Source organism: Aedes aegypti, chromosome 3, assembly GCF_002204515.2.
Source record: "Aedes aegypti strain LVP_AGWG chromosome 3, AaegL5.0 Primary Assembly, whole genome shotgun sequence".
Lineage (NCBI taxonomy): Eukaryota > Metazoa > Arthropoda > Insecta > Diptera > Culicidae > Aedes > Aedes aegypti.
This window is the reverse complement of record NC_035109.1, coordinates 269970129-271123561: the sequence shown is the minus strand read 5'-3', so window position 1 is coordinate 271123561 and position 1153433 is coordinate 269970129. Positions and strand designations below refer to the sequence as shown.

General features: G+C 38.0%; 15 protein-coding genes and 3 long non-coding RNA genes across 33 annotated transcripts; 9 read left to right on the top strand and 9 right to left on the bottom strand.

Annotated features, from left to right (window-relative positions):
- Positions 1 to 16989: 16989 nt before the first annotated feature.
- On the top strand, positions 16990 to 21516 carry LOC5564731 (mimitin, mitochondrial). Its single transcript, XM_001649026.2, has 2 exons — positions 16990 to 17364; positions 21168 to 21516. Exons 1-2 carry the CDS (start codon positions 17120 to 17122, stop codon positions 21367 to 21369), a joined length of 447 nt encoding a protein of 148 aa, XP_001649076.2. The 5' UTR covers positions 16990 to 17119; the 3' UTR covers positions 21370 to 21516.
- LOC5564723 (poly(U)-binding-splicing factor half pint) lies at positions 21417 to 55398 on the bottom strand. 5 transcript variants are annotated; one of them, XM_021851898.1, is made up of 6 exons: positions 49146 to 49280; positions 48610 to 48742; positions 39787 to 41340; positions 31233 to 31518; positions 22819 to 23322; positions 21417 to 22761 (listed from the first exon to the last, which is right to left on the bottom strand). In XM_021851898.1, the coding sequence occupies exons 3-6, from the start codon at positions 39830 to 39832 to the stop codon at positions 21807 to 21809; spliced, it is 1791 nt and encodes a 596-aa protein (XP_021707590.1). In that variant the 5' UTR covers positions 39833 to 41340; positions 48610 to 48742; positions 49146 to 49280; the 3' UTR covers positions 21417 to 21806. The 5 variants fall into 5 exon arrangements, with proteins under 5 accessions (XP_021707590.1, XP_001649078.2, XP_021707593.1 ...); XM_001649028.2 differs by lacking the exons at positions 39787 to 41340; positions 48610 to 48742 and adding an exon at positions 55249 to 55398 and having other exon boundaries at positions 49146 to 49398; XM_021851901.1 differs by lacking the exon at positions 48610 to 48742 and having other exon boundaries at positions 39787 to 40019; positions 49146 to 49261.
- A 291-nt stretch (positions 55399 to 55689) lies between these two features.
- LOC5564719 (lysine-specific demethylase 8) lies at positions 55690 to 87493 on the top strand. Of its 2 annotated transcripts, none has more exons than XM_021852113.1 (5): positions 55690 to 56052; positions 56118 to 56283; positions 56358 to 56472; positions 80636 to 81050; positions 87154 to 87493. In XM_021852113.1, exons 1-5 carry the CDS (start codon positions 55771 to 55773, stop codon positions 87409 to 87411), a joined length of 1236 nt encoding a protein of 411 aa, XP_021707805.1. In that variant the 5' UTR covers positions 55690 to 55770; the 3' UTR covers positions 87412 to 87493. The 2 variants fall into 2 exon arrangements, with proteins under 2 accessions (XP_021707805.1, XP_001649080.2); XM_001649030.2 differs by having other exon boundaries at positions 55693 to 56052; positions 56361 to 56472.
- Positions 87494 to 98006: 10513 nt separating this feature from the next.
- On the top strand, positions 98007 to 146872 carry LOC5577223. Its single transcript, XM_021852915.1, has 7 exons — positions 98007 to 98262; positions 134813 to 135183; positions 144565 to 144736; positions 144902 to 145013; positions 145372 to 145556; positions 146423 to 146497; positions 146759 to 146872. Exons 1-7 carry the CDS (start codon positions 98202 to 98204, stop codon positions 146842 to 146844), a joined length of 1062 nt encoding a protein of 353 aa, XP_021708607.1. The 5' UTR covers positions 98007 to 98201; the 3' UTR covers positions 146845 to 146872.
- Positions 146873 to 154046: 7174 nt separating this feature from the next.
- On the bottom strand, positions 154047 to 165984 carry LOC5577227 (B-cell receptor-associated protein 31). 4 transcript variants are annotated; one of them, XM_021849703.1, is made up of 4 exons: positions 165806 to 165984; positions 165241 to 165531; positions 154740 to 155023; positions 154047 to 154628 (listed from the first exon to the last, which is right to left on the bottom strand). In XM_021849703.1, the coding sequence occupies exons 2-4, from the start codon at positions 165485 to 165487 to the stop codon at positions 154449 to 154451; spliced, it is 711 nt and encodes a 236-aa protein (XP_021705395.1). In that variant the 5' UTR covers positions 165488 to 165531; positions 165806 to 165984; the 3' UTR covers positions 154047 to 154448. The 4 variants fall into 4 exon arrangements, with proteins under 4 accessions (XP_021705395.1, XP_011493181.2, XP_001656332.2 ...); XM_011494879.2 differs by having other exon boundaries at positions 154734 to 155023; positions 165806 to 165982; XM_001656282.2 differs by having other exon boundaries at positions 154734 to 155023; positions 165259 to 165531; positions 165806 to 165980.
- Positions 165985 to 168114: 2130 nt separating this feature from the next.
- On the top strand, positions 168115 to 177014 carry LOC5568789. Its single transcript, XM_001658104.2, has 4 exons — positions 168115 to 168577; positions 174486 to 174666; positions 174725 to 174815; positions 176641 to 177014. The coding sequence occupies exons 1-4, from the start codon at positions 168283 to 168285 to the stop codon at positions 176884 to 176886; spliced, it is 813 nt and encodes a 270-aa protein (XP_001658154.1). The 5' UTR covers positions 168115 to 168282; the 3' UTR covers positions 176887 to 177014.
- A 2864-nt stretch (positions 177015 to 179878) lies between these two features.
- On the bottom strand, positions 179879 to 188269 carry LOC110679062. The gene is made up of 3 exons (XM_021853008.1): positions 188177 to 188269; positions 187974 to 188121; positions 179879 to 180720 (listed from the first exon to the last, which is right to left on the bottom strand). Exons 1-3 carry the CDS (start codon positions 188188 to 188190, stop codon positions 180046 to 180048), a joined length of 837 nt encoding a protein of 278 aa, XP_021708700.1. The 5' UTR covers positions 188191 to 188269; the 3' UTR covers positions 179879 to 180045.
- Positions 188270 to 188390: 121 nt separating this feature from the next.
- On the top strand, positions 188391 to 188927 carry LOC110679063. Its single transcript, XR_002502176.1, has 2 exons — positions 188391 to 188521; positions 188581 to 188927. It is a non-coding gene; the product is annotated as an uncharacterized LOC110679063 (long non-coding RNA).
- Positions 188928 to 189446: 519 nt separating this feature from the next.
- On the bottom strand, positions 189447 to 190083 carry LOC110678536. The gene is made up of 2 exons (XR_002501691.1): positions 189853 to 190083; positions 189447 to 189793 (listed from the first exon to the last, which is right to left on the bottom strand). It is a non-coding gene; the product is annotated as an uncharacterized LOC110678536 (long non-coding RNA).
- Positions 190084 to 196486: 6403 nt separating this feature from the next.
- LOC5577228 (inositol polyphosphate 5-phosphatase OCRL-1) lies at positions 196487 to 228569 on the top strand. The gene is made up of 10 exons (XM_021854044.1): positions 196487 to 196828; positions 197279 to 197459; positions 215700 to 216219; positions 216279 to 216438; positions 216500 to 216678; positions 216739 to 217093; positions 218158 to 218247; positions 218308 to 218950; positions 219039 to 219272; positions 227827 to 228569. Exons 1-10 carry the CDS (start codon positions 196751 to 196753, stop codon positions 228012 to 228014), a joined length of 2628 nt encoding a protein of 875 aa, XP_021709736.1. The 5' UTR covers positions 196487 to 196750; the 3' UTR covers positions 228015 to 228569.
- Positions 228570 to 230992: 2423 nt separating this feature from the next.
- LOC5577229 (retinoblastoma-binding protein 5 homolog) lies at positions 230993 to 238071 on the bottom strand. The gene is made up of 6 exons (XM_001656284.2): positions 237928 to 238071; positions 237420 to 237847; positions 237172 to 237353; positions 232045 to 232164; positions 231345 to 231985; positions 230993 to 231282 (listed from the first exon to the last, which is right to left on the bottom strand). The coding sequence occupies exons 1-6, from the start codon at positions 237944 to 237946 to the stop codon at positions 231197 to 231199; spliced, it is 1476 nt and encodes a 491-aa protein (XP_001656334.1). The 5' UTR covers positions 237947 to 238071; the 3' UTR covers positions 230993 to 231196.
- Positions 238072 to 284433: 46362 nt separating this feature from the next.
- LOC5577230 (Ig-like and fibronectin type-III domain-containing protein 1) lies at positions 284434 to 927822 on the bottom strand. 2 transcript variants are annotated; one of them, XM_021851413.1, is made up of 17 exons: positions 926809 to 927822; positions 782431 to 782469; positions 699652 to 699687; positions 564505 to 564548; positions 517088 to 517116; positions 467590 to 467853; positions 393253 to 393426; positions 338713 to 338847; positions 322213 to 323061; positions 306434 to 307023; positions 305874 to 306374; positions 305351 to 305809; positions 305047 to 305293; positions 304800 to 304978; positions 304244 to 304740; positions 303683 to 304130; positions 284434 to 285825 (listed from the first exon to the last, which is right to left on the bottom strand). In XM_021851413.1, exons 6-17 carry the CDS (start codon positions 467717 to 467719, stop codon positions 285634 to 285636), a joined length of 4401 nt encoding a protein of 1466 aa, XP_021707105.1. In that variant the 5' UTR covers positions 467720 to 467853; positions 517088 to 517116; positions 564505 to 564548; positions 699652 to 699687; positions 782431 to 782469; positions 926809 to 927822; the 3' UTR covers positions 284434 to 285633. The 2 variants fall into 2 exon arrangements, with proteins under 2 accessions (XP_021707105.1, XP_021707106.1); XM_021851414.1 differs by lacking the exons at positions 517088 to 517116; positions 564505 to 564548; positions 699652 to 699687; positions 782431 to 782469; positions 926809 to 927822 and adding an exon at positions 472528 to 472886.
- LOC110678470 lies at positions 286225 to 287605 on the top strand. Its single transcript, XR_002501643.1, has 2 exons — positions 286225 to 287398; positions 287455 to 287605. It is a non-coding gene; the product is annotated as an uncharacterized LOC110678470 (long non-coding RNA).
- Positions 514034 to 515768, top strand: LOC5577231. Its single transcript, XM_001656286.2, has one exon. The coding sequence runs from the start codon at positions 514244 to 514246 to the stop codon at positions 515594 to 515596; it is 1353 nt and encodes a 450-aa protein (XP_001656336.2). The 5' UTR covers positions 514034 to 514243; the 3' UTR covers positions 515597 to 515768.
- Positions 927823 to 1019578: 91756 nt separating the features above from the next.
- Positions 1019579 to 1089113, bottom strand: LOC5577233 (retinol dehydrogenase 14). Of its 6 annotated transcripts, none has more exons than XM_021849545.1 (4): positions 1088863 to 1089113; positions 1050753 to 1050899; positions 1049882 to 1050020; positions 1019579 to 1021060 (listed from the first exon to the last, which is right to left on the bottom strand). In XM_021849545.1, the coding sequence occupies exons 2-4, from the start codon at positions 1050873 to 1050875 to the stop codon at positions 1020321 to 1020323; spliced, it is 1002 nt and encodes a 333-aa protein (XP_021705237.1). In that variant the 5' UTR covers positions 1050876 to 1050899; positions 1088863 to 1089113; the 3' UTR covers positions 1019579 to 1020320. The 6 variants fall into 6 exon arrangements, with proteins under 6 accessions (XP_021705237.1, XP_021705238.1, XP_021705239.1 ...); XM_021849546.1 differs by lacking the exon at positions 1088863 to 1089113 and adding an exon at positions 1076865 to 1077057; XM_021849547.1 differs by lacking the exon at positions 1088863 to 1089113 and adding an exon at positions 1076037 to 1076175.
- Positions 1089114 to 1099239: 10126 nt separating this feature from the next.
- Positions 1099240 to 1101297, bottom strand: LOC5577234. Of its 2 annotated transcripts, none has more exons than XM_001656290.2 (3): positions 1101054 to 1101297; positions 1099667 to 1100980; positions 1099240 to 1099610 (listed from the first exon to the last, which is right to left on the bottom strand). In XM_001656290.2, the coding sequence occupies exons 2-3, from the start codon at positions 1100972 to 1100974 to the stop codon at positions 1099356 to 1099358; spliced, it is 1563 nt and encodes a 520-aa protein (XP_001656340.2). In that variant the 5' UTR covers positions 1100975 to 1100980; positions 1101054 to 1101297; the 3' UTR covers positions 1099240 to 1099355. The 2 variants fall into 2 exon arrangements, with proteins under 2 accessions (XP_001656340.2, XP_021707247.1); XM_021851555.1 differs by having other exon boundaries at positions 1099667 to 1100998; positions 1101054 to 1101296.
- Positions 1101298 to 1107436: 6139 nt separating this feature from the next.
- On the top strand, positions 1107437 to 1110064 carry LOC5577235 (alpha-N-acetylglucosaminidase). The gene is made up of 4 exons (XM_001656291.2): positions 1107437 to 1107770; positions 1107822 to 1108003; positions 1108063 to 1109251; positions 1109308 to 1110064. The coding sequence occupies exons 1-4, from the start codon at positions 1107546 to 1107548 to the stop codon at positions 1110001 to 1110003; spliced, it is 2292 nt and encodes a 763-aa protein (XP_001656341.1). The 5' UTR covers positions 1107437 to 1107545; the 3' UTR covers positions 1110004 to 1110064.
- A 6315-nt stretch (positions 1110065 to 1116379) lies between these two features.
- On the bottom strand, positions 1116380 to 1128421 carry LOC5577236. The gene is made up of 7 exons (XM_001656292.2): positions 1128250 to 1128421; positions 1127908 to 1128189; positions 1123072 to 1123125; positions 1117468 to 1118019; positions 1117148 to 1117399; positions 1116939 to 1117082; positions 1116380 to 1116862 (listed from the first exon to the last, which is right to left on the bottom strand). Exons 1-7 carry the CDS (start codon positions 1128283 to 1128285, stop codon positions 1116710 to 1116712), a joined length of 1473 nt encoding a protein of 490 aa, XP_001656342.2. The 5' UTR covers positions 1128286 to 1128421; the 3' UTR covers positions 1116380 to 1116709.
- Between the last annotated feature and the right edge of the window lie 25012 nt (positions 1128422 to 1153433).

Below are 1153433 nucleotides of genomic sequence, written 5' to 3'. Positions count from 1 at the left end.
TAATTTGTATTGATTTCTGAAAAAAAAGTATCCGGAAAAGCATGGCATGGAGCATAGGAAACTGGAAAGCCAGTAAAAACGCTCTACAATTTTACTGACTAAGTCAGTAATTTCCATCAATCAAAACATATTTTGATTTACTGGTTTTTTTCGGTAATCGTAAAAATTACCGAAAAAAACCGTAGTTCCAAAACCCAGTAAAATTTTACTGGGGTCGGTAATCTGAATTGGCTGTGTTCAAGCAGTTTTCCACGCTTTTTTTTGCGTTCCGCTTCGCACCATAAAAGCAGACCGATTCCTGCTTCTTCGCTCATTCTTATTTTTGCCGTCAGACTGTGAACATGGTCGGCGAGCCTATCTCGAGAGCGCTCAAGATTTCTAAATTTACTTGCACTTTCAGAATTGGCCCTGCAGAAATCAGTGCGCCAATTTGTACGAGATGGCTGAAGAAAATCAGCCAAAGCCGCTTGTTGAAGCGCCTATCGTCATCGCCATCGCAAACCTCATCGGGCGAGTAGGATTGCAACCAGTGTGCCGTCAAAATGTGTCCGTGTAACTCGAATTCAACAATTCAATCGCCCTTTTCAGGGTCAACAAATGTAGACCAAGGAGTTAATTGTGTAATATTTCCTAATGTGTATACCGGGTACCCCCGTTGGTTTGACCACATTTAATCTGAACATTTTTAATCTGTACCCCGCTAATTTGCACATCGTTCAGATTAAAAATGGTTCAAACGTCATTTAGCTCATGGAACGGAGTGAAGTGAGATGGAACGCTGTGGAACGGAACGCAGAATCAAAACAAAACAGCAAAAGAGGTAACCAGAAACACGTGACTAGATGTTCAAATTAAAAATGAACCCCGATGGTTTGCATGAGGTACCGTTCAAATTAGCGGGGGTGCACGGTACCACATACTTGCTATAATCACCTAATTCTTCTCGTAGCATCACACAATATCTGATTTATTACGAATAATTGATAATTGCCAATAGGGGTCTTCCTTAGCCGAATGGTTAGAGTTCGCGGCTACAAAGCAAAGCCATGCTGAAGGTGTCTAGATTCGATTCCCGCTCGGTTCAGAATCTCTTCGTAATTGGAATTTCCTTGACTTCCCTGGGCATAAAGTCTCATCGTACCTGCTTACACGATGTACGAATGCGAAAATGGTAACTTTGGCAAAGAAAGCTCTCAGTTAATAAATGCGGAAGTGCTCATTGAACACTAAGCTGAAAAGCAGTGAGGACGTTAATTCCAAGAAGTATACTATAGAAGAAGAATTGACAATACGGCAAATTGAAATTTACGGTGGCCATGACGATATCGATGACTGGGGCACTTCTCCGAACGGAAATCTCCCCACTGTTATTAAATTCACAAACCATTACATTCTGAATTATAACTAAAGGAAGGTTGCAATTATAACAATTGACTTTAATTCAAGTACAGCAAATCACATGGCGTAGTTAATGTCATGCGTCGTGTCTTGTACACAACCCCCACTGATTTTTTTTTTGCATTGGGCGTAAGTGTTCACGTGACTATGTTCCAAGTTGATACATGTTCCAGCTGTTACGTCTGTATGTCTGTGGATCCACTAAAAGTAATAATTTAAGAATTTGCTGAGCGTCGCAATATCTCAATTTTTATATCCAATCGAATCTTGCATCAATCTTGCTCGCAATTTACAGGATATTCTAGTTCTAGATCGCACAGGAAAATTACCCGGAATGTCAGAAAACAGCCAAGTATTTCAAAGAATAAAAATTCGGTTAAAATCTTTTTGGAGGTTTATAGAAGATGCAAGGAAAGGCTGCTAAGACTCCTTGAATCATGGTTTTACGAAGAATCTGATAAAAATTTCTTACGGATTGATTTTTACAAAAAAAAGCGTGCCTTTTTCGGTTATCTCTTTCATTCTAATTGCGATATAATGGAAGCACATCGAAATTAGAAGCAGGAAAAGGAAAGGGAAATTAGAAACAGGAAAAAGCAGGACAAAACTTGAAATATGAAAAATAAATAAGGACACCCCAAAAGAATCTCAAAATCAGGACATGTCCTGCTAAATCAGTACGGATTGACCTTTTACGGCAAAATCAAATAGAAGTGGCCAAATTATATACGCGTAAAGCTCTGTCCAAACTACATAAAACACCCTAAAATTATTTTCAGAGTATAAAATAACAATTTTCGAAAATATTGCTGTTTGCGCTTGAAATGCAAATATCAAATGCGGAAACACCAAACGCGGTAAGATTTGCCACAAGAAATGCGATGTCAAAGATAGATTTATCTTGCTAGGGCGGCGGTGATTTATTTAATCGTTGCTTGCTATGTCCTTTGATTGTTTTGTGTTACCGCATTTGGAGGATGTTTAGTCTAGATTTGCATCCCAAATGCAAACAGCAATACAAAGTAAGGTATAAAGCTTATGTTTGTGGCGCTTATTTCATATGCTGCACAACGTTAACGTATAAAGTCTGGTATCCACATCCTAAGTAGAGCGGTCAAGTACAATTTGTTGCTAATTACCAAAGTAATTTTGACAGTCGATCCAGTATGAGCGAACTGTCACTATTTTCCTTACGGAATAATTGAGCGGAACATTCTTCCGTGCGGAAAAATGACAGCTCCATTTGATTTTCACGGCAGCCGTTATGAAACGTTACGAACATTCGCTCTACTTGTCAACTGGATACAGCTCAAGTAATTTGGACAGCTGAAGTATTTCTTGGCCATTACTTGTCCTATCCTTTTGCACAGTACTTACGTAGTGGATACTACCCATAAACATCAAAAATGCAATGGATACTCTAACTAGTATTTCTTAGGTTCTCCGTGCAGTTAAACTTTCGACACGGCGGCACATCTCGGCAGCATGTTAAGCACATTCATCAACAAACTAAAAAAAGTTGTAGGGAATAAAGTGTGCTGAGTGACCTACCCCAAATGCAATGATAGCGGAACGGAACCGTTTCGGGTTACATGAACCATAACTCAATAACTGTTGTTGACATGGACTTTGTTTAGTTTCGTTTGATGACAGCGTTGTCAAGAAGGTATGATTCGAGTTGCATTGCCCATTGTCGTTCCACTGTTATTGTATTTTAAGTTTCATTGGCGACTAAAATATTCTTTGTTTTGTTTCTTTATTTTGAAACGTTGAATTACAGAAAAAAACTGCAGGAAATATCACTTTTCTAAAAATAGGCCTTTTCACAAGACGTTTCAAATCAGCTGATCGGGAAGCTCTTTGACAGTTCTTCTATGAAAATGACAGGCCCGTGTTAGCACCGGTCCTCCGCCGATGTAAACAAATGCATAGACAGACCTGTCACATGAAAAGGCCTATGCAGTCACAAATTTCATAACGTCAAGAACGTTTTTTATTTTTTGTATGAGCTGTAAAATCTTTAACACCCACTTCCTTCAGTGTTATGAAATATGTGAATGGGCCCTAAAAGCCTGAGAGACAGCTCACTGACTGGAATGTTTTCTAGCCTTCATTGACTTCTTTTTTCAATTCTTGGGTAGTACACAACGGTCAGATGTACTTATTTTGGCCAAAATAATATTTACTTCATGCTGTTCACTATGAAAAAGGATATCAATACAAAAAATCAAAGCAGTTCACCTACATACAACTATATTTAGGTATTCTACTTTTTAAAATGTGAAATCATCGAAAAAATCCTAGAATTTTTTATTACGTTAACTTGAATTTTGATGCTTTTTCACATTCTGCCCTCCGAATGTGTTGGTTTGCCAGTGACAGTTGATGACAGGTTCCCTTGACTTTTGGGAGCTCGCTATCTATACACAGCAAAAAATAATGTAATTTGCATCGACGTAATTCATGCCGATGTAACAAATATTCGATGTAACCGCTAATTTCAAGTACAAAATGACATATTTTTGATGTTATATTACATCGCTTCGAAATTACACAAAAATATCATTACCATTTTTCATCACATTGACATTGTGTAATATTCACATCTAAACTATATATATATTACACAGAAACAAATGCAACCAAGTCGTTCCGATATACCTTAGTAATATTACACAAATTCAATGCTATTTCGCATGCGTTACGAATGCAATAATAAGTCCCGCAACACTGCCCAGACTTTGTTTCGGTCGGTGTCTGACGAAGTGTCATGGCGTCAGATTCCGTGCGCGTTCGCATTAGATTTTTTTTCTCGAGTTTGCATGCAGATATTTCCTGCTATTAGGATAAATTTAATCAATAGTAAGTAAACATCTATTTAAGTATGATTTTAACAAACCAATAATAATTATTAATGGCCATTCAACATTGTTCATTCCAGGACAAAAATTCTTCCGAAATTTCTCGGAAGGTTTCCTTTAGGAGTTCCCTCAGGAGTTTCTAGAAGTACATCCAGGAGTTCCTCCAGAAATTGCTGCCCAAGTTCCTCTGGTAATTTCGCTAGGAGTTTCTCTTCGAATTCTTCATGAGTTTCTTCAACAACTTCTCCAGAAGTTCCTTCAGGAATTCCTCCAGGAGTGTCTTAGAAACTCTGCAGGATTCTTTTTCAGGAATTACTCCAGGATTTCTTCGATAAGTTCCTTAAGTGCCCTAAGAAATCAGCCAAGAATTCCTCTAGGAGTTCTCCATAAAATTTCACTAAGAGATGTTTTCCATGAATTTTTACAGGAATTCTTTTAATAGTACAGAAATTCCACCAGGAGTTCCTTCTGGAATTCGTTCAGGTGTTCCCACTGGAATTTCTACAAGAGTTCCTTTAGGAGATCTTTAAGGAACATCCCAGGGAATCCTACCAATTGCTCTTTCATGAATTCCTACAACAATTCAGGAATTCCTTCAGAAACAAAGGGATTTGAACAGTTATTTCTTTCATGAGTTCCATTGGGAATTCCTCATGTTTTTATCCTGGAATTCCAAGGATATCATTCATCTTCTCATTGAGGTAGTTAACAAACAAGCAATCAATAATAATAATCTCTAGAAGGGTGATAAAGATAAAGGCGCTCAGCTTCCGGCTTGCCTATTTAAACACTTTTTTTAATCGGTTCTCCCATCTTCTTGTCTGTGTGTTTTGTTTTAGTATGGCGGTAAAGGCCTCGTTAGAACGGTGCGTAATTTCGAGTCCCAAGAAGAGGTGGTCGTCGTTTACGGCAAAGGCACTGCTGGCAACTATTGGTGCGCGGACGCATACGATCTTCGAATCCTGGATAGTGTCCCGACCGGAATTAAACACGAGAGAACCTTGTACGAAAGATGCCGATAATTGCCATACGCTGGAAGTGTGCCGAGTGTAACAATTACGATCCGTGCTCGATCTGCTATCACGGAGATATGCATCATTTGAGGCATCGGTTGGATCGAATTCTGACGCCAGGTGGCGATAAAACGCTGTTGGAACCGCAACGCAAATTAAAAAAGATTGCAGTGCGGGGGATTTTTCCTGGGGCACGTGTTGTCCGAGGAGTCGATTGGCAGTGGGAAGATCAGGACGGTGGTAATGACCGACGCGAAAAGGTCAATGTAATTCAGGACTGGTCTTCGGCTTCGACAAAATCAGCTGCAACAATTTGCTGTGGGTGATTTTGTCGAGATTTGCAGTGATTTGGAGAGGATCAAGTGGTGAGATTTGCTTTTTTTTGCCATGTCGAAGAACTTCTAAGTCTCAATTTCTAATTATAGGCATTTTCATCAGATGGATCAACGGCTGTTACTACAAATGGAGAACGATTGTCGGCACTTTTGGAAAAGTTTTTTGAACCACACGCGTCTGATGATACGACCGAAGAATTGGTGAAGGTAGCCGCCAATGGTGATGTTGCTAAGGTTAAAGAATTTCTCTCCGGATCTTCCTCACAAAATGTCCTTTCATCTTCCACCAGCTCCCAGCATTCCTCCCAAGTGGTAAAAGTCGATGTTAACGGAGTCTATGCCAGTCACACGGCTCTGCAAGCGGCCAGCCAAAATGGTCACCTTTAGGAAATCCTTCAGGAATATCCCTGGGAATCCCACCATTATTTCTTTCAAGAATTCAGGAATTCCTTCAGAAATATAGGAATTCGACCAGTAGTTCCTTAAGAAATTCCTCCAGGATTGTTTCTTTCATGAGTTCCATTGAAAATTCCTTTGGGAATTCTTCCAGGAGTACTCCAGGATTTTATCCAGGAATTCCAAGTATAACTTTCAAGAATTCATCCAGGAATTTTACCAGGATTGCATTCAGGAATTCCTCCAAGAGTTCTTTCATAAATTGCTACAGAGATTCCTCCAGGAGTTGTTTCATAAATTGCTTTATGAATTTCACCAGGAATTCGTTCAGAAATACAGAAATTCTTAAAAATTCCACCAAGAGTTCCTTCAGAAATTCATCCAGGATTTCCTCCAGAAATTCATACAAGGGTTCCTTTAGCAATTGCTCCAGGAACTCTTTCAGACATTATTTAATGAGTTGTACGGGGAATTCCATCAGGAGTTCCTCCAGCAGTTTTTCCAGGAAATAATCTCGGTTTTTTTCCATAAATTCCACAAGGTGTTTCCACAGGTATTCAACCAGAAATTCCTTTAAAAATATCCCCGAGAATTTCACCTAAAGTTCTTTCGTGAATTGATACAGGATTTCCATCAGCAGTTGCTTTAGGAATACGATCAGTAGTTTCTAAATAAATATTTCTAGAAAATTCTACAGAAGTTCCTCAGAAATTCATCCAGGATACGTCCAGAAATTTCTTCAGAAGTTCCTCCAGGAGTGCAATTGGAATTTCTTTAGGAATTCTTTCAGTAGTTCCCCAGGATTTTATCCAGGAATTCCACTAGGTGTTTCTTCAAGAATTCCCTAAGAAAATCTTTCAAGAATTCCTCCAGGATTGGATTCAAAAATTCCACCAATAGTTCTTTTATAAATTGCTTCCTAAATTCCCCCTTCAGTAATACAGGAATTACTCAAAAAAAAACTTTAGAAATCCCCCCGGGAGTTCCCCAGAAATCCATCCAGGACATCCTTCAGGAGTTCCTGTAGGAATTGCTCCTGGCACTTTTTCACAAATTCTTTGGAAAGTTACTAGAGGAATTCTATCAGGAGTTTTTCCATGAATTAATCGTGGTATCTCCCTAGAATTCCACAAGGAGTTTTCCAAGAAATAATAACGGTTCTCTCCCAAGAACTCCACAAAGAGTTTCCACTAGAATTTCCAGGGTTTCTTCTGCAACTCCACCATAAGTTCCTTTAAAATTTCCTCCAGAAGCTTTTTTGGATATTCCTTCTTCAAAAATCTCTCCAGTAGTTCTTCTAGGAAGTCTTCAAAAATATCCTCCAGAAGTTTCTACAGGTGTTCCTCCAAGAGTTCCTTCCAAAGGAATTTCTTCAGAAATTTCTGCTAATGTTCCTCTAGCAATTTCTTCAGGAGTTCCTCCATTAATTTTTTCATAAGTTCTTCCAGTAATTGTTCCAAAAGTATCCAAGAATTCCTTCCGTAGTTTCTTAAGGTTTTCCTACAGAAATTCTTCCAGGAATTCCTTCTAGAATTTTTCCAAAGAGTTGTTCAGGAGTTTCCCCAGAAGTTTCTAGAAATTTATCCAAAAGATCCTCTAGAAAGTTTTCTTCAGGAGTCTCTCCAGAAGTTCCTTCAGGTGTTTCCAGCGGAATTTTTACAAGAGTTCCTTCCGAAATTCTTCCCATAAGTTTTGTCGGGATTTCATGTAGGAATTTCACTAGGAGTTCCTCCTAGAATTCCTCCAGCGGATCTTTCAAGATATTTTCAAAAATTTCATCAGGATTTCCTTTAGAAGGAGTTCTCTCATAAATTTCTACAGGAAGTCAAGGAATTCCAAATGGAGTTCTTTCATAAAATAAGACAGGAATTCCTTTATGAGCTCCCCTGGAATTCTACAGGAATTCCACCAGTATTTCATAAACTAATTGTTACAGGAATTCCACTAGGAGTTCTTAAATTGCTACAGGAATTTCACCAGAAGATCCTTCAGAAATACAGAAATTTCTAAAATAAAATAACTCTGAAAATTCCTACAGAATTTTCTCCTGAAATTCATCCAGGACTTCTTCCGGAATTCATCACAGGAATTCTACCAGGAGTTTCCCCAGGAAGTTCCCTTAGAATTCCCGCCAGTATTCTCTTCTAATATTGCTGCAATAATTCCTTCAAGTATTTTATTATAGTTTCGTCATGTATTTCTTCAAAGAAATTACTTTAGAAATTGTTCTATGAGTTTTCACAAATTCATCCAGAAGGTTCTCCAGAAATTCCTGCGGGAGTTATTTAAGAATTCCTCCATTAGTTTCTTCAAGAATTTTCAGAAGAGTTTCTTTTCTTTTAAAGTTTAAAAAATTATTTAGATACCCCAAATACTTTCTTGTAATACTTTCAAGTAATGTCCATGTTCCGTTAGGATTTTAATCATATTTTTATAGAATTATTCGAGAATTCATCAGAATTATCTTCTTTAATCAGAATTAAAGAATCTCTTTAGAAATATTTCGACTATTGCTCTGACGAATATTGTGTTTCATTTCAAGAAATCTTTCAAAAATTTCACCCGAGATTTCTCAAAAATAACCAGAAGTTTTTCCGAAATCTTCTATAATTTTCGCCACCGATTAATTAATCGATTCTGATTTGTTTTACCTTGATGAAATTTTTATTACCGTAAAACGGGTTGACATTTATTTACCCCCCTCGTAAAAGTGCGAATCAACATTTTTCGATGGCACATTTAGAATGCATGAATGGTGGTTCTCTTTCTTAAATTCATTAGTTTATGGGAATTGAGGTTTTTGATAAAATTGAGTTTTGTTTTTATGCGTAAATTTATGAACTTTTCAAAACAACGATTTCCATGATTATGGATTACATTACCGAAGATTCATGCCTCACATGAATGCTACAAATGAAATACGTAAAGATTTTTTTAATTAAATTATTTAATTGTTGTTATTACTAAAAATAATATCAACGAAAACGATTTAGTTGTCATTTTTTTCAAATTATGTTCAATTTAGCAAAAAGAACGAATTACTGTAAAGAATCCCAAATTGCTATAGCAAATTGCCTACATTTAGGCGTATTCCACGCTTTATTTGGTTTTTAATTTTCAAATAAGGTACCGTGGAACACGTGGATAATGAAAATCCTATAGTTGAGACTCTTCAAATTCTAAAGACGTTAAGTTGAAATAAATGAGGTCGTGTATATTTTTAAATTTGACTCCCATTAAATATAAGCGGTATGCTAAAATTAAGTTTTATGTAAAATTGAACAGAAAAAGTGTTTAAATGTTTACCTACTTTTCACATACCCCATAAGTTTTGAACCATAAATTGATAAACTAACAGTTATATTTACGATTTCTATTATCTTTAACATTTGTTAAGCAGTCCTAATGAACAATAACATAAGTAACTTGTTATAAAAAAAATGTATTATAGTCAATTAAATTTTCTTATGTTCAGTTATGCTTGTTTAATTGATACGACAACATAATAACTATAATATTTTCAATGTTAGTTCTTATATCATGGAATTGCAATTGCATTTCAGTAGATGAATTGCGGCGAACAATTTCTTCGAAGAGAAGACATTTTCTTCCACTACTCAACAACCAGAAAATTTCCTTTTCTTCTAAGAAAATACGCGCCGGAATTCGCCTACGGCTCTGTTGAATTTCCACCGCTCGTTATTTGTTTTTAAGCAAGTCGGAAATGACGTCGAATAACATTGCGGAAGAAACCGTTTTAGGAACGGAATCTTTCAATAAAGTGTTTAGAATCTTTTTCGTGTGGATAGAGCTACAGACTTAAATTATTTTACGGATTCCTGTGAAATCCCAACAGCTGAACGGTTCGGTAAAATAAATTAACGGAGTACGGTAAATTTTCACAGTATTCGGTAAAAATTCACCGGAATCCGTAAAATTCCGACGAAATTACGGTGTTTTATTTCACCGAACTGTTCAGCTGTTGAGATTACGGTGAAATTCACCGTAAGAGCTTAGTGTATATACTCCATTTTTATGTTTTTGACTAGCCTTACATAGACATTCCAGGGAATTTCCGTGCGTTTTCTTTTATATTTGAACTTTTCAATCAACGTATTCCTTTCAATCGGCTGTACGAAGTAGACACATTAATATCGTAGGGGGAGATCCCCCAGTACCGGACAGCACCCAATACCGGACAAAGTCAAAAAATTGAGAAATCATGGTCCAATCAAGATGGTGTATTAAAAAGAAAGGAAGCTATTATGGAGACTAATGTTTGCGTAGAATAACACATCCTTGAAATATGCATGCCTTTTTAACAAAGTAGAAAAGTTTGAAAATCTTAAAAAAATTTACGTATCGCTTTAATATTTAGCCTATTTAGTAATTTTTTTGAATATGAAAAAATACTTTAGATCATGTAAGCATGTTCGAAAATAATCCTAATTTGATAGTATATATGTATTTTGTACCATGATTGAACTAAATACGGACAAATTACAATTTTGGTTAAGCACCTCCTGTCCCCCAGTTTCGGACAGCTTGATTTGTTATATGTTATCTTTGTAATTATTGCACAAGTGTCTCAAAATACATTCATTTTTCATGGATTCCGTCGATCATGGTATTAAACATGCGATTGAATTAAGAAGAATGAACATTCAGAACAACATCGTAAAATGTGCTACTTTTCATCATACATACAAGAGGATTTTGATGGGCATATTGTAAACTAAGAAAAACTCAAATTGTTCTTGTAAATGTTGCAAATGCATTGAATTGGCAATAATATACTATTCCTATAGTAAACACATTCAATGATGTTCAAATTTACAGAATTCGAGGCATTTCCAGATCGTGTCCGGTATTGGGTGCCACCTTTCAAGATCGATCAATTTGGTACTAAAATACATAATCAAAATGCAATGTCAAAATTCATATTTATATTTTCAAATTTATTTTTGTACACTATAAAAATGATAATATTTATCATAAATGGGTAACACGAGCTCATAAAACCAATATTTTTCGAATTATGAATTTAGTGGCTTAAGTGTCCGGTACTGGGGGATCTCCCCCTAGTGTTTGGCAAACTCTTTTAAAAAAGTTTCATGTTTTCTAATAGCTTTCAACACTTTGAGTAAAGTGTTTCTTGAATTATTAGCACGTGCTTTTCTCTCACCTAAAGAGCAAGCACAAATTCAATCCCTAATGATAAATTTTTCACTTGCCCCACGTGTTTAGAAAATTGACAATGTTTTAATTTCGTTATTTTTAGGTCTACGTCGAATTAATTTTAAAATTGTTTTTATTTCAGTTTAAAACTGAAACTTAAAAATGGTACAGAAAATTATTGTCGGCAACTTTTTTCCACTAAAAATATTGAAATAAGATTGCACTCCTCCAACTTGATGCGGATTTATAGTTAACAGGTTAAAAATCTTTCACTGTTTTATGCAATAATGGTTGAAAAATCTCAGGAAACTCTTCCCTATTGTAATGTTCTGAATTGCCTCAAAGGATTAGGCATGGATTTAAAACGTTAATTCACATATTCAGTAAAATACACAAATTATGTTCACTTACCCTATTTACTCACTTGCCCCGCGGTACCTTATCTAAAAAAGTAAATGACTTGTAAAAGTTTAGGGGCCCAGATAGCCGTAGCGGTAAACGCGCAGCTATTCAGCATGACCAAGCTGAGGGTCGTGGGTTCGAATCCCACCGGTCGAGGATCTTTTCGGGTTGGGAATTTTCTCGACTTCCCAGGGCATAGAGTATCTTCGTACCTGCCACACGATATACACATGCAAAAATGGTCATTGGCGCATAGTAAGCTCTCAGTTAATAACTGTGGAAGTGCTCATAAGAACACTAAGCTGAGGAGCAGGCTCTGTCCCAGTGGGGACGTAACGCCAGAAAAAAAAAGAAGAAGACTTGTAAAAGTTCGGTCTTCAATTCGGTTTCAGGGGCCATGATTTTAGTAATGACATTTTCAACATTACCGAACATTGTTCACATGGGTAATCAATGTTGCCCTATATCAGCTAAACCAAAAAAACCGCTTTAAACACTCTTCAAAAAATGCTTAAAACTTAAAAAAAAAATAAAAAGTCACAAGCGATGGGTGCCAGTAGTTGTTTTAAAAATATTAAATTAGCAACATTTACATTTTGAAATGAATTTTGTTATTAAATTATTCAATGAACCTGATCAATGTTACCCCAGATTACGGTACCAAGAAATGTGTTCGGTAATGCTTTCAGAATCTCTTCTAATCGTTTCCCTTGGAATCCATGTATTTCTTCTTCTGCTGTTGCAATGACTTCTCTTCGCTCTTTTTTCCTAATATTTCCCAAGAACTTTTTTCGAGAAAAAAAAACAAAAGAAATCTGGATTATTCTCAGAAATTTGTTTAGAAACAACTCCTGTAATTTATCCAGTTAAGAATCTTGAACAAATTGCTCCAGAAAATTCTCCTGCGGTTCCTCGTGATGTTATTTTCATGAACTACCAATAAAAAATCTTCCAATCAGTATCTGTATACAGTTATAACTAATGTTATTATTTTTCAGGATTGAACCCAACTATTCAGAAAAACCAGCTAGCAGAACTTCAGGAGGAATCCAAATCCGTAGAGACGCCTATCATGTACCGTAAAGTGCCCTAATTCAGCGCATTGCCTAATTCCGCTCATTTCATACCAAATTATTTACATATGGAAATACACATCAATACTGCAGCAACTTTTAACGCCATTTGATGCTACTTTGGTTTAGAATAAGTTTGAATCACAAATAAAAGCAAATAGAGCAATTTTTCGCGGCGTAAAAAAATAATCAGTGGAGGCCCGTCTGAGTAGACGCCATTTTTTCAATTTCCTTAGCGTCCGTGCTAAGACAGTAGGACACAAACAAACGTGATTTCTATACTGAAAATGTTTTGTTATTTATGCAATATTCTATGAAACTACTTGCTACAGATGTGTTCCATGATGCTTCTATGAAATCTTATCAAATATTAGCATAATTATTGAGATTTATCCCAAAAAGTATTGCGCGGCATTAGGGCACGTCATTTTTCATAAGTCCCTAATTCCGCGCACTGCTATTTACAGAAAAACAAACAAGTAAAACATGCTATATTGGTCTTCACAGCTGAATATTTATCTGAGGAAGTATTTTCATGCATAAATACGTTTCGCAAACAACCGGAATATCGGGAAAGCCCACTTACAGGGAAACTAGCGGCCGTTCAGAAACCACGTGGTCATTCATGGTGGGAGGAAAAGTTTGTCCAAAACCAAGGTCCATAAACTTTTGTTATTGTATGAACAGTGCAGACTACGAATATAGAGACTTAAATTATTTTACAGGAATCCGTGAAATTCAACGTAATCCCAACAGCTGAAAATTTCAGTGAAATAAATTAACGGAGTACGGTACATTTTTACAGTTTTCGGTAAAATTTCACCGCAATCCGTTGAATTTCGACGGAATTACGGTGTTTTATTTTACCGAACTGATCAGCTGTTGAAATTACGGTGAAATTCACGGATTACGGTAAAATAATTTAAGTGTGTAGAGGTAGTCGGGGCGATTTCGCCAAACTGCATATGTTTTTGAAATTTCTTCTGGAATAACATGCAACCCCAAAGCTGACAAGGAAAAGGAAAAAAATATCAACGTCTCCGCAGTCGCGAAACGTCCAAATGCTGAAAAATTGAAAAGTATTGTTTTCAAAATAAACTGTTATAAAAACCTCAGTGTTCGGAGCAGTTTTTCCAAAGCTGCTGATAGTTCTAAACACAAGACTATAGTTATTTCAAATGTCTGCAACTTTTTCTGGCATAAAATTTCACTTCAAAGGCTTTTTATGTTTCGGTGTGGTGCAATCGCAATTGCATATTTGCTGGGATGTTCATGTGAGGGTTTGCGCATGATTGATACAAACACAGAGGAATAAGTAAAAAACTCAGCAATGACAGAAGACCGTCTTCTCGAGTCTCGTCTCAGGAAAAGATTATAACAAATGTTTATCCTTATTTCATGTGATAGTCAAAAAATTATAAAAAAGTCTACGTTACGGCTCATACAAAACTTTACTTTTTTTCATACAAAAAGTGTTGTGGAGGGGGGTAGATGGTTGAAAATGTTCAATTTCAGCGTTACGTAATGAATGGATGCTACCTTATACAAAATTAATGTTAATTTGATTGTTTTGCAAGTGCGCGGAATTAGGCATTCTTCTGCGCGGAATATGGAAAAGCGTTAAAAAAATGCGCGGAATTAAGCAATTTCAACGAGTGAACTATTTCAAAAAAATCACAATTGTAACGTGTGAATACAGTCTAGTTTATATTTTTGCCATAATCTAAAACAGATTTGCTAACGATCCACCCATAAAGCTTTTTTGTTAATGCAACACTAATTTTTATTTAGGCATTTGAAATGTTTTATTTGTTAACTGCGCTGAATTACGGCACTTTACGGTATAAGGAACAAAAAAATAATCAGGTAAATCTCACACATGAAATCGCTGTATGTCTACAGGATATCCAAGATTTACAAAAATAATTTCTATAGAAAGTTAAATGCGAAGAGATGTTTAAAACCCTTAAATTAAGCCAAATCTCAAGTAACCATGCTGCTCAAACTGCAAATTAGGCATATAAATAAACGGTATACGTAAAGCTTGCATTCCTGTATAGCTACAAATAAAGTTGATTTATTATCGTTTATGTTATGAGTGGCATGAAAAATTCTCGCGCCGGAGATCTTATTCATAAAACGCTTGTAGATCGTCGCAGGTACTTCAAATAGTTTTGGTGTCTTCTGCGCGATATTGGCTTTGTCAATCAGGAATAATCGCGCAGAAGAAACCAAAACGATTTGAAGTAGCTACGACGATCTACAAGCATTTTAAAAAGTTTTCAAGATCACCATCGCGATGCATAGGGTGATCAAATTAATTTGGACAGACCGTTACGCGTATATAATTTGGCCATTTACGGCAAAATCAAATGGAGATGGCCAAATTATATACGCGTAATGCTCTGTCCAAAATGCATAAAACACCCTAATCGCGCAATGCACATAATTCATAAATTGCAGCTTGAGCAAAAAATCTTCCTGAAATTTCTGTAATGAGGACTATGTGTGCACCTGAAAAGTAATCGCCTATCTCGATTCGTGGGAAGTTTTTTGTTTGAAATGGACAAGAACATCATTTTTCTTGGATCGAAGTACGTAGTTGATCAAAAATGTAATTTCAAATGAAGCTCGCTGTAGAGAATTTCTTGGCCAATTATGTCAAAACTTTACTTGAGCGAAATATTGCTGTGTGCGTTTGAAATGCAAATATCAAATGCGGGAACACCAAACGCGGTAAGATTATTCACAAGAAATGCGATGTCAAAGATAGATTTTTCTTGCTAGGGTGGCGGTGATTTATATAATCGTTGCTAGGTGTCCTTTGATTGTTTTGTGTTACCGCATTTGGAGGACGTTTAGTCAAGATTTGCATCTCAAATGCAAACAGCAATAAGATACTTATCTTAAGTCATAAACGTTTCGGAAGATCTCTGAACCAATCTGATTCAATATTCTCTCGTCACATGATAGTTTTGAAAAATGAATAACCAAACATGACAAAAAATTTGTAGCCTGAGATATTTAAGGTAAAACATCTCGAAATTCAAAGATAGCCGTCACAATGGCTGACTTGTACCCCTATTCATGTTTTCAGAAGCATTAAACTGATTAAACAGCCAGCTAATATATTATATCTTAAAATTTTAGGCTTTCGGCTAGTACACAAAATACCGATGGCCTGAAATCCTAAAATAAACATGGTAGGGTGTTTTATGTATTTTGGACAGAACGTTACGCGTATATAATTTGGCCATCTCCATTTGATTTTGCCGTAAATGGCCAAATTATATACGCGTAACGGTCTGTCCAAATTAATTTGATCACCCTACTGTTGTTCGATGCTTTGTTCACAGATTTATACCTTTCAAATTTTGGTACAAGATTGAACTAGGATTCCAAGGTGTTTCATCTTAAGCAAATTATGGCTACGCGTCGGGCTCTCAAGAAATTAAAAAATTGTTAACAATTCCAGGTAGATGAATAATTACGCATTAGATTTATTCATTAAAAATCACATTTTACATTTAAAAATTATCAAACAGTACATTTCACTAACATTTCATTTTATTTTACTTTGATATAGGTTCAACAGACTGGTACTGCTCAAAATGGATCACAGTCTACTCCGGAAGTCAGCACACAAGATCGAGCGTCTTCTAGCATTCATCTCTCTGGGTGCCATTTCGTAGGACTATATATAATTTAAAACATAAAATAAATATAAAAAAGGATTTATAATAAAATAAAATCACATTTATGACTGTTTGTTTAAACATTCGTTATTTTTATTATAAAATTCTGTTCAATGGCTGTTTAAATTGCTTTTAATCCATTTTTGAATAAGCAAAATAATAATAATAGGAAAATCTTGTCTGCGAGTAAAACGCGTTTCACACCATAAATGATTTTGATATAAAAAAGGATAAAAAGGCAATTTGATCAACCATTGAACAGAATTTGCAATCGTTTTGTTGTTAAAATCGTTCTTATTACATAGCTTTCATATTACATCGCATCAATTACATCGTATTGTGTACGTGGAATATATTACATCGGAAAAATTACATCGGACGCATTTATTACACCAATCGCCCTCGAGTACGTCGGGCTGTGTAATATTCCACAATCGAGGGAACGACTTGGTTGCAGCAGTTTCGATGTAATATTCAACAACTTTTTTTGCTGTGTAAGCCAGCTGTCTCCTCTCAGCTAAAAACTAATGTTGCTTCGAGTTCCTCATAGAACAACCCTATTATTTTTGCGATCAATGTGCCGTTCGACTCATTGTCCGATACCACTTGGACGAAGTGTCAACTGTCAACCGCATCAACAAAAATCATATCACGCTCGCTTTGTTTACAAAGCAGTCAAAATACTCGAATCTGTTAGTTTTACATAACTCAAAAACTATATAAATTGTAAAAAATAACTGATTTTTGTCGACTAAACGAACGTTAGAAATGGCCAATCCCCCGTCGCGAAGTCTAATGAAAATCCTGTTCAGTAATTTCATAAATTCGTTAAAACCTCGACAGCTGAAGGGCAACTTCATGGGAGAAGACTACCTTGGAAATAAGTACTTCGAGATACCGGCGAATCCATCATTGGGCCAGCGAAGAGCGCAGCGCTGGTTCGAACCAAGTGAAAAAGAGGCCTACAATCAGGAGGTCACGGCCGAATGGGAAGCCTGGCTCCGTGGAAGGAGGTAAGTAGTATTTTTTTAATGGTGTGAAATTCAGCACATGCAGAGTTTTACTCTTCTGTGAACTAAAAACGCATTTTGAAAATTTAGAATAACTCAATATTCTAAAGAAATCTTAGTCATGAGATATGCCACAGTAAGCTAGAGTAGAATTGAAATCTGTTTAATAACCCAGTATTTTCTCATTTGTATCGTATCGTGAAAAACTGATCCGAAAAATGTTCATTGCTTCTTCTTATAAAATCGTTCGTTATCAAAATAAAGTTCTATGCATTTTAATTCTGTTCTAAATCACACACCATTCTATGCAATTTAATTTTGTGCTTTACAAACATGCAGAATCAGACTTAATGTTTATGAATTAGGAATACAGATTTTTTTCCATGTATTTCAAAAGGATTTTTTTTTCCAAGAACTCCTACGAAGATTCGATGTGTAATTCCACTAGAAATTAAATCAGGAATTCTAGCAGAATTTGTACATAGAACTCTCCCGAGGGTTGCACAACGGTTTTATTCAGGATTTTTTACATGGACTTCTAGAATTGTTCCAATGATTTCTTCCAAGTTTTGGTTTGATTTACCGGTTGGATACCGGAAGGAATCAGCAGTGGAATCCCTGGGGTAATTCATAGAATTTTTTTGAAAATATCTGGAGTGAAATCCTTGGTGAAAATCCTTTTGAAATCTCCGTGGAAGAATTTCTGAAGAAATCCCTGGAACTAATAATGCGAAATATATGGATGATTTCTGGTGTGATCGATAGATAAATTCCTGAGGTAACATTTACAGTGGAAAAAACTCTTGCAGAAATAAAAAAAAATCCTGTATAAATATCTTTGGGGGTGTTCCTTGAGAAATTCTTGAGAGAATCCCTTGGGGCACCCCTGAATAAATTCTTGTCAAAACTTTAAAATAAACCACTTTTTGGTAATCACTATTGAAGTAATTCTTGGAGGTATTTCCGAAGGGTTCTCTGGAAATTTTGTGGAAGAAATCTCAATGGAATTGAGAAACTTCCGAAAAATCATTGGAGAAATACCTTGTCAAAATTCTTCGAGAATCCCAGATAAACCAGAAATCTTGGAGGTCCTGCGAGATTTCCTGGATCTTTGGAAGCATCCCTGGAGGAATCCCTAAAGAAACTGTTGGAGTCTCTATATAAAATGGTGAAGAAATTTACGATGGAATATCTGGAGGGATTCATGTAGAAATTCCGGGAAATTTTGTGGAAAACATCCTGAATTGACGGCTACGTAGGCTTGTAAGGGAATAAACCCCCGTGTCGAAACGTTGTGCAATTAACCTTCCAGTCGTCGCGTGGTTTGCCCAGAACCACCGCGCTGCTGTTGTGAAAGAAAAGCGAAGTTTTTTCAGCAGTGTTGTACAAAATACAACAGCGCGACGACTGAAGTGGTAATTAATCATGTGTTATTCCCTATGATCCTGGAATAATTTATAAATAATTGTCTAGATGAGTCCTGGAAAAAAATCCTGGTGTAATCCATGAAGGTTTGCCTGGTGGAATTTCTGGAAGAAACTCTTACTCCGTATAAGAGTTCTTGGAGGAAACACTGAAGAAACTGCTGGTGAAATTGCTTATGGAATCTCTGAAGGATTCCCATGTGACATCCTTGGATTGTTTCTTACACATTCCTGGATAAATCATTGAAAGCATCCCTGGAATTTTTGAAGGAATCTCTGTAAATCCATGGAGAAATAGTGGAGAAATTTACGGTGAAATACCCGGAGAAATTCCTGATGAAATTCTGGAGTGAACATTTGGAAGAATTTCTGGAAAATATCATTGAGAAATACACGATGGGATTTCTGAAAGAATACCTGGAGAAATTCCTGGATAGTGGTAGTGTCCCTGAAGTAATTACTGGTGAGATTCTTATGAGTACTGATAAGTAAACTCCATGAAATATCAATTCAAGTTTTTGCAGGGTATTCTGTCCCCCCTTGATTGATTTGCTCCAGGAATTTCATTTGGAAATGTCTGGAGAAAAAAAAAGAAATCTATGGTTTCCTTAAAACATACATTCACTTCAAAAGTTTTGGACCTTTGCAATTTTTTATGAGAAATCTTTGTTCGAATTTCTGGAAAAATAAATTAAAAGAGCGGCGTTGGCTTTCTGTTTCTTCTATCATCTCATAGACCTTCGAGTAAAAGCTGAAGAAATCGATAGACAAATCTTTGGAGGAAATTGAGTAGTCCCTGTCCTCATTAATAAAGATAATGATAAATAGTACTCCCTGTGGCAATTACTGAAGGTAGTAGCGTTGAAGTGCTGAAGGATAGAAAATTCTGGAGGAATTCCTTCAAGCATGACTAGTGAAAAATTCCTCTAAGAAAATCGCTGAAGGAAATTGTGGACGAATATTTATAAAAATTGGTGAAGGAAATGGCAGAATAGTTGAAGAACAACTTTGGAATTTTGCATTAGAATTCACCGAAAGGAAAAAAACGTTGTTTTAGAGATCATTTTGATAAAAACAAAATATACTTTAAGAGATCTTTCATAAATAATGCTTTTTAGAGAATTGCATTAAAATAGTGTCCAAGAATTTCAATAGAAAGATGCTACTTGCACTGTGTTTGCAGAGAAGCAATTCAATTGCGTACACACATTCATGCCATTTGGGGCCGTACAAAAATTACGTCACGCTCCAAAAGGGGGGGGGGGGGGTTGGAGTTCAAGCATAGCGTGACAAGCCTTACAATTTTTTTGAAGACTCATACAAAAAGCGTGACAAGGAGAAGGGGGGGGGGGGGGGGGCGGGGGCGTCGAAAAAGTCGAAATTTAGCGTGACATAATTTGTGTACCATCCCTTTCGATTTTTTTTTTTTTTTAAATGACGAACTCACACTCCAAACGTCATTGCTACGTGAAAAATCACGTAGATCATTCCAAATTCATTTTGCCTCCACTTTACCTGACTAAGATAAAGATCACTAAGCCATTCATAACCATCAAATAGTGAATCGGTAATTGTTACTGAAGTTACCTATCGCACTTACGTGAAATTCACGTAGGTGCCTAAGTTCATTTTGACATCTGCATGTTGTACGTACATTCGGTGTTGAGCGCAAATCCTAAGATGGCGCCTGCTTGATTTTTGAGGAACTTCAGAAGCTGCTGAACTTTAAACCCTGTGTTAGATTGATTTCAAGGTAAATATGCTTTGAATACCGAAGAATCCCTGCATTACTTCATATTTTATACCTGATTTATCAATTATAGCACGCGAAGACGAACGCTACAACAAGACAGAACCAACTCACAACATTTGGGAAACAGGACTTACAATGCTCAGATTGAATATAAAAATATCACAATCTTTTATGTCTGTTTACATTTTCCAATTGGAAATTAGTTTTCTTCCAAAGCCTATTAGAGATAAGGTTGGTCTTTATTCCAGTTAAATTTAATGCAAAACCATCTAGGTCCTATTGAAACGCTTCGTAAAGGCTACCGGAAAATCCACGTAGCTCTTACGTGTAGCGCCGGTGGAATGGACGAAGTTCAAAAGTTCATGCGTTCATTCTGGGCTACCTATGATTAACGTAAGAGCTACGTGGAAAGTGCGATGAAAAAAAACCACGTATGTTTTCACGTAACAATGACGTTTGGATTATTTTGAGTGCAGATATCGAGATACGATTGGAGTCATGATAGATATTATTTTGTGTTCAATACCTACTGGCATTCCATACGAAACTTTCAATTATTAGATTTGACTAGATTTGCCCCTACAATTCACTCAATGTCAACCCTAATTTAACACTTCGACCTATTTCAGGAAGGAAGCACCTACTGAACAGGAGTTGATGCGCAACCTAGCCATCATGAAGATGAAGGAGAAAAACGCGGCCGAGTTGGAAGCCAAATATAGCAAACCGAAAGACTTGGCCGAACTACCGAAGAACCCCACTGGAATGGGATCGTTTCCACAGTATGATGAATATGAAATTATGCCCGGGAAGAAGAAGAATGAAAAGTAGAATCGAAATTGAAGGATATATCGGATCAAACTGAACTCCTGGTGATGTCAGTTTTAAAATAATAGATTAATTTATTTGTTACTGAAGAGAAGCGTAATTGTGTATATACAATTATATTAGTAAGGATAATAAATTGTTTTTCGAAAATCATAATCTTTTCAATGTTGTTCCATTGTGTCCATCTTAGGTGTAAATTTTCCAAGTAATGTCTGTGGCTCGCTCTTTTCATGCTCTCGCAACAGGTAGGGGTAAATAGTGAATCGTAAAATAGATCATACACTTTATTCTTAATCCTGACTGGCGCTGGGGTGATAGCTAATTTTACTCGAAGTGGGTTTTCTTCGACTTCGTTACGAACGAGACGCTCTACATTCGGGGATTCAGTTTTGGATCAGAGTGTGGCCACGCTCTTTGTCTGATTTGTGTTGTGGGTACATCTAACCTGATAGATCCCCATGATCAAAGAGCGCTTGGTCATACGATTCGGCTTTGACCAGACGGCCACCGAAATAGCGACCGTGGAGTGCTTCGCGGGCTTTATCTGCCTCGAGGGCCTGAGAAAACTCAACAAAAATCTTAACGATCACATCCGTATTGTCATCCTCGGCATAATCGCCTTCGGATTGGCGCTCCTTGTAGATAATGACCCGCTCCACAATACCATATTTACCACACTCGTCCTGAATCTCATCCTGCAGCGTTTCGTCGACATCCTCCGGGCCAACCATATTGCGCAATATAACAACCTTACTCTCACGAGGCCTCATGAGTCTTTGCATGACCAAGTGGCGTGCGCTTTGTCCCTTGATGGACATAGTTTCTTGTTGCTGCAGCGTTTGCGGTTCTCCTTCTTCAAGGAGTTTTTTCTGCAATTCTTCCTGTTGTTTTTCTTGAGCTTTTTTGAAAACTTCTTCTGCGGTTGCATTAGGATTTGCAGCTGCAGCTGCTGCCGCGGCCGCAGCGGCAGCGGCTGCAGCAGCAACTGCAGCCGGATTCGCTGCGCTTAATACTGATTGCAAAGGCTTGGCTGCATTGGCTAGAACAGGATTGACCAGCAGGGATGGTGCCAAGCTAGCAACATTCGTAACCGGTGGAACGAGCAATCCGGGCTGCGTTATAACAGCCGCTTGACCCGCGGCCGCGAGCTGAGCTTGTGCTACTAGGTTGGCATTGGCAGCCGTAGTAATGGTTTGAGCGATGGGCAACGTACCGAGGCCAACCTTAAGAGTTGGCGTTGCTGCCGATAGGCCTAGCACGGCATTGGTTGCAACGGCGTCCATAGCTTGGATTTTAGCTGTGGCAGCAGCTGCAGCGACTGCCGCTGCTGTTGGCATTGCCGAGTTAGCTGCCGGGCCCATCAACGCATTTGGTGGTGTAATAGAACGGCCAACCCTGTAAAAAGAGATATGTTACTTCCTTGCAACTATTTGAATGAGATTTGGAAATTACCTTAAAAGTTGTCCACCCAGATCAAAGAGATTCATGCTGGCAATGGCTTCGATCGCCGACTGATTGGTCTGGTACTCAATGAATGCGTATCCTTTATGGGTGTGAGCTGCGCTACCCTGGGACATTTTACACGTGACGATAGGTCCGAATGCTTCAAATACACTCTTGATGTCCTCTTCCGTCAAATCCGGATGAATGGATGCAATGTAGATGCGGTTATAGTTCTTCGCTTCCTCTTGGATTTCGTCAATTACTTGCTGCGCTTGTGGCATATTGCTTGGGCGGCCAACTTTAATGTTACGCCCTCCCAACATTGCACCGTTCATCTGTTCCAGTGCTAGTTGAGCTCCTTCCGGAATTTCATACTCAACGAAAGCGAACCCTTTGTGCTTTTGGGTGATCGGATCCCATGACATGTTAATCGACTTAATTGGGCCGAACGGGAGGAAAGCAGCCCGAATTGTATCCTCTTTCAACTCGAACGAAATGCTGCCGACGTAGACTCTGTAAAAGATAGGATTTATTGCATCAGTATCTTTGTGATTTGAAATTAAAATGACTGGGGCTCAGTAGTTTATAAATGTGACATCAGATCTTATCAGCAAATAAGGAGTCATTCATAAACGGAATTCATCTAACTTTTTTCAGTTAGGACTCAACGGTTATGTCTCTTTTTTAATATATTATTCACATCATCGTCAATTTTATTCTATAGCTATGAGTAATAAACAATATAATTTGGACCATCTGGGCGATTTTCCAACAGTTCAAATCAAAACACCAAATTATTTCGAATGTAATTTGGATAGATAGGTCAGTCTTGCACTTGTATCAACCGTTAATGCATGGAAAATGTAATGTTGCTGAATAGCAATCGGTTAACATTTTACAAAGAACAGCGTTCCGAAATTGACCAAATGTTTTGCCTATCCCAGATTTTTTTGACAACCCCCTGTACCGTAAAGTGCCGTAATTCAGCGCAGTTAAGGAATAAAATGATTCAAATTGTTAACTAAAAAAAAAGTATTGCATCAATTAAAAAGCTTTATGAGTGGATCGCTAGCAAATCCATTTTAGATTGTGGGAAAAATATAAACTAGACTGTATTCATAATTTAAAATTGAGATTTTTTTGAAATAGTTCACTTGTAGAAATTGCCTAATTCCGCGCACTTTTGAAACGCTTTTCCATATTCCGCGCAGAAGAGCGCCTAATTCCGCGCACTCGCGAAGCAATCAAATTAACATTAATTTTAATGTAAGGCAGAATTCATTCATTACGTAACGCTGAAATAGAAAATTTACAACCCCCTCCACCCTCCGTAATACTTTTTGTATGAAAAAAAGTAAATTTTTGTATGAGCCGTTTAGTTTTATTTCTTATATTTTTATGACCATCATATGAAACAAAGATAAACATTTGTTATGGTCTTTTCATTAACGTGGCATTGATACTTGTGAATTTCGTATAGGGGAATGTGGGGCAGTTTGGAGACCTTAAGGAAATTCGATAGAAGTGCAGAAAATATTATAGAATTATCAGTTCTTTGTACTATTTCCAACAATCAGGGTGGCCACCGAACCGGGACAAACGGGAAAAGCGGGAAAAAGACGGGAATTTGAATCCACCGGGAAAAAGACGGGAAAAACCGGGAATTTGAGATGGTTACCGGGAAAATTGTGTTGAAGTTGAATTTTCAAGCTCAAAATCTTCAAAACACCATAAGTTGTGTTATGTTTGATTGTATTTTTATTGAGCATCTATGGTTTTGGGAAAACAACTTTCCTTCGAATATCTTCAATGATCATAACGACGATTCGCATAAATTTATGGGTGGACGTTTCGCATAATGGACGTTTGACATAATGAGAACTATATGCCTTCTTTAAAATGTTGCTTGTTCTTATATGAAACTGCTTTATCCGAAACGTCCATTATGCCAAACGTCCGTATGCGAAACGTCCACCCATAAATTTGGGGGATTCGCATATTTTTCGCATATTTGGGGGATTTATTTTTCTCTTCGCTACACTTAATACTTATTAAAAATATTTTCCTTTTCTCAATGATTAGCAATGATTCGAAATATTTATTTCAATTTTTTTAACTTTTATTTAAATTTTTTAGCTCGAAGTTTTGAATCAAAGTTTAATAGAGAAAAGAGAAAAAGTTTAATACTATAAGGACGCCATTATCCACTCATTGAATTATTTGAAAAAGAACTTAACGGATTTACGCAGTAAAAGTTATAACCATGTAGTAGCATATCAAAATGTGAGTGAGTTCTATTAGAGTAAAATTCATATAATTTCGATATGTTGTCGTATTACAGTACAATGATAGTAACCAGCTAATGAAACTGAATTAATTTCAACTAGTGCTCATCCTTAAGATAAGTGGTGAATGGCCTGAACCTATCATTGTCATGCATACCAATAAACTGGTTTTTGTCAGAATTAAACATGTTGAAATGCTGTTAAATGCGCGGCGAATGGCGTCCTTATGGTAAATTTTCACAGAAAGTTTTAACACTCAAATATATTAGAATGAAAGTTTTCTTTAATTAATGAATATTTGTACCACAATAATTCCGGACATTCTTGAAAACTTTTCTTTAGTTTAAAGAGCTTCTAATATGTCATACGTTAGCTTTTCGAATACGAATAAAATAAAACAGTTAGAGATGTGTAATGGTTATCATAAAATATTTCATTTTTATTTAGTTTAGTTTTGCATACAAATATTTACAGTTTTTAAAGGCGTAAGCAATACTGGTGGAAAAATCAATACTAAACAATCCACTGGAGCTAAGCCAACATGCAAACTTTGATTGTTTGAAATATTTTGTAAGCTCATGTGTGAACTATTAAGCTCATTTTTGAAATCATACATCATTACATGCATAGTTTTCCAATCGTAAAACCGTTTATTCTTTTAAAACCTTGTCATTTGAAAGAAAAATTTCTATAATTAGGCATATTATGCTGACTTCCAAAATTTGAATTTGCAATAAATTGGATCTGTAAGAATATTGACGTCATCTTCTGATTTAGTGGATCCAATTTTTGAAGATATTACATTTTTCTATTCCTCAACCTGTTTCGTTACATGGTGATCATTTTGGCAAACAGTAATTTTCAATTGTATGCTAACTTCATTCATGCTTTATGAAAAGTTTATGAAAAGTCAATTACGTACACTGGTAGAGACCAACGAAGTATTGATTTTGCTGAAAAAAGGATGACAATAACTCAATTTCTAAGGATAATATAACAAAAAGTTGCTAGTAGTGATCAATTCGCCCCTGTTTAAGATACCAAGAATAGGAACCCTCCTATGAACACAATTGAAAACCGGGAAAATTGTGTAAATTAGACCGGGAAAAGCGGGAATTTGAAAATGGAAATTTGGTGGCCACCCTGAACAATGTTTAGATCCGCACGATTTCCGTTGTCCTATAAAGTTCACGAGTGAATGAATGATTTTTCAAAATTTGTAATTTTTCGTGTCGATTTTTTATCGATGGGATGATATGAGCAACCTATTTTAGATAGTGAAATTATCTCATAGAATCATGTAATTTAATTATTTTGTTTACTCAACTGGAAAGTAATTAGTGTTTAAAAACACTCTTTGCAAAAAGATTAAATTTTAAAGAACATTGTAACAATCAATCATCAACATTCTTCCATCAGTGCACCAGTTTCCGCTCATGTTCCAGTAGCCCGCTTACACTGAAAAATGATAAGTTTACACAACGTAAATTTGAAAACGTTAGCCGCTATACAATTGAAATCGACAAATAGAATCATACTGTGGACATTTTTTGTGTATTTACTCAAATTACCTTACTTTTTGAACTCGTGAGCGGACTACTGGAACTTGAGCGGATACTGGTAAATACGTTGATGGTATTTCGAGTATAATTTATTCATTTTTCTATTACTTTAGAAAACTGATCTATAACATACATATTCCTTAATTTCCTTGCCAGCTTTGGAGTTGCATTTTACTTCAGTTGAAATTTCAAAAATTTATGCAGTTTTCAAGAGGTGCTCATTCCAATCCATTGGCGAAACCGCCCCGACCACCCCTATAAGTTTTTGTATTCTGCATTGTTCATACAACACAAGAACCAGTTCGCATTATTGCTTGGAATCGATATGTCTTAAAAAATTCAATCAATTGTATCCGCTAATACCACGGGTACCTGAAACTTAAATCTGTTAAGCAAACTAGAAACCTCAGAAGATCCATAAAGTTTATCCATAAATTACGTCTCACAAAATATGGCCATTTGCAATCTCTCTTCCCCGTACAGTAGTTTCTCGATTTTATCACTACTCGTTTTAATAACGCTTTTTTATATCACTCTCGATTTTAGCACGGTTTTCTGTTCGATTTAATCACGCCACAATAATTATATGAAATTCATATATTTTACATTGAAAAACAACCCCAAACATGCAACACGTATCCATTTAGCCCATGCCTTACGTGATTTTCATTTCATTGGCTTTATTTCTGCAATACAAAGCTCAAATTTTATTAAAAATTATATGGTAGAAAATACATATTCATTATATCACGCTTCGGTATATCACGCCAAAATTTTTTGGGTCCGTGATATAATCGAGAAATTACTGTATATCATACTTTTTGTTATTTGTGGTTCACAATGTTAAGTAAATTTTGTGTGCACAGATGTATAGATTCTCTCCTCTTGTGGTATATTGTTCAGATAACAATTTTAAAATTTGTTTGGGCTTTGGTCAAACTTTTCCTCTCACCATGAATGACCACGTGGTTTCTGGACGGTCGCTTTTAGTTTCCCTGTAAGTGAGCTTTCCCGAGATTCTGCTTGCCCGTGAAACGTATTTATGCATGAAGACACTTTTCATTGAAATAGTTAGATGTGAAGACGAATATAGCATGTTTAACTTGTTTATTGTTCAGCGAAGAACAGTGCGCGGAATTAGGGCATTATAAAAAAAAACGTGACCTAATTCCGCGCATTACTTTTTGGGATGAGACTCAATAACTATGCTAATATTTGATAAGATTTCATAGAGGCATCATGAAACATATCTGTAGCAAGTAGTTCCATAGAAAATTGCATAAAAAATAAAACATTTTCAATAAAAAAATCGCTTTTGTTTTTGTCCTACAGTCTTAGCACGGACGCTAAGGAAATTAGAAAAATGGCGTCAACTTCGACGGGCCTCCACTGATTATTTTTTTACGCCGCGAAAAAATGCCTTATTTGCTTTTATTGATGATTCGAACTTATTCTAAATAGTAGTAGCATCAAATGGCATTGAAAGTTGTTGCAATATTGATGTGTATTTCCATATATAAATCGTTTTGTATGAAATGCGCGGAATTAGGCAATGCGCTGAATTAGGGCACTTTACGGTATATACTTTGAGGATCCAAAATGATGAAAGACTGATAGTGCTTCACAATTGGATCATTTTCGACGTACCATCAGTGTACCAGTATCCCGCTCATGTTCCAGTAGCCCACTCACACTGAAAAAAGATAAATTTAAACTAAGTAAATTTGAAAACTTTAGCTGCTAGACTTTTCAAACCGACAAGTTGAATCATACTGTGGACAATCTTTTGAGTATTTACTCAAATTACCTTACTTTTTAACCCTTCGGTCGTCGCGCGAATTTTTGTAACGCGAGTAGTCGCTCGTTGTACTTTATACAACACCCTTGGTTTTGCGAATATCCCAGGGGTCTGACCACTTAGAAAGATGACGTTCAGTAGCTCAAGGGCTAGGGGAAGGGGTGGTAACACCTGGTGTACACCTTAAGGATATCATCTTGTTTCTGATAGAAAAACGAGGAATTTGCACGGTTCTATCGCACAACTTTAACAAAACGGATGTTATCTATAGCAGCTACACAAATTCAGGCTAAAATAGTTAAATTTTCACATATTTTTATCGCTAGCAAAAAACGACGCAAATGTTCATTTTACCTGCACTATGTGGGTAAAATGAACAGTTGTTGGTGGAAAAATGAACATCATGCAAAAAACATGAGCAAAACAAATATTTTTGTAAATCTTCATTGCATATCCAAAAATATATGCATTAAGGATTGTAACCCATTCAAAAAGGAATTCAAAAGTATCAAATTTGACATCATATCATAACGATATTCACCTCACTGAAAAATCTCAAGACCTCCGAGCTAAAAGTTACGTCAGTTCTAATATTCAAACGTGGTTTCCTAAAATGTTAATTTTCGTTAATATTTTCACTTCAATTGACCTCTGTAATAACCCGAACACTCCGATTTATGCTCTAAATCGTTCGTCTGTGATAAAAATTCATTGGAATTGTTTTTTTCTTCGTAAGAGGCGCGGTGTTCATTTTACCATCCCTGTTAATTTTGCCACCACTTCCCCTGTCATTATTTTAGACAAGAAATTCGGGATTTTGTCACTGGACGGCGCTAGTGAGCATGAAACTATTGTTTCGCAGATCTTAGGATCCTGACCACTTAGAAGCATGGCGTCTTCGGCAAAGTTGTTCGGTAACTCAAGGACTATCATTGTTTGAGCTAGTTGATTCAAAATGTTGCCACCAGGCGGCGCTGGTGAGCATAAAACATTTGATTCGCAAATATCTCAGGAGCCTGATCACTTAGAAAGATGGCGTCTCCGGCAGAGTTGTTCAGTAGCTCAAATTCTTTCTTTGTTTAATCCACTTATCCGCCTGCGAACGAAGAACACTTTTCGCCTAATTTTACCACTTTCACTAAACATCCTACACAGTTTACTTTCACTACTTGTTAATTAAAGAACAATTACTGGTGGATTTCTGATGAAAACAACTTAAAATTTCACCTAACCGTGCTAAAAACAATCACTTGATCACAGCATTTCGCTTTTTTTATTTTTCTAATTTTACGCCGGCTGCTCGCTTGCAGGGCTGTCAGATACGTTGATGGTTACGTACGACATCAAGCAATCTTATTTAGTCGAAGGGGAAAAGACTCAAATTGAAGTAGTAATTACTAGCAACAACGTCTTATCAATTATAATTTCACTATTACCAACAAATAGGAGAATATTTTTTGTGTACCATTACTTTTATACAGTTATTAGTGGATTCAAAGGAGTTTCACCTTAAAGTTCGAAATTTTGTAAAACAATGATAGTCTCTGAGCTTCTTCTTTTGCCGAAGGTGCCTGTCTAAAAAGTCAAGATCCTGCAGCATCCGCAGAACAAAAATTTCATGCTTACTAGCGCCGCCTGGTGGCAAAATATCCTATTTCTTGGCTCAAATAATGATAGCTCTTGAGCTAATGAACTACTTTGCCGAAGACACTATCTTTCTAAGTGGTCAGACCAGGTCCGTCCCACTTGGGCTAAGATTGGGTATCACTTCTAGTACTGCATTTGGTCCCTCGGTAGTGCAAAAGGTACCCAAGTTTAACAGATCGCAGTACACTTTTCACAGCATTCTAGATTACCTTATGAGCCATAAAATTTTGGGTAACTGCAAGGGACATGGAGAACTTTAATTTGTCTTTGGTCAGACTCCTGAGATATCTGCAAACAAAAGTTTAATGCTTACTAGCGACGCCTAATGGCAAAAATTTGAATCAACTAGCTCGAACAATGATAGTCCTTAACTTACTAAACAACTTTGCCGAAGACGCCATCCTTCTAAATGGTCAGGATCCTGAAATATCTGCAAAACAAAAGCAAAACTTCAATGCCCACTAGTGCCACTTTTTTTTTTTTTTTAAATCTTTATTTGAGTGTATTTTAACGTACTAGTGCCACCTAGCGATCAAATTCCGAATTAAATAAGGCACCATTAGATAGCGCTTCACCTCCAGAACAACTTTACTAAAGACCTCAAGTTTCTATATTATCTGGATTTTGAGATATACCGATTTCAAACTGTGTTTCTTGAAGAATACATTTTGGTTTGGTGTCGATAGATATTTTTGTTGCAAAATTATAGCATACTAGTGGTCCCGGCAAACTTCGTCTTGCCATCAAGTAGGCTGTTGAAAACCGCTATGAATCGTCCCATACAAAATGACAGTTCCGTTCAGTCCCGTTTTTCCTACTTTCCCGGTGAACATCCTGGAACTTTTATACACACAAACACGTCGGAACCCTTGACGAACAAAATGGAAAAAGAATCATCCAAATCCGTTGCTCCGTTCGTGAGCCATTTCGTGACATACAAACACCATTTCATTTTTATTTATATAGATAGATAGATAGATAAATCACAACTGTTGTACAAAGTACAACAGCGATAGAGCCCGAAGGTTAAACTCGTGAGCGGGCTACTGGAACATGAGCGGGTACTGGTACGTTGACGGTATTTTGGACTATACGATTCCCTGCGTTTTGAGGACACTGTTCGATACTAACCTGCACATGAGGGCCAGTGCCTGCTGACGTTGAACCTGGGTGCGCTGGCTGGCCAACTGTTGCTGCTGGTGGGCGAGCGTTTGCTTCATCAGGACCATCTTGATGCTTTGCTCCATGGCGTACTTCTTGGCACGAGTGACCAATTCATGCTGTTCGGTGGTCAAACGTGGCAAGGCTCCACCCAGAATTCCCAACAGGGCTGATCTCGTTCCAGGTCCAAAGACCACATCTCCCGATTGGCGGAGGTCGTACACCGGTTGGGTGATGTAGGGCTGAATTTTGGTATCTGCATTGGAAAAGATAACACGATTAGCTGATTGCGTCAAACATACAGAAAGCTGTCTGGAAGAGCGAGGAATTGTGGAAATTGCGGTACTTTTTAGGGATCTGTTTTACCATTACCCTGGTGTAACGCTTCTCATTATTTATTTGTAATTTAGTCATTTAGTTGATGTTTTTCACAAATTATACACTTCAGCGCAGCGTTGCTCTACGGGCAATCCTATCCAGATGGACACATGAAAAAAGTGTGACGCTGACCTTCACAGGAAATTTTGAGGGCAAAACTATTTCCGAAGACCGCGAAGTGATCCGATTGTTAGAAGAAATTCATATGTTTTACAACATTTTTCTAACTTATAAGCATACATTCCTTCCAACTCTGAAATTGTATAATTTCTCGAAACAATCCATTGAAAGTAGACATTATGATAAATTTATGGATTCTCGTTGACCGTGCAAATTATGTTGTTAAGAGACAGCGGAAAATACTATCTAAGAGAAAGAAAATTCTCAGTTATCTTTAATTCGTTAGATTTGAATTAAATTTTTAGAGTTCTTCGAACAAAACTTGAAATTCAACTTATATTTTTGAGTGACTTTTCTAATAACGAGTTCGAAAATAATAACAGTTTGACTTATGTGAATATTGTGACAATTTGACATAAAACAAAAATAAATGAAGAATTAGCTTCATGGTATCCCCAGCAAAGATGAAGATTTAGACGAGATGAACAAGTCTACAAGCGACAGTTAATGTATAGGGTTTTAATATTTTCAGATAAATCTGTTATCATTTTGCGTAACAAATTTCACTTCAGTTAAATCGTTATCACTTTTGAACACGTAATTGAAAAAGTCACTTAAAAATATATGATGAGATACAAGTCATGTCTGAGTTCATGTGGAAATTACATTTCAACCGGTCCATGAATAAACGATATCCAGTCTAGCAAACTTGATCATTTTGTATGGAAAATAATAGAAGTTGCAAATGTATTGTCCAATATTGTATAAAAAAGATATGTAGCGGATCCAGGTGAAAGAATAAAAAATCAACGTTTTCTTGTCAATCGGTTTTCACTCTACAACTTTTTTAGATCAGTAGTATTGCATCAGAGTCTTCAAAAAACAATCTTTCTGTCATAAAATTCGTGTCGTGGCAAAACAACGTTTTCTTGTCAATCGGTTTTCACTCTACAACTTTTTTAGATCAGTAGTATTGCATCAGAGTCTTCAAAAAACAATCTTTCTGTCATAAAATTCCCTGTCAAAATCAACAATCTTTTTTTGAACGGTTGGTGCTGAAGAAAAGTTTTAACTTCGATCTGAAATTTACATAGTAACTATTATGGAACTTCACATGTGAACTGATGCGATAGTTTGAATTTGGTCAAATAATAACCACTATCCTCCAAAAATATAAATTCGCTTCATCACATCTAAAAGTTTGGAACCACGCAAGCAGCAATTTATGCTTGCCGGTGATTATAATCTTTTGGAATGTTGCAGACAGCTGTTCATAAATTTCACTGGTGCGTTATTTCAATGCCTAAAAAATGCGCTCTCTGGCTAGGCATTAGATATAAAAAGCGTTGTATTTGGATGGGCATCTAATTCTTCCGAAAGAGGTGCATTTTGTGAAAAAGGACTCTCGTGGCGTAGGGGTAACGCGCCCTAACTAGAGATCAGGGAGTCGTGAGTTCGTTTCTCACCGAGAAGACGTGTAACTTTTTCGCAAAACTTCACATCAATTTTTCTATTTAATTCAATTCAATTTACGGCTGGTTAGCCGTAAACCACGATTCATAATCAAAAACAAGTATACAAAAAGCGTTACGAGGGGGTGGGTGGATATTAAAAATTGCCATTTTTGGTGTTATGAAATTTGTGAATGAATCCTAGCGGTAAACGCACAGCAAGCCCAATCTGAGGGTGGATTCGAATACTACTGGTCGAGGATCTTTTCGGATTGCAAATTTTCAAGATTATACTAGGTGTAGAGTATCTTCGTACCTACCATACGATGTACAAAATGGTCCATTAGCGAAGAAATCTCTCAGTTAATAACTGTGGAAATGCTCATAAGAACACTAAGCTGAGAAGCAAGCTTTATCCCAATCGGGACGTAACGCCAGAAAGATGAAGGATGTTGCATTATTGGAAACGAGTGTTGCAATGTTTGGTGAAGCGATTCCATACTTTTGGGCAGATAGTGTGTACGCATTGTTCATTATACATTGATACTCCAGCGTGTGTCAGATACGCGGGAATCCGACCGATCTGAAATTATTGACATATTTTTTGTTATAAGATGTTTACCCTTTTTTAACATGGTCCCCCAAAAAACATTACTACGTTCAAAATCTTTCGTTGATATGATACCTGATTCAGGAGAAATGACCCATTAAACGGCTATTAATACCCAAATCTTCCATCTTTATTAATTTATTATTTATTAGATTAATACACTACTTTTGAACAATAAGACATTGTGTGGCTCAAATTCGGAAAACACCAAAAACAATTAATATTGGCTATTGGTTTCTTAGAAATTTTCGAATTATTTTTTCTGTTCTGTTTTGACATTGTTTGGTACATATTTCTTTTTGTTTCTATATAAATTGATTATAAACTATATCGAAAATAAGTTTATATAAATATATTTACAGTGTTGAAAATAAAAAATAAGTGAAAAGTTGACCCGATTTTCAAACAAGAGTCCGTTTGAAATACATACTGCCATATGGTATAATGCAGTTTGGCATAATTTAAAAAAAGTTGAATTCGATCAAATTCCTGCCATTAAGCAAAGGGGTATTGATAAACTGCTCGCGATCGATTTCATTGCTAGTTATGGATGGGACATACCACAGATACTATATTTACTGGTGAACTGCATTTTGATATATGAAATACCAATAAAATATTGTCATTGTAAAATATTTTCCTGCAATGTGAATTATTTTTCGTTTTTTGTTGATTTAAATATTTCTACGGTAACAATACTGCCCACCAATTCAAGCACACTCTACCTGTCATGTTCAAATGGCTCCGATTGTAATGTCCGCCAGACTGATAATAGAGTGACTGTAGAATATACTATTAATCATCATTTGTTAAGGAAACAATATCCAATAAAGCTCTATTGATTATAGAACAGCATCATATGTAGCTGCTGGGGCCATGATGCCCGGTAATCATGGCATATTTTCACAAGATAGTTCTCAACAGCTAATATGTGTCATGACATCTAAAAAAGAAGGCATCTTATGGTCTCAGCCATTACAGTAACACTGCAGTAGCTTCTATTTCAAATTATACCAAACGATGTCAAATGAACATTATGCTAAACAACTATTATGGCAAACAACTATTATGCCGAATAATATTTAGCCAAAATACTGTATGCCAAACGGGGTCGACTCTCGTCAAAATGACCGTGTTTGGAGGCCTGATTTTCTATGTATAACGAACCCGAACGATATGAAATTTTGGCAGAGAACTAAAATTAACATGAAATTTCACTATTTCATACACATGCCTTAACATTAATAATAACCCCTCTACTAGCAGCATTTATTTTTACAACAAAAAAATGTTTATATCGCGATAACTTTTTTTGTTTTTTTTTAAATATTTTTGCACCATTTTTTCACATGATATCAAAAAACTCTTCTATTTTCGGATCTTTGTCGATTTTAATCATTAGATGACCAATGGATGGATCGAGAATATTCCAAAATTGCGGGGGACCGGCGCATAGACATAACTCACTTCAATATCTTGGGCTACAGATTTTTTTCTCATGTTCGGTTATTCACTTTTCGAAACAATAATTTGATAAAAGTCTGTGAAAAAATGAAACGATTTGGTGCAACCGTATTTTATGAGCATTTATATTTGTGGTACCACTTTGGTCGTAGGAGGATCTTGTTAGCTTGATTAAGTTAGCTTGGAGACAACTTAACCGTTTTGTGTGTGTGTTTTTTTTCAGAGAAGCTCCTTGTTACATAACCTTTTTTTATAAATTGACTAAAACAAAATGGCCATCAATGAAATTTTATATGGGGAATGTCGGCCCCCAAGGAACATCGACAACAAACAGTTGACCAATGATCAACAACAACGCAGATTCTGAAAATAGAAGATTTTTTTGAGAACTTGTGAAAAAATGGTGCAAACATTTTGGGAAAACGAAAAAGTTATAACGATTTGAATTTTTTATGGTAAAAAATCGAGGATGCTGGTAGAGGGGTTAGTCCACCTTTCAAATATGTTTGTTGCACGAGTAAATGATTTGTAAAATCATTGTGAACACAATGCATTACGCACTAAACAATTGTAAAAGCAATCCAACTGTTATGGATAGTTTAATATGTTGTTGACTAATTTTCGATACAGTCCTTACAAACGGGATAAAAACATTAGAGGGATTAACGGGGAACGAGTCAAAAATATGCAAAAATAACTCCACAACAAGTTAACTATTTGCTCAGTTTAGTGCCTCGGAAGGTTATTTTCGGAGTCCAGGATGTTTCACCTTAAAATTAATTGCCATTAAATTTAACCAGGTACAAATGGTTCTATGCGGCCCGCTATATTCGACGTACAGTTGTGTTCATAATAATTGTTAGGAAAGTCAATATTCATACAAAATGTTTTCATGCTTGACATGCTGTAACCTTGTTTCCCTATGTACAATTGGTATGAAATTTTGATGGAGAACTACAAATATGCCCAATTTCATTATCACAAATCTGGAAAATTTTCAAAGCACTTTGAAAAGTTGGGCACCAGATGAAATTGCTCAAGATTATCGTAGTTTTTGTTTTCAAAATTTCTATTCAACAACATTTTTGTGACGAATTCGCTTATGTATACATTTGTAGCTTGGATGTAAATTGTTGAAATGATGAGTGATAAAAAATACTAAGATTACAAAAAAGCAGATCTCCATATTACTAAAACAACTATTATTTTAAGCGATTTCACCTGGTTCCTAAATTTTTAACAGGTGCTCCGAAAAAAAAAACATTTCTGTAACAATCAAATTGAGCATGTTTGTTATTATCTGCCAAAATTTCAGCAAGGAAAACAAAGCATATCAAACTTAAACATTTCGTATGCAAATCAGCTTTCACTACTATTCGTTTGAACAAAACTGTAATAAATAGTAGTAACACCGACAAACCGGCTTGTCACTCTACTTATGTAATTTAAAAAACTTTTGTGATATCTTTATTAAAAAAAAATCGTAGCTTGTTTTGCCTTCATACTTTTTACATATATTCATCAACCTAAACTCGCATTCAATCCGACAGTTTGTGAAGAAACCTCTAGCTGAAATGTATGATTTCACTTTGATGTTATAAACCTTTCTGCTCGAATAGATAAATGGGATGGGATGGGATGGAATGTGATCTAACCTCTCATAACAAAACTGATGATAGGCTATTCCGGGGATAATAATAATATACCAGGGACATAATGGTAACCCCCTTTATCTCAGCATTCGGCTGCAATCGTTAACAAAATTTTATTGTTGGCTATGAACACATACAATTCTTCCAGTTGAAGATTTCTGAACAGAGTTTGAGCGGTCCTGATTTTTATATACTTCTTGTATTATTTTGAAAATAGCTTGAAATAAGCCAAAATAGGTCATTTTTCAAACATATATGGTCGGTTTTCAAACAGACCGGGCATGACATTTTGCCCTTGTAAAGATTAGTCAAGGGCTCAACAAAATCTGATATTTTCGATTCACTTTTTGATAGATGTTTCATCAAATATATGAGCTCCACCATTAAAACAAATAATGGTCTTATTTTGATATTACGAATGCTTGGATTACATTTGGTTTAGTTTTTCAATCTGACAAAACACCAAAACACCGACCAAATCTCGAAATAGATCTAAAAAAAATCTGATCTCGCCCTAAAAGTCAGTGGTAACGAAATATGTAGTTTGTTGTTATTGGGCAAACGAATGCACATACACGTTATTTAACAATGCCACGATGAATATAAGATCCTCCTCTTTCTTTGAAAATCCAATCTCCCATTTCTTTCATACTATGCTTACCATAAAAAAGGGGTTCTGTGAAATTTTCAACTTTTTTTATCTGCATTTTCGTCAGAATAGTGTTGAGTTCAGTTTTCATCATATCTTCTAGTGCCCTTTTAGCTGTCCTAATGGAATAATATGATTTCTTTGGAAAAAAAAACAGCAAGTCAAGTTGTCCTATAATTAAAGTAACCGCATATTAGTCCCACTACAGATTTGTGCACCGTGTAACACAAAAATGAACCGTGTTTTGGTCATTTTTATATTTTTCTCGGAAAGATATCGTAGTGAAAAGCCAATTGTGAAAGTTTCATTAATACTTGGGCCCTTCCATGATCCATCCATAAGAAGCACTTCAATGCAACGCATATTGTGGCCAGATATAAGCTCAGTAGCTTTCAAAAAACCCCACTACCCAAGTGAATCTAAAGTGCCAAGAATAGGATCCGGCTCACTATTTGAACATGATCCAATCTTTTAGAATTTTGATTAGTACACGAATTTCAATCGATTTTGCTAACATTTTACAATGCAACTTGATGAAGGACAATGATTTCTTTCTACTGAATCGAGAATAGCAGTCGAAAACAGTCACCTGGCTAAGAGACTGATTAAAGAGAAAATCGATGAAGAGAAATCGATCATTACAGTTACGCCCTTATGATACTGAACGCGAGAATCTTTAAATCACCACCGGATTAGCCGAAAATTTCACAGAACATTATTTTTATGGTAAGAAAGATATGGGAGAATGGACCTTTAAACATTTTTAAATTTCGAAACGCCCTACTACATATTTGGTTACGAATGGCGAAATCAAAGTTATGCGAGAATTGATATTCTAAAAAAGAGGTAGACGGGACAAAATGAAGATAGCCTGGTTTTAAATTTTTATTTGAACACTTCAGTCGTCGCGCTGTTATATGTTGTACAACACTGATGGAAAAACCACGCTTTTCGTTCACAACAGCAGCGTGGTGGTTCGAACGGTGGTAATCCGCGCGACGATTGCAAAGATGGTTACTAATTTTGTTAAACTTCCAATAAAATTAGTAACCATCTTTACACTTTACATTATTTCTTAAACCGTCAGTTATAAAAAGCTTCGAGAAATGAAAAATAGTTATCCAAATAAAACTTTGAAATGCAGCTGTTTTAGAGTCGGATGGAATTTCTTTAACGCTACAGCGTCATAATGCTACATTTCACGCGAAAAAGTATTACTTTTTCATGACGAAATCTGATAATAAAAGTAAAATTTTTGATACAATTTTGACTATATTTAAAGATTTTTTTCAATGTAAAATGACTATCATATTATGTTTTAATTCAGTACCAGACTGAAAAAAAAAATTGAAAAACATCTAGAGGAACCTCATCTTGACCCGCCTACACGTAATTACTTATTATCCTCATAGCTTAGTATTCCCACGAATGTGTTTTTTGAAGAAATCAAATTTAGAAAAATGATATGAAATGAACATCGAATTTTCGACTAACCATATTTTTGATAATAAGTCCCTCTACCGATTGTAGCTTACAAGTTTTCAAAACACTTCTCTTTTTAGAATCTGTGAAGATTTTGATCTTTGGTTCCGGAGACCTCCCAGAACACACGTAAATATCTCAGTCAACAGATTTTTGCTCATGTTCGGTTATTCGCAGTTCCAAAAAATATTTTGATAGATAAGAGTTTGTAGCGAAAAAATGAAGCAAATTGAGTAATGAGCAATCGTGTTTCTGGTACCATTCTGGCGGTATAAAGATCTTGCAAATTTCAAAAAACATTTTTTTTTTCAGATATCTTAAAAACAACTCAACCGACTCGCACGATTTTTTTATAGTTGATACTGTATATCCTATCCTTTTTTGACCTGACTACAAATAACATGCCGGTCTAAGACATTTCATATGGAAGTGTCCCCCAAAGAACATCGGAATGCTTTCAAAACCAGACCGATGATCAAAAACGACACATATTCCGAAAATAGAAGCGTTTTTTGAGAACTTGTGTAAAAAAAAGTTATAGGGATTTAAACATTGTTTATGGTAAAATAAACTAAGCTGTCGGTAGAGGTATTAGAGACCGTTCTCAAAAATGTATAGCGCCGAACTGCTGTTTGGAAGATAAGATAACTGAGACGAAAGAATCCGAGAATAAATGGAGATATCGATAGTTATTTTTTGAGTAGAAATGCAAGCTAACCTTTTCGGCGTGTTCCCCCATCATCATTATGAGAATATGAGTTCATTTCACACTTCGCTACTGTAGAGGACTGTGGCAGTGTAGTATTGGGTTAATGCACAGTTGGAAATGATCTCGCAGAAGAGGGCAGGGGAGCAATCAATGTTTCGTGTCATTTTTTCAGGGGTAGGTAATTTCAAGAGATAAAAAGAACGAAAACGAAAACAGAAAAATATGCGAGAGAAATAGAGATCCTGAAAATAAATAAAAAATAAATAGAAAAATAATATGGATTAATCGAGAGCATTGAGTGACTGATTTGTTTTATTTTTGAATTTTTAATGAATGGCGATAGAAATGAACGAGCAGTTAAGCGATTAATGCTAATCGCCGAGATTTTTTTTTAATTTGCTTCATTGCCATCGACCACAGTGGAATGAAACGGGACGGTTGACTGACAACGTGGGTAGATGAACATGGTCGGACAAATGCACTTGGATGTGATGGCACAAATGGGCATGTTGGTCGGAATGAAATAGAAAAAATAGAGAACAAAACAAGACACAAAGAGAGAGAAAAATAGACAAAGAGAGATAAAAAGAGATAATCGAAGACTGAGCAACGGGCCGATGCTGTTCTGTATCGTCTCCCAGCTTCTCTTGATCCATGGGTAGAAGTGTTGTTAGATGTGTTCTTGATATTATGGGTATCTTTCCGGTAGGATTTGATGGAAAAATTTCAACTTGATTGCAACAGACAACCCCAGCAGGTCTCTTCTTCATGCACCCGAGCAAGAAGGGAAAGAGGAGACACAGAGAGAGATGGCTGAAAATATGGAAAACACAAAAGAAAGAAATACAAACACCTGGTGAAATAATCAAATATTCCTTCAGTGTACGTTTTTGATTGCAAGTTAGAAATCATTATACGTTTGGGTCCGTCGTTTTAGCGAGCCAGCAGATATCGTCGGAGGGTACTTCACATTCAACGAGCTTCGCCGGCCATATTTCAGCACAATATTGCAACTTGGTATTTCAAACGATATTTTTGATAAAAGAAAAAGAAAAGAAAAGAAAATTATTCTCCTTCCGACTTGTTTAACTAGCTGCTCCACAAATTTTGTTACGCAGTGATGGTCATTTCCTTGAAGAAGCATGGTTCGTTGCGGCCGCGCTTTCAGTCGACGATATGCGCGATACCATTCTGATTTTATGATTGATGAATTGTGAGGAACTTGAGGCGGATGAAACAAAATAATATGTTTGAAAAAAAAATCCGTGTCTTGATTACAGGAAAACCTTAAAATTGGTGAGAAAGGATATACTAATTAAGATGCGGTGTTTGAGAATGTCCACAATAATAAACCCTAATCAATTTCCCGTTTTAAATAAAAAATCACTTGCATTTGGCACATTTGGTGTGCAAGAAGGATGCAGATATGGAAGTTCCCCTCGTGGAAAGTAAAAAAAGGAACGGAACTCCATCATATGGGCAATTGCTGATCAGCGTTTCAGAAAATGAGGCGCCACAATTGCGCTCTAAAACCCTCTCGTGGACATACCATTTTTTCAAACTCTGAAAGTACAAACACAAAAGAAAAAGAAGGAGAAATACATATCATTGGCATGAGAATCATTGCTAAAAGTATTTGGTAGAACGAATTGAAAAGAAAAAAAAGATGATAGGATGATGTGCACTTATGAGTTACTTTCAATGTAGAACTGCAAGAAGTATACGTGTGAATCTTGTTTGGGCGACATAATATACAGTACAATTTTTGTCATCTCCTTCAAAAGTAAATGAGAAACGGTGCAAAAGTGATGATTACTTTAACCCTCTACTACCCTAATTTATTTTCGATCTAAGTACCGTTTTTCGCTATTTAAAATCGTTTTGGACAATGATTCATGTTTATTCGCAAATTTGTGAATTTTGGTTTATATTTGTTTCTTATATTTATTTTTGAACATCCCTATCCTATCCCTATTTTCATTTCCTCTTGAAGAACCTTCTGGCCAGGGATGGGAAATGTACTGTAGCAAACATTTACCACCTCGACATTCACATTTTTCTACACGACCATCAAAATCCAAAGCAAACCATGACCGTTCAAAAAAAAAAAAATGTCACGGCTCTTCAAAACTGTAATCTTCTTCTTCCCAACGTTTTTTCAAACCCGAATGCGAAATGACTCGAGCAGAGTGGTGACACGATTATTCCGGTTTTCAGGGTTTTGCATTTTTGCTCGATAAAGGCAGCATGAAATTGAACTTGATTATATGTATCGCAACGGAATGATTGTGCTCTTGCTATTAGCGCTAATAGATTTCAATTAGTTGAAAACACAAGCAAAATATTTGCGATGGATTTTTTTAACATTTTTTGACGTTGGATAACGTCTTACGGCAACATACTGGGGTACAATTCCGAAAAACGAAAAATCGCTCGCGTCACGAAAAGTGGTTAGATTATGACTGTTAATAACTCACTAACGCCGGGATAGATTTTCAAGATTCTTGCACCAATCGATTAGAAATTTTTCTACGAATCTACTCCAACAATGAAAACTATTGATTTTCATGACTAAACTATTGAAAAATTCCGAAATATCAAGGTATGTCTTATTTTTCATAGAAAAGCACATTTTTCTTGCTGTTATAAGGTTTTGACGTTTTGAAGATTACAGTCACCCATGGATCAACTAAGGGTCATTTTTCAGAACAAAGTATGATTAAACAACATGGTGGCGCTGTACAAACCAAAATTACCTTCCTGACACTGCAGAACATAGTAGTTTTTGAGAATACACGTCAAAATTTACGATTATTTACCAAAAAGTGTCGATTTAAATTGAAATTCCAAACAATGTCCACCCCACAGATGTGGATCAGTGGAAGAGGAGGATCCGTATTATGGATTAAATCGACTCATATTATGGATCAAAACACTATAACAGCAATTTATCTGCAAGGAAAACAAATGATGTGTTGGTGAAAGCATACGTTTTGGCGATTCTTTCGGAATCGTCTTATCTTTGATTCATAACTGTGGTATGGGTTTCAATGCCCCACAGTTATGAATGAACGCTTCTGGGAATATGATCGACAATTTATTTCCCACCAGTGTTGATAAACTCACACTCAAAATCTCAATCAATACGCTCTCCCGTGAGAGCAAACTCATTACAGATCTGCTTCGCAAATCTCACGTTTGAGATTTTGATGTAAAATCAACTCAATCAACTCAAACCGTAAAAATGATTCTTTGCGACTGACCCGGCAAAAACTCGTGAAACCCGAATGTTGTTGTTTACGCTAGAAAGGATTAACATAATTTTACCAGACTAACAAGAAATTATTGTCGTGTGTGAGTAAACTGTGGAAATACGAGACAATGAGTTAAAAAGGTGAGCCAACTCATCCATGATTTTTTGACTGCTGAGTTGCATGATTGACAACTCACGCATGAAATATCTCAAGCGTGAGTTGTGAGAAATTGAGTTTTTCACAACACTGTTTCCCACAAACGGAAATAATATATTTAAGCATATTTGAATTGATTGCGATACTGTACAGATTTATGGTTCACGTAGGTAAAGTGTGTTCTGCGAAATTGCATCTGTATTTGATGAGATATTTCCGTTTTAAACTAACTCTGATCCATATCTGTGTGCTATCCATAACTGTGGAGTGACTGTACATATACACGCAACTTTAACATCGATTTGAGCAAAGTGGAGAACATAGAGTTCGCGGTTCATGGAGAAGTACCTCAACCTCAAACTGGCTTCGAAACAAACTACAGCAACCAATCTTAGTGGATCACCTTACGTTCAACCGGAATATTTGTTTAGGGGGCAAGAGTTACCGCTCATGCTTCTTCTTCTATCGACCGATTCTATCGGTGTTGAAGTGGTAACCGAACCAAGCAAATAATAACACACAATGTCCATAATAAGTCAGAATTGACATGCAACAAATAGTATGAAAATTGATTGAATTTTTATAAGTACAAATCTTTTATAAGTTCGTGACGGTCTCAATTCAGGAAATAGAGGACGCTAACGTTATCCAACGTCAACTTGGCGGTCGTATCTCGGAAACAACCTCTTACTTTTTTTTTAATTATTCACCTAGAGTTGGCTGCCTGAAAACGATCATAGTGGAGAGACAATAACATTCAAGCAGTGTATGAACCGTTGGCAGCGCAACGCTTGATGGTATTGATGCTGCTGCTGCTTTGTGTTTTGGTTGACTGGCAGAATCGATGAACTGTAGTAAATAGTGGCCACAGTTCCCAATCCTGCTTCTGGCTACCAATTTTTGACAATAATAAAAAATTGAGTTTTTGCGGTACTTTTGAAAATGTATTTTTTTTTATTTATTCCTGGAGCATATTTTATTTTACGTGTAACTAACGGAAAAATCGGTTTGAAATTACTTCAATTCCACCAGGCTTGTAAGTGTAAAATATTTTGTAACGTGTACAATTAGACCAATGCATTTGTTGGTTATTGGTAATCATACAATTGTTCAAACATGTTTCTAAAATGCAAAAATGTTTAAAAAGTCATATAAAACATTTCTAATATGCCAAATTAAAAATAAAATCAATTTGCTTTTCAGGCTAAGAAAAAATATACAAAATTTCAAACGGTACCTTGTTTAAAGGCGGGGTTGGGTATTAGAGGGTTAATAACGATAAACATAAGAATAGTTTAGTAATTTTACTATTAAAATTGATTGTATAACATTTTGCGGTAATCCACTTCGCGGTGTATTATTTCGCGGTTTGTCATGTCGCGGTACGACAATTCGCGGTTAGTATCATTTGGCGGCATGTCAATTCGCGGTCAGTACCATTTCGCGGTGTACCGTTTCGCGGTTTGGACCGAGATGTTTTATCTATCCTAACAGTGCAATTTGAAGGATTGCCTGTGTTCAAAAGAAGGGTAAATCACCGATGAAAATATTATTAGTGATAATGCCAACAATTTTCAGTGCAACTCGTAGGAAAAACCACACCGCGAAATGGTATAGATCGCAAAACGGCATACCGCGAAATGGTACTAACCGCAAGACGGTAAACCGCAAAATGATATCAACCGCGAAATGATTGACCGCGGAATGGTTTACCGCGAAATGTCGGACAACCATTAAAATTTATAAGCAGACATAGGTACAGTTTATTATAATGAACGTTTACCGTATTGCTTTTTACCCTCGGAAATTGCTAAAACCATTTTGTATTTAGATTGCACTATTTCTGAGCATTGTAAAGAATCCTCAAGAAGGTTCTGTCTTAGTAGAGCCGTAACACCATGAGAAAAAGATAACAGAAACATAAAGTATCGTTGAACAAAAAGTACTCTACTGGTTGGCTGACAAAAAAGTCGTTTTAAAATCGTAATTTAAAAAATTCAATAGTTTCAAACAATAGCTTTAAAGGATAAGAACGTCTTGACCCACCTATCACTGAATTATTGTTTGGTACTCTTTATAAAATTGGGTCTTTTCTTACAAAACGAGTCATGGGAGTAAAATTCTTAACAAATTGGATCCTTGAAGGTGTCTGGGTCTGAATTTCGGCTAATTCCAGGATCCTTTTGTAAAAGAAATTTCCTTCCCTGGCCAAGCATCATTGTGCTTATTAAACTGAGGCAAAACAACTTTATATTTTCTTAAGAAATAATTATGATTTGTCTACATAACGATTATTGTTGAAATTTGTAAATTTTACTTACTAATGGTTTTAGAGAAGAATGTTATTGTTACCTATTTTTCCAACGTTTTATCTAAATTCCTGAGTACTTCCCGGTTATTTCTAATTCCCGGGGTTTTCCTGCATTTCCCGGATTTCTCGAATGGATGGACACCATGGTATATCCGATTGAGGTATCATTGCGAAAAGTGTCGAGAATGAATTTCAGCTTCTAAAGGGACCATTATTAGCAATGAAACTCTATTTACATAGTACAGTCAACTTTCGTTCGTTGCACTAAACCGGTGGCCCTCCTAGTGAAAGACTTTCACTAATCGGGCTGAGATTTCAGCTGTCAAAATCTCAAATACAATAGAAATTCAGGGCTACCAACATTGATAAATCGAGCTTGATGTCAAAAAGTGACGTTTGTCTTCGTTTTAAGTAGGCCCACCTAACGGGAGCCCAATTAAAACGAAGCCCACCATAGTGCAACGAACGAAATTCGACTGTATATGTAAATCTCGATGACTCTCTCAAATCACGTAAGTAATTTTCATACGGTTATGGAAGAAATATTAAGACGAAACACAGCCTGTCCTAATCCCTTTTTTACATTTTGCGCCGTAATTAGCGCTTAAATTTGCATACAATTAGCTCGCGTTTAATAAATCCGATAATTAAACGTTCTAAAAATGAAAACCGAGTAACGAACTTTGGGACAAGTGTGTCATCCTGGCTTTCTATAAAAATAATAAAACCAAGCATAATTTTTCAAATCGGCATATCTAACACTCGGAAGGATTCTAGAAAGATGCATCCACTTTGAAATGTTTTGCATTTTTTCTATTGCTGTGTCAACTATAAGTTAACTAACAACTAATAACTAATCACTATTAAACAATTCCAATTTGTTTTTAATTAGATTGAAAAACTGGTAAAATTATTGAATAAACCCTTTTTGCTTTGTATCCCAATTTCATCCCAAATTCGCTTCTCCAAAGAGTTTTCAAGAAATTTTTAACATTTTTCCTTGGAAATGTCTACGCAATATTCATTTAAGTTCATCCAGAAATTTAGCCGGGAGTCTTTATTTTTCTTGAGTCAAGATTCTTGACACTTTGATTTCCAAATCACACTATAGTTGTCTTTATAATAACAAATATATTTCTTGCTGTTTGCATTTGAAAAGCTAACCCAGCCTGAAATTTCATTATCATTAGATCACGAAAATAGTGATTTTGGTAACAATTTTTTCTGAACAAAGTGACTTTTAGTGTTACAACACACATGACTTCTTATAAAAATTATATAATTTGCGACAAGATTTGTAACGCTGCTGAAGATGCCTAATAAATATTGATTGTGAACATGAGCATGGTGGCCACATGCACTCAAAATAATCCAAACGTCATTATTACGTGAAAACATACGTGATTTTATTTCCAACACTTTTCACGTAGCACCTACGTGAATCATTGGTAGCACAGAATGAACGCATGAACTATTGAACTCCGTTTGTTCCACCAACGTTACACGTAAGAGCTACCTGGATTTTCAAGCTACGGGAAAATCGAAGCGTTTCAATATGTCCTACATTGTTTTCCATTTAAATTTATTGAAATGGATGCCCACCTTATTTTCAATAAACTTCAGAAGTAAACTACCATCAGTGTACCAGTATCCGCTCATGCCCCTATTTCCGCTCACTAGTGTAAAAATTGATTTTTCGTGTCAAAAGTCAACATTTTTCGAACGGATATATTCTAGCAATATTAACAACTTTCATATGAAGTCGTCTGACATTATTTTCATTTGATAAAATAATTCTTTATATTGAAAACATAAGACCTCGTGAGCGGTTATTGGGCCACTAGGAATTTGTGTGTGTTCCAATAACCGCTCATGCGAAAAATTGAACAAAATTTTAAAGAAATGTTGATTTTAGTATACAGCCTTCTTTATTGCATTAGTAGATATGGTTTGACCACAGAAAATATCAGGATAAATAACGAAATTTGAAATTATGCATTTTTCTAGTAAGTTCGTCACGAAATCTGTTCACCGTGAGCGGAAATAGGAACACTTACATGCAGTAACAAATGCAATTAAATATTTTTTTATAAAAATTTATCAAATTCTTTTTATTATGCCACTGATTACCTATACTTGGAGCTACACTGTGACATAAAAATAGTATTGATCGACACAATAGTTATTTATTAATAAACATTTGGACACATGACTTCCCTTAAATGAGCGGAATCTGGTGCACTGATGGTATTTCTCAATTTGAAAAATGTAACCAAACATTAGAGATGGAGGTATTTATTTTATTCACTCTAAAAATTTCGAATAAAAAATCCAGCGAGATATCCAGTGTTGCTCCCAAATTTTCTGTTCGGTTCTGCTGTAGCCTTTACATGCTATACTTTAAATTTAATGAGGTATAAAATATGAATCAATACAGGATTCTTCGGTATTCAACGCATTATTACCTTCAAATCAATCTTGAATAAGGTTTAAAGTTCAGCAGCTCCTTAAGTTTTTCGAAAGTCTAGCGGACACCATCTCAGCATTCGAGCTCAACACTGTAGGGTAGATGTACCAATAGTGGAGGTACTAAGCACGATTGAACTTCATTTGACTGCCTTTATTCAAGAAGCGCAATTGATGTACATGTTGATGTTGTAACGGGAAGTAACGACCATTGACTTAATGAGAAAAATGATTTCATCGTAGTAATCCACGGCATGTCAGTGAAAAATAATTCCACCACTATTGGTACACTGTTCCTTTAGTTGCGGTATATTTTTAATTTGTGTTCCTATAGTTGCGGTATCCGTTGTTTTCTTATGGGATCCTCCACTATAGGAACACTTTACCGCAACTATTGGTACAAGCAAGAACAGTTTTAGCAATTTTAGTGATATTTCATCAGTTTCAAAGCAATTTGAACGCTCTTTTCAACTATTCCGTGTATCAGTGAACCAATGGTTATCGGACTTTCGTTATCTTAGGATAATTGTATGTAACTGCAATGAAAGTAACTCATAAGCGGCACTCATCCTTCACCGTTGCAAAACGTCATCGGAAATAAATGGAATGTATGTAAGAGATAAAAAGAAGATTAGAGAAAGTCACCTCTGTCATCGAGCGTTCGCGTAGGACACTTTCATTATCAATTGATACTTTCTCACTCATACAGCTTGCAGTGGCGGAAGTAGTTGTAGTGGTAGAGGAGAAATATACGTTTCTGTGTCGGAGTCTGCAAAATCTGAGCAAGAAGAGCAGAAAACCGCCAATAATTAGTGAGAAACTAACTAAACGAAAAACTGTGTAGTAAATAAGGGACCGAGAAGAAAAAAAATGTAAAAGCTGTGGATGGTAATAAGAAAGGGTATGAATATCTAAACAATTCGGCTCGCTCATTTACTATATGTTGATCCTATAAAACAAACAAGAGCAAACGGTACAATAAACGGATCAACCATACGTCATTAGAAATGTCAATGGTTACAAGCGAAATAATCTGACTACCGGTAGAACCTTGTGCAGAGACACTCGACAAAATTTCTAAATCTATTAATGCTATCACAATACTACTTCCATTTATGTTAGTGCCCTGCACAGAGATTTCTTCCAATAAATCCGGACACAGTGTCAATTACTGTACTTACCACGGTCCCGGTCACGATCACGGCGGTCGCGACGTTCTCTGTCTCGGCTGCGATCGCGACTCTCACGATCACGGTCTCGCTCGCGGTCACGATCACGTCCACGGCTCTCGCGATCTTTGTCCCGTTTTGATGAACTGGAAGACTTCGACGGGGAAGGTTCTTCCGAGCCATCCTTTCTGTACTCGTCGCGTACCGGGGAGGATTCGTTGATACCGCTGCTACCACCACTGTTGGCGTAATCGTTGTTGCCACCCTAAAAAAATATGTGCAATTATTATTTAGAGTGCTGCTAGCGTCATAGGGCCGATTTCTTCACTTTCGCTTAAGCTATAAACCACGTTTACTCTCATGATTAAACTAGGTTTAAGGATAATACATTTTCGAGCTGTTTAGTAGAATCATCTACTTATAGGTTTAAGGCTTGAGCGAAGGTGAAGAAATCGGTCCTTAGTGTCTCAAAAATAGGAACTTTAGAGAGCACATGCTTGAAAAAAGAGAGATCAAGTAAGGGCCAAAAAGAGATAACTCATAAATAAAAAAAAAACACATTAGGTCAATCAGGAACCAGGGATTACTAAAAGAGTTCCTATTTAGGTTTTTATTTAAAATTACTCAAGAATCCAATCAGACGATTCTCAGAGGGCGCTTCCAAGATTTTCTTTGGGGATCCGTGGCTTAGAAATCCATTCTTGAATGAATCTTTCGCAAATTCCTTTGGTATTCCTTCTAAATTTTCGTTTAGAAAAAAAAATCAACCGAGTGTTTTTAGGGATATCTTCAGAAATTACTTCAGATCCATGTGAAAATTATTGTCGATGTTTCTAGAAAAGTTATCAGATCTCCAGGAATATATTCAATGATTCTTTCAGGGAATGGATCATTGAAGGTAGATTTTTCGGCATTCACCGCATCAGAGCGAAGGCACCACCGTATATGGGATTTAACATTGTGATATTATCTCATTATCTAACCAGGAACCAGAGGAACTTCTCAAGGCAATGAATTCATGGTGTTTAATAATTTTCTCCGAAAATTCATCCGGTGATCCTTCCTTCGATTCTTCTAGGAGGTTCTTTGTGATTTTTATTCAGGACTTCTTCAAGAATTGAAGTTGAAATAAGTTCTCCGACAATATTTCCAGGAATTACTCCAGCAATTCTTTAAAGAATTTCCGCTTTGTTTAGCATTTCTCTAACCCTTCAATCAGGAAGTTCTTTGAAGATGCTTTCACTTTCTTCAAAGATTACCTTTCCAGAGTCTTCCAGAAAATTCCCAAGTTCTGTAAAAATATTTCCGAGACTTTCCTCAAAGATTACCTTTCCAGATTTTTCCAGAAAGTTAGCAAGGAAGTTCTCAAAAAAAATATTTACGAGTTCTTCCAGAGGCGTCGCGTGGTCTAATTATCAACCTGTGCACTTTAAATTTAGTGTCATATTATTTTTGCATTATTGGATTCAAACCATTTTTTTAAAGTTAATAAAAATGTGTAACCACTGGCTACTAACCTTCGTTTTAAAATATAATTGTCTTCCGATCTCTCAGTTGATTCAAAATATTTAAGATTTTATGTGCTAATCGGGTTGTTTAGTTTGATTTATCAACTCATCCAACACTTTCTCAATTTTAATGATTAGTCATCATTATGAGCAAATTGTAAAATTTAATATTATAATTATGTGGGTCATCGATGACGATTTATAAAACACTATATTCTAGCTAATATTGCAATACTACAATCATAGCTTACATATCTTCACATATAATTAATTCAATATCGGTAGCATCGTGTAGTGCACACCTTTTGAAAAATGCTCGCTTTTAAAATACACCCCTCTTGAGTTTATTTTCTGTTTTTCATCTAACTGATCATTGCAAGTGTGAAAAGCGAGATTTTTAACCAGTTTAGTTAGAAAAAAAAGGGGCGCGAGTGCCAAACGAGAAGAAACTTCCTTATAGGAAGTTCCTACCGTCAGCCGCCGGAAAAATCCACCTGACTTTACACCACAAGTTTGGTGATGCTGAAGGCACCAAGGTCAAAAGAGAGCAAGCAAAATAAATCTCTCCAGTAGACTGATTTCTCTTTTATCTCTCCCATTCGCACGCTAGCACCGATCGAATTGGTAATGTAGCAAAACTGTGCACCGGCCAGAGTTGACGCTTTTGCAACTTACACACTCGCATTTGTAGCTCAAAAAGCTTTCTACCACATAGGGGTCATGCACAAAAAAATTCGTCACGCTCCAAGGGGGGAGGGGGTCGAGCCAAGCGTGACAAGCCTTACAAAATTTTCGGAGGACTCATACAAAAAGTGTGACGAAGGGGGGGGGGGGGGGTCGAAAAAGTCGAAATTTAGCGTGACATAATTTGTGTACCATCCCATATACAGAATTGCGTGTTCGATACAAGGCAGCGCGTTTCCCGATGAGAGTGCACGCGTTGGTCTTCATCGTCACAGCAGCGAAGTGTAGCGTGGAACAAAATGTTGCGTAGCATGTAGCATGCTGAGCGCGTAGAGAAAATGTGGTCACAAATCGCGCATCGCATCAAACAGCTTTTGTATTTAATTTGCATAGCAAAAATTTACCAACAGATATTTCGTCAGATGAAAATTGCGTTACAAGCTATTAATAATAGAGATAACGAAATGGGCTAAATTTAATATTATTAAGAGAATTATTGAATTGTACTTCAAAAGTAGTACATATTGTAGGTGGCTAGGATGAACAAGTTGCCACCTGTGCAGTGCACATGTTGCACATGCGGACGCGACGCCTCTGAGTTCTTCAAAACAATTTTTTATAAATAATTGGGTCCTAAAATTTGTAATGAAATCTTGTTTTTATTTAATAACACGAAAAAGCATGTTACTGTAATTACTTTAGCAATTTTTCCCGCTCAAATAATGGCTATATCATGTTTAAACATTAATTTAAAAATTTGGTCCATAAATGAACCTTGACACTTTTGATCATGTTTGACGTTCGCTTAGTCGACAAAAACACCACAGGGGTTTTAGTTCGACCACTGGGGTTGTTCCTATCTGACATTTCGTAAGGGACACGGAAAACAAAATACACCCAAAATTTGAGTTTAAGCCAAAGGATGTGACAAAATCTAATAAAAATGTTTTTGGGCTTAAACCAACGGAAAACATTAGAAAATTGAGTAAACATGTGTTTTTGGCCTAAACTTAAGCGTTTGGCACTAAAATTGGGACAGGGCTTTAGGACCCAATTGCAGGAAAAATCCAGAAAAAAAAAGTATTCAGAAGATATGACTACAGGGGGCCTTCCTTAGCCGAGTGGTTAGAGTCCGCGGCTACAAAGCATTATTTAGATAAATTGCTAGAACACTCATTGGAAAAATTACCAAACGATACTTCAGCTCCAAGTAAAAGCTTCACGATTTACTTGAAAATTGACCTAAGATCTCCTAGAGGAATTCTTGTAGGAATCTTTTGGAGTAATGCGTAATTCGATATTATTCCATCAATTTATGCATTTCTCCAAATGATTCCTACAAGAATTCCTCTAGGAGATCTTTGATCAATTTTCATGTAAATCGTGAAGCTTTTACTTGGAGCTGAAATAAGGATAATCTTGAGGTTATCTTGGGGAGTTTCTAAAGGATATCGTGAGAGATTACCACAGAGATTTTTTACAGCAATACCCGTAGAAACTACTGGAAGTAGGCATCAGCGTCACAGGGCTGCATATGACGTTGAAATTTTTCCACTTCGCGAGTCTCTCTCAGCGTCGAACTATTCAAAGGTTATTTTTTGTAATCAGAAAATCACATAAATGGAAAGGTATGGAAATTTTAACGATAATGTACAAAAGTCTCTGTCGACACTTACAGTGACGAAGTGGTCATATTTTGTTAAATCAATTCATTTAAGTAACATTTTCACCGTTGTCATGATAAAAATACGTTTCATAATATATTGTACATCTATATAAATGAAAATGGGGTGATGTTTATATGTCACGAATAAGCTTAAGAATGAATCAACGGATTGACGTAAGTTTTCCATTGTTGCACTCGACAAGGGTTGCGACGTGTTCGTTCGAGGTAAAAGTTCGGAAAAGTCTCCGGAATAATTAGGAAGTCGGGAGAAGACTATTTTGACATTTTGTATGAAGTTACACAACAGCCTACTTGATGGCAAGACAAAGTTTGACGGGTGCTTTAGTTAAAAATAAAAGCATGAAACGAGCTCACCAAATTGATCATCCATCCTTGATTGAGCAACTGTAAGCTATCTGCATCAGCATGCTTATTTCACAAAAGCAAAATATTACTCTGGCGACGCGAAAACCTGAACTCGATTCCATACAAAACGCGTGGAAACTAGAACGAGAATCTATCAAGCCCTCATCCCTATCGGCTGTCCGGCTTTCCAGACTCGCGTTCATGAAAATTTGAGGTCCAGCTTCGATGCATCTTCACCTTCTGCTTGGGCATTAACGAAGCACTGTCCAAGCAGACCACTTGCAAAAAACTGACTTAATTCCGCTATAAGCACTTTTTTCAAAACCTGCTCCAGCCGAATATAATAATTTACGGAGACGGGACAGATCACTTTTCAACACATCCGTTCCCGCGCGCTGCCTACTGTGAACTTTCTCAAAAACTTTGTTATAAACGTTTGTGGATTTTCTCGGAAGAAATTTTACAAGAAACTGTGGTGGAAACAAAATCAAAGCAATCCCTGAGCAAATTACTGGAAATAGTAGCGTTGGAATGCTCAAGGATTTATAGGAGAAAATCCTCTAAGCATCGATAAGCACGGGAAGAATTTCTTGGGAAATTGGGGGAGATTCCTGCCTATAGGAGTCCCGATGAAATCTCTGAGGACATCACTAGGATAATTGCCGAAATTTTCCTCGAGAAGTCTGAGACGAAGTTTATGAAGAACCTGTTGAATAATATCTAAAGCTTTCTCTGGTGCTCGTAGAATTTTGCATCAGGATTCATTTTAAGCAATAATGAAAAAGGATATCATTTCAGTCAAAATATAACCCTTCCATTAAAAACAGATTTTCTAGAGACTAGCATTGACATAGAGACCAAGTTTCTAAAAATAAACCTTCTACCAGCCCTGGCGTTGAAATCACGGAACGAATTCCCGAAAATTTTCTTCAAATAATCTATGGAGGAATTCTTGAAGAACCAGAGGAGGAGTCGTGTAGGAATCTCTGGAACTTTTTGGATTTACATTAGGGTATTGTTTCACGAATACTTCAATAAATACCATCGATTACACATGATTGAGAGACCATAGCTGTGTTCAATGACTTTGATCGAACTTGCTCGGGGTTGGTTGTACTAGCTCGTATTTTTTGTCAACAAATAACTGTCAAAGCTACTTCGAGCAACTCCAAGCTACTTTCTCAATGAACGCTCTTTTTCGGTCACCTTCGGTTTGTTATGAAAAACTGTCACTCTCCGCACTAATTTACCGGAATTCCACGAGAAAAAAAAATTCGTGCACTTAACAATCCGTATCGCTTCGGAATTTTGCTTTTTTTTCTCAATGTTTACGTTTTGAACGTCAAAAACACGAGCTACTGCGAGCTGGTTGAACTAGCTCGGACTCTAGCTTCCAACCTGTTTCGAGCGACTCGGAGTTGGTTGGACTCGGCTCAATGAACACAAACCCGAGCGACTCGAAGTAGGTTGGAGTGGCTCAATGAACACCAAAAGCTGACTCGCAAGTGGTTGCAACCAAGTTCGAGCAGCTCGTTGAACACAGCTCATAACACTCCACTAATCACTTAAGATAGACTTTTTAGAGACTTGCATTAAAATAGAGGCTAAGGCTCTAAAAAGAGACATCTATGCTTATGAGCTGAAAATGTAACAAAACGCATCTCACGCAATATTAGAATCTGAAGTAAACAAACGGTGCTCCCTGCTTGGAAATTGCGCCGGTCGCGAACGGTACATGGGGAACAAGAACAACAAGAAGACGAAGGAACCGAGCAGCATTCAACATCCGCCATGATTGATTTCGGGGAAGGTGCTCCGCAATATACCAAACTTAAATTTCACTATTTCCGCTAAGAAAACACTTTCCCAGTTTCTAAAACACGATACTTACCATTACTGCTGCTCCGTTCATAATCCTACACCAGAATTGTTCACTTTAGCGCAGTTTTTAACGCTTTCCAGACTCTTTTTATACCGAGCACAAAAATGTTACCGCTGTGGCGAAAATTTTCCTCTTGAAAGATGACAGCTGCGTTTTCGAATGCGTCGCGCAGCTGTCAACAGAGAACAGTGCTGCCAGGTAAATTAAGAAATTGGTTAGAAAGTATAATGACTATTTCGACCTTTCGAGATTTTGGCGAGAGTGCCAAACTTTTTTGTAAGGGCAAGAACTCAACTGGAATGGAAATATATATTTTTTATATTAATTGTACTCAGTGTTTCTTTCCGATTTTCCTATTATAAATCTCTAAATTAGCATAATCGGAAATGTTTGCCCGGCACATGAACAATTTTCTAACCTTCTTTGGCACCCCTAGCGAAGCATTCGAATTCGAGGCAATTTCATTATCCAGTACGTTCCAAAAATCAGCTGTTCTGCGTCAACGCCAGTGATAACGACATAAACATAAACATGAGTGTTGTTGCAAAGCTGCTACGGTTTCTGCCTAATTCCCAGTTTTTCAGTGAAAATAAATCCGTTCAAATAAAACAACTTTATTACGATGTAGTGATCAATGTACTGAAACCATTGCACAATGGATGCGCTGATAAGATTGACCCAATTTGTGCCAAACAAAGTCTCGTTCGGATTGGCGTTGTTTACGATCTTTTGTACGCTTGTTTACATACCGGCGAATGGCATGCCGTTCCCGTCGAAGAAAGGGAGGTATTCACCATCGTTTGCTATCTTCGGGTATGCTTAAGACTTTATTCAACAAAAAATACCAAAATAATTATTCATAAATTAATATTTTCCAGATAATTTATATGCTCATTTGCTCGAACGAATCGACAGAAACATTAGAAAACGCCATTTATATAGCTGATATCGGTATTATGCTGGGACGAAACGTTAACGTATTTGTCGATGGAAACGAATGCGATTTATTAACTAGTGTTGCATCAGTTCTTTCAAAATCTAAAGGTAAGCTGGTACCTATAAATGTGACTTGTCCCTTATTTATTTATTTATTTTATAATGTTGAAAATACTTTTAAGCAGACAAACGAAATGACGAGCCACCCCTTAAAAAATTGAAAATCGATGACAATTGTTCTACGACAGACACTCATGATATTCCAGTTATGTTTCGTCCATCAATGCAGTACTTCGGGTGAGTTTTCAACCCTCTTATTCTCCTAACCCTGCCTTTAGACCGAGTACCATTTGAAATTTTATTTTGTATTTTTTCATTGTTCGTAAATGATGAAGAGCTTAAAGAAAAATAATGATTACAAATAAAAATTGACAAATAATTTGATTTAATTTAACAGATTTTACCTATGTTTTTTACATGGTTGCAGAGCTTTATTTAGACTATTTCTTTTTTTTTCTAATCTTTATTAACGAGATTTTTAGCCCTGGGCTAGTTCATATTGGGACCCACGTCTTTACTTGATTTCCGAAGGAGAACGACACCATAACCTTTTACGTCATATGTGACTATCTCGGGGATGGGATTCGATCTTTATAGGTTCTCGGCGTGAGAGGCGTGTGTTCTAACAACTACACTAGGACCGACTCCGATTTTAACTGAAACTGAATTAGATGAATACTATGCAATAGTGACAAAAATATGATTCCATACTCATAAGATTAATCCAGATGGGGCCCAGATAGCCGTAGCGGTAAACGCGCAGCTATTCAGCAAGACCAAGCTGAGGGTCGTGGGTTCGAGTCCCACCGGTCGAGGATCTTTTCGGGTTGGAAATTTTCTCGACTTCCCAGGGCATAGAGTATCTTCGTACCTGCCACACGATATACGCATGCAAAAATGGTCATTGGCATAGTAAGCTCTCAGTCAATAACTGTGGAAGTGCTCATAAGAACACTAAGCTGAGAAGCAGGCTCTGTCCCAGTGGGGACGTAACGCCAGAAAGAAGAAGAAGATTAATCCAATAGTCAACTAACTGTATCAGTAGTAAAATCACAGACAAACAGACGTAACACATAGAAGACATTTCTTAAAAATCCATCGCCCAGCCCCCACTATCATCATCTGGTGAGCATGTTGCACGAAAGACTGTTTTATGCAACAAGACCTGCAGATGGCGGTAGTGTGAAATGTCAAACAAGAATAAAAACGATGCGCGCGCCACTGGTTGCATGGGCGTAAATAGCCATCAGACTTGAGGGGGGCCACGGCCCCTTCTAATGAGAGATAAAAGTCGTAAAGGATTTAGATATCTTAACAATGCTTGTTTCGATTATATTTGTGAACCGATTATAGTGGCGCATTTTCATACAGAGGTAGAGCAAATCCTAAAAATTGTCCGAAACCGATTGAACAACGTTCTTACCAAATGTCACTTTTATGGAAAAATAGTAAACGTATTTAGAAATCATTTTTTTCGTTTAAATTGACAAGATGACGTATTCAACCCAATCTTATAGATCTCGAATAGAATACAAGGATTTAAAAGCAGACTATAATCAGGATTTACCTTTCCAATTCGATTTAAACTAGAATTTTTGCAAAGTTACAAAATAAGATAAAGATTTAAATGTATCAGTTTAATTATGGTTTATGATCAATGTAAAATTCACACCGACAAGTCAAAAAAACCAAACCTATGAAAACAAAACCCATGCAAGTTTGATAGGATGAATTATTGTTGCTCAGCATTTCTGTAGCGAACGATTCATTTCTCAAAACCTCTCGAAACCAAAACTTGAACATAGGATTGAATAATACCTTTTTTGTAAGAGTTAATAACTTTAAATCCTAAAGCTGCTTGGCTACCATCACATTGAAGGATTGAAGGTTTTTTGTATCCAAATAAAGCTGTCGTCAGCAAATTCGTACGATAATAGTTTTTTTTTTGAAGAAAGCAAGGTAGGTATTTTGCTCAATGATTTAATAATATCCAATCAGAGTAAGGTAGGGCAAAAGATCGACCTTAGTGGTATAATCAAAATTTTCATAAAAACAATAGCAGTTGATAGGATATAAATACAATGCAATGAACCTTCAACATATTTGCTATTATTTCGCTGATTGTCTTAAACGAACTTTTGCCCCACCGGTGGAGCAAAAGCTCGCTGGCCGAAACACTAAATACCGACACTTTTACGACAGACATACTTTATACCAGCCATAAACTTATGTTTACAGATAAATACGCACTGAATTTTCATCGAAAAATTTCCTCAAAAAAAGCAGTTGTTCGGAAAACTAATTGAAAATGTGAAATTTTGGTGAATTTTTGCCTAATCGTTCGCTAAAATTGAAGATAATATGTGAATTTGAGGTAATTTGTAGATTTCTCTGCGAGCTTATATGGGTCGAATTTTTGCCCCGCTGATTCGAACGTTTGCCACACTATGGGCCAAAAATTGATTCCAAGCAATTATGTAGTAGCTAATACACCTCAAAGCATCCTTATGATGCCTAAAAACGCCCTTAAATAAAAAATCAAAGAAGATTTTATAGTTATTATTTCCATGCAATGAAAGTTTGACCAAAAATTATAATTTCAAAACAACAAATAGCCATAATTTTTCCAAATCTCAAACGGTTCTTATGATATTTGTAGTGAAAGTCTCTCACTTGAACACTATGGCATTTATAAGCTTTAATTTGAATTGATCTAGAAATTTTAAAAAGAAAATCTTGTCCCACTCGAAGTTTTGCCCCACTCTCTCTAGTAAATTCCTATCTTGGGCTACTAAAAATCGAAATCGATCCGCTTGAGGTAAAGATAAATCAAAGCCAAACATCAAATTTTCAAGAGCACAAATCTGGAAAACCGAACGCCCGTTTAAGCTGGTTACCACCAGCTAGTGACCAATTGATTAAGTTTTCAGTTTAAACAGATGTTTGATTTTGCAGATTTGTGCTCTTGAAAATTTGAGGTATGGCTTCGATTTATCTTCACCTTAACAAAAGGTTGTTTCATAGGATTTGGTAAAATAAGAAATCTGAGCCAAAAGAAATTTAAGAATGTTTTGTGATTTTACATCCATAAAATTCTAATGTTAGTGTGACTTACAGAAAATTTATTGCAGTTAGGCTTTCTAGATTTGTTTAAACTTGCCAAAAAAAAAACACATATACAAAACAAAGCAGTAAATCATCGTTAATCTAGAAACAATTTTCATCTATTTTCCTTACAAATAACGCAACGTCATCTAATTCAGAACATTTGAATGCAAATGCTTCACTGTCGTCTAGTTACCAGCAGTTTATATCTGTTCCTGACGTCACGGAGACAAATTTATTGAACAACTCATATATTTAAATATGAAACATTTAAAAGTTTGCAAAAATGTATACAAACTAAAATTTGCTTGTTGTACCATTGTTTATTTTTGATTTTTTTTTTATAAAACTTTACCATAACTCTCATACACAAACATTTCCCAGTAAAAATGATTCGTTCTAGATAATTGATCACAAAATATCGTAGCTTGTTTTAAAACATGCTTCAATGAATTTCAATATCGGGATAGGGCAAAAAGGAAACAGTATGGCAGTATATGACGTTTTAAAATCACATATTGCTATTGCCTGTCAAAGAATGATCATATAGAAATTTATATTCAAAATGCATTTAACGCGTTTAGTATCATAAGTGCATGTTTGATACTAGAACCTAGTTTTAACTATATTGTCATTTCTTCTCCATTTTTTTCGGGGGGGCCAAGCCCATGATTCGGGGGGGACAGGCCCCCCCTGGCCCCTCCCTATTTACGCCAATGACTGGTTGTGAGGTTGGGAACATAGGGCTCATTCACAAATTTCATAACGCTGAAGGGGTTGGGTGGGTGTCCTCGTGCCGTTACGGCTCATACAAAATTTGTAAAATGTTAGTACAAAAAGCGTTACAAGAGGGTGGTTGGGTGTCGAAAATGGCCATTTTTGGCGTTATGAAATTTGTGATTGAACCCATAGCAAATTTAAAATGATCGTTAAATGAGTGGTCGATGGAACTTTGCCAGTGTTACATCTGTTTGTCTGTGGTAAAACTATTGATAAACAATCAATTTACTACATTTTCTACAACATTTTCAACCAAAGTATGTTAAATTAAATATGCGAAGTAAAGTAGGTACATCCCACCACATTACTGGTACATTTGACATTTTCTTCTTTTTCTTTCTGGCGTTACGTCCCAACTGGGACAAAGCCTGCTTCTCAGATTAGTGTTCTTATGAGCACTTCCACAGTTATTTATTGGAAGGAGCAACGATCAAGATGCTCTTACCGACAAGGCTGTGCTGTCAACTGTGACGCACATCAGGCAACACGCGAAAGCATCACCTACTGTGATGGCGAAAAGCTTGTTAGCGCATCCAGCGCGCCATTCATCCCCACTCTCATTCAAAAAGTAAAAGCGCCATTGAAGTAAGAGCATCGTTTCTGAATTTATTCCCGTGTTTATTTCCGTTTAATAAAGTTAATTTGTGTTTCTACAGTATTCTCGTGTACTTGTTTCCACTTATTGAAAGACAATTTCCAATAGGTTATGGCCCCGGCAGTATACTGAGAACTGTAGAACAGTATTTCCGGTAAAGTTGTGCTTCAATTTCGAAGATATTTTTTGGTTCGGTCGAGGCGTCGCATGTGTGTGTGAAACAACATGGCGGACGTGAAGGTATCGTTCGAAAAGTTGAATGACAATAATTTCGCGGTGTGGAAGTTCAAGATGGAACTTTTTCTGGTGAAAGAAGAGCTGTTCGCGGTTGTGGTGGAAGACAAGCCTGACGAGCCGTCGGCCGACTGGATCCTGAAGGATGGAAAAGCTCGTGCCATGATCGGTTTGGCTGTGGAAGACACGCAACTGGTCCACATCATCAGGAAGACGACTGCGAAGGAGATGTGGGACTCATTGAAGAAAATTCATGAGGAGTCGTCTCTTTCTTCGACTTTGCACGTGTTGCGGAAGTTGTGCTCGATGCGGTTAGCAGAAGAAGACAACCTGCTGGAGCATCTGAATGGCATGACGGCATTGCACAACAAGCTGGAAGTGATGGGAGAGGGATTAAAGGACAGAGTGTTCATGGCGTTAATTCTTTCGAGCCTCCCGATGTCGTATGGTAGCCTCATCAATGTGATTGAGAGCCGACCGGAGGCGGAAGTGACTGTGGACTTTGTGAAAAGCAAATTGCGCGAAGAGTGGCGTCGTCGACAAGCGTGTGGGGGTGGTGTGGAGAGCAGTGAAAAGGCTCTGAAGACGATGAGTAGCAAAAGCAAATTCGAAAAGAAGAAAAGTGTTGTGTGCCATCATTGCCACCAATCCACATTGGTCCAGGAAGCTAATTTAGGCGGACATGAGGATTTCGTCAAGATTTATTGATTTTAGAGCCATAGTTTATTCTGAGAATATGTTCAGAATTTTCAATACTACAAAATGTACGGAACAAAAATTTTTTTACGGTGATCGCAAGAGTGACGCATACGCCAACTTTTTTATTTTAACGAATCGTAAGTTGGTATGTTCAGCAAAGTTGTAGCAAATGATCATAGAAACAACTTTGCCGAACAAACTTTTTCTCGGTTTTGCTTCAGAGCCGAGATAATTAAGTATTTTTAATAAAAAATCGTTTTTTGCTCTTAAGTGTTTTATTTTTTAGTTTTATTGGCCTACTATGTTCTACAAAGTTTTTATGCTTATCATTTGCTACAACTTTGCTGAACATACCAAAGTTGTATTTCTTATGGTTTTCATGTTATTTGAGTTTTTCATCTTAAAATTAGCTATTTTGTATACCTTGTACCTCAACTATGAGCACCTCAAAAAAATATATCTTTCCACCAAATGATTTTGCAGTCTTTCAAGTACCTGTGTGCAAAATTTGGAGAAGATGATATTTTTCTATCTCGTTTAAAATCGATTTTACTAATAGACGATATGAGATAAATCCATATTTATTGAATATTCATACATGTTCAACTCACAAAAGTCATGGCTAACTAAGCATATCAAACCAAAAGTAACACGTGTATTTATATAGGAATATAAAGCACATCGTTTTTCAGTTGTTTTCGATTAACTTGGAAGCTTCTGCAAGAAATTCATCGTATTTTTCTCTACCTGTATTTATTCAATTCCTAAGCAAGATCACCGGGTTGGAAGTCAACATAAGCGGTGAATTCTGTGGCATGATTTTCCCAGAATCTTCTGATGGATTCCACGTTTCATGTTTTTCTTTGGTAATGCGGCATGCCGGACAACACCACTTCCGTGCAATAGTTGTAGACGTATCAGTAAAAGTAACAGCATTCTAAAGGATCGCCACGAAAAGCCCTCGAAGGAAGGTTAGGGCTGAGACTGTACGAACCTCTTCCAGCTGGTAGGAACTCAAATGTTCGTAACACGGCATGCCGCTTTTTACGGGAAGTAGATTTTGTGTATTTCTTTCACTACTGAACTGCGAAGTGCGACGTCATAAGTCCAAAATTGTGAATAAAAGTAAGGGATTGCATTGAATCCTGTTGGTGTCTTCAGAAAACTTATTCTTCGATTTACGAAGAATAAGTCCCCCGAAGACACCTACCCGATTTGATTCAATTGCGCACTTTTGTTAGCGTTTCCGCACTTGTAATAACTTCTTTTCACGGATCTCAATCATTTTAAAAGTGGTCAACTTTAATCGGAAGATTAACGAGGAGGCAACGTACTGTTAGTATCGCCAGTTCTACGATTGGTATGTACTCTCTTCAACGGTGCAAAAACTACTTTCGCATGGAGTGATGTTGACCGCCATGTCGCCGAAGAAACATAAAAAATGCGGAATAAATCCATCAGAAGATTCTGGGAAAATCATGCCACAGAATTCAATCAGACTGTAAATTTTGTATAAGTATTTTATACCGCTTATGTTGACTTCCAACCCGGTGATGTTGCTTAGGAATTGATTAAATACAGGTAGAGAAAAATACGATGAATTTCTTGCAGAAGCTTCCAAGTTAATCGAAAACAACTGAAAAACGATGTGCTTTATATTCCTATATAAATACACGTGTTACTTTTGGTTTGATATGCTTAGTTAGCCATGACTTTTGTGAGTTGAACATGTATGAATATTCAATAAATATGGATTTATCTCATATCGTCTATTAGTAAAATCGATTTTAAACGAGATAGAAAAATATCATCTTCTCCAAATTTTGCTCACAGGTACTTGAAAGACTGCAAAATCATTTGGTGGAAAGATATATTTTTTTGAGGTGCTCATAGTTGAGATACAAGGCATACAAAATAGCTAATTTTAAGATGAAAAACTCAAATAACATGAAAACCATAAGAAATACAACTTTGGTATGTTCAGCAAAGTTGTAGCAAACGATAAGCATAAAAACTTTGTAGAACATAGTAGGCCAATAAAACTAAAAAATAAAACACTTTAGAGCAAAAAACGATTTTTTATTAAAAATACTTAATTATCTCGGCTCTGAAGCAAAACCGAGAAAAAGTTTGTTCGGCAAAGTTGTTTCTATGATCATTTGCTACAACTTTGCTGAACATACCAACTTATGATTTGTTAAAATAAAAAAGTTGGCGTATGCGTCACTTTTGCGATCACCGTAAAAAAAAATTTTGTTCCGTACATTTTGTAGTACTGAAAATTCTGAACATATTCTCAGAATAAACTATGGCTCTAAAATCAATAAATCTTGACGAAATCCTCATGTCCGCCTAAATTAGCTTCCTGGACCAGTGTGAATCCGGACACTTCCGGCGAGACTGTCCGAAATTGAAAGAAAAATCGGACAAAGTGAAGAAAGATGCTGGGAAAGTGAACATGGCCGCGGAAGTTTCGAGCGGTGTGATGGAAATGTGTCTGGTAGCAGCGAGTCCGTGTGCCCCCGGAAAGTGGTATTTGGATTCCGGAGCGACGTCGCATATGACGAGTGACGTGAAGCTGCTGAGTGATCTGGATCGCAGTAAAAGCGTGGAAATATGCTTGGCCGATGGTACCCGCATCAAGTCCGGTGGTTCCGGAACCGGAAAAGTGGCATCGTTAACGGGAAGTGGAATCCAGATGAACGTTACGCTCAACGATGTGTACCACGTGCCGTCCCTCGCTGGTAATCTGCTGTCCGTAGGTAAGATTTGTGATCTTGGATACAGCGTTGTATTCGAGAAATCCGGCTGTCGAGTCCTACGTGACAAGGAAGTGATGCTGGTAGGCGAGCGAAGCGGGGGGTTATATCGTTTGAAGCAGTTCCCTGAGCAAGCACTGGCAACGACTGAGAACCATCCAGAATCGTGTGAGCATCTGTGGCATCGTCGGCTGGGTCATCGCGATCCGGAAGCAATAGCGAAAATAGTGCGACACGATTTGGGTTTCGGTCTGAAATTACAGAAATGTAATGTAAATTGCGTGTGTGGAGTTTGTTTGAAAGGGAAGATGAGTCGGATTTCGTTTCCGAAGCGATCCGAAAGTAATTCGTCAGCGGTTGGCGATTTAGTGCATTCGGACGTTGGTGGACCGATGGAAGTTGCCACACCCAGCGGCAATCGGTTCTATGTGACTCTAGTGGACGATTTCAGTGGTTACACGGTGGTATACCTGCTGAAGGCGAAGTCGGAAGTTGAACAAAAAGTGCGCGAGTATTGTAGTTTGGTGAAGAACCATTTCGGCCGGTATCCTCGAATCATTCGTACGGATGGAGGAGGAGAATATTCGAGCACGGCGTTCAAGCGTTTCTTGGCTGAAAGTGGTATCGTCTTGCAACAAACGGCACCGTATTCTCCGCAACAAAACGGTAAAGCGGAGAGGAAGAATCGGTACGAAGTTGAAATGGTTCGGTGTTTGCTTCTTGAGTCCGGTTTGAGCAAAAAGTATTGGGGTGAAGCGTTGAACACGGCGAACTATTTGCAAAATCGTCTTCCGTCGTCGGGTAAGGAAAAGACACCGTATGAGCTGTGGCACGGTAAGAAACCGTCGTATGTCCATATTCGTATTTTCGGTTCGGAGGCGTACGTTCATGTGCCGAAGGAGAAACGGAGAAAATTAGATTCGAAGGCAGTGAAGTTGGTCTTCGTCGGGTACGCGGAAGGAAGGAAAGCATATCGTTTCCTGAACCCTGAGAACGATACGATTTTGATAAGCCGCGATGCGAAGTTCGTTGAAGTGCGTGAAGAAGAGGTGCCCAGCGGGCGTCAGGAGGAGTTTCCTGGGGAAGAAAACGAAGCATCAGTGATTCCTGAAAAGAAGAAAGAAGAAGTCGTTATATCGTTGGGGAAGAAGATTGAAGAAATCGATCCAGTACCTGAAGCAGAAGAAGGTAGCGATGAAGAAGAAGATGAAGACCTGGAAGAGTTGGACATGTCGGACTATTCAGTGTCATCAAATGCAAGTTCGTTCCATGGTTTTCCGATGGAAGAAATCGCAAGAAGGTCTCGAAGGTCAACAAAAGGTGTACCTCCACGGCGGCTCATTGAGGAAATTTTCGTGGCAGGCACTCTTCCCCCAGAGGAGGAGATGGAGCCGAGAACGCTACAGGAGGCTTTGAGCTGTGAAAAGAGTGCTGAGTGGAGAAAAGCAATGGTTGAAGAGCTGCGATCTCACGAGGAGAACGGAACTTGGGAGCTGGTAGACCCGCCTGCTGGGCGAAAACCAGTAGGCTCCAAGTGGGTGTACAAAATCAAGCGAAACGCTGCTGGGGAAGCTGTGAAGTACAAGGCACGTCTGGTCGCCCAAGGATTCAATCAGAAGTATGGGCAAGACTATGATGAAGTGTTCGCGCCGGTTGTAAAGCAAACAACTTTGCGTACACTTCTGGCCATCGCTTCGAAACGGAACCTGGTGCTGAAGCATTTCGATGTGAAGACCGCATATTTGTACGGAAAGCTGGAAGAGGAGCTCTATATGCGGCAACCAAGTGGCTTCGTGATTGAAGGCAAGGAGCTGCAGGTGTGTAAGCTGGTAAAAAGCATTTACGGGTTGAAGCAATCTGCTCGTTGTTGGAATCATCGCCTGCACGCCTTCCTCCAAAGTTTGAAGTTCAAACAGAGTCGAACTGATCCGTGTCTTTACACGAAAGTGGTCAACGGGAAGCGATTGTATTTGCTGGTCTACGTCGACGATATTTTGCTGGGCTGCGAAAGCGAGGAGGAGATCGAAAAGATCTATGCTGCCCTGAGCAAGGAGTTCGAGATGGCCAACCTGGGAGATGCCAACTATTTCCTGGGAATGGAAATCCGGAAAGAAGGTGGTAAGTACGGTATTTCGCTGGAGAACTATATAGACCGCGTTGCTGGGAGATTTGGTTTGGTCGATGCCAAGTGCGCGAAAACCCCGATGGAAGATGGATTCGTCAAGACCAGGGAGGAGAGTCCACCACTGAAATCGAATGGCCAGTACAGGAGTCTAGTGGGAGCGTTGCTGTATATCGCCGTCTGTGCGAGGCCCGATATTGCTGCTAGTGTGTCGATTTTGGGACGATGCGTATGTGCACCGACTGAAGCCGATTGGGTGGCAGCCAAACGTGTGGTGCGCTACCTGAAAGGGACGAAGGATTGGCAGTTAAGATACGGAGACTCTGAAGGTAAGCTTGTTGGATACTCGGATGCGGACTGGGCGGGCGATTTGAAGTCTCGCAAGTCTACAAGTGGTATCGTGTTCATGTATGCCGGAGGAGCGATTTCGTGGACAAGCCGTCTGCAAGATTTCGTCACACTCTCGTCGATGGAATCAGAATACGTGGCGTTGAGCGAGGCGAGCCAAGAAGCTGTTTGGCTTCTGAATTTGTTTGAGGATTTCGGTGAGCCAACGTTCAAGCCGGTGACACTCTGGGAAGATAACCAGAGCTGCATCAAGTTCGTCAGTTCGGAACGGACAACGAAGCGATCGAGGCACATCGAGACTCGTCAGTGCTTCGTGAAGGAGCTGTGTGAAGCAAGAGTTTTGGAGCTGCTTTACTGTTCCACAGAGGAGATGGTTGCGGATATACTCACCAAGGCACTTGGGCAGGTGAAGCTTCGGAAGTTCGCTGGTTTGCTCGGTTTGGCCGGCGGAGATCGTTGAGGAGGAGTATTGGAAGGAGCAACGATCAAGATGCTCTTACCGACAAGGCTGTGCTGTCAACTGTGACGCACATCAGGCAACACGCGAAAGCATCACCTACTGTGATGGCGAAAAGCTTGTTAGCGCATCCAGCGCGCCATTCATCCCCACTCTCATTCAAAAAGTAAAAGCGCCATTGAAGTAAGAGCATCGTTTCTGAATTTATTCCCGTGTTTATTTCCGTTTAATAAAGTTTATAAGTATTTCTACAGTATTCTCGTGTACTAGTTTCCGTTATTGAAACATATTTCCAATATTATTAACTGAGAGCTTTCTTTGCCGATTGACCAGTTTTGCATGTGTATATCGTGTGGCAGGTACGAAGATACTTCTATGCCCTGGGAATCGAGAAAATTTCCTTTACGAAAAGATCCTCGACCAGTGGGATTCGAACCCACGACCCTCAGCATGGTCATGCTGAATAGCTGCGCGTTTACCGCTACGGCTATCTGGGCCCCTTATTTGACATTTTCATAAATCTTATTTCGGCTACAAACATGGTAAAATCAAGCGCATTTCTGGTCTGCTGAAAATTGCCGGTGCGAGCGCATAAATTAACACCTTAAAGCTATAGCTTACCATACGTGGTTAGTGTGTACGGCAGCAACCACGTAGCTATTCCTCAGCCGAATCGACAACCCGTGCGATCATATGGGGATGTAGAGTAGAAGCATTAACCTAAGAATGCTAATGTCGCTGCTGTTCGTGTTACCAACATCTAGTTTGCCACGAACTGACAGCTTGAGTACCGGGCCTCAAAGTGTCAGATTAATTTTAGAAACCAAAACAACGACAAGGTATTGAACAAACAATGGAAATCCATTATTTAAGGTAATAATAATTAAAATCAGTTTTGTGACAACAACGCCATTAGCATTCTACTACTAATATTTCTATTGGATGTAGGTACAATAGTGTTGCGTTTTCTCACACCGACTGTATTCAATGCCGGCAGATAGAGATATGGTGAGGGATGAGTGATAAGATATGGTGAAGGATAATATTGGACTAGTAGGATTGTGGAGCTTGGGGATGCTACAAAGGTTATTAGCCAAATACTTCAGTTTAACGTAGCGTAGCTGTAGTATAATTGGTAATGCGTCCGTGTACAGAATGGAAATTGTGGGTTCAAGTCCCGCCGGCTACATAATCTTTTAGCACAATGTTACCACAATTACACTTTGGCAAACATATCTCTATCTGCCGATATTGACTACCTTTCCCCTAAAAGTAAAAATAGCTGTCTGCAAAAGTCGAAAATAAAAAAAAAAATAGAAGACTTATTACTAAGATTTTTCAAATGTCTCCTACAAAGTTATAAAATATATTGAAACAAGTTTTTTGCTGAATATATATTGAAACAGTGTACAAAATCGACTAAAACAATAAACACTTGTTGAGAATCGTGGCTCTAGACAAACGCATGGACTGTCTTCTCGATAAATTGCTGGATGCATTCTTGAAGGAATCCCTAGATTTAATTCTTAATAAATTTCAAGAGGAATTGGTATAGCAGCTACGGTTATAAAATTCTAGAATAATTCCTGAAGAAATGGATGGAAGAATCATTAGACGTTTCTGTGAAGAAATGCATGAAGAAAAGCCAGGAAAAGTTCATGCACGGTTATCTGGTAAGATCTTTAGAGTATAGACAAATACTAGAACAGTTTTCTTTTCTTCTTCTATCGGAATTTGTGTGGAAATTTTTAGTATTATATCTATTTGACAGCTGTTTAGAGCACATCTGTATAAATTCTTGGAAAGTTTTGACAAATTTATAGAATAATTCATATGGGAATTACTGCATCAGCTGGGAAAAATGGAAACCTCTTCGTGAAAATCGCGTAATGCTCCTTAAATTTCGCAAAAAGAATCACCGTCAAGTCCAACTGAGAAATACCAACAGTCGGAATACATAAAATTCTTATCAATTTTAATTATCGTTTACGGCTAACCAGCCGAGTGGAAGTTTGAACAACTACCGTAAAACTAAACAATATGCTACTTTGCAATTGAATTAAGGTGAAACAGTTAAGAATCAACTTACAAGATTGTAATTAAACTTCTAAGGTATAAATCTCGCGAAGAAAGCATTCAACAACAGTGCTCTTTTTTTTTTTGCTTCGTGGACTAGCAGAAAGCTTGAAATAAGAAGATCGGAAACGTTTGGTAACTATTTTTCCAGTTTAGTGCCTTTGAAAACGGGAATAGGGGCACAAGTCGACCATATTTGGATTCCGAGATGTTTCATCTTAAATCGACGAGAAATTTGCGAAAAAGTCACACTTCTTCTCGGTGTGAATCGAACTCACGACTCCCTGTACACTAAATAGGGCGCGTTACCTCTACACACTTAAACGGTTTCGCCGAGAACCCAACAGCTGATATCTCGGTAAAAATTTGACGATTCTCGGTAAAACTTTTACCGAGATCTCGGGAAACGTTTACCGAATCTCGGTAACGATCGCCGAGATCTCGGCAAAAACTTCGGATTGCCGAAATCTCGGTAAAATAAGTACCGAGATTCGGCGTTAAAAATTACCGAATTCTCAGCTGTTGGGTTCTCGGCAAAAACATTTACTGAGGTTGGTGAAATAATTTAAGTGTGTACACTACGAGAGGACTCATGGACGAAGAAGTTCACCTAAATTTGAATTTAGCTCAATAATCACGTGGTCCTCTTTCACAAAGCACACCTCTTTCGGAAGAATTATATGCCCATCCAAACACAACGCTTTTTATTGCATACCGTAAAATGGGGTGTTAAGGGATGAAAAAAAAAATTCTACCCGAATTTCGAGCAACTTCTAGTATGTCAAAAATTGAACAAAATACAGTCCTACCATTCTCCCGGCGTGTATATCAAAAGCCAATTACAAGGAAGATGATCCTATGGCAGATTTCTGAGATAAAATGGGGTGTTAAGGAATTTGAGCTTTATTTTACCTGCTAAATCTCTCATACATATTGATTCTTTTTTCAACCAAGCTATCAGTGCATCGCACAATTGTCTTGAAAGGATTTGTTTACTTATATGCAGTATTCGTATCCTAGAATAGTGCAGAGCAACCTTGTCATGACTTGTCAAAAGAAGGATAATTTCAACAAGCTTTCAGTTTGAATAGAGTAAGTGTCCAATTTGCCTTTTAAATAAAGCACCACACGAAATAACGGATTTGCATGTAACACCCATAGGCATAATCGAAAAAAATCCTAACGAAAACTTTCAATATAAAGCGGAAATCGCAAACACTATACTACAATGGGGGGAGGGACGTTTTGCATAAAGATGTTTCGCATAAGGCCGTTTCGCATAATTTTTTGGGTGGACGTTTGGCATGAAGAAAATAATATGCCTTCTTTAAAATGCTACCTGTTCTTATATGAAACTGCTTTATGCGAAACGTCCATTATGCCAAACGTCCATATGCGAAACGTCCTTATGCGAAACGTCTTTATACGAAATGTGTCACCCCCACTACAATGTATTCAATGCTCGACAACAGTTAACACATGACCACGAAGCCTTAAAAGTTTTCCAAAAAGAGATCGGAAATAACCTTATATTATTATTGTTTATCTAGGACGTAGGTAGTGCTTAGAAGAATCAATAGCTCCAAAATCATCTCATATAAGATAACCATTCCTATTTTCAAACTTTTCACCAATGCGATGGAACAGTTTTTGAAAATACTATCATGAAAACCCCATATTCACATTAATCAGTTTTCATCTTTTAGTTTATGGCCTTCAGTCTATTATGCTCAAAACGGATTGTAAGTTTTCATCCGACGTTTCGGACATGAAAACTTAAAATCCGTTTTTGAGCATTTGAGTTTTTGACTGAAAGCCATAATCTAGAACATAATTAACACAGTCTTATCCCCAATTCAGTTTTAATCTACATTTTCCTAACAATTTTACCAAATTTTGAGACAAGTTTTTTTCTGGTGATATTCAGTAACTTACGAAATAGATCCCTTAACTTTCCATGCAGGTTAACTTCACGGAACAATCCAAAGCTATATTGAAATACATAATGGCATAAATCAAATGAGTTTAGTAACTTAGAAAAGTTAGAGTGGATAATCCCTTAACACCCCACTTATTTTCAAAACGAGACTTTTTTCATAAAACTTTCTAAAAATCGAAACCCAGATATAATTTTAAGAAGTTTTTGTCTGCACTATGATCTCAATTAAATTTACTTTTCTTCTACGTTACTCGCGAATTTTTTCTCAAATTTATTTCATGGTTTTGTAGATGAATGTATTTAGCCCATAAAATTCAAACAAAAATGTTTTGACAAGTTTTCAATATCTAGCAACCACAATACTTCATATTAATAGCTCCTATTACATAATGCAGCTCACAATCCTCCGAACAAATCGAGCTTTTCAGATGACTTATGTATCGACTTTCCACGTTTCTGTGATTTGTCGAACTTGATTGAGAAGTTCAATCCCTTAAAACCCCACAAGTCCTTAACACCCCATTTTACGGTATGCAATTCCTAGTTGAGAACGCATTATTTATTGGGAATTGAAAGACGGCACACTACTCGCTGGCACGAGCCAAGCCCCGCGATCAAGAGGACATGGCAACAAAGGAGAGGCCAACACCAAGACCAAGCCTAAGGCCAAGAAAGCCAAGAAAAAGGAGCCACGGGATAACCCGAACCAGGCAGTGCATCCACAGGAACCACGGGCGCATGGCAAAAGCAACCCGTGGATACGAGTTGGAAATACGAAAAAAACAGAGGAAACTGAAAACGGAGCCCAAGGAGAACGCTAAACCGAAAACAGCGAAACGTAGGAATTTAGGCGAAGCCCTCGTTATCAAAACGGAGGAAGCGAAATACGCCGAGGTTCTGAAGGCGATGCGAAGCACGGAGAAGCTATCGCCTTTGGGCGCAGACGTGCGGCGAACTAGGATTGGTGAAATGATCCTAGTCTTGAAGAAGGACGCCAATGAAAAAAGTGCAGTCTATAAGCAACTGGCACAAAATGTACTTGGCGATGAGGTTGATGTAAGATCCCTTACTGCTGAAGCGACTCTCCAGTGTAAAAATCTGGATGAGGTCACCGACGCAGCGGAGGTCTCGGTTGCTTTCAAAGAGCAGTGTGCTTCGACAGAACAGACAACGGACACTTAACGGGCGGACCCAAATGTCCGGGCACAAGCGGAGTATCAAAGCAGTCAAAACGGAAGTAACACAGTTAAATTTAAACCACTGTGATGCAGCCCAGCCGCTGCTTTGGCAGTCAGTCTCGAAAACCAAGACTGACGTGGTGTTACTATCGGACCCATACTGCATACCAGCCAACAACGGGAACTGGGTGGCGGATAGGTCTCAACAGCTAGCAGCTATAGGGACGACAAAACGATACCCAATCCAAGAAGTAGTCTCTAGCTCAAATGACTGTTTTGCGATAGAAAAAATCAACGGCGTGTTCTATTGCAGTTGTTACGCGCCCCAAGCCCCAAGCCCCCCAGTTGTTACGTAGCCGCTGCACCAATCAAAGAGGCCAGCTATTGTTAGAATCTCTGGCCGCATTAAATGTAGAGCTGGCAAATGTGGGTACAGTGATACCTTCCGCAGAAATGGTGCAGAATCGATTATTTTTTTTTTCTTCTAAGCAATGGGGGGATAATCTGCTCAACAGACGCCGTGTGGGGTTAGGGACCATTTACTACATGCAAGCAGTAAACAGGACTACACCCCCGACCCACTAAACCATTTCCATTGCCGCCAAACCCTTCGTCTCTCCGGGACCACCAAGAAGGCATTGCTTCGGAGAGGGGCTATTGCACATCGCATCCTCCAGGTTAGCTGCGTAGCCATGCAGCAACGAACATCGATGACACGCTTAGGGGGGTCCACCAAGGTAGCATGCTGGCGCTTTGCCAGCTTCCCAGGTGGTCCTCACCTCCCGTTGTCCGCTGAAAGCGGGCAGGGTCGACCACTACGCCCGCGCCCAGCTGCACCGCAGGTATCAAGAACTGATACTGCGGGCTTCGCAATTTGACCTACTGAAGGCTCAGGCCCTATCAGCTAGCACCAGCTGGGATTGCTGACGAAGGGGCCTCCACCTGCCCCGAACAACCAGAGGCTCGTACCAACCCAGTAGGCCGGCGCTACGACAGCAGCGCTACCAGGATGTTCTCCCCGCGGCCACTTAATCGCTGTAAGGGTCGATTTCGACCGTAGGGCACCGGTATGACCTACGTAGCCGACTGCGAACCCTTGGACCACCTGTTGTTTAGCGTCTGCACTAGCCACTCCTCGAGTCCACTCGCCACCTCCTTTGCAGTTCCGAGACGATGTGGGTGATAGCCGATGAAACGGCATTCCAGCCAAACTCGTCTTCACACATCCTCTGGACCAAATTGTCCGGAGTCGTGTCCCGACCGCATGTGGCTAACATGCGGTCACGCATTGTGCGGAAACGCGGGCACACGAACAAAACGTGTTCCGCCGTTTCCTCTAAACCTGCACAAACTGGACATTCGGGAGAACCCGCATGACCGAAACGGTGTAGATACTGTCTAAAGCAACCATGGCCCGAAAGGACCTGTGTCAGGTGGAATGTTAGTTCCCCATGGCGCCCATTGACCCAGATATCTAACCTCGGAATCAACCTGTGAGTCCACACTCCCTTGGTGGAACTGTCCCACGCACGCTGCCATTTGACCATGGAGGCCAGTCTGGCAGTCCTGCGTATGCCTCTTGTGCCGCGCATTTCGAAGCACTCTATGTCTTCCATGATAAAGATACCAATAGGCACCATACCGGTGATGACGCAGAGTGCATCGTGTGACACGGTACGGTACGCGCTCGCAACCCTCAGGCACATTAGCCTATAAGTACTCTCTAGCTTGCTACGGTAGCTCTTGGTACTTAAGGCCGTGCCCCAAGCCGGGCCACCATACCTCAGTATGGAAGAGGCGACACTGGCCAGAAGCTTTCGCTTGCTGGCGTACACCGCAGAGCTATTGGACATCATCCGGGACAGTGCCACAATAGCTGTGGAGGCTCTCTTGCAGGCATAATCGACGTGGCTACCGAAGGTAAGCTTGTCATCGATCATCACCCCCAAGTGTTTGACGGAGCGCTTCGAAGTGATCGTGCAGTCGCCTACACTGATCACCGCTTGCTGCACCGACTTTCGGTTGTTGACAACAACCGCCTCAGTTTTGTGGTGAGCCAATTCCAGTTTCCTGGAGCTCATCCACTCCTCCACAATTGCGATCGAGTGGGCTGCAGTCAATTCCACTTCTTCGATCGATTCACCGTAGACCTCCAGCGTAATATCGTCGGCAAAGCCAACGATGACCACACCCGCCGGGAATTTTAATCTCAACACCTCGTCGTACATGACATTCCATAACACCGGGCCCAGGATGGAACCTTGCGGGACTCCTGAGGTTATGTGAAAGCACTTCCGACCCACCTCTGTGTCATAGACTAATACCCGATTCTGGAAGTAACTTCCGAGAATCTTGTACAGGTACTCGGGTATCCCCAGACGCAGGAGCGCATCGGCAATAGCCGCCCAACTGGCACTATTAAATGCGTTCCTTACATCCAGAGTCACTACTGCGCAGTAGCGAATCCCCCTCCTCTTACGCTGGAGTGCTATCTCAGCGGTTTTCTTAACCGTCAGAATAGCGTCTACGGTGGACTTCCCTTTCCGGAAGCCGAACTGGTTGCTTGAGAGACCATTTACACTCTCAGTGTACCTCAACAGTCTGTTGAGGATGATCTTCTCGAGCACCTTCCCCGCCGTGTCAATCAAGCATATTGGTCTATACGCCGACGGGTCACCAGGTGGTTTCCCCGCCTTTGGCAATAGTACCAGGCTCTGCCTCTTCCACGCATCTGGAAATACTCCCTCGTCCAGGCATATCTGCATAGCAGATCTGAACATACCGGGAGCCTCCAAGATTGCGACTTTGAGGGCCAGGTTTGGAACTCCGTCCGGACCTGGTGCCTTCCCCATGCTTAGGGATTTTGCAATCCCTACAAGTTCCTCATCGGTTACTCTATCCTCATCGCCAGCCCCAATCCCCGGCTGTCCTACAAAAGGAGGCCATGGGCTAGGGTTGTGGCGCGGAAAGAGCCCCTCGATGATCCCCTCCAGCATCTGTGGAGATTGCTCCGTAGGAGTAATTGCACCTCTTGTCTTCGCCATAACGATCCTGTAGGCATCACCCCACGGGTTCGCGTTGGCACTCTGACAGAGTCTCTCAAAGCAGGCCTTTTTGCTTGCCCTTATCTCGGACTTCAGCGCGACTTTGGCAGCGGTGAACACCGCCCGTCGTTCTTCACGCTCCTGCTCGGTACGTGCTCGCTGCATCCGCCTCCTGGCCCGTAGGCAGGCACGGCGCAGGTTCGCAATTGCTTGAGTCCACCAGTACGTCGGTGGTCTCCCATTTCTAGGGTGGACTTTCCTAGGCATGGTCGCATCGCACGCACGCGAAAGCACCGCTACCAGTTCGTCCCCGCTTAGGCCGAGTAGGTTACGCTCACGACGGAGCGCCTCCCTAAGTACTTCATCATTGAAGTACGATGTCTTCCACCTACGAGGGCTTGGCCTTGACCTAGCCGCTTCCTCAACCCGCTGCCTGCTGTTGTTGTAGTCGATACTGTAGCGAACCGCCAGGTGGTCGCTATGAGTGTAGGCATTGTCTACCCTCCAGTTCGAACTACTCGTTAGGCCAGGACTACAAAAAGTAACGTCGATAATCGACTCCGCTCCGTTTCGGCTGAAGGTACTTTTGGTACCAACATTAGCCAGATCGACATCTAGCACGGCCAGTGCCTCTAGCAGGATTTGACCTCGCTGGTTCGTATAATACCAAGCAGGCGGAAAGCAGCGCGATGTAACTCTACCCAAGCCCGAGGATGGAAAACAGCGCGCTTCGACGGCGAAGTATTCACTGCAGCCCTGAGGCGTGAACGGAACACTCTGGACCAGGGTTCTGAATTTTTGTATCAATGATGCGAAATCTACGATTTTTCGCACGAAAGGAGAATGCTTTTTTCGCTTCCTCGCGTGAACATCTTTTATCGCTCACACTAATTTTCCCTGGAGCTACGATGGAGGATAACCGAAAATCACTCCACTCTGTGGATAATTTGTTTTTCACTCCATCATATTTTCGCTCACCAACTGCTCCCGAGAATTATCACTTGTGGATAAACAAAAACTAGTGCCGGCGACGGGATTCGAACCTAGAACAATGCTAAAAACAACCGCGATGCGTGCACGCTAACCATGCTACCACACCAACTTGACGAAAGGAGTGGTTAATTTGGAGCATAAAAGCAACTGCTGCTCGTGGCGATGGATACAGGAAAAATTCTCCATGGATCGGAGAAAGAGAAAACAAACTTCTCACTGCTGCGGAAATGTGCAATTATCTATTTTCGCTTTGTTTTGTGGACGGATAAAATCGCTGAAAATTGCTGTGAGGGATAAATCCATTATCGTGAGAGTGACTGAGAATTCGGAAGCCTGCTCTGGACCTAACCGGTGAAGAGCTAGTTGCTGTGATATCACGAGCGTGTGATGCTTCCATGCCGAGAAAAGCCCCTCCTAGAGAGAACAGGCCGCCGGTGTACTGGTGGTGCGAATCAATTGCAAATCTTCGAGCAATCTGCCTTCGGGCTAGACGAAGAATGCAACGCGCACGCACAGAAGCACAAAGAGAGAAACGCGGTGCAGCATTCAGAGAGGCAAAGTTGGCTCTCAAAAAGGAAATCAAGAGTCGTAAACGGGCATGCTTTGAAAGTCTATGCGGTCATCGGCTAATACCAAATGTGTCAGATTGGTATAGTAGAAACCATGGGGAAGTGACGCAGTTTTTGTCAGGACATGGTTGATATAGACAGTACCTGCATAGATTTGAGCACTCAGAATCTCTTGCGTGCCCCAATTGTGCTGGTGTGGAGGAAACAGCGGAGCATGTCGTGTTTGATTGTCCCCGTTTCATTGTTGTGAGAGGTCGCATGCTCACTACATGCGGAGGGGACACCTCCCCCGACAATATAATAGAGAGAATGTGTGCGGATGCCGAGTGCTGGAATGCAGTAACTACGGCTGTCACTTACATTATGTTAGAATTGCAGCGCCTATGGCGCGCCGACCAAGAGTTGGCTGCAGAGGATTAGCCCTCCCCGAAGAAATACCGTAAGGTGGTGCCGGGGCGATAAGGGTCTGAGTCCAAGGGTCATGTCGATGCACTGTTTACAACTTGAGCAATTCTAAAAGAATTGCTCAAGCACAGTGCATAGGCTTGTTTTAGCGGGTCGTTGTTGGTGCGTCATCCCCGCATTCTCTGAGTTACCTTCTCAGGGGAACTGTTTGCAGATTTCCCCCTTGTAAAAAACAAAAAACACTACTTGCTAATGACGTACTGGACGAGATTTTTACAGTTCGGGCTTTCTTAATATTATTACGTCAAAAATTATTCACGGAATTTAAATTACAATTGCGATTCAAATTATAAAAAAATCGCTATTCCAATAAATTTTCATAGACCAATTTGTAAATATTTTTAATACTGTAGACCCTACTAGTGTTCCATTAGTCAGAAGCTATTCATCTAAGTACCATTGATTCACTGCTTGATTTTGTTCGAAAAATGATGGAAATAAATGGTTTTGTCTAAAATTTAGGCTCTCTTGCACCGATAGTAAACCTATAGTCTTGCCTATAGTGGTAGCACTACTAAGAGAAACTATTTTCTATTAAACAAAATTGAAATTTCTTACGCGCCATACAAATTATTTTTTATTTTCATACAAAAAATCTTACTAGGGGGTAGGGGTGGGGGTAAGGTTGGTGTTCTATGAACCGCCAAAATTCTCTTACATAATTAATAAGCCGCCCCTAAGTTAACCACGAAAATGGTAGTTTCAACCGTACATTTCTTTGCAAGTACAGATTTGTTTGGATTTTTTGCGGAGGAATGTTTGGAAGAACAGTTAAAAATATTCCTCGATGAAGATTTGTACTTTTGTGGCACTCGTTTTTTTAAGGAAAGCAATAAACGAAAAAAAAAATGCTGGGAAGTATTCAGTAATATTGCTTGAAATTTAGTAATCGTCCCTTTCCTTTTCTTCCCTTCAAGTATTTAAATCCTTTAGGATTTACTACAGAAAACTCTTGACAGTTAGCTAGGAGAACACTTAGAGTATTCCCGGTAAAAAAATATTTAAGAATGTAGGATGCAGGAATTGTATGATTAACTTAAAGATTTGTTTAAAATCCGTGAAAAAAGTGGGTTGTTAACGGGTATCCAGTTATTTATGTATCCAGAATCCACGTTAAAAACTGAATTAATCCAAATTTTCGAAATTCTCGGTGTTCTGGAACTATTTTTGAAACGCGTTTGAAATCAATTTGGAAATTACATTTAAATCACACGATAAAATTATGTATACTTAGAAATGTAAGCTTATTCGTGCATCTGCTAGAACTGTATTTTTTTCATCGCCAAACCATTAATTTGTTGAAAAAATCAATGTAAAAGATTGGAGAATGAAAAAACTGGAAAAACTTCTGGGAAAATTGTAATATTTCTCATAGGAACTATCGAAAATCTCTGAAGAATCTCTCTGGAAAGGTTGTAAATTAACCCATCAATGTGTTGCAGGAATAAGCAAATTCTAGAGTAAACTCTTAAAGGTGCAAACAATTTTTGAAACAAAGATCTGGATTTTTTTTTAAATTTCTTTATTAGTATTATTTCAAACATTACATTCATTTCTTATATCTAGGTGTTCTGTGTTATTAGGCAACACTATCATCCTAATTTGATAAAACAAATTTAAGATTTTATTAACATTTTGTTAACAACATATTACATTTCATTTGCCGTAGCAGTTTAGATTTTTTACAGGTGAGTTGATTCCACCTGCTTATAAGAGAAAAAAATATAACGTTTTCAATTTGGATCTGGAAAAATCCTAATCAACACTCTGTAGGAATTCCATGAAAATACGAGAAGGAGTTCATAGATAAATCCTTTATTAAATTCTTTAACAATTTTACGAGTAATATATGAGTAGAACTTCTCAAAGCAATTCCTGATGGACTTCTTGGAAACTCTATAGAGAAGCGCCTAGAGAAGTTTCTGTAGGATTTTCCTGAGCAATCTTCTGAAGTTTGTGAGAAAATAAAACAATCCCGGGATACTCTTATGCATTAAAAATTCAAGTATACCCATATACAATCGAAACACATTCATGCAAACCAAAAACAAACCCTACAACCAAAACATTGTTTCCATTAGAAAACAATCTTAACCAAGCTAATTCCCAAAAAATAAACAAGAAGGAATCCGTGGAAAAGTTATTGAAGGCATCTCTTAGCATGTTTTTGTAAGTTATCCCATAGATGAATTCCCAGAGCGAATGCCTTACTGTTTCTGTAGACGAATTCATATCAAATTCTTTGGAAATTAAAAAATCTGTGGATGAATTCCTAAAGAATACCTTTTTAAAATTAAGCAAAATTATCGAAACATTCTAAAAGGAATCCTTGACGAGACTCCTGGAGATATTTCTGAAGCAATTCCTGGGAAATTTTCTGAAGAAATGCTTAGCTAGAAAAATACTTTGTGAAAATTCGTTGAGGTGGCATCTTTGAAGGATATTCTGAAGAAAAGTCGGAATGAATCCATATACGGAAGATTCACTGAGTACTGGACAAATACTAGGAGAAACTTCTGTAGAAATCTCTGGAGAATGGATGGAAGAAACCATAGAATGATCGATAAATGAATTCTTGGATTCCCTTGTAGAAATGTCGATGAAATTCTTAAAAAAGATCTTGTTAAAAATAAAGTAGAAATTCGTAAAAAGTAGAAACTCTCTCAAGAAAATCAGGAATTCGCGATGCTACTTGAAAGACATTGTGTGGAGTGAAATTCCCTGATAACCAAATTTTGGTTACATACCACTAATATAGAAATTAGTATAGAGCGTATATTTTGGTCTTATCTATCTCCCCCAATCTACAAAGATTATTTACGACCACTATCTCTTAACAACATTAAATTAAAATTTCAAATTGAAATACAGCGCAGCGAAGCATAATGCTTTTAAAACATAAAATTTTATTCGATAAATACCTTCCTACATAATTTTTGCACACATGAGAGCACATACACTAGATAATTCAACGAAACGAAACATTGCATTGGATGACGGAAAACTGCATCATTAATTATCCATCCCTCCCTTTCAGCTCGGAGCACTATGAAAAACGTGAACCCCTTCTGCTCCGGGGTATCATCGACGACTGGCCGGCGATGCAAAAGTGGCACGACCCCAATTATCTCGTTGGGTTGGCAGGTGAACGAACTGTCCCAGTGGAGATGGGTTCTCAATACAGCAGCGAAGACTGGTCCCAGCGGTTGGTTAAGTTTAAAGATTTTATCGTTGACAATTTGAATATCGATGGCAGCGAGAAGCCCAACCAGAACCGTGCCTATTTAGCACAGCATGAGTTATTTGACCAAATTCCAGAGCTGAGGAAGGATATCCATGTGCCGGATTACATTGGTGGAACCGATGTAAACCCCCGGATCAAGGCATGGTTGGGCCCGAAGGGAACCATCTCTCCACTGCACACCGATCCAAGCCACAATCTGCTGTGCCAGGTAGGTTTCATGCTTCCAGTAGGATTTGTAGGGTAATGATGGGCCCCATATCTTCCCAGATACAAATCGGTTTAACTTTTTTCTTTCTGGCACATTTTACACACTAATAAGCTATATAGCTATATAGGCGAATGAAAGTAATAAAGTTTGATACCCGTTTTTGACGAGCAGTTTCCAAAACGTATGCGTAAACTAAATTTTAAAAATTTGTGGCAAAATAGAAAAAAAAAATATTGGGAGTATTGCAAAAAGTTGACCACAACTTTTGTTGAATTTATTATTCGAACAAATTTGCAATACTCACAATATTTTTTTTTCTACTCAATTAAGCCTTACATATGTACATAAGCGGATTTTAAAATGTGGTCCGCGAAGCTTTAACAAGTGCTCCGCGGTACCACACATAATTTGTATCGAAACTATTAAACCAAGTCGAGTCTAGTACACGACACTGAAGACGGCCTTACAGTTAAGGTCGAAATACGCGTATCTGTCAAAGGATACAAACTCTAGTTGAATTAAACAGTATATGTAGTACTAAATTCGGTTTTTTTATCTACTTCTTTTGTTTGATTGAAAATACTCCACATGTGTATCAACTCAGTGATAAAACCTAGTAATCAAACGCTGTTTTACCATCTCTTTCTCTCAGCGTTAGATGAGCCGAATTGTTTGCGATTTCAAAGAATATCTACAAATAAAATTGCATAAATTGCGTTTTATTTTGGCCCACCCACTCCAACTTACCCGATGAAGTCTACACAAATTTAAGTCCAACGAAATAGATGCTTCGCGTAATAATTTTATTGAAAAAATTGCTAGACAAAAGGACTGAAAACATATTGACTATACAAGAGCAACAAATCAACAAAAAGATGATTTATTTTGAAATATATACACTTTTTGCAATGATTGTAATAAGGATTCTTGAAAATTTATGTTTTATTCGAAAAAATCCTAAGAACTTGCAATTTTTTTTTGCTTTTAAAATGATCTTTCAGAAGAAAATAAAACAAAACAAGGTGGCCTAACTTGCACCTTTTCCAATTATACGTCGAATGTATGTAATGTATTGCTTTAGAAACTAGCGTTTTTACATTATTTTTTTACAAGCTGGTAACAGTAAAACCATCAGGTATTTATCATGTTTGTTATCTAAAAAAATCATGTAACCAATACAATATAAATTGCATTTAAAAATGACTCGGACCCATCTTGCCCCCTGACCCATATTGCCTCCTCTTACCGTATATGTGAACATAAATTTAACGATCCTATTTTTACAATAATCAGACTAGACGGTCTCATTATCATGATTCCCTACGCATTTTTTAAATAATTGGAGCGTGATCATAAAAAAAATATTGAGTGATTTGATGCCGTTTATTGGCACCTGTCCAACCAATTTGGGTCGACAGGAATATTAGGCCAATGGAAGAGAACTCGTGTTATTTTCAATTCAATGTTATGCAGGTTGCAATGGCACAAAACAATACCCATTCTTGAGTTTTACTTGCAGAATCGTCGTCGAGAATTTGTGAAGCATACAAACAAGCAGCAGGTAGTCCGAACACAAATCAGTAAAACATGTGCTGCGTATGGCAGCTTAAATACAGTCTATGCTCACCCCAACAAAAGAACCATTGGCCCCCAAACCCTGTAGAGTGGAATCAAAAGTTGACCATTGGCGTGTTCAGATAATATCCTGTAGGTGGCGTTCCATTTCTGTTAGAGTGCTTTTTGATGGCTCAAGCAAGTGAGTTCAGATTTTCTCGTCGCCGGAGTGACTTTTTTTGCACAATGAGCATGTTGATTAAGTAGGTAGCTTATGGCTGCTCAGTCAAGGATGGATGACTTATTTGGTGAGCTCGTTTCATGATTTCTTTTCAATGTATGAACTATTGTCAACAAAACGAATGTCAGTCATATGTATTAATTTATTCAAAGAGACGACAAAAGCTCATGTTCATGTATAACAAAACAAACAGAAACACATACATATTTTTAATTTTTTATAATTTGGTTAGCCATTCACTTCCAGACTAAAACGAGGGGCAAGGTTCTCACCGAATTTATATATTGTGAAAAGTGACTGTTGATGAAACCAGCTCAATAACTTTCCACAAACTCATTTGCTATTAGATAGGTGGTTCGTCATCCTTTTTGTAGACAGGACTCCGGGCTTGTTTTGATGAGTTCAGCTCCTACCCAGTCAACATTTCGGTTGGTATATTATTTACTTTACATCATTATATATGAATCAAATCACTCGTATAAAATGCATGAAAACGCTATATAGACACCAAAGTGGAGGCCATATACGCACTTCGCACGACTTTTTCAGACTTTCCATGGTCAGCAATACGATGCCACAAAATTCCGATAAAAATAAAAAAAAAAGTTTCCAGCGAGACTCGAACACCGGACCTTTGGATTCCTAAACCGGTACCATACCACTACATCACAGACCGCTACATGAATAAGGTGTGATTATTTGCCAACATGAAAAGAAGTTTGCTATACAGCACACACGCTTTGTTGTTCCTTGAAGCCCACCGCCAGAAGATACCGACCTCGGGTGGCAAATTTTGCTAAGTTATTGCGATTTCATTTGATGCTAATCTGCATTGATATATGATCTGTCAGTTTATACAACTTGATGCGATTCTAGATTATACTATTTACGGCATGGTTTGTTGTCAACAAAGTTTGTCGACAATGAATCGTAGTGAAGAATTATATACAATTTGTGTTAACATTTCTCGCATACTCTGAGATAACGCCCTAAAAGCCATTGGTAGCCACGTGTGTAGCTCGTTGTTTCTGAGCACAAGAAATAATAAGCATCCAAACCAACATCACGGGCATGTAGATAATGATCCTTTCTTTCCCATAGCGTTGTTAAAAACATGAAAATCCATTCAAATGCTCAGAAACAACGAGCTACACACATGGTTACCAATGGCTTTTAGGGCGAGATCAGAAGTTACGCGAGATTTATTCGTTTTGATTTGACATATTGTGCGATTCTGATTTTTGGCGTATGAATATGAGTTTTTTTGGCGCACATCCTTATACGATACGTGGTTCACTGGGTACCTACAGCTACCTAATTGTTCTTCAGCTGGTGGATGACATCTTTAACTTTCCCCCTATGTGGGAACTAGCGGTTTCGTTCATCCGTCATGCTGTCTTAGTGATTTCCTCCGCTATCGTGAGCATCCGTGCCTGTGCTATCCGTGCAATTCAGGTGTTCGTCGTAATGCTGTTTCCACCTTTCGATCAACTTTGGTTTGTTCATCAAGAGCGATGCAATTTCTTCACATTCCAGCAGTCCTCAAAAACGTTCAGTTGTTAGTCGAGCTGGATAGTAGCACGGCTGGCGTCGGTACCGTACATCGTTGATGATGGTTGGTTTTTGGCGCAGTTTCGCCATTTCAAGACAGTGGTCAGTGTCAATGGTAATGGTCCATCGTTCGAAATGTTGGCAATGTGTTATTAGGCTGTATTGATTTTGACAAATTTTCGAAATCGCAAAACTGCATAGTCACAGATAGTTTAGCCACTCGGCAAGCGACTTGAAGTTTAGTATGGTAAAATGATTTATTCAGTATGGGGCAACGGACCCTTCCAAAAATAATTATAGAAAAAGTACTTTGAGAACTACTAAAAAAAATTTCCCTAGCTGAAAATTTAGGGAATAAAACAGTGAAAATTTTTCGTTAGAACACAACTTTCTAGTAGCTCTTCAAATAAAATTTGGAAGCATCGAAAAAAATTTACGCATGATTTGCCATTTTTTAATCTGGCATCACGGTGCATTTTGTGTAACACGGTAAAAAATAAGCACCATGCTATCAATAGTTCTGCACTTGGATTTGCACTACTGTTGAATCTTGACAAAATCAAGGTAACAGCACTTGAATTCAACGTTGCATGTTTTGATTTGAAATAAAAAAAAAGTTAAAAATAAACATTTCCGCCTGACCCAGATTTGAACCACTAACCTTCGGAGTGCAGGTCTAGTGTCTTACCTCGACACCAACTCGCATCTGTAGAAAGGGATCGAATTGATCTCAATTACTTTCTACAACGAGCTGTCAATGATTGCTCTCATACAAAAGACATGATGTTCAAAATCAACGACTTTTCACTTCAGAGTCTAGTTCTAGAGACAGTAGAGCAAATCCAAAATTGAAACTCTTTAAATCATGGTGATTAGTGTTTTGAATTGAGTCAAGTGATCAATCTATTCAATCGAACGTGCTGATTTTTTACCGTGTAGGAAAGTGGGTGGCAAAGCCATCTTAGAAGATCACCGCCCGCTGGATGTAGGTGCCAAGTAGTTTTTGAAAATAGTTTTACTTCAATGTTGAATATGTTTGTTATTTTCACTAGATAGAAGAACGGTGTCTTCAGCAAAGTTATTACCAAGTTCAAGGACTACCCCTTGGAGAGCCTATGTTTTAGGAATTCAACCGCTAGGCGGCGCTAGTGAACATACAGACTATGCACAAACTCTACAGATATATGCTGGTATCTCAAGATCCCGATCATTTAGAAGGACGATTTCTTCGACAAGTTTGTTCAGGTTGAAAATTACTGTCAATTAAACATTTTGTAATCCAAGATAGCGGCCTGCAAAACAAGATGGCGACTTCCGGTCCATAAAAATCATTGTTTCTCAAGATCCTGATCATTTAGAAGAAAGATTTCTTCGACAAGTTTGTTCAAGTTGACAATTGCTGTCAATTAAACATTTTGGAATCCAAGATGGCGGCCTAGAAATCAAGATGGCGACTTCCGGTTCATGAAAATCATTGTATCACAATCCTGATCATTTAGAAGCATGATTTTTTCTACAAGTTTGTTCATGTTGAAAATTACTGTCAATTAAACATTTTAGAACAAGATGGTGATTTCCGGTTCATGAAAATCATTGTATCTTAAGGTCCAGATCGTTTAGAAGTATGATTTCTTCGACAAGTTTGTCCAGGTTGGAAATTGCTTTCAATTGAACATTTTGGAATCCAAGATGGCGGCCTAGAAAACAAGATGGCGACTTCCGGTTCATGAAAATCATTGTATCTTAAGATCCTGATCATGTAAAAGAAATATTTCTTCGACAAGTTTTTCCAGCTTGAAAATTGCTGTCAATTGAACATTTTGGAATCCAAGATGGTGGCGTAGAAAACAAGATGGCGACTTCCGGTTCATGGAAATCATTGTATCTCAAGATCCTGATCATTTAGGAGGAAGATTTCTTCGACAAGTTTGTTCAGATTGAAAATTGCTGTCAATTATTTTTTTTTGGAATCCAATATGGCGGTCTAGAAAATAAGATGGCGACTTTTGGTTCAGTAAAATCCTTGTATCCCAAGATCATGATAATTAAGAAGTATGATTTTTTCTAAAAGTCTGTCCAGGTTGAAAATTGTTGTCAATTGAACATTTTGGAATCCAAGATGGCGGCATAAAAAAAGATGGCGACTTCTGGTTCATGAAAATTATTGTATAATTATTGTAGAAAACAAGATGGCGACTTCCGATTCATGACAACTATTTTATCTCAAGGTCCTGATCATTTTCAGATAAATAGAAATTTTTAGTTTTATTTATTTTTGGAAGGGTCCCCATACTGAGTAAATCATTTACCCTTACTAAACTTCAATTCGCTTGCCGAGTAGCTAAACGTTTTTTAGAATTTTTAAATTTTGCAGGGTTTCGTTTGGGCCCATTTGCTACCAATTGTGGCTATGCGGTTTTTCGATTTCAAAAATTTGCCTTTCAGTCTGCTATGGTGATCTCCAGGTGTAGCAATACGGAAGGCTGAGCTGGAATTAGGTGCTATGAGACTATTGTCTCTAATATGAGTGCAACGTTTGAGCTCCATATATTTTATAGATCCCATGAAATATAGCAAGTAATCCCGTAACCCTACTACAAACCTATGCACGCTAGTGAATGCGAGCAACATACATCTCGTGCATCATCTAAATATTTATTTTCTTTTTCTTGTTTTTTTTTTGCACGTTTTCGCCTGGAAAACCACAACACCTATTCACCACAACTCGGAACATGTGTGCTACACGTAAACACACAGGTATTCGGAAGTAAAACAATTATTTTGGCTTCTCCCGAGGACACCCCGAATCTGTACCCACACGAGCATTTCATCCTAGCCAACACATCCCGGGTGGACATGAGGAACGTGGACTACGATCAGTTTCCCCTGGTGCGAGCGGTTAGATTGCGTCGACTGGTGCTTCGTCGCGGTGAGGTCCTGTACATCCCTCCGGGATGGTGGCATTACGTGGAATCTTTGGCGCCAAGTTTTTCCGTCAGCTTTTGGTTTGACTAGCAGTATTGATAAGAACAGTTGTTTTTAAATATTATATGTATAAATAGACCATTATCTCAATCTTCGTTGGTTTGCTATTGAAGCTCAAGTGTTTGATATTAAAGAGAATAGTTGAAAACAATTAACCTTTTTCCTTCTTTTCAACTCCCACAGTCTGTTAGGGTGCGGCTAACTAGACTTACTATTTCTTTAGTTTATTGCCTTTAAGGGGGTAGGATTCGTCATTGATTTCAGAATTTTCAAAAGCAGTTTTTTGTCCAAAATAAAAAAAAAATCTTCAACCAAAACACGGTGGACACATTTTCATCGAATAATTGTTAGTTTTAAACAGAAAAACAGAACAAATATTATGCCCACAAAGGTTCATGCACATAATACGTCACGCTCTAAGGGGGAGGGATTCAGGCACAGCGTGACAAGCCTAGCAACATTTTTAAAGCTCTTATACAAAAAGCGAGACAAGCGGGGAAGGGGGTTCAAAAACTCCCAATTTAGCGTGACATAATTTGTGTACCATCTCCTACAGTCACGCTTTAAAAATCATACAGCTTTCCCCAAGTAACCATATAGCACTTTAATTCGCCTTGCGTGCTAATATAGTGCTATTTTAGAGCTGACATGCCCTTTATTAGTCGTATAATAGCCCTATAAGCTCAAAAAGGCGAATTAGCGGGCTAGTGGTTACTTGGGTCAAGCAATAGGTTGACTTAAATTTTTTGTTCCAAATCGTGTTTCAGTCAATCTAAATCTATTTAAATGTCGTGAAGTAAGCTAAGTACCATCCATGGAAATTGGAATATCCTGTTTCAGTATTTCATTTTAGACTGAACAAAACGTTTCGCGAGTTGTTTGGAATCATTATACATGTTTTCAAATCATCTTGATTCTTTCAAATCTTTAGATGAGATTCTAATTATTCTTAAGCGTTAAATTACAAATATGTTTAGTCGTGATTTGCGGGGTCTCCAAAATGTGGAGGCACGGAGACCATGGCCCTCTCGGCTTCACGTAAATACGGATCTGCTGACGTTAGAAGGGTTAAAAGACAGAAAATTGTCAATAATATTGAATGGAATGTTAATGAGTCGAGATTGAAACTTTAAAAGCACTTGCATTACTCGTGTTTCTGCGCGTTTTCAAAATTTCGGCTTTACAACAATCTGCGTTTCGATCTTATCTACTCATGTATCTACCTTTTTTCGAAATCATGCCTTATTTTTTGGTCTTCTGAAGTGAGATCAATCGGATGTTGTAGAACATCTTCATTATTCATCTACTTTTTGTTTTATAATAATAACGGCATAATTTTGAATGTAACCTTCCTAAACCTTACCACCCAAGAGCCCCATTGCAATGCATTGTAGGCGGAAATTTTAACGCTTCCCTGATACTAATAGCAGAAATTGAAGACAACTATTGTTGCACAAACTTTCAAGCTATTGCACTGAAAATTCGGTAATAAAATCATAGTATTTTTATGCATTTCATTTTCACAATCATGTAACTACTTGTAACTACTACTACTTTCAAATCTTTAGATGAGATTCTAATTATTCTTAAGCGTTAAATTACAAATATGTTTAGTCGTGATTTGCGGGGTCTCCAAAATGTGGAGGCACGTAGACCATGGCCCTCTCGGCTTCACGTAAATACGGATCTGCTAACGTTAGAAGGGTTAAAAGACAGAAAATTGTCAATAATATTGAATGGAATGTTAATGAGTCGAGATTGAAACTTTAAAAGCACTTGCATTACTCGTGTTTCTGCGCGTTTTCAAAATTTCGGCTTTACAACAATCTGCGTTTCGATCTTATCTACTCATGTATCTACCTTTTTTCGAAATCATGCCTTATTTTTTGGTCTTCTGAAGTGAGATCAATCGGATGTTGTAGAACATCTTCATTATTCATCTACTTTTTGTTTTATAATAATAACGGCATAATTTTGAATGTAACCTTCCTAAACCCAAGACTTATCACCCTAGAGCCCCATTGCAATGCATTGTAGGCGGAAATTTTAACGCTTCCCTGATACTAATAGCAGAAATTGAAGACAACTATTGTTGCACAAACTTTCAAGCTATTGCATTGAAAATTCGGTAATAAAATCATAGTATTTTTATGCATTTCATTTTCACAATTATGTAACTACTTTTGGTCGATAGTTTGTTTTTGAAAGTTATATGAAATGTCATTTAAGATTTAAATAATTAATCATAAAAGAGAAATGGGTGAGAGTAACTGACCAAAGATGTGGTAGACGAAACTAGTCACGAATTATCAATTTTAGGAAATTTGGAAAATTAGTCACGCCCTACTGCTCATGCGCTGAGCACAGAATCACACCAAGAATCTAAGAGTGGATAATTATTAATTCACACTTTGAAAAGAACTGTTTGAATTGAATATCGAGCTTCCTAACGCTCTAAGGGGGAGGGATTCAGGCACAGCGTGACAAGCCTAACAACGTTTTTAAAGCTCTTATACAAAAAGCGAGACAAGCGGGGAAGGGGGTTCAAAAACTCCCAATTTAGCGTGACATAATTTGTGTACCATCTCCTACAGTCACGCTTTAAAAATCATACAGCTTTCCCCAAGTAACCATATAGCACTTTAATTCGCCTTGCGTGCTAATATAGTGCTATTTTAGAGCTGACATGCCCTTTATTAGTCGTATAATAGCCCTATAAGCTCAAAAAGGCGAATTAGCGGGCTAGTGGTTACTTGGGTCAAGCAATAGGTTGACTTAAATTTTTTGTTCCAAATCGTGTTTCAGTCAATCTAAATCTATTTAAATGTCGTGAAGTAAGCTAAGTACCATCCATGGAAATTGGAATATCCTGTTTCAGTATTTCATTTTAGACTGAACAAAACGTTTCGCGAGTTGTTTGGAATCATTATACATGTTTTCAAATCATCTTGATTCTTTCAAATCTTTAGATGAGATTCTAATTATTCTTAAGCGTTAAATTACAAATATGTTTAGTCGTGATTTGCGGGGTCTCCAAAATGTGGAGGCACGGAGACCATGGCCCTCTCGGCTTCACGTAAATACGGATCTGCTGACGTTAGAAGGGTTAAAAGACAGAAAATTGTCAATAATATTGAATGGAATGTTAATGAGTCGAGATTGAAACTTTAAAAGCACTTGCATTACTCGTGTTTCTGCGCGTTTTCAAAATTTCGGCTTTACAACAATCTGCGTTTCGATCTTATCTACTCATGTATCTACCTTTTTTCGAAATCATGCCTTATTTTTTGGTCTTCTGAAGTGAGATCAATCGGATGTTGTAGAACATCTTCATTATTCATCTACTTTTTGTTTTATAATAATAACGGCATAATTTTGAATGTAACCTTCCTAAACCCAAGACTTATCACCCTAGAGCCCCATTGCAATGCATTGTAGGCGGAAATTTTAACGCTTCCCTGATACTAATAGCAGAAATTGAAGACAACTATTGTTGCACAAACTTTCAAGCTATTGCATTGAAAATTCGGTAATAAAATCATAGTATTTTTATGCATTTCATTTTCACAATTATGTAACTACTTTTGGTCGATAGTTTGTTTTTGAAAGTTATATGAAATGTCATTTAAGATTTAAATAATTAATCATAAAAGAGAAATGGGTGAGAGTAACTGACCAAAGATGTGGTAGACGAAACTAGTCACGAATTATCAATTTTAGGAAATTTGGAAAATTAGTCACGCCCTACTGCTCATGCGCTGAGCACAGAATCACACCAAGAATCTAAGAGTGGATAATTATTAATTCACACTTTGAAAAGAACTGTTTGAATTGAATATCGAACTTCCACACGGATGAGAGATATCGAGTGATGTGTGCATTGTTTGTAGATAGGTGATTCGACAATAAAAATTTAAAATTTCATCCTACTTTGAGGATTTCCGCTATACTTTGTGTTTCGACTGAGCATACTATGGGCTAACGTATGTTTTTTTCCTAAAGAAGTATAATTTTTGAGTTGTTTGAGAATATTATACATTGTGTTAGAAAACATCATGGAAATTGTCTAGAATTTTCGATGGTTCTTTTTTCAGGAAAAAGTCCTAAGATTTCATCAAACATTGCTCAAGAAGTTTTCCGAGAGGAATCCTACAGGAGTTCTACTACAGGTACTTTTTCTGGGACGCTCCTAGAAATTCCTTTTTGAAGTTTTTACTTTAAAACAAAGAGTTAAATTATGAATTGTACAAGGATTTTTTCTAAAGCTTTGTAAAGTTTTAAAGTACTCTGAGAATTACGTTCGAAGTTAAGCAAAAGTTTTTTAAAGTCTTCCAAAAAATCCATTAATGACAACTCCATAAGTTTCTCTAAATATTAAAAAAGTCTTTATGATATGCCCTTCTACAATTCAAACAGCATTCCCCTAGACATTATTTGAGGTACCCTGCTGAAAAGTCTCTGGAAATCAAGAATTCATCCTTTAACTTTAAGGATAATTTTTAATCAAATTATTTCTTTATAAGGTATCAAATAAATATCAAATAGTGGGATGTATCAACATGAATTCTGCGATGAACCAAGGAATACGCCTAAAGGTAGGCAATTTCCTAAGGGATTTCTTCATTCTTAACAGTAATTCGTTAATGTTGCCTAATTGGACATACTTTGACAACTAAAATTTTGACTAAAATTTTGACAACGGAATCGTTTTCGGCTATGCAATTTTTAGTAAGAACCGCATTTTCTTTGCTCATATCGTTTACAGAACTTATGTGAGACATGAATCTTCGGTAGTGTCATCCTTAACCATTGAAATCATTGTTTCGAAAAGTTGACAAATTTACGCATAAGGTAAACGCAATTTTCGCAAAAATCTTCACTTTTATTAGCTTATGAATATATGACAGAGAAGCACCATTCGTGATTTGGAAATGTTCCATCAATACGAGATGAGTCATTCCGATCAATGTTACCCCGCTGATCAATGATACCCCGGATTACGGTAATAAAAACAAAATGCTTGAAGAATTTTCGTCAGAAATCCCACAGCCCTCACTCCGGAAGTACTGATGATGATAAAGACGCTTTTTACGTGCAGCTCGAACGCGAGTACGACAGCTGCCCTTGGGCTTGCCACGACGTCAAAATCATCATAGGATATTTACCGATACACACCTGGAGATCACCACAGCAGACAGAATCGCAAATCGACCACGTTCTGATTGATGGACGGCACTTCTCCGACATTATCGACGTCAGGACCTATCGTGGCGGTAACATCGACTCTGTCCACTATCTGGTAATGATTAAACTTCTCCGTCGTTAACAACGTACGGTGCCGACGGCTGCCCCGGTATGACCTAGAGCGGCTTAAGCAACCGGATGTCGCAACTGCACACGCGCAGCACCTCGGAAGAGGGTGAGCTGGATGAAGCCACTCTTGAGGACTGCTGGAGAACAGTGAAAGCAACCATCAACAATGCAGCTGAGAGCAAAGTCGGGTACGTGGGACGGAGTCGACGGAACGATTGGTTTGACGAGGAATGAAGGCAAATTCTGGAGAAGAATGCAGCGCAGGCAGTCATGCTGCAGAAGACACAACAGCTGTGCCGGTCTCAAGAAACACGTAAGTTCTATCAGAAGCTTAAGTCGAGATGTGCCGGGATAAGAATGGGAGGATCTTGACGGACGAGCGTGAGATGATCGAAAGGTGAAAGCAGCACTTCGACGAATACCTGAATGGCGCTGAGAGCGCAGGCAATGATGGTCGGGACAACGGAGGAAATGCCTTCGTCAGTACTGCGGACGATGGAAACCAACCAGCCCCCACTTTGAGGGAGGTTACCCGGATAAAAAATACAATACAAAAACAATATAACGTATTGAAACAGTACCATTCAATATATTGGAAATACAATACAGTATATTGTAAAATGACAATACAATTACAGTACAATATATTGTTTTGAACAGTTCACTGTACGGTATATGAGATTTTTGCAATATAATGTATGGGTGGTTAAGTATCGTAACAATACAAATATTGATATTTTCTCATACAAACATTTTGAAGATACAATACGATATATTGTTCATGTATTGTCTTGATAAGCAATTCGTGTATTGTTGTACAATACAAAAACAATTCAATAAACTGTATCATGGTTGCATTCGTCGTTACAGTTAATGTCAAGTGACCTCTAAAAAACTACTTATTTTGACTTTTTGAATATTTTCCACCCAACATTTCTTGCTTTTTGAACTTGTTTTGTTTATTTCTTTCAGCAAAGCTACATAGAAAAAAGCAACAGTTGTTTTACGCGAAAATAGGAATTTGACCAAAATTGTAAGGTATAAAACCAATTAAAAACAATACAATGTTCTGTTACAATATATTATATTGTTTTTGAATTGTAAATCCAAACATGAATAATATTGCTTCGACATTCAATTACAATACGCTGTATTGTATCCAATACGTTATATTGTACATTAATGGTTTATTCCATTCACTGAATGATACGTTTTTATCCGGGTAAGGATGCCATTCACCAGCTCAAGAACAGCAACAAGTTAGATTGTGAGAACTTTCGAGCAATCACCATTCTAAACGCTACCTACAAAGTATTATCCCAAATCATCATCCGTCGTCTCTCACCTGTAGTAAACGAACTCGTGGAAAGTTATCAAGCCGGCTTCGTTGACGGCCGATCGACAATGGGCCAAATCTTTACTGTACGGCAAATCCTCTAAAAATGTCGTGAATACCAGGTCCCAACGTATCACCTTAAAGACGTTTGCGCCACCACTAAATCTTAATATTTTTTTTGCTCAAACTTTGAGGTTTCTCTTTAATTGTGAATCAAATTCATAAGAGCACACGAATTTTTGGTTTTGAGAACTTTTGAAAAATAAGCCGCCCCCTAGTACATAACTATATTGTTCAAACTAATAGTTACCGTAAAACGGGTTAACGTTGATAGGTTTTTTTTTTCGAAGAGAACTTGAATATATATATATATATATATATATATATATATATATATATATATATATATATATATATATATATATATATATATATATATATATATATACCTCTAGGCGTTTAACGTTATATGGAAATTTCTGACTTAGATAACAAAAATGGTCCCAGTTTGTAAAAAAGTTTTTCGCTAAGCGATTTGAGACCATATTCAAGTGACGAACTAATCAAAACTACATCAAATAGTGATTGTAGAACAGATTGTTCTTGAACGTTTCGAATGGTTCAAGTTCAAAAATGGCCTTCAGTGAAGGCACCATAACTTCGTTATTTTCTAACCAATTTAACCAAACTTTTAGCACTACTATTTTCATAAAGAAATTTACAAAAAACTTTGTAGAACACCAAATTTGTCTAAAATCAAAACTCATTTTAGTTAAAAGTATTTTTATTGAAATTCTTCCCCTTCTAACTAAAAATGGTGTTCTTTGTTTGACCATAACCTAATGAATACTCAACCGAAACCAAATCTTTTTGCATGATTTTGAAGCTTATTTAATTGTTTTTATGGCGAAGTAGTCCGCTATACGTTTTGGCAGCAATGATGCAGTGTGCAATTTCATAGTGATAAAACTCATTCTTGATACCTAGTTTATATTGACTTGAAAAAGTATAACTGTAAGCGCCAACATGCATAAAGTATGCTGATACTTTTTCAGCTGTGTCAGTGCAAAACCAAACAATTTTCTTTGATTCTTAATCGTGATATGAATAACCAACAACCATCAACGACGAGTTCAAATTTCAATGACGGCCTACTTCGCCTTAAACTGTTCACATAACACATTTCATTAAAAAATTGTTTATCCTACAAAAACTGCACAAAAATATAATTTTTTAACGAAAAATGAAATATTTTTTTCAAATTTTTGCCAGTTAAACAATATTTTTAGAGCAGAAACTGGCTTTTCTCGAAAAAACCGAATTTAGTACTATACCATTTAATTCCACTAGAGTTTGTATCCTTTGACAGATACGCGTATTTCGACCTCAACTGTAAGGCCGTCTTCAGTGTCGTGTACTAGAGTAGTCGAGTCTAGTACACGACACTGAAGACGGCCTTACAGTTGAGGTCGAAATACGCGTATCTGTCAAAGGATACAAACTCTAGTGGAATTAAATGGTATAGTACTAAATTCGGTTTTTTCATCTACTTATAGGTATTCTACTAAACAGCTCGAAGATTTATTATCATGGCTTTTCTCATTTGTTAAACCTTTGAAAAGGATTTTGCAACAATTTTCAAATGATTTTGAAACAAAAATATTTTTGTACATGTTAAATTATATGCACCATTCAACTCGGAATTAAAAGAAGATGCTTTACAAGCTTTCAATTGTATATGAAAAAATGCAATTTCCGGCAAAAAACTTGAATATAAAAAATTTTTTTTCATTGAAAAATTATGTTTTTGGGTAGTTTTTGTTGAACAACTAAGTCAAAACCATTAAAAAAAAAAATGTGTTGTATAAACAGTTTGAAAAAAAGAAAACTAAATTTGCTTCAAAAACATGTAGAAAGATTTGAATTCGGTTAAGTATTTATGAAGTTATGCCCAAACCAAAATTATTTTTTTTGTAGAATGAGGGAAAATTTGGAGAAAACTGTTTTTAACTAAGACTAGTTTGTCTTTTAGACAAATTTGATACTCTAAAAAGATTTCTTAAATTTAATTTTGATGATAATTATGCTAAAAGTTCTAAAATTGGTTAGAAAATAACGAAGTTATGGTGACTTCACTGAAGGCCAATTTTCATAACTTGAGAATTCACCTTCAAGACGCTTGCGCCAAATCTTAATATTTAGCTCAAACCAAGGCTCAAACTTAGAGAGTCCATATGACATAAAGTCATTCGGCACAAGGTTATTTATCATAAAACCGTTTGGCATGAAGCCATTTGGCATAATTAATTAAATAATCTAGAGCTATTTGGCATAATGATCGTTTGGTATAATGATAATTGACTTAACATGAAGAGCAGTCTAGTTGAAAAGAGGGATCAAAATTAGGTATAGAAGAATTCCAGCTATGCTAAATGGTCATTATATACGTGTACATTTTGAAACTATATCGAAAGAAGGGTATATCACTATATTGTGTTCTTCGGTGTTCTCTATATAATTTACTGTGAAATAGTTGTTTCATTTTGGAAATGAAATTCTGGGGAACGATATATCCTGGGAAATGAGATTCTGGAGACTAGAATTCTGGTGAACGGTTTTCGGAGAAATGGTTTTCTGGGGAAAGTTATATAACGCGTTATAGAATCTATTTCATTGTGATTCAAGAGGGGTTTAATATCTTGAGGAATTCCTGGAGAGATTCTAAAGAAACTCTACGGAAGGGATCACCCGGTGAAACTCATTGAGGCTTAATCAGCATACTCCCTAAAACACATTTCAGGCAAAACGATATGAGCAACATCTTAAGAAATTCTTAGGAGAGTTTAGAAATTCTTCACCTTGAGTTGTTTTGAGATGGGAAGTAGGTTTAATGGCAAGAGTTTGGGATTTTTGTCAGATTTTTTGTAATGTATGATCCATGAAAGATTCTGAAGAAATCTATAAGGAAACCTTTCGCAGAAGCCTGATGTTTTCTAAGAGCACGACAATAATCGAAGTATTTATTATGACATTTTTTTTAAAGGCACTCTGTGCTCGTGGCCACTACTGTGCCGGCATCAGTTGATCTGTAGCTTCTTTACCGATACAGATCTATTTTCAATTTATCTATATTTACATCAACTTTCACTCTCTCCTACTCTTTTACTCTCACACCGAGCAGGTAGGAGAGAGCTCTGCTGTTAGTGAGGCTAGCTGCCTGCGAAGAGGGTCAGTTTGTCTCAGTCACCATCTGATACTGACGGAGGATGGATGTGCTCCTCAAAGCACGGTCCTCCGTGAGGCGTCTTCTGGTGGCTGGACGGGTTTTTTTTTTGTGGAGGGGCTGGGAATCGAACCCATGACATTCCGCTTATGAAGCGAAAGCGTAACCTCAAGGCTACAGACCCCCCTTAATATTATGATGCAATGATATCAATAAGATTGTATTCAGCCAAAAAAATTGAAAATATTTACATAGGATTAGTACTTGGTTAAGATCAATAAAATGCGTGTGTGTGTAACTCATTCAAAACAATAGAATGAAACGTGCTCACAAATTGACAACATACGACTATCAACTACAAACATCATCAAAAACGTGGATTAAAAAGAGAGGTTGGTTGTATGAGCCACCGCAAAGCAATATTTAACACAATTGTAAGTTTTAATAATAAGGGAGAAAAAACATGTTATTATATTCTAATATTCTAATATTCAGTCTAAAAAAAAAATAGATAGCACTAAACTTGGGTAAATCATGTATTTTTATTACATACAATACCGTTCGGGCCCACAGTAAATATGCTCTATCTGAACCATCTGAACCCATCCTCGCGCCGTATGCAAAAGACACAAGAACAAAAATTTATAAGCGCGCACTTCCACTGCTTCATTTGAACGGCATCCTGTTCGAATTATTACACGCCACGCTTCTCCATCGGTCCTGCTCGGAGGAGCAGTTCAGTCGGATGTTGGACGCCTGAACGAATTGGTCGTGTTTTATCAGTTGGTGTTGATTGGTGGCGGTGGTGACATTTTACCATCATAAAATCAGGATTTAAACCGATTGGAAGTAGCAAGTGCAAGGAGCCGAGCTAAAACGTTTAGTGCTTCAGAAACCGTATAGCCAAGGATTTACCGTAGTTAAGTGAATGGATACAGAAACGGCAACATGAATGGAATAAACTCGTTCACATGTGTGCTGCTGATAATCATTTGCGCGCTTTTTCGAGGTAAGAGGTGGGATTTTACAACGGTGGAAATTGCATTGCGATTGATGGTATTCAGTGGAAAGTACTAAATATTTAATGGACCGTGATCAGTTTTTCAATTCAAAAACCGCTAAATTTAATCGACGATATTTGGTTAAAGCTAACTATGCTGTTCCGCTCAAGAAAAGTAAAAATTTCTGCCCAAGAAATGGTCAAGAAATTTCCTACAGTGAGCTTCATTTGAATTGACATTTCTTTTCAACTGCGTACTTCGATAAAAGAAAAATGCTTTTCTTGAGCATTTCTTGCAAGAAATTTCCCATGCATCGAGATAGGCGATTACTTTTGTGTTGAAGTGCATACTTCGCTTAACTCTAAAAGGCTAACCTCATTAGCCACAGCGTGGCGTCAGACTAATCTTCATTGAAGTATCTATCGATTGTTTTATAATATGTATCTTAGAAAACTTTGACTTCGTAAGAAGTTCAGTGTATATTCGATCTTTATAGTTGAACTATTGCTAAAGGCATCAGAAGGATTTTTGTCTGGTTGCAAAATCGGTACAACCTATAGAATATTTACATCATTTAAGAAATTTTACAGCTGAAAACATTTGTTGAATAAGTATTTCATCCTAGAAGATGGACTACTTTTTTGAAGTTCATTTATATGGATTTCAAAAATTCTATCATCGCCTGGGGCTTTCCTATTTTTGATTGTTTTTTTTATGATTCCAAATCTGTCCCACAAGAATGGTCGAACACGTTCTTTTGATTGATAATACATTGGGGATTTTGCGTAACATCATTTAACTTTATTTTCAATTAGACTAGCGAGACCTTAATAAAAATTGCACTTTCAAACCGCATAGCAAGTTTTTTTTTTGCATCTCCACAGTTGTGATGGAAAGGATATTGGGTTAGTGAGATAAATTATATAATCACGTTTTACCGGATTCGCTATATTATTCGACTTCGCATTGCCGGCCAAATGAGTGTGTTTTCGCTCTCGCAGGAGCACCCTATGGATATTTTGTTTATTTTAAACCAATCGAAAGTTTTTGAATTATGTACATATGCTGAACGACAGTTTTCTATCTTTAGTAGGAATTATCAGTTCTTATGGTTAGAAACTTGGTTTTTGTATTTAAAGCTGGTGTTGCAAATACAGGATCATATACACTCAATATTTGTCATGTTTTTAATTTCGGTTCCTGAATTGTTGAAACGTTGGTTTCTTATGGCAGGTTGTGAAGAGAAGAACATCATTGCGAAATAAGATGCTAAACTTTTAAGAAAACTATTTTTTTTTCTATTATTTTCACAGCAAATTTTGAAGTTTTTGTTTCCGCATCATTTTAAAGTGCTTTTATGAAAACTCAACTATATACGCCTATTTGAATCATATAATGGTATATAAATGGAGGTGGTGGTTACTGGTGCTATGGCGATTACCGGTGCATCTAACCTATAGCTAGTCAATTTTGCACGTCAGTTGGAGGCAAAGAACTTGTTTTTCATGCAATAAAAAAAAACTATGAAAGTGAATTTACCAAGTTGTATTTTAACAAAAAAGATTTAAAAATTGTTAGTTTTAAAAAAGTTGATTTTTGTTGCGCCTACGAATAAAGGTGGAAAACATGTTCTCACCAAGATATCAACAGACGAAAAATGTTGGATCTGTTTTAGTTTGGATTTGGGTTTAAAGCAGGTTTCCGACAAATTTCATTTTTTGGGGTACAAACAGAATTAATCAGAATTAGGATTTGGCCAATGTATGTGCAAATGCACCTGTATTTATAGAGGGTTGTTTTCTTGAGTGTATAAATAAATGCACTTTTGGCAATGTTCTACATGAAAACTACAGATATAATCACAAGATTTACTAATAAGTATCCCAACGCGCAATTTATAAATTTCATTCAATGAACAACAATAATGCATATGTTTAAATAAAATTGTTGGTCTATCAATTCATTATTCTTGAATTCAAAGATATGTCATTCACATCATTCTGTCATCAAAAACGCATTACATAAGATAATTCCTATTCATTAAACTGGAAAAAAGAGTGAGAAGAAGAGTATAATTAGACTGTTTTAGTGGTAGCTTCGAAATTCAACATGTTGAGTACTAACAAGGTGAAAAATTCATTATATTGCTTAAAATCAAAATGACGTCAAAATCCAAGATAGCCGCCAGATTTTTTCACTTAAATTGATACTTTTATTCTTCACTCGACACATACACATACAACAAATGATGAATTTTGCATAATTCTAAGAGCACCAATGTTCAACCCAGCAATAATTTTCGACCCTTCATACGTTTCTTGTATGGCACAGATTTCTTGTGAGTCGAAAATTAGTGCTTTTCCCCTACTCGTTTGAAAAGTTTAAGAATGTTTCTGAAAATCATTCAAAAAATTGTCATAAATATGGGTGAAAGGTGTTCAATAAAGAAAAGAATAAGACCTTTTATTGAAATACGATTATTAAAGATTGCAATTTCGCTCGACAGATACAGAAATGACCCGATTTTGTCAGCCCCCGATTTTAGTATCTTTTTTGCCCGTTTTTGTCACCCCAAATTTTTATTTATATTAATCAAACTAAACATGTCAATACTGGCAATATTGGGTGCATAAAGTCAATTAGCGACCGTTCAAATATTACGTAACGCAACAGGAGGAGGGAGGGAGTCTTCTGTTGTGTTACGGTCCATACAAAAAAATTAAATATTCCATACAAAAGCTGTTACGTGGGGGAGGGTGGGGATCTAAAATTGGAAAATTTTTCGTTACGTTATATTTGAATCATCCCTACATAGAAAAAATGGAAGTAAAAAATATTTGTTTTATAAACAAAATCATAAAACTAAGTCTTTAAGCACAGAACAGATAGCCATCCTAGAACAATAAGTAATTTTCGTCTAGAGTACAAGAAAATGTGAAGATGAGTAGGCGAATAAAACATTGTTTACCCTATGCAAATTAACAGTGCAAGATATTGACGTTAGTTTCGTCTAAAATCTGTTTTGCTCGTATAATGTGTTTGACGTTTGGTCAACACCATTGATTCGCCAGCACAGTAAGCTTTGCGGCCTTGGAGTGCACCTAAATCAAAAAAATGCCAACAAAAGCCCTACTTGTTTTGAATTGCAAACAATTCACATCCCTCTGGGTTCAAATTATTTTTTGGGATGTATAAAAAAAAACGGTGTGGTAGCTGGTAGCATCCTTTACGTTCGACTGGAGTTTTCAACCTTCAACAAAAACTATCAACCTTTCTCTCCCCCTTGCCATTGCCCTTGCCATGAATTTGCCATTAAACTTATATCGAAAATAAAGCTGATTTCAATAATGTGCACATTTTCCTCCATCGTTTAAGAAAATAAATAGATCAGATAGTTTTTCAACATGATGACACAGTTTTTGCTTGACTAGTTTGATTTTTCCAACAAAAACGCATGCACGCAACGGCTCGTCCAACACGATCGCAGTAAAGCTTTCATGAAGGATGTGGTTGAAATTATTCAATGTTCAATTCCACTGTACCGTGCTGCATCAATATCCGGACACTTGAGCAGGAACCAATGTTCAAATGCTATTTTAAATAAATTTTCACTAGAATTATATAATGTTCTGTGTGGCTGCACATCATATCTTATCTAAGTAATGATAAAGAGTTTTTGATTAAAAAACAAGATTTTATCATTCAAACAGCCAAATCAATCATTCTTGTCTTGTCCTTAAATCCGGACAATTGGAGAAAGCCTCGTCTTGACATCCGGACACTTGTGAATCAAAATCCGGAAAGCAGATTTAAATTATGAAATATTTGTGTAAAATAGGTAATAGGCGTAGCTTAATTCAATTAAACTCCACATTATTACACTTTTGATGCACTCAATTACTCTAGGTTGCGCTTTAAGTTTAAATAAAACTTAAAACCAGTCGATTTTTTTTTCGATTTTAGCTCTTTTCCGATTTTGTCAATCTTAAATGCAGCATGGGGCTGACAAAATTGGGACATTACTGTATTACACATGATATGTTAAGCATAATCAGAATTTTATCTACGGCAGAACATAATAAAAATGAAAGGTTTAAGTAACATTCGTAAATGCCGGTACAAGGATCAACTCTGTACCGGTAGTCTTCTCCTATTCGCATAAATGTTCAATGTATATAGGAAATCCCATAGGGACTGTTGTGCGAATAGGGGCAGTATTCCGGCGCCAACAAATGCATAGTATTACTGGTATTTTCGGTTCCGGTACTAAAAAATCAACGTAAATCATTTATCTAACTTTTCATTTATTCAATTGTGAGACCTTTCAATACGATCGTGAACAAACAAGCTGTTTTGTCGTCGTAAATTTACGTTTTTCTTTAGAAGTAGTTCGTAATCTTTAAGAGTTTCCGGCAAAACACAACAGACTTTGCGATTTGGATGGAAACCTTGATTTTCCTTGTTGAGTACAAGATCCCTGCCTAAATCCAGGAAGTTCAAAAATACTGACCACCACTGGCTATGTTTTCTCAATTGAATAGAGATCAGTAGAGGCTGCTTCGATTAACTGGTCGGAAAATTTGTGAGGGAAAAATATTATCATGCCTTAAGGTGAAAATGAAAACCTAATCGATTGGTCACCACCAGCTAGTGACCAATCGATAAAGTTTTCGGCTTGAACGGATGTTTGGTTCTCCAGATCCGTGCTCTTGAAAATTTGAACTTTGGCTTCGATTTATCTTCACCTTAATATGGAGATAAACTAGAAAGTAAGTCCAAAAACAGCCAATAAAATAATTCGAAATAAGTAATAATTGGATATGAATAAGCCGGTGTAAATTCCAAAGTAGCATTTTACAATATTTGCTTATGTTACTTTTTGTTAATTGTTCGTCAATTGTTTATTGGATTTGAAGTGTTAATTTTGAATTTTAATTTCCAATTTATATTTTTGAGAATTTAGATTGATTTGTATTGCTTATTTCCAATGGATTACCCGCTTTGCTCTTGTTCACAGTTGATCAGCAGAAGTTTTCTCGTTTCATTTTGTATGGAGAAAGGCATCTAACTTCCAATTTCTCGTAAATGAAAGCATTATTCGAAAAAATATTTAGTAGGCATAATAGCCATTATCATTATGCACAACCGGTACTAAATACTTTTTTTGAAAATAGATCTTAATGTTAAAAAAAATCGTTAGATGCTTTTCGCCATACAAATATTCTTCACGTTATCTTTTAGCGATTTTTCAAAGTTATTTTGACATCTGATCTCTTATGGCTGGTACGCTGATCATAAGTACTGTGCAAAAGAATAGGAAAAGAAACGGCAAAGGAATGATTCCACTACCGAAATTATTTGAGCTGTACGCTGCTGAGAAGTAGGGTAACCAATATATTTTGGACCCCCTTGGCCATTTTCCTGCAAATTTCCCAGTTTAAATCTAAAGACCAACTCAATTTGCATGCCATTTGGAAAGATAGGACTATTCCGCACTTGCATCAACCGTTTGTACAAAGAAAATGTGTTTATTTTATCTGAAATTAATTTAATTTAATCGGTGCATCAATACAACCGTTACAACCCGTTACACACAGAAATTAAAGCCGTCAGAAATTTCTCAAATGTAAACAAAAACTTTTTTCAAATTTCTGAACAAAAAGCGTAGAATTTGTTCGGTTTTCCATTGTCGATCGATTGATTGGACTATGGGCAAGCATATTATACATCCAGTGTCATGGACTTAGTCGCCGAACGATAAAAAAAGGCCGGGGGTCCAAAATATATACTTTGAGGGTCCAAAATGTATTGGTGTGTCCAAAATAATGGAAAACAGTGTTTCACAATTCAATTATTTTCGATGTTTTTTGGATCCTACATGACCGTTTGGGATTTTTATCTCGTAGAGGAAGTTTTTCTCTACATTTTGACATGTTCTTTGACTTGGTTACGCTGTGCAAATAATTAATTGGGACACAAAACTGAAATCACTTTCTTAGGGGGTCCAAAATACGACCGTTACCCTAGAACTGATTTCATAACGTCGGTAACGCCTCCCGTACAAATCAAATGGACCTGTCACATTTCCGTACGGAAAAATGTGCCGCTCAATTTATTCCGCAAGTAAAAGTGACACTTCGCTCATCTGGGTCAGCTGTCAAAATTACTTTGGTAAAAAAGAGAAATTTTACTTGAGCGCTTTACGTTTCAGGTGCTTAGACACTAGCGCATGCGCGTTACTATGCGGTGAATAGCGAATCAGGCCATGCATGTAATCCATTGTTTATTTTTTCAATTGGGACATTTCGCATAACGCATAAGGACATTTCGCATAAGCACATTTGGCATAATGGGCATTTGGCATAATGAGCATTGTTTAACCCATCTTTAAAATGCTACCTGTTGTTCTATGAAACTGCTTTATGCCAAACGTCCTTATGCAAAATGGGTGACCCCCATCTACCACCTATGTCTAATTTTATTATTGGCTATCTTTTTTTATAAAACACACAGTGTCTCCCTTCTTTAGACGCATGTTATTTTGACTCCCTCGATTGCTCATTATTGTATCGAAATTTTCATATTTATCTTGTTTCTTATCAAAGTTAAGGAAATTTATTTTACGAAAGATCCGTAACCTTTCTTCCATCATCTAATAATAATTCTTGTGATCATAACATAATGTTATTGCCATTAGTTGTTCTCCATAACCTACGACTATGCAATCGCTTATAATCAGTTGCACAAGAATGTGTTGCGTGGCGTTTGCTTCTTCATGTGCTGAATAAACGACAATCATTGTTTATTCAACACTATCTTATGATTGTCGCTGTCCGTCCACCTCCTAGAATAAACTCAGAGCATCATGACGGTTTTCATGTTCACCGTTGGCCGACCATATTGTCCATTAACATCTGGTAGTGCGGTCTGATGGGTAAGCAAGAATCGTGGTGATTTCAATGTGACAAAAATGGGTTTATGGTGCTACGGGAGAGTTGTCCAACAAAATTTCGGGTTGGCTATTTGCCAGTATTGGCGCGCTTAATCTAATGGAAGCTGACGTTGATGGTTCGGTTTCGGCGTAGCGGTGGCCAACGAAAAATTTAATTTATTGCTGGGACTTTGTTGAGTGAGCAAATATTGGCACTGATAGGAGGTTGTTCATTAAGTGTTGATTGTTCCATAGCTAAGTCGATTATTACGAAATGTGTTGTGCAAATAAAGATCATAGCAAATTGGCAATGAGCTCTCGCTTTATGGTCATGGAGACGCTTGGTACTTTACAGATTTATAGATAGTTGGTGATTGCACACGATCTGATATAGAAAATATTAACAGTAACTTGGTTTCAAGGTAAAATATTGCAGTCGTCCATTAAACAACGAACTTTATCCTTATTTTGTATTTGCCACAATTTATGGATAGATCTACTTCGCTAATTTTACGGCTTAGGAATTGGAATACATTCCGCCGTGTTCAGATTTGAGCTTTTGCAATAGTTAAAAGGCAAAAAATGAGAATATACTCATAGTCGGTTAACCATATATGTTCATACCGTTAAGCTTCACAGTGACGCATTATCAGTTCTTCATTGCGATTTATCTGTTGTTTCATGCTTTTGTTGTCGTCTCTTTGATGGCTTTATAGCCTTTTGCATTGCTGGTGATTTATGATTTGCGCAACCTGTATCGTAAATTAAAATAATTGTATCGATCTCAACTACAGATATTTTAATGATGTTTTTCTTCTTTTTGTATATTTGTTACACTGCTCAGTCTCGTTGCATATATTTTCCTATTAAAAGCATCCATTTTTTCGCATTAATTCAAGAATTGCAGTATTACATTTCAGCATAGCATTGTAAGCACACGAGCACAAATAATATTCCTAAAACTGTTCAAATCATTTGGACCATTTGTATCCAGCTACTTCAAGCAACTCTATATATAGCTCATTTTTTTCTGGCTCAACATCTACTTAACTATCTCGAAAAAAGTTGGAGTATCTGAACGATCACTAAAATCGACCTCGCAAGCGGTTGCCAACAGTTTCAACCTACTCATTGTACAAAGCTTATCTGGTCATTCATTCATAAACCATGCATTATTAACCTTTTGTCAACGTTGACGTAGCTCGCCTGTATCCATAAATAAACGGTCTTCTTTCCAGACAAAACAAAATGCACCCGAGTGGCAACATCAATAGCATCCGTCGTATACTTACTCCAGTGGTCACCAAACTACGGCCCGCGGCCCTCAAGAAGGTTTTGTGCGGCCCGCGGAGTGATTTTGAATATTGGAGTTGTGCGGCCCGCATCTTGTGATTTCAGAAGTTATCTTAGATAACTAGATATCTTCTGCAATATCTGGCAAAGTAAGCCATTCGATAATTTTCCAGATTTTCTCTTCCTTATGGAATGGTTATCAAGAAACGAATGAAAACAATTTCAATTTCTTATTCCTTTGTTTGTTTGATAACCCAAAGTTTCTTCAAGTCTGATATCATCGTTCCTTTAAAACACCAAAGTTTCCAACGTACTAGTAGCGCAGTTTACAAAGTTCAAGTAAGGAAGCGATTTTTCTAAGTATTTTGTATTTTAATTCTAAAATAACGCTGAAGTCATAGTTTTTATTCGGCTAAGGTTTTTTTTTCTTCTATGGAGGTTAATTGTTGTCATTATTCTAATGTTACAATTATTGTATTAAAAATGTTTATAATATTAAAGATTTATCAAATCCATCCTCATCTTTAAAGAAATAATACACTCGCCTTATCATTCATTTTCGGAAATCCTATAATTTTTGACATTTATCTTTGCACTAAGGATGAACTCTTGAGAATCCAGGGACATCAGTGTTATTTGGAAAGATGATTGAAATCGCTAGTAACTGCCAGACATAATAAGCACGCAAATTCCAGAAATCACCTGCCGACCCCTAAAACAAGATGTGACACCTGGCATCTTATTAGTTCTCTTCTTCTCTTGTATGATCCTTGTGTTGCCAGAAAACTGGTACACATCATTGAAAATTGAAAAGGAGAGAAAAAAAAGCTGAACACAGAAGGTGCGGAAGCTATTGTACAATAATCATTGATGGTAACGCTGTCTGGCGGACCAATCAGAGGCTGGTTCATTTTGGCACGAAATTTAAGTAAGTGTTGTCGAGTCTCGTTTCAAATCGACCCCAATCGTTCAAGTTAAGTAACAAAAGTCGAAAAACTTGTTTGAATGAGTCGTGCCAATCGAATTTTTTTGGTCGAAAATAATTCTAATCGAGTCGTTTTGGTCGAACTTATATGTTTACATCTAGTGGCCCGCGACGTGTTTTAAGAGCAAAAGGGTGGCCCGCACAACCAGTTAGGCTGAGGACCACTGACCTACTCGTTGGTACGTATTTAGCACTAAGGCTGTATGTACACGAGGATGAAGAATACGATGTTGGTGTGTACAGCCGTTTTATGTTTCGCCACTTGAAAGAGACACTGACCTATAATGTGTTTGCCCTTTTCCATTCTATTTTCGCCATTCATCATACCGAAGAAGTCCTATGGTTTAGAGAAATGATACTTTGGGTTCAAAGTTTTGGGCATTTATCTGGTAAGAGAAGGAAGGCTGATAAATTCATCACCTCAAACAATTTTGTACTGGCTCAGAATTTGGCCTTGCGAATTATTTATTGACCTAAGGTGTTTGGGAGTGCTCTCAATGTTAGTCCTAGATCCAAAGGAAGGACACCCGAAGAAGTACTCTGTAAAATAAATTTACACAAATCTGGTTGAAGTCAGGCAAATAATGTTAAATTTTCACATGTTTTCATCTTTACCATAAAACTGGTCGAAATGTTCATTTTACCTGCACTATGTGGGTATAATGGACAGTGGCTTTGTATGCAGCGTCTTACCTGGTCAGTAATTGAAAATGGAATCGGCAATGGACCGATGCACGAGTTCAATTATCTGACGTTTGAGCGGTGCCAAATTCACTCGTTGCCATGGTCACGTAAATAATAAGGCACCGCTCAAACGTCAAATGATGAACTCGTGCATTGGTCCATAGAAGTGTGTAAATATGTGACAGTCATTCCACAGCCTACCTGATTGAGGAAAACTGAGCTGTTACTACGCATGGAAGCACACGTGGATTTTCTTCATATATTTTTATGCTCTAAGAAATATTCCAACTATAACGGCATTTTTCGTAATTACAAAATCAATATAAACATTATTTATAACATTATTGAGTTGGCCTCTAAAACTTAATGGTAAGAGCCTAAATAAAGATAGGTTTGAGGGTTTTATGCCTATAGGAGGAGAGTTTTTTTTCACTTCTACAGGCTTTCCCTCATTCAAAAATAAAGTTGTATATAACTCGTTGAAAAATTCGTTTTTTTCAGCACTCGTTGTATCTGAAAAAATCATCCTTTTGCAACTAGTTGCATGAATAACTTTTTAGTGATTCCGTGTTTATGGCGGGTAGTGTAAGTGTGTCAAAATATTCATCCTTTTTTAGTTTTAACAGTTTAAAAATGGCTGGTTAGCCGTAACACGATGAAATTATAATTAAAAAGTATTTATCGAGCAACGGACTCATGTTCCGTAACCGGTCGACATTTATAAATACGATGATAGAGTAAAGTGGGGTATAAGTTCGAATGGGGCAAAAGTTTCTTTTTAAAATTTCTAGTTCAATACAAAACAAAACCTATAAATGTCATGGAGGTTCGACCCAGACAACCAGAAATCGCATGAAAATTCACGTTTTTACTCGTTTATTCATACTAATTACATCAAACCCGCAAAACACCGTGGATAAACTCGTCGGATTGATGAGTTTCCTCGCATAAAACACTTTTTTCTGAGTTCATTTGTACATTTTGCTTCGTCCCGTACACTCGTACAAAGTAAGTCGAATCGATCCGTAGCAGCTGTCAAATCAACATTTGTTATCATAATTTGATGCGCATAAGATTACAGGTTAGTTCGGTAGAATATTTATACACACGCAATGTATGTTATTATTCATCACATAATATATGCACGCATATCGCCTCCACTTTTGTACGTTGAAGGCCTATTAGCGACATCTTATAAGTGAAATGTTGCACATACAAAGCCTCCAGGGGATTTCGTTATACGTACATTTTGGTTGTCTGGGGAATGCTATTCAAGTAAGAGACTTTCACTCCAAATATCATAAAAATCGATGAGGATTTGGAAAAGTTATGGCTATTTTTTTTCAACGAGAATATTGTAATTTATGATCAATCTTTCGTTGGATGGAACCAAATATAGATGAAATTTGTTTCAATATTTTATTTACGGGCGTTTCTAGGCTCATCATAAGGATGCTTTAAGGCGTATAAGTTCTTACCACAGACAAACAGACGTAACACTTAGAACAAATCTCGATCAAAATCATAGTCACGAGGACATGTACGCCCAATGCTAAAATCAGCATGTTTGGCCGACGGGCCAACAGATGGCGGTAGTGTGTAAACGTCAAACACGAACAAAAACGAAGCAAGCGCTGCGGGTGGCGGATTGACCACCTAACATATTTTTGAATCGACCGTTAAAAAGGTGGTCGATGGACAATGATGAGAGTGTGACGTCTGCTTGGCTGTGTTCTTACATTACATACATGCTTGGAAACAATGTTTGGCCCATAGTTGGGGTAAAAGTTCGAAATAACGGGGCGACCCATATATAAATCCAGGCAAAAATTTGCAAATTACCTAAAAATCACATAGTATCTTCAAATTTTGCGAAATTTCCCTGATCGTGCGAAAAATGTCATCAAAATTTTACATTTTCACTTAGTTTTGCGAAAAACTGATATTTTTGGGTATATTGCAATTAACCCTGTTTGGAGAAATTTTTTGAAGAAAATTTAGTTTGTATTTTTCTGAAAACATAAAGTATCAATATTTTGTGTTTTAGCCATCAAACTTCTGTCCCATACTAGATTAGAACTCTTTCGTTTAAGACAATCAATTTGGAAACTGTTATAACTTTTAATATTTACCCATTCTTTTGACATAAGTTTATTGAGCAAAGTTATAGCCAATATGTTGCAGGTTCATTTTATGGTATTTATATTGTTTCACCTGCTATTGTTTTTCTGGAAACTTCGATTATACCACTAGGGTCGAACTTTTGCCCCACCTTACTCTGTACAGTATTGAACAAAACATTTGCAACTTTTTCGTTTTTCCATACAAAATGACCAACTTTGGTAAGCTATATCTCAGCTATTTATGGACCGATTTGAATGAAATTTTGGCAGAACATCAGACATAACTTGAATTTTAACATATATTTTTGAGTGATTTTTCTAATCTCAAGGTCAAAAGCAGTAACGGTTTGACTAAATTGAATTTTTTGACGATTTTTTATAAATGACATAACTAAACATTTTGATAGAATAGCTTCATGGTATCTTCAGCAAAGTTGTAGCTGTTAACGAGATGAACAAGTTTGCTGAAGACAATTTGTGTATGGCTATTAGATTTTGAGATAAATTGTTTTGAATTTTTCGTCGAAAATTACACTTTAGTTAAACCGTTATAACTTATAAACTAGTAATTGGAAAAATTATACAAAAATATATGTTAAAATTCAAGTTATATCTGATGTTCTGTGAAAATTTCATTCAAATCGGTCCATAAACAACTGAGATCTAGCTTACCAAAGTTGGTCATTTTGTATGGAAAATCGAAAAAGTTGCAAATGTTTTGTCCAATACTGTATGTATGTATAATTGTTAAAATAAGATAAATGAACCTTTAGGAAGAAAACATAAGTTCCCCTGCTGAATATATATTTCCCCATGTTCAAATTGGTGGTAATGATACTTTTCTCAACATTTTGCTGCAGCAATCTCGCCAAGCTGCTTTTTCTCCTACTAATACCTTGTGACGATATATAAAAAGGGCTTTGAGGCGGTTTTTATTTTGCAACGTTCGACAAAATTGAAAATCTGAGCACATAACACAGGTGTGTCTTGTTTATAGTTCAGTACTTCATATTTGGTAGACATGTGTATTAATGTGTCAAGCCCTGCTGTGATACTGTGAAATTGTCTCAAGTGGCTTACACCAGCTTTTACCAATATTTCCTCGACAACATAGAAAGCCCGTCTAGCAGCAGGTTAGACAGCTTTCAGAAATAGAAAATCATATCAATTTCCGGTTTTCCTTATTCGTACATAACCTCCCCATGCAGGTAGCTGCTAAGTTTTCGAAATCCTTTTCGCTGCAAATGGATGTAGGTGTCAGACGACTTACAAATAGACGTTCTTAATTCTTCGAAAAAACGGAAGCACTATCTGCATAGGGTTTAATCCAATTGTTTGAATATGGGGCCAAATGTGATGACTGTGAGACTGTGTTTGAGAATCTCAAATTGAGATATGCAGAGTCGTTTAACTGTGCACATTTTTAATGAGCATTGCTATGCTTTTGGGGGTTGGTACTCGTTGAAAAGAAGGAATGGTAAAAACAGAATCCTCCAGTATGATTGCACAAAACAGTAACAGTAAAGACCAGCTCCCTTGATACAAACCTACTTTTTCTTGGGCAGAAATGAGGATGATGTGTGACTATACTCTGAACAGCATAAGCACGTGGGAAAAACAAGAGTAGATTAATCTGGAGCATCCTGTTGAGTGGATGTTGGAGAAGAACATCACGTACGAATGAAGCGCTGGTGATGGCACCCTCGTACCTTATTCTATTTATGAGTTCAACACATGGTTGTGGTGTAGGTATGTGCACTTTTACACTTCATTAATTACAGGTGAATAAACTTGTAACCTGGCCACATCTCGAGGGCTATATATTTTTTTTTTTATTGAATAAATGAACAACAACGTAGCTTGGATTACAAATTACTTTTTAAACATGCATACAATTTCACTTAGTTCAAGTTTGCATAGACATCGTTCAAGTTTGCATAGCCGAAGTGCATATTTTCACTGCATTGGATTCTTCCCCTAATAATACACTCGTTGGACATGCAAACAGCACTCATTTGTTATAAAAATATAAGAGGAAAACGAGTACCTACACCAACACGTTTTGTCTAATGTTTATTCGGATAGTTTAGTGTATAAAACAGGTTGCATGACAATGCACAGTGGTTCAGAAAGCAGTTTTGCGCTGAAAAACACATTTTCAGCTTTGGAATCAAACATTAGACGTAAACGGTCGTCTACAAACTTGTTTGTATTAGTTAGGTCGTTTATTTGGTGTTATTGAATACGAGGGTTGTCGACATTTTCATAGAATTCATATAACAAACTTTCTTATTTGTAGAAATTAAACAGTCAACTATCTATAACTCGATATTAAATGGACTATCGAGTCAGGGAGGTATCGAGTTATAGTGCACTAAACCAGTGCAAATGTTATCCAAGGGACCATCGAGGTAGCCATGAGAACCAAGTTTTACTATGGTTCTCTAACTAGTTATCGAGATACGAAATATCGAGCAAGGGAGATTTGACTGTAGTATACATGCTTCAGAAAATTGCATACCATTCAATTTCAAGCATTCTTACCAAAAAAAGATTTTTGTAGCTCTAAAATTGGCCGATTTAGAGCTTCTCCCGAATCAAAGTAGTCTATGAACTATATTTAGTTTTTTTTTTTTTGAAAACACAAATTGTCATGCAAAAGATTGTTTACCGAGTACCCCCGTTGGTTTGACCACATATAATCTGAACACTTTTTAATTTGTACCCCGCTAATTTGCACATCGTTCAGATTAAAAATTGTTCAAACGTCATTCAGCTCATGAAACGGAGTAAAGTGAAATGGAACGCTGTGGAAAGGAACGCAGAATCAAAACAAAACAGCTAAAAGGGTAACCAGAAGTATGATTTTCTGTTGTTCGTAGGGTGACTAGAAGAACAAATCAAAAATGAACCCCGATGGTTTGCATAAGGTACCGTTCAAGTTAGCGGAGGTACACGGTATATCTTTTTTAGTTGAAAAGTTATTGAAGTTTTTCTGATAAAAATTCTTTGTTTTAAAGGCATTTTATAAGAGTTACGAAAATAACACATCTGTAATTTTTTGATAAATGATCTGTTGGTTCACTGGCCGCACTGCGTGAGAAACCTTTTTCTCACTGCGTTTATGGTGCTAGCGGGCGCAACATTAGACGAGTTTTCCAGTCTTTCTGGCAACTCGGTCGACCCAGCTGATCGGCTCGTGAGCCAACCAGCATACTTGCCACCTCGCCAAGTATCATTCGTAATAGCTCTGCAAGTGAAGAAAGTTGTATCTAAGCTGTAAAGAGAAGAAATAAAGTAAATTTAGTTAATGTGCAATAAAGTCAGTCGTATGTAAAACCAGTTTGAAATCGATACTCACTAGTGTGTGCAAGTGGAAGAAAATCGCTGTCAGTATCGGAGCTATTGTGGTGTGAAGTTTAGCTGCTTTTTCAACGATCATCCCGGCTGTTCGCTGCTGCTGTTGCTTTCCCTGTTTGGATTCACCGCCTAGCTGCCACCCACCCACTCGACGGTAAAAATTGGTGCTGATTCAAGTAGGGTGCTGCGCCAATAGTGGACCCGCAAAAATCACAACGTAGGGGTAAGATTCAACATAAAATTGGTGCCGTGACCAGGATATTCGACGCCATAACGGATCCTGAAGCACGTGAGACGCTTGACCACTGGGCGCTGCCATCTTGATCGCGCCATCCCGCAGGGGAGTTGTATTGTTTCAAGGCTCGAATAATCGGGCATCAGGTAATTACCTGTCCGATGCGTGTCTGGGGTCTCACAGGTGCCCTCTAGATTTCCCGTTTCTCTCTTTACATGCGATTTCTTCAACGAGCCGGATTCGATTGTTGCGATACCACTGTGGAGCACATCCTTAGGCCAGCTGTCGCCATTGTAAGGACACTCCGTCTGGCTTTTCGTATTCATAGACTGTCGCCATCACGCCGCGGCCACCCAGCGCCATTGTAGTAGGGTGCAAGCTGCTACCCAAGCCACGCCATCCCGCCATTACGTCCCGAGAAGCTGGTGACGTCATAGAAGCATAGCCGCTTCCATTGTCCTGTTCGTGACAACATTCCGCCGTTCCTGATTGCTGCGCCAGCTCCGCACGTGTCTGCGATAAGCCGGATTCGCATCAAGCGGATAGTTTCGGGTGTTTTTCGATCGCCGTCGTTCACGAGCCGCGACAGTTTTGAGCCACGACAATTTCGAGGATATTTTGCGGATTTTCAACGTTCAGCACGCTCGCTGTCAGGACCTGATATTTATTGATAATTCAAGGCACATACTGCCTTGGAATTGGTGAGTACCATTCCAAGTGATCACTAAATTTCCCGCCAGGCCTACCGTGGTCTTTTCTCGTCGACAGACTCGTCATTTGTACATCGTACATCGCCCCCTTTCCCCCCACTTCTGAGATGGCGTTGCCGCATCACAAAGCAACGCTCCTTAGCCGGAGGACCACGATGATCGCCGCGCTGGGTCGGGCAGAGGCTTTTGTGGACACCTACGAAGCGCAACGAGACCAAGTGCAGGTACCCATCCGACTGGAGTACCTCAACAACATGTGGGCAACGTTGGAGGAGGTGCAGGGGCAGCTGGAAGATCTGGAGGACAGCGATGAAGGTAGGCAATCAAATGCTGATGTCCGTGCCGATTTTGAGCCTCGGCTCTTTAGAATAAAAGCCGACTTAATCTCCAAATTACCTGTTCTCACTCAACAAGCTCGCATCCCTGAAACCTCTTCGCACTCTTCCGCTTTGTCTGGGTTGAAGCTTCCTACGATCTCTCTTCCTGAATTCGATGGGGATTACATGCAGTGGCTAGGGTTTCATGACACGTTCTTGGCGTTGATCCACTCTAACACTGAAGTACCAGCGATCCAGAAATTTCATTACCTAAGAGCGGCTCTGAAGGGTGAAGCGCCGCAGCTGATCGAGTCCATCGCTATCAGTTCGGCCAATTACAACCTAGCATGGCAAACATTGGTAGATCGGTACGCCAACGACTACTTGTTGAAGAAGCGACACCTACAGGCATTGTTCGACATCCAATCAGCAAAAAGGGAAACCGCTGCATCGTTGCACGCGCTGGTTGACGAGTTTCAGCGTCACACGAAGGTTTTAGGACAGCTAGGAGAACCGACTGATTCCTGGAGCAGCATTCTGGAGCACCTTCTGTGCACAAAGCTTCCTGACGACACTGTCAAGGCCTGGGAAGATCACGCGTCGACCAATAACGATCCAAACTACGATTGTTTGATAGAGTTTCTTCAACGTCGCATGCGAGTTTTGGAATCCATCTTGGTTAATCATCACCAACCAGCATCAGCATCGAATGGATCAACTCATACCCCCAAGAGGCCGTCTCAGTTCAGGGTTTCATCATGCGCCTCAACTTCTAGCTCTGGTGCTAAATGTCCCGCTTGTAATCAGGAGCATCTGCTAATGAGGTGTGCGAAATTCAACCGGTTTTCGACTTCCGAAAGGCAGCAACTCGTTTCGAACAAGCGTCTTTGTCACAACTGTCTCAAGGGTGACCACATCGTTCGTAACTGTCCATCGAGCTATAGATGCAAGCATTGTAACAAGCGTCATCATTCCATGCTGCACTCCGGCGACAACTCTAGGCCAGCCAATGAACCTTCTTCTTCTCGTACGTCCATGTCTACGCAAGCCATCCCGTCCAGTGCATCCTCCACCGTTGAACCAGTAGTTCAGTCCTCCAAAGCCTCGGAAAGTGTTCCCAGGGTCGTTGTTAGTGCTTCCGCTCCACAGCCACGCGAGGACGTCTTCCTGTTGACAGTTTTAGTCAAAGTTGTCGATGCTTACGGTCAGGATCACTTCGCTCGTGCATTACTCGACAGTGCTTCTCAACCGAATCTCATTACCGATCGCTTGGCACGCAGGTTGCATTTGAAAAGGAACTCCGTGAACGTGACCATCCAGGGGGCAGGCAATCTGTCAAAAAAGGTACGTGAATCGATTTTCGCTCGAATCAAATCGAGGAACGATAGTTTTGAATGCAGTGTGGAGTTCCTCTTAATGGACACTGTGACTGCAGATCTCCCAGCACAGGATATCTCCGTCAAGAACTGGCGTATTCCGGATAATTTATCGTTGGCCGATCCCATGTTCAACAAAAGCCAACAGATTGACATGGTTTTAGGCGCCAAGCACTTCCATTCATTCTTCCCAAGCACTGCTCGTCTTCAGTTGGCTGATAATCTTCCGATTCTGGTAGACAGTGTATTCGGCTGGGTCGTTACGGGTTCCGCAAATATTGCTCAGCAGCAATCTACTACTCCTAGCGTCGTCGCAGTCTCCATGTTAACACTCGAGGAAAGCATGGAAAGGTTTTGGAAAACTGAAGAGCTTACCGTTACCGATAATTACTCCATGGAAGAACGCCACTGTGAAGATTTCTATAATTCCACAACATTTCGCGACGAAACAGGCCGTTACATTGTTCGTCTACCTCGCAAGCCAGATTTTGATGCGATGCTAGGAGAATCTAAAACAAGTGCTCTACGACGTTTCGATCAACTCGAGAGGCGACTCGATCGGGACCAGAAATTGAAGGAGGACTACCACAACTTCATGAAGGAGTACCTCGCCCTCGGCCATATGCGCTTGGTCGAGAAGGAAGATGGAAATCACTCCCAAACTTATTATCTTCCCCACCACCCAGTGATAAAGGAGGAGAGTACGACCACGAAGGTACGAGTTGTATTCGACGGCTCGGCCCGTACTTCTACCGGCTTCTCCCTCAACGAAGCCCTCTGCGTGGGTCCGGTGGTCCAAGATGACCTTCTCACTATAATCCTTCGGTTTCTTACGTACCCAGTTGCTCTGGTCGGCGATATTGCAAAGATGTACCGGCAGGTAGTACTGCACCCAGACGATTGCCCTCTTCAACGAATCCTCTTCCGGTTCTCCAAGGACACTCCCATCGAAACCTATGAGCTGCGTACGGTTACATATGGCTTGTCTCCATCATCGTTTTTAGCAACGCGTACGCTTCAACAGCTTGCGAAGGATGAAGGCGATAAATACCCGTTAGCTGGCCCGTCTATCCCCAAGAACTTTTACGTCGACGACTACATAGGCGGAGCATACTCTATTGAGGAAGCTATCCAGCTTCGGGGGGAGCTATCTGAACTTCTAGTTAAAGGTGGATTTGTTCTGAGAAAATGGGCCTCAAATCGATTAGAAGTTCTACGAGGGCTTGAAGACGATCAGATTGGTACTCAATCAAGCCTGCAATTTTATCCAAATGAGTCCATAAAGACCCTGGGAATCCGCTGGGAACCCGAGACAGACCAACTTCGTTTTGAATCCCAAATTCAGTCTCGAAACGACCCACCGACTAAACGTTCCATTCTTTCCGACATTGCCAGACTCTTCGACCCGCTTGGCCTAATTGCACCTGTCGTTGTCACTGCAAAAATCTTGATGCAAGAGCTGTGGTCACTCTCATGTGACTGGGACGAGCCAGTACCACATACCGTTCGAGTGAAATGGGAAACTTTCCGACAAGAACTTCCAAAGATCGCATGCTATCGAATCGACCGTTACGCGTTCTTGCCGGAAGCTAGAATAGAGTTGCACACATTTGCCGATGCTTCCACATCTGCATACGGAGCATGCACTTACGTCCGCTGCGAAAACGCCCTGGGAACAGTTAAAATTCGACTGCTGGCTTCAAAAAGCAAGGTTGCACCGCTAAAGCGGTTGACCATAGCAAGACTGGAGCTTTGCGCTTGCGTCCTGGCATCGCATCTCTACTACCGCATCAAAGAATCAATCGGAGTCCACGTGACAGCTTCATATTTCTGGTCGGATTCTGCTGTATGCCTGTACTGGCTTCGTGCACCTCCCAGCTCCTGGAAGACCTTTGTTGCCAACAGAGTATCAGAAGTTCAGCATTACACACATGGTGGCAAATGGAATCATATATCCGGTACAGAAAACCCTGCAGATCTAGTTTCACGTGGAATGACTGTAGAGGATTTCGTAAAAAGCAAAGCATGGAAGCATGGTCCATCGTGGTTGGCAAAACCATTACAATCCTGGCCAATCTCGAATCCTCCGGCCGTCACAGAAGAAATCCTGGAGTCCAAAAGCGCTATAGTGTCAGTGCAGACAACAGCCAGTATAAACCCATGGTTCACTCGTTGGTCATCTTACAGCCGATTGCTCCACGTTGTCGCATACTGCCTGCGTTTTGCCACCAAATCTCGTTCGAAATCCAAAACTCAGCCACTTGCATCCCCAAAAGAGATCGAGCAAAGCACAACGTCGTTAACTGTTGAAGAACTTGCCAGAGCCAATGCTCTTTTGATCCGCTTTGCCCAACAAGATGCCTTCAAGGAAGAGATCAAGGAACTGCAGCGAGGAAATCCTGTACCAAAAAGATCTACAGTGCGTCGTTTATCTCCTTTCATAGACGCGGAAGGACTCTTGCGAGTAGGAGGTCGGCTAAACTTGTCTCTACTACCATATCAGTCCAAGCACCCTGCCCTCCTCCCTAAGACGCATCAGTTTACGCGTCTAATTGGCGAGCACTTCCATCAAAAACTTGTTCACGGCGGCGGGCGTCTTCTTCTATCGTCAATCCGTGAGGAGTACTGGCCTCTAGATGGTCGTCGATTAGTCAAGGGCATCGTTAGAAACTGCTTCCGCTGCTCACGTCATCGTCCTGTACCTTCGCAGCAGCAAATTGGCCAGCTGCCGATGTCCAGAGTCATCCCACGCCGTCCCTTCTCTGTATCCGGTGTAGATTACGCTGGTCCTCTTTACCTCAAACCCATCCATAAACGAGCTTCTCCTGCAAAAGCTTACCTATGCGTGTTCGTGTGTTTCACCACGAAAGCTGTCCATCTGGAGCTAGTCGGGGACCTATCAACCCAGGGATTTTTGGCCGCATTAAGACGCTTCATAGCAAGAAGAGGAATCCCAAGCCACTTGCATTCGGATAATGGGAAGAATTTTGAGGGGGCCAAGCGTGAATTGGCCGAATTATTCGAAAGATTTCGAAGCATTGATGAGCAGAATACAATCGCTTCTGCCTGCTCAGATCAAGGGATTATGTGGCATTTGACTCCTCCCAAGGCACCACATTTCGGTGGCCTATGGGAAGCAGCGGTCAAAACTGCCAAACGTCATATATTTCGCCAACTAGTAAACATAAAATTATCGTTCGAAAGCTACTACACCGTATTACATCAAATAGAAGCCGCAATTAATTCACGCCCACTCCTGCCGATGTCCGATGATCCAAACGACCTTGCCGCGTTGACGCCAGCTCACTTCCTCATCGGAACGTCGATGACAGCCTTGCCCGACCCAGACATCCAGCACACACCGACCGGCGCACTCGAACACTTCCAAAAACTCCAGTTGCACGTCCAGAAGTTTTGGTCCCACTGGCGGACTGAATATCTTCAAGAGATGCTGAAGGATACGAAACCTGCTGTCCGGAACAACGAAATACAACCCGGGCGACTGGTGGTCATCATCGACGATATGTTGCCGACAGCGCGCTGGCCTCTAGCGCGTATCATCGAACTGCACCCTGGAAAAGATAATTTGACGCGTGTTGTCAGCCTACGCACTGCGAAAGGAGTCATCGTACGACCAATTACCAAAATTTGTTTGCTGCCGCTTCCGAGTCCGAATCCAGATGATGGTCAGTCGAATAATCCAGCCGCCAATCCGATGTCTGCCGAGGAGGAGTAATTTGCTTGAGTTACCACCTGAAATGAAAAGAAAAACGCAAAATTTGATTGAAATACTTACCTGTACGTTAAGATAGAAAAGCATTTGTTATTGTTTACATTTTTTATGTTGAACATAATCGTTCAAGGCGGCGGGTATGTTGGTTCACTGGCCGCACTGCGTGAGAAACCTTTTTCTCACTGCGTTTATGGTGCTAGCGGGCGCAACATTAGACGAGTTTTCCAGTCTTTCTGGCAACTCGGTCGACCCAGCTGATCGGCTCGTGAGCCAACCAGCATACTTGCCACCTCGCCAAGTATCATTCGTAATAGCTCTGCAAGTGAAGAAAGTTGTATCTAAGCTGTAAAGAGAAGAAATAAAGTAAATTTAGTTAATGTGCAATAAAGTCAGTCGTATGTAAAACCAGTTTGAAATCGATACTCACTAGTGTGTGCAAGTGGAAGAAAATCGCTGTCAGTATCGGAGCTATTGTGGTGTGAAGTTTAGCTGCTTTTTCAACGATCATCCCGGCTGTTCGCTGCTGCTGTTGCTTTCCCTGTTTGGATTCACCGCCTAGCTGCCACCCACCCACTCGACGGTAAAAATTGGTGCTGATTCAAGTAGGGTGCTGCGCCAATAGTGGACCCGCAAAAATCACAACGTAGGGGTAAGATTCAACATGATCCTTTTTTTTATTTTAAATGCCGTCGAAATATATTTTTTATATTTGTCCCAGTGGCGCGAGAAGTGGGTAGGATAGGTCTTACTAGTACATGTACTACGTACAGAAACACTTGGGTAGGACAGTCAAAGGATGGACCTACCCATGATTAAAAAAAAAAAAAAGATCAGCAGAAATCTCAATTAAACGGTTTTTAATATGTTCAATATACATACAAACTCCATCAAGGACGTATTTATTCTTATGGAGGAGGGAAGACACGATCATTTTTTGGCATGGTTTTCTCATACCTAATGAAGCGTGACCTACAAATGTTCTGGCTCGTTTGAAGAAGGATTGATAATATCTATAGTGAAAATCAGAAACTAACTTTAATAATTGTATGTAAGGACTGGAACGCGCAAAAATTGGTCAACTTCAAATTGATGTGTTTCTTTTGAAAAAGAATTAAAGAAAACCTGAAATAATACATTTGGAAGTTGAGTATATGTACATACAATGTTCGCTATGATGAGTTTTCACCTTTTGCTCTCCAGTTTTCAAAATGACGTCCGAGTAAGAGGAGCTCGCGCAGCAATAGAACCCGACGTTCTCGCACGAAACTCATGTGGAGGTAAAGAGTGGCCGAAATTTCAAAAACTATCAAACTATTGAAATTCCCGAAAATACCTCGTCCTGCATTGCGCATGCACTGCACGTGTAATCGAAATAATGACCAGGGGGAACCATCAAGAGATCTACGTCTAGGAGTGCCTCGAATAGCGGTTTCGGTACCCAAAGACCACAACACTCCCAACCGCCCAGAACCCCGCCCTATCGAACGGTACTGGGCCTTGGTCAGATCAAATTTCAAAATAACTTATAAATCCATGGAAACGAGCTGCAGTGTAAATCAAAATGGCGTTTGGTGACGAATACAGGCAATGATACCACTGTACAACATTTTATGGAAGGGGTTAACCTGAAGGCACGGAACTTCGGACTTAGCAAACCAAAATAATAAAGGAACACGTTTTCCTTTTAATATATTAATTGAGCTACCAAAAGAAGAAAAGAAGTTTTTTGTACAGGTTGGAGTCAATTATCCGGAATTTAGACTCGATTATCCGGACTATATTTTTTATATTCTTGTTTTTCAGTTTTCATGCATAAATTTCAGATAATTTAGTGTTGCAATATACAGTTTGAATGGTTTAGCAGTTTCAGACGTAGAGGGTTTTGAAAAATGGATTTTTTTGTATGCTTGTCATTTTTTTTTTCTCAAGACCTTCAATGTTCCTAGAAATAATTACTGGCTACGCCTCTGCATCATACATAAAACAACGAAAAAAAAAAGATAATATTTAAATTCTTTCACTGGAGATATGCTTCTTTCTTCTTTTAGTTGTTTGATTATCCGGAGTGATAAAAAAATCCTTACTTTGGATAATCGAGTCCGATCTGTATTATGAATTTCGACTGAAGGATACGATTTTTTTGCGCGTTCCAGTCTCTATGTAAGTATGCAGATAGCCACCATCCTAGCTGGAATCTTGCCGAGTGGAACGTTTTTTCCGTTCGGCAAAGTGACAGCTCCATCTGATTTGCAGGGTAGGCGTTACCGACGTTACGAAATCTGTTAAAAATATAAAGGAAAATTCTACGGCCCGCTCTATATATGTTCAGGGACAAATTGCCGTGAGAATTCCTGGAAGTAATTCTTGAGATGTTGCTGGAACTTCCATATAGGTAGATGAAAAAACCGAATTTAGTACTATACCATCTAATTCCACTAGAGTTTGTATCCTTTGACAGATACGCGTATTTCGACCTCAACTGTAAGGCCGTCTTCAGTGTTGTGTACTAGACTCGACTTATACAAACTCTAGTGGAATTAAATGGTATAGTACTAAATTCGGTTTTTCCATCTACTTATGGATATTCTACTAAACAGCTCGAAGATTTATTATCATCATAACTTCCATATAGTTTTATCAGACGATTCTTGAAGAATCTTTGGAAGGAGTAATGGGTTAAACAAAGACTAGTAGAACGTGTCACACAGAACAAGTGTGGTGGTGTTATCGATTTCTGAACGTGCGATTACTCCTGATATAATATGATTCAGAATTGCCATAGGAATTGCTGGAAGTAGTTCTCAGTTAATTTTTGAAAAATAAAAAATTGATCAAATTCCTACAGTTATTTTGTGGCATCATTCATAGAAGTGTTGAGTATTTTCTGTAAGATGCTTTTACAGAATTGTTAAAGAAATTCCAGCGATATATTCGAACGCATTTCTGCGCGATGGAACATTTTTCAAGAATCCTCAGATTCTCATGAAAACTCTTGGGTTTGGCCGCTGATCTGAGTGACCGGCGCAACGGAAAAAAACTACGTAAATACACAGATTTTTTTATATTCATAAATACATATGTTACATAGAAATAGATGAAGAAATTAAAACAACCATACTGTTTGTAAAAGCGTTCAGTTTGTTCTCTTTTTGCCACATTTGTTTATTAAAACTAAAAGTATATAAATATAATGGTTATTCATAATTTTTAATATGATTGATAACAAAAATTGATCCAATGAATTATCCTAAAAGCTTTAACTTTAACAAAATTATCTACAAATAATAAAAAAAAAACATCTGTGAGATTTTCGCCAACAATATACAAGAAATTTATCTTATTTTTTCATCGAAAAATTTTCACTGATATTCTCTTCTGTTCGATTATTTTATTTTATATTTTCAAACTTTTTCGTAAATATCGGTGAAACTTATCTGAAAACAAAATACTAGAAAGGATTCTTTCGTGGAAGAAATGTATTCAAAATCCCTGAAAATTTTATGAATCAGAGGTTGCAAAAATGGAGACGTTTAGTAAAACATAACTAGAATACAATTGTGCTAATAAAATTGTTAAATAATTATTATTTTTATCATCTTTATCAGAATTATGTTTATTAATGGGTTTTATCAGAATAACTGGAAAATTTCATATATATGAAAAAATGATTTTTTTTTTTCGAAATAACTCTTAAGGTGAAGATTAATCGAAGCCAAACTTCAAATTTTCAAGGGAACGAATCTGGAGAACCAAACATCCGATTAAGCTGAAAACTTAATCGATTGGTCACTAGCTGGTCAGCTCAAACGGATGTTTGGTTCTCGAGATCCGTGCTCTTGAAAATTTGAAGTTTGGCTTCGATTCATCTGCACCTTAAGGTTTGTTCATAAATTTCATAACGCTGAAAATGGCTATTTTGGACGCTTTTTGTATTGCTATTCTTCAGTTTTTGTTTTTTATGAACCATAATATCGCAAGGACACCCACCAACTCCCTCCAGCGTTATGAAATTTGTGAATAAGCCCTTAATATTTATTTTCATTTCAAGAATATTACTTAACCTTTCAGTCGTCGCGCGGTTTGACACCGTCAGAACCACCGTGCTGCTGTTGTGAACGTAAAGCGAGGTTTTTTCAGCAGTGTTGTACGAAATACAACAGCACGACGACGGAAGTGTTAAAGTTGAGTATTTTGTATGAAAATCGGCGTTTATTTCTTTTATTCTGAACACAAATGTATGTAGAATTCCTCAAAGAATTGTTCAAAAATAGCTTAATTTAAAAATAATCTAAAACAATTGATATTTGTCTGCAATTATTTCATACTGAAACTGTTCTATAAACATTTTGAAATCTCAAATGTTTTCAAAAGTAAACCATATCTGCACATCATGCAGGTATGTATGGTAGAATATTTTATATCGGATCCTTGGCCGAAACCGGAAAGGAATTTCTAGTTAATCCCCTCCTGAACTCGTTGGATTTAAAAAAAAATCATTAAACAAAATGTCCGACCAAACTGTCATGCCAGGAAGAACATATAAAATGAAACATAGGTGCAAGATAAATTGTGAACAGTGCACTGCCGCAATACTATTAGAAAATTCTGATGGATTAGCAAAAAACACTGAAGATTTTATTTTGAATACATGCAGGTAGATTCTCGGAGTAGTCTGCAAAATAATTTCTAGAGAAATATTCGAATGATTACGAACCTCAAAAAAAGATTTTGAAATACTCTCCGAAAGAATGGCTAAATGAATTTCTGGAGGAATTGGTGAATGTAGGGGTAATCACCCTTTCCCCCATTAGAAGATCTCCGGAGAAATGTTTGGATAATCAATAAAATTAGCGAGTTAAATAAAACTCGCATCTGTGAAAATGTTGTTAAAACTATTTCTGATGCACGCATATCTGGAACCAATATATTATCAACTTGTATGAACCTAAAATTTTACTCTGCAGGGTTATTGTTTATGGACTTAACTTTCGAAAAATCCTTGACTCAATATATTCTATCAGTGAAAATAATGAAAAAAATCAAGTTTTAATGTCTTATTTGAAAAGTCCTCGGTGAACGACCAATTAGATTAACTATGAGAATCTTAGCCCCTTAACGTCTTTAAAAATATATGCATAACAAAATAAAGAAGCTTTGAAGAGAAACACACGAGCATTTTATTAGTCTTTGTTTAAGGCTCGTGTGCCATTTGGCATTGCGGAGCCGAATAATATTCGTTCTCATTTCTAATTTAATCATTGCTGTTAAGCCAAAGACAAAATAAATTTCGTCAATATTTCGTCTTTGACTAAACTATCTGTTAGTTTGGAGACGTACCGTTTTGCTTCGTAATCCTAGAACTAAGCACTTGAATTATTTGAAATGGTATTATCAATTGAAATAATCTAAATTTTATAATATTTTCTTCGTTCTCTTTGAATGAATGTGTTTTGTTCCTTAAAGTACACAAAAAATGGCAGTTTTTCAAGTCATATTGTTCAAATTTAATAAAAAGTCAGAACATGTTTTGCTTCGAAAGTCGGACGCATTGTTGAGGTTGCTTCGAATACCGGACGCTTTTGTTTCGAAAGCCAGACACTTTAATTTCATCTATATTTTTTTATTGTAAACTGTTTTATATTGATTTTAAATCAAATTTAAGAAAATCATGTTTTAAAACTCATTTATTTGTTAACATGTCTGAATCAAAACAAGAATACCATTATTTGCGGGCTATCCATTAATTATGTAAGAGTTTATGGGGGGAGGGATGGTTTGAGATTTGTTACGCGCCATACAATTTATTTTTAATTTTCATACAAAAAATCTTACGATGGAGGGAGGGGGGGGGGTTGAAAAACCCCGAAAATTGTCTTACGTAATTAATGGATCGCCCCTTGGTTTAAGATTTCGTGAAGCAAATCACCAAGGTTGATTAACACAGTATTCAAATGTATTCTTGTATGCTTGTTACTGAGATAGACGAATTTAAATTTTTCGGAGACGTTTTTCCTGAGAGCCGCCAGTCATACTGGAGATGTATTATCCCTGAAATCTAAAAGAGATGAATCCAAATGCCCTATTATTATTTGATGAAACCTACAGCTTAGTGGCTTCAAGTTAGACTGGAAATGAAAAATTATTCGTTTCAAATCCAGTGAGTTCTATGGAAATTTCTTTCCTGTCATAAAGCTCGGAAAACAGCTCCCTTCAAGACACCTCAATGCATTTGGCTTGGCTTTGCAAATATTTGAAATCGGAAATGTGTCAAACTTACTTCTTAAGAATATAATAAACCAATGTTTTAAACCATGCAAGAATATTGAATTTATTATGCTTGATTGCATAGAGCCATGACTTCAAAGTTTGTACGGATAATTTGTGGGCATCCTGTAGTAGATTTTTCTTCCAGAGACGAACCAGCCACGATCTGAGCTGACAGTCTCTTTAATAAAGATAGTAATAATAACATAGTAGATCAAACTACTCCGATGTCCGATGAGACTACGGACCAACAATTTCACACGATCAAACAAAGAAAAACTATGTACGTTTCTCTGTTAGACTCAAAGTTTTTAATTTTTCAATTATATACTATTATAGACACACAGTCGTTTGAGGGTGATTCTGAGCGGCGATAAACAACCAGGGAACAGATTTACGTGATTTTTGTTCAAACACAGCTTGAATATTCACCGTGTTCACTAATGTTGCCTTTCTTCTATCATTTTTATCACACGTTCTATCATTTAAGAAGATTTTAAAATATGTTTTCAACATATCCGATATTTGAAGCTTCGTGATTTAGTGCTTCAAAATCCGGACACGGAGAATTTTCGATCAAAACAGCAGTTTTGTTAGTTTTTCTTCAATAATTGAAGAACAAAAAAATCCTCTTCTCAGGACGCAAGATTGCATCACTGCCTAGCATCCCAAAGTGAAAAACTGCCAACAAACTTACATTTTGTTTCCTTTATTCATAGAAGAGAGGATCGATCATGCGATTTACGCCCTTACTCTAGCAAACGCTTGAATTTTCACTGTATTCCAACATGAATGAAAGCAGAATCTTGTCTTTGGCTTATATGAAGTCACTTCAATACGCTCCAGAAAACTAAACGACCAAAAACTCATGAACCTTAAGTAGCGAACTGCTAAAAATGCTGTTGCTATCGGCATGTGTTTGTTGAAAGATTTAATTTGATTTATTTTAAATGCCTACTATGATTCATTTATATTTTACATGGAACATTTGATTAATGTTATCATCTCAAATATTTACATTCCTGCATTTTGCTTCCAAGTTATCATAAACATCTTCGAAGGCTTGTTCCCAATTTGGAACCATTTTTTTCACATACTTCTTTTTCTTCTTCTTCTTCTTCATGGCATTACGTCCTCACTGGGGCAAAGCCTGCTTCTCAGCTTAGTGTTCTTATGAGCACTTCCACAGTTAATAACTGAAAGCTTTCTATGCCAAACTTGCAATTTTCGCATTCGTATTGCTGTGTGCATTTGAAATGCAAATATCAAATGCGGGAACACCAAATGCGGTAAGATATTTCACAAGTAATGCGGTGTCAAAGATAGATTTTTCTTTTTAGGTCGGCGGTGATTTATATGATCGTTGCTAGGTGTCCTTTGATTGTTCTGTGTTACCGCATTTGGAGGACGTTTAGTCAAGATTTGCTTCTCAAATGCAAACAGCAATATATCGTGTGGCAAGTACGATGATACTTCATGCCCAGAGAAGTCAAGAAAATTCACACCCGAAAAGATCCTGGACCGACTGGGAATCAAACCCAGACATCTTCAACATGGCTTTGCATTGTAGTCGTGGACTCTAACCACTCGTCTAAGGAATGCCCCATTTTTATATACATATATATCATGATATGTATTATTGATATGGATAATTATGAATTTTATCAATATTTAATTAATTTCTGTTGTGCCAAATCATAATTGAATCGTTTACTTCGTCGATCTCTATAACTTTCTTGCCTATGGGTTCATTCAAATATTACGTAACGCAAAAAATGTTGATTTCAGACCCCCTCCCACCCCCTCGTTACAACTTTTGTATGGAAAATTTTAAATTTTTGTATGGACCGTAACACTACGTAAGACCCCCTCCCTCCCCCTGATGCGTTACGTAATATTTGAACGGTCCCTATGGTACTGTATAAATTAACTCTATTTGATCAGCTGGCTACAAAAATAAAATTTAGGATATTTGCAGATGTTTTAACATTCTTTAGCACGTATCGAAGGACTTGTGGTTTTCAGGGATGGACATTTCATCAAGGTAATGTATCGATTTATGTCCTACATAGGCTTGTATTCTTATTGCATAGAGCTTATAGACAGCAGTTTCTACAGATATGATTAACATTAACCTTCCTTAGTCCCTGGTTTAATCGTATGGGTATGTGGTTTACGGCTTAAGCGAAAGTGAAGATTACAAATAACAAATTTTGTTTCGTTTTGTGTTAGAAGCACTTTGAGTTGATGAAGGAAATTTTAATATAATTTAAACAAAATCAGTTCTAATAACAAAAATTGTTTCAATTTAAAACATAATTATAACACAATGTGTTATAAAAAATGAGATCAATTGCTTATAACAAATTTTGTTATAATTCTGTAATGATAAATAATAAAATGAGTTAAATTTTTGTCTAATTTGAAACACAATGAGTTACATTTTGGTTAAAATTATAACATATTTTGTTTCATTTTTGTTTAGTGTAGAGGAAATTGTGTTATAATTTTTAAATTTTAACTACTAACCAGCCACTATTATAAGATATTTCATTAGAAAACACGCGCTAACTGAGTAACAAAATCTGTTACAACTCTGCTGTAATCCACTGGTCGGGTAACTTCCATAGTGCAGGACCCGAAACTTAAAAGCGGTGTACAATATTACTTGATCAACTTGTGATGTTTCATGCGCAAAAACAAATAATGAAAATAACGTTTAGTTAGGGTCTCAAGCAAATAGTAAATAAATTCACAAATAATTACTACAAAAATTTTGAGTTGAAAATTTTAATTAAAATTCTTTTTTCTCTTCAAATACAATGCTATGTTATTTGATCAGTGAGTAAAACGTAAAACATTATTTCTAATATGAGCAGCCATAAAAAATGCTATTATTTTGTATTCATTTGAGCTCTGAAGTTTTGTTGAAAAAAAGTGTTCTTTGCGAGAGACCCATCAATCCAATATAAATAATAAAAAACACATTTAATGTTTTTCATTAAATATACTAAAGGTAAAGATGTATCAAAGCCAAAACTCAAATTTTCAAGAGCACAAATCTAGAGAACCAGAGAACCATTCAAGCTGAAAACCTAATCGATTGATCGCTCGCTGATGGTAATAAATCGAAAAAGTTTTCAGGCTAAAACTTTGTCGAGTTCTCTAGATTTGGGCTCTTTAAAATTTGAGATTTGGCTTCGATTTAACTTCACCTTGAGGTGAATCTCGGAATCCAAAGATGGTCGTCGCATTGGCCGACGTGTGTTCCTATTCACGTTTTCAAAGGCACTAAACAGGAGAAATAGTTGTTAATCGTTTCTGATCTTCTTATTTTAAACTTTCTGCTTGTGCACAAAATTAAAGTAAAAAGAGCACTGTTGTTGGATGCTTTCTTCGCGCGATTTGTGCTGTTGCGGCGAGTAACTGGGACTTTTGCTCGGGTGAGCGGGAACGGAACGATCGGATGATCGTCCGCCAAACTGTTGCCGGGAGCAACAGGGCACAGGACCGATAGCTCGACTGGAGGGGGCTCTTAACAACTCTAGCCTTTAAAAAGGCTGGATTGGCCTCCACTGGTGGAGGGAAAACGGTTTGGAAATTTTAACTTAACTACTGTATTTCTTAATGGATGAGGGATGCTGCAAACGATCTGCTTGCTGCTGGTGGTGCGATTCTCGGGCGGGTTTCTATACGCAACACATAGGGGCGGTCCATTAATTACGTAAGACAATTTTGGCGAACCCCCCTCCCCCCATGGTAAGATTTTTTGTATGAAAATTACAAATAATTTGTATGGCGCGTAAGAAATCTCAAACCCCCCCGTCCCCCATAATCCCTTACGTAATTAATGGACCGCCCCATAGCTGGGATGGGTGGTTGGTCGGCTTGACTGCGTCCAGGGTCCAGGTACACGTTTCTATCATGTCGCTCGAAAGGATGGGAAGCAAGGCAAACTAACGACGTGGTGTGTGTGGACAAATTGGGGTGGTTGTTAGTGGTTGGGATGAGTGGCCGAAATACTCGCGGCGGCTCGAGGTTAGATGGGACAGGGGTGTGAGGGACACAAATTCAACACGGAAACTTCGCGTTGACGCGAACAAGTGCCTTTGGCGTTTTAGTGCAATCTTAGAAGTTTGATTCCAAGTTGTTTCACCTTAAGGCTAAAGGGCTTGCTTATGGGTTGAGATTCGATGATCAAAACTTGACGACAATTTAGAAAAAAAAATACTATATTTACGTACAATTTTCCAAATTGATGTAAAACTTTTATTTCGAACATGAAATTTGAACTAAATATTATATTACGCATTGCGAGAAAGATGTGGATTCCTAAAAATACCAAAACATTTTTTTTGTACAAATAATTGTCTCAAATTTGTTAAATGGAGATCTGTCATTTGTAACGTGCAATGTTTGCAACAGGTGTGTAAGCAACAAATAGCGTTTCATTTTAAAATATTTTTTTGGTGATAGTTTCTGTGTGTTAGATTTTTTTAAATTGAAACTATAGCTACCAATTTAATGGACATTTTTAGATTAAAGAGATCTTTTTTCTCAAGAAACTTTGAAAGTGACCTGGCAAGCACGACACCAAATTTAAGCTGATTATTTTCGAATATTGAAGTAATGTTGATCAATCCATTGTTATCAATCCTAATAAATAATCAATATAAAAACTTTATCTAAGGTGAAAATAAATCGAAGCCAAATCTCAAATTTTAAAGAGCACAAATCTAGAGAACTCGACAAAGTTTTAGGCTGAAAACTTAATCGATTGATTACCACCAGCGAGCGATCAATCGATTAGGTTTTCAGCTTGAATGGTACTTTGGTTCTCTAGATTTGTGCTCTTGAAAATTTGAGATTTGGCTTCGATACATCTTCATTTTAACAAAATCATTTGGAATTTCACTTATCTTACACGTTTTAGATTATCAGTAGTAAACGATTAAATCATAATACCGTTTCCGGATTATCAATCCCCAGACGTAGGAATGAAAACGTACGATACGAAGCAACTATTTTATGAGGATGAATAATATTTTATTATACTCGTATTGTGGGACATTTAAATTGTTGTACCAAAACTAGGCATGTGACGAATAAATCTTCATGATTTTGAATACCTATTATTCTCCTAGTTCAATTATAAATAAATGACCACTTTGGTGTCATTTCAGGTTTTGTACAAAAACTAGGCATGCGACGGCTCAATTTTTCTGGTTTTTGTAGCACGTGACCCATCTCACATAATAATGAATGGATGGCCAGTCTGGTCCTTTGCTGTCACTGAAATGACCCAGGAATGACTACCGAAGAAACCCGTATTGGGGCACATTAGTTTTTCTACCATAACAAGACATTCGACGGCTCAATCTCCCTGGTTTTTTTAATCAGAAACTATCAGTCATTCATCTATAATTGAACTAGCAGAGTCACAGGTATTCAAAATAATGAAAAAATGAGCCATCGCATGCCTAGTTTTGGTACAAAACTGAAATGTTCCACAATACAGATATCTACGGTAATCCTGGGTTATCTTGGTGGTCAAAATTAGCCAAAGTGGTCATTTATCTTTAATTGAACTAGCAGAGTCACAGGGATTCAAATTTATGAAGATTGAGCCGTGGCATGCCTACTTTTGGAGATAAAACTTAGTGGTCCCATATTACGTGTTTCCCGGTGGCCATTCCGACGCTCCAAAAGGACCAGAAAAACTTAACCAGAATCTTTTTGGCAAAATACATCCAGACATAAAAAAGTGTAAAGAATTGGACACAATTCGTTCGGTATTGGGGCATAAATCCGAGTAATTTCATCAAATTGTCCAGATTGGCCACCTTCCGGGACTTCAGGACCGGTTCCGCATGGACCATACTGGATCGTTTTTTCCAGGAGATGTGCACTGGCAATTGTTTCCTTATTACAGGGAAATTTTATGCCAAAATATCCATCAACCGAATAGTATTGATTTGAATTACATATACAAAACTGCGATGGAAACTTACTTTTTGGATGTTACGGATTTCCGGAACCGAATATGAATAACTAAGGGATTTGAAAAACTCTATTCACAGTCCACGTGAATACATATTCAACAATATGAGGATGGTTCAGATTACTTGTTTAGTTACGAAACTGCAGGTTGTCAAAGTAAGGGTTAAATGATGAATAAATTTGTCTAAATGACAAAAGATAAATAAATAACTGCTTTCTTTTGCAGCATATAAATTTTATTATTTCAACCTTCTTTACTGTGTGTCAGATTTTTAAACACATTCAGAAGGTGACTTAAGATATTCTCATACTTTGTTTGTTGAATCGTCCACCTATTTAAAACATATTCATATAAACATTTTAACTTATTTTTTTTTTCATTTTTTCGCCAATAGAATATTTTGGTAATGATAGATTGAGGTGTGATAACATTTCTGAAAAAAATCCATTGCACCAAACCCACCATTAATAAAAACGATTCATGAAGAACTCCATGAATAGGCCAGGAGAAGTGGATGAACTTGTCATTCATTTTCCTGTCAATTTTCATACAAAATCTACTTTTTCTCTGCTATAAATTCACTCTGGATGAACCACTTTCCCTGGCCTATGGGAAAAAATCATGGATCAATTGACAGTTTTTTTTTATAATTTCGCTAAGGATTTTTTGCAGGTATTTCTGAATGAATGATAGATTGATTCGAGTGGAGTGGTATGGCGAGGTTCGGTAACACACCACGTTCACCATATGCCATATCTTCATGCTCTCTGAATTATGAAAATGCAGATTAGTATATGTTGCATTCGATTTCATTTAAAATTTATTTGTTTTACTTTTATTTTTCCCCATTCCAAAAAGGATGAAGAAGGCCCAATGTCATTAAGCCGGTTCAATCTTCCACCAAAAAAAGCAACCGCCAACAAAAGGTCAGCGAATTTCCCATCAAACTCCGAATTGTGGCTGCATTTAATAGCTTTCCGCGACCCGTAAGGGCCGGAGGGGCACTGCGGAGGCTATAAACAACATGAATCCCTTTCCAAAGTCAATCCTAAATCAATTGACCGCGAAGCACTCGTTCCGGAAGAAGAAGCCGGGAAAACGGAAAATTCCACCTCTAAAGTTCGCGATGTGCGCGTTGTGGTCTCGAGAAAGGCAGACTATTCTAAAGGCTAAAACCAACTCGTACTATATTTACTTGGTTGTAAAACGGGTCAGAGAGTAAATGTATAAAAATACCCCCTACTTGGCAGGAGCGAGATTGGGTCGTCCGCCGTCGCTGTCGGCATCATCTCTGTGGAAAAGATGTTTCATGATTTCATCGGACCCATCGGGGTGTGATGAGAAAACTTTCGCATGTTTGAATTAATGATGAGAGTTTAATTTAATTTCCGTGTGGAAGCTTCTATTGTGTAAATTTTCTCTTTTTTATAGTAAGGGTTTGCAAAATATTTTTAACATGATACAGGGGTATAGTTTTAACATTATTTTAGTAAGAATAGTTATGATTGCTTTTCGCTAATTATGCCTTCAGGTCTCTTATGATGTACATACCAAGAGATATTAGCAAAAATCTTCATGAACAGCACGATGTAGATACATGGTAAAAAGCAAAGAAAATCTACGCCAAGATGCAGCATAGAACGTGCAGAGCATACGAGAAAGCGAACGACTCTACAGGATCAATCTAGCTTAATAATGCAATAAAATATTAAACCTCATTAGCGCTCTCGCTCGTTTGCTCAGTTTCGCGACCGACTTTGGTCTTGGGGGCGGCTCATGGAAAAGCTAGGATAAATATAATTTCTCACCACTTTGATGGTTGTTTCCATTATACGTAGATACATACGTATGTATACATGCAGATTGGATGGATTGGGAACGGATGCGAGATGGGTTCTGCAGTTTCAATTACTCATTCAGCTTCGTCTGGAGTAGATAAGAAGGGTAACAAGGATTTTAAACAATTTATCTACAGTGCTGTGCTGAATAATAGCAGCGCATGTCAATTTCAAAATTGGTAACTACTTTTGTTTCCTTACAAGCAAATTTTTCACAACTGCAACTATGCTCAATTTTTCATTCAAAAACAAAATTTTGAAATTTTCTCAGCCAGTGTCGGAGAGTGATATTATTGAAAGTAGTATTTATTATTAATTTATTTGGTTCCACATCAATTAGTTTGATAAAACCTCGTCAACAATATTTTGCCACTTCACTCGGTTCATGGCCGCTTCCCTCCACCTTTGACTGCGACCCACGCTCTGCAGGTCCTGGTGTAGTCAAATTCCAGTAGTAAAGTAGAACCACGAAAAAAAAATCTTAAGTTTCTGTTAAGAAATATTGACCTGACATACAGTGTGACTAACAGGCTAACGTAATCAATAAAACAAGACATTACAAATTACAAATAATTGTCAGGAAATTGTTCATCCCTAGGGAAAATATAAATCAAAATTAAGAGAACTCTTTCATCCGCTCAGACAGACTGTCGATTTTTCGTCTTACCTAGTTGAATGTTTCCCTTTGTTCTTATCTATCTTTCGTAGTCTACACTTCCGTTCACATCACCAACCTAGATGTTCCGCGAACTTACATCCTTGAGCGGGAGGAGTTTCTCAATGCTTTCTCTGCAGGACATCGGCATCCGTTGGTTCATATTGAATCCGAATCGGATGATGATGATAGCAGTAGCAGTAGCAGCAGTACAGCGACACCCACCATTGCCTATACAAACTACACTGCCACGAGTAACATCAGTAGTAATAGTAATGAAGGAAAAAGTTTTCACGAGATCAAACCACTGATAATGGACTGCCAGTACGAGATCAAGGCTAACGAGTGCGGTTTTGTGCTGAAATGGTACTTTAATAGGAAGTTAATTTACCAATGGATACCGGCGCGGAATCCCGTCGGAATGGTAAGTGATAGGATAATACGATGTTGTGGCTGAATACGTAGAAGGAAGTGAAATGGTTCAAAAATGCATATGTTCAAATTAAATATTTAAGTTTTTGAATTTACGCTTGTTTAATCCTTTATATCTAGGTGTTTGATAAAAATAAATTAAGCTAGTATTAACATTTTGTTTTTAACATATTACATTACATTTAATTAAAACCACATTCTATTTAACTCAGCTTAAACTAAATATACAAATCATTCATCGTGCCACAGCAAGGTTTTTTTGTTTCTTTATTAAAGTGAATTTTAGCACATTGACATTTGGCTAGTTGTTCATCTGACTGGGAATGCCAGATGGGCATCCCACGAAAAATGAGTAAAGATGGATGATCAGAGGGACCAGCCTTTGAACCAGTGTTGTGAAAAACTCATAACTCACTCCTGATATTTTTCATGCGTGAGTTGTCAACCACGCAACTCAGCAGTTAAAAAAATCATAGATGAGTTCGCTCATCTGTTTGATTCATTGCCACTGTTTTCTCGCACAAAGTAGTGATTTCTTGTTAGTATGGTAGAATTATAATAATCCTTTCTAACGTAAACAAAAACATTCAGTTTTCACGAGTTTTGACGGGTTTTATGACTGAATCATTTTTGACGGCTTGAGTTTACGAAACAGATCTCTAATGAGTTTTCTCTCCCGGAAGAGCTTATTGATTGAGTTTTGAGTGTGAGTCTATGAACACTGCTTTGAGCCCTACCATGGGGTCTCACCATTGTGAGTTTTTAACGTAGAAGCACGTAGAAGTACATGCGCCTTTGCTGGGCCGATGACTTTTGCAGTTGAGGAAAGATCTGCCATCAAAGTTATAGGCAAAACGGGTATGTCCGGTCCTCAGGCGTGAAATTAATTTTTTGGTCGCGGAGCGAGGAGAGACCTTCTCAACTAAAAGTATCTCCCTTTACCTTCCGAAGTATATAGTGGTATCTTGAGCCCAGTAGTCTCTGACGAATTTAGCAACCCAGCGTTTTACGTGGGGGGTGGAACGGAAACGGTAAAGCGAGGCATTTGGTGTCCCGTACTAGCTAAACTTTCACGAATAATTAGAGTCAATGTAATAGTACATACTTTTTGGAAACGCATCGTATGATTTGGAAGATTAATTGTTTTTAATAAATTTGGAAAAATGGGCGAAATTTTTAAAAATAAACTCTAATATGTAAAATTAGTAGAACGAAATATTCAAACATTCAGAATGGGATTTTGTTGACTTTACAAGGAACAAAAAAAATCAAGGAAGATTCAAAAACGATTTCGATAAAAAAAAGTGGAGTGCCATCCTTTTGCTCAAATTCTTAACGATTATCTAACATGACTTTTCCAACTACAACGAAAGCTTTCTCAACGAAGCTTAAGACTAAGTTCGAATGCAATTTATACATCTGCAGATCAAGTAATAGGATTTAATGATTTATTTATTTATTTGTAAAAATTACTATATCGCTCACATTGCAAACCTGGTAACGTTTAAGTGCCTTAAATTTAGGAACTTTAAAAACTCTAGCTTGAAAAAATGGACCAAAAAAAGAGCAGACAGGAAACAGAAAGAGACCGAACATGGATCAAACAGGAAACAGAAAAACAAAACGTACTCTAAAATGAATCAGATGAAAAGAAAATCAGGCCAGACTGTTTTTTTTTTCTTGGAATTCTTCGTTACGACATTACGACAGTGCTACTGCTCGTATTACTGTATGTATTTCATAAAGATTCAGAGATAATTCCGAAGATTCAGTTATTATTTCCTGTGGAATTCCTCCAAGATTTTTTTAAAGAACTTCTCCATGAATTTTGTTTTGGATATCTCAAGATTTTTTCAAGGAAGGCCCAAGTCCATGATTATATCGGGTGATTCTACCATCGCTTTCCTTTCGGATGAAGGATAAGTGAAAAAATACATGGAGGAACTTCTAGTTTACTCCTTGGAAAAAAAACTCGGAAATAACTGGAGGTAAAGAATTTCTGGGAGTATTGGTCGAGGAACCGCTAGAAAAAATTCTAGAGGGATCCCAGTATGAGTCCCTGAAAGTATTTCTGATGTTATCTCTGGAAAAAGCGCTAGAAGATATCTTGAAGTTTTTCTATGAGATATTAAAAAAAATAATGAAAACCTTATGAAAACATTACAAACATCTAGTTTATGCTAAAGTTTAGATTTTTTTTTCTGGAAAAAGGGCCCCCACAAGATAATGGCCCCCGGGCCCCCAAATTTGAAAATCCGGCCCTGCCTAGAAAACCGCAATGCCCAGGAACCCAGGTAAAGGTGACTGTCTCTGGAGTATGGGCTCGTATACGCTGTATCCACGGGTGGGGACTGTAAGGCTGATAGAACGCTTGCGGAATCGGTGAGGATGAGGATTGGAGCACACGCAGGTGAGATGGCTGCATAAAAGAAGGCCGCTGCTTCGACAGAGAAAACCGAGCACTCTGTTGTAAGGCTTTGACAGAGTTTCAGATCGGCGCCGATACCTTCTCCACGCTGGGAAAGAGAGCCGTCTGTGTAACGGTGTACGTGCGCCCGGTATTTAGTCGGCAGAAGTTCCAGTACGGACGTTCTAAGCAGCGTAGAGTTATCACCAATCGGAAGATCTTTTTTATCTGGTCGTCTATGTTTGGAGGGGGAAGCTGACAACTACTCGCTCCATGCCAGTGTACGCTAGCCACAGGGGGGAAGACTGGAATTGGCAACCTCACGGAGGATACATTCTACATGATCAAAGATAGCGACCCTATCTTTTCCAGCTGTTTTTGAAGCGTAAGTAGTCGCTTTGCGGCAGATGGCTGCGTGCACTCGATGGCGGAACGGGAGGATACCAGCTTCTGCACAGGCTGCGGCGGCGGGGGTTGATGGAAGTAAACCGGAGATAGTGCGGACATATCCGTTGAAAATCGGTGAGAGGATTTCTAGAAGATTTTGTTGACTAAAACAGGTGATTTAGATACCGTAAAGTAGCCTGCTATCTACGATAGCTTGCGCTACCCTGCAGCGAATGCGTTCGATTGTTGGACCTATGTGTCTTGGATATCGTTTCAATGACGTTCAGACAGGAACGACAGTTCAGCATTGAAATGCTCCTTAAATAGCAGGTTACGGTCAATCAAAATTCCTAAAATCCTGACAGTTTTCCTGTTTGGAATGGGTTGCCCGTCAATTTTGATTCCTGGACACACTAGCTTGTGTCGTGAGTTACAAACGTGGCCGCGGAGGCTTTTAGCTGCGGAGAGGGAAAAAAACAACGGAAGAAGCCCATTTGTGTACTGCCGTTACTGCTGCTTGCGCTTTGACTCTAGTACGCCTAGAAGTATGACCAATGGCTACCAGCAAGATGTCGTCGGCATATACAAAAATCGCTATCAGGAACAGCGTAACCGCGATGACCGAGCCTTGTAGGACTTCAGTTTCCTCGGTGAAGGCGTTAGAGCTGTGGTTCCCTACTGCAACCCGGAAAGATCGATGCAGAAGAAAGTTTTTAAGGAAGCCGATCAGGTTCCCGGAGAAACCCCAATCCGTCAGTTGTTCAAGTACTAAAGGCATCCATGTTCTATCCAACGCCTTGGAAATGTCCAGCGAAACGAGGTCTGCATGCTGTCCTTTTGTCCGCGCATAATGACCTCCTTCATTATGCGCGGGCAAAAGGACAGCATGCAGACCTCCAAGGGAGGCGAAGTAAGAGTCAGTGCCGTATCCCGGCCTGAAGGCATGCTGTCGATCCGCTTCGAGCTGCTCTTTTAACCGCCGGTTAACCATTCTCTCAACCACATTCGAGAGGCAACACGTTAGAGATATGAGAATGAGCGCTGATGCCACATACTATTGATTAGCTCTAACAGTTTCGCTTTAGGGACGATTCAAATAAGACGTCCATCATTTTTCGGGATTTCTAGACCCCCCTCTGTTACGTTTTTTACAATACCTTATACACGTACTGTCACACTTTCCTAGACCCCCCCTCCCCCAAATGATGGACGTCATATTTGAATGACCCCCAAGAGGGAGGTTTTTTATGAAGGGGTAACAAATACCATCAGGGCCGGCGGATTTACCAGTACTGGACCAGAGCGCAAAGTTGAGCTCTCGCATGGAGAAGGAGCAATTCAACTGAGAAGCGTCATGGTCCTCCGGAATCACGAAACTGGATAAGGGGTCATCCAAAAATGACGTCCATCATTAAGGGGGGTCTACGAAAGTGTGACAGTGCGTGTATTAGGTATTGTAAAAAGCGTGACAGAGGGGGGAGGGGGAGTCTAGAAATCCCGAAAAACGAAGGACGTCATATTTGAATCTTCCCTAAGCTAGATTGGTTGTTAGTGATTCTTTGGCGGAAAACTGGATCGTATGCATCGATGCTGATTAGACTACCAAAGTAATTTCCCAGGGCTTCGGCAACCGCATGATCGTTGACCCTTGGATGTCCAGGGAAATCGTCGTGATTTTCCTTTTACCGCTTAGGGCGTTAATCTTCCCCTATAAATCTGTCGATGTTTGGGAAGGATTCATGGAATCAAGAAATTTATCCCATGATAACCGCTTGGCTGTCCTAATGAACGACATTTTATGTAGACGGCTCGGTATATAGTCAATTTATCTTCTTTCTCCGGATGGTCGTTGGGAAGCCTTTTGAGTGCTCTCAGGGCTTTCCGGCGTGCTTTGACAATGGAGCGGATGTCATCAGACCACCAGCGAAAAGCTTTCCTTCCTGGGCTGCTGCTGCTTTTGGGGATGGCTGAGGCAGCTGCCTTTGTAATAACATTTAAAAAGCTGGTTAAAGAAGCAGGTGCTTCAAATTCGAGAAGATTATTGATGTTTGATTGGTAGATTTGCCAGTCCGCCCGATCGTAATATCACCTAGGGCATCTGGTGACTGGCGGGGACGTGACCGCTGCAGAAATCTGAATCGGATAATGATCACTACCATGCAAGTCGGTGCAAGCTTGCCATAGGAACTTGTAAGCTATGGAGCGACTCGTCATTGATAAATTTATGGACGAAGCGACACGGCCGTTGTAGAAGGTGGGTGAACCGTAATTTAAGGATACCATATCCGAATCTTCTAAGGCGTTGAGGAGAGCTGTTCCGCGTGGATCTGTCCTATCGCCACCCCAGATTTGATGGTGCGCATTGAAATCGCCAAGAAGCAGTCGGGGCTCTGGAGTAGTTCTGATTAAGTGATTTTCTCTTTGATTCCAGAGAGAGGGAGAGAGCCGCAAGGAAGGTAGCAGTTAATGATCGTTAGTCTGAAACTACCAACTAATCGAACAGCTACAATGGGTAAGTCACTGTAGATTTCTATAATTTCGTAAGGAACACTCAGCAAGACGCCTAGGGCCACGGTGTGCCGTACATTCCTGCTTTTCTTCATTATCCATCTGTATTTTCCGCTGAGGGAGCGGTTCATAGCGGTAGTAGACGCTCTAGATTGCTCAGATTGTGAGAAAAACTGTTAATGTTCCACTGGAGGCAGAACTTGGTGGGTTCTGGTAGAGTTGGTGTAGGGAACCGGGATCGGAAATCACAGGTCTCAGATTGTAAGTTTTTGGAGTGGGATGATGTATCTTTGCTGTTCTCAGAGTGATGTCTGAGAGGATTCGGAGGAGTTATAGTAGCGGAACGATTTAGCAAGCCACCCCCAGATGGATACTCCGGAGATCTTGACGACGCAGGCGGGATTGCATTTACTATGGGAACTTCATCGAAACTATATTAAGGGATTCCGAAACAGTCCTTGCTTCCTAGGTTCAAGTGTCCGAGGCACTCAAACGATGAGGTGTCAAGGCATCAGTGGTGGTCACCCAGAAGCGGTGAAATTGGACGTACAGCTAATGTGAGAGCGACAGTGGTTCCATCGGAGTTTATTTGTTCGGAGAAAAGGGGCCGGTTATCCAAAGAAGATATCCCGGGGTCGCCTGATAATTATGGCAATAAATCGGGCGTTGGTGGTGCCACTGCAATGGCACCGGGGTTAAGGTTCTCAGAATACATCGTATTGAAGCTCTGAGGCTGGGCATCCATTAAAAGTGACCTGGGGGCCATGTCGTTGGAACAGAAGGAATGGAATGTTTCGGTATGGTTTCGATGACATCAGGATTCTAATTCTTGACGAGCTTTGTGGACGATCCACTGAGGTTGGACTTCCCGAGGTGTCCAGATGAGGCATAACTACTCCGGGATCGGACGTCCGAAAAGGATGGCCCGGGGGGCTCTAACGGTGGCAGTTGAGCTACGATAGGGTCCGGAAAGGGGTGCTCGGAATGTATTGCTGCGCTCATGACAGGGTGTGACTTACCATCCGGGTTGGGGTGCCCAGTATGCCCAGGATTTTTCGCGAAAGAATCAACTGATACGCTGGTTGACGATACGGCATCGTAGATGGTTGGGTTGCTGGTATAGGTTACAGTATTTGCTTGATGAAAGAAAACTTGACTCCCCACGTTGTCCTTTGGGGTAGCGGATAGAGCCCGACGCGTCCCAGTTACTTGAAAAACTTGACTTCCCACGTCGTCCAGGGAGGTAGGCTTTCCCTCTTCCAGGTCTTCCCCCAGCGCCAAAGATTGTCCGTCAGTTCCGGAGTTGGAAATGACCGCACCGACGGGGCTCTGGCTACCAGGGGTTTTAGCTGGGCAATGAAGTAAGTGAAGTGGGAGCTCTTCGTCCATGTCGTCTTCAAGACGTTGGAGTCGACCAAACGGTTCCTTCTTCTTCTCCTTGGCATTTACATCCTCACTGGGATAGAGCCTGTGTCTCAGCTTAGTGTTCACTTCCTGTGAGCACTTCAACAGTTATTAAGTGAGAGCTTTTTTTATGCCAAAGTTTCCATTTTCGCATTCGAATATCGTGTTTTTTTCTTAGCAATGGGGGGATAATCAGCTCAACAGACGCCGTGTGGGGATGGGGACCATTTACTACATGCAAGCAGTAAACAGGACTACACCCCCGACCCACTAAACCGTTCCCATTGCCACCAAACCCTTCGTCTCTCCGGGACCACCAAGAAGGCAGCAACGAACATCGATGACACGCTTAGGGGGGTCCACCAAGGTAGCATGCTGGCGCTTTGCCAGCTTCCCAGGTGGTCCTCACCTCCCATTGTCCGCTGAAGGCGGGCAGGCCCGCGCCCAGCTGCACCGCAGGTATCAAGAACTGATACTGCGGGCTTCGCAATTTGACCTACTGAAGGCTCAGGCCCTATCAGCTAGCACCAGCTGGGATTGCTGACAAAGAGGCCTCCACCTGCCCCGAACCAGAGGCTCGTATCCAACTCAGTAGGCCGGCGCCACGACAGCAACGCTATCAGGATGTTCTCCCCGCGGCCACGTAATCGCTGTAAGGGTCAATTTCGATCGTAGGGCACCGGTATGACCTACGTAGCCGACTGCGCACCCTTGGACCAACTGTTGTTTAGCGTATGCACTAACTCCTCGAGTCCACTCGCCACCTCTTTTGTAGTTCCAAGACAATGTGGGTGATAGCCGATGAAACGGCATTCCAGCCAAACTCGTCTTCACACATCCTCTGAACCAAATTGTCCGGAGTCGTGTCCCGACCACATGTGGCAAACATGCGGTCACGCATTGTGCGGAAACGCGGGCACACGAGCAAAACGTGTTCCGCCGTTTCCTCTAAACCTGCACAAACTGGATATTCGGGAGAACCCGCATAACCGAAACGGTGTAGATACTGTCTAAAGCAACCATGGCCCGAAAGGACCTGTGTGGCAGGCACGATGATACTCTATGCCCAGGGAAGTCAAGAAAATTTCCATTACGAAAAGATGCTGGACCCAGACACCTTCAGCATGGCTTTGCTTTGTAGCCGCGGACTCTAACCACTCGGCTAAGGAAGGCCCCGATACCCCAACGATTCCGGTAGGGTTAAAACGTCCGGTACTTTGGCGCCCCGACTGTCAAGAAAGACGGCAGGACTGTTATTCTGGACATGATGGCGGAGTCGGGTCGGCGATTCTGGTTCGGACGTTGCTTCCAGTTCGTCGGTGTTTCGACGATCAGTAGCCAAGAAAATGATGTTGCGTTGAGGATTGATTTGGACTCCTGCGTGATGGGCAACAATGCAGTGAACGACAGGTTTATTAGTTTGGGGCGGTGGTGAGAAAATGGAAAGGGTTGATAGACTTACTTTTTATTGGAAATCGCTGCATGACCCTCGGCAGGTTTTATCTTCGATTTTTTCTGTTGCTGGTACAGGGTCTGAGTGTGGGATATTGAGCTTATCGGCCTTTTGCCGGGGGTCTTGGTGGGGTCAACATTGCTTCCGCTACCTCTAGGGAGTAGGGCTCTAGTGCGAGGTGGTTCGGGAGTTTGTGGTTAGAGTGTATTTTTAGACTGATGGGGAGATAATAATTTAATGTTAGCACTGCGGTCGGAAGATGCACTGTCAGAGTCTGTGAGATCGTTGTCAAGCAATTTATCTGGGTGCTGGTCGTTGGTGGTGATACTTGAAGACAAAGGTGCCGAGATGGTGTCCTTGGAAGCTTCTGGGTCGATGATAGGTACGTAGATTTCGTTTTTTCTGGTGGTGAGCGAGTTGTTAAGAGCTGTTATGAGTAGTGTCGGAAACGGTGTTAGTAGTGGATTGCTTAGAGCTACCAGTTTCTTCAATGCCGATCGCAGAGGAAGCAGTTAGAACTTTGGTTATTGGTGCAAGATTGGTTAGGCTTTTAATGCTGGTTGCTGGCATGATGGCTTTCAAAAATACTGAGTCTTGCTCGGTTGGGACGTTAAGGTGCCCGAGCAGGTAAAAAAGCTTAGTAAAGGCAAATTTTGATATGAAATATGAAAGTGATATTAACTTGATAGATATAAGAGATAAAAAATCTGAAAATGATACTCTCTGAATACAATTCGCATATCATAATTAGCTCTTGTAAGATCTAACCAATAGCAGCGAGCTTTAGAGCTTTAGATTAAATCTGCAAACATCAAATTATGCTATGGTTCAGAAATTCCAGCAATAAAATTTTGAGTTTATCTTTAGATCTCTTATGTCAATCAAGTTACGTTTAGATGGTCAGTACTTCGTTTCTGCTAATGTGGCAATACAAGATTTTGCCTAAAATTATTGATAATTTTATTTGACATTTACATCATTGTTGCAACATTTGATTTGCTATGTAATTCATTAGTCTATACGAGGCAGCTTCAAAATGATCTTCCAAGTCTTATTTTGATTCGTCTGTAGAGCCTTATTAAAAATGAATATATTAATTAAAATGATACTAATAAAAAATTTAAAAAACGCCAAAAGTTTATTGCCTATATTCATCGCAAGCCAAATACACTCAAACTTGTACTTCTGCTGCTCTTGTTTCATTCCTCCACTAGAACCAATTCAAAAGTGAATTGAGGACCAATTACTCGATGTCGGACCTGGCTAACTACAAGTACCGAGCTCTGGTGATACAGAACCCGAAGCTGAACCATAGTGGAGAGTACATGTGCTCGGTGCAAACGTATGAATCGTTCGACCGGAAGGCAGCCCGATTCCAAATCGTTGGTAAGTACATCTGTCTCGTGAAAATGTGCGCCATCTGTACCCTTACCTTACGCCTATTGCGTTTATTGGTGGTTATTTCGAATTTCAAGTGTTGTTGGCTATTTTGTTGGTTTTATTCTCGCTCCCACTGATCGGATGCTGATTTTTGGCGGTATTTAACATCAGTGCCGGAGAAGAGGCTTCTACTTCACTACGAAAACGATGTTGAAAAAGAGAACATGCTGTTGATAAAGTGCAGTGTTTTTATGATCTATCCTGAACCGAATCTGGTACTAGTGTAAGTGAATGTGAGATTAATAATTTTCTGGCCTTATATCGTGTAGCCTTATTATGAATTTAAGGTGTTTTTTTTTTTTAATTATATACTGTTTGCACATTTTTTTCCGTTGCTAAAAATACCGAGCATTTAACGAAAACAAATGTTCCTTATTTTAATTGGAAATTTAAGCTCCCAGAAACATATTTGATGAGTTTAACTTGAAATCTGTTTGTATTTTTTGAAACGTCGGATTCATGTAATCGAAGATTTTTTCCTTTTTTTTTTTTTTGAAATAAAAAAATCGGAACAATTTGTTTATATTTATTTCTAAAAGTACATTAACATTTTTTGATGTTTATCTCAATCCTGAACACAGGGTGAGCGGTGATTTGCTCCTGGTTAGCTCACGGACTGTGGTCGTCTCGGATCGACATCGCATGTACAACAAAACCATTTACGGTTTGATCGACAAACATTTGCTCATATCGCCCACCTCAATAGGGTGTGTCCTCACGGTTTCCGGATCCAGCTATGTACGAAAGCGTGAAACAATTTATTACGGTAAGCTTATACGAACAGCAATCTCTCCTCATCTACAACACTATACCTATTGAATATTGAATATTGAATATTAGATATCTACCACAGTTTGAAATATTCATTAAGTCGGATCATATTGAATTAGAGTTAATTAAATCTTGCATCTAATGACAGAATAATCTTTTTTTTTTAATTTAAGTTTCGTACTTAGTCCTCTCTGACTTAATGCCGACCTTCGACTGTTCTTCAAATTATATTTTACTTCCAAGATATTTGTTAAAAATACTATAAGGGGCCCAGATAGCCGTAGCGGTAAACGCGCAGCTATTCAGCATGACCATGCTGAAGGTAGTGGGTTCGACTCCCGCTGGTCGAGGATCTTTTCGTAAAGGAAATTTTCTCGATTCCCAGGGCATAGAGTATTTTCGTACTGGCCACACGACATACACATGCAAAAATGGTCAATCGGCAAAGAAAGCTCTCAGTTAATAACACTGGAAGTGCTCATAAGAACACTAATCTGAGAAGCAGGCTCTGTCCCAGTTGGGACGTAATGCCAGAAAGAAGAAGAAGATGTATTTATCACGACCTTCCAAAATAATGAACAGATTTAGTTGTCTAACTTAAAAATTGACTCCCTCACAAATATTTACCCGGAAGTCATGTACAAATCCTGTTCTGGAGCAATTAGAGTGCTGCTTCGCAATTTTTGCGTAACTTGATTTGTGTTCGACTTCTTTCTTTCGGATACCCTGGATATTGGGAGGAAAATACGGTTTTATAACACTGTACTATCGACCCACTATGTATCGACGCACATCAGTCGGATCAATAATCGATGGAGCGTTTCTTTCTTGTTTTCATGCATCCACGTGGTCGGACGGTAGATACCACTCAGCTGACGAGATGGAGTCGCCTTCGAATGGATGAGCAAGGACGATTCGAGATTAGCGACTGCTCCGGTATGTATTTATAGCACAAAATCCAAACAGGCATCCAACAACGTTGTGTGTACGCAAAACCCTTGAGCGTTTGGTGGTCTTTGGGGGTGCAAGAGTGCTTGAATTATTTGATTGAGCGATTTTAATTTGATTGATGTGTAGTACCGATGAGTTTCGATTCGCTTTAATTGAATAACGTGTACACAAAGTTTGCGGTTCTGTTCATATCTATGAAATAGGCAATCTCCGACAAAATTTCATTTATTCTCTTTGCACTTTCAGGTCGTTCGGATGTGTCGTTTGCGATGATGGTCATAGCATTATGTTTGATCTACAATTGGTGTTCTAGAAAAAATATCAAAATTTGAAATTAAATTTTCTTTATGGGTAGACAAATAAACTGTGTTTTTTTCCTTCTTATCCGATGGTCATTCTCAGTTCAATCTTTGTAATTCAGTTATGAAAATATAATATTTGAAAAAAAAACGACGTTGAAAACGAGGCTTCGGTAGGGCGAAACAAGTCATTATGGACACCTTAAGATTTCCATGTGTTTATATACCCTTTATAAAAGTTATCCCAAACAGAAAATCGACTTTCGATTATGTTAAAATTTTTAGGTTCATTCAAAATTAATTGTCATCCATTTTTTAAACTGATAATCGATAAGGAATGAAACACAAATTATGTCACGATAAATTGTGACTTTTTTCCTTATCACGTTTTATTTTGTTTGAGGCTTCTAATAATTTTGTAAGGCTTGTCATGTTGTACCTGACTCCTCTGGAGCGTGAAATAATTTGTGCATGACCCTTTAAGTTAGCTAAGATATTACCACTTGTTCTTAAAATGTAATGAGATTTTCTTTCAGAATGCTGTCAAAGTAATCCCTTTTCAAAAAAAGACGCGGGCACCGTCTTCGGCCATTGAGCTGCACAGACTTTAACTTAACACTAGACAACGGACAAGCATGCTCCAATGGTACAACCAAGAAACATTCTTGACGAAAAGTTTCAATAGTTGCAGCGGCAATCGAACCCATGGGACGATGTGCTTATTGCCTGACGACACTAACCGCACGGCCACGAAGCCCACACGGTATTAATTTAGATTTAGTCAGCCTTCGGGATCAAGATTATCTTGTAAAAAAAAAAATCGTTGACTTCTCTGCGCATAGAGTATCTTCGTAGGGTAGAAGCACCGGTTTTGGCCAGAGCGCCAATTGTAGCTATTTTTTTTTTAAATTTGGTCACTCCCATAAGAAATCAATATGATTGGCCTATTTAGGAACCGAAGTTAAGAATGTGGCTAAAACTGGTTATAGCGTCCTCCCCAAATTATACACTAGAGAGTAATGCAAATTTTGAAATTTTTATATTATGGTAAATAGCATCCTCCCAAAGTTTGAAGTGACTCCGAAGAAATTTGACTGTGCACACGCCATTTGAAGTTATTATATGGAAAATGCTCACCTTTTGGGTTCAGCCCTCTTTCTCGCCGTAATAATATTTTATAGAAAAGTGAACAATCTCTACTCATGTGAAATTCTTGCAGCTACAACTTTGCCGAAGACCACATTTCAATTGCACGTCAGGATAAATTGCTATTCATAATCATAAAGTGAGTTTGCATTTTACATGCTTAACCATTTGCTCGGCAGGCATCAGTGGTGCACCTGGCGGGTAGAATAGATCAAATTAATCCAGGCTACTATGTTCTACAGCAAAAGAGCAGTGTTGCTCTGAAAGTAATTGAATGATCATCTCAGCATGATCTACACTTTGGAATCAAGAATAATAAATTATCCTTACGTCCCAGCAAAATGTGGTCTTCGGCAAAGTTGTAGCTGCGAAGATTTCACTTGAGAAGAGTGTGTTCACTTTTTCATACATTATTATGACGAGCAGATAGAGGACTGAACACAAAAGGTTTGTCTTTTCCATAGTAATTTCCATATAAACTTCAAATGGCGTGTGCACAACCAATTTTCTTCCAAATCAACTCAAATTTTTGGAGAATGGTTTTCATCATAATTGACATCGTTTAAGCATAGGGGAGCAGAAACTTCAAAATTTGCATCAGTCTATTATACACCGTTTTACGCAGAAAATTAGCTTCAAACATTTTGTAGTTAATAGAACACATCTCCTTATTTATTCGTCCAAATTGATTCGAAACAGAAAAAATGATTTTGGTCGTTTTATACACCTACTTTGACGAGGGTCTTCCTAATTTGGCCTCTCCCATAAGAAATTAATATGATTGGCCAATTTAGGAACCGAAGTTAAGAATGTCGCTGAAACTGGTTCTAGCGTCCTATATTAACTAATATTGATTTGCAAGGGGGAATGTCACCCACATTTTTGGAACCTACACAAATCACGAACAAAAGTATTCCGTATTAAACATTTTCAAACTTACTCCGTTTTACGATATCAACAACTTAATATTTCGAATCGTACCGTGAACGTACCATATTTGACGCGGGTTCAAATTTGACGCAGTTTTTAATTAATGTTATCATAAATTAATTCTAGATCAGACTAGCACTCGAAAATGTATTGCTTAATCTTTATTTATATGTTATTGAAGGAATCCAATCGAAAAAAGTTTGGTTTTGATTAATACCTAATAGCCGAAAAATAAAATTTATTTGGAAATGCATCCGATAAGTGCGTCAATTTTTTCAATCCTTAGTGAATGTGCTAACTATTGTTGATCAATTTTTCTGAAAATATAGTGCTGTTTTTAAGCAATATCATCAACAACAGTCAGTAATATTCTTTTATTCATGAATTGAAGTCGAAATTTTTCTATTTTTAACCCTTCTACCGGCACCTTCATTTTTTACCGTTAAAAAAAAATCAAATCACGAAACCTTTTTTGTTTCTCGATATATTTGCAGCATTTTTTCACAAGATCTCAAAAAGCTCGTGTCGATATTAATCATTGGTGATCTAGTTTCCGATGTTCCTTGGGGGACCGACATTCTTCATATAAAATGTCTTTGACGGCCATTTTGTTTTTGGTCAATTTATCAAAAAAGTAATATGTGTACTATACAATATACTATACAGATAATAAGAAGCTACTCTGAAAAAATTAAACAAATCGGTTCAGTATTCATTGAGAAGTTTAAAAATTACGATGTGATGTTTTTTAGAGTTTTCAAGATCTTTATTTGTGCAGCGTGGTACCAGAAACATAAACGCTCATTACTCAAAGACGGCTGCACCAAATTGCTTCATTTTTCACAACATACTCGCATTAATGTATCATTCCGAGGAGCGAATATCCGAATACGATAAAAAATCTGTAGCCAGAGAAATTAACGTGGGTTATGGTTAACGCGTAGGTCCCCCAAGGAATTTTGGAGTATCTCCGGATCCAGATGACCAATGATCAATTTTGACACAGATTCTAAAACAAGAAGAGTTTTTTTTTAAGAAAATGGTGCAAAATATCGAGAAACTAAAAAGTTATAGCGATTTGAATATTTTGTTGACGGTAAATAATGAAGCTGCCGGTAGTGGGGTTAAGCTTCAAGACATATTTTTGTATGAAAATCATGTGCGTCAAGTTAGGCACACAATGTCCCTTATTATTTGCTATTTTGTTCAGCATGTTTTGTTGGATCAAAAATAGGAAAATAAATATTTATGGTGCTGGCATTCAAAAAATCCGTCCGCGAAACAACCCAATGCTTTATGTAATCACATGTAAAGGGTCATCTATAGATTACTTAATATTTATAGGGAGAGGAGGGAGTTCAGGGAAATGCAACGATTCATATAAAATATTTGCACTTTCCATACAACAAATGTGGAAAGGGGTTAAAAACGGTAAAATTTAGCGCGGTTTATGGACGTCCCCTAATGTTTCCAAGAACCTTCGGTAAATCACGTCAGGAGGTGGTGTTGGTTCAATGGTTGGTTTAGTAAAATTTATACAATAGGGGGTGTCCTGGAGATACGTGTCAAAAAACATACCATTTTCTACAACAACCCCACCCATCCACCCTACGTCACACTTTTTATATGGAACTTTTAAAAAAAATGTATGATTCGTCACATCTTGCAGAACACCTCCTTCATCCTAATAACATGACGTACTTAATAGATGACCCCATTTATGGTTCTCGATCGTTTTCGAGGCCCATACTACCGTTGGTTCTACGCATATTTGTCCCGCGGTCCACAAGGTTTACATAGAACATGGAACAAGTAGGGTAAAAGCACCGGTTTTGGCCAGCCTAAGAGAAAATGTCAATAAAAAATAAATGGAAAGCCATATTATTACTAGAAATATGTCAAATGCAAGCTTTCAATCCATATTATGTGTGTAAAATATCAAAACTGAGCTAAAATCATTTTTTCGCTTTGAAAATCGCGTTGGTCAATATAGGCCAACGGAACCAGTTCCGGCCAGAGATTTAACTTTGGTTCCTAAATTGGCCAATTGCATTGATTTCTCATGAGAGTGGCCAAATTAGGAGTGCCCTGGCCAAATTAGGTGTATGGGAGTTAAAATTATAAGGAAAATGAATTGAATGTAGCTCTATCATATGAATGTGATCTACTGAACACAAAAGGTTTCATGCTGATTGCTTATGTAAAACGGTGTATAATCCACTATGGCTACAACAAGCGTATGGCCAAAACCGGTGCTTCTACCCTAGGCGTAGTTTACGAGTTATAAGTAATGAAGATTCTCAAACGGCCATTTTTGGAACCGGCTGTTTTAGACTATTTTTTCTCACAAATTCTCTGGTTTTTGTGTCATATTCTCTCATGCGTTTTTTTTTTTGTTTTCTTCACATTCTGCGTTCTAACGAGAAATTCGGTAAAAAATAATTATCACTGAAATTTGGTACTTTGATTTTACTGACTTCTTAAATTTACTGAGTTTGTACGGTATTTTTAGAATATCACTGAACGATCAGCTAAAATAGTTACCGAATTCAGTAAAGTGATAAATTGTCTGCTAAATATCAGTGAATTCGAATAAGAAAGCTGAAAGGTCGGTATTTTTTTGTAATTTACAGTTCGGACACCATAAAAATATTACCGAACAGAAAAACTGAGATTCAGAAAAACACGAAAAACATAGCAAAAGATACGATGCACGGCAGAAGGTACAAAGTGTCCGCAAATTATCCGTACAAACTTTGAAGACATGGCTCTATGCAATTGAGCGGAATAATTTCAGTATTCTTGCATGGTATAATACATTGACCTATTATATTATTTAGCAGTAAGTTTCACACATCTCCGATTTCAAATATTTGTGAAACCAAGCCAAAAGTGTTGAGAGGTCTAAGAGAGAGAGCCGTTTTCGAGCTTTTTGACGGAAGATAAAAGTCTATAGAACTCACATGATTTGAACCGATTAATTTTCTATTTCCAGCCTAACTTGAAACCAAGGATCTGTAGGTTACTTCAAACAATAATAGAATATTTGAATTAATCTATTTCATATTTTGAAGAGAAAACATCTCTTAAACGACTAGCGGCTCTCAGGAATAACGTCCGAAAAATTAAAATTTGCCTATCCCAGAAAAAAAGCAAAAATTTCTAAATTATTTGAAATTCTATTTTGTATCAACATATAAATGTATTAAAAAAGATACACGGACATTGATTTTTTATTGTTTTAAATGTGAGATCATCTCTCCCATATTTTGTTGTTCAGATAATTTACGAACACTCTGTAGGTACAAGCAAAGCGGTACGACGAACAATATATCAGCTTTTTGTTGTTTTTAAATGTCGGGTCGTCGTTGGTGCGTCATCCCCACATTCCCTGAGTTACCTTCTCAGGGGATCTGTTTGCAGATTTCCCCCTTGTAAAAAAAAAAAAAAAAATTTTGCGGTCTATACCATTTTGCGATGTGGTTTTTCCAACGAGTTGCACTGAAAATTGTTGGCATTATCACTAATAACATTTTCATCAATGATTAACCCTTCTGTTAAACACAAGCAGTCCTTCAAATTTAACTGTTAAGATATTTGAAACATCTTGGTACAAACCGCGAAATGGTACTGTCCGCGAAATGACATGCCGTCAAAAGGTACTAACCGCGAAATGTCGTACCGTGAAATGGCAAACCGCGAAGTGGATTACCGCAAAATGTTATACAATCCTGCACATCTCGATATCTCTCCCTTGGGTTTATTCTACGAGTGGAGTGAAGTGACTCTTCCTTTGATTTGCATGGCGAGTCACTCCACTCGAGTCGAGAATTGTCACCTCGCTATACGACACCGACAATTGTCCCCTCACGCCACTCGTAGAATAAACCCACCAAATGCTGATACAAAACCGAATATTTGTTTTTGTGATATGATCAATAATTTTAGATTAGCAAAATATAACATATTTAGGGGTGATCGGGGCAATATAGGCCGCCTAAGGAAAACGCCATGGAATGCATTGAAAAACAGCAAAAACTATTGTTTAAATGCTAATGACTTGTATTATAACATGTTTTCTTCCATGTTATGTCGATAATTAATGTTAACATCAATTTGAAAATTATTTTAGGAACGTGTTTGAAAACCATGTTTTCCTGCGTGTTCACCAACCATATGGTGGGGCATTATGAGCCACCTCATTCAATCGTATGATTTTTATTTAAAACAATATAGAGAAGAGTGAATGATAAAATGTACGATATTGGAAAGAAATTTTTATTAGCTTTGCTTGAAATTGTCAATTCTAGCGGCTTAATTTCAACATATAGTATAACATATGTTATACATATAGTAAACAGACCATGTAATTCTAGTATTAAATTGGGGGGACGGACCTGGTGTAGTGGTTAGAACACTCGCCTCTCACGCCGAGGACCTGGGATCGAATCCCATCCCCGACATAGTCACTTATGACGTAAAAAGTTATAGTGACGACTTCCTTCGGAAGGGAAGTAAAGCCGTTGGTCCCGAGATGAACTAGCCCAGGGCTAAAAATCTCGTTAATAAAGTCAAATCAATCAATCAATAGTATTAAATTGCAACAAGGTGACTATGCAGAAAAAAATAAACTAGTATATTTAGGCAATACATTTTTATGTTCAAAACACCGTTTTCTTTGCTTAAATCTAGGGGGCTCATATTGCTCCGCTTTCATTTTTAGGATAATATTCTATTTTCCAATAATTTTGTTTACGAACAAATCTAATTTCGCTCACGAAGTGATCAGTTTTATCAGAAGTTTCAATGGATTGGTAAAATTTACCACAATGATAAATATAATTGTCGTATAGCCTTAAATGAAAACTGCCAAACTTATAAGCTTTTCATGACAAGAGACAAATTTGTACATTTTTGTGAATATTTCAAGTGTTGAAACGAATATTCTTACGGTTTTTATTGTGGTGGCTATTCGAAGCATCCTCTAGCAGATCATAATGACACTATACATTAAAACACTGTTTTTGAGATATAATCCAGGGTGGCCCATATTGCCTCGTATGTTCATATTGCCCCATTGCCCCTATGACAAAAATGGATGTGAGTGTTTAGGCAGTTGGAGTATATGTTTTCATAACTTAATAATAAAAGATAAATTGTATTTATTTAAACCTTCTTTTATTTTATTTGAATATTCAAGCATCTAAATACATAAGAACATTGTTGCATATGTCGTACAATAAGTCTTCTTGATCATGTTTAACCATATCCACGTTGTCAAAAAAGAAGTGATTAGCTTCATTATTTTTCTCTTTATAATAATTTTAAGTTTGTTGTGAATTACGAAACAGTTGTCCAACAGTATTTTTCGGGAGTAGATAAACTAGATTTAGAAACGGTTTGGAATTAGTTTAAAAAATGATAGTAATGTGAGTGAATAGTGATATCAGTAGTCAACACAATGGATAAGTGAATAGTTATGCAATGAACCCTATCGAAGTGGATAACCCAGGATGAAAACCAACTCTACACATCTAAATGGTTACTAAACTTCGTAATGTTTAGTCACTCTTGTCATTGCTGGAGATGGCAATCTTCTTCTGCAGCTTGCTATACTCTTCAGTCAGCCTGTCGTATTCGCGGTTAAGACTCTCGGATTGAGACTTCATCGCTTCCTTATCTTTACGTTCACGATTCAGTTCCGATTCGAGCTCGGCAATGCGCTTTTTAAGTTCGTCAGCCTGTATCGGGGTAGAGATAAAAAAAAAACACGTTATTATATCAAAGTGATTAGCCAGACAATGATAAATTTGATGATTGCGAAATGCATAAACGTGAACCCTTACACTAACTTCGTCAGCTGATGGAGCCGAGGGCTTTGGCTTGTCTCCGGTTTCCTCTTCCTTCTTCTGCTGGGAGAGCAGACTGCGGGCGGCGGCGGTGGCTGACTGGGCCTGTTTCATCGAGGCTTCCGATTGGGCCAGCAGTTGGGCCTGGGATGTGATGAGCGAAATCAAGCGGCGAATTACCAGCGACAGGAAAATGGCAAAGCCGGAGATGTAGAAGTTACGCTGGGCACGGAACAACCGCATGCTGTGCTGCATTCCCACGTTCAGGTGCTGTTCGGCGGCTGGATCTGAAAAAGGTGATGAATATATGAGCGTTTTGTCTTTCTCCTATTCTAAATCTTACTTAGGTGGGCATGTTTGCATTATGCGTCAGTATCGAACTATGCAGTGTGGTTAGCAGAACTTATATAGGTACTTCACAGTTAAAACCATCGCATGAAAAGATGATGTGAAATAGGGTTTGAGTAGAATTATTGAAAACAAAAACGAGGAACAGTTAGGCTTTCACCGGTAGGGGGATAATATATACTTTCATTTGATCATAGTTGGAATTGAATTGAATTGAGGAATTGAAGCAGGAATTCGTTGAAAAAATAATTTACAAATTAATCTATGAGTTCTCGGCGAAAAAATCTTCTCGCAGCAATTTTTTGAAAGGTTTACTCAGAAATTGCACAAGGCATAATAATTTTTGATTTTTTTCAAAGGTTCCCCTGGATTTCTAACAAAGATTCATCCGGTGATTCCTACAAAGAATTTTTGTAGTGCTTTTTGGGGGATTCAGCAACTTCTTCAAGTACTTCTTGAGCCATTTTTCTGGGATTCTTCTATATCATCAAATTGTATATTGTAAAAGAGCTTTTCGCCGTCCTTTCTTGATGTGAGAGAGACTCAACTGAAATATAGTTTTATTTTTAAGAACCGTAAATTACGTATAAACAAAATACTAAGAAATTAGTTTTCGCAACTCATTTGATTCTACAGCTAAGTATCCACAAAGTCGAATGAGGTTAGGGAGCTAGTAATTCCTCCAAATTTTTTTCAGAGATTGTATCAGGATTCCTTCAGAAATTTCAGAATGTTATGAGGATTTCTAGTCCCTTCATCCTAAAAATATCATCAAACTCCTACCCCTCCTACAGGAATCCCAAGTGAAATCTCAGGCAATCCACACTGACAAAATTTAAAGAAACATTAGAGGGGTTTCCAGGGCTGGTGTAGCGATCAGACTGCAACATATTAGTGACTAAAATTATTAAAAAGTGACCAAATAGTCATCAAGGAACAGCGCTGCCTATTAAAAATTCTGGTAAATATTGTACGGGGCGCATAGAAGCTAGGCCGCAGGCTAGGCATACGCTACTGCTTTAAATCTCGAATTCCAGTTAGATCAGAAAATCTTCTGGAACTTAAAAATTCATAAACTCCTAAGAAAGAAATTGTGGCGAAAACCTTTGTCATTACTGACGAACTCAATCGCCAAAATTTATCAAAGTTGTTTCATATGCCAGAGTTGCAAAACGAATTTCTTGAAAAATTCTTTATGCATTTTTTGGGAAATTTCAGAAAAAGTTCGAGAGTAAATTTACGATAATAAATGAAGATTGTTTAGCGAAATCCTTACAAGAAATGTAGATAAATTCCTGAACCTTCTTGTGGAATTCCCAGCAGAATTGATAATTTAAAACAGAAGACGAAAAGAAATCCAAGTAAGATTTTTTTTTACTATAACCCTCATTTTCCAAAGGTAGCTTCGAGGCTTTATCTATAACTGGAGACTGCGCTATAGTTATTAGAGAATGATTTAGACGTATTGCAATAATTTAGATATTACTCAATACTCGAAGTATCCAACACAAAAGACTAATAAACAACACTTATTTTAAGTTGATTTCAAAACAATTAGCTCATACGCCCATGTGTGTTTAGGCAACCTTTATAGAAACGTGTATTTGGAATAGAAACAGTTATTGGAAATCGTAGAGATAAAAGGGTGGGCTTAATCCGCAAATAAATATCTGGCGCATTTGTTGAAATTTCTTGTGAAATTCTTGAATTCATTTTTTAATAAATTTCTGTACTAGTTTCTTGTTAAACTATTATACCTAGGCATAATTTCTGAACAAGTTTTTTGTAAAATTGGGTAAATAATTTTATTTGAAATTTCAGTTTCCGACTTTTTTCTTTGAAGACTTTTGTTGAGCTTCTTTCAAAAGGTAGGCTGAAGATCTCTTTAGGCTATTTTCCGTAGATTTCTCCAGAAACTCATCTAAACAAACTCAGCAGTTCTGTCAGAAATTGAGCCGACAATTGAATTTTGAAACTTTACCACAATTTTTTTCACAAAACCCAACAAATAAATTCCAGATATTCTGTAAAAAATGTCTGTGCAGTATTCACCTGAATTATTCCAAAAAGTTAACAAATAATCGTTTTCTCTATATTCACTATTATTGAATTAGACACTGATCGAAAAAAATAAATGTTTGCATTAGAATACACTCCCGTGCAAAAGTTTGGGTTCACCTCCTAAAAAAACATACATAAGTGATTTGTCCATATCTCTGTGATTACACGTTAAATTGAAATGACGCGTTTGAAAAGCAATGAGTTATTCTTACTTCGTATATATTTTTCCAAAAACACTTTTTGAATTTTGTATATTAAATTATTACTTAAAGTTGTGACATTTCCCAAAAAACATACCGAAAAAACATGGATTATTTCCTCAGCATTGGATCGACTACAGTTTTAAATTAATGTGTCATTAGAATTGTTATTTCATATTCTTCGAAGAGCAGTCAAGGATTCATTCAAATATTACGTAACGCAAAATTTGCCAATTTTAGACCCCCTCCCTCCCCCATGTAACAGCTTTTGTATGGAAAATTTTAAATTTTTGTATGGACCGTAACACTTACATAGGGTTGCGTTACGTAATATTTAAACGATCCCCAAGACATTTTGGCGGAAAAATATGAAAACTATTAAAAATCAATGGAATAGGCATTCAAGTCATCGTGCAAAAGTTTGGGTTCACCTGAGCCGCATATAAATCCTTTTTTTTTCAATCTCTCCATATTTTTCAATCGATTTCAGTAGTTCATAGCTTTTACAAGTGCAAATAATGTCGTGTACATGATTGGTTTGAGATTTCACAAAATATTCGTGTTTTAAGAAAGTTCGGGTGAACCAAATCTTTTGCACAATACGCCATACTGAGGGGTGAACCTAAACATTAGCACGATGACTCGAATGACTGATTCATTGATTTTGACTAATTTTCAGCCTAATTACGATTCTAATGAAACATAGCATTAAAATTTTGGTCGATCCAATGTTGAGAAAATCAGCCATTTTTTTGGTGTTTTTTTCAAAAATGCCACAACTTTCAGCAAAAATTTAGTATACAAAATTCAAAAAATGTTTTTGGAACAATACATACGAAGTAGGAATAACTCATTGCCTTTCGAATGCGCCATAGAGAGTTACAATTGGACGTGTAATCACAGAAATATGGACAAAACACTTTTGTATGTTTTCTAGGTGGTGAATCCAAACTTATGCACGGGAGTGTATGTAATAAAAAACAGGAAGACATTGCTGGCCTGCTATTTAAGTTTAACAAAGCTGATCCAGGTTATCGTTGATTTATAATCAGATCACGAAATTAGTGACAATTTTTCTGAAAAAAAGTGACTTGAGTGACTTTTTGTTGGTAATAGTGACTTTTTAGAACACCGCAGACATGTCGCAGGGGCCCAGATAGCCGTAGCGGTAAACGCGCAGCTATTCAGCAAGACCAAGCTGAGGGTCGTGGGTTCGAATCCCACCAGTCGAGGATCTTTTCGGGTTGGAAATTTCCTCGACTTCCCAGGGCATAGAGTATCTTCGTACCTGCCACACGATATACACATGCAAAAATGGTCATTGGCATGATAAGCTCTCAGTTAATAACTGTGGAAGTGCTCATAAGAACACTAAGCTGAGAAGCAGGCTTTGTCCCAGTGGGGACGTAACGCCAGAAAGAAGAAGAAGAAGACATGTCCTATATCAACTGACAGTAGACTGGATGTCCCAGGTTCGATCCATCTGACAAGCCAATCGAGCCCTCTGTCACCATAGAAGATGTTGTCTCCATCCATGACGATAGGCTGGTCGAAAACAGTGACCAAGTCACTACAAAGTGACATGCTACCATCCCTGCAGCAGATTACTGTAGAAAGGTAACTAGTAATTTATTCAGCAGGTATTGGTCCTGGTTTTCGCCAAAATTTTATAAAAATATTTCAGCCAGAATATTCATCCAAATCGCTTTCTCAGTTTCGCCAGAACCTTCTCCAAAACGTTTTCCAGAAAATTTTCATCATTTTCCGTTGGAATTGTTTATTAAATAGGGTAAATGTACCAATAGTGGAGGTACTAAGCACGATTGAACTTCATTTAAACGCCCAAATTCAAGTTGCGCAATTTATGTACATGTTAATGTTGTAACGGGAAGTAACGACCGTTGACTTAATGAGAAAAATGATTTCATCGCAGTAATCCACGGCATGTCAGTGAAAAATAATACCTCCACTATTGGTATACTGTTCCTTTAGTTGCGCTATATTTTTAATTTGTGTTCCTATGTTGCGGTATCCGTTGATTTCTTATGGGATCCTCCACTATAGGAACACTTTACCGCAACTATTGGTACAAGCAAGTAAAGTTTTAGCAATTTTAGTGATAATTCATCAGTTTTAAAGCAATTTGAACGCTCTTTTCAACTATTCCGTGAATCAACAAGCCAATACGTCGATTGGCAGTGTCGGTTCTGTGGTTAATGTAATAAAATCAGTGAAAACGGCACTACCGCAACTATAGGAATACCTACAACTAAGGGAACACTTACCCAATACACTTAAATTCTTACAGGATTCCCTATCTTTATTGACACTTTGATTTACAAATTATACTATATTTGTCTTTAAATAACTATTTTTTGCTGGTTAGTTTTGAAAAACTTATCCAGCCTTAAATTTTATTATTATGACGAAAATAGTGACTTTAGTGACCATTTTTCTGAAAAAAAAAGTGACTTTTTGTCGAAAAATGTGATCAAGTCACTAAAAAGTGACTTGCTATCAGCCCTGTAGGTCTGGTAATGGTCAGACAGCAAAATAATAGTGACTTTAGTGACCAAAATGATCAAAATAGTGATCAAAAATTGACTCCAAAACTACAATTATTAGTCATTAAAATGACAAAAAATTAAAATACGTTCTATGTGTATATTAATCAATCTACAGATTGGGTAAATTTAGAATGTAGAGAACAGCAATAATTTGAAACATTTCTTAACAGTTATATGTTTAGGATAAAACTTGATCATCATAAATGATCAAAAATATGACGCATCTCCAATCTCCAATCACTATTCATTTTTTTACGAGACTTATATTAGCTTGGTGTAGGTTACTGTTTTATATTACTGATTTCAGTCGAAAAAAAAAACTCGTAGTTTATCAAATGCATGAGTGTAGTATAAGAGATTGAGCCATAATGAAAATGAAAAAAAGCAAGCATAAGCTTTTATAAGACACAGTCTTTCACATCATGCGACTGTTCATTGGTTGATCGACTGAACCAATCAACAGACAGCTGTCAAGGATGAACGGGAAAGCAAACGTATAAAAGAACACCGCTTGATGCGGTCATATCAGTTTATCGACGATAGTTCTCGATTACTTTTTCAAATCGACGTAAGTAACTTTCATACGGTTTTGAGAAAATTAATTCAGAAAAATCACAACCTGTCTTCTAAAACTGTTTTAAAATGAATCACTTTTTTGACATTTTTTCGCCGTGTACATTGCTTAAATTTTACACACAATAAGCTCGCATTCAAAAACTAGGGAATTCCTATAATTTCCCACAAAAATTTTATTACAAAATGATAAGCCGATTTATTCAGTTACTTTCGACGTTTTTGTACCAGTGTAAAATCGACTCAAGTAGTGTTTTGTTTTGATTCGTGGTTAAGTCACTTTATCTCTCCATACAACGGAGCGGCGAAAGTAGTGGTTAGGTAGCGAAAGTAGAAAATCTTACTTTCGTCGTTTTGTAAATCCGGAAAGTAAACGTTCTAAAAGTGAAAAATCGAGTTGGTTTAGAGCAAAATGTGTAGAATTTCGTCTGCGAAACACGTAGAAACGATAAAGTAAGTTTGTATACTTTTTTGACTTGAGTCTGTTTGTATAAGTTTTCGAGAGTTAATGCGGACGGACGAAAAGGAGCAGCAGTAGCAGCAGCGGAACAACAGTGGAGAAAGCTACACCGCTCCGACGATGAGCAAGCGGGTGGCACCGCCCTCTTTTCGTCGGAGCGTCGAGACAGAGCAGAGCAGCAATCGGCGCCCAGTGTGTTCCTCACTGCGGCCGTCGAAAGAAGCGGATTTAATAGAAATAAAGCTGCTCTGGTCACGACAATGAGCTCCGGAAAACAAATTCGTGATAGCATTTTTAGCGAAATTCCTGTTCATGAGGAGCTTACAGGCAAAATGCATTGAAGATTATGAAGTAGAGATACTTAACTTCATCTGACCAATTTATTGGAACCCCTCTCATCGTGACAACATGTCTACTTGAAGGTTTCAAATAAAGAGCTTTGGGTTTATGTGGGAATATTATTAGTTGAGTTTTGGAAGCATTAGGAGAATTTTTCCATTTTTGCAAGTATGAAGAAAAAATATCCAAACTTTTTTGCAATCGACTACAGATGACACGCAGGCTTCGTCCTTTGGCGGAAAGGCCTGTGTCATCCGCAAACAAGGATTTTTGACATTTCTGAGGTAACTCAGGTAAGTCAGATGTGAAAATATTGTACAGTATTGGTATCAAAATGCTGCCTTGAGGAACACCAGCTCTTACAGGAAGTCTTTCAGATCTGGAGTTCTGATAATTAACCTGAAGTTTACGATTTGAAGATAACTTTGAATTATTCTAACAATGTATGTTGAAAAATTAAAGTTTTTGAATTTTACGACGAAACCTGCATGCCAAACACTGTCGAATGCTCTTTCTATGTCTAGAAGAGCAAGACCAATAGAATAGCTTTCAGATTTGTTGGAACGAATCAAATTTGTTACACGGAAAAGTTGATGTGTTGAACTTTTCATTGGCAAAACTTGAATTTTCGTTGATGTGGGCCATCATTCTGTTCAAAATGACCTTTTCAAAAAGTTTACTGATGGAGGAAAGCAAACTGATTGGACGATAGCTAGAAGCTTCTGCAGGATTTTTGTCTGGTTTCAAAATTGTTACGACCTTAGCATTTTTCCATTTGTCAGGAAAATATGCTAATTGAAAACATTTGTTAAATATATCAACTAAGAATGATAAGCTACTTTCTGGATGTAATAATCTGTTTTCCTCTTTCAATGCCGGTATTGGCTTCTGAGTTTTTTTTTTCAAAATTTTAGATAATTTCCTAAAGGGCTTAGATCCAGGGTTCAATTGAGAAATTTTATTTTCAAAATTTTTGTTTCTTAATTGTGAGAAACGTTTCTTGATTTCTTTCTGCAAATCCTGCCACATAATTTTCATAGCAGGATCGTGAGTGCGTTGAAATTGCCTTCTCCTCACGTTTTCAAGACGGATCAAGAGTTTAAGATCATCGTCTATAATCACGGTTTCAAAGTTCCTGGCTTCAACAATGGAATTTGTTAAAGTTTCAAGAGCCAGTGTCTGCATATTTCAATATACAGTCAACAACGCCGATCCTCAGTAGGCTCCGTCATCGCTGAATTCTTCTTTGTGTGAATGTTTGTTTGACAATACATGCACGAGTCTGGTAGAACGTGCATTCAGTTTTTCAATTACTTATGCTACACTAATTCTCATCCACTACTGACATTCAAATTCAATTTCTCTAGTGAAAAAAATCATTTCCGTCAGAATACCCCACAAAACATCCGCAAATTGCAAAAGTTGTATTTTTTTATTAAAAGACAATCATAATTCATCAACTGGAGGCATCACATTGCCGTTTTCTTACACCAGTAATATAAAATTCATTTGTAATTTTTTATATTCAATTTTCAATTTCAGTGCCTCTAGGTGAAACTGAATTTTGAAATGACACCAACAGTGGGTGAAACTGATGTCGTTTTTTATTATTCCCGACGGTGCACCGCGCGAGTGTAACAATTGACACCGGAAAATAGAACGGTTTCGGTGCAATGTTTTGATAGCGTATGATGGTGTTTGTGGAGACGTCATTCAAAACGAAATGTCATTTTTCAAACAGTTGCTGTTATTCATGATTTTCTGTTTGGGATTCGAAAATATCAGATTCGTTTGTGCTTTGTGTAGTTTGTTAACGGTGTTTACAGCACTGGCTATGATCATTACTATGCCGTGGACGAAAATGAATGTTCGGTATATGAAAATAAATTAATTTTTCCTGGGAATTGATACCATAATACATGTTTTGTAATTCAATAAAACATGTTTAAAATTCAGAATTTTCTTATTTCAATACTGTAAAGACTTATTTGACTTCATCGATCCTCTCTCTCTCTGGGTAATAACTTCGCCAAAACTTATACTTCCGCAATGTTTCTAGCTCACAATACAACAGATGAATCAGTTTTTTTGTAATAATACGTAAAAATCAACTTAAATCGATCATTGCATTACAACCCTAATGAAAAATCAATGTGGATTCTTGTCAATCGACTTTTTTTTTAATATAGTACTAGAGATTCTGTGATCCCAGTTTAAAATATGAGATGTTACAACTCCAGCCGCTGCTGATTCTATTTTGTTGACACCCATGTTTTTTGTTGGTGGCTGTGCGCAAATTTCGGAAAATTTGACTTAAATAAAATGTTTTTAATGTAGTACTTACTGGTATACATGTTATCCAAATATCTGAAAGAAGAATTCAATTTTCTGACATAAGCTGCTAAAGTTCATTCAAGATAGGACATTGTATTGTATTTTTGTATTATTTATAAATGCTTAGAATAATTCATCTTTAACTGAATAAAAATATTGAATCCTGAAATAAATCCATTTTATCCACGCAGTCGAAAATGAGCATAAATGAAGCATCTTGTTTGTTCGTTACCTAAAACAATCAAAACAAGGATGCCACTGACAGCTAAGAACCATATATGTATTGGTAAAAAGAGTGCATTACCTGCTACACCCATCTCGATCAGGGTGTAGGATTTTCTGCACCGGTGGCGATCGAGTGTAAAAACGGTGTGCTACCTGCGGAATAAAAGAACGGTTTGGGTGCAACTTTTGCTACACCGGTGGGAAAACGGTGCAGGCGGTGCAAATAAAGAAAAACGACATGAATGTGTGCGTGTGTTGCACCCACTCTCTTTCTCGTCGCATTCGCACTCGAAGTCAGATTGGCTTCTTGCTAGCGGAGTTTGTTTTTGTTCGTTTTCGCACTGATCGGGTATCATTCGGCTGAATTTTTACGACACAAGAGCATTGTCAATATCAAGTTTAGTTTCTAAAGAAATGTTAACATCAAGATTAAAGTCAACATACGTTTTACATATATTCCAGTCGGCTCGAAAATTAAAAGTGGAGCTGATAGGATTGAGAATCGCTTCATGGGATATTTGAAATGTAACAGGGACATGATCAGAATCAAAACCAGCATGAGTGACTAATTGGCTACAAAGATGACCAGAGTCTGTTAAGACCAAATCAATCGTAGATGGATTTCTAGAAGAGGAAAAACATGTAGGGCTATCAGGGTATTGAATTGAGAAATATCATGAAGAGCACTCATCAAATACAAATCTGCCGTTGGAATTAGTTTGAGAATTTTTCCTTGACTGATTTTTGGCATTAAAGTCACCAATGACAAAAAAATTGACTTGATGTTTTATACGTTTATGAATAATGATTGCAACTCCCCCACATGCCCCATCAAGTCGAAAATTCCCTGAGAATTCCAGCTTCAATAAAATTCCCTGATAATTCACGATTTCCTAGGTAGTTGACATCCTGCCTTTGTATGTAAGGTAGGTATCGATTTTCGAGGCGTTCGGTTTGAAGGTATGATACTGGAATCTCATCTGTATCATTCTTTAGGTTGGCTAGCCAATAGATGAAGACTTAACATGATTATACCGCGAAGATCTATCCTGCCTCATCTTTGCATAACTGTCCCATGTTATACGTGACATTTATATACATGGGATGGTTATGCGAAGAGGGGAATTCGCCAGTAGACACCACCAAACCCATTGTTACTGCCTTATCATGCACCCATTCATGCGCAAGCAAAAACATATCGATGATTTGAAACATTTTCAACTGTGGAGGTGCAGGTCAATAATAGTGGTTAGGCTCAAGATGACTAATTAAAACTCTCTATATGGATCTTGGATTGGACATTGGACCGCTACTGACGTGTCCCAAAGTCGAACATGTTTCATCATCAATCGTCACTAGTTAGCTTATATGTGATCGTCATAACAGGTCATAACTACCTGCAGTGGGCAACTCACCGACATGCGAGTACTTCCGCATCTCCCGGATGGCCTCCAGCAGGAACAGGACCAGCACGAACAGCAGCAGGTAGAAATAGGTCTGCGCTTGGCGGCTTAGCATCGCCAGGAAGCGACTCTTGAAGAACCGCTGCCATCGCTGGGGACTGGCCACCGGGAGCACCAGCATCAGCACGATGAAGATCTCCACATAGAGGAAGGAGGCAATCAGGCTCCAAACGAGACTCATCTTGGGGAGGGTGGGATTTTCCTTCCTATGTGGGACTGGTAATTCTAAAAATAGCGTAGAGAATTGGGTTTAAGTTTATTTTAGACACTTTTACGAAGAAAATGATAGTGAACAAAATTTAACCATCATAATTACATATTTCGATCAATTTGATAAAAATCAAGGCAACCCTCTATAGAATCAATCTATTGAGGTCGTAATCGAAAAACGGGACACGATTACATATTTTTAATTCTGACCAATTTGATAGGATTCTCCGGAAAAATATGATGGTTTTCTACCTTTCGATCAGAATTATTTGAACAACTTGATACTTACACTTATCGAGACAAGATCAACCTTCAACTTGATGATGAAATTAGTCGCAAAAAACGCAGATTTTTCACTTCACTGTTTCTAGTTTCGACCTGTGGACGCTCTGCTCTTTGACTTCCAATCTTTTCAAAATGACGACGACGAATGTTCTCCTTTGTAGCACGGCCGGTTGCTTTTGTCGTGCAACATATTTATGCATACGGGAGAAAAGTCGTTTTGTGAGTCATGTTTTTATTTTTATTTACGTGTCCCGATATGTGTGCGTGTGGCGATGCTGTGCGTTGTGGATTTTGACACTTCTGATGTAGACGTTTCGCGTTTGCGTCGTGTGGGTTCGGCGTCAAAGGTCTATGGCTGTTGTGCCATAAAAAGGTAGGATTCGCCCAAAGATCGCAACACTCCTTTTTTTGAATCAATGAGCATGCTATGAGCCTATGCATGCTATAAAACGTTTGACTTTTACTGTGCGCCCTGTTTTCAAGTTGCCCGTGAGAGAGAGCGAGACAGCACCAACACATGGCGCACAGTAAAAGTCATGAGAACAAAAGAATTTATGGCACGTACAGAGGCTCATTCGTGATCAAACGTCAACATCCCACCGCAAAATCGCTAGGGCTGATTTACAAATTTCATAACGCTGAAGGGGGTGGGTAGGTGTCCACATGATGTTACGGCTCATACAGAAATTGTAGACTGATCATATAAAAAGCGTTACAAGGGGGTGGGTGGGTGTCAAAAATGGCCATTTCCAGCGTTATGAAATATGTGAATGAACCCCTAGTGTTTGGAGGTGATTTTAACCTCCAAATTGCGAAATCATCACTTCCAAGTTACTTCTAATTAAGTCAATTCTCCATAATATGAATTACCCAGGTAACCAATAAGCATTTTTAATTTTATTTAATTTAGCAATTTAAATCGACTATAGAATGGACTTCCCGCATAATCATGAACCATATCGGTACTATTCCCCCTACCATCCACAACAATTTGCGACAATATCTGGACCACTACGTATAACATGCAAATTAACAATATGTCAACAGTACGACAAACGTGTATGACAATTTTGTGAATAGTGAATGGGAAAATAACAATGTGGGGAATGGGCGGTTAAGTTATGTAACCATATAAATATGGCGATTTTCACGAACAAAATTTTCCATGAATAGTTCGTCAAACGGTAGATATACCGTCCATTTTTTGACAAATTTATTTTAAGCCAAATGGTTAAGAAACATTAAAACCATAAATATTCAATAAAAACAAATAATGTTTGTGTAATAGTTGGTCTTTGGTGCTAAATGATTATTTTACTGTATGTGGTATTGTTCTTTTGGATTTAAACCATAAAATAGAAATGATACATTTTGAGCATCTTCAGCAGACCCGCATAGAAAAATACAATTCGTCGTATTTTCCAAACAATAAGATTCTTCTAGCTGTAAGAGTTATTATATCACAAACAGTGGCCTTTTTGTTGGACAATCGGAGTTCCAGAGCTCTAGACTATTAATAACGGTTTTCATAATCCACAGCAAACAGTAACAGTATATAATACTGTTCAGAAATTGTGAAATATTGTGAAACAGAAAACTCGTAGGAAATAGTGGCAGTATAAAATTACCGTCCGTAAAATGGTTTGTACGCAACACACTAGCACATATATGCATTTCACTGTATTTTACCTTTTCATTACAGTTTGGCAAACAGTCACCCGCAATAGTATTCGTGAACAGGTTCATAAGCGAACTTAATCCACTCTTAAAACTTTCTCACAACAGCGTAAGCATTATAAATAATTTGAAAAAAAATCCAACTTAATCTTGAAACACTACCGTTTTTTGGTTCTTTGGGTTTATTCACAAATTTCATAACGTCATAAATGTTCATTTTTGACACCCACCCAACTCCTCGTAGCGCACTTTGTATGAGTATTTTTCGAATATTGTATGAGCTGTAACATCTTAAGGACACCCACCCACCCCCTTCAGGGTTATGAATTTTGTGAATGAACACTTTTATAGTTTTTCAACAAATTGTGTGAAAACATATTTCGAAAAAAAATCGAAAACCTACATTGCTGATGTGATGTTTTACTAGAGTGTTTGTTTTCTCTCTATCTAAAGTGTAGTCCGCAGCTGATAAGTACTGTGTAAAAGTATAGGACAAGAAACGGTCAAGAAATGCTTTTTCTGTTGAAATTTCCTATGCGGTCCGCAGCTGACAAGAAATTTATACAGTTTTTCGAATTTGCCAACAGATGGCGGATTACTGTTCTAAAAACATTCAGCTGTCACTTTTCTTACGGAATAATATGCTGATCTATTATTCCGCAAGAAAAATGACATTTCGTATTTTGAAACCGGCGCCGTGTGCAGTGTGACGAGTGTGACCAAGTGGAAAAAAAAACGATCTGTCCAAAAGTTAGTTGTGCTCTTGTTCTGAAAACCGTGTTTGTGTTTGCATTTTTAATTGCGATGGAGTACGCCGATGTAGAATTTTTGGAGCTAGGAGAATTTATTGATTTGTCCCCACCGGACTTTGATACGGAAGCCACAGAAGCTTCTCCTGATGTTTCTCCTCCCGCGGCTGCCGGGAAACGCCAGAAGAAGAGAAGAAGGACGGATTTCTTCTCTTCTGAGGATAAGAAACAGCTGGCTGCAGCTGTAAAGGGTCGCCCAGAAATCTGGGACCTTTCTAATCGAGACCATTACAACAGTGGTGCGATCGATCGGGCCTGGAGGGAGATAGCGAAGCAGCTCAACCGAACCTGTAAGTAGATAAAGACAATCATAGGCATAGCCAGAGTTTCCACAAGGGATGTTTGTGAGTTGGAAATTGATCAATAAGTGGAATACTAAACGCGTTTTGGCTCCTATCGGTCGGCAATTTCAGCCAAGTTGTTGGAACGGGATATATGGATTTCTCATAGCTCTCCCAAGAATTTCCTTAGATAGACTATACGATTTTCTTCTAAAGACAACAGCCGAATTCCTTCAGACTTCTTAAAAAGGCTTTCTTAAACACATCCGACTAAAACTCCTCCATGAATATGCTTAGGAATTCCTGTAGATGTTTTTCCAGAATTTGGTTTTTTGTTTCTCCTCCACAGGGCTGGTAGCAACTGAGTGCCTTTAAGTTCTAACTTTAGAGAACCTATGCTTGCAAATAGAGACCAAAGAGAGACCGAACTCTTGCATAAAGCTAAGTATGCTGTTCGCTCAAGAAAAGTAAATTAATTCATTGACTGAAAGGGTCAAGAAATTTCCTACAGAGAGCCCCCTTTGATGTGACATTTCTTCTCAACTGCGTACTGCGATCAGAAAAAAGTGATTTTCTTGACCATTTCTTGGGAGAAATTTTCCACGCATCGAGATAGACGATTCCTTTTCTTGTCAGTAGCAAACCGGCCTTAACTTGTGTTCTCGCCCTAAAAGCCATTGGTAGTGTGTAGCTTATTGTTTCTAAACAAATGAATGGACTAAGATGAAAGCTATCACTACTGGGAGACAGAGGAGGATATTCTGTTCAGCGAAGCATTGTTAAATAACGTGTAAATACATTCGATTGCTCGGTAACAAAATGCTACACACTCGGTTTCCAATGGCTTTTAGGGCGAGATGACAAGTTGTGCGAGAATTGTAATCAAAAACAGACCATACATAAACCAATAAAATCAAAAATTGTCCAATTAGGAATCACCAGATGAAGACTTTTATAAGAATGTCTCAGAAAAGTTGGTCAGACAGATTTTTTTGAGAATTGAGTGTTACTGCATGTAATACTGATGGTGTTACTGTAAGTATTGTGTATTTCTTTCAATATTGGACTGCAAAGTGCGGCTTCGTGAGTGCGAAAATGCAAATAAAAGTGCGGGAATCATGTTGGTATCTTCAGAGCACTTATTCGTTGGACTGTGAGGAATAACCCCACTGAAAACACCGACGCTATTTGCCGCAATCGCGCACTTTCATTAGCATTTCCGCATTTGCAAAAACTTCTGCGATAGTCCAGTGGTGATAAATATTTAAAGATTTCAACAAGGAATTTATCTAGGTATACATTTGCAAGTTTCTACAGAGATTCTGCATTTTGGTTGAAAAGGAGAATTTAGACGCTTTCCATTACAAATAGGGACATTTTAGAGACTTGCATTGAAATAGAGAATCTAAAAAGAGAACTGTTACCAGCCCTGCCTCCAGGTGCTTTGCATTCTTCGAAGTTTTTTTTTTTCAGAAACTCTTCAATGTTTTCTATCGAACTAATTGCTTTAAAAAGGCAATGCACGAGTTTTATAGGGCAAATGTACCATTAGTGGTGCAACTAAAGGAAAACTGTTGAAACCTGGTGATAAAATCATGAAATATGTATTTTCAATTTATCAGTAGATAGACTTCAAATCTTCTTGAATGATAATGTATAAAAACCACGATTCACTTTAAATTTCCCAGCAAATAGCCTTGCACCAATAATAGAAACACTGTTCCTTTAGTGAAGGTTGGTTTAAAGAATTATTCCTTTAGTAGGCTTATACACAAACTTCATAACGCTCTAGTGGGTGGGTGGGTGTTTTCTTGATGATACGGCTCATACAAAATTTGTAGACCTCGGGTGGGTGGGTGCCAAAAATGTCCATTTTCTGCGTTGAAATATGTGAATGAACACAGTGGCGCAAACCATTGATTTCTTGGAGACCCTCCACTATGGGTACTGATGTACCACTATGTAATGTTTTTGCAAATGTGCAAAAATTTTAAGCAAAATAATTGTTTAATCTAAATGGCTTCGAAATCATGTAGGCTAGTTTTCCTTTTCAATATTATCAAATAAATTGTAAGAAGTACTGCTTGATATTTGATAGAAAATTAAACAAAACAAAAACGATTCGTAGGCAAACAATATGTGAGCAACGATTTTTAGCACCTTTAAAAAAATAACTTTAGGATATTTTTCCCTTGTTGATGAATAATTTGGGATTTTGATATCTGGACAAATTAGGAATGTTGAAGCAAAATATAAACTAATTAAGGTAAAAGAGATCTCACAGATTATTTTTGAATTGTTGGTGGAAGCTTTGGTAGTCTAAGAGTTTTCTGAGACATATTGGATATTATGACGGATAACGAGTAATTTAGATTATTTCTGAATAAATTGAGGTCCACAGTGTACTATGAGATTGTTTTTGGATTGTTTGGTATATTCTGAGAGAGTGTTTAAACCATTTTTTGAATGTTGAAAAACAACGAGAAACTCCTAGAATATTTTTGAACCTCAATTGTTGGCAAATGTTTAGGAAATCTGAGTGAATTTCTGGAAATATTGTGAATGTTGAAGGACAATAAGAAATTTAAAAAAAAAATCTTTACTTATTGAGGATCACAGAGCACTATAAGATTATTTCTAAGTTATTTTACAATACTACCTTGGTATTCTTAGAGAGAGTAGTGTTTGATCCGTTGAATCTGTTGGATGCTCGACGGCGCGCGACGGAATCCGGATCGTTTCCGGTTCGCTTAGTAACCGCACTATCGGTATCGTTCTATCCCTTTCCCAAATTGACCTGCATTCGGCCGGAGCCGTTATTGTTCGTTATAGTAAAGATAGCACCAGTACTTACACATTGAAGATGCTTCTGATCCTGAGTTGCACCATTGTCGTGACACTTATCAAAAAAATAAACACCGGATTAAACAATCTGGTGACACTACTTCTGAGACGGAAAGTCTCCCACTACAAAAAAGCACGGCTAATCGCTTCAATATTTAGATGTAGAGTCTACATCAACTCTAGCTACCACAGTTACAGTACAGTACAGCTGTTTTTGCAATAACGGAGTAGCAAACACGCTCATGCACACTACCTTGGTATTCATAGAAAATGTTTGGAAAGTTTTTAAATGTAGACGGTACAGGTGTTACTCTAAATATTCCTCGTAATATTCCACAAAAATGTTATGAGCAATTAGAAAGAATTCAATTGGGAAATTGTTATTCTCATGATTTCTCAAAGTAGTTCTCCGCATATCTATCTGAAAGGAAGAACAGCTAAAATTGAGTCTCTGAAGAAGGTCCCAAACGGACCGAAACGTTGGACAAAATGAAATAACAGTCTTTTGATTTTATCAGAACTGAAAAGCCAATCTATCATCAACGCAGATCTACCTGCATTTTTTATATTTCTCCAAAATCAAGGAGCAACATCCTCTATTCCTTTAAAACATCCTCGGAATTTTTGTTTTATTTTCTTAGCTTTGCTTAACTAATGTTTAAAAAAATCTAACATTTTTTTTAAAGTTCCTAGCGGAAACCGTTGAACTGTTCTTTCAAAAACTCAAAAACTCAAAAACGAAAATACTCAAAGATTTCCCGAGTAATTTGTTCAAGGATGTCTTAGAGAATTCAATTATTGTTTCCCTAAGATTCTCGTAAACAAAATACTAGCAATTCTCAAAAGAATTTTTTTGAAGAAAATTTTCATCGATTTACTAAGATTTTGCAATTCATTCTTGAACTTCTCAAAAGAATTCTCCAGAAATTCCATCAAGTATTATTTCAGATTCTAGAAATCATTCCATTTTATTATTGGTAATCTCAAGATTCTTTCATAAATAACATTTAAAAATTTATCCACTCTCCATATTTTGGTTCAAAAACTACTCCCTGAATCTTGCCCTGAATATCTCAATACTTCTAGGAATTGCTTTACAAATTACTTTACGAATCACTCCATATCAGATTTCTAGAGAAACACATACAAAAAAGGATTGAAAGAACTTTGTAGGTAATGTTTTTAATAATTGCAGCTGGCATTTAATTCGGAAAAATTTGCTACATTCCTGTCGTAAAATTCAATATCGTCTTTTATAATAAAAAAAATATAGGTGTTAAAACGCATGGAAGTTTTACTGAAAGTAAAATAAAATAAAAAAAACTTAGATAATATTTTGTATGAACTCCGAAGTGTCATGATACTATATTGTGAACATATTGATGTAGGAAAAACCATTTTTCCTACCTTTAAAAATATCAAACAAACTAACTTGAATAGTCTATTATCGAGGAAATCTACAAAGGTTTGTTTTTTTTTTTCAAGAAACCCCGCAAGATTTTTTTCGCTTTATCCTTCAAGAATTCATCCACGTTTCCTCGAAAAATCCAAAATTCCTTATTGTTTTCTAAGAATTTGTCCAGCATTTCATCCGAGTAAAAAAAAGTTTCTCAAAAAACCCAATCTTCAAAAATTAAAGAACATACAGTAACATTTGTCGTAATGTCATGAGAAATTCTAAAAACATGTATCTCCTGTCCTGTACTTTTATCTCCTGTCTCCTATTAGGTTTTGTTTTGTTTTCTTGGTTACTTTTTGATTTCGTTTTGTGGCATTTTTTCAGGCAAGGGTCTTCTAATTTCCTAATTCCTAATTTTTAAGGCACTCAGTTGCACTAGTTGCAGAAAATCTACTTTGAATTTTTGTCAGCAATGTTTCATTCTATAACACCTACCAAATATTTTGTTTCGATTAAATCTTTCACTAACAAGATATTTGAAGTTAGATACCATTCCCCATACAAAAAAAAAATGAACAAAAAAACTCCTGCTGATCAACTGTGGGCAAGAGCAAAGCAAGTAACCCATTGTTATTGAATATGTTGGGAGTTCTTAAAGAATGTCTGAATTCATTTGGAATGTTGAAGGATAACCAGAAATTCTTAAAATATTATAAAAAGATTACTTCTGAATTATTGGTAAATATATTGGAATTCTTGGAGAATGTCTGAATGAATTTGGAATATTGACGGTTAACGAAATTCCTAGATTGTTTCTGAATACAGTCAAACCTCCATGAGTCGATATAGAAGGGACCAACGACTCATGGAAATATCGAGTCATGGAACAGCTATTCTTTGGAAAGCTGTTTGAAGGGACCATCATAGTAACCATGATTTTATGTTTTTAGTATGGTTCCATGAGTCGATATCAAGTAATGGAACATCGACTCATGGAGGGATGACTGTATATGAAAAATACAAATAACTTTAAGATGACATTTGAAATTGCAAGATTATTTTTCAAGTGTTGATACTTAACAATTTTGAGAGAATGTCTGAAAATAACTTAAATATAGAACAGGTCCGTCGCACTCGGGCTCAGATTGGGTACCACTTCTAGTACTGCATTTGGTCCCTCGGTAGTGCAAAAGGTACCCAAGTTTGACAGATCACAGTACACTTTTCACGGCATTCTAGATTACCTTACGAGCCATAAAATTTTGGGCAACTGCAAGGGACATGGTGGTCTTTAATTTGTCTTTGTATAGAAGATTAACGAGAATAAATCAAGCATTATAGAGAACTCTAAGGATATATCTCAGTTGTTGGTAAATACTTTGGAATGTTGTGAGACATTATCTAAATAAATTTGAAATGTAAAAGGAAGTGGCGCATTCGAACAGAGAAAAAAAAGGGCTCATTCACAAATTTCATAACGCTGAAGGGCGTGACCATTTCGGCGTTATGTAAATTATTAATGAACCCTTAACCACCTTAACTCTATCGTAGCAAACTAGTGGATTCTGATTTATTTTTCTGTCCGTCATGGGGGTTCGGCCCCTGTCTTTGCCCATGCAGGCAATCACCAGGGTTTGAAGATAAATAGTAACTGATATCCATTATTTTTAACAGGCGACATGTGCAAAACGGCGTGGATCTCACTTCGCGAGAGCCATCGGTACAGGAAGAAAATTGTCCAGAAGAAATCCGGTAGCGAAGGGGGAGAGCCACTTCCAGGCCCATCAAGCAGTTGTTTGGAGTGGGAGTTTGCGGAGGACTTATCGTTCCTACCGGACACTTCTCGCAAGCGCAAGTGTGTTTAAATTTATGTTTTGAACAATGAATGGCTTTACATAAAGTTTTTTTTTCAGAACGTTTTCCACCACAAAGCAATCGGAATCCGCTGCACATGAAATCGAACAAGAAAGAACTGAAGAAGAAGGTCGGACTAATTACTTTTACGTAAGTTGTTTAAACAGTCGCTATGAAAGTCGAGTGACAATACTTCTCTATACGAAACCGAAAATTCTTACCTCACGCCAATCATAGAATAAGTCGCGTCCATTTGTTACGTAACGTCAAAATTGAAATTTTTGGACCCCTCTACCCTCCGGAACACTTTTTGTATGTAACAATTTTAAATTTTTGTATAAGCCAAAAAGCTTGAGCTTACTCCTCCTCCCACTAGATCGTTACGTAATTTGTGGACGGCGCCTAAGCCCAAATATTATACACTCAAGAAAACAGCCCCCTGGAATACACGTACAGTTGCACATACCTGGTTCGATTTTTCTATTTCATTAATTCCATTTGTATCATGTAAGCTGTACATTCTTAGCAATCACCTTACATGCTCTTATACATCATTTGAGACACATTTAACGTATGTGCAAGATTTACACTGTTTCAAAGCACATTGTGTAATAAATGATTGTTAAAAAGATAGATTATTAAATATTGGAATTAGATTGTTAAAAAGTTTGGAACTTAGTTGTGATTTCATTCAGAATAATCAGATGTAGGTAAGCAGCAAATCACCACTTCAAGTGGTGTGCATCATAAAAAAATTCGATGAAAGTGACAAATCCAATGTGCGATATTTCGATTTACTATACAAGGCGGACTTAGGTTGCCAAGATTGACAAGCGCCATAGCGGACCTTACTTATAAATCTTCTTTCACTTGGCATTAAAAAAACACTTGTGCAACACACCATGTTCCTTTCAGAAATCCATGAAGGTGCCTACCATGTTAAGGTGAACCAAATAGGAAGTTTATCTTGAGTGTATAAATACCATACACTCAGAAATAAAAATAGTCACAGAATTACTAAAGTTTATGCATTAATGACTATTTTATATATGCCTCTCTTCCAATCTGCTGTGAATTTCTACACTAAATGTCATTTCGTCTGGGTTGAAGCTTAGCGATGCTTCAACCCAGACGAATTGATAAATAGGAATAAATTTCCCTCCAGGATGAAAGAGAGGCAGATAGAAAACAGTCATAAATTACTAAAATTTAGTCATTTTGTGACTACCCGTGTTTCTGAGTGTATATCCCATTTTACGAAAGGACAACACTGATTATATTGCCACAGACAAACAGACGTAACACTCTAGATATTTCTATCGCACAGCAGAATAGCGCCCAATTCTAATATTAGGTAGTTGGCCGACTGGCCACCCGTGGTGCTCGCATCGCTTTCGTTCGAGTTAGGTGTCGACCAGGGTAGACGCGTCACGCGAAGCGACGCGGAAATTCTTTGGAGTTTGACATTTCATTATTAATAATTGTTATTCCTTCCCGTGCAATTTTCGTTTCGTTTCGCGTCTACCCTGGCCGCGCCCTTAGACGTTTGCTCACAACCGCCGCCTAGTTCGCGGTTGGCCAAATAAAGCATTTTTAGCATTAGGCATAAATGTTCACGTAACAATGTTTTAAAATCATAATTGTTCTATCTGTTACGTATGTTTGTCTGTGATATCACACACAAACAGACATAACACTTAGAACAATTTTCTTCAAAATTCATCATCCATTTCACACCGTCATCATCTGGTGAGAACGAAACACTTTTTTGTGCAACAAGAGCTGCAGAAAAAGCTAGTGCAAACGAAGAAAAACAATACGCGCCTCTAGTTGTGAGGTTCGTAACATAGCGAAATCGAGTTGCTCGTTAAATAAATGGTCCATAGTGTTACGTCTGCTTGTCTGCAGCGTTTTCTTCAATGATTCATTCAACAGTGTCATCTTTCGTTGAACTGATCCATTCTTATTTTTTTAGCAATCGCCACGTTCGGAAAACAAGAAGCCCAGCAAGGAAGATGATTCCCTCAGCGTTCTTGCGAGTAACATTACAAGTCTAATTGACTATTCCAAAACGCTGGAAGACAGTCCGCTCGTGTTCCAAACAGCGTTGGCCAATATCGACCGCGTGCTGCAGAGGCTGTCGCCAGACGTTGCTGAAGATGCCATCTATGAAATGACCACTCTACTCTACAGAAAAATTAAGGAGCAGCAGCAGCTGTAATTCGTTTGCCTTACCTTACGGAAGGTATAATTTTATTTGTTTTCTTTTATGTGTACTTTAAACTCTATTGAGGCTGTTTAGCCTTATACCTCATAAGAATAAAAAGATTCATCTAGACTGATAGCATACATGATTGTAATTTTCTAGAGTAAAGAACAACGTGAACACCTCTTTTGTTTACTTTGAAATGGAGGGTTCTTCTCATTGAAATTATTCCACACTAGGAAGTAAGATGCACTTATATAGATGAGGATATACATCCTATATATTCGGTACAATCTATGAGTTACCATGGTCATCTACAGCAGTATGCTCAGCACATAATTAATCACTACTATCAATGGGACTGTTATGTGTAGAAATTCATCAAGAACCCTGTATATGTAGGCATAACAGTCCCACTTTGAGTTTGATACAGTGATACCTCCATGAGTCGATGTTCCATGACTCGATATCGACTCATAGAACCATACTAGAAACAAAATTTCATGGTTACTATGATGGTCCCTTGAAACAGCTTTCCAAAGGATTGCTGTTCCATGACTCGATATTTCCATGAATCGTTGGTCCCTTCAATGTCGACTCATGGAGGTTTCACTGTAACAAAATTTACTTTTTTCTCATAATACAAACTCTTGATTCTAATGAACACGCTATTCTTTATACTATTGTGAAGATTTTGTTTGCATTTATCACAAACCTGGTCAATACGAGGCATAAATGTGATAAAATCTTTAAACGCGTTTCTTTCTCGGTTGTAACATGGGACAATTATATGAATAACGGCAGTAATCTGTTGAAATAATGAACGTACAAAGTTGATCTTCTTATTTTAAACTTTCTGCTGTTCGTGATTGTTCAGTATTTGCAGCCTTTGGGGCCTTCCTTAGCCGAGTGGTTAGAGTCCGCGGCTACAAAGCAAAGCCATGCTGAAGGTGTCTGAGTTCGATTCCCGGTCGGTCCAGGATCTTTTCGTAATGGAAATTTTCTTGACTTCTCTGGGCATAGAGTATAATCGTACCTGCCACACGATATACGAATGCGCAAATGGCAACTTTGGCAAAGAAAGCTCTCAGTTAATAACTGTGGAAGTGCTCATAAGAAAACTAAGCTGAAAAGCAGGCTCTGTCCCAGTGAGGACGTTAATGCCAATAAGAAGAAGAAGCCTTTGGCTGAAGACGGTATAAACTGTCTTTCAGAATTCTCCCTCAGTTAGTAGGGTCAATAGGGGCAGTCTGGTCCACCTAAGCAAAAGTTCTTGAAAAGCATAGAAAAACAATACAATTTAATCGATCCATAAGCCTAATTTGTAGTTTGAAGCATCTCCTTTCATACCACAGTTGTATTTTGGTAAAAAGATTACTTAGAATTTTTTTGGGAACATTTTTGAAAAACACTATTTTGTGTGTGACTCTACACTATACGGGGCGAAATGGTCCCCCCTACGGGGCAATATGAGCCACCATACTAAATCTTATTATTTTAATTGGAAAACCATTTGCAAGGCTTAATTTAGAAGAAGACTATAAAGTATGATAGAGTTTAGTACAAAAACTGGGTTGAAGTCTGATTTGAATCATGAAATGGTATGTTTTGCTGACAGTTCAATAAATCATGGTTCTAAGAGCTTCAGTTTTCAAACATAGTCGTTCAAATAAGTTTAACCAGTTAAAAATTCTAGTTTTAATTGAAATCACGTGCGATAACAATATTGCAATTAAACTGCTAAAATGACATGCCATTTTTGGTTATCTATTTTTGTGATAAGATAGCTTTGACCGACTATGACCATATTGCCCCGTTCCTAGATGTTTCATATAAATTATATTTTATTGAAAATTTTTTTTAGAATCTATACAATTTTGTGCACATAATGCCTATGAATAATGGAAGAACGAACTGCTGTGAAAAAAATTGAAGTCAATAAACAAAACTTTATGCAAAGCTTATTTTTACATCCAAAATCTTATAAGATTTTCGTACTAGCATCAACATTTCAGATTTTTATCGATATATGACTAATTGAAGCATACTTTATAAGGTCCTAGGGTTATTGAGGTCAAAATCTGTGTTTTAAGCTCAAATAAAAGGTGGCCCATTTTACCCCGTATGACCATACTGCCCCGCCTTCCCCTAATCTTTTCACCAGCTTGAAATTCATTTTTCAGAAATATAAATCATTTCGATAAATGATTGCCGTATTATGCAGTAGTTTGATCAGATCAGTTAGAAGATTAGATTCAGATCAGAAGATAAAATATCTGAATATTAATAATAAAACTTAGTAATTGTCTTTAAAATCATTCAACCTCGAATCAACACTACAAAATACAGCGGTCAAATATCTAAAATAATTGCTCCTTGGAAAATATACGTACTCCGGATAATTGAGTCTAATATTCCGGATAATCAAATCCAGGATAATTATCTCAGACCTGTATAACGACCTCAAAGCATTGGCGTGAAAAGAAGAAGGGCCAGCCCCTGAGAACTATTTAAGAAAATTGAATATGAAATGTAAAAATAGGGGAGAATATTCAGTATATGCAGATAGAAACATGTTAGCCAACATTAAATGTAATTATGATAGCATTATGTCACATTATACAAAGAGATTACTGCATCTTGAGGCCCCGTTAGTAAAATGAGTCCGACATCTAAGCATGAGTAGCAACCGAGTAGGGTGCAGAACTACTTGGGCACTCCCATGATTCACTTTGGCATGAGGGGTTTTCCTCGGCCAAATGATCTGAAACTTTGCAATAAGAAGCACTTCAATACTACGCATATTGTAACCAAATATGAGCTCAGTAGCTTTCAAAAAACCCCACTGCCGAAGTGAATGAAAAGTGCCAAGAATAGGATCCCTATGTAGTAAACTCTTATTTACTACATTTCATTCATACCATCCAATATCGGGGTATTGGCGATACCGTGCACCTCCGCTAATTTGAACGATAAATTCACAGCAGAATAAAAACATAAGCAGATAGAAAAACGTTATTAATGCATAAGGTTTATTATAATTTAGTGACAATTTTTAAATCTGATTGTAGATGGTTGATCAGCCAAAGTGTACGCATTGTTCACGTTTCTTGTTGGATTTTTTACATCTGTTTGTCTAATCACATAACTTATCTGATAATACATAGGATTTCATCATTCGACAAACGCCGCTCGCCGCTGCCATGGCAGTTCACCGATATTTGAATTTACGTACTGTTTCAGCACGTTTCTAATATATTTGCCGTAGTCCGAAGGCCTGCCTGCACTCGCCGAAAATGTCGTATGGTATAATGAGTCCGATGAAATTCTCTTGCGCCATTCTCCTTCTGTAATAACGTTTTCGTCATCAAACTTGTCCATGTATCCTGGAGGGCAATACGCAGTAGACTTATGCGTAATCAAAAAGTTATGCAGCATGCAGCATGCAGATATGATTTTCTGCGCACGATCGGGACTGCAGTATAAAGTCTTTTTCAGACATGCCCATTTTGAGCACAACAGTCCAAATGCGTTTTCAATACAACGCCTTGCTCTACTTAAGCGATAATTAAAAATGCGCTCCTCTGCTGATAGGTTTTTCTTACTATACGGTTTGATGATCCTCTTACATAAGGGAAAGGCATCGTCGGCTACATAGAAGAAAGGTAATTTAACACCATTGACCGTGGCGTTTTCTGGAAAATCAAGTCGATCGTGCAGCACATCAGTTCCAAATTTGGATTCTTTGAAAATATTGCAGTCTCCTTCGCTTCCATAAGCACCTACATCCAGGTAGGTGAATCGATAAGAAGCATCGCAAATAGCCATTAGCGCCAACGAATGAAAACCCTGTAATAGAAAAGTTATTATAGTGCGACACATATTCGAATCATTTCATATTATTAACAATATTTTTTTGGCAGTTTAGGGATTCTATTCTAAAGGATTTTTGGGTGGCTCAGAGAAACTTAATTAACAATCCAGATGAATGTGAAGATAAAATGAAGCCACACATCAACTTTTCAAGGGAATAAATTTCGTGCTCTGCACTGAAAATTGTATCGATCAAGATTGTAAACAAAATGATTGGAATTGTTTACTGCATAGTCATTTTTGTGCACTAATACAAGTGGTATAATTGGCTAGAGAATAGGTTGAATCATGTGTAGAAATTTGTTACTACAGACAACACTCCATAACTCGATATTGAAGGGACCATCGAGTTAAAGAGTTATCGAGTTACAAAACACAAAACCAGTACAAATGCGATCCAAGGGATCATCGAGGTAGTCCTAAAAACAACAGGTGACTGTAGTGTTATGGTCTGTTTGCTATATTAACAATATTTCGCTAGAATTAATAATTTCAAGTCAAACTTAAAAAAAACGTTGTTTATATAGTACTGATTATCATTTGCTTTTCTATAAAAAAACATTCGATTTTAAAAACATCGCTGCAAAACTTTCAAATAGATTTTAACATTATTTCTGAATACAACATGAAAGAAAACATTCTAGTACAAGTTACATGAATTCACACGATAGTTTCTACTGTCATGTCAGGTCATGTCTTGAAGGACGTAGAGCCATCAAAAGTAAGTAAGAAATGACGTTTTCCTTAGGTTGCTCATATTGCCCTGATCAATCCTATATCATTTCCAGAACTCATGTCATACATGCATCTTCGGTAGTGCAGTGTCATCCATAATTATAAAAATAAGTGCTTAGAAAAAAAATGGTTTCCGTTGGTTTAACTTCAAAAAACACCCCTGTCACACCCCTTGGTTTCAACTCAAATTTTGCGTATGTTTTATTTTCTGTATCTCTTCCAAAATGTCAGATAAGAACAACTCCAGTGTTGAAACTATAAGCCCACATATGGCATTTTTGTCGTCAACGTGAACGTCAAACATGATCAAAAGTGTCAAGGTTCATAATTGGAACAATTAACAAAATTAAAGTTTAAATACGTTATAGCCGTTACTTGAGTTGGAAAAATTGCTAAAGTAGTTGCAAGAACATGCTCTTTCGTATTATTAAATAAAAACAAGAATCCATTAAAAATTTTAGGACCCAATTGACGGTGACGATTTTCGATGTTAGGCGTATTTTTGTATGAAAATCTTGTATACCATTAAGTATACCATGTTTCTTATTATTTGACGAATAAAATACAGTTAACTCTCCATTACTTGATATTCCGTAACTTGATATCGAGTTAGAGAACCATAGTAAAAGTTGGTTTTCATGGCTAACTCGATGGTCCCTTGGAACGCAGTTGCACTGCTTTTGTGTTCTGTAACTCGATACCTCCCTAACTCGATGGTCCCTTCAATATCGAGTAAGAGAGAGATGACTGTATTAGAATCAAAATAATAAAAGATCTGATTATGGTGCTTGCATTCAAAACAATACGTCCGCGGGACAACCAAATACTTTATGTAAATACATGTAGAAGGCGATTAATTAACTACGTAATGCTTGTAGGGAAAGGGGATTCAGGGAAACGCGACGATTCATACAAAATTTTTTGCAGTCTTTATACAAAATATGTGACTAAGGCGAGGGGGGTTAAAATGGTAACATTTAGCGCGACGTAATTTTTGGACGTCCCCTGATGTTACAAGGGTGCTTCCATAAATCACGTTAGGGGGAGGGATTTTGATCAAGGGTGGTACTGGCGGCTCTTCACTGTTACCCCAACGTGTCGCTGGTTCTAAAATGTAAACAACCATACAACATTACGACCAAACAATGGTGAAGGCGCAATCAATTTTCTTTAAAACATCCATTTTGGGAATTCCGCAGAATATTTTTACTATTCCCCGTTAATTCCATCTTTACCACGCGTAATGAGTTAATTAATTTAATTACCATGCGGATTGGATTACCTAACAGCTTAATATAAGTATCAATTTATATTAGAGTGTTACTGCCTCTCTGTAGTAGTCATGTCGTCACTTGAGTGAGAACGACACGTTGATAGCCTTCCCACATCTTTACTCTTCCACAATACAGTTATTGTGGAAGCGATGTAGGTACGATAGGCAAACTGTTTCAACACTAAATAAATTGCACGGTTTATGGACAAAAGGTCGAAAGACAAAACGTCGAAAGGACAAAACGTCGAAAGACAAAAGGTCGAAAGGACAAAAGGTCGAAAATGATTTGTCCGGTGGGAAATTTTTCCTTCTTTGAAAAAATATTTTCGACCTTTTGTCCCTTCTTTTTTGTTCTTCGACCTTTTGTCCTTTTGACCTTTTGTCTTTCGACCTTCTGTCCTTTCGACCTTTTGTCTTTCGACCTTTTGTCATAGATTCACCACGCGTAACGCTTTTTTTAGTTATTGCAGCTATTGAATACCCAAAGTCTTTAATATTTCTAACTTAAGCAAATATTTTTTAGTGCGTCAAATTAGGCAGATTGAAGAATTGATGCGTCAATTTGAGAACTTAAGGTGAAACAGTTTGGAATACAACTTCTAAGATTGAATTAGTTACTCATGCTGATTTTGATTCTGATCATGTCCCTGTTACACTTCAAATATCCCATGAAGCGATTCTCAATCTTATCAGCTCCACTTTCAATTATTTTCGAGCCGACTTGAATATATATGAAACGTATATTGACTCTAATCTTGATGTTAACATTTCATTACAAACTAAACTTGATATTGACAATGCTCTTGAAACTTTAACAAATTCCATTCTTGAAGCCAGGAGCATAGCAGTTCCAAAATGTGAAGTAAACTTTGAATCCGTGATTATAGACGATGATCTTAAACTCTTGAACCGTCTTAAAAACATGAGGAGAAGGCAATTTCAACGCACTCGCGATCCTGCTATGAAAATTATATGGCAGAATTTGCAGAAAGAAATCAAGAAACGTTTTGCAGATTTAAGAAACAAAAATTTTGAAAATAAAATTTCTCAATTGGACCCTGGCTCTAAGCCCTTTTGGAAATTATCTAAAATTTTTAAAAAACCTCAGAAGCCAATACCGGCATTGAAAGATGAAAACAAATTATTACTAACTAATAGCTTAGCTTAGCTTAGACTGACTACACATATCAATGGTTGCTATTCCGTGATTGACCGAAGTCAGTGAAAATGCACAAAGAATCAATTAGAAGTTCAGCTGGGATTGGCTATAATCTTCTTCAGTGTGCATAATTCAGTGCCTCTATTTATACAAGGTCAATAACGGCGCCGGCCACGTCCTTGCAGTCAGGTGGGATTGAGGGAAGGAATGTTAGTGTGTAACCTTTGCTATTTGGAGACCGTGTTTGCCTCTGCATCTCCACAAAGGTTACTGGGAGGGATGTTTGTTAATGGGGAGGATCGTTGGGTCAAAGGATTCACTTTGATAAGCGATTAGACCATGATAAACAATGATTTGTGAGATATATACATGCTTATACGTAAATATAATTGTTCATATAATTTCTATGTAGTGGAAAATTATGCCGACACTTGAGGTGACGAACCATTCAAAGTTTGTTGAACAAATTACCTAAATGTAACATTCCTACAGCTGTCAGTACGAAAGCATGTGTTATTATATTTTACTCATTTGAAAAGAAACAAAAGACTCAATTGGTTGGGACATCATAGAACACTCTTATTCTTATGCCGACACTTACAGTGGCGAACCATCCAAAGTTTGTTGAATAAAGTGAACCTTTCGCAAGTCTACACTTGTAGTGTCGAACCATTCAAAGTTGTTTTAATTACAAAAATAAAGGTATATAAGGGGTGTTCTGAAAAAAAAAATGTTAAACATAAAAAAATCATGAATCAGAGTTTGTGTCGACACTCACAGTGACGAACCATCCATAGTTTGTTGAAACATCATATTTACATCCCACCATTGTAACGATTAAATGTGCAGTCATACATATTTTATAGATTAGAAATAGTAGCATGAAACGAGCTCACCAATTGATTCGTTATCCTTGACTGAGCAGCCACAATCCACTTTCAGCTTCACTCGTTTGCTCGGCTAGCACTCAGAAAAAAAAATATAGGCGCGCGACCCGAAAAAAAAAACACGGACGACAGCTCGGGCTTTCTTGACGCACTGCCCAGGAGCAAGCGTCAAGGTCGTCGAAAGATCAAAAAGAACGAACCGATCGCGGCACTTTTTAACTTACTCCAACCGAACTCCCCGATCACGCCACTTTTTCACTTACTAGACCGACGCGCGACATGTTTGATCCTGCCCTCGTCGCTCGCTCCGGCAAAAGCAAGCTTCAAGGTCGAAAGATCAAACAGAACTCGAAAACAAATTATTACTAACTAATTGCGAAAAAGCTCAAAAACTTGGTATGCAGTTTGAAAGCACGCACAACTTTAATTTAGGACTTACTAGTCCAATTGAAAATCAAGTTACTCAGGACTTCGTTAATTTTCTAAATCAAGAAAAGGTTTTCGAAAATGCCTGGGAGACTGATTTGGAAGAAGTGAGAACTATTATTAAAAAAATCAAAAATATGAAAGCTCCTGGCGATGATGGAATTTTCTACATCCTCATTGAGAAACTTCCAGAAAGTAGCTTATCATTTTTAGTTGATATATTTAACAAATGTTTTCAATTAGCATATTTTACTGACAAATGGAAAAATGCTAAGGTTGTTCCAATTTTAAAACCAGACAAAAATTCTGCAGAAGCTTTTAGCTATCGTCCAATCAGTTTGCTTTCCTCCATCAGTAAACTTTTTGAGAAGGTCATTTTGAGCAGAATGATGGCCCACATCAACGAAAATTCAATTTTTGTCAATGAACAGTTCGGATTCCGCCATGGACATTCGACAACTCACCAACTTTTACGTGTAACAAATTTGATCCGTTCCAACAAATCTGAATGCTATTCTACTGTTCTTGCTCCTCTAGCCATAGAAAAAGCATTCGACAGTGTTTGGCGTGAATGTTTAATTGTAAAATTAAAAAACTTTAATTGTCCAACATACATTGTTAGAATAATTCAAAGTTATCTGTCAAATCGTACACTTTAGGTGAATTATCAGAACTCCAGATCTGAAAGACTTCCTGTAAGAGCTGGTGTTCCTCAAGGCAGCATTTTGGGACCAATATTATACAATATTTTCACATCTGACTTACCTGAGTTACCTCAGGGATGTCAAAAATCCTTTTTTACGGATGACACAGGCCTCTCCGTCAAAGGACGAAGCCTGCGTGTCATCTGTAGTAGATTACAACAAAGTTTGGATATTTTTTCTTCATACTTGCAAAAATGGAAGATTTCTCCTAATGCTTCCGAAACTCAACTAATATATTCCCACATAAGCCAAATGTAATAAATATGTAAAATGTCTCTATCCCCTTATCAATGGAAAATCAAAACTTTGTCTTAAGAACAAGCTTTTGATATTCAAACAAATTTTCAGGCCAGCCATGTTGTATGCTGTACCAATAAGGACTAGCAGGAAAAAAGCTCTGTAGAGAATTCAAAATAAAATTTTAAAAATGATTCGGAAGCTTCCTCCCTGGTATAGTACCAATGAGTTACATAGAATATCCAATGTTGAAACATTGGAACAAATGTCAAATAAAATAATTAATAATTTCAGGCAAAAATCGTTACAATCTTCTATTCCAACGATTAATGCGTTATATTTATAGGTTAAGTAAATTGAAAACGTATTTTTTTTCTCTCATAAGCAGGAGCAATCAACTCACCTGTAATAAATCTGAACTGCCACGGCAAATGAAATGTAATATGGTACAGTTAATTCTTACTCGATATTCCGCATCTCGATATCGAGTTAGAGAACCATAGTAAAAGTTGGTTTTCATGGTTAACTCGATTATTCCTTGGATCGCAGTTGCACTGGTTTTGTGTTCTGTAACTCGATACCTCCCTAACTCGATGGTCCCTTCATTATCGAGTTAGGGAGAGTTGACTGTATTAACAAAATGTTAATAAAATCTTAAATTTGTTTTACCAAATTAGGATGATAGTGTTGTCTAATAACACAGAACACCACAGTTCAAAGGCACTAATCTCGCGAAAGATGCACCTAATAACAGCCGTTTTATTATTTTGGCTTTGTGCACTAGCAGAAAGCTAAAAATAAGAAGATCAGCATTGCTTTTCTACTGTTTCTCTAGCTCAGTGCCTTTTAAAACGTGAGTAGGTGCACAGTTCGACCATTGTGACGGCCATCTTTGGATTCCGGAATGTTTCACCTTAATGTGTTCCACAAAAAGTTGTTGGAATGTGAATACAAAAAGTGTAATATATTTTTACTATTTTTGTCTTCAATTTTATATAGATTAACCACAGACAAACAGGCGTAACACTGAAGGAATTTCCATAGCCCTGAGTGAAAGCATAAATACTAAAATCTCCACCGCTAATACTTAACGTGTTCACATATTTTTTCTCAGTATACTAATATACATATCTAGTTTCTTGAAATGGCCAGAGGAACTCAGGAATATTCCCATGGCTGGAGTTTTCCCGGTGGGTCAAGGTCTTGTAAAAAATGACGTTTTTTTAAGACATGCCGAATTATCTTTATATATTTGCAATGGGAATCATTTAACCTTGCATTAAGATCTGATATTCAACAATATAAATGAAGAGTTTTGCGCCGTTTAGAATGTATCGGATGTGGCCACTCGGACTTTGTTGGATACTAAACCGTTTTAATTCAAGCCGAAAAGAAATCAAAATTCGGTCCAACAACACCGTGAAAAAGGCCAGTGTCCGGAATTCGAAGCGCCCGACAATTCCATGCAGCACAGTATCTTGTTGCTTCTGACCAAAAGATTGGATTTTCACCTTATTTATCAATGCAACGATGGAGAGAAGATCCGCCTCTATCTCACAGTGAAGATACCGAATTGCTTTTAGGACGAGGTCATAACTTATACTAGATTTGATGTTTTGTCTACTAAGTTTATGCTAAAACATTACCATGTACAAATATGAGTTCGAATCACTGTAGCTCCCAAGGAAAACCGACTATCTAAAACCAGTTACTTCCAAAGACGTATGAATCTCGAGAAAGATTGATTTTTTGGCTAATTTGACCAAATCCAAGCCCAAAACAGTCCTTCAATTAAAATTAATACTCACGTCGGTAGCATATCTGCCTTTACTGCTCCTTTCAGCGAGATACGGGTGAACCCAATGCGCTGCCTTCTTTCGTTTTCGCTGACTTTTTCGCTTTAAAAGAACGACGCTCGAAGCAGCAATAATCAAATTCAGAATGAAACGAAAATTGCTAAATATTCGAATTAGTAATAGAAAAAAATTAATCAATTATAACAATTACTTACCGTAGCAACGACATGTTATCCGTAGGGAAGATTGTAAAAAAACGACGCTAACATGAAAAAAAAAACAAAACAAACTTGTTTTTCTTCCTTTTGGCGCCTTAGACTTGCTCGTAGCTTTGACATTGGTAGTTACCAAATTTGAGGGTAGATGGCGAAAGGCTTTGGAACAACTGTCAAAATTTCTTTGGTAAAAAGCAGCTTATTTTCTTGAGCGCTTTTCTTGTCAGCTGCGGACTACACTTAAATATGGAAAAAAGTGAATCCATTTGGCGGATTTGTTTTTGGGAAAAATAGTTTATAAAATCAGCACGAATCAGTGTGAAATGTCCAGCAACAGTAGCGCCGGTAAGTAATTGATCTGAATAATCTAAATGTAGCACGTGAGTCATTTGTTTTTCTCTTAGATGCGGGAGTGGAATCATCGACGGAATCGACAAAATCTGCTGTCGAACTGGCCGAGCCCTTTCAGCAAAATGGCTGGGATCGGAGACGCTGGGACTAGATAAAATGACCGAAACCAGACCGGTGCTTCACCAGAAACAAGACAAACAATGTTTTCCCGGGACGGTGCACTACGCTGTTCCGTCACGATTCCCGTTAAGCGGAAGCTAAAATGTTGGCAAATTGGAACCCATCGGAAAATATTCTTCAACGCCTGAAAATTTACGTGTGAGAAAAATTTACAAGTGGTGAATCAACAACTGAACCTTTTCCTAATGTGAAATAATAAAATAAGTTTATTAAAAGTACAGTCCATGGGATTTTATACTTGGGAAAATATAACTCTGCTGAAGATGCTCAAAATGTATCATTTCTATTTTATGGTTTAAATCCAAAAGAACAATACCACATACAGTAAAATAATCATTTAGCACCAAAGACCAACTATTACACAAACATTATTTGTTTTTATTGAATATTTATGGTTTTAATGTTTCTTAACCATTTGGCTTAAAATAAATTTGTCAAAAAATGGACGGTATATCTACCGTTTGACGAACTATTCATGGAAAATTTTGTTCGTGAAAATCGCCATATTTATATGGTTACATAACTTAACCGCCCATTCCCCACATTGTTATTTTCCCATTCACTATTCACAAAATTGTCATACACGTTTGTCGTACTGTTGACATATTGTTAATTTGCATGTTATACGTAGTGGTCCAGATATTGTCGCAAATTGTTGTGGATGGTAGGGGGAATAGTACCGATATGGTTCATGATTATGCGGGGAGTTATATTTTCCCAAGTATAAAATCCCATGGACTGTACTTTTAATAAACTTATTTTATTATTTCACATTAGGAAAAGGTTCAGTTGTTGATTCACCACTTGTAAATTTTTCTCACACGTAAATTTTCAGGCGTTGAAGAATATTTTCCGATGGGTTCCAATTTGCCAACATTTTAGCTTCCGCTTAACGGGAATCGTGACGGAACAGCGTAGTGCACCGTCCCGGGAAAACATTGTTTGTCTTGTTTCTGGTGAAGCACCGGTCTGGTTTCGGTCATTTTATCTAGTCCCAGCGTCTCCGATCCCAGCCATTTTGCTGAAAGGGCTCGGCCAGTTCGACAGCAGATTTTGTCGATTCCGTCGATGATTCCACTCCCGCATCTAAGAGAAAAACAAATGACTCACGTGCTACATTTAGATTATTCAGATCAATTACTTACCGGCGCTACTGTTGCTGGACATTTCACACTGATTCGTGCTGATTTTATAAACTATTTTTCCCAAAAACAAATCCGCCAAATGGATTCACTTTTTTCCATATTTAGATAGAGAGAAAACAAACACTCTAGTAAAACATCACATCAGCAATGTAGGTTTTCGATTTTTTTTCGAAATATGTTTTCACACAATTTGTTGAAAAACTATAAAAGTGTTCATTCACAAAATTCATAACCCTGAAGGGGGTGGGTGGGTGTCCTTAAGATGTTACAGCTCATACAATATTCGAAAAATACTCATACAAAGTGCGCTACGAGGAGTTGGGTGGGTGTCAAAAATGAACATTTATGACGTTATGAAATTTGTGAATAAACCCAAAGAACCAAAAAACGGTAGTGTTTCAAGATTAAGTTGGATTTTTTTTCAAATTATTTATAATGCTTACGCTGTTGTGAGAAAGTTTTAAGAGTGGATTAAGTTCGCTTATGAACCTGTTCACGAATACTATTGCGGGTGACTGTTTGCCAAACTGTAATGAAAAGGTAAAATACAGTGAAATGCATATATGTGCTAGTGTGTTGCGTACAAACCATTTTACGGACGGTAATTTTATACTGCCACTATTTCCTACGAGTTTTCTGTTTCACAATATTTCACAATTTCTGAACAGTATTATATACTGTTACTGTTTGCTGTGGATTATGAAAACCGTTATTAATAGTCTAGAGCTCTGGAACTCCGATTGTCCAACAAAAAGGCCACTGTTTGTGATATAATAACTCTTACAGCTAGAAGAATCTTATTGTTTGGAAAATACGACGAATTGTATTTTTCTATGCGGGTTGATTCTTTTTTATTCGGCTTAGTGGTTACTTGGGTAAGGGTGTTAGTTCAAGGAACAGTCAATGCTGAAAGAAGAACATCCTCAATGTAAGCAATTCCCGGGTACCCCCTTTAGTTTGACCACATTTTATCTGAACACTTTTTAATTTGTATCTCGCTAATTTGCACATCGTTCAGATTAAAAATGATTAAAACGTCATTTAGCTCATGGAACGGAGTTAAGTGAAATGAAACGCAGAATCAAAACAAAACAGTGAAAGAAGTAAGTACACAGGAAAAAAAATCTGTGGTAAAAATTACTATTTTAGCTGACTACGCCCATTCTTGAAACCACCATGGAATTTCAGACCAATTTAGTATGTTTACGATACATCAAACCACATTACTGGTACATTTGACAGAAATAATTTACAACAATCTGATTTCGACGACCTGCTGAAAATTGCCGGTGCGAGCGCTTAAGTTAACCCCCTAAAATGGTCCAGGTAACCATTAAGCACTGTTATAAGTGGTATATGGGCCCCTTAACAGATTTTCAGTGCCAACAGGCTTTATATAAAATTTTCAAGTGCTTTTAGGCACTTTGACCTTCGGGCACTGAAACAAGCCGTATATGGGTATATAACGCTATTCCACAGTGCTTGTAAGCCTTGTGCCGGCAAGCAGCATACAAAGGCAGTCAATGCCACCCGAAACAAATTTGGCTTCGTTCAAAACAAATCACGAACGATGATGCAAGTTGTCAAGAATGACAAAATAGTATTGAATAGCAACAAAATTGTTATTGCGAATGATTAAAAGAAAATACGTGGTGCCGTGATCTTGATCGCAATTCTCGCAATCCAGATGGTCTCCGGATTAACGGGTGGTTAGTGATTATCTGAATCCGCGGTGAACTAACGAAAAAGTGTGAAACTCTCGCATTCCAATCGACCCGGAGATCGTCCGGATTGCGATAAGGGTTGCGATACCGGGAAATACGGAATACGTTGATTTTGAATGCTCTCAGGGGGTTTTCCAAGGAATGTATAATTCCTTTAAATTTGTTTTTGCGATTTTTGTTTTGGTTTTCGCCAAAATGTAGAATAGATTATGCAGGTGTAATGTTTTACTTTATGTAATAATATATTCCTCTTTTTATCATTTTGAAGATTTTTGAATAAGCTTTCAATTATTTTATCTTATACATTGTCGTGCACATCCGTGATTTATATATTGCTAATGATATGCACTGCCTATCGGTACTCTTGAGACTTGTAAAATTAAACTTGTTCTTCGATCACGTATTTCACGCCATCGTGCTGGGCAGCATCATCTCACCACGTTTTTGCTAAAATCTATTTTTTTTAAATTACTTAATAAGCAACCACATCATCGCAAAAATAGAAGAAATTTGATGTTCCAGAACAACAAGCTTCACCCTATCTTTGGCTCTCCAGATTTCATCCGAACCAGCTTTTTCAGATGTTGCTTCCCAGGCAAGTTTCCAATGGAAGCAATTATGAATATGCAGGTAAGTTCATCAATTGTGAAATTTATTGAGTTTAGTATAGATATCACCATTTTACAGTGGATTCCGTGGATTCCAAGGAAACTGTTGAATCCAGTAGTCGAATGAAGCCGGGAAGATTTACAAGAACGGAGATCAACGTGCGAGGGGATAAAAGCTGCACGTGCGACAAGCTGCGGTGGACAAGACTGGAATACGTACCAACAACCGTAGCAATAATTAAATGGATCTTAAGGGGCAACATGTAAAATGGTTTATGAAGAATTTAAATAAAGACAAACATTAATTGTTTTTCTTGTTTTCTTTTTCAAAACAAACAAAAATGGTTATCTTAATTCAGTTGAGGGAATTTTATGGCGTTAAGCTAAGTATGCAGTTTAGCTCAAGAAAAGTAAAAATTTCTGCTCAAGAAATGGTCAAGAAATTTTCTACAGGGAGCTCCATTTGAATTGACATTTCTTTTCAACAGCGTTCTGCGATAAAAGAAAAATGCTTTTCTTGAGCATTTCTTGCAAGAAATTTCCCACGCATCGAGATAGACGATTACTTTTCTGTTGAAGTGCATACTTCCCATTATGCATTATATTAATAATTTTCGAAAATACATTCACCAATATAAAATCAGATTATACTAGCAATGCTTATAACGCTAAAATGCATTGCAATGAGTGAATAGCCCGAATAGGGTTTTAGAATGCTATTTAAACCATCTAGTATAATATTTTCTTAGCGTGTGGATCACTCCTGATGCATTGAAATAATTTTATACATTCAAATGCATTTAAATGCACACTCAACAGATTTTCAATTCATGGCTTGCTCCAAATATTGGCTGTTGATTTTTTTGAAGTGTGAAACTCGTATTTTTCACAAATTCAAGTACAGTTGCCACCTCACCCAAAAACAGATTCAAAGAGGGACTGAAACATTCCTTATGGCTTGTTCGACAATTAGTGAGCTTTTTTAAGTTATCTGTTCAATAAATGGTGAATTATTCTTGTACTAGGGATTTCGGTTCAATAATTCCACCAGCCTTTATGGCAACAATCGCAATGCAACTCCGACATTCAATGGAATGACAACGATATGGATACATTTACAACCACGTAGATGAAGCATGTCCTACTTAAGAGGATAGCTTTAGTCGTGTTCTCTTTAATTAATATATTATTACCTGTCCCCAACCCAAATCGAAACTGAAGAGAATAAATCAATTTATTTGGACAAATAATTCCCGAAAAACTTTCATTTAGGGAAAGTGTACCAGTTATGGCCATAGTGGTTCCCTATTTGGCCATGTGTGAAATTTTCAAAACCTTTACATTTTGAATCTTTTTGAATGTTTTAACACCAAGATATATCTTATATCTTACTGCTAAATCACACAAAACCTTTCAAAATGTAGAGACATTCACGTTATCCCGTATGGCCAAATAAGGAACCACTATGGCCATAACTGGTACACTTACCCTATATGTGGATTTTTAAACTTGATGCGGATTTACAATCGCCACTAGTAATGAGACCAGTAAGACTGTGCGTTTCTCGGGGAGGAGGTTCCGATGAATCCTGATTCTAAATGGCACTGTGTCTACGGGAGAGGGAGACAATATATGCCTGCTAAGCCATCATCTTCTCCCCCCTTATGTTCGCTGTGTGCTCCAAGATTACTGAGCTGCATAAGTCAGGCTTCTAATACGAATTTAATAAAATTTCAGTTTTGAGCTTCAGATAGGTAACCTAAAACGAATGAAGTTTGTGATTTATGGAAGAACATCGAAGAAATTTTTTTTTCGTTACGAAGATCATCAAATAAACAGTTTTAAAATTTTCACAACAAACAATAACTCATTGCTATAGCTCAATACGCTGGTACAGGTCAAAGCTAAGTTGATGTGAATGTCTAAAAAATACATTTAATGCAAATCGATGTGCATTTGATGTACATTGAGAAAGTGATCCACCCCTTGGCCTCCTGTCTAAGTTTCATTCATAAAATAAGCGATCAGCTGTTCAAAAATGTCTCGTAAAATGGACTATGGCATTCTCTGGTAGGCCGCTCATTGTTATTGTTCGAAAAACTAGCGTGATTTGTGAATGGCTATAGTCACACTTTTGTTAACATAACGCCCACCCACCTCATCGTGACGCTTTTTATACGAATATTAGGGCCTGTTCACAAATTTCATAACGCTGAAGGGGGTGGGTGGGTGTCCTCGAAATGTTACAGCTCATACAAAATTCATGGAATATTCATACAAAAAGCGTTACAAGGGGATGGGTGGGTGTCAAAAATGATCATTTTTGGCGTTATGAAATTTGTGAATGAACCCTTACGATTTTTATACACGCAAAAAAATTGTGCGGTAAAAACTACCATTTTAGGGGGTTAACTTAAGCGCATGTCTGTAGTTGAAATCAGATTGTTGAAAATTATTTCTGTCAAATGTACCAGTAATGCGGTGGGGTGTACCGTAAACATAGTAATTTGGCTGAATTTCCATGGTGGTTTTAAGAATGGGCGTAGTCAGCAAAAATAGTTATTCTTACCACAGAATTTTTTCCCGTGTATGAGTTGCAATGTTTTGATGACACCCACCCACCCCTTTTAGCGTTATAACAGGTCCGTCCCACTCGGGTTCAAATTTGATACCACTTCTAGTACTGCATTTGGTCCCTCGGTAGTGCAAAAGGTACCCAAGTTTGACAGATCGCAGTGCACTTTGAACGGCATTCTAGATTGCCTTATGAGCCATAAAATTTTGGGCAACTGCAAGGGACATGGGGGTCTTTAATTTGTCTTTGGTTATAACGTTAATGGGCTCTGCACTGTTTTGATATTGTATAAGGTTTTGACGTTTACTGGCCTTGTTGTTTACTAATTTTATGAAGGAGTGAAATAGTGAGACTGATGCAGAGTCCCGCGTTTATATTATGCATCCGGTAGAAATCAAGACCACCATTTATTTGAAATTATTATTTTCTCGGACTCCGAGCGTCGCAGCTAATATGTGAATAATGCGCTGTGTTCATAGAAATTGTTAGAATGCAACGTCACACTAAAAAACTGATTTCAAAATGTCGTGAATTGAAGCACGTCGCGAGTCACACTGGCACGATCCGGTTTGGTGGCGTTGCGACAATATAAATATTGCGGCGCTCATTTTAAATCCACATCCAGCGGCGGCGGTAACGCGCAGAAGATACACACTTAAATTATTTCACCGACCTCAGTAAAACTTTTCGCCGAGAATCCAATAGCTGAGAATTCGCTAATTTTCAACGCCGAATCTCGGTACTTATAAAAAAAAAGTAAAGGCCCAAACGCAATGGTAGCGGAACAGCAACGGAACGCGGAACCGGTTCGCCAACATGAATCAAACCATCCTTACTGAGCTATCAACGAACGAAAGTGAACCAAATCTGAGTCGACAAACATGCTATAGTCCATGCTGGCGAACCGGTTCCGCTTTCCGTTGCCGTTCCGCTATCATTGCGTTTGGGTCTTAAAAGTTTAACCGAAAATCGTCAAATTACTACCGAGATATCAGCTGTTGGGTTCTCGGTGAAACCGTTTAAGTGTGTATGCGCGTAATTCAAACTCAACGTCAAAATTCAAGTAGGCTTGGATTTTTTTTCGTTCTTCGTGGGCGCAAATGTTTCAAATTTGGTAAATCTGAAACATTTGATGTTTTTTATTATCATTGTGACGGTATTGTGCTCTGCAACATAAATCCACGTAATGCGATTATCTGAAAATGTCGATATATCATCGCAGTGATAATGAAAATCAATAAATGTTTGAGATTTAGCAAATTTGAAACATTTGTGTCCTTGAAGCACGACAAAATCCAAGCCTACTTGAATTTTGACGTTGCGTTTGAATTGCTCGCATATCTTCTGCGCGTTACCGCCGCCGCTGGATGTGGATTTAATATAAGCGCCGATAATCGCATTACGTGGGTTTATCTTACAGAGCACAATATGAGCCTATGCATGCTATAAAACGTTTGACTTTTACTGTACGCCCTGTTTTCAAGATGGCCGTGAGAGAGAGCGAGACAGCACCAACACACGGCGCACAGTAAAAGTCAAAAGAACAAAAGGATTTATAGCACGTACAGAGGCTCATAATGAATTTTGTGAACAAGCCTTTTATAGAAAAAAACTTAAACTAAATACTATTATAGCACACACATCCTTATTATCCTATTTTGCGCAACTCTGAACGATTGTGTTAATCTCAAGCCCACTGGGCAACCGATTTTGACAGATTCTTCGTTAAAAAAAAAGCAAAAGAATCCGTAGAAAATTTCAATTTCGTTTCAGCACTCCAGTTTCGATCGCCAGAATTAAAAATATTAGTTTTGTAGTAGTTTCCATTCGATAATTGTGGTGAAAATGTCGCGTCTCTGCTCGTGAGTCCAGCTCGCAACCAATGTCGTATGTGTAAAGTGTAAAACGCGTAAGGAAAACTAGTGAATTGAGCGCAAAGATTGGGGCGTACCGAGAGTTTGGAAGTTCGGTTTTGCTCTGAACAAAAAACGATGAGCTCCGGAAGCCACGATTCCGCGATAATCGCTGCGGTCACTCGAAAATTCCGCACAGGCGAATCTGTTCTGGCTGTGAGTATTTATGGTGATTACTTTTCTAGCCCGTGACGTTGATTAGGTGTGATTTGTCTTACTTGTTCTTTTCGATAAGTAGCTACATTACAAAGGCAAAAGCATAAGATAAGCGCAATCGATTGATTTTCGTTTGTATGCTCTTCTCTTTGCTTTGTATGAGTTTTTTTTTTTTTGCAACATCGGTTCCGTTCGTCGTCCGTTTGTTTACATCACTATGAAGGTTGAAGATTTGTTTCTGCTGCTGACGAATGATGTGAACGGCCTTGTATAAGCGCATATCTTCAATATGACTCCAAGGGGGATGGGGATGTAAGGGGGAAAATTCTGACCATACAACAAACGAACAGCAGCTTAACGATACCTTCCCAATTAAGCCGCTGTTGAACTCGTCATGACGTCATCCGCTTGATTTTGAATAATTATTATTTTTGTTTCCTCTTTTGTCAGATCTTTGAAGTGTACCAAATCCTCGGAAGCAAGCACCAGAACCAATTGCTGGTCATCGTCAGTTCTAATTGTACTTCGGCACTGTTTGCTTTCTCGATTTCCCGCTATCCGCCTGAGACCATTTCCGATTTGACTGTTGTGGCCGTTTATGCGATCGATGACTCATTTTGGATAAATCCGGGTAAGTACCAGCTGTTGATAGCCTTCTAATGAAGGTGCTTTACCTTTCCTTCTAATCAGGTTATTCGGAAGAGTGCGTATCGTTCATTCATTTCTTACATCTAGGTGTTCTGTGTCAACACTATCATCCTAATTTTGCAGAGCTTTCTTATGGGCAGTGAAGTTGCCTAACACTTTTGATATAATTGCAACTTCCAAGAATCGCGGGAAGCAATACTCTGGCTTAGAATACCTAAAGACCCTCGCTATTTATTTATCCATCAGAGAGCTTGTCATGAATACAGAAAAGAATAATTTTGAGAAATTTGTAAATATGAAGAAATCCATACATAGTCTCTTCAGGGGCCTTATAATTATAGATCAAGGCCTCATTATTATTATTATTTTTTTCTGTTCGCGATGAACCGTAGTATACGTTTACCCGTGTTCTTTATTTAGTGCATGTCGTTCTACTCCACTACTATTCAGAAATAATTAAGTAGTCGTTTTTAACACAATTATCATTCTTTACCATTTTGCATAGAGCCTCTATGTATACCCTTTGGAGAAAACGTTTTGTCAACTTTAAACTCACAAAAGCGCGCCCTTCAATCAGGTTCGGCCACTAGGCTGGTTGACTGAAACTGATTTTGACCATGCATCGGTACTATAGCGTATCAAATAATTGCTTCTACTTATAAGTTTCAAAATAGATTTCATCGCATTAGACATTTAGATTCCTTATAACAAGAAGCTTATTTTAGAACGTAGGAGGTCTACTAGTCCACTGATTCGGAATCGTTTACCTCCTAGAAATCAAGGATAAGCACTTGAACTCGGAAAGAATTTGTCTCATGAATTAAACCCATCCTCAGTTCCTGATTGAGTAATTTTTCCACTTCGACCTCCTCATCATCTAGGACAAATAGATGGATCTTAATAGCTTGTTACTCTCTTATACTCTTCCGACCAATGTTGCTGAACAACGATCGGAAACGCGAGGCACGATGAATTTTCGTAGGCATCAAAACAGAATCTGCGAATAAACACAAACAACCGTTCGGGCGCTTCATTCGTTCGTGTTTCATTTTCGGATCGCTGTTTCTCCCGACGCTATCATCGGGTGATTTTCCATCGCTTGGTAATGTGAACGGTACGATCCACGCCGCCTGCTCTTCGCGAAGAACAGAAAAATATTCATTTCGATCATCTTCATGTGGGCTTGTAACAATCACGCTAAACTTGCTCCGCTCAAAAATGAGTGCCGAGCGCACAAAATTGGCCTCTTTTCGTGCAGCACAGATTCTGTGCAAAGGGGCTGTACACAGTTTTGTGCAAACGGTGGTAAACAAAACTGAATGAGTGAATTGCGCACAGAGGAGGAACGCTTGGAATGCGGAATTCGTTTCCATTTTTGTTTTGTTTCTGAAAACATTAAAAAAAAAAACATTCCAATTTTAAAGATTTTCAGAGATTTTTTCATTTTCAATAGCCGAAGCGGAAGCAAATGGGGAAAAAACTTTCGCATTTGCGACCACCTTCCGGCTTTTCGCTTGAAAACATCTCAGAAAACTCCCCATCTTACCAACGGCCAACTGTTTGCTGCCACGCGGGATATCATTGACAGTTCCCTTTCCATCGATCTCGGACAGCCGAAGGCGAAAACGTCGGCAACTCACAGAATTAGTGCAACCTACTCAGAATTTTCACTCAGTCAGCCAGTTCTGCATTGGTTGCCTCATTCTGTGTAGTTTTAACACATGCGCTGCGTGGAGCTGGCTTAGCGTGGAGTGTTTGCTTGACTTTACGAGAAGAAGCAACCTTGCAATGAATCACGAGAATGAACAGCACGTGGATAAATGAATCCTACGAGGGGAGAGGCTTTGCGAACCACTTATCGGTGTGTTCATTTTGCTTCTTCGACGTTGCATCCGTTCGCTTTTTGCGATGCTCTTCGTGACGCAAAAATGAAAAATGAATTTTGGCGAATGTTGGATCGCGAAGATGCGTCGATCATTGTTCACGAAGAAGATCCATCGCAACCCTGCTTCCGACCGTAATTTATAAGTATATTAACAAGAACAGCTACAACAAGAGTACAATATGGTAGATCTTACCTTGTAACGCACCTGGAAAAGGTGATCTACCAGCGTTACGGTTTCTCGTTATTACAGATATAATAGGACTACTCCAATTAGCAATCGAGATAAGGCTTCACCAAGAATCAGTATCATCAAAGACCATACAAATCCTCCTAACGGAATTCTTAATTAATCTCACAATGATTTCAAAAAACATATTTTCCAAGAAATACGCCAAATTTTTTTTTTGGTTTAGCTTTTTACCAAGAATTTCAAGCAGTATTAGGCAAGAGTCTAGTCAAATACTCACTGAAACCCATAATAGCAATTTACTGATCACATTTTCAGTGATCTCTCAGGAAGAATTTTCAAGAAATTGGTCAAATACCGGTTCGATACCCATAAGGATTCCAGCAATGATCTCTCTAAAAATTGGCTATGATTTAAATGTAAATCTAACAAGAATCTGGCCAATAACCTTGCCAGGAATCCCCAAATACCCTTTTTGTAATATTTCTGTCTGTCTACCAATTCACCAAAAGTTAGACAAGGTGCGGACTTCAAGTTACAAGCAGGGTTGCGATGGATCTTCTTCGTGAACAATGATCGACGCATCTTCGCGATCCAACATTCGCCAAAATTCATTTTTCATTTTTGCGTCACGAAGAGCATCGCAAAAAGCGAACGGATGCAACGTCGAAGAAGCAAAATGAACACACCGATAAGTGGTTCGCAAAGCCTCTCCCCTCGTAGGATTCATTTATCCACGTGCTGTTCATTCTCGTGATTCATTGCAAGGTTGCTTCTTCTCGTAAAGTCAAGCAAACACTCCACGCTAAGCCAGCTCCACGCAGCGCATGTGTTAAAACTACACAGAATGAGGCAACCAATGCAGAACTGGCTGACTGAGTGAAAATTCTGAGTAGGTTGCACTAATTCTGTGAGTTGCCGACGTTTTCGCCTTCGGCTGTCCGAGATCGATGGAAAGGGAACTGTCAATGATATCCCGCGTGGCAGCAAACAGTTGGCCGTTGGTAAGATGGGGAGTTTTCTGAGATGTTTTCAAGCGAAAAGCCGGAAGGTGGTCGCAAATGCGAAAGTTTTTTCCCCATTTGCTTCCGCTTCGGCTATTGAAAATGAAAAAATCTCTGAAAATCTTTAAAATTGGAATGTTTTTTTTTTTAATGTTTTCAGAAACAAAACAAAAATGGAAACGAATTCCGCATTCCAAGCGTTCCTCCTCTGTGCGCAATTCACTCATTCAGTTTTGTTTACCACCGTTTGCACAAAACTGTGTACAGCCCCTTTGCACAGAATCTGTGCTGCACGAAAAGAGGCCAATTTTGTGCGCTCGGCACTCATTTTTGAGCGGAGCAAGTTTAGCGTGATTGTTACAAGCCCACATGAAGATGATCGAAATGAATATTTTTCTGTTCTTCGCGAAGAGCAGGCGGCGTGGATCGTACCGTTCACATTACCAAGCGATGGAAAATCACCCGATGATAGCGTCGGGAGAAACAGCGATCCGAAAATGAAACACGAACGAATGAAGCGCCCGAACGGTTGTTTGTGTTTATTCGCAGATTCTGTTTTGATGCCTACGAAAATTCATCGTGCCTCGCGTTTCCGATCGTTGTTCAGCAACATTGGTTACAAGCAGTCGTACACTTTGTGGAAAAAAAAATCTATTCGCCTATAGTGCTTGAAATTGAAACAAACCGGTTTTTTCCGGAAATATCGCTAATATTCTTTTGAAAATTCCTCTGGAGTTCTTCTGAAAATGTTTCTAAGATTTTTCAAGGAATTCTGTTGGAGTACTTCCGGATGTTTCTTGAGTACTCTTCATAAAATCTATCTGGCTTTTCTTGAATTACTTTTGTGATTCTTCTAGGACTTTTCCTCTGGAGTTTTTCCAGAAATCCTGAGCTGAGAATCTTCAAGATGTTTTTTGAGGATTCTTCAAGAAATACTTCTGGGCAGGTTCACAAAACCTGCGGAGATTTTATCGGAAACGCCACTGCAATTGCAAAAATCCCGATGAAATTCTTCGGAATATATTTCGAGGATTCTTCCGGGTAATCTTCTGGAATTTGTCCGGTAATCTGTTTAGGATCCTCCCAGAAATCCTGATGGAATTCTTCAGGTTATTTTTCGATGGCTCTTCCGGAAATTCTCGTGAGACTTCTACTGCAAGGATTCTTCTGGAAATTTTCCGACATGCTTCCGGCATCCCTCTTTGACTCTTTCGTATACTTACAGATTTTTTTCTAAAACTCTTCCGGGAATCCCTTTGAGATACGTCCATAAATATGGTTGGGATTCTCTCGGAAATTCATTGAGGATTGTCCCGGAAATCCTCCTGAAATTCTTCAAAAAAATCCTCAAGGATAAGTTTCCCGGTGTGTTCTCCTATTTCCCGGATATTTTACGTATTTGTCCCGGTAATTTGTTATTCCCGGGTTTTCCGGATGGATGGACACTAGTGTGGGACAAAATTTAGATTCTCGCTCCAGTCCACTTTTTGGATTGCATTTACTGCCCCTCTTTGCACAGCAGTCCCATGTTGGAAAACGACAAACTGAGAAAAAGACGATTGAAATGTGGAAACAATTTCGCTCCATTTTGAATCCTTATTAGGCCTAAAATGTGTTAAATTGCTACATATCACTGTTTGTTAAGTACACGAACAAACCTAATAAATTTCTTTTGAATCAAGTTGAAAATTTGCCTTAAAATGCACAAAAATCGTAGCGAGACTGTTATGCGATTATACAGTCACCCCACGCAGTTGAATCACCCACAATTTATGAATCAGCTGACTTCAAAAGACAAAATTATTATCAAACTTGTCACAAAACATCAGAGAATTATTTTTACTGATAAGAAACTATGTGTAAAAATAATTCTGTGATGTTTTGTGACGAGTTTGATAATAATTTTGTCTTTTGAAATCAGCTGATTCATAAATTGTGGGTGATTCAACTGCGTGGGGTCACTGTATACAATATAATATACCAATGTAATTGCATACCAGTCCCATCATGTTCATCGGCTCGTTCGACAGCTACTAAAACACTCATTGTTATTAATGCACTGGTTGTTTCATTTGCAATTTATGTTCTTTGGTCGTAAAAATTTAGTTATTATAGTACAGTGAACTCTCCATAACTCGATATTAAGGCGACTATCGAGTTAAGCATCGGATTGCTTTGCGGTCTTCGGCAATGTTGTTCATCGTAGAAATAGAAATATCTTTCGAGATCTGTATTCAGAATTTTTTATAGAGGTCGATGGGCGGCCTCTGGCGATTTTTCTTTGCCAAAGTAAGTTTTCCAGGCTATCGACATCGATGGAGACACCATCTTCTATGGTACAAACTTTGAACGGCTGGCGCTAAAATATAGTTTCTCCGATCGAGCTGAAATTTTGCACAGTTGTTATGGGACCTAAATGCAATTCAAAAAGTGGACTGGAGCGAGAATCTAATTTTTTCATATAAGTAACCGTGTCTCAGGCTAATGGACACCCTGAATAAACAAAAAAGATTGGATCTCTTTTGAGTTTGAATCTAGATTTCAAATAAGTTTCAGTAATAACTGATACATGTATGTTATTAGCTGTTAGAAAATTAAACAGCTCGTTCCCTTTACCATTCAAAAAACGAGCATTCCAATTTGAAATATTTTAAAACAATATTGGATCCATTAGAGAAACGTAATCCGTTAACAATTTTATTTGTAAATTTTACACCTACTTGGACTGCTTCAGTCATTGTGGTGGTTTTGTACATTGCATCAATCATTTGATTCAATTGTTCAGTTTAATAAATCAAAATCAGAGACATTTCACTAGAAGTAGGTGCATTTTGTAATGATTTTTTGATGGGATTATCCGTTAATGAAGAGACGGAATAGGAGTTTCCTGCGGCGGTAGAGTTTTTTTTCATATGATTTGAAACAATAAGAACGGTTATCCGTAGCAAGACAATTTGAAGGGGAGACGCTGAAACTGCCTGCTAGAATATCGGCATAGGAGTTTACTTGGGTAAATCCATTCGAAATTAAAAGATTCGAACGGCTACCCGAAGGAAGATAATTAGCTTGTAAATGAGCATGATTATATTTTACCTGATGGATATGATACTTAATCAAGCGATCGTTAATAGAAAAATGAATCCCAAAAGTTTGATTTATGATGGCCCCCACAATTCGCGCATACAAACTTTGTGCCTTCACAGCACAGACGTCCTTAGCGTGAGAAGAACCTCCGCAAGTCATGCATTTAGCATCCATGCGGCAATTTTTTGTTCCATCATCCCACTTTTGGCACCGACGGCACTGAGTGGGGTTCTGGAAATTTCCTCCAGGTTCCTGGAAATGTTTCCATGTCACACGCACATCCAACATAAGTCTAAAGCTTTAATATTATTTAGATCTTCTTCATTAACCCGTATAGGCCTGAGTGAAAGCAAAAATTCTGAACCACTCACCGCTCAGCGAATTCTTAATGAATTGAAATGATTTTTTGTCAGTGCCTTGGCACACATATCTAGTTTCTATTTTTTTTTTGTTTTGTTTTTTTTTTGTTTTTTACAAGGGGGAAATCTGCAAACAGATCCCCTGAGAAGATAACTCAGGGAATGCGGGGATGACGCACCAACGACGACCCGCTAAAACCAGCCAATGCACTGTGCATGAGCAATTCATTTAGAATTGCTCAAGTGGTGAAAAGTGCATCGACATGACCCTTGGACTCAGACCCTCATCTCCCCGGAACCACCTTACGGTATTTCTTCGGGAAGGGACCAGTGCATATAGCACAACACGTGTAGCAGAAGTAGCCTAGGCAAACTGCTTCTCCTAGCCGACTTAAACAATGTTACAAGGGACCAGCCTCGGCAGGGCTAATCCTCTGCAGCCAACTCTTGGTCGGCGCGCCATAGACGCTGCAATTCTAACATAATGTGAGTGACAGCCGTAGTTACTGCATTCCAACACTCGGCATCCGCACACATTCTCTCTATAATATTGTCGGGGGACGTGTCCCCTCCGCATGTAGTGAGCATGCGACCTCTCACAACAATGAAACGGGGGCAATCGAACACGACATGCTCCGCTGTTTCCTCTACACCAGCACAATTGGGGCACGCAGGAGATTCTGAGTGCCCGAACCTATGCAGGTACTGTCTATAGCAACCATGTCCTGACAGAAACTGCGTCAGGTGGAAGTTCACTTCCCCATGGCTTCTACCATACCAATCTGACACATTTGGTATTAGTCGATGGGTCCATCTACCCTTAGTGGAATTATCCCATTCCTGCTGCCAGCTTCTGAGCGTTTCCTCTTTACACGTGTCGCGGACTCCTCTGGTACCCCTTTGGTTGAAGCATTGAACATCTTCCTTGATGATGAGCCCGATGGGCGTCATCCCGGCTATGATGCACACGGCCTCTTTAGATACCGTCCGGTATGCACTTGCTACGATTCTATAACATTCCCCAGAAAACCGTTCCCCCGAAAACCATTCCCCAGAATTCCGATCCCCAGAATGAACCATTCCCCAGAAAATCGTTCCCCAGAATGTAACATTCCCCAGAATTCCATTCCCCAGAATGCACCATTCCCCAGAAAGCCATCCATTTGAATATCCATTTTTTTTTTCTTTTTTTAATTATTGCTTTGCGTGAGTCACTTATGTGGGGGCGTAGATTGCCGTAGCGGTAAACGCGCAGCTATTCAGCAAGACCAAGATGAGGGTCGTGGGTTCGAATCCCACCGGTCGAGGATCTTTCGGGTTGGAAATTTTCTCGACTTCCCAGGGCATAGAGTATCTTCGTACCTGCCACACGATATACGCATGCAAAAATGGTCATTGGCATAGTAAGCTCTCAGTTAATAACTGTGGAAGTGCTCATAAGAACACTAAGCTGAGAAGCAGGCTCTGTCCCAGTAGGGACGTATCGCTAGAAAAGAGGAAGAAGAGTCACTTATGTGACAGGCTAAGGTCTGATGTGACAAAGCAAATATGTAGGTAGGAGGGTTAGGGACATAATGAACACACGGGGCGAAATGGACACCCCCTTACTCTCTGGGAATATGCATATTTCAGCTAAACTTTATAAACTGTACGAAATCTGTTTTGACGGTATAAAATTTGTCCTCTGAAATTCTACTATATTTTTTTTCTCAGCTTCAAATTAGTTTATAAGCAAAGCAGAGGAAGGGGTGGATTTATTTTAGAGCAAAGAAACATATTTCCATTCTATGTAAAAAAATCATTTACCTAGTTGTCCAATATGCCCCTAATCCCCCTATTCATGAGTATTTTGCATATTATTATAATACACCCTTCTTTTAATACATTCCCATAAAATATACAGACTATATGTTTATTTTTGCATATATAGTGATGCACCCTTCTTTCAGTATTATCTCATTAATGATATAGGCAACATATATCGATGGAGAGCCTATAGCAAAAGGTCACTTGGCATAAAATAATTTGGTATAAAGCCATTTGCCATCCAGCCATACTTATGCTCCTTCTTTTCAAAAAGGATGTTCTTCATGTCATGCCAAATGGTCATTGGCCAAATGACCATTATATCAAATGGTCCTTGATCATTTAATCACTCATGCCAAAAGCCTTCTTGCCATTTGGTATCCTTACGGAAAATTTTGTCTATATCGTCAACAGGATAAGACTGAAAGAAGGGTGTATCACTATTTTGTGCAAAATTAAACAAGTCATTTGTAATTTAGACTTGACGCAAAGAAGGGCGTATCATTTTATTGTGCAGAATAGTAAGTTTTTATTCTGCCGAGTTTACGTAATCATTATAACGGAAACGTATAATATGATACTACGAACGTCTTTATTCTAATCGGTGTAGCTCTAAAAAGTAAGAGATGATGCGCCTTCTTAAAACATTGATGAAAAGCTGCATACATCACTACATTTGATAAAAATTGGACATACATGTGAAATTATACATTTGGAATCTACTATACCGTAAGAAGGGTGTAGCTCTATTTTGTGCAGAGTAGTGATGAGTTGTATATTCTTTTAAATAAATATTGGATATTGTGTTTCCCCATAGACTGATCTATCAGTTTTCATAAGTGCCAATAAAAGTGAAACTACTGTGATAGTTCATTTGCAAATGAAATTTGAATTATGCGTAAAGTGTTCATAGTTAGCAGCACCAATGCTAATCTTCTCATGTACCATCAGTGCACCAGTATGTTGTTCCAGTCCACTCATGTTCCTGTAGCCCGCTCACGAGTTTCAAACGTAAGGTAATTTGAGTAAATACGCAAAAGATTGTCCACAGTATAATTCAATTTGTCGATTTAAATCGTCTAGTGGCTATAGTTTCCATATTTATTTTGTTTAAACTTATCTTTTTTCGGTGTGAGCGGGCTACTGGTACATGAGCAGATACTGGTGCACTGATGGTACTTGTAAACAACTTTGTATGGAGTTTAATTTTCAAGTTTTTTAAATAGATTATTTCAAAGCTTTAAAGTAGGTATATAATTTTATGGGGAATGGTCCATTCTGGGGATTGGTTTTCTGGGGAATGGTTCATTCTGGGGAGTGAAATTCTGGGGAATGGTACATTCTGGGGAATGGAATTCTGGGGAATGGGTTTCGGGGGAATGGTTTTCTGGGGAATGTTATAGAATCACTTGCTACTCTTAAGCACATTATCCTGTACGTGCTTTCCAACCGCTTTGGGTTTCTGTTCGTTCTAAGCGCTTTTGACCAGATTGGTCCTCCATACCTTAGTATGGATAGCGCCACGCTTGCCAGCAGCTTGCGTTTGCTGGCAATTACAGCAGAGCTGTTAGACATCATCCTCGAAAGCGCCGCTATAGCCGTAGATGCCCTTTTACAGGCATATTCAACGTGGCTAGCGAAGCTCAGCTTATCATCGATCATTACCCCAAGATGCCTAAGGGATCGCTTGGACTCTATGGTGCAATCACCTGCCGAGATAAGCGCCCGTTGCTCGGACTTGCGGTTGTTGACCACCACCACCTCAGTCTTGTGACGGGCCAGTCCTAGTTTCCTAGACTTCATCCATTCCTCAACCAGGGAAATAGAGTGCGCTGCTGTCAACTCTACTTCCTCCATCGATTCACCATAGACCACTAGGGTGATATCGTCGGCGAAGCCAACAATCTTAACACCCGTCGGAAGGGGCAGCCTCAGTACGTCATCGTACATCGCATTCCATAACAGCGGGCCCAGGATTGAACCTTGAGGTACTCCCGCGGTAATTCGAACGCTTTTCTGCCCCTCCTCTGTGTCATACAGTAGAATCCTACCATCAAAATAGCTTTCTAGAAGCTTACACAACTGCACCGGTACCTTGAGGCGGTGAAGCGCGTGTGCTATTGCTTCCCAGCTTGCGCTGTTGAACGCATTCTTCACATCCAGAGTGACAACCGCGCAGTAACGGATGCCGCTCCTTTTATGCTCGATTGCCACCTGAGCTGTTTGAACGACCGACTGGATGGCGTCCAGAGTAGATTTACCTTTTCTGAATCCAAACTGGTTGTTGGACAGGCCGTCCGCACTCTCCGTATACGGTACTAGTCTGTTGAGAATCAACCTCTCCAATAGCTTGCCCGTCGTATCTAGTAGACAGATAGGTCTATACGCCGACGGGTCACCTGGTGGTTTCCCCGCCTTTGGTAGTAGCACCAATTTCTGTCGCTTCCATACATCCGGGAAGATTCCTTGATCAATGCAGCGTTGCATCGTGGTTCTGAACATGTCCGGATCCGTGTTCACTGCCGCTTTTAAGGCAACATTCGGGATACCATCGGGTCCCGGTGCCTTGTTTGACGCGAATGATTTCACGACTTCTGCCAGCTCTTCGTTCGTCACTCTCGCCACTTCTTCTCCTTCATCTGCCGTATACGGCGCTGGGGGCCATGGGCTTATGGGATGGTGCGGGAAGAGTACATCGATTATCGATCGCAGCAACTCGGGCGATTTCTCTTGGGGCGCTATGGCTCCTTTGGTCTTAGCCATTACCACTCTGTAGGCGTCACCCCATGGACTAGAATTGGCACTCTCACATAGACTTTCAAAGCATGCCCGTTTTCGACTCTTGATTTCCTTTTTGAGAGCCAACTTTGCCTCTCTGAATGCTGCACCGCGTTCCTCTCTTTGTGCTTCTGTGCGTGCGCGTTGCATTCTTCGTCTAGCCCGAAGGCAGATTGCTCGAAGATTTGCAATTGATTCGCACCACCAATACACTGGCGGCCTGTTCTCTCTAGGAGGAGCTTTTCTCGGCATGGAAGCATCACACGCTCGTGATATCACAGCAACTAGCTCTTCACCGTTTAGGTCCAGAGTGTTCCGTTCGCGCCTCAGGGCTTCAGTGAATACTTCGCCGTCGAAGCGCGCTGTTTTCCATCCTCGGGCTTGGGTCGAGTTACATCGCGCTGCCTTCTGCCCGCCTGGTATTATACTATAGCGAATCGATTGATGATCGCTATGAGTATAACCGTCATCAACGCGCCAGTTCATGGTACCTAAAAGGTTAGGACTACAAAACGTCACGTCGATGATCGATTCTGCACCATTTCTGCGGAAGGTACTCTCTGTACCCACATTTGCCAGCTCTACATTTAATGCGGCCAGGGATTCCAACAATAGCTGGCCTCTTTGATTGGTGCAGCGGCTACCCCACTCCACTGCCCATGCATTAAAGTCGCCAGCTATCACTACTGGCTGCCGATTAGCTAGTTCGGCCATCATCCTGTCAACCATGTGGGAAAATTCCTCAATCGACCACCTTGGGGGCGCGTAACAACTGCAATAGAACACGCCGTTGATTTTTGCTATCGCAAAACCGTCATTTGAGCTAGAGACTACTTCTTGGATTGGGTATCGTCCTGTCGTCCCTATAGCTGCTAGCTGTTGAGACCTATCCGCCACCCAGTTCCCGTTGTTGGCTGGTATGCGGTATGGGTCCGATAATAACACCACGTCAGTCTTGGTTTCCGAGACTGACTGCCAAAGCAGCTGCTGGGCTGCATCACAGTGGTTTAAATTTAACTGTGTTACTTCCGTTTTGGCTGCTTTGATACTCCGCTTGTGCCCGGACATTTGGGTCCGCCCGTTAAGTGTCCGTTGTCTGCTCTGTCGACACATATTAGGCATTTAGCGATTTGCTTACAATCGCTTGCCCTATGGCCTTCAGCGCCGCATTTTCTGCACATCTTACTTCTGTCGGGTCCATTGCAATTCCACGACTTATGGCCCTTCCCGAAACACTTGAAGCAAACTTCAGGAGGCTGTTGTATGCTCAGCCGGCAAACCGACCAGCCTACCTTGAGTATGCCCAAGTTCTTCGCTTTGTTGGCCTCTGCGACCGGCAGCCTGATCGCTGCCACCTGGGTGCCCTGCGGGCCCTTTCTAAAGTGGATGGCCTTACTGGCTACGTCGATGTCACACTGCTCTTTGAGGGCAGCCGAAACCTCCGCTGCATCGGTGACCTCATCCAGATTTTTACACTGGAGAGTCGCTTCAGCAGTAAGGGATCTTACATCAACCTCGTCACCAAGTACTTCTTGTGCCAGTTGCTTATAGACTGCACCCTTTTCCTTGGCGTCCTTCTTTAAGACTAGGATCATTTCACCAATCCTAGTTCGCCTTATGCTTCGCACGTCTGCGCCCAATGGCGATAGCTTCTCTGTGCTTCGCATCGCCTTCAGAACCTCGGCGTATTTTGCTTCCTCTGTTTTGATAACGAGGGCTTCGCCTAAATTCCTACGTTTCGCTGTTTTCGGTTTAGCGCTCTCCTTGGGCTCCGTTTTCGGTTTCCTCTGTTTTTTCTTATTTCCAACTCGTATCCACGGGTTGCTATCTAGTTTCTATAGGTGGAAGAATAACGCGGAAATATTCCTGTGGTCGGAGTTAGACCTGTGCGCCGAAATAATTTTATTCGGCGGCGGCGTTAGGGCATTTTTGTACCGGCGGCGGCGGCGTCATCGGCGTCACGCCGTTAACTAGTTTCGGCGGCGGCGACGGCGGCGACGGCGGCGTACATCGGCGTGAAGAAAATTGGACATCAAAATGTTTGAAAATTTTCTTCTTTTTCCGGCGTTCTATAAACCGTAGGAACGTGCTGGCACAGAGCCTACTTCTCACCTGAGTTTTATACAAACAAGTCCACAGTTAGTAACTGAGAGCTTTCTTTGCCAAAGTTGTCATTTACGCATACGTATCTTGTATAGGGGCTGTCCATTAATTACGTAAGGGATTTAAGGGGGAGTTTGGAGATTTCTTACGCGCCATACAAAATGTTTCCAGTTTTCTTACAAAAAATGTTACCATGGGGGGGGGGATTTAAAAATGCAGAAAATTGTCTTGCGTAATTAATGGACAGCCCCATTTCCTATTATATATTGAACATTTCCAATTATACGAAAAGGTCCTGAGTTGGCCGGGAATCGAACCCAGACACCTTCAACATGGTTTTTCTTTGTAGAAAATTTGTGAAGATTACGAAAACAAAGCCCTCCAGCGATGGGATTTGAACTTACAATCCATCACCCAAGATTAAGCTGAATATTTTAGCGTTTAGCACTACGGAAGTTTGGGCATATAAACTAAATTAAAAACGACGAAACAGTTGCACTATCACCATATTTTAAATAATACAGTGATTGAAATTGTTGTCCCGTATTCGCTTATCAGAAATAATATTTGAAGGATCATGAAAACCTTGAAAAAGCGTAAAATAAATATTTGCAACAAATCCTGAAAAAAGCTTGGAGAAATTTCTGGGGAAATCCTTGCAAGAAAACTCATGGAGATATTCTAGCAAATTTCTGAAGTTTCCCTGATGGGATACTAACAGAAAATATTTGATAAGTTCAATCATACTTTTAAAATCTCTGGAAAAATTTTAAAAACAGAGAATCGTTGGGAAAAATAAGAACCAGGAAAAAAAACTCGAAGAACCACAAAGAAACTCGCAGGAAAATTAGGAGAAATTACCCCAGAAATATGTGAATGATTCATCGAAAAAAATATGTAGGAAGAACCTTTGGAAATTTTTTGCTGGTTTTTTGGGAGAACTTTTCGAACGATACTTGCACAAATGTTTGAAGAAATTCTCGAGATATGGAGAGTGAAAATGTATGCAGACTGAAGGGACTTCTGAAATCATCGACATAGGGAGAGATATCGAGATGTGGAGAGTCGACTGTAGTTCTAAAATTTTGTAGAAGAAGTAGATGATAGAATTTGAAATAAAAAAATTAAGGGCAAAATATCAATTTTTCATGGACTACCCTGCATAATATTTTTAATTTTTTTATTAGTATCATTCCAAACATTACATTCATTTCTTATATCTAGGTGTTCTGTGTTATTAGACAACACTATCATCCTAATTTGGTAAAACATATTTAAGATTTAATTAACATTTTGTTAACAACATATTACATTTCATTTGCCGTGGCAGTTCATTTTTTTTACAGGTGAGTTGATTTCACCTGCTTATAAGAGAAAAAAAAAAGTTTTTAATATACTTAACCTTACTTAACCTAAACATATTAACCCTGCATCATTGAAAACGCCATAGCAAGGGCTACAGTAGACTTACAAGGTTGGCGTCTTCGGCAAAGTTGTTCAAAATTAAACAAAGAACAACATCTTAGAACACTTCAAAGCGCTAACTTGAAAAGCATAAAAGTTGTCAAAAATATTTCCGTATTTTGTTGTACCACCCTAATGTCACTTAATGTCAAAATGTAGTCCTCATCAAATGCAACAATTTTGCTGAAGACACTTTTGTTCTGAAAAATCATCTTCATAGTCAAAATAATTTTTTCCTCTAATTTTGCGGTCTGGCCCAATGTGGAATGGCTTCGGAATTATGCGATAGACATTTCCTATCGCTGGTTCTTTAGGAAATTATTGTTCTGGCGAAACTTTTGTTAGATCCAAACAGCCAAGCTGGCCAAATTTTAAAATATAAATCAATGAATCTTCCAAGCAATCCATCAAATATATGCTCAACAGATGTCAATCCACTCTTATTTGTTGGGAATGTTTGAAAGAGCTCACTGTAAACACAGATTTTTTTTATATATCAAGGACTAGTCAAACTAGTAATTCAGCTAAGACTTCACCAAGAATCAATTCCTAACGAATCTGTTCATGATTTCAATATATCTCCCGAAAATTTGCCAAACATTTTTGTGTGATCCGCTTTCCGCAAACCTGTACAAATCTAGCCAATAATATCATCATCAAATCAAAACAAATTCTTAAATTCCGGTGTTCTTATGTTTGAACTAATATTTTCCCGGTGTGTTCTCAAAATTCCCGGGTATTTCCCGTATTTTTCCCAGGCTTTTGAAATTCTCGGGTTTTCCCACTTTTCCTGGATTCCCCGGATGGAAAGACACCCTGTTCAAAGCAACCTTTAGATAAATAACTCCTGTAGAAACATATGAAAAAATTCGAGAAGGGTTCTTAAAGGTTTATAGTAAATTTTCTGCAGGATATTTTTAAGAAACCCTTGGACACATTTTTTTACACCATTGGTTTCAAAAAAGACTGCAGGGAGAATCTCTAAAGTAATTTATGAGAGAATACTTTGAAGAATTCCTACAGATACCTGGATAAAAATAGGCAATAATTCCTGGACATTGACTTGCTACAACTCGTTGAGGAATATATGATGGAACTCCTATCAAGATCCCAGGAAGTGTCATGGAGGATCTCCTAAAGAAATTTTAATTGAATTTTATGGATGAATATTTTGAGGTCCATAGAGCATTACCAGAGGAATCACTATAAGCATTGTAAGAGCAATTTCAGGTCTAATAGACATTCAGAAGTAATATCAGAATGAATTCGTGCAGCAAATTCTGAAAGGAGAAATCCGCGTAGGTATTATGGAATAAATCCCTGAAAAATCTCTGGAAAGTTTAAAGACGGAGTTGATAGAAAAATTCCTGAGTTCCATAGAGGAATTCTTTAATATCTTCCTTTATGAATTTCTGTAAGAATCCCTATAGAAATTCCTGAAACAATACAGAACTATTTTGTAGAGCATTTTTTTTTAGTAATAGTATTAAATTTTACGAGCTGAATCATTTATCGGCGTAAAAATGAAAAATTGGCGGCGTAGTGCAGATCGGCGTATGGCACGCCGCCGATACCTCATTCGGCGTCGGCGTGACGTAAAATGGATCGGCGGCGGTGACGTGGCGCGGCGGCGCACAGGTCTAGTCGGAGTTATTCGGGTGGATCACTGGGTCAGGTCGGATGAGAAGGGTACTGTGCGTTTGTGCCCCTGGAGGTAGGCAAATTTCAAGTAATTTCAGATAATTTCCGGAATCGATTATAATATGGCCACTACATGACGGAATTTTGATTTCTACTTTTCGAGAATTGAACCGGTTTAGTATCCAACAATTCTATAGCCGGTTCTTCCGGACATTAAGTCCGAATGGCCACATCCGGTATATTTTAAACGGTGCAAAACTCTTCATTTATAATGTTGATTATCAGATCTTAACGATGCAAATTAAAATGATTGTCATTGCAAATAAATAAAGGTAATTTGGCATGTCCCAAAATATAGCCTTTTTTTACCCGACTTGACCCAGTGCCTCACCGGAATAACTCCGGCCACAGGAATATTTCCGAGTTCCTCTGGCCACTTCTAGAAACTAGATATGTGGGCCAGTGAACTGACAAAAAAATATTTGAATCCGTTAAGAATTCTCTGAGCGGTGAGGGTTTCAGTACTTTTGCCTTCACTCAGGCCTATACGGGTTAAAGTGAACTAAATAATATTCTTGAGAAAGCCCTTTCCGAACAATGCCAGATTGGGTTCTCTTTTTATAATGATTACTTAGGCTGGGGAAAATCCAAGTAAATCATTTATTCCATTTTTGATCTCTTCAGGTGACTTATAGTCACCCAGATAGCCGTAGCGGTAAACGTGCAGCTATTCAGCAAGACCAAGCTGAGGGTCGTGGGTTCGAATCCCACCGGTCGAGGATCTTTTCGGGTTGGAAATTTTCTCGACTTCCCAGGGCATAGAGTATCTTCGTACCTGCCACACGATATACGCATGTAAAAATGGTCATTGGCATAGTAAGCTCTCAGTTAATAACTGTGGAAGTGCTCATAAGAACACTAAGCTGAGAAGCAGGCTTTGTCCCAGTGGGGACGTAACGCCAGAAAGAAGAAGAAGGTGACTTATAGTCACTTGAGAGACGTCTCAAGACGACTTTGAACAAACGTTCAGTTTTGTCGTCATAAGTAAAAAAAATTGTGCTCCTTCTCTGTTCTCTGTTTGAGAAGAAGAAGTTTGCGATCTTTAAGAGTTTCCGGCAAAACGCGACAGTCTCCTTTCTTTGCGATTCGGAATGAAACTTTGATTCCCCTAATGGAGTTCAAGATCTCCTGCCTAAAACCTGCAAATTCGGAACAACTGACTACGATAGGCGCCACTCTTCGTTTCCTCACTTGAAGCAAAGAGCCTGGGCTAGAGACTGCTTCGATTGGTCTAGAGCATCGAACTGATTGCTCATTTCGATGCAATTATCAACATTATTCATGTCACCATTGGAAGAAAGCTTTCCGAAGAAACGTCATTTCTTCCATTCTTGCCGCGTTTAGTGACACAGTTTTAAATCGCACTTTTTTGAAAAGAAGTGATGAATTCAGAGATTCACCCTTCCTTTTGTTTGTAGTTGTAATCATGTTCAGTGAATAAACAAAAGAAGACGTGAGGTTTTTCCCAAGACGGTGTCCAAGAAGGATTACCACCGCTAGCGTTCGTTAACGGGTTCAACGAAAAATCGAAGGCACGGGACCTAAAAAGGATCGTAAAAGGATCAAAAGTAGAAAAAAATAATACTGAAAAGTACCGTTTTTTATTTTAGCACTGAAAAGTACATGCTACATAAACAAGCACTGAAAAGTACTGTTTTATTGCTTCAGGTAGCTTTAAAAATAACTTAAAAACTTCCAAGAGTAGAGAGAATTTGTGTACGCACAGCACGAAGGTACGATGCGCACTGACCAAATGAATGATAGTGTTGCCTAACACAAAACACCTATGAAAATGAATGTTTGAAGAAATAATAAAAAAAGGTTTAATTGGAACAACACATTTCTATTGCAGAATCGGGAGGCCATGGGTCTATATCCAGCCATCAGTGCACCGTATTTTCACACGATGAACCTACGGTGTATTATTACCAAGGCACCCCGGATGCCATTGTCTCGCGAGATAATTTTATCAGCAAGTTAAAAAGCCTGATTTCCACTTACAAGAGCGCCTCGTCGCAGGCCGCTACCGTTTCAATTTCACTGGATTTCACGTGGTTGGATTACTATAAACGGGCTGACATGTTGGCCATCGATCGCAGCATAGCCGAGGGCAGCCAAGCTCCTAAATCGAGAGATTCGAAATTCAAGGAAGAGCTGGAACGCCGACGACACGAATATATTGTATATGAACCGTATAAGATCTACACAGCCACATGGAATGTGAATGGGCAAACTTCGGAGAACATTGAACTACCGGAGTGGCTCTCGACTACGGAAGATCCACCGGATATCTATGCGGTCGGCTTTCAGGAAATCGAATGGACGCCGGAGAAGATCATCATGAACGAAACCAAAATCGATCGCACCTGGGTGTAAGTGAGAACCAGATCTCACACATTTTCAAAGAAATAATTTCCGAATTTGGTTTCAGTGACAAAGTTATGAGTGGCCTGCATAATGGAGCAGAGTATGAGGAGGTTGCCTCTGTTCGTTTGGTGGGAATGATGCTCACGGTTGCGGTGAAGAAATCGTTGCGCGATCGAATTTCAGATTGTCTAACAGCTGCGGTTGGAACAGGGACTCTTAAATGGGTAATGGACGATTGGTATGTCAATTTTCAATTTCCCTTTATGAATTCGTTTTTGGTTGTAGGGAAACAAGGGTGGTGTCGGAGTGAGCTTCCAAATGAATGAGGCTCTTTTTTGTTTTGTCAATACTCACCTGGCAGCACACACACAGGAAGTGGAACGACGAAATGAGGACCATGATGAAATTATCCGGAGGATGTCCTTCGAGAAGACATTCCGAGGTCGTTCTATCGACGAACATCAGTGAGTGCTACAAAAAATATTATAAGTTTTCATTGATGATTGTTTTGGAAATTTTTCCAGTCACATATTTTGGATCGGCGATTTGAACTACCGACTCAGTGGGGATGTCTCGCAAGAGGCAGTGAACCTGAAAGATGGTGACTATAATCAACTGTATCCGTTTGATCAGTTGTACGTGGAAAAGCTGCGGAAACGGATCTTCCGCGGGTACAATGAGGGCAAAATATTGTTCTGCCCCACGTACAAATACAACCCCGGAACGGACGATTGGGACAGCAGTGAGAAGAGTCGATGTCCAGCTTGGTGTGATCGAGTTCTGTGGAAGGGTCAGCGAATGGAGCTGCTCAAGTATGACAGTGTGATGCAGTTGAGAAGGAGTGATCATAAGCCAGTGTACGCTGTGTTTAATGTCGATGTAAGTATGATAGAGTTAGCTTTTTGATTGTTTAATAGCACAACAACCAATGGTGCATACCTACTATCTGTGTACGAAACAATTTTCAACTTAAACTGCTTTGTTACGACCAATGTTTTACGTTTTCTCTCTACAAATTCCTCTAGAGATCCCTTCACATATTTATTTTCCTGTGGTTCTTCCAGGAATTCCACCACAAAGTCAAACAGAAAAGAAATAAAAAATAATCTTTACAAATCATCTTACTGCTTGAATCTACTTTCTTTGCGAACTCTATATTTTTTTTCATTCTCATTGCGTTCAGATCTCTACAGTTTTTTTTTCGTTAAGGCCTTCATTTATTCTAACGGAAATTTTCGTGTGAATTGGAGTAGTGTTTGATCCGTTGAATCTGATGCTACGATATCAATGTTCCGGGGATGTAGTTCGTCATAGATATCATAGATAAACCAAGTGACTTACAGTTCCATGTTCCAAGTTTCCAATCATAATCCTTATCTTGTCGCGTGAGTCTTTACCGATTGTACCGGGTCGTATTATCTCCTATGTTATTCGCAATAAGTTTTTTTTTACGGGTGACTTATTGGGCCTACGCCAACATTCCTGTCACGCCGGAGCGCCATCGTGCTAGCTCTGTTTAACGTCCCAACTAACACTAGGACGATCACACTGATGGGGTTACCACCATGGATTTAGCTGTGCGCGGTTCAGCAATCTTTGAAAGATATGCTAGAGTAAGACTTGCTACCAGCTATGAGTGCGAGATGCTAAGCCGAGATAGTCACTTATGACGTTAAATTTATAGTTGGGCTTAGTCTACGAGTGAGGTTAGGTGAGAAATCTCGGTCTCGTATAGCCAGGTGACAACACTCGACTCGAATGAAGTGACGCGCCGGGTAAATCAAACGGAGACTCACCTCATTAGAGTCGAGTATTGTCACCACGCTATACGAGACCGGGATTTCTCACCTAACCTCACTCGTAGAATAAGCTCAAGTGACAACTTCTTTGGAAGAAGAAGTAAACCGAGGGTGAAAACAGCTATATCTTTTTTTTTCCTACAGGTTGAAACTAAAGATGACCACAAGTTCAAGAGAGTCCATGAGGAAGTATTAAAAACAGTCGACAAGTATGAAAATGACAACCAACCTCAGGTAACAAAAATATATTAACTAACGCAACCAACTTATTCAATAAACTTTCTCACCCTGTAGATAACGGTCGAGCAAACGGATTTGGACTTTGGCCTGATCCGTTTCAACGAGAGATATTCCCGCGAACTACTGGTGGCCAACAATTGCCATCTGCCGGTGCAGTTTAACTTTTCCGCCAAAGACGACCGCAACAGCAGCGTGTGTGAAGAGTTCATTCACATCAGCAAAAAATCTGGCGAACTATTGACTGGCGATAGCCGAAGCATACGAATAGACATCTTCATCGATGCAAAGGCTGCATCGAAAATGTTGAAGAAACTGAAGGATGCCAAAGCCGGCGTTAAGATCCCTCTGGACATTCTGGTGCTACACGTGAAGAACGGACGGGATATTTTCATCACCATCTTCGGAGAGTACAAATCCAGCTGCTTCGGGCTTTCTCTGGATACGTTGATAAAATTGACCAAACCGGTTTTCGAGTACGAGATCAACGAACTGATCGCAATGGAGAGAGAGGAGAAGCTAGTTGATTTGAACAATAGTACCGATCTTAAAGTACCACGGGAAATATGGAGGTTGATAGACTATCTGTACACCGAGGGCATGGACACACATCAGTTATTCGTAAATCGAGCCTACGGCCAACATGAAAACATCGTGGAAATCCGTGATTGGTTGGACAGCTGGTCTTCAGCACCTTGTCGTATCCTTTTCAATAATTTGATTCGCACTTTTTCTTGTGATAGGTATACTGTCGAGAGCAAATTTTCCTTAATTTAAATTTTATCTAGCGGCAACTCCGAAAACTGCGGCGGAAGCTCTGCTGATATTTCTAGAATCTCTTCCAGAACCATTGGTTACCATCAGCGAGCGGGAATGTATAGTCAACGCAGATAACTACGAGCGCTGCCGGGAACTGATCCGAGTTAAGCTAAAGCCGGTCAACAGGATTATTTTCTTGCACATTTGCTTGTTTCTTATTGAGCTTCAGCGAAAGAATCCGAGCGTACGTTTGAATAATTTAGGTAAGGATTAAGAAAGTGCATTTTTATATGAGAAAAAAAAATCATGCTGTAGAAATCTTAAGCTACATCCCTCAAATTTGTCCATTTGAACCATCAGAAACTACTGTGACTTACAAACACCACTCCTTTTTTATTTATATAGAAGATGTACATTAATGACATGCGACGAGTCTTATGATTTTGTGATATCAATCTGTTTGCTGGAGATACCGTGATATTCATTGCACCTAAAAACATAGAGTATGCCGAATATATGTGGTTTCTGTCGCTTGAAAAACGATTTGGTTATTGCAAGTAAAATACAGTGGCATAAATCAATCATCTCTCCTCATCTAGACTCCTGCCATGCTATCTTATTTCTAGCAAAAGAAATTCAAATATTTTCATAATTTCATTAATTTAAATCGGAATTCCAACAAATGCGCCAAAAATCTGCCAGGAAATCCTACTACTATTATTTTTCCGAATTTTGTGTTCTGTCAGGTTTATATAAAGATTTTTTTTCAGAGAATCTGGCCAGAAATTTCTCTAGAATATTTCTATTTTTTTCAGATACAATAGATACGTTTTGGCACGGCAAATGGCTGGGCATGGCGCACCATTGCACATTGGTCCCAAAGCCATATCTAGGAAGACAAAAACAATTACGCCTAAACCGTCAATTTTAGATATATGGTGTCTTCGGCAAAGTTTCTCCATATTATCCAGACATTTTTTTCAGAGATGTGAAATTAGGGTGGCCCACATGGTTTACGAGATCAGCACATAAACTTTTTTGCTGACGCATTTAGGACTACACAATGTTCTACAATGTTTTAGAACAACCGATTTGGAGCAACTTTGCCGAAGAACCCAAATTTCTATCTCTTATGGTTCGCGAGTTATGATTTTTTTTTAACAAAAAAGTTAGGGTGGTACTGAAAAATCAGTTTTTACTTGATAACTTTTCATACGATAATTTCTCGCAAAAACTTTGTTCCGAGCACTTTTAGAACTTTTGATTGCGCAACTTCTTGCCGAAGAAACTACTGTTCCATCTCTTATGGTTACAAAGTTATAAGAAATTTTCTTCGAAAAAATTGTTGTTTTCAAATGCCGATATCTTCAAAAGGCGCAAACGGATTTTCAATCTTTTGTCGGTATTAGAAAGATTATCTCTTTCTCTGTTTCTCTGAAAAAACTGTGAGGACGTTTTTTGTTTTAAAAGATTGACAAAATTTTGAAAATAATATGTTTTTTAACCGAAAATTGTCCAAAACTTGAAAAATATTCGAGATAGCTCTTTGGTGCCTTCAGCAAAAATGTGCAAAACTGAAAGTTCTGAAAGTGCTTCATACATAGCATTCATAAAAAATCAACGCTTTAAGATATATTCACCATAAACCGAATTTTATATGGTAAAGAGAGCGAAAAAAAGAGATATTTGCTGGAACAATCGAAATAACTGTATGTAAAGTCATTTAAAATTGAATACACATGTATTGATATCGATCATAGTAAGCGGAATCTAAGGAGTTGAAAAAGGGAAAATTATTTGCTGAAGCAGTTTTCAAGTGATCAAGGCCCACCTTCTGGTTCGTTACCTTAGACAGATATTTGGGATTTATATCTGGCTCTTGTTCAAGATTCATGCATTCTTCAACAGGCGAATGCTGCTTGATTTATTCGTTGTGGTAGATTTATTGGATTTGATTGAATTGAATGGGATAAGTTGGATGCCCAGATAGAATAATTGCAGATACTTCTATATTTCTATGGGAGGGTATCACGGCAAGTAAGGTTTTGGTAATTTGAAGGAATTCTTCAAAGTATACGTTTTGTTATCGTTTAGAGATGAAAATATAATAAACGGGACCGGTATTGAACGCATGACCTTCTGCTTAGTAAGCCGAAGCTTAGCTGGACAAACAATATGTCGCGTGAAATAACAAGACTTCGTTTATGGATCAATGTTCCATGGATCACTGTTAAAACTGCTTCAGCAACTAAATTTCCCTAACTCCTTAGATTTTGCTTATTGTGATCGATCTTATTTCATTACATATATATTCAATTTTAAATGACTTTACATACAGTTATTCCGTAAATTCCAGCAAATATCTCTTTTTTCGCTTTCTTTATGATATAAAATTCGGTTTATGGTGAATATATCTTAAAGCGATAATTTTTCATGAATACTTTGTATGAAGCACTTTCAGAACTTTCAATTATGCACATTTTTGCTGAAGGTACCAAAGAGCTATCTCGAATATTTTTCAAGTTATGGAAAATTTTCAATAAAAAAAAAAATATTTTAAAAAATTTTGTCAATCTTTTAAAACAAAAAACCTCCTCGCAGTTTTTTCACCACTAACAGAGAAAGAGATAATCTTTCTAATGCCGACAAAAGATTGAAAATCCGTTTGCGCCTTTTGGAGATATTGGCATTTGAAAACAACCATTTTTTCGAAGAAAATTTCTGATAACTCTGTAACCATAAGAGATAGAACAGTAGTTTCTTCGGTAAAAAGTTGCGCAATCAAAAGATCTAAAAGTGCTCGGAACAAAGTTTTTGCGAGAAATTATCGTATGAAAAGTTATCAAGAAAAAACTGATTTTTCAGTACCACCCTAACTTTTTTGTTAAAAAAGAATCATAACTCGCGGACCATAAGAGATAGAAATTTGGATTCTTCGGCAAAGTTGCTCCAAATCGATTGTTCTAAAACATTGTAGAACATTGTGTAGTCCTAAATGCGTCAGCAAAAAAGTTTATGTGCTGATCTCGTAAACCATATGGGCCACCCTAATTTCACATCTCTGAAAAAAATGTTCGAGAAATATGGAGAAACTTTGCCGAAGACACCATATATCTAAAATTGACGGTTTAGGCGCAATCGTTTTTGTCTTCCTAGATATGGCTTTGGGACCAATGTGCATTGCACTATGGTCCAGGAATCAGTTTTATGCGGAAAGATGCATTTTGAGCTTTAGAATGAAACATTAGACAAAAACGATCTTCAACAAAGTTGTTTGTATTAATTGTGTAACTAACTTTCTTATTAGTAAAAATTATATTATACATGCTTCAGCAAAGTTGTAGACCATTCAATTTCAAACAACTTTGCCAAAAAAAGTTTTTTTGTATCTCTTAAATTGACCGATTTAGAGCTTTTTTCCTACGGTGACATAGGGTGGTCCGAAAAAAACTGGTTTTCTGGCTCTAGATTTTTCAATTCGAATTTCTCATCAAAGTAGTCTATGAAACACTTTTAGAACTTGAAAAATGTGTAATTTGGAGTGAGTGAAGAAACTCGCTATCTCCTTCCGTTTAGGAGTTATTGTTGTTATTCTCTCAAAAACATGCCTACTTTGATTGTGAATATCTCTGATTGGGGCAAACATAAAAAAATATCTTTTGACGGCATTCAAAAGACAAAGTAAAATTGTATATTATATCAAAAAATTACAGACGTGTTATTTTTGCTTGAAATTGAATGGTCCATAACTTGCTGAAGCATGTATAATATAATTTCTACAAATAAGAAAGTTAGTTACACAATTTCTATGAAAATGTTGTCGACCCTTATTTTCAATATCACCAAACAAAGGGCTTAAGGCCCAAGTAAAAATGGTGCTTTGCTTTTGCTTTTGCAAACCCTGAGCGTCTGTACTCCATGTTAGGAACAGCTCACAACAGCGTCTGTCCCATGGCAGGGACGGCTGATCATAGTCTGAGTGCCTGAAAAGGACTCTAAGCTAAACTGCGCACTATGGTCCTCAGAACATTTAGGGGGAATGGCCCTCTGGAAATCTAGGGGGTTGGTGTCAGGCCCTGCAAGCCAACCGTAAATACACATCAGCACAGGAACGTCAACGAGAGAATACGGACCGGAACAATCGGCAAAGACCACAGCGACGGAAATGGACTAGCGATTGGAAACTCGGTACGTGGAACTGCAAATCTTTCCACTTTATCGGAAGCACACGCATACTTTCCGATGTACTGAAGATCCGCGGTTTCGGCATCGTAGCGCTGCAAAGGGTGTGCTGGACAGGATCGATGGTGTGAACGTTTAGAGGTAATCATACCATCTACCAGAGCTGCGGCAACACACGTGAGCTGGGAACAGCTTTTATAGTGATGGGTGATATGCAAAGGCGCGTGATCGGGTGGTGGCCGATCAACGAAAGAATGTGCAAGTTGAGGCTCAAAGGCCGATTCTTCACCTTAAGCATCATAAACGTGCATAGCCCTCACTACGGAAGCACTGATGATGACAAGGATGCATTTTACGCGCAGCTCGAACGCGGGTACGACCGCTGCCCAAGCCACGACGTCAAGATCATCATAGGAGATTTGAACGCTCAGATTGGCCAGGAGAAGGAGTTCAGACCGACGATAGGAAAGTTCAGCGACCACCGGCTGACGAACGAGAACGGCCTACGACTGATAGATTTTTCCGCCTCCAAGAACATGACCATTCGTAGCACCTATTTCCAGCACAGCCTCCCGTATCGGTACACCTGGAGATCACCTCAGCGGACAGAATCGCAAATCGACCACGTTTTGATCGATGGACGGCACTTCTCCGACATAACCGACATCAGAACCTATCGTGGCGCCTGGTGATGGTGAAACTGCGCCCAAACTATCCGTCATCAATGATGTACGGTACCGACGCCCGCCCCGGTACAATCTCGAGCGGCTGAAACAACCGATGTCGCCAATGCGTACGCGCAGCATCTTGAGGCAGCGTTGCCGGATGAGGGCGAGCTCGATAGGGCCCCTCTTGAGGATTGCGGTAGGACAGTCAAAGCAGCCATTAACGAAGCTGCCGAAAGCATTGTCGGATATGTGGAGCTCAAGATATGATTGGTTCGACGAGGAGTGGCAGGAGGTTTTAGAGGAGAAGAATGCAGCGCGGGCTGCAATGCTGCAGCATGGTACGCGGGAAAACGTGGAACGATACAGACTGAAGCGGAAACACCATAACCGCCTATTCCGGGACAAAAAGCGCTGCCTGGAAGAGGTGGAATGCCAAGAGATGGAGTTGCTGTACCGTTCTTAAGAAACGCGGAAGTTCTATCAGAAGCTTAACACATCCCGCAAAGGCTTCATGCCGCGAGCTGAAATGTGCCGGGATAAGGATGGGAGCATCTTGACGGACGGACGCGAGGTGATCGAAAGGTGGAAGCAGCACTACGATGTACACCTGAATGGCGCAGAGAACACAGGTACAGAAGGTCCGGACAGCGAAAGCGATGGCTACGTCAGCACAGCGGACAGTGGAAACCAACCAGCTCCCACGATGGGGGAAGTTAAGGATGCATTCAACAGCTCAAGAACAACAAGACCGCTGGCAAGGTTGGTATCGGAGCCGAACTCATCAAGATGGGCCCGGACAAGTTGGCCGCTTATCTGCATCGGCTGATAGTCAGAATCTGGTAAACGGAACAGCTACCGGAGGAGTGCAAGCAAGGCGTTATATGCCCTATCTACAAAAAGGACGACATACTGGAGTGTGAAAATTATCGTGCAATCACTATCCTAAACGCCGCCTACAAAGTGCTATCCCAGATTCTCTTCCGTCGTCTATCACCTAAAGCAAATGAGTTCGTGGGAAGTTATCAAGCAGGTTTCATCGACGGCCGCACGACAACGGACCAGATCTTTTCCGTGCGGCAAATCCTCCAGAAATGCCGTGAGTACCAGGTCCCTACGCACTATCGATTTCAAGGCGCCATACGACAGTATTGACCGTGTAGAGCTATGGAAGATCATGGACGAGAACAGCTTTCCCGGGAAGCGCACAAGATTGATTAGAGCAACGATGGACGGTGTACAAAACTGTGTGAAGATCTCGGGCGAACACTCCAGTTCGTTCGAGTCTCGGCGGGGACTATGACAGGGCGATGGACTTTCGTGCCTGTTGTTCAATATTGCGCTTGAAGGTGTCATGCGGAGAGCCGGACTTAATAGTCGAGGCACGATTTTCACGAGATCCGGACCATTTGTTTGCTTCGCGGACGATATGGACATTATTGGGAGAAAATTTGAAACGATGGCAGATTTGTTCACCCGCCTTAAACGCGAAGCAACAAGAGCTAATGGTGAATGCGTCGAAAACAAAGTACATGCTGGTAGGCGGAACAGGGCCCGCCTAGGAAGCAGTGTCACGATAGACGGGGATACCTTCGAGGTGGTGGACGAGTTCGGCTACCTCGGATCCTTGTTGACGGCTGACAACAACGTTAGTCGGGAAATACGAAGGCGCATCATCAGTGGAAGTCGTGTCGTACTATGGGCTCCAAAAGAAACTGCGGTCAAGAAAGATTCACCCCGCACCAAATGCACGATGTAAAAAACGCACATAAGACCGGTAGTCCTCTATGGGCATGAGACGTGGACTATGCTCTTGGGCTTGACGTGCAAGCTCTTGGGGTTTTCGAACGCCGAGTGCTATGAATGATCTTTGGCGGCGTGCAGGAGAACGGCGTGTGGCGGCGAAGGACGAACCATGAGCTCGCTCAACTCCCCAGACAACCTGGAATCGCATGAAAGTTTACGTTACAACTCGTTTATTCATACTAATTACATCAAACCCGCAAAACACCGTGGATAAACTCGTCAGATTGTTGAGTTTCCTCGCATAAAACACTTCTTTTCTGAGTTCATTTGTACATTTTGTTTCGTCCCGTACACTCGTGCAAAGTAAGTCGAATCAATCCGTAGCAGCTGTCAAATCAACATTTGTTATCATAAGTTGAATCGCATAAGATCACAGGTTTGTTCGGTAGAATATTTCTATACTCGCATTCTATGTTATTATTCATCACATAATATATGCAAGCATATCGCCTTCACTTTAGTACGTAGAAGGCCTTTTCGCGACATCTTTTAAGTGAAATTTTGCACATACAAAGCCTCCAGGTGATTTCGTTATACGTACATTTTGGTTGTCTGGGTCTACGACGAACCTAGTATCGTGAAGGTAGCTAAAGCTGTAAGGATACGCTGTGCAGGGCATGTTGCAAGAATGTCGGACAACACTCCTGTAAAGATGGTGTTCGCTACGAATCCGGTCGGAACAAGAAGGCGTGGGGTGCAGCGAGCTAGGTGGATTGACCAGGTGCAGGACCTGGAGAGCGTGGGTCGCAGTCGAGAAAAGAGAGAAGCGGCCATGAACCGAGTGAATTGGCGAAATGTTGTTGGGGAGGTTTTATCAAGCTAATTGATGTAAAACCAAATAAATAATAGATACGTTTTGCTCTAAGTGCTGTATTTTTTTTACAGGAATTGCATAAGAAACTAATTCAAATATTTGTTCTATTTTTCCTTCATGTATTATACAGAGGATTTCTTCGAGAGTTAATTTGGCGATATTTTTTTACAGACTTCCTAAGAAATTTCTCCAGGAAAACCGTTTAAGATACACCCAAGAATTCAAGCTGAGATTACTCTAAGAAGAGGGGCGGTCCATTAATTACGTAAGGGTTTATGGGGGGAGGGGGGGTCTGAGATTTCTTACGTGCCATACAAATAATTTTTAATTTTCATACGAAAAATCTTACCATGGGGGGAGGGGGGTTGAAAAACCCCGAAAAATGTCTTACGTAATAAATGGACAGCCCCAGAGCTCTAGAAATTAGTACTTTTGCAGGAATTCCTCCGAAGATTCTAACAAATATCTCAAGAAAGACCTGTGTTCTCTAGGAATTTATCCAGTGATTATTTCATTGATTTCGTCCAAGATTTTCATCCTCAAAAAATTATTCGAAAAATTTCCAAAGGAAGTTGTCAATATTACTCAGGGATGACAGGGTAATTGCAAAAAAAAAAAAAAAACCAGCAGCATCTCTGGTGAAATTTCTGTTGTAGAAATTCTTGATGAACTCCTGCAAGAATCTCTGAAAAAACTCCTGAACCCCTAAATAAGTGTAAGACAGTTTTATATATAACATGTTATTATTTTAAAAAGAATCAATCGCGTCCAGCAGGATTCCCTGAAAAAAAAAAGAATACCAGGGCGGGTAGTAAGTCACTTTTAAGTGACTTGGTCAATTTTTTGAAAGTCACAAACTTTTTTTTAGACATTTTTACCAATGTCACCTTTTTTAATTTAATGGCTAGAAATACCGAGACATTTCTTGAAGTTAGTCCAAGTTTTAAATTAGACCATCCTCACATCATTATGGAGAAGGTCCATAATCCCAATAACTACCCTACTTTTATTGTAGATGAAATTTAGAAGAATTCCTGAACCTTTTTCTCGAGGAGTCGGAAGTTTCCAAAGTACCTGTATGATAATCGCGTAAAAGCCTCTGAGGGTATCTCTAGAGCTTCTAGAAATTGGCCCCTATAGTTGTAGCAGTGTTTACCACCGATTTTCTCCATACAAACTTCAAGCTTGTTCAACCTTTAAGTTCAAACTTTTGCAGTAGCTTCTGAGGATCCAAATAAACAAATTTGGGGAGTGCAACTTTATATTTTCGAAGTTCTTTTTATCGTTATGGGTCACTCTACTCTAACATTCTTGAAAAGTGCCCAAATTGATATTTCCATCTCATTCCAGCAACCACCTTTGGACGGATATTGATTCGAAGTCAACTAACCCCTGGCCGAACTCCGACCGGCAATGACGTGTACGCCTACACCGAAGGGGAACGGGATCAGCGGCGGCGCTTCATGATGACCTTCTTGACCAACAACAACGGTGTGCAGGAGTTTGCCCGAGCGGAAATGAACGGAACTGGAATGTAGACGACGTTTCTGGAAATTTGTTTCAGTAAACTGGAGTGTCTGAATGTGAAACATTTGTGTACGATCGTACTTTTGCGAACAAAGCAATAACTGCATTGTCATAACGTAATTTGCTCCAACAACGTGCAGTGCCTGATAGTGGACCTTTTATGGGATATTTATTTGTCTGTAAAGGCGTTTCATAAACAAGTTTTGATGAAAATATTCCGTTTTTATCATTGTGGGCACCTTCACATATCTGTCCGTAAAATTGTACAAATATTGTTCTACACCAAAATGAATTTATTATCGTCTTAGGTCCAATATGGGCGACTATTCATGGTACATTGTTTTCGGTTGGAGCGTATTTCAGGGTGACAATTGCGTTAACTTAATGATTCAAAGTCTGGGAAATTTATTCCGTACTTTAGAAAAAAAAACACCTGAAGTGATTAGCAGAAAACAAAAATACGATTATAGTTCACTGTCTGTGTCGTGTAATATATACCTAGTAAGTGGGAACGCAAAAGAGAACAAACAATAAAAGTAATAGCGCATTTCAGCGTTACCACCGATTGCCTGAGTGTTTATTTCTATGTACTTTCTCTCAAACAAAATTATACAAAATAGGGCTCTTCTAAACGAATCCATCATTTGTGTGAAACATACATTGAAACGAGCTCACCAAATCTATGACGGCTAAAATGTTCTACTCAGTTGCTGAATACGGCCAACAGAATTTCTTCAATTGTGATGATGAGTATTCTAAAACTGATTGAATACATGGTCGTTCTGCGATTGATTCTCTCAGATAGATGATGCAGCTTTCATTTACCCAAATTATAGTAGAATTCGACCTGTAGCTCGTGCATGGCGTACGATTGCATCTGCATTGAAATGCGTAGAAATAGTGTTCCTTTTGTAACTTGGAGCTCCGGAAGCAAGTGATTCTATCGTTGACAATGGATTTGGTTAGGATAGACTAGATAGATAGATTACAACGTAATCCCTGAGGAAATCACTTGAGGTAGTAGCGTTGGAGTGCTCAAGATTTTCTGGAACAAATTCTGAGGAACTTCCTATAAGCATCCTTTGAAAAAAACACTGATAGCATTTCTGGGAGAATTGTTAGAGGAATTTCCAGAAGAATTTCTGGAGAGATCCCTGAAAGTATTCTTGATTATGGAATCTTTGAAGAAATCACTATGATGAAGGTTTTCCTCGAAGAATCTGAGTAGACCATTAATATGATAATTTTCATTTTGCAGCGTTTGGTGGGGCAATGAGAGCGCAAGTCAGTCCAAAGCCGGGAGAAGGGATAGGTAATGGCCGTAATAGTCTATGCGGACCGCTTGAACACCATCGGAAAGGATAAGAAGGGTTGGGGTTGGGTATAGGGAATTGGAGAAGACTTGACACAGTAATGCGATTAATGTTGCAAAATATAAATGTGCTGAAAGCAATTTAATTTGAGTTTTGAAGTTTGATTTGACTTAATGAAATTCCAAATAGACCGGCCATTGTACAAGTAAGAAAGAATAAGCTGATCGCTTTCTAGAAATTTTATAAACAACAAAACAATAACAATATGAGAGCGATGCTAAGGGTTGCTGATGGCACGATGCGACGCTTTAGGAGATTTTGATACTGATTGAACATTACTATAAAGAACGCAATTCAATCGATGGTGATAACTTTACAAACTTTCTCTGTTTTTGCACTGATTGACGAAGCTGATTTGTATAAAAATATTTTGTTAATAATGGAAAATTTTTACTTACCCTTGATGATAATACTTCCCTGACCAGAAATATTCTATTTTGAGCACCCTTTTCGAAGCTATTCTATCCAGGTATCCATTTACTGCTTACAATCCTGAAATTATTCTTATTGTACATGCTCATGCATTATATTAGTGATGCTCATAATCATGCAACAGATAAGAAGGAGAGAAAGAGAGAATATAGGAACAGTGATTATTAATGAGTTAATTATGTAGTTTTGTTAGAATTATAAACAATTAAACAGTATTAATGAATATCTTATAAAATGACTTTGCAGCATAGCTGAGCCTTTCGGATCGTAAGACCGATGTATAAAAATAATTTGCTTCGAAATTGTCCGCGTGGTCTTCTAGTGCCCCTATTAGATAAGAATCAGTCATAGACATACATACCGAATGCTCGCCATGACCCTATGACCAACATTTGTATATGTATAGCCTTAGCTGATGTGGCTTTTCTAATAAATAGTTCTTTCACTCATTGATTGTCTTCAAAACCTTGTCAAGTATAGAAAATTGATTTTATTTAATTTATTACTACATTGAAGCTACATTGTACTTATTAAGTTTTAGGTATTATTTTATGTTCTTATAACTATTGATATTATCAAGGCCAGAATTCCCAGTGAGTGAAGAATTTTATAGTACTAGAACACCATAGAAGATTGCTAAACATTACCTAATCATGGAACGGCTTTTTGCTCTATTGTTTTAAGTAGATGCTATTGATCTCCCTTTGCTCCTATCCGCAACCCGGTGCACGCGCCCTGTTGGGTTTCGAAAACCTCGTAGAAGATTACAAACCGTCAATGGCATTCCCAATTACTACCCCACATTGCACATTCAAGGGTCTGATTGTGCTCCTAACCCACCCTCAGTTCGTAATCTTCTCGCCAGCTTGAAATTATATTTTCCCGAAGTGAAAGTAATTTTGATGAGCCTAGTGCAGCCCAACTGCATAGTACAGTAGTTTAACCAGAATCTTTAGGGCAGAAGATAAAATCTAAATTTTGTAATAAAAATGTTGCCATTGCTTTGAAATTCACCCAACATCTAATCAAAACTACTAACTACAGCGATCAATTATCAAAATTCATCGCTCCCTGGAAAATATAATCCCAAGCCCAGAGAGTAGACCATTAAAATGATAATGAACGAATATTCAGCAAAATTATAAATGACATGTCATCGGAAGAAAAAAAATTCGACCATAGCGCTCTTGAGTGGAAAGGTATATTTACAATCGATAATGCAAAAGCTACTATCTAAGTTGGATTTCTAAATGAACCTCCAGATGATGCCCATTCTGAATTTGATCATCTCAATTGCTTCAGAGGGCGGGAATTGTGAGTCAAAATATAACTGTCTGTGATTTCATATCATCTATGGACTTACCTAACTAATTACCTATGAACTCAATTTACTTCTTAGGGCGGCCAGCTGCTTTTCTACTGGCTGCGGTTACCTTATCTTTGTTAGCCTTGTTCTGATTCAGGGGATGTACATCTGTAAATGAAGTTTCAAAGTGATAATCAAATTCAATGAACTTAAAGGTTCTTTATTCTTACCTTCAACCGGTGCATTGTCGAGAGCAATCTCGTAAGAGTTTGCCTTCCGTTTCTTCGACGCTGGTTCGTTCTCCTTCATCGACATCGCATCGTGTCCGGAATTGTTGTTATATCCCGTACCTAGTGGATCCGAATTGTCCTGTGAACCCCAACCATCTTCGGGATCTTCAACCTCAGGAGCGATGGGCAGAAACTGCAACGCATGTTCATCTTCGTATTCCTCATCTGACGAACAGAAGGCAGCTATCGGTTCAGCGGACACCACGTCGACCTCCACTTCTTCGTCCTGTTTCGATTCGGCAGCCAAGTCTACCGATTTGTCCTCATCAGTGATGTCGAACTCCGACTCTCGCTCTTCGTAGTCTACATTTTCGTCAAGTTCTTTGAAATCCGGCGCAAATGCAGACCAGTTTTCAACCTGATTTTGAGCCCAAATGGAAACCAGTCCCGAGCTTATGCTGGCGATAATTGGACGAACGGGATGCCAAACGACGTCAAGCAGCAGTTCTCCCTTTGTACCGTGCAGAATTTTCACTAAATTACCGATAGATTTCTCCCACACATACAATGCGTGTTGGCGAGCACTCCCAGCGCAAATGTATTCGCCATCTCCAGAGAAGCAGCATTTTTTCCACGTAGTCCTATAGAAATTTTTAAAATTTACCAATAAATGTTATAACAAGTCTATCATCTAACTTACTTATTGACCAAATCCTGAAGTTTCTGAATTGGCTCTGGTTCGCCTTCTTTGCCACAGGCCACGACTTCCTTCGAATCATAAACTCGAATTACGCGATCCGATGTATTCACAAGGAATGCTCTGAAATCATAAATCGGCAAATGAGGATGAATACGGTTTTGAAGTGAAACCTCATTATGAGTCGTCCATGAATTACGTCACGCCTTCAAATGGCTTCTAGTTCAAGGAATATTCACAATCCATACAAAAAAAATTAAATAAACAGTCTTAATACAAAAAGTGTGACATAGGGGGAGGGTTGGTAACGACTGAGTGTCTTAAAAATAGAAACTTCAGAGCCTTAAAAAAAAGAGAACGAACCAGTAGATAGTTTTCATAGGGATTTTTAACAATCCCGCATAAATGCGAACCATACTCAGACACCACCAATTGGACACCAAACATTTCTGTGAGGAAATTTTTAAGAGATTTTTTGGGAATTACGACAAATATTACTTGAGACATTGCGGTATTACCATTATGGTTTAGGGATTTTTTCTGAGTATAACTCTAGTAAGATTACAAAGATTCTTTCAGTTTTTAGGTCCTAAGTTCTCCAGGAATTTATCAAGCAATCCTTCATGCGATTTCGCTAGTGAAAATCAGTCCGGCTCGCGGGCTGGAACATTTTTTAGACTTAATTACATCGGTAGCAGAGAAGTTGATATAAATTTAAAATTTACAGCAAGCTTTCATTTGAGACTAATTTTGTTCAAATCTATTCTTGCGAACGTACCATCCATTTATGTCGAAAAAGAGCCAAAAAGGTTGAGCAGGCCAGGTTTTAATAGTTGATTTCAGTAATTTATTTTACAGCAAATGCCGCAGAAATAAAATCGAAAATTGTATCTTGTACCGATTGTGTTGCCACCAGAAGCAGCAATTGGTGGAATCCTCGATAAAAAAATCTATATGTGCCAAAGAGATTTCGCAAGTAATTTCTTCAAGAATTCGAAAAAAACTAACGGTATACTTATTAAGAAGAAACTCAATGAAATGAATGGAATTTGAAATTTAAGCAGCACAACTTTCACCCCTTTTCACTAATACTTAATTTGAAAATTACTTACTCAATTACTCCTGGAGCAACAAATCCACCACACATTTCTTCTTTAACATGATATTTTTTAAGAAATTCCTTCCAATCCTCTAACTATTCGTTTTTCTACTCTCAGCAAAATATTTCCCGAATCTCAGCAAACGAACATAATCTATCTATCTTCTATTTTCTATTTTCTATATATATATATATATATATATATATATATATATATATATATATATATATATATATATATATATATATATATATATATATATATATATATATATATATATATATATATATATATATCTATATATAAAAATGGAGTGGTGTTTGTATGTCACGAAATGACTTGAGAACGGGCTATCGGATTTTGAAATTTATCATATAGATAAGATCCTGAAGTGTTCCGACGTGTTTGTGTGTATAAAAAAACTCAAAATGTTCACAGGAAAGTTAGAAAAACGGGAGCGAACGGAACTGCCTGTTTTGTATGGGACGTCCATGACGTTTTTCAGCAGCCTACTTGATGGCAAGACGAAGTTTGCCGGAACCACTGATGTTTGATAAAATCTCGTCATTAACTCTATATCTGGGTGCATGATAAAATAGCATTGAAAAATCCATTGAATCAAAACTATTTAATAGTATTTTTAATTTTATTTTTAATTAATAAATTATAAGAACTTCCACTTTTTTCAACTTAGAACCTTGTACACTATGTTAATCAAAACATGTGATAACCAAAATTGCACTCTATATTTAGCAAATTCCAAAAATAAACCCACCCGAAAGGATCTTCAACCGAACCTGTATTCGAAATCTGCTACTGTCAATATGTTCTTGCTTTAAAGTTGCACATTTTGCACTCTAGAACAGTCGCAAATGACCACTGAAAGTAATACCACGCTTTTACTGTGTGCAACACGTGTGCTTTTCAGATAGTAAGCAATGCACGATGTCTACTTTTGGGTAAAAAACTGAACTGAAGAAGACTCCCTGACAGTGTTCACACCATTCTTAGTAGTTGCCAAGCATTTTATGATACTTTTAGCGATTAGAATGATAAAAAAACATAAGCATTTCAAAATTCCCGCATTTGGCAACATAAAATCATGCCTAGTTGCCAAAATCGGTAAGGCACTGTATTACCATTATGGTATCGGGATTTGTTCTAAGCATAACTCCAGAAAAATTACAAAGATTCTTTCAGTTTTTTGAAGTACTATCTCCATTAGGAATTTATCAAGCCATTCTTCATTCGATTTCGCTCTAGATTTACTGGTAGGACATCTTTAAGAATTCAAGCATTAATTTCTTCAGAGATGGTCCTACTGATTTCCTTTATTAGGGGGGGTGTAGGTCTCACGTAATTAAAGGATCGCCCCTTAGCTTCTGGTTTCCCGAATCGCCTGAAATTTGGAAGACGATCTTCAAATAAAAACAGTTTTGGGCAGTGAATAAAATTATCATCAAAATAGAAGAAAAACAAACAACAAAGCAAGCTCGCTCACAACCGTTTATCGCAACTGTTGCGGATAAGGATACAATCAAAAGCAAAATTGTCATGACAATCACAGAGCGCATTATTGTTGCAACCTTTTCAACTCGCAATTAATCAGTTATTTTAAACAAAAAACCAAATTTGTTTTATGGATGCTGTTTGACAATGTGTCAATGTTTACCAACTCGGAGAATGTTCTCGAAAATTGCAATGCGAAGCCCAGAAAATTGCTGCGCACGTGGTGATCGATCTTTGTCATATTCTGTTCAAGTGATGATAAACTCATGTTGCGGAATAAAATTGTTGCAACAAGAATAAAAGGTGACAATGTCTTTGTTGCTGCGTGTTGCGTGACAATTGATTCACTGGTTTTGGGTGATTTGTGTTTTATGCATTTGAATAATTTTACCAAACAAACCAACCATCCACAACTTACCATTTTTGAGTGATGGGGCTCTGTACTGTTTTGATTTTGCATGGGATTTTGACGTTTACTGGCCTTGTTGTTTACAAATTTTGTGAAGGGGTGAAAGAGAGAGAAAGATTTTTATGCAGAGCCCCATGGGAAGTATGCACTTTAACCGAAAAGCAAACCAAAAAGAAATCCTCCTGAGATTGGCGTACCTCCGGGGATTCTTCCAGTTTTTTTTTCTAGAATTCGTCACGAGTTACTTCAGGGATTCCTCTGTGATTTCATCCAGGGATTAATTCAAAAGTTTATTCAGAGATTCCTCCAGGAGTTCTAACAGCAATTATTCAGGGAGTTCTTTCAGGGAATCCTCAAGGAGTTCCTTTAGGTATTCTTTCATGTATTTCTTCCGGCTGATAGGATTTTTTCAGGGATTCCTCCAAGACTAAGAAAAGATCTCAAGGATTCCTCCAGGGTTTTTGCACCAGGTATCTCTACAGGAGTTTATTAGGCCTCCGAAATTTTCTGCAATTGTTGCTCTAGAAATCCAGGGGTATCTATGAGGTTTCCTTCAAGAGTTTTTTTTTCAGGTCAGAGATTTCTACTGAAGTTTTTTTAGAGATTCTTACAGAAATTCCAGAGAATTCTTCTGGCGTTCCTCCGGGTATCACTCAAGGATTTTTAAGATTGCCTCACGAGTTCCTCCTGGGATTTCTCTCGGAATTCTTCCAGGTACTTTTCCAATAGTTTCTTCAGGGATACTTCCAAGACTTCAACCAGAGAATACTTCAAGGATTTCTCCAGGAGTTCCTTCAGGAATTACTCACCTTTTAGGGATTCTTCCATGGATTTCTCCAGGTTGCAAGTTTTTTCAGGAATTCCTCCAAGAATTAAGGAAGATTTCTAGGGATTCCTCCTAGTGTTTTCCACTAATTGCTCCAGGAATCTCCACAGAAGTTCCTTTAGGCCTCCAGGAGGTTCTTTAGGGGTTCCTCTAGAAATATCCAGGAGTACTTGTAGACATTTTTCGTGATTTTTCAGGGTTTAATTCAGGAGCTTCTGCAGATTTCTTTAGGAATTTTTCCAGGTCAGAGAATTCTTCTGAAGTTTTTCTGTTTTTTTTTTCAGAAATTCCTTCTGTGTTCCTCCGGGGATTTATCCAGGAGTTCTTTTAGGAATTTTTCACGAGTCCCAAAGGAATTTCCCCTATAGTTCCTTCAGAGATCCATCCAGAGCTCTAGAATTATCTGAAGAGGTTTCTCTAGGGAAGGAAGATCTTCCATTAAAAATAGAGAATTGCAGTAAAATAATGTCCTTTTACCGCCGTTGCACTAAACGTTCCGACGGCGATCTTGTAGCTGGCAACAATTTCAAACGTGTTTGAATTCATTACGAGAATTTTCCTTTTGGCGTTAAATAGAATAGATGTGAGCTCCTCGTCTGCCAGGGGTTATTCATAACTATGGAAGTTTTTCCAGTTTTTTTTTTCAGGGATTCTTTAGACTTCAGAAGTTTATCCAGAAGTTTTTTTTTCCATGGATTCCTTACAAGTTCCTCCAGAGATTTCTAAAAAATCCTCCTTGAGTTCCGTTAGGTAATCCTCCAAAAGTTTTTCCCAGTATTTTTTTTTTCTGTAGTTCCTTCAGGTATTCTTCCCAGTGATTTCTTCAGAACTTCATTCGTGGATTCCTCCACGAGCTTCTTCAGAAGTTCTTTCAGAGATTCCTTTAGAAATTCATTCAGGAATTCCTCATGTAATTCCTTCAGGAGTTCTTCCATGGATTCTTCTGAGCTACCATGAGTTTCTCCAAGACTAAGGGAGTAGAATTTCTGTGGAATCCTCCAGGTGTTTTTTCACAAATTCCTCCGGGAATATATCCAGGGATTCCTCTAGGAGTTCTTGCAAAATTCCAGGGTTATGTGTGAAAATTCCTCCAGATTTTTTTTTTCAAGAAATTCCTTTAGGAACTATAAATATTTCTCCAGGGAAGTGCGACCTTCCATTAAAAATACGCTTTTCAGAAACTTTTAGTAAAATACTCTCTACAAAGACTTCTGTAGAGGAAAAGTCAACCCTAATGGCCCAATTTTGCGTGTCGCAATTTATAGACGACCCCTTAGATCACTTACTCGCCACGTCTAGCAAATTCTATGCTTTTCACCGCCGTTGCACTGGAAGTTCCGACGGCAATCTTGAAGCTGGCCACAATTTCCAACGAGTTTGAATTCATTACGAGAATTTTCCCTTTGGCATTACCAGAATAGATATGAATCCCTCGTCTGTCGAATGACGCCACGATGTTCAAATCTCCCTGGAAAGAAACGATGCAATTATTAGGTTAATCCTTACTTAAAAAGAACATTCAAATCTATCTTACATCATTATCCAACGGCAAACATTGATGCTTCCCGCCAATATCCACCAAAACTGCCGCGTATCGCATGGGGCAAACCAGAAATTTGTTATCATTCCTCGGATGGAACTGAACCTTCAAAATCGGAGACGGAAATCGATACTTATGCTCGCAATCTCCACTCATCACGTCCCAAATGCAAACATTATTGTCCGTCGAGGCCGAGAGCAGCTTGTGACCATTCCGGGACCAACATAAACTGCACACCGGGTGGACGTGGGCGGATATAATCTTGGCGATCCCCCGGGTTAGGAAGTCCCAGATGACGATACGGCCATCGTTGCAACCGACCGCCAACAGGGTCCCGTACTTGTTGAAGGCACACGTTACCGCCAGGGAGATGCAATCCAGCGAACCATCGAACTCCTCCGGGTAGTTTTGACCGAACGATTCTGCCGAATATGAATCAAGTTATTACTCTGCATTCCAGTCAATTAACACCGGAATTCCATGTTTCCCGGACGAAACTTACCCAGTAGCTGAAGATTCATCTTAAATTCAGTGAATTCAAGCCACAATTCACGAGATATACAGCAAAAACTTGAAGAAAATTTCTCAAATTAAAACCGAAGCCATTTGAATACGCCGCGATGTAAATACAAACAACGAGCGTCGCGTGCGAATCGTCGAAACGTCAAAAATCAGAGAGGGTTCGGCTTCGATGCTCTAATGTTGTAGTGCTATAAAAAGTTAACAACTGTATGCGTACACTCAGAAATAAAAATAGTCTTAGAATTACTACACGGTGGTTTGCGAGTACCCTTTAATGAGTAAAAAAATACTCTTTTTCAAATAGGATAGGGATCTGTCATAAAAGGGGTAAATTCAGAATTGCAAAACGGGTAAATAAACACCCATTATTATAAGGCCACCGCAGAATAAAAATGGGTGTTTTTAAACCCATTAATGGGTGAAAAAATAGTTGGCAATCATTCAATAGCATAAAGCAGATGTTGTTCGAAGGGAATATATTTTGATTAAATTGTTTTAGTTGTAGTTTTTGTGTATACAACATCCAAAGAAGTGGTAAGTTCTGCAGCACTGTCGACATGAATTTGTATTGATCGCAAAACATTCTGATATTTCAGATTTTCCTATTGTTTCAGCAGGCTGCCGCTGATATCTGGTTTCAGCAAATATCGGTGTGAAGGAGCAATTCGTTTATGCAGAAACAAAATACATCAGATATTAAATTGATTGAGTATGTAAAATAAAGATTATTATAGTAAAAATGTTGTTTTTGATCGTTTCATTTCTAGCGTAACATTTGAAATGGGCCTATCTGCAAAACGTAAACATTGAGAAATTCTCAATTGAAGATTCCGTACCATATTTATAATTCCTATTTTAAACCCATTCGCATTTTTATTAGTTTCATACCTGTGTTCGACACCCATTAAAGTCTGTTGCGTGGCCCATTATGTTTCTAATCTCAAATAACACAACAACTCGTAAAAATTGTTGAATTCAAACATCATCGGCAGATAGGCCCTATTATGAATCTTCAAACCAGTTAGGCCCTTTCAGTTAGGCCCTTTGATTGAACATGGTTTCAGTTAGGCCCTTTAATAATTTGCTAATTTTATTGATTTTTGAATTGGTTTGCATAAATCTTGAACAAAATTTAGCGATTATGTGAAAAAACACTATATTATGTATCCGGTAGAAATCAAGACCAGCATTTATTTATAATTATTGTTTTCTCGGGCCCCATGCGTCGCAGCTAATATATGAATAGTGCGCTGTGTTCATAAAAATCGTAAGAATGCAGCGCCACACTAAAAAACTGATTTCAAAATCCCGCGAGTTGAGGCGCGTCGCGAGTCTCACTGGCGCGATCCGGTTTGGTGGCGGTGCGACAATATAATAGCTAAATATTGGAAATTTTCGGTTGAAGATTCAGTACCATATTGATTATTCCTATTTCAAACCCATTCGATTTTTACTAGTTTCATACTTGGGGAAGATCCAAAAATGACGTCCATCGTTTTTCGGGATTTCTAGAACCCTTCTACCACCTCTGTCACGCTTTTTCTAATACCCAATCCATGCACTGTCACATTTTCGTACATCCCCCCATTGGAGGAGGCCCCAATTGATGGACGTCATTTTCGGATAACCCCTTGTGTTCGACACTTATAATGGTCTATTACGTGGCTCACAACGATTTGAATTTGAAATAGCACAACAACTTGTAAAAATAGTTCAATTCAAACATCATCCGCAGATAGGCCCTTTAACGAATTTTAAAACCAGTTAGGCCCTTTTTGAATTTGCTAATTTTATTGATTATTGAAGTGATTTGCATAATTCTTCGACAACATTTAATGATTATGTGAGAAAACAACACAATATCATACAAGCTAAATATTGGAAACTATTCTATACAAAATCAGCAACATATTGATTATTGATTTTTCAAACCCATTCACTTTTTTTACTAGTTTTATACTTGTGTTAGACACTCATTATGGTTTATTACGTGGCCCAGAACGTTAGTAATCTCAAATAGCATAACGACTCGTGAAAATGGTTGCATTCAAATATCATCAGCAGTTAGGCCCTTCAATGAATCTTCAAACCAGTTAGGCCCTTTCAGTTAGGCCCTTCGATTGGACATGGTTTCAGTTAGGCCCCTCCAGTTAGACCCTTTTATTAAACATAGTTCCAGTTAGGCCCTTTTGGAATTTGTTGATTTTATTGCTTATTGAAGTGATTTTCATAGTTTTTAAATAAAATAAAGCGAGAGAAAAACAATGTAATAGCTAAATGTTGGATATTCTCGATTGAAGGTTCAGTACCTTATTGATTATATCTATTTCAAACCCATTCACTTTTTTACTTGTTTTATACTTGAGGGCCTTCCTTAGCCGAGCAGTTTAAGTCCGCGGCTACAAAGCAAAGCCATTCTGAAGGTATCTGAGTTCCATTCCCGGTCGGTCCAGGTTTTTTTCGTAATGGAAATTTCCTTTACTTTCCTGAATATAGAGTACATACCTTCGTACTTGTCACACGATATATGAATGCGAAAATGGAAACTTGTCAAAGAAAGCTCTCAGTTTATAACTTGGAAGTACTCATTGAACACAAAGCTTAGAAGCAGGCTCTGCCCCAGTGAGGACGTAATGCCAAGAAGAAGTATAAGAAGAATTCTTGCAGGGCTGTTACAAAAACAAACGAGTTTTTTTTGTGAAAATCGCGACTTTTGGAACTCGATCCACAACTAGAGGCAACAAATAAAAATTAACAAATAAAAATTATTCAAAATTTTTAATGTAATTGATTTTTTTTTTCAGGATAAAAATTCAGTTTTTCAACTAACTTCGCATTAAGATTATGATAAAACTAGTAAAAAAGAGAATGGGCTTGAAATAGGAATCAATATAGTACTGAATATTCAATAAAGATTTTTTATTAATCAATGTTGATTTTCTCACATACCTAATCGATTGATTTTGATCTAAAACTTTGAAAATCACTTCAATAATCAATAAAATTAACAAATTACAAAAGGGCCTAACTGGAACTAAGTTCAATAAAAAGGCCTAACTGGAGGGGTCTAACTGAAACCATGTTCAATCAAAGGGCCTAACTGAAAGGGCCTAACTGGTTTGCAGACTCGTAAAAGGGCCTATCTGCGGATGATGTTTGAATTCAACCATTTTCACGAGTTGTTTTGTTATTTAGGATTTAAAACGTTATGGGCCACCTAGTAGACTATTATGAGTGTCGAACACAAGTATAAAACTAGTAAATAGGAGAAAGGGTTTGAAATATGAATAATCAATATAGTACTGAATCTTCAATAAAGAATTTTTAATATTCAATGTTGATTTTCTCACATAATCGATTGATTTTGTTCTAAAACTTTGAAAATCTATTCAATAATCAATAAAATTAACAAATTCCAAAAGGGCCTAACTGGAACTATGTTAAATAAAAGGGCCTAACTGGAGGGGCCTAACTGAAACCATGTTCAATTAAAGGGCCTAACTGAAAGGGCCTAACTGGTTTGAAGACTCGTAAAAGGGCCTATCTGCCGATGATGTTTGAATTCAACATTTTTTACTAGTTTTTATGTTATGTTAGATTTAAAACGTTACGTGGCCCAGTAATAGATTATGAGTGTCGAACAAAAGTTTAAAACTATTAGATAGCAATGAGTTTAAAATAGTAACAATCAATATGTTACAGAATCTTCAATCGAGCATTTCTCAATTTTTACGTTATGCTGATCACTATACAAGGGCTAAATATTGAAAAATATGAAGAAAAATTAAAAATGCACGGAAGGGCCAATCTGATTTTGATGGAAATTTTCAGTTAGGCCCTCTTATGACCAGTTAGGCCCTCTTAGTTTTATCATTTTCAGATAAGCCCTTTTAAATTTGAATAAAATTACTATTAATAATGCATTTTGCATGCCCGTAAGAGTATGTAGGAGTAATTTACGTAAAAAATGATACGAATAATGAATAATCAAGTTTGTTTACATTTTGCAGTTAGGCCCTTTTCAAATGTTTCAAAGATTCTGATTTGAGGTGAGGTTATAATATTGTTTACTTTCATCGTTTACAAAATGGGTAAATTTTCACCCTTTTTCTGCCGCGAGCGTGATTTACAAAATGGGTTAAAAAATACCCATCCTTTGACATAAACTGCCTTTACCCGTTAATGAGTAAACCGTGTTTACTCATTAAATGTGGAGAGGCACTTCTAGCGGAAATGGGTGAATTTTTACCCATTAAAGGGTATTCGCAAACCACCGTGTAGAGTTTATGCATTAATGACTATGAGCCATTTTACGATGCTGGTCAAATGACAGGAGACCTGGGAGAATTCAATCATCGTCGTCAGTTTTCGCGACGATGATGGTTGATGACTGTGCGCATTTCTAGCGTAGCTTTTCATACAGGCGAAAACTTAAATGGAGAAAAATTATTAAAATATTTCTAATCACAAAAGTGCCTTTTTATGTGCAATTTGGGTAACAAAGAGGTAGCTGATGCAACAACTAGGTGTAATGTTGCAGTAACGAACATTTTTGGATCTCTTTTTTGTCATTTTCTCCATGTCCCCATTTGGTAAGATGAGGCGTTGTTAAAAATCACGCTGGATTTAATCCCAGGTCTCCTGTCAATAAGCCATTTTACGAAGCCTGGTCAAATGACAGGAGACCTGGGATTTTTCAATCATCGGCGTCAGTTTTCGCGATGATGATGGTTGATGACTGTGCGCATTTCTAGCGTAGCTTTTCATCCAGGCGAAAACTTAAATGGAGAAAAATTATTAAAATATTTCTGATCACAAAAGTGCTTTTTTATGTGCAATATGGGTAACAAAGAGGTAGCTGATACAATAACTAGGTGTAATGTTGCAGTAACGAACATTTTTGGATCTCATTTTTGTCATTTTCTCCATGTCCTCGTTTGGTAAGATGAGGCGTTATTGAAAATCACGCTGGATTTAATCCCAGGTCTCCTGTCAATTGACGCCGTTGCGGCGATCAGCTGTTCCGAAACGTCTCGTAAAATGGCTCATTGACGCCGTTTCGGCGATCAGCTGTTCCGAAACGTCTCGTAAAATGGCTTATTTTCTATCTACCTCTCTTCCATACTCCACTGCACTGTGACGTCACGCATCCATTTTAACAGGTACTGGTCCTGTTGTTTACAGTTTGGACTTAGTACTTTTTTCGAATCATTCTTAATTTCGTGAAAGTTTGCTGCGAGGAGAGGTCAAATCCACTGCAGATACCCACGGATCGTATTATTCTATCTTCCTACCGTGGAAAATCGTCACCATCAGCATGCTGGTGATAGAAGTGCGAAGATGAAAAAATGATGGAAAAAACGACTAAGTCCGAAACGTAAACAACAGGACCAGCAGCTGTCAAATAAGTGAGGTTAGGCTCGTCATATGCAGCGCTCTATTCTGCTGTGAATTTTTACACTAACTGTCATTTCGACTGGGTTGAAGCTTGGCGATGCTTCAACCCAGGCGAATTGACAGTTAGTGTAAAAATTCATCATCATCTTAGGGGTCATGCACAAATTACGTCACGCTCCAAGGGGGGCAGGGGGTCATGCCAAGCGTGATAAGCCTTACAAAATTTTCGAAGGACTCATACAAAAAATGTGACAAAGGGGGGGGGGTCGAAAAAGTTGAAATTTAGCGTGACATAATTTGTGTACCATCCCTTAAGAACAGTACTTGACAGGTTTTATTTACAGTATGGTCCTTTATAATGCGGAAAATCAACGTCGCATAATAATGAACGCACTATGGTTCGAGTAAACCACAGTTTGAAATCGGTATATCTCAAAATCCAGAAACTTGGGGTCTTTAGTAAAGTTGATCTGGCGGTGAAGCGCTATCTGATGGTATTGCAATTATAGGGAAAATTTTCCGTTTTACGGTTCAACGAAAAGCTACTGCAGCTGTCACATCACTGATTTGCATTGGTAAATCATCAGTAGGCTTCAATGATACCTTGGAAACCGCCTTGATGATTGTTGTTTGTTTCTATGGATCAATGCACGGGTTCACTATTTGACGTTTTAGCGGTGCCGTGTTATTTATGTTACCATGGCAACCAGTGAATTTGGCACCGCTCAAACGTCAAATTAGTGAACTCGTGCATCGGTCCATTTTTGATAGCGTATTCTCTTTCAAGCATACTATGATTGAATTGTTTGCTTCAATGATAGAATGATTTCAAAGCTTGCGGTAGAACTTTGACAGCTGCGGTAGAACTCTGCGGCTACCGTAAAACGGAAAATTTTCTTAACAACCGTAATACCACAGACAAACAGACGTAACAGCTAGAACAATTATCAATTTGAAACATAGTCACGTGAACATTTACGCCCAATGCTAAAAATACCTCATTTGGCCAACCGAGAACTAGGTAGCGGTAGTGAGCAAACGTCAAACTTTAACAAAATTGATGCGAGCGCCACGAGTGGCCCGTTGGCCAACTACCAAATATTAGAATTGGGCGCTATTCTGCTGTACGATGAAAATAATTAGAGTGTTACGTCTGTTTGTCTGTAGTAATACCTAATTTAATTCGGATTTTGACTTAACTTGGTCCAAAGCAAAGTTAAGACAATACTTCCGTACATTACGTACTTATCTTCATTTTATAAAGTGGACACCTTGTACATTCAATATCTTCTTAATTCATTAATGAAACCGCAATCGGTTTTCTGTACATCGTTCGACTAATGTTGTACAATATTGTTAACTAATTAAACTAATTAAATTTCGCACGAATAAGGCACAACGTTTAAAACGGTCGAGTTTTGGAGGTTATCAAAATCAAAACTTGTTTACTATATAGTTTTCACCCACAAATGTTCGCAAAAATTACCAAATATTATACTTTTCAATGAAATATCGTTTACTTAATGTTGCTCTTCGTTTGCTGGCGATATTTAGCTACAAAAACTGCACTATGAAAAAAAGGTATCTGACTGGGGCCAGAATTGTGTTTTTATTTTTATGAATTTTCTGCCAGTGATTAGGTACTAGATGGAAAATCGTGGTAAAGCGATGAGCACGAAACTCAGATGCGAATAATTAATACCGAGGATTCCAGTTGGAATCCCGAGGATTCCAGTCGGAATCCCGAGGATTCCAGTCGGAATCCCGAGGATTCCAGTCGGAATCCCGAGGATTCCAGTCGGAATCCCGAGGATTCCAGTCGGAATCCCGAGGATTCCAGTCGGAATCCCGAGGATTCCAGTCGGAATCCCGAGGATTCCAGTCGGAATCCCGAGGATTCCAGTCGGAATCCCGAGGATTCCAGTCGGAATCCCGAGGATTCCAGTCGGAATCCCGAGGATTCCAGTCGGAATCTGGTTGAGATCCCAAGGGTTCCGGTTGGAATCCCAAGAATTCCAGTTTGAATCTCAAGGATTCCGGTTGGAATCCCAAAGATTCGAGGTGAAATCCTGAAAGACAAATTCTTTCGAGAAATCGAGTATTTCAAAAATTTCTCCCGAATTTCCAATAATTAAATCAGATTCCTAGTATTCTTATCAAAATCTTGAAATTTTACCAGAATTCCCAAAATTTCATAATATTCACTTTATGCGCACCATATTTTCAAAATTTCCACCAGAATCTCAGAACTCCCACTGTATGCTTAATTAAAATCGAATAGCAGCGCTACTATCGCGCAACTAAATTTGCTCACTCGATACTTCCCGAAAGCAGCGCTGTCTTTTTGCTACCCCGGTTAGCAGCGTCCGGTACGGATCAGCGTAATGATGCTGCGCAATGTAATTTAGTTTAGTCGCGCACCGTTATAGCTGCTCTTAGGGGAAGTCTACCAGTAATGGCTATAGAGGTTCCCTATTTTTCCATATGTGCTTTCTCGAAAACATTCACATCACAGACAAACAGACGTAACAGCTAGAACAATTTTAAATTCGAAACATAGTCACGTGAACATTTACGCCCTATGCTAAAAATACTTCATTTGACCAATCGTGAACTAGGTGGCAACAGTGAGCAAACGTCAAACTCGCACAAAAGTGAGGCGAACGCCACAAGTGGCCCGTCGGCCAACTACCAAATATTAGAATTTGGCGCTATTCTTGCTGTACGATTAAAATGATTAGAGTGTTACGTCTGTTTGTCTGTAATCACATTTTTGTTGGAATCGCTGAACCACAACCAGGTTTCACAGTGGAATACCCGACACTCTACGGGACTTTCGCGATACGAAGAAAGAAAAACAGTTATCTTCTTTAATACTAAGGAATACTTGTTTATTCATTTAAACTTAACAAACAGCAAAAAACAACTTAGCTCTACCACAACAGTAACAACAAACTCATGTGCGTCAAACCGTTCCTCAGGGGTATGACACATTCAAAACACACTAATTCTGTGAGGGGTCGGACACTACCGATTCCCCAACACTCCTCCTAAGGGGCCGTTCAAATATTACGTAACGCAACAGGGGGAGGGAGGGGGTCTTACATAGTATTACGGTCCGTACAAAAATTTAAATTTTTCCATGCAAAAGCTGTTACGTGGGGGTGGGAGGGGGTCTAAAATTGACAAATTTTGCGTAACGTAATATTTGAATGAACCCTAAGTGTCAGAACCACTCTCCTCCTGAAACTATACACGGAGAAAATGAAGTACTCAAAAGTGAGTTCATTCCACTCAATTCCGGGGGTTCGTGCGTTAACCTAATTTTGAGTTGATGGAGTAGAAGTTGTTTTCATTTGCAGCCATGCGAAAAAATACCTACCGGCTAAGTTCTTTTCACTCAACCGGCAGATCAAATAACTCAACTTCCAGTACTATACCACTAACTCAAATTTGAGGTAACGCACAAAGGTTCGGTTTTTGGGTTGTTTTGCTCTTCGCTCTCTGACAACAATAGAAGGAGCGAATGAAATAGGGAGAGAAAAATAACTCAAAAGTAAGTTAAAAAATACTCAAATATGGGTTTTCCGTTTTCTCCGTGTACTATTTGTTTAAAATTGATGGCTCCTCCTATGTTGAACATCTTACGCTATTGTATGGCTTTACGTTTCCTATCTTTACACTTGCTTGACATAAAACAGTCCTCCTCGTCGTTCACCAACCAGTACTACTTCTGATTCCTTCAGAATACTACATCCACGCGCTCCAAAGCAAACAGAGTATCCTTCATCGATCATACAGCTCATAGACAAAACATTGAATTGCAAATCAGTTACATAGAGTACGTCCTTCAGTTTTACATGCACTCGTTCCCTGTCGACATTGCGCCCGATAAATCTTCCAATACCTTTAACGTCCACAGATATATTTCTCCCATCAGCTAGGCAAACCATTTCTTTGCAGCTCTGACTGTTCTCCAAATTTGAAACAATACCAGTCATATGTCTTGTGCAACCACTGTCGATAATCCATCCATTGAAAGCGTGTCCACCATTGATTTCCGTCTTGGTCACTGTAGTGAAACACACTTGACGCTCTTCATCTTCTCTTGAGCCTCTTCCGTTATTCGATGATTCCCCGTAACTTCAATTACAAAAAAATACTAACTTCACAAACACAAACGATCAATTTGAAAATCCTAAGAGTTGGCTCCCTACAGCCGAAACCAGCGCTCAAGCATTCGCAGTTGCACTAGACTACCAAAACACCTTGTCACAATAAGTTCCTGCTGCTTCTTTCTTCTCTCCTGGGCCGATAACCTGTTGGAATCGCTGAACCACAACCAGGTTTCACAGTGGAATACCCGACACTCTACGGGACTTTCGCGTTACGAAGAAAGAAAAACAGTTATCTTCTTTAATACTAAGGAATACTTGTTTATTCATTTAATCTTAACAAACAGCAAAAAACAACTTAGCTCTACCACAACAGTAACAACAAACTCATGTGCGTCAAACCGTTCCTCAGGGGTATGACACATTCAAAACACACTAATTCTGTGAGAGGTCGGACACTACCGATTCCCCAACAATTTTGAATATTTTCGAATGTTTTAACATCAGTATTCATTTGATATCAAACTACTAAAACACACAGAATGATTAAAAATTTGGAAATTATCAAATTATCACGTATGGCGAAATAGCGAACCATTATGCCCATAACTTGTACACCTATCCTATTATTCAAATTCACTTATAAATCAGCGAATAATATCAATGTGTCCGGACATTGATACCGTGCAGATTTCGATTCATCACGGTATTCCGTCTGTGTGACGTCTGTTTGTTTTCACCATACATTTTCTATAGCGATTCAGGAATCACGACAAGCAAATTTCCATTACGAAATGATCCTGTACCGACCAACCGGGAATCGGGAACCGGGAAACCTTCAGGATCAGTATTTCAAAAGATATTCGTCATGCACTCGCGATCCTGCTATGAAAATTATATGGCAGGATTTGCAGAAAGAAATCAAGAAACGTTTTGCACAATTAACAGGGCTGGTAGCAAAAAGTGATACCGAAAAAAGTTATTTTAGTGACCAGATTTGAGAAATAAGTGACTAAAAAGTGACTTTTGATCCTCGGAAATCCTTGAAAATGAGACCGTAATCGGTTTTATTTCAATTACTTATATTATACTGTTTTACGATCAATATCCAATATGATAGTGAATATTCTATATGATCTAGTGCAGGTAGCAGGTCTAGTTGAGTACCATATTTGGAATATTTTATTGTACTCCCAAAATTTCAAGATAATGCCTAAAATTTTTTCAAACAGAAAAACTAACCTTTACATTAATAATCCTTTATTTAGAAGATTTTCAAACTTTTCAAAAGATCACCCAAGTATTTTATGTTGTAAATATATGTAAGAATTTGTAACATTTGTGAAATCAAAATTTTTGCCATTTCACATTTCCATCCAAACTCCTAAAAAATGACACCTTAAAGGCCGCTAAAAATGGAATCCATTATAAACTGTGTAGATCCCAAAACTTTTCAATGACTTCAAGTCGATAAGAATTCAAGATTCAGCCTATAAAAATTATAAGTGTATAGATGAAGTTTCGTCAAATGTCACAGAAGAGTACTTTCTATTTAGCTTTAGGCGGCATCCACAAATTACGTAACGCTGTAGGGGGAGGGGGGAGTAGGCTCGAGCGTTACGACTCATACAAAAATTTGAAAATTTTCATACAAAAAGCGTTACGGAGGGGGGGGAGGGGGTCGAAAATTTATAAATTTTGGCGTTACGTAATAAATGGACACCGCCTTATTAGATTCTACTTTAACGCTTCTACCAAATAAGGTCAAAATTTTGTGTAACTAGATCAAGATTACGGAAAATGTAATGGGGTGCAGAGCTACTTGGGCACTTTCATGATTCACTTTGCTTCGAACGCCGAATAAGAGAGCAAATGAATGACATAAGCCTGAGTGTCATTGAAATGTTCCATCAGTATGTTGAATGAGAGGTACGTTTGGCCGAATGGACATTTAGCACTGAGCTTTTAATATTTCAATCAAAATTAATTGGACACTTTTATGATTCACTTGACATTGGGGTTTATATTCGGTCGAATTGTAATTAACTATGCAATAAAAATACTTAAATCGCGCGCAAATAATCTGTGACTTTCAAAAAAAACATCCTGCAAAAATGAATCAAAAAGCCAAGAAGAGGATCCGACACCAAACATTTCTATAAGAAAGCGTGCATAATTTTGTAAACGATTCAATGAAGACGATCAATTCTTTGAAGCATTTCTGTATTAACATTCTTATTTGTTAACCCATAAAAATATGTTTTGGTATCAATCGCAAAACAATTGATAAAGTACATTCCTAAATTAAGCATCTATTAAAATATAATGCATGCATAATAAAAAGGAAGCACACTGGATTTTTTACGCAATAACGCATAAAAACCAGCTTTATTAAAAAAACGACGACAAAATAAGCCATTTTTTTATTTCCATGAAAAACAATGTTTTGTTATGATTCGTATGGTCATGGAACGTCGAAAAACACGAAGTCTTTTTTACGTCGTTTTTTAAATAACGCGATACGTCGACCGACGCAAAAAACTCTTAGTGTAAACTCTAGCTAAGATCTATCTGGTAATATTTAAAGGTTTGGATTGCAAATAAAGTCTGTCCTAAGAAGTATGATAAGTTTTTGCTGTCAAAAAGAACAATAAATAATTATTCTTTGTTTTGCGTTTCAGTATTAAAAACCTATATTATAGATTTTGTAAAATCTTCAAGAGCTAATGTGCTTTGTATCAGGATGGTTTGGTTAATAAAACGAATTTCGAAGACAAAGAGAATAATGAAGATATATATTTTGAAACGTAGTGTTCGGCAATAGAAGATAAACATCTTATTATCCACCACAAGATATAAAAATAATAATAAAAGGTTTTTCAAAAATAATACTAAATATTTAAACCTTTAGTTTCGAATGAAATGAATTTACACTCTATGAAAGATAACATTTTGTCCAAGCAAACCATGAACCAATATTTTGATATTGACATGAATTTGTTCTGGTGATGATCTAACTTGACATGTAGCCAAAATTTTAATAAGCCGATTTATAATTTCTCCAGAAAGTTTTGCTCAAAATAGTTGAAAAAAGTGACTTTTTGACGAAAAAAGTGACTTTAGTTGAAAGTGTTTCATAAAAGAGACTTTGAAGTGACTGGCTTTAAAAAAGTGACCAAGTCACTAAAAAGTGACTCGCTACCAGCCTTGAATTAAGAAACAAAAATTTAGAAAATAAGATTTCTCAATTGAACCCTGGCTCTAAGCCCTTTTAGAAATTATCTAAAATTTTTAAGAAGCTCAAAAACTTGCTATGCAGTTTAAAAGTGCGCACAATTTTAATTTAGGACTTACTAGTCCAATTGAAAATCAAGTTACTCAGGACTTCGAAAACATTCTCAATCAAGAGAACGTTTCCGAAAATGCCTGTGAGACTGATTTGGAAGAAGTGAGAACTATTATGAAAAAATTCAAATATATGAAAGCTCCTGGAGATGATGGAATTTTTTACATCCTCATCAAGAAACTTCCAGAAAGTAGCTTATCATTTTTAGTTGATATAGGGTAACAGTCGTATTTTGGACCCCTTAAGGAAGTGATTTTAGTTTTTTGTCCCAACTAATTAATTGCACAGCGTAACTAAGTTAAAAAACATGCCAAAATGCAGAGAAAAACTTCCTCTAGGAGCTAAAAATGTTCATACGGTCATGTAGAATCCAAAAAACGTCGAAAATAATTGAATTGTAAAGCTCTGTTTTTCATTATTTTGGACACACCAATACATTTTGGACCCTCAAAGTATATATTTTGGACCCCCGACAATTTTTATCGTTTGGCGACAAAGTCCACTATACTGATTGTATGATATGCTTGCCCATAGTCTAATCAATCGATTGACAATGGAAAACCGATGAAATTCTACGCTTTTAGTTCAGAAATTTGAAAAAAGTTTTTGTTTACATTTGAAAAATTTCTGACGTCTCCAATTTCTGTGTGTAACGTGTTGTAACGGTTGCATGGATGAATCGAGTAAAATAAATTAATTTGAGATAAAATGAACAAATTTTCTTTGTACAAACGGTTGATGCAACTGCGGAATAATCCTGCCTTTCCAAATGGCATGCGAATTGAGTTGGTATTTTGATTTAAACTGCGAAATTTGAATGAGAATGGCCCAGGGGGTCCAAAATATATAGAGGTCCAAAATATATTGGTTACCCTATTCAACAAATGTTTTCAATTAGCATATTTTCCTGACAACTGGAAAAATGCTAAGGTTGTTCCACAATGAGAATATATACTAAGGTGTGGAAGAAGAAGCGATGGCTATGTATTAGTAAAGAGAAAAAACGTAAACAAAAATAACTACGTCACTAATTTACACGGCTTCTTATGAGAGCTCGCTCGCTTGTAGTTGTGAAACATTTTGCACCGTACACGGATGTCACGCACACTGAATGTCTTCTTCCTCACCTCGGTATATATTCTCATTGGTTGTTCCAATTTTAAAACCAGACAAAAGCAGAAGCATCTAGCTATCGTCCAATCAGTTTGCTTTCCTCCATCAGTAAACGTTTTGAAAAGGTCATTTTGAACAGAATGATGGTCCACATCAACCAAAAATTCAATTTTTGCCAATGAACAGTTCGGATTCCGCCATGGACATTCGACCACTTATCAACTATTACGTGTAACAAATTTGATCCGTTCCAACAAATCTGAAGGCTATTCTACTGGTCTTGCTCTTCTAGACATAGAAAAAACATTCGACAGTGTTTGGCATGAAGGTATCGTAAAATTTAAAAAACTTTCATTTTCCAACATACATTGTTAGAATAATTCAAAGTTATCTGTCAAATCGTACACTTCAGGTTAATTATTAGAACTCCAGATCTGAAAGACTGGTGTTCCCCAAGGCAGCATTTTGGGACCATTATTATACAATATTTTCACATCTGACTTATCTGAGTTACCTCAGGGATGTCAAAAATCCTTGTTTGCGGATGACACAGGCATCTCCGCCAAAGGACGAAATCTGCGTGTCATCTGTAGTCGATTGCAAAAAAGTTTGGAAATTTTTTTCTTCATACTTGCAACAATGGAAGATTTCTCCTAATGCTTCCAAAACTCAACTAATAATATTCCCACATAAACCCAAAGCTCTTTATTTGAAACCTTCAAGTAGACATGTTGTCACGATGAGAGGGGTTCCAATGAATTTGTCAGATGAAGTAAATTAGGTATCTAGGGCTCATGCTAGATAAGAATTTAACTTTCAGAAATCACATTAAGGGCATTCAAGCCAAATGTTATAAATATGTAAAATGTCTCTATCCCCTTATTAATAGAAAATCAAAACATTGTCTTACGAACAAGCTTTTGATATTCAAACAAATTTTCAGGCCAGCAATGTTGTATGCTAGCTGTACCAATATGGACTAGCTGTTGTAATACCAGGAAAAAAGCTCTGCAAAGAATTCAGAATAAAATTTTGTAAATGATTCTGAGGCTTCCTCCCTGGTATAGTACCAATGAGTTACATAGAATATCCAATGTTGAAACATTGGGACAAATGTCAATTAAAATAATTAATAATTTCAGGCAATATCGTTACAATCTTCTATTGCCACGATTAATGCGTTATATGTTTAAGTTAAGTAAATTCAAAGCGTTTTTTTCTCTTATAAGCAGGTGAAATCAACTCACCTGTAAACAATCTGAACTGCTACGGCAAGTGAAATGTAATATGTTGTTGACAAAATGTTAATAAAATCTTAAATTTGTTTTACCAAATTAGGATGATAGTGTTGTCTAATAATACAAAACACCTAGATATAAGAAATGAATGTAAAAAAAAAAGATATTCGTCGACATAATAGCTTGCTCGATATTGATGAGTTGAAAATTCAAATTAAATTGAAGTTTCTAACAGTTTTCAGACATTGTCCCAATGTTTCGAATACTTAGCTACATGGTGTGAAGTATTCAGGAATAACTTACTTTTAAATTAAGTTCGCCTCGTCTCATACTTCAACGAAAGCAATATATGGGATGAAACGAATTGTTTTTTTTTTCCAACGGTATTTTTTCGCGAATGGTAGAAATATGCATTCATGGAAAACTGATTATTATATTAGCTAGTCTGTATTGCTTTGGTAGTTAAAAATATGCATAACAATCATTTTATTTATTTATATCCTAACGCTCGCTTGATTCACAAATACGCCAATTATTAGAATTGCGTTTTGTGGGACTCAACATCTCGCTTTAGCTGGAAAACGATAAATTGAATTCCGAAAAATCGGTATCGATTTGGCATTATAGTTAGCTTTGGTGTCGGTCAAACACTGCTCAATTCCGATAATTCGCAAAATGCTATAGATTAGCATTAGTATCGATGCCGATTTGATTAGCACATATTCGCAAAGCGATTTTCGCAATTTGGCAACTCAGCACCACAAATGAACGTTGTGTGATTGAGTTGAAATTATTCAATTTGTGTAACATACTGCACCTGTTTGGGGGTTTGTGCTGCAACTGAACAATGAACACGTGTATAGAGACATAATGCCTTGATCCCGGATATTAGCTGTTTCGCATGGTAATCAATTTGATATTCGTTTTGAAAATTGTGAAGGTGGAAAGCGTGTTTTGGAGATGTGGCGTTCCGGCGCATCTATTCCAGCTTATAGTTTATTGTTTTGATTAAGATTACCTTGAAATTTACATCGCATGACCGCTTAAAAATGAGGACAGGTCATTCATGAAGTATTTGCTATGGCAAATGAAAAGTAATATGTTGTAACCACAATGTTAATAACAGCTAAATTTATTATTACCGAATTAGGAACATAGTGCTGCTTAACCCGTATAGGCCTGAGTGAAAGCAAAAATTGTAAAACCCTCACCGCTCAGCGAATTCTTAATGGATTCAAATGTTTTTTTTTGTCGGTATACTGGCACACATATCTAGTTTCTAGAAGTGGATAGAGAAACGCGAAAATATTTCTGTGGCCGATGTTATTCCGGTGGACCACTGGTTCAGGTCGGTAGAGAAGGGTACTGTGAGTTTGTGCCCCTGGAGGTAGGCAAATTTCAAGTCACAGCTAATTTCCGGAATCGGCTATGATGTGGCCACTACATGACGGCATTTTAAGAAAATTGCCTTAGTGTAAACCTTTTGAGAAACGATTGAATTGGATAACTATGAGTTTTGCATTTGATTAATCCTACAAATGATCATTTTCGGGTCCTAGGACGTCTCAAACTTGCGATAAAGTGGCCAATTTGTATCAGAACATCTGTGCCAAGCTTATGGGAACGCAGTACAGTGCACAATTATGTTTGATTTCTATTTTTCGAGAATTGAAACGGTTTAGTATCCAACAAATCTATAGCCGGTTCTTCTGGGCATTACGTCCGAATGGCCACATCCGGTATATTTTAAACGGTGCAAAACTCTTCATTTATAATGTTGAATATCAGATCGTAATGATTTATGCAAATTAAAATGATTGTCTTTGCTAATAAATAAAGGTAATTTGGCATGTCCCAAAAAATAGTCCTTTTCTACCCGACTTGATGACTCACCGGAATAACTCCGGCCACAGGAATATTTCCGAGTTCTTTTGGCTACTTTTAGAAACTAGAAATGTGAGCCAGTGAACAGACAAAAAATCGTTTGAATCCGTTAAGAATTTGCTGAGCGATGAGGGCTTCAATATTTTTGCTTTCACTCAGGCCTATAAGGGTTAACAAAGATAAAAGAAATAAAAGTAATGTTAATTTGAAATAATACTGGAAAAGGATGAGAGAAAAAAAAACAATATATTTATAGAATTATAGAATTTCATCAGGAAATATAAAAAAAAGATTGAATCAAGAAGTTATTGTGTTTTTTTTGTAAAAGAATCACTTTTTTGAAGAATTTTAGGAACAATCCCTGCTTGAGTCGCTGAAACGATCTTAGCAATCGAATTTTCCTTGACTTCCCTGGGCATATAGGTATAATCGTACCTGATAAACGATATACCAATGCGTAAATGACAATTTTGGCAAAGAAAACTATAAATGTGTAGTACACAATTTACTCCTAGAAGCTGAGATGTAGTCTCTGTTCCTATGGGAACGTAATGACAAGAAGAACAAAAATATTACATATTGCTTCTGCAAATTTTCACATTATTATGAATCGTAGCTACCGGAACTTTAGCTCCACTAATCAGTGCCAACCACGGTATCAACTGAATGGTTATGATGCCATGTATATATTTGTTGCTTTTCCTCCCAGAAATTTAACCCACGGTTCAGTAGCAAGCAAGCAAGCACAACCTAAACGATTTGCAAATTTACGCTAGTCAAATATTCATATTCAGTTCCATCTTTTTCTTCCTGAAATAATATCCCAACTGGATCGAAGCCTGATTGTCAGCTTGGTGTGCTATGAAAATTTCTACAATGACCAAATGTTACCACCTGAAATGGACATAGCTTGGACCCAAACTTTACCTAACTCAAGGATTCGGACGTCGCGCAGAGCTAAGAAAGGCCCCACTAGGTATATGCATAATAAGCCAAGCGAATGATTTTGCAGACTACATCCAACTTCTCGGCTCTTGTTCTTCGATGGTACGTCGACGAAACGACGTTGCCTCAATAACGCCGACAGACGACGATATGATCCTTAGAGCAACAAGAGAAGAGCGTATATTTGAGTGGTTATTTGCTTCTTCCGGTCGCCGCCAACATACACAAAACGGAGACATTTTGCTTCTGCCCCAGTGAAAGATTTTCAGACTACATAGCCGTAATCTGAGTGCAGAAGAACATGTGGCTCTTAATAAAATATTTATGACTAACAGTCTCGACGCTTTTTCGGTTTAATATATTCTCGCTCTCTATGTCTAATGATTAGCTCATTCACCACCGTTGGAGGTGAATCAGGCGTGAGAAAGATCATTGCAAAAGTTTTTTTTTGCATTACGTTGTGTATTTCGCCTTAGTCGGGCACCAATTGAAATTTCTATTTAGAAACCTTGATTACCCTAGAGTTGAAGATCTCCTGCCTCAATCTAACAAACTCGGATAATATGGCCACGTTTAGCAGCACCCTTTGTTTCTTCACTTCAATCAATTGATCTTTGAAGAGTCTGGTATAGGGACTGCTTAAGCTTAATCGAGCAGTAGTAGTCGGTTAATCGAATAACTCGACATTTTTTTTCTGTAGAAACCAGTTTTTACTGTTATGTGAATCACACAGTTAAAAATAATGAAGATTACACGTCATGTAAACTTCATTTATGCCATGTAAACATAACGTCATGTAAATTTGAGTCTGAAATCATGTAAAAATGTGTTATATGCCATGTAACCACTCGTGATCCTGCTGGATTACATGACATATAATTGAAGTTTACATGACATATCATGTAAATGTGCATGATACTCCACGCTCCAATTATGTGCATTATATGTCTCAGAAATTTACACGTTTCGTTCGAACTGTGCACTGTAATCACTGATTTATTCTCAAATTGCTCCCATTTTACCGAAAGCAAATTAAAATAGATTTTGAAATTGTTGATTTTCTTTTTTTTTCAAACTTCATAAAAAATTATAATAATAATAATCTTTTTCCGTTTATTATGGATAAATTGTATTACTGTTTGTGTTTCGTCATGATTTTCTCCATGAATTTCATCAAAAATTTATCCATGTAGTTGTCTAATGTTTTCTACTGGTTATTTTCCCAAAATATTCTTAGGTGTTCATTTCTCGCCCGATGAATGATCTCACCCTAAAAGCCATTGGTAATCAAGTGTGAAAAGCTTATTGTTACTGAGCAAATGAATGAACACGTTTTTTGACAAAAATATTATGAAGAGAAGATCCTCCTCTATCTCCCAGGTGTGATAGTTTTTATATTTATCCATTCGTGTGCTTAAAAACAACGAGCTACACACACGGTTACCAATAATTTAAAGAGCGGGATCATAAGTTATACGAGATTTAGTGATACTTTTTATGGACTTCTTGAAGAAATACTCTAAGTATTTCTTTCTAGATAACTTCAAGAACGCAATCTGGTAATTTTTCGAATATAATCACAAAAAGTTCCTCAGATTGCATCCTGATCCTCATTGCAGGCTCTTCCAGCAATTTTTCCTAGAAAATCTTAAGTTCTCCAGGAATTTACTCAATGATTAATTAAATATATCCTTATGATTTCCTACAATATTCCCGTTTAAGATATCTTTCAGAAATGTCTCCATCGATATCTAATAGGTTTCCTGCAAATTTGTCGTTCAGGATGTATTTAAAGAATTTTTCCAAGAATTTTTTTCGACAATAACTTTAGGGATTCCTTTAGAAATATTTGATGGTATTCCTCTAGGCATTATCCACGAAATTTTCCAAGAAAGTTTTCGAAGAATTGTCAGGCCTTTTTTCAGGGATGTCTCTAGAGAAATTTCTCAGAATTTTTTGGATAAACTTAAAAAAGTTGAAAAGTGGTTTGAATTTCCTAAGTAACTTCTGATCATACTTTTGTAAATTCTGGAGAAACCGTTGATGAACTCCGAAAGGATTATTGAAAAAACATACATACATAAATTTGTAGTATTACAGTACATAAGGCAGTAGTATTAACTGGTATGAAACCTCAAAGAAACTTTTGAAAAATCGAGGAAGATTTAACATGAGAAATTACTCGAGAAATGTTCAGATTAGGAGAAATTTTACTAAATGCTAATCAAATTGAATGCTGGGAAAATTCCAAGAGACATTTATGGAGAATCCCAGGTTAAATTTATCGAGGAATTTCTAGAAAAAAAATTTGATAGATTTTTTCGAAAAACCTTGGATGAGTTTTTGGAGCTATTCCTGGGAGTAGCTGTGGATTAATTCTTAGATATAAAAAAAAAATCAAAATGCCCGGAAGAACAATGGAAAATTGGTATCATAAGAATTCTTATGGGGTTTGTTCGAAAAAGCATTCAATGATTTTTAAAACATTTTACAGTGTCTTCAGTCAAAGGCTGCAGAGATTCAATTATCACTATTATGAAATCATTTCATTGTTTTGTACTCCTTCATTTTATTTATTTAGTTAACATCTAGGAAGATAGATAACTTTGAATAAACAATTTCACGCCACAATACTTGGTTCGTGGCCGCATCTCTCCATCCTCGGTTCTGCCCCAAGCTCGCCAAATTAATACGCACTTGATCCGCCCACCTAGCTCACTGCGCTCCACGCCTTCTTGTACCAACCGGATCCGAAGCGAACACCATCTTTGCAGGGTTGCTGTCCGGCATTCTTGCAACATGCCCTGCCCATCCTATTCTTCCAGCTTTGGCCACCTTCTGGATACTGGGTTCGCCGTAGAGTTGGGCGAGCTCGTGGTTCATCCTTCGCCGCCACACACCGTTTACCTGCACACCACCAAAGATCGTCCTAAGCACCCGACGTTCGAAGACTCCAAGTGCTTTCAAGTCCTCCTTGAGCATCGTCCACGTTTCATGCCCGTAGAGGACTACCGGCCTTTTGAGCGATTTGTACATGGTACATTTGGTGTGGGCGTGAATCTTTTTTAACCGCAGCTTCTCGTGGAGGCCATAGTAGGCTCGACTTCCACTGATGATGCGCCTCCGTATTTCACGGCAAACGTTATTCTCAGCTGTCAGCAAGGATCCAAGGTAGACGAACTCGTCGACCATCTCAAACCTATCCCCATCTATCGTAACACTGCTACCTAGGCGAGCCCTGTCGCGCTCGGCCCCACCAGCTAGTATGTACTTTGGCTTGGACGCATTCACCACCAGTCCAACTTTTGCTGCCTTGCGTTTCAGGCGGGTGTACAGATCTGCCACCTTTTCAAACCCCGGCTGTTGAGCCCGGCTCTCCGCATAACACCTTCTAGCACAATATTTAACAACAGGCACGAAAGTCCATCACCTTGTCGTAGTCCCCGGCGGGATACAAACGAACTGGAATGTTCGCCTGAAACCTTCACACAATTTTACACACCTTCCATCGTCGCTCTTATCAGTCTCGTGAGCTTCCCGGGACAGCTTGTACTCCTTATTCTTTACTAGAAAAAATCGTCAATTAAAGTTTTTTAGAAGATCTATTTAAACCGAACAAGAGTAGCTGGAGCTGACCAATAAGTTCGTTGTATAATTGGACTAGCAGCCGGAGGTATTCCTCAAGAAAGGATTTTTACTAATAAATCTGATGAAAGCAACGAAAGAATATCTTAAGAAGTTAATAGAGAAATTTTTTTTTTGTTTAGAGAGACTTTACCCAGAAGGGAATAGAGAAATTGCTTGATAATTTTGAAGAAATTTGAATTTGTGATGATTTCAAGTAAAAAAAATCCTAAACGCATTCGAAGAGATATGTAGGAAAATTTGCTAAGAAAATATCCTGACAAATTTGTATGGAGGAATTATTGCAGGATTCCCTAGAGAAATTTTTGGAGAAATCCCTTAAGAACTCCTAGAAAAAATTCCTAGTAGAATTTCTGCAGAATTTCTTGTAAGGATTTTCTAGCCAAATTCTGGAATTGCACATGGAAGACGCCGTGGCGAAGTAAGCTTGTGCGAGTGAGAATGCATGGGGGTTTTCTGGTAGAATTTTCTAGAGAGATTTTAGGAGGAATTGATAAACGAATCTTTTGATTTAAGGAATCCCTCTTTTCGAAGGTCCTTTTGGAAAATGCTTGGAGGAGTCCTAGAAGAATTCATGAAAATATGATTGAAGAGATTTATCTAAGCGGTATTCCTGTAGAATCTGAAATTAATTTTGGAGTGTTTGAAAGCTTTCTGAATGAAGAATTTCCTGAAAGAATCGCGAAGAAATTCGGGGAGAAATCTATAAGGGAATTCCTGAAGCAATATCTAAAAAACCAACAAGAAAGTATCTCATATTGAGGGTTCTTAATGAGAATTTCCAATAGATTCACTCTAGTGACTCTAGGTCACTCTAGTGATTTATCCATTTATGCCCAATTCTTTTGAAATACCACCCTTTATACAAACCAATTTTGAATGCACTTCTTGCTTTACTATTTTGATGGAAGTATCAAAATAGTAAAGTAAGAAGTGCATTCAAAATTGGTTTGTATTACTAATTAAACTATATTTGTATAATAGAGAGCTGAATGGCGAGTTTCAATAACATTCTTAAGTATGTATAAATTTTACTGTTTTATGATCGTTTTATTGGAAAATCTCATTATTTTAAAATCAAGTACACATATTTATCGACCTACAGCAATTTGTAAACGTTTTCCTCCAAATTTTTCGATTGGTATTCTCAGAATAACATACAGTCGACTCTCCACATTTCGATATCTCTCCCTATGTCGATGATTTTTTCGGTCCCTGCGTTCTGCATACATTTTCACTCTCCATATCTCGATATCCTGGGGCCAGATAGCCGTAGCGGTAAACGCGCAGCTATTCAGCATGACCATGCTGAGGGTCGTGGGTTCGAATCCCACTGGTCGAGGATCTTTTCGTAAAGGAAATTTTCTCGATTCCCAGAGCATAGAGTATCTTCGTACCTGCCACACGATAAACACATGCAAAAATGGTCAATCGGCAAAGAAAGCTCTCAGTTAATAACTGTGGGAAGTGCTCATAAGAACACTAATCTGGCAGGCTTTGTCTCAGTTGGGACGTAATGCCAGAAAGAAGAAGATCTCGATATCCTCCTTATCTCGATATCTCCATATCCTCCTTATCTCGATATCTCCATATCTCGATATGATTTTCATTCCCGATTTTCTCTCCGTATGTTGATATGTCCATTATCAAAGGTTACTAGACTAGATTTTAGGGATTCAAAACAATTTGCAAAGAGAATATGACGTCTGTTTGTTTTGAATTTTCCTGGTAACGGAGTGATTTTCAATCTAGTAATCATTAAACATTTGTTCTATGTTTTGATCTCTCCCTATCTCGATGGTCCCTTCAATATCGAGATGTGGTGAGACGACTGTATTACGGAAATAATACATGGAAAATAAATTCGATTTTATTACAGCAGTGTTGCTCATTTTGATGTTTTTTTTCGTAGGTTCTTTTCCATATAAATACTATATTAGTACAGTCAACTCTCCATAACTCGACACAAAACCAGTGCAACTGTGATCCATCGAGGTAGACATGAAAACCAACTTTTAGTAGGTTCTCTAACTCGATATCGAGATATGAGTAAGGGAGAGTTAGTTGTGCTTCCGTCAGGACCTACTTCAAATCTTAAAATTCTGCTCTTTTTAGTTTCTTTTGCATTTAAAATATTCTTCCCCAAAAAAATCGATGAAAATTGTTTTCATTATCTATGGAAAATTGTTGTTCCAAAAATTAAAAAGATTTTCAGATCATTGATTTTGATAACCTTTAAAAATTGTAGGTTCTAAAAGTTGTTCCTTATTTACGTGAAATTATTTTACTTTAGAGGCATTTTTGTTATAAGGACTGTTCATTTAAGAAAGTGGACACGTGTTTTTTTACAGTAAATTGTTTATTTTCGAACAAATTCATGAGTTTACCTAAAATACATGGAAATCAACGTAATTTCGATCAAATTCACATAAATTTTAACATTTATTGAGCATTGCTGGAGAATGCTCTTACTTTTCTTTTGATACCTCCCATAAAATTCTGCACAACTTTTTTCAGAACTTTTCGAACTGCTATTTGAACTGCTGACCACATTTTCTTGAAAAAATCGATGGAGCTTGCTTTTCTTCCATCCTTCTTAAGATGCCGTTTGATTACACTGCGGAACACGTTTTTGTCTCCAGCACCAAAATATCGCTATTCACTCAATTAAGGGTTGCTGAATCCATTGCCGTTTTCAAAAATATCATAGCACGTCTAGTTTTTGAGATATTGACTGTTGAAAATGCAAAAAATGACTATTTCAGCCAACTTGCATGCAAGTTTGCCAGCTTGTAAGGTAATATATTGGCTTAATTTGCCACAGAATTCAAACTTTATGTGTATAACAATACTTATCATCAAAGTTTGTATTACTTTCGATACGGAAAAGTTATTTTTTGATGGTTAAGAGAATTGTTGTAATTTGCCATATAGGAGAAACGAAGAACTTTGTATGGAGACTGCAAGCATGTTGAAAAAATCGGTTTTATCGAAATTTAATCGCTCAATTCTAAACAAATTATGTCTGAAATAAAAGTTCAAATTTTATTTTGCATGTTTGGTGGATTAGATTACTAAAAAGTATGATAAATTGTACTTTAAACTTCATGTAAACATTAATAAAACCAGTGTTTTATACAACTTTTGCGACCTGTAGCTAAAAATTGTGACGTGCTGGAACATTTCTGAGAATGGCACCAGATTCAGCAACCCCAAATCTACTAGAGACACATAATTTGATCCTTGAGACACGCAAAAATCTCATTTTTGTTACGCTGTGTTATTGCCCAATATGTTTCAATGAGGCGTAGTTCTGAGCAATTTGATGGATTCGATCATTTTTCTACAAATTCGACTTATTCCTTCTTGAGCATCTCCAAAGTAGCTGAAGCATAGTGAGCCGATGCTAGGTCTGGCAAAAACAATGGAGGCATGGTATGCTTTCAGTAGATGGGCAGAAGCCATTTTTTAATGCATTCAGTTCTGTAATTTTCGCCGTTGATTGAACCCTTCGTGAAATATGTAGTACTTTCATACCGCAGGAGCAAATTGCTTGCCATACCAAATTATTTTTTCCCAAATTTTTCTGTTGGGATGTATCGTACGTCGTCAGGAATATCTGTTTTGGCCACAGCGTTGAAAAAATTCAATTTGGACACTTCGCGATTTAAGCCAAATCTCGGAACGGCAGTTTTTCTGTACACCATTTGTGCAGAAAAAAAAATTGAGAGTCGCCAAGTCAATTCGACCCATCGTTTAGAATTTATAATTTTTTTATGTCAACTTTTGTCTGCTGTCAAAATAAACACTTGAGATCACACTGAAACAAAATTTTATTTGTTTTTATGGAATTTTTACACCAAAATGCTAATGTTTAGGTGTCCACTTTCTTAAATGAACAGTCCTTAATAACATCGTAGAAGATTAGTCAGACAATGCACAGCCCAGACAACCAAAATGTACGTATAACGATATCACCTGGAGGCTTTATAAGTGCAAAATTTCACTTATAAGATGTCGCGAAAAGGCCTTCTACGTATAAAAGTGGAGGCGATATGCGTGCATATATTATGTGATGAATTATATCTTACAATGCGAGTGTATAAATATTCTACCGAACTATCCTGTTATCTCATGCGACTTAACTTATGATAACAAATGTTGATTTGACAGCTGCTACGGATTGCTTCGACTTCCTTTGTACGAGTGTACGGGACGAAACAAAATCTACAAAGGAACTCAGAAAATAAGTATTTTATGCGAGGAAACTCATCAATCTGACGAGTTTATCTACGGTGTTTTGCGGGTTTGGTGTAAATAAGAGAAAACCGATTGCGATTTCATTCATAAACTAAAAAAAGCATGCACAGGGTGTATACTTTATAAAATGAACAGTCCATATTCAGCTATAGATATTCATGGAAAAATCCTCCCAGTATAATATCTGGAGTAGTTTTAGATTAATCTGCCAGAGAATCACAAGAGGAATAACCTGGAAAATTCTTTATTAAATATTTGGGAAAAGTTACGGTGAAATTTCTAAAATTTATAGATATACATACCTATTATTCTACTTATTTGTCGCTATAACTAAAAAATAACTTTTAAAAAATGTCGACATACTCACAAGCTCTATGTGTTGGTTCCCTATGCAATTTCGATTATTCTGATCAGTCGCGGTGTAGGAACTATGAATTGTACAGTCATAAGTACCCATGCTCATGAAATTTGAGCCATACAAGCGTTCGCATTGGAGTAACGACTGTTTATTTCGTTATTACACGCTAACAGTTGGTGCCAGCGGTATAAAGTATAGACAACAACCTTTCGAAGGATCAATTTCAAAGGATCACTCCTGAAATCTTTCCAGAGATGCCTGTACGAATTTTTCAATAGATTCCTTTTGGAAAGATTCCAGAGATTCCTCCAGAGATTGATCCAGAGTTTACTTCAGAAATTCTTCCAGATAGTCCTCAAGGATTTTCTTAGCGTATATTTTAAGTAATTTCTTCTAGAATTTTATATGAAGTCTAGAAAAGATTACCTCGGAACTTCATTTGTTAGAGATTTCTCAGAAATTCTGCCAAGAATTATTTGAGTTGTTTCTCCTTTTATCTCATAGGATTTCCTTCTAGGATTGTCTTATGACTTCATTTCGAGATTCCTCCGAAAATTCCTGGAGGTATTCCAAGAATTCCTTTAAGGATTCCTTAATTAATTCCTCCAGCAATTCTTTGAGGAAATACTTATGGGCTTCCCTCAAAAATAATTTTAGGAAAGGCTTTGAGTAGTCTTCCCAAAATTCCTCCAGGGTTCACATTTTTTTAGAAAATTGTCCAGGGATTTGACAAATTATGCCTACGCAGCACTAAAGATTTTACCAAAAAAAAAGTTCTAAAAATTCCTCAAAACGTCTTTCTGAGATTTTTTTTAGAATTCCTTAAGGTATTTCTGTAGGAACTTCTGAAGGAAAAATTCTTTCCGAGATTCCTTTTCCTCCCGGTATTTCTTCGGGGGTTATTTTACAAATTTCTCGAGGATTTCCTCCAGAATTTACTCTAATGACTGCGACATATTTGATCAATGATAATTTGTCAATGATATCATGACGGCTTCAAAAAATTTATTGACATCCAATGGTCGTAATCAAGAATACTAAAAGTTTTGGTAAGATACCCTGGAAAAATACTAGAAACAATATCTAAATGGAGAAAACCTGAAGTTCATAGACACAAAAGTCAATTTGGACAAATTGAGATGTAAAAATGTGAAAAATAATGGAATCGTTTTGGTGGGCTTCGATTCCACGACTCGCAATACGCTAGACTGGGCGCGTTAACCAACTACGCCACAGGACGGGTAACGATTCTGCAGCGCAATCGGCCAAACTGAAACCAAAGTTCGTCAAAACCCCATATTCTCCGTCACAATCCTACATCTGCTTCGGCTCTCTCTCTCAATTCGACTCTTCTAAGCGTGCCTACGAACAACAGTGAGAGATTTTTATTTGGGAGTCGTGGGATCGAAGCCCACCAGAACGATTCCATTATTTTCCACATTTCAATTTGTCTAAATTGACTTTTGCGTCTACGAACTTCAGTTTTAAGAAGAATTTTCGGAGGAATCCCTTAAGAACTACTAGAATAATTCCTGGTGGAATTCCTGGAGAATTTCTTGTAAGGATTTTCCAGCCAAATACTGGAATTGCACATGGAAGATGCCGTGGCGAAGTAAGCTTGTGCGAGTGAGAATTCATGAGGGTTTTTTGTAGAATTTTCTAGAGAGATTTTAGAAGGAATTTATAGACGAATCTTTAGATTTAAGGAATCCTTCTTTTCGAAGGTCCTTTTGGAAAATGCTTGGAAAAGTCTTTGAATAATTCATGAAAATATGATTAAGAAGCAGTATTCCTGTAGAATCTCCTGGAGGAAATTTCTAATAGATCGCTTGAAATTAGTTTTGGAGTGTCTGAAAGCATTCTGATTGAAGAAATTCATGTAATAATCTCAAGATATAGAAAAACAAAACCAGAAGCAGAAGAACTTAATATATTTTTTTTTTAACTCCTAAAAAAGGCTGTTCATCAAAGTTAAACTATCTATTTTGCATAACAAAAACCCTAATTTTCATGAAAAAAAAGGTGTGTTGTTAAACTTTACTGTTCAACTAATGTTAGGCTTAAAACTACCAATAATATTCTATCAATCACTGACACTTGGTCCATTCCCATTAGCCCTATTTTTGAAATACCACCTTTTACTCCCAGCACAATTGTAAAGTAAGAAGTGCATTCAACATTGGTTTATATTACTAATTGAACTATATTTGTATAATAGAGAGATGAATGGTGAGTTTTATGATAGTTTTTTTTTTACTTTCTATGTTAGTTTTATTGAAAAATCTCATAATTTCAAAATCATGTGTACTTGTCCGATCTACAGCAAATTGGTAACACAAAACCAGTGCAACTGTGATCCAAGGGACCATCGAGGTAGCCATGGAAATCAACTTTTACTATGGTTCTCTAACTCGATATCGAGTTGGCTGTGCTCCCGTCAGGACCTACTTCAAATCTAAAAATTCTCTTTTTTTTAGTTTCCTTTGAATTTTAAATATTTTTCTTCAAAAAAATCGACAAATTTATTTTTAATATGTATGGAAAATTATTGTTCCAAAAATAACAAGATTTTTTCTAAGAGATTTCTTATTGATGAGGCTTTTCAAAAATTACCTCTTTTTGAAAATAAAAAAATATAGATTGACGATTTTGTTAATAATCATTGATTTTGATAATCTCTAAAAATTGATCGTTCTGAAAGTTGTTTTACGTGAAATTATTTTACTTTGGTGGCATTTTTATTACCATAACATCGTAGAAGATTAGTCAAACGATGCATAGAAAACCGAATGCGATTTCATTCATAAACTAAAAAAAAAACATGCAAAGGGTGTCTACTTTATAAAATGAACAGTCCTTATTCAACTATAGATATTCATGGGAAAATCCTCGCAGTACAATTCCTGGAGTAGTTTTGGATTAATCTGTGGAGAAATCCATGTAAATAAATTAATCTTTTTAATTCCTGCACAATCTGCAGGAGAATCACAAGAGGAATTACCCGGAAAATTCCTTAGCAAATAGTTGGGAAATGATAAGGTGAAATTTCTAAAATTTATAGATATACATACCTATTATTCTATTCATTTGTCGCTATAACTAAAAATAACTTTTAAAAAATGTCGACGTACTCCCAAGCTCTATGTGTTGGTTCCCTATGCAATTTCGCTACACGCAAAAAAATTGTGCGGTAAAAACTACCATTTTAGGGGGTTAACTTAAACGCTCGCACCGGAAATTTTCAGCAGACCAGAAATGCGCTTGATTTTACCATGTCTGTAGTTGGAATCAGATTGTTGTAATTTATTTCTGTCAAATGTACCAGTAATGCGTTCGGGTGTACCGTAAACATAGTAAATTGGTCTGAATTTCCATGGTAGTTTTAAGAATGGGCGTAGTCAGCTAAAATAGTTATTTTAACCACAGATTTTTTTTCCCGTGTAGAATTTGTCATGCGTGTATCATATGATAATTGAACGTACAGTTTGGACACCCCTAGCCGAAGCAGTGTGTAAACGGGTCGAAATGTGGAAACTGAACGAAGCTTTGCTACGCCTCGAAATGAACGCAATCGTGTTGAGGTCGGGAGATGTTGCGTGTAGCGTGTCGAAACAAAAAGCTCCGAAATCAAACCGAAGCGAAATTGGCTTAGCTGATCGGGGTTCGTGGATTTGATTTCCATCGGATGAGATCATTCTGATAACCATCGTAGAAATTCTATCGGTTACTACACTGATCAGTCGCGGTGTAGGAAGTATGAATTGTACAGTCATAAATGCTTATGCTCATGAAATTTGAGCCATACATGCGTATGCAATTCTGAATTTAGTATGTACCAGTAGAGTGATGCAAATTTTGAAATTTTAGCACCCCTATGCTAAACGATTTTAATTATGGCAAAAAGCATCCTCCCAAAGTTTGAAATGATTCGGACGAAATTTGTCTGTGCACACGCCATTCGATGTTTACATGGAGATTACTATGGAAAACGCCAACCTTTTGTGTGCAGCCCTCTATCTCTTCGTCATTATATTTTATGCAAAAGTAGACTAACTCTTGTCATGTGAAATCCTTTCAGCCACAACTTTGCCGAAGACCACATATTGATCGAAAGTCAGGATAAATTGCACATATTATAATCATAAACTGGGTTAGCATTTTGCATGCTTAACCAACTGCTCGGCAGGCAACAGTGGTACTCCCGGCTGATAGAATTGATCAAAGTAATCCAGGCTACTATGTTCTGCAGCAAAAGAGCAGTGTAACACAACAGTTGCTCTCAAAGTAATTGAATGATAATTTCAGCATGATTTATCAAATCATCCTTACGTCCTATCAAAATGTGATCTTCGGCAAAGTTGTAGCTGGGAAAATTTTCACATTTGAAGAGTTTGTTCACTTTTGCATACATTATTATGACGAGCAGTTAGAGGGCTGAACACAAGAGGTTTGCATTTTCCATAGTAATTTCCATATAAACTTCAAATGGCGCGTGCACAACCAAATTTCTTTCAAATCACTTTAAATTTTGGGTAAATGATTTTCATTATAATTAACACCGTTTAAGCATAGAGGAGCCAAAATTTCAAAATTTGCATCAGTCTAGTGTACCAGTTCATTCTGAAAAAAGATGGAAATTGTTTAGGGTGGCCTCATATTTTTGCATCAATGCGAAAACAATAATGAAATTCGGTTCAAATATAGATTTTTTGGAAGCGTTGTAAATGCATTCACCATTTTTACCATCAATGCGTAATTTGTTTTATTTTTATTTGTACCGTCGTTCCTTGAGGTCACTCTATGTTTCTTTTAGCATGGATAAGTTTGTTTTCAAAAGTTAAGGAAAGTCTAGATATGGACCGATGCATGAGTTCACTATCTGACATTTGAGCGGTGCCGTGTTATTTATGTGACCATGGCAACGAGTGAACTCGGCACCGCTCAAATGTCAAATTAGTGAACTCGTGCATCGGCCCATTGTAGATCTTCATTGCATTTCTCTACAAAAATATCTATTGGTCAAAATTAACCCCAATGTCCAAACACAGTTAATAGAATATTGTGAGAATGTCAGAAATATTTATTTTAAAAAATCTTTTAAAAATGTGCGAGAACTTTAGAAGAACCTCAAATAAGACACTGGAAATTGCAGTACAAATTCTCAGAATCAGCAAGTGAATGAAGGCAATTCATTAAACTATTTTTGCAGTTTCTCATCGTAATAGGCTGTTTTTCATGGTGGTGTGGTAAAAGTCATTACGCAACTGAAACCAGTGCTGTAATGATTCATTACGCAACGCTTTCTCATTACGCAACTGTTTTGAGTTGCGTAATAAATCAGAACACAACATTTTTTCAGAAACTGTAAAATAATAGTGAATGCATTCCAATATTATTTCTTATACCTCAAGTGGTCTTCTACGAAATTGCAAAAAATGTTGTACACAACTCGTTGCAGAACTCGATTTTTACAGCACTCGTCGTAATTATTCAACTCGACAAGCCTCGTTGGATACATGTACGGCTCGTGCTGTAAAAATCATCATTCTGCAACTTGTTATACTCCTCACTGTAGAGCGCAATACATAGGAACGGCAATACAAATTTGTAGCGTAAGGAAGCAAGCAATGCAAGGTTTAAATTAAATTTAACATAGTTTTGTTATATTAAAGTTAAGTTTTATTGTTAGAAATCTATTTAAGGTATGGGTTTGATTCCCGTTCTGTCTAGGATCTTTTCGTAATGTAAATTGTGAGGACGTAGTGCCAAGAAGAAGAAGAAGAAGAAGAAGAAGAATAAGAAGAAGAAGAAGAAGATAAGTAACAGTTTGGTTCGATAAAATTATATTTTATAGAGGTCAGTGCATCAAAATTTATCTTAATTGGTCCTAATTAGCTGTGCCAGGTATGAAATTTTATGATACTCTACAATATAATTTAATAAATAGTTGAGAAATAATATATAGACATCGAACTCAATGTAACAAACAACGAGGGAAACAATATTCCTCAGACCACGGAAATAATTTTCGAACCAGCAAGGAAACACTAGGGAATAAACTTACAGAAAGAAAGCATACAAAAGACGGCGCTGTCGAAGAAAAAACAGGAAACCATAAGAGAAACTGCACTTTCAAGATATCTTTGTTCGCACACCCTTCCAATTCTCACAGGAAGCTAGAGATTTGTCATGAAGAATACATTTTAATGCTACCACCACCGAGGGAAAAAGCGTCGCATACAAAAACATATCTCGACAAGCATTGCCGCAAGTAGACTGAACTGAATGTCTCTATATCAATACACCACTAACAATTTGAGCATCGACATGTTGCAGATATACGAACGAAAGAGGAGCAGAGTGTATTCAAATTCGAAGCTGTCGGTCGAATGGTTTCCTACATCGGTGAGAAAAAGGATAAGTGTTGAATAAAACTCCTATCGAAAAATAAAAGTGGAAAAATAAAGCTGTTGAAACAACATTGTGTTTGATATTGGTACAACACACGTGAAGGGTAAATCGACTTATAGCGAACAATGCGCCCATTAGTACGAAAGCTCATATTCTAGACTTTCACAGATCACGTGTAAACTTATGAGTACACATGAGTAATCCTTTTTAATAATATTTTCAGGTGATTTTTTCGCACAATAGTAAAAATATCATAATTCGTAGAAGAATAGTTTGTTTTCTTGGCTCCCATACAATTTGCATAGAATCAAAAAACTTCAGAGTCCATTATCTCAAAACTAGTTCCTTGTCACTTACACTCCATTGCGTCTAACCCCCTCAATTTTCAGTTACTAGACTGGCCACTATTGGTTAGTTTGTCCTATTAGTTCGTTGAATCCAGTCAAGACGACGACGTCGACGGAAAAGAAGGTGCAGCCTAGCAGTTGCGATTTCTTATGCATGTTCGCATTCGAATACAACTTTCGACCAAGTGCGAAAACATGAGCAAAACCTCAAAAACTACTTTCTCGTTGTGCGGACTTAGATTGGTACGGTACGAATAGGTCTCCTACAGGACGCCAAATTGATAGAACAACAGCTGAGGTAAGTGTGTGGCATGGCAGCTTCTTAAAAAGACATCTGAGTAAAATGATTGCAATGTGCAAGATTTTGATTTCCTGCTTGTACGTGTTTTGGGCTAGTCTAAAATTGCACCATAGACGAAATAAAAAGGATTCGGGTTCAACCTGCAGTGATACTAACTTCAGTCCGTAAGATGTGGCTTTTTCTGGAAAGTACTAAAAAATTTCAAAAGTTTGTGTGCTTTTATGATTTTAAATCACATAAACAGAATAAAAAATATTAGATTTAGGGGTGACGCAACTAGTAATGCTGAATAGCTGACTAACTGGGCCTCTACTACCATCAGTGCACCAGATTTTACTCAGTTTAGACAAGCAAGAGTCCATTCATACTGTTTATAGTACATGCTATTAGCGGCAAATTGAAGTGAATTTGAAAAACTTCCTTCCTTCTTGTTTGATAAGTCCTTAAGTAAAGTTCACATTTTTTTTAGTTTTAACATTTTTTTAAATCTTTTAGCATAATTCTATTTAAAGTAAAATTGACATTAAGTTTGTAGAACATCAAAATTATCTAAACTATAGTAAGTTGTAGTATTGTGCTATTGGATTAGATTAGAGTAGGCTATGCTAGAGCATTGTGACAGGAAGTTTCAGAATAAAACATTGTAATTCATCACTCTGAAGACGGAAGATGTATTTTCACTTTGCTACAGTTAGTATTAGATAAATGTAGTTTCATTAGATATTTTCACCAATTTTACGAAAAAAAAACTTTGTTTGACTATTTTTTTGATTAACCCCTCTGCCGTCATTTTTTACCGTTACAAAAATCTTCAAATCCCGATAACTTTTTTGTTTCTCGATATTTCTGCGCCATTTTTTCACACGATCTCAAAAAACTCTTCTAGTTTGTGAATCCGTGTCAATATTAATCTTTGGTGATCTAGTTTGAAGATATTTCGATGTTCCTCTGGGGACCGCCATTCTCCATATAGAATGTCATTGACGGCCATTTTGTTTTTGGTCAATTCATCAGAAAATAAAATGTGTACTATACAATGCCAGGTAATAAGGAGCTACTTTGAAAAAATCATACAAATCGGTTCAGCGTTATTGTAGAAGTCTGAAAATTACGATGTGAGGTTTTTTAGAGTTTTCAAGATCTTTATTTGTCCAGCATGGTACCAGCAACATAAATGCTTATTACTGTTGCACCAAAATTGCTTCATTTTTTCACAATATATTCGCATTAATGTATCATTCCGAAGAGTGAATATCCGAATACGTTAAAAAAATATGTAGCCTGAGAAATTGACGTGGGTTATAGTTAACGCGTCGGTTCTCCAAGGAATTTTGGAATATATCTGGATCCAGATGACCAATGATCAGTTTTGACGCAGATTCTAAAACTAGAAGAGTTTTTTGAGAACTTGTCAAAAAATGGTGCAAAAATATCGAGAAATTAAAAAGTTATCGCGATTTGAATATTTTGTTGACGGTAAAAAATAATCAAATCGCGATAACTTTTTTGTTTCTCGATATTTTTGCACCATTTTTTTCACAAGCTGAGCGGTTCCAAAGAAAATAACGACTATTTTCCCAAATTTCATTTTTATATTTTTTGATTTGGATGAAATTTTGCACATGCTTTCTTTATTCCCAAAAATGCCTTTTTGCATCATCGGTTCTCCATTTTGACTCTAGCCTTATTTTTGAGAAGGGCCTAAGAAAAAATTCCTTAACAATTTTCAAAAAATTATAACTTAGAAACGGTTTGTCCGATCAGTTTGGTGTTTTCCGCAAAGTTTTAGGTTATTGTTGGAACTATCCGAAAAAAAATATACACCGCAAAAAAAAGTTGTTTTTATTTCGAAAATAAAGCTTAAAAATCAATTTTCTCAAAAAACCATATTTTTGATTTTTTTATATGTTAAAGAAGACAAAAAATGAAGTCTTTTGCACAATGTGTTAAGATGGAGAAATCATGGACAAAAAAGTTATGATTTTTTTTAAATAAAGGTGAATTTTTGAAAATGGTCATAATAAACTTTTTAAATGTTTTTCAACTCAATTTTATGAAAGTACGCAAAATTTACAACAAAAAAGGTATTCGGAAAATCAGGCTAACTTTTACCGTTTTAAAGATACAGCGATTTTAATACAAAATTCAAATTGATTTTCAATTTTCGGTCATTTTTTAATGTTTTTCGAGGCTCATAAGCCTAGAAATTTGTTCATTGTCTGAAAAAGCAGATAATTTTTGACTAAAATGTTTGAAAAATATTGATTTGGTAATTTTTCATGGTATGGTATTGATTTATTTATTTTTTTTTAACCAAACACAACTTCAACATTCAACATTGTGATATTTTGATATGTAATTATCAAGAAAATATGGAACAAAATGTTAAAAGTTAAAAAATAACAAAATAACGAATATAAAGCATGATTGCTTATACGTGAAATGCATTTATATCGATTTAAGATAATGAAATATTTCCATTCGAAAACAAAAGCTTTATGAGTAGAGGAGTAAAGTGCCCAGTTGTCTCACACAAATATACCTGATGTTTTCTTAAAGTACAGCACGTTGGTATATTTTTGTGGTCGGACAGAAACGTACCTAATAGTTGATTCAAGTACCCATCTGCCCATAACTGCATATTTGTAACATTCGACAAAAGTAGGCATTGAGTAAATGGGATACCAAGTTTGCATTTTACTGCAGTATGAGAGGAAACTAAAATTTCAAAAAATCATTAAGAATTCAAAAGAGCTTATTTGAGGCTGAAATTTTGTACAACTCATATCGCATATTGGGTGAATAGTCAGAAAATAATTCTGATAGAAATTTCGTTGCTACTACATTATGAGACTCATGTATAATCTCAATGTGACTGTTATGCGGTTACAATTGCCAATGTGACAAAACAACTTGGTATTTTTTCGAATTTTCTAGAACAATTTCACAGATTTTAGTAAGTTGATCAAAAGTATTTATCATTTGATGGCTCTTCATGGTATTAACTCCAATTTGTCAAAAATGTCTAATGTGACTGTTATGCAGTTATGGGCAGCCATGTTGGTATACAAAAGAGCTGATGCAGCAAAGACACAAGCAACTACAACAAAGTATGAACATATCAAGGAGCAGCTTAATGAACAATATTCGAAGCAATAACTATTCAGGGAACACAAAAATACCATTCATTTATTCCAGTTTCCGTAGATAAAATAGAAGTTAGGCAATTTTTAAACTGTAATGATAATAAAAAAATTGTAAACATTATGAAAAGTAAGAAATCTGTACCAAATAGGACGCTGCATCATTGTATAAGAACATAAAATAAAATGCTTTCAGAAAAAAATATTCTTTATTTCATCAACTCGAAAAACATCCGAAAACAACCAAAATTTGTGAATTTTCAGTAAATTTAATCTTAAAATCGCTCTATCTCGGAAACGGTAGCAATTAGCAAAATTTTCTCATATACCTTTTTGTTGCAAATTTTGCGTACATTCATAAAATCGGGTCGAAAAGCATTCAAAAAGTTTATTTAGACCATATTGAAAAATCAACCTTTTTTCAAAAAATCATAACTTTTTTGTCCATGATTTCTCCATCTTGACCCACTGTGCAAAAGACTCCATTTTTTGTCTTCTTTAAAATATAAAAAAAATAAAAAAAAACAAAAGAACGATTTTTGAGAAAATGGATTTTTAAGCTTTATTTTCGAAATAAAAAAAAATTACTACATTTTTTACAGTGTATATTTTTTCCAGATAGTTACAACAATAACCTAAAACTTTGCGCAAGAAATCAAACCGATCAGGCAAATAGTTTCTGAGTTTTATTTTTTTGAAAATTGGTAAGGCTTTTTTTCTTGGGCCCTTCTCAAAAGTAACCCTAGGGTAAAAATGGCGAACCGATGATGCAAATAGGCATTTTTGGGTATAAAGAAAGCATATGCCAAATTTCAGCCAAATCAAAAAATACAAAAGTAAACCGACATTTGAATTCAAATGGAACCGCTCTGTAAGAAGATTTAGTTCACAATCGACACATTTATACAGTTTTTTCTATTTCTGCTCTCTAAGGGTAGTGGGAAAGTTTTCCAAGCAAAGTCATGTTTAATTTGTCGTGGTTCGATTTTCAGAAATTCTTAGATCATGATTCCATTGGAATTTTTTTGCCGTAGATTTTTTTTTCTGACATTTTTTGAAAAATAAAAAACTTGAAATTTGGCCAAACAGGGCCAAACGAGTGTCCACCTCTGTAGAAAACAAAGCTGTGTCGTATTGCCAAATATATCTTTTACAAATATTTCTATAAAATATTGAGCTCTGTAATTGGTTTTGATTAGCTTCGTGGAGAATGAGCTCTTCCACAATCTTGCTTTCAATGAGTGCTTTCATTGTCGAAGTTTCTATATTTGCATTCATATATCGTGTGATAACCCAAATTGACTTGTGAAATGTGTTGCAACTCTACAATACTGAAAACCAAAAGTTCCTTAATCCAACATTACGGTTCGCTAAAAGCATAAAGTTTCCAAACCTTTTTTTTCTACTATTTGTATCCCAGTGGCAAAATTCCAGCTATGAAAGCCGTGCGCTAATTTGCATTCCCAATCCTACTATTTCCCTCTGTCTGCTGGCTGACTGAGGAAGCCGTTTCTGCAATGCTTCACTTCCTTCGCAAGCGTTATATTACAAATAGTTTTTAATCTTTTTTGGTATGTTTTCCTCCCTTCTCGACTATAGAAAGTGTGAATGTGCTGCGAATACTGTTGAAAGTGTAGTACCCCAACTCCAAATTTCGTCATGCATGCAATACTGGGCTTGGCATATGAGCGATACCGAACAAAGTGAGTTTGCCGACGAATAAGAAAGATGCGGAAATGTATTCAGACGACTTTTATTTTCCACCCGACGCTTTCGACGCATTCAGGGTTTCTTCCTTTGTGGCATTACCTCCCAAGTGGGACACAGATCAGTGATTTACATGTATTATATGAACCCTTTCATGATTATTAACTAAATTCATTTTCTTGCATTCGTATATCGTATAGCGCTTATAGTTAATATCAAGAAGAATCGTGATTTACCGTTTCATTTACTAACCGAGCTAAAAAGGATCTTAGGGCTAAGGAGTGGATAGCAAAGGAAACGAGTCAAGTTTTACTTTTTTTGTACCGGCAAAAAACCGACAACTTGTTGGCACAACTTATTCTCTCGCTGCAAAAGGGTTTAAAAATATCTTTCGACGAAGTGCTACACCGGCATAATGCAAAGTTTTATATTTTATAAGGGTTTATTTTTCTGGATTTGGTGTGGATTGCACATAATACGAGCAGTGTTAGAAAAACTTTTTTTCTATAAATATTTATTTTTTTATTATGCATGTGCCTTACTTCAATGAAACTTTAATATTACGAGACGATTGTGCACTTTCAAGTTTGAATTATACATACATATTAGTGACTGTATTGCTCTTAACGTACAGTTTCATATTACTAAGGTGTGTCGGAACGGGATAAGAAATTCAATATCATATGTTCGATGATCAATTGATACTTTGTATTTCGTAGTATAATACCATACCTGATAATATCCAAGTAATCAAGAGTTGTATAACATAACATTTATTTTGTCAAAAATACCTCCTAAATATAATTAATGTGTGTTGCAATTTTACTAGGTTGGATTGGAGTATCGAAGAAGATCAATGTAGTAAGCAAGCCTGGCTAGGAAATTGTCGTATCCAAGAGGGAGCAAAACGTCTCGATGATAGAACCACTGAATATTATTTCCACAAACCGTTGCACTCATCGCACACACAAGAAAAACCCGTCTGATTTCTTCATATTAATAAAGCCGTTATTATAAATACAGTTTGTTTTATAATTATTTTTTTATTCACTCACTCATACGGAAAAACTTGTTTTTTTCTTCAAATCACACCGCAAGATACGGTCCAACAATTCGCGTAGAAAATCGTCAACAAACCGATTCGCTCCGACGCGATTATGTTCGTTGAACCTCCAAAGTCCATCCCGTCTTTGAAATTGTTTCCTATCTCTTTTTGTCTTCATGCTTGATCTCTTTCTCTCCCATTCGTATTCCGTCATCCCGGCACAGCGTGAGCTTGCATCCCAGGTAGCGATGAACATCTTCGTTTTTTCGTTTGTTTCGTTTGGCTCTCGTTCTCGATAGACCTGTGCGGGGATAGAACACACTGGAAAAATAGCTAAATAATTTTGTTCAGACACTTGTTTCCATTCTAATAATCTGACATCCATTATACCACATTCGCCTTCTCCTCTACTCATGGAGCCACAAACTATTCATTGAACAATGTCATACTGTTTTCCTAAGTTGTGTGGTTTAAACACATATTGTAGGTCTACAGTAATTTGTTTTGTAATTACAGTTTTCGAACTATTCTGTTGCAACAAACTTCTCATACTTTGTTCGCTACCTTTTTAAATTTCGTTATTATTGATTTAAGCCAACCTGAATTATATTAAAATGTAGAGTTCTTTGAAGTAGAATGCTATTACTTACTTTTTTAAACTCCATGTCTCTATTCTTGAGAAATTTTCAATCCTATGCATAGTTATATTTTGTCTGATAAATTTTTAACGGCACCCTGAAATCGCCCAACAGTTTGTTATATATTGACAATTCACAGTTCGGCAGTCAAAACTTCGGCGTCGGTGATATTTCATTTCTCTTATGAACTTCGATTTAAAGTTAATCTGAATGCACAATGAATCTATTTCGACTTTTTATTTGTAACATATTTAATATTAAATTTAGTTCAAATCGTATCAACGCTTCAAAACAAATAGTAATATATTTTTTAAAGGCTAACCAAGACCTAAAAACAATTAGCAAGCATAAAACATTCGTTGGCTTATCAATCGACTTCCTGAACCAACAAAATTAGTATATTTTTCAATATTGTAATTTTCACGAATGATTAGACTTTCATGACGAAATTGAGAAGCTGCCAATAATGTACTGATGGTACATTTTCAAACACCATCCGCCTTTCATCCTTCATTTCACTCACTACCAGTTGGTTTTAACACGAGAACTCGATCAGCTGGAGCATGAGAACAATGACGATAACTGTAAACAACGGAGGACCAGCTGGTTTTGTAGTGTACACAAGACCAGCTGGTGAGTCGAGAACAAAGAAAAAATGGTAAACATTGAGCCGAACGGAGAAAACTGCCATGAACATCAGGATAATTGCATGGGCTTCGGTGATCGAAAAGGGGCAGCAAAATCGAAGGCGAAATCTGAGAATGACGAAATTCAGATCACTAAAGTCTAAGTGGTAAAAAAAATCGCAATATACAACATTTCTCATATTTGTGCGTTTAAAAAATATACCGCCTATCTCTATGAGTGGAAATCACTTTTCTTTAATCGCAGTACACTGTTGAAAAGAAATGTTGATAGAAATTGAGCTTTCTGTAGAAAATTTCTTAAGCCACCTTTTCGAGAACTTTTATTATTTTTTTGATGGAAAACAACATAATTAGCTCAATGGATGAAACATAATTAGATGTAGAGAGATAAATTGAGCAGCAAATTCTGGAAATCTCATATAATTTCATTAAACAACGAATCCACACATTAATACGTAATTATTTTCGATTGCTGGATGTTTGAATGGAGCTTATTTTTTTTTTTCTTGATTCGAGCTTACCAGTCTGCAAAATCAATATCAAATATTTTATTTTTTAAATTACAAGTTTTATGTTCTTCCTTTCGAAAAATTAGATGTAGAGATAAATTAAGCAGCAAATTCTGGAAATCTTATTCTTTCTTTAAACAATGAATTCACACATTATTTGGTAATTATTTTCGATTGTTGGATGTTTGAATGGACCTTATTAATTCTTTCCCTTGATTCGAGCTTACCAGTCTGCAAAATCCATTGCATAATAAATATTTTATTTTTAAATTACAAGTTTTATGTTCTTTTTTCCGAAAAATGTAGCAGATTTGAGTAATAACTTCTCATAGATGAATTGAAAGAAACTGCCATGTTCTTCCACTCAAGGCATTTGCTGATTTTGATCACTTCTTAAATTTGCAAATTATTTATCTTAAAATAATCACTGGGTTTGATAACTTCCTATGAATGGAGCTTACCAGTCTCCATAGATTCAACAAGTTAAAACACAAAACACTTTCAAAATAATTGAAACTTACACTTTCAATTTTGAACACTTCTTAAATTTACATGTTCTTTTTCACATAATATTCATTGATTTGGTTCTTCTTTAAATAATGCCCAATGATCTCATATAATTACTAAGTTAGTTTTGTGTTTACACTGTAGTTGTTTATTGTTTTAGTTCATTCGTGTTTACTCCAATGCAGATTTTTTTATATATATTTCATTAAGACATAAGTCAGATGGAGATTGTTATCAATAATAATGATTATAAATAATTTAATTAAATAATGAATTTATTAATTGATAAACAACAATTATTAATTCTTGGATATATGAATGGATCTCACTAATCATTTCTCTTGAATCGAGCTTTGCGGTCTTCAGAAAGATCAATTGTACATATATATTCTTCCTTCCATAAAACAATAGCTGGTTTGGATAACAACTTCTTATAAATGGAGCTTGCCAGACACCAAATGATAGGTCGAGTATAGAAAAATAAAACAGTAAACTTCTTCAAACTAAAGAAATCGTCATGTTCTTCCACATATTGATTTTAATCACTTCTGAATTCACATATTGTTGATCTCAAAATAATCACTGGTTTCCGTCACATCATATGGATGGAGGTTGCCAGGCTCCAAAAATCCATCAAGTAACAACACCAGAAAAAAAAAAATACTTCCAAAACAAACAAAAATTGCGCGTACTTCCTTTCAATGCTGACCTCTGTTCAAATTAACTTGTTCTTCTTCACATATATTCGTTGATTTTGTTTTCCTTACATAATATTCACCAGTCTCATGCAATTGCATTAAATAACAAATCCACACGTTAACAAACAGTCATTATAGAATCTTTGATATTTGAATGAACCTTACCTTACTCATCACCTGCCTTGATTCGATCTTACCAGTATCCGCAAAGATCCATTGTACAATAAAACCATAAATCTATTCTCTAAAATTACACAATTTATGTTCTTCCTTCCGAAAATAATAGCTGATTTGGACAACACCTTTTCATAGATGAATCTTGCCAGGCTGTTTGGATCACATCAAATAACAAAACAAGACACTTTTTCAAAACATAAGGATTTTGTACGCACTTTCTTTCAATATTGATCACACTTTACCCGTCAATATTCATCGAATTAATACATAATATCCACAGATTTTACACACCTTCATTGAATAACAATCCACATATCAGCAAACAACAATTACTGATACATGAATATAAGAATGGGTTAACCATTTCATTTGAATCGAGTCCACCAGTCTCCAGAAATATCCATTTTACAACAAAACCGCAATTGTTATTTTTTTTTTTAAATCAAATTTTTAAACTTACTAAATTTATGTTCTTACTTCCGAAAAACAATAGCTTATTTGGATAACAACTTCTCATAAATAGAGCTAGCCAGTCTCCAAAAAATAGGCCGAGTTACAAAAACAAATAAAACAGTAAATTTCTCCTTAAAAAATTGTCATTTGCTTCCACTAAACATTTGCTGATATTGATCACTTCCGAAATTTACATATTGTTTATCTCAAAATAATCACTGGATTTTATTACTTCATGGATCTTGTTAGGCTCGAAAAGATTCATCAAGTTACAAAGCCAGTAAAAAACGAACGGAAATTACTCGTACATCCTTTCAGTTTTGATAATTTTTCAAGTTTATATGTTCTATTTTACATGATGTACACTAATTTTGTTCTTCCTTACATAATATTCACTGATTTTTGTCACATTTCATTGATGAAACTTGCCAATCTTCAAAAGATCCGTCGAGTAACAAAACCAAAAAATGACAGTGAACTTTGTTTCTGTAATTGACTATTTAAAAAATCGCTTCAAAATGATATAGGTATTTGTACTTTTCATAATATTGGCTGTTTATCATCTTTTCTTGTGGATACAGCTTACCAGGCTGCTAAACCAGAAAATTTTCAATTGATTTTCTAGGCAAAACAAAGTGCGTTTTCTTACCTAATCTAATGCTCATATTGATCATCATAAATTCTCCATATCAAAATAATCACTGATTTATTATCATTTGATGGATCTTGTCAGGCTCTAAAAGATCCGTAAGGTAACAGCACCAGAACGTTTACAATCAAATTCGTGGACATTACATTTACATTTCTTTCCATGTATTATTGCTGACTTCGGTCACATTTCAAATTTGTCAGTTCATCATTTCAAAACAATCGATTGGTTTAATGACTCTTTAGCTTCCCATGCTTTAAGAGGTACGTCCAGTAATGAAACCAAAATTCAGCGGACTTCCCAAACTAACGAAATTAACCTGTTTTTCCTCGCAAAACTAGCTGATTTTGATCACTTCTTGAATTTACACGTTCTGTTTTCGTAATATTCGCTGATTTGATCATTTCTAATGTATACAATTTCCAGGTATTAAGAGATCCATCGAGTGATGAAACCAGAGGATTTCAATTTACTTCCTTATCTAACGAAATTGTCCATCTTGCCAGAGTGTTCATCTTGCTGTAATTTTCACGCGTTACGAGACCCCCTTCTGTTGGAATTATATTCATAAAATGAGCAATCAGCTGTTTTTGAACATCTCTTAAAATGAACTTTTGTCGAGATCTTGATCATTTCTCAAATCAAATTTCTTCTTCGTCATATAACAATCGCTAATTTTGGTCACTTTTAAGGATGAAGCTTGCCATGCTCCAGAATGATCTGAAGAGTAACGAAACCAGGAACATTTTGATTGATTATCTAAACACTATAAATTTGTTTGTTTATCCTCTTAACTATTACTGATTTCAATAATATATGTAATATAAAAAAAAGAAGTATTTAGTGAACTTCCTGAGCCAACAAATTAATCGGTTCGATCTGTCACAACTCTCGTTAGTTTAGATCACTCTAGTTTCTATGTCCTGCTTGTGATGTTTGATGCATTCTGACTTAGAGATGATCAATTATCATTGATAATAAAGACTAATAAAATTCGCATGCATGTTTTCCCACAAAAATTCACTGATTTTGATCGCTTCTTATACACAGAACTTGCTAGGCTCTAAAACATCAGGCTAAGTAACAAACCCAAATTGCATATTAATTCACTTTAATAAAGAACTTAAAAATGCTACTAATCAATAGCTCACTTTAGCTATTACTCGATGAAATTTGCAAGAAAATAAAACTGGTCTCAATACTAACAATGTTTTCATGTTCATTCTTTCAATGATCAACAATTCTTTCAAGTACTTCCCTGCAAAAAATAGCTTTTTTTGAAATAATCAATTGCATGTTCTTTGTTTAAAATGAATTTTCATTTCAATCCCACTAATAGATTAAGCTAGCCACACTTTAAAATGGTCTGGACGTGAAAAATATATTTTTATCGCTCTCTCTCTTTATTTGTAGCATTACAGTTCGTTTTTTGTTTTTTTCGGCTAGTTCGTTTTTTTCTTTACAAAATTACTATTTTTGGAATTTATCTTCAACTTAAGCATATGAAACCGAACATGAGACTTTTTTTTCGATTCAAAATTTCACAAGAGAGTACCATTAACTTTTGTAGAAGTTCAGATCAGCTGGTTATAATTATGAATCAGTTATTATGTAAACAATCATTTAATAGTACTTAATAGACCACCATTTAATTGAGAATTAATTTAGACCTTCAATCAAGCACGTTACCCATTGCTTATTATCGACTGTACAGTAGAAAGGGTGACAAACAGTTTGTCTTTCAATTGGAAAAAAATCTCGGTCGAAATATTTTCTTGATTACTTTTCACTTTTTTTTTTAATTATTCTTTAAAGATGTCTTGTCTCATTCATTCCCTTATTTTTTTAATTCATGCCAAAGCTTGAAGTAGTAACTTATTCGCACCACTTGATTTTTTTTTCCATATGTTCAAAACCGTTTTCATTTATAACATAGGATCCCACTCGTCCTATGTAAATCATAGAGTAGTAGCCCACCCGCTCTACTCTTTATTTTGATACAGGTACCCACTCGTCCTGTTTTGATGATGGAATAGCAGCCCACTCGCTCTATTCTCATATTATGTTCATTTTCTCTTAACTTTTCACATGCAGGTACCCACTCGTCCTGCAAATGGAGTAGTAGCCCACACGCTCTACTCTGTTTTTTTCGTTTTGTTTCTTTTCTTTCCATGCAGGTACCCACGCGTCCTGCAAATCTTCACAAGCCTTGGCATGAAAATTTCGATTTCCGTTTCACCATTTTCTTTTAAAACATAACATTCTTCATATAACTTTTCTTTGCATTTCATTGATAAAGCACAATATACTCAATCATGAAATTCAAAATCAATTGCATTAACTCACAATAACCTACCGACTGCGTCATGTCGTATCCAAGAGGGAGCAAAACGTCTCGATGATAGAACCACTGAATATTATTTCCACAAACCGTTGCACTCATCGCACACACAAGAAAAAACCCGTCTGATTTCTTCATATTAATAAAGCCGTTATTATAAATACAGTTTGTTTTATAATTATTTTTTTATTCACTCACTCATACGGAAAAACTTGTTTTTTTCTTCAAATCACACCGCAAGATACGGTCCAACAATTCGCGTAGAAAATCGTCAACAAACTGATTCGCTCCGACGCGATTATGTTCGTTGAACCTCCAAAGTCCATCCCGTCTTTGAAATTGTTTCCTATCTCTTTTTGTCTTCATGCTTGATCTCTTTCTCTGCCATTCGTATTCCGTCATCCCGGCACAGCGTGAGCTTGCATCCCAGGTAGCGATGAACATCTTCGTTTTTTCGTTTGTTTCGTTTGGCTCTCGTTCTCGATAGACCTGTGCGGGGATAGAACACACTGGAAAAATAGCTAAATAATTTTGTTCAGACACTTGTTTCCATTCTAATAATCTGACATCCATTATACCACAGAAATGTGATATTCCAGTAAAACATTGTTATTATAAAACTAGTTGCTTTTATTGCTTTTCTAGTGGTTCCTTTACAATCATTTTTTTACATCCTAAACAACAATCAATGTACTCTCCTCGCTTCGTTTCACAATGCTTTGAACCGAATAAGAATGTATCGTTATGTTTTAAAACTCACTGACCATACCTATGTACATGTGTCACAGATTTGTTATTTTTTTATTAAATTAAAGTTTGACCCTTCCTTTGAGATTCCTTTGTTCCGTTTTTCTCTCTCGAATCTATCGAATTATGCATTTTACGTTATACTAGCGGTGCGCTTGTGAGCATGTTTCAACTTTGCTGCAACATGCGCATAATTAAATTACGTCAATGCCATCAAACACTCATACACACTACTTGGACAGAACGTATGAAGTGGGTTTTTCTGTTTCTTGTGGAATTTTGAGTTTCCTATCGCATGATGAACTAATAAATATCTATTTCCTTCGAATTGGGTAAAAGGTAACTTAACGAATTATTGCCACTGGTTGTGTTGGAGCCACCTTGGAGGTGGTCTTAGAACATTTTGCTTCGCATTTCTCATTGGTGAACTGATGGTTTCGTCTACGGTGAATTGGTGTTTCATCGCTTTGACTAGATTGCTGCTGGTGGAGGTGGTCTGTAGTGGTTGTAACTGCCAGTCAGCACAACATCATGGTCGTCGCTTCATAGAAAGTGCGTGAGATATGCTTTATCTCGTCCATTTGTGCTCTTCTAGAAGCATGTGCTGACTGGTTGGAGGTTTGCCTACCTTATTTTGTTCTGATTTCGTGGATGGTGGTGGCTGTCGTCAAAAACTACTCATGTCTAATAAAATCAAAGTCTAAATCTAGGTATTGTGTGTACGTGCTTCCAAGTTTCCAGTTGGATTATGCTTTTATTTTGTTTCGTGTAGAAAACGTTCATTACCATTTTCTATTATAAAATTTATCTAACACTATAAAAATCTGATTCAGCACCTATAAAATTCATCATAATCTTACGCTCGATCACGACTAATACGGTAAAAACGGATGACATGAACAGCAAATTTACTGACCATCATCATTATCGTCCCACAATTGATCACATGTAAAACTGTCCGCTGGTATTATTTACAAGTACACTTTGCATTTCCTCTCACTGCTGTTTCCCGGTGGCTTTATGCTAGATTTAGCCACTCTGAAGTGCAGGAGCGTTCGCCAATTCCTAAGAAACAAGTCTTTTGAATCCAGCTCGATCGTGGCCGAGCTTAAGCTCCTCGTACAGCGATGGGTTCACCTCGGTAGCCATCGGGACGACCGAGTTCTCCTGGCTGAGTCCGGTGGTGGCGGTTCCGTTGGCGGTGTGCAGCGACTCCTGCCGCCAATCGGTGCCGGCCTGGCCGGAAACGGCTGGGATCTGCAATTAGATGGATTTTGTTCAATTAACTGTTATGTACGATTTTTCAGTCTACACTGCGGCCTCTATTTATGTAAATGCCATTTACGTGAATTCTGTATATGATATCGCATTTGCGTAATATTACGTTAATATATATTGTATTTATTTGTATACTCCCACTTCCTCAGGGACATCTGTGAATCTACTGATGATTTTTCCTATACACTCAATAGCATATCCTTAATAAAATTTGAAGTTTGATACCCAGATCAATCCATATTAATCAAACATGTTCCGTATTTTCCAGTATGTCCAGGGCACTCGAAACAACTTTAAAGGGGTTTGATTATGGCGGCTGATGGTTTTAGGAAAGCTTCAAAAAGCATCTTCCTGGAAAATTTTAAAGTTTGATGTCCATTTTCATGAAGTTTCGCACATGTTCCAAATTGACTACTTTCTGCGGAGCACCTGGAACCTATTATAACGGGTATCCACTGGACACTGTCCAGTAGAAAATGAGAATGATTTCAATATCTTTCTGTAATTAAAACAAAGAGTGTAATTTATTCCCCCCAAGAGAATTGCTCTCTGGACTTCTTAAAAATGGGTGACATGTTTCTTTTCGCTCGGGTGCTGTTAATTCAACCGAATATGGCGTCGAAACAGCAAGCACTCCGTGAGCGTGGTTTCACAAAACGCCGTACGTACCGAAATAAAGTAACCCGCATAGAAAAATACAGTTCGGTATTTATTCCAAACAATAAATTTCCTCTATCTGTTAATGTCAATGTACCACGAACTGTTATTTTTATGTAGTACTATATACGATTTTTAGTTTGAAACAATAAAAGACGGCTTAAGCAATGTTTACTAAAATGTTACTGTTTAGTATACTGTGCATACATTGTTGAACAATATGGGAGTTAAAAATCAAAACCGTTAAGAATAATAAATTACCTATTTGGGAAATAGTAGCCACAACTCACCAGGTTCAAAACACTGCACTCTGATACAATTATACTCAGGCAAAATCAATCTAACTGAGAACTCATAATGCGTTTTTACTTCGATTCGATTAGAATTTTCATATTAAGTAAAACAACATAAAAACTAAAATTTAAAAATAAATAACAAAATAAAAATAAGTTTTTAATCTTCAAAATTATTTAAAAAAAATAATCTTAAAACATTTTGCAACATCTGCATAAAATTTTCTCCAGTGTCTGGGTAGATGTTTTTTTAGAGTGCATTTTCAGTAACTGTTCGGGCGATTAAAAACATTAATTTGCGGTAAGTTTTTTCGTTAATATTTATGGATTTCAATTGAAATATGCTGAGATTATTGTGCTGCTAGTGTTAATTTTGCTGATGCAGATATAGACGTTACATAGTGTCGCGTTTTTTTTTCCAGAAATAAATTCCACCAGGACATCCAGTTTCGGAACGGTTGATAGCGGATGCCGCTGGTTGCTTGATCCGTAAGGTTGTTGGATTAACGTTTGGTGCTTTCAGATGTATCTGAACAACTATAGGCCATTGGATTAAAGAGGCGGTGATGAGCGAGTGGACGATCGTATACCCGAAATGTATGGTAAGCGCTAAATATTGTATAGTAATATCTAAGTGATTGAGCTTTAAAACTTCTAGGTTTATATACAAGACCCAAATGAACGGAACTAGAGATGATTGCCGAACTAGAGATCATTGCCGAAGAAGGAATCGTAGTCGCATATCAGTTTAGCACAAGATTTTTTTTCTCTAGAAGAATCTCGAATAAAACCGCTTACAAAAGAGTGTATTTTGTTCATTGTTTTTCTTTTGCTTCCAACATGTACATGAGATAGAAAGGAATAATCAATCATAAAAAACAATAAATCAATTATACCGCATACGTTCTCCATTTCCACACAATTTTTATAGTTGAACAATTCCTCTACTGTTTGCCTTACCGTGAAATGGATAGTATGTCTACTATTTGACAAACCATGAACGAAAAATTTTGTTCGAGAAAATCAGCGTTTCAAAATGGTTACATAACTTAACCGCCTATTCCCCACATTGTTATTTGTTCAATTACCATTTCCCGAACTGTCAGAACCATTTGTGGTAGTGTTGGTTTATTGTTACTTTGGATGTTATAGGGAACTGTTAAGATATTGTCGTAAGTTGTTGTGGATAGTTTTGGAAACAGTGGCTGTATGGTTTCAATTTATCCGGGAACCCAACCAACTTGCTCCAGTGCCGTCCCATTGAGTTTTTCTTCGGCTCCCTCAGTCCCCTAGAGTACTTAAATAACTGGCGGACCAAGGATATTAAGCAGTTGACCACGAGGATCCGGAATTGGGTCCTAAAATGATTAATGAAATCTTGTCTTTATTTAATGACACGGAAGAGCAGGTTACTGCAACTATTTTAGCAACTTTTCCCGCTCAAATAACGACTACATCATATTTAAACATTAATTTAAAAATTGGGTCCATAAATGAACCTTGACACTTTTGATCATGTTTGACGTTCGCTTAACTGACAAAAACACCACAGGGCTTTTAGTTTTAACATTGGGGTTGTTTCTATCTGACATTTCGGAAGGGACACGGAAAGCAAAATACACCCAAAATTTGAGTTTAAGCCAAGATGTGTGACAAAATCTAAAAAAATGTTTTTTGGACTTAAACAAAAGAAAAACATTAAAAAATTGAGTAAACATATGTTTTTGACCTAAACTTAAGCATTTGACATTAAAATTGGAACAGGCCTTTAGGACCCTATTGCATTCCGGAAGATGGAGGTCAGTGCTGTTCAGCGCTCTTGTGAGAGCTTCGCGTGTAAGTTGCGTTGCACGGCTAATCAGGACCCCTTCTCCAATATTCATTGACGTTATGTTTGTAATAAAAAATACTGAATACGTTGAAATTTTTTTATAATATGACTGAAAAAATTCTCATTTTTATTGAACTTCCGTCAGAGTGGACATGAATGTTGATAGTCTGAAAATGCTCCTATTGGCCACTTTCTCCGGAGCAACTGGAACCTACTGCCGAGTTGTTATGGCAGCTAATGATTCTGAAAATGCTTTGCAACAAAAGCATCATCTAGATTTGTGTTGTAATTTGATACCATGATAGGTATGATTCTGGACAATTTTCAAATTTGCCATTTCCGCTGGGCACCTGGACCCTTCTATCGTGTACCCATGGTAGCTGGTATTTTCAGGTTGTAATAGAACTTCATTGAGTACATGCCTTTATTTCTACCAGCATAAGTAGTGTTGTTGGTCGCGCCACGTCTACCAGCAAACTTAATACACCCCTGACTGTACCAAGAGATAACGCTAGCCACACCGGTCGATCGATGGAGGATCGTCCGTCTAAGGACGGTCACAGTAGAGGTCATAACGAACAATAATGAACTGTACATGCATAAAACAAATGAAATTCAGTGAAATTGGTTGCTAAAAATTTGTTGCTCCTACTTAAAACTAGATTTAGTTCTACATACAATCTAATTTTCGTTATACTGTTTGCCTAAAGGGTAAAAGTGATAAACTATTAGCCTAGTGTGAATTGAACTTAATTTTCTACTATTTACAAATAGGAATTGAACTACGAGTTTGAGAATTCTATGCAGTTTATATTAGTGCTTTCTTAAATAATCTACGAGGTAAAAAGAGACTGGCACAACACAATGTAAAATTACTAATTATGACTAAATTTATTAAGGTTACTGAACATTTATTGGAAAACTACAAACTACTGAATTGTTGGGTGATAGCGAGAAGTACTGAAGTAGGTATTAGGGGCAGATCTTGTAACCTTAAACTAATGTCTTCTTCTTGTGCTGCAGGAATTTTGTAACTGGATTAATAAACTTCCATTTCACAAAATTGGGATTTTCGTCTTCTATCGCCAACAAATTACAAAATTCTTCAAAAGACTAAGGAATGGCGAGCAAACATTCCAGCGGTAGCTCCCATGGCCGACGGGATGCCGGTACACAAGGCGGTGTAACCGATGTAGGTGATGCGAATAGTAGCAGCAAGAACCATCCGGAGCAAATTCAGCCGGAGACGACAGGACAATTACAGTTGGAGAATGCTGTCCAGCCAAGTACACCTGCAGCGCAAGGACAGACAGTACCACAGACGGTAATCCATCAAAGAAGTATGTCTCAGTCGGAGGTAGTCGCTGAATCTCTTCCTCGCCAACAGCAGCAGGTAATCCCCACCGAAGTGGTGAGTACCGAAAAGGGAGCTATTCATAAGTCTCGTGGAATACAACCCTTAGCTATGAAAAATAAAGATTTAGCTGAGGTTCCCCATATCCCCCCTGTCAACGTGCCTCTCAGAAGAAATCCCCCGCGCCGCGTCCGCGAAAAGATCTTGAGCAGTTGCGGGCTATGCACCGAGGCAGACGACGACAGAATGGTCCAGTGTGACGATTGCGAAACTTGGTACCACTTCGAGTGCGTCGACGTAAATGAATCAATCGCCGAAATCAGTTGGTTGTGCCCCGGATGTGCCTACGTGACGGTTATAAAGACCCCAAGTAATAACCGAATATCACAGTGTGCTCCAGGAACTTCACGAAACAACCAGCGTTCGAATCCAGCTCCCAGAGATGCCGCTTCGAACAGGTCGGTTGGTAAATCCAGTAGGCGCAGTGACACTAAAAGAAGAATCGAGCTGCAACTACAAAAACTTGAAGAAGAGAAGACATTGCAGTTGAAGTATCTGGAACAGAAATACAGTTTGTTGGAAGAGCTAGAGAATGAAAGTTCACCTGCGGCAAGCGAAATAAATTCGTTTGTCGACAACGCAACGAAAGTGGAACAATGGATGGCTGACACGGCTAACTGCGGCGATGATTCTGGCCTTGTCGACGTCAACGTAGTAGATGAAGCCGGTTTGAACTACTCTTCGGGCGAAGAGGCAGAACCGGAGTCCAGAGTGAAGTTTTCCGAAGTGCAAGCACACTCTTCCACAAGACTCACAAAATCTAGAATACCGAACAGAACTTTTGATTTGCATATTCCGTTCTCACACCCCTCCCGTGAAGAAACGGTCTCAAATTATCAGCAAATGCAGCGTGCACAATCCACCGGTCGTACGGAAATTCCGTTTTCACACCCTCCACGTGAAGCAATGGTTCAAACCTACCAGCGAATGCCGCGTCACCAAACCACCGGTCGGTCAGAAGTCCACTTTCAAGCCGCAAACCATAGAGAAGCTGCAGCCTATAGGAACCCACAGAATTTCATTCCACGACAAGGTTCTACTCCAGTCCACCAGTCAAGGTCTATGGATCCCGCGGTGATGAACGATAATGAGGATATCGTCTGCTCCCTGAATCGCAGCCAGATGGCCGCGAGACAAGCCGTTTCGAAGGACCTGCCGGAGTTTAGTGGAAATCCAGAAGACTGGCCGCTATTCTTTTCGATCTTCAATTCGTCCACTCAGCTATGTGGATTTTCAAATGAAGAAAATATGCTAAGGCTTCGAAAGTGCCTCACAGGCAAAGCCTTGGATGCAGTCAAGTGCCGCCTACTTCATCCCTCCAACGTACAAGGAGTAATGACCACTCTCAAGATGCTTTACGGGAGGCCCGAAACGATTATACAAGCCATTGTTCGGAAAATCCGCTCGCTACAGTCTCCAAACATCGAAAGGCTGGATACCGTAATCCAGTTTGCGCTAAACGTCGAGAATTTAGTCGCAACAGTCGAAGCATGTGAAATAGGCGATTTCATGTATAATGCATCCCTGAGATACGAGCTGGTGGAACAACTGCCACCAACCCTAAAGCTAGATTGGGCAAAAAATTCCCGCAACAACCCAAGTCCCAACTTGTTGGACTTCAGCTTATGGTTGCGGTCCATTGCGGAGGATGCTAGCGCTGTATCTATTTCTGTTGGCAGTGAATATCGTTCCAGGGCCGGAAAAAAGGACGGTTACTTGAATCTTCACGCTGAAGAGGAGCCAATGGGTAATAAGTCAAATGCTCAAACGACTCAGAAATCTACCAAAGAAGTTATTCGAGAATGCGTGGGATGCAAAGGAAGCTGCACAACTCTTGCGCAGTGTGAACGCTTCAAGGAACTTGGATGTGACTCTAGATGGGCGGTAATAAGGGAGTTCAAGATATGTCGAAAGTGTCTGAGACAACATAACGGACCCTGTAAGCAGCGAAAAGAGTGCGGAACGGACGGCTGTTCATTCCTGCATCACCCTCTACTACATAGCGACAGGAAGCAGTCGACGGGTTCAAACCCTATGTCAGCAGCAACGCCCGCGCAGTCCCAGAGCAATCCGACAACCAATACAAGTCCGACCTGCAACGTACATCAAGCACAGTCTGAAATCTTGTTTAGAATCGTCCCGGTTCTCCTTCATGGCCCATCGAAGACGCTGAAAACATATGCTTTCGTAGACGACGGGTCTGAACTCACGTTGATGGAGCAAGAATTGGCTAACGAGCTTGGAGTACAGGGGCCGAAAAAGTCTCTATGCTTGCGATGGACTGGAGGAACCAATCGAACGGAAGGTCTCTCTCAAGTAGTAAGCCTCCAGGTTTCAAGCATTACTAATCCCACCAACAAATTCGAGCTTTCAGCTGTACATACTGTCGGAAATCTGCAGCTTCGACCGCAAACACTTCTGGTTCCCGAAATGCAGAAAAAATATCGCCATCTTGACGGTTTGCCACTAGAGTCGTATCAAGAAGTAAGCCCTCGTCTCCTCATAGGTTTGGACAATGCCAGTTTGGGAAATGTGATGAAATGTCGCGAAGGAAAGCTAAACGAGCCCATAGCGATCAAGACGCGACTTGGATGGACAATATATGGAAGCTGCTCCAGGGATACAAACGCATCTGCTCAGATCAATCATCACAGCGTAGAACTTCGCCAGTGTGACTGTAAATCGGACGAGGATCTGCACGATACCATGAAGCAGTATTTCTCGTTAGAAAGCTTAGGAATCAGCAAGCCGAACCAACTATTGCTTTCCAATGAAGACCGCAGGGCAAATGATTTGCTGGAAACATTGACCAGACGTACTAACGGACGATATGAATCGGGCCTTCTATGGCGATACGATAACGTCCGACTCCCAGACAGTAGACCTATGGCCCTAAGACGTTGGGAGTGCCTAGACCGTCGTATGCAAAAGGATCGTCAACTTGCTCAGGCTCTAACCGAGAAGGTAAACGACTACTTAGCCAAGGGTTACATCAGGAAACTTTCTACAGAAGAACTTGAGACACGCCACGCCCGAATCTGGTATCTTCCGATGTTTCCCGTTGTAAATCCTAACAAGCCGGGCAAGACAAGGCTTGTCTGGGATGCTGCAGCTACTTCTCATGGAGTTTCTCTAAATTCCGTCCTCTTGAAAGGACCCGACCAGTTAACTTCTCTTCTATCTGTTTTGATTCGGTTTCGTGAGTTTCGGGTGGCAGTCTCAGGAGACATCCGCGAGATGTACCACCAAGTCCAAATAAGGCCAGCAGATCAGCACTGTCAACGTTTCCTTTGGAAAGAGAACGAGACTGATTCATCTCCGAGTACCTACGTTATGCAAGTAATGTCTTTCGGGGCGTGTTGTTCGCCCAGTGTCGCTCAGTACGTCAAAAACACCCATGCAATGAAATATGAGCACAACTACCCCGAAGCAGTCCACGCCATCATTCACCAGCACTATGTTGATGATATGCTGATCAGCGCTGAAACGGAGGATAAGGCGATACAACTAGCGGATGAAGTGAAAAAGATCCACGAATCCGGAGGCTTCGAGATGCGAAATTGGGTCTCGAACTCAACGACGGTTGTTGCAGCGCTAGAAGGAGAGGGGGCTAAGGAGAAAAGCATGAGCATTGGGGAGGCCAATACCAATGAAAAGGTTCTTGGAATGTGGTGGGATACTTCGTCGGATTGCTTCATGTTCAAACTGTCCGCCCGCCACGATGCTACGCTGTTGTCGGGCTGCAAAAGACCTACGAAACGCGAGGTTTTACGCACATTAATGATGGTGTTTGACCCACTCGGGTTAATCAGCCACTTCCTGATGTTTTTGCGAACACTTTTGCAAGAGATCTGGAGATCATCCGTCGACTGGGACGAACAAATTCACGACACTCATTTCGAAAAGTGGCTTTCATGGCTGCGAATTCTTCCTCAAGTGGCAAGTATCCGGATACCTAGATGTTACCGTTCCGTTACGTCCTTGGAAACAGGCGGAATAGTCCAAATGCATACATTTGTAGACGCCAGCGAAAATGGTTTCGCGGCAGCCGTATACCTGAGGTTCGAAGAAGGGAGTATTGTGGAGTGCTCACTGGCGGGAGCGAAAACCAGAGTTGCACCACTAAAATTTATATCGATACCACGTTCCGAACTACAAGCTGCAGTCATAGGAGTACGACTGGCGGACACTATACTTGGATCTCTCACTACCAAAGTTCAGAAGCGCTTTTTCTGGACTGATTCCAGAGACGTAATGTGTTGGCTTCATTCGGACCATCGACGGTATAGCCAGTATGTGGGAGTACGAATCAGCGAAATTCTGGACACAACAAATCTCGGTGATTGGCGTTGGGTACCAACGAAGCTAAATGTTGCGGACGAAGGGACTAAATGGAAGGGCACTCTAGACCTGACAAATTCTAGCCGGTGGTTTCGTGGACCCGAGTTTCTCTGGAAACCGGAAGAAGAATGGCCCGCATCATCACAGTCTGTTCAAGTCACCAACACAGAGCTTCGCCCTTACTTGAACCTTCATATTAAGACCCTCGAACCGATCGTTAATGTGGCTCGCTTCAGCAGGTGGTCTAGATTATTGAAAACTACAGCATACGTGTTCAGAGCTATCAAAAATTTGCAGCGAAGTATTCGGAAAACTTCTCGAACGACCGGACCACTCATTCGCGAAGAACTAGTCAGAGCCGAAAGCTATCTGTATCAGATAGCCCAAAGAAGCACATATGATGAAGAGATCTTGGCGATGTCTTCGAATCCATCAGGACAAATTTCCAAAAGTAGCCCTCTTTTCCGACTTTGTCCTTTCATGGATGAAAAAGGGGTTCTGCGGATCCGTGGACGAACAAATGCTTGCCAGTTTATAGATAGTAGCATCGTCAATCCTATCATTCTTCCTCGTGAGCACGGTATCACAAGACTTCTGGTATTTGACGTTCATCAGAAATTTCTGCACCAAAATCACGAGACAGCAATAAATGAATTGAAACAGCGCTATTACATTCCTCGAGTTAAAGCTGTCTACAAATCGGTACGCAAGAACTGCCAATTCTGCAAAAACGAACGAATTCGTCCCTGCGCGCCGCTGATGGGTGACTTACCATCTTGCCGCCTTGCTGTCTACAGCCGTCCATTCAGTCATATGGGGGTGGACTACTTCGGCCCCATGACGGTTTCCATTGGTCGCCGAACAGAGAAACGCTGGGGCGTCTTAGTCACTTGTCTTACTGTGCGTGCCGTCCATTTGGAAGTTGCGCACTCATTATCTGCCGACTCTTGTATTATGGCTCTTCGCAACGTAATCGCTAGGAGGGGTGTACCGGTCGCCATATACAGTGACCGTGGAACGAATTTTGTGGGGTCCAATACAGAACTGAAAGCCGCTCTCGAGGTGTTGGATCAAGAACAGCTCATAAAGGAATTCACCACAACGCACACGAAATGGAGTTTCATACCTCCTTTGTCTCCTCATATGGGCGGGGCATGGGAGAGATTAGTCCAAACTGTGAAACAGAATCTTGGCAGGCTGCGTTCGAATAGGAGGCTAACTGAAGAAACGTTGAGAAGCATGCTGATAGAAGTTGAGCAAATCGTAAATTCAAGGCCGCTGACCGATATTCCCCTTGACGACGATCAATCTCCTGTACTGACGCCGAACCATTTCATTATGGGGTCATCCAATGGACTACCGCCGTGGACCTGTTTCGATGATAACCCCGTATCATTGAAGGAAAACTGGCGCTTGTCCCAGATCATGGCAAACCAGTTTTGGAAACAGTGGCTCCATGACTATCTACCATCTTTAACTCGTAGAGCTAAATGGTTTACGGAAGTGAAGCCTATCGAGATCAACGACATCGTGGTAATTGTGGACGAACGTCTCCCTCGCAATTGCTGGCCAAAAGGACGAGTGATTGCTACTAAGGTAGCACAGGATGGCCAGGTCAGGGGAGCTACAGTACAGACGATTAGCGGAATATATGAACGACCTGCGGTTAAGCTCGCTGTACTAGACGTTGGCGTAAGAGGAAATGCTACTCAGATGGGTCTTCGGTGCATTAAAGGGGGGAGTGTTGGTCGCGCCACGTCTACCAGCAAACTTAATACACCCCTGACTGTACCAAGAGATAACGCTAGCCACACCGGTCGATCGATGGAGGATCGTCCGTCTAAGGACGGTCACAGTAGAGGTCATAACGAACAATAATGAACTGTACATGCATAAAACAAATGAAATTCAGTGAAATTGGTTGCTAAAAATTTGTTGCTCCTACTTAAAACTAGATTTAGTTCTACATACAATCTAATTTTCGTTATACTGTTTGCCTAAAGGGTAAAAGTGATAAACTATTAGCCTAGTGTGAATTGAACTTAATTTTCTACTATTTACAAATAGGAATTGAACTACGAGTTTGAGAATTCTATGCAGTTTATATTAGTGCTTTCTTAAATAATCTACGAGGTAAAAAGAGACTGGCACAACACAATGTAAAATTACTAATTATGACTAAATTTATTAAGGTTACTGAACATTTATTGGAAAACTACAAACTACTGAATTGTTGGGTGATAGCGAGAAGTACTGAAGTAGGTATTAGGGGCAGATCTTGTAACCTTAAACTAATGTCTTCTTCTTGTGCTGCAGGAATTTTGTAACTGGATTAATAAACTTCCATTTCACAAAATTGGGATTTTCGTCTTCTATCGCCAACAAGTGTGAACTTGGGAAAATATTCATAATGCAATGAAATATATCCTATTTTATATTTGAGTCCAATGTAATCATCCAAGACAATCCAAGAACTTTTTCGAGGAAAGGTCTTCGGAAACCTTAGTACACCGTTATCAGCGATCTCTAGAAAATTTATTAACAAAGTTTATGCTCGAGTCGAGTTGAACAAACACAATCTATTGAGTTTTGAATCATACGGTTGTTTAAGGTTATCCAAGAACTTCGTTGGGTTCGAATAATGTAATCAGTAGTATCTTGAAGGGTTCAATGAATAACTTAGGTTTACACTAACACAAACTTATTGAGTTGCTAGTGGTCCCGGCAAACTAGTCGTCTTGCCATCAAGTAGGCTGTTGATGAACGCTATGGATCGTCTCATACAAAATGACAGTTCCGTTCACTCTCGCTTTTCGACATTCCCGGTAAATGTCCTGGGACACGGCATAAAAATTAACAAGGCAGGCTCTTTACTGATGTAAATATCAAGTTTGATTGTAAACATGTGACGTCACTCCTATCGTACCATATATCTTCCGGACCACTAGATCATTTTTTTTCGCAAATTTGTTCGAGGTGGATAGGAATGACGTCGTCGACTAGCTGTCAGTTTTCGGAATATATCACCTTCTTAATTTTGTCCACCGTGGTCCTGGGATTTTTATACACACAAACACGTCGGAACGCTTGATGAATAAAACGTAGAAAGAATTATTCAAATCCATTGTCCCGTTTGTAAGCCATTTCGTGACATACAAACACCATTCCATTTTTATTTATATAGATGTTCTACCAAATTTTAGTTTAACTACACTTTGAGAGCTTATCCATGAGCTCTTTAGATCATAAGCATTTAGATCTACAAGCATAAACTGTGATTTTTCGGGGCTTATAAGCGGTTGCTTCACCACCGCTTAGGCCATAAACCTGGTTTAATCGTATGGGTAAACGTGGTTTACGGCTTAAACGAAGGAGAAGAAATCGGCCCTTAATGGATAATAATCAAATCCCAGAAGTCTCAAATAAATAAAGGCTTTTAGATGAAGAGCTCATAGATCATTCAAGGTTATCCAAAAACTCAGCAGAGTACAGAACTTCAAATCTAAAAACGTTACTGGTGATATCTATGTAACCACTGACACAACGAAAACCTTGGATTATCTTAAAATTCATTGAATATAATAATCATTGAACTCTAAACTTTTTAGAGCATATAATATCGAGTCTGTTTTGATGTATGTATACCTAATCCAATGAATTTCGAGGGATTAATGGTAATGCTACATTACTGGTAATAGTACACCGCTAGCGCATGACAGCTCATCAGAGTAGCATGTCCGAAGGAACTTGAAACTATTGAGAACCAGAGCTACAGGTGCAAAGCCCTAATAAAGGTGAATGATTGTGATGGATACGACCATATGGTCATCATGTAAAAAACAAACGGACAATGCTGTATCGTTTCAGCACCGAGGAGGCAGCCCCTCTAGCACGATGTAGGTAGCGCAACCCTGGTTAGGTAGCCTATTGAAGACTCTTTACCAATCAAGAAAGGCAAAAGCGGATTGGTTTAACGGCAACAGACCCGGCAACAAATAAAGGACAACGATTGGCAAGTCTGAACCCGAGCATGTTGGACTCCTGGTTCGCGACCAACGGAATGCTGGCGTGAACGTGGTAGCTATCTAGGAAATGCTCTGCCCGAAAACCGGATAATGTGAATTCCGAGCGGTGAATCTTATCACCAACACTTTATTCAAGTATCACATCTTCTACTGCAGTGGCGACAGAGCAGAACGTGGAGTTGGCTTTATAGTGATTGGGAAGCAGATGAAGAGAGTTATTCGCTGGAAACCGGTAAGCGACAGAATCTGTGTGTTGACAAAAAAGGGAAAGTTCTTCAACTGCAACCTAACCAGCATATATGCTCCAAACAACGATAAGCCTGATGACATGAAGGATACGTTCTATGAGAACATAGATAAGGCCTACGGAGTGTGCCCAAAATAAGTTGTCAAGATATTCATCGGCGATGCAAATGTGCAGATCAGGAAAGAAGACTTCTTCCAACCCGTCATTGGAACGGAAAGCCTCCATTCTGTTACCAATTATAACGGCCTGCGGCTAGTAACCTTCGCTGCTGCAAGAGGCATGGCAATCAGCAGTACCTATTTCGCCCGAAAGAATATCCACAAACACACCTGGCGACACCCAAGTGGCGATGCCTGCTCCCAAATAGACCAAGTGCTGGTTGATTGGCGACATTTTTCAGATGTCATGAATGTCAGGACCTACCGAGGCCCTAATATCGACTCGGATTATTATCTCGTTGTAGTTAAAATTCAGACGCGGTTATCCAGCGTCACGAGTTCCAGAACTAACAGAACGCTGCGTCTCAATTTCCAACGCTTGTCGACTGATAGGATAGTTGCACAGTACCGCTAATGGCTGGATGAGCAGTTGGGAAGAATCAACGTTTCTGGAGATACCAACAGCTTGTGGGACCCTATCCACTAAGCTGTGACAGTAACGGCGCGAGAAGTGGTTGACACTGGTCAACAACGAAGACGAAACGACTGGTCCAATGAAGAGTGCCAAAGAGTGACAGACGTGAAGAATGTCACCAGAAGCTGTATACTGACAGAACAGCGAGCTGAAGAACTGTACGGCTGCTGGGAAGGACGAGATCCCGGTCGAGCTTCTCAAGCACAGTAGTGAGCAGCTTTACCAGTCGATCCACCGATTACTTTTGAAGGTACGGGTGGACGATGAGATGCCCACCGCCTGGTTGGATGACCTCATACGACCAATTTGCAAAAAAGGGCATATACTGGAGTGAGCTTATTGCAGAGGAATTAGTCTGCTGAGTGCGGTATACAAAATACTGTCGCGCGTTTAACAGACTGAGACCACCAGAAGAATCTGTCTGTCTGAAGATGGTTGTCCGTCGAAACTAATTGGCTGATACGTGCTTTGCTAGATGATTCTAAATCAAGTGTTCGGATTGCAGACGAGGTGTCAACCTCATTTGTGACGTTAGATGGATTGAAGCAGAGAGACGCACTTTAGAATTTAAGGTTCAACCTTGCACTCTAGGGTGCTTTTAAGAGCTCTGGCGTGCAGAGAATCATCACACGGTTGCACATGCTCCTTGGTCTTGCGGACGATATCGACCTTATTGAAATCGATCGCAGGTCAGTGAAGAAGGAATTCGCGCGTCTGAAGAGGGAGACAGCAAGGTAGGTCTGACCATCAATTCTATCAAAACGAAGTGCATGGTTGCATGTAGAGATAGAGGTAGACATGGTGGTGTAGGTGCTGAGGTAGTGCTTGATGGAGATGTGTTTGAAGTTGTTGAAGAACTTGTTTACCTTGGAATACTTTTGATATATGACAACGACGTTTCACACGAAGTGAAAAAACGTGTTGCGGCTGCGAATAGGACCTTTCACGGACTACATATCCATCCTTGGTCCCGCAACTTCAAACAAAACCAAAATTCGCCCTGTATAAAACCGTGATTCTTCAGGTGGCTCTCTACGGGTACGAAGTGTGGACGTCGAAAGAGGCAGACCGGAATGCCTTCGGTGGTAAACTAGCAAATGGTGTGTGGCGCACATTGGCGTAGGAATAGGGGGGGTTTGGGTGGCCTTCGATGAATCGCGCGACAACCGAAAGTTTAATCGTCAGGCTGTCGATCAAAAAGTGTCTGTTAGAACTAGCTTCTTGTTGTAGGGTAAGTGTACCAGTTTTGGCCACCCTAAGGAAAAATATTGTTTATTTATGAATCAAAAGACCTTTGGTTACTGTCAACACATCAAACGATAGCTTTCAGTCCATGCTCAGCAGGGAAAATATAAAAACTAATCAGAAACATTTTTTTTGTATTAAAAATGGTGGTGGCGAATACTGGACCAATTGCACCAGTATTCGCCACGATTTTAATTTCGGTTCCTGAATTCGCCACTTACGTTGATTTCTTATGGAGGGTGGCGAATCAGGAACAGGTGGCGAAAAATAGGTGCAAAGGAGCAAAAATTTTAAGGAAAATGATTTTTTTCTATTATTTTCTGAGAAAATTTTGCGGTTTCTAAGAATGTTTCCGTATCATCTTAAAGCAATTTAACGAACACTAAACAATTGGCAACCATATATGTAGTAAAACGGTATAAAATCTGGGGTGGCGAATAACTGGTACATGGCGAATACCGGTACACCTTCCCTATGCGATAAGCGCAATTTTTTTTTTTGAGAAAAAATACCTTGGCACAAAAAAAGCGCCAATATCCTGAAAATTTGATTCCCAAACTGAAAAGCAGTATATTCACTGCATTCTGATTTCCATTTTTAGAGGATACCCTGCTCGAGGTGTTCGGTGATGATCCCTTATGACAATTCACTATAGAACAGTGTCAAATTGTCATCAAAACAGACGAAAAACAAAGAACAAAGCAAGCTCGCTCACAACCGTTTGTCCTAACTTTTGCGGATAGGGATACAATCAAAAGCAAAATTGTCATGACAATCGCAGGGCGCAACATTGTTGCTATCTTTCCAACTCGCGATTACTTAGTTATTTTAAACACGAAACCAACTTTGTTTTATGGATGCTGTTTGATAGTGTGTCAATGTTTACAACACGGAGAAAGTTCTCGAAAATTGCAATGCGAAGCCCAGAAAATCACTGCGCACTTGGTTATCGATCATTGTCATATTCCTTTCAAGTGATGATAAACTGATGTTGCGGAACAGAATTGTTGTAACAAGAATAGGAGATGACAATGCCTTTGTTGCTGCGTGAATATTGACGTGTGACGTTTACACACTACCACCATTCGTTGAACGGTCGGCCAAACACACCAATTTTAGCATTGGGCATAGATAAATAAAAATGGAATGGTGTTTGTATGTCACGAAATAACCTAAGAACGAGTCAACGGATTTACCTGATTCTTTCCCAGTTAGGTTCTTGAAGTGTTCCGACTTGATTATGTACCAAAAAATCGAAGAACTTCCCATCAAAATTGACAAAAAAACAGAGGTAGAAAACTGACACTTATAATTCTGTTTTACATTATAGAACAGCCTACTGTAGTACAAAACAAGGTTTGTCGGGTCAACTAGTACAAAATATTTCCTAAGATATTTGTTACAAATACTTTTAGTAAAAATTCCATCAGTTTTAACACCAGTCATTTTCAGACAAAGAAAAAAAAAAACAATATTTTTTTGTAGTAAATCCTACAAGGACCACTTAAACTTTTCTGTAAGGTACATTGTCGACAATCTTCAAAAATCATAATTCTTAAATTTTACGACAAGAATTTAGTCATTTTTCCGATTTATATTCAAGCTGCAATTATTCATACAATTATCAACAAACTTCTTTCAAACTTTTTTTGTATGTGTATCTCTAGAAATCTGATATGGAGCAATTAGTAGAGGAATTTGTGAAGCAATCTCTAAAAAAACATTGAGATATTCCTGGAATACTTTTTGAACCAAAAAATGGATAGTGAATAAATTTTTAAAAGTTGTTCATAGAAGCATCCTGAGTTTACCATTCGGAAAAAAATAGTTATTTCTAGAAAGAATACTTGATGAAACTATTGGAGAACTTTTGAGAAGTTCATGAACAAACTGCAAGAAATTTATAAATAAAATGAAAAATTTCTACAAATATTTCGCGATTTATTGAAAAAGAAAATCTGTGAAACGTACTTGGATAAATCTCTGGTAAATATTTCTGAAGAATCTTAGAGAAACAATAGTATATTTCTATAAGAAATTCTACAAAAAAAAAAAAAACTCAGAAAATCGGAGTATTTTTGCGTTAGAGTTTTTAAAAGAATAGTTGAACGTATTCTGCTAGGAACTTTATAGGATTGTAAAATTTTTTTTTAACACTTCTTAGTTGGGCATCTTTGAAAAAAAAAAAATGCTTCGAGAGAGTTTTGAAGGAATACAGGAAGTTGCTCCTTGATTGTAAATAAATCTAAAAAATAATTATCTGTGAGAAAATGCACTGAGGAGAGCTTCTCTAAGAAAATTGAAATTGACGATTATCAATGATGTGCCGCGTAATGAGACAAAATAAGAAATAAATACAATTAATTCAAATCTGTTAAAACTACGAAATTTGTAAAAACCGTGATTATTGCGACCCACATTAGTTCTGTGAAACAAGTATTTGCAAGGCACCTCCAAAAAAATCCTAGCTTCGCCAATGGTGGCGCAGATGTATGAATCAAGAGTATAAATATGAGAATATTATCAAGCGTGTAATTACGACAGACTAGAGTGGGCTGGTCACTGTGTGTAGTGTGAATATTGGAATTGAAGAATTGCAAAAATAATATCCAGTAGAGAGCCAGGTAGATGTAGGCGACTTTGTGGAAGACCACGAATGCTCGCTGTACTGAAAAAGATGGAACTCTACAATACGCCCAACAATGGCGTAGCACTACGCTGTAGCCATCAAGGTAGGTATTGGTAATGCTGAAGACCCGTACTCAATCTTAAAGCGCAATTGTAGTCGAAAATCGGTGAAAAAATCTCTTTTACGTATTCGAACCCGAGTAAGTATTATCCTGTATACTGTAACCTCAATAAACGGACTGGATCAAGGGTTTGTAAATTAAATTTGTTCATTAATTGAATCGGTTCGTAAAACAAGGTTTAGCCTTTTGTATTCTTTTTGAAAGGATTTAATCTAAGGAAATATGAATTTTTACAATTTATAAGTATGTTAAACATATTAATGGTTTATGTGAATCTCAATCAGGCTAAAAAGTGTGCAATTCAGGGCGTCCAATAATTCATAGGCATCGTATCGATTCCATTCATGTATCCTCGACCTCGAAAAAAATAGAAATTTAAGTATATAATTGCACAACTTACCTGAACATGCTCGACGTTCATCTCGCGCAGATAGCTCGGGTTTTCGAAGGCCACTCCCCCGTTGGCCTGCTTCTGGCCGATTCTGCGCTTCTTCATTATCACAAGTGCTGCGATCGCCAGAGCAATCGCCAAAATGCCAGCAATGATTCCACTGATCACTCCAGCGTTCGATGCCTGCGAAGCCGACGTGATGTGGTGATCGCCCAGGGTGAATCGCAACGGCTCCGACAGGACCGATGCTCCGAAGTGATTGCCGGCCTTGATTACCAGCTCGTACATCACGTCCGGTTTGAGTCCTTCCAGTTTGATGCTGGTTTCCTTGGCATCGAGCCGACTGGTGCCCAAGCCGCTGATCACATTCGACAGGTTGTCCGACACTGGTTCCAGATCGTGCCAGAACACCCGGTAACCTTCAACGGTGTGCGGGTTCTTGACCGGTGGTTCCCATCTAATGAAAACATAATCAAATAACAAATTGTAGATTTTTTTTTATTTCTAAGATGTGCAGGACAAAATGTTATGTACATAAATAAAAGTAACGATCTAGATGATGACACATACCGGATTATAGCTTCTTCATCGTTCAGAATTTGAACCTGCAGATTCTGAGGCGGTCCCGGCAGACGCTCCCTATTCTCTTGGAAGCATCCCACAATGGTTCTCGTATGCTGCAAGGCACATGTACCTGGTGGTGAAATTGGTTCGCCACGGCACCAGTTCAAACACCGTCGTGGAATATCTTTGGAAGCGCAACAACCTCGGTGATCGGATCCATCGGCAGCGCACTTCATTAGCTTGTCGAAGTCTACAATGCATTCCGGTCGATCGATAACACTTTCGATGTCGATGTAGAACGAACAGGCACTCATGCACGCGGATGACACGTTCTGCATCACGCAACACTCTGAGATATTGGTCGAAGCCGCTGTATTTCTGATGCGGACTGACACCGCTCGGGTCGATGAACCGAGAGCGTTTTCTGCATGGCAGAAATAGTCTCCAACTTCCTCGGCCGTTAGTTTGTTGATCGTCATGGTCATCGTGTACAAGGAAGAGTCCTAGATGAAAAGTAAACCATAACATTCATGATCGTTAACTCAAATACAGATCAACTCACATCAACATCGTTCTTCATGGACATGTCGAAGTTTCCACCCTGAATAACCGGGACTCGACCATCGTGATCGCGCCAGAACATAGTCTTCGGGATAGGCCGTGCCCGAACTGTGCACTTTAGATCTACGGATTCACCTACCGATGCAACAGTAATTCCAGAAGCCTGGATACGTGGAGCGACTGCAATTAAAACGGTGAACGTTGTTAGCATACATTTGGGAAGATAGATCTTTATCTACAATACTTACAACTGATGTTAACTTTCTTCGAAGCCTGCATTGGAATACCGTATCCGTTGTCAGCATAGCACGAGATATGTTCCATATCGATTGTAACGTTGTGAATTACAGTGATCATATGTCGTGACGTATCTTGGCGGACCAGATGGCCTCCAACGTACAGTGATATTGTTGGAGCCGGATTTCCCAAAGCCAAACATAGAATTGTCATTGAACCGCCTTCGGAAATTATATCCGACGGATGTACGGTTGGGGGCTATAGAAATGGTAGAATGTTAATGAATTATGGTTACAGTTTGTCACATCTACTTACATCAACGAAAGCAGGCAGTGCCGGATCAGTCCAGGCGACCAAGGTTTCCGATGGCAAACTAGTTCCCTTGGCGCCTAGGGCTACAACGTAGACGATGTGTTGAGTGTTAGGTTGAAGATTGGCGATCCTTACGCCCAACAAACGAGTATCGATCACCGTGAAATTGTTCGCAACTTTGTGGATCACTCGATAGGTGATGGTTTCGTGAGGGTGGGAGAACTCTGGTGGTTGCCATGCTACGTTAATCCACGTGGCACTGTGAGATGAGACGGACAACGAATGCGGAGGTGAAGGAGCTCCGAACACTGTACTGGCCTTGTCCGTTCGCGACGTGTTGATCAGAAGCATGGATGACGGAAGCGAGGTACCGTGAAGACCACGAGCGATCACAGTAATTCGATATAAGGCTTTTGGTTCGAGGTTGTTCAGTTCGATGTCGGTTTCTGTAGTGTTCACCTCCTGTGGAATAGTGATTATAGATCTTGTCTTGATACATCTAATAAAATGCAAAAAAAAAACTTACATTCTCCAGCTTGATAATGGTTTCGTACATGGTCATGTTATCAACTTTACCGTACTGAACCACGTAGTCTATCTGCTTGGTATCGGTATTATTGACGTCCGTCTCTGAGGGAACCCATGCTAGCGAAATACTTGTGTTGGTAACAGATGTAACGTGCAGATCTTCAACTGGGGGTGGGATATGGCCAATGCCTTCCTCAAAGCACTGTATGATATTTCCGGCGTACGGCAGACAATCGGCTGGAGATTGGGTAATCACTCCTCGACATAGCGATTGACACTTGGGAGGAACAGCTCGTCGAGCGCAGCAAGATGTGTGGTCACGACCACCAGCACTACAGCGGACGATGGTAGCGATTTGACCTCGACAGGTATTTCCAAGTTTTTGTAAGTCGGACATCTTAACGTCGTAGCTACACAGAGGAGAACATTGCGGTAGCAGTCCAGAAGCATGACAACAAGCAGTCATGTTGTAGGATGGGGTAGTGACTTCTGCTTGGCTCTGTTAAAAATGAACTCAGGTTAAAATTAAAGTCCCAAAATTGAACACAAGTTACAAACCTCTCGTTTTGTCTGGAATACAAGTCGCGGAGAAGGTCCTCCCTTTCCGTGCGCGTTAACCGCAACCACAAAAGCTTCGTAGTACTGTCCAGCTTCCAGGTCTTCAACGATCACTGGCGCTTGCTCCTTCTCCAGAACAGCGTATTCTTCACCACTTCCCAGTCGTCTATAATGCAAGTGATACGAAGTTACCGTATCTGGCAGAATCTTCGGCGGCTTCCATTCCAGCACAACAAAATGCGGCGCAATCAGTGGAGCCTTCAGTTTCGATGGTGGTCCCGATAACACCCCATAGCCCTGCAGCAAACAACTGCTGTAGTCGGACATGTACTGCAGGCACTTAAAGTAGTTGAAATTGATTGCCCGAACCGTTCCGGAACAGAACGGCAAACAGGCATCAGGAATGCCACGTGATTTACAGCACGGAGTGTGGTCGATTTTGTTGGCCAGGCAGGCAAACGTGATGTTTGCCCACGGCGCGCACACCATCAGGTCCGGAACTTCCGTGAAGTCTGCCTTCACCGGGTCGCACATCTTATCCAGACAGGTACGGTGGCTGACACCATTCTTCATGCAGCAGCCGCGGACGTCTAATGAAAAATCATAGAAGAAAAGTGAGCTCTGGTAGGGTTCTCTATGTGGCAGGAAAGCAATGTGATGTAGGGTAAATTGTGTTTAATAGGTATAATGTGAATATTTTGCATATTCATAGTTAAATGGCAGAATTCATTGAGTAAGTGAAACATTGATAACATAAAGACCATGCTCATATGTGATAAATATTCGTTTTTTACGTACGTTTACATACGTTTTACGTAAAGGTACGTAGAAAATAAGAAAACAAGGTTTCAGATCAGTGTAACGAGTGCTAGGAGCGATGACCCTTATTCGCTATCATATACGATTGTGTTCCCTTATTCGTTATCGTATACGATTTTGTATTTACTGGGAAGTTAGTTTCTAGGAATCACACTATAGATTTCCCCACGCATATCTCAAGAGATTTTTGGGCGATTCCTGAATATGTTATTAAATAGTAAACAGTAATCAAACAGTGATTCAAATTGTTGTTATGTCTCAAGCTTGTATATGGAATAATCTCCGAGGAAGCATCCTTGCATGAATTCTCAAAACATTATTCCTGGAATATCTGAAAAACAATACAGGATTTCTTGGAGATATGTTTTGAGCAAATGCTGTAGAATTCTTTTAAATACATGTTTGCAGGTATCTCTGGAGGAATTTTTGGAATGTACAACGAAACCCTTGAAGAATTCAAGAAAAACCTGGAAAAGTTCTTGTTGAAATATTTTGAAAATCTGTTCATGGAAATCCATTGTTTTCAAAATAAGAAGAATTGAAAATTAGAATTTTGAATTTTAGAAGACATTTTGAATGAAGCTGTTTTTAAGGCGTAACCGTCAAAATAGTTGATTTTCACTACTTCAACATACATGTAGTACAATTCCAAATTTTGTTACCACTTTAAATTCATTACAAGTGGTGAATTGTAAGAAAAGGAATTTGACGACATAACAAGTAGAACTCGTTAAAAATAGGGAATACAGTGCCATACCAAAATCCGTACAGGCCCAGAATCCGTGTACTTAATACAAAATGTTTATTAAAATAACACTCCTAGCACTGGCAACGATTGATTTTGAATTGTCCTAGTAATCCTTTATTTATTCACAACTAGGTGAATATAATCAAGGTTCAATCAGGTGCTTCAACCAAAGACAAATTAAAAGGTTTATCAGATTTTAAAAACTGTTTGTAGCTACCACTCTTTGTTTTTGGCTTTTTGCGGCTATAAAATTATGCTGGTGTATCTAAAATAGGCGAAAATCTTTGAAAACGCATATTGAAATGATGAGGTGTGCATTTGTCCAGAAATGAATCCTTGTTTAACATTTGACCCGAACGATTATGTAATTCGTGGTTGCTTATGATTCAAATTGTATTTTAATCCCCAAATGATTTGTTATGTGGCATTGTTGATTGACGCACTGGTCTAGTAAATCCGGATTGTTTGAATATCACCAAGACTTTATTTGCCCATTGCCCATTTCTTACAATACAAATGACCAGGGAGGTCAAATCAGAAGAGATGAGTGATTCGATCTTCCGGTTGAGTAGAAATAACTAAGCCAGTCGGTATTTTTTTTCGCATAAATGCAAATGGAAACAACTCCCACCCCATCAAATCAAAAGTAGGTTAATGCACAAACCCCTAGAATTGAGTGAAATGAACTCACTTTTGAGTACCTACATAGCAGAAAAATTTGCTCCTACACGGAGAAAATGTAGGGTAACCAAAATATACACTATGAGGGTCCAAAATGTATTGGTGTGTCCAAAATAATGAAAAACAGTGCCTCGCAATTCAATTATTTTCGACGTTTTTTGGATCCTACATGACCGTGAGGGCATTTTTATCATGTAGAGGAAGCATTTTTATCATGTTGAGTAAGTTTTACCAGGTGCTTCAAGAACTGGAGAGCGTGGGCCAAAATCGAAGTTGGAGGGACACTGCCATGGACCGAGTAATTTGGCGCAACATCGCATTGATCGGGGTTAAACTCAACAAAAATAAAAGCAAAACCAGGAAAAAACATGCACTACAGGATCGTAAGCATTCTTTGAATGAATATACGTTAGTGCATGTAAGAAATATTATTTCAAACATTTGAACTTATAATCAAACATTTAAACTTATAATGCATAAGAACGCTTGAACCTGCAAAGAAACAATCGATTGTGATAAGCTTCATAATCAAATGCAGTGTTGGGAAAAACTCAATTTCTCATAACTCACGCTTGAGATTTATCATGCGTGAGTTGTCAATCACGCAGCTCAGCAGTCAAAAAATCATGGATGAGTTGGCTCACCTTTTTGACTCATTGTCTCGTATTTCCACGGTTTACTCACACACGGCAATCATTTCTTGTTAGTCTGGTAAAATTATAGTAATCCTTTCTAACGTAAACAACAACATTCGGGTTTCACGAGTTTTGCGACTGAATCATTTTTTACGGTTTCAGTTGATTGAGTTGCTTTGGCATCAAAATCTCAAGTGTGAGAATTGCGAAACAGATCACTAATGAGTTTGCTCTCACGGGAGAGCGTATTGATTGAGATTTGAGTGTGAGTCTATCAACACTGATCAAATGTAATTGGAAACATTCTGAGACAATTTTAGGATATTGAAATACAACGTTAACGTAGTCAAAATAAACTTTTTTAATAATTACGTCTTCAAAAGGGCGTAACTTAAAATTTCTTCTTATTTCGAAAATCGCTTCAGAGGTGTAAAACAACTATATGTATAAACTGACGTTAAAAATGTTGATGGTTATTTTTTTCTTGATAATAACACTGTTTTAATTAATTATGATCGTGGTTTACGGCTAACCAGCCGAGTGAAAGTTTAACAACTACCGAAAAACTAATCATTGAATATATTTTGCAATTGGATAAAGTGGGCAATTTGATGTGAAATTTGCGAAAAATCTACACGTCTAACTCGCGACTCCCTGCAATGTCCCTGCATTCTGTCCCTGCAATTGTAAAATATATCTGTGTACTCTATGTAGCTATTAATGAAGAATTCGTTGTGAAAATACAAAAAAAATATCAGAAACATTTCTTTGGAGGAATCTTTGCAATAATGACAGGTAGAATTCTTGTTATAACTTGTGAGAGAATTCCTATGTATTCTTAAAGTAATAAGTGAAGTAGATCCTGGAGAAATACATGAAAGTTCTATATTGGAACTTATGGATAGAGTAAAGCTGGTAAAACCTTTTTAAAGTATACCGGGCAGAATTTCTAAAAATATTTTTGGAAGAATCCCTGGAGCCAATCAATGCTTTTAGATATTCCAGAAAGAATCTCTGGAGAAATTCTTGGGGAAATCTTTCGAACATTTTTTGTTAAAGTTTCTGCATCCAATTCTGCCCCATCTTCTCCTACATTAGATGCTAGAATGGCTTACCTCTACCTCTATCATCGCAGAAAAAGGAAGCGAGAGCACTGAGCAAAAAGCTCGCCGAAGAGTTTTACAGCCATAATCTCCATAAAATTATGAGCCAAAGGAGGCGAAGCTTGAGTCGCGAGGTTCTCTTTGATGTTTTCGCTCCAGTTATTGCGATGAGTTACGGGGCGGTGCAAGCCGGCAAGTGAAGAGTCTCCGGAAGAGTTATGAATGGATGATGTTCTTTTCGACGTCGTTTTTTCTATTTCTCTGAGGAAAACCCAGAGTGTGCCGGGATGCATACGGTAATGTTGGAGAACGGCTAAATGGATAGGTGTGATGCACCCCCGATAGCTCAATAAAAAGCTCATTTCCAACATATTACAACTCATCGGATATGATGTAGATGGTTATTGTATATGCTTTGTCAGGCTCACTTTAGCTGGAAATGTGGAATTAGTTCTTAACAAGAAAACGCTGTACTTGTGCTGTTTCGTTATATAAGTTTTATGAGCGTCGTTCCCAGGACCAACAACTGTCGGAAGCAATTTAACAGATTATTGGTTTCAAACATGCAAAATGCGTTTCACACAATTTTGTGGCACGTTGAGAAAAGTTGTTTTTACGTTTTCTCATGGTACTTGTTATTTTTTACAGTATCGGTTGCTGACATTAAACTTTAAAAATTATTCAACTTCGCGTAATATTCTTTTCTTTGAAATAAATAAAAAAAAAAACAAATATGACTTTCAATTTCGAGTTTTAATCAATATTGAGACTCACACATATACGATGTGTTGCAAATAGAATATTAAATTGTGAAGTTTGAAAATTCACCAAGTATTCTCAATTAAGAGAACGTTTTCGAAACTCCAAGGAGAACTGATTTGGAAGAAATGAGAATTGTTATTAAAAAAATCAAAATATGAACGCCCATGGCTTAGATGTAGCCCAACGTACCTATCTCTTGAATATTTTTGTTTGACACAAGCTTAACGTGTATGGATATCTGCCCAACTCAATTTGCATCGCATTTATGGGAGGAAAAGCCCAATAAAATGCCAAAAAGTTTTGGCATTCCCTCGTTGAGTTGACCACACTCTGTCAAATCCAATACCATTCAAAATATGTACCAACGAGCGAAAAATGTCCCAACCAATATTCATCAAACGATGAAAATCGCTAAATTATTTATGGACGAGGAGAATATCCCCCAACGCATATTATAAAACGGCTCACCAGTCATGAATATTTTGTCATCCATCCGCGCGAAGAGCGGCAAACTCCTACACACTTGTCTTTCTTCCATGGGGGTGGAGAAAACCCTTATCCCTGGCGAGCACTTTGCAAGGATTAGTCGGGAGATTTATAAAATGCGTTTAATTTCCACGATGAAAGTGGCAAATGTTGAAAAGCAAATTGCCGTTGCCGTCATCCTCGTCGTCGTCGCCAGGACGAAAAACTTTCTGATGGTTGACATTGCAACTTGTGGACGCGGTTTTCGGCTTGGATTGAGAACACCCATTCCAGGGCTATTTTAAAGCGTCGCCATAACGAGTGGCAGATTCTCCACTGGTCAAGCAATTACATGCCTAAACACATATACAAACAATTAATGAAAATGTATGTACTTAAACTGTTTATGCGAAAACAGTTTTTGACATGGTTGGATGGTTTTCCTTTTCCGGAACTGCACTTTAATTGGATTAGGAGAGATTTTACGGCTGTAAACTACTTATTGGTGCTTAAATATTTATGGCAAATTTTACAGCGACGGGACGTTGGGGGTACGATGATTATATTTAATCGTTAAAGCTACTGTGTGCTTAAGCTTACATTGAAATGTGTTGCTTTCAAGGCTGCCGAAATTATTTTGAGTTATAAATGGTAATGATTATCACAACCAAACTTTGAGTACGACTATCCAATGATTTACTCATTAGAAAATGGAAACCATTTTCTGTTATTTGGCAAGCACAATGAAAGGGTTCAAGGAAGTTAAATAGAAGTCGTTTGGTTTATTGATTGTATATAGCGCCGTCATACTTTATTTTGTACAATACTTGTGGAAAAACCTCACTTGTCATACAAAGCAACAGCATGGTTTTAGTGGGAGCAAATAGCGTGACAGCTGGAAGGTTAAAATGGCTTTTTAACTCCAAATCTCCTGTAATATGTTCAGGGGCGATCCATTAATTACGGAAGACAATTTTGGCGGTTTTTAGATCCCCCCTCCACCCATAGTAAGATTTTGTGTATGAAAATTAAAAATAATTTGTATGGCGCGTAAGAAATCTCAAACCCCCCTCCCCCCATAAACCCTTACCTAATTAATGGACGACCCCTCAGTTGTAGGTACGCCAATTATTCGCTTTCATCGAATTCCATTGATGATGCATGGAGATGCATGGGGACGCATGGTAGCTTATAATTTCATAACCTCTCTCCAATTACACGGTAAAAAATGCACGTTTGATTTGATGAATTGAACTCTCACTTAGGGTCCGTCCATAAATGACGTAGCATATTTTAACTGATATTTACACCCCTCCCCCCTCGTAGCATTTAGTCACAAATGCTGATACCCCCCTTGGAAATTACGTAGCATATCAAGCACACCCCCTCCCTACCATTTTTTTTTATTTGTTTTCCTCAGGGATTGAGCTAAACCAAAATATTTGAATTTAGAAATTCAATACAAAGTTGAAATTAATAACTAACTGAAACGTAAGGATAATCTGACGAATAACAGTTTGATATTACCGAATAACAATTTGGTATTACCGTAGCGCTTAAAAGTAACTTGGAAAACAGTTTTAAACAAACTTATTTCCTGTTTATGTTACATAATTTTGGTTTCTGATTTCACATAGGCTAAATTGTAGTACTTTTGCAAAAATGAAATCTTTGCTTGGATTGATGCAGCTAACTGTAACGTGTAAGGGTACACAATATTTTATAATATATTGAATAGAAATTTCGTTTGTTTTTTTTTTATTATTCGTTGTTAGGAACCAGATTTCAATAAATATTATCAACAAAATACCTTAAATTGAAATGTGTTTTCGTCTTTATTATCCAAATTAAAATAATAGCAATCGGTGGCCAGAAATAGAAAAATAAACCATTGTAATATTAAGAATGTTTCGAAATTCTTAGCGATCATTATGCTAATTATTCATGTTTATCAATATTTCAATTACACAAGCTATAATGAAACAATTAAATAATGAAAAAATATCCTTCCTTTATTTTAACGAGTGATTAGGAAAATGAATAATATGACAATTTCGATAACACTCGATTCTGAGGTCCTCATTAAATCCATCAAGAGAATTGATATATCAAAACAAATCAATAATTTGATTAAGTGAAGATCTCCTGCAACATTGAACTAATAATACATGGTATAAATATCTTATTTTGATGTAATATTTGCCTAAAAATATAAATAAAACGGTTGAAGCTGCGTCTTGTTCACAAAAGCGAAAACAATTTTCTTCAAGTCTTTAAAGTATAGATTTTTCTATGAATTTATTCAAATTTCAATTTATTTATTTTTAAATAAATTAATTTAGACACGAATACAAAATACCTAATATTTACATAATTATATAAGGCTTTATAACATTTGTTTGGTTGCATTTATCAAGAAAAATTAAAATTTGTTAGAAAATTTTTGATCTTGCCATATGAATGTTTGAAGCTGAATCAGCATTTTATAACTTAAGTGTATAAGTCAACTAAAAAGAAGTTTAACAAAAAAAATAATTGTATGTCATTTTTTTTCAGCGCCTGTCTTTTTACCGACGTGATTCGAAATGCTACGTCCACTAGCTATGACCCCTCCCTCCTCCTCGTCACACATCGTCACAAACTCGTGAAGCCCCCCCTCCCCCCTAAAATGCTACGCCATTTATGGGGTCGTCCATAAGGCTAAGTAGCTCGTCATTCGTTTTGGCAACAATGATGACTTTTCAGCATGCATTTCAAAGTGATAAAACTCAGTCTTGATAGTTTATATTGACTTGAAAAAGAATCACTGTACGCGCTAACATGCATAAAGTATGCTGATACTTTTTCAGCTATGTCAGTGCAAAACCAACTGATTTTCTTTGATTCGAAATCGTGAGATGAATCGGCAACAATCATTAACGACACGTACAAATTTCAATGACGGCCTACTTCGCCTTAATTCAAAACATCAATCATGATTCGAAGATTTTTAGTCATTGATTTGCTTTATTGTCCCTTGTACTATACTTTGATTCAAAATGTCGTTGGGTTTTAACATCATGTCTCTAGTGTGAAATCATTTATTGGTGTCTCGTTGTATCAACATATTGAAATTAATTCCACATGTTTTACAGATGCAAGTTGGTGTTTGTAAAACAAAAATTAGGAAAAAGTGTACCGATTATGGTCATTCCCTATTTGGCCACATGTAAAATTTTGAAAAAAAAAATCACATTTTGAATCTTTTTGAATATTCCAACAACAACGGCCTTCCTTAGCCGAGAGGTGCGAAAATGGCAACTTTGGCAAAGAAAGTTAATAACTGTGGAAGTGCTCATGGAACACTAATCAGTAATCTGAGAAGCAGTGTTCTCACTGGGACAAAGCCTGCTTCTCAGATTAGTAAGGATATGCAATATGGTTATTTCCATGGCGATACGAAACGAAACGATATGCGAAATTTTCAAAATTTTTTAGGGCTGTTTGGGTCACGTCAGGAGTTAATTATCAATGTTAACTTCCTTTTCCCAATTAGCCTAGATAGCCGCGTAGTGTCAGTAGCGGTTATTTCAATTGGCTAAGAATTCACACTACGGACTGCCTGTTCCGGTGGTAAAAGTCCACCTAACAGGTGACCCCTAATTCATGCGGCTTTAAGCTTACCGTGCCTAAGAATGAATGGTTAGGGGGGTCTAAATAAAACCTAACCGTAAACGGAGCCTGTGGAGTATCAGGGCGGCCTCTACAGTATTATGCCCTTCCTGTTCTACCCGGAGCAATGGTGCAGGTGACCTTGTGCTTCTCCGAGATAATCGGCTTCCCTTCTTCAGTCTCAAGCCTGAGGCTAAATAAGGGTGGGATTATTGATACGTTGTAATTTAGTTTTAATTTTCACCTTTATGGTGTCGCATTATGCGTTTTACACAGCGTATTCTGGGCTTTTCGCCTTTGGCGACTTTTAATAGATACCGATCTGTTTTTTTTTCGTTGCTGGTCTTTTTCTTGTTGAGATAGCAAAAAGCTTAATCCTGCCTAGTTTGGGTAGTGGCTACGGTTAGGATAGCTTAGTTAGACCAATCTTCAGCATAAAATATCAGGAACGATCAATCTTTGTAGACTCATGTAAATCGTACAGATCAAGTGGCGCTAGTTCAAAAACCTTACTTTTGTGAACTTTTATCTAGGTAACTTTGTGGACCAAATTTTTGCTACTTTCAGAAACATGAAATGGCAACCTCGCGTGACATGCCTCGTGCATGCGTGCTCTTAAATAGCGCTGACGTTACTACACTTATTTCTGAGTTAATAACCAGAGATATATGTGTTGTCACAATTGATTTTTCTGTTGGTGACCTCAATAAAAAAAAGTCTTTCGTTTTGTGGTGTATTTACCACATGATGGACCATCCCCAATGGATGATTTCAAACGAGTTGTCGTTCACTGCCTATGATTGTGGGCAGTGATGCTGATACTCATCACATTATCTGGAGCAGCTCAGATATCAATTTGAGAAGCTCCAGTCTGATGAAATGCTTAAGTAGTTCAAATCTTGGATTACTTATGGTAGGAACCTTCATGGTATCTGCTAGAGAAGAAGTGTTAGACATAATGCTTCGCTCAAACAGATTCACTAGTCACTAGTTGACTAATTGGCATGTATCAGATGATTATCTGATCATTGCTACATCTCAATATGAACATATGAATGTAAATTTGCAGACTTTGCATTTGTTATACTCCACAAACTGGGAATTGGCAAATACCATGGATTCTCTCCGTCCATTGGAAATCCTAATGATTGGGACACAATTGTCCTTGCTTCGAGTGATCTCACAATTGCTTGTCACTTTGCTTATAGGAAATGTTCCTCACAACTCCCTTCGCAGGACGAGTGGACGTCTGGCTATTTGTAAAGGAATATGTCAGATAGTCGAGCTGCTTTTAAAGCTCTTGCTTTGGCCAACTCAGGGTCTAAACTTGTTATCGCACGTCGAACTCAATTTGAGGAACTGAATTCAGTGAACTCTGTAGGGTTCCTGAGAATGAATTGGCTTATGAATTAGCTCGCAATGGAGCATCGCATGACTTTATTTGCCCTCAGGCAGCTATTCCAATTTTGAAGTGCTGGGTAAAGCTTCAGAAATTCTTGGGCGGCAACTCAGCACAAGCAATGTTGGAATAATTTGGAGTCTTGTCGTCAAACAAAATTGTACATTATTGAGCTATCCCAAAGGTGGCTAAGTATTATGTCAAAGCAGAATTGCAGTCTCTTGATTACAACCTTGACTGCCGAATCAACTATCACATGGCAAATATTCAGAGTGTTGATACATTTGTTTTGATAGTTGTGATTCCGATTATGTAACTTCTTATCACCTGATATGTAACTGTCCAATTTTCGCGTAATTGCGATTCCAATTACTTGGTAAACACTTAATAAGTGAAATTGATTTCAGAAACCTGAATCTTCAGGACATTCTGTTATTCATAACCCGCTGTGGGAATGAACTATAGGCTCTCTTTACGCTCATGCGTTTGCAGTGCTCTTTTTAGGGCGCTGTTCGAACCCAGTGTGGTATGGAGCTACATGCTCTCAATTCGCTTATGCGATTTTCCCTCTTCAAGGGACCCCACTCCTATTTCCTCCCATCTTTCCCTTCCCTTTCCTCCCCCATCGGGTAGATGACGAAATAGGCTCAAATATGGCGATAGCACAAATCTCACAAATGGTGGGGAACGTGCCTCTGGGGCCGGCCTTCTGATACCTGATACCTGGTGTTTGTAAAACAAAAATTAGGAAAAAGTGTACCAATTATGGTCATTCTCTATTTGGCCACATGTAAAATTTCGAAAAAACAAAAACACATTTTGAATCTTTTTGAATATTTCAACAACAACGGCCTTCCTTAGCCGAGTGGTGCGAAAATAGCAACTTTGGCAAAGAAAGCTCTCGGTTAATAACTGTGAAAGTGCTCATTGAACACTAATCGGAAATCTGAGAAGCAGTGTTCTCACTGGGACAAAGCCTGCTTCTCAGATTAGTAAGGATATGCAATATGATTATTTCCATGGCGATACGAAACGAAACGATATGCGGGATTTTCAAAAACCGAAACGAAATTCAAACTCTCACGAAATGTGTCGAAATGCTAAGAAAAAGAACCACAAGACATATTTAATATTTACTTATTAAAATGCGGGTGCAGGTAGTTAGGCCAAATGCCGTTAGGGCGAGAGGCTCCTTAGGCCGAAATAACATTTGATTATTTATTACTGTTTCAAATGGCTAACATATCCATTAGTGTTTTTTTCTTCTTATAATCAAAGGCTGTTCTTTCTAGTTATTTTTCACAGCGGATATTGTGGGCTTCTAGGTAATGCAAATTATCCTGATTTAACAACTAACAATCCATTCGACCTGAAAATTCATTCGGTGGCTTCTAGGTAATGCAAATTGTTCTGACCTATCCCTGTTAGTTACCCATTTGACTTTATGGTTCATTAGAACTATCGGCCATTTTCGTCCTAATGATCCTTTCGGCCTAACGACCCTTCCGGTCTAACGGCATAGAACTCCTAAAATGCACGGAAAACTACTCATTTTTAAAACGATTAAATTTTCACATATGGTGAAATAGAGAACCACTATGACTATAATTGGTGCACCAATCCTATATGTAAGGAAAATTCTCAGCCATTTCAGGTTTTGATGGACTTCTCGTATTATCTATGAGCAAACTGAAAATTATCGAGTTGAAAACACGTTTCTTAGATATAATAGTCCACGAAAGTGCGTGTGGGAACAAAAATCCCATTCGAGCAGGGTTTCGAAGGATGTTCTCATTCAACAGACTAAGCAGAGGAAAGAGTGCAGGATATAAAACTGACCACATGGACTGCCCCAATATGCCCAAATTTACCACTGATAAGATTTATCATAGGATCAATCATAGCATAAATTAAGCATAAAATAAATTTTTAAGCTCAAACAGTCTATGTGGACAGGAGTACGATCCGGGTGGTCATTTTTAATTCCTGAATTCACTTCTTTATATTGTTGTAGTTTGAAAAAGCTATTTCAAAAGCTCATAATGAGTTAATTTTACTAATAAAATAAGAACCCCTTTCAAAATCCGATACATTTAAAATTATGATTTGTTCGGTTTCAGGTTGAGTTTGAAACGGCGACGAAACTTCTTCTTATTGACATTACGTCCTCACTGGGACTCTTCTGATGAGCACTTCAAATTTGGGTTTTATTTGGAATTTTCTAACAAAAAAAGCGTTTCGGGGTGGGTTCGGATACAAACATTATTTTTTTCTATTGCATGTGGAATCCACGTTTGGTAATAAATTATTGTTTCATGCCCGGGGACAAGACTCTTTCAGATGATTGTATCAATTTAAGTGAGTTTGATAAAGCTAAATGTAGCCATAATCTTCTACCGAAATTTTCTGGTAGTGAGCTTTTAAGTTCGTGTTCTCTAGCTTTAATGGAAACAATAACTTATTTAATCGAAAAATTCATACAAGATAATATTATTTAGCACTTTTATATCACATTTAGTAAGATCTTTCTCTTTGGCACCATTATCTAGCACTTAGCATTAATTTAAAGTAGAAAAGTAATGGCAATTTCGACTGGATCTTGAATATTACTTTCGCATGGCTTTCTTAGTCTTGAAGTCAAAAAACGAAGTTTTTTACATTCTCGACGTTTCGGCCGATAGGTTTTGGCCTTTTTTAAGGGGTGCTAAAACATATATTAACATACATCATACAACATGAAAACATAAAACATAATATAGTAAAACTCACTAAGGTCTATCGTCACCCGCTATAAATAGATTGTCGTCTGATTGGCGACGAAGAGCGCTCTATAATACCTGTCTAATTGAGCTATTTAGTGTGTTTGGTGTTTTAATAAGTTCTTAAACTCACGTTTTAGTTTTTAGTTTTAACAACGGATTTTATATGTACCACACAACACAACACTGCAACGACATTTTCAATTTTTTTTTAGGTCATCAGGGTTTGTGTTGGATTGTGTTGGGTCACGATCATCATTTTGAGCCAAACGGTCGTGGGTTTCAACCGATATATTGGGATTATTGGGGTTTCTCCTACTATTAGAGGTTTTGATGGTGTGAAACAGGCCTGCGTATGTGGTACTAAGACCTTGTACATCAGTATGATGATTGACCGTATTAGTAGCGTATGCGTTATGACACATTTCGAGTAGTGGTAATGTTGATGTTTTGTAGGTTCTATCTATTTTATTGGGAAGTGTTAGTTTTAGCACCCCTTGAAAAAGGCCAAAACCCATCGGCCGAAACGTCGGGAATGTAAAAACATCGTTTTCAACTTCGAGACTGAGAAAGCCATCCGAAAGTAGTAAAAAACTCAACTTAAAGTGACACTGGAGTGATTTCGGTTCAGGAGAAAGGGACAGGTTTCCCGAGTTTCAGACGTTCATGAGGTTTCGTTTCGTTTTCATGAGGTTTTTAAAATCTATTAAGTAATTTAAAAAAAAATCCTTCTGTGGCAAAAGGAGCTATCCGAGACTCCCAAAGTAGGCTTTCAAGTTCGAATAAGTTTTTAAAGGAGTTATCGTAGCTTGGTAGCTTCTTGAGAAACTCTGGAGATGCATTATGTGCTCTCTAGATATATTTGAATAAACAAACTTAGTATCCAAGCTCTAAGAAATTGTGGCTCTACGTTTAAACGTTTCGAAACGATGGATTACGGTTTTGAGAAGCTCTAATAAGCGGTTTTTTCACCACCGCTTTGGCCTTAAATATGGTTTAATCGTATGGGTAAACGTGGTTTACGGCTTAAGCGAAGGTGAAATTAAACGCTTTTTGAGAGTTTTTTACGAATTTCATAACGTTGAAAATGATCGTTTTTGACTACCACCCAACCTACCTTATTATTTCTACACGAATAAGCTACAAGTTATGTATGTGCTTCAATATTCCGGGGACACCCACCCACTCCTTCAGAGTTATTAAATGTGCATTCGCCATTTTGGATTTCAAACTAACGTTCTAAATAGGTCCGAAAATACCCAGATTGTAAAGGATTTCATTGATGTTTACAAACCGGAAGCAGTCATCGAACTATCAAATATTTGATCCTAATATAAAACAAAAAATCAGCGATAACGAGAGGCACAGCTAAGAAAGTACGATAGGTTGTGAAGTGGGTGATATGACTGAACGGCTCCGGGTCATTTGGCCGAATGTCGTTTGTCCAAAAATTAATACAAGGGGTAAACTAAAGTATATATGTAACACAGGGCAGCTTGTCTTCGAAGAAGAACAATAATATGCAATAATGCAAATAATGAGCTCTCTCGAATAAGTTGGAAAAATAATCAGAGCTGATAGTGCGAAAATTGAAAAAAATAGCTCATTTATGAAAGAAGATAAAATCTCGGATACAAAAAGTTATCTACATTGGGGTTTCTACATTGGTTTCTCGTCCACCGTCTTAGATAACCAAAGTAAGCACTAAGCATTTAGAATGAATTTATCATAGCATTATATTCGCCTAAAAAGCATGCCAATAAATGCTTTCAAACGGTATATTTGCCTATACTTCCAATACTCGCATATCAGGCCCATTTAAATAAGAATTTCAATAGAACATAGGACTGTTATGCGAATTTAGGTAGTATAGTGCTGCACTAAGGCAAGTGTTGGCAAAACAACGGCCTGTCGTAGTGCTAGAACAACGTCACCAACGTGTCTTTGTGGCCGTCAAAAAGCGTAATGCCTCGGTATAGAAATAAACAAGACAAATGTATTTCCCTTTCCTCTATTTCCTCTCCTGTTTGTTTTTTTGGCATTTCTCTCCGACTAGAATTCGCACTTAAAACTCTCAGCATACAGCCAGTCGATATCATCATTTTGTTCTGCTGCGCCATACCTGATGGAATAGTGGAACTCGGGGTAAATTTGCCCATGTAAAGGAAAACAGCGGTTTTAGATGTGAAAATAGTAGTTTATGGAACAAGTTGCAAAATGTTGATTTTTACAGCACGAGTTGTAAATTTATCCTACGAGGCTTGCCTAGTAGGATAATTACGACGAGTGCTGTAAAAAATGTGTTCTGCAACGAGTTACCTACAACATTTTTTTTTGCAATTTCGTAGAAGATCACTTGAGAGTATCAGAAATTCTAACGGAAGGCAATCACCATTATTTTACAATTTCTGAAAAATTGTTGCATTATGATTCATCATGCAACTCAAAACAGTTGTGTAATGAGAAAGCGTTGCGTAATGAATCATTACAGCACTGGATGCAGTTGCGTAATGACTATTCCCACACTGCATACTTCAGTGCAGGAAAGTAGGCCCTTCCATGACAGATTGGCATGATGAAAAACAGCCTATTACGATGAGAAATTGCAAAATTTAATTTACTACATCGCACCTTACATTCAAAATTGAGAGATTGTGTTTATATGATTTTCGATCGGAATCAATCAATCAAGTAGAAGCTAAGTCTGTTGAATTTGATAGTGAAAAGAAGACAAAAGTGAAAATAAGTTACACTCACCTGGCAGCACAGGAACAACGGCCACACTGGTTTCCTTGTTGACCACACCGTTTTCCAACGTTAGCGCCCGGATTCGGATGCTCGGCAGGCTGGATCCGAAATTGTTGTGGGCACTCACGGTCACGGTGTACATGGTGAACGGTTCTAGATTGCTAACTATGGCCGAGCTTTGATCGGCCGACACTTGGATGCTTATCAAACTATCTTTGGTGGTGCCGTTCGCCAGAAAGTCCTGATCGAACGAGTGCAACTTGGTTGCATTAATTTGGTAGTACTTGACGGTTTTGGCGAGCTGCTCCGGTGGGGACCAGCTGACCTGGAGCGAACGCTCCGTAAGCGCTTCAACGGAAATGGCTTGCGGTTCGGATGGGAGTTTTTGGATATTGTCCAGAATGCACTGCAGACCCGGGAGGGTATGCTGCACGCAGGAAACTCGGGATTTCAGCAGGTCAGTAAAGGGGGTATACTCGCCACGGCACATGTCCTGACAAAGATCCGGAATGCCCTTTTCCAAGCAACATGGCACGTGGTTCCGTCCGTCAGCCATGCACCGTACAATGTTGGGAAAGTCCTTTTCGCATTGCTCCGGTTCCACTCCGGTGGCTCCATCCAAAATGTTATGCAGAACACAGAATCCCAAACACGCTTCACTGACATTGTTGGCTTGGCAGCAACCGGTGAAGTCATGTGTAATGGGTGGCACTCCATCGGGTGTTATCTCTTCATCTTCGTCGTCCTCCTCCTCCTCGGCGGAAGTTGGCTCCGCTTTGGACCGGGAAGTAGTTGACTCGGATGCTGATGCTGTTGTGCTTGTGGCGTCGGTGGTATTTGCTTTCTTTGCTTTTTTGACTGTGAATTAGAGGTGGAAAAGAAGCACCGTGAAGGTGCAAGTCGGAAAGGTTAGTTGCCAGATCGTCAAGGGAGAGATTTTAATCACGAAACTTGCTCGTTTAAATTTGGAGCTTGGATGTTTCACACGTGAGGTGGGGGTCGGTAGGGGAGGATGGTTGTTTGAATGAAGGGCCGCAAGGGATGTTGTGTAAAACTAGTCTGCGAACTGGAGTGTCAACATAGGTCTTGGTTGTCTGTTTTGTACGAAGCTTGATTGAATATGTTATGTTTCTTTTTAATTAGTTGTTGTATCATAGGATACAGTTAACTAAAATTAAGTAAACCGATTATCAGAAGTGAAATTTCCGAGGGCGGAAAGCCACTATAAAAAAGTATCCTTTTTTTAAGCTCTCACCATAGTGATTTTTATCATAGATTAGCTCATCGCTTAATCAGTATTGAATCAAGTATTCAATCCACCAGCACAAAATATCTTTAGAAGAATAAATACAGATTTCATCCTTATCGAGCAGTGTTGCTTTAACAAGAAATACAAACAATTTGAAATTGATTTGCAATTATGGAATGTATTGCAAATAAAATTCACTTCTATTTCAAAACTTTTTGTTCCCTGGAATATTTTTCCTTAATTTTGTTTGCCCCTATTTTGTTAAACTCTCTTGAAGAATACACGGAGTCCTCCATTTACGTAATTGTTTTAAGGTACGTTAATAACGATTTGTGTTAGTGGAATTATTACGTCAATAACATAAATTTTAAGTAGAATAGAAGTTTTATCCTCGGAATGAAGTGTGTATAGAATTTCATAGAATGAAGTCAAGTAGACTAAAATTATACTTGTGCGGCATACTCTATGTTGAACTATGTATACTTATATAAATTTATAGTTTTGTTCTAAGTGAGCTATGAACCCCGTGCAGAGGCGCGTCCACGTTCGAAATCATGGGTAGGACAAAAGTTCGCATTTTTTGTGCACAGTGAAGCTAAGATAAATTTTAACCCTGGAATGGAAATTGAAAGTAAGTATATTTGGGGGCTGAAACCCAAAGCGGTGTAAGTGACATTTTGGTCGTTTTGAGTTGAGTTGATTTGAGAAAATTCTACTGTCTTGAAATATTCTAACGATGTTTTCAGATTACTTTGCCGGTCACAAAATAATAACAAAATTCCTGGAAGACTGGCTTGTTTTTTTGGCTTCCATACAAAGTTATATAATGAAAAATTGCTGAAAAACTTCAAAGTAGATTATCATAAAACTAGGTTTTTGTCACTGCCACTCCTTTGCTTCTAAGCCCTCATTTTCATGCCAGCACTTACCACAAGACTAAGAAAGCTTTTCGCCAGGCTGCTAGCAACTGAGTGCTTTAAAATTAGGAAATTTAAGACCACTTGCCAAAAAGAGACCTGAAGGGAACCAGAAAGAGGCCGAAAAGCGACCAAATAGGAACCAAGAAAACAAATTGAAATCTAATAGGAGCTAGGAAATAAGAGTTTGAATCTTCATAGCATCAGAACAGACATTTCTCCAAGATCTAAGAATTGCGTGGCATTGCGACAAGTATTACTGTATGTGTTTTTTTCATTAATTTTTAAAAGAGTATACCTCAAGACTTCAACCTGAATTTTGGAACAGAAATAAAATGTCCTTTAAAATATTTCAGAAAACATCTGAATTCTTCTATTAATTCTCGGAGAAATTTTACAAGATAGTCATAACTCCTCCAAAATTCAAGGTCAAAACGTCTTCTAAAATTCAATCAATAACATCTCCAGATATTTCTAGGGATTTCCTTAAAATTGTCTTTCAGCATTTATATAAAATTTAAACAAGGGATTTCTCAAAATATACTTTAAGAAATTCCTCCAGAGATTTCTTCTTAGATTTCTACAGAAATTCATCCAATAATTATTTGATATTTTCTCAAAAGAGTCTTGAAACTTTTATTTTCAGGAATTCTTCCAAGAATGTCTTTAAGAAAATGCCTAGGATTTTTTTCTGAAAAATAAATCCGTGAGGTATTTTTAAGAAAAAAATCCTAGAGTAATCTCTGATAAAACTTGAGTGAGTTTTGAAGTCTACAAGGGTGACTTGATGAACTAATTAAAAAAAAAATCGTTATCAGGACTCTTGATTAGAAAACGTTCAGCGTGTCTGTCATGAATTCAAAACATGCCATAATTTACGAAAAATTAAAATTATCCAAATGAGCCAAAAAAATGAAACACGTAAAATGATTGATCGGCTTATTCTCGTGTGAATCGGGTTGTTTTCGGTGGAAATGGAAAGTTCGGCGTACCGATTAGAATGGGAAAGATAGGCGCGTTCGGTACTTCGGATTAGAACCGACGCAACGTGCGCACGAACGTAAGGCATGCGACCATCGAAGTGTGCCAGAAAAGGAGAGCATGATATGTGTTACCACTCCATCTCGGAAAGGAATTAAAACGACGTAGAACCGAACAGACAGACATAGAATCTGAGAAAACGAAGCGGGGGACAAGCATGTAGGTTGCCCCCACGATGCATCTGAAAAGATCATTCTGTTGGTAATTGTTCACGCGATTAGACTTCTCGTTTTTTGTAGAAGCAAGGTATAGGAATTTGTTCGGAGCCAGCGGTTTTTGAGTTTTGGCGGATTTTTATTGAAAATTATAGATTCGTTACGACAACCCTCAATGAACAATGATCTCTGAAATAAATCCTAGACTCTTAAAGACATTTTAGGAGATTTAGAAGATAATCGAAATGAAAAAACAATCGAATTTCGAAATAGTTTTCAGCAGGGTTTTCTAAAGAAATATCTGAATCAACATGGGACAGAAATTCTATAGAAGTTTGTGGAATGATCGGAGGAATAATTGTAAAAATTGCTAAAGTATAAACTTGTGTGAAAATTTAAGTAAACTTTTGAAGATCGCCTGGGAATTTTTTGAGAAACATCGAAAGAAATAATTGGTATAACTGTATGAGTAATACTTGAATGAAATGCTGAAAAAATTCCTAAAGAAAAAAAAACATGTTTGTTCGAAGAACCGCTCAAGTAATTTTGGATTTCAGGGAAGAAATGTTGATGAATTCTTAAAGGAATCCACAGGAACAGGTAAAAGAGTTCTTGCTGGGTTCCTTAAAAAAGCCCTTAAGCTATTCTTTTATCAAACACTCTAGAATAATCCTTTTTGGATTTACTCGGAGAAAATTCTGTAGAAATCTTCGGAATATCTCCTAGAGTAACAAGTGGAGAATTTTGTTGAAGGATTAGTGAAACAAATTCTGGAGGAAAATCAAGGATAGATTTGGAAAAAATCCAAGTAATACCTAAGGAAGTTACTGGAGGTACCTACTATCATTGACGTTCTCAAGGATTTCCTGGAGCAAATTTTGGAGAAATTCTTGTTAGCATCCTTGAAAAATCGCAGAAAGAATTTCTAGGATAAATGGTAGAGGAATATCTAGACCAATTTCTGAAGAGAACTCTGTGGGTGATGCTGAAAGAATTCTAAATAAAATCACTATGATAATTCTTGATAAACTTGAATTGCCTGTTGAACCCGTTATAGTCTATGAAAGTTTCTTTGGAGCCTGTACAATGTTGCATCAGGATTCAATGCAAGCAGAGTAAGAGAGACTTCAGAGACCATTTTGGTTAAAATAGATACTCTAGATACTTTTTAGAGACTTGCATAAAAATAGAGACCAATTGTATAAAAAGAAATCTACTACCAGTCCTGCCTTTAGGATCATTCATTAGATCCACTTGTTTATCATTCATATTATTCTACTCTAAATATGTTTATGGATGATGCCACAAGATATCAGTAGGAATTTGATCAAATATTTTTTAAGGAACTAACTAAGAGTTACTTCCACAAATTTCTACGGCAATTCTTAATCAATCAAGAACTTATTTTCCTAATGGTTGAAGAAGTTTCTTGAAGCAATTATTACAGTTAGTTTCCCAGAATTTTCATTAGAATTCTCACGCGTCATAACTTTTGACCCTCAAACATTTACAAACATGTCAGACTATACTAGGCATGAGAATACAATGAAAACCTTTATCATGTTTCCATCCTCCATAAGAATAAGTATGACGTTGACCGAGTTTCTGCTGATCTAGCGTTTTTGTTTTGTAGAATCGTGGGTAGGACAATCCTTTGACTGTCCTACCCAGGTGTTTTCGTGGGTAGTACATGTCCTACCTGTCCTACCCACTTCCCGCGCCACTGACTCAGTGTAAAAATGGCCTCGGGTTCTACAAACACATCCATTAATTTGATAAAAGTTCATAAACATAATCACGGTATGTCTGAGCCATAAAATTATAAAAAATTGAATGTATATCAGTTTTGTCTCGCTACAGCTTAGTGTTTGTGTTATATTTTCATAATCGAAAGGTTTTAAAATATTATATCGATAATCCATTTTTCAGATATATTTTATAATAAAACCCATGAAAAGTGTAAAAGTGATTTTAACTTGATAGAATTTTCCAAGACCTAATCAATAGCAAGGAGCTATTCATTAGATCTGGAAACATCATATTATGCTATGACTCAGACGTTCCTGGAATAAAATTTAGATTTTATCTTTAGGTCTTTTATCTCTTATGCCAATCAAGTTTAATGTCACGCTTCTGCTCCGGAATCCTTGAACTTATGGAGGAATATGGGCAGGCTTATTCAATTATATTCTGCCAAGTTTCCGGTAAAACAACTGTCGAAGACTACCCAAAAACTCTCTTTTGGCGTTAGGTCTTCAAATTACTAAGCCTTTACGAGTGATCTTTCGTAGGTTTGTGAACAATGTTCATACCCATACATGCTAATTTATAGAAGCCCCGTCAAGTTTTGATTGCAAAAGAATCTCAGAAAAAATCCTGCAGAAATTGCTGTCTATACTTCGAGATGAGATTTGGAAAGCAATCATTAGAGTGCATTGGAAGAATATTAAATAATCAATTGAATATGTCTTGCACGGTGCTCCCCTGGCCGTTATTATCAGAAAAAAAAATCTCCATCAAATCTCTGCCCACCAGTCGTTTTCTAAGGCTAAGCTGCATGTCTGGGCAAAATTTTAAAAAAAATCATAGGGCCCGTTTTGAAGTTACGCCCTTTTGAATTTGTAAGTCCACTAATTCCAAGAAAATCTGGTTTTCATTGGCCGTGATTATCAGAATAAATATAGTATTGAAATTTGAATTAAAGTTGGTTTATATAGTTATTTGTAACTGCTGGGAAGAGTTTTGAATGAGAAGATCAAAAACAGAGTTACGCCCTTTTGAAATGTAGCCAATAAAAACAGTAATTTTAAATAGAATAATTTGGCATTCTTATACCGTTGAGCATGTTCAAATGTTTTCAACGACATGCTGCACTTACATGCCACAAAAGTCTTTCACAATCAACTGATTTTTCATAGGCTCAAGTGATTTAAGGCATTTTATTTCATCATATAACCAAATTAGTGCATGTATCACAATATTCACAATGATTGCTACCTGTTGCATATCGAAGCGAAGTGTACGTCAAGGAATACATTACGAGTTTAGTTTGGGTAGCAGTGTATGGAATAAAATAAAATTTACGACGTAGAACGCAGCGATACAAAATGGAACAAAATAATGCAAAATTTAGAACATCCGTTATTATTGTGTTCAATGGAATTCAAAATCGTACAAAGCTTAATTTTAAATGTTTGTCTTTGTCAGTTTGGAAAACTTTGTTTAGCTGCCAAAGATTTTTTTCGTTTATTTTGATACCAATTTTGATGGTTTATTTCTTCTGATAACCATGGCCAATCAAAATCCGTTTGAATATGTCAGATTTCCTTTGATTTTTTTGAAATTTTGCCCAGACATGCAGCTTAGCTATAAAAACGATTGGTGAGCACAGATTTAATGGAGATTTTTTTCTGATAATAACAGTCAGGGGAGCACCGTGGTCTTGTATTATCTCCGTAAGAAATCGAGGGAAAATCCTGATCCTTGATGAGTTCCTGGAAGCGTAGTTGGAGAAATCCATGCAAGAATTACTTAGAGGAATGTCTGAACTATTTTCTAAGAAAATACCAAGAATTGCACGGATTCCAGAAAATATTCATTATAGGATGAGAATTCTCTGAAGCTTGAGCAATCCTTTGAGATATTCTACATAGATCTTCGGACAAATAAATAAAACTCTCTTGTTTAGGTTTCTGGATAGGATAGGCCATAGATGAACCTGGACAATTTTTTTTTTACAAAAAGGCTTTAGAGGAAAGCATTTGAAAGGAATTTTTGAATTAATTGTTGCAAAAATGCTTTTCGGTTGTGAAAATGAACTCTGCAACATCTTCAATCGCCTTCAAGTTTATTCATCTTCAAGCCTACATCAAACGAACAGCGCTCACACCAACTGTGTGTATCCCGTCCAAGCAACACAAAAGTCATCCCATTTATTGGTTTCTATTACACCGGTTCAAATTCGCTCAAAGAACTGGTAAAAACAGAATGAAAGAATCCTTGAAACAAATTCATAACAAATTCAATTCTAAGGAGCATCCTTCGAGTAGTTTTAGCAGAAATCCCGAATGATGGATTCCATTAGAAGGAACCTTGAGATGTAATTTGTTAAAATCAAGCATCAATTTCCTTTGAATGCTCGAATAAATCTATGGAAGAATTGGTAGTGTAATACAACTGAAGAAAAAACTCATGGTAAAACATCAATATGCTTTCGTGATGGAATCGCAGGAGGAATCGAGGATGGGTATTTTCCCCGAGGAATTCCTGAATTACTCATAGGATACATTTCTGGAAGAATTATAAACATGGACGAGTTTCTGAAAAAAAGCTTTCAGGAAATCTCTTGTAACACTCGACACGATATCAAATCTGTATTTCTTGAAATATTAAGTAGATTTTTGTGATACTAACAGATCATAATCGGACTAAAGTCAATAGTCATAAAATGGCAAGTTTTAGTGCATACATGAGTATTGTTTCTCGTTTTGACAAATACGTGTTACTCATTTGATAATTTAAATGACTTTTAATTAGCTTCCAAGTTTCTAAGCTAGCAAATATTTCATTGAATAGCCATGTATAATGATGCTCTTTTTAAATTAATATATTCAATTAGCCAAATTTTAAGCAAAACAATTAATTCAATTAACATTTGTACTTAGTGTATGATTATTTTGATGTATTTATTCTGGCAAAAGTTTTAGCGTATTTGTGGAAATATCGACAGTTTACTTCAAATAGCAGTGCAGTGTATGGTAGCACCTATGGGGGAAAGGGTGGTAAAATGAACACCATAGGGAAACCATCTTATTTCTAATAGAAAAACGATAATCGTATAGTTCTATCGTACAACATCAAAAATCAGAATGTTATCTAAAGCAGCGAAACAAATTCAGACTAAGATAGCTAAATTTAACATATTTTATAAATAGCCAAAAAAAAAAAAAAAATGGAAATGTCCATTATAGAATCAACCCCCGAACATTTTGATTTATGCTTTAAATGTTTATGTCGACACATATATCGAGCTGTTCGGTGATCCAATCCGCATGGTTATTAAATTAATTAACTTATTATGCGTGGTACAAATGAATAAATTCTGGTTGGAAATATAGAAAAAAAAACACGTGCTCGGCTGGGATTCGAGCCCAGGACTCTTGTATGCTAAGTTATTAGTTTACCAAGTGGCTCAGTAGCTTAGTTGGTAAAACGCTCGTCTAGCATACAAGAGTCCTGGATTCGAATCCCAGCCGAGCACGTGGATTTTTTTTTATAATATCACCCATAATTTATCCATCTTTACCACGCATAATGAGTAATTGAAAACATTTGTTAAATATATCAACTAAAAATGATAAGCTACTTTCTGGAAGTTTCTTGATGAGGATGTAGAAAATTCCATCATCGCCAGGAGCTTTCATATTTTTGAATTTTTTAATAATAGTTCTCACTTCTTCCAAATCAGTCTCACAGGCATTTTCGAAAACGTTCTCTTGATTGAGAATATTTTCGAACTCCTGAGTAACTTGATGTTCAATTGGACTAGTAAGTCCTAAATTAAAATTGTGCGCACTTTCAAACTGCATAGTAAGTTTTTGAGCTTTTTCACAATTAGTTTGTAATAATTTGTTTTCTTCTGTAGTTTGTAATATCTTGTTTTCTTCAGCTGATAGGATTGAGAATCACTTCTTGGGATATTTGAAATGTAACAGGGACATGATCAGAATCAAAATCAGCATGAGTAATCAGTTGGCTACAAACATGACTAGAGTCGGTTAAGACCAAGTCAATCGTAGATGGATTTCTAGAAGAGGAAAAACATGTAGGGCTATCAGGGTATTGAATTGAGAAATATCCTGAAGAGCACTCATCAAATAAAATTCTGCCGTTGGAATTACTTTGAAAATTATTCCATGACTGATGTTTGGCATTAAAGTCACCAATGACAAAAAAATTTGACTTATTGCGAGTCAATTTTCGCAAGTCAGTTTGGAGCAAATTAACTTGCTGTCCAGAGCATTGAAAAGGGCAAATAGGCAGCTATGAAAGATTATTTACCATACTGTGTTTCAACAGAAACACCCAAAGTTTCAAAAACTTTAGTTTCAAATGACGAAAACAGTTCATATTTTATACGCCTATGAATGATGATTGCAACTCCCCCACATGCCCCATCAAGTCGATCATTACGATAAACAAAAAAGTTAGGATCTCTTTTGAGTTTAGATCCAGGTTTTAAATACGTTTCGGTAATAACTGCTATATGCACGTTATTAACCGTAAGAAAATTAAACAGCTCGTCCTCTTTACCATTCAGAGACCGAGCATTCCAATTTAAAATATTTAAATTATTATTTGGATCCATTAGAAAAACGTAATCCAATAACAATTTGATTTGTAAATTTTACACCAACTTGGACTGCTTCAGTCATAGTGGTGGCTTTGAACATTGCATCAATCATTAGCTTCAATTGTTCAGTTAGAAAATTAAAATCAGAGGCAGACATGTCATGTGATTTCCCATTCGAATTTCCGGTAGACGAAGAAGCGGAGTTACCTGTGGCGGTAAGGTTTTTTCCATTTGATTTGAAACAAGTAGAATGGGTACCCATGGAACGAACAGGGGAGGAGTTCAAATTTCCTGCTACGATATCAGCAAAGGATTTACCGTGGGTAAAAGAAATTGAAAGATTCGAACGGCTACCCGACGGATTAAAACAGTGGTCACCGAACTGCGGCCCGCGAATGGATTTTGAATGTTAATGTGATGCGGCCCGCATGTTATAATTTTTATTCATGCTGGTGTTTAATCCTTTGCTCTTGCAACTTTGTTCTTGGAAAGTCAGTCATTGAAATCATGTAAAATGTTTCTGCGTTCATGCATCTTCATGGCATAAGGAGTAATATGAAATTGACTTTGACTCATTCAAAGGTTCAAAGTTTCTGAAAAAACTGATTTTTCTTTTAGAATCTTGAAGGCACGGCTATGGGCCTGCAAAAAGTGTTTAAGTCTCTAAAAATCTCTCTTCTGAACATATTTAAGTTTACAAAATTGAACCAGGATCTTGGAATGCTGATTTTTTTTTTTCAAAAATGTTTCCTTTTCTGTAAAACTTTTGTAAATTATGTCATTCGATTTTTTACTATGGATTGCTTTCTGAATTGTTGAGGAGCCCGAACGTAAAGAAATGTATAGTATTGGACAATACATCTGCAACTTTTTCGATCTTCCATACAAAATGGTCTACTTTTGTGGGATAAATCTCAGTTATTTATAGCCCGATATGAATAAAATTCACACAGCATGTCGGACGTTACTTAAGTGTCAACATATATTTTTAAGTATTTAAAAATTGAATACAAAAAAATGAAAAATTATATGGATTCGATTGAAGTGAATTTCGCGAAAAATATTCAATCGATTTATCTCAAAATATAAGAGACCTACACAAGTATCTTCAGCATAAATTTTGAAATTTATTATTGCTTTTAATTCGTAAATTAAGAAAAGACAATTTACACCGTCTTTAGCCATAGGCTACACAGACTGAACGATCACTAACATTAGGCAACGGACAACACGAAACACCCAGTAGCCCAGCGATGAATTTCTCGTTTTGACGAAAAGTTTTCACCGACTGGAGCGGGAATTGAACCCACACCTCGAAATAAAAGTTACAAATATATGTTAAAGTTCAAGATATGTTAAAATTTGATATGAATCGATCCATAAAAATAGATTAAAACCTCTAAAGTAGACCATTTTGTATTATTAATCGAAAAAGTTGCAATTGCATTGTCCAATACCGTAAGAGACATATTGATCGTATTTGAGTTGAGTAAGGTACCGCGGGGCAAGTGGGAACGAAAAAAAACGATAGTTCAAACAAATTGATCAATAAAATTTTCAAATGTCAATATTTTTCAAATCCAACAACACAATCACGTTTTGGCAACATATTTGTTGGTGTGTGCATGAAACTAATCGAATAATTTCGAAATTGTGAAAACCTTGGAAGAAAGTTTTAGAATGAGCCAATGGACGCAGTTACCTCGCTAAGCGGGGCAAGTGGGACACATCCAGTTTCATGCGTCAATCCACATCAGTAAGTCAACCATTACAATAATAGGATTGTTAAGTCATAGATTTTTAATTTTAAGTACATATTTGATGTACATTAGGGATCAACCATAAAATACGTTACGTTTTAGGAAGAAACCCTTTATTTAATAGTATGTCACCTCACATTTATTATTAACTGAAAATTCCTCAATGAAAGCGTAAAGAGGAATTAAACATGTTCAAAATATATCATTTATAAGTTGTTAATTAAAATGTAGCACATACACAACCAGTAATTGACGAAATTATAAATATATTTTGTAATTATTTATATGCATGGCAGAAAACCACCTTATGGCATGGAATTGTTTTCCATCACTACCCAATTTGTTAGAAATAACAAATAAAGTTCAAATAACATAGAAAAGTAATCGTTCTCTTGATGCATTTCAAATTTCAGCTGTGTGTTTGTTCAATTTTGAAGTCGAATTTCAAAAATAAAAAAATAATTTAAAACTAAAGAATAATAACACTTTTCTTCTCCCTCTTATGCAATTACGTAATTTGAGGTTGATCTTTTTTGATAAAAATCATTTGTTTGAATGTTTTAGTGCTACTCTCTAGCAAAATGTATGAAACGTGTACGAAAAGTTTTGATTCTGATTTTTGTTTCAATAGGTCCCACTTACCCCAAGTACAAATATATTTTGGGGTAAGATAGACCATCGAAAATTTCATATGAAATGAAAACAAAATACTGGTTTATCGCTAGCAGCTTGTAATAATACTAAAAATTATAGATTACTGATGGAAACTCGATTTAAAACACATTTATTTTTTGCGAGTCAATGCAAGACGTGGAAAGTGTCACAATTTGTCATGCAAGTTGAAAATGGCGCTGAACTGACAACTGTTACATGAACCACATGGTTATAAAAATAACAATATGTTTAGTACTAAATACATTCCTTGTCATTGTATCTTCAACTTTCTAGAAGAATACCCCCATGAAAAACTTTTCCTAGTTGAGCTATGACGAAACGCCCCACTTACCCCGGATTCTCACTTGCCCCGCGGTACCTTATATTAATAAAGCTCTGTTTCTAGTTTTAAAAAAGTTTTCCAATGTTAATTTTTTTCGTCATGAATTTTTTTGTATTAGCTAACATAGTTTATTAAAAACATGGCATTTTTTTTCTGGCACTTATATCTTTGCCTCTAAACCCCTTTGCTTTGATCATAAAGTTCCCAGAAATGTATTAGCCGTTCTCATAGAAATAGTGATTTAAAGTGAGCTGTTAAAATTAATCATTATAAATTTTGCGGCCCGCGACTGATTTTGAAAGAGTTAAGATGGCCCGTGTTATCGGTTAGGCTGAGGACCACTGGATTAAAATTAGTTTGTGAATGAGTATGATTATGATCATATATCATGAGTCTTCTCATGGCGTAGGGGTAACGTGCCCTAACTAGAGATCAGGGAGTCGTGAGTTCGATTCTCACTGAGAAGACGTGTAACTTTTTCGCAAAACTTCACATCAATTTGTCCATTTAATCCAATTGCAAAATATATGTAATGTTTAGCTTTCGATAGTTGTTAATCATCAAAAAAGCTGAAAATTTCACAGAATACTATTTTTATGGTAAGAATGATAAGGAAGACCTACCATACATTTTTAAATTTTGATCCACCCTCATGCACATGTTTTATCCTTACCTACTCAAGGAAAAAACATGTTCGTAAAACATCCTTCATATTATGTCTACACGTGATGATTAGGTTGGGTGCATTTAATTCATTTGAATCTCTTAAACTATCGTCTAAAGAGCTTTGAAGCTGAAAAGTGTTGCAAGGTAGCTCGTTTGACGGTTATTCCTTCAGAATCTATTGGAAAATGTTCTAGAAGAAGCCTATGACTAATTCCAGCTAGGAGTTCAGAGGAATTCACGAATCCAGGAGGATTTCAATGAGCGTATTCTCAAAGAAATGTTCGAAGATTTTTTACGAGGGACGAATATCTGGGGAGTTTTTTTGTGGGAATCCCTGTTTTAAATCCAGGAGATGGAGTTGGTAGTCCATAGGCTATCATTTCTGCCTTGTAAGAAGGTCGTAGGTTCAATTCCAGGACCGTTCCTTTCGTACTCTGTAGTTGTATAAAATCCTTTATCGCTTAATTATTTCTCTCAATATATATTTCACATACGTTCATACCACTTGCCAGTAACAGGAACAGGCTAGAATGCATTTCCCCAATATTCGATTTTTTTTTTATTTTTGAAAGAAACATTTGACAAGTTGCACGATAGATTCCTGGAAGTGTCGTTGGAGAAATGCATGCAAAAAATACTACAGGAATTCTTGGAGGATTTTCGGAAATAATTTCTCAGATTGAGAAGAAACCCTTGCACGTACTCCACAATAACATTATTTTCAGGATTACTCAAACAATTTCTCAAGGATTCTGGGATATCATGGAGAAATCATTGAAGAAATATCGCAAGCAATTCTTTGAAAAACTCTTTCATAAATCTTTGGACAAATTCCAAGAAAAAATAATTGATGGGTCTTCGAATCCAAGAAAAAATGATTCATGGATCATGGATGAACCTGGACAATTTTTTTGCAAACAGCAGGGTTTTCTTTTCAAATAATTTTTGAATCAAATCGTTATTTCTTGAAACTATTCGCATAGAATATTAAAAATCTAGAGTACATGCCTGGAATAAATTTATGAAGAATAGTTGCAAGAATTGAAGAATATTTCCAATGTAATCTATAAAGGACTTTGAGAAGGAAGTTGGAAAATTTCTAGCTGCAATATCTTTGGAATTCTCTGAAAGAATTCGTAGTGGGTTACAACCGTAGGAAAACGCTTATCTGGATTTTTTATAGATTCGTGACAGAGTCCCTGGAGAAAAAGAGGATGAGTATTTCTCTGAGGAGCTCCTGAATTATTCATAAAGAATATCTGGAAGAATTCGTGGAAAGGCCGTGGAATTCCTTAAATAGCTCTCAAAAAATCTCTTAAACATGAATTTGTAGCCAGAAATGCAATCTGGCGGGACAAAATTAATAACTCGGCAATGAAGCATTTTCGTCATTTCGTGTCTTCGGCAAAGTTTTTTGTAACAACGAAGACCATCTACTGACATTAACGGATAGTTCGTAAATCGTCCGCATAGGTGGCGCCACAATATGACTTTTTATTCATCTAGTATTGTTCTATGTTGCATGAGCATTTGAGCTTGCAATTTTTTGCGCTTTTGAGGTTTGAAAATTGCCCTATCTTTCAAGTTCTTTTTGTTATATTTTAATTTTTCTGCATATATTATTATAAACAATACGTTACATTTCTTCACTAGAGTTTGCGATTGTTATATATTTATTAGCAAAATATATTGAAGGTTATATGGTTATATTGTATACTAAAGAAAAATGTCAAATATGGTGAAAAACATTTTTTTACTAGTTTGGTTTTATTTTGCCAGCAGGCTGTTGAATTTTGACGTCTTCTAGAGAGTTGTTTATTTTATCAAAATTAATAACTTTGCCGAACATGACAAGTCTCTAGAACGTCACAGTAAAAAGTTAGATTGTGGTACCACCTATGCGGACGATTTACGAACTATTTGTTTATGTTATTAGATGGTACACGTTGTTGCAAAAAAAACTTTGCCGAAGGCACCAAATGCCGGAAATGCTTCGTTAACGAGTTATTATTTTTTCTTGATTCTTGAATGAATAATAAAAGAAATTTCTGGTGCAATGTTTGGCTGAATACCAGAAGGGATTTTCTGGAGAAAACCATAGATTGTTTCCTGAAGTAAGTAAATGTAAAACCGAATTTATGCATACAGATTGAGTTATAAACAAAACTGGCTCTTCTTTTGACCGTTGCACGAATTTTTAGATTCTAATGAAATTGTTCATGTGCTTGATACAATTTGCACACTCACTAACATCAGCAGGCGTATGCCTCGAAAGCTGTTTATGACGTTCCAAAATAATTCCAAGCAGTGAAATAGATTACATGAAAACTTCTTTTTAGTTATGTTTATTAGAAAGTAACCAGCATTGATATAGAAAAGTGTCTACCGTATTGCCAGCTACACCCCACTAACAAACTTCATTTCCCTTGTCCCTTTTCCTGAGTTCTTGAAATTGCGAACTAATAATAATAAGCTGTAATGGGGCTAGGCATATTTTTTTTCTTTGTATAGATATTGTCTGATGAATCTACAATGATAGCATCATCTAAATCGTCTTCAGAATCAGAGCCGTTTCCGCAGATGCAGGACGTAATCGATTAGCGATCCTCGTTGCTGTCCAACGGCTCACCCAAGTATTTCACGTTGAGGATCGAACTTTTCTCGTCATCTAGATGTATACCGGGTATACCCACATTCTGCACAAGTCATTTCTGGCAATGTTTGGATTGCATTCCTGGACCTAGTAAATTTAGTTCATCAGTTGAAAAGTTATGCTAATCATTCCCCCAAATCAAAACAAAGACGAAAAAAGTTTGTATCAAAGCATGCTGTCAAACTCTAAAGTACGTGTATGTGTGAGGTGTGCAAATGTTCACTGTGCAAAAATTTTCTGCACGGTAGTCTAATAAGGTGCAAAATGCTCAATAATGACAGTTTATTGTCAAAAGGTTTTCAAAAAAAGAAACCTTTAAAGTTAAAAAGAAATCACAAACACAGGGGCTCTAACCTTAATATTTAGCTTTAAATTGCATAAACCGAGGAGAGCAAACACAAGTTCTTGAGATGCCCCCTCAATTGTATAGTGGTACCATAAAAACATATCGGTCGACCTAAGGAACCTTTTTTTGTTGATGTTGGTTCTTCACTAGTTTGTTCTCATGTCGGTTCCCTAGTATGGTTTCGTTTTTGTACAGTAGTGGTGGGAAAAGTTGAACTCCAACGACAAGATTTAAGATTTTTCCCAAGAATATCCCGAAGGCTCAGTCGTTATTTTCTTTCACCCTTATTGCTCACGGTTTGGGAATGCAAAAGATTGTGGTCCAACAACGAAATTTCGCGCGCGCGTGTTCTTCGGTAGAAAGTAATAATTACCTCTCAGGGGGTGGAAACTTCGCACGACTGGATCGCTGTTCACTTCGCATACGTAAACATCGCTATCGTTTTGGCGGGCATCCTTAATTAGCAGAACCCAGACGTCGCCACCGAGCGGGCTCCTACCTTTGGGTGCTGAAAGTAGAAGAAAAACGGAAACTGTGGTGAACAGATTTTGGAGAGGAAAACAAAAGGTAACAAGCATCGGAAGTGGGTCGGCAAAGTTGGCTTAAAATTAACTTCTCTTCCGGTAGCGGGGAAATGTTGCACGTGGGATGAGTACAAAACAGTCTGGGAAGTCTAAGCGAAGGTTGTTTGTAGTTTGCTGTAGAGCAATTTCAGGAACAATAGTTCTGAATAGCGGTAAACTCATTTGGAAGATAATTGATGAAGTTGTATCAAGCGATGCATTTTTTGTTCAAGTAATGAGGTAACTGGCAACAATGTGGGTTAACTTTTATTGGGATTGTTGAGAATTGCCTGCTATTGGTTTCTTGAAGAATATCATTGTTTATCGCTTTTGTCAAATGATACGAATGGTATTGATATGGTGATTGTGAGCTGAAAGATTCAAAGTGAGTTCGTTCTATTCTGTGACATCAAACCTGACTAAATCCATCACACTCGGGGTTCTTACAGGACAAGATCTCTTCAGGTGACCCATAGTCACTTGAGAGACCTTTCAAGATGACTTTAAAAAACCTTCAGTTAAGTTGTCATAAGTTAATAAAATGTGCATCTTCTCTTCAAGATGTTTGAGAAGAAGTTCGCGATCTTTAAGAGTTTCCAGCAATATGCGACAGTCTCCTTTCTTTTCGATTTAGAGGGAAACCTTGATTCCCCTGATGGAGTTCAAGATCTCCTGCATAAATCCTCCAAATTCGGAACAACTGACCGCGATAGGCAGCACTCTTTGTTTCGTCACTTGAACCGAAGGGGCTGGACTTGAGGCTGCTTCGATTTGATGTTCGTAAAATTTGTCTAAAGTATCAAACTGATTGTTCATTTCGATGCAGATATCAACATTAACCATTTCAGTGATTTAATTGTGACTCAAATTTTTTTGTTCTAGAAAATGTGTGGTTACGCTCTTCTGCGAACTTTTAGGAAACGTTTGTATGAACAACTTTGTCGAAGACACTTTTGATCTAACTCTTCATTCGAATTGTAGAGGAAGTTTCACATTTCTCCATAATGTTGCATATGGGCAAGTATCTAATTAAAACCTACAACTTTGCTGAGAGCAGCACGCCGATAAGTTTAAAATCTTGTGAGTTTAGGCGATCTTTGAGTTTTTAGGCCTTTTGAAGTGATTTTCTCAATCTACAAAAATGACGTTCTCACAGTTTTGACAGCAAAAGTTGCCTAATGTATGACCTATCAAATGCCACTAAAGGAAATATTATATCAAACCGACTCCATGAGTTATGGGCATCTGAAGATTTAATAGTTTTCCACTTGAATTTGCCAATAACTTTAAAATAAAAAGAATTACTAACATGCAATGTTCGGCAAACCGATCATCATTAAAGATCATCGTTCATTATAATGGATCATTGAAACTAGTTTTTGTCAGTGCTCACTGCATCAAAACAAAGGCACCACTGTATATGGGATTTAACATTGTGTTCTGTCAAACACACAAGGCTACGGTTGCGCTATCTTTGCTTTCCATGGCGGCCGTTTTGGGTATTTTAATGATCCATCGTCTCGTAATAAATACGTCTATCCAATTAGCAACACACACTTCCAAGCATTTTGAAAAATGCATGCAACAATAAAACGAAATTCAAAGCGATGACAAATAGTTTTTTCGACATGAAAGTTATTGAACAACTGCAGTGAAACCGTTTTAGCAGATATATAGTTTTGGTCACGTTTAAAGTTAAATAAAAATAAATATTCATCATTTTTATTTATTTGCTTATAAAGCAACATTCTAAGCGATTTCATGTAGTTTCATAGACATCAATTTGACTGAAGTAGTCCAGTGAAAATTTTTGGATAGAAGTATAAATTATTGATTGATTACACACAAAATTTCTTTCACTTAAAAAGCTACGAGACACTTTGTTCTCCCAATCTGCTTGTATGTGAATCAAAATGCATAGCGATGATATCTAACCTTTTCAGTATAAATTTGCTTGTACAGCAAACATATTTGAACAGGCATGATATTTTGGATTACACATAAACCACTTTTTACTTAAAACTTACGAGGAACCATAGATTTTCAACCTCTATGCCCTTAAATCAATATATAAAGCAATGGCATATATTTTTTTGCTTGAGCTTACTTGTAGAAATTCAGTGATCATCTTTGGGAAGAAATAATAAATTATTTGAACACACAAAATTTATTTTACCAAAATTAAACATTGAGAAAACTTATTTTGTATAACTTTGTGCTCATAAAGCGAGATGCAAAGCAGTGACATGAAGTTCTTATTAATAAATTTGACTGTACAAGAACAGTTATTATATATGAGCCGAAAGAGAAAATTTTGAAAATTTCTGTTGCCTAAAAAACTACAAGAATCCCAAGTTTTGAACTTATTAGCCTATGAATCGTAATTTCAATCGATTACATATTTTTTTGTTTTTATTTGCTTATAAAAGTTTGATTATTTTGCTTGAACATTGTGAAAAACCTCATTGTTTTAAATTATTTGGCAATAAATCAAAACTTAAAGCGATGAAATTCAATTTTTGTCGACATAAATTTCATTCTAGGAGTCTAAAAAATATGTTTGAAAAGAAATAGAAACTTTTGAAAAAACTTAAAAATTCTTGTGCCTGAAAACGTTTTAAAAACTTTTTTGCTTTAAACTGTTTGCCTGTAAATAAAAATTCAAGGTAATTACTTTTATTTCGAAAATGCATTGATTTTTGAGGTCTAGGCAACGCGTTAGAGCAGAAATAAATCTTTTAGATTTTTTTATTTTGTTTTACCTTAAGAGCTACTAAAACTCAAGGTTTTAGCCTGTTAGTCTGGAAATCAAAATGCTAAGCAATGACATGTTGTTTGCTTGACAATAATTTGCTTTTAGATGTCATGTTTGAGCAGAAATTAAATTTTAGGTAACATTCTTAATTTATTTTACTTAAAAACTGGGAAACATCATATTATTTAATCTCTTTTTACCTTAAATCAAAACTCAAAGTGATGACATGTTGTTTTAGAGCTAAGTTTGTCCGCATAAGATGTTTCGGCAGAAATAAACGAATTCATAGGTCATCGCATTAAATTTTGGTTTAAAAACAAGCAGTCACGATTGTTTTCCTGATTCTAGTAAAATAAGTTTGAGTGTAAAAAAAACTTTCTATCTAAAACAGCAATTTTTCAATAGACTTCCATAAGCCGATGATGTAAAAAAGTTACAAGTCCTTGTTTTATTTATTTAAATGGATGTTATAAACATAAAATTCAGATCCCAATGATGGGTTACTCTATTTTGACAATTATTACCAGCAACAAACTAGGGTAAGTGATCCATTAGTTGTGGGTTTTCCCATAATTGTGGTAGTACCATTTTCACTGATTTTATTACATTAGTCACAGAACCGACACTGCCAATGGACGTATTGGCTTGTTGATACACGCCATAGTTGAAAAGAGTGTTCAAATTCAAAAAATCATATATCTGCACAAATTCATTAATAGACCTCAGCATTCATGTTTCAGTCGAGAAATCCAACAGTTACTGCTATAATTTTTGCTTTGGTAAAAAATTACATTTTTAGTAGTTTTTTCTATTAAGAGATACTTTGAGTGTAATCAGAAATTTGTATTTCTGTCCAAAAATGTTTACTGTGCTTCTTCAATCAAATTCATGTAGAAAAAACTACATGTCAGTTTTAAATAAACCTTTCTACCGTCAGCTTCATTTTTAGTCGCAAAAAAATGTTCAAAGCCCTCAAAAACTCTTCTATTTGTAGAATCTGTGTCAATATTGATTATTGGTCATATGGTTTTGAAGATATTTAGATGTTTCTTGGGGGACCGACATTCCCTATATAGAAATTCTTTGGCAGCCATTTTGTTTTAGTAAATTTATCAAAAAACGAAAATGTGTGTTATGTAATGTCAGGTTATAAGGAACTTGTTTGAGAAAATCATGGAAATCGGTTGAGTTTCTTTCAAGAGATCTGAAAATTACAAAATGATAGTTTTTGAAGATGTAAAGATCTTTATACGGCCAGATTAGAAACAAAAAGGTTTGATTCGAGGAGCGAATGATCGAACGCGAGAAAAAAATCTATAGCCTGAGATATTTACGTGAATTATGGAAAAACTTCGGTCCCCCCAGAAATATTAGAATATCCCCGGAACAAGATGACCAATGATCAATATCGGCACAGATTCTTAAATTAGAAGAGTTTTTTGGGGGCTTGTGAAAAAATGGTGCAAAAACATCTAAAAACAAAAAAAAAGAACGCTGTTCGAATATATGTTTGTGCTGAAAAAGTGAAGCTGTTGGTAGAGGGGTTAAAGGAAAAAATGTTTGAAAATAGTATTTATCGAGCTTTCATGAGTAACATCAACCCAAATATGTAAATTGTGGTTCCGGAACTTATTTTTCACCAAGAAAGCATAATTTGTCACCTTGTATAATATTACATTGCTTAATTTGTGCCACAAAACCGTGCCAGATAACACTAAGAAGTACCTTGTGTTAAAAAACTTTGGGTATTCTTTGGGACTAGATGAAGATATAGAAACTTTCAAGATTTTTTTTTATCCTCACCATAGATTTTATTTTGTTGCTGAAACCTGGGGCCGTTAACGGGTTAATTTAGAGTTCTTTTTCTTCTCGGCATTACGTCCTCACTAATTTAGAGTTGCTGAATTCATTGCCCTTTCAAAACATATCACCGTCTAGTTTTTAAAATATTGACTGTTAAAAATTGAGGATTTCTCGATATCAGCCAACTTGCATGCAATGGCAATTTATTTGTTTAATTTGCCACACAATTCAAACTTCATGTGTTAACCAATACTTATTAATAAACGTTCGATGTTTAAAAGTTATGTTTTGGTAGTTTAGAAAAGTATTGTATTTTGCCATATAAGGCAAACGAAGGAACTGCAAGGATGTTGAATAAATATTTAATCTTAATTTAACCTTCGGGCTGTCGCGCTGTTGTACTTTGTACAACACTTGTGATTTATATGCTACCATTTTGCAACAAAGATATCCGTCGACACCAAACCAAAATGTATTCCTCAAGATACTTCTTAAGAACAATACTAGACAGTTTTTATTACCAGTATGGCTCTTTATAATGCGGTAATATCAACAAATGTATATAGAAGTCGCATAATAATGAACGGTACGATAATACCACAGATTGAAATCGGTGTATCCCAAAACCCTGATAATGTAGAAACTTAAGGTCTTCAGTACAGTTTTTCTGAAGGTGAAGCGCTATCAGATGGAACCTCATTTAATTCGAAGTTTGACTGCTAGGCTCCTGAGATGTTTGCAAAACAAATGTTTTATGCTCACTAGCATGGCCTCGTGGCAAAATTTTGAATCAATTAGCTCGAACAATGATAGTCCTTGAATTACCGAACAACTTTGCCGAAGACGTCATCTTTCTAAGTGGTCAGACTCCTGGGATATTCGCAAAATCAAGAGTGTTGTACAAAGTACAACGCGCGACTACTCGCGTTACAAAAATTCGCGCGACAACTGGAAGGTTAATCGTGCAATTAAAAAAAATGTTAAATGATAGTTGAAGTCCTCTTTTGCGTGCTAAGTGGATTAGATCACTTGAAAGTTTAATAAATCATACTTTAAATTTCATGTAAACCTAAATAAAACCAATGTTTTACACAACTTTGACTACCTGTAGTACAAAATTAATTATCTGGTGAATACTTGATGCTTATTTTTGTGAAATTCCTCGGGAAATCTTGAATCTAGAAATTCTTTAAAAAAATTGTCTATGGCTTTCTTGAGGAAGCCCCTCACGAATTTTTGCACGAGTTTTCCTGCGAAATCGTTCTCACAAAAAATCTTCAGCTATTCCTCCATAATTTTATGCAAGAGTTTTTTTTTTCTAAATGTTTTTACAAATGTTTCTTAGGGCTGTAATCAATAATTTCTGAAAAACAACTAGGGAAAGTGTACCAGTTATGGCCATAGTGGTTCCCTATTTGGCCATATGTAAAATTTCGATGACTTTCACATTTTTAATTTTTTTGAATGTTTTAACATCAAGATATATCCTATATCTAACTGCTAAAACACACAAAACTTTTCAAAATATGGAGACATTCAAGCTATAACGTATGGCGAAATAGGGAACCATTATGGCCATAACTGGTATACCTACCCTAATCATTTTTTCACAAATCCGATTATCAATGATATTTTTCAAGATCTAGAAAAGTTTTCTTGCTTATGATATACAGTGCTAGACATAATAAAGCATAAAAAATGATCCAGATTGGATGCTTAGATTTCGGATTTCAATGCTCCGATGAACTAGAAATTATAACCACAGTTCAGAAATAACTTCACTTAGCAGAAAATTCAGAGCATTTCAAACATGAATTTTTATGTTATCGCATATATAGAATTTTGCGCAATATGACATTTCAAAATATTTTTGAAATCAATTAGTTTAACTAGAAAATTCTTCGAACTTATTTGTCTTACCAACTTGATCATGTTTGCAGAAAAGTATATTGCTTTAAATATGTTCATTTAAAAATTATTGCATATTCGAAATATTGCCATGATCGTTCAAATAGGAGTTTCGTGATAACTAAAAAGTGTGTTTATGATATGCTGTAAATTTTTAAATGAGTTTATTTTAAGCTATTTACAAGCTGCGGTGAAAATTTCAGGTCGATCGAAGCACTAGAAGCCGAGATCTAGGCCTCAAAACTTGACCATGCGTCCTTTGTTATGTATTGTATTTACATCATTTCCAAAATAAAACCTTCAATGAGCTCAAGCTATTCTCAAGCTATTCTTAAAATAGATTTCGAGGAACTCCATAAGAGAACCTTCTTGGAATTCCTCAGAGCACCTTTTAATGGTAGATTGATTGATAATTCCCGGAATTTTTCTTCTCGACTTCCTGGGAAAAGTGTACAAAGTGCTTGGCACTCAAACTATAAATTCACGCAATACGGTGAAGAATTACAAATAACTGTGGAAATGCTTAAAGAACACTAAGATGTAGAGGTTGTGACCATTGATCTCGAAAGATAAATAATTTCCCATGAATACCATAATTACCAAAGTTACAGTCGCCAAGCAAAAGAAATAGATTTTCATGATAAAAATAAATTCTTTATGTCTGTGATGATGACCCTTCACCTACTTGTATAATATCTTAGCATTTTGTTTTTGTTGCCTGGGGCTTTATGTGAATCCCCTCTATTTTTCCTCTCACTCAGCCAACCCATTACGTAAGTTGTGAAGCAAGTGACACCTTAATTCTCGCCCATCAATCCCTAACAGAAGGTGTGCCGGAAAATCAACCATTTTCCCGTATTACCCAGCGGCAACATTAAAAACAACGAAAACAAAACCATATAGGTTGCCAGATGCTGGTTCACAGACACAGTAAAAACTAGTTATAATACTACACCATACTCCTCTTGTGAATGTAGATTTAGCGAAGTATTCAGATAGATGTTTAAAAAAATATTCAAGACGTGAGTGACATGGAGCTAAATCGTGGCGTTTTTACAATATATTTTTTTTACAGTGCATATTCATCCGATCCACTGATTGGGCCAATGTACAAGTAGTTTCCTGTGAACTGCATCATCGTTTCCTTTATGAAGCGCGTTACTGTTACGGGAGGTAATCACCGTTCTCGAAAAGTGTCAATCACGTACATCCCCTTTCTGAGATGGAGCTTTCCTTCGTTGCACACGATGTTTGCTTGGTTGGCAAAAGGGTGAACCCGTAAATGGTGACGGGAGTGATTACGCCCGAAGCATGGATTGGATACATATATGATACTCCCAGGTAGCGAACGATATGCTTGTTATCGTATGGGGAAAAGCGTCTTTCCATCTATCGTACAGCACCTACTGAGAAGTGATGCGATGAAAGATGAAGGAGATCACGAAAATTGCTTGATAGTGAAACTTGCACTCAAAATGTGAGGGTCTCAGATGCGTTCGTTCGATGGGAAATGTGATTCGATATTTCCCTGGGCACACATGGGCGAAGCCAGGATTTGCTTATGGTAGAGAGACTATTTTCAACAGTTTCTCAGAAAAATGTCATCCTGCACCTCCACTGGCTACATCCATATGTGCACATAATCGAGCGTGATACTGTTTGCGGTGAAAGTGGATACGAGATGTAAGTAGAAGATTTGGTTGACGTCAACATTTGCTCGTGGCTCACCACAATATTTCTCGATGGCAAACGAATGTTTGGCTTTGGAACTGTAACGTTTCCTCCTAGGTACATCATTACAACTATCTAACCGTAGTTTTCGTTTGAAAATGATAAATTTTTGATCACAATAGACAGCAGTCCTTTCGACCACAATGATAGATTCATTGAAAAGCTGATTCGATATTGGGTGGCTCCCAGTGTGGAATCCTATCCTTTCCAGGAGCGTCACAAATTTATACTGAACTGAAGTATAGCAGACGAAGAGACAAAACCTATCAGCTATGGAAGCGATGATGAACTTCTTTACGCACCACAAGACCAAAGAAACGATGATGAACTTCGAAACAGTGGCAATTTTAAGCTGATGGTTTTTGTCGTTGACAGTGCCATTGCTGTGTTGAGTCCTAGTTATCAAACATCCACCACCAGCAGCAGCAGGAAAATCAACTACCAGTTCTGTGTGTCTGTGCGGTGCCCTGGAAAGAAGATTGTTTGTTTTCCATTTTCATTCCCATAGAGACAGATGAGACGAGGGAAAGCTTTTCAATTGACGCCTATGACATATGCCAGTTTAGACCTGTTCGTCAGTTGCAGGTCTGGGCAATCCAGACTAGAGCTGACTGTATAAAAGACTTCGAATAAGTTAATTTTATCAGTAGACAAGATGCAAGTTTTTTTCCCTGGAAGTTCAACAGAAAATCCTTCAAATAATTTTCAAACAATTCATTTAATTTCATTTATTTAGTTAACATCTAGACAGATAACACTGAATCAACAATTCACGCCACAATACTCGGTTCGTGGTCGCATCTCTCCATCACCGGTTCTGCCCCAAGTCGATACGCACTTGATACGCCGACCTAGCTAGCTGTGCTCCACGCCTTCTTGTACCAACCGGATCCGAAGCGAACACCATCTTTGCAGGGTTGCTGTCCGGCATTCTTGCAACATGCCCTGCCCATCGTATCCTTTCAGCTTTGGCCACCTTCTGGATACTGGGTTCGCCGTAGAGTTGGACGAGCTCATGGTTCATCCTTCGCCGCCACACAACGTTTTCCTGCACACCGCCGAAGATCGTCCTAAGCACCTGACGTTCGAAGACTCCAAGTGCTTGCAGGTCCTCCTCGAGCATCGTCCACGATTCATGCCCGTAGAGGACTACCAGCCTTATGAGCGTTTTGTACATGGTACATTTGGTGCGTGTGTGAATCATTTTTTGGCCGCAGCTTATTGTGGAGGCCATAGTAGGCCCGACTTCCACTGCGTCTCCGTATTTCACGGCTAACGTTATTGTCAGTCGTCAGCAAGGATCCAAGGTAGACGAACTCGTCGACCACCTCGAACGTATCCCCGTCTATCGTAACACTGCTACCTAGGCGAGCCCTGTCGCGCTCGGCCCCACCAGGTAGCATGTACTTTGTCTTGGTCGCATTCACCACCAGTCCAACTTTTGCTGCCTCGCGTTTCAAGCGGGTGTACAGGTCTGCCACCTTTTCAAATGTTCGGCCGACGATGTCCATATCATCCGCGAAGCAAACAAATTGACTGGATCTCGTAAAAATCGTACCCCGGCAATTAAGCCCGGCTCTCTGCCTGTTCGCCTGAAACCTTCACACAATTTTGCACACCTTCCATCGTCGCTCTTATCAGTGTCGTGAGCTTCCCGAGAAAGCTGTTCTCGTCCATGATTTTCCATAGCTCTACGCGGTCGATACTGTCGTATGCCGCCTTGAAATCGATGAAGGATTTGCCGTACAGTAAAGATCTGGTCCGTTGTCGATCGGCCGTCAGTGAAGCCGGCTTGATAAGGGCTGATTCATAGATATCATAACGCTTAAATTAGCCATTTTGGACACCCACCCACCCCCTAAAGCGTTATGAAATTTGTGAATGGACCCTAACTTCCCACGAACTCGTTTACTACAGGTGACAGACGACGGAAGATGATCTGGGATAATACTTTGTAGGCCGCATTTAGAATGGTGATCGCTCGAAAGTTCTCACAATCTAACTTGTCGCCTTTCTTGTAGATGGGGCATATTACCCCTTCCTTGCACTCCTCCGGTAGCTGTTCTGTTTCCCAGATTGTGCCTGTCAGCCGGTGCAGACAAATGGCCAGCCTCTCCGGACCCATCTTGATGAGTTCGGCTCCGATACCATCCTTACCAGCAGCTCTATTGTTCTTGAGCTGGTGAACGGCATCCTTAACCTCCCTCAATTTGGGGGCTGATTGGTTTCCATCCTCCGCAGTACTGACGAAGGAATTTCCTCCGTTGTCCCGTTCTTCATTGCCTGTGCTTTCAGCGCCATTCAGGTGCTTGTCGATGTGCTGCTTCCACCTTTCGATCACCTCACGCTCGTCCGTCAAAATGCTCCCATTCTTATCCCTGCACATCTCGGCTCGCGGCTTGAAGCCGTTGCGGGATGCGTTGAGCTTCTGATAGAACTTACGCGTTTCTCGAGAAAGGCACATCTGTTCCATCTCCTCGCACTCCGTCTCCTCCAGGCGGCGTTTTTTCTCCCGAAAGAGGCGGGTCTGCTGTTGCCGTTTCCGTCTATAGCGTTCCACGTTCGGTCGGGTCCCTTGCTGCAGCATGACCGCCCGCGCTGCATTCTTTTCCTCCAAAACCCCCTGCCACTCCTCGTCGAACCAATCGTTCCGTCGACTCCGTCCCACGTACCCGACGTTGCTCTCAGCTGCATCGTTGATGGCTGCTTTTACTGTTCTCCAGCAGTCCTTAAGAGGGGTTTCATCCAGCAATTTTCAAACAACTCCTCTTCGAATTTCCTATGAAAGTTCTCGGATTGTACCATGATGTTCCTGACAAATTGTTCGTTATAATAGGGATTCTCCTAAGGTTTTTTCAACAAGACAAAAATTATCAGAAATTCAGAGGAAAATGCTGGATAAATATCTGGAATCTGGAAAATCTTGGGTACCATTTCTAGTACGGTATTTGGTCCCTTGGTACTGCAAAAGATACCCAAGTTTGACAGACCGCAGTACACATTTCACGGCATTCTGGATTTCGCTCTATTACCTTATGTGCCATAAGATTTCGTCTTTGCCTGCCGGTCTTTCTTAAAAATTCCATCGATTCAATGGAAAAAACTCTGGAATAATTAAGGAGGAATCCTTGAAGGAATCATAAATTGTTTTAAGATTAAGTATCTGGAGGATTTGTTTTGCGAAAAATAACGCTTTTTAGACAACAAGATTTTTCCAATCCAAAAATTTCTCTAATAATACCTCCAGGAATGCTTCATGAGAAAAAAATTAGAAAAAGAAAAATATTTCTCAGATGTTAACTTAAGGATTGTAAAGAATTTTGCTGCACATATTCATGTTTTATTTCTTTTGACAATTTTAATTCATTATCGCAAAATGATCCATATCATAATTACTATGTAAATTATCATATATTTACTTGGTGTTACATCAATTAGTTTGATAAAACCTCGTTAACGATGTTATGCCAATTTACTCGGTCCATGGTGTGTCCCTCCAACTTTAATTTTGGCCCACGCTCTCCAGATCTTGTTGTACCTGATCAAGCCACCTCGCTCGTTGTGCTATTCGCCTTCTTGTACCAACCGGATTCGATGCGAATACCATATTTGCAGGGTTGTTGTCCGGTAGTCTTGCAACATGGATACTGGGTTTGTCGTAGAGCCTACCGAGCTCGTGGTTCATTCTCCGCCGCCACACACCGTTCTCCTGCACACTGCTAATGATTGTCCTAAGCACCCTTTGTTCAAACACTCCAAGGGCTTGCAGGTCCTCTTCCAGCATGGTCCATTAGAGTGGTTCAAAAAATCGTTTTTGCTCCACACCACTCATTTGATTCTAGATCAAATTCTGAGTATCCTCCATAAATTTAAACTCATTTGGATGAAAACTGAGACTGCACAAGTCCTTCAAAGTTTATATGGGAATTACTATAGGAAAACAAGTAGTTCATTCAATCGGTCATAGTTTTTGCCCATGTGCTCTTGGGGATTAGACTGCTTGTGCAGTCTCAGTTTTCATCAGAATGAGCTCAAATTTTGGGAGGACACTCAGAATTTGATCTAGGATCGAATGTGCGGTGTGGAGCCAACCCCCCCGCGAAGTGACAGATAACGCAATTTTCACGTACCTACTTTCAACGTAAACAATGGGGCCATCCACCGCTGCCGGCACAATTTTTCACTATGGCAGATCGGAATTTTGTTTCGTTGTTGACGGGTGCAAACCAACGAATGGAATGAAATGAAATAAGTGCGAGTCTGATATTTTCGTCTGCCAATGGAAATAAATTTAATAAAATCACCAAGTTTAAGCACCAAATGAACTTAAGAGCGTACCAATTCGTTCGGTGAAAAGATTAAATGACGTGTTAGTGCTTTGTTTTAAGGAAAAGTAATCTATAAGAAATTACTTACAATACAGCCTAACTGATTTGTGGAACGCTTTTATGCCCTCAAAAGAAAGCGCTGGCCGTAACATAAAATAAAATAAAATATTGTGGGCCTCGTGGCCGTGCGGTTAGTGTCGTGAGGCATTTAAGCGCATTGTGTCATTGGGTGTGGGTTCGATTTCCGCTTCAGACATTGAAACTTTTCGTCAGGAATGTTTCTCAACTATACCTCTGGAGCATCCTTATCCATTGTCTAGTGTTAAGTTCCATTCCGTACAGCTAAATGGCTGATGACGTTGTCCTTATCTTTTTATATGAGATCGAATAAAGTCGAAAAGTGGTATTTTTTTTATTTTTTTTTTCTATGCGGATTAGAACACTTTTTCTCATACTCACCACCAGAGGTCTAAGTTTCAATCAAATAAGACTATGAACTAATATACGATGACGTCACGCTGCAACTTACTGCGGGCGATGCATACAGAAAAATAAACGATTTCGTTGCACATTCATCCACGCATTGTTCATCCGGTGAACATTCCTGTTGGCGTGGATGTCATTTTATGTAAACATATTTAGATCGGAAAAATCAACATGAAAAGAAGACCGTGGATAAATAAGTCCATTGGATGAACTATCCAGCTTTTTAAAAGCGGTAATGGCCGCCAAAAGTTAGCTTACTTTCTGGTAGGGATCCAACATATTGACGTTTGGGTTTGGTCCGGTCAATTGACTTGTCCACCGATGTGATAAATTCACTCGGTTAACCCGTATAGGCCTGAGTGAAAGAAAAATTACTAAAACTCTCATCGCTCAGCGAATACTAAACGGATTTCAATTATGTTTTGGCAGTATACTCGTACACATATCTAGTTTATAAAAGTGATCAAAGAATCTCGGGAATGTTCCTGTGGCTGGAGTTATTGCGGTGAATCTCTGGGTCAGGTCGAGTGACAAGGGTTTTGTTCTTCTGTGCCCCTGGAGGAAGGCAAATGTCAAGTCACAGATAATTTCTAGAATCGGCTATAATGTGGCCAATATATCAAGAAGTTTTAAGAAAAACGCATCAGCGTAAACCTTCTGATAATTGATTTAATTTAATAATTATGTCAACTGCATTTGATTGATTCTACAAATGACCATTTTCGGGTCCTCGGGATGCCTAAAATGTATGATAAAGTGCACAACTTGTATCTTAACATCTGTTTCAAGCTTATGGGAATGCATTTTAGTGAACTGTTATGTTCGATCTATTCTTTTAGAGATTTGAAACGGTTTAATACCTAAAAAATCTAGAGCCGGTTCTTCAGGACATTAAGCCCGAGTGGCCGCATCTGGTTCACTCTAAATGGTGCAAAACTATTAATTTATTATGTTGAATATCAGATCTTAATGATTTATGCAAAATAAAATAAATGTAATTGGAAATAAATAATGATTATTTAGAATGTCCCAAAAAGTCGCCTTTTTCTACCCGACTTGACCCAGTGACCCACCGCAATAACTCCGGCTACAGGAGTATTCTCGAGTTTCTCCGGCCATTTCTAGAATTTAGATATGTGGGCCAGTATACTGACAAAAAATATTTAAATCCGTTAAATATTCGCTGAGTGTTAAGGATTTTAGTATTTTTGCTTTCACTCAGGCCTATACGGGTTAAAGAATTTTGACACTTTAACGGGTCACGTAGATGCTTTCCACGTGTTTCGGTCTGATTCAAATATTACGTAACGAAGAAATTTGCCAATTTAAACCCCCTTCCTCCCTGAAGTAACAGGTTTTATATGGAAAATTTCAATTTATTGTATGGACCGAAACACTACAAAATATCCCTTACCTCTGTTGTTTTACGTAATATTTGAACGATCCCTAACAAATTTGTCTTGCTTTGAATTGACAAGTGGTCAAAAAATAATTTCGTAAACAAAGGAACGGTTACTATAAGCACTTTCAGCATGCGGACCACATCACACCACTATTCAAAACTCGCTCGTGGGCCATACAAAATCTTCCCGATGACCATACAAATCCTTTTAGAGAATCGCTATTTGGTGATCACTCGTTTATAATGATGTTACAAATGCCTAACAAAAAATTTGAAACTATTTTTATGTCCATCAAGCATAGTTCTAGTTTACGCCCTATTTTGAGCACACTCCATGATTTCATTGAGTTTGACAGTACCACGGACCAAAATTTTTCGGTACATTGACGTTGTACTGCAGCTGTCATGATGCTCCCGGGTTGTGTGGAGCAAAAACGATTTTTTGAACCACTCTAATTGTCCATGCTTCTTGTCCATAGAGGACCACCGGTCTTATTAGCGTTTTGTACATGGTACATTTGGTGCGGATGTGAATCTTTCTCGATCGCAGCTCCTTCTGGAGCCCGTAGTAGGCACGACTTCCACTGATGATGCGTCTCCGTATTTCTCGACGAACGTTGTTATCAGTCGTTAACAAGGATCCGAGGAAGACGAACTCATCAACCACCTCAAAAGTATCCCGTCTATCGTAACACTACACTGTGTTATATTTCGTCGATTTCATACGCTTTTTGAATAGCGCCCAAACCGTTGATTTTAGCGATATAATTTGTTCGGAGAAGGTTCTTGGTATATTAAAGCGCATCTTCTGATGAAAATTTTTTGTGATCAATCCACCTAGCAGTGAGATAGAAAAACTGTTTTTTCAAAACATTTAGATAGACATATGGTGTCTTCGGCAAAGTTGTAGAATTAGCAATTTGAAACAACTTTGTCGAAGACATGATTTTTCTATCTCTTATAGTTTTTGAGATATCAGCACGCTATCTTTTGCTAGTTTAGGCCCCTATAACTGCCTGTCGGCGCAAAATGGCGCAGACAACTATTACAAATCATGAAAGAACCATATCTTTCCTTTCGACAGACGATAAAAACATTTGTTTCGACAGACGATAAAAACATTTGTCTTTTCATGGGTTCTTACTATTTAACAAATGAGGCTTATTAAAACGATATCTATCGATAATTCATTTACATCAAGAGATAGAGAGGTGCAATGTTCAGCAAAAACCCGCGTTTTAAGATATCTAGCAGTTTTGTAGAAGAAATAAAAAATGTTATTGCTCAGTAACAAATCTCATTTTTTTCGATAGTTGATCTCGAAAACTTGTTTTAAAAAACAAAAACTCAAATTTGTATCACAAAATTCATAAATATGACATGAGATGAAAAAAATAATTTTGTCCGCCAGTGTACATGGAACCCGCCCATAGTGCGGTGTTTCTATCATTTTGACATAGTTTTTAGATATACGCTTTATTATTGCCCAAAATACTAAGTGGAACAGACTTCATGGAACAAAGCCACAGCTCTATTTTCAAGACCACAAATCTGGAGAACCAGACTTTGAGAATTGAATATTGCTTATATCCCTGTACATGGAAAATGCAGAGGAAAATGTCTGTTTCCGTGATCAGTTCTGAACTAATATCGAAGGAATATCATGAAGAATAAATGTGTATGGAATCTATTGGTGAAGTTTTGGTGGAATCGCTAGACGGATTTGTTTTTAAATTCAATGAGAAACTATAGTAGATTTTGCTGATGGATTTTCGATAGCAATTTTTGAAAAATCTGTAGTGTAATTACTGAAAAAAATATATATAGTGTTCCTGGGATAGCATTTGGATCAAATTCTGGAAAAATATCTCATGTGATTTACGGAGCAATCCAATCCAATCTAACAAACTCTGGTAAATTCTGGGTGATCTTTTTCTGTGCATTTGTGGACTTATCACTGAGGAATCTTCAAAACATTCTTTCAGGAGTCTTCGAAGGCTTTCTTGTGCTATTTGATAATACATATTTTAACTTGTATATTTTGTGGAAAATTTTCAGAAAAAAAATCCTAGAAGAATCTCTAGCATAACTGGAAATATTTCTTAAGGAGTTACTGATTACTTTGGAGATGTTGAAGGATTAAAGATTTCTAGCGTCGTTGAATGAGAGACTTTGGCGGAATAGAAAAAAACAATATTGGTGAGCGCATAGAACACTCATGCATATATCGTGCCTTGATCGTACTAGCAAAGGTTCAGAAGACACTTAAACTTTATCTTATATTTTTTTTCAAGTTATTAATCTATTATAGCTTATTTCGTTCCATGTAGGAATTCACCAAACTTTGTCCAATCGAAACTTTTTAACTTTTTGTAAGTTTAATGACATAATGAAATTTTGGTTTCGGTTGTCGTTTTTACAAAAAAAAATCCAAATTTGTCGTAAAATTGTTCCCTTAACTAGAAAAAATATTGCAAATTTGATGATTTGATGAACTCTTTAAGCAGCCTGAACAGGGTTTCATCCATTCTAATTTGAACCTTTCTAAAGAATTCCATTGGCTGTCAACGAGTACACTGCATGTTTGCGTTCGCCTTAGATAGCGGATTGCGCCCATCGTAGTACTTGTGAGCGAGTATGATTGCAAAGTGTAAGGGAAACAGTGCTAGCAAAAAGCACAATAACACTGTGGTACAAAAGAAAAAAATATATCTAAGTCGCATAGAACCATAAATTGTATGAATTTTCGAATCCAATAAAAAATTATGTACCGTTTTGATTCATATTACGGGCACTTAAGGCCTCAGTGAACTATAACTCATCAATAATCATGTAAAATAAATTATTCCATATGATTCCTCCGCGTTATCGAACCTTCGAAACACTTAGATTTTGAATGAAGATCTTGATTTTGCCACATGAATAATTTTAAATAAATAGAAATGTGTGAACTTTTCATGATCCTTATTCCGGACGCTTTCTTACTTTTGCCTCATATTCCGGGCACTTCGATTCGAATTCCGGGCAGGTCAAATAAATCAATAATAGAAAAGTCAAATCATCAATTGAAATCGTCGAAGCGCTAGAGAGACGCCTAAGATAGTTGGGCATTATGAATTTTCATAGATATCTATGAAAAGTTATTAAAACGAGTCTCAAGAAGAGTAGGAACTTTTGAATGGCAAAATGTGTGAAATGTTTCCCATACAAAGTAAAGTGTTCAGAATTTGAAGCTGTCCGTAATATGAATTAAAACGGTTTACAAAATTCGTTAAATAAAATAAAATTATTTTTTTGCGTTTCTTTCTAAAAAATGTAAAAATTACTTTTTACCTAAAACAAAACATTTGTGTTTGAGTAAATGAATTATTTGGAACGTTTATGGATGTTGTTTCAAGACAGCTATCTCTCCTTTCTTCATAGAAAACATAGCACTGAATAAACAGTTCTTATTCTTCTTATGTTTTGTATTACGTCCTCAGTGGAACAGAGCTCTCTTCTCAGCTGTTCAGTGAGTACTTCCAAAGTTTTTAACTGAGAGCTTTCTTTGCCAAAGTTGTCATCTTCACATTCGAATATCGTGTGGCAGGCACGATAATACTTTAGGCCCAGGGGAGTCAAGGAAATTTCCATAATGAAAAGATCCTGAACCGATCGGGAATCAAACCCAGACACCTTCAGAATGGCTTTTCTTTGTAGCCGCAGACTCTAACCACCAGGCTTAGAAAGGCCCACAACAAATAATAGTTAATAATAGTTTAGCTACACATTGTTACAATTCGAGTATTTTAAAATTGTCAATTTTTCTAGAACCTCAATCGACTAAACCAACAACCTGTAATAGATCACATTGGAAGATTCAATTAGGATTTTTTCAGCACCGTGTAATCCGCTCTGGGACCAGTAGTATAGGAGATGTCATCATTGCCCCTCTTTGTTCTACCGATGGTGTTCAAAGTTTGAATTTGAAACGAGACTCTAGGTGGTACCTGATTCTGACAACTGAACAACGGCAAGATGGATCACTTTACCGTGGATTGTTGTCCCTTTCTATATTGCATGCGGAGGAAATTGAATTGCGAAACAGTTGAGTACCAAGCTGCAGCTCATGGACGATGTTTGATTGATAAATTTGAATCGATGGTTTCATCAGGATTCACCAATGATTCTTATGTGAAGGATTTGTTTGAAAGGAGGAAGAAGTGTTTTAAATGCTCCTGAGCTATATTTACTAAATATTGAACTATCGTAGGAATAGGACTGGCAGATTTGTCTTAAAAGGATTTGTTAAAAATCGTTTAACCTAGATTGAAATTTTATTGAGCAGAACTTGATTAGAATGATCTGGGAACAACTTTCCACAGACACTCTCCTACTTTAGAAATGAAAAATATTTGTTCTGAAAGCATTTCCCCAGATAAGCCTGATCCTATTCTTTTGATTCACTTCGGCAGTGTTTGTTTTTCAAGGTTACTGAGCTCATATTTGACCCCAATATGCGTCGTATTGAAGTGCTTATTATTACAAAGTTTCAGACGATTCGACCGAGAAAAACCCCCCTTGCCAAAGTGAATCATGGAAGTGTCCAAGTAGCTTTGCACCCTATGCCAGTAAAGTAAAACACATACTCCTAACGGTAGTTAAAAGAGAAAAATGGGTTTCATCATCGCTCTCTCCTTTGGGCTTTCTTTTGCAGCTGCATTTTTTTTATAACTTACGATTTTCGAACATGGCCTGATACAAATGCGATGTTTTCATTCGCTTGCTTTGACCTTGCCCCAAAACCAAGACTTGGGACACCAACACACTAAGAAAAAAATGACGTAAATTTCATGGTAAGCATAATACTCGATGTAAAAAGTGAAATACTTTAATTTGATGGTATTAGAACTTAAAAATATGCCATTCTTGTAAAATTACGTCTAATGTGACTGTAATTTTAATGTGGTCTGATCAATATTCAGTTCAATTGACGGAAAATAACGTCATTTGTAACATAGATTTACTTCATTCTACTTGCTTAATATGTCAATTAAAAATCAAATAACCTGTCAGGATTTCACAAAGAACTCGTGTTGGCTTTAATTAAATGCAGGACTAAAATACTTTTACATGAAGCCAAAATGATCACTGCAAAATTTGGCAGCATGAACGATTATCTCCACTCTTTGATTCTTACCCTGAAAGTCAATCAATGTAAAACCGTTGAAAAATTTCTCATAATGTTGAACTTAAACATCATTTTAAAAATTGTTTAAAATTTTTCTAATTTATTATCTATGTAAAGTATTTATTAAAATTATCATACCTTTTAGGAGCATTTCAAGCTTTTGTCAAAATTTACCTTTACATTTCGTACTTCAAATAGCGTCCAACTTAAATAAATAAGTTATGATGGTTGATTGTTGCATGAATCCCATTGAATTTTATATGGGTTACAGTAAGTAAGCGATACTTACTAGATTGGATATCATATTTCAGGTGTATCTACATTTAACCTTGGACAGCGGGCTGGGAGTCCATAACATATATCTACACAGAAACGAGTAGCTAGGGACCGGTGGAAAAAATCAACACTTCTACCAGCATCCGTTTATCCCGGAACTGTTTTTCGTTCTGTATTAGATAAATGCAATCATGATGGGTTCTTTGGGGGAAAAAGCGTTCCCTTCCGAGCAGGACATTGAAGAAAAATCGCAAAAAGGGAAACTGTTTACCTGATCGTTCAAAGGAAACATTTGTTCTTTTCATCAGAATAGTTGCTCCATTCATCATCTCCCCGACTACGTACTGAGCATTGCATTGCAGCTCGAACTAGCGCGTGTACCCATAGGATATGATGCATTGTGTAACGATTAAAAAGCGCACACACATACATGCACACATACACCCGAACAGGAAGTTCTGTGCAGCGCAAGCGAATAGGCGAGTTGCTGCTGAGCAGTCTTGCCATTGTACTAGTTTTTCCTTTCTCTTAAACGGCGGAACAATGATTAAAGGGTACACACACGACTGTCCCGGAATCGGGGAACTGGGACCAAGTCATCCTCTAGAACAGGGTTTCCTAACCGGTGGACCACGAGTCCTTAGGGGGGCCGCGACTTCATTTCGAATTAGTGAGGTTTTCTGGAGCCTTCCTTAGCCGAGTGGTTAGAGTCCGTGGCTACGAAGCAAAGCCATGTTGAAGATGTCTTTTTGTATTTTTTTCATATTTTGAGAAAAATGGGTTTAAAGTTTAACGCTCTGTAATTTTTGAACTCATTTTAATTTTGGTTCAATATTTCTACACATCTTTGTGTTACTTTCAAACAATATAATGTGAAGTGATAATCATGAAAAATCATAATCCAAACCTCTGATAGAACGATTTTTTTGATGGACTATGTGTACTTGGTCCACTCTGACTGAACTAAAGACCACCGTTCAGTGATTTGGTTCACTCTGACTGACTGCTTGCATGGTAAAACTAGGTGCATATTTCTAGAATAAACAGATTATCAAGACTCTTCGACACCAGTATCGTAAATTCTTCAATAATCCATATCGTTAATTCCGAAATCGGTAACATTACGATAGCTTGAAAATGAGTGTTTTGCAGCATCAGGGCATTGAAGACCAGAAATATTCATATATGTGTTCAGCCAGAGTGGACCAAGTGGGAATCTTGAGTACCAACCAAAATATCCTGGTCCAATAAACATGTCCTAGGACATTCCATACACACACACACACACACACACACACACACACACACACCATAGAACTACCCCAAACTTCTATAGGACTCTGAAATTGGCTCAAAAAATGCAATAATCAATCAATTTCTTGCGTTTCAAGATTTCTGGTGATAATTTGATTTGGCGGTGCTACGCCACGTGCAAATGTTCTGTGGAAACAAGTTTTTAGAAGTGTTAGATGTGTTTTTATCTGAGATTATATCTGAAGATGTTTTGTGAAGTTTTGTTCTTTACTTTTATTCGATTTGCTTGCGTTTTGCTCGAGAGTGCTCTGTAATGGCAGCATCAATTGAATTCGTTTCGCGTGACTTGTTTTTTTTTTTATCTCCCGTGCGTGTTAATTCAAAATTGAATGTGGTTCTTGGATGCTCGATTCGGGATAAAGAACTGCAGTGCGTGAAATTTGATAGGCAGGGCTAAGTTACGGCTCACGCTATTGTTTATTATTAGAGGAGCCACAGATTGCAGCGGATTTTCGAAAAAGGAATTTGGTAAGTTTGTTCTGATCTGCAGCGCATAATCACAATGCGTAAATACTAACCATTTGTCGGCCAGAACGTCTACCGAACGTATCCTATGGCACTACCCTTTCCATCAACAATCCATAACATTCCGTAACACCTATGAGAGGTCGTAGAGTTCTCTGCATCTTTCTTAAGTAGGTGTTCAATCAATCATCCTTTCCCATTCCCCAGCTTTCGCAAGGACGTGGCCAGGACAGCTCTCGATTATTGAAGGATGCGTCAATCTTGTCTAAGAGTTAGAGGTTAGTCCCAAATCTCTGACTTTGGTAACGGACGGGAAGGAGGCAACCCTCATACAATGGTCTCTTGAAATGCTTTTGATTTCCTCGCATTCCTCGGTGCGCTGATCATTTTCGCTGTTATGGTAATAAGCACTTGGTCCACTCTGACTGCACACTTTTACCGATTTTTATTGATCATCTAAAATAAAATTTATTGCATATCTCTTGCAGTTTACAGCATTCAACAAATTTGATCAAAGTGTAACGGAGGTAATGTAACTTCGCATCCAATGAGAGAATAATCCAATTTTCCCAAGTTTTGTACTTTGTCCCCTCTGAATAAACGCCGACCACCTTTGTCAATTAAAAGTTGATTGCCTGGTTTATTACCCAAGAACCATCCATTCAAATGTAAAATGTTAAATGACTTACTTTTACTTTTGCTGGCGCTACGTCCTTCAAGACATGACCTGCGCCACAATGTTACGCCAACTAACTCGGTCCATGGCTGCTAACCTCCAATTCCTCGATCGCCCCACACTTCCAAGATCCTGCTCCACTTGGTCAAACCATCTAGCTCGTTGCGCTCCCCTTCGTCTTGTACCGGCCGGATTTGAGTTGAACACCATTTTTGCGGGATTGTTGTCCGGCATTCTCACAACGTGTCCCGCCCATCGTACCCTTCCAGCTTTGGCGACTTTCGTGATACTGGGTTCACCGTAAAGTTGCGCAAGCTCGTGGTTCATTCTTCTCCTCCATACGCCGTTCTCACATGCTCCGCCGAAGATCGTCCTAAGCACACGTCGTTCAAAAACTCCTAGCGCTTGCAGGTCCTCTTCGAGCATTGTCCACGTCTCATGCCCGTAGAGGACTACCGGTCTTATTAGCGTCTTGTACATGGTACACTTAGTACGGAAGTGAAGTTTACCAGACCGCAAGGTCTTGTGGAGTCCATAGTAAGCACGACTTCCGGCGATGATACGTCTTCGAATTTCTCTGCTGCAGTTGTTATCCGACGTTATCAATGATCCGAGGTAGACGAATTCGTCCACCACCTCGAACTCATCCCCGTCGATCGTCACGCGTCTGCCTATGCGAGCTCTATCGCGCTCGGTTCCTCCAGCCAGCAGATATTTCGTCTTCGACGTATTTACCTTCAATCCAACCCGATCTGCTTCACGTTTCAGCCTGGTATACTGTTCCGCAACCACCTGGAACGTTCTTCCGACAATGTCCACGTCGTCAGCGAAACAAATGAACTGGCTGGATTTATTGAAGATCGTGCCCCGCATGTTAAAGCCCGCCCGTTTCATAACACCTTCTAGCGCAATATTGAACAGGAGGCAGGAAAGACCATCGCCTTGTCGAAGTCCTTTGCGTGTTTCAAACGGGTCCGATAAAGCACCCGATATCTTCACACAGCACTGTACACTATCCATCGTAGCTTTGATCAGTCTAGTCAGTTTCCCGGGAAAACCGTTCTCGTCCATAATCTTCCATAGCTCTTCGCGGTCGATGGTATCATAGGCCGCTTTGAAATCGATGAATAGGTGGTGCGTAGGGACTTGATATTCGCGACACTTTTGGAGGATCTGCCGCAACATAAAGATTTGGTCTGTCGTCGATCGACCGTCCACAAATCCGGCTTGATAACTTCCAACAAATCTGCTTGCCAGTGGCGATAGACGGCGGAAGATGATCTGGGAAAGCACTTTATAGGCTGCATTAAGAATGGTGATCGCTCGATAGTTCTCACATTCTAACTTGTCACCCTTTTTGTATATTGGGTATATTATTCCCTCCTTCCACTCCTCCGGTAGCTGTTCTGTATCCCAGATCCTGGCTATCAATCGGTGCAGACAAGTGGCCAACCTGTCCGGGCCCATTTTAATAAGTTCCGCTCCAATACCATCCTTTCCAGCTGCTTTGTTGTTCTTGAGCTGTTTGATAGCATCCTTAACTTCACCTATTGTGGGAGTTGGCACGTCTCCCTCATCCGCCGTACTGATGAAGCCATTCCTCCTGCTGTCTTGATCTTCCTCCTCTGCGCCGTTTAGGTGTTCATCGTAGTGCTGCTTCCACCTTTCAATCACCTCACGTTCGTCCGTCAAGATACCTCCATCCTTATCCCGGCACATTTCGGCTCGCGGCACAAAGCCTTTGCGGGATGCATTTAGTTTCTTGTAGAACTTGCGTGTTTCTTGAGAACGATACAACTGCTCCATCTCTTCGCACTCCAACTCTTCCAGGCGGCGCTTTTTATCCCGGAATAGATGGGTTTGCTGTCTTCGCTTCTGTTTGTATCGTTCCACGTTTTGACGGGTGCCTTGCTGCAGCATCATCGCCCGCGCTGCATTCTTCTCGTCCAAAACCGTCTGACACTCCTCGTCGAACCAACCGTTCCGTCGATTTGCTTCCACGAACCCAATGGCACCTTCCGCTGCGTTGTTTATGGCTGCTTTGAGACTATTCCAGCAGTCCTCAAGAGGGGCTTCGGTGAGCTCTCCCTCTTCCGGCAACGCTGCCTCAAGGCTTTGCGCGTATTCAGTTGCGACTTCGGGTTGCTTGAGTCGCTCCAGATTGTACCGGGGCGGGCGTCGGTACCGAATGTTGTTCACAACGGAGAGTCGTTGGCGCACTTTAACCGTCACAAGGTAGTGGTCCGAATCGATGTTTGCGCCGCGATAGGTTCTGACGTCGATAATGTCCGAGAAGTGCCTTCCATCAATCAAAACGTGGTCGATTTGTGATTCAGTCTGTTGGGGTGATCTCCAGGTGTACCGATACGGGAGGCTGTGCTGGAAGTAGGTACTACGTATGGCCATGTTTTTGGAGGCGGCGAAATCAATCAGTCTAAGGCCGTTTTCGTTCGTAAGCTGGTGAGCGCTGAACTTCCCTATAATCGGTCTAAATTCCTCCTCCTGGCCAACCTGAGCGTTGAGATCTCCGATAACGACTTTGACATCATGGCTTGGGCAGCCGTCGTATTCACGTTCCAGCTGCGCGTAGAAAGCGTCCTTATCGTCATCGTCACTTGCTAGGTGAGGGCTGTGCACGTTGATTATGCTGATATTGAAGAAACGGCCTTTGATCCTCAACTTGCACATTCTGTTGTCGATTGGCCACCACCCAATCACGCGCCTCTGCATTTCGCCCATCACGATAAAAGCTGTGCCCAGCTCATGTCTATTGCCGCAGCTCTGGTAGATGGTATAACCATCCCTATACGTATGTACCGTCGACCCTTTCCAGCAAACCTCCTGCAGCGCTACGATGTCGAACTTGCGGACCCTCAATAATTCGGAAAGAATGCGGGTACTTCCCAAGAAATTGAGAGACTTACAGTTCCATGATCCGAGTTTCCAATCGTTAGTCCGTTTTCGATGCCTGGGTCTATGCCGATTGTTCCGGTCCGAATTTACATTGTATGCTTCCTGTACTGATGATTTTTACGGCTGGCTTGTAAGGCCTGCACCAACCCCCTGTCTCGCCGGAGGATCATCGTGCACAGCACTGTTTAGAGTCCCACGCTGGCACTAGGACGATGATCAGCCGCTCCTAACATGGAGAACAGACGCTGTTTTGAGCCGCCCCTAACATGGAGAACAGACGCTCTGATAAGCTACACCCTCCGAAGAGAGGAGCCCCCCTTCCCTGTCAGCATACGACCAAGGTTCCACCAGGGTTGGTTACCCGATCTTCCCTACGGTTACTCGTATCCCAGGCGGCACCACGGGGAGGTAGGGATAAGAGTTACTGGACAAGAGGCTAAGGACCACAAATGGGGTCTATTTTATACCTGCAGGTACGCGAAGTACCAATGGTACGCATTGTCCAGTCATTTACCACCCAATGTTAAATGAAATGCTTGAAAAATTCTTGAGGTGTTTCTCATGGGCATAGTCAGTATTTCCATCAGGGGTGGTAGGGGTGTTGCGAGCCAATATGGTATAATAGAGGTGAGGAGGAATTGCCATCGTTGTATGCTTGTACACTCCCGTGCAAAAGTTTGGGTTCACCCCCTCAAAAACATACAAAAGTGTTCTGTCCATATCTCTGTGATTACACGTCCAATTGAAACTCTTTAAGCCGCATTCGAAAGGCAAAGAGTTATTCTTACTTCGTATGTATTTTTCCAAAAACATTTTTTGAATTTTGTATACTAATTTTTCACTTAAAGTTGTGACATTTTTTAAAAAACACACTGAAAATTCATATTTAATTTCCTCAGCATTGGGTCGACCAAAATTTTAAATCAAAGTGTCATTAGAATCGTAATCTTATATTCTTTGAAGAGACCCCACGAAATTTTTGCGGAAAAATCTGGAAAGTATTCAAAATCAATGAAACAGTCAGTCAAGTCATCGTGCAAAAGTTTGGGTTCACCCCTCAGTATGATGCAAATCGTGCAAAAGTTTGGGTTCACCTGAGCCGCATGCACATCATTTTTGTCAATATCTCTGCCATTTTTCAACCGATTTTAACAGTTTAAAGCTTTTTTGAGCGCAAATAATGGCGCGTACATGATCGGTTTGAGATTTCACAGATTTAGGTAAGTTCAGGTGAACCCAAACTTTTGCACGATACACCATACTGAGGGGTGAACCCAAACTTTTGCACGATGACTTGACTGACTGTTTCATTGATTTTGAATACTTTCCAGTATTTTTCCGCCAAAATTTTGTGGGGTCTCTTCAAAGAATATAAGATTACGATTCTAATGACACTTTGATTTAAAATTTTAGTCGACCCAATGCTGAGGAAATTGAATATGAATTTTCAGTGTGTTTTTTGAAAAATATCACAACTTTAAGTAAAAATTTAGTATACAAAATTCAAAAAATGTTTTTGGAAAAATACATACGAAGTAAGAATAACTCTTTGCCTTTCGAATGCGACTTAGAGAGTTTCAATTGGACGTGTAATCACAGAGATATGGACAGAACACTTTTGTATGTTTTTGAGGGGGTGAACCCAAACTTATGCACGGGAGTGTACTAGTGAAGTGTAAAATCAAAATAAACATTGAGGGGAAGGTGGGTGCCGTCATACGGTTTCAATGAAATGCTGTGCGTTACAAAACAGTTCATATCGTGAAAAAAGTGGAGATCAAATCGTAGAAAAAATGGCACTAACAACTAGACGTAAAACTCATTTTAGTAGGATTCTAGGAATTATGCTTCTTGACTATAAATTTCAGGATTAAACTACTTTTCGCTCTTATTTCAACATAATTGAATTTCAGCACTGCATTCATGGACGAATTATCTCTCGTGAAAAGTTCGTGAAACTCATGCTCATTTATTAACTCATCCACCGGCAGCTTCAAAATATTCAAATCGCGATAACTTTTTTGTTTCTCGATATTTTTGCACATTTTTTTTCACAAGATCTCAAAAAACTCTTCTAGTTTAAGAATCCGTGTCGATATTAATCATTTGTGATCTAGTTTTGAAGATATTCCGATGTTCCTTGAGGAACTGACATTCTCCATATAAAATTCTTTGGCGGCCATTTTGTTTTTGAGCAATTTATAGAAAAAAAATCACCTTCAGTGTTATCTTCCCCTGCTGATCTTTTTTCTTGTTTTGAGTAACAACACCCGAATAAACTTGGTAACGAAAGAGTGGCTAGCAATGAAACCCCAGAAACATTCCTCAACAAACTTTATGACGTCAGACATAGTCACAATGCATTGAGTTGCTGGGTGAAAACACAAGCAATTCACTAATACATACAAACAGTTGTGTGGTATACAGAATCATCTCCTCACTGCAGCACATTGTGTGCGGGTGAAATTGAAAGTTCATTCACGAATTTCAGTCAAAAACGATCATTATATACAAGTTCTGCACTCTTTTTGTATAAAACATCAAACTATGAAGGACATCCATTCTCCTTTTTCATTCACAGTTAGAAAAGAGGAGTCTACGCCCAGGTTTTCTTAGTTTGGAAAATTTGTTATAGGAAAATTTCCTTAGGTAGATTTCTTCAGGTTGGGTTTCAGTTTTTTTCCACTGGAGATATTTTCTAAAAACTTTGAAAATATAAGGCATAGGCTCATGATGTTTATTTCAATGAAGATTTCTCCGTAAAGTAAATTTTACTGGATTCTTCTAAGATAAATTTTAACCCTAAGGAATCCTAGACTGCGTTTTTGAATTTACCATATAAGGTTCAGATATTACTTCGGAAATTCATAAAATAGTATAGCGAATTTTGTAGGGAGTTTCTTTAGGAATTTTGTATCGGATATCTAGCAAATTCAATCTGATTTTACCCAAAGGTAACCACAGAAATGGAATTTCTCCAAAGATTGTTTCTGAAATCATAAGTATTCCTCCAAAAATTCATTGTGATTTTTTTTCAAAATAGTCCCAACTTCTCTAGAATGATTTCCAGTGATTAATCCATCAAATTCCCTGGGTCCTCCAAGGTTTACGGTCGTAACATCTTCTAAAATTAAATCAACATTTTCTCCAGAAATGCCGCCAAGAACCTCTAGGGATTTCCTATAAAACTGTCTTTGAGAATTTATGTAATATTTCAACTAGAGATTTGTCTAAAGATACGTTTAGCAACTGCTCCAGAGGTTCTTTCTAAAGTTTTCGCACAAAATATATTCCTGTTACTCTTTGAGTTTTTCTCAAGTAAGTGTTATTTTTTTTCTAAGAATATCTTCAAGAAAATGTCAAGGAAATTTTTCTGAAAAACAAATCCGGGAATCACTTGTACAGAAAATCCTGAAGTAACCTTATATAAAACTAGTGGACGTTTTGAAGTCACTCTTGATGAACAAGTCTTAGAAGATTTCCAAGATAATTTTCTAAGATAATCGAAAAAAAAAATCATTCCGATCTAGGGATAGTATTCCGCAAGATTTTCTAAAGGAATTTCTCGGAAAACATTAGACTTAATCTCTATAGAAGTTGGTGTGAAAATTTTTGAAGATTTCAAAGGAATTTTTTGTGAGAAACTTTTTTAAAAATGTTTGAAAAAAAATAACTGCAGGATTCGATGAAATGCTAGAGAATTCCTAGAAGAAAAAAAAAAGATTTTTAAGAAGCATCTTTTAAGGTATTTTAGATTTTTGGGAGGAATTGTAGATGAATTCTTGATAGAAGCCGCATGAACAGGCATGATAAACTACTTAGCTATTTTTGTTTTTCAAAAACTCTGAAATAAACCTTTAAGGATTTCCTCGGGAGAAATTCTGTAGAAATCTTAGGAAGATCTCCTAGAGTAATATCTGCAGAATTCAGTTGAAGGATAAGTAAAAAAAATATCTGGTGGAAATTCTAAAATAGTTTTGGCAAATAAAATCCAAGTAGTAGTGAGGAAGTTACTGGAAGTAATAGCTTTGGAGTTCTCAAGTATTTCCTGGAGTGAATTCTGGAGAAATTCTTCCAAGAAGAGATCCCTGTAAAAACCCTGAAAAAATTCGAACTAAAATCACTTTGATAATTCCTCGAGATTTTCCTCGGGGAACTGAGACAAAATTTTTGAAGAGCCTGTTAGTCACTGAAGGTTGCATCAGAATTCAATGCTAGCAGAAAAAATAGATTTTAAATACCATTTTGGTTAAAATAGAGACTTAAGAGACTTCCCATCAAAAATAGAGACTTTTTAGAGATTTGAATTGAAATAGGGACCAAGTCTCTAAAAATAAAGCTACTATCAGTCCTGTCTTAAGGATTATGCATTAAGTAGATCAACTTGTATTATCATTCATATTCAAATATATGAATATCCTTTATATTCATTCCCTATTATCCTTTAGTGATCTAACGTTGATACGTCAACAAACAAAATTGCAAAAAATAGACCAAGCTGCTTGTCTTTTTTTTAGTTTCCCAGGATTTTGAACAGATGGTAAATAGTTTAATGTATTTTTCAAGCTATCTGCTGATCTTTTTTTTTGTTGAATCGTGTGTAGGACAATTCCTTGATAAGGTTCGGAACCACTGTTCCATAACACAATCCTTCGTCGAAATTGAGGCAACAACTGAGCGAGGACAACCAGCTTCGGACGGGTTGGGATTAGAGTGTCCATCCCGGGACATCCCGGGACAAAAAATCCCGGGATTTGACAAATTTCGGGATTTCCCGTTTCCCGGGATTTTATTTCTGATATCCCGGGAATCCCGGGATTCCCGAAATGTACGTAGAATTTGATGAAAACCACTAAATTTCAATTGTTAATGACATTTTTCCTTTTTTTTTTTTGTTGGGATTTGAACCACTGCGACCATTAATTGATCTATTGTGGTAGACATTTTTCCTTACTATCAACCGTATTTGATAAAGTAGAAAAGCATAAAGGAAAAGAGAATAAACGAGTAATTATTTTCATGAAATATCAATTTACCAAGTAAGAAACACATAGTTTTATTTGTTTAGTTGCAAAGTGTTAATGCTTTTCTTTTCAACATTAGCCATTTTTATGAGCCTATGCTGAGATAACAAATTTGAAAGTACACCTGAACTGCCACAAATCGCAAGTCGGTATCATTTGTAAAAAGTAGGCACTGATAAAATTGACTGAGAAGTTTTCTATCTCGTTTTCCATACAAATATTCAAAAAAAATCCAAGAGATTGGAACATGTTTCGATTTCAATGAAACTTTCATAATTTGCTTTTTACTCCGTGCAGTGAAAACTGATATCAGCTCAATTTTGACCAAAATGCAGATGGCACTGACTTGCGATTCACGGCAATAAACTTCTGTCAATAATTTTCAGTAATTATCTTTTAGCATGATCTACAACAACTTCAATGATCTTTGATCGTTTCTTTTGTTCTAAAGTTTTTATGGCTTTTCTAATGTTTGAAGCCAATTGCTTTAATATTATGACTTAAGTTTTTATCATACTTGCATTCATAAATGTTATAGAGAATTTTAAAAAAATCCATAGCAAACCCGTAATTAGTCAAGCTAAGTTTTGATTTTTGTTTGGTTTCTTCATCAGAATATCTGAAATGTGATATGCTATAATTAAAATATTAAAACTTACATTATCTGTTTATTTAATTGTAAAAAACATTGTATAGTTAAATTTGAACTTCCATTTCAACCGAAATGCCAGTTTTATTTAAAAAAAATTATAAATCCCGGGATCCCGGGATTTCCCGGGAAAAGCATAGAATTTTGTCCCGAATCCCGGGACGAGATAAATGCTCGGGAATTGGACACTCTAGTTGGGATTGTTGAAAGCGGAACGCCGTACAAAAGAACGCTAATTACTGCTTTGCTTCAGCTTTTCCTCTGGACGTAATTTGCAGATCGTTTGAAGACGAAACTATACTGCCTGCTAGGTCCTTGGCATCGTCGAGTTGAGCTGGGGGAAGGTGATGTGAAAAATGGCCGGAAAAAAGAATGCCCGGTTGCTGGAGGTGAGGAAAGCATCTTCTTGTTATAACGATCCCGAACAGCTGCCGGCGTTAAGTCGGGCAGCTTTTAGGTTGCTGAGATAAGAGTTGGGGGGCAGGAAGGGTGTAGCTATACTTGAATGAATTGCACATAAAGCTTTGCAACATCTCACTTCGTGTTGTGAAAGTCTTTTTTTACATCTAGGTGCGCAATGCCCATTATGCTTTTGTCGAGCATCAATTTCTAACGGTTTATTTGAGGTGATATTTATGTTTCCCACATTTTACCATGTTTAGTTTGTTGCAAAGCTTTTTGTTTCAAACCCAAACACGCGCAAGATCTAGAAAATTTAAAAGCTAATATCAAAAATAAACCTTGAGATGTAATATGAATATATTGTAGAATAGTTCGTGAAATAATATTGTTCTGCACTCATCAAGTTTTACGAGTAACAAATTTGATTTGTGCCAACAAATCTAAAGGTTAACTGAGGAAGATATATATACAGAAAAATCATTGAACATTGTTTGGCATGTAGGTTTGATTGTATAATTAAAAAACTTTAATTTTCCAACTTATATTGTTAGAATAATCCAAAGTTACCTGTCAAATCGTGCACTTCAGGTTAATTATCAGAACTTCAAGTCAGAATTTTGGGACCAATATTATACATTATTTTCACATCTGGTTTATCTGACTTACTTCAGCGATGTCAAAAATCTGCAATTGTTTGCAGATGAGACAGGTCTCTCCGCCGCGTGATTATCTAAAGTAGGTTTCAAAAAAGTTTGGATATTTTTTTCCTCATACTTGCCAAAAAGGGATAATTTTTCTAATGTTTCGAAAACTCAACGTATAATATTCTCACATAAACTAGAAGCACTTTATTTGAAACTTTCAAGTAGACATGTTTTCACGATGAATGGGATTCCAATTCATGGAATTGATGATGAAGTTAAGTATCTAGGGCTCATGCTAGATAAAAAAACTTTCAAAAATCACATTGAGGGCATTCATGCCAAATGGAGCATATATTCAAAATGTCTCTATCAACTTATTAACAGAATATCAAAACGTTGTCTTAAGAACAATTTTTTGATCTTCAAATAAATCTTCAGGCCAGCCATGTTATTTGCTGTACCAATATGGACTAGCTGTTGTAATACTAGGAAAGAAGCTCTGCAGAGGATACAAAATAAAGCTGAAGCTCCCTTCCTGGTAAAGTACTAATAAGCTACATAGAATATGTTGAATCATTGGAACAAATGTCGAAAAAAATATTAATAATTTTAGGCGTATAAGAAATGAATGTAAGGTTTAGAATGATGATCAGAATTCGAAAACATACAAATTTAAAGTAAGCTTCAATGCTATATAAGTATCATTTCAAACACATAATTCATTTCTCATTCCTAAGTGTTCTTTATGCATTATCAGCTCAATTTGAAAAAAAATAGCTGGTTTCCAAATTCTATTAACAATATATGGTATTTTATTTACCTTTGTTCATTTTTAAGAAATACTAATTATATCAAAGCATCGGAGATCAAGTTCTTGTATGTTTCTACGAAGATTCACCAAAAATAGAAAAAAGCTAGTGACACCAATAGCTTCTCTATGTGAGATTTATTTCATTCAAAAAATGTTCCTTCTTATTCTCCGTATCACAGCCATAAATTTAAGTTATCAATTCATTCTTGTACAATGAATTTTCTCACAAAAAATAAGCATGTTTCCCCTTTTGTGTGATTTTGCTTGTTTGCATACCATTGCGCTAACTGACAAACGCAAGCTTTCTTTGTGTCTTGAAGTGAGTGCCCTCTGCACGAGTCATCTATCCGTTCTTCTTGAGTGTCTAAGTTGACGAAAACCGAATGAAAAAAAAAATCGTGAAAAGTTTCCCCGGACACAGTCAAGAGTGGACAATAAATTAAGCTAGGAAAACTAACGCCTCGTCGTGGTACTTGTTGTTGTCCAATTGTTGCTTTTGCTGTTGGTTTTTCTGTGCAACCAGCTTGTTTATCGTTTCATTTTCCGTGACAAGCTTCCATCTTTCACCAAGAGCTTCATTTATTAATAGAATGAAGGACATTTGCTTCCGAATGGTACAGAGACAACCAAGCAGATGATGTAGTGTGAATGGTGTTTGCTACTTGGAATAATAATCTCTTGTTTTTTATCTGTATTGCTGAGAAAAATGGTCCGGAAGTTATATTTAGAAATGCATCATTCGCTGCAAAATATTATAGACTAGCAGCTACTTCAAATCTTCCAAATTTATGAAGTATTTAAGCTAACTCTTATGTTTCTGACGGTCTTCAGGATCTTTTTTTTTTAAATTATGTGTCTTAGCCGTACAACGAAGTTTTGAAATTCCTTCTTATTATTTCAAGAAAACAATCTCTTTTAGCATATTATTGATTTATTTGGTTCCTAATCAGGATAAAATGAGCACAAGTTTACAAGTTCATGCAAAGTCTACCAAAAATTGCTTGGAATTTAGGCATACAGCTCTACATGAGTAAATGGAGATCCTTTTATCATTTATAAGTACAAAAATATCTCGCAATTCTGGTCCCTAGAACATAGTTCCCCGAAGATGTGAGAGGGGCCGCTAGAAACATTTTCCGCTGGATTCTGCTTAGAAACAATTATTTGTAGAATTGCGTTAAAAATTTCCAGCTTTGATTAAGATGATTTTTCATTGAAGTTCACTAACTTCATTGTCTTACATAACCAGGGCCGAGTTTAGTCTCGGAAGAGCCTAGGCAAGATCATGAAAGGTGGCCTTTTCAGTTGTACAACCAATATTTATTAAAACCTAAAGGATCCCGTTTAAAAAGTCAATTTGTTCAGGAACTAAGACAACTTATGTATTATTGACAGTCCAAGCTGGCGATGCCGCGCTTCTTTTGTAATGTTCACGGGCATACTCAAACAAATTACACGAGGACGTGGATTTTTTTTTCACGATTTCATCCATAATTTATCCATCTTTACCACGCGTAATGAGTTAATTAATTTAATAACTAGGCCGCTACAAAGCAAAGCCATGCTGAAGGTGTCTGGGTTGAAATCCCGGTCGGTCCAGGATCTTCTAGTAATGAAAATTTCCTTGACTTCCCTGGGCATAAAGTATCATCGCATCTGCCACACGATATACGTATGCGAAAATGGCAACTTAGGCAAAGAAAGCTCTCAGTTAATAACTATGGAAGTGCTCATAAGAACACTAATCTGAGTAGCAGGCTCTGTCCCAGTGAGGACGTTATGCCAAGAAGAAGAAGAACCATGCAGATTGGATTACCGAAAAGCTCAATATATGAGTTAACATATTTATTGTTTTTCAAAATGACTGCTGTTGCTGTTATTAGAGTATAGTTTTAGGAAATTTTACTGTGTTTTTTTTACAAAAATGTTAATCCATGTATTTTAGACAACTTAACAGGTCAGGCGCTAATAAATTTTTCGAATTTAAGCTTTGAAGCGGGATTTGTCTCTGCTAGAACGAACAAAATCGGGGGTGAGGGGGGATTCTCTGGGAGAATTCTGAAAAGGATTTATAATGAATTTCTAGAGTTCTTCAAGTAACCATTTGTTGAGGAAACTTTGGCAGAACTCCTGAAACAACACTTGGGTGAGTAACTAAAAAAATTGAAGAAAAAAAAACCTGGTGTGATTCATTGTGAGATTCCTAAAGCATGAGAAATTTCAAGTTATCTGCCAAATTTTGTTTTTTAATGTTGAGTTAACTACTGGTAGAACCCAAGAGAGAATTTCTAAATGGTTGCCTGAAGGAATACTCGCGAAAGCCATAAAATCACAGTTAAAATCCTTCCAGTCGAGTATCCTAGATCAATAATAATAAAGTCAACCTATTGTACAGCTCATAATAATCTACCAAACATAAACTGAATACATAACTGAAAAATTTTAAATTCGAAGATTGTAGAAACGTATTTCAATTAAAAAATTGTAGTGAAGATTCCTTACATTCTATGGCTCTCTTTTGGAATGCTTCATGGGTTTTATTTGGAAACATTCGTTACCTGGTTTAATATTTTCTTCTGAAAACTCATTAAAAATCAATGGAATTCTACAATTTATTCAAGAAGCTACTTTCATAAACTTTTCCAAACATTCATTGAGATTTTATTCAAGGAATGCTTCCAGAGATATCTCTACAAATTAATTCAAATGTTTATTTATTTCATACTAGTGATCCCGGCAAACTTCGTCTTGCCATCTAGAAGGCTGCTGAACAACACAAGGGATCGCCCCATACAAAATGACAGTTGCATTCATGCTCGTTTTTCCGACTTTCCCGGTGAATATCCTGGGATTTTTATACACACTAACACGTCGGAACCCTTGATGAACAAAACGAGGAAAGGATCATTCAAATCCGTTAACCCGTTAGAAAGCCATTTCGTGACATACAAACACCATTCCATTTTTATTTATATAGATTTACGATTTTTTTTCTAGGGGCTATGGATTCTGTTTTATGTTTTATGAATTCTCTGATCGCTTAATAATTCCTTCAGGGATTCAAAAACTCTCTATGATCCCTTCAAATATTTTTCCAGAAATTTATTAAGGACATTCACGAAAAAAACCTTAAGGATTTCATTTCCGAGTAGTTTAACCGGCGTCGTTTCATTTCTCCATAAAAAATTCTCCAGTGATTCTTCCTGAAATTTTTCCGAGCATACTCCAAGAATTTATCCAAATTTGACTCTAGAGATGGCTCCAAATAATCCTTCTTAGATTTATTAGGAATTTCCCCAGGGATTACACCAGAAAACTCTTTATATAATTCATCCAAAAGTTGTTCTATGTTTTTTTCAGCAATTCATCCAGAGATTTTTTTAGATGTTCCTCCAAAAACTCCAGCAAGAATTTCTCAAGGGACTTTTACAGAATTTTCCCTGAACTTTCTCTAGGAATTCCTCTATAAAATCCTTCATGGATTCCTTTTTTTTCAGAAGTTCCTCTAGGGATTGCCCCTAGAATCCCTCCAAGTATTTCTCCTAAGAATTTATCGATGAATTTCTTCAAAAAAAGTCTTTTTGGGAAAGAGTTTCTGAAAAATAAAGGAAGGAATTCTTGAAAAGATCCTCGAAGATATTTTTTGCGGCTCTCTCTAGATAATCTTCTAGGGAACGATAAAAATCCTTTGAGTAATTCCTGTACAATTGCTGGTGAAAACTCTCGAAGAATCCATTAAGAAATTCGTGGGGTAATTACTTGTAGAATCCCAGAAAAATATCCCGGTGGAGACCCTGCACGAAATCCTTATAGAATCTCTGGAGCAACACATGGAGAATCCCCGAAGAAATCTCCGGAGTAAATCCTGGAGGAATTCCGAGAGGACTACCTGGTGAATACCCTGAGAGTATCCTCGAAAGAGTTTATGAAGACATATTTGAAGTAATCCTAAAAGCAGTTGTCCTAGTGTAACCCCTGGAGAAATTTTTGGAGACATCTCTGCAAGAATCCCTGTATATATATTTTTTTTTTTCCTGCAGGAGTTTCTAGAAGAATTTCTGCAGGAGTCTCTGCAGAAGAATCTCAATAGAAATCGCTTGAAAAATGCCTTAAAAAGTCCTGGAGGAAACCCAGGATCAATCCCAAATGTTCGTGCATTGCATGCACTGTGTAATCAAAGCTTAATAAGGCTAAATCAAGGTTTAGTGTAAACGGGAGTATTATCCTAGGAGTCTATCCAAGTATTCCTCCAGGAATTCATCAAGGCATCTCTCTAAAACAATCCTAAAGAAATTTCCAGAGAAATTCTTGGAGGAAACCCCGAAAAAAAAATCTGATAATCAGAACAATTCTCTTGAAAAATGTCTAAAGAATTACCTGGAAAATCTTTGGAGTATTTCCTGTAGCGATTTCGTTGAGATAAATTATTATTTGGAGGAATCCATGCAAAAATTCTCCGGAATGATTCTTGGAGGTATTTCTAGAGTACTACCTGGGGAAACCCTGCAAATATCCTTGGAGGAATTCGTGGAGGGATTTCTGGAGTTGTCTAGTGTAGCCCTTGTAGGAATTCCTGAAAAAATCCTTGGGGACAACTCTGCAAGAATTCCTGTAGAGATATTTTCTGGAAGACTCTTTGGAGCAGTCTCCGGAATAATTCCTGTACAAATCGCTGAAGAAACATCATGAGAAATTGCTTGAAAAATTCCTGGAAGAATCTATGGAGGGACGACACACTGGAATGTGAAAACTATCGTGCGATCACTATCCTGAATGCCGCCTACAAAGTGCTATCCCAGATTATCTTCCGTCGTCTATCACCAATAACAAATGAGTTTGTGGGAAGTTATCAAGCTGGTTTCATCAACGCACAGTGGGACGGATTGAGGTTTTAGGAGGAAAGATGGAACTCACGCCTTCAATTGCGATTTTACGTTAAAATGATGTTCTACAAAGTTGTTCCTATTATAAAAACATTTTTTTTGGTCGGAACGAAAATTAGGGTGGCCCTTTGTAAAAAAAAGATAGCCATCAAAACTTTTTTATTTCAAGGATTATTGATATAGTTTGTTCTACAAAGTTGATGATTGGAAAATTTTAAGCTGATTTGACAAAAAAAGGTTTTTCCTAGCTCAAAAATTAACCGTTTTAAAGCATTTTTCGCTATTGATGTAGGGTGGCCCATCAAAAATAGGTTTTTGTGTTTAATTTTTTTATTTCAGATTTCTCAGCCAAGTTCTCCCCTTTATCTTTAGAGCCGATTGAAACGCATATTTTGAGGCCAGTACTATTTTTACGGTGAATAGTTATAAACATTTTTTTATGAAAAAACAACGTTTTTTACATGTAGATGTAGCTGGGGCAAATAAAAAGATTTTTTTTGCATGACAATAATTATCTTTCGGCTTTAAATATGAATTCAAACTATTTTGTTTCATATTCTTATATACGTACTTCTAAATAGAGTCAAAGGAGTTCAGCAATAAAAATAAGGAGACAAGTCTTTTGAAAATATCTTCTAAATTTACCGCCCGGTTGAATTTCCTGACATGGCTCCTCCTAAACTTCCGAACATTTCTGTTTGGGGATTTGCCAGGCTCCTTGAGAATCATTCTGATTGGAAGTAACGAATGCTTCATTACCGCATATCTATTTACAAGTGATTTGTCCACCGTAGGAGATATATCGTATCTGAAACGGTGTATTATAAGAGTACGATTTCTGATTATGACGCTGAATTTCCAGCCTAGATCAAGGAGACTAACTGTGTGCATTATTTGATCATGTATAGATGTTTTGATTAATTAAGGCTATAGTTTAGAGATAGCCATGCCATTAAATTGAACCTTGTAGTATACTTGGGAGATGCTTTTAAAAATCTGTTATTAACGGTTAATAATATATGAACCAGTCATATCATGAACAAACAGATCCGCAGAAGAATAATACGATTTTTATTCTTATTTTAGGCTGACAACCACTATCGTCATGCAAACACAATTCTTTTTGTTTTCTAAACTATATAAACATATAATAATGTATATTTTTTTTGTTATTTAAAAAACGTCAACTTTTCATCAGTTAAAAATTGTATCATTTTTTTTGCTTTGCGTCCCCACTGGAACAGATCATACTTCTCAGGTTATTGTTGTTAATAGCACATTAACAATTTTAAGCTGAGAGCTTTTTTGCCATATTTTTCATTTTGCATTCGTATATCGTATGTATTAGTATAAATGATACCTTATGTCCAAGGAAGTAAATGAAATTTTCATTACGAAAAGACTCTTGTATCTCTTTGTTTCCATTAGCTATATATTTTATGTTTTCGTTTCAATTAGCTCTATAAGTGATGGGAAGAGAGTTTTGCTGAGAAACTTGAAAATTTCAATTTAATAATAAAAATAAAACACAAAAAACTATTTTTGATGGGCCACCCTACATCAATAGCGAAAAATGCTCTAAAACGGTCAATTTTTGAGGTAGGAAAAAACTTTTTTTGTCTAATCAGCTTAAAATTTTCCGATCTTAAACTTTGTAGAACAAACTATATCAATATTCCTTGAAATAAAAAAGTTTTGATGGTTATCTTTTTTTACAAAGGGCCACCCTAATTTCTGTTCCGACCAAAAAAATTGTTTTTATAATAGGAACAACTTTGTAGAACATCATTTTAACGTAAAATCGCAATTAAAGACGTGAGTTCCATCTTTCCTCCTAAAACCTCAATCCGTCCCACTGTGCAACGGCCGCTCGACAACGGACCAAATCTTCACTGTACGGCAAATACTCCAGAAATGCCGTGAACATCAAGTCCCAACGCATCACCTGTTCTTTGATTTCAAAGTGGCTTATGATAGCATCTACCGCAAAGAGCTATGGAATATCATTGCTGAGTACAGCCTTCCCGGGAAGCTCACAAGACTAATAAGAGCAACGATGGACGGTGTGCAGAATAGCATGAAGATTTCGGTCGAACATTCCAGTTCGTTCGAATCCCGCCGGGGACTTCGACAGGGTGATGGACTTTCGTGCCTGCTGTTCAACATCGCGCTGAAAGGTGTCATGCGGAGAGCCGGGTCCAATAACCGAGGAACGATTTTCACAAGATCCAGCCAATTTGTTTGCTTCGTGGATGATATCGATTTTGTAAACCCGCCTGAAACGTGAAGCGACAAAAGTGGTGAATGGTGGTGGTGAATGCGTCAAAAACAAAGTACATGCTGATAGGCGGAAACGAGCGCGACAGAGCCCGCCTGGGAAGCAGTGTTACGATAGACGGGGATACTTTTGAGGGTGTTGATGATTTCGTCTACCTCGGATCCTTGTTAACGGCTGATAACAACGTTAGTCGTGAAATACGGAGACGCATCATCAGTGGAAGTCGCGCCTACTATGGGCTCCAGAAATAGCTGCGGTCGAGAAAGATTCACCCCCGTACCAAATGTACCATGTACAAAACGCTTATAAGACCGGTGGTCCTCTTTGGACATGAAGCATGGACCATACTGGAAGAGGACCTGCAAGCACTTGGAGTGTTCGAACGAAGGGTGCTTAGGACGATCTTTGGCGGAGTGCAGGAGAATGGTGTGCGGCGGCGGAGAATGAACCACGAGCTCGTCAGGCTCTATGGCGAACCCAGTATCCAGAAGGTTGCGAAAGCCGGAAGGGTGCGCTGGGCAGGGCGTGTTGTAAGACTACCGGACAACAATCCTGCAAAGATGGTGTTCGCGTCGAATCCGGTTGACACAAGAAGGCGGGGAGCACAACGAGCGAAGTGGCTTGATCAGGTGCAACAAGATCTGGAGAACGTGGGCCAAAATCAAAGTTGGAGAGACACAGCCATGGACCGAGTAAATTGGCGTAACATCGTTAACGAGGTTTTATCAAATTAATTGATGTAACACCAACTAAATAAAATTATAATGGAGGGATCCCGGTACCAGCTGCTGGAGGAATTCTTTAAAAAACTCTCGGAGGAATCTCATTAAAAATGTAACCGGATCAATCTATGAAGGATCCACTGGAGGCACTCCTTCAAAAACTCCTTAAGAAACTCACTGTGTAATCTCATCCCTGTAGATGAATTTCTAAAGGAATCTTTGGAATAATCCTTGGTGGAATCCGTGAAGGAACTTCTGGTATAATTCCTAGAGGAATTGCTAAAGGTATTTCTGGAGCCCTATCTGAGTCGGTCTGAAAAAGTCTGGATGTGATTACAAGTTCTGCCTAGAGAAACCTCTAGCAAAACTCCTAGTGGAATCCCTGGAAAGTCACTGTATGGAACACTGTAGAGATTTTCTTGGAGGAATTTCTGTAATATCCCTGGAGAAAACTTTGAAAAAATCCTGGTAAAAATCTCTCTGGAGAGAGAGACTCTGGAGATTTTTTCCCGACACCAGTGTTTTCATTATCAATCTGACCAAGACAAATGGGTAATTAATTTTCCTTTTGTACTACCATGACCCCACAGTTATTGATCAAATAGTGTGGAGTCCAACCTATAAAATTCAATAAAACGACATGGAAAACGTAAAATTGTTATTTAAAAGCACGAATTGAATCGTTTCAAATTGGAACTTCGGTTAGCAAACTGTTTTGAGTGTAATATTTACATAGGATTACATAAAAGTTAAAAATTGTATCGGTTTCTGAAAACTATATTATGGATCAATTTTCATATTATGGATCAAATTGTGACATATTACGGATCAGTGCGCAAAATTAAGAGATTTTCAACTCAATGCATCTGTATTGCATAATTTAGCGAAAGTTAACTTTGTGCCACAAATTACTGCAAAAAATAGCAGCATTAGAGCTGGAAACAAAGGTACAATGCCCTTTTTTGTGATACTGCATTGTAGTAACTGAGACATGAACTGTTTTCGCTCCACACCAAGTTTTTCACCCATTTTTGTCTGCTAAAAATGAAATTTACAAACCTTGATGTTTTATTAGTTTTATCCTTAGTGCTATTGTCTGAAAATGTCGAATCCAATGCTTAAAATGGCTGAAATCTACATTCCTTGGAAGTGGTCCATAACCGTGGTAAACAATCATTTCTTGATCCATATTATGGATCACTAGTTAGAAGAGCTAATATTCGGTATTTGGAATCAACAATCAAGAAAAATGTTTTCCAACGATAAATTCATACTAAATCGAAGCGAACGAGAATGTTTTATGCTATAACATTTGAATTTACCACCTGTGGGAGCTTACGAACGTTGACGGCACTTCTTACAGAAAACGACCATATAATGATAGCTGTGTGGTACCAACTAAATATTTGTCAAATACACCTTTAATTAGCGGTTGCATGTTATGTTTAACATTACAAATGGTAGATTACAAATAGTATAACATGGGAAAAATATGTTTTACGTCAACTTTTATGTTTTGAGCGAGTTATCCAATGTTGAACGCCAAAATGATCCGTCACTGTGGGTGATCCGTAACTGTGTAGGCATGGTACATAACATTGTACGGTTGCTATACAACGCAAGTTCGACGAGCCAACATATTTGAATGCACGAATATGTTCCTACAAAATGATTGGCCGTGGTTCGTGCACATATTACACACTTCGCGCAAATATACGTGCAACTTGCACAAATGTTCGTGCATTGCACGCACTGTGTAATCAAAGCTTAAGGAAAGTAACCATTATGTTGAAGGTTCTGAATCCTGGCTTATGACATATCAATGAATATACAATTCAAGTCACAAGAAGGATGATTCAAAACGTTTATGAATGTAGAGTTGTTCTGCATACTCGATTCCCTTGGAAGTGACCTTTAGCCAATATGGTTATTAATCCTACACACTTAAATTATTTTTTGCAATTCCTCATCGTAATAGGCTGTTTTTCATCACGCCAATCTGTCATGAAACGGCCTACTTTCCTGTACTGAAGTATGCAGTGCGGGAATAGTCATTACGCAAATGAAACCAGTGCTGTAATGATTCATTACGCAACGCTTTCTCTTTACGCAACTGTTTTGAGTTGCGTAATGAATCATAACACAATATTTTTTCAGAAATCGTAAAATAATGTGGAATGCATTCCGATATAATTTCTGATACCCTCAAGTGGTCTTCTACGAAATTGCAAAAAATGTTGTACGTAACACGTTGCAAAACTCTTTTTTTTTTTTTTTTTTTATTTATAAATTTTAATTAGTATCATTCCAAATATTACATTCATTTCTTATATCTAGGTGTTCTGTGTTATTTGACAACACTATCATCCTAATTTGGTAAAACAAATTTAAGATTTAATTAACATTTTGTTAACAACATATTACATTTCATTTGCCGTAGCAGTTCAGTTTTTTTTTACAGGTGAGTTGATTTCACCTGCTTATAAGAGAAAAAAAAAATGTTTTTAATATACTTAACCTAACTTAACCTAAACATATAACGCATTAATCGTGGCAATAGAAGATTGTAACGATTTTTGCCTGAAATTATTAATGATTGTATTTGACATTTGTTCCAATGTTTCAACATTGGATATTCTATGTAACTCATTGGTACTATACCAGGGAGGAAGCCTCAGAATCATTTTCAAAATTTTATTTTGAATTCTCTGCAGAGCTTTCTTCCTGGTATTACAACAGCTAGTCCATATTGGTACAGCATACAACATGGCTGACCTGAAAATTTGTTTGAATATCAACAGCTTGTTCTTAAGACAAAGTTTTGATTTTCTATTAATAAGGGGATAGAGACATTTTACATATTTATTACATTTGGCTTGAATGCCCTCAATGTGATTTTTGAAAGTTAAATTCTTATCTAGCATGAGCCCTAGATACTTAACTTCATCTGACCAATTTATTGGAACCCCTCTCATCGTGACAACATGTCTACTTGAAGGTTTCAAATAAAGAGCTTTTGGTTTATGTGGGAATATTATTAGTTGAGTTTTGGAAGCATTAGGAGAAATCTTCCATTTTTGCAAGTATGAAGAAAAAATATCCAAACTTTTTTGCAATCGACTACAGATAACACGCAGGCTTCGTCCTTTGGCGGAGAGGCCTGTGTCATCCGCAAACAAAGATTTTTGACATCCCTGAGGTAACTCAGGTAAGTCAGATGTGAAAATATTGTATAATATTGGTCCCAAAATGCTGCCTTGAGGAACACCAGCTCTTACAGGAAGTCTTTCAGATCTGGAGTTCTGATAATTAACCTGAAGTGTACGATTTGACAGATAACTTTGAATTATTCTAACAATGTATGTTGGAAAATTAAAGTTTTTTAATTTTACAATCAAACCTTCATGCCAAACACTGTCGAATGCTTTTTCTATGTCTAGAAGAGCAAGACCAGTAGAATAGCCTTCAGATTTGTTGGAACGGATCAAATTTGTTACACGTAAAAGTTGATGAGTGGTCGAATGTCCATGGCGGAATCCGAACTGTTCATTGGCAAAAATTGAATTTTCGTTGATGTGGGCCATCATTCTGTTCAAAATAACCTTTTCAAAAAGTTTACTGATGGAGGAAAGCAAACTGATTGGACGATAGCTAGAAGCTTCTGCAGGATTTTTGTCTGGTTTTAAAATTGGAACAACCTTAGCATTTTTCCATTTGTCAGGAAAATAAGCTAATTGAAAACATTTGTTAAATATATCAACTAAAAATGATAAGCTACTTTCTGGAAGTTTCTTGATGAGGATGTAGAAAATTCCATCATCGCCAGGAGCTTTCATGTTTTTGAATTTTTTAATAATAGTTCTCACTTCTTCCAAATCAGTCTCCCAGGCATTTTCGAAAACGTTCTCTTGATTGAGAATATTTTCGAACTCCTGAGTAACTTGATTTTCAATTGGACTAGTAAGTCCTAAATTAAAATTGTGCGCACTTTCAAACTGCATAGCAAGTTTTTGAGCTTTTTCGCAATTAGTTAGTAATAATTTGTTTTCCTCTTTCAATGCCGGTATTGGCTTCTGAGGTTTTTTCAAGATTTTCGATAATTTCCAAAAGGGCTTAGAGCCAGGGTCCAATTGAGAAATTTTATTTTCAAAATTTTTGTTTCTTAATTGAGCAAAACGTTTCTTGATTTCTTTCTGCAAATCCTGCCATATAATTTTCATAGCAGGATCGCGAGTGCGTTGAAATTGCCTTCTCCTCACGTTTTTAAGACGGATCAAGAGTTTAAGATCATCGTCTATAATCACGGATTCAAATTTTACTTCACATTTTGGAATTGCAATGCTCCGGGCTTCAACAATGGAATTTGTTAAAGTTTCAAGAGCATTGTCAATATCAAGTTTAGTTTCTAAAGAAATGTTAACATCAAGATTGGAGTCAACATACGTTTTATATATATTCCAGTCGGCTCGTAAATAATTGAAAGTGGAGCTGATAGGATTGAGAATCGCTTCTTGGGATATTTGAAATGTAACAGGGACATGATCAGAATCAAAATCAGCATGAGTAATCAGTTGGCTACAAAGATGACTAGAGTCGGTTAAGACCAAATCAATCGTAGATGGATTTCTAGAAGAGGAAAAACATGTGGGGCTATCAGGGTATTGAATTGAGAAATATCCTGAAGAGCACTCATCAAATAAAATTCTGCCGTTGGAATTACTTTGAGAATTATTCCATGACCGATGTTTGGCATTAAAGTCACCAATGACAAAAAATTTTGACTTATTGCGAGTCAATTTACGCAAGTCAGTTTGGAGCAAATTAACTTGCTGCCCAGAGCATTGAAAAGGCAAATAGGCAGCTATGAAAGTATATTTACCAAACTGTGTTTCAACAGAAACACCTAAAGTTTCAAAAACTTTAGTTTCAAATGACGAAAACAGTTGATGTTTTATACGCCTATGAATGATGATTGCAACTCCCCCACATGCCCCATCAAGTCGATCATTACGATAAACAAAAAAGTTAGGATCTCTTTTGAGTTTAGATCCAGGTTTTAAATACGTTTCGGTAATAACTGCTATATGCACGTTATTAACCGTAAGAAAATTAAACAGCTCGTCCACTTTTCCATTCAGAGAACGAGCATTCCAATTTAAAATATTTAAATTATTATTTGGATCCATTAGAAAAACGTAATCCAATAACAATTTGATTTGTAAATTTTACACCTACTTGGACTGCTTCAGTCATAGTGGTGGCTTTGAACATTGCATCAATCATTAGATTCAATTGTTCAGTTAGAAAATTAAAATCAGAGGCAGACATGTCATGTGATTTCCCATTGGAATTTCCAGTAGACGAAGAAGCGGAGTTACCTGTGGCGGTAGGGTTTTTTCCATTTGATTTGAAACAATTAGAATGGGTACCCATGGATCGAACAGGGGAATTCGAATTTCCTGCTACGATATCGGCAAAGGATTTACCGTGGGTAGATACATTCGAAATAGAAAAATTCGAACGGCTACCCGACGGATTAAAATTAGTTTGTGAATGAGCATGATTATGATTTTCCTGATGGGTATGATTCATGATCAAGCGATCGTTAACTGAAAAATGAGCATTGTTCGATACTCTACCAGGCAAATTCCGGAAACGACCGTTATCGTAACGGATATTATCTTTCATCTGCCTGGCACGAGCCTCAATGACCTTTTTGCGTGAAGGACAATTCCAAAAATTGGACTTATGGTTAGCCCCGCAATTACAACATATGAATTTGGTGGTATCTTCCTTCACTGGACAGACGTCTTTGGCGTGAGAAGAACCTCCGCAAATCATGCATTTAGCATCCATGCGACAATTTTTTGTACCATGACCCCACTTTTGGCACCGACGGCACTGAGTGGGGTTCTGGTAATTTCCTCCAGGTTTCTGGAAATGTTCCCATGTCACACGGACATCAAACAAAAGTTTTGCTTTTCCTAAAGCTTTAATATTATTTAGTTCTTTTTTGTTAAAGTGAACTAAATAAAATTCTTGAGAAAGCCCTTTCCGAACAATGCCAGATTGGGTTCTCTTTTTCATAATGATTACTTGGACTGGGGAAAATCCAAGTAAATCATTTATTCCATTTTTGATCTCTTCAGGTGATTTATAGTCACTTGAGAGACCTTTCAAGACAACTTTGAACAAACGTTCAGTTTTGTCGTCATAAGTAAAAAATTTGTGCTTCTTCTCTTCAAGATGTTTGAGAAGAAGCTCACGATCTTTAAGAGTTTCCGGCAAAACGCGACAGTCTCCTTTCTTTGCGATTTGGAAGGAAACCTTGATTCCCCTAATGGAGTTCAAGATCTCCTGCCTAAATCCCCCAAATTCGGAACAACTGACCACGATAGGCGGCACTCTTTGCTTCCTCACTTGAATCAAAGAGCCTGGGCTAGAGGCTGCTTCGATTTGGTGTTCGGAAAATTTGTCTAGAGCATCGAACTGATTACTCATTTCGATACAATTATTCATTTCACCCTTGGAAGAAAGTTCGCATTCCGGGGAAGCGTCCTTTCTTCCATTCTTGCCACGTGTAGTGACAGTTTTAAAACCCACTTTTTTGGAAGGAAGTAGTGAATTCAGAGATTCACCCTTCCTTTTGTTTGTTGTTGATACCATGTTTAATTAAAAAAACGAAAGAAGACGTGACCTTCGAAAGGTTTTTTCCCAAGACGGTGTCCAAGAAGGATTACCACCGCTAGCTTTCGCCAACGGGTCCAACGAAAAATCGAAGGCACGGGTCCAAACAAGGATCGTAAAGGGATCAATAGTAGAAAAAATAGTACTGAAAAGTACTGTTTTAGTAGCACTGAAAAGTACCGTTTTTAATTTTAGCACTGAAAAGTACTGTTTTTGTAGCACTGAAAAGTACTGTTTTATTGCTTTAGGTAGTTTTTAAGAAAACTTCCAAGAGCAGAGAGAATTCGTGTACGCACAGCACGAAGGTACGATGCGCACTGCCGTTGCAAAACTCAATTTTTACAGCACTCGACGTAATTATCCTACTCGGCAAGCCTCGTAGGATAAATTTACGACTCGTGCTGTAAAAATCATCATTCTGCAACTTGTTCCGTAAACTACTATTACGGATTCCTGCGAAATCTCAACAGCTGAACAGTTCGGTGGATGACTTTGTTACGTAATGGGTTGTTCCGGATACCTGGATCCCCGAGGGAAGCGACCATCATATTGGCAGGTTAAGGTGAAGCAGTTTGGAATCAACTTCTAAGAATGCAGTGAAACTTCAAAGGCACAAATCTAGCGAAAAAAGCATCTAACAACTGTGCACTACAGTTGAATCGCGTTATAACGACATCGCAAGGGACCGTCGCAATAGAGAAAAGTCGTTATAAAGAATGGTTATGACATCGAAATGGGACCGAAAAATGTCGCTATAGAGAGCGTTTGTCATTATAAAAGTTGTCGTTATAACGAGCTTCGACTGTAATTTCATTAGATGACGGCTGAAACACGGATTTTGAAATTGAAAACTTTGGTCTAATTTTACGTTAGGCACGTAAGCGTTAATCTCGTTTGTGCATGCAGGATTCTTCGTCTGGTTTCTAAATGTGCGATTCAAAATACATCCAAGAGGTCAAATTATTACAATGAATGTTCTTCAAGTAACATTCTAATTGGTTTTCTAATTTGTGTCGGACAATTTTTCGGCCACCCATTTGCCATAATCCGATCCAAGATTACTGCGTTCCAAAGTTAAGCCAGTAACTTAATTCTTTTTAATTAAAACCCTCCTAACGCTAACGACGCTGTAACGACCGATGCTTGAGAAATTAATTTCCTCGCACACATTCACATTAACGGTTCGTGAGCTACCTGTCTAGGTACTTGCTGACTACTGGGTTGGCATTTGGAAATATTCGACCAGGAGATAAACATTCCGAGAACGCTCCGAGGACCCTTCGGGACCTTAGTCTCCCTCCCCAATTGTTCACAGGTGAATTTATTCGAGATCGTCCATTGCAGTACTATGGCCCCGCGTGGAGTTTGCTCGTGAAACTAGGAGTGGATATTTATTTTCTGCCTGGAGCTCCATTGCTGGGTGTTCTCGTTTAGAAGTTTAGTTAGGTATGCAGCGGCGACGACAAGAATGGAAAAGGTAATGAGCAAATAACATAACTCTTGGCATATTAGACTAGGGACATTCTTCCCTTTGGCTTTACGTATGTTGTCTTCGATATTAGCGTTAAATTTCGGCAAAAATTCCGGATCAAGCTTTAACCTTTTTGCTGTCAGCATCGTTTTGTTATTGCACAAAATTCGGGAACCACGAGAATTTTAAAAAAGGTTGAAGTTCCATATCATCTGGTCCGACATATTCAAATAAATAATACCTAATTGAGCAATCCAATTGAGCAATCCAATTGAGCAATCCAAATCCAATCCAAATCCAATCCAAATCCAATCCAAATCCAATCCAATCCAAATCCAATCCAAATCCAATCCAAATCCAATCCAAATCCAATCCAAATCCAATCCAAATCCATCCATCCAATCCAAATCCAATCCAAATCCAATCCAAATCCAATCCAAATCCAATCCAAATCCAATCCAAATCCAATCCAAATCCAATCCAAATCCAATCCAAATCCAATCAATCCATCGAAATCCAATCCAAATCCAATCCAAATCCAATCCAAATCCAATCCAAATCCAATCCAAATCCAATCCAAATCCAATCCAAATCCAATCCAAATCCAATCCAAATCCAATCCAAATCCATCCAATCCAATCCAAATCCAATCCAAATCCAATCCAAATCCAATCCAAATCCAATCCAAATCCAATCCAAATCCAATCCAAATCCACCAATCAATCCAAATCCAATCCAAATCCAATCCAAATCCAATCCAAAATCCAATCCAAATCCAATCCAAATCCAATCCAATCCAATCCAAATCCAATCCAAATCCAATCCAAATCCAATCCAAAATCCAATCAAATCCAATCCAAATCCAATCCAAATCCAATCCAATCAATCCAATCCAATCCAATCCAATCCAAATCCAATCCAAATCCCAATCCAAATCCAATCCAAATCCATCAATCCAATCCAAACCATCCATCCAATCCAAATCCAATCCAAATCCAATCCAAATCCAATCCAAATCCAATCCAAATCCAATCCAAATCCAATCCAAATCCAATCCAAATCCAATCCAAATCCAATCCAAATCCAATCCAAATCCAATCCAATCCAATCCAAATCCAATCCAAATCCAATCCAAATCCAATCCAAATCCAATCCAAATCCAATCCAAATCCAATCCAAATCCAATCCAAATCCAATCCAAATCCAATCCAAATCCAATCCAAATCCAATCCAAATCCAATCCAAATCCAATCCAAATCCAATCCAAATCCAATCCAAATCCAATCCAAATCCAATCCAAATCCAATCCAAATCCAATCCAAATCCATCCAAATCCAATCCAAATCCAATCCAAATCCAATCCAAATCCAATCCAAATCCAATCCAAATCCAATCCAATCCAATCCAAATCCAATCCAAATCCAATCCAAATCCAATCCAAATCCAATCCAAATCCAATCCAAATCCAATCCAAATCCAATCCAAATCCAATCCAAATCCAATCCAAATCCAATCCAAATCCAATCCAAATCCAAATCCAATCCAAATCCAATCCAAATCCAATCCAAATCCAATCCAAATCCAATCCAAATCCAATCCAAATCCAATCCAAATCCAATCCAAATCCAATCCAAATCCAATCCAAATCCAATCCAAATCCAATCCAAATCCAATCCAAATCCAATCCAAATCCAATCCAAATCCAATCCAAATCCAATCCAAATCCAATCCAAATCCAATCCAAATCCAATCCAAATCCATCCAAATCCAATCCAAATCCAATCCAAATCCAATCCAAATCCAATCCAAATCCAATCCAAATCCAATCCAATCCATCAATCCAATCCAAATCCAATCCAAATCCAATCCAAATCCAATCCAAATCCAATCCAAATCCAATCCAAATCCAATCCAAATCCAATCCAAATCCAATCCAAATCCAATCCAAATCCAATCCAAATCCAATCCAAATCCAATCCAAATCCAATCCAAATCCAATCCAAATCCAATCCAAATCCAATCCAAATCCAATCCAAATCCAATCCAAATCCAATCCAATCCAATCCAAATCCAATCCAAATCCAATCCAAATCCAATCCAAATCCAATCCAAATCCAATCCAAATCCAATCCAAATCCAATCCAAATCCAATCCAAATCCAATCCAAATCCAATCCAAATCCAATCCAAATCCAATCCAAATCCAATCCAAATCCAATCCAAATCCAATCCAAATCCAATCCAAATCCAATCCAAATCCAATCCAAATCCAATCCAAATCCAATCCAAATCCAATCCAAATCCAATCCAAATCCAATCCAAATCCAATCCAAATCCAATCCAAATCCAATCCAAATCCAATCCAAATCCAATCCAAATCCAATCCAAATCCAATCCAAATCCAATCCAAATCCAATCCAAATCCAATCCAAATCCAATCCAAATCCAATCCAAATCCAATCCAAATCCAATCCAAATCCAATCCAAATCCAATCCAAATCCAATCCAAATCCAATCCAAATCCAATCCAAATCCAATCCAAATCCAATCCAAATCCAATCCAATCCAATCCAAATCCAATCCAAATCCAATCCAAATCCAATCCAAATCCAATCCAAATCCAATCCAAATCCAATCCAAATCCAATCCAAATCCAATCCAAATCCAATCCAAATCCAATCCAAATCCAATCCAAATCCAATCCAAATCCAATCCAAATCCAATCCAAATCCAATCCAAATCCAATCCAAATCCAATCCAAATCCAATCCAAATCCAATCCAAATCCAATCCAAATCCAATCCAAATCCAATCCAAATCCAATCCAAATCCAATCCAAATCCAATCCAAATCCAATCCAAATCCAATCCAAATCCAATCCAAATCCAATCCAAATCCAATCCAAATCCAATCCAAATCCAATCCAAATCCAATCCAAATCCAATCCAAATCCAATCCAAATCCAATCCAAATCCAATCCAAATCCAATCCAAATCCAATCCAAATCCAATCCAAATCCAATCCAAATCCAATCCAAATCCAATCCAAATCCAATCCAAATCCAATCCAATCCAATCCAAATCCAATCCAAATCCAATCCAAATCCAATCCAAATCCAATCCAAATCCAATCCAAATCCAATCCAAATCCAATCCAAATCCAATCCAAATCCAATCCAAATCCAATCCAAATCCAATCCAAATCCAATCCAAATCCAATCCAAATCCAATCCAAATCCAATCCAAATCCAATCCAAATCCAATCCAAATCCAATCCAAATCCAATCCAAATCCAATCCAAATCCAATCCAAATCCAATCCAATCCAAATCCAATCCAAATCCAATCCAAATCCAATCCAAATCCAATCCAAATCCAATCCAAATCCAATCCAAATCCAATCCAAATCCAATCCAAATCCAATCCAAATCCAATCCAAATCCAATCCAAATCCAATCCAAATCCAATCCAAATCCAATCCAAATCCAATCCAAATCCAATCCAAATCCAATCCAAATCCAATCCAAATCCAATCCAAATCCAATCCAAATCCAATCCAAATCCAATCCAAATCCAATCCAAATCCAATCCAAATCCAATCCAAATCCAATCCAATCCAAATCCAATCCAAATCCAATCCAAATCCAATCCAAATCCAATCCAAATCCAATCCAAATCCAATCCAAATCCAATCCAAATCCAATCCAAATCCAATCCAAATCCAATCCAAATCCAATCCAAATCCAATCCAAATCCAATCCAAATCCAATCCAAATCCAATCCAAATCCAATCCAAATCCAATCCAAATCCAATCCAAATCCAATCCAAATCCAATCCAAATCCAATCCAAATCCAATCCAAATCCAATCCAAATCCAATCCAAATCCAATCCAAATCCAATCCAAATCCAATCCAAATCCAATCCAAATCCAATCCAAATCCAATCCAAATCCAATCCAAATCCAATCCAAATCCAATCCAAATCCAATCCAAATCCAATCCAAATCCAATCCAAATCCAATCCAATCCAAATTGACGGAAGTCTTTCCCTGAGATAGTCAAGACACATTGTACTAGATGTCACTACGCTTACGGCTACTGGTGCTCCTTTAGCGTTTCAGTTGCTGTCTCTTAATTAAATTTCAGAAAAGTTATTGATAGCACCTTTTAATGAGGTGGTGACGACGATAGCTGGGTTGGCTTTGTTTCGATCCCAAACGGGAACGACAGACAGACAGACCCGCTTTTGATTATGCTTTCCCGTAAGTTGGTTGGAATGCTGTGTTAATTGCACGAAGCCTTTTGGCAAAATTCCCGCCGTCAAAAATATTTCTCGCTCCAACGTTATACTAGGTATTTTGTATTTCGGGAGGCTTGGCAGGATTCGTCGCTCGTAGCATAAGCTTTGGCTCGTGTGTAGATGATCATGATCTGCTTCATTTCCCACAGGGCTGTCATCTCTTTTCCGTTTGAATTTCGGCCGTCGACAATGGCGTTGTATTCGTTGTTGTCATTGTCGGATCACCTTTCCAAATACTCTTACTGTTCTAAATCCCACCGTGTGGTGGCAGGCTCGGGGCAACTTGACTCTCGTACCTACCGTTGGAAGTTAATGAGAAACGATTATTGCTACGAGCTGTGGGGGGAAAAGCCAAAATTGTCGTCGCGCCAAATGAGCGACAAAAATGCTTTCAATGTTTTCCCTTCTCATTTATTTGGACCATTTCCAATGGCGGTATTGTCCCATGGAAACATGGGCGTTGCCGGGATTTATGTCACGAGGGAGAAGGGGAGGCTAAAGACTTTAAAGGTTATTCCACATATTTTTCGTAAAAAGTTCCATTTTTGACATAATTTGTGTCCTGCTTTAACAATCATTGTACATTATCTGGTGAAACTCAGCAAGGTAACACCAAAATGCTTTCGAAGACAATTTACCAGGGAAAATACTAGACGGAGAAGCCTTCCTTAGCCGAGTGGTTAGAGTCCACGGGGTTCAATTCTCGATCGGTCTAGGATCTTTTCGTAATGGAAATTTCCTTGACTTTCCTGGGCATAGCGTATCATCGTAATTGCCACACGATATACGAATGCGAAAATGACAAATTTGGCAAAGAAAGCTCACAGTTAATTACTGTGAAGTGCTCATAAGAACACTAAGCTGAGAAGCAGGCCCTGTCCCAGAGATATCTCTAAAGAGTTTATTTCGAGATAATTATTAGTTTGGTTATTTAGTTTGCTAGATTTTTGACATAATCATATATTGAAAAATTCTCCACATAGCAGTATATTCATTTTTCATTCAACTTGAGTGGGCGGAGGGATACTGCTCCCACTGGCTCCACCCATGCATGGAAACCCATGGACCTATTACACATAAGCATTGGTTCATTCATGGCTATAATACAAGGTAAAATGGGGTCGCAACGACATGAATAACCGTCATGTCTATCGTCGCGTCGCGTCGTTGGGGAAGACTGGTAGCTAGCTATTGGGATGCGTTTTGTTATATAGGACGACTTTTTTTTGTGTCATGCCGTGTAATCGGTACTTACAGTCGTCGTGCAGAATGCTGATGCGCTTATCGCCAGTAACGCGATTCATGCCCGCCGACAGGATTTCGTTGGGACCTTTTCGCCACAGAACGGTGTCATTGTTGTAGGGGGTCATTACCACGCAGGTCAGCAGCGCGTCTTCACCTTCATGAACCACCGAAGGGCCACCGGTTCCTGTGGAAAAAAAAGGTTGGTGGGAATGAAAATTAACGGTTATTGGTGTTTAGTTGATGCAAAGGTAACATTACAGTAGAAATGAAAGGGTCAGAATATCAAATTGTGGTTCTCTTAAAATACACGTTAAACTACCGGGACTGCATTTAACTTAATATAATTAGCATGTGTACATGGATATATAAGATTCCAATAATTTTTGCTGAAATCTATTGATAGTTATGCTCTCATGGTTGTACGTTGGATGTTCAGTGTAATTCATTAGTGTTTTATCACAGCAGCAGCTTCTGCATGGATTCATTTCCAAAATTCTCCAAACCTTTTTTCTGGTTTTACATTTCTTGATAAGAATGTGAAAAAAAAACCATAATCGCAAAGGGCTTTAATATTTTTGATTTTTTTTTTCCATTAACAGTTCTCGCTTCTTCCAAATCAGTCCCTTTTTCGACAACGTTTCCTTTGATCGAGAATAGTTTCAAAATCTTCACCCACCTAATTTTTAATTGGATCAGTGAGACCTACATCTAAATTGTGCGCACTTCAAATTGCTTTAATGGAGGTAAAATTGCTGGTCAGTATATTGTAACAATAAATAAGCAGCTTCGAAAGTTAATTTTTCAAGATGTATTCCAAACATATCTATAGGAAATAGATTATCATCCACGGCATGTTCTGCATTGCCTCTCGAAGCTTACTTATCACATATTCTAGGTAAATCTCATGGATGGCGAACATGAACTAGAAAAATTGCGAGGATTAGCCCCATGAAACCCTGCGACAACATAGGGATGGATGACCTGAAGATGTAAGTCGCGCTGCTCAATTCAGAGTGAGGAGGCAGCCTCAGATAGCAAGGACGAAGGACAGAGACGAAGCCAGCATTCGAACGGAACATCCAGCTTAGTAAGTGTAGTAATGTGCTATTGGATTAGATCAGAGTAGGCCATGCTTGAGCATGGTGACATGAAGGTTCATAATAAAACATTGTAATTCATCACTCTGATGACGGAAGATGTATTTTCACTTTGCTACATTGGCGACGATTGTTGGAACGGATTCCATTTTGAGTGTGCGGTTCATAGATTTGTGCACAAGAATCTTGAAAATTGGCTGTATGCTGTTCGGAGGAACGCCTGACGAAATTACGGATAAGGGTAACAGGAAAATTATTGCGATACAGATTTTGTGCTGCGTATGATTGGAACGTATCTGGAACCGGAAAAAAATGTAGGTAGACACAGTTTTATTTGTTTCATGTTAACTTTTGAGTTGTTTTGACAGCCGGCAGTATGTCAAATTTAAAAACATTCAGAAATTTTATTTTGAATGATTTTCCTGTCGTGATTCGCGATCCCAATTACAGTTAATTGAACTAAAAAAAATAGTCCAGGTTTTTTTTAACGAAGTTTCATTCAATGTATCTAGATGTTATCCAATTTAAAATTAAAGATTTTAAAAAGCGAAGGGAGAGAGAAAATAATATTAATAAAATATACAATTTGCCAAGCAATTTCTAGTTCTAATTTTTATGGAAAGTTTCTTGATTATTCCTCATTGTTGGGTTTCTTATATTAATTATATTGATATATTAAGACATATTGATTAATTAAGACAGTGTGGTTTTGAAATAGCCATGGAGAATGGCGTATAATAGCCATTAATCATAGTGATAAAATCAAATACTTGATGTCATTGATAAATTAAAAATGTAAAGTGAATCAATTCAATTCAATTAAAAATGTAAAATGAATCAATCAAACAAACAAAGAAGGGGGTTTCTGTAGTATGAAACGTTGGAAACACTTGAATGGTTTTGTTATGAACATAATAGTTATGAAAAGGCACCAGTTTTATTTAAACGTTACTTCTTCTGCGACGATAAACTCATGAAATAACGAAAGAACATTTATAATGTGCGATTTATGATTTTTCATCATAGGATAGATGTCCTGACAATTTAAAGCATTCCTCATGGAAGTTGTTCATGAAACACAGTTTTTGCATAGTATCCATTATTGCGTGTTTTGGCGTCACTTATTTGATTTTTACAACGAAGGCAGAAAAGGAGTATTTATTTATTTTATTAATTTAAAGCAATATAATTTACATTTCAATCATGAGCTTTATTATTATTTCATTCAAATTATTATGTGTTCTGAAGAAAATTTTAGTTGTTATTGAAATATGCATCTAGAATTACATCAGAATAAAAAAAAACAACGGAACTAAGATTATTGAAACATTTAAACATTTGCATTTAAAAGCAAATGAAGCAGTAGAAAAAAAAATCTGATTGCCAGTAACAGCATTTCTGAAAAAAATCTGTCGACTAAGGAAAATATCAAAATAAGAAAGACACCAAAGCGACTAGTTCAACACTATTTCTTTTATAATGGACAATATATTTAGTTAACGTTCTAAAACTAAATAGCGACTTTCTAACGTTTGAAATCTTTTTGAAATTGTTTAATTCTAAAGTTAGAAAACATTCAATGTATAGTAGTAGTGGTGTCATATTTGAATGTATTGTACGTTTTGTTTACGAATAGATTTTCGAGAATATTTGCAACGTGGAGAAAAAAAATATTCACACGTCTGTTTATATGGCAGTTTAGCAGAAGCACGCACCTTGCATTCAATGCACAATCCAACAGTGTGCGTTACAAATGCGTTAAATGTTTGTTTTGGTAGCTAGTGTGCCATCCAATATATGGCATGGTGTGATAATATTTTGATGTGACAAACTTATTTAGGTGTGAGTCTGTTGGAGGGCAAAATCCTCAACAGCTTTCATAATATTACCCTTGCGTTATTCAAAGAAAGAAAGTTTAATTTAAAAAAGGCTTACAATTTTTTATCAAACCTGCTGAAGGTATTAATTTGGACCATTAGTAAATTCAACTTAAAAGAAATTATCAAGAAATGTACATGACTCAATCATGTGATTATAAATAATTCGTAAACTCGTGAATACGTTAAGAAGGTGAATAAGGCTACCAAATACAAATTCAAAGAAATTAAGAATTTAAAGAGAGTTGAATTTAAAATAAAAAAAAAGAGAGGCTGGCGTTAAAAAAAAAAGAGAGTGAATCAGCCTGCGAATACAGAGCATGACAAGACAGATGTAAAATAGCTTGACAACGGAATAATTATGCTGTCTATGGTCAAACAACAACAAATTGCTGAGAATTAAGAGATTACTGCTACATATATGATTTGTAATGTAGTTCAAGGCTACATATATATTAGGAAATTAGTCCATTTTTGCAAACGAAATGAAAGATTGGAAGAAAATATTCGTTCCATTTCAAGAATAACATGAAGGAATATAATACACTAGCAAGTTATTTATGTTGATAAGCAGAGAGTAAAGGGAATACATTAAGTAATTCCGGTATACGTCTCCTTATGAAACGAAGAGGATAAACCTGGTCCGTTTCTGTAACAAGAACGTAGGGAGTTTGTTGAAATTCGGCCCATTTCTGAAAAGTAATGAAGGAATAAAACAAATCGTCCGGTCCGCTCTTGGAGAAAAAGAAGAGAGTAAAGAGAACATTTTTCATGATTCTGGTCTACTTCTCCATAAGAAATGAAGAGGATGAAATTATCCTGGTCCATTTCTGTAACAAGAACGAAGGGAGTTTGTTGAAATTCGGCCCATTTGTGAAAAGAAATGAAGGAATAAAACAAATCGTCCGGTCCGCTCTTAGAGAAAAAGAAGAGAGTAAAGAGAACATTTTGCATGATTCTGGTCTACTTCTCCATAAAAAATGAAGAGGATGAAATAGTCTTGGTTCATTTCCGGTAAAAGAACGCAGGGCGGTCGTGAAAATTCGGCGCTGTTCGAAAGAGAATAGTAAAAATGAAACGTATCATCCGACCCGTTTCTTTATAAAGAAAACGATAAAAATAATAGAAACGTGTGTTAAACACCTAATAAACGCAAGATTTCAGCCTGAAATTGAGAAGATTGGATGTAGGAGATCCACCTCAGTCCTTCTGGCAGTCCGGTCTATTATGAGATGTAGGAAATATTTTTTTCAGTACATCTATGATAAAGGGACATGCAATGGAAATAAAAGTACAGTTTGGTACTACACAAATGAAGTTTATTCATATTGTATATCTAGCAGTACTAATTCATATAAAAATGTTCATTTATCTATTTTTGTTAACATTTTTCGTAGTTTCAAAGGTATAGTGCGGCATGGATTGTTTAAAGCATTTTAAGCGAACCTCTTTTACAACAATCAAGAACGGATAATGGACAAGATCAAGCATGCTTGCATAGTTGCATGAATTGAAACGGTAATGTAAAATAAATAATTTAGCAATACAAGAAAAGAACGAAGTAACTCAATGCAGCTAAGTATACTTTCAGTTTTAACTTATTGATGCTATATGTTTAATAATTAATTCCTTTTGCGTTTAGAGACCATTGGTGGTGTGACGAGATACGCACAGTTTTAAACTCATCAGTACAAGGAGGAAAAACTCGAGGATATGGTGCTGTATGCTTTCCGGCAGAGATCAACAATATTTCAAGCAATGAAACATTTATGAAGACCATTCATATATTATAGAAAGAAAATCAGTATTGACTGTTCAGTAGTTTTTAAGCTAGATAAAACTATTGATTCACATTTATGGAAAAAAGGAGAGAGGTAGTAATGTGCTATTGGATTAGATCAGAGTAGGCCATGCTTGAGCATGGTGACAGGAAGGTTCATAATAAAACATTGTAATTCATCACTCTGAAGACGGAAGATGTATTTTCACTTTGCTACAGTAAGTCGAATAGCTTCAAGGAGCTTCATCGAGTTACAGCCGCAAATCTTCAGGGTAACGCATCTCGGGCCTTCCACAGAAGCTGAAATGAGTATAGACAAGCTGAAGGCATTCGCCACCAACAATGTGCGATTAAAACTGAAGAAGCGACCGCCTATGACCGAAAAATTATCAACGATGCGTTGGTAGAAGTAGCTAAGCATCTGAAAATGATGAAAGTCTCCGGTCTTTATGGGAAAACGAACGTGGCACTGACAGATACGATCGTGATTTTTTTCCTTCAGTCGTTACGTTCCAACTGGGACAGAACCTGCTGGTCGGTTTAGTCGAAAGAATTTACAACCCGAATATCCTTGACCGGTGGAATTCGAATCCACGACCCCTAGCTTGATTTTGCTGACTAGCTGCACGTTTACCTGTACAACTATTTTGTCCCCACTATAGTGATATACAGGAACATATTTAGGAACATGCCGCAGAAGTATCTGGACATAGTCTTCTGTTCAGAAATGTTGAAAAAAAAAAAAGAACGGTGGACATGGATATAGAAGCTTATTATCCAGCCTCGTTTAGGCACGTATACCTGTTGGAAATGCTTGAGTAATTCTTAACAAAAAAACATCTTTCAAAGACTGATGAAATGTACGAGTGAGCGTGGGTTATAGGGTAAACAGGTGTAATACGCCCCCCTTAAGGAAAAACCGCTCTATCACAGTAGCAAATGCATTACTTCTATCGTTTTGATGTCAAGGTGTTATGTTGTAAATTGGTCATGCTCTGCATGCAACTTTCTCTTGCCAGGTAGCTTCTCAAAAGAATACAAGACGTTTTTTTTGTAAACGGTCTGAATTTTGACGTATAAAAACAAACCGGGCAATATGCTCCTCCCACAAAAGAACGTTCCACAGCGTTGTACAAATGCTCGAAGAGAAATTCCACCACTTGCTAAGCTTAACAGGGTTCATTGGCAGTCATCTTCCGGAAAAAGTTTTTGTAATAAGTACAATAGTAAATGAAGGGCTTCATTTACAACGAGGCTTATTTATCGGTTTAGAAATTTTACGCCAAAAAGCTGATACTCGATATTTTTGAAACATCTATTGGTTTTTCATACTTCTCGAAGATCTAATATGTACATCATATTTTTTTTCGTGGATATTTAAGACATGTAACCATGTTTACGTGTTAAAGAAGCCTCAATCCTTTGAAAATGGAATGGGGCGTATAGCCCGGTTGGGGCGCATTATCCCGATTTACCCTACAAGATGCAATGAGGATTCCGCAAAAGTGGATACAGTTCTTCAAATCGCTGGATATACATTGAAATAGAAACGAAAAGGAAATCGATACTCCCCCATAGAGTCGTGAAGGCGCATTCGAGATCACCAGCTGTTAAGTACAGTACCGCAGTGTTGCATAGAATGAGGCTTTACACCGTTCTTAAATACTAACAGTTAACGCAAGAGGCCAAAAGTACAGACAAACCTTTCAAACATTCAGTTTCTCGCACTGGCTGCCTAGCGGCGACACTGATGTTTGTATTCCACTCATTGATCGCGCTACACTCGGTTCTCAATTTTCTCAAACTTCCCACACAAGCGCATGGAAGAAGGGTAGTCGAGAACTGTCAAAACGTATGGACAATATTTGAAAACGTGAACTACTTGCAATTTGGAAACTGAATCGAAAAAGTGGTGATTAGAAATCAAGCGTAATATGAGTATATTACTTTCTGTGTGTAGTTCGTCTTCCGTGATGCTGATTTTGATTTTGTTTTTACTAACACTGAAAAAGAGCCATCTGTTGCCTTTTCAGTTTTAAATATCGCCCTTTTATCTGTGTTACTCTCAGATTCTGCTTAGTGTACAACACACGAAGGACGCGAAGTGCCCACGAAGGTGAAGACCGATGATTTTGCGGACGACATATCTGGTGCTGGAAGTGATGCCAGAAAATGTGGAGTTGTCGGTGGCGGAAACAATAAACTCAACAGAGTGCTGGATGAACGGAGTTAATTTGCAGATATACCATCACAAAACGGAGTTGTCGTTATCCTAAAGTGACCAGCAGTAGTGGAAAACGGCGAACATGTTCATGCGTTACAGTAAAAAGCTACCGCAACGAACACCAACACTGTAGAGAGCATCGCGTCATTTTATTTGCACATGCCCTCATGCACTCACTCATCCAGATTTCACGTAATAATTCTACGATGACGCTATATCGGTAAATTTTCTTAACTCGTAATTCAGTATCAGTGTTGAAAGCACGGTGCTCAACCGTAACCAAAAGCGTAGGCAAAAAAAGTTAGCTTAGCTCTAAAACAAGTAACAAAATCCTATCCCTTTGAAGGAATAATATAACCGAAACGTCGGATAAAGGAGCCTAACACGTTTTGGATTATCATCAAGACTGCAAATCCGTGAGCAAATTGGTTGCTGTTGATTCGTGAGCATGTGAGCGTGGCTCCTGCGTAACTTTGATTCATTCTGCGTCAACGGCATGATGCTTCCCACCTGAGAATTTCCACCTTTGGTGACCAGACGTCTCGGTTTTTGCGGGACAGTCCCGTGTTTAGACCATTCGTCCAGCGCTGAAAAGTATCCCGCGAAAAGTCCTGCATCAAATCAATGAATGTCCTGCATTTCAGAAGCGGTTATATGAATATATCGCTCCCTTGACGCTACAACTAGATAACTCGAAAATCTAAACTTCGAACTATTCAACGTTGAAAGTTTGACCGTTTCACAAGTGATTGAAAAGTAATCTTCGACTTGGTAACTTTGAATCATACGCCTATGATCTGTGAATATGGAATTCTAAAGATGGGTGCCGATGGTTTCAGTGAGAATTGCTCTGATATTGATTCAACACCGTTCGATATTAGTGTTCTTAAAGGTTGAATTGCTTGTGTATTAAAAATATAGAAATACCCGGAAATATTGTTTGCATGTGTGTACAGGCTCGGTTCTAGTATGAACGTGATGTTAGAATAAGAAGTAGATTATGCGTAACCTGTTTTTAGTGGTAGCCTTCAAATTCAATATGTTGAGTGTTAACAATGTGAATACCCCATTCTACTACCTAAAATCAAGATGGTGCCAAAATCTAAGATGGCCGCCAGACATTTTCACTTAAAATAACATACCTATTCTTCAGTCGACTCAAAGGAAGTTTGAAAACTTGTTTCTTTGTTGTGCAAAACATGATGTTCTCATTGATTGCACTCGCCATATACGTCAACATTGAAGAACATGATTTAGAAAATCGTTGATTTCATAGAGTAAATACACAGTAAAAATCCGTTCTCGTATCTGTGAACAGCAGACGTGAACTCGTCAACAAGCAAAAATACACCGTGAACAAGATCATGTTTATGTGACCTTTGGTGGTAGTTCATGGTGTATTTTTGACAGTTCACGTTTTTCAGAACTCTATTTTGAGCGTGTACCATTGCTCACCTAGTTTTTGTAGCCTATCTTACTCAGTTTTTTCAGCTTTCGGATGGTTTATCTCAGAATTCAAAACGAGCGGTGCGCTAATGGTGAAAAACGGTTTTTCTGATAAAATTCAAAATGGGCTTCAAATTAAAGCTACATTCTTCTTCTTCTGATGGCACTAAGTTTTTTTATGTATTCCACAGAAAATATGAGACATATCACGCGAAGAAATACCTAATACTTATCGTTTTTTTCGCTGGCTGGCGAACAAAGGGTCCACCAATTTGAGAAAACCGAAAGGACCACCCTTTAGTTTTAACATATACTAGCGACCAGTGACATAAAATTGGAGTTCTAATGATGGGTGCCCATGGCGGCCTGGTTTCAGCGAGAATTGTTCTCACTCAATCTTTTCACTACATTTTTTTTATTTTAAAGGATTATTAGAGTATCTACTCAATATTTTGTCAAAATTTTCAATGGGCTATGAATTTCTGGTATTTCGAACATTATTTTTGTGACGTTTTTACTTAAGGTGAAGATAAATCGAAGTGAAACCTCAAATCTTCAAGAGTACAAATCTGAACAACCAGACATCCGTTTGAGCTTAAAACTTGATCGATTCGCTGATTAATTTTCAGCGTGAAGGTTCTCCAGATTTGTGCTTTTGATGTTTTGAGATTTGGCTTCAATGCATCTTCACTTACTGTTATAAAATTATCTGAAAATGTTGCTCATGGTTCTCCAAGAACTCTTGCTAGGAATATCTAATAATCTTGCTCTGGATTTTGTCAAATTAGGCACATCGTTCTGCCAAAAGATTTTTCATGAAGCTAATGCCTAATTAAAATTCACATTTCACACTGTTGGACACAGTTGACAAAAAAATGGAATGTCGGAGTGCTTATGATTTAATAAAAAATAATTGAACCACAAAACTTGTTATTTCAATATTAAAAAAAACAAGATATCGTCAACTTGAATCAGTACCCACAAATGGTCACCGGCTGCAACTTTGTAGAAAATCTTCGTATTTTAAACAATTTTAAATCATTTTGTTTTTTGTACTTTTTTAGAAGACAGAGCTTCTACGACATTTTTCCATGTTATGGTATTCAGCAATCGCAAGGCGTACCACACAATCAATCACGATTTGCTTGTTCGGTAATTTTTTATACTGGGTACGAATTGTTAATCATAATACATACCGAACTTTCAGCTTTTGGATTGAAAACTTCTGAAGTTCAGTAATAATTTTTACTTTTCACTGAACTACGGTAGCTGTCGGACCCAATTTTGCTACATTACCGAACAGGTCGAAAAGTCAGTAAAAACTATTACCGACTATTCAGTAGTTGATGATTTTTACTGACTTGTCGTCAAAATCAAATCAAAACAAACTAATGCGCATGCGGAAATGTGTCAAATAAGAATCTCCTACTGTAGAATCATCCGGTGCCAGGAGACACATCTTAGCTTTCATCTTGAATTCCGTTCGAAACGCATCGTGTAGTGTAATGTAAGAACTCTGAATGTTATTCAATTGGAACGAAGAACTTTATCTCGTATTCGCTTAACAGGTTGATGAACCCCTTCCATCTGACTACCAAGAACATCCGGTATTGTACGTGCGAGGAACGTTTCCGGAGGATACTACCGAAGGAGTTATTTCGTGGAGAGGTATCACGATTGGAAAAATCTGGGAGATCCGTAGTTCGGTTTGGGGCCCAGATAGCCGTAGCGGTAAACGCGCAGCTATTCAGCAAGACCAAGCTGAGGGTCTTGGGTTCAAATCCCACCGGTCGAGGATCTTTTCGGGTTGGAAATTTTCTCGACTTCCCAGGGCATAGAGTATCTTCGTACCTGCCACACGATATACACATGCAAAAATGGTCATTGGCATAGTAAGCTCTCAGTTAATAACTGTGGAAGTGGTCATAAGAACACTAAGCTGAGAGGCAGGCTTTGTCCCAGTGGGGACGTAACGCCAGAAAGAAGAAGATCCGTAGTTCCAAAACCCAGTTAAATTTTACTGGGGTCGGTAATCTGAATTGGCTGTGCAGGGTTATTTTTCCTCTTCCTTGCATTTCGTCCTCACTGGGACAGAGTTTGCTTCTCAACTTAGTGTTCTAAGAGCATTTCTACAGTTATTAACCGCGAGCTTCGTTTGCCTTAGTTGGCATTTTCATATTCGCATAGCGTGTGAAATGATACTAGATCACCAGACTGTGATGATAAGTTGAACTTTATGTGAAGTAGGCCTTCAATGAAATTTGTAAGTGAGATTGATGGTTGTTTGCTCATTTATCCCACGAAATAAAATTAAAATAGGCAATTTTTACTTTCTGCTTGTAAGCACACATAGAGATAATACTCAAAAGCAATATTGTCTGTGAGGACTAAGTTTCGTTATTTTGAAATTGTGTGTTGCAAAGTCGTCATCACTGTTAAAACGAATGATAGGCCACTCAGCCTTCAACAACTACAATTATTCCGCCTAATGATTAGGCCAATAGCAGTTTGCGTCACGATCGCGTACAGAACAATATCTTCGCATTCAGTATGCGTTATCGCCGAGAGAAGATAATCCCTATCTGCATCATCTAGTTGGAGAAGTGATACCAGTGAAAAGAAACCAGAAAAGAAAGAAAGATGGTGAGAGCTGGATCGATGGTTTGGTGACAACTGATGTTAATAATAACGGAGAAGGAAAGGAGAACCTTTTTGCTCAGCCCAAACTCATCAACGTGGGTTATTAGAACCATTTCAAGTGGTACGTTGTGTATTACTAGCTTTTGTCTTCGGGGCGGCAGTGAACCATAAGCACAGAACAGATAGCTATCCTAGAACAATTAGTAATTTTCGACTAGAGTACAAGAAAATGCGAAGATGAGTAGGCGAATAAAACATTTTTTACCCTATGGGAAATTACAGTGCAAGATATTGACGTTAGTCTCGTCTAAAATCAAGCGTGTGCTAGAATAAGGGCGAAAGTCGCATGATCGATTTCTCTTCATCGATCCTCTCTTATGTGAATAAAGGTGACAAGACGCAAGTTTGTCAGCATTTTTTCACCTCAGAACGCAAGATCGCATCGCTGGCTAGCGTCCAGAAGTGAAAAAATGCTAACAAACCCGCATCTTATCATCTTTATTCATAAAAGAGAAGATCGATGAAGAGAAATCGATCATGCGACTTTCGCCCTTATTCCAGCACACGCTTGAAATGATCTGTTTCGCTACACTGAATGAAATCTCCCGCCATACATTGAATGATTTTTTCCTCATACGAGCCCCATTCCTATATTCAGACACATTCAAGATGATTTTCATCTGCATGAAAATCATCTGTTTACAAATCACACTGAATGAAAATCATCCAATCATGGAATGAATTGTCTGTTTCCAAAAGCGATGGATAATTGAGTGATCATCATCAATGTAAACATATTGAATGAAATACCAATAAGTTATTTAAATGATTGCAAATCGAAGAGCAAGGCTTCTTAATTGTTCAACGCACATAAATATTTATTTCCACGAACTGTTTAGCTACATTAAGAGTATAATAATTATCAATCTTGAATCGACGACCATCGTGACTTGGCGTGAGGTTCCTATTTGAATAACGAGTCCTTGATCCAGCAAACAATCCTTCATCTTCAGCTACAAATGATGTTTGGTGCTCCTAAATATAATAATCAGTTGCTGCAGATAATCATAAGTCCATCAAAAAGTCCAATTACCTGTTAAATCAACTAAAAAAACTCCATACTCTGCACGCGGGAACTGTTGCAACCGTCAATTTTTACTACAATTGACAAGGATGATTTTATGTCTAGTGTCATTAGTCTTAAATATGACATTCAGAAGATAATTGAATGATTTTTGATTTGGGACATGGTGGAAATTATTATCATTTAAAATAAGCACATTATTCATTCGTGTTGTCAAAATTCAAATATCAACTTATTTTTATACGGATTCATGCTGAATGCCATCACAGAATCGGATGATTTTTGTTCAACAATTAGTGGATGCATCATATTCACTCAAAATCATTCAAAATAAGGAATTTTGAGATATGCATCCGTGTGAATTACGAATCATTTTGTTCATGGCGGAGGATTTTGTTCAGTGTAGTATAATGTGTTTGACGTTATATCAACACCATTGATTTGCCAGCACAGTAAGCCTTGCAGCCTTGGAGTGCACCTAAATCAAAAAATTGCCAACAAAAGCCCGATTCGTTTTGAATTGTAAACAATTAACATCCTTTTGGGTTCAAATTATCTTTTGGGATGTGCAATAAAAATGATGTGGTAACTGATAACATCCTTTATGTCCGACTGGAGTTTTCGACCTGCAACTAAAATTATCAACCTCCTACGCCCCCTTGCCATCGCCCTTGCCTAGAATTTGCTATTAAACTTGTATCCAAAAAAAAAAACGCTGATTTCATTCATGTGCACCTTTTCCTCCATCGTTTAAAGAAATAAATAGATCAGAAAGCTTTTCTACATGTCGAGAGACACAGTTTTTGTTTGACTAGTTTGATTTTTTCCAACATAAACGCATGCACGCAAAGCATTCATGAAGGATGTCGTTGAAATTATTCAATGTTGAATTCCACTGTATCGAGTTTTGTTTATTGTTTCCAACAAAGGATTGCTATGATGTAAGTGAAGCAGGAAAACAGATGTCAGTCTGATGTGCAAATTTTTAGACGAGTGCAAGGTTGATTAAATTGTCGAGGTGTTATGTTACATAATTTCATTGAATTATAAATGCAATTCTAATTTCCTCCGGTACCATAAAAAGATTTGTCTCTGCATCCTCAGACACAGCGCCCGACATGACACGTTGTATAGCGCACCATGAGTTCATGAGTTGAAAAATATCAATGTTTTTTCCGGTACAAAAATGTTTTGTATTACACTAAAATTTATCAACAATTCTCAAAATAAAAAGTTTCTTCCATTTTGGATTGAAACCCCTACCGAAATATTATTCTAGGAATGATTCAAAATTTGAATCCAACCGGTACGATTTTTTACGTAAATTATTATGCTATTTAGGGTTGTTTGTACGCTTCAAAAATTTCGGTTTAAGAGATGATATTAATGAGGCAAATTACTAAATAAAGGTTTTTACTGAAATATGATCTATAATTGCATCAAAATTTAAAAAAAGTCTTCGCCTGAAGTAACTGCAATTACCTAGTTCAGAAACGAGAAAATGTCAAAATGTGTCCGAAGCAAAATAACTTTCAAATAAAGAAATAACATGAGAAAAGTTTTAGAATAAAGTTTTTGTAAATTCAGGTACACTTGTACAAGTAACTACACTACACTACAAATAACCAAATAGCACTTTTATTCGTCATGCATGCTAATTTAAATCTGTCATGCCTTATTTTACCGTATGACAGCTGCGGTAACTAAAAAAATGTATGTAAAATATTGTGAATTTCACGCTTAGTAAAATTCAAGCTATGTCTGAACTGCGATTTAAATTTCATGTTAATTGGAGCACTAGAAGCCGAGGTCCAGACCTCCAAACTAGACATTTTACGAACATTTAAATATTAAAATTCATTGAAATACACCCTTGTAAAATCTGGTCAGGGAGAAAATGCAAAACCATTTTTCGTTAACCTTAATTTCAATGAAAATATTTCACCCTTTCTGGAGATTACCTTTTTTTAAAATTTCTTTATTAGTATCATTTCAAACATTACATTCATTTCTTATATCTAGGTGTTCTGTGTTATTAGACAACACTATCATCCTAATTTGTCAAAACAAATTTAAGATTTAATTAACATTTTGTTAACAACATATTACATTTCATTTGCCGTAGCAGTTCAGTTTTTTTTTACAGGTGAGTTGATTTCACCTGGTTATAAGAGAAAAAAAAACGTTTTTAATATACTTAACCTAACTTAACCTAAACATATAACGCATTAATCGTGGCAATAGAAGATTGTAACTATTTTTGCCTGAAATTATTAATGATTGTATTTGACATTTGTTCCAATGTTTCAACATTGGATATTCTATGTAACTCATTGGTACTTTACAGATAACTTTGAATTATTCTAACAATGTATGTTGGAAAATTAAAGTTTTTTAATTTTACAATCAAACCTTCATGCCAAACACTGTCGAATGCTTTTTCTATGTCTAGAAGAGCAAGACCAGTAGAATAGCCTTCAGATTTGTTGGAACGGATCAAATTTGAAGCAGGAGCTTCTGCAGGATTTTTGTCTGGTTTTAAAATTGGAACAACCTTAGCATTTTTCCATTTTTCAGGAAAATATGCTAATTGAAAACATTTGTTAAATATATCAACTAAAAATGATAAGCTACTTTCTGGAAGTTTCTTGATGAGGATGTAGAAAATTCCATCATCGCCAGGAGCTTTCATGTTTTTGAATTTTTTAATAACAGTTCTCACTTCTTCCAAATCAGTCTCCCAGGCATTTTCGAAAACGTTCTCTTGATTGAGAATATTTTCGAACTCCTGAGTAACTTGATTTTCAATTGGACTAGTAAGTCCTAAATTGAAATTGTGCGCACTTTCAAAGTACATAGCAAGTTTTTGAGCTTTTTCGCAATTAGTTAGTAATATATATATATATATATATATATATATATATATATATATATATATATATATATATATATATATATATATATATATATATATATATATATATATATATATATATATATATATATATATATATTTTTTTTTTTTTTTTTATTTAATTACTTTATTAGTATCATTCCAAACATTACATTCATTTCTTATATCTAGGTGTTCTGTGTTATTTGACAACACTATCATCCTAATTTGGTTGATTTCACCTGCTTATAAGAGAAAAAAAAAACGTTTTTAATATACTTAACCTAACTTAACCTAAACATATAACGCATTAATCGTGGCAATAGAAGATTGTAACGATTTTTGCCTGAAATTATTAATGATTGTATTTGACATTTGTTCCAATGTTTCAACATTGGATATTCTATGTAACTCATTGGTACTATACCAGGGAGGAAGCCTCAGAATCATTTTCAAAATTTTATTTTGAATTCTCTGCAGAGCTTTCTTCCTGGTATTACAACAGCTAGTCCATATTGGTACAGCATACAACATGGCTGGCCTGAAAATTTGTTTGAATATCAACAGCTTGTTCTTAAGACGAAGTTTTGATTTTCTATTAATAAGGGGATAGAGACATTTTACATATTTATTACATTTGGCTTGAATGCCCTCAATGTGATTTTTGAAAGTTAAATTCTTATAGTTAGTAATAATTTGTTTTCCTCTTTCAATGCCGGTATTGGCTTCTGAGGTTTTTTCAAGATTTTAGATAATTTCCAAAGGGGCTTAGAGCCAGGGTCCAATTGAGAAATTTTATTTTCAAAATTTTTGTTTCTTAATTGAGCAAAACGTTTCTTGATTTCTTTCTGCAAATCCTGCCCTATAATTTTCATAGCAGGATCGCGAGTGCGTTGAAATTGCCTTCTCCTCACGTTTTTAAGACGGATCAAGAGTTTAAGATCATCGTCTATAATCACGGATTCAAATTTTACTTCACATTTTGGAACTGCAATGCTCCGGGCTTCAACAATGGAATTTGTTAAAGTTTCAAGAGCATTGTCAATATCAAGTTTAGTTTCTAAAGAAATGTTAACATCAAGATTAGAGTCAACATACGTTGTATATATATTCCAGTCGGCTCGTAAATAATTGAAAGTGGAGCTGATAGGATTGAGAATCGCTTCTTGGGATATTTGAAATGTAACAGGGACATGATCAGTATCAAAATCAGCATGAGTAATCAGTTGGCTACAAAGATGACTAGAGTCGGTTAAGACCAAATCAATCGTAGATGGATTTCTAGAAGAGGAAAAACATGTAGGGCTATCAGGGTATTGAATTGAGAAATATCCTGAAGAGCACTCATCAAATAAAATTCTGCCGTTGGAATTACTTTGAGAATTATTCCATGACCGATGTTTGGCATTAAAGTCACCAAGGACAAAAAATTTTGACTTATTGCGAGTCAATTTACGCAAGTCAGTTTGGAGCAAATTAACTTGCTGCCCAGAGCATTGAAAAGGCAAATAGGCAGCTATGAAAGTATATTTACCAAACTGTGTTTCAACAGAAACACCTAAAGTTTCAAAAACTTTAGTTTCAAGTGATGAAAACAGTTGATGTTTTATACGCCTATGAATGATGATTGCAACTCCCCCACATGCCCCATCAAGTCGATCATTACGATAAACAAAAAAGTTAGGATCTCTTTTGAGTTTAGATCCAGGTTTTAAATAAGTTTCGGTAATAAATGCTATATGCACGTTATTAACCGTAAGAAAATTAAACAGCTCGTCCTCTTTACCATTCAGAGAATGAGCATTCCAATTTAAAATATTTAAATTATTATTTGGATCCATTAGAAAAACGTAATCCAATAACAATTTGATTTGTAAATTTTACACCTACTTGGACTGCTTCAGTCATAGTGGTGGCTTTGAACATTGCATCAATCGTTAGATTCAATTGTTCAGTTAGAAAATTAAAATCAGAGGCAGACATGTCATGTGATTTCCCATTGGAATTTCCGGTAGACGAAGAAGCGGAGTTACCTGTGGCGGTAGGGTTTTTTCCATTTGATATGAAACAAGTAGAATGGGTATCCACGGATCGAACAGGGGAGGAGTTCAAATTTCCTGCTACGATATCAGCAAAGGATTTACCGTGGGTAGATACATTCGAAATTGAAAGATTCGAACGTCTATCCGACGGATTAAAATTAGTTTGTGAATGAGCATGATTATGATCTTCCTGATGGGTATGATTCATGATCAAGCGATCGTTAACTGAAAAATGAGCATTGTTCGATACTCTACCAGGCAAATTCCGGAAACGACCGTTATCGTAATGGATATTATCTTTCATCTGCCTGGCACGAGCCTCAATGACCCTTTTGCGTGAAGGACCATTCCAAAAATTGGACTTATGGTTAGCCCCGCAATTACAGCATATGGATTTGGTGGTATCTTCCTTCACTGGACAGACTTCTTTGGCGTGAGAAGAACCTCCGCAAATCATGCATTTAGCATCCATGCGACAATTTTTTGTACCATGACCCCATTTTTGGCACCGACGGCACTGAGTGGGGTTCTGGTAATTTCCTCAAGGTTTCTGGAAATGTTCCCATGTCACACGGACATCAAACAAAAGTTTTGCTTTTTCTAAAGCTTTAATATTATTTAGTTCTTTTTTGTTAAAGTGAACTAAATAAAATTCTTGAGAAAGCCCTTTCCGAACAATGCCAGATTGGGTTCTCTTTTTCATAATGATTACTTGGACTGGGGAAAATCCAAGTATATCATTTATTCCATTTTTGATCTCTTCAGGTGATTTATAGTCACTTGAGAGACCTTTCAAGACAACTATGAACAAACGTTCAGTTTTGTCGTCATAAGTAAAAAATCTGTGCTTCTTCTCTTCAAGATGTTTGATAAGAAGTTCACGATCTTTAACCTTCGGGCTGTCGCACTGTTGTACTTTGTACAACAGTTGAGATTTATATGCTATCATTTTGCAACAAAGATATCTATCGACACCAAACCAAAATGTATTCCTCAAGAATCTTCTTAAGAACAATACTCGACGGTTTTTATTTACAACATGACCCTTTATAATGCGGTAAAATCAACAAATGTACATGAAAGTCGCATAATAATGAACGTTCTATATACGGTTCGAGTGAACCACAGTTTTAAATCGGTATATCTCAAAAGCCAGATAATATAGAAACTAGGGGTCTTTAGTAATGTTGTTCTGGAAGTGAAGCGCTATCTGATGGTACCGCATTTAAATTTGAATTTGACCGCTAGGTGGCACTAGTGGGGCCCAGATAGCCGTAGCGGTAAACGCGCAGCTATTCAGCATGACCATGCTGAGGGTCGTGGGTTCGAATCCCGCTGGTCGAGGATCTTTTCGTAAAGGAAATTTTCTCGATTCCCAGGGCATAGAGTATCTTCGTACCTGCCACACGATATACACATGCAAAAATGGTCATTGGCATAGTAAGCTCTCAGTTAATAACTGTGGAAGTGCTCATAAGAACACTAAGCTGAGAAGCAGGCTCTGTCCCAGTTGGGATGTAACGCCAGAAAGAAGAAGTGGCACTAGTGGGCATGAAAGTTCTTCTTTTGATTTGCAAATATTTCAGGATCCTGATCATTTAGAAGGATGGCGTCGTCGGCAAAGTTGTTTAGTAAGTTGAGGACTTTCATTGTTCGAGCTTGTTGATTCAAAATGTTGCCACAAGGCGGCGCTAGTATGCATGAAACTTTTGTTTGCAGATATCGCAGGAGCCTGACCACTTAGAGAGATAGTGTCTTCGGCAAAGTAGTTCAGTAGCTTAAGGACTATTATAATTTGAGGCAAGAAATAGGATATTTTGCCACCAGGCGGCGCTAGTGAGCATAAAATTTTTGTTTTGCGGATACTGCAGGATCTTGAATTTTTAGACAGGCACCTTCAGCAAAGTTGTTCAGAAGCTCAGGAACTATCAATATTTTACAAAATCTCGAACTTTAAGGATTAAACAAAGAAATAATTTGAACTACTGAACAACTCTGCCGAAGACGCCATCTTTCTAAGTGATCAGGCTCCTGAGATATTTGCGAAACAAATGTTTTATGAACACTAGCGCCGTCTAGTGGCAAAATCCCAAATTTCTTGGCTAAAATAATGATAGCCCTTGAGCTACTGAACAACTTTGCCGAAGACGTCATCTTTCTAAGTGGTCAAACTACTGGGATATTCGCAAAACCAAGGGTGTTGTACAAAGTACAACGCGCGACTACTCGCGTTACGAAAATTCGCGCGACGACCGAAAGGTTAAGAGTTTCCGGCAAAACGCGATAGTCTCCTTTCTTTGCGATTTGGAAGGAAACCTTGATTCCCCTAATGGAGTTCAAGATCTCCTGCCTAAATCCCCCAAATTCGGAACAACTGACCACGATAGGCGGCACTCTTTGCTTCTTCACTTGAATCAAAGAGCCTGGGCTAGAGGCTGCTTCAATTTGGTGTTCGGAAAATTTGTCTAGAGCATCGAACTGATTGCTCATTTCGATACAATTATTCATTCCACCCTTGGAAGAAACTTCGCATACCGGGGAAGCTTCCTTTCTTCCATTCTTGCCACGTGTAGTGACAGTTTTAAACCCACTTTTTTGGAAGGAAGTAGTGAATTCAGAGATTCACCCTTCCTTTTGTTAGTTGTTGATACCATGTTTAGTTAATAAACGAGAAAGACGTGACCTTCGAGATGTTTTTTCCCTATACGGTGTCCAAGAAGGATTACCACCGCTAGCTTTCGCCAACGGGTCCAACGAAAAGTCGAAGGCACGGGTCCAAACAAGGATCGTAAAGGGATCAATAGTAGAAAAAATAGTACTGAAAAGTACTGTTTTAGTAGCACTGAAAAGTACCGTTTTTAATTTTAGCACTGAAAAGTACTGTTTTTGTAGCACTGAAAAGTACTGTTTTATTGCTCTAGGTAGTTTTTAAGAAAACTTCCAAGAGCAAAGAGAATTCGTGTACGCACAGCACGAAGGTACGATGCGCACTGATGGAGATTACCTTTTTTGCAACAACCTTGGAGTACAAATCTGATAAAAGATTTAGACGGGATTTCTTGTCTAATTCTGCACATTTTTCGAAAAATTTACAGTGTAAAAAGCTTGCTCGCCGCCACCAGGTGCGCTAGTGTTTGCATTAATTTTGGCAGCTGTTTTTGTTGTCATCTTTCCTATCTGTTCTGTGCCATAAGTCATCCTTCACTCGGAATCTCTGGACTGACTCCAGCACTCTCCCGCTCAGCACATGAACTACGTGTAACGTTGTTAGCTTCGGGATTATTCCTCCGTTGGAGGATTCTCCGTCCAAGTAGACTAGTTTTCGACCCATTCTATTTACTCGCGATCTACTCGGTCTATTCCTAAATGGTAAACCTAGTCTACCTAGATTGAGAATTGACCAAGCCCAGATAGCCGTAGCGGTAAACGCGCAGCTATTCAACAAGACCAAGCTGAGGGTCGTGGGTGCGAATTCCACCGATCGAGAATCTTTTCGAGTTTTTCACCTCGACATCCCTGGGCGTAGAGTCTCTTTGTATCTGGCACACGATATACACATGCAAAAATGATCAATTGCAGCTTCCTCTCTGGTATAATACTAATGAGTTACATGGATTATCCATTTTTGAAACATTGGAACAAATGTCAAATAAAATAATTAATAATTTAAGGAAAAAATCGTTGCAGTCTTCTATCGCAATTCTTATGCGTTATATACAGTACTGTACAGAATAAAGTACGCATTGGCCGTTTTTCCATACAAAATGGTCAAGTTGGAAGGTTTATATCTCGGTTTCTAGATGTCCAATTGACCTCAAATTTTCACCGCAGCTTGAAAGTAACATTAAATTTGCTTGACTAGAAATTCATAGTTTTTCATTAACAAACTTTTATGTTATCGCTAATCTCAAATTTCTATAAAATAGAAATAATTTTAAATGGAAATGTTTAGAGCAATATGTCCTTCTCCAAAATTTGCAATTTGACAAGACGCACAAGTTTGCAGAACATCATTTTTCAGTAATACTGATTGTTTTCGAGATATTTTCAAAATAAAATAATGCAATTTTTCGCAAATTGAGAGATTTTTAATAATTCAAAAGTTTGTGTTTCAAATATAGTGATGTTTCAATTGAGTAAAATATATGTTATATCTAGGCTGTGGTGAAAATTTCAAATCAATAGGACCACTAGTAGCTGAGATTCAGATCTCCAAACTTGACCATTTTGTATGGAAAAACGGCCAATGCCTAATTTATTCTGTCCAGTACTGTATTTAGGTTAAGTTAGGTAAAGTAAATTGAAAGCTTTTATTTTCTCTCTTTTAAGCAGGTTAAATCAACTCACCTGTAAAAATTCTGAACTACTACGGCAAATGAATGTAATATGTTGTTTATGAAAGCTTAGTTTTGTTTCACCAAATTAGGACGATAGTGTTGTCTAACTCAGAACACCTAGATGTAAGATATAAATGTAATGTTTAAAATGATACTAATAAAATTAAAAAAAAATATATAATTGGCAAACAAATCTCTCAGTTACTAACTGTGAAAGTGCTAATTGAACACTAAGCTGAGAGCCAGGCTTTGTTCTAGTTGGGATATAATGCCATGAAGAAGAAGAAGAAGCGTAACTTTGATTCTCGCTTTAATACGGAGCTTTTATTCATGAATATGGCAACCAACAACAAATAAATAAAATTCCTCCATTCCCTAGAAAGCAACGTATCCAGAATTATAACCAGGAACCGAATTACACATGGCAAGGATAAATCATTCAGCTTTAAAGTGACAATTGTAGGCCATGGTGTAGTAATCTAAATTTACTGCACAAGGTACTTGACGCCAGGTAACAGCAAAAGCAGAGTGAATTGCGTTCACTTTCAGCCGTACGGCTGAAAATAGAATCCAGGTTGATGATGACCGGAACAAAACTCCACACCGCAGTCAAAGATTTCTCATAAATCATGGTTACAAAATGCGCGTGGAATGGCCGTACACATGTAGCTACTGTCATTTATCATATAACTGAAGAACCAAACAGGGACCGCAAGTCGTACTTTCACGCAGTAAAGAATGATATCTTTTCGTTTTAGCACGCTTTTCCTGCCGACAGCACGGTAGGTACCGTAAACTAGAAGCAAATTGTTAACTTTTTTCCAACTTTTTGTTAAACTATTTTTAGGAATTAAGATACTTTGCATACACTTTCGAAAATATGAATATTTCCATGCAAAATTAGCCTTATTGATAGTGAACTCGTTAAAATATTTATTAGACCTTCATAAACAAGAAAACATAGAATATCTGTGAAGCCAATCAAACATTCAGCAACCTTGTAAGAAATCGCTATTTGGTGTTACCAACCTGATCAAACTCCCTCCAGTGATCAATTTGACCCCGGAATACGGTACTCTGTCCAGTAGCACCACCGTTACGCAATTTCACTTCCCTCCACGCATCCCGCTTCGTTCAGTTTTCCCAAGTTTTTCCCCAAGTTTGAATGGATGGCGCGGTCTTTGTGCGAAAGTACATATTTATATTGTCGGAGTTTACCATGATGACAACGTTACTTTGACTGGTTGTTCTGCTCGTTGCTTCTTGGAATGCCACACCATCGTCGACCTCCCGAACTGATTCCGAACTTTCTGAACTTCTGTTAAGTCAAACGAGGCCAACGACGACAGGATATGGCGCTAGGGGAATGAGGCTGAGCAAAGGAAAAGTCGAAGCTTTCTTTCGGATTTGGGCTTGGATTTATAAGGCCTCATGTTTCGTGTACGGGTGTTTGTAGGAGAACATGACCCAATATGCACTGATGGGGTGAAATGGCACAACTCATTGAATCATTCCTAGAAGGATTCAATTTGTATTTGTCACTAAATGAAGTTAAAATACGTTTAACCAAGAGTTACAAGCTTCAAAGATGTATCCATGGATTTTTTTAAATTCCAGTCAAATTCATCAAGTGTTCTTTTTTTATTCGTATGTTAGTTTTTCCGATGATTTTATTAACGATTAAGCTTTTCTGAGGTTCATATCGCATAAGGACGTTTGGCGTAATGGATGTTTTACATAAATCAGTTTCATACAATAGCACGTAGTGTTTAAGGAAGCCACGTAATTTTCACAATGCCAAAATGTTCATTATGCCAAAAGTCATTATGCGGAATGTCCCACTAAGCGTTTACATGTAACAGGGTAAACTTATGAAGGAGCTTGGTTGCTAACTCTTCTCTATTTTATACTAATAATTACAAATTTGAGCAATATTTTCATAATGTTAGCTTGCAAATATTATATGGGCCCTGAGATGAACTAGCCCAGGGCTAAAAATCTCGTTAATAAAGATAAAAAAAATATTATATGGGAACGCTTCGAATGACCTAAATTATGTATCTTATTACGAGAAAACAAGACAAATCCTTTAAGTGGCGTATTGAACCATTCCACCCTATACGTATTGCAACAATTGTCACCGCTCAGACAGCTTGAAGCGAAAAGTCAAGATATTGTTCAGGAAGGGGGAGTATAAGAGGTAGTCAACGGTCGGTGTAACATATTTCACCTTTTCCAGCCGTAGCTTTCAGGCTGACAGCGACAAAACGAGAACAACTTATTACGACACAAAACATGGGAGGCTGGTGACGTGATTTTAGGCGTGTATTGCGGAACTGTGCGATGTCAATCCGAATCATCCAGAGAAATTAAAAAAAAAAGTGTTAACAGCTTAGATTTTCATTACATCTATAAGTTATTCAGACTAAAAGACTAAAAGAGTGTCAATAAAATAGTTAAATTAATAATTTAGGTCAGCTCAATGCACCAAACCAGTTACTCTTTCTGATACTAAACAAAAGCAATCTTCGTCGTTTCCACTTTATTGGTATTTTTACCAATACCAATAAAGTGGAAACGATTGAGAGAACGATGATCAAAGCCACAGAAAGATCAAAAAAATCTTCTTGTCTCTTTTAGGGTTCCTAGTACCGACCCCTTTTGACGAGTACCGGTTCTACGGTACTGTCACTCTCAGTACCGGTAGTACAGTTAAAATACCGGTACTGGAAGATTTTTTTTGCAATAAACTTTATGTTGCATTCATACATATTGTATGCATACAGTATTTGACAAAAAATTGCAACTTTTTCAAATTCGTCAATAAACACAAGTTTGCTGATGCTTAGTCTTCATTTTTATGAATTATCACACTTAAAAAATATGGTCCTAAACTAATAATTAGTTAACCGTTCTAAATTTATAAAATATGTGTTGAAATTAGAGTTTTTTTTCTGACTGGATGGATCTTATTTATTCGAATATGTCCTTTAACCATCCACAGTTGACCATTTTCTAGGAAATTCGAAAAAGTTGCTGATGTATTGTGTAATGTTGTATGTGGTGCGAAAAATCGTTCAAAATTAATAATTTATTGACTTAACGTGTAACCTTCACATTCATGAAAATACTACTAAAAATGCAAAGCGTGTTAAAGATCAATGTTCCACTGCCATTCGATGCGTATTTTTATGACAAAACTTTCAGATACGTACAAAGCTCTTTCAGTGTGATCCGAAAGGTGCTCGAAGTTTTGCCCATGCATCGTGAAATGTCAACAAATATTTCGCTTAGAACAGACTTATAATACACGAATTAATTCGAATAATTTCTATCAATATTTGTACCATATTCTAGTTTTCTAGAAAGCTTGATATTCACCATCAGCAGCTTTATTTGTATCATTTCCGTTCAATAACTTCAACTTCAGTCTTTTTAAATGTTCCAAAACATATTTCAAACAAGATGAAAACTATGAGCGTACTTTCAACGTTTTAATGTATGGAGATAAACCATAATTCGTGATGAAAAGATGATAATTAGAATAAGCCATTATGTAATACGTTCCTTGGTTGACCAGCGAAATTCGTCATTAACGAACTTAACCAAACTTACGTAACATTCATTGTAAAAGGATTTATTGAACCAATTAATTATTATATTTTACATCAGTACCGAAAATACCGGTACTCAATGTTTTCCAGTACCGGTATTTCGGTACCAAAGAATTGTCGGTAGTACCGGTACTTTCGGTACCGGTACTCCCGGTACCAAAACTCTAGTCTCTTTCTTTTTGACACCCGATCCAGTTTCCATGTTTAGTGTACCATTTATTTTCTTCTCAAAATGGTGTTTTATGATTTGTTTGCGCTTAGCAAAAGTTTGCGTGTTGCGTGATAAGAAATACAACAGAGATTTGCAGGAAGTTTTTGAATAAATTATCATAAATTTGGAATATTGAAGAATGTTAATTGGTTGGCACACTATAAGTTTATGGTTCAGACGCATTCCAACAACATTAGCAACATCCAATGTTCAATTATTAACTTTCCTAAAGTTCACTAGTAATAAAAAGAAACAGTGAATTTAAAGAAACCACCAGATTTCTTGTGCATTTGAAAGGAAAAAAAATCACTTAAGTTCTATGTTGCGCTCCATTTATATTCAATACATGATTTCCTCACATTTTTTGTCGAGCCATAATTTCTCAAACTGTGAATTGTGAAGGGAATCAATTGTCACCCAACACGTAGCAACAAAGACATTGCCATCTCCTATTCTTGTTGCGACTATTTTATTCTACAACATCAGTTTATCACCACTTGAACAGAATATGACAATGATCGATCACCACGTGCGCAGTGATTTTCTGAGCTTCACATCGCAATTTTGGAGAACTTTCTCCGTGTTGGTAATTATTGGCACACTATCGAACAGCATCCATAAAACAAATTTGGTTTTGTATTTAAAATATTTGATTAATCGCGAGTTGAAAAAGTTGCAGCAATGTTGCACCCTGTGATTGTCATGACAATTTTGCTTTTGATTGTATCCCTATCCGCAAAATTTGGGACAAACGGTTGTGAGCGGGCTTGCTTTGTTGTTTGTTTTTCGTCTGTTTTGATGACAATTTGATTCACACTGTGACAAAACCTGGAATCGTGAGCCTATCGCGAAAAATATTACAATTCTTTTTGAGAAACTTGTCAGCTGCTTTGATGTGGTCACCGAGGCGTTAAGTTTTTGTAGAACCGCAAAACAGTTTATTTATATTTTAGGAAAGAAAAAAAAAAACACTTGGATATTGAAGGACTTCTTCAAAAAATTGGTCGATCGCATTTATGGAGGATGTACCCCTAAAAGACGGCTCCATTAGGGCAGTTCAAAAATCTAAAAAGTTTGTTAATTCCTCCTCACATACCTTCCTAACGATGGAAATAGTGTTCTGTGAAATTTTCAACATTTTCGGTGGATACATAAAGGTGGCCCAAAGACGATTCAGGTTTACATGGAGAAATCTTGAAAAAAAAAATCCGAACACGTTAGTATTGAAATGTATTTACAAACTTGGCTCTGAAATACTATTCCTGGAAAAACATTCGATGTTGTGTAAATTTACAGAAATTGGGTAATTTCCAGATTATGTCCTGTATTCGAAGCCACCTTGTATGATTGGTCAATTTGGTACCGTCAAACGGGGTAACTTGCAACACTTTTCAAGTTCAAAGCTATGTAGAGGAAAAATTTAAGGATTCAGATGAGACAAAAACCATGTGGTACCCTAATTGCCACGTAAAGAATACCACGCGGTATTACATTCATCAGCATTTGGTTTTCTGGGATCATGAGAGTCGAAAAATATATATTTTTCATGCTACCTCTGATGTGGGGTAACATGCAACACACTGTGGTGCCTACCAGCCTTACTGTTTCTTTTAGTCGCAAGATCAGCATAAATACGCACAGTCCAAAGTATCAACGATCGGACGATTGCAATTATGCTGACGGCAGCGAAAAGAGTCACGTAGCTGCCAACCACACTCGAGTAAGTTAAATAAACATATTTTTCAATTCGTTCATTCTTAACGAGACTGTACTAGCGAGTGGTTCTTATTCTGAGATATCACCAAGCCAGCGGGAGTAGTGAAGAGTCCCCACACAAAGTGCAGTGCTAAGCACATCATGGCGATCCTTAGCCAGTACCAGTGTTGAACTGTGAAATAAAACCGCAACTTAGAAGCACAGTGCAAGTGAAAAACAAAGTGGCCCAAGTGCAACGATAAGAAAGAAAAAGTAACAAAGTGACCGTTAGTAAAATGGGGTGGTTTTCGGCCGACGAGATCGTCGCGCCAGCTCCAGTGAGTGCAATTAACCCTCAAAGCCCCGGGACAGACCTTTTATTTTCAATCGACTGGTGCTCTGGAACAAATAAGTTTAACGAAATGCGGTTTTCACTATGATCGATGGGATGAGTTAGACTTCCTGCGAGTGGGGTTTTCAAACCGGAAGTTCAGGTCTGGACATGTTTTCCAACCGGAAATAAGTGTTCCCTAGTCACATATTTTACATCTTTGACAACGAAACCAATGTTTAACGATAAGTTTTAGCCATTTTTAGGCATTATGTATCGGACCAAGGCAAGAATGCACTATTTGGTTTATTCTGTTGCATGGGTCGAAAGCCGGAACCTGGTTCCGGAAGTACTTTCCGGGTAGCCGAGGCCAAGGAACACATGTAAATTTGACCCGAAGCAACATATGCTACTTGAACGTCCTGAAATCAACTCAGAAAGCCAATACAAGACATCAACTCTCAATATTGTCAACTTTAACATATAGCCAAGACTGGGTTGTAGGGTCACTTCCGGTGAAGCAGGAGACAAATATGGATGAAGCTCAAAACTAGGCATGCGACTGCTCAAACTTCATGAAATAGCCTAAGCGTTGCTGTATGAACATGCCTTTTACATGTAATACTTCGGCCATATAACCAGACAATAACCAAATTCTGAGTTCACTTCCGGTGAACCAAGAGACAAACTCAAATAAAGTAAAACTGGACATGAGACTTCTCAAACTTCATGAATTATCCTCATCGTTTCTGTAAGAACATGTTTCTTGCATGTATCAACACTTCATCCAAATGTCCGGATTTTGAGATCCGTTCTACTGAATCAGGAAACAAATATCGAAAAAAGAAATCGATTCTCTTTTATCAAACAAAGGTGTACAGAATTCTTAGAGCTTAGATGATTTCATGCCGAATATCCACATACCTTTTTATACTTTATTCATGTGTGTCTTCTGGTTTACGAAAAGTGACCTCAGAATCCGGTAATTGTCTGGTCTTCTGGCCGAAGTGTCCCTACAGGCAAGGATCATGTTCCTATAGTAAAGCTGAGGTGATTTCATATAGTTTGAACAGTCGCATGCCTAGTTTTGAGCTTCATCCATGTTTGTTCCCTGATTCACCGGAAGTGGCCTCAGAATCCGGTCTTTGCCTGTCCAACTTGACGAAAAGTCAATAAAGACATGAAGCATGTTCCAGCAGCAGATCTTAAATTATTTCATGAAATTTGAGCGATCACGTGCCTAGTTTTACCAATTACATATGTTTGTTTCTGATTCATCCGAAGTGAGCTCAAAATCCGATCATTGTCTAGTTATATGGCTGAAGTGTCCATACAGGTAAGAAGCATGTTCTTACAGTTACGCTGGGGATATTTCATGAAGTCTGAGAAATCGTATGTCTAGTTTTATCTGTTATTTATGTTTGTCTCCAGATTCACCGGAAGTGGCCTTAGAATCCGGACAACGTTTAACAATCTGGTCGAAGTGTACATATATGAAAGACGCACGTTCTTTCAGCAACGCAGAGGCTATTTCATGAAGTCTGAGCAGTCGCATGCCTAGTTTTGAGCTTTATCCATATTTGTCTCCTGCTTCGCCGGAAGTGACCCTACAACCCAGCCTTGGCTATATGGTGAAATTGACAATATTGAGAGTAGATGTCTTGCATTGGCTTCCTGAGTTGATTCCATGACGTTCAAATAGCCGCATATGTTGCTTCGGGTCAAATTTACATGTGTTCCTTGGCCTCGGCTCCTACCCGGAAAGCATTTCCGGAACCAGGTTCCGGCTTTCGACCCATGCAACAGAATAAACCAAATAGTGCATTCTTGCCTTGGTCCGATACATAATGCCTAAAAATGGCTAAAACTTATCGTTAAACATTGGTTTCGTTGTCAAAGATGTAAAATATGTGACTAGGGAACACTTATTTCCGGTTGGAAAACATGTCCAGACCTGAACTTCCGGTTTGAAAACCCCACTCGCAGGAAGTCTAACTCATCCCATCGATCATAGTGAAAACCGCATTTCGTTAAACTTATTTGTTCCAGAGCACCAGTCGATTGAAAATAAAAGGTCTGTCCCGGGGCTTTGAGGGTTAACGAACAAAACCACACCGCACAGACGGTAGCTATCTGTGGGATGGCAATTTTGGCGTTTGGCTATGCGCTGGCTCGAGCCATCATAAAAGTGCACAAGAGAAGCACGGAGCGCTTGGCCGAAAGGGCCGCACGACGTGCCAATGTGAATGTGTAAGAAAAACTAACATTGGAACAAAACCGTTCAAAGTGAGCAAATTGTGAAAACCAACGCAATGCGTTCAATAAAAGAAGAGCAATAAAGTGACGCGTGTTCACAACCCAATTGATGGATATGCTGAGAATAAGAATCAGAAAGTTGCAGTAAAGTGATGGGCTAGCAGCAACTGCTAATTGGCCCTCGACATCGATGAGAACCAATCTAATCGATTCGGAATGGATTTATGGTACATCGCTTACCGTATGCAGAGTCTGTCCCACTCGGAGACTATGAACCGTCCCAGCATCATCAACAGCACCGCAGGGTATATGGAGACAACGAGCAGTCCCTGCCGTACATCTGGTAACGAATCGAAGTGTCTCTGTTTAGTCATCTTGTACGTATAAAAAAATTTTCAAGATAAGTAGCTGTAACAATTCCTATTTGAAATCCAAGAACATGATTTTGAAATGTTGCCAGTAAAACTTATTCTAAGTACTAGTTCCTCTAATTTAATTGTTTTTGTGTCCTACTTGAACCATACATGGACCAATATTTCGAAAAGGAAACAGTGGTTAGGAATTTATTAAAGTCTGTTGCCGGAGTTAACGCAAAAAGGCCTCAGTACAATAAAAAGAAGGATACGGTACTAAGGCACGTATCCTCTCTGAATAAATTTGTATTATCATTAGCTAACACAAAAATTGATAACCTGTTCGCGGAGTTCAGGCAACAGGTAAACGAATTTTTCATCAAAAAAGAGAAGGAGGACGAAGAAGAAGGAGGTGAAAAAGAAGAAAGCGAAGAAGAAGAAGAAGAGGAAGAAGAAGAAGAGGAAGAAGATAAAGAAAAAATGCCGCCAAAATTGGACCTCAGCATTGGGCTGAAACTTGTGGACAAGTTCAGCGGTGACGCTGAGAAAATAGCAGGATTTTTTGAGTCAGTAGATCTGTTGAAAGATTACTCCGACGGAGTACCTGAAGCGGATATACTGAAGTTTATCAAAACACGTCTGGTTGGTCCCGCACATGGGGTGATCAACACCGCAGTGACATTGGCAAATGCGAAAGCTTTGCTAAAAAACAAATTCGCTATAAAATTCAGCCCACAAGCCATCGAATCTGAGATGGCTAGCGTTAAACAGAAGAAATCTTCTGTTAGTGAATATGGACAACAGATTAACGAGCTAGCTGCAAAGCTCGCAGCAGCTCATGTATCACGTGGAACCTTGGATGACGAGGCAGCAGCTGACGCAGTGGTTCAGCCTGTCGCCATTAAGGCTTTTGTAAACGGGTTGAAGGACCCAAAAGCGCAATTTTTCCTAAAAGCGCGGAACCCACAAACACTTACCAAAGCAATCAGCGATGCTTTGGAAGTAAACGACAGCGAAACCGAAACGGCAATGTGGTTTGCCGCCGGTCCTTCGCGATATCATAATCAACCGAATTATTCAAATCGAGGATACCGAAGTAACCGAGGTTACCGAGGCAACAGAAATTTCAGAGGTCGAGGTAGATCTGACTACAATAGATCCGACCACCAAAGCCAAAATTATGAGACGTCTAGTTTCCGAGGAAATCGAGGCCATAGGGGTAACACGAATCAACGTTACCCGTCTCAACATCAACATAGGGGACACGTTGCACACGTTGCACACGTAGCAGAAGCCCCTCAAGAAACCAGACCAAACAATCAAGCACCCACACAACGTCCGGAACAAGAAGCAAATTTAATTGATTTATTTCGTTGATTTGAATCAACAGAAATTAAAATGTTCACCGAGAACTATTTTCTCAGTATTTAATACTGATATTGTTTTTATTATAGATAGTGGTGCGTCTTGTAGCATTATCGATAGTAGATTTTTGCCAAATAATGTTAAATTTCGAACCGATGACATCATTTCAATAAAAGGAATCAATGGAGTAACCAAATCCTTAGGGTCCATTGATACTATTTTACGTTTTGGAAACGATAATTACGATATTAAATTTAATGTAGTTTCAAACTTGCCTAGTAATATAGCAGGTTTAATAGGAACTGATTTTTTGGTCCATTATAGGGCAAATATTGACTTCGAGGCATTAACATTATCCCTAAGATACAGGAATGACAAACACATAATACCCTTGACACTGAATAGTACTGTAGCAATTACGATACCAGCCCGAACAGAAATTACAACATATGTCAAAACGCAACATGTAAACACATGTGTAGTACTTAACCAGGAAGTTACTTCACATGTTTATATTGCAAATTCTATTGGACAACCTTCAAACGGATTGATACCAGTTCGGATTGTTAATTTCAAAAACAAACCGGTTGTTATTGATCATATTGCACCCCACATTGAGCCAGCTTCAAATTACAATATAATTGAATTATGCAAAAATGACAACAATATTGATAAAAACCGAGCCAGTAAATTGCTCAGAGAACTGAAATTAGGTCACCTGTCTGGAATTGAAGAGAAGACAATTAAACAGATTTGTCTCAAATATGCAGATATCTTTTGTTTAGAAGGTGATAAACTTGGAACAACTAACGTTTATTGCCCGACGATATCTGTCAAACCCAATAGTCAACCCTCCTTTAGTAAACCATATAAAATTCCACATTCACAAAAGGAAGAAGTCATTAAGCAAGTTGAGAAAATGCTTAACGACGAAATTATCGAAGAAGCAAAATCTGAGTGCAACAGCCCCTTACTTACTTGGGGGCTCAGATAGCCGTAGCGGTAAACGCGCAGCTATTCAGCAGGACCAAGCTGAGGGTCGTGGGTTTGAATCCCACCGGTCGAGGATCTTTTCGTGTTGGAAATTTTCTCGACTTCCCAGGGCATAGAGTATCTTCGTACCTGCCACACGATATACGCATGCAAAAATGGTCATTGGCACAGTAAGCTCTCAGTCAGTGTTGGGAAACTCGTGCTCGCGAGTTAAAAAATACTCACTCTCGTACTCATTTGCGAGTAATGCTCACGCTGTGAGTCACTCATTCCTTACTCTAACTCACGCGAGAGTATGACGTCATAACTCACTGCGAGTATTACTCACGTAAAGAGTAATACTCGCAGTGAGTATGACGTCATTACTCTCGGTGAGTGAGCAAGTTACTCTTTGTGAGTATGGTGAGTAACCAATTTCCATAGCAAAATAAAATTGTACATTACTATGTTCTATACTAGGTGGAACACTGTAAATGTAAATAATTCAAAGTGTTTACAGCTGCTGTCGACTTCAGTGTGTATTGTGATAGGCAGTTTTATAGTACCATGACCCCACAGTTATGGATCAAATAGTGTGGAGTCCAACCTATAAAATTCAATAAAACGACATGGAAAACGTAAAATTGTAATTTAAAAGCACGAATTGAATCGTTTCAAGTTGGAACTTCGGTTAGTAAACTGTTTTGAGTGTAAAATTTACGTAGGATTGCATAAAAAATAAAAATTGTATCGGTTTCTGAAAACCATATTATGGATCAATTTTCATATTATGGATCAAATTGTGACATATTACGGATCAGTGCGCAAAATCAAGAGATTTTCAACTCAATGCATCTGTATTGTATAATTTGGCGAAAGTTAACAATGTGTCACAAATTACTGCAAAAAATAGCAGTGCTAGAGCTGAAAACAAGGGTGAAATTCCATTTTTTTGTGATACTGCATTGTGCTAACTGAGAAATGACCTGTTTTCGCTCCACACCAAGTTTTCCACCCATTTTTGTCTGCTAAAGAATGAAATTTACAAACCTTGATGTTTCATTAGCTTTATCCTTAGTGCTATTGTCTGAAAATGTCGAATACAATGCTTAAAACGGCAGAAATCTACATTCTTTGGAAGTGATCCATAACCGTGGTAAACAATCATTTCCTAGTTCATATTATGGATCACTAGTTAGAAGTGCTAATATTCGATATTTAGAATCAACAATCAAGAAAAATGTTTTCCAAAGTTGAATTTATACTCAATCGAAGCAAACGAGCATGTTTTATGCTATAAGATTTGAATTTTACCACCTGTGGGAGCTTATGAATGCTGACGGTACTTCTTACAGAAAACGACCATATATTGATAGCTGTGTGGTACCAACTGAACATTTGTCTAAAACACAGCTATTTAGCGGTTGAATGTTGTGCTTAAAATTACAAATGGTAGAAGACAAATAGTATAATATGGGAAAAATATGTTTTACGTCAACGTTTATGTTTTGAGCGAGTTATCCCATGTTGAATGCCAAAGTGATCCGTCACTGTGGGTGATCCGTAACTGTGTGGGCATGGTATGGTTGTTTAAACTTTACCGAATTCAGAGCCAGTTTTTCAAAATGGATAAACAAGTTATAATGGCGAAAATCCGGTTGTGTTTAAATACTTTCCAGACCAATTTATTTCGTTTAGGGCCGATTTCTTCACCTTCGCTTAAGCCGTAAACCACGTTTACCCATACGATTAAACCAGGTTTAAGGCCTAAGCGGTGGTGAAGAAACCGCTTATTAGTGGCATAAAATAAATACTGTAACTTTTTTCTGAACGCGTTTATGTTATTAATATTCAAAGTTGAATTGAAATATTAGTAAAAATGGAATAAGGTACCGTGGGGCAACTGGGTAATGGAAATCGTTTAGTTGAGATTCTTCAAATTCTAAAGACTTGAAATTGAAATAGGGTAATTTGCCCATTATTGCGGTATTCTCTATTATTGCGGTATAAGAATTAAACCCTCATTATTAATCGAAAACTCTATTTTCTATGGATATTATTGATGATGATGAAAGCTTATAGTATTCCCAAGCTGTACCAGATAAATGCTTTGAAAATTAAACGATTTTGATCGTTGGAAGAACAGTTTTAAATGATGCATCAAGAAAAACCTATATTTTTAACCAGTCCCTCTATCTACGGACGGGTTTTTGTAAGCGTGAATTTTTAACTTTAGAACCAAAACAATTATATGCAGCTGGTATATCAGTTCAGTATGGATGTGGTTACATGATAAAAATTGAATTTTGAATAATAAGGACAATGAAAATAGCTTTTTGCCTATTATTGCGGTATCTGTAAATCACATTAAAAAAAATCGATGTTTCAATATTCATTTTAAATGTTACTGCTGGATACATCAATTATATTATTAGGATACTATTTTGTGACATAATTTTTTGTCATTCATACATTTATTTGGTCAAACAAAAGATTTTTCTTTATGTTTACCCTGTTGTTGCTCTTATTTACAAATATATCGTAAATATACAAAATGTTTTATCAAAAAATCACGTAAACTGATTGAAAATCGGGACACATGCTAAAAATGCGTTGAAAAACTAATATACAAGATGATCGCAAGAAAACAATCTTTTGAAATTGCATTGGATTAATGAAAACTAGTGAAACAAATTTTTAAAAGCATCAACATTGTGATTATACTAATAATAAAATCATTCTTATACAGCGACTAGTAGTCTCAGATGGAAGAACCTTGTCGTTTTACGTTAACATTGTCCAGCTACGACGGAAGAGGAGACGAAACCGGCAGAAAATCATTCGTTTCTATTGATTTGTTGTCGAATCGTGACATAAAGTAATGAATTAGTTTTCTTTACAGGGATGGTACACAAATTATGTCACGCAAAATTTAAATTTTTTTGACAACCCCCCCCCCTTTGTCACGTTTTTTGTATGAGTCATACGAAAATTTTGTAAGGCTTGTCACGCTTGGCTTGACCGCCCCCTCCCCCCTTGGAGCGTGACGTAATTTGTGCATGACCCCACAAATATGTCCAAAATCACACAAACTGACAGTATCGTGCAGTGTCATTAACATGGAGGATGTTTAATCTCAATGCTAGAACATTGTGTGGCATTGAATGTATACTGAATACAATAAAATCTATGATTTTTGGTATACCGCAATAATAGGACGGCACTACCGTAATAATAGGATGAAATACCGCAATAATAGGACATAGAAAGCGCTTCAGATTTATGTTGAAAAATGTACGATTGATTCGAAAATTTACTCTATTACTTCACTATACTCCAGATAAAGGATAGTTTTAACACTCCACATTGCAATATACTATAATATTTAGGTTTTGGACACTGAAATACGATTTAAATTTCAACACCGTGCTTAAGTCCTCCATAATAGGATGTAATTTGCAAATTTGTTCTAGAAAACTTGTATGAAACGTTGCCGAATAAAGATTTCTGATCAGAAAAATGTTCGGAATTTATTATATTTTGCTTGATATAGATATTGATATATATAGATAGTGAATGATAAGTTTATCCTCGTTAAACCATTATACGGGCCTCTGATTATTGTTTGGTCATTACTGTTATGTGGTTATAGCAAGTAAGTGTGTGTGTGTTGATAATCATGAACGTTGTTCGTTTCGGCTGTTGCTAAAAAAACTTTGTGCTCTTGGTAGAAGCCTGATACTGCCCAACGCATGTGTGTTTGCTGATTTATCACTAAAAGTTGAGCTCATTGGCATACGTATTTCATAAAATCGGTAGTGTTTGAAGTCAAAAATGCAATTGAACATCTGATCACGATCCTGTCTTCACATCGAACTCATCTGTCATCAGTATTCATCATTGTCGATCGCTGTCATTGTCATCACTCATAGCCACGCGCCATCAATACCTGACGGACTCAACTACACGCTGCTACACGGAAAAAACAGAGGGATTGAAAATCATGGCAGGATATTGTAGAAACTGCAAAACTGAGTGTCTGGATAGCGATTCTGTCGTTGTTTGTGAAGGCTTTTGCGTTGGAATTCAACGTTTCCATGCCAGATGTGTTGGTCTCACTGATGACGAAGGAGGTGTTTGCTTGTATCGCAACATAATGTGGATGTGTGACGATTGTTGTGCGCTTATGGAAAACATGAGATTCCGCGAGACTGTTAATGCAGTTAGATCGATCAGATGCCCAGTTAGAGAAGAAATTGAAAAGCTGAAAACTGAAGTGAAGGCAATAAATGATACACTTGATTGCATTAAGGGAAAAACTCCAATCGTGCCGGATGAAGTTTGCTCTGCTATTACCTCTGGTAGTCCCATGAACGTTCCACGCCCGTTATCACCCGGGCATTCACCACCTTTAACTTCTACAAGGATTAGATCTTCACCGTCTATTTGCACAAATGCCACCTCACTTAAATTGCATTTATCTAATATTGCTAACGATGTGACAGAGGCTGAGGTTGTACAAATGATTGCTAATGCCATAGGAGTAAGGGACATCATAAGCATCAAATGTCTTAAGCCAGCATGGCGAGATGCGACAACGATGGATTTCATCTCATTTAAAGTTGAAATTTCCGATTGCCATCGCTTGAACGCACTATGTTCCTCGAGATGGCCGAAAGAAGTCAAATGTCGGGAATTCAAAGACTTTCCGAACACTACATGGAGACCCGCTCGTTAACAGTTTATCAAAATGATATGGATTGTTATGTTCGATTACGAATCGTCTTGCTTTTTATAATGTTTGTCACTCAAATTTGTTATACTGATGTCAATTGTGTGTTGTGTTGTATGTAGCATTTAGTTTAAGATTTTCAATGAGACAAACAAATGTCAGTTGAAATAAAGATAATAAAGAAATAAAGAAATAAAGTATGCATATTTTTTCAATATAGAATTTTCAATAGCGCTGTTTAAGGAACAGACATTTAAAAATGTATCATTTTCAACGTTTAATCTAGTCCCATAATGAATAAAAAACAAATTAAAAATAATTTTCTGAAATATTTTTATAACTTCTTTTGTTCGATTCTATCTAAGACATGTGGCACCTGACTTATTGTTAGATTTCTGCTCCTCTTTCATGATCTATGTGTTGTCAGAAAACCGGAAAAAAAAGAAAATTGAAAAGCTGAATTGCTGAAGTTGTCGCACAAAATATTGCTGGCTACGCTGTTTGGCAGACCAATCAGCGGCTTATTAGTTTTGGCACGAAACTCAGATACGTTTTGTCGAGTCTCTGTCTCAGGTTTTTATTATTGCAGTAATGCTGCATATCGTAAAGTAGAGAATAAAAAAAATTGGCAAATAAATAAAACTCATAGTTGATAAATGTGGAAATGCTCATATCATAAGTACATGAAGCTAAAAAGCAGAATCTGGCCCAGTAGAGGTGTAATGTCAGAAGAAAAGAGCATTTACGATGCAACATGCGCAGCGAAACACCAAACATAAATTACAGCTTGTGTTAAGAATTCATATTATAATAACGTTTTGTGTGCATCACATAGTTTTCAGAATAAAATTTTCATGTTATCATTTGAATAAGGTCACCTCAAGAATAGCCTTACTTATTACTTATTATTTATTTGAGCCATTCGCAAGCTTTTAGAATATTTACAATATTTCAAGTGAGTAAAATTACTCACGAGTGAGTAAATGTTAGTCGAAAACTCACTCACGAGTATGAGCTGTACAACTGAAACTCACGACTGAGTATACTCACGCGAGAGTTCAAGCTGTACAACTCATACTCGCGAGTGAGTTTGCAGTTTTCAGTGAGTAATCACGAGTTTCCCAACACTGCTCTCAGTTAATAACTGTGGAAGTGCTAATAAAAACACTAAGCTGAGAAGCAGGCTTTGTCCCAGTGGGGACGTGATGCCAGAAAGAAGAAGAAGAAGCCCCTTACTGCTTGTTCCGAAAAAATCCGAAAATGGGAAAAATAAATGGAGATTAGTCATTGACTATAGGAAACTCAGTGCTAATCTTCAAGATGACAAATTTCCGCTACCTAATATAGAGGAAGTAATTGATTCCCTATCAGGAGCACAATATTTCACGCATTTGGACCTGTCGCAAGGTTATTATCAATGCGAATTGAAGCCTGAAGACAGACATGTAACAGCATTTTCAACACCAACTGGTCAATATCAAATGACTAGATTGCCCATGGGATTGAAAATAAGTCCCTCTAGTTTTTCACGGCTAATGACTGTAGCTATGTCAGGCCTAAATCTTGAAAGATGTTTGATATACTTAGATGATATTATTGTGTTCGGGAGAACATTTGACGAACACAATAAAAATTTGATTTCCGTTTTTCAACGACTACGAGAAGTCAACTTGAAACTCAACCCTGCTAAATGTAATTTCTTCAAGCAGGAGTTGATATATTTAGGGCATTTTATTTCAAAAGAAGGTGTACTACCTGATCCCCAAAAAATTGAAACAATTAAAAGTTGGAAGAGTCCTTCATCCTCGGATGAAGTCAAGAGATTCGTTGCTTTCGCGAATTATTATAGGAAGCATATACGAAACTTTGCGAGTTTATGTTCGCCTTTGAATTATTTAACGCGAAAGGGAAGCGAATTCAATTGGAATTCGGAATGTGAAACTGCATTTCAACAGTTGAAAGCGAGTTTCATCAACCCCCCTTTGTTGGATTATCCGGATTTTAGTGAGGAAAATACATTTAAACTACACACTGACGCATCTGGTTATGGAATTGGCGCAGTGTTGAGCAATAAAAATGAAAAACCTATAGCTTATGCTAGTAAAGCGTTGAATAACGCTGAGAAAAACTATTCAACCATCGAAAAGGAACTTTTGGCAATAGTTTGGGCAATTCGTCATTTTCGTGCATATTTTTAAGGGCGAAAATTTGAATTGTATACTGACCATCGCCCATTAGTATACCTTTTTACTCTTACAGATCCTTCAAGCAGACTGACGAAATTTCGTCTGGCGCTTGAAGAATACAACTTTGATGTCTTTTATAAGAAAGGTTGCGAGAACGCTGTGGCGGACGCGCTATCACGTATCTCGACAACTGAATTAAAAGACATGCACACAAAATTGACACAAGAAGCATTCATAACCACACGAATGCAAACTCGAAGAGAGAAAAATAAAACTAATCATGAAAAGAACGTCACTGGCCATGACAATCCTACCATGAAGATTATTCAAATCATATTGAAAGATCATAGCTCTCAAGAAAATGCGAAATGGATCCCAGAAAATGAAACGATACTCATCAAACCAACGGAAACATTGGTTTCGTTACGACGAACAATGAAGGAACTTGGTAAGATTTGTACTCAACAAAATGTCGACGAATTATATATAAAAATAAATAATCAAAGTGCGCACAAATTTTATGAGCAGATAACGAGCAATGACTTACAAAAAGGGATACCAAACATAATAAGAATAGCAAGTAATATTAAAGTCATCGAGGACGAAGTTACCAAAAAACTGATCCTTAACGACTATCAGGACATGCAGGGGTCAAAAGAACCATGAATACAATCAGACAAAGGTACGATTGGAAAGGTATGAAGCAAGATGTACACAAGTTTGTGAAGTCTTGTGAAAAATGCCAAAAGTATAAGTCAATAAATGTACCTAAACCGGAAATGACAATAACGACAACAGCAAATACCGCATTTGAAAAAGTTTACCTAGACCTCGTAGGACCTTTGATTCCTTCAGAAGGCTACGAGTATATCTTAACAACTCAGTGCGAGTTAACAAAGTTCGTAACCGCCACACCTATTAGAAACAAGACAACAGAAACAGTTGCGGAGGCATTTGTAAAAAACGTTGTACTAAAATATGGAGTACCAGACAGAATCGCATCAGACAGAGGAACAGAGTTTATGTCTGAACTGTTCACTTCAGTAGCGAAACTGTTAAACATCGAAAAACTAAACAGCACCGCTTACCACAATCAAGCAATAGGATCTTTAGAAAACACTCATAAATGTTTAGGAAATTTTTTGAGGACCCAATGTGACAACAAACTGTTTTCGTGGTCAACTTGGGTACCATACTATGAATTTGCGTATAACAACATAACGCACTCAACAACGAACTATACTCCATTTTACTTAGTTTATGGCAAATTATCGAAAATGCCATCCAACATAATAGATGCTCCACCCGAGCCTATTTATAATGTAGATGACTATTGCAAGCAATTAAAGTGCAGATTGCAAATATGTCATAGCGAAGTTAGGAACCGTTTGATAGAGGAGAAAACGAAGCGAACGGCAGAGTTTAATAAAACTGCAGAATTAAAGATTTACCATCCAGGAGATTTAGTTTGGCTTAAAAAATGAAACAGCCAAGAAACTTGAAGCAAAGTATATTGGTCCATACAAAGTAATTGAAGATTTGAATCCGAATCTTAAAATTTTAATTAACAAAAAGGAAGATTTAGTTCATAAGAGTAGGGTAAAATCATATGAAGAAAAAGTAGAAGATTAGGTTAGACGTGTGGTGTATAATCAAGTTAAGTTAAATTTCAATAACACCATATAATTCTCATATATTTTACAAAGTATTAGAATTCAAAAACATTCTTTATTAATATTACCTTATTACAAATACACTTATATGAAGTAACACAGAATATTCAAATATCTAAAAAGTAAAAAACAGTTACATAAATGATTTAAAAATTAAACTTAAGCTAATTTTTAAATTTTATTAGGTAAGGCGTGTGGTGCCTACCAGCCTTACTGTTTCTTTTAGTCGCAAGATCAGCATAAATACGCACAGTCCAAAGTATCAACGATCGGACGATTGCAATTATGCTGACGGCAGCGAAAAGAGTCACGTAGCTGCCAACCACACTCGAGTAAGTTAAATAAACATATTTTTCAATTCGTTCATTCTTAACGAGACTGTACTAGCGAGTGGTTCTTATTCTGAGATATCACCAAGCCAGCGGGAGTAGTGAAGAGTCCCCACACAAAGTGCAGTGCTAAGCACATCAACACAGTGCTACCAAAAGATCACTTATAAAAACTTAACCTATATCGTGTTATTATGAATATTCAATAATTATCTACAGTAAAAGTATGACAATAATCAAAAACCGAATAACCTACTCTTAGTAAACTAATTATTTTTGATTGAATTATGAGTATTTAACCAATCCGATTGAAAACTCCATATGGGGTGTTTACCCGGGGAAATTCTAGCATATCATAAGTCTCTACAGTTATTGGAAAGTCATTATAACGTTTAATGCTACTTTTCTGGAAATATAATGGTATTTTAAGTTATACTTCACATAACTTATTTTTTATACATATTTCAATCAAAGCGACGTATCACATATTGATATGTTTAAAAGTATCTGTTGGTGTTTTGACATAAGTATCACCGTATTTCATGCAGAAAATTCATAATGACAGATTTGCTAGTTAATTTTAATACCTATTTCCAATTTGTTTTATCATTTTCATGAAGAGAGTAAAATTAATTCTAATTAAAATACGATTCATGTCAACTTTATAATATGTTGTACCAAACATGTATTGATTTGATTACCAAATATATGTTTGGTCTTACATTTGTTTTTGATTACATGCGGCAAGAAATATCGAACAATTGAGATTAAAATTGCTGTTGCAAGTTACCCCACAAGGGTTGACAAAAACGTTTTTGAATTGGTATAGTGTTTAAGCACTAAATTATCCAAACTTTTATATTGTCAATTTGTACACTACAATTACACTACACTACTACTGTAACTGATAGCAAATGCCTCGAATGACATAATTCTGCCGTTTGTGTAGCACGAGGAACGATTTTCAGCATTATTTTCATACAATCCAACGTGTAATATGATTTTCACCTCCAGCAAATCAATCAAAATAGAAACAATACCCAAACAATCACCAAACCCTTATGTTTTATACTTAGATCAGTAAACGACGAAAGAAATTAAAATAATTAAACTTTATGCTAAACGAAACGTTAATTCGGTTACATGTCGAAGTGTTGCAAGTTTCACCCTTGTTGCAAGTTACCCCGTTTGACGGTACTAGAAAACATCATCAAAGTTTATGTCAAAATTCGTATTTATATTTACAAATTTATTTTTGTACGATACAAAAATGGTAATATTTATCATAAATGGGTAACAGGATCACATAAAATCAATATTTTTGGAACTATGAATTTTGTGGCTTAAGTGTCCAGTACTGTCCCTATCCTATTTCATTTCTTCTGGGCATCGATTTTTGACAAAAATAAAAGTTTAAGATAATGAGATGAACCAGCCTAGGGCTGAAAATCTCAATAATAAAGAAAAAAAAAAGTTTGCGTTTTTGCAGTATTTTTTAAAACATAATTTTTTTTTTCTGAAACACATTAAATTTCTATTTTAAATTATTTAAATTCCACCAAGCTCTTCTTCTGTGATAGGTTGAATGTTAAAAAATATAAAATGTCCACATTTTTGTATTACACATTAAATAATTCAATTTTTAAACATTTTTCAAATATAAAAAATATTTCAAAAGTCGTAAAAAAGTTTCCTCATATGCGTGTTATGACCCAACATTTAAGCCAAAAATAAAATCATTTTGATCTCCGAACTAAACTAAAAATATACCAAATTCCAAAAGCTACCCCGTCTAAGGGCGGTGTTGGGTATTAGAGTGTTAAACATTGTCACATAATAAAAGTTACCCGGTTTTAAAACTAAAACCACAATGAAAGATTTACAGCTGTTTTACTCCATTCTCGTTTATCAGTCATACTTGCCAAATCCTCCAGTTTTGTTATATTGCGCTCAACGTGGGGTTTGAGATTTAAGAGAAAAGTGTTCTATGAAGAAGTTGTAGTGAACCGTTTAGCCTACAAGAAAAAAATACATACTGAAAAAATATTAAATGTTTTTTATGTATAATTCAAAAACAAAACCTAAATTTTAAATTACTAATTTAAATATTAAACTAATATTAAACTTGATATATTTCGAAAATAGCTACTTCTAGAGAAATTATCCATATAAACATTATGGTTCAGAATAATTTCAAGATTCTTATTGTATCATCAGAACGTATTTTATTTTTTTTTTATTTAAAATTTCTCCATCATGAAAATTTGTCACAAACATCTGTTTACAATCATGATTCTATGGTGAAAATTTAAAGAAATATTAAAAACGGGGTTTTTGTGTAATATAAAATTTAAGTTTTATTTTTAATTTTATTTTTTCAGTGTGTATTTTTTTTCTTATAGTCCAAACGGTTCACTACAACTTCTTCATAGAACATTTTTCACCTTAATCAACAGTTTCGGAAATAGATTTTTCCAAATATGTTGCATGCAAAAATTCATAGGCTATTTTCAAAAGTCATTTTTGAGTCAAAATGATTCAATTTTGACTATGGAAAACACTTATCCTACCATAGCACAAACATGTGCAAAATTTAATCCAAATCGAAGACTATCGAGCACGATCTTTATTTTTTTTCGACTCATTCTGGATGAAATTCGCCAGAAGGTGCCCAATAGCCTTGTCGAAGGAATTAAGAATTTTCCAATAATTACGTTAGACAGTTTTCGGAAGTTTGCAACCTCCTTCTCCCCCATAGTATGATGTTTTGCATGAAAATTAAAAATGCAATTAATGGCGCGTAAGAAATCTGAAAACTTTCGTCCATCCATAACCCCTTTCGTAACAAATGAACGGCCCTAAGCGGGACAAATACAGAACAAAATAACCAAGTCATTTTTAAACTTCGCCAAAATCAGAAAAAAAAAAACACGAGATAAGTCAGAACTGAAATATTTGTGTGTAAATCACATAAATATGTTTATTAAATGTAAATTAATATTAAATTGTATGGCGTGCAAGAAATCTCAGGCACCACTCCCCCATAAGCCCTTACATAGTTAATGGATGAACTCCTTAGTCGATTCGCGATATTTCAAAATTGTTGCCAGGACATTATCATCAATGATGGCCGTCCATGTATTTTTTTTTAATTGTTATCTTCCTAAAAACTCTAAAGTTACTTTTTTTGATTATTGCTGTGCTACTGTTGTGTTCTTCAAAAATAACTCTAATCTTAAAAATCGTTACAATTTTGTGACGAAGTGCGACGAGGGGAGGAAGGGGTGTAGTGGACGTAGCATTCAGAATTATGTTGAAAAAAAAAAAAACAGTGTGGCTCATAAGAAAATTAACAAATACTTTTTCATCAAACTTTCGTTTGTTACGACTAACTGCGATTTTTAATTGATAATTCAGATTTAAATCATAGCAACCAAAAAAAAAGTCAGTTTTAAACACAGTAATTTCTCGGTTATATAACGAATCCATTTTTTTGGCGTGATGTATAAAAACGTGATATAATAAAAATGTATATTTGTGCTACATAATTTTCATCAAAACTTGAGCTTTATGTTGAAAAAAAAGCAAATAAAATGAACAGCACATAAGAAATGGTTCTGATGAATGTTTAGGGTTATTTTTGAATGTTAAATGTATGAATTTCATACAATTATTGTGGCGTGATAAAATCGAACAGAAAACCGTGCTTAAATCAAGAGTGACATAAAACAGCGATACTAAAACGTGCAGTGATAAAATCGAAAAACTACTGTAACTCATTCAATGCTAAGATTAAAAATTATCGAAGAAAATTGAATTTTTCATATTATGTAACCATACAGATTTTATAAAACTTGTGTTGCGGAAGTGTTGCCAAGAAAAAAAACCTTAGGGATAGCATCTTGCCTCTAATGGAGCAACTTTTGACCCATTCTAAAAAAGTTGAAAAAGTGTCTGATTTGATACGATATTCACGATTCCGTCATTACGATATTCATTGAAAAACCTCCACAGCTCCAAACCTAAAACTACATCTGTACTAATAACACTAAGTATTTTCTAGGGGTGGAGGTATCAGAATTTGCTACTTAATGCTACAAGGAGGGAAAAGGGGCTTACAATATATGTCTATTTTCTCATTATTAAACATTGCGATAGCCTTAATAACTATTACTTACAAACAAGCTCAATAAGGATAAAAATGGCTATTCCAGTCTTCATGTTTTAAACGAAACGATTTTACTTAGTTCTGCCCAATGTTTCCACCACAGATTTTGACCTTTTCAAGGGTAATATTGTCTATCGTTACCCTTGAAAAAGGTTAAAATCCGTCGCCAGAACGTCAGACCGAATTAAATAAAATCGTTTATAACATTAAGGCTTAGATAGCCAATTAAATTAATAACATCAAGTACCAGTCGAACCTCCCAGTAAAGGTGAAAACTTTTACGGAATTTCACATTTGAAAATTTATTCCCTTGAACACTAACGCAGTGATGAAAGAAAAAAAAATGTTTTTTTTTTAAAGTTTCCAGCACCACCGATCTGTGAAGGGTTGTAACTTGTCTAGAAACATTTTAATACTCTGCATTCTTCGGCCAAGTTGTAAGGTACATTTTAAAGTACAGTTCAGCAGAGTTGTTATCAAACCCAACACGATAACAACTCTGCGCCTCAAAATCCGATAGGGAAAGTGTACCAGTCATGGTCATGGTGGTTACCTATTTGGCCATGTGTAAATTTTCGAATACTTCCATATTTTGATTCTCTTTAAATGCTCTACCAAAAAGATATATTTGATATCAAAGTACTGAAATTCACGAAAAACTTTTCAATTTTAAAACGAATTAATTATCACATATCGCGAAATACGGAATATCTATGGCTATAACTGGTACATTTAAAAAGTACAAAAAAGTTTTTCTCATTAAATTCGCACACAAATTTCAATCACGATACGCACATCGCAGATGAAACTTACTGCGTTCAAATTTTAGACAGTTGTTCATTTGGAAACCTTACTTCTTCTTCTTCTTTCTGCCATTACGTCTCCACTGGGACAGAGCCTATTATGAGCACTTCCACAGTTTTTAACTGAGAGCTTTCTTTGCCAATTGAGCATTTTATTGCATATGTATTACGTGTGACAGGTATGAAGTTATCTTATGCCCTGGGAAGTCGAGAATTTTTCCAACCCGAAAAGATCCTCGACCGGTGGGATTCGAACGCACGACCCTTAGCTTGGTTTTGTTGAATTTGGGCCCCTAATCTTTGGGGTACCTAACAGAATAAAATAAACTTTAATCTGTTGAATTCAATTAAAACAATCGTTTTTTTTTAATATAATACATAAACAAATAATTTATTACTGATGTTTTGAAGAAACTTGGAAAAAAATGACGTATTTTACGCTACAGAAGAAACTTCTTATCAATTTGAAACTAATGATGCAGCATTCCTATTTGAAACACCTAAATATGTCCACTCTAAACCATATTGCCAAAGATCAATGCCACACGTTTGATCAGCAGCGCTGGAATGACTACGGCAGCCATCCAGTTCGGGACGTGCACTGATTCATGAAAGGTGCTCCGTTTAGTTCTCGTGTCACGGGGCTGCTTCACACTTTAGAAATTTTGTGTTTCCATTCCCAAGCCCGAGCAACAATGTGTTCCTAGTTGGATGAGATCTGCCGGGACAACTGCCAACAGCTAGAGACTCACAGTTTTTGAAGGGTTTTCCTCCTTTTTTCTCAATGGTACTTTGTCCGCTTTTGTACTGTGATGCTGCTGCTGCTGCTTGGTTTGTCGAGAAGCACTTTTCTTTCCCTATTACGGTGGTGACACGCAACGGACACGAGTTCTTTGTTGTTTGAACACTACCCACTTACTGCAGTATCGTGGATGGCTTACCATTTTCCCGGTGGGGCCGAGTTTCCCAAATTGTTTTTTAGATTGACATCCCGATTGTTTTCCATTCGATGTACATCTTTATTGGTTATGGTCAATTCTAGGAAAGTTTTCAAAATAATTGTCAAACACTGTAACTTCTGAAAAATTTAGTAGGATTCACTTTTTCTAACATTAACTCTCTGGTATGTCACGAAGCATTTTCATGACGACTAGGTGGACCGTGCATCAGAAAAGTTTGCGAACCTATGCGGTATGGTACAAATTTTAAAAGAGTGATAAGAGGGGAGAAACTCTTGTGAGATGTCATCGGTTTTGATATAGCTATTATCCAACTTCTGTCGATGGAGTTGGATTCGCTGAAGGTGTGCAAACTCACACTGAAAGCGTGAGAATTGTATCTGTCGTTCTGATAGATGGATTCGAAGAGCGTGGCGATGTGACAAGGATAACCATCACTGCACGATCCGGCATGATGTATGTTTTCGTCAAGTGGTGGATTTGATGGGGAAGTTGGTCACTTGAGAAATCATTGTCGTATCGGATAATGGAAGTCATGGAACCATGGAGTTGTTTTTATTCCAGGAACTAAACCCCAATAATGGTGAAGTATTCTGCTAAACTGAGTTGTTGAGAATTTTCATAGTTATTAACGTAGAGCTAGCCTTGCAGTTACTACTGAAACCTATTTAAAACTTTTTTTGCTTATCGAAATTATTGTCCAGAAGCAGTATTTGATGAAGATGCAATCATCATTCATTAATGTATAAAGCATCAACTATGTTCGTTATTTGAAACCATTTTTTTTTAAACTTTGATAGTTTTAACAGAATTAAAGTTCCCATCAAAAAATTTTGCCAATGAACAGTTAAGATTCCGACATGGGCAGTAATCATAAACTTGCGTGCCATCTGTAGTAGATTACGAAACAGTTTGTAGTGTTTACTTCATGTTTGCAAAAATGGAAGCATTTTAATACTGCTACTCTACTACGGTGAGAGGTGTTCCAATAAATTGATCAGATAAAGTTGAGCGTCTAAGACTCATGCAAAACAGAAATATAACTTTCAAAAATCACATTGATGGCATTCAAGCCAAATGTAACAAAGATATAAAATATCTATATCCACTAATTAACAGAAAATCTAAACTTTGTCTTAAGAACAAGATTTTGATCTTGAAACAAAATTTCATGTCGACGACGTTGTATCAATATAGCCTAGTTGTTTGGATACCAGAGAGAGAGGGTTATTTATTTCAAAACCTTATTGGGCTACTTCACGCTCAAAAAAGAGTTCTGGAAACGTGAACTGTCAAAAATACACCATGAACTACCATCATGTTTACGCAAAAACATGATTTAGTTCACGGTGTATTTTTGCTTGTTGACGAGTTCACGTTCACGGATACGAGAACGGATTTTTTTTTCAAATCATCCAAAAACTCTTGTTCATGTCACGCAATATCATTCATAGCAAGTGAATTTGTCAAGCAATAGCTTTTTTTCCGAGCAATCATTACCACTGTACAAAGTATCAGAAATCTATTTCATGACCCATTTGAACTGCATTGTTCTGAGATCCAACCCAACTCGGTGAACCCACCTCTAAACCTGAAATCGCAAAAAGGTCACTCTACCCACAGGCAGCGTCAAAAGTTTTTTTTTATTGTTGGAAAGTTTTGCCGCAAAACAAAAAGACATTTCACTTTTTGCGTCCCAATCAAAAACTCCTCGCCAGCTGATGGTCTATCGGGCCAGAGGTGTTCAGACTCTAGATGGGAAATCAGTGCGATGGGTGACTCTCAGTTCTGAACTTCTGACTGTCAGAAGAATGGGAGAATCCCGGTTTGCTGGTACTGGTAGTTAGTGTCGGACGATAGTCCAGTAGTTGTTCGGTTAATTATTTACTATTTGACATAACAACAAAAGTAAGTTGTCCACTTGCTACCAGTAACTTTAGTTGGAAAGTTTTGTGGGTTGGATTCTGCGGGGGCACAGAAACCAATGACAAACCACCCAGCAGTTTGTTTCATGGCTGCTATCAGGATTACGATGTCATTAGTTCAGTTGATTTACCTAAATTGGTGAAGTTTCGAACTGTTTCTCTTTCCAAATGTTGATGAGGTTCTTTTATCCATACCGTCTTTTCTGATGCCCGAATTCACTGAGATTGCTTGAAATAAGCTTTTCTTAGAAATTTAGAAGCAATGAATTTATTAAAACCATTTAGAAAAGCGCTAAATGCGTACCTCATCGTATTTCTCTGATTCGGCAGATCCTCTCAATTAGTGCGATTACATCCTCAACGGCATACTCAACTCGTCAATCAATCACCGGACAACCATCGTTCGTCTTAACGTTGTCATCAACGTCGTCGTCGTCGTTATCGTCATCGTCTTGTCTAGTCCAGTGGAAAATGAGATCCCAAAACCGTTCCACGCCTTCTAATCTACATTAATCAGCCGGTAATGATAATCATGGCACACACTTCTATCTCCCTCGAGCATGGCGAACGGGATGGACTAAGATTGCGAGGATTAATTTCCTTTATCCTCTTTCAGATCCTGAGATAGCGTTTCAATTTTGCATAGGAGCAGTGGTTCTCTATCTATTGTTCGCTTTCGTCAGTTTTTTTTATTAAATTCTGTGCTGGTATTTTTATATAACACTCTAGCCCAATCTAAAAACAATTCTATTTGAATTTCTTTCTAGAGATTTTCTAGGAATCCCAAAAGTAGTTGTGCCATCAGTAACCTCTTCAACAATTCCTCTAGTAAAACTTTCAGGTAGGGAAGAAGCACCGGTTTTGGCCATACGCCAATTGTAGCCATAGTGGATTATACACCGTTTTACATAGCCAATCAGCAAGACATCTTTCATATTGAGTAGATCTCATAATAGAGCTACATTCATTTACACGTCCAAATTGACTCAAAACATAAGAAAAACAACTCATTTTCCTTATAATTTTAACTCCCATACACCTAATTTGGCCAGGGTACTCTTAATTTGGCCACTCTCTTGAGAAATAAATGCAATTGGCCAATTTGGGAACCGAAGTTAAATATTTGGCCAAAATTGGTTCTGGTGGCCTATATTAACCAACGAGATTTTCAAACCGAAAAAATGGTTTTGGCTCAGTTTCGTTATTTTACATACATAATATGGATTAAAAGCTTGCATTTGACATATTTGTATTATTAATGCGGCTTCTCATATAATTTTTATAGACATTTTCTCTTAGGCTGACCAAAACCGGTGATTTTACCCTATTTTCACAAGGAATCTAAATAAATATCACTTCAAATCCAATAAGTAAACCTTTCTGAAGATTTTACAGAGATAAAACATTTTTTTTTCAAGAATGAATAAACGATGCACGGATTTCTTTCAAATTCTTCCAAAAGTTTCCCAGGGAAAATTTTGAGAAATTCTGAAATTTTCCCTAGAATATTGTACCGTGATTTTCTACAAGAAATTGTTCAGAATAATATAGCTAATTATCCAGTTGTTTTTAAAAGAACAAAGGATAAATTTCATCAAAGGGTTTTTAATATATTTGGGTTTGGGTTGGTAGCCCTATTTGGGACAAGTTTTTTTTGCATAAGAAGTGAGTTTTCTAAGAACTTTTTCTAAGCGATTTAATTGCCAGAAAATTAAGCTTACAAGTTTACTACGCGTACAAGAATCCAGAGCGTCAGTAGAGTGCGGAAAATACTACTATTAATGTGTAGTTTGTATATGCTGATAGCCGTAGCGGTAAACGCGCAGCTATTCAGCATGACCATGCTGAGGGTCGTGGGTTCGAATCCCACCGGTCGAGGATCTTTTCGGGTTGGAAATTTTCTCGACTTCCCAGAGCATAAAGTATCTTCGTACCTGCCACACGATATACGCATGCAAAAATGGTCATTGGCATAGTAAGCTCTCAGTTAATAACTGTGGAAGTGCTCATAAGAACACTAAGCTGAGAAGCAGGCTTTGTTCCAGTGGGGACGTAACGCCAGAAAAAAGAAGAAGAAGAAGAATGTGCAGTTTGTTAATTCTGTTTCAACAATGTCAATAAAAATAACAGTCCAGTTTGCTGTAGATAGGGTAGAAGTACCAATTATGGCTATAGTACCAATTATGGCAATAGTGGGAAAAAAAGAGATTTTTCTTATTGTTTCACTAGACTATAATGGCTTATATTCACAGGAATGATTAAACTATTTGTTTTTGATGGTAACTAAACCTTGAAAAGAACATTCGTGCAATAAGCTTCGAAAAATGAACATTTGAAAATTTTGCCTCACATATATGTCACCTTCTTAGCAGTTGGCTAAGGGACCTCCGTTACGAAATGTATGTTTTCATCCGGATAAACTGTTTCAACCGATGAATGTATGTTACCTAGTGAGAACAAATGAATAAATTTAGCTGGTATGCAATCAATTCTACTGTTTTAAGTTGGAAATCGTGTTATTTCCACTATGTCGATAACTGGTACAAAGAGTGTATGAGAGCCCAATTATGGCAATACTCTGGAGGCAGTTTGTTTACATTTTTTGATCAGTAAAATAAAAGAAGTAAAGCTATTTTACGGGTGACTGCCACGACGGGACGGTTCGGTAAGGCATTATCTTCATGTTTTGTACTCAATTACTAAGATTTTTCAATCACACGTTCGAAAACGTTCGCGAGCGGAAGATGCTAATTTCATGATAGAGAGGGGTTTTCAGCGACACTCGATTTTTGAATTTTTCCTCTTTTTTCGTTAAAAATTGGCACTGGAAAGGTAATGTGAGAGCATCAATGCTGTTTTGTATCATAATTTGCATTTACACTACATTTTGACTTCTTTTTCGAAAATTAATTTTCTCCCATGAACCCATTGCAAAAAATTGATCTAACATCTATTTAACCCAAATTTTTTGGAAAATTTTATGAGTGATATCTTCATTACATATTAGCGTTGCATTATCATTCGCTCTTTATGGCCTTTGAGTTCATTTCGTGCAAATATTCGATAGTCCATAATTGGTACACTTTTATGTCGAATGCTAGGAACGCTAATGCCATAATTGGTACAAAGACAACGCTTTTTAAAATCCATTTTTAGAAGCTTAAAGTCAATTTAGTACTAAAACTGTTTAAATCAACAGATTCGCAAGGCTTTAAACTAGTAATTGACACCAACAATTCATGCTTGCGTTTTAGAAACGCGGTTACAACTTGATTTTTATTACTACTGTTGACATATTGCATCCATAATTGGTACACCTACCCTAATTGCACACAAGCCGACTAGCAAGCGCACGCTTGCATACTACATAGCACGAAGAAGCTGCCACGTGCATTGTCACCTGCTAGGCGCAATCGAACAAATCTCTCTTTAGTGTGTGGAGAAACCACTATGGACCTATGCACGAGTTCACTATTTGACGTTTGAGCGGTGCCGTGTTATATACGTGACCATGGCAACGAGTGAATTCGGCACCGCTCAAACGTCAAATTAGTGAACTCGTACATCGGTCCATAGGCCAGGAGAAGTGGATGAACTTGTCATTCATTTTTCTGTCAATTTCCATACAAAATCTACTTATTCTCTGCTATAAATTCACTCTAGGTGAACCACTTCCCCTGGCCTATTATCGTGGTGGAGATAGTAGTGGCTAAGAGCTACCAAACGTTCCCATTGAACTTAATTCACAATTAGGGGAACCGGGTGTAAAATGCGCCGTTGGGTTGAAACGCGCCACCTTTGTTTTGAACGAATGACGTGCTTTGGGACGCTGTTTTTCACCCGAGATAATGGAAAATGTATTAAAATGCTTCTTTATATATATTTTTAGGCGTTTTCCTGGCAAAAATTGTGAAAAACTCGAAAAAACGTTTTCGCTGTTTTCGTTGTAATTTTGTGCTATTTTCTAGGCCATTTTTCAGGCCGATAAACAACAAAACTTTTGAAACTATCACCGAGAATCGATTTTTGCACTCCCATAGTTCGTATTCCATGCGAAAAATGTGTTGAATTTATACTTAAAAAGCATATTGAAGGACTTAAACTTTAATCAACTCGTGGGGCAAAACGGCCCCTCCTATTTCATAACACCAAAACAGCTGTTTGAATTCAAATTCCAGCAAATTCCAGTGCCAATTTGAACCTTACAAATGCATATTTTTCGAATCAGCATGTATACTATAATCGAACAATAACATCTGATCAAACGCCCTTATAAAAGCAACGTATTTGCAAGCATGATTGCGCATTCGTGCGCGCGAACGATTAACGCCAGGAGGGGTCTGTAGCCTTGAGGTTACGCTTTCGCTTCATAAGCGGAAGGTCATGGGTTCGATTCCCAGCCCCTTCATAAAAAACCCGTCCAGCCACCAGAAGACGCCTCACAGAGGACCGTGCTTTGGGGAGCACATCCCATCCTCCGCCAGTATCAGATGGTGACTGAGACAAACTGACCCTCTTCGCAGGCAGCTAGCCTCACTAACAATAGAGCTCTCTCCTACCTGCTTGGTGTGAGAGTAAAAGAGTAGGAGAGAGTGAAAGCAGATGTAAATATAGATAAGTTGAAAATAGATCTGTATCGGTAAAGAAGCCACAGATCAACTGATTCCGGCACAGTAGTGGCCACAAGCACAGAGTGCCTAAAAAAAAAACATTAACGCCGAGATCAGGTGCATTCTATAAAAATTGATTTATTAACTCCAGAAAAAAGAAAATGGATGGCTGTCTCTACTATTTGATAGAAAAATAGAAAACATGATTGTCTATGAGATAATGAATAAAAATAGGCTTATTATAATGTTCTTCATAGCTAAAAACGCTTCCTTCCTTAGAGGGCACGTTTCACCCCCAGTTACCCTTACACGCGCCTAAACTGTTCACCTGTAAGTGAATTTCGGCGAACAATTTCTTCGAATAGAAGAAATTTTTTTCCATTACTCACCAGCAATAAAATTATCTTTTCTTCGAAGAAAATACGCGCTGGAATTTGCGCACTGGACCTTCAAACCATGGGTGATATATGTAGTAGTATTAGGTTAAAGGGTAGTCGTTACTTGCTACAAGTTGGGAGTAAAATGAGTTATCCAAGAACATAAGCTGAAAGAAGAAAAGTAGCTAACTCTTCGCTGTTGGCCAATATAGCCACAGCTATCACGTCTGTGGACCAACCATGGGGTGTCAATTCGAAGCATGGAGCGGACAGAAATGATCGAACTATACCAGCTGCCGAAGAAGAAAACTTGCCAGAAAATCTTTTCCATTCTGAGAAAGTCTATTAATCAAGTATGTGAAGGAAATGTTGAAGCTTCCAACACTGATACAAAGTATGTATTAGCTACCATGAGTGTGAATTAATCGCAAAAGCTGCTGAAGATGATACAATTCAAGCGTGTGCTAGAATAAGGGCGTAAGTTGCTTAATCGATTTCTCTTCATCGATTCTCTCCAAGGTTAATGATCGGAAATCAAGCAACTACGCTACAACCCACAATATTGTCATAGAACATCCAAGAAATACAGACAGGATGACAAGATATGGATTTCAAAATAAAGGATAGAAAACCGCTAGTGATATGTTTGCAAGAAACAATGTGCTCTCATCGCACAGCCTCGGACTACAGGATACACCATTTACAACTGACCACGGCCTAACTTTCAACGATTGTCTGGAGAAAGATTGATCGCAGTTCAGAACGGTATTGAAAACGTAGAAACCGAAATGGAGATCGCGTTAAAAGCAATAATTGGAAAAATATGTCCTTCTTTGAATTTCTTCATCTAATATTCGCACAAGAAGCCCAGAATGGCTTCCAATAATTTCAAAAGATGAATTACAGATCAAATACCGGATTCCTAATATTCCCACAAGAATCCCAGAATTATTATAAAAAATTCAGAATGCCTATCATAATTCCTGAATTTCAACAAAAATCAGAATTCTCATGTATTTTTTTTTATTTTCTGTTCGGAACTTTCACCACTGCGACCAATATTTTATCTATTGTAGTATATCCCGTGTCCTTTGTTTAGTGCGTGTCGTGTTTCATTATCACTATTGCGAAGTGATAAAGTATTCGGTTTTCTTACAGTTGTAATTCCTTACTTAATTGCAGGAAAGGATTCTAATTGAAAGGTTCCGCTATTTAAACCCTCTGAAGAATGTGGTGGGTACACTCTCAAAAGGCGCGCCCCTTTATCAGTCAAAATCGGATCCCTTGATAAAGCCAAGAAATTACACCGATATTGTCCATGCATCAGAATCCTAGTCCTTACTTCTTCAAACTAGAGAACTAAACAATAAACAAATTGTTGCATTCGACTGATTTTTTTCCTTCACTCAAGATCATTCTCGGCAACTGGAAAAACCGAGACTTGTCACTTTCTACAAGGTTTAAATAGCAACAAATGTTCCTTTGATCACTATAATATCCTGTTCTCTTCGTTTGAATCAGCATAGGACTAGGGTTCACTGGTTGATCTTTACCCCATAGAGCACCACGAAAAGGTGGTCTACCCACGTTATGGGTCAAAATCGTACTTTATAAATATCTGAATTCATCTGACATCCGATTCCTAAGAAACAACATAATGGCAGAGTCCACAAAGAAATTCCAAATTCCTTCGATAATCTTATCGGAACCCCTTTTTTAAATATTAGAATTTCTACGGAAGGCTCAAAATACATTTCAAAATATCAAAGTTAACATCGTTTTCCCATGATATTTACTTAAATTTTAATTATTCCGTTCATTTCAACAACCTCAAAGCATGAATAGCAATCTCTGGAGCTAACTATCAGTAGCTTTGTAGTAAATGCCACCTTTTTTTAAATCTATTAATTAGTTTCATTCCAAACAGTACATTCATTTCTTATATTTAAGATTTTAGAAAATGCTACCTTCATCCATACCATCGCGTTGTTTGTAGTATGTTCGCAAGGTGTAGAAAGGAAAGAGACACAAGCATGTTCCACACGTGTTTCACATGTAGCATTTACTACCGAGAATGTAGTAGAGTAAGGTGGAGCAAAAGTTCGACCTTAATAGTATAATCAAAGTTTCCAGGAAAACAATAGCAGTTAAAACAAAACAAATACCATTCAGTGAACCTTCAACACATTGGCTATAATTATGCTGAACAAACTTGTGTCAAAATATTTACCCATTTTTAGTTATAACAGTTTTAAAATTGATTGTCTTAAACGAACTTTTGCCCCATCGGTGGGCCAAGAGTTCAAATCTAGTGTGGGGCAAAAGGGCTAAAATATAAACGTCCCATAAAAAAAATATAAAATTTCCATAAAAATGCAAAATTTGCCAGTAAAGAAACAAGGGTTAAATCAACAGAAAAGTTAAAAATTTCCATAACAAAATTAAGAAGTGCATAGAAAAAACAAAATTTTCCATAAATAAAAAAATTTTGAGCAATAAATAGATTCAAAAGTGCAGTAGAATCGACAATAATATCACTAAAATATATCGAATTTTACATTTAAAAACCTCAAAATGTCCCTATTTACTTCACAAAAAGCAAGAAATAATTATAAATTTTCCACAAAAAAAGCCAAAATTTGCAATAAATAAATAATAATTCACCCACAATAAATCAAAAATATCCATTCAAAAAATCAAAAAGATCAATAGCAGTAAATGCAAAGTTGCAATAAACAAACTCAACTGTGCAATTCAAAATGACAATCAATACATGAAAATGTTGTAGAAAATTCCAATATTTAAGTATAATTTTCCATAAAAATAACGTAATTTTCCAATAATGTGTAAAAATGTGTGTAATGGTTTTCATAAATTTTTAGTCAAACTGAAGCATTGTTTTCTCAATTGGAGCTAATTAGTCGTCGTATGTAGATGCGTTGATTAACGATTCCCGATTCCGGAACCAGAGTTGGCGAAGGTACGTTAGACGGGTTTAGCACAACAAGGTAAGTCTCTGTTCTTCGATAGGTTTCTCTACTGAGCTAGTGGCGAGTGATTTTAAACATAATACGGACTCATAATACGGAAATTCACTTTCATCTTTGGTGTAACTGCCCACAGCAGTTGCAGAAATGTGTATATTTCGATTGATGAGTTTTTTCCTAAATATTTGTTTTTATTTGCATACGAACATAACGCTTTTTAAAGTATCTTCTAATAGGTTCATTTTTAGATCTAATGGGTTGTCTCAGTACTACAAATATGGTTAAGCATGCTGTAACGCTACTTTTGTACCTCATCACCCACTTCATGCAACTACGTCAGTGGTCTAACAACACTTAGCGCGCTCGGCAAAGTTCCATCATGCCGCATAAAGTGTTGCCACAAATGATGCTTAGTTTGTAAACACCAGTTCCTTGGCTGGTGGAGCATGAGAGCATAAGCTTCTACCATCAATGTAGTTGGACATACCAAGCAGTGACGTAAGTGTTCCTAATATTGTAAGATTAGATATCCCATGTTCCATGTTTCATTTCAACTTTGCCGAAATAATTAAAATTGTAGCGCCTAACAATGGGGTGCTTTTTTTGTGATTTTTCGAAACCTCGCTTCCTCTCCATGTATGATTTTTTGTATGAAACATTATTTTTTTCTTTATGGCAAGAAATATTTTTTCAAACCCAGCCAATCTCCCCGCTCTCCCCTCCCCTAAATTCTTACGTAATTAATTATCGAACTCTAAAATGCAATTAATTCATCTACATACGACGACTTATTAGCTCCAATTGTGAAAACAATGCTTCAGATTGACTGAAAATTTATGAAATCCATTACACACATTATTCACATTATTGGAAAATTACGTTATTTTTATGGAAAGTTTTACTTAAATATTGGAATTTTCTACAACATTTTCATGTATTGATTGTCATTTTGAATTGCTCAGTTGGGTTTGTTTATTGCAACTTTGCATTTACTGCTTTTGCTCTTTTTGATTTTTTGAATGGAAATTTTAGATTTATTGTGGGCGAATTAGTATTTATTTATTGCAAATTTTGGCTTTTTTTGTGGAAAATTTATAATTATTTCTTGCTTTTTGTGAAGAAAATAGCGACATTTTGAGGTTTTTAAATGTAAAATTCGATATTTTTTAGTGATATTATTGTCGATTCTACTGCACTTTTGAATCTATTTATTGCTCAAAATTTTTTTATTTATGGAAAATTTTGTTTTTTTCTATGCACTTCTTTATTTTTTTATGGAAATTTTTAACTTTTCTGTTGATTTAACCCTTGTTTTTTTACTGGCAAATTTTGCATTTTTTATGGAAATTTTATATTTTTTTATGGGACGATTAATTGTCTGCCGGGGCAAAAGTTCGTTGGCTAAAACACAAAATATCGATCTTTTTATGATAGGCATACTTTACACCAGCTGTAAACTTAAGTTTGGCGAAAAATAAACACTAAATTTTCATAAAAAAAATTGCCCAAAACCGGGTTAATTTTAATGCACTCAAAAATAGCAGTTTTTCGCAAAACTAGGTGGAAATGTAGAATTTTGGTGACAGTTTTCACACGATCAGACATATTTAACTAAATTTGAAGCTAATATGTGGATTTTAGGCAATTTGCAAATTTTTCCGTGATTTTATACATGGGTCGAACTTTTGCCCCGCTAATTCGAACTTTTGCCCCACTATGGGCCAAAAATTGTTTTCAAGCATTTATGCAAAAACTAATACACCTTAAAGCAACTTTATCTTCAATTGGTTCCATGCAACGAAAGTTTGACCAAAAATTACAATATTCACGTAGAAATCGATTTTTATGATATTTGGAGTGAAAGTCTCTTACTTGAATAGCATTGGAACCACCATGACATTTATAAGATTTGTTTCGAATTGAGCTAGAAATCTTAAAAAGAAACTCTTACCCCACTCGAACTTTTGCCCCACTTTTCTCTAAACTCAACTTTACTACATTTTCATCATATCGCCCAATAAGTTCTTTCGGAAAATCCTCACTGTATTCTTAAAATTGATTGATTTAAAGACAAAGTAGATGAGGGGCCTTCCTTAGCCGAGTGGTTAGAGTCCGCGTCTACAAAGCAAAGCCATGCTGAAGGTCTGGGTTCGATTCCCGATCGGTCCAGGATCTTTTCGTAATGAAAAATTCATTGACTTTCCTGGGCATAAAGCATCATTGTACATGGATTGTAGAATTGCTCATTGAACACTAAGCTGAGAAGCAGGCTCTGTCCCTGTGAGGACGTCAATGCCAAGAAGAAGAAGAAGAAGAAGAAGAACATGAGTTTATGAATGCTACACCAGCATTGTTTTAGAAATTCCAAATGATTTTTTTTCTGGATCCCTAAAATAGTATCCCATGAATCCAACAAGTGATATATTCAATTTCTTGATAGTTACCTTAAAAAAATTCCTGATTAATTTCTTCAGAACCTTCACCCAAACTTCTCTTAATGATTGAATCAGAGATACAGTCAATGCACTGTATTTTCAGGAATCAATTTGAGATTTTTCTCAAGAATTATTTTAAATTTCATTGAACTTTTTTTTTCGTGTGGCTAGTTTTATTGAGGATTTTCAAAAGTTTTTAGGGAAATTACAGTACTGATACAGTCTCTGAAAATCCGCTCGGTATTACCTCCAGAAATTATTGTTGAGATTTATTTAAGAATAATTTTAAATAAATCCTTCAGAATTTAACAGCTTTTCAACTTTTTACCAAGAATGCTTCCAAAATCCAGACAGGTGTTTCTCAAGGCATTTGATAAATGATCCAGAATTTCTTTTAGGGAATCCTCTAAGGATTTCTTAAGGACAATTTTTTATTGAATATGTCTTGCAGAAACTTGTAGAATCCAAGAAGGATTATGTTGAGAAATTTTCATCGAATTTTTATATGTTTTTATAGATAAATTAAAGCAAAATTTGTAGTGAACATTGAAGAAAGTTCTAAAAAATTCTTTAAAATCATTTCAATTGATTTTTTTTGGAAAATTTGCTGTTTGGATATTTGAACAAAGCCTGAGAAAAGTCATTATACTTTTTCTAAGGGAATACACAGAATTAATTACTGGACAAATCAAAACGATACGTTAAAGATGTAATATCTGTAGGAAATCAAAAAATATCATTTGTGGTACTTGTTTTTATGACCTTGAATTGTTTTTTCGAACCAAGTTTCCGAATTCTCTATAAGAATATATGGTCCTCAAGAGAACTCCTAGATTGATTTCTTAAAAAATATCTTTATTGGAATCACCAAAACTGCCTGGAGAAATTTCTGCAAGACCCGATATAGGACATTTTCAAGTAAAACCTAGAGTAATTCCTAGAATAATCCGAGAAGAAATGCTAAAAGCAATATAGAGAAAGTTCATATATAAATTCCAATTATCAGAGGTATTCTGCAAACTTTTTTTTGAAGAAATCAAAAGGTATTTCTAAAGAAATTCCTAAAATAATATAAAAAACTTGTTTGAATCGAATTACTTTGATGTTTTTTTTGAGAAAATCTAGTCTAAGGCTATGCTTGTAGGTGCTAGCGGTAAAAAGTTTTCTATAAGCATCGTTCAATATTCCTAGCAGCATGTGGTGGTATTGCTCAGAATAATTTAGAAATATAGAAGGAAAATTAGAGAAATTTCTGTAAGAATCTCTGAACAAATGTTTAGGGAAGCTTTCAGAGTTGTCCATCCAAAAATAAGCCTCTTGCAAGAGGTGGCAACATGTCAAAAATTCATTCCAAAAATACCTTGAGGTATTGCTGACAACTAGTTGGAGAAATTCGATATTCTCCTAAAAACAATTTCTGGTAATAAATCCAGGAGTGAATACTGAGAAAATCGAAAGAAAAACATCTAGAGGAAACTATCTTTCAAAATGCTGTAACGTGTTCTTTTAAGAATTCCTGGATGAATTCGTTTTAAGATAAGTTAACACAAACTTTTTGAGTTCCATAATAGATTTTTAGTAAATTCTTCTCCAAATATAATGCTGACTCTGAATAAATGATGAAGGCAAAAGTGTAAAATTCAAACACTAGATAAATTTTCGTTACAAAACTTCTTTCCATCAGCCAGGGAGGGGTGAGACAACGCCAAATTTTCTTTAAAGATTTTAGGCTGAAGAATGGTTTTATGTTGAAATCCAATAATTATCCAATAAATTTAACATGATACAATTCTATACTGTCGACTTTCCACATATCGATGTTCTACATCTCGATATTTCTCCTTATGTCGATGATTTTTTCGAATCCTTCATTCTGCATATATTTTCACTCTCCATATCCCGATATCCTCCTAATCTCCATATATCTCGATGTGATTTTCGTTCCCAATTTTTTCTCTGTATGTCGATATGCCCATTACCAAAGGTTACAAGACTAGATTTTAGGGATTCAAAACAATTTGCGAAGAAGAAATGACGTTTGTGTTCAGCCTCCCCTGGCCCCTTCTAGTTACGCCCATGAATAACTCGAAGCTCTTGGTCAGATCTTACAAGAGATAAATATGATATGTCATTGCAATGCATCGAAGCAAGGTTTTTCCAGTTTTCCCTTCAGGACATATCAAATATTTATTTAAAAAAGTTGTCTAGTGATGTTTCCAGATAATTGGCGAATACTGTTGCAAGTGATTCACTATTCGCCACCCCCATTTTTAATACAAAAACAAAGTTTCTGATTTGTTTTATATTTTTCCTGCTGAGTATAGATTGAAAGCTTTCGTTTAACGTATTGACAGTAATCAAAGGTTGTTTGATTTATGTATAAACAATATTTTTCGTTGGGGTGGCCAAAACTGGTACTTCTCCCCTTTTCTAAAACACTCTTCTAAAAATTTATCCAAGGGTTTATTCAAAAATTCTCCACACATTTCTTCATGGGAACATTCTTTCAGGTTTGTTTTTTCAAAAGATCTGTAAAAATTCTTTCAAGCATTGAAACCACCTCTAATTTCATCAATTCCCATTGTTTCTGGAAATTACTCGGATATAACTTTTGGAATTCATCTCTTGAGATAAGTTCGTTCAATTCCTAGATGCGTCTCCGTGAATTTGTTTCGAAAAAGTACCTAAGCGATTAAATGTGTAGAAAATCAATTGAGAAATACCTCGAGAATGTTTTAAAAGAATTGCACTTCTGATGTTATTTTTTAAAAAATCGCTGGAAGCATTCCCGGAAAACTAGCTGAACAAATCCTTTACTACATTGAAAACATTCCTGGAGAGTTTTACAGAAAAATGGACCAAAGGACCCATGCACGAGTTTACTCGCTGACGTTTGAGCGATGCCTGCTATTTATGTGACCATGTAAACGCGTGAACTTGGCACCGCACAAACGCGCTTAGTTTACCGCCAGTGCTCCTACAATGCTGAAATAAATGAAAAAACTTGATGTAGAGCAATATAGTGGAAATTGTGCCTATTTTCTCTAAAATTAACGCTGACTTTGAACATAAAGCTGATTTTGAAAAAAGCTGGCATCTTCTATTATACGAATTGAATGAAATGATGTGCAAGGAATAACCAAATTCAGAGCCTTGATATTTTAATTTGTTCACAAGATTCGCTTAAAAAGGATACTGGTAGCATTGGCTTTTGTATCGTAAAGGTTGAAGGCTGAAAAACAATGGGGCAGTCTTAGTTGAGTTGTCACGTCCTGTCCTAGGTTTTAAAAACTACGCAGTTCGTAAACTGCGCATTAGTGATATCTGTCCCATATGGAAAGAGTAGGCATCGGGCAAATAGCGTTCGAAGTTTGAAGTTTGTCTTCTCATATAAATGTTCATAATTTTCTAGTACGTTTCTGCATGATATATTCATTTAATAACACATGACTCATGACACATTTGCTTCTAATATTCAGACAAAAATATAAACTTGAACAAAATTCTCGTTTTGCAGTTGCTATTCTGGATGAAAATTCTTATAGAGACCTTATGCCTTTATTTTTCAATATTCAAAGTTTTCCACAACATTTTCAAAAATTTTATGTTAATTTTTATATGCACAAAAAAAGTGTTGTCTCGAAAATCCATTTGGGACAGTTATGCTTTTATGGTAAAAACAGTATCCAAGTTTGAGAACCTCTGATAGAGATATTGGAGCAACGGCGACGGCGGGTGGAAAATGAGTGGTATTTTAATTCATTACCGAAAGCAGGACCGCTGTTCTTTTCCACGCTGCTGTGTAGGTTGAACGCAGCCAGAGCGAAATCCGAGCATAATCTTTGAAACTGGAAGAGAAGTTTTAATTTCCCTTTTCCACCGAATGAACAAGAGGTTATGGTATGGACACCTTTCTCAGGCTTTTAGCGTTCATCCGATCCGTCGTCTATTCGTGTAGTCTCACACTGCTGCTCCGTTACGCAGCACTTAGCTGATAAAGAACAGATAAAGACTTCGGGACCTTCTTCTTCTTCTCTCTGGTTTTAAGTTCCAATTAGGACAGAGCCTGCCTCTCAGCATAGTTCTCAATTTTAAAACTGCAATAGTTATTAACTGAGAGCTCGGAGGTCGAGACAATTTTCAACGCGAAAAAATCCGCGACCGGTGGGATTCGAACCCACGACCTTCAGCTAGATCATGTTGAATAGCTGCGCGTTTTCCATCACGGCTATCTGAGTCCCTGTTCTTCCCAGATGGGTAATTAGAATTATGCAAACTAACACTTTCCGTGTGGTGAAAAGAATTTCGTTGGACCGTGAAGATCTTATTCTTATCCTGGCGCCTCTCATCCCGCCGCCGGCCATTCCGTCAAATCGGTGGAATTGAATTAAAAGAAGCAACAAAACTCTTATTCGGTATGAATTATCCCACCACGGCACTACCCGATAAAGAAGGCATAGCAGGAAAATATCTATCAGAATTTGGTATTTATCTCAATGTTTTTTTTATAGTCAGATATTCTACTGAATACCGATCTGGGATCACTTCCACATTAAGTCATTATTGTTGCTAGGTTAATTGTAATTTTGAGAAGTATACGAAATCTTCACATCAAAATTTAATAACTAATCATTGTGATAAAATTGTATGGGTTTTTGTATTATTTTTGTTTTCGTATATTCAACTGGTTATGACTCGTTTGAAATAAAATCTCTGATAGTAATAATTTTGATACCTGTTTGTGATCGGGCACCGCCACCAAGGGTTAACGACGCAATGAAACGACGACGATGGATTGGAGGGATTTGTTCCAGAACCGGATTTGAGAAGGTGAATTTGGGCGCGACGGGTGTCGGGGAAAGCTTTTGCCTTTAAATTGGCCGGATACGCACTCAATCTCCGGCAGTTTGTTGCGATTTACTTGCAGGAATTTGGGTGCCATTGCGCGAAGGATGTGGCCCTATTGAAGCAGAAGGAAATCAAGTGTGAAGCGGAAAATAGATTCTACTTCCCCCCCAACGGGTATTTACATTTACTTTCGGCGGGAATAAACCCATCGTTATGATCTGGGATGAAACTGTGCAATTGATTTATGGCAAGAAATGTATCTTATGATTTGTTGCAGTGGATGAGTTTTATTGTACTATGATCGAGAGTAGCGCAAGTGTTATTATGAATTGTTTGAATTGTTGCTTTGAACTTTAACATGATTAGTTAATATGATTAGAAAATGCACCTACTTCTAGTAAAAGTGTCACCCCCTGATTTTGATATTTTAACAGAAGAATTGAATCAAATGATTGATACAATGTTCAAAACAACCACAATGGCTGAAGCAGTCTTAAGGTGAAGATGAATCGAAGCCAAACCTCAGATTTTCAAGAGCACAAATCTGGAGAACCAAACATCCGTTTAAGCTGAAAACTTAGTCGATTGGTCACTAGCTGGTGGTAACCAATCGATTAATTTTTCAGCTCAAACGGGTATTCGATTCTCAAGATGCGCTCTTGAAAATTTGAAGTTTGGCTTTGATTCATCTTCACCTTAATTGCTGTAAAATTTACTAACAAAATTGTTATCGGATTACGTTACAAGGGATCCAAATGTTTTTAAAATATATTAAATTGAAATGCTCGTTCTTGGTATGGTAAAGAGGACGAACTGTTTAATTTTCTTATAGCTAATAAAATACATATAGCAGTTATTACTGAAATTTATTTGAAACCTGGATGAAAACAAAAAACAGATCCATTTTTTTGTAAAGCGATGGGGCATGTGAAAGGGGGCATTCATAGTCGTATACAACATAAACTTTTTTCATCATTTTAAACCTAAGTTTTTAAAACAGAAGATGAAATCAATTCACCTGTAAAAGTTCTAAACTTCTATGGCAAATGAAATTTAATATGTAAATCAACTCTTTTTCTAATCCTCTGGGCAGTAAATCAATTCAAAATTTTAATTAATGCTCAATTCAGTTTAACCGAATCAGGATGATAGTGTTTTCTAACACAGAACACCCAGATATAAGAAATTTGGAATAATTTCATTAAAAAAACAGCTATTTCAACAAATTCCTCCCATGGTTTGAGATAAAAAAAAAACCATCAGTCAGATATAGTATAGACTGAAAAGTTTATACTTGTTGCAACGAAATCCCTTATTTACAGTTACTAAACGTAATCTTACAAACTACAGTGTACATTATAATACTAAAGAATGAGCCATAGGTAATAAGTAACGTAATTGAGCTTATCTAACTAATGTTGTTATGAACTAGATCCACGTTATTCGAGGTGGGAATTCACTGCAATTCAGTTCCACTTTCAGAGTAGGAACACCAAATTTGTAAGTAAATGAAAATCAAAAATGAAAAAAGTGGACTCAATAAAATCTTATTTGTAGTTTAAAGCACATCAATATACAAAAGTGTTTGCTAAACCGAGTTGGTGACATAACCTATAAATTTCTTTAAGTAATTTGTGAGGGTATCGGAAGTACGGACCGCAGCGATTCCCCTCGAAATTGCCAATCATGTTCCAGTAAGGATTCCGCAGAAGGTAAGATGGTGCAATGCGATTCATGCCAGTTCTGGGAGCACTTTGGATGCGCCGGTTTCGAGTCAGAGTCAGCTGCATATGCAAACGATGTGGAAGTCCAGGGGTCTCCTACGACCACCTCGAGGTCCCTGCTACCGATTCACGCTCCAGGGGAGTGAAGGCGGGCTCGAAAACAAGCTCTAAGTTGGGCTCAAAGCAGGAGATAAAGACTGTCGATTCCACCGGTAGTGTGTAGAGATGGGCAAAACGGCTCATTTTAGTGAACGGATCCGATCCGAATCATTCATTTTAGTGAGCCGGTTCTTTTGAACGGTTCAGTGGCTCAGCGGCTCTCTGACAAAGAGAGAACTGAACTGAGAAAACAGAAAATAGCGGTTTACTCCATGTTGCGCGATATGCGTCGAACCATTCGTATCGTTCGCTCTCTAATTTTTCGTACATTCTGTTGGAATTGACATTGGTAGACTCGAAACGCGTGTGAAATCTTCCACTAAGCGAGGTTACCAATCCTAGAAAACCTGGAACAGTGAGATTAATCTGGTACGCAGCTGCAAAAGTAGGTAACACGTCATTCAACTCACAGCTTCTCAAGGGGCCAATATCCGGTAGCTGTAACCGGATATATAATGGAAATGTTCCATCAGATAAAAATCCGTAAATCAGACTGCCAGTCTCAAAGATTCCTGTTCACAGAGCAGGAAACGAACCATCCTAGGATATATGTGATGGAAGTTACACGTAAGCCAGATGATGAGACCATGGAAACTAATTTAACAGAAGCAAAAGGCATGATCAACTCGAGGCCATACGTCCCCGGCTTTCATACGTCCCCTTAGAGTCTGTCGACCAGAAGGTTTTGACACCCAACCATTTCCTGTTGGAAAACTCTTCTAACATTTGAAAACATTGAAAAACAGTTGGAAGCTAGCTAGATACAATACGGATGTCTTTCGGCGATGGTATCTCAAAGAGTATTTACCAGTGATAAGTCGGTGACCTAGTGTTGGTAATCGAAGGAACAGCTAGGTGCCAATGGGTGCGAGGACGACTGGAAGAAGTTTTTTTTTGCTAGACAAGACGGAAGAGTACGGCAAGTACCAGAACGGACATCGTCAGGAGTTCTACGAAGAACAACGCCAAAACTAGCTCGACGTCGCAGAAAATATTCTTCTTCCTAGTTCTAGTTCCTCTAGAGCTTCAAACATTCACGAAGGTTTACGGGCGGGGGTATGTTGTGACGAAAACCCTTACCACGGCAACACTGCTGAGTCCGTACACTTATGGCGTTTTCGGTTTTAAACCTGGGGTCAGAGCTGACCCGACTCGCAATAAACAAACGAAAACGGGTCCAGGTTCGAGTCACATATACTGTGTCATTTCTACATTCGAACTGTCAGTCACACAGTTCTATCAAATTTCACTTCTTTGAGTTCAAAAAGATAGAAGAAAGTCTCATTAATAATCTAATGAATAATGCCGAATGCTTAGATGAACATCTCTTGTTACTAATTTGTTTCTATAAACGTTAAATTAGAGAATTACAAAAATGTAAACAATCCATTTTTGACAGTTGGACCCCGCTCAGGTTGGATCGTAAAAAATCGACAGAGCGAATCTCGTTGCGTTTGGGTCGAACCTGGGGCGGATCCGGGTCCGACCCGATCCAATGAAAAAACGTTTTGACAGCAGTTAGTGCGGATCCAGGGTGAAACTAGGTTCGCCTCAGTAATAAATGAAAACGCCATTAGTTCACCCTATTGCGGACAACCGAGAACCGTCATCAGACGAGAACAACAGAAAACCACAACAATCGGTCATCAGTGATTCATAGTCAATTATCGCTATATCTTATTATCTATCCTACGGTGAAATTATTCTATTAATGAACAACAGTTCATAATACTTATACTACTATTTACAGTTATTTACAGTTCCTAAACCTAATGCTACAAACTACAGTGCAAGTTACAATACTAAAGAATAAACTGTCACTATTTTATGTACGGGAAGCAACGTAATTGAGCAACGTAATAATTACGTTGCTTCCCGTATTTAAAATAGTGAAATTATTGCAATCCGGTACCACTTTCAGAGTAGGGACTCCAAATATGTAAGTAAATGAAAATCGAAAATGAAAAGAAGTGAATTCAATAAAATCTTATTTGTAGCTTAAAGTTCTCCAATATACAAAAGTGTTTGCTAAACCGAGTTGGTGACATAACCTAACAATACTATTTTTAGTTAACAGAATCATCAGTGCGCATCGTACCTTCGTGTTGTGCGTATACGTATTTTCTCTGCTCTTGGAAGTTTTTTTTAAACTACCTAAAGCAATGAAACAGTACTTTTCAGTGCTAAAATTAAAAAACGGTACTTTTCAGTACTACTAAAACAGTACTTTTCAGTACTATTTTTTCTACTATTGATCTCTTTATGATCCTTGTTTGGACCCGTAGCTTCGATTTTTCGTTGGACCTGTTGGCGTCTTGGGAAAAATCCTCTTAGAAGGTCTCGTCTCCTTTCGTTTATTCACTAAACATGGTTGCAACTACAAACAAAAGGAAGGGTGAATCTCTGAATTCACAACTTTTTTCCATAAAAGTGGGATTTAAAACTGTCACTAAACGTGGCAAGAATGGCAGAAAGGACGTTTATCCGGAATGCGAACTTTCTTCCAAGGGTGAAATGGATAATGTTGATAATTGCATCGAAATGAGCAATCAGTTCGATGCTCTAGACACATTTTCCGAACACCAAATCCAAGCAGTCTCTAGCCCAGGTTCTTTGATTCAAGTGAGGAAACAAAGGGTGCCACCTATCGTGGTCAGTTGTTCTGAATTTGCGGGATTTAGGCAGGAGATCTTGATCTCCATTAGAGGAATCAAGGTCTCCTTCCAAATCGCATAAAAAGAAGACTGTCGCGTTTTGCCGGAAGCTCTTAAAGATAGCATTGTTAGAATAATTCAAAGTTATGTGTCAAATTATACACTTCATATTAATTATCAGAACTCCAGGTCTGAAAGACTTCCTGTAAGAGCTGGTGTTCTTCAAGGCAACATTTTGGGACCAATATTATACAATGTTTTCACATCTGACTTACCTGAGTTACCTCAGGGATGTCAACAATCCTTGTTTGCGGATGACACACGCCTCTCCGCCAAAGGCCGTAGCGTGCGTATCATCTGTAGTCGATTGCAAAAAAGTTTGGATGTTTTTTCTTCATACTTTCAAAAATACAAGATTTCCAAAACTCAACTAATAATATTACCACATAAACCAAAAGCTTTTTATTTGCAACCTTCAAGTAGACATGCTGTCACGATGAGAGGGGTTCCAATAAAATGGACAGATGAAGTTAAGTATCTAGGGCTCATGTTATATAAGAATTTAACTTTCAAAAATCACACTGAGGGCATTCAAGCCAAATGTAACAAATATGTAAAATGTTTCTATCCCCTTATTAATAGAAAATCAAAACTTTGTCTTAAGAACAAGCTTTTGATATTCAAACAAATTTTCAGGCCAGTTTGCTGTACCAATATGGACTAGCTGTTGTAATACCAGGAAGAGAGCTCTGCAGAGAATTCAAAATCAAATTTAAACTTTTTCCCTGGTATAGTACCAATGAGCTACATAGACTATCCAATGTTGAAACATTGGAACAAATGTCAAATTAAACAATTAATAATTTCAGGCAAAAATCGTTACAATCTTCTACTGCCACGATTAATGCGTCATATATTTAGGTTAAGTAAGGTTGAGTAAATTGAAAACGTGCTTTTTTTTCTCTTTCTCTTTATCTCTGGAATCAACTCACCTGTAAACAATTTGAACTGCAACGGCAAATGAAATGTAATTTGTTGTTAACAAGATGATAATAACATCCTAAATTTGTTTTACCAGCCTTACAGTTGAAGTCGAAATACGCGTATCTGTCAAAGGATACAAACTCTAGTGGAATAAAATGGTGTAGTACTAAATTCGGTTTTTCATCTATTTAAAAAACACCGAACACCAAAGGCTCAGGGCCCATGGCTAGCTTTTCAGGTGAATCTTGACCTTATACCTATCCCAACCACCAACTCTATGAGAGTGTCACTAAATCGTAGGCTTATCGTTAACTAAGTATTACATCAACATGTCTTCTCTCATTACCAGTTACGGTAACGATGGGCGTGGCCGGGAACAGCTATGTACATGATTTCGATATTCTTCTTCTAGATTTGATCAAGATTCACACCCAAGACTTGTTTCTGAATGCATTCTAGATGAGATGATAGTAAAAAGAACATGAATATTTCCAATCTACGAAGTATACTATAAGGGGCGATCCATTAATTACGTAAGACAGTTTTGGCGGTTTCAGGCTCCGCCCATGATAAGATTTTGTACATGAAAATTAAAAATAATTTGTATGACGCATAAGAAATCTCAAACCCCCACTCCCTCCCCCCACAATCCCTTACGTAATTAATGGAGCACCCCTATAGTTATAACTATGCAAGTGCTTATGCTAAGAATTTCATGGAGACGCATGATCGCTCATTATTGTCGAAAGTTTCAGTAGGAGCAGTTTGAAACAAGAGTTTGTTTGTTATAACAGTGCACTCTGGAACATTCTCTCCTAATCTCAAGTTATAAACAGAACGGAAAAGATAACGATATTGCAAAGTCATCAGAGCCGGTTTCATGAAAATTCGCATGCGTGCTCGAACTAGTTCCATCTAGAATAATATCGGTCAACCTGTCAGTTGCGAGTTCAATTCTCTCAGCAGGTAGCCTGTGCGGTCATCAAACTGACAAATCGTTTATGCTGTCTTTTGCATTTGCACCACCGCAGAGGGGATGTGAGCCGTTTGGCGTTCGCAGCAACTGAATGCATTTGCAAATACCAGTCGGTCCCTAGCTTATTATGATGGGCCGGTTCTTCATGTTGTCCACATCTATTTGCCTATTTGTTTTGGAAACGCTTCGCCGGGTGCAAAAAGTCACGTACGCCATGCATTCCCCGATTATGCAAGTGAACGATGATTGGGTAGTTTTTGGAACCAGAATTGGGCTAGGCTTTGTTGAGAGGGATCAACATAAGTGGTAGCTGATTTGGTCGTTTCTCACGAGATTATCAGCTGATAAGCTCCAAAGAAACTGCCAGAAAATTATAGATTTATCATAAGGTGTAATGCGGCTGGAAGATCACGTTCTTGTCACGGTCATTCAAGAGTTCAACGTTTTTTAGTTCTAGTACCTTCACTTGATTGTGGCTGTTATACATGTTGCTCTAATTTGGTTTCTTTGTAGCTATAAGAATGGTAATAAATCTTCGAGATGTTTGGTGGAACACCTATAAATAAATGAGAAACGAATTTAGAAGTATGCCATTTAGTATTTTCAGTATTTGAAGAACTAGATTCGTATGTATCAACCGATCTTTACCATCCTGCGCTTGTAGCTGTATTGAAAATTTCGTTGCCGTGTAAGTTTGTGGATGCAGCTGAGGTTAATCGGTACAACTTCAACAAAGCGGATATTGCTTCTCTTAATATCGCATACGAGAATATCGACTGGACCCAAATAGAAAGCATGAACGATATTGACTTGGCTGTTAGCTTCTTCAATCAAACAGTGACCTCTATGTTTGAGCAATATATCCCTGTTGTCCAACCACGTTGCAAACCACCATGGTCGAATGCCTACTTACGTCGCTTGAAACGTGCACGCGCATCTGCTCTGAAAGCATATTCCAGAGAACGCAATGATTATACGAAGCATTGTTTTGTGGCTGCTAGCAACCGCTACCGCCGCCATAATCGTTTTCTGTACTCCAAGTATGTGGAAAGGAAGCAGTCGGAGCTAAAACGGAATCCTAAATCATTCTGGAAATTCATAAACGAGAAGCGTAGTGAGCATGGTCTGCCAACTAACATGTTTCTTGGAGAAACTACTGCCAACTCAACCGAAGCAAAATGTTACCTCTTCGCCGACCATTTCTCTAGTGTATTCAATCCAGATGCTGCTACGGATCAACAAATTGAAACTGCTTTACGCGACGTTCCTGAACACATTATTTGTTTAAGTGCTGTGGAATTCACCGATAATGATGTCTTCGAAGCTCTTTGCGGAATGAAGTCTTCATCTGTACCTGGTCCAGACGGAATTCCATCGGTAATGTTGAAAAAATGCGCTGGAGCCCTGTGCCAGCCATTGCGTATGATGATAAATCTTTCTTTGCGGAGTGGAAGATTCCCTGAATGCTGGAAACGCTCGTATATGTTCCCAGTTTTTAAAAAGGGTGACAAGAAAGATATCGTCAACTACAGAGGTATAACTTCACTGTGCGCGGGTTCTAAGCTGTTCGAGATTTTGATGGGAGAGGTGTTGTTTCGAAAAATGCAACCGCACATTGCTACAGAGCAGCATGGCTTTTTCCCTGGGCGTTCCACAAGCACGAACTTGCTTGAGTTTACTTCGCTTTGCATGACCGGAATGGACGGAGGGGCGCAAATCGACACAGTGTACACCGACCTTAAAGCAGCGTTTGACAGAATAGATCATCGAATTCTTCTAGCAAAACTTGATCGTCTAGGTGTATCATACGATATTGTTCTTTGGCTTCAATCTTACTTGTGCAACCGTAAGCTGTCTGTAAAAATTGGAGACACAGAATCGTTTATGTTTTGTAACACTTCGGGAGTTCCACAAGGCAGTAATTTAGGACCATTATTATTTGCTATATTTTTCAACGACGTGTGCTGTTTGCTTCCGCAAGGCTGTAAGCTAGTGTACGCTGATGATTTGAAATTGTACCTCCATATTCGTTCTACTGGTGATTGTCTCGAGCTTCAACGATTGATTGACTTGTTTACTGAATGGTGTAATCGAAATCTTCTTATTGTTAGTGTTTCTAAATGTTATGTGATAAGTTTTAGTCGTAAGAAAAATGATATTGAATATCCCTATTGTATTGACAATCAGCTACTGACAAGAGTATCTGAAATTAAGGACTTAGGTGTAATTCTGGATAAAAAGTTAACGTTCCATAGTCATTACCTCCAAACAATTGCTAAGGCCAACAAAAACCTAGGGTTTATAATGCGTGTCGGTTATGAATTCCGCGATCCGTATTGTTTGAGAGCTTTATATTACTCGCTTGTCCGCTCTGTGTTGGACAGCAATTCAATAGTATGGAGCCCGCATAGCAGTAACTGGATAACCAGAATTGAATCCATACAGTCGAAATTTGTGAGGTTTGCTTTGAGATTTCTTCCTTGGGCCAATAGATTTGAGCTGCCTCCATACGAAGATCGTTGTCAACTTTTGAGAATGGAACCATTGTACATAAGACGAAACCATCAAAAAGCATTATTTGTAGCTAAATTATTAACTAGTAAGATAGATTCACCTAAGATTTTAGGAACAATTGGGATTTATGCCATCGAAAGACCGTTAAGAACTAGAGGATTTTTGTACCTTCCTTCTCGTCGTACACTTTACGGGCTTAATGAGCCTATACGATCCATGTGCAATGTGTTTAATTCAGTGTATTATTTGTTTGATTTTGACTCGTCTATAGAAATTTTTAAAAATCGACTCCGTAATGCTCGTTAATATTAGCTGTGTTAGAATAACTTTAGATTAAGTAGATCATGTAGACAATGTTGTTCGATGATTATTTCACAATAAATAAATAAATAAATAAATAATTGCACTAGAGTTAGTATTCTTTGACAGAAACGCGTTTTTATATTACCTCAACTGTAAGGCCGTCTTCAGTGTCGTGTACTAGAGTCATATTTTTTCCAATTGATCATGGAGTGCTTTTAGCAACCCTTTGGGATCTCTTTTCCAAATAGCATCATTTTTCTAACATTTTTTTCAAGTTCTCAAAAAAAATCTTTGGTCTTTGGTTCCGGAGATATTCCGAATTTTCATGGGGGCCGACACTTTGCCTACAAAATCCTTTTGACTTTCTCCAAAAGAAATTATGGAATAGTTTCATATCAAGATGATCAGTGGCCAAAACCGATACTAATTCTAGAACTAGAAGAGTTTTCTAAAAGCTTGTTATAGAAATGGTGCGAAAGCATAGAAAAAAAAGTCAGTAAATGCATCTTAGTTGCAGCTATTTTTTTATATTTTTGCATACAAGTTTTTAAAATTGTTTTCCTATTTTTAGAATTTGTATCGGTTTCGATCATCGGTTATTGGTCATACTGTTGTTTGTGGCAAAACAATGATGATGTAGCTAGAGGGTTTAATACTTTCGAGATTTTAACGGTGATTTCTGGTTGATCAAATCAATAAGTTCAGAAAGGTGAGATCATGGCTATTAGATTTTAACCACTTTCATTGAATCCAATTGCTAAGCTACATCTCTCAATTGACTTACCAACGGGGTCAACCGCGAGGGCAACATTGCGGTCCAGAAGCGCGAAAACTGCCAGCAGGAGTAATGCAGCCGTCCTCAGCGATGGTGCCGGTTCGGGAGGATTTGTGGTTACACGCAAAAACCGCAACATGTCTATTGGTGGGCGGCGGTCTGTTTCAGGCGAACGAGATAATTTTGACGGCGTGGTGGCTCAGAACGGTGGGCAATTGTGTGACGGAGCGTGCGGTGGGGTTGGGTTGCTCAGGCATACAGTCAATGCAGAATCTGAAAAGGGAGAAAAGCAGATATAGTATTGAATCGGTTGAATAATTTGATTATGGGTATAAACTATTCCGCTTTAAAACAAATTCAGTAATATGTCAATATAATACCCTATTTTGCCTTCCATTTATTGCAGTTTATTTATAAACGTGATTGAAAAGCATTTTTGAAGTTTCAACCATCGAACAATACAAAGCTAGATTGTATGAATAAGCCATATAGCGATATCTTGTTAGCTTTAAGCACAATGTTAATACACATGTTTACATGCTCTATAGAACCAAGCCAGAAACTCATTTCAGTTTTCTACGAGATTTTTCATAGTTATGAATTTGGAGATTTTCTAAAGTTTCCTTTCAAAATTTATGTAGCAAAATGCAAAAACGGTGAAACATGCCTATTCTTACATCATCAACAATGACGACACCAAGTTCGCAACACAATTGAAAGTTCCCTTCTCCTAAACAAGTCTAGTCCGAATCGATCAAAACAATGCTCAAAGTCACGACCACTGTTCTCATGACCCATTGCCTATATCAGGCAAGGTTATATATTAAAGTACGCGCCTGTCTGTCGCTGATCGGCATTCGATTACAAATGTCAAATGGTAGTTTCGCCTAATGTCTATAGTAGATATCATTTGAATACACATATTCTAGATATAGGTTGGTTCATGGATGAAATTAGGCCTCAAACCGGTTCCCGTGGGTTGCCCGACGCGTGACAAAGGATCACTGCAACAATTAACTGATGTTACATCAGATTTTCTCCGTGTCATTCTCTGTTAACGTGATCCTAGGTGGGGGAATCAGGTATTCAAATTAGCCGGTTCAGTCTCTTGTAACAATGTGTACGATGTGCTAATCAGTACAAAATTTATTAATGACTTGATCATGGATCCAGTTTCAGGTGGTTTTAGAAGGTCTCCTATATGAATTTTTACATTATGTTTTGATTTGATTGATATTGGATACAGGCATCGCAATTTAAAATTAATCGCCGCTCTTTTCGTGTATAAGTTCTGTTTTTAAGATATTATTAGAAACCTTCAATTTTATAAAACATGCAATTTTTTGCAATCTACCCTGGCTTCATCATTTGGTGGAGAGGCCTGTGCCATCCGCAAACAAAGATTCTTGGCATCCTTGACCTTGAGGCAACTCAGGTAAGCCAGATGTTAAAATATTATATAATATTTGTCCAGAAATGCTGCCACGAAAAAACACCAGCTCTTACATGAAGTTTTTCAGACTTGGAGTTCTGTTAATTAACCTGAAGTGAACGATTTGACATATAACTTTGGATAATTCTAACTATATGTTTTGGAAAATTATTATTATTATTATTATTTATTTTTTAATTTTACGATGAAGCCTTTACTGTCAAATGCTTTTGCTATGCTTAGAAGAGGAAGACCAGTAGAATAGCCTTCAGATTTGTTGGAACGAATCAAATTTGTTACACGTAAAAGTTGATGAGTGGTTGAATGTCCATGTCAGAGTCCGAATTATTCATTGGCAAAAATTGAATTTTCGTTGACATGTTACATTGTTCAAAATGGCCTTTTCAAAAAGTTTTTGAATGGAGGAAAGCAAGCTGATTGGACGACAGCTTAATGCTTCTGCAGGATTTTTGTCTGGTTTTAAAATTGGTACAACCTTAGAATTTTGTCAGGAAAATATGCGAATTGAAAACATGTGTTAAATATATCAACTAAGGATGATAAGCTTCTTTCTGGATGTTTCTTGATGAGAATGTATAAAATTCCATCATCGCCAGGAGCTTTCAAATTTTTGATTTTTTTTAATAATAGTTCTCACTTCTTCCAAATCAGTCTCTCAGGAATTTTCGAAAACGTTCTCTTGATTGAGAATATTTTCGAAGTCCTGAGTAACTTGATTTTCAATAGGACCAGTAAGTCCTAAATTGAAATTATGCGGGCATTCTAACTGCATAGCAAGTTTTTGAGCTTTTTCGCAATTAGTTAGTAATAATTTGTTTTCCTCTTTCAATGCCAGTTTTGGCTTCTGAGGTTTTTTTCAAAACTTTGGATAATTTTCAAAAGGGCTTAGAGCCAGGGTCCAATTGAGAAATTATATTTTTAAAATTTTTGTTTCTTAATTGTGAAAAACGTTTCTTGAACTTTTTCTGCAAATCCTGCCATATAACTTTCATAGCAGGATCGCGAGTGCCTTCTCCTCACGTTTTTAAGACGGATCAAGAGTTTTAGATTATCGTCTATAATCACGGGTTTGCAATGCTCCTGGCTTCAACAATGGAATTTGTTAAAGTTTCAAGAGCATTGTCAATATCAAGTTTTGCTTGTAATGAAATGTTAACATCAAGATTAGAGTCAATATATGTTTCATATATATTCCAGTCAGCTCGAGAATAATTGAAAGTGGAGCTGATAGGATTGAGAATCGCTTCTAGCATAATTTGAAATGTAACAGGGACAAGATCAGAATCAAAATCAGCATGAGTAATCAGTTGGCTACAAAGATGACTAGGTTAAGACCAAACCAATCGTAGATGGATTTCTAGAAGAGGATTAACATGTAGGGCAATCAGGGTATTGAATTGAAAAATATCCTGAAGAGCACTCATCAAATAAAATTCTGCCGTTGGAATTACTTTGAGAATTATTCCATGACCGATGTTTGGCATTGAAGTCACCAATGACAAAAAAATTTGACTAATTGCGAGTCAATTTTCGCAAATCAACTTGCTGTCCAGAGCTATCGATATCGGCAAAGGATTTTTCGTGGGTAGATAAATTTGAAATTAAAAGATTCGAACGGCTACCCGACGGATTAAAATGAGTTTGTGAATGAGCCTCGACGACTCACCTACGCGAAGGGCAAGCCCAAAGATTTGACTTATGATTGCCCCCGCAATTGGCGCATATGAACTTATCGGTATCTTTCTTCACTGGAAGTCCTTGGCGTGAGAAGAACCTCCGCAAATCATGCATTTAGCATCCATGCGACAATTTTTTGTACCATGACCCTACTTTTGGCACCGACGGCACTGAGTGGGGTTCTGGTAATTTCCTTCAGCTTTCTGGAAATGTTCTCACGTCACACGGACAACGAACATAAGTTTTGCCCTTTCCGTTAAAAATTTAAAAATGTTTGAAAATCCAATCTTTCTTACCATTCTAACCATAAACATAGTGTTCTGTGAAATTTTCAGCTTTCTATGTGGTGAATTAAAGGTGGCCCAAAGGTGATGTAGGTTTATATGGAAATTACTATGGAGAAATTTGGAAAAATGCTTGGAACAATGTTCCAAACACGTCAGTACTGTAATGTAAGCACAAACTTATCACCTTATAGTGAAAACTCATTCTTTAAATCTTAATGAAGGATGTTGCTGAAGAATTATATCCCATTTGAGCTAATATTGTATGAGATTTTTGTAGATGTTAGCAGGGATATAATCCCATTTGAAACTTAATGATAGCAAACAAACTCATGAATATCTTTTCTCCTATCCGTCGGATTGACTGGCACTCTTCAGAATTTTTTTATTATGTTTTAAAGAATAAATTTTTACTATGGGATGATAAGTTAGTACTTACATTCCAGTACTTACGTGTTCGGAACATTTTTCCAAATTTCTCCATAGTAATTTCCATATAAACCTACATCAATTTTTGGGCCACCTTTAAATCACCACATAGAAAGCTGAACATTTCACAGAAAACTATTTTTTATGGATAGAATGGTAAGGAAGATATGGGAGATTGGATTTTCAAACTATTTTGAATTTTTAACTGCCCTGTAGAAGATCTTTGGTTCGGATATCAAATTACTCTATAATTGACGATCGACAACATAGCTCACTATACTTGAAACTGAGCTGCAATGCTAGAGTCGTTGTTGAAAAATTATTATCGCAGTTGTGATTCAACAACTTGCCAAAGATTATTAAATTAAATGCTTTTGGCCTCTGGGTAATTTTCACCTATCCTTGACATTGACCGATACCAATGCTCGTCAGCTTGCCGAAATTGCCATGAAGTGTGGGAATGTTTTTTTTTAACGTGTCTCAAATGCAAATGCACTTCATCATTATCCCAGTTTTACTATCTTTAAAGAATGACGTATTTACCACCGTCGCGGAATTTAATGATCAAAACAATCTCAAACATTGACGTTAAATACTCTGCCCACTTGAAATCTTCAAGTGGACAGATCTAACCAAGCTACAACTTTAAAATGCGGCGGGTTTAATAAACTTCGGTGGTCATTAAGTGTGGTCAAGAGCTCATAAAAACTCTCAACAACGGTAGACGTCATCACACAATTTAGGAGGTGATGGACATTCAAGGAAACTGGAAGTGTGTGCTAGTGGAAGCGGATGGAGATGTAACAATTTTAAATAGACACTCGTTGCATCGGATGGAAGTAGTTGGTCGGAACTGCCGCGGCTTTTGACTGGTTCAATGCAACGGCACTCATTCTGCTTTCCTTGGTGTTGATATTGAAACGTTTATCAAGTTTGATTATTAAATTACCATCAAGAACCCTGCCAGTCATCTCCGGCTAGTTATATAATTGTGTCTGTACGATACGAATCCTACTGCAAAGATAATCCTTGAACTCACGCACAGCGTCAATTTAAACCTAGCAACACGAGAATGTAGAATTTGTGTCTGTAGATCAACCTTACCCAAAATCCACGATGAACCGCGAAACAAAAAACACGCGTCGTTTGAATTTAACAAGTCACTCCTGGGCCCGAACTGGGGGCGCACCTCTCTGCACACCTCAAGTAGAACAGCATGAAGGACCAATTGGTGGTGGGTAAATGAGGTTGCTTCAAGATCAACTCCTTTCATTCCGTTTCGATGTGAGAGCCCATGGGAACGATCAGACGCTTGACTACGCCATCGATGCGAAATTGGCCCAATCTTTGTCTTTTGATGGGTGCCTTTCTTCGGAGGTTAGTATATAGGAAAACGATTTCTTCAATCTATAAATAAATACGACAAGCGTAACAATCGACAACGCGGTGACACTTTTCTTGGCGCGCTAGGACAAGTGTGAAGCTACCTACTTCACATACTAAGCAGCGCGCTATGAATAAGATTCTAACGTTGCGTTAATGTCAAACAGTTTGTAATGCAATTTCGATATTGATCTTAAACTTTAAAGGCATTAAACAACATACGATAGTGAAATTTATATTTTTATTTTAGCAGAAAGCTTAAAATAAAACGAAAAGGTTAATTGTTTACTATCATTTCATTTCAGTGCCTTTGAAAACGTGAGAAGCAGTATAAGTCGGCCATGGTTGGATTCCGTCACATTTCACCTTAAACCACTGCGTTTGATCCAGCCAGGTAAATATGCGCACTGAAATCAAGTCACGATCTGCTCCGAGGGATATCATTGTTTTCGGATCATCCACTCCACCCTCGCTGCTGGGGCTTCGGCATAGTGACTTGCTGCGGCGGCGGGTAAGTCTGTGTTTTTGTTGTCATTGTTTGAGATGTGGAGGAGAATCAATTCGCGGGTTGGAAGCTGAGGGGAGCTTCTCTTGTCTCAGATCCACATCCCCTCCCATTAGTTGAATAGTATTCGTTGTTCGCCCCAAGTTGGCAGCGTTGTCGCGGCCATTGGTTGATTTAGCATTATATTTCTTCCCGCCGTCTCGATGAAGGAGCCACCGTAATATGCGAACTGAAAACGCGGTGGAATGAGCAGGAGATTTTGATTCATAAATGCGATTTAGCTCAGTTGGTTCTGGAAAGATCTGGATCTAGAATATCGTTTTCAAAACGTGTTTTTGTAAACATGAAATGATTAACGACGATCTTCTTCTTATTTTTCTTTGGATAACATTCCTACTCGGATGGATCTTACTTCTTTTCATTGTTCTCTAATAGCACTTCCATCCACATTTACTAATCGAGAGCTTTCTCTGCCACAGATCATTCGTTAAATATGTGGTAGGCACAATGAACTTTTTGGCTCAGGGAAATCAAGGAAATTTAAATTACAATAATGTCATTATGTCGTACCGTTCCAGCGTTGGTGACTTTCGGAATACTTGGTTCACTGTACAGTTGTGAGAAGTGTTTGATTCGTTGAATCTGTTGCATTGCTCCTTTATGGGCGAGCGACGGAATCCGGATCAATTGTGTCCGGTTCGCATTGTGCGGGTAAAACTGTTGCATGCTTCTGTGGGACGAGCAACGAAATCAAGATCGGGTCCGGTCGCGTAACAATCGCACTAATTAACGATATCGTTCATCCGTGTGTTTGCTCACGTATTCATTTCAAATTATATCTTTAGCGATTATCAAAACGATTTTTTTCCCATATCCAAACTCATGCATTCAGATGCCGGTCTGTTATTTTTTGTTATAATAATGAGAGCAGCAGTATTTATACATTGAATATGCTACGGATCCTGAGTAGCGTTTGTTGTTCCTTAATAGCTGTTCTTGCAATAACTGAGTAACAACTGCGGGCGGTCAATCATGCTCGTGCTCACTTGGTTTACTGTAGAAATGCGCAAGCACGTGATTCTTTCTTCTCTTCAGTAGGTCGTTTTCACACACTCCGTAAAAGATCGTCATGAGCACGCGTCGTTCAAAAACTCGTAATGTTTCAATGTCCTCTACGAGTATTGCCTACTACCTAACAGTCTTATCGGCGTCTTGTGCATAGTACTCTTAGTGGGGAATGTAGCTTACCAGACTGCAAGGTCTCATGGAGTCCGTAGTAAGCACGACTTACAGAAATAATTTGTTTTCGAATTTCTGTGCTGCAGGTGCTATCCGACGTTATTAATGATCCAATGATCCTGCACTTTCTAGCGCGATGTTGAATAGAAAGCAGGAAAGACCATCGCGTTGTCGAAGTCCTTTGCATGTTACAAACGAGTCCGATAACGCACCCAATATTTTCACACGGCACTGTACACTAACCATCGTTGCCTTGATCAGTCTAGATAGATCGCGCTCTTTTCTTAAGGTGAAACTCCTTTGAATTCACTAATAACTGTATAAAAGTAGTGGTACACAAATAATTTTCTTCTATTTGTTGGTAATAGTGAAATTATAATTGGTAAGACGTTGTTGCTAGTAATCGCAACTTCCATTTGAGTCTTTTCCTTTTCGACTAAATAAGATTGCTTGATGTTGTACGTAACCATCAACGTATCTGACAGCCCTGCAAGCGAGCAGCCGGCGTAAAATTAGAAAAATAAAAAAAGCGAAATGCTGTGATCAAGTGATTGTTTTTAGCTCGGTTTGGTGAAATTTTAAGTTGTTTTGATCAGAAATCAACCAGTAATTGTTCTAAAATTACCAAGTAGTGAAAGTAAACTGTGTTGGAGGTTCTACGTTTAGCGAAAGTGGTAAAATTCCGTGTTGAAAATTAGCACGGTTCGTGAAATTTTCACCAGCTACTAGTGTTAAAACTACGGAAATCGTAAGGTAAATAGTGTTTTGATGTCTCGTTAGCAATTTGGGAGTGAACTTAGTGTAGGTAAGTGAAATATTTTGAGAAATAATGTGGACTTCCTGAAATATGTTTGTATATGTGAGGAAGCCATTTTCACTGCCATGATAGGGTTTCTTTCCTATATGTCCTTAATATTGTCAGTTGCTGCTAATGCATACATGCACCATGAGCTAGATAAAGCCGCTTTTCAGATCTATTGGATATAGATTGAGCCCCGTCCAGTTCGTGTTGAACAATCGAAGTGTACGGTCGTTCTTCTATAAATCGGAGCTAAGACCCCTGTTGGTTCGTACCTCGGTTATATCTCGGAGCGCTAGCGCTACGCCTTCCGACGAAACGATTTCGTGAGTTTAGTGCGACCTGACCGCAAAGTATTACCACCTCTAACCGCGATTTTATTCGCGAGTGGGGTTACCTTTCGAACCAGGCGATCATACGCGTGAAAAGTATCGGGGTATTGTAAACCACCTGTTTGGGCGACAAAGCGTCCCCACCTAGTGCATGCCGTGTATGTGAACTACGAAGGGCCAAGCTATTTCTTAATACTATAGTGCTTGTGAAGTGTTAGAAGTAGAGTACAAGAAGACATCTGTAGCTGATAAGCGACGAACTTGATCGCTACTGAGCAGAGAGAAGAACATCGTAAAAAGGTAGGGTCAGATTTTCCAATTTCTTATTTTCAATTCCCTCCGCGCTGGGGTAGGTAGTGGGTGACCACTATAACTTTATGTGGTATTTCATCTTGCTGAAGTTGTTGGTATCAAGTTAAGTGTTGAATGGCATCCACCAGTGGGGGCGACCCAGGAGGGTCAAATAGAAGAACTCTTCCGTTGTATATGGACCCCCACAACGAGTTCGGTACTGTGATAACCTTGCTAATAACCGGTAAAGATGGTACAAATCTCCCAGTTGAACCGTTCATCATTGGAAAAAAAACTTGAGGACTGGCCGATAGAAGTCTCTCAACTTCATCGGGAGCACACGCATACTCGCCGACGTGCTGAAGGACCGTGGATTCGGCATCGTAGCGTTGCAGGAAGTGTGTTGGAAGGGATCAATGGTGCGAACGTTTAGAGGTAACCATACCATCTACCAGAGCTGCGGCAATACACATGAGCTGGGAACAGCTTTTATAGTGATGGGTGATATGCAGAGGCGCGTGATCGGGTGGTGGCCGATCAATGAGAGAATGTGCAAGTTGAGGATCAAAGGCCGGTTCTTCAACTTCAGCATAATAAACGTGCACAGCCCACACTCCGGAAGCACTGATGATGATAAAGACGCTTTTTACGCGCAGCTCGAACGCGAGTACGACAGCTGCCCAAGCCACGACGTCAAAATCATCATAGGAGATCTAAACGCTCAGGTTGGCCAGGAGGAGGAATTCAGACCGACGATTGGAAAGTTCAGCGCCCACCGGCTGACGAACGAAAACGGCCTACGACTAATTGATTTTGCCGCCTCCAAAAATATGGCCATTCGTAGCACCTACTTCCAGCACAGCCTTCCGTACCGATACACCTGGAGATCACCACAGCAGACAGAATCGCAAATCGACCACGTTCTGATTGATGGTCGGCACTTCTCCGACATTATCGACGTCAGGACCTATCGTGGCGCTAACATCGACTCTGACCACTATCTGGTGATGGTCAAACTGCGCCCAAAACTCTCCGTCGTTAACAACGTACGGTACCGACGGCCGCCCCGGTATGACCTAGAGCGGCTCAAGCAACCGGATGTCGCAGCGGCATACGCGCAGCAACTCGAGGCTGCATTACCGGAAGAGGGTGAGCTGGACGAAGCCCCTCTTGAAGACTGCTGGAGAACAGTAAAAGCAGCCATCAACGATGCAGCTGAGAGCAACGTCGGGTACGTGGGACGGAGTCGACGGAACGATTGGTTCGACGAGGAGTGCCAGGAGATTTTGAAAGAGAAGAATGCAACGCGGGTGGTCATGCTGCAGCAAGGGACCCGGCAGAACGTGGAACGCTATAAACGGAAACGGCAACAGCAGACCCGCCTCTTTCGGGAGAAAAAACGCCGCCTGGAGGAGACGGAGTGCGAGGAGATGGAACAGCTGTGCCGGTCTCAGGAAACGCGTAGGTTCTATCAGAAGCTCAACGCATCCCGCAACGGCTTCGTGCCGCGAGCCGAGATGTGCAGGGATAAGGATGGGAGCATTCTGACGGCCGAACGTGAGGTGATCGAAAGGTGGAAGCAGCACTTCGATAAGCACCTGAATGGCGCTGAAAGCACAGGCATTGAAGGACGGGACAACGGAGGAAATTCCATCGTCAGTACTGCGGAGGATGGAAACCAACCAGCCCCCACTTTGAGGGAGGTTAAGGATGCCGTTCACCAGCTCAAGAACAATAAAGCTGCTGGTAAGGATGGTATCGGAGCCGAACTCATCAAGATGGGTCCGGAGAGGCTGTCTGCACCGGCTGATAGGCACAATCTGGGAAACAGAACAGCTACCGGAAGAGTGGAAGGAAGGGGTAATCTGCCCTATCTACAAGAAAGGCGACAAGTTAGATTGTGAGAACTTTCGAGCGATCACCATTCTAAATGCGGCCTACAAAGTACTCTCCCAGATCATCTTCCGTCGTCTGTCACCTGTAGTAAACGAGTTCGTGGGAAGTTATCAAGCCGGCTTCGTTGACGGCCGATCGACAACGGACCAGATCTTTACTGTACGGCAAATCCTCCAAAAATGTCGTGAATACCAGGTCCCAACGCATCATCTTTTCATTGATTTCAAGGCGGCATACGACAGTATCGACCGTGTAGAGCTATGGAAAATCATGGACGAGAACAGCTTTCCCGGGAAGCTCACGAGACTGATAAGAGCAACGATGGAAGGTGTGCAAAATTGTGTGAAGGTTTCAGGCGAACACTCCAGTTCGTTTGGATCCCACCGGGGACTACGACAAGGTGATGGACTTTCGGCCCTGTTGTTCAATATTGCGCTAGAAGGTGTTATGCGGAGAGCCGGGCTTAACAGCCGGGGTACGATTTTTACGAGATCCAGTCAATTTGTTTGCTTCGCGGATGATATGGACATCGTCGGCCGAACATTTGAAAAGGTGGCAGACCTGTACACCCGCCTGAAACGCGAGGCAGCAAAAGTTGGACTGGTGGTGAATGCGGCCAAGACAAAGTACATGCTAGCTGGTGGGGCCGAGCGCGACAGGGCTCGCCTAGGTAGCAGTGTTACGATAGACGGGGATACGTTCGAGGTGGTCGACGAGTTCGTTTACCTTGGATCCTTGCTGACGGCTGACAATAACGTTAGCCGTGAAATACGGAGGCGCATCATCAGTGGAAGTCGGGCCTACTATGGCCTCCAGAAGAAGCTGCGGTCAAAAAAGATTCACGCCCGCACCAAATGTACCATGTACAAAACGCTCATAAGGCCGGTAGTCCTCTACGGGCATGAAACGTGGACGATGCTCGAGGAGGACTTGCAAGCACTTGGAGTTTTCGAACGTCGGGTGCTTAGGACGATCTTCGGCGGTGTGCAGGAGAACGGTGTGTGGCGGCGAAGGATGAACCACGAGCTCGCCCAACTCTACGGCGAACCCAGTATCCAGAGGGTGGCCAAAGCTGGAAGGATACGATGGGCAGGGCATGTTGCAAGAATGCCGGACAGCAACCCTGCAAAGATGGTATTCGCTTCGGATCCGGTTGGTACAAGAAGGCGTGGAGCGCAGCGAGCTAGGTGGGCGGATCAAGTGCGTATCGATTTGGCGAGCGTGGGGCAGAACCGAGGATGGAGAGATGCGGCCACGAACCGAGTATTGTGGCGTGAAATTGTTGATTCAGTGTTATCTGTGTAGATGTTAACTAAATAAATGAATGGCCGATAGAAGACTCTAGAAGTGTTAGCAGATGTACCAAGTACGGGCCCGGAAGCCTGCGCAAGTTACCAAACTCTTAAAGTTGACGCATCTCTGTGACGGAACCGAAGTTTCAGTAGTGTTGCATCCAACACTTAAAATTAGTCGCTGTGTGATTTCCACCTATGAGGTGATAGAAAAGGGAGATTTTGGAGAACCTAACTGCCGTGAATCGCAAGTCAGTCCCATTTGTATTTTCGTCAAAATTGAGTTGAGTTCAGTTTTCAACATCTTTTCCAATGCTCTTTCAGCTGCACAAATGAAATAATATGATTTGTTCGGAAAAATTAGGAAAAAACAGCAAGTCAAATTGTCCCATAATGAAAAGTAACCGCATATCAGTCCCACTACAGACTTTCGCGCAATGGAACACAAAAATGCAACTTGTTTTGATCATCTTTATATTTTTCTCAGTAAGATATCATAGTGATAAGCAAGTTGTGAAAGTTTCATTAAGATTGGAACATGTTCCAATCCTCTGGAATTTTTTGAATATTCGTATGGAAAACTAGTTTGAAAACTTCAGAGCCCATTTTCTCAATGCCTACTTTTTACAGATGGGACTGACTTGCGATTCACGGCAGCTAAGCAGTCAAGAATGGTCAAAGCCCGCCGGATATTGAAAAGCAACAAAGATAGAACTGCAGCTGTTATTTTGACGTTCAACAAAAGCGTATATCCCGCGCAGTGTTGTGAAAAACTCGATTTCTCATAACTCACGCTTGAGATTTTTCATGCGTGAGTTGTAAACCACGCAACTCAGCAGTCAAAAAATCATGGATGAGTTGGCTCACCTTTTGGACTCATTGTCTCGTTTTTTCACAGTTTACTCACACACGGCAATAATTTCTTGTTATTTCGGTTAAATTACACTAATCCTTTCTAACGTAAACAACAACATTCGGGTTTCAAGAGTGTTTGACGGGTTTTTCGACTGAGTCATTTTTTACGGTTTGAGTTGATTGAGTGATTTTGCATCAAATGAGAGCATCAAGCATCAAGCATGAGATTTGCGAAGCAGATCTGAAATGAGTTTGCTTTCTCGGGAGAGCGTATTGATTGAGATTTGAGGGTGAGTCTATCAGCACTGCTTGTAGGTAGATTTTAGCTTGGACTATCAATGGCCCGACAAGTCCTAGCGGGTCGAAGAGTTATGCGGCATCGGATAAGCAAAGCTTAGGGGTTAATTTCTTTTCTGCACGTCGAAAAGAAAAGTGTCGGTTGTCGTGTGCCACTTTTACCCAAGTGTTTTGATAGAAACCGACGAATCTAGATCAAAGACTTTTCTTTCGTCGCGCAAATCGGAAGGAAGCTGTTCGAGAAGTGTTGGACAGTTGGACGACCACTTGCAAAGACACAGCTCGAGTGATTGCAGAAGATCCATCATCTGACTTCATGATTGCTTCTGCTATTTTGTTGACGCCCGTTAGCTGATCATTCATATAAAAATCCTTGGGAATTACTCTAACAGCTTGGGAGTGGGTTTGTTCTTCGATTTTTTCGAGCTCTAGCAGACAGCTAGTCGCAAGATATGGCGCGGTTGATAGTTAGAAGGTGCGCATTGATTTGAACGGACTATTCCGCCAGAGAATCTTCTGGAATTGACGGTCGGGGGAGTAGAGCAAGATTTGCCGGTACATTTTTTCTATGTCCGACGCAATCGAATACCGGAGCTTGCGAAACCGCAATGTGATGAGAACCAAGTCGTCTTTGACGACGTGTCCCTTTATTAGCTCGTCGTTTAGGGAAACTCCGGTGCTCGTAGCGCACGAGGCATCGAAGACTAACTGAAAGTTGGTAGTTCGGCTATCTGGTCTAACGATGCAGTGATGAGGCAGATACTACGAAAAAGCATTAGTCTTCAGATCTTCGGATTTAGTGACTCCATATGACCCAGCCGATGGTACTCCTCAATGAAGACCGAATACACCTGCATCAGCTGCAGGTTAGCGTTCAGGCGTCTTTCCAAAGAGATAAAACAATGAGTGGCAATTTCACTAGACTCGCCTAGAGCTGAGAAAACTGCTGATCTTTACAGAAGCTGAACAACCAACCCTCCTGATTGATCCCGAACGGTGGTAACAGAAAATGTGCCTCACACAAAGTTTCTTTGACGGAAAGTTTGCCATTGGATTGACATGATTCAAGCTTCCAAAAGCGTGCCTGTTGAGCTGATGCTGCAGATGTGGACAATGCTGATTTTAGGCGAAGAAGATGAACCAAATTTGGCCGACACAACCCATCTGAACACGGTTTTCTGCGGATTTCGTAATAAACCTCCATTTCTAGTATCATGTCGATGGAAGGTCGGATCTGCCAATAGAAATAATAAACCATAGAAGAATAATGTCGCTGGTGTTCCCTTCGTTCTCGTTCAGAAACATGTTGGGTACATAAGTGTCAAACTGCATACATTTTCGCGTTGACATTTATAGCCCCACCTATCTCCGCCAGCAAAAGATGTTCCTACTGCGACGTCAGCGACATTCTTCTTCTATGGTTTATTACTTCTATTGATCTGCCAGAACAATGTTAGCGGGAATGTTCCACTTTTGTGTGTTCAACTCCTTGACTGGTAACTCCCGAGTTATACCTGGCAGCACATGGAACGAGAACCTTGCGACAAAACTCGAACAATAGAGCTCGATTCAACAGCATAAGACAAAACGACGGTAGCATTCCCAACGCCTCCGGTTTTCAGGTAAGTTCTGATACAACGAAGCTTCAGTTTCTGCGTCCACCACGGTCATCAAAATAATCTGCGTCGCTGGATCCAAAAAAGCTCGAGCCCATACCGCATATCCGTTGCAATCAGCAATCTTCACCATCGCAGTTTGTAGCAAGACGATCAAAGGAACGGTTCAAACACTTACGAGAAGAACCATTGGTGCATGGAAGGTCGATGGACCACTACTGATTGACGGAGCGACTGCAATTGGTGGTAGAAGAGGCTGAGGCTGAACTGCAATGATTGCGCATCGGTTCTATAGACTCGAAATATGTTTTAACTATAACTTTTTTGTTGTCAAACCTCTTCTCTAGTAGTTCCCAAGCTACTGAGAAGTTGTCCGAAGTAATTTCGATCGACACGATCACTCGTTTCGCATCCTTAGCTAGAGATGAAACGAGGTAGGAAAATTTGTCAATGAGCTTCAATTGGAGATTCGAATCGATTAAACTGACGAAAGCATCCACGAGAGATAACCCAGTTTGTTAAGGTTCCATCAAAGGTTGATGGTTTCACCTCTGGTAACCTTATCCGACATTTTGGTTTGATGTAGATGGAATGCATTCAGGGGTACCTACGTAGTTGTGAGGTGATGAGCTCATACACTTTCATATAATTACGCTCGAAATCATCTCGAGCTTGCTTGTTAGCATCTTCATTGAACGAAACATTTTTCGGAGCATCCGTGAACTCTTCTTGATCCTCACGCAATCCCAGAAACACCATTTACAATCTCTGCACCTTTTTATCTATTTGCTTAACGTATGTACTAAACAGGCTTATGAGGTTGTTCATGCAAAATCGTTCTTGACGAGACAAAAAGTGCTAAAATATCGCTAAAAGACACTCGCCAGAACGTTGCACCACCACAACTTCGCTAATGTTGAGCAAAAGACGGTACGATTTTGCGTCAGGATTAAACTTAACTCACTCTCAACTACACGCATTCAGTGAAACTATCCAATTTATTATCGGACAAGGTGGAAGAAGCATTAGGATATATTTGTCATTCAGGAGCTACAGGCATACAAGATAAAGACAGCGAAGGTGATTGCTACGAGAGTACTATGTACAGTGGAAACCTATGTAACCTCTAATGATGAACGAAGTTTAGGATGCCATTCAACAGATAAAGAACAACAATGCCGTTGATAAGGATGGTATCGGTACCGAACTCATCAAAATGGGCTCAGAAGGTAAAATGCAGAAGCATCGGCAGAGAGTCAGAATTTGGGAGATGAAATGGCCTATGCTATAGAGCTACACAGCCATCGAAAACCATGGAAGTGAACAGGTTTCTAAGGCAGTTATCAAGATTCATTACTTCAGCTATGTATGGTATGCAAAAATTCGTTCGAATAGCCAAATTTCTACCATTGGGTGATGGTGTGTCATGTGCCTGCTTAAAGGTGTCATGTGAAGATTGGAGAGCTTGCCCACACCTCCCCCCCCAAGAAGCAGAATCTATTACTAACGAAGAAACTTCCATGCTCCGGAAGAATAAGTAGGGTAGATGAGTTATTTTTCTTCTTAATACCCTATATTCATCTCATTCTTAGCTGCTTCTTTAATCTGTTCTTGGAATTAGATCACCAATTGGAGTTATGCGAAACATCCATTAGAATTTTTTGAGAATCTGATTATGTATAACATGTCGTTGATATCAATAAGTTAAAAATTAAGCCGAGGACACCATGCTATGGATGTAATGGCTAAACATGCATCTTTTAGATCACGCTAGCTTGAAACGTACACAAATGAATCATTATGGCTCATGAAATGTAATGATCCAACTAATATTATCTGTACTTGTCATAACACACATGCATAGGTTCAATAGCACAAGCAAAATTTCCATTGTTCTGTATATTATCCTAATCAGTATTTCAATAAAATAGGTGTTCAATAAATGCAGCAACAACTGTCGATCGTTTAATTTATGCTAGCTTTCCCTTGGATCGATCCAAAGCGATTAGTTCAAAAGTAGACATCTTTTGCTGTATGTATCGATTTGCATGCATGCAAATGCATTCGTGACCGATATGCCGGCCGGCATGGCTTTGCATTTTGGAACCAGTGGAAAGATTCCTCGAGCATTGGTGTTGCTCTTTTCGGGCATCTTACCTGCTTATCTGCTACGATGCATGAATGACAGTGAAAAAGTTTCCATTGTGGAAACATTTGGTCATCCGGACGAAGAGTGCGCTTTGAAGAGTTTCTGATGATTCTTTCGAAGGTGGATACTGATCTGGTGACAGACATAAAAAGCTATCGGCTGAGTATTTAATATTTATTAGATAGTATAGTGGCTCACTTCATTTACTCAATATGAAATATTACGAATAACACGTTCTTTGCATTTGATGTATAGTAGGTCTTTATATGTTATTTTGTTTTTGTATGTAGGTACCTTGTTATTATTTCTCTTAAGGGAATTCGAAAATTGACGTCTTAAGATGCAACTTGCAGAGATTGAATTCTGACAAAATTGAGAGTATTTCTCACTTATCGCTCTCTTTCACCATCATGATCCGCAGAGCCTGTTTATCGTCTGCTGCTTCAGCTCTGATTAGATGGCGGGGATGGTAACAGTGCAATAAAAAGCTCCAAACCAGGCGGACACTATTGCTATCCGATGCTTGGAAATTGTATGTCATACCAGTATAATAAAGCACCTACCTTTAATGGTAAATAATAGAGATGGTCGGGTCTCGGGTTTTCAAACCCGAAACCCGACCCGAACCCGAACCCGACGGGTTCGGGTCGGGTTCGGGTTTGAAAATTTTTATTTTTTCGGGTTCGGGTTCGGGTCGGGTTTGAAGGCTAAAAAATTATCGGGTACGGGTCGGGTTCGGGCTTGAAAAATGTCGGGTTTGGGTCGGGTTTGGTGAGAATTGTTCACAAAGTAACAACCTGAAAGCTTCCCAATGCATCAGAAACAATTAATTTATCATATTTTTTAACCCGGGTCCTATTCGGGTTTTTCTTAGAAAACTTGTTCGGGTTTCGGGTCGGGTTCGGGTTTGAACAGCGAAAAATTTTCGGGTTCGGGTCGGGTCCGGGTTTGCTTTTCAATTTTCGTCTCGGGTTCGGGTCGGGTCCGGGTTTGAAGGAATAAAATAAGTCGGGTACGGGTCGGGTTCGGGTTTGGAAAATGTGAAACCCGACCATCTCTAGTAAATAAGCGAGAAAAATGGGTTTTATCATCGCTCCCTATCTTGGGGATCGCGTTTGCTGCTGCTACTTATCAAATTTGTAACAACTTGTGAAACATCGCTGATCATGGACCCCGATACATATGGGATATTTTCCTTCGTTTGCTTTGATCTTGCTTCAAAATCAATAGAATACGAATTATGCAATGCCAGGAGACTCTTAATCCTACTCAAAGGAATAATCTTCCAGCTTCCGCGCGGTTTGTGAGGGTTTCCCACCACTGTTGTACAAAATACAGTAGCGCGACGACTGAATTGTTAATGTAAGGATATCTAATGTTAACCAATCCTTACATTGTATTTTTATCATTCTGCTTGTACGAATAACTGAAATATGAATCAAAAGATTCAACGTAATGTTGAGGTTGATTCCCAAGCTGTCATAAAGCTACAATCGACGTTTCTTGTAAGTTCAGACACGTTTAAACATCAACCTGAAGTCAAGTGAGGGTATAATATAAACAGAAAAAGTTACAACATTAGAGACAGCTAACTTCACTAATTGATTGAACATACGTTTTTTTCTGCTATAGAATTTTGATCAATTGGACTAAGTAGCTATAGAAAAATATGCAATTCCATTTTTCATCGCTTGATGGCATTTTATAACGCCTCTTCATAGAAATCAATATTTATGCGAGAAAAAAGGCGTCAACAGTTTTCAGCACAACAGCAAACCTAACACAACAAAAGCAGGTATCGAAACGAACCTCAAAGTCGTCCATAGCTGCACCCGAAATGATCACGTACGCACGAATAAAGAGAACAAAGAGTAGCAACGAAATGTCCGACCTTTTGCCCTCGAAGTCGTCTACGAGTTTAGGTGAAATGTCCAAGGCAGAGTACATTTTCTCAGACGACAGTAAGAATAACAAGAAGATGCTTTACTCAAACAGACGACTAATAATCACTTCTAAGTGACAAGCCTTTTTGTGGCAGCAATCCGGTCGAAATTTTCACGGGTAGAAGCTAGAAATTTCTGGTAAACCGAGCTCGCCATATCTCGAAGACAGTCAGTCACGTCTGCCACCGTAGCAAAAGAATGAGAAAGATGACCGATTCGTTTTTGGGTAGAAACCTGTTAAAATGGGTCCCTAAGCCGTAGGAAATGCAAGCAGCTGATAATAGGTTTTACAACCAAAGTTATGCAATATTTGGAATAGCTGCATCAGCTTAGAATTCGAAAATGTTGAATAGTCAATTATCTTTTACTGGATATTTAAGCGACAGAACGAGTTGCAGAACGACAAATTTGTGCAACTGCGGTTCAAGGGACCATCCAAGTAGCCTTTGAAAACCAACGTTCACTATGGATACACAAAACGATATCGTCACAGACAAACAGACGTAACACTTAGAACGAATATCGATCAAAATCATAGTCACGAGGACATGTACGCCCAATGCTAAAATTGGCGCGTTTGGCCGACGGGCCAACAGATGGCGGTAGTGTGTAAACGTCAAACGCGAACAAAAACGATGCGAGCGCTGCGGGTGGTGGATTGGCCACCTACCATATTTTTGAAACGACCGTTAAAAAGGTGGTCGATGGACATTGATGAGAGTGTGACGTCTGTTTGTCTGTGATATCGTGATATGGTATATCGAGTGACACGAATTGATTGCAGCTTTAATATAATATATTATCTTATGTCAGATATGCACATGTTATTTGAACACGTTATATCGAATATGAAACATACCACTATATTCATAAATAGTTACTCCATACGCAATACGCAATCGAGCCTCAATTAATCGAAATCACAAAAACAAATCTTAGTATAGTCGTTGTGGCACCACCTTCTGTTTTTTAACTACCGCTGCCTTGCCTGTGCGTTAAACCAAAAGTTGGAAGTAGTGCGCTGTATTTCTAATCAGATGCTTTATACAGCACACTATTTCCGACATTATGTTCAACGTACAGGAAAGGCAGCGCTAGTAAAATATGGAAGTCGCTTTTCGGTTTAGTGCCATAGAGACTATAAGAATACGATGCCAAACGCTAGCTCCCTAAGATCAATTATCAATTTCTCTACTGACACTATTTTCAGCTCTTGTTTGAATTCGTGGAGCCACGAGACAACTGTTTGATAGGAAAGAATTACTGACGGATTGTAGCTAGAGGTGAAGAAGCAATCGGAAATTTACTTCCGAAGCTATCACGCTAGAACAACAGCGATAAAATCTGTTTCCGACAAATTTGAAAGTAGTAATCAGATTGTTTCCTGACTGATTCACAAGAGCAAACATTTTTGTATCTTACGAACTTATCAGATTAGTTTTCAGGGTGACAGCGAGTAGCAAACTGAGATAATACCGAAGGCAATTACATCAAAACTAAAACTGGTTGTGCAATTGTAAGCGGATACAAATATTTCGTCGTGTTTATTGGATCGGTTGTGATATCATTTGTTCAACGTTGCTCAAATGACTCATCGAAATGGATTGCTGAGAGTCAGGTTGCAAAACTCGTTATCATTTGATAGCGAAGCGAGATCAAAGCAAACGAAGAGAAAATCTCCAATGTTCACAAATTAGTCGATATTTCAATTTTTACCGAATCTCTTCAATTATAAATATGGCTTGAATTCAATTGAAGGTTATAGTTCCAAAATTTACAAGATTGATAGAGCTGCAGCTTTATTGTTCAAAAAAACATCATTATCAAAATAGGTCACGCCTCTGTTCAGTCGAAAATCTGATCTTCCTGGTTAAAAATCTTGTCGGAGGCGATCAACTAGTAAACACATAACCTTTTTTCGAACTGCTAAATTTACATGACTCGAGAAAGCCTTGTCATTGAAATCATCTTTAATGTACGGAAAAAAGGCGTCAAGATTCCTCAGAAAGACAAAACCATCCCAAACTACATATGGCTGGTATCGACACAGACCCCAAAGTCGACCATTTTCGAGTGCGAAGAGCTCACGTACGTACGAATCAGGAGAATAAAGCGTAACAAAGGATAGTCCGACCTGTCGTCCTCCAAGTTTACTTTTGAGGAGACAGAGCTCAGTATCTTCGACCACTATCTCTATACATATCTGCTTCGCACAGTGTTTTACGCGATTGGGCCTCAATTAAAGGAAATCACTCATCGTTCTGGCACTAAACCGAATAGCGCCTTCCACTGTTTTTTTTGCTAGCGCTATCTTTCCTCTACGTAGAATTTTATGACGAAAATAGTGCGCTGTATTACCAATCAGATGCTCTGTACAGCGCACTTCTTCCGACATTAGGTCTAACGCATAGGAACGGGAGCGCTAGAAAAGAGCTGAAGTCGCTATTCAGTTTAGTGCCAGCAAGACTATAAGCATGCGATGCCAATGGCACGCCTCCTAAGATCAATTATCAATTTCTCTACTTACACTATTTCCAGCTGTTGTTTCGGATTTGTTAAGCCGCGTGACAACTGTATGATAGGAAAGAATAACTGACGGATTGTAGCTAGAGGTGAAGAAGCAATCGGAAATTTACTTCCGAAGCTATCACGCTAAAGCAATAGTGATAAGATTTGCTTCCGACAAATTTGAAAGTAGAAATTAGATTGTTTCCTGACTGATTCACAAGAGCAAATATTGTCGTATCTTACGAGCTAGATAAGTTTTCCAAGCTACAGCGGGTAGCAAACTAATAATACCGAAGGCAATTGCATCAACACAAAAACGGATTATACAATTGTAATCGGATACAAATATTTTGTCGTGTTTATTGGATCGGTTGCGATCCCATTCGTTCAACGATGCTCATATGAATCATCGAATTGGATTGCTGATAATCAGGGGTTGCAGAGTTATCATTTGATAGCGAAGCGAGATCAAATGAAGCGAAGAGAATATCCCCAAAGTTCACCAATGAGTCGATATTTCATTCTTTTTTTTTCCAAAATTTCATTATTTTCCAGCGAATTCCTGCTAGTTAAGGTATAAGTGTCATTATAACATAGATTATTGAAGCAATTTCCCGCAGGTGCTTATGATTAGATGTTATGAAAAATTTTCCTGTAGAAAGTGAAAAAAAAACTAAGGTTTCTTACTTTGAAACAAGATCGATCTAATTACAAAAAATCGTCATACAATTTCAAACCAATTGAAACGAGCCAGAAGCTTTGATGAATTCGTATTTAGATTTTAGTGCCAAAGTTTACAATATTATTAGAGCTTCAAAGAATTCATAAACCAAAGAAGTTACCGCCTCTGTTCGATCAAAAATCTAATTTTCCTGAGCAAAAGCTTGTCGGAAGTAATTAACTAGCGAAACATGCGAACTGTTATATTCACATGACTCGAGAACGCCTTGTTATGGAAATCATCTTTAACGAAGAGAAAAAAGGCGTCAAGATGCCTCAGAAAGACAAAACCATCCCGAACTACATATGGCAGGTATCGACATGCACCCCAAAGTCGACCATTTTCGAGGGCGAAGAGCTCACGCACGCACGAATCAGGAGAGCAAAGCGTATCAAAGGATAGTCTAACCTTTCGTCCTTTCCGTTTACTTTTGAGAAGACAGAGCTCAGTATCTTCGACCACTATAATTATTCATATCTGCTCCGTACAGTGTTTTACGCAATTGAGCCTCAATTAAAGGAAAACAAACACAAAAACAAATCTTAGTATAGTCGTTCTGGTGCTGAATTGAATAGCGCCTTCCACTGTTTGTTGCTAGCGCTACTTTTCCACTACGTTGAATATTATGACGAAAGTAGTGCGCTGTATTGGTAATCAGATGCTCTATACAGCGCAGTACTTCTGATATTAGTTTTAACGTACAGAAAAGGCAGCGCTTGTGAAAAACGGATGTCGCTATTTAGTTTAGTGCCAGAAAGACTATAAGTCTGGGAGGGAGGCACCGACACTACACACGAAATTTGATACAATTGTTTTCCAAATTGCAAGATAATTGCAGTTTGCCAACGACAATCAAGACAGGCTTAGTGAAAATCGCTAGTTTTCATTTGTTGTGTACCTTCGATCTTTCTGGACAAACATTGAAAAAGGGCCGCAGTTTTCTATGCGTTTAATTTTCAGCTTTGATGAAAACAGTAAAAAGAGCCTCATTTCAATACGTTACATTTAATTAGAATAAACGGTGCTCTCGTGACGTTACTTTTGAATGTGCATGAATTGATTCTAATTCGATTTTTGCTACTTTTGATGGAATGCAAAAACATGCTTAGACTAATTACGCGCTTTTATAATGTTTGTCCATTGTTTAAGATCCGGGCTCACAGTGACAGTTCGTGACAGCAAAATCTCGGCTCACTGTGACGTAGAGAAATTTTGTATTGGTTTCTCCCTCCCAGCTATAAGTATGCGATGCCAATGGCACGCCTCCTAAGATCAATAATCAATTTCTCTACTGACTCTATTTCCACCTGTTGTTTCGGATTCGTTGAGCCGCGTGACAACTGAATAATAGGAAATAATTACTGACGGATTGTAGCTAGAGGTGAAGAAGCAATCGGAAATTTACTTCCGAAGCTATCACGCTGATAAGATCTGCTTCCAACAATTTTGAAAGTAGAAATTTGTTCTGTTTCCTGACTGATTCACAAGAGCAAACTTTTTGGTATCTTATGTGCGTGTTGGTATCTCAGAGCGACAGCGTGTAGCAAACTAAAAGAATACCGAAGGCAATTACATCAAAACAAAAACTGGTTATGCAATTGTAATCGGATACAAACATTTCGTCGTGTGCATTGGATCGGTTGCGGTCTCATTTGATCAACGTTGCTCAAATGACTCATCGAATTGCTGAGGTTCAGGGAATGCAGAGTTCGTTATCATTGGATAGCTCAGCAAGATCAAAGCAAGCGTAGGGAAAATCCCCAAATTTCACCAATAAATTTAAATTCCAATTTTTACCGAAATTTCATTATTTTCCTGCTTGTTCCTGCTTGTTAAGGTATGCGTGTCAAATTTGTTCGAAAATCATAAAACAACATACGCAACAGCTTCAATTACCTACAAATTAATGAATCATCATTTCATCATGATCTCTAAACAGTGAAAATAGAGTTGCAACATAAATGATTGAAGCAATGTCCTGTAAGTGATTATAATTAGAAGTTTTGATGTTTTTTTTTCATAATCTTTCTATAGAAAGTAAAAAAAAACTTAGGTTTACCGCTTTGAAACAAGATCGATCCAATTTTAATAATCGTCATATACTTTAAATTCAATTGAAATGTGCCTGAAGCCTTAATAAATACTTATTTAGATTTTAGTTCCAAAATTTACAAGATTGACAAAACCGCAGTTTTACTGTTTAAACAAACATCATCAAAAAAGTTCACGCCTTTGTTGAATCGAACATCTGATTTTCCTGAGTAAAAATCTTGTCGGAAGCGCTCAACTTCAACGACGGGAAAAAAGGCGTCAAGATTCCTCAGAAAGACAAAACCATCCCAAAATACACATGGCAGGTATCGCCATAGACCCCGAAGGCGCCCATTTCCGAGTGCGAAGAGCTCACGTACGCACGAATCAGGATAGCGAAGCATACCAAACGAAAGTCTGACCTTTCGTCCTCCACGTTTACTTCTGAGGATACGGAACTCTGCACCTTCGACAGCTGTATGGAGTAACGAGAGGGTAATACATTTAAACAAACGGGTAATAATCACTTTAAAAAGTGACAAGCCTTTTTGTTTCAAGAATAAGGTAACAACGAGAAAAAAGATTTGAACGTTTGAAAAACAGAGTTGGCCATGGAACGAAGACAGTCGGTCATGTCCACCAACGATGAAGAATGAATGCATGGAAGGAAATCGACGAGGATGACCGTTTCGTCCTCTGCGGGACGTTGGGTAAGGACTTGTACTTGGTGAGCAATTCGAAATGCAAATAGCTAACAAGGAATTTAATTGTTCAAAGTGATGTAACATTCTAGACAACTGCATCATACTAATATTAAAAAATAGTTTGTCTTAGATTCCAAACACCTTATTTAAGATATTGATTTAAAGTTTACAAAACAAATTTCTCCACAGGACGTTCATTGTAATAGAGGAACTTACGTATTCTCGGCGGTCTAAGCCGATGTCGCGCTTCTCTTGTGATTTTTTCGGACATCAGCAGACAAATTACGTGTTCGTTTGTTTACATTTATGCGCTGATCAATCCTTTATCGATTCACACCAACAGACTCGTTAAAAGCTTTTTGGAAACGTTTTTACAACGTTGTGAACATCTTTTGTCAGTGGTACTATTGTCGGCAGCCTCATTCTGTTCGGCAGCTTTCCCATTAGAGCTGCTGACGAATCACTTCGGCAGCTCTAAATCAGTCGCATTATGAGGCGTGTTCATTTGGCGAAATTGTTTGTTCCGTCTCGGAAATCTCGTTAGCGGGTAGCTGACAGAACGAAGAATCATCTGAATGTTTTAATTCGTGTGTTTTGATAGTAAAATATTGTGAATTTGGCGTTTGAAATTTGGTTGCCGATAATAGTCGCAAGGTGCCGAAGCCGTAAGTCTCCCTAGTGGAGGTTATAATAAACTTGGTCACATTTGATAAGCAACACAACGACTTTCACTTCATTTCAATAGACTCAACGTATTGCGTAGTCGGTTGAAAAGCTTTGATTCGGATAAAAATTTTATCATAACTTCATTAGTCGACAGATCAAAAATTAATTGGCTGTTCCACAACAATCATTAGAGGGATAAAAAACTACTCGGGAGTTTCATTATTCACTTTGAGGAATTTTCACGGCCGAAACGTCCGAAATGTTGCAATTAAAAGTATTTTAATACAACGCATATTATGACCATATAGAAGCTCAGTAGTTTAGATAGTTTAAAAACCTGCCGTTACAGTTTTAATCAATTACAACAAATATACAACTTTGGTTCCAAGCCATTTTTGAAATACACTTTTTTTAACTTTACTGCTTGCAGCATAAACTCAAAAACAATGTTTCATTTTATTCATTTCCAGAGTTACATCGGAATTATATTTTTTTTACAGGAATCTCAGAATTCCCACCTAAATGTCAGATCAGAAGTTCTATAGAAATTCCAGAATTCCTATCCATACTTCAGCATTCCTCCAAATATAGAAAATTAATTATCTTTGAAAACTTCTCATAGTGAACTCCTGAAATTCACAAAGTGTTTTTGCTAAAATATAGGTAGATAATTCCTTTTAACCAAAGACGAAATAAAGTCGTAGTTCTCGGACTCAGAATAGGAACCACTTCTAGTACTACAATCGATTGTGCTACTTTTCCCCAAATGACGCTTTCCCGAACGCCAGACCTTCAATTGTCAATTCCGTTAGTACGCCGTTTTCCCGAATATCCCACTTCCCCGAAAAGTTTGCAGCATTCATAATTGTCATAACATTTTGCATTTCAAGGTGGCGAACGAACCGGTTATCTTATATGCATCCTTCTTCACTTGATTGGCGGTTCTTTCGAGTTTCACCGTTCTCAGCAGTTTCGGCAAGGTGTGTTTAGTCAAATATTTCCTTCTTTTAATTGCTTATCATTCTATCTAGTTCGGTACCCTGTCACTGAACTGCATCACTTTTTGGGGGAATGTGTCATTCGGGGAACTGGCATTCGGGGAAACGCCATTCGGAGAAAAGTAACACAATCACTACAATAATTCCCTCGGTATTACACTCTGCACTATGGGCGGTTTCCATACAGACTTTTTCCTTCTCATGTCGTATTTATGAGTTTTGTGATACAAATTTGATGTTTTATTTTCAAAAACAAGTTTTCGAGACTATCTTTTGAATAGGGCCTATAGCGAAATCTAAAATTTTGTTACTAATGATGCACATAAGCCATTTATACGATTAACGTTGTGCAAAGCATTATAAATATTAGAAATTACATAGAAATGATTATATGAATGATTTGGTGATATTCAGTTTTCCTCTGAATTATTTTTAAGATTTTTTTTTTGAAAAATGGCTAAAAATATTGGAAAAAATTAAAAAAGCCCTAAATTTAAAAGTGCAATTTTGTGCAGCTGAATTCTTCACGATCCATTAGTTTACATCTCAAAGTACCATTAGAAATAAATTTTAGCCTTGGACAACTTGGGACAAAAAAGTATGGGATGTGTAAAGTTTGGATAAAAAATCAAATATATTTTTTTCAGTGCGCACCCCGTATTTTTCCGACCTAAGGTACGAATTTTTATTTCATTTTATTTTTCTAAGAAAGCATTTTGAATAAGCTTTCGGATAGTGTATAAAGATCTGTATAAAATATTACGGTTAAGCAGTATATTGTATTCAATGTGTACTAGGCCGTCCCTTATTTTTCGAAAATGCAAAATGTTATAAGTTCGTCACTGTAAAGTGGTAGTTTTGTTAAGAAAATAATCGGGTGAAAATTTGAAGCCCGTACGTGGACGCTAAGTGGTCCCCCAACAGCCCTGAAGGTATGAGGCGTAGATGCCCCCTGCGCAAAATCGAGCTCGCTGCTCTAGTGCACACAGCTACTCATGCTGTGCTGAAAAGCAACCAGTAACAAATTGCTCTGCGCGCGTTGATAATCAGCATAGAACACCATTACACCTGGGATGATTCAAATATTACGTAACGCAAAATTTGCCAATTTAAACCCTCTCCCTCCCCCACATAACAGCTTTTGTATGAAAAAAATAAAAATTTTGTGTAAACCGTGACACTATGGAAGACCCCCTCCCTCTCCCTGTTGCGTTGCGTAATATTTGAACGATCCCTTTGTAGTTATGAATTTTATGTCAGCGTGCAGTGTTATGAAGATATCTACAGTGTAAAATATAATTTTTCTTAAAATTCTATTATTCTGATTATCAATTTGGTACTAGTGGCTTTTCGTACTCATGTTGCGTACACTAGAGCAGCGAGCTCGATTTGGCGCACGGGGGTCATTTACACCTAATACCTTCAGGGTCGTTGGGGGACCACTTAGCGTCCACGTACGGACTTCAAATTTTTACCTGATTTTTTCTTATCACAACGAGCACTTTACAATGACGAACTTATAACATTTCGCATTTTCGAAAAATAAGGGACGGCCTAATGTGTACCTTGTGATTACACTGAATATTTTATTTTTCTGAAAAACTCTAACTTTGACATATTGTATCAATTAAACTATAAAAGATCTTGCCCTTATATTCCAGGAATATCTTAATAGAAGTGTTTACTATAAAATGATGTACATGAAAAATCTATCAGAACAAGTATTTTTTTTTTGTTCATTGGCCACCTGATCGCCCATAGGGGACGATTCAAATATGACGTCCATCGTTTTTCGAGATTTCTAGACCCCCCCTCTCCCCTCTGTCACGCTTTTTCCAATACCTTCTACACGTACTGTCACACTCTCGTAGACCCCCCCCCTCCTCCCCCTTATGATGGACTTCATTTTTGGATGATCCCTAGTGCTCTGTACCCAAGATTGTCATACAGTTTTGCCCAACTTCAAAGAACGTATGCGTCTTTATTTGGCCTATGACTTCCTCGAAAATTATTTTCCCGAATGTACCATTTCCCCGAAAAAGTCGTAATGTATTCTATACATTGAAAGCCATCCATGGTTCTGTTGTCAAAAAGTATTCAAGGTGCTAATTGGTGTACTTCTCAATTTCGGTGCTTTCAGTTGGTTTAATTTGTTATAAAATCTATGTGCAAAAAGTAACTGAGGTTCAATAGAATGTGCCACGTGCATTAAACTCAAAACCACATCAAAAACTTTCTTATGAGCAGTATGTTTGACATATAAATGTTTGGCTTTTGGACATTAGGCTAAATGGACGTTCAGTCGAATTTAACCTTCTCAGAATAATAAGCTTTTTTTTAATTCTAATCGTTGATGGCACTAAGCTGATAAAATTTCAACTAGAATTTTCCGTTTTTTAAGTGATAGGCTGTTCTTTCAGATTGTTTCGCATCATTTCGCAGAGATACATTATTTGGCCAATCGTCTTTATGCCTTACTTATGTTCTTTATTAAAGTGAAATAAACGAATGTAGGGCCTTCCTTAGCCGAGTGGTTAGAGTCAGCGGCCAGCAAAGCCATGCTGAAGGTGTCTGGGTTCGATTTGCCGGTCGGTCCAGTACCTTTTCGTAATTGAAATTTCCTTGACTGCCCTGGGCATAGAGTATAATCGTACCTGCCACACGATATACGAATGCGAAAATGGCAAGTTTGGCAAAGAAAGCTCTCAGTTAATAACTGTGGAAGTGCTCATAAGAACACTAAGCTGAGAAGCAGGCTCTGTCCCAGTGAGGACGTTAATGCCAAGAAGAAGAAGAAAAAAAAATGTAGCTACAGTAAGTCCATTAGGCCTTAGTACGATAGGTTAGAGATAAAATCTTTTATGTCTAGACCTACAAAAATAAACCTCCAGAGTTTTTCTTTTAGATGTGTTCTAGATATGTTGCTTCATTGTTTTTCTGGCAATTAATATCAGTTTTCCAGATAAATATCTCGTTACGTTTTGATTAGAAACAATTTTGCCGAACGTCATTCAGCTAAAAGTGTAATCTGGGCGGAATTGTTCAATAAGTTAGCTTGTTAGAAATGAGTATTGAAAGTGTTTGTAATCACTACTTAGATAGCTCTTTTTATTTTTATTGATGTATATATCTATGAAGAATAGCCTTCCATAAAAAGAAGGGAAAATTTCTGTTAAAATTTTTAACGATTGCAAGCAAAAAAGTAACAGCCGATCTTCAAGGAACTGCCTACGATTAAAAATAAAAAAGACGAGAATAATTTTCAAATTAATAACCAATAATTTTTTGTCGAATGTAAAAATGGGAAGAACAACCTATATTATGAAAAGGGGGTATTTATTAATTTGAAAACAAGCATTTTTCATATCATCCATTATAGTTACAAAAAAATAAAGCATCTGTTTATGTTTTATGAAATACAAACTTTTAACGCGGAGGTAGTGTTCGACATATAACCTCGATACGATGTACTGAACTCTGAGATGCGTCGTAAATGAACTGTTCGATTCATTTATTCTCTTCAACTTCTTGTGGAGTGATGATGGGTCTTCAATTTTTAGGCTATGCCTCTGAATCCAGCAAACTGTTTTAATCCAGTTAAACATTATTTCACATTTCCGTCATTGCCCGTTCAGCCAGATGTAATTTAGATGAATTATTCTGGAAAACGGCATTAAGAAACAGATTGGTCCACCTCATAAATATTCTTCTATACTCTACCTTCTATCTTCAAACCCAAGTCTGCAGAGTGGCCACTTTATATTTGTTTGATATTTCCGATATGCTGTGCAAACATTTAGATTGGATTAGATTAGAATGCTGCCTTATATATTTTCTGAATATTTATTATCATTTTTAGCATGGAAAACTTCAAAAACTGAACCTCGCTTTTCATAATACCTACTTTTAAAAGCAGATCTGCCAATAAAAACTATCATCAATTTTCCTTCAACTCCATCCACAAGAGAACCATTCATTTGAAGCGATAATCAAACCAGTTGAATTCCTTCTGTTATACCAATGAATCAGGAAAACTGCTTTTGAAAAAGCTTTTGGGGAAACAGTACATTTGGGGAAACAGTTCATTCGGGAAATGGTTTTCGGGAAAAAATCATTCGGGAAAAATTCATTCGGAGAAATGGTTTTCTGGGAAATGTCGGACAACCTCATATTGGAATATGAATAAAAATAGACAACTTTGTCGAACAGTTCATTTTTTCATTTTAAGACATATGTCCTTCAATATGTTTTGTGTTAATTATGAACCGACTCTTGGAGTGTCAAACCAATGATTATTTTTTGAATAAATACACCAGCACAAAATTCACACTGTTGTTACGATAAAGATGTGGGTAAACTCATATCAGTAATTTTAAACAGATGCATGAAACGAGCTCACCAATTGATAATCCAACGTCAACATGGCAGCTACAAACCATCATATTTTCCCACTATTTTTTCCACAATCAGTATCTTAATATTGCATACTTAGTCCAGATGATATGCAATTTCAATCGCAGACATTCTTTACCTATGTTTGGTAAAACCAGTTTTTCTTTAGGGTGCGGCGAATTATATTTGCTTATCTTTATCACCTTATAAACAGTATAGTCGGAGCTATGCTTTTAAACCCCAAGATTCCGCTTGGAACCTCTACAAACCTGCTAGGAATCTCAAAACTCTTTTATTGTGCTAGCATCCGGCTAATGAAGCTTATCTTTTATCTATCTTTTCTTATAAATAAAATAAATCAAATTGAGTGGTGTTTTTATGCCATGAAATGGCTTGAAAACGGATTGACGTAAGTTTTTCACTGTAACACTCGATAAGAGATGCGACGTGTTCGTGCAAGGAAAAAGTTCGAGAAAGTCTCCAGAACAATCGGGAAGTCGGGAGAAGACTAATGTGTCATTTTGTGTGGGGTATTACATGACGTTTTACAACAGCCTACTTGATGGCAAAACGACGTTGGCCGGGACCACTACTATCTATCTTCTATATAAATAAAAATGGAATGGTGTTCGTATGTCACGATATGGCTTACGAACGGGTCAACGGATTTGAATGATTCTTTCTCCGTTTTGTTCGTCAAGGGTCCCGACGTGTTTGTGCGTATAACAATCCCAGGATATTTACCGGGAAAGTTGGAAGAACGAGCGTGAACGAAACTGTAATTTTGTATGGAACGATCAATAGCGTTTTTCAACAGCCTACTTGATGGCAAGAGAAAGTTTGCCGGGACCACTAGTATATAAATAAAATTGTAATGGTGTTTGTATGTCACGAGATGGGGCCCAGATAGCCGTAGCGGTAAACGCGCAGCTATTCAGCATGACCATGCTGAGGGTCGTGGGTTCGAACCCCGCTGGTCGAGGATCTTTTCGTAAAGGAAATTTTCTCGATTCCCAGGGCATAGAGTATCTTCGTACCTGCCACATGATATACACATGCAAATATGGTCAATCGGCAAAGAATGCTCTCAGTTAATAACTGTTGATGTGCTCATAAGAACACTAATCTGAGAAGCAGGCTTTGTCCCAGTTGGGACGTCACACCAGAAAGAAGAAGAAGATGTCACGAGATGGCTTGCAAACGGTCTATATGATACAAAAATTGTTTCATTAATGTATTCATATAGTATTGCAACATGCTCGGGGTAACATCAAATTGAGGAAACTATCTCGAAAGCCGAATAACCAAAAGGGAACTGAACTGTCACTATGTACGGTACTTTTGCAAAGCATCAACGAACAAGCCTACTGCAATACAAGTACACAAACGCCGCCTGGTGACGGAATGCCGTATCTTAAGGTGAAGATAAATCGAAGCCAAACCTCAAATTTTCAAGAGCACGGATCTGGAGAACCAAACATTCGTTTGAGCTGAAAACTGAATCGATTGGTCACTCGCTGGTGGTGACCAATCGATTCAGTTTTCAGCTCAAACGGGTGTTCGGTTCTCCAGATCCGTGCTCTTGAAAATTTGAGGTTTGGCTTCGATTTATCTTCACCTTAATGACAACCGCATGTCAGCCCTTGATCTCCTAGAAAACTTTGTCGAAGATGGTCTTTAAATATTTAGTCTAGATAGCGAGGTATATCATGTTAAATATGAAAAACACACAAAAAACATACAATGCGCGACTACTCGTGTTACAAAAATTCGTACGAAAACCGACAGGTTGAGCGTATCATGTCATGGAGTATGGGTTCGATGCCTCCGCATCAGCCATTGAAACTTTTTGTTAGGACAGTTTCTCGGCTGTGACATTAGACCATGTTTTCTCACTGTCTGGTGTTGAGGCTGATGACGGAGTACGTGTCTTTAAGACGAGTTGAAATTTTGGATAGATAAAAGCAAGAAAAAAGTTTTAACTCAACAACATTCTTAGATTTGCACACATAAACTTTGGATTCAATTACCTCTATTTGCCTCAAATGTTTTGCTCATTCTTGATCCATGCTTTTTTATAATAGAAATAATAAACCATAGAAGAATAATTTCGCTGGTGTTCCCTTTGTTCTCGCTCAGAAACATGTTGGGTACATAAGTGTCAAACTGCATACATTTTCGCGTTGACATTTATAGCTCCGCCTATCTCCGCCAGCAAAAGATGTTTCTACTGCGACGCCAGCGACAATCTTCTTCTATGGTTTATTACTTCTATTTTTTTTATTCTCTTTAATCTTCCTCAAGAGCGTACCGCGAGATGAGGTCATCACTGTTCCAGCACCCACTTCAGTCAAGACGCAATGCGGAAAAGAAGAACGACATCTGCGTTAGTATGACGTCACTGTTTGCTGCTACATATATTGCAAACGCAGGCGTGTGAGGCTGAGGGGTGCGGAGTTGAATTGTAGAGCTAACCTGACTTGCAGGTTGACCTTGTTCTCACATCCCACTCTACTCTAAGCAAACTCTAATGCGGCTGCAAAAAATACGGGTTACCTAGTTTATAAGTCGCTTCCCCGCTTAACTGTCGCTCGATCGCAACTCGTATGACACAATGGTCGGAAGAAAATAAAGTTTGGTCAAAACTTCAACAATCCAGTATATATTTCATCTTGATACACTATTTCGTGTTTTTATTGTTTCAAAAGGGACTGCTCACATACTACGTACGTAACTTTTTTGAACCTTACATGACTTTATTAAAAATGCAATCAAATTTTAATGATAATACAAATTTCTTTTGAATTTTACCAGTTGTTTTTCAAGCTATAAATCTTCTAAATTACTTCTTCTATTTCTTCTTCTTCTTTAGATTACGTCCTCACTGGGATAGAGCTTGCCTCTCAGCTTAGTGTTCTTATGAGCAGTTACTCAGTTATTAACTGAGTGCTTTCTTTGCCAAAGTTACCACTTTTCATTACGAAAAGATCCCAGATCGACCGGGAATCGAACCCAGACGCCTTCAGTATGACTTTGCTTAGTAGCCGTGGACTCTAATCACTAGGCTTTAGAAGGCCCCATTTTTTAAATTATTAAGGTCTAATATTGGATGGAACTAAAATATAATCAAATAATTTTTTCATCGACATGTGTGATAAAAGCGATGAATTAGAGCTTTCAGATTATATATAACACTTGAAATATTTCATTTCTAATGTACTTTTGATGTTACTCTTTTCTTTTATTTCGACTTTAGTCATTTTGACAGATTTTGTTACCATTGAAAATATAATAAATAAGATTTATTTTGAACTAATAAAAATATAAAAAAATCTCAAAATCGTTTTTGGTACTTTTGGCCGCTTTTTTCGTAGCGAGTCCGACCATTGTGGCGTGGCTTTAGTCGTCATCACTAATGGCAGCAATTGCAGTTGATCAGTCGCCGCAACCAGAACCGAGAAGATTGAATGCCGGTAGAGCACTTTGACGACAATCACGAAACGATCGAGAGTTGTTGCGCGCTGCAACTCTGACTTGGGATGACGAATGAACCCACGACTACCTACTGCTGGAGTAATTTATTATTCCCCCCATTCCAGTTGGGGCATGTCTATTAAATCTGCTCGGAAGCCTCTACTGAGACTGAGGTGATATGTAAAAACCGGTTGTCTTATAAATAAGCAATGTTTTCAATAAATTTCTAAGACAAGGCTCTGGTTGCTTGGTTTGGAGGCAGCGAGTGCTGTGACTATTAGAATGCTTGCGAGAGCGATTGCTTTGCTTTGGTGTTGATCGACAATGGAAGAATTCTCGCCACGCGTCGCTTATTTATCGAAACACGTGAAGCTGCGCAGTAGAATGTATTGTTTCGATCTTATGAGATGAACATGATGCCACAAACCGGTGAAATGTCATCAGTTTCAGTGCTTTTCAAGATTCAGGGATCCTGCCAGTTGTAAGATAGTAATTAAGATATGTTTTTGATTTACGGAAATTCCCATTGGGGTAAACAGAGGAAAAACGAAAACATTTTTTTCAGGTTGTTATTGTTTACCGAAATTTTAAGGTGTGAATGTTATTTTTCGGGGTGAGCGCACCCATTAAGCTGATGTCGAGCAATCATTTAAGAAGTGTTGCCATTCAGCTGGTTGAAGCTATCAAAACGTGGTGTCAAATATTTGGATGGGATGTGTCGAAACGTTGGGCAAGTAATAAACCTCGTTTTATTCCCGAAAAGACTGCGTAGTCGTTAAACCCGAACGAGATAATGTTACAGTCGATCCCGCCAGAGTATTTCAAATATTTATTTGGAACTATCAGAATTTCTTTGTTGTCATTTATTTACGGAGTCATATGCGAATCGCTTCTAGCTTCTGCAGAAGCTTCTAACCATCGTTCAAACAGCTTCCTTCTGTCAGTAAGCTTTCTAGAGAAGTATCAACGTTCACATCAACCAATATTCATTTATTGCCAATGAACAGTTCGGATTCCGATATGAGTAGCCTCATTCACTGAAAGCAATTCAAATGATCTTACCCTTCTATACATAGAAAAAGCATTTGATAATGTTTATCTTGAAAGTTCGATTATAAAGCATAAAAAAATCTATTACTTCAGAAACATTTCTCTTACGCCAGGAATGTTTCGATAATTTTCGTTTTTTTTTCGGATAAATTTCTCTTCCTCCAAAAATTTCTTCGACAATTTTTCTATTCTTTCCGATTCGCTACTCATCGCATGGTGGTTTTTTATATGAACAAAGCTCTTAAAAATAGGAAAGTATATACATATAAGGTAAACTGAGTAAAAAAACTTGAACAAATAAAAAAATATTTGCGCAAAAGAATACCTCATAAACATTTCCAAAAATTTCGCCATAAATTACTCTAGGCATGTATCATATATTTTTCCTAGAGACTTTTTCAGAAAATTCTTCATGTATTCCTATGAGAATCGCTCAAATAGAGTAAAGAACTATAATAAGACATGTCCACCACTTTAGCATGGGAGTTTTTTTTTTTGGCCGAATAATTTGAATTTTTGCTATACGAAGAACATTAACATGATGCATTTTGTGGTATAAAAAGAGCTCAGCAGCTTTAAAAAACCCTGCCGGAGTGAATCAAAAGTGCTAGAAATATGATCAGACTCCCTTATTTTACGATGAATTCAATAGAAAATTCTTCCTCACTCCTCCAGGAGCATTCTCAAAGTATTTGCTCAGAAATATATTTATAAGTTCGCCCTCGAATTTCTCCAAAGATTCTGCCTCAGAAGCATAGTTTAAAAGATCAGAATTTTTTTTTTTTCAAGATGTCCATACGAAATCAGTTTTCCGAATCTCGGATTTTTCAAGGTTTCATAAGAAACATTTTTACACAATACTTCCCTTAAATTAGCGGAATCTGGTGCACTGATGGTACGTTTGAATGAATTGTTGCATAACTGTATAACCTTCGATTCAGTTGAAGTAAATATCTGGCATGATTAAGGCCATAGTTTCACAAAACGTCAAACTTTAATATTGCCAGCTTATTCCCTTAAAATAATGTGATTTCATAAGAACTTGACATAACTCATAACTAGACATAACTCACTTGACATAACATAATAGTTAGTAATCAAAACAAGTTTTTTTTTCTAGTATCTCCAAGAATTCCTAAAGTAACACACATAGTCTAGTTTCCCATAGGGATTCTTGCAAAGATCTCATCAAGAATTTGGTATGAATCAAGAATCTCATCAAGAACCTTACCAGAAATACCTTAGATATCGTTTTGATTCATTTTACGGACAGCTTTAAATTTCGGACACTCTGCTTTGTATGGGAAACATTTCTCACGATGTTTCAATTTTTGCAGCTCAAAAGTTCTCATTTTCAAGGCTTGTTCTAATTATTATTTTCAATAGATATCTATGAAATTTTAAAATGCCCAACTGTCTAAGATGTCTTTTCAGTAGTTGGACGATTGCAAATGATGATTTGACTTTTCGAAGTATGATTTTAATGAGCTGTCCGGAATAAGAATCAAAGTGTCCGGAATACGAGGGAAAAGTGCGGAAGCGTCCGGAATAAGAATCATGAAGAGTCCACACATTTAAATTTATTTAAAATTATTCATGTTGCGGAATTGAAATCTTCACCAACCATTTGATAGTTTAATGTTACGTAGTTTCAATAACGTTGAGGAATCATACAGAATGATTTATTTTATACGCTTTCTGATGAGTTATGATTCACTGAGGTCTTAAGTGTACGTAATATGAATCAAAACGATACTTTTCCAATAAATTTTCAGGTATCTCATTGATGTTCCTTTGAATCATTGGGTAGATGAGCCATACATTTTCAAACATTGTGAGGAAAATCTGCCCAAGATCTCTCTCAGATGCCAATCAATAAAAGATTTTAGAAACTGTTAACTAGAGTGATGCAAATTTTGAAATTGTAGCTCCCCTATGCTTAAACGATTTCTCTTATGGTAAATAGCATCCTCCCAAAGTTTGAAGTGAATCGGAAGAAATTTGACTGTGCACAAGCCATTTGAAGTTTGTATGGAGATTACTATGGAAAACGCCAAACTTTTGTGTCCAGCCCTCTACCTCTTCGTCATATAATTTTATGGAAAAGTGAAAAAATTCGTCTAATATGAAATCCTCCCAGCTACAACTTTGCCGAAGACCACTTTTTGATTGGACATCAGGATAAATTGTTATTCATCATCATAAAGTTAGTTTGCATGTAGCATGCTTCACCAATTGTTCGGCAGGCAACAGTGGTACTCCTGGCGGGAAGAATAGACCAAAGTAATCCAGGCTACTATGTTCTACAGCAAAAAAGCAGTGTTGCTCTGAAAGTAATTGAATGATCATCTCAGCATGATGTAGACTTTGTTATCAATAATAACAAATTATCCTTACGTCCCATCAAAATGTGGTCTTCGGCAAAGTTATAGCTGGGAAGTTTTCACATACGATGAGTGTGTTCACTTTTCCATAGGTTATTATGACGAGCAGTAAGCGGACTGAACACAAAAGGTTTGCCTTTTCCATAGTAATTTCCATATAAACTTCAAATAGCGTGTGCACAACCAAATTTCTTCCGAATCACTTCAAATTTTGAGAGGATCATTTTCTTCATTATTGACATCGTTTAAGCATAGGGGAGCAAAAACTTCAAAATTTGCATCAGTCTACTGTTAACTTATGTTGCAAAGTTGCGTTATCAGACACGTATCAGACGTATATCCCCCGTCAAAATTTCTATTTTACTCATAGACTATAAGTCATAGTACTTTTCCCGGTGTGTTCGACAATTTTCCGGTCATTTATAATTCCTGGGTATTTCTCGCGTTTCTCGGATTTCCCGGATGGATGGACTATTTTTTTCTGATGCATTTAGACATAAAAAATGTTCTACAATGTTTCAGAACAACCATTTTTGAGCAGCTTTTCCAAAGAACACAAATTTCTATCTCTTATGGTTTGCTAGTTATGATTTTTTAAACAAATAAGTTAGAGTGGTTCTGAAAAAACAGTATTCTTGTTAACTTTTCAGACGACAATTTCTCGTAAAAAAATTATTCCGAGCACGTTGAGAGTTTTTTGCGCAACTTTTTTCCGAGCAAACTAAAGTTTTATGTCTTATGGTTGCTTAGTTATCAATGAATTTCTTTACAACAAATTGTTATTTTGAAACTTGAGATTATCTTCTTTTAATTTTGTTTATTGTGAGACAACTGTACGGTTTTGGTTTAAAATGGTAAACTGAATTTTGAAAATAATATGTGTTTAGACAAAAAATGTCCATAACTTGTAAAATCATTGATGTGGCTTATGATAGCTCCAGCAAAAATTTGCACAATTGCAAGTTTCAATAGTTTCAAATAGTCATAAAAATCAACGCTTTGGATATATTCAGCATCAAGCACAATGTTTATGCTTAAGAAAGCAAAAATAAAGATTTGTTTGCAAGAACCATGAAAATACCCGTAATCATTTGAAGTAAGTCTGATACAAATATTAATTTTCTTTTATGACACCCCCCCCAGTCTTTGGAAAGTTGAAAATTGTAGGGGGGGGGAGGAGCTAGAAGATCTCTTATTTTCTCGACCTTTCTTAGGTATTTCATGTGTTAAAAAAAACACACAAGTAAAACGACGATCCAGATTCAAATGTGTAAAAATAAACATAAAATATAAAACGCCTTATATTTAATTTTTCTCGTTTTATTTGTTTTTCTTTTGCGTTTATTCTTTTTCCCCCTCCCTCGAAGAAAAGAAAGTTTATATTTGTATCGGCCCTTAATTGAATAAATAATAAGATTGGATCAATCAATGTAAGCGGGATCTATGGACTTGAAAAATGGAAAATTATTTGCAGAAACAGTTTTGAAGAGATCGAGGTCAACGTTCTGGTCCGTTACCTTATATGTCTTAGGAATCATATCTGGCTCTTGGACAAGATCGATGCATTCCTCATACGTCGAATGCTAACCTGACTACATCGTTGTGCCTGATATAATGGATTGGATGGGATGATAAGAGAATTCCAGATACCTCTATATTCCATCATCATGGGAAGTTAGATGTAGTTTACCTTTACGTCCCTGACCCCTGACAAGGAATTTCCAAAAAGCTGCCATTTTATCAATTTTTATCAGATTTTTTGGAAATCACCCTCGACATCGCATTGAAGACGATTTTGAAAGAATAAAAGCATAAAATTGTATTAACATTGTATCCGGAGCTCTGTCCCCAAAGGAGCCCTCGTGTAACCCGTGCTCAGAGCCGTAGCGTAGCCTTCTGGCGCCCTTGGCGAACCGCCATTTGAGCGCCCCTTATTCAAAGCTCTTGCTTACATGAAATTAAAAAAATCAAGGATACTAGGGCCTTTCCTGCAAGAATTATCTATCAAAATTTAAAAAAGTATGATAAAGCTCAAGTTATACCCAAATATTAGTTTACATTAGTAAGACTTGTACAAGATGGCGTAAAAATGATTCAAATCTTCTTTAAAGCTAAACTGTCTGAATTACTCAAAGTTCATGAAGATTTCGAAAAATAAATGCAAATAAAATTGGGTCAGAAATAAATTTGAAGAAACTCACTTGATTGAAGAACATTGCATAACGTCTTGTATATGTATTGTCAATGAAATTCATACTCATTTGAAATCATATTTTATACACTGCTGATTCATTTATTTCTCTATAATTAAGACTATGTACCTGAAATAAAAAGTTATCGCCTATCTCAATGCGTAGGATTTTTTTTCGCAGGAAATAGTCAAGAAAATGATTTCTCTGTAATCGCAGTACGTATATAATTTCGAATGGAGCTTACTGTAAAAAAAATCTAGACCCACGTTTCTCAACAGGGGGTCCGCGGACCCCCGACCATGTAAAAAGTACGCTGAAACGAACACCCCACAGCGAGTTGTTTTATCGCCGCTCCCAAGGGTGAGAAACAGTGTTCTAGACCAATTCTGTCAAAGAAATATTTACCGTTTTTGAGCGAAAAAGCATACTTAATTTATGTTGATAGCACATTCGTCAAAAAAAATCAACAAATCTAATTATTGCTATTTACTAGTCATATTTTGTTGACTAAAAAAACGAGGGGCAATTGCAGTACATATTCAAGGAATTTCTCAATCAATTCCTTTTATAACCAAGAGCTTGTCGAATATTTTTTCCTTGAATCCTTTTTAAGAATTAGAGGAGTATTAGCGTAAAGTTTAGGCAATGAACTTGTGTAGAAAAGTTGAAGTTTGTTCTCATGAAATAGTCAAGTAGATCAAAAAAAGGTTTCTAAGAATATCTTTCCTCGATATCTTCTAGAAGTGTCATTAAAAAAATGACAAAGAAGAATTGAATAGTAAATGTTGTCAATCAATAAAATCAAGGTTATGGAATATTATATACTGATACAAACGTTAATCAGTCAGCTCAGAGTATTGTTTTCGGAGGAAAAAATAAAATGTCTGTTGTTACAAAATATATCCGATTCCATTATTTCTCACTCTTGCTTCAATTTCAATGTTATATAAATCACTGATAATGCTTTTCGGGATTCTTTGATAATTGTGCACATGATTGAATCGACACTTTCGATTGGATTCTATTCAAATCTGGTCTGAGGTTCTGTAAAAACATTATTAGATCATACCAAAGAATCCTGCTTAAAAATCTGTCCGGGACCCGCCTAGTACCCTTATATGATATGGATTAATCATTATAAGTCTGTCCAACAATGTTTTTTTTTTCGTGGAAACTATGTTCCGAGTTGTGTGAGAATTCTTTCAACAATTCTGTGAAATTCTACTATTTTCACTAACTATCGGTTGATAGAATTTACATATTAGTTTTGTGGATGCTTTAACATAGGCATCGTGCATAAGCTGATTTATCATTGCTATGGAGAACTATTTTCGATATTTTGGAATGAATTTTTATTGACCGTACCTTTGTTGACAAACCATTTAACACCTTCTTAAATGCTTCAAAAATGTGTTGATGAAATCGTTCCAGAAATATTTTTAGTCTGCCCCATTCAAGGCAGCTTAAAAATTCTTTAGGAAAAGAGACATGACATTCATCATCTATAGTATTATATTATATATATTTTTTATGTCTATGATTATTTTTATACATTCTATGACATCAAAAATGCCCTAACTAAATATGTATCACCAAAATATCCAGTTACTGAATAATAATCTTCTTAAAATTCTCATTTTGGCGCCCCCTGAAGCCTGGCGCCCTTGGCGGGTGCCAACCTGGCCAACCGCACGCTACGGCACTGCCCGTGCCAAGTGCTCTGGAGAGGCCACATTAGTTGGTACCGAGTTTTCTCCTCGTTTATTGACGTGTACATTCGAATTTATGTATATTGAGACGTCGAACAGCATGTTTTGCTCATAATACGAAAATGTCCCCAAAAAGGCCCTTGTGGAACCTGTGTTGGGTGCCCTGGAGTAGCCACATCCATTATTACAATGTTCATTTTACGTTGTTTGATTTGATCATTCGAAATCATGAAGATTGAGACGTTGGAAGGCATATTTTGCTCATAAAACGGAAATGTCCACAAAAAGACCCTGACGAAACCTGTGTCAGTTGCTCTGGAGTGGCCACATATATCGATATAGAGTTTATTATTCATTTATTGGCAAGTTCTCTCGTATTCATGAAGATTGAGTCATTGCACGATATAGTTTGTACATAAAAAGTATGTTCCCCGAAGTTCCCTGGCGGAAATTTGGCATTGCCGTGACCCCAGCACAATCCGGAATATCTCCGGAATGGTTCTGAATTCTACAATGTCCATTTATGGCAAATTACTGGTACCTTGTTAAAGTACACCGAGGGTGGTTTAGAAAAAAAAATAAATGAAAATTGATGAAACGACAGCTATTTGAAAATGACTTGTTAGGGATCGGGGACGTAAAGGTTAATCTGAAAGAATTCGTGAGATACGTTACACTGTAACCGGTTCTGTTGACTCCCAAAATATTGATACAAGCATACCACAGTGGGTCGCCATTAGATGAGGACCGTATGTAGAACACCCCTTCCCCACCCTTTCCTTAACAACGAAATGCGTCTTTAATCCTTGATAAAGGTTGAATAAAACAACCGAAACCGTCGGATGTAAAGGCAAACTTGTTTTCGCCGTTATTAAAGACTGCTAAGGCCGAAAAATATTCTCAGATAGCAAAACTTGAACGTAACCAGGCCTTTAAAACACATAAATTTAGAATGGTGGGCGAAGATTCGGATTTTAACATCTTTAACTCACTTTAATCGATAAAAATGTTCGGCCTCTTCATGATTTTTAATCCGGACACAACCACACTTTCGCTTCATATTCCGGACACTTTGTTTCGAATTCCGGACAGCTTTTCAAAAACACAATAAGAATAATCGAATCATTGATTACACGCGCCAAGCCGTTAGAAAAACGTCAAAACTAGTTGAACATTGTAAATTTTCATGGATTGCTATGTAAAATGTTTATAAAATTCATCATTCAAATTGGGAACTTTTTGACAGCGCATTTTAAAACATTTCGAGTGAAATCTTTCCCATGCATTCGAATCAAAACGGTATTTCGAATGAACGTTGCTGATTTAAACATGTAGCATGTGATTACGAGAAGAAACTGCATAGAATGTTTAACAATATTAGTTGGTTTGAATATTACCACAGGCTTCCTTGACAGTTTACCTCTTGTAACTCTTTGAGGAACTTTAGCAGGACGTTTATGCTGATTCACCAAAAAGTTATAAATGGATATTTCCACATATTTGTGCACAACATCCTCCACAAATATCACATTTGAAGAAATGCTAGCTTTTTTGCAAGAAACAAGTTAAAAGTAAGTTGAAAACATGTGTGGTACATCGGATTTCACGTTTAGTTGTTCGAAATACATACAACTCTCCCTTACTCGATATTTAAGGGACCATCGAATTAGGGAGGTATCAAGTTATAGAACACAAAACCAGTGCAACTGCGATCCAGGGGACCATTGAATTAGCCATGAAAACCAACTTTTACTATGGTTCTCTAACTCGATATCGAGATACGGAATATCGAGTAAGGGAGAGTTAACTGTAGTATATTTTATTTTGATAAAAAAATTTCAGTACATGTTGAAAGAATAATGAATTTGCCTATGAGACCTGTCAGAATCTATGACAAAAGGTCGAAAGATAAAAGGTTGAAAGGACAGAAGGTCGAAAGACAAAAGGTCGAAGAACAAAATAGGAGGGACAAAAGGTCAAAAATCTATTTTCATAGAAGGAAAAATTTCCCACCAAGCTAACCATTTTCTACCTTTTGTCTTTTGACCTTCTGTCCTTTTGACCTTTTGTCCATAAACCGGTTCCTATTCCGTGATTGACCAAAGTCAGTGAAAATGCACCAAGAATCAACTAGATATTCGGCTGGGATTGGCCATAATCTTCTTTAGTATGGATAATTCAGTGTCTTGACTGATCAGCACTTTTTACTTCACTTGACGCATACAGACTAGCATAAAGCCTATTACAATTACAATTGATTTACTCCTGTTGATGAGCTACGAACATAAGCAGAGCAGATTCGATATGAGTTTTGAAGATATCCTTAAAGAAAATAATTTGTTTCTTTTCAAACTTTATTCATGCGAATTTCAACACATCTGATTTGTTTTTCATTCAAGAATCTTTATTGATGTTTTTGGATAAACCATTAACGGAGGCGTATTAAGAAATTCCTTCAGCGGTTAAAATTGGATGTCATTCAACAAGTTTCATACAAAGGACAGAGTTAAAATAGTATGGCGAGTTTCAAAAATTATATCACTACATGCAATGTGTAACGCTGCTTAAGCATTAGCGTAGTTACGGTATACTTCGTAGATTGGATACTTACGACATTCATGTTTCTCTTCGATAGTCTTATCTATATTGCTTTCAGGAACAAGGCTGGGAAATCAACCATGATCCAATCATGAAAAAGAACACCAATATCATGAACATCGCTATTCCCGGCCACGCCCAACTTTACCGTAACTTAGGATAGGGGAAGGAAATTTTGATGCAGCACTTACTTAATGAGAGGCCACCGACTCAGCGACGCCTTCATAAGTACTACAGAGGTGGAGGTTAAGATGGGTATATTGTCAGGATTCGTCTGAAAAGCTGGCGATGGACCCATTGGAATTTGTTTTTAAGGTGCTGTAGGTTAATCTCTTGAATGCCGGCATTCAAAAGAGAATATTTTTGTTTTGTTACTGTGTGAATAATTATGTTTCGCATATGACTGATAGATCAACCGTCGTTTACTGCTCAAACATATATAAAAGCAGAACCGATCCCTCTACTGATACTGATATTAATTGTCTTCTGTGTTATAACTCCTCTCAAAATACAAAAATATTGGAGGGGATTTTTTGTTTGTTTCATTTGTCCCTATTAGGCTTTACACGTTTTCAAAGCCAAAGAACTCTACGACCCTAAAGTTATCGTTAAAAAGTGTAATGCATAAAATCACTTTTCCCGCCTAGTTCAAAACAAACATAAAAAAATTGTTGGTGGAAGCCCAATTCCAAAACAAAAAAAAAAAAACATTTTAAAGAACAAAATACATATTTACATCAATTGTCATATAAATTCTCCACGTTTAAACATTTTCGCAGTATTTCCCAAATTTCGTTGATTTCCGTAGTCCCATATAGTGCTCCGTATGCTCCGTATCGATTTCCGTAGATCTGACAGCGTTACAGATGGCGTGAAATCCTTCGAAAAATAATGCCAGTTCATTGACTAGAGCTGTCAGTACACAGTTTCAGATATTAACGTGGGATCCGACAGCGATCCAAACATTTATTCAAAACTGTCGGAATTTATCTGGTCAGAAGAATGTTTATGAGGGTGTGGCTTTTTGATTCAAAAGTATTTAAAACCAAAAGTTTTTGTGTTTTTTTCACATGTTTTTCTACTATAGTTTTATAGTTTCAAATCAATGCAAACTTTTAATAAATTCAATTTTGAAGAGAATAGAGGTAAATAGTTTGAAAAAACACACACAACAACAGTGTTGGATTCAAGTATTTAAATACCGTTATAAGCTGAATTTTGGATTACTGAATCCATTGATGTTTTCAAAAAAATCAATAGCACGTCTGGTTTTGCATTATCCCTATATATCGATTTCAGTCAACATGCATGCTAATTTACCAGCTTTTCAGCTGGTTTATGCGCTTAATTATTTACAAAATTCAGTTGTTTCTGCTAAAGAATACGAACCATCATAGTTCCGATAATAAAAGTTTAATAAAGTAATTTGACCCAAAATCGATAGAATCAGTCTTTTTGCAACTTTAGTGATCTGTAGCTCAGAATTGTGACGTGCTGGAATATTAAACATAATTTTCATTCAGCAACCACACATTTTCTCCAGCTTTGATCATTGAGACACGCAAAAGTGTTAATATTATTCAATTTTAAAACGGTTATAACTAAAAATGAGTAAATATTTTAACACAAGTTTATTCAGCAACATTGTTGCCAGTACGTTGAAGGTTCCCTGTGTGGTATTTATTTCAATTCAACTGTTATAGTTTTCTCTGCGTATATTGATTATTACTTTTACTCACCTTGCTCTACAAACATTTATAGAGTCTCCCCTTTATGGTAACGTAGTTCAAAGACGCCCAATAATGATTTAATTGTCAACAGGTTCAAAGAAATGTCCTACAAACTAGTTCTGAAAACAGTTTTATATCAATTGGAAGCACCAACAGTGCAGAGTTATTTAACAAAACCCCAATCGAATTTACTGATTTGGCAGCACATGCCTTGCGCTAGTTTCGGACTTCAATCAATCTTTTGCGTTCTTCACATTCCTGCAGACACGTTTTAACTTCAGGCGGCTTGTTTTTCTCCCAGCTGCTTCTTTCTTTGTTACCTTGTATTCTTACTCTAAATCCGGGCTTTCAACTCACCGTTGTTTTGATCAGTGTTACAGGTTCAATCTTGCTACACCTTCTTCTACCAACATCGTAGGTATATCTCGGAAACTAACCTTTTTTTCAAGCGTTTCTCTTTTCCGCCCACCACGTCCTCCGTTCCGCCCTCCATCGATCGACCTCGAGTAGCTTGATCGAGCGGCAGAGCCCCATTAGCAAACACAGCGCATAACGTCGTCGTCGTCCGCCGCCAGTTTGTTGTTTGTAGGCAATTATTACGCGCCAATCGATTACGTTTCGGAGGCTCGTCTCGTGCTAGAGAAAAGTTTTCAAAACAAACCGGCGTCGGGCCGGCTGATGCTGCTGCGGCGATCGACCGATCGGGTCCGAGTAGAGTGAGATAGCAATACGATCGTTTCACAGTGTGCCTTGTGGTGGTGTTTGTGTCATGCCTACCCGCAACTGGCTTAGCTCAAGCTCAACTCGATTCTGCCGGAGGTTCGTCGTTCGTGTGGTATAAAAGGCACACTTCGGATCCGAACGGTATCAGTTAATTTGAGATCGTTAAACTATACCTAGCTTGTCGGTTTTGCGTTGCATTTCATACTAGTAGAAGAGACGGCAGTTTGCGCCAGCAGTGAATGATTCAGAAGAAGAAAACAAGTTCTCAACAGTCAGTTACAAGGAGAAAATTGTGTTTCAAGTGAAAGGACAATTGTAGCCAAGTCGGAAATCGGAAGCAATCATGATTTCGGAATTGTTTAACGCAGTTAATAAAGCCCGCTTCAGTGGCATTCGGATTGTTCCGGCAAATGCGCCATCGCTGTACCAAGAATGTGTAAAAGTGTTTGTGGCCGAGGTCAATCGAACCAACAAGAATGGGAAACGGATTTCGGAGTTGCAATTTTTGCCAACGGCTGCGTTGGTGAACATCTTTGATGAAATGTGCCTCTATCCGAGCTTGCGTAACATTCTGCGCCAGGAGCTCTCTGATCCAGCTCTGTTTATGAGGATCTTCAACGGTCATGCGTCGAATCAGCACATTTTAGATCGTTGCTTGCGCGAGGCTAGTTTGAGCGGAAAACCGGTTCTGTCCGACCTCGCTACTAATTACTGTGATATGGCTCGTGGCGACCCACTGGAGCCGGGATCGCCGGCCTTCATGAGTCGTATTCTGGCCACCTTGAAACTTGGTACCTATCTAAACGAAGCTGGTTGGTCCAGTTCTAGTGTCGATGTGTTAGTCATAGCTAAAGACATGATCTCGTTGATAAAGGACAACCGTTTCCACAAGCAACTGGAACTGGAATCCATTCAAAAGTTGTTGCATTCGGAAATAAGCTGCGCTCACCCGAATGCAAGACAAACAAGTGAAGCCCTGCAGGAGTTGATCTCCGACAGTACTGACGCTGACGAACTAGTCAAATCTTATATAGAAATTTCCTATTTCCACTACTCGGTCGAGGAGTACGATTTATGCCACGACTGGAACCTGAAAGTGATGAGCCTAATCACAGATTCTACTCCGATTGGAGACGTTATCGCTGTTCTCCAGCTAGAAGCTTTGTTCTGCTTTGCTAAGGAACGCTACGACCTTGGAAGTATGCTAATCTCGCAAGCTATTCATCGCGCACGTTCCAAGTATGGCAACGTGCATCCGCGCTACGCTGATGTGATACTCACCTATGGCGAATGCCTGCTGCTTATGAATGCCGTATCCGACGCCATCTCTACATTCATGGAGTTGCTCGATATCACCACGAAACTGTATGGACAGCACACTCCTACTGTTCCGATTGTGCAAGGCTACCTGGCGTACGGATTCTATCTGCGTTCGCATACCACCGGACGTTTCGATATGGCACAGGACCAAATTGACAAAGCCATCGCCCAGGCGAAACAGCTTATTCCGTCGAATCAACGTGTACTTGAAGACTTGAACTCCATCCGTGATATGGTGATCAAGGGACATGACGGCGTTCGTGCAGCTATGAAGGAAAACCAGGTGATCAAGGCCAACAACTATCAGATTTTTTCGTTCCCCGAAATCCGAGACAAGTGCGTTGAACTGCATGCATCATTCGATTGTGAATGCTAGATATATATTTGTTACTAGGCTAGATTAGAATAACCGAACAATACAAATCGAATTTATTTGCTTATGTTAAGCGATTTCCATACAAAAGACTTGAACCTAACTAGATTGTAAGTGATGTTTTTTGTTTTATCATGTAAATAAACTACAATGTCAATTCGTTTATACAAATCTATCCCCCAATGTTTTTCATATTCGTATCAAAGAACGACCCGGAACCATAGAATTTCTCCTTTTCAGCTTGAGCATCGTTGTCGATCATTGCGGGAAGGTCGTAAATCTCCATTTCCAGAGAACAATCTGCTTCTCGTTAAAATCGTGCTCATCGTCGACAGCACTGAGGCGGATACACGTAAATGAGCCGGCAACAAAAGTGTAGAGTTGCAAGTTGTTTTGCACGTCTGGCCCTGAAGCAGAATGTAGATATAGGAACGATTGTTAAAGGCGCAGTAGTTGTTCGATTTCTCCCCGTCTCGCTCACTCCCTCGTGTTGGATGTTTACTGTTTACCGATTTATGGCCACATACACGATCAGCTTGTTGTTAGCGGCGGCGGCGGCGGCGGTGATTACTGTAGGCAATTATCTTTTTTTTATTTGATTTGTGTCCAGATTGAAAAGTGGAACCTTCTTCGTATTTTTTCCTGAGCTCAACCCAGTTCGGAGGAGACCAGGAGAACCGGAACGGTCTGTTGAAGCTGTGGAATGGTAGGAGGTTTATGTAATTTGTTTACTTTTGCAGCAACTCAGTTAGAACAATTTTACGGTTAACTGATCCGCTGAAGCGTGACTAGGATGGCAACAGTTCTAAATTCGAGTTATTTTTGTGAGTTGCTTTAGAATTGAACGTATGAGAATCCTAGCTGGATTCCCACGCGCATAAATATTCAATGCATCATTGCAATGCATTGTTTGAATCTCATTAGTTCAATTTGTATGCGTCTGGCTATTACTTACTTTCATTTATTGTGAAATTGAGAGATGAATGCTGTTCAGAATGTTTGCGCGAACAGTTGAAGCATGCTATCAACAAATATATTTATTGCCAACCTTTGAAGTACTGGGTGTGGAATAAATATTTTCAAAATGCTTCAACACAGACTTAGAAGCGTTTATCAATATTGATGGAGTTTTAACAGTAAATCAATACTAAATAACATTATTTTGGTCACAGTAGGGTTATTCGTTAATTGTTGAACGGCTAAAATACCCGCTAATTGTTCAACACGCCATAAAAAAAAATACTTAGAATGTTCAATAAAAGGCGAGTTTCGTAGCCGTTCTACAATTGGCAAATTACACTACTGTGAATCGGGAGCAAATTGTCCACTATTTGAAAATTTTGTGTTATGTTATTCTTAGAAATTTAGAGATTGTCAACATGAATAAACCAATACAGTACTTCGTTGGTTTTTGTCAGTCTTCGTAATTACATAAAAAAGTTATAAACATAAACATGAAAATGATAAACACATATTGTAATAAACAAAAATTACCTTATCCACTAAGGTTGGGTCCCGCGAACCTGAAATAGAAAAAAAATCAAATTAGTGAACAGAAGGGCGTCAATCCGTGTCATTTATTTTGAAAATAAGGACATGATACGAGAAAATGATGTTTAATCAACGAAACCAAAGTGTTGCGACAGGTGATGAATTTTCGGACAATCCAAAGAGCGAACTCGTATTTTGGGTTGTGGAGTTGCTTTTAGCTGCAAAATTTATTAATTTCATTAGTTTTAAGCATAAACATAGTTCATAAGTTCAATTTTGCATGAATAGGAAATTTTACAATTTAGTTCATAGTTTGCATGATTTAGATATATGTAGAATAACAAATTTAATGTTTAGCTTACATTTTTAGTCTCTTTTTTGTGTGAATCCTGTCCAACAATCTGTAAATTATTTCACTGTTATTCACTGACCGTCTCAAACTGTGTTTCTCGTGTGTGTCTAGTAGGCTATCTGTTTCTTACTGTTTTGTGTTTTTCGAACGATCGGCTGCGAAGTCATCGGTGGAGTTTTTTCTTCGTTTCTCACAGTTGGCAGCAGGTACACGGTGAGAAATTATTCGGACGATAGGGCGCCGTCCTGAACATTCCCCGACCCGTATTGCTCCGTGTCCTCTCGAGCATTACCACCAACATCTAGGACGGCTAGTTTTGCCACCGGTCGCCGTAGTACACCAGTTGCTGTCTGTACGTTTGCACTGCGACATCTGCCATCTCGTCCAGGGAACACGCGTAGAACTTGTCCCCTTATCCATCCGTTGCGGACTCTATCGTCCACGATGACCACCAGGTCACCAGCAGAGACCGGTCTGGTGTCTACGAACCATTTGGTTCGTCTGGTGATGGTGGGCAGATACTCCTTCACCCAGCGCGTCCAGAATTGGTCCAGCAAGCGCTGGCACAGGAACCAGCTGGTGTGTAGAGCCTGTCTATCGTCCACAAGTTGGGTTGAAGGCTGGTTCACCCCGCTAGTACTCAGCATGAGGAAACAGTTCGGAGTAAGTGCCGGGTGCTCCGAAGTCTGGAGCGTTATGTAGGTCAACGGCCTCGAATTCACCATCGAATTCACCATCGACTCAGCTTCCACCAGCAACGTGACCAAGACTTCCTCGCTAGGTTTGCGCTCGACCGATAGCGAAGCCAATGCACACTTCACCGACCGAACCATGTGCTCCCAAGACCCCCCCATATGTGGTGCAGCTGGAGGATTGAAGCGCCATTGAGTGACCGTATTAGTGAATGTCGATGCCAGCTCTTGGTTGATTGCTCTTACTTGCTTACTTAATTCGCCGCTGACTCCAACAAAGTTTGTCCCCCGATCACTGTAGATCTCCGAAGGTGCCCCCCTCCGTGCTATGAATCGTCGTAATGCCATCTTGCAGCACTCCGTCGACAAACTGGTGACGACTTCGAGATGGATCGCCCTGATTGTCAGACAGGTAAAGAGTGCGATCCATCGCTTCACTTCACGACGACCTTGGACGACCAACAGCGGGCCGAAGTAATCCACTCCAACGAAGCTGAACGGCCTGATGCGGGGAGTGACTCTTGCCTCCGGTAGTGGTGCCATTCTAGCCTTGTAGATCTTGCACCACATGCAAGATTTGCCGATCTTCCGAAATGCTGCTCTCATCTCCGACAAGTGGTATTTCTGCCGCATTTCATTCACTGCTGTTTCTCCGTTGGAATGTTTGTACCGTCGATGGTACGAGTCAATGATGAGCTGAGTAACGTAGTGGTCCTTCGGTAGCACAGTGGGGTACTTGAAGTCGAAGGTAGCATCAGAGAACCCATCGATCCGTCCTTCCATTCGAACTACGCCTTGGTTGTCCAAAAAAGGAGACAGTTTATACAGTTTGCTTGAACTTTCGAGGCGCTGCTGTTGATCCACTGGTAGAGACTGGTTGTTCTGCATCGTCATCACCTCATCTCCAAAAACTTCAAACTGTGCCAGCTTGATGATCGTCTGCTCCGCTCGCTGAAGTTCTTCTCGAGTAAGGATGGCAGTTACATCGGATTCTTCTTTATTCCGCTTCCGCTTCAGCTGGTCAATGAATCGGTGAACATAGGCGACTGATCGTAGACAACGCTCCCACTTAGAAAAGCGGCAGAACTGTACCACTTGTTCTTTCCGGACTTCACGATGTACGTGGATTGGTCTCAGTTCCTCCGTAGTTGAGGTAGATTGCGCCTCCTCTTTTGGCCAAAGGTTCTGAGGCTCGTATAGGAAGTCTGGTCCACAGAACCAGCGATGACTGTTGCTGATCTGGAGTCGTTCTTTCCACTTAGTGGCGTCATCTGCCACGTTTAGGTGCGAGGGAACGTAGTGCCATTCGTCAACCTTCGAAGTGTCCAAGATCTCCGATACGCGGTACGCTACAAACTGTCGATATCTTCGATGGTCCGAGCGTAGCCAAGAAAGGACAGTGGAGGAATCACCCCAGAAGAAGCGTTGTTTCATTCGCAGTGTGTGGTTTTCCGCCACGGACTTCGCCAATCTGGCTCCTAGTAACGCAGCCTGGAGCTCAAGACGGGGAATCGATAGTAATTTCAGTGGGGCAACTTTGGTCTTTGAAGCTACCAGAGCGCAGCGAACTTGGGACTGGTCAACGATCCTGAAGAAGGCGGTTGCCACGTACGCCTCTTCGCTCGCATCTACAAAAATATGTAGCTGCAAAGATTCGTAGCTTTCCGGAATGTACCCTGGGAAGTAGCACCGTGGTATGCGAACTGTGTCGAGCTGCCCCAGTAGTTCTGTCCACCGACGCCACAGTTTGAGTAGATCTTCGTCGATTTTATCGTCCCACCCGATGTTTGCTCGCCACGATTTTTGAACGAGGATTTTTCCGTGAACCACGATAAGCGACACCAGACCTAGTGGATCAAAAATACTCATGACCACTTGGAGGAGCTGGCGTTTTGTTGGGACAACATCTCCGTGAAGCAGGGGTATTATTTGTTCGCGGAAAAACCCACGGAATCCAAACTCGTCTGATTCTGGAAACCAGCTCATCCCGAGTACACGTTCCGAAACTGTAGCTGCATGCGTTTTGAAGTTCTTCGCAGATCCTTCAGCTGAATCCCCGACCCGTAAAAGCACCTCTCTGGAGTTGGACATCCAGTTCCGAATGTGGAATCCGGCCTTAGCATGGACCGTTCTCACTTGCAGCGCCATGTCTGCTGCTTCATCAACGGTATCCCGACTATCCAAATAGTCGTCCACATAGTGATTATGGACGATTGCTGCGGCGGCCTCGGGAAATTCGGACTCAAACTCCTTGGCATTTTTATTTTTGATGAACTGCGCAGCAGAGGGTGAACAAGTTACACCAAAAGTGGCCACGTCCATCACGTAGATGTCAGGTGCTTTTGAAGGGTCACTTCTAAACAGGAACCGTTGTGCCTGTCGATCCTCGGGTCTGATCTGGAACTGGTGAAACATCTCCCTTATATCGCCACAGATCGCCACCTGGCGTTGACGGTATTTGGAGAGCACCGACGGGAGGGAGGACAACAGATCTGGTCCCGGAAGCAAGGCGGAATTAAGGGATTGGCCTTGGACGGTCGCTGCTGCATCCCAAACTATGCGAACTTTCCCAGGCTTTTTGGGATGAACAACTACTCCCAATGGAAGATACCACACTTTCTGGGGATCCGAGCTGACAATCTCCTCCTGTGTAATTTTGTGCGCGTACCCTTTTTCCACGTACTCGATTATCTGCTGCTTCAGGTTCTCGAACAGTTCAGGTTTGCGCCACAAACGACCCTCCAGCGATTTGAGCCGACTCTCTGCCATCGGCTTACTGTCTGGAAAGTTGATGCGATCATATCTCCAAAGCAGCCCTGTCTGGAATCGTCCGGATGGCAGCCGTGAAGTCGTTTCTTCGAGAATCTTTCTGGATCGCATTTCGTCGGAACCTTCCAGCAAAGGTGCTACAGCGACGCCAACATGCTCCATCGAGAAAAACTCCTTCACTAGGTCGTGCAACACATCATCAGGGTTTCGAGCTTCTTTGTACAGATGAAACTGACACTTCTGAGTAGAGGAACTTTCACCAGGAATGGGGCCGTATACCGTCCAACCCAGCCTTGTTTTCGCCGCTGCTGGTTGACCGACTTTGCCTTCCTGGACCTTGAGGGGAATCTTCAGGCGCGTGTTGTCCAAACCTATCAGGATTGTTGGAGTGGCGTTGCAGTATCCTCGAATGGGTAGACCACGGAGGTGCGGAAACTGTTGAGCGAGTTGATCGAACGGCAAACTTTGTTGAGGAAGAGACAGTTTTTCCACGGTGTGAGCTGCTGCAACGACGTACCGTTTCTTGGCTCCACGACCCGAGATTTCGAGTCGAATTAGCTGAGAATTGTCCTCACAACGTTCAACATCACTGGTCCATTGCAAGTAAAGCGGGTGGACTTCACCTTTCAACCCCAACTCCCTGGCGATACGGACGTCGAGCAATGTAGACGAGGACCCTTCATCCAAAAACGCAAACGTGTGGACGGATCTATCGGTACCGTACAGCGTCACTGGTACTATACGAAAGAGCGTGGATACCTTCAGAGCGGTGTGAACGTTAACAGTTTCGGTCGCTGTAGGCTGTTTTGCTGGAACTATCGACTGTGGCTTGCCTGGATGCAATAGCTTGTGGTGTCGCTCTTCACATCCTTCCATTCCGCACGATGTTGCTTTGCACGGGAACTTTCCGTGTGCTATCAGGCACCGTCTACACAGGTAATGCTCTTGAATACGCTTCCAACGTTCCTCCAGATTGCACTTTTTGAAATCGTCGCAGTCTCGCACCTTATGTCCTTGTTTTCCACAAATTGGGCACGGTTTTGGTTGGTTCTGCTTACCTCCAGGATTGCTTGGAGGATTCCGTCTACCAACGTTGTCCACCGTATTGCCAGATGCGTGGGTTTTCACATACAGCTTCTCCTTTCCCTTCACTTTTCCCGAACTAGAACGAGCTTCTTCAGTCGGTTGATAGGGAGCGACATCACTTGCACCTACCACCAGTTGCGCCATGTAATCACCAAATGTGCCGAGGTCAACCGCTGGACACTTTTGTTTGAAAAGCGCCCAATCCAGTTTGATGTTCGCTGGTAATTTTCTGACTAGCTCCTGCAGCAATGCCGGATTGGAGAAGTGAGCCTGTTGTCCAGCTGCGCGCAGATGACCGCAGAGGTTTTGGCAGGCTAGCCCGAACGATATCAGAGACTCCAACTTGTCCGGTTTTGGGGCTGGAGTAGAACGTACCTTCTGCAGTAGAGAGTTGATGACCAGATCGGGACGCCCGTACAGCGTCTGAAGTGTTGAGAGGATCATAGGAACCGATGATGGCTCCAGAAGTAAACTTCTCACTGCTTCCAGGGCGTTTCCTTTGAGGCTCCGTTGCAGACGCATCAAGTTCTCTCCATGGGAAAACCCACATAATTGAGTGGTGTTCTGGAAACAACTCAGGAACAGCGGCCATTCAACGGGATCGCCCGAAAAGAAAGGAAGCTCCTTGGGAACGATGTGCCTAGCAGCGAGCTGTTGATTTGTCGGAGAACTTATCCATGGTTGATGGACTGGCGCAGGTGCAGAGGTAGAGTCGAAAGGAAGAAACGCTTGTGGAAACACGTTGGGCACCACTGGATCACTGTTGGCAGCAACCGACGACGCTATAGGCACCGTATTGCTTTGAACTGTTTGCACTCCAGTAGACAATGGCAAATTGGACGATGAAACGGGCGGAAAGTCAGCAAATCGCACGGAGGGGGCAGTCGCGGGGCGGACATGAGGAGTGCTTCTATGTGCTGGATTGAAGGTAAACGCATTGTTTTGGCTGATTCGGGGGGGTTTGCATGGTTCGGTCAAGGGGAAGGGAGTGTGAGAAATAAATGACGACAATTTTGGTACCGTAATTCGGGGTGTAGTTGATCAGTGGGGAGAAGTTGATCATTCATGTACCCACATGTATAAACTGTCAAGAGAGCTATGATTCGATTTCAATTAGCACAATTTCTGTGACGTCGTATTACCTGATGGCTGCTCTTGATGTTCCTAAGTTCGGTTTGACATTCAAGATAATTATACCATGGAAAAACAGATTTTTTATGAAATGTTTGATGAACTGTTGAAGGGTTTTTCTCCAATCAATCGACTATTGACAAGGCTATATAAAGACTCCATTTAAATAAACTGTTTCTTACATTGCAGATATGTTCTGTTAATCCAGTTTTGAATTTGCATTGTGGATAAACAATCATTTTCTGAGTAAAAAATGTATTTTTTGTGCGCTAGTTACTAATTTCAAAGAAAATTGCATACCTTTAGGCGTTTAATGTGGTGCGTTCCGTATTTTCCAACATTAAAATTAAAAATTGACCGATATATCATTGAGTTGTAAGATTTTTGAGACTTGATCCAGATTCAGTGACCCCAAATTTAGTGAATGGCATACTTCTTTACTTTAGGAAACTTATCGCAATAATTGATCAACTTCATCCCGGAATTAAAAACTTCACTTTTTGATTTAAAATAAATGTTTTTGTTAATAAGTGAACATTTCGTCGAAATTTCGTTTGTATAATTCGATAGATATCCAACCAGTACATGTTTTAAAAATATTTGGATAATAATACATGCTGTCTACCCGGAGTTACAGAACAGAATCGCTCGAAAGTGATCAACTTCACCCCATTTTACGGTACGTCAAATGTCACATTGCTTTGTAATGGTCTAATTTGTATCGGATTAATATTAGAGCACGTTTGACTCACCAAAGTAATCGTCGCCGTCGACTCCTGTCCAGTTGGTGCTGATTCGAGGCCGGATGTCTGCTGGTACCGGGTTGTGATGGGCTGCAACACCGCTTGGACTTGTCCGGCACCACTGGCCGACACTGGGCTTGTGGCCGGCGTTTCATGCTGCTGTGTGGGAATCCCGTGGATGACATTATGCTGGGCTCCACGTAGTACCGGATCACTGACCAGTTGCGGACGACTTACAGGATGCTGGCTTGAATTGGGTGGACGTAACTGTACTCCACAGAACTTTCGCTGGATCTCCTCCAAGTCCACGGCGATTCGTCGCTTTGGAATGGGCATCGGTTCCTCAGGGAATTCCCAAGTCAAACTCCAATCCAACGGGTTTTGCGTTTGATTTTCTGGTGGAGCGTGGGCGACTTGATGCTCACCCATCGTGCCCGAGAACTGACACTGAGACGCATCTTGGCTGAGTGGCTGGCTCGGATTTAGCCCAAAAGAGAGCTGCGCATGCTGCCCTGACTTAGGAGTTGAAACTGCAGCGACTGTCGTTGGTACTGTCGGGATCGGCTTGTAGATCGTGCCTGTCCGAGACGATACACCGGCGGGGATTTCACTTTGCCCGATGCCGGACTCTACGTTGTCGGTGGGCTTGTCCAGAAGCCAATGCTGAACCTTCTCGATGCTGGACACCGATCGACGACTGCTTGCTGTACTTTGCTCTAGCAGCTCAGCCTGCATGAGCTCATATTTCTTCGCGAGATATTCCCTTTCACGTCTCACTTTTTCTTCGGCAGCCTTTTCCTGCAAGCACTTTTCTTCTTCGAGCCGTTGTAAATCGAGCAACAGCTTGGCTCGAGTAGAAGAGCTTGTCGACCGCCTTGTAGTCGAAGGGGGAGGCGGAGGGTCTCGCCGATAACAACGCGCACACACAACACGATCGCCACCGATAGATCGACCGATCATTGCACACGCGGGATGAATGGGACGTAGGCACTCACTACACTGAGCCATCTTCTCTTCACCGACGATCGCTTCGCCGCACGTACAATTGTACCTGGCCGCCGCCATCGCACTTTGTGGCTCCTCGTGGCGTTGTTGAAAACGGTCGCGGTTAAAAATCTAAAAGATTTGTTGCGACAGGTGATGAATTTTCGGACAATCCAAAGAGCGAACTCGTATTTTGGGTTGTGGAGTTGCTTTTAGCTGCAAAATTTATTAATTTCATTAGTTTTAAGCATAAACATAGTTCATAAGTTCAATTTTGCATGAATAGGAAATTTTACAATTTAGTTCATAGTTTATAGTTGATTTAGATATATGTAGAATAACAAATTTAATGTTTAGCTTACATTTTTAGTCTCTTTTTTGTGTGAATCCTGTCCAACAATCTGTAAATTATTTCACTGTTATTCACTGACCGTCTCAAACTGTGTTTCTCGTGTGTGTCTAGTAGGCTATCTGTTTCTTACTGTTTTGTGTTTTTCGAACGATCGGCTGCGAAGTCATCGGTGGAGTTTTTTCTTCGTTTCTCACAGTTGGCAGCAGGTACACGGTGAGAAATTATTCGGACGATAGGGCGCCGTCCTGAACACAAAGATTCTACTGAAAATGGGCAGACTCTCTCTGGAACCACCTTACGGTATTTCTTTGGGAAGGGATCAATGTATATTGATCTACAACACTAGAAGCAAGCTACTTCTCCTAACCGACCTAAACCTTTGGTAGGCCTTGAAGTTTAATGTAAAGGGTTTATAGTACGACAGGTTTATACAATTATGTTTATTTATTTATTTATTTATTTACCAATATTTATCCATTTGACTTTAAGGTCTTAATGAATGAACTAAAACAAAGAAACTACAAAATGGACAAGCGAGTAATCTTGTTTTTAAAACACACAGTTGTTTCAGCGAACTCAAAGAGATCTTCAACCATAGTGAATGAGCGAATCATCGACGACACTGGTTCATTATATCCAAACGTAGTTCGGTGAAATCTGCCTTGTAGCAATGATCGCTGCCGGAGAGGTCGTTGAGCAGCCCGAATATCTAACTTGGAAAGCAGTCGTGGACAATCAATTTCATTGTTCAGAAGTTTAGCTACAAACATCGCCTGTTGAGTTTTACGCCTTTTCTCAAGGGTGTCCATGTTGAGTAGCCTGCACCGAGCAGGATATGTAGGAAGATTCAGTGGATCACGCCAGGGTAGATGACGCAGGGCCATCCAAATGAACCTTCGTTGGACACGTTCGATCCTCAATGTCCAGGAAACATCATTTGGCGTCCAAACAATGGAAGCAGTTTCGAGAATTGGCCGTAACAGCGCGCAGTATAATGATTTCAAACAGTACGGGTCTGTGAAATCTTTGGCTATTTTTTATATGAAGCGCAGCTGTCGATTTGCCTTGGCTATTATTGACGCATAGTGATTGTTGAAGGTCAATTTCGAGTCCAACGACACTCCTAAATCAATCACTTCATCAACCCTACGAAGTCTGGATCCATTCATCCTATAGTCGAACAAAAGTGGTCGTTTCGAGCGGTGGAATGTCATTACAGAGCACTTCGGAATGCTGACAATTAACTTGTTCAGTTGGCACCAGTCAATAAACTTGTCTATCAGATTTTGCAGACGATGGCAGTCTTCCACTGATCGAATCACCAGATAAATTTTTATGTCGTCAGCATGGATGATTTTGCAGTCCACACCTAATGTCGAAGCGACGTCGTTGAAAAACAGTGCAAACAATAGGGGACCCAAATTGCTTCCTTGGGGTTCACCCGACGTATTACAGAATGGGGTCGAAACGCAGGAATCGATTTTAACACGTAGCTGCCTTCCGATCAAATAACCATGTTCAACCATGCTTTGATTTTTGAAGGGGCTTTCTTTAGCCGAGTGGTTAAAATCCGTGGATACTAAGTAAAGCCATGCTGAAGGTGTCTGGGTTCCAATTCTGGTCGGTCTGGGATTTTTGTGTAATGGAAATTTTTTTTGAGGACGTAATGCCAAGAAGAAGAAGAAGATGTTTTGATGTCAACTACGTTTGGGTGTCTAAAACGTGCAATTTAGAAGTAAAAGAAACACTTCAAACAGCACTTATTTTTTAAATTTCTTTATTAGTATAATTCCAAACATAACATTCATTTATTATATCTAGGTGTTCTGTGTTATTAGACAACACTATCATCCTAATTTGGTAAAACAAATTTAAGATTTTATTAACATTTTGTTAACAACATATTACATTTCATTTGCCGTAGCAGTTCAGTTTTTTTTACAGGTGAGTTGATTTCACCTGCTTATAAGAGAAAAAAAAAAACGTTTTTAATATACTTAACCTAACTTAACCTAATCATATAACGCATTAATCGTGGCAATAGAAGATTGTAACGATTTTTGCCTGAAATTAATTATGATTATATTTGACATTTGTTCCAATGTTTCAACATTGGATATTCTATGTAACTCATTGGTACTATACCAGGGAGTAAGCCTCAGAATCATTTTCAAAATTTTATTTTGAATTCTCTGCAGAGCTTTCTTCCTAGTATTACAACAGCTAGTCCATATTGGTACAGCATACAACATGGCTGGCCTGAAAATTTGTTTGAATATCAAAAGCTTGTTCTTAAGACAAAGTTTTGATTTTCTATTAATAAGTGGATAGAGACATTTTACATATTTGTTACATTTGGCTTGAATGCCCTCAATGTGATTTTTGAAAGTTAAATTCTTATCTAGCATGAGCCCTAGATACTTAACTTTATCTGACCAATTTATTGGAACCCCTCTCATCGTGACAACATGTCTACTTGAAGGTTTCAAATAAAGAGCTTTTGGTTTATGTGGGAATATTACTAGTTGAGTTTTGGGAGCATTAGGAGAAATCTTCCATTTCTGCAAGTATGAAGAAAATATATCCAAACTTTTTTGCAATCGACTACAGATGACACGCAGACTTCGTCCTTTGGCGGAGAGGCCTGTGTCATCCGCAAACAAGGATTTTTGACATCCCTGAGCAGGGATTGAATCCCGAGAAAATTGAGAGAATCTCTCACGTATCGCTCTCTGTAACTATCATAACATGCTGCACATTATGAGAGACTGTTTATCGTATACTGCTACAACTTTGATCAGATTGGGGGGATAGTAGTGCATGATAAAACCCCTCTAAACATGCTCCAGGCCTGGGGGACACTATTGCTATTGGAAGTTCTTGGATTGTTTATCGTGCCAGTAAAGAAAAACACCTATCCCCAACGGTTAACAAGCGAGAAAAATGGATTTTATCACCGCTCTCACTTTGGGGCTCTCGCTCGCTGCTTCCATTTATCAGACTTGTTACACCTTGCGATACAATGACGATCGTGGACCGCAACAGATCGGATGTTTTTCTTTGCTTGCTTTGATCGTGCTTCATACTTAAATGAGAGCGAATTCTGCAATGCCTGTTCCTGAACTGTTTATTGGCAAAAATTGAATTTTCGTTGATGTGGGCCATCCTGTTCAAAATGACCTTTTCAAAAAGTTTACTGATGGAGGAAAGCAAACTGATTGGACGATATCTAGAAGCTTTTGCAGGAATTTTGTCTGGTTTTAAAATTGGTACAACCTTAGCATTTTTCCATTTGTCAGGAAAATATGCTAATTGAAAACATTTGATGAATATATCAACTAAAAATGATAAGCTACTTTCTGGAAGTTTCTTGATGAGGATGTAGAAAATTCCGTCATCGCCAGGAGCTTTCATGTTTTTGATTTTTTTAATAATAACTCTCACTTCTTCTAAATCTTTACAGGTATTTTTGAAAACGTTCTCTTGATTGAGAATATTTTCGAAGTCCTGAGTAACTTGATTTTCAATTGGACTAGTAAGTCCTAAATTAAAATTGTGCACGCTTTCAAACTGCATAGCAAGTTTTTGAGCTTTTTCGCAATTAGTTGGTACTAGTTTGTAATAATTTGTGTTCCTCTCTCAATGCCGGTATTGGCTTCTGAGGTTTTTTCAAGATTTTAGATAATTTCCAAAAAGGCTTAGAGCCAGGGTCCAATTGAGAAATCTTATTTTCGATATTTTTGTTTCTGAATTGTGCAAAACGTTTTTTAATTTCTTTCTTAAATTTGATCCATATTTGTGTGCTATCCATAACTGTGGGGTGACTGTACTATAATTGAACAATAACATCTGATCAACCGCCCTTATGTATGCAACGTATATGCAAGCATTATTGTGTGCGTATGTTCACAGTGGCGCGTTTTACTCCGCAAAATATAAAAATGCAGATTAGTACGCATTTACTGAAAATTGATGCATTAACTCCAGGAAAGTGAAAATGGATATCGGATTTTACTATATGATAGAAGACAAGTTTGTCTATCAGATCATGATTTAAAAAGAGCTTATAATAAAGTATTTCGTACCTAAAATTGCTTCCTTCCTTAGCTGGCGCTTTATGCTACCAGTTCTCATATCAATCCATTTAATTGCAAAGTTGAATTTTTGATATCATCAATATACGCCTAAATGTAGGCAGGTTCTCCTGAATCAAGCCCGTTGTTCGATAATAAACGGTTTGGGCTTATTCACAAATTTCATAACGCTAAAGGGGGTGGGTGGGTGTCCTCATGATGTTACGGTTCATACAAAATTTGTAGAATATACAAAAAGCGTTACGAGGGGGTGGATGGGTTCAATAATGGAAATTTTTGGCATTATGAAATAAATGAATGAACCCTTAAGTGATTAAAAAACTATGCTTGTAATGCTGTATGATTTCAGAAATTAGATTAGTAGTTCACACTTAACGTCAGTAGCGTAGATAAGGGGGTGCGGTCCGCATCGGGCCCCGGGTTCTCAGGGGCCCCGAAATCATGATGAAAACTTCTCAGGGATCATTCAAAAATGACGTCCATCATTTGGGGGAGGGAGGGGGTCTACGAAAGTGTGGCAGTGCGTGTATTAGGTATTGGAAAAAGCGTGACAGAGCAGGGGGGTTCTAGAAATCCCGAAAAACGATGGACGTCATATTTGAATCATCCCTCATAGCATTGGAAATGGCACAACTAGGGTTGTCATGTCTATTACGGCTTAAACCAGCCCACGGTGTTTTGAAAAAATCTGAAGGTCGTAGACACAAAAGTCAATTTTGACAAATTGAGATGTGAAATTGTGAAAAAAAAAGAATCGTTCTGGTGGGCTTCGATCCCACGACTCCCAATACACTAAACTGGGCGCGTTATCCATCTACGCCAAAGAACGGGCAACGATTCTTCAGCGCAATCGGCCAACCTAAAACCAAAGTCCGTCACGACGATAAATGAGTTTTTGACAAACTCAAACATATCGAGGCAGTAAAATTAGGTTTGAAGGGGCCCTGAATTGGTAATAAGTAGCGGCCCTTATATCATCTGGTATATGGAAAAAGCATATGTACCGTAATCCGGGGTATCATTGATCAACGGGGTAACATTGATCGGAATGATTCATGTCGTAAAAAGTTCGCATCATCATTTATTGATGGAACATGTCCAAATTATGAATGGTGCTTCTCTTTCCTATAATCATGAGCTAATGAAAGTGAAGATTTTTTACCTTATGCGTAAATTTGTCAACTTTTCGAAACAATGATTTCAATGGGTAAGGATGACACTACTGAAGATTCATGTCTCACATAAGTTCTGCAAACGATATGAACAAGAAAAATGCAATTCTTATTAAAAATGGCATCGCTGAAAACGATTCCGTTATCAAAACTTTCATAAGTATGCTCAATTCGGCAACATTAACGAATTACTGTAAAGAATATAGAATTCCCTTAGGAAATTGCCTACCTTTAGGTATATTCCGTGGTTCGCGGTGTTTTTAATTTTAAAATAACTCAAAAAGTAAATGACTTGTAAGCGTTTGGCCTTCATATTCGGCTTCGGGGGTCATGATTTAAGTAAATAACGATATTTTCAATATTACCGAACGTTGTTTACATAGGTGATCAATGTTACCCCATTTCAGCTGAATCAAAAAAATCACTTAAAACATTTGTTTAAACATGCTTAAATCTTTCAGAAAAGAAAAAGCAGTATATAGTTACAAGCTATGGGTGGCAGTACTTGTTTTATAAATATAAAATCTGCATTATTTGCATTTTCAAACAAAATATTTAAGAAATATTCAAAACAATGATCAATGTTACCCCGGATTACGGTATTGTTTATTTCAACACTATTGAACGGTATTTTTGACCTAAACAAAGTGGTTTTGGATTCAATAATACATTGTTCTGTTAATCATCGAATATCAGGGAGCCCTCTATTACTTGACCCTGAGGAAGTCAGGCACTGGCTTGGAAATATTTTGTTATGAGTACAATGTACACAATATTTTATATATTCTTGAAAAGTACCAAAGCATATCACTTGCACCCTATCCGATCTCTGGCCAAAGGGTTCGACGGGCAAACATACACGCGCGGAGCACACCCCAGGTAACAATTTGAAGATGTTCAAACGCTTTTATAACAAATTCTATTCAGCCTTTGTTTGAACAAAAGCTGTTCATAGCCTGCATACTCTGTTATTCAGCTGTTAAACATCTGATTCTGGCGATTTTATTCAGCCTCAAGCTTAATTGAAGCTTTATGGAAGGCTGAATAAAGGTCTATCATGCGCTTATTCAACCCCCTTTCAATAACGATAATTCTATTTGTAGAACAGATGGCAGCCTTCGAAAGCTCAACAATCGCTTATTCATCCATTATTCAACAGTAAACCAAAAAATGTTAAAATATTTACAGGTTCATAGTTTTGGATTTTATTAACGCAACTTACAATTTCGAACAAATAGGGGAGATGTGTGCTGGAATTTCAAGATGAAGATTAGTGAATATTAACAATTGAGAATTGAACTGGGATCCACTGATTTATAACCACTTACCTTGACATCTGCTCCACATGAGACTGTGAGCATTATGAAAAGCAAGGGAATAACTTATTGACTGGTCTGAATAAGGGTTATGTTAAAGGTTGCATTGATGATGGAGAAGGGATATCAGTGCTATGCAAAAACACTTAAGTTAGTGTTTTGTGTGTTGTGATTTTTGTTTTAAAATTGAATTCTCGATAATTTTCAATTCTCTCTTCTTGGCATTAACGTCCTCACTGGGACAGAGCCTGCTTCTCAGCTTAGTGTTCTTATGAGCACTTGCACAGTTATTAACTGAGAGCTTTCTTTGTCAAAGTTGCCATTTTCGCATTCGTATATCGTGTGGCAGGTACGATGATACTCTATGCCCGAAGAAGTCAAGGAAATTTCCATTACGAAAAGATCCTGGACCGACCGGGAATCGAACCCAGACACCTTCAGCATGACTTTGCTTTGTAGCCACGGACTCTAACCACTCGGCTAAGGAAGGCCCCTTATAATTTTCAATTACTGCTGTTTAATTGTTGTCAACGAAAGTTGGTAATGATTACGATTCCGTACAATTAAATAAAAATGTGACGAAGAAATCTTTGTGAGCGAGTGTATTGTTCTATCTTGTTGTTACTCAAGCTCATGGATGCCGAATTCATGTGTTTTTCTTTTTCGACAAACGCTAGGCCCGTGTGTGTTTCGGGCATGTCTGCTCCGGGATGTGAAAATTTGTTGCTCGGTGAGTTCCATGAAAAAGCTTTTTTATAACTAATTTAGTGTTTTACCCAAACGTTGGTATGGATATTTTTGTCAACCTACAGCTGGACAATTCTTCGACAATAGCTGTCGATTTGATTAAAGCTTTTAATAACCTTTAATCAATATCATTCAGGATGGCTGAACAAAAGTTAAAATTGTAGATGGAAAATAGTTTCTTCATCTTGATGTTCAACTTTGAGTATACTGCTGAATAAGAGTGTTAAATAAACTTTTCTTCAAATTATTGTTCATCTGTTACGGTGTTCAGCCTTGTACACCATTAATCAGCCATTGTTCAGCAAGTACTTTTGATGTTCAGCTTTCATTGTTACTTGGGAATGCTGTTGTCGCGAAACAGCGTAGATAGCTTCAGGATCGGCGAAAACATAGCTTTTTAGCTTCTGAGTTGTTCAAGGTAATAATAGTATACAAAAACAACCGCCGCACTGGACAGCATGCAGTGGACATCATTTGCACTATCGATGGTGATGCCTGATCTATCTGAAGTCTCTTTTTCCTTTATTTCGCATTGCAATGAATCTTGATGTAAATACTTGAGGCTCCAAAGAATACTACGCGATCTCTCCATTGGTGCATAGATTTACTTATTCAGGAATTTTTCTAGAAATTCATTCGGAGCCTTCTTCAGGTATACGCACAAAGACATCTCCAGCGATCGCCTCAAAATTCTTATGGAGATTCCTCTTGAAATTCTCATATTGTCATCATGAATTTGTCTTGAAATTTCTTAAATGATTTCTTGTCAAAAAAGGAACATTATTAACACATTGATAAAAGAGAAAATTCAAAGTCATCCACAACCATCCTCTAAGTCTGGGCCGTCAAATGACTATAAGCATTAGCATTAAGCAATTGGCACAAATTCGTAGGTGGCACAGTCCTAAACCGTTGTATGAGGGTTGCCTCCTCCCCGTCCGTTACCAAAGTCAAAGATTTGGGACTAACTCTTGACTCTTAGACAAGATTGACGCATCCTCCAACAGTTGAGAGCTGTGCTGGCCACGTCCTTACGAATGCTGAGGAATGGGAAGGAAGGGTTAATTGAACACCTACTTAAGAAAGATGCACAGAACTCTACTACGTCTCATAGGTGTTACGGGATATTGCGGAATGTTAAAGGGATGAGAAAGATTATTGGATACGTTTGGTAGACGTTCTGGTACCTATGAATAATATTTAGGCATTGGTTCATATTGAATAAACTCACCGAATTCTGCATTTGAAACCTCTCTGCAATACAACGTTCAATCGACGGTCCATATAAAGTTTTCTACACTCAGAATGGTGTAAACGATTCTGATGGCTTGAGCCGCCTTAGAAAACCACTGTACAGCAAAACGCGTGAATGGAAAACTGAATGCGAAAAAAAAAAACAAAACCGCATGCTTGGGCTTCCGAATTGCACTGCTTCTGGGCCGTTAAATGACTATTGAGTATAAAATCGGTCAAGTTTTCAGCTCAAACGAATGTTAGGGTCTCAAGATTTGTGCTCTTGAAAATTTGAGGTTTGGCTTCAACGCATCTTCACCTTAAAATGCCTCAGTTCCAACACAAGAGTTTCTCCAGTGTACTCGGTCACTTTGTTGGCCATAATGGTTATTTATCCATTGCTTAACTCGAAGTATATCTATTGAAATTACAAGGAAATTACAAGGGAATTACAGTAGCTATGTGCTTCGTGGCCTTGTGGTAAGCGGCGCGAGTCGTTTAGGCGTATTGCGCCACAAAGCATGAGTTCGATTCTCGCTCCAGTCTTTGGAAACTTTCCGTCAATCGTTCACTAGGCTAATAGGTGTTCCGTGTTGAAAAGCAGAGAAGCTGAGAAGCGCTCTCTGTCCCATTTGGTACGTAATACCAACAATAAAAAATGTGCTACTCAAATAAAATTGAACATCCTCATTCGTAACAGTAGTATCGATGCTAATAGGGCGGGGTGACATAAAGTGGTGAAGTGGTAATCCAATTTGGCTATTTAGCTTTTCGTACTTCGAGCGAAAAATGGCACCCGCACAATCGTTTGCGTATTTTCAGTGTGACAACAAAAACCTCTCGATCCCAAATTCTTTTTTCGCTACGCTTTCGGGTGGATGTTGTCAATGGCCAATGAAAAATTATTTCATTCGCACACAATTGAACCGATTAAGCCGAACATGAAATTGTTGTGTTCGACACAATAGCTTCATGTCCCTTCCCGCAATTGGAATAATAATTTGCTCATCGCACCGCATACGGTTTCGTATTTTTTTATATTTTGATGTTTCCGGTCGGTCGATTTCCGATAGGAGTCAAAGTGGCAACGCCAGGGTGATTGGTTAAGCCTCTATCATTATCCCATTAACCCATGAATTGGACTTTTTTTCTGTGGAATGTAGACGAGGTGTCAACAGGCATTAAAATCAAATTCTCCTTAATGTAAGCCCCTTATGATCAACACTACTTCACTGGAGTCCTCTACTCGTAAAAAGGAGTTGAATTCTGAGAAAAGAAGGGAGGATATCAACATTTTTTTTATATTATATTCACAGAATATTTCTGAGAGATGAGTGTTCTGGCTCAAACTTACGTTCCAAACAATTTAAAAAATGTTATATGATGAAAAGTTTATTTTTTTTTCTACGATTCACTCAATCAAAATAAAATATTTCTGGAATGGAGAAACACGAAATATGTTTGGAAGGGGCCTATTTTACATTTTTTATTTGAAAATTTTATATAAATATGAGTATATCTCGAAATTGATGCAACCAAGAAAAAATTTACTTAAGTACTTTTCGATTGCAATTTTTCTGTACTTTCAAATGATCACATAAAAAAATATTGTTTTCCTCTATTTCGATGTTTTTTTTCAAAATCTGTAATATTTAAAAAAAATCATAACTTTTTTGTTCCATAAATGTTTCAAATTGTGCAATAAATCACATAAGTTGTCCCCTAAAACATATCCAAAAATAAAAAAAAAAAATCGAAACTGCGTTTCTGGAGAAAATCGATTTTAAAATTTTGTCTTTGAAATAAAAAATAATCTGTAACTTTTTTTACCGTGCATATTTTTCTCCATATAGTCCTAAGCAATACCTACAACTTTGTAGACGATCTCAAATCGATCGGACAAACCGTTTTCGAGTTACAGTTTTTTAAAGATTTGCTATGCATTTTCCGATACGCCCTTCTCAAAAATAAGGTGAGGTTCAAAATGGCGGTCTGAAGGTGCAAAATAGCATTTTTGATCATAAAGAATCTGTATGCAAATTTTCAGGCGATTCAATTTGCAATCAACTAGCTTTCCGACTTTGTTCGGGTAGTGTATAGTTAATGTAATAAAGAATTTAATACTCGGCTACGCAACTTTTTGATTCAACGTTGTTAGAGCGTCCAAAATTTGGAATCGCTGTCTGTGTGTTTCCATTTCAGCGTGCAACACTTCCAATCATGCGGAAAACAGAATTCCTACTCGAACAGTGTGATTTTCCCGGTTCGGATCACTACATACTGTCCAGCCAGACCGATTAAAGTCACTGTGTTATGTGGGAAAATGCCATGCTAGGGCAAACGCTCCCTTAGTGGAGGTAGCTCCAATAGTGGAGGTAGTGTGTTTTGGCATGTTTCGCGCTAATTAATGATTATGTGATATTTTTGTATTATGTACGATGCGAAAATGATACAAGTAATCGAATAATATTCATGAAATTTAACCGTGAAACTATTTAAAACAATTATTTTGCTTAATTTTTTTGCTCCTTTGCACCTATAGTGGTGCATCAGTACCCATAGTGGAGGGTCCCATAAGAAATCAATGGTTTGCGCCACTAAAGGAACCATCCTTAAAATATACCTCCACTAAAGGAACAGTGTTCCTATTATTGGTGCAAGGCTTTTTGCAGGGAAATTTCAAATGAATCGTGATTTTTATACATTTGAATGATAGAAGGATTTGAGATCTATCGAATGATACATTAAAATCATATATTTCATGATCTTAACACCGTGTTTTAGCAGTTTTCCCTTAGGTGCACCACTAATGGTACACTTGCCCTATATCTGCATACGGCCTACGATGGCCAATTGACCAAATAGAGCCAATTGTTATTCAATTGCGAACGGTGTGCCCGGTTCTGATCTCGCGCTGCCTGGCCTGGTGGTTCGCTTTCGAGCCACTTCCGTCCGATGGAAATGGCAACAACTATTGTATAATTGACGAAGCCTTCGAAAGAAGCCCGCTTGCCGTTTAGCCACTGTGCGAACGAGGCACCAACAAAACCGATGGCCATTGTAAGTGGTTTGACTGGGGGTTGATTGATTGTGCGCTAAATATTAGTTCTAATTTGCATACAGCTTAATCATATTATCGCATGGCTTGGGTACCTACGTAGTTGGGGTTTCTCGTTGATTCATTGCTGTTGCAAATTCTCGTTGAAATGCGATCCGTTGTAATCAGTCGCATAATGAATGTTGGACCAGCATTGATGGAGATTAGCTGCTTTACGAGGTGGTCGGTGCCACATTCAATTCAATTGGGTGGCTCATTTGGTTGAAGCTAGTTAAATAAGATTATGCTATTGAAGGATTAGTGGAATGTTCGAAGGATTTCATCCCATTTGATGATAACCATTTTTTTAATTTAATTATGTGGCGGAGGATAAATTCGATATATATAGATACTGTGCTTCAACTTGCCCAAGGCAGAAATTGTACGTTGCTACTAACGAAGCTTATGGTAGGTAGTCATGTACTGCTTTTTCGATGAAAAAAACCTAACAAGTTTTTAAACTCATGAAACATAAACTCATAGGTATTTAGGTATATTGCCTCTGAACAGACCGTACCGTTTTGAGTTTGATGAGTTTTTATTTAATTATTAAAGTGAATTGGCCCCAGGAATTTCGTCGCATCCGGAAAGCATTCTGCACACCACATCTCAAACTCGGCCAAATGAGGGAGATTGAAAAACTACGTCTATCTAGCTTGGAAAATATTAGCCTCTGACTTTCACATATTAACGCGGCATTTTTCATGCATTCTATACATAAAACACTACATTCTCATTCCCCATGTTCTGTATTATGAACGTAATTATTGAACAAGCTCCTCTCAGGATACATGCCCGTCCATATCCTGCGGGAAGGCAAACATACAGACAAACACTGGGAGCAGGGCTGTATATAGGAATGGTTATGAATCTAAGTCGACTTTTTCAGTGACGACAGGATGTGTCCATTAGTGTGGGCCCCGACGCAGCAGTCAATCATTCCGACGCCGCCACACACAGACGAATGGTTTGGGAATTCATTTAGCGTAGTTTTCCGCAAAAAATAAAACCGAAAGTTAAGAGTACATTGGTGATGACACCGTGGTTAAATCACTGCATATGCAGATATGGTGCTGTCTAGTGTGACAGATGTCGACGTGCTTTTGGTTTAGGGTTATTGTGAAGGATGGAGAAAATATAATAATGTGAACAATATGCTTTGCAGCTGCCTACACACATCAATAAATAAATCGTAAAATAACATCAAGTTAGATGCAAATAAATTCAATCGCATATCTAGTGAAAAAATACAAATTTAAAAAAATTTAATCCGATAGATACTGAAAAACGTTTAAGCGCTGGATGCAACTGACATTAAAGGTTGTGCTACTTTTTTCCGGATATAGTTTCCCCGAACGCCAATACTCTGAATGCTCAATGCCAATACTCTGAACGCGTTTCTCCGAATAACTCATTTCTCCATAATGGTTTAGGGACACAATAGGGCAAACGTACCATTAGAAAAAAAACGACACTGAGACTGACACCGTCTTTAGCCGTTCAGCTGCACAAACTAACTACACACTAAAAACGGTCACAGACACGGACAAGCATGCTCCAATAGGGTGGGGCTTATTTCCAAAAATCTTCCGTAGTCAGGATTTACAAAGTGGAAAATGATCATCGGTCCCAAAATAACATCCTGTGAAAAAATGAGAATTTTTGGTGAAGGTTTAGAGGTGGCGCAAAGGGCGTATGTGCAGTTTTACCATTTTAGTGAACTCTGAAAAATTTTGGTATGCTTTTCAGCTTGTTTTGGTGATTTTAGGACCCTTAAGGGCAAAAAATCACCTCAAAATGGCGATATCTCCACTCCTTTAGATGATATTTGACGAAATATATTTTATGCATGCGATTTTTGGCCCTTGAATAGGTTACGCTGGCTGATTAATATGAACCCGAATAAGCATATGAATAGCTGGGGAGAATTCCTATGCTAGTAGAATGGAACAAAGAGCAAAGAAGAATGAGAGAAAGAACAAAGAACACAGAAGAATGTAAGGTGGGGTGGGTTAAACAGGTGGGAGGGTGGTAATCTAGAAAACGATGATTATATTTATTGACTTCATTTTTTTTTCATTTTTTTTCTCGGAGATGGGATCCCAGATCCACAGCGTGAAAGGTGTGTGTTCTAACCACTACACCAGGTCCGACCCCATGACTTATATGTAATATTACCTACTTCAGAAATATTTCGAGCAATTTTTCTTCAAGTAGGGGAAGAGCACCAATTTTTTAACCATCTCTAGTTTTCCACCCATTGTATACGATTTTATTGGAACTTATTGCAACTTTATTGGACTTTATGGAAAAAATTCAATAACGGCTAAAATGTCCTTTATTTCATGCGAAATTTCATCATTATTCTCCTGGTAGATATAGATAAATGCACGTCACTTTACTGCTTTAGTTCAATAATCCTTTTGTTGTTTTTTTTTTCTGAATGATGATATATCGAAAGGGACCGTTCCAACATTTACATCCTGGAAATTCAGCCTCACGCAGTATCTATTAAATTCATAACTAATTTATATAATTATTTATATATACATAGGACATCCTGTGAAAATTCCTTCATGTAGCTCTGTCCTAAAAAATATGTTTCAGAACTGTGACGACTTAATTTTGATTTTATTTGAGAGGTTTTCAACCTGAAGTACTTTATCTCTTGCACCCTATAGAAGCTCGTGCACCAATTTGAATTTTGACTACCGATTTTTTTGCTTCTGCTGTTGTTTATAAACATAGATTTCAAATACAGATGTAGAACGATGTATTGAACTTCATCTGCATTTTCGTTTGTCCGAAGTTATGTTGAAGGTGTTGTGGCGAAAGTGAAGTATTGGAACCCCAAACGCAATTAATTGCTGAAATGGCATCATAATCCAGAAATTCCTGTGGAAATTCTAACAAGAAGTGTTATTGCTGGAAAGCAAAAATCGTTTATGGATTTACCTAATAAGGATATATCGTGTGGGATCAAAATCCGAACACCTAAGAAATGAATCTAAACCCTTCCACTTCATGTAAAACTCCTTCTATTTGTATGAAGTGTACGGATTTTGAGCCTGTATGGATTTGGGCCCCTCAGTAATTTCTTTCAGATTATAAAAGCAATTGCTGGAGTTATATCAAATGGACGTTCTAAAATACTAAATGAGTGTTAAACTTGCATATAATCACATCTCATACATCCAACCGAGATATTTTCACGGCTCCATAGTTGATTCTAATATAATATCGTCAGTTACACCCTCCTCCTTGTTTAACCCACCCCACCTTACATTCTTCTGTGTTCTTTGTTCTTTCTATCATTCTTCTTTGCTCTTTGTTCCATTCTACAAGCATAGGAATCCTCCCCAGCTATTCTAATTCGGGTTCATAGTAATCAGTCATTGTAACCTATTCAAGGGCCAAAAATCACATGCATAAAATATATTTCGTCAAATATCATCTAAAGGAGTAGAGATATCGCAATTTTGAGGTGATTTTTTGCCCTTAAGGGTCCTAAAATCACCAAAACAAGCTGAAAAGCATACCAAAATTTTTCAGAGTTCACTAAAATGGTAAAACTGCACATACGCCCTTTGCGCCACCTCTAAACCTTCACCAAAAATTCGCATTTTTTCACAGGATGTTATTTTGGGACCGATGATCATTTTCCACTTTGTAAATCCTGACTACGAAAGATTTTTGGAAATAAGCCCCACCCTAATGCTCCAATGGCATAGCCGAGAACGATTGTACCCCGTTTGGCATAAAGTCGTTTGGCATAAAGTCGTTTGGCATAATGGTCGTTTGGCATAATGGCCATTTGGCATAATGGCCGTTTGGCATAATCATTGAGTTAGAATGAATATCGGATTTTTTGAAGCTTTTACCGATATCAACACCACCGAGCCTATAGCAAACATTTTTGGTAGGTGTCAAGCTATGAATGTCAAAAATCGTGACATTGGATAGCATTACTTAATAAAACACATGACGGGTCTGGTGGAAGATCTTTTCGGAATATTTTTTTTTCTTCAACCCAGAACATTGAGTATCTTTGAGCTTGTTGCGATATACATATTTGAATATAGTAAATTAGCAAAGAAAGTTCGCAGTAATTCATAAAGGGAACGCTCATAGAATATTTCGCTGCAGATCAAGCTCTGTCCCAGTTTGGACGTAACACTTTTTGAAAATTACTTGATAAAAGAAGGGAAAATTTATTTGCAAAATATAAAAAGCTCCAAAGATCTATTACTGCAGCATAATGAAAAAATAGCCTATATATGAGAGCAGATTATTTTTCGTTTAAAATGATTAAGGCTCTAACGCAAAAAAAAAAACTTCTCACAGCATAACTCCAATGAACAACACATTTTTAAAATCAAACATTTGTGGCAAAACTTTTCGAGCATTCAATATAAATTTATTAATTTTTGAAGTGTACATCAAATACACCGTCAATAATCGAAAGAAAGGGAAATTTGTGATTGAGATAGTATTTTCCCAGCATATTTCGAAAGGAGATCATGCGTTTGCAAAAAAAGGTTGAATATTGGCAAGTTCTTAAGTAATTATCATTACAACATTACGTCTTGCAAAAAATGATAAACCAGCAAAATATAAAAATGGTTATCATTAAGCTTCACTAAATAATGAAATTTATAACATAAATATAAAGAACACCCAATTTTTAAAAGAAATTGTCGGTTCCCCGAATGCCTGTTCATCAAATGATCCTTTTCCCTGAATGCCATTTATCGCAATTGAGCGGTTTCCCTGAAAAGCGGTGCAGTTTAAATAGGTGCTATAATGGTCTTCAGTGGCTGGATAGTGAACGAGAAAGAACGATAAGCAATCTAAAGAAGGAGGTTTTCTGTCATTTTCGGTTATACACATGTTGGCAAAAATGCTGAGGACGGTAAAACTCGAAAGAACCACCAATTAAATAAAGAAGGTTGCATATTAGATGGTCATTTCGTTCACTATTCTGAAATGTATAAAGTTACGACAATTATGAGTGCTAAAAACTTTTCGGAAAACGGGATATTCGGGGAACTGGCATTCGGAGAAATGACATTCGGGAAACCGACATTCGGGGAAAAGTAGCACAACCCATCGAAGTAACTGCAGTAAATGATGTCTCCATTCGCTGATAACTTGAGCACATCAATGTTATCGAGTGCACCTTTTTGTCACTTGGAAAAAATAAAATATATAAAAAATATAGCTCCAAAGAACAGCCGATGTATAAAAGAAGGTGAAATTTATTTTAATTTCAAATCAACTGTTTTTTACCTATAATTATAGTTTTATCGTATTTAGAAAAAAAACTAAAACCTTTTAAAGAAGGGTAAATTTGTAATATCCAAATCTTCTGGGCAAAAATTTATTCCAATAGCGAAACTTAAAAAAAGAATTAATATTTGAAAGAAGGGTAATTTCTGAATATATAATAAAATATTATTGACAATAACTTTCCTTATATACTTTAGTTCAATCAAGAGCATATGATGGTTGAATAAAGTATCATTTTGTATCATGACTCCAAAAACAAGCGTGATAGCATCAGAAAGATTCAATAGAAACGTAAAAACAAATGTCTTCTTAAGAAATTCTTGATTTCAGACTCATTATGCCAAACGACCATTATACCAAACGACTTTATACCAAATGACCATTATGCCAAACGACTTTATGCCAAACGGCTTTATGCCAAACGACTTTATGTCAAATGACCTAGCACCGCCGAGAACCTTTCCTGACGAAAAATTTCAATGGCTTTTGGAATCGAACCCACACTCCATAATACAATGAGCAAATGAAATGCTTACGATATTCACCTTTTTTTATGTTCAATGTTTTGTCACGTTTGTTTTGTTAAATGCCATGATTTTTTTTATTTATTTTTAATGTCATTGGAACTATAGGTAGTCTGTTGATGTAAACCTAAATAAATGCGCTCAACCGTCTGACGATACTATCCGCACGGCCACGAAGCCCACAAAAAATGGTGCACCTAAGGAAAAACAGCTAAAATATGGTGATGAAATCATGAAATATGTGATTTTAACGTATCAGTGGAAACAGAAGAAAGACCCAAATCAAAATGCATATAACTTTCTGGAAAATTGTACGAATTGGATTGTCTTGAAATATATACAAGTGGGCATCAAATTTCAAGATGATGATTCCAGAAAAATATTCATGAACGTCAGATGTCACTAGACCAGCCCAGCTCAGTCTGGGAGAAAGGTAAAGTAATCAGGAATAGAATCCTGAGGAAATTGAGAGAATCTCTCACGTACCGCTCTCTGTAACTATCATAATATTAAGCACATTATGAGAGACTTTGTATCGTCTTCTGCTACAACGTTGATCAGATTGGGGGAATAGCAGTGCATTATAAAACTCCTCTAAATAAGCTCCAAACCTGGAGGACACTATTGCTATTGGAAGTTCGGGGATACAACAGTTGAGGGCGTTGAGGCTCTCGTTCGCTGCTCCTATTGATCAGACTTGTTACAACTTGCGATACATTGCCAATCATCAGAAATCGCACATCATTTACTGTTTGGTTCAGGAAAATTGTTGATCGCGTTCAATTGAACCCAGAATGTTAAAAACACTATTTGATACCATTGCGAATGATATTGTTAAAAATTGATGTTTTAACTATCTGAAGCAGATTACCCGTAACGCGGGTAGATCACCTTTTCGAGGTGCGTTACGGGGTAAGATCTACCATATTGTTCTCTTGTTGTATCTGTTCTTGTGAATACTTATAAGTTAGGGTCGGAAGAGTATAAGAGAGTAACAAGCCACTAAGACCCACCTATTTGTCCTAGATGATGAGGAGGTCGAAGTGGAAAAATGGCTCAATCAGCATCTGAGGTTGGTTTCAACTCATGAGACAATTTCTTTCCGAGTTCAAGAGTTTATCTTTCGATATCTAGGAGGGAAACGATTCCGAATCAGTGGAGTAGCAGACCTCTTAACTTCTAAAATAAGCTTTTTGTTTCAAGGAATCTAAATGTTTCATGGGATGAAACCTGTTCACAGTTTCAAAAAAACGACTTTGAACCTTATAAGTAGAAACAATAATATGATACGCTAGAGTACCGATGCATGGTCAAAATCAGTATCATTCAACCAGCTTAGTAACCGAACCTGATTAAGGGGCGCGCTTTTGAGAGTTTAATGGTGACAAACTGTTTTCTCCAAAAGGTATAAATAGCGGTATCTTTTTCTAAAGAGGCTCTATGCAAAATGGTAAAGAATGATACTTGTATAAAAAACGACTACTTCATTATTTCTCAATAGTAATGGAGTAGAACGACATGCACTAAACAAAGGACACGGGTATACCACAAAAGATCAAACAAAACTGGTCGCAGTGGTTCATCCCGAACAGAAACAGAATCTGAAGCAGATTGGTTAAGCTCATGAAAAACTGCTATGTTCTTCTTTAACATAGCTTGGTGGTTGTCACTTAGCGCATCATAGACACCTATGACGCTGGGCAAGCTGCTGCACAAGACGCAAGCATACAGTACTGGACAGAATTAAGTGCGCATTGGCTTTTTTTTTTTTATACAAAATGGTAAAATTTGGAGGTCTGGATCTCGGCTTCTAGCGGCCCGATTGACCTCAAATTTTCACCGCAATTCAAAAATGATATGAACTTTACTCAACTTAAAACTAACAATACTTGGAACAAAATTATAATTGATTAAAAATCTCAAATTTTGCGAAAAATTGCAAAATAATATTTTGGAAATATTTTGTGAACAATCTGTTCTAGTTAAAATTATTATTCTACAAACTTGTGTTTCTTATAAATTGAATTGAACAATTTTGCAGAAGGGCAGAATGCCATAAGTTTGTCCATTAATAGCCTGTCTTGTTCAAAATTTTGTCATTTTTACCAAAATTGAAGATTTGCGATAACTCAAAAGATTGTTCATGAAAAGCTAATTCTAGCTCAGTAAATTTGAACTTTCAAGCTGCGGTGAAAGCACTTGAAGCCGAGACCCAAACAGCCGAACTTGACCATTTTGTATGGAAAAACGACCAATGCGTACTTTATTGTGACCAGTACTGTATGTGACTATGTGGCTCTGTACAGAAATCATTCCCTCTCGTTCACTCCTCTATAAAATTTGTAAACAACAAGGCCTGTAAACGTCGAAATCCCATGCAAAATCAAAACAGTGCAGAAACCTTTACAGGAGTGGCGATCTAAGCATAACATTCAATAATTGAAGTCTTGAAGAAAATGAGCCTGAATTCAGATACAGCCATTTACCTGCTGCACAGACTGTAACTTAACACTAGACAACGAACAAACATGTTCCAGTGGCACAGCCGAGAAACATTCCTCTCAAAAAGTTCCAATGGCTGAAGCGAGACTCGAACCCACACTCCATGACACGATGCGATTAAGTGCCTGAGAGTGACATAGGGTCAATTCACATTATATTGCAAACGAATATCCCACACAAACTGCAAAATTCAGCTAATAGGGCAAACAATTCAGTTGAAAATTTTAAAAAGGCTTTTTCTTACTTGAGCTTTGCATTTTGTTTGTTAAAGGGTCAGTCTACTGACCACTCTATAGTAGATTCAAGCTGACCTGTGGGAAGTGGCCAATATTCAATATGTCCGGAATCATTTCAATATGGCTATCAAACTTCAAGATTTTCGAAGGAGATATTTTCGGATGCATTTCCAGAACCCCTGGTTTCCATGATCACTCAATAGAAGGTCCCAGGCACCTCGGGGGAAGTGACCAATTTCACACGTGCCCGATGCCGTAGAAGTCATCTTGTTAACTGGTCTGGCAAGTGAGATTTCTGCAAAACGAAAGTTTTATGAGAAAAAAATCTTGCTCACCAGCTAGGTAAAATCTCTAATCTATTGGCTAAAACTATGGTAGTTCTTGAGCTATTGAACAATTTTGCTAGACACTAACCATCAAAATCATCAGGATGTAGAGATATCATATATTGCAAAGATTGCATTCTTACCCTCAAGGTGCATATAATGGAAGTTCTAAAAAGCGCTTATACCGGCCAAGTTCTCAACTAAAAGGATTATCTTCAACTCCTAAAGGTAGATCGTACTGAGTACTGAAGCTTCTCCGAAGGCAGTATAGTGCTATCTCTTAACGCTTACGAAATATTCAACCCCAACTATGTATCTTATAAAATACTTGTATTTAGCTCATTCGTGTCATTTTACCAGTGTTGCCAGCGATTTGCTTTCCTGAAAACAACGTGCAACACAAAATGCATACCCAAATTTTGTTCAAGATTAGACCTAGATAGCGCCACCCGCCATCCCCTTCAACAATATGAAAAATGTGAATGGGCCCATACTGATATTTCTCGATTTTCCTTGGGCAGAGTTGCCAGCTATCATATAATTTTGAACTTTTCATGAGAAACTGAATTACAGTTGAAGAACTCTTCCTAGCTTGCTGAGCATTTTATTTTTATCATCAACTCAAATTTTGAGAACTTTTCGCAATTCTTTTTGAACAATGTGGCCAGCCGCATGGGCATTTGTGCGCCGGCAGACTGTATGGTTAAGGTGAACATTAGGTATCGTTATCTTTAAAATTGAATGGTATATTCATATAAAACCCCCAGTAGGTTAATTCAAAAAAGAGTTTTTTTTTCTCTACATTCTCTTGATAAAATTCTAAGTGCCTTCCCAAAATTTGAGTTCATTTGGATAAAAACTGAGGCTACGCAAGCCCTTCAAAGTATGTATGGGACAATACATATACAAAACACAAGCAATTCATTCAATCTGCCATGGAGTTTGCCTAGAGCTGCGCTAAGACTGTTAGATATATTCGTCAGCTACAATTTTGCCGAAGACCTCGTTCAAATCGGACGGCTCAGTAATTAGCTTCGTGAAAAATTAGAAAACTATCACATTTTTAATCTTTTTGAATAATTTACCTTTACTGTAGAGGGCCCAGATAGCTGTAGCGGTAAACGCGCAGCTATTCAGCAAGACCAAGCTGAGGGTCGTGGGTTCGAATCCCACCGGTCGAGGATCTTTTTGGATTGGATATTTCCTCGACTTCCCAGGGCATAGAGTATCTTCGTACCTGCCACACGATATACACATGCAAAAATGGTCACTGGAATAGTAAGCTCTCAGTTAATAACTGTGGAAGTGCTCATAAGAACACTGACCTGAGAGCAGGCTCTGTCCCAGTGGAGACGTAACGCCAGAAAGAAGAAGAAGAACCTTTACTGTAGGGGGAGATCCCCCAGTACCGGACAGCACCCAATACCGAACAAAGTCAAAAAAATGAGAAAACATGGTCTAATCAAGATGGTGTATTAGTAGAAAAGTAAGCTATTATGGAGAGTAATGTTTGCGTAGAATAACACATCCTTAAAATATGCACGCCTTTTTAAAAAAGTAGAAATGTATGAACATTTTAAAAAAATTGACTTATTGCCATAATTTTGAGCTTTTTTAGTAATTATTTTGAATATGACAAAATACTTTGGGGCATTCTTTTCTGCCGAGCAGTGAGTCGAGAAAACCCGGGCAGTGCGTCGAGAACGCCCGCGAAATCGTCATTTTTTTTCCCTCTCGGGTTGCGCATTCTTCTCTGCCGGGCAGTGCGTCGAGAAAGCCCGAGAAATCGTCAGTTTTTTTTCTTGTGTTTTGTTTTTTTTGGAGTGCATGAAGGAAGCTCGAAAAATTTTAGTTTGTTTATGGCCGAGCAAACGAGTGAAGCTGAAAGTGGATTGTGGCTGCTCAATCATGGATGAAGGATCAATTGGTGAGCTCGTTTCATGCTTTTATTTTTTTTTCAAATCTGTAAAATATGTATATAATATAATCGTTACATAAATATGATTTTTCAACTAACTATGAATTATTCGTCACTGTAAGTGTCGGCATAAAATTCATGACTTTTGTTTTATATTTTTTATATTAAATCCCTTACCTTCATTTTTATAAAAATAAAGCTTTGAATGGATCGGTCTGTTTGTCTGTGCTAGAAGTATAGATTTGCAAAACGTTCATTTTATTCAAAACACTTTGAATGGTTCGCCACTGTAAGTGTCGGCATAAGCAGATTATGTGATGGTCCAGCCAATCGATTTTTTTTTCAATTCGAGTAAAATATTGTAACACATGCTTTCGTCCTAACAGCTGAAGGAATGTTGCTTCCAGCTATTTGTTCAACAAACTTTGAATAGTTCGTCACCTCAAGCAACAACATTATTTTAATAAATCTTCGAGCTGTTAAGTAGAATACCTATAAGTAGATTTAAAATCCGAATTTAGTACTATACCATTTAACTCCACTAGAGTTTGTATCCTTTGACAGATACGCGTATTTCGACCTCAACTGTAAGGCCGTCTTCAGTGTCGTGTGACTCGACTTGATGTACTAGTCGAAATGAAAACCGTGCTTAAGGTTTTCATTTCGATTATATCACGCCATGATAATCATATGATTTTCATACGTTTTCCATTACACGATAACCTTAAAACAACCTTTACTTTCGTATTTGATGCATTTTATATGTGCTTTTAATTCGATTCACTCGATGTCTGCAATTGTTTAGTCAGACTTTGATGAAAATTCTACGCTAAAAAAACACTTTTTTATTATATCACGTTTCAGTACATCACACCAAAATTTTGAGGATCCGTGATATAATCGAGAATTTACTGTACACCATTGAAATCTTTTAGAGTGTGTATCCTTTGACACATACGCGTATTTCGACCTAAACTGTAGGGCCGTCTTCAGTGTCGTGTACTAGTACACGAGTCTAAATTCAAAATAAATCTAAAGTTTAAGTACTAAATTCGATTTTCATTTACACTGGTCCCAGAGTTATGAATCATTTAAGGCTCTGCTTAAATTTGAAAAATTATAGAGAGCGAAATAAACAGTATTTTTTAATGAAATCAATGCCGAATGGTAAAGTAGGGTATATACTTGCAGTTCATGACATTGTGCATTAAAATTGCATTGCATCATTTATTTGGACATGGTCTGAAACCACAATTTATGAATCGGCTCAAAAGTTGTCCACAAATATGAATCAATATGAACACGATTTATGAATCAGTTGTTTACTTTCAATTATGTTGCAATTAAATGCAATATGTAGTTCATATGTTTACAAGAACACCTCTTTGGACAACATTGATAACATCCGGGGGTGAACCAGAAGCAAGTATTTCTAGAATCTGCATGACATTGCTTGATTTTTTGTTTTGCTACTGAGCGGGCCTTGTGAATATTGAATTTGTGGATTTATTCTGACGCATGTTTATTTGGAGGATGATGGCAGGTAGTGTAATAAGACAATCATTAGATCTAGACGACAGAACTCGTAAATGCTTGACTCTTCGACTGCCTTCACTGAGGATTCTTATGTTATATGGCGATGATATTGTGGCACATCACGCACGTGAAAAAAACGATTCTCCATGAACTCTAATTTTTTGATTTTCAAAAGTGTGAATACCTTTTATTTCTCCATGTATCTGATAGAAGAGACAACAGTTCAGCCTGCGAGTTAATTTCAAGAAACAACGTGCAACATAAGTTGTCATAAAAACTGACAAACAATTGATATTGATATATGAATTTGTTTATTTCCAAAATCATGGAAATTCATTAGCACTGTAATCCGGGGAAACATTGATCAGTTTTTTGAATATTTTTTAAATATTTCATTTGAAAATGCAGATGTATTAAACTTTATATTTTTAAAACAAGTACTGGCACCAATTATTCGTAAAAGTATACTGTATTTTGTTCTTTGAAACAATTCAAGCACGTTTTTTTGTTTTTGCTGATATGGGGTAACATTAATCACCCATCTAAATAATGATCGGTAATATTCAAAATGTTGTTTTTTACTGAAATCATGGCCCGTAAAGCCGAATATGAAGTCCAAACTCTTAGAAGCCCTTTATTTTTTAGTAATTTTCAAATTAAAAACTCCTTTAGATGTGAAATACGCCTAAAGGAAGGCAATTTTTTAAGGAAATTCAGTATTCATTATAGTAATTCATTAATTTAGCATAGTTGAACATACTTATGAGAGTTTTGACTACGGCGATGCTATTTTTAATAAACACCGCAATTTCTTTGACCGTGTTGTTTGCAGATCTCATGTGAGACACGCATCTTTGGTAGCATAGAATTCGATAGAAATCATTTTTTCGAAAAGTTAAATTTTTTTCGTGTGAATAACCCTTAATTTTCGCAAAAACTATAATTGTTATTACCCTATGCATTTAAAAAAACGAAGCACCATTCATGTTTTGAAAATATTCCATCAATAAATGTTGAATCGAACCTTTCATGAGAGGAGTCGTTCCTATCAATGTTAGCCCGCTGATCAATGTTACCCCGGATTACGGTATGTTCAGATTCCTTTTCCACAAAACAAAATAAATTTGCGTAGTTTATGAACGGTCCTAAACCACTTTTGCTCTCCCGTAACAAAACATTACATTTGAAATTATTTGAAACTAAAAATCATTTTTAAAAATACTAAGTACTATAGTAGTTTGAATGCTGACTCATAAATTGTGACTGGTGTGTATATTTCTCACAATTTATTAATCAAGTATTTTACTCAAAAATCTCAGCCAAATCCGTATAAATACGCATTTATCTCTCATAGCTATGTTTATTGAATATATAAATGTTGTCTGGGGCTCATTCTCTCACAAAAAATCTTTGAAACAAACTTTAAAACGTCATTTCTAGCTAGGCGTCAATAGGCATACGGCTTACAAAGTTGGCCAAAAATGCAGTCCAAATAGCTACAAAAAGAATTTAGTAGTATTGTTGGTTCAGAATCTATGACATTTGGTCGAATGACATTTAGTCGAATGACGTTTGGTCGAATGACATTTAGTCGAAAGTACATTTGGTCGAATGGACATTTCGTCGAATGGACATTTGGTCGAAAAGAATTTTATTGCTCTTAGAAGCATATGATATTTTATTAAAAGGATTTTTAGTCGAAAATTTAGTCGAATAGGGATTTTTCAGTTTATTTCACAGAGTGTAGTTTTGACGATAAAACTCAGTGATAGAATCATTGGAAAAGGTGACGGTCTGTTTAGTCTGTATGTATTACTGGAGGTTGTTCTTAGACAAACTTCAAAGCTTCAATATACGACATGCATAATTATGGAATTTCAGTTGATAACACAGACTCCCCCACAAACTCGACTTATTGCGTTGGGGGCGTTACTTGATGTCATTTTTCTCATTCAAGCTTATTCTGCGGGTCGGATGAATCGCGACAAGCTGATATCAAATGAAGGCAAATCAACTTGTTACATAGGTCAACTCGTCTCAACTCACACAATACACAGGATTAACACAATTCTCTTGTTTGATTATTTCCGATTGAACCAATTATCAACTTATTATCAATTGAATCCATCGACACCGTTTTCAAATCCACGTGTTTACCCAAGAAATGTAATGTAGCTTGAAGTCACAATCATAACAATTAGTAGGAAAACGAATTATATAGGTAATTCTTTTAGTTCACTTCGTCAAAATCGTTGGAAATAAAATAGTTATAAAAGTGCATTATATGCAGATAATTCAAGATGACGCAATTTTTCAATGTACATCTGTATCAGTTCTAGTTCTCAAATTTCAAATTCTTACCCTAAGTCACATTGCCGTTGGATAAATATCAGCAGTTTTATGTAAAGAACGATGACATTTTGAAGGAATAATAAATTCAACAATGTTAAATATTTCAATGACTGCACGACACAAACATTTAGGAGGTTTTTTTTACAAAGAATGATGATATTTTGAAAGAATAATAAACTCAACATAATGATTCAAAGTTGAGCATAAATATTTTTGAACTTCTACAAAATTGGATGAAACAAAACGTCCTGTTTTCAAATTCATAAAGGCTGCAGAATAATAACATTATCAAGAATAATTAATCATATATAGACGCTAGTAGTATATGTTCTAGTGTCTATATATGAAATTTTTGTCAGGAAAATGTAATTATGCTACAGCCTTTAAGCATTCACCACGTTGTAAAGCGTAGGTAATATTTATCATGTATAAATATTCGTGTTTGACTTCAGATGAAAATATGTTTGCCCAAAATAAACTTAAGATCATCCATTGAGCAAACATTCTAGCTTGATTTTGGTTCTGCTGAATTAATCGATTTTTCAAACAACCATTACTGAATAAAGTTTCGACGAAATTTTCTAAAGTCATTCGACCAAACGTCCATTCGACCAAATGTCCATTCGACTAAATGTACTTTCGACTAAATGTCATTCGACCAAACGTCATTCGACCAAATGTCTTTCGACCAAATGTCCTAAAGCCGTTGGTTCATACCGCGATCAAGAGCTGTGTTACTGACATAAAAAGCCTTGAAATGGCTGAACACTATGTGTTGCTTATCAGTAATAATGATTCTATGATGTTTTGTGCTAAGTTTGATAATAATATTGTCTTTTTAAATCAGCTGATTCATAAATTGTTGGTGATTCAACTGCGTGGGGTGACTGTACTTGTATTTGTGATTTATGTATTAGAATTTTTGAATTCGGTAATGGTGGCGGATTTTGGTCGAAATTTGAAAGGGTACCTACAAAATGGAAATTATAGGAAAATGCAAAAAAACTTCATCAAATTATTTCATGTTCATGCCGTATGATGCCTTGAATTTCAAGTGAATTGACATCATCTTATATTCTTCTTCTTATATCTGGCGTTATGGCAAAATTCCCAGAAACCTTCAAACTTGCTGAGAAAATAATAGAAAAAAATCATCCCATTGGTCACCACCAGAAAGCAAGCAATTTGATTGATTCTCAACGCGAACTGGTGTCAGATTCTCTTGAAAATTCAAAGTTTAGCTTCGTTTTATAATCACCCTAAATCCTGAGAAAATTGAGAAAATCTCTCACTTCTCACTATCTGTAACAATCATAATTTGCTGCACATCGTGAGAGACTCTTTATCTTATACTGCTGAAGCTCTGATTAGATCAGAGGGATAGCAGAGTATGACTATTGCTATCGGATATTCGAGGATTGTTTATCGTGCTAGTAAAATAAAACACCAACCCCCAATAGTAATCAAGCGAGAAGCATGGATTTTATCATCGCTCTCTCTTTGGGGCTCTCGTTCGTTCAGATCTGCTCCTGTTTATCAGACTTGTTGCAACAAGCGATACATTGACGATCATGGACCACCCCAGTATATGTTTCTTCGCTTGGAAGCCGTGAGTTCAATTCTCACCGAAAGATGTGTATCTTTTCAGCAAATTTAGCTTCATTTTGTCCATTTATTCCAATCGAAAAGTATATGTATGGGGAGATCCCCCAGTACTGGACAGTGCCCAATACCGGTAATTTTTGCATCAGTGTCTCAAAATACATTCATTTCTCATGCATTCCGTAGATCATGGTATAAAACATGCAATAAAAATAAGAAAAATGAGCATTCAGGGCAACAACGTAAAATGTGTTATTTGTCATCATATATGAAAGAGATTTTGCAAACTTAGTAAAACTCAAATTATTCTAGTGAATGTTGCAAATGCATCGAATCGGCTACGAAATACTACTCCTGGATCAAAAGCATTGTCAACATGATGTCGATCAATTTAGTGGCTTAAGTGTTCGGTACTGGGGGATCTCCCCCTAATGGTTTGTTAAGCGGTACTTGTCCATGGAAACTAGTTATATGAAAAATGTTCTAATTCAGAAACTGTAGTATTATTCGTTCCTTATGTGAGATACATGATTAGTCATTTAATAGATTTTAAGAGTCGATTCACTTTTGTGAGGCGATAAAAAGATTGACAAGCTGACGTTTCTTCGCCCTTCAACGTATTTAGCTATCCCAATAATTGAAAATTTCTAGCGGTTTTACATTCAATCGAACACAGAAGAATTGTATAATAAGTCCATTCCAATCACAATGTTTATGAAAACCCATCTGCCGCGGTTGCATAGCATCAGTTTTCAATTAACGCACAACCATACTCCATTCCGTTGCAGATTACCAAAGCAAATATTTATCCCAATTGCCTATCGATTTCGGCTGCCGTGGATGCGGTTGAGTCAAAAAATAGGACACCCTCATATTTCATCACAATCCGTTTGGAGTGGACTCTTGACAAACAAATGAGAAGCTCAGATGCAGAGGGGTACAAGTACCAGTCTGATCGAAAAGATAACAATTCATAACTCTTCGTGTCAAAAAAATCTTTATTCTTCCTCTTTTAAGTTATCCATTGAAAAAACAAATGATGGAGAACAACAAATATTTGGAACTGAAATTAATTTTGAAGTTCATGAGAGTTTATATAAGGGTATTTTCAGCAGAGTTGTAAATTGTATAGTTAATTACGCAAGAGTATGTAAATCGCCATAATTGATTTGTAATTTTGCAGGACGTTAGATAAGACATGATTGTAAACGCTGAATGTGTCTTCTTGAAAGTAGCTTCTGATCATTTGAACGCTTTGCTCATGAGCTAGTCGAACTTATATGCTTTTATTATTTTATTAGTTTGATTGATTTGAATTTCATGGCTTTCCAATCGTTTCCTCGCCCTTATCCATCCACCAGTAATAAATGAATTTCAAACGGCGCAAAAATGTTTGATGACTTCAAAAAAGTTCGCAGTTGCATCAGATTTCTCGGTTTTGTTTGTTTCATTTCGCGGGGCTCATTTGAATTTTTGCTCTCCCGCAGGAACTCATTGTGCGATCGAAGTGGGACCAGAATCCGCAATCCCGTTACGACACAAAAGCTTACAATAAGCGGGCGCTCGGGAAGGCACTGCACATCTACTCACACATAAATCTTGTGTGCTGGCGCCTCCCATCCCCCACGATTCCGCCCCATTATCATTGGCTACCCGAGCAAAAGATGAACGAAACAGAATGAGTTTCTCTGATATGATTTTTATAACACCAGTTGTTATGGAACATGTGTATTTAGTTGTTAAAATAACACTAAATTTCACAAATAAAACAAAAAAAAAAAATAACAAAATTATCACAAATTGGTCAGGATGAGATGTTGTTTGTAACAAACGTACAAATGTTAGAAAAAATGTATTACAAAACATAGAACAAGTTGAGAACAAATCTATCTTGGAAACCAAATTTTATCAACTTCTTTTATTTTAAACCGCTGTAGATAGAAATTTGTTATAATCATGTCATGTGATTCGAGTCGGGTATGGCATCGTTGCTTCGCGCAGCGTTTGACCCAGTCAGTTCTCACAGACTCACTCAGACTCAGACTCCGCCACAGCTTCCCGATGGAGATTAATTCAATCCGATTCCGATGGCTGTTGATTTAATTTATTTTTATCGCCTCACTGACTACTTCGCGAATGGCAGCAGTGCAGCCATCCTGGTAAACTGTGCCAGACTGACTGAGTGTGTGATGCACAGTTGTATTAGGTGGGAGTTGAACTAGCCATAATTTGCATTTACGCGATGGGAGCGTCTGTAAATGGCGTTCTTTTTTAAATGAAGAGGGAATAGCGGATAGACAAAAGGTACGATGCAGTTATTGTGGGTAGGGCTCGTCGTTAACATGTATTGATTGCTTTCCGAAGAAGCAAAACAGAAGGTACGCGTGATCAACAAATAGTGATAAGACATAAGCTGACACATGACACATGTCCGCTTTCTTATTGTCCGGGATGGAATAATAAGAAGGGATCTAATGGTGTATGAACGGTATGACAGTAAGGGTATTCACTTAATGCTTGGCGTGTTCCACGGAATCATCGATTAACTGATATTGATATGTTGCAAGGTTTTGGCGTTCACATGTATACGACGAAACACGTGTCAAATGTACAAATTGTAATTGAAATTGCGAAAAGAAACCACGTGCTGCGGTGGGGATCGAACTCACGACTTCCTATGCGCTAGATGTGGGCTTCAACTTACAAGCTGCGGAGCCCGTCGAGAGACCTAGAAGCGCTTTTATAAATTAAAAAAAATTTCAAACAAGATTTGTTGATAAATTCTACAATTCAGTAGCTATGTGAGCTCGTTTTATGCTTTTGTTTCTAATGAGTTAAATATAATGAATCATATTATTATCGAGACATCGAAGGGGATAATACGTTTGCGTATATTTTCAACAAAGAGTCAAAAGTCGGTTTCTGTTGGAATAAACTTTATTTTAAGTTTTGAATATTGTTCAATTCTTTATTTTTTGTTTTTGTTTTTTTTATATATAGTAACAAAATCTTTGAATGGTTCGACACTAGAAGTGGCGACTTTTTCATTTGGACGCAGCCGGCGCCGGTATTGTTTAGTATGGGAACTACTTGAACACCGAGAGTGCAACTTATCCCAAGTATCATCCGTTGATTCCTTGTGCAAGTTAAGTTGTTCTTACAATCACGGATTATCAATAACGGGCGGTCAATAATGATCATATTCATGCTCATAAAATCTCAGGAAAGTAATACCTTCAGGGTATGATGAAAATTCTTTGCATGAATCCATTGAAAAGTTCTTGGAAGTATCAGTAAATACAATCATGGAGAGAATCTGTTGGAGCAATAACAGGAGGCATCTAATTTTTGAAGAAATTCAAAATAAAAAGTATGTCATGAAAAATTTTCAACGGTAACTGCAAATACATTCCAGTAAAATTTTAATTGAAAGCCTTTAGTGAAGTTCAATTTTGGTATTAATTTCACCTGTGTTTTTTGTTGTGAAATACAATACTGAACAAAAAAAAGTACGCATTGGACGTTTTACATTCGAAATGATCAAGTTTTTCGGTTTGTATATTGGTTTCAAGTGGGGCATTGACTTGACATTTTTACCACAGCTTGAAACCACCACCAGAATCACTTGAAACTGAGATGAAACAGCATAGAGCTGAAAAATTCAATAATAAAATAAACTTGAAATTTTCTTATCTCGAAATTCACAGCTTTGCATGAACAATTCAAGCTATTGCAAATCTCCGAATTTGACACAAATGATGGAATTTGAATGAGAACTAGTTTTTGCATGTAAATGTTTATAGCAATATGTCGTTTTGAATTTTTTTTAACGAGATTTTTAGCTCTGGCCTAGTCTATCTCGGAACCAACGGCTTTATTTACCTCCTGAAAGAAGTCGTCACTATAACCTTTATGTCATAAGTGGCTATTTGCAAAATTGCTTAATTTAATTAGACAAACGAGTTTGTAGAGTTTTTTTAGTATTATTGATTGGTGTCAAAATAGTTTCAAAACGAATTTATGTATTTTTTTCGCAAATTATGTACATAATTGTCTACATTTTAAAATGTTGTGTATAAAATATTGTACACTGATTGTATATTTCAAGAGAATCAAAAAAAGTAGATTCTAGTATTGTATTTTTTATGCCGCCCAGAGGGCTTATCTTTTGACAGATACGCGTACTTCGACTACCACTAGTAGATATGACCAACTGATACTTAAGGAAGCTACAAGTGGTAGTCGAAATACGCATAACTGTCAAAAGAAAGGCCCTTGAGTAGGAATTAAAAGTTTCAATACTCAGATCTCCTTTTATGATTCTTTTTATTGAGATTCTGCTCATGAGGTTCGAATACGTAAAGGAGGTCTTCTTGTTACAAATTGAGTATTATGCAATACCTTGCCAGGTAATCATAAACCGTATATTAAGCCCAATCTCTTATATATGGCTCATATACAGCCATTCCACGAAAAACCGATCTAGTGGGTCACCGAATTCCGTGAGTGAAAATTTGCTATTTTTTCCATATTCAAAATAAGGATACACGTGTTTTTATTTATTTTTATTAGGGTGACCATTTCCGAAATCGCGACTCATATTTTCAGGTGAAAATTTTTGTTTTCAGTGTTTTATATTTTTTCTGACAAGTTGAAATCTTAAGCTTCATTCCATAAAAAAGATTGGAAATCGGTTTATCTACTATTTCGGAAATGGTCTTACTTACTTGATGGGCTACAATTCGCTACGATGAATCTGTGCCGAATGGATGAGTCTTCTCCACTGGGCTCGGTCCTGGGCCAATCGCTTCCAGTCGCCCTGAACGTTAAGTGCCCTTAAGTCCTCCTCAACCGCAAAAAGCCATCGTGTGCGCGGCCTACCACGAAGTCGGCGGCCTCGTCCGGGTTCTCTGTTGAATATTATCTTTGCTTGTCGTTCTTCCGGCATACGGGCAACGTGACCAGCCCAACGCAGCCTGCCGTGTTTTATGCGCTTGACAATATCCACCTCTTTATACACTTGGTACAACTCGTGATTCATGCGACGCCGCCAGATGCCGTTTTCTAGTTTACCGCCGAGTATTGTTCGCAGCACTTTACGTTCAAACACCCCGAAAGCTCTCCGGTCGACTTCCTTCAATGTCCATGATTCATGGCCATAAAGGACAACCGGAAGGATCAGTGTCTTGTATAACGCGAGTTTTGTTTTCGTTTGCAGGCTACGGGACTTCAGCTGGTTACGGAGCCCGTAGAAAGCCCGACTCGCAGCTGCAATACGTCTTTTCACCTCGCGGGTAACATCATTATCGCATGTCACTAGTGTTCCAAGATACACAAATTCTTCCACCACTTCAAACTTATCACCACCTAGCACCAAATGGAAATGGTCACCCTAATCAAAAAACCCAAAAACACGTGTATCCTTATTTCAGATAAGGAACAAAATAACAAATTTTCACGGAACTCGGTGTCCCTTAATATCGGGTTTTCATGGAATGGCTGTATAATGATGTTTTTTCTTTCAATTTCTCAGCATGTAATTCACTTAAGGTTCATTTAAGTTATTAATTCGAAGATTTCTTCAGGAACCTCCCAAGAAATTCTTTCCAGTTTTTTTTGGGGTAGCTTCATGAATTCAACCTGTTTTTTTTTCAAGTATACCCTCAGAAATTGCTCCAGGGATTTGTTCAAAGGTTTGTTGAAGAATTTCTAAGGGAAGTGATTATTTTCGGAACTCATCCAGCAACTCTTGTATAGATTTCACAAATTCCTCCATAGATCCCCACGGAGTACTTTTGTTTTGAATCTACTGTTCGTTTAGTTTTTTCTTATATTCTAACTAGAAATTTATATAAATTCCTTTCAAGTTTCCTTTAGAAGTTCTTCAACAGATGCTTCATGATAATTTCCCAAAGAATTTTTCCAGGATTTGTTAAGGATTTTTTCCATGAAGATCCCAGGTAACATTGGTAGCTAAATAAGAGTTTATTTAGCTGAATAGAAGCTGTATAAAAACATTTTAGCTAAATAAGCAATTATTCAGCTTACAATGCACTATGGGCCAGGGACGCAATCTGGTGGGACAAAATTAATATCTCGGTAATGAAGCATTTCCGGCATTTGGTGTTTTCGGCAAAGTTTTTTTTTTTTGTATCAACGAGGACCATCTACTGACATAAACGGATGGTTCGTAAATCGTCCGAATAGGTGGTGCCACAATCTAACTTTTTACCATGACTTTTTTCTAGAGACTTGGCATGTCCGGCAAAGTTGTTCATTTTTATAAAACAAACAACTCTCTCGAAGACGTGAAAATTCCACAGCCTACTGTTTTCGAGTTATTGGCAAAATAAGACCAAATTGATGAAAAACGTTTTTTTCCACCGAGTTTGATATTTTTATTAAGAACCATGTCATGTTTGCTGATACAAATATTGCAAACACAAACTCTGGTGCAAAATTTTTAAAAATACGCGCTTTAAAATTGAGAAATAATGAAAAACTTGAAAAATAAAGCAATTTTTAACCCGTAATACATCTAAAAGCGCAAAAAATCGCAAGCGAAAATTTTCAGGCAGCATAGAACAATACTTTATGGAACGGATGTCAAAATTTCAGAGAAGTATATTTTGGTGTTTTTGAGATTTTTGTTTTTCATTTTTCTAAGGGTTTCTTTTCATTACACGATAAACGTTTTATTTTTTTTTATGAAGTTGTTATATCTGCCTACAGTACAAGCTGACTTCGGATTTCATCTGGAAATCGTCTGTTACAGTTTTTAGAAGCTCTTCATATAAACAAATCTCCAGAATTTAAAAACAACCAAACAGTCCTCAAATGATCAAATTTTTCATGGCGTACTACAGTCGATCTTCACATCTCGATATCGAAGGGACCATCGGGTTATGGAGTGTGTATCGATATACGGAAAGAAAACTGGGAAGGAAAATCACAACGAGATAGAGAAATATCGAGAAATGGAGAGTAAAAATGTATGCAGATTGAAGAAACCGAAAGAATCATCGACATAGGGAGAGACATCGAGATGTAGAACATCGATATGTGGAGAGTCGACCGTACATCATTTAAATCATTGAAGAAAAACATACATATACCCAGTTTTAATCTAGACTTTCATCTACATTACTCGATATCAACTCAAGGAACTGCTCTAAAACTGAAGTTTATGGCTTCTATGATGGTTTATTCAAACAGTTTTCTAAAAGTTTTGTTCCATGACTCGTTAGATCGACTCATGGAAATTTAATTTTATTGGAGTAATGTAATCATTGTATAGAAATCATTGGCGTACCTTGAACTCAAATCTAGAGGGGGCTTGAACCATTCTTTTCAAACAAATCTCTTAAGTAAGGTGTATACTTAGCATGAGAGTTTAGATTTTCTAGGGGGGGCTTGAGCTTTTCTAGGAGGGTCTAAGACCCCCCTAGCCCCCCCGTATTTACGCCAATGATAGAAATGTATATCTCTCTGAAATTTTGACATCCGTTTCATCTGGTATTGTTCTATGTTGTCTGAAAATTTGAGCTTGCGATATTTTGCGCTTTTAAAGATATTAAGGTTCAAAACTTGCTCTATTTTTCAAGTTTTTCATTATTTCTCCTTTTTCAAGCGTCGTATTATTATTTTTTTCCTCCAGAGTTTGTGTTTGTAATATTTTTTACAGCAAAAAGTATCATATGACATAATTCTTAAAAATATCAATCTCGGTGAAAAGCAAAATCATTTTTTTCACTAATTTGGTCTTATTTCGCCAATAGCAAAAAAAAACAGTATGCTGTGGAACTTTGACGTTTTCGAGAAAGTTGTTAATTTCATCGAAATGAACAATTTCGACGAACTGCCAAGTCTCTAGATTATGGCGCCATCTATGCGGATGATTTACGAACTATCCGATTATGTCAGTAGATGGTCCTCGTAGTTACAAAAAATTTTGCCGAAGACACCAACTGTACGTGCTAACATGCGTAAAGTATGCTGATACTTTTTCAGTTGTGTCAGTGCAAAACCAACTGATTTTCTTTGATTCGAAATCGTGAGATGAATTAGCAAAAATCATCAACGACGCGTACAAATTTCAATGACGGCCTACTTCGCCTTAAGGCAATCATTTCTGTAACATTTTGTGGTCTAATACACGCTTAATAAACTACCATGGAGAATTTATTTCAAAAATTATTCAATAAATCTTTCAAAAAACTAAAGGATTTTAGAGAAATTTATAAGTTATTCTTGATTGAAATTATTTGAAAATTCTTAAAAGAGTTACTTTTGGATTTCATGGAATGATCCCTGGAAGAATTTATGAAGTAATTCCCAGGATATTTTGTGGGGTAAATCTTGAAGAAACGGTTCTAAAAAAACTGAAAACACATATTACTGAAAATAGTTGATATGAGAGCTTTTGAAAGAATTCTTCAATGAACGTTTTTTTTAATTTTAAAGCATTCTTTTTACAATATATCAATACTCCCCAATTATTAGAATTCTGTAGCACCGGTGGAAGAATATTTTTAACAATTTCTGGATGGATCATTGGAGGGCTCTGTGTACTCATCTTGAAGGAAGCTCTAGATGACTCGCTAGAAGAATTTCAGACGCTTTTCAAAAATAATATGCAAACCTGTAAAACAGTGATAGTAGTCTCTCGAGCCTCATGAATTTACATAAGGATTTATCGCATTGTGATAAAAAAAAGTAATTTTAGATACTATTTTGCATTAAAAAGAGACTTTAGAGACCTTTGTGTCATCACATTATTGTGTCATTACATTATTTATAAAAGACATGTAGATCGGCATTGTTCAGTGAATGGTTTATAAAAAGATTTCCAAACAAGTTTGTGGCTTCCTCAGGATCAAGTTATAGAGGGTCCCAGATATTCAATGATTAACAGGATAGTTTTTTTTAATATTCAAAAATAAATTATTTTCTGCTTAAAAATGTTTAACATATTGATATTTGTATCAGTACATGGGTAGAAATCAGAATCCAAAAACAAGATTATGACTCATGATATCATGATTCCAGCGTGTTTTCGTCTTATGAAAATACACCATGATTTGGACTCATGATATCATGAGTCAGATTGCCGTAATGCTACACACGCGTTAGGTTTTTGTAGCTGATTGCTAGGAATCATGATTCAAATGCCAAAAATGCTGAGTCGCGCATCCGTTTATGACCGACAAAATAAAAAAAAGTTAAAATAGCATACAGTGAGATCCGAGCCCAGAACCTTCCGATTGTCAGCCACGTACTCTACCTCTAAACCGCTTCGTCATCTTGAATTAAGAGTGATCGATACGAATGAGATGAAGCAAAGTGCGCCGCTTAGTGTTTTCACACTGGATGTTACGCTAATGAGGAATCATGATTATGACTCCAGGAACCATGATTTGTGATCCTGATATTATGACCTAACCAATTTATGAATTTCATGATTTGTAAATCATGGTGTGGGGATCAGATTTTTATCCGTGTATATATTGTGTATATAAGTTTATACCTTTATCAATATACTAGATTCTTAGAGGCACCAACACATATCACAATTCAGATCCCCTCCAAAACTGCATACAGTTTAGTTTGTTAAAAACTAAATTTCTACTTTTACAAATTTTTAACCATGATTTCGGGGCCCCTAAGAACCGGCACGGACCGCACCCCTCTAGCTATGCTACTGGGTCAATAGGACAAAGAATCAAAATATTATTTGTATCGGCCTTACACACTTAATCGGATTCGCCGAGAAATCAACAGCTGACGATTATCTGTAAAACTTTTACCGAGATTTCGGTAAACGTTTACTGAATCTCGGTAACGTTCGCCGAGATCTCGGAAAAAATTTGGATTGCCGAAATCTCGGTAAAATAAGTACCGAGATTCGGCATTGAAAATTACCGAATTCTCAGCTGTTTGATTCTCGGCGAAACGTTTTACTGAGGTCGGTGAAATAATTTAAGTGTGTATATATAACAATGAAATGCACAGGAATAGCATATTGTAAAAATATAAGGATTCTCTCACAATTTTTCTTACTAAATTAATTACCCTCTTATTTGAAGAGCTATTGGAAATTGAATTTCTTTGAAAAGCTAGAATATTCCCGCAAAACAAATGAAATGGAGATAGTAGGAACTAATCTGCCGTTCCAAGCATGTTTGTCCCGCTGTCCATAAGATTTACATAGAACAAGGGACAAGTAGGCGCAGAAGGGCGGTAATACAGTGGGTTGCAGGAACTAATCTACAATTGCAACTTTTAGATTACCTGATTTAATGGGTTTGGAGTCCGTTAACTGAATACCGATTTGATAAAAAAAAATACACCTAAGCTGTATCAATCTCAAATACCCTCTCTGAACCACTCTGTATCTCAATTGGGTTCGTTAGGCACACGAAAGAATTATTGATAAAAATGGAGAGAAGATTCCTCCACCTCCAGAAAAAAAACTCTCGAATTGGGGGCGGTGAACAGAACAGAACAGAAGTGCAAAAGACACAACGCCTGGTTATGCAATCAACAGGTTCTTGACGTTCTTGGATGGTTTGGATCGATTACCTCTACCAATAACTCTACACGTTAACCGCACTGTGCCACCACCGAAGTCTGGATGTAGAACAATTAAATACGGGGGGAATTTTCTCCAAACAGGCCCCACAAATCGTTAGCTCGCTGATGATGTTCGTTAATTATCTTGTACATCCCCCTTCTGGGTTGCCCTACTGTTTTATTAGTCTGGTACCGTGAACTGGGAGCAAATTGACCACTGCTTTACATATGTTTGATATATTTGCCTATTGAGATATTGTACCAGTTTCAAGGAATTTTTCATTTTAAAATAACTCAATGAGTAAATGACTAGTTAAAACTCAGAGTTGAGAGCCATGAAAATAGTTAGTACAGTATTATAAATATTTGCATTTTCAAACAGTGTGCTCAAGAAATATTCCAAAAGTTGATCGATGTTACCCCCGGTTTACGGTACAAAAGCCGAGCCTCGGCACGTGAGTTGAAGTTGAACTGCTTTCAGTTCTCGTTCCCATTTATTCGCCGATAATGGCCAACGGAAAAATCTAGAGTACGATTGGATCAATACGAAGTAGCACGATTGTTAGCTGGTGCTACCCGTCCCTTACAGTTGCTGCTTATATCCACGTATATTCCAACTGGATTTTAGCTACTTGACAGAGCTTGCGACGATCGTTTCAGCTGAAACTGGAAGCAACGATGCTAGCGTTTGCGAAAACGATATGATTGCATACTGGTAGGCGATTGAATAGTTGTTTTGTCGACAAGAGAATTGTAGAAATATTTGAATGAACTATTTGAATTTAGGGTACTTACCATCGGTTTCAGGCAGTGGCAGGATACGTGTAGAGAATCAAAATCTGAAAAAAAACAGAAAATTAGTTATTTTAATATTTACATCCAGAATATTTAATAATTTAAAACAATGTATTGAAGAGCACAAGCATTGATGACCGCACAATTCGTAGTTGCTACTCCGTGAATGACAAGAATAATCGAAATTGAACACGAAACTTCTGTTAAGGTGAAGATAAATCGAAGCCAAAGTTCAAATATTCAAGAGCACGGATCTGCAGAACCAAACATCCGTTTGAGCTGAAAACCTAATCGATTGGTTACCGCCAGCTAGTGACCAATTGGTGGTTTGGCTTCGATTCATCTTCACCTTAATGAAGAGGATTTGAGCGTTACATTATATAATTCAAATTCGAAGGTGAAATTTGATTCATGGAACATAAATCATTAAAGAAACATTAATAATTTTTGTTTTGAACCATTCAAAGTGTTTCTTGTTTTTTTCACAAAAGCGGAACTAAAAGTATGAGTATTTTTAACATGGATTTTATCATTTGAAATGGTAGCATAAAACGAGCTCACCAATTGATAACCAACACATTCAAGGGAGCAGCTGTAAATCACTTCACATTTCATCACGGACTAGTTAAATAAGCCATATCGAAACACTGTCAGAAAGGTGAGCACAAAATCGGAGTTGTTAACGTTAATCATCATCAACAGAAATCCAAATCCATCCAATCCAACCAATCCAATCCAAAATCCAATCCAAATCCCAATCCAAATCCAATCCAAATCCAAATCCATCCAATCCAATCCAATCAATCCAATCACCAAATCCAATCAAATCCAATCCAAATCATCCAAATCAATCCAAATCCAATCCAAATCCCAATCCAAATCCAAATCCAATCCAAATCCAATCCAAATCCAATCCAAATCCAATCCAAATCCATCAAATCCAATCCAAATCCAATCCAAATCCAATCCAAATCCAATCCAAATCCAATCCAAATCCAATCCAATCCAATCCAAATCCAATCCAAATCCAATCCAAATCCAATCCAAATCCAATCCAAATCCAATCCAAATCCAATCCAAATCCAATCCAAATCCAATCCAAATCCAATCCAAATCCAATCCAAATCCAATCCAAATCCAATCCAAATCCAATCCAAATCCAATCCAAATCCCAGATCCAAATCCAATCCAAATCCAATCCAAATCCAATCCAAATCCAATCCAAATCCAATCCAAATCCAATCCAAATCCAATCCAAATCCAATCCAAATCCAATCCAACCAATCCAATCAATCCAAATCAAATCCAATCCAAATCCAATCCAAATCCAATCCAAATCCATCCAAATCCAATCCAAATCCAATCCAAATCCAATCCATCCAATCCAATCCAAATCCAATCCAAATCCAATCCAAATCCAATCCAAATCCAATCCAAATCCAATCCAAATCCAATCCAAATCCAATCCAAATCCAATCCAAATCCAATCCAAATCCAATCCAAATCCAATCCAAATCCAATCCAAATCCAATCCAAATCCAATCCAAATCCAATCCAAATCCAATCCAAATCCATCCAATCCAATCCAAATCCCAATCCAAATCCAATCCAAATCCAATCCAAATCCAATCCAAATCCAATCAAATCCAATCCAAATCCAATCCAAATCCAATCCAAATCCAATCCAAATCCAATCCAAATCCAATCCAAATCCAATCCAAATCCAATCCAAATCCAATCCAAATCCAATCCAAATCCAATCCAAATCCAATCCAAATCCAATCCAAATCCAATCCAAATCCAATCCAAATCCAATCCAAATCCAATCCAAATCCAATCCAAATCCAATCCAAATCCAATCCAAATCCAATCCAAATCCAATCAAATCCAATCCAAATCCAATCCAAATCCAATCCAAATCCAATCCAAATCCAATCCAAATCCAATCCAATCATCCAATCCAAATCCAATCCAAATCCAATCCAAATCCAATCCAAATCCAATCCAAATCCAATCCAATCCAATCCAAATCCAATCCAAATCCAATCCAATCCAATCCAAATCCAATCCAAATCCAATCCAAATCCAATCCAAATCCAATCCAAATCCAATCCAAATCCAATCCAAATCCAATCCAAATCAATCCAAATCCAATCCAAATCCAATCCAAATCCAATCCAATCCAATCCAAATCCAATCCAAATCCAATCCAAATCCAATCAAATCCAATCCAAATCCAATCCAAATCCAATCCAAATCCAATCCAAATCCAATCCAAATCCAATCCAAATCCAATCCAAATCCCAATCCAAATCCAATCCAAATCCAATCCAAATCCAATCCAAATGCCATCCAAATCCAATCCAAATCCAATCCAAATCCAATCCAAATCCAATCCAAATCCAATCCAAATCCAATCCAAATCCAATCCAAATCCAATCCAAATCCAATCCAAATCCAATCCAAATCCAATCCAAATCCAATCCAAATCCAATCCAAATCCAATCCAAATCCATCCAATCCATCCAAATCCAATCCAAATCCAATCCAATCCAATCCAAATCCAATCCAAATCCAATCCAAATCCAATCCAAATCCAATCCAAATCCAATCCAATCCAATCCAAATCCAATCCAAATCCAATCCAAATCCAATCCAAATCCAATCCAAATCCAATCCAATCCAATCAAATCCAATCCACCAATCCAATCATCAAATCCAATCCAAATCCAATCCAATCCATCCAATCCAATCCAAATCCAATCCAAATCCAATCCAAATCAATCCAAATCCAATCCAAAATCCAATCCAAATCCAATCCAAATCCAATCCAAATCATCCAAATCCATCCAAATCCAATCCAAATCCAATCCAAAATCCAATCCAAATCCAATCCAAATCCATCCAAATCCAATCCAAATCCAATCCAAATCCAATCCAAATCCAAATCCAATCCAATCCAATCCAATCCAAATCCAATCCAAAATCCAAATCCAAATCCAATCCAAATCCAATCCAAATCCAATCCAAATCCAATCCAAATCCAATCCAAATCCAATCCAAATCCAATCCAAATCCAATCCAAATCCAATCCAAATCCAATCCAAATCCAATCCAAAATCCAATCCAATCCAAATCCAATCCAATCCAAATCCAATCCAATCCAATCCAATCCAATCCAAATCCAATCCAAATCCAATCCCAAATCCAATCCAAATCAATCCAAATCCAATCCAATCCAATCCAAATCCAATCCAAATCATTCCAAATCCAATCCAAATCCAAATCCAAATCCAATCCCAATCAATCCAACTCCAAATCCAATCCCAAATCCAATCCAAATCCAATCCAAATCCAATCAAATCCAATCCAAATCCATCAAATCCAATCCAAATCCAATCCAAATCCAATCCAAATCCAATCCAAAATCCAATCCAATCCAATCCAAATCCCAATCCAAATCCAATCCAAATCCAAATCCCAAATCCAATCCAAATCCAATCCAAATCCAATCCAAATCCAATCCAAATCCAATCCAAATCCAATCCAAATCCAATCCAAATCCAATCCAAATCCAATCCAAAATCCAATCCAAATCCAATCCAAATCCAATCCAAATCCAATCCAAATCCAATCCAAATCCAATCCAAATCCAATCCAAATCCAATCCAAAATCCAATCCAAATCATCCAAATCCAATCCAAATCCAATCCAAATCCAATCCAAATCCAATCCAATCCAATCCAAATCCAATCCAAATCCAATCAAATCCAATCCAAATAATCAAATCCAATCCAATCCAATCCAAATCAATCCAATCCATCCAAATCCCAATCCCCAAATCCAATCCAAATAATCCAAATCCAATCCAAATCCAATCCAAATCCAATCCAAATCCAATCCAAATCCAATCCAAATCCAATCCAAATAAAATCCAATCCAAATCCAATCCAAATCCAATCCAATCCATCCAAATCCAATCCAAATCCAATCCAAATCCAATCCAAATCCAATCCAAATCCAATCCAAATCCAATCCAAATCCAATCCAAATCCAATCCAAATCAATCCAAATCCAATCCAAAATCCAATCCAAATCCAATCCAATCCCCAATCCAATCCAAATCCAATCCAATCCAATCCAAATCCAATCCAAATCCAATCCAAATCCCAATCCAAATCCAATCCAAATCCAATCCCAAATCCAATCCAAATCCAATCCAAATCCATCCAATCCAATCCAAATCCAATCCAAATCCAATCCAAATCCAATCCAAATCCAATCCAAATCCAATCCAATCCAATCATCCAAATCCAATCCAAATCCAATCCAAATCCAATCCAAATCCAATCAAATCCAATCCAAATCCAATCCAAATCCAATCCAAATCCAATCCAAATCCAATTCCAAATCCAATCCAAATCCAATCCAAATCCAATCCAAAATCCAATCCAAATCCAATCCAAATCCAATCCAAATCCAATCCAAATCCAATCCAAATCCAATCCAAATCCAATCCAAATCCAATCCAAATCCAATCCAAATCCAATCCAAATCCAATCCAAATCCAATCCAAATCCAATCCAAATCCAATCCAAATCCAATCCAAATCCAATCCAAATCCAATCCAAATCCAAATCCAATCCAAATCCAATCCAAATCCAATCCAAATCAATCCAATCCAATCCAAATCCAATCCAAATCCAATCCAAATCCAATCCAAATCCAATCCAAATCCAATCCAAATCCATCCAAATCCAATCCAAATCCAATCCAAATCCAATCCAAATCCAAATCCAAATCCAATCCAAATCCAATCCAAATCCAATCCAAAATCCAATCCAAATCCAATCCAAATCCAATCCAAATCCAATCCAAATCCAATCCAAATCCAATCCAAATCCAAATCCAAATCCAATCCAAATCCAATCCAAATCCAATCCAAATCCAATCCAAATCCAATCCAAATCCAATCCAAATCCAATCCAAATCCAATCCAAATCCAATCCAAATCCAATCAAATCCAATCCAAATCCAATCCAATCCAATCCAAATCCAATCCAAATCCAATCCAATCCAATCCAAATCCAATCCAAATCCAATCCAAATCCAATCCAAATCCAATCCAAATCCAATCCAAATCCAATCCAAATCCAATCCAAAATCCAATCCAAATCCAATCCAAATCCAATCCAAATCCAATCCAAATCCAATCCAAATCCAATCCAAATCCAATCCAAATCCAATCCAAATCCAATCCAAATCCAATCCAAATCCAATCCAAATCCAATCCAAATCCAATCCAAATCCAATCCAAATCCAATCCATATCCAATCCAAATCCAATCCAAATCCAATCCAAATCCAATCCAAATCCAATCCAAATCCAATCCAAATCCAATCCAAATCAATCCAAATCCAATCCAAATCCAATCCAATCCAATCCAAATCAATCCAAATCCAATCCAAAATCCAATCCAAATCCAATCCAAATCCAATCCAAATCCAATCCAAATCCAATCCAAATCCAATCCAATCCAATCCAAATCCAATCCAAATCCAATCCAAAATCCAATCCAAATCCAATCCAAATCCAATCCAAATCCAATCCAAATCCAATCCAAATCCAATCCAAATCCAATCCAAATCCAATCCAAATCCAATCCAAATCCAATCCAAATCCAATCCCAACCAAATCCAATCCAAATCCACATCCAAATCCAATCCAAATCCAATCCAAATCCAATCCAATCATCCAATCCATCCAATCCAATCCAAATCCAATCCAACAATCCAAATCCAATCCAATCCAATCCATCCAATCCAAATCCAATCCAAATCCCAATCCAAATCCATCCAAATCCAATCCAAATCCAATCCAAATCCAATCCAAATCCAATCCAATCCAATCCAAATCCAATCCAAATCCAATCCAAATCCATCCAATCCAATCCAAATCCAATCCACATCCAATCCAAATCCAATCCAAATCCAATCCAAATCCAATCCAAATCCAATCCAAATCCAATCCAAATCCAATCCAAATCCAATCCAAACCATCCAATCCAAATCCAATCCAAATCCAATCCAAATCCAATCCAAATCCAATCCAAATCCAATCCAAAATTCCAATCCAAATCCAATCCAAATCCAATCCAAATCCCAATCCAAATCCAATCCAATCCAATCCAAATCCAATCCAAATCCAATCCAAATCCAATCCAATCCAATCCAATCCAAATCCAAATCCAATCCAAATCCAATCCAAATCCAATCCAAATCCAATCCAAATCCAATCCAAATCCAATCCAAATCCAATCCAAATCCAAAATCCAATCCAAATCCAATCCAATCCAATCCAAATCCAATCCAAATCCAATCCAAATCCAATCCAAATCCAATCCAAATCCAATCCAAATCCAATCCAAATCCAATCCAAATCCAATCCATCCAAATCCAATCCAAATCCAATCCAAATCCAATCCAAATCCAATCCAAATCCATCCCAAATCCAATCCAAATCCAATCCAAATCCAATCCAAATCCAATCCAAATCCAATCCAAATCCAATCCAATCCAATCCAAATCCAATCCAAATCCAATCCAAATCCAATCCCAAATCCAATCCAAATCCAATCCAAATCCAATCCAAATCCAATCCAAATCCAATCCAAAATCCAATCCAAATCCAATCCAAATCCAATCCAAATCCAATCCAAATCCAATCCAAATCCAATCCAAATCCAATCCAATCCAATCCAAATCCAATCCAAATCCAATCCAAATCCAATCCAAATCCAATCCAAATCCGCAATCCAAATCCAATCCAAATCCAATCCAAATCCAATCCAAATCCAATCCAAATCCAATCCAAATCCAATCCAAATCCCAATCCAAATCCAATCCAAAATCCAATCCAAATCCAATCCAAATCCAATCCAAATCCAATCCAAATCCAATCCAAATCCAATCCAAATCCAATCCAATATCCAAATCCATCCAAATCCAATCCAAATCCAATCCAAATCCAATCCCAAATCCAATCCAAATCCAATCCAAATCAAATCCAAATCCAAATCCAAATCCAATCCAAATCCCAATCCAAATCCAATCCAAATCCAATCCAAATCCAATCCAAATCAATCCAATCCAAATCCAATCCAATCCAAATCCAATCCAAATCCAATCCAAATCCAATCCAAATCCAATCCAAATCCAATCCAAATCCAATCCAAATCCAATCCAAATCCCAATCCAAATCCAATCCAAATCCAATCCAAATCCAATCCAAATCCAATCCAAATCCAATCCAAATCCAATCCAAATCCAATCCAAATCCAATCCAAATCCAATCCAAATCCAATCCAAATCCAATCCAAATCCAATCCAAATCCAATCCAAATCCAATCCAAATCCAATCCAAATCCAATCCAAATCCAATCCAAATCCAATCCAAATCCAATCCAAATCCAATCCAAATCCAATCCAAATCCAATCCAAATCCAATCCAAATCCAATCCAAATCCAATCCAAATCCAATCCAAATCCAATCCAAATCCAATCCAAATCCAATCCAAATCCAATCCAAATCCAATCCAAATCCAATCCAATCCAATCCAAATCCAATCCAATCCAATCCAAATCCAATCCAAATCCAATCCAAATCCAATCCAAATCCAATCCAAATCCAATCCAAATCCAATCCAAATCCAATCCAAATCCAATCCAAATCCAATCCAATCCCAAATCCAATCCAAATCCAATCCAAATCCAATCCAATCCAATCCAAATCCAAATCCAATCCAATCCAAATCAATCCCAATCCAATCCAAATCAATCCAAATCCAATCCAAATCCAATCCAAATCCAATCCAAATCCAATCCAAATCCAATCCAAATCCAATCAATCAATCCAAATCCAAAATCCATCCATCCCAATCCAAATCAATCCAAATCCAACCAAATCCAATCCAATCCAATCCAAATCCATCCAAATCCAATCCCAAATCCAATCCGAATCCCCATCCCCAAATCCATCCAAATCCAATCCAAATCCAATCCAAATCCAATCCAAGATCCAATCCAGAATCCAATCCAAATCCAATCCAATCCCAATCCAAATCCAATCCAAACCTCCAATCCAAATCCATCCAAATCCAATCCAAATCCAATCCAAATCCAATCCAATCCAATCCAAATCCAATCCAATATCCAATCCAAATCCAATCCAAATCCAATCCAAATTCCAATCCAAATCCAATCCAAATCCAATCCAAATCCAATCCAAATCCAATCCAAATCCAATCCAAATCCAATCCAAATCAAATCCAATCCAAATCCATCCAAATCCAATCCAAATCCATCCAAATCCAAATCCAAATCCAATCCAAATCCAATCCAAATCCAATCAAATCCAATCCAAATCCAATCCAAATCCAATCCAAATCCAATCCAAATGCCAATCCAAATCGCAATGCCAAATCCAATCCAAATCCAAATGCCAAATCCAATCCAAATCCAATCCAAATCCAATCCAAATCCCAATCCAAATCCAATCCAAATCCAATCCAAATCCAATCCAAATCAATCCAAATCCAATCCAAATCCAATCCAAATCCAATCCAAACAATCCAATCCAATCCAAATCCAATCCAAAATCCAATCCAAATCCAATCCAAATCCAATCCAAATCCAATCCAAATCCAATCCAAATCCAATCCAAATCCAATCCCAAATCCAATCCAAATCCAATCCAAATCCAATCCAAATCCAATCCAAATCCAATCCAAATCCAATCCAAATCCAATCCAAATCCAATCCAAATCCAATCCAAATCCAATCCAACCAATCCAATCCAAATCCAATCCAAATCCAATCCAAATCCAATCCAAATCCAATCCCAAATCCCCAATCCAAATCCAATCCAAATCCAATCCAAATCCAATCCAAATCCAATCCAAATCCAATCCAAATCCAATCCAAATCCAATCCAATCCAAATCCAATCCAAATCCAATCCAAATCCAATCCAAATCCAATCCAAATCCAATCCAAATCCAATCCAAATCCAATCCAAATCCAATCCAAATCCAATTCCAAATCCAATCCAAATCCAATCCAAATCCAATCCAAATCCAATCCAAATCCAATCCAAATCCAATCCAAATCCAATCCAAATCCAATCCAAATCCAATCCAAATCCAATCCAAATCCAATCCAAATCCAATCCAAATCCAATCCAAATCCAATCCAAATCCAATCCAAATCCAATCCAAATCCAATCCAAATCCAATCCAAATCCAATCCAAATCCAATCCAAATCCAATCCAAATCCAAATCCAATCCAAATCCAATCCAAATCCAATCCAAATCCAATCCAAATCCAATCCAATCCAAATCCAATCCAAATCCAATCCAAATCCAATCCAAATCCAATCCAAATCCAATCCAAATCCAATCCAAATCCAATCCAAATCCAATCCAAATCCAATCCAAATTTAATCCAAAAAAGAAGAACACCTCAATCTACTTAGTAGGAATGCACTTGGTTGGTTATACAAAAAACTCACTGTAAGTGTATTCAACCGGAACCCCCAAGGATCATTGAAATTTTCACTTCTTGTTTCTCAATCGTATAACTATTCACCGGTAAAGTGTCAGACGTGTGGTGGGTGGCAACAATCGAGCTAAACGATACCCGTGCTTTACCCCCGGGGTGGCAGTGAAAAACTTGCTCCGGAACAGACACATAGGTAGGACACTCTTTGCTCAGAGCCCGGAGCGATTTCTTGATGTGAATCTGTGTCATCAGCGCGAGGGTGAAGAAAAATTAACGAAACGCCCATGGGGACAAGTCTCTGCCGGATGCTGCACAGTAGTTATCTGTGTGCACGAGCCTTCGACGTTGCTGTGACACTTTCGTATTGTTATTGCTCAGGAGGAGTCTGTTTAAGTTTCTCGTTGAGCAAAGGACGGGGGGAGTTGCTGCTTTTTGTTTGACAATGTTATTAAAAATTTATGAATGGAAAAAAGAGTTCAGGCCCAAAGAAGATAAATGCTTTGACACTTTTCTAATCCTTGGAATTGGTTATATTTTGTGCTTGGGAAGTAAAGCTCTCAACAACTGATGTGAGTGAGAAATTATATTTTTCTCGAGATTAGAATTTTTCACATGCTGGAATCGAGGGGTCGTACAAAAATCGGTCGTAAAAAATTCAGGGTTATAATTATGTTTTTGAAAAAATGCAACGTCTAGATGCGGAAATACTGATTCGAGATATTCGGCAAAGTTGAAGCATGGATTAGATTTTACTGTCTTGAATACTAGTACCCAACGCGTCAGTTTTCCATCGATTTCAAGGCAGCATACGAGAGTGTCGACTGCGCAGAGCAGTTTGTTCAAGTTCCGCTGGGGACTACAACAATTTTCATCAGATCCAGTCAATTTGTTTGCTTCGCTGCTGATATGGCCTTTGTAGACCAAATATTTGGAAAAATTTAGCAAAAATTTGACTGGTAGTTGTGGTAGCTAGAGTTGGTAGGATTAGATTTAGTAATGTTTCGAACAAATATATTGTTATTTGTATACATTTTGCGAGCATTTATGAGTGCTGATTACAAATATCTGAGCGTCTGTGTATTATGTCTTTATAACCTACATAATAAACACATTATATTGAGTGTGTATGATGGACAGTTGACAAGCGTATAAACAACATGCTTGTTTGTCGCTTGCAGGAATGCCATAGGCCTTTTCACAAGACGTTCAGAATCCGCTGATTTGGAAGCTGTTTGACCGTTCCTGTTCGGAAATGACAGGCTATTATATGCACCGCTCTTCGGCAGATGTAAACAAATGTATACACGGAGCTGTCACATGAAAAGGCCTATTGATTGGAAGACATTTGAGTAATGTGGAAGACGGAAGATTTTTGGAAGACTTCAGAATTTGTGAAGACATTTGGAAGACAATTTTAAATTATTTGCATTTTTAGAATTCCCAGATTTGAAGAAAAAAATATATGAGGTGGAAATTACAGAAACCCTTCAAAAAGATTTTTGCACGTCTTAATCAATATACACCGAATCCTCCTCGAATTCCATAGAACGTACTCCATGGATTCCTTTAGATATTGATCTGACAATTCTGTCTAGGATTCTTTTAGAGTTTCTTCTAGGAACTGTTGGAAAGATTTGTCAAGACATTCAAGTTCGAATTCATAAAAAAATAAACAGATTCTTATATAATTTTTTCCTGAGATTCGGGATATCCGTCAAGATTTTTTTCCACAGGTTCCTCCTGATACTCCTCCAGTATTCCTTCAACAATTGTATGACAATATTGCAAACAATATCTGCAAAAATATCCTTAATAAATTTTTATAATATTATTGCAGGTTTGTTTAAAAACACTCTTCGGTATGTTTCAAAGGAATCTGTGGAGTATTCTAGATTTTTTTAGATGAACCTAATTGAAAATCCCTTAGAAATCTTTTTGGATATTGTTGACACAACTTGATTCCGTTGTTGGCAACAAAATGGATCCGATTGTAGAAACATTTTTGAATAATGGGGAGATTCAAATATGACGTCCCACTCTATGTCTGAACCAGATGATTATAAAAATCGAATGTACATCGGGTTTTTTCTCGGTAAAGTTCAGTTTTTGGGTTATTTTTTCATAGTCGGAAGGTTTTAAAATATTTCATCGGTGAAATTTTTACTTTTTTCACTTTTTAGCTATTTTTCCTACTAAAATCCACAAAAACCCAGTTTTTTTTTATGCATTATTGCCCATACAAAATGTATGGCAAAAATTTCACCGATAGAATATTTTAAAAACTTCGGATATGAAAATATAGACCAAATGCTGATCTTTTGCGAGAAAAAATCCGATGTACATTCAATTTTTATATATGTCTGGTTCAGACACAGCGTGCGTCCATCGTTTTCGGGATTTCTGGAGCCACCCCCTCCCCCCCTCTATCACGCATTTTCCAATACCTAATACATGCACTGTAACACTTTCGTAGACCCCCCCTCCTAAAATGATGGGCGTCATTTTTGAATAATCCCTAACATTTTTTTTGTAAATATTATTGGTCATTTGAATGGCAAAACAGCTACACACCGACTTCAAGAGCTTCATTTTCGTCGATAAGGGCTCTCGTACGCGCCTGTTTACTTTGGGATGGTTATTGGTCATGCATTCGCAACGTTTCATGAGACCATTGATCTCCACCAGTATTCAATATACAGACCAACCTCTTTTCTTGGGCATTCATATTGAGTGACCAGCCCACTTGAGTCTGCCAGTAGGTTAAACACTTAATTAAACCACTTTTTTCTTTATTTGGAACAGTGTGTTTGAGCAAAGCAAAAGCTTTGACAAAATTATTGATTTTACATGCTGCACATACAAATAGTGTACATAAATCTTTTGAAAAAAATCTTGGAAGGAATTAAATGTTAATTTGAAGCGGTAAAAAGTATGTAGAACGTTTGTCACAGTTAACATTACGGGGCTATAGATTCATAGCATCAGTGTTGCATTTGAACGCGTTCAGTTTGCGTTCCAGTTCAAATATTTGAACGAGGGATCAAGTAGGCTTGAACATTGATCAGTTCAAAAAATTGAACCCATGGGAGCTGAAAAATGAACGCGGAAAGAAAATTGGTCCCAAGGCTCATACACAACACATTTCCATGCGAAAGTCATACAAAAGATACTAAGAAACATCGATGGTACCATCAGTTTAGAATGATATAAATTTAACATAGTTTGATGTATTTTTTCGTGTTTTAGGCTGCAGTGCGCGGGGCGTTCTTGAGCATTGACAAAATTTTGCACGAAGTTCAATGTTTACTGCGTTCTCGTTCAAAAAAGGAACGCGTTCAGTTCACTTTTGGCTCGCGTTCAGTTCAAAACGCATCACTGCATAGCATAGACCAACTCTACGGAAATCTCATTTGAAGTGAACCGTTCCGAAGTATCGATACCATATGGTTCCATAAGGATGAAGTAATAACATTCCAATGATGTTTTCAAAACAAACAGTCGAGAAATAAAATTAAAAAATTGAATCCGATTTTAGCACGGTTCCGTTTCTGGCAACTCAAAATTTCGACTTAGTTGCCAAAAACAAAATTCCACTGTGTCTGGAGAAATTTTTGTTATTATAGAATTTGTAAATAAATTTTTATATTGGTTTCTTGAAATATCATAAAGGTATCATCTTGCCAGAAACTCTTACCTAAATTTTCGAATATATTGCTCAATGGAATACAGAGTTTGTTTTTTTTGGGATATGCTTGGGAACGAACCCTAGAGTACATTGCTGATCTGCACATGAGAAGTCCTAGAGAAATCATGAACAACCAAAAGTTATGGTGCAATAAAAAGAGCTTTGAAATTGAAATTTAGTTCCATAAAGTTTATCGCTGATTTAAATACACACATCATGTACAATGCAACAAAAAAAACAAATATGCTACCGTGATGGTACCATATTTCGCACACGCTTTTAATTTCGCTCACTTCAATTTTATCCATAGTTATTGACGCACATTGGATTGAGTAATTATATGTTATGTTACCATGACTGAAGCATAATTATTCAAAATACAAGCCGACAACAATTTCTTTTGCGAAACATGTTTAAAATAACAGTGAGAAAAATTACGAGCGCGCGCAAAATACGGGTACTTTACAGTAATTAGAAGTATCTCATTTATTCGAACATTTTCATCTTCATCATCATTTTCATGCCTGAATTAAATAATTGGACTGTGAAAAGCTTTAGAAGATTTCTTGTAGTTCACCAAACTAATATCCAAACTCCAGATATTTCTCTAAAAATAATTATTTAAAAAAAAATAACAAGGAAACGCAATCATGTCAAGAGTTTCTTTAAAAGTTTTAAAATATAATATTCAATTATGAATTCTAGAATTCCACTAGCCGTTACTTTGGTCATTTCTCCAGAGATTCTTTAAAAAATATCTTTTGGCAATTCATCCTGGAATATCATTCTCAATTCCTCTATGGAATGTTTAGAATTACAACCACAGATTTCTAAGAATTATAAATGAATACCGTATTAGAATTTGACTTGCAATGCGAGAATTTCTAGTGAAATATAGACAAGTAGTATCACACATCCATCCAGAGATAGCACTTACTATACCTTCATGAATTCTTATAAAAGTTCATTTGGAAATTTCTTCTAAAATGCCTCCAATTTCCAACAATTTCGTTCGGCTTTGTAGCCGTAGCCGTGCGGTTAGTGTTACCAGGAATTTAGCCGCATCGTGCTAGGGAGTGTGGGTTCGATTCCCGCTTCAGGCCGGTAACTTTTCGTGAGGAATGTGTTCCGACTGTGCCACTGGGCTTTGCATGCTAGTCCGCTGTCTAGTGTGGTACTTCCTTTAAAGGGAAAAATGTCCACTGCAAGCATTAACATGTTATTTTTTAAATTATTTAAGCAATTTATGGAGTTTTATGAAAAATTCCACCCAGATTTTAAGCAAACATCACTGAAAATTTGTTAGCAGAAGCTTTTAAAGATTTATACATATATGACGGAAAGTCACAATAATAAAATCTACCATAATTTATCTTGAGTGTAATGACAAATATTTAAATTCATCGGATTAACCAAGAAACTTATTTTAAACTTTCACTAGGATTGAAAACAGATTTTCATGGGTTTTCAGGGAATTTTTACTCAAACCGTTTCCAGAATTTTTTAGTATTTTATTTAGCTTTTTTTGCAGAGGACAAAGTGCTCAAATTCTGGTAATCTTTTCTGCATTTATCTCGAAACATTCCATGAAGTGCCCTTTTATTAGTTACCTCAGAAAATCGCGGAGGAATTCTTAACTTGTAATTCTGGAATTTAAGTAGCACAAGAAACAGTTGATTTATTTTGTTAGGCATTAAAAGTTGCTGAAAATTGTGGAAAAATAAAATAAAATTTCATTTATTATTTGTGGACAAATCCCGCAATGCTTTTCATCGGGAACCTTCAGAGAAATCTCTAGCTTGGTGGAATACATAGCAGGAAATCTAGGGAGAAATCCCTGAAGTTATTAGTGGAGATAGTTTTTAAATAATGGTAAAAAGAGGTCTAGGATAACTTGTTTGAAAACTGTTCACGAAATTATTAAGATTTCGGGAAGAGAAATACATGGACTGCTCATTGTAAAACTGATTGAAAAATTTGCTAGAATTTCTGGAGATTGCTGGAAAAAGAGGTGCAAATGTTTGGAAAATCTGTATAAAAAATTCTAGAGGAATCTCTGGAGAAATTCTTTGTGAAATTGCGGGATAAATTGTTGCAGAAATCCCGAATAATACAATTGACGAAATTCTTGGACGCGGAACAAAAAGTTTCTCTATGATTACCTTGGAATAATCCTAAAAAAAATTGCCTGAATAACGCGAAGAATCATAGAAAATTTGTGAAAGAAATCGTAAAGAGGTATTCTGCTAGAAATTTTTTTTTATTGAATTGTTCATTATATTTATCCTTTTTGCAATGTTTAGCCGAATACATTCATATTATCTTGGAAGAATCCTTCGATATTCCAAAAAAAAAAAAAAATCATGAAACGTTACTGGAGACTTCCGTGGATAATTAAATGTAGACTGCTTCGCGACTAAAAATGGGTGAACCAACGTGCAAAGTTCGATTTTTGACCAACTTCGTCGCGTCGCGAGTCGCTTCGCTATAGTGCGCATCTATGCCCTCCGCCGTGTGCATTATGCGCACTATTGAGAATCGACTCGCGACGCGGCGAAGTTGGTCAAAAATCAAACTTCGCACGTTGGTTCACCCATTTTTAGTCGCGAAGCAGTATAATATTATGTTTCTAGGGAACCATGAAGCAATACGTAAAGTATTATTAGGCGAATTTCTGGTTGAACTTCTGATGAATTGAAATCTGGTTGAAAAAAAATACATTCTCAGCTATTGCCTAACAAGCATAGTTTTGAAACATTAGGAATTAGCTGAAGAAATTCCTTAACAATGATGAGCTAGACTAAAAATGGAGCATATGTCAAAACTTAAAAGTGCAGTTTTTTTTCGTTAAAACTAACAAAGTATGTGAATATAGTAACAACACAGCAGATTGTTAACATTATAATAATAAATAACAACACGGCAGTTTTAGTTTGAAAGTTAATCAGCTGTGTTTTTCGTTTTTTCAAAGTTGGATAATTTGAAGCAGAAAACTGATTTTTCAGTTTTGAAATTTGCACCAGTTTTACTTGGGCCTTAAGCCGACAATTTGGACATTATAAAGTTACAGTGATAACACTGTGGAACACGTTTTTGTGTCAAGCACCAAAATACCACTATTTACTTAATTAAGGGTTACTGAATCCATTGCCGTTTTCAAAAATATCGTAGCACGTCTAGTTTTTGAGAAATTGACTGTTAAAAATGCAAAATTTGACTATTATGTGTATAACAATACTTATCAACAAAGTACACTAAAAGGTTTGTGAACTAAAAGATAAAGTATTTTTAGGAAAGTAAAACAAGTGCACAAAATTTTGAATAGAAAAATTTAAAAATATTGCTATATTAACATTAAAGGGAAAACGTATCAAAAGCTTTTCCAAAAGTTTTCCGAAACATGTTTGTTGGGTATGGAAAAACCATCGGGATTAAAAGAAAATTTCGTTCTCTACAAGCATTATCTTAGATTCTATTTTTCATATATGAATGGCTAAACGGGATTAAAATATTTTGACATCATTTAAACCTACTTTTTTCGTAGTTTGTTCGAATGTTTATTCAAGCTATATTTAAATTCACTCACACACATTAGCGTGATAGCGTTCAAACATTTTTCGTCTGTTTCTAATATAAGTTTTCAAGTTTTTCAACGAACAGAATAATATTTCAATGCAAGTCGCAGTAAGAAGCATTGCAACTATCATTAGATGAAAAAACGAATTGAGTACTATACCATTTAATTCCTTAAACTAAAATTAAAATAGTACTAAATTCGGTTTTTTCATCTACTTATAGGTATTCCACTAAACAACTCGTAGATTTATTTTAAATATTGAAGTATTTTCAGACTGTAGACGAGAGTTTGTGATTTTTCAGCTTAGCAATGGAATCACGATCCCCATTAACCTTTCTTAAGTTTTTTATTTGTGATCATTAGGAACTAAAGAATTGCTTCTCTGTGAAATCACGTGCTGTCTGGAGGTCATAAAATTTGGCTAAATGCCAAATTTTGCGTTTATCAGCTTTTTAAACTGTCTCGATATGCATAAATATCTGAATCTTTGTTCAACAGACAACACTTAAAAAACCTGTAGCTTATTAATAAAAAAATGAGACAAATCAGCTTTTTTAGCACCTTGAAGGTCTTCAAATTAGAAAGCCGCATCTTAGAACAACATAGATGTTAATACAACTTACTGCTTCGGTATCTGTGCATTAAAGTGTTGAATTTCCAAATTATATTTGGTGATACTTTTAAAAGCTTTCTGCTCTGGGGGGGTTTTTACCCCCAAAACCCCCCCTTGGTTGCGCCACTGATTCCCAAGATAGATTCTTCGTTGAATCTTTGGAGAATTCCTTGACAAATGTTCCAGGAATCTCTAACAAAAAGCCTCTGAATTTATGAAGGAATTCCTTAAAAAGTGTATGTAAGAATTATGCAGACATTTCTGAAGGAGTACTTAGATTCCTTTTTCGCGAAATCCTAGCGGTATTTTTATGGGACTCGGTGACAAATTTCTTGTAAGAATCATTTGAGTTATGAGGAAATGGAAACCAACTAGGCCTAATTTTGAGGAAGGTAATAATCTTCATTCATCTTCATTCAGCTCAATAATATTAATAAAATAGATAAAGAAGATTGCATCGAAGCGGGAGCAGGTCGTTAGGCTGAATGCCGTTTGGCCGAAATAACATTTGACCATTTATTGCTATTTCAAATGACATTCAACAGTGTTTTTTATTTTTTCTAATCAAAAGCTGTTCTTTCTAGCTTCTTCCATATTTCACAGCTGATATTGTTAGCTTCAAGGTAATCCAAATGTAACAACAAACAATCCATTCGACCTAAGAATTCATTTGGTGGCTTCTAGGTAATATAAATTATCCTGATCATCTATTGTAAGTACAATCTTACGATTCATTGCAACTATCAGTCATTTTCGGCTTAATGGCACTTTTGGCACAACAACATTCGGCCTAACGGGATAGATCCGATCTTATTTTGAGGGAGGTAAGAATCTTCTTGGACAGCTCAATCATAATAAAAAAAGATGAGGAATATTGCATCCAAACTGAACCGATTAAAGTGTGTCCAGAAAAGGTGAACAATTGTATGCATGGCTGATAGGTAGAATGAGAAACAGAAAATGCTACCGAAGAAGTAGCCTCAGGCGAAATGAAGAGCGACAAGTTTGAGTATGAGAACTTCTGGATGGTTACTATTTTAAATGCCACTTACAACGTGTTATTCCAGACTATCTTCTATCTTCTGTCATTAGTAGAAAATGAAACTTGAGATGTTGTCACTCAAGGGGCCCAGGTAGCCGTAGCGGTAAACGCGCAGCTATTCAGCATGACCATGCTGAGGGTTGTGGGTTCGAATCCCACTGGTCGAGGATCTGTTCTTAAGGGGACACGGGAGACCGTGTTATTTTTCCTATCTTTCGTCTCACTCTAACAATAATCATCAAAACTTTGTGGAAGTGAATCTCGAGTTTTAGTGAACCGATGAAGCTGAAAATTTATCGGGTTGTGCACTACATATTTAGAATCATAGTGATACATTTTCGCATCGATATATAGAGTGGTTCTTGAGATTTGCTTCTTGAAATGGATAGGGTGATTATGATGACGTCCCGTGCGGCCTTAAAGGAAATTTTCTCGATTCCCAGGGCATACAAGTATCTTCGTACCTGCCACACGATATACACATGCAAAAATGGTCAATCGGCAAAGAAAGCTCTCAGTTAATAACTGTGGAAGTGGTCATAAGAACACTAATATGAGAAACAGGCTTTGTCCCAGTTGGGACGTAACGCCAGAAAAAAGAAGAAGGTTGTCACTCAGGCATTATGGACCGACAATGAATCTGATCTTTAATGAACGGGAAAAACTTAAAAATTGCACTCAAATTCAGGATCCATCAATTCATCTTTAAGGCGGCATACGTAGAACTCTGGAAAATCATGAACGAGAATCGCTTTTCAGGGAAGATCACATGACTGATAGAAGGTATTATGCGACAGCGAGAGCCTCTACTTAAAACATTTTTCAACAGACCCAGTTAACTTGTTTACTTCGCCGATGATGTGAGTGTTGTTTAACGTTGAGAATGCTAGCAGACGTGCACATAAGTCATCTACCATCAGTGAAGGTGAACTTAAAAGTTAGTCGTGATATATGAAGACGCATCATCAGTGGTATGCATGACATTCGATTAAAATCTTTAAAAGTTGTAAAACTTTAAGGCGAAGTTTCATTGATACTGAACCGTTCGTTATCCAACACCATATATGCAGGGCAGTTAAGAGTTGTAAAAAATCACAATAGATTGAATTCTCTCTTATAAGAAGGTGAAATGAACTCATTAAAAAAAACTGAACTGTTACGGCAAATTAAATGTAAAATGTTGTTAATCAAATGTTAATAAAAGCTTAATTTTGTTTTACCAAATTAGTATGATAGTGTAGTCTAACGCAGAACACCTAGATATAAGAAATGAATGTAATGTTTGGAATGATATTAATAAAGAACAACTTACAGTCGTTAACTCAAATTATTAGGTTACTTTTAGTATTTGTATGGTTTTAAATCCTGAAATTTTAAGGAAAAACTAAGAAAAATCGTCTACTTGAAACCAACTTGGCGGTCCTGTTACTTACACCTATAGACAGCCATGAATGCATGAATGCTGAAATATCATAGAATCCGATATCGATGTATCAATTAGCGTTAACATCACCGACAGCGGAAAGCCCACCCCAAAGTCATTAACCATGGAGTCCACCGCAGAACAACGGGAGGATCCGTTGAATGGCCGACCAACCAGACAATGAAAGCACGGCAAATGCTTCGGCTCCATATAAATCATCAAAATGATTCGTGTCTGTAGTATTGTAGTATGGTTAAAGGCAACCAATTGGATCGTCATCGTCTTCGTATAGACCTACAACTTGTTCCTCTCGAGACTACTCTAGCGTGTCTACCGAAGCCTAAGGCGATGACGACGGCGCCCCAAACGCACAGTGGTCCAGAATTGTAAAATCATAGCAAAAATTCCGCATTACGAATATTTTATTGTTTTAAACCATAAAAAGTGTTTTGGAATAGGATTCAGGATTGCAGACTCTGTTTTGGACATATTCACAAAATTTGTTCTTAAAGTAGAATTCTAACAAAACTCCTGTTTTTCATATATTTTGAGGCTCTCAACTTTTTCAAAAAACAAGTGTTTTATAAGTTTAGTAATGTGAGTAATCAACGAAAGAAAACTATACTGAGCCCCAAATTTGCACGTGTTTGGGTATAATGAAGTGGTCGAGTTTTGATGCAAAAACTTTTTTGGACATGAGTAGCTATCTAAAAATTATGGAAACTACTTTTTAATTCTTGTTTGTATTGTTAACTATCTAATATTGTAGATGAATTTTTGAATTAAATTTTCATCTTGACACTGTTTAGAAATTACATTTTTGCTAGCTCTTAGCTTTTAATTAAATGAACCTCTGTGCACACGGTGTTGATGGAATCAGTTCGGTCATACAAGTGGCGCTTCGATGCATTAATGAACAATCAATGTCTTCCCCGGCAAAATCAGCAGCAGCAGCAACATATGCCATAGAAGAAGGGGTGCGCGGAAGATTGAGTGCCTGCCAGGAGCCATCACCGTGTTTATATGCTTTCTTGTTTTCGTTGGGCGTTGCTGGTTATGAATTGTTAATTGTTTTGCTAAAACATTGCTTCCGATTTTCCGCAGTTCCGAGGTGTTAGCTACTTGTAAAATGATCGTTCGGAAAATTTTCGCATCTTTTAGCTCTCGGACGTTAGGGCTGGTAGTGACCGATTGTCGTTAACCTTTGCGTCCCAGACCTATTTATTCAACCAAATTTTAGGGATCTTACATTTTTGCATCAAAATTGGAGGTAGAATGGTCTAAGTTCATTGAATTTGTTCTACAGTCGACTGTCCACACCTCGATGTTCTACATCTCGATATCTCTCCCTTCATTCTGCATACATTTTAGCTCTTCAGATCTCGATATCCTCCTTATCTTGATGTGATTTTTATTCCCGATTTTCTCTCTGTATCTCGATATGCCCATTATCAAAGGATACTAGACTAGAATTTAGCGATTCAAAACAATTTGCGACGACTATTTGTTTTTGATTTTCCTGGTAACCGTGTATTAATCTCGTATTCGTAAAAAAATGTTCTATGTCTCGATCTCTTATTATCTCGATATCGAAATGTGGAGAGTCGACTGTATTTTGTAAAGTAGTGAGTTGGAGGAAGATGTTTCAGAAGGATCCCAAAAGAAGTTCCTGGATGTATTCCAAAAAGAAATCTCTAGAGAAATCACTTAAAGACGTTCGAGGACGCTGAGAAGAAATGTAAAATAGTCGGCCAAAAGCCTCTGAAGGTTTCTCTAGAGCCTCTAAAAAATATACTCTGTTTACTACCAGCTCTGTGATGACGAAAAGATGGAATGGCGCATCCCCTAATATACGTAGCATGCCATCTACAGTCACACAAGCATGGCGCGGTTGTCGTTAGGCAATTACTCATATCACAATAAACCACCCTTCCGCAAGCCAATGGACAGCCTACGGACAGAAGGCGGGAAAACGTCGTCAACCTCGCGATAGCCGGCCGGTTGAATGCCAACTAAAACATTTCTTTGTTTGCCCCAACTAGTTGAGTTGCGTCAAGTTAGTTACCTATAATGTGATACTTGACATGCCGTACATGTAGACGCCACTGCTAATCGTAAATTAGTGACCAAACAAAATGTGTACAAAGCGCGCTGCTGCTTTGCAGTTGCGATTGTTATACTATTGTCTCAAAGACGGCTCGATGAAGTTTATGAAACGCATACTAGAGTTGACATAAATACCCGTCAGGTTTAATCATAGTGGCGCGCAGGTGGAACCCCAGTAGCAATCAAAGGCGGAGGCTCGTCATTGAGCAACGTCATCGTAGGACATGTAGAGTATTTGTGTCGCACGCTATGTCCAAAAGGGATTGTTATGCAACTTTCATGAACATCAGATTTTTTTCACTGGAAGTTACTCTTGATAATTAGAAACAAGCTAAATAACCTCAGAAGCCAATTCCGGCATTGAAAGAGGAAAACAGATTATTACTAACTAATTGCGAAAAAGCTCAAAAACTTGCTATGCAGTTTGAAAGCGCGCACAATTTTAATTTAGTATGAAAGCCCCTAGCGATAATGGAAGCTTCCAGAGAGTAACTTATCATTCTCAGTTGATGTATTTAACAAATGTTTTCAGCTGGCACATTTTTCTGGCAAATGGAAAAATGTCCAGGTTCTACCAATTTTAAAACCAGACGAAAATCCTGTAGAAGCCCATAGTTATCGTCTAATCAGTTTGCTTTCCACCATCAGTAAACTTTTTGAAGAGGTCATTTTAAGCAGAATCAATTGAATTCCACATCAATGAAAAATCATTTTTTGCCAATGAACAGTTCGGATTCCGACTTAAAAATTCGATCAAACCTCAACTTCTACGTGTAACATATTTGTTACGTTCCAACAAATCTGAAGGCTATTCTACTGTTCTTGCTCTTTTAGACATAGAAAAAGCATTCGACAGTGTTTGGTATGAAGGTTTGATTGTAAAATTAAAAAAAAAAACTTTAATATTCTCACAAACAATGTTCCAAAGTTATCTGTCAAACCGTACACTTTTGGTTAATTATCAGTCTGAAAGACTCCTTAAGAGCTGGTGTTCCTCAAGGCAGCATTTCCTGATCAATATTATTCAATATTTTCACATCTGACTTACCTGAATTATCTCAAGGATGTCAAACATATTTGTTTGCAGATGACACAGGCCTCTCCGTCAAAGGACGAAGCCTGCCTGTCATATGTAGTAGATTGCGAAAAAGTTTGGATACTTTCTCTTCATACTTGCAAAAAATGGAAGATTTCTCATAATTTGGAAGCATTATTAACTCAACTTTTAATATTCCCCCTAAACCAAAAACACTTTATTTAGAACCGTCAAGTAGACATGCTGTTACGATGAGAGGGATTCCGATAAATTGATCAGATGAAGTAAAGTATCTAGGGCTCACACTAGACAAAATTTCAACTATCAAAAAATTACATTGAGGGCATTTAAGCCAAATATAACAAATATATAAGATGTTTTTATCAACTCATTAACAGAAAACAAAGCTTTGTCTCAAGAACAAGCTATTGATCTTTAAACAAATTTTCAGCCAGCTATGGAGTGAAAATTATCTTTTATAGCAAAACCACTCCCAACGATCATACTCCAGTCGTACTACTCACTTATACCGAATCCCGGACCATTACCTTTTCACCCAACTAACTCCTTGACATCTATGAGGGCGTCAGTGAGTCGCTGGTCTCTTGTTAAGTAGATGTCATACCATCATTATCTTTTCCTATTTTTATGTCCTTCAAACTTTGAACTCTGTTAAGATGGCTATTTATTCCCAACTAACCTTCCATAAACAATTGGTATAAGATTGAAAAAGCAAAAACATAACAGAAGTCTATCAACGAAATATTCCGTTTCTACGCAACGTAACGCAATGCAACAAACTTCATACTACTATAGTGATGCTAACGTTTTTAATCAGTTTCAAAATGTAGGGGAAGACGGGGTAAGACCGCCCGCCTAAGCAATTTAATTCACATGTCAAAATCAAGAATCAATAAATCCTTTTGCGACGCAGCATGACATTTTTTGAAGCCTTGGGCATTATCAAAAAATATTACAGGTGTTGTATCTCTAAAAAAATATTTATTTCTTGAAACTTGAAAAAGTGGTTTCTTATCACGATTATTTTTGGCGACGGGGTAAAACCGCCCACCAACGGGGTAAAAGCGACCACCTCGATTTTCGTTCATAATTTTGCGAAAAAAATATAAAAGTTCCCTGTTATTCTAAAAAGGATATTGTTTTATGATTTCTACATTGAATCACTTGGATATTGAATCATTTTAAGGGTTAATTATTTCAAAAAACTTAGATATTTACTTTTTATTACCTATTTTGGAAAAATGTGTAGGGCTGTGCAAATATCGATATTATCTATAATATCGATATTATCGGCTCGATTTTATCAATACGATATCCGATATCTTTCGCTCCGATATTTTTCGATATCGATATGACTTTTGTCCTTCCGATAATCAGGACAACACTCAATGATTATGTTAAAATTCGTCCAATGAAATTTCCGATATCCGATGAGTACTGCAGAATTCAAATAATTGACTCCATAATGTAACAGTTGGTGTCAAATGACGCCGAAATAGTCGATTTTGTTTGAAAATCGTTTCATTAAAAATTATCGGATATCGGTTCGATACCGATAATGTCAAATCCGATATATCGCCGATACCGATATTGAACCATTGGGATATCGCCGATACCGATAAATTGTCTTTGTGCACAGCCCTAAAAATATGCGGATTTGGTGTGTATTTTTAACTAAATTGATTTTATTTTACTTGAATAGTAATGTACAATATAGTTACAACTTTTAAAATAGTTTAGACATTTTATTTGATATAAATTAGGGGTGGCGGTCTTACCCCATCAACAGTGGTCGATTTTACCCCGCTTGCGATATTTTCACAAGTAGGGCCTCATTTCAATGCTAAATATTTGTAATTCCTATTTCACTTCAATGAAGCATAAATCACATTTATGTTAGAGCATGGACGGATAATTTGTTATAACAACTACCGAAAAGCTAAACATTACATATAATTTGCAATTGGATTAGATGGGGAAATTGCAATTGCAATTGCAAATTATATGTAATGTTTAGCTTTTCGGTAGTTGTTAAACTTCCACTCGGCTGGTTGGCCGTAAACCACGATTCATAATTAAAACAAGTAATTTGTTATGTTTTGACAAAAAAATCCCTTCCGAAATCCTTAAGTGAGCATCTGTTAAAATTAGATCAAATTCAGTATCTACGAGCAAAAACTTTGTTTTTGATATTTGATATTTGGTATCACCCTAAATGCTTTAGAATGTCAAAAATCTTGTGTTTATGCAAAATGCTTGGTGAACTTTCAAGAAAACCGCCATTTTCATGCCAAACTGGAGGTGGTCCGTCTTACCCCGGCGGGCGCTCTTACCCCGTCTTCCCCTAATGTAGTGTTAAAGGGAACGAAAAACATTAATACTATTACTTGTGTTTCGGCTTCACAGTCATTGAAACTAGCATCCTTTCAACTAGCCATCTTTCTAAGTGGTCATGCCACTGAGCTATCCGCAAAACAAATATTCGATGCTCACTAGCGCCGCCTGGTGGCAAGTTCTCGAAACTTATGGCTCAAATAATGTTAGCCCTTGTGAAACTGAACAACTTTGCCAAAGACGGTTAGGCACTAGCGCCGCCTGGTGGCGTAGTTCCGTATCAGAATGACCACTGCATGTCAGCTCCTGAGCTACTGAACAACTCTTCCCAAGACACCAACCTTCCAAAACATTTTTGTACCATATGATTCAGAGATATCATATGGTACAAATTTTGAATTCCTATCCCTCATGGTTCATATACTGCAAGTCAGAAAAAGCGCCCCTACTGGCCAAGTTCTCAATCAAAATAATGATCCTCAACTCCTAAAGGTAGATCGTACTGAGTTCTGAAACTCCGCCAAAGACAGCACTGTGCTGTCACTCAACGCATACGAGATATTCAACAACACCCCCAAACTGATGAAATCTCATAAGCCCTGTGTCTCCTATAACGCTCTAGTGTGCCTTATAGGAGTGCGCGTTATAGGAATGTGTTTAATAGGAGACCCGACTGTACTTTGCAGGGCTATAATCCCACATGTAGTTAAATGATAACAAACAAATTCATGAATGTCTCTTCTATCATCCATCGTATTCAATTGTTTGCTACAGGGACTCTTACATCGTTGTCCATTATTACATTTTTCTCAAACATGAACTATTGTCCGAAAGACGGCAAGTTGTTTAAAATGAAGATAAAGATGAATCGAAGTCAAACCTAAAATATTGAAGTTACTCACATTTGGAGAACCAATTTCTTTTCCCTTCTTAGTACTTATTCTTGAGCAAATTGATGGATTTATCAATGGAACATACATTTTTCATTTCAACGATGGTTGAATTCTGTGACTGACCGATTTGACATATAAGGGGATTAGGGGCATAATGAACATCCGGGGCGAAATGGACACCCCCTCAATATCTGAAAAAATGCATACTTCATCAAAAGTTCATACACTGCATGAAATCTGTAATGCATCTGAAATTTTTGACGGTATTAAATTTTATTTTTTGCTTCAATTGTCCTTCCAAATTTGAATTAAAGTTTTTCTCAGCTTCAAATTGACATATAAGCAAGTCCGCGGAAGAATCTAATTTTTGAGCATAATAACAAGCCCAGAAAGGTTCTTTTCAGCTATTATAATTGAGAAAGAGTCCTTTTACTTATCGGAACGATTGACAGTCATTTAATATATTGGAATCACTTAATTGCTTGCAAGTGTTCATTTCGCCCCGATACCTTTTGACCAGCCTTGTTTTCGACCCATTTTCCTATCACGCTTTTCTGACATATGGTATGATTTTTATCATCATGAATGAATGTAGCACGTCATACTAACCTTAAACTTGAAAACTAGACGGGGGTAAATTAAAAACATTGCCATTATATGGTCTTAAAACGAACATTTGCTTAACGTGTCCATAATGCCCCTAATTCCCCTAATCAAAGCCATAGCGTGACCCCTTTAAAGCACGAGCTTTTTTTCATTATGTCAAGGGTCATAATAAAGCAATTAATTAAATCTTTGAATAGCTGAATTATTGGATAAAATTCTGTAAAAAGTCATATACATTTTTCTTAAGAGGACTGACTGATAGCCCGGAGGTTAATACATTTTTTAATGAAATCTAAAGAACATTTGTTTCATTTCTGTGTAATTTTCAGTAAGTAGAAATTGTATAGATTCTTGTTCAAGATTTAAAAAAAAAAATCTATCAATACAATTTTTTTTTAATCAACAAATGCGAGAACAACTGTAGATAATTTTCATGAATACTTTAACAATCTAGTCAAAAAACTGTTTCGAATAATGTCGATTCGTTGAGAAACATCTAACAATTTGAAGAATATGTGCCAAATCATCTCTAATAAATTATGTTGAAAATTGAAAAACATATTTGCAGAAAATTTCATTATGATTCAATAAAAGCTTTCTTTCAATAAATTGACGCTTATAATGAGCTGTTCAGTAATTCAATCCGCATGGTTTTTAAATTAATTAACTCATTATGCGTGGTAAAGATGGACAAATTATGGGTGAAATTATGAAACAAATCCACGTGCTCGGCTGAGACTAGACCTAGGACTCTATGTAAAATGTAAAATTTTTGTAGGCTTTTATTCCATAAAAAAAAGATTGAAAATTACAAAAGTTATGATTTTTTTTTTAAATAAAAAATCTAATGCGCTTGGACCTACAGTGTGTGCCGATAGAAAATGATTGATCTTTTATTTAAAAAAAATATCTCGAACACTAAAAACAAAAAGTAAAAAATGAGAACAGCAATAGCCCCGTTTGTCCCGAGGCCTTCAAAACACGAAAATACGGAAAATTTTGTTAATTTTTTTCATGCGAAAAAAACAATTTTTGTGAAATTTTACATTTTTCTGGAGAAGTCAAAATCGGGCTAGCAGTTCAAAAGTTATAATTTTTTAAAAATATAAATTTTGCTGAATCGCGATTTTTCTGGTCATCCTATTTTGGAAATGGTCACTCTAATAAAAAAAAAGAAAAAAAATTTGTACCATTTTCTCCCAAGCTTTAAAATAACTCGCCTTTTTTCAGAATCTGCATCGATGTTGGTCTTTGGTCATATTGTTTCGAAAATATTCCGATGTTCCTTGGAGGATCGACATTCCCCATAGAAAAAATCTTTGGCTTCCATTTAGTTTTTAGTCGGTCCCGGCACTCGTCGTCGTCGTCTATCTCCCATACAAAATTACAGATTATTTTTCTTCCGTTCTTCCGACTATTTCGGAGATTTTTTCGGAGCAAAGGTAATTATGAAGGGATTGCGTGCATCTGTTAACCCGTTTTTACGCCATTTTGTGACATATAACTACCATTTCATTTTTATTTATATAGAAGATAGAAGATAAAAAGGTGGAACGATTACAGTTATCCAGCATAAAATTGAAAAATCTTAATTTGTGATAATTAGCCTTGGGATGTTTAATTATCATATTGCAAGAGCAGCAAAAGGGCCAGATACAATTGTATTCCGAGCTTGTAGCATCCTTTCAGATTTCAATGAAATTTTGCTTGACAACATAAGCCACTTTGTATATTTAGTTTTTTCAAAATTTATCCATACTATCATTTGGATAGTGCCAAACTTTTTGACCTGATTGAAAAAAAAAAATAAGAAGAAAAATAATCGAAAAAAGGCTACTCTTAAAAAAAGGTTTTTTATGGATGACTTGTCAAAACTTGTCTCAATTTATGATTAAAATATATTGAAAAAATTCAATTTGTAGCCACACTGGAAAAAAATATCACAATTTAAAGTCATTTTTAAAAAATGACCATTATTTTCAATGACATTTTTTCTCATGATAGGTAATTATGTGTACTACCAAAAGGTGTACTACCGTAGGTAATTATGTGTAATACCATACATTGCAAGATAGGAATTTTTAAGGAAAACAAGTACCTCCAACGCCACATTATTATAACTCCACATTATACTATGAGTTGGAAGCACTCTGTATAACTACAAAAAAAAGAGGATATGAGTCCTTATTGAAAATATAATTAATGTATTCCTCTATTGCTTTATTCCTTGCATTTTATTATATATCTTCAATATCGGCGTCAGTGGTAAACATAATTCAACAACTCACCCACCGATGTCATTTTTTTCACTCTCACATGTTACCACATGTTCCTTCGATACTACCCAAGTAACCAAATAGCACTTTAATTCGCCCTCCGTGCTAATATAGGGCTATTATAGAGCTGGCACGCCATATGTTAGCTGTATAACAGCCCTATAAGCCCAAAAAGGCGAATTATCGAGCTAATGGTTACTTGGGTAGACAAACCAATATTGTTTTTATTGGAAAACTTATTTAACGGTTGGTAGTAAACATAACTACCCATCTTAAGACAAAATTTAATTGAAAATTAACATGACTTTACATCTTAAATCGACAGTGTAAGCTAAAGATGAGACTTTTTCCAGTTGTTTTCATTCAAATATTTAGACAATTCGTCCACATAACACTTTTTGAAGGAGTTGTCATTTTGCGGTTAAATTATTTTGAAAAAACTTTGCATGAAAGTTTGACTCTTTTCAAATGGTAGTCCAGATGATATTTGGAAAAACTCAGTATGCAAAAAAGCTTACTAAGTCAAGGACTACACATCTACCAAATTTTATTGGTCTGATGAGGAATCATAATTATGACTCCAGGAATAATGATTACTCGTCTTGATATCATAACCTAACCAATTTATGAATTTCATGATTTTGGATTAAATTTTTCTCCGTAGTTCAATAAAGAGGATCACTATATAATTGGGGATAGCAGAAGGTCTACAGGTTTTTTGCCTATTTAGTTTTTATTAACATGTTCAACTTTGAATTTCGTTGATTTTTTTTTCAATAAGTGATATCTATTCGTTGTTAAAAGAAATCCCATTCCCAATTTTGATTCTGCTTTTGAAAAAGTCTCACTTTTGACAGAGCGTGTATGTCGTGTAGACTGGTTCATGCATCATTGTTTTTATTATTTCAAGCATAATCCCCATTGAAAATTTAATTTGTTTTAAATAATTCTCACAAACTTCAATAATCATCATATTAATAAAATCTAAGTAAAAACACTGCTAAATTATAAGATCATGATGGTTTAACATAGACGAAACTGATGACAGCCGACTGACACGACAACGAGCTAACGAGGAACTCTGTAGCGCATGTGAATTGGAAGCGGTTTGCGTGTTCGTGGTAGCATGTAACATATAACCAAGCCGAAATGCTACCGGTGGTTGCTCAATGGTAATGGGCATATTAATTTAATTTTCATTATGGTGCGACAATTAAAGAAAGGACAAACGATCAGTTAATTGTTTCTTTGTAGTTTTCCGATGATGATGATTCTGAAAGAGATGACACATCGGAAGGTGACAATAAAACAATTAAAACGGCTGTATTTTTTTTTACTTTGCAATGACATGCTTTACAATTACCATTATTGGCTCGGTATGTGCGTGAACAAAAGGTTCAATTCTTAGAAATTCATGAACTTTAAATAAATAAAAATCGAAGTGGTCGAACACCGTTAAATCTGCAGAGGTCTTCTCGGCTTCCATAAAGCAAGTAATATGTCCCATCCTCAAATTGACCTGCATCTGACCCAGCCGACACCGTTATTGTTTGCTATAATAATGAGGGCACTAGTACTTACAAATTGAAGATGCTTCTGATCTTGATTAGCGCTCGTTGACTCCCTGTGTAAGTACAGCTTTTCTTGCAATAACGGAGTAGCAACTGAAGGCAGTCAATCATGCTCATGTTCCTTCTTACAAAGTCATGAATTCCTTATACAGGCATTCAAGCTCTAGAAATTTCTTCACATTCACACTTTGAGGTCAACAGAAAATTGTTTAGTACTAACTTTCGTAATGTTTCAGCTTCATCTTGGGAAGCACTTTTTTTGTTACTTTTTCTTCTTCTTGGCATTACGTCCTCACTGGGACAATGCCTGCTTCTCAGCTGTTCAATTAGACCTGGTGGGATCCATTCCATGTATTATCATCCAAATATGTTTAAAACCAGTCCTACTTGGGTGTTTACCGAATTATGTTATAATTTTGACAAAATGTTATAACAATTTTTGGAAATAAAAAAGCGGTGTTTTTTTTTCCTGGGTGAAAACAGTCGATGCGATAGATATTGTTACTGAAGCTTGTTTGTACTATATTGTAGTTATTTCAATTGAAATGACTCAGGATCTTATATTACCATCAACAATATTTTAATAATTGGTTAATTGGTATATCTTGTTATAAAGGACCTTTATACTGAATCTATGACATTTGGTCGAATGACATTTATTCGAATGACGTTTGGTCGAAAGTACGTTTGGTCGAACGAACATTTCGTCGAATGAACATTTGATCGAAAAAGTTTAATTGCAACAGAGAGAATAAGACATTTAATCGAAACGACATTTTGAGGAAACGATATGTGGTCGAGTCTAATTAGAATGTAAACAAAGTTTTACGTTTAGTCCGATTATCGTCGAAATTAGCAGTTTGAAGCATTTTGAAAACAAGTATCAACCATTCTTTAAACAAACTATATGCGGTTTGCAAAATTTTGTTAATCAATTTGATGGACCCTACTCTCCACACATATCGATCAACATCTTGCGTTTTTGGTGTTTCATGCTGATTTTTCATTCAGGCATTTCTGCGAGTCGAGATTAGCTGAGCTTAAATAAAAGCAAACCAACTCTTGTCATCTCAACATACTCGATACATAATAAGCACAATTAACTGTTTTAATTATTCTAGCTTCTATTAAGCTGGAAGTCACAACAAGCATTACCGACATTTAACATTTACTTCGCCATAAGGGTTTACCTTAAAGTATTTCTTTCCAGCCGGTCTATTCAAAAATATATTCGACGTCCTTAAGCGGCATGACCCGGAATTCAAAGAACGGTCCCAAGAATTCTCTTTTAATGCTTCCATCAGTGAAGATTAGCAGTTCATTTGTAAGAAGGATGAGATTTTTAAGAATAATAAATTCAAAAAATCATTATTTTGACATCGTTGATAATGCAACAACTAGAGCAGTTTTTCAAAGAATGATGATATTTTAAAAGAATAAAAAATCACTAGAGCTAAACTTTTCAGTAAATGTACTAAAAACTACTTCTAAAAAGCTTATTTGAATAATCGTAGAAATCCTATTGGCATAACTTCAAATCACAAACAAACAGATTTAAGAAATTTAACAATACGTCTGCATATAATGTTCCATTTTATTCAGCAATAGTTAATAATTCAGATTATTAAAAAGAATACGTTATGTTTCCAACTTTGAAAATCAATGATCTTTCAATGAACCATTTCAAAATAAGCTTTCGACCAAATTTCTGTTCAACTAAACGTCATTTGACCAAACTTCATTCGATGAAATGTTCTAAAGCCATTCGACCAAATGTCCATTCGACCAAATGTCCCTTCGACCAAATGTCTATACTTGGGATTCTGGTGGGCCAAGTTTACGTCCAGGTTCTATTGTATTTTATACCGACGGGTCAAAGATGGACGACAATACTAGAGCTGGAGTTTTCGACCCTGGTATCAGCAACGTAATCGCTATGGGGCGTAGTCCCACTGTGTTCCAAGCTGAAATACAAGCCATCATTGACTGTACAAATGTTTGTCTCAAAAGAAACTATAGGTTTGCAAAGATCTGTATTTTCTCGGACAGTCAAGCAGCTTTGAATGCTCTAAAGGCATTCACATGTAGATCAAAGTTAGTGTGGGAATGCATTCTTTCTCTGAAGCAATTGGCCAGTAGGAACGAAGTAACATTGTACTGGGTGCCCGGCCATTGTGGAATTGAGGGGAATGAAATCGCTGACAATCTAGCAAGACAAAAGATTCATACCAGTCTAGCTAAAGCCCGGGCTATACTGAATCTTAATAAAGAAAATCTTAGGGTAATAACTGGCCTGATGACCGGTCACTGCCCAAGTAGGTATCATCTTAAAAGATAGGAAAAATACAATCCTCCGAGTGTCGTTTTTGCAAAGCTGAAAACGAAACTGCTGAGCATTAACTCTGCAACTGCGGAGCATTGCTTGATCAAAGAATGTTAGCATTTGGAAAAGGGTTATTAGAGCGCTTGGAAATTTGGCAAGGTAGTCCTAATAGGGTAATAGACTTTATAAAACGAGTTGTGCCCAGTTGGGACAGTGTGACACATCAACCAATGTCTATCACATCTCAATTGTGAAAGGATACTTGATGAACACCAAATAAAATATGGGTCATACCACAATATTCCTAAATAATGGAAGCAGTGGTTAAAAGGCTCTACAGATGAGGAAACAAAAAATGTCCCTTCGACCAAATGTACTTGCGACGAAATGTCATTCGACCAAACGTCATTCGACCAAATGTCATTCGACGAAATGTCCTAAAGCCCTTTATACTATAGGGATGTTTCTTGTTAAATAGCTGAGCTTTTATTGCTCTACTTTTTTGGGCCCCTTTGCATTATATGATATATAAGTTAATTCACATTCTTTCATTTTAATTATAATTTGCATTTTGGTCAAATGAAATTTTTCAGAGATAAAATAAAAACAGAAGAAAAAAAAAACGTTTAAAATATGTGACTTGTGAGACTTTTCATAGTGAACTAGCGGAAACCTGTCCGTTTATTTCTCAGTTGACCGAGCGTTAAATTGATTTTTTTTTTATTTCGTAGAATGTCCATTCTATGTCCTTAAATCAGAAATTTGCTTTCCTATATCAATTAAACCCATTTCAATCGTATATCGTAACGTGGTGACCGCCTTTGTGCCACTTCGAGGACAAGTACATTTGCTGAAATTCACTTTTAGTTCAGTTATGGCTTTCGTTTGTACTTTGAACTAGAACTTTCCGCAATTGAGCTCAAGTACCTGTCCTGAATAGTTCTCTGTGCCCACTAGTGGTGACCGTTCTCCTTGCAAACCCAGCCCTCGGTTCGCTCACAATGCCAATGCGGAGCCAACTACTAACTAGCCAACAAGAACGTACCTAGCTCTCGCCATACAGCCAGTTAGAAATCGTTATAGAAACCTTACCTCCAACAATCTCAGCCGTCTAACCGGTTCAAAGTGGCCGCTTACCAACGGTGTTGGACAATACGTTTGTTACTTTTAAGAATTTCCATACAAAATAGACAGCTTGAGTTTTAGAGATCTGAGTTATTTATGAACCGTCTTGAATGAAATTTTTACAACAGTTCATAAAAAAAACTTGATTTTTAACAAATATTTTTCACTACTTGTTTCTTCTAGGAGTTTACTACAGAGTTTTTTTTTACATATTTTAATAACAGAAATGAATTGAAAAATTGAAGAAGTAACTTGAGCGAAGCTGTACATTCAGACAAGAAGAACAATTTTACCGAAGACTTTTTTTATAGTGGTCAAAAATTTCACTTAAGTCAAACTGTTATTACTTTCGAACTCGTAAATGAAAACAAGACTCAAAAATATATCCTCAAATTAAAGTTATGTTTAAAGTGCCCAGTAAACACAAATTCGTATACGATAGCGCATAAGAGTACAAATGTGGAGGCGATATACGTACATGCGCCATAATAATAATAGCAGAGATCTAGTCCTCCAAGTATACCATTTTGCATGGAAAATCAAAAAATAAGTTGCAAATGTTTTGCCCAATACTGTACATGATGGTGCAGCGAGAGCATCGAGTGGACGGCAGCAAAACGAACAAAGTCGAGAATGCCTAAAGCAAAACCAATAAATGCTCAGCAAATCGGATTTTAAACTGTTGCAAACCCACATGTATGTTTGTTGGGGAAGGCTGAAATGCTTCCGTCCTTCAGATGCGTTTTCCTTTCGGAAGGAATGGCTGAGGATGTGGATTACCTTTCCTATTACCATTCTTGGATAATCTGCTTGCGGTGTAAGAGTGTTGGATTTTGTTAATTCAATCATCGCTTGTTTCTGGGGATAGGGACATGTTTTTAAATCAATAAGACTGAAGATTTAAGCAATTTAAAGTGATAATTGAATAACGAGGCTCTGATCACTGACGAGACACTTTGGAACCCTGTTTGAACCATAAAGCTAAGTTAAAGCTAATGTGTTCGGTTTCGTAACCTAGGTATCATAATATTTCTAATCTGTCAGTCCAATATTTCATAGAATAAAAATAAAAGTTATTAATTTTATTTGTATTTTATTTAGCAATCACCCTCCTTCAGTGCAGCTTTAAGCCATCTCAACATTTCAAGCACAAATTTAAAAAAAAATTATAAATGTTTCCCACATTGTTCTGCATACTCCATTTAGCAAGCCTAGTTATCATCTGCACTACATACTGTTTCGTACATCGTCCTCGTAGTTTCAAATTAGAAATAGTGAACACTGACTGACTGACGACGCAACGAGAGCTCGTCGTCTACCCAACATAGCTATTCATAGCTGCTGCCGGTTCAAACCCGGGAGAGAGACGTGACATGTCATAAGGTTCCGAGATTCAAGATCTGCTTCACTGCACCGCGGGTTTTGTTGCCGAATGTGCCTATTGTGTGTGAGACGGCGAAATTCCCGAGAGGGGACGCAAAACGTTAGGACCATTGTGGAAGAGGAGTCATGCCGGTCGCGATAGTTTGCAAGTCATTCGAATTACAAATAGCAAAGACACGGGGCTAGGAATGTCACCCGGAATTTACTGTTCTTAAAGTTTGGGAGAGTAACGACATGTTTTCGTGGAGATAGTTCGGAACTAAGTGAATTTTCATGATGTCGTCCTGTTAGGCATTACTCCAGTACTTTCTACGAAAATTGTTTTTGAAAAAGTTTAAAAAAATAGTTTTAATTTTTTTTTGTTTTAATTCTTTCTTGAACACTAAACCAATATGTTTATCCAGGTTTTTGTCGTCAGTTTTGTTTTTCTTATTTATATATTTCAATATCAAACAGTTACAGTATCTTTATGAATTGTAATAGGCATTTTTACGGAGATTTTTGTTGTAAGTTATCCCAAATATTTTTCCAAGATTCGTTCCACTTCAAGGACAAGTACATTTACTGAAATTCACCTTCCAACTCTCACTTTCGTTTGTTCCTTGAACTAGAACTTTCCGCAATTGAGCTCATGTACCTGTCCTGAATAAAACATATTTTAGAATAAACGGCCCTTTTAAGAGAGTCGTGTTTGAACCTACATATAAGTAAGCGTATTCAATGGCAATGATTTGCTAAAAACCTATGTGCTTGTATCGTTCGAAGTTGTCTCTAACCAAATAAACCAACGTTTTTCTTCAGAAATCTCTTATAGTCACTCGAAATTCGGATTTTTAGAATTCAATTTGTCGAAACATAAATCTTGATTAAATCTGCCAGCTATTCACAGATCATTTGCGTGTGATTCAAAGTAAACAAATCAAAGATAACTTTTCAATCTTGTTCTCTGTGATTATCTATCACCTTGTGAAACGGTCAAACTTTCAATGTTGAATAGTTAAAAATTTGGATATTGAGTTATCTAGTTTAAGCATCAAGGGGGACGATACGATAAAAAACGAATAAATGACAGAATCTATTATACATAGCAAATTCATGCCACAATATACTTACAGTGTTTACTAAAGTGATCAAATTCATCCTCCTGGCGGCGGTTTTCAAGCCGAAGGGGGTGCAAATTTGTAAAACCGAATTTTCTGAAAAAAAGGGTGCAAAATTCTGAGTTCTTCTTATTATTTTTTTGAGAATTTTTTTTGAAAGTTCTTCTGAATTTTTTTGAAAACATGTATCTTTTAACTTTATGTTGCGATGAAACAAAATTAGTATTTTTTGTTTTGTTTTTCATACATCTCTTTTTAGTTTTGAAATGGATTAAAAAGTGTTTTCAGGATCGCGGAACATTAATCCTAAATTTTTGAACTGATTTCAATGATTTCAGACATAACAGGTGTTTTGAAGTGAAACACTAACGAATGTATATAGTATTTAAAAAATATGAAGTGGTTCAAAACTGTATCGACGGTCACAAGTTAGCAAAAATAATTCAGAAGCCAATTATGAACGCAAGATAACTGAACATTTGCATATATAAATATCTAACAAGTTGATCATTTTAGTATTTATAACGGTTACTTTTCTTCTCGTCTGTAAAGTCTTTTAAAATACCTTGATTTTATTTAATTTTTGCCTACGTTTCGGTTCTTAGATCTGACCTTCTTCAGGGCTCGATATCAATCAATAAGGTCAATTGATTCAATTCGAGCCCTGTAGAAGGTCAAATCCAAGCATCGAAACGTTGACGAAGATTTTACGGAGTCCTTGACTTTTATTTAAAAAGCCAACATATTCGCTAGTCTAGTCTGTCTGAACATGTATGTCTGACCGTCTATAGATTAAAATAAAATTAAATGTTAATATTTTCGTCACATATAAATCTCATCACCAGTAAATTTGATAGTTTGATAAATGTTAGGTAGACTCATTATAAAATGTAGATCAGAATCTCAACACAGTTTAGCGGTTATATAATACAAACATTTGAATTACATATTAGGGGAGCGATTCCAAAACATATTGATCTCAAGGGGGCGAAAGTAAAAAAATGTTTGGGAAATACTGTAGTACAGTACTAAATAACGCTTCTGTATTCAAATTCAAATTCACGTTCAAACAATAATCGCATTTGTTATGGGCCATATTGTAGTCCATGACTTAAAACTTTCATACTAGAATGTATTGAATTCTACTAAATCCGGAAAAAATGAAAAAAACGTTTTTTTTGTAGAAAACTTGCAGATCAAGCATGGGAAAATTCGTTCACTCACCCGAACGCTAACGATAAAAAAAAGCAAAACAACACTGCTACCGAATGTTCAGTAATAGCCGAACCGTACTGGGAAGAGTGTAGCATGGAAGCTTTAAAAACGATTGAGTTAAAGCGATTATCAGAAGGCACACGAAGAGAAGTGAATACCAATACACTTTTGTCTGCGAGGCACAAGTGAACGCATTTAGCATCCATTCGCCGAATGCATTGAACTGACTGAGCGAATTCTCACTCACTGAATTATTCCGTGATGTGTAGGCCACATTGCCAGCCAGTGAACGCTCATCAGCACTCAAACCCGAATGTCACTCGAACGGAATCAGAATGTAAACAATGTAAACATGACTCATCCTGTGAAAAAAAATTGAATGGTTTTCTTGAAAAATCGATATAAAAAGTGAAGTGTTTGGAATATGAGTCATGATCGGATTTTGAGCCAAAGGGGTACTTTAAAGAGAAATAAAAATTAAATTCTTGGATGATTTATTGGAGTAGCTGCATCGTTCACAAGAAATGCGAAAGTTTTACGAGAAACTTGTCGCATCCCGAAAAGGCTTCGTGCCGCGAGCCGAAATGTATAGGGATAAGGACGGAATCATCTTTACGGACGGACGTGAGGTAATTGAAAGGTGAAAGCAGCCTACGATAAACACCTTATTCATTATTATCATACCTAACAGATTGTTGCGATACTGTGCACTTATAAAGTGACCATAAATTACGTCACTTTTAACTGAAAAAGTTCTTGATAATTTGGCGATCAATTGAGAATTTTCAGCAATTTCATTCACATATATGACATAGAGAGTTAAAATAAAAGGAAAAGTCTACCCTACAGTGAATTAGTTGAGAATTCGGGTATGAAGTCGCGAAATACAACTGCACCAACGAGGACCGGATGCCCCGTTTTATACTTAGCGTACGTGCACGGCTATGTGAGGAATTTTTGAATGCTTGCTTGGGTGAAGATGAGAGCTCGCTCTAACAAGCTCACGGTTAGACAGAGACAGAGAAAGAGTGGTATGGTGCGGTTAGAACGTCATTAAAATGCTTCCTGCACTAACGATAATTTATTGCACGCTGCGGAAATGTGCAGATAGTGACTGCCAGTTCCATATGCATACGAACGTTTGGTGCAGCACGCGTTTTCCGAAACCAGAGAAAGTAACACAAAGGAGTTCACCTTGTTTCCTCTTGATTACTGCAAAATTCAACCTAGGAGTTGCTAATGGATATGTGCGAATCATATACTGAAAACTAATGTTCTCATGTTACTTTATTCCGACATGTTTTCCATTTGTAGACCTATAATAAAGAATTTTAACGAACCTCTCCACCTACAGCTAAACTATCAGTCTCAAATAATTTCTTATATACAGCTCCATTATGGTAGGCCACATGGATAAGTTTCAAAAATCGATCCTGATACGGCAATAGACCGTATAGATGATAAAGGCTCTATTCACCTTTCTCGTTCGTACATTGTTGCTATTTATTGCGAAGCAACGGAAACAATTTCGATAACAAGAACAGACAATTGTCTGATCAGGAGGACATAACAATATTATATCATAAATGAAGCAATTGTTTTGTTGTTAAAAAAATATTTGCTATACGTTTAAAACGCAAGACGTACAGAAAAGAAAAGGTCGAAATATTACGGTCGAAAGACAATAGATCGAAAAGACAGAAAGTCAGAAAGACATATTAGTTCGAAAGAAAAAAGATCGAAAGCCAACATAAAATTTAAAACAAAAAGTCGTTACACTTTTAAGAATCAGGGAAAATTTTCCAAAGCTTTAAATAACTTATGTCATTTTATCCTTAGGATGTTTTGTGTTTCGTCCTTTTTTCCTTAAAATATTGATCTTAAAATTATAAATATAATTATAACAGAGAATTGATCCTAAAAATGTTTTTTACTTCAAAAAAAGATCCCATTTACCTTAACTGAAGATGCTAATTATCGCATCATGAGAAACATTGTTATCTCGTTCTGGTCCGGCTGCTCCTCTAGACAAATTTCGCCGATAAACGTAACGTGCACCGTGCAATGCATTCTAGACCTAGGAGCCATATATCAAAATTGTTTATCCCCTGAGCTCGAGCCCGCGGCAACAACGAAAACAATAATAAGAATAACAACTGCCAGATGGAGTCGCACACACTTTGCAGCTAGCTAGCAGCAGTATATGGGCTAGGCTAGTATCGGGCTGCAAGAGTGCAACTTTCTCAGAGAATGAAACATTTTCCTTGCCACGAGACGACAGTACACGTTGCTTTCCGTCCTTTTGGGGAGAAATTCTTGGGAAAATTAAAGCACAGCCGAACAGGGGTGGCTTCCAAAAATATAGAATATCTTAAAAATAATGCAATAGAGACACTTATAGTCTATACGGCAGCTTTAGTTTTTTGGTCATGAAGGTATTGCTTGAACTTTTTGGCTCAAAATTGACCTCAACATTGTTTGTATTGCATTGTTTGCAAGAGCTAATTCATCAGCCAATTCTTTTCCTGCAATAAAAATTTCAGGTACCCAACAAGGTAAATCGAGCTTTAGAGATTAATATACTGTTGAAAATTCTTATAAGCAGGTGAAACTAACTAACCTGTAGAAATTCTCAACTGCTACGGCAAATGAAATGTAATATGTTAATGAGAGCTTAATTTTGTTTTGCCAAATTAGGATGATAGTGTTTTGCAACACAGAACACCTAAATATCAGAAATGAATGTTATGTTTGAACTAGTACCGTAATCCGGGGGCAATTTGATCAGGTCGATACCAAAAAACATTTCCTCCTAAGGATGCTGAAGGTGTCATTGGCACCATAGATATTCCATGGTTTCTTGATTATAGATGTCTAATGGTGATTTTGAAATATTTCATTTTTATTGTGAGCAGTTTTGCATAGAAATATTCACACTTTTTGAAGGTGTAAGCAATACAGTTGGAAATGTCGGTGCTAAACAATCCACTGGTGCTATACCTACATGTCAAATTTGAGTGTTTAAAATGTTGTGTAAGCTTAAGTATGAACTATTGAACTTATTTTCGATATCATACAGCTTAGCAAGTACCGTAATCCGGGGTAACATTGATCATTTTTTTTAGTTTTTCTTAAATTTTTCATTTCACAATACAAATGTTACAAGTTTCATATATTTAAAACAAGTACTGGCACCAACCGCTCGTAACTATGTACTTTATTTTGTTTTTCGAAAGATTTAAACATGTTTAAATAAATGTTTTAAGTGATTTTTTGATTCAGCTGATATGGGGTAACATTGATCACCCAAGTAAACAACGTTCGCTAATATTGGAAATGTCGTTACTTACTAAAATCAGGGCCCCTGAAGCCGAATATGAAGACCAAACTCTTACAAGTCATTTACTTTTTGAGTTATTTCAAAATTAAAAACACCTTGAACCGCGGAATACGCCTAAAAGTAGGCAATTTCCTCAGGAAATTCTACATTCGTAATAGTATTTAGTTAATGTTGCCTAAATGAATAAACTTATGAAAGATTTGACAACGGAATCGTTTTCGGCGATGCCATTTTTAGTAACACCCGCATTTTCCTTGATCACATCGTCTGCAGAACTCATGTGAGACATGAATTTTCGGTAGTGTCAGTGAAAATGATAGAAATCATTGTTTCAAAAAGTTGACAAATTTGCGCATGAACTAAACGCAATTTTGGCAAAAACCTTAATTATCATTAGCTTATGAATATACGAAAGAGAGGCACCATTCATGGTTCGAAAATGTTTCGTCAACAAATCTTTATTTGTACGTTTAACAAGATGAGTCATCCCGATCAATGTTACCCCGGATTACGGTATCGTTTTTTGCTCATAAAACCGTTTATTTTCAAATAATGTGCTTATTTCAAGGGAAATTGCCTACATTCAGGCGTATTAGGCAGATTTTCAAAGTTTAATTTTGCAATAAAATGATCAAATACTCGAGTTGTAAGAATTTTGACATCATTTTCAGATTCAGGAGACCCAATTTAGTAGATAGGGAAAATTCTTATTTCTAAACCTGCTTCGTAGGGGCCCAGATAGCCGTAGCGGTAAACGCGCAGCTATTCAGCAAGACCAAGCTGAGGGTCGTGGGTTCGAATCCCACCGGTCGAGGATCTTTTCGGGTTGGAAATTTTCTCGACTTCCCAGGGCATAGAGTATCTTCGTACCTGCCACGCGATATACGCATGCAAAAATGGTCATTGGCATAGTAAGCTCTCAGTTAATAACTGTGGAAGTGCTCATAAGAACACTAAGCTGAGAAGCAGGCTCTGTCCTAGTGGGGACGTAACGCCAGAAAAAGAAAGAAGAAACCTGCTTCGTTGTATGGTGATCAATTTTGCCCCAATGTGGCATTTAAATTTTTTGATATTTAAACTATTTTATAATATGTTGAATATTATTTCATGAAAAGTCGATTACATAAACTGATAAATAAAGATCAATTGAGAACTGATTTTTATAAAATTTATTAACAATATTAGCATTCCGAAGGACAACCCAACATAAAGTTATAAAAAAGTGATCAATTTGCCCCCAGATTACGGTGATAATAGAGAAAAAAAATGTCTATTGATGTCTGTAGGCGAATTCCGGCGCGTATTTTCTTCGAAGAAAAGAAAACATTCTTGCTGGTGGATTATGGAAGAAAATTTCTTCTCTTCGAAGAAAATGTGCGCCGGAATTCACCTACTGGATTCAATACACTTAAATACAATTATCATTATCTATGGAAAAATCTTCGAATTTTGACTCTAAACAACAAAAATACAGATTCTCCTGTAAAATTTACAATTTTACCGACAAAACCTGTAAAAAATAACTACAGCAATATGTTTGGTTTACTTAAATTCAGTGAAACCATTTGCCAGCTACTATAGCGGCTAAGACTGGTTTGATATGAACTTGTTTTGATTCAATTTTTCGCACCCCACCAACACGAAGTGAAAGTTAGCCTAATGGTAACAATTCTGGTTCTTGTGTGTAGAGTCATAAGTTCAATTCCCGGTTAGTCCATTGTCTAGTCTCCGTCAATTGAAAATCCATGTAATTTGGATGATGCCATTGATACTACGACATCCTACATTATGGAAGCTTTTAAAGAAGCATGTCCTTTACGGTCTGTGAAGAATACAAAAGGTACCCCTTGGTGGAATTTAGATCTGACTAGACTAAAGAAATAATGTAAGAGTTGGAACAGACGTCGTTCAGCTGGATCAGTGTCGTTCAAGTCGGCTCGCAAGGCTTACAAGAAGGCTTTTCGTTCTGCTGCTGATCCAGCTGGAACAAAAACCTTTGTACATGTACTTAAGTTTCTAGTTTGCGTAAAGTCAGTAGGCTGAACAAAATCCTTGCAAAATCTAAGGATTTGATTGGTAAATGGCTGGACATGGCATACCATTGATACCTCGCGTAGATGAAGGAATAAAATAAACCCCTATGTGCGGTCTTTAGCCTCCTGCCCAGCAACTCCTATCCCTACCTCCTCGCGGTACTGGCCGGGGTACGAGTAACCTTGGGGAAGATCGGGTAACCAACCCTGGTGGGAACTTTGGTCGTGTGCTGACAGGGAAGGGGGGTTGGCTTTTGTTTTTGCTTCTGCAAACCTGGAGCGTCTGTACTTCATGTTAGGAGCGGCTCACAACAGCGTCTGTTCCTCATGTCAGGGGTGGCTGATCATCGTCCGAGTGCCAGAGAAGGACTCTAAGCTAAACTGCGCACTATGGTTCTCCGAACATCTAGGGGAAATGGACTTTAGGAAACCTAAGGGGTTGGTGTCAGGCCCTACAAGCCAGCCGTAAAAAATAACAAGCACAGGAACGTCAACAGAATACATTCGACGCTCCACTTCTCGATGTTCTACATCTAGATATCTCTCCCTATGTCGATGATTTCATAACTCCCTTCAGTCTGCATACATTTTAACTCTCTATCTCTCGATATCCTCCTTATCTCGATATCTCCATATCTCGATGTGTTTCTGTTGATTTTTTGTTCTCAATTTTCTCTCCGTATGTCGATATGACCAATATAGAAGGTTACTAGACCAACATTTTGGGATTCAAAACAAATTAGGAGCGCAAAATGACGTCTGTTTGTGTATTACTTTCTCGGCAACGGAGTGTCATTCAATCTAGTATTCATCAAAAATTTGTTCTCCCTATCTCGATGGCCCCTTCGATATCGAGATGTGGAGAGGCGACTGTAATACGAACCGAAACAATCGGTAAAGACCAATGCAACGAAAAAGGACTTGGAAACTCGGTACGTGGAGCTGCAAATCCCTCAACATCTTCGGAAGTACCCGCATACTCTCCGATGCATTGAAAGACCGCGGATTCGACATTGTCGCGCAGTCGAGGTTTGTTGGAAGGGTTCAATGGTGCGAACGGTTGAAGGTAATCATACCATCTACCAGAGCTGCGGCAACAAACACGAGCTGGGAACAGCTTTCATCGTGATGGGCGACATGCAAAAACGCGTGATCGGGTGGTGGCCGATCAATGAGAGAATGTGCAAGTTGAGGCTCAACGGCTGGTTCTTCGACTTCAGCATAATAAACGTGCACAGCCCTCACTCCGGAAGCACTGATGATAATAGATACGAGTTTTACGCGCAGCTCGAATGCGAGTACGACAGCTGCCCAAGTCACGACGTCAAAGTCATCATAAGAGATTTAAACGCTCAGGTTCGCCAGGAGGATGAGTTTAGACCAACTTTTGGAAAGGTCAGCGCCCACCGGCTGACGAACGAAATCGGCTTTTTCAATCAATTTTGCTTTTGATGGACGAGCGTGAGAAGATCGAAAAGTGGAAGCAGTAATTCAACGAACACCTGAATTACGCTGAGAGTACGGGTAAGGGTACTGCGGGCGATGGAAACTATCCAGCCCCCACTTTGTGGGAGGTTAAGGATGCCATTCACCAGCTCAAGAACAATAAAGTTGCTGATAAGGATGGTATCGGAGCTGAACTCATAAAAATGGGCCCGGAGAGACTGGCCATTTATCTGCATCTGCTGATAGGCACAATCTGCAAAACAGAACAGCTACCGGAGGAGTGGAAGGAAGGGGTAATATGCCTCATCTATAAGAGAGACGACAAGTTAGATTGTGAGAACTTTCAAGCGATCACCAAGCCTACAAAGTATTATCCCAGATCACCTTCCGTCGTCACCTGAAGTAAACGAGTTCGTGGGAAGTTATCAATCCGGCTTCGTTGACGGCCGATCGACAACGGACCAGATCGTTACTGTACGACAAATCCTCCAAAAATGTATTATAAATTGTAACAAGTCTGATAAATAGAAGCAGCGAACGAAAGGCCCAAAAAGAGAGCGATGAAGAAAATCCATTTTTCTCGCTTGTATACCGTTGGGGATAGGTGTTTATTCTACTGGCTGGCACGATATACAATCCCCGAAGTTCCGATAGAAATAGTGTCCCCCAGGTTTGGAGCTTATTTAGTGGGGGTTTTATCATGCACTGCTATCCTCCGAACTGATCAAAGTTGTAGCAGAATACGATAAACAGTCTCTCAAAATTTGATGCATATTATGATAGTTACAGAGAACGATACGTGAGAGATTCTCTCAATTTTCTCAGGACCTAATCCCTATTTCAACATCTTACCGAATTAAATTTACGTCAAAAGTCATAGAGGCAACTTTGGTCAACAAAGTATTTGAGCCGAGAAGATGGGTCCGTTTCTGCGGGTACATAATGTCAAGAATAGAGAAATAGATCTCGGGAAGCATTCATCAAAGATCTGGCATTTCATAAGATATCGAGTGAAATTTGCCAAGAATCTTGTCATGTTTTTGGATAAGTTTATCGAATTACAAGAATTTAAGATACATATTAAGCGTCATAAAACTTAAACGATGTTGAATCCATCCCTGTACATCAAACATGCCCTCGCTTTTCACCAGGAGTTCCACTAAGGGAAAGTTCAGTACAACTAACCGCTTTCATGGCAGCACATAAAACATATAAAATGATACCAGTACATGACCCAGTTTTGCCGGCAGTCATCTAAATCAATGGTTCCATCCAGGTGGAGGCTAGCATTACACATATAGGTAGCTACCAAGAGCAATCCAAACCCACGTCCTTCCGAACAACGACGACGTTCCATGGAGTAGAAACAATGGCTCTGCCAACAAATGCCAACTTGTACCGCCCAATCCCGCCACCCATCCATCCATCCAGTCATCCATCCGGCGCAATCACAACGAATCGCCTCGAATTACTTTCGCGACGAAAAGCTTCATCAGCCGGCACTGCAGGAACGAGCGAGCTCGTAAAGAAAAGGCTCCCATTTTTACTGTTCTTCGAATTTAGTGACTATAGTCGTCCGACATCCGGAAGAGGCAGCATCCATCCATCGCAGCACCCATCACTCCTCCTTCGTCCTAACTAGAAGTAGGGTGAAACATCAACGTAGAAATCAGAAACCACGTCCACGTGTTCGATGTCGTCGTCGTCGGTTGTCGTCGCCGTTTACGCCTCGGTGGCAGTTTGGCTCGGTATGAAATGCCTGACAGATTCGGGATCTCAAACGACTTCACATTGGGAGGTAAAAGTAGGTAATGGGCATGGGCGTAGCAAGGGTTTTCATTAGGGGAAAATTCGATTGCTTTACCGGCTTTTTCTTCTTCTTAGCATTACGTCCTCAAGAAGACAAAGCCTACTTCTCAGCTTAGTGTTCTTATGAGCACTTCCACAGCTCTTAACTGAGAGCTTTCTTTGCCTAAGTTGCCATTTTCGCATTCGTATATCGTGTGGCAAGTACGATGATACTCTATGCCCAGGGAAAACAAGAAAATTTCCATTACGAAAAGATCCTGGACCGACCGGGAATCGAACCCAGACACCTTCAGCATGGCTTTGCTTTGTAGCCGCGGACTCTAACCACTCGGCTAAGGAAGGCCCCAAAAAAAAGGTTTATGGACAAAAGGTCGACCTTTTGTCTTTCGACCTTTTGTCATAGATTCCAAAAAAACACCTACTCCCAATGGTTTTATCAACGCTTTCTCTTTAGTTGATGCTATTTATCGTGCTTGTTACAACTTACGGAACATTGCCGATCATGAACTGATACAGATGCTATGATTTTTTGAATGTATTGAATTTAACGTAACTAGTGAGTCTGCCAGCAATGTCCTTTTCGAAAACCTAGATTTTCGTTAGTTTCCTCTCAAGATCCATTGCAAACTGTTGGAAGAACTGGTAATTTCTGGTATGGTTCCCAAGATTTTTTTCCCATCGGTCAGGGCTACTATGACTACGCCCCTGAGGCAAGATACCTTCCTTCGTTGCTCCAATCTATTCGGCGAATTGTGTGATAAATGACGAAAACGAGTCTGCTACTGCTGCACGTGTATGTATAGCGATATCCATCGGAGTTTGTCGGTGGAAGTTTTGGTTGAGAAGCAATACTGCCTGCAGAGTGGGAAGGACGACAATGCAGGGTTGTGGGAGTTGAAATAAAAAAGGATATAATAAGAGGCGCGCTTTCTTGAAGCTACACGGTTGGTAAAATATCATCCACTTGCACTGCAAACGATGTTATAAATAAACGACGTACCTCCCGTTTGGATTGATGAAGATTTAGGATGTGCGGAATGTGACGTTTTGTAATCATGTGGGAAGCAGGGAAGGTGGTTTGATCCTTGATGGAAGGGAAATTGGTGCTCACGCTGATCAATATTCATTGCTATTCTGATGGTATTTTTGCCGTTTGCAGAACAGAAAGAAAATGTTTTCCATCTCAATCAATAACCAGGGGGATCCATTGATTCCTTGGAGGAATTGTCCTCTTTGAGGGGAATATTGAGTTGCAAATCGCGAAAAAAGTTATTTAATTTCTAATCAAATCACGAGGATTGGTTCGTGGTTTACATCCCAGAAGCTGAAATATCGCTTGTTCGCAACTGGAGTCCTACCTCATTCGTATCAATTTGGGAAAATCTATGGCAATGTTCCGCACTTGGCCTCAAAGTGGAGCTCCTAGGAAGAAGGATTTTATGTTTCTGCTATTAGCATGCTGAAAATAAATTTGCTTTCTCAAAATGATTGCTATCGCACCAGCAAGGAGCTGTGGAAGGAGAGAATACGTCGAATGAATGTTTTCTTGAATATGTGTATACTCAACCGGTCTTGCCCTCTAGTTTCGAGCATGTCATGAGCCAAGAACGTGTGCTCGTGTTTGTTTGAATAGGGTTATAGGTACGGCGGGAGGAATCATAAATTTCCTGAAGAACGTTGATTGAAAACCGGAAGCACGATGGTTACGGGCGAATCTGCAAATTTATTGGAACCTTTCGTGATGAAAAAGGAGCGCCGGAATGGATATCCACAAAAAAGTAAATGTACGATAATTGATGAACTTACATACATTAAAAGTCACGTAAAGAAATGTGATGGTGGTTTTGATAGTTGAAAAGAATTCAAATGAATAGAAGTTTGCTATTGCTCGTTAGCATCGTGATTTGAAGATTGACATGTTATATGTCGTCATTTACTCACTTAGTTACAAGCACAGGAAGGCCATATGGTTGCAGAAGTTACATACCTGAAAAAAAAAAATTAACAAAAATCAATATGAAATATGTTTACAGTTGTACAGTAGTCATTAAAATTGTTGATAATATTTGAAATTTTTACTTATATGCATATTTTTTAAAACCACAATTTTTGAATTGGCAAAAAAATTTGTACACGATATGAATCAGTATGAACACGATTGATGAGGCTGCTGATTATTTTTAATAATTTCTCAATTTAATGCTTTACATTACTTACGAACACTGCCTCGGACAATGTGAGTTATATACGGTGGTGAACCGGAATCAAATAATTCAAGGATCTGTTACTGGGCGGTACTAGTGAACATGAAATTTGAAGATTTATATGCTTCTGGAGTATGTTTATATGAAGGATGATGGCAGGTTGTGAAATTGAACAATATTTGGATCTAGATGGTAGAATTCGTTATTTCTTAACTCTTTGATTAACTTTACTGAGGATCAGGGATTGAATTCTGAGAAAATTTAAGAGTATCTCTCTCTTATTGCTTTCTGTAACAATCATGATGCGCAACACATCATGCGAATCTGTTTATCGTCTACTGCTACAGATAAAATCCATCTAAACAAGCTCCAAACCCGGGGGACACTATTGTAATCGCGTCTTCTAGCGCGTGTTACAATTTGCAAAACATTTTCGATCATGGACCGATACAGATGTAATTCCTTCTGAGGATAGCTTCAAATAGAGCAGGATTTTCATGTTTTACTATTTTGCATCTTCACTGTTTCATTTTTGTTCATTACAAGTATGGGATTTTTTTAAGCTGATGTAAATATTCTTTTGATTTCTTGTCTCATCGACGATTGGTGGATAATAAAATTAGCATTTTAATTAAACAAATATTAAATCTCGTCAGATTGATTAGAATGTTTTCTGAAAACCTTTAAATTTTGCAACTGACTTTACAAGCTTTATTTTAACAGAAACAACCAACGTTTCAAAAGCTTTGAATCCAAAAATAAGGTTGATGTATTTGCTATCGTCTTTGAAAGCAGCTTCACCACATGCTCCACCAAAGCAATCATTTCGATAAACAAAACAAGTTTGGATTTCATTTTAGTTTAGGGGCCCAATCAACCGTATCGGTAAGAGCGCAGCTATTCAGCAAGACCACGCTAAGGGTCGTGAGTTCGAGTCCCAGCGGTCGAGGATCTTTTCACCTCCCAGCACATAGAGAGCAATTCTCGCTGAAACCAGGCCGCTATCGGCACCCATCGTTAGAATTCCAATTTTATGTCACTGATAGCTAGTTTTCGATATAACTTAAGGATGGTCCTTTCTGTTTTCTCAAATTGGTGGACCCCTCGTACGCCAGCTAGCTGAACAGTTTGCGAAAAAACCCATTTTTTTATAAATCTAGGGTATTTCTTCACGTGCTATGTCTCATATTTTGCTTGGAATGCATAGCAAACTAAATGCCATCATATAGAGAAAAGATATAGCTTTAATTAAAACTTGAAAAAATTTTGGCGGCCATTTTGAATTTGGCCACCATTTTGAATTTTGTTGTAAAAATCGTTTTTTTATCATTAGCGCACCACTAGTTTTGAATTCTGAGATCACCACCAGAAAGCTGAGGAAAAATTGCGTAAGATAGGCTACAGAAACTAGGTGAGCAATGTTGTTTACCCTATCAAATGAACGATTTTCTAAATCATATTATACGATTTTGACGTATATTGCGAGTACAATCAATACAAACATCATTTTTTTGTACAACAAAGAAACAAGTTATCAAGCTTTGGTGTTTTATTCGAGTCGAGTAAAGAATAAGAATACTCTTTTGAGTGAAAAAATCTGGCGGCCATCTTGGATTTTGACGCTATCTTGATTTTAAGTAGAAAAAATAATTTTTCACCTTGAAAGCACTCAGCTCGTCGAATTTAGAGGCTACCAATAAAAAAAATGTTACGTATACTCTTTTTCTTATTATTTTTCATTTTCTTGGCGTTACGTCCCTACTGGAACCGAGCCTGATACTCAGCTTTATTAGTTATAAATCCAGGTTATTAAACAGGAATTTTCTCTTATAATGCGATTCCTGACAACAGAATAATTTTTCGACATCTCTTTAAATTCAGTAAAACTGAGTAAATAAGTTCAATAAATGAAAACCGTCCAAAAACATTTATTGTATTAAACAAACATTTTTGTACCATATGCATTGTTGTTCATTGAATGAAGATTGCGCGTCGATGCCATCTTGGTTTTTAGCACTTGTATGATATTTTACCATCTCAGTGCTCATCATGTTGATTTATTAGACCTCCGTTAAAAAAACAATCAGATTCTATCATTCTTATCTTATCTCAGCTGTTCAACTAATTGTTCATTTCTTTCAATGGTTTTAGACCAAATAAATGAAAGGAATAATGCAATTTTTCAACTCGAAGATATGCAGAAGAATCATTCAGGTAGCAAATAAGTATAAAAAAATCCTATTTGATAATTTGTTTTAAAGCTAGTAAAGCTGAGGGGCTGGCTCTGTTCCAGTAGGGACGTAACGTCAGAAAAAAGAAGAACAAGAAGATAAAGTGTAACGGTAGAATTAAAGTCAACATGTTGAGTGCTAACAAGGTGAAAACTCATTCTACTACTTAAAACCAAGATGGCGTCAACATCCAAGATGGCCGCCAGATTTTTTCACTCAAAATAATACTCCTATTCTTCATCTGTCTCAAATAATACACCAACGATTGAAAACTTGTTTCTTTGTTGTGCAAAAAATGATGTTTGCATCGATTGCACTTGCCATATACGTCAAAATCGTATAACATGATTTGGAATTCATTCATATCATAGGGTAAATACGATTGCTCACCTAGTTTTTGTAGCCTATCTTACGCAATTTTTCCTCAGCTTTCTGATGGTGATCTCAGAATTCAAAACGAGCGGTGCGCTAATGGTGAAAAAGCAAATTTTCTAACAAAATTCAAGATGGCGGCCGAATTCAAAATGGCCGCTAAAATTTTTTTAACTTTAAATGAAAGCTATATCCTTTCTCTATATGATTCCACTAAGTTTGCTATGTGTTCCAAGCGAAATATGAGACATATCACGTGAAGAAATACCCTAGATTTATCAAAAAATGGGCTCTTCGCAAACTGTTCAGCTTGCTTGCGTACGAGGGGTCCACCGATTTGAGAAAACAGAAAGGACTACCCTTAAGTTTTATCGAAAACTAGCGATAAACTAGGCATAAAATTGGAATTCTAACGATGGGTGCCGATGGCGGCCTGGTTTCAGGGAGAATTGCTCAGAGTATCTTCGTACCTGCAACATGATCATTCCACAGCAAGTATCCACAGGATGTACTAACGAGTAATCGAACTTCATTAATTTCAACCATATTTTGGTTGAATCTTTATACACTTGACACGTGTAAAAAGCCAATTTTTTATGCCAATCCGACCACATATCGACCCATGGAACCATCCACCAGGGTAGCATATTTGACAAAAATTAAAATGGTTTAGCTTACATTCTTGAATTTATACCTTCTATATTAATAATTCCAGCACTTTTGAAAAAAATAACGATTGGGAAGTCTTGATTTTTTTTATGATGCATGAAATGGCATTCGGGGAACGGGCGTTCGGAGAAACGACTTTCGGGGAACCAAAATTCGGGGAAAAGTAGCACAACCGATATTCTTCTATGGATTTTTCTAAGGATTCGTTCCTCAAATACTACAGAGATTTCTTCATATTTTTTCTAGAGGAAATCATTCATGGATCTCTAGGGATGACTATAAGGCTTGGTTTTTGGCGAACCGTAAACGTCTCATCAGCTCGCAGTTTGAGAAACGATGCTCTATGGATTTCTTCATGAAATATTTCTAGAGGTTTTTTCCAGGGATGGCTCAAAGCATTTCTTAAGCTATTCCCCTACAAAATAATCCAGGGTCTTTTCAAAAACGTATTCAGTAAAAGAGTTCCTTGAGCAATCCCTGAAGCCTTTTATAGGGTAATTTCTGATTGAATCCTTGGAGGAATTCATGAGAGAATCTCAAGAGGAATTTGTACCGGAATTTTCGGAGGAATAATGAATCTCTGGAAAAGTTTCTCAGGGAATTACTGTAGGATTATTTGGAAATATCTTTGGAGTGATTTATGTAGCGATTTACGTAGAGATATTCTTGGGAGAAGTCTTGAAAAAAAAATCTTGCAGTTATTTCCTGCAGAATCCTTGAAGAAATTTATGGCGGAACCTCTGAAGAAATTTCTGGTGAAATCACTAGTGGAATTTTTGGAGAGATCCCTGAAGAAATTCCAGGAAAAATTCCTGAGGGAAGCTCGATAAGTCAACCAGGGGAAATTTTTGCAAGTATGCTTGGAGGAATTTCCACAGAAATCACTGGAGAAATAACAGAACTACAGTTAACGATATCGAGATAGAGAACCATAATAAAAGTTGGTTTTCATAGCTAACTCGATGGTCCTTTTAATCGCAGTTGCACTGGTTTTGTGTTCTGAAACTCGATACCTCCCTAATTCGATGGTCCCTTCAATATTGAGTAAGGGAGAGATGACTGTAGTTCTTCAAGATCCCTGGAAGATGTCCTTGGAAGATTTTCTTGGTGGAATCCTTGAAGATTTTTGGAAGATGCTTATGAATATTAGAATATATTACGTTTAAAGAATCCTTGAAAAAATCTTTGAAGGTATCCCTGGAGCAATCCCTGGAATAATTGCCTGGAAAGTTCCTCGGAGAATTTCCTGGAGGAATCCCCGAGAGATTATACTTGAGAAATCTATGGAGGAATCACTGGAGAAACTCTTCGCAAAATCTCTAGAAGAATCCTTGTATAGATTTTCCTCCATGAATCCCTGAAATAATCTATGGAGGAATCCTGGAGCCCTATCGGTACCGGTCTAAAAAATCAGTGACATTACACTTGGTCTCAGACCCTTATCTCGCCGAAATCACCCAGTCCATATAGCACAAAACATTTAGCAGAAGTTGCCTAGGCAAACTGCTTCTCCTAGCCAACTTAAACAATGTTACAAGACACCAACTACGGCAGGGCTAATCCTCTGCAGCCAACTCTTGGTCGGCGCGCCATAGGCGCTGCAATTCTAACATAATGTGAGTGACAGCCGTAGTTACTGCATTCGATTCGGGGGACGTGTACCCTCCGCATGTGGCGGACATGCGACCACTCACAAGAATGAAACGGGGACAATCGAACACGACATGCTCTGCTGTTTCCTCCACACCAGCACAATTGGGGCACGCATGAGATTCTGAGTGCCCGCAGCTATGCAGGTACTGTATATAGCAGTGATTCCCAAAGTGGGCGAATTCGCCCCCCAGGGGGCGATTTTTAAGTTCAGGGGGGCGAAAATTTGTAAAACTGAATTTGGGGGGCGAACATGCTAGAAAGAGGGCGAAAGTGGGAGCATTTGAAAAACAAAAATAGATTCAAAGTTTGTAAGACATAATCATATATAATGATAGCATACACATCTGAGGTAGAATTTATTTGACGCCTAACTATTTCATCGGTTTTTACTTGTTGCGCTTGTTTGTAAATAACGATAGACAAATTTGACGATTGTCTTTAAAATCTGAATGGTTTTTGTTAAAAATAATATTGAATGAATTTTGAAAGCAGAAAATATGTGAGAACTTTTGGGGATGTTTGAAATTTATTTCCAAGTCCAAAGTAAAGTTTGGTGAATTTTTGTTAGGAGATCTTTTGAATATGCCAGCTTAAGTTTCTATTATTTCTCACGCATTTGTGAAACTACTCATTTTGATATTTTGTTGACACGCAGTATTTATAGTACAAATCATTTATTAACAAATGTGTATGACTTTGGTGGACAAAAAATACTCTATTTAAATATAGGCCTGAGCGACAGAAAAATTGCATGTATCTAAGCTTCAAAAAATCTAAATTGAACGTTATATTTCAGCGAATTAAGAGTTAAAAAAATCTGGGTTTGCTGATATTTTTTATATATTGTTTCCAAGGCAGCCAAAAATGTACTACCCAAAATTTCGTAAATTTTTTTCAACAACATAGGAAAAATAAAAAAAAATAAAACAAAAAAGCAGAAAGTGAGCCGAAACTTTATCGATGATAGCGCATTAGGCAGGAAAGGAGATTTGTTGATACAAAACCAATTGAGACATATGATATATGTTGCATAACATTTTATGAAAATACAAGTAGATAACACTTTTTTTGGAGTATTTCTATTGGAGCATTGTGTTTGACTACTACGCCCTTTAAATTTGACCAATGTTCGGTACACTTATGATGAGATATTGATCTATACTTCAACTTAAGTTTCATGCCTAATGCAAATGTTCAAAGTTCATATCAGGGGGGCGATTCCAAAAAAATATTAGTCTCAAGGGGGCGAAAGTCAAAAAAGTTTGGGAAACACTGGTCTATAGCAACAATGTCTTGACTGAAACTGCGTCAGGTGGAAGTTCACTTCCCCATGGCTGCTTCCATACCAATCTAACACATTTGATATTAGCCGATGGGTCCCATTGGAGTTATCCCATTCCTGCTGCCAACTTCTGAGCGTTTCCTCTTCACACGTGTCGCGGACTCCTTTGGTACCTCTTTGGTTGAAGCATTGAACATCTTCCATGATGATGAGCCCGATGGGCGTCATCCCGGCTATGATGCACACGGCCTCTTTAGATACCGTCTGGTATGCACTTGCTACTCTTAAGCACATTATAGTCTACGTGCTTTCCAACTGCTTTAGGTTTTGCTCGTTCTATGCGCTTTTGACCAGATTGGTCCTTCATATTGTAGTATTGATAGCGCCACGCCTGCCAGGAGCTTGCGTTTGCTGGCAATTACAGCAGAGCTGTTAGACATCATCAGGCATATTCAACGTGGCTATCGAAGCTGAGCTTGTCATCGATCATTACCCCAAGATGCCTAAGGGATCGCTTGGACTCTATGGTGCAATCACCTACCGAGCGTCCGTTGCTTGGACTTGCGGTTGTTGACCACCACCACCTTAGTCTTGTGACGGGCCAGTCCTAGTTTCCTAGACTTCATCCATTACTCAACTATGGAAATAAAGTGCGCTTCTGTCAACTCTACTTCCTCTATCGATTCACCATAGACCACTAGGGTGATATCGTCGGCGAAGCCAACATTCTTAACACCCGTCGGAAGGGGCAGCCTCAGTACGTCATCGTACATCGCATTCCATAAAAGCGGGCCCAGGATTGAACCTTGAGGTACTCCCGCGGTAATTCGAACGCTTTTCCGCCCCTTCTCTGTGTCATACAGTAGAATTCTACCATCAAAATAGCTTTCTAGAAGCTTACATAACTGAACCGGTACCTTGAAGCGGTGAAGTGCGTGGGCTATCGCTTCCCAGCTTGCGCTGTTGAACGCATTCTTCACATCCAGAGTGACAACCGCGCAGCAACGGATGCCGCTCTTTTTATGCTCGATTGCCACCTCAGCTGTCTGAACGACCGACTAGATGGCGTCCAGAGTAGATTTACCTTTCCTGAATCCGTCGTATCTAATAGACAGATAGGTCTATACGCCTACGGGTCACCTGGTGGTTTCCCCGACTTTGGTAGTAGCACCAATTTCTGTCGCTTTCATTCATCCGGGAAGATTCCTCGATCAATGCAGCGTTGCATCGTGGATCTGAACATGTCCGGATTTGCATTCACTGCCACTTTTAAAGCAACATCGGGTCCCGGTATCTTGTTGGACGCGAATGATCTCACGACTTCTGTCAGCTCTTCGTTCGTCACTCTCGCCACTTCTTCTCCTTCATCTGCCACATATGGCACTAGGGGCCATGGGCTTGTGGGGTGATGCGGGAAGAGTAGGGGAACATGGTCCAAAACGCACTGATGGGGTAAAATGGCTCACCTCATTAAATCATTTCTACAGCGTTTCCATTTGTATTTTTTGCCAAACGATGTTAACATATGTTTACCCAAGAGTTGCCGCTACAACCCTTGAACATAAACTCATAGATTTTTCCTTAAATTCCCGGTGAAATTCAACATTTTTCACTTTTTTGCCTAAATATTAAGATTTTTCGATGATTTTATTAACGAATAAGCGTTTCCATACCACAGAGCAAACTCATGGAGTAACATGGTTGCTTACTCCTAGTTCTCCATACTAAATGTCATTTTACCCCACCCATTCGGTCGTTTTGAACCACCCCCATTTTTCAACCAACTTTTCTACACGATTTTAGACTATTAAAAACCTCAAATTTGGAAAATGTTTTCAATGTGGAAGCTAGCAAATATTGTAAAGTTACTGTTATGACTTAGAATGGTGCTAAAATGTAGATCTAATTAAGAGAAAACGACACAAATCCTTAAAGTGGCATTTTGGACCATTTTGCCTACATCGATTATCGATCGCAGCAACTCGGGCGACTTCTCTTGGGGCGCTATGGCACCTTTGGTCTTAGCCATTACCACTCCGTAGGCGTCACCCCACGGACTCGAATTGGTACTCTAGCATAGACTATCAAAGCATGCCCGTTTTCGACTCTTGATTTTTTTTTTTGAGAGGTAACTTTGCCTCTCTGAATACTGCACCGCGTTCTTCTCTCTGTGCTTCTGTGCGTGCGCGTTGCATTCTTCGTCTAGTCCGAAGGCATATTGCTCGAAGATTTGCAATTGATTCGCACCACACTGGCGGCCTGTTCTCTCTAGGAGAGGCTTTTCTCGGCATGGAAGCATCAAACGTTCGTGATATCAAAGCAATTAGCTCTTCACCGTTTAGGTCCAGAGTGTTCCTTTTGCGCCTCAGGGCTTCGCTGAATATTTCGTCGTCGAAGCGCGCTGTTTTCCAACCTCGGGCTAGGGTCGCGCCCGCCAGGTATTATACTATGGTGAATCGATTGATGATCGCTATGAATCATCAGTTATCACTACTGGCTGCCGATTAGCTAGTTCAGCTATCATCCTGTCGACCACCTTGGGGGCTCGTAGCAACTGCAAAAGAATACGCCGTTGATTTATGCTGTCGCAAAACCGTCATTTGAGATAGAGACTACTTCTTGGATTGGATTGTTGCGACCTATCCGCCATCCAGTTCCCATTGTTGGCTGGTATGCGAAGTGTTGTGAAAAACTCAATTTCTCATAACTCACGCTTGAGATTTTTCATGCGTGAGTTGTCAATCACGCAACTCAGCAGTCAAAAAACCATGGATGAGTTGGCTCACCTTTTTGACTCATTGTCTCGTAATTCCACAGCTTACCCACACATGGCATTAATTTCTTGTTAAACTGGTAAAATTATATTAATCCTTTCCAACGTAAACAACAACATTCGGATTTCACGAGGTTTAGCCGGGTTTTGCGACTGAATCATTTTTTACGGTTTGAGTTGATTGAGTTGATTTTGCATCAAAATCTCAAGCGTGAGATTTACGAAGTAGATCTCTAATGAGTTTGCTCTCACGAGAGAGCGTATTGATTGAGATTTGAGTGTGAGTCTATCAACACTGGGTATGCGTCATGGGTCCGATAGTAACACAACGTCAGTTTTGGTTTCCTAGACTGACTGCCAAAGCAGCTGCTGGGCTGCATCACGTTGTCTTCTCGGTCGGCACATATTAGGCACTTAGCGATTTGCTTACAATCGCTTGCCCTATGGCATTCGGAGCCGCGTTTTCTGCACATCTTACTTCTGTTTGGACCATTACAATTCCACGACTCAAGGCCCTTCCCAAAATACTTGAAGCAACCCAAGTAACCACAAGCATTATAACATTGCACGTATTCTACTGCATATCAACACCATTGATGCAACATTGCTTTTATTCAACAAATTTCAAGAGCTGTCAAGCAATAAAGCATTAACCCTACATTACAAATGTATCAATGCACTAACATCACTTTATAAATTGTACTGCTGCATTAATATTTCTTTATAAGTTGCTTCATTGCTTTATCGTCCTTTTTGCATTAATTTAACTGTAAAAGTGCCCTTTTCCACTTTTAAACTACTTTAATGGTAGGCTTACGGCAATGCAGCTGCATTATATATGCAATTATATAATGCTCCATGGTTTCTTGGGAAACCTCAGGAGGTTGTTGTATGCTCAACCGGCAAACCGACCAGCCTACCTTTAGTATACCTAAGTTCTTCGCTTTGATGGCCTCTGCAACCGGCAGCCTGATCGCCGGTACTGGACTAGTGTAATTGGCTACTTCAAGCGTCATCGGTCGCAGTGATAGTGTTGCATTAGGATTTCTGTGGTTTTTATGAAGGTTCACCAGAGCCCACTGTGAACTCCACCACATCCTGGGCAACACTCCAACTCGCAGATGTCATGAGGGGTCCGTTAAGCCTCTGGACTTTTGTCCCTACTGCCCCGGTAGATCTTACCTAGTAACGCAGCACGTAAAGGTGATCTACCTATGTTACGGGAAGCGAATATCTACTCTGAACTACATTTTTTTCATATTAAATTTAGGGGAGGGATTATTAGAGTACGTTTAAAACTACAATTTGAACTTTAACACTTCACTTTTGCAAAAAAATAAAATACTAAAATCACTTGTAAGGCGAGCAAATACCTTTAAACTCTAATATATGACACAAACAGTCATAGACATTGAAACAGCAATCAACACTAATAATCTACAGACTTCACAAATCCAAGAAATCAGAACACACACCGCCAACATCATCCGCAACACGAACACTACACCCCAAAACAAGGAACACAACATAATCAAACAACTCAACACAAAACCGGTTTTCTATTTAAGAGCAGATAAAGGTAATTTGACTGTAATTTTTGATGAATCTAAATACGAAGAAATAATGCAGAACAAAATTCAACATGGACCTTACCGTATTCAAAGAACTGATCCTCTTCCAGGAATAGTAAGACGTGTTGACAAAGCGTTAAAAGAAGCAAAACCGGTTTTGGGTAATGTTTTAAACTCACTGAAGGAATCTAACCAAGAATTAAAGGACTTCCTAAAATTCATAAACCTGGTAATGGAATGCGTGAGATTGTTTCAGCTATTGGATCACCCACCCACAAGATTGCAAAGTATTTAGTCCAGAAATTCCAAAATTTTCTAAAAAAGTTTCATAGTAAAACAGTTAAAAATTCCAAACATTTTACAAAAGTAATTGAAAATCTAAATATAGCCGATAATGAAGTTTTAGTTTCTTTTGATGTCAAATCTTTATTCCCTAGCATTCCTGATAAAGAGACCATAAGCCTATTAGAAGATTGGCTACTTAGTCAATATGAAGGCACAGATTAGATAAAACAAGTACGTACATATATTAAATTAACTAAACTTTGCATGGAAGAAAACTATTTTTCCTTTAGAGATGAAACATATAAACAGTTAAATGGAGCCCCAATGGGAAACCCTCTTTCTCCATTTTTAAGTGAGATTTTTATGGCTAATTTAGAGAAACGATTAGAAGATAAAAACCAGCTCCCGAAAATCTGGTGGAGATACGTTGATGATGTTTTCAGCATAGTTAAAAAACACACCTTACCCCAAACTTTAGAAACAATTAATAAGGCTCACAAAAACATTGAATTTACTTACGAAGTGGAACAGGATAACAAATTGCCTTTCTTGGACTTACTTATTGTAAAAGAACACTCATCACTTACATTTGAAATCTATAGAAAACCAACTAACACTCAACGTATTATTCCAAACACATCAAATCACATCAATCACTCTCACCAACACAAAATGTCTCCCTTCAATCATGTATCATATCGAATGCTAACAATCCCCCTCAGTGAAACTGGTAGAAGAAAGGAACTCAACTACATTTTTGAAACAGGACAATTAAACGGTTACACAAGACAAGCAATACAACAACTCATTGACAAAAGAACACGAGAACAATACAAACGTTCACTTACTACTCTGACACAAGAACAACCAACACTCAAACGTATAGCCGTCAATTACAACGATGAAACAAAAAAGCTACGCCCAATCCTACGAAAGTTTGGTTTCGAGTTAGTTTTTACCAGTAGAAACAACCAACTCCAAACTCTCCTAGGTTCAACGAAAGACCCAATTGACAGTTTATATAAATCAGGCGTTTACCAAATTACATGCGACCACTGCAATAAAATTTACATAGGACAAACAAAACGGACTCTGAATACACGTTTTAAAGAACACGTAGCAGAAGCACACAAAGACACAGAAAAAGGACATGTACACCATTTCAAATCAAAAGTTGCAGAACATATTTACTATGAACAACATTTCCTTAACACAAAAAATATCAAACTCTTATGACATATTTCAAATCCTTGGAAGCTTGACGTAGCGGAAAGCATAGAAATTTTCAAACAAAACAACAATAAATTACTAAACAAAGATCAAGGAAATGGGTACTCTTGGCTGTTTAAACTTATACCTAACCTTCACACACACAATACATAAACACATTAATTGACCACCTGCCAAACAAGCAGGAATTTCTAATTTTGACAATCCTTTCATTTGATTAGGTACACAATTAAAAAATGACCCCCTGTATACGATTACAGGTAGAATCTAGTTCTAACATTCCCACACACTTTTTTCTAGTATAAATAATAGATCCATGCGATGTTCTCTTCAAGTCGAGCACTCGACACTGAAGAAGTCAGTAAGTCGCAGACGAAATAGGCCTATCTGTCAAGATAAGCAACACATATTAGAGTTTAAAGGTATTTGCTCGGCTTACAAGTGATTTTAGTATTTTATTTTTTTTGCAAAAGTGAAGTGTTCAAGTTCAAAAAATCTACTCTGAAGTTTATCAGCTGTTCTCACTCAATACAAATTGTTTGGGAGTCAAAAAAAGTCAGTCTTATAAGAATTATGTTATTATTTCTGTTGATCGGTAAAATCACATGAAAATTCCGTAAAAAAAAGTTTGGATACCGTAGAATTTTTTAATGTAATCAACTCAAAACTGACCAAAATACCCCTCAAATATAGTTATTTTAAATTTCCAGCCTAGGATTTCATATGGTTACAAAATATCTTAGCTTCACTGTGTACAAAATATTTGCCAACGTTCATCCTACCCGTGGTTTCGAACTTGGAATCGCCTCTTCTATATGATTGAAAAAAATTGAAGATGTCTGTATGTTACGAGTTGGCTTGGGAACGGGGCAACGGATTTAAGTAATTATTTCTCTGTTGAATCGATCAAGGGCTGCGACGTGTTTGTGAAGAATATTTTTTGTGGAAATCGACTAGGTAAATTTAATTTAAGAATTATACCAATTTGACATTTTGTATGGGTATTTTCGCACAGTCAGCGTTTTTCGGGTCAACTTGTAAAACCAGTATTATATATAACTTTGTCAACCTGTAGCTCAAAATTGTGACGTGCTAGAACATCAGAATCAGTAACCCCAATTTTACTAGACAAACATGATTTGATCCTAGCATAGCATAGCATAGACTGACTGTACATGTCAATGGTTCCTACTCCATGATTAATCGGAACTGGTATGAATTGCTCTACGATCCAAATGAATAAAGGATGGGAGTTTCCGCTTACTCTCGAAGGGCAATTTTAGCAGATCTAATATTATTGATCAATAACGGCGCCGGCCAAGTCCTTACAGTCAGTTGGGATGGGGAAGGAATGTTAGGGTGTAGTGATTGTTGCTTCTAGAGACCGAGAATACCTCTGCATCTCCACAATCACCACGGAAAGGGTGTTTATTAGTGAGGGAGGAAAAGATCTGGGAGTCACTTCTGGTCGGTGATGCGATCCATGGATAGGTGGGGGAAATATACGACTTATATTTAAAGCTAGTTTTGTATTTTTGTCTCGAGACGTTTTTGGTAGAAGCTTTAAAAAATACGTCAACATCTATAATGTCGAACAATTCAAAAGACGTTTTTATTAATGTTGAAAACTAAAAATTACATGTTTATATTTTAAATTATATGAAACAGGAATAATGCCGACAGTTGTAATGACGAACCATACATAGTTTGTTTGAAAATTACATAGTATTACTGTGCATTTTGTCTCGATATGGTAGAAGTTTTAGAAAATACGTCAACATTCACAATGTCGAACAATTCAAAAGATAATTTTTATTAATGTCAAAAAGAGAAAAATATATGAATATTCAAATTGTATGAGAAAAAAAAACATAATGCCGACACTTATAGTGACGAACCATACAAAGTTTGTTTTAATATTACATAAAAGTTACGCTTTCAAGAAAAAATGTGTTATCATAAGCATGAAACGAACTCACCAGTTGGTAATCCATTCTCGACTGAACACAAAACTGACACTGACAGCAAAACTTCTTGACGTCCCGAAAACAAACCGTCTTGCTTGGGCCTTCCCAAATACCTACCCAGCAAGACGCTCTAAAACAGAGAAAAAAAAATTCTCCCGCGACGAAAACACGCGCGAAACCGTGAGCAAAATGTATCGGACGACGCAAAACCGAACTGTTTACTAGACAAACATGATTTGATCCTTGAGAAAAACTTAAGTGTTATTTTTGTTACGCAGTGTTGTTTAAGCATCTAATTCTTCGCTTATATTCTGATAACTGATGGAGAGCTATGCGTTAAAGAGTGACTTTCTGGAAGCCAATATGTAGAAATCGTTGTTTGATCCATTGTTTACCTTAAACCAGGTAATACCAAAATTCTGGAAAATTAATCGATGACCTTCTGGTTGATTCGTCTTGAGAAGCAGTTTCAAGTGGCCACCGAGTTTAACATTCAAAACCATTCCTCTAGCTAGAACGAAAAGTGTATACAACTTGTAGGCGCTTCCAGTCGAACAATACGCAATATGCCAACAAGCAAACTTCGTCTCACAAATCAAGTCTAAACGGCGTAAACATCATCGAATCAACCATCCGCCGTAGGCATCTAACTGGGTCGTAGACTGATTGCTTGATGGGTCTCAATAATCTGTTTGCGCTATTACTTTTATTATTATTGTTGTTGTTATTGCCCATTGCTGCGTTTTAATTCGCATCGTATCTATGCTACAAAAGTTGACGCAATTTATGTTGCGCGTGCATTTTTCCTCCAAAGAGCATGACATTTCTGCCGCTTCCCTGTCGACTGGTGGCTTGGCTTGGCTCGCTTGCCGCTGTTCAACTGCAATGCAGAAAACCGAAAAATAGAGGAAAGTGGGGCAAAAACGGCTACCTTAGTGAAATAATCAATTATTGATTTACATAACAGGCTATGACAGTTGAAAAAGAATAAATATCAAACAGTTGACCTTCAACATATTGACTACAACTTTGCTGAACAAATTTGTGTCATAATACCTACTTATTTTTAGTTATAAAGGTTTAAAAATTGATTTTCTTGTACGAACTTTGGCCGCAAGCTTTTGTGGGGCAAAAGTTCGCTGAAAAATACTTACTTGAATAGCATTCAAACTACCATGAGCTTTAAAAGATTTGTGTTAAATTGACCAAGACTTCAACCCCACCTTACTCTATTAGCGCAACGTGGCAAACAATAATAAACTATTGCTCAGGCAGTGCAAAACCCGAGCAGTCCACCACACTGTGTGACAGGTTCTCTGTTGATGGAAATTTCTTGCAAACCTTCCATTACTCGGCGGAATTACGATAGGGCTTTGTGGGTTGACCACCACCGTAGGAAAACTTATTGTATCGCAAGATGCCAGAGAGGGGCTTGTTATGACAAAGTTATCGAGTTCTGGCCTTTTGTTGCGGTGTGATTGCATTTCTGATTGATCAATCGGGCTGTTCTGGACTTGCGAACTTATCAAAGTGAACCTGATGGTGCAATGTATGACACACAGTGGGGTATTTGACAAATCTAGTTGAGCCTTTTTTAAATCTGCTCTCAACTTGAAATAGGGTTCTAACTCCGACCAAAGGTGACAAAGGTGACATTTTGTAGGATTTTTTTTAATCTTAGGTGATATTTTATTACAAATGTCTATAAAAATTTTAGTTTTGAATTTCGAAAGAATTAAAGTAAATATATCTAAAGTAATTGAAAAAAAAAACCTTTCAAATCTGTGCCACTACTTTTGGCCAGCTCCATCGCACAAATATCCCTCAGTGCGACGGTACCATGATCAAAACCGACCAGAGGTCAATTTCGATATTTCAAAATCAGAATGGTCGGACCAGCTTGGTTGTTGGACATTGCAACCGACCGTAAACCTGGCTGCCATAAAGGCTACCGGTTTTCGACGCTATAGGTCGCGTGCGATCGTGAAATCAGCTGTTCTGTGGGAAGGCAGTAACGGCGTGGCAGTACAAGCGGATGGGGGGGTGACACTGGCCACGACCACGTACAAGTTGGCTCCGTGCAGGTGAATTTAAATTGAATTAAATTGTACTTGCTTTGTCGGTGCTCGGTGCTGTCACTGAAAGGGATTATGGGGGTGTGTAGGCTTGTAGTTTGATTGTGGTGATAGATGTTAAGTTCAATGCTTTATCTAAGGCTGAATTGTAAACCTCCAAATGCATTTTTCTTAGTTTGTTAACTTTCTGCAGTATAGTCTGGTTGTGAAAGGGATAGGATGTCTTATGACAGCAAAAAATCCCCGCTTTCTACGCTTATGCATTTTTCAATAGAATTAAAACGAACGCATTTGCAATTCAACAGCACAACCGGGCAAAGTATACGGTTTATGGGCGGTGATAGATTACGTTGGCGTAAAGAAGTGCACTCTTTAGTCGGCGGTGCCTCTGTGGTCAGGATACGCGCCAGGAGAGGAAGTTCAAGTGGTAGATTAAAATGCATAGAAAACTGACAAACCCCCCTCCCTCTGGGGAGCCGAATGGTGGTGCTACAACGAGTCAAGCGGTTCAAGTTTGTGAAGTGCACGCGCCTGATCGGTTTCGGTTGTCGGTCGGGTCTGCACTTTGTGTGTGTCTTGCAGTTTAATTGTTGTGTTGCAAATTTACAAGCATTTTTACTGTATTTCCATTTCCCGCTGCGATTGGTTGATGCGTGATTTGAATATCAAATTGCGGCGAGGCGAGGTCTTAACGTGCTGAGGGCCCCTCAGCGCTGAATATCGGAAATGGTAATGGCGCTGCTGTCGGGATCTTGCGACTGTGACCCAATTTCGGTTCTCACCTCATGGGAGCTGTTGGTGCGATGGAAAATAAGTGAACAGGATGGAGTTTGAATTCAGAAAAAGCATGACAACAAAATCCTACGGATGACAAACACTCTGCTTTTTGTTTCTGTTCAAAAGCATTAGGGTGTACGACAATTTATCATAGAATTTCTTTACCGCAAAGTGCTTTTCGTACATATTTAAGGAAAGTCGTAGTGCCGCCATAGACTGGAACCTCAATTTGATTTGAAATTGGAAATCTATTGTACCTGTTTTTTTTTTCATTATGGCGCAGACTTATATTTTTATACATGAGAACACCGAAACCTTCATTATCGTAAATAGTGTTTTATGTTAACGGAATCATTACAAAAATGAAATTCTCATCATCAAACTATGTGAAACTTCGTAGATTGATATGAAAGAGATTATAAACAACACTTATTTGACAAAGCTAAATTAGCTATGCTTTAATTTGCCTTGGTATTGTTTTAGGTCAGCCACTAGTTCCATGGTCTTGATATCTGAAAGCGTAACCAGTTATCTCTCGAAGGACTATGAACAACATTCTTACCCATATAGGGTAAAACAAATCCTGATCATATACATATTCAATTAAGCTTTCGTTTGAGGTGAAAAAGTCTAATATCGGACTATTTTTGCAAACGCCCAAACCATTCATGTAAAAAACAGCCAACAAGGTTTGGCGGGCCTAAATTAAAGCTATCCTGGAACTTCTATGTTAACAGTCTTGCAGGGCTACAACTGTTATTAATTGGCTCTCTAGTATTTAATAAAGAGGTTTATTCTAACCCATGTTTATACAATTATCACCCACCAAGTAAAATTTTGAAAAATCACTGATCACGCTTGTATTTCTGAAGGCAATTATTTGCTGGAGTTCATATTCAACTTGGAAGCGTAGTTGAAATCAAATGTTGGACTGGATGATTATAATCCTTATTGATTGTCTTTTAACCCTTTGGGGCCTGATTTTTTCCAAGAACTATTATACAGTTTTTTGAACGCCTTTCAATAGTTTTGGTGCTTAAAATGCTAAACATAACAAGAAATGATGACAAATATTTTTTTGGGAGGTGCTAGGTCTTCCAAACTGCTCTTAAGTTCATAACTTGAAGTCTATGCTTGTAATAACAACCTTGTTCATCATACAACGTGATGAACTGTAATCTACCGTATATTCTAAACCTTCTGAGTGTTCAGCAAATATCAGATCATTTCGAATGTTCTAGATTATCTAACTTGTCGGGATGTTCAGTACATAAGATCTACAACGCGATGAGGTCCGGATTTAGTGGTAATAAATTAATAACCACGAAACGAAGCACTTCCGAAACATGGTGTATTCGACAAAGTTTCCAGTCATAATTAGCGACATCTATTGGGAAGCATCCATAAATTATGTCACGTAAAAATAAAATATTTTCAACCCCCCTGCTTTTCACCTTTTGTTTGAAAACAATTTGTGAAAACGTCAGTAGAGTCTAAATGCGTAAACGAGTAGAAACACGTTTTGAATATATGTGTTTGTCGACGAATCTTCTTCTTTTTTCTTGGCATATCGTTCCCACTGGGAGGAAGCTGGCTTCTCAGCTTAGTGTTAGTTTAGCACTTCCACATTTATTACCTGAGATCTTTCTCAGCTAATGACCTTTTTGCATGGATATATCGTGTGGCAGGCATGCGCCCATACTCTGTGCCCAAGGAAGTCAAGACTCTGCAGGCACTCTTTCATGTACACTTGTCCGTTCATCGAATCTCATGGCCGGGGTTGAGGCCAAGGTGCGGGCATTTGCGTATGGACTGTAAATAAAATACGAGTAAAATGGTAAAATGAAGTTTAATAGTTATTTCTCAATCCCTGAAGTTTTGATGGCAATCGGATGAAAGCTCGAATTTTGCGAATCAATTTTGTGTGTGGCAATTTCATCGTGGACACCCTTTACTTTATGCCCAAGGCAGTCAAGAATATTTTCATTACGAAAAGATCCTGGACCAACCGGGAATCGAACCCGGAACCCTCAGCATGGTCATGATGAATACCCGCGTCTTTACAGCTTCGGCTATGGGGGCCCTATATAACCTGGTAGATTATATAACTGAACTCTATTTAGCGAAAAAAAAACACTGCCACAAGGGCAGATTTGAAATTCTGAGCTCCAGGATAGTTTGGAAAAGCTTTTGAGATTCTCAGAGGTCAATAGATTCGGTTTGAGTTGAAAATATTATTATTTGCAGCGTTGCCAGATCTACGGAAATTTCCGTAGATCTACGGAATTGAGCACTTTCTACGGATCCGTAAGATAATTCTACGGAAAATGTATATTTTCTACAGAAAGCTACGGAAATTCTCATTATTCTACGGTAATTTACGGATTTTTCCAACGGAAATCTACGGAATTGCAATTCCGGGGATCTCTCCCTCCGCTTATCACTTTTCGTCTACGGAATGATTTCCAAAGAAATCTGGCATCGCTGATTATTTCTAGTGCAAGCAACTACTGCTGTAAATTTCGAGAATTGAGCTTCGGGATAGTCTGAACGTCGTAGAATATCCCAGGACATAAAAAGGCATGTGAAGCAGCGTTTTTCTTAACATAATAGGTATGTATTACCAAGTACGAACATCAATTGTATTTACAAAAGGCATTTTAAGCTACTTTTATACTAATTATTCTATTTGTCAGACTTCTGCATGTTCAGGATGTATATTTGCAAGGACTTTTCCGAAGACAGTTAATTCTATTCATTGGTTCTTTTTATACAGCCATTTTCCGACTGCGGTCATAAATGACCGTGCCGGCCCCAAAGGGAAAACATTGATCATTTTAGCGAGAAAAGTTACTGGAACAAGGGTAGACCTGAAGTTCTGAACTCCAGGGTGAATTGGAGGGCCTGGAATATCACCAACGTTCCTTGAACAAGTAGATTATACAACATAGTAGATTATATAACTTCACTCAGTTTATTAAGAAAAATTACTGGAACGACAGGTCCTCCTGTAGTTCTGAACTCCAGGGTAATTTGGAGGGCCTGAAATACTCCAAACGTTCCTTGAAATATCTTTTTGATTCGTGAGAAAGCTCAGTGAACATTAAATAACTTCATCGTTTAGTAAGAAAAATTACTAGAACAATTGTAGATCTGAATTTCTGAACTCCGGGGTAATCTGGGTGGCTCGGAATACCTCAAACGTTCCTTGAAACAGCTAACTGTTCCGTGAGAAAATTCAGTGAACATGTTAGATTTTATAACTTCACTCAGTTTAGCGAGATAAATTACTTGAACAAGTGCAGACCTGAAGTTCTGAACTCCAGGGTAATTTGGAGCACCTATAATATTCCAAACGTTCCTTGAAACAGCCTATTGATGCATGAGAAGGTTTAGTGAACAGGAAAGATTTTATAAATTCACTCAGTTTAGCGAGATAAATTTCTGGAATAAGTGTAACCCTAAAGTTCTGAACTCCAGGGTAATTTGGAGGGCCCGGAATACTCAAAACGTTCTTTAAAACATCCTATTGATACGTGCGAAAGTTCAGTGAACATGGTAGATTATATAACTTCACCCAGTTTAGCAAGAAATACTACTGGAATAAATGTAGACATGAAATTCAGATTTCCAGGGTAATTTGGAGGGCCTGGAATACCTCAAACATTTCTTGAAGGAGCTTTTTGATCCGTGACAAGGTTCAGTAAACATTGTAGATTATATAACTTCACTCAGTTTAGCGAGAATAACTACTGGAACAAGTGTAGACCTGAAGTTCTGAACTCCAGGGTAATTTGGAGGGCCTGGAATATCCCAAACGTTCCTTGAAATAGCTCTTGAGATTCTCAGAGGTTGAGGTTGGTAGATTCTATTTGAATTTGTAATGTTATTGTTTTTAACCCAAACAATTACTGTTACGGTTGTAGATTTCAAAGAGTGTCCTTCAGGACAGTTTGGACGTCCTAAAACATCCCAGGACATAGCAAAGCAAGTGAAATAGTGTTTTCGTTAAAAGTGTAATTCTGTATTATCTAGCCTGAACATCATTTATGTTCACAAACAGCATTTCACGCTTCGTATGTACTTATAGTTCAATTTTCCAAACTTCAGGATGTTCAGGATGTTCTAGGTTGACAATTAGGTCATAAAGGCATATACTTCATATTTTTCTTTTTTTACAGCCTTTTTTGTACTGCGGTCATATATGACCGCGCCGGCCCCAAAGGGTTAATAAAAATTGGTTATGCTAGTTGATCTGAAGAGATTTACTCAATGGAGTTTTTGAATAACCATTGAAAACCGTTGGATTCCAAAATTTATCGATGGCGTTTATCATAGTCTGCCTGTTTGAATTCACGATAGACGTTTGATTAAGCTAGTAGATTCTAGTAGTACTCAACAGAATTTTTTGTATAACCACCAAAAATCGCCGAACTCAAAACGTGAATAGGTTTATTTTATTGAGCATTTATGGGTGTAAATCTTATTTAATATCATCAGAAAGGTCGCTGGTTACGCTTGTAGATTCAAAGGCCTACAGTCAAAGGAGCTCAACAGTCTGAAAACGGTAAGCTGAATTCAAAATAATTGTATAAGCCCACATGAGTATAAACCGTGCTGATTTATCTTTAGAGATTGCTCGAATTTTTTTGAGCAGAATCTTTATAGAGATTGTTAACGAGTTCCATCCAGAATTAGTCGAAAAAAAAAATAAAAATCGTGCTCGATAACCTTTGATGTTGAATACATTTAACAAGATTCTTATTTTGACAATAAAACAAAATTTTGAAAATCGATCAAAAGTTTAATACAAAACTTTTTTCTTAAAATTTTTTCCATCATGAAACATTGTCCCACTTATCTATTTACTATCAAGATTCTGTGAAAGTTTGGTGAAAGTGGTGAAAGTTTGAAAAATATCAAAAATAGGATATTTCTCGCGTTGAGTATCATACAGGCGTATCTGCAGTGATCGATTTCTCTTCGTCGATTTTCTCTTTGGATCACTGAACAAAATTCAATCAGTTTTCGGAACTTTTCACGGTGCAGAATGACGAAGAATGATGAATAATATCTATTGATACAAAAATATCAGTTGAAAATAGTCGCCCGGCCTAGTAATTAGCCAAAGAGAAATTCGATGAAGAGAAATCGATCATCGCAGTTACGCCCTTATGATACTGAACGCGAGATTTGTTTAATTTAAAATTAACGCGGGTACGGACCTGGTGTAGTGGTTAGAAGACACGCCTCTCACGCCGAGGACCTGGGATCGAATCCCATCCCCGAGATAGTCACAAAAAATTTCAGTGACGACTTCCTTCGGAAGGGAAGTAAAGCCGTTGGTCCCGAGATGAAATAGCCCAGGGCTAAAAATCTCGTTAATAAAGATAGAAAAAAAATTAACGTTCTTTATGAAAACAAACACCGCTAGCGCATGATGGCTCACCATAGTAGCTTATCCGAAAAAAACTTGAAACTATTGAGAACCATAGCTACAAGTCCAAAGCCTTGATAAAGGTGGATGGTTGTGATGGCTATGACCGTAATCATTATGTAAAGAACAAACGGATAATGCCATATCGTGTCAGAACCGAGGAGGCAGCCCCTCTAGCACGATGTAGGTAACACAACCCTGGTTAGGTGGCCTATCGAAGACTCTTCACCAAACAAGATAGGCAAAAGTAGAACAAACGGATTGATTTTACGGCAACAGACCCTGCAACGAATAAAAGACAACGATTGGAAAGTTGGATCTTGGAACGTGAACCGGAGAACGTGAATTTCGAGCGGTGGACCCCATCGCCAGCACTTCATTCAAGTACCACATCTACTGCAGCGATGGCAACAGAGCAGAACGTGGAGTTGGCTCCATAGTGATTGGGAAACAGATGAAGCAAATTATTCAGTGGAAACCGGTAAGCGACCGAATCTGTGTGTTAAGAATGAAGGGCAAGTTCTTCAACTACAGCCTGATCAGCATATATGTGCCAACTAACGATAAGCCCGGTGACATGAAGGATGAGTTCTATGAGAGCCTGGATAAAGTCTACGGAGAGTGCCCAAAACAAGACGTCAAGATAGTCATCGGCAACGCAAATGCGCAGATCGGGAAAGAAGATTTCTTCCGACCCGTCATTGGAACGGAAAGCCTTCATTCCGTTACCAATGATAATGGCCTGTGGCAGGTAACCATCGCTGCTGCTAGAAGGATGGCAATCAGCAGTACCTGCTTCGCACGAAAGAATATCCGCAAACGCACCTGACGACACCCGAGTGGCGATGCCTACTCCCAAGTAGACCACGTGCTGGTTGATGGGCGATATTTCTCAGATGTCATTGAGTCAGGACCTTCCGAGGTCCCAATATCGACTCGGATCATTATTTCGTTGCAGCTAAAATTCGGGCGCGGTTATCCATCGTCACCAGTTCCAGATCAAACAGAACGCTGCGCTTCAATATACAACGCTTGTTGACTGATGTGGTAGCTGCGCAGTACCGTCAGCAACTAGACGAGCAGTTGGGAAGAATCGACGTTGCTGGAGACGTTGACAGCCTGTGGGACCCTATTCACGAAGCTGTGACAACAACGGCGCGGGAAGTGATCGGCACTGGTCAACGACGCAGACAAAACGACTGGTTCAACGAAGAGTGCCAGAGAGTGACAGACATGAATAATGTAGCCAGAAGCCGTATACTTGTGACCGGTACCCGACAGAAGAGAGAGCGGTACAGGGCAGCGAGAGCCGGAGAAAAACGAATACCCCGCAGAATAAAAAGGCAGCACGAAGAAAGTGTGATAGCTGACGCTCAAGAAAGCATGAACTGGAATGATATGCGGAGATTCTATGCAACGGTCAATGGTGCGCGGCACAATACCGTACCAGTGCTCGCCATGTGCAATTATCGAGAAGGGAATTTGCTGACCGATAAAACGGCGGTGGATGCCAGGTGGAAGGATCACTTTCAGCAATTATTGAACGGTGAAAATGGAAATGTAGCGAGGAACAGGATGAACATAGATGTTGACGATCAAGCTTCTCAAGCACGGTAGTGAGCAGCTTTATCATTCGATCCACCGAGTACTTTTGAAGGTATGGGAGGACGAAGAATTGTCCACCGGCTGGTTGGATGTCCTCATCCACCCTATCTTCAAGAAAAGGCACAGACTGGAGTGTGCCAATTACAGAGGAATTACCCTGCTGAATTCGGCGTACAAAATTCTGTCTGTAATCTGTAAACAGGATTAACAAACTGAGCCCGCTCGAGGAGTCCTTTGTCGGCAAACACCAAGCTGGTTTTTGTGAAGGCCGTTCGACAACGGACCAGATGTTTAGCTTGCGAATGATCATGGATAAATTACGGGAGTATATCTTGCAGACTCACCATTTGTTTATTGATTTCAAGGCGACATACGACTAGCGGCGGGACAGCTTTACTCAGAGCAACATTTTGAACACAGAGCAAGCTTGAGTTACTCGCTTTTTGCTCACAACTAATAACGATTACTTGGATCTGAATAGTACCAGACGTCAAGAGTGCATAACAGAGTACTAAATATGTGAAATGTTTTTTTTTTTTTTTTTTTTTCTGTTACAGATAATTTAACTCATTTTGCATTTCAGATTACACCAGATTCTGTTTTTGCACGGATTTTTTTTTTTACACGGCCGTGCAAAAAAAGTTTCCATATATTTTTTTTCCGCCAAAACCTTATTTTTGCATGAAACGTCGAGAAATTGTGTTACTTTTTTTTTTTTTTTTGCAAGGTTTTTTAAAAAAAATTTTTTTTGCACGGTACACATCCCCCGTGTTTTTGGCGACGGACCTGGTGTAGTGGTTAGAACACTCGCCTCTCACGCCGAGGACCTGGGATCGAATCCCATCCCCGACATAGTCACTTATGACGTAAAAAGTTATAGTGACGACTTCCTTCGGAAGGGAAGTAAAGCCGTTGGTCCCGAGATGAACTAGCCCAGGGCTAAAAATCTCGTTAATAAAGTCAAACCAACCAAAACCATCCCCCGTGCAAAAACAGAATCGGGTGTATGAGAATGAATTGCCACTTTCACTGGGACAAACAAATGTGACCCACCCCATTTGTTTGTCCCAGTGAAAGTGGCAATTTCTTAATTTCATCAAGACTACTTTACCGTGCTGAATCGAAATGCCGGACGCTTTGAAAGCCGGACACTGGCCTTTTTCAAGGTGATTGTAAAACAAATTGCTACTTTTTCGTTTGGCATCCATGATTAGGATGTCTTCTATTGGCGAATGGAAAACTAATCCCAAGCCCCATTTATTAAATCTCTGTACAACTTCGATTGCTCTGGTCAATCATGGAGTAGCGACTACGGATTGTACGGTCATCTATGCTCATGCTCTTCCATAATTAAGATGTCTTCTACATTATCCATGCATAAAAGTAGAAGAAATTTTTTTTTGTGTTTTTTAAGGCCGGTGTCCGGGATTCGAGGCATCCGGACATTTCGAATCAACATGGTACATAAGGTTTCCCATGGTGGGTCTTGCGTCCAAGCCAAACGCCGTGAGCTTCGGAGTGAAAAACTTTCGTTAAAACATTACGAAGCGCATTCATATGCTGAAGAATATTGCGATCCAATCGTAGTAATAAAATGATTAATGGTGAACGAATTTAAATTTATTTTTCTGGGAAATGAATAAAATCCACTGAAAGTTGAAAATATACGTAACACCATATTGTAATAGAGAGAGCATAGATAGCAGTTGCAACGCTTATTGAGTAGGAAAACGTTCTTCGGGAAATGTGCACTGAAGCGGGATCTTAATTCGCACTTCTAGATAAACTTAGATTCAATCTGATGCTAGTAACCACACGGGCCCCGGCTCCACGAATTGAATAACGGATGCACCACTTTCATTAAACATTTTAACTCAGCACTACAGCTTCTGGAACTATTCAGTATAGAAATCAAACATTTTCGGAACAGACATTTTTAAGTAGCTCGGATTCTACAAATTCCAAGGCTGCAAGCACTGTTCCACGTTTTCTAAGGTTTCCTAACCAATATCTATCCGTAAATTAGAAAGAATAAATTTTTGTTATCAAGAACGCACATCATTGACGGCTTCAGTTTTCAAATAGCAACGAGATATTACGGGTACGGGTTGCTATGAGCATATGAAATCAAGCAACCAGAGTTACTCAGAGTTGCTCAAAATCTCACTCAAGAGCTTGCTCAAAAGCAAAAGCTGTCCCGCCCCTAGGCATACGACTCAGTGAAAAGCTATGAGCTTTGGCAGATAATGTCTGAACATGGTTTTCCGACGAAACTAATTAGGCTAATACGTGCTACGCTGGATGGTTCGAAATCAAGTGTTCGGATCGCAGACGAGGTGTCAACCTCGTTCGTGACGTTAGACGGGTTGAAGCAAGGAGACGTACTTTCGAATTCACTGTTCAACATTGCACTCGAGGGTGCTATTAAGAGATCTGGCGTACAGAGAAATGGCACTATTATTACAAGGTTGCACATGCTCTTTGGCTTTGCGGACGGTATAGACCTAATTGGAATCGATCGCAGGTCAGTGGAAGAGGCCTTCGTGCCTCTGAAGAGGGAGACAGCGAGGATAGGCCCTAATTCTACCAAAACGAAGTACATGGTTGCAGATAGAGATAGAGTCTAGCTTGGTGGTGTAGGTGCTGAGGTAGTGTTTGATGGGGATGTGTTTGAAGTTGTTGAAGAATTTGCCCAGACAACCAAAATGTACGTATAACGAAATCACCTGGAGGCTTTATACGTGCAAAATTTCACTTATAAGATGTCGCGAAAAGGCCTTCTACGTACAAAAGTGGAGGCGATATGCGTGCATATATTATGTGATGAATAATAACATACAATGCGAGTGTATAAATATTCTACCGAATCAACCTGTGATCTTATGCGACTTAACTTATGATAACAAATGTTGATTTGACAGCTGCTACGGATTGATGCGACTTACTTTGTACGAGTGTACGAGACGAAACAAAATGTATAAATGAACTCACAAAAGAAGTGTTTTATGCGAGGAAACTCATCAAACTGACGAGTTTATCCACGGTGTTTTGTGGGTTTGATGTAATTAGTATGAATAAACGAGTTGTAACGTGAACTTTCATGCGATTTCTGGCTGTCTGGGTGTTTACCTTGGAACACTTGTGACATGTGACAACGACATTTCTCGCGAAGTGAAAAGACGTGTTGCGGCTGTGAATAGGGCCTTTTACGGACCACGTAACCAGCTTAGATCCCGCAGTTTGCAAACGGAAACAAAATTCGCTCTGTATAATACATTGATTCTTCCGGTGGCTCTCTACGGGCACGAAGCGTGGACGTTGAAAGAATCAGACCGAAAAGCTCTCGGTGTTTTCGAGCGTAAAGTTCTGCGGACAATACTCGGTGCGAAACTCGAAAATGGTGTGTGGCGCAGACGCATTAATCACGAGTTGTATCAAGTGTACAAATATGCGAATATTATCAAGCGTGTAAAAAACGGCAGACTTCAGTGGGCTGGTCACTTAGTGCGAATGTCGGAAGAAAGAATTGCGAAAAAAATATTCAGCATGGAACCAGGTAGAGGTCGGCGGCTTCGGTGAAGACCACGAATACGCTGGCTGTGTGCAGTGGAAGAGGACCTGGCGACCCTAAACATTCGGGGCAACTGGAGAAGTTTCGCCCAAGACCGACGAAGATGGAGCTCTACAATACGCCCGGCAATGGCGTGACGCTACGCTGTAGCCATCAAGGTAAGGTAGGTAAGTATATGGACGACCCCTAACTTGAAAAAAAAATTCAATGCTCAGTTTGTGAAATGAAACAGCTAGCTTTTTGGATTTGTCATTTATTTTCAAGAAAACTTCTATTTAGTTTTGACATTTGCTCCAATTTATATATGGAATTAAGGTTTAAAAGTTGTTTGAAACAGATTTGGGAAATTACAACATTTTTACAAAAATAGTTTCTAGGGAAACTTCCTTTCAGTCCGTTTTAAATATTTCAAAAGATGTCTTAAAAAGGCCCCTACGAATCTCTGGTCTCTGGGACCCCACATTTAAGAATTCGGCCCTGACAACAACAATGTAAAAGTAACATATTTTTGTATGTAATATGTTTATGTTTGTATGTATATGCAATGTAACATATGTATTGCCCTAAACGTTTTGTACTTGAGAATATTCTCAAAGGATCATTGATTATGCTTATTGATCTCAAGACTGTAATCCAAAGTATTCTAGTTTTTTTGGATAGGTATGGCCGAGAATGTGTATTACTGTATTGAAAGGATTAAATATGTCTGAAATAAATAACAAAGGAATAGATCGAAACCAAGCATATATCATATCATTCGTGAAAATTATCATATATCAGAGAAAATTATCACTATATGATTTTTAAATGTTCCATTGACTAGTCTCACCTTAATTTACAGACTTCGTTAAAAAAGTTACACAAATTGAATTCACGTAAAACAGCTTCGTAAAACAAGGTTATACTATACTACGAATTTGTCGAGACATCTCAAAAGTCAGAGGAGATAAAACCCGATTCTTGTCATGAAATGAACCAATCCTCAGTGGGCTATCATTTATCAGGACGAACACCCTACCGGAAGAAGCTCGGTTCTTGCTCGCATATTCGATGCAAAGAAAAGCTTCCTCACTACGCGTAAAGTGGCAGCTTTGAATAAGCACCAGACACCTAATGTACTTTTACCGTTCACGGAACCATGTCAGAAGCGATTGGCAATTTCCCTACTTTCACAGTCGTCGTCGTCGCTTATAAGTTGCTGCCAGAACTCCATTTCCACTACGTGACAACCAGCCACAATCGTTCACGCGAACTCTACCGACGAAAAAAGGATCCACTTCCCGTCCTTCAGCAATTGCCTTGGCGAATCCATCAGTCAGTGGCCCGGTTGTGGCGGCTCCGGTACCAAACATTGCTCTATTTAGGCTGAACTTCGGTTGACACGATTCTGGTGTAGTCTACGCTTGTTCACCCGAGCAGAAATTAATAACTTGTTCACATTTATGAATACCATATTTTTGTATTATACTTTAAATAGGTATTTTCAGTAGTCCAGGTATTGTACACATCTCGGTTTTGCAATATTAAAATCTGAATGATGTATCGAACTACTATTGAAAAATTTCACTTCATTACGAAAATGTATCATGTATTAATTTGGTATCACAATACTGGATCCAATTTTCAGTTTAGTGAGGTATTTTACCTCTTATGCTGAGCTATTTCATACCTTAATTCAGGTGGCAAGTATTGATCATTTTCTGGAATGGAATATCTTAATTTGGTATAACGCAGCAATTTCCATCTGTTCAGGTAGCTATAGCTGCGTATTCGTGGCGAGGTCACAAGGAAGACGATGCCATTCAATGAGAGTACCAGTAGTAGCGTTTTGGAATATGGGGCGAATGACGTGACGTAAAGTGTGTTTGCAAACACACGTCGATCTTCCGTTGGCTGTTGCTATAAATTATGTCATTCGCATTTTCGCTATAGCCTAGTCGACGATTCTCAACAGTCGCAACTCACGCCATGGCCTTATTTCGTGACGGATCCTAGTAGAAAACTGTTGGTGATGGGCTTATCAGGTTCGGTGTTGACTCATGTTGGTTTGCCATCGTCGATTTGATTTGCTTTGTCACACATGAACTTAATTGATTGATATTGTTTGTCTGTTGATGTGTGATTTATTCTTTTCTATCAATTAACTCCAACTACCACGAACAAAAGGAAGGGCGATCCAGTCCAGGCTTCATTTCCTTGGCATTACATTCTCACTTGGACAAAGCCGACTTCTCAGCTTACTGTTCTTATGAGCACTTCAACAGTTATTAATTGAGAGTTTTCATTGCCAAAGTTGCCATTTTCGCATTCGTGTATTTACGAAAAGATTCTGGACCGAACGGGAAACGAACCCAGACACCCTTAGGATGGCTTTGGTTTATAGCCGCGGACTTTAACCACTCAGATAAGGAAGGTCCCATCTAGCCCAGGCTCTTCGATATTCAAATGAGGAAGTAAAAAGTATCGCCAATCGTAGTCAGTATTTCCGAATTATGAGAATTTAGACAACAGATATTGAATTCCATCAGGGCAATTAAGGATTTTTTTTCGTATCGCAAATATAGATATAATATTCTCACAATAAACAAAACCTTTTGTTTTGAAACTTTCAAGAAGACATGTTTTTGCGATGAGAAGGGGTGTAATAAATTGAGCAGCTGAAATTTTATATCTTGGACACATGCTAAATAAAATTAAACTTTCAATAGAAGATGTATATTGTATATCATTCACTGAAAATCGAAAGTTGGTCTTAACAACATGTTTTTTATCTTCAAACAGTAACAGTTTCAATTCCAACTTTCATTCCGTATTTATTTCAATGGAATCGTAGTGCATTAGTAACAAATGCTGAAATCCTAAAATACTGTTCGTTTTTCCACTGTCTAACATTGAATGCTCCCTCCAATGACACCACAAACGATAGCTACCGACAGCCCGGATAGCATATCCTAGTTTGGTGAATTGAACTGTTGCTTCGATTTTCAAAAACGCAACAACCATCGACGAGGCCAACAGCGGATGAGAAGGTTTCCGATAGTCTGTCACAGCCTGTCAGTACAATACCATTTCGGCAAGGATGAGCTCTCGGTCGTGAATTTGGTTTTGAAATACTGCGCTATCATGGGCAATCACCATCGGTATTGTTTTCCGAGCGATAGCGGTGAAGGAAATTGGAATTGCACTGGGAAAAAAATACCTTGGTGAAATAAATCCTTGCTCTGTGAGCGGCTAGGCATGGTCGATGCTTTTTTGTGGGAAACACTACAGAGGTGGCCTTATTTTGGATCACTGGAAAAGGTTTACGAGTGGTTGGAAGTTTGCAAATACACTAGTACGGATATCTGCGTTGGAAATTTTCTCGAATGCACAGTTGATCAATTGGTAGAGAAAGTTTTCTGTGGAAGTATTCATAAGAACCAGGCTCTGTTGCAAAAGGTACTTATTGCCAGACATAAGGTGTGGCCCATTCAGAATTGGAACATACACAAACTGGAATAATTTGGATATAATTCAACAAAAATGAAATCTGTTTTAACTCAAATGTTGCATTGCTTGTAAGCTCCAAAGAAAAAATAATCAAAAAATATTCATCCCCTCTTATAAGAAATTGTCGGACTTTTCCCGGAATACAGTTAATTAATTTGCGCACACTATTTTCATTCATATTTTTGACAAGTTCATCTCATTTAGTTTACAGTTCGTCGATATTTTGGCGAGACTTTGATTCGCTCTTGGCTTCCGCTTCTTAATAGCCCAAAATCTCTTAATTGGGCAGAGTTAGGGTCAATTACGTGGGTATCACTCTTCTATCATGAAAAAATCCTTAAATTTCATCAACACTTGATCAGAACACTTTTTGTGCGCAATTATTTCCCTCCTCTCTTTTTTTTTCCAGTGTCGGGGACATATTACCACTGCGACCATTTATTTGATCTTCTTCGATGTTGAATTTCTCAGAAGTGCGTTCGACTTAAGCTGCGAAAAAATAATGTGATGTTATTACTGTTATAGGGCACACATGGACTGTTTAGCTTCTAAATTGTACCACTAGAGTCGTAGTAAGAACCAAAGATGTTTGTTCAAATTCTAAGTGGGCCACACCTTAAGAAGAAGAATCCAAGGGAATTGAACGAAACTTGAATAATTGGGCAATGCCACAATATAACCGGCGAGCGTTTTACACGAGCATTATTTTACGTCATAAAGGGTGGTCAACGTTGCCTTCTTGGCTATCAAACTACCAAGCATCTTGGAGAATTTTGAAAGTTGGATTGGACATTCAAAGCGTTGCAGCTCAAATGACACCATTTCAAATTCAAGCCCATATGGATCCGGCTGCAAAGCTTGTATTTCAGCCGCTAAGAAGCGCAACCATTCCACAGGAGGATGCAGTCAATAGGAAATTGGAGCACCTATTGCCCAGAGACATTAATGAAGTCAAAGAGGGTCCGACTTCGTGGGTTTCTCCTTTGTTTGTGGTGGGAAAAAGCCACGGAGAACCAAAATTATGTCTAGATCAGCGGCATGTCAACGACGCAGTTCTCAACGAATGCCACCCCATGACTGCAGTTGAAGATTATTTGGCTGGGGAAAGGGAAATGTTGGATCGACATAAAAGAGGCGTTTTTACAAATTGAGCTTGCTATGGAGTTCACAGATGGGATCACTTTCATTTTCAGTAAGGGTCTTTAAAGATTCAAGCGACTTCCTTGTGGTCTGATAACAGCACCTGAACTATTCCAAAAACACATGGACCTAACTGAAGGCCCTTACTAGTATTTAATATATGTCCTGCAGATCTGAAAAGGAACGCAATAATGTCATTTTTATGTCCTCAAAATCAAGCAGAAGTGCGTAGTTTCTTGGGACTAGCAAACTACTCAACAAGTTAATACCAAATCTGGCTACGCTGGGTGAGCCTTTGCGTACTCTGTTAAAACAAGGGAACTATGTTCCACTCAAACGAGAGTCACCAAAACCATTCAAAAACGTCGAAATTGCCATAGCAAATGCACCAGAGATAGGGATTATATTTTTTATTTTCAAAAAGTTTAATCAAACTTCAGCAATAGCGGATGCTAGTCCGTTTGACTTGGGGGCGATCTTGATGGCGAAAGTTGAGTGATAAGCTGCGCGTCAAAATACTTGACAGATACCGAAAAACGATACTGACAAATAGAAAAGGAAGCTTTAGCTATTGTATGGAGTGTAGAGCGATTCAAAGCGTACTTGTATGGCAGTACATTCAAAATACAGACGGATTGTAAGGCTCTAGAGTTCCTTTTTGTCGACCGTTCGAGACCATGTGCCAGAATCGAACGTTAACAAGCATTCGATAACTTAGTTTGTTTCCATTTTGGTTGAATAAGCAGGCAACATAACAGACGTGATAACAAAAGTTTATACTAAAGATATCATATAATTATCTCATTGTGTTATAATTCAAAACACATTCCAAGTTTTGTTATATAGCCAATTTCCCTCATTGATAACTCATTATGTTATCAATTAGTCATAAATATCGAATTATGATAACAAACATTTCACGTCATTCACCCGTCGAAGGCATTCTCGATCTGACAGCTCAAAATTCGTTGATAACAAGAGTCTTCGTATTGATCATAAAAATATACAAAATGAATTCATGATGTATATCTTGCTATCACTATGTTATGTGGAGGTTTGCTCACCTATCGTATAAGAATGAGCGTTAAAGATACATACTCGTATGTCAAAAATCAGAATCACCCAATGTACCAAATTAAAATAAATGATAAATAAATAAATGGCAACACAAATTATATAGAATTTTTCACCACAATTCATAATTGACTATCTGTATTGACAGGTTCTGGATCATTTGGGCGAAAGCCGTTTGGCCAAAATCGAAAACAGTAGTAAACTACAGTTAGCATGCACATGTAATGAATTACAAAGTGGAATTTCAAAGAACGGTTTATTCTTAACGTTCAACGCTCCGTCATCGTGATCATCGTCATCATTAAAACTGTATAAGCAGTTTTTCTGTTCAAAACTAAGAATTATTCGATGTTAATGTGTTCACTGTGTTTCGGTTGGAGAATAGAATACAGTGAACACATTTTCCTGTAGTTTTTCGAGATTTTGAACGAAAAAACCGCTTTTGAAAATTCCGAAATCAATAACGGATTCAGTCCCCTTTAAGAAGGATAAATCATCATTACTATACAGTTCTGTGGCCTAAGTTCAAGAAACAGTCAATTCTGAAAGAAGAACATCTTAAATGTAAGCAATTGTTCACTTCTATGCTAGCGATAATAGCTGCCAACATAGGTTTGTAGTCAACTTTTGATCCTTACTATAACAGTTTACGGCTTATTCGTACATCTGTAGCATCGATTTGCTTTAATCATTCTGATCGTACACAATTTCGTCCTGAATAAACAGATAGTTTTAATTATTCTCTTGGAGCACTTATACAGCGATTTACATGATGTCACGCCGATTGTGCTACTTTTTCCCCGAATGTTGTTTCCCGGAATGTCAGTTCCCCGAATGCCATTTCCCCGAATGACCCGTTGCCCCGAATGCCGACCCGTTGACCCGAAAAGTGGTGCAGTTTAAATAGTTGCTATAATAGTCTTCAGTGCCTAGATGGTGAAAGAATGAGAAGCAATCAAAAGACGGAGGTATTTTGTCATTCTCGGTATACACATGTTGGCAAAAATGCTGAGGAAGGTAAAACTCGAAAGAACCGTCAACCAAATGAAGAAGGGTGCATATTAGATGACCAATTCGTTCACCACCCTGAAATTTATAAAGTTGCGACAATTATGAGTGCCAAGAACTTTTCGGGGAAATGGGCTATTCTGGGAAACGAGATATTCGGGAAACTGGTGTTCAGGGTAAAGTAGCACAACCCGTCCCGCCACATCATAAAGATGAACAAATTTATTAGCTGATCAGTTATTGGGCCGCACTTATGAATCCTATGCATCAGTGTTGAAAAAAAAATGATGGCATTCGGCCAAATGACCGGGCACCTATTGACAACAGAATATGTCGTTAATAATATAATCTAGAATCGCGTCTAGTTGTATAGACTGATACAATCCAGAATAGCATCAGCATCAAGCTTAGTAAAAAATTGTCACCCAAGAGTGGGATCCGCTAACGATGGGTCTCGAAGAATAATGAAAGAAGTGTCGCATTCATATTTGCATGTAATCATACTATTTTTATGAATCATTTGATGGTTCAAAGATAAGGTGTCCGATTCTGAATCCAGAGATAATATTCATCAAAATTTTGTGATAGGTATTGCACATTGGTCCCAAAGTCATATCTAGGAAGACAAAAATGATTGCGCCGAAACCGTCAATTTTAGATATATGGTGTCTTCGGCAAAGTTTCTCCATATTTTTAAAACATTTTTTTCAGTGATGTGAAATTAGGGTGGCCCGCATAGTCTACGAGATCAGCATATAAACTTTTTTCTGGTGCATTTAGGCCTATAAAATGTTTTAAAATGTCTTAGAACAACAGATTTGGAGCAATTTAGCCGAAGAATTCAAATTCCTATCTCTCATGGGTCGCGAGTTATGAATTTTTTTAAATAAATAAGTGAGGGTGGTACTGAAAAATCAGTTTTTATTTGATAACTTTTGTTCCGAGCACTTTTAGAACTTTTGCGCAAAGAATGTTGAATGAAAGAATGAATGAACAAATGAACGAAAGAATGAATGAGTCATTCTTTCGAGACTTGCTGTTAGAATAATCATTGCTTTAAATCCTGCTAATATTTCAACACACATTTATTTTTACGAAAACTGGATTTTGTTCAGAGATATGCTCGTAAAGGTATATTTCAATTAAAAATTGTTCCTTCTTTCAAAAATAGGCAGTGTTAATTAAAAGAACATTTCCAAAACATAATTATATTGTGTGAAGATATTTGGGCATTGAATCTTCAAGCATTTCAAACAAAACAAAACCTACTTACATATGAACGGTATTTTTAAATAATGCTGTTATATCTAAATTTTCCTTCTTTTACCAAGTTTGTCTTCATTGTCACTAAAAACCTGTTCGTGAATTTTTCAGTCATGCACTAACTTGCTTTTGAGACAACCACAATTGATCAAAAATTAAAAACTCTACTCAGGATTTTTTTTTCTATGTTTTTTTTTAGTTTATTTAGATTAAAACATTCATATGTTAACACAATTTTTGCAAAGTGCTCGGTGATGTCAATCACTGTAAAAAGCTTAAAAATGCCGATGTTCAGGTAAAAAATCAGTTTGTCAATTTTTAAACGCGCAGAAGAAATTAATTACTATTGATGATATATTGTGTTTGAATATGCTCATATTTTAAATCACTCATTATGCCAAACGACTTTCTGCCAAACGGGGCACAATCATTTCTGATTGCAGAAAGTCTGAATTTTTGGAATCGTCTAATTCATGGCCGGATTTACATATTCTTTCTCTTCGTTTTCAATTCCTCACAGCCAATAAGTCACATTAACACCTCATGAAGAGTATAATTCATCTTGTAGCGATATCCCTTAGTAAACGAAATATGATCAGAAAGATAAAACATTATCCGCCCCGAAATGGATATAGGCTTTCCATGCTCGTATAGAAAGTCAACTGATTCATATAGAATGATGAATAACAAAAGTTTAACCAACCATAATATTCATTAAGTGCCTGCCATGTCATTCGATTGTGATGCGAACTTTTGATAAAGAACATCACCTTGTGCTCCACTACTACCACAGCATGTTATTGTACAAGAAACGCAAAAGGATGCTGAAATTAAAAAATGTTCTAGAATGATTCTAGAATGTCTAGGAAACGCATCGATCCAAGAATTAACATTACAGTATCGAGTCGTAGCAAATGAGCTGTGATGACATTGTGCTACGAACTTATAGAATTGTTTTTCTTCTATCTTTGCGAGCGAAAGTGCATCAGATTGCTCATGAGGGTCACATCGGAATTCGAATGTTGAAACTGCATCTTCAAAGTTCTGTCTGGAGGCCCAAAAAGGACGCGGCAGTGGAATCTTATGTTAAAAAGTGCCACGGATGTATTTTGGTTTCTGCCCCAGAGGTGTTTATTCTACGAGTGGCGTGATGTGAGAATTGTTGATCTCGTATAACGAGGTGACATATCTTGACTCGAGTGAAGTGACTCGCCGTGTAAATCAAATGGAGAGTCACTTAAAAGAGTCGAGAATGGTCACCTCGCTATACGAGACCGACAATTGTCACCTCACGCCACTCGTGTATTAAACCCAAGAGCCTCCAGAACCAATGGTACTCAAATAATCTCAATAGGACCCTGGCAGGAGATTTCCATAGATTTCTGTCGACCTTTGCCGGACGGACAAACCTTGCTGCTGGAGTTGACTGTTACAGTCGTTAAATCGAAGTTTTTGAAATGAACCAGATTACTGCCAGAGAAACAATCAATCAACTATTAACGATATTCGGTACCCGTTAAGTTAAAAGATTATCTATTCCACTAATAAGGGGTTTCTTCACCACCGCTTAGGCTTCAAACCTAGTTTAACCATATGGGTAAACGTGGTTTACGGATTAAGCGAATATGAAGAAATCGACCCTAAGTGCCTCAAAAGCATTGATATTATAAGAAGGGGGGTTGTAGGGTTTTCCCCTTGAATACAGCCATGAGAAAAAATAGGAGTGTACCCCTGAGTGGATTGACCACTTCATAACCGCTTTAGGTTTTTGCTCATTCTTAGCGCCCTTGGCCAGATTAGTCCTCCGTCCCTCAGTATGGATAGCACCTCGCCTGCCAGGAGCTTGCGTTTGCTGGCAATTACAGCAGAACTGTTAGACATCATTCTCGAAGGCGCCGCTACAGCCGTAGATTCCTTTTTACAGGCATCGGTACTAACCTGTTGAAGATCAACCCCTCCAACAACTTGCCCGTCGTATTTAGTAGATAGGTCTCTATACGCTGGGTCACCTGATGCTTGTAAAACGGTTAGAGTAGTACACAGTACCGCAAATAACTAAATATGTGGAAATGTCAACAGCTTGTAGAACTCTTCCCACGAAGCTGAGACTAAAATGGCGCGAAATAATATTGATACTGCTCAACGAAGTAAATTCAATTGCTACAAGGAGCTGTTCCGAGATGCAGACACCATTCCGTAGGGTAATGCATATCAAGTCGTCATGGTAAAGATCAAGGGCCCTTTGACGCCAGCTGAGAAGTACCCAGACAAGCTGAAGGTTATCGTGAAAGCTCTCTTCCAGAAACGCGATCCAAGATCCTAACAACCAACGGTACGATGAAGACGCAGAAGCAATCGCCGAACAGAAGCGGCGGAACGCCCAAAACCGAAGAAAGTCCCTGATCTAGACGGAATACGCGAGTGGCGCAGAAAGTTGACATCCCGGCATATCCGGACTTGTTCAGAAAGGTGTTGCAGAAGTATCCTGATGAAGGTAACTTTCCAGGAATATGGAAGATCCAGAAGCTGGTACTGCTGCCAAATCCAGGAAAGCCACTGGTAGATCCAGCATCATTTGTTCTCATTTGCCTGCTGGATATGCTCCGAAAACTCCTGAAAAGAACCATCTTCAGCAAACTGATGAAGTGTACGGAGAGTGAGCACGGGTTGTCAAAAATGCAACTTGGATTCCGCAAAGGAGTACCGACGGTTGACGCAATTTGAACAGTACTCGAGTGTGCTAAGAGAGCTTCGAAGCAGAAACGAAGAGGAAATCGATACAGCGTCGTGATTAGCTGGGAGGCCATCGCCGCGGCACTGCACAGAATGCAGCTCCCTGATTACACTGCGGAACACGTTTTTGTCCCAAGCACCAAAATACTGCTACTTACTAAATTAAGATTTGCTTAATCCATTGCCGTTTGCAAAAATATCATAGCACGTCTAGTTTTTGAGATATTCACTGTTGCATGCAAGTTTACCAGCTTGTAGGGAAATGTATTCGCTTAATTTGTCACAGAATTCAAACTTCATGTGTACAACAACTATTATCAACAAAGATCATAATACTTTCGATGCTCAAAATTAATTTTTTGATGTTTTCGAATAGTATTGTATTTTGCCATATAAGAGAAACGAAGAATTTTGTATGGAGACTGCAAACATGTTGAAAAAATCTATTCAATCTTAATTTAACCGTGCAATTGCAAGTTTAAGTCCTATTTTGCACGCTCAGGGGAATAGATCTCAGAAAATATTGATATATCATACTTTAAATTGTATGTAAACATCAATAAAACCAGTGTTACAGTGCTGTTCTGAATAATAGCAGCGCATGTCGATTTTCATGCAAAATGCTCAACTTTGACATGCTGTAGTTTTGTTCCCTTTCAAGCAATCGAGCTGAAATTTTCTCCACAGAATTACAACTATGATCAATTTTGTAACTACAAAATTTCAGTTTTTTCTGAGTCCATGCCGAAAAGTGAGACACTAGGTGAAATTTTTCAAAAAAATAGCAGTTTTTCATTTTAAAAATTTTCTTCTACAAATATTTTAAACATTTTCGGTTAAGGTGTAGGTTTAATAAGTAGGAGGAGATTGTTCCAATGATAAGTGATATACAATTTAAAACTATAATGTCAAGCCGAAATTCAAATTTTTAAAACTGCTATTTTTTCGAACAATTTCACCTAGTATCTCACTTTCCGGCAGGGGCTTAGAAAACTTTGAAATTTTGTGTTTACAAAATTGGGCATATTTGTAGTTCTGTGGAGAAAATTTCAACTCGATTGCTTGAAAGGGAACAAAACTACAGCATGTCAAAGTTGAGCATTTTGTATGAAAATCGACATGCGCTGCTATTATTCAGAACAGCACTGTATATGCAACTTTGGCAACCTATACCAAAAAATTGTGACGAGCTGGAACATTTCTGAGAACGGCGTCAGATTTAGCAACCCTAAATCTACTAGAGACACGTAATTTGATTCTTGATACATGCAAAATTGTCATTTTTGTTACCCGAGCAGGTGAAAAAAGCTCAGCAATAGCTAATTTTCATATGGACATCTAAAAGTGATATTAACTTGATAGATATAAGAGATAAAAGATCTGAAAATGATATCTAAAATTTACTCCTAGAATATCATTAGCATATCATATTTAGCTTTTGTAAGATCTAACCAATATCAGCGAGCTATTCATTTGATCTGCAAGCATCAAATTTTGATATGGCTTAGAAGTTCCAGGAATAAAATTTAGATATTATCTTCAGATTTTTTATCTCTTATGTCAATCAAATCAATATCTCGATTTGATGGTCAGAACTTCGGGTACGCTGCGTTATCTGTGCAAAATCCTGAAAATCATCGTCGTACACCATACACAAATGACGGGCAGAAGTCAAAGCAAGTGACAGCGGACATCCCTCAAAGTTCCATTCTCGGTCCAACACAGGAAGATGAAGATTGTTGGTTTTGCGAATAATGTGTCACTAACGGTGATGAGCGAGATGCTGGAAGAAGTGTCGGTGATGGAAACAATTGACGCAATCGAGAGCTGAATGAACAGAGTCAAACTGCAGATAGCTCACCACAAAACAGAAGTGCTGCTAGTCAGCAACTGTAAGGCGGTTCAATTGGAGGTCAACTACGGAAGGGTTGTGCTACTTTTCCCCGAACCCGTGTTCCCCGAATGCCAGTTTCCCGAATAATCCACTTCCCCGAAAAGTTTTTGGAACTCATAATTTTTATATCTTTATACATTCCAGGGTGGCTAACGTACTGGTCATCTGATATGCACCATTCTTCATTAGATTGGCGGTTCTTACGAGTTTTACCGTCCTCAGTACTTTTGGCAACATGTGAATAGTCAAGAATGTTCAAATACCTCCTTCTTTTGATTGCTTATCGTTCTTTCTAATTCACCATCCTGCTACTGGAAACTATGATTGCGCCTATTTGAACTGCTCCTCTTTTCGGGGAAACGGGTCATTCGGGGAAATGGCATTCGGGGAACTGGCATTCGGTGAACCGAGATTCCGGGAATCGACATTCGGGGAAAAGTAGCACAATCGACCGGATAGCATCGGTTCGAAAGATCTTCCGCCGCCGGGGAAATCTTCGTCGGTGTAGGAAAGATCCACCACCAGTGGCTATTCTGAGTAGTGCGAGCGTATCACCGGCTTGAGTCGTCGGAGCGCTAGTGAATCGGAAGCTATCCTTCAATTGGAATCTCCAGGCCGACTTCGGCACTCTACCGGCCAACAACGGAGTATGATCAACGCGTAACGTTACTGGTTTCGGGAGATATTCCTCCGTCATGGTACTCTCCATCGGAGTAGGCTAGCTTCACGGTCGGGAACTACGCCAAGGGGTCGTCCATTAATTAGGTAAGGGTTTATGGGGATTAGATTTCTTACGCGCCACACAAATTATTTTTAATTTTCATACAAAAAATCTTACCGTTGAGTGAGAACCACAGCGACTAAACTCCATTAGCACCCCAGATAGCCGGGTTAGGTGAAGGTTTCTAACTTTGCTAGAACTACAAAAGTTCTAAAAAAGAAAACCAAAAAAGTGCTGGAACTCAAGGTCGCCAATGTCCAACATATCCAACATATCTCCTAATAGAAAGGTTTGCCAATTGAAATGTTAATCGAATGACTGACTGATCCGACTTATCATCTAGATACAGCGCAGTCATACTACGGATGCAGGAGGATCAAGATTGAGTGTTTATTGCAGCGAAATATCAATTATATTTAAATAACTAAATTCGAATATTCCTTGAATAGTTAACATGGTAAAGCACTTAAAAATGAAGCTGATTAGATAGCCACAGACCAATATCATGAGTAAACAATCTGTTTTGCGCTCATCAGATGGCCCTACATGATTGAAACTAAAATCATTCAACGGGTTCGTTTCAGTTTTTGTCTGTACATTCTCGTTTATTAGATAACCTTTATGCGCCTAAAAAACAACTCCACACTGTACTTCACCAAATCCAATAGTGCTGCTGACCGTCACAGAGACCCACAGAGAGTAAAAACGCTCACTTCCTGGCATTGTGTAGTAGGTAGTCTGGTTGGTACGTGCCAGAAGTAGGCCACTTCGAGGAGGTGAATATTTTGCGCGAAAAAGGTCTCATGTCGATATCCGGCAGAGCAGGTGCACAAAATTGATGGCTTCAAGTGGCGCGATATGGTGCCTATAGGCCGGTATTAGCGCCGCCACCGCGTGTGAACCCCGTGGGAAGGTTCCCATCCATGTGAGCACCATACACAGAATTGAAAGTCATTTTCTTTAAACGTGCTACAGAACGATTCTTGAAGGTCAATGCGGATTGTGTCCGCGGCGGCGAGGGTGCTTTCAGCTGTGGAATATGTGGTGTTAGGGTGGATCAAATTACAATAAAGTTTGAAAATCCATCAATACTTCCATAACTGTTTTACAGTCCTAACGATAGATGAAATATTATGTGAAATTTGCAAAAAAAATCGATAGTGGTTTAAGGGTAGCCCAAACACGATCTACGGAATTGTATGGAGAAATTTCGAAAAATGTTCCAAACACGTTAGTAATGCAAGTAAAAATTTATCAACTCAAAGTAAACATCCATTCTTCGAATCGAAATTGAGGATGTTGTTGATGAGAAAAATTCAAACTCTTTAGCATTTTGAATCACCCTAAAGTGGTACGACTATTGGAACCACCGCAAGATACCGGAGGTTAGTGCAGCAGCCACTTATTTAGAATTTTATGTTCGTGCAAATTTGAATGCGTTGTGTGGGTGTGCTGGTTGGTGTGTTATTGGCTGTCTGATTGATTTGGGTCACTGCTGGCGAAAAAAGCAAGGTAATAGTTGGCTTTTAAGCATGGGGTTGAGCCAGTGTCGTTTTTTTTTTGCATATGCTGTTCAGGTGGAATTATAATTGAAGCCTTATTCGGATTTTTGGGTAATTGGATGACTTGGGAATTTGAACGTTTTGATTGACAAGCAGATGCATTGGAAGTACTTTCACACGGAAGTTTGTTTGATTGACATTATTATTGTTGCTGAGATTATGATGACAGTATCATTAAACTTAAACATTTTCAACTTACGTACGCCGTACCTTCCATCATTCGCATGATACAAAACCACAAATTTAATCCCAAAACCTCAAATTAACCAAACTGCCGAAGACACTGACTGACTAATTAATCTTACCATCGTAACACATTCCACAGCATTCGACATTGTTTTGAACTTTGTTTCACAGAATCAACACCCCATCCATCCAATAGCGCACCGTTTTGCTCAGTACTGTCAGAACAATTAGTGGCAAACGTCTTCTACAGCATTCCAACACTACAGCAAATAGACGTCTCATAACCAAATCCAGACCACATATAGGCATCTCACATATCTTAGCTGGTGTGGAAGTGACGGTAGTTATACAGTGATGGACAAAACCCTAATATCACTTCACTTCGCATTTTTGAAAGCTAAATTTTTATCTCGCATGATTCCTAGATACTTCATTTCGTTTGACCAATTGATTGAAATCCCTCTCATCGTGATAATATGTCTACTTGAAGGTTTCAAATAAAGAGCTTTTGGTTTTTGTGGGAAGTTGAGTTTTAGATGCATAAGGAGAAATCTTCCGTTTTTGCAAGTATGAGGAAAAAATATTTAAGCCTTTTTGCAATTTACTACAGATGACACGCAGGCTTCGTCCTTTGACTGAGAGGCCTGTATCATCCGCAAACAAAGATTTTTGACAAACCTGAGGTAAAAATGCTGCCTTGATGAACACCAGCTTTTACATGAAGTCCTTCAGACCTGAAGTTCTGATAATTAACCTGAAGTGTACTATTTGACAGATAACTTTGTATTATAATAACAATGTATGTTGGAAAATTAAAGTTTCTTTAATTTTACAATCAAGCATCCATGCCAAACACTGTCGAATTTGAATGAGGTGGTCTCAAGGTTCCGTCCGTCACTGTACAACACCTAATAGCATCAGGGAACTGGAACGTGCGCCCCGGTCAAACTATTATATAATCAACCAGGTGAACGCGAGATGCCGATAAATCTTAGCGTCCCGTCGTCGTAGTCGTCATCTTCGCCTCCAAGTCTCCAAGATGCAGTAGCACACATCACACTATAAGCCGACGACACGCTCGAGTCTAATTACGCTCACCTTGAACGGTGTCTATTCTTACCACCACTCTGAACTTCCTCGGATTATCCCATCGCCCGCCGCCACCCCTTTTCCGGAAGCTGCATTTGGAAGCTATACTTACAGCACCTCTGGATATAAGCACCCACACGGGAGTGATTCATCAGGTAATTATACGACGACGAGTAGTCATGCTCTGAGCTTGAACTAGAACTTGAATTCGGTGTGGTACTACAGTCACATTCCAAATGTGTGTAATTTGATATTTCGTCTTCGGGATTGGTTTTCGTTGGCTGGCCTTTCAATGGGAGGTGAATAAATGGATTTTGGAATGCTCATTATTTTTTTGAAGCAGGCAATGTAGTGGAAGTCCAACGTTTCTTAGAAAAGGAAAAGTTAGACGGATGGAGTTGAACTCCAACTAATTATGTTTGGATAACTGAACTTCCTAATATTACAGTATCGAGTGGCAATGTTAAAAAAAGTACAACTTGAGATCACCACAGCAGAATGATTCATAAATCGACCATGGTCCATGGTCTACGGCACTTCTCTGATATTGCCGAATCTATAAACTAGCTTTTCGATAATATTGATTTCAACCATATCTTGGTAACGTCAAAGCTTCATACCAATTTTTTTACATTGAAATCAGCAATATTTTACTAAAATTTGCCGAGCTGATGTAATTAGCAAAACAAATGGTTGAGTTTCAGTTAGGGTTTTGGTACCAGGAGTACCGGTATTGAAAGCACAGGTAATACCGACCATTTTTTGGTACCGAAAAACCGGTTCTGGAATTACCGGTTATTTCGATAGTGATGAAAAATCTAATAATTGTTTAATTCAATCATTTTCTGCACAATAAATGGCATGTTAGATTGTTAAACTTCGTTGATGGTGAATTTCTCAGGTCGATCAAGGAACGTATTACATAGAAGCTTATTGTAATTATCATCTTTTCAGCACTAAGGATGATTTAGTTCCGTTCATAAAAACGTTAGAAGAACCCTCATTGTTTGCATGTTGTTTCCGTTAAAACATGGTTTGGGACAATAGAAAAAACTAAAGGTTAAACAATTGAACGGAAATGATTCAGCAGATTCTATGGTAACACTCAGCATTATCAAATTAGTGATTATCGAATACAAATGAAGTTGCTAATGATGAACGGCAAGCTATTAAGACGACTATGCAGAAAAATAAAGTTTTCAGGATATTGAAGCATTTCAATTATGGCACAAAAATTGATAAGAAAAATGTTCGGAATAATTCGTATACTACGAAACTGTTTGAAGTGAAATTTAATTTGACACGTCACAATGCATGGGCAACAATTCGAGCAACATCCGGATGAACCCAGAAAGAGCTAACAGTTTTATTAGGAAAAAAAACGCACACGTATGGCAGTTAAACATTGAACTTTGAACATGTTGTGCGCTTTAAAATCCTACTTTTTGAATGAAAAGCAAAGTGGTAACGTAAAAATAGTCAATGAACCATTCATTTCGTAGGATTTTCTTCACCACATACAATATTACACAATACATCTGCAACATTTTCGAATTTTCTATAAAACGGCCAATTGTTGATGATTAAAGAACAGACACTCAAGGTGTACTATATTAAGAAGGTGATATATTCTGAAAACTGACAGCTATTTGACGACGTCATTACTATATATTGGTATATGGTACGATAGGAGTGACGTCACATGTTTACAATCAAACTTGATGTTTACATCTGTAAAGAGCCTGCCTTGTAAATTTTTATGCCGTGCAGATACTGATGGTCGATGGTTAAAGGACAGCCTACTGATCTTTAGCTAGATCAAGAGTTGCTTTTGAGCAACTCTGAGCAACTTGACTCGTTAATCGTTTTGTGCTCATAGCAACCGTAAGTGTTGAGTTGTTTGTTTGACGGGGAAAAGTTGTCGTACTGTGTCGAACGCTGCCGATAATCCTCATCAGAGATTTTTTGCTGAGTGTATATTGTCAATTCTGGGTTATCCAGCTTTTTACGCTAGCATGCCATCAAATTTGAATCACCCACTTCTGACGTTTCTTGCCTATACTATAATTTAGTTTATGGCAGCATCAAATCAAGCTTATTGATGTTTGAAATTGGTATTGAAACGTCAAAATCCTTCAATAAAACTTTCATAATCATTTTGATTTATTAATCTTGATCTATTATTTAATAATTTACTAATTCATCTGTTATTTTAGGTGAATCAAAAGCGTCTGAAAACTGCTACTTGGAGAACAGATTTCCATTAATTCTAAACAATCTACATGGCTGTACGAGCTGGACTAAAAGAAAAGGTTGAAATGTTTTCTTTAGTGGGACTTTCTCCTGGAAAACGGATCACCACTGAACGCCCTGTTGTATTAGTAAAGTGTTTAGAGAATAGAAGTTTTAAAAAATCAAGCTCTTTCACCATAGAATAGATAAAAAAAACTTTTTAGGCGCAGTCATGGCGATTCTTGGTTGTTTCTTGTGTTCTACGTCGGTGTTCGAATCAAGCCATACTGTGGGAAAAAAATAAACCTTTTCATCTCCCACTATTCTGTTGCACTAAAATAATCGAATATGATATTAAATGATTTCGAGTTTCCATCACGACTGTCGGTGTTTATTTGGCGAGAGAAGTATATTCTCGGCTTTTGCAGTCTATACAACAGTCTATTATAACATTTTATCTTTAATAACCGACGGATTAAAAGATAAAACCCCGTTTTGGCTACCATTTAGTCGAGAATACCTTTTCGACAATTCAAAACATATTCCATAGATTAGCTGCCTCTAAATGCTCTTTTGTTGGCTCCATGAGATTACAAAGTTCACGAATCTATCTAGAATTGAAGACGAGCAGACCCATGGACGGACTCGTACTGACCTCATGCATGAATTCAACAATGATGAACAAATCAATTGAATTGGTGTATTCCTAAATAAAAGCATTGAAAAGTTATGGTCCTTATCGGGTCTATTTTTTTCAATTCTGCTGTATTTTGGTGGCTCTCTTCGTATTCCTAACAATAAATTCAATTAGTTACAAGAAAGATAGTAAAATGATTGAAAATCGGAAAATGAAGCTTTTTAACTAACACGACATGTACGAACAAATGTAAACAGTGAAAATTCTTGACAGTTCAATCAACAATCTTAAATTGCAGCCACTAGGCTAAAAACAAGCTATAAAACTTGTAAACAAAACATGTCAAATTTAATTCACCCCCCGTTCAGCATGACCATGCTGAGGGTCGTGGGTTCGAATCCCACTGGTCGAAGATCTTTTCGTAAAGGAAATTTTCTCGATTCCCAGGGCAGAGAGTATCTTCGTACCTGCCACACGATATAAAAATGGTCAATCGAAGCTCTCAGTTAATGTAACTGTGGAATTGCTCATAGGAACACTAATCTCAGAAGCAGGCTTTGTCCCAGTTGGGACGTAACGCCAGAAAGAAGAAGAAGAATTTTATAGCTAGCGTGAAAAGCTGGGTTATCAAATAGAACTAGCAATGATTCTGTTGCAGTGTCATTAAAACATTACCACTTGGGTCGATGTACCAATAGCCGCATAGCTTAGAACAAGAATTCGTATAAAATCGAAAAATTACGCTAGCGTCATTAATTTTACATCATCTGAAAGCTTTTTATCTTGGTTTTGTGGGAAAAATATGAAAACTACCTTAGAGGTACGACTGTTATGTTGATGTTTGAGGTTATGGCTTTCAGTCTTAAATAAAACTCAAAAACTGATGTACGCATAAATCCGTTTTTGAGTTTTATTTAAGACTGAAAGCCATAACCTCAAATATGAACACTACGAAAACTCAAATGTTTGTATTTATTATCGCGTGTGCCACTATAGTAGCATTATTTCTAATTTCTGTTCCTATAGTGGCACAAGCATCACGGCGTTGGCAAAATACTTATCAAAACCGTATTTTTACAAAACTTTTATATTTTTCCTAGAAAGTGTGGATAAAAAGCTTCCGTTTGATGTAAAGAAAGTTCTTAATTCATTAATTATTTCGTATAATAAAAAATAGTTTCTCTCAATAGTGCTACTATAGGAACAATAGGTTTACTATAGGCGCAAGAGAGCTTAAATTTTAAGCAAAACTTATTATTTCGATCATTGTTTGAACATAATCAAACTGTGTCACGGTGTGCCAGAAACCGTTATTAACGCAAAAAAATGTCCAAGATTTTGGCACCTACCATTCGAAAGATATAGTATTCAAGCACCTTCTCCGTGAATTTGAAAATATTTTAACGAGGCAATCAAAAGTTATCGTGATTTGAAGGTTTTGAGCTGTTTTGCAAGGGATTTTTACATACTTCACAGTTTTCCCCACCAGTGCATCATTATTAATTTGTAAACTAGCCAAGTAACCATCAGTTTTGCATTAAGCATTCAAAACATATGATGTCTAAGCATTTTCTCTGAAAACTGGAGATGATTTCTTCAAGGAAATGAAAAGTTACAATGATTTGTATAGTTGCCATTATCTCTATGGAGTTTAAATAAGCTTATTTTTAAGGCTTTGCTATTAATGTACATGATTTACAAATAAAATTTTTTATAGGACTGACACTCGGCATTCAAAAGATATAGTTGACTACACACACTAGTTCACTAGCATCTTCAAAGTTAGTTTGAGAAATCTTTATCAAAAAAACAGCATAACAAGAGTACCTTGAAGTTTTGGAACAGCAAATTTTGAATATTTTTAATTGGCTCATTCAATATTTTTACCATTACTAAACCCAACAAATTATTGTTAATATGTTAATCAATGTGATTAAAGAGCGTGATTGACCACCCGCTGCTGCTTCTTAGTTATTACTAGACCAACTATTCTTGCACAAGGAATCGACGGATGCTACTTAGGATTTGTTGCCCCACCCTCAGTGTGTAAGTAATGGAATTCTCATTCCCTGTACTAAGCACTACCGGCGCCGTCTGCGTCCTTATACAAGTCAATTTGGGTTATGGAATAAATGTATTACGTGTAGCCATTCTTGAGGAAGCCGTTGGAGTCCTCTGCACTTCCACAAGAAATCATTAAGAGTTTGGAAAATAGAAAGGGATTATATTACAGGATTCGTCTTGGTAAACAAAACGCATAATTACAAGAGTCCTAGAGATCGTCGTATCATATTCACTGGTTACACCTCTCTCCAAACATAATAAAGTCAACAAAATAATAAATGAAATAAAATAAAAAGTTATTCTTTCCTATGTACAAAACTTAACTGACTCAATATGACGACTTTGATTACGAATCATTCAAAGATTTGATGATGCGAATCATGCAACACCAATCTGAAACGTAATCTATCAGTATCTAAAAGAAAAGTCGATATTATTTAGTTTTTCCTAATAACACAAGGATCTTGTGTTATTATGTGAAACTAAACCGAATATGAGACTTGTTGCATTTAAATATTTCAAACCATGAAACAAGGTTCATTTCGACAATAACCGAATACGAGCTATTATTTGAACAAATATATAAACTTATCCCCTTCGTTGTCCAAATAAATTCTGAACAATCATATTTAGCCCATTTAGAACAGTAGCATAGAGCGATCTCTCCAGTTGATAATCCATCCTCGACTGAGCAACAAGGAACCACTTTCAAATTGTTCAGGTTCACCAATACGCGTATTTGGGCCATAGCAAATTACTGCCTAGCAAAACGCCGAAAATGAAATAAAATTTTCAAAAAATAAAGACATTTGCTTATGCTGTAACGAAACACTGTCTTACTTGAATGAAAGATACAAGTTCAATACAAATCTGATGAGTTATTTTCTGTCAAAATGATAAAATGCGTGTTGCGAACATTATTTTAGACGATAGAAAAACAAATCTTGAAGACAGGTCCAAAACTAATAAGTACTCCAGTTATGTCGTCTTTTGATAAAGTTGTAACTAGCTGCGAAGCTACTTGACTACTATATCTTTTGAATACCGAATGTATATAGGACTAAACATTTTTATTTGTAAATTGTGGACTTCAATATAGTCAAGCCTCATATATAAGCTCTTATTTAAAATTCATAGAAATAATGGCAAATATACAAATCATTGTAACTTTTGATTTTCTCGAAGAAATTATCTCAAATTTTTCAGAGAAGATGCTTAGACATCAAATGTTTTGAATGCTTAATGCAAAGCTGATGGTTACTTGGCTAGTTTACAAATTAATAATGATGCACTGGTGGGGAAAATTGTGAAGTATGTAAAAATCCCTTGCAAAACAGCTCAAAACCTTCAAATCACGATAACTTTCGATTCCCTCGTTAAAATATTTTCAAATTCACGGAGAAGGTGCTTGAATACTATATCTTTCGAATGGTAGGTGCCAAAATCTTGGACATTTTTTTGCGTTAATAACGGTTTCTGGCACACCGCGGTGTATCAATGGTACTTAGATAAATAGCTCCTGACCTTCATGTCAAAAAATGTTAAAAGATGTATAGCAAAACGGCCGTAAAAAGCCACAAGTCCACTAAGGGAACATCGACCCTACTGATTTGGTCAATTGGTACTGCAAAAGATACCCAAGTTTGACAGTTCGCAGTACACTTTTCAATGCATTCTAGATTTTGCTCTATTACCTTATGTGCCATAAAATTTTGGGCAACTGCAAGGGACATGGAGGTACTGTGCTGTATCTTATTGAGTATATTCATCGGCTTGAAGGAACCTTCAAATAACTTATTGATTTATGGAAGGTTTACATTTAATTTGGTACTGATAAGCATTACAGTTTGTTCTTTATACGAATGCAAAATGTTCCAAGACTCGGATAAAAATGAAATTAAGCAGCGACATTATTTATTACTAATATATTCCACTTCTTTGTAAGGTTCCAATATAAATGGTAAGTTCATAAGCTAACAATGCAGACAAAATCTCTAGGACTAGTCCCATTATTTGTTGAAAACAGATGCAGTATCAAAACAAATCTGGTACCTGGAAATATGGATTTGAGTATTTCTGAGCAAATGTGAATAACTCGCAGTTTGCTCGATGCACATAGCCTGCTCAAACTTGTGTTTAATCAGCTTTTTACGCTAGCATGCCATAAAATTTTAATCACCCCCTTCTGACATTTCTTGCAAACACTATAATTTTTAGAGCTTGATCAAAGCAAGCTTTGCGGTGGTAAAAATAGTTTTGTTGACATAGAGAAGTCAAGTCTTGTGTTTTCGGAAATGAAAATCGATCTTATTTAAAATTCTCCTTCTTATTGTCTGTTTCATGGCCAACAAAACGCGCCGCCAACTTTCAAACAGATCGACAAAATCGTCGCCAGCAAACGAATCAAAGGAGGTGATTCGCCGTTGTGTTGGTAAGACTGGTGAAATGTCAAGTTTGCAGCGGCTGTTTGGCTGGCGACGATTTTGGCGACGGTTTCACCAGCGACGATTACAAATCATCGCGTTCGATAAGGTGCGAAATTTACAATATTATAATCGGTTTAGTATTTTAGATTGACAAGCAGGAAGCTTATGTCTATGATACTATTCTATATTGAAGAAGTCATACACGTGGCCTTCAACTGAGCTTGAACCTGGTTTCACAAGGGATCTAATAACTTAAAATAAGTGGGCATTTACTGCGAGAACTATTTAACTGGTTTGTAAAAAAAGTTGGAATAGTTATTTATGCAACAAGTTGCAAAATGATGATTTTTTCAGTACGAGTTGTACATTTATCCAACGAGGCTCGCCGAGTTGGATAAATACAACGAGTGCTGAAAAAATCGAGTTTTGCAACGAGTTGTATACAACATTTTTTGCTATTACGAATAATGCCGTTTAAGATCATTTCCAAAAGCACAAAAAAACATTTCAACAGAAACCACATGGACATACCTCCATGTGTAGTACCATTTCAGTATTTTTCAATCGCGTAGGCTGCGAAATAGTATCTACGAATGTCATAAATGTTCAAGTTCACACCATACAGAACCATATTCCCTATTGGACGACAGAACATGTAAGACGGGGCGTAGAGTAGCGGGTTCCGCTGCCACCGCTTCCGATGCTGGACGATCCGTTCCTAAACCAGTATTGGAAGATCTGCCAATCGTTGGAAAATGCAGTTCGCCGAAAATTGATTTTCTCAGTATCCATGGATGATACCATGCTTCGGAAGTAGGGCGCATTAGAACGCATCCGGGTGCGAATCGAATGCACCACTTCCGAAGTTATCTGTCCGGTGTGAAACCGATTTTAACTTTTTATCGCGCCGACAATATCACCAGTCTTGCATCTGGATCGCACATCAGATGCTATGGAAGAATAGACTGGGATATTTGGGTGATGCCTCCCAGACAGAACTGAAAAGTGCTACTTTTCAGCACCGAAACCAGTGCTGAAAAGTAGCACTTTTCAGCATTGTTTTTTTGGTAGGAAAAGCAGGCCATTATGTTGTGCATCTTATCAATGAAAAGTTTATTGATTTGCAACGGAATCGCAAAAAATAGTTTTTAGTACATAGATAGTTCCGCTGACCAGTCTAGAGATCGCTGGGTTGTGTTTTATGATGATTTTATTACGAAATCGTTTCGTGGGACGAAACATATCTATACTAGTGATGGTCGGGTCAACACGACACAATTTTGGGATCAGCGAATGGAAAATTTTATGAACCAGAGACTATGTAAAGAAGAGAGGGTATGGACATTCCGCGGTCAGCACATTCGGGTCTTTAATGTTGGAGGCTACATAACCTTCAGAAATAAGCTGTTCTGTAAAGATTAAAATTTTTTGTCCAAACGATTCTTTGTTTATCAGCTTGAGTAAGTTGTGGCTTTTATATATATATATATATATATTATTTCCCCGAATTACCAAACATTTTTTCATCCATTTCCTTGAGTTTGGAATTCGCCTTGAATTGATTACAAGGCCACTGTATTTTTTGTATCTTTTAATACTTTTTATGCACTATTCCATCCCTCAGTTCAATTCAGATTCAGCTCTGCTGGTTTGGTGCCACTCTTTAACTGAAATAAAAAAGTTTAAAAATGTAAAATCAACATATTAAACCGTGTTAGCAGGTTCCTTTTGAAGCCGAAGCCAACATGAACATTTCGTGAAATTCGTTTCTGACAAATAGCAAACAACTCAGGAAAATCAATGTTTGCTGAGATGATAATTTCAGTTCACTGTGAATTTTATAGCAACCCTCTATGAAAAATATGTGCCAGTTAGTGCGCCGAAATGTGCCATAGCTGCACAAGGCACACTGCGTAGAGTGACCACCCCCTTGGGTCGGGTTTACATTTTCCATACCCGAACTGTACTCGTACCCGACTTATTTTATATCTTCTAACCCGGACAAACATTGAAAAGCAAACCCGAACCCGATCTGAAACCCGAAATTTTTTTTAAGAAATCCCGAATAAAACCCGAATTTGAAAGGATGACAAATTCATCGTTTCTGATGCATCTTACGCTTTCCTTCAGGTTGTTACTCTGTTCACAATTCTCACCCAACCTGACTTTTTTCAAGCCCAAACCCGACCAGTACCCAATGGTTTTGTAACCTTAAAACCCGACCCGAACCTAAACCTGAAAAAAAAAACAAACTTTCAAACCCGACCCCGACAGATTTGAATCAGGCATTAATCAAACCAATCGGATCGTAATTCTAACCAAAACCAATAGAATTCGAATCAAATGCCCCACTTCCGCGGTTGAGTACCAGTTGAGTAGTTCCTAAAAGAAATGAATTAAATGAATAAATTCGATTAATAATTCTGAAGAACAACTGTTCTAGCCAATGGACCAATGAACAAGTTCACTAATCTGACGTTTGAGCGGTGCCGAATTCACTGGTTTCCATGGCCACGTAAATAATACGGCACCGCTTAAACTTCAAAAAGTGAACTCGTGCATTGGACCATACTTACTGCAAAACAAACGTAGAGAAAATTTTGGACATTTCAATCAACAATCTTAAATTTCAGTCTACTAAGATTTAACTATAAAATCTGTCGGCAAGAAATGTCAAAATCAAATCACCTCTCATCATTTTATGGCAATCGCAAAAAGCTGGATTGACGGATTTGGAAATGTTGATAATAAGGAAAAGAAAAAAAAGACAATTTATACCGTCTTCAGCCAAAGGCAGCACAGACTGAACAATCACTAACATTAAGCAACGGACAGCACGAAACACCCAGTTGCCCAGTGATAGATTTTTCGTTTCACGAAAAGTTTCCATCGACTGGAGTGGGAATCGAACCTACACCTCGTGGCACAAGACGACCAATACAAAAAAATGTCCAATACTGTATGTTTCATATATTGCTGTGTGAGTTTGAAATGCAAATATCAAATGCGGGAACACCAAATGCGGTTAGATTTTCTACAAGAAATGCGGTGTCAAAGTTAGATTGTCTAAGCTAGGTGGGCGGTGATATACTCGAAGGTTGCTAGGTGTAGTTTTTGCCACCCTCAAATGCAAACAGCAATAGGGTAGATGTACCAATAGTGGAGGTACTAATCACGATTGAACTTTATTTAACCGCTTAAAATCAAGAAGTGTCATATGTATATATTGATGTTGTAAAGGGAAGTAATGACCTTTGACTTAATGATAAAAATGATTTCATCGCCGTTGGTTAGGCATTTCAGTGAAAAATAATACCTCCACTATTGATACACTGTACCTTTAGATGCAAACTGTGTATAGGAACTATAGGAACACTTTACTTATTGGTACAATTAAAAAAGGTTTTAGCAATTTAAGTGATATTTCATCAGTTTTAAATTTGAACGCTGTTTTTTACTATTTCGTGTATCAACAAACCAATATGTCGATTGGCAGTATCGGTTCTGTGGCTAATGCAATAAAATCAGTGAAATTATACGTCCATGTAGCGAGCATGCGATCTCTCACAACAATGAAACGGCGGCGATCGAACACAATATGCTCCGCTGTTTCCTCCATACTAGCACAATTGGGGCACGCAGGAGATTCTGAGTGCCTGAACCAGGTAGGGTAAATCGGGATAATGCGCCCCAACCGGGCAATGCGCCCCACTTCATTTTTTTTTTTTTTTAAGACAATTTACACCGTCTTCAGCACATAAGCTGCACAGACTAAACGATCATTAACATTAGGCAACGGACTACACGAAACACCCAGTAGCCCAGCGATGAATTTTCCGTTTGACGAAAAGTTTCCACCGACTGGAGCGGGAATGGAACCCACACCCCGTGGCACAATACGCTTAGAAGACTGACGCCGCGTGGGCCACGAAGCCCACAATTTTTAAGGGATTGAGGCTTTTCCAACACGTAAATATAATTACATATCTTAAATATCCGCGAAAAAATGATGTTGCGCATATTAGATCTTTGAAAAGTATAAACAACCAATAAAAATTCCAAAAATATCGAAAATCAGCTTTTCGGCGTAAAATTTTGCGTCCGATAAGCAAGCATCGTTGTAAATGAAGCCCATCCTTCACTATTGTGCACTTAGCAAAAACTTTACCCGGAGAAGGCTGCTAATGAACCCTTTTAAGCTTAGCAAGTGGTGGAATTCTCCATGGAAACATTTCTGCAACGCTGTGGAACTTTTTTCTACGGGAGGGGCATATTGCCCGGTTTGTTTTGAAAAGTCAAGATTTGGACCGTTTACAAAAAACGTCTTGTACACTTTTTAGAAGCCACCTGGCAAGAGAAAGTTGCATGCAGAGCATGACTAACTACATAAATAACACCTTGACATCAAACACGATAGAAGTTATGCATTTGAAACTGCGATAGAGTAAGTTTTTCCTTAGGGGGGGTGTATTACACCTGTTTACCCTACTGCCTATAGCAACCATGTCCCGACAGAAACTGCGTCAGGTGGGAGTTCACTTCCCCATGGTTTTTTTTGATACCAATCTGACACATTTGGTATTGGCCGATGGATCCATCTACCTTGAGTGAAGCTCCTGCTACCAACCTCTATGCCAGTGTTTCCCAAACTTTTTCGACTTTCGCCCCCTCGAGGCCAATATTTTTTGGAATCGCCCCCCTGATGAATGGTTCATATACAAGTTCATATATTTGATTTAATCTATATACTGTACTAAACATTTGATCAATATTATAGAAAATTATCAAGTTTACTCGTATATTACTACAAAAGTGTTAAAAATATCAAACATATTTGCTTTGGAAAAAATATACACTCCACAAAATGGCTTTAATTCATCGTTGGAACCTGATTTTGTCAGCCAAATTTTCAGAGATTTGTTAATTAAAATATTTGTAACATAAGAAGTAAGAATGGTAAGAAAAAGTGAAACCTAAATAACAAAAGAAGGGTACAACATCTTTTTCTCTGTGAAAAACTGGATGCTAACAATAGAAATATTAAAAAAAATCTTTATGTTAAATACTAGTGATCCTGAAAAACTTCATCTTACCATCAAGTCATAAAATTTCCTAAACAAATTTACAGATTAGTTTTCTTACGTTTTCCGAGAGAGATTTTATTAAACTTTTTCTTTGGACGATTACTTTAAAGTCCAGAACAAATGCAACAATGAAAGTGTTTGGATTGATCCGTTCTCAAGCCAACTCATGGCATACAAAACATTTTCACTTTTTTATACAGATTGAGTATTGTGGGGTTTGTGCCCAGTGGATAGCATCGTCAAGCAGTGATCGCATCGTGTCATGGGGTGTGGGTTCGATTCCCGCTTCAGCCATTGATACTATTCGCCAAAAATGTTTCGCGGCTGTGCCACTGGAGCATGCTTGTCCGTTGTCTAGTGTTAAGTTACAGTCTGTGCAGTTAAATGTTTGGAGACGGTGTCAATGTGTGTTATCAATGCTCTCCGTATCTTGAAATCATTCTGATCTTGAGAAAACCTAAAATTCTTAAAACTCATATGATATGAAAAAAATCTGAATGCATAACACAAATATTTTCTTTTGACAATCATCAAGTGTAATCTAGAATAAATTAAAATGGCCATGCTTAGATCAGAGGTATATTCGATCTAAGGTGAAACTAGAAATAGTTTAGAATGAAATTGATTGTCCTTCAGAAGCATTAGCATAAATTTCTATCAAATCGTGTGTCCTCCGAACAATATGAGTCATTTTTCAATTTCTCCCATACTATACTTTTCGCCCCCTAAGCGTTGACTCTTTACACGCGTTGCGGACTCCTCCTTTGGTTGGAGCAATGAACATCTTCCTTGATGACGAGTCCGAAATTTATATGGATCGTGGTATTTGGATAGAATCACCTTTCACCCCTAAAAGGGATGCAGTTCAAAATAGATAAAAAAAAAACAATCTTCAGTGACAGAATAGTGAACTGGAACGAACGAAAAAAATGCTGAGTTCGGTGAAATTTGAAAGATCCGCTAATCAAAAAAGATGGGTTGCATATCATTCATAAGTATAAAGTTATAACAATTATGAGTGTCCAAATTCTTTCGGGGATATATACCACTAGAAAAAAGAAAATTTTCTTAAAATATAGCGAACCCCATTATTTGTATTTGAAATATCTACAACGTTGCCAAAGACACCATTTCAGAAATTTTAATTTTAAAGCGCCGCCTACGGCAAAGTTTCGAACTTACATTTTCCGCCAATATATGAGCTATCTTTTTGTGAAATTTTCGTCCGAAGACACCATTGCAGAAAAATCACGTTTAAGAGTGCTACTGAATCAAGTTCACGATTTCGGCCTTTCGCAATACCGTGTGATGTCCGCGGAAACGACATGCGAGGTACCAATATTTGGGAGAAAGTAGCACAATCCTATTACACTGCCCATTGAAAAGCAGCACTAGTAGAGAAATTACTTGGTAGTTGTACAAGAAATTGTGCACAATTCAATATTCCTACTAAGAACAGCTCGAGGTCAAAGGGAAAGCAATTTTCTCGAAGTTAAGACAAGGTAAAACTGCAAAGAATATTGTATCAAAACTTTATAGGCAAATATCTCACAAGGCTAATCTCTGCCACAAGATCTCTGGATCTAGGTTAGCTTACTTCATGAATAACAATTATGCTTACGCCAACCTTCTACAATCCATGAGCAAAGGGGCTCACTCGTACGGGTTCATTTAACGTCCTGTCGTTCCAGATACCGAGTTTCCAAACATAGTCCTTATTTCGTTGCCGGATCGTTTGTCGAAAGTACCGTTCGTGATTTCTCCATTTTTTGTGGTACCTAAGATATTCGGTACGCTACCTTACCAGGGTCGCGCTACCAACATCGCGTTGATGGGGCTGCCGTCTCAGGTGCAAACTAACGTAATACATCATTTCATACTCAAATGCTGTTTGAGCCGTTATCTCTTTGTGAAAATACGCTCGGCACGCACCTCCTCATTCTAGTTGATGTCAAAAGGACAACCATGCTCTGGCTACACTACCAGCTGTGTACGTAGTCTCAAATAATGATATGTGTTACCGATTAGCACGTCAAGGCGTGATGTAGGTACTTATGAGGACTAGAGTTGTACACTTTTTCTTGGTTGTCGACAAGTCTTCCCAAATGAACACCGAACACGTTGGTTCAAGCGGTTTCGTACTCTCCTTCTTTGTACTCTGTTTTCGTGTGCAAACCGAAACGCTCGAAACTAAACCTAAACCCAAACATGGGTAAAGTGAACATCGGTGCAAACGCTGGTTCGAAAACCGGTCCATTTGTACCTCGATTGCAACCGTGGTTCAAATGTTGGTGCTAATCTTCGGTTGCATCCGAGGTTCAGAACGATGACACAAACGAAGAGACAGAAAATTGTTGATATCCACGCTTATCAATTTCTACTTATCGTGTCTTTTTGTTTGATACTGTAAAATCCTTGGTTTTTTATGAAGTTACCGCTAAATGTTTTTTTAAGTATTGACACAGACAAACAGACGTAACACTCAGAACAAATCTCGATCAAAATCATAGTCACAAGGTCATGTACGCTTAACGCTAAAATCGATGTGTTTGGCCGACAGGGCAACAGATGGCGGTAGTGTGTAAACGTCAAACACGAACGAAAACGATGCGAGCGGCGGATTGGCCACCTACCATATTTTTAAATCGACCGTTTAAAAGGTGGTCGATGGACAATGATGAGAGTGTGACGTCTGTTTGTCTGTGGTATTGATTCTAGTTGATCTGCTTAAGTGAAACATTTATTCATTTGTACCCTTGCGATTGTACCATTAGACCCTTGTGATTTGTACTAAGAAGTTCCATATATGATCGTAGAAATTTATCCGCGTGGATTTCACCCATTTCCTCACGGAGAAATCAGAATTCCCAACAATTAAGTTCTTTTTACTCAAATTTGGGTAAACTGCATTTAGTTGGGTTGGGTTGTTTTGCCTCTCTCGCAACAGCAATGTTGTCAAAAACAGAGAGAGACGCACCGACCCAGCGTCGAAGTTCAATGGAATAAGCCAAATTTGGGTTTTTTCGAGTTTACCTAAGATTAAGTTGTTTTAACCCATCACGGACACTTCGAAAGCCAACGCTGGGTAGATTTTTTTTGCACTAAGTTGTTTGTTTTGCCGCTGTCAAATGGAAACAACCTAATGATAGTGATTCATTTGCGGCTCCGTGCTGTCAGCCTGCTTTGTGCCATTATTTGAACCCAAGTTTGAACCAAAGTTTAAACTGAAATACACATGTACCGGGTTCGGTTTGATACACTGGAACAGAGTTGTCTCTGTGCGTTTGCGGTTCAACACAAGTTGCAAGGTTCAAACCGAAGTTGTACATCGGTTCGGTTCATGGGAAGACTGTTGTCGACTCATCATTTCACAGCGCCCAAAACATGCCAAGCAAAGTTTAAATTTGTTTTCAGACTGCCCACAGATTTAACGACACAATAATGAATCATAAAAATCATTACTGTCAAATCATCCAAATCAATAACTCGATATCTCAATCGCATCCATCGACCCTGAATGGCGGTCATCATCAGCAGCCGATTTGACTGACCGTCTGTATCAACCTTCCAGATCGGCGAGCCATGAAGTCTAGCTCATCGCATTCAATCCTACATGCTAGAAGAAGCTTGACGAACGGGAGGAGAAGCTATTGGTATTCCGAAAAAACGACGACCTTCCCCTCGTCATTCGATCAAAGGGACATGCACTAAAACTTCTATAGATTTATTAGGTATTCTAATGTAGACTACCAAAAGGCCTCGTCAAAAGCGCCACCGCTGTAGCGAGGCCTGTAGCGTTTCCCAGATTATATCAGGGAAGGTAAATTTTACGACGATGTGACGACCTAGGACGTGACGTGACGGTGGGCATTGCTCACTGATTGACTGCCGGTAGCAAATGATGTGCACGCGCCTGATTTGGGGTCGATGCTGATGATGACGATACGATTCTCTCTGAGATTGATGACCACGTTGCTGTCCGGATCGTTCTTATCAGAAAAAATCTCCAACAAATCTGTGATAACCACTCATTTTCAACGGCTATGCCATATGTTCAGGCAAAATAAAAAAAAAACGTAGGGCTTGTCTGAAAGTACGCCATGGTATACACATTCAAATGAAATCAGACATATTTAAACAATTTTTCATTTCCGTGATTGTTAGAAGAAATAAAGTATCAACATTTGGTTGAAAGTTTGGGGGAAAAAATTGACAACTATTCGAAATCCTTAAAGCCTAAAACCTACATACAACCTTCAAATTTAGCTAAAGATGCCTGATTGTGTGAAAAAGTTCCAATATTTCACATTTTACATTAGTTTTGCACTACAGCTTATGCAGCTAGAATTCTGTTTATACAGCTCATTTTAGCTGAATAATCTGTTTACTTGGATTCAAAGCCGGAACCACGATTTTTTTTAATTTTGCCTGGACATTTCTGATGAAAACGGCCTAGTGAGCTCCGTGGGGACTGTTTGATTAGGATCCAAGCGGAGATGATTTACACATTCCGGGTGGGTAGTTCAATTGAAATGTAAGGATAGAAAGATATAACAAGCATCCTCCCGCGAAGGTCGATGTTCGCTTGCAAATTTAGTGAACTTTCTGATTAATGGATATAATAGGCTATTGATTGGGGATTGACGAAAATAGGCAAGGTTTGATTACTGGCAGATGATTTTTGTTGGTGATCTTTTAGGCTTCGGCTGCACTCAAATTCCCTGAAATAAAGACACCAAGCTTGCGACTTGGATTATTGATAAATTGATCAACTTCAAGCATTCAAACACAATCCATTGAAGCTGCGTAATAAATTTACGATGATTTGTGTTGCCATTCAAAATTTCCAGGTTGCGCAACAGATTTACAGTCAGCTGGTAAATGTTCACCGTGCAGTATCCCTACATTGCCGCTCGTTTAGAATGTGCTAATAAAGTTTCCAACATTGATTTACATAATCAAACAACTCAACTGGATGTGTGGTGAGAACTGTTTCAGGTCGTGGCACGAATGTTTGTTATTCCGTTTTGCTAGAATGTTGCCACCAGAATCGGAATCTAAGAATGGATTACAAAATTCCTTGTGAATCTTTCAAGAGAATCAACTAGTGGCGTTAAAGATTATTTTGCTTATAAAATAATAGTTACCAAGCCTATGGAAAGAACTTGATATAAGCCTTGGTTTCTATTCACAACTTTACAAGCTCAAATTTAAAGAATGTCAATATAGTGTCTAAAAAGTTCCTTTCAACTGCACTTTAATAATTTGATTTCTAAAGCTACAATATGTACCAATACTGCAAACAGTCGATTAAGTGTCATATTGATTGTCCACATCAATTTACTCCAACCTGTTTCGATGCTTATTATCGTTAAAACAAATGTTTCATCCCATTCGGTAAATCGTCGTTGGTATGGCATCTGCTTCCCCAAACCTTTCCCTTTTAATTATTGTCTCGCTTTTAATAATAAAAATGCACAACCTCATAAAAGGCCCCCGCAGCCAGCCGGTGGTAGCACGTCATTGATAAAGCAATATTTTTCCACTTGCCATCATCTCAATCAAAAGCAGTAATCGAAATGAGCGTGCCATAATATGACTCGCAGTTTCGATCGAAAAAAAAAACATTCATCCAGTCGACAACAACAATTCTCCAATGAATGCCTTTTACCATGGGTGAAGAGATCTACAGTAATCCAGGGTCAAATTGATCACAGAGGCAAATTTGATCAGGTCGGTTCCAGAAAGAAATTCCTTAACTCATTACGCGTGGTAAAGATGGGCAAATTATGGGTGAAATTATGAAAAAAAAATCCACGTGCTCGGCTGGAATTTGAACCCAGGACTTTTGTATGCTAGACGAGCCCTTTACCAACTAAGCTACCGAGCCGCTTGGTGACCCAATAACTGAGTTGGTTACAAGTTTAGAATTCAAATCCCTACAGACCACGCGGACCCCTTTCATAACCCATATCCATCTATCTCATGTCACTAAACACGCGGAAAGAGCGAGTGCGATTTATTTAGTGTTGAAACTGTTTGCCTACCGTACCTACATCGCTTCCACAACAACTGTATTGTGAAAGAGTAAAGATATGGGAAGGCTATCAACGTGTCGTTCTCACTCAAGTGACGACATGACTACTACACTCTAATATAAATTGACGCTTATTTGAGCGGATTTTTTTTTTCATAATTTCACCCATAATTTGTCCATCTTTACTACGCGTAATGAGTTTATTAATTTAATAACCATGCGGATTGGATTACCGAACACCTCAACGGCAGGCAAACAGTTTCAATACTAAATAAATCGCACTCACTCTTTCCGTGTGTGTAGTAACATGAGATGGATGGATATGGGTTATGAAAGGGGTGCGCGTGGTCTGTAGGGATTAGAATTCTAAACTCAGTTATTGGGTCACCAAGTGGCTTGGTAGCTTAGTTGGTAAAGCGCTCGTCTAGCATACAAGAGTCCTGGGTTCGAATCCCAGCCGAGCACGTGGATTTTGTTCATAATTTCACCCATAATTTGTCCCATCTTTACCACGCGTAATGAGTTAATTAATTCATCATTGTTGTCAAAACGAATGACGGGCTACTTTGCCTTAAGATATGCGGTATGCTACCATACCAGGGTCACGCTACCAACATTGCGTTGATGGGGCTGCCGTCTCAGGTGAAAACTAATGTAATACAGCATTTGGTACTTAAACGCTGTTTGAGTCGGTACGCACCTCCTCAATCTAGCTGATGTCAAAAGGCAAAAATGCTCTGGCTGCACTACCAGCTGTGTACGTAACCACAGCTGGTGGTAATTGTTTCCGATAGGCACGTGGAAGCGTGAGATTGGTACTTCTGAGGGCAAGAGTTGCACACTTTTTCCTGGTTGTCGACTCATCATTTCACAGCGCCCACAATATACCAAGCAAGTTTAAATAATCTTAAATTTTAACGACTTAGATTTAACGACACAATAATGAATCATCAAAATCATAACTGTCAAATCATACAAATCAGTCACCGGATATCTTAATCGCGACTATCGACCCTGAATGGCGGTTATCATCAGCAACCGTTTCGACTGTCGTCTGTATCCACCTTCCGGACCGGTGAGCTAGTGAGTCTAGTTCATCGCATTCAATCCTATACGCTGAAACCCATAAAAGAAACTAGACGAACGGGAGGAGAAGCTTTTGGTATTACGAAAAAACGACGGCCTTCCCCTCTTCATTCATTCGACCAAAGGGACATGCAATGAAACTTTTATAGATTTAATAGGTATTCTAATGTAGACTACCAAAAGGTCTCGTCAAAAGCGCCACCGCTGTTTGGCTATCTATGGCCGTTTCGTAGCCTTCGAGGCCTGTAGCGTTTCCCAGATTATATCAGAGAAGGTAAATTTTACGACGATGTGACGACCTAGGACGTGACGGTGGGCATTGCTCACTGATTGACTGCCGGTAGCAAATGATGTGCACGCGCCTGATTTGGGGTCGATGCTGATGATGACGATACGATGCTCTACGAGATTGAGGAGCACGGTGCTGTCCAGACCGTTCATGTCAGAAAAAAAATCTCCATCAAATCTGTGCTCACCAGTCGTTTTCTATGGCTATGCGATATGTTCAGACAAAATGAAAAAAAAAATCGTAGGGCCCGTATGAAAGTACGCCTTTTTAATGGTATTCGAAGGAAATCAGAGATAATCAAAGATATTCACAATTTTTCATTTATCGTGATTGTTGAAAGAAATAAAGTATCAAAATTTGGTTGAAAATTTGGCGAAAAAAACTTAAAAACTACTCAAAATCAATAAAGTCTCAAACCTACATTGAACCTGGAAATTTAGCAAAATATGCCTTATTGTGTGAAAAAGATACACATATTTCACATTTTTTCATTAGTTTTGCAACGGCTCATGCAGCTAAAATTCTTTTTATGCAACTCATTTCAGCTGTATAATCTGTTATTCAGCTACCTGGACATTTTTGGTAACAACGGTCTGGGGAGCTCCGTAGGGACTGTTTGATTAGGATCCAAGCGGTGATGATTTACGCATTCCGGTCCGGCAGTTCGATTGAAATGTAAGAATAGAGAGATATAATAAGCATCCTCCCGCGAAGGTCGATGATCGCTTGCAAATTTAGTGAACTTTCTGATTAATGGATATTATAGGCTCTTGATTGTGGATTGATGAAAATAGGCAAGTTTTGATGACTGGCAGATAATTTTTGTTGGTGATATTTTGGTGTTTGGCTGCGCTTAAGTTCCCTGAAATAAAGACATCGAGCTTGCGACTTGGATTATTGATAAATTGATCAACTTCAAGCATTCAAACACAATCTATAGAAGCTGCGTAATCAATGTACGATGATCAGTATTGGCATTTAAGATATCCAGGTTGCGCAACATATTTACATTCAGCTGGTAAATGTTCACCGTGCAGTGTCCCTGCATTGCCGCTCGTTTAGAATGTGCTAATAGAGTTTCCAACATTGATTTACATAATCAAACAACTCAACTGGATGTGTGGTGAGAACTGTTTCAGGTCGTGGCACAAATGCTTGTTATTCCATTTTGCTAGAATGTTGTCACCAGAAGCAATTGAATGTTATACAAAGTCAAAACAACATATCTCGGTCGAAGCTCATCTAAGAATCTAAGAATGGATTACAAAATTCCTTGTGAATCTTTCAAGAGAATCAACTAGTGGCGTTGAAGAATATTTTGCTTATAAAATAATAGTTACCAAGCCTATGAAAAGAACCTGATATAAGCCTTGGTATCTATCCACAACTTCACAATCTCAAATTTAAAGAATGTCAATATAGTGTCAAAAAAGTTCCTACCAACTGCACTTTAATTTTTCGATTTCTAAAGCTGCTATAAGTATCAATACTGGAAAAAACCGATTAAAGTCATCCACTCATATTGATGTCCACATCAATTTACTTCAACCTGTTTCAATGCGGCTTATTATCGTTAAAACAAATGTTTCATACCATTCGATAAATCGTCGTTGGTATGGCATCTGTTTCCCCAAACCTATCCCTTTTAATTATTGTCTAGCTTTTAATAATAAAAATGCACAACCTCATAAAAGGCCCCCGCAGCCAGGCGGTGGTAGCACATCATTGATAAAGCAATATTTTTCCACTTGCCATCATCTCAATCAAAAGCAGTTATCGAAATGAGTGCGCCATAATATGACTCGTAGGTTGGATCGGCAAAAAAGATCATCCAGCCGAGAACAACAACAATACTCCAATGAATGCCTTTTTCCATGGGTGGAAAAGTCCTACCGTAATCCGGAGTTAAATTGATCACAGAGATTCAGGCATTGCAATCTCATCTGATAAACGAGATCATCTTCGGATAATGGAGAGATATTATCTGTAATCCAAGAGCGCTTTGAAATGATATCATCTTTCAATTTTGAGCATCAAAAGATATTCTTGACAGCTTTCTGGTGGTTTGGACGACTTTACTTTTGATTGGTTTAAAATTGATAAAATTAATCTATTATTGCTGTTTGCATTTGAAATGCAAACCTTGACTAAACGTCCTCCGAATGCGGAAACACAAAACAATCGAAGGACACCTAGCAACGATCATAGAAATCACCGCCGCCCTAGCAAGAAAAAAAACTATCATTGACATCGCATTTCTTGTGAAAAATCTTACCGCATTTGGTGTTTCCGCATTTGATATTTGAATTTCTAATGCACACAGCAATACCTTCCTTTGCAGAATTAACAACATGTGAGAGCAATTTTGAAGCATTTTTGTTTTCCTGATAATTGTGATATTCGAGAATATGGTCGTATTTGTTAATCAAGAATGGTGCGGAACAGTTTTGCAATATTGGTTTCAAGCGATGAAAACTGCAATTTCTGAACATCATGAGCACTTCTTCGTGCCACAATGTCAAGCTTGTATTATTTTTCGAATAAAATGACACTATAGAAGAATAAAACACATTATGTTTTTTTTTTGGCATAGAGTTTGTTTTGAATTCGTTTAGTAAATATATTGGGCTCTTCCCTAATAAGTGAGCTGAGTTTTCAGCTCTCCAGTTATCGGGGAAATCCAGATTGATCATTGGTTTCACGAACAGTTTGTTTACCATCCATTCATTGTAAACTTTATCTGAGTGGTTTCCTTGTGAGACGATGCTGAAAGGCGTTGAAGCGATTGAACGATGATTTGTAGCTTATGTCATATGAACTAAATAGCTATTAAACAGAATTTTGGTTTAGGTGAAAGTTGGTTTGAAAGCATTAAAATTATTACCGCTAGAAACCATTTTCAAATCACCGGACTGTCACGTGCCCCGAGTATTCAATGTACGTGTGAGGTAATCAGAGTTTGACATGGGAATAGTTGTAGGTACATTATCGATGGATATATTACAAAGGTCAATGTTTAGTTAAGTAGATTTATTGAAATCAAGAAACGTGAAATCTTTCCGATTATCAACTCAATTTATTTTTATTGAATCCAACAACTGTATTGCTACATATAATTATAATTTTATATTCTTCTTCCGATTTTCTAGCAGACGTGGATGAAAAATGCTGTAAACCCTATAAAAGTTAATGAGAACTTAAAACGCGATATTATTTTGATAAATATTGTTTACTTATCTTGGATGTGATTGCTGATTTCCATTTTAGTTGGGGATGTGCCTGGTTAGCTCTGTATTTTGTTTTCCACTAACAATTCATTGTCAAATGTGTGGATTTTCGTCAAGTAAATCAAATGCGTGGATTGCTACGCTCAAGATGACTCATCTGAGCATAAGATATTAACAAAAAATAGATCACAGAGCTCTAAGATAATATCTCCCAATTCGATCCATATATTGCAATTTTAGAGATAACTTTCCGTTCTACGGTTGAACAGAAAGCTACCGCAGCTGTCACATTGATGATTTTCACAAAGCATCATCGATCGGTTGCGATGATACCTTGGAAACCAGACTGATGATTGTTGTTTTTGGCTCTTTAAGGGCCCTATTTTATAAGTCGAGTCGATCAAAAACGTCTCGACTTGAGTCACTGTCGACCAAAAATTTCACTCGACTCGGCTCTGTCACTCGAGTTTATCGACAGTTGTCACTTTATGTGACTAGATTACTATGGAAGTCGACAGGAGACATCTGAAATATGCATGCTTGCTTTGATCGACAATGACTACAGATGAGTCACATGAAACCATTCGATTTACAAAATAGACCCCTAATGCTTTGGACTCTACTAGCATACTTTGATTAGATAGTTTCGTTCAATGATACAATGATTCTGAAGGCTGCGGTAGAACTTTGACAGCTGCGGTAGAACTTGGCGGCTACCGCAGAATGGAAAATTTTCAAAAGAACCGTAATAATGCTCAGAAGATCGAAAGATGGGATGGAATGTAATGCCTGCAGAGATTTAATCAGGTAGGTCCCAGAAAGAAATTCCTTCCAAGGATAATGTCTTGTTGGCATCACAGATATTCTGTGTTTACTAATTCATAGATGTCTAATGTTGATTTCAAACTATTTTATTTATCTTCTTCTTCTTGGCATTACGTCCCCACTGGGACAGAGCCTGCCTTTCAGCTTAGTGTTCTTATGAGCACTTCCACAGTTATTAAGTGAGAGCTTTTTTTGCCAAAGTTGCCATTTTCGCATTCGTATATCGTGTGGTAGGTACGATAATACTCCATGCCCAAGGAAGTAAAGGAAATTTCCATTACGAAAAGATCCTGGCACGACCGGGAATCGAACCCAGACACCTTCAGCATGGCTTTGCTTTGTAGCCGCGGACTCTAACCACTTAGCTAAGGAAGAGCCCCAGAGGGCTATTTTATTTTTAATATTCGCATAAATATTAACAATTATTGAAGATGAAAGCAATTCTGTTGAAAATGACAGTTCTAAACAATCGGCTGGTTCTTAACATTAAAATTTAATTAGATTTTAAAATGGTCCAAGACAAGACTTGTGAGAATTTTGACGTAATTTTCAGATTTAGGGGACCCGAATTTAGAAAACAAATTGTTTTTTTTATTCTTAAACCTGTTTTGTTATATAATGATCAACTTCGCACAGTGTAGCATTTTTAATTTTCTTAAAAAAATCAAATAATATACTTCATCAGGAAAAACAACAAAATACTGATTTTACCAAAATTTTATTTAAAATATCTTAATTCCTAAGGATGGTATAACAAAAAGTTCAGTAAAATGATTCAATTGACACCGGTATACGGTACTCGAAATGCTTTATCCTGATGGGTTAATATGCTGGTAGCAATGTGTGAATGCACCCACCATGGACGATTTGTGTGTTTTGGTGCGTGTGAATATTCCATTTCTGGATATTGCACCGACCGACCATCAACGAGAACGAGAGCTTGTAAGCGATAAATAAAGTCACATTCAGTTTGTGTCATTTGTCTCCCAATCGCGAGTTCCGTTCCGACCAATGCACCACATTCCTTCAGCCGAGTGTCCACCTTCCAACCACACTCCAGCTGCTCCGGAGCTGGTTGATATATTCTACTTCCACTTCGGCAGCGTTGTTGGTTATGCACGAATCAAGAATTATGAATATTAATAGTTTTGCTGATCTGGCTGCGTGCATTGTTTCTTCTGCAGCGATAGTGATTCCTCCTATTCGTGCTTAACCCTTTCAGGGTGATCTTTTTCTTAAAAAATTTTACATATGGACTTCCCAGACAATTAGAAGTCGCATAAGAGTTTACAGTAGAAAGTCGTTTACTTGTACAAATAACATCACACTTGCACAACATGGTGAATTAAATCGTTCAATTCAGTTTCCTCGCATAAAACGCTATTTTCTTAGTCGATTTGGGCATGTTGTATGATCCCATATATAAAGAAAGTCTGATCGATTTGTAGCAGCTGTCAAATTGACTTTGTTATCATAAATAAAATCGTATAAGATGAGAGTTGTGTTTGATCCTTCGACCTTGACGCTTGCTCCTGCGGGGGCCGGCGATGAGGGCAGGATCAAACATGTCGCGCGTCGGTCGAGTGAAAGTGAAAAAGTGCCGTGATCATTTAGTTGTGTTTGATCCTTCGACCTTGGCGTGATCGGTATGTTCGGTTAGGGTCAGTGAAAAAGTGCCGCGTTCGATAAGTTCTTTTTGATCTTTCGACGTTGACGCTTGCTCCTGGGCAGTGCGTCAAGAAAGCCCGAGCAGTCGTCAGTTGTTTTCCCTCTCGGGTCGCGCGCCTATTTTCTCTGTGTGTTTTTATATAGCCGAGCAAACGAGTGAAGCTGAAGGTGGATTGTTGCTGCTCAAGGATGACGGATCAATTGGTGAGCTCGTTTCATGCTACTATTTCTCATCTATAAAATATGTATGATTGCACCATTAATCGTTACAACGGTGAGACTTAAATATGATTATTCAACAATCTATGAAAGGTTCGTCACTGTGAGTGTCGACATAAACTCTGATTCATAAATTATTTACGTCCAATTTTTTTTTCTCAAAACACCTTTTTTCTTTTACTTTTATTTTTGTAATTGAAAAAAAAAACTTTGAATGGTTCAACACTACGAGTGTAGCCTTGCGAAAGGTTCACTTTATTCAACAAACTTTGATAGGTTCGTCACCTCAAGTGTCGGCATTATTTTTTTTTAATAGATATTGTTCATACCAAATGAAAATATTATATTTACATATAAGCATAGCTCACAAATAATTATTTATCATGGTCTAATCGCTTATCAAAGTGAATCCTGTGACCCAACGATCTTCCCCATTAACAAACATCCCTCCCAATAACCTTTGTGGAGATGCAGAGGCAAACACGGTCTCCAAATAGCAAAGGTTACACACTAACATTCCATCACCCAATCCCATCTGACTGCAAAGTAGTGGCCGGCGCCGTTTTTGACCATGTATAAATAGAGGCAGTGAATTATGCACACTGAAGAAGATTATGGCCAATCCCAGCCGATCTTCTAGTTGATTCTTTGTGCATTTTCACTGACCTCGGTCAATCACGGAATAGCAACCATTGATATGTGTAGTCAGTCTAAGCTAAGCTAAAGCTAATGAATAAAATCGTATAAGATGACAGAATGCGCAATGAAATCGATATGCCCGTGTACATGCCAATTTTTATCATATAAAATATGCACATATATCGATTCCACATTTGTATATATGAGGCTTTTTCTCGACATCTAATACGGCAACTTTACACAAATAATCATCGCATAACGCAAAAGGTGTTCTCGGTATACGCACATTCTGATTATTGAGTTTTTTTATCCAATGTTTCACATAAAACAAAAATGGTCAGCTAAAATATTCTGAAGTATACAAAATAGTTTAAGAATGAATATGGCATGGGTAAACAATTTATTTTCTACCAAAGTATATCCGAAAAGCATCACTTTATCATGCAAACATCATATATAACATTTCAAAATCATAATTAGTAATCAAGTTGTTTATTATTGTTCGGAACCGCCACTGCAACCAGATATTAGATCAATTGTAATATCACCCCCAGATACATACATTAGGGTTTCCAATAACAGTGCGCATCGTACCTTCGTGCTGTGCGTACACGAATTCTCTCTGCTCTTGGAAGTTTTCTTAAAAACTACCTAAAGCAATAAAACAGTACTTTTCAGTGCTACACAAACAGTACTTTTCAGTGCTAAAATTAAAAACGGTACTTTTCAGTGCTACTTAAACAGTACTTTTCAGTACTATTTTTTCTACTATTGATCCCTTTACGATCCTTGTTTGGACCCGTGCCTTCGATTTTTCGTTGGACCCGTTGGCGAAAGCTAGCGGTGGTAATCCTTCTTGGACACCGTCTAGGGAAAAAACCTCTCGAAGGTCACGTCTTTCTCGTTTATTAACTAAACATGGTATCAACAACTAACAAAAGGAAGGGTGAATCTCTGAATTCACTACTTCCTTCCAAAAAAGTGGGTTTTAAAACTGTCACTACACGTGGCAAGAATGGAAGAAAGGACGCTTCCCCGGAATGCGAAGTTTCTTCCAAGGGTGAAATGAATAATTGTATTGAAATGAGCAATCAGTTCGATGCTCTAGACAAATTTTCCGAACACCAAATCGAAGCAGCCTCTAGCCCAGGTTCTTTGATTCAAGTGAGGAAGCAAAGAGTGCCGCCTATCGTGGTCAGTTGTTCCGAATTTGGGGGATTTAGGCAGGAGATCTTGAACTCCATTAGGGGAATCAAGGTTTCCTTCCAAATCGCAAAGAAAGGAGACTGTCGCGTTTTGCCGGAAACTCTTAAAGATCGCGAACTTCTTCTCAGATATCTTGAAGAGAAGAAGCACAAATTTTTTACTTATGACGACAAAACTGAACGTTTGTTCAAAGTCGTCTTGAAAGGTCTCTCAAGTGACTATAAGTCACCTGAAGAGATCAAAAATGGAATAAATGATTTACTTGGATTTTCCCCAGTCCAAGTAATCATTATGAAAAAGAGAACCCAATCTGGCATTGTTCGGAAAGGGCTTTCTCAAGAATATTATTTAGTTCACTTTAACAAAAAAGAACTAAATAATATTAAAGCTTTAGAAAAAGCTAAACTTATGTTCGATGTCCGTGTGACGTGGGAACATTTCCAGAAACCTGGAGGAAATTACCAGAACCCCACTCAGTGCCGTCGGTGCCAAAAGTGGGGTCATGGTACAAAAAATTGTCGCATGGATGCTAAATGCATGATTTGCGGAGGTTCTTCTCACGCTAAGGACGACTGTCCTGTGAAAGAAGATACCAGAAAATTTCAATGCGCCAATTGCAAGGGCCCTCACAAAGCTAACTTTTGGGAATGCATTTCACGCAAAAGAGTCGTTGAGGCTCGTGCCAAGCAGATGAAAGATAATATCCGTTACGATAACGGTCGTTTCCGGAATTTGCCTGGTAGAGTATCGAACAATGCTCATTTTTCAGTTAACGATCGCTTGATTAGGAATCATACCCACCAGGAAGATCATAATCATGCTCATTCACAAACAAATTTTAATCCGTCGGGTAGCCGTTCGAATCTTTCAATTTCGAATGTATCTACCCACGGTAAATCCTTTGCCGATATCGTAGCAGGTAATTTGAACTCTTCCCCTGTTCGTTCCATGAGTACCCATTCTACTTGTTTCAAATCAAATGGAAAAAACCCTACCGCCACAGGTAACTCCTACCCCGCTTCTTCGTCTACCGAAAATTCCAATGGGAAATCATCAGATGATATGTCTGCCTCTGATTTTAATTTTCTAACTGAACAATTGAATCTAATGATTGATGCAATGTTCAAAGCCACCACTATGACTGAAGCAGTCCAAGTAGGTGTAAAATTTACAAATAAAATTGTTATTGGATTACGTTTTTCTAATGGATCCAAATAATAATTTAAATATTTTAAATTGGAATGCTCGTTCTCTGAATGGTAAAGAGGACGAGCTGTTTAATTTTCTTACAGCTAATAACGTGCATATAGCAGTTATTACCGAAACTTATTTAAAACCTGGATCCAAATTTAAAAAAGATCCTAACTTTTTTGTTTATCGTAATGATCGACTTGATGGGGCATGTGGGGGAGTTGCAATCATCATTCATAGGCGTATAAAACATCAACTGTTTTCGTCATTTGAAACTAAAGTTTTTGAAACTTTAGGTGTTTCTGTTGAAACACAGTTTGGTAAATATACTTTCATAGCTGCCTATTTGCCTTTTCAATGCTCTGGACAGCAAGTTAATTGGCTTCAAACTGACTTGCGAAAATTAACTCGCAATAAGTCAAAAATTTTTGTCATTGGTGACTTTAATGCCAAACATCGGTCATGGAATAATTCTCAAAGTAATTCCAACGGCAGAATTTTATTTGATGAGTGCTCTTCAGGATATTTCTCAATTCAATACCCTGATAGCCCTACATGTTTTTCCTCTTCTAGAAATCCATCTACGATTGACTTGGTCTTAACCGACTCTAGTCATCTTTGTAGCCAATTAGTTACTCATGCTGATTTCGATTCTGATCATGTCCCTGTTACATTTCAAATATCGCATGAAGCGATTCTCAATCCTATCAGCTCCACTTTCAATTATTTACGAGCCGACTGGAATATATATGAAACGTATGTTGACTCTAATCTTGATGTTAACATTTCTTTAGAAACTAAAATTGATATTGACAATGCTCTTGAAACTTTAACAAATTCCATTGTTGAAGCCAGAAACATTGCAATTCCAAAATGTGAAGTAAAATTTGAATCCGTGATTATAGACGATGATCTTAAACTCTTGATCCGTCTTAAAAACGTGAGGAGAAGGCAATTTCAACGCACTCGTGATCCTGCTATGAAAATTATATGGCAGGATTTGCAGAAAGAAATCAAGAAACGTTTTGCAGATTTAAGAAACAAAAATTTTGAAAATAAAATTTCTCAATTGGACCCCGGCTCTAAGCCCTTTTGGAAATTATCTAAAATCTTGAAAAAACCTCAGAAGCCAATACCGGCATTGAAAGAGGAAAACAAATTATTACTAACTAATTGCGAAAAAGCTCAAAAACTTGCTATGCAGTTTGAAAGTGCGCACAATTTTAATTTAGGACTTACTAGTCCAATTGAAAATGAAGTTACTCAGGAGTTCGAAAATATTCTCAATCAAGAGAACGTTTTCGAAAATGCCTGGGAGACTGATTTGGAAGAAGTGAGAACTATTATTAAAAAATTCAAAAATATGAAAGCTCCTGGCGATGATGGAATTTTCTACATCCTCATCAAGAAACTTCCAGAAAGTAGCTTATCATTTTTAGTTGATATATTTAACAAATGTTTTCAATTGACATATTTTCCTGACAAATGGAAAAATGCTAAGGTTGTTCCAATTTTAAAACCAGACAAAAATCCTGCAGAAGCTTCTAGCTATCGTCCAATCAGTTTGCTTTCCTCCATCAGTAAACTTTTTGAAAAGGTTATTTTGAACAGAATGATGGCCCACATCAACGAGAATTCAATTTTTGCCAATGAACAGTTCGGATTCCGCCATGGACATTCGACCACTCATCAACTTTTACGTGTAACAAATTTGATCCGTTCCAACAAATCTGAAGGCTACTCTACTGGTCTTGCTCTTCTAGACATAGAAAAAGCATTCGACAGTGTTTGGCATGAAGGTTTGATTGTAAAATTGAAAAATTTTAATTTTCCAACATACATTGTTAGAATAATTCAAAGTTATCTGTCAAATCGTACACTTCAGGTTAATTATCAGAACTCCAGATCTGAAAGACTTCCTGTAAGAGCTGGTGTTCCCCAAGGCAGCATTTTGGGACCAATATTATACAATATTTTCACATCTGACTTACCTGAGTTATCTCAGGGATGTCAAAAATCTTTGTTTGCGGATGACACAGGCCTCTCCGCCAAAGGACGAAGCCTGCGTGTCATCTGTAGTCGATTGCAAAAAAGTTTGGATATTTTTTCTTCATACTTGCAAAAATAGAAGATTTCTCCTAAAAGTGTAGAACTAGCCCTCGTGTGTTAAAATACACTCAAATAAAGATTTAAAAAAAAAAAAAAAAAAAAAGATTTCTCCTAATGCTTCCAAAACTCAACTAATAATATTCCCACATAAACCAAAAGCTCTTTATTTGAAACCTTCAAGTAGACATGTTGTCACGATGAGAGGGGTTCCAATAAATTGGTCAGATGAAGTTAAGTATCTAGGACTCATGCTAGATAAGAATTTAACTTTCAAAAATCACATTGAGGGCATTCAAGCCAAATGTAACAAATATGTAAAATGTCTCTATCCCCTTATTAATAGAAAATCAAAACTTTGTCTTAAGAACAAGCTTTTGATATTCAAACAAATTTTCAGGCCAGCCATGTTGTATGCTGTACCAATATGGACTAGCTGTTGTAATACCAGGAAGAAAGCTCTGCAGAGAATTCAAAATAAAATTTTGAAAATGATTCTGAGGCTTCCTCCCTGGTATAGTACCAATGAGTTACATAGGATATCCAATGTTGAAACATTGGAACAAATGTCAAATAAAATAATCAATAATTTCAGGCAAAAATCGTTACAATCTTCTATTGTCACGATTAATGCGTTATATGTGTAGGTTAAGTTAGGTTAAGTATATTAAAAACTTTTTTTTTCTCTTATAAGCAGGTGAAATCAACTCACCTGTAAAAAATCTGAACTGCTACGGCAAATGAAATGTAATATGTTGTTAACAAAATGTTAATAAAATCTTAGATTTGTTTTACCAAATTAGGATGATAGTGTTGTGTAATAACACAGAACACCTAGATATAAGAAATAATGAATGTAATGTTTGGAATGATACTAATAAAGAAATTAAAAAAAAAAAAAAAAGGGTTTCCAATATATTTAGGAGTCAAATAAATCTACGAAAACTTCAAAGACTCGGAAAGTTTTTCTTTCTGTTCAAAGATATTTCCTTGTTACTTCATTATGCCATAATACGAAATATGATACTTTATGGAGATATAAGATATTCTGGTTTATGCAAGCTGCCCTTGAGTTTAATTATTTTAATCTATCAGCTCAACTAAGATTTGAAAGATGCATTGGTTCAAAACATGCCCAATTAGGTCCATTAGGTGTAAACGCTACTATTGCAGTGTGTATAAGCTAAGCTTACCTTAGTTTAAATTGACTACATATGTCTATAGCTGCTTCTTCGTCATGGACCGGAGTAAGTGATAATATACGAAGAATTAACTTGAAGATCGGCTGGAATAATCTGAATCTGAAACCAAACATGATGGAGGAATCTCCTCTTAATTCAAAATGAGCATTGCGGACGTTGAAGCCCGACCTAGTTGTATTTCTCAGTTGAGTTCCAAGTAACAGATTAAAACACTTCTGATTGGATATTATTTTGAGTTTTCCGTCAGGCCTGATAGAGTGCAGTATGGTACAGTTTGTATTCTTTATGCTACATTCACAGTTAAAGAATTTAAAGAAATCAGTTTAAAATATAAAAAGATAAATTTCTAAAGCGTTTATTTAGGGATGAGTTAAAAATTCCCCCAGGAATTCTTAAAGAACCCGACAGGTTTTCTTCCTGGAGTTTATCATCGAATTCATGTATAGTTTTTTTTTTCGACAATTATCTTAGGTGCTTGTGATCAGTTTTTTTTATATTGCTTGAACCAGTAAGCCTTTATTCACGATCTCTACCTATTTCGTTTGCAAATATTCCAGCATACATTGCATAACAAATTTACTAGTTTTTTTAAGCTTTCCTCTAAATTATCGTTTTCTTCACTTGGCTCTCGTGATCTAACGGGCCTGTCAGCTCATCGCTTTGTATATGCTATAAAAATCAAGCTTACAAGACATTGGGGGTCACGAAAACCAAGTTTACGAAACGATGACGATAGACAAGAACTGAGGTCTATTGATTCCATTTATAAAATCTTAAGGATTTTTAACAGGTTCCCTAAGATATTTCCTCTGTTTTCAGGAGTTACACGAGGAATCTCTCTATGGATAATTCTTGGAATATTGTAAATAGTTTTATACCGAATAAAATGCAATATTTTTTCTAATAATTCATTCAAGATTCATCTAATTCATTTCTTGGGATACTTTCAGGATGCTTCTTCAGAAATTTTGTGAGAATTTAAAAATAAATAATTCCTTATATTCGTTGTGAAATGCATCCAAGAATTTCTCAGGATCCAAATGTTTAATCAGGATTTTTTTTCTAGATTTAATCTTGAAATTCTTTCAGGAACTGAAGAAATCAATGCAGTCAATTTTGGACGTACAGCCAAACCTCCTTTTACGCCCCTAACCCCTAGAGCCTGTTGGAATATGTCCAAATTACACGCACACTAGCGCTGCGTAGTTGCAAAATTGCACATTAAAAGTTTCACCTAACAAATGCCATAAAACTTCTGTGCAACTTTGCTGAAGCCCGTTATTCTATAGGAAGTAAGGGTTTAGAGATATTGTATCATAATTATTATGGCTTACGGGTGATGCTAAACTATTCGGAGAACTGCAATACTCAACTATGGTGTTGCAATACTAGATGACGTGATTCCATACTTATGATGGATAGTGTAGGTACTTGTGAGGGCAAAAGGATGTTGAAGACTCTTTTTCCCGGTTATCGGCCCACCAATTTACAGCCTCCAAACAATACCAAGTATACTTTAAACAAACTTAAATTTGTTTCCTGTCGATAGAAATTTGACGACACAATAATAAATCATCAAAAATGTTATCCATGGTTCTTCTCAAGGGTATCAATAGGGATGAAAGAAATCATAGGCTGACGCTATTTTTGAACCCAAGATACGGACCTTCCGGTTTGTGAAAATCACGTCCAACCCATGCAATATAGGTAATTTTTATATTAATTTGAATATTTAAAAGTTTAGTCAAATGACTCATCCGTCCCGAAAGGGTTACATTGACAGAAGGCCTGGGAAGTTTATGGGTGTTGTTTTATTTTTTCATTATTTTGATTACTGTTTGCTGAGTAATTTGCATCGATAGTTTGATGTCGTGTTTCCACTCCACTGGGCCATTGTTGCATTTTAATTAGCTAGTTAAGTGCAAAACACTTTTTCTTCAGCGTTCACTAGAGACTGTCGTTGATTATCACGCGATTGAAGGGTGTCAAATTTCATGTTTCGAATTTGCAATCGAAATCAGAGCCTTCACGTATTCTTACAACAAGATTTATCATTCCGACCAAAATAACCAATACCCTTTGACCTTACCTGGCAGCTAAGATTTATAACGGAAATATCCTGATTCTGGTCGCGTGTTGACCACCAAAGCTACCAAATCGTCGGAATTAAGCTACATTAAGTATCGTACAGTCGCCCGAAAAACTTTTCCGAACGATTCCGTTCGTTTCCAGCACTCATTTGTTAGCCGTCTTCCTTTGGTAACTCCTAGTTAAAGGAGAAGGATGGGTACTATGCACATCCTTAAGAAAAACTCGGTTTTAACTGTGGATATCGTCGAGAACATTATTTTTGTTTTGTTCACGGGATCTTGTTCTGATTTTGAAAAAGAAAATGCGCCGGTAGAGAGGATTTCGATAATCGATCCTCAATGACGATTGAACGTTATATAAACGATTGAAATTTTGTTCGTTTCGATTTCGTCGTATTTCCCCAGGGGTGCACATTGCCCCAGATGCCCCTACCAACTGGTGGAACTGACGAAGCTTGACCTTCATGAATATTCAACGACCAGAAAGCACAAGTCAGGGTAATAATATCGTTGGTGGGCACTTGGTGCCGACCACGCTATTCATTTGTTAAACCCAGCGTGTGCATGGGAAACGATAGGAGGTGGAGGTGTAGGTACTTGTGCAAGAATCGAATTGTCCAAATGCTCCGGGAGGTCATGTTCATAGTTTCACATTCTGAATATTCATTCGGTGGAAATCGATCAATTAGTAGTCGATTAGTTCGCACTGCGCTAGGGATTGGAGCGGATGTAGATTTCTGATTTTTTTTACGATAGAGACGATGAAAAAGCATTTATAATGGAAGAGCTGCATCTGACAGATTTGCACTGATTGAAAAGGATTGTGGAAAGGTTAATCAACCCGTTGAATCCGGCCAATCATAGAAACTTAACAGCGTTTTACGGAACATAAATGGGTGCCTTTCTTTTGGCTGCTCTTATATAATATGGACAAGTATTAGAATCCATCGGGGGCCTTCCTTAGCCGAGTCGTTAGAGTCCGTGGCTACAAAGCAAAGCCATGCTGAAGGTGTCTGGGTTCGATTCCCGGTCGGCCCAGGATCTTTTCGTAATGGAAATTTCCTTGACTTCCCTGGGCATATAGTATCATCGTACCTGCCACACGATATACGAATGCGAAAATGGTAACTTTGGCAATGAAAGCTCTCAGTTAATAACTGTGGAAGTGCTCATAAGAACACTAAGCTGAAAAGTGGGGACGTTAATGCCAAGAAGAAAAAGAAGAAGTATTAGAATCCTGATCTTAAAATTTGAATGATAATTTGTGCGTTAACTAACAGAGTTGCTATTTTGTAAACAAAATTGTGGAATCCTTAGGGCAGTCATCTCCTCAGTGAAAATAGAAAAACACTTTGTGTTTATCATGAATGTGAGCGCAGTGCGGCAGCTACACTTTCTCACTGGTTCTTATATCTTTGAGGCCTCTTTGTGTTTCTGCTCTCGCTACAATGCATCCTTCGACACAAAGTGTTGATGGAAAATGGTGAACACACACTTTTTGTGTGGCTCATTGAGTACTAAATGGGGCGAGCTTCTATTGGAAAACATGGGAGAATTGTTGGAACGAGGCCGACGAGTAGATGACGGAAATCGATGTTCGGGGTCGTTTTAGAATCCAAGATGGCGACTTCCGGTTTGTGAAAATATTTCACGGTTTTGAAGTTCACAAACCGGAAGTCGCCATCTTGAATTTCAAAACGACCTCGGACATCGATTTCCGTCATCTACTCGTCGGCCCCGTTCCAAAAATACCCATGTCATAAGGTAAAAAGAGCCAAATTGTGTACACTTTGAGCATCTTCTGCCAACGCACTCCGTCAGCATCACTCTTTGCGTAATCACTTTCACTCTCTTCCCTACTGCGATCCTTCATTGTGTTCGTGTTGTTACACTACACTTTGCACGCGTCTGTCTCCTCTTTGTGCAGTGGTTAAATTCTGCTCTTCGCGCGCATTGTGCGAGTTGAGGCAAGCCCTGCTTAGATATTGTTTTAAGAAATCACTACATAAGTTCATGATATTATCAAAGAAATCCTGAAAGAAATATTGATCAAAACTTTTCAAGAAATTAAATGAGAAATACTTTCAGTGCTCTTGAAGGAATTCCATTAAAAAATTCTGATCTGTTGAATAAACCCTGGATTGTATGTGAAAATTTGGAGGAATTCAGAAACCGTTACATCATAATTTATAATAGAATTCCTTAAGTAAATAAGATACATTTGCTGCATGAATTCGTCTAAGCATCATTACTTTGTGCAGTTCTCAGAAATCTCTCTATCGATGCCTCGAGGAGCTACTTCTTTCCGCTGTTCCTTATCAGGTATCAGAAGGCCGGCTCCAAAGGCACGTTCCCCACCAGTTGGGAGATTTGTGCCATCGCCATATTTGAGCCTATTTCATCATCTACCCGATGGGAGAGGAAAGGGAAGGGAAAGATGGGAGGAAATAGGAGTGGGGTCCCTTGAAGAGGGAAGATCGCATAAGCGAAATGAGAGCATGTAGCTCCATACCACAATGGGTTCGAACAGCGCCCTAAAAAGGGCACTGCAAAACGCATGAGCGTAAAGAGAGCCTATAGCTCATTACCACAGCGGGTTAAGAATAACAGAATGTCCTGAAGATTCAGGCTTCTGAATTCAGTTTCACTTAATAAGTGTTTACCAAGTAATTGGAATCGCATTTGCGCAAAAACTGGACAGTTACATATCAGGTGATACGAAGTTCCATAATCGGAGTCACAACTATCACACACAAATGAGTCAGCACGCTGAATATTTGCCATGTGATAGTTGAGTCGGCAGTGGCCTGTCAACGCTCTGACCAAGAGACTGCAATTCTGCTTTGACAGATTTGTTAAATACTTCGCCACCTTTGGAGATGGCTCAGTAATATACAATTTTGTTTGACGACACGACTCCAAACTATTCCAATATTGCTTGTGCTGAGTTGCCGCCCAAGAGTTTATCTGAAGCTTCACCCAGCACTTCGAAATTGGAATAGCCGGCTCAGGGCCAATGAAGTCATGCGATGCTCCATCGCGAGCTAGCTCATCAGCCAATTCATTTCCAGCGATGGAAGAATGGCCAGGTACCCATACAAGGTTTACAGAGTTGACTGAATTCAGTTCCTCAATTTGAGTTCGACATGCGATGACAAGCTTCGACCTTGAGTTGGCCGAAGCGAGAGCTTTTATAGCAGCCTGACTATCTGAACAGAAGTATATGACTTTACCCATTACGCGCTGTTGGAGTGCTGATTGCACTCCACACATAAGAGCAAATATTTCCGCCTGAAAAACGGTGCAGTTTCTACCAAGTGAGTAAAACTGATTCAGCCTTAGCTCACGAGAATATACTCCTGCACCAGCTCTACCTTCAAGAAGGGAGCCATCAGTGTAACATACTATATTGCTTGATATACTTCTTTCCAAATAGCCAGACGTCCACTCTTCCCGTGAAGGGAATTGTGTGGTAAATGTCCTGTAAGGAAAGTTACAAGCAATTGTGAGATCACTTGGAGCAAGGACAATTTTGTCCCAATTCACCAAAAGTGGAAACAACGAAGTGTGTGTAGATCTACGATTCACTGGATTTTTCTCCAGTAGATCCAGTACCCATAAACGGTAAGAGCAAGAAAGTGCTTCTTGTTTAAGATATATGTGTAGTGGCGCAACGTCGAAAAGGGCCTCGAGCGCTGCTGTGGGAGTTGTAGAGAACGCACCAGACATCGCCATCAAGCACATCCTTTGGAGATGGCCCAATTTTGATTGGATTGTTCTCACTTCGCCCTTTTGCCACCACACAAGACATCCATATGCCAATATTGGTCGAACAACTGTTGTGTAAATCCATTTGATATATTTGGGTTTGAGGCCCCAAGTTTTACCAAAGGTTCGCCGGCATTGACCGAAGGCCATGCAAGCTTTTTTGACTCTGAAATCAATGTGAGGTGTCCATGAAAGTTTGGAATCTAGAATGACTCCAACATACTTTACTTGATCAGTCACATTAATCTCAGTGCCAAAAAGACGTAAAGGTCGAATTCCATCGCGGTTTCGTCTTTCCGTAAAAAGAACAATAGATGTTTTATTCGGGTTAACCGAAAGGCCATATTGGCGACACCAACTCTCGACTACCTGAAGAGCACTTTGCATCAGGTCGAATAGGGTGCTTATGCACATACCAACTATCAGAGCTAGATAGTCGTCGGCAAATCCATAGGTTGGAAAACCGCAATTATTGAGTTGCCTCAATAGCGTATCTGCTACGAGATTCCACAAAAGTGGTGATAAGACTCCCCCTTGGGGGCATCCGCAAACACTCAATTTTCGAATCGCTGCTTGACGCAATGTCGAGAAGAGATGTCGGTTTTTGAGCATTTGATGAATCCAATTGGTAATCATTGTAGGTAGCCCATGGTTTCGTGCGGCTTCCAATATGGCATCGAAAGACACGTTATCAAAGGCACCCTCAATATCCAAGAAAACACCCAAGCAGGATTGCTTCTGAGCGAATGCTTTCTCGATATCGTATACAACTTTGTGTAAAAGAGTCACAGTGGACTTTCCAGATTGGTAAGCATGTTGATTCACATGAAGAGGCATGTTTGCCAAATAAACATCACGGATGTGATGATCGATAATGCGTTCCAGACATTTCAGAAGAAAAGAGGTCAGACTGATTGGTCTAAAACTCTTCGCTTCCTCATACGACGCACGTCCTCCTTTTGGGATAAACTTTACAGTAATATCACGCCAGGATTTGGGAATGTACCCGGTAGCAAAACTGCTTACAAGTAGCTTTTTCAAAACATGTTTGATAAACTCAAATCCCTTTTGGAGCAGAACAGGATAAATCCCATCCGCTCCTGGAGATTTAAAAGGAGCAAAACTATTAAGTGCCCATTGAATCGATTCAGTAGTTACGATACTGCGAGCCGAGGCCAGAGACTCGTAACTACATGAAAAGACATTTGGTTCATCCGTAGATGCTATGTCCACACATCCGGGGAAGTGTGTATTGAATAAACATTCTAAAACTTCTTCATCGGAAGAAGTAAAGTCACCATTAGGTAAGCGAATTTCGTTCACTTGGAAATCCTTAGATTTTGCAAGAATTTTGTTCAACCGACTGACTTCACTCAAACTGGAAACATTTGTACAAAGGTTTTTCCAGCCGGATCGTTCAGCAGAACGAAGAGCCTTCTTGTAAGCCTTGCGAGCTGACTTGAACGACTCTGATCCAGCTGAACGGCGTCTGTTCCAACTCCTTCTACATTGTTTCCTGAGTCTAGTCAGATCGGAATTCCACCATGGGGTCCCTCTTGTAGTCTTTACAGACCGCAGAGGACATGCTTCTTCAAAAGCTTCCATAATGTAGGATGTTGTAGTATCAACGGCATCATCCAGATCACTTGGATTTTCAATGGACGGAGAATATCCATGAAATTTGGTCGCAACCAATTCAATGTAGAGTTCCCAGTTTGTTGACCGGGGATTCCTAAAACGCAAAGTCTGCGCAGTTACATTTGAATGTTCAAAGAAGATGTAGCGATGATCAGATAATGATTCCTCATCTGATACATGCCAATTCGTCAACTCGTGACTGATTCTATTCGAGCAGAGCGTTATGTCTAACACTTCTTCTCTATTAGAAACCATGAAGGTTGGGCGATTGCCTATGTTAAGTAATCCAAGGTCTGTACTACTTAAGTATTCCATCAGACTGGAGCCTCTCAAATTGATATCTGAGCTGCCCCAGATGATGTGATGAGCATTGGCATCACTGCCCACAATCAGCGGAAGGCCTTTTGTTACGCAGTGTACGACAACTCGTTTGAAGTCATCCGTTGGGGATGGTTCATCATGTGGTAAATATACCGAACAATAGACGTATTTCCTGTTGAGGTAACCAACAGAAACATCGATTGTGACAGCACATACATCTCTGGTAGTTAACTCAGAAATGAATGTAGCAACGATTGCTTTATTAACGAGCACGCATGCGCGGGGCATGGAGCGCGAGTTTGCCATTTCAAGTTTGCTAAAAGTAGCAAAAACTGGGTCCACAAGGTTACCTAGATAGAAGTTCCCTCTACGAAAGTAGGGTTCTTGAACTAGTGCCACTTGGGCTGCACCATTTTGCATGAGTCTGCAAAGATTGATCGTTGCTGTTCTTTTATGCTGAAGATTGATCTGAGCTAACCTAACCGTAGCCACTACCCAAACTAGGCAGGATTAAGCTTTTTGCAATCTCAGTACGAAAAAGACCAGCAACGAAAAAACCAGATCGGTATCTATTTAAAGTCGCCAAAGGCGAAAGAGCACAGAATACACTGTGTAAAACGCATAATGCGAATCCATATAGGTGATAATTTAAATTAAATGTCAACATATTCATAATCCCACCCTTATTAAGCCTCAGGATAGAGACTGAAGAAGGGCAGCCGATTATCTCGGAGAAACACAAGGTCACCTGCACCATTGCTCCGGGTAGCACAGGAAGGACTCAATACTGTGGAGGGCGCCCTGGTACCCCACAGGCTCCGTTTGCGGTTAGGTTTTATTTAGACCCCCCTAACCATTCATTCTTAGGCACGGTACGCATCACACCATAAATTAGGGGTCACCTGTGAGGTGGACTTTTACCACCGGAACAGGCAGTCCGTAGTGTTAATTCTTAGCCAGTTGAAACAACCGCTACCGACACTACGCGGCTATCTAGGCTGCTCGGGAAAAGGAGGTTAATATTGATGATTAACTCCTGACGTGCCCAAGCAGCCAACAACCTGTGAAACCGTTACATTATAATTTATAATAGAATTCCTTAAGTAAATAAGATACATTTGCTGCATGAATTCGTCTAAGCATCATTACTTTGTGCAGTTCTCAGAAATCTCTCTATCGATGCCTCGAGGAGCTACTTCTTTCCGCTGTTCCTTAAGAAATTTCTTCAGAAAACCATGTGGAGATTTTCGTAGATATGCCTTCAGAAATACTTCTTTGAATGTCTCATGTATTTTCCCAGGAAATCGTCCGAAAATTGATTCAATCATTTCTCAAAGGAAATAAATTTCTTCAGATTTTTTTCAGAAAATCCTTAAGCATTTCAACACAGATAACATAAAGATTGCCACAAGGTTTCCTCCTAAAATTTTTACACCAAGTACACTATTTCGAATTTAAAACATTCCTTGAAAATTTTTCCAGAAAATTCCATGGAAGAATTTTTTAAATAATTCCTGGTATTCTTCCAAGAAATCTTACAGAACTTCCTGCAGGATAAATTAATACATTTTACCAAGGATTCACTTCTGTGGAACATTATCTTGGATTTCAATTGCTTATGTTTCGACTTATTATGACAGTTAATTTCTGATGAGTCATCCAAAATTTCTTATGAGTCAAGAAGTTTTTAAGAGATCCTTGCTGTAGTTCTTCAGAAATTTTCCAAAAGTTCCACAAGAGGCTTTATTAGGATTTCTTTATAACAAACTTCACATTTTTTTGAATAGTTCCCGACAAAAAATCTTCATTTTAAAAGAAATATCTGGTGAAAATTTCAATTCATACAATTTATACTTCCTTAAGAAGTATCTGGAAGAATCTTCAAAAAAATTCTTAAAGGAATCATTGGTGGCCAGCCTGGAAGAATCTCTGTAGTATTTTTGGAGGAATACTTAGGGGTAATGTATAAAATTACGTCACGCTCCAAGGGGGGAGGGAGTCAAGACAAGCGAGACAAGCCTCATAAAATTTTCGGAGGACTCATAAAAAAACTGTGACAAAGGGGGGGACAGGTGGTCAAAAAAGTTGAAATTTAGCGTGACATAACTTTTATACCATCCCTTAGAGAACTTTGTGGATGAAATTTTCTGTTAATCATAGACACACATTTTGAAGGAAACCCAATGAGCGTTTGACGAAAATATTTGGAATTTTTACGATAAACTTTCTGAAAAATCTCTGAAACAATTATCACAAAATTATTTCTAAAGAGAGCTTCAGACTTGTTGAATTATCAGAAAAGTCCCTTACGGAAATCTTGGAGGAAATCCTGGATGCATTTTTGGTTTTTTATATTATATCCCTAAAAATTCTCTGAAAAAAATCTTTAGAAATGTTTGAAGTTAATTCTGCTTATATCTTTGGAGAAGATTCTTTTAGTATTCTTATGATAACGTGAATGATAATATTGGAATACATTATTGGAATATATTATAATTCCTTACAAAATCCGTGAAACATCCACTAACAACTAGTTTTGAGGGTGACATTTACAAACAAAACAGTATTAATTGATTTCCCGGAATTTTTATTTTTCTAATACATGTTTGTCAACATTGTTTGTTTCAACTTTTTAAATATTCCAGAAAATGTGGGCCACATATTTTGTTGATTGCAAAATCTACATCTCTGTGTACATCACTCCTACTTTTTTCTTTAGATCCTAACCAGTTCTGTGTATTTAGTAAATATTGTAACCATTGTTATCTAGATTAAAAGTACTAATGACTTCAAAACTCGTAATTTAGGATCACTTACCTTTATTTTAATCTTTTCAATTGCGTGTTTTATATTCTGGAAAAAAAAGAAAAGAAGAATATTAGGTGTAATTATTTAATGGTTAGGACATGTATTATTCACTTAAATTATGTTTCACATGAGACGCTTAAGGATTCCAAAACTCATATCCAGGTATTGACACATGAGCCATAATGTTATCTCTTGTATGCGCCTGCTCTCACACACCACGTGTGACTCTTATTTTTCGTGGAAGATAACGAGTCACGAAAACGAAAAAGAAGATACACACACCATGAGCCTCTGTACGTGCCATAAATTCTTTTGTTCTTATGACTTTTACTGTTCGCCGTATGTTGGTGCTGTCTCGCGCTCTCTCACTGGTAACTTGAAAACAGGGCGCACAGTAAAAGTCAAATGTTTTATAGCATGCATATGCCCATTCTCTGATTGGTGTGTCACAATATGTTACATTCGCTGATGTTCCCTCATTATGGTCAAGAAGCATATGTTCTGAATGAATATGTTCTATTTTCTGTACAATGTTTGCGACTAAAATGGTTTTATACAAACCACTACTTAGGGCTGTCTTACCAGAAAATATGGAAGTTATTACCAATTATAAACAAAACAAAAACCTCCCAAATAGCTCGATATCGTTGTCGTCTATAATAGTTAATACTCTAGAACGCTCTCTCGTCATATACCATGCGAGAGAGTAAATATCAACATTCACAGTGTTCGCCGAATGCGATGTGGCACGAACTCTTACACACTCTAAATATTGCTCGGTCGGCTTGTTCGGATCAAAATCCAACGTTATAAATACCATGAACTGGCGTCTTGATGACGGTTATACTCATAGCGACCATCACTCGATCCGCTATAGTATAATACCAGGCGGACGAATGGCAGTACGATTTAACCCAACCCAAGCCCGAGATTAGAAAACAGCGCGCTTCGACGGTAGAAGCTCTGAACGATAAACGAAGAATGCAACGCGTACGCACAGAAGCACAAAGAGAAGAACGCGGTGCAGCATTCAGAGAGGCAAAGTTAGCTCTCAAAAAGAAAATCAAGAGTGCCAACTCGAGTCCGTGGGGAGACGCCTACATAGTGGTCATGGCTAAGACCATAGGTGCCATAGCGCCCCAAGAGAAGTCGCCCGAGTTGCTGCGATCGATAATCGACGTACTCTTCCCGCATTACCCGACAATACCATTAACCCCAGCGCCGTATGCGGCAGATGAAGGAGAAGGAGTGGCGAGGGTGATGAACGAAGAACTGGCAGAAGTTGTGAAATCTTTCGTGTCAAACAAGGCACCGGTAGCTGCCCAAGCCATGATGTCAAAATCATCATAGGAGATCTAAACGCTCAAGTTGGCAGGAGGAGGAGTGCAGACCAACTATTGGGAAGCTCAGCGCCCACCGGCTGACGAACTTAAACGGCTTACGACTAATTGATTTCGCCGCCTCCAAGAATATGGCCATTCGTAGCTCCTACTGCCAGCACAGCCTTCCATACCGATAAACCTGGAGATCACCAGAGCAAACAAAATCACAAATCGACCATGTTCTGGTTCAAAGAAGGCACTTCTCCGACGTTATCGACGTCAGGACCTATCGAGGCGCTAATATCGACTCTGACCACTATCTGGTGATGGTTAAACTGCGCCCAAAACTCTCCGTCGTTAACAATGTACGATACCGACGGCCGCCCCGGTGTGACCTAGAGCGGCTCAAGCAACTGGATGTCGCAGCGGCATACGCGCAGCACCTCGAGGCTGCATTACCGGAAGAGGGTGAGCTGGATTAAGTCCTTCTGGAGGACTACTTAAGAACAGTGAAGGCAGCCATCAACAATGCAGCTGAGAGCAACGTCATGGACGAGAACAGCTTTCCCGGAAAGCTCACGAGACTGATAAGAGCGATGATGGAAGGTGTGCAAAAATATGTGGGGGATTCAGACGAACATTTCAGTTCATTTAGATCCCGCCGGGGGCTACGACAAGGTGCGTGCCCCAATTGTGCTGGTGTGGAGGAAACAGCGGAGCATGTTGTGTTCGATTGCCCCAGTTTCATTGATGTGAGAGGTCGCATGCTCGCTACATGCGGAAGGGACACGTCCCCCAACATTATAATAGAGAGAATGTTTGCGGATGCCAAGTGCTGGAATGCAGTAACTACGACTTTCACTTACATTTTGTTAGAATTGCAGCGCATATGATGCGCCGACCAAGAGTTGGCTGCAGAGGATTAGCCCTGCCTAGGCTGGTCCCTTGTAACATTGTTTAAGTCGGCTAGGAGAAGCAGTTTGCCAAGGCTACTTCTGCTACACGTGTTGTGCTATATGCACTGGAAGAAATGCCGTAAGGTGGTTCCGGGGTGATAAGGGTCTGAGTCCAAGGGTCATGTCGATGCACTGTTCACCACTTGAGCAATTCTAAAAGGATTACTCAAGTACAGTGCATAGGCTGCGTTTAGCGGGTCGTCGTTAGTGCATCATCCCCGCTTTTCCGGAGTTACCTTCTCTGTTTGTAGATTTTCTCATTGTAAAAAACAAAAAAAAAAGAACAAAAAACAGGACAAGCTCTAAACGGCGCCCTGGAAAAAGAGGAACACATTGAGATGGCTTCGCTTTACCTAACAAAAGCATACGACAGGGCATGGGCACCAAATATATTGGAAAAATAAGCTCAATGGGAAATATCTGGTAATATGCTAAACTTCGTGAAAAACTTTTTATCCAACCGGAGCTTCAGGGACAAAGTTGGCAATCATCGCTCCAAATCGGTCAATGAGGAAACAGGAGTGCCTCAAGGATCGGTAATAGCGGTGACCCTTTTCCTGATAAGCATGAACAGCGTCTTCGGAATACTCCCTAAAGGGGTACAAATTTTCATCTATGCAGACGATATTTTATTAGTAGTGGCTGGAAAACATCCTGCCGCCACCAGAAAAAAAAACTTCAAGCGGCGATGAACGCCGTCTCACGCTGGAAAAATCGAGTTGGGTTCGAACTTTCAGCTGAAAAATGTTCCAGAAATCATATCTGCTCGGAGAAACATCCAGTCATACGAAAACCTATTAAGATAGAAGGAAAGGAAAGGGATCTTCCTTAGCCGAGTGGTTAGAGTCCGCGGCTACAAAGCAAAGCCATGCTGAAGGTGTCTGGGTGTCGGTCGGTCCAGAATCTTTTCGTAATGGAAATTTCCTTGACTTCCCTGGGCATAAAGTATCATCGTACCAGCTACACGATATACGAATGCGAAAATGGCAACTTAGGCAAAGAAAGCTCTCAGTTAATAACTGTGAAAGTGCTCATAAGGACACTAAGCTGAGTAGTCGGCTCTGTCCCAGTGGGGACGTTAATGCCAAGTAGAAGAAGAATAGAAGGAAAGGCCATTCCAACTAGAAAAACTGTAAAAGTCTTAGGAGTGACCTTTGACAGGCACCTAAACTTTCGACAGCATTTTAACCTTGTCAAAGAAAACTGAAGAAACCGGATGAACCTGGTAAAAAGTATTGCGAAGAAACGTACAAAGAGCGATAGAAAAGTACAGTTACGAGTAGCTAACGCAATAGTCTGTAGCAAATTGTTCCATGGAGTAGAAATCACGAGTCACGCGTACGAAGATATGCTACTGAAATTAGGACCCGTATATAACAATACAATCCGGACAATATCAGGCTTGCTGCCGTCTACTCTTGCCTCTTCAGCATTCGTAGAAGCCGGAGTGCCGCCCTTCAAGTTCAAAGCAGTTACTTCCATCCGCATGAAAGCTGTTAGCTTCCTAGAACGTACAAAAAACAGAAGATCGGAGACTTGTATCACCAATCAAACAAACCGAATTCTCAATTCTGTGGTCAACATTAAGCTCCCCGTGGTTGTAAAGCGGCAAAGCTAATAAGCCCCGCATTGACCCTCATATTAAGGGGGCAGGATCCGTCATTGATTTGTGAATTTTCAAAAGCAGTTTTTTCGTTCAAAATCAAGAAAATTTACAGGAAAATGTGTTCACTGTATTCCATTCTCCAACCGAAACACAGTGAACACATTTTCATCGAATAATGTTTAGTTATGAACAGAAAAACTGCTTTTGAAGTTTCGATGATGACGATGATCGTTAAGAACCATTTGCCTTCCTGAAGAAGTTCGAGCGCATTTCAAGGAATGGGTAAGGACCGAATACACATTCAATGATATTCGATACACAGATGAATCGAAGGTGCCTGGATTAAACAACTCATATGTTGGAATTGGAATCTACTCCAGCTCATACGAAGAAGCACATGGCTGCCATTGAACTTCAGTGAAATCACCAAAATAATGGTAGAATCCCTGGTAGAATTCTTTGCGGTAACTCTGGTGGAAATGCTGATGATGACAATGGTGAAAAAAACATTCATGCCCCTTGCATATGCCTTAAAATGTATGTAGAGCAATATCTAGAATGCTGTGAAAAGTGTAAACGCAATTTCCACTACCGTGAATACTTAAGGAATCCCTGAAAGATTTTTTCGTGAAATTGCTAGTTGAATCCCATCAATGGAATTTTCGAAATAATTTTAGTGTAATCTTTGGAAGAGCCTCTCGCAGATTTTCTGATGGAATCTTTTGTACATTTCTTGAAGGTGGAATAATTTTTGGTGTGGGATTTGACTGCCAGGATCTCTGGAGGAATTCTAGAAGCAAAATCTATAAAAGAATGGATTCTGCGAAAATTGTTGGTGTAATTTCATCCGGAATTCCTGGTATAATCTTTGTAAGAATACCAGGGGGATTCTCAGGAAGAAATAGTGGTGTGACTCCTGGAAACATTCCCGGAAGAATCTCTCAGGGAATTCCTAGTGGAATATTTCATAACTTCCCGTGTTCAATCGCCGGGAGTATTCCCAGTGAAACCCTTGATGGATTTTCTGATGAAATCCTCAATTAAAATATTTGTGAAATCGCTGGCGAAGTTCCATATGGAGTTCCTGTATGACTTCATGGTGAGCTCATTGGTGGATTCTCTTTGAGAATTCCTAAAGCAAATACTTGTGGTACCTTTGGAGATACTGGTGATATCCCTGGATGATTGTTGGGTGAAATCGCTGGAGAAATTCCTGGAGAAAATGTTGAAGAAATCTCCTAAACGATTTCTGGAGAACTTTTTGGACAATTTTCTGATAAAGTTTTTGAAGTCGGCATTTATTGAGTAGTTTAAGTGATGATTCCTGGAAGAATATCTGCAGGAATTTCTTGGGGTATCCCTGGAGAATTATTTGCATGAATCCATTAACGAATTTTTGTAGGCGAGGAACGTCGTGGAAAAAATCCTGGAAAATTCTTCGAGAAACTTCCGGAGGAATTCCAGGTGCAATTTTTACAAATTTCTGGAGGAGTGCCTAGGGGTATCTCCGGAAGAGTCTCTGTAAGAATCTCTGAAATAATTGTTTGATGATTTATTGAAGCAATCTTTAGAGATATCGTTGGAAAAATCCTTGAACAATTTCTTAAGGAATTTTACGATATTCTTTGGAGGAATTTCTGAAAACTAATTAGAGAGATGAAGAGATCTGAAGAGAGATGAAGACTAATCTCTTAAGATAGCATCTGGAAGAAATTAAAATATGTTTGTAACATTCCTTGAACGTATTTTTTCACCGAAACTGTTTTTTAACCAGGAATGTCTACATGAATTCCATTTGAAATTCCTAAAGAGATTCGACATGAATTTCTCGGAAGAATTTCTTCGGGGATTCTACCTGGACTTTCTCCAGATATTCCACCTGGTGTTCCTAGAAGGATTCCATCTAAGTTATATGGTTATTCAACCAAATTTCATCCATAAATTTCACTGGCAATTCTCTTATTCTACCAGGAATTTATTAGGGGTTTTACTTGGTATTCTCGCTGGGAATCCATTAGAATTTTTGTCATGAATTTCATATGAATATCAAAGGGACCCATATAGTCGTAGAGGTAAACGCGCAGCTATTCAGCAAGACCAATCTGAGGGTTGTGGGTTCGAATCCAATCGGTCCAACATATTTTCGGGTTGGATTTTTGTTTAATCCCATGGCATAAAGAAGGGGAAGGTTCCTTAAAAAAAAATCATGTAAGAATCCTTAGAAGTCCTGAATCTTGAATTCTTGGCAAAGCTTTAAAATAAATGTTCACCATTGGCCATTTGGGGTATTTTTGAAGGAATTCTTGGAGGAAGTTTTAAAAAGACACGGACACCGTCTTCAGCCATTTAGCTGCACAGACTGTAACTTAACACTAGACAACGGACAAGCATGCTCCAGTGGCACAGCCACGAAACATTTCTGACGATAAGTTTCAATGACTGAAGCGAGAATCGAACCCACACCCCATGAAACGATGCGCTCATTGCCTGACGACACTAATCGCACGGTCACGAAGCCCACGAAGTTCTGAAGTAATCCCTGGAAAATTGGTCGCAAAACTCCTAGTTGTATGTCTGGCTGAGCTCCTGAAGAATCTCTGGAAGAATTCCTGAATTAATGCCTGGAAGAACCCTTGGAAGCATCTCTAGTAGAATCCCCAAAGAGACTGTTGGAGGAAGCTCTATAGAAATCTCTGGTAAAGCTTCATGCAAAATGGTGGAGTAATTAGCGATGGAGTATCTGGAGAGATTCATGTAGAAATTCCAGGATATATCGTAAAATGGGGTGTTAAGGACTCGTGGGGTTTTAAGGGATTGAACTTCTCAATCAAGTTTGACAAATCACAGAAACGTGGAAAGTCGATATATGAGTATTGTGGTAGGTTGGTATTGTAAACTTTTTAAAACATTTTTGTTCGATTTTTATGGGCTAAATACATTCATCTACAAAACCGTGAAATATATTTGAGTAAAATTTGCGAGTGACGTAGAAGAAAAATAAATTTAATTGAGATCATACTGCAGACAAAAACTTTTCGAAATTATCTCTGGGTTTCGATTTTTAGAAACTTTTATGAAAAAAAGTCTCGTTTTGAAAATTAATGGGGTGTTAAGGGATTATCATTTTTTACTTTTCTAAGTAACTTAACTCATTTGTTTTATGCCGTAATGTATTTCAATATAGCTTTGGCTTGTTCCGTGAAGTTAACCTGCATGGCAAGTTAAGGGATCTATTTCGTAAGTCACTGAGTATCACCAGAAAAGACTTATCTCAAAATTTGGTATAATTGTTAGGAAAATGTAGATTTAAACTGAATTGGGGATACGACTGTGATCATTATGTTCTAGGTTATGACTTTCAGTCTATTATGCTCAAAAACGGATTTTAAGTTTTCATATCCGAAACGTCGGATAAAAACTTAAAATCCGTTTTCAGCATAATAAACTGAAGGCCATAACCTAAAAGATAAAAACTGATTAATGTGAATAAGGGGTTTTCATGATAGTATTTTCAAAAGCTGTTCCATCGCATTGGTGAAAAGTTTGGATACAGGAATGATTATCTTATATGAAATGGTTTTTGAGCTATTGATTTTTTTAAGCGTAGTCGTCCTAGACAAACAATTATAATATAAGGTTATTTCCGATCTCTTTTAAGGCTTCGTGGTCATGTGTTAAGTGTTGTCGAGCATTCAGCACATTGTAGTATAGTGTGTGCGATTTCCGCTTTATACCGGCTACCCCCGTTGGTTTGACCACATTTAATCTGAACACTTTTTAATTTGTACCCCGCTAATTTGCACATTGTTCAGAAATAAAATGGTTCAAACGTCATTTAGCTCATGGAATGTAGTAAAGTGGAATGGAACGCTGTAGAACGGAGCGCAGAATCAAAACAAAAAGGTGGAAAAGGTAACCAGAAACACGATTCTAGGGTGACTAGATGTTCAAATTAAAAATAAACCCCGATGGTTTGCATGAGGTATCGTTTAAATTAACGGGGGTACACTGTATTGGAAACTTTTCGTAAAAATTTTTTTTGTCGATTATGCCAATGGGTGTTACATGCAAATCCGTTATTTGGTGTGGTGCTTTATTTAAAGGCAAATTGGACACTTACTCTATTCAAACTGAAAGCTTGTTGAAATTATCCTTCTTTTGACAAGTCATGACAGTTGCTCTGCACTATTATAGGATACGAATACTGCATATAAGTAAAATCCTTTCAAGACAATTGTGCGATGCACTTATAGCTTGGTTGAAAAAGGAATCAATATATATGAGAGATTTAGCAGGTAAAATAAAACGGTTAACGTTTGCAGGAGTTCCAACTTGAATTATATTGTAGTACTAGTGGTCCCGGAAAACTTCGTCTTGCCATCAAGTAGGCTGTTGAAAAACGCCAAGAAACGTCCCGTGCAAAATGGAAGTTCCATTCACTCCAGTTTTTTCAACTTTCCCGTTAAATATTCTTTACTTTTTATATGCACAAACACGTCGGAACACCTCAGGAACATAACTATGGTAGAATTCTCAAAATCCGATAGCCCGTTTTCAAGCCATTTCGTGACATACAAACACCATTCCATTTTTATTTATATAGAAGATTATCATCTATAGATTGAACACATCATCGATACTGATCAAAATATTTTTTTTTTTTGCTGTTGGCAAAATATAGTTTTATTTACAAAGCTCAAATTCCTTAACACCCCATTTTGCATTTTCGTCAAAAATCACACATTTTTATGATTATTTCATAAATCTGCCATAGGATCATCTTCATTGTAATTGGCTATTGATATACACGCCGGGAGAATGGTAGGACTGTATTTTGTTCAATTATTGTCATACTAGAAGTTGCTCGAAATTCAGGTAGAATTTTTTTTTCATCCCTCAACACCCCATTTTACATGCAATACACCCCAATTCCTTGAAGAATTTCTTGAAAATTTCATGGAAAAATTCCTGAAGGAATTTCTAAATATATATATAGATAGGTCACTAAAGACATTCCTGGTAAAAACCATCAATGGATTCCTGTTGGAATACTTGGAGGAATCTCCGTAAAAAATCTAACACAAACTTGTAGTTTAATCTATGGAGAAATTCCATTAGGCACAAAATCTTGAAGGAATCGCTGGAGAATCTCCTGGTGCAATTGCGTATGGAACCTCTGGATGAACCTCACACAAAATCCTTGGATTATTTCTTACACACATACCTGCAGGCATTTCTTGATGAATCATTGGAAGCATCCCTGAAAGTATTCATTAACCCGTATAGGCCTGAGTGAAAGAAAAATTACTAAAAATCTCACCGCTCAGCGAATAGTTAACGGATTTCAATTATTTTTTGTCAGTATACTTGTACACATATCTAGCTTCTAAAAGTGGTCAAAGAATCTCGGGAATGTTCATGTGGCCGGAGTTATTGCGGTGGGTCACTGGGTCAGGTCGGGTGACAAGGGTTTCGTGCTTATGTGCCCCTGGAGGTAGGCAAAATTCAAGTCACAGATAATATCCAGAATCGGCTATAATGTAGCCACTATATCAAGGAGTTTTAAGAAAAACGCATCAGCGTAAACCTTCTGATAATCGATTAAATTGAATAATTATGTCAACTGTATTTGATTGATCTTACAAATGACCATTTTTGGGTCCCCGGGATGCTTCAAATTTATGATAAACTGCACAATTTGTACCTTAACATCTGTGTCAAGCTTATGGGAGCGCATTTTAATGAACAATTATGTTCGATCTATACTTTTAGAGTTTTGAAATGGTTAAATACCTAACAAATATAGAGCCGGTTCTTCAGGACATTAAGCCCTATTGGTCGCATCTGGTACACTCTAAACGGTGCAAAACTATTCATTTATAATGTTGAATATCAGATCTTAATGATTTATGCAAAATAAAATGAATGCCATTGGAAATAATTAAAGATAACTTGGCATGTGCCAAAAAATCACATTTTTCTACCCGACTTGACCCAGCGACCCACCACAATAACTCCGGCTACAGAAGTATTCCCGATTTCCTTCGGCCATTTCTTGAAACAAGATATGTGGGCCAGTATACTGACACAAAATTATTTGAATCCGTTAAGTATTCGCTGAGCGGTAAATGTTTTAGTATTTTTGCTTTCACTCAGGCCTATACGGGTTAATAATATTTTGAAAGAATCTTTCAAATCCCTGGAGATACTTTAATATAAATAGCAGAGGAATTCGTAATGAATCATCCGAAATTCCTTAATATATACCGGGATAAACGCCCGAGAGAATTCCTGGTAAATGTGGTTGAGACAAGCATGATGAAATTTCTGAAAGGATACCTGAGTAAATTATTAAATCTCTATAAAAAATCCTGGTTTCATGTCTGAAGTACTTCCTGGTGGAATTTCTGCAGAATATTTTAGGTAACTCTCGAATATTTTTTTGGCAATCCCTGATGAAACGAAAGGAACACTATCGATAGGAATTCATGTTGAATTCCCTGTAGAAATTCTTGTATGGATTCCTGGAAGAACCCTGAAAATTTCCCTGGAGTAAACCTTATAGATTTATCATTGGAAAAATTCGGAAAGGAATTGCAAGTGTATGCCTGATGGATTTTCTTGAGAAATTTCAAATTTTCGAGAGATTTCTTGATGAATTTCACACTAATAACATTTTTAACTAGTTTGTCTTGATTCTTAATAAATATTTTCTCGACTCTTGAACGCGGTATCATTTAATCATAATTATTTTCTGATTTTTTTAGCAGGTAAATATCGGGCGCATTTTCTATTTTTTTTCGCATTCTCGGGAACAACAGTCAATCAATATATCAACGATCGAAAAATATTCTCCATCTCGATCACATTGATGTTGGTACAACAAGATTTGACAGTTCGTCAAGCGGTCGTACGAACATAATTTGGTTGGACTAATATGGGGGCGGAGCCAATGTTGGTCAAACAGACGGAGCGTCTGTGGGCTGCACTATACTCCGAACACATTGATTCAAATTCTGAACAGTACGAATAAATCGTATCCAAATGAATAATTTCTCAAATAAATGTATCTGAACTAGTTTTGTTGACCTCCAGCTAGAGAGGCATAATTATTCCCGAGATATTGAATAGATTGGAATATGTTTAAATTGAATTGCAATTGACTAATCGGTAATTTACTGTTAGCGCCATACAAGAAGCGAGTGTTCGGAATGCTGTATACAGCGTCACCATGATTTTATTCATATACTATTCGGAAAAATCTATGGATCATTTTTTCGAATAATATATGATTAAAATCCATTATCCATAACTGTGAGGTGACTGTAATTTACTGTTGAGACTAGTAAAGAAAATAATTTTTCACAAATTCCTGCTAGTTCAAAGTCATTGTGAGCTTCAAGTGTTCTGAATATGAGTCAAAACGATTATTCAAAACGATGATTGAACCATTTAGCAGTTTCACATGAAAACCAGTACCTACAAACTTTATGTTATTTTCCAACATTGTACGAAAGTTACCACAAATATTGCTCCAACTACACCAGTAAATGTAGCTTTTTCCATTCAGTCCGCAAAACTTTTCCCACAGGAAGATAAACAACCGGCAAACAGAACGTGACTTCACGCAAGATTCCACAATTCCATTGGGTTCACTTACTGCTCGCCATCATCGGAGTGCCATATATCTATACACACCTCACTATCCGGGGCCGCAGCCATTCGCTAACAACATTACTCATTTTTATGTGCTCACACAGAAAGACATTAGCATAAATATGTATTAGTACACTCACAACTGATGATCTGCGGGCGCACTTTCCCTAGCACCACCCCCTCCCGAAAAAAAACCTCCAAGAAGACGGTCGACAGAGAGACGATAGTGCACACCGAACAACATGCAAAAACTGGGAACTTCCCAGTAACACTTTCCGGTGCAGCAACGTTACATACCGTAGTCAGCATTAAAAATGAATAACTATGATAGATGTGAGCAGCTCCGCCCGACGTGTTTTACAAGAAGGGGAGTGAGCGCCGAGGAGTTAAAACAAAAGTTTCCTCTTCGGCAGCATTGGCAAACCTGAAAAAGTGGTGGAGGAACTGAGGGTGGTTTCCAACATGCATCGAGCCAGTTGAAGGGATTCTATTTTGTTTTCACGACAAATTTATGGCAAGCACTTTTGCCCTTGATGAAATGCTGCTGCCATGCCAGTCACCGTAGCTTCTACACGACGACGAACGAATGGATGGTAACTTCTGAACTAGGTACCGCAAGGTGGTCCCAAGACCGTTATTTTAGAAATTGAGAACAAATCTCCAAAAATATGTACTCACCAGTCGATTTCAATGGCTAAACTGAATGTTTGGGCCTTCTTTAGCCGAGTGGTTAGAGTACGCGGCTACAAAGCAAAGCCATGCTGAAAGGGTCTTGGTTCAATTCCCGGTCGGCCCAGGATCTTTTCTTCCCTTCTTAACTTCCCTGGACTTAGAGTGTCATCGTACCTGCCACACGATATACGAATGCGAAAACGGTAACTTTGGCAAAGAAAGCTCTCAGATAATAACTGTGGAAGTGCTCATAAAAACACTAATCTGAGAAGCAGGCTCTTTCCCAGTAAGGACGTGATTCCAAGAAGAATAAGAAGAAAAAGAAGATACCATAGAAAGTATGTCTGGTGAGAACAGATTGAATGGATATTTTTTTGACAATTCTGGTCTGGAGAGCACCGTGTACCCGGGAAGCTGCTGATGATGTTTGCGCTGCACCTTCTGCTCTGGCCGCGATCTCTGGCGACCATCGTCGTCGTCGTCACGTTAGCAACTTGGCGTCAACAGACAAGCACCGCAATGACATGCAAAGTTTTCTCAGTCCAATATGTGTGTGTGCGAGTCTATGAACAACAGATAGACATTGTCCCCAGTTATGATGGTTGCTCCGTTGATTTACAAGTTTAAACCTTCGTCGACCCCGGCGGTATGTCCATGTCGTAAAACTGTCCAAAATCGAAACGGATGGGGTTTGCTAATGCTGTTACGTACCTACCATACTGGCAAGGTTAGAGGAGTTTTTTTCCTCGCGTAAAGTGAACCCTTTTTGGGGGTGTTCATCCCGAGTTCGTCGCCTCATCGATCACCGGTTGGTCGTCTCTGGGTCATCAGCTGGTGACAATTGGACCATAAAGACATGGTTGCATGATGGGTGAAGAAACTCATTTCACATCTTGGAATGATTTTATGCTCAAATCGATACATTGCTCGTTTTTGTATCATCATCATCGTATGTCAATGCCAATGCCACTTTGCCAGTACAAATGGAAGGCAACAAAAACTCAACCGCGACTCATCTACATCCGATCACAACACATTCACTCTTCTATTAGACACTACGGCGCGCGATTGCAATCTTCTCGGTTCTATTCCCCACCAGCCCCAGCCACCCAGTGTTTGATAGAAGTCATACATCCTTGAGGTTTCGCGCGCACCAGTCGAAATATCAAACCGATTTGTGACTCCTACTTTGATGCCAGAGTACTTGAAGGTGTAGATATGTACAGTGTCGGACGTTACGTTTGCACTGTTTCGATGTTTAATAAATAATGGTCAGCTTCGGTAGGCTTGATCTCAGTTATTTAAGGACAGATATGAATGAAATTTTCACATCACCTCAGACATAACTTGAAACTCAACATATATTTTTCAGTTATAGTTCCAAAAACGAATTCAAAAGTATTAACGGTTTGACCAATGTGAAATATATGACAAAAAAATTGTATACATACGATTTTTCTTTTTTTTTCTTCATCGTTGTAGCATAGCATATCAAAAACTGACTGTACAAGCCCATAGTTGCTACTAGTAGGAATTGCACTTAAGGGGTCTTCCTTAGCCGAGTGGTTAGAGTCCGCGGCTACAAAGCAAAGCCATGCTGAAGGTGTTTGGGTTCGATTCCCGGTCGGTCCAGGATCTTTTTGAAAAAGAAATTTCCTTAAAATCCCTGGGCATAAAGTATTATCGTACCTGCCACACGATATACGAATGCGAAAATGGCAACTTAGGCAAAGAAAGCTCTCAGTTAATAACTGTGAAAGTGCTCATAAGAACACTAAGCTGAGAAGCAGGCTCTGTCCCAGTGAGGACCTAATTCCAATAAGAAGAAGAATTGCACTTCGACCCAAATGAATAAGGGATTGGACTTTCCGCTATCTATAGAAGTGCACATTTCAGCACATCTCATATTATTGATCAACAACGGCGCCAGCAAAGTCCTTACAATCAATTGAAATGGGGAAGGGAAGTTTGTGTGATTATGGCTTCCATAGACCGAGAATACCTCTGCATCTCAACAATCATCACGAGAAGGAAAAAGATCTGGCAGTCATTTTTGGTAGGTGATGCGATCTATAGATAAGAAGGAAAAATACGACTCTTTCTTAGAACAAACTATTAGCTTTAAATTTTATCTCGCGGTGAAAATATAAAGCTAGTTTGGTAAAAGATTAAAAAAGTACGTCGAAATTCATAATATAGATTTATTCAAAGGTAATTTTTAGTAATAACGAAAAGAGGTATGTGTAAATTGAAACTTTATGAAATAGAAATAAGGTTCTATGTAGACACCTGTATTTTTTTTAATTTCTTCATTAGTATCATTCCAAACATTACATTCATTTCATATATCTAGGTGTTCTGTGTTAAAAACTGTTCATTTTATAAAGTGGACACCTTGTGCATGCTGTATCTTTCCTATTAATCAATGAAATTTCAATCGGTTTTTTGCACATCGTTCGACTAGTATTGTACAATGTTGTGATAATAAAAATTCTCCAAAATAATTAAATTTCACACGAATATGGAACAACGATTAGATCGGTCGATTTTTTGAGGTTATCAAAATCAATGATTGTAAGAAATTGGCTGAAAAATTCGATAATTTATATTTTCTATTTTCAAAAAAGGCTTGTTATTCGAAAGCATCATCAATCAAAAGCCTGATGGAAAAAATCAAGTTATTTTTGGAGCAACAATTTTACAGATATAATAAAATCAATTTTCCCGTATATTTTTGAAGAAATTTTTTTTTAAATTTGATGGGAATTGATATGAGTAGAATTTTTTGTGTAAAAGTACGTCCTGACGGAAGTTCTAATATAGTATTAATATGAAAAATAACTTACGCCTTCATAGAATTACTTAGTAAGTCCCCACGTCACATTCAAAGCACAACAGAAACACAATTGTTTTATTCTTAGAAGACCTATCAAAGTACATTGACAATCATCAAAATCGGCAACACTGCTGTAATAAAATCGATTTTATTTTCCACATATTATTTTCATAATATGTTATTCTGAGATTACCAATTGAAAAATTCGGAGAAAACTGTTTACAATTTGCTGTAGATCGATAAATATGCGTACATGATTTTAAAAGTATGAGACTTTTTAGTAAAACTACCATAAACAGTAAAATTTATACTTAAGACTGTAGTTTAATCTCACGATTAAGATTTCGTTTATACTAATATAGTTTCTTGAGTAATCCAAACTAGTTTTGAACATGCTTTTTACTTTTCTCTTTTGCTGGGAGTGAAAGGATGGTGTATCAGCAAATTTGGCCATAAATGGGTAAATCACTAAAGTTACCTAGTGTAATAGAATGGTGGAATATAATTGATATTTTTAAAGCTTTACCATTAGTAGAATAGTAAAGGATACAAACATACAATTTGTTCATAAAAATAAGGATTTTTGTTTTGCGGAAAATAATGTTAAACTTTGACGGACAGCTTTTTTTAAGAGTTTCTGGAAAAACTATTTAGCTCTTCAACCAAAAGCATTTTCAAAGATTTTATATTTTCATAGCATTTTAGAAAAATAGGTCCACGATACACAGAAAACCGATTACGATTTTATCAATAAATAAAAAAGATATAGCATAAACAAATTGTCCACTTTATAAAATGAACAGTCCTTATTAGACAACACTATTATCCTAATTTGGTAAAACAAATTTAAGATTTTATAACCATTTTTTTAACAACATATTACATTTCATTTGCCGTTGCAGTTCAGATTTCTTACAGGTGAGTTGATTTCACCTGCTTATAAGAGAAAAAAAAAACGTTTTCAATTTACTTAACCTAACCTAACCTAACCTTAACATATAACGCATTAATCGTGGCAATAGAAGATTGTAACGATTTTTGCCTGAAATTATTAATTTGTTCTAATGTTTCAACATTGGATATTCTTTGTAACTCTTTGGTACTATACCAATGAATTCTCTGCAGAGCTTTCTTCCTGGTATTACAACAGCTAGTCCATATTAATACAGCATACAATAGGGCTGGCCTGAAAATTTGTTTGAATATTCAAAGCTTGTTCTTAAGACAAAGTTTTTATTTTGTATTAATAAGAGGATAGAGACATTTTACATATTAATTATATTTGACTTGAATGCCCTCAATGGAATTTTTGAAAGTTAAATTCTTATCTAGCATGAGCCCTAGATACCTTACTTCATCTGACCAATTTATTGGAACCCCTCTCATCGTGACAACATGTCTACTTGAAGGTTTAAAATAAAGAGCTTTTGGTTTATGCGGGAATATTATAAGTTGAGTTTTGGAAGCATTAGGAAAAATCTTCCATTTCCGCAAGTATGAAGAAAAAATATCCAAACTTTTTTGCAATCGACTACAGATGACACGCAGGCTTCGTCCTTTGGCGGAGAGGCCTGTGTTATTCGCAAACAAGGATTTTTGACATCCCTGAGGTAACTCAGGTAAGTCAGATGTGCAAATATTGTATAATATTGGTCTCAAAATGCTGCCTTGAGGAACACCAGCTCTTACAGGAAGTCTTTCAGACCTGGAGTTCTGATAATTAACCTGAAGTGTACGATTTGACAGATAACTTTGAATTATTCTAACAATGTATGTTGGAAAATTAAAGTTTTTTAATTTTACGATCAAACCTTCATGCCAAACACTGTCGAATGCTTTTTCTATGTCTAGAAGAGCAAAACCAGTAGAGTAGCCTTCAGATTTGTTGGAACGGATCAAATTTGTTACACGTAAGAGTTGATGAGTGGTCGAATGTCCATGGCGGAATCCGAACTATTCATTGGCAAAAATTAAATTTCGTTGATGTGGGCCATCATTCTGTTCAAAATAACCTTTCCAAAAAGTTTACTGATGGAGGAAAGCAAACTGATTGGACGATAGCTAGAAGCTTCTGCAGGATTTTTTTCTGGTTTTAAAATTGGAACAACCTTAGCATTTTTCCATTTGTCAGGAAAATATGCTAACTGAAAACATTTGTTAAATATATCAACTAAAAATGATAAGCTACTTTCTGGAAGTTTCTTGATGAGGATGTAGAAAATTCCATCATCGCAAGGAGCTTTCATATTTTTCAATTTTTTAATAGTAGTTCTCACTTCTTCCAAATCAGTCTCACAGGCATTTTCGAAAACGTTCTCTTGACGTAACTTGATTTTCAATTGGACTAGTAAGTCTTAAATTAAAATTGTGCGCGCTTTTAAACTGCATAGCAAGTTTTTGAGCTTTTTCGCAATTAGTTAGCAATAATTTGTTTTCCTCTTTCAATGCCGGTACATAATTTCCAAAAGGGCTTAGAGCCAGGGTCACATTTTTAAGACGGTTCAAGAGTTTAAGATCATCGTCTATAATCACGGATTCAAATTTTACTTCACATTTTGGAATTGCAATGCTCCTGGCTTCAATAATGGAATTTGTTAAAGTTTCAAGATCATTGTCAATATCAAGTTTTGTTTGTAAAGGAATATTAAAATCAAGATAAGAGTCAATATATGTTTCATGTACATTAGGGTGCCAATAAGTCCCCATGCAAAATTTGAGCTCAATCGGACTTCATTAAGTGGACCCCCAAAGCGGTCAAAGTTTGGCTTTTTTGACCCATGAAAAATCTCCAAAGGGGAGGTACATGAAATTTCCGAAATCGAATTTTTTTTTTTTTTTGATACCAGATGACTTAGAAATGCATGAAACGTCGAGATCTGGTGTTATTTGTAAAAAAAATTTTTTTGAAAAAATCGACCTTTTGGGACTTAGTAAATTTTTGAGTTGGGGGAATAAATTGAATTTGATAGGAACGATTTGAATTCAATTGCTGAGAAATTCAAGGCAATAGTATTGAAACACATCCTATATCATTGTTGGCTATTGAAAGCATATTATATGTGATATTTCATTAGGGTGGTTCATTTACTTTCCATTAGGGTGGTCCTTTTTGTTAAAAAATAAAAAAAAAATAAAAATAGAATTTTAATTGAATATTGAAGACAATAGTATTGGAACATCTCTCACATTATCGTAAGCCATTTTCAACATTTAATATGTGGTATTTTATTAGGGTGATTCACTTATTTTACATTAGGGTGGGCCTTTCTGTCAAAAAATCATAATTTGAATGGGATATTAAAAACAATAGTATTTTATCACCTCTTTCATCATCGTAGGGCATTTTCTTCATTAGATTCGTGATATTTTATTAGGGTGGCTCACTTATTTTCCATCGGTGTTTGCCGAAAATTAAAAAAAATAAAGAAATTTTGAATTTTATCCTTTTTTTTTTAGCACAATAGTATTTTAACACCTCTTTTATAATCGTAGGCCATTGTCTTCATTTTTGTTTTGAGAGGCTTTAAATTCCTCTGAATTCATGCGCCTCTAGTTCCATTTGATATGCGACATCATCGTAGGACACTGTTAACATATTTCATTAGGGAGTTTCTCTCATTTTACATTAGGGTGCATCATTTTTCGTATAGTTTGAAACCATGATTTCTCGCAAAAGTCTCGTCCACTTTCCTTAATTATGGTGTCATTGTAAAAATTTCAACCTTAATATCTACAGACCGAAAGATTATGGTATGGACTACTACATAATATTTGCGTAATGTTCGACGAAAAATGTAGAGGCAACTTAGTTAACAACAAAAGAGTTTTCTAGAAAGCCTCTCATTGTTAGAAAGGCCCTTTTGAAAAGTTTTGCGTGATTTTCATTCGGAATGCAACACTTCACTAAGCTGAACCAGTTCGGAGTCCTCGTCTCATACAAAATCCGCTTGCTACTTCGTGATTTCAGATGCACTCATCTCAGAGATCAAGCATTGATCCTCAGTGATGTTTCCAATTTAGTTTTGCAAATTCCGAAGGAAATTCTGAAGGAAATTCTAGAGGAAATTCTAGAGGAAATTCTAGAGGAAATACCGAAGGAAATTCCAAAGGAAATTTTAACGGAAATTTCAGAGGGAATTACGAAGGAAATTCCAGTGGAAATTCTGAAGGAAATTCCAGTGGAAAATCCGAAAGAAATTCCAGAGAAAATTCCGAAGGAAATGCCAGACGAAATTTCTCAGGAAATTCCAGAGGAAATTCCGAAGGAAATTCTAGAGAAAATTCTGAAGGAAATTCCAGAGAAAATCCCGGAAGAACTTCCAGAGGAAATTCCAAAGGAAATTCCAGAGATAATTTCGAAGAAAATCCTAGGGGAAATACGGAAGGAAATTCCAAAGGAAATTCCGAATAAAATTCCAGAGGAAATTCTGCAGGAAATTCCAGAGGATATTCCGAAGGAAATTTCAGAGAAAATTCCGAAGGAAATTCCAGAGGAAACGAAAATTATAGAGGTACTTCCGAAGAAAATTCCGAAATAATTTCAAAGCTTCAAAAGAAATTCCAAATGAAATTCCGAATCAAATTTACCATGAAGCTCCAAAAGGAATTCCGAAGGAAACTCCAGAAGAAATACTGAAGCAAATTGCAAAGTAAATTTCGACGAAAATAACGTAGAAAATTCCAAATCAAATCCCGAGGGTAGCTCCAAAAGATATTCCAAACGAAATTCCAAAGCAAATCCCGAAAACAATTCCAAAGCAAATTCAAAAGGAAACTCCATAAAAATAAATCCGAATGGATTTTTGAAGGATGTTCCGAAGCAAATTCCAAAGAAAACTCGGACGAAAATTTCGCAGAAAATTCCAAATGAAATTCCGAAGCCAGCTCTAAAAGAATTTGCAAAGGAAATTCCACAAGAAATTTCAAAGGAACTTCCGAAGCGAATTCCAAAGGAAATTCCAAAGGGAATTCCAGAAGAAATTCCGAATGAAATTTCATTAAAAAATTCAAAGCAAATTCCGAATGAAATTCAAACAGGAATTTCTAAGGAAATTTCGAAAAAAAAAAATCACAGCACTAAAAGAAATTCCAAAGGAAACTCGATGGAAACTTTCAAAATATAAGGGAAATCCCGAAAAAAAAATAAAAAAACTGAATAAAATTCTAAAAGAAATTCTGAAGCACATTTCTAAAGACATTCCGACGACAATTCTGAAAAATATCCAAAGCATATTCAAAAGGGAATTTCTAAGGAAATTCCAAAGAAAATTCTAAAGCAAATCCTGAAGCAAATTGAAATGAAAAAAGGAAGTAAAAAGGAAATTTCGTAGAAAATTTCTAAGGAATTCTCTATGGAATATCCAAAGCAAATTTGTAAGGAAATTCTCAAAAAAACTAGAAATTCCAAAGAAAATTGTAAAGGAAATTTCTAAGAATATTCCGCACTAAATTTCAAAGGTCCAAATGAAATTCCGAAGAAAGTTCAAAAGAAAATTTCGAAGGAAATTCCAAAGTTAATTCCAATGCTTTGAAAGAAAGTCCAAATAATATTTCGAATACAATTCTGAAGGAAGCTCCAAAGATAGTTACACAGGAAATTCCGAAACAAACTCTAGAAGAAATTCGGAAGGAAACTCCAAAGAAAATTCCAAAACAAATTTCAAATGAAACTCAAAAAGAAACTCCGAAGTAAATTTCTACACATTTACACAATTTCTATACATCTAAATAAAGCAAAATTCCTAAATCGCTTAGAGACCTGCCGTTTAGTTTTCTAAGATTCGAAAAATAAAATCTTTGAATACTCAAGATTATTGGTAATTTGACCGATATGGACATAAACATTTTCTGTTAAGATACATTATAGTATAGTAATTCGAATGGTAACTACATTTTTAAATACCGTAATTTCGGGTTAAATTGATCATTTTTGACAATATTTCTGATCTGTTTTCTATACTGTTGTCTATGCCCAACAACTTTATTCAGGAAAACGAGTACGATGGTGAGTCTTATTAGCTCATGTATCGAAATTTTCTAACAAATGTGATTTTAATGTTAAAAATTATCTCTAAAATAAAAAATCGGGGTAAATTGATCACTTATCAATACAATAATTGTTAGTTTCGAAAACTACTCAACTTACTTAATTTGAGCTCACTGAATCCGAATATGCTTTTTACATTCTTAACAAATGAATATTTATGGAAATATTAAATAATTAAGCTTCAACATACAACAGAAAACGCCTCAATGTAGGCAATTTCCAGAGGAATTTTCATCTAACAGAAATTCAATTATTTCAGCAAAATGAGCAATTTGGTACAAGTTTTGATGATAAAATCTGTTTTGGGAATATATATTTAGCAAACTCACAAGCTTTGAGAATGGTACCATGTTCAAATCCTTTTTTAGAACTAGAAGTTCATGGAAGTCTTCGAATACCCGCCCGAACATGATTTTGCATTTCTACATTATTTCCATAGAAATAAATGTTCATTAACAGAAAAAAAACTTCACAACACACAATTCGACAATAGTTAAGACAAACAACGTTCATTCACTACAAGTTTGATTGATTTTGGTGTTCTTTTTGTAAGAATAAAATTGTGTGACATGATGATCAATTTCACCCTACCGATCAATTTCATCCGAATTTACGGTACATAAAATTAATTATGAATAAAGAAAACCCTACAATTGTTTTCCTTATATTAATGTACGATATATCGGAAGAAAATATCGATACTACCGATATATTGAATAGGAAATATCGATACCAAAATATCGAATATCGAAAGCAAAATATCGATACTCCGATATATCGGAAGTATCGGAACGTCCCTAACTATAGCAAGCAGAAGGCATCGTACTTTTGTTTCGGGAATGAAGGAGCCCAAGACTGAGAATCTCTTTTGAAAATATAAACTAAACACTTTTGTTGCCCTTCATTGTCGCCCATCAGGGGGGTCCGTAGCCTTGAGGTTACGCTTCCGCTTCATAAGCGGAAGGTCATGGATTCAATTCCCAGTGAAAGCAGATGTAAATATAGATTAGTTAAAAATAGAACTGTATCGGTAAGGAAGATAGAGATAAACTGATTCCGGCACAGTAGGAAGATAGTAGGAAGATAGAGATAAACTGATTCCGGCACAGTAGTGGCCACAAGCACGGAGTGCCTTAAAAAAAAAAGAAAAAAAAATTGTCGCCCATTAAGCTATTGTCATAATTTGAATACGTCAAAAATTATTTCATTCCTTTTTTATCTGTATTTTGATTATGGCAGTTAGAGTTGTGCTTTACTGAATTCACTGATTATTGTTATTGGAACGTTTTATTTTAAGTATTCAAAAGAAAACCTTAATGAAAATGTATCTTAACGAAGAGTTGCATGCCAATGAAAAGCACCCTAATGGAAAGTAAATGAACCACCCTAATGAAATATCACATATAATATGCTTTCAATGGCCAACAATGATATAGGATATGTTTCAATACTATTGCCTTGAATTTCTCAGCAATTGAATTCAAATTGTTCCTTTCAAATTCAATTCACTCCCCCAACTCAAAAATTTACTAAGTCCCAAACGGTCGATTTTTTGCAAAAAAAAGTTTTCCCAAATAACACCAGATCTCGACGTTTCATGCATTTCTAAGACATCAAAAAAAAATTTCGATTTCGGAAATTTGGAGATTTTTCATGGGTCAAAAAATCCAAACTTTGACCGCTTTGGGGGTCCACTTAATGAAGTCCGATTAAGCTCAAATTTTTCATGGGGACTTTTTTCGAGGAGACAAAACTTTTGAGCACTACCATTTTTTGAAATTCGATGGCAAAATTTTTCCCATACATTCCATTGGCACCCTAATGTACATATATTCCAGTCGGCTCGAAAATAATTGAAAGTGGAGCTGATAGGATTGAGAATCGCATCATGGTATATTTGAAATGTAACAGGGACATGATCAGAATCAAAATCAGCATGAGTAATCAGTTGGCTACAAAGATGACTAGAGTCGGTTAAGACCAAATCAATCGTAGATGGATTTCTAGAAGAGGAAAAACATGTAGGGCTATCAGGGTATTGAAATGAGAAATAACCTGAAGAGCACTCATCAAATAAAATTCTGCCTTCGTCTGTGTTGGTAGCAAAGCTCAAAACTTTGAGCCAACCCTTCTCCAGTAGAGAAGCTAGGTAGAATACAGGACGCTTCGATGCTTTACTGGTTACCCTATGGCTTGCTCAATTTTCACCACCTAATTAATTTCAATCTTGTCGCTGCCTTGCGACGCCTATCCACCTATTCATTTCATCATTTGTAAAAAATCTTCTATAGGCTCCCTTTTCCTTTGAGTCGCATGACCGATATAGCCATAACAAATAATATTAAAATTAGTTTGTGAATGAGCATGATTTTAATCTTCTTGATGGGTATCATTCCTAATCAAGCGATCGTTAACTGAAATATGATTATTGTTCGATATTATCTTTCATCTGCCTGGCATGAGCCTCGACGACTCTCCTTCGCGAAGGGCAGTCCCAAAAATTGGACTTATGATTGCCCTTGCAATTGGCGCATATGAACTTACCGATATCTTCCTTCACTGGACAGACGTCCTTGGCCACGTTTAGTGACAGTTTTGAATCCCACTTTTTTGGAAGGAAGTTGTGAATTCAGTAATTCACCCTTCCTTTTGTTTGTTGCTGATACCATTCTTCTTCTTTCTGGCATTACGTCCCCACTGGGACAGAGCCTGCTTCTCAGCTTAGAGTTCTTATGAGCACTTCCACAGTTATTATCTGAGAGCTTACTGTGCCAATGACCATTTTTGCATTCGGCAGGTATGCAGATACTCTATGCTCTGGAAAGTCGAGAAAATTTCCAACCCGAAAAGATCTTCGACCGGTGGGATTTGAACCCACGACCCTCAGCTTGGTCTTGCTGAATAGCTGCGCGTTTACCGCTACGGCTATCTGGGCCCCATGTTTAGTGAATAAACAAAAGAAGACGTGACCTTCGAGAGGTTGTTTTTTCCCAAGACTGTGTCCAAGAAGGATTACCACCGCTAGCTTTCGCCAACGGGTCCAACGAAAAATCGAAGGCACGGGTCCAAACAAGGATCGTGAAGGGATCAATAGTAGAAAATAGTACTGAAAAGTACTGTTTTAGTAGCACTGAAAAGTACCGTTTTTAGTTTTAGCACTGAAAAGTACTGTTGTATTGCCTTAGGTAGTTTTTAAGAAAACTTCTAAGAGCAGAGAGAATTCGTGAACGCACAGCACGAAGGTACGATGCGCATTGGACACCTGAAGTGACGAGCCATCTATAGATTGTTCAAAAAATACATAAACGCAACGTTGCTAGGATGAAAATGTGTTATCGTAAGCATGAAACGAGCTCACCAGTTGACAATCCATCCTCGACTGCGCATGAAAATTTTTTCGCTCTTGCATAAAATTAACTTATTACGATTGGTCTTGATTCCATCGCTCATATCACAGGAGCCTGCCGCTATTTGTTTTCGCTTCATCATGAAAATTTTTAATTTGTTTCGAAAGCCCTTCACAAAAACTTTCTTCAGAAAACTTTTTGAAAATAACTCCGAGATCTTTGCCGAGGATTTCACCACTCGCCGATCAGCGTTGCGCTGCCGATTTTGAATTTCCACATCGATTCATGATTTGGTTTCAAAATTTAATGACAGAAGGGAAATTTTATAATAATTTCTTCAGGGGTTTATCCATATGTCCTCTGCAGAATCAACCAAGAATTTTACCCTTTGTTAAGATTTTATAAATACTTTTTAAGAAATTTACTCCATTTACTTTGGCGACTCTCACTGTACTTAATGCACTGCTCTGAGCGTCAATGAACTTGAAAAAACGTTCGAGGGTGATCTCATCATCCTCCAACTCAGCTTTCTTTTGACACCACAATTGATTTGTATCGGGATCCAATTTCTCCACCAGAATGTACCGCAGCCAAATATCCCGATCTTCTCTTCCCATTGCCTTAAGTGCACGAACGACCTATTCGGAATAATCGTGGAGCGAGCGTAAATCGTGTTCAGTAGGTGACGTCATTGCAGGTTGGGCCAAAAATCGCTGGATGTGCTGTGCCGCAATGTTGAGCGGTTTGTTGTACCTCTCCTTCAACTTCGCTATCGCGGGCGCATAATTGGCGTCTTCAATCTTTAGTTGGGACACGAGAGATGTTGCTTCACCGGCCAGGCTAGTTCTTAAGAAACAACTTCTGGCTGTCCTGCAGAGAAGGATTTCGGAGAATGGTGCTTTCGAACAGATCATAAAATGAAGGCCAATCGAGGATGTCTCCGCTGAAGATTAGCAGATTCATACGGGGCAACTTGAGGTCCCGATGCGGTAAAGCATCAATAGGGCGATATTCAAAACTGAAAAGGCAATAGATGGCTCTTTTTAAGTGGTAGTAAAAACGAAATCCTGAAGCAATGAAAGCTCTACGGAAGATGAACTAAACACAAAAAGTTATGTATTCACTTTACACTCGATTTCTAATCACTACTTTTTTGATCCAGTTTCCAAATTGCAAGTAATTTTCGTTTTTCATTATTTTCCATACGTTTTGACAGTTCTCCGACTACCATTCTTCCATGCGCTTGTGTTGAAAGTTTGAGAAATTTGAGAATCCAGCGTAGCGTGATCAGTGGGAAGAATACAAACAACAGTGTCGTCGCTCGGCGGCCGGTGAAAGAAACTGAATGTTCGAATGGTTGTTGCCTGTACTTTTTGCCGCTGGCGCCAACTGTTAGCGATTAAGAACGAAATAAACAGTCGTTACCCTATTGACTGTTTAACGATAAACTTGCGACGATCGACGCGCCACCATATTTCATATAACGGAGGTTATTAGAACTAACTTGGGGGTGATGTTTTGGAGGTTATTTGGCAAATAAATCACCTCCAAACACTAGCGATTTTGCGGTGGGATGTTGACGTTTGATCACGAATTGCTTTCGCAGGCTATGCTTCACGACCACAATGTGCCTATCAAAGGCTTCAAACTGCTTAAAAATTTCTTTTTCCTTGTCATCCGCACAAATCTTCAACATCTGCTTATGCATAACAAGTTATGTTGCCCAGATTTGATCCACACTATATAGTTCTGTAAGGAGCTCAACGTCCTCCACAGTTTCATTCCGCCTCAATGTATCCACAGGGCCCAGATAGCAGTAGCGGTAAACGCGCAGCTATTCAGCAAGACCAAGCTGAGAGTCGTGGGTTCGAATTCTAGGATCTTTTCGGGTTGGAAATTTTCTCGACTTCCCAGGGCATAAAGTATCATCGTACCTGCCACACGATATACGCATGCAAAAATGGTCATTGGCATAGTAAGCTCTCAATTAATAACCGTGGAAGTGCTCATAAGAACACTAAGCTGAGAAGCAGGCTCTGTCCCAGTGAAGAAGAAGAAGTATTCACATTCTGAACGACGCGATTCAGTCGAGCGTTTTTCTTTCATGGGTCAATTTTTTCATGTCCATCGCTAACGATTTACCATGACCGACGGTATTCTCCCGTTCACGGATGATAGCGCGGGAGCGTTTAAAGTATGGTAAAACGCACACTTGATGTCCCGGATCCAGCTCGAAGGACCAATTGCACCATTTTTTTCCCTTGAGATCTCCTACAAATTCTGTAAAGGATTTCACTACAGAGGGATTCCACGGAGGCATGCAAGTTGATTCTGATCGACCATTTCAAAAATATCTGAAACTTTGCACAGTTTTTCAGTTCCATTTAAATCGTCATTTTCCGATATCAAATCTTCAAGTTGAGTCACGACTAACTTTTCAAAAGGGTGTATGTGAAAATGGTTCAAAAATATTCAAAAAGCGGCACAGCAAAAACGGTTCGTTCGATTGTTAGACAACTAAAGAAACAAAGTTAGACAACTAAATAAAGATTCCAAAAAAAATACACACAGTAAAAATTTTTTTTTTTGCATTAAAAAACATCATTTATGTCACAAAAACTCAAATATTTCAAAACCCTATCGGAATACCAACGTAATTTTTTGAGGGAAAACGGTCCATTATATTAGCTATCTACCATAAAAATTTGGTGATGGCCAATAAAAAAAAAAGTTATGACATTTCAAATATTTCACAAATTTGACCTAAGGATGTGGAAAATACAGACTACGATGAGGTAATTATGAATATGAAGGAAAGGTTCTCGAATCTAGCCACGACAAGGAAAGAAAAATTATTGATTTTGTCGATGCTGCCAAGCTCGTGGTCTATTCAAGACGCCATTAATGAGTTCAAAACCAATAGAAATACAGCAAAAGAGGCAAAACAATTCAAAAATAACTGTCTTGCAATCAAAAATGCTAGGTCGAGTACTTCATTAACAGATGAGACAAAAGAAAAAATAATTCAATATTTTGAAGACGATGAAGTAAGTAGAGCTATGCCTGGCCAAAAAGATTATGTATCTGTAAAAAAGATGGAAAGCGTCAAGCAATCCAAAAACGATTAATGATGACTACTTTGAAAGAAGCGTATACACGCTTCAAGGAAATTAACGAAAATATTAAGGTAGGTTTTTCCTCATTTGCAAGCCTTCGTCCAAGGCAATGCAAGCTTCTATCCAATTCAGGAACACATAATGTTTGTGTGTGCACAACACACGAAAATATTAACCTAATCTTACATAGTTTGAAAAGAATCAATTTATCAAAGGATATTAAAATGTTAACTGGTAGTCTTTTGTGTGAAAATACAACATCAAATTGCTATCTACGATCTTGTTCGGATTGTCCAGATTCTTCATCATTGGAAAATACTTTATTCGCTGAGTTTGAAGAAAATTATATTGATCAGTTATCATTTGAGCAATGGGTGACCACGGATAGGTGTGACCTAGAAACTATTGTAAAACCTGTAGATGAGTTTGTGTCATTTTTTGCTTGAAATTAGAAAGTTTAATTCCTCACGACTTTATTAAAACAGAGCAATCCCGCTTTTTAAAAAATACGAAAAATACATTACAAGATGGTGAATTTTTAGTCATTTGTGATTTTTCTGAAAACTATAGCTTTGTATTGCAAGATGAAGTGCAGTCCCATCACTGGAACGTACAACAAGCTACAATTCATCCATTCGTTATTTATTTCAATGGAAGTACGCAAATTGAACATTTTAGTTTTATTGTAATTTCCGAAGATTTAAGACACGACTCAGTATCTGTAAATTTGTTCATTGCCAAAATGATTTACTTTTTACGCGTTGATAAGGATAAAGAAATCAGAAAGATATATTTCATGTCTGATGGAGCAGCATCGCAGTACAAAAACCGTAAGAATTTTTCGAGCCTATGTCAATTTAAATCAAAGTACGGAATTGATGCAGAATGGCATTTCTTTGCTACGTCACATGGCAAAGGTCCTTGTGATGCTATTGGAGGAACCATAAAGCGCATGGCCACAAGAGCAAGTTTAGCCAAAGAACGTGAGCATCCAATTAAAACTGCAAAAGAACTATTTGATTGGGCAAATCGCAGAAAAGAAGAAGATTTAACAAAATTATCATTTTGTTTTACTACTACTGAAGAGTACGAATTAACGGCATCAGAGCTCAGCGAGCAATATAATAACGCGAAAACGATCCAAGGAACCCAAAAATTTCACTGTTTCATTCTATTGTCAGAAAATAAAATTAAAGCAAAACTATACTCGAACTGTACTGATAATGATGCAAAAGTGTTCGATATTGTAAAAAAATTGAATAACAATAAATAAATAAATAAGTATTAATAAAATGTTTTCATGATCTCATAACGCATACCCAAATCCAAAACTTTTAAAGTTTATATATAACATTTAGAAACTCATCAATCATACTCTTAAAAAAAAATATCCTGGTAAAAAAAATTTTTATTTTCGTGTAATCTGTTAATTCATTTTAATTTATACATATATACATATACATATAATATTTGTACATATACATAATATTTATACATATAATATACATTTAACTAATGAATACATGAAAACGACTTGTTTAATTCACGCAAGGCCCTTAACAATAAAATCAGCAACAAACTGCGGTTCCCGTAATAATTTACACCGAAAAAAAATTTTTTTTTTCTGCTAAATGTGAAAATTGTGACATGTTTGAAATGTCATAACTTTTTTGTTTATTGGTTTACCATCACCAAATTTTTATGGTAGATAGCTAATACAATGGACCGTCCCTCAAAAAAATACGTTGGTATTCCGATAGGGTTTTGAGATATTTGAGTTTTTGTGTCAAAAATTATGTTTTTTAATGCAAAAAAAATGTTTTTTACTGTGTGTATTTTTTTTGGAATCTTTATTTAGTTGTCTAACTTTGTTTCTTTAGTTGTCTAACAATCGAACGAACCGTTTTTGCTGTGCAGCTTTTTGAATATTTTTGAACCATTTTCACATACACCCTTTTGAAAAGTTAGTCGTGACTCAACTTGAAGATTTGATATCGGAAAATGACGATTTAGATGGTACTGGAAAACTGTGCAAAGTTTCAGCTCAATAGAAAAAAATGAATTAAAAAATTTACCAAATTTTGATGCTGTTGCTTGGAATCACTCTACATTTTTCTACAAGATTTGTTTCAAAGTTTGATGAGGAAATTCCTACAGCTATTATTTAAGACTTAAGTTATATTTACGATCATAAGGGGGCCAAATAGGCGTAATGGTAAACATTTCAGCAAAGGGTCGTGGGAAGAGATATGTATTATGAACTGTGATCTGTTATTTTGTGTTTTTATTGTTTCATAGGGGACTGTTCATATAATCTATGAGAAAAGGTCGAAAGGACAGAAGGTCGAAAGACAAAAGGTCGAAAGCACAAAAGGTCCAAGAACAAAATAGAAGGGAAACGTCGACAATCTTTTTTCAAAGAAGGAAAAATTTCCCACGGAGCAAACCATTTTCGACATTTTGTCCTTTCGACCTTTTGTCTTTCGACCTTTTTGTCCTTTCGACGTTTTGTCTTTCGACCTTTTGTCCATGAACCCTGTTCATAAATTACGTAACTGGGTTTCAAACTTTTTAACGCGTTTTTTTATTTTATTTATTTATTTGTTTTTGATCGATTTTGATCTAAATGTGTATGAAGAGGAGATACATACATATACTTCAAATGAACTAAGTATGATAAATATTGTCAAAAAATATGAAAAATATTGAATTATCTAAATATCTCAAACTTGACCTGCAAATGTCTCAGAAAAATAAAACGTTTTTGTAAGATCGAAGGATGTATAACATCAATAACAAGTTAATTATTTTTATTCCGAACGGTGGCGACAAGAGTTGTTTTTAATGTGAAAATTCATCACAATTAAGTACAAAAACTTCAATTACATATTTTTTCCATCATCATGCTCGATAAACCATAAGCTTTCAGAAAGTGCATAACATTATGCGAAAATAACATTGAAAATATTGATTTTGTTCTTAATTATATTACTAGTGGTCCCGGCAAACTTCGTCTTACCATCAAGTAGGCTGTTGAAAAACGCCATGGAACGCCCCATGCAAAATGGAAGTTCCGTTCACTCCTGTTTTTTTCAACTTTCCCGTTAAATATCCTCTGCTTTTTATAAACACAAACACGTCGTAACACTTCAGGAACATAACTATGGCAGAATTTTCAAAATCCGGTAGCCCGTTCTCAAGCTTTTTCGTGACATACAAACACCATTCCATTTTTTTTATATAAAGAAAGATAACATTTTTTAATTTTTGATTACAGCCAATATGACGGCATGAAAGTCATAGAAATTTAAATTTTAGTTCAGTTTCAAAAGAGGATTATGATACTGTAGTACTTTGGGTATATTTTAAAATAACATAAAATTCTCAAAATCAGTCTTGGCTGCCTAATAACTAACACTTTAAGTTTGACCATTTTGTATAGGAAATCGAAAAAGTTGCTGATGTATCGTCCAACACTGCACAGTGGTCCAGGAATCAGTTTTACGCGGAAAGATGCATTTTGAGCTTTAGAATGAAACATTAGACAAAAACGGTCTTCTACAAAGTTGTTTGTATTAGTTAAGCCCTTTGTTTGGTGTTATTGAAAATTAGGGTGGACCACATTTTCATAGAAATTGTGTAACTAACTTTCTTATTTGTAAAAATTATATTATACATGCTTCAGCAAAGTTATAGATCATTCAATTTCAAGCAACTTTGCCAAAAAAAGTTTTTTTGTATCTCTTAAATTGACCGATTTAGAGCTTTTTTTCAGCAGTGACATAGGGTGGTCCGAACAAAACTGGTTTTCTGGCTTTAGAGTTTTCAATTCAAATTTCTCATCAAAGTAGTCTATGAAACACTTTTAGAGCTTTAAAAAATGCGTAATTTGGTGAGTGAAGAAACTCGCTATCTTCTTCCGTTAAGGAGTTATTGTTGTTTTTCTCCCAAAAACATGCCTTCTTTGATTGTGGATATCTCTGATTGGGGCAAATATAAAAAATATCTTTTGACGGCATTCAAAAGACAAAATAAAATTGTATATTATATTAAAAAACTACAGATGTGTTATTTTTGTAACTCTAATAAAATGACTTGAAAAACAAAGGATTTTAAGCAGAAAAACTTTAATAACTTTTGAACTAAAAAAGATATCATCAATATTTTTGCATGAAAATTTGCGTTTTGTTAAGTTCTTAAAGTCGTTCATAGATCGCTTTGACGAGAAATCTGAAATAAGAAAGATAGGGCTCTAAAACTATTTTGAAGATTTTCATAGTATGTATTTCTTTATTATTTTGCATTTTGAGCATGAAAATGAAATTTTAGACAAAAATGATCTTCTACAAAATTGTTTCTAAAAATGTAAGCTTTCATACTGTGTCATTTGAAACTAGGGTGGTCCACAATATCACACATATAATATAATCAACTTTTTTATTTGCAAAAATACTGGTATACGCTCTTAGGCAAAGCGGTAGAACTTGAAATTTTGATCAACGTTGCCAAAAAAAGTTTTTATGTAGCTTAAAATTTGACCAATCTAGAGCATTTTTTCCTAATCATCGCAGGGTGGTCCAACAAAAATAAGTTTTTTAACTCTAGTTTTTTTAATATTATTTTCTCGTCAAAGTCGTCTATGAACGACTTTTAGAACTTAACAAAACGCAAATTTTCATGCAAAAAGATTGTTGATATCTATTTTAGTTCAAAAGTTATTAAAATTTTTGTGATAAAAAATATTTGAGTTTCAAGACGTTTTATTAGAGTTACAAAAATAACACATCTGTAGTTTTTTGATATAATATACAATTTTATTTTATCTTTTGAATGCCGTCAAAAGATATTTTTTATGTTTGCCCCAATCCGAGAAATTCACAATCAAAATAGGCATGTTTTTGAGAGAAAAACAACAATAACTCCTTAACGGAAGGAGATAGCGAGTTTCTTCACTCACCAAATTACGCATTTTTTAAAGCTCTAAAAGTGTTTCATAGACTACTTTGATGAGAAATTTGAATTGAAAACTCTAGAGCCAGAAAACCGGTTTTTTTCGGACCACCCTATGCCATCGTAGGAAAAAAGCTCTAAATTGGTCAATTTAAGAGATACAAAAAAAACTTGTTTTGGCAAAGTTGCTTGAAATTAAATGGTTAGTTCTATGAAAATGTGGTCCACCCTAATTTTCAATAAAACCAAACAAAGGGCTCAACTAATACAAACAACTTTGTAGAAGACCGTTTTTGTCTAATGTTTCATTCTAAAGCTCAAAATGCATCTTTCCGCGTAAAACTGATTCCTGGACCATAGTGCACTGTACCCGCCCTCATCTGATGATATTCTCTGTCAATTGCACGTGGTTCGTCATCGACGCTGCTGTTGATTGACCTTTTTGTGGGTTACATCGAACGTTTCTCGGGCTGCCACCAATCCCATTATGAGATTCACGGTTTGACGGAGTCGCTTCAAAAGCAATTCTTCTGGACAGTCAGTGGAAGGAAGAACTTTTCCAATATTACTGTTTGTACTTGAGAACAACATTGGAAATGATTTTTTTCTCGCTGATTTCTGGAAACCAATTCGATTGGAAAGCAACTTCTGCGCCAGAATAAACCCCTGCGGGCCATTAAAATGAATAGCGTCAGGAGTGGTTGGTAGAAAAGGTAGCGTTAGCTGCCAGATTGAGCTCATAAATTTTCCATTTGTTTTTATTTTACTCTATCAAAAATGAGTCCAGTTGGAAGTGCGGATTGCCGCAAGCTCCCCTGTTTGTTGCTACTAGAGCAATAGGGACTGCGATAGGAGTCCACTCTCCTGCCACAGATCTGCGGTCCTCGATTGCGGTTGAAAGGTGTTTTGTTCAGTACCTTTCCAAGGTGCAATTTATAGAAAATCAGAGTTGTAATCAGGAATTAAATGGGGAAATGAATTATAATATGTGTATCGGCCACTTCAAACTTGTTTTAAATGTTTGTATGGTGAAAGCATGTAAGTAATTATACCAAAAAATACATGGACATTCACAATACCGAACTGCTTAAAGGGTGTTTTCAGTAATGACGACAAGAAAACTGTTTGTTCATATGTTATATGGTTAATGCCGTTACTTTACGTTACGAACAATCCATAGTTTGTTTGAAAATTACATAAACGTAACGTTGCCACGTAAAAATGTGTTATCATAAGCATCAAACGAGCTCACCAGCTGGTAATTTATCCTACATTGAAAACAAATATCTTTCCACACTCGCACAACACAAACCGAACACGATTGTTCTTGATTCTGTCACCCTTCAAAAAAAAAAAAAAATAGAAAACTTTCAAAATCTTTACGCCCATATGACATCTGCGACAGTACTTGAGGCAACATTTATTTCCAATCAGCCACACTTTCGCTCAATAAACTATAGTTTTATTGTGTGTTTATTCGTGTGGAAACGGGTCACCTCCAGGAAAATAGCTTTTCCGTGTCGCTCTTGTGCGCTGCACTAAACCTGGTGGAAAACAACCCAAGTGTGGCAAAGTAGGGACCCATACTCCGGCAAAGCGCCGAGCAGTGGAAGGGAACGAGAAAGCACAGTCTACGGAAAGTGGAAACCTCCCAAATGATAGGAAATTTCCCGCAAATCTGCGGCAAATGACCGTATACGGTTCTGTTCCGTCCACGGGAGATCGTAAACCGAGTAGCCAATAAATCAAATGCCATAAAAATGAGACGACCTCAAGCGGAATCGATAACCAGAGGGGAGAGAAAAGCGATAGCCATTTTACGTGATATGAAGAGCACTCTGAACTCCCAATGAAACGTTTCCTAGATAACGTTCGCAGACTAGATTTCGGATGATGGCAAAAGGGACCAACCCCTCAAAAACTAGATTCCAACTGATTCCCAACAGAAGCAGACGCCATTCATCATGCGATAACAACTGTTGAACCGAAATGGGCGTCCGGAAAGACTTCGACCGCCAATTTGGTTTGGCGATGGAACGCAAACAAACTGAACTCGGCAGTGAGATAAGTACCGTAAATTCGGGTGAAATTGATCACCGTGTCACACGATTTTATTTCCCTTTAATAGAGCATAGAAATCAATGCAACCTATGTGATTGAACGTTGTTTGTCTTAACTTTTATCGAATTACATGTTGTGAAGCTTTTTGTGTTAAGGAATGTTTATTTCTGTGAAAATAATTGAAAATTCCAAAATCGTGTTCTGTGTGGTATTGTAAGAAATCAATAAACTTATAGTTTTGAACAAGGATTTGGACATGGTGTCAACCTGAAAATTTGTGAGGATGCTTAAAATACATCCCCAAAACGAATTTTATCATTAGAATTCGTGCATATTTGTTCATTTTGTTGAAATAATTGAATTGTTTATAGATATCAGAAGATTCCTTCGGAAGTTGTCTACATTTAGGCGTTTTCTGCGGTATTGTTGAAAATTAATTGTTTATTATTTCCATAAATTTTGCAATGTTAAGAATTTGGCAAGCATATGTGGATTCAGGAGGCCCAAATTAAATATGTGAAATTGTTTTTCAAACTAACAATAATTGTTTTGACAGGTGATCAATTTCACCCCGACATGGAATTCCTTGATTTTTTATTTTAGAGACGATTTTCAGCACTAAAATCACAACTGTATGAAAAGTTGAGTATATAAACCAATGAGGCTCACCGTTCGTACTTGTTTTCCTGCATTAAGTTGTTTGGAATTGGCAACATCATAGAAAACAGACATGGAAAACAGTGAAAAGTGAGCAATTTCATCCGAAATTAAGGTACTTCAATGATGGCACTAAATTTTAGTTATTTCGAAAGGGATAGGATATTTAAACAAAATTCTAGGTAAATTCAATGTAGATATGTAACTTTTTAAAGGAAGGGCGTGAATTTAGTTTAGACAATTAAATCAGAAATTATGTATTGGAGTGACAAGGTAGTAATCTGATTTGTTTTCAACTTATGCTTTGTAGCCTAGTTTGTTAACGGCTGCCGCAGCCTTCTATTTCTGGAAGAGCAGCGATTGACACATTGATTGTTCATACTGAATGAGCTCCGCCTGATGGTTGAAAGTCGCTTGGTACGGTCAGCACTGATCCACTGAAGGTTTGTCGTCTATCTTCTCCATCTCCTCATCTTATTTGACTTTTTTTTTATCAGCGGAGTGGGAAAAGCTACCAGCGCCGGGCTCGGGTTGCGATAATCGATATCAATGTTCAGTTCTGACGATGAGATGGATTCGGGCCGATCAAAACAAGACAACCTACGCGGCGGTTCTCAGGAGTGTGAGGGAGGATCCAGAGCTGAAGGAGCTGGATGAATGCTCGTCGCGAGGTCGCTGGAAAACGAGGCAAGTGTGAGAGTCTTATTCCAGGCGGCAGTGATCGAATGTAGAGAACTGGACGAGACAATAACAGAAGACGACGTGAGGGGAGCACTGTTGTCGCAATGCAGCCTGGAAGAAGCACCGCAGTCCATCCAGCTGAGGAAAGTAAACGGTGGTATACAAATAGCGACGATCCAATTACCAGTTGCAGCAGCCAAAAAACTTATCGAGGCTAATAAGATCATGGTAAGATGGTTGGTTTACCCACTGAAACTGATCCCTCGGGAGACAAATTTGGCGGTGAGATGCTTCAAATGCATGGATCTTGGCCACCGGGCAAAGAACTGCAAAGACCCGGACAGGTTCGAACACTGTAGGAAATGTAACCTCATCACGTTGGCAGGGACTGTCTGAAGATACCCAGGCTAAGTAAAGCGGAGGATGATAACGCCCATAAAACGTGTGGCTTTATATGCCCCAAATATCAGAAGACGAAGGCAGGGTAGTAATGATGATGAAGATAACACAGGTGAACCTCAACTATTGTGACGCTGTACAACAACAGTATTGTGGCAGTCGACAACGGAAACAAAATGCGACGTTGCATCCATTGCAGAACCGTATCGGGTGGCGCCTGATAACGGCAATTGGGTAGCAGACAGAGTAGAGACGACGGCAAACTGCCGATTTCCCATCCAAGAAGTAGTCGCATGCTCATTTGAAGGTTTCGTGATCGTCAACATTAACGGAATCTTCGTGTCTAGCGGTTACGCCTCCCGAAGTGGATACTCCAGTGGCCAGAGAAGTTGTGCAGTATGGCAGAGGAAGAATGGAGAACTTACGTGGAAGACAAAGAATTTCGATAATGATCTTTTCGTCTAAACATTCCGAGCAGTAAGCGACGCTCCAAACATGGATGCAGGAGAGCTGACAGAAGCGTTGGCGAGAACGTGTTACACAACTATGCCGAGAAAATTGGAACCAAGAAATCACCTGCGTCTTGCATACTGGTGGAATGACAGACTCAGGCACCCTCCGTGCAGCCTGCTTATGGCTCTGCAGAGAGATGCAGAGAGATAGAACGAAAGCCAGCATGGAAGAGCGTAAAAGCGTTAAACCTACCAGCTGGCCAGATCGACGTTCAAATGGGAATTTGCGACAAGTAAATCGAACTGCTACAAGGAGTTGTGTCAGGAACCCGATGCAAATCCCTGTGATGGCGAAAATCAAGGGCCCAGTAACACCAGCTGAAATGTGCCTAAAAAAACTGAAGTTGATAGTGGACGGTCTCTTTCCCACGAATGCTTCCACCGCGTGGCCACCAATACCGTACGCTGACGTAGATAAAGTAAATGCCAGTATCCTGTAGTAGATAATGGGTTTATGTTGAAAATGGGTTGAAATATAAGGTGAATAAAAATTAGTGTTGATACCAAACATGATGGTCAATTTTAGCGTGTTTGTCATGCAATGGAAACATGCTACAATGAAAGATACGAAACAAAAAAACGCGACGTATAATTAAAGCTGTATGTATTATTATCTTTCCGATAATTTACACATGTGATTTGAGGATGTGGTGGTGCTCGGGTTGAGTTGCATACTTCGGCATAATGAGTAGAAAGCGAGAGGCTAGGCGCGGGGTTTCGGTTTCGAAACGACGCCGATCTATGTATTGTTTCAGATGTTGAAAGTGGGGTGTATAGTGTGCGGTTGTGATGATGGCTTCGGTTCTTCGGAAGAAAACGAACAACGCATTCTACTTTGGGGAGACATTCGATGTGCGAGCGATTCACCACGAAGGCATAGGGAAGTCATTCTGTTGGCTAATGTTAGCTCTATCGGACGTATTTAATTGAAGTCGCGTGTTCCAAAAATCGAAGTAAATGGACGTTGGCAGTAGATAAGATCTGGAGGATTGTGTGACTCGGCAGATTAAAAAAAAAAAAAGGATATTTCATTACGACATATCCAAGCTTTTATCGCCGAGCTAAGCGTTCCCAGATATATTTAGGACAGCGTTGCAGAAGTGTCTATCGAAAGGCTGCTTCCTGAACAGATGGAAGGTGCAGAAGCTGCTTCATATAGACCAATATTCTTACTGGATACTCTTGGTAAACTTCTTCAGATGTACACGGAGGGTGAGAACAAATGGTCGAAAAGGCAGTTCTGACTCAGTAAGAAGACTTCGACGATGGATGCTATTCGGATAGTCATCGCGTGCGCGGGGAAAGCGTTCAAGCAGAAGAGGAGAGGCAATTAATACTGCGCATTGGTAACGATAGATGTTAAGAACGCGTTCAACAGTGCCAGTTTGCAGGCTATTGTCGCAGCACTGCAAATTCTTCAAAGCTACTTTCAGAACCGGGTACTGGTTTACGACACAAACCAGGGAAGGATGTCAGCCAAAGTAACGGCGGGAGTTCCACAGGGATCCATACTTGGTCCAACACTGTGAAATATGATGTATAATAGAGTGCTAACCTTGACACTGCCAAATGGAATCGAGGTAGTCGGGTTCGCAGATGACGTCGTTCTTGCGATAATTGGATAGACTGCGGATACATCATTGAATCGTGGATGACAGGAGTCAAGGTGCAGTTGGCTCATCACAAACGGAGGTGGTGCTGGTTAGCAACTGCAAGGCGGTTCAGCAGTTCGAGATCAACGTCAGAGGACACGCAATCTCATCGAAGCGCTCTCTAGAGCGGAGTAATAGTTGACGACAAGCTAAATATCAACAGCCACGTAGACTATGCCTGCGAAAAGGCAGCGAAAGCAGCTAACACTATAGCTACGATCATGCCCAACATTGGAGGGCCAAGAAGCAGTACGAGGTGTCTTCTGGCGACCGTATCATCGTTCATATTGACATACGGAGTCCCGGCTTGGGCTGTAGCGTTGACAACCAAACGCAATCGAGAGAAGCTGGCAAGTACGTTCCGGCTCATAGCTAAACGAGTGGCGAGTGCCTACCGCACTCAGAGACAGTGTGCATTATCACTACCAGCAAAGAGACACAGGGAATATGAGGAATACCATCAGATTCGATACAATGGCCAAGTGGCAGCAGGAGTGGAATAACTCCGTGAACGGAAGGTGGACTTACAGAGCCAGCATGAAAGCACTCGGAATGTGATGAACAGAGGAATAACGCAGATTATGTCGTCGCTGCAAAGGAGTTGGCGTGATGATCAAAGAGCTCCGGCCTGCAATCGGAGTAGGCTAGATTCTCCGTCTGGGACTATATCGAGTAGAGCGGGTGTAGCGTAATATCGGTAATAAGTCGTTGGGGCGTCTGCAAACCGGAATTACAGGATCGACCAAGTTGGCCGACGACTTGGCCGACCAACGTCAAGTCGAAGTAGGCTAAGTCCTCCTCCGGGGTCTAGCTGAGTTATTCGCGAAAAAGCACCGGCAAATAGTCATCGAGGCGCCTGTGAATCGGAAGTTTTTCTCCACCGGAATCGCAGAACCAACCTCGGCATCTGCCCGGATAGCTTCAGAGTAGGCTAAGTCCACCGTCGGGGACTAGTTAAGTAAATCACGTTGTTGCACCGGCAAATGATCGTCGGGGCGTCTTTGAGTCGGAAACTTCCCACCACCGGAATCACAGGACCAACCTCGGCATTTGTTCGGATAGCATCGGTTCGGGAGATCTTACGCCGTCGGGGAAATCTTCGTCGGAGTAGGATAGATCCACCAACGGGGACTGCTTTGAGAGACGTACGTAGCGTATCGCCGGTTTGAGCCGTTGGAGCGCCAGTCAACCGGAAGCCATTCGGCACTCCACAGGCCAGTATCGAAGCATGAAGAAACGCGTAGCCAGAGTAGGCTAGCTCCACCATCGTGGACTGGGCTCAGTAGCATCGATTGTCACAAACCAGTTTCGGGTCGTCGTAGAAGTTCAACAGGGCTCTGACGCGAGGCAAGCCCAAGGGAAGTATGCGTCGTCGCCAATTGGGCAAAACGAGTAGTAGCAGAGACACCATAGAAATGTCGTTGTGAGCAGCGTGTTTGTCGACGTTAAGCTCCAACACTAGCATAGCAGCTAGAGGCTGAGACTGACGAAGTGCATGAGCATAGCCCTCACCCGATGAAGTTGCCTGATGTAATTCCGGGGGAGATCGAGGCACAGGAGCAGTAGGGAACGTTTTTTGGTGTTTATGCACGCCTAACGTGAGTCCCATACCGTGCCAACACACAACAGGCCAGGCTTTTGAAGTTTTGTTGAACCTTACTATAATCAAATCTTGAAGAAAACAATGGAAGTTCTTAGGCATCCAAGAACTTCTGGAAAGACTGCCCATGAGATCTACCAGCGCTACATACAATAACAGATTGTTCGATAAGCGGTACACGTCCAGTAGACTCAAGGCATTAAGATCTATTAATTGTTGTGTTAATAGATTAATACAGTTTTGAAGAATCAATGGTAGTGCTTTGTGAAGCCCAAGCAGGACAGTTCGGTTTTGCGTCGTCCGATTGATTTTGCTGACGGATTCGCGCGTTTTCGTTGCCGGAGAATTTTTTTTTTTCCCCTGTTGGAGCGTCTTGCTGGGTAGTGGAGTTCTGTTTGATCTTTCGACCTTGACACTTGCTTTTGCCGGGACGAGCGACGAGGGCAGGATCAAACATGTCGCGCGTCGGTCTCGTAAGTGAAAAAGTGGCGTGATCGGTGAGTTCGGTTGAAGAAAGTGAAAAAGTGCCGCGATCGGTTAGTTCTGTTTGATCTTTCGACCTTGACACTTGCTTTTGCCGGGGCGAGCGACGAGGGCAGGATCAAACATGTCGCGCGTTGGTCTAGTAAGTGAAATAGTGGCGTGATCGGTGAGTTCGGTTGGAGTAACTGAAAAAGTGCCGCGATCGGTTAGTTCTGTTTGATCCTTCGACCTTGACGCTTGCTCCTGGGCAGTGCGTCAAGAAAGCCCGAACAGTTTTTTTTTTTTTTATTCTTTTTGGGTCGCGCGCTTATTTTTTTTCCTGAGTGCTTTTTTATAGCCGAGCAAACGAGTGAAGCCGAAAGTGGATTGTGGCTGCTCAGTCAAGGATAACGGATCAATTGGTGAGCTCGTTTCATGCTACTATTTCTAATCTATAAAATATGTATGACTGCACATTCAATCGTTACAATGGTGGGATGTAAATATGATTTTTCAACAAACTATGGATGGTTCGTCACTGTGAGTGTCGACACAAACTCTGATTCATGATTTATTTATGTTTAACATTTTTTTTTTCAGAACACCTCTTATATACCTTTATTTTTGTAATTAAAAAAAACTTTGAATGGTTCGACACTACAAGTGTAGACTTGCGAAAGGTTCACTTTATTCAACAAACTTTGGATGGTTCGCCACTGTAAGTGTCGGCATAATAATAAGAGTGTTCTATGATGTCCCAACCAATCGAGTTTTTTGTTTCTTTTCAAATGAATAAAATATAATAACACATGCTTTCGTCCTGACAGCTGTAGGAATGTTACATTTAGGTATTTGTTCAACAAACTTTGAATGGTTCGTCACCTCAAGTGTCGGCATAATTTTCCTCTACATAGAAATTGTTCATATCAAATGAAAATATTATATTTACGTATAAGCATGTATATATCTCACAAACCATTGTTTATCATGGTCTAATCGCTTATCAAAGTGAATCCTATGACCCAACGATCCTTCCCATTAACAAACATCCCTCCCAGTAACCTTTGTGGAGATGCAGAGGCAAACACGGTCTCCAAAAAGCAAAGGTTACACACTAACATTCCTTCCCCCAATCCCACCTGACTGCAAGGACGTGGCCGGCGCCGTTATTGACCCTGTATAAATAGAGGCACTGAATTATGCACACTGAAGAAGATTATGGCCAATCCCAGCCGAACTTCTAGTTGATTCTGTGTGCATTTTCACTGACTTCGGTCAATCACGGAATAGCAACCATTGATATGTGTAGTCAGTCTAAGCTAAGCTAAGCTAATACAGTTTTGAAGAATCAATATCATTGGCACAAATAAGCACAATATTCCGGAATTCCATTTACTTCTATGAATAGTTCTTCTTCTTCTTCTTCTTCTTCTGGACATTAACGTCCTCACTGGGACAAAACTTGCTTCTCAGCTTAGTGTTCTTATGAGCGCTTCCACAGATATTAACTGAGAGCTTTCTTCGCCAAAGTTACTATTTTCGCATTCGTATATCGTGTGGCAGATACGATGATACTCTATGCCCAGGGAATTCAAGGAAATTTCCATTACGAAAATATCCTGTACCGACCGGGAATCGAACGTAGACACCTTCACCATGGCTTTGCTTTGTAGCCGTGGTGAAGGTGTCTACGATGTACTCAGTAATAGATATATGCCATAATTCAAAACGAACAAAAGACAAACAACAAATCTCGAGGCCTGTACTCCATGGAGTTCTTGTACGATCAAGAACATTGTTAAGCATCAAAACGATATTCCGTTTACTTATGAAAATGGCTAAGGGTCTGTGTCATAATCATAACCTATCAATAGACCACTGGTTACACTTATAGATTCTGAGGCCTATATGTGATGGAGTCTTTGAAGGACGAAGAACATCCGTACACATCAATTCTACACTGTGTTTAATATGAAGGGTTAAAAGTCTATTTCATCATTAAAAACCATCAATATAGGGGAAGATGGCCCAATACGCACTGTTGGGTAAAATGGCTCGACTCATTGGATCATTCTTAGAACGTTTCAATTTGTATAGTTTGTCAAACGGTGTTCAAATATGTTTACCCAAGAGTTGCTGCTACAACCCTGTGACATAAATTCATAGATTTTCGTTTAATTTCACGGTGAGATTCCACAATTTATCACTTTTTTACCTAAGACGTAAGCTTTTCCGATGATTTTATTAACGAATAAACGTTTCCATGCCATAGAGCAAAACTCATGAGGAAGCATGATTGCTAACTCTTCGATCTCCATACTAAATGGCATTCTACATAACCCATTTGATCATTTTAAACCACCACTATTTTTCAACCAACTCTTCGACACGATTTGAAACCGTGAAAAAACTCAAATTTGGGAAATGTTATCATTGTAGTAGCTAGAAAATATTGTGAAGTTACTGTTAAGACTTCAAATGGTCTACAAATGTGGATCTTATTACAAAAAAAACGACACAAATCCTAAAAGTGGCATTTTGGACCATTTTGCCCTACAACTGCGTATGCTTGAAAATCCTTAAGCCTGTATTGAATCACGTCTTTGGAGGACCAACAACATCGATATCTATCCAAACAATGCCCTGTTTACTTATGTAAATGTTTAGGCTTAGAATATTTGTGACAAATAATAAAAATATTGCTTAAACACCAGTAGATTAAAGGTATCTATTCTATGAGGTATTTGGATGAACTAGAACATATACTGTGCTCACTTGGATACAAAATCTTGGATCTTAACAATACATTCTCCAAAATAACAATCTTCTAGAGCTTCCAGAATTATGAGATATTCTTCTACATATAAATGATTAATTGATCTCCATTCACTCATTTAGGGGGTATGCCAAGAGATGGAATTGCTGTACCGTTCTCAAGAAACGCGGAAGTTCTATCAGAAGCTCAACACATCCCGCAAAGGCTTCATGCCGCGAGCTGAAATGTGCCGGGATAAGGATGGGAGCATCTTGACGGACGGACGCGAGGTGATCGAAAGGTGAAAGCAACACTACGATGAACACCTGAATGACGCTGAGAACACAGGCAGGAGGTCAGGGCAGCGAAGGCGATGGCTACGACAGCACAGCGGACAGTTGAAACCAACCAGCTCCGACGATGGGGGAAGTTAAGGATGCCATTCAACAGCTCAAGAACAACAAGACCGCTGGCAAGGATGGTATCGGAGCCGAACTCATCAAGATTGGCCCGGACAGGTTGTCAGGTTGACAGGCCGCTTGTCTGCATCGGCTGATAGACAGAATCTGGGAAACGCAACAGCTACCGGAGGAGTGGAAGCAAGGCGTTATATGCCCTATCTACAAAAAGGGCGACAAACTGGAGTGAGCAAATTATCGTGCAGTCACTATCCTGAACGCCGCCTACAAAGTGCTATCCCAGATTCTCTTCCGTCGTCTATCACCTATAGCAAACGAGTTCGTGGGAAGTTATCAAGCAGGTTTCATCGACGGCCGCTCGACAACGGACCAGATCTTTTCCGTGCGGCAAATCCTCCAGATATGCCGTGAGTGCCAGGTCCCTACGCACCATTTGTTCATAGATTTCAAGGCGGCATGCGACAGTATTGATTGTGAAAAGCTATGGAAGATCATGGACGAGAACAGCTTTTCCGGGAAGCTCACAAGCTTGATTAGAGTGACGATGGACGGTGTGCAAAACTGCAAGAAGATCTCAGGCGAACACTCCAGTTCCTTCGAGTCTCGGCGGGGACTACGACAGGACGACGGACTTTCGCGCCTGTTGTTCAATATTGCGCTTGAAGGTGTCATGCGGAGAGCCGGATTTAACAGTCGATGCACGACACGATTTTCACGACAACCAGACAATTTGTCAGCTTCGCGGGCGACATGGATATAATTGGGAGAAAATTTGAAACGGTGGCAGATTTGTTCACCCGCCTTCAACGCGAAGCAACAAGAGTCGGGCTAATGGTGAATGCGTCGAAAACAAAGTACATGCTGGTTGGCGGAACTGAGCGCGACAGGGCCCGCCTATGAAGCAGTGCCACGATAGACGGAGATACCTTCCAGGTGGTGAACGAGTTCGTCTACCTCGGATCCTTGTTAACGGCTGACAACAATGTTAGTCGGGAAATACGAAGGCGCATCATCAGTTGGCTACTATGGTCTCCAGAAGAAGCTGCGGTCAAGAAAGATTCACCCCCGCACCAAATGGACGATGTACAAAACGCTCATAAGACCGGTACTCCTCTACGGGCATGAGACGTGGACTATGCTCGAGGAGGACTTGCAAGCTCTTGGGGTTTTCGAACGCCGAGTGCTAAGGACGATCTTCGGCGGCGTGCAGGAGAACGGCGTATGGCGGCGAAGGATGAACCACGAGCTCGCTCAACTCTACGGCGAACCCAGTATCGTGAAGGTAGCTAAAGCAAAAGTTCGCTACGAATCCGGTCGGAACATGAAGCAGCGAGCTAGGTGGATTGACCAGGTGCACCAGGACCTGGAGAGCGTGGATCGCTGTCGAGGATGGAGAGAAGCGGCCATGAACTGAGCTGCCGTTATACGCATAATTGTCCCATGTTACTTTTTGTGCATTTTGACTTTTTGTCATCAAACAGTTTATTTTTACGTATAGTTTTAGAAAGCACTTACCAAAAATGAACTTTGTTCGCAAACTCAATGAAAAGCAAGCCAAGTCAATTTGTCCTATTGATGAATTTCTACGCATAACTGTCCCACTACTGTATTTCTACGCATAACAGTCACACTAAACAATTCGCAGCGCTGATCTAGAACAAAATATTCAGTACGCAGTTTTTAATTAGCTGTTGTTTGGGAAAATCGTTTTGAATATCTTCTTACGTTGGCTTTACATCCTATGTGGAACACAACCTGTTTTATGTGTATATATTAACGGAATGCATTCATCATTCATGCGAGCCTGATGCCAAATTTGATTGAAATTTTCAATATCTAAATATTATTTCCCATCAGTTTTTCAATTGAGAACAGTTGAATTTTCAAGAATGATCACACAATTCTTCTAGTTTTGAAACCGCGGTCAACGATTGAAATTTACCGTAATTTTGTATTCGTCACGAAGACTACTGAGGTAATCCCACTTGATGAATCAGTGACCACTTTAACTTAGAGTCCATGGCTTGCGACAAGTCAACTTCATGATTTAGCAAATCAAGACTAAATAAAAATAGTTCAACCGGTTTTGGATGACTTGGCCACATGCTGGGTTGCTCCGAATACCGTTTCACTGGTGGCCATTATATCGGCAAATCTGAAACCTGGCTTGCGACATACCAATTTTCATGAATTCAAGTCTAAAGACAAGTCTAAAGGTGGTTCACAGGTATTTGAATGACGTGACCTCATGTCGGATTGTTCCGAGTTCTCGGTTCCCAGGGGGAAATTGCCACTAAATTGTCGGCTCCGAAACCTAGCTGGTAACATCAAACTTCATAAATTCCCAAATCAAAGCTAAAGAAAGGTAATTCAAACATTTTTGGATGACTTGATAACATGACAAGTTGTTTTGGATACCCTGTTCCCTAGAGGAAGTGGTCATTATATTGGCGATTCTGAGACCTATCTTGTGATATATTAAACTTCATGAATTTGCAAATCAAGTCAAAAGAAAAATAGTTCAAGAGATTCTGGATGACCTCGCCACAAACTGGGTTATTCTGGATTACTGGTTCTTCGGAGCAAGTGGCAAATATGTTGGAGGTTCTAAAACTCAATTTGCGATGTATCAAATATCATGATTTTGCTAACCAAGTCCAAAGAAATGTCAAATCGTGTGAAGATTTGTGTAATGAATTTTGAGTTAAATAATTACTCCGCAGAATAACCTTGAATTCGTAGATGAGTTTTTGTCAAGCCTGCAGCTGGAAGAGTCAATATAGGAATTTTTACGTCTTATAAACTGACTGACTAACTCATCCACTCTTTCTTTCACTAACTAATACATTTCATCATTATCACATATACAGAAAACTTTGCTTTCCATCCCAAACTATAAAATCGTTTTTTTTTACTTCCCCACACGTGGCTTCGTTTGGCACATGCCACTTGAGCCTTCATTAGGTGCCTTAACATAGTCTTTAAGGATATACATCCTCTACATTCAGTACAATCTATATGTAAGAACGGTCATCTACAGCAGTATACTTAGCACATAATTTATCACTATAATCAGTGGACTGTTATGCGTAGAAATTCATCAAAAAAACCGTATTTCTAGGCATAACAGTCCCATTTTGAATTTCGTAGCTAAATTTACTTTTTCCCCAAAATACAAACCCTTGACTCTAATGAACACGCTATTCATTATACTATTGTAAAGATTTTAATTCAATTTACCACACCCCAGGTCAATACGAGGCCTAAATGTGTTAAAATCTTTAAATGCGTTTTTCTCGATTGCATATTTTGGAACATGGGACAATTATGCGTATAACGGCAGTGAGTGAATTAGCGAAATTTTGTTGACGAGGTTTTATCAAGATAATTCATGTTAAACCAAATAAATAAATAATTAACCTAATAAGGAATCAAATAAATCGATATTATGCTTAGGATTCTGAAAAGTAGACACCAAAAGGCAAAACCTCGTTTAACGAACTGATTCAATCTTTGAACCAATTCAATTTACGAACCTCCGATCTAGTTTGTAAATAGAGGTTACAGTATATGTAGAAGATTAAGAGGAAAAAAACGATCAACTGATGGAGCATACACTTCGTAGTTGCTACTCCGTGATCAATAGTCATATTGCACAGAGAACCACTCAGATGAAGCTTGGGTTTTAGCTTTTTTCCATCTTCAATGTACAATCCCACAACCCTTGATGTTTTTCGATTGATAATGGCGCCGGCCACGTCCTTATGTCCACCGGGGAGAGGAAGGAAGTTAATTAACTAGCTGTTGTTACTAGACAACCGGAGAATCTCCTGCATTTCCCACAGCTACCTTGGAGGTAGGAGTGTTTTGTTAGTGATGGATGATGTATTCGACCGTATGGATACCACTGCGGTAAGCGGTTAAGTCGATATATTCAATTCTAGCGATAGATAGAACTGATGATGTTTGCGCCATAATGACGCAGAGAGATAGAAAAAGACTACTATTAGAAAGAGTGTTACAAATATGTGAAAGGGACGGGCCTGGGATTGAACCCATGACCTTCTGCTTACGAAGCAGAAGCGATAGCCATTAGACCACCAACCCCGTCTTGTAGAAGATTAAGAGGAAAAAGAGTAGAAAGTAATACCTTCATTGTGATACACCATTCATTGTTTCGGAATATCAATTTCAAACTTGACACCTTTCCAAGGCTAATTCGTTCAAAATTCAGACGCCACTTAAGAAGATCATAACGACATAACACAGCCATATACGAGAGAATAAAACCAGCTCACATGACGTCGAACCGATGTCATTAACGACCTCCATGCTTTTTGTCGACACCGTCTTCAAACATCGGTTCGCGTCATAATGAGTGCTTTGCGGCTGTGGCATTGACACTGGCTTGGGATTCTTGGTCAAGTGCACTGGGTCCCCTACCAAGGCTGTGTAGTAAAGCCTGACCTGCCGCGAGCCAACCAATGTACGGAGAGTGACTGATTTGCGCCACCACCATAAGCATTACTGCCGTTCGATTCAAATCCTTTCACTCTTTCCATTTCGATCGGTTTTCGTTCCATAGCGGGGTAGTTGAAATTTTAATTAATTCCAAATTAAACACGATAAAAGTCAATTCTACCGGGCGATCCATAGCGGACGATTGGCGCTTCGATGTCCGGTAGCAGTAACATACGAAACCAAACAAAAAACGCCTCAAATCGAATTAATTGTGAACGCAATGTCGCATAATTGTTTGAGCAGCGCCACCAGGGGTACCATGGGCCAGATATCAAAATGTCGGGGCAAAAGTTCAAAAAAAGTGTTTCCAAATTAATGAGATGAATTTACCGGTTTTGGGAACTTGTATGATTGGAGTTAAACAAACATCAATAAATAAAATAAATAAATTGATACTTGCATACAAGTATTTTTATTTTCATAAATATCATAATTCTAACATGACATGACTTTTGTAAGTATATCTAGCCCATAGTGCACCGACCGATCATACATACGGTGAGCTTCGAGCACAAAGAATTTCAATCAGCTGCCGAGTGTTTCATACCGAGTGTAACTAGGACTCGTTACTTCACACATTATCATCGTCGTTGCATCACCGCGCATTCTGGAGACCGACTACCGAGAGCTCGCGGCTTCGTTCGTTGATTTATTCATGTGCTCTGCACTTGCGAGCGAGCTTTTCCTTCCCTTGTTTCACGACGACACTTTTAATTTGTTTTAAATTAGTTGTCGCCTTCGTTTGGTGCTTGTCGGCTTGGTGTTGCCGCTGCTGGTGATCTTCACCTGGTTTTAGCGCTGCTTTTAATGTCAAGAATGAACGCTATCGGCAGAAACAAAAAAAGCAATCAGTTCGCTTATTGAAGGATGATGACGAATCTGGCAAACAGCATTCCTTAAATGTCATTGTTGGTGATTGAACATCTGAGGGAGAAATTGCCTTGAAGGTATTAACGATGATGAAACTTGATTGGGATATGGGGGCGACTTTTCGGTTCAATTTTACCATATGAGTTCAAGGTCATAGATGGATGGTTGGTTTGACTTTATTAACGAGATTTTTAGCCCTGGGCTAGTTCATCTCGGGACCAACGGCTTTACTTCCCTTCCGAAGGAAGTCGTCACTATAACTTTTTACGTCATAAGTGACTATGTCGGGGATGGGATTCGATCCCAGGTCCTCGGCGTGAGAGGCGAGTGTTCTAACCACTACACCAGGTCCGTCCCCTCAAGGTCATAGAGCGAGTTTAGCAATTAAACAGTTGCCCTTAACCTAATTGATTATCTGGGTCACCTCGATTCTTTCAAGGAAGCCGCGAGCGGAAAGCTAAGTAATAGTTCATTTTGACGGTACCAAAAGGGCGCCCAAAACCCTGGAACCAGTGGTTCGTCACAGAATGGGTACTCCAACCGGTCCCTTGGTACTGCAAAAGGTCCCCAAATTTGACAGATTGCAGTACACTTTTCCGGCATTCTAGATTTTGTTTTATTACTTCATATGCTATGAATAATTCAGCAATTGCAAGGACATGGAAGCCTTTATTTTGTTTTTGCTAGAACTCTTATATAGTTCAGAGCTTTCCCCTGTTACGTATGATATGGCATACAATGGAGGGTTTCCATGTCTGGAAAACTATACCACTCGAAGTTCAGCAAGCAGGTTGATTATTAGAATATAAAAACTGGGCCATCGTGATTAACCCCTCTACCAGCAGTCTCATTGTTTACCACAAAAAAAATCCAAATAGCGATAACCTTTTTGTTTCTTGGTTTTTTTGCACCAGTTTTTCACAAGCCACCAAAAACTCTTCTAGTTTTAGAATATGTAGCGATATTGATTATTGGTCACCTAGAATCGGAGATATTCCAAAATTCCTTGGGGGACCATAACCCACGTGAATATCTAAGGCTACAGAATTTTTATCACATTCGAATACTCAGTCCTTGGAAAAATACATTAATGAGCGTATGTTGTGAAAAAATGAAGCAATTTGGTGGAACCGTCTTTGAATAATGAGCATTTATGTTTCTGGTACCACGCTGGCCAAATAAAGATCTTGAAAACGTCAAAAAACCTCATATCGTAATTTTCAGATTTCTCTAAGAATACTGAACCGATTTGCATGATTTTTCCAGAGGAGCTTAACAAATCTTAACACGTTAATAGCTGGCATTAATGGCTCGCACATAATGTTTATTTACTGAACTTGGTACGATGATCCATTACTGCAAACAGGTTTCGATGGTTATAAAAATTATCGCATGTCTAATAAAAAATCGTTTAAGAGCATAAACAACTTGTTCGCACCTTATTGATTATCGCTTCTTTCAAGTCGATTGTCCAAATCGATTCTTCGGATGCATCACAGGCATTAGGCGACCGAGCTGCTATCACATTACATGCCATGTTCCGTGCCCGTCGGTCGACTCAATGTCCGCCCTATTCGGCAACCTCGCATAACATCTGTAGCATGCACGTGCTAAAAACGGAACAAACGTTGAATTATTTATGCGGTGTAGTTTTTCACAACCCTCCTCTTCTCAAGTACGTGTTCCACGACTCTCAGCTTTGCCATCTCGGCGGTTATGGACCTATGCTGCCCATACGAGCATAGCTGTCCCATATCGGAAAATAAAGAGATTGGGATAACAACGTTTGAAGATTAAAGCTTGCTCTCTCATACAAATGTTCATAATTTTTTTGTACTTATCCTTCTGCCTCATTTTTTAAGCAACACCATACAGATTTCTGCTATATTTCATCATCAAAAATATAAATAATATAGGACTACTTTAACTTTGTATTTTACACAACATTTTTTAATAAAGTGTGTTTTTTTTGCGTAGTAAAATAGATATTAAAAGATTGGTTTTGCGATGAAAAAAAAGGTCAATCGTTTATGAGACAATTATGCTTTCATGGGCTGTACGGCACGTGTTGTCTTTCCACTTGCTCTCCAACTCGAGACATCGGGAAACGGTTAGTAACTTTGTGTCGCTTTTTATCCATCGACCTTGACCCATTGGTTGCTCTCCGTAAAAGGCTAATAACCGCATGTTCAATCCGGATTGCAGTCGCAGTCAATTCCGCCGCGCGTTTGATGATAGAAACCGGAGGAAATGAGGAACCGTACCGAGATTGCATCGCGTACAAAGCTTCTCATCGAAAGCGGTCGATTCAGTTCAGAGCGGATAGAAATTAGAAGGAAGCTTTATAGAATAATGAAAGGAACAAACACTTCTGACGAGCAACTACGTCTAACGACCATCGGATTGCAATCATTGAAGCAGACCAGAAGCTGAATATAATTTTATAAGGTTACATAAGTGTACCCTTAATTTCATACAAAAACATTTCTCACCTTAAAAGTTTGATCGGAAAGTTGTTTGTGTTTGTTATCAGCAATGCGAGCGGTATCATGTTTCCATTTGCTCGTCTTTTGAAGCTTTTTGTGTGTTTTTCAAAAGAAGATTGCTCTGTATCATTGGTGTAGTCTGCTCAGGGCAGGGTATGACAAAGAGTGACGAAATATTTATGTCATGTTTGAATTCTTCTTCTTTTTCTTCTTCTTCTTGGCATTACGTCTCCACTGGGACAGATCCTGCTTCTAAGCTAAGTGTGTTCAATGGGCACTACCACAGTTAATAAATGAGAACTTTCTTTTCCAAAGTTACCATTTTCGCATTATATGGAGTGGCAGGTACGATTATACTCTATGCCCAGAGAAGTCAATGAAATTTCCATTACGAACCGATCGGGAATCAAACCCAGACACCTTCAGCATGGCTTTGCTTTGAAGACGCGAACTCTAACCACTCGGCTAAGGAAGGCCCCCAAATACAAGGTGTCGAATGACCAATAAATAAACAGCGTCATATCTGGAGATCTAGTAGTTACTATTAGCATTATTTTAGCGTCGTAAATCCCTTAACTTCACCCATGTGCCACCGATTTTTTTTTCTCCGCAACCAATAAATAACACTCATCTCAAAGAAAAGAACTTGTGAATACTTATTCTCTCGTTATAATTTTTTTTTTCTTGTCACTGCCATTGACGTTCTCGTTATGAAGAAGAAACAAACCGTCCAAACAACTTTCCCCAATGATCCGTTCATTTTAAATTGGATTCCACCTACCGGCGTCCACTCCTCGTCCTCCTCATCGTCAGAACTTCCATTCCTTCTGCTTTGATTAAAAGCTTTCCAATCGCCCGGCATAAGGACCTGAATCTGGACTGTGAAGCCAGTGCAATTTGAAATGCAAAATTCATCAACTTAATTCGAATCCATCTTCGGTTCTCCTACCGATCTATGGAGAAAAAGTTGCAGTCCAAGAATCGAGATCACTAAATCCTGTGTGTTTCTGTTCTGTTCTCGGTGGTACTTTCACAAGAACACTCCTGGTTTGCGTTCATCCCCTCTCGTAAGTAGGAAGGATAAAAGGGAAACTTTGCGCCATAAGGATTGAACCGCTTTAAGGAGTGCTTTGCGGTGTGAGTTGGTTTACTTGAAATGAATTACTAATTGGTGGATATATTGAATCTTATTAGAATTAACCTGTTGCAAGTGTCGAATGTATAAACACAACAAAGAAAATAAAAACACTCAGCTTTGCATTTGTCAAATAAAACAGCTTTGTGTTTTTTTTTTGATTTGTGACTTAAGGTGAAGATGAATCCTTAAGGTGAAGATGAAGCCAAACCTCAAATTTTCAAGAGCACAAATCTGGAGAGCCGAACACCCGTTTGAGCTGAAAACCTAATCGATTGGTCGCTATCAGCTAGTGACCAATCGACTAAGTTTTCAGGTCAAACGGATGTTTGGTTCTCCAGATTTGTGCTCTTGAAGATTTGAGGTTTGGCTTCGATTGTATGTCATAAACAGGTTAGATCATAATGGCTGAATGGCACGGCAGAAGTTAATCATCAATATTAACATCCTTTTCCCAATAAGCCTAGACAGCTGCGTAGTTGTGGGTAATGGTTGTTTGAATAGGGTCCTAAAGCCATATCCCAATGTTAATGCCAAACGGTTAAACTTACAAACAAAAAACATGTTTTTATATTTCTTTAGATTTTGTCACACCCCTTGGCTTAAATTTAAATTTTGGGTGTATTTTGTTTTCAGTGTCCCTTCCGAAATGTCAGATAGGGACAACCCCAGTGTTAAAACTAAAAGCCCTGTGGTGGTTTTGCGACTAACCGAACGTTAAACATGATCAAAAGTGTCAAGATTCATTTATGCACCCAATTTTGAAATTGAAGTTTAAATATGATACGGCCGTTATTTGAGCTTGAAAAAATGCTAAAATAGTTGCAGTAACATGCTCATTCGTGTTACTAAATAAAAACAAGATTCTTTTAACATTTTAGGACCCTATTGGCTGAGAATTGACACTATGGACTGCCTGTTCCGGTGGTAAAAGTCCACCTCACAGGAGACTCTAATTAATGGTGTGATGCGTACCGTGCCTAAGAATGAATGGTTAGGGGAGTCTAAATAAAACCTAATCGTCAACGGAGCCTGTACAGTATTGTGTTTGCCTTCTTAAGTCTCAAGCCTGGCATGGGCATAGCCAGGGGGAGCAGGGGAGAGCCGTTGCCCCCCACCCTGGATGACGCAAAAAGAAAAATCAAAACTTACTGGCTTGCTACATAGATAAATATATGTTTCATTTGTTTTGCAGAGACCGTGTTTACGTAAAATTGTATAATTATAAACTTTTTGAATATCTCTAGAAATTCGATTAAAAATTGGACTTTTGTCGACGATTTTAACAAACATCATTTGATCGTTTTGATCGTTTTATCAGTAGACTGCAATGGATTTTGCGATGGTTTTTGTCAAGTTTTTCTTGAAATTAATTCATCCAGGAATTCGTCAAAAAATTCGATAAAATATCACTCCACATATTCATCAGGAATTTTCTCAGAGATTCCTTTTTATTTACCACTATATGTTTTTCTTAAGAGTGTTTATTAGTTATTAATCATTCCAATAATTTATGCCACAAATCATTCTTGGGAGTAACTCAAATTTCTTCATCGGATCTTCAGCAATATCTCAAGCTATTTTTCTGCCTCCCAAAAGTTCTGAAAATATTTCACAAAGAATTTCTCTTGAGACACTTCCACTAATTGCACTATGAAATTCTAACTAAACTTCTTGTACCGGCCGGATTTGAGGTGAATACCATTTTTGCGGAATTGTTATCTGGCATTCTCACAACGTGTCCCGCCCATCGTACCCTTCCAGCTTTGGCGACTTTCTGGATACTGGGTTAACCGTAGAGTTGTGCAAGCTCGTGGTTCATTATTCTCCTCCATACGCCGTTCTCACATACTCCGCCAAAGATCGTCCTAAGCACACGTCGTTCAAAAACTCCTAGCGCTTGCAGGTCCTCTTCGAGCATTGTCCACGTCTCATGTCCGTAGAGGACTTCCGGCAATGATACGTATTTGAATTTCTCTGCTGCAGTTGTTATCCGACGTTATCGATGATCCGAGATAGACAAATTCATCCACCACCTCGAACTCATCCCCGTCGATCATCACGCGTCTGCCAATGCGAGCTCTATCGCACTCGGTTCCTCCAGCTAGCAGATATTTCGTCTTCGACGTATTTACCTTCAATCCGTTCTTCACGTTTCAGCCTGGTATACTGTTCAGAAATCACCTGTAACGTTCTTCCGACAATGTCCACGTCGTCAGCAAAGCAGATGAACTGGCTGGATTTATTGAAGATCGTGCCCCGCATATTGAAGCCCGCCCGTTCCATAACACCTTCTAGCGCAATATTGAACAGGAGGCAGGAAAGACCAACGCCTTGTTGAAGTCCTTTGCGTGTTTCAAACGGGTCCGATAATGCACCCGATATCTTCACACAGCACTATCCATCGATGCTTTGATCAGTCTACTCAGTTTCCCGGGAAAACCATTCTCGTCCATAATCTTCCATAGCTCTTCGCGGTCGATGGTATCATAGGCCGCTTTAAAATCGATGAATAAGTGGTGCGTAGGGACTTGATATTCGCGACACTTTTGGAGGATCTGCCGCAACATAAAGATTTGGTCTGTCGTCGATAGCCCGTCCACAAAACCGGCTTGATAACTTCCCACAAATCTGTTTGCCAGTTGCGATAGACGGCGGAAGATGATCTGGGAGAGCACTTTCTAGGCTGCGTTAAGAATGGTGATCGCTCGATAGTTCTCACATTCTAACTTGTCACCCTTTTCGTATATTGGGTATATTATTCCCTCCTTCCACTCCTCCGGTAGCAGTTCTGTATCCCAGATCCTGTCTATCAATCGGTGTAGACAAGTGGCCAACCTGTCCGGGCCCATTTTAACAAGTTCCGCTCCAATACCATCCTTTCCAGCTGCTTTGTTGTTCTTGAGCTGTTTGATAGCATCCTTAACTTCATCTATTGTGGGAGTTGGCACGTCTCCCTCATCCGCCGTACTGATGAAGCCATTCCTCCTGCTGTCCTGATCTTCCTCCTCTGCGCCGTTTAGGTGTTCATTGTAGTGCTGCTTCAATCTTTCAATTACCTCACGTTCGTCCGTCAAGATACCTCCATCCTTACCCCGGCACATTTCAGCTCGCGGCACAAAGCCTTTGCGGGATGCATTGAGTTTCTCGTAGAACTTACGTGTTTCTTGAGAACGATACAGCTGCTCCATCTCTTCGCACTCCAACTCTTCCAGTCGGCGCTTTTTATCCCGGAATAGATGGGTTTGCTGTCTTCGCTTCTGTTTGTATCGTTCCACGTTTTGACCGGTGCCTTGCTGCAGCATCATCATTCTTCTCGTCCAAAACCGTCTGTTACTCCTCGTCGAACCAACCGTTCCGTCGATTTCCTTCCATGAACCCAATGGCACTTCCTGGTGCGTCGTTAATGGCTGCTTGGACACTACTCCAGCAGTCCTCAAGAGGGACTTCGGTGAGCTCTTCATCATACAGCAATGCTGCTGCAAGACTTCGGGCATAATAAGCTGCGACTCCGATTGGCTTGACTTGTTCCGGATTACACCGTGGCGGGCGTCAGTACCGAATGCTGTTCACTAAGGAAAGTGTTTGCACCGTGATAGGGTCTGACGTCGATTATATGTAAGAAAAGTCTTCAAAATGTAGTTGATTTGTGATTCTGTCTGTTGGAGTGATCTTTAGGTGTACCAAGGCGGGAGACTTAAGATGAGTAAAAAAAATCTGTTTTAGAGTAAAACGAGTTTTTTCAGCAATTTCTCATTCCATACAAATTGTATGGGAACCAAAAAACAAGCCAATATTCTACGAATTATGTTTTCATTTTTTCAAGTGATTGACACTGAAGAAGACTGTGAGAAGCAGAGAAACAGGCCTATCTGTCAAAATAAGCAACATTTTAGAGTTTGAAGATAATTGCTCGCCTTATTAGTGATTTTTAGTATTATCATTTTTATTTTGCTTAAGTGCAGTGAAGTGTTTAAGTTCAATCTGAGTTTTCTTAAACATGCTCTAATAATCCCTCCATAAATATAACAAAGTGTACTCAGAATAAAGCTTGCAGGCGGTGGGAAATCCCTCAGCGCCAGACAGCACCCAATATCAAAAATCTTCATATGCGTTTGTAGACTCATATGCCTGTGCTAATAGAAATTATTGGAAGAACTTAGCTTTTTTTTAAGAAACCAACACATATGGTTTCTTCAAATATCAAAGATTAACCTTTGTCAAGTCAACACACTTTTTCATGCTGAAAAACACGCTTAAACATGTATAACTTTTTTGTTTCTTGATGGATTTTGCTAAAATTTTCAGAAGTTCCGGAAAAACTCATAATTCATGAGATTTTCGTGTGAAATTTTTACGAAATTCGTACTCTATTAAATTGTCTTATAAAAGCCAATGATCATTGCGTACGATTTCCAAAAAGAGTCTCTTATGAAATAAAATCTGTTTATGTTTTGAGTATTATTTCATAATTCTTTTGTGGAATATTTAAAGATTCTAGAATGGAGAACAAAATACTTATTCTGTCGTTATTCCATAAGAAATTCTTGTGTACCTCATACGTTCCATTTCCTCAGTGAAACACAGCTCGGTATCACTTATGAATATCCTCAGTTTTAAGTTGAATCGTTAATAAATTGATTGAATTCCTGTCACCGGGTTCTTTGGATTTGTTGGAATTGAATTGAAATTCACAAAAATGTCCATCGTAAACAAACAAGGTATACACTAGATTAATCAGTTTGATCACAATAGAGGAACATAGAAGAGTCGCCTAAAGATTCTGCAAAAGAAATAAATAAATCAGTAAAGTATATAGCAGAAACTAAAAATGCATAAATAGCTTGAAAAAAAGAGGTTGATTTTAACCGGCTTAACATTTACACCAAAGGTGCTAACGATTAGCTTTTCAAAAAAGTTTGAAATTAATTTTATAGGTGCCACCGAATACAATCTTAACTTATTTGATTTCAATCTACATCCTAGATTTGTGGCTAAAACCTTACCGATGAACATTAATAAAGACAGCTTATCAGCCTTGATATACAGACGTGTGAACGTAATAACGTAATTGTTACTAGTGTATCATATCGGACGCTTCCATTATCAGATTTTTCACTAACAAATAATACTTACCATAATCTTCATCAATATTGCTGGAACATATACAATCTGGCTTGTTAAAATCATAAGCAAGACAAATGGAAGAAGTCATTCACGCCACCAATCACATTTTCTACTAACAGTTGCCGAACAACTTTTTGGCTTGTCAAGATCTCGAGAAACAGAAAGTTGAAAAAAAAAATACAAGCGCTCCCTAGCGAATAAATTTTCAAACAAATATATTACTGCCAGATAGTCCTTGATCTGCTAAACCACTTTGCTGTAGCCTCTAAATTTCTAGCGTATCGGGTTTTTAAGATGCAGAGGTTTTTAAAGAATATAGTTTACCAACGCCACCTAGCGGAAGAATTTTCAACCAGGTTTATTACCGCCAGATAGCTTAAGTTTTGCCTAACAACTTTTCCGTAAACATCGACCTCCTAGCTCATCAGGATCTGAAAATACGGAGGATTGACGAATATTTGTTACTAGCGGATACATTCTCATCTAGCTCATTAGGATCCAGAGATATCCGTTGAAGGGATGATGTTGCTAATTTTGGTAACTCAAGACATTCCGGAGTCCGGAACCACTTGGACCATATTTCCAAAATTTCAAGACCTTAACCTAGAAGAGGTTTACGGGATCTTCTGAAAATTTCAGCAAAATAAATTAAGAAACAAGAAAGTTATGTAGTTTTTTGCGTGTTTCCAAAAGTCTGTAAAAGTATGTTGGCGGGATGAAGGTTAATTTCCTCTAAATAGACTCCAAATCCAAATTTTACAAGCAAATCTCTCTTGTTTGAGTCATGAACGGGCATAACAGAATTCGCTTTTATTTGATTTTGAAGCACAACAAAAAAAAAACAAAAACTTACCATCTGTATCGAACCGACAATATGACACTGTCGGTGAATGATCGGCATTGTTTCGCAAGTTGTAACAAGCTTGATAAATAGCAGCCGCGTAAGAGAGCCCCAACGAGAGAGCGACTATAAATCCATTTGTCTAGCTTATTTACCATTGGGGTAGGTGTTTTAATTATCTGGCATGATGAACAATCCTAAATCATGCAATTGCAAAAGTGTCCCCCAGGTTTGAAGCTTGTTCAAATGGGTTTTATCAAGCACTGTTATTCCCCGACTTATCAGAGCTGTAGCAGAAGATGATAAACAAACTCTTATGATGTGTAGCTGATTATGAGTGTTACAGAGAGCGATAAGTGAGAGAATTTTCCCATGATTCAATCCCTGGTTATGATTCATTATCATGATTTTGGGATTCTGATTCTACCCAGGTGTTCAATATACATACTCTTGATGTTCCATCTTATGCAATATCTTCTTCCAGAGGCTAAATTCGACTTTTTGACTGAATTTTTCATCTATTGAATCCTATCCGACCAGCCAGCCTGATAGAGCACGTAAAACTTTTTTGGCGTCGGTTATCTCATTAGCCTAGTGCAATTCGTTTTCAACCCACAAATGGCCAATTTCAGCTTCTGTGGGCTTTTCCCAGGCACAACAAACAGACCAATGGAAAACTATTGCGGCGAGGCTCGTTTCGCTATCTGCCGCTCCACAACCCTCCTCCGATTGGGTTGCGGCTCGGTGGTATATCGTCAACCGAGCAAAGTTTGATGGCACTGCTTAAAATTTAATCAAAGTTCGAGAGTTGAAACAAAGGGACAAAGTTTGCACTGCCGTCGGAGTTGGGTTACGCTGCTGCTGCTGCTGCTGAGTGCTGTTTGTGTGTTTTCATTTCGTTTCGATTGTTGTTTTGTTTGGGAAACTTGTGTGCCGAAGTGCAGCACCAAGAGCGAGGATGCTGAAAAGGATAGTTTGAGCGCGGGATCGCAGAAGTGGAGATGATAGCTGGATGTTACGATGATATGGACGTAACAGGAGTGAACGATTTTCTAGTGCGAACCGAATTAAATTTTTAAATATTTTCTGATTCGGAAAAATAGACAACGAATTCTATTTGGTACAAAAGACTCTGGGGCCTTCCTTCGCTGAGTGGTTACCCGGGTAGAGAAGAAAAGCAAAAAAATAACAAAATATACCATTAAAATAGAATGTTTGAATAGCAACATTTGTTCTTTGTTTGTTTGAAATAAGAGATAAAATAACAAAAATAATAGCTGAGTTTGTATGGCATAAAAACTAAATCATAACATATTTTGCCATTGTAATAACAAAATAATAGCAAAAATGTAGGCAACCGTAAATAACAAAATATGTTATTATTGTGATATTGATAACAAAATAATAAATAAATAAGCTATTCACGAGTAGATCAAAATAACGGTAATTGTAGTTCTTTGACTTTAACATCTAAATTTAGCATGATTGAAAATAAACTTTTCGCATTCCTGATAAAAAACTTTTGCTTTTTGAATCTTTAATGAATATCATACGAATATTAAAATGAGCTCTTATGGCATAATTTGATATTGGTTTGTTCTCATGAATTATTTAAATCAAGTTTTCAAATATCAAAATAATGATATATTTTACTATGATGGCGATGTTTGTTATACTTTAGATATAAAATATGTTTAGTATTTTTGCACAAATAACAAATTTTACCATGATAGCATATTTTGTTATTGATTAGTTATTACATGAATTTCAATTATAACATATCAATGACAAATTTTGCTATGATTGTATGTTTTGCTATTGATGAGATTATTATTATTATTAGCTTTATTAGGGAGATTTTCAGCCTGTGGCTGGTTTGATGAGATATTTAATGTCATATATTAATAATATAATAAAGGTTAAACTAGATATGACTGCAAAATTTGTTCTTATTTTACCATTATTTTGTTATTCACCTCTACCCGGGTAGAGTCCACGCCTTCAAAGAAAAGCCATGCTGAAGGTGCCTGGGTTCGATTTCTGGTCGGTCCAGGATCTTTTCGTATTGGAAATTTCCTTGACTTCAATGGGCATAGAGTACCTGCCACACGATATACAAATGCTAAAATGGAAAATTGGGCAAAGAAAGCTCTCAGTTAATAACTGTGCAAGTGCTCATTGAATACTAAGCTGAGAAGCAGGCTATGTCCCAGTGAGGACGTAATTCCAAGAGGAAGTCTTTAATCATTCAATGACCCGCAATGACTTCGTGCTACAAGCTAATATGTTCTGGAATAACTGACTGATTGATAGCTAGAATAAGGCCCTAAAGAAATAGAACTCGAGAAAGGCTCTTACGGGATGGTTATATAGCCAATATCATGTTGACAGTGCCCAAAACGGTCCTCTACGGTACGAACAGCAACCGTATATTTGGCACTTGCTATCTATGTATGTGATCCAATTAAATATGCAAAACAGAGAGTGACAAGCTATCACTGGTCGACCGAGTGGCTACCAATGATGCTATGGATTCCACTGCATAGAAGATTGGAATAACAGATTGGCAATGTGATGGCCTGAAATGCAAACGATAGAAAGATTATAAGTATGAATGCAAACAAGCAGTCATTGTACCATTTTCTGGATTTGACATTTGTTTTTCGTATTCCTTTCACTTCAAGAAAGCTAATTTCATTGAAATATAACTCATACATTTCATGATATCTATCAGTTTTCCAAAAACAGAGAGTTAGGGGGATATTGAATTAAAAGAAACAAAATCAGTGCATCTACGATTCACGGGACCATCGAGGTAGTCATAAAAACCACAAATGATTCTGAGAATGATTTACTTGAGTTTTCGCCAACCCAAGTAAGCATTATGTAAATGAGAACCCAATCTGACATCGGAAAGGGCTCTCACAAGAATATTATGTAGTTTATTTTGATAAAAGTGATCTGAATGATACTAAAGTTTTAGGAAAAGCAAGATTGCTGTTAAAATGCTAAATACATAATTTGCGAAGGCTTTTCTCGCACTAAGGACGTCTGTCCTGTGAAGATAGAAACCAAAAAGTATGCATGGGCAAATGGCGAGAGCAATTATACCAGGCAGATGAATGGCAATGTTTTTCGTAGCCGGAATTCCCCGGGAAGAATCTTCAACAATTAACATTTTCCAGTCAACGATCGCTTACTTAACCCATCAGGTAAATCACATTCATTCTCATTTACCGTTCTGATTCCAATTCCGGACACTTAACTTTGAATGGGAAAGGTTTCAATTGAAATGTTTCAAAATTTGCCGTTCAAAAGTTCCCAATTTGGAGACTCGTTTTAATATGATTTTTTCATAGCAATCCATGAAAATTTACAATGCTCAACTTGTTTTGACGTTTTTCTAATGGCTGATAGTGTTTAACGATTTAAATTTTCCAACTTAGCTTTTCACGAGCTGTCCGGAATTCGAATCAAAGCGTCCGGAATAAGGAGCAAAAGTGAGGAGGTGTCCGGAATAAGAATCATGAAGAGGGCACACATTTCTATTTATTTAAATTTATTGAATTCAAATCCTCACCTACAATTCGAAATGTAAGTGTCCTGATAGCATGATAACGCTGAGGAATCGTATACATTGATTAAATTTATATGCTTTTAGGTGGCTCACACTTCAAAGAGGCCTTAAGTGTCCGTAATATGAATCAAAACGGTACAAACTAATTTTCTTCCGTCAGGTACCGTTTTGATTCATATTACGGACACTTAAGGCCCCAGTGAAGCGTTACTCATCAAAAAGCATATAAAATATATCAGTTTGTATGATTCCTCAGCGTCATCGAGCCATAAAAGCCCTTAGCTTTCGAATGGTGGGTCAAGATTTTGATTCCGCAACATGAACAATTTTAAATATATGAAAATGTGTGAACTTCCTATGATTCTTATTCCGGACGCTTCCTTACTTTTGCCTTGATTTCCGGACACTTTGATTCCAATTCCGGACAGCTCATGAAAATCATAAATAGAGAAGTCAAATGATCGATTGACTTCGTCAAACCACTAAACAGACGTCTAAGGCAGTTGGGCATTGTAAATTTTCATGGATATTCATGTAAAATGCTTATTAAAACAAACTTCGAAAATGCGAACTTTTGAACGGCAAAAATTGAAACATTTCGTGTGAAATGTTTCCCATACAAAGAAGAGTGTCCGGAATTAAAAGCTGTCCGTAATATGAATCAAAACGGTAACCTTCGAATCTTTTAAATTTGAATGGAAATTCCCTATGCTAATGCCGCATGTAATTTCAGTTTCTTCCCTTCACGTTTTATTATTACGGGTCATCGTTCAATTTGTTCAATCTATTCAGTTAGGGAGGTATCGACTTACAGAACACAAAACCAGTACTTACATGAGCATGAGCATGAGCATTGATGACCGTACAATTCGTAGTTGCTACTCCGTGATTGACCAGAATCATCAAAATTGTGCAGGGAATCAACAGATGTAGCTCGGGAGTAGCATACCGTCTTCAATGTACATTTTCGAGGACTCTGAAATTAGTAATGTCAATAACGGCGCCGGCCACGTTCTTACGGTCATCGGGGAAGGGAAGGAATGTTAGTGTGACATCCATTGTTACTAAAGACCGAGTATACCTCTGCATCTTCATGGTTGCCACGGGAAGGAGTTTTGTTAGTGGGAGGGCTTCTAAGCTACTTGATCAGTATTCACCTTGGTAAGTGATGCGATTCATGTAACCTCTGTTTAAAAAGTTATCTATCAATGCGTCGACATCTTAAACATCAAACTACTCAAAGATTTGAATCTCGACACTTAAAGTGACGAACTATTCATAGTTTGTTCCACAAATTCATAAAAAAAATACATTATTACAAGTGTTATTACAATCATGAAACGAGCTCACCAATCGGTAATCCATCCTCGACTGAACATTTACAATTGCAGCGTCAACACGTATAAGCAGGAATATAAAATAACTCCGATGGCGCGCGAATGAAGTGCTAAATGAAAAAAAACACTCCGAGCACGCGAAAAATGAATCGGACTGCTTGGGTCTTCGCAAAGCACTGGGCAAGCGAACGAAGCCAGCCAAAAAAAAACACTCCGAGAGCGCGAAAATGAATCGGACTGCTTTCGCAAAGCACTGGGTAAACGAACGAAGCCAGCCAAAAACACCAGAACACAAAACCAGTGCTTACAGAACACAAACCAACACGGGAAAAAATACGTTTCCCGATTCACGAAAAAAAATTGCAAATTTTAATTGTTTTGCACATTTATTTTTATACTTAGTTTCGATTTCTGTATAACGCGAAAGGGGCAAAATAAATTTTCATTTCGTTTCAGAGAGCGATCAAAGGCGCTTAAACTAAGGCTCTAGGGACAGGACATGAGGAGGAAATGTCTATGTCCCAGCCCAGGAGAACAACAATAAAGTGTGCATTAACTTTCTTAGCAACGCCACTCCCAACGATCTCCAACTCATCCCAACTCCGACGTGAACCTGTAGCTGCTAAAACAAGACCGGGGTGGTGCATCTATAAGCTTGAGCTTGATCAGCTGCACTTACACAAGGAACCAACCGAATGACTACTTGTGACTAACAGGCACCTTCATTGTATAAATGCTGGTGATCTTCTATTTTTAGGCAACAATGGCGCTTGCCACGTCAGAATACAGCCCAATGAGGTAAAGGGGGAGGAATTTATGATGCATTAAACGGCCTCCCACAGTAGACCGTATATACCACTGCATCTACGCCAGTTAATGCGGGAGTGTATGTATTGGTTGGGAGAAAGGCATGGCAGAGAGGTTTGCTCTTTGGTTAGCAGACTGCCTATGTATCAAGTGTGAGGAAAGGCGTGCTATAATGAAGATAGAGTGGAAGCGTAGGGAAGCGGTTTCTTGTCCGTCTCTGGTTCTAGCGTTTGCTATGAACGGATGTGAATGTGATAGATTGAGAATGGAAGATAGAAGCAAGTGAGAGATACAACTACAAAGTACGAGTAAAAGGAAGGGCCTGGGATTGAACCCATGACCTTTGACCTATTGAACCCATAAAGCAGAAGCGGTACCCATTAGACCACCAACCCCGTCTAGACCAGGGTGTTGCATCTATGGCTGAAAATCAAACGGTGGCCAGCAGCCATCAGTGAACTACAATGCTTGTGGATGCTCGTTAGATCAAACATTGCATGACCTCGTTAAGCAGTTCTCTGCTACAGAGGAAATCGCCGTACAATCCATCACTCCACTCGTATCGGAAGTAGAAAAGCGTGCCCAGAAAATACTAGGGGATACGATCTTTCGTGTCGGTAATCGCTTCGAAACCGGTCTACTTTGGAAGTTTGCTCACGTAGAGCTTCCAGACAACTATACATGGCTCTTAGACGACTTGAGTGCTTGGAAAAACATATAAACCGGAGACCAGAGCTCCAGCAAACTTTGCTGCGTCAATTAGAAGAATACCATTTTTAAGGGTATGCACATCGTGCCACGGAGGATGAGCTAGCTAGCGCCGACATGTGCCGCGTATGGTATATGCCGTTAGGAGCGGTAGTAAACTCTCGTGCCTAAACTAGCAAGGTTCGCATGTTTGCGATGCTAGAGCGGCCGTAAACGGGATTTTCCTCAATTCAGTACTACTAAAGGGTCCGGATGGTGTTCTGATGCGCTTCCGTCAGTTTAAAGTAGCAGTCTCCTCCGATATAAGAGAAATGTTTCACCAAATCTACATACGCAAGAAAGATCGCCATTCACAGCGATTCCTTTGGCACGATACTCCTACCGATAAACCCGAGGTATATATTATGGATGGTGCCACATTTGGCTCCACATGAGCAATCAGTTCGATGCTCTAGACAAATTTTCTGAACACCAAATCGAAGCAGCCTCTAGTCCAGGCTCTTTGATTCAAGTGAGGAAGCAAAGAGTGTTGCCTATCGTGGTCAGTTGTTCCGTCTTTGGGGGATTTCGGAAGTAGATCTTGAACTCCATTAGGGGAATCAAAGTCTCCTTCCAAACCGCAAAGAAAGGAGACTGTCGCGTTTTGCCGGAGACTCTTAAAGATCGCGAACTTCTTCTCAAATATCTTGAAGAAAAAAAGCACATATTTTTACTTATGACGACAAAACTGAACGTTTGTTCAAAGTTGTCTTGAAAGGTCTCTCAAGTGACTATAAATCACCTGAAGAGATCAAAAATGGAATAAATGATTTACTTGGATTTTCCCCAGTCCAAGTAATCATTATGAAAAAGAGAACCCAATCTGGCATTGTTTGGAAAGGGCTTTCTCAAGAATATTATTTAGTTCACTTTAATAAAAAAAAAGATCTAAATAATATTAACCTTCCAGTCGTCGCCCGGATCCAAACTTAAGAAAGATCTTAATTTTTTTGTTTATCGTAATGATCGACTAGATGAGGCATGTGGGGGAGTTGCAATCATCATTCATAGGCGTATCCACTGTTTTCGTCTGCCTATTTGCCTTTTCAATGCTGACTTGCGAAAAGTGACTCGCAATAAGTCCAAATTTTTTGTCATTGGTGACTTTAATGCCAAACATCGGTCATGGAATAATTCTCAAAGTAATTCCAACGGCAGAATATTATTTGATGAGTGCTCTTCAGGATATTTCTCAATACAATTCCCTGATAGTCCTACATACTTTTCCTCTTCTGGAAATCCATCTACGATTGATTTGGTCTTAACCGATTCTAGTCATCTTTGTAGTCAATTAGTTACTCATGCTGATTTTGATGCTGATCATGTCCCTGTTACATTTCAAATATCCCATGGAGCGATTCTCAATCCTATCAGCTCCACTTTCTTTTCGAGCCGACTGGAATATATACGAAACATTTATTGACTCTAATCTTGATGTTAACATTTCTTTACAAACAAAACTTGATATTTACAATGCTCTTGAAACTTTAACAAATTCCATTGTTGAAGCCAGGAGTATTGCAATTCCAAAATGTGAAGTAAAATTTGAATCAGTGATTATAATGATTATCTTAAACTCTTGATCCGTTTTAAAAGGCAATTTCAACGCACTCGCGATCCTGCTATGAAAATTAAATGACAGGATTTGCAGAAAAAAATCAAGAAACGTTTTTCACAATTAAGAAACAAAAATTTATAATCAATTTTCTCTTTTGGACTCTGGCTCTAAGCCCTTTTGGAAATTATCTAAAATTTTGAAAAATCCTCAGAAGACAATACCGGCCTTTGAAAGAGGAAAACAAATAATTACCAACTAATTGTGAAAAAGCTCATGGAGTTTGAAAGCGCTCGCAATTTTTATTTAGAACTTACTAGTCCAATAGAAAATCAAGATACTCAGGACTTCGAAAACATTCTAAATCAAGAGAACGTTTTCGACATATGACTTACCTGAGTTATTTCAGGGATGTTAAAAATCTTTGTTAGCGGATGACACAAGTTTTTTCGCCAAAGAACAAATCCTGTGTGTCATCTGTAGTAGAATGCAAAATAGTTTCACGTGATTAACAGTTCACTCCAGGCTAATGCCAATATTATTCACATCGCATCAGCCACGCAGCAAACCTTTAATCTCCTGCAAACAAATGGTCGATTGCAAACCAATCCATCAATATTGATTTACGTTTTCTGTAGAACTTAAATCTTGCCATTTTTCTTGCCACCCACCACCCTCTCTGCTGCGCGCGCCATAAGTCTTCGTCAAGTCGGTTCCTCAACATTCTCCGCCGCAGCGAGACATCTGTTTCTGTCGTACAGCCCGAAGAATGTCTCTGCTTTGCATGTCTCGCCTCAGTCCACCCACACACTCTCTCGCTGTAGTGGTAGATTCCACAGCAAAGCAATTTGTAATTGAAAATCTACTTTATATAAATGGTCCATCCTCTTCTTGCTATCCCTCTATTAGGACGACCAGCTGCTCTGGCTTGCCTCCCGTTCTTCAGTTATGTTTGCTTTCATTCCCCAACTGCGAAGCCTTTCTTTCTGCTCGATGTGATACCTTGCTTGCTTGCGTATTTAGGATTGGTTTGGGGGACGACACAATATTTATACAAAACCATTCACTCCTCCGGAGAAGTGCTTCAGTTTATGCTCCTTCGTCTGACTTCAACATTGCATTGGCGTAGCCAAAAAGGGGGGAGGGTTTGTTGCCTAGTTCTCAGAATCAAACTACAAATCAGGCTTCTGTCAAATATCTCCCCAGAAACAATCCTTCCATCTGGCCAAGCGACATTTTTCAAAAAAATTCAAAGGCTTACGATTTCAACCGAACTCTTTTGAAGTTTTCATCAACTTTCCCAATGCATTTTGTAAATATAGCAAATAATAATTATAATAATCTGTTTTTATATCTGGTCAAATGGTCTCTAAGGTCACCTTCTTTCTTTTTCTAATTAGTGCAAAATCCTAAAGGCTACAAAGAAAACTTTAGAGATATATACGCGAATTTTGCACAGGTTTTTCCGAAGTTTATTCTCACATAACTTGGAGAAATGATTTTGAAATTCTTCGACTGATTTCTATTCTGGAATAATTTCGAGGATTCTTTCTGGGATCACTCTAGAAAGTCTTACAGAGATTCATGTAGCGATTCTATGAGAAAATTTTCCATAAATTCACCCAGAAATTTTCTAAAAATTAAATTAGAGGATTTTGCTTATGGAAATACTTGAGCCCTCTTACGCCTCTACTTCTAGTAATAAGCACATAGATTTCTCCAAAAATTCTCCGAGGATCCCAGGATTTTTTCACTAATTCTTCCACTGTTTTCTTTAGTTTTTACTCCAAGAGATCCTTCAATCATTCCTACAAGAAAATTTCCACAAAAACCTGATCTTTTGAAAACAAAATTATCGTCATTGGCGTAGGAACAGGGGGCCAGGGGACCAGGGGGCCAAACACCCCCTCCAGAGTAATTATGGCCCTCCCCCCTAATTGTGGACGATAATGAGTATACCAATGGAAAAAACGGCATTATTCTTACGTGAAGAATGGATGCTCTGCTAGATGTGTCCGGTGGCTATGTTTTCCCTAAGAATTCATTAGAGAAACACATACATTAATTACAACTCGTATGGTGTCCGACACACTTAACCAAAAAATAGGGAAAATTACAAAAAGAACTTCATAGACAACACAGAGTCGGCTTTTTCAGTTCTATTAAAAAAAAATGCAGCCTGTTTTCTTTAGACGGATGGCAGAAATTGAAGCTACTATGAAAAAGTCCAAAAAAGTTGCTGTAAATCTCCTGGAAATTAGTCATATAATATTGTATGATTATATATTCGTAATTATTTCCAATGAATGGAAACTACACTAGAAGGCAGCAATACTAATCAAACGAATGGAACAAATTATTAGATTTGTTCATACTTTACAAGTGTATTCCTCCTAGAGGACAGCCATTCCTTCTATGTCTACTCTTAATACACATATTGATTCCAGGATATGTTCCCGGTTCCAATTTAAAAAAAAATTACTCTCCTTAAAACTCTAGTTTTCCCCTTAATGCCTACATTAATTGATTCTGTCAAATCTTGAATTATGGTTTTTCGCTATATGTTTAACTTGAAATAAATTCCTTCAAGGAGATTTCCCAAAAAAAAATATACAAATCATTGGAAGACTTTCAAAAATGTTTCGAAAATACATCACCAATTGCGTTTATGCTTTTTAAAATAGATGTTCTGCTTCAAATCCCCATATTATGCAAGAATTATCTATGGTAAGTGTTTTAAAATGTCCCTTAACTTCGAATCTTCAGAGAAAGTTTGTTAAAAAAAACCTCTGGAATAATTATGCTTCTGAAATCAACATCAAAGTAAAGGATGTTTGTTTGTTGAGAAACATTAAGCGACATAGCTGAAAAAAGGGGAGTGATTTATCAACATATTCAAAACCGATATAAAGTATGGAGGTCGTCCGTAAAACATTTCTTTAGAAATAGTGTTTTATCAATTTGGTAGAATCCATGTTCTGGTATTCGGTTCTTTTGAAATTCCTAGAGGCTTTCTGTCAGAAATCAGGAGAATCCAGAAGTCAAGAAAGGAATTCTGCTAGATTTCAAGGACAATTCCAAAAGAATATTCTCTTGGAACTTCTCGAGAAATTCGTTTTTTATTATTTAGGGAGGGTTTAATTATCTTGTAATAATTCAACTCTAGAGAAAATATTACAAATTATCATTTATCTTTCGTCGTCCATTAATTGTTTCTACCAGGTTTAACATTTTGTTGTTTCTCCTTCCTTAGCATAACGCTTTCTAAAAGAATTTCAGACCATTTTTTTTATCATGCTCCAAAAAGCAAAAAATGTTTATAGGTTCGGCTGCTGATTTCTGAACATCTAGTATAACTCAACAAATGCTCATGGTAATGCAAACAATTCCTCTAAGATTTGAATTCAGTGCAAACTTACGTTACGAATTTTACCACAATACATATTTGGCAATGTTATTAAATAATACCGCCAATATTTTCGTGTCTGCATGCCATAGTATCACGAAACTTCGGAGTTCATGAAAAACAAGATGTACAAACCAAATATCTTCAGCGAAAAATACATCCGTATTAACGCCAATCATAGTCTATCAGGAATGTCGAAGAACAAAGATCAAAATTTTTTGTAGTATATTCTACAAAAATCATTCAAGCTTCACTGTAAGCTGCTTACCTTATCCAGCTTATGCACGCATTTTGTCAATTCTTTTTCGAAAATTCTACGGTGAGATCTTGGATTTGTCGACAGGAATTTAGTATTTTTCGAATTCAGTTTAAGCTTAAATTATTCAACAATTTTTTTGGTTTCTTAAATTTATTTTGCATGTGTTACTTTTGAAATCTTATATAAACTGAATATGGATGTGGAGTGATGTGTAATACATCAATATCATCAAGGGATTGCTGCTATAGTTCTGGAGTTTTTTCTGTGGAATTCCTGAAAAACTCAGGACCATCGTGAAACTTATGAAATTTTCTGGTTTAAGATATCTTGAATGAAATCCTTCGAGAGGTTTGTAAGGGAATCCGTAGAAGAATAACTTTTGGTCTCCTGAAGAAATCTTTGGAATGATTTTTGAAGAAAACTTCAGCAAACTATTGTTTCTGTTAATCAATTTATGACAAAATTCCTTCAGAAAATCATGAACACACACACATACCATAGCAAGGGGGCGACCATTTATTACGTATTTGAGATTTCTCGCAAGCCATACAATATATTTTTTTATTTTCATACAAAAATTGTAACTATTTGTTGGGGATTGAAAATCTCCCAAAAACTGCGTTTCGTAATTAATGGACAGGGTTCTGGGTCTTTTGGCTGAACGCCGTTTGGCCGAAAGGGTCACTTGGCCGAATGCCATTTGGCTGGATGCCGTTTGGTCGAAAAAAAAGTGAACAACAGTTAGCATGCATTTTTAATGAATTTCAAAGTTGAATTTCAAAGAACAGCTTATACTTAAAGAAGAATAAATTATCGTTGACATACAAATAATAAGCTTTCCAATACCAGTTCAAGAAACAGTGAGACCGAAAGAAAGACATCCTTAATAAATATTGAAATTTATATTGAATAAATCGTTAATAGAGTTCCTAAATAATTTGCTAGTGTATCCCCAGAAAGAATTCCTCACGAAAAAACTCTTGGTAAACTTAGATAGCAATTTTTGAAATGCTGGGGAATCTTAAAAATTACGTATCCTCTGACACTATCGTTTCCAACAACATTCCGTAACACCTATGAGAGATCGTAGAGTTCTCGGCATTTTTCTTAAGTAGGTGTTAAATCAATGACCCTTCCCCATTCCCCAGCTACCCAGCTTCCCAGCTTCCCCAGCAAAGACGTGGCCAGGACAGCTCTCGGCTATTGGATAATGCGTCAATCTTGTCTAAGAGATAGCAACTCTCATACAATGATCAAGGACTGTGTATGACTAATGCTGGAGGAATTCTAAACATTGCTCGAAAGAGTTCCAAGAAAAGAATCATAAGAATTTGTTCTGAATTGATTATGAAAGAAACTTTTAGATTCTCTGTGTTGTTGTTGATGTTAATTCTGAAAAATCCTCCAAGGATAGTTTATGAGTGAAATATTTATAACAATCAATTATTTTTGTCTCCGAAAACTTTTGGAGAAATCCTTAGAAGCATTCCAATGTCAAAAGAATAGCGATGGGAAATTTGTTGATGGAATAGGGGGAGATCCCCCAGTACCGGACAGCACCCAATACCGGACAAAGTCGAAAAATTGAGAAATCATGGTCCAATCAAGATGGTGTATTAGAAGAAAAGAAAGCTATAATTGAGACTAATGTTTGCGTAGAATAACATATCCTTGAAATATGTATGCCTTTTTTAAAAAGTAGAAAAGTTTGAAAATCTCAAAAAAATTTACGTATCGCCTTAATTTTGAGCCTATTTAGAAATTATTTTAAATATGAAAAAATACCTTGGATCACGCAAGCATGATCGAACTGATCCTAATTTGATATGTATTTTGTACCATAATTGAACAAAATATGGACAAATTGAAATTTTTGTTAAGCGCCTCCTGTCCCCCATTTTCGGACAGCTTGATTTGTTATATATCTTTGTAATTATTGCACCAGTGTCTCTAAATACATTCATTTTTCATGGATTTCGTCGATCATGGCATCAAACATGCAATAAAATTAAGAAGAATAAACAATCAGAACAACATCGCAAAATGTGCTATTTTTCATCATATATGAAAGAAGTTTTTGATGGACATCTTGCAAATTAAGAAAAACTCAAATTCTACTTGTAAATGTTGCAAATGCATTGAATTGGTAATTATATAATATTCATATAGTAAAAACATTCAATGATGCTCAAATTTACAGAATTCGAGGCATTTCCAGATCGTGTCCGGTATTGGGTGCCACCTTTCAAGATCGATCAATTTGGTACTAAAATACATCAACAAAATCCAATGTCAAAATTCATATTAATGTTTTCGAATTTATTTTTGTACACTATAAAAATGATAATATTTATCATAAATGGGTAACACGAGCACATAAAACCAATATTTTTTGACTTATGAATTAAGTGGCTTAAGTGTCCGGTACTGGGGGATCTCCCCCTACATGGAAAATTTATGGTAAGTCTCAGAAAACATAGCTGGAGTAAGAAGTATTGGAACCTCTAAGGACTGTATCTAAAAGAAACTATCAACATTCAAGACGCTTGTTCTCCAAGCTCAATGCAACTTTTTGCACCGAAGATTCTATTAAAACTACAATTTAATTCACAGGAGCCGGATCCTATTCTTGGCACTTTTGATTCACTTAGGCAGCGTTTTCTTTTTTTTTTTTTTTTGAAGGTACGGAAGTCATATTTGGCCACAATATGCATCGTATTGATGCGCTTCTTATTGCAGAGTTTCAGACAATTTGGCCGAAAAAACCCCAATGCCAAAGAGAATCATGGAAGTGCCCAAGTGGTTCTGCACCCTATAGTTTAAGATAGCACAATAAGTTTTTCGAAAAGATGTGACAGTAAAAATAGAATAGGATTAGGATCTCTATTCATTAAAAATTTGCAGTGTAAGAATTTCGCACACCCCTTGACCCGTTCTCTAATTTGTGACATACAAATACCATTCCATTTTCAATTATACATACATCGGTCATTATTGATATAAACTTGGATCTATGGAGTAGTCAAAATGAAGTATGCATTTTTGTTATTGAACTATCATACGGATAATAATTCTTTGGATGAAATTAATTTTGTCATATGGTTAGAAATACATTTAAGAATATACATATGAGCGTAATTTACTATGAAAATGTCTGCCACTTTATGTTATTATAAACTTTTCGATTAATGTGCATTTTTTTCCAGACAGATGCCAAATATTTTAAATGACATTAAAATATTAAGACAAAAAAATTAAAAAACTAGCACCGTGGTATTACCATTCTTACCGTAAAAATAGTGTTCTAAGAAACTTTCGGGTGGTGATTTAAAGATGGCCCGAAGACGATGTAGGTTTATGTGGAAATTACTGTGGAGAAATTTTGAAAAGTGTTCCAAACACGTTAGTGCTGGAATCTAAGTAAAAACTTATCATCCTACAGTGAAAACTCATTCTTCAAACCATAATAAATAAAACAGCTGAAACGATCAATTCAATCCGACGGATAGGAGACGAAATACTCATGAGTTTGTTTGCTATTATTAAGCTCCATATAGGATTATAGTCCTGCAAACATTTACAAAAATCTCAAACAAAATAAGCTCGAAAAGGATTTGTTTCTTCAGCAAAATCCTCCATTAAGGTTCAAAGAATATGTTTTCACTACGGGATGATAAGTTTGGTCTTACATTACAGCACATTTTTCGGAATCTCTCCATAGTTATTTCCAAATAAATCTACATAGTGTTCGGGCCACCTTTAAATCACCACCGAAAAAGCTGACAATTTCACAGAACACTATTTTTATGGTAGTGATGGTAAGAAAAATCCAATGTTTGGGGTTTTAAACTTTTTTAAATTTTGAATGACCCTAATATACACATCACCGAGAACAAGCAAAAAAAAAGTAAGACAGACCCAACTTTTCTGGGACAGTTGAAAATGTTGCTAATTTCTTTCCGATTCAGTGCTTACCAATCAAAGCCTCATATTTTTTTCCAATTTTGAATTTTCCAAACCATTTATTGGACTCGTTACCCAGCCAACGAATTGAACCAAAACGTGTCATAGTGTCCATTATGCACACTGTGATAGAAGTACATATAAGGGTGTAAGACATTGATCGTTGATTTGTGAATTTTTAAATGCAAATTTTTTCGTTAAAAATCAAGAAACTTTACATGTAAATGTGTTCACTGTATTCTATCCTCCAATTGAAGGACAGAGAACAGAAAAACTGCTTTTGAAGTTTCAATGATGACACAATGACGGGTTCTTGAACGTTAATGATTCTAACTCCTCCCTACACGGAAATCCTGGCTACGCCCATCCGCCCTTGATGCTGCCATAGTCGTCGTTGTTTCGATGGCACCAGGGAACAATCAGGTGGAAAACTCTGCATCAGTCCTTTCGTGAGTAATGCTCCGAATGCGAATAAAATATTTAGAAACAAATATTGATTTTCATAAAAAAAACCGTATACTTCTCTGACAGTCAACCCTCATTGACCGATCGATTTGGTTCGCCTAGGGGGAGCCTGAAGCAAATATCGTTGCCAGGAATCTCGATACCTGGTCCCAGTGCACAGCAGGTATTGGTTTAAGCTTCGACAATTTCCGAGGTAACTTTTATGCTCCGACAGAATGCAGAGAATAGGATGGCAGAAACCGAAATGTACCAATTTTCACACAATTTCGTTTTGAAACGGCTCCCAGTTGAGGCCTATGTTGATGTCTACTTTACCCTTCTTATTATCAGAGCACAATAGTGCTTCCTATAAAAAAATAACATCTACCGGAAAATCCTTTCCCTTTCGGTTGTCTTTTTGGCACCTTCAACTCATTCCAAACGTGTGGTTTTCCGACATTGTTTCCAGTCTGTCCCATTCTGAGGTTTTATCGTTGGGTCTCTTCTTGGCATGGTCGTACAGACGAAGAATCTGTTTCAATGATACTATACAGTTCGTAGACCATCTGGCTGTGACATATGCTGGCAAAAGGGTTTTATTTTTCGATATAGGTGACCGACGACGTTGAAGGGATAGGTTCCCAACGACGATTTCAAGTGGAGAGATTTGTTGCTTTAAGAGAAGGCGTTCTGTACATTTAGAAATTAAAAAAAAGTAGTAGACTTATACAGCACCTAAAACAAAAAAAATGTTATGGAAAAGGTATTGGAAGTCCTTCTAAATGGTGATGAAAATACATCTTTTAATGCTTGAATAAACAGTCTTTAAATTTAGAATGAGCGAAGCATTTGTTTACAAAAATGGTATGTATCTAAGTTCCTTTTCAAATTCGAAAGTTTTTTTTTTTGATCTCTCTTTATTAACACGATTTTTAGCCCTGAGCTAGTTCATCTCGGGACCAACGGCTTTAACTACCTTCCGCCATGTGCCAAAAATGACTATCTCGGGGATGGGATTCGATTCCAGGTCCTCATCGTGAGAGGCGTGTGTTTTAACCCCTACACCAAATCCGTCCTCTAGAAAATTTTTGTAAAATTCAATGTACAAACGCAACGTATTGATTGACTATAAAGCTTTGAGTTTATAACTTTGGTAGTGCCTGTCGTAACGTTTCGCCATTTTTTTTTATTCCGAATCACTTATAGATCTCCGGTTAAATTAACAAACTACAATTCGGGACTCCGAAGCAAGGTTTTTGTACTATCAAAACGCGTCCAATCGCACATACATCTGTCAACAGAATGAAGAACCCGTTCCGCCGCAGCAACGGCGAACCTGAATTCAGATCAAACAGAAGCCGCTTCGGGTCGGTTCGCTTCTTTGCTTCTCCCGAGAGACTTTTCATCGAAAGACTTTTTTTTTCATTCTTACCTACGCTCTCGCGAAGCCAAACGTCCCGAACTATCCCCCATCTCTTTCGCCTTCAACCTTTCCATTCGTCGAGCCGAACCCTCCGTCCGGCCTCGACCCATCGTTCGTTTTCCATCACCCATTATCACACCCGCTGCTAGCTACCCGAAGCCAAACGCCCCGAAATATCTCCCCGCTCTCTTTCGCATTCAACTTTTTCATTTGGTGAACCGAACCCTCAGTTCGGCATCGACTCATCGTTCGTTTTCCCATCACACACTCTCACTCCAGGCAACCGATCGATCCGAAGCATTCATCTAGCGCAACCTCGTCGTTCGTTCTCGACCCGAGTACGGCTCTCTCTCACTCGGCCAGGCACGCTCTTTGTGACATCGAGAAGAACGATCAATTTAGCCCAACCAGATTTCTCCCGTTTGTCATTTCCCCTTTCCTATAGCTTTTTTCTTTCTTCCGGGGAACTTATAATGATCGGTTGGAAGTCAAACATGCTAAGAACTACAAAGACAAGTTTGCATTACATTTTATTTTATTTTATATTTCCCATGGGCCTTTTATCTACTACAATATCCCTCTGCTGTACTCCAAGCTTACTCTATCTTGTTTGATTTGTTCCAAAGTTATCCTTTATTCCTTAAACTCTACTAATCATCTTTTTATATGTATTCGTAGGAATTGCTTATAGAATGTATTACTGGTAAATTCGATACACAAAGTTATCATTTAGTCGCACCGGTCTTTTTAACTTGGCGCGCTCACGAAGTGTGATCCTCTCCGATTCCTGGTTACTGTCAGAAGGAAGACATATCTGAAGCTCTTGCTGTCGATTTCCTGAATTGTGCACTATTCTACTAGTATCTTCGTCTGAGATCAACTCGTGGGCCGACAAGTTCAAACTTTCTTCCGGTGGAGCCAATTTTACGTCCTGGACGTTCCTAGCGTATTGTACTCCATTACTGCTCATAATAACTATCTTAGCCCCAGTTCGAGTGACTACAGTGAATCGTTCCGAGGAAAACGTCGGGTCGCTTTTACATTTCTTCTGCTGGCTTACTAGCACAACGTCTCCGACCTTAATACTGCTCTCCTTTGCACCCCGTACTGCATCTGCGTATTGTTTGCTGTATAGTTTAGCTTCCGCATCTAGTTCCCGAACGTTTTCTCGATCTAATTCTTTAGGGTGAAATTCATTCCAAAGACTCGGGAATTGACCACGATACTTGAATCCGACTAGGAGCTCAAATGGCGTGACCCTCAACCTCGCATGCGGAATCAGCGTATTGTGATTGTGAACAAATGTTTCCAAACTATTACGCCAATTTGATCCATCTATCGTTGAAGCAGAAACAGCTTTGATTAAAGACTGGTTCTGACGTTCTATGAGCCCATTCGATTGTGGGCTCAAAGGAATCGACTTCCGGACTTTCACTCCTTTATTTTCCCAGTAGGAACAAAATGTCGTACTGTTGAATGGCGGGCCGTTGTCGCTCTGCAAAATGCGTGGACATCCCCAGACCTTAAAGATCTCACAAAGTGCTGCATTAGTTGCATCCGCCGTTTTCCGCTTCATCTCAATCACTGAGAGGTAGCGAGAATAAGTGTCTACTACCGTCAAGAAATCCCCTGACCCATAACCCGGAATTGAAAGGAAGTCCGTTTGAACTATCTCCCAAGGGCCTTCGGGAAGGTCACGAGAAGATATTGGCAGGGGGGCATTTTTCCTAGACAGCATACAGCACGTTTGACAATCTTTGACAAACTGTTCCGTTTCGGAAGCCATGCGCGGCCACCAAAAGAACTCACGCATGATTCTTTTCATGGAAACCTCTCCTACGTGTCCCCCGTGCGCCGATTTCATAGCTCTTCTGCGCAAGGAACTAGGAAGAACAATTTTATCATCTTTGCAAATCAACAACCCAATGTTATGCAAATATTTCTTCTGAGCTTCGTATTTCCTTAAATGTGCAGGCCACAAATCAAGCGCCAGAGCTTCTACCACTTGTTTCAATTCTTCGTCCGTTTCAGCAGCCTTCTCTATCTCTCCCAGCGATATGTCCATACTTCCGGTATCTAAAGCAAATAGTACATGGTCCTCACAACTGTCTTCAAACGGTTCAGCCTCCTTAGACATCTTAAATAGCCTGGAGAGTACATCTGCCACATTATGTTTCCCTGAATAGAATATAGATACATTATAACCTTATGATTAAATTTGGAAATAGCCAGCAATTCACCTGGGACCCGCTGAATAGAAAAATCAAACGGCTGTAACCGCAGAGCCCACGCTTCGGCGCGGGATATAGCTCGCTTACCGATTCGGTGCTTTCCCCCGAATATAAACTGGTTCGCTTCGGCATCAGTTCTAATAACGAACGATTTGCTCGACAAATAATAAGCAAAGCGCTCGACACCCCATACTACAGCCAGAGCTTCACGGTGTGTTTGTGGGTATCGTTGCTCTGTTGCTGTCAAAGCTTTGGACGCACAGGCAATGATCCTTGGTGTTCCCTTGTCATTGAACTGTACTAAGACAGCTCCGAGACCAACTGCTGAAGCGTCGACAAATATCTCCGTCCTATCCAATGCGTTAAAGTATCCCAGTGTCTTAATCATTTTAACAGCCTCCTTCTTGAATGCACTGAACTCTTGCTCTTCTAGCTCGGACCAATAAAAGGTTTCTGCATTTGCTAAAGCTCGTAGTTTTTCGGTTCGTGTTGCTCGATGTGGTACGAATTTGTCAACAAATGTCACCAAACCCAAAAAACTCTTAACCTCTGCGACAGTTTCTGGTGTTCTGAATTCCTCAATAGCTCGCATCTTTTCCTCCTCAATTTGCCACCCTTGTGGAGTGATCTTAAATCCAATAAACTTAACTGATTGGCTCTTGAACACACATTTGGATTCATTAATTTTAACATTGTGATCTCGAAGGCGGGCCATCACTTCTTTAAGATTTTCATCGTGTTCCTCGGGGGTTTTTCCGAAAACGAAGATATCGTCTAAATAATTCTTGACGCCGCGACAGCCACCGAGAATTTTCCTCTGCAGGACTTCCTGGAAAATATCCGGCGCGTTACACAGACCGAAGGGTAGCCTGACGCAGCGAAACATCCCAAATTCGGTACAGAAGTTAGTGAGATGGCGACATTTCTCATCAAGCTCGATGTGGAAGTACGCGTTAGTCAGGTCTATGGTCGAGAACCACTGTGCGCCGTCTATCTCAGCTAATATTTTTTCCAAGCTAGGCATAGCAAAAGGAGATCTTTGAATATAACTGTTCGGACCTCTAAGATCTATAACTAGCCTTATATCGTTCTTTCCTTTAGGGATTGCTAGAATTGACGAGCAAAACGAGTTGTCCATATCATCTGTTACATACTCAATAATTCCCGCTGCGAGAAGTTGCTGGAGTCTTTTCTCGACAATCGGCTTAACAGCTATTGGAATGTTCATGAATATGTTGCGACATGGAGGCCGCGTCCTGTCATAACTAATGGGTACAGGAGGGATATTGAATTTTGGAAAGATTTCGTCTACCATCACTGCCGAAATGTCATTAGATTCATACCAGGAGTGCGCTACATATTTTCCTGAGCTCACCGGAACTTGTAATCCTAGCAACAAAACATTGTATCTTGTCGCTGTGGCTCTGCCTAACAATGATCTGCACTCCTTGATCACATAAAATTTTTCGAGAAGAGTTGGTCGATTGTCGGAAATATGCAAAAAGGCTTCAAATGTGGATAGAACAGGTATCTCCCCAGCAGTCGCATATGCCTTCAAAAAAAAATTCTTTACCATTGGTTCATTGCGCCTCTTCTTCATTTTTTTTTTAATTACGTTTTTTTTTTTGAGTTTTCTGCGCTTCTTATTTTGATTCTTATTATTATCATACGAACTTTTGTTTTCTCTCTTTCATATTTCCATTAGGAGTCCTCTCGCTCCTTTTCTTTGTCCGATAATTTCTGTTTCCACTTCAAGAGACCTCTCGCTCTTTTTTTTTCAGTTGGAGTCCTCTCGCTCCATTACTTTGGTAAGAAGTCCTCTCGCTTCTTCCATTACTTCTTCCTTTACCACGTGTTTAAAAAATTGAAACTAACAGATCCGATACGCCATTTTTGGCTCCTTTTCTTTGTCCGATAATTTCTGTTTCCACTTCAAGAGACCTCTCGCTCTTTTTTTTTTCAGTTGGAGTCCTCTCGCTCCATTACTTTGGTAAGAAGTCCTCTCGCTTCTTCCATTACTTCTTCCTTTACCACGTGTTTAAAAAATTGAAACTAACAGATCCGATACGCCATTTTTGGCTCCTTTTCTTTGTCCGATAATTTCTGTTTCCACTTCAAGAGACCTCTCGCTCTTTTTTTTTCAGTTGGAGTCCTCTCGCTCCATTACTTTGGTAAGAAGTCCTCTCGCTTCTTCCATTATTTCTTTCTTTACCGCGTGTTTAAAAAACCAAAACTAACAGATCCGATACGCCATTTTTGGCTTTAATTTTACACTGTTTATCTCACTTTTTTTCAGTTTCTTTCGCTACAATGATTTTAAACTTATGGAAACTTAACCGTGAAACATTCGGAAATGTAAAGCAATCGTCTTCCTTTCTATCACTTGTCCGTCCGTATATCACATTCCCTTTTTGCATTTTTAACCACTGAATAAAATAAAACTAAGCTGCAAGCCGATCTGATACCTGGTAATTAATTTAATTTTCTCACTCCTTCCATCAATTCGATAAACTTTTCTCCGTTCCCCAGCCGGCAACAATTGAAAAAAAAGTTTCAATTCCACTCCACGTGGTGGAAGACTGTTCCGCCATTTTGTTTGACAAACGTGATTTCACTAATCGCTTTGTTTTTCGATATTTCTTCTCTTACCCCAAAGAACAACTACTTACCGGACGGGAGCGTCCACTGCGCCACTGTCGTAACGTTTCGCCATTTTTTTTTATTCCGAATCACTTATAGATCTCCGGTTAAATTAACAAACTACAATTCGGGACTCCGAAGCAAGGTTTTTGTACTATCAAAACGCGTCCAATCGCACATACATCTGTCAACAGAATGAAGAACCCGTTCCGCCGCAGCAACGGCGAACCTGAATTCAGATCAAACAGAAGCCGCTTCGGGTCGGTTCGCTTCTTTGCTTCTCCCGAGAGACTTTTCATCGAAAGACTTTTTTTTTTCATTCTTACCTACGCTCTCACGAAGCCAAACGTCCCGAACTATCCCCCATCTCTTTCGCCTTCAACCTTTCCATTCGTCGAGCCGAACCCTCCGTCCGGCCTCGACCCATCGTTCGTTTTCCATCACCCATTATCACACCCGCTGCTAGCTACCCGAAGCCAAACGCCCCGAAATATCTCCCCGCTCTCTTTCGCATTCAACTTTTTCATTTGGTGAACCGAACCCTCAGTTCGGCATCGACTCATCGTTCGTTTTCCCATCACACACTCTCACTCCAGGCAACCGATCGATCCGAAGCATTCATCTAGCGCAACCTCGTCGTTCGTTCTCGACCCGAGTACGGCTCTCTCTCACTCGGCCAGGCACGCTCTTTGTGACATCGAGAAGAACTCGAATTTAGCCCAACCAGATTTCTCCCGTTTGTCATTTCCCCTTTCCTATAGCTTTTTTCTTTCTTCCGGGGAACTTATAATGATCGGTTGGAAGTCAAACATGCTAAGAACTACAAAGACAAGTTTGCATTACATTTTATTTTATTTTATATTTCCCATGGGCCTTTTATCTACTACAGTGCCTATAGAACTTTTAGCTGTCAAATGGTCGAATACCTGCTAATCTTTTAGGATGATGCATCTCCAAGCTTATATGTCGTTCTCAACCGTTTCATCCATGCAAATATTTATATATCAACGCGAAAAAACAATGATTTGCTTTTTTAATTTAGTATCACCAGCTTAACAAGAATATTTTCTGGAAAAATGCTTGTGCGAAATATTTTCATCAACGAAGTTCGATATTGTTCTAAATCCCGAACGATTGGAACCTCGACCTTTGCTTCACACTTCATCGACGAACCTGCAGCCAGCTGCAATCGTTCTACGTTAACACACGCGCACCTGAAATCAACTTATCGCATACCCCCACCCCACCTCGGCTTTCATCTGCCACCGCGCGGTGGTTTACGGTCCTATATCTACTGGTTGACCTTGATTTATCTCCAGCAGCGCACCAAACGGCTGTTCTTCCATTAGGTAACGCGAAGGGGTTCTTATTAGCACCTTCTCCAGACGTTCTGGTGACTGAAACTTACGACTACGACTCGTGGGCTGCATGGTGGAACTAATTGCTTCGATATGCCGTTTGTCTTTTTTTCAGCTGACGGTTACATGATCTTGTGGTGAATATCGTAAAGTTGCTGGAAAGATGATAACTCGATTTTGACGGTCAAGGTTTTCCCTTTCAAACGATTATCTACAGAGCATAGTTCCTTGTTGTTTCATTGGAGATCGGAATCGTATGGGAATTTGTCACTTCAAGATGTGGCAAACGAACATTTTTAACCTTGGTATTAATATTTTTAATTGGATACTCTATAAATATCACTTCATAAACCTACCTAGGATGATGATCAGAAATGCGTTTCAGTGGAATCCAACTGCAATATAAAAGGAAACGAAAATGATTAGATTACAAAAAAGCGTTAAATGGAGTAAGCTTGATAATTTTTCATAAGACAATCTGAATATCTTTGCACTTTGCAAGTTTTTCATGTAATATTTTTGAAACATTTATTGGTACCGTAAAACGGGGTAACTTTGATAGTTTTTTCGAAGAAAACTTCAATATTTATGCATGCTGTTTCAAAGAATTACAATTTATATTTTTAAAACAAGTACTGACATCCTAGCTATCGATTGCCCTTGATAGATTGCCAAAAGATTTATTCTTAATGGATACATTATTTTTCATATAATCGAAAGTCGGTTTTCTATTTGGGGTAACTTTGATAATGGAGTATAAATCGAACAAAATTGAATGCATTACGGAACATTTATAAGGCGTTGCATACCTCTAGGCGTTTATCGTTATATGGAAATTTGTGACTTAGATTACAAAAATGGTCCTAGTTTGTGAAAATGGTTTTCGCTAAGAGATTTGAGATTGAATTCATGTTCTACCATAAGAAGGCTGTCATGGACAAGTGACGAACTCATTATGACTTAATCAAATAGTGATCGTAAAACAGATTGTTTGTAAGCGTTGCAAAAATGCTAAAACCTTGTAAATTTTTAATATTTGCGTATAAATCCTCAAATGCACTTGATTCCAACGAAAATAGCTTTGACATGAAGTGTCATACTAATTCTCTTTACTTTTGCATTCATTTTTCTTAACTGATCAACAGAAACTTCGTTATTTCGTTGAATATGATGTGGGTCTCGCACTATCAAAGTTACCCCGTTTTACGGTATGTCAGATAAGTTTAACGGTGAACAAGGAGTTAATAGTGAGCATGAGCATAGATGATCGTACAATTCATAGTTGCTACTTCGTGATTGACCTGAACAATCATAGTTGCACGCAGATTTGATGAAAGGGGCTTGGGATTAGCATACTATTCTCAATGTGCATTTATCGAGGCTCAAAATGTTAGACAACCATTGCACTTTTGTCCAGAAAGCAGTTTTACACGGAAAGATGTATTTCAAGCTTAAGAATAAACATTAGTCAAAAACTGTTTTCTACAAAGTTGTTTGTATTAGCTAAGCCCTTTGTTTGGTTTTATGTTAAATTAGGGTGGTCTACATTTTCATAGATATGGGGTAGGTAACTTTCTTTTTGTAGAAATTATAGTATACATGCTTCAGTAAAGCTGTAGGCCATTCAATTACATGCAACTTCGTTAAAAAAGTTTTTTTGTATCTCTCAAATTGACCAATTTAGAGCTTTTTTTCCTACGGTTGCACAGGATGGTCCAAACAAAACTGGGTTTTTGGCTCTAGTGTTTTTCAAATATCTCATCAAAGTAGTCTGTGAGACACTTATAGAACTTTGAAAAATGTGTAATTTGGTTAATGATGAAACTCGTTACCTCCTCCTGTTTGGGAGAGATTGTTGTTTTTCTCATTAAAAACATGCCCACTTTGATTGTGAATATCTCTGATTGGGGCAAACATAGTAAAATATATTATAACGGCATTCAAAAGATAAAATAAAATTGTATATTAAGTAAAATAACCGATGTGTTATTATTGTATTACCAATAATATGCTTTGAAACATAAAGGGAATTGTAATCTTCTGAGTTATTGAGCCACTAAGTGGCTCATTTTTACCACACGTAATGAGTTAATGAAATTAAGAACAGGGGTAGATTTCTGAGGAAATTGAGAGTATCTTTCACTTATCGCTCTCTGTAACAATCATGATCCGTAATTGGAGTTTTCAAACTTACTTATTATCTGTTAGACAAGATTGACCCATCTTTCAATAATCGAGGGTTGCTCTGGCCACGTCTTAGAAACTACTGGAATTTGTGATAAGTTGAATACGTACTTGAGAGATTTGCAGAGACTTCTCCTTTTTGTTGTATAATATAGAATCGAAGAATTGTCTTTGTAAATTTGATAGGCATAGGGGCTGTCTACTCATTACGTAAGACAATTTTGGCGGTTTTTTGGTCCACCCCCTCCCCTTATGGTATGTTTTTTTTTTGTATGAAAATAAAAAAAAAAACAATTTGTATGGCACGTAATATATCTCAAATCCTCCCCCTCTAAACTTCTTACGTGATTGATGGACGATCCTGTTGAGTTTTTTTTATAAAAGATGAACTCAAGAATGTTTTGGAAACGGCACGAGACACAATCGAGTTTATTGTATTTTTGATAAGACTGTCGACCTCGTCATATTTTGGACATTATCTTCTATCTTTCGAACTCGAAAGCATTGCATACATTTTAGAAAACATTGATAAGATCCTGTTCTAAGGGGTAGGGAAAGAAGACCAGCAAATCTAAGCAATCTATAGAAAATTTTGGAATCTCCATATAATAAGTTTGCATCGAGGAAATACCGTTCTGATTCAAATTCCGAACAGCTTCAAATTCCGGACACTCTACTTTGTATGGGAAAGGTTTCACATGAAATGTTTCAAAATTTCCCGTTCAAAAGATCACAACTTTCCGACACGTTTTAATATGAATTTACCATAGCAATCCATGAAATTTTATAATTCGCGATAAGTTTTGACGTTGCTCTAACGGATGAGAAAGTTTAATTTATAATTTAACCATTTTAGTTTTGCTTTTCGTGGGCTGTCCGGAATTCGAAACAAAGTGTCCGCAATATGAAACAAAACTGAGGTTGCGTGCGGAATAAGAATCATGGAAAGATCACTAATTTCACTTTATTTCAGGTAATTCAAGCTGTGAAATCCGAATCTTTGACCGCCATCCGCAAGATTAGTGTTTTGAAAGCATGATAACGCAGAGGTATCATATATTATGTTTCAATTTATATGATTTTCGGATGGTTATACTATGCTCAGTCCTTAAATGTCCGTAATATGAATCAAAACGGTAAGTAAAAGGTTGAAATGGCTGACAATATGAGAAACTGTTTATACTGGACGCTCCCACGTCACGCACGTTGCCATCCCAAATATGCTGCGATCTCAATCTTTGAGCAGACATGAACTTCTTCCCATTGAGACTCAAAGGTTAATTAGGAGTCTTATACACTCATTCGTAAAATTTTACAAAAGTTTCCTACCAAAAAGTTCTAATTTAGTGATGCTTGTTCTATAGTTTGTATACTTTTGTGTTTTTGATGAATTTCTATAAAAATAATAATGGAATGGTGTTTGTATGTCACGGAATGGCTTAAGAACGGGCTAATAGACTTACATGATAATTTCACTGTTGCATTTGTCTGACCAATTTGGTCAGGTATTCCAACGTGTGTGAGTGTTTTTACTCAATATAAAACTAGCACTTTAGGTTAGTTTATTGCCAGTCTATTCGTGATCTAACGTAAATGCCATAAAATAGAGGAATGCGTTGAAGGATGAGGATGAACAATAGAAAGAGATGTTGTTTCTTCACAGATAAAAATATTTAAATTTCAATGTAGCGTAAACAGAAGAGAATAGTAAAAGAAAATCAAATTCATCTATTGTTACAGCATCACGTTCAATTTTCAACTAAAGATGCTTGAATGTTACATGATCGTGTAAATTTATGGCGCATTCGATTGGAATATAAGCGATTTGTCGTTGAAATTTCAGTTTGTTTTGATGATCCAAATATGTGCATGATAATAAACAGAAATTTACAACATATTTTTAGCTGTGTTGTTTAATCTTTCTTGACACACTTCCTTGTAGTTATGTTTACAAATATGATGCACCTTATGATGCAAAGGACATTTATATGATTATCTTTTTAATATTATACAGTGGCGCGGGAAGTGGGTAGGACAGGTAGGACATGTACTACGCACAAAATCACCTGGGTAGGACAGTCAAAGGATTGTCCTACCCACGATTCAACGAAAAAAAAAAAATACGAGGTCAGATGAAAGCTTAAAATATAAATTAAACAATTTATTATTTGTTCAATAAATACAATCCAACAAGTAATTTTCGAGAAGTTTCTGGCACATCCATGGAGAATGATCAGAAGATTATTGAATCTTTGGATGATTATACGTGTTATACACTACACGAGTGGGATTGTGCTAGCGATTTCTGAAGGTGCGATCATACTTGATATAATAAAGCGTTGCTGAATCTCCTGACGTTTTTCAGAGCAATTCCTATAGAACTCCCACAGCACACATTCTAACAGTTTTTGGCTGAATCCACTTTTAATTCATGTTAAATGCATTGATCAAATTCCTACTGATATTTTGTGACATCATTCACACAAATATTTAAAGCAGATTATGACGACTTTTTGAAGGATTTTTTTTGCAATATTGTTGAAGATATTTCAGCAAAATATTTGAAGGAGTTTCTGCGTGATGCAACATTTTCATGAAGGAACTTCAGTTTCTCCTGAAAACAAACGATTTTCCGGGTCACTTCGGTGCAAATATAAAAAATGTACACAAATTCACAGAAATTTTGCTGTTCCTATTTGTTATCTAGAAATAAGAGAGAAAGCTAAAAAAAACTCACTGGTTGTGAAGGCAAGCAGTTTTCTCTATTTTTGCCAAATTTTTTTAATAAAATTGATTTAAAAAGGGTATAAATATAATGATGAAGAGATTTCTCTACCAATTCTTCCAGAGATTTTTAAAAGGATGTTTAGCAGATTTTCTCCAGGAAATCCTTGAGAACCCCAAAACTACTACCTCCAGTAATTTCCTCAGGTATTACTTTGATTTTTTTTTTTTCAAAACTAACTAGGAATTTTCCCCAGATATTTTTATACTAATCCTTCAGAAGATTTCTTCAGTTGTTACTCAAGGAGATCTTCCAAAAATATCTACAGAATTTCTTTCGAGGAAATCCAAATAGATTTATTCCAGAGTGTTTGAAAAATATAGCTTAATGTTTTTTTTTTATGAAACCCTGCAAAAATTCGTCCTCATTTTCATGTGGATTCCTTCAAGAGTTCATCCACGTTTCCTGCATAGATATCCAAAATTTCTTGATAAGTTATTCGATCAAATCTAAAACAAAGAATCTTAGAACGTTTATTTATGTTTTCACACCAGTTTATACTACATCATATTAAAAAATTCCTCCGATGATTCATACACAAATTTCTATAGAGATTCTGTCCAATGCTTTACGATAATACTATCATGAGATTTTTTTATTATCTAAGCAAGTTATAGATAATCTTCTAAAACTCCCTCAAGAGTCAAGGAGTTATATCAGAGATTCTTGTTCATTGTGGGTAACTTCAAAACTTACACAGGTTTCATCAGAGGTTACTCTCTCATCACAGATATTTTCTCATTCTCACACAGAGGATTTTCTCTCATCACAGATATTTTTTCCAGAAAAATGTCCTTGGTGTTTCCCTGGAGACATTTCTGGATGAATTTCTAAATAAAATCAACGCTTACTTGAGAAAATTTCAAAGAATTACTGAATGAATTTCTGTAGAACAAGATTTCTAAGAAGAAAAAGGTTGAAGGGAGCAAAATCTTATATTAATCCTCAAAGACAATTTTAAAGGAAATCATTGGAAATTTCTAGAGAAGTTTGAAGATTGAATTTTAAATCAAATTTTGACCAGAAACCTTGGAGGATGTCCCGGGGAAATCGATGAATAACATATTGTACCTCAAAGAATATTTTGAGAATTTCGGAAATATTTGGAATTCAGATGATTTCTGAAATAATCTTTGGATAAATTCCATTTATGTGATTCCTTTTTTTCTGGCGAAAGGTGTCTAATTTCCTATTGTAGAGCAATCAATCGCTTACGAATAGGGTTAGAAGCAAAAGGGCGTCAGTGACAACCTAGTTACTATTTTGAAGTTTTTTCGGCAATTTTTCATTTTATACAAATTGTGTCGGAGTCAAAAAAAACAGTCTTCTAAGAATCATGCTATTTTTCTGTTGAGCGGAAAAGTCATCTGAATATTTGGCAAGAAAGCTTTGAAACAGTAGAGTTTCCTCAACTCAAAACCTAGTAAAATGTCACTTACATCCCAAACGCAAAGAGCCTCTTAAATATGGTAACTTTCAATTTCCAGTACGGGATTAAATTTTTTTCACAACGTTTGTCCTACCCATGGTTCCGAACGAGGACGCGCTTCTGATATTATACATTACATTTGTTGAAATTCTATTTAAGAAAATTAAGCTATCAATGATTTATTACAAAATCATATTGATTGGTAGGAGTCTGCAATCAAAAGTTTCATTTTGAATCTATAAGAATGAACAATCTAAATGCTCCTCGTAGAAACTTTCAGAAACTTTCTGATTAAGTCTATTCATTGAGTTCATTTGCTGCATTGAACTGATGGAGCTTGGTGTGGAATATTTAAAGTGTATATTTTGAATGTGGTTTCCATCGAGACAAGCAACACACAACGGTTAGCATTCGTGGAAAAAATTGTGTTTTTAATTTGAACAACCTAAATCTTCAAGTCCGAACCCCCTAGGTCGCTACAATAAAAACTTTCATTGGTTTATTAGTTGATTCAGCTGATTTTGATAAGATATCCGCACAAATTTGCTGTGTTTGATTCAAGACAATGGAGAAATGATTATGGTAGATAAATGGCAAGTAGTTCAAAATGAGACCTAATTAATTTAGCTAGTTTTCTCCCGAACAGACGCAAATTTTAGAAAAAAATAAACGTCCGTTTCTTCATTGTATCAATCATGATACACTGATGATCTTGTTTTTCTTAATTTGTTAATCAATCAGAATAAAACGGGGTTTTCAGTTTTGACAAATGAAATATTCTTACTAGAGACTTAAATTTAATGAAAACTGTAAAAATGAAAATATTAGTGACTAGCTTTTCCAATGACAACTTGAAAGAACAGCCTTTTTAATAAATTGCTTGAAGCTATGGCGTGAATAATCATTGTAACAACGTGTTTGTGTGACAGTAATTTTGTTCATAAGAAAGGAACATATTTATTGAAAAATAAAATTTAAATATGGTCAACCGTGAAGAAGCCCAAATAACTGTGAACGCGCAGCTTCAGCAAGAACAAATTGAGGGTTATAGGTTGACTTCCCTGTTGTGCCTCTATACAAATACAAAACTGGTCAATCGACAAGGAAAGCTCTCATTCAATAACTATGAAAGTGTTTACTGAGCTGAGAAACATGACTTGCCCTAGAAAGTAGAAAATATTGCCAACAGGATGCTCTGAAAGAAAAGCTGACATAAAGAAGAAGGGGAAATATACGATGAAAATTTTACCGTCGAATTTTACGCACCATTAATTACAAGTTTGCATTATTACAGACTCGTCAACAATTTTTGGCCGCAAATCAATATACTATGCTATATTTTATAGTATTCGGGGTAATGGCTCATTCGGGGTAGTGACCCATTCGGGGTAGTGTCGTTCGGTTAATGGATGGGAGCAGATTTACTCAAATTATTTTTGATATTATACAGCATATCAAGTATAGTTTTTTGCTCATAATACCATTTATTCTCAAATAATGTGCTTATTTCAAGAGAAATTGCCTACATTTAGGCGTATTAAGCAGATTGTCAAAGTTCAAATCTAGCAATAAAATGATAAAATACTCGAGTTGTAAGAATTTTGACATCATTTTCAGATTCAGGAGACCCAAATTTAGTGGATGGGGAATTTGATTATTCTTAAGCCTACTTTGTTATATGGTGATCAATTTCGCTCCAGTATGTCATTTTAATTTTGTGGTATTAAAACTATTTTTATGATATGGAAAATATTATTTCATTAAAATCCGATTACATAAACTGTAAAAGATCAAGGGAGTACTGATTTTGTTGAAATTTATTTGACAATATTTGAATTCCGAAGGACAACACAACAAAAAGTTGTAAAATTTTGATCAATTTGCACTCGAATTACGGTACCTGTTTGCAAGTTTCCAGACTCTTCGCCACATACAATTTTGATATCCGCCGTCGAATTTGTATGAATTTTGAGGGAAAAAAACAAGAGGTATTACCGGATAAATGATGCAGATACGTCAATGACATTTTCAGCGTTATCAAGCGGAACGATCTAGCTATAATTTTGGATGCAATCAATCAAGGATATCAAGTTCACCCACGACGAGGAGAGAGATGGAGAACTACCATTTTTGGATCTACTTGTCACCATGGAAGAAATTTTCTAGTGGAATTAAATGGTATAGTACTCAATTCGGATTTTCATTAACTTCTGAAAAATATGGTATAAATAGAAGGAAGGGTCCCTCATTTTTTTTTTTTATATATCTTTATTAGTATCATTCCAAACATTACATTCATTTCTTATATCTAGGTGTTCTGTGTTATTAGACAACACTATCATCCTAATTTGGTAAAACAAATTTAAGATTTAATTAACATTTTGTTAACAACATATTACATTTCATTTGCCGTAGCAGTTCAGTTTTTTTACAGGTGAGTTGATTTCACCTGCTTATAAGAGAAAAAAACGCTTTGAAAATGCTTAACCTAACTTAACCTTAACATATAACGCATAAATCGTGGCAATAGAAGATTGAAACGATTTTTGCCTGAAATTATTAATTATTTTATTTGACATTTGTAACAATGTTTCAACATTGGATATTCTATGTAACTCATTGGTACTATACCAGGGAGGAAGCTTCAGAATCATTTTCAAAATTTTATTTTGAATTCTCTGCAGAGCTTTCTTCCTGGTATTACAACAGCTAGTCCATATTGGTACAGCATACAACATGGCTGGCCTGAAAATTTGTTTGAATATCAAAAGCTTGTTCTTAAGACAAAGTTTTGATTTTCTATTAATAAGTGGATAGAGACATTTTACATATTTGTTACATTTGGCTTAAATGCCCTCAATGTGATTTTTGAAAGTAAAATTCTTATCTAGCATGAGCCCTAGATACTTAACTTCATCTGACCAATTTATTGGAACCCCTCTCATCGTGACAACATGTCTACTTGAAGGTTTCAAATAAAGAGCTTTTGGTTTATGTGGGAATATTATTAGTTGAGTTTTGGATGCATTAGGAGAAATCTTCCATTTTTGCAAGTATGAAGAAAAAATATCCAAACTTTTTTGCAATCGACTACAGATGACACGCAGGCTTCGACCTTTGGCGGAGAGGCCTGTGTCATCCGCAAACAAAGATTTTTGACATCCCTGAGGTAGCTCAGGTAAGTCAGATGTGAAAATATTGTATAATATTGGTCCCAAAATGCTGCCTTGAGGAACACCAGCTCTTACAGGAAGTCTTTCAGATCTGGAGTTCTGATAATTAACCTGAAGTGTGCGATTTGACAGATAACTTTGAATTATTCTAACAATGTATGTTGGAAAATTAAAGTTTTTCAATTTTACAATCAAACCTTCATGCCAAACAATGTCGAATGCTTTTTCTATGTCTAGAAGAGCAAGACCAGTAGAATAGCCTTCAGATTTGTTGGAACGGATCAAATTTGTTACACGTAAAAGTTGATGAGTGGTCGAATGTCCATGGCGGAATCCGAACTGTTCATTGGCAAAAATTGAATTTTCGTTGATGTGAGCCATCATTCTGTTCAAAATAACCTTTTAAAAAGTTTACTGATGGAGGAAAGCAAACTGATTGGACGATAGCTAGAAGCTTCTGCAGGATTTTTGTCTGGTTTTAAAATTGGAACAACCTTAGCATTTTTCCATTTGTCAGGAAAATATGCTAGTTGAAAACATTTGTTAAATATATCAACTAAAAATGATAAGCTACTTTCTGGAAGTTTCTTGATGAGGATGTAGAAAATTCCATCATCGCCAGGAGCTTTCATATTTTTGAATTTTTTAATAATAGTTCTCACTTCTTCCAAATCAGTCTCCCATGCATTTTCGAAAACGTTCTCTTGATTGAGAATATTTTCGAACTCCTGAGTAACTTCATTTTCAATTGGACTAGTAAGTCCTAAATTAAAATTGTGCGTACTTTCAAACTGCATAGCAAGTTTTTGAGCTTTTTCGCAATTAGTTAGTAATAATTTGTTTTCCTCTTTCAATGCCGGTATTGGCTTCTGAGGTTTTTTCAAGATTTTAGATAATTTCCAAAAGGGCTTAGAGCCAGGGTCCAATTGAGAAATCTTATTTTCAAAATTTTTGTTTCTTAATTGAGCAAAACGTTTCTTGATTTCTTTCTGTAAATCCTGCCATATAATTTTCATAGCAGGATCGCGAGTGCGTTGAAATTGCCTTCTCTTCACGTTTTTAAGACGGATCAAAAGTTTAAGATCATCGTCTATAATCACGGATTCAAATTTTACTTCACATTTTGGAATTGCAATGCTCCGGGCTTCAACAATGGAATTTGTTAAAGTTTCAAGAGCATTGTCAATATCAAGTTTAGTTTCTAAAGAAATGTTAACATCAAGATTAGAGTCAACATACGTTGTATATATATTCCAGTCAGCTCGTAAATAATTGAAAGTGGAGCTGATAGGATTGAGAATCGCTTCTTGGGATATTTGAAATGTAACAGGGACATGATCAGAATCAAAATCAGCATGAGTAATCAGTTGGCTACAAAGACGACTAGTGTCGGTTAAGACCAAATCAATCGTAGATGGATTTCTAGAAGAGGAAAAACATGTGGGGCTATCAGGGTATTGAATTGAGAAATATCCTGAAGAGCACTCATCAAATAAAATTCTGCCGTTGGAATTACTTTGAGAATTATTCCATGACCGATGTTTGGCATTAAAGTCACCAATGACAAAAAATTTTGACTTATTGCGAGTCAATTTACGCAGGTCAGTTTGGAGCAAATTAACTTGCTGCCCAGAGCATTGAAAAGGCAAATAGGCAGCTATGAAAGTATATTTACCAAAACTGTGTTTCAACAGAAACACCTAAAGTTTCAAAAACTTTAGTTTCAAATGAAGAAAACAGTTGATGTTTTATACGCCTATGAATGATGATTGCAACTCCCCCACATGCCCCATCAAGTCGATCATAACGATAAACAAAAAAGTTAGGATCTCTTTTGAGTTTAGATCCAGGTTTTAAATACGTTTCGGTAATAACTGCTATATGCACGTTATTAACCGTAAGAAAATTAAACAGCTCATCCTCTTTACCATTCAGAGAACGAGCATTCCAATTTAAAATATTTAAATTATTATTTGGATCCATTAGAAAAACGTAATCCAATAACAATTTGATTTGTAAATTTTACACCTACTTGGACTGCTTCAGTCATAGTGGTGGCTTTGAACATTGCATCAATCATTAGATTCAATTGTTCAGTTAGAAAATTAAAATCAGAGGCTGACATGTCATGTGATTTCCCATTGGAATTTCCGGTAGACGAAGAAGCGGAGTTACCTGTGGCGGTAGGGTTTTTTCCATTTGATTTGAAACAAGTAGAATGGGTACCCATGGATCGAACAGGGGAAGAGTTCGAATTTTCTGCTACGACATCGGCAAAGGATTTACCGTGGGTAGATACATTCGAAATTGAAAGATTCGAACGGCTAAAGGGTACGCACTTGAGTGCGTTAATTACAGAAGGATAACCCTGCTGCATTCTGCGTACAAAATGTTCTCACGCTGTAGATTTCAGATAATTTCCGGTAGTGTAACCAGACCCTCCAAATGTTTATTGATTTCCAGGCAGCGTATGATTCAGTGAAAAGCTGAAACATATAAAGCCTGATGTTCCAAAATGTGGCGTGAAATTTGAATCCGTGATTATAGACGATGATCTTAAACTCTTGATCCGTTTTAAAATCGTGAGGAGAAGGCAATTTCAATGCACTCGCGATCCTGCTATGAAAATTATATGGCAAGATTTACAGAAAGAACTCAAGAAACGTTTTGCACAATTAAGAAACAAAAATTTTGAAAATAAGATTTCTCAATTGGACCCTAGCTCTAAGCCCTTTTGGAAATTATCTAAAATTTTGAAAAAACCTTCAGAAGCCAATACCGGCATTGAAACAGGAAAAACAAATTATTACTAACTAATTTCGAAAAAGCTCAAAAACTTGCTATGCAGTTTGAAAGCGCGCACCATTTTAATTTAGGACTTACTAGTCCAATTGAAAATCAAGTTACTCAGGACTTCGAAAATATTCTCAATCAAGAGAACGTTTTCGAAAATTCCTGGGAGACTGATTTGGTAGAAGTGTGAACTATTATTAAAAAAGTCAAACATATGAAAGCTCCTAGCGATGATGGAATTTTCTACAACCTCATCACGAAACTTCCCGAAAGTAGCTAAGTAGAACTACGAATGATATTAGTTGATATATTTAACAAATGTTCTCAATTAGCATATTTTCCTGACAAATGGACAAATGCTAAGGTTGCTCCAATTTTGAAACCAGACAAAAAACCTACAGAAGCTTCTAGCTATCGTCCAATCAGTTTGCTTTCTTTCATCAGTAAACTTTTTGAAAAGGTTATTTTGAACAGAATGATGGTCCACGTCAACGTAAATTCAATTTTTGCTAATGAACAGTTCGAATTCCGCCATGGGCATTCGACCACTCATCAACTTTTACGTGTAACAAATTTAATCCGTTCCAATAAAATTGAAGGCTATTCTGCTGGTCTTGCTCTTCTAGACATAGAAAAAGCATTCGACAGTGTTTGGCATGAAGGTTTGATCGTAAAATTTACAAAAATTTAAATTTTCCAACATACATTATAAGAACAATTCAAAGTTATCCGTCAAATCGTAGACTTCAGGATAATTATCAGAACTCCAGATCTGAAATACTTCCTGTAAGAGCTGGTGTTCCCCAAGGCAGCATTTTGGGACCAATATTATACAATATTTTCACATCTGACTTATCTGAGTTACCTCAGGGATGTCAAAAATCTTTGTTTGCGGATGACACAGGCCTCTCCGCCAAAGGACGAAGCTTGCGTGTCATCTGTAGTCGATTGCAAAAAAGTTTGGATATTTTTTCTTCATACTTGCAAAAATGGAAGATTTCTCCTAATGCTTCCAAAACTCAACTAATAATATTCCCACATAAACCAAAAGCTCTTTATTTGAAACCTTCAATTAGACATGTTGTCACGATGAGAGGGGTTCCAATAAATTGGTCAGATGAAGTTAAGTAGTAGGCCTAGTGGTGTTGGTGCTGAGGTAGTGTTTGATGGAGCCAACCTAAGCGTAACCAACTTAGGTCCCGCAACTTGCAAACGGAAACAAAATTCGCCCTGTTTAAAACATTGATCCTTCCGGTGGCTTTCTACGGGAACGAAGCGTGGACGTTGAAAGAGGCAGACCGAAAAGCTTTCGGTGTTTTCGAGCGTAATGTGCTGCGGACAATACTCGGTTGGAAACTCGAAAATGGTGCAGGAGCATGAATCACGAGTTGTATCAAATGTATGAAGATGCGAATATTACTAAACGTGTGAAATACGGCAGACTCTAGTGGGCTGGTCATTTAGTGCAAATGTCGGAAGAAAGAATTGCGAAAATAATATTCAGCAGGAAACCAGGTAGAGGTCGGCGACTTCGTGGAAGACCACGAATACGATGGCTATACGCAGAGGAAGAGCATGGCAACCCTAAACGTTCGAGGCAACTGGAGAGGTATCGCCCAAGACCGACAAAGATCGAGCTCTACAATACGCCATGTGACGCTAAGCTATAGCCATCCAGGTAGGTATCAAGGTAGCCAATCCTTACAAATCTTGACTTGTTCATTATGCCCCACTGAGTTGCTCACTACTCCACGCCCACAATCTTTGATTAGGGATAAGACATGTTTTGGAAAATGTGAGATTTCGCAAGTCAAACTTGTATGTAATCCTTAGGTACTAGTAAATTAACCCACATTATGGAAGATACCCTTGTTTACAATACTCAAAGAAAAAGTAAACTGAAACAAGCTGTACAAACTAATTTAATCAAAACTTCAACCTTGAACTTTGAGTTCATCGCAACCATTTGAACCTATTCGGCGTGGGCGCCATTTCCGATAAAGTTAGCATGCAGCCAATTATAATTTCAATTGTTAACATTTTGAATCATAATAATTTTCGTATACTTCCATCAACAACAATCAGCAACATTTTCATCAGTGCCGGTTCACCGTTCACGGCCGGCATCTGGCATCTCATTTCCCTCCACGAGCGGCGCAGGAAAGGAGAAAACTTTTCCAATCACTTCAGAACCCGAAATCCTGCCAGTAGTGGTTGAATCGCATCGCATTTCGGTGGCTATAGGCTCCGGGAAATCATTTCCGCAAATTGATATTGCTTCTTCGTGCACCACCAGCCGTCGCATCAGTCGGCGACCACCAAAATCCCCATCCATTGTTGTAAGAGCGGTCCTTGCACAAAAATTCTTAGCCTTCGCTTCAGGAATGTTGGAAAGAAACCTCAAAACTTAATTTAATGACATCGTCAGGAATCACTCGATTCGTTCTTTCTTCCTTACTGTTCATTTTTTATACATTTCTGGCAACGCTTGAATGCTCCGCAGATTTTGGGATACCCTCGCAAACAAAAGCCGCCCGAATTGTCACGGGGATGAGAAAACTACACCAAGTCAATAAAACTTGTAATTTAAAAACCGTTTCGGAGCAGTGGTTTGGAACCAAGGTATCTTTTGCGCTTAGATGAGATGCAGAGCGGAAGTCTTTCTTCAAAGCTGCAATCACCGTGCTGGATTATATAAGCTACTTTCTGGCAATTGTAAAATAAGGATATTCAATTATCGTCAACCTTAAAGGGTTTATAATTTTGTTTTCAATATCAGGTTGTGTAGGTATATTGTTTAACAAGTGCTCTTTATTCAAAAATTGTTGAAAACATTCTCGTGGCACAGATTGCTTTAAAATTTTTCGTAAACAGTTAATTATACATTGTTGTCCAATTGCCTATTTAGGTTTTTTTTTTCAGAATTCAATATTCAAATAATCATATTCGAAATCATCAGATGAGGCTTATGGCCAGGGTATAATTGAGATTTTTTTTTATCAAATGCTTTTGTTTCCTATTTTTAAATTTTCTGCAAATTTTACGTGTACGTTGAAATTGCTTTCTACTAACTTTTTAATACGGATCAAGAGTTTAATATCGCCGGGAATGAAAACACATTTGAATTTTCCTTCACATTTCGGTATTGCAATAAATCTTGCTTCAACAGTGGAGTTTGTCAAAGTTTTGAAAGATATTGATAATCTCTAATTTCTGTTGCTACAGTTGCGATTTGAAACGTGTAACGTGTCACTAAATTTGTCATTTGATTGAACAATTATATACGAACTTGCAAATTGATTAGATGATTAACAATCAGTTTACTGTCAGGTTATTGGGCACTTATATTACAGTTTTGTGCAGCACACCAAACATTGCATACTGATTAAGCAAGTTTATTATAGTCATTTGATAATTTCCTAATGATAACAGTGGTAATAAAAATCAAGTTTGTTCAACTAATTTATTTGTCGTCCATTAAAATGGACAATTTCATTCCCTGCCCGCCAACAAAACCGACACAGGATCAGCAAAAACGGTTCATGCTCATCTAGCAGACACCGTTTATGCACGCTTTTCCGCCCAATGTTTTCGCCGCAGCTGAAAGGGCTCTCTGATCTCCACCCCACCGCAAACCGTCTGCAGCCCCCTTGGGCGGTATGTATTTATTCAATTTGATAATTTACAAGTTCAGTGTTAAGCGCACCGCACACATAATTGCATAACTGATGCGGGGTGGGAACCGATTGGAGGAGCAGTAGCTCCCCTCTAGGCGTTGGCATCGAATGGAACAAAATTGTTAGTTGTGAGTCAAGCTTAATGGTTTTCAAAAAAGCTCTCGCCATGGTGGTACACTATGGGGCAGAAGCATGGTTTGGTTGGACAAAACCTCGAGCGCTTTGAGGTTTGATGTTTCGGCAAATTATCTAGGATGAGTTAGTTTTTTTTAATTTGACAGTATTGAATTTAATCTAGATAAATTACAACCTATCTAGATCAGCTCTATCTTTCGATGGAAACATTCTAGTAAAAGTCCTCTGCAAAGTTGTCATCGAAATGTTTCAGACAAATATTCTGGAGTTACTAATGCTTCAAAATCTGTTTTTAAACGTTTCTTTTAAGTATATGAGGCTCAACCGCGTTTAATGCTTCACGGTACAGATTTTTTTTTTATTCTTAGTGCAGTTAAGTATTAAATTCATTGACCTTTTAAAACCAGTTTTAGTACGAGATGGATCCATGCCACTTGTGGCAACTCAAGGTTAATGAACACAATTTTGGAAGTACAGTTTGCTTTCCCTTACTCGATTTTTCTTATCTCGATATCGAGCTATGTTATTATATTAAAAGTAGATTTTCATCAGGTACAGAGAGCGCTTAGTGAGAGATTCTCTCAATTTTATCAGATTTCTACCACTTGTTGGTACCAATTTCATGTCAGTATTCGTCTGCCTGATGACCAGCATTTGAATTATCTAGATCAAATCCAATACCATTAAAACAAAGATCAAATTAACCCAAGATAATTTACCGAAGCACTAGCATTTTTGGCCAACCAAAAAAGGTTCCTGCCCACAGTGCGACAGGCGCGTGGCGCTAAACAGCGAGTTTTCGGTTTCTTTTCGCTGCCACTGCGCACGCTTAACAATGGTGCGGGAGAGGGGTTTGGGTGAAGTAGCCTGCTCTCGATAATGGCGGGAGTTTTCGTAAACCAGCATGCTTTTGCGTGATTAAAGTTGGCATACAGTCACACTGACTAGACAAAGCAGAAACTGCTGGCCTTAAGTACCAAGAGCTACCGTAGCAAGCTAGAGAGTACTTATAGGCTAATGTGCCTGAGGGTTGCGAGCGCGTACCGTACCGTGTCACACGATGCACTCTGCGTCATCACCGGTATGGTGCCTATTGGTATCCTTATCATGGAAGACATAGAGTGTTTCGAAATGCGCGGCACAAGAGGCATACGCAGGACTGCCAGACTGGCCTCCATGGTCAAATGGCAGCGTGCGTGGGACAGTTCCACCAAGGGAGTGTGGACTCACAGGTTGATTCCGAGGTTAGATATCTGGGTCAATAGGCGCCATGGGGAACTAACATTCCACCTAACACAGGTCCTTTCGGGCCATGGTTGCTTTAGACAGTATCTACACCGTTTCGGTCATGCGGGTTCTCCCGAACGTCCAGTTTGTGCAGGTTTAGAGGAAACGGCGGAACACGTTTTGTTCGTGTGCCCGCGTTTCCGCACAATGCGTGACCGCATGTTAGCCACATGCGGTCGGGACACGACTCCGGACAATTTGGTCCAGAGGATGTGTGAAGACGAGTTTGGCTGGAATGCCGTTTCATCGGCTATCACCCACATCGTCTCGGAACTGCAAAGGAGGTGGCGAGTGGACTCGAGGAGTGGCTAGTGCAGACGCTAAACAACAGGTGGTCCAAGGGTTCGCAGTCGGCTACGTAGGTCATACCGGTGCCCTACGGTCGAAATCGACCCTTACAGCGATTAAGTGGCCGCGGGGAGAACATCCTGGTAGCGCTGCTGTCGTGGCGCCGGCCTACTGGGTGGATACGAGCCTCTGGTTGTTCGGGGCAGGTGGAGGCCCCTTCGTCAGCAATCCCAGCTGGTGCTAGCTGATAGGGCCTGAGCCTTCAGTAGGTCAAATTGCGAAGCCCGCAGTATCAGTTCTTGATACCTGCGGTGCAGCTGGGCGCGGGCGTAGTGGTCGACCCTGCCCGCTTTCAGCGGACAACGGGAGGTGAGGACCACCTGGGAAGCTGGCAAAGCGCCAGCATGCTACCCTGGTGGACCCCCCTAAGCGTGTCATCGATGTTCGTTGCTGCATGGCTACGCAGCTAACCTGGAGGATGCGATGTGCAATAGCCCCTCTCCGAAGCAATGCCTTCTTGGTGGTCCCCGAGAGACGAAGGGTTTGGCGGCAATGGAAATGGTTTAGTGGGTCGGGGGTGTAGTCCTGTTTACTGCTTGCATGTAGTAAATGGTCCCTTACCCCACACGGCGTCTGTTGAGCAGATTATCCCCCCATTGCTTAGGAAAAAAAGCAGAAACTGCTGCTACTGCACGCTGGTTTGCCATTATCATAATGCAATTCGCAATAGGTACAAGTGAGCTATGGGTGTTCCGATGGGAAGGATTTGGCATATCAGCTTTACCAGCCGGGTCTGGGACATTAAGAGTGTGCGATATATCGATAAAGTACATCAAACATGCGTTGTAACAATACTTATATGATATTACTTTAAATTATTTTTGCTTAAAATTTAACACCTACCTACATTGATACCTTGATGGCTACAGCGTAGCGTCCCGTCATTGCCGGGCGTATTGTAGAGTTCCATCTTCGTCAGTCTTGGGCGTTCTCCAGTTGCCTCGAACGTTTAGGGTCGCCAGGTCCTCTTCCACTGCGTATAGCCAGCGTATTCGTGGTCTTCCCCGAAGCCGCCGACCTCTACCTGGTTCCCTGCTGAATATTATTTTCGCAAATCTTTCTTCCGATATTCGTACTAACTGACCAGCCCACTGAAGAATGCCGTATTTTACACGCTTGATAATATTCGAATCTTTGTACACTTGATTCGCGATTCATGCGTCTGCGCCACACACCATTTTCGAGTTTCCCACCGAGGATTTTCCGCAGCACATTACGCTCGAAAACACCGAAAGCTTTCTGGTCTGCCTCTTTCAACGTCCACGCTTCGTGCCCATAGAGAGCCACCGGAAGAATCAATGTTTTATACAGGGTGAATTTTGTTTCCGTATGCAAGCTGCGGGACCTAAGCTGGTTACGTAGTCCGTAAAAGACCCTTTTCGCAGCCGCAACACGTCTTTTCACTTCGCGGGAAACGTCGTTGTCACATGTCACAAATGTTCCAAGGTAAACAAATTCTTCAACAATTTCAAACTCATCCCCATCAAACACTACCTCAGCACCTATACCACCAAGCCTGACTCTATCTCTACCTTCAACCATGTACTTCGTTTTGGTAGAATTAATGGTCAGGCCTATCCTCGCTGTCTCCCTCTTCAGAGGCACGAAAGCCTCTTCCACTGACCTGCGATCGATTCCAATTAGATCTATATCGTCCGCAAAGTCAAGAAGCATGTGCGACCTTGTGATAATAGTGCCATTTCTCTGCATGCCAAATCTCCTAATAGCACCCTCGAGTGCAATGTTGAACAGTAAATTCGAAAGTGCGTCTTCTTGCTTCAACGCGTCTAACGTCACGAACGAGGTTGACACCTCGTCTGCGATCCGAGCACTTGATTTCGAACCATTTAGCATAGCATGTATCAGCCTAATTTGTTTCGCCGGCAAACCATGTTCAGCCATTATCTGCCATAGCTCATTTCTTTTCACTGAGTCGAACGCCGCCTTGAAATCAATAAACAGATGGTGAGTCTGCAAGTTATACTCCCGAAATTTGCCTAGGATCATTCGCAAGCTAAACATCTGGTCCATTGTCGAACGGCCCTCACGAAAACCAGCTAGGTATTTGCCGACGAAGGACTCCTCGAGCGTTCTCAGTCTGTTAAGGTGAAGATGAATCGAAACCAAATTTCAAATTTCCAGAAGCACAAATCTGGAGAACCGAACATCCGTTTGAGCTGAAAACTAAATCGATTGGTAACCACCAGCTAAAGACCAATCGATTAAGTTTTCAGCTCAAACGGATGTTTTGTTCTGCATATTAGTGTTCTTGAAAATTTGAGGTTTGGCTTCGATTTATCTGTACCTTACACAGGATGCGCGATAGAATTTTGTACGCCAAATTCAGCAGGGTAATTCATCTGTAATTGGCGCACTCCAGTCTGTGCCGTTTCTTGTAGATTGGGCGTATGAGGTCATCCAACCAGCCGGTGGGCAATTCTTCGTCCGTCCATACCTTCAGAAGTACTCGGTGGATCGGCTAATAAAGCTTCTCACTTCCGTGTTTGAGAAGCTCGACCGGGATCTCGTCCTTCCCAGCAGCCTTACAGTTCTTCAGCTCGCTGACAACCTTTTTAACCTCTCCTATGGTCGGCGGGTCCACAGCTTAATCGTCATCATCAATATTCATCCTGTTCCTCGCTATATTTCCATTTTCACCGTCCAACAATTGCTGAAAGTGCTCCTTCCACCTGGCAGCCACCGCCGTTTTATCGGTCAGCAAATTCCCTTCTCGATCATTGCACATGGCAGACACTGGTAGGATATGTCGCGCACCATTGACCGTTGCATAGAATCTCCGCATATCATTCCGGTTCATGCTTTCTTGAGCTTCAGTTACAACACTTTCTTCGTGCTGCCTTTTCTTTCTGCGGTGGATTCGCTTTTCTTCGGCTCTCGCTGTCCTGTACCGCTCTGTGTTCTGACGAGTACCGGCCACAAGCATACGGCTTCATGTCTGTCACTCTTTGGCACTCTTCATCGAACCAGTCGTTTCGTCTTCGTCGTTGACCAGTGCCAATCACATCCCGTGCCGTTGTTGTCACAGATTCCTGCACGTTCTGCTCTGTCGCCGCCGCTGTAGTAGATGTGCTACTTGAATGAAGTGTTGGCGATGGGGTCCAGGGCTCGGAATTCACGTTCTCCGGTTCTCAGCCAGCGTATTTCCTGGATAGCTGCCACGTTCACGCCGACATTCCGCAGTTCACGAGCCAGGAGCCCAACACGCGCGGGTTCATTCAAATTTCTCACGTACCAAGATCCAACTTTCCAATCGTTGTCCTTTATTCGTTGCCGAGTCTGTTGCCGTTAAACCAATCCACTTGCTCTACTTTTACCTTTCTTGGTTGGTGAAGAGTCTTCGAAAGGCCACCTAACCAGGGCTGCGCTATCTACATCGTGCTAGAGGGGCTGCCTTCTAGATGCTGACACGATACAGCTTTCCCGTTTGTTCTTAACATGATGACCACGGTCATAGCCATCACAACCATCCACCTTTATCTTGGCTTTGGACCTGTAGCTCTGGTTCTCAAACTATTCAAGTTCTTTCGGACATGCTACTTTGGCGAGCCGCCATGCGCTAGCGGTGTTTATTTAATTTAAATAAATCAGTATTAAAAATTGAATACAATGTATATTTATTATCGATATAAAATGCATATCACATAACCTTATGGTAAATTAAATTATCGATCGATATCCGCAATTTTCTTGTGATTATTAAGTTGCTTTCTGCAACGTCGGCATTTTGAAATATTTTATTAGAAAAAGTGGTCGATCCAAATAAATATTTGCATTGAATAATTGAAAGAACAAACTACTAACTGCCCATGGTTATAGCAGCGCCACAAACAGACATGGTCGTTATTAAAGGTGGCAGGGAGAGTGTTGCACTTTTTTTTTGCTCAGCCCCTCAGCCCGTCTACCTTGCTAGGACCATGCGTGTTATTTTTTTTATAATCGCTTGACCACAATGTTTTCGTAAGTGAGAAATTTTGAGCATTTGCATAAATATTTGTAATGTTATGATTTTTTGAAAAATCCGTGTTACGCTGTTCTGGAGTTTTACGGTTTTTTTTTTCTCATAGTTACAGTTAACCAGTATTTAGAACAAATTCAAAAAACGAAAAAAAGGGATTTTTAAGGACTTAATGGCAATATCAACCTATTGAAACGAATTAAAAATATACTTTTTTGTGGAAAAGTTTCTATATGTACATACTAAAGAAATAACGTATGGAAAAAATGGTACGCTATATAATTGCCGCTGTATGATAGAGCTTAAAAAGATGATTATAGATCCAAAACCAATCTTATTCCAATAAATGAGCTTTCTTAGAGCAATATTTATTTAAATCCGTTTTATGGGCAATACGAAGAAAACATATTTTATGAAAAAAAAAAAAATACTCCTTCGTTTCATATATTTTTCCCAATGCAAATCATTAAATCTTCAGTAGACACCAGGCATTGCAAAATTCACTATCATTTGATTTTGAAGCACCATCAAAGCAAGCGAAGAAAAACATCCCATATGTTGCGGTCTATGATCGGCAATGTACCGCAAGTTGTAACAAGTCTGATAAATAGGAGCAGTGAACGAGAGCTCCAAAAGGAGAGCGATGATAAAGTCCATTTTTCTCGCTTGTTCACCGTTGGGAGTAGGTGTTTTACTTTACTGGCACGATAAACTATCCCCGAACTACCGATAGCAACAGTGCCCCCCAGGCTTGAAGCTTGTTTAGAGGGGTTTTATCATGCACTGCTATGTAGCAGTATACGATAAACAGTCTCTCACAATTTGTAGCATATTATGATGATTACAGAGAGCGACACGTGAGAGATTCTCTCAATTTTCCCAGGATTCAATCCCTAGTAGTCGCGTTTCTGACTGAAGTAGACGTGCGGGCGTGTCTCTTCAGTTTTTGTAAGCATTTTAACCGTTTTAACGTGTGTATAAGTTTCGTTTTAGTGAGTGTTCCTTACGGGGTACTTAGCTAAGGTACCACTAATTGATAACGTTTACTCGAGTTATTCCGCAAAAACCGCGAAGCGAGTAATTTTCGCGTTCGGAAAACGAAAAAAAAGCCCCCTTGAACCGGCTATACGGCAAGGGGGCCGGTGTTGTGTTTCATCACATTCGTTCAGTGGCCTAAATTGATACATCTGTAGGCAACAGTTACACTCTTGACCGAGGTTAACCCCACCTAAAGTGTGTGCACCAGTTGTTTGCATATCTGGGTAAAAAGTATTACGGAGAAGAAACACGGGATCAAGCGTAAAACCGCAGTGATAGTGCAATTTACCCCTCTGGTGACGATCGAGAAGAGTAGCACCATTCCCCGCTGGATCGGATACCCGATCGGGAGTCGGTGATTGATTTTCTCCAACTAGTGTAGTGAACAGTCCATCTCCCAGGTGGAATCTTTTACCCGGAGTGAATACCCCCCCTTCCCCTCGGGACATCCCCCCCCTTCCTCATACCCCTCAGCCCCAAACTCAACAAATTTACCCCCCCCCCCTTCCACCCCCCCCCCCTCTAAAATTACCCCTTCCCCTAAAACTTGTTCCTCTTCCCTTCCCCCATCTCCTGGTACTTCTCTCACCCCTCAGTGTTACACACAGAAAAAGTTATCCCACTCTAAAGTTGGGTAAAAAGTCGAATTTTTTCGAAAAAGTGCGGAAAGTTTTTCCTCCCCCACGCAAAGGGGTTCTGAGGCCAAAGACACTTAAGTCGTGCGCGAGTGAGCCGTTGAAACCCATCGAGTATTTTTTTTTTTTTCGAGTGTTTTGTGTTCGTGTAAGCCGTTGTTTTCACCGAGGAGCATCAACAAAGCACAGGTTAGTTGGTGGTGGCGGTGTTCTTTTGGGCCTTCATAGCCGGTAGTTCATCCGGGCCTCCCCCCACATCTTGGGGGGACGGTATTTTGGATTTTCCCACGTTAGGTAGGGTTGATGGCACGTTTACCAACGCGACCCTTCCGTCATACATGGACCCGGAAGGAATGTATGGCGAATTGCATTTGCTCAGGATTTCCGGAGTCAACGGACCACTTCCGAACAGACCATTTCAAATAAGGCGGTCAGTAGAAAAGTTTGTCGGTGGTAAAATCGAAGGAGCCTTTCCCGAGGCAAACAAAGCAACCTACGCACTTAAGGTACGAAACAAGCGGCAATTCGACCAGTTGCTCACCATGAAAAAGTTGAATGACGGAACAGCTATCACGATCACGGAACATCCAACCCTCAATTCGATTAGGTGTGTTGTTAGCTGTAGGGATGTAATTAACATGTCCGAAGAGCTGAAGGAACAAGGAGTAAAGGAGGTCAGGAGAATCACCAAGAAAAATGGACAATCACGAGAGAATACGCCGGCGATCATACTTACCTGCCACGGCACAATCCGACCGGAAGTCATTGAATTCGGTTACATTCGATGTCGGACACGTCCTTACTATCCAAGCCCAATGCAGTGCTTTAACTGCTGGCTGTTTGGACATACAAAGCTACGCTGCCAGGCTAAATCGGCCACATGTGGGACTTGTTCTAGGAATCATCCGATTTCCGAGAACAAGGAATGCAATACTGAACAGTTTTGCAAAACTTGCGACAGCAATGATCACAGGATCTCCAGCCGTTCTTGCCCTTTGTGGCAGTTTGAGAACACCGTTCAGCGAGTAAAGGTCGACCAAGGAATCTCGTATCCAGCAGCCCGCCGAATCGTTGAACAAAACCGTGGTGGAAAATCTTTCGCTAACGTTGTAGGGCCTCCTCCCAAAGATTCCCTGCAGGTGACGAACGAAAGGATCGATCAGCTAACAGCTGTCCTGGCTTCAAAGGATGCCGAAATTGCCGAACTTCGCGCAGCTCTTGTGACTAGCGAAACCCCCCCGGCGGTTATCAATCACGAAATTGAATCCCTTAAAACTATCGTCGCCAACCAAGCAAGACAAATCCAACTGCTAACGGACCAAATATCCGTCTTTCTCAAGGCTGTCATGCCTGCCGCCAACCTCTCCGCGTCATCAACCAATCCAATGCCAACCTCCGTGACACCAACTATCACCTCTGCATCAGCAACTTCCAGGCCACCAACCACCACTTCCGTGCCCATCAATATCCCTATTGCCGCCGCTCCCGTAGACACTGTTTCTGCAGTAGTAAGTAAAACCGAGCCAACAGTTCAACTAATTGACCCACTATTGGAAACCGTTTTTACTGATTCCGATAGTCCCTCTGCGGAACTCAGTACAAACGAGGAATTTTTTTCTCCTCGCACGGAGAAAATATTATCCTCGCCTAGTACACCAAAGCCCACCCGTCTCAAAGCTACTCTTCCCGTAACCGCTAGGATAAATACTGATCCGATTATGACACGGAATAAGCGTACTATAAGCACGCTATCCCGCACTGAAAATCTCTCCCAGCAGCAGAAAAAATCTAAGCACAAAAGCTCCTCGGACAGCTTGGGGGCCATTCCCAAGTCTCGGTAAGACCATCAACCCTATTTTATCTTCACACCGCCACCCCAACGAAACATTATCACAAACCATACCTCGCCTTCCCACTATGAACCCCAACCAGCAGCGCAATGCAGAACACATGGCTTCAGGTCGTCTGGGCACCGGTGAACTGGAAGCCTTGTCCCAACCAGAATCGCCGGGTCGACCCTGGCACCTAGCCAACCATTACGATCCGTCCATCCTCCTTGATAGTCGGGGCGCCAGTGTACCGGAAGTCTTACCCCAACCGGAATCGCTGGGCCGACTTCGGCATCTTGGAAGCGATGCGGATGAAGAGCTCCGGCAAAACTATCGCTGCCCAGCTATATCTCCCGGTAGCCGGGGCACCGTCGGTGCGGACGTCTCCCACACCGGAACTGGCGGACTACCCTCGGCGCCGGGGGGAGACCTGGATGAGGGAAGTCTGGCACATACGCCTACTACCCTGGACGACGTGGGAAGTGAAGGCATGCAAACAGTCGGGACGCGTCGGGCTCTACCCCCTACCCCGAAGGACTACGTGGGAAGTGAAGTCGTATACAACCAAGTAAACGTTCAAGCACCCAACTCCAGTAACGCATCCAGCTCGAATAACAAGAAAAGGCTATTATCGCCTCTCGCAACTCCCTTTTTTCCCTCCGTCGGGACATCTCTACACTCGGTGGGCTCATCTTCCGGTCCTGCCGTATGTGGAGCTCTGTCTTGTTCGGCAACCAACGACGAGAACGAAGTACCTACTCGATCCTTTTTGTCAACCGTTGAATCTTCTTCAACCCTGGTGCTTTCACCCCTCCGGCGACTCACTGGCGATGTTTTGGATAATTCGTACTCCGATACCACCCACTACCAATCTTCCACCGCAAATATAAGCTACTCCATCCCGACATTGCCGAAATCGTCTAAGTTCTGCCTACAATGGAACATGAACGGCTTCCTGAACAACCTAGCGGATCTTGAACTTCTGGTGAGCTACGACCCTCCTTGGATCTTGGCACTCCAAGAAGTCAACCGAGTAACAATCGAACAGCTTAATCGTTCCCTCGGTGGCAAATACGTGTGGACCTCGAAACGAGAAGGTAACATCCGCCGTTCTGTCGCTCTCGGGATATTAAAGTCAATCCCTTTCACCTTCCTGGACATTTACTCTCAACTACCAGTTGTCGGAGTTAAGCTTCATGGGAGTATTACAATATCCGTAGCCTGCCTGTACCTACCATGCGGAAACATTCCTGACCTACGTGGAACTGTAGAGAACCTCATCCGTCAACTTCCAGAACCAAGAATGATAGTCGGGGACCTTAACGCACACCATCCGGCATGGGGCGGTCTCCGTTCAGACGCAAGAGGCATAATGTTGCTCGATCTTCTCGAGGACAGTGATCTCACTATTCTTAATGATGGCTCTCCAACATTCTTTAAGGGCTACTACTCAACAGCAATTGACGTTTCAGCTGTTACCCGGTCAGAGATCCGGCGTTTTAACTGGAATGTCAACTCGGATCCATGCGGAAGCGATCATCACCCCCTGCTAATCTCAGTAGCCGCCGAGGCTCCTGCCACCACTAGACGATCCCGTTGGTTGTATGACCAGGCGGATTGGTCCGCCTATAACAACAACATCTGCGCATCAATCAGTAATCATCAACCAAGTAGCATATCTGAGTTTTCGGCTATCCTAACCCAAGCGGCAAGCGTTTCAATTCCCAAGACAAGCAACACACCTGGCCGTAAGGCTCTCCCTTGGTGGTCCCCGGAGATTAAAAAAGCTATCAAAAGACGTAGAAAGGCTCTCCGAGCCGTTAAGAGATTGGACCTCAATCATCCAAACAGAGCAGCGGCTTTGGACAGATACCGATCTCAGCGCAACGAATGCCGCCAAGTCATTCGGGATGCTAAACGGGCTTGTTGGGAAAAATTTCTCGACAGCATCAATGCTTCACAATCAACTTCTGACCTATGGGCTAAGGTCAACGCCCTTAACGGCAAACGATCCGCCACCCCGCCCACTCTTCTTATTGACGGAAACAACACAGCGGACCTGACCGTTATTGCGAACGGCCTAGGCAAATATTTTGCCAGCCTGGCTGCCTTTGGTAGCTACGAGCCGGAATTCGTACGACGTTCCGGGGCTACCGCCGGCGACATAATAAATTTTAACGTGCCTGCGAGCAACTCGCAGCTCCACATCAACCTACCGTTCTCAGCAGGAGAACTACAGCATGCCTTGAGCAGAAGTAATGGCAAATCCGCCGGCCCTGACGACATCGGCTACCCAATGCTAAAGAAACTGGAGGGACCAGGGAAGCTAGTTCTGCTCGAACAGATCAATAATCTTTGGCTGGGTGACTCCTACCCGCTAGAGTGGCGAGAGAGTTTCGTTATTCCGATCCCTAAGCCCGGAAATCTGATACGGGAACCAGCAAGCTACCGTCCGATTGCGCTCACTTGCTGCCTCTCGAAGGTAGTAGAGCGAATGGTGAACCGCCGGCTAACACACCATCTACAGCAACACGGTCTACTCGACCACCGGCAGCACGCTTTTCGGCCTGGTTATGGCACAAACACCTACTTTGCAGCTCTAGGCGAAGTGCTGAAAGAGGCAAGTGATAGGAACCATCACACTGAGATGATCTCTCTGGATATCTCCAAGGCTTTTAACCGGACCTGGACACCATTTGTCCTAGAAAAACTAGCCAGCTGGGGCCTAACCGGCCACATACTGCACTTCCTAAAGAACTTTCTCACCAACCGGTCCTTTAGGGTGGTAATCGGTGATACCAAGTCCACCACCTTTAATGAAGAAACTGGCGTACCACAGGGATCCGTCATATCGGTAACCCTTTTTCTAGTTATGATGGACGGAGTATTCGATGATCTGCCAACCGGAGTGCAGATTTTTGTCTATGCGGACGATATAGTCATCGTAGTATCTGGTCCAACAACCGTAGCTACACGCAGAAAAGCACAAGCAGCTGTTTCTCGTGTGGCCAAATGGGCTGCCTCCGTAGGCTTCACCATGTCGGCATCTAAAAGTATCCGATGCCACATATGTCCATCCGGACATAGGGTCAGTGGGCCCCCGATTGTAATCAACAACCAAGCCATCCCTCTTCGTAAAACTGCAAAAATCCTTGGGGTTACCTTCGACCGCAGCTTATCTTTCAAGCCCCACTGTGAAGCAGTCAGATCCAACTGTCTCAGCCGCCTGAATTTAATAAAATCGCTCTCAAGTCCACACCGCAGCAATAATCGAGCTATTCGGTTCCGTGTCGCTGCAGCTCTAATCGATAGTCGACTTTTCTACGGTCTGGAAACCACATTCTTGGCGATGAACAGACTGATTGACACACTGTCTCCCACCTATAACCGCTACGTGCGAATAGTTTCCGGTCTCCTCCCATCTACCCCAGCCGACGCAGCTTGCGCTGAAGCCGGCCTTCTGCCTTTCCGTTACCTAATTACTGCGACGCTTTGCATGAAGGCGGCCGCCTTCGCAGAGAAGACTGCTGGTAATGCTAGAATCCGCCTCCTAGAAGAGGCCGACAATTTGCTCGACAGCATAGCTGCCACGAAACTCCCCCCAGTCGCCAAGGTCCACTGGTACGGCGAGCGTGACTGGCACTGCTCATCACTCAAATTCGACAGTAGAATAAAAAACAACTTCAGGGCAGGAGACTCGTCAACGCGGCTGCGACAATCCGTCGCTGAGGTCTTGCGGACAGACTACGCAGCACATCAGCGGCGTTATACCGATGGCTCTCTCTCAGTGCAAGGGGTTGGAATAGGCATCGCGGATGACGAACTTGCGATAAGCCTCAGTCTTCCCGGACAATGCTCGATTTTTTCCGCCGAAGCCGCTGCTATTTTCTTTGCCGCTACTGAACCAACCACTCGTCCGATCATCATAATAACCGACTCAGCCAGTTGTTACTTCGCGCTTCAATCGGAGGCTCCCCGTCATCCGTGGATTCAGGGAATAATCAGACATGCATCACCCGATGTCACCATCATGTGGGTTCCAGGGCACTGTGGCATTCCGGGGAATAGCACCGCTGATCACCTAGCTGGATCCGGCTACTCCAGCCGTCGGTATACCACAACGGTTCCACTGGCCGATATTCGACGTTGGGTAAAATCAACAGTACGCCGAGCATGGCAGACGGAGTGGACTAACTCACGAGGAGCCTACCTGCGAAAAACGAAGGAAAGCGTTGATGCTTGGGCGGACCTCAAATCAATGAAGGACCAAAAATTAATCTCCAGGTTAAGAACTGGTCATACAAGGATCTCCCACAACCTAGGGGGGACACCTTTCCACCGGGTCTGCGAGGTTTGCAGTATAAACAATACTGTCGAGCACGTAATCTGCGTATGCCCGCTATACGAACATTTGAGACAGATGTACGGTAGCCGTGTAGTTCCGGCGTATAGAATAGAACTACGGACGACCTGTTCCGGTGGTAAGAGTCCACCAAACGGGGTAACCCCAATTCAAGGTGTGATGCGAAAAACCGTGCTGAGGAATGAATGGTCGAAGGGGTGAAAAAGATGTTCGGCCGTTAACGGAGCCTGTGGGGCACCTGGGCACCCCTCACAGTATTTTGTCCCTTACCGCGTTAATGCAGGGCTCTGGCGTGGTGGACCTCTTTTCCCGTGCTACTCGTGGGATCCAATCATGAATACAAACTTAAACCAAAATCAAAATAATAGTAGTAGTGCAGGTAGTAGCAGTAGTAGGGAAGCGAACCCCTTCGCAAGAAGTGGGTTAGCTAGGTCTCCGTTGAGGAGAGCGGAAGCAGGAGGAGGCAGCAGTGCACGTAGTGCCAGTGCTGGAAACCATATTTCATCCCCGGCTAACGCATCGGGTGAGGTTATGGATGGAGCGTGGTTGATGAGGGCCATCAATAAAAGTAGAGATGGGCTCTCTGCGATGGAAGTGGCTGCACAGCAGCTCGACTCCATAATTGACTTTGCGTCCTCGAAGTCTAACATCAGCAAGGACCTCAAGCAGGCCCTGTTCAGACTTCGTAAGTCGATGTTCGCGGCCAAGCAGAACCATGCTGAACCCATGGCGACTGTGGCTGCGGCAGAACCCGTGAAATTGAAGGTGCCGAAGTCTACCCAGACGGAGCCCTTCGTCTTCGCGGGTAGCCCCAAAAGTGCGGAAGCGAATGCTTACAACAAGCAATCGCAGAAGCGCGCGAGGCAGCCGTCAGGGGAGGAGCTACCCGGCGGCGCTCGCAAGGCCAGGCGGATATTAACCCCGAAAACCGGCAGAAGTGCCGGAAAATCGGACCCCAGCCAGGCGTCCCGGAAAGCCGAGAAGGGTGGGCCCGAAAAGGCTGGCCCCTCACGGAGTGATGGGAACAGGGGGTTGCGACCTTTGAGAGGTCCTCAATCACCACAGGTTAGGGCGGATCAGGGGGGGGACGCCCCCTGGACAACCGTAGTGAGAAAGAAGAAGAAGGAGAAGCAGGAAGTTCAGGAGCGCAGGGATACCAGGCCTAAGAAAAGTAGGAGGGTAGGTGCCAAGCGCGAAAAGGGTGATGCGATCATCATCAAGACGGAAGAGTCCAAGTACTCGGAAGTCCTGAAGGCGATGCGCAGTGACGCGAAGCTCGCAGATCTTGGAGCCGACGTACGCAGTGTCAGACGCACTCGTACAGGTGAAATGATTCTCGAGCTTAAGCGCGACAAGGAGCGCAAGGGCGCCGCCTACAAAAGTTTGGCGGAAGAGGTCCTTGGCGAGGGTGTCGAAGTGAGGGCTCTGACGCAGTCAGTGACTCTGAAGGTGATGAACCTTGACGAGATCACCAACGCAGAAGAGCTCGTCACAGCACTGCGGCAACAGTGCGAGATTCAGGTGCCCACCGCTGCCGTTCAGCTACGGAAAGGTCCGGCAGGTACTCAGGTGGCCTTAGTACACCTACCTGTGGCGGACGCAAATAAGTCCGCTAAGGTAGGCAAGATCAAGGTTGGTTGGTCAGTATGCTCACTGAACATACATGAGCAACCGGTGATCTGCTTTAGGTGTAGGGAACCAGGACACAAGTCCTGGGGCTGTAAAGGCCCTGATAGGACCAAGTTGTGTAGGCGTTGTGGTGAGGAAGGTCATAAGGCACTAGGCTGCAAGAACCCTCCCAAGTGCTTGATTTGTTCCGGCAAGTCCGTGAACAACAATCATCCAACGGGAGGCTCAAGGTGCCCGACCTTCAAACGAGCCATTAACGAAAAGTCACAGTGCAGGTAACGCAGCTGAACCTGAACCACTGTGACGCAGCTCAGCAACTGCTGTACCAGGCAGTTGCTGAGTGGGGGACGGACATCGCCATCATATCGGACCCATACCGAGTACCCGCCGGCAACGGCAACTGGGTCGTGGATGGATCCGGAAAAATGGCGGCGATATGGACGACGGGTAAATACCCCGTCCAGGAGTTGGTGTCTACTACCTACGAGGGCTTCGTGATCGCCAAAGTAAACGGGGTCCTCTTTTGTAGCTGCTATGCGCCTCCGAGTTGGTCGACCGAGCGGTTCACGCAGATGCTGGACTGCATGACGACCGTGTTGACAGGGCGAAGGCCAGTAGTAATAGCGGGTGACTTCAATGCCTGGGCCGTGGAATGGGGAAGCCGCATCACGAACCAGCGAGGTCAAATCCTGCTAGAGGCACTGGCCGTGCTAGATGTCGATCTGGCTAATGTTGGTACCAAAAGTACCTTCAGCCGAAACGGAGCGGAGTCGATTATCGACGTTACTTTTTGTAGTCCTGGCCTAACGAATAGTTCGAACTGGAGGGTAGACAATGCCTACACTCACAGCGACCACCTGGCGGTTCGCTACAGTATCGACTACAACAACAGCAGGCAGCGCGTAGAGGAAGCGGCTAGGTCACGGCCAAGCCCTCGTAGGTGGAAGACATCGTACTTCAATGACGAAGTACTTAGGGAGGCGCTCCGTCGTGAGCGTAACCTACTCGGCCTAAGCGGGGACGAACTGGTAGCGGTGCTTTCGCGTGCGTGCGATGCGACCATGCCTAGGAAAGTCCACCCTAGAAATGGGAGACCACCGACGTACTGGTGGACTCAAGCAATTGCGAACCTGCGCCGTGCCTGCCTACGGGCCAGGAGGTGGATGCAGCGAGCACGTACCGAGCAGGAGCGTGAAGAACGACGGGCGGTGTTCACCGCTGCCAAAGTCGCGCTGAAGTCCGAGATAAGGGCAAGCAAAAAGGCCTGCTTTGAGAGACTCTGTCAGAGTGCCAACGTGAACCCGTGGGGTGATGCCTACAGGATCGTTATGGCGAAGACAAGAGGTGCAATTGCTCCTACGGAGCAATCTCCACAGATGCTGGAGGGGATCATCGAGGGGCTCTTTCCGCGCCACAACCCTAGCCCATGGCCTCCTTTTGTAGGACAGCCGGGGATTGGGGCTGGCGATGAGGATAGAGTAACCGATGAGGAACTTGTAGGGATTGCAAAATCCCTAAGCATGGGGAAGGCACCAGGTCCGGACGGAGTTCCAAACCTGGCCCTCAAAGTCGCAATCTTGGAGGCTCCCGGTATGTTCAGATCTGCTATGCAGATATGCCTGGACGAGGGAGTATTTCCAGATGCGTGGAAGAGGCAGAGCCTGGTACTATTGCCAAAGGCGGGGAAACCACCTGGTGACCCGTCGGCGTATAGACCAATATGCTTGATTGACACGGCGGGGAAGGTGCTCGAGAAGATCATCCTCAACAGACTGTTGAGGTACACTGAGAGTGTAAATGGTCTCTCAAGCAACCAGTTCGGCTTCCGGAAAGGGAAGTCCACCGTAGACGCTATTCTGACGGTTAAGAAAACCGCTGAGATAGCACTCCAGCGAAAGAGGAGGGGGATTCGCTACTGCGCAGTAGTGACTCTGGATGTAAGGAACGCATTTAATAGTGCCAGTTGGGCGGCTATTGCCGATGCGCTCCTGCGTCTGGGGATACCCGAGTACCTGTACAAGATTCTCGGAAGTTACTTCCAGAATCGGGTATTAGTCTATGACACAGAGGTGGGTCGGAAGTGCTTTCACATAACCTCAGGAGTCCCGCAAGGTTCCATCCTGGGCCCGGTGTTATGGAATGTCATGTATGACGAGGTGTTGAGATTAAAATTCCCGGCGGGTGTGGTCATCGTTGGCTTTGCCGACGATATTACGCTGGAGGTCTACGGTGAATCGATCGAAGAAGTGGAATTGACTGCAGCCCACTCGATCGCAATTGTGGAGGAGTGGATGAGCTCCAGGAAACTGGAATTGGCTCACCACAAAACGGAGGCTGTTGTTGTCAACAACCGAAAGTCGGTGCAGCAAGCGGTGATCAGTGTAGGCGACTGCACAATCACTTCGAAGCGCTCCGTCAAACACTTGGGGGTGATGATCGACGATAAGCTTACCTTCGGTAGCCACGTCGATTATGCCTGCAAGAGAGCCTCCACAGCTATTGTGGCACTGTCCCGGATGATGTCCAATAGCTCTGCGGTGTACGCCAGCAAGCGAAAGCTTCTGGCCAGTGTCGCCTCGTCCATACTGAGGTATGGTGGCCCGGCTTGGGGCACGGCCTTAAGTACCAAGAGCTACCGTAGCAAGCTAGAGAGTACTTATAGGCTAATGTGCCTGAGGGTTGCGAGCGCGTACCGTACCGTGTCACACGATGCACTCTGCGTCATCACCGGTATGGTGCCTATTGGTATCCTTATCATGGAAGACATAGAGTGCTTCGAAATGCGCGGCACAAGAGGCATACGCAGGACTGCCAGACTGGCCTCCATGGTCAAATGGCAGCGTGCGTGGGACAGTTCCACCAAGGGAGTGTGGACTCACAGGTTGATTCCGAGGTTAGATATCTGGGTCAATAGGCGCCATGGGGAACTAACATTCCACCTGACACAGGTCCTTTCGGGCCATGGTTGCTTTAGACAGTATCTACACCGTTTCGGTCATGCGGGTTCTCCCGAATGTCCAGTTTGTGCAGGTTTAGAGGAAACGGCGGAACACGTTTTGTTCGTGTGCCCGCGTTTCCGCACAATGCGTGACCGCATGTTAGCCACATGCGGTCGGGACACGACTCCGGACAATTTGGTCCAGAGGATGTGTGAAGACGAGTTTGGCTGGAATGCCGTTTCATCGGCTATCACCCACATCGTCTCGGAACTGCAAAGGAGGTGGCGAGTGGACTCGAGGAGTGGCTAGTGCAGACGCTAAACAACAGGTGGTCCAAGGGTTCGCAGTCGGCTACGTAGGTCATACCGGTGCCCTACGGTCGAAATCGACCCTTACAGCGATTAAGTGGCCGCGGGGAGAACATCCTGGTAGCGCTGCTGTCGTGGCGCCGGCCTACTGGGTGGATACGAGCCTCTGGTTGTTCGGGGCAGGTGGAGGCCCCTTCGTCAGCAATCCCAGCTGGTGCTAGCTGATAGGGCCTGAGCCTTCAGTAGGTCAAATTGCGAAGCCCGCAGTATCAGTTCTTGATACCTGCGGTGCAGCTGGGCGCGGGCGTAGTGGTCGACCCTGCCCGCTTTCAGCGGACAACGGGGGGTGAGGACCACCTGGGAAGCTGGCAAAGCGCCAGCATGCTACCTTGGTGGACCCCCCTAAGCGTGTCATCGATGTTCGTTGCTGCATGGCTACGCAGCTAACCTGGAGGATGCGATGTGCAATAGCCCCTCTCCGAAGCAATGCCTTCTTGGTGGTCCCGGAGAGACGAAGGGTTTGGCGGCAATGGAAATGGTTTAGTGGGTCGGGGGTGTAGTCCTGTTTACTGCTTGCATGTAGTAAATGGTCCCTAACCCCACACGGCGTCTGTTGAGCAGATTATCCCCCCATTGCTTAGAAAAAAAAAAAAAAAAAAAAAAAAAAAAAAAAAAAAAACAGATGTACGGAATTCCAGGCAGCATCCGAGACGCCCTTCAAGACGACTCATCCTCGATAGCATCATTGATATCCTTTGTCAAAAGCGCTGGATTATATTTTAAGATTTAAGCTTTAGGCAACCGGACCTAACGCTTATATGTTATATGTTAGTTTGCAATGTTTCAGTTCCTCGGATTCTGTTTGTTCTTAGTTTTAAACCATGTGTGATAGTCCCTTAGTTATCCTTATGTGTTGACGTGTGATTTTGCTTTTTTCATCTTTTAATTGTCCCAGTGATAAACTCTGGCAAGTAAGTCTGCGAAGATCCTAGATTTAAGCCAAACTACTTTGTAGCTGTTTTCCAGACGAGCCCATCTGGCTCGTTCTGTTTACCGGACCGGGGATGAACCTGCCTACGGCAGAAAATCCCTAAATAAAAAAAAAGAAAAAAAAAAAATCCCTAGTAGACACTCAAAAAATGTTGTTTTGTGCAATATTTTATTTTTTCTATGCTCTTAAACCTTGCTGTATTTATATTAAGGTTTCATAATATTCAATATTTTTTTAGGTTGATCAATACTTGATGACATGATGGAGATTTGCTTGAAAAAAGCTTTCAAAAAGATGCACTATGCTCTGAGTTATACCGTTTTGAATGCTTGCGACTACTTTTCGATACACTCCTTATAAGTACATTTTCACCATACTGCCATTTCAAAACAACTATATAAACAAATTACACGTTTGATTATTTCATCCCCTAAGAGTATATTTTAAATACTTAACCATTTATGTCACTGTCAATTTGTAAACGTCTTAACATATCTTAGAAGCACCAAAAACTAGTTTTGTACGAAACACGTTACTTTTGAAAGACTTGCTTATACGGAATTGATGCTAGGTCAGAACTAGGGGGATTAGGGGCATAATGAACATACGGGGCGAAATGGACACCCTCTCAATATCTGATAATACACATATTTCATCAAAAGTTCATTCACTGCATGAAATCTGTAATGCATTTGAAATGCTTGACGGTAAAAAAATTTATTTTTTGCTTCAATTGTTCTTTGAAATTTGACTTAAAATTTTTCTTAGTTTCAAATTGGCATATAAGCAAGACCGTGGAAGAATCTAATTTTTGAGCAAAGTAACGAACCCAGAAAGGTTCTTTTTAGCTATTATGATTGAGGGAGAGTCCTTTTGCATATCGGAATGATTGACAGTCATTGAATATGTTGGAATAACTAAATTTCATACAGGTGTTCATTTCGCCCCGATACCTTTTTACCAGCCTTGTTTTCGACCCAATTTTCTATCTCGCTTTTCTGACATATGATATGATTTTTATCACTATGAATGAATGTGGCACGTCGTACTAACATCAAACTTGAAGACTAGCCGGGGGTAAATTAAAAACATTGTCATTTAAGGGTCTTAAAACGAACATTTGCTTAACGTGTCCATTATGCCCCTAATTCCCCTACTAATAAAAATAAACAATAAATCCGAAACGATTGTTGATCAGAATATAACTTACCGTTTTGTCTTAAATTCCGAACCTGACTCATATTCCAAACAGTGGTGATTTCCACCAAGATTTAAAGCAAACTCAATCTAACACGGTTCTATTCAGAATGCCGATAGGTCGAATGTCGTTATGTCGAAGGCCATTAGGCCGAATGCCGTGAGGCCTAAAGGGTCATTAGGCCGAAAAAAGCCTCATGATTTTTTTTGGGTTGTTATAGTTGATAGATCTGGATAGTTTGCGTTACCTAGATGCCCACAATATCTGCTGTGAAATAAAACAAGAAAGAACAGTTTTTGTACAAAAGAAGGAAAAAAAACGCTGAAAAAGTTGTAAGTATTTTTCACCTTAAATGCTGTTTCGGCCTAACGACAGGTTTTGGGCAGTCTAATGGCTTGCTCCCACCTAACACATATCGCATATCTTCTTTTTCTTTCTGGCATTAAGTCCCCACTGGGACAGAGCCTGCTTCTCAGCTTAGTGTTCTTATGAACACTTCCACATTTATTAACTGAGAGCTTACTGTGCCAATGAGCATTTTTGCATGCGTATATCGTGTGGCAGGTACGAAGATACTCTATGCCCTGGGAAATCGAGAAAATTTCCAACCCGGAAAGATCCTCGACCGGTGGGGTTCGAACCCACGACCCTCAGCTTGGTCTTGCTGAATAGCTGCGCGATTACCGCTACGGCTATCTGGGCCCCCATTACATATCGCATTTATTTTTTTCCAGAATCAATCCTACCATTCTTCTAGATATTCAAACGGAAATTCGTCTCCAAGGATACTAGCATGATTTCGCACTCCTCTAGTTAATAATTACAAGATTTTTTTTTTCAAAATCCTTGGTAAATCTTGACGGAGTCATTGCACAAAATTCGAAAATTAGTTTTGTTTTTTTGTTAAATAAAAAATATATAGAAATCTCTGAATGAATTTCTGGGCAAATCCATTAAACTATACTTATAGGAATGCCAAGAAGCACACCTGAGGATATTATTCAATCCTTAACATTACAGGCATGATTTGAATCTCTGCAAAAAATTCGGTGAGTTGAAAGATATGTTGAAGATTCAATGATTTGAGTAGTATTTAACATTAGTTCTGAGAGCAATTTTTTTGAAAATTACAAAGTTTTAGGAAGAATAACCCGGAGGAATACCCATAAGAATCCCTGGATAAATTGCTGGGGAATTTTTTGTAGGGTTTTTAGAAACTTTTCAATTGTTTACTTTAGCATTGAACGTGCATGCTCTCATAGTAATTATTTTGATAGCAATTAATTCTACATGTTACGTTTGTTGACCAGTGAAATCGTAAAAATGTGTCACAAAATCTTTGATTCTATCGAATGGATTCCAATATTTTGAGTCATATATGTTCTATCCTTTACGCATCAATTTCAATTAAAACCATCACTGAAAATTCTCCTAGATCTACACTAATATTTTCATCAGCAGCTGTGCATCAACTCTATCATACCACTGTCAAAAATCAAATTTATACTCAACCTTTCCCAACGTACAATTTACACTCCCGCGCCATAGTAGGTATTTACGGTTTGCAATTCGCTTCTTCCCGGGAAAGTTATTTAATATCGATATCATGCAGCGGGGCATTCCAAATTCAACCTTTACCCCCAACTGACGGCGGTTGGATCGAGGAAAAGCTAAAAGATGAACAATTCCTCGTTCCTACCCCGTTCTTCCCGAGGGACCGTCCAGCAATGAAGAGATCCCGTCAGCGGAATAAAATTTATTTCAGCGCCAACAATTTTACAAGCATTCCATGTGCAGCAGTATATAGGCAAATATTTATCTTACCCGTAGCTGAGGGTTCCGTTCGTTGCTGGGCAAGCCGGGACGTCGTGCGCCCGAGCTACCGTAAGTTCTTGTAAGGGGAACCGACAGATAGAACTATGCTTCCCTACAAGTACCTACACTTGAAAGCACAAGCTCGTACAAACATTTACTAAGGCAAACACTGGAACCAAAGGAATTCGACGGAAGCATCATCGTTGGTGAAACAGTATCGCTGGAGTAGTAATGCCAATTATCTGCAACCTTGAAGTTTTGGAGTCGAAAATGGTTTATGGGTTTCTAATCCCCCGCAAAAAAAAATCACATCAAGTTTTGATAATCGGGTGATATATATGAACCAGGACGTGAAATAAATAATTGCCATGGTTGGGATACTACAATCCTGCTTATACAGAATTAAAATCTAGTGTAGAGCCATCTAGCAATACGCTTTTTTACGGTTTGACTAGAAATCTTTTCAGTACTAGCCGGTCAGACGGGATTATACTTATGAGCCTTGATCTGACCTTTGCGACTACAAAGCAATATTATGCTGAATGTTAGGATTATTCAGATTACAAAAAAGTTTGAAAATCAAAGCTTATTCTTCTCCTTGGCATAGCGTCCTCACTGGGACAGAGCCTGCTTCTCAGCTTAGTATTCTTATGAACACTTTCACAGTTATTAACTGAGAGCTTTCTTTGCCAATGTTGCCATTTTCGCATTCGTATATCGTGTGGCAGGTACGATGATACTCTATGCCCAGGGAAGTCAAGGAAATTTCCTTTACGAAAAGATCCTGGACCGACCGGAAATCGAACCCAGATCCCTTCAGCATGGCTTTGCTTTGTAGCCGTGGACTTTAACCACTCGGCTAAGGAAGTCCCCTCAAAGCTCTCAATTCTAAATAAAATAGAATTCTATAAAATGAAAACTTGCTCTCTAAATCGCAATAAAGAAAATGGCTAGAAAGAGATATGTTTTTTGCACGTTTTTGCAGTAATCATTCACGTCATAGCTGCAAACATTTCACCAAAAATTTGCCTTTCTTTCTTAAATAGGATGTTCTTTCAATTTTTCTTTGTTAAAGATAGTCACTAAAATTTCCATATAGAACAGCTCTTTTAGAGGAATATATCCTGAAGGCATTCACCAAAATGAATCCTGCTATGACCCTTATCAAAAATTTATCTTTCGTTTATCTTCTTGTATTGTAACAGACAGGTTTCTTATGGATTTGCCTACCACTTTTCGGCCATCATCATTTCTTCATTGTCATGAATAAAAAAAAATATTATTTATATGATTATTTCATCGATATTCAAATTAATGATCCCACAAACCAACGAAAGTTTTTTACTGTAGCTGCAATCAGATGCCGCCGTTTTTTAACATGTACTAGTGTATTAACGTTTCCTTGATATAGCGGAACGGTTATCTATCATGTTTGTCCTTAAGTGGATTCCATAGATCAACACTTGCAGCGACTATCTCAGGGTGATCTTTCATTACCATCGTTTACTAAGCAAAATCTATAAGAAGATCTCAATGCTAGTAGCCCGACATCTACAAAAATGAGTTGAGAAAGTGGGTACCGAAGTCCAATAAGAGACTTTACTACATCCTAGTTTTGTGCATATTAGAGCTATCTTTTTCATTATAAATTCACCCATCTTTTCGAAACAGGCTGTTCTTCAGAGCATTGCAATGTGACTCTGTGAATCTCACTAAAATTATAGGACAAATCCAAACAAAATTAAGTATTTTAAAATGTTTTGCTGAAAAACGAGTTCCTTTTTTATCGACTTTTATTTGAAAAAAAAAAATGTTGAGTCAAAATCATTAAATACTCGTAAGGAATCTTACTATTATCTCCCCACTCTCTAACTAGAATAAGTCTCAATATGTTATGCATTCGGGGTAATGGCGTTCGGGATAGTGACCCATTCGGGGTAGTGGCGTTCGGGGTAATGACCCATTCGGGGTAATGGCTTTCGGGGTAATGGCATTCGGGGTAATGGCATTCGGGGTAGTGTCATGGAGTCGTAAGGTCGTATCATGCTATAATTGCTATCAAGATGATCAATGATTACAACCATGATAACAATTCAACCATTTCCTTCTGCTTTTGAAAAAAAAAACGGAATAAAAAATAAAAACTCAATTTCACCAGCATGGGCGAAAACGTGAACTACGCATCCATCTTGTGGTATGTTTGGAGAGTTTCTCATCTGAATTCCTTAAGCCAGAATACTTTAAGGTAAAATATGAATTGTAACTAAATAAACACGTTGAACACAATCGTCTCGGCAAATTAAGGTGACAGAATGAAAGTACCATTTTTTGGAATGCAGCCTCCAGATAAATAAAAACAAATCGGAAAAATCATTTCCTACATGGACATGCTTTTTCTACTAAATCAAGATTGAGAACATACTGAAGTCATAGACATTATAATGATGCTGAGACACTTAAATTTGTTTTACCAAATTAGAATGATAGTGTTGTCTAATAACACAGAACACCTAGATATAAGAAATGAATGTAATGTGTAGAATGATACTAATAAAAAATACAAAAAAAAAATGATGCTGAGACTGATGAAATAGATGATACTTGCATTGAATAAAAGTTTAGCCATAGTGCATTTTTTGACAAATTGATATCATTTTCAAAACATTAAACATTGATATTTTCGGCAAATTTGTAGATTTAGACGAGATGAACATGACAATTTTTGTGTAAAACTTCCATATTTTTGGATATTTCGTTTTAAAATGTTTCTTCAAAAATATCACTTTAGTCTAATCGTTATTACTTATGAAGTAATGATTAGAAAAATAACTCAAAAATATATGTTGAAATCCAAGTACTATCTGACACGCAGTGGAAATGTTATTGAAATTGGTCAAAAAATAACTGAGATCAAGCATACTAAAGTTGACCATTTTGTATGGGAAATTGAATAAATTGCAAATGTATTGTCCAATACTGTATACCCTAAATATCAGTCCAAAACAAGAATTATTTGAAAACAAACGCCGATACTGCTTGAATATGGCATAAAAATATAAAACATATAATTTAAGCCATTCAAAAGAGAGTTTGACGTTTTGGCCGACATTTGTTCTAGATCGCACCACTGTGCAAAGTCTTAATTTGCAGATTTCTAGGTTTTCCATTTTACTTACTTATTACCCACGTTGATCTAGAGACCATCATTTGAGAAGGTATTGAATGACTCAACCGTAAAACTCAATCATTAATCCAGTTAGAAAACATTCAATGGAGGTGTGCTGCTTTAAGAAAAAAAAAATGCAGTTATAAGTTATTACGCAAGTTGACTTCAGGACCTACATGAACCAAATTTTTTGAATCACTGCATCATCTCTGGATTTATTTTGTGAAAATGAACCATAAAATTTGAATTTTCAGAAAAGCTTCTCTTATGATTTGCTTTAAAAATTCAACATCGATTTTCCTTGTTTTGGTTATCGTTACAAAAAAATGTTTTTAATGTTAAACAAGCTTTGTTTCTAGATGTATTTGTATGACTTAAAACCTAATACACACACACACACACACACACACACATACACACACATTTTTTTAGTGTTAACTTTTCTGAGCGTGAACGGAATTCAAAGTTCATCAATAGATAATAAATTATGGATCTACATTTTCAGGTCTATAGGAATTTCTTGCAAGACTCTAATTTTCCTCAAACATTTTTTATTAAATTTTTATCTAGATTTCGTTAAACTTACTTTCTGGAATTGTTTGCAATAATTTTTCAATATGTCATCAATTGCGTATGTGAGTCTCAAGTAATTTCTATGAAAATGAAACCAAACGCTACACTCTGAACAAATCAAGTATTGGTTTGACCATTATTTAATTTGGGGTGGTAGGTCATTTGGCATGAAGTCGTTTGGCGTAATGAGTCTGAAATCAAGAATTTCTTAGGATGACATTCGATTTAACGTTTCCATTGCATTTTTCTGATGATAACAGGCTTGTTATGGAGTCAGTTGATACAAAATGTCACTTATTACAATAATTATATGCTCTTGAATAAACTAAAGCATATTAGGAAAGTTATTGCCAATAGTAGTTTATTATTTATCCAGGAATTACTCTTCTTTCAAATATTTATTCTTCATTTAAGTTCCGCTATTGGAATAAATTTTTGCACTAAAGATTTTGATATATTTAGCACATATTTACCCTTCTTTCAAACATTCTATGTTTTTTTTACTAAATGTAATATAACTATAATTAAAGGTACAAAATTGTTGATTTAAAATTTAAATAAATGTCACCTTCTTCTATACATAGGCTGTTCTTTGGAGCTTTATTTTTAGATATTTTTTTGTTTACAACTGACAAAAGGGCGGCAAATCGATAACATTGATCTGCTCAAGTTATCAGCGAAACGAGAAATCGATGGCTGCAGTTACTTCGATGGGTTGTGCTACTTTTCCACGAATGTTGTCATCCCGAACGACAGTTCCACGAATATCCCGCTTCCCCGAAACATTTTTGGAATTCATAATTGGCATAACTTTATATACTTCAGGGTGGTGAATGAACTGGCCATTTGATATGCACCCTTCTTTATTTAATTGGTGGTTCTTTAGAGTTTTACTGTCCTCGGCATTTTTGCCAACATGTGTGTAGCTGAGAATGACAGAATACCTCTTTCTTTTTATTGCTTATCGTTTTTCCTCGCTCGCCATCCAGCCACTGAAGACTTTTATAGCACCTATTTAAACTGCACATCTTTTTGGGTAACGGGTCATTCGGAGAAATGGCACTCGGAGAAAAGGGTCATTCGGGGAACTGGTATTTGGGGAACCGATATTCGGAGAAACGACATTCGGGGATAAGTAGCACAATCACTTCGATGATTGTCTATTGCTTTTGATGTCTTTTCGTTTTATTATGCCGCAATTATTTTTGGCGTCCAATCTACTATTGGTTTTATCATAAATTTTGCCTTCTTGTAAAAATAGGCTGTTCGTTATAATTATGCTGTTTTTTTTTATATTTTATTATTTAGTTAAGCTCGATGTTAACAATGTTTATATTTCGCTGTTTTATCAATTCCGGCAATACGTGCTGTTAGAATGATAATTACTTTAAAATTTGCCAACGTTCAACATATTTTTTTGCAAACACATGGTCTCCTTTCGAGATATGCTGGAAAAAATATTATTTTAATCACAAATTTTCCCTTCTTTCGATAATAGACAGTGTTTTTTGATGTACACTTCCAAAATTTAAATATTGAATCGTTCAAAATCGTTCAAAAGTTTTGCCACAAATATTTTCTTCCAATAATGTGTTGTTCATTTCAATTATGCTGTGAGAAGTTTTTTTGCGTTAGAGTCTTAAACATTTTAAACGAAAAATGATCTGCTGTCGTATATTGGTTTTTTTTTATTATGCTGCAATTAAAGATCTTTGGATAAGATTTTGCAAATAAATTTTCCCTTCTTCAACCAAGTAATTTTCATCAAGTGTTACGTCCAAACTGGGACAGAGCTTGATCTGCAGCGAAATATTCTATGAGCGTTCCCTTTATTAACGACTGCGAAATTTCTTTGCCAATTAACTATTTTGAAAAAAATATGTATATCGCAACAATCTCAAAAATACTCTATGTTCTGGGATGTGGAGAAAATTATTATTCCGAAAAGATCTGGTGGAACGACCCGTCACGAGTTTTATTTAGTTATGCTATCTAATGTTACTACAATTTTGACATTCATAGCTTGGAATATCTCTGAACAACCACCACGCTTATTAAGAACCCACGAAATTTTTTTGTTATGGGCTCGGTGATGTTGTTCTCTGTAAAAACTTCGAAAATGCCGATATTCATTCTAAGCCAATCATTATGCTAAACGGCCATTATGCCAAAGACCATTTTGCCAAACGGCTTCATGCCAAACGACTTTATGCCAAACGGGGTAAAATTTTAAATTGCAAGGACACTCAATGGTTCATACAATATGCTTGTAGATACGAAGGCTATATTCCAAAGTTTTCTGGATTCGATGGCAGATTTATAAAATGTATAAAAAAACAAATAGGCAGATATTTCCAAGAAAAGTCCCAATACATTATTTTGCATTGAATCTTCTTGATTCATGTTTTGAACTTCGCGAAAAAAGTTTGATAAATTGAAATAACATTCATAAGTGTATGAATACACTCCACCTTTGTGGCACGCCAGTGTTTGGCATAATGCTGCTTCCATATTTCATTCATATCTCATTCTGGTTTTTGGGAGTCCGAATAGAAAAATGGGGAGACCCCAAGATTTTGACAATTTTATAATTATTAATATTTTATGTCTATTCTTATTTCGGCACATATGATTAGGTTTGATCTGGAGATGTTTCAGAGATTAAACCTTTCAATTGGATCTCTTTGACCTTATGTATGGTAAATGGATTCTGTTATTATGGGTGACACATATAAAAAGTATATTATTCAGAAAATGAAAGTGTGCTTTAAAAGTGCAAAAGCAATCAATATGAACTCAAAGCTTCTACAGCCAGTGCAGAAACAAATATCGATCGGCCTCGCATTATCGAAAACAATAACTACAATTATTGTTAGATTGTAATAAATCTGAGTGCTTTCCATCGTACCCTTGACTGGGTTGTGGCCAAACGCAAGCGGTTGGGAATTTTTTGCTGCTTTTTACATAAATGTTCACTGCAAACAGCGGCGCACGAAACAACCTTATGGAGTGTGGCTTACCATTGCTCGGTTGGTTCGGTTTGTGTGGGTGGGCAGTCATGGGGGGAGGAAAAAAGATCCCTCAAATGCCTGCCTCGAATTTTGAACGCACTGTTAACAACAATAAACCCGCTTCGTTTGCCTATGGAAGCCTTTGGGAGTCATTCGTGTGGAGCCGGCTTTCGTCGTACGCATACCTTTGTATGGCAATTTTTTGTTTTGTTTCCGCGTGATGCATGGTCGTTGACTTGATTGCGCTACCCTCCATTGGTAAGGTACAAACGACCAACACAACAACGCACCATGTGATGGGATTTATTATTTGCCTTTTATCGGTGGAATCAATTTCAAGGTGTTTCCGCAAATCATCGTTAAGCTGGCGGAAATGTGTCTTCTAATACTTAGTACTAGATATTGAATAAGAAACGACTTGAAGCTCTTCATTGGACCTTGAATTTGCTTCATGAAAAAGTTGACGTCACTATTCCGAAAGATTTTTGGAGACAACTGTATCGTTGGTTGAAACTTTGTGTCGAATATCCGATAGGAAAAGGTAAAATTACATCTTACAGGCGAACGCGCAGCTTACAGCGTAGCAGAGCATAGACTAACTGCCGTGTCAATGGTTACTACTCCGTGATTAATCGGAATTAGTAAGAATTGCCTTTCGATCCAAATGATGGGGTGTGAATTTTCTGAGCAATCTTATAAACACCATGAAGAAAAATTGTAGAAATTCATGAAGGAATGCCAGAAGTAATTCCCAGGAAATCCCTGAAGCAATTTCCGGAGGAATCCATGATCGGTCCTGTCGTGGCGTACTTAGTTATGTGCCTGTCTAGCGAATTGGGAGACGTGAGTTCAATCTGCAGGAAGATACAATTGTAAAATATATGTAATGTTTAGATTTTCAGCAGTTGTCCGAACTTCCATTCGACTAGATAGTTGCAAACGCGATAAATTAATATTAAAGTATCCAACTCATCACCAATTACAGTGCTTTACGTTGCATACAGATACACTCATGCCTATCAAACAATACTGGAAGATTCCAACCCAAACGAGACACCCCGTGAGATAGCAAATTTTCTGCTAATTTAACGCAACACCAATAACAAACACGTTGCTCGGGGTGGGTTCAAGTGACTGCTGGTGGTTTGGTTAGTGCGGTTGGTTGGCTGGTTGGTTGCTCTTCGAAGGTCAAACGTAAGCCTCAGAACACTAATAACGTGACGACTGGCGAAGACGACGCCTCAACAGCTCATTATCCACACGGTTCCCGGCACTTTAGAGAGAGATTGAGCAATCATAAAACCGCTTCACCGCCGCCTTCCATTGTGGTCAGCGTTGTCGTAACGTACGATAGTCGTCGATGATGGCAATTATGATCGAGCACTTTGCCACGCTCATCGTTTGCTTAGAAGAAGTGAAGCTGGAACCGTTTGTGCTTGAAGTGTTTGTTCAAGGTCGCCGCCGCTGAACATTCTTTCCTCCGAGTGGGACATGGATGTCATTTTTTTCCTCAAGGGCTGGTAAAGTTCCCAGCATTGCTTCCGTTCGGTGAGCTAGTCAACCAGAATAATTAACGATGACCTTTTGTGGTTCTCTTTATGGGGCCGCATAAGCTCCAATTGCTTAGAGGTAATTTCCTTTTCGCTGATGGTTTTTATATTTGTATATTACATTCTTTTTTTATGAACGAGATGTTTAACCCTGGGTTAGTTTCATCTCGGGACGAACGGATTCACTTCCCTTCCGAAGGAAGTCGATACTAGGGTGATGTGCTAGTATCCATCGTATTGAGCTTTGATTAGCGAGAACCTACAATTTTCCCAGTATTGCAGTGAATGATGCTAACAACTAACAGCTGGATATAAACCGAAGCCAAACAATTCTTTCCCAAAACAGCGTTCGCATTGTACAATAAGACTTTGATAAATCTTGATCGTCTTTTTGGAAATAATGCAATGAAAATGCATTTCGTCTCACAACTAACGTCTCACTGCACAGTGGTCCAGGAATCAGTTTTACGCGTAAAGATGCATTTTGAGCTTAAGAATGAAACATTAGACAAAAACGGTCTTCTACAAAGTTGTTTGTATTAGTTAAGCCTTTTGATTGGTGTTATTGAAATTTAGGGTGGACCACATTTTCATAGAAATTGTGTAACTAACTTTCTTATTTGTAGAAATTATATTATACATGCTTCAGCAAAGTTGTAAACCATTCAATTTCAAGAAACTTTGCCAAAAAAGTTTTTTGTATCTCTTAAAATGACCGATTTAGAGCTTTTTTCCTGCAGTGACATAGGGTGGTCCGAACAAAACTGGATTTCTGGCTCTAGAGTTTTCAATTCAAATTTCTCATCAAAGTAGTCTATGAAACACTTTTAGAGCTTTAAAAATGCGTAGGGTAGAAGCACTAGATTTCGCCCCCCTAAACCATGTAATCGCAGGAATAATAAATTTCTGACTCTATTAATCAATATCAAATAATGTTATTGGGTTTATTCAACTATTCATCTATTATTTTAGGATGATCAAGCTGCAAAGTTATCCAAAACAAAGTTTTACTATTGAAAAAAGTATAATTTTTGGATTGATGGTGTGCTTTAATTTTCGTCCCCCCAAATTCAATTTTCGCCCCACCCATGCTCTAATCTTCGCCCCCATTAATTGAAGTACAGGTTTTCGATAGTTTAATCAAGTACTTATTATCTTCTCACTTTTCATCTTCACTGGTACTTATCCTGCCTATTTCCACTATGTCTTTTTCTTTTTGGCATTACGTCCACACTAGGACAGAGCCTGATTCTCAGCTTAATTTTCAAAGAGTACTTAGTTCATAACTAAATGGTTTCTTTACATAAGTTGCCATTTCTACAGTCGTACCGTGTGGCAGGCACGATGACACTTCATGGACAAGGAACTCAAATAAAAATTCCATTACAAAAATATGGATTTGCTTTGTAGCCGCCTACTAACGAAGGCTATGGAAGGTCCTGATTTCCACTATGTATTGTTTTTATTTATTGCAAATTAATTATTTATGCTCTTGTAGCATTTATGTGATATATGCAGGGTTCTGAATTTTCGTATCAATGATGCGAAATCTACGATTTTTCTCACGTAAGGAGAATGCTTTTTTCGCTTCCTCACGTGAACATCTTTTATCGCTCACACTAATTTTCCCTGGAGCTACGATGGTGGATAACCGAAAACCACTCCACTCCGAGGATAATTTATTTTTCACTCCATCATATTTTCGCTCACCAACTGCTCCCGAGAATTATCACTATGTGAATAAACAAAAACTAGTGCCGGCGACGGGATTCGAACCTAGAACATTGCTAAAAACAACCGCGATGCGTGCACGCTAACCATGCTACCACCCCAACTTGACGAAAGGAGTGGTTAATTTGGTGCATAAAAGCAACTGCTTGTGGCGATGGATACAGGAAAAGCTGCTTGTGGCGATGGATACAGGAAAAGTTCTCCATGGATCGGAGAAAGAGAAAACAAACTTCTCACAGCTGCGGAAATGTGCAATTATCTATTTTCGCTTTGTTTTGTGGACGGATAAAATCGCAAGGCAGCTAATCGCTGAAAATTGCTGTGAGGGATAAATCCATTATCGTGAGAGTGAGTGAGAATTCGGAAGCCTGGATATATGTTATTATTCCCAGGAAGTCGAGAAATTTCCCAACATGAAATAATCCAATATCAGAATATCGGAATCAACCCCGATATGTCATACATAAAAGTTCTCCAATATTTTTTAAATAATTATATCAAGTACCGTTATTTCGGGAGAAATTTATTATATTCAGCGTTTTCAATCATGTTAGCAGTGCCAAAAACTGAATGCGGAAAAAAAGTACTGCGGTAAACCCATTAACTCATGTAGTGGTAAAAATAATATTTAATATTAAAAATCGGTTGATCATATTTCGTTTCTATTCCATTCTTGCTGAATATGGTGGGTTATTTGATTGACAATAATAAGTTCAATTTGTTCTTCGTCACAGACTATCAGTATAATGATGAGCAACAAATATCATACACTGAAATGAATTTTATTGTAGAAACTACTGAATGCATGGTAAAACTAAGAACTACACCAACAATTTTCAAGACTACATAAATCTGTTAACTTTTTTGAAGTGTAGTCAACATCAATACACAAGAAAGTTTATTTATTTAACCAGAGTTGCAATATTTATAACTAGAAATAAACTTGATCTGAACTACACTGTGCTGTACGGTAGGTGTCACGGATTGAAATGCTTCGTAGTTAATGCTACTATGGAAATGGTCACATTTACTGCACAGGATTTTTACCAGATTATGGTAAACTAAACAGATTTTAGTAGTCGGTTGAAAAACGTTGATGAAGTTCTTAATCCCACCTAATTCTAGTGGTAACGTCCGCGTCTACAAAGTAAAGCCATGCTGAAGGTGTCTGAGTTCGATTCCTGGTCGGTCGAAGATCTATTCTTAACGGGAATAATATTGACTTCGTTAGGCATAAAGTGTTTTTGTGCTTACCACAGAATAAAAGAATACGAAAATGGCAGCTTATGCAAAGAAACCTCTCAGCTAATAACTGTGCAAGTGCTCATATGAATACTGCTGAGAATATATTGCTAAGAACAGGCTCTGTCCCAGTGAAACGTAATACCAAGAAGAAGGAACCATTCGGTACATTTAGAAAATCCTTTAAACTTCCTGTAACCTCCTGTAAACAGTTAATAAATCAATGAGTTTGTTTTGTTTTTCGAACAATTTCGAGGAGGGGCGAAAATTAATGCACGCACCACTGAAAGAACGTTACAGGTAGTTTCGCCAGGGGCGAAGATTAGAATCGTACGAAAACGTGCTTTAGTTTTCGCCACCCTGAAAAAATAGTTTAAAACTGGTTATAATTGCTGAAATAGTTGAAAAAATCTATTCGTGTCTCTTGCTGATGCATGTCTTATCAGAACTATTCATTTTTTAAAGATGAAATAGTTATCTTAATATGTTTTCCTTGCCTTTTAAAATAGACGCTTTTCTCAATGAACGCAAAAAATAGCGTATCATTTTTCCCACATTTTTATATGTGATTATTTGGCGGTTTAGAAGATTACTTTAATTAGTAACATTTGGAAACTAAGTATATTTTATTCCAATCTTTTATATAAGTTAAAAAGTAAAACATTTTTATTTTATTACAATCTAGAACAAGCTAATGTTCTACCAGGGGGGCGAAAACTAGGGAGGGGGCGAAGATTAATACATCTACCCTAATTTGGTAAATGAAGAAACTCGCTATTTCCTTCCGTTTAGGAGTTATTGTTGTTTTTCTCTCAAAAACATTCCTACTTTGATTGTGAATATCTCTTATTGGGGCAAACATAAAAAATATCTTTTGACGGCATTCAAAAGACAAAATAAAATAGTATATTATATCAAAAAATTACAGATGTGTTATATTTGTAACTCTAATAAAATGCCTTGAAAAACAAAGGATTTTAAGCAGAAAAACTTAAATAACTTTTAAACTAAAATAGATATCATCAATATTTTTGCATGAAAATTTGCGTTTTGTTAACTTCTTAAAGTCGTTTATAGACCGCTTTGACGAGAAATCTGAAATAAGAAAGATAGGGCTCTAAAACTAATTTGAAGATTTTCATAGTACAGTAATACCTCGATATAACGTAACCTCGATATAATGTAACCTCTTTATAACGTAACACGATATAACGTAATTTTTACCACGATATAACGTAATTTTTTTTTAGCACCCATTTATTTTTCAATTTTTTAATAAAAACATGATTTATGAGCTAGAATAAACATTTTTCAAGTTTCAAACACCAACCAATAATAAATCAAAGCAATGCAAGCGTTTAAACGCTTAATACAGTCATAATATCGAGTGAGCTATAAGCTCAATGTTAAGAACAACATTTTGTCATTGCTGTACATTTGTATACATCATTCTTCTTTATTTTTGCTGCATTTACGCTACAACTGGATCCAAGCCTGCTACTCACTTCAATTTTCTACGAAAACTTTTATGATTTTTTATTCAGACTTTGCAGTCAAAAAGACTACATCAAACTCAGATTACACTTGTGTGTCGCCGGGTCACTTTGCTCAATATAAACTTAACGGATTTCCGTCTTAAGAATTAATTGAGGAATTTCTTCAGAATGTTCTCATTGAATTTCAACAAAAAATGGTTCAAATATTCCTCCAGAAATTTCTCCAGAATATGTCTAAGGAATTCCGGATTCTATGCATTTTAAGTAATGATTGTGAATTTCTCTAATAGGGTGCCGGTACCAATGGTTGTAATGTACCAGTAGATTGGACTATGTAATAAAACGTACATTTTTTGATAAAAACTACATGTGCTATTTTTGGTGGATAGATCGCCTCTAGTTTAGTCGATTTGCCAAATTTCAGATTTTTATTTCATCAAAAAGTCATATAAATAATTAAGTTGACGCAAAAAATTTTCCCCCTTGCACCAATAGTTGCCGTCGTGTTCCAGTAGTGGATCAACGGATGGAAGCAGTTTTTAAAATGGATGATTAAAAATGAAGAACAGTCCCAGAGATGTTCTTAATGCTTCATTCGAAAGATATTAGTTGCTGTTTGAAGGGAAAAATGTTAAACCTGTGTAAAAATTTGCCTTTTTGTTTAAAATTCCTTGTATAATTCCCAAACGTCTACTACTGGAGCACTAGCGCAACTACTGGAACACGTGTACCAATAGTGGCTCAAGCGATTTTATGTTAAAAAATTAGTTTTATCACTCTTTTTATATTTTTCCCATATAGTAGAGGTTGATATCTTTCTGTTGACGCCAAAAGATCTCTGCTAAGGCTTTTCGTTATTTTGTTATGATTTTTTATGGCTTAGGTAGTCCACTAATGGCACCGGCACCCTAGTGTTTTTTAAATATATCTTTGAATTTTACTGTACCTTTGATCAAAAATTACACCAAGTAATTTTTCTATAGATTGTTTTTATTACAAAAATATATTCAGGAATTCAATCAAAAACTAAGCCAGTTCCCTAGTTACTCCAGAGAATTCTCCTAGAATACTGCCGATAATTTCATCACGTATTCATTCAGAAACTTTTCCATTGGAACCCCCTCAAGGATAGTTCTTGTTTTTATTGGTGCGTTCTTTGATTCTAATGACTTCTTAATGAATTCTGAAAAAAAAATCATGAATTCTTGGGACATTCATTCTAAAATTCGGTCAAGAAATTATCAAAGAATTTATTTTAAGAATTTTACCACTAGCTCCTAATAGCAAAATTATTGAATTTCCATAATTGCCTGCTAAAAATGTTCATGGACTGCTCCACATTAGTTTGTTTAAAGGTTTCTAAAAGTTCTCATTTATGAATTTATTTCAGAGATTCTCCGAGTATTCAAGGATTCCTTCAAAGATTTTTCCTGAAAAAAAAATCTCTAAGGATTACTGTAATAGAGACGTAAAAAAAAAATGAAAATGAAAAGAAAAATATTAAAAAAAAATAGACACGGAAAAAAATTGAACAACTATGTAGGAAAGACTGAAAATGCCTGCTAGGTCAATAATATCAATACAAGACCCATTCTTCGTCAAAAAATACATATTGAACGAAATTAAGAAAAAAAAATATATTGCTTCGATATAACGTAACCTCGATATAACGTAACGAAAATAAAAATCGAGTTACGTTATATCGAGATATTACTGTATGTATTTCTTTATTATTTTGCATTTTGAGCATGAAAATTAAATTTTAGACAAAAATGATCTTCTACAAAATCGTTTCTAAAAATGTAAGCTTTCATACTGTGTCATTTTAAACTAGGGTGGTCCACAATATCACACATATCATATAATCAACTTTTTTATTTGCAAAAATACTGGTATATGCTCTTAGACAAAGCGGTAGAACTTGAAATTTCGATCAACTATGCCAAAAAAGTTTTTCTGTAGCTCAAAATTTGACCAATCTAGAGCATTTTTTCCTAATCATCGCAGGGTGGCCAACAAAAATAAGTTTTTCAACTCTAGTTTTTTTTAATATTATTTTCTCGTCAAAGTCGTCTATGAACGACTTTAAGAACTAAACAAAACGCAAATTTTCATGCAAAAAGATTGTTGACATCTATTTTAGTTCAAAAGTTATTATTAAAGTTTTTGTGATAAAAAATATTTGACTTTCAAGACGTTTTATTAGAGTTACAAATATAACACATCTGTAATTTTTTGATATAATATACAATTTTATTTTGTCTTTTGAACGCCGTCAAAAGATATTTTTTATGTTTGCCCCAATCAGAGATATTCACAATCAAAGTAGGCATGTTTTGAGAGAAAAACAACAATAACCAACAATAATTCCTAAACGAAAGGAGATAGCGAGTTTCTTCACTCACCAAATTACGCATTTTTTAAAGCTCTAAAAGAGTTTCATAAACTGCTTTGATGAGAAATTTGAATTGAAAACTCTTGAGCCAGAAATCCAGTTTTGTTCGGACCACCCTATGTCACCGTAGGAGAAAAGCTTTTAGTAGGTCAATTTAAGAGATACAAAAAAACTTTTTTGGCAAAGTTTCTTGAAATTGAATAGTCTACAACTTTGCTGAAGCATGTATTATATAATTTCTACAAATAAGAAAGTTAGTTACACAATTTTTATGAAAATGTGGTCCACCCTAATTTTCAATAACACCAAAAAAGGGCTCAACTAATACAAACAACTTTGTAGAAGACCGTTTTTGTCTAATGTTTCATTCTTAAGCTCAAAATGCATCTTTCCACGTAAAACTGATTCCTGGACCATAGTGCACTGTGATATAGTGAGTGGTCAAAATACAACATATCAACGCTATAATAAAATGTCTCCCTCCTCTATCAGTAAACTTTTTGAACAGAATGATGGCCCACATCAACGAAAAATCAATTTTTGTCAATGAATAGTTCGGATTCCGCCATGGACATTCGACCACTCATCAACTTTTACGTGTAACAAATTTGATCCGTTCCAACAAATCTGAAGGCTATTCTACTTGTCTTGCTCTTCTAGACATAGAAAAACATTTGACAGTGTTTGGCATGAAGGTTTGATTGTAAAATTAAAAAACTTTAATTTTCCAACATACATTGTAAGAATAATTCAAAATTATCTGTCTAATCGTACACTTCAGGTTAAATATCAGAACCCCAGGTCTGAAAGGCTTCATGTAAGAGCTGGTGTTCCTCAAGGCAGCATTTTGGGACCAATATTATACAATATTTTCACATCTGACTTACCTGAGTTACCTCAGAGATGTCAAAAATCCTTGTTTGCGGATGACACAGGCCTCTTCGCCAAAGGACGAAGCTTGCGTGTCATCAGTAGTCGATTGCAAACAAGTTTAGATATTTTTTCTTCATACTTGCAGAAATGTAGGGTTATACTTTTTCTCAGTAGGGTTCCTGGGGTAATATGCACCACTTAAGGAAAATGTGCCAAAATGAACACTAAATAACATGTATGTAGTGTTTTGATACACGAATCTAGTTGGTTTGGGTTCATCCTGCATGATGTTGAGCGAATTTTCATCATAATTACATTAGACTGTTGGAAAATTTAACTTTTTTCAAACACTACTTTGGCGTGAATTAAGGTTGATGCGGGGCATGATGCACCGCTTTTTGGGGCAGAACGCACCACAACATAGAGACAAGACGCACCTAAACAAAGGGGCATGATGCACCACAACAATGAGGCAAGATGCTACATCGTGTTTGAAACGTAATTTTATTTATCGTAAAAAAACGAGTTTAGGACGATTTTCGTCTACAAGATGATACAATTGCGCATTAATACGTTAGAAAAGACTTCAAATGACCTAACTTTTATGATTGTAGAATATTTTGGAATGGATCATTCTGCCGTGACCAATAGAGTGCATGTTGCCCCAACCGGGCGCTTATCAGAAAATGTGGTGGAAAATACAAATCGTTGTGTTATTTCGCCAAATCATGCCATCAACAACTTACCCAATCTCTAATCATCTGTTTTATGGTGAAAGGTTGTAAAAAATCTCAATTCATCGCTTTCAAAACAACAAGTGAAACTCTCGGGGAAGTTACATCAGAATCGTGTTTTTCGAATTTATTGTTCTATCTCCCTGTTAAGTTTAAAAAATCACGAAATTCTCAGGGTGCCAACGATTTGCAACGTTTCATCAATCCGCATAGTGTTTTTCTCTCAAAACTCGTTTATTTCAGAGAAATTGACAAGGTGCGTTTTGCCCCGGCAGTGCATATTACCCCAGGAGCCCCTATGACGAATTGGACTTTATTTACATTCTCAATTAAGGTACACCGGGGCAAGTTGAAACTGGTGGGGCAAGATGAAATGCGAAGCTTTGAATATGATGCCAATATATTTTATCAGATTTTTCTTCCCCAAAAGTTTGTTCTATCTTTTAACTTTTTGTTGCTGCAGTCAAATTTCGCAACATTACAAAAATTCAATTTGAAACCTTGCCATTTCATCTTACCCCAGCCGTTTCAACTTGCCCCGGTGTACCTTATACGCGGTCTTTGAGGAAATTTCATAAAATTTCAGGAATTATAGAATATTTACGGTGTGTGATTGGAATGAAATCCTTCAGTGAAGAAGTACGAAGGTTTTACATAGTGAAAATAAGTGCCCGGCGAAGTAAGTCACACAGGAGGGCGAGAAGAAACTTGTATCGTTAAGTGGTGTGGCTCAGTGGATCGCAAAATATTTCTCTCAAATCGAATTCGATTCCGGTGAAAAAGTGCAAAGTGGATAATTAAACTGAAGTTATTTATCGAAATACAGTAGATTTATTGCATTTTTTGGTGTACAAGTGTACAAACCATAACAGCTTTCACAAAATTACTCGTGGAAAATGAATCTATGATGCAGGTAAGTTTTAATATCCACCGTGGTGGAACATTTTAAGTATGATACGACGAATAGTAGCGCTTACGACGAAGTAGAACGAAACCCTTTCATCATTAGTGACTATCTCGGGGATGAGATTCGATCTCAGGTCCTCGGCGCGAGAGACGCTTGTTCTAACCACTACACCGGGTCTATATCCATATTGCATTTGAGAAAAGCTCATTTTCATAGTTTATGATTGCATTTGAGCCTAAATTTGAGCAAACATTTTGTATGTCAATCTTATTGTATAGTGCCGATATATTTATTACAAAAATATAATAAGAATGGCAAAATCACATCATATTTTCGCTCACCAACTATTCTTGAGATTTATCAATATGTGGATAAACAAAAACTGGTGCCGGCGACGGGATTCAAACTTAGAACATTGCTAAAACATTCGCGATGTGTGCACGCTATCTATGCTACCACATCAACTAGATATATTCAGTTGTTAACTTGTTGTACAGAAGCAACTGCTGCTCCTGGCGATGGATAAAGAAAGATTTCCGTGGATAGGAAAGAGAGAAGATAAACTTCTCACAGCTGTGGAAGTGTGTGATTTATTTATTTTATTTATTTTTTTTTATTTGAACATCAACAGGCTCCTAGCCCCAATGATGTATTAATTGTTGTCGTTAACATTAAAACAATAAAAAAAACACAATCTTACTGTCTACCTCAAAGAGTTAGAAAACCTATAGCGAAGCAAATCACGGGACACATTAAAATCAAAATCGTTGCCACCCTATTGAATACTCTTTGCAAGCCTGTGATTGCACTGTTCATTCCGTAATTAGTCCTGGAAGTGCGAGGACGCAGCAACGCGTTGTTCCGCAACAGTCTTGGCTGGACGTAGAGATTTATCTGCTGCAGAATGTAAGGGCAATCGACACGGCCCTGAAGAATGTCGGATACTAAAACAGCCTTGGCGACATCTCTACGAGTGCTGAGGGTGTCCATACTGATTAAACGACACCGGTTCTCATAAGAAGGGAGACGAAGCGGGTCATGTCAAGGCTACAGACGAAGAGCAAAACGGACAAACCGTCTTTGAATTGACTCGATTCTCAAGACTCCATTTTGGTAGTAAGGACTCCATACGGTTGAACAGTACTCCAAAGTGGACCGAACTAAAGCACAGTATAGCGTCTTTAAACAGTACATGTCAGTAAATGATTGAGTGATACGAAACATTAAACCAAGTGATTTGGAAGCTTTGTCCACTATATATGATACATGTTGTTTAAATGTCGATTTAGAATCGAGAATCACACATAGATCTTTGATTTGATCTACTCTACTCAAAAGCACGCCATTGAGGTCATAACTATAGGCCATAGGGTTCTTCGAACGAGAAAACGTTATTATAGAACATTTTTCAGGATTCACAGTCATGCGATTCACATTGCACCAATTGGCAAAGGCAGTCAGCTGTTGTTGCAAAAACTGAGCATCAGCGTCAGAGCGGATTTTACAATAAAGCTTAAAATCATCCGCAAAAGAAAGTCTTGGTCCTGCGAGCACATTGTTGACATCATTGAAATACAGAAGAAACATCAATGGCCCTAGATGACTACCCTGCGGGATTCCAGATGTCATTGCAAAATCAGCGGAGACTGAATCGTCTATCATAACTTTTGAACGGCGATCATATAAATAGGATTGAAACCAACACAATAAACTGCCGTGTATGCCCAACTTTGCCAGCTTTGCTAAGAGAATTAGGTGGATGACCTTATCGAAAGCAGCAGAAAGATCCAGGTAAATCACATCAGTTTGTGCATGTTCGAGCATACTGTCAGTCACGTAGGAAGTTAAACATAACAAGTTTGACGCAGTTGAACGTCCTGGAATAAAGCCATGCTGGTCTGGACTCAAGACATGCTTGCAAGGGAAATAGAGCCGATCCATAACGACAAGCTCAAAGAGTTTAGAGACTGCACATAACGCAGAAATTCCACGGTAGTTATCGATGTCCTTCCTATCACCTTTTTTGTGTACTGGAAACATGTAGGCGCTTTTCCAGCAGGATGGAAATACCCCGGTCGAAAGTGACAGATTAAAAATCCTTTGCAAGGGTGCAAGCAAGCTATCTATGCAGTTTTTCAAAAATACCGACGGATTTCCATCAGGTCCTGAGCAAGTTGATGCTTTCAGTTTACGTACTGCTGTTAAAATAGATTCATCATCGGTGGCCACATCCGGCATGAGAAGTCCTGTGGTCTGTGTGTTGGCAGATGTTAACGATATCTGCCTATCTGTGAGCACCTCCTCAGAGAAAATGTTAGAAAACTTCGTTGCAAACAGGTCGCATATAACTTGTGACTCGGAAGCAATCGTTTCGTTCCACTTCATCGAAGATGGTAGACCATTCACATGACGCTGCTGTTTGGCATAGGGTAGATGTACCAATAGTGGAGGTACTAAGCACGGTAGATCTTCATTTAACCGCCTAAATTCAAGAAGCGCAATTAATGTACATGTTAATGTTGTAACGGGAAGTAACGACCATTGACTTAATGAGAAAACTGATTTCATCGCAGTAATCCACGGCATGTCAGTGAAAAATAATACCTCCACTATTGGTACGCTGTTCCTTTAGTTGCGGTATTTTTTTAATTTGTGTTCCTATAGTTGCGATATCCGTTGTTTTCTTATGGGATCCTCCACTATAGGAACACTTTACCGCAACTATTGGTACAAGCAAGAAAAGTTTTAGCAATTTGAGTGATATTTCATCAGTTTTAAAGCAATTTGAACGCTCTTTTCAACTATTCCGTGTATCAACAAGCCAAAACGTCGATTGGCAGTGTCGGTTCTGTGGCTAATATAATAAAATCAGTGAAAACGGCACTGCCGCAACTATAGGAACACCCACAACTAAGGGAACACTTACCCTAGTTCCAAAATGATTTTGGGTGAGATTTGAGTTTCCGTTGAACTCCAATTTGGTATCGATGAAAGCATCGCCTGCTTAGGCTCTTATAGATGTTGTTAACTCGCACGTAATGGTTCCTCAATGACGCGGTCTTCTTCTTGGAGTACTTTTTTAGCGCTGCTCTCTTTTGTCTCTTCAATCTACGGAGTTCCGGAGTCTGCCACTGATTACGACCTTCAGAGACTGTCTTTTTTGGGACATGTCGGTTTATCGCGTACCACAAAACATGTGAAAATGTTTGTGCTGCAGTATTAACATCATTTACATCGAGAAGCTCGTCCCAATCTAGCGTTGAAAAAATACGTTGAATACTGTCATAGTCTGCATTCCTGAAGTCGTTAAAGATAGTAGCTGAATCAACCTTACTATCAACTTTGTTACTTGTATCAAAGCTGATGTGTAATGCTGGATGATGGATGACGGGCTTCACAAATGGTGTTGGAGCTTCACAAATGGTGACAAGCATCTGGGTAAAGGAAACCATTGTCCGAAGATCGCCAGCGAATACCAGGCAAATTGAAGTCGCCAATTACCACAATTTCGTCAGAATTCAAGGCTCTGTCAACGATAGTTGAAACGGAATTAGTATGTGCTTCAATTAGGAAGTCGTCACGCGTTCTATCGGGAGGGATGTAAACAACGCACAGATAGAGGGTGTGATCCGATAGTTCAATTGCCAACCACAACTGCTCAACTGAAGACTAAGTATCGTCTTCAATTAAATGAGCTTTTATGCCTTGTCGAATAGCAAGGAGGACTCCACCACCTTTAGTTTTCCTGCTGTTATGTGGCCCACGATCGCAACGGAAAACTTCATACTGATGATCTAGGACTTGGCTCGAGAGAGTGTTTTGAGTCAACCAGGTTTCGGTAAACGTGATGATGTCGTAACAACAATCCGAGCTAGCCAGCAAATAGTCGTTCAAGCAAGAATTCAATCCACCGACATTCTGATAATAAATGTCAAGAATATCATCTTTAGTTGAACTCGTGGTTAAGGCCGCACGGGACGTCATCATAATCACCCTATCCATTTGAAGAAGCAAATCCCAAGAACCACTCCATATATCGATGCGAAAAATGTATCACTACGATTCTATATATGTAGTGCACAACCTAATACATTTTCAGCTTCATCGGTTCACTAAAACTCGAGATTTGCTTTCACAAAGTTTTGATGATGATTGTTAGAGTGAGACAAAAGATAGGGAAAATAACACGGTCTCCCGTGTCCCCTTAAGACATTGACATGCAATGCTGACTGAACATTTGCATCCTCAGAGTCCGCGCGTAAACATGAAGTAGCCGTTGATAGCGAATTCACACTGGCGTTGTCACTCCTAGTCGGCTGTAGTGAAGCAGTTCCGAACACAGGAACGGAACGACTTGGATGGCCGGAACAAGCAGGAACTAACGAAGAACGGCTGGGCTCGACTGTGTCGGGTGGCTTGGGGGCTTCCATCATGCTTTGTGATGTGCGTTCCGTTGTTGAAAATTGGTGAGTATTCGGATGATGATCGCTAGTGTCATGTCTGCGTGGCTCGCGGGAATTCGTTACGCAGACCGTCGTGCGTTCAGTTGAACTTGTGTGATTATCTATATTCGCTTTGTTTTGTTGACGGATAATTTTGCAAGGCAGTTTTTCGCTGAAAGGGAGAAATCAATTCTCACGCAACGTGTCAAAAGGATTTATTTAACATTGAGAGACTCTTCTTGTTTACTTTCTCTTTAATCAATAACTGAATCACATTAACCTCTTCTGTTGCGTTTTTGGTATGAAACGCTAGTCAATGAAATTGCCTTTCGATCTATAGTGAAAAACTTCCCAAAAGCTTTAGTATTCCACTGTTATAATCGAAAGAGAGCGAGAGAAGAGAGAACATATCATTTGCACATAGGTACTTCAGTAATGTTCAGTGAGAATTATCGTGAGAGTGAGTGAGAATTCGGAACCTTATCTCAAATCAAAGTACCTTAATACACAGGTTCCGGATTCACGAAAATTATATTATTCTCTTCGTTATCTACACCATAAAACCGAATAAAAATAAGTTTGAAATGAAATTCACGTGAGATGGTTTTTGCTTCAAACCAGTTCCAAACGCAAGATTATCAATTTTTGCATGTAAAGAATAATTGAACTGAGCAAATTTTGCTGAAATATCGGACAACAGAATAAAAATAAAAATATTTCATTACTAACGCGGATGTGTTCGTGAGCCAATTTTTGGGAATCCAGCATCTGTGTATTAAATTACTTTGGTCCCAAACAGAACTGAAAAGCGTGTTCAAAATAAACGAGTATGACTCGCTCGACCGTGTGCACAGTCTGACGGTAAGAAAAAGAATGAGCGAAAAAGCAGGAATCGGTCTGCTTATATATTGCAAAGCGGAACGCAAAAGAAGCGTGGAAAACTGCTTGAACATTTTCCAAATTCTCAATAGTTTATTGTCGATAATCAATAGTTTTCTCCATTCGAGTTGTATAAATTTCCGACCGATTGGTGGGAAAATATTGAAAATCTATCGATAAATGGTTGAGTTATTAGCGTTCAAAACCCAACATGATTTCGTGACGGTTGCCAAATTTTTTATTTTTTATTGACACCCAGTATATTGCCGTAAGACGTAGTTAACGTAAAAAAACCAAATAACAATCGAATAAGTTGTACGTTACTTCTTCGTTATTTTTTGTAATAGGATAGAAAGTAATTTGTGTAATTGACTCTCCCTCTCGCACCTGCCCAAGTTAGTGTCCCGAGGAAATAAAAAAAAAGTAGCAGTCTAATGACCATGATTCAAATGACCCAATTCGTTCTAGTGGCCTGCCGAAAGAGCTATAATACGATGTTCATTACCAAATTTATATGATGTCTATTATCTGATACCTACACTTCATTTCCCTTTATTTGGTTGATGAATGTTTGAAGAGTTCTTTTCCAAACAATCTTCTATTGCAAACGTCATATAGAGACATATTTCATACATTCCAGATTTGTTTTCTGAACCTAGTTTTAAATTTTCATTGATGATAAAAAATCGTTTCCGTAGATTTTTCTTTATTTTTGTAAACAGGTTGCCAATTTCAAAGGAAATTGTCTACCTTTAGGCATTTGATGTGCTTTATGTTGTAATTCAAAAAAATCAATTCTAAAATTTACCAATTTATAAACAAGTTGCAAGGTTACAAGATTCGTATTCAGTGATCCCAAATTTAGCAAGTAGCACATCTCTTTATTTTTGGAAACCTATAGCAGTAACTGATCAATTTCACTCCGAATTTAAAACCTTCACTTTTTGTTTCTAAGATTTGTTTTGTTGCAGCAGCATTTTGCTAACATTTCTTTTACATAATTTTATAGGCACCTACCAGTACTAGTTTCAAAAATATTTGGTTGATAAAACTTGCATCATACTGGATCGTTTTGAACAAAATCCCTTGAAAGTAGTTAGCATAGTAACCTTATTTTACGGTAACCATATTTTTTAAAATGGTTTTATGATAAACTTTAAGTGTAAACATTTTTGAAAAAACCCTTGAATCTATGCATATTGTTTTATGTCACGAAAGCCTTGTTCAAAGTATATGCAATAAGCGGCAAATTAAAGTGAATATGAAAAACTACTACGGAAAATTATTTTATTGCATTTGTTCTTACGTTAACGTGCTCCAATCGTGGCTGACAAATGTCAAATTCATCATCGACTGGTGACAAAATGAAAAAAAAAATCATTGTCATCCATTATAATAACTCCGTCATGTCGTCGTTTCATCACCGACAAAAATATCCACTACTAACTTCAATCCATAATAGTCAACGAAAAAATCTTTCTTCATTCCTTTTGCTCCCCTTTCTCAAAGAAGGAAGCGTGGTTCTACTATAGTTCGGTTGGTTCGCGCGTGGAGTGACGGTTGAGAGATCGTTTGTTCGACTCTGGACGCGTTTTTTTTTTTAGTTTTATATTTTTCAAAAAGGGCTCATTATCTATTGCCGACATAATTAATATTTTTAGCCGGCTCAGAGCACGTGAACGAAGACTCGACCATAACGAAGGTTGCTGGAGTATCGAAATTCATTCATTTTGCCTTATGAAAGATAGAACGATAAGTGCAATACGAACACTTTATGTATCGTTTAAGCATCATCCTACATCAAGGCGTCGATAACTAGGTACTTGGCGCGTCTCCAGATTGCCGCGGAACCCTTTTTTTTTTTTTTAATTTGGTTTCATAAGTATGAAGTTCAACCCGATTTCTTGTGGCGAGTTTTCATTAGGGATTCTTACGTATTTCGGTACTCTATTTGCCTTAGTTCGAGACGGATCACTGCTGTAAATAGTCATGCAACGCTGATTAATAGAGATGGTCGCATTTTAAAAACTTGATCCCGACTCGTACCAGACTTATTTTATTTTTTTAAACCTGGACCCTACCGTAAACCGAACCAATCAAACAAATAAAATTTATTGCACTCGTAAGAAATGACCGATCGCCACAACAATCTTTTCTAGAATTCAGTCTCCAAAATCCAGCCCGTATCATGCAAGATCAATCATGCGCTCGAGAAATCTCTTTCTCTTTCATACGCACGATTCATCATTCCTCCCTCTCATATTTCTTTCACACGCCCAGCATGAATGTGGTGTATTATCTTCCATTACCCACACATACAAGAATATGTTCGATCTGCAATTCAGCGTCGACGTGGTTCCAGTACACGTTCAAATCAAAAAGCGCAATATTTAGTTTACAAATCGACACGCTAATATTTTTCTGCGTGAATGTAAATCTCTATAATTTTTTAATCACACCATGTTTTCTATCCACTACGGACCCGACCCGAACCTGAGACAATAATTCAATACCACACTCGAACCCGAAAACAGTTGTTGAACCCGACCCGAAATTTAAAAATATTTTGAAGGAATATCCTAGATTTGAAAAAAAAAGTTGTATGTTCATCATTTCTCATGCATTTAAAAGCTTTCATGTTGTTGCTTTGTCCACAATGCTCACCAAACTCGACCCAGATCCGACAAAAAACGGCTTTTTTCGGTTTGAATCGGGTTTCGGGTCTGAAATCAATCCATAGCTACAATAGTTACAAAAAAGGTTCTAGGCTGAAATCGAAAAGTTCCCTAAAATTTGTACAATTTTTCATAAACCGTAATTAAAACACTAATTATTACTAAATGACTTACACAGACGCTCATAAGGCTTGTGACTTTTATGTAGAGAATTATTGAAAACAAATAATATCGGACAGATTCATTCAGAAGTTTTCGATGTTGAAAAAAATGTCAGTGTGGATAATATTGTATTTATTTTTTAATTTTAAACCATTGGGGCATGAATGGCTGCTACTGGTACTTTGATATTAAAAAGAAATCGTCAATGACGAAAAGTTTTCTAGACTGAAGCAAAAATCATTGCTCATGTCTCCAACTTTTTTCGGACTATTCTATCAGTGGTTTTGGAAGAAATTTCTGAAAAATTCATGGGTGAATCTTTGATAAATATTTGAAGCAACTTTTACAGGAATCCTCAAAGAAATTACTTGGAAAACAACTTCAGTAGTTTAGTCGAATGTCTGCAGAATCCTAAAAGGGAATTATTAGAGAACAATTTAATTGATATGCCCTTGATTGAGAAGAGCTTCTTATTCCTAAACAGAACTGAAATGGAACTAACGGTAAACCAGTGATAAACAATTAACTCAATTGCTTTTTTAATTGCTACGGAGATTAGATTCGTCGGTCAATTGAAATCGGAAATTGCTTCGACAATGGATTGCGTGACATCATAAAACGTCAATGAATTGCCGGTAACTCAATGACAAACCGGAAAAAAATAACATGAGATTCTAACCTTTCTTGCCAAAATTAATTGAAAACTACTGTGCAGAAATTTTGAGAAAAAGAGAGCACATAGCCTATTATTGAAGGAACCGCCAAGGATATGCTTGAGAAATTTGAATAGAAAGTCCTTTTGTAAGCTTCTCCACTATGTATGTAGTGCTAATTTATGAACATTAAATCTTTCCAGGAGAGATACGTCATAAATTTGATTAAACTTTCACCGAAAAATCCCCAACTTGGATTTTCTGAAGTCTGTTAAGGATTCCTCTTAAAATTTTACGAGTGAGTAAAGCCCGTGGCTACAAAACAAAACTATGCTGAAGGTGTCTAGGTTCGATTCCCGGTCGGTCCAGGATCTTTTCGTAATGGAAATTTCCTTGACTTTCCTGGGCATAGAGTATCATCGTACTTGCCACACAATAATCGAATGCGAAAATGGCAAACTTTGGCAAAGAAAGCTCTCAATTAATAACTAAAAAAGTGCTCAAAAGAACACTAAGCTGCGTAGAAGGCACTGTATCAATGGGGACGTAATGCCATCAATAAGAAGAAGAAGAACGTCGTGACAATAAGACACATTCAAAGAAAAAAAAAAAACAACGAAACAAATTGAGTTTAAAATATTAAAAAAAAAACTGTAACGCATTCACATTAAGGTTAACCCATAATCCAATGATTCACCGTAAAATCATCGATTGGAAGATAAAGTATGTAAATGAGCATAAAACAGCTTTACTTGCAATCAGTTTCATGATGTTGTCATCCCAACTCGTAACGGTTTTTTTTTCAATCCCTGGATACTCAGAATAAATCAAATAGAGGTCACAGAGAGGCCACTTTGATATGACCGAAGAGTCAGAGTGGTGGAAACCGTAATAATAATGGATTAAAGTTTTGCGTAAATTGAAATTTTAAATTCATTTAATATTAATTACCGCTCGGTCACGATCCACAACTTTTGGCGAAGCGAGCTCGGTCGGCGTGAAAATCAATTTAAATTTAAATTCATTGTAGCTATAGTCCTCGTTGATGGCCAGGTTGAAATGGTCCAGTGGGGCCCAAACGCAAAAGCCAAACACTAGAGCAAATCGTGCATCAGGACGAACGCTCCATAACACTAAAAGTGGGAGATTCTTCAACAGGGAAACAAAGTTAATTACCTGGAAAGAATTTTCCCCCCTCAAATTCATAAACACCGACCTGGCAGTATTTACCGAGTGCCATTTGCGTTCCGTTTTCAAAGCGCTGAAAATCTCTTCCACTTCCAGCCTCAACTCAAGTGTCGATTAAACAGCAGGTGTCGACCATCCGACTGGCGCACAGAGGAGTAATATGAGTTTATCATGGAGAAAATTATGTTATATCCTAAATTATTATTTATACCATTACATTAACTAAAAACGTATATAGCTTGATGAGATTTCATTTCGAACCTTTGCAGATCACCTATCCACTTATCAGTGAGTACCGTAAATAGAGTAACTTTAACAGGTTTTTGAAAGAATAACTTATTATTTCTGCATTCTGTTTTAAAGATTTGTATTTTATATTTAAAAAAACTGGTGTCATACTTATTGATTGCAGATGAGAGTTCGCATAGCGATACATTTTGAAAAATTATTGAAGTTACCACAAACCTGAAAACCAACTTTCGATTATATGAAATACTAGTGGTCCCGGCAAACTTCGCCTTGCCGTCAAGTAGGCTGTAGAAAAACGCTATGGACCTATGCACGGGTTCACTATTTGACGTTTTAGCGGTGCCGTGTTATGTAGGTGACCATGGAAACTAGTGAATTCGGCACCACTCAAACGTCAAATTGGTGAACTCGTGCATCGGTCCATACAAAATGACAGTTCCGTTCACTCTCGTTTTCCCTGCCTTTCCGGTGAATATCCTGGGATTTTTATACATACGAACACGTCGGAACCCTTGAGGAACAAAACGGATCAATTATCATTCAAATGCGCAGACCCGTTCGTAAGCCATTTCGTGACATACAAACACCACTCCATTTTTATTTATATATACTAGTGGTCCCGGCAAACTTCGTCTTGCTATCAAAGTAGGCTGTTGGAAAACGTCAAGAATTCCCCCATACGAAATGAACCTTAGTCTTTTTCCGTTTTCCCAGTGATTCCGGCGATTTCCTGAACCTTTCCCTCGCACAAACGCGTCGCATCCCTTGTGGAGTGTAACGGTGAAAAACTTGCGTCAATCCGTTGATCCGTTCTTAAGTCATTTCTTGACATACAAACACTACTCCATTGTTATTCATATAGATAGATAGATATAGATTACACTGCGGAACACGTTTTTGTCTCCAGCACCAAAATACCGCTATTCACTTAATTAAGGGTTGCTGAAGCCATTGCCGTTTTCAAAAATATCATAGCAAGTCTAGCTTTTGAGATATTAACTGTTGAAAATGCAAAAAATCACTATTTAAGCCAACTTGCATGCAAGTTTGCCAGCTTGTAAGGTAATATATTGGCTTAATTTGCCACAGAATTCAAACTTTATGTGTATAACAATACTTATTATCAAAGTTTGTAATACTTTCGATGCGGAAAAGTTATTTTTTGATGGTTTAAAAGAGTATTGTATTTTGCCATATAGAAGAAACGAAGAATTTTGTATGGAGACTGCAAGCATGTTGAAAAAATCGGTTTAATCGAAATTTAATCGCGCAATTTCAATCAAATTATGTCTGAAATGAAAGTTCAAGTTCTATTTTGTATGTTTGGCGAATTAGATCACAAAAAAATTTGATAAATCGTACTATAAATTTCATGTAAACATGAAGAAAACGAGTGTTTTATACAACTTTGGCGACCTGTAGCTAAAAATTGTGACGTGCTGGAACATTTCTGAGAATGGCACTAGATTCAGCAACCCCAAATCAACTAGAGACCCATAATTTGATCCTTGAGACACGCAAAAATGTCATTTTTGTTACGCTGTGTTATAGGTCATATAATCAAAAGTCGGTTTTCAGGTATGTGGTGCTTCCATATTTTTTATTACATTTTATTATTATTACCATTTTGTAATGTTATTTTGAAAAGACAAAGAGGTTTTGTGCCTTTTTGAGAAGAATTTCAAAAGGATATCACTAAAAGGGGCTTTTTCCTCTTTCAAACTTTTTAGTTAAAATATAAATAAATAAAACAATTTTTATTTCAAATTATTACCACGAAATTGTTCTGCTCACTCCTCTGTGCAACGATGGCATCGCCTCCCACTCGACGCCACTTTGGCACCAGAGAGCGCCGGCCAAAAATCGCACAACAATGGAAGAAATGGACCGTAAAATAAACTGTTATCAACACACCATATTTGAAAGGCCTCGTCAACATCCTGCAGGCTTATTCCTGACGCTGGCCTACCTTCGGAAATTGCACCTTTCGACATTGATTGCGAGGGCAAAATGAGCATATTGAGTGTTGGCGAGTCACTCATTCGTAGGTTGTCATTTCGAATATAGGTCGATAGGTCAGAAGGTCGAAAGACAAAATATCGAATGAACAAAAGGTCGCAAAACAAACAAGGAGGGACAAATGGTCGAAAATCTTTTTCCAGCGAAGGAAAAAAAAACTCCCACCAAGCGAATCATTTTCGGCTTTTTGTCTCTTTGACCTTTGATCTTTCGACCTTTGGTCCATAACCCCATAATTCCTGTTAACATGGTGGAAATGTTGGACGGTTAATTTCCAGTTTTCATCATTCCGCAGACAGAAGGACGACAGGACACTCATCCCACCCACAGGTCCTGGATAACCAGTTCCGCCCGCCATTTGACGATAAGCAAACACAAAAGGGCGGTCGTTAAAAAGGGGAACCAGCTGGAATGCTCTATGCTACCTTTCTGTGGAGCGAACTTCTGGTAAGCGAAATCGTTTACTTCTCAAACATTTGGATGCCCTTCTTCTGCTCGGAAAATTTACATTGGGGAAATATTCGATGGTGGTTCACAAAAGGATCGGAAGGTTACGATGGGGAAGGAGGTATTTTTCATTACGATGCCTACAAATAATGATTTTAATGGGCATCTCCACTGGGATTTGTTAATAAAAATTTAAAAAGGGACTAAATGGGGAGAACAAGACATTGACCTTCTGATTAAAGGAAATGTTCATTAGGTCTTTGAACGTTTAGCGGGTAATGGAAGCTCTGGAGACCGTGGGAATCGAGGAAAAACTTCGAAGTGTGGACTTTTATTCTTCATTCTACAATCATGAGTTTTCCAATTACATGAATCCCATTTGCATTTGTCGGAACCTACTTAAGATTCTAGTAAGGTGAAGATGCTAATCGAAATCACAATTCAAACCATCAAGAGAAAAAATTTGAAGAATATGACAGCAGCTTTTGTTGAAAATTTAGTCGTTTGGTCATTTGTTGGTGATTACCGATCGGTCAAAATTTCTGTAATTGGGTTTTCTAGATTTGTGCTTTTAAATATTTGAGGAGTAGGTTCAGAAGATATGGATAAGTTCCTCAAAGTTTCAAGAAACGTTTCAGAGTTTTCTAGTTTTCCCAAAGCAATCCAAGTTGTTCTCGAAGTGCTTAATAGAATTTTCGGGAAGTTTTTGATAAGTTTTTAGAGGACTTGGAGTTTTGCACTGTTTTTCCAATGCTTTTCAAGTTTTCTTTATGTTTTAGATAAGCTGGTCACTCATGAAATCCATGACAACTTCTGGAAACCTCTTGGAAAATTCTTAATAATCTCTGGGAACGTTCACTTAGAATGGCGCCCAAGTGTTTTTTCCAATTTTTCGGAGTTTCTGAACGCTTCATCCAGAGGTTTTCAAAGACATCCCCAGTGGATCTCAATGGAGTACGAAGAAATTTTCTAGAGTTTTGCGCAAAGCAAAATTCTGGAGAGAATTCCCATGGGAGGAAGAGTTCTATTTTCTAGCTCTACATCAATAATTGGATTAGATTTTATTTGATCACATGAGCTGCTCAAAACGTGAATGGCTTTGATCGATAACATTGCCAAGAAAGATAAGGGTCGTGGGTTCATATCCCACGGATCGATGATCTTTTCTTAATGGAGCACTTTTTCATAATGAATTCTTGTGCGGAGGACCTGTTCATCACTGCGACTCCGTTTGAAATCTGAAATTTTCAACACGCGTAAAGCGGTCCTATAATTCAAACAAAAATCTCGTGGTACGGTTTTGATCTTCTTATTGTATGGCTCATTACACAACTCAAAACAGTTGCGTAATGAGAAATCGTTGCGTAATGAATCATTACAGCACTGGTTTCAATTGCGTAATGACTATTCCTGCGCTGCATGCTTCAGTGCAGGAAAGTAGGACGTTTCATGACAGACTAGCGTGATGAAAAACAGCCTATTACGATGAAAAATTGCATAAAAAAAGTAATGATATTCAATAACATCGATAGGATTTTTACGAGGTGTCTCGAAACACTAGCCTTTGCGGAGCATTATCTAAAATCCGCTGATGTATTAAAACCTTACAAATATGGTACAATACCGTTACATACTAGGTAGCGCGACCCAGGTAAGGTAGCATACCGATTTCATTATCCACCTCGAAAAATAGAGAAAGAAGAAGCAACGAACGTTATTTTTGGCAACCGACCTGGCTACGAAGCAGGGACTATGATTGGAAACTCGGTACCTGGATCGTCAGGATCTTACAAGTGGGCAAGTGAGCCTTTTGGCTTGTGAATTGCGAAAGGTTGGCGAGTGCGTGGCTGCTATTCAGGAAGTTCGTTGGATAAGATCTGGAAAACGTTCTGAACACGGAGTGAGTTTCATAGTGATCGAGAAGCAGATGAAGCGTGTTATACGGTGGAAGCCGATCAACGAGCGCATCAGCGTATTGAGGATTCGAGACAAACTTGTCAACTACAGCCTCAACGTTTTTGCACCGACAAACGACAAACCCGATGACGTTTACGGAATTAGGATGCGTTTTACGAATGTCTCGACAAGACCTATGGAGAATTCCCAAATGACGACGTGAAAATTGTCATCTGCGATGCTAATGCGCAGGTTGGAAGAGAGGAATTCTTCCGGCCTATTATTAGTACGGAGAGCCTTCAACAACAACGGCCTATGTTTAGTGAACAGGATTGCCATCTTTAGCACCTATTTTGCACGCAAGGATATCCGTAATGGCGAACTTTGCAACCAAATCGACCAATTTCTGGTAGATGGTCGACATTTTTCATCGATGTTAGAACTTGCAGGTGTCCCAATATCGACTCAGACCACTATCTCGTTGTAAGCAAAACTCGAGTGCGATTATCAACCGTTTCGAGTTCTAGAAATCGAAAATCGTTGCGTTTCAATAGGCAACACCTGTCAGCAGATGCTGTATCAGCGGACTACCATCAAAAGCTCGAGGAGCGGATTAGCGAATTCAACGAGAGAATCAACTTCAATGATCTGTGGGAGCCAGTCCACGGAGCGGTGAGCACAGCAGCGTGAGAAGTGGTTGGTAGTTCTCAACGAAAACCAAGGAACGGTTGGTACGACGAGGAGTGCCAGAGAATGACGAATGAGAAGAACCTGGCTAGAAGCCGGATGCTGGTGTCTGGTATCCGTCAGAGCAGAGAGCGGTACAAGGAAGCAAGGGTATCCGGAAAACGGATGCATCACAGAAAGAAAAAGGAGCATGAAGAGGCAGTAATTGCTCAGGCGTAAGAAGCTATGGAGCAGAACGACACGCAACGGTTATACGAATCTGTCAATGGTGTGCGGAGAAAAACTCCCGCCATGTGCAACGACGGCGAAGGAATCTTGCTGACGGATAAAACAATGGTGACTGCTTGGTGGAAAAAGAACTTCGAGTCATTGTTGAACCGATAGTACGGGAATGAATCGGCTAGCAGAATCCAAATCGATAACGATGGACAGGCTGTAGAACCTCCAACGCTAGATGAAGTAAAGAAAGCTATCAATAGGCTGAAGAACAACAAGGCTGCTGGGAAGAACGAGCTCCCGGCCGAACTTCACAAACACGGAAGTGAGCAGCTGCACGAGCTCCTTCACCGTATCATTTCGAGGATATGGGAGGAAGAACAAATGCCTACTATTTGGTTGGATGGTTTCATTTGCCCTTTGTACAAGAAAGGTCATTGAAGGAAGTCGACTGTAGAGATTTCGTGGTGTTTGAACGTAACGTGCTGTGAACAATACTTGGCGGTAAACTAGAAAACAGCATCTGGCGGCGTTGCATGAATCACGAGTTGTACCAAGTGTTTAAAGAAGTGGATATTGTTAAGTGCATAAAACACGGCAGGCTGGTTGAACTGATCACGTTGCCCGTATGCCGGACAAACAACAAGCAAAGATAATATTCAACAGAGAACCCGGACGAGGCCGCCGACTTCGAGGTAGACCGCGCACACGCCGGCTTTTTGCATTTGAGGAGGACTTTAGCTTAACGTTCAGGGCGACTGGAAGCGATAGGCCCAGGACCGAGCTCAGTGGAGAAGACTCATCCATTCGGCGCAGATTCATCGTAGCGAATTGATGCCCATCAAGTATCAAGTAGGTATATCTTAATTGCTAATTATTATCTAACTATTGTTGATATACTATATGAAATTGTAAGTAATCATAATGAATTTATTAGAACCTACCTATTACTAAAACTTACCATTTGTTTACATGCAGCTAATACGCAAACACTGAAAAACAAACTGTTACATTCTGACGGAGAATTAACGTGAAAGATTTATGTTGTAAGTACACAAATTGTTAAAACTTAAATCAAAAGATACAATAACTAAATTAAAATTTCCAGCTTAAGGTGCAAGAAAAAATGGCACAAAAGTCGGAACTGAAAAAGCAGTTTTCTGCTTTTAAAACAACAATTTGATGAAAATAAAAACACACAGCCTTTTTATTTGGCAAATAAAAGAGCTGTGTGTTTTTATTTTTTCAGATTTGTCTACTTAAAAAGAGAAAACTGCTTTTTCAGTTTTGACTTTTGCACCATTTTTAATTGGGCCTTAAAGCTTACTCAACCAGTTTGCTCAAGAAGCGTCCAAAACCGTCTCCGCTTCCGTAACAAAACTTTAGGAACATAAACGTTCTAGCCTCAATCTCGTCTGATTGGAAGGAGAATTGCGACGATGGCGTTTGCACCAATTAGCAATATTGGTGAGATGACGAGCCATAGCTGTCGTGCGTGCAACCAGCTAGATGAAGCCGATAAACGAATGGTTCAGTACGACGGTTGTAACCACTGGTACCATTTCAAGTGCGCTGGAGTTAGGGACAGTATAGCCGATAAAAGCAAAACGTATTGCAGTGCATTCTGTTCGGCATCGCCTGCAGCGGCAGTATCGACAACGGCTAGTGCACGGCCTCACATGTGACGATGACACATACTGATTTGACAGTGCAAACAATAACATCGTCTTCGAGTAACGTGTAGCCAATACCGTTGACCGTCCAAGAAGTTTAGAAGCCATTATCATGGAGCCTGTCGTAATGCTGGGACCAGCTCCGAGTGATGGTCCGTATGTGAACCCTTGTCATGGTTAGTCTTTCCCGAACACTTCTTCTATTGCGGTAAGGAACCGACTAACAATTTAGGCAAGTGTAGCCAGCAATTTGGGTCATCCGACAATCAGTTAGGGATCTTTAAGGGTTATTTTCGGTCAAACTCACAATCAGCCAACGAATCGGTGTCCTCAAAGCAGCGTGGCAAATCATCAGATCAGTTCAGTCCCTACCGGTAGTGATTCTGCTTCCATCACGTTAAATCCTTCATGGTCAGGCCTTTTTTTATCATTCGGTGCTACCAGGTGGCCTGGCACATGCCTCTGCTTTATCAAGCAGCGTAACACACCATCCTTTGGTTTCAAGTGTGCCTGTGATGTCGCAGAGTGACATTTCTTCTTCTTTTTCTCTACCGTCTGATATGACTCAACGAATCTACAATTGGTCTTCGCAACAGTATGCGCGGATAAGCGAGTCCAGTTATCAAGCTCCAATATTTTCCATGCCGGGACAATCCAGCATGCCACCACAACAGTTGCAACGTTCGACTTCTCAACAACTGTCTGCTGTCATTCTCGTGAATTCCCGCAGAGTGGCCACTGTTCTGGAGTATTTTCGAGACATATACACAGATGCGTGGATATACTGATGCAGAAAGCTTGATGCGGTTCCAAACGAGCAGTGAGCTGGTTTTTGCTTCATCCAGCGAACGTTGCCGAGGTGAAACCTTACAATGATTCCACGATCGTCCAGATGCTATTATCCATACACTGTTAAACGAAGTACGAGCCACTCCGTCATAACGACATGATAAGTCGGAGACGCTGATCGACTTCGGACTGGCAGTGAGAAACCTTTGCGTTCATCTTGTAAGTACGAGGAAGGGACGCATTTAGCTAATCCACTGCTACTGCAAGAACCTGTGGAAAAGCTCCTCGTAAATATCAATGCTACAATGTGAACGTGTTGATCATAGCGTAGTGATTACAACGGTGACGGATTCTAGCTGCTAGAACCTGATCGTCAGAAGGGAAACGGAAAAACCTTGGTGAACTTTAACTTTTCCGATAGTACACGGTTAGAATGGCGCAGTAAGGGTGAAACAACTACAGAGGTCAATGCTTCCGCGAGCAAATTGAATCGTCCGTGTGTGGTCTGCAAAGCCAATGGTCACAAGACGAAGGACTGAGACTCGTTTTTAGCACAAAATATTTCTGATTGTCGGAAAGTAGCAAACGAAGTCCATCTTTGTAAACACATGGACGCTGAACTTACAAAGCCGCAATGTGTGACTTAAATGGCTGTCTGCAACGTCATCACCGCCTCCTTCATTCTGAAGAGCCACAGACGGAAAGAACTTGCAGCACTGTCGCTACCACTACGGGAACGGATGCAGTCCATCGACATTTGCAAAGCAAAACACTGTTCTGCATAGTTCCTGTGCGGAATGGTTCCACGCGAATGGAAAAATGGTGCTTTCCTCGATAGCGATTCCGATTCCACTCTGGTGGAATATTGGATTGTGAAGCGGTTGGAAATTTTGGGTCAGCCGGCCCCTAGTATTTTTAGTAAAAAAACAGAACAAAGAGGATGGAAGAAGGAGTGTTCAGCTTTACATCTCTGGGATATACTCAACGAAACGTTTCATCCTGAACGGTGTGCACACTGTGAGGATCTGGGTTTGCTCCGACAGTCGTTGGAGTCAAGGAACTTTGAAAAGGATTTTTGACATCTTCATGGACTTCCCGTAAGAAGTTACGATAATGCGGCTAGCCTAGACAACATCAAGATAAAAACAAACCTGGAATTGAGAGAAGGCAAGCTTGCTGAGCCAGTAGTAGATAAAACTCGCATCGGCTGGGTTGTATTTGAGAGAAATGGCGTATTCAACAACGAGTCTTCTCACCACGTACTTCACCAGTGCAACCGGTCCACTTCACGACTTGGTGAAGGATTTCTTCTGTGTGAAAGGAAATGTGCTGGAGTGTCCTCACCAACTGCTTTGGACTCCGCCGGAGATCGTCGGGCTCGTGAAATCCTCGAGACTACTAGAATGTGGACTTCCAGCGGGCGTTGCCAAACTGACCTCTTTTGGAAGTACGATCAGGTTGAATTCCCAGATTGCAGGCCAATGGCGAAGCGTAGTCTACAATGTCTGGAGAAAAGGCTACTGAAATTACCAGAATTGTGCTGTAACGTAAAGCAACTGATTGTAGCGTATCAACAAAGAGGATTTGCTCACATTGCACCGGACAACGAGCTGATAGACACGGATCCAATGCGAGTTTGGTGCCAGCACCTGGGTGTCGTCGTTAACCCGAAGAAACCAGAATAGTTTGGTATGCGGAATGGACGGTACGAGGGGTATCGCTCAATTCGGTGCTATTCAAAGAACTAGTTCTGGCCGCATCACTCCCGGCTACGTCAGAGAGAAGTAGCCATCAGTGGAGACATACGGGATTGTGGTACGCAGAATAATGAAGCGTCTTATCTGTTTGATGGTTTATTACAGAATAATCTTATTTCTTCCTACGTCAGTCAATACTTCATGTCGATGGCTACTAACTAAACATATATATATATATTATTATATTGTGCTATTGTGAGGAATGTCGTAACTTACTCTACTTAATTACTACAGGGATGTTTTACACCAGGTATTGATTCGTCCTGAGGATAGCCAAGCAAAGCGCTTCCGGTGGCGTGACCATCCTTCGCTGCCACTTCAAGTATTTGTGATGGATGTAGCTATATTTGGTGCATCCTGTTCATCGTGCTCACTACAGTTTGGGAAAAACTTGAAAGCTGACAAACAGGCAGGCGACTTTCCTATGGGAGCTGGTGCAGTGAAGGACAACCACTACGTTAACGACTAGGATACGTGTACCAGTTATGGACATAGTGGCTCCCTATTTCGCCATACGTGATTACTTTAATGTCTTCCTATTTTGACAATTTTTGTGTGTTTTAGTAGTTAGATTTAAGATATATCTTGATGTTGAAACATTTGAAAATATTTAAAATGTGAAAGTTATCAAAATTTCACATATGACCAAATAGGGAACCACTATGGCCATAAGTGGTACACTTACCCTATTTAAACATTGTAGAAACAGTTCATGAAGCGGTAGAGTTGATGAACGAAGGTAGGACTACCCACGCCAATCGAGGCCTCGAGATTCGGCAATGGATGTTGAATTCTACCGATGTGTTGAGTGAATAGGAGAAACCAACGAGGAGATGCTCAAAAACTTCATCGCAGACAAGTGCAGTAACACCGAGAGATGACTTGGCAGCCCAAGAAGGATGTTTTCTCGTTTTCAGTTCAGCAACGAATAAACTTGTAGAATCTGATGACCGGAGATGCAGTACCAACCAAACGAGAAGCATTGAGCCTGGTGAAGAGCATTCTCGACCCGTTAAGGTTTGTTGACTGTTGTTCTTGTTCATTAGAAAGTTCTGCTTCAGGATCAGTGGAGAGCAGGGGTTGATTGGGACGAGTTGATTCAGGCGGAAACGTTCAATTGTTGGAATGCATGAATCCAGATGTTGAAGAAGCTCGACGAGGTGAACATACCGTGTTGTTATTTCCCTGGATACACGCCTCAAGTATAGATTTGTTAGAACTACATATATTTATAGTCGCAAGCGAGTCAGCATATGTAGCCTGTGCGTTCTTCCGTGTAGTTGATCGGGTAGGGGGGAATCGTTCACTGTTGTCTCGTTTCAGCATAAACAAAAGTCATCCCGCTTAGACCTCTGTCGATTCCTCGGTTAGAGCTTCAAGCCGCTTAAATAGGTGCCTGTCTGATGAGAGCCGTTATCTCCAATCACACACTGAAGATACATCGAAGAGTGCTCTTGGAGCGACTCTACTACGGACCGATGCACGAGTTCACTAATTTGACGTTTGAGCGATGCCGAATTCACTGGTTTCCATGGTCACATAAATAACACGGCACCGCTTAAACGTCAAATAGTGAACTCGTGCATTGGTCCACAGTGCTATTTTGATTGTAGTTTCTCGGTCGAATTGTCTGAAGCTTTGCGATTAGAAGCACTTCAATACGTTGCATATTGAGCTAAAAACTCCCACTGCCAAAGTGATTCAAAAGTGTCAATAATAACATCCGGCCCTACTTGTTAGAAATTTACAATCAAAAGCATTTCGATTGACTTGCATCGCATTGTGACATGTTTTGAATTAATTATTTGAATATAGGCATTGTTTTATCTCATAATACGAATATTCATAAATCTTCAAACTTGTGTTTGGATCTAACCTATTTCAATTCATTTGCTCATACAATTACCGTTATCCGTCCATAAATTTTTCTAACAAAACTTTCTTCTGTCTCGAACTGCAACCTGCATGCCTTAGTATTGTGTGTTTGAATCTGTAATGAGAGAAAAAAATAGAACATAATTCAATTAACTTACTTATGGAGATTAAAAGTGCTTTTCGGCTTGCACACGTTCGCAATTATTCTTCAAGGGCTGAGAGGGAAAAATCAAAAGCGCAGCGCTTCCTCAGAAGCCGAGAGTGTGCAGAAGTTTCCGCTCCCGGTCGTTATTTTCGGTCTCGAGATCAACAGAGAGTTGAGTTGCACTTTGTTTAATTGCCGTTTTCATGCTGTTCGAAATTTAATTCAATTAGATTGTTCTTTTCGTGAAAAGCTCATCCAACAAAACGGTGGAGACGGCAGATTCGGCCCAATTCGGCTATCGTCGTGGAGTGTTTACCTTGTGCTATCGTTTAGCAAATGAACTTTCCCGATTGCTGGTCAGCGAGGTCAAAAAGCAAAGAACTTTTTCTGGAGATTGCGGAAATTGGTCGGTTGGGGTTTCACTTAGGCAGCAAATTGTGCTCTCAATAACGAGCATTCTCAAAACGTAAGAAGAATGTCTAAAGGTACTTATGTGTAATTAGCGATTGCTTAATATTTTCCAAAGCAGTTTTTACGCCTCCTGGCGTAGAAAAATTCGAATTACCAAGTTTTCGGAATCTATTTATTTTGAATTGATAAAAATAGTTATCGTAGTTAAAAATAACAACAATAAACTTCTCTTGTCTACATCAAAACCTGATAAAATTCCAAGCTTGCAGTTTTTTCAAGGCAGTAAATAATTCAATTTCACACAACTGACTTCACTTTCCCTTACATTTCGCTGTCTTTCTGCTTCCCCATCGCTCCTACAGCAGAATTATCATAACGAGCGGCGATTTATCAGGATCTCGATCCATTACACTGGGATGCTGGATGGATAAAGCCATGCCATTGCCAATGTAACTCCGGAAGTTGAAGCTTCCGGACGAGCAATGATCCGAAACCATGTACGGTGTGCGGGGTAGAAAAGGGGCCGGGCAACTACCGGTCCGGATTGTCTCCTACTTATCTTTCGTACTCTGGTTCGTTCAACGGTATTATTCCTCGTAATTTCATCCAAATTTTTTGGAAAATGCAAGTTCATTAATAACGAAACTCATTTATTTCGGCCGTCTAGTGCTGGTGCGGTACTTGGAAGATAAGACACTCTCACACTCTCTGGGACGACGGACAAATTCACCCGCAAGGATACACTTCCAAATGAGGAGTAGAACACCAACCATGAAGGCCATCAGCAGCTGACTTGACCCGATTTGAAATGCGGTTCCTGCTGAGTTGGCTTAGTCGATGGATCGCCCTCCAGGGGGCCCCCGGTCTGGGGGTGGGGGATGTTTTGGTAGAACAAGCAATTTATTCCCATCAAATTAATGTCTAATGGAAAACGAAGCGATTCTCAACAGAGGTTTTTTTTCGCCTCGAATGTCCTTTATCAGAGACAGAGCTGAATCTCAGCTTCCAAGTGGGCCGGTCTGGCACAGATTGCGCTGTTTGTTCGGTGTCATTTCCACCTCTCTGGGTGGGTATTTTTCTGCAAATGCGTTCTCCGAAATGGAAATTGAGATTATGATTAATGAAAATAACGAAACGAAATTGTTTTGATTTGATGTTTGGAATGAATGAAAATTCAAATTGAGGTGGTATATATCTTAGGATGCTGAAATTTAACACAAGATTCAAATTTATGAGTGGCAAACTATTGTCGACTGAAGAGATGTTATGTCTACTAGAGTAGAATAATTGAAGGGACGAATACCCTTTTTTAAGAATTATCTTTAGAGCAATGTATGTTCGGAATATCTGAGCATTTCTTATGAAAATTTATCACTTGATTCCTGCTAGGTTCCCTTTCGTTTTTCTGTTTCTATTCAGTGTCCGTGTTTTGGTTTCCCGAATGTTATTTCCTTTGTTGAGTACAGATTTGATGAAATTTTCTCTGATAATATAGAACTAGAGAGCAGTGGGGGAGAAAAAAAACTTCAAAATTCATTGCTTCTAAAAGGATTCTCATTACAGCAAAACACATTTTATGTTAGGGGGAAAAACCTTTCATCATAAAACCTTCATTTTTTGTGGAATAATGTTTAACCGGAAAAACTGGCGACAGAACAAAAGTCCGTATGCCAACAGAGGAATGTACTTGACTGGTGGCTGCTTCCGTCTGAAACGAATTAATTTAATGCTGGCTGGCATCTACCATACTGTAGAGAGCAAAAAGGACATCAGGTATAAATATACAATGTGCAATATCCTGTCCATTCGACTTTGGTTTCGGAGGGAACGTATGGGAGTAGTAAAAGAACAAAGGCGCTGGGAAATGGAGCATGAGGTCAAACTCAAACCGAAAGTGGTTCAACTTTAACGCAAAGCCACCACTTTCAGTGTAAGATGTGGTGCTCTTTGGTTGCTTCGTCCCATATCTCCCTGGCGTCCAATTAGGCTGCCAGGTAACGCAACATCAGCAGCAATGTTCTAGACTAGATGGCGGAACAGGTGATGTGGTACAGCTTGTGGCAAAGGAGAAGAGATTCGAAATGCTTATGAGGAATTAAACACATGCTTCTATATATAAATTTGAGTGTAAGAACAATAATATGAGCGTAACATTTAAATTTATAATAAAAGTTGATTAGAGTAACTTTAAGAATGAATTTTTAAATCATGACACTTCCTTTAATGGTCTATTTTAGGCAATTTTCCCATGAACAGTGTGGAAACTGGTCGAGTGTATCCGTACTGGAATCTGAGAAAACTTCTTTGATCAAGTTTGAGTTTGACTTTCGCCATTTTAGCAAGTATCTGTTGACAAGGCAAGTGATTAAATTTGTGATGCCCAGTTGCGTCCTCCTCAAGTGAGCAATTTAGTTGGCCGTTCCAAGAAGAAAAGTATACACTGGAGATGACATTTCATTGACTACACAGCATGTGTGATTGGAGTGTGAGATGAGACTGAAACTGTGCGTGCTATCTTTCGTGCCAGGTGCAGCAATGTTGCCTGTTCAGAAGTTAAATTAGCACTGCTGAAGAATTTGTGACTGAATATAAATCAATAACTAATTACTGAGGCGTCAGATTTGAAAACGGTCTTCGGCAAAGTTTTAGCTGATTATTGTATTACGGTTATTAAGAAAATTTTCCGGTTTACGGTAGCCGCAGAGTTTTACCGCAGCTGTCAAAGTTCTACCGCAGACTTCTAAATCATTATATCATTGAAGCGAACGATTCAATCATAGTATGCTTGAAAGAGAAAATGCTATGAAAAATAGGAACAAACAACAATCATCAAGACGGTATTCAAGGTATCATTGAAGCCTACTTATGATTTATAAGTGCAAATCAGTGATGTGACTGCTGCGGTAGCTTTTCATTAAACCGTAAAACGAAAAGCTTTCCCTAAAATTGCAATATCTCACAGCATCAACGTAATTCTAAACCCCAAGAGCACATGGGCAAACACTATGACCAATTGAATGAATTGGTTGCTTATCTCATAGTAATTCTCATATAAACCTTAAAGGGCTTGTGCAGTCTCAGTTTTCATTCCAATGAGCTCAAATTTTAGAAGGACACTCAGAATTTGATCTAGAATCGAATAAGCGGCGTGGAGCAAAAACGATTTTTTGAACCACTGTAATGAACATGCGGTGATTGAAAGGTGGAATCAACACTTCAATGAACATCTGAATGATAAGCTGAAAGCGCAGGCAATGGGGATCAATACAACGTAGGAAATGTCAGTACTGCGGATATTGGAAACCAACAAGCATCACCTTCAGGGAGGTGAGGATGTCATTTCCCAGCACAAGAACTATAAAGCTGCTGGTGAGGATGGTATCGAAGCTGAATTCATTACATGCGGGATCAAACTACTTTAATTCATTATGTTTTGAATTAAAAGAATATCTGAGGATATCCAAGTATTCTTTTAAAAATAGGACTTAAAATCTCCACGCGTAACTAGTTATCATTCTGACGTTAATTAATAAGGTTTACATTCATCTGGGCTCATGCAATTGTGGTAAACCATGTTTTGGTTTGGATCTTCAAACATAATTAATGAGGTTAATGAGTAAGGATTGAATCCAAATAAACCCAATATTTGAGATCACTGATTGACCATAGGTATCTTGAATCTTTATTGAGAACAAGACATCGGAACTACAACATTAATTTAATTTATTTAGTTAACATTCAAACAGATAACACTGAATAGACAATTTTACGCCACAATACTCGATTTGTGGCCGCATTTCTACATTCTTGGTTAAGTCCCACGCTCGACAAAACGATGCGCACTTGACCCACCCTCCTCGATGCACTTCACGTTTTGTTGTACCAACCGGATCCGAAGCGAACACTATCTTTGAAGGGTTGCCGTCCGGCATTCTTACAACATGCCCTGCCCATCGTATCATTCCAGCTTTGGCCACGTTCTGGATACTGGGTTCATCACAGACGAGTTCGTGGTTGCACCTTTCGTCACGCTCGTACGTCAAAATGCTTCCATCCTTATCCCTGCACATCTCGGCTCGCGGCACGACTCCGTTGAGCTTCTGATAGAACTTGCGAGTTTCTTGAGACCAGCACAGCTGTTCCTTCTCCTCCTGGCGGCGTTTTTTCTCCAGAAAGAGGAGAGTTTGCTATTGCCGTTTCCGTCTATAACTCGGTTCATGGCTGTTTCTCTCCATCCTCTAATGCAACTCAGCGTATCGTTCCAGTTTTAGCTACCTTCACGATATTGGGATTTGCCGTAGAGTTGAGCGAGCTCGTTCATCCTTCGCCACCACACGCCGTTCTCCTGCACGCCGTCCTAAGCTTTCGGCGTTCGAAAACCCCAAGAGCTTGCAAGTCCTCCTCGAGCATCGTCCACGTCTCATGCCCGTAGAGGACTACCAGTCCTATGAGCGTTTTGTACATCGTGCATTTGGTACAGGGGGTTAATCTTTCTTGTCCGCAGCTTCTTCTGGAGACCATAGTAGGTCCGACTTCCACTGATGATGAGCCTACGTATTTCACGGCTAACGTTATTGTCAACCGTCAGCAAGGATCCAAGGTAGACGAACTCGTCGACCACCTCGAACGTATCCCCGTCTATCGTAACACTGCTACCTAGGCGAACCCTGTCGCGCTCGGTCCCACCAGCTAGCATGTACTTTGTCTTGGACGCATTCACCACCAGTCCAACTTTTGCTGCCTCGCGTTTCAGGCGGGTGTACAGGTCTACCACCTTTTCAAATGTTCGGCCGACAATGTCCATATCATCCGCGAAGCAAACAAATTGACTGAATCTCGTAAAAATCGTTCCCCGGCTGTGAGGCCCGGCTCTCCGCATAACACCTTCTTGCGCAATATTAAGCAATTGCCACGAAAGTCCATCACCTTGTTGTAGTCCCCGGCGGGATCCACACAATTTCGCACACCTTCCATTATCGCTCCTATCAATCTCGTGAGCTAACATGGAAAGCTGTACTCGTCCATGATTTTCAATAGCTCTACGCTTTCATTACTATCGAATGTCGCCTTGAAATCGATGAAAAGGTGATGCGTTGGGACCTGGTATTCACGACATTTTTGGAGGATTTGCCGTACAGTAAAGATCTAGTCCGTTGTCGATCGGCCGCCAACGAAGCCAGCTTAATAACTTCTCACAAACTCATTTACTACAGGTGACAGACGACGGAAGATGATCTGGGATAATACTTTGTAGGCCGCATTCAGAATGGTGATCGCTCGGAAGTTCTCACAATCTAACTTGTCGCCCTACTTTTAGATGGCCCCTTCCTTCCACTCCTCCGGTAGCTGTTCTGTTTCCCAGATTGTGCCTATCAGGCGGTGCAGACAAATGGCCAGCCTCTCAGGGCCTATCTTTATGCGTGCAGTTCCGATAGCATCCTTACCAGCAGTTTTATTGTTTTTGAGCTGGTGAAAGGCATCCTTAAACTGCCCCAAAAAGGTGGCTGGTTGGTTTCCATCACCCTCATTACTGACAGAGATATTTGCTCCGTTGTCCCGTCCTCCATTGCCTGTGTTCGTCGAAGTGCTGCTTCCACCTTTCGAGCACCTCACGCTCGTCCTTCCGAATGCTCCCATCCTTATCCCTGCACATCTCGACTCGGCCTTAATCCGTTGCGGGATGCGTTAAGCTTCTGATAGAACTTACATGTTTCTCGATACCGGCACAGCTGTTCCATCTCCTCGCACATCGTCTCCTCCAGGCGGCGTTTTTTTTTCTCCAGAAAGAGGCGGGTCTGCTGTTTTCGCCTATAACGTTCCACGTTCGGCCGGGTCTCAGCCCCGCACTGCATTCTTCTCCTTCAGAATCTGCCTACACTCTTCGTCGAACTAATCGTTCCGTCGACAACGTCCCACGTACCCGACGTTGCTCTCAGCTGCATTATTGATGGCTGCCTTCACTATTCTCCAGCAGTCCTGAAGAAGGGCTTCATCCAGTTCACCCTCTTCCGGTAATGCAGCCTTGAGGTGCTGCGCGTATGCCGCTGCGACATCCGGTTGCTTGAGCCGCTCTAGGTAGTACCGGGACGGCCGTCGGTACCGTACGTTGTTGACGACGGAGAGTTTTGGGCGCAGTTTAGCCATCACCAGATAGTTGTCAGAGTCGATGTTAGCGCCACGATAGGTCTTGGCGTCGATAATGTCGGAGAAGTGCTGTCCATCAATCAGAACGTGATCGATTTGCGATTATGTCTTCTGCAATGATCTCTAGGTGTATCGGTATGGAAGGCTGTGCTGGAAGTAGATGCTACGAATGTAGGCCGCAAAATCTCTCAGCCGTAGGCCGTTTTCGTTCGTCAGCCGGTGGGCGCTACACTTTCCAATCGTCGTCGGCGAGTATGCGTGTGCTCCCGATGAAGTTGAGAGATTTACAGTTCCACGTACCGAGCTTCCAATCGCTAGTCCCTTTACGTTGCTGTGGTCTTCGCCGATTGTCCCGGTTTGTATTCTCTCGTTGATTATTCGTTGTTTGATAAAGCTAGCAGGGCCTAGCAGCAGACACCAACCCCCTAGATTTCCGGAGGACCATTCCCACTAAATGTTCGGGGGCACAGTTTAGCTTAGAATCCTTCTCTGGCACTCGGACGATGATCAGCCGCTCCTGACATGGGGAACAGACACTGTTTTGAACCGCTCCTAACATGAAGTACAGGCGCTCTTGGTTTGCAGAATCACCCCTTACGATTACACTCTATGCCTAGGGAAAACAAGGAAATTCCCATTACAAAAAGATCCTGAACCGACCGGGAATCGATCCCTGACACCTTCAGTTTAGCTTTGCTTTGTAGTCGCGGACTTTACCTCTTGGCTAAGAAAGGCCTAGTTTCAATTAGTTGATCACACTTTTTCGAATACAAGACTGGAAGCTGGTAGTAAAACAACCCTTTGTTGTTATTACTTTTTTGCAGATGAAGTAAATCTACACCTTTTGTTTTATAAATTTAGTACTCTTATTATCTATGCTAGTTAGAACCCGAATTTGAGTTCATCTGAGTGAATGATACTTATTGTACACTTTAATTTACTCCTCCGCACAATTGACTCCGTTTGCATACTGGATATGCCCGTCGTCGTCTGCAGGCTACCGTATTTGTTCTTCAGCAACGATAGCTCCGAAACAAAGTTTGCAAACTCGATAAATGAGAAATGCTACACCGCACCCCAGAAAACGGACCAGGGTTGGTGGTTGATGATGGGGGTGTTGCCAACGATACGAACGAACCCTACTCATTCACGTTGGTCATTATCGTCGGTGCTCTCTTGGTCAAGTCGGGTTAGATTCAATCTCATCTGGACGTTGGACGGATGATACAAGCCACAAGCAGGAGATATGGCAATACACATTCTACATAGGGAACTGAACGATGATGTCCAAGTCACACATACATTTTACGATGCGGTTTCTTCGTTGTTGATTTCTAATCAACAATCAAAATTTAATTGAATCTCGTCGAAACTTTGCCTGACAACGATGACGATGACGACGACGAGGAGAACGAACTGTGTCATTCGCTTGACCGAACTTGCAACTTGCACCAGGGTGCAACTTGGAAAGACAAATGACTGCGGTTGACTTTTGTGGGTAAACTTGTGGTGTGTTGATCGAGATGACCAATACTGAGGGGACGGGGAAGAGTGGGAGACGTCTGTGAGTGATTGACTGACGGTTGGTTTATTATTGGCATTTTAGAACTTTTGGCTTTTGTAGCGATAGTTAAAATCTTACTTTTGGTTAATGAGTTCACGATGAGATCATTGGCGCTGTAACTGGAGGAGACCAGGGCCACCCAACCTTATTTGTTTTATGAAGTTTATTATGAGTATTCAAAATCAATGATTCAATTCACATGGAACTACCTGCAGCTTCATATTTTACCACTAAATCTAAAGTTTTCAGAATGTGTGTTGATATTGATCATTGGTCAACTGGTTCTGAACATATTTCGATGTTATCATTTATCAAAACAATGCAATATGGGTTAAACGGTATATGGACAAAAGATCGGAAGACAAAAGGTCGAAAGGACAAAAGGTTCGACGAAAAATGGATTTGATATTCGGCAACACTGTATCCAACTGAATTTGTTTTTCTATGCTCCTACAGCTATTCCCTTCAGAAAAATCCGAAGGTCGTTTTTCTGTTAGACTTCGAACTGTTTCGATGATATAAATTGAAAAGTGTAATCAAAATCATGGGATTTGTGAAATTTGCAATCATAGGCCTAGGGGTGGAAAATTGGCCAAAAAAATGGATTTTCACACTTACCAAGTGAATGAACATTTGGTCAAAACTTGAATCAAATCGATGATGGTGTATTTACGTATGTATTTTTTCATAGATACTTGGTATGGAAAGACCCATATAGCGATATTGTATTTTAAAAATTAGGATTTGCAGGAAGAATTCCTCCAGAAATTCCTGGTATAATGTAAAACAAAATGTATGAACTGTTTGAAGTCATATTATTGTAGACGTGGAAAAACAGAAATAGAAAGTGTCTGAAAACAGAAATTTTATCAAATTGCTAGCACTTTATTTCGGAAATTCGGTTCAAATTTGATCGGGGTTTATTTAAAAAAAATGTAGGGGAACATGGTCCAATTCGGACCTAGTAACAGTTTTTTGGCCATATCTTTTCAGCACGATGAATGGCATGAAAAATTTTATGCTGTCGAGAAAGCGCAATTCAGCACGCACATTTTTCTCTCAGAGAGTTTTGTGATAGCTCCTACCAGGACATGGCTAGACATGTTTGAACCAACTTCTCCAAAAGGTCCGAATTGGACCAACCCTGTTCCAATTCGGACCCCCCATGTTCTAATTCGGACCACCCTATATTTCATCGTTATTTGCAATGTTAGTAACAAAATATTACTCAGATTTGTTTGGTATCAAAGCTTATTGAACTTTTTCTGCAAGCGCAAGCATAAAAAAATGAACTCAATGTATGAGAAATTTCAAACTAATTCGAGTCAGAACAAGCTCAAGTGAAATATGAATTTCATTAAAAAATATGTCAGTAACTTGTTCAAAATTGGGTACGGTCAACTATTCCTGACTCGATTTTGAACAGACTATCGTGTATGGGAGCTATCGAGATGAAGTACACATATTTTCAAATTTTAGAGCTTTTTTTTATTTATTTTGACAAAATACATTCGAAAAAGTAATTTTGAAGTTGAATATTGTAAAATTTGCCACACATTGAAACTTTGCTATGAAATATCGGGTTGAAAATTGAAAAAGAACTTGTATGGGAAACTGAAACAGACAACAAACAGACTCGAAGTGTCGGAAATTCAAGTTTGAGAAGTACCTACTTATATTTATGGATTGAAGTACACTATATTGAAGGGACTGCGTTTTCCTTCGAGCTTGTGAACAAAAACACAGTAAATCGGATAAGGGATATTTGACTGTATTGTTCTTATATACTACTCGTAAACGTTTTTTATAGCGTATTGCCAAACTATTTTGGATAAAGTTTGGCTGTGGTATTGATGAAGATGCTTTTCAAGTTGCTGATTTATTGATTCCTTTAGTTTTTGGTAATCTACCTCATTTCTTAGATTTTTTGCGAAGCCATTTTCTTGACCGCAACAGAAACAAAGGCACTATTAATCAATATTACAACTTATGTGATTTTCGATTGAGTCGGGAAGATTTTCACGGGGTGGAGCTCTTAGAATAGACTGAATACACGTTGAAAAACAAGAGGTCCGTATTGAACCATATCAAAAGGTCCGAATTGGACCAACACACATTTTGAGATTTTCAAACTCATTGAGCACAAACGGTGCATAGACATATCAAAACCATATGGTCAGATGAAAGCTTAGGCTAGGGTGATTCGATTATAAAATAACACAGAGAGATTGGATAATTATTGTCGCTTATAGAAGCTTGGAAATAACGCCAACCGACAGTACACCTGAGCACTTCAAAACAATAAACTAATATAAAAATCAAACGTAATAACTGAAAGGCGTCAAATTTATTTTGTTAGATCTAAGCCAAACGGTGAGCAGAAAAACGGTACCCACGATCTTTACAGTAGCGCCAGTATTGAGAAATGCTTGATGGTCCGAATTAGAACAGGGTCCGAATTGGACCAGGTTCCCCTAAGAATTGAATTATATAATGAAAGAAAAATATTCGGAATATATCACTAGTATTCTTTAATTCCTATATGCTTAACAAAGCGATATAAAATACTCCATTTTTCCAAAACTTTTCTTTTTATTACAGCATTTTCAACTTTTCAGATTAGCATGTTATGTTTCTAATAATGAAATAAAAAAATATCCAGTCAACATTTTGGTTGGTATAACTTTTGTTATACATCTTTCTACTTGAATCATTTCACTCGTATAGAATGCATGAAAAGGCTATATGCCTACCAAAGTAAAGGCTATATGCGTACTTGACACGACTTTTTCAGATTTTCTGCGATCAGATAAACAATGCTACAAATATTTGGATGAAAATAAAAAAAAAAGTTTGCATCAAGCTTCGAACTGTATCGCCAAGGGATTCATAACACACAATAGATTATTTGGCAATATTAATGCATGTTTAATATACAACGACACTTGCTCTGTTGTTCTTTAAGACCCATTGTTAGCAGATACCAATTTTGGGTGGCAATTTTTTTATATATAATCTGTCAGTTTATACAACTTAACGCAAATCTTTAATGCATTATTTACGACACGTTTTGTTGCCAAAATAAATTGTCTTATATGAATCGGAGTGGAGACAAGTATACAAGTTGTTCACATTGATAACGCTTAATTTGGTATCTTGTATGATTCTGATTTTTGACGTACAAATATGTGATTTTGGATGCACATTCTTATACGATACGTGGCTCACTGGGTGAACCATTAGATGGATAATTTGGTACAAATGAGCTTTTGTCCAAAACTAACATGCATTGTAGATTTTTTTAAAAATCAATAAATTTGGCACTATAATGCTAAAGTTATATATAACTATAACTCTAGAGTCCATTGTCAAAGTTTCAGTTACTTAATAGAGCTGATACAAATGTTTTTTGACTTTTGGTCACATCGATCTTCGAACAGCTCAACAAAAAATAAGCATTTAAATTGAAATGTCATGTTTAATGTTTAGGTATATCTAAAAATTCATAAAATTGTCTCTAGAGCTTCTGATTTCGATAAAAGTAAAAGTAAAAAAAAAAACAAGGAAGATAAATTACACTCTTTTAGTTGAATTTTATGGGGGATGGGCCAGGTGTAGAACTTACACATCTCAAGCAAAGGACCTGGGATCGAATCCCATCCCCGAGATGGGCACTTACAGCGTGAACGTTATAGTGACGACTTCCTACGGAAGGGAAGTAAAGCTAAAAATCTCGTTAATAAAGATAGAAATAAAAGTTGAATTTTGTTTCGCATTTTTTGTTAGGTCGACATGTTTGAATCAAGGCGAAGTAGCCCGTCATTGAAATTTGTTAGCAATCGTAGATGATTTTTGCTTATTCATCTCATGTTTTCAAAATAATGAAAATTATTTGGTTTCGCACAGCCTTATCTGAAAAAGTATCAGCATCTAATATATCTAATTTCTAATGGGAACTGAGGTTTGCTAAATCAAACATGGCTGCCAGAATGAATGATGGACTATTTAGCGTTAATTCTTTTGATCCACAAAATTTATTTGGAAACTTTTAATTCCATTCTTTTGAATTCAGTCTGTGCTTTTTCAAATAAAACAAAAAGTTTGCAACAATATATTAATATTAGAAAATAGAAACAGGATGATTGTTTAAAAAAAATAAATAATCATAAAATACTTTTTAACAGATTGCTTAAGGATTTCCTGAAAATGTTTCAAAAGAAAGAAGCCATTGAGGGATATCTAATGGAATCGTTTCTTTTCGTCATCTAAGATGAATCTTCCTTGATTGTTTCAGGAAGACGTCATGTTGCTCCTCGAGAAATTATCTCTGGAGCAATACCTGGAAGTATTTCTTATTGAAATGCTGTAAGGTTCCCTACACATTTAGATCAAATCACCGAGTTCGGTAATATCATAACCGAAATCTCAACAGCTAAACGATCGATAATTGTTTCAGTAAACGAATCGATTACTGACCATTCGATAATTTGCATTTTAAAGCTCAGCTGTCAAAACTAACGATTCTTCGGTAAACGTTTACCGGCCATCTGTAGTTACGGTGCTAGTTCTTTCCCCCGGAATGCCACCTTCTTGTTTAGAAAAAGGACAACGTTTTTCACCAATGGTTCACTTTTATTTCACCAAAGAATACTATACTTGTAATTACTATTTTGAACTAGGCGGCATTAGATTATTGGAATCAGGCATCAAGGATTTAGCAGCATAAATCAATCCAAATACATTAGCTATTCAATGCTACTGGGACTCGTTAAGGGCAGTGGGAGAACTACACAGCTAAAAAATGTTGTAAGTTTAAGTTTATTTTGATGCACATATTTGGAGCATCAAAATAAACCTAAATTTAAACGACCAATCAATTATTTTTCAATCAAATTCACTTTAAATTTACACGATCATGTAATATTCAACCATTTTTGGATGAAAATTGAATGTTTATTCATTACAGATTACATGATGCTGTAACATCACACGAATTTGATTTATTTTTACAGTAGGTTTCAGTTTACATCACATTGAAAATTAAATATTTTTTTCTGTGTACGGCAGAGCAGCGGTCAACAGCGACCTGTCAGAAATAACTATGTCAGTCCATATATGAATCATTTGTATGCTATATTTTACTCACCTCTAGTTTATTTCTGCGTGAAGAGAATCTCCAGAACATATTTCTGGCGAGATAACTTGCACATGCACTCCATTAACAATTTTCTTAAAACGACAAAAAACATAAATATTTCGATGCTGTCATTCAGCCAATTTGCAGATTTCGGTGATCTAACTCATGGATTATCGAAACTTCAGTTAAACATTTCACCGTTTTCGGTAATACTGTCGATTCACAGATGGTTCGGTTAATTTTTTTGACAGCCCAGCGACGAATCACCGGAGATCGGTAATTTCATTTCTGGTGAGCTGTCAAAAATTCATCGATTACCGTAACTTCGGTATTTCTGTGAACTACAGAACTGTTTCGGTAAATTTATGAATGTTCATTCTTCTTAATTTTATTGCATGTTTCATACCATGATCTTCGGAACCCATGAAAAATGAAAGTATTTTGAGACACTGACGCAATAATTACAAAGATATTGTTATAAGATACAACAAATCAAGCTGTCCGAAACTGAGGGACAGGATGGAGGAGGTGCTTAACGAAAATTGTAATTTGTCCATATTTAGTTCAATTATGGTACAAAATACATTCATACTATCAAATAAGGATTGTGTTCGATCATGATTGCGTGATCCAAAGTTTTTTTCATATTCAAAATAATTACTAAATAGACTCAAAATTAAGAAAATACGTCAATTTTATAAAGATAATCAAACTTTTCTACTTTTTTAAAAAGGCATGCATGTTTCAAGGATGTGTTTCCTAATTTGTTTCTACTAATACACCATCTTGATTGGACCATGATTTCTCAATGTTTCGACTTTGACCGGTATTGGGTGCTGTCCGGCACTGGGGGATCCCCCCCTACTTTTGAACTTCGGCTCGCGGCATGAAACGCTGGAACAGACGGATTTGCTGCTTTCACTTCTGTCTATAATGCTCCTCGTTCTTCTACACCCTTCGTTAAGATGAAACTCCTTTGAATCCACTAATAACTGTATAAAAGTAGTGGTACACAAAACATATTCTCCTATTTGTTTTTAATAGTGAAATTATAATTAATAAGATGTTGTTGCCAGTAATCGCTACTTCAATTTGAGTCTTTTCCCATTCGACTAAATAAGATTGCTTGATGTCGTACGTAACCATCAACGTATCTGACAGCCCTGCAAGCGAGCAGGCGGCGTAAAATTAGAAAAATAAAAAAAAGCGAAATGCTGTGATCAAGTGATTGTTTTTTAGCACGGTTTGGTGAAATTTTAAGTTGTTTTCATCTGAAATCCACCAGTAATTGTTCTTTAATTAACAAGTAGTGAAAGTAATCTGTGTTGGAGTTTCTACGTTTAGTAAAAGTGGTAAAATTTGACAAAAGTGTTCTTTGTTTGCAGGCGGATAAGTGTAAACAATTGTAGCAAAGTTAAACGTCCGCGTTGGAAATTAGCACGGTTCATGAAATTTCCACCAGCTACTACTGTTAAAACTACGGAAATCGTAAGGCAATAGTGTTTTGATGTCTCGTTAGCAATTTGGGAGTGAACTTAGCGTAGGTAAGTGAAATATTTTGAGAAATAATGTGGACTTCCAGAAATGTGTTTGTATATGTGAGGAAGCCATTTTCACTGCCATGACAGGAATTCCTTCCTATATGTCCTTAAACCAGTGGTTCTGTAGTCTCCATCCAACGTACATTGTTCCCACCAGCGATGTTGATAGCTGCTACGACTGTACTCCAACAGGCCTCAAGTGGGGCCTCAGCAAGCAAAACCTATTCCGGCAACTGTATCGCGCGACAAAAATGTCGCTCGACTCTGGTGACCTTTTCATGTTAGTGCTCGAGCGACAGAGGCTATTTCAATGCGTCGCTGGAGCACCAAACTGCAAAGCGTTCGCCAGTCCAGCGACGCGACAGTTGAGCGACGTTGCAGCAATACTCGGATACACTCCAATATCGTGGTGGGCGTCGGTACTATTCGTTATTACGGAAAGGGAGTTTTAAGCGCAGTTTTATCATTATGATGATGATAAAAGTTCAGTTTTTCACTGCTAGAAGAAGCACGCTAATGCTGTGTACGACAAACGAGGTGCTTCTACCAGTATTGTGCAAAATACAACCCAACATAGTGTTTAAAACGGATATAATATGGGAATTCCTTACTGAGTTAACCATCAGTTTATACAATCATATTTCTAGCACACTGGAACAGGAAAATGCGAACTGACCTTGGTGTCCGCATGGTATCTTACTTAAAGTGAATTGATTGTCAAATGCACATTGTTAGCTATACCTCTATTTCCTATCTCGGCATGCCTTAAGTATTCACATACCAGCAACTTAAAACATCCTGATAATTGTTTTAAATCAGTACATTTCTGAATAGCTTACAATAAAAATATAAACATACCGTTTTGACTCAAATTCCGAACAGACTCATATTTTGAACACTCGGTTTTTGTATAGAGCGGTTCCATTTGCATTCGAATGTCGGTTTACTTTTGTATTTTTTGATTTGGCTGAAATTTGGCACATGCTTCCTATAAACCCAAAAATGCCTATTTGCATCATCGGTTCGCCATTTCTACCCTAACGTTACTTTTGAGAAGGACCTAAGAAAATAAGCCTTAACAATTTTCAAAAAATTAAAACTCAGAAACTATTTGTCTGATCGGTTTGGTGTCTTCCGTAAAGTTTTAGGTTATTGTTGGAACTACAGTGAAACCTCCATGAGTCGATATCTGAAGGGACCATCGACTCATGGAAATATCGAGTTGTGGAAACAAATCCCTTGGAAAGCTGTTCGAGGGGACCATCATAGTAACCATGAAATTTTGTTTTTAGTATGGTTCCATGAGTCGATATCGAGTTATGGAACATCGACTCATGGAGGTTTAACTGTATCTGGAAAAAAATATGCACTGTAAAAAAAAATGTTGTAATTTTTTATACTTCGAAAATAAAGCTTAAAAATCCATTTTCTCAAAAATCGTTTTTTTGATTTTTTTATATTTTTATATTACAAAGTAGACAAAAAATTGAGTCTTGATTTTTCAATATGGTCTAAATAAACTTTTTGAATGCTTTTCGACCCGATTTTATGAAAGTACGCAGAATATGCAACAAAAAATGTATATGAGAAAATTTTGCTAATTGCTACCTTTTCCGAGATACAGCGATTTTAAAATTAAATTTACTGAAAATTCACAACTTTTGATTGTTTTCGGATGTTTTTCGAGATGATAAAATAAAGATTTTTTTTTTCTGAAAGCATTTTATTTCATGTTCTTATACAATGATGGAGCGTCCTATTTTGATACAGATTTCTTACTTTTTCATAATGTTTACAATTTTTTTTACTATCCTTACAGTTTGAAAATTGCCTAACTTATATTTTATCTACGGAAACTGAAATAAATGAATGGTATTTTTGTGTTCCCTGAATAGTTATTGCTTTCGAATATTGTTCATTAAGCTGCTCCTTGATATGTTCATACTCTGTTGTAGTTGCATAAGAAAAGAAAATTTGTGTTAGTTGTTCCTCCTTTCGCTTTTGAGCCCAATCAAATAATTCCTTGGCACTTTTGATGGGATGTTCACGTTCTTTAGCTAGACTAGCCCGTGTAGCCATGCGTTTTATTGTTCCCCCTAATGCATCGCAGGGCCCTTTGTCATGCGATGTTGCGAAAAATATGCCATTCAACATCACGGTGTGTTTCGTAGAGCAATTTCAAAACAAAAAATTCGGCATGTCTGAAATTTTGACACAAGAAAGCCATGGTTTTTCCCTTTCATTTGCGACCAAAACTAAAATAACCGGTCGGGGGGTCTAGAACAATATTTTTTTTTCAATTTTTTTTACCGAGTTTGGGATATAACTTAACCTTAGTAAAAGCCTTGGGTCGTTTTCAACCCATTTCAAAATTCAAATCATTGTAACTTTTGATTAAAATAACCTTGCAATTTGACGTTTTCTGACAATTAGGTATTTATTGTGGGAACATTTTTTTTTCGGAGACAAAAGTTTTGAATGGCCCCTTAGGGAGCTTCCATAAATAAAAGTTGCAAATTGTGACTTAGGGTCGTTTTCGACCCAAAAACTCCAAGAGCTCGAAAAATCAGTGTGTTGACCGAATTTAGTTCTGTTGGGCTGAAATGAAAGGTACACATGTAGATTTTCGGAAACCCATCCGGAGATCCGGAATTGCGTCACTGTGGCCACCGGGAACCTGCCACATCTGAAAAAAAAAGTCCCTTTGGATACCCTTACTTTGACAACCTGTAGTTTCGTAACTAAACAAGTAATCTGAACCGACCTCATATTGTTGAATAGGTATTTACGTGGACTGTAAATAGCGTAAATAGAGATTCTCAAATCATTTAGTTATTCATACCCGGTTCCGGAAACCCGGAACATCCGAAAACTAAGTTTCCATCGCAGTTTTGTTTATGTAATTCACATTGGTACTATTCGGTTGAGTGATATTTTGTCATAGAATTTCTCTGTAATAAGGAACCAATTATCGGTGCACATCCCCTGAAAAACTCGGTCAAGTATGGTCTATGCAGAACCGGTTCCTGGAGACCCGGGAGGTACCCAATCTGGACAATTCGATGAAATTACTCGGATTGATGCCAAAAAACCAAACGACTTGTGTCCAACTCATAAAGATTTATTATGTTTGAATGTATTTTGCCAAAAGAATGAATTGATGGTTATTCTGGTCCTTCTGAGAAAACCCGTAATATGGGACCACTAAATTTTAGCACCAAAACTAGGCATGTGACGGCTCAAACTTCATGATTTTGAATCTCTGTGACTCTTATAATTCAATTATAGCGCCAACTCGAACGTCTTTTAATGGAAGGTTAGCATCAAATGTCGTTCGAGCTGGCGCTTTTAGAAGTTTTGAACACAAGAAAGCTATACAAAACATAGTACTTGAGATCTGCTGAATATAAATAGCAAACAAGTCTGTATGCACTAAAGATCACCGTTTTTGGCTCTTTTACAATGGAAAAGGTAAGCACCTTCTATTTACAAGTGTAGTTGTGTGAGGCAACGAAATGCGGCATAAAATCGGAGATTTTTTTGGAAAATATAAATCTTATGTAAAGCCTGTCCACGTTAAATTTCGGACACCCAAATAATGGCAGCAAAAAAAAGTTACTCATAATTCAACAAAAACAATTGTTTATTTCAGAATAAAAGAGTTATATCTACAAAATAAACAGTTGACAAGGATGTTAATCCTTCTTTCTGTAAAATTCTCGAACTTTCTGTGGTACACCCGCCATCCGTGTCCGAAATTTATCGTGGACAGGCTTTATATTGTTGCTAAATTGATAATGCTGTATCTGAAAGTGTTGATTAAATATTGAAATACCACCTGAAGCATTTTTCTTCGCATAAATTATCCATTAAATCGGGTGATAAGCAGTTATATTTCATCGATGTTGCAAATACCAATACTATTGTAACAATATGTTAATGATTTTGGAAGAAGCCATTTTGTGATGACGCACCAAGCTATCAAAATCGTGAAGTTATTGAGTAACATTTTCAAAGATGAATCAATGTATTTGTTTTATGAATTACTATAGAATTCCGTACAACTCTAATAAAACTATGCTAAAACTGAACATTACAGCACTTTTGGAGATCTCTAAGCAAAATATTACGATCACACGATCAATCTTTCACATGTAGATTTGTTATGAATGAAACCTTTCGATGTTTGTATGTATTCATTGGCACTTTTCTTACCATCAATTTAAAAAGTAAGTGTATATTCGTCAGCATTATTATTAATATTCTTATCTTTATTTAAGAGATTTTCAGCCCTAGACTGGCTGCTAATCTGAGAATATTTGTCAGCAATTCTGTTTGTTTTACCATTGCAAACAAAAGCAATGTTCTGTCAATTCTCACAACAAACACGTGGACAATAGTGTCAACATTGCATTGCTTTTGCAATTGGGTTAAAATATTGGATTTATGAAATATTATATTGTGTCTGTCATTGGCACAAATGTGAACTTGTCAATTTTTTAGAATCTATGACATAAGATCGAAAGGGCAAAAGTTCAAGGAGGAATAAAAAGGGAATAAAAGGTCAAAAATCTTCTTACAAAAATTATTTAATTTCTCATAATGCACTTTCAACCTTTGGTCTTTTTGACCTTTTGCATTTTCGACCATTTGTCATATCTTCCTTTTGTCTTTCGACTTATTGTCCTTTCGACCTTTGGTTTTTCGATCGCTTGTTCCTATATCAAGTCAGAAAGATGAATATTGCTCTTGAGTTACAAATAAAAATTGAAAACAGGTTGTTTGACATACTTAGTTTTTAAAGTAATACAAATTTCAACAATGGATGAAAGCAAAAGAGAGGCAACTCGAAAATTTACATTTCGGCCTCGGCCTGTAAAGTTTTAGGTCTAGAGCTGTCTAGAATATAATCTACAAGATATTGACACTAGAATTTTGCAACATTTTCATCTAAATCCGTTTCAACAGTTCACCTCACCTAAATTTATTAATTTACGGTACATTTAAAATGATATTACAAACAACAAAATTAAAAAAAAATTGCACTAGACCCCCGATAGATTATTTTTGTTTTAGCTGCAAATGAAAGAGGAAGGTCTTGTCTTTCATTGGTCCAAATTTGAGACATGCCGATTTTTTTGTTATAAAATTACATGAAAAAGACACCGTGACATCTATATCATAGTTTTTCTTAAATTGGCAAAGACTAGAAAAGTTCTTTCTATTTTTATATTGTGATGCAGCTCCATCGGACATGAAATAAATATTGTTCAAATTTAAGTGCTTTTCTTGGCGTATAAAATTAATCATTTTGAGATGGATAAGTTAACGGATATAGAATCATGCCGCAAATCTTCGGAAATTACTACAAAGGTTGAATGATTGAGCATGCCATATTCCTTAAAATAAATCGCAAATGGATGAATAGTTGCTTGCTGCGCATTCCAGTGATGACTTTGAACTTCCTCCTGAAGTACAAAAGTGTAATTTTCTGAAAAATCACATATAGCTACAAACTCTCTTTCCTGCAAGTTATTTTTTTATATTTTTCAAAAATGTAGACTGCTCTTTTTTAATTAAATAATGTGGTATCAATTTTTCTAACTTTTGAATGAAATAGGAAACAAACTCCTCCTTCTGTTTTGTGAACGTCTAGAGACATATCAAAATATCACAATGTTGAATTTTGAAGTTGTGTTTCGTTAAAAAATTAAATAAATCAATTTTACAGGGCACATTTTTTATTTCGCATTATACCATAAAAAATTACCAAATCAATATTTTTTCAAACATTTTAGTCAAAAACTATCTGCTCTTTCAGACAATGAACAAATTTCTAGGCTTATGAGCCTCGAAAAACCTTCGAAAATGACCGAAAATTGAAAATTATATCATATTTGTGTATTAAAATCGCTGTATCTTTAAAACGGTAAAAGTAAGCCTGATTTTCCCGTAGACCTTTTTTGTTGTAAATTTTGCGTACTTTCATAAAATCGGGTTCAAGAACATTTAATAAGTGTATTATGACCATTTTCAAAAATTCACCTTTTTAAAAAAATCTTAACTTTTTTGTCCATGATTTCTCCATCTTGACCCTCCGTGCAAAAGACTTCATTTTTTGTCTACTTTAACATATAAATAAAAAAAAATCACAAATACGATTTTTGAGAAAATTGATTTTTAAGCTTTATTTTCAAAATATTTAAAATTACAACATTTTTTTACAGTGTATATTTCTTTCCAGATAGTCCCAACAATAACCTAAAACTTTGCGGAAAAAAACCAAAACACCAATATCAGTCAATTTATGCCAATCAGCTTGATTTGAAGTCACTGTTGACCTGAAGTGTTCGGAATATGAGTCAAAACGGTATATAAGCACCCTTGCATACGAATCCAAAACCGGTACATGTTACATGACTCATATTCCGAACACTTAAGGTCAACAGTGACTTCAAATGCATCTGATAGGCATAAATTAGCTGACATTTGTGAAAATTTTAATTTCTTCACAAACCCTAGCCGTTAACTGTTGGGTGTGTCGCTAAACATTGTTATTCTTACTTGGTTAGTATTGTTTTTACATTAAAATTATGGAAAAACATTTTGATTCAAATGCCGAACACTGTGTTCATTCTGTCTCATATTTCGAACACCTTGATTCAAATTCCGAACAACACGAATAAATTGTATTCAAATGAATAATTTTGCAAACAAATTTATCTGAGCTAGTTCTAGTGGTTTTGAACTAGAGAATCATAACTACTGCCGAGGTATAAAATGTATTGCAAGACGTTAAAATTGAACGGCAATTGACTGCCATTTCCTGGTAATTTTATGACATATTTCAGTGAAATATTTCAACCTAGTCGTCATACAAAAACGGAGTGTTCGGAATATAAGTCTGTTCGGAATTTGAGACAAAACGGTATGCAAGAAAATATGATATAGTAGAAACTGTCCAAGACAATCCCTTTCTTACATCGTCCCAGCACTCATAACTTTTTTCTCCCACGACGAATATTCATATCAACTTTCTCTTGTCTCATATAGATCTTTCAAATTATGTATGGGTCATCTGTGTACATTCCGGGACCAAACTCCATACAATTTTGCCCAATCTCCTTTTTACATATATTTAGTGGATCTCTTTGGCCTCTCTTCAATAATTCACGTCACATATTACGTTACCTTTAGAGAAAGAAGTAATAAAAGTCGAAAGTCATGTTTAAAGCATTCTTTTCAATATACCATGTGAAGGTAATGTTCACAACTTATAAATTCTACTCAAAGTGCATGTGTCGATTTTACCCGCACTCTCAATTATCTCACCTAAAAATGATGAAATATCCATTTGATTTAAATCACTATATAACCTTAATATATCATTCAGCGATCGCAAGGATTGATAGCTTTATAACCAAAATGTGATTCTACAACAATTTTAGGTTCGTTTAAAAAACGAAAGTATACAAATTTTATCAATAAGCTTAGGGTGTCGGTTTTACCCCGATTTCCCCTACTTGAAGGAACCTGAAGATACATTTTTAGACAAAGTTAAAGGGCTTTCACTAGAATTTTTTTGTTTGGTTCAATATTATAGTGTTTTGATGATTTCCAGAAAGAAATCCATTCTACTCAATCCAATCTGAAGAATCAAGGATAACTACCTGAGCACACATCTGGTGAAATTATTTGAAGGGGCTTGGGAAGTGTAACCTTGAGAAAACTTCCCAGACAATCAAATTGAATGTTTGATGTTAAGCTAACAAAGATGTGTGTAATAAGACACTGTAACGTGAAAGATCCATATTCGTGTACCTAATCCATGATTGTTGCGACAGATGTTGCTCACTTTTGAAGCCTTCATACCGCTAGGCGCCTATCCTGTGGAAAAAAAATTCGTTGTAACGATAATGAATTTGATGAACCACCATTTTAGCAACTACTCTCCGACATCACCAAGATGTTCAACTTCTAGAACTCCCATTCAATTTGTTTATCACTTACTCAGTGTAGAGCCGTACCCATTAGGTTGTGGTAAATCAAATTACCGGACATAATGACCATCGCAATTTACAACGAGTGTTGTGTTGGAGAGCACACTGCGCAAAAGCAATCAAAAGATCGTGCTCTCAGATCACAGCAAGACAATCCAAACAAACCCAGCCAGCAGAGTCTGAGTGTCCGGTGCACTTGACAGCGTCGTTCAGCGCCAAATTGAGCGTCATCTCCTCAACAGTCGCGCCATTCTCGTAGGTCGAGACTGGGCCGCGGCCAAACTGACCAAAATGCGTCACTCTATAAATTACTCTTACAGCAATTGGCGGTGCTGCTGTAGGGCAAAGGTACCAATAGTGGAGTAGAAAAAGGGAAAATATCTGAAGTATGCTGATAGGGCCAAATATAGCCTTATCGGTAAAAGCGCAGCTATTCAGCAAGACCGTGCTGAGGGTCGCGGGTTCGATTCCTGCCGGTCGAGGGTCTTTCCGTAATGGAAATTTTCTCGACTTCTCTGGGCATAGAGTATCTTTGTACCTGTCACACATGTTCTGTGTCCGATGAGTCGTTATGTCAGAAATAAGTAGAAGAATTCTGATAAATTCACGAAATATGCGTTTCAACGCTCGATTGAAAGATTTCATATCCTTCTATCAATCAAATGTTTCAAATTCACGATCCATTCATTATTTCCCTGCAAAACTCCTTAAACAAAAAAGATACACTTGACCTTGAGTGGACATATGTTTTAGGCATGGTTCATTAATAACACAATCCATTGGATTCTTGTAGAACCTTCCGCTATAGGTGCAAAAAAGCAAAATTTGAAATAATAGTTTTAAGTAGCTCCAAAATCAAATTTCATGAATATGATTTGATTGCTTGTATAATTTCCGCATGGTACATCATAGAAATATAGAAGAGCCATTTATTAGTGCAAAACATGTAAAAACACACTGCCTCCGCTATGGAGCATGTACCCTATAGTGGCTGACTTCAGATTCGTTTTCATCAGCGTCATTTGTTCACTACCAACCAGTGCAGCACAACGTCGCAAGTCAATGGATTATATCTACCTATACCTAATACGGAGTTTAGGTGATTTGATTAACCTTGAACGCAAAACAAGTGGATACATATGTGATGTGTATGTAGATGAATCAGAACGAAGAAGATGTGATGCGAGCAGTACTTATCGCTTCCACTTCAATCGATTCAAAAATCTGATCGCATCGCGACTAGTGCTGATCATCTATAGGTATGAGACAAGTGTTGTCCAAAACGTTCGCTACAACTTCATCTTATTTTTGATGTTACGTCTCAATTGGGACAGACAAACCCATCACTCTCACGCTGAAATGCTGCGCGTTTAGAGGCCCAGTTACAGTCTGGTCAAATATTCAGTCTCGCGGTAGATGGCATTATTCTGCCTCCCTACGACAACCGTCAGAAGAGTTCATAACGCTGCCCTAGAAGTTGGCGTGCCACTGCCAAGTCTGGACTGCCACTCGATTTATTGACGACCCGTTCGACGGAGACAGAAGTGTTTGGAGGTGAAGGCAAACCGGCAGATGCAAATGTATGTGGAACCCGCGAAGATGACGCTACGAATGACCTAAAGATGCGACTGAAGAGGCTCTCGAGCAAACAAACAAAATTTGTAAGAGGTGGTCCACACTGGTGCGGTGTTTTTGCGGCACTTCCATTTGTAGTTATCCGGTCGACCGACTGTCTGATGCACCGCAATTAAGTGTGGTGGGCTAAATACTGAAATTGACTTGTCGGGGGAAATGTAGAATGCATGGATCATCGTTTCAAGTACAGGAAGTCGCTGAGATGCTAGAACACGATTGGACAATTATTGACAATCGACAACTATAGAAGAGGTTTAAATTGTGCTTCAAATTCAGCTCATGCGGTCAAATTTGAATACATCAGTGACAGACGCTATTTGAGTGGCTGTTTTAATGGTTCCTATTTTTTCCAGGTGATTTCCATGAGTTCATTTGCAGATTCACTCTCGACAAACGCAACAACAAATGCATCATCGGTCAAATCTTCTTGCCATTGACGTGGGAGCATGGGGTCAGCGGGAGCCAACTAAAATTTTTGAAGTAATTTCGCATTGATAAACTTAACCTACATTTTTATATAAAAACAAAAAATGTTTTAATTTTTTAAGAAATAAAAAAATTGTTTGACTTATTTTCAATTGAGTTGTAGCAAAATTTATAAAAGACAATTTGCATCGTCCTCAGCTAAAAGCTGCACAGACAGAACGATCACTTATATTAGGCAACGTTTTTCGTTAAATGAAAAGTTTCCACCGACTGTACCGGAAATCGAACCCGCACCTCGTTGCATAATACGCCTAAACGACTGACGCCGCTAACCGCATGGCCACGAAGCCCACTAATTTATAAGGCATCTTTAGACATTTCATGACGATATTTAGTACAGTAAAATTCATCAAGGAAAATCGAAGGGTTGCTTCAGATTTGAACGGCTTATAGGGTGCAGAACCACTTGGGCACTTCCATGATTCACTTTGGCATGGGGGTTTTTTCTCAGCCGAATTGTCTGAAACTTTGCTATAAGGAGCACTTTACTACGACGCATATTGTGGCTAAATATGAGTGATCGCGCAACGGATAGGACCCTCTTTACGTTGTGATATAATGGATGAAAAGTAATAAAACACGATCGATTATCAGGCCGTCCTGCCATGGTGGAGGCATAAGAACTTCTGAATATCTTTATTTGATACTACACTATCTTTGGTTACATGCATATGTGAATGTCAACTGGGTCTTTTACTCTACCCATATAATAATAGACGTTTTGCACAAACAATGAGCTTTGAAGCTTTCCAAAAACCCCACTGCCGAAGTAAATCAAAAGTGCCAAGAATTGGGTCCGGCTCCCAACTTAAATATTTGGAGGAAAGTTCTGCTAGAAGTTCCTTTAACTATTTTTCCTTGAAATTTAATAACAAACTTTTTTGCAAAGTTCTTAAGGTGAAGATGCGTCGAAGCCAAACCTCGAATTTTCAAGAGCTCAAATCTAGAGAACCAGACAACCTTTTGTGCGAAAATTTTTCAATACAGACGGTTGTCTAGTTCTCTAGATTTGTGCTCTTGAAATTTCGAGTTTTGGCTTCGATGCATCTTCACCTTAAAAATATTCCACAAATATTTCCAAAATACGTCACAAATTGCGTCGTTTATGATTTTTTTTTTGGTAGAAATTTTGTTTCAAATCACCTTCAGATTTCTTGCCAAGCAAAAGTATTTCTGGGATTTTCAAAAAAAAAATCCTTAGAAGGTTCGAATTCAAAGAAAATTTATTTTAAAATCCCATGAATACTTTTGGTTCCGAAAATCTGGTACATGAAACTACGGATAAATAATTAGTAAAATAACTGGGAGGAGGAAAGGAATTTATCAACAAAATTAACAAGAAAAAAAAACAAAAAAAAACAATTCTTTAGAATAGCTTTTTAAAATGTTGACGGAATCTATATTTTGGGATTCAAATAAGTTCAAATAAAAAAGGTTGATCGTAGGAATTTTGAATTGTTAGTTGGGTATACGGAATTTGAATAACATTCCCAACTAACAATTCAGAGCCACAAACAAGCATGAATGTTTAATTATTGTTCAATAATGGTAAAGACAGCTGAATAAAAATGTTGCTCTATAAAGAGCTGAGAAGGTGCTTTTTTAACACAAGATTAGGTCAATGTTCAACGTAATGCACTAGAATGAACAAAAGTTGAATCGCCACTTATTAAACGTTTCCAAAGATTCTCATTCGACTAGTCAATAATGTTTTACTAATGAGCTGAACAAGACATGTTTCCCCCAATTAAAAAGCCAATATTCCACTAAACAAAGGTATATGTATAAAAGGATATTCAGAAGACGAACTAACGTTTTACTTGCATCGCACTTCAGCTATTTTCACATGTTTAACATAAGCATGAATAAGAGCTGAATAAGTATCTTATTAAATCCCAATTCAGTTTCGGTATATTATAAGAACAGTTGATCCAATAGAGGCCAAAATGACGATTAACAAACACATTGTTCAGTAATAAATAAGCCTTGTAAAAGCGATCACACTATAGCTAAATTTCATAAAATGGACAAAATATCCAAAATGCGTGTTGAGTTCCGAATGCATTTCAAAGCTTATAACTCATGCTTTCTCAAAACTTTTTGAATAGTTGTTCAGAAAATAAACATTTTTTTTTTTTTAAATCTTTATTAGAGTGTATTTTAACGCACGAGGGCTAGTTCTACACTTCGAAAATAAACATGGTCAGCCTCCAGAAATGTAGGATTATTTTGAAAAACAAACATTTGAGCTAAATATTCCTAGTAGGAGCGAAGTACTGACAAACAAAGCGTGATATTGACTTGATTGACATAAAAGATCCGAAGACAACATCAAAATTTGGTTTGATTTTTGTATGTAGTTAGTTTTAGATATCGTTTCCAGATCTTTTACATATTATATCTCTCAGGTTATTATCACTTTCTGCTATCCATATCATAATTAGCTATTGCTAAGCTTTTTTCGCCTGCTCGGGATGTTGTTCCGTACAAGTAAAGTGGACATTTCTTTGACAGAATTGATTAAATAAATATCTAAAGCGAGCTATATTTAAAATGACATTTCTTCCCAACTGAATAGTGCGATCTAAGAAAAATGATTTACTTGGCCATTTCTGAAAAAAATCCCACGCGTCAAGATATTCGAACATTTTTCTATTCAGGCGCATAGTCTTCAGAACACTTCAAATGATTTAAATATATTCATAATAGGTTTATGAAAAATACAAATCAATAATATAATTAATAAATACAAATATAATTTATAATATAAATGAATTTCAATTTCAGTTAATGAATTATTAAAATTTAAGTTTTGAACAAAGTAAAAATTATTATGAAATTAGATTAAGGTAAAGATTTGGCTTCGATGCATATTCACCTTAATCATTTCAGACTGATTTCACTTTGTGTAAATAAACATTATTTTTGACCATCATTGACATAAATTTTCTCACTGTGCGCTAAAAATAGCCGACTGAACTCAGCTTGGATCAGCACTAAACAGCAGCTGAATAATATGCTTGTTCAGTTGTTGATTAGCGTACCATGTTTTGATTAGACGATGTCGAACAGAAGCTCAAACAAGATCAATATTCAGCTATGAGAGGTTTATATTTTGCACTGGACGTTTCATTCATCAATTCTAGTATGGCGCAGATGGCAAGGCATACCGCTGACGATTGGAAGGTCTCGAGTTCGAATCCAGTATCCAGGCGATTTTTAAATATGGCTGTCATATCATGATAATTGTGTACATCACATTGAAGGCCTGAAAAATATTTTTTTTGTTTTTTATTTGTTTTTAATTATTTTTGGATCAGTCGTATAAAAGCTGAACTAAATGCTTGTAAAACGTTTTAAAAGCTGAAAAATAAAGTTGGAATTCGACGACATGCTTTAAAGTTTCTCCAAATTTGTGTGAACAACGCCTGAACAAAGGTTGGCCATGAAAATTATTAAAATGTTATTAAACATGATGCTGAATAAAACTGCCATAATGATGTTTCTTAAATGAGTGAATGTTAGTTGGGTTGTCCGGAATATGAGGCAAAAGTAAGAAAGTGTCCGGAGTTAGAATCATGAAAAGTGCACACATTTCTATTTATTTAAAATTATTCATGTTGCGGAATCAAAATGTTCACCCGCCATTCGAAAGCTAAGTGTTTTGAGTTTTAACTGAAGCATTAAGTGTCTGTTATACGAATCAAAACGGTTTATTTTTCCAAATTGAATTTAGACCAAAATTATCCAATAAATTTCTGAAAAAGTGCTTCCAATTTGTTTGTATATGCAGCCATTTTATGAAAAACCGATCCAGTGGGTCACCAAATTCCGTGAAAGTTTGTTATTTTGTTCCTTTTCCAAAAAAAGAATACACGTGTTTTTGCATTTTTTGATTAGGGTGACCATTTCCGAAATAGGGTGACCAGAAAAATCGCGGCTTTGCAAAATTTTAATTATAAAAAAAAATCATAACTTTTGAACCGCTTGACCGATTTTCAATTTTCTTGGACGAAATGAAAGCTAAAGATTTTGACTTTTCAAGAAAAATATAAAATTTCACAAAAAAAAAAAAGATGTAGGAAATAACATGAAAAAAATAATTTCCGTTTTTTTCGTGTTTTGAAGGCCTTGGGAAAAAGCGGCTATTGCTGTTCTTTTTTTCTCTAAAGTTCAGAAAATGTACCGTTACTGTCAGCGATGTATTTTTTTGGTTTTTGAGATATATTTTTTTGAAAATAAAAAAAAAACAGTCATTTTTCATCGGCACACACAGTACGTCTCAGCGCTTTAGATTTCTTATTTTAAAAAAAAATCATAACTTTTGAACAGCTCAACCGATTTTCACTCTTTTTTATGGAGTAAAAGCTTAAGAATTGAAATTTTCAGAAAAAAAATTAAACCTCTAGAAAAAAGATTTTACATAAACAAATATAAATTACGGTTTTTAAGGAAATTTTTGCATTTTCTCCAATTTTTTTTTCATGGTCCTATTTTTTTTTTTTTTTTTTGAAAAGTTGAAATCTTATGCTTTTATTCCATTAATAAAGATTAAAAATCGGTTGAGCTGTCAAAAGTTATGATAATTTTTAAATAAGAAATCTAATGCGCTGAGACCTACTGTGTGTGCCGATGAAAAATGACTGATTTTTTATTTTCAAAATAATATATCTCAAAAACATACATCGCTGAAAATTTGACGGTAAGCGTAAAATTTTCTGAACTTTTAAGAAATGTTTGATTTTTTTTCATGTAAAAAAAAACAATTTTTGTCAAATTTTTTTTTTTTTGGGAAGTCAACATTTTTGGCTTTCATTTCGTCTAAGAAAATTGAAAATTGGTCATGCGGTTCAAAAGTTAGGATTTTTTTTTAAATAAAAATTTTGCAAAATCGCGATTTTTCGGGTCACCCTAATCAAAAAATCCAAAAACACGTGTATCCTTATTTCGGATAAGGAAAAAAAATGGCAAATGTTCACGGAATTCGGTGACCCCCTAGATCGTTTTTTTTCATGGAATGGCTGTATGTGTTACTCTATAAATTTGATATAAATTGGTTCATTGATTCGTAAAAAAATTTAAAAAAAATCCTCATATATTTTTTGAGGTGTTCCTGGAGTAGCTGGTTTTTGCACCAAAAATTAAGAGTTGATAGATTTCTGTATGTTATCCATGGAAGAACTCCGAGATTACCATTCGGAAAAAAAAATATTGAGACTTCTGGAACATTGAAGAGAATCTCATAGATTTTTTTTAAATAGAAAAAACGAAATGAAAAATCTTTCAGTGAATCTGATGAAAAATTTGTTTGAAAATTTTCCAGGCAAATCGCTAGTGCTGTTTGAAGAAAAAAATCTCTGGATAATACTTAGATTACTATCTGGAGAACTTTTCGGAATAATTCTATGAAGACATCCTAAGAGTAAAGATAACACAGCGTAATAAAAATGACATTTTTGCGTGTCTCAAGGATAAAATTATGTGTCTCTAGTAGATTTGGAGTTGCTGAATCTGATGTCATTCTCAGAAATGTTCCAGCACGTCACAATTTTAAGCTACAGGTCGCCAAAGTTGTATAAAACACTGGTTTTATAGATGTTTTTATAAAATTTAAAGTACAATTTATCTTTTTTTTTTGTAATCTTATCCACCAAACACTTAAACTTTCATTTTAGATATAATTTGACTGAAATTGCCCGATTAAATTTCGATTGAACCAATTTTTTCAACATGCTTGCAGTCTCTATAGAAAATTCTTCGTTTCTCTTATATGGCAAAATACAATTATATTCTAAACCATCAAAAAATAACTTTTCCGCATCGAAAGTATAAAAAACTTTGATGAAAGGTATTGCTATACACATAAAGTTTGAATTCTGTGGCAAATTAAGCAAATAAATTACCGTACAAGCTGGTAAACTTGCATGTACACTCCCGTGCAAAAGTTTGGGTTCACCCCCTCAAAAACATACAAAAGTGTTCTGTCCATATCTCTGTGATTACACGTCCAATTGAAACTCTCTAAGTCGCATTCAAAAGGCAAAGAGTTATTCTTACTTCGTATGTATTTTTCCAAAAACATTTTTTGAATTTTGTATACTAAATTTTTACTTAAATTTGTGATATTTTTCAAAAAACACACTGAAAATTCATATTTAATTTTCTCAGTATTGGGTCGACCAAAATTTTAAATCAAAGTGTCATTAGAATCGTAATCTTATATTCTTTGAAGAGACCCCACAAAATTTTGGCGGAAAAATCTGGAAAGTATTCAAAATCAATGAAACAGTCAGTCAAGTCATCGTGCAAAAGTTTGGGTTCACCCCTCAGTATGATGCAAATCGTGCAAAAGTTTGGGTTCACCTGAGCCGCATGCACATCATTTTTGTCAATATCTCTGCCATTTTTCAACCGATTTTAACAGTTTAAAGCTTTTTTGAGCGCAAATAATGGCGCGTACATGATCGGTTTGAGATTTCACAGATTTAGGTAAGTTCAGGTGAACCCAAACTTTTGCACGATACACCATACTGAGGGGTGAACCCAAACTTTTGCACGATGACTTGACTGACTGTTTCATTGATTTTGAATACTTTCCAGATTTTTCCGCCAAAATTTTGTGGGGTCTCTTCAAAGAATATAAGATTACGATTCTAATGACACTTTGATTTAAAATTTTGGTCGACCCAATGCTGAGGAAATTGAATATGAATTTTCAGTGTGTTTTTTGAAAAATATCACAACTTTAAGTAAAAATTTAGTATACAAAATTCAAAAAATGTTTTTGGAAAAATACATACGAAGTAATAATAACTCTTTGCCTTTTGAATGCGACTTAGAGAGTTTCAATTGGACGTGTAATCACAGAGATATGGACAGAACACTTTTGTATGTTTTTGAGGGGGTGAACCCAAACTTATGCACGGGAGTGTAAGTTGGCTGAAATAGTCAATTTTCGCATTTTCAACAGTCAATAACTAAAAAACTAGACGTGCTATGGTATTTCTGAAAACAGCAATGGATTCAGCAAGCCTTAATTAAGTGAATAGCGGTATTTTAGTGCTGTAATGTAATTCATTGAAAAAATCTAAAAAAAAAATACCTGAAAAATTTTCGAGTATTGCACAAGACTCTTTAGCTATGTGTTAATTGAATAAAGCAGGCAGACATTTTTGAAAAAAAAATCAATGCATTATTTTCAAGAGAGTCTTGAAGGGAAGTGAAGAACAACACTTAATTGGGGTTTGAAGGAAAGTAAAGAAACGCCAACAAGATTTCCTTTGGAAAAAATACACTATTACGGAGAACTTCTCTGAGAAATCGCTAAGAACATTTTTCCAATGGAATCTTGTTAAATTGCTTATAAAAACCTTGAGGAATATTATAAAGAATTTGTAAGAATCGTAAAATGTTTTTTGCAGGATATTCTGGATAATTTTTGCTTCGATTTTTAAGCAATCTATGAAGAATTTTCGAAGCATTTTTTGCAAGCTTCGTAGAAAGAATCTGAAGAGAAATTTAAGGAGAACCTCAAAGGCAATACTTTAAAAACCGTGCAAAAACTCATTAAAATTTGGTGATCTAAAAGAAATTTTTTGTGAGACTCTTATACATTTTTTTCTGTTTCTTGGAGAAATCGTCAGTAATTCCAGAATATTCTAAATAAAATATCGATGAACAACTGGGATGATATTCTAATTTAAAATTTGTATTTATATTGTATAACTTTCAAAGAGGACCTTTCTGCAGAAATAATTCAAACAATTTCTAAAGCATTCTCTGGCGAAATTCTTTAAGAGATATTTTAAGCAATATGATAGAGATCGTTCGAATTTTCTGGAAAGATCAGAAGGCCCGAAGAAACTTAAGGAAAAATCTGTTAAATAATAACTACTAATCACGGAAATGATTTTTCGAGGGAATACCAGAAGATTCGAGAGATCCCATGAGTTCTTGGAGAAAGCACAGGAAATGTGCGGAAATAGTCTAAGAAGAAATTCCCGTGGGAATTTTCAGTGGAATCTACTAAAAGTGCATAGTTGAATACCTGAAAAACTTGTGAATAATTCACAAGGAATATTGGAAGAATAAGATTTTTTTCCTGTATTAGACGAAGAATGAACCATTCCCGTGGTAAAATTGAAATTTTTAAATGGGCAGCGGTATGAGACTTAATTCATAAGGTTTAATCACCGCATGACTTCATTATTATGAAAATGTATTGGCTTTTTTCGGTGAATAAGATATCTATACTGAAAAAGAGTAACGAAAGCAATGAAATGACAAGATGGCAAGCGAGCGACGAGAGAAATGAAAAGAAGATGAAAATTTGTTTTATCGAACCTACTCCATGAGTTATGGACATCTAAAGATTTAATTATTTGTCACTTAAATTTGCTTATAACTTCAAAATCACAAGAGTAACAAACTTGCGAAGTTAAGCAAAAATGTGTATCTTTATTTCCTCTGCAATTCTTCTGAAGACCACATTTACGTAAAACTGAAAATAAAAAAGTTAGACCAAAAAATTGATTTTTTTGGGTGAATTCTAAGTTAAAACTTTCAAAATCAATTCACTTAGCTTAAATGAAAAGTTAGATTAAAAGTGTCTTCCACAAAGTTGTTTCAAATAACATTTTCTAAAAGTTTCTTTGAAGACATGAAACGTCCAAAATCGACGAGATCAGAGAAAACACTTTTTTCCGGCTAAATTGTCGATTCGGACCATTGTGCAGTCTAAATATGTTCCAAATTCGAAGCCACATTCTATTGGTCGATGCTACTGAATGCTTGGTACCGTAATCTGAAATAACATTTGATCAGCTGAGTAACATTGATCGAAATGTCACTCGTATGAATCAACAATGATTCCCACGATCATGGATGTCACAACCGAAGATTTAAGTCTCTCAAGAGTTTCACAAACAATATAAGCAAGGAAAATGCCGTTGTTACTAATAATTGCATTGCTTATGTCTAATGAGAGCATTATTATTAGGTAAAGAATGCATATCAACTATGCGAAAATGGGATGTTTAATATCCTAAACATAAGTGTAAGAATTTTCACAAATTTGTGGGAGTGGTCCAATAGCTTAGAATGGAGTGCAATTTGCATGAAATCTCAAATTTGATGTTAAATCGTTATCGCATATTTTGCATTTAAATATACTGATGACTTCCACATGGTAAACGATTCCAAAAATGAAAAGAAAGCTACCATCTTATAAATTTGGAGCTGCCTTCAGAATATTTTCTTCCATTTCTACATTCTTTCTATATCGCTCTTGAATTCGTCACTTTTCGATGGATAAACCTGTTAATATATTTTTTGCTCAAATCCAATAAACGGTCCTTGACCTGATATCCTCCCAACCATCACCCTCTTCAGCTCGCAACGAGATGATGTCCAGCGAAACATCCACCCATGCTGATCAACCGCATCACAAAATTAAACAAGAACCCTCACGATGGACCGCAAATTCGGACCCGCGCCGCGAAAGGACCGGTTCTTCCGATCGGTCATTCCCGTGTATTCGACTGTGTTGTATCATTTGTGTGTGCGGACATTTATTTTTTGTTTGTTTTGTTCTCGGTCCATCCCCACGAAGACCCCTCTGGGGGACAACCCCAACGAGCTAACAACGGGCATAGGCATGTGAACGCTAGGGTGGTTAAATTTCGTAAAAAAGTTTTGAAATTTCATCTCTCTTATAGACGTTTTGTCTTTCGGAAAGTTGTTCCTTAAGCGTAATTTCCATATAAACCAACATAAACTTTAGGCTACTTCTAAATTACCACCGCAAATGCTGAAAATTTCACTGAACACAGTTTTTATCTTAAAGATTTGCAGGAAAGATATGGTAGATTGCATTTTAAAACTTTTATTCAATTTGAACCGCCCTAATGAACACTCGAGAAAGGTCTTTGAACTAATAGCAGCATTATCTCGCTCTACAGAGCCGTTGATGACCGGTGGAACCAGTTGGATGTGCTCCCTTGGATGTGTGACTTTGGGGTGATTGGTTCTTCCTATCGTTCGGTGGCTCTCAGCAACTGGAAGCGGTTCTGGCTGGGGGTGTGTGCCATTTGGAGACGGAGCAAGTTTAATTGAATCACGTTTCAAATATTGAAACTGGATTTAGCTGGACAGATTAAAAATATCCTGGCGCTGCATGAATGTGCTAAAAAGTTCTTCGAAAAAACCTTTACGACCGGGCCGTGCAATCTAACTGAACAAACAACTTGAAACTGAAAGCTTTATTATTGTCATAATAAAAGATTTTAATTGATCCTCCAAAAAATTTATAATTAACTAATGGTCCCGGGAAACTTCATATTGCCATCAAGTAGGCTATTGAAAAATACCATGAAACGTCCAATACAAGATTATAGTTCCGTTGACTCTTGCTTTTACAACTTTTCCGGTGAATAATTGTATAGGGTAAGTGTTCCCTTAGTTGTGGGTGCTCCTATAGTTGTAATAGTGCCGTTTTCACTGATTTTATTATATTAGTGACCGAACCGACACTGCCAATCGACGTATTGGCTCGAAATACACGGACTAGTTGAAAAGAGCGTTCAAATTCCTTCAAAACTGATGAAATATCACTAAAATTGCTAAAGCTTTTTTTACTTGTACCAATAGTTGCGGTAAAGTGTTCCTATAGTGGAGGATCCCAGAAGAAAACAACGGATACCGCCACTATAGGAACACAAATTAAAAATATACCGCAACTAAAGGAACAGTGTATCAATAGTGAAGGTATTATTTTTCACTGGCATGCCGTGGATTACTGCGATGAAATCATTTTTCTCATTAAGTCAATGGTCGTTACTTCCCGTTACAACATTAACATGTACATCAATTGCGCTTCTTGAATTTAGGCGGTTAAATGAATTTCAAACGTGCTTAGTACCTCCACTATTGGTACATCTACCCTAGATAGACAGATGACTTGTTTCCGGATCTAACCCAAAGGAAGCATAGGCAACGAGGTACACCTAACGTTCATGTTTTGCGCATGTGTTAGTTTACCTCACAACGCTGCCTAACATCCCGTTGATTGAGGGTACAAAAACAGTAGCGTTTGATGTCTGGCCTGGCCAAAGATTTCGACCTATACTGTTTGGATTGTACCGCGACAGATGGTAGCGAGATGGGATTCGTTCGTATTTAACATCTGTATATCCACCCTGGACGGAACGAATCTTTGACTTCTAGTCAAATGACGATTGTTTCAATGACATTTACTTGAAAATACGTTAAGTCGAATAGATACTTGCTTAAAAATTCGTTGCAATTGGAAACACAATGACAGGGGCCTTCCTTAGCCGAGCAGTTAGCGTCCGCGGCTACAACGCAAAGGCCATGCTGCAGGTGTCTGGGTGCGATTCCCGGTCGGTCCAGGATCTTTTCGTAATGGAAATTTCCTTGACTTCCCTGGGCAAAAAGTATCTTCGTACCTGCCACACGAGATACGAATGCGAATATGGCAACTTTGGCAACTCTCAGTGAATAACTGTGGAAGTGTTCATAAGAACAATAAGCTGAGAAGCTGGCTCTGTCCTAGTGGGGACGTTAATGCCAAGAAGAAGAAGGAAACACAATAAATTCGGTCAAAGGGCCATTTGTCATATGGCCATTTGGTCAAAAAGCAATAAGGTGTAAATAATGTGCGATATTTGATTGGATGAATCTATGAAAAAGGTCAAAGGGAAAAAAAGAACGAAAAGAAAAAAAGAAGGGACAAATGGTCGAAAACCTTTTTTAAAGATGGAAAGATTGGATACCATGAAATCGTTTTTGATCTTATTTCCTTTCGACTTTTTATCTTTTGACCTTTTGTGTATTCGATCTGTTGTCCTTCAACCTTCTGTCCCTAAACCGGACTGGACAACATTTACTCAAAAAAGTTCTCAAACTGTCTATTATATATAGTTTTTACCCATTTGAAAATGTGTCGGCTCTTAGGACTGTCACTGGTGAATGAATTCTCAATTATTAACATATGGAATTAAGCTAATAAACTATCAGACTTGATGCATAAATTCAGTGAGAAGCCTCCAATGACCTTTATAGAATGTTAGCAAAATTGACAGTTTCCCGATGTCACACGTAATCTAGCTGAACGTTGAAACAAACTAGTTGACTATGCATATCGTTTTTTAAGGGGTTTCAAGGTTTCAAAATGAAACAGTTTTCAAGCGGCTACTCAGAGAGACGTCATTTGCTTGATCCAATTTTTGATGGTGAAGAATGAAAAAATGTCGAAAGAATAATTAAATCTTCATTGGATATTTTTATCGATAGTATTTCAGTATAACGTTTGTGAGGTATTTTTGTGAATAGTAATACAGTGGAATTCCGTTTTTGGCATGCTCCAATTTTGGCACCCCCCGATTTTGGCAACAAAATGGATCCGTTTTTGGCGACATTATTGAAAACCATTAAAATTTGTAAACTTTTGTAAATATCTGTGATTCTTTTGTGTTAGTCATTTGAAAAGCAGGTCAGCTTCACGCTTATCGCATTCCAGAGCTCAATTTTTGTTGATATTCCCCCAAATTGCACCAACTGCTACGTACGCGCCTGTTTACTTCTAAAAGGCCGTGTGTTTGCAATGTTTCATAAAATCATTAATCTCTATGAGTATCTCAAATAGAGTTCCAATATCTTTTCTCAGGCATTCACGCTGTATGACCAGCCCCTTTTAGTATACCGGTAGGTGATACACATTCTTCTACGAATTTGGAAAAGCTCTTTTGAACAAAGCATAAGCATCGACACTTAACGACGCTGCCGAAAGCATTGTCGGATATGTGGAACGGAGTTCAAGAAACGATTGGTTTGACGAGGAGTGCTAGGAGATTTAAGTTGGAGAAGAATGCAGCGCGGGCTGAAATACTGCAGCATGGTACGCGGCAAAACGTGGAACGATACAGACTGAAGCGTAAACAGCAAACCCGCCTATTCGCGGAGGAGTGAGCAAGGCGTTATATGCCCTATCTACAAAAAGGGCGACAAACTGGAGTGTGAAAACTATCGTGCAATCACCATCCTAAACGCCGCCTACAAAGTGCTATCCCAGATTCTCTTCCGTCATCTATCACCTATAGCAAACGAGTTCATGGGAAGTTATCAAGCAGGTTTCTTCGACGGCCGCTCGACAACAGACCAGATCTTTTCCGTGCGGCATATCCTCCAGAAATGCCATGAGTACCAGGTCCCTACGCACCATCTGTTCATCGATTTCAAGGCGGTTTTCCGATCGTGCTCCGCCTTGGCAGGTGCTCCGCGACAAATTTTAAAATGTATGCCTATGCTTTAAAATAGCTCGTGCATTTAATTATATAAAACCAAGCCATACATAGAATGTTGTAATTGAAAGGTTAAAAGTATTCAGTCGACGAATATTTGATCAGACATTTTGTATGGGATCCTTGATTCAGATTCATTTTTGTTTTCCTAAAGAATGATTTGAAAATTTCAAGGTGTTGAAGTTTTATCGGGATACAGAATCTCTCTCAGTTGTTCGAATTTAAAATATAAGTCGGAAAATTTCCTAACCAAAGCAGTTCTACCACAACTGCTGCGTTACGTGACATAATTTGTGTACTCCTTAGTAATAATTTTTTTTTTCGTACTAGATGCTTTAGTTTGGGACTCTGTATCTCAGCTTCTGGTATTCCGAATTGGCTGAAATTTGGATGACGGACTACAAATAACCTGAAATTATTACAATGCAATTATTTTTCAATACGTTTCAGAAAGTTGTTCGACGACAAAATAAGTAATCCAGCTTTTTTTCTGATTCAATACAATTGGTTTGCTCGGTTAAATCATTCACATCTAAAAGTTATGCAAATTTACAGCACACACCAGCCACCCACAAAATACCGTTTGTGAGTTGAATAAAACAAATAAATCGGTTACTTACTTTGTCTTCGAACAACTCTCTGAAACTCATTGGAAAATGAATACGTTGTAATGAATTCATAAAATTTTAGGTTATTTGTAGTTCGTCATCCAAATTTCAGTCAATTCGGACCACTAGAAGCTGAGATACAGAACCCCAAATTTGGGCATTTTGTATAGACAAAAGCAACTTTTGTCACTGACCGTAAATCTCACTTCACGATTATTGTAGGAATTACTGGGTCGATTTAGGCGTGCAAAAAATAGGATTTCAAATGGAGATGAAGAGCAGGTGCTCCGCTCGACGATTTAATTTGTAACAGTGGAAATAAAAAACCCTGGATTAGAGCAACGATGCACGGTGTACAAAACTGCGTAAATATCTCAGGCGAACACTCCAGTTCGTTAGGGTCTCGGCGGGGACTACGACAGGGTGATTGACTGTCGTGCCTGTTGTTCAATATTGCGCTTGAAGATGTCATGCAGAGAGCCGGCCTTAAGAGTCGAGGCACGATTTTAACGAGATCCGGCCAATTTGTTTGCTTCGCGGACGACATGGACATTATTGGGAGAAAAATTTGAAACGGTGGCAGATTTGTTCACCCGCCCTAAACGCGAAGCAACAAGAATCGGGCTAATGGTGAATGCGTCGAAAACAAAGTACATGCTGGTAGGCGGAACTGAGCGCGACAAGGCCCGCCTAGGAAGCATTGTCACGATAGACGGGGAAACATTCGAGGTGGTGGACGAGTTCGTCTACCTCGGATCCTTGTTGATGGCTGACAACAATGTTAGTTAGGAAATACGAAGGCGCATCATCAGCGGAAGTCATGCCTACTATGGGCTCCAGAAGAAACTGCGGTCAAGAAAGATTCACCCTCGCACCAAATTCACGATGTACAAAACGCTCATAAAACCGAGTTCTCTACGGGCATGAAACGTGGACGATACTCGAAGAGGATTTGCAAGCACTCTGGGTCTTCGAACGTCGGGAGTGCTTAGGACGATCTTTGGCGGTGTGCAGGAAAACGGTATGTGGTGGCGAAGGATGAACCACGAGCTCGCCCAACTCTACGGCGATCCCCGGAATCCAGAAGCAAGCTGGAAGGATACGATGGGCAGGGCATGTTGCAAGAATGCCGGACAGCAACCCTGCAAAGATGGTGTTCGCTTCGGATCCGGTTGGTACAAGAAGACCTGTTGCGCAGCGAGCTAGGTGGGCGGATCAAGTGTGCATCGATATGACGGGATCTAGGATGAAAGATGCGGCCAGTAATGTAGCCAAGTACTTATTGTCGCGTGAAATTGTTGATTAAGTGTTATACGTTTAGAAGATAACTAAATAAATGAAATGAGGTGGTCCGCGGACCCCTAGGGAACCGTGACGAGTTCTCAGGGGGTCAACAACGGTGTGAAGCTAACATGAGGTGATATTGCTATTTATTGTTTGCTGTCTATGAGAAATAAGATCAAAACGGCAAGATGTAGCAAAATCGAGAACTTCTCAAACACACTTAGATTAAATTACTGGGGTCGGTAAAATTTTACTGGGTTTTGGAACTACCGAAAAAGTCAGCAAAATGAAAACTGTCGCCACGCTTAATTGAAAATCAAATTTCTTCATGTTTTATTTTTTTGATATAAAAAGAAAGTTCTCTGCAAAATTTCAGTGAAAAATCTCTGTTTTTCGATTTCTGAATTTTTTTTAGTTTACTGACTTTTTCGGTAGTTCCAAAACGCAGTTATTTTTACCGAACAGATTGAGTGTGAAGTCTTCTCAGTACTAGACATTCATCAAACAATTTCTAATGTTTTTTTTTTAACATAGGAACAGGAGAAACATACTATTTTAATTCATTGGCTTCGGAATGCTGTGGTTGTGCGTCCAATCTCACTGTACGATGCGTCTATTTCGCAAACTAATCGATTTAGGAATCCATTTGGTACACAAAACCACGAATTCAGCATTTTCCTGAAAATATATCGCATGATTAAGAATTATAACGGTCAAAAATCACCCAATCCACCAATGCACACAGAATTCTCATACTGTGGGGACGGATTGTGTGCAAATGGAAAGGTCCACTATGAGAGATACTACGGGCCTCCCAATTTCGTATTCAAAATTATGCTAATGCAAGCATATCGCACCCATCAATGAGGTGAACGAACGCGTGATTCACTTTCGTGTTCTTGCGGGATCAGATTGGCATGGGTTTCTCGCCTCCTCGAAAATCGGATTTAATGGGAATTAAAATGGTCGATAAATTTGGGAAAAGTGATTAAATTATTAAGCTTGAAAGACAGCAACTAGCGGATGGGTAGTACTGCGGGAAGATCTTTGAACATCTGGTGGGGTTTGATTAGCTGCAAAAAGATATGAAAGTTGAACTTTGGCATTGCGTAAGTTAAGGATATAATAAGTATTGATACGACGGTCAAATCAAAGATTCGACCAGTTTTTTCGAGTTTCTGATCCTAGAGTGGCGTCGAATATGGAGTGTTAAGATATATGTCAGGGTTTTCTAAGCTACCATGAAGACAGCTGTCACGGGTGTTTGACTGACGGTTTTCTAATGCAGCGATATCACCTTTTGCGTTATGCGATGCTTATATGTGCAAAGGTTCATTTTAAGATGTCATCAAAAGACTTACAACGCACGTGTACGTATACGTACAAAGCCTAATATACACTGATAAACTCAGAAAATATATTTATATGCGAGGAAACTCGTCACGCACACGTTTTCCGAAACAGTGTTGTACGATTGCGACGTTATTTGTACAAGTATACGAGTTTTTACGTTAATTCTTGTACGACTACTGGTTGTCTGGGCCTTTTCAAATTTTATTAATTCGAACGGAGCTACGTACACTAATATTGTTGCGGGGGATGACCCATTTCACATAAAGACGTTTCACATAAGGACGTTATGCAAAACGTGCAAAGGACGTTTGGCATAATAAACATTACGCATAAACCAGTTTCAAAGAAGAACAGGTAGCATTTTAAAAAAAGGCATATAAAGTTCATTATATTAAATTATGCCAAACGTATTCATGTAAATTGTCTCACGCCCATTGCTGCGGTTACAAATTATTTTTATTCCATCTCCTTAGCAATGAAAACCTCCTGATGGAATTTAAAAATTGATTTTGTTTTCAGCTTGGCTGATTTACTCAATTTTTTTTTATTGAACAATATTAACAGTAAATGTTGCTATCTCTGAGTTTTACTTGGTAATAAAATGTGTACCATCACTTTTTTTCAATACCATGGTCATTAATCACGGAAAATTATTAGAGGATGGGTTTTTTAATTTACGCACCAAACAGTTAAAGCTCTAGTTTAACCCTTATCGGTTTAAAACAACTAAGAGCGGAATAGCAAAATATCACCTGTCTAACTGTTACTTGTGTAATAAATAACGAGCAATATTGAATTTAGATAAAATCTTCATGACTTAATACAGAGATAAGGTTTTGAAGGGCTTTATGTGCATCGTGAAAGCAATAAGTGTTGCCAACTCATATATATTTCATATTATGAATTTAATCTAAACATGTTTAGACAATACAGTCACTATTTTAAAAAAAGGTCATTTGTACCTTTTTCTGAGACTACAGTGTTGCCAAATGTGATGTAATGTTTAAGAACAAAATGGTTAAAATTTTTGGTCAATTATTGGAGTCACAGTAGTCCGGATATATAGATATTTATATGTTACACTAGAAGAAAAGGAGTGGAACCGTAAACAAGGGCATTTTGTTTAGAAGCAAAACTTTTGGTTACTACCTTTCATCACTTGCTACAGTTTAATCGTAAAACGAATACAATTATTTCAAATTTATTTTTGTGTACTTCAACTGAGAAGTGCTAATCTGGTTTAGAACTAAAAGTTTTCCTAGGGCATCCTAGGGAATAATGGAAGGATGGAAGGATGGAAGGATGGAAGGATGGAAAGATGGAAGGATGGAAGGATGAAAGGATGGAAGGATGGAAGGATGGAAGGATGGAAGGATGGAAGGATGGGATGGAAGGATGGAAGGATGGAAGGAGGATGGAAGGATGGAAGGATGGAAGGATGGAAGGATGGAAGGATGGAAGGATGGAAGGATGGAAGGATGGAAGGATGGAAGGATGGAAGGATGGAAGGATGGAAGGATGGAAGGATGGAAGGATGGAAGGATGGAAGGATGGAAGGATGGAAGGATGGAAGGATGGAAGGATGGAAGGATGGAAGGATGGAAGGATGGAAGGATGGAAGGATGGAAGGATGGAAGGATGGAAGGTTTGATTCGCATCGCTTTTGTAAATATTCTGTCAAGCAAGATGATTATGAAAGTCATAAAAAATTTCGTTATGAAAAACTGACACTAAAATTCGGGGTTTTTCACCAGTAGGGATGACTTTTAGATCACTCATACCGTTTCATACCCTTATAATGTTTTATTTTAGTTGTACAATTTATGTCATGTTTCAAAAAGTATCTACCAAATAATCGATGTTATCAGTTCAATGCAGGCACCTTAAGGTGCAGATGAATCGAAGCCAAACCTCTAATTTTCAAGAGCACAAATCTGAAGAACCGAACACCCGTTTGGGCTGAAAACTTAATCGATTGGTCACCACCAGCTAGTGACCAATCGATTAAGTTTTCAGCTCAAACAGATTTTTGGTTCTCCAGATTTGTGCTCTTGAAAATTTGAATTGTGGCTTCGATTCATCTTCACCTTAACTAGCTCCACCATTCCAGAATTCGCTTCCACTAATCACCATTGAATATTTGTGCCAAAATTAGAAACTGCTAATGGCGGCAGGCGTACTGCGCTAGGGAAGATAACTCCGTCGTTCTGTCATCTCAATTCACGACAACCGATAATGACTGTAAACCGATTAGAATATTGACGTTGGTTGTCGATAGCGGTTGCTTTCTATCTGCTTTATGGTTACGCAGCAACATTGAGTAATACAGCCAGCATTAAATCACAAGCAGCCGGGCCCAGATCCTGACTGACGTTGATTGATTATGAGACCGAGATGTACAGAATGAAATTTATCGATCTGTGAGGTTTGATTCATGATATCCGAGTTATTCAAAGTGTGCTGGAATGACACAGGATATGTAGTGTCATTTTGGTATAAATTTTGCTAATCATGTTATTTGCATCTTCTCTCCTTGCAGTTTCAGCCAGTAGTTAACTTGATTATAACCACACAAATGTATTGGATTTGCCTAGTCAGCTGGGAGATAACAGTCGCCCTTAAACTACTTGACCTATTAATTGCAGGATGATACTACGACTTCCCATCAGGGACTCAAAGTAATTGAATCAACTCTCCAAGCTGTCTAGTGCTATTCCCTTTCGTTTACTCTTGCGTTTCCTGAGGCTTTGACAGCAGAAGTGTAATATGATACAATGCAATTTCAGCCCATTATATCGGAAGTGGAGTGACCTGTACATTTTCATGCATCAATTGATCTGAAACGAAGAAATTTATTTCCAACCGAGAAATCCTTCGAGATTGAAGACTGTGAAATCAGTCAATGGAAATTGAAACATCATTCTTACTTTAACTTTCCCCACATAATTTATTGAAATCTCGGTTGCATCAAAGTCTCAAACAGAGAAACCAGCTTGCACTATCAAAAGAGCTTGCAGCATCATCGTTCCTTGGAGAACCAACCTACCACATGCTAAACGATGTGTCCCGGGTGGCAAAGAAACAAACCAATGAAGGCAATGAGCTTCGACCAAATCGCATACACCTATAAAAATAGATTGGATTGGGTCCAGGTCGGATTGCTTTTGGCCCACGCACCATTATTTTCATTCCCGGATCATGTCTGAATCCGTCGGACACAAAGACGTAGTCAGGACCCTAAAATCCCTCGAGAATATTTGCAGCCATTCCTTATTAAATTTCAGAACGAATTCTTCAAAGAATTCCAGGATAAATACAATTTACGAATACTTTCCAGATTTTTGGACCTTTTGAGTTCCTTACTTATCCAATTTTTAGATAATTCAAAACTAATACTCTTGTATCAAAAATTATCGGCTTGTGTGGGAAGATATTGGGAAACATAAGAAATATTTGACAGAAGTATAATTTTTAGTTGAACTCTTTAAATTATCCCCCCTAGGGTATGTTCATGGTCAGACATGAGCGCCCGGTTCCTCAGAGACTAGATTCAGTTCCGTTCCAAGTAGCACCACAGCCATTGCTTAACAACAATCAATTCCGGTAAATGCAATAGTGTGGCGGCGGTGGGATCAAGTCGTCAATCGTCCTTCCGGATGCTGTAGCCAACCATTAGCCATCCAACCGTACCAACCTAGTAGTTACAGTTCAGCCTTGCCTTCTACGCAATGCATGTCAATAGCCGGAATATAAAAATCCATTTGGAGCATCCGTTTCGAGTGAAGGCTTCCCAGATGTGTTTTTTGCGTGTCTGAGTTATTCTGAGATTTCACTCCCACCCTTTTCGCCCTCATGGAGCACCACCAATGCAGAGTGGTCCAGCAAGCGGATTTACTCAGAGTGATGCATTTAGAGCTTTTGAATGGAACTTTAGACGAGAACTGTCTTCTACAAAGTTGTTTGTGTTAGTTTGACTATTTATTTGTAGTTACTCAAAATTGGGGTGGTCTACATTTTATAGGAATGAAATGGACAACTTTTTTATTTGTAGAATCTATGGTATACATAACTCGCACCTAGCTGTCCTATATTTTAGTATCATACCATAATTAGATATTGTGCAGTAGAACAGGTATTGTTATGGCGGCTAGTACAAGTGGAAAAGTGAAAATATGAAAAAGTGCCGCGATCGTTAGTTGTGTTTGATCCCTCGACTCCTCTGGAAATAGGAATACACATTTGATGTAATCGAAACTTTTTTGCAATCTACAACAGATGACACGCAGGCGTCGTTCTTTGTCAGAGAGGATACTCTGTGGAAAGAGTTTCTTCTAGTGATTTTGCAAGGAGCTCTTACTGTAATGCCTCCAGTGATTCCTCCATAGAATCTTCCAGTAAAATCTTCACAGGGATTTCTCCAGGAATTTGAAGGAAACATTTTGACGAATTATTGCAGAAAATATTTCAAGGACCTACAGAGTTTCCTCCAAAGATTCTTCAAGTGATTTCTCCTGATATTCCTCCAAAAAACCTTCAAGGGATACCACGAAAAATAACTTCATGAATTGGTCGGCGTTAAGTCAGAGTGGACCAAGTACAAAGCTTGGAAAAAACGGATTGTCATTAGATGCAAAATTACTTCAGCTTCATTTCACTTTAATCAGATTTGATTAATGTTGCAAACTGCGAGAGCCAACAATCGGAAATTGAGTTCTTCTTCACACTTTTAAATAAGGCCTCTTTTCGAGATGTTGTCCAGTTTTATGGACAAAAGGTCAAAAGACAAAACGTCGAAAGGACAAAAGGTCGAAAATGGTATGCTTGGTGGGAAATTTTTCTTGCTTTGAAAAATGATTTTCAGCCTTTTGTCCTTCTCTTTTGTTCTTCGACCTTTTGTCTTTTGACCTTTTGTCATAGACTCGTTATCCTAGGTCCGAATAAGCCAGCTCATCGGAGCTGGTCTGTATTTCTTGTTTTTGCACATATTCACATTTACTTGATAATGGTAGAGCTACAATCATAGCGCGTCAAATGACTTTTGGAAATACATTAAATTCATGACGATAAAATAATAATAATTCTGTACACTTATATCACTTCATTTGTTTATTTTCGAACGTGTCCAACAAAGGCACAAAAGATTCTTCACCCTTCGAGGGTTTGTCCTTAAACCTTGGACTTTAATTTAGAAAGAATATCACTTTATTCAAACAAAAAATTAAACCTTCAGCTAAACATAGTAAACGTAATTTGAATAGGTATCATTAGAACTCTTGCAGTTTGACCGCCTCAAACCTCCTGACGATAGAGTATTCCTTCAAGAATTCCTCTAGAAATTCTTACAGAGAGAGACTCATCCATGTATTTCTCCAGGAATTTTATCAAAGAGAATAAGAACTCCTCCGTGATGTCTTCCGCGGGTAATTTCCGCGATATTTTTTTTAGAGATTCCTTCAAAATCCCCTTTCCCGAAAAAGTCTTTTTAAAAATCTTTTGATAATTTCCTGGAGCCAGGCTTTGGAAAATTTAACAATCATTGACACACAAGCCATAATTTCATCCTATTTATCCGCCTGCATTCATACAACACGCATGATATTTATCGTTCGTAGAAGATAACGAGCCATGAACGACAACAAGACAAACACACACCACCCACTGTTTGGCGCCGATCGCTGTGTGTCAACACTTGTAACATTCGCTGACCCACACTCATTCTGATCAAGAATCAGAGGCGAATATTTTCCATTTTATGTGCTATGTTTGCAATTAAAAGCATGTTCGATGATTCAATGTATTATAATTAGGTTGTTAAAGCTACATTACCTGAAAATATGAAAATTATTATCAATTGAATGCAAAACAAAAATCAATCCCCCCCCCCATTGCTTAAGTGTGAACTACTGAACTCATGTTTGGTATCATACAGCCTAGCTGTTATAGTTTTTCACTCATGAAACCGTTCATTCTTAAATACTGTGCTTATTTCAAGGTAAATTGCCTACATTTAGGCGTATCAGGCAGATTTTCAAAGTTAAATTTTGAAATAAGATGATCAAATACTCGAGTTGTAAGAATTTCGACATCATTTTCAATTTCAGGAGACCCACATTTAGTAGATAGGGATTTTTTTTATTCTTAAACCTGCTTCATTATATGATGATTAATTTCACCCCAGTGTGTCATTTGATTTTTTAATATGAAAACGGTTTTTATGATATGTTAAGTAATATTTAATGAAAATTTGATTGCACATACTGATAAGGAGCAATATAGTACTGATTTTGCCGAAAATTATTTGACAATATTTGAATTCCGAGAGATAACAGGAATTTCCCGGAGGAATCTGTCATTGAAGACATCACAGCCTCCCTCAGGGATATCCGGTAGTCCCAAAATTGGTCACTGTAGTCAATTATCCATTTTAGGTCTACAATAGCCCTATTTAGCACGAGACATGAAAAATGAACTGTCGCACGATATGTATTGGAGTTCAATTTCAATTGTCCCTAATTATAGGTTCCCTCGGAGACATCCGGTGGTCCCGGAAGTAGTCACTGTAGTCAACTATCCATTTTGAGTCTACAGTTGCCCTATTTACGACAAGACATGAAGAATAAGCCGTCGCATGGTATGCTTTGGTGTCAAAATCGAAATGTCCCCTATGCAAGGTTCCCCCGGGGCACTGGGCGGCGCCATGAGTGGCCAAATCTGTACAAGACTCATTTTCAACTTACAATAGGGTATTTTATGATAAGCTAGGGAGAAAACAATATTGCGCGACATATTTTGAGTGAATAAATTGTTTGATCCCAATTCGGATCCACTACCGGCACCGATTCCGGGGAAATGGCCATATATTGGTTGTTTCTGGACCAATATTAATACTTGGCGCACCAATCGCTTCAGAATTAGATCTTCTATCTTCATGTGTAGTAAAATTTTGATTTTTTAGCCGAGACCTTTGCTAAAAACACGTCATAATTTTACTGCATAAGACATGCTTCCGAAAATCCGGATTATCACTGGTATCCGGTGGTCATAGTTCATCTCCGTGGATGCACCTCAAAACTAGATTAGTTGACCCGTCCATTACTTCTTAAAGTATTGAAATCGGTCAATTTTTGTCAAAGTTACAGCATTCCAAAGTTGGCCCAATTTTTGCCTGTCCCAGTTATTTTGACCCCCTGTATATCAAATATTCCATCATTTGCGATACTTTAAAAATGGGGAGGGCTCCCTGCAAATCTTATTACAACTCTTCATATTGTATTTAAAGTTGAAAACATTATATGGCACATGAATTCCCCTGTCCTGAATATAAAACACTGTGTCGGTTTATTGATTAGATTAGATTTTTAAATAAAAAATGCAAAAAGTTCAAGTATATTTTAAAAATGACCTGGGGCAGACACGGACATTCTGAAAACGCCATTATTTTTGTTTATTTTTATACTTTCAAGCCCGGGGTGTCCGGTCTCTGTGCATTCATATCGACTTTTTTGTCGAACTGTGTTATCATGATTTATCATTTTCATTTGTTTGTTTAATTTGTTTGCCGGAAAAACAGACCGATGCTCCGAGTAGGAGCTATAAAATGCATTTTTATGGTTTAACTAGTTTAAACATAAAAATCAATAGACCGCTTCTGGCCAAAAGTTCTTAGTGTCATTTGAAAGTGAAAAATAATCCTTTCAGATTCGCAAATCGCTATGTGCGTCAATCTGCGCCCAAACTAATGCTATTAGTCCAAAAAAGCCCCATAAAAATCGATTATTTGAAAATAACTATTTTATCATAAGAGATAGCAAGTTGCAATGTTGAGCAAAAACATGTAGTTTTAGTAGTTGAACAATTTTGTAGAAGACACAAAAAATGTCAAAAATTGTAGAAAAAAGTTATACTAAAATTTTGATTTTTAAGGGTCATTTTAAGATAAAATTACATATCTTGTAATGTATAAGAGATAGAAATTTGGTGTCTTAGACAAAGTGTCTTGAATTAACACGTGCTACAACTTTGCTGAAGACACCGACCGTCTATTGCGAACAGGTAAAAATATTATTTTTTTTATCTCACTTTTAGGTGATTTAATCACCTGGCCGCTAGTATCAAAAGAAGCGCTTTTACAAATCAAGAAACTTCTCTGAACAAACTTTTTCACTCAAACCAACGGTTTAGACGCTATTCTATTTCGATCACAAAATCGGCAAAAAATATCACTGTGCGATGGCACTGAGTGAGGTTCTGAAAATTTCCTCCAGGTTTCTGGAATTGTTCCCATGTCACACGGACATCGAACATAAGTCTTGCTTTTCATAATGATTACTTGGACTGGAAAAAATGGAAGTAAATAATTTATTCTATTTTTTATCTTTTCAGGTAACTTTTCAAGACGACCTTGTACAAACGTTCAGTTTTATAATCATGAGTAAAAATATTGTGCTTTTTCTCTTCAAGATGTTTGAGCAGAAGTTCGCGATCTTCAAGAGTTTCCGGCAACACACGACAGTCTTCTTTCTTTGCTATTTGGAAGGAAATCTTGATTCCCCTAATGGAGTTTAGGATCTCCTGCCCAAATCCTGCAAATTCGGAACAACTGACAACGATTGGAGGCACCCTTTGTTTCCTCACTTGAATCAAAGAGCCTGGGCTAGAGGCAGCTTCGATTTGGTGTTCGGAAGATTTGTCTAGAGCATCGATCTAATTACTCATTTCGATGCAATTATCACATTTTCCATTTCACCCTTGGAAGAAAGTTCGCATTCCTGGGAAACGTCCTTTCTTCCATTTTTGCCACGTTTAGTGACAGTTTTAAATCCCACATTTTTGGACGGAAGTTGTGAATTCAGAGATTCACCCTTCCGTTTGTTTGTAGCTGCAACCATGCTTAATGAATAAACGAAAGAAGACGAAACCTCATAAGAGGTTTTCCCAAGACGGTGTCCAAGAAAGATTACCACCGCTAGCTGTCGCCAACGGGTCCAACAAAAAATCGAAGCCACGGGTCCAAACAAGGATCGTGAAGGGATAAATAGTAGAAAAACTAGTACTGAAAGTACTGTTTTATTGCTTTAGGTAGTTTGCTTCCTAGACCACTGTGCAGTGGGACCGTCTGTCCGATTCCGGCCGTCCGGTTCTCGTCTTCGCTGTAGAGATGATCTAAAGCCATGTTCTGAAGTCAGGAAGCCGAACAGGGATTTGGATTGGGTAAAGCAATATTTGGCTTTGAGCTTTTGGGAGGTGGGGAAGATGAAAGCAACAAAGTAGGCAGCATCGTCTCAAATCAAGATTATGAGCGATTCGGGACTACTACGGGCACAACAATATCTATATAACGGAGCGAAATACAGGCAGGATATTGCTATTCTTCCCGGAAGTGGAACACTGTGTACGGACGACTCGGATTCGGGCCAGGGAAAAGCGTGGCAGTAACAAATTGGAACGTTATCAATCATTCTTTCGATGAAGTTTTTATGGGTTGCAGCGATTTTCGCAGTAAATTCCTATTGGATTGATTTCCGGCGGGGGGGAATTTATTCATCGCTTATAAGCTGATTTTGAGATGGGGTTTGAATACCTTGATTTAATTACTGTTCCGAACGAAAATAGATTTGAATATCATTCAGAATGTTTGGCAATGAAAGGTACTTTACATAGTTGGTTAAAATTTGCCATATTGTGAGATAACTTCATCTGACCAATTTATTGGAACCCCTCTCATCGAGACAACATGTCTACTTGAAGGTTTCAAATAAAAAGCTTTTGGTTAATGTGGGAATATTATAAGTTGGGTTTTGGAAGCATTATGAGGAATCTTACATTTGTGCAAGTATGAAAAAACTATTCAAACTTGTTTTGCAATCTACTGCAGATGACACGCAGGCTTCGTCCTTTGGCGGAGAGGCCTGTGTCATCCGCAAACAAAGTTTTTCAGCATCCCTGAGGTAATTCAGTCTTTGTTTCCCCACTTGTTTCGAAGAGACAGGGCTAGAGACTGCTTCGATTTGTTGCTCAAAAAATTATCTTTTGTATCGAACTGATTGCTCATGTCGAGGATTGCTCACTTCAATTTGATTTTGAACATAATCCATTTCTCTCTTGAGAGATATAGGGTATTTCAAGGGAAATCCCTTTTTTTGCGTTAAGCGAGAGTTTCTTGGAAGGAAGTTGTCAATTTAGAGGATCCTCTGAACAGGAAATTTCCATTACTTCTCAGGGCAATTTTTTCTGCCACCTGATATACGAATGCAAAATGAGACATTCGGCCATGGAAGCTCTTATTTAAAAAAATGTGGAGCTGCTCAAAACACAAGGAAACACAGAACGTGGCGTAGGAAAAACAACGGAAGCCCAAGCGAAAATGTTTTCAACAATTTACCAATTATCTCGTCCGTTCCGTTTCGTTAGAAGTCCAACAACTGCTGCAGGTTCTGATTTCACCATCAAACGACATCGGTTAATGATGAGCTTGTAATAATGGGCGTGTGAAATCTCCCCCTTAACCCCCGCTTCCCACCCCACCCGGCAATAGTGCTGACACGAAGTTACGCCAAATCATTGCGCCCCTAGAGACTGAGGTTCACAACAAAGCACACGAGACCCGGCCAGGTGGATTTTAATGGTGCAAATGGAAAATCGATACCTAGTTATTATAGAAGAGATTGCCGAGACTCGACGCAGCGTACGCTGAGCCGCCGTCTTCTTCGTCGGCTCTGCCGCACTGTGGTACTAAGCATAGTTCAAAAATCGTAAAATTAGTTAACATATTTTTAACGCATTCAAGATCCTGCTCTGATGGCAGGATCTGCAAAAACTAATTAAAAATTTTCCAATACAGTGTTAGAATAATCCAAAGTTTTTTTTATCAAATCGTACACTTCACACTGGTGTTCCACAAAGCCAATATTATACAATATTTTTACATCTGGCTTTTCTCAGGGATGTCAAAAATCATTGTTTGCGGATGACACAGGCCTCTCCACCAAAGGATGAAGCTTGCGTATCATCTCCTCTCTTTCTGGCATTACGTCCCCACTGGGACAGAGCTTGCTTCTCAGCTTAGTATTCTTATGAGCACTTCCACAGTTATTAACTGAGTGCTTACTGTGCCAATGACCATTTTTGCATGCGTATATCGTGTGGCAGGTACGAAGATACTCTATGCCCTGGGAAGTCGAGAAAATTTCCAGACCGAAAAGATCCTCGACCGGTGGGATTCGGACCCACGACCCTCAGCTTGGTCTTGCTGAATAGCTGCGCGTTTACCGCTACGGCTATCTGGGCCCCTGCGTATCATCTGTAGTAGATTGCGAAAAAGTTGGAATATTTTTTCTTGATACTTGCAAATGGATGATTTGACCTTATGCTAATCTTATTATGAAATGATTTTTAACCGCTTCGTAGTACAAATGGAACCACTATGCGCCGTGCCGTTTGGCGGCCGATGGAAGATGCAAGAAAATCTCACATCTTCCCCGCACCTTGTCGAGCTCCACTGGAAGGTTGGTTGATGCAGGGAAATCTTTCACAGTAGGGGCGGGGCGGAGCGCGAAGAGGCATCATCAGGCATTTCATTAGATGCGTAAGTGAATTAGCAAATGGCTGAATCGATTATGCTAAATGAATTAAATGAGGTGAACGTTTTCACATAATCTCTACGGGGAGCGTTCACCCACTTCCCCGTCATGGTATTTGGTAGCACTTCAGTGATATGGCTGATTATACTAGCCGCAATCCATTCAGAAGTGAGAGAGGATTACAATTGATTAACTTATTAGTGCTGTGATTTTTCCGGTTAATTAACGTATTTATAGGTACAACTAATTCTTATCAATTCTGATGGCATGTTATGAGTGACAATCAGCAGAATGATAAAATGTTTTCCTATATGCATGATATCTGTAGACTTTTGATGAAAAAAGCAGTTGAATCATTGTAATAAAATATTCAAGTTATTATGCATTACATTTTGTGTCGTTACACAAGACTGTATATAACAACTAGTTGAATTGTTCAGCGTTTTTGCTAACAGAAAAACGACAAAAAAAAACTTACAGTACAAGATAATCCCTCTCAAATGAGCGTACTTAGCATTGGAAGGTTATCAATCTTCAAAGCTTCTTTTTTTTCCATTCGGCTGAGACTGCCGTGAACCAGTTAAAAAAAACGTCAAAACAACAGTCCATACCATAGCTCTACAGATGCGTTGATCCGCTCATAAACGCTCCTAGTATGAAATAAACGCGAATGAAGACGAGAAGGAATTCGATGTCGATTTTGGAATGCAAGCTATTTTTGTAAATTCACAGTATGAATAAGAAAAAAAAAATGCGCGCCGGCTACCGAACGAATTACGATTTGGCGAAGCACAATATTGTTTATGATAATTCGTTGGCTGTTGGCAGAGGAAAAGCACTAATATTTGCCCCGCTCTAATTTCACTTCGTAAGTGACCTATATTAATTAATCTTGAACGGAACTAGTAATGGTTCGAATCTATTCTAGTTTTGCTAAATAATAATAAATTTACAATCAAAGATTGTTCCAAATTATTTTGCTGGTCAAACATTTTGAATGGGGATTTTCGAACAAAGATCTAAAATACAAAATGTTGATTTTGATTTCTTTTTGCTGATCCTGCCATATAATGTTCATAACATGATCGCGATTGTGTTGAAATTGCCTTTTTTTCCTGTTTTCAAGATGCATCAAGAGTTTAAGATCATCGACTGTCATCCATAATCACGGATTTAAATTTTACTTCATATTTTGATATTGCAATGCCCCTTGCTTCAACAAAAGAGTTTGTATATGTTTTGAGAGCATTATCAATATCATGTTTTCCTTGCAAAGAAATGTTGGGATTTTTCGTTGATGAAAATACAAAATAGAAGTTACCTGCGACGGTATTGGCATGGGCATTTTCATTTGGTCGGCGTTAAGTCAGAGTGGACCAAGTACAAAACTTGAGGAAATTGGATTATTCTGCCATAAGATGCAACATAACGTTATCTCCATTTCACTTTGATCCGATTTGATGAATGTTGAAAACTGGGAGAGATATGTAACAAATTTACTTTGGATGATCAATAAAAATCAATAAAAGTATGTAGTCAGAGTGGCCCAAGTGCTTTTTACTATAACAACTAATAATAATAATAATAATAATAATAATGATGGGTTTCAACATTGGTGTTATCTATAAGTCATGCAAACAAATGGATTAGAAAAAAATGCGACGCTCTACAACAATATTGATGAATTGGCCCTTTTTACGGATGTTCCGGATTTTACAGAAGGCCAAACTGTTGCCACGTAGGTCCAACATTAGACCATAATAGTATTTCCATCATTGCCTAACGAATCTAAATAAATACAGCTCATTTGAACTGAACTGTAAACCGCAGTATTCTTTATTTCGATCGAAACAGTTTTGAGACTCTGAGATGCTTCCCGAAACAGGTTCTGGGTTCCATAAAAAAGACCACGATGGCCATTTCTGATTTTTTCGACATCTTACGACTATTATTCATCGCTTCTTACAGTTAATTTATGAATATTATTGCAATCTATTGTCATGTCAAATGGGTAGACGAAAAAAATGTCGTTTTGATTTCCTGTTATAGTTGAAAACAGAATATGACATTTTTCTGCTTGGTGTCGATTCCCGCTGGCCACTCCGGATTGATATGGACCACTTTAATCAAAAATCAAACAAGGTAGGAATAGCTTTTATTGGCAACTAATTTCATAAAAATCAAACAAGAATTGGATTGTTGACAAGTAAAACAAAACCGGTGTCACCTAGAGGTGACACTGGGCGTTGGGAGGTTAATCAAGAGATCGCTAACTGAAAAATGAGCATGGTTGAAGAATTTGCCTGGAGAATTGCGGCTACGAAAAATTTTGCCATCTATCTGCCTGGTACGAGCCTCAACGATTCGTTTGCGCGAAGGCAATCCTAAAAGTTGGACTTATTGTTGCCCCGCAATTTGCGCATGCAAAATTTTGGTTTCTTCACAGGGCAGACGTCCTTAGCGTGAGAAGAACCTCCGCAAATCATGCATTTAGCATTCAATGTTTGTTATCATGACCCCACTTTTGGCACCGACGGCACTGAGTGGGGTTCTGAAAATTTTCTCCAGGTTTCTGGAAATGCTCCAATGTCACACGGACATCAAACATAAGGCTTGCTTTTTCTAAAACTTTGATATTATATAGATCACTTTTGTTAAAGTGAACTAAATAATGTGCTTGAGAAAACCCTTTCAGTCTCTATTCTTTTCGATTTGGAAGGAAACCGAAATTCCTAGTAATGCTTTGGTCGTAAAACTAGTTTTTAAAAACTTCTTTAAACAGAATGTTGTGTTCTTCAGATTTTAAGAAGGTTACTCAACCGATCGGCATGATTATTTCTTATACCTCTCCTATCATCGATATATAATGTAAAATCAAAACTAGCAATAAAATAAAAGAGTATTTTTAATTCACGGTAAAATAAATATATATTTTCTGTTAGCCATTTTGGAAATGGACAATTGATTGTGAAATTTCCTACGATTTCAGTTGTCGGTTGTCATATGCACAATATTTGCTAGGTTTTAATCCAACATGAATAAGGTACAAGTTCCAAAAATAAGCCTTAATAAGCCAACTTCTAAAATCATTCAACCACAAAACACCAAGCACTGCTTTTCAACAACCCGACAAAGCCGATTGATTGCCATTACCGCCTTGTAATTCGTCGTCGTGCTCACAATTCGCCGGCCGAGAATGTAATCAACGGTTTCGTCCGAAGATCGTCCGGCGTGCCATCAAAATGTAAATTAATTCATCTCGGTTCCTTCCTCACGCACGCACACCTGGCGCAACCACCAATCAGCACCGATCGAGCACATCTTCTGCACGCAAATTTTCTAACGATGATGACGAACGTCCAACGAATTTTGCCTCGGCTCCAACTCCGAAGGTAATCGCCAGCACGATTGTCCTTGAAACTTGTGCTGCCGATGATACCCATCGAAAAAAAAGCGAAAGAAATCCATTTACACGGTCGATTACAACAGACTGGAAAGCAGAGCTAACTGAAATATTACCGAAAGTTTTGCTCGCTCGCCAAGTGGTGTGGTCGGTCGGTTTCTCATTGACCACCCCGTGGACTATCGCAGCGAATCAGGGCGCCCTCTTGGGACTTTGTCGAGTGTTTGTGCAGGGCTGGTAGAAGACTTCTTTAAGTCACCAACTATCTGCACAATCAGGATGTTTATATAAGGAACCTTTAGCTCTTATAAGCAGGTGAAATCAACTCACCTGTGAAAAATCTGAACTGCTTCGGCAAATGCAATGTTATATGTTGTTAACAAAATGTTAATTAAATCTTAAATTTGTTTTACCAAATTAGGATGATAGTGTTGTTTAACACAGAACATCTGAATATGAGAAATGAATGTAATGTTTGGAATAATACTAACAAAGAAATTGAGAAAGGAACCTTTTGTGTTATGCGATGCTTATACGAGTAAAATTTTACATATAAGATGTCGTGAAAAAACCTTACGTACTGAACATACAAAAATAGAAACGATATACGTTCATGCTTAAAAAAGAATTTCTGGATGAATTCCTGATGGAATCTCTATAAGGAATCTCTGAAGTAATTCCTGGTCAAAATCTTAAAGGATTCCCATGGATGTATCTCGATGCAAGAGTCAATAAACTTTCTTGAGAAATTTCATCAAAAATCTTTGGAGAAATTCTTGACGGCTTTTTTCAAACATTGTTTGCGGTTATTTTAGGAGAATTTAAGATTGAATTCTTAAGGGTATCTTGCACGAAATTTCTGGAAGAATTCCTGGAAAGGTCCTTAAAAATATTACTTTATGATCTCCTGAAAACATCTTTGAAATAATGTCTGAAGGAAGCTTTGGAAAAAACACCTTAATTAATTTCTGATAAAATTCCTTTAGAAAATCAGGAAAAAAAATGTCGCGAAATATCTGATCTGAAATGCAATCCAGTCAAAAAATCTTATCTTCTGGCTAAGCTTTTTTGTTTTTGTTTTGTTCTCTTGATACCTTTTTTAATCTTCGGTCTTCTTTTAGTTCAACTTAAAGTACAATAGATACCTTGTCCTAATATTTTTAAGGGGGCAGGATCCATCATTGATTTCGGTGTTTTTAAAAGCAGTTTTTTCATTAAAAATTAAAAAAGTTTACATGAAAATGTGTTAACTGTTATCTTTTCTCCAACCGAAACACAATGAATTTTTATCGAATATTTTTTAGTTTTGAACAGAAAAATTGCACTTGAAGTTTCGATGATGACTATCACTACGATGACGGATCCTTGAACGCTACCAGCCCTGCAAGTGGGGTTGGTTGAACGAACGACCCAGGTAAAGTAGCGGAAAAATCCACCTGCCTTTGGCGATTCGACGGCAGACGAGGGAAAACTATTTCCAGCAGTAACTGCCTCAGTCAGCCGTCCGTGAATAACAAGAAGTTGTGGGTACTGCTGCTTGTCACTAGTTGGGCAGTGATTTTTTGAGCATCAGGCAAATTTTTGACGTTGGGAAACCGATTACATCGTCGATCGTTTCGAGGCTCAACTGCATTCGGAATGTCCATAAATAACGCAACGGGTTCAGGCGGTAAAGGACTTTCAGGAAAGTGTGACAAACCAGACTATAGAATACGTGTCACATAGTGGGAGGAATAGAGGGTTGACAATAGACAAATTTTGCGTTACGCAATTAATGAACATTCCCATTCGAGGGTTCATATAGCCGAAAAGTTTCAGCATGACGAGCTCCTTTGAGCTAAAGAACACGTCATAATTTAAAACTTTTCTTTTGCATCCGATCTCCACGCAAAATCCTATCAGCATGCAAAAAATGTCATGAGAGGAAGGATGGTCTTTTTATCTTTTTGCAAAGTGAGTGATAAAGGGTCATGAAGATATTTTACTGCTTTGTGAACTGTACAGGCATAATGATGTACCACGATAGCGCGATTTGGCTGAAAACTAATCCCGTTGATTTATTTGATTTTTTTTTTGGTGAATTGAATACTTACACTCACTATCTATGAGTTCAAGCTGAATCATAAAATTAACCTTCCCTTTGACCGCTGACTAGTAACAGCTTATAGATTCGTCTTACATTAATACACAAATTTTCTGTTTCTACGAACAACAATCTTACAACCACCACTGCCGAAAACATCGTCGAACCGGGTCACAGTATCGCTTCCTGGAACTGTAGCTGAAACACATTCCAAACAAATACTTGATCCTTTCCTTCGAAAAACACCCAGTCTATTGTTTTGCCTGAGCCACAATCACCTGCCAATGCTCTCCCTTCAATTCAGTCAGTATCCACTTGAGAAAAAGTTGTTTATTTCTACAGTAGCTGCGAATAATGTGCGTCAATTTCCAAAATTCTTGACATGCTGTCTTAATTCAAAAAATAATATCCAGTCACGCTGCGACCACCAATTCACGGAAAGTAAAATCAAAAACACACACACCAGATGGCGTAATTTTGGGATAGGATTGCGTCTCAATAGACCGGTACAAGTTGTTCTTAAGCGATTTAGACATTTGTCAACCATTTATATAAATAGATGACTACAATTTTAAATACGAAAGTACTATTTTTTACAGTTTTATAAAACAAGACATTGTTCATAACACCATTTTTATTCACCTTACGAAATAATGTACTTGAATGATATTGCAATTCTCAAATTGTATGAAATAGATAAAGTCCTACATGAACAGTTTTATGATTCATTTTCGCTTGACGGGTTTTCCTGGCTGAATTATTTGATATTGATAAGGAGGCCTTCAATACGACGCATATTGTGGCCAAATATGAGCTTTAAAACAAACTTGCCAAAGTACCGTTTTGATTCATATTACGGACAGCTTCAAATTCCGGACACTCTTGTTTGTATGGGAAACATTTCACACGAAATGTTTCAATTTTCGCCGTCCAAAAGTTCTCATTTTCGAGGCTCGTTTTATTAGATTTTTTCCGTAAATATCATTGCAAATTTATAATGCCCAACTACCTTAGACGTCTCTTAAGTGGTCGAAAGATTTCAATTGATGATTTGACTGTTCCATCAATGATTATCATGAGCTGTCCGTAATTCGAATCAATACGTCCGGAATATGAGGCAAAAGTGAGGGAGCGTCCGGAATAAGAATCATGAAAAGGCCACACATTATGATTTATTTAAAATTATTCAAGTTGCGGACGAGTATTCTTTACCCACCATCCGAAAGTTAAGGGCTACCGACGCTCGGTAACGTTAAAAAATCATACAGAATGCTTTATTTTGTATGGTCCAAGCTGGGTTATACTTCACTGAGGCCTTAAGTGTCCGTAATATGAATCAAAACGGTAAATCGAAAGTGCCACGAATAGGATCTAGCTCCTCATTCGTGTAATAGGTACACGTTTCACAACACGAGCATTTTCATATTTTTTGCATCCGTTCAACTAAAGATACACGCACTCGATAATAAAATGTTAAGCATTGCAAAATTGAACATTTGCTCAGTGTAACCATTCGTTGTTTTCGGCAACGGAATGGTTACTTAGACTCATTATGTAGAAATTACTGCACTATTACTGAAATCATTTCTCTAGTAAATCGAAGATTCATCTTCTCAAAAATTCACCTAGAATTGGAATACAAATCCGCTGATAGTATGAGAAATGTAAACTATTCGTCTTATCAAGAATACAGAAATGTATCAATGATTTTATACTGGGCGCCTATTAATAATAATTGAGCAGTCAAGAGGCTGTCAAGGGTGCCGATACTTAAAAACGAGTTAAGGATTGAAATACTTTCAATTTAAATGCATTAATCAAATAGCTTTTCAATTATATTTCACAAAAACAGATTAAAAATAAGATTCTATAATGAACCAGTGCCTCCATTGTAGAAACACTGTTCCAGTAACTACGCAACCAACGACAGCAAAATATCAATACAATTTTGCATAAGAATATCATAAATATACAAGGCATGTTAGTTTTTCTCACAATATTTGAAATTAATCTTACATTTTCTGTAAGTGTAAGGATCTTTTTTTGTATTACGTCTTATTTGGGTGTAGTGGTATACATTGATTTCGTTTTAAATGCAATGCTCATTCAGAGGAATGAAACAGGAGGATTAATATTTAAATGGTTTTATTTTGTATTTACCCCCTATACTGAGAAAATTTCAGCAGTACATATTGATCAATACAAGTCAACATATGATAAAAATCGCATTACCACTAATACTGGTACCCCTTCTATTGCTGGTTTAGCCATCCTACCAGAAACAGGGACTCTTCAAAAATCGTTTCGGAATTCAGGGTCATAAAAATCATAAAAATAGGATTTTTCTGCAGATTTCCTCAACGATCGTCCACAAAATAATTATTAGGAAACTACCGAGAATCTTGTTCAATTCTAGAAGTAGTTCTATTAATATGCCGAAGATCTTTCCAGAACGCGACATAAATTTCTAACTGATTCTGTTAAGTAAAGTTACCATGTCATAGATTTTTTTTTTTCAGAAATACATTATGTGGAGTTCTCATAAGTGGTTTTGATTGTTACTGAAGATTCTCCCAATTCAGCAGATACTTCAGTATTATGCAACATACAGTATTGGATAAAACATTTGCAACTTTATCGAATTTCTATCAGAGTTTCTGTGCACGTGCTGTAGCCTTAGATGCAGGAGCCTCATTGCTTGCATGTACACAAGCGCGCTGTACATTGTGATACCTTTTGTGGTGCGTCTCATCAAACGTACATTCAACATTCAGAAATGCCATAAGAGCTATTTCTTTCCTAAGAAGTATGGCTTCTATTCTGTTACAAGTTTATTGAGAGCTGTGACTGTAGAAACTTGATGTTAACTAAAAGGATTTCTTGGCAAATGTTTGCATTTTAGGTATTCGTTTATAATATTTTCCATGATTGTAGAATTGTGAATATTAGACTTATTGGTTTGAACGAATGTATATGTGTTGTATTGTTTTCGTCATATTCAGAATAGAGACAACCCGAACTTGGGTCCATATTTCTGGTTCATGGCCAAGAGATCTGCTAGCTTCAAAGATTCCCAGGTATCATTGGTATCTGAATGACAGTTTTTTCAGCCTGAAATGAGCTATATAAACAGTATTTTTGTTGAAAAAGCTGTTATTCAGCTACCAATTTTACTTGGGTTATTATAACACCGCTTGCGCATAACGGCTCACCATAGTAGCTTATCCGAAATAACTTGAAACTATTGAGAACCAGAGCTACAGGTCCAAGGCCCTGATAAAGTTCTGACCGTGGTCATCATGTAAAGAACAAACGGATAATGTTGTATCGTGTCAGCACCGAGGAGGCAGCCCCTCGTGCACGATGTAGGTAGCGCAACCCTGGTTAGGTGGCAAAGAAGAAAGGGAAAAGTAGAACAAACGAATTGATTTTACGGCAGCAGACCCGGCAACGAATAAAGGACAACGATGGGAAAGTTTGTTCTTAGAACGTGGGAACTTTAAATGAACCCGCGCGTGTCTCGCTCCTGGCTCGTGAACTGCGGAATGTCGGCGTGAACGTGGCAGCTAAGACCACGAATACGTTGGATGTACGCAGTGGAAGAGGACCTGGCGACCCTAAACGTTCGGGGCAACTGGAGAAGTTTCGCCCAAGACCGACGAAGATGGAGATCTACAGACAATACACCCGGCAATTGCATGACGCTACGCTGCAGGTAGGTATTATAAAAGTGCTGGACTCTCTTGTCCACCGTTCTATAGAAGTGCAAGGAAAATATCATCTCTCCAAGGAGACATTAAAGGTTAAAGGTTTTCTCCCAGTTTATCGCCTTATCCACCATCGCTCGAACCTTCGAAACTTGATTCTGGAAAAATAGTTTCTATCATTGTTTGAAGTATTTCTTAGGGGCTGTCTATTAATTACGTAAGATCATTTTCGTTTTTTTCCGCCCCCTCTCCCTCATCTCATGGAAAGGTTTTTTTTGTACAAAAACCAAAAATAAATTGTATAGCGCTTAAGAAATTTCAGAACTCTCCCCTTATAAACACTTATTCAATTGATGAACGGCCATTTTGTGTCGAAAATAAACCAACGGTTTGTCTTTTTCAAAGAACCCGAAAAATTTGAATGGTTTTAAAAAGAACTTTCTGTTCCTACATCTGTATTTTTTGTATGTTTTCAAAATAGATTTTGTTCCAAGTTGATCTTAGAAAAATTACAAGTTATTCTACGAGATTTTCTTAATTCCTTGTTATAATTTTGTTTTTTTGTTATGGGCAATTGAAAATCTCCGAGATTTATTCTTTAAATTTTCAAAGAATTCATTCCACAAAGAAACATATAAATTTAAGAATTATGTCTTAATTGGGCAGGGCATCTAGTATTAATTATTACTATATTTTTTGTATTTTTTCTAGTTGTTTTGATGTTACAATATATGTCGTTCACTTAGCCGGGTGGTTAGAGTCCGCGGCTACAAAGCAAAGCCATGCTGAAGGTGTCTGGGTTTGATTCCCGGTCGGTCCAGGATCTTTTCGTAATGGAAATTTCCTTGACTCTCCTCGGCATAGAGTATCATCGTACCTGCCACACGATATACGAATGCTAAAATGGTAACTTTGTCAAAGAAAGCTCTCCGTTAATAACTGTGGGAGTGCTCAGAAAGAACACTAAGCTGAGAAGCCGGCTCTGTCCCAGTGAGGACGTTAATGCCAAGACGTAGAAGAAGGCGCGTTCACGTTCAAAACCATGGGAAGGACAAACACTGACAAATACTTTGTGCACAGCGAAGCTAAGAAAAATGTTAACCCAACACATAGAGTAAACGAGAAATAGAAAGTTATTATATCTAAGGGACACAACCCCAAAAAGCGTCAGTCGTTACCACAAAACTAAGCATTCCTTCTTTACTAGGGTTATTTAAAATATAGGATATTAAACACCTGTTGCTTAAAAAAGAAACCTAAAAGGAACCAAAAAAGGCCATAAGGAGACCAAATAGAAAGCTAGAAAATAAAACCAAACCTTATAGGAGCCAGAAAATAAGAGTTTGGTTCTAAAACCATCAGATATTTATCTAAGATCTTAGACTTTTTTTAGAATTCCTCGTGACATTACAAGTATTACTGCTCGTATTACTGTTTGTGTTTTTTTTCACGATTTTCTCTAGAAATTTCACTAGAAATTATTTCAGGTATGTTCAGAAATTTCTGAAAGAGTACATTTAGCTATTATTTCCCAAGGAATTTCTCGTAAGAGTTAGTACGATTTGATCGAGTTTATATGTATATTGAACAGATGATAAATAGTTTAATTTATTTTTCAAGCTTTCTGCGAATTTTGTTCTTGTTGAATCATGGGTAGGACAAACCTTTGACTGTCCTATCCAGGTTTTTTGTGCGTAGTACATGTCCTACCTGTCCTACCCACTTCCCGTGCCACCAATGAGATATTATTGTTTTATTCTAACATTGATTCAAATTTTCCTCATTTTAGTGCTCTCAGGATTGCTGTTAGTTACTGATTGTTTCGCAGGCCTTGTGATATATAAAGATTCTCATCTTAAACACTCCAGTTTCATTTTATATAAGGTACAGTGGGGGAAGTATATCAGTGGGGTAAGTGGATCATTTGTCCATATTAAGCATAAATACTTGAATATGTTGAATTGTTTCGCACCATTGCTTCGTTTTAGGTTATATTCTTATGTCCACACTAATACTATTGTAAAACTGGTAATACACGTACATTTACACAAGCAAACTTGTTGGTTGCAAAAATCAATTAATTTCAAAATTGTTTTCTATCAATCAAAAATCCATTGTCTTTGTCTAAAAGCGATTACTATTAGTTTTCTTCAACACATGGTGAGCATTTTAGTTCTAATTGAGTGCATCACAATGAAAAATATGTGATTTAAAAAAAAATACTGATGTATTGGACATGGTACACTTCCCCCTATTTTTTATGGAATGGGGTAAGTGGATCAAGCATTATTATCGCATATTAGTAGACTGCTTATGCGAATTTTAATAAGTTTGAATATCCTCAAATGTTGTTTTCCTTTAACTTCCTTCATTCCTAGCTTAAATTTGTCAAAGTTCCATAGAAAATTTGAATTATTCCACCTAAAAGTATTTTGAATCTTTCTGGTATAAAAAAAATATATAAAAGAATGAAAAATGCAAAATTAAAACAAAACCTTTCATGGTTCATCCAAGCTGAATTATGTAAGAGCAAAATAAACAAAATTTCCAATCATTTCGTACCTTATTAAACGATAACAATTATTCTAGATGGATGGTACAAGAAAAGAATAAAAAGATTTCAGTTTGTTAAACAAAAGTAAATGTAACTAATATTTTCAAACTACGAGTGTTTTTCGAAAACATCATTAGAGAATAAAATAGATGAATTTTCTCTAATTTATTCTAGTAACATATGTTTTTAGTGTGAATTAATGTATAAATATTTTTCATAATATTTTGATAAAATAGAGATACATTTTAATTTAAAAAGTATCTAAATGTTACTTAACTAGCACTAATAACAAGAACGAGCGTAATATTATTCTTACTATACATAATTACACCTCATTTGTTTTGAGAATAAATTTTTTATATGGATGATCCACTTACCCCACCATGCTGGGGCAAGTGGATCATTTGTCAAGTCCCTCATACTCAATACATAACAATCAGAAAATTCAAAATAATAAACGATTTGAATTACACTGTTGGACAAAAAAAGTCGATCTGAATGCACAGAGACCGGACAACCCGGGCTTGACAGTATAAAAATAAACAAAAATACTGGCGTTTTCAGAATGTTCGTGTCTGCCCCAGGTCATTTTTAAAATATATTTGAACTTTTTGCATTTTTTATTTAAAAATCTAATCTGATCAATAAACCGACACAGTGTTTTATATTCAGGACAGCGGAATTCATGTACCATATAATGTTTTAAACGTTAAGTCCAATATGAAGAGTTGTAATAAGATTTGCAGGAAGCCCTCCCCCCTTTTTTGCACCCTCCCCATTTTTAAAGTATCGCAAATGATGGAATATTTGATGTACAGGGGGTTGTCAAAATAACTGGGACAGGCAAAAATTGGGCCAACTTTGGAATGCTGTAACTTTGACAAAAATTAACCGATTTCAATTCTTTAAGAAGTAATGGACGGGTCAACTAATCTAGTTTTGAGGTAAATCCACGGAGATGAACTATGACCACCGGATACCGGTGATAATCCGGATTTCCGGAAGCATGTCTTATGCAGTAAAATTATGACATGTTTTTAGCAAAGGTCTCGGCTAAAAATTCAAAATTTTACTACACATGGAGATAGAAGATCAAATTCTGAAGCGATTGGTGCGCCAAGTATCAAGATCGATCCAGAAACAACCAAGATATGGCCATTTCCCCGGAATCGGTGCCGGTAGTGGATCCGAATTGGGATCAAACAATTTATTCAATCAAAATATGTCGCGCAATATTGTTTTCTCCCTAGCTTATCATAAAATATCCTATTATAAATTGTACAGATTTGGCCACTCATGGCGCCGCCAAGTGCCCCGAGGGAACCTTGCATAGGGGACATTTCAATTTTGACACCAAAGCATATTATGCGACGGCTCATTCTTCATGTCTTGTCGTAAATAGGGCAACTGCAGACTCAAAACGGATAGTTGACTACAGTGACTACTTCCGGGACCACCGGATGTTCCAGAAGGAACCTGTAATTAGGGACAATTGAAATTGAACTCCAATACATATTTGTTTTTTTCAACGATTTTAAACCGTGTCGAAAAGTTGGTTGAAAAATGGGTCTGGTTCAAAATGACCCAAGGGATGGGGTAGAATGCCATATAGTATGGAGAGCTAAGAGTCAGCAACCATGCTTCTCCACGGATTTGCTCCGTGGCACAAAAAAACACTTATTCGCTAATTAAGTTAGCGAAAAATCCTATGACCTAGGCAAAAACATGAAAATCAGAAAATTAAAAGAAAATCTATGAGCTTATTCCAAGCGCTTATAGCGACAACTCTTAGATGTACCCATAGTTTGGCAAAGAATACAAATTAAATACATCTACAAGTGATTCGATGAGTGAGGGCATTGAACCATTCTCTTTCTTATTTTGTGGCTCTCGATGGTTCAATGTGTTCCGTTGAAAACATCTGATTAATTTATTCTATAAATAAGTTGAATACTTACACTTACTGTCAACGAATGCAAGCTGAATCAGAAAACCAACATGATAAGTGATTACTGAGTAGTTACTGCCAAAGCTTCGTCTTATAGTATTCCACTAATTGTCTATTTCTTTGAAAAACACAACCACTGCCAAAAAATCGTTGAATCTCGTCACAGTATCACTTCCTGGAACTTGAACACGTTCCACAAAAACACTTGATCCTTTTCTTCGAAAAACACCCAATCTATTGTTCTGCCTGAGTCACAATCACCTGCCGATGTTCTCCTTCCAATCCAGTATCCAGTCAAGAAAAAGTTGTTTACTTCCACAGTAGCTGCGAATGATGTGCGTCAAATTCCAAAATTCTTCACTTGCTGCTTTCAATACAAAAAAAATCCAGTCACGCTGCGACCGCCAACTCACGGAAAGTGAAAACAAAAACACACACCAGATGGCGCAATTCGGGTACAGGACTGCGTCTGAATTTTAAACGATTGTGATTCTCTCCACGAATTCAGACCAGATCGTCAAAACAGCACAGCGCTTCCACCGCAGATTCTGATTCAATTGCCGAAGAGCACGTGTCAATAAAGCTGGCACAACGTGGTACTTGCTGGATAATTCATTCACCGTGAATAAATAATCTGCAATTTCCTTCCTTTAACTTGCTTCTTCTTCAATCACCAGAGTAACACTTCCCAGCAAGGTAAGAAAAATCTTTAATACTGCCTTTTACGAAACACAACACCCACACTCACGTTTCGCGAAGTAAAGGGTTGATCCGTTTTGGGGGATTCCTTAGCAGCTTCCAGTCACACACTCCCACACACCACACTTCCACGGCACAGATGTTCCGAGAAGGGCAAGGTTCTCTACCTTTGGAAGGAATGTTTGCTTTCGCCAATCGCACACCTTGATGAAGGATGATTTTCTAGAACCCCTAGAACCAGACAAGAACAACTCTGAGCGCCAAAACGGAACTGGGGAGCCAAAAAACGGGGAAAAGATCCGCACACGACCAAGTCTCGACGCGAACTGAACGGCGCTCTGAGCGGAGCAAAGTGTTTTATAACTTTCCGACAACGGCCGGCGGTTAGATGGACGGAGCGTGATTGGGGGAGTAGGATGGGGAAGATGGCGAGACGGTGATGCATGGGGACTGGCTGGTATGGCATCGCGACGGAGTTCAAGCAGAAGCAGCTGTTTGCCGCAACAGTGGTTGTGGCCCCCCTGATTGTGGAGGAGCTTGGATAGGGTTCTTAGAAAGTCCAAAAAAGCATTTCGTGTCAATTCTTCCGTCTAGTGCATAATTCTATATTCATTATTGAATACCTCACAAACAATAAAGCTTTAATAAGTTCCTTTATTATAATCACTTCAAACATTATATTCATTTCCTTTATCTAGGTGTTCTGTTTTAAGCAAAACTAGCAACTTAATAAAGCTATTATAAGCATTTTTCTAGCAACATATTAAATTTCAGTTGCTGCTTCACTTCATAATTTTCAACAGAGAATTGAATTGAAAAATATATGTTTTCAATAAATTTAACCTTTATGTAAGAAAAAAATATTAAGGAATTAAAGCTAAATAGTTTTCGTCTTGATCCATTCATTTGCTTGGTAACAAGAAGCTGCACACTCGGTTACCAATGGCTCTTAGGGCGAGACCACAAGTTATGCGAGAAGTGAATCATTCTGTTCAGAATGACTTTTTCAAATGGACTTATGGAAGAAAGCAAGCTGATAGGACGATAGATAGAAGCTTCTGCTGGATTTTTGTCCCGTTTTTAAATTGGTATCGTAAAACGGGGTAACTTTTCGAAGAAAACTTGAATATTTACGCATGCTGCTTCAAAGAATCATAATTTATATTTTTAAAACAAGTACTGGCATCCTAGCTATTGATTGCAGTTGATAGTTTGCCAAAATATTTATTTTGAATGGATATATAAATTTTCATACAATCGAAAGTCGGTTTTCTGTTTTGGGGTAACTTTGATAATCGAACAAAATTGAATAAATTACAGAACATTTATAGGGCATTGCATACCTCTAGGCGTTTAACGTTATATGTAAATTTCTGGCTTAGATTACAAAAATGGTCCCAGTTTGTGAAAATGCTTTTCGCCAAGAGATTTGAGACCAAATTTAAGTTCTATGATAACGAGGTTGTCAAAGATAAGTGACCAACTATTTAAAACTACATCAAATAGTGATCGTAGAACAGATTGTTTGTAAGGATTTTAAAAATGCTAAGATCGCATCAATTTTCAATATTCGTACATGGAGTCTCATATTTTCTCGATTCAAATGAAAACAGCTCTTACATGAAGTGTCATACTAATATTCTTTAGTTTTACATTCGTTTTGCTTAACCAAATAACAGAAATTATGATATTTCGTTTAGTATGTGGTGGGTAACGTACTATCAAAGTTACCCGCATTATCAAAGTTACCCCGTTTTACGCTACAACCTTAGTATTTTTCCATTAGTCAGAAAAATATAGTAGCTGGGGGTAAAACGCGCCGTCTAAGGAAGGGAGCGTTTTCATCTATGAAGTGCATTATTACAGTACTGGACAGAATAAAGTACGCATTGGCCGTTTTTCCATACAAAATGGTCATGTTTGGAGATCTGAATCTCAGCTTTTAGTGGTCCGATTGATTCGAAATTTTCACCACAGCCTAGATATAACATAGATTTTACTCAATTAAAATATCACTGCATTTGAAACACAATCTTTTAAATTATTGAAAATCTCTCAATTTGCCAAAAATTGCAAAATTAAATTTTGAAAATATTTTGAAAACAACCAGTTTTACCGAAAAATTATGTTCTGCAAACTTGTGTGTCTTATCAAATTGTACATTTTTGCAGAAGGACATATTGCTCTAACTATTTTCATTTAGAAATTATTTTTACTCTAAAATTTTGTCATTTTTATCAAAATTTGAGGTTTGCTATAACTTAAAAGTTCGTTCATGAAAAACTATAAATCTCTAGCCTAGAAAATTTGAGGTTACTTTCAAGCTGCGGTGAAAATTTCAGGTCAATCGGACTACTAGAAACCGAGATATAAGACTCCAAACTTTATCATTTTGTATGAAAAAACGGCCAATGCGTACTTTATTCTGTCCAGTACTGTATAAGCTCTTTTCTAACCATTATCTCATAGACAAACATGTTTTCTATCAAATAGTTAAAACAGCCATCCATTTTTTTGGAGATAATAAACCAATTTTTAAAGAATGCTTGCTTAACTGCATTTTTATTTTTTGCGGTGCAAAACGTGCCAATTGAGCTCGACGTTAGCCATACGCTCGCACGCATGCGCAATCATGCTTGCATATACATTGCATACCTAGCACTGTGTTTTATTTTCTCGTTTTCATGCGCTTTTTGAATAGCGCCCTAACCGTTGATTTTAGCGATATAGTTTGTTCGGAGAAGTTTCTTGGTATATTACAGGGTGATTACTAATTCCTGTCAGTAAAGTAAATGATCGTAGATAAAAGATGTATGTATGAATTTTAATTTCCGGTGTACATCCTGTTTTGCACATCTATAAAATTTGTTTTGACAAAGTAAAGCTTAAATCTTTTTCATTTACCTTAGTTTTTAGTCATATGTGTTGTTTTAATGACATTGCACCTGGCACGCACGTTTTCCACAAATATGTATTTTAGACTAAACTCCGCTGAAAAAATTGCCTGATTGAAACAGCATGTTATCACAATCTTCTAGACTTACTAGGGAATAGCATAAGACTGATTATGGAAAATTTTAGTGAAAAAATATGTCTTTTTTGGTAAAAATATATGCTTCTGAATAACGTGCGTGTTAACTGTAATGCTTCTGAAACAACACTCGTGGCTGGAAATTGAGGTAAAAAAATTAATATGTTATCTATGTAAAGCGGAGACAAATGTTATAGATATCCAAAACTGGATATGCACTGGTAATTAAAATTCATACAATCATCTTTTTTGTATGATTACTTATTTTACTGACAGGATATAGTAATCACCCTGTAAAGCGCAATTTTTGACGAAGAAAGTTTTGTGATCAATCCACCTAGCAGTGAGATAGAAAAACTATTGTTTCAAAACATTTAGATAGACATATGGAGTCTTCGACAAAGTTCTAGAACTGGTTATTTGAAACAACTTTGTCGAAGACACAATTTTTCTATCCCTCATACTTTTTGAGATATATGCCGTTGTATGTGATTGACCCCTAAAAATCATATTTTTTATCATAACTTTTTTCCAAGATTTTTAACATTTTTTGTGTTTTCTGCAAAGTTGTTTGTCATAGAAAAACGCGTGTTTTGGCTGAACATATCATCACCCTATCTTTTAAAGTAACAAAGTTATTCATGAATTATTCTTTTTTCAAGGGGTAGTTTAGGCCTCTATAACTGGCTTCGGCACAAAATGGCGCAGACAACACTTACAAATCATGAAAGTACCATATCTCCCCTTTTGGCAGTTGATAAAAACTTTTGTCTATAAGCGTCTTTGCATGGGTTTTTACTATCAAACAAATAAGCCTTATTAAAACGAATTCGACTGATAATTCTTTTACTTTAAGAGATAGAGAGGTGCAATGTTCAGCAAAAACACGCGTTTTAAGATGTTTGTAGAAGACATAAAAAATGTTAAAAATCTTGTAAAAGAGTTACGAATTTTTTAACTTAAAGTACACAAATTTGTATGAAAAATATCGTTTAAAATCATTTTCGTTTAAAACTTTTTACTTAAATTTTAAACATTTTTCATGTCTTCTATAAAGTTGTTAAACATCTTAAAACGCGTGTTTTTGCTGAACATTGTTCCTCTCTATCTCTTAAAGTAAATTAATTATCAATCGAATTCGTTTTAATAAGGCTTATTTGTTTGAAAGTAAAAACCCATGCAAAGACGCTTATAGACAAAAGTTTTTATCAACTGCCGAAAGGGGAGATATGGTACTTTCATGATTCGTAAGAGTTGTCTGCGCCATTTTGCGCCGAAGCCAGTTATAGAGGCCTAAACTACCCCTTGAAAAAAGAATAATTCATGAATAACTTTGTTACTTCAAAAGATAGGGTGATGATATGTTCAGCAAAAACACGGGTTTTTCTATGACAAACAACTTTGTAGAAAACACAAAAAATGTTAAAAATTTTGGAAAAAAGTTATGATAAAATATATGATTTTTAGGGGTCAATCACATACAACGGCATATATCTCAAAAAGTAGAAGAGATAGAAAAATTGTGTCTTCGACAAAGTTGTTTCAAATTGCCAATTCTACAACTTTGACGAAGACACCATATGTCTGTCTAAATGTTTTGAAACAATAGTTTTTCTATCTCACTGCTAGGTGGATTGATCACAAAACTTTTTTCGTCAAAAATTGCGCTTTAATATACCAAGAAACTTCTTCCAACAAACTATATCGCTAAAATCAACGGTTTGGGCGCTATTCAAAAAGCGCATGAAAACGAGAAAATAAAACACAGTGCATAGGGGCGTTTGATCAGATGTTATTGTTCAGTTATTGTATACATGCTAATTCTGAGAATGTGCATTTATAAGGTTCAAAGTGGCGCGTAACTACAGCTTGGCATTAGGGGCTCCTGGGGTAATATGCACTGCCGAGGCAAAACGCACCCTGTCAGTTTCTCTGAAATAAACGAGTTTTGATAGAAAAACACTATGCGGATCGATGAAACGTTGCAAATTGTTGACACCTTGAGAATTTGATACATTTTGGAAAACTTAACAAGGAGATAGAGCAATAAATTCGAAAAGCACGATTCTGATGTAACTTTCCAGATCATATCACTTGTTGTTTTGAGAGCGATGAATTGAGAATTTTCACAACCTTTTACCATAAAACAGATGATTAGAGACTGGATAAGTTGTTGATTACATGATTTGGCGAAATAACACAACGATTTATATTTTTCAATTCATTTTCTGTTAAGCGCCCGGTTGGGGCAACATGCACTCCATCGGTTGGGGCAGAACGATCCAGTCCAAAATAAACTACAATCATGAAAGTTAGGTTATTTGAAGTCTTTACCAACGTATTTATGCACAATTATATCATCTTATACACGAAAACTATCAAAAACTCGTGTTTTTACGATAAATAAAATTACGTTTAAAACACGATGGTGCATCTTGCCTCATTGTTGTGGTGCATCATGCCCCTTTGTTTAGGTGCGTCTTGCCTCAATGTTGTGGTGCGTTCTGCCCCAAAAAGCGGTGCCTCGTGCCCCACATAAAACCTAATTCACGCAAAAGTAGTGTTTGAAAAAAGTTAAATTTCCCAACAATCTAAATTAATTATGATGAAAATTCTCTCAACACCATGTAGGGTGAACCCAAACCAACTAGATTCGTGTATTAAAACACTACATACATGTTGTTTAGTATTCATTTCGGCACATTTTCCTTAAGTGGTGCATATTACCCCAGGAACCCCTACGTTTGCTGGAATTTGAATTCAAACGGCTGTTTTGGTGTTATGAAGTAGAAGTGGCCGTTTTGCCCCACGAGTTGATTAAAGTTTAAGTCCTTCAATACGCTTTTTAAGGACAAATTCAACACTTTTTTCGCATTGAATACGAACTATGGGAGTGCACAAGTCGATTCCCGGTGATAGTTTCAAAAGTTTTGTTGTTTATCGGCCTGACAAATGGCCTAGAAAATAGCACAAAATTACAACGAAAATAGCGACAAACGTTTTTCGTAAAAAAAGGGTGGCGCGTTTTACCCCAACGGCTCATTTTACAGAACTGGCTGGTAATCCCTTATCTTTGTTAACAGCTTAAAACAACGTTGGTTGTGAACTAAGGAGGCGCATCATCTGTGGAGGTCGTGACCATTATGGACTCCAGAAGAAACTGCGGTCGAGAAAGATTTAATCCAGTACCATGTACAGAACGCTAATTAGATCTGGTGCTCTATAGACATGGAGTATGGACCATACAGGAAGAGAACTGTTAAAACTTGAAGTGTTCGAAGGACCGGTGCTTAGGGCCATCTTTGGCGGTATACACGAGAATGGCTTACCTGGCCTGGCAAGCAATCGCCAGATTCTACGGAGAATCCAGTATTCAGAGGAAGACGAATGCCGAAAGGTAGTCAAGATATGTTGCAAGACTTCCGAACAAAAACTCTACCATATTCGTACTCACTTCGAATCCTGTTGGGATAAGAAGGCGTGGAACGCGGCGAACCAAGTAGTTTGATCAGGTACCACAGGATCTGAAGAGAGTGGGCTGAAGAAATCGAAGTTTGAGAGACACAGTCAAGTAAATTACTACTGTGTTGATTAAAATCGCCCAGACACTACGAATCCCGGACACCAGCATTGAATCACTCAAAAATTATTTTTCCGGCAACTTTTATGCATGGAGAATGTAAGAGCCGTCATGTTAATGGAATCAAGACGGACAAGGGCGGAATTTGGTCCAAAACCACCGTTAAAAAGGCCAGTGTTCGGCTATTGAACGTCTGGTTATTCGATGCAGTACGGTATATTTATTTTTTACAAGAGAGAAATCTGCAATTAGAAAAGGTAACCCAGGGGGTGTGGGGTTGCCACATCACAGACGACCCACTTAAAACCGCCCATTCACTGCAAAATGCACAGAAATTACCCTTGGACTCAGACCCTTGTCTCCCCGGAACCACCACGATATTACTTCGGGGAGGGGCCAGTACATACACTACCCACCATAAGTATGGAATCGCGTATTGATTGAACCAGTGATGAGAAAAGTACTGGAGCAAACATTTACCGCCTCTACATTTACATCTTTCTACACGACCATCAAAATCCAAAGCAAACCATGACCGTTCAAAACCAAAAAATGTCACGGCTCTTCAAAACTGTAATCTTCTTCTTCCTAACGTTTTTCAACCCCGAATGCAAAATGACTCGAGCACAGTGGTGACACGATTTTTGCGATTTTCGGGGTTTTGCATTTTTGCTCGATAAAGGTAGCATGAAATTGAACTTGTTTATATGTATCGCAACGGAATGATGGTGCTCTTTCTGTTAGAGCTAATAGATTTCAATTAGTTGAAAACACTAGCGAAATATTAGCGATTGAATGATTTAACACTTTTTTCAATCATTCACCTTTGAATGGCTGCCCGAAAACGGTCATAGTGGAGAGACAAAAACAGTCAAGCCGTCAACAGTGAACCGTTGGCAGCGTACGCCTGATGGTATTGATGCTGCTGCTGCTTTGTATTTTGGTTGAATGGCAGAATCGATGAACTGTGGTGAATTGTGGTCACAGTTCCCAAGACTGATTGCAACACTCATACTGAATATTGTAGCACCTTGAAAAGTTTAGCATCGCCTAAAATGAATATTATCTCGTGATTCTAAAGTGCAAGATCAATGTTTTTTGAGGTCATTTAAAATAACACGTCTTTGAGCCCCTTCGATTTTTTATTTTTGTTGGAAAACTTTTTGTCACTAGATTTTGGGTGATGCTAAACTTAAAAGTGCTGCAATACTCAGTATTGCAATGATTTCATACTTATGGTGGGTAGTGTACAGCACTTAACACATGTATCAGAAGTAGCAGTTTGTTTATGATTCTCCAACCGACTTAAATAATACTACAGAGGACCAACCTCGGCAGGACTAATCCTTTGCAGTCGACTTTTGGTAGTCGCGCAATAGGTGCTGCAATTCTAGCATAATGTGAGTGACAGCCGTAGGTACTGCATTCCAGCACTCGGCATCCGCACACATTGTATGGATTATATTGTCTGGTAACGTGTCCCCTCCGCATGTAGCGAGCATACGATCTCTCACAACAATGGAACGCGGGTAATCAAACACGACATGCTCCGCTGTTTTGTTCACACCGGCACAATTGGGGCACGCAGGAGATTCTGAGTGCCCGAACCTATCACCGAACCGAATTGCCTATAGCAACCATGTGCTGACAGAAATTGCGTCAGGTGGAAGTTTACTTTCCCATGGATTCTTTTATACCAATCTGATGCATTTGGTATTAGCCGATAGGTCCATCTACCTTTAGTGGAGTTCCCATTCCTGCTGCCAATCTCTGAGCGTTACCTCTTTACGCGCTTTGCGGACTCCTCTGGTACCTGGAAGGATATGGAATATCATTTTAAACGGGGCCTCCACGGTGTCTGGAATAGAATTTGAAATATGATTTTTAATAGGAGAGTACCTATTTGAAATAGGATTTTCAATGGGGCTTAGAAAAAGATTCACTAACTTGACCCTCACCAACAAAGGCAGGCCACGAATGATCAAATTATTTTCATTGTGCTACTTTCGAGGAAAGCAAATCATTTTGCTTCTAAGAAAATATAGTTTTGTCTCAAATTCCGAACAGACTCATATTCCGAACACTCGGTTTTTGTATGGCGATTTGGTTGAAATATGTCACCAAATACCCTAGTAGCACAGATGTTATAATTGAGGCAGAATAACTCTTATATGACCAGATTTGGTTATATAAGAGTTATCCTGGCTCAAATATAACATGTGTGTTACTCGGGTAACAAGGAAATGGCAATCAAGTGCAATTAAATTTTAACGTCTCCATTATAATTTATACTGCGGGAGTAGTGATGATTCTCTAGTTTGAGACCAGTAGAAGAAGCTCAGATAAATTTATTTGCGAAATTATTCATTTGAATTCGATTTTTTCGTGCTGTTCGGAATTTGAATCAAGGTGTTCGGAATATGAGACAGAATGAACACAGTGTTCGGCATTTGAATAAAAATGTTGTTCCATACTTTTGCGTAAAAACAATACTAAAAATAATTAATTCAACATTATTATCGGTACACTCAACAGCTAACAGTTAGACTTTGCGAAGAAATTGAAATTTACACCAATTTATGCTAATTTATGCCAATCAGATGCATTTGATGTCACTGTTGCCTTAAATGTTCGGAATATGAGTCAAGACGGTAGATGTTTTGATTGTCAATCAGTACCTAGATGTTCTGTAATTGGTATATAATTACACACGGCGTTCATTACCGGCATCGGTTCTTTACATTGCAAACACTACACAAAAGTATTATCTTCATGCATGCTTTACATTCCCATCAAACTACCCCAACCACCAACCATCATCCACCAAAAAGGGAGGAAGGTCGATGGCAGCCCGCGTCGTGCATGACGAGAACGAATGCGATGATGATGGTCGGTTTGGTTTGGTAGGCCCCGCAGTCACTACCGTCTGTCGAAGCTACTAGTAGAAGCGTGCCTAGGGGAGGGAGGAAGAGGCGCCTTCGTGCCGGCGCGGGTCGGAGGAACCGATTGTAGCAAATCGTCACAACAAACAAATCGAGAGTGGCTTGCAAATGTTGATGTTGTTATTGCTACGAAAAATGTTATGCTGGTGGTTAATGCTCAAAATTATCGCCTGCAGATTGGAGCGGAGAGGCGATAGATAGTGGGAGAGAGCATGAGTCTGTTATGCTCCCCAAATGAGGGGGTGAGTGAGCGAATGGCGCGAGAGTTTCCATCTGCTGGTGGAATCGAACAGCTGATAGTTGTTTTGAGGGCATGCTGTGAGAAATGGGGAGAAAAAGTTTAATGACTCTCTATTCTATTTGGTGGGTGGGTTGGAGTCAAGCGGCGAGAGAATCTTACCGAATGAGCGATGTAAACAAATGATGGAAAAATGCGTAAAGCGTTGCCACCGGATTGTAATGGGGCTGTCCTTTAAAATTAAACTATAAATCTATAAGAAAAAATGATAAGGTACACCGGGGCAAGTTGAAACGGCTGGAGTAAGATGAAATAGCAAGGTATCATGTAGAAATTTTATAATGTTGCGAAATTTGACTGCAACAACAAAAAGTTAAATGATGGAACAAACTTTTAGGGAAGAAAATTTTGATTAAATTTATTTGCATCATATTCAAAACTTCGCATTTCATGTTGCCCCACCCGTTTCAACTTGCCCCGGTGTACCTTAGTTTAATATTGGTCTTTTTCGAAACAATTCTCAATGTTGGTATGCAATATTTGATAAAAAAAAATTAATCCTAACTGCTATTTTCTTAATTATAGCTTCATAACTCAAGATTGAATCTTTAATTTTTTAGCTTTAAGCTTCTAATTGTTAACATCCAACTTCTTACTCTCAGCTTATAGTTTCAAACTTCAACATGTTTTTACCTTTATTAGCGAGATTTTTACACTGGGTTAGTTCATCTCGGGGAATTTCAACATTTGAACTTTTTTCTAGCTTATAATTTGAAGCGTCTAGCTTTCAGCTTCCTACTTTTAACTTCCAGCTTATGGATTCTAGCTTCTTTTTTTTTCTAGTTTCTCGCTTCTAATTTCAAACTTCAGCATAATAACGTCTTACTTCTGTCTTTTGACTTCTAATTTAAGTGTTTAGCTTGTATCTTATAATATCTAGCTCTTGCTTCTAAGTAACGTCCAACTTCATACTAATAGATTCTAGCTTCTCACTTTTTCTTCTAGATCCTTACTTTTAGCTTCTAACTTCAATGTTTTACCTTCCAACTTCTAACTTATAGTCATTAGTTTCTGAATTTTATCCTTTAGTTTCTTACTCTTAACTTCATTTTTCTAGCTTCTAGCTTCTAAATCCCAATTTTTAGCTTCTGACGTCTGCCTTCAACATTCTTACTTATAACAACATGTTACTTCTTGGTTCCAGCTTCTAGTTTCTAAACTTTAATTTCTAGCTTTTTGCTTTTAACTCATACCTCCTTACATCTTGTTTATATCTCCTAGCTTCTAGCTCTGAGCTTCTAATTTCTTACTACTAGCCGCTAGTTTGTAGTTTGAAGCTTATTGATTTTACTTATTGCTTCTAGCGTCTAACGGCTAGCTTCTAGTGTCAAGCTTTAAGCATTTAGCTTGAGGCTACGGGCTTCTAGCTTCTAGTATCTGACTTCTAATTTCTTACTTATAGCTTGTAAGTTTGTTACTTCTAACATAATTCTAACGTTTAGTTTTAGTTTCTAACTCCAAGCTTCTAGCTTCTGGATTTTAATGTATAAGTTCTAGGTTCTTCCAGTTTTCTAGTTCTAGATTCTGGATCATAACTTCTCACGTCTAACTTTTCGCATATAGCTCAGACTCACGCTTCAAGTTTCTCACTTCTAACTTCTGACTGCTAACTTCTAGCTTCTTACTTTTAGCTTCTAGCATCTATTTTCCAGCTTCAAGCTTCTAGTGGCTGAGTTTTACCTTCTTATATTTAACTTCTAGCTATAAGCTTCTATTTTCTAACTCACAGGTTCCCGAACTTTTCAAGTGCACGACACACCTTGGCGTAAAGCGTCTTTCTCGCGATCCACATGGGGCGATAAAAAGGAAATGATTTGTTTTAGGTCACTGGCTACTTAGTTCACTCATCCTAGTAATAAAATAGCACTTTAATTCTTTCTGCGTGCTTAATTAGTGCTATTGTAGAGCTGACAGTCCCTGAATTACAAGATATAATACACCTATTAACTAAAAGAAGGAACTAGCATACAAGTGGTTAAAATAATAGATTATTTCTAAGATTTCCAGTGAAATTGTAGTAGTGCTTAGTAGTTAAACGTTTTGTAAGAAATCACAGAATCATCTGTAACATTATAAAAAAAATCATAAAAAAAACTAGAAAATTATCAGAGCAGGTATGACCTCTCGTTGTGTTGTGAATAGAGTTTTCAATTTTCCCGAGATTTGACTTCCCGGGAAACAGGAAATAAAATTGTCATTTCCCGGGAATTCCCGGGATCCCGGGAAATCCTTAAAAACCTGAAAATTAAGTTAATTTGATGAAGTTCATTAAAATTTTTCATCTTCTTCTTTATGGCGCTACGTCCCAACTGGGACAAAGCCTGCTTCTCAGATTAGTGTTCTTATGAGCACTTCCACAGTTATTAACTGCGAGCTTTCTTTGCCGGATTGACCATTTTTGCATGTGTATATCGTGTGGCAGGTACGATGATACTCTATGCCCTGGGAATCGAGAAAATTTCCTTTACGAAAAGATCCTCGACCAGCGGGATTCGAACCCACGACCCTCAGCATGGTCATGCTGAATAGCTGCGCGTTTACCGCTACGGCTATCTGGGCCCATTCATATTTAATGGATATTATATTTAAGAACAGTTATTTAACATGATTGTTTCTCTTATTTGCGAGTAATTTAATTATGTTTCTACAAAAATATCTGTTGGCTTCGTTTTCTGATAGTTCAAGCCTTCATCAGGTCATGCTAGACAAATCATCATCTTCTTCTTCTTGGTATTAACGTCCTCCTGAGACAGAGCCTACTTCTCAGCTTAGTGTTCTTATGAGCACTTCCACAGTTATTAACTGAGAGCTTTCTTTGCCAAATTTGCCATATTCGCATTCGTATATTGTCTGGCAGATACGATGATACTCTATGCCCAGAGAAGTCAAGGAAATTTCTATTACCAAAAGATCCTGGAACGACCGGGAATCGAACCCAGACACCTTCAGCATGGCTTTGTTTTGTAGCCGCGGACTCTAACCACTCGGCTAAGGAAGGTCCCCCTAGACAAATCATTCTTCTTCTTCTTTCTGGCGTTACGTCCCAACTGGGACAAAGCCTGCTTCTCAGCTTAGTGTTCTTAGAGCACTTGTACAGTTATTAACTGCGAGCTTTCTTTGCCAATTGACCATTTTTGCATGTGTACACTACCCGTCATAAATACGGACTCACTAAAATAAGTATTGCAACAGTCAGCTGAATATTGAATCACCCTAAAAAGTTTAGCATCACCTCAAAACAGGTAATTTCACATTGCTATATCTCGAGATCCTTACGACTTACAAAGAAGCGATCTTCAGCAAAGTTGTTCAGGGGTTCAAGGACATTTAGTTCGCAATTTTGCCACTAGGTGGCGCTAGTGAGCATGTAAAATTGAGCATTTAAAACTAGTTCTAGCTTGTGATCCATAAGAGATAGAAAGTTCGGGTCTTCGGCAAAGTTGCTCAGGGGTTCAAGGACATCCGGAGAGGGAACAGTTTAGTTCTCGATTTTGCCGCTAGGTGGCGCTAGTGAGCATTTTAAACTAGTTCTAGCTTGTGATCCATAAGAGATAGAATGTTCGGGTCTTCGGAAAAGTTGCTCAGGGGTTCACGGACATCCGGAAAAATTGAGCATTTCAAACTAGTTCTAGCTTGTGATCCAAAAGAGATAGAAAGTTCGGGTCTTCGGCAAAGCTGCTCAGGAGTTTAAGGACATACGGAAAGCGAACAGTTTAGTTCGCGATTTTGCCGCTAGGTGGCGCTAGTGAGCATTTCATACTAGTTCTAGCTTGTGATCTATAAGAGATAGAAAGTTCGGGTCTTCGGCAAAGTTGCTCAGGGATTCAAGGACACCCGGAAAGCGAACAGTTTAGTTCACGATTTTGCCGCTAGGTGGCGCGAGTGAGCATGCAAAATTGAGCATTTTAAACTAGTTCTAGCTTGTGATCCATAAGAGATAGAAAGTTCAGGTCTTCGGCAAAGTTGCTCAGGGGTTCAAGGACATACGGAAAGGGAACAGTTTAGTTCGCGATTTTGCCGCTAGGTGGCGCAAGTGAGCATGTAAAATTGAGCTTTTTAAACTAGTTCTAGATTGTGATCTATAAGAGATAGAAAGTTCGGGTCTTCGGCAAAGTTGCTCAGGGGTTCAAGGACATCCGAAAAGCGAACAGTTTAGTTCGCGATTTTGCCGCTTGGTGGCACTAGTGAGCATGCATTCAAAAATGAAGTGTCACATGACATGAATCATTTGAATATAAAGCGAATCATATCTGAATAAATTGAACAAGAATGTAATCGGTCCTGAATTACTTGTATATGAAGTGGAATATTACCTTAAATACTTCACTATGAAGTGAATCAGACATGAATCACATGAAGTGATTCTCACCTGAAACACTTGCATATAAAGTGAATGATACCTGAATGCCTTAAATTTACTTTTAAAATCAAACATCAATCACTTGGATATTGAACTAATCAAATCTGAAAGACGTACATATAGTGATTCAAGCATGAATTACTTGAAAATGAAGTGAATCAGCCCTAACCTGCTTGAACATCAAGTCATACCTTTAAAAGTGGAAAATTCTAGATGAATCAAACCTAAACTACTTGAATATCAAGTAATTCGTACTTGAAATAGGTGAATATGAAGTGCTTCAGACCTGCAGCCATTGAATATAAAGCGAATCAAACCTGAATCACTTAAATATGGAGCGAATCCGTCATGAATCACTTGGATATGAAGCAAATCGAACATAAATCACTGGAAATAAATCCTAAATCTCTTGAATATGAAATCAATCAGACCTGAATCACTTGTACATAGAATGAATCAAACTTGAAACATTTGAAAATGAAGTGAATCACTTCAAATTCCCATATATCGTGCTCTCCATAAGCCGATATTTCTATAACTCCATATCTCCATTAGTCGATATCACGCGAGAGGAAAATTTCCATCCATAACTCGATATCCTTTTTAAAATCCTTATTATACTGGGAAACTTGGACTTGTCTGGAAGTGAATAAATACTTGCAAGTTGTAATAAATATTTAAAACATAAAAATAAAAAAAAAGGTAAGGAAAAAAATGGGAGTTTTGATTGTAAAATAATATCAACAAAATATTATTGCTTTCTTACAGAAGTAATCATATATGTATTGGAAATACAGAAATTTGCTTCTTCGATTTTGGGATTGTTTGCGTTGGTACCGTTTTGATTCATATTACGGACACTTAAGGCCTCAGTGAAGTATAACCCAGCTTGGACCATACAAAATAAATCATTCTGTATGATTTTTTAGCATTATCGAGCGTCGGAAGCCCTTAACTTTCAGATGGTGGGTAAAGAATACGCGTCCGCAACTTGAATAATTTTAAATAAGTCAAAACGTGTGGCCTTTTCATGATTCTTATTCCGGACGCTCCCTCACTTTTGCCTCATATTCCGGACGCTTTGATTCGAATTACGGACAGCTCATGATAATCATTAATGGAACTGTCAAATCATCAATTGAAATCGTTCAACCACTTAAGAGACGTCTAAGGTAGTTGGGAATTATAAATTTACAATGATATTTATGGAAAAAAACCTAATAAAACGAGCCTTGAAAATGTGAACTTTTGGACGACTGAAATTGAAACATTTCGTGTGAAATGTTTCCCATACACACGAGAGTGTCCGGAATTTGAAGCTGTCCGTAATATGAATCAAAACGGTATATTCTATAACTCGATAATTCTATAAGTCGATGGTTTCTTGAATATCGAGTTATGGAGAGTCGACTGTAGAGTGAATCAAACCCGAAAGACATGAATATAAAGAGAATAAGACATCAATTACTTGGATATGAAGTCAATCAAACTTGAACCATGAAGAGATTCTGACTTGAATAATTTGAATATGAGTCCTGACTGAGTCACTCGCACATGGAGTAAGTCATATCAGAATCACTAGCATATAAATCAGATATGATACACTTGAATATACATTTGATCAGACCTGAATCACTTTAATTTAGTATGATTCCATCCATAATCACTTTAACTTCCAATTGTAAAGGATTTCTGAACAGCATTCTGGAAATTTTATCTTATCAAATTCATAATGTTTAGGTACAGTCATCCCTCCAGAGTAAACTGTTTCCTGGATGCCCTTGACTTTCCGAACAACTTTGCCGAAGACTCAAACTTCCTATCTCATCTGGCTCGAAAGATAGAATTTGTTTCATATATTTAATTGAATATGCGTACTAGTGCAACCTAGTGGCAAAATTAGGAACCAAAAAATTTGATATTTGGATGTCCTTTACTTTATTTCTGTTCTTTACTTACCGACTACTCGATTTTTCTATCTCGAACCAAACTATCTGTCTTCCGGATGTCCTTGAACCCCTGAGAAACTTTGCCGAAGACTCGAACTTTCTATCTCTTATGGATCACAAGCTAGAACTAGTTCAAAATGCTTAATTTTACATGCTCACTTGCGCCACCTAGCGGCAAAATCGCGAACTTAACTGTTCACTTTCCGGATGTCCTTGAACCCCTGAACAACTTTGCTGAAGACCGCTTCTTTGCAAGTCGTAAAGATATCGAGATATAGCAATGTGAATTAACCTGTTTTGAAGTGATGCTAAACTTTTTGGGGGTGATTCATTATTCAGCTGAGTGTTGCAATACTTATTTCAGTGAGTCCGTATTCATGACGGGTAGTGTATATCGTGTGGCAGGTACGAAGATACTCTATGCCCTGGGAAGTCGAGAAAATTTCCAACCCGAAAAGATCATCGATCGGTGAGATTCGAACCCACGACCCTCAGCTTGGTCTTGCTGAATAGCTGCGCGTTTACCGCTACGGCTATCTGGGCCCCGACTAATCATCTTAAATTCAAATAATACTTGTCAACAATTAGGAGTCTATTTTGTAAATCGACCCATTTTATGTGACTCGTCTGCAGCCACTGTCGAACACAGTAGGCATGCATATTTCAGAAGTCACCAATCGACTACCATATCAATCATGTCACATACAGTGGACAACTGTCGAATAATTCGAGTGACAGAGTCGTGTAGAGCGAAATTTTTGGTCGACGGTGACTCCAGTCGAGTCGTTTTTGATCGACTCGACTTATGAAATAGATCCCTTAATCAATAATTTCGAACACTATAATAAAAACCATCTAGAGTCCTTCGTTAAAAATTGTGACTGTTACATTTAATAGAAACCGTAAGCGAGATGGATCAACTAGGTCCGAGCTCGAATAGAAAGCCACAAAAATATAGAAATCATAAAAAGTGTATAAACCTACTCAAATCATGGAATAAATCCCTCGAATGTTCCTTAATATTGTATTACATATGAACTTTCTTGGAAAGACATATCGTCAAAAATATATGCATTTAGTAATAACTATTCGATTACGAAAAAACACCAATAAACATCAATATATAATAAGTAATCTAGTGAGGACATTTGTTGGTATGTTATGAAAAGTAAATTGTGGAATAGTTTACTTGAATATAGATGCTCAATTCTTCATTGAGACAGAGCTTCCCGGGAAAAACGGGAATTCCGGGAAACAGAAAATCATTTCCCGGGAAATGGGAATCCCGGGAAATCTCATTTCCCGGGAAATGTTCCCGGGATTGAAAACTCTAGTTGTGAAAAAGAGATAGACAATGCATTGTATTGCAGAACGGAATGATGTTTTCAAATAAAGAAAAACCTTAGCGGCACATCATCATCAGATAATTGATCATTTTTTTTTTAAGACGAGAAATGGATAAAATTAAAGAAGGATCATAGTGCGCATCGTACCTTCGTGCTGTGCGTACACGAATTCTCTCTGCTGAAGTTATCTTAAAACTACATAAAGCAATAAAACAGTACTTTTCAGTGCTAAAATTAAAAACGGTACTTTTCAGTGCTACTAAAACAGTACTTTTCAGTGCTACTAAAACAGTACTTTTCAGTACTATTTTTCTACTATTGATCCCTTTAAGATCCTTGTTTGAACCCGTGCCTTCGATTTTTCGTCGGACCCGTTGGCGAAAGCTAGCGGTGGTAATCCTTCTTGGACACCGTCTTGGGAAAAAAAACCTCTTAGGAGGTCATGTCTTCTTCCGTTTATTAACTAAACTTGGTATCAAAAACAAACAACCAAAGGAAGGGTGAATCCCTGAATTCACTACTTCCTTCCAAAATAGTTAAAACTGTCACTAAACGTGGCAAGAATGGAAGAAAGGACGTTTCCCCGGAATGCGAACTTTCTTCCAAGGGTGAAATGAATAATTGTATCGAAATGAGCAATCAGTTCGATGCTCTAGACAAATTTTCCAAACACCAAATCGAAGCAGCCTTTAGCCCAAGCTCTTTGATTCAAGTGAGGAAGCAAAGAGTGCCGCCTCTCGTGGACAGTTGTTCCGAATTTGGGGGATTTAGGCAGGAGATCTTGAACTCCATTAGGGGAATCAAGGTTTCCTTCCAAATCGCAAAGAAAGAAGACTGTCGCGTTTTGCCGGAAACTCTTAAAGATCGTGAACTTCTTCTCAGACATCTTGAAGAGAAGAAGCACAAATCGTTTACTTATGACGACAAAACTGAACGTTTGTTCAAAGTTGTCTTGAAAGGTGTGTGACTATAAGTCACCTGAAGAGATGAAAAATGGAATAAATGATTTACTTGGATTTTCTCCAGTCCAAGTAATCATTATGAAACAAAGTACCCAATCTGGCATTGTTCGGAAAGGGCTTTCTCAAGAATATTATTTAGTTCACTTTAACAAAAAAGAACTAAAAAATATTAAAGCTTTAGAAAAAGCAAAACTTATGTTCGATGTCCGTGTGACATGGGAACATTTCCAGAAACCTGGAGGAAATTACCAGAACCCCACTCAGTGCCGTCGGTGCCAAAAGTGGGGTCATGGTACAAAAAATTGTCGCATGGATGCTAAATGCATGATTTGCGGAGGTTCTTCTCACGCCAAGGACGTCTGTCCAGTGAAGGAAGATACCACTAAGTTTATATACTCTAATTGCGGGGCCAATCATAAGTCAAATTTTTAGGCTTGCTCTTCACGCAAGAGTGTCATTGAGGCTCGTGCCAGGCAGATGAAAGATAATATCCGTTACGATAACGGTCATTTCCGGAATTTCCTTAGTAAAGTATAGAATAATACTCATTTTTTAGTTAACGATCGCTTGATTAGGAATCATACCTATCAGGAAGATCATAATCATGCTCATTCACAAACTAATTTTAATCCGTCGGGTAGCTGTTCGAATCTTTCAATTTCGAATGTATCTACCCACGGAAAATCCTTTGCCGATATCGTAGCATGAAATTTGAACTCCTCCCCTATTTGTACTATGAGTACCCATTCTACTTGTTTCAAATCAAATGGAAAAACCCTACCGCCACAGGTAAAACTCCGCCTCTTCGTCTACCAAATATTCTAAAGGGAAATCATCAAATGCACCCACTTTAAGTGATATGTCTGCCTCTGATTTTAATTTTCTAACTGAACAATTGAATCTAATGATTGATGCAATGTTCAAAGCCACCACTATGACTGAAGCAGTCCAAGTTGATGTAAAATTTACAAATCAAATTGTTATTGGATTACGTTTTTCTAATGGATCCAAATAATAATTTAAAAAAATTGAATTGGAATGCTCGTTCTTTGAATGGTAAAGCAGACGAGCTGTTTAATTTTCTTACAGTTTATAACGTGCATATAGCAGTTATTACTGAAACGTATTTGAAACCTGGATCTAAATTAAAAAGAGATCCTAACTTTTTTGTTTATCGTAATGATCGACTTGATGGGGAATGTGGGGGAGTTGCAATCATCATTCATAGGCGTATAAAACATCAACTGTTTTCGTCATTTGAAACTAAAGTTTTTGAAACTTTAGGTGATTCTGTTGAAACACAACTTGGTAAATATACTTTCATAGCTGCCTATTTGCCTATTCAATGCTCTGGACAGCAAGTTAATTTGCTCCAAACTGACTTGCGAAAATTGACTCGCAATAAGTCAAACATTTTTGTCATTGGTGACTTTCAATGCCAAACATCGATCATGGAATAATTCTCAAAGTAATTCCAACGGCAGAATTTTATTTGATGAGTGCTCTTCAGGATATTTCTCAATTCAATACCTTGATAGCCCTACCATGTTTCTCCTCTTCTAGAAATCCATCTAGGATTGATTTGGTCTTAACAGACTCTAGTCATCTTTGTATCCAACTAATTACTCATGCTGATTTTGATTCTAATCATGTCCCTGTTACATTTCAATTATCCCAAGAAGCGATTATCAATCTTATCAGCTCCACTTTCAATTATTGTCGAGCCGACTGGAATATATATAAAACATATATTGACTCTAATCTTGATGTTAACATTTCGTTACAAACTAAACGTGATATTGACAATGCTCTTGAAACTTTAAAAAATGCCATTGTTGGAAGCCAGGAGCATTGCAATTCCAAAATGTGAAGTTAAATTGAATCCGTGATTATAGACGATGATCTTAAACTCTTGATCCGCCTTAAAAACGTAGGGAGAAGGCAATTTCAACGCACTCGCGATCCTGCTATGAAAATAATATGGCAGTGCAAATCCTGTCAGAAATCAAGGAACGTTTTGCACAATTAAGAAACAAAAATTTTGAAAATAAGATTTCTCAATTGAACCCTGGCTCTAAGCCTTTTAGGAAATTATCTAAAATCTTGAAAAAACCTCAGAAGCCAATACCGGCATTGAAAGAGGAAAACAAATTATTACTAACTAATTGCAAAAAAAAGCTCAAAAACTTGCTATGCAGTTTGAAAGTGCGCACAATTTTAATTTAGGACTTACTAGTCCAATTGAAAATCAAGTTACTCAGGACTTCGAAAAAATTCTCAATCACGAGAACGTTTTCGAAAATTCCTGGGAGACTGATTTGGAAGAAGAGAGAACTATTATTAAAAAATCAAAAATATGAATGCTCCTGGCGATGATGGAATTTTCTACATCCTCATCAAAAAAAACTTCCAGAAAGTAGCTTATCATTCTTAGTTGATATATTTAACAAATGTTTTCAATTAGCATATTTTCCTGACAAATGGAAAAATGCTAAGGTTATTCTTATTTTAAAACCAGACAAAAATCCTTCTGAAGCTTCTAGCTATCGTCCAATCAGTTTGCTTTCCTCCATCAGTAAACTTTTTGAAAAGGTCATTTTGAACAGAATGATGGCCCACGTCAAAGAAAATTCAATTTTTGCCAATGAACAGTTCGGTTTCCGCCATGGACATTCCACCACTCATCAACTTTTACGTGTAACAAATTTGATCCGTTCCAACAAAACTGAAGGCTATTCTACTGGTCTTGCTCTTCTAGACATAGAAAAAGCATTCGACAGTGTTTGGCATGAAGGTTTGATTGTAAAATTAAAAAACTTTAATATTCCAACATACATTGTTGGAATAATTCAAAGTTATCTGTCAAATCGTACACTTCAGATTAATTATCAGAACTCCAGATCTGAAAGACTTCCTGTAAGAGCTGGTGTTCCTCAAGGCAGCATTTTGGGACCAATATTATACAATATTTTCATATCTGACTTACCTGAGTTATCTCAGGGATGTCAAATGCGGATGACACAGACCTCTTTGCCAAAGGACGAAGCCTGCGTGTCATCTGTAGTCGATTGCAAAAAAGTTTGGATATTCATTTTTCTTCATACTTGCAAAAATGGAAGATTTCTCCTAATGCTTCCAAAACTCAACTAACAATATTCCCACATAAACCAAAAGCTCTTTATTTGAAACCTTCAAGTAGACATATTGTCACGATGAGAGGGGTTCCAATAAATTGGTCAAATTAAGTTATGCATCTAGGGCTCATGCTAGATAAAAATTTAACTTTCAAAAATCACATTGAGGGCATTCAAGCCAAATGTAATAAATATTTCAAATGTCTCTATCCCCTCAAGAACAAGCTTTTGATCTTCAAACAAATTTTCAGGCCAGCCATGTTGTATGCTGTACCAATATGGACTAGTTGTTGTAATACCAGGAAGAAAGCTCTGCAGAGAATTCCAAATAAAATTTTTAAAAAGATGATTCTGAAGCTTCCTCCCTGGTATAGTACCAATGAGTTACATTGAATATCCAATGTTGAAACATTGGAGCAAATGTCAAAAATAATATAATTAATAATTTCAGGCAAAAATCGATACAATCTTCTATTGCCACGATTAATGCGTTATATGTTTAGGTTAAGTTAGGTTAAGTAAATTGAAAACGTGTTTTTTTTTCTTTTATTAGCAGGTGAAATCAACTCACCCGTAAAAAATCTGAACTGCTACGGCAAATGAAATGTAATATGTTGTTGATTTCTATCTTTCAACATCTAACATCCAACTTATTATTTATAACTTCCAATTTCTAACTCTTACTTGCTAATTAATATCTTCCATCTTCTTACTTTCTGCTTCTTATTTCCAACTCCTTATTTTTATGAAAAAATAACTTCTTGCTTCTAATTATCTTTAAATTTCTTTCTTTTAGCATCTTATTGCTAACATACCTCTAACTTTTAAATTCTCGTTACTTACTTCTATATTTTAATGCATACCTTCTAGTGTACTATTCCCTTCTGATTTCTTATTGCCAACTCCTAATTTCTTGTTTAGATTTTGTAACTTTGCAGACCGATTCAAATTTGATGATTAATTTGAGAGTTAGAACCACATAAAACTTTTCCGTCTTTCCTTAAAACAATTGCCTTAATACTAAGCGACCCAATCAGTTAGTTCCTGAAACACCAACCAATGTCATACAAAATTCAACGTGTCAAACGTACACTATTCTCGAGAGCTTTCTTTTGGTTATAATCCACTTGAATCTCATCACCTCATCACCTCATCACCTACTCTTAACAGCTTTTCAATCCTTCTCAGAGCCTCACAATGATCTATGTGGTATCATCAGTCTCGTTGGCTCCTAAGTAAGTAGAGATTTCCTGTTCCATTCGATGGTTTACCTAAACGTGCACCCATTTTCTGCTCAGGCGAGATAGCTGGTTAAGAGAAACGTGTTAATGTGTGAAAGTAGGAAGATCTCATATCATCGGATGATAAACTTCAACCGTTCTGTGTGCTCGCTCTTTGAGGAAACTGCATCCGTTATCTGAATTTTCACCGTCTTGAATTTAGATACTGTCATAGGAAAAGTAACAACCTACCAATTTCGTAAGAATTTTTTTCAAATCGAATTCCAAGTCCAATCCAAATCCTACACAAATCAATTTTAAGTTTCTTGCAGTGGTGAACCATGGCATGATAATTATGGCCCTGGTTTTAATGTTGAAATTTGTAAGATAGGCCACATTTAACGGTATGTTTTATTGCTGATGTTCACATCAATGCAGATTATGACTTTCTTCATTTGAAATTTGCTAACGTGACAAATTTCGGCTCTACAGATTTGACATGCTCCGTTCCGCCCATTCCAGAATCGAATCCAATCCAAAATAACACATCCACATCGGAGCAGCAGTTTTGCTCCAAATGGTCAACTTGTTAAAAATTCCTATCATGGATTCGTTCGATCGTTTCGGTGGTCGGTAGCAATCATACTCCCCTTGAGAGCACGGACAGGGACAGGGACAGGGCAGTTGTGTCTGATCCGCTTTTCCGCCCGACGTGATTTCAATGTAAGTGCGTCCCAGGTTAGCTCGAATATGTGCTTTCCAGTAGACAGTAGATGGAGAAAACCACGAAAACAATCTGCATAAACTTTGTTGAAATTTTTACTATTATTGCGATGTGGTTGAGCGGTTTGGCCGAAGCGGAAAAGTATGGCTTAGAAGCGGTGCAGAAGTGACTAACATTTCATCGCTGCTGGCGGGTGGGTGGAAAATCTTTTCTGTTCTAGAGACGGTAAAGGAGTGGAACAAATTTTGAAAAAGCTCACCAGCACGCAAACGAGCCAAAAGGAATTAGGTATGCATTTTCTTTCGTCGGCAGGTGCTCTCGGTCGATTGAAATGTTTCCCTTGAGCTTTTCAGTGATTTTACAGTTCGCAATGTAAGATAGAATTCTTGCTTTTGTGTTGTCATATTGACTGAATAATTGATGTTGCAGCACATTGAAATATCGTTGAGTTATTCTATGGAAAGATTACAACCAGTCAGTTTTGGAATTATTGGATTTTTGAAAACTTAAGTCTTGTCAAGGGGACCTTCCTTAGCCGAGTTGTTAGAGTCCGCGACTACAAAGCAAAGTCATGCTGAAGGTATCTGGGTTCGATTCCCGATCGTTCCAGGACCTTTTCGTTGAAGAAATTTCCTTGACTTCCCTGGGCATAGAGTATAATCGTACCTGCCACAAGCTATTTTTTTTTTCTTCTAAGCAATGCACATTGGACCGAATCGTCAATTTAGCCGGAAAAAAGTGTTATCTCTGTTCTCGTCGATTTAAGGCGTTCGATGTCTTCAGAGAAGTTATTCGTTATTGAGTTTTACATCCTTTAAGGAAAAAGTTTAATAGGGTGGTCCATATTTAAGCTAAAATTTTGACTCAAACTTTTTTGTTTGATTAAATTTGCGGCTGCGCTTTTCTGCAAACTTTTAGAAAATGTTATTTTGAACAACTTTGTCGAAGACACTTTTGATCTAACTCTTCATTTCAGCTAAGTAAATTGATTTTGAAAGTTTTAACATAGGGTGGACCCAAAAAAAATCAGTAATTTTGATCTAACTTTTTTGTTTTCAGTTTTACGTGAATGTGGTCTTCAGAAGAGTTGCAGTTGGTTTGATAAAATTTTTCTTTAAGTGGCATTAGAAAGGCCATACAATAGGCAACTTTTGCTGCAAAAACTGTGAGAACGTATTTTTTGTAAATTGAGAAAATTCACTTCAAAAATATACTTAAAAAACTCGAAATTCGCTTGTAACTCACAAGATTTTAAAGTTAACGGCTGGCTGTATTCAGCAAAGTTGTAGAATTTAACTAGATCTATAACTTTCTCATACACCAATTTTAAGAGAAATGTGAAACAAAAATATGTTGAACTTATAATACATTTTACTATTAGTTAATACAAAATTATTCAAGTAGAAGCAATATAATTGTAATTTTATTCTATCAATAATTTTCCAAACCTGCACACTTTTTGATTACCTTGTCTTCTTCAATAATGTTAGATTATTCCACCATTTCCACAGTTCTATATCCCAGGACACTATTGAATGTATTCAGTCACAATAATAGCAGTCACAATGACGAAACAGTTAAATTTTCTTATATTGCATTGGCATAATTTTACATTTTGAATTATACGTGAATTATACCACTGAGTACTGATAAAATAATAATAAAATCATGATACCATACAAAGTTTACAACAGCAAGTATATGAAAGCGACTGAATGTTTTATAGTAATAAATATAAGGTGACCTACATCTGAATCGTATCATCATTTCTACATATTTTGTTTCACATTTCTCTAAAAATTGGTGTATGGGAAAGATGTAGATCTAATGAAATTCTTCAACTTTGCTGAAGATAGCACGCCGTTAACTTTAAAATCTTGTGAGTTACAAGCGAATTTCGAGTTTTTTAAGTGTATTTTTGAAGTGAATTTTCTCAATTTACAAAAAATACGTTCTCACAGTTTTTGCTGCAAAAGTTGCCTATTGTATGGCCTTTCGAATGCCACTTAAAGAAAAAGATTACTGATTTTTTGGGTCCATCCTGTATTAAAACTTTCAAAATCAATTTACTTAGCTTAAATGAAGAGTTAGATCAAAAGTGTCTTCGACAAAGTTGTTCAAAATAACATTTTCTAAAAGTTTGCAGAAGAGCGCAGCCACAAATTTAATCAAACAAAAAAGTTAGAGTCAAAATTTTAGCTTAAATATGGGCCACCCTATTTAACTTTTTCCTTAAAGGATGCAAAACTCAATTACGAGTAACTTCTCTGAAGACATCGAACGTCTAAAATCGACGAGAACAGAGATAACACTTTTTTCCGGTTAAATTGTCGATTCGGTCCAATGTGCAATGGGGGGATAATCTGCTCAACAGACGCCGTGTGGGGTTAGGGACCATTTACTACATGCAAGCAGTAAACAGGACTACACCCCCGACCCACTAAACCATTTCCATTGCCGCCAAACCCTTCGTCTCTCCGGGACCACCAAGAAGGCATTGCTTCGGAGAGGGGCTATTGCACATCGCATCCTCCAGGTTAGCTGCGTTAAATTGTCGATTCGGTCCAATGTGCAATGGGGGGATAATCTGCTCAACAGACGCCGTGTGGGGTTAGGGACCATTTACTACATGCAAGCAGTAAACAGGACTACACCCCCGACCCACTAAACCATTTCCATTGCCGCCAAACCCTTCGTCTCTCCGGGACCACCAAGAAGGCATTGCTTCGGAGAGGGGCTATTGCACATCGCATCCTCCAGGTTAGCTGCGTAGCCATGCAGCAACGAACATCGATGACACGCTTAGGGGGGTCCACCAAGGTAGCATGCTGGCGCTTTGCCAGCTTCCCAGGTGGTCCTCACCTCCCGTTGTCCGCTGAAAGCGGGCAGGGTCGACCACTACGCCCGCGCCCAGCTGCACCGCAGGTATCAAGAACTGATACTGCGGGCTTCGCAATTTGACCTACTGAAGGCTCAGGCCTTATCAGCTAGCACCAGCTGGGATTGCTGACGAAGGGGCCTCCACCTGCCCCGAACAACCAGAGGCTCGTACCAACCCAGTAGGCCGGCGCTACGACAGCAGCGCTACCAGGATGTTCTCCCCGCGGCCACTTAATCGCTGTAAGGGTCGATTTCGTCCGTAGGGCACCGGTATGACCTACGTAGCCGACTGCGAACCCTTGGACCACCTGTTGTTTAGCGTCTGCACTAGCCTTTCCTCGAGTCCACTCGCCACCTCCTTTGCAGTTCCGAGACGATGTGGGTGATAGCCGATGAAACGGCATTCCAGCCAAACTCGTCTTCACACATCCTCTGGACCAAATTGTCCGGAGTCGTGTCCCGACCGCATGTGGCTAACATGCGGTCACGCATTGTGCGGAAACGCGGGCACACGAACAAAACGTGTTCCGCCGTTTCCTCTAAACCTGCACAAACTGGACATTCGGGAGAACCCGCATGACCGAAACGGTGTAGATACTGTCTAAAGCAACCATGGCCCGAAAGGACCTGTGTCAGGTGGAATGTTAGTTCCCCATGGCGCCTATTGACCATATCTAACCTCGGAATCAACCTGTGAGTCCACACTCCCTTGGTGGAACTGTCCCACGCACGCTGCCATTTGACCATGGAGGCCAGTCTGGCAGTCCTGCGTATGCCTCTTGTGCCACGCATTTCGAAGCACTCTATGTCTTCCATGATAAGGATACCAATAGGCACCATACCGGTGATGACGCAGAGTGCATCGTGTGACACGGTACGGTACGCGCTCGCAACCCTCAGGCACATTAGCCTATAAGTACTCTCTAGCTTGCTTCGGTAGCTCTTGGTACTTAAGGCCGTGCCCCAAGCCGGGCCACCATACCTCAGTATGGACGAGGCGACACTGGCCAGAAGCTTTCGCTTGCTGGCGTACTCCGCAGAGCTATTGGACATCATCCGGGACAGCGCCACAATAGCTGTGGAGGCTCTCTTGCAGGCATAATCGACGTGGCTACCGAAGGTAAGCTTATCGTCGATCATCACCCCCAAGTGTTTGACGGAGCGCTTCGAAGTGATCGTGCAGTCGCCTACACTGATCACCGCTTGCTGCACCGACTTTCGGTTGTTGACAACAACCGCCTCAGTTTTGTGGTGAGCCAATTCCAGTTTCCTGGAGCTCATCCACTCCTCCACAATTGCGATCGAGTGGGCTGCAGTCAATTCCACTTCTTCGATCGATTCACCGTAGACCTCCAGCGTAATATCGTCGGCAAAGCCAACGATGACCACACCCGCCGGGAATTTCAATCTCAACACCTCGTCGTACATGACATTCTATAACACCGGGCCCAGGATGGAACCATGCGGGACTCCTGAGGTTATGTGAAAGCACTTCCGACCCACCTCTGTGTCATAGACTAATACCCGATTCTGGAAGTAACTTCCGAGAATCTTGTACAGGTACTCGGGTATCCCCAGACGCAGGAGCGCATCGGCAATAGCCGTCCAACTGGCACTATTAAATGCGTTCCTTACATCCAGAGTCACTACTGCGCAGTAGCGAATTCCCCTCCTCTTACGCTGGAGTGCTATCTCAGCGGTTTTCTTAACCGTCAGAATAGCGCCTACGGTGGACTTCCCTTTCCGGAAGCCGAACTGGTTGCTTGAGAGACCATTTACACTCTCAGTGTACCTCAACAGCCTGTTGAGGATGATCTTCTCGAGCAACTTCCCCGCCGTGTCAATCAAGCATAGTGGTCTATACGCCGACGGGTCACCAGGTGGTTTCCCCGCCTTTGGCATCTGGAAATACTCCCTCGTCCAGGCATATCTGCATAGCAGATCTGAACATACCGGGAGCCTCCAAGATTGCGACTTTAAGGGCCAGGTTTGGAACTCCGTCCGGAACTGGTGCCTTCCCCATGCTTAGGGATTTTGCAATCCCTACAAGTTCCTCATCGGTTACTCTATCCTCATCGCCAGCCCCAATCCCCGGCTGTCCTACAAAAGGAAGCCATGGGCTAGGGTTGTGGCGCGGAAAGAGCCCCTCGATGATCCCCTCCAGCATCTGTGGAGATTGCTTCGTAGGAGCAATTGCACCTCTTGTCTTCGCCATAACGATCCTGTAGGCATCACCCCACGGGTTCGCGTTGGCACTCTGACAGAGTCTCTCAAAGCAGGCCTTTTTGCTTGCCCTTATCTCGGACTTCAGCGCGACTTTGGCAGCGGTGAACACCGCCCGTCGTTCTTCACGCTCCTGCTCGGTACGTGCTCGCTGCATCCGCCTCCTGGCCCGTAGGCAGGCACGGTGCAGGTTTGCAATTGCTTGAGTCCACCAGTACGTCGGTGGTCTCCCATTTCTAGGGTGGACTTTCCTAGGCATGGTCGCATCGCACGCACGTGAAAGCACCGCTACCAGTTCGTCCCCGCTTAGGCCGAGTAGGTTACGCTCACGATGGAGCGCCTCCCTAAGTACTTCGTCATTGAAGTACGATATCTTCCACCTACGAGGGCTTGGCCGTGACCTAGCCGCTTCCTCTACGCACTGCCTGCTGTTGTTGTAGTCGATACTGTAGCGAACCGCCAGGTGGTCGCTGTGAGTGTAGGCATTGTCTACCCTCCAGTTCGAACTACTCGTTAGGCCAGGACTACAAAAAGTAACGTCGATAATCGACTCCGCTCCGTTTCGGCTGAAGGTACTTTTGGTACCAACATTAGCCAGATCGACATCTAGGACGGCCAGTGCCTCTAGCAGGATTTGACCTCGCTGGTTCGTGATACGGCTTCCCCATTCCACGGCCCAGGCATTGAAGTCACCCGCTATTACTACTGGCCTTCGCCCTGTCAACACGGTCGTCATGCAGTCCAGCATCTGCGTGAACCGCTCGGTCGACCAACTCGGAGGCGCATAGCAGCTACAAAAGAGGACCCCGTTTACCTTGGCGATCACGAAGCCCTCGTAGGTAGTAGACACCAACTGCTGGACAGGGTATTTACCCGTTGTCCATATCGCCGCCATTTTTTCGGATCCATCCACGACCCAGTTGCCGTTGCCGGCGGGTACTCGGTATGGGTCCGATATGATGGCGATGTTCGTCCCCCACTCAGCAACTGCCTGGTACAGCAGTTGCTGAGCTGCGTCACAGTGGTTCAGGTTCAGCTGCATTACCTGCACTGTGACTTTTCGTTAATGGCTCGTTTGAAGGTCGGGCACCTTGAGCCTCCCGTTGGATGATTGTTGTTCACGGACTTGCCGGAACAAATCAAACACTTGGGAGGGTTCTTGCAGCCTAGTGCCTTATGACCTTCCTCACCACAACGCCTACACAACTTGGTCCTATCAGGGCCTTTACAGCCCCAGGACTTGTGTTCTGGTTCCCTACACCTAAAGCAGATCACCGGTTGCTCATGTATGTTCAGTGAGCATACTGACCAACCAACCTTGATCTTGCCTACCTTAGCGGACTTATTTGCGTCCGCCACAGGTAGGTGTACTAAGGCCACCTGAGTACCTGCCGGACCTTTCCGTAGCTGAACGGTGGGCACCTGAATCTCGCACTGTTGCCGCAGTGCTGTGACGAGCTCTTCTGCGTTGGTGATCTCGTCAAGGTTCATCACCTTCAGAGTCACTGACTGCGTCAGAGCCCTCACTTCGACACCCTCGCCAAGGACCTCCTCCGCCAAACTTTTGTAGGCGGCGCCCTTGCGCTCCTTATCGCGCTTAAGCTCGAGAATCATTTCACCTGTACGAGTGCGTCTGACACTGCGTACGTCGGCTCCAAGATATGCGAGCTTCGCGTCACTGCGCATCGCCTTCAGGACTTCCGAGCATTTGGACTCTTTCGTCTTGATGATGATCGCATCACCCTTTTCGCGCTTGGCACCTACCCTCCTACTTTTCTTAGGCCTGGTATCCCTGCGCTCCTGAACTTCCTGCTTCTCCTTCTTCTTCTTTCTTACAACGGTTGTCCAGGGGGCGTCCCCCCCCCCCCTGATCCGCCCTAATCTGTGGTGATTGAGGACCTCTCAAAGGTCGCAACCCCCTGTTCCCATCACTCCGTGAGGGGCCAGCCTTTTCTGGCCCACCCTTCTCGGCTTTCCGGGACGCCTGGCTGGGGTCCGATTTTCCGGCACTTCTGCCGGTTTTCGGGTTTAATATCCGCCTGGCCTTGCGAGCGCCGCCGGGTAGCTCCTCCCCTGACGGCTGCCTCGCGCGCTTCTGCGATTGCTTGTTGTAAGCATTCGCTTCCGCACTTTTGGGGCTACCCGCGAAGACGAAGGGCTCCGTCTGGGTAGACTTCGGCACCTTCAATTCCACGGGTTCTGCCGCAGCCACAGTCGCCATGGGTTCAGCATGGTTCTGCTTGGCCGCGAACATCGACTTACGAAGTCTGAACAGGGCCTGCTTGAGGTCCTTGCTGATGTTAGACTTCGAGGACGCAAAGTCAATTATGGAGTCGAGCTGCTGTGCAGCCACTTCCATCGCTGAGAGCCCATCTCTACTTTTATTGATGGCCCTCATCAACCACGCTCCATCCATAACCTCACCCGATGCGTTAGCCGGGGATGAAATATGGTTTCCAGCACTGGCACTACGTGCACTGCTGCCTCCTCCTGCTTCCGCTCTCCTCAACGGAGACCTAGCTAACCCACTTCTTGCGAAGGGGTTCGCTTCCCTACTACTGCAACTACCTGCACTACTACTATTATTTTGATTTTGGTTTAAGTTTGTATTCATGATTGGATCCCACGAGTAGCACGGGAAAAGAGGTCCACCACGCCAGAGCCCTGCATTAACGCGGTAAGGGACAAAATACTGTGAGGGGTGCCCAGGTGCCCTACAGGCTCCGTTAACGGCCGAACATCTTTTTCACCCCTTCGACCATTCATTCCTCAGCACGGTTTTTCGCATCACACCTTGAATTGGGGTTACCCCGTTTGGTGGACTCTTACCACCGGAACAGGTCGTCCGTAGTTCTATTCTATACGCCGGAACTACACGGCTCTCACAAGCTATACGAATGCGAAAATGGCAACTTTGGCAAAGAAAGCTCTCAGTTAATAACTATGGAAGTGCTCATAAGAACACTAAGCTGAAAGGCAGGCACTGTTCCAGTGTGGACGTAATGCCAGGAAGATGAAGAATTCTTGTCTAGCAGTCCTACGATCAATTTTTTTGCCTCACACTGACAATATGTCGACAGTTACTTGAAATAAATAGCCTTCAAGTATATGAATATAATGGGTGGAAAAAACACTTCAGCTAAATCCATGATACGAGAAATAATTAAACTTCAAAATTTATGCAATATGTAAGACACGCCTAACGCTTCAGCTGAGTGAACATCATTATCGTCTCTTTGAGACAGTCAGCACCATCTTCTCCACAGCAGCAACTTTGACAACGACATGACAATGATAAAAGTTTTACCCAGCTACATATGTGTACCTCGGAGCTTACCTCCCGCGAATCACACCCAGGTAAGTTTTGAGTGTACGTAGTGTGGGAAGCTTGCTAACACTATAGAGCATTTCCAGCTCAAAACGCAAATCGCGTGTAGTGTCTTTCTTGAATTCAATGAAAGTTTTCCCATGGATAAGTTGTTATCCAATGTGGTATTTTCCATAAAAAGTTTTGCTATATTTCCTATACCGTAATCCGGGGGCAAATTGATCACTGGGGTGAATTTGATCGGTCGGTACCAAATAGCATTTCCCGTCAAGTTTGTTTTATACTTCGCTGTCATCACAAACATTCAATTTTTTACTAGTTTATAGATGTCTAATTCTGATTTTAAACTACTTAATTTTTAATAAGGTCTGTTTTGCATAGAAATATTCACAGTTTTTGAAGGCGTTAGCAATACTGTTGGAAATGTCGGTACTAAACAATCCGCTGGTGCTAACCATGCATGTAAACTTAGAGTGTTACAAATGTTGTGAAGCTTCAATGTAAACTGCTGAACATTTTCGAAATCGTACAGCATAACATGAATAGTTTTTTGCTCATGAAATCGTTTATAGTTGAATATCGTGCTTATTTCTAGGGAAACTGCATATTTATGCAGATTTACAAAGTTTAATTTTACAATAAAATGATGATATACACGAGTTGTAAGAATTTTAATATAATTTTCAGATTCATGAGAATCAAATTTAGTAGATAGCAAAATTTTACATTCTGAAATATGCTTTATTATATAGTAATAAATTTCGCCCCAATGTTTAATTTTCATTTTTTGATATTAAGACTTTTTTCTATTTTTATTAACGAAATGTTTAGCCCTAGGCAAGCTCATCCTGGGACCACCGGCATTAGCTCTCTTCCGAAGGAAGTCGTCACTATAACTGTTACGTCATAAGTGACTATCTCGGAGAAAAGATTTGATCCCAGGTCCTTGGCGTGAGAGGCGTGTGTTCTAGCCCCTACACCTGGTCCGTCCCCATATTAAAATTAATTTTATGAAATGCTAAATTTTATTTTACAAAAAATCGATAACATAAACTAAAAGAGATCAATAAAGTACCGATTTTACCAAAAAAATGAACATTTTTTAAACCCTAAAGGAAAGCATGACAAAAAGTTTTGAAAAACAAATGATTTTTTAAATATGAAAACTTATTACTAAAAACGGTTCATTTGATTCACACGGTGCCTTCAAGGAAGTTTCATTAAATAACAAGGACTGTTAGAAGAGAATACAGTGAGAATAAAAATCATTGTGATTCCATATTAGATAATATGAAGTATTTTTTTGTCACAACCATGTCTTTCGTTTTTTATGTATATTTTTGAGTTTGGTTTTGAACTTTGCAACCAGGTGACGTCAGTGAAAAGGAAACATTTGTTTTGCAAATATCTCAGAAGCCTGACCATTTAGAAAGATGACGTCTTCGACATAGCTGTTCAATAGCGCAAAGGCTATTTTTATTTGAGCCTTGAAATTGCCCAAACTATTGGCCAAGATTGGCCAAACTATTGATAGCTCTTGTACCACTGAACAACTTTGTCGAAGACGCCATCCTTCTGTCAGGATCTTGAAATATCCGTAGAACAAAAAAAATATGCTCACTAGCACCCTGGGGACCCTGGTGGCAGAATCTCGAATTTCTTGTCTTAAATAATGATAACCCATGAGCTACTGAGCCACTTTGCCCAAGACGCTATCTTTCTAAGTCAGTGGTTCTCAACCTTTTCGGAGCAGCACCACGCTGTTGCTGTTAACGAAAAGCGAAGCTTTTTCAGCTATGTTGTATAAAATACAAAATACGTATATGTGTTATCTGGTATATTGGACCGGCTCTCCTACAAATCATGTCTATTATCCACAACAGATCTTAATAAAGAAATCGTCGATGTAAGAATCTGTGATCCTTTGAATAAGCTCACTAATAATTGAGTCAGGAATCTACCTAGTAATTTTCCAATAATACGATAAGAAACTTTCATAAAGGATCTTCACTAAATTTATGCATTTAAACTAAATGCATGCAAACTAAACATTTATGCAAGGCAAATAGGACTAATTACGTGGGGTGTTTCGTCAGCCAATCATCTGAACCAGTAAGCCGCATTTATGTACGGTTCAGAATAAAGCAAAGAACTTTGGCACTTCTACGATATATTTTGACGTAGTGAGTTTACTCGATTGAATTGTCTGAACCTTGACAATAAGAAGCGCTCGAGAGCAACGCATATTGTGACCAAATATGAGCTCAGTATTAAAAAAAAAACATATCCTTATTTGAACTAGGAATGGAAACATAAAATACTTCACATTGAACCATTTCAAATTTCGCTAATAAATTATCAAAACCAAAATCTCCGACAGCGATTATTGCTACAAGGCAGATTTCGTCGAACTTCGTTTGGATATAATGAACAGTGTCGTCGATAATTCGCTCATTCACTATGGTTGAAGATTTATTTGAGTTCGCTGAAATAACAGTGCGTTTTAAAAACAAGATTACTCGCTCGTCTATTTTATAATTTCTTTATTATTAGTTCATTCATTAAGACATTAAAGTCAGATGAAAAAATATTGTTAAATAAATAAAAAGCCAAATACCTATCTGACGTTGAGAGAATTATAAAAACATATCGCCACACGCTCAAAAAAGCGTTCTGGAAAACGCGAACTGTCACAAATACACCGTGAACTACCATCATGTTTATAGGAACGTTCTCGGAACTAGGAACCGCGTTCATATACACATTATCTAGTTCACGGTGTATTTTTGCTTGTTGGCGAGTTCACGACAGCTGTTCACGGATACGCGAACGGATTTTTTTTCTGTGCAGGAAATCGCCAAAAACCTTGGATGGCACAATATTTGAACTCAAGTTTGAACCGAAGTACACAAGTACCTACCGGGTTCGGTTTGATACACTGGTACAGAGACGAAACGCGTTTGCGGATCAACAGAAGTTGCAAGGTTCAAACCAAAGTTGCACATCGGTTCGGTTCATGGGAAGACCGGTCTAACCATTTAACCCCATTAGTGCGTATTGGACCATGTTCCCCTGTCGTATATGCCAGACGATAAACACAAGCAAAAATTGTCAAGTAGCAAAGGAAGCTATCAGTTGATAACTTTGGAAGGCTCATAAGACCACTAAGGTGGGAAGCGGGCTCTGTCCCAGTAGGAACGTAACGCCAGAGAGACGAAGAAAATAAACGAAATAATTGCATTCAAATTGAAAGGGTATTTGCGTTTAATTCGCTTAGCTTAATAATATTAATATATCAAGCGGGTTGATGGACAAAAGGCTGAAAGACAAAAGGCCGAAAGACAAAAGGTCGAAAATGATTTACTTGGTGGGAAATTTTTCCTTCTTTGAAAAAATATTTTCGACCTTTTGTCCCTTCTTTTTTGTTCTTCGACCTTCTGTCCTATCGACCTTTTATCTTTCGACCTTTTGTCATAGATTCTAACAATCGTGTGCAAGAATAAGGGCGTAAGTCGCATGATCGATTTCTCTTCATCGATCCTTTCTTCTGTAAATAAAGGTGACAAAATGCAGGTCTTCTCTTTTTCTCTTCTCTCTTTTTTTGGCGTTACGTCACAACTGGGACAAAGCCTGCTTCTCAGATTAGTGTTCTTATGAGCACTTCCACAGTTATTTACTGAGAGCTTTCTTTGCCGAATGACCATTTTTGCAAGTGTATATCGTGTGGCAGGTACGAAGATACTCTATGCCCTGGGAAGTCGAGAAAATTTCCAACCCGAAAAGATCCTCGACCAGCGGGATTCGAACCCACGACCCTCAGCATGGTCACGCTGAATAGCTGCGCGTTTACCGCTACGGCTATCTGGGCCCCCTGTATGTCAGCATTTTTTCACCTCAGGACGCAAGATTGCAGCGCTGCCTAGCGTGCCAAACCAGCATCTGGTCACCTTTATTCACAGAGAGAGGATCGATGAAGAGAAATCGACCATGTGACTTATTCTAGCACACGCTTGATATATTTATTAACCACTCTACCGGCAGCCTCAATTTTGATCGCTAACAAAATATTCAAATCGCGATAACTTTTTTGTTTCTCGATATTTTTGCACCATTTTTTCACAAGATCTCAAAAAACTCTTTTAGTTTAAGAATTCGTGTCGATATTAATCATCGGTGTTCTAGTTTTGATGATATTCCGATGTTCCTTGGGAGACCGACATTCTCCATATAAAATATCATTGGCGGCCATTTTGTTTTTGATCAACTGATCGAAAATATAAAATGTGCACTATACAATGCCAGATAATAAGGAGCTACTTTGAAAAAATCATACAAATCGGTCCGGTATTCTTGGAGAAATCTGAAAATTACGATATGAGGTATTTAGGAGTTTTCAAGATCTTTATTTGTCCAGCGTGGTACCAGAAACATAAATGCTCGTAACTCAACGACGGCTGCACCAAATTGCTTCATTTTTTCAAAACACACTCGCATTAATGTAATATTTCGTGGAATGAATATCCGAATATGCCTGAGATAATTACGTGGGTTATGGTCAAGCGTCGGTCTCCCAAGGAATTTTGGAATATCTCCGGATCCAGATGACCAATTATCAATAGCGATACATATTCTTAAACAAGAAGAGCTTTTTGAGGGCTTGCGAAAAAATGGTGCAAAAATATCGAGAAACAAAAAAGATATCGTGATTTCAATATTATTTTAGCGGTAAAAATGAAGCTGCCAGTAGAGGGGTTAATGACATATTTGCTTGACTAACAAAATGGCCTCTAAGATGGCACCTCACATTCCTCTTCATTTTCGGCTCGCCCTCCTACACTTCGCGCAAACACTGTGCAATCACGAAACAAATATTTTTGGAGTTAATAACCTTATCGTAGAGGGGTGGTTTCTCCACTGAAAGTATTCCACGATGTGTTCTTCACAATTCATAAGTTTTTTAATTCAAAAGCGTAGTTATTGCTGTGATTTGAGTTGTAAAACACCACTCAATACCGAATCACTTCTTCTTCACGCACCGTGTTGTTGTTTTTTGGTTTTCTGTGACCGTTTTAAAACTCAGTTTTAATTATATTCCTTCTCACCGTAGCACTTCTTAAATGTGATACAATACTTGAAACACTTTCATTTTTCTCACACCATGCTCCTGGGAGCAATATAGTAGTTTACGGAACAAATTGTAGAAAGATGATTTTTACAGCACGAGTCGTAAATTTATCCTACGAGGCTTACCAAGTAGGATAATTACTACGAATGCTGTGAAAATCGAGTTCTGCAACGAGTTACGTACAACATTTTTTGCAGTTTTAGTTGTGTTATGATTCATTACGCAACTCAAAACAGTTTCGTAATGAGAAAGCGTTTCGTAATGAAGCATTACAGTATTGGTTTCAGTTGCGTAAAGACTATTCTTGCACTGCATACTTCTGTGCAGGAAAGTAGGCCGTTTCATGACAGATTGGCATGATGAAAAACAACCTATTACGATAAGAAATTGCAAAAAATTACTTATGTTCATCAATTTGTGCTCGAAAAACAACCCCAGAATGCGAAATCACTGAGTCAACATTGTTTATGAAGGGGTGATGTGGATGTGATGTCAGTTTTTATGTTTAGAATTTTAATTGTTTGGATATTCATACGCTTGCTCCAACCACGTATTCTACAATTTCAAAACACCAAGGTGCAAGGAATAGATTATACACTACAATCGACCGTACAATTTAAATGAAGATGTCAACTTTTTCCGTTAGTGAGAAAAAAAACATTGAAAATATGTTTAAGCATTTGGCCAACCTTATTGCAAGACTTAAGCTTTTTGAAGAATTATAAAAAATAATGATATGGTCTTCATGGTCAAATCGGTATTATATATAACACTGCGGAACACGTTTTTGTCTCAAGCATTGAAATACCGCTATTTACTAAATTAAGGGTTGCTGAATCCATTCCTATTTTCAAAAATCCATAGCACGTCTAGTTTATAAGATATTGACTGTTAAAAATGCAAAATTTGACGATTTTCAGCCAACTTGTATGCGAGTTTCCCAGCTTGTATGGCAATTTATTCGCTTAATTTGCCACAGAATTCAAACTTAATGTGTTTAACAATTATTATCAAAAATTTCATAATATTTTCGATGCTCAAAAGTTGTTTTCTGTTGGTTTTGAAAAAAATTGCATTTCACCATATAAGAGACACGAAGAATTTTGTATGGAGACTGCAAGCATGTTGTAAAAATATATGTAATTCGTGAAATTTCAGCCAAATTATGCCTGCAATACAAGTTTAAGTCCTATTTTACATGCTTGGTGGATTAGATCAAAAAAAGTTTAATAAATCATACTTTACATTGCATGTAAACATTAATAAAAACAGTAGGGGTATTCACTTAAAGCAGCGTAAACTGAAATATTGGTGATGAAACATTTCAAATGAAATATTCCTTTTATAGCTTCAGACGATGAAAAATAAGAAGCATATAATCTAGTTACCCAACACAAATTTCAAAACTTTGTTTATTTGAATTACGAAATTTAATTTGCTTCGTTTCAGCCGACTGTTTTCTTCCATAAATTCTTCCCAGATCGCCACCAAAGACCGACGAACAGTACTGATGCAACAAGAACTTCTCATTCAACTTATAGCCAAAATGGTTACGACCAATTCTGAACAATTTCCCACAATCATTCAAGTTATTCCAAGTGAAATTTTGTATTTGTCGAAAATCATATACAACGCGGTTGTAATTCCTCAGAATATTCAAATGCAGAACGTCTCTTACAACTAGAACCGTATTCAATGGCAAATAATGAGAGTCGATGCGTATTGCTTTTATTTATTTATTCTTCTTTGCCTTCAACTTAATGGTTGCACAGACTGTAGCTTAAATTAATTATCTTATCCTACTTTTAAATGTTGTCTTTGTTATATTAAAATCGAACTTGTCATGCACTTCATTGAAATATCTACAGCAGCTATGGAGAGGATTATTATGACCGTAAAGAGTACGATGCGTTGGTAGATAAAATAACGTATTTTGTCGTAGATGACGAACCGGAGCATGGAAATTCATCTGTCGAAGAAGATTTGCGCAGTCGATGATTCCTGTCAGTAAGTCAAAGCAGAAGATTCGTTGTGCCATAACTCTTCTCGACGCACATTACTCTTGGGTAAATCATGGCCAAAATTATTTTTTACCCTGAATGATCTGCTCATACTTTAATATTGACTAAAAAACTGTTATAACTCAATTAGGATTGATTTCGAACCGTTTCAGGACATTTATCCACATATCAGTGAGTATCCGTGTCGAAAAAAATACCGTTGTAGACAAACGGTTTTTAATTTAATTTTTGATGGCCAATCGTTTGAATATTCTACCAACAGATGGAAAATAGATTTGTACGTCATAAGTTGATGTGCATCTAGCTCGCCAAGAGGATAAGCAATCGATGAATAATTAGAGTTTTAACAGTTATTGGATTTTTCGTATAAAAGAATACAATGCAATATTGCATTTGCAATTCATGAAATCAAATTTCTTTTTAATGGAATAATAAAACTGACTGCTATATTTTATCTGGAACGCTTTCTCCATGCCTTCTACAAAAATTTTATGCATGCCTCATTTGTACAAATAATCTGATCCACAAATTTCAAGATATCACGAACGGATTATTTTGACTCTCTATGTTTTGTAATTGTGAGTCGCATCAACAAAACTAGGAGTCGGCCTAAGTCCATCAGTCTTAAAATTTTAATAAAAAATTAGACGAATATTCATAAGAATTCTTTCATAATTAGGTGAAAATTTGACAGCATAATCAGGTAAAAATTTTACAGCTGGAACAACTCCTATTCCCATGAATGTAAAATCATGACATTTATTGGTTGATTCATTCAATTTTCACCCACAACTTTCAAATCCATTGAAAATCTTTTAGATACCCGCCATTTCTGAAAGTTGGGACCATAAAACTCGATGAAAAGGACTTCTATGCGTATAATAGTGTCGATTTTTTTTTTTTTTCAAACAATGGTGTGAATGAACGTTGTTGACTATTTTTGGATCGATAGTTGTGAAGATTTGTTTTGCGTTGATGAATGTTTATTTCTAAGAAACTAATGTAAAATTCATGAATCATGTACGGTACGCTATGACCAACATTCAAAAATAGCCTAAAAGTTTGTTTGTTTTTAATCAACGAAACTCGTATCAATGAGCTTATTTTGTTGAAATAATTCAGTTTCGGTTAGACATCAGGACATTCTTTTTTCTAAATTGCCTACATTGAGGCGTTTCCGCGAAATTCTTGATTTTTTTTAAATTATTTGTAGACATATAGTTTTTTTTTTCAAAATTGGAAGCATATTTGTATTTAGGGAGCCGGAATTCAGTATGTGGAGTAATTTCAAAAACTCACAATGATCGCATTGACAAGTGATCAATTTCACCCCGAAATGGAATCCCCCCAGTTTTTATTTAAGAGATTATTTTCAGCACTAAAACCACATTTAATAAAAAAAATTATGTACATGAGTCCGTGAGGATAACCGTCGTACTTATTTTCCTGTATTCAGTTGTTTGGCATTGCCAACATTGAAGAGAACAGATAAAACCAACCGGGAAAAATTATCCATTTCAACCGAAATTACGGTATTCCTGAAAACCTTTTTAAAGTGATGTTAACAACTGTGGAAGTGCTCACTGAACACTAAGCTGAGAAGCAGGCTCTGTGCCAGTGAGGACGTAATTTCAAGAAGAAGAAGAAATTCAAAAGACATGGAATTTTAAACCATGGCACCATTGCGTCTCTTACAAAGCATTTCTGTTTATTTCAAAAATTTGCTAAATCTGGTTTGGCGATGTCATCTGTAAAAACTGTGATATACGTTTTTCATTAAATTAGCAATTTTACTTAAGTCAGTTATACAAATAAAAGAAATATGTTGAAATTACAAATTTCTCGGACATCACATTGAACAAGCGCATTAAGAACATGCACTTCAATTGATTAGGGATAGAAGGTTATTGAAAAGCGGGCAAAAATATTCGAAAAAAAATGATAAAAATTGATATTTTCAAAAGGATTAAAATTTCAAGTGCGGAAATATGCGGAAGAGTTTTATGCTGTAACTGATAGATAACATATGTAAGTTTCACACTGTGGTCGAAACTTTGCCGGATATTGCCGTATAAGGTAACTTTTTCAATACTGAAGTTTACGAAAAATGACTAAAAGTTCGCAGGGACGAATGACCTTCGGGTTAAAGTCCCTCTCAAACAACAACAACTAAAAGTTCGTTTTGCAAAATAGTCTTAAAAATAAACATACGAAAAATATTTTTTGGAAAATTTAATGCAGGAGCTCTTCTTGTATTTATAAACAAAAAGTTCAGTTAAAAATATATGTTTATTTTGGCAAAATTGTTTCATGTAAAAAATAGTTCTGATTGAATAATATAAAAAAAATTAAAAAAACTATTGAAAATCCTGCTTTTTTGAACTCTTTTAACATTTTTTTAAGGTTATATGACGTCTTTTCAATGTAGCCACAACATGTGGCATACTATAAGCTATGTTTAAAAAATATAGCGGGGTCAAAAATCACAATATTTTAAATCGAAATTATGGCCACGAATTTGTTCTAGGTGCTCCTCTGTGCGACGCTAACGTGTCCAATCCTATTAGCCTGCAACGGTGATCGTAGGGAGGTAATCTGATGGGATCATTCCACGGTAATTGACGCAAAACATAACGCACAAAAGATCGCTGCACCCGTTCAATTCTGTTAGCTTGAACTTGATGATACGGTGCCCAGACTTGTACGGCGTACTCCAACACACTGCGAACTACTGCACAGTAGATCGATTTCATCGCATAAACATCCCGAAACGATTTTGTGATCCTTCGTACGAATCCTAGTAAGGAGAACGCTTTCACCGTAGTAGTAGCAATATGCTCATTAAAGTTCATCCTGCTATCGACAATCACTCCAAGATCCTTAATAGAACTGACACGTTCAAGTGTTTGAGATGCCATTTCGTAATTTTGTTGCATCGGGGAACGTGAGCGTGAAAATGAAATACATTTACATTTGTCTGCATTTACTTCCATTCCGTTGGCGTGACACCACTTCACGATCGTATCCAAATCTCGTTGTATAATACAACAGTCGATACGGGATAGTATCGCTCGGAAGATTTTCAGGTCATCGGCGAAAAACAATTTTTCTGATTGAATTAGACCACACAGATCGGCAGTAAACAAAATGAAAAGCAGCGGTCCCAGATAACTTCCCTGAGGAACACCCGAAGGTATCCTGAAACGGGATGACTTAATACAGTCACCCCACGCAGTTGAATCACCCACAATTTATGAATCAGCTGACTTCAAAAGACAAAATTATTTTCAAACTTGTCACAAAACATCACAGAATTATTTTTACTGATAAGAAACTATGTGTAAAAATAATTCTGTGATGTTTTGTGACAAGTTTGATAATAATTTTGTCTCTTGAAATCAGCTGATTCATAAATTGTGGGTGATTCAACTGTGTGGGGTCACTGTACCATCAATTTTGACGAAAGCCCAGCGTGCAGTCAAATATGAGTGTAACCAAGATGTTGCCCACTCGGGGAGGCCCATTTTTTGTAGCTTTGCAATAAGTAGGTAATCCGTGAGGTACTCTATCGAAAGCCTTTGCAAAATCGATATATACGGCATCGACTTGACGATTTTTTTTTGGTTCTACACTAGTTACAAACGTCATTAGGTTCGTCGTTGTAGATCTGTTTTTGACAAAACCGTGCTGTACCTCCGGAATGACTGGCAAAACGGCTCGATACAAGGCCTCATGGAAGAAGCATTCGAGAATTTTGGAAAAACAGCTCAGAATTGAAATACCACGGTAATTTTCAGCATTCGTTAGGTTGCCCGATTTGTGAATTGGAGTAATAGACGCTTCTTTCCATAAAGCAGGAAAAACGCGATTCGTCAGCGATCGACTAAAGAGAATTGATAAGGGTAGGGCAAGCGATTCGGCGCACTGCTTAATAAACAGCGGTGGAATTTCATCGGGACCTGGACCTTTAGTGGTATCCAAGTCAGATAAACGCTGGTAAACTTCGTCTACAGTTACCTCCATGGGTGGCATACGCAAATCATACGACAAAACACCATCGAGCACCTCGTCAGTAACTTGAGTCGAATTTTCGTTAAACACACTTTTGAAAAATTCGGCTAAAAGATTGGCTGAGTCTGTTGCGGAACTAGAAGGATCGCTTTTCGCTTTGTGTTCCAAGCCTGATATATACTCACGGAAAGCTGTACGACGCATGGATGAATACTTCAGTTCAATTGACTGAAGTGTTATCCAGTTCTCTTCAGATCTCTGTTTAAAATACCTTTTACGGATTTTGCGTAGCCTGTTTCGAAAGTGTCGAAGATCGTCGTTCCACCACGGTTGATTGAAGCTGCGAGCTGCTTGGTTGTTTTTGCGAGGCACATGTTCACGTATCCGAATCGTTTGCAATGTTTCCCATGCTTTGTCATACTTGGTTTCAACATTTATTGATTGTAAATAACGTATTTAATGGCAGTTGCTATGATGACCTACGCATTCTTGGATCGATTGACGGTTGACTCTCAACAACTGGAAATATTTCCCACTCAGTTTACGAAATTTTGTGAAATATTTTAGATTACCAGTTTATCACGATATACGCAGGAATTTACGCCGTTAAGTGAATACCCCTAGTGTTTTATACAACTTTGGCGACCTGTAACTAACAATTATGATGTGCTGGAATATGTCTGAGAACAGCATCAGATACAGTAGCCCCAAATCTACTAGAGACACATAACTTGATCCTTGAGACACGCAGAAATGTCATTTTTGTTACGCTGTGTAATTTAACATGAAATCATTATGACTTTTCTCCTAGTGTATTTTATAATTGTCCTTGGGTTTTACTGAAACTTCTATCAAGACAAAATTTTAAATAAATGCACCGTCTTTAAGTTATGTCTTTTTGTTATAAATTCTCAAATCGAAATTTATCAAAAATTGTATCAAAAATGTCTTATCGGATATCTGCTAAGACTTGAACAAATTACCAATTTCATTGAGAATAGTCAGTCTGAAAACGCCATTTTTAGGTGCGTTTCGGGCTGGAAATGCTCCATACAAAAATATAACCCATAAATAGAAACGCACTCTTTCCGGTCGATGCAACTGGATGCGAATTGCTTTGGAAAAGTTTTTTCCTGACACGACATGCACGAAAAGTTCGTATGCACTTAGTAGATGGAATAGGAGTGTGTGTTTGAGCGGTTCAAAGTGTCAACAGGGATAAGTATGTGCGGCAAAAGTTTTCTCATTTTTCACTTGTACCGTACTGTTGCACTCATCACCGCGACCTGCAACCTTGTAAAAGGGACAATCTGGAAGGATTTGTGTTATTTGCGGAAAGCGATTGTTCCTGCTGAGAATTTACAAAATAAAACATCCAAGGTTGCAGCTTCAGTAAGACTTAAACGAAATGTCCTAATTTACATCGTTTCAGAAAGCTGAGCAAAAACTCCTGCTCAAACTGTTGAATGATGAGTTGCTGTCGTTCTGAAGAAAGTGACATCAATTCCTCCGTTTTTCATCAGCTCATATGCAAAGATGGCATGTGAGGAAAATAAACTAGCAATCTGTGCAGCCGAGTAAACGAGCAAATTTTAATTACTTTTACGAAAGTTTCACGCGCGTGACTTTCCGGGAAAGGTTTAAAAGCATACCGCAGTGACTGCAAGTTCCATGGCTTCAAGCTTTTATGCTGCACATCACTTTTCTTTGAAGATTTGAAGGTAAGCTTCTTCAATCAAATTATGTGTCTCTAGTAATTTGGGGTTGCTGAATCTGATGCCGTTTTCAGAAATGTTCCAGCACGTCACAATTTTTAGCTTCAGGTCGGCAAAGTTATATAAAACACTAGTTTCATTGATGCTTACATAAAATTTAAACAATGATTTATCCGAAAATATTATGATCTAATCTATCTACCATGCAAAATAGGACTTCAACTTTCAATTCAGATATAATTTGATTGGAATTGCACGATTAAATTGAGGTTAAATCGATTTTTTCAACATGCACGCAGTCTCCATACGAAATTCTTCGTTTCTCTTATATGGCAAAAAACAATACTTTTCCAAACCAACAAAAAATAATTTCTGAGCATCGAAAGTATTATGAACTTTGTTGATAACTATTGTTATACACATGAAGTTTAAGTTCTGAGGCAAATTAAGCAAATAAATTGCCATACAAGCTGCGAAACTTGCATACAACTTGGCAGAAATAGTCAAATTTAGCATTTTCAACAGTCAATATCTCAAAAACTAGACGTGCTCTGATATTTCTGTAAATGGCAATGGATCCAGCAACCCTTGATTAAGTAAATAGCGGTGTTGTGGTGCTTGAGACAGAATCGTGTTCCGCAGTGTTACCATTAAACTTCTTCCAGTTTAAACTGTGCTTAATTTGTAACCAAAAATTTGCATTGAACTCAAAACAATACGAATCAATCTTGATGATAAAAGTATGCTGAATCTATTATCGATGTTGTAATGCACGATTAATTCCAAACAATAGCTCTGCTCTGACAGATTTGCGAATTTCATGTTTAGGCGGTCTTTAGTATCTAGTAGATAGTTTAACTATGATTAATCAAATTTTTAATCGTCAATCAGCATAAGACTTCAACTTTCAAGTAGTATATGATAGGTTTAAAGCAAACTATTAAATTTTGATTGAATCAATTTTTTTCAACACAAGCGTCTTATTACAAAAAAAAATTATTTTATTTTAAATACATGGCAAGATAAAATATTTCACGCAATGAACTTGTTGATAAGTGTTTGTCTGTGCTGTAGATGTATCTGTTGAAACACAGCAGGGTAAATATACTTTGATAGCTACCTCTTTGTATTTTTTTTTGTTTTGTCTTAATCAGCTCACTTTTTAACTTATCAAACTTAACAGTTTACATAAAGTTCGTCTAGGTTGCTCGTAGAGAATGATATACCTTCAAATAAGAAAGAAGTAAAATTCAAACTTATTCTGAAATTTCTAGATGTTGACAAGATTTTGACTAACTCTTTCGAGAATCAACCTTCGTTGATATTCTTAGTGTTCTCTTATTCAGCGAAAAAGTTTCACTGAAACTTTATTTATACCAAAAGTGTAATTTGGAGTTCACTGCTTATCCCCTCTACCGGCAGCGTCATATTTGATAACAAAAAAATATTCAAATCGCGATAACTTTTTGTTTCTCAATATTTGTGCACCATTTTTTCAAAAGTTCTCAAAAAACTTTCGTAGTTTGAGGATCCGTGCAGATATAGAATCATAGAAGATCTTGTTTTGAAGATATTCCGAAGTTCCTTGGGGAACCGACATTCTCCGTATAAAATGTCTTTGGCGGCCATTTTGTCAATTAATCAAAAAAATAAAATGTGGAGTATACAACGGCAAGTAATAAGGAGCTACTCTGAAAAGAAAATCGGTTAAGAATTCTTGGAGAAATCTGAAAATTACGTTATGGGAATTATTAAGTTTTCAAGATCTTTATTAAGCCAACCTTTTTAAGCCGTTTCAAGTATTTTTAAGTCATTTTAAGCCGTTTTAAGACTTTTTGAGCCTTTTAAAGCCTTTTAAGCCGTTTAAAGCCTTTTTAAGCCGTTTCAAGCCGTTTAGGTTTTTTAGACCTTTTAAAGTCGCTTGAAGCCTCGTTTTGAGCCTTTCAAAGCCCTTTCAAGCCTTTTTAAATTTTTAAAAGTTTTTTTGAGCCGTTTTTTTTAACAATTTTAAGACGTTTTTAGCCGTTTTGAAGCGTTCTAAGCCTTTTAAGGCTTTTTAAAGTCGTTTAAAGCCTGGTTTTGAACCTTTTAAAAGCCTTTTTAGCATTTTTGAGCTGTTTTAAGCATTTTTAAGTTGTTTTGAGGCCGTTTTGATTCAAGCCGTTTTAAGCTAATTTAAGCTTTTTTAAGTCTTTTTAAGACGTTTAAGGGCTTTTTAAACTGTTTTAGGCCATTTTGAGCCGTTTAAAGCCGTCCAAAGCTTTTTCAATACTTTAGAGCCTTTTTAAGCCATTTTAAGCCTTTTAATGCATCTTAAAGCCTTTTCAAGCCGTTAAGCCTTTTTCAGGTCTTTTTAAGCCTTTTTAAGACGTTTAAGGGCTTTTTAAGCTGTTTTAGTCCGTTTTGAGCCTTTTTAAGCCGTTTCAAGCCCTTCTTAGCCTTTAAAGGCCTTTTAAAGTCGTTCAAAGCCTCGTTTTAAGCCTTTTTAGGCCTTTTTCAAGTCTTTTTAAGCCTTTCAATGTCTATTTAAGCCTTTTTAAGACGTTTTAAGACATTTGGGCTTTGTAGGCTGTTTTAGTCCGTTTTGAGCCGTTTTAAGGCGTTTATAGCCTTTTTTAGCCGTTTCAAGCCGTGTTAAGCCGTTCTTAGCCTCTAAAGGCCTTTTAAAGTCGTGAGGAGCCTCGTTTTAAGCCTTTTTTAATTTAAACCGTTAAGCCTTTTCCAAGCCTTTTTAAACCTTTTCCAAGTCTTTTTAAGCCTTTTTAAGGCGTTTTAGGGCTTTTTTAGGCCGTTTTGAGCCGTTTTAAACCATATAACGCCTTTTAAAACCTTTCTTAGTCGTTTAAGACGTTTAAGGGCTTTTTAAGCTGTTTTAGGCCGTTCTGAGCCGTTTTAAGCCGTTTAAAACTCTTTTAGCCGTTTTAAGGCGTGTTAAGCCGTTCTTAGCCTGTAAAGGCCGTTTAAAAACGTATAAAGCCTCGTTTTGAGCTTTTTTTAAGCCGTAAAGCTTTTTTCAGGTCTTTTCAAGCCTTATTAAGCCTTTTTGGGCCGTTTAAGCCTATTAAGGCTTTTTAAAGCCTTTTAGAGCCGTTGAGCATTTTTCAGGTCTTTTTAAGCCTTTTTAAGATGCTTTAGAGCTTTTGAAGCTGTTTTAGGCCATTTTGAGCCGTTTAAGGCCTTTTTACGCCTTAAAGCCTTTTTAAGCCGTTTTAAGCATTTTTAAGCCGTTTGTGCCGTTTTGAGCCTTTTAAGGCCGTTTCAAGCCGTTCTTTGCCTTTTAAGGCCATTTAAAATCGTTTAAAGCCTCGTTTTGAGCCTTTTAAAAGCCCTTTTTTTACCCTTTAAGCCTTTTTAAGCCTTAAAGCAATTTTAAGCCCTTTTAAGCATTTTTAAGCCGTTTTGACCCGTTTCAAGCCGTTTTAGCCTTTTAAAGCGGTTTTAAGCCTGTTAAAGCCTTATTAAGCCTTTTTAAGCCTTAAAGCCTTTTTAAGCCTTAAAGCCTTTTTAAGCCTTTTAAAGCCTTTTTAAACCGTATTTAGCCGTTTTAAGCCGTTATAAGCCGTTCTAAGCCGTTCTAGGCCTTTAAGCCATTTTAAAGTCGTTCAAAGCCTAATTTTGAGCCTTTTAAAAGCCCTTTAAAGCAGTTTTGAGCCGTTTTAAGCCTTTTCAAACCTTTAAGGTGAAGATGAATCGAAGCCACACCTCAAGTTTTCGGAAGCTCAAATCTCGAGAATCAAACATCCGTTTGAGCTGAAAACTTAATCGATTGGTCACTAGCTGGCGGTGATCAATCGATTAAGTTTTTAGTCCAAACGCGTTCTTCAGATTTGTGCTCTTGAAAATTTGAGATTTTGCTTCGATTCATCTTCACCTTACAGCCTAAAAGCATTTTTAAGCCGTTTTGAGCCGTTTTAAGCCGTCTTAAGAATTTTAAAGCCTTTTTAGGCCTTTTTAAGCCTTTTTAAGCCTTCTAAAGCCTTTTTAAGCCTTATAAAGCCTTTCTAAGCCGTTTTAAGCCTTAAGGCCTTTTTAATCCGTTTTATGCCTTTTAAGTCCTTTTTAAGTCGTTAAAAGCCTCGTTTTTAACCTTTCAAAAACCGGGTTAAGCTTTTTTAAGCCGCTTTAAGCGTTTTTTAAGCTGTTTTAGTCCGTTTTGAGCTGTTTTGAGCCTTTTGAAGCCAATTAAAGCAGTTTTAAGCCGTTTCAAGCTTTGTCAAGCCTTTTTTAACCGTTTCAGGCCTTTTAAGCCTTTTAAGCCGTTTTAAGCATTTTAAAGCTGTTTTAAGACGTTAAAGGGTTTTTTGAGTTATTTTAGGCCGATTTTAGCCGTTTTGGGCCTTTTAAACCCGCTTAGAGCCGTTAAGCCTTTTTAAAGTCTTTTTAAGACGTTTAAGCCTTTTTAAGCCTCTATAGGCCTTTTGAAGCCATTTTAAGCCGTTAAGCCTTTTTGAAGTCTTTTTAAGACTTTTTAAGACGTTTAAGGGCTTTTTAAACTGTTTTAGGCCGTTTTGAGCCGTTTTAAGCAATTTTTAGCCTTTAAAGGCCTTTTAAAGTCGTCTCAAATCTCGTTTTGAGCCTTTTAAAGCCGTTAAGCCTTTTTCAAGTCTTATTAAGACGTTTTAGAGCTTTTTAAGCTATTTTAGGCCTTTTTGAGCCGTTTAAAACCTTTTTAAGCTTTGAAGCCTTTTTAAGCCGTTTTGAGCATTTTTAAGCCGTTTTAAGCATTTCTGAGCCGTTTTGAGCCGTTTTAGGCCGTTACATGCCGTTCTAAGCCGTTCCAAGCCTTTTAAGGTCTTTTAAAGTCGTTTAAAGTCCCGTTAAAGGCAGTTTAAAGCAGTTTAAAGTCATTTTAAGATGAAGATGAATCGAAGTCAAACCTCAAATTTTCAAGAGTGCGAATCTGGAGAACCAAACATCCGTTTAATCTGAAAACTTTATCGATTAGTCATTAGCTGGTGGTGACCAGTTTTAGCTGATTTAAGCCATTTAAAGCCTTATTGGGTCGTTTCAAGACGTTTTGAGCTATTTTAAACCTTCCAAAGCCGTTTTAGCCGTTTTAAGACATTTAAGCCGTTTTTAGCTATTTCAAGCCGTTTTAAGCCATATCAAGCCATTCTTACCAGTTTTAAGCCTCTATAAGCCGTATAAAACCATTTTTAGCCGTTTTCAGCTGTTTTAAGTTATAGGCCTTTAATTAATCGAAATGGCTTCAAATGGCTGTAACTGGCTTGAACTAACTTAAAATGGATTAAAACGGCTAAAGAAAACTTATAATGGCTTAAATCAGCTTGTTACGGCTTTAAACAAATTACATTTGCTTAATCAGCTGTATACGGCCCAAATAACATGTTTTCTTCTTCTTCTATCTGGAATTACGTGCCAACTGCGACAGAGCCTTTATGTCAGCTCAGTGTTCTTATGAGCACATCCACATACATTAACTGAGAGCTTTCTTTGCTCATTGACTACTTTTACATGTGTATATCGTTTGGCAGGTACGAAGATACTCTTTGCTCAGGAATGTCAGAAAAATTGCCGTAACGATCAGATCCTCGACCGGTGGAATTCGAGTTCACGACCCTCAGCTTGGGCTTGCTGAATAGCTGCACTCTTACCCCTACGGCTATCTAGATCTCTTTAACATGTTTTATTTTTAACAAAATAATGCTCATAAAAGCAATTATCCTTTATTCATTCATTCACATCAAACTGCTCCTGCTCTATTAGCTTCAACGTGCCCTCTCGAAATTCTCATAAATAGTGAGCTTTATTGTGTGGCACATAAAAGTGAACATTAAACACGACATCTCGGTGGTTAGCAACGGTATCGGTGTACTCAAAAGAACTAAACCAAACCCGAAGAAAAATGGGAAAATGTAGCTTGGCTACTGACTTCCTATACATTCACAGCTATTCTCTCTTTGCTACCCTATTGAGCACCAAATCTAAAATTATCTGCTACAAAACACCCAACCAGTAGCGGAAGACGACAGCTGCGTCCGCTCGGTCTTCGGAAGTTTTCCACTCCGAAAATCCTTCCCAAATGCTTTGAAACACCAGGACGCAGTGGTTTGAATCGACAATTTTGTAGAAAATAACTTTTGTCTCTGTTAATTAAATAGCTAAGTAAGGACTACCCTATCTCTCTGTTCTATAGGAAGATGCAAAACTAAATTATGAACAACTTCTCTGAAAGCGTCATAAGTTTATCTTAAATCAACAAAGTTTTTTCTTGCCAAATTTTCGTTTCGGACCATTGTGTACTGCAAGGCGTGAAGAAACATTCAACCAGACTATGTACACAGTTGCCAAACACTGAACTAAGCCAGCGCAGTGGACAAAGTACTCCCAACTGTGACAAATTTAAAGTTCCACCAGGAATTTTCGACTGTGCTTCCAATATGGTTTGCCGGGACTTGGTTTGTCACAGATGGCAGATAACCGCAACAATCGAAAGCTTGTTTTCTGGAACACTAGAAGCACTCTTTTTTTGCTCGGTTTCTCCATTATTCTTACTTTTGCTGACATGAGTTAGTGGAGCGGCGTGCGGCGTATCTATTTTTATAATCTTTTCTTCTGCCAGTGACTGTCCTCCCTTGGATTTGGACTCTCACGCTTATCTATATTGTAGTATTTCTGTGCGTTTGATCCCTTTTCCTCGAAGGATGGGGCTTAGGGTGTTCTAGAAAAAATCGGTGCTTGAAAAATCTTGGTGTACAACTCTAGCGTAAAAGATATGCAAATTCATAGCATTTTTGTAGAACAAATATTTTTTTCTAAATATTGTTTAGAAGTTCCGCCAGGTCGATTATTGAAAATTGGAAATTTTAGAGGAAAATTGTGATCAATTAACGTTTTATGCAGAAATTTTCAAACCCTACTGTATTTGCCAGTAAAATTTGTGCATAAGAAAGACAGTGATTTTCGATGTGAAAAACAGACCAGACAATTATAGTGGACATAAGACAAAAAACCGAAAACTATATATACCCCTTAAAGAAGACAAAATACCCGTGTCGAAACGTCGGACAAATAAGCACTTCGTTTTATCTTAATAAAAACTGCGTTTCTGGAATTTATTTGTCCTGAAACACCCTAATGCGGCTCCAATCATATAGGTTTTTCTTTGAAGAGCTTTCCATTTTTGGTTTTCCATTCGTCGTTCAGTGGAGATTTTGTTTTTGTCAGCTTTCCAGATAGAGAGCCCACGCAGATTTCACAAGGACAAACAGAAGCACGACAGCGGCGAGAGATTAGTGGATCAATCTAAAATACATTCGGACTCATTTGTAGTCATAAATTCACGGCGAGGGATTTTCGTGTCTACCTATTTTACGATCAGACTGACTCCGGTTGGTCCAGGATATCCCAGTTGAACAAGTTTATGATGGGAAATTATCGTCCGGTTTCTATCACTCCCTACTCAGAGGGAGATTTGAAGATGAGGGGTTGATTTATGTTTTATTTTGTTTAGTGTTTTTTTTCGCAGAGCTGTCGTTTTTAATACAAAAGCTCTCACAGTTGTACCGGCTACTAATAAATTGGTTAATGTTCATCAGATTAACTTGATTCCGACATGAAAAGGGCATTAGATAATTTGAATTCCTTTTAGTCTCATGAAAACTTTCACTAAAAGCGAACTTTTACACGAATTCCCTTTTTCCGTTGCGTCGTACCGTATATATGCTGGATCAGAAGATCATTAAAATTGTATTGTTTTTCAATGATTCATGACTAAACATGTTAATACTTGTGCATGTATATTTCCGTGACATAAAAAACGAATTTGTGTTATAGTTTCAATAAAGTAAGGAGATTTAATAATAAAAGTATCGTAAAACGGGATAACTTTGATAGTTTTTTTCTATGAAAACTTGAATACTTATGCATGCTGTTTCAAAGAATTATAATTTATATTTTTAAAACAAGTATTGGTATCCTAACTATCGATTGCAGTTGATAGATTGCCAAATGATTTATTCTGAATGGATATATAATTTTTCGTATAATCGAAATTCGGTTTTTGTTTTGGGGTAACTTTGATAGCGGAGTATAGATCGAACATTTTTATTTAAATATGTAACAGTAGCATATTGGCATATTCATTCATATTTTAACATGCAGAATACATACTGATACTTTTTCAGATCCGTCAGTGCAAAACCAACTGATTTCATTTACTCGAAATCAATCATCATGAATGCGTAAAAATTTGAATCATGGGCTTATTCGTCTAAGGGAACATTAATTAATTACGTCACGCAAAATTAGGTCATTCTCAACCGTCACTCCCCATATGACACACATGAAATGGTATTCAATCTGACCGATCTAAAATTATAAACTCAAGATATCCCGACTATGGGTAAATAACTGTAGGGAATATTAAGAAAACGATGTATTCTTTTCAATGGTTTATTCAATAATGGTTTTAGTATGTCAATTGTCATAGTCATAGCCTGCTTAATTATAGAATCATTCTCCATAGCCTACTACAATAACAAAATAATATCAGCGTTTGTTATGATGATATAAAAATTTTATCGAACATAGAATGTTACAAACTTGATGCAGAATGGTGTTAAAATAACTAAAACACAACAAAAAATTTTATGAATTGTAACATAAATATATTAAAATATGTTGTAAACCTATCTAAAACATATCAAATCTAGTTACAATGTTTGATACAAAGTATTAAAAGTATAATACTGTCTGATATACGGGATAACACATTCAGTTAGTTTTTTGATCAATTATATAGAAATTCTAACAAAACTTTATGTTTGAAGCAATATACAGAAAAATATATGTTTTTATATAAAATAAGCTATTTAAAATTAGGCTTACGTCGCAAAAAATCAAATTTCAATCGCCTGCTATTAGGCAATAAATAATTTAAGATAATAACATTTTGTTCTCGTTTGGATGGTTTAACAAACCTAAGAGATTTTTATTTCATACTTCCCAAACAAAAAAAAGTATATTTCGCTTTGTAAGTCAAACACTCAAGTTGATTGAAATGATTTGGATTAAAACACATAAAAAACAATAATCATAAGCCTAGAAAAAAGAATAATTCCAAATGTTATTAACTATGTAAATGCACAGATATGCAGGTACCGTAAATGGGCGAATTTGATCAGATCGGTACCAGAAAACATTTCCTCCCAAGGATGCTGAAGGTTTCGTTGACACTCCAGATATTCCATGTTTTCTTGTTTGTAGATGTCTTATGATGATTTTTCCTATTTCATTTTTATTAGAGTCAGTTCTGCATAGATATATTCACACTTTTTGAAGGTGTAATCAATTCAGTTGGAAATGTTCGTGCTAAACAATCCACTAGAGCAATGCATTTGTCAACTTTGATTATTTAAAATGTTGTGTAGGCTTAAGTATGAACTACTGAACTCATTTTTGATATCAAACAGCGTAGCAAGTATAGTTTTTTGCTCATAAAACCGTTTTTTTTTTCTCAAATAATGCGCTTATTTCAAAGGAAATTGCCTACATTTAGACGTATTGGGAAGATTTCCAAAGTTTAATTTTGCAATAAAATTATCAAATACTCCAATTGTGAGAATTTTGACATCATTTTCAGATTCAGAAGATCCCAATTTAGTAGATAGAGATGCTTTTTATTCTTAAATCTGCTTTGTTATATGGTGATCAATTTCGCCCCAGTGCACTGTGGTCCAGGAATCAATTTCACGCGGAAAGATGCATTTTGAGCTTTAGAATGAAACATTAGACGAAAACGGTCTTCTACAAAGTTGTTTGTATTAGTTGAGCCCTTTGTTTGGTGTTATTGAAAATTAGGGTGGACCACATTTTCATAAAAATTGCGTAACTTACTTTTTTATTTGTAGAAATTATATTATACATGCTTCAGCAAAGTTGTAGACCATTCAATTTCGAGCAACTTTGGATCGATTTAGAGCTTTTTTTTCCTATGGTGACATAGGGTGGTCCGAACAAAATTGGTTTTCTGGCTCTAACGTTTTCAATTCAAATTTCTCATCCAAGTAGTCTATGAAACACTTTTAAAGCTTTGAAAAATGCATAATTTGATGACTGACGAAACTCGCTATCTCCTTCCGTTTTTGAGTTATTGTCGTTTTTCTCACAAAAGAATGCCTACTTTGATTGTGAATATCTCTGATTGGGGCAAACATAAAAAATATCTTTTGACGGCATTCAAAAGACAAAATAAAATTGTATATTATGCCCTGAAAAAGTTGTTAAGTTCTAAAAGTCGTTCATACTAAATTCGTTTTTTTATCTATTAATAGGTATTCCACTAAACAGCTCGAAGATTTATTATAATTTTTAATATTAACTTTCAAATATGACCGTTACAAGCAATTTTTGAGCTTATGTGATCAAAAAGTGTAATAAAATTTAAAAAACTCACATTTTATTTTCTGTACAAATAAAAAATTTATAAACCGTGACATCATAAGTTTGGTTGAAGTGCAGTTTGCGAATTTAAGTGCGGTATAATGTCGTTTAGTGTTTAATCTGTATTTATCCAACATGAAAAGAAGCAGTTTTATTCATGGTTCCACTCATATTTATTATCGAAGTGGGAGACGATCAAAACAGAAATGTTTTTTCTAATATATACACAATTTTTACACCATTCAGCCAAAACAGTTTAAGACTGACGATGTAGATTGAAATCACGATGATTCAACTAAAACATTTTTAACTTGAAATTTATAGGCAACGGAACGATACTCACAAATCAGTAATTTATTGATAAATGATCGTGATTGTACAAATTATTGCGCACTTCCCCGTCGTACTGTGAACGGTCACACAATTTGCAGGGTATAGAAAAGTGTGATAAAATTACACATTCACATCAGATCGTTCTTATTCATTCGCTGCACTTGTTACACTACATTACAAGGAATAAGTGCACCGAATACACCATAAAGATTAGATGACACACACGGTATGGCACGATTCAAATATGACGTCCATCGTATTTTGCCCCTCCCTCCTCTGTCACGCTTTTTTTAATACCTTATGCATGCACTGTTACACTTTCATAGATCCTCTCCATTCTCCCAATTGATGGATTGGGATTTTTGGATGACCCTCATGCTACCACACTTTGAAAGAGCGTGCCTATGAAATATGCCTAATTTGGACCGCATTTGTGGCGTTACCATGAAACTTAGTGTAAACAGAATCCTATAATGAAAAGGCCGAAGTTTTCTGTAAAGTTATATAATTACCGATATTTATAAAAAATGGCATGATTCTTGTTCGCGCTAAAAAAAATTCATTTTTTTTTCTGAATATATTATAAAATATTCGACTGTACTTGCATAAGTATCTCCAGACGTCGAAATTTTTTTTCTAAGTAAGGCTGATACAAATATTAAATTTCTTATATTTCCGAGACCACTTGGAAGATACGAGGTAGGGGGCGGATAAAAACAAAAATGAAAAAAAAAGTTATTTTTTCGAATTTTTATTTTTAACGATAATCGTTAAACTTTTTTCAAACGTCCTCTGGATCATTATGTTACTTGTTGTTTACTTTGAAAATTGAAAAAAACCTAACTGATGTCAAAAAAATGATGAATCTTTTTTTCCAATTCAAAATTTTCGGTTTTTTGAAGGATGGGGGGAGTGACATAAAAAAACATTAATATTTATATCAGCCTAAAATTGAGGAATAATTCAAAATGCATTTATTAGAGAAAATCAAAAAATACTATCACCAAAGTTTCCTCAAACACACTTGAAGATATGCGTATTCAAGAAAAGGCAAAAGTTTTTGATTTCACTTGCGCCATTTTGAAATGTTACGCTTGGAAAAGTGGATGAAAAGCCTACAAAAACGCTTATATCTTTCCATATGAAAATTTTAGAGGTATGACGTCTTCAGAGAAAATGTAAATTTTGCTCATATCTAAAACTCTTCAGAACATAGTTCTTCTTCTTTCTGGCATTACGTCCCCACTGGAACAGAGTCTGCTTCTCAGCTTAGTGTTCTTATGAGCACTTCCACAGTTATTAACTGAGAGCTTACTGTGTCAATGACCATTTTTGCATGCGTATATCGTGTGGCAGGTACGAAGATACTCTATGCGCTGGGAAGTCGAGAAAATTTCCAACCCGAAAAGATCCTCGACCGGTGGGATTCAAACCCACGACCCCCAGCTTGGTCTTGCTGATTAGCTGCGCGTTTACCGCTACGGCTAACTGGGCCCCATATACATAGTATTCCCCTATACATAGTATCTAGTATCCTCCATACATAGTATCTAAACTATATCTAACTATATATCTAAAACTATCAGATATAGAAAAAAATGATGTTCTACAAAGTTTTCATATTTTCTATAATCTTCATTATTGTAGAACATTTTATTGCGCCATCTTTTGAAATAAAGAAGTTTGAGAGCGAACTTTAAAAGCTATGAAATTTGCCGCTTAGGACACTTTTGCATATAACGCGCCTTGACCAGACAAACAAGTGCTCAGAAGACACCAAAATCCTGTCTTATATTTTTCAAGTTATTAATTTATTCCACTTAATTTCGTTCCGTGGACCAATTTGCGTTGGTATAATTAGAAATATTTACAACTGAATTGACTCACTGGAGTGGCTTAAGTGTGTTTTTCTATAGTTTACTGGTTAAATTTAATTGATTCTTGTTTTTATGTTGAACCGATTGAAAGGTAAAACAAATAAATTAACAAATTACATTGTTGTTATTAAAAAAAAGATCTGGGAATGAATGTAGCACAGTAGTAGTAAAAAGATAAACCATGTGAATACTTTTGAAGTCAATTAAAGCTAGTATCAACCGTTTGTTTCAAATCTAGAATGATTTGGTTGCTCTGGTACGCTCACGTCAATATGAGAATGAACATACGCGGATGCATTAATTTCTTCCGGCATTCGCACTAAATGACCAGCTCACTGATGATTGCCTGTTTTATTTGCTCAATACTTTTCGCTCCAGTTCTCAAATAAATGTGCTGAAAGAGCCAAGAGTAAGCGTTTTATATAGGGAAAATTTACATTAATGTTTAATTTGGGCACGCTTGCATTCATCGTTGCTCTCTATTCATTAGTATTGAAAACTGATTTAGTTTTCGAAACACTTTTCAGTGTTGTACGATAAAGGATCGCGAGCTGTTTTGGCAAAGTTGCTAACGAAATATTAGATATATGAAGCCAGATAAGCCTTTATCAAGCAACAGTGTAGAAATGTCGTTTCCCTTTGCAAGTTATGGGTCACTAAGCTGCTTACGTAATCCGTAAACGGAGATATTCGCAGCCAGAGCACATGTTTTTACTACACGGGAAACATTATTATCATACGTCACAAGTGTTATATGACTCTTCTACAAATTCATCTCTTTCTCCATCAAGCACTGCTTCAGTACCAACACTTCTAAACCTGCTTCTTTCTCTACATGCAACCATGTAGGTTTGGGTTAAAATAATGAAACCCTGCTTTACTGTACTGCGATCAATTCCAAAAAAGTCATCGTCTGCAAAATATGCGGTATATGCGACAAAACGCAATATTAGCGTTAGCGTTCACGTTAGCGTAGTTACGGTATACTTCGTAGATTGGATACTAGCAACATTTATGTTTCTTTTTAATAATCTCATCCTGACTACTTTCAGGAACAAGGCAGGGGAGTATACCTTGTTCAAATCATAAACAAGAATACTAAAAGCATGAATATCACTATTCCTGGCCACGCCCATCTTTACTGTAACTTGGGATAGGGGAAGGAAATGTTGATGTAGCACTTAGTTAATGAGAGGCCACCGACCCAACGACACCCTCATAAGTGCTACGGAGTTGGAGGTTGGGGAAGGTATATTGTCAGGATTCGCCTAGAAAGCTGGCGATAGACCATAAACATTTGTTGTTTAAGTGTTTTCAATTTAATCTTTTGATTGCCGGCAATCGAAAGAGAAAACAATAGTTTATTTATAGTATAAATAGTATTTCGCGAAATGCTTGTTGAGTGTGCTGTAATATTTTTGCTCAATAGCCCTTTCAAAAAATAACCCGGTGGTACGGTATTTTTAGATAATCGAAAAACGAAAGGAAGCGCGTTCGAACTAAACACCCTAGGATAACACAGTCGATTTTTCTGCTCAAAATTCTACGAAAAGCAGAATCGATCCCTCCAGGGTCATCGAACGGTTAAAGCATCCACAACCGATTGTTAGTTGCGTAACACCCACCCGGACAGAATGCGCAATCTGAACATAATTATCAAACTCCGAAAAAAACATTTTCCGTTCAAGAACCGACCAGAAGTTCCACGACGCGGACAAAAACGATCCCGAAGGCTCACAAAAGAAAAAGTATCATACTGGAACAAACTCACCGGATTGATTCTCTAAATTCATGTGCTGCCTGTCACTTCCGGATGGTTCGGTGAACTAGGGGCAGCCAAAAACCAACAGTACTGAGGACACACATCAAACAAATCACTTTTTCATTATTCATTTTTCCCTTTTCAATTTCTGAATGTAAAATTGCATTCTTATATAGGGAAAGTGTACCAGTTATGGCCATAGTGGTTCCCTATTTGGCCATACGCGAAATTTCGATAACTTTTACATTTGAAATATTTTTGAACGTTTGAACATCAAGATACATCTTAAATCTAACTAATACAACACAAAAAACTTTTCAAAATGTAAAGACATTCCAGCAATCCCGTATGGCGAAATAGGGAACCACTATGTCCATAACTGGTACACTTTCCCTAACTGTATATTAAAATGGACAGAAAATTTTTCGACGAAAACACGCGCGAAACCGTGAGCAAAATCTATCGGACGACACAAAACCGAACTGTCCTGCTTGGGCTTCACGAAGCACTACCTATATGCGACAAAACGCAATATTGAACAGTAAGTTCGGAAATTTTATTGTATTTGTCAGCTTAATCAGCTTAAAATTTTTAATAGTCATTGGCAGGAAATACCTGCAGCAGCTAGATTTTTGTCACTGAGTCGAACGCGACCTACAGTCGGTGATAAAAGCTAGTAACCAAATGCTGTTTTCCCATACAAAATGCCCAAGTTGGGGGATCTGTATCGCCGCTTTTGATAGGCCGTACTGGCTGAAATTTGGACGACGGACTACAAATTTGTATTTTGTAATTTTGTATACTGAGCTCACTACATTTCAGCAATTTTACGAGGAGTTTCGAAGGGTTGGTCAAAGAGAAAACTAAGTAACCGATAGATTTTTTGATCTAATTAAAAAATGACGAGCTGTAAGTGGTTGGTGTGATCTGCAAGTTTTAGAAAGTGAACAACTTTGCCCAAGAGACTAATCAACCAAAACTTACCGTTTTTGAATTAAAGCGGAAAATCTCTCGCTTACTTACTTTTCTCTTTGACCAACACTCAAAAACTAATTGGAAAATAACTGAAATTTAGTGAGCTCAGTTGCAGGTATATAGAGTGGAAGTCCTAGTGATATTGATTCTTAAGTAGTACTTATTGAGGTTCGTTTGAAGTTGTTAAAGACTTTGTTAATCTTCGAACACTTGGAACACTTCGAACATGACAATCATGTTTCCCGTGTAGTTATAATCCTGTTGTGACTGAGAATGTTGAACAGGATATTTTAACGTAAAGTGCTAATAATACCCGGTGGAAAACTAGACAACAAAGATGCAAATTTTATTAGGCAAAATAAATACGGCTGATTTAAATGGGCTGGTCACTTAGTGTAAAAGTAGAAATAAGCTGTTTGTTAATAATATTCAGCATTGAATGTTTCACGTTTATCGAACGTAACATCAATTGTATATTGAAATTTATTTCTTAGATTTTATCTTACCAAACCAAGATTACTGGTTTAAGCCATGTAAAAACATACCTAAGCCACTCTTGTAAGTTAAGTCTGTTGAAAATATTTCTAATTATAACAACGGTAACAGTTATATACTAGTTCAGAACAGTTTGGCCTACTTTTTGAACGTTTTTGGAGGTTTTTTTCAGTTCTGTTGCAAAATTTTAATATGTCTTGTATTGAATTTATAAGTCAAAAACTTCAAATCAAGGTTTCTCGCGATTCCTAAACTCAGATTTGATGGACATTTTTTATATTAACGGTCTGTCGGGGCACCGTGACATCCCCATCTAACATATCTCAGCACCTACACCACCAAGCCTACCTCTCTCTCTACCTGCAACCATACACTTCGTTTTGCTGGAATAAATGGTGAAGCCCATCTTCGCTGTCTCCCAATTCAGAGGCACGAAGGCGTCCTACACTGAACTGCGATCAATTCCAATTCTGATAAAAATGCTCCTCTCACCTGACAGCCTCCGCCATATTATCGGAAAGCATTGCACTTTGCGGGCACCTATACGGATCTGTGCCACGCGTCAATGGATCGTTGCAAAACATATCCGCATACCGTGTCGGTTCATGCTATCTTGAGCTTTAGCTATCACATTTTCTTCATGCTGCATTTTCTTTCTGTGGTAAATCCGGTTTTCTTCGGCTCTCGCTGATCTGGACTGCTCTCTGTTCTGCCAAGTATCAGCCACAAGCATACGGCCTCTGGCGAGATTCTTCACGTCTGGCACTCTTCATCGAATCAGTCGTTGCATCTTCGTCGTTGACCAGTGCCAATCACTTCCAGCAACGTTGTTGTCACAGCTTCGTGGATAAGTTCCAACAGGCTGTTGACATCTCAAAAACCGTCGATGACTCTCAACTGCTCGTCTAGCTGCTAGCGGTACTGTGCAGTTACCCCGTTAGTCTACAAGCGTTGAATATTAAAGCGCATAGTTCTGTTTGTTCTGGAACTCGTAACGCTGGATAATCGCACCCAAAGTTTTGCATCAACGAGATAATGATCCGAGTTGATATTAAGGCTTCGAATGGTCCTGACATCTATGACATCTGAGAAATGTCACCCATCAACCAGCACGTGATCAATTTTGGAGCAAACATCGCCACTTGGGTGCTGATTGATTGCAATCCCTCCAGCAGCAGCGAAGGATACAAACCACATGCCATTATCATTGGTAATAGAATGGAGGCATTCCGTCTCAATGACCGATCGGAAGAAGTCTTCTTCACTGATCTGCGTAGTATTACTGAAGGGATCTACCGCTCAAATTTGACGTTCTCCGGTTTTTGACCAGCGTATTTCCTGGTTCACGGACCAGGAGTCCAACACGTGAAAATCATTCCGATTGCTTTACTTTTGCCTTTCTTGGTTGGTGAAGAGTCTTCGATAGGCCATCTTACCAGGGTTACGCTACCTACAACGTACAAGAGGGGCTGCTTCTTCGGTGCTGACAAGATACAGCTCTGTCATTGTGCACCTATCTACACATACCGTATTATATCGTGTGGCAGATGCGAATATACTCTATGCCTTGGGAAGTCGAGAAAGTTTCCAACCCGAAAAGATCCTCGACCGGTGGGATTCAAACCTACGATCTTCAGCTTGGTCTTGTTGAATAGCTGCGTATTTACCGCTACAACTATCTGGGCTGGACAACCAGAAAATTCTTTCTAGAGCTGCTAAAACTCATTCTAAGCAATACACTGGATATTTCTTCAGGGCATCATTTAAAAGATATTTCAGTAAATCCAGTGCATTTAAAAATTGTATTATTGCTGTATTATTCCTGCGGAAGTTGTCTAAGAAATCCTTCCAAAATTTGTTCATGGTTAACTTCCTGAAACTCTTTCAGGAATTATTATAAGAATTCTCAAAGGATCACGCATTTCTTAAGGAAGAATTTCATAAGAGTTTCTACAAGAAAACCTGCATGAATTCTAGCATAAAGGTTTTTTTCGTAGAATTTCTGTCAGGAACCTTGAAGGAATTCTTCTGGTTTACTGTGACTCACACTCCTTGTAGGCTAAAACTTAATATAGGTATGTACAAATTTAAGAAAACTTCTGGCTTAATCTCAAAAGGCATCCCTGGGAGAATTTCAGGATAAATTTCTCATAGAATCACTGTTATTGTTAACTAGAAAAGCTCCAGAAGAATTCAAGGATGAACCACTTGAAGTATTGGTAGCATTTCTGAAAGAGCCGTAAAACTAAATCCTGAAAAAAATACCAGGAGGAAATTCAATAGGAAAGTATCTGGAAGAATTCCTGGTAGTGATAAATATTTTCTGAAGTAATATCTAGATGAATCTGTGACAGATTTTTTGGAGAGATACCCATAAAAACCCCCTGGAGGAATTCTTAAAGCAATTTCAGTAGGAATTTCTGAAGGAATCTCTAATGTAATTTCTGATTAAATTTCAGGAGAATTAATTGAAAAAAAACCCTGGAGCTATTCTTGATAAAAAGTCTGAATGATTTTCTTTGTGTCGAGTTACTCCTTTTTATGCTTTGCAATATCATGAAATGAGTAGTATATGTTCCGTTGAATCGTTTGCATGCTCCTTTGAGGGCGAGCGGTGGAATCCGGATCAATTGTGTCCGGTTCGCGTTTTTCGGAAGAAAAAAACGAAAACAAAGTGTCCGAGTGAAAAAAAATCGACGTGACAGTAGTGTTTGATCCGTTGAATCTGTTGCATGCTCCTTTATGGGTGAGCGACGCAATCCGGATCGTGTTCGGTTCGCATAGTAACCGCACTATCGGTATCGATCATTCGTGTATATGTTCACGTATTCATTTAAAAATATATCTTTATCGTTTACCAAAACGAATCCTTTCCCATATCCAAACTCGCAGTGTTTTCTTGTGGAATTGCAGAGGACTCCTCGGCTTCCATAAAGCAAGTAACACGTCAACATTTCCCTCCCATTCCCAAATTGACCTATATTCGGACGCAGCCGGCGCCGGTATTGTTTGTTATAATAATGAGAGCACCAGTACTTACACATTGAAGATGCTACTGATCCTGAGTAGCATCTGTTGGTTCCCTGTGTAAGTACAGCTGTTCTTGCAATAACGGAGTAGCAACTGCGGGCGGTCAATCATGCTTATGCTTAATATCATGAAATATTCTGAAACATTAATATAGTTATAACGTTTTGAACATCTTTCCTTTGCTACAATCCATCTCTTTGAAGCCGATATTCAGTATTTCTATAAACATAAAAATACCTCAAATTTCAACGGCCTACATTTTTTTGTTGAAAATAATTATTGTTTGAATTTGATAAGTGATCCAGTGACACTTGAGTCTATGTCATAATGAACATCTTTCGCACATCTTATCATTCTGTTCAAAAAGCAGCACACGAAACCAACCATCGGGTGCAAAGCAATTTCCCTTCGGTGAAAAGTTACGAGAAGATAAAAGTTTTTTTCTACTTTCAGAAAAGTTTCGGTTTCGGATTCATTTCACAATAATGCACACCATCCACGGTAAGTATCTTCATAACTTGACACTGGATTGGCAAAAGTTTTCTACCTTCCCGAAGGAAAAATAAGGAAATGATTTCGCCTGCTTTGCCAATGATACTTGTGGCAAGTGTCAATAGTCTTGAATTGGGAACTTTAACTCGATGCTATGGAACGTTAATCGATAATTGAAGCAACAGAAGCAAGAAGTTTGTAAAGTGATTGGTGTAGCTTGAATCATTATTTTGAAAATTCGTATGCTCTTCTGATTTCGACTCTCAAAAAAAGCGAAACCTCAAAGTTTGAGCCAAAAATATTAATATTCAAAGCGACTTGAAGGTGAATTTTCAAGTTTTAAAACATGACCTTCACTGAAGTCTACAAAATCTAGTAATTTTTTTACCCATTTAGAAATTATAGCAAAATTTTCTTATGAAAAAAATTGTGAAAAGTTTGTGGAACATTGCATTTGTCAAAAATTAGAACAAGACTTAGTTAAAAGTAGCCTCAAATGGTCTCGATTAGGCTCTACCATGCTGTGTCATACTACCCGAGCAGAAGAAAATAACTACTGAATACCAAATTGAGGTATTCCATACCAGATAATTTTTAATACCTACAACCTGAATGAGCCCTGCATAAGAGGTAAAATACCTCAAATAATACCTTCTGCATGTTCTACAAATACCAAGCTAATAATTAGATGAGGTATTGTAATACCTAAAAAATACTTGCTGGATTTTCATATAAAAGTGACATTTTTCAATAATAGTTCCATACCTCCAGTAGTCCTCAATAGCTAACGAATACCAAAATGAAGTATTTTTAACATTTTTTCAAATACCATTATAATACCAAAATAAGGTATTGATAACTGAACAATACGTAATTGTGGTATGATACCAAAATATGGTATGCATAAGTTATTGCGAGTTATTCTTTTCTCCTCGGGTATGTAATACTCTTTACATTTAACTCATTAACATAAATCATGTTATTTTGTTTAGGTTATTGTGAGTCAATCAAAGTTACTTCAAAAATACCGTTTTTTACGTTACTAACGAAATTACACGTTCAACAAAATGTTCTTATATGAAAATTTAATAGCCTGGTCGTCCTCCACTTCGTATTTCCAATGCACACTTGTTTCAGCCTAACTCGACATCTTGGTCCGGCCAAAGCCGCAATATTTTAGCACAAAAACCGCCCACTCATCGCGCAAATGCTTGGTCCTCGGGTATTCCAAAGATTTATTAAGATAATTTATCGTTTGCAACTCGAAGCAATTCCACCCAGCAACAACGGTATAGTGCGAATACGTTAACAAGGATGATAGTTGTTCACATATTCTGCAGCATGACTTATCCAACGGCTTCGATGTCTTGAAGTGAAAATTCATTGCCTGTTTTCCAATGGTTCCAACGACTCGCCTTTACCACCAAGGGGGCTATGAGATTTGCAAACGAGAATCATTTACCACAATGTCTTTCTCTCAACACCGCAAATCATTGCGCTCAGTACCGTTAGCTGGGACGATGGCCTCCAGATAAAGGACACCTGAATATTCAATTTCGGTACCTTAATTAAAACCCATCATCGTCATTCCCATCAGGAAGTAGAAGGACCAACCAGACGACCGGTGTGTGACCCTCCGCAAAACGGTAATTCCATCGGAATGATTTATTGGGGCTCCTTCCTTTATCGGATCAACTAAAGGAAGAGACAGAAAGGAAAGAACGGTCGGAAAAAAAGAACTGCCGGCCGAACCTTCGATAACTCCTACATAGAGCCGGAAAGGTAAGCGGAAACAATCATCGATTTCCAGCATTCAATTAGTTTGGAAGAATGATTTTCTGACTTGGAGATCAAAAAAAATGTTGTATGGATGTAAGTTAAAGGCAATATGATAACCTTTTTTGACAAATATCCAGCCAGAATTCAAATATAATGTAACAAATTTACACAAAATCAGAACTTTATCAATTTTATACAATATTTACATAAAAAAAACCCTCGGCATTAGCAAAATGCATTACCGAGAATCCAACAAATGAGAATACAGTGATTTTAATGCCGGATTTCGGTATTTATTTAGCCTTAAAACCTGGTACTATTACAAACTTTTCGATGCTACTTCAAGGAGTAGAGTGAGGCTAAAACATGCTGTATCAGAGATGGTCCCATGGCCCTCTTCTTGTTAGGTGGCGGATGTAAGTGCGGCATAGGACATACTTTCGATCAACCTTGATTCCCGAGGAGGAAAAAGCTTGCAATAATCTATGAACACCATCTTTTGGTATCATGCCACAATAAAGTATTTTTCAGTAATCAATACCTAAATTTGGTTTTAGTATGGTATTGAAAAGAAAATAAACAATTAGAAATACTTCATTGAGACATTCGACAGCTAATGAAAAAATTCACTTTTATACAAAAATCTATCATTTAATATTCAGGTTTTGCAATACCTGATCTAATTGTAAGTTGGGTGTTTGTAGGATATGCTTTAGATATTTTTTGAGATATTTTACCTCTTATGCATGGCTCATTCATACCTCACTCAAGTTGTAAAACAGCAAGTCTAATTGTCCCATAATGAAAAGTAACCGCATATCAATCCCACTACAGACTTCCGCACCGTGTAACACAAAAATGAACCGTGTTTTGATCATCCTTATATTTTTCTCTGAAAGATATCGTGGTTAAAAACAAATTTCGAAAGTTTCATTAAGATTTGGACATGTTCCAATCTTCTGGATGTTTTTGGATATTTGTAAGGAAAACAATTTTGGAAACTTCACCGTCCATTTTCTCAATGCCGACTTTCTACAAATAGGACTGACTTGCGATTCAAGGCAGTAGTGTAAGTATTGAAACGCTGGGAACAGCTTTCATAATGATGGGTGATATGCAGAAGCGGTTGATCGGGTGGTGGCTGATCAATGACAGAATGTGCAAGTTGAGGCTCAAAGGCCGGTTCTGCACTGATGATGATAAAGACGCTTTTAACGCGCAGCTCGAACGCGAGTACGACAGCTGCTCAAGCCACGATGCCAAAATCATCATAGGAGCTCTAAACGCTCAGGTTGGCCAGGAGGAGGGATTCAGACCGACGATTGGAAAGTTCAGCGCCCACCGGCTTACGACTAATTGATTTCGCTGCCTTCAAGAATATGGCCATTCGAAGCACCTTTTTCCAGCACAGTATTCCATACCGATACACCTGAAGATCACCACAGCAGACAGAATCACAAATCAACCATGTTTTGATTGATGGACGGCACTTCTCTGAAATTATCGACGTCAGGACCTATTGTGGCGCTAACATCGACTCTGACCACTATCTAGTGAGGGTTAGGGAAGAGGGGGAATGCCAAGAGATGGAGCTGCTGTACTGTTCTCAAGAAACGCGAAAGTTCTATCAGAAGCTCAACACATCCCGCAAAGGCTTCGTGCCGCGAACTTAAATGTGCCGGGATAAGGATGGGAGCATCTTGACGGACGGACGCGAGGTGGAAGCAGCACTACGATGAACACCTGAATGGCGCAGAGAACACAGACACAGAAGGTCGGACAGCGAAGGCGATGGCTACGTCAGCACAGCGGACAGTGCCATTCAACAGCTTAAGCTTACAACCTGAATGAGGTATGAATGAGCCTTGCATAAGAGGTAAAATACCTCAAATAATACCATCTGCATATTCTACAAATACCAAGCTGATAATTAGATCAGGTATTGTAATACCTAAATAATACTTGATGGATTTTCATATAAAAGTGAAATTTTTCAATACTAGTTCAATACCTCCAGCAGTCCTCAATAGCTGTCGAATACCAAAATGAAGTATTTTGAATTGTTTTAAACATTTTTTTCAAATACCATTATAATACCAGAATGAGGTATTGATAACTGAACAATACCTAATTGTGGTATGATACCAAAATATGGTATGCATAAGTTATTGGCGAGTTATTCTTTCCTCCTCGGGTGGCAAGGATGGTATCGGAGCCGAACTCATCAAGATGGGCGACAAACTAGAGTATGGAAATTATAATGCAATTACTATCCTAAACGCCTAAAGTTGTATAATTCCATGGGGCATCCCCTAGGATTATTTCTTAAGGTTAGAGGAAGACTTCCTGAAAATTTCAGCTCATTTGGTCGTTTCATGAGCTGGCACAATCAAATTGAAGTTAATATGGGATTTTCAGCTCACACATATGGGAAACAACACATCATCTCCTGTTTGGGTCAGGAAAATTGTTGATCGCGTTCAATTGAACCCGGAATGTCAAAAACACTACTTGATACCATAGCGAACAATATTGTAGAAGGTTGTATGATGATTAACATTGGAAAAGTTGGTGTTTTAACTATCTGAAGTAGATTTGCAATAACGCTTGATATTTCTCCCACATAGCTGGGTGGTAGCCACTAAGCGCATCATAGCCACCTACGACGCTGGGTGAGTTTCGGTACAAGGTACATGCTTCCTTCCTTCTGGCGTTACGTCCCCACTGGGACAGAGCCTGCTTCTCAGCTTAGTGTTCTTATGAGCACTTCCACAGTTATTAACTGAGAGCTTACTATGCCAATGACCATTTTTGCATGCGTATATCGTGTGGCAGGTACGAAGATACTCTATGCCCTGGGAAGTCGAGAAAATTTCCAACCCGAAAAGATCCTCGACCGGTGGGATTCGAACCCACGACCCTCAGCTTAGTCATGCTGAATAGCTGCGCGTTTACCGCTACGGCTATCTGGGCCCCTGCATACATGTGATTGTACGGGAGTGCTGATCTAAGCCTAATTTTCAAATACTGAAACGTTAATTAAAATGTGCTTAAAACCAGATACAACCTTCTGCAACTACAGCCAAACCTCTTTTTACGCCCCTAACTGGGGGAGCGCAAAAAGAATCGGAGCGCAAAAGGAGGGAGCGTAAGTTGGAATTCGGAGCATAAAAAGAGGGAGCGTAAGTTCGAATTTTGAGCGTAAAAAGAATTAGAGTCGTAATAAAGCTTTTCGTTTTTTCACGAAAAGTTTTGTGGAGAGGTGGGATTTATCCGTGGTACTTCTCAAGGGTGTCACTAGGAATGACGTAAGCCATAGTCTGACGCCATTTTGAAATCCAAAATGGCGACTTCCGGTTTGTGAAAATAACTTGAAACCCACTAAATATGGGTATTTTTGGAACGGGACCGATGGGTCCCGATGATGACGAAAATCGATGTCCGACGCCATTCTGGAATCCGAGATGGTGACTTCCGGTTTGGTTTTGGAACGGCGAAAATCTATTAAAACCGTCGGTCCACAACACACAACCAAATGACTAGGAAGGAAACTCATTAGATACAACATTCATCGACGGGTACTAAGTTGGGGACAGATATATTCATATAAACTTTTAGGGTAATATATATATATATATATATATATATATATATATATATATATATATATATATATATATATATATATATATATATATATATATATATATATATATATATATATATATATATATATATATATATATATATATATATATATATATACGACTACAGATATTATTCTATCAGTTCAACTGGACACATTTATCTGTATGTGTTTCGTTCTATATTACCTACTTCTTCCTAGCTTGTGTGCTATTTCGATTGACTCCTCCCTAGCTATCCTACGGTGCTCAGTGCTCACATCGTTCTACGTGACGTCACGTTCATCGGTAGCTGCATAACTGGCTGCGCTCCTGGTGACAAGTTGTTTGCGGTGGTCACGAAAACGACTCAAGCACGCATTTTCACGGGTCCGAAGGCGGATCCCAAGACGTTATCGAAATGGGTTTCGATCTTCAAAGAATCTTGATGGTTGTTGGCGCTAATGTTGATGATAGATTGGCTTTTCAGTCTTGACAAAATAACAGTTTTTAATTATTTGATTTTGTCAAGGCTGAAAAGCCAATCTATCATCAACATCGGAACTACAGTCGAACTACCAACGTTGGCGCTAATGGCACATTCAGTCTTTGACTGGCACAAAAAAAATCTAATTCATTTTTAAAGACTGCATGTTCTTACAACCTATTATTGGGTAGACAATCGTACATTTAAGGTGCTACTTCATAATCGCCCAGTACTTCTGCAGCGGAGCTCCGGAGTGTTGGGAGGGTTGAACATTTTAGGCACGAAATTGACCTTATTGTCCGCATACCACTTCAGCACGTCCTTGGAGTAGTGGCATGAGGCCAAATCCGGCCAGAAGATTGATGGGACGTTGTGGGCCTTCAGGAGAGGAAGCAGCCGCTTCTGGAGGCACTCCTTCATGTACACCTATCCGTTCATCTTGTCCTGGTTCACGAAAGGTGCACTCCGCTTCCCGCACGGGCAGATGGCTTGCCAAACCTGGAATTTCTTCGCAAATTTGGACATCTTCTGAGTGCGAACATGCTCCGGAACGCTGAACTTATCCTTGGCCGTGAAAAACAGGTTGCTGGGGATGTTGTTCTGCTTCCCGTCGCGATTAGGGGCCTTTTGTACCTTAAACGTTCGAAGCCCAGCCTTAGTTTTAGCCTTCTGGACAAAACTTCGGCTTAGGTGCAGGTTCTTAGCCACATCCCGAACAGAGGCGTTCGGGTTTCGGTTGAAGGCCCCAACTACGCGGTTGTGGGCTTCCGATCGGTGGTCAATCGTTCCTCGAACCGCTTAATCACTCGCGACACTGTGGAATTCGCGATTTCCAACGTGTTAGCGATGGAACGATGCGAGAGATCCTTGTTTTCGTGATGATTGCGCAAGATTTTATCACACACGAGCTGTTTTTTCGACTCCATTTCCGCGAGTTTTGATCACAGGGCTTTAAAACTTGCAGGATGTAAATTATGCACTATGAACTAAATCCACCCAAATTTTCATTAAATTCTACCCAACGGTTAGAAAGTTAGAGCAATTTCATAGTGTGGCAACTTCATCGTGGACACCCTTTAGCCGTGCGGTTAGTGTCACCGAGGCATTAAGCCGTATCGTGCTAAGGAGTGTGGGTTCAATTCCCACTTATTATAAACTCATTCTTCTGGCAGCACTGACCATTCTTAAATAGAACGGTTTCTTTTTTTTTTTTTTTTTAATTTCTTTATTAGTATCATTCCAAACATTACATTCATTTCTTATATCTAGGTGTTCTGTGTTATTTGACAACACTATCATCCTAATTTGGTAAAACAAATTTAAGATTTAATTAACATTTTGTTAACAACATATTACATTTCATTTGCCGTAGCAGTTCAGTTTTTTTACAGGTGAGTTGATTTCACCTGCTTATAAGAGAAAAAAAAACGTTTTTAATATACTTAACCTAACTAAACCTAAACATATAACGCATTAATCGTGGCAATAGAAGATTGTAACGATTTTTGCCTGAAATTATTAATGATTGTATTTGACATTTGTTCCAATGTTTCAACATTGGATATTCTATGTAACTCATTGGTACTATACCAGGGAGGAAGTCTCAGAATCATTTTCAAAATTTTATTTTGAATTCTCTGCAGAGCTTTCTTCCTGGTATTACAACAGCTAGTCCATATTGGTACAGCATACAACATGGCTGGCCTGAAAATTTGTTTGAATATCAACAGCTTGTTCTTAAGACAAAGTTTTGATTTTCTATTAATAAGGGGATAGAGACATTTTACATATTTATTACATTTGGCTTGAATGCCCTCAATGTGATTTTTGAAAGTTAAATTCTTATCTAGCATGAGCCCTAGATACTTAACTTCATCTGACCAATTTATTGGAACCCCTCTAATAGTGACAACATGTCTACTTGAAGGTTTCAAATAAAGAGCTTTTGGTTTATGTGGGAATATTATTAGTTGAGTTTTGGAAGCGTTAGGAGAAATCTTCCATTTTTGCAAGTATGAAGAAAAAATATCCAAACTTTTTTGCAATCGACTACAGATGACACGCAGGCTTCGTCCTTTGGCGGAGAGGCCTGTGTCATCCGCAAACAAAGATTTTTGACATCCCTGAGGTAGCTCAGGTAAGTCAGATGGGAAAAAATTGTATAATATTGGTCCCAAAATGCTGCCTTGAGGAACACCAGCTCTTACAGGAAGTCTTTCAGATCTGGAGTTTTGATAATTAACCTGAAGTGTACGATTTGACAGATAACTTTGAATTATTCTAACAATGTATGTTGGAAAATTAAAGTTTTTTAATTTTACAATCAAACCTTCATGCCAAACACTGTCGAATGCTTTTTCTATGTCTAGAAGAGCAAGACCAGTAGAATAGCCTTCAGATTTGTTGGAACGGATCAAATTTGTTACACGTAAAAGTTGATGAGTGGTCGAATGTCCATGGCGGAATCCGAAATGTTCATTGGCAAAAATTGAATTTTCGTTGATGTGGGCCATCATTCTGTTCAAAATAACCTTTTCAAAAAGTTTACTGATGGAGGAAAGCAAACTGATTGGACGATAGCTAGAAGCTTCTGCAGGATTTTTGTCTGGTTTTAAAATTGGAACAACCTTAGCATTTTTCCATTTGTCAGGAAAATATGCTAATTGAAAACATGTGTTAAATATATCAACTAAAAATGATAAGCTACTTTCTGGAAGTTTCTTGATGAGGATGTAAAAAATTCCATCATCGCCAGGAGCTTTCATGTTTTTAAATTTTTTAATAATAGTTCTCACTTCTTCCAAATCAGTCTCCCAGGCATTTTCGAAAACGTTCTCTTGATTGAGAATATTTTCGAACTCCTGAGTAACTTCATTTTCAATTGGACTAGTAAGTCCTAAATTAAAATTGTGCGCACTTTCAAACTGCATAGCAAGTTTTTGAGCTTTTTCGCAATTAGTTAGTAATAATTTGTTTTCCTCTTTCAATGCCGGTATTGGCTTCTGAGGTTTTTTCAAGATTTTCGATAATTTCCAAAAGGGCTTAGAGCCAGGGTCCAATTGAGAAATTTTATTTTCAAAATTTTTGTTTCTTAATTGAGCAAAACGTTTCTTGATTTCTTTCTGCAAATCCTGCCATATAATTTTCATAGCAGGATCGCGAGTGCGTTGAAATTGCCTTCTCCTCACGTTTTTAAGACGGATCAAGAGTTTAAGATCATCGTCTATAATCACGGATTCAAATTTTACTTCACATTTTGGAATTGCAATGCTCCGGGCTTCAACAATGGAATTTGTTAAAGTTTCAAGAGCATTGTCAATATCAAGAAATGTTAACATCAAGATTGGAGTCAACATACGTTTTATATATATTCCAGTCGGCTCGTAAATAATTGAAAGTGGAGCTGATAGGATTGAGAATCGCTTCTTGGAATATTTGAAATGTAACAGGGACATGATCAGAATCAAAATCAGCATGAGTAATCAGTTGGCTACAAAGATGACTAGAGTCGGTTAAGACCAAATCAATCGTAGATGGATTTCTAGAAGAGGAAAAACATGTGGGGCTATCAGGGTATTGAATTGAGAAATATCCTGAAGAGCACTCATCAAATAAAATTCTTCCGTTGGAATTACTTTGAGAATTATTCCATGACCGATGTTTGGCATTAAAGTCACCAATGACAAAAAATTTTGGCTTATTGCGAGTCAATTTACGCAAGTCAGTTTGGAGCAAATTAACTTGCTGCCCAGAGCATTGAAAAGGCAAATAGGCAGCTATGAAAGTATATTAACCAAACTGTGTTTCAACAGAAACACCTAAAGTTTCAAAAACTTTAGTTTCAAATGATGAAAACAGTTGATGTTTTATACGCCTATGAATGATGATTGCAACTCCCCCACATGCCCCATCAAGTCGATCATTACGATAAACAAAAAAGTTAGGATCTCTTTTGAGTTTAGATCCAGGTTTTAAATACGTTTCGGTAATAACTGCTATATGCACGTTATTAACCGTAAGAAAATTAAACAGCTCGTCCTCTTTACCATTCAGAGAACGAGCATTCCAATTTAAAATATTTAAATTATTATTTGGATCCATTAGAAAAACGTAATCCAATAACAATTTGATTTGTAAATTTTACACCTACTTGGACAGCTTCAGTCATAGTGGTGGCTTTGAACATTGCATCAATCATTAGATTCAATTGTTCAGTTAGAAAATTAAAATCAGAGGCAGACATGTCATGTGATTTCCCATTGGAATTTCCGGTAGACGAAGAAGCGGAGTTACCTGTGGCGGTAGGGTTTTTTCCATTTGATTTGAAACAAGTAGAATGGGTACCCATGGATCGAACAGGGGAGGAGTTCGAATTTCCTGCTACGATATCGGCAAAGGATTTACCGTGAGTAGATACATTCGAAATAGAAAGATTCGAACGGCTACCCGACGAATTAAAAATAGTTTGTGAATGAGCATGATTATGATCTTCCTGATGAGTATGATTCATGATCAAGCGATCGTTAACTGAAAAATGAGCATTGTTCGATACTCTACCAGGCAAATTCCGGAAACGACCGTTATCGTAACGGATATTATCTTTCATCTGCCTGGCACGAGCCTCAATGACCTTTTTGCGTGAAGGACAATTCCAAAAATTGGACTTATGGTTAGCCCCGCAATTACAACATACGAATTTGGTGGTATCTTCCTTCACTGGACAGACGTCTTTGGCGTGAGAAGAACCTCCGCAAATCATGCATTTAGCATCCATGCGACAATTTTTTGTACCATGACCCCACTTTTGGCACCGACGGCACTGAGGGGTTCTGGTAATTTCCTCCAGGTTTCTGGAAATGTTCCCATGTCACACGGACATCAAACAAAAGTTTTGCTTTTTCTAAAGCTTTAATATTATTTAGTTCTTTTTTGTTAAAGTGAACTAAATAAAATTCTTGAGAAAGCCCTTTCCGAACAATGCCAGATTGGGTTCTCTTTTTCATAATGATTACTTGGACTGGGGAAAATCCAAGTATATCATTTATTCCATTTTTGATCTCTTCAGGTGATTTATAGTCACTTGAGAGACCTTTCAAGACAACTTTGAACAAACGTTCAGTTTTGTCGTCATAAGTAAAAAATTTGTGCTTCTTCTCTTCAAGATGTTTGAGAAGAAGCTCACGATCTTTAAGAGTTTCCGGCAAAACGCGACATTCTCCTTTCTTTGCGATTTGGAAGGAAACCTTGCTTCCCCTAATGGAGTTCAAGATCTCCTGCCTAAATCCCCCAAATTCGGAACAACTGACCACGATAGGCGGCGCCCTTTGCTTCCTCACTTGAATCAAAGAGCCTGGGCTAGAGGCTGCTTCGATTTGGTGTTCGGAAAATTTGTCTAGAGCATCGAACTGATTGCTCATTTCGATACAATTATTCATTTCACCCTTGGAAGAAAGTTCGCATTCCGGGGAAACGTCCTTTCTTCCATTCTTGCCACGTGTAGTGACAGTTTTAAAACCCACTTTTTTGGAAGGAAGTAGTGAATTCAGAGATTCACCCTTCCTTTTGTTTGTTGTTGATACCATGTTTAATTAATAAACGAAAGAAGACGTGACCTTCGAAAGGTTTTTGTCCCAAGACGGTGTCCAAGAAGGATTACCACCGCTAGCTTTCGGCAACGGGTCCAACGAAAAATCGAAGGCACGGGTCCAAACAAGGATCGTAAAGGGATCAATAGTAGAAAAAATAGTATTGAAAAGTACTGTTTTAGTAGCACTGAAAAGTACCGTTTTTAATTTAAGCACTGAAAAGTACTGTTTTTGTAGCACTGAAATAGTAGTTTACGAAACAAGTTGCAGAATGATGATTTTTACAGCACGAGTTGTAAGTTTATCCTACGAGGCTCGCCGAGTAGGGTAATTACGACGAGTGCTGTAAAAATCTAGTTCTGCAACGAGTTACGTACAACATTTTTTGCAATTTCGTGGAAGACCACTTGAGGGTATCAGAAATCATAAAGGAATGCATTCACCATCGTTCTACAATTTCTGAAAAATTGTTGTGTAATGATTCATTACGCAACTCAAAACAGTTGCGTAATGAGAAAGCGTTGCGTAATGAATCATTACAGCACTGGTTTCAGTAAGGTAATGACTATTGCCACTCTGCATACTTCAGTGCAGGAAAGTAGGCCGTTTCATGACAGATTGGCGTGATGAAAAACAGCCTATTACGATGAGAAATTGCAAAAAGTACTGTTTTATTGCTTTAGGTAGTTTTTAAGAAAACTTCCAAGAGCAGAGAGAATTCGTGTACGCACAGCACGAAGGTACGATGCGCACTAAAATAGAACGGTTTAATTGTATACAATTCATTTCGAGCTTTTACCACAGTTGACTTTTCCCAATACACTAGTGTTTTTAGAATGGAACGGGTGGTAAGCGAATTGTTTACAAAACAAAATGTGATGGCCTTACATAGTGAGCATTAGTATAGATTTTGTTTTTCAACAGTGTTATCCAAATCTCGATAAATCATATAGTTTTGATTTCAACTGAAACATTTTTAATTTAGAAATGCCATCGGATGGAAATAATTCAGTCAAAATTTAATCTCATAATCTTATGTCCGCATTTTCAGCTGTTTCATACAAAAGATTTATTTTAAGCAACATTCCTTGATGTAGATGTAGTCAAATTCAAGTAACATTTCAGTTTCGGAGTTTTTCTAATGTTAAAGTTTTCTAATACTAGGCTTTCCTATGTTAAGCGTTTCCTGTTAATTTTGTACCACAGGGGCCGTTAAAGATCTGAACCGGGCCCTCCGAAGTCCAAATCTGCACTGGACGCAATAAATTTGAAACAATATAACATAATATCTGTATACTGTCCATAACTGCTTAATTGTAACATTCGACAAAAGTAGGCATTGAGTAAATGGAATACCAAGTGTGCATTTTATGGCAGTATGGGAGGAAACTAAAATTTTCAAAAAATTACCAGGAACTTAAAAGTGCTTATTTGAGGCTGATATTTTGTACAACTCATATCGCATATGAGGTGAATTGTCAGAAAATAATTCTGATAGAAATTTCATTACTATCGAATTACGAGGCCCATTTATAATCTCAATGTGACTGTTTTTGTTTTGTGGTTATAATTACCAATGTGACAAAACAACTTGGTACTTTGTCGAATGTGACTGTTTTGCAGTTATGGGCAGTATAGCTATTAACCAAAACGGATGCAAACATCAAAATCGAAAGAATGCTGATATAATGCGAATTTTTCTCAAAAAAAGTTACCATTTTGTCTCAAATTCCGAACAGACTCATATTCCGAACACACGGTTTTTGTATGGCGATTTAGTTGAAACGTTTCGCTGAAATATGTCACCAAATAACAAGGATATGGTAGTCAATTGCAGTTCAATTTTAACGCCTCCGATATAATTTATTCCGCGGGAGTAGTGATGATTTTTTAGTATGAGACCAGTAGAACAATCTCAGAAAAAAATATTTGCGAAATTATTCATTTGAATATAATTTATTCGTGCTGTTCGGAATTTGAATCAAGGTGTTCGGGATATGAGACAGAATGAACACGGTGTTCGGCATTTGAATCAAAATGTTGTTCCATAGTTTTACGTAAAAACAATACTAAAACTAATTAAATCAACCTTATCGGTACACCCAACAGCTAACAGTTAGACTTTGCGAAGAAATTAAAATTTACACGAATATCAGCCAAATTATGCCCATCAGATGCATTCGAAGTCACTGTTGGCCTTAAATGTTCGGAATATGAGTCAAAACGGTACCCCGTTTTTTGATACGCCTAAAAGACTCACGTTTCAATTTAATAGTTATTTAACCAAAAAATGAAAAAAAAAACGATTTGTACCAACCTACACATTTCATCCCAATATAATTTGATCATAAAGTGAGTTTGATCCATGTTCTGATAATCACAAAGTTCGAGTTAGCTAACTTTTTCCTTTAACTTATCTCCGACGGACGAAAGGTCAAACAACCAAAATGTATAAACCGGTTAAGGCTTGAGTGCATGAATCCTTTTCCCTCTGTGACCCGTGACTCTGGCCATCTTTTCTCCGGTCCAACTTCAGTGTGCTTCTTCCCACTCAATAAATCAACTCGGCCGTCCCAAATTGCTGCCATCGGATGATAGAGCATGATGCATGATTTAACAAGTATCAGATCCGAGCATCCTTTCCGGCTGTGATTCAATGAATAGAAAATTTTCTGACATCGAATTTAAATCATTTCGAAAAAGGGATAACTCCTTTGAAGATGATAGCATCTTTGACAACAAATCACCTAATCAAATTTACCCTAATGGATTATATTAAAGTTCATAAGTGCCGCAGGGAAATCGGTTCTTGATAGTGATTCCTTATTCCACATGGTCGATTTGAAGGTCCAACAGCTTCGGTAATTTATTGTAATCGGATTTATCTGGTAGAATCTCCAGGGAAAAAGTTTGACAGAACAAGTTAAGTCTACAGTCGGTGGTCACTAGACAATCTTGGAATTTGTGCAAATGATCCTTTCTGTATTCGATGCCCAGCTGCAAACGGACGAGCACTTAATCCGTTTCGAGTTACTTACATGTGCAGCCCATGAAATGGGAGAAAGAGTCGTCCTGAGATTACCGTAAGATGTCATGCCCAAGGAAGCGTCCCGTCCCTTATTGGATGGACAGTCGCCTTAGCAAGATAGGGGAAGATAGAGTAAGATGAACGATCTCCAGTTTTGCATGGAATTTAGCTTAGGTACAATTTTTGGTTATTAGAAACATTTTTTTTTTTGTTTAAGTTTTTCACATTAATATTTTTATTCAAAATATCAAAACCTAAATTTTTGCTCCTCAATATTGAATTTTATGTAAGTTTGGCAGATGCTGAATATTTTTTTTCAAACACGACAAATTATCCTTCCATGCTTCCATTCTGGAAAAATGAATTATGCGTCAGTGCTGTGCAATATCACCGGCCCTCAACCGGCAGCTTCATTTTTCAACCGCAAAAGACCCAGAGAACAATATTGTCCATACGTAATAAAACCCTTTACACTGTAACCTCAATTTACGAACTAGATTGGGGGTGCGTAAATTGATTCAGTGCGTAAAACGAGGGAGGTCAGTTCGTAAAACTAGGTTTTGCAATTTGGAGTCTACTTGTATGAAATTAATTTATATTATTTAGACAAAATATGCTTTTTTAGTATCATTAACATATTATTAATACATTAATACTTTATCAGGCTAGAATGTGTGTAAGTTAAGGTCTTCCAAGAACTCTTTGGAGTTTGGACATAAGATTTTACATGAGTTAACGGAGATCAGTTTATCATTTCTATGTGCAAGAATGTCTCACAATACTGCACCCTAGAAGATTGTTACATTTTAAGAAGCGTTTGTATTGTTAGATTCAAGTTTTGGTAATTAAGTGAGAAGAACAGGTTCCTAGTTCATCCAAAAACTTCCTGGAATATATACCTGCAATGTACTGGCATATTTAGCGATCCTTTGATGTTTTTTGTTTTGATATGGCACAGGCCCTTATTTATTAATAGTAGTAAAATGAGTATTTTTATAATTTGTGCGGATGTCCTAGGTCCTCCAAGGACTCCATAGAATATAGGCCTTGTTATCTACGACCGAAATAAGAGATTAGAGGTTAGTTTTCAAATACTTCGCTGGCCCCTGACCATTTATGTGAGTAAACGGTGTATTGTAATAATTTGTGCGGATGTCCTAGGTCCTCCAAGGACTCTATAGAATATAGGCCTTGGGATCTATGACCGAAATAAAAGATTATAGGTTGGTTTCCAAATACTCCACAGGCCCCTTACCATTCATGTGAGTAAACAGTGTATTGTATAAATTTGTGTGGATGCCCTAGGTCCTCCAAGATCTATATCGAATATAGGTCTAAGGATCTACAAGCGTAACTAATTATCAATAGATGCTTTTTTGATATGGCACAGGCCCTTATCTATATGTAGCAGAAAATGAGTATTGTTAAAATTTGTACCGATATCCTAGGTCCTCCAAAGGCTTAATTGAATATAGGCCTTTGAATCTACAAACGTGATTAGAAGATAGTTTTCAAATACTCCAAAGGCTACTAACCATTCCTGTTGGTAAACAGTGTATTGTATTAATATGTGCAGATGTTCTTGTCCTCTAAGATCTCAATCGAATATGGGCATTATGATATACAAGCGTAACCAATCATCAACAGAAGTTCTTCAATATTGCAAAGGCCTCTTACTATCCATATTAGCAAACGAGGTTTTGGATCGAGTTGTGTCGATGTTTTTGTATTTCCAAGGACTCCATGATATATAGGCCTGAGTATCCACAAACGTAAGTAGTTGTACATTGATGCTACTTTTTTATATCATAAAATCTAAACTGTTAGCCCGTCATTCGTTTTGGTAGCCATGTTGATTTTGCAGATTGCAATTTAAAAGTGATAAAACTCAGTCATCTTAAGCAAAATTGATTTATAAAAGTATACCTACTTACGCTTACATACATAAATTATGCTGATACATTTTCAGCAATGTCAGTGCAAAACCAAGCGATTTTTTTTAATTCGCAATCGATAGACGGATTGGTCACAATCATCGATGCCCAGTACAAATTTTAATGACGGCCTACTTCGCCTCAATATATGCAAATGGATCAATGTACTGATCTGTACTGATGTTCATGAATTTACTTCGTTAAACAAGTGACGTCAAATAAATATGCGTAAAAACAGACTTCGGTAATTGATGTTTTGGTGGATTGAATTTAAAAATGGCGCCAGACATCGATTTTCGTCAACAATTCTCTCCAAACGTAGGTCGTTATCTTGGATTTCAAAATGGCGTCGGATATCGATTTTCGTCATCCCCTCGTTGTGCCCGTTCCGAAAATATCCATATTGCATGGATTTTCTAACGATTTTCTCCAACCGGAGGTCACCACCTTGAATTAAAAAATGGTGTCGAACATCTATTTTCGTCATCCCCTAGTCGTGCCTGTTCCGAAAATACCTATATTTCTTAAGTTTCCAACGATTTTTTCATTCAGATGTCGCCATCTTGGATTCCAAAATGGCGTAGGACATCAATTTTCGTCATCCCCTAGTCGTGCCCGTTCCGAAAATACCCATATTGCATGGGTTTTCAACGGTTTCCCCCAGATGTCGCCATCTTGGATTCCGAAATGGTTTCGAACATCGATTTTCGTCATCCCCTCGTCGTACCTGTTCCGAAAATATATTAAAATATATTGCATGGGTTCCAACGGTTTACCCCAACCAGAGGTCGCCATCTTGGATTCCAAAATGGCGTTGGACATAGATTTTCGTCATCCCCTCGTCTTGCCCGTTCCGAAAATACTCATATTGCATGAATTTTCTAACGATATTTTCCAACCGGAGGTCACCACCTTGAATTCAAAAATGGTGTCGAACATCTATTTTCGTTATCCCCTCGTCGTGCCTGTTCCGAAAATACTCATGTTTCTTAAGTTTCCAACGATTTTTTCAACCACAGGTCGCCATCTTGGACTCGGGGTAAATCGAGTATACGGGATGCGGATGAGATTTCAACATGCTTCGTAACCTTAGACGAATTGAACCAGAGCGATGCACTTTCAAAACTATTGTTCTGCATAGCGTTATAAGGCTCAATTACGAAAGAGCTCGACCGGAGAGCTTTTGGGGTCGTTAAGTGCTGCAAACAATACTCGGCAGTAAATTGAAAAATTACATCAGTGGTCCTCAGCCTAACCAAGTACACGGACCATCTCAACGCTTTCAAAATAAGTCGCGGGCCGCAAAATTTATAACGATTAATTTTAACAGCTTTCAATGGGATTGCAAAAACACTATTTCTATGAAAACGGATAATACATTTTTGGGAACTTTATGATCAAAGCAGGGGGATTTGGAAGCAAAGACATAAATAAGGTTACAGAGAAACAATGCCAAGTTTTTTATGCATTATGTTAGCCAATATAAAATAATTCAATGCAAAAAAAACTCACTTTCAAATACTTTTTAAAAGCTAGGAACAGAGCTTTATTACTACACTTTATTCAAATTCGATCAACATGTCACTTACACAAATTATTATTGGGCAATGTATTTTAAACATTTTTGATTAATAATACAAAATAGTCTGTTCTAGAGGGTTTCATCTAATTTGTTTTTAAGGATCGATTTATATCATATTTTAACATAGCCTGAATTTTAACAGATACTTGTAACATTTTTTTTCTTTTACGAGTTAAAAGCAGTAACGGTAAATTTTTCAACAAATTTCAAAATTTACACAAAACAAAAAATTGGAATATATTGATAACATCTAATAACTGTAGTTTGATTTTTTTTTTGCGAAATTCACTTCAATCGGATTGATATTAATTTTAATCTCTTTTTTTTCGATTTTTGATATTTTGAAAATGTTGACACGTAAGTAATGTTCGGAATGCTGTGTAAGTTTTATTCATATCAGACTATATATAAATGAGATTTATCCCACAAAAGTTTACCATTTTGTATAGAAGGTTGAAAAAGCTGTATTTTTTTCTATCTTTATTAACGAGATTTTCAGCCCTGGGCTAGTTCATCTCGGGACCAACGGCTTTACTTCCCTTCCAAAGGAAGTCGTCACTACTGAAATTTTTAGTGACTATCTCGGGATTCGATCCCAGGTCCTCGGCGTGAGAGGCGTGTGTTCTAACCCCTACACCAGGTACGTCCCCTGTAAGTTGAAAATGTATTGTTCAATATTGTACATCTCTTTGCATTTGGGCTCCTCAACCATTCAAAAATCAATCCATATTCAAATATTTCAAATAACATAATTTTCAAAGTTTTACAGAAATAGGAGGCATTTTTGAAGTCAAAATTAAAAAAAAAAATCATTGTAAAAATATCAGCGTGCTGCGGATACCTCTGCAAGACGAAGATCCTGGTTCAATTTTTTAAACTGAAATATGTTCAACGGAGAGATTTGAAGACTTTTTGCATTATTTTAAAATTCCTAAGCTATCAGGTTTTTCATGAACTTTGAACCTTTGAATGAGTCACAGTCAATTTCATATTACTCCTTATGCAATGAAAATGGATAAACGCAGAAACATTTTACATGATTTCAATGACTGACTTTCCTAGAACAAAGTTGCAAGAGCAAAGTATTAAACATCAGCAGGATAATAACATGCGGGCCGCATCACATTAATACTCAAAATCCATTTGCGGGCCGCACAAAACCTTCTCGAGGGCCGCATGCGGCCCGCGGGCCGCAGTTTGGTGACCACTGAATTACATGATTCACGAGTTATTCCCGGTCTCCAGAGAAATGGATATTATTAAGCGTATAAAACACGACAGGCTGCGGTGGGCATGTAGCTCACATGGTGGAGGAATGTCAAACTAAACTCATATTCAGTGGACAACCAGGGTGATTTTGAGCGTTTTTGATCACATCAACCACTGCCATGGACAATCCGAAAGCACTAGCTTCGGGAAAGAGGACACTTTGCAAATATTTACCAGTTTTGCGCTGAAAGATGCATTTTGAGCTTTGGAATGAAACATTAGACGAAAGCGATCTTTTGTTATTGAAGATTTAGGTAGTCTATATCTTCATAGAAATGGTATAATCAATTTTCTCATTTATATAAAATGTAGTGTACATGCTTCAGCAAAGTTATAGATCATTCAATTTCAAGCGACTTTGTAAATACAGTCGAAGCGCGTTATAACGACATCGCAAGGGACCGTCGCAATAGAGAAATGTTGTTATAGAGAATAGTTATAACATTGAAATATTTTTCATGGGACCGAAAATTGTCACTATAGAGAGCTTTTGTCGCAATAAAAGTTGTCGTTATAACGAGCTTTGACTGTAGATGTTTTTGTAGCTCTTAAATTGACCGATTTAGAACTTTTATCCGATGATGGCATAGGGTGGTTAAAAACACTGGTTTTCTGGTTCCTACATTTTCGATTCTAAAATCTCATCAAAATACTTTATGAAACATTTTTGAAGCTTTGAAAAATGCGTAATTTGGTGAGTGAAAGAACTCGATACCTTTTTCCGTTTGGAAGTTATTGTTGTTTTACTTGCAAAAACACGTCAACTTTGAATGTGAATATCTCTCATGAAAAATTATCTTTTGACGGCATTCAAAAGACAAAATGAAATTCTATATTAGGGGAATTTACGTATTTTCGGCAATCTAAGCCGATGCCGCGCTTCTCATGTGATTTTTTCGGACATCAGCAGACCAATTACGTGTTTGTTTGTTTACATTTATGCGCTGATCAATCCTTAATCGATTCACACCAACAGACTTGTTAAAAGCTTTTAGGAAACGTTTTTACAACGCTGCGAACATCTCTTGTCAGTGTGACTATTGTTGGCAGCCTCATTCTGTTCGGCAGCTTTCCCATAAGAGCTGCAAACGAATCACTTCGGCAGCTCCAAATCAGTCGCATTCTGAGGCGTGTTCATTTGAGTTGCTGGCATCTTTGGCGAAATTGTTTGTTCCGTCTCGGAAATCTCGTTAGCTGGTAGCTGACAGAACGAAAAATCATCTGAATGTTTTCATTGGTGTGTTTTGATAGTAAAATACTGTGTATTTGGCGTTTGAAATTTGGATGCCGATAATAGTCGCAAGGTGCCGAAGCCGTGAGTCTCCCTATATCGAAATATAAAAGATTTGTTATTTTTGTAACTCTAATAAAATGCCATGGAAGACAAAGATTTTTTTTTAATAAATACTTCAATAACTTGTGAACTAAAATAGATATCATTAATGTTTTTGTATGAAAATTTGTGTTTTCCTAAGTTCTTAAAGTCGATTGTGGACCTTGTGACTTTGAACACAAAATAGAGCGTCGGGGTAAATCTGCCTCCAATAAAAAATATAGCAAATTTTTAATATAGTTCATAATATGAACAACGTTACATAAGGAAACTCAGTTTGAAATGAAACAATCCAAATCCAATTGTATTTTGTATAATATGCTTGTCTCAAGGTGATTATAAGCATTCTGGCCTTTATATATAAGCGTCTGTTCAGATATATTTATGGAATAGCAGGATAGAATAATTTATTGCAATAATTAAAGTATCCTCTATTATCCCGTGGATATTCGGCCGCAAGTCAAGCTACGTTGTCGTTGTAGATGTTATAATAGAAGTAAAAGTAGTGTTTCCTACAATATTTATGCTTATTTTTATGGTTATCCATACCTTCTTGTTTTTGTGTTTAAGATTTCAAAAGGTCATATAAATTCACACTTGTTTTTTAATTATGAATCGTGGTTTATGGCCAACCAGCCGAGTGGAAGTTTAACAACTACCGAAAAGCTAAACATTACATATAATGTGCAATTGGATTAGATCTAATTCAATTGCAAATTATATGTAATGTTTAGCTTTTCGGTAGTTGTCATATAAACTCAATTGCTTTACATTGATAAGCATAAATATTAACCTAGCATATAAAAATTATTTTTTAGTACTTTGCTGTTTTCATTGGTATGAAATCTTGTTTTTGATATATGCTTTAAGATTTTGATATATGAATTAAATTTCTTAGGCGGCCGGTCTTACCCCCACTTCCCGTAGCAGAACTTTGGCCTGTCAGGGGAAATCCTGCAGAATTTGACTTTGGTGATAGTTTCGCCAACTTAAATTATACACACTTATGCGTTTCCTGTTCCTTCAGAGGAAACGTCTCCCGAACGGGAAGCAACATTTTTGTGTTTCCATCCTCAAGTTAGACAACGTTGCAACGATATAACGAGTGCCAAAATGAATGGCGTTTCCCGGCGTAGAGCCACTTCTGGTAAGCGTGGGAGGACGAACCACCAAAGTTAAGATTTGCATTCTTCCGCAAGACGGAGCATGGATTAATTTTACAAGAAAATTACATTAACTGCCATTTTCCAGTGGGTAGTCCTCAAGCGGCGCAGAAAGTGTAAGGAGACTTGAGTTGAGATTTCGCGAGAATAAAGAAAGGAAAGGCGAGAAGATAATGCATTCTTTGCCGCTTCGTTTTGCGTCTTCAAGAGTTCGCTTGCAACGCAAGTATTTGTGTTGGAGGAATTTAATGAATAGCGTAAATAGCTTTTCATAGTGCGAAGATGACGCTCACGATGATGCTCGAAGACTGACTGCACTCGGATGGGTACGCAGAAACACTCATTATCACTTTTGCACTGGACCGAGGTGTTGGCTGGAGGGAAAGGGAATGGTTTGGGAGCACAATAATCATATTGTATCCGATTTTTTTTTAAAACAAGTACGCTGCACTAGAGAGAATTACCGTTTTGATTCATATTATATAAAATTTTGGTGTTCAAAAGTTCTCATTTTCTAGACTCGTTTTAATAAGCATAATCCATAGGTATTTATAAAAAATATAATGTCCAACTGCTTCAGACGTCGCATTAGGGGTTTAGCATTTGATGACTCGATTTTTATATTTATGATTTTCATATGCTGTCTAGAATTCGAAACAAAGTGTCCGGAATATGAGGCAAAAGTAAGGTAGCGTCCGGAATAAGAATCATTAGAGACCCACACATTTGTATTTATTGAAAATTATGGTGTTACGGAATCTAAATCTTTAAAGCGTTTTGAAGGCCTTCACTGATGCCTTAAGTATTCGTAATATGGATCAAAATGGTATAAATATAAATATAAATAAATATAAAGTCGTTTGGCATAATTATAATTTGGCATTATAGATTTTAAGTTTAAAAAGATGAGTGATTTAAAACGATCAGATTCAAACACAATATACCTTATGCAATTAGTAACGGTTTCTGCCCCTTTGAAATTTGACACTCTCATTTTGTTCCTTGAATATCGGCATTTTTTGAAGCTTTTCAAAGAGATTGTCACTACTAGGCTCATAGCAAAAATGTCTGACTAGTTCTCAGCAAGGAAGGATTTCTTTTGGAGCATAAGGTAGAAATAATAAATACAAAACGAAATTTAGTTTGTGTTTACATCGTTATGTTTTAACCCAACCAAACTGAAAAAAAAATTCTTAGAAACACCTATTTGAAAAATAAATAAATTTTGAGTTGAGTTTTTAACAAACTTATCGACTGTGATTGACAAGAACTGTTGTAACATCGCATTTTAACGCAAAACTATTTGATTAAAAGCAGTATTTACGCTAGCTATAAAAAAATAAGGAATGATTCGGATTTGACATTTCTTGCCTGCAGATTTTATAGTTAGGTCTTAGAAGGCAATCTTTTACGTTTATTGAGCTCTTGCCGAGCGGTGTTACGAACACATGCGCAAATTTGCTGGTGGAAAATACTGCCGTTTGATTTTGCTCGGAACAGCTGATCTCTTTCTATATTTTCCACCAGCACTCTTTAAGTAGTGTTGGCGACATGTAACGTGTATGTACACCAACGCAGAAACCATTATTGATTGAACTGTCTAGAATTTTCACTCCAATGTTATGATTTGTTTTGGTAATTCAATTTTTATATAATTAACATATATATTCGGCACGGTAAATGGCTGGGTATGGCGTACCATTGGTACCTCGCGTACCTGCAGGAATAAAATAGACCCTATTGCAAACCTGGAGATTCTGCACTCCATGTTAGGAGCGGCTCACAACAACGTCTATCAGCCCTGTCATCTTGCTTAGTCACGCTTAGTCGACGACTTAGAAGATTTTCTCAGATTATTTTTACAATGTTCACCCGAATTCTTTAAAAATGTTGGTAATGTGATAGAGGTTTGTGAAATCAGCTTAAAACTATTGCCCATAAGACATTAATCAAAACTTAACCTACGCTCTGGAGTAATTTGACCTTATGTAGATCAGGCGCTTCTTAACGCTTTGTGTGACATCAATCTAAATTGTCAAGCTGTATCAACGCCGTGAAGTAATTTAACTTTACACCAGATAGATTTTTGCGAGATCAGGAGAATTTTAACGCCATTTCTACATTGCGTTAAGATACTCCTGATCTCGCAAAGATCTCAATCAAAATTACCCAGCTGTATTAACGCCCTGGAGTATTTTTACCTTGTTTGGTAAAGATAAGGTGCATACTAACGCCCTACTACTACTACTTCTTGGCATTTACGTCCTCACTGGGACAGAGCCTGCTTCTCAGCTTAGTGTTCTTATGAGCACTTCCACAGTTATTAACTGAGAGCTTTCTTTGCCAAAGTTGCCATTTTCGCATTCGTATATCGTGTGGCAGGTACGATGATACTCTATGCCCAGGGAAGTCAAGGAAATTTCCTTTACGAAAAGATCCTGGACCGACCGGGATTCGAACCCAGACACCTTCAGCATGGCTTTGCTTTGTAGCCGCGGACTTTAACCACTCGGCTAAGGAAGGCCCCCATACTAACGCCCTGTAGGAGATCAATTCAAAAGATCAAACTCTATTAACGTCTATGAGTAATTAGATCTTACTTCGCGTAAATCAGGTGCATCTTAACACCCTGTTGAATATCAATTGAAAATTCCGAGCTTGATCAACACCCTGGAGTAATTTAACATTATCCCATGTAGATCAGGTGCTTCAAAACTCCCCGTATGATGTTAATCGAATTTGTAAAGCAGTACCGACTCCCTGGAGTAATTTGACATTGCCTCAAGTAGATCAAGTACATCTTAACGCCCTGTAGACCATCAATCAAAAATTTCAAGCTGTATGAACGCCCTCAAATAATTTGCCCTAATTCTATGTATAGCAGATGAATCTTAACGCCCTTCAAAATTCCAAATCAGGTACATTTTAATGCCCTCCATTCATTTATTAAGTTAACATCTAAACAGATAACACTACATCAACAATCTCACGCCACAATACTCGGTTCGTGACCGCATCTCTCCATCCTCGGTTCTGCCTCACGCTCGCCTAATCGATACGCACTTGATTCGCCCACCTAGCTTGCTGCGCTCCACGCCTTTTTGTACCAACCGGATCCGAAGCGAACACCATCTTTGCAGGGTTGCTGTCCGGCATTCTTGCAACATGCCCTGTCCATCGTATCCTTCAAGCTTTGGCCTCCTTCTGGATACTGGGTTCGCCGTAGAGTTGGGCGAGCTCGTGGTTCATCCTTCGCCGCCACACACCGTTTTCCTGCACACCGCCAAAGATCGTCCTAAGCACCCGACGTTCGAAGACTCCAAGGGCTTGCAGGTCCTCCTCGAGCATCGTCCACGTTTCATGCCCATAGAGGACTACCGGCCTTATGAGCGTTTTGCACATGGTACATTTGGTGCGGGCGTGAATCTTTTTTGACCGCAGCTTCTTGTGGAGGCCATAGTAGGCCCGACTTCCACTGATGATGCGCCTCCGTATTTCACGGCTAACGTTATTTTCAGCCGTCAGCAAGGATCCAAGGTAGACGAACTCGTCGACCACCTCGAACGTATCCCCGTCTATCGAAACACTGCTACCTAGCCGAGCCCTGTCGCGCTCGGCTCCACCAGCTAGCATGTACTTTGCCTTGGACGCATTCACCACCATTCCAACTTTTGCTGCCTCGCGTTCCAGGTGGGTGTTCAGATCTGCCACCTTTTCAAATGTTCTGCCGACAATGTCCATATCATCCGCGAAGATAACAAATTGACTGGATCTCGTAAAAATCGTACCCCGGCTGTTTAGCCCGGCTCTCCGCATAACACCTTCTAGCGCAATATTGAACAACAGGCACGAAAGTCCATCACTGGAGTGTTCGCCTGAAATCTTAAACACAATTTTACACACCTTCCATCGTCGCTCTTATCAGTCTCGTGAGCTTCCCGGAAAAGCTGTTCTCGTCCACGATTTTCCATAGCTCTACACGGTCGATAATATCGTATGCCGTTTTAAAATCGATGAAAAGGTGATGCGTTGGGACCTGGTATTCACGACATTTTTGGAGGATTTGCCGTACAGTAAAAATCTGGTCCGTTGTCGATCGGCCGTCAACGAAGCCGACTTGATAACTTACCACGAACTCGTTTACAACAGGTGACAGACAACGGAAGATGACCTGGGATAATACGTTGTAGGCCGCATTTAAAATGGTGATCGCTCGAAAGTTCTCACAATCTAACTTGTCCCTTCCTTCCACTTCTCCGGTAGCTGTTCTGTTTCCCAGATTGTGCTTATCAGCCGGTGCAAACAAATGGCCAGCCTCTCCGGACCCATCTTTATGAGATCAGCTCCGATAACATCCTTACCAGCAGCTTTATTGTTCTTGAGCTAGTGAATGGCATCCTTACCCAGACAACCAGAAATCGCATGAAAGTTCACGTTATAACACGTTTATTCATACTAATTACATGAAACCCGCATAACACCGTGGATAAACTCGTCAGAGTGATAAGTTTCCTCGCATAAAACACTTCTTTTCTGAGTTCATTTGTACATTTTGTTTCGTCCCGTACACTCGTACAAAGTAAGTCGAATCAATCCGTAGCAGCTGGCAAATCAACATTTGTTATCATAAGTTCAGTCGCATAATATCACAAGTTAGTTCGGTAGGATATTTATACACTCGCATTGTATGTTATTATTCATCACATAATATATGCACGCATAACGCCTCCACTTTTGTACGTAGAAGGCCTTTTTGCGACATCGTATAAGTGAAATTTTGCACATACAAAGGCTCCAGGTGATTTCGTTATACGTACATTTTGGTTGTCAGGGTATCTTTTGACAGATACGCGTATGTCAACCTCAACTGTAAGGTCGTCTTCAGTGTCGAGTACTAAATTCGGTTTTTTCATCTATTTATATGTATTCCACTAAACAGCTCGTAGATTTATAATCTCTACTTTTTCAAGAATGCATGCATATTTCAAGGATGTGATATTTGGGCGATTTAAAAATTTAGAAATCTTTGAAAATTTAATCTCCCATATATTCTTCACCATCCTTACCCTAAAATTAGAGTTCTGTGAAATTTTCGGCTCTTTCGGTGGCGATTTAGAGGTAACCCAAAGACATTGCAGGTTCATGTGGAAATTACTATGGAAAAAGTTTGAGAAATGTTCCAAACACGCTAGTATTGTAATGTAATTACAAAATTATCATCCCATAGTGAAAACTCATTTTTCAAATTTTATTGTCCTATAATGAAAAGTAATCGCATATCAGTCCCACTACAGATTTCCGCACCTTTTAATATAAAAATGAACCGTGTTTTGATCATTTTCATATTTTTCTTGGAAAGATATCATAGTAAACAGCCAATTGTCAAAGTTTCATTAAGATATGAACATGTTCCAATCCTCTGGATTTTTTTGAATATTCGCATGCAAAAAGAGTTTGGAAACTTCACAGGCCATTTTCTCAATGCCTACTTTTTACATATGGGACTAATTTGCAATGCACGGCAGTATAATCCCATATTAAACCAAATAATAGCTAACGAATTCATGATTATTTCTTCTGCTATCCGTCTGATTGAATTTTCCCCTTCAGCAAATTTATTTATTGTGGCTAGAAGAATGATTTTTCTACTATGAGATGATTAGTTTGTACTTACATTCCAGTACTAACGTGTTTGGAACATTTTTTAAAATTCCTTCATAGCTATTTACATATAAACCTACTTCGTTTTGAGACCACCTTTAAATCACCACCTTAAAAGCTGAATGGTGATGATGGTAAGAATGATATGGGATATTGGATTTTCAAACTTTTTAAAATTTTGAACCGCCCTAATGTGATATTTCGCGTAAACGTTACTCTTCATGATAGCATTATTTTCTTCCAACACTATTTGATTAGACCATGATTTCCATGGTATTGGGTATTGTTCGGTTCTGACGGATCTTCCCCCTACTGGTTTTGACGAAAATATTTTGAAAATATCTAAGCAAATTTGAACAAAAAGTTTCGAAGTGGTGATCAGTTTACCGGTGGCTAAGGAAATATTTCTACGTTAGAACACAAAAATACACATAAAAAAAAGCTTTATTTTGTATCCAGTCTATTGATTGAACATTTGAAATCGGAACCAGCTTATGGCAATAGTGAGTGAACGTATACTGCTTCAATTTTTGTACATATTGTCACTATCATATATAAAAGCGTGTTTTCTGAACTAACTATTAAGTAAATCCTTCTCGAACGTATCATAGATAGCGTTAAGTCGTCAATTTGATGGTTTATCTTGGTTTATGAATAAAAACAAATTAAAATGAGCGATTCCTAAATAATGGTATATTTAAAATTACTTTTTTCATTAGATTTGATTGCATTGAAAGAAACTTACAAATGAACTTTTTGCAAAATCATCGGAAATTCTTTTTTGTACTCAATTAGTTTTTGCTGATGTGTTTGCGTTTATAGGTAGATCATTTTCGAAATAACATCAAACTTGATATTTTAACTGCTTTCAAATATCAATTATGCGCTGTCAAATGAACTATTATCGTAAAGGGCTCACTTGTGTGTGAAAAGTTTGATCCAATTCAATCCAATACAAATTAAGGACGTTCATAAATTAACTACCCTTCGCCCAAAAAGTATTCCTACATCATATGCAGTCCATACTACTTCCTATCAGTAACAAGTTTTGAACTGTCACGACTCATTATTCTAAACTTAAATATAGCTGTTTTTACGTGCTAATGGATTACATCCTTAAACTATGATAAAAAATGCTGTTCATGTTCATGAATAAGTTCTTCATTCATTAAATCATCGGATCTTCATCTGTAAGCTGGACCAACGTTCTGGATGCTTCCCACAGCTTTCCTTGAAGCGCAACGTCCTGAACTCTTTGGTTGATTTCCGTTACCTTGCAGCCACGGAAGTACTTGCCGCTGATTTGGTCCACTTCCGGTGTGACGGTCAAGTAAACCGTGGTCCTGGCACCTTCTTCTGGCGTTCGGAAGCACCATTGAATCGGTTTGAACACTATGTTCAACGGGAAGGGGATGTTGCGCCAGATACCGGTGTCTATCACTCCTGGATGGAGACAGTTTGCTGTGACGCGGGTGCCCCGCAGACGACGGGCCAGTTCCTGGGTGAACATAATTTCCATGAATTTCGACAAATTGTACAGTTGGGTCGGGGCGGAGTATTGAGAGTTTATGGGGTTGATATTGCTGAGGTCTCGTTTGACGTGTGCGTATTGGTACAGTTTCGAGGATACAACGATGATTCGTCCTTGGTCGGATTTCTTCAACATGTTGATCAGAAGATGGGTCAACAGGAACGGACCGTAGTAGTTGGTGGCCAGAGAGAACACCAGTCCGTCTGAAGTGACTTTGGATTTGAGACCTTGCGCAACACCTGCATTGTGGATCAGGACGTCTATGACAGATTCCGTGCTGAGAATTTCCTTCGCAAAATTACGAACGGACGCCAGTGAGCTCATGTCCACGTGCCTGATGACGATGTTTTGGTTGTTGGATTCAGCAACAATTTCATCTGTGAAAGGAATATTGAGATAAATAATCTTCCAATTTAATATTTTCATATATTAAACTAAGATAAATAGAATGATGATATTAAGATCCTGAGGTACCTTCTTGAAATTACTTGCACTTTGAGTAATTATTCCCACGTCATTTTCATACGAAAAATCGTGGTCAGTACTATCGTATGCCGCCTCGAAATTGACATAAAAGTAGTTCGAGAGGAACTGGTGTTCACGCCATGTTGAATGATTTGCCTTAGTTTAATGATCTTGTCGACCTACCGTCAACGAATCCAACATGTTTCCAAGATTTTGTTTGCAGATGACGAAAGATGTTGACGGCTTTTAGAGTGGCTAATGCTCGGAAATTCTCACGCTTCTCACGGAAATTCTCACGTGCCTAAAATTATCAATTATTTTATTTGACATTTGTTCCAATGTTTCAACATTGGATATTCTATGTAACTCATTGGTACTATTCCAGGGACGAAGCTTCAGAATCATTTTCAAAATTTTATTTTGAATTCTCTTTCTTCTTGGTATTACAGCAAGTCCATATTGGTACAGCATACAACATAGCTGGCGTGAAAATTTGTTCGAATATCAAAAGCTTGTTCTTAAGACAAACTTTTGATTTTCTTTTAATAAGGGGGTAGAGACATTTTACATTTTAATTACATTTGGCTTGAATGCCCTCAATGTGATTTTTGAAAGTTAAAATATTTTATATTCACGTTATTCATTGATAATTGTTCGAGATGTCAAACCCTTTTTTTTGTTTTCCTTCGCCCAATGAGGGTATTTTATGTTAATTGCATGACATGAAGCATTGAAGCAGGCTGTTAGTTCTACGAGAAGATGCTTGATTATAAGATTATCAAATGTACACCTATCTACTGTGGTTTTTTAGTGGATTCTGACACCTTTAAGTAGCTTTCCTGCAATGTGTTTGCATGCATACTTTGAGGCGCTATTTTTTCGATTTCGATTTTTATACCAGTCAAACTTAATTATAATGTTCAAACCTGTTCACGCTTAGCTCTGAACGATGCTGTCTCGCTAATATATGCAACATGATAGTACACAGCTTTGCATGTCATAAGCATAGCAGAACGATTGATATGCTGTTGAAATAGTGGTCAAATATCGCTACATATGATGATACGTCTGCCTTAATGATTAATGATATAATAATAAATGAACCCCTTGAAACCTGAATAAACCACAAGCTACTAATGAAAATGACAGCATTTATTGACAGCCACCGCAACACATGAAAGTGGTATAAAAAGCTCACTCTGGAAACAACATCTACCTATATTTTGAGTTTATTACTCATAATTGAGTAAATCATTTTTATCGCGCAGTAGTTAAATAGTTTACCCTCTCTTTCTTATTATGATTATCTTTCCATTCTACCAACTTAGATGAATGTTTTTATTTCCAAACATGAGTTAAGAATGCTATACACATAATGCTTATTTTGTGCTAGTCTACTGGTACATATTAAGTGAAAAGATGTAAGTTTACTAGGCTTTCAGCAATTCTATCGTGACATTTCGTCAGTAATTTTATAAAAACCATTGCATAACTTTCAAAGCTACCGATGTATTCCTCGAAATATTCTTAACTATTTTTACATAATAGTGTCTTATGGTTCTATGTAAATAAATTTGTCTAGATCATCCAAGGAAATTATTTTTGGAATATGAAATGAATTATTTAAGGAAATATCAAATGAACCGTCGGGAAAATTCATTTCAAATGAAAAAACAATTGTGAGTTTTGTTCCTTTTTTTCAGACAATCAATACTAACACAATAAAAACAAAGTAACTATTTAAATAACACGTTATAAATTGACACTGGATTAGTTTTTTAACACTTATAGCAGCCATGAGATGCATCGAAAAGGGTGGTCAAAGTCACCCTCTAGGCCCAATGTCACACCGCACGATGAAACCTAACAGAAGCATGACCAGTTGAACAAACAACACCTTGACGTGAAAAACGATATAATTAATACATTTATTGTAGCGATGGTCGTTTGTAGTTTTCTTTTAGGGTGAAGCGTATTATACCTGTTTATCTAACATGGAGTCTAGTTTCCACAAAGTAACACTTACGTTGTCTGTGTGGGGTCATGTGAAACCCAAATTCAAGTTTGAACGGAATTTATTTTTTTTCTGCAGTTTCGGAATGATAATTTAATTGAGTTAAACTGAAAAATGTGTAAACAATCAGAACGGGGATGGTTTATAGCGGGGAGAGGTTATTATAAAAATAGTAAAAAAAACGACGATTGTATCTCAGAAACAGATTTAAATAAAATTATAATGTTTTCGGCGAAGACTTGCAACAGGGAAATGGCCACTATATTTCACATTCATAGCTTAAAAATGTCATCACATGATAGTGCTAGCTCAAAAAATATAGTTTTCTGATTCCTCTTTAACGTTCTGCAACTAAGCAGTTCTCCCTGAAACCAGGCCGCCATCGGCGAACACATCGTTCGAATTCCAATTACATGTCACTGATTACTATAATAAGGACTGTTCATTTTAAAAAGTGGACACTTTGTTTTTGCTATATCTTTTTTATTAGTGGGCTTCGTAGCCGTGCGGTTAGTGTCACCGAGGCATTTAGCCACACCGTGCTAAGGAGTGTGGGTTCGATTCCCGCTTCAGGCCGAAAACTTTTCGAGAGGAATGTTTTCCGACTGTGCCACTGGGCGTTGCATGCTAGTCCGTTGTCCAGTGTGGTGCTTCCTTCAAAGGGCAAACAGCCCACTGGTAGGATTAAAGTGTAGTGTCTTTTTTTTTATTTATTTATTGATAAAATCGCAACCGGTTTTCTGTGCATCGTTCAACTATTATTCTGCAATGTAATGAAAAAATAAAATCTTACAAATTGCTTTTGGTTGAAGAACTAAGTAGTTTTTCCAAAAACTCCTAAGAAAATCTGCTTGTCAAAGTTAAGCATTATTTTTCGCATATTAAAGATCCTCATTTTAATGAACAAATTGTATGTTGGTATCCTTTATCATTCTTCAAAAAATATCAATAATATTCTACCGTTCTCTGACACTAGGTCATTCTAGTGATTGATCCTTTAGTCCTTATGCTAAATCTAAAGGGTGTTTTTTTCGGTTTTCTTAAATTGATAGACTCCTCGTTCGTCAGCTAGCTAAACAGTTTGTGAAAAAGGCCATAAATTTGATAAATCTTAGGTAATTTTTAACGTGATATGTATCATATTTCCCTTGGAACACTTATCAAACTTAGTGGCATCGTTTAGAGGAAGGATATAACTTTCATTTCTCGCATAACTTGTGATCTCGCCCTAAAAGTCATTGGTATCCGAAAGTTTAGCTCCTTGTTTCTAAACAATTAATGGACCAGGATGAAAACTATCACCAGTGCGAAAGAGAGGAGGATCTCCTCTTCATCGTAGTATTATTGAATAACGTGTAAATTCATTCGTTTGCTCAGTAACTCGATTACCAATGGCTTTTAGGGCGAGATTACAAGTTATGCGAGATGTAAAGCTTAAACAAATTAAGCGGTCGTTTTGAATTTGGCCACCATCTTGATTTAAAATCGTTCCAAAATAAAATGGTCATAATGTACTGCATTTTTTAACAAAATTTGCATGCATTGGATTATAAAATCATTGTACAACATAAACATAAATAAATTGGCAAAAAAAATATCAATGTCAAAATTTTACAAATTTCGGACAACTGTTAAATTTTGGCATGCCAAACGATGCAAAAGCTAGCAGTTTCGTCCAGCCAAATTTAACAGGCACTCTTAATTAGCGCCTACCAGTGGCACTATTCCGAACTAATCAAATATGCTAAGCATAGCTCTTGGCTTAACCACCAAACTTACTGAAAATACCAGCCTACCATAAGATCTACATCCTTAGATATATGAGTATAAAATTTTAACGCTTACTTGCGTCTCAGTGGTAAAATATGGAACTAACTTAACAAGCAATTTCCAAAGACACTTATCTTCTAACATAACCCATGTTTTTTGACGACAAGTGAAACTTTGTACATATAGACGTTGCATATAGCAAAACGTGATTCCGTTATGCGTACATTTTGGTTGTCTGGAACTCAAACTTGAGATATAGGGAGAGATCCCCATGTACCGAACACGGACATCGCCATCATATCGGACCCATACCGAGTACCCGCCGGCAACGGCAACTGGGTCGTGGATGGATCCGGAAAAATGGCGGCGATATGGACAACGGGTAAATACCCTGTCCAGCAGTTTGTGTCTACTACCTACGAGGGCTTCGTGATCGCTAAGGTAAACGGGGTCCTCTTCTTGACATGTACAGTCAGTCTATGCTATGCTATGCTATGCTAAGGTAAACGGGGTCCTCTTCTGTAGCTGCTATGCGCCTCCGAGTTGGTCGACCGAGCGGTTCACGCAGATGCTGGACTGTATGACGACCGCGCTGACAGAGTGAAGGCCAGTAGTAATAGCGGGTGACTTCAATGCCTGGGCCGTGGAATGGGGAAGCCGTAACACGAACCAGCGAGGTCAAATCCTGAGAGGCACTGGCCGTGCTAGATGTCGATCTGGTTAATGTTGGTACCAAAAGTACCTTCAGCCGTAACGGAGTGGAGTCGGTTATCGACGTTACTTTTTGTAGTCCTGGCCTAACGAGTAGTTCGAAATGGAGGGTAGACAATGCCTACACTCACAGCGACCACCTGGCGGTTCGCTACAGTATCGACTACAACAACAGCAGGCAGCAAGTTGAGGAAGCGGCTAGGTCAAGGCCAAGCCCTCGTTTTTTTTTTTTTTTTTTCCTTCTAAGCAATGGGGGGATAATCTGCTCAACAGACTCCGGACCGAGGTCCGGGAGTGTGGGGTTGGGGACCATTTACTACGTACAAGCAGTAAACAGGACTACACCCCCGACCCACTAAACCATTTCCATTGCCGCCAAACCCTTCGTCTCTCCGGGACCACCAAGAAGGCATTGCTTCGGAGAGGGGCTATTGCACATCGCATCCTCCAGGTTAGCTGCGTAGCCATGCAGCAACGAACATCGATGACACGCTTATGGGGGTCCACCAAGGTAGCATGCTGGCGCATTGCCAGCTTCCCGGGTGGTCCTCACCTCCCGTTGTCCGCTGAAGGCGGGCAGGGTCGACCACTAAGCCCGCGCCCAGCTGCACCGCAGGTATCAAGAACTGATACTGCGGGCTTCGCAATTTGACCTACTGAAGGCTCAGGCCCTATCAGCTAGCACGAGCTGGGATTGCTGACGAAGGGGCCTCCACCTGCCCCGAACAACCAGAGGCTCGTATCCACCTAGTAGGCCGGCGCCACGACAGCAGCGCTACCAGGATGTTCTCCCCGCGGCCACTTAATCGCTGTAAGGGTCGATTTCGACCGTACGGCACCGGTATGACCTACGTAGCCGACTGCGAACCCTTGGACCACCTGTTGATTAGCGTCTGCACTAGTCACTCCTCGAGTCCACACGCCACCTCCTTTGGAGTTCCGAGACGATGTGGGTGATAGCCGATGAAACGGCATTCCAGCCAAACTCGTCTGCACACATCCTCTGGACCAAATTGTCCGGAGTCGTGTCCCGACCGCATGTGGCAAACATGCGGTCACGCATTGTGCGGAAACGCGGGCACACGAACAAAACGTGTTCCGCCGTTTCCTCTAAACCTGCACAAACTGGACATTCGGGAGAACCCGCATGACCGAAACGGTGTAGATATTGTCTAAAGCATCCATGACCCGAAAGGACCTGTGTTAGGTGGAATGTTAGTTCCCCATGGCGCCTATTGACCCAGATATCTAACCTCGGAATCAACCTGTGAGTCCACACTCCCTTGGTGGAACTGTCCCACGCACGCTGCCATTTGACCATGGAGGCCAGTCTGGCAGTCCTGCGTATGCCTCTTGTGCCGCGCATTTCGAAGCACTCTATGTCTTCCATGATAAGGATACCAATAGGCATCATACCGGTGATGACACAAAGTGCATCGTGTGACACGGTACGGTACGCGCTCGCAACCCTCAGGCACATTAGCCTATAAGTACTCTCTAGCTTGCTACGGTAGCTATCGGTACTCAAAGCCGTGCCCCAAGCCGGGCCACCATACCTCAGTATGAACGAGGCGACACTGGCCAGAAGCTTTCGCTTGCTGGCGTACACCGCAGAGCTATTGGACATCATCCGGGACAGTGCCACAATAGCTGTGGAGGCTCTCTTGCAGGCATAATCGACATGGCTACCGAAGGTAAGCTTGTCGTCGATCATCACCCCCAAGTGTTTGACGGAGCGCTTCGAAGTGATTGTGCAGTCGCCTACACTGATCACCGCTTGCTGCACCGACTTTCGGTTGTTGACAACAACAGCCTCAGTTTTGTGGTGAGCCAATTCCAGTTTCCTGGAGCTCATCCACTCCTCCACAATTGCGATCGAGTGGGCTGCAGTCAATTCCACTTCTTCGATCGATTCACCGTAGACCTCCAGCGTAATATCGTCGGCAAAACCAACGATGACCACACCCGCCGGGAATTTTAATCTCAACACCTCGTCGTACATGACATTCCATAACACCGGACCCAGGATGGAACCTTGCGGGACTCCTGAGGTTATGTGAAAGCACTTCCGACCCACCTCCGTGTCATAGACTAATACCCGATTCTGGAAGTAACTTCCGAGAATCTTGTACAGGTACTCGGGTATCCCCAGACGCAGGAGCGCATCAGCAATAGCCGCCCAACTGGCACTATTAAATGCATTCCTTACATCCAGAGTCACTACTGCGCAGTAGCGAATACCCCTCCTCTTACGCTGGAGTGCTATCTCAGCGGTTTTCTTAACCGTCAGAATAGCGTCTACAGTGGACCTCCCTTTCCGGAAGCCGAACTGGTTGCCTGAGAGACCATTTACACCCTCGGTGTACCTCGACAGTCTGTTGAGGATGATCTTCTCGAGCACTTTCCCCACCGTGTCAATCAAGCATATTGGTCTATACGCCGACGGGTCACCGGGTGGTTTCCCCGCCTTTGGCAATAGTACCAGGCTCTGCCTCTTCCACGCATCTGGAAATACTCCCTCGTCCAGGCATATCTGCATAGCAGATCTGAACATACCGGGAGCCTCCAAGATTGCGACTTTGAGGGCCAGGTTTGGAACTCCGTCCGGACCTGGTGCCTTCCCCATGCTTAGGGATTTTGCAATCTCTACAAGTTCCTCATCAGTTACTCTATCCTCATCACCAGCCCCAATCCCCGGCTGTCCTACAAAAGGAGGCCATGGGCTAGGGTTGTGGCGCGGGAAGAGCCCCTCGATGATCCCCTCCAGCATCTGTGGAGACTGCTCCGTAGGAGCAATTGCACCTCTTGTCTTCGCCATTACGATCCTGTAGGCATCACCCCACGGGTTCGCGTTGGCACTCTGACAGAGTCCCTCGAAGCAGGCCTTTTTGCTTGCCCTTATCTCAGACTTCAGCGCGACTTTGGCAGCGGTGAACACCGCCCGTCGTTCTTCACGCTCCTGCTCGGTACGTGCTCGCTGCATCCGTCTCCTGGCCCGTAGGCAGGCACGGCGCAGGTTCGCAATAGCTTGAGTCCACCAGTACGTCGGTGGTCTCCCATTCCTAGGGTGGACTTTTCTAGGCATGGTCGCATCGCATGCACGCGTAAGCACCGCTCACGGCGGAGCGCCTCCCTAAGTACTTCATCATTGAAGTACGATGTCTTCCACCTACGAGGGCTTGGCCTTGACCTAGCCGCTTCCTCAACCCGCTGCCTGCTGTTGTTGTAGTCGATACTGTAGCGAACCGCCAGGTGGTCGCTGTGAGTGTAGGCATCGTCTACCCTCCAGTTCGAACTACTCGTTAGGCCAGGACTACAAAAAGTAACGTCGATAATCGACTCCGCTCCGTTACGGCTGAAGGTACTTTTGGCACCAACATTAGCCAGATCGACATCTAGCACGGCCAGTGCCTCTAGCAGGATTTGACCTCGCTGGTTCGTGTTACGGCTTCCCCATTCCACGGCCCAGGCATTGAAGTCACCCGCTATTACAACTGGCCTTCGCCCTGTCAGCGCGGTCGTCATACAGTCCAGCATCTGCGTGAACCGCTCGGTCGACCAACTCGGAGGCGCATAGCAGCTACAGAAGAGGACCCCGTTTACTTTGGCGATCACGAAGCCCTCGTAGGTAGTAGACACCAACTGCTGGACAGGGTATTTACCCGTTGTCCATATCGCCGCCATTTTTCCGGATCCATCCACGACCCAGTTGCCGTTGCCAGCGGGTACTCGGTATGGGTCCGATATGATGGCGATGTCCGTCCCCCACTCAGCAACTGACTGGTACAGCAGTTGCTGAGCTGCGTCACAGTGGTTCAGGTTCAGCTGCGTTACCTGCACTGTGATTTTTCGTTGATGGCTCGTTTGAAGGTCGGGCACCTTGAGCCTCCCGTTGGGTGATTGTTGTTCACGGACTTGCCGGAACAAATCAAGCACTTGGGAGGGTTCTTGCAGCCTAGTGCCTTATGACCTTCCTCACCACAACGCCTGCACAACCTAGTCCTATCAGGGCCTTTACAGCCCCAGGACTTGTGTCCAGGTTCCCTGGACCTAAAGCAGATCACTGGTTGCTCATGTATGTTCAGTGAACATACTGACCAACCAACCTTGATCTTACCTACCTTAGCGGACTTATTTGCGTCCGCCACAGGTAGGTGTACTAAGGCCACCTGGGTACCTGCCGGACCTTTCCGTAGCTGAACGGCGGTGGTGGGCACCTGCACTTCGCACTGTTGCCGCAGTGCCGTGACGAGCTCTTCTGCGTTAGTGATCTCGTCAAGGTTCATCACCTTCAGAGTCACTGACTGCGTCAGAGCCCTCACTTCAACACCAGCGCCAAGGACCTCTTCCGCCAAACTTTTGTAGGCGGCGCCCTTGCGCTCCTTGTCGCGCTTAAGCTCGAGGATCATTTCACCTGTACGAGTGCGTCTGACACTGCGTACGTCGGCTCCTAGATCCGCAAGCTTCGCGTCACTGCGCATCGCCTTCAGGACTTCCGAGTACTTGGACTCTTCCGTCTTGATGATGATCGCATCACCCTTTTCGCGCTTGGCACCTACCCTCCTACCTTTCTTAGGTCTGGTATCCCTGCGCTCCTGTTTCTCCTGTTTCTTCTTCTTCTTCTTCCTCACTACGGTTGTCCAGGGGGCGTCCCCCCCCTGCTCCGCCCTGACCTGTGGTGATGGAGGACCTCTCAAAGGTCGCAACCCCCTGTTCCCATCACTCCGTGAGGGGCCAGCCTTTTCAGGCCCACCCTTCTCGGCTTTCCGGGACGCCTGGCTGGGGTCCGATTTTCCGGCACTTCTGCCGGTTTTCGGGGTCAGTATCCGCCTGGCCTTACGAGCGCCGCCGGGTAGCTCCTCCCCTGACGGCTGCCTCGCGCGCTTCTGCGATTGCTTGCTGTAAGCATTCGCTTCCACGCTTTTGGGGCTGCCCGCGAAAACGAAGGGTTCCGTCTGGGTAGACTTCGGCACCTTCAGTTCCACGGGTTCTGCCACAGCCACAGTCACCATGGGTTCAGCATGGTTCTGCTTGGCCGCCAACATTGACTTACGAAGTCTAAGCAAGGCCTGCTTGAGGTCCTTGCTGATGTTAGACTTCGAGGACGCAAAGTCAATTATGGAGTCGAGCTGCTGTGCAGCCACTTCCATCGCAGAGAGCCCATCTCTACTTTTATTGATGGCCCTCATCAACCACGCTCCATCCATAACTTCACCCGATGCGTTAGCCGGGGATGAAATATGGTTTCCAGCACTGGCACTACGTGCACTGCTGCCTCCTCCTGCTTCTACTCTCCTCAACGGAGATCTAGCTAGCCCACTTCTTGCGAAGGGGTTCGCTTCCCTACTACTGCTACTACCTGCACTACCACTACTAATTTGATTGTTGTTTGAATTTGTACTCATTTTGGATCCCACGAGTAGCACGGGAAAAGAGGTCAACCACGCCAGAGCCCTGCATTAACGCGGTAAGGGACAAATACTGTGAGGGGTGCCCAGGTGCCCCACAGGCTCCGTTAATGGCCGAACATCTTTTTCACCCCTTCGACCATTCATTCCTCAGCACGGTTTTTCGCATCACACCTTGAATTGGGGTTACCCCGTTTGGTGGACTCTTACCACCGGAACGGGTTGTCCGTAGTTCTATTCTGGACGCCGGAACTACACGGCCAAAGGCCAAGCCCTCGTAGGTGGAAGACATCGTACTTCAATGATGAAGTACTTAGGGAGGCGCTCCGCCGTGAGCGTAACCTACTCGGCCTAAGCGGGGACGAACTGGTAGCGGTGCTTACGCGTGCATGCGATGCGACCATGCCTAGAAAAGTCCACCCTAGGAATGGGAGACCACCGACGTACTGGTGGACTCAAGCTATTGCGAACCTGCGCCGTGCCTGCCTACGGGCCAGGAGACGGATGCAGCGAGCACGTACCGAGCAGGAGCGTGAAGAACGACGGGCGGTGTTCACCGCTGCCAAAGTCGCGCTGAAGTCCGAGATAAGGGCAAGCAAAAAGGCCTGCTTTGAGAGACTCTGTCAGAGTGCCAACGCAAAACCGTGGGGTGATGCCTACAGGATCGTTATGGCGAAGACAAGAGGTGCAATTGCTCCTACGGAGCAATCTCCACAGATGCTGGAGGGGATCATCGAGGGGCTCTTTCCGCGCCACAACCCTAGCCCATGGCCTCCTTTTGTAGGACAGCTGGGGATTGGGGCTGGCGATGAGGATAGAGTAACCGAACTTGTAGGGATTGCAAAATCCCTAAGCATGGGGAAGGCACCAGGTCCGGACGGAGTTCCAAACCTGGCCCTCAAAGTCGCAATCTTGGAGGCTCCCGGTATGTTCAGATCTGCTATGCAGATATGCCTGGACGAGGGAGTATTTCCAGATGCGTGGAAGAGGCAGAGCCCGGTACTATTGCCAAAGGCGGGGAAACCACCCGGTGACCCGTCGGCGTATAGACCAATATGCTTGATTGACACGATGGGCAAAGTGCTCGAGAAGATCATCCTCAACAGACTGTCGAGGTACACCGAGGGTGTAAATGGTCTCTCAAGCAACCAGTTCGGCTTCCGGAAAGGGAAGTCCACCGTAGACGCTATTCTGACGGTTAAGAAAACCGCTGAGATAGCACTCCAGCGTATGAGGAGGGGTATTCGCTACTGCGCAGTAGTGACTCTGGATGTAAGGAACGCATTTAATAGTGCTAGTTGGGCGGCTGTTGCTGATGCGCTCCTGCGTCTGGGGATACCCGAGTACCTGTACAAGATTCTCGGAAGTTACTTCCAGAATCAGGTATTAGTCTATGACACAGAGGTGGGTCGGAAATGCTTTCACATAACCTCAGGAGTCCCGCAAGGTTCCATCCTGGGTCCGGTGTTATGGAATGTCATGTTGTTGAGATTAAAATTCCCGTCGGGTGTGGTCATCGTTGGCTTTGCCGACGATATTACGCTGGAGGTCTACGGTGAATCGATCGAAGAAGTGGAATTGATTGTAGCCCACTCGATCGCAATTGTGGAGGAGTGGATGGGCTCCAGGAAACTGGAATTGGCTCACCAACAAACTGAGGCTGTTGTTGTCAACAACAGAAAGTCGGTGCAGCAAGCAGTGATCAGTGTAGGCGACTGCACTATCACTTTGAAGCGCCCGTCAAACACTTGGGGTGATGATCGACGACAAGCTTACCTTTGGTAGCCATGTCGATTATGCCTGCAAGAGAGCCTCCACAGCTATTGTGGTACTGTCCCGGATGATGTCCAATAGCTCTGCGGTGTACGCCAGTAAGCGCAAGCTTCTGGCCGGTGTCGCCTCGTCCATACTGAGATATGGTGGCCAGGCTTGGGGCACGGCTTTGAGTACCGATAGCTACCGTAGCAAGCTAGAGAGTACTTATAGGCTAATGTGCCTGCGGGTTGCGAGCGCGTACCGTACCGTGTCACACGATGCACTATGTGTCATCACCGGTATGATGCCTATTAGTATCCTTATCATGGAAGACATAGAGTGTTTCGAAATGCGCGGCACAAGAGGCATACGCAGGACTGCCAGACTGGCCTCCATGGTCAAATGGCAGCGTGCGTGGGACAGTTCCACCAAGGGAGTGTGGACTCACAGGTTGATTCCGAGGTTAGATATCTGGGTCAATAGGCGCCATGGGGAACTAACATTCCACCTAACACAGGTCCTTTCGGGCCATGGATGCTTTAGACAGTATCTACACCGTTTCGGTCATGCGGGTTCTCCCGAATGTCCAGTTTGTGCAGGTTTATAGGAAACGGCGGAACACGTTTTGTTCGTGTGTCCACGTTTCCGCACAATGCGTGACCGCATGTTTGCCACATGCGGTCGGGACACGACTCCGGACAATTTGGTCCAGAGGATGTTTGAAGACGAGTTTGGCTGGAATGCCGTTTCATTGGCTATCACCCACATCGTCTCGGAACTCCAAAGGAGGTGGCGTGTGGACTCGAGGAGTGACTAGTGCAGACGCTAAACAACAGGTGGTCCAAGGGTTCGCAGTCGGCTACGTAGGTCATACCGGTGCCCTACGGTCGAAATCGACCCTTACAGCGATTAAGTGGCCGCGGGGAGAATATCCTGGTAGCGCTGCTGTCGTGGCGCCGGCCTACTGGGTGGATACGAGCCTCTGGTTGTTCGGGGCAGGTGGAGGCCCCTTCGTCAGCAATCCCAGCTGGTGCTAGCTGATAGGGCCTGAGCCTTCAGTAGGTCAAATTGCGAAGCCCGCAGTATCAGTTCTTGATACCTGCGGTGCAGCTGGGCGCGGGCTTAGTGGTCGACCCTGCCCGCTTTCAGCGGACGGACGGTAGGTGAGGACCACCCGGGAAGCTGGCAATGCGCCAGCATGCTACCTCGGTGGACCCCCCTAAGCGTGTTATCGATGTTCGTTGATGCATGGCTACTCAGCTAACCTGGAGGATGCGATGTGCAATAGCCCCTCTCCGAAGCAATGCATTCTTGGTGGTCCCGGAGAGACGAAGGGTTTGGCGGCAATGGAAATGGTTTAGTGGGTCGGGGGTGTAGTCCTGTTTACTGCTTGCATGTAGTAAATGGTCCCCAACCCCACACTCCCGGATCTCGGTCCGGAGTCTGTTGAGCAGATTATACCCCCATTGCTAAGAAGGAAAAAAAAATGAGCTCAATATAGTAGCATTTTCTAAATAACTAATGTGAAAAAATTGGCAAATCTTCTCCAATGAAAGTATAATTTTAAATAAAACTGTTTTTATATATGAGCGTTCAAAGTACCGTAAAACGGGGTATCTTTGATAATGCGGGTAACTTTGATAGTGCGTAACCCACCACATACTAAACGAAATATCATAATTTCTGTAAATCGGTTAAGCAAAACGAATGCAAAACTGAAGAATATTAGTATGACACTCCATATAAGAGCTGTTTTCATTTGAATCGAGACCATTTGAGGCTTTTTACACGAATTTTAGAAATTGACACAATTTTAGCATTTTTGAAACGCTTACAAACAATCTGTTGTACGATCACTATTTGATGTACTTTTGAATAGTTGGCCACTTATATTTGCCAGCCTAGTTATCATAGAACTTGAATACGGTCTCAAATCTCTTAGCGAAAAGCATTTTCACAAACTGGGACCATTTTTGTAATCTAAGTCAGAAATTTCCATATAACGTTAAACGCCTATAGGCATGCAATGCCCTACACATGTTCGTAATTCATTCAATTTTGTTCGATGCATACTCCATTATCAAAGTTACCCCAAAACAGAAAACCGACTTTCGATTATATGAAAAATTATATATCCATTCAAATCAAATCTTTTGGCAATCTTTCAACAGCAATCGATAGGTAGGATGCCAGTACATGTTTTAAAAATATCAATTATAATTCTTTGAAACAGTATGCATAAATATTCATGTTTTCTTCGAAAAAACTATCAAAGTTACCCCGTTTTACGGTACATATAAAATGTCGCTGCTTTTGTACCTTTATTCGCAACTATGTACTGGTCCCGGCAAACTTCATCTTATCATCAAGTAGGCTATTGGAAAACGCTTATGCAAATTAACAGTTTTTTTTACACTCCTTTTCCAACTTTTCCGGTGAATGTCATGAACTTTTTCTACATACAAATACATCGGAGCACCTCAGGAACATAATTGTTAGGGAGATTATTATAAATTAACTATATTTTTGGCCTTTACTGTAGAACAGAATATGAAATTTATGTGGTAGATAAACTCTCAATGAGTGACCCTGTGTGAAGAGATAGGCTCTCGCAGCATCCCTGATAAGGCAGAGATAGGAGAAAGCTCAGTTGCTTACCATTCGCCGTCGGTATCGGTTTATAATATACAGTCCACTTCGAGGAAATAAACGAGTTTAGTTTCAATTGAACAAATTTTTTTAGTGATCGTATCACCGGGTTTCGAATGCTAAATACGGCCGAACAGGTGTATTCGCGGGTGCGCACATTAGTGCAAAATCGGTAGTCATCGAACATTTGGTCCTGACGACCCGGATTTACGCCAAATCCGATAAGGTGAAGATAAATCGAAGCCAAACTTCAAATTTTCAAGAGCACGGATCTGGAGAACCAAACACTCGTTTGAGCTGAAAACCTAATCGATTGGTCACCACCAGCTAGTGACCAATCGATTAGGTTTTCAGCTAAAACGGATGTTTGGTTCTCTAGATCCGTGCTCTTGAAAATTTGAAGTTTGGCCTCGATTCATCTTCACCTTAATAGCCTTTCGTGTCGCTTGGGCTCGATACCGGTCATCGAACTGCCGGACAATAGACAAGTGCATTGTGTTTATTCGCTTTGTTGTGACGTCGCTCGAAAAGTGAATGTGATTGCCCGGGCGGTGTGGTGATAATAGAAGAAAATTCAAAACGTTGCCTTTGCTGAGGATTCTTTGCCGTCGCTTCTGCGGCCGTTGGATTTGCACGTGTGGTTGCTGGAGACGATTTAGAGGATCGGAGACATCGCTCGCTGTTCCTGCTGACCATCATTGCTGTGCCCAAGGCCCAAAGTGGACATCTGGAGATCGCCAAAGGACGTCAGATAAGTACAGTGTGTGCTAGAGGTTGAGTGGTTGAGGTACCTGGCTTGGCTTGCATTGTGCGTCTGCCAGTGGTGTGCTTGCTCTACCTAGGGTAGACAAATACAAAACGCTCCTGATGGGCATATAAATCGCATGCAAGATTGTACAATTTAAGTAGATATTGTGGAGATCGTGTTTGAGATTCTCTGGTTTTCCGATTTATTGCCTTTGAAGGCACAATTTGAGATTGCTGGAAAGTGATTTATTCACTTTGATCATTTTGGCCTGTCTTCTGTCAATTCGCACGGTCGTTTGAGGTCTCGGGAGTGAGTTTTGCTAACAGTGATTGTGTAGTGCTTCCAGTCATCATGCCAGCTGCGGATCTTAGAGCACTTGTGAAGCAGGAACGTCATGCCTGGGTTACGTTGGACAACATACAGGAGTTTTTGAGAACGTACGATGACCAACGCGACAAGAATGAACTACAGTTTCGAATGCAGAGATTAGACGAAGTGTACAATAAATATTGTGAAGTGCGAGTGAAAATCGAAGTTATTACTGATGACTTGGATACTGTTGAAGTGGAAGGTGCTGTTGGTGCTGAAGGTGTAGATGATGCTCCAGTCGATCAAGCAGCCATGGCCGAGGCTCGACAGAGGGAGAACGAAGAGATCTTCAAGGAATTCGAGAACAAGTATTTTCGCTTGAAGCAGCAACTCCATACAAAGATGATCGGAAACCAAGGGGTGATAGTTGAACGACAAGCAGGAGCCGAGGTTTGTCAGCCGTCGAGGATGAAGTATCCGGAATTAAGACTCCCAACCTTTACTGGAAAACACTCGGATTGGATCAATTTCCGGGACAACTTCAGGTCGTTGATACACACCAACAACCAACTAAATATGATTGATAAGTTCAACTACCTACGAAGTTCATTGAAGGACGAAGCGCTGCTACAAATCAATCAGATCCAAGTCACTGCTGCGAACTACACACTTGCGTGGGAGACTCTAGAAGCGAAGTACGAGAATCATAAACTGATTGCTCAGGAGCATTTGAGAGCTCTCTTCGCTGTCGCGCCAATGAAGACTGAAAGCTTTCAGGGACTCAATCATCTTCTGACGACGTTCAGGGTGAACCTTCAACAGTTGGAGAAGTTAGGAGAGAGGCCTAACGATTGGAGTACTCTGTTAGCGTTCATGCTTTCCCAAAGGCTGGATGACGATACGATTCGTCACTCACTCACCACCATAGTTCAAAGGACATTCCTACTTATCAGCGCATGGTGGAATTTCTGGAGAATCACTGTTCCATACTGCAGTCCACGTCTGCACGAAAAAGCAGTGACTTCAAGCGCCCGGTCAAGCCTCCAGTGGTTCACGCTGCTGTATCGCCCAGTGGAAACTGTCAAATCTGTAACGGTGGAGCACATTCGATCGAACAGTGTAGGCTTTTCGGGAAAATGAAGGTCATCGATAGGAAGGCAACCGTTCGACGGCTTGGATTGTGCTTGAACTGTCTACGGCCAGGGCACTACGTCATGGATTGTTCGAGATCTTCGTGTGGCAAGTGTGGTAAAAACCATCATCACTTGCTTCATCCGTTCGTGGCTTCAGTTCAACAAGAGCAAACTTCGAGTCAGCCCTCCTCCCAAGGCCCACCGAAAAGACCTCAAACCGCGAATCCACCACTCCAGCATTCGAATCAGGCCCAAAACCGGAACACGTCTCATAACACTCCACAGTCTACACAAACACAAAGTACATCTTCGCAAAATGCACCTCCCACCAATACTCCAACTGTACACACCACTGCTACACCATTCGAAACACTCCGTCAGTCAAACATTGCGCTTCTATCTACCGCTATCGTGAAGCTCGGTGATCGTTACGGAAACACCGTTCTTGCACGCGCTTTGTTGGATAACGGATCTCAGATCTGTGTTATGTCTGAATCGCTGTCACAAAGGTTGAATTTTCAACGTCTACGAGAAAATTTGCCGGTCGACGGAGTGGGTGGTTGTTCATCTGTCAGCAAACAAGCAGTGTTAGCATCAGTTTCATCGTGCAGCTCATCGTACATGTCGTGTGAGCTGAAATTCTACGTGCTTCCAAAGGTGACGTCAAATTTGCCACAGCAAAACATTGATGTGTCTTCCTGGAATATGCCAGAAAGAATCACCCTAGCAGATCCATCCTTCAACAAATCCGGAGCCGTCGATGTCATTCTTGGAAACATCATCTTCTACGACCTTCTGCTGAACGCACAGCGGAGGATTTCTGATTCAGGATTGATTCTACGTAATACAAAGCTGGGATGGATTGTCGCCGGTGGTCTTCCTGAAACGTCTGTGATCAGTTACAGCAGTGTTGCTTGCTCGCCAGTGACTACTGAAGAGCTATACGAGGAGCTAGCCAAATTCTGGGAGTTGGAATCATGTCGCACGAAAAGTTGCCTGTCGATTGAGGAATCCACATGTGAAGCGATCTTTCAGAAGACGACTACCAGGGATTCAGATGGAAAGTTCAGAGTAACGCTACCGAAGAAGAAGAACATGCTGGAAAAACTTGGAGAGTCGAAGGCAATTGCGAAGAAACGTTTCCTAGCTATGGAAAGGCGGTTAAATGGAAACCCGGAAATGAAGGCGTTATATACGGCATTCATGCACGAGTACCTTTCCATGGGTCATATGGAAGAGGTAGCCAGCGATGATGAAGAGCCGGGTCCAGAATACTATGTTCCACACCACGCAGTGATCAAACCAGACAGCACTACTACAAAACTAGGATAGTTTTCGACGCATCCTGTTCAACGGACACAGGTGTGTCTCTGAACGACGTTCTGATGGTGGGACCTGTTGTTCAGGACGACCTCCGAAGCATATTGTTGCGGTTCCGGTTGTTCAAGTATGCAGTAGTAGGAGACGAGGAAAAAATGTACCGGATGGTATGGCAGCACAAATCCGATCAGCAGTTACACAAAATATTTTGGAGAGACTCGATTGATGAACCATTGCGAGCGTACAAGCTCACCACCGTAACATACGGAACAGCATCAGCGCCTTACCTCGCCACGCGGTGCCTGAACAAGTGTGTTAAAGATGGAGCAGAGCGATATCCATTGGGATCAGTGGTGGTCAAGAAGAGCTTCTATGTTGACGACATGCTTGCAGGTGCAGACACAGTTGAGGAAAGTCAACAGCTCTGTAAGGAAGTTCTGGAACTTCTGAAGGGTTCTGGGTTCAATCTGCGGAAATGGAACTCTAACAATACGGAAGTTCTGAAGGAAATCCCTTTGCATCTTCGAGACGATCGAGTGAAGCTGGATTTGGATGAGAAGGCAACTGTGAAGACACTAGGGCTCACGTGGGAGCCAGCTACGGATACGCTGTGGATGAAGGTTCCAGATTGGAGGCCAGGTGGGCCAATTACGCATCGTATTGTGCTGTCGGAGATAGCACGCCTTTTCGATCCCTACGGCCTAGTGATAGTCCTCGGAAAACTTTTTCTTCAAGATCTTTGGAGAGGAAAATACTCCTGGGATGAACCACTAAGCGGTGAGCTCCAACTGAAATGGCTGGAGTTCCGAACGAATCTGCGTGAGTTGGATGCCATATCTGTTCCTCGGTGGATCAACTTCAGAAAAGATGTAGTCTCGTGCGAGTTCCATGGATTCAGCGATGCAAGTGACAAGGCGTACGGAGCTGCGATATATTTGCGTTGCGTGAATCAAGACGGTCAAGTCACAATCAATCTTCTAATGGCCAAGTCAAGGATTGCGCCGTTGGAAGACCTCAGCAAAAGAAAGAAGAAGCAGAATATCCCACGGCTGGAGCTATCAGCAGCGCTATTGTTGGCGCATCTCTTTGAATCTGTCTCCTCCAGCATGAAGATAGCTGCGAAGTCTTTCTTTTGGACGGACTCGACAATTGTAAAATGCTGGATATCTTCGCATCCGTCTAGATGGCAGCCATTTGTGGCCAATCGTGACGGAGGGAATATGGAACCACGTTCCAGGAATCGAGAATCCCGCGGATATAATTTCGCGAGGCGCCACTCCGGCTGAGATAGCGAATAATTCGCTATGGTGGAATGGTCCGGAATGGCTGAGAAAGGAAACTCACCATTGGCCGAAAAACGCACAGGTTCATGAACAGCAGTTCGATTCAGTTACTCTGGAGGAGAGACCGCTAGTGTCAGCAGTTCTGCAGATTCTGCCTCCAAGTGAGATATTCAAGTTACGTTCGAGCCTTTCGAACCTCGTTCGTCTGACTGCTTGGTTACGCTGGTTTTCCTTCAACTGTAAACCCCAGAACAGGCAGCAACGGAGATCGGGAATCATCACAGTCGCGGAACACGAAGAAGCCTTATTAGTTCTAGTAAAACTAGCTCAGTCGGAATGCTTCCCATTGGAGTTATCGGATCTTGCAGCAACGAGTGCTGTTAGGCCAGCTTCGAAACTTCGTACCCTGAATCCGAAGATGATCGATGGAGTACTTTGCGTCTGCGGCCGGCTCGGTAATGCTCCAGTCTCCCGCGGGCGTAGACACCCGATCATACTGGAGAACCGACATCCACTGACGAAGTTGATAATTTTGATTACCACCATCGACTGCTGCACGGAGGACCGCAGTTGATGATATCTTGTGTTCGCGAAAGATTTTGGCCATTGAACGTTCGAAACCTGGCTAGGCAGGTGACTCACGAGTGCATGAAGTGTTTCAGAGCAAAACCACGAGCTCACGAGCAGTTGATGAGTGATTTACCGTTCGAGAGAGTATCGCCAGCCCCTGCATTTCAACGTGTGGGAATTGATTACTGCGGACCGTTCGAGTTGCAGAATGCGAGACGAAAGGGCGCTCCATTAAAATGCTACATCTGCCTGTTCGTCTGTATGGTCAGCAAGGCCATCCACATTGAAGTGGTTATGGACCTTACAGCTGATGCATTTCTTGCTGCTCTACGGAGGTTTGTTGCCCGACGTGGAAGGCCGGAACAAATATTCTGTGACAATGCGACAAACTTCGTGGGAGCGCGTAGGCAGCTAAGCGAACTCAATCGAATGTTTAGGCAGCAGTAGTTCCAAGAACGACTGTCTACAGAAGCAGCGCGAAACTCCATCACCTTCAACTTCATTCCGGCCAAGTCACCCAATTTTGGTGGCTTATGGGAAGCCGCAGTCAAGTCGCTAAAGGGACATATGCGGAAGGTCATCGGCACTAGAAGGCTAAGTCAAGACGAGATGCAGACAGTTGTGATACAGATAGAGGCATGCCTCAATTCGAGGCCTCTGACTCCGCTGAGCAACGATCCAGCTGACTTGTAGGTGCTAACCCCAGGACACTTCCTGATCCAACATCCACTTACTGCGATACCCGAGCCAAATCTTCTGGACCTATCAGAAGGTAGACTCTCCAGATGGCAGAAAGTGCAGCGCTACAGTCAGATGATTTGTCAAACTTCCAACAATGCAACAAATGGACAAGGCAGCGAAACAACCTTAACGTCGGGACTATGGTTCTTTTGAAAGAGGACAACATTCCACCGCTCAAGTGGAAGCTGGGACGAGTGATGGAGATCTACCCTGGTCAAGACGGGAACGTGAGGGTTGTCGCCGTTCGCACACAGGACGGTCGCTTTCAACGGGCAATATCGAAAATCTGTATTCTCCCGATACGCGACAACCAGACCGAGGAAGACCAGGACTAAGTATTTACGCCCCCTTATGGGGCATCTTTAGGCATCCTGCGGTATAGAATATCGCTACTGCCTGGGGGCAACCCTACAGTTATGTAGTCTATCATTTGTGTGTCCGGGTCCATTCTGATGCGTTCTCCCTCGACAGTGTTCATCTACATTACGAATCCTGCGTGGAGCCATCATTTGTTACGGCTTATATCGTCGCCCTATCCTGTAAATCTCATCGAAGCTAAGTACGCTCCCATTAGGGGCATCCATTGGCAATCCGTGGCATCCTAGCCACATCCGCCGAGGGGGCGACACCTAAGTTATGTTTCATTCATCCAATCTTGAATTCCGGATCCCAATCGCTGTTATTCTTTGGCAGATACGGATCAACTCTACCAATTCGTTTGCGGTCATCGCTGAGATCACTGGAGATCAACACAGCTAAGTATGGCCCCATTTGGGGCAACAATTGGCGATTCACGACGGTTAACGTCGTATATGCCAGGGGCCGCAGCACAAGTTATGTTTATTAGCGTTAAGTATTATTTCGGAAGCCAATCGAATTTCCTTCCATCAGCATCAACCCACGGTACGCAAACTCGCCGGACAAGTACTCTTCCACGGATCATCATCAATCTCTGGCAGTCAACGATAATCGGAGATGCCTTCAAGCTCGTTCTACCACTACAACTTCCGCTTAATCGTTTCACGCCCCCATTTGGGGCACACTTCGGCAAATCAGATAGTTTCATCTGGTATCGCCAGGGGGCGACTCCTAAGAAACGAGGATACGGGGATCAACTCTAGTGGTCAAGGTCATCAAGATCGTTCCAGGCAGCGGAAGTGTGTGGGTAGTGAAGATCAGGTCGAAGTTATCGCTGACTTTGGGATGGCCCAATCGCAAAGCGAGTGGATGCATCAGCTCGGGTGGAGTTCGACGAGAATTGAAGGAACCGTGAATTATCTAGTACCACATTTTGAATTGTTTCTTTACCTTTAGAATATTTTAATTAATTGTTTTGAGTGAACTCAAGGCGGCCGGTATGTTAGGGAGATTATTATAAATTAACTATATTTTTGGCCTTTACTGTAGAACAGAATATGAAATTTATGTGGTAGATAAACTCTCAATGAGTGACCGTGTGCGAAGAGATAGGCTCTCGCAGCATCCCTGATAAGGCAGAGATAGGAGAAAGCTCAGTTGCTTACCATTCGCCGTCGGTATCGGTTTATAATATACAGTCCACTTCGAGGAAATAAACGGGTTTAGTTTCAATTGAACAAAGTTTTTTAGTGATCGTATCACCGGGTTTCGAATGCTAAATACGGCCGAACAGGTGTATTCGCGGGTGCGCACATTAGTGCAAAATCGGTAGTCATCGAACAATAATCTTGAGAGATTTTTCAAAATGTCATAGCCCGTTTTCAAGTCGATTCGTGACATACAATCACCATTCCAGTTTTATTAATAAACCTACTCGCGATAAAGCATCCCAATTTAAAACTTTCATGTTTTTTTTAAGTAAACTCAATTGAAATTTCTTTCAAAAACTTAAGAAAAATTGAAAATCTCTTATCTTGCGTTTGAATTTGGGATCATTACTACCCCAGGGCACGGAAAAAACGAAACAAAACAAAATACTGTGGAATACTTTTTTTTCAAGCTAATAAAAAAATCCATGCGCTAATAAAAAAACTTGTGTGAAAATAATTCACAAATCCTTATACTACCAAATAAGCTACAGCCCTTCAAACTGCTACGGAGTCATACCTTGGTATAAAATAAATCTATGAAGCCCTGGTTGATGGTAATCTAATTCAATATTCTACTTTAAATCTCAGAAAAATATTTAATAGTGAACACTCAGAGACCATCCATAAAGTACATAGCATTTAAAAGGTAGAAAACAGTCTTTGATTTATTTCCAAATACATTAGGTGTGGGAAAATAGGCTATGATGAGAAAAGGGGAATCAAAAATTGTCCAGAAAATTACACCTTCAATGGACGATCCCTTATTGCACCTTATCAAACACAACGAAAAGCTTTTGGTCATAGTGCTACTGCCTGGATATTCAAAGATACCGATATTTTAGAATAGGGGCCATTCAAAAATGACGACTATTATTTGGAGGTGGAGAAGGGGTCTACGAAAGTGTGACAGTGCATATCTAATAGAGTGGTTAAAAAAATCGTTTTTGCTCCACACCGCTCATTCAATTCACGATCAAGTTCTGAGTGTCCTCCCAAAATTTCAGCTCATTTGGATGAAAACACAAGCCCTTTAAAGTTTATATGGGAATTACTATGGGAAATGCCCATGTACACCGTGTCCAATATATTCTCATACACTTTTTCTTTTCTTTGGTATAACTTTACTGAATGCCTACATTCATAATCCAATGTTGTAGTATTTCATTGTAGTCTGGTAGTAACTAACGTAGGATAGCTTGTTTTATGAATAAGAAAACGTAATTGCTATGATAAGTGATGAAATGTCCATTGAAGTCGTGTTTTGCACTTAAAATGAATTTTTGTTCATATTGGTCTGGTTAACAAAGTGAAAATCAGAGCATTCACAAAAAAGTTTCAGAAACTTTAAGTTAATCATATTGCGTTTTGAATAGATAAATATTGATAAAATTTGATAAATATATGTGCGATAACTGCAGATTGAAATTGGGCTCTGCCTATGAGCGTGCCGCTGGAAATATTTTTCGTAAATTATTAAGTTGATAAAATAAGTTTATAATTGAAATATTTCCAAAATATTTCCTGTAGTGAATCAGTATTATAACCACTTTCAAAAAATATTATCACCAATGATGTCAGTTAAACAAGCGCAAAGTAATGTTATCTCGAATTTGTATGAGAATATACTGGACACGGTGTACTCTTAGGGATTATTGCTATGTTGATACTGTGAGATACATGTTAGAGCTACAGCTTTGCCGAAGACCGTTTTCAAATTGGACGTCTCAGTAATTAATTATTGATTTACCTATATCCAGTCACAAATTCTTCAACAGTGCTCATTTAACTTCTTAAAAGGCAACATTACTGCATCTGGCGCGAAAGATAGCCTCACAAATCATGGCTACTATGTTTTACTGCATATATCCAGTGATGCCTGCAGAACAGCCCAATTCATGGCCCAATCATTATAACCAAAGTTTTACAACTCATACAAAAATCAATAACTAATTACTAAGGCGTCCGATTTGGAAACAGTCTTCGGCAAAGTTGTAGCTGATACATGTATCTCACAGTAGTTCTAATCCTAAGGAGCACATTGAACGAATTGCTTGCTCTTCCCATAGTAATTCCGATATATACTTTAGAGGGCTTGTGCAGTCTCAGTTTCATCCGAATGAGCTCAAGTTTTGGAAGGACACACAGAATTTAATCTTGAATCGAATGAGCTGTGTGGAGCAAAAACGATATTTTGAACCACTCTAATATATAAGGTATTTTAAAACTCTTGGCAGAGGGGGAGGTGGTCTAGAAATCTCGAAAAACGATGAACGTCATCTTTGAAACTTCCCATAAGGTACATCTACTAAAAGTACCATAATGTCTTCTCGGATATTAAAGCATAAATTAAACACACACCTCAAAACGGCACGGAATTCATAATAATAGTAATAACTCTAATGGAATTAAATGGTATAGTACTGAATTCGGGTTTTCATTTATTTATGGAATGAATGCTTATCGTTATCGTGGAAATGACATCCAAGACTGATGATTGTGATAAGAATGAAATGAACAAGCGATCGTGGTTAAAAGCTACCGCCATCAAACCCACAATGTAGTCATCAAAATAAGAAAGTGAATGTTTTATTTCTACTGCTTAAAATGAACGTACTAATCTAACCATGGTAACTCTCGATGGTAACTCATATCTTCGGGTCCTTATCGGTCAGCTTGACCATCTTGACCGATTCCTCCCACAGTTTCTTCGCCTTCTCCATGTCGCTGATTCCAGCCGTCAAACCAGCTTCCTTGCAATCTCGGAAATATTTTCCACTGATTCCTTCCACTTCCGAGGAGCAAGCCAGATGCAAGCTTGTTTGGGCACCTTCCACATTAGTTTTGAAGAAAGCCTTCATCACGGCCATGGGAATGGTCAGTGGAAAGGGGACGTTGCGCCAGATTCCGGAATCGATCATTCCCGGATGAAGACAGTTGGCAGTAACGTTGGTTCCCTCCAAACGACGAGCCAACTCACGGGTGAACATAATGTTGGCGCACTTGGACACGTAGTACAGATATCCCGGTAGGCTGTTGACCGGGTTCAGGTTGTTCAGATCGACCGACGCAAAGCGATACAGTTCGGAAGCAACGATTACAATCCGGCTCGGTGCAGATCGCTTCAGCAGATCGATCAAAAGATGCGTCAACAGGAACGGTCCATAGTGATTGGTGGCCATGGTAAACTCGATTCCATCGACGCTCTTCGATTTTTTGAACGTTTCGGCGAATCCTGCATTGTGAATCAACACGTCCAGCTTGGTTTCCGTTTTGAGAACGTCGGCGGCAAACTCGCGGATCGAAGCTTGGGAGCTCAGATCAAGCTTTTTGAGAAATACATTGTTGTTTCCCGTTTCCTTAACGATTTCATCTGCAGATATACAAAGAGTGAGGACAAGGATCCAAAATATCCGGCTGGAAGGTGCGTTAGATCGTGTTTCTGTACATGTACATGCCAATTTTGGTGACATTCGTTGTGCTTATTTTTTATACATATATACATTAGATTGATGTTTAATTTGGAAGTTTTTGCTCTCCTATGCGTAAACGGTGTCAATTATAATAAAAAAAATCCAAACGTGAAATGTATTGAATGTAATTTGGCTGTGCACATGCTATTAAAAGTTTTCAATGCGATCCATAATTCGTAACCATCGTCAAAATATTCTGAATATTGATTTCAAAGTGTAAATTATACTGCACAGAAAAAAAAAACACTCAAATCTCAATCTGGAAATAATCAATGTTTCGCTAGGAATTTTACCTTATTGTTGAGTAGCCAAGTAAGATTTAAGCAAGGTTGATTGCTATCAACATATGCTACACTATAAAATAATTTTGGAAATGCATATCGACAGGTCTAATTCCTCTTTCTAATCGTGACACCCAGAAGCTCAATAAAGCCATTGCAGGAAAATATATTTTAGATATATCTTGATATAAACTTGCAAAAAAATTCTCTTTTGATGATGAACCGTGACGAAATTTTGTCAGACCTTTTTAAAACATCTTCTAGATAGCGTTATTTTAGGTGTAGTTAATCAGTAGGGTAAAGTTGATTACTTTTGAATCCATTTGACTTTAAAGGGAGCTACACATCCTTTTGTATCATAAGAATTTCTATGGCCAACCATTATTTGGTAGCCATTCTTGATTTTCCAATATTTCAATTAGACAGAGATTTTTTATATTATAAAAGAGAGATGTTTTAAAATGGTTGATAAAGAGTTGAAAAGTTCTTCTTTTTCATACTACAGCTATTTTTCCTGTACTCAAATTCGTATTTTCATTTTGCTTCATAGTTTATATTTAAAAAGTAAAAAACATTTTGCTAAGAACAGGTAGCCAGTATTGACAAAAACGCCTAAATTGAATGTAGTATATAAAGTGATTCACAAAATTTATACCAAAATTTACCAACAATCAATAACAAGTGTTAATCAGCTCGATTCAGATTTGAGGTTTCAAAATAGTGAATAGCTTTTTTTTACTCTTTAGATTCCAATCGCAATAATTGATAAAAAAAGGAGGACATTTCAATGCTTGACTATACCAAAAATAATGGTTGTCTGAAATACTGTTAAAAACACTGATTTAATGCAGTCATTTTTAAGAAAATTATATAAACCCATGAGGAAAGTTTGGAAAACTTTGGTGACCTTGGAATAAACTTTAAGGTTAAAATCTTGTTGATTCCAACCCATTAACGAAACCGCTTCGACTACCCCTAGATGCTCATAAATTTCAAGCATTGCCAGAAAACTTTCTTGGAGAAGTGCTTCAAAGAATTCAACAGTGGTATTTCTCTTTAATTCTCAAACTATTTTTTCTCGGAATTATTCCAATATTCATCCAGGAACTCTTATAATATTTCCTCCACAAGCTACTCAACGTTTTCTCCACACATGTTTCATTAATATCAAAAGGAATCATTTAATAAATTATTCCAAGAAATCTCATGTTATTCCTCCTTAAAGTAATCCGAAGATTTTTTCAAAGGATTCCACTAATCATATCTCCAGAAGTTTCCTTAAACTCTGTTGAAGATATTTCAGCCATTCTATGTTTAATTTATTCAAGGATGCCGGACAACAACCCTGTAAAGATGGTGTTCGCTACGAATCCGGTCGGAACAAGAAAGCGTGGGGCGCAGCGAGCTAGCTGAAATGACCAGGAGCACCAGGACCTGGAGAGCGTGGGTCGCTGTCGAGGATGGAGAGAAGCGGCCATGAACCGAGTGAATTGGCGAAATATTGTTGGCGAGGTTTTATCAAGATTATTGATGTAAAACCGAATAAATAAATAATAACCTACAAATGATACATGAGTTTTAACTATTGTTATTGCTGAGTTGGCTTAATAGATAACTTTGCTGACAATCAACTTGTTTGATGTTGTAGTTTAGTATTTATTGATAATCTTTTCCTGTTTTCTAGTGACATTCACTGACCTTCCCAGACTTTCCAGGTCAAAAATTGAGTTCTTCGACATTTCCTGACTTTTCAATTTTTTTCAAGTAGTCACCCTGAGTTAAAGGACTAAACACAGAACATAAGATTTCTCCGTAGTAATTTTCATATAAATTTTAAATTACGTGGTGAGCCGGATCCTATTCCTGGCACTTTTGATTCACTTCAGCAGTAGGTTTTTTTGATAGCTACAAAGCTCATATTTGGCCACAATTTTTTTTTTCCTATCTCTATTAACGAGATTTTTAGCCCTGGACTAGTTCATCTCGGGACCAATGGCTTTAGTTCCCTTCCGAAGGAAGTCGTCACTGAAAAATTTTTAGTGACTATCTCGGGGATGGGATTCGATCCCAGGTCCTCGGCGTGAGAGGCGTGTGTTCTAACCACTACACCAGGTCCGTCCCCCCTTTGGCCACAATATGCGTCGTATTGAAGTGCTTCTTATTGCAAAGTTTCAGACAATTCGACCGAAAAAACCCCAACATTCCAAAGTTAACCATGGAAGTGCCAAAGTAGCTCTGCACCTTATACACCACCAATATACTTCGAAATCCACTCAATAGTGATTAACAGAAATATTTCCTAACGCTCTACCAAGTGCTCTTCGACAAATTAAAACAAAAATGGTTTCATCTGGAGTGGATGATTATAATGAAGAGTAATAGGACTCTACATAGAAGGTAAGCTTTTCCCGTAGTAATTTACATATAAACTTAAAATTGTAAGTACACAGCCAAATGTATTCCATATCATTTTAAACTTAAGGAGGGTGATATTAATCATAAGTCACATCGTTCAGACATAGGGGAGCTAATACTTCAAAATTTGAGTCAGTATAATGTACATATTGTGTAAATATTATTCCTAACTACAAAAAAATCCAATTCATGATGATAAGCTGATAATTTCCAGAAGATGTTTTGAGGATTTAGTTTTCAGTATCCAAAAAAAATCGAATAATTCATCACTCGATCTGCTACAATTTGTTTTATCTACTCTTTAATGAATGTTCGAATCCTCTCAGCAGAATCTCAAATAGAGAAACTTTAAAGTATATGGAGTTCTTTAAAGTTTCTCTGTTTTATCTAGTTCGAAAAATCTTTACAAACATACTATCTTATCATACATACATTACACTCTCTAAACCTGAGTTGTTAGCACCTAGGAATAAATAAATCCCCAACGAAAGATCCAACCAACTAGTTAATCCCGATAATTAATTACTCCCCAAACAAACGACCACCTCATCCACCTGAAAGAAAACACGTAAAATCATATTCACTTACCACGAGCTTTGGCTGCGGTTTCCATATTCCGGCAAGCCATGATGACGCGGGCGCCCCGTTTGGCCAAATCCCGGGCCGTTTCCTTGCCGATGCCGGAATTGGCCCCGGTTACGATGACGGTTTTGCCTTCCATGTTCCGCTGTGTCGGTGGTGATGGATGAGGAAAAGTAGAGAGAAAAAAGACACAGACCCATATACACACACATGTGGGTGGATACGAATAAATTAATCCCATAGATTAATTAACGCTGACTGGCGGTATCTTTCTTCGGAGCCGGTATACAATCGGTAGTGGGTCAACCGGAAGGATCGAAAGATTTTCATGTCCCCGGGGATGCCACTAGGGTGGTTCAGAATTCAAAAAAGTTTGAAAGTTTAATTTCCCATAACTTTCTTATTGTTTTCACGATGCAAACAGTGTTCTGTGAAATGTTGAGCTTTTTTGGTGGCGAAACAAATCTTTTTTGAGCTAATTCTGTTAGAGATATTTGCAGAAGGTTACAGGACTATAATCTCATATGGAGCTAAAGGATAGCAAAAATTCAAAAATATCTCTCCTCCCATCCGTGGGATTGAATTGCTCTCTTCAATAACTTCTTTGATTATGGTTTGAAAGAAGAGTTCAAAATATTAAACGAAAAATTTGTTCTTACATTTTAATACAATTTTTTCATAAAATTCTCCATATAAACATACTTTATCTTTGGGCCTTTAAATCACCACCGAAGACGCTTAAAATTACATAGAACATTATTTTTATCCTAAGGATGGTAGAAACACTTAACGAAAATTTGCCTTTTTTAATTTTAAACCACCCTTGTGTCTCACCCATTGAGGGCAACGGTGGTGCTACATAGTAATTAACACTTACGCTGGAGGTGATTTTTCCGCAGGTGATGTAGAGGTAGTATTTGAATATGGATAGAAATACTGCGATGGCCGTTACCACGTACGCTACTATACTGAAAGGACTATCCCAGATGGACGCTGACATCGCTTTGAATGTGAATGGGGAAATCTGCAAAACAAAAATAGGGAAATGGGATTTGCCTTAGCGTCGTACTGAGAGAAGAACAAAGTCTACCGCGAATGGTCACATTTATATTTGTTGATTGATCTAATTTATACACTTGGGGATTTTTTTTTAATTTCCGTACGGGTTTGGGCCGAAAGGTCTCAGATTTTCATGAAACTTTTTCCACAGGCAGGGCTCATCAATATATGAATAAAAAAAATTGAGGAAAATTCAGGGTGGCCTATTTTCCCGGAAAACTCAGTTGAAAAGTTTTTGTTTTCCCCAGACACTACTTATTTTGAAAAATCATAACTCAAGAACGAAGCATCATACAAAGTTTTTCTATGAAAATGAAAGCAAATTTTCTCAGGAATAAAAAAAATATTAAGTGGAAAACGTTTTCCACAAAATATTCCACCGTTGAGAAAATTCGTAAAGAAAAGCCGGAAAAACTATGGCTAGAGATGCTAGTATTAGAAAGTCAGCAGAAATTAATAACGCCAAACAATTTTTCGACTGGGCTGTGTCGCAAAAGGTGAAAGACCAATTTTAAAAAGATTGGGAATTTATCTATGCAATTGAAAATGACTATTCAGAGGCTGAAAAATTTCTTCAGCAAAGATTTTCTAACCTTGTTCCAATTCTTAGAACAAAAAAAATATCATTCATTTATACCAGAAGACGAACGAAGCATTTTTGCTAGTGAATTCTCAGATGCACATGAAAACTAAGAAAATACAGCATGCTTTGTTCTTAATAATACAAAGAAACGAAAATCTTCTGGTGTTAACAACCAAAGACAATCTTCCCGGTTGAAAAAATAGATAGTATTGAGATGAATATGTAAGTTATATACTGAATAAATGAATAAATAAAATAAAAAAAATAAAAATAAAAATCTTATTTGTTTCATAGAAACGAAAGAATCCCTTTTCAGTGTAATGAAAAATTGAGGCAGAAACAGATTTTTTCAGTTTTTCATGAAAAATATCATCTATTCCGACTTATACTTCATTAAAACCAATCCCATATCTTTTTTTCAGATGTTTTAGAAAATTTGCAATTGCTTTGATAAAAAATCTTTGTTTTCTCCGATACTTCGATTGAAATATGGGTTTTCAAAGAAAAGGCTTACATGGTCATTTTCCACAAAATTGGCCATAACTCAAAAACGAAAAAAAAGTACATTCCAAAAATTTCAGCGATTAAAGCTTATGAAATTATCTTCCCATAAATATTTGTTTGAAAATTTTCCACGAGTTGGAGCATAGTTTTTCCGGCTTTTCTTTACGAATTTTCTCAACGGTGGAAAATTTTGTGGAAAACTTTTTCCAGTTAGTATTTTTTTTTTGTTCCTGAGAAAATTTGCTTACACTTTCATAAAAAAAAACTTTGTTTCTACGATGCTTCGTTCTTGAGTTATGATTTTTCAAAGTAAGTAGTGTCAGACGAAAACAAAAAAATTCCAACTGAGTTTTCCGGGAAAATAAGCGACCGTGAATTTTTCTCAATTTTTTTTATTCATATATTGATGAGCCCTGCCTGTGGAAAAAGTTTCATGAAAATCTGAGAACCTTCGGCCCACTTTGTACGGAAATAAAAAAAATCTCCTTATTTTACACCGCTAAGGTACAATTTTCTGGATTTCAATCAAAGAACATCATCAGAATTGTCAAACAGTTATTCAAATAGTGGCGAACTCGTCAAAGGTGAAAAACCGCTCAAATAATGATAATAAATATCCAAAATTTCTGACATTTTTTTTCAACAATGTCAAAAATAACAGGTGATTGAAAATGAAACGGTGACAAATTTTAATTTCAATTTCAAGGAAAAATGAGAACAGCAATAGCCCCTTTGATCCCGAGGCCTCCAAAAAACGAAAAAAACGGAAATTATTGATTTTTTTTTTTCATGTAAAAAGCAATTTTTGTGAAATTTTATATTTTTTCCTGAAAAATCAAAATCTTAAGCTTTCATTTCGTCCAAAAAGATTGAAAATCGGTCTAACGGTTCAAAAGTTATGTAGTTGTTTTAATAAAAATTTTGCAAAATCACGATTTTTCTGGTCACCCTATTTCGAAAATGGTCACCCTAATCAAAAAATCCAAAAACACGTGTATTCTTATTTCGGATAAGGAACAAAATAGCAAATTTTCACGTAATTCGGTGATCCACTAAATCGGAGAACTTTTTTATAAGAAGATATAGCCATGGGACTATTTGTAGATATTTTTTAGAATTTAGAAATGAGAAATATCTGGATAAATTTCGCCCATAGTATGTATGGAATAATGCATTGCAACGCTCATAGTGTTATTATTATCTATATGAGTTTAAAAATATTTTTCACTATGGCTTTCGAAATTCTTAACTTAAAGGTGTTGCAACGACTTAATATTTCCTAACAGTAAAATAATCGGTGTGATCCACTATGAAATTTCATGAAGTATTCCTAAAAAGGCCATATGCATAATTCATGCTTGAGATTCACAACTAAGCTAAAATATACCTGGAAAAGTTTATAAATGTTTAAAAATGTAATTTTTAGTTTGATGAATCCTGAAAAATGAAGCCTTTTTTTTTTAAAGAATGTTCGTAAGAATCCAAGATTGCCTTGAAATATCAGGTACAATTTCTTGTGGTATTCCGGTAATCTTGGATTAATATAGAATGCTCGTAAAGGTATACTTTTTGTAATTTATAATCAAAATCTCTGGAAATTTTGTTAGAAACAATCAAATAAAATATCTGAGCAAAAGAAATTTTTCAAATTTTTAATAATTTTCTATGAATTATGCTTATAAACTTTCTTAACAAATTTCCGGGAATTCATAATTAGACTGAATTTAGAGATTCCCTAACCGATTTCTATTAATTCCAAGAGTATTCCTCTGGGAATCCATTGAGAATTTCTACAGGGATCTATTTTATTTTGTTTTCCTACGAGAATTTGTATACGGATGTTTCTCCGAGAGTTCACCAAGCATTTCCTAGATTACTCTGGAAACTCCTCCTCCACCGAGGATTTCACTGAGAATTCAAACTATATATACGGTGTTGCTGGGATCTGAAAGCGCTCCAAATATATACTTGACATTATCAGATTTTCGTTAGTGCCAAACAAAAGTTTGTCATCCAGTCCAATGATAGTCAAATATTGGACACTGTTTATTACATGCTTTACAGACTGATGTTACTGTCGTTTTGCCTGTTCTTCACTTGTTTTAAGGTGAAGATAAATCGAAGCCAAACCTCAAATTTTCAAGAGCACGGATCTGGAGAACCAAACATCCGTTTGAGCTGAAAACTTAATCGATTGGTCACTCGCAGGTGGTGACCAATCGATTAAGTTTTCAACTCAAACGGGTGTTTGGTTCTCCAGATCCGTGCTCTTGAAAATTTGAGGTTTGGCTTCGATTCATCTTCACCTTAAATAATCATTATCTTAATTTGACTGCTCAAAAACATGTGTTTTGTTAGCTTTCAAGATAATTGGTGTCATAAATAAAATAAAAATTTTAATGAGATTGTCAAAGACACAAACTTTTACAGTGATGAATCTAAATCTGGACGGTACCAATATCGGGACACTCTGATGATATTCATTAATTAAAGGCAAAAGTTAATAGAGTAAGGTGGGGCAAAAGTTCGACCTTAGTGGTATAATCAAAGTTTCCAGGAAAACAATAGCAGTTAAAACAAAACAAATACCATACAGTGAACCTTCAACATACTGGCTATAATTTTGCTGAACAAACTTGTGTCAAAACATTTACCCATTTTTAGTTATAACAGTTTCAAAATTAATTGTCTTTTTCGAACTTTTGCCCCACCGGTGGGGCAAGAATTCGAATCTAGTGTGGGGCAAAAGTGCGCTGGCTAAAACACAAAATATCGATCCTTTTATGACAGGCATAATTTACACCAGCCGTATACTTAAGTTTGACGAAAAATACACACTAAATTTTCATCAAAAAATTGCCCAAAACCGGGTTAATTGTAATATACTCAAAAATAGCAGTTTTTCGCAAAACTAAGTAGAAATTTAAATTTTTGGTGACAGATTTCGCACTATCAGACAAATTTAACTAAATTTAAAGATAATATGTGGATTTAGGCAATTTGCAAATTTTACCGTGATTTTATACATGGGTCGAACTTTTGCCCCGCTGATTCGAACTTTTGCCCCACTATGGGCCAAAAATTGTTTTCAAGCATTTATGCAAAAACTAATACACCTCAAAGCAACCTTATGATAGGCCTAGAAACGCCCTAACATAAAATATTGAAAAAGATTTTATCTTCAATTGGTTCCATGCAACGAAAGTTTGATCAAAAATTACAATATTCACGGCGAAAAACAACAAATAGCCATAACTTTTCCAAATCTCAATCAATTTTTATGATATTTGGATTGAAAGTCTCTTACATAAATAGCATTCGAACCACCATGACATTTATTAAATTTTTTTTTGAATTGAGCTAGAAATCTTAAAAAGAAACTCTTACCCCACTCGAACTTTTGCCCCACTTTACTCTACCGTTTTGACTCATATTCCGAACACTTAAGGCCAACAGTGACTTCAAATGCATCTGAAAGGCATAAATTAGCTGATCTGTGCATAAATTTTAATTTCTTCGCAAAGTCTAACTGTTAGCTGTTGGGTGTGCCATTAAAATATTTATTTGAACTTGTTTAGTATTGTTTTTACGTAAAAGTTTGGAACAACATTGTGATTTAAATGCCGAACATGGTGTTAATTCTGTCTCATATTCCGAACACCTTGATTCAAATTCCGAACAGCATGAATAAATCGTATTCAATGAAATAATTTTGCAAATAAATTTATCTGAGCTAGTTCTTCTGACCTCGAACTAGAGAATCAACACTACACCCGAGGTATAAAATAGATTTGAAGACGTTTAAATTAAATTGCAAATGACTGCCATTTCCTTCTAATGTGGTGACATATTTCAGCGAAACATTTCAACCAAATCGCCATACAAAAAGCGAGTGTTAGGAATATGAGTCTGTTCGGAATTTGAGACAAAACGGTATTAATATTATTATTTATATATTTCAACTCAATATTTTTGTCATGAACATAGTTGATCATTTCACATTCATATGTAATATAGTTATCATTGCCAATCAATTAAAAATAACAAATACGAAAAGGAAAAAGTTGCTCTTGTTAACCGTCATTTCTTTGCGAGACAAGTGATGTTGTTGATAGCGTAACGACGCGTGCGTTTAACGACACGCACGCATAACGTTTAGTTCTAGAGAACATTAAAAAATATAGAATTTACGTAGCAATTTAAACCGAATTATCCATGAAGTGGAGGAAGAAGAACTGCCTGCTAGCTGGCTGGAGGGCCTCATCTGCCCTCTGTATAAGAAGGGCCACAGATTGGAGTGCGCCAATTACCGAGGAATAACGCTCCTCAATTCGGCGTACAAAATAATGTCGCGTGTTCTGTTCAACAGATTGAGACCGCTGGAGGAGTCCTTCGTCGGCGAATACCAAGCTGGTTTTCGTGAGGGCCGATCAACGACGGATCAAATGTTTACCTTGCGACAAATCCTTGATAAGTTCCGGGAATACAACTTGCAGACTCACCATCTGTTCATTGATTCATTGATGGCGTACGATTCACTAAAGAGAAATGAGTTATGGCAGATAATGGTAGAACACGGTTTGCCGGCGAAACTGATTAGACTGATTCGTGCAACGTTGGATGGATCGAAATCAAGTGTGCGGGTTGTGGATGAGACTTCAACCTCGTTCGTAACCTTAGATGGATTGAAGCAAGGAGATGCGCTTTCGAATCTTTTGTTCAACATTGCTCTCGAAGGAGCTATAAGGAGAGCGGGCGTGCAAAGAAGCGGTACCATCGTCACCCGGTCGCATATGCTCCTGGGTTTAACGGACGATATCGATATAATCAGAATTGATCGTCGAGCCGTAGAAGAGGCATTCGTGCCTTTTCAAAGGGAGACAGCGAGGATTGGACTTGCCGTCAACACCAGCAAAATTAAGTACATGATCGCTGGTAGACAGCGTGGTTCCAATCGTGACGTTGGTAGTGAAGTGGTGCTGGGTGGTGAAAAATTTGAAGTAGTGAAAAAAATTGTGTATCTTGGTACTTTAGTGACGTGCGATATTGATGTTACCCACGTGGTGAAAAGGCGTCTTGCAGCTGCGAATAGGGCTTTTTACGGGCTCCGTAACCAGCTTAAGTCCCGTAGCCTGCAGACGAAAACAAAATTCGCGCTATATAAGACTCTTATTCTTCCGGTTGCTCTATACGGCCATGAATCCTGGACGTTAAAAGAGGTCGACCGGAAAGCGTTTGGAGTTTTTGAGAGTAAAGTGCTGCGAGCAATACTCGGCGGTAAACAAGAAAATGGCATCTGGCGGCGTCGCATGAATCATGAGTTGTACCAAGTATATAAAGAAGTGGATATTATCAAGCTCATAAAACACGGCAGGCTGCGTTGGGCTGGTCACGTGGTACGGATGCCGGAAGAACGACAAGCAAAATAATATTCAGTAGAGAACCCGGATGAGGCCGTCGGCTTCGTGGTAGGCCGCGCACACGTTGGCTTTTTGCAGTTGAGGAGGACTTAAGGGCACTTAACGTTCAGGGCGAATGGAAAGTGGAGAAGAATTTTCCATTCGGCGTAGATTCAACGTAGTGGATTGTAGCCCATCAAGTATCAAGTAAGTATCCATGAAGTGATGGCTTAAATGTTTAGTCAATCATATTGTAGACATATGAAGTGAATCTACGTGTAAAATAGTTAAAAGAGAAAGGAAAAGAGGCTGCCCGGGAATGAAGCCAAGTTTTTTTTTTAAACTGGACATTGCAATTAAATCGTTTATTTATTAGGCATGAGAATATAATTTACAAGTGATACTGACAGAAAACTTTCAAAACGATCGATAAATGTGGAAAGAGTGATAAAAAAATTCACAAGTAAGTGATTGTTGCAGCTAAAACCACGGTCATCTCAGTTCTAGTAATTACAAATATTGCTTATATTAAAATGTTTTATTCATCACAGAACACGCACATGTTCATAAAAGCACGATAAATCGAGTTGATAAAATAAATGCATATTTTCTTTTAAAAATTACATGTTTTGAAATACTTGTTTTAATTATGAATCGTGGTTTACGGCCAACCAGCCGAGTGGAAGTTTAACAACTACCGAAAAGCTAAACATTACATATAATTTGCAATTGGATTAGATGGACAAATTGATGTGAAGATTTGCGAAAGTGTGCTATTCCTATACCTAAAAAACAATGCGCTCTCGGGCTAGGCATTGGATATATATAGAAAGCGTTGTGTTTGGATGGGCATCTAATTCTTCCGAAAGAGGTGCACTTTGCGAAAGAGGACCACGTGATTATTGAGCTGAAATCGAATTCAGGTTAACTTCTGCGTTCATGAGTCCTCTCATGGCGTAGTGGTTAACGCGCCCCAACTAGAGATCGGGGAGTCGTGAGTTCGATTCTCACTGAGAAGACGTGTAACTTTTTCGCAAATCTTCACATCAATTTGTCCATCTAATCCAATTGCAAATTATATGTAATGTTTAGCTTTTCGGTATGTTTTGAAAGCCATCCGGATTTTAATTCGTAAGTGTCCGGATGAGTTAATGCAGGTGTCCAGATTTGAGGACAAGATAAGCTTCATTGTTTTAATTATATCTGTGGTAAAATCGTTAATTGTTTCGGAAAACTCGTCATTTTCACTAAGTTCTAACATAAAAGTGTTCATTATATAAAAGACTTTTAATAATTTTGATTGAAACCTATTCAAAACGTTATCTGAACATTTGTGTCGGCTGAAGTGTCCGGGTATAGATGCAGCACGGTAGGCAAACAGGTCTCAAGTACTGTTATAAGGTATGGGATTGTTTTCAGAACTAATAAGGGTTTAGACGAATAGGTCTCAACAGAGCCGTAGCGTATCCGACCAGAGGCATATAACAAAAATTTAATATTTTATTTTTCAGAATCTGATATGCATATCTTATTATGATATAATTTTGTTAGGCACCGTTTCAAAGAACAGAACAGAATCTTCGGTAATCGTACTCTTAGATTACCGACTTCGGTAGTTGGCATGTTGACAGCGTGGAATCATCATATTTTTTTTTTTTTCTATTGCCGTGGGATTATTGCTGGTGTACGTGTTCATGTTAATTCAACATAAATTAACTGAATTGGATAGTAGTGCGCATATTGTTACGATAGAGGTAAGTCAATCTAGTCTTTGTACGTTTTATGTATTAATCATCAATATTATTCACATTCCAGATATCATCGACGGCAATTTTTGTGTGCGATTGATTCCATTGGTTCCGATTACGCTGCCGTATCGGTCGTCAAGTGAAGTTCATCAGCTGTGTCCCTCTCCTCTTTTTGATTCTGATTTTTATGTTTGTAAGAAGCAGGTTTGATGAAATAAAGATTTGTGTACGGTATGATTTGAAAACTTTGTTTTTTTTTTCCTTGAAAATGTGAGATTCCCGTAAAAAAACGAAAACACCAAGACTACCGTTCTTCGGTAAACGATTACCAATGATTCGGTTGTTTTGACAGCTGAGCAGGAATATTCGAATAACCGACTAATCGGTAATCTATTCGTTTACCAAAACATACATTTTTCTGTCTATTGCTCGAAATATAAAGTTTTGTTAGAATTTTCATAAAATTGATCATAAACTCATGGCGCCATTATACTAAGAATATAATTTTCATTCCATCGGAATTCTTCAAGAAGAATGTTTCAAATTTATGTTTAAGAGTTATTTTAAAGATTGTTTTAATTGAAAATCATGTTTAATAAACATTTGAATGTTCACTATGGGACATGCCATTTTTTAGGTTTATTGAGTTTTATTTTTAAAAAGTAATACCACGCGAATGTTCACAGAAAAACGAAAAATAATTAAAAATTAGTAGATTTTGGATATAAATGCTCTAAACGTAGATAAATTTCATCAAAAAGGGCCCTTTTTAAATTAACTGTTTTCTTAGAAAGTTCATATGTTTCTCAAAATGTTAAAGGGTGCAGAGCTACATATGTACTAGCATGATTCACTTTGGCATGTGGTGTTTTGCTCGGGCGAATCGTCTGAAATTTTACGAAAAGAAGTGCTTCAATACGACGCATATTGTGGACAAATATGAGCTCAGTAGCTTTTAAAAAAAAAAACCTGCCGAAGTGAATCAAAAGTGCCAAGAATAAAATCCGGCTCCCATAAGAATATTAATAAAATCCGGCATCCCATAAGCATATATTTCATTTTAGGGTTGAGCACCATGATGTTTTTTCTGGGACACTCCTGTTATAAGAGCAGAAATCTGCAGTACAAGGTGTACTGATTATCCAATGATTTCAAAAATGTTTTCAATATAGCTTAAAATTTGTATGTTAAAAATAAGAGGAAAGTTTTTTTTTCATAAAATTCCAAGAAAATTCAGAAGAAGATATTTCATTAAATTTTGCAAAGGCTACTTAGAAGCTCCATTAGTACCAGAATCAAGGAACGGAATTGGATATTTTGTCATTTATAAAAGCTTTCGTCGAGTTTTACTAAGTGCTCTGCAAGGGTTTTTGAAAAAAAAAATATGAACAATAAATTCTCCTAATCACATTGTCGTGCAGTCAAATGTCTATCGGTGAGTGTAAAATAATCTCTTGGAAAAATATATACATTACTTACGTTACTCATAATGCACAACTTTATTACTTTTAACTCATATCCACATATGCTCGTGATTCTGTAAGAATAACTCAGAGTTTCATTAGAATATTGGACAAGATTTTTTGAAATTTCGACTTAAGACCACGTGAGAACACCGTCCAAGATTAACAAAGAATCCTGCTCTAAGTTTAGTCCAAAACCCGGCTGGTGTTCTGCCAGAAACACACCTACGATTATATGGAAAAGCTACCTAACATTTTCTTGTGAAAATTATGCCAGGTTTGTGCGAAAATCCGGCCAATAATTGTGTATAATTTTGAGGTGGTGGAGTTCCAACCTAAACATGCGTTTGTTAGGTGTTTTATAGATACTGATTTTATAAATATCTATAGTAACGTAGGTAAAGTATTCTATCATTGCAACGTAGAAGTATATATGAGAAAGTTTCCAATAAGTTTTTATATATTAGTCTAATAATTTCAGTCAGCAGTTTTTATTTTACTAATACTTCACTTCCATTTCCAGTTACACATCGCTGGACTCGTCGTACAACTTTTAAAGGTGTTCATCTCAAGGTCTTCAGCGGTGGGTGAGTTTGACCTTTACCACCTAAGCCAGACGGTTAAGTTTCTAAATGTAAACACATGAATAAAGATAGAGGTCTTCACAAATTCTGCTGATTCGTTCAGAGATCGTCTGGTGCTAAGCGGATATTTTTTAATGCAAATATGCTATATAATACGTTTTAATATGCTGTTTAGGCATAATCGCAAACTTGAAATTTGATTTAATTCATTTTGCCAACTGTCAACTTATTTTGCAGAATGCTTCAATTCTGGAATTCACCCGAAAAACCCAATAGCCTATAAACAATGGCCATACATTGTCCCGCACCTCGCACAATTGAAACAGATGGACTTCTGCAAATACACACCATCAGTCAGACCTTTCAGGCCCATTAGTGTCACCCGCAATTGGTATCTGTGGCCATCATCAGCTCCTCGTAAATTCAAACACGTGACTGCAACCGATTGTTGTCTGACGATGCTTTACTACCTTAAATTGCACCTCATAGCTCTGATGGAAATTTTAGTAGCTAGCTTTAAATGAGCTAAGTAGGAAGCTCACATGCAATCAATGGCGATCCAACCGTCAACTTTAAGTAAGAAGCTCTTGAATGTTGATATTTATTTTACATACATACACCAGTGCACATTGGGACAGATCGCGAGAAATGAGGTAAAACATATTTTTACTATGAAGAAGATGAAGATGATTTTTTTTTTGCATGTGTATTGTCGTGGTCCCAAAAAAAATGATATAGTTCTATTGAGTAATCCACGGATCAAACAAAACTACAATTTTTAAAACTGGATCATAAAGCATAACTATATTCCGACTCTTTCACCTCATTTGGAACCATTCTGGCCGGTTCCGGGTTCGCTCAGATTGGGGACCAAAATTTGAGCAGCACAAACCATATCATGCGACACATCATTTTTCAAGTGTTTACCCTATGTGCCGAGCAAAACATTGTCGTGCTCACCGACCGGCATTTATTGCGACGATCAGTGTTTGCTCAAATGACCATAGCCAGTTAAATATTGAATTGATTTGGAAAACACGAGACGGAGCGTGATCGAATCAGAGGTGGATCTTCCAACGATTAGGGTTGTGCTACAAACTCTCAAACTGCGTACTAATCAAAGTTGCTGATGGTAAAAGAATGGGCAGAAGTGTGAGGATAAAAAAAACAGTTTTATGGTTTTTCAGGGAATAGAGAAAATATTTAAGACCTTTTCAGGTTCAACGTTCGTATACAACAGCACAAACAATTCTCATAATATTAAACAAGTTTCAATACATTGAGTCTCAAGTGTTTTTATATTGACAAAAAATCTCCGTGTTCAGGAAGGTCAATCCAAATTTGAACCCCCTGACCTTTATCATGGTCCTATTTGGAATCCCTGTCTTTATAAACTGTGCTAAAGAAGACACGCAAAATTAGTGGATGATTTAGAAGTGCGTGTTTACACGTTCGATAGGCCTTGACCACCGCTGTCGGGGGCAGTTGGGCTTCTTCCGCAATGAACTACGCTGAATATTGGCACAAGTCTGTAAATCCTCTAGCCCAAAGCAAGCACATTAACGAAATTGTTTGCGCCGAAAACGGCATGGGTCAACAATCGTTCAATTAGCCATTCAGTACTCGGGAGGGCTTTGATGGGATGTTATCTAAAGTATTTGCAAGTCAGCTCCTAATTGTAGATTCATTGCAGTACCGTCGGTTGTCTTGTCAGCTCTCTTTGTCCAATTGAAGAGTAAAAAAGTCGTATTTTAGGAATCTTTCTGGAAGCTCCAGTGGTTCACATTACATATTTGCTTATTCATTACACTTCAACTCTGAAGAGGTATGTTGATGAGTAGGTCAAAATTCAACAGATAGTTAACAAAAACAATACAAAAATGCCTTTTGAATATATGATTGAGGGAACTAATTGGTAGCATTTAATCATGCGTGAAGACACATATCCCCAAGGTATGTTATCCCCATTATTATTATTCTGCCAATTGCCTTCGTTTTTTGCATTTGTGTCATTTTCGATTTATCGCGTTTATGGGTTACCAGTCGACTATGAATTTTAACTCAGAAAACCAGAAGTTGCATAAGCGTATACATGTACAAACTTCATCACACCCGCAAAACATGCTTAACGAATTTGTTTGAATACCGATTTTCGTCGCATAAGATACTGTTTTCTGAGTTTATTCATGCATTTCGTTTTTAATCAACATTGCCAACATGTGTCATATCAACATTGTTAGGGATGATTCAAATATTACGTTACGCAAAATTTGCCAATTTTAGACCCCCTCCCTCCCCACGTGAAAACTTTTGTATGAGAAATTTAAAATTTTTATATGGATCGTAACACTACAGAAGACCCCCTCCCTTCCCCTGTTGCATTACGTAATATTTGAACGATCCCTTATCACAAATGAAGTCGCATTAGATTACAGATTAGTTCACAAAAAAAATCGATACATTTGCATTGTATGTCAATTTTCATCATTTAAAATATGCGCATATATCACTTCCACTTTTGCACGAATAAGCCCTTTTGACGACATTGTATATGGAAACTTTGCTTGTATAAGCATCGTATAACGCTAAAGGTGATTTCGTTATGAGTATACTCCGATTGTCAGGGAACAACTACCTAATAATTAGACTTTACATAAACGTTGCAATTCAATCTAATGGATAAATTGAAGTGAAATTTGCGCAGAAATAAAACTTTTCTCGGTGAGAATCAAACTTGCGACTCCCAATTCGCTAGATAGGTGCATTATCAAATAAGCCATGAGCGAACCCATGCATGCAGAAAGCAACTTAAACTTGATTTCAATTTGATTACGGACTAGAAAATATTCTCTGCCATGTACTGTATGCCGGAGTCAAATTGATAACTGGGGCGAGTTTTATCAGCTTAGTATCGAAGAGCATTCCCTCCTAGGATGCTGATTGTTTCGTTGGGATTACTTGTTTTTGTCTCACCTACTCTGTGCAAATACTGTTGGAATTGTCAGGGGCCGTCCATCAATTATGTAAGTGGTTATGGGGGATAGATGTCTGACATGTTTTACTCGCCATACATATTTTTCGATTTTTATACAAAATATTTTATCATGGGGGGAGTGGGATGGAAAAAACCAAAAAGTGTCTTACGCAATTAATGAACAGCCCAGTCAGTAATTAACAATACGCTGCACAGTGCACAATGATCGAAAAAAAAGCTTGGCCAAAACCAGTTTAACAAGATTAGTCGAAGAAAAATGTAATCTGAATATGCTATTTGGTGTTTTTATGGTTTCAGAAGGGACAATTTACATATAATGTAACTATTTTTTAAAAAGGTATTTTCATTGGAAATGCAACTGAAATTGGCAACACGGTTGATTCTTGATTACCAATAGGGCAGTTACATTTGCTCTAATAGGGCATGGAGATGAAGATAAAGAGCGAAAAACTAAAACAAACATATGTGTTGAGTCTACTTAATTGAATTGTTAAAATCTTTTTTGATAACATATTCCAACTTTATCATCAATATATTGAATTCAATTGTAAGTTACAATTATTACAACATTGTACAATACTAATCGAACGATATACAGAAAACCTATTGAAATTTCATTGATAAATTAAAAAGATACAGCATGCACAAGGTGTCTACTTTTTAAAATGAACAGTCCTTACTTCCACAAAGTTGTGTATACCCGTGTAGAGGAGAATAGCAAAAGAATAACAAAATTTACCCTTAAAATTGAATGTTTGAATAGCACAATTTGTTCTTTGTTTGTTTGAAAAAAGAGATAAAATAACAAAAATAAAAACTGAGCTTGTACGGCATAAAAACTAAATCATAACATATTTTGCCATTGCAATAACAAAATAATAGCAAAAATATAGGCAATCGTAAATATCAAAATATGTTATTATTTTGATATTGGTAACAAAATAATAACTAAATAAGCTATTCACGAGTAGGTCAAAATAACGATAATTTTAGTTTTTTGACTTAAATATCTAAATTCAGCAAGATAGAAAAATAAACTTTTAGCTTTCCTGCAAAAAATTTTCGCTTTCCAAACCTTAAATGAATATCATACTAATAGTAAAATGAGCCATTATGGCAAAATTTGATATTGCTTTGTTCTCATGAATTATTCAAATAAAGTTTTCAAATATCAAAATAATGACATATTTTACTATGTTGGCGATGTTTGCTATTCTTTAGATATTTAATGTTTTTAGTATTTTTGCACAAATAACAAATTTGACCATGATAGTTTATTTTGTTATAAATTAGTTATAACATGAATTTTAAGTATGACATATCAATGACAAATTTTGCTATGATAGTATGTTTTGCTACTGATGAGATATCTAATGTCATATATTAATAACATAATAATGGTTGAACCAAATATGATTGCAAAATTTGTTCTTAATTTACCATTATTTTATTGTTCACCTCTACCCGGGTATTGACTATTAACATAATTTCAAATGTTATATATAATCGGTCCTTTTATAAAATATCTTTGTATTTTTATAGGGTAACCAGATAGCAAGTTTGTGTACGTTGCAAACTTGTTTCAGCTTCATTAATTTACTTAAACTTTTTCAAAGATGCAATATTTGAAAATCGTCAAATAATAAAGTTGAAGTTTGCAATGCCACTTGTTGCGGTATTTCGAACTCAATGATCTGGTAACCCGATGTGCCACATTTTTTGACAATTTTCATTTGAAGACACCATACCGATGAAATCTCGTTTTAACACGCTACTGAAAAAAGTTCACGATTTTGAGCATTAGTGTCACTGCTAGTACTAAGCCTACAGGAAAATTGTAAGTGTTTGAAATGTTGAGTTAGCTTAAGTGTGCACTACTGAATCAATTTCTGACATCTTATAGCTTAACAAGTATAGTTTCTCAATCAATAAAACGTTTATTTTACAAAACCGTACCTATTTCAAAAGGAAATTGCCTACATTTCAGCGTATTAGGCTAATATCCAAAGTTTAAATGTACAATAATATGGTGAAATACAAGAGTTGTAAGAATTTTGACATTATTTTCTGATTCAGGATATCCAAATTATATTTTTTATTCCTAAACCTGATCGATTTCATCTTATTGTGTCATTTTCCATTTTAGACATTCAAGCTTATTGTATGGAAAGTTAAAAGTTATTCTTTATAAATCATACTTTTTATGTGAGTGATTTAAGCAGAAATTTACATTGAAATTTGATTGAAAGAAATAAAGAGAGTGGCTTCATGTTCAGATTTCCTACAACATTTCCAAAACAATTCAAATGGTATACATGAATGGGAAATTTTAAGTGTTCATCCATCTTGAAGTGGGATTTTGATGATACCTTAAAAATTAAATTGTCACTGTCATGGCCTATCTTTTTCAAGCTTTTGCAATAATTTATTAAAAATAAACTACTAGTTTCCAAGATAATCATGATAGAATAAACTTTAAAAAAATCCAAAGAATAATCTTGTAAGTTCTGCATAAGTTCCAAAAACAGAAGATTACCTTTAATATTTTTCAGAAATTCATTCAACCGATTCATAACTGCTCATTTGCTAGGTAGCTCATGAATTGAAATAAGCCCCTTGCGGGGTGACATTTGGCATAAACATAACTTCTGGCCAAAATTTTAACAGCAAACTAAAATCATAACAATGAAAACAATGCAAGAATACGTCATTAACAGCCACTGGATAGTCATGGATTATTTTTGTGTCTCCCGTACTAGCCATGAGAAGTAATGAAAAGGGCGGGCAAAGACACCCTCTAGGCCCAATATCACCCTGCATGGCGGTGTTTCAAAACAAATTTCAACATTTTTGAGACTGCTGCTTGGATTTCATGAAATATTTATAGATACCGTAATCCGGGGTAACATTGATCATTTTTCTGAATGTTTCTATAATATTTCGTTTAAAAATGCAAATGCTGCAAATTTTATATTTTTAAAACAAGTACTGCCACTCATAGCTCTAGACAATATACTGTATTTTGTTCATTGACAAATTTAAGCATGTTAAAAAAAATATTTAAAGCGATTTTTTGATATAGCTGGGGTAACATTGATCACCTATGTAAGCAACGTTCGGTAATATTGAAAATGTCGTTACTTACTTAAATCATGGCCCCTGAAGCCGAATATGGAGGCCAAACGAATACAAGTCATTTACTTTTTGAGTTATTTACAGTCTTAACAGTAATTCGGTAATGTTGCCTAATTAAGCACACTTATAAAAGTTCTGATAACGGAATCGTTTTTGGCGATGCCATTTTTAGTAAGAATCACATTTTCCTCGCTCATATAGTTTGCAGAACTTATGTGAGACATGAATTTTCGGTAGTGTCATCCTTAACAATTAAAATCATTATTTCGAAAAGTTAACAAATTTAAGCATAAGTTAAACGCAATTTTCGTAGAAATATTAACTTTTATTAGCTTATGAATATAAGAAAAAGAAGCACCACTTTTGATTTGGAAATGTTTCATCAATAAATGATAGTACGAACTTTTGATGAGATAAGTCATTCCGATCAATGTTACCCTGCTGATCAATGATACCCCGGATTACGGTACACAATTTTTGAATAAATCCCAAAAAAAAAACTCGGGAGTGATGAAGAAAAGTATTTTTGAAGATGAAACTTATTGTTGGATCCCCTTAACAAAAATCATTAGACAATTTTGAAGGAGTACTGAGATAATCTTAAAGGAAAAATCTTTTCAGTTATTTTTCGAATATGTCTTGGTAGGCATTAGAATGGAATGCTTGAAAATTATATCCTCCAAAGAACATTCATCTGAATAATCCTTGGAAAATTCCTGAAACATAACTAGACCCCCAATCGATAACCCATGTGTTAGAAAGATCAAAGTTCACAATTTTTATTTAACGCCCCAAATGAACTTGACTAGGCCTCGATTTACTACTTGGAAAATCTCACCACAAAACGAAATAAAATATGCGCAGAAACGTGGATGGCATAACCTTGACCAATCCGCAAAGTCCTTCCCCATAGACGATTGTTGACGATTCACACAAAACTGTGAATTGATAGGTCCATAAACCAAGTGCTGGCTAGCTAGCTATTATTATACGGTGGATGTCTGCAGTTTTGCTGATTGTCATTCATTTGAAGTATGACTTATTTTTCGTGACGGAGAAAGGATTGAAAGTTTTTTTCGTTGCTAATAACGGAAGAGTCAATATTTGTCGAGTGTCTGAATTTGCAGACAAGCGAACGCACATAATTTATATTTTCTTTAATTTGGGGGTTACACTCTCGTGCAAAAATAGGGTCAACCACTTAAATACATACAAATGTGTTTTGTCCAAATCTCTATGATTATATGCGAATTCCATATCAAATTGATCAGTTACAGAACTCGCCCATCTTCGATTTAAAGTAAATTTTGTACATGTTTTTGGTATGGTAGTATTTTCCACAGAAACATCGATCGTTTTGAGTCACAAATAACTTTTGAAAATGGCCTATATGTTTTTGCATACAATTTATTTGAAAAATTCTAACACCGAAAATATTGATTTTAGAGAAAAATGTTCTATGAGTAAGTTGTAGTGAACCGTATGGACCATAAGTGATCACCGACTAGCATTTATTGCGACGATCAGTGTTTGCTAGAAAAAAAAACATACATTTAACAAATATTTTGTTTAAAAGAAAATTCAAAAATAAAACTTAAATTGTATATTACGCAAAAACCCAATTTTAATATTTTTCTTATTTTCACCATAGAATTATGATAGGAAACAGATGTTTGATATAAAGTTTCATGATGGAGAGTATTTTAATGAAAAAGTTTTTTCAAGAACATCCTTTGGTAGATTTGGAAAAAACTTGTTTTTGTTTTTGTCATAATAAATACGTTCTGATGATTCAATGAGAATCTTGAAATTATTCTTAACCAAAATTGTCATGAGCTCTTCTCTAAAAATAGCCATTTTTGAATTATATTAAGTTCAGAACAAATAAAAATTCTATAATTTATTCGCGAAACAATGCATCAAGTACAAAACGTTTTCAAGAGTATAGGCCATATTTATCTCCTCTCACTTATTTTGATGGAGAATTATTTATTTAATATATTTTTTGCATTAAGCTCGATATAATTCGAAAATAACTATTTCTAGAAAAGTTATCAGGATAATCATTCTGGCTTAAAATAATTTCGAGAATCTTATTGTTTCATCAGAACGCATTTATTTTGACTAAAAATTGGAAATTTTGGAAATCGACCAAAAGTTGCTCTTTGAAAAATTTATTCAATTGAAATTTCTCCATCATGAAACTTTGTCCCAATCATCTGTTTTCTAGAAAAATTATATGGTGAGAATTTGAAAACTATTTAACATTGAGTTTTTATGTAATTTTAAATTTGAAGTTTATTTTTTAAATTCTTATGAATTTTTTTTCAGTGTGTGTTTTTTTTACTTGTAGTCCAATCGGTGCACTACAACATCTTCATAGAACATTTCTATCTTACATGAACAGTTTCGGAGTTGTAATTTGCCAAATAAATTGCATGCAAAATTTATAAGCCATTTTCAAAAGTCATTGTTGAGTAAAATGATCGATTTTTCTATGGAAAACTTGTATTCTACCATACTAAAAACACGTGCAAAATTTAATCCAAATGTAAGCTTATTGACACGATTTTTATTTTTTTCGACTCATTTTGGATGGAAATCGTCTATACGTCTCTATCTATGACTCATTCGAAAGGCAATGATTTAATCCTTAACTTTTATGTTGTCACAACTAGCGTTTACTTAAGTAAGTTGTGGTATTTTTCAAAAATTACATTTTGAATAAATGTAATCTCGCTGAAGCTGAGAGTCAGCTATATGGTCATGTGTAGTGCGAAATATTGAGATCTCCCTAGTTCTGTACAGATTCTCTTGAACGAGTTTTTTAAAGATATGCATCAGAATCATCATAATTCTCCCAACAGATTCGTTATCAGATAAATGTTAATATCCCTTCAGAATTCTTAACAAAACTATCACAAATTTTCGACAGTATTATTAGAAAACTCGGAAACTATTCACACGTTTCATTAGAATGCCCTCAAGATTATAGTTAAAATCCTTTCAAGAAACCCATCACCGCCCTCTCAAGAAACAGAACCCTCTCAAGATTTAGAATACTTTTAGGATATTTATCAAAATCTTCCTCCCAGAATTCTTCCCGAATTCTGATGAAAATCGTCTGAGGGAGAGTCTCATGAGAGCCCTCTCAGAATTTTTAGAAGAACCACCGCAGTATTCTTATCAAGAACCTCTCAAGGTACATATAAAAATCCTCGCAGGGTTTTCAATAGAGTTCTCTCAAAAATCACATCAGAATCCTCTCAGGATGTGCATCAGAATTCTCTAGGATACTCTTAAACATCCTCGTAGGATCATCTTCACAATCCTCACAGCTGGTTCTCTTCAGAATTCTCTCAGGATTCTCCTTAGAACTCTTTCAAGAATGTTATTAAAATCCTTTTAGGATTTTATTCAGAATTCTCCAAGGATTCTCATCAGAATTCTCTCAATATTCTCCTCACAATGCTTTCAGGATTCTCTTCAGAATCCTGTCAGGATTTAATTTAAAACCCTCAGAGGATTTTCTTAAAACCCCTTTAAAGATTCTTTTCAGATTTCTTCCAGGATTCTCATTAGAATTCTTTCAGTATGCTCTTCAGAATCTTCTCGGGATTCTCATCAGAATCGTGTCAGGATTTTCTTCAGAATCCTCTCAGGATTCTCTTTAGAATCCTCTCAGGATTCTCTTTAGAATCCTCTCAGGATTCTCTTTAGAATCCTCTCAGGATTCTCTTTAGAAGTCTCTCAGGATTCTCCTCAGATGACCCTCAGGATTTTCTTCAGAATCCTCTCAAGATACTCATCAGAATCCTTTCAAGATTATCTTCAGAATTTTGTCAGGATTCTCTTCAGAATCCTATCAAGATTCTCTTCAAGATCCCATCAGGATTTTCATCAGGATCCTCTCAATTTTTTTTTTGTTTTTTCAGCATACACTCAGAATTCTCTTCAGTATCCTATCAGGATTCTCTTCAGAATCTTCTCAGGATTTACTTCAGAATCCTTCCAGGATTCTTCTCGGAATTCTTTCAGGATTTGTCTCCGAATTCTATTAGGATTTTCTTCAGAATTTTTTCATTTTTTTTTTTCAAGATTATCTTCAGAGTCGTTTCAGGATTTTCTTCAGTACCCTCTCAGGATTGTCTTCAAAATCCTATCAGAATTCTCTTAAGATTCCCAAAAGGATTTACTTCAGAGTCCTGTCAGGATTGTCTTCAGAATAATATCAGGAGTCTCATCAGAATCCCGTCAAGATTCTCTTCAGAATCCCATCAGGATTCCCTTCAGAATCATATCCTGTTTAGAATTCTCATCTAAATGCACTCCGGATTCTCATCAGAATCCTCCCAGGATTCGCATCAGAATTTTCTGAGTATCCACATCAGAATCCTCATCAGAATTCTCTTCAGAATTCCTTCAGGATTCTCATCAGAATCTTTCCAGGATTCTCTGCAGAGTTTTCACAGGATTCTGTTCAAAAACCTCTTAGGATACTATTCAGAATCTTCTCAGGATTCACTTCAGAATCGTTGCAGGACTTTCTTCAATACCCTCTCAGGATTCTCTTCAGAATCCTATCAGGATTCTCTTCAGAATCCCATCAGCATTCTCCTTCAGAATCATAACCTGTTTAGAATCCTCGCAGGATTCTCTTTACTAACCTGTCAGGATTCTATGCCGTATCCTCTCAGGATTATTTTCATAATCCTTTCAGGATTGTCTTCAGAATACTTTCAGGGTTCTTTTCAGAATCCTCTTAGGGTTCTCTTCAGAATCCTTTCATGATTTTCTTCAAGGATCTCTTATCACAAGCCTCTCAGGATTTTCTTCAGAATCCTCTCAGGGTTCGCTTTAGAATCCTGTATGCATTCTCTTCAGAATCCTCTCAAGATTATCTTCTGAATCCTCACAGGATTCTCCTAAGAATTTATCTAGGAATTCTTTCAGGATGCTCTGCAGAATCTTCTCAAGAATATCATCAGAATTCTTTTAGGACTCTCATCAGGATCCTTTTAAGGATTCTCTATAGAATCCTGTCAGGATTATCTTCAGAATCCTCTAATGAGTCTCTTCACAATCCTCTCAATATTCTCTTAAGAATTCTCTCAGGATTCTCATCAGAATCCTTTTAGGATTCCTATCAGAATCCTCTAAAGATTCTCTCCAGAATGTCAGGATTATCTTCGGAATTCTCTCAGGATTCTCTTTTGAATCCTCTCAAAATTCTCTTTTGAATCCTTTCAGAATTCTCTCAAGATTGTCTTCAGAATCCTCTAAGGATTTTTTTCAGAATACTTTCAGAGTTCTCTTCAGAATCCTGTCAGGATTTTCTTCAGAATCCTGTCAGGATTTTCTTCAAAATCTTCTCAGGATCCTTATCACAAGCCTCTCAGGTTCTCTTCAGAATCCTTTCAGGCTTCTCTTTAGAATCCTCATAGGATTCTTCTAAGAATTTTTACAGGATTCTCATCAGAATCCTCTTAAGATGCTCTGCAGAATCCTCTCAAGATTATCATCAGAATTCTCTTAGGATTCGCAACAGAATCCTCTCAAGATTCTCTCCAGAATCCTGTCAAGAATTGTCTCTCAGAATCCTCTCAGGATTGTCATCAGAATCCTCTTAGGATTCCTATCAGAATCCTCTAACGATTCTCTCCAAAATCCTGTCGGAATTTTCTCAGGATTCTCTTTAGGATCCTTTCAGAATTCTCTCAAGCATTCTCTCGAGATTCTCTTCAGATTTTTCTGAGAATTCTCTTCAGAATCCTCTAAGAATGCTCTTCAGAATCCTCTGAGAATTCTCATTAGCATCCTCCCAAGATTCTCATCAAAGACCACCCCGGATTTTCATCAGGGTTCTCTGAGGATTCTCTAAATTTTTTTCAGATGTTCCTTTTTACAATCATCTCAGGAATCTCATCAGAATTTTCTTAGGATTCTCTGCAGAATATTCACAGGATCCTCTTCAGAAACCTCTGAAAAAAATTCTTCAGAATCCTGTCAGGATTCTCTTCTGAATCCTCTCAGGCTTTTCAGTAGAATCCTTCCAGGATTCTAAACGTGATTCTCTCAGGATTTTCTTCAAAATCCTCTCAGGATTTTTTATCAGAATACTCTCAGAATTCTCTAAAAGCTCTCATCAGAATGCTTTAAGATTTCTCATTAGAATATTCTCAGGATCTTCATCAGAGTTTTTTTAGGATTTTCATCAGAATTTTCTTAAAATTATCATCAGAATCCTATCAGGATGCTCAACAAAATCCTCTCAGGTTTCACATCAGAATCCTCTCAGGATTCTTTTAAAAATCTCCTGAGGATTCTCATCGGAATCCTCTCAGGATTCTAATAGGATTTTAATCACAATCCTCTTTGGAGTCTCATAAGAATCTCTTCAGTATTCTCATCGGAATCCTCTTCGGATTCTCATCCAAATCTTCTCAGGATTCTCATAGGAATCCTCTCAAGATTCTCAGCAGAATTTACTCAGAATTCTCATTCGAATCTCCGCAGAATTCTTATCAGAATCCAAACTTTGACAGTGAAGACATTCATTATTATTTTTTTAGTTTTTACATAAGAAACCTTTGGAACGTTGCAAATGTCATTATGTGTTCTGTAATGTGTGCATGTTTTTAAATAAATAATTTGTTTACTTATTTTAAATTGGCACCCAACATACGGTCGGTTTATTTGTTTAACCCGTATCCAACCAGGTCACGACTTTTTTTTTCGAACTGTTATTGTGAACGTTCACTTCAACTAATTTTGATGCGGTTTTCACTACATGCAATCCAAAGGCTTTTAATTTCATATGCTGACTGTAGTGGATCAATTCATTCCCGATGCCCGGAGTTACTGCTGAGTCAGGTCGGGTAAAGATTCGATCAACTATCTTTTCTGAACAGTTTAATCGTAGTAAATTATCGTTATCGTTGAGCAACCGATTGCAGTCAAGGTCAGTCCTCCGGGTCCTCCGGGAGATCCGGAACATCCTTGGACACATCCAAAAAGTTTAATTAGAGAGCTGGGATTTTATGTTTAACATTTACTAGGCGATGATAAAAAAGTTCAGGAAGGTAAGTTGGTCGAATTTTCACCCGACTTGACCCAGGAGGACACTGCTATAACACCGGCAATCGGAAATAAATTCATCCACTTGTGCCAGCATATGAAACTAGAAGCCTTTTGATCTCGCAATAACAATTTGATAAAAAAAAATGTTACCCTGTCAGATACGGGTTAATCGAGTGTTACGTTGTCTTAATTTTAACAGTTTGTCATTGGAATTTCCTCTGAATTATCATATGAGTAATCGGTTCTCATCAGAATCAGGTATCCACATTTTTTATGGATGCATTTGGAGATGTAACTGCACAAAATCGTTATTTAATAATAATAAATCTTCGAGCTCTTTAGTGGAATACCTATAAGTAGATGAAAACCGAATTTAGTACTATACCATTTAATTCCACTAGAGTTTGTGGAACATTAACAGATACGAGTATTTCGACCTCAACTGTAATGCCGTCTTCAGTGCTACACAGTTAAAAATATGTTGCAAATTTAAGTTTATTTTCATGCACATATTTGGAGCATCAAAATAAACCTAAATTTCAACGACCAATCAATTATATTTCAATCGAATTCACTTTAAATTTACACGATCATGTAATATTCAACCATTTCTAGTTGAAAATTGAATGTATATACATTTAAATTTACATTATGCTGTAACAACACACGAATTTGATTTATTTTTACAGTAGACTTCAGATTACATCACATTGAAAATTAAATATTTTTTTCTGTGTATGTTCTAGACAAGTCAATTCTAGTACACGACACTGAAGATGGCCTTACAGTTGAGGTCGAAATACTTGTACACTTGTACACTTGTATCTGTCAAAAGATTCAAACTCTAGTGCAATGAAATGGTATAGTACTAAATTCGGGTTTTCATCTACTCGTAATTTAGTTAATTGCGAATCGGTATATTGCGTGAGATAATGAGCTAGATGTGCAATAAAGTTGTCCACGCCTTTATGGGGTTGATGAAGAGTAACAGCTTCATTTTCTTCTTCTTCTTGGTAAAACATCGCCACTACTTCAAGGCATCTCTCTCACTTTACCGTACTTTTAAGACTTCTGCAGTTTTTTACGTAGCGTTTTTTTTTTGAAAATTGACCAGTTTTATAGTTGTGTATTGTATGGAAAGAGTATCTTCGCTCTATGCCCTGGTAGGTTGAATAAATGTTTAATCTGAAAAACACCTCAAAGCCATCTCATTCACAAAATGTCATTCAGTACATCAACGAGGCATGAAGGACCGCTGTATCGAAAAATACGCACTCCAATCTTATTTTAGTTCACTCTATAGTTCCAAAACCTTAATAAAAGATACAGTGACACTGACTAATTCAGTTCGGCATAGCGGAGTTGACGAAACAAACCCATCAAATTTGACCTTTTCAGATACTATCACACACTCAGGTCATTACATCACCACCTTAACGCTTCACAACCAATTGTCTCCGTCCACTAATGAATGAGCCTACTTCCAATGCTACAACACGCGCATATATTTCCCACTCTGCTGTGATTTTTGAGCTCGTAGAGCTTGATGACGACAATCCAAAATAAAAAACCTTCAAACGTTTCCTTCCACTTGAAACCACTGTCTGATACCTGATCCAAACGATCCGATCTTCACCAGCAATGTCACGAAACTGAACTCTCCGTTAGGCCCACCAAATATTCAGTCACAAAACTTTTGCACCTTCTTTCACGCTTCAGCCCCACACGGCTGGAAATGCAGATTTACTTTCTCCTTAATACGATCACCGATCAAAAAAAAAAAAGCAGCACTAACACCAGACAGCACCGAGCGACGGTCAAGTTCGTGCCGCTTTTGGCTCTTTTTGCCCCAAATACCCAATTTCACTTCACACTATTTCGGTTATGGGTACGTACTTTCTCATTTATAGGTACAGGTGAACATCACCGACTTCACCAATAAATTCTTCGAGAAAATACACTCAGACAATTCGGATTATGAACCCGACCAGATTCACGTAACACTATTATGACACATTCAACAGCAGTAGTTAAAAACATCAGAAATTGATAATATTATGTTTTTAGGTGGATTTGTTTTTAACTTGTTATAGTTATTTTAACAAATTTGTATCAACATTTGCTATATTTTTTGACATTGCATGTGTAAATTTGTTGTACAAACCATCCGAAGCTATGAACAGTAACAAAATTTACAATAAGTTAGTTATTTTAAATGCTTGAAGCACACTCTCTAATGATTTTGTTATAATTAAATTGGGATTTTTTACATTCTTGTTACTTATGATACAAATTTTGTTATTTATCTAGAAACGTTGCATGTTTTATAATAACTGATATAAAACCATCATATCAGAGAAACACATTCTTGTTTAATCTTTTTTCTTCCGTATGGTCGGGAAGTTTTCATCTACCCACAATCCCGATTTGGACACCAACCTTCAATATAAAATAATAAAACCGAAAACCACACCGAAAAACTTCCGTTACGATTGCGCACGCTTAAAAGTCACGTTTAAGCACAAAGAACCACGATTTTTTGTCGTAAGTTACCGGATTCACCTGAGCGCGATAGAACGTAAAACGCGTCGCGATGCGTCGAAGTCTATTGTCGTACTGAGAAGATCTCCCGCGCAAAACGTTTCGAGTTATCTGATGTCTAACGGAACACCTCTCGAGTCGGTTGCGTCACACGTGTGCTGAAGATCATTGTTTCGCGCGCCTACTTTAGGGTGTCCCAGGAAAAACAATCATTGTTCGAAAAGTCATGATGCTCATTCTTAGATCGAGAAATATGCTTATTTCTAGCATTTTCGAATCAATACCTTGACAGTCGTACTTGTTTTATAGTCTTATAGAAACCCTTTAACGATTGTTTTGGTTTTGACTAACTCTAGTCATCTTTGTAGCCAACTGGTTACTCACGCTGATTTTGATTCTGATCGTGTCCTATATCAAATATCCCATGAAGCGGTCCTCAATTCTATCCACTCCACTTTCAATTATCTACGAGTTGGCTGGAATACTTATGAAACATACCGTCGATGGGGTGACAATGGGTCTGGGGGGTGAGATTGGGTCAAAACGGAAAAATATGATTTATGAAATATTTCAGCTAACAACGGTGATATTACTAAAATTAATAATTCATATGTTAGGGAACATATTATTACACATAATTCATCACAATATACATTTTTAGAAATAGTAGTTTTTGTTTACTATATCAATAAACTTGTATGTTGAAATTAGATAAAATTTACAACATTAAATTTCTCCTGTGCAAAGTATCACGCATGTACTTTAACCTCTACCGTTATATTAGTAGAAGGTTTAGAGTCTTTTCATTACACTTCACACGTATTTTCCGGAATCTATTTGATTTTTCAACAAAAATTTCATTTTTTTCGGTACGGTGTCTAAAACATCAAAAATGGGGGTGAGATTGGGTCAAACAAGAAAGATAGTAAATTAAATTGCAAGTCCATTTGTTTGATATTTTACGGTGCCGGTAGTTCCCTTTTTCATTAAGATGTGTTTATTCTTTCTAAATACAGCATCTCTGAAACATCAAACTAGTCTACTTGAGGATTCCGTACATTGAATAACAATGCAATGCATTTTGACAACTTCTCAACCCAGCAACTGTGTTTCGTGCGCAGCAACATCGTAAAATTTTATCAAATTGATTGTTTTTTTTTTTAAATTAATTATTTATCAGTGTTTTCATATTATAGAAACATCTCCTGGAAGTACAAATGAGTTGGAACACTGAAATATCGTGATTATGACGTCAACATCTGCCTGAAATGTATTGATCGTGGAATGTCGCTCCGAAATTTAACTATTTGCGAAGAATTAAAATAATCACTGTTTCAGTACACCTTTGGGGACACTGAATAGGCTTCATGGCAATGGGGATGAGACTTTGAAGACAATCCGAGGGAAAAAATAGCAAATTTATGTAAACTTGACGATGAATGTTGTGATTACATATTGTTTTCTCATAGCTCTTCAATTTTTTGGTATAATTGTTCTTTTAGGTGGGTTTATCATACTTGTGAAACATCTTAGATATCTTTTCATCTTGTTTGCATCGTATTTCATCAATATTTTGTTCAGCTGTGAATGGTTTTGCAACCATATTATCAAAAACAAGTTATTTCAATTACAGTGACCCAATGTCACCCCCTCTATGGGGTGAGATTGGGTCATTTTTCATTCACTTGTGGTGCCGCTGTGAATAAATATTTTTCTTTAATGTTTTGAACAGTTGTTAATGTACCATCAAAGTACATACACACCAAATTTGAAGTTTATTGGAGTTAAATTGCGATAGTTATTCAATAAATAATTCGTATACATCCCTTTTTGACCCATTGTCACCCCCAACGACGGTACATCGAAGGTTATCTGATCTTCTTCTTCTTCTTGGCATAACGTCCTACTTGGGACAGAGCCTGCTTCTCAACTAAGTGTTAAATGAGCACTTCCATAGTTATTAATTGAGAGCTTTCTTTGCCAAATTTGCCATTTTGCATTCGTATATCGTGTGGCAAGTACGATGATACTCTATGCCCATGCAAGACATGGAAATTTCCATTACAAAAAGATCCTGGACCAACCGGGAATCAAACCCAGATACCTTCAGCATTGCTTTGCTTTGTTGTCGCGGACTCTAACCACTCGGCTAAGGGAGTAATCTTAATGTTAACCTTCAATCGATTTTAGAAAGTTGGTTTGTTCCTTCAAAAAGCTATGAATCTAGGGTTGAACATGATGACTTCTTGAATTATTTTTTCCTGGGACACCCTAACCAGCATAGACTCTTGAAGGCGCCGTAGTTGAACACAATCGCCAATGACCAGCCAAAGAGGTGTGTACTTGTGCCTGGCTCAGCGCGATCACTCATCATCATTCTCTCGTCTCATCGCGCGGAGAATAAACTTTTTTTTGCACTTGCTTGCAAAAAATAGGTGCTTCTGAACAGATACCTAAATCTTCATCGTAATTTCGAGAGTATGACAAACGATTTTCCAATAATTTATGCTGTGCTTAAAGGCTAGTTTAAATACACTGTGCTACGTTGAGTGGTGAACAGTGGGCAAAGATGACAAAAATATACGCTTGTAAATTGTAAAATGTACAAAGTCCCATTGATTAGATCTAAAGGGTCATAAATTAGCATTAGTGATTGATAAGTGCTGCATTCTTAAATAGTTGTATGAAGATCAATCTGTTCCGGTCAGATAGTTAAGATAGAGATTTGGAACTAACCTCTTACTCTTAGACACGATTGACGCATCCTCCGTCATTCGTGGACTGCCCTTGCTATGTCCTTGTGACGATTCTACCCCATTACTCCGAATGTCATTTCCCCGTATGTCATCACCCCGATTTCCATTATCCCGAATGTACCATTACCCCGAATGATATTTCCCCAAATTTACAAGTATCTTCCCAGACAACCAAAATGTACGCATAACTAAATCACCTGGAGGCTTTGTATGTGCAAAATTTAACTTATAAGATGTCGCGAAAAGTGGAGGCGATTAGCGTGTATATATTATGTGATGAATAATAACATACAATGCGAGTGTATAAATATTCTACCGAAATAACCTGTGATCTTATGCGACTTAACTTATGATAACAAATGTTGATTTGACAGCTGCTACTGATTGATTCGACTTATTTTGTACGGGTGTACGGGACGAAACAAAATGTACAAATGAACTCAGAAAAAAGTGATTTATGCCAGGAAACTCATCAATTTGACGAGTTTATCCACGGTGTTTTGCGGGTTTGATGTAATTAGTATAAATAAATGAGTTATAACGTGAACTTTCTTGCGATTTCTGGTTGTCTGGGTTGACATGATGATATTGATGACATTTCCCTATGATATTGGAATTCGGGTAATGTCATTCGGGGTGATGGGTCGTTCGGGGATTTGGAATTCGGGGTAATGGCGTTCGGGTTAATGGCATTCGGGGTAATGGGATTCGGGGAAATGGGGTAGGATCTCGTGCTGTGCGTACACGAATTCTCTCTGTCTTGGAAGTTTTTCTTCAAAAACTACCTAAAGCAATAAAACAGTACTTTTCAGTGCTAAAATTAAAAACGGTACTTTTCAGTGCTACTTGAACAGTACTTTTAAGTACTATTTTTTCTACTATTGATCCCTTTACGATCCAAGTTTGGACCCGTGCCTTCGATTTTTCGTTGGACCCGTTGGCGAAAGCTAACGGTGGTAATCCTTCTTGGGAAAAAAAAACCCTCTCGAACGTCACGTCTTCTTTCGTTTATGCACTAAACATGGCGGCAACAACAAACAAAAGGAAGGGTGAATCTCTGAATTCACAACTTCCTTCCAAAAAAGTGGGATTTAAAACTGTCACTAAACCTGGCAAGAATGCAATAAAGGACGTTTCTCCGGAATGCGAACTTTCTTCCAAGGGTGAAATGAATAATGTTGATAATTGCATCGAAATGAGTAAAAGTTTGTACGAAAAAGTTTGTATGCGCAAATTGTGGAGGCAACCATAAGTCCAACTTTTGGGATTGTTCTTCGCGTGAACTAATCGTCGAGGATCGTACCAGGTAGATGAATGGAGTCTTTTATTTCCGGAATTCCCCTGGCAGAATCTCCATCAATCCTCTTTTTTTAGTTAATGATTGCTTGCTTAAAAATCATGCTCATCATTTGACTTATAATCATGCTAAATTTCTTCCGTCGGGTAATTGTTCGAATCTTTTAATTTTGAACGGATCTATCCAAGCAAACTTGTATGCCGATATTGTAGCAGGCAGTTTCAGCTCCTCCCCTTCAAAATTGTCTTTCTACGGATAATCATTCTAATTGTTTCATATCAAATGGAAAAACCCCTGCCGCCCCAGGGAACTCAAAAATCTTTGTTTGCGGATGACACAGGCCTCTCCGCCAGAGGACGAAGCTTGCGTGTCATCTGTAGTCGATTGCAAAAATGTTTGGATATTTTTTCTTCATACTTGCAAAAATGGAAGATTTCTCCTAATGCTTCCAAAACTCAACTAATAATATTCCCACATAAACCAAAAGCTCTTTATTTGAAACCTTTAAGTAGACATGTTGTCACGATGAGAGGGGTTCCAATAAATTTGTCAGTAGAAGTTAAGTATCTCGGTCTCATGCTATATAAAAATTCAATATTCAAAAATCACATTGAAGGTATTCAAGCCAAATGTAACAAATGTGTAAAATGTCTCTATCCACTTGTTAATACAAAATCAAAACTTTGTCTCAAGAACAAGCTTTTGATCTTCAAACTAATTTTCAGGCCAGACATGTTGTATGCTATACCAATATGGACTAGCTGTTGTTATACCAGGAAAAAAGCTCTGCATCGGATTAAAAATAAAATTTTCAAAAATGCTACTAAAGAATATCCAATGTTGAAACATTGGAACAAAAGTCGAATGGAATTATTAATAGGTTTTATTCAAAAATCGTTGCAATCTTCTATTGCCACGATAAATGCGTTATAAATTTAAGTGTAGTTAGGTTAAGTAAATTCGAAGTATATTTTTCTCTCTCTTATAAGCAGGTAAAATCAACTCACCTGTAAAATTCTGAACTTATAAAGCAAAATAAAATGTTATATAAATGTGTAATAAATATTAATAAATGCTTAATTTAGTTTTACCAAATTAGGATGACACAGAACACCTAGATATACGAAATGAATAAAGTGTTTGGAATGAAAATAATAAAGAATTCAAACAAAAATAAAGCACTTATGACACAATTTCAAATTTTGAATGAAGTGTCCTAGTATAAAGACAGTGTGCCAACGCCATCACACTAGTCTCACTACTAAGGTACGATAGCCTAGGCACCAACGTAGTCCATGATCAAGCATTTGCTTGTTTTTTTTTCCTCTTATTCCCACTCAACATTGCTCGGCATCATCCCGCGCGAATACCACTTCACAGGAGTGCCGTTCTAAAGATGCCCGTACTTGCTTCAAGCTTGCTAGTAAGGGAAAACAGGGTAATGTGCGCTACCTAAGACAAAACTCAGCTTTAATTGAGAATTTCGTCAGAAAAGTTATTCTAATTGGATTTACAAGAAATTGGGTCCTAAAATTTTTAATGAAATCTTGTTTTTATTTACTAACACGAATGAGCATGTTACTGTAACTACTTTAGCAATTTTTCCCGCTCAAAAATAAATGACTATATCATGTTTAAACTTTAATTTAAAAATTTGGTCCATTAATGAACCTTGACACTTTTGGTCATGTTTGACGTTCGCTTAGTCGACAAAAACACCACAGGGGTTTTAGTTCGACCACTGGGGTTGTTCCTATCTGACATTTCGTAAGGAACACGGAAAACAAAATACACCCAATATTTGAGTTTAAGCCAAAGGATGTGACAAAATCTAAAAAAATGTTTTTTTTAAATTTAAACCAACGGAAAACATTAGAAAATTGAGTAAACATGTGTTTTTGGCCTAAACTTAAGCGTTTGGCACTAAAATTGGGACAGGGCTTTAGGACTCTATTCGCATTAGTAAGCTCGCAATTACAAAGAACAGTGTTTGGATTAAGCTACTCATTTCTACAAAATCAAATTTCATAGAAATCAAACCAAAGTCAAATATTTTCAGTACAGCTTTTATCCAAATTCATATGCTTACAGGAGATATCATGCAGTTCTATAGAACGTTTAATTTCGGTTTTTGCGGCAAAGTTTGAATTTTCTCGATGGTTTTGAGCAACTTTTAATTATGGCACATTTTACCCCACGTCATTTACTCCCAAGGAAGCCAAAATTGTTTTGGATTTTTTATTTAAGTTTTTTGGATGTGGAGGTGTAAGTGGCGTTAAAACTGATGGAAACATCATATGAAATGATCGAATTTGGCTCAAATATTTATCATCTAGAACGCATTGCGCTGGTGCGTTCTACTCCGATGACGCAGTTTACACCTAATTCCTCTATCTGCAACGACGGTGAAGTACCAAGTCGAGAATGAATTGAATAAATATTTATCGTTCCTCAAAGGTACTTAGACACGATCGCATCCAGTTGTTAGGTTTAATTGTTTTCTGGAGGGATGACGCAACCCGTTGAATTGATCAAACAGCAAAAAATGGAATTTGGTGAGATGAAATGGTCGTAGGTCTAAAAAAGCTAGTTTCGCCAGATTGGCTTTCGTATTCTTTTTAATTTTTCTCACTCCGGGAAACATTTTGGCCTAACCTATATCAGTTTTTTATTAGGATGATTATTGGCCGTTAAGCCAACTTGAAAGTTTTCTAAAAGAAGTTAGCAATCAAAACCACCATTGGCATTATTCTTTAGAGAATGCCTAGATGTGTTTCTCTGAAATTGGGGTTTGAATCTTTCAATAAGATTATAATCACCTAGCTCTCAGCTAACTGAGTCTTAGACGCTTCACTCATTGGAGCCGATGTGTGATCTTTGTTACCAATCTAAACAAAACAAGTTACGGTCAAACCTATTAACTCCGCAATGTCATCGAAAGAATTGAAGATTGATAATCATGGCTCATATAGGGCAGATATAAAAGCCTTTTCTCATAAATCTAGTAACTCAATTTACCACGCCATGTGTGGTAGCACAAGTGAAATACGAATGTATTATCATAAGCTGGAAGCTTGGCTACGACGAATAATACATCTATCATCGGTCACCAGGAGCTCATGAAAATGAAACAATTCATTGTACAATTTAAGGATTAGACTACCTGGGATCCCAGGAAATAATCAAGATCATGGAAATAAAGCAGATCAAACGCATTTTTATCTGAAAATCCCTTCTTCTTCTTAGCATTACGTTCTCACTAGGACAGAACCTGCTTCTCAGCTTATTGTTCAATGAGCACTTCCACAGTTATTTACTGAGAGCTTTCTTTGTCAATGTTGACATATTTTTATATCGTGTGACAGGTACGATGATACTTTTTGCCCAGGGGAGTCAAGGAAATTTTCATTCCCAGACCGACCGGGAACCGAACCCAGACACCTTCAGCATGGCTTTGCTTTCTTGCGGCCGACTCTAGCCACTCGGCTATAGAAGGCCTCATCGTCGTGTTCAATCTGTGAAATATTTGTTTCGAGTAAATATGCATAATATCTTTATCTTAAAGCCGAAAAACATTATGTTACTGAATATGATATTTTTTTCTTTAATTTTCTTAATTTTAACTCACTTTGTTACCTCTTCGGTCAATGATTTACAACATGTTTTAGTTATATATCATTTAACCCTCCAATGCCCAATTTTTCATGTGTAATCTGAATATATTTTTCCATCTTCAAAATAGATCTGAGCATGTATTGGAAATTTATTTATTTTTATTCGCAAACTCATGAATTCTGTTTTTTTTTAATATTTCTTTTTTTTTCCTGATGTGTCTTCTGGTTATCGATTTTTGACAATAATAAAAATTTGAGTTTTTATGAGACGAATTCCATGTCAAATTGATCAGCCACAGAACTCGACGATCTTCGATTTGGATTAAATTTTGCGCATGGTTTTGGTATGGTAGAATAAGTGTTTCCCATAGAAAAATTGATTATTTTGGCTCAAGTGTAACTTTTGAAAATGGCCTATACATTTTTGCATGCAACTTATTTGAAAAATTCTAACTCCGAAACTGTTGATTTTAGAGAAAAATGTTCTATGAGGAAGTTGTAGTGAATCGTTTGGACTATAAGAAAAAATATACACTGAAAAAATATTTTATTTATTTTCATAAAAAAATCAAAAATAAAACTTCAATTTTTAATCACACAAAAACCCCATTTACAATATTTTTTAAATTTTCACCATAGAATCTTGATAGTAAACAGATATTTGGGACAAAGTTTCATGATGGGGAAATTTTTAATAAAAAAGTTTTTCTAAGAACAACTTTTGGTCGATTTTCAAAATTTTGATATTTTGTCAAAGTAAATACGTTCTGATGATACAGTAAGTATCTTGAAATGATTCTAAGCCATAATGATTATATGAATAATTTCACTAGAAGTAGCCATTTTCGAATTATATGGAGTTTAATGCTGAAAATATTGTTTAAATATTAAAATAGGCTATTTTCAAAAGTTATTCGCGTTCCACCATTTTTAATAATACGTTTTCGAGAGTAAAGACCATATTTCTTTCCACTTACTTATTTTACTTGATGGATAATCGTGAACAACAAATGCAAATGGCCTATTTTAATATTGCTTTTGTTTTTTCTATTTTTTTTTCTTTTGATAATTTTTTTCCACGTTTCCGATAGTGGTTCGATCGGTACTACGCCATCCGGATGGTTTTTTAGATTGTAGTTGAAGTGCAATTATTAAAATTGAAAGAAGAGAAAACAAAATGCAAATGCCTTTTTTATTTTCTGTGCTAAATTTACTAAAACTTTAGTAAGGGCGAATGCCTCTGAAAGAGTGCTTTACGAGGTGTTAGTTCTTGGTGCTACAGTGCTAGCTTTGGCTGAAGTTTCAATTTCTACACTGTGTACTTTCTAGGAGCATATCTGGTGCATCTGGTGAGTTTGTTCATTTACAAAGGGAATAACGTTACATTTCGAATACGGAGAGTTTTTCAGTTTTAATAATGTTAACGGTTTCATCGGATTTCGTGTAGGTATGTAAAATTTTTCTCGTTATTTTTTAGATCGTTTCCTTCGATTTGTTCGATTTACGCGTTTCTGTCAGTCGTACATCGTGGAACTCGCTCTGATGCTTTTTTTTCGTGCGTCTTTTGTTATTATTTTGTTTATTCGATGAATGCATAACGGGCGGCCAGTTTTTTCGTTTTTCTTATGTATTCAATGTAAAACGTTTCCTTTTTTCTCTTTTCTTTCATTTTATTTGGACCAATCCGATGACTCTGGAGGCATTGGTTCTGCTTTTTACTGTTAACTGAGCAGAAAATCACAACCGGGCAAAATATAATCAGCAAAACTGTAAATAAAAGATATTTCTCTTCTTTGATTGCCGGCATTCAAATGATTAAAATATCAAAATTTAACCACAACTTATCTGTGTCTATCGCTAGCTTTTCAGGCGAATCCTGACATCACACCTCTCCCAACCTCCACTTCCATAGCACTTATAAGGGTGTCGCTGAGTCGGTGGCCTCTCATTAAGTAAGCGCTACATCAGCATTTCCTTCCCTTATCCCAAGTTACGGTAAAGATGAGCGTGGCCAGGAGTAGCAATATTCATGCTTTTGGTAACATTGTTCATGATTGGGTCAAGGTTTACTCCCCAGCCTTGTTCCTGAAAGCAGTCTGAATAAGATTATCAAATGTCACATGAATGTTGCTAATATACAATCTACGAAGTATACCGTAACTACGCTAACGCGAACACTCACAGTGACGAACCATTCATAGTATGTTAAAAATCATATTTTTGTTCCACCGTTGTAACGATTACATGTGCAGTCATACATATTTTATGGATTAGAAATATAGTAGCATGAAACGAGCTCACCAACTGATCCGTCATTCTTGACTGAGCAGCCACAATCCACTTTCAGCTTCACTCGTTTGCTCGACTATATAAAAGCACCCAGGAAAAATATGTGCGGGACCCAAGAGGGAAAAAAACTGACGACTGCTCTGGCTTTCTTGTCGCATTGCCCAGGAGCAAGCGTCAAGGTCGAAGGAACAAACAGAACTCAGAACGAGTATATTTGTCGTTTATATACCTATGTCATTTACTGTGACGTCAAGATTTTCAGCTCAGACGCAAGAGAAATTTGAAAAACACTAAGTCCATTCACATGAGCTGAGAAGACGAAGAACCAATTGAGCTTCCATCACTTTTCACTCCAAGTGTACCAATAGCCTCAACGGTAGGGGCGACAGGTCCATTCCAGTGGTTTCGTACATGTCTCGGTTCGATTCCCGTTATTGACTTGGTTTTTTTTAAACAATATAAAACTTTTTTATTTCATTTCTGTCACTTTCTAAAAAAAAGACTTACACACTTAAAAATATTTTACCAAAAAAATAGTAAAATTGTATAGTTTTTACCCTAATTAATTTAACCAAAGCGGTTTTTATAACAAAATATGTTACAATTTTGATATGGTGTTGTGCATAACTTTAGTTATTTTTACAACATCCTGCATCTAATTTATGACAACCGGTGTTACGAAACAAGATCGTAACTAAATAACTCATCAAGTTATAGTTTCGATAGCTACAGCTATCATATTTTACCATTGTAAAAACAAAATAATAACAAAACTATAGGCAAAAGTAAATAACAGTGATACCTCCATGAGTCGATGTTTCATGTAGCGTTGGGAAAATTTAGCAAGAATATCGATGTTACTGAATCGATTCAAATTCGATATGTCGAATCGATTCAACGATTTAATCGAATCATTTTAATCGATGTTTTTGAATCGATGCGATTTTCAAGCTCATATGAAAATTTACTTTAAAACTCTCAAAATAGGACCAAATGCTATTGTATTTATTGAAATGCTATTGCATTTCATTATTTAATTTTGTCAATCAAAAAACGTTTCAAGTTAAAGATTGTACATTCAATGCTTCAGAACTAGGTGTAAGAGCTTTTAATCAATTTCATACTTTTAAATCGAAACAAAAAATCGAATGAAGAAAATCGATTCATTCGATTTTGAGTAATCCTAACATCGATTCAAAATATCGATTAATCAAAACGAAAAAATCGATATTCGGAACATCGATTCAAAATCGCCCATCGCTCCATGACTCGATATCGACTCATGGATTTATACTAAAAGTAAAATTTCATGGTTACTATGATGGTCCCTAGAAGCAGCTTTCCAAAGGATTGCTGTTCCGTGACTCGATATTTCCATGAGTCGATAGTCCCTTCAATATCGACTCATTGAGGTTTCACTGTATGTTATTATTAAGATATTATAACAAAATTATGACTTAATAAGCTATTCACGTGTGGATAAAACTAATGGTAAATTTAGTTCTTTGACTTGAGTATTTAAATTAATCATTATTAAAAATTAAAGTTTTTGCCTACGTGCAAAACCAACTTTTACGTACGTCGCATAATCCTTCACATGTAAAAGCAAAAATCACAAATTCAGTTCAAAGTGAACGATCTCCTATCGAATTAAACATGTTCACACAATAGTCTTTATCCATATAGTACGTAAAATTACTAATAACACAAAAAATATGATTTTTTTTTGTACAATAATGAGCCAACCAAACACTCATATAAACTATATTCAGGAACATATCTGCACAATGATCAGAAGATCCATACCTTTGCTACACAATATAAATCAGGCTTCGCGCCCCTATAAAACTTGATCAAATGTTCGCACAGACAACCGGACCTTAGAACTTGATCCACACGTGGCACTACAGATGACTGTACCAACCTTCTAATTTACTCACCAAAAACACGTTCTAGGCGACGACCATCTTTCGTGCCCCACCTTCCAGAAACGGTAATAATTCCTTTCGGAGTTCTCCACAGTCAGATGCCCCTTCAAATACAACGTTGTTTCTAATCCAAGCAAATATCTGATGACGTGATCAAATCCACTTGACTTTCCAATCAAGTAGTGTTAAAACAACAACACCGGCTTATGCTACTTATGATCAGGTCGACTGCCTTCCTCAGACTGATACAAAGCGAGTGGCGAAAAAAAATAGTGAGGCATCCGCCGCTCTCCGTTGGAAACGGCATGGCCCACCTTCGCCAACACAAAACATGCATCGATTTAAACTTGAACCGCGTGCCACTGACTGCTGCTGCCATGCCGGTCATCTGGTGTATGGTCCGTTAACCTTTGCGTACCCAACGTCTTTTTTTTAAATTCAAACCTTAAACTAGCTCTCAATGGCCGGGGACCATAAAAAGAGTCGGCTGAAACTGTTAAAAATTATGATGATATTTATATATTTTAAAACATTTCTCATTAAAGGTACCCCGAGGCAAGTGACTTGTTGTGAGTCAATTATCACAAGTGAGGTTGTAGCAATTTAACTTGCAGTCCAGTGCATTTCAAAGGCAAATAGGCAGCTATGGACATATATTTACAAAGCTGTTTCAACAGAAACAGCTAAATTTTTGAAAACTTCAGTTTCAAATGACGAAAAAAGATGATTATTTATACGCCTATGAATGATGATTGCAACTCCACCACATGCTCAATCCAGGCGATCATTACGATTAACAAAACAGTTTGTATAAACATATCTGATATAATCAGTGTACAAGTGATAGTAGTTTACGCAACAAATTTCAAAATAATGATTTTAACAACACGAGTCGTATCCCACGAGAGATAGATAAGAGAGTTGGATAATTACGACGAGTGCTGTTAAAACCGAAAATTAAACAGCTCGTCCTCTTTACCATTCAGAGAACGAGCATTCCAATTTAAAATATTTGAAGAGTTATAACTATTACGACACATGAATAAGTGCATGAAAGTAGGCCGTTTTATGACAAATTGTCGTGATGAAAAACAGCGAATTGAGAAGAACGATTTTACAAATTATATTTTAGTAGGAATAACTTCGGAACCATTACCATAACATGGCTCTTGCAAATTGGGACAAATCTGGATCTAATGCCATGCCTTTTGGAAACATCAGTTTAAAAATGAATTAGTTATTGAAACTTTTGGAAATCCTCAAAAACAGACGTCGGGAACGCAAAGGTTAACGGAAAGGCACATCGCATTCTTACCTACATATGATCGACGGGGGCATGTGGAGCATATTTGGAATCGGTTGTTTCAAGATCATGCGAGCCCTTTGTTATAAGGTTCTTGGCAGAACTAAGTAACTATGTAGTAGAAATTACCTACTTAAAAATAACTCCATGGAAAGCTTGGAACCATCTCAATGGTGATAAAGCAGAGCTAAAATTGTGTTGAAACACTACAGTTGAATGCACGTGAGATTGGTTATGAGTTAAAGCCAAACTTAACATCAACACACTCCTACTATTACGTAACAAACCAAGGTGGAATCCGGGTTGGAAAGACGCTCCCAAAGATGCAAAACAAAAGAAAACGAAAAAACTGGTTTTCATTTCTCTCACGCAGACTGCACGAAAGCCAAAACGATTCCGGTTGGATGAGAAACTCTTTGGCGAAGAAAGACTTCAACGCCAGTAAACAACAAAACAATCCGAAACCGAGAGACGAGAAAGCTCTACCGAAGACGACCGATAACGTTCACGTGCAAAATAATCCTACAACTCGGTTCGGTGCTTCATTGTGTGGCTGTGGGCGCGGAAGATGCTGGTCTGTGGTTGAACTTTTGTTTTTCTTATGCTTTGGGTGAAAGTCCGATGCACTTTTTGCATTCGCTTCAGCATTGTGTGAGCTGCTTCTTAGACTTTAATATGTGCGAGCCCCAAGTAAATATCAGGCTTCTAAAATTGCTTTAAGGAACTAAGTTATGCGGGACATTTTCTTCTCTCTGGCGTAATGTCCCAACTGGAACATGGCCTGCTTGTAAGCTTAGTTAGGATAAACGTATGGTTGAGTCTCAAAATCAGGACGTATAATTCGATTCCAATGCATTTTTTCTTTAAGAAAATATCAAATATCAAATCTACGAAAGTCAAAGCCATTCTGAAGGTGTCTGGGTTCGATTCCCGGTCGGTCCAGGATCTTTTCGTAGTGGAAATTTCCTTGACTTCCCTGGGCATAGAGTATCATCGTACCTGCCACAACAATATACAGCCATTCCATGAAAAATCGATCTAGTGGGTCACGCGAATTACGCGAAAATTTGCTATTTTGTTCTTTATCCGATTATATGGGTACACGTGTTTTTTATTTATTTTTTTTATTAGGGTGGTCATTTCCAAAATAAAATGACCAAAAAAATCCCGATTTTGCAAAATTTTTATTTATTAAAAAATCGTAACTGTTTAAACCGCTTGACTGATTTTCAATTTTCTTGAACGGAATGAAAGCTAAAGATTTTGACTTTTCAAGAAAAATATAAAATTTCACAAAGCTTTGGTTTTTTTACATTGAAAAAAATCAATAATTTTTCGTTTTTGCGTGTTTTGAAGGCCTCGAGACCAAAGAGGCTATTGCTGTTCTCATTGTTTCTTGAAAATTCAGTAAATTTTACGTTCACTGTCAAATTTTCAGCGATGTATGTTTTTTTATTTTTTGAGATATATATATATATATATATATATATATATATATATATATATATATATATATATATATATATATATATATATATATATATATATATATATATATATATATATTTTTTTTTTTTTTTTTTGATTAAAAAAATCAGTCATTTTTCATCGGCACACACTGTAGGTCTCAACGGAAAAGATTTTTTATTTAAAAAAAAAAATCATAACTTTTGAACAGCTCAACCGATTTTCGATTTTTTTTAAGGAATGAAAGCTTAAGACACGTGTATCCTTATTTCGGATAAGGAACAAAATAACAATTTTTTACGGAATTCGGTGACCCACTAGATCGGGTTTTCATGGACATCTAAACAGATAACACTGAATCACCAATTTCACGCCACAATACTCGGTTCGTGGCCGGATTTCTCCATCCTCGGTTCTGTCCCACGATCGCCAAGTCGATACGCACTTGATCTTGGGTTCGCCGTAGAGTTGAGCGAGCTCGTGGTTCATCCTTCACCGCCACACACCGTTTTCCTGCACACCGCCAAAGATCGTCCTAAGCACCCGACGTTCGAAGACTCCAAGTGCTTGCAAGTCCTCCTCGAGCATCGTCCACGTTTCATGTCCGTAGAGGACTACCGGCCTTATGAGCGTTTTGTACATGGTACATTTGGTGCGGGTGTGAATCTTTTTTGACCGCAGCTTCTTGTGGAGGCCATAGTAGGCCCGACTTTCACTAATGATGCGCCTCCGTATTTCACGGCTAACGTTATTGTCAGCCGTCAGCAAGGATCCAAGGTAGACGAACTCGTCGACTACCTCGAACGTATCCCCGTCTATCGTAACACTGCTACCTAGGCGAGCCCTGTCGCGCTCGGCCCCTCCATAGCTCTACGCGGTCGATACTACTTTGTAGGCCACATTTAGAATGGTGATCGCTCGAAAGTTTTCACAATCCAACTTGTCGCCTTTCTTGTAGATGGGGCACATTACCCCTTCCTTCCACTCCTCCGGTAGCTGTTCTGTTTCCCAGATTGTGCCTATCAGCCGGTGCAGACAAATGGCTAGACTCTGCGGTCCCATCTTTATGAGTTTAGCTCCGATACCTCCGATGGTGGGTTTCCATCCTTCGCAGTACCGACGAAGCCATTTCCTTCGCTATCCTGACCTTCATTGCCTATACACTCAGCGCCATTTAGATGTTCGTCGAAGTGCTGCTTTCATCTTTCGATGACCTCACGCTCGTCCGTCAAAATGCTCCCATCCTTATCCCTGCACATCTCGGCTCGCGGCACGAAGCCGTTGCGGGATGCGTTGAGGCTATTTTAAAAATAATGATTATATTTTTAAATATTTATATCAATACATATTATTTTATTTTGGTTAATATTTTTATTAATATTTTATTTTACATGTAAATTCTGATAGAACTTGCGTGTTTCTTGAGACCGGCACAGCTGATCCATCTCCTCGCATTCCGTCTCCTCCAGGCGGCATTTTTTTCTCTCGAAAGAGGCGGGTCTGCTGTTGCCGTTTCCGTACATAACGTTCCACGTTATGCCGGGTCCCTTGCTGCAGCATGACCGCCCGCGCTGCGTTCTTCTCGTCCAAAACCTCCTGGTCCTAGTATCTTGGGGGTATTTTTCCAGTCCACAATCTAATAGTTGCTGGCGGAGGCAAACGACGAAATGTGAGAAACGCTTATTTGAAACTTGTTTCATATTGCGCAGCTTGAAACGTTCCAACACATCTTGCCCACGTGGTTTGCAGCTGAGAGAGACTCGCGAAGTGAAAACATATCAACGTCATATGCAGCCCAGATTCCACTGTCACAAAACGTCGAATGCAGCCCATCGTTTTTATGGCTGAAAAAGTGAAAAGTATTGTATTCAAAATGAACTGTTTTTAAAAAATCACAGTCAGCGGAGCAATTTTTTCAAAGATGCTGATAAATCTAAGCACAAGGCTCGTTATTTCTAATGTCTGCTACGTTTGCTGGCATGAAATTTCACTCAAAAGCCTATTTATGCTTCGGTGTAATGCAAACGCAATCTTTTTTTTTTTTGCTGAGGTGGCCATGTGAGGGCTTAAACGGCATGCGCATGATTAATGTAAACACAGAGTGGAATTAGAAAAACTCAGCAATCACAGAAAAAGAAAACCGTCTTCGCGAGTCTCGTCTCAGGTTTGCAGTAAGCGTCAAGTCGTTCCAGCAACACGACAGGAAAACTTTCTGTCCCTTCAAGACTTCTCAAAACCTTTTGGAGCTGTGGGCCTCCCAAATGCAACAACTTCGAACGCCTCAACCTGTTGACAGTCAGACTTCGTGGAGCGTGAATGTTCTATACTTTCTCTCGTACGCTCTGTTTCTAGCCTCTATTCTATCGCGTTTTGCTCAGCCACGTGGCTCTGGCGTTCTATTTCGTCGGGTTTAAACAATGGTGGACGGTCTTGTGAAAAATACCCTAGCGTTCCGGTTTTCCCCGGGTGCACCAGAACCATCGCTGGTGGATACAGCGCGTTTCGTTAAGAATCTCGATGCGGATCTAGGTTCGATGGAAACAACCTACAAATTGATGGAAGAACAGTGTTTATGTATCAAGTTCAAATCGCTTGATGCCATGAAGGAGGCGCAAGCTCAGATTCGGGAGATCGTAGTTTTTCGATATTGTAATGGTGAAAGGGTAGAAGTAAAAGTGTCCGTAGTCGGGTGTTTCACGAATTGTATACAACATGAAAAACTACAAAAATAGTAACTTGTTCTGTTTTCAAAAGCAAATAAGAGAAGCTAGATGGAATAGCAGGCATATTTTCGAAAGACAGTTTGGTAATTTTCTTAACATATGTTAATGAAGGAAGAAAAAGCTATCTGTTACTTAACTTAACAACAACATCGTGCTTGTATGTAATATACAATGTTTGTATGCTATGCTTATTTAGATAAAGTTTGTGAAACTATGAACAAATAAAAAAAAAACCTCTGATCAGTGATTTGGTGTGACTCGAAATAAACTTCAAGCCAAATGCTTGCTGATAACGTTTTTCCATAATTTCAGTTCATTGAATTTTATGGCATGCAGTATTATAGCACGTTTGGCACGCTTGGCGCACTTAAGGCACAGCTGTGCCGAATGAAATGCGTAGAGTGACCACCCCCTTGCTTCAAGCGCACCCTTCCATTCGAGCCACTCCTTGGCTAATTTTCCACTCTCAATCTGTTCACATCTGAACATGGGTAAAAATCGAGATTCATCCATCTGAAACGAACAATAACAAGATTGTTCCATCTTAATTTAGAGAATCATTTAGTGATTGTAAAATAAATGAAACTCGCAAAACTGTAAATAAACAAATGCAAATAATCAAACCACTGATCAAATAATGAATGGATTGCTAACCAACTGTTTAACCATTCATATGACACAATTTTAAATTTTCAGCCCTCTAGCTGCAGATGAAATGTGCAGAAATACATCTTGTTTTCAGCCCCCTAGCTACAAAACTTGTTATTTATTTCCTGTTCCATAGTGTTTCCAGCCCCCTTAGCTGCAGAAACTTCTCTTGACACTCCGCGAACCATTTCCAGTAGAATAAACACACATTGAAAAACTATTCCTAGCTTCCAGCTCCCTAGCTGAAAAAACTCTCCATGGTATATATTATTCAATCATTTCCAGCCCCCTAGCTGCAGAAACTTCTCTCAACAATTTGCGAACTGTTTCCTGGATAAGAAACAACACATTCGAACATTTAGAAACTACTTTTCTAAGTTTCCAGCCCTCTAGCTGCTTAAACTTAGTCAAACGTTTCCAGCCCCCTAGCTGCAGAAACGAAACTTTCAAAACGCTTAAAATCCAATCAAGCTTTAGATTTTTTTCATATGTTTGAAGAAAGTTCTCAGATATTTAGTCAATCAACTGTTTCCAGCCCTCTAGCTATAAAAACATCCCCGTTTCTTATTGCTTCCAACTTCAAGTTATATTTTCATTCAATCACTTTTTGATTGAAACTCCATATTCACAAAATACCTTTTCTCTAAGTACGTCACTGGTTTCATTTCAACAGTACAAGTGGTTTTAATTCCAACGGCAGAATTTTATTTGATGAGTGCTCTTCAGGATATTTCTCAATTCAATACCCTGATAGCCTACATGTTTTTCCTCTTCTAGAAATCCATCTACGATTGATTTGGTCTTAACCGACTCTAGTCATCTTTGTAGCCAACTGATTACTCATGCTGATTTTGATTCTGATCATGCCCTTTTACGTTACAAATATCCCATGAAGCGATTCTCAATCCAATCAGCTCCACTTTCAATTATTTTCGAGCCGACTGGAATATATATGAAACGTATATTGACTCTAATCTTGATGTTAATATTCCCTTACTAACTAAACTTGATATTGACAATGCTCTTGAAAATTTAACAAATTCCATTGTTGAAGCCAGGAGCATTGCAATTCCAAAATGTGAAGTAAAATTTGAATCCGTGATTATAGATGATGATCTTAAACTCTTGATCCGTCTTTAAAACGTGAGGAGAAGGCAATTTCAACGCACTCGCGATTCTGCTATGAAAATTATATGGCAGGATTTGCAGAAAGAAATCAAGAAACGTTTTGCTCAATTAAGAAACAAAAATTTTGAAAATAAGATTTCTCAATTAGACCCTGGCTCTAAGCCCTTTTGGAAATTATCTAAAATCTTGAAAAAACCTCAGAAGCCAATACCGGCATTGAAAGAGGAAAACAAATTATTACTAACTAATTACGAAAAAGCTCAAAAACTTGCTATGCAGTTTGAAAGTGCGCACCATTTTAATTTAGGACTTACTAGTCCAATTGAAAATCAAGTTACTCAGGACTTCGAAAACATTCTCAATCAAGATAACGTTTTCGAAAATGCCTGGGAGACTGATTTGGAAGAAGTGAGAACTATTATTAAAAAATTCAAAAATATGAAAGCTCCTGGCGATGATGGAATTTTCTACATCCTCATCAAGAAACTTCCAGAAAGTAGCTTATCATTTTTAGTTGATATATTTAACAAATGTTTTCAATTAGCATATTTTCCTGACAAATGGAAAAATGCTAAGGTTGTTCCAATTTTAAAACCAGACAAAAATCCTGCAGAAGCTTCTAGCTATCGTCCAATCAGTTTGCTTTCCTCCATCAGTAAACTTTTTGGAAAGGTTATTTTGAACAGAACGAAAATTCAATTTTTGCCAATGAACAGTTCGGATTTCGCCATGGACATTCAACCACTCATCAACTTTTACGAGTAACAAATTTGATCCGTTCCAACAAATCTGAAGGCTATTCTACTGGTCTTGCTCTTCTAGACATAGAAAAAGCATTCGACAGTGTTTGGCATGAAGGTTTGATTGTAAAATTAAAAAACTTTAATTTTCCAACATACATTGTTAGAATAATTCAAAGTTATCTGTCAAATCGTACACTTCAGGTTAATTATCAGAACTCCAGATCTGAAAGACTTCCTGTAAGAGCTGGTGCTCCCCAAGCCAGCATTTTGGGACCAATATTATACAATATTTTCACATTTGACTTACCTGAGTTACCTCAGGGATGTCAAAAATCTTTGTTTGCGGATGACACAGGCCTCTCCGTCAAAGGACGAAGCCTGCGAGTCATCTGTAGTCATCATATCAAGTTTGGATATTTTTTCTTCATACTTGCAAAAATGGAAGATTTCTCCTAATGCTTCCAAAACTCAACTAATAATATTCCCACATAAACCCAAAGCTCTTTATTTGAAACCTTCAAGTAGACATGTTGTCACAATGAGAGGGGTTCCAATAAATTGGTCAGATGAAGTTAAGTATCTAGGGCTCATGCTAGACAAGAATTTTACTTTCAAAAATCACATTGAGGGCATTCAAGCCAAATGTAACAAATATGTAAAATGTCTCTATCCACTTATTAATAGAAAATCAAAACTTTGTCTTAAGAACAAGCTTTTGATATTCAAACAAATTTTCAGGCCAGCCATGTTGTATGCTGTACCAATATGGACTAGCTGTTGTAATACCAGGAAGAAAGCTCTGCAGAGAATTCAAAATAAAATTTTGAAAATGATTCTGAATCTTCCTCCCTGGTATAGTACCAATGAGTTACATAGAATATCCAATGTTGAAACATTGTTACAAATGTCAAATAAAATAATTAATAATTTCAGGCAAAAATCGTTTCAATCTTCTATTGCCACGATTAATGCGTTATATGTTAAGGTTAAGTTAGGTTAAGCATTTTCAAAGCGTTTTTTTTCTCTTATAAGCAGGTGAAATCAACTCACCTATAAAAAATCTGAACTGCTACGGCAAATGAAATGTAATATGTTATTAACAAAATTTTAATAAAATCTTAGATTTGTTTTACCAAATTAGGATGATAGTGTTGTCTAATACAACGCAACACCTAGATATAAGAAATAATAAATGTAATGTTTGGAATGATACTAATAAAGAAATTAAAAAAAAATACTGCGTTCGAATGCAGGTCAGTTTGGGGATGGGAGGGAAATGTTGACGTGTTACTTGTTTTATAGAAGCCGAGGAGTCCTCTGCACTTCCACAAGAAAACACTGGGAGTTTGTATAGGGGAAAGTATTCGTTTTGGTAAACGAAAAATAAGTAATTAAGATATATTTTGTACCAATTTGCGTCTTGTGTCTCACATAATCTGTGAATTGCGATATATCATTTAGGTATACCTACCAATACGACACTCTGTTTCTCAATTTAGTGCTCTAAGAGCACTTCCACATTCGTAAATGATGCGGCAGGAACGATAATACTCAATGCACAGGGAAGTCAAGGAAATTTTCGATACGAAAAGAACCCGGACCAATCGGGAATTCCAGGACTCGGACCCAGACATCTTTAACATGGCTTTGCTTTGTAATTGCGGACATCCGCGGACGTTACCACTAGGCTGAGGAGGCCCCATATGAAATCCTTATAAAATTATATCATATTACAAGAAGTCAAGCTCAGTAAGGAACACAGGTTGATTGAAAAACTCCTACTGGCCGGTTAATGGGAATGGTCCAAACAGTTAACTGGACTCGTTGCTCAGTTGCGTGTGGAAGTCCACTGTTAATGCGAGAGCAGGCTTAATCTGCTTCATGGTGTTATGCAAAAATAATAGAATAATCGTATACGAAAGGGCTGAAGCTCCAAATTCAAATGTCAAAATGTACATGAAATTGATTTATTATTTTTTGAAATCGCGTTGAAGTCCATACCAATTTCTATCGCGATGTTCATATTGCTGAATTTTCTTGCTGTGATTAGATTCACTCCCATAAAATATACGGCAGCTGTTTAGATACAGCCGAATCCGTGTTTTTTTTTTTTTTTGTATCGAGAATGACCTACCGTATTAAGCATGGTCTTGCTTATTATCTGCGCGTGCGCCAATCGAAAGAAAAAAAAAGCAAACTTAAATACATGACAATGGACAAATTTAATCGCCGTTGATTAACCACAGTACTGCAATAGTTCAGAATGGGGGGCATAAAACGGCTATTTAAGAGAATTAATATGTAGTTTTTAAATAGAAGAATAACGTTGTTAGAATGAAAGGCTTTTTCGATCATGAATCATGTTTTGAAACATTAATAAAATAAATACAAATAGTTTATTATTCTCTACAAACACTTATAACTCTTATAACTTATAGAACTCTTAATTTACATAAATGCTCAGTAATTGCAACTCAAACTCAGTCCAATTCATCAATACCACTGGAATGGAAGTTCTTGTTTGAGAACTCCGTTCGGAAACTCGGCATTCCGGTAGTAAATCTGACGTTCTGCTACCAGTGCCGGCGGAAGCTCATCGCCTCGATACAACTCGAGCACGTTACAGTTGGGCATCGTTTTGCGAAGATCTGCCACGCCCTGCGGACTTATTCGGTAGCAATCGTACAGCACCAGCAGCCTTAAGTGAGGTAGTTTTTTGGCAAGTGCCTCCAGGGTGGAATCCTCAATCTGAAAGAAATAATGTGTCTTCAATGTAACAAACGTTAAAAATAGTCAAAACTTACATTATCGTTGAAATAGAAGATAACTTTCTTCAGCTTGGGACAAATCATACGCTCATCGATGGTCTTGGAGACATTGATTGCCCACAGCCGTAGTTCTTCCAGATCCGGCATATCGGCCAAGTGCTTGAAGGCCTTATCGCTCAGTTTGTTGCAGAATGCCAATTCCAACCGCTCAATCGTGGGCGCATTCAGGGTGAATTTGATCAGCTGCTCGTTCTTAAGTTTGGTGTCGTGAATTTCCAAGGATTTCAGCGTGGTGAGTTCCTTCAAAAAATTGGTAAAGTCGGTAGCCACGTTGTCAACGTGTAGTCGTCTTAGTTTGCTGAAAGTAACGTGCCGCCAGCTGAATTTGTAAATGCCACGTAGTTGTAGATCTTCAAGGTGTTCTAATCTGGAAAGCATGTTGAACTTCTTGCACTCTACGAATCCAGAACACAGAAGGCTTAATTTGCGTAGTTTTGTCGACGTTCCACAAATGGCTGCTATCACTTCATCATTAATTCCAGCATCTATGTGCAGCTCGTTTAGTAACTTCATCTGCTTGAACAACTGTGGCCACACTGAGCCGGACAGCTTCAGATTCAGCTTCGTCAAATTTGCGAAATTCATGTCTGAAAATTCAGAATGATTGAAACATCTGCTTGTGATGAAGCTTAGCGTATTTAATTGCTGGCTGAAATATCGTGTCAGAACAACGTCTCGCAAATCCACACAACCGTGGATTGTTCGTACGCTGAACTTCGACAAACTCGGTGTGATTGTTAGAAAGTCCTGATACAGTCGGCAGTCGTCTCCAATGTCCAACGATAAGCTTTCCAATCGATTCAACTCAGTAACTTTCGCATCGTTATCAAATTCGTCATAGTAGATTCCTCCGGAAATCATGAGCTCCGTCAACCATGGCAGTAATTCCAACACCTGCCACAATTCACTTCGCCGTAATCCATGGCAATTCGTAAAGGCCAAACTCTCAATCGAATCGCAACACAGCTGCACCATAAAAAACAACAGCTCACGTGCCATCGGTCTCTCGAAATTAACGTGAAAGAACTCCACATTACTATAATTCCTTTTGCTGTGAACCATAACATCGCTCATCTGGTTGAACACCTCTTCGGCGTCTGTCCGTTCCAGGCTGGCCACTTTGGGACAAACGCGTAACCTTACTGCCCGAAGAACTACCGGTGAGTTGAACAGCATCCAGTTCCAACCTTTGCACACCAGCGAGGCATTCTTACGGTCCCGAAGCTCAGTGAGATTGTCCAAGATGTGCCACACCAGCTCCGGCGGCAGAGCGTCCAGATCCATAGTTGGCTTTCAAATGTATGTGCTCTTTGAAATGAATCTATTATTTTAAAAAGAAAATTCACAAAATAAGAATACGAACCGATCAAAACATCTGACTCCTTCAAATCTGCTGGAAGTGATAAAGATGTAAATATCAAACAATGTTTACGAGTGGTGAGTTCAGGGTATGATTGCATATATGGTTGAATAGTATTCCAATAAGAAAATTAACGCCGTTGTGTGGAAGAGATTGAAGTTATCAAACGATCAAAGTTCTGTGTAGCATATATTTATCAGAAGTTATAACTACAGTAATTATTAATCACACTATTTTTAGGTATTGAACAAAATATTCAGTCGTAATAATAATAACCAATGACAATTATATCTTACGATGCATATTCACCACTAGCTTTGGTGATAAATTTATAGCACGTTGATGCTATAAAAGTTCTAATTGGAAGAGCTATGTTATCTAACTGAATCAAAATACGGCTCATTCATAAATTCCATAACATTAACATTGAACATTTCAGGCACCAACCCATGGCTCTGTGTGATTATACGCGTCTTATTTAATGGGACGATACCATTTTTACGATTTGCCTAAAGGGAAAGTCTCGTCTGCTATATTCAAAAAACTTTGTCCCGTATTCTTAAATGCGAAGGTTGTTAGGACAAATAAGGGAAGTAGGTGTATAATGTGCCACCATATTTGAGTATTTTACTCAAGTTCGTTCATTAAATAAGACAACTCTATCAATTTAAACGCCAATTTAAATACCAATAAACACATCAAAAAAGTTTAAAAAATTTTCAGGTACTATGTTAAAAATTATCATAGTCATGAATAAATCATGAAAAATCATTCTTAATTTCCTCATGAAAAACAGAAATTATCAAATAAGTGAACAATTGCTCAGAAAAAACATTTTCTAAACAAGCAGAATTTATCTGCAAGTACGATGTGAACAAAAAAATAGCTAATGGCGCTGTTCTCACAAAACTGAATTAGTGTATTATCACCTTTAACGGTATCTTTTCATTGTTCGTTCGATGTCATGTTGTAGTGGATGATTTCAAAATTTATTTGACACTTTGAGGGTCGGTACTCAAGCTGTCAGCGCGTGGCAAACTAGAAGTTGGTAACACGAACAGTAGCGACATTAGCATTCTTAGGTTAATGCTTCTACTGTTCACGTTCATTTTTATGCGATTTTTGGTTTTCTGGGTAGATGAACTGAAGTCCAGAACTCGACAGAGAGACAACCGTTAGCATACATAATTGTGCCCGTTGGGGTGTGTGTAAACCTCATTCAAGAATGCCAGAAAGACCCCTAATTACACTTGTCGATCTGAAGGCCCATTCCAGGATGAGAAAGCGGAAGTTCCAAGAAATCGGGATGAATTTTACGAGGAGTTAAAATAGACAATTATACAGCGTAACAAAAATTACATTTTCGCGTGTCTCAAGAATCAAATTATGTGTCTCTAGTAGATTTTGGGTCGCTGAATCTGATGCCGTTCTCAGAAATGTTCCAGCATGTCACAATGTTTAGCTACAGGTCGTCAAAGTTGTATAAAACACTGATTTCATTGATGTTTACATGAGATTTAAAGTATGATTTATCAAACTTTTTTGTGATCTAATCCACCAAGCTTGCGAAAAAGGACTTAAACTTCAGATTTAGAAATAATTTAGTTGAAATTGCACGATGAAATTTAGATTCAATCGATTTTTTCAACATGAGCAGTCTCCATGCAAAATACTTCATTTCACTTATATGGCAAAATACAATACTTTTATGAATCGCCAAAAAATAACTTTTTACCATCGAAAATATAAAGTTTAAAAACTTTGTTGAAAAGTATTGTTTTACACATGAAGTTTGAATGGTGTGGCAAATTAAGCAAATAAGTTTCCGAACAAGCTGGCAAACTTGCATGCAATGCATGGTTGAAATAGTCAAATTTCGCATTCCCAACATTAAATATCTCAAAAAAACTAGACGTCCTATGATATTTTTGAAAACGGCTATAGATTCAGCAACGCTTCATTGAGTTAAAAGCGCTATTTTGGTGCTTGAAACAAAAACGTGTTCCGCAGTGTTATTGAAGCAATTCCTTAAAAAAAAATATAATAAGGTAGTTAATAGAAATTCCGGGTGTGATTCCTGAATAACTTGAAGAAGGAATACGTGAAGTAATTAGACCATGGATGAATACTTTTACGAACCCTTTAAGATTCATGATCAGGTATCAGAAGGCCGGCTCCAAAGGCACGTTCCCCACCAGTTGGGAGATTTGTGCCATCGCCATATTTGAGCCTATTTCATCATCTACCCGATGGGAGAGGAAAGGGAAGGGAAAGATGGGAGGAAATAGGAGTGGGGTCCCTTGAAGAGGGAAAATCGCATAAGCGAATTAAGAGCATGTAGCTCCATACCACAATAATGGGTTCGAACAGCGCCCTAAGAAGGGCACTGCAAAACGCATGAGCGTAAAGAGAGCCTATAGCTCATTACCAGTTTCACCTAATAAGTGTTTACCAAGTAATTGGAATCGCATTTGCGCAAAAACTGGACAGTGATACGAAGTTCCATAATCGGAGTCACAAATATCACACACAAATGATTCAACACGCTGAATATTTGCCATGTGATAATTGAGTCGGCAGTGGCCTGCCAACGCTCTGACCAAGAGACTGCAATTCTGCTTTGACAGATTTTTAAATACTTCGCCACCCTTGGAGATGACTCCAAACTATTCCAATATTGCTTATGCTGAGTTGCCGCCCAAGAATTTATCTGAAGCTTCACCCAGCACTTCGAAATTGGAATAGCCGGCTCAGGGCCAATGAAGTCATGCGATGCTCCATCGCGAGCTAGCTCATCAGCCAATTAATTTCCAGCGATGGAAGAATAGCCAGGTATTCATACAAGGTTTACAGAGTTGTTTGAATTAAGTTCCTCAATTTGAGTTCGACATGCGATAACAAGCTTCGACCTTGAGTTGGCCGAAGCGAGAGCTTTTATAGCAGCCTGACTATCTGAACAGAAGTATATGACTTTACCCATTACGCGTTGTTGAAGTGCTGATTGCACTCCACACATAAGAGCAAATATTTCCGCCTGAAAAACGGTGCAGTTTCTACCAAGTGAGTAAAACTGATTCAGCCTTAGCTCACGAGAATATACTCCTGCACCAGCTCTACCTTCAAGAATGGAGCCATCAGTGTAACATACTATATTGTTTGACATACTTCTTTCCAAATAGCCAGACGTCCACTCTTCCCGTGAAGGGAATTGTGTGGTAAATGTCCTGTAAGGAAAGTGACAAGCAATTGTGAGATCACTTAGAGCAAGGACAATTTTGTCCCAATTCACCAAAAGTGGAAACAAAGAAGTGTGTGTAGAACTACGATTCACTGGATTTTTCTCCAGTAGATCCAGTACCCATAAACGGTAAGAGCAATCAAGTGCTTCTTGTTTAAGATATATGTGTAGTGGCGCAACGTCGAAAATGGCCTCAAGCGCTGCTGTGGGAGTTGTAGAGAACGCACCAGACATCGCCATCAAGCACATCCTTTGGAGATGGCCCAATTTTGATTAGACTGTTCTCACTTCGCCCTTTTGCCACCACACAAGACATCCATATGCCAATATTGGTCGAACAACTGTTGTGTAAATCCATTTGATATATTTGGGTTTGAGGCCCCAAGTTTTACCAAAGGTTCGCCGGCATTGACCGAAGGCCATGCAAGTTTTTTTGACTCTGAAATCAATGTGAGCTGTCCATAAAAGTTTGGAATCTAGAATGACTCCGACATACTTTACTTGATCAGTCACATTAATCTCAGTGCCAAAAAGACGTAAAGGTCGAGTTCCATCGCGGTTTCGTCTTTTCGTAAACAGAACAATAGATGTTTTATTTGGGTTAACCGAAAGGCCATATTGGCGACACCAACTCTCGACTATCTGAAGAGCACTTTGCATCAGGTCGAATAGGGTGCTTATGCACATACCAACTACCAGAGCTAGATAGTCGTCGGCAAATCCATAAGTTGGAAAACCGCAATTATTGAGTTGCCTCAATAGCGTATCTGCTACGAGATTCCACAAAAGTGGTGACAAGACTCCCCCTTGGGGGCATCCGCAGACACTCAATTTTCAAATCGCTGCTTGACGCAATGTCGAGAAGAGATGTCGGTTTTTGAGCATTTGATGAATTCAATTGGTAATCATTGTAGGTAACCCATGGTTTCGTGCGGCTTCCAATATGGCATCGAAAGACACGTTATCAAAGGCACCCTCAATATCCAAGAAAACACCCAAGCAGGATTGCTTCTGAGCGAATGCTTTCTCGATATCGTGTAAAACTTTGTGTAAAAGAGTCACAGTGGACTTTCCAGATTGGTAAGCATGTTGATTCACATGAAGAGGCATGTTTGCCAAATAAACATCACGGATGTGATGATCGATAATGCGTTCCAGACATTTCAGAAGACAGGTCAGACTGATTGGTCTAAAACTCTTCGCTTCTTCATACGATACACGTCCTCCTTTCGGGATAAACTTTACAGTAATATCACACCAGGATCTGGGAATGTACCCGGTAGCAAAACTGCTTACAAGTACTTTTTTCAAAACATGTTTGATAAACTCAAATCCCTTTTGGAGCAGAACAGGATAAATCCCATCCGCTCCTGGAGATTTGAAAGGAGCAAAACTATTAAGTGCCCATTGAATCGATTCAGTAGTTACGATACTGCGAGCCGAGGCCAGAGACTCGTAACTACATGAAAAGACATTTGGTTCATCCGTAGATGCTATGTCCACACATCTGGGGAAGTGTGTATTGAATAAACATTCTAAAACTTCTTCATCGGAAGAAGTAAAGTCACCATTAGGTAACCGAATTTCGTTCACTTGGAAATCCTTAGATTTTGCAAGGATTTTGTTCAGCCGACTGACTTCACTCAAACTGGAAACATTTGTACAAAGGTTTTTCTAGCCGGATCGTTCAGCAGAACGAAGAGCCTTCTTGTAAGTCTTGCGAGCCGACTTGAACGACTCTGATCCAGCTGAACGGCGTCTGTTCCAACTCCTTCTACATTGTTTCCTGAGTCTAGTCAGATCGGAATTCCACCATGGGGTCCCTCTTGTAGTCTTTAAAGACCGCAGAGGACATGCTTCTTCAAAAGCTTCCATAATGTAGGATGTTGTAGTATCAACGGCATCATCCAGATCACTTGGATTTTCAATGGACGGAGAATATCCATGAAATTTGGTCGCAACCTGAGACGAGACTCGCGAAGACGGTCTTCTTTTTCTGTGATTGCTGAGTTTTTTTCTTATTCCACTTTGTGTTTATACGAATCATGCGCAAGCCGTTCAAATCCTCACATGAACCTCTCAGCAAAAAATGATTGACTTTGCATCACATCGAATCATAAATAGCCGTTTGAGTGAAATTTCATGCCAACAAACGTAGCAGACATTAGAAATAAATAATCTTCTGCTTAGATTTATCAGCAACTTTGGAAAAAACTGCTCCGCTGACTGAAGTTTTTAATAACAATTTACTTTGAACACAATACTTTTCACTTTTTCAGCCATAAAAACGGTGGGCTGCATTTGACGTTTCGTGAGAGGGGAATCTGGGCTGCATATGACGTTGATATTTTTCCTCTTCGCGAGTCTCTCTCAGGTCGCAACCAATTCAATATAGAGTTCCCAGTTTGTTGACCGGGGATTCCTAAAACGCAAAGTCTGCGCTGAATACTTTTAGGAACCCTTTTAGATTCATGAATGGTCATCTGGAAGATTTCTGAGAGGCATTTACCAGAAACACCTTAAAGAAATGTTGAGAAATTTGAGGTACTTCCGGAAATAATTTCTGAAATAATCTCCTCAAAGAACCTCGACCATTTGGTCTATGTTTTTCTATGCAGAGATCTCAGTATTCAATCTGCTCCTCTGATACCAAAAGATTTTACTTGAGTTGAAGACAAATTGTAGCCACATCCTAAATTTTCATAATTACAAATAAGCAAAAAGAAAACCAAACGTTATTTTGCGCTACTATTGAGTGCCCATTCGATTAAGTTATCAGCGTAAACGGCTCTTTGTTTCTTCACATTTGTTTGCATGAACATTGAAGGTATGGCTTCATTCTATAGTTGCCTTAAAATTAAAGGGCTGCAAAATAATATTTATTCAGAATTCTTATAGTCGTGCATCGTAGATTAATAATCAATGCAGGGATCATAATTGTGCAAAATTTCTAAGATAATGATGTTAAACTTTTATCGATTAAAGTAAATCTTCGTGTATATGATCTCTCCTGTTTACAACTAGCAAATACTGAATGAATCGAACTTTCTGATGTTTATATGCAAACGAGGCACATTATGCTTAGCGAGACACAAACTTCAGCAAAACATTCATTCACTCTCTCTTTCAGTACTCCACCAACGTACTTCAGCGAGACAATCCCGCTCACAACACAATCAGTCTATTACTGATAATTGAACAGATTGCATCCCTCAGCAGCATAGTTCGCAAGTCGTGTATTGACTGCGCCATTGAGTATGATTGGCTTTGCGCAGCTTATGCTGCTTGTGTTTGCCTATTCCGTTTCGATCGCTGAAGCCGATCCTTATCACAGTGCACACATTTTGAAGCATGTCAAATCGAACGTCGACTTATCCATTCAGAAACAGGCCGCGCAGGAACTGATCGGACGAATTCTTCCCGAGCGAGCCCATCAATTCGAAGTGGAGCTCAATGGTCGACTCAAGCTGAATTCGTTCAAGGTATGACATTAAGAGGAAAATGTTAGATCCTAAGAAATCAATTATTTGCAGATCCTCAAAACGAATGACTCTACATCTGTTTCCATCACCGGATCCAATGGCGTGGCCGCCGCCAAAGGATTTTATTATTATCTCAAATACTATTGCGGGTGCCACGTTTCGTGGGATGGCGATCAACTGAATCTGCCGGATGACTTACCGGAGGTCGACGTAGAAATACAAGCTCCCAGCAGGTATTTACAATTGATATGATCATTCTCATCGGTATTTCGAAAATTTTAATATTTCCCAGCATAGTGTACTACCAGAACGTTTGCACTTGGTCGTACTCCTTCAGCTGGTGGACATGGAAGGAATGGCGTCGCCATATAGACTGGATGGCCATGCAAGGCATCACCCTCAGTTTAGCTCCGTTTCAGGAAGATCTATGGGCTGAACTATACACAGAGTACAACATAAGCCAACATGACATAGATGGCCATTTGTCCGGACCTGGCTTTTTCGCTTGGCAACGTATGGGTAACATTCGAGGTTGGGGTGGACCTCTAACGACAAACTTCATCAATTTCTCAAAAAAGCTTCAAAATCAGGTTATTGATGAGATGCGACGGTTGGGTATGGTTTTGGCGCTACCAGCATTTGCCGGTCATCTTCCGGTTCAGTTTGCCCAGCTTTACCCAGAAGCCAAACTAACTCCTGTGGAAAACTGGAATGGATTCCCTGCTCAGTATGCTAGTCCGTTATTTTTGGATCCCATCGATCCCCTATTTCAAGAAATCGGGAAACGGTTTCTTACCAAAGTGATCGAGCGCTATGGAAGCAATCACATCTACTTCTGCGATCCGTTCAATGAAATCCAGCCACGAAGCTTCAGTGCAAAATACTTGTCCAGTGCTTCGGCTGGAATTTACAAAGCGATGAACGACGTAGATCCGTTTGCAGTTTGGCTGCTTCAAGGGTGGATGTTTGTTAAGAACCCCTACTGGAGCGATGTTGCGATACGGGCCTTCTTGCAGGCAGTCCCATTAGGAAGAATGCTCGTGCTGGATCTCCAATCTGAACAGTTTCCACAGTATGATCGAACAGAGTCCTATCACGGCCAACCGTTTATCTGGTGCATGTTGAGCAACTTTGGTGGAACGCTGGGAATGCTTGGATCCGTTGATCTGGTCTTTCAACGAATTCGTGATGTAAGAACTAACGACAGTATGACCATGATTGGGACAGGAATCACTCCGGAGGGAATCAACCAGAACTACGGACTTTATGAGTTTGCGTTGGAGATGGGATGGAATCCGAACATCGATAACGTTGAAGAGTGGTTCAGAACTTACGCTTCTGTTCGATATGGAACCCAAGACAAGCGATTGAAGGACGCATGGAGCATGTTCCGATACACGGTTTATTCTTTCAAAGAGCAGGAGATGATGCGGGGTAAATACACGTTCAATCGTAGACCGAGCCTGAAACTGCATCCTTGGGTGGGTACAACAAACTTAAAATTTTCAGATTAAAACCACATTAAACTTCATTTCAGCTTTGGTACAACGAAACCCTCTTCAACGCCGGAGTTCAGCTGCTGCTGGAATCAAATTCAACCAACACCTTATTTCGCAATGACGTAGTTGACTTAACGCGTCAATTCCTACAAAACACCGCCGATCGCTTATATCTCAACATAATGGAAGCTTATAATACCAAGAATCCGAACTCCGTGAAATACCTATCTATTCTCTTCCAAAAACTTTTGGAAGACATGGATCGTCTGCTTCGTACAGATCAACACTTCCTGCTAGGCCGATGGCTCGAATCAGCAAAAGCTGTCGCAGAAACCAGCTTGGAGCGTCAAAAGTACGAATACAACGCTCGTAATCAGATAACCCTCTGGGGTCCGCAAGGTCAAATCGTTGACTATGCGAACAAACAGTGGGCTGGAATGGTACAGGACTTTTTCCTCCCAAGGTGGAAGCTATTTCTGACGGAGATGACGAAAGATGTCGAACAAAATAGAACGCTCAACGAGGGGAAGGTGAGGGACAAGATATTCAAAATGGTTGAACTGCCGTTCTGCACCAGCAACAAACGATATCCGATACGTCCTGATGGGGATGCACTATTGGTTGCACGGGAGCTGTTTGAAGCGTGGAGTGATCGAGCTCAACGATTCAAGGAGCTACCGCTGAAACCAACTAAGATGGCGAAGAAGTTGAAAAGGCATAAGCATGTGGTTTAATCTTCATAAAATGAATAAAATATGTTTGAAATAAATACTTACTTGATTCATAACCATGGCACCCTGAGCGTTAAGTGACCTTCAGTCTCCTCCTAGGTGAAAAATCCAACGTGTGCGCGAACTACCACGAAGTCGGCGGCTACCGGAAATGTCAGAAGTTTTCACAGAAGCCTCCATATTAATCTCCATAAGTTTCTTCAGATGTCTACATATTTGCGTACCAACTTCTTTGAAAATAGGGAAGATAAAGACCACGTTTTCCGCTGTTCCCTCTACGTTCCCACATTCTGGATTGAGAGGATGTTCAAACCGGTGCAGCTACTTCCAGAATCAGCGGTGTTCGCAACAGCTCGCAAAAATCAGTGTGTTGACCGAATTTAGTTCTGTTAGGCTTAAATGAAAGGCACTCATGTCTAGTTTCAGAATCCCTCCCGGAGATCCGGATTTGGTTAATGTGATCACTGGGAACCTGCTACATCTGAAAAAAGTCCCTCTAGAGATAACCTGTAGTTTCGTAACTAAACAAGTAATCGTCATCATATTGTTGAATAGGTACTTACGTGGACTGTGAATAGTGATTCTCAAATCCCTTAGTTATTCATACCCGGTTCCGGAAACCCGGAACATCTGAAAAGTAAGTTTCCATCGCCGTTTTGTATATGTAATTCACATCGGTACTATTCGGTTGACAGATATTTTGGTATAAAATTTCTCAGTAATAAGGAACCAACTACCGGTGCACATCCCCTGAAAAATTTGGTCCAGTATGGTCCATGCGGAACCGGTTCCTGGAATCCCGAAAGGTGGCCAATCTGGACAATTCGATGAAATTACTCCGATTTATGCCCCAAAACCAATTGAATTGTGCCCAATTCTTTACGATTTTTTATGTTTGGATGTATTTTGCCAAAAGGATGAATGGATGGCTATTTTGGTCCTTTTGGAGCACCGGAATGGCCACCGGGAAACCCGTAATATGGGACCACTATGTTTTTGAACCAAAAGTGGGCATACGACGGCTCAATCTTCATGATTTTAAATCCCTGTGACTTTGCTAGTTCAATTATAGATAAATGACCGCTTTGGTTCTTCTGGACCACTGAAATATCCCAGGAATGATCACCGGATATACCCGTATTGGGGGACATTTCAGTTTTTGTACCAAAACTAGGCATGCGACGGCTCAATCTTCATTATTTTGAATATCTGTGACTCTTCTAATCCAATTAGAGCTGAATGAGCACTTTGGCTCTTCGGGTCCACCAAATTAATTCAGGAATGACCTCCGGAGATACTCGAATTGTGGGACATTTCAGTTTTGTACCAAAACTAGGAATGTTACGGCTCAATCTTCATGATTTTGAATACCTGTGACTCTTCTAGTTCTCTGGCTCATTTTTACCACCGAAATAACTCAGGAATGGCCACCGGGTATTGTCGGACATTTCAGTTTTTGTTTCAAAACTAGGTATGCGACGGCTTAATCTTCATGATTTTGAATACCTGTGAATCTTCTAGTTTAATTATGGCTGAACAAGCACTTTGGCTTTTCAGGACTGTAATATCCAGCCATTAGTCCAGAGGGGGAAACAACAGTAATAAATACACTACACGTGAACTTCATGATGTGCCAGAGTAAACTTCTGACTCGTCTACCGAACCAGCGGATATTAATATGGTCTGAGTATAATAGAGTATAATACAATATGAACATTGCTATTCAGATTAAGGGGTTTCCATATATTCATTTTTTATAGGGTATCTATTATATACTAAGTCATTTCTTGGTCACAACAAGGACCACCGAAGTAACTCAGAAATGGCCACCGGAGATATCCGTATTGTGGGACATTTCAATTTTTGCACCAAAACTAGGCATGCGACGGTTCAATCTTCATGATTTTGATTACCTTTGACACTTCTAGTTCAGTTTTAGATGAATGACTACTCTGGCTAATTGTGATCGAAAAAACCTGAAGTTGGTAGACACAGAAGTCAATTTAGACTCAACTAATAATATTCCCACATAAACCCAAAGCTTGAAACCTTCAAGTAGACATGTTGTCACGAAGAGAGGGGTTCCAATGAAGTTAAGTATCTAGGGCTCATGCTAGATAAGAATTTAACTATCAAAAATCACATTGAGGGCATTCAAGCCAAATGTAACAAATATGTAAAATGCCTGTATCCACTTTTAATAGAAAATCAAAACTTTGTCCTAAGAACAAGCTTTTGATATTCAAACAAATTTTCAGGCCAGCCATGTTGTATGCTGTACCAATACGGACTAGCTGTTGTAATACCAGGAAGAAAGCTCTGCAGATAATTGAAAAAAAAATGAAAATGATTCTGAAGCTTCCTCCCTGGTATAGTACCAATGAGTTACATAGAATATCCAATGTTGAAACATTGGAACAAATGTCAAATAAAATAATTAATAATTTCAGGCAAAAATCGTTACAATCTTCTATTGCCACGATTAATGCGTTATATGTTTAGGTTAAGTTAGGTTAAGTATATTGAAAGCGTTTTTTTATTCTCTTATAAGCAGGTGAAATCAACTCACCTATAAAAAATCTGAACTGCTACGGCAAATGAAATGTAATATGTTGTTAACAAAATGTTAATTAAATCTTAGATTTGTGTTACCAAATTAGGATGATAGTGTTGTCTAATAACACAGAACACCTAGATAAAAGAAATGGATATAATGTTTGGAATGATACTAATAAAGAAATAAAAAAAATAAAAAAAAAGAATATCGAAGCAAGTATATTTCTCCAACGCGCTGTCAAAACTGGATTACACACTTAATTTAGAATGCCGAATCTCGGCTAATTTTAACCGAGATCCGCAAAACCGAGTAGTCGGCAAATAAATTACCTGGGATCTCAGCAAATAAAAGCCGAGTATCAGTAAATCGTGCTTCGTTGCTAAGCACGGTAAACTGAAAGGGATACTAGTGGATAATCATGGCACTATCGACATAAACAACTACTTACGATATATTTTGAAACCCAGTGCGTTTCATCTGCCACCACTTGCCACCAGAAAAAATAAACGAGCCCCAAAAGTGATTATATTTGCACTTGAATTACTTTCCCTTACACTTTAGAACCCTAGTGTCGTCAAGAAAAGAATTCATTTTGACTGTTTACACAATTTTGCTACCGAAAACCTCGCATTTTCAAAATTTTCGAGAAAAACTGGTTTTGGGGGGTCGTTTATAGAATACCTCCATATTTTGGAAATGTGACTAGATACAGACTAGGTGTCTTTGGCAAAGTTGTTTGTATTTAAATTATCTATAACTTTACCAAAGACACCATATTCAAAGATCGTCATTTCTGAAATTTAAATTTTACAGCGCCACCAACGACAAAGTTGCGAACTAACAATTACCGCCAATATATGCGCCATAGCCATATAGACACCGTCTTACATAGCCAATCAGCATGGAACCTTTCGTATTTAGTAGATCACATTCCCATGATAGAGCTACATTCATTTACACGTCCAAATTGATTCAAAACATAAGAAAAGCAATTCATTTTCCTTATAATTTTAACTACCATACACCTAAATTGGCCAGGATACTCTTAATTTGGCCACTCTAATGAGAAATCAATGCGATTGGCCAATTTAGGAACCGAAGTTAAATCTCGGGCCAAAACTGTTTCTGGTGGCCTATATCAACCAGTGAGATTTTCATAGCGAAAAAATGGTTTTGGCTCTGTTTCGATATTTTACATACATAATATGGATTGAAAGCTTGCATTTGACATATTTGTTGTATAAATGCTGCTTTCCATGTAATTTTGTTGACATTTTCTCTTAGGCTGGCCAAAACCAGTGCTTTTACCCTATTGCAACATTCTATCGATGCCATGTTTCCTTGCCGGTGCCGGTTTCTCACCATTTAAATAAACCACAGTAGCTATACATGCAAATACATTTTCTTTATCAAATCAATAATTCAATCAATTAACGATGAGCATAACAAACATGCCTTTCATGGCACACCAGCTTGTTGCAAGCCCGCATGAAGATGATCGAAGTGAATGTTTTCCTGCTGAGCAGGCAGCGTGGATCGCACCGCTCACATTAGGGATCGTTCAAATATTACGTAACGCAACAGGGGGAGGGAGGGGGTCTAGCATAGTGTTACGGTCCATACAAAAAATTAAAATTTTCCATACAAAAGCTGTTACGTGGGGGAGGGAGGGGGTCTAAAATTGGCAAATTTTGCGTTACGTAATATTTGAATGAACCCTTACCGAGTGATAGAAAATCACCCGATGATAGCGCCGGCCGGGAGAAACAGCGATTCGAAAATGAAACACGAACGAATGAAGCACCCGAACGGTTGTTCGTGCTCATTCGCAAATTCGGTGTTGATGCCTAGGAAAATTCATCGTGCTTCATGTTTACGATAGCTGTTCAGCAACATTGGTGGTGAGATAATTAGTTATCTATATTAAAGAAAGTTTTTGTATAGAAATGTCTATAGAATAAATGGTAATTATAAATTGAATATAAAAACATACACAGATTAGGCCCATTTCAATGTTTATTCTTTGGACTGCGTACTGCGATTGAACAGAATGTTTGTTGGAGAGTTATTGAAATCCCTATAGTCTTTAATATTATTACAATTTTCAAGATTAGATGATTTTTAATTTGAGTTTTTTGTAAGGTACTGCGAGTTGTATCTGGCATCACAGACACGTGTTAAAGCTCAGAAGTGGCCTCAAGCTTTTAGAAATGGAAATAAAATAGATATATATGGGAATAAGCGCAGTGCAAAAATATTAAAATCTTTATTCTTTAAATTCTAAGAGAAAGAGAATGTTACAGAGGGAGAGAGTAGTGCGGATGGAGCTCTTTGCACGGTGGAAATTAAACTGAGAAAACTTAATATCAAATTTCAAAGGACAATTGAATCAAAACATAAACATTTTACATTTTACTTCAAAGAATTCATATGCAATACAGATTTCGTACAGTGTAACAAACTTTGATGAAATATGCATATTCTCATATAATAGTTTACTCCAAGGGGCTAGGGAATCCGAAAAAAAGATAAATAAATAAAATAAAATAAAGTACATAAGAGGATGTCCTTTTCGCCCCGTGTTGTCATTTTGCTCCTAATTCCTCTATTACACGTTACCACTAGGCTAAGGACCCCGACCAATAGATTACAACAAAATTGTAGCACAATTATATCAAAATTTGTTACAAATAACGGAATTTGTTTCATTTTTGTTAGATCAAATTCATGGAGGAAATTATAACGTAATTAAAACAAAATCAGTTATAATAACAAAGGCGGTTTCAAATTTGTTTTTATTCAAAACATAATTATAACACAGTTTGTCGTAAAATAATGAGAAATTTGCTTATAAACAATTTAGTTATAGAAATGTTTGTTATGAAAAATAACAAGAGAAGTTATATTTTCGTTTGATTTGAACCACATGCGTAACAATTTTGTTTAAATTATACCATATTTGGTTTTAATTTTGTTAACCGAAGAGGAAATTGTGTTATATTTTTTGTTATTTTAACTACTAACCAGCCAAAATTATCACATACTTTGTTACAAAATCGCGCTAACTGAGTACCAATACCTATTAGAAATCTGTTGTAATCCACTGGTCGGAAAGACCCCCAAGTTTGACCACCATCCATTGCAAGTGTTTAAGATCAGGATTCAAGAGTCATACGGAAAAAAAGTACACAAGGAACAAACAATTTTATCATAGAAGCGCTCTTCCATATTGATCCAAATGCTGTATATTCTAAAAATTCAAAATCCAACTTTCAACATTCCCATCAACGTTACCGAAGATTTTTCTAATCATGGATTCATCTTTTTATTAGTACCAACTCTGATTTGTGCATAATTTCACGAGAGGTTCAAGAGATGAAAATTACGTATGTGTATTTCTAATACGTACGTCAAATTCATTCAAAGTGGAAGCTTACGTATTTTCAAATTCATTCAAAGTGGAATCTTTTTGCTTCATCATCATTCAGATGTTCGTCTTAATACTGTTTCCACCTTTCAAATGTCTTATGTCCTTCCAAACAAATGCTTCCATCCTTGAATATTTCAGTTCGAAGCACTTATTCTTTGAACTCTGGATAAATTTCCCATGTTTCTTGTATACGGTACACTGCCCATAAACACATGTCAGTCCCATGTTTGCTGGGTTTTCTATTCACATGGGACAGTTATGCATTTATGGGCAGTACAGTAGTTTCATTTTCTGACACTGCGTTTAACAGTGATAGTCCCTGCTCAATTTTTTTCGATCGAAGATATATTAGTACCTAGAGTGGAGTGAAAACAATTTGATCTCAAGACGTCTTCATTTTAATAAATTACTTTATTTCGACAGGGCTAGGCATGAAACATTCTAGTTAAATAATTTATACTCAATTAGGCTACTTACATACCGATAGTTTCCTATTGTAAATTGTCAAAACAAATAATTTATTTTAGATTCCTACTTTCACAATATATGAAACAAATTAAAACCTAATCATAGAATAATTATAATTTACAATTTCAAATGTACATTCGTCCCAAATTGCATCTCTTCGATTGATCAACTCACACCTCATCGCGGTTCCGCTCCGGTTTGCTCTGCATGCGCTCGAAGTACACCGAATAGTACCCGGTAGTTTTCCCGTTTAGCTAGAAAAGCATAAAGCTCTCGATTTCCATATCCGGCATCAACTCGCGCAACAGCTCCACGCCATCGAGTGTTATCCGGTGGCAGCTGGCGATTTCCATCCGGGCCAGATTTGGAAACTTTTCCGCCACCATCGGCAGAGTGGTATCGTCGAGCTGCGGCGATATAGGAAAAGAACCCTGTGGTCAAATCCCACACAGACTAGTTTACTTGCCGCAGAATAGAGCTCACTTTATCACAGCGATACAGCGAAAAGCGCCGTATTGTGTTGGCAGGAATCAGCTCGAACAGGTTCTGCGGTACGTCCAGATAGCCTAGCTTCAGTTCATAGAGCCGAGTTAGACGATCCAGGAAACTGAAAGCGTCCTCGGTGAGCTACAAGGGATTTGTAATAAGCATGAATCAATAGACTTGTGTAGAATGGTTGGTAAGTTATTTACATTCGGGCAAAATTCCAGCACCAAACATCGTAACGAGTTGATGTTACAGCTGATATACTTCAGACACTCATCGTCGATGTCCGATTCAATGGCTTCCAATATCTCCAGATTGGGCGCGATGTCTTTCAGAAGGCGAAAGAAACCTTGAGTATCGTCGATAAGTACCGAGTGGAGGTATAACTCGTGAAGCGATGGTATTGGACCGCAGCCTTGTAGGATGTTACATCGAATCCAACCTTCGACTTTCAAGCACTGCAAAACCAAAATAAAATATGACTTCCAACTCATACAACCACAAAAGATTAAATATCTTAGCTCACCTTCAGCTTCTTCAGTTGTCCCAAGTGTCGGAATGCGTTCGCTCCCAAGTTGTCGCCCTTCAAGTACAAAGTAGTCAACTCGGCACAATTTTCGGTGATAGACGCCAGCACCTCTTCACTGACGTTACATCGGAGAGTTATCCTTTTAAGTCTCGGCATTTGTCTAAAGAACTTACACACGGCTTGAACCGCTTGCGGAACTTCAAACTGTTGATCGTCGCAGTAGAAGTCCAGTATTTGCAACTGTGGAAAACGCAACTCGCAGAATGGCAGGAAGAAGTCATCTCGCTTAAAGAATACGGCCAGCTCACGGAGCTGAGAACTAAAGTGTCTGTACACGGAGAGGGCTCGCTTCGAGTCACAGTCCATGTCCAAACTGGTGATGTTCGGGGTCATACTGCGGAAGTCAATCTCATCCAGCTGGAGGCCAGCGTCGTTCTCCAGGTAGAGGTGCTTTAGCTTACGTAGCACGGGGAAGGGTTCGACCGGCTCTCGATTTCCCAGTTCCGGGCATATTCGGGAAACGATGTATAAACTCTCCAGATTCGGTACCTAGAATGATGACATGAATTAAACACACTTAAGTTATTTTACGGATTCCTGTAAAATTTCAACAGCTCACTCAGGCAAATGGACTATCGATAAACATAGGAACCTCTTATGAAAATTCGCCACAAGAAATCGGGTTGAAATTCATAAATTTGCCTTATGAAACCAGAATATGAAAACAAAAAACGATTACGCGGCAGCCTGGAATCGAACAAAGAACCTTGCGATCGATAGGCCTGAGCGTACACCACGCGCCTATGGACACCTTGATGCGAAGTGATGCTAAAACGATACATAAAGCGTTCGTATTGCAATACTCCACTGCACTGTGGCGTCACGCATCAATTTTGACAGGGACTGGTCCTGTTGTTTACAGTTTGGACTTAGTACTTTTTTCGAATCATTCTTGATTTCGTGAAAGTTTGCTGCGAGGATAGGTCAAATCCACTGCAGATACCCACGGATCGTATTATTATATCTTCTTACCGTGGAAAATCGTCACCATCAGCATGCTGGTGATAGAAATGCGAAGATGAAAAAATGATGGAAAAACGACTAAGTCCGAAACGTAAACAACAGGACCAGCAGCTGTCAAATAAGTGAGGTTAGGCTCGTCATATGCAGCGCTCTATAACCGTTCCACCTTTCATAAGGCAAAATGTATGAAATTCGATAGTCCAGTTCGCTGCGTGCTGAACAGTTCGGCGGAATAAATTAACGGAGTACGGTAAATTTTTACAGTATTCGGTGAAAAATCACCGGAATCCGTAAAATTTCGACGGTATTACGGTGTTTTATTTCACCGAACTGTTCAGCTGTTGAGATTACGGTGAAATTAACCGTAAGAGCTTAGTGTGAAGGGTGTACGGAATCAAATTGCACCACTTTTAAATGGCTGTAACTTTTTACCCGTTGGGTATTTTCAATTGACATTTTGGGTGTGATTTGTTCAACGTGTGTTTGTTTACGCTGTTGTAAGGTGAACCCAAACTTTTGCACGATGACTTGAATGATTATTTCATTGACTTTGAATAGTTTTCAGATTTTCCCGCCAAACTTTCGTGAGCCCTCTTCGAAGAATATAAGATAACGATTCTGATGATACATTGATTGAAAATTTTGGTCGATCAATAACTGAAGAAACTCGCCAAGTTTTTCCAGTGTGTTTTTTTTAAATGTCACAACTTTGAGTAAAAAATTAGTATACAAAATTCAAAAAAATGTCTTCGGTATAAGAATACCTACGAAGTAAGAATAACCCATTGTCTTTAGATTGCACCATTGAGAGTTTCAATTGGACGTATAATCACAGTGAAATAGATGAAAAACACTTTTGTATGTTTTTAAGGAGGTGAGCCGAAACTTTTGCACGGGTCTATATGTAAGAGCAGACTTCCGACAGCATCCGGGGCTCCAGCTTTTCACTGCTCATCATAAATTCGATGTCCCTGAGGAAGTTAGAAAGCAGAAGATGTCAAAGTTTGCAAAAAAAAAATATGATTTGGCAAGCAATTTGCTCGTGTGGAAGTCGGAGCACTCTATTCGTGACAACTGGAATGGTTAGCTTGGATTTCTTTCTGGACCCAGACAACCAGAATGTACATATAATGGAATCACCTTTTGCGTTATGCGATGCTTATATGTGGAAAGTTTCACGTATAAGATGGTGCGAAAAGGCCTTATACGTACAAATGTGGAGGCGATATACGTGCATTTTTATATGATGAAAAATAGCATGCAATGCGAGTGTATCGATTTTATTGCGAATCAATCTGTACTCATATACGACTTAATTTATGATAACAAAGTTCATTTGACAGCTGCTACGGATTGATCCGACTAACTTTGTACGAGTATACGGAACGAAACAAAATGTACATATGAACTCAGAAAATAACGTTTTATGCGAGAAAACCCATCAATCAAACGATGTCATCCACCATGTAGTGCGGGTGTGATGCAATTTGTATAAATAAACGACTTTGTTCGTCAATTGTTATGCGACTTCTGGTTGTCTGGGGAGGGTGCCTAGCAAATTTGTTGTTTACCGAAGTAATGTTACCGAAAGTGCTCTGTGATATCTCCAGCAATTTAATTCGTTTCACGCGACTCATTTTTTTTATCTCCTGTGTGTGTTGAGCGTTTTGATGGAAAAATGGAATGTGAAAAGCGACGGATTGCTGAGGAGTTTCGAAAAAGGAATTTGGTGAGTTTGTTCTGATCAGCAGCGCATTACCACAACGTGTAAATATTAACCATTTGTCGGCCAAAACGTCTACCAATCGTACCGTAATTTCGGGTGAAATTGATCATTTTTCACGTTTTTTCTAGTCTGTTAACAAAGCAAAACAGCTAAATGCAGGAAAACAAGTACGAAGGTGAGCCTCATCGACTCATGTACCGTAATTTTCTAACAAATGTCATTTTAGTCTTAACAAATATATCTAAAATAAAAAATCAGGGGATCTCATTTCGGGGTGAAATTGATCACTTGTCAATGCCATTATTGTTAGTTTTCAAAACAACTCTACATGATAAATTTGAGCGCCTTAAATCCGAATATGCTTGTCAAATTCTTAACAATGCAATATTTATATAAATAACGAATAGTTAAATATCAAGAATTACGCGGAAAACGCCTAAATGCATGCAATTTCCAAAGGAATACAATGATATCTAACAGAAATTCAATTATTTCGACCATATGAGCTAATTGGCACGAGTTTTGGTGATGGAATCTGGTTTGGGGATATATCTCAAGCATCCTCACAAACTTTCAGGTTTATACCATGTTCAAATCCTTGCTTAGAAATAGAAGTTCATACGTGTTTGTCAATACTTCAGCGTGCATGATTTTAAAATTTTACAATATTTTCATAGTAATATTCATTCTTTAACGCAAAAAACTTCACAACACACAATACGACAAAAGTTACGACAAACAACGTTCACTTACTGCAGCTTACATTGATATTTGTGCTCCATTACGAATAAATAAAATCGTGTGATACGATGATCAATTTCACCCTTCTGATCAATTACACCCGATTTTACGGTATCCTATGGCAGTACCCTTTCCATCAACATTCCACAACATCCCGTAACACGTATGAGAGGTCGTAGAGTTCTCTGCATCTTTCTCAAGTACAAGGTGTTCAATCAATCTTCCTTTCCCATTCCCCAGCTTTCGCAAGAACGTGGCCAGGCCTTCTTCTTTCTGGCGTTACGTCCCAACTGGGACAAAGCCTGCTTCTCAGATTAGTGTTCTTATGAGCACTTCCACAGTTATTAACTGAGAGCTTTCTTTGCCGATTGACCATTTTTGCATGTGTATATCGTGTGGCAGGTACGAAGATACTCTATGCCCTGGGAATCGAGAAAATTTTCTTTACGAAAAGTCCCTCGACCAGCGGGATTCGTACCCACGACCCTCAGCATGATCATGCTGAATAGCTGCGCGTTTACCGCTACGGCTATCTGGGCCGCCAGGACAGCTCTCGATTATTGGAGGATGCGTCAATCTTGTTTAAGAGTTAGAAGTTAGTCCCAAATTTCTGACTGGTCACGGATAGGGGGGGAGGAAACCCTCATACCATGGTCTAGGACTGTACCACCTAAGAATTTGTGCGAAATGCCTAATTCTAATATCGCTAAACATTAGCGATTGCGAAATTAAATATTCACTACGGAAAATATACATTCTTTCCAACCCAGTAAGGATTGTTCCAAAGAACTCGCGAGGAATATCTGATATAATTCTTCCATGAATTTTTCAAATTTCGGGAATTTTTTCATGAAATATTTCCTCCTGGCGTCAGCAAGCCATAATTAGCTTTTTCAATTTCCAAATTTTCCGGAACATAACCCAACTTTTATTCGTCAATAGAAATCGATACTTTTCCGTAATGACTACGAGTTCAGAGGTATATCCTTAAAACAACTATATTTTGCAGTCCCCCAACCAAAGACAAATTAAAGACCTCCATGTCCCTTGCAGTTGCCCAAAATTTTATGGCTCATAAGGTAATCTAGAATGCCGTGAAAAGTGTACTGCGATCTGTCAAACTTGGGTACCGTAAAACGGGGTAACTTTGATAGTTTTTTCGAGGAAAACTTGAATATTTATGCATGCTGTTTCAAAGAATTACAATTTATATTTTTAAAACAAGTACTGACATCCTAGCTATCGATTGCACTTGATAGATTGCCAAAAGATTTATTCTGAATGGATATATAATTTTTCATATAATCGAAAGTCGGTTTTCTGTTTTGGGGTAACTTTGATAATGGAGTATAAATCGAACAAGATTGAATGAATTACGGAACATTTATAAGGCGTTGCATACCTCTAGGCGTTTAACGCTATATGGAAATTTCTGACTTAGATTACAAAAATGCTCCCAGTTTGTAAAAATGGTTTTCGCTAAGAGATTTGAGACCGAATTCATGTTCTACTATAACTAGGATGTCATGGGTAAGTGACGAACTCATTATGACTTTATCAAATAGTGGTCGTAGAACAGATTGTTTGTAAGCGTTGCAAAGATGCTAAAATCTTGTAAATTTTTAATATTTGCATAAAAATCGTCTAATGCACTTGATTCCAACGAAAATAGCTTTAACATGAAGTGTCATACTAATATTCTTTAGTTTTGCATTCGTTTTTCTTAACTGATTGACAGAAACTTCGTTATTTCGTTTAATATGTTGAGGGTCCCGCACTATCAAAGTTACCCGCATTATCAAAGTTACCCCGTTTTACGGTACCTTTTGCACTACCGAGGGACCAAATGCAGTACTAGAAGTGGTACTCAATCTGAGCCCGAGTGCGACGGACCTGCCCCAACGCTTAGTTGATCCTGTGGGGTGACTGTACATAGCATTAGTATATGATACTGAATTTTTGTTTTAAAGTGAGATGAGGGCTCGATTAGGTGAAAATCGACCTCCAATTCAATCATCTTCGATTGAATTTCTTTCATTCATATTGGACCCGAAAATTCCAACAAGATTCCTCTATCCTGTATCCTAATAGTTGCATTCCATTCCACATACCTGCACCAACATCTGTCTCAAATCATGAACCATTATGAAATAGTTTGGACAAATACAGTGCGCATCGTACCTTCGTGCTGTGCGTACACGAATTCTCTCTGCTCTTGGAAGTTTTCTTAAAAACTACCTAAAGCAATAAAACAGTACTTTTCAGTGCTACACAAACAGTACTTTTCAGTGCTAAAATTAAAAACGGTACTTTTCAGTGCTACTTAAACAGTACTTTTCAGTACTATTTTTTCTACTATTGATCCCTTTACGATCCTTGTTTGGACCCGTGCCTTCGATTTTTCGTTGGACCCGTTGGCGAAAGCTAGCGGTGGTAATCCTTCTTGGACACCGTCTAGGGAAAAAACCTCTCGAAGGTCACGTCTTTCTCGTTTATTAACTAAACATGGTATCAACAACTAACAAAAGGAAGGGTGAATCTCTGAATTCACTACTTCCTTCCAAAAAAGTGGGTTTTAAAACTGTCACTACACGTGGCAAGAATGGAAGAAAGGACGCTTCCCCGGAATGCGAAGTTTCTTCCAAGGGTGAAATGAATAATTGTATTGAAATGAGCAATCAGTTCGATGCTCTAGACAAATTTTCCGAACACCAAATCGAAGCAGCCTCTAGCCCAGGCTCTTTGATTCAAGTGAGGAAGCAAAGAGTGCCGCCTATCGTGGTCAGTTGTTCCGAATTTGGGGGATTTAGGCAGGAGATCTTGAACTCCATTAGGGGAATCAAGGTTTCCTTCCAAATCGCAAAGAAAGGAGACTGTCGCGTTTTGCCGGAAACTCTTAAAGATCGCGAACTTCTTCTCAGATATCTTGAAGAGAAGAAGCACAAATTTTTTACTTATGACGACAAAACTGAACGTTTGTTCAAAGTCGTCTTGAAAGGTCTCTCAAGTGACTATAAGTCACCTGAAGAGATCAAAAATGGAATAAATGATTTACTTGGATTTTCCCCAGTCCAAGTAATCATTATGAAAAAGAGAACCCAATCTGGCATTGTTCGGAAAGGGCTTTCTCAAGAATATTATTTAGTTCACTTTAACAAAAAAGAACTAAATAATATTAAAGCTTTAGAAAAAGCTAAACTTATGTTCGATGTCCGTGTGACGTGGGAACATTTCCAGAAACCTGGAGGAAATTACCAGAACCCCACTCAGTGCCGTCGGTGCCAAAAGTGGGGTCATGGTACAAAAAATTGTCGCATGGATGCTAAATGCATGATTTGCGGAGGTTCTTCTCACGCTAAGGACGACTGTCCTGTGAAAGAAGATACCAGAAAATTTCAATGCGCCAATTGCAAGGGCCCTCACAAAGCTAACTTTTGGGAATGCATTTCACGCAAAAGAGTCGTTGAGGCTCGTGCCAAGCAGATGAAGGATAATATCCGTTACGATAACGGTCGTTTCCGGAATTTGCCTGGTAGAGTATCGAACAATGCTCATTTTTCAGTTAACGATCGCTTGATTAGGAATCATACCCACCAGGAAGATCATAATCATGCTCATTCACAAACAAATTTTTATCCGTCGGGTAGCCGTTCGAATCTTTCAATTTCGAATGTATCTACCCACGGTAAATCCTTTGCCGATATCGTAGCAGGTAATTTGAACTCTTCCCCTGTTCGTTCCATGAGTACCCATTCTACTTGTTTCAAATCAAATGGAAAAAACCCTACCGCCACAGGTAACTCCTACCCCGCTTCTTCGTCTACCGAAAATTCCAATGGGAAATCATCAGATGATATGTCTGCCTCTGATTTTAATTTTCTAACTGAACAATTGAATCTAATGATTGATGCAATGTTCAAAGCCACCACTATGACTGAAGCAGTCCAAGTAGGTGTAAAATTTACAAATAAAATTGTTATTGGATTACGTTTTTCTAATGGATCCAAATAATAATTTAAATATTTTAAATTGGAATGCTCGTTCTCTGAATGGTAAAGAGGACGAGCTGTTTAATTTTCTTACAGCTAATAACGTGCATATAGCAGTTATTACCGAAACTTATTTAAAACCTGGATCCAAATTTAAAAAAGATCCTAACTTTTTTGTTTATCGTAATGATCGACTTGATGGGGCATGTGGGGGAGTTGCAATCATCATTCATAGGCGTATAAAACATCAACTGTTTTCGTCATTTGAAACTAAAGTTTTTGAAACTTTAGGTGTTTCTGTTGATACACAGTTTGGTAAATATACTTTCATAGCTGCCTATTTGCCTTTTCAATGCTCTGGACAGCAAGTTAATTGGCTTCAAACTGACTTGCGAAAATTAACTCGCAATAAGTCAAAATTTTTTGTCATTGGTGACTTTAATGCCAAACATCGGTCATGGAATAATTCTCAAAGTAATTCCAACGGCAGAATTTTATTTGATGAGTGCTCTTCAGGATATTTCTCAATTCAATACCCTGATAGCCCTACATGTTTTTCCTCTTCTAGAAATCCATCTACGATTGACTTGGTCTTAACCGACTCTAGTCATCTTTGTAGCCAATTAGTTACTCATGCTGATTTTGATTCTGATCATGTCCCTGTTACATTTCAAATATCGCATGAAGCGATTCTCAATCCTATCAGCTCCACTTTCAATTATTTACGAGCCGACTGGAATATATATGAAACGTATGTTGACTCTAATCTTGATGTTAACATTTCTTTACAAACTAAAATTGATATTGACAATGCTCTTGAAACTTTAACAAATTCCATTGTTGAAGCCAGAAACATTGCAATTCCAAAATGTGAAGTAAAATTTGAATCCGTGATTATAGACGATGATCTTAAACTCTTGATCCGTCTTAAAAACGTGAGGAGAAGGCAATTTCAACGCACTCGTGATCCTGCTATGAAAATTATATGGCAGGATTTGCAGAAAGAAATCAAGAAACGTTTTGCAGATTTAAGAAACAAAAATTTTGAAAATAAAATTTCTCAATTGGATCCCGGCTCTAAGCCCTTTTGGAAATTATCTAAAATCTTGAAAAAACCTCAGAAGCCTATACCGGCATTGAAAGAGGAAAACAAATTATTACTAACTAATTGCGAAAAAGCTCAAAGACTTGCTATGCAGTTTGAAAGTGCGCACAATTTTAATTTAGGACTTACTAGTCCAATTGAAAATGAAGTTACTCAGGAGTTCGAAAATATTCTCAATCAAGAGAACGTTTTCGAAAATGCCTGGGAGACTGATTTGGAAGAAGTGAGAACTATTATTAAAAAATTCAAAAATATGAAAGCTCCTGGCGATGATGGAATTTTCTACATCCTCATCAAGAAACTTCCAGAAAGTAGCTTATCATTTTTAGTTGATATATTTAACAAATGTTTTCAATTAGCATATTTTCCTGACAAATGGAAAAATGCTAAGGTTGTTCCAATTTTAAAACCAGACAAAAATCCTGCAGAAGCTTCTAGCTATCGTCCAATCAGTTTGCTTTCCTCCATCAGTAAACTTTTTGAAAAGGTTATTTTGAACAGAATGATGGCCCACATCAACGAGAATTCTATTTTTGCCAATGAACAGTTCGGATTCCGCCATGGACATTCGACCACTCATCAACTTTTACGTGTAACAAATTTGATCCGTTCCAACAAATCTGAAGGCTATTCTACTGGTCTTGCTCTTCTAGACATAGAAAAAGCATTCGACAGTGTTTGGCATGAAGGTTTGATTGTAAAATTGAAAAATTTTAATTTTCCAACATACATTGTTAGAATAATTCAAAGTTATCTGTCAAATCGTACACTTCAGGTTAATTATCAGAACTCCAGATCTGAAAGACTTCCTGTAAGAGCTGGTGTTCCCCAAGGCAGCATTTTGGGACCAATATTATACAATATTTTCACATCTGACTTACCTGAGTTACCTCAGGGATGTCAAAAATCTTTGTTTGCGGATGACACAGGCCTCTCCGCCAAAGGACGAAGCCTGCGTGTCATCTGTAGTCGATTGCAAAAAAGTTTGGATATTTTTTCTTCATACTTGCAAAAATGGAAGATTTCTCCTAATGCTTCCAAAACTCAACTAATAATATTCCCACATAAACCAAAAGCTCTTTATTTGAAACCTTCAAGTAGACATGTTGTCACGATGAGAGGGGTTCCAATAAATTGGTCAGATGAAGTTAAGTATCTAGGACTCATGCTAGATAAGAATTTAACTTTCAAAAATCACATTGAGGGCATTCAAGCCAAATGTAACAAATATGTAAAATGTCTCTATCCCCTTATTAATAGAAAATCAAAACTTTGTCTTAAGAACAAGCTTTTGATATTCAAACAAATTTTCAGGCCAGCCATGTTGTATGCTGTACCAATATGGACTAGCTGTTGTAATACCAGGAAGAAAGCTCTGCAGAGAATTCAAAATAAAATTTTGAAAATGATTCTGAGGCTTCCTCCCTGGTATAGTACCAATGAGTTACATAGGATATCCAATGTTGAAACATTGGAACAAATGTCAAATAAAATAATCAATAATTTCAGGCAAAAATCGTTACAATCTACTATTGCCACGATTAATGCGTTATATGTTTAGGTTAAGTTAGGTTAAGTATATTAAAAACTTTTTTTTTTCTCTTATAAGCAGGTGAAATCAACTCACCTGTAAAAAATCTGAACTGCTACGGCAAATGAAATGTAATATGTTGTTAACAAAATGTTAATAAAATCTTAGATTTGTTTTACCAAATTAGGATGATAGTGTTGTCTAATAACACAGAACACCTAGATATAAGAAATAATGAATGTAATGTTTGGAATGATACTAATAAAGAAATTAAAAAAAAAAAAAAAAAAAAAAAAAAAAAAAAAAAAAAGTTTGGACAAATTTTCAGGCAAACGATCGATTCCTCGAACTTTTTCAGCACCGTCAGCAGCACTTCCAAGTCCAACTGGTCACTCCGGTAGTAGAATCCGATGTTCTTATACGCCCGGGTGCTGTCCACCAGGTACTGTCGGTACTGATTGTGGACTCCGTCTCGAAAGTCCAGTCGCAGCATAATCCGACTGAGAAATCTCCCACTGAAGGCAGCCTGTGCCCACGAACTGCACACCAGGGATGCATTTTTCAGATCCTGCAGCGGGAGGTGCTCGAATATGCATGGCAGCAGCTGAAATAGGGAAGGTTTACTGCGTGGGTGCCTTGAGATGGATTATAATTGAATTTTTACCTCTTCCGGAAGGTCATTGATTTCTGTCGATTCCATATGAGATCTTAATCGAAGTGATGTTTTGTGCAATCGAGGAAATGTTACGCTTTCGATGGGTGGACAGCCGAATGCAGACTGTGCATCAGAGAAAAAACAACAATCGATAATCGCGACGAAACCAAAACAAACCCGAGTTTGACAATGCGTCCCGAGCGTCAGTAGATGCCAAAAGTGTTGTGGTTGCTGTGGTGAAATTCTAGACCAAGGTGGTGAGTAACGGTTGAAACAGTTACCGTAGAACAGGCCTGCCCAATCTTTTTGAACTGCGGGCCACATCACAGGAATAATTTTGTGTCGCGGGCCACATTTTTAAACGTACAAGTATTCCCATGAAGTCTGCCGAAAATCAGTAAATGAAGTTCATGAAATTTGACGCAAATCAGTGAATGGATTAAATTTAATTTGAAGAAATCGATAAAAAGATAATTGCTGCCAAGCATTTTGCTGGACATTGTGAGAGTCCCTTTCAAAATTATATAATAATCTAGTCCTGAATATTTTGAAGAATTGACCCCACAAATTTTGAATCCTGTGAGAATAACATCCAGGATGTTTTAGAATCGTACTCCGAATTCTGTCAGAATCCGGCCTAATATTATTAGCATAAGCTGGAATGTGCTAGAATCCAGTTCAAGCGTTTACGAAAATTTTAGTCAGTATTGTTCGTTTAGTTGAGGAATAGATTCTCGTGCACATTTTCAACGTGGAAAAATAAATACATACTCACACGTCAGTTTACATGGCACTTTCATAGAAGCACGCACCTTGAATTCAATGTACAATCCAACATAATGCGTTACATGTGCGTTACTTGTTGGTTTTGTTAGCTACGACGCCATCCAATATATGGCAAAGATGGTGGGAGAATATTTTGGTGTGACAAAATTATATACAGTATTGGACAAAACATTTGCAACTTTTTCGATTTTTCATACAAAATGCCCAGCTTCAGTAAGCTAGATCTCAGTTATTTATGGACCGATTTAAATGAAATTTTCACTGAACATCAGATATAACTTGAATTTTAACATATATTTTTGAATATTTTTTTCGATCGCGAGTTTATAAGTTATAACGGTTTATCTAAAGTATAATTTTTGACGAAAAAATCAAAACTATTTATCACAAAATTTGATAGTCCTGCACAAAAACTGTCTTTAGCAAACTTGTTCATCTCGTTAAAATCTACAACTTTGCTGAAGATACCATGAAGCTATTCCTTCAATATGTTTAGTTATGTCATTTATAAAAAATCGGCAAAAAAATCACTTTAGTCAAACCGTTACTGCTATTGAACTTGTGATTGCAAAAACCACTCAAAAATATATATTAAAATTCAAGTTTTGTCTGATGTTCTGCCAAAATTTCATTCAAATCGGTCCATAAATAACTGAGATATTGCTTACCAAAGTTGAACATTTTGTATGGAAAATCGAAAAAGTTGCAAATGTTTTGTCCAATACTGTAGGTGTGAGCCTATTAGAGGGCAAAATCCTCATTATGTCCATGATTTTACAACTTTCGTGCCTAGGATTCCTTAGGAATCTCACTCAATAATAATTTTGAAATGCAACCTAGATATATTTAAAAATGCTCATACTTTTATTATAAATTCGTTTAGTTTTCTGGCAAAATGTTACATAACGTTAGGTTGTAATCTTGCCCCGGATTTTACAAAATTATGTATTCAATTTGTTGAAAATTATGGCTAAGGAATCCTGGTAAAAATTCTGTGAGAATCTTGTCAATGTTATCCGAGCAAGTTGTGTCCAGAATTCCCAAAAAAAATCCTGTTCAAGATTTTGTAAAAAGCCTGCCTTTCTTATAATCCTGTCAAGGATGAATGTCAAAGAAAGTCATGGTAGAAACATTGTTGAAACACCTAAAATTTGAGATTAAGAATTTGAATAAATCAAGTTTCTAAGTATCTTAGAAGGCTGAAAAACAAAACAATTTAAATAATTACTTTGCTAAAATGTTAGGGTAAACTAAATTGAAAATTAAATAGGCTCAGTTTGTTCTAATTTCGGGTCAAAAATGAGAAAATTCTTCGAACCCTCCGCGGGCCGCACAAAATGAGGTCGTACGTTGGGCAGCCCTGTTGTAGAATGACCAGAAGTAGGGTAACGGTCGTATTTTGGACCCCCTAAGGATGTGATTTAAGTTTTTTCCCCAATTTATTAATTGCACAGCGTAACCAAGTCAAAGAACATGACAAAATGTAGAGAGAAACTTCCTCTACGAGATAAAACTGCCCATACGGTCATGTAGGAACCAAAAAAACGTCGAAAATAATTCAATTGTGAAGCACTGTTTTTCATTAATTTGGGCACACCAATACATTTTGGACCTTCATAGTAGAAATGGTCGGGTTTCACATTTTCCAAACCCGAACCCGACCCGTACCCGACTTATTTTATTTATTTAAACCCGGACCCGACCCGAACCCGAACCAATAACTGAAAAGCAAACCCGGACCCGACCCGAACCCGAAAAATTTTCATTGTTAAAACCCGAACCCGACCCGAAACCCGAAAAAATTTTGCTAGAAGAACCCGAATAAACCCGAGCTTAAAAAGATGATAAATTCATCGTTTCTGATGCATAGAAAAACTTTTATGTTGTTACTCTGTTTACAACTCTCACCAAACCCGACACAAACCCGACTAAACCCGACTTTTTTCAAACCCGAACCCGACCCGTACCCGATAATTCTGTAGGCTCCAAACCCGACCCGAACCCGAACCCGAAAAATTTAAAATTTTCAAACCCGGGTTCGGGTCGGGTTTCGGGTTTGAAAACCCGAGACCCGACCATCTCTACTTCATAGCACATATTTGTGAACCCCCGGTATTTTTTAATCGTTTGGCGACAAAGTCCATGACACTGGTTGTATAATATGCTTGTCCATAGTGTAATCAATCAATTGACAATGGAAACCGAAGAAAATGTACGATTTTAGTTCAAAAATTTGAAAAAAGTTATGTTTATGTTTATATTTGAAAAATTTCTGACGGCTTCAATTTCTGTGCGTAACGTGCTGAAACGGTTGCATGAACCGATTGAATTACAGTGAAACCTCCATGAGTCGATATTGAAGGGACCATCGACTCATGGAAATATCGAGCAATGGAACAGCAATCCTTTGGAAAGCTGCTTCTAGGGACCATCATAGTAACCATGAAATTTTGTTTTTAGTATGGTTCCATGAGTCGATATCGAGTCATGGAACATCGACTCATGGAGGTATCACTGTAAATCAATTTCAGAAAAAATAATCACATTTTCTATGTACAAACGGTTGATGCAAGTGCGGAATAATCCCATCTTTCCAAATGGCATGCGAATTGAGTTGGTCTTCTGATTTGAACTAGGATATTTGCAGGAAAGTAGTCCAGAGATCCAAAATATATTGGTTACCCTAGTCACTGTCGAAACGCAATGCATAAAGTCTTTACTAGTAGCTTTTACCGCTAGTTGAGAAGTTAACAGTTGCTTACATTAAGGCTAAGTAGTCCGTTTTGACAGTCATGTTGACATAGCAGCTTGTAATTTTGAAGTGATAAATCTCAGTCCTCATCAATCATATTGATCCGGAAAAGTATCATATATGCGCTGACATGCAGAAAGTATGCTGATACTTTTTCAGATGCATCAGTGCAAAACCAATTTATTTTCTTTAATTCGAAGTTGTGACATGATTTAGCAACAATCATCAACGACACGTATAAATTTCAATGACGGCCTACTTCGCCTTAAGGATGCTCGTTTTTCACCACTGGCTGTTTCTAGAAGTGACACCAAAGAGCTAATTATTTTATATCAATGATGGTTTATTATTCTTTAGAAATAAGCTGTTCTATGAAATTCAACTTTGAAATTCATTACAAATGCATGCTAATAGTAGTTCCCTATTGTCTCCATTTACGGCCGAACGGCATTCGGCCAAATGGCATTCGACCAATTGACCCTTTCGGCCAAATGGCGTTCGGCCACCGACCCGGAACCGATTTTGAGAAACATATTTTTAAAGCAATACAACTCTTCTGCAAAATTCATTAATTTGGTAAGATAGGGTAGATGTACCAATAGTGGAGGTACTAAGCACAATTGAACTTCATTTAAACACCCAAATTCAAGATGCTCAATTAATGTACATGTTAATGTTGTAACGGGAAGTAACGACCATGGACTTAATGAGAAAAATGATTTCATCGCAGTAATCCACGGCATGTCAGTGAAAAATTATACCTCCACTATTGATACACTGTTTCTTTAGTTGAGGTAAATTTTTAATTTGTGTTCCTATAGTTGCGGTATCCGTTGTTTTCTTATGGAATCCTCCACTATAGGAACACTTTACCGCAACTATTGGTACAAGCAAGTAAAGTTTTAGCAATTTTAGTGATATTGCATCAGTTTAAAAGCAATTTGAACGCTCTTTTCAAATTTTCCGTGTGTTATCAAGCCAATACGTCGATTGGCATTGTCGGTTCTGTGGTTTATGGAATAAAATCAGTGAAAACGGCACTACCGCAACTATAGGAACACCCACAACTAAGGGAACATTTACCCTACACAAATTTTTTTTCAGTAAATTTGATATCTTTCAAATTGAATCAAAATGATTGTAATGCCATTTTTCACAAAATGGCAAATTTGCGATAGCTAAAAAGTTCCAGTTTTAAACATCATGAATCCAACACAAAAGAATAACAAACTTCAGACCAAGGTTGAGTAACGGTGAAAATTTCAAACCAATCAAATCACCAGAAGTCGTGATCAAGGCCTCCAAACTTGAAAATCTTTCAGTTGGCTCAGAATTAAGCTGAATTTTATAACCTTCACAGCGTATGAATTCCCTGGGAAGTAATTCTATGATTTTCAAAGATAACGGAGAAAAATCATTAGAGTGCTATATAAGCATTCAGCAGCCGGCGGAAGCATATCTGTCTTTTTAGACATTCCAATAATTTTGAGATTTTGTGGGTGTTGATCATTAATTACATATTTTATTTGAAATAATATAAACAAACTTCGGATCTTGTCATTAAATTTTTACAACTTTTTTAACCTGCTATCGACATTGATTCCTGTTAACGCTGTGCTTAAAAATCATTTTCAGTGTTGAAACATTTAAAAAAATTAACGAACAACACAGATTAAGAGTGATAGAATGGAATCACGCTAATGAATTGTAATCTTGTTCGATCTATTGTTACTATACGTAATAAATACCACTATGGGCGGTTTCCATACAGACTGGCGGCCAAAAATATTGTTTCCTTCTCATGTGGTATTTATGAAATTTGTGATACAAATTTGATGTTTTATTTTCAAAAACAAGTTTTCGAGAATAACTTTTGAATAGGGCCTATAGCGAAATAATATGTTTTGTTACTATAGATGCATAAAATCCATTTATGCGATTAACGTTGTGCAAATCAGTATTAATACAGTCAAACCTCCATGAGTCGATATTGAAGGGACCATAGACTCATGGAAATATCGAGTCATGGAACTGCTATTCTTTGGAAAGCTGTTTGAAGGGACCATCATAGTAACCATGATTTTATGTTTTTAGTATGGTTCCATGAGTCGATATCGAGTAATGGAACATCGACTCATGGAGGGATGACTGTATTATAATTTACAAAGAAATGATGATATGAATGATTAATCGATATTCAGTCATCCTCTGAATTATTTATTAAGCTGTTTTTAATAGGAAATGGTTAAAAAGTTGAAAAAATTCTAAAAGCCCTATATTAAAAAAGTGCAAATTTGTGCAGCTAAATTCTTCACGATCGATAAGTTTACAGCTCAAAGTAATCTTGGAAATAAATTTTAGCCTGTGACAACTTGGGACAAAAAAGTATGGGATGTGTAAAGTTTCGATCAAAAATCAAACATATTTTTTCCAGTGCACTCCCCGCATTTTTCCCACCTAAGGTACGAATTTTTATTTCGTTTTATTTTTCTAAGATAGCTTTTTGAAAAAGCTTTCGGGCAGTGTATATTACGATTTTGCAGTACATTGTATTCAATGTGTACCTTGTGGTTACACTGATGAAGCTCTAACTTTAACATACTGTGTCAATTAAACTATAAAAGATTTTGCCCTTATTTATTTATATTTAACTAAAATTTTGAAAGAGGGAAAAACCCCTTTGAGTGATTTCAATTGGAAATATTTCTCAAAGAGGCCCAAAACCTCTTTATCTTTTCGATAAACGTTATAAATCAAACTTAAAACTAAAGGCTCACACGGTACTAAACCATTAAAAAAAGATCTTGCCCTTATACTTAGGGTTACCAGACGTACTCTTTTTAGAGTACATGTACTCTTTTCTGTGTTAAAAAATTGTGTACTATTCTTTTTTGCTTAACAGGTCAGTTGTACTCTTTTCAAGATATTACTGATGATTGCCGAACAAATCATTTTTTTTAAGAAACCGGATTAACCATGGAAACAGCTATTCGAACGGTATTCTAAAAATACTAGCTAAATAGAATTGGTACCATTAGTTCATTAATGATTAAAAAGTTTTAATACGCACATTTAACTTATAAAATGTGATAAATCAACTGACTATTGCTTTTCAGTCAAGAATTTATTTTTTTTAATGATTGCAAATAGTCCAATGCAACAACTTTTGTAGAAGCACTGTTTATAAAAACATTGTCTTGGTGATTCAATGGTTAATCAAACGTGTTGGAATTGCAGGGTTTACTTTAAAATGATGAAACAAGAAAATAAATAATTAAATCAATCAAATTCATTTTTATTTTCAATGTTTCAACAGTTTGACATTGATTTTTAATAAGGGCTTATTTGCATCGAACGGTTTCTCTCATCGTTGCTCTCCGCATTATTTTAGAAAACTGATTCACTTTTCGAATCATATTTTAGTGTTGTACGGTAATGGATTATCAAATCTTGCTTCGTAATACTTGAGATTCTTTTCAGATACAATCTTTAAAAATTCGCTATGTTTAGTTCTCCTGTTTCCTTTACACACATATGTTTTGCTACATTTGGTATGAAAGGCGCAATAATTACAAATTTTTTTTTCCAAATCTTTAGTGGTCGATCAGCGAAACTTAAAAAAACGAAATAAAAAAGGTTAAATCTAGGAATTTTATACAAACACATCAATAAAAAGTGCGTTTCCAATTTTGGCTGAATATACTCTTTAGTACTCTTTTACAGAGTTGAAAAAATGTACTCTTTCTGGTGAGATCAAATATGGTAACCCTACTTATACTCCAGGGATATCTTCATAGAAGTGTTTACTATGGAATGATGTACAAGAAAAACCTATCAAAACAATTCATTTTTTCGATTATTGGCCCATAATGTATACTTAAATTCCTCGATTTTTATTAAAATGTAAAATACCCGCTCAAAAACATTACATTAGTTTACAAACTCCCTCCCAGAACCAAATTCTTGTTGCGCTACTGATCCATGAAGCAATACTTGGAGCCTTAATTTAAAGAATCGAAACAAATTTTTTTTTTCATGTAAATAATGATCTAAGGAATTGAGCAATTCTCAATATTAGAAAATTCCATTCAATATTTCTAAACGCATTTTATTAGAAATACAGATGAAAAACTGCTCCAAGATTTCACCACAATAACTCATAGAGTTATGTATCCTTACAAATATTATCATGAAAATTTCCCATGAACACACAAATGAAAATAAAGATTTCTTACTTCTAGAACCTTCAGAAATTCTACTAAAACAGTTTTAGTGAATTTTGTTAAAAATAATGTGTTTACATAACATGCAAAAGATCGAAAATATTTCCTTAAAAAATGTTGCGTTTGGTTTCGCCAATAATTTCGTCAAAAACTCCCACATGTTGACAATTGATTCAATTATAATGCATTCTATTTCGCCAGGCATACCTTGGGGCCTTCCTTAGCCGAGTGGTTAGCGTTCGCGGCTACAACGCAAAAACATACTGAAGGTGTCTGTGTTCGGTTCCCGGTCGGTCCAAGACTTTTTAGTAATGGAAATTACCTTGACTTCCATGCGCATTAGACTGGCCCTTAAACAAAAAAGTTGTAAAATTCAACGGGGCACCTCCTAGATATGTTCCTTAGGGTAAGAAAAAAACTCTCTCAAAATTTCAACTCATTTGATTGCTCCCCCAGCTGGCGCATTCAATTCAAAGTTTGTATGGAATATTCGTCTCAAATATATTGAAAATTGACCCTATGTCACTGTTTCGTCTCGTACACTAGTGAATCGCGTTCAATTGAGCCCAGAATGACAAATTCACTAGTTGATACGCTAATGAACATAGTTGCCGAAGGTTGTATCTGGATTTAAGCTCATTTTCATTAAGCTTTCAGTTGTTGAAAGTTAGGCTTAGATCAGCACTCCCGTACAATCACACATGTGCATGAACCGCGTGCCGCAGCTCGCCCAGCGTCATAGGTGGCTATGATGCGCTTAGTGGCTACCACCCAGCTAAGTTGAAGGAATACTAAGCAATATTGCAAATCTACTTCAGATAGTTAAAACACCAACTTTATCAATTTTAATCATCATACAACCTTCTACAATATTGTTTGCTATAGTAGTGTTTTTGACATTCTGGGTTCAATTGAACGCGATCAACAATTTTCCTGACTCAAACAGGAGATGATGTGCTGTTTCCTATATGTTGGAGCTGAAAATCCCATATTAACTTCAATTCAATTGCGCCAGCTCATGGAACGACCAAATGAGCTGAAACTTTCAGGAAGTCTTCCTCTAACCCTAAAAAATAATCCTGGCGGGTGCCTCGTGTAATTGTACAACTTTGTTTTTCTCCCATACTAAGGTGGGCCAGTCTAATGCGCATAAATTATCATTGTACTTGCCACACGATATACGAATGCGAAAATGACAACTTTGGCAAGGAAAGTTCTCAGTTGATAACAATGGAACTGCTCACAAGGGGTCATGCACAAATTACGTCAAGCTTAAAGGGGGGGGGGAGTTAGTCAAGCCAAGCGTGACAAGCGTTACAAAATTTTTGAAGGACTCATACAAAACACTAAGCTGAGAAGCCGGAGACGTTCCTGAAATCCAAAGATGGCCGGCACAATGGCCGACTATACTGGAGAAATAGTTGGTTTCTGATCTTCTTATTTTAAGCTTTCTGCTAGTGCACAAAGCCAAAATAACAAGTGCACTGCTATTGGCTGCTTTCTTCGCAAGATTTGAGCCTTTGAATCTTAGAAGTTGATTCCAAACTGTTTCACCTTAATGTCAAGAAGAAGACATGTAATCACAGGGATATGGACAACACACTTTTGTATGTTTTTTAGGGGGTGTTGCTAAATTTTTGCACGGGAGTTTACATAAAAATGGATTATGGATCAGTCACCAATCTAGTTAATCTCAATATTTATGTGCAAATTTAATTTGTAGCCGTTAATGGAGTGTGTATTGTAACATATTTTCAATGATTTACATTATTTACAAATCCAATGGTAAATTGTCATGAAACGGGCGCTGCACTTTATCAAATTTTGATTTCAATCCGTTGATAACGTCAACCCATAAGTGAATACTGAGTGAGTGCAGTTAAGCTTCACCATGACAGTGCTCATTGGGAGAAAATCAATATTCTAACCAGGGCATCAGATAATTATAACACAGAATAGTCTTGGCTGAGGTCTCCAGTTAGCGCAGTGAATGAGGCATTGGATAGCTGATGTTTCCGAATGATTGATTTTCTCGTCTTCTAGTATGGTAGAATTAACATTGTTCTTGTCGCACAAGTTCTGAATCTATGAATTGTCATGTAAATGAGAATGATGGAGCGCAGTACCAAATTAAAATAATAAGTATGCTATCAGTAAATTACACCGTACAAAAGTTTTATACTAAAAAAAATCTAGAATTATTCATTTCCATCAATCAGTTTTGAACTTCAGCTGTATCACACTTTCTATAAAACGTACATATGTTTTAGAGGGGAACATTTGTAGTCGAATACCACCTTCACCAGAACACACGATAGTTCTGCTTAATCACATATGCATATGGGATTTCGTGATTCGAACATGCCAGATTAACAACTATTGGAGCGTAAACATTGGGGTTACTGGATTTAAACGCCCATTTTTTCGTTTTGTTTATCTATGCTTTGCTCTATGCTCTTACGGAATGGGTGAAGTGCATTGTGAATCATCAATGCACTGACTACCGCACGGGTGAGTGTTGCAAGGAACTTGCACCAATCGGAGAATGTTTATGGGAGTGAAATGTAGGTCATTGGAGCAATTAGTAAACGTTCTGTGAGTCGTGAGCTGCTTACCTGTGGGGCTTGTTTTTGAAATTATGTGATCCATAGTTTTTAAACTGTGTTTCTTTATGACATTTTGTGTTTAAGGTCTTCGAACTTTATGACCTTATCAATTTAAAAATAGACGATTGTTGTTAATGTTTCAAGAATTTTCTGATTTTTTCACAGTTTTTCATAGGGCAAACGCTCCCTTAGTGGAGGTAGCTCCAATAGTGGAGGTAGTGTGTTTTGGCATGTTTCGCGCTAATAAATGATTATGTGATATTTTTGTATTATGTACGATGCGAAAATGATACAAGTAATCGAATAATATTCATGAAATTTAACCGTAAAACTATTTAAAACAATTATTTTGCTTAATTTTTTTGCTCCTTTGCACCTATAGTGGTGTATCAGTACCCATAGTGGAGGGTCCCATAAGAAATCAATGGTTTGCGCCACTAAAGGAACCATCCTTAAAGTATACCTCCACTAAAGGAACAGTGTTCCTATTATTGGTGCAAGGCTTTTTGCAGGGAAATTTCAAATGAATCGTGATTTTTATACTTTGGAATGATAGAAGGATTTGAGATCTATCGAATGATACGTTAAAATCATATATTTCATGATCTTAACACCGTGTTTTAGCAGTTTTCCCTTAGGTGCACCACTAATGGTACACTTGCCCTAAGTAGATTCTCAAAATAAATGATCAAAATTTGAAGGAATAATTGTCCTGAGTTCTCAAATGCACGGAATTTTAACTGTAAAAATTCCTATTTGAGAGCTTATGACAATTATTCCTTCAAATTTTTATCATTTTTAGAAGATCTACTTTCGATCGTTAAATGTTGAACACACTTAATTTTCTTTAACGATTTTTGCATCGTACCCTCGTACATTTTTTAAAACTTCCTTAAGCAATAAACAGTATTTCTCAGTTCTACAAAGACGATACTTTTCAGTGTTTCAAAAACGATAACTTTCAGTGCTATTTTTTTTCTACATAATAAGTCCTTTTCTATCCTTGTTTGGACCCGTGCCTTCGATTTTTTGTTCGATTTTTCGTTAGTGAAAGCTAGCGATAGTAATCCTTCTTGGACCCCGTCTTGGAAATATTTTTTTTTTTTTCAAAAGGTCTCGACTTTACTTCACTGTGGAGTCTAAAGTTTGCACAAATTTTCCGTACATCGAATCGAAATCACCCAGGCTCTTTGATTCAAGTGAGGAAACAAAGAGTGCCGCCAATTGTAGTCAGTTGTTCCAAATTTGTAGGATTTAAGGAGATATTGAACTGCAATAGGGGAATCGAGGTTTTCTTCCAAATCGCAAAGAAAAGAGACTGCCGCGTATCGCTGGGAACTTTTTTAGATCGCGAACTTCTTCTCAACCATCTTGAAGAGAAGAAGCACATTTTTTACTTATGTCGACAAAACTGAACTTTTTTTTTCAAATTCGTCTTGAAAGATCTCTCAAGTAACCTGAAAAGATCATAAATGGAATAAATGATTTACTGGGTTTTTCCCCAGTCCAAGTAATCATTATGAAAAAGAGAACCCATTCTGGCATGTCGATGTTTGTGTGACAGGGAATATTTCCAGAAACCTAGAGGAAATTACCAGAACCCCACTAAGTGCCGTTGGTGCCAAAAGTGGGGTCGTGGTACAAAACATTGCCGCATGGATGCTAAATGCATGATTTGCGGAGGTTCCTCTCACGCTAAGGACTTCTGTCCAGTGAAGGAAGATATCGATAAGTTCATATTCCGTCGGGTAGCCGTTCGAATCTTTTTCGAATGGATCTACCCAAGGAAAATCCTTTGCCGATATCGTAGCAGGTAATTTAAACTCCTCCCCTTTTCATACTACGAGTAACCGTTCTTATTGTTTCAAATTAAACGAAAAAAAAAACCTGCCGCAACAGGCAGCTTCTACTTATAATTTGAATTGGATTGCTCGTCATTTGAATGGTAAAGAGGACGAGCTGTTTTATTTTCTTACAGCTAATAACGTGCATATATGTAGCACTTATTACTGAAACCTGTTTCAAAACTTGATCCAACCTCAAAAGAGATCCTTACTTTTTCGTTTATCGTAATGATCGACTTGTTGGAGCTTGTGGGGGAGTTGCAATCATCGTTCATAGGCGTATAAAACATCAACTGTTTTCGTCATTTGAAACTAAAGTTTTTGAAACTTTAGGTGTTTTAGTTAAAACACAGCTTGGTAAATATATTTTCAAAGCTGCCTATTTGCCTTTTCAATGCCCTGGACTGCAAGTTACTTTGCTAAAAACTGGCTTGCGAAAATTGACTCGCAAAAACTGAATTTTTTTTCGTCATTGGTGACTTTAATGTAAAACAATGATTATGGAATATTTCGCAAAATAGTTCCAACGGCAGAACTTTATTTGATGACTGCTCTTCAGGATGTTTTTCAATTTAATACCCTGTTAGCTCTATTTGTTTTTCTTTTTCAGAAACCCTTCTACGATTGATTTAGTTTTGACCGACTCTAGTCACCTTTGTAGCTAACTGGTTACTCCCGTGATATTGATTCTGATCATGTCCATGTTACATTTCAAATATACCATGAAGCGATTCTCAATGCTATCAGCTCCACAATTATTTTCGAGCAGACTGGAATATATATGGACCATTAGAATGATGCAAATTTGGAAAGTTTGGCTCCCCTTTGCTTATACAATTTCTCCCAAAGTTTGAAATGATTTGGGTAAAATTTGTTTGTGCACACGCCATATGAAGTTCACATGGAGATTACTATGAAAAACGCCAACATTTTGTATTCAGCCCTCTACCCAACTAACAGTTTTAGCGCTATAAGCCAAGTGTATTTGCTTTCAGCTGTATTACAGTTGAATAGAAGCAGCGAACGCTGCAAAAAAACGAAACCTGTCAAAAATAGAACGATTGGCGTTAATACAGCAATAACTCAAACCTTTTGCAGCTACCAATCTAAGCTCACTATATTTCGTCTTTTATCGCATTTGCTGCTTTTACAAAGCTGAAACTCAACACCTTAAACAGTAGCAATCTAATGTTGTGGAATAAAAGTCCCCATTATTCATCCGGCTGCTTCTATGCAATATGTTTTTTTATGCTGCTTAATATATAAATAAGAAGCGCACATACTGCAAGCTATATAATAACAATATGTGGCGCAATTACACAGCCTGTTAGGTGTTAACATTGCGTTTGACGTTTATCAAACTTTTACAGCTTGATGAAGTGGTATAAGCTAGTAATCCTTTATAAGAGAGATTCGTGGAAGCTAACATTTCTGTCAAAGTGTGAGCCAATCGAGCAGCGAGAGCTATCAAAATGTGAGCCAAACGAACACACGTTATGTTTGTTTTGAACTTTCCTTGAGCTTGAAATTATTTCGGTTAAAGTAATTTTGCATGAAGCAAAAAAATGAAATATTTTACTTTTTTTAAATTTTTGTCAATGTGATTTTTAGTTGTTGATTTTTTCGGCTGTTTATTAGTTTATAACATCTTATAACGTCATTATACAATATAACGTGAACCATTTTCGATGTAGAAGACCTTTGCATTTGATATATTTGATGGCCACAAGGGCAGCGTCGAGACTTGTGGATGCAGAGATCGTGAGTTTGATCCCAAGCGATGGCGGGTACTTTAATTGTATTAACGTTGGGAACATTAAATTCAGATACTTACGAATTGAGTTCCGGAAGCTGTAGAACTGCTTGAAAATAATATTCAATCGATAATACAGTGAAGCTACATACAAATTATTGAACAGCTGCGAAATAGTTGAAAAAGCGCCTTTCGAAGATGTAATACAGCTACTTGTTATAGGCAGTGTTGTGAAAAACTCAATTTCTCATAACTCACGCTTGAGATTTTTCAAGCGTGAGTTGTCAATCGCGCAACTCAGCAGTCAAAAAATCATGGATGATATCCCGACCAACCAGTCTTCATAATTCTTTATAGATCTTTGACCAACGATGGCGATCGCTAACGGTTCAAAACGAATTTATATCGATCGCTATCGAAAATCTGACCGGTTGACCGGGATGGCTCACCTTTTTAACTAATTGTCTCGTATTTCCGCAGTTTACTTTCACACGGCAATAAGTTCATGTTAGTCTGGTAAAGTTATAGTAATCCCTTCTAACGTAAACAACAACATTCGGGTTTCATAAGTTTTTGGCGGGTTTTGCGACTGAATTATTTTTTACAGTTTGAGTTGATTGAGTGATTTTGCATCAAAATCTCAAGCATGAGATTTGCGAAGCAGATCTCTAATGAGTTTGCTCTCACGGGAGAGCGTATTGATTGACATTTGAGTGTGAGTATCAACACTGGTTATAGGACAAAGGACAGTCGAGACAAAGCAATGATCGGTATGCATAAGAGCTGCAAACACAGCTTAAAAATAGCTGAGTAGATTCTCCGGATTTGTTGGTAAAAGGATCGCATAAAAGTTTTCGTTCGTATGTACAGCGCATTTACTCAGCATAAAACCGTATAGAGAAAGCTTCGACAATGTTTATATCTGCACTAAATGTTAGTTGGGTATCTCTTCATCATATTATTTTATGGAAAAGTGAACAAATCCTATTATTTTATGGAAAAGTGAACAAATTCTTCTCATATAAAATACTTGTAGCTACAACTTTGCTGAAGACCACATTTTGATTGGTCCTCTGGATAAATTGTTATTCATCATTTTAAAGTGGGTTTGCATTTTACATGCTTCACCAACTGTTCGGCAGGCAACAGTGGAGCTCCTGATGGGAAAAATAGATCAATGTAATAGAATCAGGGTTGGGAAAAATCTAAAAATTCATTCTACAGTAGCCAAGCGAAGCGAATCACAGTCAGCGAAGCCAGTGAAATTCACTCCCATCGCTGCTGTAGGCAAAAAACCTTGAAATTATCAAAACACCCGTTGCTTAGTGCCACCCCAAATTACTGTAGGAAAATGTTCCATTTCCCGCTGCATTTTCCGCATATAGAGCCTTCAATGATACTAATGATTTAGAATATTCACGCACCCAATATAGGCTACTTGACAAGATTCATGTTTTTGATTTCCGAAATCACGGGGTAATGTCATACAAGGTAATTGTACATTCGGGGTGGTGGTGGAACTCGATTATTTCATCTTCATCCACACAGATGATTTCAGCATAATTTTATTTGATCGGTAACTCATTCTTATCTAGATTCATCATTCCTGGATGCATTTTTTCATCAGCCGTTAACCTTTCTAAATAACCAGCTATTATTGTTACAGTACTGGGAAGAGCGACGTGATTTTCGCGAAATTCAAGCATACTATTATTACCATTCCCAGCACTGAATGGAATGATCATCTCAGCATGATTTGGACTTAGTTATCAATAATTACAAATTATTATTACGTCCCATCAAAATATAGTCTTCAGCAAAGTAGTAGCTGGGAAAATTTCACATGAAAAGAGTTTGTTTTTTTTTTCATAGATTATTATGACAAAGAGTTAGAAGACTAAATACAAAACGTTTGCCTTTTCCATAGTAATTTCCATATAAACTTCAAACGGCATGTGCACAACCAAATCTCTTCTCCAAATCACTTCAAATTTTGAGAGAATGATTTTTAACATAATTGACGTCGTTTAAGAAAAAACTACGATATGACAACTTGCATCAGTCTAATGAAACATATATCAATAGCCATCTTGATGTTAACGTTTCTCTACAAACATAACTTGATATTGACAATTCTCTCGAAACTTTAACAAACTCCATTGTTGAAGCCAGGAGCATTGCAATTCTAAAATGTGAAGTAAAATTTGGAGTTGCAGAAATAAATTAAAAACGATTTGCACAATTAAGAAACAAAAATTCTGAAAATATTTTTTTTTTTTCAATTGAACCCTTGCTCTATGCCCTTTTGGAAATTATCTAAAATTTTCAAAAAACTTTAGAAGCCAATACCGGCGTTGAAAGAGGAAAACAAATTAGGTATTACTAACTAATGAGCATGAGCATGATCGACCGCCCGCAGTTGCGACTCCGTTATTTCAAGAACAGCTGTACTTACACAGGGAACCGATAGACATTACTCGGGATCAGTAGCATCTTCAATGTGTAAGTACTGGTGCTTCAATTATTATAACAAACAATACCGGCGCCGGCTGCGTCCGAATGCAGGTCAATTTGAGGATGGGAGGGAAATGACGTAACGCTTTTTGTATGAAAAATTTTAAATTTTTTATGAGCCATACTGCTTGAGCCTACTCCCCCTCCCCCTAAAGCGTTACGTAATTTGTGGATGCCACCTTAGGTATTACTAACTAATTGCGAAAAAGCTCAAAAACTTGCTATGCAGTTTGAAAGCGTGCACATGGACTTACTAGTCCAATTGAAAATCAAGTTACTCAGGACTTCGAAAATATTCTAAACCAAGAGAACGTTTACGAAAATTCCTGGGAGACTGATTTGCAAGAAGTGAGAACTATTATTGAAAAAATCAAAAACATGAAAGCTCCTGGCGATGATGGAATTTTCTACATCCTCATCAAGAAACTTCCAGAAAGTAGCCTATCTTTCTTAGTTGATATATTAAACAAATGTTTTCAGTTGGCATAATTTCCTGACAAATGGAAAAATTTTAAGGTTGTACCAATTTCAAAACCAGACAAAAATCCTGCAGAAGCTTCTAGCAATCGTCCAATCAGTTTGCTTTCCTCCATCAATTACCTTTTTGAAAAGATCATTTTGAACAGAATGATGGTTCACATCAATGAAAAATCAATTTTTGCCAATGACCAGTTCGGATTCCGCCATGGACATTCGACCACTCATCAACTTTTACGTGTAACAAATTTGATCCGTTCCAGAAAATGTGAAGGCTTTTCTACTGATCTTGCTCTTCTAGTCATAGAAAAAGCATGCAACCAAAGACAAATTAAAGACCCCCATGTCCCTTGCAGTTGCCCAAAATTGTATGGCTCATAAAGTAATCTAGAATGCCGTGAAAAGTGTACTGCGATCTGTCAAATTTGGGTACCTTTTGCACTACCGAGGGACCAAATGCAGTACTAGAAAAGGTACCCAATCTGAGCCTGAGTGGGACGGACCTGATGCAACAGTGTTTGACATGAAAGCTTGGTTGTAAAATTGAAAATTTTTAATTTACCAATATACATTGTTAGAATAATTCAAAGTTATCTCTCAAATCGTAAGCTTCAGGTTAATTATCAGAACTCCAAACCTGAAAGACTTTTTGTATCCTTCCTGATGTTGCTCAAGGCATCATTTTGGCACGAATATTATATGTTATTTTCACATCTAACATACTTAAGGTACCTCAGGGATGTCTAAAATCTTTGCGGATGGCACAGGTCTCTCCGCCAAAGAAAGAAGTCTGCGTGTCTTCTGTAGTAGATTGCTAAAGCTATGTTGCTAAGCTCTTTATTTGAAGCCTTCAAGTAGACAAATTAACACGTTGAGAGGGGTTCAAATAAATTGGTCAGATGAAGTTTATCTAGGGCTCATGCTAGATAAAAATTTGACTTTGAAAAATCACATTGAGCGCATTCAAGCCAAATGTAACAAATATATAAAATGACATTATTCACTTAAGAACAAGCTTTTGATCTTCAAATAAAATTTCAGGCCAGCCATGTTGTATGCTAATCCAATAGCTGTGGAATAATTGTTGTAATACCAGGAAGAAAGCTTTGCAGAGGATTTAAAATAAAATTTTGAAAATAATGCTGGAGCTTTGTTCCTGGTATTGTTCTAATGAATCACATAAAATCATAGAATATCCAATGTTGAAACATTGGCTCATTGTTGAATAAAATAAAAAATAATTTTAGACAGAAATCGTTGAATTGTCTTTTTGTCATGTTTGATACCTTAATTGTAATATTTTCAAATGAATTCAATTCAATTATTCAATGAAAATATAATAGCTCAAAAAAAAAAGATGGTCGTGAACGAATGAAAAAGTTCAATTGACGAGGTTCTACGGCAGGGCTGCCCAAAGTACGGCCCGCGGGCCGCATCCGGCCCGCGACCTCATTTTGTGCGGCCCGCGGAGGGTTCGAAGATTTTTCTCATTTTTGACCCGAAATTAGAACATACTAAGCCTATTTAATTTCCAATTCAGTTTTAACCTAACATTTTAGCAAAGTAATTATTTAAATTGTTTTGTTTTTCAGCCTTCTAAGATACTTAGAAACTTGATTTATTCAAATTCTTAATCTCAAATTTTAGGTGTTTCAACAATGTTTCTACCATGACTTTCTTTGACATTTTTTTGGGAATTCTGGACACAACTTGCTCGGATAACATTGACAAGATTCTCACAGAATTTTTACCAGGATTCCTTAGCCATAATTTTCAACAAATTGAATACATAATTTTGTAAAATCCGGGGCAAGATTACAACCTAACGTTATGTAACATTTTGCCAGAAAACTAAACGAATTTATAATAAAAGTATGAGCATTTTTAAATATATCTAGGTTGCATTTCAAAATTATTATTGAGTGAGATTCCTAAGGAATCCTAGGCACGAAAGTTGTAAAATCATGGACATAATGAGGATTTTGCCCTCTAATAGGCGCACACCTATATAATTTTGTCACACCAAAATATTCTCCCACCATCTTTGCCATATATTGGATGGCGTCGTAGCTAACAAAACCAACAAGTAACGCACATGTAACGCATTATGTTGGATTGTACATTGAATTCAAGGTGCGTGCTTCTATGAAAGTGCCATGTAAACTGACGTGTGAGTATGTATTTATTTTTCCACGTTGAAAATGTGCACGAGAATCTATTCCTCAACTAAACGAACAATACTGACTAAAATTTTCGTAAACGCTTGAACTGGATTCTAGCACATTCCAGCTTATGCTAATAATATTAGGCCGGATTCTAACAGAATTCGGAGTACGATTCTAAAACATCCTGGATGTTATTCTCACAGGATTCAAAATTTGTTAGGTCAATTCTTCAAAATATTCAGGACTAGATTATTATATTAACTATTAACTATTTGTGTTAACTATACGATTAGGATTGTGCAACAAATTGCCCATGCAAACCGATTTTTGTAAGTAACGATACATGCAATTACCATGATTCTACCTCATTACCCCGAATGCCATTTCCCCGAATCCCATCACCCCGAATTCCATTACCCCGAATGTACCATTACCCCGAATTCCATCACCCCGAATGCTATTTCCCCGAATTCACAATTATCTGGACATGATGATATTGATGACATTTTCCCATGATTTTGGAATTCGGGGTAATGTCATTCGGGGTGATGGGTCTTTCGGGGTTTTGGAATTCGGGGTAATGGCGTTCGGGTTAATGGCATTCGGGGTAATGGGATTCGGGGTAATGGGGTAGAATCAATTACCATACATCTTAAACTAACAATGAAAATAAAACTTACAGCTAAAGCTACATTGCAACCAAACTAATTGGAGTTGTAATTCGCTCGATGGAATCGAATAGTGGTTCGCAATTCCATAACCACACATCACTTCGGGCACAATTGGAATATACGGAGTTATATAATAAACATTGAGATTTCCGGGAAAAAGTTGCACCAGAATTCTACGATTGTTGATGAAAAAATCTATAATACTCCTACCAAGAATTACTTAAAAACATTCTGCCTTTACGGTACTGAATAAATTTCTTTAAAACTATTTCAAGAAAGGTTTTTCTCTAATGTTAACATACATATTCAGTAATTCATTCGGGAATTTCAGCAAAATATTGTATGTATCGATTGTAGGCAAATTTTAGATGAATTTCTGCAGAGGATTCCGAGAGAAATTATTTTTAAAAAAATAAATGAATTTATATATTGGTTTCAAACAATATTCTACATTTATTAAAAAAAAGATGCCCCACAAATTTTGCCCATAGTTTTGTACTTGACAAAATTTAACAATTTTAGCTGGGCACTAGAAATTACTCTTCATGTCTTTTATAAAATTTTAAATATATTTCCACTGTAGCTTTGAAGCGACATGTATTGGACAAAAATACCCTGGTTCCACTGGAGTTTCATACTGAAACACAAATTTATATTTCATGGGGCACTTGATGATTCAATTCTGAAGGTTTCCTGTCTAAATTTTAGGTATACATTTGACGAAATTCATGAAAGAATTATCAGCAAAAATCGTAAAAAATATTCAAAGTAATAGAGTAAGGTAGGTGAAAAGTTCGATCTTAGTGGTATAATCAAAGTTACCGAAAAACAATAACAGTTGAAACAAAATTAATAGCATACAGTGAAACTTCAACATATTGCCTATAATTTTGCTGAACAAACTTGTGTCAAAATAATAACCCATTTTTAGTTATAACAGTTTCAAAATTGATTGTCATAAACGAACTTTTGCCCCACAGGTGGGACAAAAGTTCGAATCTAGCGTGCGGCAAACGTTTGCAGGCTAAAACACAAAATATTGATACTATTGATTTTCATCAAAAAATTGCCCAAAACAGGGTCAATTGGAATATACCCAAGAAAGCAGTTTTCGCAGTATTAAGTGGAAATGTAAAATTTTGGTGACATTTCTCGCACAATCAGGCAAATTTCACAAAATTTGGAGATAATATGTGGATTTTAGGCAATTTGCGATTTTTTGAGTTTATACATGGGTCGAACTTTTGCCCCGCTGATTCGGGCTTTTGCCCCACTATGGGCCAAAAATTGGTTCAAAGCATTTATGTAAAAACTAATACACCTCAGAGCAAGTTATAGGCTTAGAAACGCTCTTCCATAAAATATTGGAAAGATTTTATCTTTATTTGGTTACATGCAACGAAAGTTTGATTATAAACTACAATATTTGCGTCAAAAAACAACAAATAGTCAAAACTTTTCCAAATCCTATTTGATTTTTATGATATTTGTGGTGAAAGTCTCTTACTCCAATAGCATTCTAATCACCATGACATTTATAAGTTTTGTTTTGAATTGAGCAAGAAATCTTAAAAATAAACTCTTGCCTCAGAAAATTTACCGATAGATTACATGAATGGGTATTAGCTGGAATCCCTTGAAGATTATTTGATAGCCTAATGACTTTATGGACGAAGACATTTTTTTTTTCATTGTTATTTAGAAAATTCAATAAATTTCTGAACAAATTGTTCTTTATTTTTTTTTGGAGAATTAGAGACCATTTATGGTGAAATTCCGCAAAAAATTATGAGAATATGTGGAATTATGCATTGCACTTTCTGGAGAAATTATTGATGGAAGTTTTAAAGTTATTTCATGAAATTCCTTGAGGATTTTTTAAAAGAATTTCACAATTTTGATGGCAGGTAAAAATGTTTCATACAACATGCATTGGAAAATTTTCGCAGACAGGATACTGTAAACCTTCTAGTTACAAAATCTTACCTTGAATGCTCAATTTTTTTCTGAAAACATTTGAGGTACCGTCAAACGGGGCTTCTTTTGACACGATTTCCAAATACTTCAACTTTGAGGATTTGATTGCAGATTGCAGATTGCAGATTGCAAAAGAAAATTTGTTTTAAATCGGTGCTTCAATACGTGTGACGCACAATTCAAGTTGGGACCATGATTAATGCTGTTATTATGAATATGTTTATACAATAAACATATTTTTGTTTTAAATGTCTTGAAAAGTGATACTTGTTGGAGGTTCAAAATCGTGACCAGAAAACATGAGATAGATTTAATTTACAAAAGTAATACTCTACATGTTGTTTCAATAACTAATAAGTGATAATATGACGAATTTTATTTTACGAAATTGTACCATCTACTTTTTAATAAAAATCATTTGTATATAAATGTACCTATGCGGGGACTTGCAACACTTCATTTCTAAGCAATTTAGAGTTTTATACAAGTTTAAAACTTTTGTGTTAGGTCTACTTTATAATCAAAAGAGTAATAATTCATCAATCAACTACAAACACTCGTTAAAATATTGTTCATTTAAGTTATTGGACCTTGATCATTTACCGCCTATTTTTTCCATACAAAAGTAGCTCAATTATTTTCTTACAAAAAAGTATTCATAAAGCTCTTGTACTGATTCAAATGCTTTAAATACATGAAAAACAATACATAACAAGTGTGACTAATAAAGAATATCAACATTTTGTTGAAAAAAAAACTAAATTAGCATTGAGTGTTGCAAATCATCCCACACCTTTTTGATGACTTTTAATATGACAACAAAATTCGACTCAATCTTCTATCATCTCATTCTGTAGGCCATTCCAAGTTATACAAGGAATTTAGATTTTTAGATGACGTTTAGATCATGTTTTTGGTTGATTGGAGTTGAAAAGTGTTGCAAGTCACCCCGTTTGACGGTAATTTTTAATTGAAATGCAATCCATGAAGTATAAGCCAAATGTTGCGCAAAATCGCAAACATTTGAACTTTTGTTTGTGTCAGAAGCATAAAATTGGTCGAATGGGTCAATAGACTGAAAGGGTGGATAGACCAAAAGGGTCGTTAGGCCTAAATAATATTTGATCCTTAACTAGTATTTCGAATGACTAGCACATTCAATAGTGTTTTTTCCTTCTTTTAATCAACGGCTGTTATTTTCTAGTTATATTTCACAGTGGATATTGTGGACTTCTAAGTAATGCAAATTATCCTGATCTAACAACTAATAATCCATTCGACCTGAAAGTTCATGCAGCGGCTTTTGGTACGGCAAATTACCTTGACCCATCCCTGCTAGTTACCCATTCGACCTTACGGTTCATTGGAACTATCAGCCATTTTCGGCTTAATGAGCCTTTCGGCCTAACAGGATAGAATGGTAATATTAAGACTTTTAATAAATTATTTTTATAAAGCAACAATTTTACACCAAAAATTATCTAGAAGTTCAATGAAAAATGACTTTTTTATAGTTTCGTGATGCTCCCAACAAGTTTGCACGATATGTGAAAAATTCAAACAATGTTTACATAGCAAATGTTTTGTACCTTGCGAATATTTGTTTAGACTTTTTTGATATACAGCCAAACCTGTATTTACGCCCGTAACTGGGGGAGCGTAAAAAGAATTGGAGCGTAAAAAGAGGGAGCGTTGTTTGGAATTAGGAGCGTAAAAAGAGGGGGTCAGAAGGCCGGCTCCAAAGGCACGTTCCCCACCAGTTAGGATTTCTTGTCTGACGTCATTTTGGAATCCATGCGTAAAATTCATGTAATTTTACTAACCAGAAGTCGCCATCTATTCATCGATTCCGTACCAAAAATATCCATATTGCGTTGGTTTCAACTGATTTTTTACAAATCGGAAGTCGTCATCTTGGATTTCAAAATGGCGTGAGACATCGATTTCCGGCATCTCCTCTTCAGTCCCGTTCCAAAAATACCCATACGGATGATTCAAATATTACGCAACGCATATTTTGAAAATATATCCACCACGTAACAGCTTTTGTATGGAATATATAAAATATTTGTATGGACCGTAACAGCACGGAAGACCCCTTCCCTTCCCCTGTTGCGTTACGCAATATTTGAACCGACCCATATTACATTGGTTTTCGTGGATCGTCATCAGGCAGGAGCGTAAATTTGAATTTAGAGCGTAGAAAGAAGGAGCGCGAAAAAAAGGGGCGTGATAAGAGGGAGCGTATTTTTGGTTTGGCTGTATTTTCTTATTTATCCTGTTATTGTTGATGTGGTTAAAAAAATACTCATGCCTGGTTGTAGATCAAGTACTAAAGACACAAAATGGCTCAGTTTTAAATTTCTTCTGCAAATTAATTCAAAACGTTAGTGTCCAAAGTAGCCCCCGGAATCATTTAAAGGTCGATAAAAATCGAGATTTTGATTTTTGATTTTGATGATAAGTGACATGAATAAAGGATATAATTTTTTTTTTTTTTTTTGAAAAAAATAATCATCTCCAACAAGTTACTCTATTAAAGATACTCTACTAGACTGGCCCTTGAACAAAAGAGTTGTAAAATTCAACGGGGCACCTCCTAGATATGTGCCTTAGGGTAAGAAAAAAGGTCTCTCAAAATGTCAACTCAATTGGTTGCGCCACCAGCTGGCGCATTCAATTCGAAGCTTGTATGGGATATTCGTTTTAAATATGTTGAAAATTGACCGTATGTTACTGTTTCGTTACGTGTATTAATTGATCGCGTTCAATTGGCCCCAGAATGACAAATACACTAGTCGCAACCCTAGTGAACATAATTGCAGAAGGTTGTACCTGGATTTAAGCTCATTTTCATTAACATTTTGGTTGTTGAATGTTAGGTTTGGATCAGAACTCCCGAACAATCACATATATTCATGCGCCTTGCGCAGCAGCTCGCCCAGCGTCATAGGTGGCTATGATGCGCCTAGTGCCATGTTGAGGAAATACAGAGCAGTTTCACATATCTACTGAAGATAGTTAAAACACCAACTTTATCAATTTTACTCATGATACAACCTTCTACAGTATTGTTCGCTATGGTATCAAGTAGTTTTTTTTTTTTTTTATTTGTGACATTTTACACCAGTTGGTGCATTCATGTCGAGTATCAAGTAGTGTGTTTGACATTCTGGGTTAAATTAAACGCGATCAACATTTTTTTTTTTTTGAACCAAACAGTAGAAGATGTACTATTTCCCATATGTTTGAGCTGAAAATCTTATATCAACTTCAATTCAAATGCGCCAGCTCATGGAAAGACCAAATGAAATTTTCAGGAAGTCTCCCCCTAACTCTAAGGAATAATTCTGGGGGTGCCCCGTGGAATTATACAACTTTATTTTTCTCCCATACTGAGCTGGGCCAATCTAACACTCTATGAT

Excerpts from the sequence above, each read along its gene's own strand:
- LOC5577228 (XM_021854044.1), top strand. The coding sequence starts at position 196,751 with ATGAGCTCCGGAAGCCACGATTCCGCGATAATCGCTGCGGTCACTCGA. Across the intron at positions 216,220-216,278 it reads AAAATCGATCGCACCTGGGT|TGACAAAGTTATGAGTGGCC; the intron begins GTAAGTGAGAAC and ends ATTTGGTTTCAG. Across the intron at positions 219,273-227,826 it reads CGTACGTTTGAATAATTTAG|CAACCACCTTTGGACGGATA; the intron begins GTAAGGATTAAG and ends ATCTCATTCCAG.
- LOC110679062 (XM_021853008.1), bottom strand. Across the intron at positions 180,721-187,973 it reads AAGGCAGATATGCTACCGAC|GGTTTTCATTCGTTGGCGCT; the intron begins GTGAGTATTAAT and ends TTTCTATTACAG.
- LOC5577227 (XM_011494879.2), bottom strand. The coding sequence starts at position 165,487 with ATGAGTCTCGTTTGGAGCCTGATTGCCTCCTTCCTCTATGTGGAGATC. Across the intron at positions 155,024-165,240 it reads CGGTGAGTTGCCCACTGCAG|ATCCAGCCGCCGAACAGCAC; the intron begins GTAGTTATGACC and ends CACCTTTTTCAG. Across the intron at positions 154,629-154,733 it reads CATCAGCTGACGAAGTTAGT|GCTGACGAACTTAAAAAGCG; the intron begins GTAAGGGTTCAC and ends ACCCCGATACAG.
- LOC5577223 (XM_021852915.1), top strand. The coding sequence starts at position 98,202 with ATGAATGGAATAAACTCGTTCACATGTGTGCTGCTGATAATCATTTGC. Across the intron at positions 98,263-134,812 it reads CATTTGCGCGCTTTTTCGAG|TCTACACTTCCGTTCACATC; the intron begins GTAAGAGGTGGG and ends TATCTTTCGTAG. Across the intron at positions 146,498-146,758 it reads CGAGATTAGCGACTGCTCCG|GTCGTTCGGATGTGTCGTTT; the intron begins GTATGTATTTAT and ends TTGCACTTTCAG.
- LOC5564719 (XM_021852113.1), top strand. The coding sequence starts at position 55,771 with ATGAGTGTTGTTGCAAAGCTGCTACGGTTTCTGCCTAATTCCCAGTTT. Across the intron at positions 56,053-56,117 it reads CCATCGTTTGCTATCTTCGG|ATAATTTATATGCTCATTTG; the intron begins GTATGCTTAAGA and ends AATATTTTCCAG. Across the intron at positions 56,284-56,357 it reads AGTTCTTTCAAAATCTAAAG|CAGACAAACGAAATGACGAG; the intron begins GTAAGCTGGTAC and ends AATACTTTTAAG.
- LOC5577230 (XM_021851413.1), bottom strand. The coding sequence starts at position 467,719 with ATGTTGCGGTTTTTGCGTGTAACCACAAATCCTCCCGAACCGGCACCA. Across the intron at positions 323,062-338,712 it reads AAGTTTCCACCCCCTGAGAG|TCAAAAAAGCAAAGAAAGCA; the intron begins GTAATTATTACT and ends TCTAATTCACAG. Across the intron at positions 285,826-303,682 it reads TGAACGTCGAGCATGTTCAG|ATCCCAGCCGTTTCCGGCCA; the intron begins GTAAGTTGTGCA and ends ATCTAATTGCAG.
- LOC5577236 (XM_001656292.2), bottom strand. The coding sequence starts at position 1,128,285 with ATGGAATCGACAGAAATCAATGACCTTCCGGAAGAG. Across the intron at positions 1,123,126-1,127,907 it reads AATCGATCGTTTGCCTGAAA|ATTTGTCCAAACTATTTCAT; the intron begins ATTTGTCCAAAC and ends GATGCGCACTGT. Across the intron at positions 1,117,400-1,117,467 it reads GACAACTGAAGAAGCTGAAG|TGCTTGAAAGTCGAAGGTTG; the intron begins GTGAGCTAAGAT and ends TTGGTTTTGCAG.
- LOC5564731 (XM_001649026.2), top strand. The coding sequence starts at position 17,120 with ATGGCCAATCCCCCGTCGCGAAGTCTAATGAAAATCCTGTTCAGTAAT. Across the intron at positions 17,365-21,167 it reads GCCTGGCTCCGTGGAAGGAG|GAAGGAAGCACCTACTGAAC; the intron begins GTAAGTAGTATT and ends GACCTATTTCAG.
- LOC5577233 (XM_021849544.1), bottom strand. Across the intron at positions 1,050,021-1,050,752 it reads GCGGAAAAATCACCTCCAGC|CGGAACATGGAAGGCAAAAC; the intron begins GTAAGTGTTAAT and ends CCACCGACACAG. Across the intron at positions 1,021,061-1,049,881 it reads AACCGCAGCCAAAGCTCGTG|ATGAAATTGTTGCTGAATCC; the intron begins GTAAGTGAATAT and ends TTCCTTTCACAG.
- LOC5577231 (XM_001656286.2), top strand. The coding sequence starts at position 514,244 with ATGATTTCGGAATTGTTTAACGCAGTTAATAAAGCCCGCTTCAGTGGC.
- LOC5564723 (XM_001649028.2), bottom strand. The coding sequence starts at position 55,269 with ATGAACGGAGCAGCAGTAATG. Across the intron at positions 49,399-55,248 it reads TGAACGGAGCAGCAGTAATG|GGTGGCAACAACGATTACGC; the intron begins GTAAGTATCGTG and ends ATATTTTTTTAG. Across the intron at positions 23,323-31,232 it reads GCACTGGCCCTCATGTGCAG|AGTCTACGTCGGCAGCATTT; the intron begins GTTAGTATCGAA and ends TATCTTTTACAG.
- LOC5568789 (XM_001658104.2), top strand. The coding sequence starts at position 168,283 with ATGGAGTACGCCGATGTAGAATTTTTGGAGCTAGGAGAATTTATTGAT. Across the intron at positions 168,578-174,485 it reads GAAGCAGCTCAACCGAACCT|GCGACATGTGCAAAACGGCG; the intron begins GTAAGTAGATAA and ends TATTTTTAACAG. Across the intron at positions 174,816-176,640 it reads GTCGGACTAATTACTTTTAC|CAATCGCCACGTTCGGAAAA; the intron begins GTAAGTTGTTTA and ends TTATTTTTTTAG.
- LOC5577229 (XM_001656284.2), bottom strand. Across the intron at positions 237,354-237,419 it reads GTTTGCCGTTGGATAATGAT|GGAGATTTGAACATCGTGGC; the intron begins GTAAGATAGATT and ends GTTTCTTTCCAG. Across the intron at positions 232,165-237,171 it reads GAATTTGCTAGACGTGGCGA|AGCATTCCTTGTGAATACAT; the intron begins GTAAGTGATCTA and ends TTATGATTTCAG.
- LOC5577235 (XM_001656291.2), top strand. The coding sequence starts at position 1,107,546 with ATGATTGGCTTTGCGCAGCTTATGCTGCTTGTGTTTGCCTATTCCGTT. Across the intron at positions 1,107,771-1,107,821 it reads TCAAGCTGAATTCGTTCAAG|ATCCTCAAAACGAATGACTC; the intron begins GTATGACATTAA and ends AATTATTTGCAG. Across the intron at positions 1,108,004-1,108,062 it reads GAAATACAAGCTCCCAGCAG|CATAGTGTACTACCAGAACG; the intron begins GTATTTACAATT and ends AATATTTCCCAG.
- LOC5577234 (XM_001656290.2), bottom strand. The coding sequence starts at position 1,100,974 with ATGGATCTGGACGCTCTGCCGCCGGAGCTGGTGTGGCACATCTTGGAC. Across the intron at positions 1,099,611-1,099,666 it reads TCTTCTATTTCAACGATAAT|ATTGAGGATTCCACCCTGGA; the intron begins GTAAGTTTTGAC and ends TATTTCTTTCAG.